Source organism: Cavia porcellus, unplaced genomic scaffold (assembly GCF_034190915.1).
Source record: "Cavia porcellus strain 051 isolate PalLab524CR breed Dunkin Hartley unplaced genomic scaffold, mCavPor4.1 scaffold_22, whole genome shotgun sequence".
NCBI lineage: Eukaryota > Metazoa > Chordata > Mammalia > Rodentia > Caviidae > Cavia > Cavia porcellus.
Genome location: NW_026947505.1, coordinates 17851362 through 18788437, shown reverse-complemented (window position 1 = coordinate 18788437; position 937076 = coordinate 17851362). Strand labels below are relative to the sequence as shown.

At 37.3% G+C, this 937076-nt stretch overlaps 1 protein-coding gene, 2 long non-coding RNA genes, 1 other non-coding gene and 1 pseudogene across 9 annotated transcripts; 4 read left to right on the top strand and 1 right to left on the bottom strand.

Moving 5' to 3' along the window:
* The first annotated feature begins 115051 nt into the window (after positions 1-115051).
* LOC111756375 (small Cajal body-specific RNA 2) lies at positions 115052-115433 on the top strand. The gene has a single exon (XR_002790863.2). It is a non-coding gene; the product is annotated as a small Cajal body-specific RNA 2 (non-coding RNA).
* A 115457-nt stretch (positions 115434-230890) lies between these two features.
* Positions 230891-232009, top strand: LOC134472195 (uncharacterized). The gene is made up of 3 exons (XR_010042066.1): positions 230891-230987; positions 231117-231197; positions 231358-232009. It is a non-coding gene; the product is annotated as an uncharacterized LOC134472195 (long non-coding RNA).
* Positions 232010-341435: 109426 nt separating this feature from the next.
* Lama2 (laminin subunit alpha 2) lies at positions 341436-895381 on the top strand. 6 transcript variants are annotated; one of them, XM_063232873.1, is made up of 65 exons: positions 341438-341635; positions 469445-469615; positions 476857-476969; positions 512295-512537; positions 553517-553696; positions 558215-558304; positions 559630-559747; positions 564507-564685; positions 574468-574567; positions 581419-581579; positions 593229-593369; positions 595713-595886; positions 655536-655637; positions 657448-657659; positions 667352-667463; positions 673042-673095; positions 673270-673383; positions 677487-677614; positions 684961-685047; positions 693799-694010; positions 697443-697549; positions 698253-698516; positions 703192-703372; positions 706215-706351; positions 716722-716958; positions 719431-719574; positions 720846-721025; positions 721129-721317; positions 721400-721533; positions 725492-725609; positions 732453-732587; positions 744325-744449; positions 750478-750564; positions 754476-754531; positions 766882-767024; positions 772050-772148; positions 784089-784200; positions 789683-789845; positions 790728-790938; positions 798003-798119; positions 799640-799803; positions 801103-801241; positions 817401-817503; positions 824267-824383; positions 829178-829360; positions 833124-833278; positions 837807-837950; positions 838851-838984; positions 840867-841026; positions 844239-844363; positions 849160-849322; positions 849963-850107; positions 857804-857942; positions 862608-862728; positions 865547-865723; positions 870100-870248; positions 874595-874771; positions 874949-875108; positions 883594-883706; positions 884035-884224; positions 886162-886317; positions 887772-887925; positions 890523-890653; positions 893419-893641; positions 895012-895381. In XM_063232873.1, the coding sequence occupies exons 1-65, from the start codon at positions 341524-341526 to the stop codon at positions 895167-895169; spliced, it is 9522 nt and encodes a 3173-aa protein (XP_063088943.1). In that variant the 5' UTR covers positions 341438-341523; the 3' UTR covers positions 895170-895381. The 6 variants fall into 6 exon arrangements, with proteins under 6 accessions (XP_063088946.1, XP_063088943.1, XP_063088941.1 ...); XM_063232871.1 differs by having other exon boundaries at positions 754476-754669; XM_063232872.1 differs by lacking the exon at positions 673042-673095 and having other exon boundaries at positions 754476-754669.
* On the bottom strand, positions 494717-496402 carry LOC134472064 (uncharacterized). Its single transcript, XR_010041887.1, has 2 exons — positions 496265-496402; positions 494717-495096 (listed from the first exon to the last, which is right to left on the bottom strand). It is a non-coding gene; the product is annotated as an uncharacterized LOC134472064 (long non-coding RNA).
* On the top strand, positions 512549-535433 carry LOC134472066 (translationally-controlled tumor protein-like; annotated as a pseudogene).
* Positions 895382-937076: the final 41695 nt, after the last annotated feature.

The following is a 937076-nucleotide window of genomic DNA, read 5'->3' as shown; positions in this document are numbered from 1 at the left end:
GGGCCGGTTGGCCTAGAAATGTCACTGTGCCTTTTTCCTGCCGTGAGGAATGAGACCTCCACCCCCACAGGAAACTTACACTCCTCATGCAAAACATAAATAAAACTTGCACCCCAGTAAATAAGAAACTTTGCAGCGTGAACGGCTGGCGCGGTCTCCTTTCTGGTTTAAGTGTCGTTTGTGTTGGAATTTACTTCCCGCGACACCCACTTTGCATGTTTCTGAGCCCTCCGGCCCTCTCCACTTCCCCTCCGCCACCGGAGAACCGCATCGGGGCTTCTCAGCCTCTCTGCCTTTGGCGCGGGATGGTGGTGCACACCGGGCTTTGGTTTTTAAAAGCTTGTAACTGCTTAGGAAAAAAATCGCATTTAACGAAGACACTTTACCCGAAGCTGAAAACAGCAGTCCATAAGGAACATAACGCTGCGTGACGGCAGCGAGGTACATGACAGCGCGGCTTCTTCGCCATCTGCCCCCTTGGCGGGCTTCTGTGGGGAGACTGGGTAGCACGTATTTTAGTCATCTTCGTAAAATACCATAGAAAGAAATGGGATCGCAACTGAACAAACGGAACGTGAGTGCAGAATGTGGGAGCCACGTTTCTCGCAGTTGTTGACTGACATCTGTCACTCAGATTTCATCTTTAGCCTACATAAATCAAGGCGATATGAGATTCAATTTAATGTAATATTTGCATGATTGAGCAACCCACATAGTCCTTAAATGACATGGAGAAGGCTTTGGGCAGAGCCTGAAGATATAAATGCAAGTGAAGATAAACATGAAATATCTAGTAATAGCCACAATATAGAGAGAGATATTAGATGCATGGCAGGAAAGGCTCTTTTTAAGGTCGATAAGACCACCTTGATTAAGCAGAATCTTGAGTGTCACGGCGTGCTCGTTAGTACACCTACCAACCTAACACTTGTCATTTCAGGACAGCGTAGTTCATCTTTCCTCGAGGTGCGAGGCAGATTTTTAAAACTCATTAGCGTATAACTTTGAGCACACTATCCCCATTCCTATTTTTCAAATTAAGAAACTTTCCTAGACCACAGCTAAACAAAAACTGAAAGATGTACAAGACCTTTCTAAGATTTGGTTGCAATTTGCCAAAGAAAGAACAAACCAAGCGCACTGTCAGTGTCATTTCACGTGTTCTTCTGTTCTGGAAAGAACGGTGATGCTTATGCTATGGTGATGCATTTGATTAAAAGCACAAAACTCCTCCTCAGACACAGCGTGTGGCAGGTCTTCCTTTGCCCATCCCCTGGGACAAGGAAGGCCAAGAGATCTCAGGGTACACAGTATCCCCTTGAGGCTTTAAGGTGTTCAGTGACTTTCTTGACAAACGTGAGAAAACGAGATCAGAGCTCAGTCCTTTGCTCTCCAGCACATAAATGACTAAGGAGAGGAGAAAAGAGAGTGAGTTTAAATTGATATTCTTAATAGGGAAACACACCTACGAAGATTCCTTCTTCCTACAAGTCTTAGACGTCAGTCAACCCTCTGCCCCTGAGGCCCATAACTGACCTTGACCCCCAGGGAATAAAATTATCCAACATTAGATGTTTCTTCCATATAGCTAAGCATCTGGTAAATACTAGAAACTTGTGAAGGTTTTGTTTCAAAGAGTGAATTAATATATCAAATCAATGAGTAGATGAGGTATTAACTTACTATAACTTATAGAAAAGATTTACCTATTTACATTAAAAATCACTAAAATGTTCATCTGTTTGATCTAGCAGGTATTCCAAAGAAACTCCAAAATATTGTGTGTTTTATACACATGGAGATATCATTTATGAAAGAGAAATGGAGTTAATACAATGTCCTATATCCTATACTAAGTAGATTCATGAGCATTATATGGTAAAATATCTCACAATCATGAGAAATGAAAATTATGAGAAAAATAAATTGCAAAATGGGAGAAGGTTTATCATAGACTGTTCAGTGAAAAATTCCTAGAGACAACAGAGAGTTTATTAGGGTGAAAAAGTTCCAGGGAGGAATTACCATGACAGTGGCCCCAAAATGTGAGCATACTTAATGTCATCAAACTGCACACCTAAAAGTGGACAGAGTTGTAAAGATTACAGATTATCATGCTAATAATAAAAAATAGCACTTTTTTGTGTGTGTATGCGCCAGCGATCAAACCCATGACCTCTTGCTTGCCATGGCAAGGTATCGTGCCACTGAGCTATATCCCAGGCCACATATATTTTGAAAACAAGCAAGGAGAAAGATTAAAAGAAAAACATGAACTGTAGTACCAATTACATGTAATACAAATATCTATATGTATATAGTGGATCCTTGGTTCACAAATGATTCTCTCCATGATTCTGGTCACAAATTCAATTGAATAAGAACCAAATCAAATTCAATGTTTAAGTTCGATGTTGACCTTATAAAAAGTTTGATCCAGTTCTCATCTGATTCAGTGTGCAACCAGAATCATGGAAAGAATTAAGTGTGAGAGCCAGGGTACTATTGCATAGGGTTTGGTGGGGCTGTTGTTACCTTTTTTTGGTAATACTGGCTGTTAGAACCAAAGGCTCCTGCATGTTAGCTAGTCGGTCCATCGCTGACCTACATGTCCAACCTTTTATTGGAAAAACATAAAGACCAAAGATTTGCATTCTTGAAGAATTCCTGCATTCTAACTCTTCAATCATGGACTGAGATCCAAATTTGGCAAAATGTTTTCTGTAGATTCTTGTCTATATAAGGTTGTAATATTTTTAATTGAAAAGTAAGGTCTCAGGATCAAATAAGTTTAGAGAACTGGGAATTGAGCAATAAGGTATTCCAGGATTACCAATATGGTATTGTACACTGTGAATCTTTCGGGGGGCTTTTGGGGAGCAAGGCAGTGTTTCTCAACATTTGGGATAGTACAACTTTTATGAGAGGGGTGTGTTAATAAGCTTCCTGCCACTGTGACAAAATAGCTGAGGTCATGAACTCACATGGATAAAAGGTTTAATCAGGTCCACGGATTCAGAAGATTCAGTTCATGCACACTGAGCCCCACAGACTTTGTTACTGTAGAGAAGCAGTATATAGCAGAGGAGGTCCCCAGGGGTCACACTTCCTAGGTCTCTCTGAAGGTTCCACTGCTTCTCCAGCTGTGGGACCAAACCTGCAACAGGCACACCTTTGGGTGACTTTCAAGATCCAAACTGTAGCAAGAGGAATCCCTCAGGGCTGAGGTGACAGGGCAATAATTTGGGAAACATTGCCTTGAACAACATTTAATATCTCTATATCTCAAGTTCCTTCATAAGAAAGTACTATCAATAAATCAGCTTTTGCAGAGGTTTCAAGAAAATATGTCTTTTTCCTTTTTTTTTAGAGATGTAGATGTCGTTCCAGGTATAGATATGAAAGTTCCTGAGTGATACGAGTTATCCAGTAAGTGTTCTTTTCCTTCTCTTGTTCACTCAAGGATTATGTGCACAAACTTGTACCCAGCAGAAGCAAGGTCTTGCTTATCCAGCGACAGACATTGAGTCTACACACAGCATGCATTTATAACCAATTAATTAGCTAATATTCTCAGCCTATTAGTAGTAACTAATTGCTTACATTATGCTTTTTAGTTGAGAAAGTATATTTAACCATGTGATCTAAATCTAGCCTCACACCAGCTCTGAGGAGTGGCCAAGGTAGATAGAATTATTAATTCCACTTAACTGATGAAGAGTGCTTAAGAAATGTACTTGCCCAAGGTTAAATAGCTGGTTAGTAGCAGGGCTTTAACTCTGGCTTGGATCTTCTGCTTCTATACCTCAATTCCCATTCCAACTCCAATGGACCTATTTCTCATCTTTAATGCCAATTTATCAGGCAGAATTTCTGGGGCTGGTAGGTGGAGATGTGCTTCTATTTTCTCTCTGAAAGGTGAAAGAGGGGGAAAAAAGAGTAAAAACATTTCTGTACAGTAAAATTCTTGCAAGTGTCTATGTGTTGTCAACAGAATCCCTGGGGATGGGAGCTTGGCTAGAACAGGAAGTTCCTGAGGGAAATGTAATTGTTACCCATCAAAGCTGTGTTCTGCATGGACATTGGAACTTCAGCTGCAAAGGAAAGCCCAGTTGCTCCCTGGAACAGCACTGTGACCAGCCAGCTGCTACTTAGATTTTGACTCCACAGTATCAAGGAACAGCATTGTCAGTATGCCTAAGTCTCCGAGGAAACCGTCCTCTGTTCTTGGGCAGTGTGGGGTCAGATGGAAAGCAATACCCAGTACTCAGAAGTAGAGTTCTTTTGTGAGTCCCTTGAACTCTTTAAAATATCGATAGCTTGAGATTAGTTCAGAAACAAGAGTCAAGAAATTGAATGCTCCAAAGGTTTTTTTATTGAGGGAAAGGAAAAAAAAATGCAAACAGCTTGAGAACTCAGTGTTGCCAATTTGGAAGAGCAATTTGCCTACAGCTGGATTTAATTAACAAGCCCGGGTCAAAAAGGAAGCCAATCATAAAAGTGTGAATTGGATGAACAGGAGGCCTGGGACAGTAAGTTCACTGTGGAGCTGGTACAGCCTCACTTGACAGTCATCCTCCGTTTGCAGAAAGCCTAGACCAGGGAAGTTGATAAAAGATGAAATTTTGAAGGAAAAAAAATCTTGGCCTTGTAATCCAGTATATGTTGGATAAATTACCTTTCCTAGAACCCTGTATCATGTCTTATTCTCTCTTTATATCACTATGTACATTCCATGGTCCAAATATATTTTGTTTTTGCAGATTCAGTATAAAAATTGTATAACGGGGGCAGTTATACAGCAGTCTACTGAACCCTGTCTGCCTTGTTTTGGTTTGAATGTTTGCATTATTCCGAGGAATTTTTTAACTTTTATTTTATATTATTTATGTATTTATTTGTGGTGCTGGGAATTGAACCCAGGGCCTTGTGCATGTGAAGCAAAACTCTGCCACTGAGCCACATCCCCAGCCCAATCTTTTATTTTAGAAAATCAAGGAAGGAGGATAATTTAAAATTAGGTTTGTGGAGTTAAGAACTCATAGGCCAAGTGCAAGAGTGTGAGAACTAACACACTGAGAGAACTGTAATAGGCGAGCTCCTGCTCGCTTCCCCCAGCTCACTCCTGGAGGAGGCGACTGGCTGTCTTCACACATGGAGCCCTGTAGATCTGCCATCTTTCTTCTCTGTTTATTCTGTTTAGAGACAGAAGGAAATAGAAGTCTGGACCTGAGACGAGAGACTACCAAAGCTCTGGAGAATTTTTTGATCCTCCAAATGAAATCCTCCCATCACACCATCAGTGGGGGCGCCCCATTCATGGGAGGGGCGGGGGTCTGAGGAGAAAATGAGCCGTTGAAAATTACACCGAAATGCAGGGGCTCATTTCGGAGCTGAGCTCCTCTTTACCCAAAGCAGAGAATTCATTTTGTCATTTTCAAGCATTTATTAAGTGCACAGCACAGCGCTAGTTACCCTACAGGGGATAGAGGAGAATTAGTAGTTTACATCTGAGTTTAACAGAAAGAAAAAATAAGACACAACAAATTGCTTTCGGGAAAAGGACAACAAATGAATATCTATATGCTTGTGTGTGTGTTTCTATGTCCTAAGTACAAAGGAATTGATAAAGGCCAACTACCAAGCCGTGGTGAAGTATCGGTGAGGGACAATTCTAGGGCTTAGCTGCCTTTGAGCTGAATCTTGAAGCAAGTGCTAATTGTGGCAGGCAGAAAAAAGAAGTCTGAGGATGAAGTCATGTTTTGGAACGTCGTCCGTGAGCAGGCTCCCTGCAAAGCAGCTGCTCTTGCTAGCTGACCAGTGCATGCCTCTCACTGATTACCAACTCGTCTATCCTGGAAGTCAGTACTCCGCTTATTGAGCAGTTTCTTAAATCACCTGAGAGCCTTTGTTGGCTGAACACTACAATATATAACAGATTTCTCAGAGCATCAGATTATATGTTTGTAAAGTGCAACAAGTGTCCAAAACGAAATAAACTCAGAGAAGACTTCATCAAGAAATAGACTCACTGACACAGCTAGAGAATTAAAAGCACAAGCAGTTTCTTTGGGGCCAGAGTGACATAGTCAATTAGCTTTCTTGTTGACAACTATGGATGATAGAAACTAATGGTCCAGTGACCTTATCAGAAAATGAGAGGATAAGATGTTAAAACAGCCTGGGAAAAGAATCAGAGACTGAGTTAGTAAAGGCTAGTTTATTTCAGTTTCTACATGATAACCGTTTTACTATAAATGTCAGAGAAGTTTGGTGGACAACTTGAGTGTACAGAGGAAGTAATAATACTGGCTTATTTAAAAGTTGCTGGGATGGTGGAGAATCCAGAAGATGTCTATGGGCCAATTCCATATGAATATGTTACCTCACTGGACTGTCTAGGTGGACTGCTACAGTCCATAAGGTTTTCAGAGACAGAGAGAGAGACAGAGAGACAGAGAGACAGAGAGAGAGAGAGAGAGAGAGAGGACTAGAGAAGGTATGAGGACAGAAACAGAAGTTAAGAAGAAAAGAAAATGCTACATTGCTGACTTTGGACGTGGAGTGGGCTACAAGCCCAGGGAACTCCAGAAGCTGTAGAAGAGAAGAGATTCTCTCCCAGAACCCACAAGCAGAACAGCCCTGTCTTCCCCTTGACTGGACTCCAGGAAACCTACTTTATATTTCTGATTTCCCAAAGTGAAAGGTAAATTTTTGTTTAACTGTAAGCCACAAAGTTTGTAGTAATTGGTTGCCACAGCAAAGGAAATGAGCACAGTGGTGCCTGGATCACAAGTGCGTCTGGTCAAGACCAGTTGGGTGCCTTTAAATATACCCATTTTATAGACAAGAAAACTGATGCTGAGATAGGTTTATATATTTACTTAAGGGGTAGAGCTAAATGCAAACCCATTCATTTTGATTCTACATTCCCTACCTGCAAAAACTTAGAATAGCAACAATATATAGAATTATAGAATTACCACATGAAGGTAAATCATAATAGCAAATGTATAAAATGTCACTGATTATACTTACAATTTTCTCTGTAATCACAGATAATACAATCTTAACATGCTGTTACAGCTGCTTTGCTGTAAATGCTACGATCATACACTAATCGGGAAGATTACATTATTCAGAGGAACATATAAAGTAGGAGAAAAATTTTGTCAACAGTTAACTTGAAGAGTACACAGATGTGAAGCTTGTATATTTTGTCATAACTATCATTATATTGTCTCCTATAGATATAAATAATTGGTAAACTAAGACTATATGCTCTGTGATCTGCAAGGCCTACAGCCCATGCCATCCTGTCTACTTGTTTACACCTAGAGGCCATCATGAAAGTCTGCTGGCCTCAGTGCTGATGGTCATCACCTCCAACACCTTTAATCCCAGTATTTCAGGAGCCAGAAGCAGGAAGATCACAAGTTCAGGTCCCAGCTGAGCAAATTAAACAGAACCTCTCTCAAAAAAATAAAATAAAAAATGCTGGGGTCATAGCTCAGTGGCAGAACACCTGTGGGTCTGATCCCCAGTACCACACACACACACACACACACACACACACACACACACACACACGAAACCGTTGTCGCAGCTAATAAAGAGGCCAAGACAAGAAGGTTACTTGAACCAAGGAGTTTGAGACTAATCCAGGCAACATAGTGAGATCTCATTTAAGAAAAAAGAAAAACAGAGAGACAGAGAGAGAGAGAGAGAGAGAGAGGATTTAAGAAAAATCCTGGGGCCATTGGAATACTTCACAAACATTCTCATGCAACATATTGAAGTCTATTTTTTCCTTTATTTTATTTCAAATATTTTTCTTGCTTCATAGCTCTAACATTGCTAAAAAAAATGAGTTTATTTTCTCTTATATCTGATGAAATGTTTCTCTCTGCGCACATACATAGCTGTTACCCTGAGACCATCACTGTCATCCTGAGTCATGGATGGCTTGTCTCCCATTCTGCAATACTCAGGATTCACTTCTTACTGGAGTCTTGGGAATACTGAGTCTAAATCCAAGACATCTTGGGGAAAGGGAGATCACATACAGAGACAATTTAGGACAATTCAAGTCACCTCAGATCTCAGTGTGTGAGGTTTTCCCTTCTCCAGGTACCACAGCTGTCAGGAGGGAAAGCTACCTTCCCACCTCTTCATGAAAGTGTTGCTTCCAATGGTAAAATGCTTGAGTATCTCAGTTATTTTTCTCTCATTGTTGAGACAAAATAACCAAGAGATAAAGTTTATTCAGCTCACAGTTTGTGGAGGTTTCACATAATCAGCACGGCAGGGTGGCGTGGCAGAGGGGCAATAATTCATGGCCTCAGAATACAGCAAAGACAGCAAGAACAAAAGGTTCATAAAGGGAGGAGCACGCCTCCTTCTCTCCCTTATATTTTATGCAGGCTCCCAACCCTGGGTGGGTGCAGCACTCACACTAACTGTCCCTGCACTAGACAACAAACCAATCACAGATTCTGCTGTCTCTGAAAAGCCCACTCCAACATGACTGCATGAGGCTTTGGGGGGAGATCCAGACACAAACCATAACAGTGATGTGAAAAATCCTGATTAGGTTGCTGACCCTAGGTTCCAATTAGTGCTTATCTGACCTTTTAAATTCATGGTGGTTTCATTAACATATCTCTCCTGCCAACCTGCCCCAACCTGACTTCTTCCCTTAGTTCCTTGATATGTAGCTTCTGTGCACCTAGCAGGTACTGGGTACTGTTCTGGATACAGCTTATACAGCCAGGTTCCAAGAACCAAACTCCTTCCCATGCCCTGTGTTTCCACTATTGTGATGGAAGATGGATGACAAACAAGAAAGTAAAATATATAGATGGCCCAGAAGCAATCACTCCTGTTATAATTAGTATTTTGCTATGAGAAAAATATAGAAAAGATACTTTAATTGCATTTTGTTTCCTACAAGACTAGACTTGGTACAATGATGTAACCAAAAGGAAATTTTTGATTCAGCAAGAGAAGAGAATGTATAATGAATAAATTCATTTTTCCCCTGAACCATATATATATATATATATATATATAATGAGTAACTGTGCAACATCTGGGTTTCCTTTTCTACTTTGGCTGCTAGGAAACTCAGAGCTAAATTTGCAGTAATAGTAGTTGTGTACATCTTACTGGTTTGTATGGTTATACAGTAAATTTTCAGCGGTCTTATTATTCCACCCTAAGTTGGCTTTCATTTTGGTTTTTAATTTGTATTTTAATGCCCTAGTGCCAAGAAGCAAGTCTACCAACCAAGCAGCAACACCTCCCCCCAGGAGGATGGGTCTTTTAGTTTTATAGATGCATACAATAAATCTGGAAGTCCGATTTCCTGTTTAAGTTTTTTTGTATTAAAGAAAAAGGCCAGCTGAGAAGAAGGAAGAGTGGTTATCAGAAATTAGTAGCTCCTCATCCTGGCTTTTCAGCTACCTGGGTGAGGGGGGCTAACTATGTCTGAGTAACACGGGAGGGTTAGTAGCTTCTACATTATGAAAACTCTTGGTTAAAATGTAATCTAAAGTAAGTCATCTTTAAATCAAAAAATTCAACTAGCTTGAAATGTTCTATCTGCTGCATGTGATTTTCTCCAAGCTATTTTTGAGTTTTTGTGAGACGAAGAAGTTAAGCTGACACACAGAGTCCTTAAAATTCTTAAGAAAATTCTGAAGAAAATTTCGGTACCGAATCTATAAATCATAGCTAATGGATATGTTTAAATAGACTTGGTAAGATATTTGTAATGCTTCCAAATTGCAACCTTCCTCTTTATTAAAAAGCAATTATTGCTTCAGATTGAAAGGTATGATTTCTCAAAGAAAAACAATACCCAAGTTGGTGACAAGACCCAGCACAGAGCTGTTTCATCCAGTAGCAGTGTGGCAGCTGATCAGTTTACTAAAGAGCCCTGGGGACAGATTAATTATTTAGCAGTGGAATAAATTGACAAGTTGGTCCTAACTACTTCAATAACAATTGAAGCACCAGATTCTGAAAAAATTTGTAGTGATTATTACAAAAAATATGGGTGAATTTGAAACCAGGGGTTGCAATTGGGTCGAACACAAAGTCTCCTTTTGCTGTCTTTAAACCTCAGCTTTCATTCTCCCCACTGTAGCTCATCCAATTATGGGCCTCCATGGCTACACTTCCTGCTCACCGATCTTCTCCTACTGTAACATAGCAGCTCCTGTCTCCTGTCTCCTGAGTGGAATGTTCTGGGGAGGCAGTAGGAGGTACAGCAATACAACAGAGAATCTCAGTTCCTGGAGCCTAAAACTACCTTGGAACAGTGAGTATAGAGGAGCCAAGAGAATGATACGTGAGAAAAAATAATTAGGAGCCATTGCAAAAAAGATAGGCATGATGTGGTACAAATAACCTGCTGTGAAAGCACAGATGAAGAGGCAATTAATTTCTGTCATTTTCTAGCAAGGGTAGGTGACAAATATCTTCACTCTGCTTGTTCTCCTCCCATCTGTTTCTCTCACTTCTAATGGAGACAATTTGGGATCTGTGTTGTCAGTTTCTGCATTCAAAATGTGAAGCTCAAGCATGAAATTTATTCTGATGTCAACCACAGAAGGTGCTGTATTTCATGAAGGAATGGGCAGCGTAGCAAGCAAAGCTTTGTAAAGAACAATCACGCTAGTTCCCTGTTGCCTGTTGCTGTGTGGACACCCAGAACTGGTTCATTTTCTCCTCTCTCCTCCAACATTGCCGTCCTTTTCAAGATTTCTCAACACTTGGCTCTTGTTGTCTCACTAGTGCTTTGTACCAGGTTGTTCTAACTGCCTTATGTTTCAGGTATAGACCAAGCTGTGTGCCAAGATGACCTGGTTGCCTCTGTGTTTCAAATTTAGAGGCACTCTCAAGAGACACTTTGTCTAAAATGCCACCATTCTACACATCTTATTTCATGTCCTTGTGAAGGCAGAGAGAAGGTCTGTCACACAGTCACCTCTCAGCTAAAATTATCTCATCATATCGTGGCTCTCTAAATATTTGGCTGAGAGGAGCAAGCCAGGGAGGGCTAATGTACTCATTTAGCCACTATTTACACAGCCTCCTACTTTATGTTGTTACAAAAAGAATAAGACTTGTCTGGCTCATTTTGCAGTTGGAGAGAAAAAAAATCATAATTTTAATAAGTGATAATTGTATGGAGAAACCAGCAGCAGTGCCGTGGGCGTTGCCTGCATAAAGGCTTTAGCAAAGGCCAGGAATCTGAGATAAATCTTAAAGTTCAAGTTTGAATTGGGCAAAAGCAGGGAAGGAGAGAAAAAATGGATTATGAACGCTCTGTAGTGGGAAGGGTTTCAGCAAAAGTTGAGATGAGAATACCAACTGGCCCAGAATGGCGGGAGAGACGGTGGGTAGAGGAGAGAAGGGAGAGGCAGTGTTAGGGAGAAAATGCCGAAAGGGCAAAAGAGAACAGGAAGATTTCAAGACAGCCTGCCACTATTTTACTTCAAACTTTTGCCTTTGAGAAGTTTGTGAAGAGGCAAAGGAACGAGTCAGTTGAAATCAGATCAGTAGAATACACAAAAAATTAGAATAATCGAACCCAGTATAGGCGATTCAACACTCAACATTTCTTTTAATTCACTCTTTTTTCTGATCACTCAAGTCTGTGTAGTCTGTTGTACATAGACATTAAGAAGCACGAGAGTTCTGGTTCTGGCTAAAATACTGCTTTCCATTACCTTACACACCCAGGGTCCAAATTCTTCATATTTCACAGTAAGAAAAAGATGATCTTTAAGACTTCCTTTAGTTCAAAGTCTATAGTTAGTCCTATATTTTAAAATAATTGTGCTGTTTATAGCACTAGGCTGACACAATCTCCTCCTCTAAGCACATAAGCCTTTCTAGGCCTGGACATTAAAATCTGATGATTTCATTGCTTTAATTTTAAAAATAACATTTTCTGTTATTATACAAATAATACATATATATTATAGCAAAATTTGAAAGGACAAAATTGTAAAATGTCATAATATCTACCCACTAAGACATTAATATGGTTAATAGTTGGTCTAAAGCTTTACTAAGAAGTCAATTGTTTTAGTAAGACTATACTAAATTAGTGACATTTTATTTCTAATTCTAAAAAGCTTGTTTGTTTGCTTCTTCTAGAGCCAAGAGATTTCCATACAAATAACTTCTGAATGCTTTACCAGGCTCAACAAATGTAGACAGATCTCATTGTTTCCAGAAAATCAACCAACAGATTCCCCAGAGACATTGGGGCCAGCAAGAGGAATGTGCGTCCAACCCAGGACAGCATGGCTGGTGAGAGGAGCGAGGAGTCAGCTCCTCCCTTCTTCCATCGATGGGGGCAGTGTGACTGCAAACAGGAGCAACAGGAGTGACAACACTGATTGTAAGAGGGCATAACCAACACCATAGTCCAGTGCCAAAGGAATGGGCCTTAAGTCAAAAGAACAATGCCTCAGTCTAAATACATTGGGAAGGTAGTTTCTAGGGATAGACATAGAGACCAAGAACCACCTACATCTAGAAGACATCCAGAGGAACAGATACCTCCTAGGAAAGCCTCAACACCAATGATAAGGCTAGATAACACAAGAAACCTACAAGCAGTGACACAGAAAACAAAATAAAGCAGAAAATAGAACATGACAAGACAAAGAAGTAAAATGCAATTCCAAATTCCCAGCTCACCCAGGACAAGTCCAGTGCACAAAGAGATAGAGAAAATTGGAAGCCAACAAATGGAACTCTCTGAAATGACACCAGCAGAAGTGAGAAAACAATTGGAAGAGGCAATAGAAAAAATAACCTCAAAGGTGCAAAAATAAATGACTACCAAAATAAAAGACATTAAAGCACAAACAGATGAACAAATAGTGGATCTGGGGAAAACAAAGGAAACCATTAATGCCATACATAGATTAGAAATGGAATCAATGAAAGAGATCCAAACAAAAATGCAGACTAGAAATTCCACTGAAAGTATACACAACAGATTGAATGAAAGTGAGGATCAAATGTCAGATTATAGAAGACAAAACTCAACTAGCAACCAGGAAAACAAAGATATTTTTTAAAATTTTTTTTATTTAAAAAAAAGATTAAAATAAAGGAGGATATAACAAAACATATCAGAACAGAACAATTTAAACAACATAGTGTTTCACCACAAGACAACCTGGCATAACAGTAGCTACCATAGTGTCTCTTTCCTTGAAATATTTGAATATAACTTTATATCATAGTATCAAAGATAGCAAGACAGTGTAAAACCATTCAAGAGAATGAAAGTATCACAGGATATTCAGAACCAACTAACAGAAAATGAACAATGGTTATTATACTATCTCCTTGTCCATGAAAAAATCTTGTTTATATTACCACATATAATAAAATCCAATAAGATGCAACATGATAAAACCAATGGAGACAGAAGAACAAAAGCTTGGTAGAACTTCAAAACAAGATGATATTATATCAGCACTAGCTATTATAATGTCTTGTTTTCTTCAGAATAGCTGTTCATACCATCACAGACAATAAAATCAAACAACCCAGAATAAAACCATTCCAACTAATGAATTAGAACTTTATAAGGCTTCAAAGGAATATAATGGGGAATCATGATTACCACATACTTTTATGTATTCTTACCATGTCTTAAACTAGGGAGATTATTCGGTATTTATACATGTGAGTTTGATTTATTTCACTTATGAGTATGGTCTCAAGCTGCATCCATTTATTTATAAATATCTCAATGTGATCATTCTTTGTAGCTGAGCAGTACTCCATTGTGTAAAAATACCACAACTTTTTTATCCATTCCTCAGTAGATAGACACTTAGGTTGTTTCCAGGATCTGGCTATTACAAATTGTGCTGCTATAAACATGGGTGCACAAATATCACTGTGGTATGATGTTTTCAGTTCTTCTGGGAATAGTCCCAGAAGTGGAATAGCTGGGTTGAATGGGACTTCCAATCCCATATTTTTGAGATATTTGCAGACTGATGTCCACAGTGGTTGCACCAGTTTGCACTCCCACGAATAGTGCAGGAGAGTTCCTTTTTCCCTACAGCCTCTCCAACATTTGTTGTTGGTAGTTTTCTTGATCCTGACCATTCTTTCTGGAGTGAGATAGAATCTCAGTGTGATTTTAATTTGCATTTCTCTAGTGACTAATGATGATGAACATTTTTTCATGTATTTGTTTGCCATTTGTATTTCTTCATCTGAGAAGTATTCATCTCAGATGTCCATTTTTGGATTGAATCTTTGAATTTTGCAGGTCTGATTTTTTAAAATTCTCTATATATGTTTTAGACAGAAGTCCTTCTTCTGAAGGACAGTTCACCAAGATTTTTTCCCAGTTTGTGGGTTTTCTTTTCACTATGCTGAAGATTTCTTTTGATGTGCAGAAACTTTTTAATAAGATGAGATCCCAATTATTGATTCTGGGAAATATTTCCCATGTGGTTTGATTCCTGTTCATGAATTCTCAAACAAAGATATCTTAAAAATTGCAAGAGACCACCAAAAATCAATTCAGTAGCTATAGGATGAAGAAAAGAACAGCATAAAATTGATTGCAATTAAAGAGGGGGAGCTGGAGACAGCACAAAAGTCCTTAAAATCCTCTTCACAGAAATAGTAGCAAAAAACTTCCCAAACATGGATAAAGAATCAGACATCCAAATAAGTGAAACATACAGAACTCCAAATATCTACAAGCAAAATAAGTCTACACCAACACATATAAAATCAGATATTCAGCACAAGAACATACTATTAAAAGAATTTATAAAAAAGAAATATAACTTATAAAGGAAATTCCATGAGAACCAACAGACTTCTCAAGATAAACGCTCAAATCAAGGTGAGCTTGGAGTGAGATATTTCAAGCCCTAGAGGAAAATAATCTTCAACCTAGATTGATAATCCTGCAAAAACTCTCTTTCAGAATTAGAGAAATAAGATACTTGCATTACAAAGAGCAACTGACAAATTTAATGATGGCCAAATCAGTCCTATACAAGGCTCTGAAGAGCATACTAGAAAGAGATAACAAAGACAACAAACACAAGAACACCAATAGAAAGAAGCAAATAAACAGAGAAGAAAAATAGGGAACAAACAAGAGGCAAACAACATGAAAAACAAAAGCCAATGCATATTGGTTATAATCAATATAGATGATCTCAACTCACCAATCAAAAGAAACAGACCGGTATAGTGCATCAAGAAGCAAGATCCAACAATATGCTGCATTCAGGAAACATATTTATTTTAAAAAGAAATTCCTAGACTAAAAAGTCAAAAGATGGAAAATAATTCTCCATGTCATAGGAACCCAGAAAAATGCAGAGGTTCTATTTGCAAACAAGGCAAACTTTAAGCCACTACTGATTAAAAGAGATAAAGAAAGTCACTACATACATGGTAAGAGAAAACCCAAGAGGAAGAGATAATAATCATAAATATAACCCAACTACACAAAACAAAGATTAGCAGACATGAAAAAATCTAATAAGCACTAATACGATAGTAATGGGGGCCCTTAATACTCAGATCTCATAAATAGATAGATCAACTAGACAAAAAAAAAAAAGCAACACACAAATATTAGAATTAAGCCAAGTCTGTGAACAAATGGACTTAGTAGATATCTATTGGGTGTCCCACCCCAAAACATTGGAATACACATTCTTTTCAGCTGCACATGAGACCCCTCCAAAACAGACCATCTATTAGCTGATAAAACAGGTGTAAGTAAATGTAGAGGAACTGAAATTAACATGAGCATATTATTTGACCAAAGTTCAATGAAACAAAATCAGCAACAAAGGAAATCACAAAACTACATAAACACATAGACATTACACAACACCCTGCTAAACAACCAATGCATCACAGAAGTAATTAAAAACAAAATTAAAAAGTATACACACTTAATTCATAATCTTGATATACTGAATCTTATGGGATGCATTGAAAACAGTGCTATTGTTACAGGCAGATGAGCTAGTTAGAAATATTATAGGCAGTCAGACAGGGCTAGGCCCTGGAAGAAGCTAGCACAGAGGATCAGATGTCTGGTGACCTTGGAGGAGACACACATCTCTTGTTGTAGGCCAGATTTTGGGACAGAAGGCAAAACAAATGCAACCACACCCTTAAGTATAATCCTAGGGATTAAATCTGGATCACCTTGAGAAGCCAGGAGAACCATCCTGATCCATATGTCGCTGATCCATAAAGAATGCTCACTTGCTACATGACTGGTTTCCTCATTTGTCCCCCATTTGGTCAATTTTACCTGAGCAATTAAGCTTATAGCTCTGTCCCACCTCATGCTCATCTGCCTTGTGAGTTCCCAGTTATCCCCAATTTTAGACCTGCCTCACCTCATGACTTTACTCTATAAAAATCCCAAGAAAATACAGAATCTTTGGCAACCCACTGAGGACCCCTTCTGTCTCTCTCAGACAAAGCTTTCTTTCTCTCAATAAATATTTCTGCTTTTAACATTGTTCCTATAATTCATTCTTTGATTTTAGAGATCATGAACACATTCCAGACATACCATATGTTGGGAGTTTCATTTCCCTATATCACTATGAGGGCAAATTATATTGATAACTCACACATTAGGAAAACAGAGCAAACTCAAATAACTAACCTAATGTTAAGCCTCAAACTTCTAGGAAAAGAAGAATAAATCAAACCCAAGTCTAATATGAAGGAGAAAAATATAAGATCAGAAATCAATGCAATAGAATTGAAGAAAATAATACAACGAATCAATCAATTGAAAACTTGATTGTTTGAAAGAATAGCTAAAATTGATTAAAATATTAGCCAACCTCATCAAAGAGAGGAAAGAAAAGCACAAAATCAAAGCAGCAAGGAATGAAAAGATGGAAATCACAACAGATCTCACAGAAATCCAGGAGATCATCAATACCTACAGTGAGAAACTATATTCTAATAAGACAGAAAACACAGAAGAAATAGATAGATTCCCAGGCACAATCAAATTGCCAAAACTAAATCAAGAAGGTATAAGAAATTCTCATTAACCCAAAATCAACCAGTGAAATTGAAAATGTAATAAAAATTTACCAACAAAGGAAAGACCAGGTCCAGATAGATTCACTGTTGAGTTCTACAAGAAATTTGAAGAACTAATGTGATTAATGCTGAGACTCTTTAAAAGAAATTGAAAAGGAAGGAGTATTCTCAAGATTATTCTTAAAAGCAAGTATTTCCCTGATTCCAAACCAGAGAAGAATATAACCAAAAAAGAAAACTATAGGCCAATCTCCCTAATGAACATAGATGCAAAAAATTGTTAATAAGATACTGTCAAATGGGATGCAGAAAATCATCAAGAAGATTATACATCATGAAAGCTAGGATTTATCCAAGGATGCAAAGATGACTCAACATAAGCAAATAAACAAATGTAGCACATCATATTAACAGAACCCAAGACAAAAATCACAGATCATCTAATAGATATGGAAAAAGCATTTGACCAAGTCCAGCACCCATTCATCATAAAAACCCTATAGAAAATTGGAATTTGTGGTCTTTATATTAATCTGATAAAAGTCAGCTAGGACAAACCAACAGCAAACATCATATTAGATGATAAGAAACTGAAGGCTTTTTCTGTAAAACCAGAAACAAATCAGGATGTTCATTATCACCACTTCTATTTGATATAGTTCTGGAAATTAGCCAGAGTGATTAAATAAGAAAAAAATAAATGGAATAAAGACAAGAAAGAAAAAAGTTAAATTGTCATTATTTGCAGATGACAGCTACTCTACAAAGAAGACCCCAAAATTCCAAGAAACCTATAGACTTAGTATCTGAATTCAGTAGTGTAGCAGGATACAAAGTCAACACTCAAAAGTCAGTAGTATTCCTGTACACAAGCAAAACACTCAGAAAGAAAATTAGGGAAAGCAAACCCTTCACAACACTATCTTAAAAAATGAAATGCCTAGGAATCTATCTAACAAAGGATGCAAAATATCTGTAGAGTGAAAATTACAGTACTCTAAAAAAGGAGATAAAAGAGGATATCAGAAAATGGAAAGATATCTCTTGTTCTTGGATAGGAAAAACCAATATAGTGAAAGTGGCCCTGGTTTCAAAACTACTATGCAGATTTAATGCAATGCCAATCAAAACACTATTAGCATACCTCACAGATCCAGAGAAAACACTCCTAAGATTCATTGGCCTAGAGCAGCAAAAGTAATTCTGGGCAACAAAGGCAAATTGAGGGCATCACAATCCCAGATCTGAAACTATACTACAAAGTTACTATTAAAAAATCAGCATCATAGTGGCAGAAAAATAAAACAAAACAAACAAAAAACAGGCCTGAGGATCAATGAAACAGAACACAAGAGGCAGACAGAACCTGAAACACACATCACTTTTTATCTTTGACAAAGGAGCTAAATGTGTTCACTAGCAGAAACATAGTTTGATTAATAAATAGTACTGGAAAAACTAGTTTTTTCATATGTCAAAGACCAAAACTAGACCTATGTCTGTCACCATGCACTAAACAAAAGTCAAAATAGGTCAGAGATCTAAATATTAAAATAGAAACCCTAAATTTACTAGAAGAGAAAAAAGTAGAATTCAGAAAGATTATGTAGATGTAGACAGAGACTTCATGAATGAAACACAGACTACAAGGAAAATATTACAAAGAATCAACAAATGAGATCTCACCTTATTAAAAATCTTTTAAACAACAAAAGCAATCACTACTAGAGTGAAAAGACAACCCAATAGGGATTAATGAAAAAGAAGAGGACAACATAAAGGATGTCAAGAGGATATTTAGAGAAGTAATAGCTGAAAATTTCCCAAACATGAGATCGGAAACCAACATCAGGATCACTGAAGCATATAGAACTCCAAATAGTCATAACCAAAATAAAACTACACCCAGACATATAATAATCACAATCCCAGAAATCCAACATAAGAATAGAATATTTAAAGCTGTCAGAGAGAAAAGACAGGTCACTTATAAAGGAAAACCTATCAGAATCACAGCAGACTTCTCAGTACAAAAAATAAAGTCAAGAAGAGCATGGAGTGAAGTATTCCAGATCCTAAAGCAAAATGATTTCCAACCTAGACTGATGTACCCTGCAAAACTGTCCCTCAAAATCGATAGTGAAATAAGATACTTCCATAACAAAGAACAGCTGAAGAACTTCATGATCACCAAGCCAACCCTGCAAAAAATATTGAAAGACAGTTTAGATACACTTAGCAAAAAAACACTAAGCAAAGCAGATAATTAAACAGAACAGGAAGATAAAGATGCAAAAGCAGAAAGATAACATGTCAACAATAAAACCAACATATAACATTTATATCCATCAATATAAATGGTCTCAATGCACCAATTAAAAGAAACAGACTGGCAAAATGGATCAAGAAACAAAATCCAACCATATGCTGTCTGTAAGAAACCCATTTAACCCAAAAGGATACTCACAGACTGAAAGTCAAAGGATGGAAAACAATACTTCATGCAACAGGAGCCCCCAAAAAAGCAGAAGTAGCCATTCTGTTTGCAGACAGTGTGAACTTTAAACCAATAATGATCAGAAGAGATAAAGAAGGTCACTACATACTCGTTAGGGGAAGACTTCAAGAGGAAGAGATACTATCTTAAATACATATGCACCAAATTCCAGAGCACCCAGCTATATAAAACAACTATTAACAGAAATGAAAAATCAAATTATCAGTAACACAATTGTAACAGGAGACCTTAACACACCATTAACACCGAGGGACAGATCAATCACACAGAAAATCAGCAAAGAAATAACAGAACTGAATCACACATGTGAACAAATGGACTTGATAGACATATACAGAATGTTCCACCAACAACATCAGAATACACATTCTTCTCAGCAGTACATGGGTCATTCTCTAAAATAGACCATATATTAGCTCACAGAATATATTTAAATAAATGCAAAAAAAGTTGAAATTACCCCTTGCATGTTATTGGATCATAGTGCTTTGAAATCAGCAATTAATGATAAAAGATACTGCAAAAATCCCACAAAAACATGGAAACTGAGTAACACATGCTTGAGTAATCAGTGGGTCACAGGGGAAATTAAAGAAGAAATTAAACAATATCTACAAGAAAACAAAAATAAAAATACAACTTACTGGAATCTGTGGGATGCAATGAAAGCCAACCTCAGAGGAAAATTTATTGCACTGAGTTCTCACATCAGGAAAATAGAATAAATACAAATAAATAACCTGATGCTACACCTCAAACATCTAGAAAAAGAAGAGCAAGTCAAGCTCAAAGCCAAAAGAAGAGAGGAAATTATAAAATCAGAGCAGAAATCAATGCAATAGAGACTAAGAAAACAATTCAAAGAATCAATGAATCAAAGAGTTGGTTCTTTGGAAGAATAAATAAAATTGATAAGCCCCTAGCCAACCTTATTAAAAAAAGGGAAGAAAAAGCTCAAATTCATGCAATAAGAAATGAAAAGGGTGAAATCACTTCAGACTCTATAGAAATACAAAAGATCATTAACACCTGTTTCGAAAACCTCTACTCTCAAAGGTTTGATAACACAGAAGAAATAGACAGATTCCTAGAAATGTATGAAGTACCAAAGCTAGGTCAAGAGGAGGTAAAACTGCTGAATAACCCAATTTCTATTAATGAAATTGATAATGTAATTAAGTCCTTACCTACAAAGAAGAGCCCAGGCCCAGATGGATTCACTGCAGAATTCTACAAGAAATACAAAGAAGACCTAATGCCGACACTCCTCAAACTATTGAATGAAATTGAAAGGGAAGCAATCCTTCCTAAGTCATTCTTGGAAGCAAATATTACTCTAGTACCAAAGCCTGAAAAAGACCCAACTAAAAAAGAGAACTGTAGACCAATCTCCCTAATAAATACAGATGCAAAAATCCTCAATAAAATATTGGCAAATAAGATGCAGCAAATCATCAAGAATATTATACACCATGACCAAGTGGGATTCATCCCAGGAATGCAAGGATGGTTCAACATATGTAAATCAATAAATGTAATCCACCACATCAATAAAGCCAAAAGTAAGAATCACATGATCATTTCTATAGATGCAGAAAAAGCTTTTGATAAGGTCCAACATTCATTCATGATAAGAACTTTACAGAAAATTGGCATAGATGGTCTTTACCTCAATATAATAAAGGCCATCTATGACAAACCAACATCCAATATCATACTAAATGGCCCAAAATTGAAGGCCTTTACTTTAAAATCAGGCACAAGACAAGGATGTCCTTTATCACCACTCCTATTTAATATATTACTGGAAATACGAGCCAGAGCAGTTAGACAGGAGAGAGAAATAAAAGGGGTAAAAATAGGAAAAGAAGAAGTTAAATTATCATTGTTTGCAGATGACATGATACTCTACATAGAAGACCCCAAAACTCCTTTGAAAGACTCTTAGATATAATAAACAAATTCAGTAATGTAGCTGGATACAAAATCAATACTCAAAAACCAATAGCATTCCTATACACTAACAAAAAAAATCACAGAGAGAGAAATAAGAGAAGCCACACTCTTCACACTAGCAACTAATAAAATGGAATATTTAGGAATTACTCTTATGAAAGAAGTGAAAGACCTATACAGGGAATATCATAATACACTGAAAAAAATTGAAGATGATCTCAGAAAATGGAAAGACATCCCTTGCTTATGGATAGGAAGAATAAATATTGTGAAAATGGCCATTCTCCCAAAACTTTTATACAGATTCAATGCAATCCCAAAGAAAATACCATCAACATACCTCATAGATGTAGGGAAATCACTCCTAAAATTCATCTGGAGTGAGAAGAGACATAGAATAGCAAAGACAGTTCTAAGCAACAAAGGTAAGGTAGGAGGCATCACAATCCCTGACTTGAAGTTATACTACAAAGCAACCGTAGTAAAATCAACATGATACTGAAATCAAAACAGAGCCAAAGATCAATTGAATAGATTAGAAGATACAACCACAACTACAAACACACTCAACCACCTTACCTTTAATAAAGGAGCCAAACAGATTCATTGGAAGAACAACAGTCTCTTTAATAAATAGTGTTGGAAAAACTGGCTCTCCATATGCCGAAACTAAATCTAGACCCATGCCTATCACCATGTACTAAATTAAAATCTAAATGGATCAAAGATCTGAATATTAAAACATAAAGAGTAAATCTTTGGAAGACAAATTAGGAAGAAACCTTGAAGACATAGGAGTAGGTAGAAAATTCCTGAACAGAACTCAAATACTCGAAGTATTTCCCAGAATCAATAAATGGGACTACCTCTTATTAAAAAAGTTTCTGCATGTAAAGAGCAATTTCTAGCACAGTGAAAAGAAAACCCACAAACTGGGAAAAAAAACTTAGTGAACTCTCCCTCAGACAAAGGACTTTTGTTTAAAATATATAAAGAATTAAAAAAAATCAGACCCCCAAAATTCAAACATCCAATCCAAAAATGGGCATCTGAGATGAATTCTCAGATGAAGAAATACAAATGGCAAATAAATAAATGAAAAAATGTTCATCATCATCAGTCATTAGAGAAATGCAAATTAAAACCACACTGAGATTCCATCTCACTCCTGAAAGAATGGCCAGGATCAAGAAAACCATCAACAACAAATGCTGGAGAGGCTGTGGGGAAAAAGGAACTCTCCTGCACTGTTGGTGGGAGTGTAGACTGGTGCAGCCATTGAGGAGGTCAGTCTGGAGATTTCTCAAAAAGCTGGGATTGGAAGTCCCATTTGTTCCAGCTATCCCACTTCTAGGCATATTCTCAGAAGAACTGAAAGCATTATACTACAGTGATATTTGTGTACCCATGTTTATAGCAGCACAATTTGCAATTGCCAGTTCTTGGAAACAACCTAAATGTACATCAACTGAGGAATGGATAAAAAAGTTGTGGTGCTTTTATACAATGGAGTACTACTCAGCTCTAAATAAGGATCACATTGAGATATTTATAAATAAATGTATGCAGCTTGAGACCATGCTCATAAGTGAAATAAATCAAACTCACATGTATGACTACCAAATAGTTTCCCTATTGTAATAAATGATTCAAATATTTAAAAATATGTGGTAATCATGATTCCTCATTATGTGGCTTTGAAGCCTTATAATGTTTTCAACTCATTAATTAGAATGGCTTTATTCTAGGCTGTTTGATATTATTGCCTGTGATGATATGAACAGCTATTTTGAAGAAAACAATACATCATAATAGCTAGTGCTGATTTAATATCATCTTGTTTTGAAGTCCCACCAAACTGTTGTTCTTCTGTCCCCACTGGTTTTACCATGTTGTTTCTTACTGGATTTTATTATACATGATAGTATAAACAAAAATTTTTATAGGCAAAGAGATAATATAGAAACCATTGTTCGTTTTTTGTTAGCTGGTTCTAAATACTCTGTAATACTTTCATCACCTTGAATGGTTTTACACTGCCTTGATGTATTTGAAGCCATGGTATACGAAGTTATACTCAAATATTTCAAGGAAAGAGACACTATGGTAACTAGTATTAAGTTGGGTTATCTTGTGGTGAAGCACTATGTTGCTGAAATTGTTATGCTTTGACCAGTATTGTTATATTGTTATGTCCCCTTTTATCTCAATCTCCCCCTTTTTTTAAAAAAAGTATTTATTTATTTAATTATTTTTTAACTAAGGTAAAAATAAAAAAATAGCAGGATATATTATAGTAACTTTTTTGATTTCCTATTAGCTTGATTTGAAGCCTTGTATTGCTCCTACCATTTTGTTTTGACTGATTAGACTCTGTTCTGTTCAGTTTGATAGTAACAAGTTTGAGGATATAGGCAACTACTTTGAAGGCAGTAAGATTCACTATGATGCCCATTCTGGTTTGACTGTTATCTTCTTTTGAAGTCCTGTAATGTTTCCAGTGTTTAGATTTTATTGGTCTTGTTCTGTACTGTTTTGTTCAATTTTATTATACCTAATGATATAGGCAATTCTTTTTAAGGTAGCAAGAGGCTTTATGATAACCATTGTTGATTACCTTGTATTCTTTTTTACATCATGTGCTATGTCTATCCTTTGTTTTGACTGACTGCTTTGTTTTGTCATATTTGGTTTTATTCTCTTCCAAAAAAAAGTAGTAAGAACTACGGGAGTAATAAAACCCAAAATGTGTAAATGTTGTTGTAAAAAAGAGAGGGAAAAAAAGTTCTCTAAAGGATACAACTGCAAGTGTGTTTAGGTGTGTTAAGATAGATGAGCATATTGCTGGGTTTTTGGTGGATCACTGAACACAACTGTTTGCAGTATCACTGTTTGTCCACTTTGTATGCTTAAATCCTGTAACTTGAATAACTATTTCTAAGATGACAATATGTAATCTATTAACTAGTGATTTCTTCCTGCTTTTCTGAAATTCTGTATTATTTGTACCCTTATACTGTTTTTTTTTCTTTTTCCTTTAAATAAAAAAAGACAGTCCAGAGTGGAAAAAATTATATTCAAGTATCCCTCAAACAAATAAATTACATACAAAGAACTGAAAAATATCAGAACCTCCAAATTTGAAGACCCAATCCAAAAATGGATATCTGAGATATACTCTTATCAGATGACCAAATACAAATGACAAATAAATACATGAAAAAAATGTTTGAGATCACTGGTCATTTGCAAAATATAAGTTAAAAGAACACTGAGATTCCATCTAATTCCAGGAAAAATGACCATCATCAATAAATTAACCAATAACAAATTGTAGCGGGGCTGTAGGTAAAAAGAAACCCTTTTCCAGTGTTGGTGGGAGTGGAGACTGGTGCAGAAATTAATGTGAAGATTCCTTAAACATCTAGACATCCCATGTGACCCAGTTATCCCCCTTCTGGGTATCTTCCCAGAAGAATTAAAAACATAGCACAGCAGTACATGTGTATCCATGTTTATAGGGGAACAATATATAATAATCATATCTTGGAGACAACTCAAATGCCCATCAGTGGAGGAATGATAAAAATATATGGTTTTTATTATAATGGAGTATTACTAAGCGATAAAGAAAGATAAACTGGAGACATTCAAATGTAAATATAAATGCATGCAATTATAGACTATACTCAAGTGAAGTAAAACAAACCCATCCATGTAAACATTATCTCATCTCACTAGTGTGACAAACTGAACAATAAATAAGATCTAAAATGTACAATAGGTATTGAGAACTGGGAAGAAATCATTCAAATGCAAAGATAAACTGTGATGGAGGAAAAGGAAAGAAAGAATGGGGCAAGTATATGCATACACAAGATAGTTAAGATAGCCATCCAGCTAGGTTCTCTTAGTTCATTGAAAAGAAAGTTTTGTGCTAATATTGTTTGGAAATGATGTGATGCGTATACCTTGCACTTCAAGTAACTCTTACGGAGATAACAATATGCAATTAATTATTGTAACTGTTTTACTAACATGTTTTGAAACTCTATTTCATTGTCATTTTATCTTTTTTCTCTTTAAAATAAAAAATAAATCGACATAAACAAAAGCTCATAGAATTATGTTGATATCAATTTCATCCTGTAACCTCAAATGAATGCTTGCTTCTTTCAAAGGAGCCAAATATTAGTAAAAGCATGAACTTGGCACTTTTCAAGGTAATCTTGTGTCAACTTTAAGCCTCCCAATAGTGATAATATTCTGTAGTAGGTAATTTGATCCCAGATCTAAAGATAAGATTTCCGAGGGTTGAAGAAGTTAAATGACTTATTTCATTCACTTTGCTAGTATCAGAGTCAAAATTTGAACATAAAATCTCCTGGCATTAAACCTTATATTCTCACAGCTACACTAGCATTCTATGAAGTGCTCCCTAACTAATGCTAGTATTCAGTAAAATATGTTCCATGAGGAAAAAAAATCATTGTCAATTACGTTTGAGGAACACCATCTTGCAGGAAAGAAACATGATTAACAGAATTTAATGATTACTTTCCTAATCTTATTTCAGAGAGACAATCTCCTCTATAAAACAAATTCTATTTTGAGCAACATGTATTAATTTGTGCATATATATATATATATATTTGTGCACATATATAATTTGTGTATATATATAATTTTTAAGTATGAAGCACATTAGGATTGATTTCAAAATCTTCTCTTATTCCGACCAAAAGTATAGAGATAATGCAATAATGGGAAATGATCACTTAAGTTTTTATGCTTTTTTCAGATTTATCTCCAAAATCTGCAGTTATTGTAGATTGAAGGGAATTTGTATTATCTGAAGACCAGTGTCTACATTTTAATTCAATGTTGATCATAGGTTTCTGAGCTGAAAATAAATCTGTAAAACTATTTCACAGGAGTTTATTTTTTTTTTATTGAGTGAGTCTCAGTTTCCTCATTTGTAAACCGGGGATGATGAATCCAATATACAATTCATGTTAATAAGAGGAGAAATATACCAGGTTGCGGGGGAGCTTAATTGTCTTAAAATATAAGGCTACAGCACAGGAAATATACTCTTGGCTTTTACACAACAGTCATCAAGCCCTTCTTTCTTTTCTTTTTAACTAGCAAGATAGTTTAAAGAAAACTTGTGCATTGGCAGTGTATATCAGGGTTGAAAGTGGATTCTATGTTCTTTGAATACCATGGAGGGTACCATCTAACACTTCACAGAAATGCCTTCCTTCACTCTAGGGCGGTCCACAGCTACTGACCAAAAGCCCATCACTTCTTACATCAGGACTCACAATTATATAGCTCCAAGAGGGAGTGCATTCACTCAGAGCGTACATCTTCCACTGTCTCTGGCTTGTAGCAGGGGACTTGGATTTCGACAAAGTACAATGTCACACTTTTGACTGCTTCATAAGGAGAAAGATGGAGTAGCCGAGACCAAGAAACTTGACATGAGTAACTTCGGTGCTACCTGGACTTAGCAGTGCTGAGGAGAAAGCATACCGGTTTTGCCCATCGACACTGCACAAATGGTGCCACTGAGAGCACTCTAATGACAAAGAGGACCATCCGCTGAGATATGCCCTTTCCTGTTCCCTCCAATTTAAATAGCCACTGCCCACTAGAAACATTACATCAAAGTTCAAAGCACCTTTCAATAGTAAAAGAAAAAATACCTAAGCTAATCTGAATCTTTTCTTTATAGCCTTGAGGACAATCACTGACTTATTGTGGAATCAGATTCATGGAACCCCTATGCCCTTGAACATCTCCTTTTAAATCTTTGGGTAGCCCTTACTAATATCCTTTTATGGACTTTCAGCTTTTTGTGAAGTTAGCAAATATATTGTACCGGTTAAGATGTATTATTTTCTTCCATCTACCCTATGTCGTATTTTGTTATGAGAGTAGTGGCTGACTTTACAGCAAGTAATTAATGAGCAGAGAATATGATGAGATTAATCTAGCACAATGCCTCTCAGCGGAGGGTGATGCTACCCGCCCCCATATTTTTGGGTAGAACCCTGAAACAGTTTGAGCTTCCTACTGGTAGCTAATGGGTAGAGGTGAAGGCTGCCAAGCATCTTAGAACTCACAAATTCCTCTCCCAGCCCCACCTGTCTATAAGCCCCAGATTGAGAAGGCCTGGCTCTGTGGAAGGCGTTTTTGTGGTTTACAGGTACTTTCTGGTAGAGTTACTCTACTCCTGGCTGCTGGGTGTGGACTCCCCGAGATGACTCATCAGTCAAGCTCTGAGTACACGGGGGTGGGGAGTGTTCCTTGTGAGAATCTGCTGGACAATAGCTGGCACTGGACACAGGCGGACAATGAAGGGAGAAGACCGGAAATGCAGGTGAAGCGTGTTTGACATTATTCTTCCAAACATAAATATGGTGTGCTGTTAAGGGACTGGGGACTGCTCCAAACGAGCCCTGTTATGTCAGAAACATAAGAATATAACAAGTGGATTGTAAACACCTCATAAATTTCCTTCTTTGGATGAGAATTGTGCAAAGTTGAATTTATAGAATTCACACGGTAAAAGGAAACAAACCTGCAGCTGTGCTATGAGACTCCTCTGCCTGCTTTTACAGTCGTGTGGTTTATATCCCCAGGGTAGAGGAAAATCTTGGCTTTATGTTGACAACCATTATGAATCTGAAAGAAATCTTCCTAAGTTCTAATTAATGTAAAGGATATTCTGATCTGCTATGGTAGAGAACAAACGATCACCTTCCCATTCCAGCTATAGAAAATACTGTGGAAATTGTCCTGTGACGAGGTGGTCAAAGGTATGCAACCAAAGCCACCCATGATGGTGCAGGCCTTGTAATTCCAGCACTCTACAAGGCTGAGGCAGGAGAGCTGTATGGTTGGCCCTGGTGTGGGCAATTTAGTGACTTAGCAAGACTTGTGCAAAAAACAATTAAATTAAATTAAATTAGAAAGTTAGGAATGCAGCTCAGTGAGAAAGCCCTGGCATGAATCCATAAAAATATTTGTATTGGTGCTCCATATAAATATGCCACAAAAAATGCTGAAGAAGAGCTACAGAGGTCTAGGAAGGAATTGACTGATTAAGTAAAATGCTACATTTCCCCTTAACTTTATGATGCTTATTTGTTAGCTTTCACAAATGTGTAATCTATTATGGTTTCTTTGACTATGTTAAGTATGGAATTTTGAACGTAATTTTCAATATGAAGTTTCATTTCTTTTTTCTCAAGAAGCACCACAAAGTGGTACGAACCCCACAAAACTTGGATGCTCCCCTTGACGCACATTGTATTTTGAAAAGCATGTTGAATTTTTATTTCTTCTATTCCCTGAAAGATAATGTTTGCTTCTTCCTCATGGCTCATTTCAGAAAACAGCCACATTGAGAAGTCTATTTTATTCTTCTCCTTCTGCACTGTCTTTCTGAAACTAAAATATTCCTTTCCATTTCCCTTACTTAATAGAAAATGAAGATGCAAGGAAAAAAATCCTATTACCTCTGTGAAACCTGCTGCCCTAAAGTCACAAATATAATTTATGGATTCTGGCCATGGCTACATCTCTTGCTATGCCAATAAAGTTTATTGAAATTGGAACTAGAATTAAAAAGCTCACACCAAAAGATTTAGTCCCAGGCTTGGAAAAGCATATATATATATATGTATGTATTCCAAATAATATTGTTCTACTTATAGCCAAACTTTCATCCAAGTTAGCAAAAAGTAATCTATTTGATTTTATTTTTTAGCTAAATTAATCATAGTAACATTTAAGAAAAATTTCCTTTCTATTTAATATTTTATGATCCAAGGCTATCATTCCATACTGAAATGAGAGTCCAAAAAAATAATTTTTTTTGCCTTATGCTTGAGACTTCTAGGATTTTAAGATTTAGAACATGACCAAAAAAAATCTATGTCAGGTTAAAATTACTAGGCAGGGTGAACATTATAAAAATGTAAGTAAAAATGAGTTTAAAAGTGATATGAGTACATCGAATTGGTTGAAACATAAAATCCCACAGAGAAGTATTTGCAGATTGCTGCAGGAAATCTACATTAAAGTACGTTATTTCATGTGGAGAGAATCTTACTGAAATTATAAAGTACTCCTACGGCAAAAAGGAAAGAACAACCCACAGCTTTATAGCAGCAGCCAGAGTAACAGCACACATCTCAAAAATAAATCCCTCGCACTTTCCGAGGGCTAACTCCTGCTAATCAAATGTCTCCAGACATCTGGGCATTGCTTGGAGTTGCCTCAACTTCCTGACCAAAGAGGCGGAAGTGTGGGCTGCATCGGGCTTGTGAATATTTTAGAGATGCTCCTTTTGGAGCATTTCTAATTTCATTCTGTCTCAGAATGCCCCACTCTAATAGGGAGACCCAAAGAATGATGGGTATCAGGGGCCCTCAACTGCAGATTAGGGAATATTGGAAGCTAGAAAACAATTAGCAGGCTGGGTGCATGGGGCCAATAGTGCAAATGAAGCCTTTCTGAGCTCCTGATTCAACTTCTAATAGGCTACGCTGCATAGCTCTCAAGTCATCAGATGCTGTCGGAGACTTTCAGGGAGTATCTGAATACATTGACCTTTTCCTTGCAGAATTGAGTTGAGAATCTTACCAATCACTGGCTGTTAAGGGAAACATCAAGATGGCTCTACAGACTTAATCTTGGCGGAATAAGGGGAAAAGGTGATTAAATATTGTATTGTTTCTCATCTTATATGAGAAATCCAGATTATAAGTAAACAGCCAAGTGAAAGATAATAAGGAAAAGGGAGATGGATCTTTTTCAAATGGGAACAAGGTGAAGAGAAGCAGGGACGGGCAGCGAGGGGCTGGACAGGGGCTGGAAAAGGCACTGACCTGTGTCACGCCCAGGAACCAATTCCACACGAGAAGTATAAATGTGACATACTGCAAGCGTGCACCAACACTAAGCAAAAAGGAAAAGGCTAGCATTGGAGGAAGGACAGAAAAAAAGTAGAAAACTGGGACCAGGTCAGTTTTCTTTTTTAAATTTTAATTTTTATCAGTATTTGTTCATAATACACAATGATTACCTTCATAATGGGAATTTGCATAACATGTCTTAATTCTTTTTACATCTCTTTCCCTCTCCTTCCACCTTCTCTTGGTCCTTTTCCCAATTCCTATTTCCTGTTGTCTACCATTTTTCTGCCTTTTATTTACACTTTGTGTTTCTCATGTAAGAGAAGCTGTGAAATTTTCAGTTTATGGGTCTGATTTATATCACTGAACATTTTGTTTCCAAGGTGCATCCATTTTCCTACCACTTGGTCAGGTTTCTTAATCTTTTCTGTAAAATACACAATGTTACACATGGGTAGAGTTGTGATGAAGATTAAATAATATCAATGCGGGGGCTGGGGATTTAGCTCAGCGGCATAAGCACCTGCCTTGCAAGCAGGCAGTCGTGAGTTTGATCCCTGGTACCGATAAAAACGAAAAAAGACAAAATAATAATAATAATATCAATGCAGTTGAAACAATGCTAAGTGGTCTTGAAACAGTGGATTTGTTGTTGCTGGTGCTGTTTCCGTATTGACATCAATCACTTTGTTTCTGCATGTGGCTTAACACTTTGAAAGCTGAGGGAAACAGTGTCAACTAAATGAAGATAAAGCCTCACTAGGTGATTCACAGAAAAACAATTAAGTTCATAATTGCTGAGAAGAGGGCAATATTAGGAGTATAGCATACTAAAAATATTTTACCTGCAGACATATGCAAATCACTTTGTGTACTCAGTTCTTTTCCTTTCTCAAAAAGCCAAATATACTCCGATCAAAAATCAAATTGTTAGAGAAGTAATGTTATATAGCAAAACCATGATGAAATTAAGTCAAACCAAAGCCATAGTGAGAAAGTAAAGTGCATATTTTAAGCAGTATGCTTGGGCTAATGATTTCAACCATCGTACACAGAAATGTCTAACCCTTACCAGAATGAAATACGCTTTGATTATTTTATTAACAAGTGTTTTATGAAATAAGAGTCAATTGGGACTTGATCATAAAGTATTGCTTTGGACTTAAAGGTTTCACCATAATATTCTTTTCTATATGATTGCCACACACAGAACCTCAGTGCAGCACTATGAATAACTTCCATTATAATAGCAATGTACTATCCTAACTAACTAGCCTATAGAAAGTATTTTTAGTGATATACTTTAAATATCTGAAATACTTTGTGATACAATTCGTACATTCCACCCACCTACCACTCTTCATTTTCTTTTAAAATACTAACATCAATAGACCCTAACCCATCTATAATCTTTTAGTCTAATTCTCCTTCAGATCACAACCCTGGTCAGTTATTAATTGATTAAAATTGTTAACCTAAAATGAAAAAAGTATAAAAATTGTTTGCATGAATCCCAGCCACACTTTTCGGAAATTACATGGCCATTTTACAAAAAGTCTGGAAAATCAAAAATCGAAATGTAATAGTTGAAGTCTTACCAGCCACGATTCTACATCATTAGCACTTATAAACTCACAGAAACCTGTCACAATGTGTGCGCACGTTTTTTATTTTTAAGCTTGTCCTGTTTTATGCCTCAACTTTCTTTTCTCTTGAAGGTACTGAAATCACACTTTCACAAAGCCTCATAATCTGCACATCTGAAAGCCAAAGCTATCTGAATCCAGAGAGATTTTCCACAATTCATTTGATGACCAACCTGCCAAGAACATGGTTATCCTTAACCTCTGTTTAGCATGCATTTGGACCTTTGTGGATTTCCCTGTGAATGAGTGTGTCTTTGATAACATTGGAATATGCAGTCTTTGGTGTGTGCTCCACATTACTAGTCTAAAACCTTAAAAGTTCTTTATTTTTCTTTGTATCTAGCTGCATCCCCCCCTCTCTCCCGACGTGGCCCTGGGCCTTCTCACTGAGCTGAATCCCCTTCTCTGCTTTGTTTTTTCCAAACAGGATCTCTCTAAGTCACTAAGTTGCTCAGGCTGGTCTACTTATGATCCTCCTGCCTCAGCCTCCCTAAATACTGGAATTAAAGGCATGTGCCACCACATCCAGCTTTATTTCAAACAATTTTCATTAGCATGTGCTTGAGATATATAGCAATGACATTTACCTTAGGGGATTGTTCCACATACATATGATATTTTGATTGTGTTTACTCCTCTTTCCTCTTGGCCTCCCCTTTCCCTCATTCTCCAAACTCCATCTCTTCAGAGTCTATCTCCCTCTTCCTTAACATGGGTCTTTTATTTCACTCTTTCACTTATTTATATTTTGGCTCTCTCATATTAGAGAAACCATGCAATATGTAACCCTTCACAACTTATTTTACTTAGTAGTATGGTTTCAGTGGTCCACCATTTTCCTATGAATCACCCAAATTTATGGCCAGTGGATACTCCATTATGTAAATATACCACATTTTAATCCATTCATCTGCTGATGAATAGGCCACTATTGTGATTTAGCTACAGTAAGCTGTGTTGCTATAAACATGGCTTTGCATGGATCACTGTACCATGATGTCTTTAATGCTTTGGGAAAGTACTTAGAAGGGGAACAGCTGGGTTAAATGAAATTTCTGTTTTGGGTTTTGTTTTTTCTTGAGCAATCTCTCTACTGGTTGACTTATTTGACTATTTTATTGTATTTGTTGTCTCTTGGGAACAAGAGTTGGACAGGAGGGGCTAGAATTTGAGGACCCTCTGTCTCAGCCTCTCAGAATGCTGGGCTTCCAGGGGTGTCCAATCATAGCCAGCTGCAGTGCTCTTAACCCTGAGATCCAGCTAGCCAAGCAAATGCAGAAAAAAGGACTGCGAGCTCCTCCATGTCTGTTTGGTCACTTCTCTCTCACTAAGACACAACCACCTGAAAGGAGGAGAGGTCTTCTGGGGTTCACGGTTTTAGAACTTTCAGTTCCTCATCCTCTGGCCCCAAGGCAAGGCTGCCTGGCACAGGGACATGGTGGAAAGAAGCTGCAGAGTCAACAGGGATGGGAAGGGTAATAGAAGCTTCTGGGCTCCAGCCCTGGTGACTCCCTCTTCTGAACAGACCGCTCTTCCTCAAAGCCATTCAGCTCTAGGGCCCCTATAATCCAGTCACCTCCCAAAGGTCCAGTTATGCGCACATGCCAAGGAGCACCAAGTTTGAAGCCATACCCACCTCCTTCACGATTGTACTTTATTCACTCTTTTATTTCTGTTTTTAAAACTTCCGAGAACTTGAATCACTGTCAGAAGTTGAGCTGTGTGTAGAAATTGAGCAGGGGTTAAACATTCAGGCTATGAACCACTAAAGGTGGAAATGAAGTGCCTTCAGCTAGAGAGACAGAGAAAACAGTAGACGCCAAAGAGAAGTGTCCCTTTGAAAACAAAGAATAGAATCTTGTTCCTTAGCAGGCAGGAAAATACACCACTAAAATTTAGGTAAATTTAATAAAATGTAGTTTTATTTTATCAGCGCATCCTAAGCATCAGCTCCAAGCACTGCAGACTGGCTGCTAAGCGTTCTGTGCTCTTCTACCCAATCCAGCTGTTCCAGGGGTTTGATGGATAGAGTTTCCTGCTCTGCCACTCTGCTCTGTGAGTCATGTAATTGTTTACTGCGCTGGTCCATTTAACGCCGACTTAGGACCATATCTCATACATATTCGCAATGTTTGTGTTTCCTTTCTTTGGCCATAAAAGAAACATTTTGTGTTTTCTGTATATGGTATTCTAGAAGTTAAAGTTATTGCAGTAGGGTAAAATTTTGGGGTTACCTTAAGATTACTCCCTTCCTGCTTTCTTCCCTTCCTTTCTTCCTTCCTTCTTTCCTCCTGTTCTCCCGTCTTTGTTTAGCCCTTCCTTTCCTCTCTTGTTGCTGCTGGCTTCCTTAAAACAATATACTCTCTAAATCATTTACTTACGTGCATATGTATTTTGCTATCGCAGAAGGATCACAAGTGTGAGGCTGGAAAACTTAGCAAGACTCTGTCTTAAAATAAAAAATGGGCTGCAAATGTAGTTTAATATGAAAGTCCGAGGCTTAATTTCCAATAATTAAAAAAAAAACATGCAGAAGAAAAATTAATTGTACTCTTTACCTTGAAGTTATGTTTAGGTAAACACAGCTCCATGTAAGTTTCAATGAACTTTTGTTTTTTAATTTTGAACATTGAGCAACACTTGACTAAATGGTGTCACTGTATCAAATGAGCAAACATGTATCATGTAAGTGACATTAGATATGAATTAAAAAATAGAACTTTGAAAGTGAGAAATCTTTAATCATAAAATTTTCAAGTCAAATCAAATTAAACATAGCACCCACTAAACTGCACAAATGTGAAGTGCACAATTTGGTCAATTTTGACATATGTGCAAACCTGTGAAAAGAGCACAAATGATAGTGTAAGCATTTCCATCACCCCCAAAAATGTCTTCCAGGCTCCATCCCCCTTTCCCACTAGCCCAGCCAGCCGCTCTCATTTTGGCTACAGAAAACCAACAATTTGCTTTCAGGCACTACAGAATAATTTGCACTTGCTAGAATTTGACACAAGTTGAATTTTTTAAACAGACTTCCTCCACTCAGCGTTCTTATTTTGAGATCCTACCATGCTGTTATTAATATTTATTCCTTATCAAAGCTGTGTAGTATTGCACTGCCTGGGTATGCCATAATTCTGTTATTCATATTCTTGTTCATGAATCAGTTTGGGCACATTCCAGTATTTCATATTACAAATAAGGCTGTCATAAATATTTTTGTATCAAGACATATGCTTTCATTTTTTTTGGGGGGGGACATTTAGGAATGGACTAGATGGACCATGATATGGTGTGTGTTTGAGTTCTCTGGAACCTCCTACATTGTTTATCAGAACAGTTTGCATTTTCATTCCCATATGAGTCTCCCCATTACCATCCCCCCTCATCAATATTTGGCTTGATCAGGCTTTGAATTTGAGCATTTTGAGTAAGTATATGGTGGTATCTCATTATGCCCTCCCTGCCACTACAGAGGATGGAACTCAAGGCCACTCTACTGCTGAGTTACATCTCCACCTCTTTTAATTTTTTGGTTTGAGACAGGGTCTTGCCATGTTGCCTAGGCTGGCCTTGAACTTGTGATCCTCCTACCTCAGCTTCTCACATACAGGTGTGCACCAACATACCCAGCTAATTATGATTTTAACTAGGTTCATGAATAATGCCTATGAGGTATTTTTCATCTGTATATATTCTTTTGATAGTCTATTCAAATTTTATACTTATTTCTTAAAAATAGACTTTTAGAACCATTTTAAATTTACAGAAAAAATGAACAAAATATTCTCTCCTATTCCACAACATCTTATATTTGAAGATTTTTTTGTACAAAAATGAAACAATACCAATATATTGTTTAACCAAATATAAATTCTATTCATATTTCTTAACTTTTTACCTAATAGTCGATAGTTTTCCTAGCACTCCCTACAGAATAGTATATTAAACTTTATTGTCTGTACTTTTCAAGCTCTTCCTGACCATAAGAGATTTTTAAACTGTCCTTGTATTTGATAATTCAGACAGGTGTGAACTGTACATATCCGGTGTTTTGTAGATTGCTCCTCTAACTGAATTTGTCTGGTGTTTTTCTAATGATTATGCTGGGACTATAATTTTAGGGGAGGAAGTCCACAATGGTAAACAAAGTTCCATTTCCATTTTATCTCAGCAAAAGTCGTTGCTACCAATTTTTATCATTGTTATGTTAACCTGCTCACCTGGCTAACACACTGTTGGTAGGATTTTTCCACTGTGAAGTTACCAGGTTACAATCTTTCCACACAGTCCTCTTTGCAAAGACATCTCTCCCATTTAACACAAAATATTTGCCTACATTACTGGTAATTCTATCAGAAGAGTTCTCTCCCCCCCTCCCCCCGCATGACTTATTTTATGTTAATCTGAGTTGATTGGTGAAAAATTATTTTTATTCTGAGTTATAGTTCTTTAAAAAATCTAATGATGATTTTATTATTGTTGTTAGTGCTCATTTCTTCCAAGTTTAGCTACTGGGAGGTCTTTTGGTTGGTTTTTTGATCCTTTTGACTACACCTTTCTAATGGAGGCCTTTAGTTTGTTAGGTTTTTGTTTGTTTTGTTTTTTTCAGCACCTCCTTACTTTCTGGTTTAAAAATTCTCTGTTTTACCTTCATTATATCCACATTGAATTAGATTGTTTTCTCATTCCTGTGATTTCTGGGTTCTTCATACATCCTTGATATAGGTCCATTATAAAATACAGCACATATATTTTGTAGAAGTCTGTGGCTCATCTTTTTATTTTCCTAAAAATGCCATTTGAAGCCCACAGGTGTTTAATTTATTGAACTCCCACTCAGGATTCAATACTTTTCAGTATTGAATGTAAGAAATCTTTGCCCAATCCTTTGTCATAGATATTACATCATGTACCTAGAAATGTTATTGATTTAACCCTTAGGTTTGTGATTCATTTCACCCTTTGGTCATAGGGATTGAATGTGGGGCCTCATGCTTTTTAAGCAGATACTCTACCAAGGCTACATCTCCCACCCATGTGACTCATTTGCTTCTTCTGTGTGCATGTGGAGTGAGGTCTGAGTCTGAGGCTCACCTAGCTATCTATTTTATTCATTGGCTGGAACTGAACCCAGGGTCCTGTATATGCTAGGCACACACTGCACCACTGTGACGCACTCCCAGCTCTTGTTTACTTAGCATATTTGCTTCTGATTGTTCCAGTACAACTCAGTGAAGAGATTGTGCTGTTAGAGTGCCTTCCCTTTGTACTTTTACTAAAACAGAGTGGGCAGTGTCTGTGTGTGCCTTTCTCTGATGCCTATGCTCTCTTCCCTTGGCCGCTTTTCAGTCTTTACAGTCTTACCACACTTTCTAGATTACTGTACTTCTATATTGTCTAGAAACTAAGAATACAACTCTCTCAACTTTGTTTTTCTTTCTCAAACGTGTCCTGTTAGTCCCCATTATATTTTGTTTGTATGTATAATAACTTTTTAAATACTTGTTAGTACTCACTATATTAAAAAGACTCCTGACATTTTGAGAAAACATTTGGAAAGATGGGCAACCCACTTTAAAAGAATGCACATTTGGTTTTAGTGTCTTCAAAAAAAGTAATAAGAACTGTGGGAGTAATAAAACCCAAAATGTGTAATTGTCATTGTACAAAAGAAAGGAAAAGAAAGTGCTCTAAAGAATATAACTGCATATGTATTTGTGTATAAGATAGATAACCATATTACTGAGTTTTGTTGGATCATTGAACAAAACTGTTTCCAGTCCCACTGTTTGAAAGTCCACTTTATTTGCTTTAATTTTGTAACTTGAACAACTATTTCTAAGATGACAATATGTAATCTATTAACTAGTGATTTCCTACTGTTTATGTTTTCTGAAATTCTGTATAACTTGTACCCTTTTTCTATTTTTTTCTTTTTCTCCTTAAATAAATTTAAAAAAAGGTGAAGATCAGTGAAGAGTATATTAAAGTGAAAGAAATAGAAATCATAAAAACAACAGAATTCATATCATGTATAATCAAAGCGGTGAGCATTTGTGAATTAGGATTTTAACATGAAAAGAGCATTTTAATTTTATTTTTGTTAGTAGATATTTGTAATACGCAGTGAATACACTCATTTTGAGTGGTTGGTGCAGGCACACATTGCCTTTTAAATCTTTTCTCTTCCTCCAGTTAAAAACTATTACAAATAGCCAAGACTTAGGAAGGCATGGAGAAAAAGCATTACAGTGAAAGCAAGAGGCACTTCGTCACATAATCAGCTTTCTTTTCTGTGTTAGAAATGGGACTTTTGTCCTCACAGGTGCCTGGCTTCTCAGCCTGGTGCTGGTATTTCAGAAGAATCCGCGGTTGGTGGGGCGGGAGCTGCCTGTTCAGCATTTAGCCCTTCACCCCGGAGATTGTGTGTTTCTGCCCAGTGCTTCCTTATCCGTGATCAACCCCCCTGTGCCTTTTCCCACAGTGAGGGAAGAAATCTGAGGATTGGTGGATCTCAAGCGGGCCCCTCTGAAAGCCCGCGGGACCCCAAGTTTTCCTGCACGCGGGAGAGTTAGCTCACCGTTCTTTAATATTCTTGCCTCCACGTCTTTAATTTCATCGTGTTCTGCCAATTCCATTACTGCGCCTCCATCTTTGCGTCTTCCAAAAATGCATCCACAACTCTCACCCGCTTTTGTTTTCTCCCCAGTTCTTTCTGTCCTTGCAGGTTAATTTTTTTATGAGCAATACTTTTCATTACTTTCATTTCTTGAGGGAGTGGAGTAAACGGTAGAGTCCAATCTACCGTGCTAAGCATCATCACGAGGATATGATTTAATTTAAAAATTGTAAAAGTTACATTAAAATGAATGCTCAAATTGACAGGTGAGACCAGCTCAATGTCTTTATTTCTGTGATCCATGAATCATAACATGCATGATTTAAGCATGAATCAAACAGTGTAAACTAACTGCTTTGTAATGCCCACATCTCATATTCGCAAGTGAGCTCTAGCAAGCACAGAACCTTTAGATGCCTTTTCTGGTTTACCTAGAGGTTAGACTCTTACTGTGCTGGGCTCTGACCCTGTTGTTTACATTTAATTGAAGACGCCACACACTGGAGAACTAACAGGGCCTGCTTCTGAAGACCTGTCACTACTTCTAGGAGGACTCTCCGCGTGACATTCTGGAAAGAGTTGCATAGATTTGAAGCCCAAATTGTGGAAATTTATGAAAGAAACAACTTATTAATGACACTAGACATGTAAAAGTGCCAGATAACGTCTAGCAGTTCTAGGAACAAGTTAATTAGAATACTAATACCTTTTTTTTTGAAGTTCCTTGACCTGGGTGGGACATTATAAATTTGTGAGTGTGGGTTCACTTTCACAGCTGTTTCTTACAATATTCAAAAACAGAAATTAAGCTTAATTAATGTCCCTTGTTGTGTAAACATCTCCCTTGTATGCGCGTTTCTCAGCTTATATCTGCTCATGGAGGGTGATATTGTACTCTCTGCGAGAGGCTCTGTAGCTTCAGCTCTGTAATGGTTTTCATTTCCATTAAAAGACAAAGACACAAATAATGGAATGAAAGCATGCAATCTATGTTATGTCACCCAATCCTTGATGTCTATTAAAACCCCACCTAAACTTGCAATTCCCTTGACAGGGCACGTAGGAAGGCCTTTCTCTCCAGCTGCTGTTTTTGCTGATGAGATGCCAAATGTCTTTACAGATACATCTCAAAAAAAAAAAAAAATAGAGTGAAGGGGGTTGGGAGATGGGAATGCAATTACAGGCGCTCTGCTCTTGAAGATGTGGCTCTGAAAAGAGGAATGATTTTATACTTACTAGCTCACCACACAAGGATGACTTCAAATGCTGCTCATTAACAGTAAGGAGAATTCTATGTGATTTCTAAATGGTCTGAGAAATGACCTCTGCTGTCACTCAAAGCTGTGAGGCTCTGTCCTATTATACGTTCTTTGAATTACATTTAAAAATCTTTAAATTGTATACTTTGTATATGCCTTTCATTTGCCTATAATCCAATTTATTTCTGCGCATCAATACTTGTAGGCTATAATCTGCAGCATGTCATATAACACAAATACACAGACACTGTATGAATTTTACTCGCATTAACGAGTATCATGTTAGAGTGCTTGTAACGTAACAAAGGAGTAGCATTTGTGTTGTAAATACAGACTACACTGTGAAGTAAAAAGTTGTGAGGTGTATTTTTAACAGTATCCACTTTCCACTACTTCTTTTTTTTCACATTATTTATCTTCCAAATAACTTGCTTCTTGTATAAATGTGCTGGTTTGGACCGATATTCATCCCTGTGAGTATACTACTGATGTTAATACTTTTTGATGAGTGGTCAGCACATCATTAGAAAATTTCAGCTTCAAACTTTGGACTTTAAAAATATTTGTTTGCTTTTTGCCATCTCCTGTAGGGGCTTATGGTCAGGATTATAACTTGGTATAGTTATAATAGAAATCGTCAGAGTTGACAGCATAGAAGTAAGTAACACAGCGATGCTATACTTATTTTTTTCTCTCTCGCTCCTCTCTCTTTTTTCCTCTCTCTCCTCTCTGCACTCCCCTACTTCTTTTCTCTTCTTTTTTTCATAATAGTAAACACAGCAAATTGAGTTCACAGCTATTTGAGTTTGGATGATATATCTTATTCATCACTTTCTAACATTATGCATCTGTTATTCAAAGTATCAAATTATTACAAAGTGTGGAAGAAAAGTAAAACTGCCTTTGAGGCTGGGTGATACATTTTTAGTGTTCTTGAAAATAGGTGTAAATTGAGATGGAATAAAACAAGCGAGAGCGAACAGAATAAGAATTAAACACACTTTGTTCTTTCATTCCTTCACTACAGAATATAATCAATACTTTACAACAGGGTTAATACACTGTCTTCAAACACGCTATTATTCTTTCACACGAGCACAGTAACTTTATTAGTGATGCTGTCTGTAGTCTTGTGAAGTGGCAAGGCTGCGTGAGTGTGTCAGTCACAAACAACTGCTGGTGCCCTCTGTCGGAATGTTTTCCTTGTACACCAACATGTGCAAGAAGATCCAGACAGCTGCCGGTGATTTTAATGGGGGAAGTTCTAATTTTAATTAGTATAATTTACTGAAACCAAAAATGAAGCAAAGGGTTACTCTTTCTGCTCACTTGTTATTGAATATTCAGATTTTACATCTGTTCTGCTTTCAAGTGAAAGCTGAGTTTATGGCTGTATTTCAAAGCAATCTTCGTTTTATTTCATATGAAGGCAATAACAACTTACTCTGGGTATTTTTGTGGAGTTCAACATTACCTCTTTAAAGTAACATTCTTGTAATGGGTTTTTTGTGTTTCTAAAAATATGTTTAAAAGGAAAGTAAAATTATATGAGCAAAATTGAAGACTTCGTTACTAAAACTTTTATTTCAATTTGTGTTTTGCAGATGAAAGAAGAAAATTCTATCTGATAGTTATCATAATGTCATTATCAAATAATTAATATGAAAAGGCATCCTAAACATAAAAATTAAAACCAAACAGTGAGAATTAAACAGCGTGTACAACATCACATTAAATAATTCACTACTGTGATTTCAACAGGAGAAAATGGGAAGTATCTTTTGTGAATTGAATTGTATTGCCAAAAGAGAATGTTGAGTATGTACACCAGGACACCTATGGATGTGACTTAATTTGAAAAATGTGATCAATTTAAAGTGAGACCATACTGGATGAGAGGAAGAACAGAGATACAGATACATTGAGGAAAACTATGAAGATGGAACTAGTTTGCCACAAACCAAGAGAACCTAAGAATTGTTAACCACCACCAGAATCCTGGGAGAGCCAAGGTACTGGTCACATCTGAAGAGATTCTTTGTTTCAAGTTTCAAATAATTTTAGTGCTAGAAGTCTTAGTTGCTATCAGGCAAGCATTTTACTCTTTGGCCTTTGGTTCTTGGCCCCTGTTCTTCTGTGTTTTGGCTCTGGTGTTATGCAATGCATAGTCAATTTGCAATACAAACACTTGCAAATACTAGGAATCCATTAAGAAAAAGAGATGTAGATAACTCAGAAAGGAAGAAGACAGAACCGATAGAAAGACTGGATACAAAATAATTGAGATGGCACAGTACATGAAGAAGAAATAAATGGTAAAAAGAATGCAGGAGAAAAGAATTAGTATCCTGAAAAAATAGGGAAGATTGAAATAATATTAGAGGCAGAACAGAAAAAAAATCTAAATTGAATTTAAGAGCAATAGTTCAGAACAATATATAGGATTATAACTTCACAAATAGTTTTACAAAGTGATGATTTATTTCAAAACAATTTGATGGCTCATCCAGGCAGCTCATGTTTAAGTCAAATATATTATTGAAAAGGCATATAGTAAGTTTCTCAGAACTGGAAAGAACAAAAGATATTTAGAGGTCAAAGTAATTAAATCAGCATTCTGCATGCTTGTGGAATAAACCCAGGGTTAAATTCTTTTCCTTTAGATATTGTTAATAGGAGCCTCTGTGATATTTAGTTCATTACTGTCTATAAAATATTGTAATCATTTTCATAAAATGTGATATAAAACACTGTAGATGACTTAAGAATATTTTATGTGCATGTGTGATAATGTCCATCATTTTCCAATACATTTTTCTTTGCAGAAAAGCATATATGCTCAAATAATATTCAGACTCACTCAAATGGTGGAATCAAGGCCCTCTGCCGCTGTGCTCAAATAAGTCTCAGACTGCTGAGGAAGAAAATTCACTGAAAGAAACATTCTGCAATTTATCAAAATCTATTGTCATTGAGGTATGAAAAAAATCACAAATATTATTACTATAAGCCTGTTTCTTTTTATTTTTCTGCTATCTATACTACTTTCTTCTTTGTTCCAATTATTTTCTATTTTGTGTATTTTGATTGTTAGTCCTTGAACTTACTTAATTTCAAACATGCTCTAACCTAGAATATGTATACTCTCACCACATCAGTCTGTACTACCTTATCTCTCACTTCCAGGCATGTTTCTCTCTCTCTATTGCCTGTGCTCCCAGGTATTGTTTTGAGACCATTCAAAAGCATATTGTTTTTGTTCTGAACTCAGATGTATTAAACAAATTTGGTAATTGCCTGGAGAATTGTTCATCATGTCACAATTCTAGCTACTATTAATAATTCCATTAAGGCAATATTAAGTCTTTTACTTTAATAGTGAGTGTGAGGAGTGAGGAGTTATGAGAAATGATAAATATTAAGTTTTAATAAAATCTCCCCAAAATTTCCCAAGAGTATAGGGGTATAAAATATTCCTTTGAGAGTCAGAATACTTACAGAAACTTAGAATTTTATAATGTATGAACCTAAGATCCTAGTGGAGACCTGCATCTTTGACATTTTTTATTCTTTCTAGCTGCTTCTTTGAATGCCTACTACTAGGTACTTTTATCTTTTCTCAAAAAGGATTTAAACAAATGTTTTCTGTTTAAATGCAAAACAGCCTATTCTCAACTAATGTCTTAGTGGGCATCATCCCTGAAGCTCACTGCTTTCCAAATGCTTGTGCTGAGAGGAGAAGATAGAGCCAGAAGACTCCAAGAGTCTGGAGAGTAGGTGTTACCTGAGTAACAGATGTGTCTTGGTCCAAATCTTTGTCTTTAATGTTCAACATCGAATTCTCATCTCCTTGTAGTTTGTGTCCATTCCATGTAAGAGCACTGGCATGTTCCCTGTTCTCCCAGATCACCATTGCAAGAATATTTATTTGTCCTGGACTCCATGTATGAAGTCAGCGCACTGATTAGAAATACTGAGTGGAAAACCTGTTCTAAAAATGGGTGTCCTTCTTTTGGTTTTCATTACAGCCTGACTTCTCCCAAAGGTTTGCTATCTTTTTCTGAGTTTGATTATCATCTCCATGGGAGAATCCTCCATTTTTTTGTTGCATAACTTTTACACAAGAACTTTAATTTTAATAAGATGTCTTTGGTCACCTGTTTCCTTTGAACAACCTTGTGTGCCTATTACTTTTTCTCAGTGAAGCCCTGTTTTGTACTTCTGTAGGATGTTAGGTGTCACCCAAGTGACAGGCCTATGCTTATTCTTGATTATCTGTCTCTTTTCAAGCTCCCTGTAACCCCTTCTGATTTTCTTCCTATACTGCATTCAGACTCAGTGCTTTGTTCTCTTTTGATTTTTAACAGTTTCTTTCCTTCTGCACTGTATAGGCCTCCTTATCTTCATTTTCTTATTTTTCCCTTTTTTTCTAATTGACTTAATTTCTACTCACCAAGGGACTTTGTTCCTTATAAGCTACTTCATTTGTTCAATTTGGTTCTAAGTAAATATCTAAATAAATATCCTTTATTGCTAAAATCACCCAAATTCCTTTGTCAAATCTGATAGTTTTCTTGAAATTAAAATGTTGGTTTTAATGAGGAATGATGTGTGGAAATACCTGTTTTTAATCTGGTTAGTCTGAAAAGAATTGGCAAAACTCACAGCCATAAAGTGTAACATTGGTAAAAGAATTCAGGATGGTGCAAAATTATGCTAAACACTGTTATTTAATAGCTGCTAATCCCAGAAAAAAGCTCATTGGTGAAGCTGCAACAGTGCTAAAGATTAGAGAGGCTGGATTAGAGAGTGGAATAAAGCATCACTGATTTACACAAACTGATCAGATCTTTATTCAAGTTTTGTTACATAATTAAATGTGAAAAGCAGAGATACATGTGAGGAGCTATGTGTGCTTTGTAAGAAAAACAATTTAGTAGCTTTGTCTTCAGATGTCTCATACTAGTAAGATTTCTTTGGTGTAAAGTGTCTAACTGCTTCAATAAGTGATTATCTGGGCTTTAGAATTAAAGTTCTAGCTTCAATGACTATTTCACAGAACCTACTGAGTCTTTTCTCCTAAACATCCCTCATCTGTCCTGTTCTCACTACTCCATTAATACTACTTTTGGTTGTGTCTTCCTTAATACTAAACTAAATAAATATGTTAGCTCTCCAAACTGGTCTTTTTCTGCTCCTATGCTCTCTCTCTTTCTCTTTCTTCTCACCGACCCATCTATCCATCTCTCTGTTATCTAATATCTATCATATTCTAAGCTCAGTAATTCTGTGCTGTTACCAGGACATTGTCTTCTTTAAGATACTGACAGCCTCATCCGTTTCATGACTGTTCGATCCTTGTGTCTGCCTACTCTGAAAACCTTTACCATCCTCCTGTCAGTTTGTGCATGAGGATCAAGTTTATTAGATCTTACATGATCCTTCACATTTCAGACTAGTACATTGCTATTTGGTGCAAGGGACAGCATCACAGATAACTGCTGGTTTGTAGTGTGAAGTGCAGTTAAAAAAACAGAGTTGTCCTACATTTGCATGAGTTCCAAATGCCCAGTCAAGTGTTCCAAGAGATGAAACTTGCATTTTAACTCAGAGTCTAATTGTATTTGTTATGTATATTTTTTCCATTTTATGAAAGTTCTAAGAATTTTTATAATATGCACTGACCTTGTTACTAATTTCAATTTCAACCAAGATATTTCAACCAAGCTCTGGGCACCCCTTCTCTATTTCCCCCTGAGAAATCTATTAGGATAGGTGTGTGTATGTGTGTATGTGTGTTTTGTGTTTGTGTGAAGGTGATATTTAGGTGGGCTAGGGTGCAGCCTAATACAGCAGTGATGCCATAAAATAGAAAGAGGACAGCTAGAGTCCTGAGTTCTATTCTTGCCCATATTTCTCCTAGTATCTTGAGACAAATAGTGCTAGCTCCAAATCCCTGCTGACATCTCTCCTCTTAGTATGCACCTTCAGGACTACAGTCTGGTTAGGAAAGCATCCCTCTTCTTCAGAGAAGCTCAGAGAAACAGAGATGACAGGGGTATGCAATTGTATCACATAATGGAATTATTCATGGGGCTTCAAGAAATACTGATGTCTAGGGCTCATCCTGATAACTTCTGATTTAATTGACAAAGGTATTGGTTGAAGGCCCTGAGCTGATTCTTTCTGTGCTCAAAATTAGGAATCATAACTTAAGAAATACCTCCTATTGTCTCCTATGAGTGCTGATTCTGCCTAGGATGATGAAAGCAGGAAGGCAAAGTTCTGAGGAGAGGTTTTTTTTTTTTTTTTTTTTTTTTTGAGGGATGTGAGTGATTTTCCTAGCGCTTTTTTGCCTTAGAAGTCATCAATTCCCCACCTTCCCTGTCTAATATACTGAAATATATCCATTGATAACATCGCCAATATTCCTACTGGTCCCACAGTGGAATCATTGGATAGTTTTTAAAAACCACTGGCACTTGAATCTCACTGTACACAGACACCCTTCCTTAAGGAAGCAGCAAGGCTTGGACCCAGCCTGAGTGAAAGCTCGTGAACAACACTGCAGTACAGTGGGAAGCACCACCCTTTCCCACAGTACCTGTGCTTGATGTCCACAAATGAGAAATGAGAGGACGGATTGTGAGTTTACAGCCAGGATATCTGAAAGATGAAAAAGACCAAATAGAGGCAGAAGATAGTCAAATTCACACATCTACACTTACAAACCTCCCAACCAGAACATCAGCAGATCATCTAGACTCACACTGACACCATAATTTTTCAACAATGAGCACTAAATGCAAGAAGATAATAAAGAGGTATTCTATAAAAGCCAAGAGAAATATTTGAAGACCAAGTAGGCATCAGGTTTGTCATGCAGAGACTAACATGGATGGTAATTTAGGCAGAGTAGGAAGATTGAAAACCACAAGAGCTGCTGCAAAAGATATTTATACTGTCATTGAATAACTTCCTAAATTTTGTTCTCATCTTGGCAATTAATTTAAAGCCAAACAAAACATATATATTCATAATTCAGAATTAAAGCTACAGAAAAATAGAAACGATGGGGTTTTTGAGGGTCAGTATAGAATTTTAAAATTTCCTTATTTGGGGATTAAAAATGGTGGAGTAGGGACCAGCAGCAAAGCATAGCCTCTCTGAGATCTGGGACTGAGATACATGGAAAGCAATACTTTGGTGAAGAGAAAAAAATGAAGTTGATTTCTAGGACTCAAGAGCAAGCTGAAGAGAAAACTAGAATCTACTGAAAAGCTAGAGAAGCAGAGCACAACACAGAGAAAAGAAAGGCACCATCTGGAAAATTCATCCAGGGTGCCAGGCAGGGGGATGGGTTTCCATTGACCTAAGGTAACCCGGAAGTGGAAGTCACAGGGAGAAATATGGAACTGGGCCAGCAATTGAACTCTGAAGAAAAGCCCAATATGGTTGTGACCTGCAAAAACAATATGAGGTTTTCCTCTGAGGGTGACTCCTTCCACATGATAGACTAGAGTTGGAGAAGCAATCCAGTGCAGAATCTGCCATAACTGAAGTTTAATCAGGAGCTATTTCGGAGAAAGCTCTATTGTTTAAAGTGAAACTATGGATCAACTATAAAGCAACTATACTTCAGGGTTTCTGGTGTCCCACTACCACAGTGACCCGGTGAGATGTAGCAGGAATGTCACAGGCTGGAAACAGCACCTCCTCCCCTGAGTTAAAGTTCAGGTAGGGAACTGCCCTGCCCACTGTGGTGAGAAGCCAGGGCTGGGCTCTGTGGCTTTCAAAGGGGCTGACTCTGCAAACACTGGCATTAAATCTAGCTATCTACTTGAACCCTGGCCATACTGCTTACTGACCTAATATTGGTACTTAGGTACTGTCATGTTAAATCTCCATTTTAAAGTGTGGACTGTCAGGCAAAGAAGAAGCATCAACCAGAAGAAAAGACTTTGCTTTCTATTTTAGAGAAAGGATTAGTGTTTCAGTTGTACACAGGATAGCTGTATCACCTTAGGGGAAATTATGAATTTGTTACTGGTTTTGTTCAGAGATTAAGAATTGGCTTAGGATCTAGTGGGTGTCAAGTTGCCAAGGGGTGGAATGTGATTGTTAACCTTAACTGTGTCAACCTGATTGGTTTGAGAAATGCGGGGTGGCGGGGGGCGGGGGGGAGGTTAGTAAAGCACGTTGTTGTGTGTGTCAGGGAGGCTCTTGGATGCTGTGACCCAGTGCCTTCTCTGGGTTTCCTCCTCCCTTTCTCTGGTGCTGTTCCCCAGCTTTGCTTTCTAGCCACCACAAACTAAGTAGCTTTGCCCTTGCTCACAATGCTTCTGCCTGTCAGTGGGTCATCCATAAAAGTGTTCCCCTGAAACTGGGAATCAAATTAAAGCTTTCCTTTTTAGGTTGTGGATGTGGAGTATCATGCCTTGCAATGAGAAAGTTAACAAACACACATGCCCAAGCAATAAAGCCAAGTTTAAAATGACTAGACTCACCAATTTGGAGTTCAATATTGAGAAATTGGGAGCTGGGGATGTAAGTCATGGCTAGAGCACCTATCCAGCCTGTGTGAGGCCCTGCGGACTCTTCTCCACTCATGGCGTATTTATATATTATTCCAAATATACAGTCTTCACTGGCATCCAAGATGGACAACAAGAACCACATGTACCTTTTTATGGAAAACAACAAGATAGAACAATTTTCAAGTCACAGATAGCTGAGATACAGTAACTGTTAGTGGATGAGAAATAAGTGATGAACTCCGTGGTTTCTTAGCCTTGTAGAATTCCAAGGGGACTTGGAGGGGAAGCCCAGGTGGATACCAGTGCACTACCCAAGGGGGAAAGACTAAGAAACCAGGAAGGAGGATGCAGCCAAGCTTCACGTGGCAGCAGGAGCACCAGGAAGGAAAACTCTAGGAAGTTAGCCTCTAGTATCCAAGAAAGAAGTGACAAGAACATGCATTTGAGGACACTACGTGACTAGCAGCAGAGAGCAAAGGAACCAAGCAAAATGATTGAAGACCACAGGACTCTTGCAGGAGAAACTGCCCAATTCACATGCTTTGGATGGAAGGATCCTGTGGTGGCAGTGGGAAATAATTAATCCCAGGTTACTTCTCCTGCTACCTGATATAGCAAATACATATTGAATTTAGGACATTGAGCCTTTCCAGTTAATTTTATTGCGTCTCAGAAAAAGTTAAAAATATTTTTTAGAATACAAGGTTGTCAGTAGACAAGAAAGTAGTATTTACAATGCTTGGAATGCAATAAAAATTATTAAGCATAAAAAATGGCAAAACAACTTATTATGAGGAGGAAAAAATCATTTGATCAAAACCAATCTATCAATCAGTCAATGAGTCAGAACTGAGAGATACCATTGTCAGAAGGCAAGGACATCAGAACCCTGACCATCCTATGCTGTGCATTAAAATAACCAATGAGAAGATTAAAAATCACATTCAGAGAATCACCAAGATGCAAAATGCTCCAAATGGAATGTATAGCAGACAAATAATAGGGAAAAATACCAGTGAATTTATAGATAAAGCAATAGGAATTACCCAACGTGAAGCAGGTACAGATAAGGCATAAAAAGTAAATGACCAGCCTCAGTCACCTCTAGAACAATATTTAATTATCCACTGTCCAGGCAATTGTAGTTTCCAAAGGAAACAGGATAGAAAGGGAATATTTTCAGAAATAATGACTACAATTTTTCTAAAGTCATTGAAAACTTTAATAAACCTTCATATTAAACATAAAATAAAACAAGAAATTGACTTTAATTATAAGAAGTAGTTAGAAACTTACGCCAAAGCTCACAGTAAGAAAAATTTTCAAAATACATCGTAAAGAGAAAATATGATATGAAGTTAGAGAAAAAGACATCACAAATGAAGAATAAAGCCAGCAATGAAAGCAGGTTTCTCACTGGGAACAACGCAAGCAAGAGGATAGATGGGAGCATCTTCAGAGAATGACAGGGAAAAAACCAAAACTCACACACAGGCACTTTACAGTCCCATGACTGGCAAAAACGTGTTTCAAAAGTAACAGTAAAATACAGATTTTTTTCAGTCTGTGAACCAGAATAAAGTGAAAAATACTAAAATGTAGATACATACATAAGTATTTTTCCTTTCATTTAAATCTCTTTAAAAGGGTAATTGATGGCTTAAAAATGATCCTGTGGATCTTATTACTTTTTCAGTTTATTTTGAGCACTTTTCATGCCTAAATCCTGTAACCTGAACTACTTCTAAGATAGCAATATGCAGCATATTAACTAGTGTTAATTTCCTACTTGTAAAAGAAATTCTGTATCGTTTCTATCCTTTATTGTTTCGCTTTTTAAAATTAAAAAATAATTATATTGCGCATTTTGAGGTTTCTGACACACGGAAGTAAATGTTGGCCAATGATTGAAAATGGTGTGGCAAGAATAGAGACCTACAAACAAGAGCCTTTTCAGACGTAAGACTCCATAGTATCACCAGGATGAAGGCTAGAAGAGGAGGAAGGAGGCGCAGGTAAGTGTAACAGCTCACAGTAGGAAACAAAATGGCAAAAATGAAGGCAAATGTGGGTGTGCACCAGATTAGATGACACTGACAGAGCTAGAGATGGGTAGCATCACTCAGAATGAGAAAGGTTTGAAAAACAAGCGCTCACCTGATACAATAGCTTCAGACCATGCGCAGCCCAAACTAGTGGGAGAAGAGCAGACAGAAAAGGATGCGTCCCGTCAGAATGAGGAGTTTAACACACTCTTAACTCCAGTTCTTTCAAATGAAAACAAATGCATAAAAGAGATAGAAGTGAATTGATTACACTTGACTTTAATTTGAATTCATGAATTTCATTTAATCTGTGAATTTAAACATGTAGAATTCTGCATGGCACAATGGCAGACTACACATGCTTCCCCTGAGGCTACAGGAGACACACAATAGAGCTTCAAACAGCTGGGATTTCCCACCACAAGATAATTGGGCAAAGTGATAGGAATAATGATAACAAATTACTATAAATGAAGAACATTTCAAGAATTTTCCTGGAATGGAACTCTGGGGCAAACAGAAGTCTGTTTGCTTTGGAATTTTATGAAGAGCTTGCCATGACTTTGCAGAATATCATTACATTAACTGTGCAATCATTTTTGATAATGCATTTAAATCAGGGTAAGGTGAGTGAGGTAGCCAGGGTACAAGACTCAAGCAGGGCTCACACTTGGAGTCATGCCATTGTCTTTTCAGTATTTTGCCCAAGAAGCCTCCTGTGTCTCACTCCAGCCCTGGCCCTGGTTTTTAAGCTGTCTGAATAATTCACCTGCATTGGTCTACATTTTTAACTGCTGTATGTAAATGTGTAAAGAGGATCTATGTTCTGCTTTTGTTCACTTCAGTATGGGGAGTTGAACCAGGATCAAATGCACTACCGAGCTATACCTTCAGTCCCCTGTGACCTTTTTTACCATTTTAGAGCATCACTAAATCAACAGTGAAACAGCAACCTCAAAGATACCATCATATCTCATTGGTTAAGATAATTTTAAAAACTTTCATATTTACCAACATATGTTTTAAATATATTCTCTAACCCACTGGTAAATAACCTAGTGTTGAAAAGCGCCTAAGGAAATCATTTCTATAATTTTGAGTTGGTAAATTTATTTTCAAAATTACTCAGATAATACGCCCAGAGGACTCCATTTCTCTATAGGATTTGTTTTATTCTGTAGTGAGTTTGCTCATACATTTCCTCTCAGCCCAACTTTTATTGCCCATCATCAGTAGAGATAGATCAAGTCCTATGTACCAAAACTCCAATGTGTGTCTTGACAGGATCTTTGGTTTTCCAGAAATAAGACATGACTTTCCTGATGCGGCATCACTAACTTGTTCCATGCTGCAATGTGACGTCTGTCTGTAGAAGCTCAACTCATTCCTGAGGGGATCACATTGCCTCTTTTTCCTCCTCTGGAAGTCCATAATTTGTCTTGACTTGTCATTTCATTTTTTCTTTAATTAGGTTTATGTCCTCTCCTTTTATCATATAATTAAGATGGGTCTGTTTACTTATTAACTTCTAACTGCTGTCACAAATCATCACAAACTCAGTGCATAAAATAGCAAAGATTTGTGCTCTTACAGTTCTGTGACAGTCTTGTACATTCTTACAGGGCCAGTGTCATGGCTTTTGCAGACCAGCATTCCTTTCTGGAGACACTTGGGGTGAGTCTCTCCCCTCCTTGGCTTCTGGAGACTTCGGACATTTCTCGGATTCTGGCTGTGTACCCCATCCCAAAGCCGGCAAAGGGGAGCTGTGTGACTCTCACAGCCATAACTCACTGTCTGGCTTCTGTCTTCGCTTTTTTTCTCTTCCACTTTAGCAGACCTCTATGGTCACCGACACAATCCAGAACAATATTCCTGATTTTTGGTTCATGAATTTTGCTGTCTTAATGTCTTCTGTGAAACCTTAATTTCTCAGTAAAGTTTTCCCACATTGCAGGGCTCTGGACCCAGCCACCCCCCAGATACCTACCCAGGGGATGATTATGCCTAATGTTTTGGTTTTCTCATCTTAGTTTTGTTCTCTCATTCATCCATGCTTTTGTGCATTCATTTCTCTAGACAAAATAAGTTCATATCACCCTACTTGTCACAAATCCTATCTCAATCATTTCCCGTAGGCGAATGCATCTGGCAATTTCATGTATCTTCCTGTGTGTTTGTGCTCAAGTCCTTACATGTTGTAATATAAATTCTTTAAAAAATATTTTTTCTTATTTCAGCTTTACAACTTTATAGTTAGAATACTCTTTCCTCCTTCTTCCCATTCTTTTCTTTCTTCTTTGTTCCCTTCCTCAAAGTTATCTGTGTTGATGAATTACATTATGGATAAGTTTTATTTTGGAGTTACACAGGGAATGTTAGATATATTAAGACTGTGAGCTACTCATTATATTAGTAGCAGAAAATTAACTCCTAGGACTATAAAAAGTGACCTCCTCAAGGTTAATAAAAGTGCTCTTTCAAAGACACACACACACACCACCACCACCACCACCACAACTACCATCACCAGAAAACAAAAAACAAACTAAACAAGCACTATGCACTCCCATCTCCAAATACTTTGGATATTCAGGAAGATTTGGAACTACAGTCAGAGAAAACAGTGACTTTAGTAGTTGTTTTACTTTATCAAAAATCTTTGATTATAGACTTTGATGAAAGAATAAATTAGCGATAGTCCATCCTGAGGTAAAAGTAAGTAAACTATTGAGAAAAAATAGACTAATTAAAAAAATTTTGTATTTTTTTTTTTTTTGTTTTGTTTTGGTATCAGTGATTGAACTCACAACCTCATGTTTGTCAAGCAGGCACTTAGGCCACTGAGCTAAACCCCCAGCCTTTAAAACAATTTTGTAAATAAAAATTTAAAATCTTCATTTTATCTCTACTACTAAATGATAGCATACACACATTGTCAAAATTACAATTCCATTCTTTATTGTGACTTTTGATTTCTGTTTATATGATTTATAATAGAATTTCTCCCCCAAAGATTCATTAAGTTTATGGTAGCTTGTGTATAAGTATATATTAAATTAGAAAAATACATGCTTTAAATAATTCTTTACATTTTTCAATGGAGCGAATCTGGTCCCTTAATGTTCCAAGTCAAATGCAAACTCCCATTAGATTTTAACAGCTCCCTTCCAGGAGACAACAGAGGAACTCAATATTCTGCTTTAGAAATTTTCTCTGGCCCCTTCCTTTCAGTTGCTAGGTACTGGTGGGTGGTGTGGTGGTAGGATCAGATTGCACTTCATGTCCTAAAGATCCTGCTTCCCTCAGAGCTAGGTCAGAGTTAGTTCCTTCCAGGGATGTGATACAGAAAGAAGTAATTTAGGATTGAGAAAAATAGAAACGTGGAAATCTTCTGACTTGAATGTCTCAGGTGATTTCCTGCCTCTGCTGGCATGTGTGCAACTTTAGCTCGCACTGTGGCCAATGGACCATGGTCCTCTGCCTCCCAGAGCTGCAAGCAGTAACTCAGCTTGCCTCCGCTTTGCATATCCCAGGGAGTAGTCCCTGGGTGGGTTCCCTGTTCTCCTTACCTCCCCATTCTCCTTACCTCCCCATTCTCCTTCCTGGTGTGGGCGATAGGAAGGACAACATGAAGCTGTGGTCAGTTTTTCTTTGTTGGATATGATGCACTTTACTTATTTCACTCAATGCTCACGACACCTCTGTAGCATTAGAGTTATCATTATTCTCCAAATGGAGAAACGCAAAAGACATTCAGGGAGGTAAGTGATGCTCTTAAACTCATACAATGTGGACAAGGATCATGATTGTATTATAATCTGGTGCCAATTTGTAACATTCTTTAATTCATTTGAAAATAACTCAGTATTTAGTATTTTAAATGTGTCCTGGGAGATTCAGTTTTACTGAAGGAAATCAAAGAAAGCCAGGAACTAGATTAAACAGTTGTGAAATGTGATAACTTTGATCACATAAAGAGGCCGAAGAGGAAAGAAAACTATTTCAAGGAGGTTTCAAGAAAGTTTCTCTGCATAGGGACCACAGAAGCTAAATCCCTAGAGAGGCAAGGAACGGGGCATCGGGAGGTACAGGAGGCAGCAAGAGGGTTCCGGGCCTTGACGCAGGCCAGTATGGAGGAGGATGGGTCACCTGCATGTAGATAACACTGGGGGAGATGCACAGGAATATGACTTTGGAGTGTCACTGGAGTGCCCATCCAAATCTTAAAGACATTGTGATTTCTTGTAGTTTTAAAAATGTCTTGTTAGCTAAGCTGCATGAGATCAGGAGTATCTTTCCTGTTCCTAAGGGCCAAGGGGATATGGGATCCTAGGTTGGAGTCTTTGTGTTTCCTATGATCTGGGCTATAAATTGTAATGCTCCATTCTGGGGACTTCCCCCATGCCCCAGAAGCAGTCACTGAGAGAGATCTGTCCTGGTATAGTAATAGGAAAATAATACACATGCAAGTTGACGCACCACATACTGGGCTGTGCTGAAGGTGAGACTGTAACTTCTAATAAAAAGATTACTTTGGTAAAATAATACCTTTCTACCGGCCTCACGGACACCAAGGAGAAATCCCCTCTCGGGACAAGATGGTGTTGAGGAGCCAGCTCTGTTCCCCCAGGGCCATGGCCTGGGTGGGGAGTCCCAAGGCACACAAATGGAGTGCGAACAAGACCGCAGCCACGCCAGTAAAACCTGCTCGGTAGGACTGCACAGGTGGAGATTTTATTTGTGCTTTTGTTTTCCTGTAACTCACTGCAGAGTTTCTGTTTCTCAAGTCTGGAAGCAGCAGGCGTGTAATTTTGGCAGAAAATTTCCCAGTGAGTTGTTGATTTAGAGTGCACAGGTGAAATAATAATGTAATAATGAAGAAGGTGGTCCTGTAGGGTAAACTGAGGCAAACTTCCACATGCAGCCTGCCAGATCTTCATGTTCTTTACCAAACAGAGGGCTTAGCCAATTTTCCAAATGGTTCAGACAAAAAGCAGAAACAAAGAGAATGAGAGAGTGTTTCTCCCACATTCCGTACATAGGCTGCCGTGGTGACAACTGCACGGTTTCTTCTTTGTCTGGCTATGGAAACCTGAACTCCTCCTGGCTGTGACTCATGAGGTTAGAGTAGACTCTGTCCAGGTCAGTAAGCTGTGACCGCTCTGTTTATGACATGGGAAGTTTAACTTGGGCACTGAGGTACACACATTCCACTTCCTGGTTGCAGATGTCCCCTGTGTCGCCTTGTTTTGTTTCTTTCTTTTGTTTAAGCCTTCAGGTTTACATCATACATTCACTTTGGTTAGATTGTGATGTCTGTCCCCATCGTTTTTAATCTGAAGACATCCCTCTCTTCCTCTTTTCCTCCTTTTCTTAGGGTCTCTCATATTCCAGGTTCTATGGTACACATTTCAAAAGTCTAACAAAGCACTGTCCCGTATTCTATAAATCCACAATATAAGTGTTGGGGCAAAATAAAGGTAAATAAATAATTACAGTGTTTTCGTTCGGAAGTTGTTATGGAATAACACATGAGAATATTGGAGTATTCTAACACCCCTAAGCAGAAAATATGCAAAAAAAAAAATTAAACCAGATGAACAAAAAACTAACAATAAGTGGCAAAATTACCAGCAAGGAAAATTCAGAGTATCAACATGGATCCATATTAACACAATTTAGTTGTTTTTAGTTTCACAGAAAATATACCTTATATATAATTATTGCTGGTCAAAGAATACAGATAGATTAAATGAAAGATTTTTTTAAAAAGAGAGGTTTAATTTTTCCTTCTCTTTGAATCATAAATTCCATTACCTTATGGGACATATTTATTTTTGATTTTGTTTTCCTGTCAATCCACTTTTCCTGATATAGAAAAGGCTTAATAAAGATACTTGGAAAAGAGAGGTAAACCCTAAAATTTTAAAAAGTAATGATTTTTCTTGTATAGGCAGTATTTACAAAACATACTATACACCTCTCTTGTTTAATTTTTAATTTTACGGGCACCTGTTTGCAGTGCACAGTGACTACTTCCTCGCGGGGAGTTGGCTCAGGAATGACAGTCTTCAAGGTGTTTGCATTCCCTGCCCCTCCCCTGCTCCCTCCTTTCTCCACCTCTTGTTCCCTTCCCTTTTGCAAACACTCTGCTTCCCTGTTTCCTCTCGTCTGTCTGTCTTTTATTTTGCTCTTTAAATTATTTCTATTTTAGGATCCTGATATAAGGGAAATATATGATCTAGGAGATATTTAAGTTTTGTTTCTGATTTATCTTACCTTTAAAAACATATTATATGCCTTTCTATGGTGGTATAGACAACATGGAATATAACTTACTATGTCTTTTGAAATTCCATCATTGATATGAGATATAACTGTTTAATGAAATTCACATACATATGCAGGTAAAAATGTAGATTATAGCACCAAATGTGTGTAAATATCTTCTTGAAAAGATTCCCCAGACTGCTGAACAGTTGTTTCTAGATTACTTTCATTGGTTGTTACACTTTTCTTTTTTTTCTTTCTGTCTTTCTTTCTTTCTTTTTTTTTTTTTTTTTTTTGGTCACATACATGATCAAAACCATTTATTGCTTGGCTCTGGAAGAAAATGTAATGTGGCTATTCTTCCTTAATGTCAACCATGGAATAATAATAGATGGATTTTTCTGAAATGATTTCCTTTCCTTCCAGAAAATTCCTCTAATTACCCAGTTGATTTTTCAGCAACATTCAGATCATGTTACTATTAATACAGCAACTAGAAAATATGTCCTATGTATTTAAGCTAACGTTTCCTGAACAGCTATTTAGCAAATCTTGCTATAAATAAGGCATTGCTGTAGGAATTCAATGCGGGTCACTGAACAAAACAGTGCGTATCCCTGCCTTCACAGAGATTTTAATATAGTGTGTATAAGTGGAATATCTGTGTTACAAATTCCTGTTGGGAGGACTTTTTCAAAGAATATTTTACAATGAAAAGCATACATTTTGTTAAAGTCTTATAATATTTCACAGTTGAGAATGTTCTTTAGAGAATACAATTTCATGGAATTTCACAGTAACTTGTGAGGTGTGTGGTGTAGGTATTTCTGTTTTGCATAGGAGACAAAGGTAGAATTTGGGCGTAGATTAAATGTCTCGTAAAGATCACATAGGTGCAAGTCATGGAGCTGATTCTTGAATCCAGACTATTTAAGTATTCTAAAACTGCCTCAGCACTATTTGACTGAGAAAAAATTTTCACATTCATTATTTAACTTATCCTTTACAGTGATCTACATGATACATGCTGTCCCCTTTTAGCTGGTGATCAGTGGTAGAATTGTGCCCAGGTTAGTAAGGATGTAACTGGAACTCCACTTATGCTCATTCTGGGAATCAACTCCATACCATGTACTCTACCAATATTTTCTTTTGTGTCTCTGCCTTCATATAAGCAGATAAAGTTTTTTTTAATTCATTGTGAATGTAATAAGAAATGTATCGCATTATAAATTAATTTCCCTTGAACTCAGTTTTTCTTGTAACACCCTGAGTTCTGAACAAACCCCAAGGTACAGTTTGAACAGTGCAGTAGGCAGCAAAACCACAGAACTATTTCACAACATATTCTCCTCTTTAGAGTTTATTTTACAGTTTTCTTAAGTGAGCCTATCATTCAAGCAAGCTTTTAGGAAGTTCCTTGCAGGTGGCAAAATAAGGTTAAAGCAACAGGAGAAAAAAAAAATAAAACCAAAAACAAAACAAAACAGAACTCCAGCCACCACTCTATTAATATGTACCTTGTAAATGCAGAGCTACAAATGTGCATTATTTTTTGATAGATGGAATTTCCAGTAGTGAGAGTTTTATTATATAAAAGACAGCAGGAATAGTATAGGTAAAAGCTGTTAAGATCTCCTTTTCTTTCTTAAACTCAGCAGTTTGAGATTAGTACTGTTTAGCAAGCAGGATTAAATTGGCCTGCAATTTCAATGTTTTTGTAGAAGTATTCCAGGAGCAGTGTTGATAAACCAGGCTTAAGATGCTGTATATTTCTCTCACAGAGTCATTGTTTGGTGGCTTTCGTTTTAACGATGCAGTCAGTGCTTAGGTCCCACGCCCTGCTGGCAAGCTTGAGCCTTGCTTGGCAGAAACCAGCAGGTTTAAGGAGTGCAGACAGAGCATTGACTGGGGGAGGGGGTGAAGCACTGCCAGTGTGCTGAGGCCTGGGGACCAAGGGTTAGCACAAAAAACAGACGAGACAAAAAGCACCGACATATACACAACAAACCAACACACACCAAACAACAACAACAACAACAAACAACAAAACAACAAAAAACCCAAAATAAAAATCTGCAAGAGCTACTGACTGCTTGCTAATAGGAAGCACAGTTCACAGAGTATGGAACCTGCTCGTATTTCTCATGCACCCCTGGACTGTCCAGGGGCATTTTGTGTCCTTTGGGCATTTTGTGATTTCCTTTGCCAACAGATCCCTCAGGGAAGTGTCCTTTGCCAGTGCTCTTGGGGTACCCTGGGGACCACCACTCCACTTCAGCAATGCTCTGGAAGCTCCTGTGATCTACATTTTCAAACTACCGTAGGACTGGACTCACTCGACTGGTTTCATTTACTTTTTGCCCCATGTCTATTGTAACGTGTGGGTTCCACCCAGTCTTGGTATCAGTATTTGGTAATAGGTTAGAAAGATTATTTTTTGTTGTACTTTTTTCTTTTCATTTGCATTGATCTAAATTTAAACCTAACCCTGTGAAAAGTAAAAGCTAATTGTAGTCTAAATACGTCTATTGTATTTTTGTTCTTATAAATTATTGCGGTATTTAGGAAAGAGAAAGAGAAAGATAGGAAATGATCATATACCGTGTACCTAGTAACTATCAGGCCCTGTGAGATGCTTTCCATGTACTATCTTATTTAACTGTCACACACACACACACACACACACACACACACACACACAGCCTTCCACAAGTGACAGTGAAGAAAGTTGAGAAAGTTACTCAGGAAAATTAAATAGCTTGTCTAAGGTCAAGTAACAGAACAGAGATTTCGAACTCAGATTTGTTTTTCTCCCAAGATTATGCTGTGTCTATTTGCCATTGGGTTTAATGAGTTTACTTAGCCCTTGCATCAAACAGCAATGAAAGAATTTCTTTCCTGATAGGCAAACTTGCCAGTCAAATTTATTTTTCTTAAAAAGTCTTTTATTTTCCGTGGCTCTGATTTCTGTTTGTTTTCTGTGGTGAAAAAGGAATGCATCTGTTTAAAAGTGAGTCTGGTTACAGCAGCATTCTCAAAGGGGAATGGGCTTACCTGACTGATTTCATCTACATTTTCCCCAAATCTGCATTGCAATAACTTCTGGAATCAGTATTCTATTGTAAATTAGAAGATTCTTTTTTGTTGTTGCTGTGTTTGATTTATTTATTTACTCACTTTTATATTAGACATTGAACCCTGGTCTTCACACTGTGTAACTGAGCATTTCTTGGCAGTGTGGACTTTGAGTCTGATCCATGAAGAATCTGACTCTTATTTCTCCGCTGTTCTCTTGACTTTGACTCTGGTCTTTGAATATGTAATTTTGCCATGAGTCTGATGCCCTAGGGTTATAAAGTGACTGATAACTTCTGGAGTGACTTGTTTCTCTAATTCTGGCTTATAAAGGAGAAAGAGGATGCAACTGCTTACATCACTGAGCTGAAGTTCTAAAACTTTTTCCCCACACACCGTTCATGAGTGGCCAGGGTAAAGGAGATCAGCGTGATTCATTCTAATCAAGGCACCTACCTGGAGGAGATCAACTGTGATTCACATGTGTGGATCCTACACAGTAGAGAGTGGCAAAAACCTTTGTGAGAGCCTCTATATCCTCACCACGATGCAGTGACTCTAAGCACTAAATCTTTAAATTCTTCTACCTAGCACTGGAGCAAGAAACTCACAGTAATGGTATTGGGGTCTTTTTCACGAGAGAATCACGTTTCGTGTTTGTGTGCATATAACTGTGAAAGATGTTCTACTTTGTACAGTACTGGAACACAGTGCTGGAAACTCTCGTTGCAATGGTTTGGATGACCTAACCAAGTGGTTCCCATCAGTGGCCCTGTCTCCCAGGCCACTAGCATCAGCATCTATCGAGAATGTTAAAAAGGTAAATAACCAAATAGAAACTTGGAGTGGAGCAATCTCAGTTTTAAAAAATACTGCAGGTGTTTCTAAACATACTAACATCAGGGAGTCACCATTCTGACAACTATGACCACTGTCAGGATCTGGGGACTTGACTGGTTCTTTCACTTGTATTTAATTAATATTTGAGATTGGGTGGCCAAAGACGTGAACCCTCTGGCAGGTAAATTTCTTTTCGGTTATATTCTCTTACATTTCAGTAAAATTTGAATTAACTGACATTACAAGGCCAATTTTGCTAAATGGTTATTTATTTTTAACATGTGATTTTTTTTCCCCAAAGCATTTGATTTATCAGGAAGCAAGTTTAGCATACAGAGAATTTCCACTCACTTGTGCATTATTTCATCTTTTGACAAACTAGATGAATGCAAAAACTTGTGTGTGAGCTGGGTCTTGTGGGAAGACACAAACCTTAAACTTATTCCTTGCTGGGTCACGTGGTCTGCGTGTGGTTTTCTAACTTCCTGTCGATTTCAGAAAATGTTCCTTCCACTTCACCATGAATAATAAATTAAATCTCTTCCCAAACTTCACTTCCTGTTCAAGATTAGGAACCAAATTGCTGTAGTATTTATGTACCTCTTAATCATTTAGTAAGTCTAAAACTGAAGCGATTTTATTAGCTGCTTCTTGTATTTTTATGTTCTGGTGACAAATTCTTTGAGTACTGCGTCCCAGAATCTACGCTTTTTATTATATCCTTCTGCCCAACATGGAGATTTTTAGAAATCCTATGTTACAGTTTAGCAGAATTAAAGGTGATTTGAACAAAACTTATCAACACGTGACTATTGCTACCCCTATTTAAAGACAGATTTAGTTCTGACAGACACTGCAATATGGAGGGATTTGGGGATCTCACAAAAATGTTTGTCTTTCACCCTTGTATAGGAACCATGCGTGTGAATCAGAGTTGTCTTCTCTAGGTAGAGGCCTTTATTAAAATGAATCATATTGATGTCAAAGTTTTTATTTTATACTCACAACTATTTTGTGTCATTAGTAGCATAAAAAAGGGAAATGGCCAGTCTTTAAAGTATTTATCAATGTTCATATGACATATGCTGGTTAAACCTAATATTCCAGGATTTAGCTACTAAAATGTATTAGTCTGTATCCAAAAGCATTCCATGACAATAATTGCATTTCTTTTTGATCTCCTCTCTCTTTGATAACCAGTTATCACAGTAGTATACAAAATTTTGAAAATTGCCCAAATCATCCTTCTCTGTTTAGGAGGAAGATTTATTGATATGAGCCAACAGATTGTCTTTAAAAAACATGAGAAATTTGACATCACCGTAGGAGGATTTAAAGGCAAGTGTTGTTTTATTATCATCATCGTTATTGCTCTTATTTTTATTCCTTCAGTGTAGATGTTTTGGCTTATGTTTCACAAAAGATTTTTGTCTTTGTATTTTAAGTAATCTCTTTAAAGATGCCCAGAAAAGCTTGTCAATGTGAGTCATCTACACAGTGTGGAAAGGAAAAGTCCTTTGATATTCAGTGGGGCATCTGTGCATCTCCAAGCATTGGCTTGGTAAGGGGTCAAGGGTGCTGCTGGCTGGAGTGTGGGGCTTGTTCCAACCACCAACATGAAGACTGTGTCAGGCCCCATTTGTGGTAGGTGAATGTCCCACCCTGAAGCTTAAAGGCATCTGGTGAACATTCTGTTGACTCTTACAATATATACCCTGGTGTTGGTGTCTGACCTTCTCAGCACCAAAGTGATATTTCTCAATGTCACTGCTGAACTTCCAAGTGTGGCCTCCAGGACCAATAAACATGGTCGTCTTCAGAGGCCAGATTTTCCAGCCTACGCAATAAATGGGAAAAACGTTACGGAAAGACCTGCATGCACCAGCTTCCTGTTTACAGTGTAAAGATTTGGTTTCATATTCTGAATCCTTCCCATGCACTAAATATTCTAAGACTCAATACAATTCTCTTTCTATTCATTGAATTATTTATCTCCTATTGAGTTTTCATGGCTTGAAAATGTGTAAGAAAGAAATTACCGGGATATCAGATGGTTGGGTACATTTAGGAAAGAAATCAATGAATATAAGATTTTTTCTTGTTAATGAAGTTTTAAAGTTTAAAGGCTATACCAGTCCTTTAATATGAAATGTTGAAAAGAACGAAAAGCAGTTATAAAAGAAGCACTAAGTAAGGTTTCAGGAAGTATATTAATGTTTGGACTAGAATTTCTTCTTGAGAGCAAACAGATGTTTATCACAGTATTTGTTTTTTCCTGCCTACCAATACTGACATACTAACAATGATAAATGGCATTTTCTTTTCAGGATTTAGAAAATATACTCCATTGCTATGACTCTAAGTTCAATACAATTATCATTTTTTGCAATTGCTTTAACACATGGAGAGAACATTCCAGATTTTGAGAAATTAATGTGAAATCAGAAAGCAAGATCCCATAGTCCGAGGACTCTAGTTGGCTTGCCCAGTTTGACCTCTGGTGCTTTCCTTTAAACTGTGTTTGTTACAGAAAGTTACTTCAGAATATACATGTGATGAAAGCCTGCTTCCTGAAGAGCAAGATGTGTGAAAAGAGCATAAATGAATAGTTTTGTAGTTAAAAACAGCATTTGGCTTTCAGTCTTGGTGAATCTATGGTGTACATGCTGCAGCTGGCTGGCTGTTGTCGCTGAAGATTCTAAAAGGCTTGCAGTCACTGGTTGGGTGACATTGTATAGCAATGACTCTTAGGATCTCTTTGTCATTACAGTCCTCCCTTCCCCCCAGCACTGTGTCTCATGGTGCAGTGCTAAGGGATCATGCTCTCTGGGGTAATGGAAGCTCAGTGAAGAAATAGTAGCACCTGATGGCTTTCCAAGGCATGAGCCATCAAAGGTGACTTGTCCCAAATGCATTTACCTTGGACTGATACACAGTGAATGTGTGACGTTTTACCTCTGCAATTATTCTTCGTTCATTATTTTCTTGTTTGCATACCTTACACGCCTCCACGGCAGTGTTATCTGTCTTAGATTATGATCTGTCTTGGCCTAGACTCCTGTTTTCCAGATTGCTTTGTGCAGTTAAATGCTTTGTGAGCATGATAAAAAGCAGCATTACAACTGTTAGAGGAGAGGTCTCCGACAAAGCTGTGTCCTGTGGAGGGCTGTGACTGGCACAGCAAGGGCTGGGCATGCTCTAGATAAAGGAGACACTTCATTTGGCTTAAAACAGTCAGCTGTGCATAGCTTTGGATATAGAACTCCAGGTTAGCTACACGCACATACCTGGGAGGGGGGGAGGGGTTGGATAAAATTTATTGCTTTATCTTAATTAAGAGAATATCAATTACATTCGGGGACACAGGAAGCTCAATTAATGTTTGTTAATTGAGGATCATTTGATGGCTTTGTTGACCTCCCATGGTTTGATATCTTAAAACTACAGCCTTTATTAGCCTCACCGGGAATGCTTCACAAATGGTAAGGCATTTACACGTATAAATGTATTTAAAATATTAAACTTTAACTGTGTAGCAATGAAAAAGTCCTGTACAGTAGCCTCAAATAACTTCCATTACTAATTGGTTAGTATCTTATTCATCAGTGGAAAAGTACTTTTTCAAGACCAAACTGACAGCTTTTGCTCAGCTGTGCACTTAAAATAAAGAAAAAAGAAAGAGAAAAACTAGAAACAAGTGCTGTATTTTCCACGCATGCCAACTTTGACATTGTATAATGATGTACCCTAAATCTTTAAACTTAATGAACATCTTGAATGCCAAATAGATTTTCAGGTTATATATAATCTGACAAAAATTTCTAAATTTCTAAAGTAAATGTCCAAAGTCAAAATTATTTTTTCATAATGAGCAAAACACTGAAATTTTCAAAAGGAGTTTTTTAAACTAAAAAAGAACCTGAATTTTAAAAATAAAAGCTTATATTTCAGAGTTGGTGAACAAATAATCCATTAAAGACCTCTTTTATAAACACAAACTGCTTGGAAAAATAAGAACTTTAAAGCACAATCAAAGTATTTTCACATGACATGGGATTTAGCACTGATTTATATACTTTGTAACAGAAGCTTTTGTTTTTCTGCTCTCTCCTTTATGACCTGAAGGCTTCACCTTGGACTGGTCATCTAATCTGAGGGACTTGTTTCTCTTACGTGGAGGAGAAAGATTTGTCTCTAAAATACTTATAGTCCTTCTTTTAGTAAGAATTGTTAGATTGTTGTCCAGATATCATGGTAAGTTTTTTTAAAAAATTATTTAAATACATAGAGAAAACTACTTTGAATATCCACTGTGTACTAATCCACAATGTTGAGAAATTCCAGAGGAATCATTGGAGTACCCTCTGTGACTACTAAGAAGGGTATAATTTCTCTCTTAAAACTCAAGTTTTGGCTTAGATACTGACAGAGGAAAATGTACATGATTGTCTATCGTAAAACACAGAAAATCAGACATAATTTATAGCAATAGTTCCATAGATGCCATGTGTCATTATCTCTGCATACTTGTTTAGTGACCTCTTGTTCAGAATTAATTGTGTTAAACTCCTAACTTGTGTGTGTTTACCTTGAGAAAACTTTATGTTACAATACAGTGCCCCTGAATTAGACAGGAAAGGTCACAACTCTTCCATCATGGCAATGCACATCAACTAAAAGCTTTGAATCTCATGGCGTTTCATGTTAGATGCTTGAATTGCAAGATAGAGAAGGAGCAGTATCATAAGCAGGTATTTTTATACAATAGCTCGATCTGGCAAATGTTGTACCAACCATTAACTGAATGTAACATTGCAAATATGTATTTTTGTGTGGGTTTGTTTTCAAGTTGTCTGCTACCCTGACAGTGATGGCAAAAATAACATACCTGTAGGGGTGGGCGGTCCTGTATGTCTGGTTCTGGGCCTGAAATAATTGGCAGCATGAATCTGAAATGCAGACAAAGTGATATCCTTATTTTGATGCCTTGAATTTTGTTGCTTTGTTTTTGTTTTTTGGTCTTTCCATGTTTTTATTTTATCTACCCCCAATATCCAATATAACCGTATAACAAATATGGAGAAATAAAGAAAGGAAATGCAAGGAGCAAAATGAGGAAGACCAGCTCATTACTGCTCTCCATGTAGGACGGACTCCTGTGATGCGTGCATTTGACTTTCCAGCGTTATTTTCTCCATAAACATCGGTACTAACAAATGAAAAGCCAAACCCTCAGGTGTGAAGATAAGCGCCAATTATTTATATATGTACATAATTTGCCTGGGTTTTCTAACTATCCATCTTTATATGAATATCTAGGCTGAATTAGATTTAAATGTATACATCCTTGTACTCTATTGTCATTATCTAGAAAAAGAAAAATTGTCCCGTTTGCTATTTTTCTCATTTGCTTCTCCAAAAGTAGGAAAAAGAAGGACTATTTTCTACCTACCTGAAACCGGCATTTAAACTATAGTCAATTCAAAAACCCTTAAGGGTTTTCCTGAAAGTTTCCTTTAGTGAAAATTTATATGAATCAAAAAATTGTATTTCAAAAAATGGTAGGGCCATTGCTCTTAGCAGTTGTCTGAATGATTTCCTAGGTCAAACAATCTCTGTACTATTTTCCCCTAGATTGTAGGATTAGTATATCAAGTCAGATTGTTATCCTGTGTAATACTGAAAAAAGTTATTTTTGGAACCTGTCAAAGTGCATTATTTGATACTCCAAGAAGAAACTCTATAAGACTGTACTTCCAAAACACTGAGTAAATACATAGAAAGATATAATTCCTACACAAAATACAACTGGAAAAACTAAAATGCAGTTTGAATACATTTAGAATAAATCTTTATGCTTTCTTCATTAAATAAGAAAATTGCAAATTAAAAGTGCTCAAAAATTATAGTTGACATTCAGAAACTCATTAGCTTCATTCTTCTTCAAAATTACCATAGCAATTAGCATAAACTTTAATTGGTCAAACTTGTTCATCATTAAAACATTCATTTTTTTAAAAGATTATTTTTTCCCTCTGCCTGAGACTTATCTTTTTTAGAATTTTAAATTCTTTTTATCTATCAGTTCCTGGCGCAGTCAAGCTTATTTGCATTTTATCTCTCCAGAGAAGATATTCTTTCCCTCCGATGTCCTCCTTCATATCTCTTCTGCTGGGTTAAGCATCTGTGGGACTTCTGTGCTGATTGGCTATCATACACCAATTTCTACCTAAGAAAAGCAAAACTACATACACAGTGTCCAGTTTATACTCAGAAATTTCGAAGGGGGAATTTCTGACAATTCTTATTCTATCTTCGTAATATGTTCTTTATATTTTGCCTCAAATTATTTCTCTGATTTAATTTTTATAGTGCTTCCTTATTAAATCAGTTACCCACTGTATCTAATATGCATAAACTTTTATGTGTCTTCCTTTCTTCAAGTGGTCATTTAATCAGTTATGTGTTAATTCAAATTCCTCCAGTATGGTCGCTGTACTAGAAACAATTATAAAGTGGAAAGACACACGTGTTCTGACCTAAGCATACTTGTAAAGGTCAGGTACACAGAGGACTCATTAGAACAAAGGCAGTAGCTTTTGCAGGGCATGGGGCGGTCTGAAGGGAGGGTGGAGTTTTACCATCTGGAGGGCAGGTGATGAAACAGAAGGCTGGTAGGTGCGGATGAGGTAGGAGCTGAGTGTTCAAATGAGTGTTTTGCCAGATGGCCAGTGGAGGTATCCCCCATCAAAAGACAACCGGGGGGGGGGGGAACACAGTGCAGGAAACTGGAGGTGAATTTTGGGAAAATAACAAGGAACGCATTCTGGCTAAATCAGAATGAGAGGCCAAAAGGTGACACAAGGGTCAGTGAGTGGATGTTACGAAGACAGAAACTAGGGACTTCATGCAAGAAACTGATTTCAGGAAGAATCAGCAATGTTGAGCAAGAAAACTAAACCAAACCAACCAACCCCCAAACCCCAACCCCCCGAAAAAACCATGTATATTCTTCTTTCAGACAGAATACTGGCCAGTTAAAGAAACAAAAATAAAGTGTTTGAGACTCTAGCTTTTACTTCTCTGTAATAAAGTGATGGGATAAAGATGAAGTATGGAACAGAAAGAGAATGGCTTTTCATCATGCAATGACGAGAACAGACCTGAAACCGTATGCATGGAAACCTAAGCACATCTTAAATTCTGTCTCTTTCACTAATGCTTGAATGAAATGGGCAAACATAAAATTATACTCAATTAATTTTCTTAGGATGAAAACCAAAACTATAAGCTAGATGATTGAGAAACTACTTGTAAAAATAATATATATGACAAATATATTTGGCAAAAACTTCCTGCATGTCATTTGGAGTTTAAGGTCGTAGCACTGAATGATACTTGTGATTCTTACAACATGTACGGAAAATAATATAAATATATATATTTAAAGAGGCAAATGAGGCATTGAAATGTAAGGACGATTAAGCAAAAAGCACATAAGAAAGGAAGAAGGAATAAAAAACAGGCGGAACAAATGGAAAATGAATAAAAAGTTACAGTTGGATCTTGTTTTTTTTTTATTTAAGGAGAAAAAGAAAAAAAAACAGAAAGGGTACAAGTAATACAAAATTTAAAAAATAAACAGTAAGAAATCACTAGTTAATAGATTACATATTCTCATCTTAGAAATAGTTGTTCATTACAAAATTAAAGCATATAAAGTGGACTTTCAAACAGTGAGAGTGCAAATAGTTTTTTCAATGATCCAAAAATCTCGGTAATATGGTTATCTATCTTATACACTCAAGCATATATGCAGTTATAACCTTTAGAGCACCTTCTTTTCTTTTCTTTTGTACAATGACAATTACACATTTTGGGTTTTATTACTTCCACAGTTCTTATAACTTTTTTGGAAGAGAGTAAAACCAAATGCGACATGTCAGAACAGAGTCAGTCAAATCAAAAGGATGAACATAATAGATAATGTAAAAACAAAATACAAGGTGATCAACAATGGTTACCATACTGCCTCTTGCTATCTTAAGAAGAATTGCCTATATCATCAGTTATAATAAAATTGAACAAAACAGTAGAGAACATAACCAAAACATTGGAGACTTTACAGGACTTTAAAAGAAGATAATAGTCAACCAGAATGGGCTTCATAATGAATCTTATTGTCTTCACAGTTGTTGCCTATACTTTAGAACTTGGTACTATCTAACAAAGCAAAATAGGGGACAATCAATCAAAGCAAGGTAGTGAGGGCAATACAGGGTTTCAAATCAAGTTAATACGGAATCAAAGTAGGTAACTATAGTGTATCCTGTTTTTAAATTTATTTTTCCCTTAATTAAAAAGATAAAAATAAAGAAGTGAATAACTAAAACAAAAAAAGAAAGAAAAAAGGGGATTGAGATAAAAGAGGGCATAACAACAGAACAGCGCAGATCAAAACGTAACCATTTAAGCAAAATAGTGTTTCACCTCAAGATATCCTGACATAGAAGTAGTTACCATAGTGACTCTTTCCTTGAAATCTTTGAATATAACTTCGTATACTGTAGCACCAAGCATATCAAGACACTGTAAAACCACTCAAGAGAATGACAGTATTACAGGGTATTTAGAACTAGCTAACAGAAAATGAACCATGGTTTCTGTATAATTTCCTTGTCTGTAAAAGTTTTGCTTATATTATCACATATAATAAAATCCAGTAAGATACAACCTGTTAAGACTGATGGAGACAGAAGAATACAAGCTTGATGGGACTTCAAAACAAGATGATACTAAATCAGCATTAGCTATTATGATGTCTTGTTTTCTCCAAAATAGCTGTTTCTACCATCTGATCTTCTCTGCCTCATTTCTGTTGAGATCTTTTTCTGTCGTTTGTTGTCAGTTTGTCTTCTTCATTTCGCTTTCTGCTCCATTCATTGTGGCCTCTCTGCCATTATTTCTGGAATCTTGGTATTTTCCTTTTTTAGAATATCCTGCAGTATTCTCTGTAGAGTTGAATTGGTGGTTGCAAATTCCCCTAGTTCCTCTTTATCCTGGAAGTACCTTGTTTTTCCATCAATTTCCAGGGACAGTTGTGTAGGATATATCAATCTTGACTGGAGGTTATTACCTTTCAAAGCTTGAATTATTTCCCCCCATGCTCTTCGTGATTTGATGGTTTGTGCCGAGAAGTCTGCTGTAATTCTGATGGGTGTTCCCTTGTAAGTGATCTGTTTCTTGTCTCTGATGGCTTTTAATATTCTGTTCTTATATTGGGTTTCTGGAATTTTGAGCTCTGTTTGGGTTGTAGGTTGCTGGGGTCCTGTATGCCTCATACATCTGAGTATCTTTACCTTTTGCTAAATTAGGGAAATTCTCTTGGATTATTTCTGTGAATAGCTTTTGTAGTCCATTTGTGTGTGTCCCTACTTCTTCTTTTATGTTCTTAATTTTTAAGTTATAGATCTTCTTATCATCTTCTAGCCTTTGTATTATTGCTGTTTGTTTTTTTGTTATTTTTAAGAAGTTTTTCATTTCATGCTCCCATATTATGAATCTGCCCTCCAGTTCAGATAATCTATCCTTAGTTTCTTTCAAGCTGTTATGCCAGCTTTCGACAGAGTTTTTAGTTTCCTGGTAATCTCTTTGAACCTGCTTCACTTATTCTACGTTTTCTCTATTTTCTCCATCAAACAATTCTCCCCTTTTTTTCTGTTCTTCCATTCTACCATCTGTTTTTTCTTGGGTGGTGCTTAGCATTTCTCTAACTTATATCTTGCTTTAGGTCATTAATAACTTCATTCCTAAACTCATCTATGAGACTCTGGAGATTTCGCTTTATGTCTATTGGTGCCGTGTCTGCTATTGCATATTTCTCAGGATTGGGGGCCAAGGACCCTTTCTTGTTGCTCCCTCTTCCCATATTTTTTGTTCCTGCTATACAAGCATATATAGGAGGCCCAGTTTCTTTCTTTGTCGGTTAGAGTTTGTTTGAATTGCACCGGCTAGGTGTTCCCACCCACTGCAGTGTACGAGGGAGACACAGACCTGGGCAGCCTCTGCTGGGCCTGCCCCTCCAGGTCAACCTACCGAAGGCTTCACTGCTAGGGTGCACCTCCAGGCACTGGTACCTGGTTTGGGCTAGCCTACTGGGTCTTAGTCTGCGGCGTCACCCAGGTCAGGCACTCCCTACCAATCCCGCTTGAGAGGGGAATATACGCCTAAGGACCCTGCAGCCTCCTGTTCCAGCTAATCTGCCCAGTCCCAGTATTTTCTTTGCTGAAGCCTCCTACTCTATGGAAGGGTCCCTGATCTGCTCACTCATTGCAGGGTCAATGCAGGGCTCCCAGCCAGTCCCGCTCTCAACTCCACTCACCACTTCCCACTCTCAGAGCTTTCACACCTCTCTCCTTGCTGTGCCAATTGGGACGCAGCAGCGGCTGCAAGAAATTCAAATCACGGCTGCCAGTGGTGCAGGCTCCAGCTTCCACGCTGACACCTTATCTGTTCCTGTTATATCATCAGGATTGTGTTTCCAATTGGCTTCTCTTAGTTTAGTCCATTCCTGGGTCAGCAGGGTGTATCTCCCCTTGCTTAGGACTTCTCACCTGGCACCATTCCTGGATTTTAAGTGTGGTTTCTCAGAGAGCCTCCAAAGCTGCTGCTATCTATCTGCCATGTTCTCCTTGCTTTTTTTTTTTTTTTTAAAGTCAAGCTAATAACTTCTGTCTTTTAATAAGTGGAAGTAATTCATTCATATCAAGTGTAACGATCAGTGAGTCCAGGCTTATCTTATTAAAAGACAAGTATTTTCAGTCTGATTCAAATCATAAGGCTCAATTAGATACAGCCTATAGAAGAAAGACTTTCCATTAAAAAGCATATTGATTAAATTAAAACAACAGAAAATGATATACTTTGCAGGCAGTAAGCATAGAAAATGGGAATGACTATTAATATCAGATAAAATAAGCTTTACACAAAAATATTATATAGAAAGAATATTATCTAATGACAAACTGCTAACTTATTAAGAAGTACTCTAATTATATATATATGTGTGTGTGTGTGTGTACCTGAAAATGACAAAGCTTTAAATTTAATTTCAAAACTTATAGAGCCCCGGCATGATAGTCACACCTAATGCTATCTCTCAGGAGTCAGAGGCAGGAAGATCTCTGTGAATTCAAAGGCTACAAGTGAATTCAAGACCAGCATGTGCTACATAATGAGACTATATCTCAAAAACTAAAGCAAAGCAAAGCAAGACAATACAAAACACAAGCTTAAGAAAGAAAATGGTCAATTCTAGTTATTATATCTCTTTTCTATTATTAAGGTAGAACAACTAGACAAAAAAAATCAGTAAGAATACAGACTATCAGAAGAACAGTATCAGCTATCTTAAGGTAAATATCACTGACAATATACAACTGTAGAATATACAACTGTAGGTTTTTATTAAGCGCACATACATTCCTCAATATGACTGATGTGCTAGGATCCACAGTGTATGTAGGATCCAGCCTGAAGATTTCCCCAACCAAGAGCCAAATGAGGAAAGAAGACAAGACACAGAGATGATACTGAAAGAGGGGCCGGGGACTCATGCATCTAGTAGACAAAGAGCACTGAGCATTTGACTCACCTGGCTTTTAATTTACTTAGACATTGGAACAGGAGCAAGCAGTAAGGTATCAGAAGTATCGTTTATCTATAGTATACGCCTGTTATCTATAGTATACGCCCAGGGAAACAACCAGACCTCAGCTGCATAGACTTCCCTGGAGCCCCCAATATGACAGAACCTGTGTGTTTCCAAAGGAGCGCAGTTCACTGTTTTTCTCCTTTGTGCTCACAGAGAAGGTCAATGAAGCCTCCTACAAACATGTCTAAAGAAATTCCAAAAGTTTGAATATTACTGAGTGTGTTCTTGGCCACAATGCATGCAAATTCGAAATAAATAAGATGTCTAAGAGAGTCTGAGATCTCTGGAATTAAATAACTGACTCTAAATAGTATATTGGGCAAATAAAATCAAAGTCACATGGGAATATTTTGCACTGAATCATAAAGAAAATAAAGCCCCATTGGAGAGTAGCAGATGGGAGAGTGAGTTCCATTTTTCTATGAGAGACTAAATGAGTACAAGAGCTGCTCTTTATTAGAAAGCTTAACCAAATATGTTGTATATATATAATTTTATATATTATATATTATTTTCAGATGTTGGCATATAAATAGCAAGAGAACTTATTTCATTAACAAGTAAGTTAAGTCTGATCAGTCAGAGAGAATACAAGGTACAGAAAAGATCTCAGATTCTTGAAAGACAAAGTTAGAAGTGCATTACAGAATATTTGTAACTTAGGAAAAAATTCCTGTTGAGCTTCAATATCTTTTTAAGGCAGGTAAACAAAAACTGTCTTTTAGATAAACAAACACTTGAAGGGTTTGCGTCCAGATTTTAACTCCAAGAAATATTACACTAAATTCTTCTGGTTGAAGAAAAACTGATATGATTCATGGCTTTTAATGTATGCAAAGGAATGAAGAAATTGTAAAGAGGCAGTAAACAGAAAATCTTTTTTTTTTGGTGGTAAAATACACATTAAAAATGACTGCATTTTTGTATCATTTTACATATACAGTTTAGGGGAAATCAGTACTTTTTCACTGATTTTATCACCATCCATCTCCTCTAAATCACTTTATTTCATTTTTATTTTCACATTATCATTTTTATTTTTATTCAAACATATTTCACTATTGAAAGCCAATAATGGTAACATTTTTTTATGATTTGTAGTTACTTAGATGTGAAATATATAACAAATATAGTGTAGAGGGAGATAAAAATGTATAGTGATAATTCCTTTTACCTAAAGAAGTAAAGTGTTATTGGATAATGCTATTATTTCTTGAAGAAATTAACTAATTTAATAACTTATAAAAACATATTGTTGAAGTTGAAGATGAATATTATAACATAGAGAATCCTCTAAAATAAAAAACAAAGAGATGCCTATAGTTAGTAAACCCAACAGTAGAAATGCAGTGGTATAGTATGGTAAAAATCTGTATAATTCAAAAGAAGAAAAAAGGAGCAGAGAACAAATGGGACAATTAGAAAAAAAAAACATTGTAGACTTAAACGCCACCCTATTGACAATTACATTAATTCAAATGAGACATCAGGCAAAAGGCAGAGATTGTTGGACTGAACTGGATGAAAAACAGCACTTCCAAATCCATCTTTTCACCATGAGATATATTTTTAAATCAATTACCTAGAAAGGTTGAAAAGTAAAAGAATAGAAAAAGATGTAGCATGTATTAGAAAGCTATTATGGTACATAGAAGAGGAACCTTCCTGTGCTAGTCCTGCCGAAAATGCCTATCTTGTATCATGAGGAACCATCAAAAGTCTCACCAAATGGCCTGGCTTTACAACTATCAAGATAATAAAAATCAAAGAAAACCTGAAGACTTTTCCATGGCTGAAAGGAGACAACAGACACCACCAAGGGTGGTTCTGAAGAGAATTCTTTAAAAAGAATATAATCTTCCTCAGGACAGTTGGACAACCCTGAGTAAAATCCAGAGGGATGACTTAAAAAGCAAAAAGAGGTAAAGGACAGTACTGCATCATTTCTAGCTTTCTGATTTTGATGGTTGCATTTTATTATGGAGGAGAAGGTTAAATGACATTGCCAGAAATACACACTAAAATCGTAAGGGTGTTGAGACTTCAGGTTGAGAACTTACTTTCAAACGATCTGGAAACCTTCCTGCAAATTCAAAACATTTTTAAATTCAGTTTTAAGGTTCAACACCACAATGCACTCTAATTGGAATCTGACTATACTATTTCAGAGCAACACCAGATGCTAGAAGTGGTGGAGAAGTGGCTTCAGGATTCTGTAGGAACTGTGATTCACGACACAGATTTTACCCAGGTCATCGATTAATAAGGCAGAAGGTGGAATACATTTCAGGTATGCACACCTAGAATAAGCTAGTGCTCTGCATTGGGAACTGGAGGACCTATTCTATCAAAACGAGAAAACAACAAACCCTTAGGTAGAGAGAAACATTGGCATGACAGTGTGCAGGTGACCTAAAAAGTCAAAAGAGGGCCCAAGGGTAACACAGTTGGGGGATGGAGGACAGCATGTGTGGAAACTATTAATCTTCTGTTTAGATCTTTTCAAATAAGTGTATACTTTCATCATTATTTAAAGAGCTATATTTGAAGCAATTAAAATAGGAGGAAATAGATAAAGAAATAAAAATGGTAAGTGGAAGACTATCCTAAAAATCAAAGGCCGAAAGCCCGAAAGGGAATTAGAAAGGGACATATTCTTGATATATATATATATATATTTGCTCCATTAAGGGAAATAAGTATGATATAATATAAAGTGAGGAAAGCCATAGAGTGGGTGGTTAAATAACAGGTACCAGGAGGCGTGTTTTGTGACCACGGCTGGTAGAAAGGCAGCGATTTGCCACATAGATAGGAGATGTGGAGTCCGCTGTGCTGCAGAAAGCCTAGCTTGTTTTCCTTCCCCGCACAGAGGCTTATGCTGGGGAAGGTAACAGGACGCAGAATAAAGAGGACCGCAAAGCTGGGTGGAGAGTTGAAATAGTATTTATTCTTCCCTCTTGTGGGCACATATTTGCACCATATATGATGCATAAAACCTGGTGCTAAGAATGCACTGAAACCTTCGTGGGAGTGAGATTAAAGGAGTAAAAGGTTGAGGTGATACCAAGTTGTAATTCAACAGAGAATGGAAGATGGAGACTGAGAAATGCAGAATTAAGGCTATTTGAAAGAATTACTGGTATAAAACCACAAATCAATAACTGGGAAGAAGGGGGAAAAAAGAGAGGTGCTGAGGACACAGACTCCTGTTGTTTTGGGGGGTTAGGTGGCTGAGAGCTTCTTGGGCTATCCTTGCATTCTTGGGGTGACATTTCTTCAATGAGTCAAATCTCCACCACATCAAACTACCTGTGTCTGGGGTGACAAGCCACCTACTATGAAGCTGGACTTTTCCAGGTTTTTATGTTGGCACCTATTTAACGCTGGGTCTTTTCTAGCAAGGATGATTTTTTAATTTATGTTTTTTATTTCCTCTGCATTTCAGTGATAGTTGTCTTGGCACAGGCTTCAGTTGCAGACAGCTTTTATTTTTATGTTTCCCTCTTCAGAAAAAGGAGTCCCTGCCTTGGGATTTCACTGTCATTCTAACTTTCCACTGATCTACGACCCTGTGGCTTTCTTCAAATTCAAGTCGCTGGGGAGGTCTTCTGAAATGTTGAAAAGACAAGACAACATTTTGTACAAACTGAAAAGGCAACCAAAAAGTTACTCTAGAACCCAAGTAGCTACCATGAAAAAAATAAAACTAAAACAGTGAACACTATGACAGGAGCCAGAAGGATAAAACATAGTACTTTAAACCCTTGGTCACTCAGCCATGAGCTCTAAGACCAAGGGCAAAAACTTGGAGTTAGAAGTTTGGAAGTAGATAAGGGAAATCATGCTTCATAAACTGTTGCAAATATCACTCAGGTAATTCCAGGTAATACCAACACCTCTTTTTATTAAAAGAAGGAAGTTCCTTTTTGGTCCACTTTATTAGTGATCTGATTAGTTTGGTGGAACTCACCTTGAAAATCATTCAGATGTGGATTTTCAAAAGGGTTGAGTGTGTGATATGAATGGCACAATCTTAGGGTAAGCCCACATCCTAGAAAAGGAAAAACCAAGTAGATACACGTCTGGAATTGAAAAGATATTTATTTAAGCATTGCCATATTTGCGAAGAACGTCAGCTTTCCTTTTGCCAGTATTTAACAATTGCAGCTGTGATGCAAGGTAAACTAACAGGCAAATCACAGTCACTGTAATCAGATAGGAAGGTGCAATTCAGGGCACGCACAGTGAGCCTTTCCACCTGGAAGTCTGGCCCAGTATGCACTTCATGTGATGCCCAAGTAATTCCACCTTTTGGTCTGTTCCAGCCGCAAGAAACTAGTAATAGTCAAGACAGGATCCAAGAAGCAAGACACTCAATAGCTTGCTAAAGTGGAAGAGGAAACGTCTAGACATCTTTGAAGTTTGTGGCTGCTGTTTGGTCTGAAGATGCTTGAGAATTAATTTTTCCGTCATTTACTCCCTGAAAACAAATGGTGTTTTCATCCAAAATACTTCATCCACTTGAGGTACAAGACATCCTCAGCCATGTTTGTAAACCATGAAGCATTTCGGGGAGCTCTCTGGTGATATCTCCTGTCCCCACCCAGGGATTCATCTGTGGTTGCTGCCTTTTGCACAGAGCCAGTTGGTATCCTGCCCAGACTCTGTCCGGTCTGCAGAGTGGGAGGAAATTCAGGCAGCGCTGGCAGCAGAGCAGAAGAGCTGTCTCAGCCCTGGTTGGACAAGCCTTGCCTTGTCTCTGCTTCCTGCAGGTTTTTGGCTTGCTGGACCTTTTGTGATGCCCTCCTGCCTCTTGGTTCATTTGGCTTTTCCTCTAGTCTGCTGGGCTCACCCGTAAGCTGTGTGCAGGGCCTCTAAACATGCACGGTTTATGTCCTTCATCTTGAGTCTTGTGTTTACCGGTTTTCCTTCGCTGTAAAAACCATGCTTCTTGGAACAAAATGAAAACCGAACAAACCACGTACTTCTCCTGACCACCCTTTAACCTTATCCTTAGATACCCTGCTAGTAATGAGCACTGACGAAAAGACACTCATCCATCAATTCACAAAAATTGAAATTCACAAAAATTTTGAAGTTGGCAAAGAAACCTTGCATTTTCCCCAGTGTTTGCTCTCAGATGTGGCTATCACACTTTTCCACAAATGCATTCTCAGTGACACAAAGCAACAGGTTTATTTTGAGTTGTTCCATGGTCCTGAGTCAAGCTCCCCATTGAGATGCAACGAGCCTGGGCTCCTACTCTGCAGTGGTATTACCTTTGTCTCAGTCGTGCTTCGAGAAATAAACCATAGTTACTGTAAGATCTGACTCCGGAATGACTTGTGCATGGTGGATGTTTACCTTCAGTCTATGCTATTAATCAACACTTCTGTCTAATTGTTTTTCTGCATGGCTCTCTATGCTTCACTAACCCCAGCTTAACATAGATAGTTAAAATTGGACCTATGGTCTCCAGCCTGAAGGCTCCTATCATATAAGACTGTCATTAAATGCATTTATTATATCTTTTCTCCTGTTAATCAATTGTCAGTTTATTTCAGCAGAATCCAATGTTGAAGCTTCAAAGGGAGAGTTTAAACTTCTCCATGTCATAATGATATTACTATGCCCTGCTCCTACTCTTATCATACAATTTGGTATACCACCAGTTCTTAGTATGCATTTACTATTAGTCTAGTAAATAAACACATTTAATGAATGGTTACAAGTTGACTTGTGGGGGGACCACTTTTAAAGAGCACTACTGGGGATTGAAAATAGGCCTTCCCCCTTTGCTACATCTCTAGCTCTTAATTTTCTTTCTTTTTTTTAATTTTGAGATCCTTAGAGACTAAGTTGTTTACAGTATGCTTAAACTTGTGATCTTCCTGCCTCAGCTTCCCAGGGTGCTGGGATTATAAGTTCGTGTTACCATACCTGTCTAGAGGGACATTTTTAGTGAGTGAGTCACTTCCCAAGGTTTCTAACATCCATGGCACTCTAACACGGCTCACCAGTATCCACTGGTAACTGTCCTGGTCTCTAGCATATCCATGTCCACAATTCTGGATTCATGGACATAGGCTGTCTCTCACAAACTCTATGGTGACAGTTTCTGCTCGGTGTGATGATCCCTGGCCAGTCAGTTGCTAACTTGTCACTTCGAGACCCTGCTTGCACATGTGTCACTCCGCATCCCCAGACTGACTTCAGAAGCCCTTCTGAGGCTTCCCTCATGAACATGACTCAATGTCTCTGTCCCAATCTTTCATACCTAATTAGTAAAGGCCACTAGGAAACAAGATCAGCTACAAAATGGGACTCACCCTGCTAGTGGTTTGGACCAGACTCTTGATCTTTAGGGAGAGTGGTGCAGGTGGACCTGTCTCTCTTTAGGGCTCTTTGTTGACAATTACAGTACTTACTTTTATGCTCGTGGTCTGTGGTTTTCAGCACATCACTCCCTGAAACTCTGAGCTTTATGAAAGCAAAGATGCTATGCCCACTTCTCAGCAGAGCGGTTGGCACAGTATATAGGAGCTTGTGAGCTGGAGCCTGATTGCTGGGTTCAGCTGACAATTCCACTCCTTACTGTCTTTGTGAACTTAGCCAGGTTATTAAATTACCTCTACTTCAGTTTACTTGTCTGAAAAATAGGTATTTTAATAATAGTGTTTACCTCTTACAGGAGATTAAATAAGTTAATATGCATAAGCACTCGGGCCATTGCTTGGCACAGAGCAAATAGCTATTAAGGTAGCTACTCAATAAATATTTGATGGATTAGGAGATGCCACACTCAGTCCAGTCATCAGCATTCTGCAGACAGCGTTTAATCAATCTGAGTAGTCCAGCTGCTCAGAGAGGCTCTAGATTTTTTTCACACATTTTTTTCATTTGCTGCCTCTCAGACTTTATTGTATTTGTGTCAAATCCACTTGTCTAAATGCTTTAAAAAAAAACAGCACAGTGTTGGCTAGCCTTAAAAACTATTGTAATTTGACTGTATGGATTTCTAAACATCATCTACAAGGGTTTAATTGCCTGGCTTGAGATTTTACATTGTTGATCAAATGTACTCATTCACTGGCTCTGCAGCAATGTAGTGTGTGGTGTGCAAAGGAGCACACTAGATCAGCATTTGTGCTCCTGACGGTAGATTTGTGTGTCTGTGCACATTTGTGTGTGTGTGTGTGTGCACGCATGTGTGTGTGTAGGGGGACAAAACTGGCAATGACAAAGACGATTAAGATGAAGTTTCTGCCCCGTGGGATCCTGAAATTTAATAAAGGAGATAACCATGCAAATAACTACCTGAATCATAAGCTCAGTTCTCTGTGCATCTGAGAGCGCCTGTGTCCTGCTCTGGGAAAGTGCGGTAGTCTCTCTTTGTGTGTCTAATTTTACCCAGGCTGGCATCTGAGTCAGATTGCAGGCTTCTAATGTTTCCCTTTATCACTATGCACAATGTCCCGCATCTCTATACACTAAAATAAAATGTTGCTATTAACACAATGTGAAAAGAATGTATTTTATTTTCCCTGAAGGGACAAAGCAGTGTCACAAAGCTATAGAAAGAGGTAAGTCTCCCTAAAGCACTGTCTGTAGGATTTCCTAGGGAACATTTTAAGATATTTAAATAAACAAATAAAATAGAACCACTGAGGACAGTTTAAGCCCATGTGGCTCTGTATCTCCTCGTGCTGGTTATTTAGATCTTCAGTGAATCACTTCTTGGGGCTATTATTTTTTTTTTTTTTCCTATCCTTACTCTGCCGTAATAAGAAGAGAATTCCCAAAGGGAAGATTTCAGAAGCCTGCGAGAGGTAGGAACGCTGCTCTATAAAGGAAAGAAGAAAAGGATTTCCTCTCTATGTCGTTCAGTATCTTCTTCCCCAACACATGGGCTGAATTCCTCAAGCCTATTTCCTCCCAAACATCAGGGCCGGGCTGCTGTACTTAAACAGCTCTCTTTGCTGTGATGATCCGCTTCAGTGCCATGTCATCGGTCCTCGCGGGCATGGGAGGCTGCACCCTGACTGAATGGGAGAGGTCACCATGGAAACATAGGCTTCCAGCACCAACTCACTGTGATCCCTGTAATTGCCCATCCACATCCTGCCCCCTAGTCACAGTGGACGAAGCCACACACTTGGCCTCTCCGACAGGACCAGAGCCTCTTAGAGAAGCTATGAAACATTTGTGCCAGGAAAGCACTCCTCGACCTCAGTGTAACAACACAGTTTATGTTAAGTGGGTGACGCTATGCAATTCGGGCTTGACAACTTGGAATGAAGGCAGAGTGTCAGCATTCCCTGGGAGTCCCCAGGTCCTGCTATCCATGGGGTAGTGTCACCTCTGGAGCTAGGCACTGGCACAGAAGACATGGCCATGGAGAAAGTTATCAAAAATGACTACAACTCATTTCATAATCGTTCCTCCTTAGAGGTAGTGTCTTCTCTACCTGTAGCACGAAGAAGTGGAATCCAATAAAAAATTTCGCCTGGATTTTTTTCCTCCTTCAGTGAAAAAAGCAAGGAAGATAATCCATATAGAACAATTGTGTGTGAGGATTGTGGACTTTTTGCTTAGCCTTATCAGGCGAAGGCAGGATCTCAGCATTTCCTAAATGGGAAACTAGGTCTACGTGGGGAGTTAGCAGGCTTAAGTAAAATCACATGGAATGACAGCATGCAGCTCTGTCACTTCGGTGGCGTTAAACAGAGCCACCTCTCTAAGGGCCTCTGTCTGGGGCTGGCTGTAACTACACACACAGAACCCAGCTGGAGCCGCCTAGACAATAACCTGCTGTTTCCCAAGGTGTGTAAGTGCTGGGAATGCAAATCCTTTCAGTTCTTGTTTACAACTCAGATGTCACATGCAAGGTGTTAACATGAGTGATGACGGCATAGACATTTGCATAGCGCTTGCCAAGCTGTGCATGTATGAGATGGTTTGGTTCTGAGAATGATCATGTGATGAAGTAGTATCTTTTACTTCAGATAGATCAGGCATGAGGCATGGAGAGATTAAGTGGTTTTTCCATGGTCCCATAGCTCTTAAGCGGAGGAGCTGGGATAACAGAAGCGTTCGGCCTCCAGAGTTTGCTGACTTCCACATTTAGCCATCTACTTGCCTCTTGCTCTGTCATATTACGTCCCCTCAGCTGTCCATCTTCTCTTCTGCCCCCCATTCTTCCCTCCCGGCTTACTTCTGTCTCACCTCCTGCCTGCCACTCTCGCTGTCTACCTCATCTCTCCCCACCTGCCTGTGCCTACTCCCCAACCTCCTCCTCCTCCTATCACTAAAAGCACCTGTGAAGAAGGAAAAGCTATCTTCACTTCCAGATCTTTCTTTCCCACAAGCCCTCCTTTGTACTCTCCTGGCTCCTTTCTTTTACAAAGCATTTCAGTTCTCATGCATTCTTTACTCTGTCAATTTGATTTTCCTTAAAAAGAAGAGTAGATCTTACAGACATCTTATAGTAAGTTTATTTTACTATGTTCCCAGTTTGTAGTCGTTTATCTCTGTTATTAAAGTATAACCATATTTATAGCACCACAATTTGTAATAGCTAAATAGCCTATATGTCCACCAACAGATGAATGGGCAAAAAAATGTGGTATTTGTGTGCCACAGAGTAGCACTTTGCCATAAAGAAGAAAAAACTTGAGTCATTGTTGGAAAACAGGCATACCTCAAGACCATAATATTATGTGAATAAATCAGATACACAAGCTTAAAGGTCATGTGGTTTCTCTTATATGAGAAACCCACCTTATAAATACAAACCAAAATAAAAGGTAATAATAGGAGATAGGGAGATAGATCTTTCTCAAATGGGAAGAGGATGAAGAGATGGTAGTAGTGAGAGGGAAGGACAGGAAAGGAGATGAAAAAGGAATCGGGACGCATTGTGTACATGGACCAACTCCATGCAAGGAGGGTAAACATTATGCACTGGAAACCTGGACTAATAAAAATAGTACAAGTAAGTGATACCACAGTAATGCTGCTACAGCTGTGCCCTCTTCCCTGATGTATGTGTTGGACCCCTACCCCCCAATACTACTGTATTTAGAGAAAGACCATCAAGCAGGTAAGCAGGGTTAAATGAGCCTGTAGGATGAGGCCCCTAACCCCTAATGACTAGTGTCCTTGTAAGAGTAGCGACAGACTCCAGGGCTGTAAATACATAGAGAGAGGGCTGTGGGGAGTGAGAGCAAAAGGCAGCCAGGGAACTGAGGAGAGGCCACCTCTGCTCACATCCTGACTTGGGCTCCCAGCCTCCAGAGCTGTGGGGAAGTACGTTTTAGTTCTATGAGCCGTAAGCCACCCAGCATGCTACGTGGGGTACTAATGCATGTGGTGAAGTACGCAAATCATAAATGTCCGGCTGGATGGAATTTAGCATATTTTAAAACTCATAAAATCACCACAGATCAAGAAATATGACATTTCAAGTTTCCCTGAAGCTCCCTCTCTGCGCTCTACTCATTTTAGCACTTGTCCCCAAATATTTAGATCTTCTGGACTGCAGAGAGGGTTTTCTGGGTGTTTCTGGATGTTTCTGGGTTCCGGGACCTGGGTGAGGAGGTTGATTCAGGAGTCAGAAACCTTCTCTAAGCCTTTTCAAGAGGACCTAAGTGACATAAGCTTCATTTGACCTCTGTGTTAGTTGCTCAATCCTTTCTAAACTGGAAAGAGGAAAAGGGCATTGTCGGAGTCCATGTTTTGAGATAAACAAGACTGGGTCATTAATAAAGGAGAAAAATGTATTTACTTCATGGTTCTGGGGTCTGGGGCCCCAAGAGCTTCATTTCAACCTTGCTGGGTTCTGATGAGGGACCTCCTACTGTTTCATCTTCTGGCAGATAGGAGAGTGCAGGGGAGACCCCAAGAGAGAGACAATGAGGGACAATCTCACTTCACACCCTCTCTGGAATACATACTCTGGAATAATGAATCCAGTCTTTTGAGAGCCAGAATTCACTACTGTGAAAATCAATACCGTTTTTTGGCAAGGGCATTAATCCACTCACGAGGGCTCCAATCCAACGACTTTTTGAGGATGCACTTGAAATATAGCAGATACTACAGAACCTTCCTAAAACTTACCATCTCGGTGCTTGGTTGAGTCCAAGTTTGGAATTTTAAGAAATAGCTTACTATTTTTATTATAAAACATTTCAGACATTCAAAAATAGAGATTAACATAATATACTTACTACCTCATTTCAAAAAAAAAATCAAGTCAATACGCTATATTTGCTATTTAAAAAGGTTTTATTGAAGCAACTAACATAAATGACAGAGTATCTTGTATTATTCTTGAAATATAAGCACTCTGGATTTTGCAAACAAATAAAGAGTGCCTTTATGAGAATCAAATGGAAAAAATAATGCACAGAATACACAAAGCTCCCATAATTGCTATCTACTTTTTATCTAATTTGCTTCTCGTCTTGTTGCCTACCATCTGTTAATCTAATGAAATGCACAAGGCTCACACTGGTAAGTTCTCAAATTGTTCACTTTCCCATGTGATGGAGGATTCCATCGGGAGTTGGATTAGACCGATGAGGAAAGAATGAGGAAGGAAATTTCTGCAGGTTTGGGGCTGGCCTTTGTCATTAGTGGCATTTGTATCAGTCCCCAGCACCCTGCCCAACACAGGTCTCAGAATCCATTCCCTCCAACCAATCACAGAAGACAAACAAACAGTGAGCACCCCTGGAAGGCTGGGCGGCTTCACAAAATAATCAGAAAAGTCTGAACAGATTCAAGAGAAAAGAGCAGCTTAAACTCTTTAGAGAACCACCGAATGGCAGTTAGAGGTGATGAAACTATTATTAGCAGAGAGTCAGCAGGGAAAGCGCCTGTGTCTTGAGGAAAGATGCTCAGAAAATGAGGAAGTTGGAACTTTAAAGAGAAGCGAAGCAGATTAAAGATGAACAGAACATTACATTCATTACATTAAAGGTGGGCAGAACATTACATTCAGTCTAGTTTTGTTATGGGATTTGGTGGATTATCTAATTTGAATGTGAACATCTATGGATGTGTTTGAACACACAACATCACTGGTTTCATGTGCTTAATGGGGAATTGAAAGAGCATATTGAGAATAAATGGCTAGACCTGGAGTGAGAGTAGGGTATAGATACAGAGGAGAGAGAGAGAGAGAGAGAGAGAGAGAGAGAGAGAGAGAGAGAGAAGTAAATTCATTACTAAAAGCTCACCATTGGTGAGAGCCACACGCAAGACAGAGAAGAGAGTAATTTGAGAAACAGGCTAAAATCTTTTAACTCTGAACTTATCAATGTGAATGAGCTGCCATATACATTCCAGTAATAAAAATGCCAGGTTGCTCAGGTTCCTGCTGGGGGTTGGGTGCAAGGCTTCTGCTGGCAGATACAGTGATTGTGTCATACTGGGGTCACCCTCAGTCTCCATCAGCTGGGGATGTCCACCTTCTCTTGGGGAAGGACTCACATGGTTGGTGTGCTGGCGACCAGTTAGATGTTCTTAGCACAGCCCCCTGTACTCTCTTGTTCTCGAACCTGTCTGCCAGGAGAAGGGTTATTTTGTTGCTTGCTTTTTCACCATTTAAGGACCTTGTCCCAATGTGAAGGTCTGCAGCTTCCTGGCTGTAACTACGACCAGAAGTGCAGGAGCACAAATTTGTTCATCTCAAGGATAGAGTGTTAACAAGTTCACCGTGCCCAGTATCTAAGTCAAAATTTCCCATCTCTCTCGTTAGTAATAAAGGTGACACTTTCATGCAATTTAGTCCCGGACTTGAAGAAGGAGGAAAAGAATTTTTTATACTATTCTGTTTTATGCTATAACATTCTCAGCAATATTCTGCTGCTTTATTCCATAAATTATTGAAAAGAATTAAAATGAATTGAGACTATATTAATATTAATAAAGCATCCATAATGAATATATGAATTAGGACAGGGCATGTAGACTGGGGCAAGGTCATACATAGTGATGATTATACTAATTGCTAACAAGGGATGTTTGTTCTGCTCGGTTTATTTTGGTAAAATCATCAGTCCCTGTTTTAGGCACAGGTACTGAAAATGGTAAGGCTAACTGATGACAACCAATAATTGGAGGAGACTGGATTTATAACCAAGGGTAATTTAGAGTGGTTTCCTTACGATACAGTGGAACTTGGATAAATAAAATTGTCTCAGGCATCTCTGGAAAATTTAAGACATTAATACTAACATTTCTTTTCTTTTTTCCTTTTTTATATTAGAATCTATTACCAGGAGGAAACTAAATAATTTAATGAACTAGTACGGCACACCACCAAAATATTCTGCAAAATGGTTTTCTTAGTTTATTTGGCTACTAACAGAATACATATATCCATTTACAATTATAATTTTCCATATTGGTATAAGTGCGATCAATTTTTATATTTTATTTCAATCAGGACCATTTATGCCATAGACACAAGAAACTCCCAATCTTTATTGATTAAAACCTCAGTTTGTAGCTTACTCAAACTCCATGACCTTTGAGCCAGGCTGGACACTGTTTGTAATATCCTCATCTGAACTCCTGCACAGGAGAGTGTGGAGAATTTTGCATCGGGTATTAAGTGTTCTGGCCCAGAAATGAAAAGTATGACTCATATTCCTGGAACCCCATGCTGAGTCCCTGTAGTCACAGGACTTTAACCAAGCACTGGCTGCTTAGGAAGTGTCTAGAAAGGAAGCACTGGAAAATGTTGTTGACCAGCATTAAGATGACTACACATTTTTAAAAAACAACTTCCATAGGTGGGAAATAACAACTTGACTTGTTTTGAATTTATGAAAGGTTGAGTAATTTCTTTTTTTGTGAATTGTTTATTCATGCTCTTTTTGTTTTGTACATTAAATAGGACATGTCAGTGGAACCTGGAAGAAAATTGCTTGAGCAATTTAAATTGTTCTGATGTTATCAGCAAGGATTACCTACCACTTTTTCCTGTCTCACCCCTTTTTTTTCCTACGCGAAAGTTCCATGGAGAGAAATATTCTGAGGGTGGGGGTCACCCAGGCTGCAAACCAAATTGCATGTCTTACAATGAAAATTGAAAAGTAGGGGACATTGACTGCTAACAATGTTTAGTGACTGATTATTGATTCATTTGTGCAGCAATGTAAAGGAAATCAGTCTACTTGATGTATTCTGCCAAATACCTACTTTTCACCAAGGTATAATTGTTAGGCTTCTCTCAGGTGAAACTGATGGAATTCCAATCGCACCTAGTTAAAAACAAAAACCAAAAATATACAAACACAAGAAAAATTATAGGGGTTTTCAAGGTGCAGCCATTGCTAGAAATGGGAGATCAAATAATATCAGCAGAAATATCTTTCTTTCTCTCCAACTTTCATGCCTCTTTTCTTCTGTATGAATTTTGATCTTTGATGAGTTTTTTCTCTTTGCATTGTATAGGTAAGCATCAAGGACATGTCATTAGTATATCTAGGAATCTCAAGGGTTTGAATATGACCTTTTTCACATTTACTTTTCTAGATGAAAATTATATATTAAATCAAATTATATATATACAATATTTATGAAGTACAGTGTGATACATGTATATATATATAATGGTATTATTGAAGCTAACTAATTAATAGATCTTACATATTATTATTGTTATGGCTCAGATATTTAAAATGTAGTCTTCTAGCAATTTTGAAACATACTTTACATTATTTACCACAGTCATCACACAGTATAATAGATGTCAAGAATTTGTCTTGCCTGCCTACAGGAAACACTTGGCCCTAGGCTCAACTCCTCTCCTCCCTGCACTCACGTCAACTCTGAAACTCACCATTCTACTTTCTGCAAAGCAGTGGACGAATACTCATCCCTTCTCCTGGAGCAATGGTTATTTACCTCTTCTGTCTTGGTATAGTTTAGTCCTGAGAATGCTCACCTCAGTGCACACTCTGAGATGGGAGGCATTTGGCCTCTGCAAGGAAAAGAGCAGTTCTATAACTTGAAGGAGGGGCTGACCTCACACACACACCATAACTGCAGATTTCTGTCAGGCATGCCCACAAGGTGGAAAGTAGTTGGTCTATCCTGCTCTGAAATATCATGGATTACAGGACCGTCTGAAGGGAGTTTATTATTTATGACAAATTACTTCTTAAAGTTTTTCAAAACCTTTTGAAGCTCAAAGTCTATAATTTGGTGGTTTGGAATAGCACTTAGGTATAGTTTGTTGGGTTCTTAAGTCAGTTCCACCTTAATTTGAATCCCAAACTTATCTATTTATTACCAAGATTACCTTTCTCTTTTGTAACTGTGGGGTGATAAAGATATTTCTATTGTGAGGGTTCTGGAAGTTAATTTATGTTAAATTCTTGCTACAAAGCCTAAAAAATGTAAATGAAATAGATGCTGCCTATTATGATTATTCCTCCTACATCCACTAATTTTATGACTGGTGTTAGGTATGGATTATTCAACACGCATGAAATGACCTGATTGCATAGAAGCCATTGAGAGAGCTGAATTTAGCTAAACAATTGTCTCTAGACTGTATCATTGACCTTAAAGTAGTGATGGCTATAAGAGATTGCTCACATGTCTATAATAAGCAGATTTCAGGAAGAGATGAGAGGCAGGAGTTGCCAGATTCCACTCATCCCAATGATGAGCACAATGCTCTTGAGGTGGCCTCATGAGCTACTCAGCTTAGAATTCTGACTGTGTACCCTAGGATGTGGGTCAGGAGAGGGAATATAATTGGAAAGTAATTGGTTAACGTTAGAGATTGCATACTAGCAAAGAAGAGAATTGACTGTATATTTTTCCTCTAAATAGTTTTTAACAAGTGGTGTTTAATATTATGACACAAGAAAATAAAAGAATTGATTTTTTTCCTTAATAAATGAGGTGATCCAGACAGAGCATGTGGTGTTTTTCACAGGACAAACGGCAAAGGACACAGAGGTGTGCTGTCCCCTTGGGCTGTGGTTTCAACTCTGCACTCAGTGTGTGTGTGTGTGTGTGTGTGTACACCAATTCCCCATTCACTCTAGCTGCCTTTTGCCCTTCTGGAGTGATTTGAGTGTTAAGTCCAGTCAAGGGCAAGGGAGTCCTTCATGAAACTCACAATTAAGTTTAGGGGCACAGGGGAGGAGGCCTTAGGACAGCAAGAAGACAGAGGGGGCAGTCACAAAATAGACCTTGTGGAAGAACGGAGTCCTGCAAAGAAGGAGAGAAAAAATAGTAGTCACAGGAGAGACCACTTTCGACAAAGTCGAAGTGAAATATAGTTAAAACAGTATTTTCAAATAGTGCTACATTTCCTCAGAAATTTAGGAGACAGAGTGAAAATAACTCTTTTTATTTGTCACTTACAAAATCACGGATGCCACAGTAATGAAATAGTTTCATTCTTGTGGTGGGACAGAGAGCTAGAGTGGACCAAGGGGAGGAGATAAGGAAATCCTTTTATTACTTAAACATCTGTCCAGTGGAGTGAGGGCTGGGTGGTTGTTTGGGAGGGTTGTTGTATGTTTTACTGCTGAGTATAAAAGTGTTTTTCTAATTACATGAAAAGTTTGGGTAGGAAATGATGCAAAAAGGGGGAAGAGAGATGGAAATAGTTGATGGAACCCAATTCCAGCTTGAGACTGATGGTGCAAAATTTTAATCACACCTGTAGATGTGAATTTTATGGCATTAGACTTGAGATGAATGCCCCATAATTCACATCTACCTGTCCTCAAACAGACTTCTACTCATGAATCTTCTCCCTACCTCGTCCGCTCTCTGAAATGAGAATCCCAGACTCATTTTATACTTTTCTTTCTTACTACTAGTCTGCTCCTTTAGTCTTTCCTGCCTCCTCTTATCCAGTCAAACACAAATTCCTATTGATTCTTCTGTTAAATATGCGTGACTGTTTAAATTCTTTCTTAACGGAGGTTCTCTTTTGCAGGATCTCTCCTGAACTCAAAGCTTTTGGTGCAAGGCACACTCTTATTAATGCTCCTTCTCATTTCATATTCTAAAAGTGTACAAAACACAGCATTTGACAAGTTTTGTGAAGATGAACTAAAGGACTGGCTCTTTCATATCTGCATCTTCACGTGCTATTATTTTTGTATTTTATGGTCCTGTTCTGATGAACAATTCACTCTTCCCCCAACATCCCAGACATTTGCGTGTACATTTCCTCCTTTTCATAAGCTGTCGCCTCTTCCTGGGATGTCCTGTGCTGGGCACCATCCCTTTGGAAAACGGATCATTTCTAGAGACAGTAAGGGAATTAGCAGCCTTGTGAGATTTCCCTTTACTCCTCTCCTTTTGTGCAGACTGGGCTGCAGAACCCTAAATAAATTCATTTTTCTTTCTAGCACACAACACAACATTTCTTTTTTTTTTCTTTTTTTTTAAGATTTTTTTTTAAATTTTATTTAAGGAGAAAAGAAAAAAAAGCAGGGAAAGGGTACAAGTTATACAGATTTATAGAAAAAAAATGAACAGTAGGAAATCACTAGTAATGGATTACATATTGTCATCTTAGAAATAATTGTTCAAGTCACAAAATTAAAGCTTGTAAAGTGGACATTCCATCAATGATACTGCAAACAGTTCTGTTCATTGATCCAATAAAACTCTGTGATATCATTTTCTATCTTCTACACTTAAATATACATGCAGTTATATAGTTTGGAGCACTTTCTTTTCCTCTCTTTTGTACCATGACTATTACACATTTTGGGTTTCATTGCTCCCACGGTTCTTATTACTTTTTTGGAAGAGAGTAAAACCAAATGTGACATAACAGAACAGAATTGGTCAAGTCAAAAGGGTGGACATAATAGATAATGTAAAAACATAATACAAGGTGATCAACAATGACAACACAACATTTCTCCATCCAGCTTGTGTGACGGCCTTGAAACATGCATGGAAACACTGCATGTACTGTGAGGTTGCATGGTGAGTTCCTCCCCATCAGGACTCTCTGTACTGTTTCACACTTACAGATGAGAAATTTAAAAACCTGCTCAAGCTCTCACAAGCCACCTGTTGAAGATGGTAGAGCTCCTGGGAAAACAGCTGGGATGGTCAGTCTTGAATATCAACTGCTTTCCAGAAGGGAAAAATAACAAAGGAGGGGACAGGTGTACCTGTTAAGTCCTTGAGAAGTTGCTTGCCCTGGAAATGGGGCAATTTGGCAGCAGTGAGGGGAAGGGCAATGACACCAGCCACCTCTTAGTCCCACTTAGTTCCACTGAGGGCAGAAGCAGTGGAGAGGAGGAGGACAGAACCTTGATTATTTGTACTAATTCCCCAGAGCTGCCTGCAAACTGCTCTGGGGACACAGGTGTGGCTATCTGCACTGAGCTGGGGTGGGGATGGGTAGCTGCTCCTCTACTCAAAGCAGAAATGAACCCAAACCAACAGCAATGGATTGTGCAGGCTTCCTGCCAGAATTTGAGGACTTTATTTTATTTTTTAGTCTACTGAGAATAAAACCAAACCAAACAAAACAGAATACATCAGATCAGAACAGAACAATGAAAATGATACAGGACTTCAAAACAAGATAACAGGAAATCAACAATGGTTACCATATCTCTCATTTTCTTCAAAATAGCTGTCCATACCATGAGACATTACAAAATCAAGCACAACAAAACAATAAAACCAATCAAAAGAATGAAAGTGTATTTTAAAGAAAATAAAACCAAACAAAATAAACAGAATAAAGCCAATCAAAACACAATGGTGAAAGTGATACAGGATTTCAAAACAGAGACTTTAGCACACTTTAGGATTCCAAAGACAGTACATTCATGGATATTGCCTCTGTGGTCATTGTTTAAGTAGGGAGATAAGATTCCTCCTTCATCCTACTCTGCCATTTTCCCAGAGTTCTCAAATTGTTTTTGAAGGGAGAAATATACAAAAAATAATTCCTGTGTTTTAGGTAGGTAGATTGTGTTTTTGTACATGAAGTCATCTTTTTAGAGAAAATATTTAAAATCAGAACTCATGTATTTATCCAGTATAAGCAGTTTCTTCTATTTAGAGTGTAGAGTAATGTTTAATGTACTTTCAGACTTAAACGAAGCACTCAGATTTACAATTTATTATTTGTATTTTCAACAGTGCCAAGTACAATGATAGTTTGTACAAATTAATACTCACAGTAGAAGTGTTTTAGTACTATTGAATAATATCAGCATGTAATTTGAAAGGTAATTCCATTATGGCAAGTTTCCTAGGAATATCAAGTGGTCTGACTGTTATAAAATTTGGACTCATTGTTAGAAATTATAAGTTTATTGAATGATAAATGCATTTGTCATTTGACTTTATAATGTGAAGTTTTAAATTGGTGATAAAAAGAAGTAGTTTCATAGAATTCCTTTCATTATTTGATTCTTTTGTTTAAATTATAGAATGCTGGGTTGGAAGTTACAGTAATTTGAGAAGGAAGTGAAAAAGTAATTGCTGTTGAGGCCCAAAATAATAACTTTTTCAGTTATTTCTAAGCATTTTTCTTTGTTGTAGGGCAAACAAGATATTTTTAAGCTATGCTAATAATAATGAATGATTGTTAATATCACAGAGAACAGAAAACGACTCTTGCAATTCAGGATTATACTAGAAAGCAATCAGCGGACTGTGGAAGTAGTTACTGATTGCCAAAATCCAAAGCAAGGTTGGTGAATGGTGTTGTCATATAGGCCCTTATTTTATATTTTATCTTTAGAGTGAAATCTCTAAGTTGAATTGAGAACTATTTAGAACTTATCAGTGAAACATTTTAGTATGAAGTTCTATTTATTTGTTTTAAAGTGTGATGCAGAAAATTAAATTTGTGATGTATCTGTTAAATTTACAGGTGTTAGAGAAATAAAAAAGACATAGGTCCCGGCCATGGAATTCACATAAATTATAATGAAGTTGTTCCAGGGTAAATGTGAGGGAATCTGGATTTGTCAAGGCTGCAGTTTGGCTGTGAATGTCCTCTGGGTGGTGCTTCTAGGGATGTATCAGGAGAGTAGGGTCCCTGGTAAAAGCTTCAGATAACTGGGTGGGTGCACCCTTAAAGAGTGTAGGGGGCCCAGACTCTTCCTGTCTCTTTTGTTTGTAACCTGGTCATGTGCTGAGCCCTGTTTTTTGCCTCTGACTCCCTGTTATAATGTGCAGGACTGGAAAGCAAGGGAACTCGAAAGCGAGGGGAAAACCGGCCACGGTCTGAAACCTGCAAAGCTGTGACACAAAACACACCTTTTCCATTCAAAAGCTGATTATGTCAAGTGATTGTCCCATTACCAGGAAGCTAACACAATGGAAGTTTGTATCAGTGGGTAGACTTGGAGGGCGGTGACATTTCCTTTAAAATATTACAGAATACTAGTTTTCTATGTTTTGTACACGGATTTTTTCTTTAAAAATCCAGTAATAAGACATAGCCAGGTAGAGTTTAAAAGACGAGCACTAACGATTTCTGTTGACGAACACTAATGATTTCTGTTGGGGAAAAATTGCCTTCTCAAGTCACTCTGCACAGACTCACTCTGAGAGATTATAGGGGAACAGTGCTCTGAGTACCATGTTCCTCCCTTCCTACTGTCTGCCTTGAGCACAGAACATCCGGGACTTTGGGAGGAAGGGCTGGTGTGTCAGTAAGTATTTACTAGAGAAACAGATATTAACGCAAGATACATAGATATACAAGAATCTACAGGGTTGGCTCATAGAGGCCTCCCATAGAGTAGGATGGGAAGCGTGCGGAGGGTGTCTGTACACTGGAGACAGAATGATCCAGCAAAAGTCTGGAGCTCACTGCAGTATGCCATGTGAGTCCATGTCAGGAAGCCAATGGGTCTGTGATGGAAGCTGAAGAGTCTGCACAGGTACACTGAAGAGTCCACACCAAAAGCCAGAATCTTTGCAGGGAGTCAGAGATGACATCCAAGGTGAATGCCAAGACCAGAGCTCTTGCAAGGAAACCAAAGCTGATCCGCCCTTCCTCCTTTAGCTTTTAAATCATCCAGCTGACAAACCACCTAGAATGGGTTGTGGGTCTTCCACACTATGTTGTGGAACTGCTGAGCCAGTTAGCTGTACTGCTGTCACTCAAGTTAACTCAGTCAACCATCACAGCTGAGTAGGAAGGAGAAGATGGTTTCTCCGCCTCTGGTAAGGCAAATGCTCAAAACCACTGCAGAAGTCCTGGCCTATGATGTGAATCCCTGAATGCTACAGAGGGCACGGCCTTTCAGTACAGACTAATGTGTTTGTGGGATTGGTTTTATCAGTTTTCAAAGAGAGAAAATCAATTTTTAATACAGGAGGATGTGACCATGACTTCCTCTATGTACTCATGCTCATGTGAGAATGGGAGGTACTTTAACAAGGACACACACAGTAAGATATTTGTGTTCCAGCATTTATGTTATTTTGATCACTTTGGTACTCCACAAGTAGCCCTGGTTTTCACTCAGCTGATGAGTGAAGGAAATCTAAGAATGTCTAAAAGTGTTTCCCAGTCAGGAGAGAAGGATCACTCAGAGCAAACAAAACAAACCAATCAAAATTGGTGAACCATTTGGAAGATACAGAAAATTATTTAAAATAAAGAAGGTGCTAAAGGAAACCTAAGTACTTCTCAGGAAGTCTTTCTGGAGTTCAAATCAACCAATCAAGCATCAAATAAAATCTTTCACCCTTACACCTTGCCAAAAAAAAGATTTAAATGAATATAAGAAAAATGAGATGTGGCCAAGCAATGTACTGGAATAATGAGGGAAAGGTGGTATTGAATGAATGACAGCTCTGTGCGTCATAAAGCCTTCTTCCATTTCCTGAGCATGTAAGTTGAGAACAGTCACCAGCCTTATTTGCATTCATGAATACCCATGCCAGTGAGTTCTTTTTTAAAATTTTTATTTTAAAGTGAATAAAACCAAGCAAAATAAAACAGAATAAAGCCAACCAAAACAAAGTAATGTGACATAGGACATCAAAACAATACAAAGTCAACAGTGGTTACCATAATGCCTCTTGTTGTCTTAAAAATAGCTCCAGATACCTTCAGATATAGTAAAATCAAACAAAACAGCAGAATAGAACCAATAAAAACAAAACAATGAATTCAATAAAGTACTTCAAAGCATAACCATAGTAAATCCAAAATGGCTACTATAATATATTTTGCTGTCTTTGAAATAGCTACCCATGCTTTGGATATGACAAAATCAAACAAAACAAAACAGAATAAAACTCCACCCAACAGAACAATGAAAATAACACAGGACTTCAAAACAAGATATTAGGGGATTAATAAAGGCTACTACCTTCAGAAGGAGATTGCCCATAGATGCTATGTTGTGTATTGTCATCCTCTAAATAGATGATCATATTAATGACTTTAAGCCTAAAAATTCAATGGAACATTAAACACTGCAAATATTAATTTGTATTTTACTTCAATAGCCATGATCGCAGCCTATGTTTCTCCAGATCAGCTGGTCGCTTGCTAGGGTGAGGGGAGTGGGGGTTGGCTCTTCTTGTTTCCCAGCCCCGTTGGTAGGGAGTAGGGACTGTAGTCTGGATGTCCCACTGGCGGCCTGTGCGTGGTGCTGACTTGCAGGGAGGGCTTGTTTGTTGGTGACTTCTTGTTCTCTTCCACCATAGTCTGTGAATGGCACTGACTCATGGGAAAAGGCTGGGATCTGACTGTCCCCTCCCAGCAGCTCACACATGGTGCTCACAGGGGCATCTTGCTTCTTGGTGATTTCTTGTTCTCTTCCTCTATGGTTCATGAATTGTTAGGGTTAAATTCTGTCTGCCACTGAGAAGTGTAAGGAGAAATAGTTCCCATGGTCCTAGAACTGACCAGTAAACTTCCGCAGTATCTTCTAGTGTCTGTCTTCTGCTGGTTGGATGTCCTTTTGTGAAGGCAACCTGGGAAGAGTTATGAGGAAAATGACAATAATTTCATCATTTGTGCATAAATATTTGAATCCATAGAATTCTACAAAGAGAAAAATATAAGAGGACAGAACACAAAATCATGCATTGAATAAATGTTAGTTTATGGGGAAAATGGTATTATGAGTACAGCATTCAAAGACTTTGTCATTAATGTATTTTAAAAGGAGAAACCAATAAAAGCAATAGAACCATTTCATGTGTTAAATGATTAAAAATATACATACAGTAAACATGTGCTATTTACCTTAAAAAATCTGAAGCTCTATTGTGAAGATGGCTTGGAAAGATTTTAGTTTATGAGCTTCATAAAGCAGTGGAATGAACATTATCAAAATTTGCAATTTTTAAAAAATTATGTGTTTATTTTTAATTAACACAATACTCGACATTTTACTACATGACAGAATTTGTGTTGATCAGATGAGAGTAATGTGAATGTTTAATACTGAAGACATTCATCATTTCTTTGTGTGTGGGACTTTCATACTCTGATCCACCAACTGTTTCAAAAGATTCACTTAATTGCAACCAACCTTGTTTTTCCTTCTCTGCTATGGTAAAGTGGTATTTTAAAAGCAGAAAACCAATAAAGGCAATAGAACCATTTCATAAGTGTGGAAAGGAGGAAATTATTCCTCATATTCAGCTGCACTCTTGTGCCTGTTAAATGTTTCTGTCTTCTTTGCTCCAGCACCCTTCCCAGACTGTCATAACCACTCTTCTTTTCTTTACCTCTTTGCGGTCAACTTTTTAGCTCTTTTGTATATGTGAGCTATGTGCCATTTATCTTTCTTTGCCCACTTTAACGTAAATTCACATTTCTGCAAACAACTAGATTTACCCCACTTTGTGCCTGAATAATCCCATTCCTCCAAATCTTCTTTATCCATTTATCCATCAGTGGGTACCCTTGGTAGACTGTCTGTTCACTATTGATGTCAGTACTGAATTAAGCACGGTAGGGCAAGTGTACCTTTGGGACACAGATTTCCATTTCCTTTGATATGTGGATATGCGTCCAGTGTGGGATTGTTGGGTCACATGGTGGTTCTATGTCTAGTTTATAGTGGCTCAGTAGAATGTACTATAATGACTGTCATAACTTACATTCTTCCCAACCATGTATGAGAGCACCTCCTCCTCTCTATTCTTGCTGGTATCTGATGTTTCTTCTCTCTTTAGTATCAGCCATCATAACTGAGGCCAGATAATATCTCACTGACGTTTTTGACTTACCTGATTATTAATGATGCTAAGCATGTCTTCACATATTTGTCAGCAATTTGTGTGTTTTCAGAGAAATGTCTGATCTGCTCATTTCCCCATTTGAGCAAGAGGATTTATCTTTCTCCTGTTAGGTTGTGTGAATGCCTCAGACAGTCTGGAACTTGCACACATTTCATCCTGCTCTGTAGGTTGTCTCTTTGCTGCATTCTTTCCTCTGGGCATCTTTCCTTTTTTCTCGATTAGTCTGCTAAATGTTTGTCAATTTTGTCTAGTTCTGAAAAACCTTATTCTATGTTTCATTCAATTTTTGTTCTTCATATGGGCTTTTTCTGTGTTTTCTTTTTTAAATTTCTTGTCTGTTATTTACTACTTCTTACTATAAAGTTGGGCTTAATCTTGCTTTTCTAATTCCTTTGGTTGCATCATTAGGCTATTTATTTGAAATACTTCTGTTTTTTGATACAAACACGTGCTAAACTATCCTCTTCTTACTGCTCTTATTGTATCTCCCAGGTTTTGTATGTTGTACTTTTACTTTCATTTGTTTCAATAAAATTTTAAATTTCTCTCCTGATTTCCTCCTTTATTCATTAGTCATTCAAGAAATTATTCTATGGTTTCCATTTACTATCATGATTTTTAAACTCTTTCTTTCTGATTTGTGGTTCGGTTCCAATGAAGTTAGAGAAGAGGCATGCTGCAGTATGGATTTTTAATGAAAATGTGTTGGATTTGCTTTTGTGGTCTAACATATGGTTTACTCTGTAGAATGTTCTAGGTGCTAATGAGAAAAATGGATGACATGTCCTATAAATGTCTGTTGGTGTACAGCATTTTTAACTCTGATGTTTATTATTTCATATTTTAGCCCATATGACCTATAAATTGATGAACTGGAAACAAGGAGTGGATTTCCAAGTGATTACTACGCTAGTATCTATTTCTCCTTTCAGTCCAATAACATTGAATTATTAGTTGAGTTTAACAGTATTGAGTATGCATATATTTACAACTATACTTTCCTCTTGTTGAATTAATATCTTTAGTGAGCTTCTTTGATTTTCTTGCAGTTTTTGACTTAAAGAATATTTTAGTAGACTAAGACAAGGACAAATATTCTCATTTGCTCTGGGTCCCTAGCTATGTAAATCTTTTTCAGTCTTTTCAATCTTGCTCTGCATGTCTTTAGTGTTGAACTGTGTTTGTTGTAGGTAGTATACTACTGGTGTTTTGTTGTTATTGTTGTTGTTGTTAAGCTCATTCTGTCACTCTATATAATTGAAGAATTTGATGTTTATATTCAAGATTATTATTAAGTAAAATTGATAAGTAGACATACTTTGGTCTTTTTCTTTATTGCAGTTCTATTTGGTCTTCAATTTATATGCTCAATAATATTTTAATTGCTTGTATTTCTTTTTTATAGCATGGACTCCAACACACTTGGAATCCATTAGATAGTGACCCTTAGTTCTGCAGATTTGTTCCTGGGAGTCCACTGTAGATCCCTCTGTTTGTTCCGATAGAAAAATCACTTATTCTACCATTTCTTTCAAAGCTCTGTAATGTTCTCTTCAATAGTTAAAACATTTTTCTTCATATATACTGCTTGCTGTTCTTGAATCTAGATATTCAGGTTTGTTTGGAATGTTAACCAAAATAACTTTTTCTTCAGGACAGTCCTTAAATTAAAAAAAAAAAAAATAGGAAAACAGAACAACACACACTAACATATACCATGTATTAGTTCTGAAGAGTGGAAACCCTGTCCCTTATCTCATTTTCCATGGTCTCAGTCATCTGTTGTTAACTGTGATCCAAATATTTTAAAGGCATATTCTGACAAAAGATAGTTCAAGAATTCGGCACTTTCAGCATGGTGAAATCATCCACTTTCTACTCTCCTGCTGATTGATGACATGAGTCCTCCCTTTGTCCAGAGTATCCCCATGGTATATGTTACCTGACCACTACTTGCTTGGTAATCATCTAGATTATCAGGTTGCCTTGATATTGACCCCCAGTGCAAAAGTACCAATGCTGGTAATTTTATTGTAGTGCAGGTATGTGCCACAGGATAACATTTTAGTCAAAAAATGATCATGTGTACAAAGGTGGCCCCATAAGATTATAATAAAACTGAAAATCTTTTACTGGTTCATTATGGTACTGTTATTATAGCATCATAATATGATTCATTGTATAACTTGTGGTGTTAACAAATCTCTTATGCTGCCATTCATATACAAATATAACACATACAATTATGCATATTACATTAAAAACATAGCACCCAAAATTATGTACAGTTCATAATACTCAGCAATAAGTGACTGTGTTGTTGGTGTATGTGCTATACTGAGCTTTTTACCAACCCTTTAGGTTGTCCTCCTACATATAAAATGTTCACTGTGAACAGAACGCACTTGTTCACGGGTAGCAGCCTCCACACCTCCTGATCCCTGTGTCTTTAGATTGCACCATTTTCTTATGCCTGATGTCATCTTGTGATGCTCCCAACATCATGGCCCTTGGAAGAGCAGGCTTTGCTGTGCATTCTGCAGAGGCGAGGTGTGCACTGCGTGATGCCATCCCGGCTTGTATAGGTGTACTCTGTGATGTTTGCATAAGGAGGAAATTGCTTAACCCATATATCTTTCAGAACATATCTGTCATTAAGCCACATATTACAGTGTAATTTTCTAATTGTCATTTAATTACTAGTTATTGTTGCTAATATCTTCATCTGTCTGCCATATAAACCACACTTTATTGTAGATATGCATGCACATGTAGATATGCAGAGTACACATGTGTATAGGAGGGTTGGTATGATTCAGGGTGTCAGATGTCAACTGGAGGCCCGAGACTCCCAGAGAAAAGGGGTTACTATGCTGACCTGACAATGCTCTATTTAGCTGGTTAAGTCTTTGTCTAGTGCTTCTTGGAATGAAAGGAGTCCAAAGTAAACAGAAATTGTCTTATGTTCCAATTATTTCCAAATATATCATTTGTGTTGCAGCAAATTTGTATTTTATAAACAGTTCTTCAGCAGAATTGAGTGTACGTGATTCAAAAGTAGCAAAAGAAATAAGAAGCTATGCCTGTATTTGCATTGTTAATTAACTTGAGATTTGCTTTCACAGGACACATAATAACCCAGGGATGGGCAGAAATACGTGGTAAATGCAAAACTAAGCAAGAGTGGCATCATAACTTAGGAACAGCAGCGCTTGCCAGGATGGGAGGAACATTAGATCATACAAAGCAACTGCTTATGAAAGAGATAGGCATGTCGATTATAAATTTATGTACCAAATACAGCAACTAAGTACATAAATGAAAAATTATCAGAAGCTAAAATCTAACAGAATTTAGACCTGTAGTAACTATTTTCAATTTGAAGGTCCAGAATGGAAAGTAAAAGTTTTTGCTTTGAATAAAACAATTATATATATATATATATATATATATATATATATAATTTGTATATATAACCCCATATTCATAAGTATACGACCATAAATACAACTTTTTATCCACTAAGTAGAGAAAATAAATCAGCGTTGCATTTAATAAATATTAGAATAAGAATCTTATAATTTAGAATTAATATAGTACACTATGATAAAGATTTCATTTTAGAAATGAACGATTTATCATTAGAAACCTGCCAGCATAATTTAATATAAGATTTAATATAAAAATGAATAAGAATAACCATATGATTATAACAATAGATGGTAAAAGTAGCACTTAAAATATTAGTTCCAATAAAATGACGGAAGAAGGGAAAAAGAACTTTAAAATAATAAATGTTGTTTATTGAAAACACGGCTGAATTTTTTTCTTTCCTAGATGCTAAAGTAAAAAATAAATCTTTTTCAGAACCGTACGGTTATGCATTTGCAAATGAAGTCACGGGCAAAGGAAGCACAGAGCAACCTCAGGCTCACAATCAAGGCAGTGTTTTGGGCGTGGCCACGGAGGGGACGGCCCACGCGGGACTGGCGGCCTCTGCTTTGTCTAGGCGGACTGTGAGCCTGACCTGGGTCTGTGCCTGAGTCCCTCCTCTTGTCCTCTCTGGTGCAGCACCTTGTTGTGCCTGCTGAATTCCATGAACTACGCATTTTTGCTGGGCCACATCCATTCAGTTCTGTCGCCAGCCACCTATGGGCCACAGGCTTTGAGACTTTCAGCGAATTAAACCTCTTTAAGCTGTAAGAATGGGAAAACTAGCAATTACACACAATTATAATCAAGTTCATGGGAGTCAAGAAAATGCAAGTTAAATTAAAAATTAGATTCACTCTACACACTGACTAAAATTAAAACAAAGAAGACCCATATCTTCCTGCTACTTGTGATAGGAGAGATATTTTGTCAAATACTGTTAATGGACAAATGAGTAACAGCAATTCTTTAGAGAGAAAATCTAATGATAGCTATTAAAAAATTTGTTTTTAAAAAAAATCTTAATACATCTTTTGACCCAGAAATCACATACTGAGTATTTAGGCCATAGAATTAAAAGCATTGTTATGCAAGTATATATTGCATGAGGATGCTTAATTAAGCACCGTTCATAACAGCAAAAAGAAAGAATGAGATAGGAAAATTGCATCTCAGCTATAATGATTGAATTACAGTATCGGCATAAAATGAATTTTTGCAGGTGTTAAAAATGAATTAAAGGCACTTCATGGAATTTTCCTGGGTATTGCTGGGTGGAAAAAAAAAGAAGCACACTAATGTATATGGTAAGATTTATTTTGTGCAATAGATAATGAAATTCTCTGTCTCTGTCTCTCTGTCTCTCTCTCTCTGTCTCTCTGTCTCTCCTCTCTCTCTCTCTCTCTCTCTCTCTCTCTATATATATATATATATATATATATATATGTATGTATAATATAATCTATTAGTCTATGGTAAAATGCTTCTACTTTTTTTTTTTTTTTTGAACCGGGAATCAAACTCAGGACCTCACGCTTCCTGGGCAGGTGCTTATGCCTCTGAGCTAAATCCCCAGCCCAACATTTTCTACTTTTTAAACATGATTTTCCTGGGAAGAAAAAAATAGGATGAATGCCGTGAAATAGGAAGGGGAAAGATGATATCAAAAATAAAGAAAAAGAAATTGTAACAGACTACAAAAGAATATAACATGATGTTTAATATTTTATCAACTTTTCTTTTTTTAAAGACAAGATCTGTCACCTAGGTTGGTCTTGAACTTGCCATCCTCCTGCTTCAGCCTCCTGAGTGTTTGGATTACAGGTGTGCACCACCACAATGGTATTCTTTTATGGAAAGTAGTATTTTGCTGGGCTTATGTTTTTGAGAAGAAAAAGACTGCTATCTAACAACTGATAGACTTAAGAGTAAGGTAATATAAATCTCAATCATTTTCAGCTTCACTCAATCGGAGTATCAGTCTGTGAAATTGTGCAGTTACATGGAAATTTTGATTTTAAAAAGAATGCATTATGTCCTGGCTTCCTTTGTGCATTGCAAACCAAAGACACAGGTGAGGTTTTGTTTTCATCTTACCTCAGGAATAGTAACCGTGGTCTTCATGTTGCATACTTCAAAAGGAAGCGGCAGGATTGTATTAAGTGTGGGTCTCCTTACTTGTGTGGCCTGATTGACTACCAGAGTCAGTTGTGCAGAAACTTCGGCAGCCACAGGTGTGTGGAAATGTGCAAGTCCTGCTTTTCAGAAGATTTTCCTAGATTTACAAGATTTCTGGTGCTGCAACCTCAACATCAGAGGTTCTGATTCAGTTGGTGGAAGTTTCTGAACTATGGAGACAAAAAATAAAAATACAAATATGTCCTTTCCTGGATTATTCTATGACTCAGTAAAAATTATATTTCATTTCAAATCTATGTAGCATTTTTGCCATTACTCATGGTTACCATGGGACCTAGTTACCTACCAGATGGAAGAAAATCTAAAGACAGCTGTGGTATTTAGTTCTAGTAAGTAAACTTAGATTAAAAGGAGTGATAAACTAATGATCAGAGCGAAGCTTTTGCACGAAGAGATGGTATAAAATGAGAGATGACATCTGAGATACTGTAAATGTATGTGTGGGACCTGGACTTGTTTAAAACAGGTGAGCCTAGAACTGTAGTCAACTCTGAGAGCCCACTGGAATCACCCAATACTCTGGCTTGGATGTATCCTCTGATGTCCATATGTAGAAACTTAATTTCCCACTCAAGAGTGTTGCTAGGTGAATGTTTAAAAGAGATGACTAGGTTGTGAGGTCTCTGTTCTCAGAAATGGGCAAATGAACTTCCCTAATTCCAGCCCCAAATTATTTCCCTGCAAAATGAATTCAAAATGAATTTTGAAAGTTCGCATATAATTCTCTTGTGTAGCCAGGGTTGAAAGCCACTGACAGTAGCATAACTAGCACCAAAAGTTGGTTTGCTTAGAGGTCTGAAGATCTTTCACAATAGGTGATGTTTATGCACATTTATATTCATCCTCTGAGTTTTCCCATTTAGTCATTGTTTTTATCATGTTCAATTAATTCACTATTTACTAAGAATTCATTTTGTATTTGTCACTAAACAAGAGGCAGAGATTCTGTATATGATCCCTACCCTCATCACTTGATAGCTGAAATACGGATTTGTTGTCACCGGAAGTCATCTCTTGTTTTTAACATTTGGACTCAGGCTTTGATAGAGAGAGTGATACTTTTTAAATTTTTTTCCTCTATTTTTAATTTTTGTGTTTATTTCCAGAAAGTAGGAAGAATGGGGTCCGGGGAGAGTCTGATAATTAGCTCCTTCTCTGTGAGGTAAGCACTGTAGTTTGAATGCACCCCCCCCACCATTTAGTTGTTAGAAACTTGACTTTTGTGGGATGTGCTGATGACATTTACAGACAGAGCCTTTGGAAAGTCATTAGGATGTGATGAAGACAGGAGGCTGGACCCCTTAGCTTGGTGTTAGTGACTTTATTAAAACAGGAAGAGCCCTGAGCCAGCCTTGCCCCATGAGGCCCCTGCTACAATGCAGCATGACTGCACTGCCCTGCAGTTAGTCTTCCAAGGATCCTGAACCCTGAGCTAAATAAGCTTCCACTCACTGGGACACGGTGGTGCACACCTGCCTTCCTAGGACCTGAAATGCTGAGACAGGAGGATCTTGAATTCAAAGCCAACCTGTACCACATAGCAAAAACCTGCCTCAAAAAAAAAAAAAAAAAAAAAAGAACAAACAAGAAAACAATCCTAAACCCCCATTTGCTCCCTAAAGATTACCTATTCTGAGAGATTCAATCATATGGACAGAAAATGGTTTTCACTGGTGGAATATGACGTATTTGTGAATGACGCATTATTAACTCTATTTTATAAATGGAAATAGATTCAAAAAGAGCAAGTTAATTCTTGAATGCTCAAGGGCCATTTTGTAGCAAAAGTGAGATATAACCTGCCAAGAGAATTTGGTTACAGTTTCTGGACTGTCAGAGCAGGTGCAAGCGATGTCCCCTGGAAACTGTTTATGTACCTGTGGATTTGGGTATGCAGCTTCTCCGAAATTTTTTCCTGTGTCTTAGAAATGATTTTTTAAATTTTTATTTTATTCCGCATGTAATTTGCACTTTTCCTATTGGAATAAGCTCGGGAAGGTAGGGATGTGGTTAGACTTTTCCATTCTTTAATCTCTCACATCTAACGTTCTGCCCAGTCTGTCTAGGCGGTTAGTATTTGTCAAATGATTACAGTGTGGAACTCTCCCAAATAATTTATTTCTAGAATACTCTTTTCACATTTCAAGCTTCACTGACCTTGAAGAAAGCCTGAAGTAATTTAAAATCTTACCGATTGGAAATAAGCCAGACTCAGACAGGAAATGAGGAGGTGGGTCCTTTCCGAGATGGAGACGGGTATCTTCAGGAGGGGAGAAGACAGGTGGAGGGGGTGTGAAGGAATAGGAAAAGATTAAAGTATGTTAAATGCATGCACCAACGTCCCAAAGCAAACCTCACCCTTCTCTGTTACTGATTAATAATAAAAGAAACATTTCACCCTTTATAGTTTTTACTTTATTGTTCTGTCACCTTCAGTATTAGAGGCTTCTAAGCCAGCATCCGTTGAAAAATATGGAAGGAACCCTTTGCTGGTTCCTTCTGTCATCATTTTGGGGCAGTCGCATGGACATCTCAGGTACACAACACACGACAGCAGGTTGCTGTGTCGTTCCCTTGTCTGGCATGCTTGTGCTGGCTTCAGGCCTATTTTTAAAGGGTTGATTTTTAAAAATCCCTCTCAGAATTTCCAGTTGAAAATATAACTTAATTATTTCCCTTCTTTGAAGTAAATGAAAATGGGAGGGGGAAGGGGAAGAAAAGGGATAAAAAAAGAGCTGAGATGTGTTACATGTATTACCACCTTCCCATGATCAATGAGATCATTATGTAATCATTAAACATTGCAAATATGTATTGATAAAAGAAAAATATGTATTTACTGGAAAATACAAACTAATGAAAATAGCAACACATTTCTTCACCTATCAGAATTATTAGACTGCTCATAATAGGGATGCTTACTGCATCAGGAACTATGGAAGTTTCCACCTGTCTGTGCATAGCTTACATTCTGATGCATGTTATTTCATTCATGAAGTTACCTCCTATCAATTATTTATCCATTACATTCAGTCATAATTTTATCACATGCACAGGTTTATGTAGGTGCAGATATTTTTAGCAACATGTGGCCGTCATATTTTATTTCACCACATCTTCACATCTCCAGAGATATTGGTTGTTCCTTAATAAAAGACAAAGCACAAGGGGATACTGAGACTCAGCCTTGGTCAAGGTCACACACACACACACACACACACACACGAGGCTTACACACACACACACACACACACACACACACACACACGAGGCTTTCGGGACCTTAGAGCCAGTCAGAGGGCTGCATTCTGTTCCAGGGGTGACCACTCCTGTCTCCCAGAAGTGGCTCCTGTTCCTTCTTAGAGGATTCTGGAAGAATGGGAGGAATAAAAGGAAACGGCTTGCTGCTCTCCAGTATGCACGTTATCTCGTGAGGGCTTGTGGCACTCGGGCTCCAGGCACTTCTTCCAGCAACCTCACTGTGGCACATCACCTGTTTTCTTACTCCCCACAGGGTACATCAGCTCTGCACTTAGCAGCCCGCACAGGGAAAGGATGCAGCAGATGGAGAGTGTGGTTTTTTCCAGCCCCTACATCGACTTAGTAAGCTCCACTTGCTAAATATGTGGTTTTATCATTGTCATCGCTAAACCTCAGTGAATGTTAACTGACAGGTAGTGATCAACAGTCTCCAAACATTTTTGGCAAAAAATATGATGATAGTGGATCCAAACTGTGTGAGACCGGATGTACATGCATGATTAAAAACTTGAAGATCTTTTAATTGCTCTTCTGTCAGAGTAAGGTTAAAAAAAAATCTTCACCAGGAATTGGCAAAAAATAATGAAAAATAAAATAAAAATGAATGCAGGATTGTAAGGTGGTGCTGATAAATAAGTCTGGCAGAAAGCAGACTAGGTAGAAGTATATTTTTGGATCTCTTTTCAAGAAAAGTTTGGGGTAACCCACCAGGGTGTAAAGTGCAGCTACGCGCTCCGGCTAGGATTCCACAGGCAGCATGGCCTCTGTGTGTTCATCCTGTTTCAAAGCTTGAGCACACTCCTTGAGCCCACGGCCTTTAAGGCCTCTAGGGACAGGGAAGCTGCAGGCTCCATGGAGCCAGAAGCAGCCAGGCCCCGCTGAGGCCAGCCGACCTGGCCTCCTGCCTGGGGCTGAGAAGCTGCAGGCAGCCTGATCAAGTCCAGGGTGGGAAAAGCAGGTGGTATGACCTGAAGATCAGAACTGGCAGGAAGTGAAGCAAGACAGAGCTAGGAGGAGAGGCAGGCAGGGGATGAGCTTCTCTTCTCCTGGCTCGAGAGCGGCTGTCCAGTTCAGACCTGCTGGCCAAGGGCTTCACTGCGCTTTGCCTTGTGAGGTTGGAATTTGCAGCTGTGAAAGGTTCCAAGCATTTCCTGTCACCTGGAAATAATATGGTCCCCTTGGTTCCCTAGGCAAAGGGACACGGGTTCTGAATTAAACCAGTTACGGATCTTTGTTCTTACAGGTAAGGCTACTCACTTTGGGCCCGGAGAAAGGCAAAGCTAAAAGCCAGCGACCCATCTGTCCCCAAGCATCCGTGCTGACCTGCGAGGGCCTGTGCAGCCTGCAGCTCTCCTTGCCCTGCCCATGGCTGGGGCAGCTGCTTTCCTGGTGAAACCTGCGTGGTAGCGATCAGATGGGCTCCCCGGAGGATATGCTCCCCTCTCCAGCCTGACAGTTTGTGCAACACGAACTCCGGATGCGTGGGGCTGACAGTTGTCAAATTAATATTTAAACAGAATTTGTTCCATATGCTAAATCACTCAGGCTTCCATTTTAAGTCATGGATACTGGCTCTGCAGTTTCTGACGTTTCACTACCATCATGGTAAAACCCACTCTCAACCTCAGCATGGGGACGCGGGAGGAGGAGGAGGAAAGTCTTGGCCTCGTTTCCAGCACAGTGAATTAAGAAAACATCTCTCACTCAACAACCTTGTTATTATCTTTCCGAAAAACCGTAAGACTTTTGAGAACAATTCTTCCTTACCTTTCTTTTTTAGATCCAGTGGAAAAATTCTGACAGTAGGGAGTCCTGACTAAAGTTTCATTTCCCCATAGCCTTAGCCTGATTCCCATAGAGCTGCAGTGTTTGGACCAGACCCAAAAACTCCATTTAAGGCCTTTTGATGACCAGATGTTTCTCTTTTCCACATCTACAAAACAAACAGTAGGTTTATGGTATTAGTATTGCTACAAGTAAATGCACATGCTGAAAGTATATGCATAATTTTAAAATATGTATATTTTAAAACATTTAGAGACATCATACCAGTGTATCTAAATAGCCGGGAGGTAATTATTCTCCTAAGGGGCTCGGGGTAGTTACATAGTCAGCACTTCCATATCTGCAGCCCGTGAAGATGGTGGAGGAAAGCTTTGCTAGATTGGGAACTACTGGACAAATTCTGTGCAGGAAAATAAAAAGAACCAGGTGCCAAGAAAGAGACGGTAAAAAAAAAAAAAAAAAAAAAAAAAAAAAAGGAAGAAATTTTCTCTCACTTCTCTATCAGACTTCGTTGTTCTATATATTTTCCTTTATAACATGTAAAGTTTGGAATTACGCATTAAATGAGTGGAATAGTCTGTTTCCCCCCCCAAAATCCCCTAAAAATTTCACAACAGAAAGAATATTTTCCAGAAAGTTCTATGGGTCCCCATATGCTGTGTGGGACCCATAGAACTTTCTGGAAAATATTCATTGTGGATTTTGAAAGAGCAAATATATGAAAGAAAAAAATAAATGTTAGCGATACTAGCAGATAACACTATAGGCTTATACAGTCAGGAAATTAAGCCCAAGAATGCTATACAGTCAGCAGTTGACTTTGAACAAAGGTTCTGTTCCATGAACTCTATTGAATACCAAGAGATCTTGAGTGGCCAGGTGTGAGTCAAAGACAGGAAACCTTCAGAGAATTCATGGTGACACTTTTTTTTTGATTGCATTGTTTGCTGCCAGCTGTTTTTTTACTGTGGATTCTAATTACACAATGCATATAGTATGATTGGGTAACAGACCAGGTGAGCATTAAACAAAGGTTGTTTTAAGAGATGATCAATAGTGTTGGCAGACCATCAAACATTTTAAACACATTTGCAGGGTCACGAAGATATCATTATTTTAATTCCTCAAAGTGCATGGTATCTTTTGATTGTATGCTCAGTAGGAACAAATCCAAGCTTACCTGTCCAACTAGTTGGTTGTGTAAAAATTAGTATGTGTAATAAAGACAATAAAAGAACCTCTTAGCTAATAATAACAAGTTTATCTTCCTTAAGTGGCTGTTTTTTTCCAAAACAATTTGCCATATGATTTATTCAAGATAGTTTACACTCACCAAATTTCTTAACATACTGTCTACAAAAGCAATTTTTCTTCTTTTCTTAATAGGCTTATAAATTGGAGTTTTAAAGCCAATTAAAGAATAAAGCCATCAAGTGAACTCAGCCTAGTTTATTTAACTGCTTTCATGGAATACAAATATATGTCATAAGAATTTTATGGCTTATTTTGTCTTCAAAGACTTTCACAGTAGTACCTTGGACTCCAAGTCCCTGTCACATAATCTTTAGAATTAGAACTGTGAGGGTTTGGTTATTCTGTGATGTGTGGATGTTTAGATTATCAGCGCTCCTGTGAGAATATCATATTGCAAACATTCAAAACAAACCTAAATCAAAGAATTTTAACTCCTACTTACTAAAATATCCAAAAATATAGTTTCCATATTCTTAGAAAACATTTATTCAAATACCAGGCTAGATATTGGGGTATAGAGATTTAAAAAGTGATTTTTTTATTCTTAGGAAGTTCACAGTATATTAGGAATATAGATGCTGAGGCCAGACACTTTAACACAGTGTGACACATAACAGAATAGAAGAACTCATACAATATATAAAGATATAAAGAACAGAGACATTATTTAACATCAAAATTTACTGTGTTCTCAAGAAAGACTTAAAGCAATTGCACTTGATGAGTTTTGTGGAGGATAAGAAGATATCATCCAGAAAGTAGTGTATTATGTGTGTGCATGTGTGTATGTGTGTGTCGGGGGGTGCTTGTAGCATGACCATGGAGGGATATGGTGTGGGTGTTTCCTATGTGTGCAAAGTATTTGAAAAACACCAGCATATAAGACAGCACTTTCTCACTTGTAGTTCTCTGTAGTGTTAATGTTTAGTAATCATTTCAGAACCATGGGGAAGGAAGAGGTTCCCTATAATGCAGAAGCATCTCAAATATACTAATAGATGACCCTTCTAAGGATAACGCAGACCCTCTGAAGAATTTTACATAAACAGTTTTGTTTATTTCTTGTTTTGTTTTGGCTCTCTTTTAAAATACATAAAAGGAATATAAAAGACATTAGCGTTTAAAATAAATATTATTTCCAAGGATAAAGCAATTATACTCTCCCATAAGATTTGCTTGGTTAAATGGGCATCTGAGATGAATATGCAATTCTCAGATGAAGAAATGCAAATGGCAAATAAATACATGAAAAAATGCTCATCATCATTGGTCATTAGAGAAATGCAAATTAAAACCACACTGAGATACCATCTCACTCCTGAAAGAATGGCCAGGATCAAGAAAACCGACAACAAATGCTGGAGAGGCTGTGGGGAAAAAGGAACTCTCCTGCACTGCTGGTGGGAGTGTAGACTGGTACAGCCTTTGTGGAGATCTGTCTGGAGATTTCTCAAAAAGTTGGGACTGGAAATCCCATTTATTCCAGCTATTTCACTTCTAGGCATATTCCCAGAAGAACTGAAAGCATCATACCACAGTGATATATGTGCACCTATGTTTATAGCAGCACAATTTGTAATCGCCAGATCTTGGAAACAACCCAAGTGCCCATCAACTGAGGAATGGATAAAAAAGTTGTGGTATTTCTATACAATGGAGTATTATTCAGCTATAAAGAAGGATCACATTGAGATATTTATCAATAAATGGGCGCAGCTTGAGACCATACTCATTAGTGAAATAAATCAATCTCGCATGTGTGAATACCGAATAGTTTCCCTAATGTAAATAATGATTCAAATATATAAAAATATGTGGTAATCATGATTCCCCATTAGGTGGCCTTGAAGCCTTATAAAGTTTTCACTCACTAATTAGAAAGGCTTTATTCTGGGCTTCTTGATATGGAAATATTTGAAGCTAGAGTATATGAAGTTTTATCCAAATATTTCAAGGAAAAAGACACTATGGTAACTACTATTAAGTCAGGTTATAAGGTGGTGAAGTACTAGGTTGTTGAAACAGTCATGCTGTGACCTCTATTGTTATATTGTTAAGTCCTGTTTTATCTCAATCTCCCCCTTATTGTTTCAAAAAAAAATTATTTAGTCATTTCTTATGTTTGTCTTAATTAAAGAAAAAATTCAAAAAAATTAGGATATATAAATAGTAACTCTTTTCGATTTCCTATTAACTTGTTTTGAAGTCCTGTAGTACTCCCACGATCTCGTTTTGACTGATTAGACTCTGTTCCATTCTATATGATAGTATCAAGTTTGAAGACATAGGCAACTACTTTGAAGACAATAAGATTCACTAAGATACCCATTCTGGTTTGACTATTGTCTTCTTTGGAAGTCCTGTAATGTTTACAATGCCTAAGTTTTATTGGTCTTGTTCTCTACTGTTTTGTCCAACTTTATAATATCTAATAAGATAGACAATTCTTTTTAAGGAAACAAGGGACAACGTTGATAACCATTGTTGATAAACTTGTACTCTGTTCTACACCATGTGCTATGTCTATCCTTGGTATTGACTGACAGCTTTGTTTTGCCATATTTGACTGTATTCCCCCCCCCCCAAAGAAAGTAATAAGCACTAAGGAGTAATAAAATCCAAGATGTGTAAATTTTGTTGTAAAAAAGAGAGGGAAAAAAAAAAAGAAAAAGAGCTCTAACGGATATAACAGCAAGTGTGTTTGGGGGTGTTAAATAGCTGACTTTATCAATGTTTTTGGAACATTGAACACAGCTGTTTGCAGTCTCCCTGTTTGAATGTCCACCTTGTGTTCTTTGATACCGTGATTTGAGGAACTATTTTCAAGAAGATAGTGTGTAATCTACTAGCAGGTGATTTCTTACTGTTATGTTTTTTTGTTTTGTTTTGTTTTGTTTTGTAGTTCTGTATTGCGTGTACCCTTACGCCGCTTTGGTTTGTTTTGTGTTTTTCTCTTTTTCCTCTTAAATAAAAAAAAAAAAAAAAAAAAAAAAAAAAGATTTGCTTGGTTACTGCAGGTGAGTATGGTTTGACTGGGGAAATGTTCATCCTTTAATAACCCTACTCTGCCCCCAGCACTGAGGTTACATTATTACATGATTTGCTTGTAGTCAGCTAATTGAAAATAAATAGATTTGGTAACTTTGAATATATATATATATATATATATATATATATATATATATATAATTTCAGAGTGAACCTGGGAGATCTCTTAGGAAGCTACTGAGTACTGAATGATAAATGCCTGTACTGAACTAACAGTGGGAAATGAATGGAATTAGTTTAAAGTATATTGAGAGGATTGAGCTAGTAGATTGGTGGTTGGAAAAAGAGAATGAGAAGTTTTAACCATTTTGTTTCTCGTCCATTCTTCTGGGAAGATGGTGTTTGGAAAGGCTGGATAAGGGGAAATGTTAACAATTTAAAAAGAAGGTGAATTCATTTGGGAACCTTTTGATTTGGAGATGAATGTTATTAAACTGGCATATAGACATATTGTTTGGAGCTCAGCTGAGAGCAAATGTAAATTTTACACTCACTGCTGAATCAACAGTAGTTGGAGTCACAGGTTTAGGTATGACGTCCTGGGATAGAGTGTTAACTGAAGTGAGAAGGACACACCTGAAGAAAACTTGAGAAAATTCCCATCACTGGAGGCGGAGGAGGAGGGGGAGGGGGAGGAGGGGGAGGGGGAGGGGGAGGAAGATGAAGCCAGGAAGACACTGAAGAAGAACTACAGACACAGGAATTAAGGCAAAATAGAAAAACCTTGGGAGATGATGGAGGAAATAACTTTAAGAGTAGAACAAACCCTGTCGAAAGGGGCAGAGAGGTGAAGCAAGCTGATGACCTGCAAGTGTCCATTTAATGTTGGCTTTTAGGAGTCATAGACAGCTGGAATCAGGTCACATTCTAAGCATTTGTGTTAGGAAAAATATTTCTCATGGAAAAATACAACCAAGCCAAGTCAAAAATACACTGATGCCATAAAAATATCTCCTTTACTTATTTTTCTAAATGCTATAAGAAATTTTGGTCAACTGCCCAAAAACGAAAAAACAGGACTGGGGAAGGTAGTGTTTGCTGAACTGCTGTCCTTGGTATTTTAATCCGTTTCGGATTTTCAAATTCCATATTCTCAAAGTGATGAAGTTGGTTCCTCAAGTCAATTTCTCTATGTTTTTCAGGGAAATACTTTTATTTCCTTTATTACAGTAAATAATAGCTCCCTATTATCTTTCAAAATAACATTAAGAATGTTAGATTTATAATGTAGGGATTATAGTGTGACACTCACTGCACATCAATTTTAGAAGAATTTAACTTCAAATTTTTTTCCATCGCATTTCTTATGAAGAGAGACTGGGTTTCTTCCAGTTAATGGAAAAATTAAAAGCATCCAGGAAAAATTTATCCCATAGCAAGGTGTTTTGTGCCTAATTCAGACTTCCTGGCTTAATTTTAAAATGTGGAACACACAGAAAATGAAGTTCTAATCTGGTGACAATGGAGACAGGAAACAGGAGGGAAACAGAGACTTTGCTATTTAATAGGATCATTACAGGAGGTAATTTCCATGTCAAAATAAAGTGATAAAACAAAGCTCAAAATAGCTCAGGGCAATACCAGGAGCAGAGAAAGCACTGAACAAATTCAAAGATAAAATCAAATTCGGTGTGGCAGTGCACCCCTGGAAGACCAGAGTATGGGATGTTAAGTCAGGAAGATCACTGTGACTTTGAAGCCATTCTTAGCTACACCATGAGTTACAGACCAGCCTGGATTTACCCAGAGTGATCCTTTCCCAGATACAGAAAATCCAAAGAGAAAGGAGAGGTGGAAATCATGGCATAGCAAGTACCATTCTGGTTTAGTAAAGAATGAGATGAGTCCTGGGAGTTACCACTTCCTGAAACAGGAGTGCATGAATTAGGTTTCTTAGATGTGTAACAGTAGTCATGACTAGGATTATTTACTTCATTCTGGGTCAGTGCAAATGTTAATTTGTCAATAGAATCTCTCTCTAATTAACAAAAGAAAATTCCAGAAAATGTAGCATTTCCTAACTCAGGGTACCCTAGGTGAATGAGTAGATGTGTTCGTATTTCACTGATCTGCTGCTCACCTAAAGTCAGAGACAAGACTGACAAAATGGGGTTTCTGCTCCCTCAACACTCTTATCCAATTGGTCACAACCCTAGTCTTCAGGACAGCAGCAGAGCAACGATGCTATAGGGGACAGAGGAGTTCCTCAGTCCAGTCCGAGATACTCTAAATGTCTTAGAAGGTAGAGACATGAGGCCTCCCAGAACATTTCCCCATCTCATGCTGCTCCTGTATTTGTTAACAGAATGTATTTTCTAACCAACCTCATATTTTCTCAATTGGGAAACCAATTACGTTTGTCACCAAAATATTTTGATAATCTAGTGCTGTGCATCTGACTTATCACATTTTTAAAATCACTATGTATATTCAATGTGTCCAATGACATGCATTTGACTCAGGATTTGACTCAGGATGTGATTTAGAACTACGAGATTAAACTCTACTGTCTCAAATTTTCAAGTCCTCACAGTTATGCCCATCCTGTGACCTCCATTTGCTTGGTGTGAGTACATTCTTTCATTGGACCTGTACAAAGAGGCCTTGGAAAACAGAGATACTTGTAAGGGACTGTTATCAACCAATGATAGCCAAAGGTTACCACGTAGAAGACACGAGGGCTCCAGTTCTGTGATCTTGAAACCATCCCTGGAACGGACACTAACCACATGAAGTACATTTCCAGCTTTCAGCCCCGAGGGTTGCTGATACGAATTAGACCGTGTATCACAGTCTTTCTTTTCAATGAATAAAGTTGACAACTGGAGATTACTGAACTCTTGCTCTGAAAGCTCGGGCCACAGTGACACCTTTCTGATTCCTGTTCCTACTACTATTTTTAACACTATCCATGCACTGCATATTTTCTAGCAATTAACCTTCCCCCTACTTCTGCATGACCCAAAAATCTTACTCTCAGCCCCCCCCCCCCCTTAAGGTCACCTCCTTCACGAAACCTTTTCTAAATCTTTTCAACAGAATGTAATGTCCTTTTTCTCCGACCTCTCACAGTGTCTTGCAATTTACCCTGTGAAGTTTATGTGTTTAATTTATTCTATGGGGCAAACTCTTTTGTAGCTTCCTTGAAGGCATAGTTTTCTTTTTCTAGTTTGTGTTTTGTTTCAGCGAATAGATTGATAAGCAAATAGATATTCGACACCCTAATATTTTATTTTTACCTGCATTAAATTGCAGAGACCACAAGCAGCCAGGAAGAAAAGGTTTTTAAGACAGAAAATATTTTGAGGGGAGAGCAGCCGAGCACAGGACGCCAGCGAGCAGAGCGCACGGTGGACCGATGCATGTGGGTCGATTATATGAATCAACTTGCGAGCAGCCCTTGAGGCTCCCAGGTCTGCGAGGCTCCTGGCTATACCTGCGTTCTATTTGATCAAGGCTAACCCTTGCCCTGCTTTGTTGCTCTGAAATGAAAAGCTCCCCTCCTGAGAGCCCCGATATCCTCAGGGCTTTGTGTGGCTAGACTGAGTGGGGGTAGGCTGAGCTCTGGGTTGCTGAGCAGGTCCTGTTGGCCCAGTGGTCAAAAGTACTGTGACTCCATCAGATAGACCAGGCCGGGCCTGCCTCCGGGTTGCTGATTATCTGGGCGATTCTGATCCTAAAAAAAAAAAAAAAAAAAAAAAAAAAAAAAAAAAATGTAGATTAAAATCGGAGGTTTGTTAACTGCCACTCTTGTCTCAATGGCTTGCTGCCGGGCTGGGCTAGGTCAGTAGCTCGGCTTGCAACGCTTAGCACTGTGCATGATCCTGGGCTTTCTCCTAACATTACAGAACAAAACAAAGACAATGTTGTATATATATTTTTAATTTTAAGGAGAATAAAACCAAGCAGAACAAAACAGAACAAAGCCAACCAAAACAAAGCAATGTAAGTGACACAGGACTCTAAAACAATAGGAAATCAGTAATGGTCACCATAATGACTTTTGATGTCATCAAAACAGCTGCAGATACTTTCAGACATAGTAAAAATCAAACAATATAGGACAGAATAGAACCAATAAAAACAAAACAATGAATGCAATAAAAGACTTCAAACAAGTCAATAGTAAATTCAAAATGGTTACCATGATATATCTTGTTATCTTTGAAATAACTGCCTTTGCCATCAGATATAACAAAATAAAAAACACAATAAAATTCAACCCAAAAAAATAATAAAAATGATACAGGACTTCAGAACAAGATAACAGGGAATTAACAATGGCTAACACCTTCAGAAGGAGGTCCCCCTAGATGCCACACTGCATAAAAGGAAACAAGAAGGAAGGAGAAACATGTGTTTCTCCAGGTTAGCGCTATATTTTTTATCTAACTCATTTGCTTACTCTTGTCTTCCAAGAGTAAGACATGTCCTGTATTCAACAATTTGATCTTTGATAAAGGGGCTAAAAGCTTATTATGGAGGAAAAACAGCCTGTTAAACAAGTGGTGCTGGGAAAATGGATTGTCTTTTTGTAGGAGATTGAAACCAGGCCCTTATCTCTCACTCAAATGGATCAAAACTCAAATGGATCAAAGACCTAATCATTAAAACAGAAATATTAAACCTCCGGGAAGACAAAATAGATAAAACACTTGAAGCCTTCAGTGTAGAGAAGGATTTCCTAAACAGAACAGAATCACACACGAATGGATGTATCAGACTAAGACTGTGATTGTATCAGACTAAAAAGCTTCTGCAGAGCATAGCAATCCATCAGTAGAGTGAAGAGACAACCTACAGAATGGGAAAATATTTTACCAGGTATCCCCAGAAGATTAATATCCAGAATACCCAGAACTTAAAAAACATTAATGACCCAGCCAGAAATGGGCAAGAGACATGAACAGACACTTCACAGAGGAAGATGGTCAATGGTCAATACAGATGGTCAATGATACATGAAAAATGTTCAACATCTCTGGCTACTAGAGAAATGCAAATGAAAACAATACCAAGATTCTACCTCGGTCCAGAAAGAGTGGCCATCATTAGGAAATCAAGCAGTAACAAATGCTAGCATGATTGTAGCAAATAAGGGATCTTCCTGCATTGCTGATGGGAATGCAGCCTAGTTGCAAACATTATGGAAATCAGTATGGAGATTTCTCAAAGAACAGATTAGAAATTCCTTCCAACCCAGCTATCCCCCTGCCAAATATCTTCTTCAAAGAACTTAGATCATCATAGTACAGCAATCCTTGGATACCAGTGTTTATAGCAGCACAATTTGGAACAACTAAATCCTGGGAGCAGCCTGAATACCCATCCACAGAGGCTGGGATAAACAAACTATGGTATCTATATACAATGGAATACTACTCAACTGTAAAGAAAGACAAACATGAGACATTTGTAGGAAACATCATCAACTGGAAAATATAATGATAAGTGAAATAAATCAGACACAAAAGTTTCAATACTATGTGGTATCTCTCATTTGAGTGAGGCAAAATAAAACAAAGCGAATGATATAGGACAGATAGAAAGGGACATGGGAACAGATCTCCTTCAGTAGGGAAAGGGCCCAGTGGAACTTGGAGAGGGTTGAGGAGGAGGGGAAGGAGAAATGAGAGGAGTAAAGGTGTACTATATACACGGTACTAACTCCAATCAACCTAAACATTATAGCCTTATGAAGTGCTAAGACAAATAATGAGAACAAAAATGGTGGTAGGGGAACCAGAGGGTGAGGGAGTAGGAGGAGGAAAGGGGAAGGGGTTAGACAACATCTGTAATATTTCCATGTATCCATTCCCCAAGATGATTGCCCTGAAATGCAAGCCACTGCCTGAAATGCAAGCATGTACTAATAAAATAAAATAAACATTTAAAAATAGGTCATGTCCCAATTGGCCAGAGAAGGACATGTTTACTTCAAAATATGCATACAGTGTCATACAACTTGGAAATTAGATTTGAAATATATAGTTGTATTTTTTATGCCACAATCAAAGAGACTAAATCTGAGAGAATACCAAAATATTTGAGGGCTCTGTGTGTGTGTGTGTGTGTGTGTGTGTGTGTGTGTGTGTGAGAGAGAGAGAGAGAGAGAGAGAGAGCGTTAGCCAACTCAAGCTTACCTTTAACTGCCCTTCATGTAGACCAATGTCATGGTAATTATTCTTTGCGCAGATAAAATATTTCTTTCCCAAATTGCACCTGAGAATATATTTTGGGTTCTATTGGCTGTACTGAAAAGTCATAAAGATATTTATGATTATCTTCAGAATAGTTAAAAGTTTAGAGCTCCAGGGAAATCTAGGTATAGATTCTTTTGGAATAGCTGAGGCAGTGGAAATTACTGTGAGGTTAATAGGGACAAGGGAATAGCTCGGAGTGGGGGGTTGACTCTTCCCATTTAATGACAAAGTTAACCAAGGTCTAGTTTAGAGCACTCTAATCTTCCTAAGTGGTGCACAGCAAAAAATCTGGAGGAAGGGAGGAATGGAGGAAGGAATGAAAGGAGGGAGAGAGGGTGGACGAATTCTGTCTGAATACAGACCAAGGGAAGCAATTGGCTCTGGTGGTACCAGGCCTGCCAAACATCCAGTAAGATTGTATCACAGAGCCAGAGTCAGCAATAAAAGAAAATAAAGCCAACTGACTAAATCAAGGTCAGATATGACATTGGTCCTGAATCAACATGAATATTCACAGGTTCAAAGTCCTATAGCCAAGCATGCATGCAGGTGCATTACTGCGGGGCCCTCTTTCCCTCTCTCTTTTTCATCTCCTTCCTTCTTGTTTCCTTTTTTTTTTGCTTCCTCTCCTCCTTTTTCTCTACCCTCCCTGCTTCTTTCCATTCCCTTAACTCCTTTTTCTTTTTATAAGAACAATCTCTATCGCATGCACCCTTTGAAGCATTTATTACATTGATGAGTAACATGTGTTCCCAAGCAGAGTTCTCAGACTGTGTGCCGAGGACCTAGGTTAGTGTTTGTTTTTATTTACTCTATCCTGCATACTCATCTGCAGGGCATTAGTTGTTTACAACCTAAAATGTGAATCAAATGCCGAGCACATGGCCTGTGCTGTTGAAAGTTATGAGCTTTCAGGCAGAACACTAGCCCTGCCCTCCAAGCTGGAATAGCTGTCCTGACCCATGTAATGTGTGCCACTCAGCAGAGGTTACTTGTAATCATGGTGCCAAGCAACTCGGATGATGGCCGCACATAGACTGACGGATAAAACAGAGACATCTGGAATGAAACTTCAAGTAAAAAGAATAATTTTTCTTGCAGGATAAATGAATCATTGTTATCATAAGTAACGTTAGGGTGAAATTTTTCAGATTATACAAAATATACTAAGCTACTGTTGTAATAATGTGAACAATGATATTAAAGCCATTTGGAAGGAATGCAAGACCAGGCTTAAAATACATTGTAGTTTAAGTTAAACTTCATGACAGCTGAATAAGGGATTTTTTATTACCTTTTAATGAGCTAATTTTCCCCCCAATTTTAATAGTGACCAGAGGTCAACCCTGGTGGGTGGCACAGAGTGGATCTGTAGGAAACCCTTATGAATCATCCTTATGTTAAAGTACAAGGCAAAGGCATTCAATAAAAAATGTCTTTCAAAATATGAGAGAATCAAATATTCACAGAATATCCTGGATGCTTTACAAAAGAGAAAACTAATGTGAGGTGTTTTTTTTTGTGGATAAAGCTTGGATAAAATAGGAAGTTATTTCTTAAAGAATACCAAACCATGTTGACTAATCCCCATGTTGATGTAGATACAAGCGTCCATTATTGGCTGTTGGTCTTTCTGTCGTATTCTCATATTTTGGAAAATGTGAATTATGTATGTGTTGAACCTGAAGGGTCAAGGGTAGAAAGGTGGGGCATTTCTGAAAGTTTAGTCTAGAGAGATTGAAACAAAGCAAGTATAATCCTAAATCCAGCACAGAATTTGAAATGTTGGTACCTGGTGTTGGTGGCCTCTCAGATCTTGGGTCCCATCTTTAAGTCTGAAGTAGAAGTTCGATGGGGATTTACAAGTGCTCCTGGTAAGATGGTAATGACAGTAAAATATTAATTGGTGCAATCCTTTGAATAGCAAATTTCTGTTCCAAATCAACCAGCCCTAACGTACTACTTTCTGTATACCAGGAACTACACTAAGTCATTTACATTATTTACTGTATAACAGAAATCTTAGGAGTATTAATTTTTCACTTAATATTTCTATATTGGGAAGTTATACTGACATCAACAACTACATAAATAATGGTAAAGGAACATGTTCGACCCAGCATTATTTATATATATAGTACAAATTTTAAAACCTATCTGGTAGTAAAGGATGTTTAGGTAAAGTTACATGACAGGGTGTCATACACACATTGAAACTGTGTTTGGGAAGAATGCCTAATAAGATGGGAAAATGATTTGCAAGATTTTGAGTAACTAAGTGTTTACAGTATTAAGCAGAACATGAAATAAGATGCAAAACAACATGAAGAAAGTAACTTCAATGTCACAACAGATGATACACTATTTTTTTAAAAAAGACTTAGGTGGTAATATCTCAGTGATGGAAAATCTGAATAATTTTAAGCTTTAAACATGTACTTCCTAAGTCTTCTACACTATGTGGGTACTAAGATTATATTTAGAAAAGTGAACTTGAAATATTTTTTCTTGGCTCAATGTAACCACAGTTTTTCTACAGGAAGAGATCTTTCACATGGCTCCCTGCCCAACTACCTTATCAATGGGATACTTTGCTCATGTGGACATTTTTCTGTGCTGATGCTTGGTATTCAGGTAGAGTGACTTTCTCCTAGCCTTTGAAGCATTTAGTTTACTTTCTTCTCAGGAAACCAGCCCTCTGCCACAGCCCTCCCTTTGGTGAAGATGTCCTTAGGGTGAGGTGATAAATTGTTCCCCTAGGCTTTTAGCTGATCAGACACTTTGACTGGTTCATGCTTTTCTAGTGGAACCTCCACTGATGTAGTGAATGTCCCAGAGGTGGTGATGTTTAGGGCTGGTAAGAGGGTATATCTGCCAGTATTCAGCTCTTAGAAGGTTGCTGCATCTTGTGACACCACTGTCTGCTTCCAGTGAGATCATCACAGGCCAGGAAGAATGTAGTAATGTTCTCCAAAAAGTCCATAGAATTCCTGGGTAAATGAAAGAAGTGATTTGGGAATTAAGGGTGCATTTCTGTCAGAGATCTTCAAGGTTCACAAAATATTTGATAAAGATAAGCACGCCGGGGGAGGATATGCAAAGATAGCTTTTGCTGTAATATTTTTATTAATCAGAAGGACAGATACAGTTTTTCAGGGAATAGGTAGAAGATGAGGAAAAGCACGTGAAGGGAGCCGAGAAATAATTCTGAGCTGGGAAAAATTGAAGCATAAGGGCTTGACTTCAAGTAGATATTCAAGATTAATAAATAAAAGGAAGATAAATCTAGTGCACTGTGGTATAAATGGATATGCCAGTACTTAATATCAATGTTTCAGCAAAAGAGACAATAAATTATTTCTACTGAGTCCAAAGAGGTCTGTATGTAAAGACCCAGCTCTTCTTTTTCTGACCATAGTAGTTGGACCTTATATGTGTCATTTTATCTGGAAAAACAAAAGGTCTTAAATGCGATTAATTTAAAATATTTTGTAATGAAACGATTACCTTACATAACTTGAGTGGCCTCTACCATCACAGGCATCCTCTAAAGTAGAAATAGAGAGGATGACCTGCAGACACCTGGAGCAGGCAAACATGGGGGAAGCATCACGACACAAGGGCAAGGACTTCAGGGATGTGGTCACAGCTTGGAGTCCCAGCAGGTGGAAGCTTCCAGGCAGAGCCCAGAGCCTTTGAGGGAGTGCAGCTCCATGTCACCTTGTCTGTGGACTTCTGGCTTTCAGAGCTGTGATGGAATGCATTACTATTATTTTATACTACTATATTTGTGGTACTTTGGTATCGCCATCCTAGGAAATGAGTACAGCTCATTAAAACAGCTCTGCCATTGGAGAACGCCTTTGTTCTGCTTGGTTGGGCGGAAGTTTTCCTGCACCACCACCTGCCTGTGTGGTGAGGAGAAGTCACCTCAGTTTGGAAGAGCAGGTTGGGAGGGTGGTGGGTGCTGAGGAGCAGCGTGGTTACAGGCACATTTGTTATTTTAAGGACATTGGGGGAAGAAGAGGGGTGCTTGGAGTGGGGGGATGTCCCCTTCCTGAGCACCCTAATCTTTTAGTTGAAATATCAGAGCTAGGCATCTAGCTGAAATGAAATTTTCTGGCTACAACACCTTGCGCGATCTGGAGAGTCAGATACTTTGTAGTGTTTCTACCCAAATTCTAAATTGTTCTTCAGAGTCACATGATGAATATATAGTATTTATTTTATACTTTGTTCCCACGGAAATCTTTAGAAAACAAATTTTCCGACTAAGTTTTTGAACCTGAAGAATAATTGCTTTTTAAAGAAGAGTTTTAAATCATTTCTGAAGAACAAATTACTACTTGAAAATTCAAAAGAAAGCACCCCGAAAGCACTATTTCCCTCAAAACTATCTTGTGGATCCCAGCCTCAGTAAATTTACATTAGACAGACAAAGGGGAGACTTTTTCACATCACACAAAGGCAACATTATGGGGCTGTCAGGCCTTAGCGCCACGATGTGCAGAGATGTGGGCCAGGAGATAATTCAGGGAACCAGCCACAGCTGCAGTCTCGGGGAGCCCTCCCTCCGCTCGCTGAAACCCCAAACGCTTATCACCAAAGTAAGAGAAATGTGATAACCACCTGGCAGTGCCAGCCAGACTTATTCTTACTAGAACAAGAAAGAGATCGACATATTCTTAGAACCATCAAAAGGGAAATGCAGGGGCCTGCTTTTCAGCCATGGTCAGATAGTGTGAGAGGTCCAGATAAGCTGCTTGTTGGTGTGCATAAAATCAAGCTGAGAAAGAAAAGAAAAGATGGAAAAGAATGAGGTATTTATTTACTGTGGACCAAGGAAACCGATCCTTTCTGTAAAACAAGGAAGGGAGGACTCTGCCAGGGGTTTAACTGTGCAGAGCAGGGATTTTTGTCTAGAAGACACCAAGTGAGTAGTTGCCATAAGAGGAACCAAAGGGGACAGTGCTCTGTGATGTCAGTTATCACCAGAGAACAGACTACACAAATAAATGTTGAAGTTTCCTATCACAAATGTTATACAGTTCATTATCAAAACAAAATAAACAGGAGCTGTAATAAAGGCCACATTTTCGTAGAGATCCACTTCCTGGAGTCAGCCAAAGTTAGTAGCTTGAGGTGCAAAATCCCCCAAGTAAAGGCTGGTAGGTTGGCAGGTGTTTCTTAATCCAATTCCTTACTGACAGTGGATGGAAATAAGGAGCAAACGAGGCTGCCGGGTTGCTGGCCAGACAAGGGGTTGGCACTCATCTCACCTATAAATACAAACACTTTTATTTACCTCTCTTTCTTTGCAGCTGCAAGGGATACCTATCTCAGGCATTTGGAGTCAGTGGTCCAGTTCATTAGATCACTTGCTGATTATAGCTTTTGTCGGGGTCGCTCCCGGCCGGCAGGAAAGACACACGACAAAGTCTGGCGGTGTGCAACCTTGTCTTTGTCTCCGCGTGGGCCCCGCGAGGCCTCCTCTCTGCCACCAGCCCTTTCTCGCCGGTGGACTTTCTCTATCTCTCTCTCTGCTTCCTCTGTGCTTCTCTCTCGTGGCGGGAGAGGCATTTACTTTTATAGGGTAACAGTGGCCAATCAGTTCAAAGCGCGCGATGCGGGCTGATTGGCTAACATCAGTTGTTGCTAGGCAGACTATCTTACAGAGCGGGTTGTTTAAGTCGCCAGCGCAATCAGGGGGCAGGAAGCAGGCGCCAACTTGACTCACTCGATGGGAGGGGCAATCTAGCTCAGGCTCCGCTCCCACCCACAGGCCCTACGTCCGCCAAGTAAGGCGACCGGTGTCGGCGGCTCCCAACATCTCCCCCTATTTTATTTACTTTGAATGAATGTATGCATCGCAGCCCGCCCTGGATCGAGTGCAGAGGCTTATGCCCTGTGTTGAGGCCCACCGTAGGCCCTTGGCTTGGACCCTGGTCGGCCGCCCCTGGGTCCGCCAAGGCCTTGAGACCCTCGTCCTTTTTCCAGGGCCAGGAGTGAACTGGACGGAACCTGGATGCACATAGGCATGCACTCATGCCCCTCCGTGTGATCCCCTCGGAGAGACATCTAGATCTGGGCAGATTCTAGTAATCCAGCGGCTTTCGTGCAGTATGGGGTAGGGCCTGGCTTAGGTCGAGTCGTGCTGGGGAGGCACGCTCTTACCCGTCATTGACTCACCTACCCTGCTGTGTAGTGTCAATAGGGAAGGAGTGCGGAAGACCCGCCACATCTAGACCCGGTCGTAGGCCAGTCGAGCGAGCCATGCGTAAGCCTGGGGGTCATTGTGCCCATCACGGGCTGCTGCCAGGGCTGCATGGGCAACCAGGCGTACTTGACGCCGGGCCGCCGCAAGGCGCCCATTAATAAATGATGTGACCCATCGGAGCAAGCATGGTCCTATAAGTAAGAGCAGAAGCAAGGAGCACAGGGGACCTAACAATGGTAAAACATAGGGGAGCAAGCCATTCCAGGCTCCCCAAAAAGGGATTGTCCTGCAGTTCTTTTAGGGCTCATCTTGTTGTTGGGTCTGCGGTTGGCCTCTGGTGGAACAGGCCTGATCTTCAGTCGAGGGACTTGTCGCAACCTCTCTGGGACCCACAGTGGTTCTCGTCCCGATTCCTGCAGAAAAACACAAACCGCGCCTCGGTTCCAGCTAACCACCGGATCCGGGCCCATCCATTGTCATGCCATAGATAACCGCGCCTTTGGAGGCAGGCCTTGGCTTACTCCCCCTTTTTGTTTTTTTTATTTTATTTTTTTTTTTATTTTTGGTCTTTTTCGTTTTTTTTTTTTTTTTTTTTTTTTTTTTTATCGGTGCCAGGGATCGAACTCGCGATTGCCTGCTTACAAGGCAGGCGCTTATGCCGCTAAGCTAAATCCCCAGCCCCCGTTTCCTCAACCGGCGTTTTTCTCAGCCTGCTCGGCAGAGTAGCCGCCCATGAAAATACCGTCCGCCCCGCAGCGCAACGTCATAGGACGGCGGTCGCGACAGAGTGGAACGGGGCGTCACTTCCTGTGCCGGCTGAGAGAAGGGAGGGTTCCCTGTAGCGGCCTCTCGGCGGGGAGCCGCTTTTGGAGAAGAGCTCCAGGGCGGAGCGGATGGCTCTCTATCTCCTCCCCGCGAGGCCTCCTCTCTGCCACCAGCCCTTTCTCGCCGGTGGACTTTCTCTATCTCTCTCTCTGCTTCCTCTGTGCTTCTCTCTCGTGGCGGGAGAGGCATTTACTTTTATAGGGTAACAGTGGCCAATCAGTTCAAAGCGCGCGATGCGGGCTGATTGGCTAACATCAGTTGTTGCTAGGCAGACTATCTTACAGAGCGGGTTGTTTAAGTCGCCAGCGCAATCAGGGGGCAGGAAGCAGGCGCCAACTTGACTCACTCGATGGGAGGGGCAATCTAGCTCAGGCTCCGCTCCCACCCACAGGCCCTACGTCCGCCAAGTAAGGCGACCGGTGTCGGCGGCTCCCAACAAGCTTTAGTCACGCTTTCTCAAATTTCCATTTTCTTCTGGGCTCCTTTGCTGACAGCTACTGTGGCTCTGCTGTTATCACTTTCTAGCTCCACTCCTTGTTCGTGCAGTTTCAAGAATGAATGTAACACATTGAAAGCACCTCTGGTGTTCTGTGCTCTCTTCTGTTGCCTTAGAATCAACTTCTCCCACAATTGCTTGTCACTGATTACATTTTCATCAGTTGGCCACAATGCTTGGTTGGGTATAGATTAGACTGTCATGCCTCTAGATTGCTTGTAGTTCAGAACTTTTTGCTGGACACTTTCTCTTGTCACTTGACACTAAGAAGAGCATGTCAACAGGGAAACTTATCTGGAAGCTGAATATGATGTAACTGATAGACTTAGGTGTCACGTCATGTAGTAGACAGTAGTGTTGCTCGATAGAGCACTGTTTGACTCAGTGCCAGGGGATCCACTGAGTTCACTTTAGCTGTCTGGCTCTTCACAGATCGGTGTGTCATTTGCTAGCATGCTAAAAATGTAGCAAGAGGCTAGGATTATTTTTAGTTTGAAAAGCTTCATTTATTTCTTATAGATTAAGTAGCTCTTTAATGAATAACTCCTTTAATTTGCTCTTGTTTTGAACACATGAAAAGGGGATAAATATTCAGTGATTTGAATGATGGGTTCTATGTAACAATGAAATATTTAAGTGCTCTTACCAGGAACATTAATCAACATAATATTTCTTCTTGACACTTGCAAGTATATTCTAATAAGTTGGAGCAGTCTCTTTAAAAAGAGATAAAATCACAAACATAAAGAGTTTTCATTCTGAACTTTGACACTTAGGTGTAAGCCTTTATTTAGATTGTGCATGGAAATATTTTCCTTACTCATTCCATGAATAGGAATTTTTACTAAATTAGCATTAATTTTGTGAAAAATTTTGAAATAGAAACTTAAATTATAGTCACTGGCAAGAAATGTTTTCCCTGGCAGAAAAGTAGAATTTGTTCACCATCATATAATGCTATCTGATAACAAGTGACATGTTTTTAATAATCCAATGTGATAATTTATAAGTATTTCAATTTTGTTAAGATATTAAATATGATAGGTGAACTACAGTAAAGAAAATTCACCAATCCAGACTTTTCAAAGATTAGCTGTGGGATCCAAGTCAGAGGGGTGGCTATGGAAGAGTATCCTGGTTTGAAAGAAAAAAATTCAGAAAGGTTCATTCATTTAACTGAAGTGTTGAGGTTAGGACTGTGTAATGTCTGTTTCTCCTCCATTTTCCATCAGGAAATGTGTAAACAGGAACAATAAGTGCCTTCAAATAAGGTCTTTCAGTAAATAAAGGTAATGACTCTTCTACTTTTCATAATCACAAGGTTTAAGGAAGATTACCACACAGTGTAAAGCACCAACTGAGGACTTGACCAGAGCTAACATTGACTTGGCTCATGCTCTTGGTGTTTCTTTTTAAGTTTTTCAAGGACTATTTATCCATCCCTTTTCAGGCCATTTTGAATTCACAACATTTTCACTTTATTGGTAGATTTCATTCAACAAATTGAAAGCCACTAGTGATACTACTCAGAGAGGTAGATCTTGATGCAGACATTTTGAGTGTGACCATGATAGAGTCCAGGAGTGAATGTCCAACAAGCCTCCCTGCTGATGTCAGTTGCCAGTAGACATAGAAAATCTTCTCTAGAATTCATCTGGAAGCTCCTGTGCCTCTCAAGACCCCTCAAGAAGTAACTGTGATTGTTTCGGCTGCCTGAAACACTCACTTGGACTGATTTGGAAGCACTCACACAGAATGTCATATCTACCTGTGCATTTCTTGAACTGCTGTCAGGAAATAATTTTTTGTTAGTTTGCTACTATCTTCTTGTTAATGCTTGCTTGTCATTGGAAAAGTAATCTGTAACCAGCTAGTTAAAGGGGTCAGGACCAAGGAATTTAGTGTTTCTCTACTGTGAAGCAGAAGATTAAAAAAAAAAAAGGAAATAAGGATAATAATGATTTTGTAACATTGAAGCTGAATTGTCACTTCGATTGGCTTCAGAGAACCCTAGGGGACTGGTAAACCACATTTAGGGTGAACTTGGGTGGGTCATGGAGATGTGACCCAAAGTATTATGCGTGGGTTGTGGCCCCTTTTTCTCCAGTGGTTTTTCTGAGCTATGTTTACAAAAAAAAGTGACATACGCAGCTGTCCTCTGCCATGTCTTTATGCCAATGGTCCAGCTGACTATGAACCAAGCTCTGTGAAACTCAGATTGACAAAATTTCCTTGGGTTTGCGTGTACTGAGCATTTGGTTCAAGTGGCAGGAAATCTAACACAGAAAAGTGGTACCAGAGATAGTGTTGTTTCTTTGACTCTATCTGTATATGATGGCAATGAGACAGCAGGAGTGAGAAGCCTGCAGCTGTAGTCTTTTTTTGGTTAATTAGGGTTGGAGCCAAGTGACCTCAGCTGTGTCCTTTTCTTGTCCTTTGAGGTGCCTTTAGACTTACAGGCCACTGCAGCCCTCAGCCAAGACCAGGATTCATAGAGGTTCACTTACTATGAATCAGCTTCAAGGGTACTAGACCTAGGACAGACTCACAGATAAACACAGAAAGTCAATTAGTTAACTTTAAGTCCTGCTCAGAGCTACTTCATAGAGGTCTCCATCAAGGTTACGCATTAACTGATCAGGTAGAGAAAATTTCAAGATAGTCTGCGTTCAGACTATGCCTTTGGTATTGCTGGCTGTTAATAGACACATATAAAGTAAAAAATCAGGAGTGAAAAAGAGAACAAGAAGGTTTCAAAACTTAACTTTTGACTCAAAAAAGAAGCACATAAAAATTTAGGTCCAAAAGAGATGTGTTTGCTGAAGGGATTAGCATCATTAAAAAGATACCAATTACTTTTGAACTACAACAAGAAGATGCCTTAAGGGTATTTTAGGAATCAGAAATACTCTACTCATTGAGTGCTCAATAGTGCAGAAGTGCAAACCTTTCATTTAACAGGAAATCTCTTGGGCTCAAGGAGGATTGCATAGCAAAATGGGTAACCTGGATTCATTTCACTTTGTATAGTCCTCCCAGTGCTCAGAGGTTACTGCAGCCATGGCTCAAAGGGGCCTGGCTTCTGCTTTAATGAACAGTAGACCTTGATACTGTTTACTTGATGCTAGTTCTAACTTCATACAGAATGCAAGAGTTGTGGGATCAGGGTGGCTTTCACCCGGATTTCAAAGAAAGACATGGAAGGCCAAGCAAGGAGCCCTTGAGAGGGAAATATGTGAAGCTATGATAATAAAAGCAAAAGTTTAGTGGGGAACCCCCTAAATCAGAGACCTCAGGACTTTGGAATATTTGTTGAAGAAACTTACAGGCCATGAAGTCAGCCCAGCAGAGAGATCACATGGTTTGTAACCAACCAGTGGATAGGGTGGGACCACCCAAGGCTTCCAGAAGTCAGGCCTCGATACTACCCACAGAGCTGCATGACTTAGTGTTGACCCTGCTAGGTTTTGGTCTTGCTTTGATCCTATTTGTTTCTATCATTTTATTCTTCCTTCTGGAATGAAAATATTTACCCCATGCCAAGGTATGTGGGAGTCATATAACTTGTTTTTCAATGCTCCAGGGGCTCACAGCTAACAGACTTTGGAGGAAGGGATTATTAAATCTTTGTTCACATGTAGAATAGTTATATCCCATTAGGTGGAATTTTGACCTTGTTTATTTGGAGATAGGGGATGTGGTTGGATGGAAACTGACCATGAGTCACATTCCACAATGTGACCGTTAATCTGAGTTTTGTCAATTTGATGGACTTTGGAGTTGTGTAGGGGATTCCTGTAGCATATCTGGGTGTATCTGGGTGGCGGGGAGTGTCACTTAGGGTGCTATGTCTAGTACCTGCTTCCTTCCTCTTGTGCTGTCCCTGATCTGAGCTCAGAGACAATGTGAATTGAGCAGCTCTCCTCTTCCACGTCCATGCCTTGCCATTTCTTCCCAGAGCCCACTGACCATGGAGTGAACCTGCTTAATCTATGAGCCAAATAACCTTTATTTTAAAGTTATATATTTCAGGTATTTGGTTACAGAGATGGGAAAGATGACAAACAAATATGTCAGTGCAATCCCGAATCTGGCATAGGCCAAACTTGGTCAACTCAGCATCAATACATACCCTTCTGTCTTCATTTTCACTTTGATACAGACTTCACACTTTCAAATGATATGATGTAACTACACCATAAACAGTCCACACTCTCCCCAGAGTGGTGGGTACCAAGTTCTGTGAATCACTGTGGCTATACCTAGGTGGTGTGATGTTTATTTTCTGGTTCTGATTCAATTTTTCTTAATAGCCTATACTTTATAGATTGAACTAGAAACTTAATCTCTACAAATACACTTTATATTACACAGAAGAGAAAAATTGGCAAAAATTGATTATTACTTGCAAATATATGTCATAAAGCAGGAAAAGAAATAGGCTTATATTTTGCATGCGTTTCTGCAAACTAATAAGAGACCACAAGTACAATTTTACATTTCCTCCTCTATCTATCGTTTTTTGTCTACAGGAGGCACCTTGTCTAATCATGATTCCTTACCTGATGAAATAATGTACATTTTTTTTAAAGGAGTGAAGTTACTAATATCCTTGCCTTGATTGGGTTTCTCTGCTCATTTATGAGTATCTTCCACTGGACACAGAAATATTAGAGGCAGCTCACAGTACTCCTTGAAACTCTCCTCCCTTTTTGTGCAGCAGCAAATCTTTTCCTCCTTAATAATCAGTATTATTCTCTCCAGTTAGTAAAATAAACCCTTTTATGCCTAGAAACTTAGTGGAATGACAAATTCGTGGTGACCAGGCACAAACTTCAAGTTCTGAGGAATCATGGTTAGTTCTACTAGTGGTATCATTTACTCTGCAGAACTTAAATCCCCAAAACGTGCAGACCCAAAAGGTAAAAAAACAGGAAGCAAACATTTTGTGACTGAGCTTTTAAGGATGAGAGAGAGAGAGAGAGAGAGAGAGAGAGAGAGAGAGAGAGAGAGAGACAGAGAGAGAGAGACAGAGAGAGAGAGACAGAGAGACAGAGAGAGAGACAGAGAGACAGAGAGACAGAGAGACAGAAACAGAGACATAAACAGGGGCAGGTCAAGGAGACTTCATGGTAGGAGTACTGGTAGCTCCAGGAGATTCCTGATGGAAAATCTATGTGGGCTTTCTTAAAATCTATAAGGGCTTTTCCCCTTATGCAACTTACCTGTGTTTTCACAACTAATTGAGCTCAGTTTCATATAAGCCAATTAAGTTTGCTAATAGAGAGCCACAAAGTACTCCTGCAATAAAAGCAAACCAATCGAATCCATATTTAATTTATACTGAGATATGCTTCCAAGTATGTAATTTATTGAGTTTTGAAAAATGCATGTACAACACAGTGATCCACAAATACCACTATGGACAACATCAGCTTCATTTAGAAAGTTTTCTGTGTCTCCGTGCATTTTATACCCCACTTTATCCCTGACTCCAGGGCACCCCTTAGCTGCCTGCCACCCCCATGGATAGGTTCTCCTTGTTTCAGATCTAATGTAAATGGAATCATGCAGCGTTTTGTATTTGGCTTAATTTAACTTTATAGTGTTTCTGCTATTCAGTCACGCCATTGCAAATATCAGTAGTTGGTTCTGTTTCTCTGCTGAGTAATATTCCAGTGCATGGACACATGGCAGTTTATTTAGTCAGCAAAATGTTGTATGTAATTGTAAAAGTCTTCCTGTTAACACATGTAATTAATTATTTCCAAATATTTGGGAATGGAATGCATGCTTCACTAATTACATGGTTTCACTTTATAAGTAGATCCCAAACATTATCCAACTGCTGGCAGACTATTCCATCCTTTAAACTATATATGAGTTCTCATTACTTCTAATTTTTGCCAACATTTTTTATTGTCAGATCTGTAACTTCAGGAGTTTCTACTGCTTATTTGTTGTCTTTAATTTGAATTTGCTGCTGATTAATTTTGTCTCCTGTGCTTATTGGTCATTTATTTTTGGTGAAGCAACAACTCCAATTTTTGCTTATTTAAATCTTTTAACTTTTAATTTTTATTTTTATTAGCTCACGTTGGTAGTACACAGTGGCTGCTCTCATTGTGGGGTGATGATACATGTGCACAACATATTCCCTTCTTTTCTCACCTCTTGCCCCCCATCTCCCTTCCCCTCCCTCCATCTCTTGGTTTTCTTGTTGTTATAAAATGCCTTTATATAGTCTAGATCTGGGTCAGATTTGGATATTGTGAATGCTTACTCCCAGAGTATGACTGGTATATTATTTTGTTTCTATAAATGTGTCTTTGACAGGTTGGTCATTTTTAATTTTAATAAATGATACACCAGTTTTTTTCTTTTATTATCATTCTTTCTATGTACTAAGTAAAATAATGCAGAAAAACAATATAAATAATACACTAAGTTCACAAAGACTTCTATATTTTATTCTATAAATGTTCCATTTTTAATTTTTATACTTAGGCTATTATTTATGAGAAATTAATTTATGGGTAATTTAAGGTAGATGCTGTGACTTATTTTTACAGTTTACTTTATCTCTAGAATGACTTAGTTTTTAAAAAAATATCCTCTGCACCCCTGTTTAAAGTGTTTTTTGTTTAACTCTTAAACACCTGGATATCACTGCATTGACTTTTATTATCTTTGTTTATACATTGTGTCATCTCCATGAGTGTTGGGTCAGTTTGACTGATTTGCTTTTCTATTCATTATGAGTCTTATGTTCCTGTTCTGTTTTTATCTTTGTGAACAGACTTTGTGAAATTCACCTTGTTGGGCGCTGGATATTTTCATACTGCTGGGAATGTTTTTGAGCTTTGCTTAGAGACATAGTTAAATTACCTGGAAACAGATTGGTTTTTTAGGTCTTATGTTTTGCATTTAACATTTTATTTTTTACCGGCAGCCAATTTTGTCACAGTACTAAGAAAAACCATTATCAATATTCTACCCAATGTCCTATTATCCACTCTGACCAGAGAGGACAGGAGATGAGCTTGGTGCTGGGGGAATTTTGTAAACCTTCTTCGCTGGTCCTTCTGTGTTCTCCTCTCATTCTCAAAGGATTCCTCACAGAAAAGCACGGAAACTGGAGGGAGGAGGAATCCATTGAGCACCCTCCGTCTGAAATGATGCTCGCGAATGAGGAAGTGACATGTGATGACAGCAGCCAAGCTGTGGGCATGATTTCCCCATTTTTAGAAGCGTCTCCCACATAAGTGAGCATCCTCTATCCTCCACAGTGCCAGAGGCTCCTATGCCTGTGGCCTTTGTGTCTCCTTTGTGCTGGGTGCTGCTTGCCTTTGTGTGATCCACCTTCTTTCTTCCATGGAACTTTGTGGATTTCTTAACCGCAGTCACGGTACTGATGAGGCTAATCAGTTTGGACTTTCCCAAACTACTCCTGTCATTCTCACTAATGAGTAACTCAGTAACTACATGTGGAATTTTCGCCACTTTCACTTTCAGAGATCGATTTCATTATGAGTTATGAGCCTTTACTCTTCATTAGGAACTTTCACTTTTTCCTGTTTAAAAATATTTTTACTGGTGTCTTGTATTATATTTGTAGTAACTCCTTTATTATCTCAATTTTAAAAGTATCATTTAATCAGTTCATATGTTCTAATTTGTTCTCGACTTTTCAATCGTTGTTATATTTCATTGTCTATAACATTTAAATTCTTCTATCACAAAACGATGATCTTTACACCTACTGTTCCTTCTCTCACTTCAGTGCATATGAACAAGTTAATCTTTATCAGAGACCCGAGAGACATTAAACAGGAAACTCTACTTTGTGTTGGATTTCTAGCCATTTATTTTGTATCTTCATTTCTCCTATTTTCTTTCATTCCCAGGAGAGGAAGTGGCCTTAAGCCCCTGGGTCTCATCTTGGCATAGATGTATCACACTGAACCGCTACTCAGGCATGGGTTTACTTTCACATGGGTGGAGGAAATCAGGTGAGTCCTTGAGATTTGTTTTTTTTAGTATAACAAATGAAAAGCTTACTGAAGAAGACAGGAAGGAAGGAGATGCCAGCATTGCTCCCCACCCAGCTTGAAGCAGCCCAGTACCAAGACCCACACATTCTGGTTGGGTGACAGAATGATAGCGACACTCAGGGTTGGAGCTGGAAACCCAGACCCACAATGGCAAAACTCAGCGCAGTGCAAAGCCCTGCTCCTGGCCGGTAGTCCTGGGCTGAGCCCAACAATTACATTAAGCCAAACAGCTCATGGCCAACTTCAAGTCATGTTGAAGCGTTACTGTGTACGTCCTCTTACTGTGTAAATGTGTAATTTGTAAATGACTTTATGTATCAGTTAAAATAAGCATTAAGATAAAAGAAAGAGAGACAAATTGGGAAGTACTGAGTAACCCTTAAGCCTAAAATTAAAAAGAACAAAAGAGAAGAAGCAATCACTTGGTTGATACCTAGTGTCATGGTTTGTGTTGGTGGCCGCCAGGCCTCATGCATTTGCATTGTGCATTTGTGATTGGTTCATTGTCTTGCACTCGGTGAATGCTACACTGGCCTAGGGGTGGAGCCAGGATGTGATGTAATGTCAAGAAGAAGGTGTGCCTCACTCTCTCTTGCCAGTTTCTGCCTGTTTGCAGCCACCATGAACTGCGGCCCAGCCATGCCACTCTGCCTTGGAGCCAACTAGTATTGCCTGAAACCTCCCAAAACAGTAAGAAATAAACCTTTCCTTTCCCAACTTTGGGCATCAGGTATTTTGTCTCAGTGACCAATAAAAGGTAACTAAGATACCTAGCACCATGTGCGATATTAAGTATTGTACAAGTTTGTTTATTTCATTGGTACTGTGATGTGTGCTACCAGAAATCATTATGGCTTATTGTAAACTGAAAGACACTGACCAGCTCTGGCTGATAAGGAATGAGTTTTTGCGAAAGAGCAATAAAGTACTTTTGTGGATATTTTAAAAGTTGGATGATTCAAATGGCAGACTTGTTCAGCATGCAAGCATTTTTTAAAGCTGCATTATAATTATCTGTAACAATAAGCTACAGACATACAAAAGTGTATGAATTTCCATTTCTGAATTCTTTTCCTTCAAATTAATTTTCTTCTTGAAATAACTGTTAGTCTTGTGACTAAAATTCAGAGAATAGTACGATTGTCTAGCTTTGTGGGAAGGACACAGTGAATGGAAAGAATTATCATGCCTAAGAAATCTACCATTCTAAGGGAAACAGTTTTAAATATCAAATAAATGACGCTGGTTATACACATTTCCTTAGAACATGTCAGTTCGGCTTCTCTTCTGTAGCTCAGACTTTTTACCCAAACTTTAGATACAAGGGCGAAAATGAAGGTGGAAGACTTGATGGGATTCCAAGCATGAGCTAAGCACCTTGTCCAACTGGAGATGCTCACCACCTTCAGCTGCATCCTTTTCCTTAGCACCGAGTCTGTGTCTCACACAGCATCAGTCTACTATGTGTTTATATCTTATTCTTCACCAGAAGAGGGTTTTTCTTTGAATCAAGGTCATGATTTTGAGATTATTGCACAGGTTTCAGGGAGTCAATGAGAACCCCAACACCATGCATAACTGTGTATCTGTGTTTTTCTTTGTGGGGGGTGGTTCGGGGGAAAGTGAATTCACAGCATTTAGTAGCTTTAAGAGAAAACAGTAAGTAAAAATTGTTAGGTAGTCTGTTCAAAATTGCTGCCTTGCCTGAAATATCCAGCCCATATTGATCTCAAGCTGGAAGCAGTTCTGAGGAGCTTAGGGCACTTAGATATAAACTGGTTCAAATTGCCACTTACTAGTCTGAAAGCCAAATGTCTTCCCTTACTGTGCAGGTGAAAAAGCTCCTGGAGGCTGGCTGGCTGCTGCCTTTGCTCCTGTTTTTAGTACTGGGGCTCTGCTGAAAAGATAATTAAGTAACTGTTTTAAATAAATAATGTAAACCTGATAACAAACCTAACACACACATTGCTCTGTAAGATCATTACAACTTGAATTTGGGGACTAAAATTCATGTGCCATCATAAATTTCTACATTTTATAATTTATAAGTAGAGGTAATAATTCTTCATGAAAGATTTTTTATGTATAAAAGCAAAGATGAAAACATTTAGTTTAATGAACAGTACATGTATTTCATTTTTTTAATTTTTTTGTATTTCATTTTTTGTTACCCATAATATCATTGTATTATTTTGGAGGCTTTGTAAATGTCACTATATTTTCCAATGATGCATAGTTAAAATATGGTCAGGTTAGTAAATGAAATAATATTATTTAAATACTTAGTATTTAATAGACCAAATATGAATAATACCCTCCCACAGATCACTATTTTCTAATTGCAAAATTTGTAAATAAGTTATGTTCATAACTTCATGGCAAGAGGGGGGAAGTTTGCAGTTAAAATTAAGGTTGCTAATCAATCGGCCTTAAAATTAGGAAATTACCCTAGCTTGTTGAAATGGCTGCAGTGTAATGCTGGTCTCTTGAACAGGAAGTGGACAGCAGAACGGTCAGTGTGATTCAAAGTGAGGGATTTGCTAGTCTATCACGGGGTGTAAAGATGTTAGTTGACCACAAGCAGGTGGCCTTGAGCAGCTGGGACAGGTAAGAAAACAGATTCTCCCCTGACTCCTCCAGGAAAATGTACACTGCTGTACTCACCGTGATTCTACGTGAGGAGACCCATTTGAAACTTGTGTTATTTTAACTCTCTGGATTTAGAATAATTTGCTACAGTAACAACAAGAAACACATATGCTGTCAAGTAAGAACATTTTTAATGTCCGTATACTGTGGGCCATGTACTTTGCCTGCCTGTGTTTCAGTTCTGTTTGATTTTAGAATTGGTGGTCTTAACTAGTGTGTATAGGACCTCATCTTTATCAGTCCTTGAATGAAAGATTGAAATATGTAACACCAACCCAGTACACATATAAAGCATATATGAAGTATGCAGCAAATGTTTGCAAACTATTCATTTTGCAGCATAAATTGAATTTGCTGTTAGAGTTCAACTCACAATCTCTAAAGACCAGTATTTTGGTCAAGAGCAATATTCACAAAGCCAGAGTTATTCTACTTTCCTGTTTGCAAGTATCAATGGCAGAAGCAACTTGGAGCTTAGCCATTTATATTTTATCTATTTCATTCGTCATTTTAGAGATGCTCAAGCCTTTGAGAATTCACTTTTATATATAATTTGAGGATAAGAAGATATATGAACCTCTGAGAACACTCTGGTGACTCACCTTAATCAAGGTGTTTCCCTGCAAGGTTTCCCAAATAGACATTTTTTTGTAGTATGAAACAGTGGAAGTATATTGAACCCAAAGGCAAGTTGTGGATTCCCTAAAGGTAAGCATCATATAAAACAACCAATCCATTTTTTCTCTGACTTCCCAAACTGCTTTTTTTTATTTCCTATTTTCTTGAAATGTTTTCTCTCTTGCTCTGTATGTTGGTTGTGTGCAGCATCTGATTCTCCCCGCAGTATTTGCTTTCTATTAACTTCTTATTGATTTTCAGTTATGTGCACACAGTACTGCAGGAGCATAAACTGTGAACACCATAGCTGTGAACTAGAATTGTTTTATCTCGGTGACAGAGTCCTGTGACGTGAATACTATCTGTGGCCTCTTTAAAAAAATGTATTTAAAGGCAGTTGTGACAAGTGGGGTCACGTCTCTGTGAGTGATGAGCTGTATAAATTATAGTGGAAAGGTGTTTGGCATTGGGAATGAAGGGTGTTCAAGTCCAGCGGACAGGTTGGAATGGATGGAGATGAGCTTTTGAAAATATGGCATTATGGAAGGTGAAACAAAGTATTAATCACTGTGAAGAGAGAGGTATCAAAAAAGGAAAGAAGTGGAGAACAGTGGTGAGGAAAGAGAGCAGTGCCAGTTGATACAGCACACACATACAGTTCTTTAAACAGTGAAATATAAAGTTATTTCAAATTAATATGATTACAACTGACTTTCACATTTCAAAACATTCACCTTCTTTTTTTTTGCTTAGCTTTTGAATCTTAAATGCAGTAGTAACAATTTGAAACCAGAGAAACTTGATATATCCTGAGCAAAAATATTTAATTTCACGAATCTCAGTCATGTCAGATAGAGGTAATAAATTTAACACAGAGAGCTATTAAAATGGCTTAAGTATATATACAAGGGTTTATAAGGTGGCTGAGGGCCTTTTAGATTTTTAGAAATAATAGAAAAATTATTTTTCATATTTGTATTTAAGCTGATTGAAATGGAAATGGTAAATTATAATAATCAAGTTAACAATAAATAAAATCATTTAGCATAATCAAACAAAACTTGTTTTAATTTCTTCCACTTTCTCTATAGCTTTTGACTGAAGCCCACCTTGCTAATAAAACATAGTTTACCACCGATAGACATTTATAGTTCAGATAAGCTAAGGGGACCGATGACAGAAGTAGGACCAAATTAAACTGATGTTTGTAAAAACAACTGTAACTTAAAATATTGCAGGGAGTGAGATTGTAAATCTCACCTGGGATGCATCCCAGGGGTGCTGGGAGAGCATTAAAGCCTCGGGTCTGAACTGCACCACACTGAATACCATCATCATCAACAACAAAAACAGGAGCAAAACGAGAGAGAGAGAGAGAGAGAGAGAGAGAGAGAGAGAGAGAGAGAGAGGAGGTGGAGTTGGAGGTGGAGGAAAAGGAATAGGAATAGGAAGAATAAGAGGAGGAGGAGAAGGGAAACTGCAATAAGATTCTTTATTTTATAGACTCATATTGCCAAAGGTTGTGAATAAATGATTGCATTGAGATGAAACTAATATTAAGAGTTGCTTTGTTTTTTATGTCAAATCAATAAAGTACTTTTTAAATTTTAGGAATACTCTTATCTAATATTTTCTAGAAATAAAGCTGTTATCAATACAATAACATGTTATCACATTATTAAAGATATTTATGTAAAAGCTCAGTGTTGCATGAAGCTTTAACCTGTGTTGATCTATATGATGAATATCACTAGTGAAGCATTGTTTTCCCTAGAGCAAGAGAATGAAGGAGAATATTTTTGGAGAAAAGAAAAGCTGCCTGTGATGTTTCTGCTTTCTGCCTTCTCTCTTACAGATTATTTGTTCAAACACAACCTTTCTATTTATCTTCTATGAATTAGCTACAATACCATTTTGATTTTTTCCTATATTTTGATCCTAAAGCAAGAAGAATCCTAAAGCTACAGCAAGAATCTATCTTATATTGATCTTGTTTCTTTTCTTTCCAACAAGAAGCTTTTACAAGTGCTCCAAATACAGGAAGTGGCATTTTGAACTTTTTCCTTTTAGCCTAGCTAATTTGGGGTGATTGAGTTGCTGGACTATGATTGACACAATGATTATTTTCTTCCACGTTAGCCTCTTGGACTGTGAACTAATTTGTAAAACACTTAATTTTTCTCTAACCCAACTGAAAAATGGAACAAAACTAGGTATTCTTTATACCCATTGTTTGAAAGATGATTGAGTGTTTATTTTTCTTTTTGACCCTTCTCAGGAATACTTCCTGTTGGGACAAGAATCACTGTGGTGGGGAACCTGATTCCACTACAGTGTGGAAAAACTCCTTCGGGACCGCGGTCCTGAAATGCAGGTTGCCGTTTGGTTTTTTTTGTTTTTTTTTTTTTCCAGTCTAGGGAAGAGAAAGGTTTTCAGATACCTTGGAAGAGAATATAAATGCCACTACTTGTAATAGTTCTGTTACGTGATCGGGTTTTAGATGTTTAAAAGAAGCTGTCTCCCAAGGCTGTTATCTCAGTGTGGTTTCTCTTGCAGATGTTTTATATTCTCAACTTTTACATCAAAGAGGGGTGTGTGTGTGTGTGTGTGTGTGTGTGTGTGTGTGTGAGTGTGTGTGTGTGTAAACAGTGCTAGGTGATTCTTAACTGGTTTATTTCTTCAAACTTTAGGTAAACGAATATATATGATTTAATTGTTTCATTATTCATCTAATTGACCTTATTTTAGGGAGGAACAAGATTAGGAAATCAGATATTTAACTCCAAAAACATCAAATCAGAACAATCTGTTGAGTTCCATTTACCAAAGTTATTTCTTAAATCATTCCAGTTCATCACCAAAATGTGGTTTACTCTCTGAACACAGCAATCTGCTGATTTTAGCTTATTTTTCAAGGTGAGAAAACCCATAAAGGAGAATTCCCAATTGCAGCCTGACTCATTTATCAACTGAAACTTCCAAGTTGGATCAGTTTAAGCAGAGTGGAAGAAATAGTCCCTACGCTGGCAGAAAATATCCCTCGTGCTACCCTTCCACTGTGGGGGTTATTCCCAACTCATTAGCTCCAGACTGGGAAAACAGATAGGTAACCAATGGGTTCCAATCAATTTCCAGCATATTCTTGCCTTCCTGGTGAACTAAAACTTGGCTCTTCTAGTGCGCTGATAATGTCAGCACTCTGAGTTAGAGGTTTGAGACAGGCGTGGGAACACGGCAGCACATGCAGTCTTTCTTTGGTGTCTCCTCTGTTGCAGTAACTCGGCAGAGTACGCAGCACAGAGCAGAAGTGAGCAGAGCGAGGCACTACTGTGAGAGAGCCTACACAGAGCCCTGCGATCCGCGGCCTTCAGTCCTCAGTGTGTGTTTACGCTGGCTAGAGACAACACATTTTCTATGTCAGGCAGACTACTGATCATTCTAGATAGAAGAAGAAAGAAAGAAGCAGAGTTGGTGACATACTGTTGAGAAAATGAATTACAACGTCACAGTCAGGAAATATCTGGAATGTGAATGGCAGGATTTTCAGGAGTAGCCCCCAGGTCAGATTCTGTGTTTTCATGGCAGAAAGATGACCGCGCAGAGGCTTGTGTTTGCAGAAAGCTGTCTTACAGGGTCCACCAGAAGGGAGCACTTCTCTGAGCGCTTGGATCACTGTTGGGATCTAACTTGCATCCTTTCAGGCACAGATGCCATCATGCAATAGAAGTGGGCCCCAGCGTTGATCTACACATGCGAGCCCTCATAGCTTCAGATAGGCGGAGTACTCATCATTAATTATCAGGAATTTGGAAAGCATGAAATGGCCATCCATTGATGCTCCTTCCTGCCCATCTGCGGGTGCAGCCCCATTTGAGAAGTGGCCACACTTGCCAGCTGGTGATACTATGCCTGCACATCTCCACCTGAATTCCTCACTGAGCTTGGCTCTTCCTGCCTGGTTCTACTCTGCCGGTCTAGGGCCTCTTCTTTAATTCCCACTGCCCTGCTTTAATGCCTATTATTTTGTGTAGTTAAATTTCATATCTGGTCGGGCATCCCTTTCCCCTCTACCCTTGGATATTGTCTTCCAAAGGATTCATTGTGTTTCAAAAGCTGCAGTTCAGTGACCATCCCAAACACAGCTCTGCAGCTCAGTCTGTTCCCATGATCTAGCACTGGATCTGAGATTCAGGAATTTACCAGACTAGGCAGGAGTAAAGGTTATATAAAGCAACATTTCCTGGCATCAGGCAAGGAGAAGTTGGCATCCTCATCTGTAGCACAGGGATAAACTTGTTACTACAGCTGGGCAGGGCACATCTTTTCCACTGCCTGCTGTCTAAGTGGGATCTAGATGAATATTCTGCATTATTGTCTCTGAGACACTTGCTTTTCTAGTGTCACATTTTTAGTCTTCTTAATCACTGGCAGACAAACTTTTGATATATTGATATTCTGATGATCAAAACTAGGCAACCAAAATTACTCCTTTTTTAGTAACTCTCATGGTTTTACTTGAATCAGTTTTATTTTGGCCTATCGTATTTTGTTAGTTGAGTTTTTTTTCTCTGATTTTTGAAATCTTGATGGAACATATTGCTATGATTCAAATATACTCCCTACAGCATTTATATCGTATACTGATAATTGAATATGTGTTCAATATACCATTGTACATTCATTGGATAAAGAAGTGATTTACAGGGAAGTTGGTGAATCAAATTGCAAATCATATCAATGCTAATAAGAGATAATGGAGAAGAAGTAATAGGGTTTTATGAGTGTGATACAAAGGTGTATTGGCTTTTATGTTGTAAAATTAGTGACAACACAATGTGAATAAAATAATATGTACCAAAGAGGTGAAGTTGGAAACTAGAATACTAGCTAATCAAAAAATAATCAGATAATACCTGCTGTCCTATGAATTTTGCTCTTTTCAAGTGAAAAGATAAGGAATAACATATAATATTTTTTCACCTTCCTCAAGGAAAGGCAAAATCCAATAACAATCTGAGTTTAAGAATCTGAATTTCAAGAATGAGGCTGAACATCACCTTGTAACTTTGAAAAGTAAAAGTAGGAAATGTGGAAGTTTACGGAAGTTTGGCAGAAAGAACAGGTATAAAAATTTTGACCCTCAAAAGAAAAAAGAATACCTAGAACTTCATAAAACAAAGCTTTAAAAAGAAAAGCTAATGTTATAAAGCTACCCAAAAGTCTAAAAGCTTAGAATTTTCAGATCCCTGAAGAGATAAAGTTACTATCATACAGATTTTACAGGTCATTTTATTTTCACAATAGTTGATACTGCAAGTTACTTTCTTTTCAAAGAGAATCTACCATATAACAACTAGTAAAATAGCAAGAACAACAGGCAAAATTGGATAAAAGACTCCATCTTCCAGCAGTACAGGAGTTTACCCTGTAATTTGTCTTTTATTTTTTTTACTTAGCCTATCCCTGACTGCCTCACATAACAATTGGGTTGTTGATTATTATCCCATCATCAAATAGCTTGGCTGTCTGCATCACAGGCCAGGAGATGTGTCCTTTTTGCAGAAGTGTCTCTTTCCTCAACTCCAGCCCAATGACATTCAAAGAACCTCAACACACCACTCTTTTGTTTTCTAACAATCTTTTGTGAGGGAGAGGTCACCATCTTCCATCTAGAGGCTCCATGGGAAACATCTAACTGGTTTACATTTAGATTCATCTACTTTTATATATTATCAAAAATCAGGCTTTTCCCAAGTGTCTTCACAGCAAGGTGCTAACTCAGAATGCCAACAGCCATATTATTACCGTGTCATTCTTGTATTTGAACTAATAGACCCTAGGAGGAGGAGAAGAGAGCAGATTTCTAAATTTTATCTATTGTAAACTTATACCCAGATTGTATTTTTAAATGTTTTTTTTCTACATAGCATCCTCTTTGCCTTTGTACCAGCTTCAAAAGAGGGATTGTTGAAAAGACAGCAGCATTAAAATTGAATTTGGCATTTGGGATGGTGTGATGGACTTGAGAGAGAAAATTCCCACTTTGTCTTCAGGGATGCTTTTCGGGGTGATGGAATGGTGCCTTTGTCAGACAAATGGACCAGGTAAACCTGGAATAAAAATCTCCACAGGTTCAGGATGTAGCTGTACTCCCTAGTTGCTAAATTGGTGGTCTTTTCTACTCTGCTTAGGAAGTTAGCAATGTTGTTAAAATATTCATTGGAATAAATGTCCTACTGGCTGTCTGTTACTTCTGCCATCTTGGGAGCTATTGTCTTTTCTGTGGTACAATCCTGTTCCCTTATCCCATTCTTTGGAACATTGTTCTGGCCCCACTTTTAAAACTTGTGCTTTGGAAGTCAGGCTACCACTGTAGGTCTACAGGTAGCCATGACTCAGGTTTAGCTTATGAGTGTATTAAATTCCTGTGCCTAAAAAGCATGGCAGAGGCGAGGGAATCACAATTTCCAGAGGCAATCCTAGCATTGAAGTTTTTCTTTTTCTCCAGTAGAAAAACTGAATCTAGGCCCTTAACACTGAGTTACTTCCTCAACCATTTAAAATATTTTTATTTTGAGACTGTGTGTCACTAAATAGCCAAATTGTTCAACCTAGTTTGAACTTTCAATCCTGCTGCATCCAACCTCCCAGAAACCCGAGTTCCAGGCACATCCCACTGTCCCACCATGTCACCAAGGCAGGGCTGCACTTTTGCAAAGAACGAGCTCTACCCACCATGCTTTCTGAAGACAGAGAAAGATAGCCAGGAGCTGTTTACATGTCCTGGATGAAGACTAAAATGCACAGGGAAAGAAGCAGACCCAAGAGAAGGACAGAGACAAGTTGTTACCGGTGTAATCTAAGCCACTTGTTTTCCTACCTCTGATGTTTATTTTCTTGAGTTTATAGATTAATATTTCCCAAAGACACGGTGAATTACATTTATTTTTCTTTTCAGCCCAAATGGCCCTATTTAATAAAATGTTTGTTTTGCTTCTTTCTTTTCAGCCCAAATGGCCCTATTTAATAAAATATGTTTGTTTTGCTTCTTTATGTGTAGAGGAACTTGGGAGCACCCACATTCCAAAATCTAAGAAGTAGCCCTGGATTACCTTCCTCTGCCTCACCTTACTATCTGCAGAGGGGACCCCGGGGGCAGGCGTGAGGGGAGGCAGCCAGGAGGTAGAAGAACTGGATGCTGGGGTCATTTCTTTTATGTCCTTGAAACAGTAACAGATACTTTTGTTGTTACAGACAAAGGGGACATATCATAAATGCGATTTTTGTTAGTGATTAATAGTGAGAAGCTGACGTATTTTAAAGGGTGATTAGCACCAGCACCTTGGGGTACAGTCCCACAGGCTGCAAGGAGAAAGGAACAAAATGAGACTTGGATCCTATAAACAGGCCTAATGGAATGTTAATGTAGAAACTGTTACGTTATAAACTTATTTCTATCCAGCAGGAATCAGAGACTCACACATACCAGTGCCTTGTTTTCGGGAACCTTTGGGGAGGAAGAAGCACCCTGAAAGAGCAAGATCTGCTGTGAAGCTGACCCTTTCTCTGGAGTACCGTGTTATTTCCTGAAGACCCTGAAGACATCATAATACCATTTTGGTGGTTTCATCAACATTAAGTAAAGTCACAGCACCAGACATTAATTGAGTTAGGTGATATAATCATTCATAGTAGTATGATAAGAAAAATATTTTATGGGAGTAATTTAAAAAAAAAAGATTTTATCCCAGTCATTTTTTATACTCTTCAGCCCTCAACACCAAAGCCTTTCATGGGCTGGTGGATGAATGTCAAGCGGAGAAAGCTATTTCATTTGACACTAGAAGTGTTAGGTTTTCTTTAGGCAGCAAAGTTTGTTTTTTTGTTATGTAAGGAACTTTAAAACTTTACAGGAAGAAATATATATAATTTAAAATTGAAATAGCATCAGTTACAAGTGGGCAGTTGGATAAATTCTTACAAAGTGAATATGCTGGTGTACGGGGATATCCAAGGTAAGAGACAGAACACAATCAGGTTCTCAACATCCTCCTCTCAGTTACAGTCTATTATTCCTCCACTAAGAGTAACGCCAGCCTGACTGATAGATCTGTAGTTTAGTTATTGCAAAGATTTCTGAAGGCAGAAGCTCCTACTCACACGTGAGGGAAATTTCATTAATGGCTTTAAGCCTAAGAGATAGAAATAAGATTCTCTTTTTCCTAGCCCATAAGAATGTACTCAGGACTATGCTGTGTGGTGTATGGAGGATATTTATATGGAGTTTTATGCCTTACAGCAGAATGACACAAGGTCTTGATATAAAGAGGTTATTCCATGACAAAGAATAAAGATGCCATGGTCTCACCCAGTCCAAGTGGGTGTCTGTAATGGTCATCAAAAGAAAAGACCAAGGAGAAAGCACCCCATCTTTTCCTCCCCTTTTCCTTCTGCTCCATAACTGCCACAGTTTACTCTTTAAAGAAAAAGAGAAAGAAGTAAAAGTGGCATTTAAAGGGCTTCATTTTAAGTCGCTTGCTTCATTTTTAAACCCTACTTAATCTTGCATGATTTCTATCTTAAGAAGTACAAATCCCTTTTGTCGTGCTCCACTTTTCTCCTGAAAAATCAAAATCGAACATGAGCTAACAGGTTAAAAGGCCATGCAGGTGCAGAGGCCAGTTTGGAGCGGAGAGACGGGGTGCTTGGGGGTGAGAAGGAGGCACTCAGGGGAAGAAAGTGGTCAGTCCAGGGTCCTCCTAGCTGTTGGGAGATCTGGAGTATGAAATATTCCTAAGACCATGCATCTCAGAAAATCATGAATGCTTACCAGGGCTAAGTAAAAATACAGATGGACTCTACCCAGGCTGATAGATATGACTCACTGTGCTGGGAAATGGGGAATTTGACTTCCACAAGCACAGTGAAATGCCTTGGTTTAAAACTAGAAACTCAGTATGGCACTGCCACTTATAGCATTAAGCCAACCCAATTTAAAAGAATATGCCTGGAATCTTTGTTCTTTCCTTTGAACGATAATCTCAATAACACCGACAGCGAGAGTCTACTGCTTTAGCAATTTCCAGAGTAGTCATTTTAATTGGATCTAAGAGGGCAGTGATATCTGATATAAGTGAAAATATTTTCCTATACCAGTATCATGATTTACTAGACAGAATACGTTTAAAAACACATACACAATCTTTTATAATAGGTTTTTATAATCCTTTATATTATAATATTATATATATATTATATATATATATATTTTACAATGAGTAATTATTGGGAAGCATGGCAAGGGCAATTTTAAAAGATTAACAGAAATGTGCTCTACTCTTAAAAGCTTGCTGTGTTCTTGTGTACAAGCCATTCTGAATTCGTGCTCAGTGTCTATTACATATGCTTTTAATAGCATACGTAGAGCCACAATGATGGGAATGAGCAGTGTTTCTGAGAGGGAACAGAGCAGGTTAGCCCACATCAGCACTGCATATATGTGCATCTGTTTGTGATGCTTGTGCTAAGACACCAGGTGTAAGATCTAAAAGTTGGACTTGATAGTCTTACATAATGACAAACACAGCTACACTCAGTAAATCTAGAAGGAATGAATAAAGCAACAAAACTCTTAAAAAGGTAATAGATGATTAGGGTTATCATCTTATAAGAAACAAGATGATATGGTATAAATTTTTTGACAGGAAGAGCAAAGTTTCAAGCTTTCAGATGGGTCTCAGAAAAGCTTTTCAGCTTTTCAGAGAAACTCCTACGTGATACATTACATGTGAAGGTTTGTGTGAAATCGCCCACAGGCAGTGGGACAAGTTAGTCAAACAAACTGCAGAACATCTTGTACTTGTGTACAAATTTGATGACGGAGGACCCTATGAACTATGACCAAGCTGTGTGTACCAATACATAACATCACTTTTAATTTCTGGGATATTAAGAGGCTTTAAATGATACCAGCTAGATTTGTGACAATATAAAATGCTAGTGATAACTGTGAAATGTTAGAGTGGTAAAACAAAAATGCTGTCTATCTATGGATGCACATATATGTGTACACATTCACTGCACAAACGCTGTACACATATATGTACACAAGACACTTCAAACTGGGCTTTAAATAATTACATGTGACAAGACTGTGAAATCCTTATATAATAATATTTCACTAGAACTGCTGGTGGCGATACAAATTTTGGAAATCTTTCCTTGAGGTAAGATGTCTTGATTACTTTTTCTCTCATTGTGGGGAGAAAATACCCAACACCCAGAGTTAAAGATAGAAAGGTTTATTTAGTTCACAGTTTGTGGATGTTTCAGTCCATACTCAGCTGGCTGCAAAGCAAGTTGCCATGGCACAAGAGCAATAGTTTAAAGGAGCAGAGGAAAGCAAAGGCAGGAAGAGCAAAAGGTATGAAACAAAGCCTGATTTCCTCCTTAATGTTGTAAGCAGGCTACCCGTTCCCAGGGTGGGTGCAGTGCTCAAACCATCTCCCTGCCCTCCTCTTGCACAGATTGAGGATGTTTACAAAATGAGGACACTGCTCGCTGTGGAATCACTTAAACTTCCAAATTCCTCAAGTTGACACAAAGTATCAACATTACAGGTGTCTAACTTTTAAAACACATGGTAATTATTTTACTTTGTTTGCTTTGACTTATTTTATTTTGATTTTATTTTTAGTCACTAGTTCTAAAAGTATTGACCATGTGATTATGCTCATGTGCATGGCTATGCCCAAATATTCCTAGTTGCATGTTGATACCAGATTTTCAGTCTCTGGTCCTGTCACTTCTGGGTCACCATCAATATTGCTACCAAACATGTGCAATGGAAGAGAATTATTTTCTGATTCTTACAGGCTGCATCATTTGGATATGGCTTGATACAAACTTCTATAAATAGTATTGGTTCTGAAGACTAGAATGGACAGATGGTATATGGGGAAATAGTCACAATTGTACCTGAGGACGTAACACATCTGAATGTAGTCAGGACACAAGCTGGATGTGTCTTGTGATGCATGTGAGATGTTGCCCACCAGTTTCCAACACAGAAGAGACGGAGAGAGGAAGATTAAGGAGTACTTTCAGCCTAATACACTGGCAGAGCCCATGAAAGAGTTTGGTGGCCGTTCCATTTGGCATTTTGGATTATTTCTATGGACTGGGTCCCAGACAGATATTACCATATTGGTAGGGCATGATCAGCTAAACGGCCAAATTTTAAAAAGCAACAGCTACTGGATTGGCTTGAACTATTTCCTTAAAATGGCAGATTAGTTTTACGAGTGGTATTTTTAACACAGCTCACAGCAAATCAGCTTTGTATAATTTGGCCACCTGCTAGAAACATCAATTTTAATCAATCACATATATCTTTGCCAATATAATTTATCAGTGGTAAATGTTTGAAGGTTTTTGAAATAAATTTAATGATAAAATTAAGCAGCCATCTGGAATATAATATGGTTTGTTTTCTAAATCATTTGCAAATCATAAATTTAAAACACTATATAGATGATACACAGCATAAATAGTTATCCATTTTGCCTCTACTTACAACACTGTGTGTGAGGATATTTTATTAATAATACAGAAAATTTGCCTTCTTAACCATGACTGTAATCAGCAGTGAGAAGTATTTGGTTTCCACTGGCTTCAACCCATGTGTCTCGGTAATGAATCCAGCTGCTCTACGCGGGGCCTCTTAGTGATCAGGATCCAATCTCATAGCCCTTTAGTTCATGTAAAATTGCAGCAAAAACAAAATCTGCTTTTTGGTGTTTATTTTGATTGGTATTGCTTTAATAATGTGCTGCTAATCCAAAGATTATTTTAACAAAAACTTAACATATTTACCCTGCATATACAAGCTATATTACCCCCCCTTATTTGAATAATGAAACCCAAATTATTTGAGAAAGACAAACTCAAAGAATTTGCACAAAATTTGTATTACAATCTGGAGTTGTGAAAGCAAATATCTTGAATATAGAAATTAGTAGTAATTTTTCCACGTAACCCACTCAACGTCCTTATTTCAGAGAGACATGGCTTATTTCAGGTTTTATTCTCTCCAGCTTATTTTAGATTTATTGATTTATTCATTACTACTTGCAGAGAATATGGGGCTAGTTTTTTATCTCCTCTGTTTTATCCTTCTTTTTATACTTCTTTTATAGCTCATTTTAACATGCCACCTGTGGGGGTTTCTCTTTGATATTACTAGTATTCCTCCAGCAAGGAACATATTTTATTAGTTTTATGGCTTATCCCTGTCTTTTATGCAATATCACAGATTTTGAAATATACTGAATACAAAATTAAAACTGGAAAAGCAAAAAAGTACAAAAATATGCTTAGGAAAAGAGTACTGAAAGACATCATACATAAACAATTTGAGGCCATTAAAAATGTTACATTTTGTACTTCTGTGACAATAGGACAAAATAGAACATGCGCTCTTTATGCTATGGAGATCAGTTTTGAGAGCATAAATAAATCAAACTACGTATTTTTCATCTTGTACATGCTTTATTTCATTTGGAATTTTAAGAATTTGTGTATTTGAAGAATATCCTTAGGTTACTGCCATACATAGAGCTGGAGAGGTCCTTAGGCATGCATGTAACAGATCACATACAGTGGTGTGAAAGCCCAAGACAGAACTGAGGCTGATCCTAGCTGGCCAGCTGTCACCAATGTACCATGGTCCTTCGAATAAGCAGTATTCATAAGATGAGTTTGTGCTTGGTATAATTATGCATAAATGTCTACCTGGAAAACAGAGGACGATATAACTCACTCCTCCTTGACGATGTAATGGTACAGAGCAGAATCTGTCAGGGTTCTGTGGAGTAACACAACATATAATACAATGTAGTGTAACATAAATGTAAAAGAGGATTGGTTGGATTGCTTTACATGATCTAGGGCTGCATGGTCCCCAGGGCCCTTTTGTAGACTGGAAACCTGGGAAAACCAGTAGCTAGCTGCTCAGTGCAAAAAGCTGGAAGTGTTAGAGGAAGGATCAACAAGGCCTGAGTCACAGGTACCTCTGAAAGCTACAGAGGTAAATTTGCATCCAAAGACTGGAGGATATGATAACCCCAGGTGACAGCAGCCTCAAAACACACACCCACTGAAGGAGAACTGACAACGCAAGTGTGGACATTAGTGTCCATCTACCACCCGCTGACTAGACGCTGTGGTGCTCCTTTCACCCTCAGCTCCCTAAGTCACATTTGTTTCCTCTGAGTGCAGCTTCCTGGATGCGCTCAGAAGCAAGCACGATCAATTTCTGAAAATTTTTTGATCCAGTAAAGTTGATAACTGAAATTAATCTTCACATAGGCCTTGAGGGATGTTTCCATCTAAAAAGCACAATGACAAAAACTATGACAATGAGAATGTTCAGCCATTTCGAGGAAGACCACCAGGAGGGTGAACTTCTAGACACCTAGAGTTTATGCTCCTCGAGTGCTATGTGAGTGTATGGGAGTTTTCGAGGAGGAAAGAGGAGGAGAAGCAGAAGAAGGAAAAGGAGAAGAAGGAGGAAGAGGTGGAGGAGAAGTGCAGAAGAAAGAAAAAGGAGGAGTAGGTAGAGAAACAAAAGGAGGAGGAAGTAGAGGAAGAAGAAGAGGAAAAAGAAGGAGGATGGAGGATGACAAGGAGGAGAAGAGAGAAGGTTATGCAAAACACAATATATTGCATTAGTTGATGAGAATATCACAGGACATCAATCAACTGTTGATCAGTAATTCATCTTATTTATTTCTGGTATGAAAATCCTGAACAAGGAAAGGACTTCCTGTGGTTATTTATTAATAGAGAATATATATATATATATATATATATATATATATATATATATATGGAGAGAGAGAGAGAGAGAGAGAGAGAGAGAGAGAGAGAGACAGAGAGAGACAGAGAGAGACAGAGAGAGACAGAGAGCCAGAGGTTTTAAATCTATTCAAGATACACAAGGATTTAGTAGACAGAGATTAGAGGTGAAGAGTATTCCAATAGGGCAAGTAGAATGAAAGAACACAGCCAAAGAAGAAAACGGCCCAAGGTGAACTGCATACGATTGAGATGATACAGGAAACAGACAACAGAGAAATGCAGCAAGGAGACTGGACCTCACTCTGAGGCCCATTTATGAGGTTCTTATTGACATGATAGCAGATTGTTCTGTAGGTGTGCAGAGCTGAGCAATGTTTGGAAGTGGGGGGCTGAGAGGAATTTATGGGCTTCCTTAACTACATCACAACGTGGCATTATGGGGTTCATGCCAGATAGGAGCCATTTACACAGAATCGTACTGCTCTAAATTTCCTTTTTATTTTTCTAGTGGAAAATAAAACCATGGGTTTTCCTAAGAATATTTAGAACTCTCTAATACTTTTCACTTGGTAGGTGTCCTTTTAGATGATAATACAATATTTTAAAATATTACACACATCTAAATTTTAAAATTTTTAATTTTTAGCAAAATGTTTGTCATCCTATGATTTTAGCAAATCTTTGTACTTTTACAAGTATTATGAATTTTTTATGGGCTCAACCATTCATGTTGTTGAGACAGTTATAAGTTAATTTCATTATAACCCAAAAAAACTGTTTCTAAAAGCATATGACACCTCCAGCAGTATTTCACAAATATCCAAAAGAGAAACAATACCTTTGTGCTTTGCTGCCTTTAGTGACTCTTCCTCAAGCAGACAAAATGTAAATTATTAGAGCAATATCCAAAATGCAGCTATGTGAAGAGTGGGGAAAAAGAAAATAAATACATAAAAATGCACCAGAATAATTTAGTTTTCATAAAATTGGAAGTTAAAAATAATATCATGAGCTTCAAAAAGTAGATCTTTTTATGAAGATTGTTATTGTGAGTCTGTTATTAATAGCAGTTTACCCTATTGTCTTGCTAATGCGGTGCAGAATTCCTACTGCAGTGAGTTATGAAAGAGGGTATTCTCATGCATGGGATTTTTGTCCATGTCAAATATTATTTGATGATTTTGACTTGATTTGACAGGTCAGGTCAATCAAAACAATCAAATAAGCCTGCCTCCCATATCTAGTCTAATTATACTGTCAAAACTTTGATGTTTTGTAAGGATAAAGCATATTAATTGTTTTCTGCAAGGAGTTTGGGGTCCTTAGCTGCCCTTCTAACATGTAAAATGCTCTTCAGTTTGGTGACTATGTAAAGGAATAGCTGGATTAAATTTTGCGCAAAGCCATTTATTTCCTTACTTAATGCAAGACTAGTACTAATGATTCTTGTAGCAATTGTCATAAAGATGATTCATATTTTTCTGTGTGGCTTTCTAAAAGCACAATCTAGCATCAGATAGAAGATACCAGTTTAATTGCTAACATTTATCTTTTTGGGTCTCATTTTCCCCCTGTAGTAACATTTCTAGAAATGATAAAAAATAAATCATTACTTAAAAGATTTGGCTTTAAAAATGGAGTTTAAAGTTATTACATAAACGTATTCAGGGGGTGGGGGGCAAAGCTTGCATTACTCTAGTTCATATATTATCTTGTTCATTTGGCCACAGACCTAATTAAGCTGCTTATATTGTCTTCTGGAAGTTCAAGTTTAGATTAACTAAGCAATTACAGTTTTGTGTGCTTCAAAATGTAAGCAGAGTAGAAATTCACTTTAAAGCTACCCTTTTATACAGTAACCCTGTTGTTCCATTTTCCTGCCCTCTGGAGTCTCCTACCTTCTTTAATACTCCTTGCTTCTATTTCCTCCAAATACATTTATTGGCAGATTACTGAGTGTCTGTCCATCGTGCTGACCCTGTGACAAGTACGTTTCCACATTTAAAGTATAATGACTTCTTAGATTAAAATACAGTAAGATTCTTCTTGAACAATGAAGACAGCAGAAACCACCCAATTAGAAGGAAGGCACATAAATGGGCAGTGACACACCAGGAAAAAATCAGCTATGTAGGATTGAGTCCAAAAGTCCAGTTAGGCAGAAGGAATCCTACAGACACAGATAAGACTGGCAGGCAGGAGATCATGTTCCAGCTAGCAGAAAAGGAGGTTCTCTCAGGCAGTGACTCAAGTAGGGAAATACTAAACACGCTGCAGTACTACATGATTTCTTGGCAGGTTCTTAAAAGGACAAAAGTGCTTTATGCAAAAGAGTCACGGACAATAAGGAACTGTAACACCAGTTATCAAAGAGAATGGATCCGTGATGAAAGTCAACAAATCATGTTGGCTTCAATGGTGGGCATTTTTGTACCTTGGTGGGACAAATAGAAAAGAGAAAGCCCATGTCAAAAATGTGGATTTAGAGAGGTAGATGAGTTGCTGATCTTTTTTGAAGACAAAAGTACAACCATCGTACAATCAAAATGCTGTCTAAGGTGGATCATTTCAGAGCATATAGCAGCTAGGAACATACACTGTATAGTCAGACTGCCTGGAATGGAATCCAAACTTTACTATTTACAAATGGTGTGACTTTGAATATATTTAGTCACTTTTTGCCTCAGTCTTCTTAGCTTTACAATGAGGAAAATAATAGCTACACATCCTTAGAGTGGCATAAAGAATAAATTGAAATAATATTTATACCATGCTTAGAATAAGAACTGATCATAAGGAAGTGGTTGAAGGTTGTTGTGTGAATCATTCATGATGGAGATGATAAGTGCTATCACCTTAGGGGAAAACTTAGGCAAATGTAAGGATTTTCAGGTTTGGACTGGAAGTATGGTTTGCGGTATGGACAGAGAGCAGATCTAGAGCTTGTTTCCTTACAGTTCTAGCCCAGCCATGTCAAATTACCCAGGATATGACATGCTATAATTAAATAAGCAATTAAAAGAATCCACGATTCTAACTTCCTATTTGAAAGTCTCTTGAGATCCCAAATAGCAAAACCAGACCAGACTTCCCTTCCCAGGGATCTTGAAAATATTCAGGTCTGAAAATCTTGGGGCTTCTGAAAAAAAAAATAGCTGATTGATCAGTCTACTAGGTGACTAGGATGACTTCTATCGTTAGTGCCTGGAACTTTGGAGATTTGAAATCACATTTGATCTTTGGGACTACAAGATCCATTTGGAGATGCCCAAAAATGTATTGATGTTTTATAGAAATTAGAAAATGTTGTATGTTAGGAAACAGTTAATTGTCCTGTTCAAAGGTTGATTTATATTCTCCGTTGTTCTAGAGGGAGAGTTCTATTGGTGAGAAAAATGTAAATTTCTCTCCTTGTCACTTTGCTCAGTCTGTGGAAGTAACAAGGGATTATTTTTTATAGTGCATTTTCTAATGATTTGTCCAAACTAATTTTGTATTCTAGTGTCACATGTTGCCCTTGGGTTTTTCTCCCTACATTTCCTCCCAGTGGATTATTCATACTTTTAATGAAATGATGAATGGTTCTTTGTATATTCTAAATGTGTTTATTTCCTCCGGAGAATTAGAGCGAAGCAAGTATATTCTTGCAGAAGAATCGTAATGTGGTTACCTGTTCTTTTGGAATCGGCTTTGTCTTTGATTCTAAGAATGCTCTACAAATTGAATGCTGTATATTAAAAAGCTACAATATTTCATGGTTTTAATAACAGAGATAAAATTATAGAAACAATTTGAAATAGAAAAGGGATTTTACTTTCTCCTGGAAAGAAGTATTTCCTAACATAAAATAAATCCATTTAGGGATTTAAAAAATGCTTCCTCAACATATTACTATGAAACTTTGAAAGACATGGAGTTATTTCTTCTCTCTCTCGCATTCTCTCTCTCCTGCTGCCTTTTCTATTCCCGATTAGTGACAAAAATTTTGACCTAAAAGATGCATCCATTTGTTTCTATACAGTAATATCCAGAACAAGAGCTAATCTAATCACATACATAAAGATGATTTTGGAGAAGAAAGACTCGTCTGATTTCGGAAGTTAAGCAGGGTGGGGCCTGGTTACTACTTGGATGGGAGAAGAAAGACGAAGGCAGAGTCGAGATACAGTGCAGCCTAAATCACAAGAGTGTCCACCAAAGTGTTTCCCTTGTATTCTTATATGTTCAAAATATTGTCAAAAGTTGTATTTATATTTCTAAAATTTCTCAAATTGGAATGGGGCCACCCTTGCTCTCCAAAGACTTCTGATTTAATTGAAGAGTGATTCAATCAACATCATGAAGGCACACTCTATTAACAAGTGCACGGTTTTTATTGTGGACATCAAACCCATTTTGCGGTTATTCTAACCTTACCACATAAATGTGCATAGTTCTATGCATAGTTCTCTGGAGAAACCAGGTGTAGTTTCCACTTTTGTCCTGGTTGTTTAGGGAGCTGTTGACATAAGTGATGATCTCTTGGAGGAAGGCAGATAACCCTGAAACCAAAAGTTGTGTAAGATGTGTGGAGACCCAAACAGAAAAAAAGGGAGAGGATTCTGAGAGAGGATAAAGGCATGCATGGGTGAGACAAGGCAGAGAGATATAAAGCAATTTATTTGGCAAACATCGTCTACAGAGCTGATTTCTTTGAGGTGAACTATGGCAGGCTTGGGGTACTAATGAGGACATTATCAGTACTATCAGGTTTTAAAATGCCATGGAAAGTCAAAATTATAGCACATAAAATGGATTGGGAGGGGGATAAAGGGAGATGAAATTGGAATTATTTGTTATTTTTATTTTAACTCAGCACATACAAAGTGCCTGTTTGGGTTTAAGATGGAGAAGTAAAAGGAAAAATGAGAATGGGAACAAATTATAAGAAAAATTGAAAAAATATTTTCAAATTTTTGTATAATTATGAAAGCTATAAAATTTTTTGTTCACTCAAACAAAACAATGAGCCAGCACCTATATCATGAGCAAGACCTTCTTTTACAGAAATCCTCAAGGAGCAAAGCAAACATACGTTTCCCAAGGTTGGCATCCTAGAGGATGGAGCAGGCATCCCCGAGAACGGGACAGTCACAGGCACGGTGCATTAGCCTGGAAGGGAGAAACGCTCCCAAAGCAGGGAGGCCGTTTCTAAATATTTGTAACCCAACAGTGGGCAGAAATTTGTTTGTTCAAGTTTGGAGGAGCCAGTATGATTTGTCATCAATATTCCACTTGAACTAAGGCATCAAGAAAGTACTGATACTTGTCTCAGACTAGTGCCACACTTTATCAGTCTGGAAGTCCTCCAGTGGCCTGATAGAAATGGCAAAGAAAAAAGACATAGAAAAAAAGATGGCAAGTGTTGGATAACAGAATTCAATTGATTAGGTCCCAAAAATTTATGTAATATATTGATTGCTCTAAATAAACAGAAATCTTCAATAAATGATAGTTTCCAATTAGATTTTTATGTCCAGTTTTAACTCTCAGAACACTTTATTATCTGGAGTGTTTCTGTCATTGAAATTGATGAGACCTTGAAAAAGAATTGAAGATGAGATACCACAACTGACATAAGGTACCAGTCTTACAATGTGTTAGTAATTTTCCTTGATGGGAGTCTATGTTTGTGCAATTCAAAATTTTAATTAACACATCTTTCTTCTTTTTTTTTTTTGTCTTTTTCATTTTTATTGGTACCAGGGATCGAACTCATGACTGCCTGCTTGCAAGGCAGGCGCTTATGCCGCTGAGCTAAATCCCCAGCCCCAACACATCTTTCTTAAACACTTTCTATGGTACATGGGTTAGAAAAGGCAATGGTCATAATTCTTTGGAAAAAAAGTAAGATTCACCACCCAAATGGGGAAACAGGGATATAAAAATTCCAAAAGAAACCAAAGCTATCATTAAAATAATTGAAAGAACTTGGAAAAAGGGTAGCTAAGACTGGTTGGGGGGTCTCTGCCAAGCTCCCTGGAATGGCAGATCTCGGAATAATTTCAGAAGGTAGAGTAGGTAGGGCAGAGGTAAAACACTGAAGAGGCCTACAGGAAAAAGAGCCAGTCCAGTTGCTAAATGAATGGAACAGTGGTGGAGGGGTTGTCAAAAGACAAGACCATGGGGGCCAAGGAGAGGAGCCCAACAGCCCCTGTTAGAAGATTTGTCAGTAGAGCCTTTGAACTCTGGAATGTTAGAAGAAATACTACTGTAATTGTATTCCCCAGATGAATACTGTAAGTGACAGTGCTCATCTGGGAAGCATGTGAAACAGGATGGTTCGTCTCAACATAGAGCAGTGGTTTTTACAAGAGCAATCTAGATTAGGGTAAAGGAGACTCAGACCACAGAGAGATTCCAAGATCTAATAAGTTTCCAAAAGCCAAACTTTACATAGCCAACATGCAGAGGAGGGAAGCAAAAAGAACACACACAGTGATTAATTTGTCCAATAAATATTTACTAACTGTTCACAATGTATCACTGTGAGAAACGTGAGTCTTGCTCTGGAGTTCAGAGGTACTATAAACACCACCATCTTTCAGGCTGCAAAACCAAAGCAATAGAATCAGCTGGACTTGTAACTATTTCCTGTCCCTCAGGTATCTTGAGTGAATTATACTGCTGCTTTTCAAAGAGTGAAAAGGTTAATAGACAATTGCACTTCTTAATGTGGTCCTAAGTGCTTCTTTTGTGAACTGAATGCTGGCCTATTTATAAGACATGCCACAAAGTGGTCTAGTGGGAACTCTAAGCCCGTTCTGCAAACTTAGAGTTGTGGAAAATAAAACAAATAAGTCAGTATTTTTAGTATACTATAATGAAAGTAGGAGAGATGGGGAGTAAAATGGGCCAGAAGGCCAAATAGACAGCTTCAGCAACCAAGAGAGACACGGCTGTGTGGCAGCGGATAAACAGTCACTGATTTTGTTCGAGCTTTGCTCAGGGACTTTGAACATCGGGAGAAATTGGCTTCCTCCCTAGCTCCAAGGGTGAAGCTTGATTTGTCCAAGCCAATTATGGTAATTCCATTCTCTTGCCAAGGGACTCATTTGGCATGGGACTGTGACAGAATTTTGGCAAGTGAGTATGAAGGAAAATCAGTTGGATAACTTCTGGGACAGTTTTAGCAGTGCTTGTTTAGAGATACAAGGAAGAGGATATGCCCTTCCTCCATTACGGCTTTTGCATATTACTTTATAAATGTGTAAATAGCTAAAGCTATCTTGCTGCCACAGAAGGGTGAACCTGTGGACACACATCCACATTCTGATGTTGGTAGTGAGGAAGAGATGGAAAGGACCCAAGTTACTCATCACAAAATGAACTTGGTGTTTATTTGGTTTCTTTGTAAAACTACTTTATTGAGATATGATTGACGTTTAAAAGAACTGTACCTATTCAATATATTACAACTTGTTGAGTGTGGAAAAAAATATACCCCTGATACACTGTTATTGTCTAACATAAACCTGCCCATAACCTATAAAAATTTCCTTCTGACTTCTTCATTATGGTGATTATTTTATGATAACACTGATCATAGGATCAACTCTGTTGGTACAGCATATATTTGAAACTCTTCTTGTTAACTATAGGACTGTGCAGTTGACCTACAGGACGTTTTATCTGTGATAGCTCAGACCCCAGAATAAAATCCAAGGAAGCAAGAAATTAAAATTTGAGGAGCAAAGGCTTTATTTTAGGCCAGGCTTTGGCGATGCAATCCCCGGAGCCAATTTGGAGACTGCACACCTTACAGCTAGAAAGGTTGGGTTTTAAAGCCGAAAACCACAGGAATGTTGTAATTGCTGACACAGTTAGGTAGCATCTGGGCTTTATAGAACTTCCTGTAATTTCCTTGATGTTAAGCATTTCTTAAAGAACAGCACATTTTATTACAGATAGCCGGATGAGGGGTAGGGGAGGCGGTTACAGGGAACTGACACCTGAGGCTTTTACAGCCTTCTCAGGAAGTTGAAACTTTACCTAGAAAGATAGGAAGGGAAGCGGGGGAGCTGAACGGCGCTTACAGAACAGAAATGAGGCGCAAGGGTTAAAACTAGGCTATAACATTATCTTGTATAACAAAAGCTTGCTCTTTGACAAATACTTTCCTATTTTCTCGTTTGGCAACCACCATTTCACTCTGATGCAAGTTTGGCTATTTTAGCTTTATCCTGTAAGGGGTATCATGCGATATTTACCTTTCTGTATCTGGCTTACTTTACCAGAATAATGGCCTCAGGTTTATCCATGCTGTGACAAGTGGTAGGAGCTCTTTCTCTTGTACAGTTGAATAATATCTCATTGTATGAATACAATATATTTTACTTATTTACCTACTCAGAACATTTATGTTACTTCTGTGCTTCGGCCACTCTGAATAGCACTGCAGTTATTGTGGAAGCTCAGGGGTCTCTTCAAGTTCTGATTTCAGTTCTTTTGCTGTGCATCCAAAAATCTGATTACTACATGGTCAATGTAGTTTTAATATTTTGAGGAACTACTATACTATTTTCTGTCATGGCATCACCAGTTGACATTCTTACCAACAATAAACCTTTTTTTCCACGTCCTACTGTGTGATTTTTTGAAATACAGGCTCCTTAAGAGGTAAGAGTTGATATCTTACAGTGGTTTTGATTTGCATTTTGCTAACGATTAATGGCACTGAGTACTTTTGCATATACTTGTTGATACCTGACATTTTCATGAAGAAATGTCTATTTGGGTCTTTTCAACCATATTTAAGAGTTACTTTTGTTGCCCTCCACTCTTTTATTGTTTTGTTTTGCATTTGTGTATCCACCGTGGTCCTGTTGGGCTGCAGGTTAATAAAACAACCAACATGTGATGGCAAATGATCTCAAAACATACTGCTCCACTTCAGCCCTGAGTGTCTGGCTATCCACATTCATCCAGCTGCTTCATGATTTTGACTTTCATTTCCTTCCAGCAGTGAAACAGTGATGCCAAAATCATAATCACACTTCCAAAGCTGTGAGATAATCGGGGAAGAACCCCGAGAGGGTCCCGGTATCTCTTTTTGAGTCTTTCTTTGTCTTACTCCCTTTGGTACTGACAAGAACATATACCATTTTCAACGTGTCCAGACATGCAGAAACAGGCTTTTTAAAAAATCATTTTTTCCCTCATTTCTTGGGGTTTTCCATTTCTCCCTTTCTCATTTTTTCATGTGTGTGTTCTGGATTGAATTGTAGGGTTCTTCACATATTTTAGATCAGTACTAACTCTTTAGAAATATATAGCTCGCAGATATTTTGTTGCTTTCTGTAGGTTGAATTTCATTCTGTTGTTTCCTTTGCTGTGCAGAAGCATATTACCTTGACATAGTATCTCTTTATTTTTGTTTTTGTTGTCTGTGCTTTTGGTGTCCTATCTAAGAAATCATTGCCAAGACTGCCAGTAAGGAATTTATTCCCTATCATTTTCTCTTAGGAGAGCTAGAGTTTCAAGTCATAGGTTTACATCTCTAATAAATTTTGAGGTGATGTTTTGCTTATTTTGTAAAATAATGGCCCAATTTCATTGTTTTCTATATGGGTATTGAATTTTCCTACCATTATTTGTTGAAGAAGCTATTCTTTCCCCTTTGCCAAAGATCAGTTTACTGTGTATGTGTGGATTTATATGCCCCCTTTCTGTTTCACTGGGCTTTTGTTCATTTTTATGACAATACCATAGTGTTTTTATTAGTTAAATTTCTAATATATTTTCAAATCAGGAGGTTGATGCCTCTGGCTTCATTCTTCCTGAAAATTTCTTTGGCTATTTGGGTACTTTTGTGGGTTTATATGAATTTTCACTACAGAATGACATTGGGGTTTTGATACAGATTGCACAAAGCCTATAGATCAGTTAGAGTTATAAGGATATTTCAGCAACATTAATAAAATCTGTGAACATGGAATTCTAAAAATTTTCAATGTATCAAATATTTTATCATCTATTTGTCTGATTTCATTCTTTATTGTTTTATAGTTTTTAGTATACACATTTTTTATTTCCTTGGTTATATTATTTTTATTTATTGATTTATTTATTATGCCCTGGGAATCAGCCCACTCAGGTTGGGCTCCTGGGACTGTATTTAGGCCCCTGCTAGCCAGTTAGAGGTTGCTAGGCATGGCCCAGTTAGGCCCTTGGGGACCTCCCATGCGTCCTCCAGTGATTTGGTGTGCTGGGCATGGTCTTACCACCTTGGAGTCATATTGCAAATCTTCCCTATGTGCTGGGATTCAACTTGGGCATGTCTGGCTCCTGGGACTGGATCAGGCCCCTCTATTTTGTTACTTTTAATATTATAGGTGGTGTTGTTTTAATTTTCTTTTCAGATAATCTGCTATAAACATAGAAGTGCAAATAATTTTTAACACTAACTTTGTATTTTACAACTGTGTTGAATTCACTTATTTCTATTACTTTTTATTTAAAAGTTACTTATCATTTCTGATTGTTTGTGTAGTCTTTAGTTTCCTCTTCATATAATATCATGTCATCTGAAGAAGATAATTTTGTCTGTGATTTTGCAGCTTAGGTGCATTTTATTTTGTTTTCTTGTCTCACTTCTCTGATGAGGACTTGTTGGAGACCATACCCAGGGGCTCTGAGCAGGATTTAAATTTTATTAATTGGCTGTGTTTATTTGTGAGTCTGTCCTATGCTTCAGTCCCTTAGCTGGAGACCGAAGCTGATTCATAGTCAGTGAAACTCTGTGAATCCCTGGTCCTGGCTGAGGCCTGTAGTGGCCTGTGAGGTCAGAGATACCTCAAAGGGCAAGATAAGACCACAGCTGCGGACACTTGGCTCAAACACCAATTAACAAGATAGAGACTGCAGCTGCAGAAATGACTCCTACAATCTCACTTCTACCGTGTCTTCATGATAAGACAGTGCTACTAAATTGACTTGATTCATTACTTGGAGACATCCTTGAAGTGACTACCAAGGTCCTGCTCATTGCCTATGCTTACCTCAGTTTCCCTGTCCCATGTTGTTGGACCTAATAAAGTGGGTGGTCCACAAAACTCTTTGTCTTAGCCCTCGAGGTCTCAAGCTCAGCTGAAGGTTTTGACCCTCCTGGAGCTCTAAAACCATACAATTTGTCTCTTTTTATTTAAATGTCTGCTGTACACTTGTTTGGGAGATCAGGGATCTAGGTCAGGACCCCATAAGGACTTGTAGAGCTCTGCTGAGCAAGAGATATGAAGAATAGGCACCACTGCCTCACTCCAGAGTGTGTGTTTAAGGGTGGAATTTTCACATCTAGACTTTGTTATGTTCAGGTAACTTTCTTCTAGACACAATATATTGAGACTTTTGGTCATGGAAGGGTGTTGAATTTTATTAAATTATTTCTCCACATCTATTTAGATGCTTCTGTAACCTTGTCCTTTATGGTAACGTGCCACCATCACAGTGGCTGATTTATATCTGGAGAAACATCCTCATATCCTGAGATAAATCCTACTTAATCCTATTGTGTGATCCGGTTAATAAGCGATAGAATTGAGTTTACTAATAATTTAGTAAGTGTTTTTGCAACTTTGTTATATATTAATCAGGGATATGAGTGGGCATATGTCTTTCTCTGTGATGTTTTTGTCTGGTTTGGGATCAGTGTGATGGCAGCTAAATTAGTTTATAAGTATTCCTGCTTCTATTTTTAGTTTAAGCAGAATTGATACTAATTCTTCTTTAATTGGTTGGTACATTAGCTATGAAACCAGTTTGTGGTGGACTCCGAAGACCCTTGTTAATGTTTAATATCCTTATTTATTCCTGATACACTTAGACTTTCTATTCCTTTCTGTTAGTCAGCTTTCTAAAAATTCACCTCTTTGTTCTAGGTGACCCCATTTGTTGGTGTGAAGTTATTCATAATTATCACTTAGAACTCTTTTTCTTTAAACAGTATTGACTACAATGTCAGGTAGACTGAAAGAAGTTCTGATTTTATTGGAAACCCCTATTCCTTAAAAAAAAATTTTTTTTACTTAAAGAGAAAAAAACAAAACGAAACAATAAAAGGGTACAAGTAATACAAAATTTCAAAAAAAAATAAACAGAAGTCACTATTTAACAGATTACATATTGTCATTTAAACCCTTAAAAAGAGTTGTCTATATTTTTAAGAGACAACCCTTAAAAAGAGTTGTCTATATCATCAGATATAATAAAATTGAACAAAACAGTACAGAACAACACCAATAAAACCTAAACATTGGAGACCTTGCAGGACTTCAAAAGAAGATAATAGTTAAACCAGGTGGGCATCATAGTGAATCTTATTGCCTTCAAAGTAGTTGCCTATACCCTTAAACTTGATACTATCAAACAAAATAGTTGTTCAAGTTACAAAATTAAAGCATACAAAGTGGACATTCAAACAGTGAGATTGCAAAGTTGTGTTCAGTAATCCAACAAAAACTTAGTAATATGGTTTTCTATCTTACACACTTAAATATACATGCAGTTATATCCTTTAGAGCACTTTCTTTTTCTATCTTTTTTACAATAACAATTACAGATTTGGGGTTTTATTACTCCCACAGTTCTTACTACTTTTTTTTGAAGAGAATAAAACCAAATGGATCAAAACAAAATGGAGTCAGTCAAAACAAAAGGATAGACAGAGTATATGATGTGAAAACACAATACCAGGTGATCAACAATGGTTACCATAATGCCTCTTGCTACCTTAAAAAGAGTTGTCTATATCATCAGATATAATAAAATTGAACAAAACAGTACAGAACAACACCAATAAAACCTAAACATTGGACACCTTGCAGGACTTCAAAAGAAGATAATAGTTAAACCAGGTGGGCATCATAGTGAATCTTATTGCCTTCAAAGTAGTTGCCTATACCCTTAAACTTGATACTATCAAACAAAATAGAATAGAATAAAATCAGTCAACACAAGATGGTGAGAGCAATACAGGAGTTCAAATCAGGTTAATAGGAAAACAAAAAGTAACTATATCTTGCTATTTTTAAATTTATTTTTCCCTTAATTAAAAATAATAAAAAAATAATCATGATTGCATCAGTCTACACTCCCACCAACAGTGCAGGAGAGTTCCTTTTTCCCCACAGCCTCTCCAGCATTTGATTTTGGTGGTTTTCTTGATCCTGGCCATTCTTTCAGAAATGAGATGAAATCTCAGTGTGGTTTTAATTTGCATTTCTCTAATGACTAACGATGATGAGCATTTTTTCATGTATCTATTTGCCATTTGTATTTCTGAGATGTGTGTATTCATCTCAGATGCCCATTTTTGGATTGGATCTTTGAATTTTAGGGGTTTGATTTTTAAAAATTCTTTGTATGTTTTAGACAGAAGTTCTTGGTCTGACTGAGAGTTCACTAAGGTTTTTCTCAGTTTTTGGGTTTTCTTTTCACTATGCTGGAAATTTCTTTTGATGTGCAGAAACTTTTTAATAAGAGTTGGTCCCAGTTATTGATTCTGGGAAGTATTTCTCAAGAATTTTCTACCTACCCCTATGTCTTCAAGGTTTTTACCCAATTTGTCTTCCAATAGATTTAGTGTTTCTGTTTCACTATTCAGATCTTTGATCCATTTAGATTTTAATTTAGTACATGGTGATAGACATGGGTCTAGTTTTAGTTTTCAGGATATGAAGAGCCAGTTTTTCCAGCACCATTTATTAAAGAGACTGTTGTTCTTCCAGTGAACCTATTTGGCCCCTTTATCAAAGATAAGGTGGTTGAGTTGTTTGTAGTTGTGGTTGTATCTTCTAATCTATTCCACTGATCTTCGGCTCTGTTTTGGTTCCAGTACCATGTTGATTTTACTACAGTTGCTTTGTAGTATAACTTCAAGTCAGGCATTGTGATGCCTCCTGCCTTGTCTTAGCTGCTTGCAACTGTCTTTGCTATTCTGGGTCTCTTTTTGCTCCAGATGAATTTGAGGAATGAATTCTCTATATTTATGAGGTATGTTGATGGTATTTTTATTGGGATTTCATTGAATCTGTATAACAGTTTTGGGAGAATGGCCATTTTCACAATATTTATTCTTTCTGTCCACGAGCAGGGATGTCTTTCCGTTTTCTGAGATCATCTTCAATTTCTTTTTTCAGTGTATTACAATTTTCCCTGTATAGGTCTTTTACTTCTTTTGTAAGATTAATTCCTAAATATTTCATTTTTTTGGTTGCTAATATGAAGGGTGTGTCTCCTCTTATTTCTCTCTCTGTGATTTTCTTGTTAGTATATAGGGATGCTATTGATTTTTGAGTATTGGTTTTGTATCCAGCTATATTGCTGAATTTATTTATCTAAGAGTCTTTCAATGGAGTTTTGGGGGTCTTCTATGTAGAGCATCTTGTCATCTGCAAATAATAATAATTTAACTTCTTCTTTTCCTATCTTTAACACTTTTATTTTTCGCTCTTGTCTAATAGCTCTGGCTAGTATTTCCAGTACTATATTAAATAGGAGAAATGATAAGGGACGTCCTTGTCTTGTGCCTGATTTTAAAGTAAAGGCCTTCAATTTTTGGCTATTTAGTATAATACTGGCTGTTGGTTTGTCATAGATGGCCTTTGTTATATTGAGATAAAGACCATCTATTCCAATTTTCTGCAAAGTTCTTATCATAAATGACTGTTGGACCTTATCAAAAGCTTTTTCTGCATCTATAGAGATGATCATGTGATTCTTACTTTTGGCTTTATTGATGTGGTGGATTACATTTATTGATTTGCATATGTTGAACCCTGCATGCCTGGGATGAATCCCACTTGGTCATAGTGTATAATATTTTTGATGATTTGCTGCATCCTATTTGCCAATATTTTATTGAGAATTTTTGCATCTGTGTTCATTAGGGAGATTGTTCTGTAGTTCTCTTTTTTAGTTGGGTCTTTCTCAGGTTTTGGTATTAGAGTAATATTTGCTTCCAGGAATGACTTAGGAAGGATTGATTCTCTTTCAATTTTATTGAAGTGTTTAAGGAGTGTTGGGATTAGATCTTGTATTATTTCTTGTAGAATTCTGCAGTGAATCCGTCTGGGCCTGGGCTCTTCTTTGTAGGTAAGGACTTAATTACATTTTCAATTTCATTAATAGAAATTGGGTTATTATACAGTTTTATATCTTATTGATCTAGCTTTGGTACTTCATATGCTTCTATGAATCTGTCTATTTCTTCTGTGTTATCAAACCTTTGAGAGTAGAGGTTTTCAAAATAGCTGTTGATGATCTTCTGTATTTTATTGAGTCTGTAGTGATTTTGCCTTTTTCATTCCTTATTGAATGAATTTGAGCTTTTTCTTTCCTTGTTAAAAAAGTTTTGCCAGGGGTTTATCGATTTTATTTATTCTTTCAAAGAGCCAACTCTTTGATTCATTGATTATTTGGATTGTTTTCTTAGTCTCTATTGCATTGATTTCTGCTTTGACCTTTATATTTCCTCTCTTCTTTTGGCTTTCGGCTTGACTTGCTCTTCTTTTTCTAGATATTTGAGGTGTAACATCAGGTTATTTATTTGTACTAGTTCTGTTTTCCTGATGTGGGAACTCAGTGCAATAAATTTTTCTCTGATGATGGCTTTCATTGCATCCCACAGATTCCGGTAAGTTGTATTTGTGTTTTCGTTTGCTTGTAGGTATTGTTTAATTTCTTCTTTAATTTCCCCTTTGACCCACTGATTACTCAAGATTATGTTATTCAGTTTCCATGTATTTGTGGGATTTTTACAGTATCTTTTATCATTAATTTCTAATTTTATAGTGCTATGATCCGACAACATGCAAGGGATAATTTCAACTCTTTTGCATTTATTTAAATATGTTCTGTGAGCTAATATATGGTCTGTTTTAGAGAATGACCCATGTACTGCTGAGAAGAATGTGTATTCTGTTGTTGTTGGATGGAACACTCTGTAAATATCTATCAAGTCCATTTGTTCACAGGTGTGATTCAGTTCTATTATTTCTTTGTTGATTTTCTGTCTGGTTGATCTGTCCCTTTATATCAATGGTGTGTTAAGATCTCCTGTTAGAATTGTGTTACTGATAATTTGGTTTTTCATTTCTGTTAATACTTGTTTTATATAGCTGGGTGCTCTAAAATTTGGTGCATATATATTTAAGATAGTTATCTCTTCTTCTTGAAGTTTTCCCCTAACCAGTATATAGTGACCTTCTTTATCTCTTCTGATCATTATTGGTTTGAAGTTCACATTGTCTGAAAACAGAATAGCTACCCCCACTTTTTTTTTGGGGGGGGTTTCTGTTGAATGAAGTATTATTTTCCATCCTTTGATTTTCAGTCTGTGAGTATCCTTTTGGGTTAGGTGGGTTTCTTGTAGACAGCAAATGGTTGGATTTTGTTTCTTGATCTATTTTGCCAATCTGTTTCTTTTAATTGGTGCATTGAGACCATTTATATTAATAGTGATAACTGTTATATGTTGGTTTATTGTTGACATGTTATCTTTGTGCTGTTGCATCTTTATCTTTCTGTTCTGTTTAGTTGACTGCTTTGTTTAGTGGTTTTTCCTAAGTGTATCTAACTTGTCTTTCAGTATTCTTTGCAGGGTTGGCTTGGTAATCATGAAGTTCTTCAGCTATTCTTTGTCATGGAAGCATCTCATTTCTCCATCAATTTTGAAGGACAGTTTTGCAGGGTACATCAGCCTAGGTTGGAAATCATTTTTCTTTAGGATCTGAAATACTTCACTCCATGCTCTTTTTGACTTGTTTGTGTTGAGAAGTCTGCTGTGATTCTGATAGGTTTTCCTTTATATGTAATCTGTCTTTTCTCTCAGACAGCTTTTAATTTTCTATTCTTTTGTTGGATTCCTGGGATGGTGATTATTATATGTCTGGGTGTAGTTTTATTTTGATTATGACTATCTGAAGTTCTATAAGCTTCACTGATTCTGATGTCGGTTTCCAATCTCACGTTTGGGAAATTTCCAGCTATTACTTCTCTAAATCCTTTATGTTGTCCCCATCTTTTCATTTATCACTGTCAATCTTACGTTGTTTTTCTTTGCATCATCTTGCAGTTGTTGCATTGTTAATTCCTGATTTCTTGTTATTTTTAAAGGTCTTTCCTTTCCACTTTACTGGCTGCAATCTTGTCTTCTAGGTCTGAAATTCTATCTTCACTTTTATTGAGGCAGTTTTTACAACTTTCAATGGAATTTTTGATTTCCTGTGTATCTCTTTGCATCTGTTGTATGCATTCTGTTTGTTTCTTATATTGTTCATCCAGGGATTCTATGTTTTTGTTTAGTTCCTCTAATTTTTTAACTGTGTCTTCTTTAGATATGTTCAGCATCTCCTTCATTTCTTTTATCATTTCTTCTTTTACCAGGGAGATAATTTCTTGTTTGAATTCCTTTAAAGTTTCATGGAGTTGCATCTTTATTTCAGTTACTAATATTTCAGGTATTTCAGGCATATGGCATGTATTTTCTTCTATGTACATGTCTCCTAGGTTTCTTTGGGATGGGCTGGATGTTTGAGATTGCATTTTGGTCTTTCGCTTTGTCATTTTCCTGTATTTCTGTGTTTCAAGTGTTGTTCCAAAGCTTCCCCTTGGGTGTGTTGGAAATTTGTCTCCTATGTCCTTGGGTCCTGGGACTCCTCTGGTAGCGTAGCTCCCTTCTTGGGTATCAATGTCCCCTAGATTAAGGAAGATAGCCAGGCTCCTCTCAGGTAGGTCTAAAGCCTCCTCAAGCTGCAAAGCCCCCCTTTCTGGCAGCAAAGCTACCCTGATGGAAAGAAGGCCACCCAGAGTTGTCCAGGCAGACCCAAATTCCACTAAGCCCAATGTAGTGTAGCCACAAGTCCAGCGGGCCCCCATCTTCCTATAGCAAGGATTTCATACTCTCCTCAGGATTGGATGTTGTGTAACCATCCACCTTCTTGGATGGTAACCCCTATGACTTAGGTAAGCCTCAAACCTCCTCAGCAGCCTCCTCCAGGAGGTGGCAGTAGTGCTGGTGCTCTCCAGGCTGAAAGAAGGTCGTAGGCAAGACCGGAGCATGTTCCTGAGGCTTGGCTCAGCTCCCTCCTCCAGGTGGGGCAGCTGTGGTGTGCCCTCCAGGTGAGAAAAGGCGGTCAGCAAGGCCCTCTATTTCTTAGTGTAGCAAAATAATTGTGTTTTCAAAGAACCAAAACTCAGCTTCATTATATTTTTATATCGCTAGTTTGTTTCTTGCTCCTCAAATTATCTTCCTTTTGCTTACTTTACACTTAATTTCTAAGTCTCTTTTCAGTTTCTTGAAAAGGATGTGTTGTTAGGTTGTTTATTTGAGATCTTTTGCTGTAATCCAGGCAATTATTGTAATGATTTATAATGATTAGCTTTTCTTTGTATTTCATAAATTGGCCTACATTGTGTTTCCATTTTCAACATTTCCAAAATATTTTTAATTGTCCTTTTGATTTGTTTTTTTAATTTCTCCTTTAACTCCATGGTTGTGCATTTATTGCTTAATTGTTATGTATTTGTAAAATTTTCCTTTTTTCATTACCTATGGATTGCTAGTTTCTTTCCATTGCCATCAGAAAAGATATTCAAATGATGTAAATACTCTTAAATGTGTTAAGACTTATTTTGTGACACAGCATGTAATCTATTTCAGAGAATATTCCCTGTGTAATTGCAAATACAATGCTCCACTGCTGTGGGTTGTACATTCTGAATTTGTCTTTAGATCCTCTTAGCTTATATTGTTGTTTTAGTGTGCCATTCCCTCATTGTTTCTTTCTGGAAGATCTGTGTAATATTCTATGTGTGTTATTGAAATCACATAAAATTATTATATTGCTACTATTTCTTTAATCTATTCATGTTTGTTTTGTGCATGTTGATGCTTTGATGTTGGTTGCATATATACTTATGAAACACATTTCTACTGAATTCACTCATTTATGTTACCTAATGACCTGTCTTATGGCAATTGTTGAGTTAAAAGTCTATTCATTATATTAAGTGATCCACATTCTTTTTGGTTACTATTTCCAGGTAATATCTTTTCTTGTTCCTTTAACTTTAGTAAATGCTTGCACTTAAAAATAAATTATTCTGTTTTGGAAACTATTCATTAAGTTGCATTCTGTTTTTTAAAAATCTAACCAGCATGCTTTTTAATTGGTAAATTTAGTGTAGTTGCATTTTAAATAAACTTTTATAAGGACTTACTATTACCAATTTGTTGTTTTCTGTATCATTTGCAGTTCTTTTTTCTTGTCTTCCTTTCTGTTTGTCCTTATTTGTTTTCTATGATTTTTGTAATATGCTTTGTCTTCTTTTCTGTTTTATAATTTAGTTTTTCTTTGTTCTTTTCATGAAGTTTTCATAAAACTTCTCATAGTTAAAATACCTATCTTTTTAGTTGATGAAAACTTTGATTTTATACAAAAACTACACTTTCCATCATGTACTATTTATTCATGTCAAAATTTACTTCAGAGCTGGGTATGCGTGGCTGCTTGTAATCTTAGACTCAGGAGGCTGAGACAGGATGATTGCTGCGAGATTCAGGCTAGCTTGGGCTACATAGTGAGTTCAAAACCAACCTGGACTGCATACTGAGACCATATTTCAAATAAAAAACAAGACAAACAAAACAAATTAATTTACTTCATTTTCTATTATCCATAAGCTAATTTTTGTGCCTGTGTTTATTGTTAATTTTTGTTTTCTACATTCCATGCAAGAGTAAAGAATGATTTGTGTAGCACAATTAGCATATTATATTTTTCTGTATTTGTGTATTTTTTACATTTTAGAATTTGCTTTTGTATGAGTTTATGTTCTCTTTTTGTGTTTTTCAATTCCAATTAAATAATACCTTTTATTATTTATTTATTATTTATTGTTTGATTTTCTGGTGATGAATTCCCTTAGTTTTTGTTGCCTGGAAGAGTCTTTATCTCACCTTCATTTTTAAGGGACAGATTTTTATGTATAGTATTTTGGGTTGGTAGGTTTTTTGTTTGTTTGTTTGTTTGTTTGTTTTGCCTTTCTGTGCTTTGACTATATCATCCCTTTTCAGAGTTTGCATTATTTCTTATGCAAACTCTGCTGATAGTTCTAATGGAGGTTCTTTCTATGTGGTCCAAATTGTCTGCTGGTTTAAAAGTTCTTTTTCTGAATTTTGAGAATTTTATTATAACACATCTCACTGTACAACTCTTTAGGTTTCACTTAATCTGAGTCTTTTGGGCTTCATGAAGCTGATGATCATTTCGATCTGTAGATTTGGGAAAATTTCAGCTATTACTTAAGAACGTCTCTACTCTTTTCACTTTTTCTTCTATTTCTTAGATTCTTGTAACTATTGATTTGTTTAATAGTATTCTTTTTGTTCCTCATTTCAAGCGACCTGCCTTTAACCCCATGGATTCTCCTTGATGAAGTCATGGTGTTTAGTTACTAAAATAGTCAGTTCACTTATTGGCTTGTTCAAAAATTTGAATTTAAATGGTTTGTATGTTTTATGAAACTTTTAATTATTCATGCATTATTTATCTGATCTGTTTAATTGTCATTTGGCTTCTTTGAAGCGATTATGTTGAATTTGTTGTCAAGCAATCCACATACCTCTATTTTTTTTTTTTTCCTAGGACAAGTTACTGGAACTTTATGTTGTCTCCTTTGGTGGTGTTACTCTTGCCTACTTCTATGTGATTCTGCATCCTCATATGCATGTGCATGCATTTGAAGAAGTCACTTCTACTCCTTACTCCCTGGCAGTGACAGGGAAAGCCCTTCCTCACCCAGTGCAGGCAGTGATGCTGGGAAGGTTTCCTGAAGGATGGAAACAGGAGGTTTCTTGAAGGTCTAGGCAGGTAGGGTTGAAACCTGGGTTTCTGGGAGCAGGTTCTAGGTGGTTTTCACCCAGTAACTGTGCCTCCTTAGTTCATGATAGAGTCAAACATTCACTTTGCTTTCTCTTTTTTCCAAAGGAAGATGTGGGCCCCAAGAATTCCTCCCACTGGTTCAGAAAATGAGCCTTGGGGAAACAGTGATGATACACGGTGAAATGTTCCTTTCTACTCCGCACGCTGTTTCTTCCTCCTCTCTGTGTGCCATTAGTGGTCACGTGGATCTTGGAGCTCTTACAGCGACATTTTCCCCGTGGCAGGAGATAGGCATTTAAAATCGGCATTTCTGCGTGGGGACTCCCCTATTACACCGTGCTGCTCATGGTCTATCCCTGTGTGTTGCTGAACTGATGTTGGTATCTTTATGTATATGAAGCCTCATCAAGAAAAAGCAGAAACCCCAAGAGACACTTAAGACCTGTGGGCATCAAGGAGAAATACATTGTGAAGAATTAAGTGATGAAAGAAGGCCTTTGGATTCCTAGAAAAAATAAATGACAGCAATGCAACTAAGAAATGTACAGCACACCAGCGCTGTTTAGTGTGGTTTGCTCTGCAGATAAGAGTTACTTTCTTCTCTCTGGTATGGAAGAGGAAGCACCGTGACAAATGGAGATATATGGCAGTTGTATAAAGAGAACTTTATGCCCTGATTTTAGCTGAAGGAGAGAGAGGAGAGATTTCCTCCTGTTGCTTTTAAGTTGCTATCAGCTCCAAATAACCCTTAGGCCCAAGTAGATGATTTCTACTTGGCCAACTCTGATTCTTTTTGCTTCCTGCTGGATACTGCAGGTCGCCCACCTTTATCTTCTAAGGGATTAGGCTTCAGGTTTTTGCCAGGATTGATGCTAAAGTTTGGATTCTATGGCAGACAGAGTCCTCTATGTTAGACATATTTATGAATTAAAATTTTTTTGTCTCTCGGAGAACCAAATTTTAAGTGTTACTATAGTAGCAAAGCTGAATTTAAGGGTTGGAGCCATAGCTCAGTGGTAGCAAGGACATTTAGCATGCACAAGACACTGGGTTCAATCACTGGCACTAACACTAAACTAACAATAATAAAACTGAAGTTGACATATGAGTTGAGAAATTTTTAAAACTAGAAATCCACATGTAGGACTTTAAAACTACATTTAAATAGATTTGCATTAAGATGCATTTCACACGTTGGTGACTTCTGTGAGTAAAAACACAAAGACCAAAAACAAGTGATCAAAAACTTACAATGGAATGGACAGACAGCTATGCTTTAGGTATTAAAGTAAATGTGGTTCCTTCTGGAATTTAAAGGGCCACGAAGACTCTCAGCTTTGCCTTAATCCACAGAGAAGGGAGCAAAGTATAATTAGTAAATGAAGACGAGGAGTCAGAAAATTCAGATGTTTGAACCACATGGCCAGTGAAATGTCTCTTTTTATATCACTATCAATATCATTTGTGCAATGGCTTGAATGACATTTAAGAACCACTTGGTTGTATAAAATTGAATTTCAGTGAAACTCACCTGTTATTTTGTGAAGTAATGGACTGTATTTTTCCTTAGGAAGATGTCTTTTTAATTAGTGTATTTGAAGGTTGAAGGCATAGCTTGATCTGTTTTTTAGTAGTGATTCTCTTCACCGACTTTGGTTCTATGTCATATATTACTGACCTTTACAATGTCTCTGAATTATTGCCGTGTTTCCTTCTTAAACTGGGAGAACTTTATTCTTGATTGAGAAGCAAGAATTGAAAATGTCACTTCTCCCTTTGAGGTGTGGAGGAAATCTTTGAAAAATGTTCAGTCTTCTAATTTCATGATGTGTAACTTATATAGAATGTTAGTTCAAAACTTTTACCAGGGGGCATTTCTCATATTCACTTATAAGGCCTTGATGTCTCTGTAAACACAAGAAGCTGAAGCCACACAAAATCTCTGTCGGCATCAGGAAATCCAGAAGTGGCCAGGTGAGTGCAATTATAGGAAATGTTAGCATATTAACAAGAAATGCCAAAGTCCTGAAGGGCATCTGAGTGTTCGCTTTTACCTTTACCTTTTGTCTTCCAGGCTTAATACGTTTCTAATTTTAGGGAAACTTTTGACCTCAGTTTGATTGAAATGCGATGAGATAATGATTCATATGGTTACTGATCAAGTGAAAATTATTTACTCACTAGAAAATATGGAAAATGTATGGGATTTGACAATCTGAAATTCATTAAGAGTTTACAGTGTTGATAGATTGTCTCTTCTTTCCTCTCTCTCATTCTCTTTCTCTCCCTCCTTTCTTATCTCCTTCCCCTTCTAGTAGTACCTGAGATTTAAACCCAGGTCCTTCACACTGCTCAATACCCCAGATTTTTTTCATTTTTGTTTTGAGACATTAATTTACTAGTTTCCCAGGCTGACAGCAAAGTTGGAATCCTCCTGCCTCAGCCTCTTGGAGTGCTGGGATGACAGGCCTGTCATGTCGTGTGGCTTGGAGTGCTTCTTTAGGTAACACTTGTAGAAATTTAAGAATTATTTAAACAATTTCTTACCCTGCAGGGGGAAAAATTTCACTTTCTCAAATATTTATTGGGTATCACCATAGGATGTGGGTCTATAGTAAGTTCTTGATCCCCATGAGTAGCTATGAATAAACACTCTGCTGTGGGCAACAAATATGTATATGCAAAGATACCTAAGTTAATGAGTGGCCAGTGATATGGGTAGGCACACTTAGCCATAGGTTATAGTTGAGGTACAATTATAGCTAAATTGTGAAAAACAAAGATTAGTTACTGTTTGATGAGAAGAAAATCGTCCATCACTCACACAATAGTCCATCAAACATCACCTATGTCAGGGCTTTATTATGATGGCAAATGAAATAGATTTTGGAGCTTATTCTTTAACCATCCTAAGCTAATTAAAAAATCTAATGTTTAATTATGAGTCACATTAAGTAGGATAATTGAAATGAATAGCTTGGGGCAGTGGCATATACCTAGGACAAAGAATTGAATCTTTCATTTTTTAAATGAATTTGGAATCAGGAGTATGATCCATACTTAGATTTAGCTATGTGATTTTTGAAAGTTTGGTTCTCTTCATCATCAAAACCAGGAAAAGCCATATTTATCTTGTCTTACAGAGCAAAGTAACAGAAATAAGAGAATCAAGGAAAATAAAACGCATTAGAAAAATGGAAGTTGAATGGTGTTACAAAATGACAACTGGATTAACTGGAACAAGAAATACCTTTGTAGAACAGGTGGTTTTCCAAGATAATTATGGTCATTCCCAATCTATGTGATTTTTGTTGCAAGTATTTCACCAAAACATTTTGTAACAGTTGTTGATGTTAGGGAACAGAGCCCGTAGAAAGTTAGAGGTGGAAAATGTATCACTGCACATGCAGAAGAAAATTATAGGGAGAGAAAAGGAACCGCCAGGACCACAAGTGGAAATCTGGATTCACTTTCTTAGTGTAGACATATGCTATTGGAAATTGGAAATTGGTCCTTTTAAAGTCCTCCTCTGTTCCCTGAAGTTGAACTTTTCCCCCTCAATCTTTCCCACCAGCCCCTCCCCCCCCATTTTTGGTCGAAAATGTCTTCTTTAACCATTGGTAATTGTGACTTCTCTATAAGCTAAATAGGTATAAATTCTGCTAATAAACGATGCCTGAGGTCCGTAGAGGTTAGTTCATATGTTAAGAGGCTGCTCCTTTTCCTCTTGAAAACAGTGCACTGTTACAACCTGTTTCTCTCATATTTTTCTGGATAATTTCCTAGCTTATATTGAGCATTTGATCTTCTAAAAGTAAGCTTTTAAGGATTAAATTCTTCTGCATTCTTCTGTTTAACACTACTGCACGCTAACACCAAATTTGATATTGTATAGTTTTAACTCATGGAAAGTCATCTAGGAAACCTAATAGCAAACTGACATCCAACTGACAGAAGGGCTAGTCCATGGTTTCTTGTCATTCTGAAACAGCTTGGGGAGGAGGAAAACAATACTAGAGCTCTCTACCTTCAAGAGGGGTAGGGTGCCCCTCACCCCTCTACCCTTTCTCCCATCTTAAGAACATGAGACACAGAGCTGATCAGTTCTTCTGGCAGAATTGCCCACTGTGATGTTTATTTCATGATTTCATACCACTCTCAGCAGGTCAAAAATCACTGTATTGTGAACATCAAAATTGGTTCTTTAATATATTTATGTGAGCAGCAGCACATCTCCTCAAAACCAACTGTAAAACAGACTCTGCGGACCTAGGGTAACCTGACATTGCTATCTGTCGGTCCATGAATCATTAAGAAAGATTTGGATGAGTTCATTCGCTCCCTGGTTGTCCCTTGTCTTCTCTACTGGTCCATTTGTTTCCTTTATCAAGTCTCTTGGACCAGTGAAAGATCCCTTCCAAGAGTTTCTACCCAAAATATGAAAACCAATCTGTTAAGATAACATCAGTAATGTTTGTTTCCAAATTCTAGAATATCACTGGCATACAAAAAGCTTTACAGAACCTTTTAATAGAAGAATACTTCAAATTTGTTAGCATATCTTCAGAAATTTCATGATACTTTGTACTTGGTTCTCTCCGTATGATGTGAACTTAGCCCATTAGGAAGTGTGGTTTTTTTGGGTGTGTGAATATGAACACTAATGCACACGTGCACACAGATGATCTTGATTTTTGTGTCATCCTAATAGAATCTCTATGCAAACATGGATACTCAAAAATTAAGACTTTTCTCTTGCTAAATAAAGGAGATTATTCTCTCCTATGTATGTGAAGTCAGTGTTTCTGTGCCTTATATTATTTTTGCACCCAAATATTTGTTTTCTCAGGATCATCCTTCAGTGAGAACCCTGATTTTCCTGTTTCTATGATCATTTTTCTTTTCATAAACTATTGAAAAATATTTGGAAAAAAGTAAAATACGATAAGCCTGTGTACTTTGTGTTTTTTGCCATATCTTATCAGTATTTCTCTGTCTCTTTTATCTACTTCTTTTAAAACAGAAAACCAAACCTATTTTCATTGTTTTCCTTTTCTTCTGTGCCTTTTCTACTTTTACTTTTTCTCTTTGGTCTTAGCCAACATTACAAATTTCCTTAGTTTTTCTAAAGCTATTTTTAAACGGATGTTTGTTGTGTGTGTGTAAAGTTTCTCTTTGTTCCTTCAATCCTCTCAGGTTTGGTGTCTTCGTATATTCTCTGCCTGAAGTACTAAGTGCCAGCACTATTTCTGTGCAGATCACATAGTACATATAAGTCTGTCTCTGAACTTTTCATTTAAAGACCTTTACATGCAATTCACGTTTAACTACCCAGACTGAATTGCAGCCGTATTCTAGCACTATCACTTGCATATTTGAACTTTTTGTTATTTGAATATATTAAATTTCTTGTAGCTTCTTGCAGGCTATGAACACCTGGGAAGACCAATGATTCCATCCTAGCTGTGAAAAGCGAGGAGATAGCCGTTGACATGTGTTTTATCAACGAATGGCAGCTCCTAGTAGGATTTTACACCTGTTGCTTCAGTTTCACAGAGTGAGAGGAAGCTCAAAAATGAGTATTTGTGAAAGTGATCAGCCAACAAAAATGGGTTGTTATGCAAGAAATGGGACAGGCAGAGATATTGAAAAAGGAAAAAGAGGTGGTGGAATTTAACATTACTATGAAAACTATGCAAGCAAATAGGATAATACATTGGAGACATAGTAGCTTCAGTCAACTCTAAATCTATTTGAAAGGGCTGCCTACCGCGTATCTGCTAATCTTGGAGAAATTACAGCAGCCATACATTAACCTCATCTCTTCCAACCCTGTCATCAGTCTTCATCAACAATCTCCTCACTTTCGTTCCACACTCCTTCTTTACGAAGCAGCATGCAGTGTGCTTTCTCTGTAAACAGTCTAGACAATAACTCTGATTGCAAGTGTGCTGTAACTACAGGTTGAGCGACCATAATTAGAAAATGAAAGATTTCAAGTGCTCCAGAATCTGAAACCTTTGGACCACTAGTGTGGTGTCACAAGTAGAAATTACATGCCACCAAACTGCACTGCTGGTATAAAATTATTAACAGTACTCTCTAAAATTACTTTCAGACTGTGTATAAAAGGTGTGCGTTAGTTTTCCATCATCATGTTAATTAACTGAGATAATCAGCTTGTAAAGAGAAGAACTTCATTTTTGGCTCAGGATTTCAGAAAGTTGAGTTCTCTTCCTTTCTGTGATAGGATGCCATGGCAGGAAATGTGACAGAACCAAACCCTCAACTAATACCTGGGAGCAGAAAAATGGGGAGAAGAGGCTAGGGTCCTAAGCTCCCTCTTGACTACACATCACCAGTGATCTGAAGCCCTCCACCTCATCCCCGTCTCTTCCAGAATGTCCAAGACTGGCTGCTTCAATTCGCTGCTTCTGCCCTCTTGGGGTTGATAGTTTTTGCCTCAGATGTAGAGGAACATAAGCGTGAGCTATGGAATGGGATCTTAAGAAATACGCCACTTTTGAAGAAAAGAAGACATTGTAATAGCCAGTGCTGATTTAATGTCATCTTGCTTTGAAGTGCTACCATGCTTTTGTTCTTCTGTTTCCATTGGTTCTATCATGTTGTGTCTTATCGGATTTTAATATGTGTGATAGTATAAACAAATTTTGTTATGGAAAATAAGATAATACAGTAGCCATTGTTCATTTTCTGTTATTTGGTTCTGAATGCCCTGTAATACTTTCATTCTCTTGAGTGGTTTTATACTATTGTGTTATGTTTGATACTATTGTATATAAAGGTGTGCTCAACTATTTCAAAGAGATATTGTTGTAGCTACTGTTGATTACGGGTTGTCTTATGGTGAAGTACTGTGTTGCTTATATTGTTCTGATCTGTTTTGTTATGTCCTCTTTTGTCTTAATCTCTTTAAAATAAAAAAAATTAAAAAACTATGCCACTTCTGTAGATGCTGTTTGGCCCCAGTTTAGTCATCTGGTTTAAAGATGCAAGACTGACTGAGAAAAAAAGTCTTCCTATATGTTTTAACCAAAACAAACAAGCCAATAAACAAACCCAAAAACCCAACCCAAACCAAACCAAACCAAAACAAACACACTAACATACTAAGATTGGTTGGTAAATATCACTGCCTTTATCACAGTGTAGAATGTCCACGTGGGATGAAAATGGGAGTTAGGGCTTATGAGAGGACTATAGGATAAGTGTCACCTTGGAAGACAATGACATGGGCTGATTATGTGGATACTGGATAATAAAAGCCATCACTGAAATAAAGAGCAAAGCAAGTCCTTAAAAAGAGAATTTAAGGAATGATTTTTTAACATGAGGGTCATCGCCAGAACAAAAGTTAGAAATTCCATGTGACCTATTTGCCCCTTTTCTAGATTATCATCTCCAGAACCTTAGGGTTTCATTCGCCCATGATTGGTGCATACCAAGGCGTATGGCAGTTATAGAAGCACGAGTCATAATATCCAAATCCTGGAAAAAGCCCTCGCACCCATCAACAGACAACTGCATAAAGAAAACATTATATATGTGAATACTATTCAGCTATAAAAAAGGACAGATTGGAGCATTTGTAGAAGAATGCATGCACCTGATAAATGCAGATAAACATTATATGGTGTCTCTGAGGCAAAGTACAAACAAAGGGCTTAATGCAAGATGTGTGGAAGGAGACAGGGAAGGGAACTCTCGCAAATGGGAAAGGGTGCAGGAGAACAAGGGTGAGGGGGAGGTGGAGGGGAAGGAGAAATAAGTACGATACAGGGACGCATACACAGGAACGTAAAAGTCCCGATGAACATGAGCTTTGCCCGTCATAAACGTGAGCTGAGATAATACCAGTAAGACTGAAAATGAGGAAAGGGGACTTGCAGGTGGAGAGAGGGAAGTTGAGGAGAAGCGGGGAAAATTATAGAAAAGAAGCCAGCTGCCATCTATGTCCCCCCTCCCCAGGGTGATTCTAACTCTGACACATGCTCATCAAAGCCCGGAGGACAAAGAGGAGCTCCTGTGGGATGCAGACTTTCCATCTCCACTGAGGTCCATTTTCCTTGCTCCCTTCCATCAACATTTGATCATTGCCTCACGAAAGGTTAATTTTTTGCCCTTCCTTTTAATTGAGAAAACCATGCAATTAACTGGGAATGGTTTGCATGAATTCTGAAAAATCTCCTTGAAAAGAGCGCCTGTGCGCTCAGCCTCTTTCCTTTTTTGGAACCGCGCGCTGACCCTGACCTTGGGGAGGGCACTCTGGAACATACCCCAGGGAGAGGGAATCTGAGTCTCTGAGAGCTAGGCCTCCCTTCCTGCAGCCTTCTTGCAAGAGAAAATGCCGCCATGGTTTTGCCCAGGCCGCTGCTGATTTTGCATTCCCGACTCAAGCAGCTGATCCAATTCCTAAGTGGCTCTCCAGGGAACACCAAAATTCAATTCAAATAACTCCATGTCACACTGAACCTAGACTTGTACTTCATAAATCTGATTCCTTCCTGATAGACATCAGAGAGTTTCATAATTGCGAAAGTACCAAAAATCAATAGACTGTATAACCTCTGACTTTTTGCTTTCCTGATCCACTCAAAATTATAAAGTATTTTGAGAAACAAACACCAGTAACAGCGAAACCCAGACTTCCCCATTATCTTCCTTTTTTATAAGAAGAGAAACATTCCGAGTTTCTCATTTCTAGGCTTTTAAAGAACTAATATCCTTGGGGGGAAAATCACTATTCATAAAAACATAAAGGAACTCCTTTTAGACCTTTTCTGTTAGATGAAATGTATCAATCACAAGTAAGGTGAGATGAGTACGTGGCTGCAAAAACCTAATTATTCTGATAAACCAGCTCTTCATACATACTATATTTATTATATACATAGTCTTAACAATTTTAAAAAGCAACAGAATCAATAAGTAACAGTCTCCTAAGTGGTGAATTGTGTTTAAACTGATGGTTTGTATAGAATTACAAACTTTGAGAATAATGAAATGTGGTGCATGCATTACGCAATTTGCAGAATTTAATAAACCATTAAAAGTAGATGAGGGAGTAGATGGAAAGTTAATTTGAATTGGCACTGTCACTTTGGCTGAGAGATAGATGGCACTGAGTGAACTGAAAACTGTCCGATGAGTGATAAATGCACGGTCAGATTAATGGAACTGCGCTGAATTTTGGCAGAGCTGTTCGGCAATGAGACAATACAATGAAGTTCTCTCTTCCTCTCTCTCTTCTCTCCCTTTCAGTCTTTTCTTGATTCTCCACCTCCCTCGTTTGTCTCTACTATCTCTCACGTCCCTCCTCCCTCCTTCCTTACCTTCCTGTTTTCTTTTCTTCCTTCCTTTCTTCCTCCCACTTTCTTTTTCAGCATGTTTTTGTTGGTCTTCTGAACAGATAGTATCGTATAGTAGTCTAACCAGTTAGTAACTATGATACATCTGTATTGGATTTTGGACTCTTAGGATGACTAATAAATTTGATTTTGATTATGGTTAATTGGTCTTGTTAGTTTTTTTTTATTTCAGTTGTATGTCTTTGCCTTTCAAAAAGCTGCGTTTCCTAGCTGTAGTTGTCAGGTGTTTGGAAAGAGCACAAATTTCTAATAAAACTTGACTTGGTTGTGCTTTTTTACTTGGGTGGACTCTTTCCTTTGCCCCAACTTTTTTCTTCAGTTCCAACAGTTTCACCAAGATATTGCGTTTCAAGTGTTTTGTACACATTAGTATACAATGGGTAATCAGCTATGAAGATTATAAACTAGAGAAAGTTTCATCTGCAGGGTTAGGTTTACTTCACAATTACTCATATTAATTGAGCAATCATGGGCAGTTTAACAGTATTGAGTATGATTGTTTTAATTTATATAATTGGTATGTAAACACAAGGCTTATCAAGCCTTATCAACATGCTGTGAAAAGTAAATGATAAATCTCATATAAAAATGGCTACAGGGTGCATCTTGATTAGAAAATAAGTGATCAGTGAAATTGATTTTTTGTTCTCCCTTGGTTTTTGTTTTATCTATCCATCCTTTTATCCTTCTGCTTCTCCCTATAGACTATCATATTTTTAGTTTAAAAAAACCAACACAAATCAGATGTATGGTTTAACTGTAAGACCTCTTTAGTAATATTTTGCAAAATTTTGATACTGTCACTGGAGACTTACACCAACTCAGAAAGAACTACCCACAAAAATGTGAACAAAATATTTTTGACCAAGCATTTTTAAATTGGCGTAGCCAATGTGAGCGTAGGGAAAATGCGTGTTGGCTGTTCTCTGCAACATCTCAAGGATATTTTCTTGTTGTCCACTGGAGTTCACTCACCTCCTTATTTTGATGGCGTCTTCATGGCAGCAGCAGTGAAGGAGTCTGAACAGGTGTGGAGGTAGTAAGACAGGCTGCTTCAGGCAGAGCGTGGGAGCAGCTGCTGTGTGAGCCCAGTCTCGGTCCTGCGCGAGCTCATGACCGTGGCACACACAGTTCCTAGTGAAGGGCAGCATCTCTGGTGAGAGAGTAACTGAGAAGCACTCTCCTCACCTGTGCTTCCCTCGTGCCATTTCCCCTTCTTCAGCACGGCTCCTTACACTGGGTGAGCCATGTTATTTATAATGAGTGATGGGTTTGCTTATTTTTTGTTTTGTGTGTGTACGTGCGTGTGTGCATGTGTGTGTGTGTAGTGGAGAAGGAAGGTACCTCCGCACGCTAGCCACTGAGCTACACCCCAACCCTGGCCTTTCTTACAAAGTGCTGTAGGTTGACCTAGGACACAGAAGTACTCAGTACTTGAAAGAAGGCAAATTGTGATTGAAGAAATCGGGTGTTTAGTGAAATATTGCTAAAGTGATCACTTTGAGAAGGAGGAATGAAAGTGGCTGACATTTGTAAGGTGCAGATGTGGGTGGTGTTTTTAATACCCATGTTACCAGTACATGGTACAAATCTAAAGATCAATCCAAATCCTATGAGTTAAGAGAACTGGAAATTTGTTTTCCTAAATCTGTGAACATACCCTATAATTCATCACAAGCAGAACACTTACAAACGCGAAGTTGATAGAATATGTAAAACTTTCCCAACAGTTTACTTCTGAATATATTACAGAACATGACAGAACAGTAAATTCCATCATCTTATTTCCCAAGGGAAGTGCAAGGTTTTAAATTCTAGGATATCAACTGCTTCGAACTTCACTTTTTTGAGCTAGAATTTGAAAAGCTTACATATTCTCTTGAAGAAATTGTTCACCCAGTTACTAAGAATGATGCTGAAGGAATGGAAATGTAATTCTAGAAATTGCTTACCAATTTTTAAAGTTTTATAGTTCACAAACTGGAGTAGTGAAGATTGAAGTTTGATTTAATATTTGGTGGAAATAGAAGAGTTTATTATTTATAGCTCTGATATTAGAAATTATTTGAGGTTTCCGCAACCAACTTCATAAAATGTATTTCATAAAAATGGATCTTAAATCAGGTTTCACAATGGGAAGAAAGATATGCTGAAAGACACTAGATCTTTGACATTGTAGCTGACCTAAGTAAGTTGCAGAAAGTTCTTGAACAATTTTGCTTCATTTTCCCATCAATAAACTGAGTGATAATAGTAATTATTCATTGCACGGGAGTCTTGCAGTAATTAATTAATACTTTAAAGCACTTTGACGATGACAACAAAATTTTATAAGCTTCATTTATTTTTATGGTAAATATTAACCAGGCAAGTCATGCATTTGCTCTCAACTTTATTTTTAAACGCACAATTTGGGTGCTTCATCAATTAGGAATTTTAAAAGTAGCATCTATGAAAAAGATGTGAAATCCTGCATTACACCTTGAAGCTTTTGACTGTGAAATCATGGGAAACTCTCTTTCCTGAACTTTGGTTTTATGATGTCATAAGCAGATCCCATAAGTGAGCCAATACTGCTCTCAGCTCAGCGGTAACAAAAAGGCATTTGTCACGTTAAAGCCTCTAAGAGCTGGTTTTCCACTAAAGCTGTAATGCAAAGAGAAAGTCACTCTGTGATGGCAGTTCTGAGTATGAAGACAAATTCATTTAAACAATTCTTACTGAGCATGTTCCAAAGGCTGTAAATGTATTTCCCGGGGTACATGGCAAACTTTTTGTTCTCATAGAGTTTCTATCTAATAGCAGAATTTAAGACATTAAATTCAAGGTGAAAGGTTGACGGTCAGTATTACAAAGGCTGAGCAAAGCGATACAGCACATACACTTTCTAGAAGCCACACAATTTTTGTGAAGGTAATATCCTGATACTAATGTACCTTTATAATAAACATAAAAAATAGAAAACTGGTATCCTGGAGCAGTGGTTTTCAACTGAGGGCAGTTATCCCATACTACCCTGAGACACATTGTATTCTCTGGAGAAATAGCTCATTGGCATGTCTGGGAAAGTGCTATTAACATCTAGAAATATAATACTAAGCATCCTGCAGTACACGAGATGACTTCTTACAATAAGCAATTATCTAGACCCAAATGACAAGAAGACCAATTCTGGTCCTGGAAAATTCTGGTCTTGCTGGGGCATATAGGACCATCAAAGTGCCAGATGAAGAACCTACAGGATACACATCAGGAATAGTTTTGGCAGGAGACGGGGAAAAGTGTAAATAGCATTGGACGGTCTTTAAGTGAGACTTGTACAACATACTACTGCTTTAATTTATTCTTTTTACTTTTTCATTCTATCATTCATCAACTTATTGGCTTATTAAATAAGCATTTATGTTTCCACAGATGGGGATAGAGATACAAGAGTCAGATAAACTAGGCACTATTTGTCAGTGTGTCTTTGATAAAAGTAATTCCTTTAAAACACTTGTTCTGTTGTTTCCTTGAGACTGTTGAATCTATCTTCCTTCCTCTATCTATCTATCTATCTATCTATCTATCTATCTATCTATCTATAATCTATCTAGAGCTTTATTTCACCCAGCATTTCTTTTGCCAATGTAGGTTTTCTTTTTATGTAACAATGACTAACAGCCAATGAGGGAATCTTTCAGATTTCCTCCCCACCACTCTCCATGCTGATCTGTGCCTTGGGAGGCTGATCTGTATGACTGTCATGCTTGAGTGTCTCTAAGTATCTGTCCCAATGGAATAGTTTCTGGAGATAAAAACGTGAAAAGAAAATGATGCTGGGGTGTTTATTTCCTCAGCTTCCTCTTCCAAGTGTCCAGTCACCACACATTTGCTTCATTCCTCTACCAAATACCGGGGCTCCTTTCAGATGGCCTCTGTCATGGGACTGCCCTGTCTGGATTGTTAAGCTGGCGCCCTTTTCTTACCCTTTCTGACCTAGAGCTGGCAGTGCCCTTTGCCTGGAGCATGCCTTATGCAGCAGCACTATCTCACTTCACATAACTGCCCGCACATTTGCAGTAATCTTGCATTCATTTCTCCTCAAGTTGCCCATCCAAGATTCTCACATGACTTGAGAATTGCTCATATGGTTGCTGCTTGTGAAAAGAGTTTTGCAAGGGAAAGAGTCCAGGAAATGAAATATCATATTATGAATCATGAGACTCCACTGCATAATTTATGTTAGTTTATTCATCATTGTCATTTTTAAGTGTAGCACTCTGCAAAGCTTTAGGTGTTTATTGAGCCATTCTGATGTTCTCTATGTAATCCTGCTTTTAACACTTTTGACTTCGAAGCAAATTTCAGGTTTTCACAAAAGTAAAATGGCTCAAAGAGCTGTGTTCTATTCTGGCAGATGGATTGCAGCCGAGGAAAGGAGGCAATGAGGCAAAAAGACCCACTGTGATGAGCATTCAATACTGAATAATTAATATTTTATTCCTCAGGCTTTCCAACTCTAAAGAAACTTAGGCAATACATTTAAAGTCAAGATAATGACTTGCAAAGAGTAGTATTGGCAGGGAAAACAAAAATGGAAAAAGGAGTTAGACTAGTATAATTAACAAAGCTGAGAGCTCATTGGGTAACGATCAGGGAGCACATTTTAGAATGACAGTGTGAGAAAAACAAGGGAGAAGATAAGGAAGGCTGGAAGTAACCTCTTTACTCCCAATTCAGAGCTACGGGCCACATTTGTGGCGTCTTGTGGATGAACTGCAAAGTTAGGGTTTACATGGGGATTAGGTTAGCAGCAAGAGTACAGCAGCTCTAGGTAAATGGAGATGCAGGTGATTTCCGCCCTCAGTTCCCTGGAGAAAAGGTACAGGAATTCATGTAGAGGACAGGGTTAGGGGAAGGACAAGGAAAGGGCATGTGCTCTGTTACACGACCGATGTTATGACCAATCTGGGTAGTAAATTGGAGTATGGGCAAGAGAGGGCCAGCACATCACTCTTTAGGGCAGTGTGCTTTCTTCCTGCATGGACTTTGACTCTGTTTCTCACCATGCATTCTGGGAGATTTTGGACATGTGACTGCAAAAGTCCCTTACCTCTTGCTATTTTTCTCACACATACTTCTGGCCAATGCCTTCACAATCTCCAAGTACTTGCTCTTTTTGTTTTATGAAAAAATAAGATTTCATCACAAAACAATATGAGATTAATAATACACCATGTATCATATTCTTAAAAGTGGTCAATATATGACATACACACAAATAAAGACCTTTACAAGAAAGAAACAAACAGATAATAGCACAAAGCCTTCTTTTCAATGAACTAAGACAGACAGGTTTAATAAATAAATAGAGAGAGTTCAAATAATTCCCCAAGTTACCTACTCAGGTTTTATTTTTTAAATTTGTGTTCCAGTCCTCTCTCTGAATTCACCAGACAGCATCATTTTCTACTAACTTATGTACTCCATCAAATTTTAATAACTTTATGAAGGTATAATTTGCACATTATTAAATTCACCTTTTTAAGTGTGCATGCAATGGGTTTCAGTAAATCTGTTTAATTGCACAGCTGTCATTGCACAATATAAGATCTCAATTATCAAGAAGTTTCTCTTTTGCCCCTTTGTATTTAACTCCTTCGCTGTTCCAGCCCAGACAATTGCCGATCTTTCCAACTCTATGATTTTACCTTTTGTAGGAATTTTGTGTAAATGGAATCCTGTAATTTGTAATCTTTTGTGTCTAATCCCTTCATAATGCATAATTTTTGAGCTGTTCAGCTGCTACATGGATAAGCACTTTGTTCTTTTTGTCAGAATAATTCTCCAAGTTTGGCTACATTATATTTTGTTTATCCACTTGTCAGATGATAGATGCTTAGACTGCTTCTAGTTTTTGCCTCTTCCAAATTATTCTAAATAAAAGATTAGGAATAAATGCTTATTTGCACACGTTGTTGTAGCGTATCTAACACTGTGAACATATATCAAAGTTGTAGTGTATATATGTGTCAAAAACATACAATGGTACCCCAAATACAGTACATTTTAATGTCTTTATGTATTAACAGTTTGATGACAATTGGGAAAATTTGGATTGGAAGACATAAATTTTTTATCATTTTTTACCAGTTGTATAGAGAAGTATCTCCTTTTGGTGACATGCCGAAATGGAGGTTTTCATTGCTGTAAAGGTCTTCTTCATATATTTTCCAAAAGTTGTACCTTATTATTTCTTAGTTTGTCAACTAGAGCTAAAAGTGTGAGTTCATATCCTCATGAAAATTTTTCTTTTTATTAACAAAATAATTACTATAAAATGTATACATAAAAGAGAGACATTTACAAAAAATGAATATCCTTACACTGTCGCATTAATTTTATGCCTCCATGGTATATATTCTTTTAATTGCAGGGTTTCTTCCTGTAGATATAGTTTGGTAGGGACATTGGTATTGTTATTTCCCTCTATTTAGATGCCTTAAGTTTACAGTGAATTAAATAAATATTTGTTTGGTAGTATACAAGAATAAACTATTTCTTGTAAGTTTTGTACATGCACGTGTGCATGGATGCATAGACATATATGTATCTCTTCATGTTCTTATTTTACAGAGACAACACAGAAGTGACATGTCATAGATATTACCTATCATTAATATATAGATTATTGCATTATTATAAAAGAAGATCTGTAAAACTAGTTTTTCTTGACTTTATTAAAATATTCCTTGTCAATTTGTATCACAAGAATTTTAAGGGCACACAATTCATGCAAATGTCTGAAGTGAGCCTTCCCCTCCCCTTCTTACTCGATCCCTTCCTTGGGAGAAAGCTTAACAGGTGGCAAGTGGTTTGTGCATAACACTACCCACCATGTTCCATATTTTTGCAGATTCAAACTCTCACCATATGTGACCTCTACCATTGCACATTGATTGGAGAAGGCCAGAAGTCTGCTTCCAGCTGAGTGAGGTGGTCAGTTCCAAATGACCTGAACTCTTCTCAGTGGGAGGTCTCAAGGTCTAGACTTACCAAAAGTACCGGCAAGTCCATATAGCAACAGTGCTGATTTCTTGAAATTTATCTCTTTGCTAACTACTCCTCATTTAAAATCTCTAGAACTCAAGGAGGAGATGGCTTAGTTCAGAGTCTATCCAAAGACTCCCTTGTTCAATGAACAGAAATATTATGTATTTTTTGTATGTGTGGTAATAATGGCCAAAGGGAGCAGAGAATGGTGCTGTGTATTTGCATTTTAATTTGGCTCCTGAATTGTTCTTTCAGGCCCTTTGGTCTCATACTAATTTAAATTACTTTTCAAGGAACTGTTTTCTTTTTTTCCTATCATGCTTTAAATTCTCAAATAATGAAATATGTCATCATTTACTTTAACAGTCATATACTCTGGCATTGTCTTGAAGCTTCATGAATGCTCCAGGGAAGCCTTTTGATAAGGAGGTAGCAGAGCTTTCATTGGGGCAAAGAGATTCATTTCATCTCTGCCTTGTATTAGCCAGGTGAACAGGTTAAAATAACTTGGTCTCTTTGTGCTTCAGTTTTCTTTCATGTAAAGCAGTGATAGCAATATATGCATCTCATAGATCAAATAAGCTAAGACATTTACAATGATTATTGTACTATGGTGGCCACTGTATAATGCTCAAGGGCTCAGCTCTTAATATGTTTTCTTGGTTGATAAGTAAGCTGAGCTAGGCTGAAAGGCTGGACATTCATCCTTATCCTGACCTCAAAGAATGAGGTTTCATTGGCAGAAACTGAAGAAAGGTGGTGACTGATGGCTCCTGAAATAAGTGAGAAGCAGTGACCAGGCTCTGTATCCTAGAGGACCGGTGAGGAGCCCACAGCATATGTGCCACTGTGGGCGTGCAGAGCCCTCTCTGGTGGCACGAAAGCCAAATTAATGCAGCATTGGGACATCAGAGAGCAGTTATTTCTGGACTAAAAGCTCAGTTTTAATTGCAGTGTTGGCACTTTGCAATAAATAAGTGGGTCTTGGGTTAGAGTCCGGGGACTTGGTCTCTAACAGGTTTGCCATCATTGTGCTAGAGAACTGAACACAAATGAGAACTGTACTCCAGTAAAGTAAGAAAACACAGACAACTAGAAAATTCTGAGAGATGGAAACAAAAAGCCATAGAAGAAATGATGCAGTATTATAGAGGGAAAAGAGACTTGAAAAGAGAAATTGCCAAAAATGGACTAATGAAATATAGAGGAGATTACTAAGAATTGATCCATTCATTAGCGGGCTAACCAAGCAGTATCTGTAAGGGTGTATGGTGGAAGTTTGTATTTTTCCTCACCATTTGCAAACTAGACGCCTTCTCTCCTTAATGACAACCATGATAGGCAGTTGGAACATGTCAGTTAGCCAGCGTGCTTAGCTTGATCTTCCTAAGGGGTCCTAGAGAAAGCTTATCTCTATAGAGATAAAGATTTTATCCTAGGTACCAGATTGACAGTAGGGATAAGACATGAATTATGTTTGGCAGTTTGTTGTTTCTTCTCTAAATTTATTTGCTTGGGACTTGGTGGATTTTCAGAGAAAAAGTTTGGTGAGGAAAATAATAGCATCACACAGATGAAGATTTAACTGCTATTTTCTATGTGCAGAAAGAATTCTACTTTTGTAATATATTCCCTTGTTGTTCTGTCCTATATTTGGTACTGTTCCTGTAGTTTAATTAGTAACACTTGAAGGTTTCTGAGCCTGGCAGATCACTTAGACAAATGCAGAGAACAAGCATTGATTTCTAAGAAGTTAATAAGAAGTTTATACAGCCAATAAGTTTAATTTTAGTTTACCATAATCTAAAATTTTGGAAAGATTTATGTACATAGAAAAATACATTATTTCACTGGATATTTCTTAGATTAATATCTATTTTCGGAAGTTCACAGTGAGGAAACAACCATCGCGCTCTCTAATGTGTGTAACAGGATAGTTTAACACTGAAAACTTTAAGCCCTTACGTTTAGACATAGATTTTGATATTCACTTTCTGGAGCAAGATAACTTTGATGTAAAGTCTGAGAAATATAAAGCAGGTGGTAAAGTAGAATCCTGTGATGTGAAGGAAAATATAATTGATTGGGAGATTTTTGTTGAACAAATGAAACCAACGATTTTTTTCCCCCAACATCACAAACTAATTACATTTCTTTCTGATTTCCTTGGAGACACATGGGTATAAAATGTAATAAATACTGTACTTGTGTGTTTACTTTCCAGAATGTTCTCTTCAGAAAAGAGTAATGATACCCTTTCATTGACATCATCCAACTGATAATATACTCTTGTTTCTGTCACTGGAGTAATAATAACCTTTCAACCACATCACTGAGCAGAGCTTCTTTTTTATTGTACATAATGCATAAAAATAAAAAGGCTATATTATTTCTTAAGGTATAAGGCTGCTATTTAAAATAAACTCACAGACATCAGAAAAGCACAGTGCCTTATTAATGTCTGCTAAAATTTCTATAGACACTTGTAGCTTTATATGAAAATTTAATTTTAACATTCCTTCTGTTGTCACATGGTGGTTAACTACAAATCTCTGCCACTTTATATCTCAAAAACATGACTTAACCCAGTTGCAACTGTGTATACCACAATTATAAAAAACTAGAATTTTTTTTGTCAAATAGTTCTCAGGCTAGGTTTCAAAGTCTACTTTATATAAAATAGTACTAGTAAATAAAATGTTTGTTAGTAAAGGATGAATGTCATGTTCAGGATTATGTTGGTGAGAGAACTTAATATAATTCAAAGAATGTTGTCATTAGTCATGGTGAGAATTTACCTATTTTGTCTCAGAATTCAAATATAATTAAACTCACAGTTTTGAAGTAAAACATTGATAAGTGCTTAATATTAAGTACTTCAGAAGTACCTTTTATCATAATAATTCAATCCACTGCAAAATAAGTAGTGATTTTGATCTTAGTATCTCCTAATGTTAACAAATACAAATCTTTTCAGCTTCAGTTTAATTTACTTCATCATAAATAATAATGACATGATTTGTGCTAAGTGATCAGTGTTACTCTACAAGGCAAGAAGAGTTAATCATATATTGAATGTTCGATATAAAGAACTGATCTTAATAAACTAATTTGGTAGTCTCATCATATGCCATGAGTTCCAGTAAATAGAGGAATTTTACTAGCACCTAATTACACATTTTGACATGCTTTAAGAAAATGTTTACCAAATGTGTCTATTTCTAGTTTTGTTTCATGCCCCCTAGAGATTGATCTGAGTGTAATAATGTTAGTTTGAAGGCATATTTGTAAACAGAGGGCAGAAACGTTTCTTCATTTCTGGAACCCACCTACTACAAATGATCTCTAGAAACCCAAGAGGTCTGTGAATTTTATTGGAAGAAGTGAATGCTATTTAAAAGATTTTTTTCAATATAATGTATTTATTCAGGGCGACCAAAAAACCCTCTAAGTCTTAGTGTTAGTTATTTTGAAAGTTATCTTTTTGTTTTATTATTAGAAAAAGAAGGATTATTCAAAAACTTGCTGATAAATGATGGGAAGACTTGGTTATTTAGTTGTGCATTAACATGTGAGGTCCTTTTTGGTCAGGATTAAATGTGATGTGCTATTCTCTGCTGAAATTGTTCTAATTATTTTTGATAACAGCTTCATTAATATATAATTCATGTCTCATAAAATTCTCCCTTTTAAAGAGTGAAATCCAAGATTTTTTTTAACATATTCTGAGATTTATGCGAGTTTTGCCACAATCTCATTTAGAACAATTTTGTCACCCCTAAAGAAAATCTTATACCCTTTAATAGTCATTCCTGTTATCTTTCTAAGGCAGCTGCGAAGGTACTTTCTGTCTGCATGTTCACCCTTCCCAGAAACTTTTTATAATTGGAATCATACAATTTATGGTCTTTTGTGATTGTTTTCTTTCCTTTAGCATAATATCCGTGGGGCCCATCCCTGTTATAGCATGGATATATCTTGCTATAACATGGATGCTATAGCATTAGTGTATCTTCACATTCTACTGGCAAATAATACTCCACTGTATGCATATTTAACATCTTATTTAAGCATCTTACAGGTGAGGGGAACTACAGTAAAACCTTGGTTTGTGTATAACTCTTTTTGGAAACATGCTTATAATCTGAAGCACTTGTATATTGAAGCAAATTTCCCCTTAAGAAATGTTGAAAACTCAGGTGATTCATTCCATGACACAAAAATATTCACATAAAATGATTATAATACTGTAACACAATCCACAATAATAAACAAAACTAAAGTTAACCTGTACTTACCTTTGAAAACCTTCATGGCGGATGTGAGGGAGATAAGAGCATGGAGGGTTATTGTGTAGGATGATTTTCACTATCAGTGATGAGCTCACTGCTATTTATTGGCTTGAATCCTTCCTTTCATGCAACCTTAACAAGGAATGTATCCGTGACACTTGATTTTGCCTCTTTTTGAGGATTTTGTGGAAACGAGACATTGTATCACCAATAAACAGAGTCATTGTTCAATCTCTACAGCTGTATTTGGGTGGTGATTTCCTACATTTTACACATCTCCCTCATCTTATTTGAAGTGAGGGACTCCTTGCCCCTTCGTCCCCTCCTCTGTAGATGAAATCTCCTCCATAACCTCTTGCTGTTGGGAAATGGTTACCCACAATCCCACAGAGAGAGAAAGAGAAAGAGGGGTGGACCACTGGCTTAGCTGGGATCATGTGACATCAGCATAATGAACTACTACAACTGCAAAATAGTACTCATTTTTCAAATTAAAGTTTATTAGAAATGTTTGCTCATCTTGAAGAACAAGTTATTCACAGTCCAATATTTTACAATGTTTCTATTATTTGCTGTTTATGAATGACGCTGCTGTAAACACTCATTTACAAAGTTGTTTATTTTTTTTTTTAAGTTTTGGATATATAGTTCCAATTCTTTTGGGCACATGCCTAGGAATAGAATTGATAGATCAGTGTTAATTATAATTAAGTAATTGTGGAGAGCTAACTATTTTCTGATGAGTTATATCATTTAAAATTTCCAACAGAGATATATAGAGTTCAATTTTCTATATATCCTCTCTCTCTCTCTCTCTCTGTCTCTGTCTCTCTCTCTCTCTCACACACACATACACACACACATACTATTTGGTTTCATGTTGGTGGTTTAAGACAGGATCTTGTTATGTTCTGCACAGGATTCAAACTTTCTGTGTAGGCCAGATTGGCCTCAAATTTGCAAACCATCTGTCTCAGTGCCCCCAGAATGCTAGGGTTCCAGATATGTGCCACAGTGACATAGATATATCCCTTTGTGAAGACAGTCATCCTAGTGGAGATGAAATAGTATTTTATGATAAATTTGATTTTCACTGCCCTGCTGATATTGATGTCTTTCAGTTGCTTACTTGAATGATCTGTAACTGAAATGCGTAACTAGAATAGCATTAATTTTTTCTATTACATTTTTCCTCTATCATTATTACTATGAGACATTTTTATGTAACAGTTTACTATTTTTGCTTTGTATGATTTACTAAGATGGAACACTTAAGTACATGTGATAATAAATTTAATTATTTGAAAAAATTGTTATTAGTCAGGCATAATTTGACATGTTTGTTTCAGTGGTTTTGGGAATCTGGGTGACTACCAAACCACTTTTCTGAGAAAGTTAGCCTTGGTCCAACTTACATTAGCAGGTGTCAACTTGAGATTACTAACAGGAAAATAAAATTTTGTCATGACTCATTTGAAAGAGTCCTTCTTTTGGGAAGATAAGACATAAATAAACTAATTTTTATGGACTTTCATATTTTAAATTTTATTTTTATTTGCATGTATTGTGTATATTGATGGATGTGGTGTGATATTTTGTCACATGCATACACAATGCACTGATGGCATCTACTTTAACTCCATATCTTAGTTGTAATAGACGTGGACATACAGATATCCCTTTGCTGTTCTGATCTAATTTCCTGCTAGAATACACGAAAGTGGAATAGCTGGAGTGTATGGCAGATCTGATTTGCACAGATGATGGCTGTAGTAATTTACATTTTCACCAAATTTATGAAAGCTCTTTTTTCCATCTCTTCATCAACAGTGTTCTTGTTTTTGTCTTTTCACTAATAGGCATTCTAACAGAGGTGAGGCAGTATTTGTAGTTTGGTTTGCATTTCCCTGTGACTAAAATGTTGAGAATCTTTTTCATACATTCAATGGCCATTTCATTTATTTTTGTAAAAATTGTGTGCTCAGATTATTTGCTTATTTTTGTTAACTTTTTTTAGTTCTTTATATATTCTGAATATTAATCATTTATACAGCGAATAGTTGTCAAATATTTTCTCCCATTCCCTAATCTGCCCTTTGACTCTCTTCTTTTATTGGCCGTGTAGAAGCTTTTTAATTTGATGTAATCCCACTTTCTAGTTTTCCTTTAGTTTTCTGTGCTTTCGGAGTTATACTCTCCAAAATCATTACATAGTTAGATTTGAAATTTTAAAAATGTACTTAAATTTTTATTTAACGTTAACATGATAATTGTACATATTTGTGGAGTATAGTGTGATAATTCAGTACATATACATAGTTTATATTGATTAAATAGGGAAATTAGCATTTTCCCTCATTGAACATTTGTCATTTCTTTGTGTTTGGAAACTTGCATTCAAGTTATTTTCTAAAGGAAAGATTTAGAAATTTTAGCACCAGCAGCTACCTTGCCTCCTTTCACATCTTTCTCCTTAGTCTTTATAGATTTTAATTTTTGAATGCAAATTAAACCTTACAGACACAAATGTTTTTGTTTTCACTTCAACCAAATGAATTGTCTGTACTTCCCACTCTTATTTTCAATTGAACAATTAAGAAAAATGTAAAAATAATGGTTGATTTTCTGGCCCATTATTCAAGAACACCAACAGAGATAAAAGCCAGGTTTGCATGAAAGATCACTTAAGCACAACCAAAGCTTAGAGGAAATCAGATGGCCCGCAGATGTCCAAGTGCTGAGCGTTTCTGCACGTGTGTCTGGAGGAGACGGGAAGGCAGCACACTGCTGGGAGCAGGCATTGGAAAGCAGGGTGACAGGAGCTGCCGGCCTCTTCATTGAGTTCCCTCCATTGCGTCAGGGAGGTGGCAGGAAAGTCACCTGAAATACCCTGGCAAGGAAGGAGGCCTGCAGCTCAGCACAAACATGACCTCCCTTTTATGAAAGGAAAAAATTCGTGGGAGGTAAATAACTGAAAATTATCACCTTAATCACAAACCTGCTAGACAATAGGAATTTGTCTTAGGAGATCAAATTTATTTTTAAAATCAAAATGAAAGCACAATGAAATTAAAAAATGAACGGCTGGGCTCAGTTATAAATGTAAAAGTTTTGCTATGCTTAGAAAAATAGCAATTAAAATAGTATTGGACTTAAAGAACTATCTGAAGTAATGTATGGTATCTATTACATAGCTTAAAACAAAAATTAAAAATAAAAATGCTCATATATAAAATATATTTATGAATATTCACATTTATGAATATAATCATATGAACAGAGAGAAAGAAGAAAGAAGAAAGAAGAAAGAAAGAAAGAAAGAAAGAAAGAAAGTAAAAAAAGAAAGAGAGAGAGAGAGAAAGAAAGGACCTTGATTAATGAACTTCATTTTATGATTCTGGGAAAGCTGGCTGCATTTATATTCATGCAGAGAAGATTGTTAGTCACCCAATGCAGAGTTCATGAACGGATGCAAAATCTTACCAAATGCTTCTGTTTGTGAACAGAATTGTTTGCAAACAGAAGTGTTCTTAAACCAAAAAATTCTATCTATCTGTCTGTCTGTCTATGTGTGTTTTGTAAGCAGATGTAACACTTGGTCACAAATCCAAGGAATTACTAAGTATCAGCAAATTTCTACTACAAAGAAGGTGCAAAATACATGTCAAGATCTGGAGTTTGGACACAGATAGAAGCTGGTGTCTGAGTATTAGCTTCTTTCATCTTCAGGAATGTCAGCCTTTGGCTTCTGCCTCTTTTGCCTGCCCTTCTTTTCTTTAACTCTCAGCCAAGTGACTGCAACTTCACTATTTAGGCCAGGTCTCATGGCAGGTTAGTAGGACTTCTAATGTATATAATCTAAATGTACATAAAAGAGTATGTTAAGAAAGGAAAGAAGAAAATCATCTATCTAAAGGCAAAAATAAAAAAAAAGAAAGGAAAAGAAAAAGAAGAAAGTAATGAAATACAACCCAAGAAGTAGGGCTTTTCTGTTTACAGACTTGCTTTCCCTTAGCATCAGTTCCTCCAAGTGGGAGATGGCATTTTGGGGTCTGGTAAATTCCAGCTGCTGTGCCGTGTGTTTAAAGCTATAAAGTTATTAACAGCCATTTCCCAAAACTTAGATGCATGAAAAGATGTAAAAACAACATAAAACAATAAAGAAAATTTCCTATTTAAAATTTAATGTTCATGTGATTAAAAACATATATCAACAGCTAAAAGGCAATCACTAGGTTGGTTCTAATAAAAAGAAGTTTTATTGCCATTTCTGGCGCAGATTTACTGTATTATTATTTTCTTAAAGCTGAAAATAGTAGGAGGTGATTCATTTATTTAGATTGAAAACTATATCAGATCCAGAGTTAATGGCCATCCAGAAGGAAAGTTTCATTTAAGAAGGCTTGAGAGAATGCCTACAGCCTTTTCCTTTTATACCATTTGCTAAAAGCTAGTTATTTGGAAGCCATTAAATTAGAATATTTGATTTTGCTGCGACTACGAAGAAACATTGAACTCATAGTTGATATTTTGTGCAGAAAATTTTCATTATATTCTATAAAGTTTTAAAAATCTAATGCAGTAGCTTTTTTGGTTTAGGAAATATTTCTGCACATGTCACATATAAAATAAAAGTGATATGGAGGTACAGTGAGCCTTTTTTTTAACAAGCCTTCAAACTTTAGAGCTATGCATGGTTGAAATAATTTCATGGTTAATATTTGTGCTGTATGATTTCACTAGTTTTCATAACTTCTGGAAAGCCTGTAACTGAAGGAGAATTAGTTATAAGAAAATAATTTTCCCTTTGATGGTAATGGGAAGATTTATGTAAGCGTATTGATAAACTGCACGGGAACAAAATGAAAATGAAAAATAAAGAAATTAAAAGTAAGAGAATATTATTTCCAACCCTGAACTTAAATGCATATTTGGCAAGTGTTAGCAAGCTATTAGACTGGAAATTTTTAAATATAGTTTTCCTTTCTTGTCTTTTTTATTCTTCCCCCTTTTCTTTCTCAGTCCTTTGGTTGTTCCTTTTCACGTTTTCTTTCTACTGAAATTGTCTTCAGGTGCAAATACGGTATGATTCCACTCAAAGACAAACTTAAAAGTTCCTGTTTTTCTATACAGTATAGCAAGATCAAGATACATGTGTGTGTGCGCACGCATGTATGTAGCATGTGTACCTAGTACGGGAATTTTACTTTAGCAAATATCTAAATATAAATTTGAATGTGTGATTTTCTTTGCCTAGTATTTTATGCAAATCTTATGGAGTTTTATAAACAAATTTCAAAAGAGTTCACTATCCCTGTAATTACATTCTTTGCTTAAAATTTTGTAGTAGAAATGCCTATATTAGCTCATTTCAACTGCAATATAGTCATAATAACTCTATAATATAGCTCTCAAATACTTTCCTCAAGGTCATAGTTCAAGAACTATACATATGGAAGTATCACAGTGAATTTCTTCACTACTTGCTAAACAAAGACTTTATTTCAGGTGGAGATCAATTCCTTGGATCAGGTAAATTTGACTTATGTGTGAAGTTTTAAAGCTTCATTGATAAAAAAATTTTAATTCAAGACAATTTTCCCATAACAACAATATTAAAAGAGTAGAACTTGATGCAGGGAAGACTTCCACACTGGCTTCTCTCATAGTAAAACTGAAGTGTGGAAATCTGAAATCTGATTTCAATGTGTTGTTTCTCCAGGTCAGGGAAGGGGTGGATTGAAGCACTTAATTTTTCTGCTGCTTGTGTAACCAGATTCTTATCTCACTCCACAGGGAGAGAATGAGGAATTCTTCAGATCAGCCTCGCCACGATTTCATGCTTATTTTAACTGAGTTCTTCCCAGAGCTCTTCCCTTTTAATTTATTGTTTCTGACAAAGTACCCTGCAGTGAAGCCGCAGTAGATACTGTTACTTCTCAGCTTCTTTACCCAGTTTCATGTTCCTTTTTTACTCAAGGTTTATCCACAGCCTTATAAAAATGATTATTCTCCCTATTTATTTGAAAAGATTTAGGACGGAGTCCCACTTCTTCAGCTCATTAGATTGCGATTTCTTTTCAACTTTACAGAAACAATTGTTTCTACTCTAAAAGCAACATCACTTTGCTTGATACATTCTTTTCTGGTCCTCACATACCTCATTGTTCTCCTAAGTCCCAAAGCTTGCTTACCCTTCTTTCCTAATAAACATCTTCAGGTCCCTTCCATTCCTATTAACCCAGCTTTGAGAGCAGTGCATCATTAGCTTTTGGAGAACAACTTCTCACGGACTCCAATGAAGCCATTTATTCAGTCCTCACTCCTAAAAATTACTCTTTCCTTGACCTTTGAGAATGTACATTATATTGCTCTAGAACACTCAGATTCTTCTGTTTATTTCCTGAACGCCCAATATTTTAAAAATATTTTTAGGTGCCTCTTTTGTTTTCTTTGCTAAATAATAAACCCCAGAAATGTCTTACCTCCCCCGAGAACTGCCATTCTCCTTCCAATAGGAAAAAAAATCACTAAACAATACTCATCTTCTGTTTTCAAAATAATTTTGACTGCACAAAATTATATGTAGTCTTCAGTATGATTTGTGAGGTACATAGTACACTCATTTTGTGGAATCCCAAATTCATGTATTCATTTTCCAATTATCTAAACACTTTCCAAAAGTCAGCTAGATATTTACTGCAGTGAAATCTTCAGTAAAGTGTAGTCACAAATCCCAGATTAACTCTGTAATCCCATTCTGGGCAATCTGGGGTCTCTTCTCAATTTTTCTACTGGAGCTAAGAATACACCTTCTAGCCAAGGGTGTTATTCAAAACTTTAGAGTTAAGTTTAATATCCAAGGGTATGAACCCGGATCATTAGTTCTCTGAGCCCTCTCTGTCACCTGCTGACTCAGTCTTTAAAGACAGTCAGATGAGTAGTAGGGACATTTGTGTATGTGTTGTTGAAGTGAGCACACAGTAGGAACATTTGAGCAACATTAACTCTTCCAAGCCACGAACAGGCACTCTCTTTCCATGGATTTGTGTCTTCTTCAATTTCTATATGAAAATTTGCAGCTGTATGCAAAGTCTTACTTGCTTGATTAAACTTATTCCTAAGCATTCTTTTGTGTAGCCATTGCAAATAGGATTCTTTTGTTTTCTTTCCACAAGCTGTATTGTTAGTGTATTAAAATGCATGTTGATTTTTGTGCGTCACTTTTAAATCCTCATATTTATGGTATTCATTTATTTGTTCTGACATGGTTTCTAGTGGAGTCTGTAAGCTCTGTGTATATAATATCATATTCTCCACAAACACTGCCTATTCTATTTCTTCTTTTGCTCTGCTAAGTAGAAGTCATAAGAATGCGTATCATTGTCATATTCCAGATCTTTAAATGTTAGCTCCTTCAGAAAGTTGTCACCTGGTCCAATATTCCTACCAAACCTCTTACTGTTAGTATTTTTGTGATATTCTTTTGTCCTCTTTCTGATTTTGTTAAATAGTACAGTTGCCACAGCTCAGGGCTTGGATCAGACTATTTTCCGGTATCTTTGCTGCCACCTGCAAGATGGATGATCCATTGCAAATTACCTTTTGAAGCGTTATATTTCCATAAACAGCATTTCTAATTATAATGCCTGCTTTGTTGAGGCCCCCAAAAGTGAAAGGAGCTGATAATGCATATAGTTGGAACATAAAAATGCACAAAAAATGTTAGGTATTTTACCTTCTAAAGCACTGATTTGTGAATATATGCAAAACCTGGAATTTCAAGATAAGGTTCCTGATTTGAGTCCCTTGTATTTATCATGCTGTGAAGAACTCATGATACCTAAATTTGTAGCACTTTTATCATCTTTACTATATAGTGGTATGAGTTACAGTTTAAATGAGTATTTGTGGGATAAAATGAGAAAAAATTCTATGAATGCATTTGTAAATTGTAAAACTCTATAAAATGCAAGCAATGATTAAGATCAAGCATTTCAACAGAGAAATCAGATTCTGCCCACCTTTACATTTTGTATATCATGTAAGCCACCACTTTTTATACAAGCATAGCTTGTATATAAAAATGGTTATTTGTTGACTGAGTTTACTTTGGGGTGAGCGTTCTGTCCCAGCGACAAAGTAGCTGAAGTTTACTGTCCAGGCAAACATTTCTTCTGCTCTGGGTTTTGGAGGCTCCAGCTGGAGCCTGTGTGGGTCCCTAGCCTGGACTTGTGCAGGGTGTGCTGGATGCTAGATGGGGTGCACACCTGAGTGAGTGGGCTGAGCCAGCTTCAGCCAGGAGCCAGCAAAAGCAGGAAACAGAGCATGGTCCCAGATCCTCTTCAAGGGCATACCTCCAGTGACCTGATGACATTGCACAATGTCTTACTTCCCAGCGTTGCTCAGCTTCCCAGTGGTCCCACCAGGAGAACACACCTGTAACATGGGAATCTTGGGGACATTTACCATTAAAACAGTAGCAGACATCCACCCTCCACCCTCACCTACAGACAGCTTATAAATCTTGTTGATCCAAACAAAAAAACAAGCAACAAGAAAATCTTATCTTCATGTCTCCACTCTGTCTTTCAAAATGAAAACTGTCCTTCTGTTCAGGCCCTACCATCCTGAGAATAGCGGGAAGGGCCTTGCGCATGTCCCCTGGGCCTCTGGGTGGTAAGTCTACAAATCCACTCATCGCAAGGACGCAGAACAGTCTTCCTTACACCTCATAGAATCATGTAGTTCCCTAGTCCAAGAACCATCAGTGACTCGCTTTTTCCTACAAACCGCAAAGATAAACTTCTCTCCAGAAATTAAAAACCTTCCATTTCTGCTTTTCCTAAGTAAGTTCTATTATTCCTTGACAAGCTTCCACGGCCCTACCGATTCAGGTAGATTATTTGCCTCTAGTAAACAAGGCCCCAAAGATAAAAATTTGCATAAAATATTCAGCAGCATGCTCTTTATTTCCCTTTCACCTTTTATGTTTTCCACACACTGCTTAAGTTTCCTGGGATGCCTGTGTCTTTCTCACTACCTTACATAAATTTACCTGAACTCCACAACCCGACAAATATTTTCCCTACCTATGAAATTTCTATTCTAGTTCTCATTAATCATCCTGGCCTGTTAATGTCATTGCATAATCTTTGTAAGTAATCTCAAATAGATCATTTAGTTCTACAGAATAAGATTTGGAAAGTAACAAAGAATATGACATTGGTTCCCAGAAGCTTCCTGTTTTTCTCCTTCCAGAGATATTCTCTATAAATCTAATATTATACATATTTTTCTCTCCCCACTTTTAAGTGACAGTGCTCACAAAGAGGTCACATCTGAGCGGGAACCAGAATGAAGTGACTGATGGTGGCAGAAGGAGGACCCCAAGCTCAGGACATGGTAACTACAGCATCTTTTCATGCCAACAAGCTCCAGGAAAGCTCCATGCTTTTGCTCCAGGAAAGCCAGCCTGCCAAGGGTGTCCGAAAGAGGGAACCATGGCAATGAGAAGGGGGGAGATCTAGCGGACAATGCAGAGCGATGTAAGCTGTGATAAAGGGTTTGGAATAATAGGAATTTATTCTAAAAGATGAAAATCTGCTATTCAGTATCAGCACAACATGCTGTGGACTATTCATAATTTAAACGGATCGCATGGGTGCTGTGTTGATATTTGACAATAGACAAGCAAGGGCTGGCAGGAAGTTGTTTAGGAATCTTGGCAAAAGATGAAAGTTTTCACAAGAAAGCTTTTAGAGACTGGGAGGGGTGATGCTTGCCTGTGACCACAGCAGTCTGGGAGGCTGAGGTAGGAGGGTTACAAATTCAAGTCCTGAATGAGATCCTTTCTGAAACAAACAAACAAACAGACAGACAGACAAACAGAAAAAGGGCTATAGATGTATGTCACTGTGAAAGTTTTGGGTTCAACCCCTAGTATGGGAGGGAGAGGGAGAGAGAGAGAGAGAGAGAGAGAGAGAGACAGACAGACAGACAGACAGACACAGACAGACACAGATAGACACAGACAGACACAGACAGACAGACAGATACAGACAGAGACAGACACAGACAGACACAGAGAGAGACAGACAGACACAGAGAGACAGAGAGAGAAAGAGGAAGAGACCAAAAAAAAAAAAATTCTCTAAAATGACCCTTCTATTGCAGGTTATTCAGAATTAACATTAAGATTATTAACATTAAGATTATTTTCCTCACTTCAGCAGCATATATACTAAAATTGGAATGGTGTAGGAAAAATTAACCTTCCTGTGTGGAAGAATGACATGCAAATTTGCAAAGCATTCCATATTTGTGAATGATTTCAAATATTTCATCATTTTTATTGAAAGATCGAGTTACCCGACATAGGTTAAGCATTTGTGCTCAGAAATTGAATTGCCTTCTTAGTTAGTTTGTTGAGAAATAGTAGTCTTATTAAGCTGGATTATCAGACTTCTCCTTTGCAAAGTAAGTAATCATTACAGATCTTTCCTTTCATTGCTTCTTTATAGTTTTGCATTGTAACAGAAGGTAGATGTGTATCTACTGTATAAATTGTGCTTCCAAACTATTAAAAAAGAGATTACTATATATTAAAGCCCATAGAATAGAAATTGAGTGGTTCTGAGTAAAATTCATTAACAGTGGAAGCATGCATTTAACATATTGAAAGTAAATAAACCCCAAGTAGGCTTCACAAAGGAAGATAAAATAGTACATATAGGACAGACAAAGTGGGCTATCGATGGAAACTAAATGTAAATAAACAAAACAATTAAAATTGGCAAGTTTGAAGAAGTAAAAGAGAGAGGTAATTGCAGATAATTCTATGAGGGATGGTCCAGTTCACCATCTTGTCTTTTCTGAAGATTGGTCTTCCACATACACAGATTGGTACTTGTTCGCCCCTGTCTGGGGTATCAGCCCTTCCTTCCAAGCAGCCTGGAATCACTGTACATGGACAAGTCAACTTGTTCAAGCCAGAGCAATTCTACTTTTTCCTGGAAATATGGCCTTTAAGATGCTAGGAAATACAGTGGTCAGAGAGTTCATAGAGAAGTTGCTTTCAGTCTGGGGTCATGCAACTCAGGACATGCATAGATCCACCAAGGGATCCTTGAATTCTCAGTGCAAGGGAATCAATTTCCATAGCTTTGCCCTCTACAAATATTCATTCTTAAAATTGGTCTGTCTAAAAGGAATAAAGCAAATAATTGTGCTTTGCTTTCATCTTTATTTTCACAGTAACCTTTACAAAGAAAGAGGTAAGCCTTGCTAGGTCTTCTTGAGTATTACACTGTGTTTCACCCCAGAGTGTGAAACCTGACACCACTAGCTTCTCAACTGGAAATACTGGTATTGGCATTGACAAAGTGAATGCCTGACAATTGGGTAAGAGAGCCTCTTGCAAATCAGGGGTTTTCTTTTTCATTAATTAAATATAAATTGTGAAGAAACTAAGAGAGTTCCCTTTGATGAATCTTTAAAAATAGTATTTGAAAGAATATAATAATTTTTGTCAGGTAATGATACGATGCATGTCATAGGATGTCAAAATAATGAACGCAGTAATGATTGCAAGGAACTGACTAGCATTGGTGCCTCAGAACTTCCTGTCGGATCTGTCATTAGCTTATGCAAATAAGCTTTCTGGACTCTTATGTAATTAAAAATGAAAACAGGGGTAATAGCTATTCCAGTTATTGAACATTATAGTCTTAAAAAATAATAGCATTTCATCAGTGAATGTGAATGAATGTAAAAATCTGAAAAATCAGGAAAGTTTTTTTCTGTTGTAACCTAGTTTTAACCATTGCGTCTCATTTTCCGTTCTGTATGTGTCTTACTGCCTGCCCCTCCCCTCTTCCCTTCCTATCTATCTAGGTTAATTTTCAGTTTCCTGAGAAAGCTGTAAAAGCCTCAGGTATCAGTTTCCTGTGACCCCCTCCCCTACCCCTCATCCGGCTATCTGTAATAAAATGTGCTGTTCTTTAAGTAATGCTTAACTTCAAGGAAATTACAGGAAGTTCTATAAAGCCCAGATGCTACCTAACTATGTCAGCGATTACAACATTCCTGTGGTTTTCGGCTTTAAAACCCAACCTTTCTAGCTGTAAGGCGTACAGTCTCCAAATTGGCTCCTGGAAATTGTGCCACCAGGCCTGGCCTAAAATAAAGCCTTTGCTCCCCAAATTTTAATTTCTTGCTTCCTTGGGTTTTATTCCAGGGTCCGAGCTATCACATTTTCCTACCCATTTCATGAAGACATTAATTTTCTTTTTTTTTTTTTTTTTTTTTTTTATTTAAGAGGAAAAAGAGAAAAACACAAAACAAACCAAAGCGGCGTAAGGGTACACGCAATACAGAACTACAAAACAAAACAAAACAAAAAAACATAACAGTAAGAAATTACCTGCTAGTAGATTACACACTATCTTCTTGAAAATAGTTCCTCAAATCACAGTATCAAAGAACACAAGGTGGACATTCAAACAGGGAGACTGCAAACAGCTGTGTTCAATGTTCCAAAAACATTGATAAAGTCAGCTATTTAACACCCCCAAACACACTTGCTGTTATATCCGTTAGAGCTCTTTTTCTTTTTTTTTTTCCCTCTCTTTTTTACAACAAAATTTACACATCTTGGATTTTATTACTCCTTAGTGCTTATTACTTTCTTTGGGGGGGGGGGAAGAATACAGGAAGACATTAATTTTCAATGAAGTTTGCATTTCGAGATTAAAAATTGTCAAAATGTGTTAATTTAAACAATTTTAAATCATATGAATTCAAATATCACAATGATAATTTTATTCAAGAAAGAATTAATTTAATACTTAGAAATTTATTTTCAAACAGACTCAAACATTAAATTTATATACACAGTTTTCTGGCAAAAATACCTTAAAGGATAACAAACAAAAATATTTACTACCAAAAAAGAGATTTTTGATGGAAAATGAAAGATAAATAAGAAAAAAGGAATGGCATATAATGTTTATTTACAAAGAAAACTTTAAAAAATAAAATGAGGTGCTAAATCATTGACAGATTGATACAGTTAGATACAGTTTAAAGTGACATATGAGTTTTATTTTACTTTTCCTTTATTTTATGGAAAAAAGGTAAAACAATTTCATAACAAATATGAGAATAACAACATTTAATACATCACGTATCATCATCTTCAGAGTTGTTACTCAGGGTACGAGAGATAGGCATAAAAATTCTCAAATCAATACTAACAAAACCTTCCTTTTCAGTGAACTAAGAGTCTCTAATAGGATAGTTAACTTGCACTTTTCTGCCATTTCCCTTTCCTCTTTTCCTTTTTCCCCCATCCTAATTCCTTTTTCCTTTTAAATAATTTCTTCCCATTTCACATTATCTATTGTATATTTTATGTCTTGTGTACTCTTTCAGTTTCTCACACCAGGGGGACAATATGATGTTTACACTTCCCTGACAGTATGGTCTCAAGTTGCATCCATTTACCAATAAAGTTTTCAAGTTTATCCTTCTCTATAACTGAGTAATATGCATATATATGTATAAAGATGATATATATGTGATATATATCATATGTGATATATACATGTGTGATATGTATCTATATAGAGATATATATCTCACATCTTTTTTTCATCCATTCCTTGGTTGATGGACATTTAGGTTGTTTCCAAGATTTAGCTATTAAAAATTAAGTTGCTGTATACATGGGTGAACATATTTCAGTATGGTGTGATGCTTTTAATTCTTTTGGGAAGATATCAAGAAGGGAATTGGTTGAATAAGTACTCTAATCTTACCTTTTTAAGAACTCTCCACATTAATTTCCACAGAGCTTATACCAATCTACACTCCCACCAACAGTGAAGGGTTCCTTTTCCACACATCGCTCTAGCATTTGTTATTGATTGATTTCTTGATGATAGCCATTCTTTCTGGGGTGAAATCAAATCTCAGTGTTGTTTTAATTTGCATCTCATATGATCAATGACTTTGAACATTTTTTCATATATTTGTTTGCCATTTTATTTCTTTATCTGAGAAGTACACATTCACCTCAGATGCCCATTTTCGATTGGGTCTTTGAATTTTGGAAGTCTGAGATTTTTCTTTTTATGTTCTAGATAGAAGTCCTTTGTCTAAGGGACAATTGGCTAAAATTTTTTCTCACTGTTTATGGACTGATGTTTCATTCTGCTGGTGATTTCTTTTGATGTACAAAGTTTTTTTTTTCTAATTTTAAAACCAAAAAAGAACAAAAAAGATGATACAGGATCTCAAAACAACATAATAAGAGATTAATAATGATTAATATATTGCATATTGTTATATTCAAAATAGTTGCTCAGATTACAAGATTTAGGCATAAAAAATGATCAGTCAATGAAAGCAAAGTTTTTTTTTTATAAGCTAACAGAGGTTTGTAGTAACAGTCATATTGTCTCCCAGTGTGAAAGCTTTTAATAAGATGAGATCCCAGTTGTTGATTTTTTGAACTATTTCCCATGCAGTTTGGGATTTGTTCATGAACTCCCTGCTTACATCTATGTCTTCAAGATTTCTATCTACTTTCTCTTCCAGTGGATGTAGTGTTTCTGTTTAATGTTTAGATCTCTGATCCATTTTGACTTTAAGGCATAGTGATAGACATGGGTCTAGTTTTAGTCTTTGATATGTAGTGAGCCTATTTTTCCAGCATCATTTATTAAAGAGACTATCTTACTTCCAGTGAACATATTTGGCCCCTTTGTCAAAGATAAGGTGACAAAGTGTGTTTTTAGTTGTGTCTGCTTCTCCTAGTCTGTTCCATTGATCCTCAGGTCTTTTTTTTTCCTAGTAGTACGCTGATTATGTCACCTCACCATGGTTTTGTAGTAGAATTTCAAGTCAGGGATTGTGATGCCTCCTGCCTTGTCTTTGTTGCCTAAGAGTGCCTTTGTTGTTCTACATTTCTTCCATTTCTCAATGAATTTAAGTAATATTTTCTCTAGTTCTGTGAGATACATTAATGGTATGTTGATTGGGATAGCATTAAATCTTTGAGATATAAAATTTTTGAGAATATGGCCCTTTTCACAATGTTGGTTCTTCCTATCCATGAGCAAGAGATAATTTTTTGTTTTCTGATATCGTTTTAAATCTCCTTTTTCAGAATACTGTAAATTTTAATGTATAGAACTTTTATTACCTTCATTAGATTGATTTCTATGTATTTTTTTTGGATGTTATAGCAAGAATGTGGTTCTCCTAAGTACTCTTTCAGTGAATTTGTTTTTAGTGTATAGGAATAGTATTGATTTCTGAGTGTTGACTTTGTATCTAGCAAAGCTACTGAATTTGCTTATTAACTCTAGTAGTCTTTCAGTGGAGTTTTTGGTGTCTTCAATGTTGAATATCATGCCATCTGTGAATAATGATAATTTAACTTCTTCCTTTCCCATCCTTATTCCCTGTATTTGTCTCTTTTGTCTAATTGCTCTGACTAATTTTTCCAGAACTCTATTGAATAGGAGTGATGACAGTGGACATCCTTGTCTTGCTACCAGTTTTAGAGAGAAAACACTCAGTTTTTGTCCATTTAGTATGATATTGACTGTTGGTTTGCATTAGATGTCCTTTTCAATTGAGGGAAAGACAATTTATTGCTATTTTCTGAAGGTTTCTTATCATAATTGTTAGACCTTATTAAAATCTTTTTCTGTATCTATTGAGAGGTTCACATGATTTTTGTCTTTGTTTCTGTTTATATGGTATATTACATTTATTGATTTGTGTATGTTGAGTCATCACTGCATTCCTGGGTTGAATCCCACTTGGTCATGGTGTATAATCTTCTTAATGATGTACTGCATTCTGTTTGCCAGTATTTTATTGAGGATTTTTGCATCTATGCTCATCAGGGAGACTCACCAGTAGTTCTCTTTTTTGGTTGGGTCTTTCTCTGGCTTGGTATCAGTGTAATAATTGTCTCCAGGAATGAGTTAAGGAGTAGTGATTTCCTTTAAATTTTATTAAAGTGTTTGAGGGTTTTGGCATTAAATCTTCTCTAAATTTCCCATGGAATTCATCAGTGAATCTGTCAGGATGTGGACTTTCCTTTGTTGGCAAGTTTTTAATTATATTTGCAAATTCATTAATTGATATTGTATTATTCTGAATATTTATATCTTTTTGATTCAGCTTTGATAATTCATACATATCTAGGAATATGTTCTTTTCTTCTGTATTTCCATCCTATGCCAATAAATATTTTCAAAATAGGTATTGATGACTTTCTGAATTTTCAGAGGATCTTTTCTTTCCTCATCACATGAATTTCAGGGTTTTTTTTGAATAAGATTTTCTAGAGGTTTATCAGTTTTATTTATTCTCTCAAATAACCAACTCTTTGATTCATTGAGTCTTTGTATTGTTATCGTAGACTCAATTATGTGAATTTCTGCTCTGATCTTTATAGTTTCCTCCCTTCTATGGCCTTTGAGTTTGATTTATTCTTTTTCCAGAAGCTTGAGTTGCAACACTGAGTTCTATGTACTCATTCTCTTTTCCTGATTTAAGAATTAGCCACTATAAATTTTCCTCTTAGGACTGTTTTCATTGTGTCCCACAGGTTCAGGTATATTGTATCTGTATTTTCATTTAATTGTTGATACGTTTTAATTTCTTTAATTTCTTATGTGACCCACTGGTTTCTCAGGAGGGTGTTACTTAATTACTGTATTTATGGAGGTTTTGCAGTTTACCTTACCACTATTTTCCAGTTTTATTTCACTATGGGCAGATGATATGCATGGTATAACTTTAACTAACTCCTCTGCATTTATGTATGCATGTTCTGTGGGCCAGTATATGGTCTATTTTAGAGAATTCCCCATGAAAAGCTGAGAAGAATGTGTATTATGATGATGTTGGATGGAACACTCTATAAACATCTACTGAGTCCATTTCTTCTCAAGTTTTGTTCAGTTCTAATATTTCTTTGTTGATTTTTTGTCTGCTTAATCTATCTATTTGTGACAATGGGATATTAAGTTCCCTCATTACAAGTGTTTTACTGCTTACTTGATTGTTCATGTCTACTAATATTTATTTTATATAACTAAGTGCTCTGATATTTGCTGCATACATATTTATGATTGTTATCTCTTCATCTTGAAATTTTCCCCTAACAAGTATATGGTGGCTTTCTTTACCTCTTTTGATCAGTCTTGGTTGGGGTTCACATTGTCTGCAACTTTCGGTCTATGAATGCTTCTTTTGAGTTAAATGTGTTTCTTGAATACAGCATTTTGTTGGATGTTGTTTCTTGATCCATTCTGCTAGTCTTTCTTTTGATTGGTGAATTGAAGCCATTTACACTGATGGCTATAACTGATATGTATTGGCTTATCCTTTTAATGTTATTTTCCTGCTATTGAGTCCCTACTTTTCCCTTCTGTTTAATTGCTTGCCCTGGCTGGTGGAGTCTTTCTGTTGCTGTTCTTGGGATTGTGGTCATTTTTACCTCTGTCCAGAATATCTTTCAATATCCTTTTTAGGGTTGGTTTGGTCATCGTGAATTTCTTAAGTCTTTCTTTGTCATGTAAGTATCTTATTTCTCCATTAAATTTGAAAGATCGTCTTGCAGAGTGCATGGATCTGGGTTGGAAGTTGCTTGCTTTCAGGACTTGAATTGCTTCACTTCAAGCTCTTCTTGCCTTAAAGATTTTTGTTGAGAATCCTGCCATGATTCTGATGAGCTTCACTTTATAGGTAATTTGTTTCTTTCCTCTAATAATTTTAATATTCTCTTCTTGTGAATTTCTGGGATCTTGAGTGTTATATGACTGTGTAGATTTATTGTGGTCCTATCTATTTGATTTTTATCTGACTCACTTATCTCTGTCAGACTTCATTCCTATGATTCAGAAATTTTCTACTATTACTTCTGCAAATAATGTTTTTTTGTCATTTATGTTGATGCCTGCTTTTTCATTGACACTTATCATACTTAAATTGTTTTATTTTGCATTGTCTTGCAGCTTTTAAATTGTTATTTTCTGGATCTTTGTTATTTTTAAGTGATCTTTCCTTCCATGATCACTAGCCATGATCCTGTCTTCAGTGTTTGAAAGTCTATCTTCAATTTCATTCAAGCAGTATTTCCAGCTTTCAATGGATTTTTAATTTCCTGAATAGCTATTTGAATCCATTTCATGAATTCTATTTCTTTCTGATCCTGTTCATTCAAGGTTTCCACCATTTTCTGTGCTCTTCTTTAGTTTTTTATCTGTCTACTCTAGATGACAATAATTCCGTAATTATTGTCATCATTTTTTATGTAAGACATTATTTCTGATTTGATTTCCTCTATAGCCTGGTGGATTTTTTACTTTAATAGCTATCATTTCAGGAAATTCAGGTGTGTATCTTCCATTTTCCTATATCTTTTTGTCTCCTGGACTTTTTCTGTGTGAGCTGTAGGTCTTGTAATTTTGTAACTTAAAATTTTTAATTTTGTTTTCTGTGTTGATTCTTGTAAATTTTTGTAGTAGGTAGGTTTATTACTAACATTAAGGCCTTTCTAGGAAATGTCTGTTCTTCAGGAATGTCTTTTGTGTGAAGGAGGTTCTTGGTTTATGTCTGTCCCAAGATCCTACCTTCCCAATTAGATATGAGTGAGATGTTAGTTTCTGGCTCAAAGTCCTACAGTGCTGGGCTGGGGTGAGGTTACTGCCCCAGATCTTCCTGGTAATGTTACAGAAGGAAGAAGAATGTATTACAACAGATATGACATGCTGCATAAAGTAGTACAATTAGCAATAACAGTAGCATCAAGTGTAGTTTAGTAACTGACAAATTATGGTAACCATTGATTTTGTATCTTAAACCATAGGAAGAAAATCTACAGTTACATAACAGAATGGATTCTAAATTAGAAGAGTGTATGAATAATGTTTCCTTGTAGTACAGTGGTTTTATTCCATGGTGAGAAAATTTACAAATGATACCAGATACAAGAAAGATAACTTAAAAGAAAGTGGAAGCAGGGCTGGTGGACAAAGGTTGATCACAAAGACTGAAAAACTAGAGAAGAGAGTAGAAAAGAAAGAATGAAGTTGTAAGCTAGGGGTTGTCTCACCTTGGTTTCTGGGTTTGGGGGATGGGATTAGTTTCCTGTGACTGGAGTTTTCCCCAGCTGTTTAGAAAAGAGAGAGAGAGAGAGAGAGAGAGAGAGAGAGAGAGAGAGAGAGAGAGGAGCTAAGAAACAAGAAAATATAAAATAAAAAAAGAAAGAGAAAAATAAAATTTTAGCCAGGGATTTAGGTCAGTGGCACAAGTGCCTGCCTGGCAAGCCCAAGGTTGTGAGTTCAATCCCTGATACCCACCCCAAAAATTAAATTCTTAAAAAAGAAAATAAAAGAATAGGTGCAGCTCTACATGTCTGCTTCTGTTCCTTGTGTCTTTGTCCCCAAGCACAATGCTGGCTCACCTACCTTACCACCAGTTAGCTTGTATTGTTTGCTGTTGCTTTAGACCCTTCCATCCCACTAGTCTCATCTATCCATCGTGTGCATCCTTGTTGGGGTCTTACTGTGTGGCTGGCATTCCCCAAGTCACCTGGCCCCACTGACATAGGGGGAAACCAACCTGTCACCTGGATTCTTCCTGTCAGGTTGGTTGCTAGTTACCTGTTCCACGATAGAGTGGGGAGCATGTTTTATTTTAAGATAACATATTTATGGAAGATGAGCAGAAAGTTATCTGTTAGCAACCACTTAAATTTATGATGTGAAATTCTAGATGTCCCCTTGGAAATTCTTATATACTTAGATAAAATAAAGCTTGAAGACTTCTAAAGAAGCTGTCTTGTGAAACTAGTTGGGCAGAGATCTCATCAGGAAGGTGGACTTCCTTTCAAAAACAGGTGCATTTTCAGCCAGAAGAGCTCTATAAATGGCATGTAGGCTAACAAAACAAGCTCTGTGTTTGAGCCCACATGTTCTCAGGGTAACACTGGACAAGTAAGGTACTGATTTATGCTTCAGTTTCCTAATTTGAAAACATGGGGGAAATGTGGCACCTACTTCAAAAAGTTAAAAAGAAAACCTAAATTCAACAACAATTGTAGATAATACCAGTACCTAGGAAAGTTACCAAGATTAGATGATTTTATGGTCAATTTGTTTGAAACCTTCAAACAAGGGAACGGGTTAAGGTTTTGGAATTGCTTCTGAAAAGATGACTCAGTAAGAACCTTATTTCTGTATCAACTCTAGCTTAACAGCAGTTTAAACTGTCACGGATGGGAATCATTTACACATATATGTTCATACAAGGTAAATGTTAAGTAAAGTAAAATTTAAAAATTGAAGTTCACCCCAGGCCTACAGCTATGTTTCAGTTAAATTCCTAGAGTTAAATATAAATTCCCACATTCATCTCATCTGAAATAACAAAGTTTTTTTCTAATTTTATGTCACCTTAAATATTTGTTATTGCTCAGAACTTTTTCATTGTATAGATCAATAGATAAAAGTCTGAGTTTAGTATCAAGTCTCCCATTTCACAGGTTAATGGTGAGCTGGGCATGGTGAGGTATTCCTGTAATCCCAGCTCTTGGAGATTGAGGCAGGAGAATTATTGCAAATTTAAAGACAGCCTGGACTATACAGTGAGTTCATGGCCAGCCTGAACTGTATAGTGAAACCCTGTCTAAAAATAGAAAAACAAAAAAAAAAAAAAACCCAACGTTAAAGCCTTTATGGTTTATATCTGAATGTCCCTTCATAGGCTCCTACACTGAGAAGCAGGGTCCCTGAAAGGTTATTGGATGATGGGGCTCTATACCTCTCTTGACATGAGAAGGTGGGATCTAGATGAAGAAGGAGGTCACTAGAGGTTGGACTGGAAGCATTTGTTTCCATTCCCTGACCACTATGATATAAGCAGCTTTTCCCCCAGACCCTTCTGCCCTGCAGCTTCTGTGTTTGAGTGTGCCAAACAAGGCAGGAAACATCTAAAATGTGAGCCAAAATAAACCTATCCTTTAAAGTGTGGGTATCGGGTATTTTGTGCCAGCAACTAAGAAGGTGACTAAGAAAAATATGAAAAGAAATGAGATTTCCACATGACCGTGATGTCAGCCATTTATCCACGGTGGTTTTCGGTTTCTAGTTTTGTAAAAACAAAATAAAATTGTCCCACCTACAGTCACTTCTGCCAGGCTTCCAATGTGACCCCATGCGGGAGCTTCTGCTGTGAGCTGTGATTCTTCCCCTGTTTCCTCATTTCCCTGCGTGACCCTTAAAGGGTTCCCCACCCTCCATCGAGTGCTCTCTCTGATTGTTTTCATCTCATCTACCTGTCTACTTACCTACCTTCTATCGATCTGTTATTTTTTCTGTCCAGAGAACTGCTCTTGACTTTCACATAGATGTAAACACACTGGTACTTTTATTTTAATATCTTTGTTATTTTTCAAAAGATTCCAAACTCAGAAATAGAATTTAACCTCAAATCTTTTTTTTAAAATTTTATTTTATTTAAAGAGAAAAAACAAAACATAAAAGGGTATAAGTAATACAGAATTTCAAAAAAGTAAACAGTAAGAAATCACTAGTTAATAGATTACATATTGTCATCTTAGAAGTAGTTGTTCAAGTTACAAAATTAAAGCATACAAAGTGGATATTCAAACAGTGAGACTGCAAACAGTTGTGTTCAATGATCCAACAAAAACTTAGTAATATGGTTATCTGTCTTACACACTTAAATATACATGCAGTTATATCCTTTAGAGCACTTTCTTTTCCTCTCTTTTTTACAATAACAATTACACATTTTGGGTTTTATTACTCCCACAGTTCTTACTACATTTTTGTTTAGAAGAGAATAAAACCAAATGTGACAAAACAAAACAGAGTCAGTCAAAACAAAGGATGGACATAGTACATGACGTAAAAACAGATTACAAGGTGATCAACAGTGGTTACCATAATGCCTCTTGTTACCTTAAAAAGAATTGCCTATACCATCAGGTATAATAAAATTGAACAAAACAATACAGAACAAAACTAATAAAACTGAAACATTGGAGACATTAAAGGACTTCAAAAGAAGATAATAGTCAAGCCAGAATCGGCATTATAGTGAATATTATTATCTTCAAAGTAGTTGCCTATACCTTCAAACTTGACACTATCAAACAAAACAGAATAGAGTAAAATCAGTCAGAACAAGATGGTGAGAGCAATACAGGGCTTCAAATCAAGTTAATAGGAAATCAAAATGGTTACTATAATACATCTTGCTATTTTTTATTTTTTCCCTTAATTAAAAAAATAAATAAAAAAAGGAGATCGAGATAAAAGAGGAACATAACAGCACAGGTTAGAACAGAACAATTTAAGCAACATAGTGTTTCATCCCAAGTTAACTGGACGTAACGGAAGTTACCAGAGTCTCTTTCCTTGAAATATTTGAATATAACCTCAACACTTTCCATAGACTTACTTAAAACAGAAGAACAAAACCTACATAAAGTCAAAGGACTTGGGAAAGTAGTTTGAAACACCTCAACAAACATGAAAGGTCTACCTAGGTTAAATCCTAATCATTTTTGAAGTCCTTGTTTTAATTATATAATGGATCCTTGAAGAATTCCACTCTGATGTGTTTAATATAAAATTATTGTTTCAAGTATGAAAAAGTGAATTGTTCACTCAACCAAATCTTTAACAAATTGATTCTTCCAGATGTGTTGTGTCAATAATATTACCTTTCAGGTTTCCTTGCAAACCTTCTCCCTAAAACACTATGCTGACTGGTTAACTCTCATGTGCATCTGCAAGAGTTACATGTGAGAAAAAAGCACAATGTGTTCAAAAGCTGTTTCTTGGGATTTCTGTGGCCTGTGAAAGCTGTATTTCAAAGAGGCCATTTCAGAGCCTCATGAAATTAGTCACTGGAAGGAATTGATGAAGCTTTTAAAAGAAACAGAAGTTCCGAGAGAGAGGTAATGCTCTGCTAGAATGAACATCAGTAGGCAGGTAAATCAGTCATATGAAATGAAATTATGTATGCACCTATTAAAAATTACCTTCCTGCTAAATAAATGAAAATTTTTATGATGGACATGTTGTTTATAATTGGAAATGCTTGATTGCAAGGGGTATAATGACAGCAGGAATTCAAGGAAACCAGTTTGAATAAATTATTTTTACAAATACATGGAAATGTAGGTTTTAAATTGATATTTTTTCTCCAAGTAGTTGAAATAAAAAACATCAACAAGGTAAAATAAATGCTTTGGTGCTAAATAACCTTAAAGAGCAAATTCTTGGTTCCTACTCATATAATTGCAATTTTTTTCAAAGTTTTATTTTGAATAATTTAGCATGTGTAAACTACATAATTTATAATTACAAGTTAGTTCACAGATGTTTACCCTCTTAAACCATTTATGTGAAACTAAGAAGGAATGCTTTGTTTAACAAAGGTGCGGAGGTGCCTACCAGGTAAAAATCTGAGACTGTAGGTGTAAAACAAAAAGAAACATCTATTTTGGTACAAATTTAGGGACTCCGGGAAGAGTTGAGGATTGAAATGAAATGTTGTTTGCTGTGCAGCTGGCATGAAAGCTCGTGCTGCCAACAGTGAGTGTCTCACCTAACAAAACAAAATTACTCCAGATCTATGAACTGAATGCATTGCTTGACAACAGTTGATACTAGTCATTAACCAGTGACAACCATTCCCTTCTTGAAGTTCTACTCTCCAGGCCAACACACAGATGTCCTCCCCATTCTCAATTTCCTCATGATTCAGACCTTTTCCTGGTGCTGTCCCTTTGGATGATAGGAAGTAACTTTTCCTAAGCAACTGTTAGGTCTCTGTGGCCCTGGAAGGTCTCCAAGAGAGCACTAAGTGTCACGGTTTTGCTGAGCTCTGTGCTAAGGCCACACCAGCTCTGGTCAAGGGCCTTAGGGAATAACGGGAATGAAACTAAACTGTGGGGAAAACTCCAGGGATTTCTTACACACTCTGTTTTTTTCTCCAGGAAGAATTTCGCTTCAAATACAAGATTTCTCTGTCTCAGCATGTCCTCTGTTTGCCGAAGTCTCCTCTTGTTGAGTGACAATCAGTTCAAATGATGCAGTAGGTCACTTCTGACCTCTCATTTCGTTTCATTTTGTCACAAGTGACAGGTGTTTAAGCTGAACTGTCTTTCTTTCTCTGCAGGATAGGTGACCTTCAGCTTGTGATGGTAAAGTTTTCAATGCAAAAACCTACTAAGTAAATGATTTTCTCAAGATTTACTTCATGGAAGGCCACTGCTGTGGCTTGAGTACAATTTTTTATTCAGTGTAATGTGAAGTTAATAGTTAGGCTTTATTTTTCTGCTTAGCTGACTTTCTTTTTGTTCATTCAAGCAAGTTGTTATGTTTTTTCCTTTTGTTTTATTCTTTCTGATTTACACACTTGTTCTGAGTGAAAGAGACTTTCCTGGGGAGGAACTGTTATTTGGAAGAGTCCTTTTAAGCATTTAAAATAATATATTAAATAATATTTATGTTTATAAAGACAACTAAGGCAAATAAATTTGGCATTTTGACTTGCTTTATAGCATGTGAAGAATTTTCCATTTTGGGAACTTTACATAAATTTGGTTTCTGAAGGCTAACGCTAGGGGTCACCCTTCTATATTTTTAAGCTTTAGTTAATGCCCAGCTCCTGATGACAGTCCATTAACCTCAGAGGAAACTTTATAAAATATAAAGAAAGACAAAAGTCTGTTGGCTTCAAGAGTGTGAGTAATTCTGTTTTCTGTTCTTGTATTTTTACGAAGCAAAAACTCATAACAGAATTTTGGGAATGTTGTTGAAGGTATTTTTGTTGTTGTTTTATTTTGTTTCGGTGTTGTTTTTGTTCTGATTTGTTGTTTTGAGCAAAATATATTTCAGGAATAAAAGTTAACTCAGTCTGAAGCAAGGCTTTTAATAAGTATATTAGAGTTTAGTATATAGCACGTTGCTGGAAATACAATGTAAAAGATAGTTTCTCGATGATGTACGTGTGGATATGATAATGAATTTTCTTAATAAAGTCATATGAATCTCATCATTAAATAAAGTGAGAGGAGTTAGGTAACTAATGATTACTCATATCTTAATTATGGCTTATAAAAATTATCTTTCTAATGAAATTATAGACAAAATATATGCTAAATCACATAATGTTTTTATGCTTTGTTCAGGGTGTGTGTCAATCAATATACTTAGATTTGCTCTGAGTTCAGTTTTGAAGATAAATTTTATAGTTTTATTAGAAAGTAAAACTCTGTCCCATTTCTCCTCGAATTTAAATACAGTGTGACTCCAAAGAAGGTCATAATTCAGCCCAAATGCCTTACTCTTTATTTTCTCTTAAAAATTCATATCATTGACCTCGTCTTTACACTTCTTCCTCATTTTGATTATGTTTCCACTGATCTTTCATTCATCCTTATGAAATGAGTACTAATCTCTCTTACTAAATGCTTTTTTTGTTTTGTTTTGTATCAGAATCAGAGACAAAGTATATTGAGAAAGTAAAAGTCAAGAGTGGTGATACAGGGGAATGAAACTCCCAACCTGCTAGATGTCCAAAATGTCCAGTTAGTGTTCTCTAAAACCAAGGGATGAATTCCAGGAACTATGAAATATAAGAGCAATAAGAATTTATTGAAAGAAAAAAAGCTTCTGCCTGAGAGGGCCTTAAGGGAGCCCAGAAAGTGGGCACCCTTAAATTCTTGTTATGTAAGAAACACTTATCTTCACAACACCTTCATTTTATAGATGAGGAAACCACATGATGTTTTAATGATCCTGGGTAAGGCAGGATCCTAGTGAAAGCCAGTGGACCTCAGCTTGAATACTTGTTTCTGAGTTCCAGCTAAGGCTGAGTTTGCTAGCTGACTGCAAAATTATGTATCAGTTGTGTAGCACACATGCATAGATATCCCACAAACACGTATTCAGACATAAGATACAAATACGCAGTTCCTGGAAGAGCTTCTGAAATGGGAAGATGATCTCAGAGAACTGACTCTAATCATGGCCTTTGGGACATATTAGTGGGATCAGTAAGGGGGCTGTCTGAAAACATGCTAATCACATAACCTTAGTGGGGAAAAAAACCTTAATGAAGTGGTTAACCAAAATTAAGGTAGTTAATTCAATAAGGTGGTTAACCAGCATGTTCCATCGTAAAACCTCGGGGGTGGAATCCTATGCCTTGGGAATGATGACTTTCTTGTGTTTTGAAAAAACAAGCCCTAGTCAAATGGGGATTTAATGACATTCAACTTTTCCTTAATCTTGAAGAACAATAAATTTCCTCTGTACTGTAGTGACTTATGTACACATATTATTAGTGTAATAGTCTCATGATTACACTGGACACTGAAGCTAGATCTACATTTTATTCCTTGAGTCATCTTGCAAACGTTCCACAGTGTCAGATAGATGAGAAATGGGAAAAGCAGTTATAGAAAAATGCTTTCTAGGCTTTGAGGAACTCTGCAATATTTTGTGATAAGACATTGAAATCTTAGTGCCCAGCACTAGTAGGGCAGGAATTGGAATTGGGTTGCATGGCACGCTATGTGAGGTGGCTACAGCAAACACCCGTGATTAGAGACAGAAGGGGAGTCAGAGATGGCCCCCGTGAATTCGGGTAAAGGAAGAGAAGTGATGAACCTTCCTTTCAGAACCGTAACTCTTTCTTCTGTGAATTTCTCCGCTCAGACACTCGGTCTGGCGGTGAGGAATTATTCTCTTGCAATCCAGATGCCTACAGAGGCATCTGCCACTCCAGGTCCGCACCTGCTGCTTCTGTTTACGCTGCATTCATGTACTTATGAAATTTGACAATTTCCCATGTTTGCCCACAAACAGCCAGAATTTTTGAAGTTCAGAAACTCTCTTGCACACTCTGAGGCCGCCACATGCCTGCATTTATGTTGGTTTCACTCTGTCCTTTTAACCCGGCCTTCTGGCTGCTCCTCACAGAGCCGAGCTCTCCACCCCAAGCAGCCCAGGCACACTCTTCGGGATTTGATGTGGTTTCCCGCTGCTCTTCCTTATGAGGAGCTTTTGTGGGGTCTTCTCTGATCCCCACTTCCATCTCAAGTGGATGGCCTCTCCCTGTCCTTTTCTTTGCCTGCTTTTGTATTTAGACTTACAAATGCAACAAATGATTTATTTACAGCATGTTGTCTTCCTGTGAAAGAAAAGGAACTAATTGCCTTTCTCTTTGCAGGGAAGAAGCACAGCACATGATCTACCCCCAGATTTTCTAGTAAATCCCTGCTCCACTTTCACACACTCAGTGTGCGTGAAGCTTTTATGCACTCAGTATTTAGGGAGGGGAAAAATAGTTCCTCTCACCATTTCCTGCAAATTTCATTGGTATTCTTGCACTCAACTTTGACAGTAGTCTTAAAGCTTTTAAAAGAAAGGGTAAAGTTTTGCTAATTAAGTTTTGATTTGTACCAATATGCTGAAAAGAGAACTAAACTTAACATACGTAAAATACTTGTCTAATATTCCACATCCGGTAAACAGCAGAATCTATTTTTCAAAAAACAGTCTCATAACATTTGGAACATAAATGTTCTGCATTAACCACTGCAAGGATCCAACTCATTGGTGTCCAGCACATTCATGTCACTGTACGGTGACTGGACTTAAATCAAAGCCTTTCTTTTTTCTAGGCTGTGTGCACATTGTGTTAGTCTAGCGATTTTTACGCTGTCTTTTGTGATGTTCTTGGTTTTAAGAGAGGCACATCAGGCTCTTCAAATTCCCTCTACTTTCTCCAATCCTTCTCTAAGTGTCTCTTCTGTGGTTAATAGGATTTCGTATAAAGTGTTCCACTTTTGATTTCTATTAAAAACTAATAATGCTTTATGGTCCTCAAATTCCAATTGTTCCTCTCTACCCAGTCTTCACCCATTCCTCCTAGGGCTTTTCTTCATGTTCCTTTCATTTTGTCAGATAAAAGCAAAAACAAAAGCCAAAATACTGTTTTGAACTATCTGTAATGGTGAACTTAATTAATATGGATTTATTAACTCCAGTCTCCAGACCCTTTCCTACTGAAAGTGTAACCATATCTTTGTTTTATAATTAATTACAATAGTGATTTTACAGGACTATTACTTGTTCTGAGTGATTGCACCTTCCCTAATTCATAAAAGGCTAAGGATTTGTTTTTTGATACTTGGTATTTTTGTTTGTTCACTTTTTGTTTATTTGTTCTCCTTGTGTGCCTCTGGGTGCTCTCAGTGTCTGAGTTTCTCTGGCACACAGATGAGGGTCTTCTGAGCAGGAACAAACTCTCATGTCCTCCTGGCTACTAGAGTGTGGTTACATAAACCAAGGTGAGGCAGTGTGGGAGGTTCTCTCTTCTCGCAGGACCCTGGCTGTGGCTGCCTGGGGTAGAGTCAAGGTGAGGAGCACAGACTTTCTCTCATCTCTGTGAGCTTGTTAAATTAGGATAATGCGATACACGCATCTTTCTGTCCATCTTGTCAGTCTACATGGGCTCTCAGAGGATGGAGTGTCACAGCTGGTACAATACCTGCTGACCATGTACAAGGCCTGGGTTCCATCACTAGACCTATAAAAACTATCAAAACAAAACACAAGAGTGATTCCAAAACAAAAAACTTGCTCGGGTTTGATCACATTGTGTTTGGGTGCTAGAATTCAGTCATCGAAATAAGTCTTTTCAATGACCTTAGAAGCATTTCTTTTTATGAAACTTTTAGTTATTTTTCTTTTATTTACAACATGAAGAGTCCTGACAAATAATGCTGTAACATACAGATATTCCTTTTGCCACATAAGAAAAATATATACAACCTAAAAGAAGTAGACAAAATAAAGAAGTAGAGGAAATTAAAATGTTCAAAACAATTTACGAAAAGCAATGGATTTCTATTTCATATTTGACACCAAAATCACAATACTGAGGTATAGTAATGATTTAAATGTGAGAATGGTGATCAGAAAGGAAATATAGAAGTATATCTTTCCCTAATTTTTGTATAGTAAAGTTCTTTCTTAATGAAAAATCATAGGAATCACAAGGAAAATAGCATTGGCCATGTACAAAAATGTTGCTATTGACTATGTGCAAATTTAAATATGATTATTGATAACCAAATGAGATAAATATTTTATAAACTATTTAAAAACATGATTATAAAATACGAAAAAATTAAACAATTTCTAGGATAATACTAATGGCAAAATATACACAGCCTAATTTTCATAATAAGCAGATATAAAAAATGAGGTGCCGTTTATGACCAGATAATCTTTTAAGACAAGTATGAAACCAAAACCAAGACTTTCCAATACATTGCAGGTAAGAACAAAAATGGATGCAAAATTTCTGAAAGACAGGTTCAAATATTTTCCTCAACCATTTATTAATATTCATTGCCACTCTAAGTAATGTTTTAGGCAATAGGATGAAAGTCAAGAATGTGACAAAATTTTCTGAACTGAAAGAATTTCATTGTACCGATGTTTATCATGCAAACATTTTTACACAATAGCTGCACTTCTAGAAATTTATCTTTCAGAGAAACTTGCAAAAAGTGCCCAAAATGCTACCTGTTGTACGGCTGTTAGTCAAGCAAACAAATGCAAACAAGTTAAAGTCATCAATATAGGACTGGCAAAATAAACTATGGTGTGGTGTTCATTGTGCAAAGCCTTTTGTAGCTATTAAGCACAGTGAGATAGATCACACATGGATATGTCCAGGCATTAAAGATTTGTCCATGTATAGGTTATATTTGTATAAGAAATTTTGGTAATACATTAAAAAAGTTTGCTTTATAGGTGAAATGAAAGGCTTTTCATAGCCTTGTGTATTTCTGAGTGGTTTAAAGAGGATTTCCCCTGTCAAGGAACATGTATTGTTTTTCTAAATATAATTTTTAAATGAGATATAAAAATGTATAATTATTTATAAAGAAATTTAAATTAAAATATGAGGTATGATTATTGTCTTTCAAATTGGTTTAACAATCAAGGAAGAAACCAACAGAACATGGGCAGATATGGAGGAGAAATACACAGTAACAGGAGTCCAGCGCACTACGGTTTGTGCAGGAAGGTAACTCCTCAGGGAGAGCTGAGACCATCAGGCAGCCCATGGCTCTGGGCAACACTGCTCTGCTCCCTGGAGTGTAGCATCATTCTCTCTTACCCAAACTGTCAGACTTAGAATTGACACCCAGCTGCCGGAGCCTGGGAGTCCATGCATGCAGGCATTGCTTGACCATCAGCAAACAAGCAAGCTGTCCACTCTGCAGGGGTATGAAAGGAAAAGACTATCGTGGGATTCCCAACGCTGGCAAAATAGCAAGGTCTTCAGGAGACAAAGCTTTTTCAGGTGACACAAATGAAAAAAGTCACCTGGATTCAAAATTCCAATAAGGGCGGGGACAAGTTCTGTGGGAAGGTAAAGAAGGCCTGTATCAAGGAGCAGGAAGCCTGGATTCAGGAGGCACCCTTGGAAATGCTGACTCCTGCCTGTACTGCAGAAGCCCAGTAAGAACAGGAGGAATAAATAAGAGAGTAAAACTTGAAGATTTCAAAGTGGCTCATGTAGTTATCACACCACACTTTCATTGTGTTTGCTGCAGATGGCCAGAGATAAAGATGCAGGGACCAGGGCCAAAACGCTTACTCAGAATTTACCTTTAAGAAAAATACATGGCACGATCACATATTTATGAACAAGAATGAATATTATGAAGTGTAGGAATAGTCTAAAGTCCCATAATAAGGAATTGCTGAGATGTACTTATGACATTATTTTGTTACTGGTTATGGGTGGGGTCTTAGGAGCATTCTTAGAGATACTTTCTGCCAGGGAAAACTGACAAAATATTTCAAGTGAAAAATGAGACTTTGAATTAACATACTCATTTTTTAAAAATACTAAAAGTATATATTAACATAGTTGAAAGGATATATACATACCAAATATTAACGGGTTATTCTGGATAGATGGGAATTTCTTATCAGTGATACTTCCTTTTGGTACTATGCTACAGTACTGGAATACTTTATAATAAACACATATGAATTTTATGACTAGAAAATTTTAATGTGATTTACTAATATCAATGCTTTGAATCATGGATATAATTCAAATTTTTCTTCTTATGTAGCTTTAACTTTTTAAACCTGAAGACAGTGGGATGTGTACATTGTTAGTATCCTCTGTAACAGAGCTAATAACATTATTGTATAAACTAATAAATTCATGTAAAAATTCTGATGGAGTCTTGCTCAGAAATAGTCTGCATTCATTGTTTATTATCACGATTGTCACCATCCTAACCAGTGTTAAATATATTGTTTCTTCTTTTGCTCTCCTTGTTTAGCACTGGTCATGCACGCTTGACAGAGACGTATCAGTCTACCCCCAGCTGGCCGGATAGGTACTGGGAAGCAGTACATCCACTGTTTCACAACTCTAATTTCCTGTCTTAGAAAAACTTTAAAAATTTTAACAACAAGAGCAATAAAATCTGTTACTGAAATCCATATGGGTAAAACACAGTTGTGTTCTGTTTGTCTCTTCTTTTCAATCAGTCTTTGAAGAAAAGTGTCTTTCCCTCGGTCAAGGGTTTTAAAGCCTGTTGATTTTTATTCTTTTATAGGCTTTCTTACCAAGATAATCAGACTTTGCTCAAATTCATCCATCAAGTAAACAAAGTAGAAAGCCATTCTGAACACCTCTGCTTTCTGTCAGATTTACACTGGGTAAACAAATAAATCAAGGAAAAGATGAGAAAATACAAAAGGCACAAAAACCACTACATAATTACAGTAAACACTGTACATTTATGATCAGAGAAAATATAATGTCATTGTTAACTATTTAAAAATAGAGACAATTTCACTTTTAATTTTTATAGTTCGTCTACATCAAGAAATGTATTGTTTAGCCAAGTCAGGTTTATTATTATTGTAAAAAGGTACAAAGTGAATGCATTTACTAAAATGCAAAACACATTCTTTTTATATTTATTAGCCTACTATACGATAGGTAAAAAATACATAATTTCAACAGAATAAATCGCTAATTTTGTAAAATTTCTCAAGAGACTGAGATTGAAAAACATTTCTCTGTGTGTTATTTATTAACAAGGTATAATTATCAATTGATCTTCAGTTATATTCAAGAGCTATAACATTATATATATATATTTATGAAACCATACTCAAAATGTAAAAAGTGGTACCAACTTAAATTTATATTAAAAATACAGAACTTTTACATCTCATGATTTTTGGTCTAAAACTTCTAAAACTCAGAGACAAAAATATTAATTACTGGATTGTGAACTTCAAGATTATTGGACTCTCCAAACATAGTTAGTCCCTCTTCAGAGCTCATCTATTGAAAGTTATTTCTGATTTGTTACGTACATGCAACTGAAACTAAAACAGTTATCTCTAGAAATTTCACTTGGTGTAAATTTTTTCAGATTTTATTTTGCAAAATGTAAAGCAACTTTTTAATAGAAGTTTAAGAAAAGGTTTGAAAGTTATACTATTGATATGTAATTTCTTAGCTATCATCAGTAATGTAAGATGCATTGCAAATAGTTTAAAATACTGAGCATCACTGTGGAGCCTGTTTTGTCACTTGGCTCTCTCAGGTTTCTTATTTCCCTGTTTCTGTGTCTGTGTGTCTGTCTCTCATACAGTAACACACACACACACACACACACACACACACACACACACCCATACACTCATGCGTACTCCATGCACCATGCACACATGCAAAATAACTTCCCTCAAAACAAGAGACCTTGCGTATATGCTGAGGGTTAGGGCCATCTGCTTCACCTGAGTCATCCAGCTCTGGGTTCCTCAGATTTCTCTGGTGCTTACGCCACAGGTTTCCTGTGCTCTCTCTCTTCCTTCCTTCCTTCCTTCCTTCCTTCCACTTCACCACTATCCCTATATCTCCCTCCTTTCCCTTTTTCCACTCTGTTAGTCCTCTATACCTAGCATTTTGTACTTGCTTCTAAGTGCCCTCCATATTCTCAATTCAAAACCAGAACAGTTAACTATAATCATGTCTGTGAGATATTCACAAATCCAAACATGGTTTGGTTCAACCACTTTTAAAAAAATTGTCTATCTTTTTGTGTATGTACCAGTCCTCAAACATCAATGTCAATGTTTTGCATATGTATTCCATTTCTGGTCAGTGGAGATGTTTGCTTTACATTTGAGTCTGACAATGTCATTTTGTTTCTCTACATTTTATTAATGATAGCCATGGAGCAAAGGATTTTTATCAACCAACTTATTCTTTGTAATATTTGGACCTAGAGATCTGTTTGTGCAACAGATTCACTTTTTCATCATCTTTTCCTGCCATCCTGCCAAGACCCAAATTTTCTCATCTTGGTACAGTGATAATTTGGTTGCTGGCTACAGATTTTTATTCTCTTTTTTAGTTATTTGAGTATCTGGCTCTTGGGTCTAACACTTGGCTGCTCTTCCAAAAGTGGTTCCGTGACTGGTACATATCCTATTGTTCTGTTTCCTGGTCTTTTGCTTTTTTTTTCTTTCTTTCTTTCTTTTTTGGTCCTTTGCTTTTTATTTTGTCACAGCATAGACTTCTTTTATAATCTTCTTTTTATGTGCTATATTTTGCAAATGCACTGAAAGAAAGAAAAAATGGTATCTTTTTCCTCATCTATTACTAGGTTTCCTGACTGAGGTACCTGCAAAATAGCCAGAAAACAGCAAAGCATTTTTGATGAGAAGTAGGCAGTTGTAGAGAAATTTGATTGGGTAAAGAGAGTAGATTTGATGGTAATAAAGTGGAAGAATTTAGCAAAGTTTATTCAAATCTTTCTCTGTGACACTGAATCTTCAGAAATAAGGCCTTGCACCTTCTGAGTACATGGAAGGTTTCTCTGGAGTGCCTCACTTGAGAGCAAGGTCAGAGGATCCTTTTATTTCTTCTTCAGAAGAAATGATTGGAGAAGGTCACGAGGTCTATTGGCTTCTGCTCTTTCCTTGAATGCCAGCGTGCCATTCTGGAGTGGCATGTTCTGCCTTCCATCAGAACTACCTTTCCTTTTCTCTTGACCCCCTAAACAGAGGTCTTATTTTAAGGACCCTCCATTCTGACCATCTATTAAAAGGAGTTTGATTTTATAGGATGTCTTCTGGTTAAGTAAGACCAGATCTCACCCTGATCATTTTGAATTTGCTTTTAGAAATTTTCTTTCCTCAAGTAAAATTTGTTAAATTTGACTAGACCTGGTTTTTTCTTTCAATATGCTTTTCTGCTTTTTATGTATGCTGAGCTATTTGTGTATTCCTTAAAAAGAAACCTGCTTATTTTTAGAATCTGTGCTAGGATTCCAGCGATACCACTTAAATTCTCCCATATCAACTGTGAAGATCTCCCCCTTTCAGTCTTTCTTGTACTTTTCTTTGCTGTTTTGTTTTTGAAACTCTCACTTGTAGTTCAGGCAGGCCTTGAAGTCAGTGATCTTCAGTGATCTTTCTGCGTCAGCTCCCACTAACTGTTAGGATTATAGCTGTATGCTACTATGCTCAGTTTATTGCATTTTATTTCACACCATTATACATAGCTAAAAATAAAATAATCAGATTTAACAGCAGAACTTTTAGTTTGGAGCAGGCATTAGCAAGTCTTTAAACGTTTCCTCTAAACAGAAGCTATGAGTCACTTCATTTTGTATTAACAAAGATATTGATACCAGGTTCTCACATTACATAGATTCTTTTCAGGTATTCTAACCAGGTTCTTCGTGTCCCGAACAAAGAGCTGGGCAAAATACATGAAAAAAGGAACAGGGTCTTTACATTTATTAAAGAAGTATATTCTGCAGAGTAAGTGAGGGCCCACTGAGAAAACTCTCAGTGATCACAAGATTAATTACTGAGGTCTTTTGGATCATCATTCCTCAGGCTGATGTCAGATCTAAGTTGGCCTATCAAAATCCTGCCAGAAAAATTGAAGATTAAAAATTGAAGAAAAATTGAAATTGAAGATTTCTGGCTGGCTCTAGATGCAACGATTGGAAACTTGTCTGTTCCTATGCTTTGGATATCCAGCCGGTGACCTTGCCCTAATCTTCCACCTCAACTTGATTGTGTAGTACACCTGGAGGATGAAGAATTAGACTACATTGCCCTGATTTAAGAATGTAAAAGTAGGGGCTGGGGATTTAGCTCAGTAGCATAAGCGCCTGCCTTGCAAGCAGGCAGCCATGAGTTCAATCCCTGGAACCGATAAAAACAAATAAGACAAAAAAAGTAGAATGGTAGAAAGTGTTGTTGAAAGCTTAGTTCTGGTGGTCAGATATGGAGGCATCTTATAGTATTAGGGACACTGTAGCCAGGAAAGCCTCAACGGGAACCTCCCCTGCCCTTAGAGATTTACCTGTGACTCTATCCCCCCCCAACTCTTAGGACTCGGCCCCTGGCGCCAAACGTGTGCCAACGAGATACCTGTGTATCTCTAATGGCCCTAGAGCATTACCCTAAGCTTAGGCTACTTATATACCCACCACGCCACGTGTCAGCCAGAGAGATCCTGGGACTCCAGCAGTCGGGGAGGGTGTGTGGGGGGGTATCGGTTCTCTCTCTGTTCTCAGAATAAAGGCCTCTTTTGTTTTATACTTCACGTCTTTTGGAAATAATGCTATCACTGTTCTTTTTTCCTTTTGTGAAGCGACAAAATAATTATTTGATGGTAAAATGGTAAATCATTGGGACTGTATTCTGGATAGGCTATCCTAACAAGAACTCTCTGGTTGTTTCTTTGTTTTCCTTGTTTCTGGTGGTTTTTTGTTTGTGTTGTTTTTATTTGTTTGTTTCAGTAAGAAAATCACATTGATTTCTGCTATGGAAGCAAGGCTAAAACTACACCAAACTGCTCTACAGAGTAATTTAATTGTAGTAATCAACTAGCTGAATAAATGTCACTTAGAGCCAAAGACACCAACATGCAAATTTAAGAACATTTAAGCTCAACTTATTTTTAATCTCTCCCGGGTTGACAATAGGCAAATATTGACAATGGGTACTAAAATCTGTAAAGCAAAAGCATTATTTTCATGGCTGGAGTCACTTTGCCAGTTGTTTCTTTTTATCTCTTTGAATTGGCTTATTGTTTCAGGCTTTGTCTCTCACTTAGCAGCAATTTGTACAGAGAAAGGGGTTTTCATTTGCATATTCTTTTGAATTCAAAGGATGTTTCCTTGGAAACTTTAGTTGCCTGAAACAGTTATTTACATAAATAATTTTCTCCTCAAAGCTAATGTTTTCTAAGGAAGAGAGATATATGTAGTTTGCCTAAAATAAAGCATGAATCAACACTAAAATATTTTATCCCAAGATTCATTGGGATAAGCAACATTTAGTTACCTTCATCAAGAATGTGGAATAATTTATAAAAAGTAACTTTCAGAATAATATTAGGGTACATGTTAAATACATTATATGATATTATCCCTTTTAACCCAGTCACTGGTAGGTGGAAAGTTAACTAAAATGGCTATTTATAGTCAGCTACAGAAAGACCAAAATGACAGTGTCAAAGAAAACTGTTCATAAAACTTGCTAAAGATGGTAAGGTGGACTTTACCTGCAGTGGTTCAGTGAGATAGGTAAGGGGTTAACTGCAGTGGGGTTTTGTACTGACTGAGAGAGATTAAGGTCAACTCTGATTTGAACATGAACAGATGAAGATTGGTAACTAAGGAGCATATTGGAGGTTGCAGACTATGGGTAGAAGATTGCTAGAAGGAAGCCACCTCCATAAGGTGTTTCTGGTTAAACTCACTGCATGAGAAAACAGCCAAAAGAAAAAGTGGTACAATATATGGAGGATGTTGAGTTACTAAAGATGGGGAGTTTTGCTAAAACCAATTGCTAAAACCATGATTCTTGCTCAACCTGAGATCTATGAGGACAGAAAGGGAAGCCTAAACCTGGCTGGGTTCAGTCCAGCAAAAGATGTGGGAGCCAGCCTACAATTCCACATCTTTATCGTTGCATCTACTTCACAATTTGATTTTAAATTCAAACAAGCTATTTTTTACACCTTGGCCAATATTGTGATGGAAAGCCAACACCAACACTTTGATGTCTGCTGAGAAACATTCTGTATTTTCTTTTTTATATAAACACATCCCTAACACCCTGTCATTTATAGTTTTAGTTTCTTTAAATTTTGTGTGAGACCTCAGGTACTTGAGAAAAAATTGAATGTATTTTCCTTCTAGAATTTCTAATCCCCTGCCAAATTTTGGGCTCTACCCTGCATACAACAGAGAATTTATGTTAGCGACTCACAATTATGGAATCTTTTACAACATTTACATAGCAAACCCATCATCAATCACATATTACCAATTTGCATAACATTTAATTTAATTACATAATTGTAGTAAGAACTACACTGGCATAAACAGTTTAGAAAATTCAGCTGAATCTTGGGAAACATTTAATTCTACTTGTGGGAGCAAATTATTCAAAGAAAGGAAAGAAAAAAATCTACCGAGTACTTATTTGTACTATACTAAACCAAAATTCTCAGCTCCAAGGAACTTCAGAAATAAAAGGATTACAGCATTGCTCCAACCTAAGTTTCTTTTCTGATTCTAAGAGGCTGAACTCGGTCCTTTTTACTGAGCTATATCTTCATCCTATTTTATTTATTTTTGATTTTGAGACAAGGTCTAAGCGGAGAAGTAGAAGAAAGATAAGTAGATAGGACAGTGGGCTTGAGTCATGAATTTGAGTAAAATGTGAAAGGCAGATTGGTCCCTAAGTCAGCTTAGGGACCTAAGTCAACTAGGAGCTTTGGAGGAGTAGAATGCAGACAAGACAGCTTGCTTTCTGGATAATAAAGGTCTGCCGGTGACTGAATTCTGCATGTACCACTGGTATTAGAGACTGTATATAGAAAGCTCTGGATTTAAACTCTATGGTTTTTCCATCTTTTGGACCCCTGCCCCTGCAGCAGGGGAATTTTATTTTTACTCTTTCTAATAAAACATACACCTGGCTATTCCCCATCACTTGCTGTGTTGCTGCTTAAATCTTCAAGGCGCAAAGCAGGAGGAAACTGTTTATAAGTTCTCACTAAATTGCTAAATTGCTAAGTCCCTAAGCTGTGTTCAAATTTACAGTCCTTCTTCCTAGGGATCCCCTGGTGTTGAGATTAGAGGTGAGTGCCACCACCTTTTAAGACTTATTTTTTTGTTAGCCATTAGGGATGCTAGTGAGGAAAAAGAAATCAGACTAAGGGACAAGTTCCTATAGCTACCAGCAGCAGACTGTGTAGGAGCTGGAAGATGAAATGCAAGTCCAAAATTAAGAGTATTTTTTATAAACTTTGAGGGAGGAAAACACTTGGCTGTCTGGGCTATAGATAAGAGGGGTGGGGCAAAGTAAAATAGACACAGTTTGAAATAGACACAGTCTGTAAGAAAGAACATTGAAAGCTTCTGATTTGTTGTTTGGGAGTCACTGTTTGGGAAGTTTATGTATCAACTGCTAGGGGTTCCTGGTGTCACCTGGGATGGGATGTAAGTCAAGATTTCAACAGTCTTTTCTTTGGTTTCAGCTGTTAATTGATTAATTTGTCTTTTCTCTTCCCTCATTCATCTTCTGTAATTGAATTTTGGACAACTCAGAATATTTCTTTTACTCACCAGGATTTGTGCTTTGTCTTGGAAATACGGAGTGAACAGATGAGAATTCTTGTTAGCCCGGAGAACTAACCGAATCAATCCGCGGTAAATAGTGGTTTGTAAATAAGGGTTAGTCGCTTTTCTGACAATAGGGGTGCCCTTTGCCTGAGTTCACAAGATACATGTGGTGCTTTGTGTGCTTGTGGTGCCTGATTTTTAAATTAAATCTATCACAAAATCTCTCAACATGTTCATTTATTCAAAGGGCTTCTCTGCAGTATTGACTCTCCTCGGTTGAACAAGTTATGTCCTCTGGATAAAGATGTGACCAGTAGTTTCTCCAGCCTGTCTATCCAGCATGACTGTTCCAGCTGTGAATGGGTATACATTCTAGCTCGGGATTTGCTCCAGTGTGTGCTCCCTGAGCGGATTGTAGTGGACAACAGTTACAATACACCAGACACCAGATTGCATTTTCGTAGTAGGGGTAGAGAGTCAGATGGACTGAATTTTCCTTATGGATTTATTATTGTGATTTGGGGCCTCGGAAGACAAGCATTCTCTATCATCTTTTTCAATAAAACACACATCATTTCAATCCACAAAATATGAATGCAAATGTGTTATGTCACTATATCAGGATTATTCTATCCTTTTATCTAAAAAGTGACAGTTTAAAAATAAAGTACTCCAGGCATCAGGGCATATGATTTTAACCACAGCTACCAGGCTGAAGCAGGGAGTTACAAATTCGAGGCCAGCCTAGGCAACAGAGTAAGACCCTGTCTCAAAATAAAAATAAAAGATAGAAGAACTGGGAATATAACTCAGTGGTGGAGTGATAGTGTGGGAATCCACCAGATCCTGGTCAATCGGGGCTCAACCAGTATGGTAAAGAAAAAAAATATACATGACAATACCACAACTAGTTTTCTAAAGCTTTAAATATTTTTTCAATGACTTATTTGCCAGTTATTTGATGCTTGTACAGCATATTATATGATAGTACTATGGAAATGGCTCAAATAAATTGAGAAAAAATGTGCTTTGGTTTATTTATTCAAATAAATGCAAATGCTAATTCTATACAATGCAGTAATGAATTCATTAGAAAACTTCTATTATTTCAGTGCACAAAACACTTTTATTTTTCAATTTTACCTCTTCCTATTTCTTGTTCAAGACAACTCAAGTTAATTGCAGTTTTCCTCTTGTTGCTGTTGTGACTTGTTATGGAGCAGTTTCAGGCAAGGTAGAAATACATATATATGGGAACTAAGTCGTAGCGAGAGGTTGGAATCCAAAAGAAACGGGTATAACATGCTGTGTGAGGTTTCCAGATGCTTTTAAAAATTACCTTTTTATTCAGAAAATATGCTGTTTTTTTTGTTTTGCCTTCTGTTTTTTAATATTTTTATGTTGAAGCAGAATCCCAATAATTTATTCAATCATTTAATGATTAACCAAATCACTTATTTAATCATTTATCAAATATTAACCAAACACAAAATAGCAGGCCCAGTTTTGAGCCTTCATCCGTAGGCAAAGCAATCAAGACCTCTGCTCTCTTTGAACTCCTCTCAGCCAAGACAAATTATAATACTAAATATAAGAAGTAAGTAAATTACATGGTTTGTTAGGTGACAAATGCTATGCAAAAGGAAGCATTGGAGAACAAGGATCCCTGGGGAGTGTTAGTGGTGACAAGATTAGTCTTACTTTGAAGGTGGTGTTTCATCAAAAACCTTAAAGAAGTAAAGGTAGGTATTATGGAGAGAGAAAAATAGATTTAAATTGTAAGGGAGAAAAGTAATTTGCCTTATACTTTTCTAGCTTTCCTGCTAAGACTCTTTAGCAAGAGAGAGAATAACAAAAGATGAAGAAATAAATATTCATCAACATTTAGAGAGTATACGAAAAAATATATACACACATCAGCAGTTCACTGTACTACTAAAATTCGGGAAGGTGATAGCCTCCAATTTGAGCACCTCTGGTAACTGCAGAGGACAAAGGTAACTTGAATGAATCTCATGATGTCTCAATAAACTTAGTGTTAAAATATTCATGGAAGTTATTCTTTTTCTGACGTATAGCTTTTTTGGCAGGATGCGTATTTCATATAAACATGGAAAAAAACTCAGAAACTGTAAGACTCTCTAAGTGGTTTAGAATTCTTGCTTACACAACATCTTTTTAAAAAATTAAGAATTGAACAGCCTTGCACCACAGGACTGTGCAGCCTGGGGCTGTCCATGCACTGGAGGAAGGGGCAGAAAGGCACCCCACAGCGCCTCCCCTCACCTTGCGCAGTGAAGTTACAGCCTACAGACTTCAGCGGAGGTGAGTGGCAGCATAAAATACATAAAATACAGGGAAGTTCACACTGCCCCTCGGGGGAGGAGTCAGATGGGACTGAACAGCCTTGGATGGAGCTGCAGGAGCAGAGTCAGACCACATCACAGCTTGCCACCCTGCCCTGCCACAGGGACCAGAGGGGACAGAGACTGCGGGGGGGGGGGGGAGGGGGTGGTGGAGAAGAACACAGCCAGCTGGGCAAGGACGGGGGAGCCAGCTACACATGGGACGGGGCAGCCCCTGGCTGACTGAAAGCAGCATAGCAACTGTGAGAGATGTGCAGAGAAACAGGGTAAGAGTGGGCAGACCCTGAGGGACATACAGAAAGTACTGGATAAAGACTCTGGCCCCAGTGCCCACATCTGGAGGCCAGGATCAGCCGCACACCCAGTACAAACTCTACTGCAGGTGTGCTGTGGTACCCAGTAGTTTCAGGCTCTTGATGGCCATGGGAAGAATTTTGTTTTTTTATTATGTTTTATTTTATTTGTCTTCTTTCTTTGGTGGTTTGTTTCCTTTTCCTTTTCTTTTTTGTTTTATTTTTACCTGTGTTTTGTTCTGATCTATTCATCTTAATTCCCTTTCCTCAATATGTCTCTTTAGATTTAATCATATTTTCATGAGTGAAGTCACTGTAATTTTTCTAGTTAACTTCAATAATCCCTCTTCCCTCTTCTTTAGTTTCTCAAATCTTGTGTGATCATTTTTTCCTCCATCCTTGCTTTCTCCTTACTTCTCTTCAGTTATCTCTGTTTTATCTACTATCCTTCTTAAATTTCCCTACCTCAGGGTAAAGCACTCTATGAAGGGGAAATATTTGACATTCGTGCTCACAATTTATGATAGGCTTTTTTTGCATAGCTAGATTTTTCTCCTACAATTTAAAGTACAAAATTAATAGTTACTATAGTTTGTCAGTTTCTAAGCTATGCTCAATGCTGTTAGTATTGCTGATTATATTACTTTAGCCAGGATGTCATATCTGTTGTAATCAGTTGCTTTCTCTTCTATAACATTACTGAGATGCTCTGGGGTAATAACTGCACCACAGCCCAGCACCAAAGGACTTTGTTTGGACTGAGCCAAACAGATACAAACATCTCACTCTTACTTAACAGGGGAAGTAGGATCTTGAAATATGCACAAGTCAAGAACCTCCTACATACAGGAGACCTCTTGAAAGTATAGATATTTCCTAGAGACGCCTTGACACTAGTGATAAAGCTACCTACTACAAAAATTTATAAGAATCAACACAGAAAACAAAACAAAACAAAACAAAATTAAAACGTAAAATGACAATATACAGAAGCAAAATGCAACCTCAGACTTCCAACTCACATAGAACAAGTCCAGAAGACAGTGAGATAGAGGAAAATGGAAGACACACACCTGAAATTTCTGAAATGATAGCAGCCAAAGTAAAGCAACAAATCCATGATGTTGCAGAGGAAATCAGATCAGAAGTAATCTTTCAGATCGGAAGTAATCTTTTAGGTTAAAAAAAAAAGAATTGATGACTATAAAGAAGGCTTTGTTCAGTAAATCTAGAGGACATGCAGATAATAAATACAGAGAAGCACATGTAAATGATGGAGTCACAAATGCCCAATATAGAAAAGAAACAGAATACATGAAATAGATTGTAAAGACATCCAGGCAATTAAAAATTTCATTGAAAGCTTCCAAAATCACTTGAATGAAACTGAAGATAGACTTTTAGACCTTGAAGACTGGATTGTGGCTAGCAATCAAGAAGAGAAAGAGCTCTCAAAGGTAACAAGGGATCAGATAATAACAATTATGCAGCTTCAGTATGATGCAGAGAAAAACAATACATGATTGATTGTGTCAATGAAAAAGGAGGAGTCAACGCAAATGACATAAAAAGTCTATTTAAGAAGTAACGAATAAAATTTCCCAAGCATGGGAAAGAATCTGACATATAGATAAGTGAGACATATGGAATACCAAATAGCCATGACCAAAATAAATCTACCCACAGGGTACATAATAACCAAGGTCCCAGAAATTAAGCAAAAGATCAGAATATTAAAAGCTACTGGAGAAAAGAAATAGATCACCTATAAAGCAAAACCCATCAGAATCGTGGCAGACTGCCCAACACAAATGCTCAAGTCAAGAAGAGCTTGGAGTGAAGTATTTCAAGTCCTAAAAGAAAACAACATCTAACCCAGATTGATGTACCATGCAATGCTGTGTTTCCAAATTAATGGGGAAATAAGATACTTCCTTGACAAAGAACAGCTGAAGAAATTCATGATCATCAAATCAACTCTATAAAGAGTACAGAAAGATATTCTAGACTGAGATAAAAATGACCGCAATTCCAAGAATAATAATAGGAAGAAACTACAAAGCAGGGCAAGCAATTAAATAGAGGAAAAACAAGGAACCAGCAGCAGGAAAATAACACGGAAAAGATAAGCCAATACGTATCAGTTTTAACCATTAATGTAGAAGGTCTCAATTCACCAATCAAAAGAAAGAGACTGGCAGAAAGCATCAAGAAACAAGATATAATGATATTCTGTATACAAGAAATACATTTAACTCATAAAGAAATTCATAATAAGAAAGTCAAAGGATGGAAAACAATACTCCATGCAACAAGAACTCAGAAAAAAACAAGGGTAGCTGTTCTGTTTGCAGACAATGTGAACTTCAAACTGAGAGTGACCAAAAGATGTAAAGAAAGCCACTACATGCTTGTTAGGGGAAAGTTTTAAGGGGAGGAGCTAATAATCCTAGATAGGTATGTACCAAATATGGGAGCACCTAACTATATAAAACAAATATACAAAATCAATAATTACACACTTGTAAGAGAGAAATTTAATACCCCATTGTCCAAAATAGATAGACCAATCAGCCAAAAAGTCAGAAAAGAAGTAATAGAACTGAACTAAACCTGCGAACAAATGGAGTTAGTAGATACTTACAGTGTTCCATCCAACATCATCAGAATTCACATGCTTCTCAGCCACACATGGGAGATTCTCTAAAACAGACCATAACTAGCCCATGTAACATGCTTAAGTAAATGCAAAAGAGTTGAAATTATCCCGTGTATATTATCTGTCCATAGTGCAAAACAATTGGAAGTCAATGGTAAAAGAAACCATAAAAACTACATAAACAATGGAAATTAAATAACATCTGTCTGGACAACCAATAGTAACATATGAAAATAAAGAAGAAATTAAATCATCTCTACAATTAAACAAAAATGCAGGTACAGCATCCTGGAACCTGTGGGACACAAGGAAGGCAGTTCCAGAGAGAAATTTATAGCAGTGAGTTCTCAAATCAGGAAAACAGAACAAGCTCAAATAAAAAACAAGTACTTTTCAGAGAAGTCACCTGACAAAGGAAAAGCACCTTAAATATCCAGCTATTAACGATAAGATAAATACTATAGGAAACTAATGATAAAACACAAGCTAATCAATAAAGTTTATATAGATTTCTCACTTGCAATGTCTGGGTATCTCAATCTGTTTGGGCTGCTAAGATTACAATTCTCGAGGCTAATATCTCCAACAATAAAGCCTCAGGACATTGATGGTAATGTTTCCTTTCTGAATCTCATGATGTCTTCACATGGAAAAGGAAGAATTTTGTTCTCTTAAAAAGTATGTCCATTCCATTCATGACTTAGGCATCTTCCAAACGCCCAATCCCAAGGTGTAATCATTTTGCATTATAAATTTTAGAGGACACAAATATTCATTTAGACCACAAAAAAGTGGCTAAAGTCCATCTTGTGTGATTATTTTGGTCCTTTCTTATAAATAGAGGAGAAGAGAAATTTGTAAATATATAGCCTGGTTTCAAGCAAGTAATGGGAGTGGAGAACTCTAGTTTGTACCTTCTTCTTCTCAACTGCTTATCTGTAAATAACCTTTAACCCAGACTGGAATATCTTGGAGTGGCATATTCTGCTCCTCTTCAGAGCCTCTGAGGTAGAAATGGCCTGGGATAGGCAGGGTAGAGAGCGATGAGGACCAGAAACTTGGGATGCGTAACTGAAGCTAATGATAAGAAGAAAAATAGGAGCAGCAGAGAGGTGTAATCTCAACCTTCAAGGACAATCCTGGTTGTCATCTGAGAATAAAATGCATGTGCTCAAAAGAATTTGTTGAAAGGACACTTGGGAGGCTGCCAAAATGAAAGAGATGAGGAACTTTGGTGGGCCAGATGCTGGGCTCAGTGTGTAAGGATTCTGGATATATGCTGAAGGTAGAGTCCTTAAAATGTGTATTAATTCATTAAAAATAGTATTCTGCCTCTATGCATAGGATGGAAGTCACAAACCGGATTTGTATTTGAGAGATTCCACTTTGGTTTGTAATAATTCTTCTTACTACTGCCTTTAACGTTAAAATGTAAAACATCTGCTTGGCTGCTATTATGCACAGAAGTCATTTTTAAGTAGAGGTGATAGCTGGTTGGAGATGTATTTTACAGACAGTGCATAGCTTAGTTTTAATATTAGCTTGGATCCAGCGGTGGTGGTGCATACTGATAGTCTGAGCACTTTGGGGAGCCGATCTAGGACTCCAAGTTCAAGTCCAGGCGGGGCAACTTAGAGACTAAGTGAGACCTCGTCTCGAAATGAAATTATAAATAAATAACAGCAACAGCAACAAAAATAGCTGAAGACCAAGCTCAGTGTCAAAGCCCTGGGCTCCATTCCCAGGACCACCAAATAAAATGAAGGAAAACAAAACTTGTCTTTTTTGTTTTTATCGGTACCAGGGATCAAACTCACAACCGAACACTTGCAAGGCAGGCGCTTATGCCGCTGAGCTAAATCCCCAGTCCAAGGAAAATGAAACTCAAACAAGCAAAAAACAACTGCTCACACCTCTCCTGTGGTATATTGCTTCTTATTCCTTGCACGTAAACATGTTTGCTCATCCTCTGAATGCTAGAATTCGTGCTAAAGTTCAAATTTAAAACTAACTGTCAGAATAAACAGTATACTTATGCTGTAATTCAATAGAAATGATACATACATGCGTATATGACATATATATTCTATTTTTAAAAATAAGGATAATTTTGCCCTCTCTTTAACTAGCAAATTGGTTAAAATGGAGAATCTGACATTCTAACATGTTTTTATATGTATCTTGCAATTTCTTTTCTATAAGGATCAGTTCTGTTCATTTAACATTACATATAGCTGTTCTTTATAATTTTGACTCCCAATTATGAGTAAATGTCTAGTTTTTAAAAATGTTTTACTCTTTTATCTTTGTGTCTATTTGATTAGTTTATCTTCTTTCTACAAAGTGAAAGTTATGACATTACTAGTCTATTGTCTTTCCACAGATATAAAGTTATGGTTTTAAAGTTTTTGGTTGTGAAAAGTGATGTGATAGTGAAAAAGATAAAACCTGAAAATAATTACAGTGACTAAAAGGATAAAAGGTACACACGCCATTGTGATGAAACCCAGACGTAATTCTGGAAATTCAGAAATCTTTTATTTCAAGCTGAGTTGGGCAACCTCGCTGAGAGTTGAATAATAAATATAACTTAAAATTTTCAAAATTTCTTGTTTGAGTTTTGATAAGCTCATTTTTTCTGGCAAAACCACTATTTTGTTTATTAGAAATCTGGCATGTATCTCAACGCCTAATTTCTGGACAATATTGGACAATACTGTCTCGGTGCAAATGTACATCATTGCCCTCAAATGGTAATATATGTGAGAAAACAATCTCTTAATAAATATTCTCAATTCTTGCTTCAGTCTAGTATATTCTTCCTGTTTTATTTAGATCACTATCAGTTGCAAATTGAATGCTACTCACTCTCCATCTAGATCTTTCTCTGAGTTTTAACCTTGTACATATGTCTCTCTATAAATTAGTGAATCCCAGATTTAATTTCCAATATACTCCTCATCAGCACTTCAACTTTCCCAAATCTTGTGAAAATTATCTATATCTTAATTAACAGCACTGCTAATTCTCTAGCTCAGGACTTGGATTCATCCTTTTCTCCTCTTTTTCTCTCATAGAGCACATCTCATCATTAGAAAATACTGTTTATTGTCATTTCAAAGGACATAGGCATTTAACCTTTTTGTCTGAGCCTCAGCCACAGACCAGATGATTACAATAGATTTCTAAATGGTCTTTTGACCTCCTGCATTGCTTCTCTATGATTTGTTCACATTCAAGCAACCAGGAAAGCAATTCAAAACATAATCCATGTTCATGTCCCTTCTCTCTTGAAAACATGCAAGGGTGTCAATTTGAAATGGAATAAAAGAAAATGTTTTTATAATTTCATTTGTAAGTTGGCCTGTTGTTATTTCTCTTGCATAGGAATAGAGTTCAAAATCACCAGGGGAAGAGGATGAACACATCAGCATGTTGGTTGAAAACTGAAGGTATCACCATAGAAATGAATGCAAGCCAGGGAAATCTTAACAGTCTTAATTGTACTCTACACTTGACTTAACTCAGTCTGTGACTAGGTCAAGATCATAATTCAAATATATTTGTCAAGAAGTGAAGGAAAAAAATCTTTCTGAAGGAACTTGGTATTGCCAAAGTCACCACAGTTTTTTGCATCTCTTTTTCATTAAATGTCACTGAGTACATAATTTCAAGACATCTGTTAGATGTAAAGAGAAAAAAATAGATAATACGAGCAGATCCAGAAACTGTCTAGTTGATAGAGATGCCAGATAAGAATATTAATATAATTCCACAATTAATATATTCAGGAAGGTAGACAAACATGGATAAAGATGGACTGTTAAAGAATTTTAGAGTAGAAACTGAGAAACAACTTATGCCTGAAGTGAATAACTTTAGAAAAATTAGAAGCGGGCTGGAGATTTAGCTCAGCAGCATAAGCACCTGCCTTGCAAGCAGGCAGTCGTGAGTTCGATCTCCGGTACTGATAAAAAAGAAAAAGATAAAAAAATATTAGAAGCAAAAGAAAACAGAATTCAATTGAAAATATACAGATTGATTCATGAAAAGAGATATGTTTATAAAAGACACATGAAATCTATGGTTATGATTGAGTCAAAGAAGGAGAGGTAAAAGGTAGCAGAGCAATGTTTAAATATGTAATAGCCAACCATTTTCTATACTGATGGAAGATCCAGTAGAAAGACTCAAATTCTGCTAGCAGAATGAAGATGAAGAAATAATATCCAGGAATGTAACAGCAAAACTTTGAGAACCAAACATGCAGAAAATCCTAAAAACATGAAACTAGATACTTTATCATCAAAGTCTGACAGCTAATTACTCAGGAGAAATGATGGAAGCCAGAAATCAATAAAAAACATCTTAAAAAATGGTCAGGGAAAGAAATGCCTATCTGAATTCTATATGAAGCAAAATAATCAGCAAAAAATATAGACAAAGTAATATCAATCTCCAACAAAAAATAAGAAGTTACCACTAGCAGATCTAACTGAAATATTTAGAGAGTTTCTCTGGCAGAAGGAAAATAATTTGAAATAGAAACATAGAAATTGAACAAGTAAAGATAAATATGTGGACAACTCCTGACCTAAAGTGTTTGTGCAAAGTAATTATAAGAATTTATAGTGCTTCCAATCTGTGAAGAATTAAAATGCACGACAATACAAAATATGTGAAGTGGAAGTAAACGATTAATGTTACTATTAATACTTGTATCTTCTGACATCTCTTCCTAGAGTTAAAAGTTAGTTGACTCTCAGTATTTTAACACTGATAGTTTCACCAAATATTTTGCCCTAATATAGTTATACTCATCATTTACATTTCTGACATTAATTTCCTAACTTTTTCTACCTGATCGCTAAGGTAATGCTGTTCATTTCTTATTGTTAAGTACTCCATATGACTGATCTCTACACTTTTTAAAACAAGTCAGATACAGTAATGTTAACTAACAAACACAAAAGAATCCCATGAAATTATGGTGGACTCATAGAACTGAAGATTTCTTTGCTCAAGTAAGAATCTTTTGCAGGTATCTTAGTTGATCTTTGTATCAAGTGAGTCAAGACATCAAACTTTTTCAACTGTGCATCTCCAGAATCCCTGTGGGGCCTGGAAGGCATCTGCATTTTGCTGCATAAAAATATCAAAAGAGAGCTGTTGCTTTTCAGCTTAATATTAAATACTTAATTTTGATTGTTGCTACTATGTATAGGACAGAATTTTTTACTTTGGATGGACAACTCCTGAATAGAAACTCCTATATTACTCAAAAATAATGGATCTTTTTTTATTGTCAAGGATTGAACTCATGACATTGTGCTTGCAGTAAGGTGCTTATGCCACTGAGCTAAAACTGTGGCCCAAAATAATGGATTTTTGTTAGACAAAAGTGGAACACACTAGGATTTTGACTGAAAAGAACAGCCTAACAGTTTTAGAAATTTAAATGAAACTGATCTCCTATCACAACAAACTCAAAATATTGACTTATGAACAATAAATAGACTTGGTGAGGTATCTAGAGAGTGGCGATAAAAATGTCACCTATACTGAGCCATTATAACAAAACCTTTTAGTTCACTTATCAGGGAGTACATGACACTAAAACAATAAGCATAAATAGCAAAACAATCACATAATCACCTAATTACACCTCTTGCAAGCAGAAGTAGTCAAGTGTACTTTACTTGAGAGAGCTTGCATTTAACCTGTTTACAGTGATCTAACTTAATTATTTAAAGGTATAAAAATTAGTAAGACTTTCACTGTACTTTTATAAATGAACCCTGAAAAGAGGTATTTGAAATCAGCACCATTCACTGCTCCCTGCCAGCTGTGAATTTAGACATTTGCTCTTTACTAGGGGATTTTAGGTAAGTCCTTTTTGCCTTCAAGAGCAAGTCTCTGACTTACACAAAAGCTCAACATTCAGTCCTTTGAATCTGCTTCTGCTTATAGATAGTGGAAATAAAACAAGAATGTTATTTGGCTTTAAGTGAGTATTTAAAGGCCTTGTGCTGTTATGTTTCATTTCCTAAAACCCCTTGTTATGGTCTACATCCAAAATGGCCCCGAAACCTCAAGTGTTGACAGGTGACTGGACTTCAGAGGTGGTATTACTGTTCTGAGTTCTGGTAGAAAGAGGCTCATCATAGGGCGTGACCGGGAAGGGTTTATCTGCTTTCCTGGATCCTCCCATCACCCTGTGCATCCCAGCTGCCATGAAGTGAGCAGGCTGCCTCCACCCAGATCCTGCCACCAAGTCCCTGACCATGCAAGAACTGAAACACACAGAATCCAAGTTAAGCTTTTCCTCCTTAAACTGCAAGTATTTAAGTCTCCTCCTTAAATTGCAAATTCATCCTCATTGAGGAGGAAAGTCATTAAGACACTCCTTGTGCATCTCCATGTACATTGAAGAAGCAAATGATAATTATGCCCTTCCCATCTGTGACCTAAGCCCACACCTCCAGGGGACAGAGGCGAACATTTTGACACTACAAATTCAAATTCTATTAGTTTGCTGAACTCACACAGATTCATTGAAATGCTCTCAACTATTATCTGATTTTTTTCTATTTTTATTAAGTTAATGCAGAAAATTCATATTCAGGGTTTATTCCCTTGAGTTGGGTTACTCAGCAAAGGCACCTTACTGTAGGATACAGTAAAAAAGCTATTAAAAGTTTTAAAGGTATTAAATGCTAATTAGGTCTGGTCAGTTATACATTAAATTTTTATTATTGTTCATTTGTCCTTGATATATTATTGCATACAGTAGTTGAATATTTTTCAAACTTGGCAGCAATGATTTATTTTCAACTTTATAATAATTGTTAACATCACAAAAAAACTCTTGTGTTTCTTTTCTTTTTTCGGCCTTATACATATATGTGTATATGCATACACACATGCAGATATATAGCATATTCATATGGACTTCATAACAGAGATTTTTGAAATAGAGTAAGACATAAATATGAGATATATATCTTGTCTTTGGGGCCAACCTTGGTTAATATTTACATATATATTTTTTCTATGACTCTGCCATAGATAAGTATGCCAGAATCATGGAAATCTTGATCACTGAAAGAATTGTAAATTGCTTGAATGAAACAATTGTCTCATACGTATGCATCTTTGTGCAGTACTGAGGACTGAGCGCAGGGTCTTGTATCTGCTAGGCAAGTGCTGTAGTATTAAGCTACATCCCAAGACTTCAGCTGAAGTTTTCAGCCTCTAACAAAAGGAGAGGACCAGAGAAGACAGAGAAAGTGTGGCTCAGAATAGAATGGCAAGCTCAGCAGTTTCAGAGAAGTGAATGAAACTACCTCCCCGCTGAACATGGGCTGTCTGTTTATTTTATCTCTCTTAGAAAATATTCATCATCTTCAGCTTTTAGGACGACATATCATACTTTAAATGTTTTTCTCCAATTTTGTGCTTTCTCATACTAATATAAATATATTTAAAAATTTCCCTTCATAATTGCTTTTTGCTAACATAGAGAAAGAAATTTGATTTTATTTTGGCTTTGCTTACTATTACCTTGTAATTTAATGAATTCATTCTACCAGCTTGTTTCACTGATTATTTAAATTTCTCTTTCAATATATTTATTAAATTTATTATTTACTCTCTCAATATATTTAATATATTAATTTATTAAATTTCTCTCAATATATTTATATAATATATATTATATATTATATATATATATATATATATATATATATATAAAATTCAACCTCTATATCGTTCCTTGTTCTACTTTATTTAGAAATGGCAATACATTTGATTGTATTATAGTCAGATTGTATGTTTCAGGTGGTAACCTGTGAATACAGCTATATTTCTCATTTTTTGAAGAATGACCAAAATCAAGTCTTTATTTTTATAACTGTATAAATGTGATCCAAATATGTCCACTCCTAGTTTTTCCAAAGGAAACATGCTATAAATAAGCACACTACATCTGCTCACTGATCTGTGTACGACTCCGGGATGTCTCATTAGCTTAATTACAGACCACTCACAGGACTCGTTTTTAGTATGAAGTATAGCGTGACGTAAGCTATTTCAGCTTTTGTGCATACATGTTGCACTTGTGGCTGTTGATGGAGAAAAATGCAGCCTGGCACAGTTAGCTAGATCATATCCAACCTTTAAAATGCCACCAATATCAACGTCACCCCCACCCATTGTCAGACTTCACAGTCGCCTTCTGTACCCCGGCAGTCTTCAAATGCCCCCCTCAGTGCCCTTCCTTCACCTTCTTCTCCACCAGAAGATTCTGCCTCTGTCTTCTTCAGCCATTTAATAAATGGCTCTCCTCTGACCCAACTCTTTGCTAAGCTCTTTTGCAATGTGTTAGAGGCATTTTCCAGCCCACTAAGGATGACCTCCCCTCTGAGAGGTGTAAATCAGCACCTCCCTCATGATCTGTGCAGTCTGGGAGAGCAGCGGAGGTGCAGGCGCTGCGTCCACACACTCCCAACCGTGGAAGGGGCTCCACTGAGCCTTCTGTTGTGACAGAATCATAGGAAATGGCACCTGTATTTCCTAATTTACTCTCTCATCTCATTCAAGAGAACTTGTCTGGACAAGGGGGCCCAATGGCTTTTGCATCTGGTCTTTCTGCTTCAGCCATGATTTCTTTGCCCTCTGCTTTCTTTGTCCTAACAAAATCAAGCTGGATATTCACGTACTTTTATCTAGTTCTTTCCAACCGTCACTGAATGTCAGCGCCTGCGTGGTCACTGGTCTCATCCATTTGGGACCTCTGAGCTTCCTTTCTTGTACCTTCCCCTCAATCCTCTTCCTCCTTTCCACAGCCTGTGGGGAGACGGATTGTGTTGGCTGTGGGCCTCTCACTGCTGGATATGGAGTCTTTTACTGGGTCTTCGCCCTTTCTATTTTTCTTTCTTTCCTGCACCACTGTCACTGTCCCCAGTGGGTTTTGGAGGGAGAATGTGCAGAGTTTGTGATGTGTGTCGAGCATGTCGCAGTAGCCACAGGTTTAATAAGAATTGCAGATCCGTTTTAGGCTTCTCACACTCAACACAGAGAACAAATATTTTCAGGAATCCATTCAACATGTCTTCCAGCTTAATCCTCCCATAAGATTAAATGACAACGTCACGGTCATTCTGTACATCAAGCTGGGTTACGCCACCAGCTCACAACCACAGGATTTGGTGAGATCCATTAAGCACCTTGGCGATGTCGGCCACATCGTCTGTTACTGTAACCCTAAAAGTGTCTCCATTCCACTTCCTTTGCCCTCAACCTGGGCAGTCAGTGGGGCTTCATGTGGCAGCAGAACTGGTCTGAAATGCTATGGTTGACAGCCATTTTGGCTTTGCAGTGATTTATCAATAAGATGAAGAGAACTTTGTTTTTTAACATCTTTCTGGATAAAGAAGGTGACACACAGGACTGCGTTCTGGCATGAAAAAGATTTTGCCACTGAGGCTGTCAGCTTCTTCGCTTGTATGCTGTATTTCCCTAGTGCAGATACCAGTGGGTAACCTGAACCTGGCTTTCAACAGGTGAAGAAATAAGCACGTCACAGCTCACTAAGGACAAGGAGGAAGAGGCACCAGAAATTGGGTCAGGTGGAGGCCGTTTCAGTGATGTCCGTGTACACACTGGTGCTGCTCAGGAGCCTGGTGAGCTACGCAATGCTCTCGTTCTCGTGTGCTTTGCACTTTTCCAGATTTGTTTGTTATAACCTTACATTTTCCATGCCTTGCTGCACATTTTAAAGTCTCCTGTATAATTTTGTGCAGAAGTATTGAGAATAGGCATTTTTTTCCTAGTTTGCTATTTTAAGTGGAAACATTCAATATTTTTCCTTTTTGTAGTTGTAGACCATTTTGGCTCTTTTCTTTTACATATTGAAGAAGTTCTTTTTTTAGTTGTTACATGTTTCTCTTATAAAAGATTACTAAGTATTTGTTAGTTTTTTCCTGTGTTTATTGAAATGATTTTATTTTATGGCTTATTTAATATGATGGCACTGGTAGATGTTTGAGTGCAGAACCAATGGTTGTTAAACTACACTGTCAACTAGAGTGAATTAAGAAGAGACTCCTAAGAGGTGCTAGGGTTATGGGGGTGCTGTATTCATCAGCAGAGTAGTCCCCTGATCTTTACACCTGAATGTGCTGATAGGCAGTGGGACAAATTGGAGGTGGGTCACTGGGTGTGGCTTTCAGAGGGTGTGTTTCTGCCTGGTGCAGTTTTTCTGTTCTGATTGGTTGGCCACCTGTAGTGACAGCTTTGGTCCATCATGACCCTCACTGTGATGCACCTGCTTTGGAGCAGCTGACTGTGGACTGTACCATCTGTAACTGTGAGCTAAATAAACCATTTCCTCCTGTGAGTTGCGTGTCAAGGACTTTGTGCCAGCAATGAGCAACCTGATAATCACATCCTTGCATTGCCGTGTCAAACCTCATTCAGATAAGATCAGTTACTTTTCTATATCACTGAATAATAATGGACAATATTTCCTGACAGATTTTTATGTCCATTTACATGAATGAATAACCTGTTATTTTCTTTCATCAGATACTTGTCTGAAAATTATTGTAATATAACAAAGTAAACCGAGAGATTCTCTCTTCTTTTATACAAATTTATCCATTAAAACAATTTAAGTTAATTCTGTGGTCTTGAATTCAACTTTTCAGACAAAATTCCCATTCTGACTGACATTAAGAAGTAGGACTATTTGCCCAATGACTGAGTCATGAGGTATTCTGCCCTCATGATGGCTTAGTGCTTTAGAAAAGACTGGAGAGAATCAGTGTTTTTGCTTCTACCTTCTAGGTAAGGGTGAAGCAGAGGGTGATTCTGAAGGCTGGCACCTTGATCTGGGACTCTCTGGCCTCCAGAACTGTGAAAAACAAAGTTCTATTGCTTATAAATTACTCAATTTGTGGAACTAAGGTAGCTAAGAATTATTTCTTTTGTGTTAGATGTTGAATAAATTCACCATTGAAGCAATCTGAGCATGGAGCTTTTCTTATGGTAAGAATACTATAAAAATTAGTATTTTAAAAAATGGTGATTAAGATTTTCAATTTCTTGTAGCAATTTTAGAAAAATGAGTTTTTCAAGTGAGTTTTCCACTTAATCTAAGTTATTAAACTTAATGGCATATTTTTTCATAATACCTTTGTAATATAGAATTTTAAGACAATGCCAACATTCATTGCTGATAATAGTAACTTCTGCTTTCTCCTGTTTTTCTAGGTTCTTCTTGCTAGAGATTTAATTTTTCTAAAATTGTAGCTTTATTTTTGTACTGTTATTTTTCTGAAGGATTTCTATTCTTTATTGTGCTCTTTATTCTATTTATGTATTTCAATTATTTTTGCAGTTTCTTAAAACAGAAGCACAGATTGACGTTTTAAAAACTTTTATTCTTTATAAGAATTCAAAATTACGCTTTCATAAATTAACACTTTAGCTGCATCGTGTAAATTTTTTGATATGTATTTTTTTGTTGGCACATGTGTCTAATATATAATGATTAAATTTCCTATGAGGAGTTGTTGCATGTATATGCTACTTCTTAATTTTTAAACCTTTTTTGCATTTTAATTATTCTTTAGCTTGAAAAAGTAGTCCAGTATTCTCTGTGATTTCTTAAATTATTTGTAAACACATTGCTTACCTTCAAACATTTACTTATTATCTATTTAGGAAACATTTTCTTTTTCTTTTCTTTTTTTTTTTTTTTTTTTGTCTTTTTCCTTTTTATCGGTACCAGGGATCAAACTCATGACTGCCTGATTGTAAGGCAGGTGCTTATGCCACTGAGCTAAATCCCCAGCCCCTAGGAAGCATTTTCTTTTTTACTAGTGGTTCTGATTTAATTCAGTTGAGGATCAGAGAGAATCATAGTATTATTATTCTTTTGATCCATTATGATGCTGTATATGGCTCAGATTGTGATATGTCTGGATCAGTGTTGCAAATACACTGTTTAACAATGAACACTTAGCCAGTTGTGGTGGTTCAGCCTGTAACCCCAGCACTTACGAGGCTGAGACGAGAGGATTATGGTGATTTTAAGTCATGTGAATTCAAGGGCAGCCTGCCTATGTAGCGAGTTAACGGTGGGAAGGTTGGCCTGAACTACATGGAGAGACCCTTTCTCAAAAACAAACAAACAGTACATTCTTTACTTGTTGACAGTATGTATTAGTTACTTTTATGTCCTTGGGACAAAATATCTAATACTACTGAAAGGAGAAGGGTTTTATGTGGTCCACATTTTTCAGTGGGTTCAGTCCATGGCTGGCTGTCTCTAAGGTGGAAATGTCATAGGGAAAAGGCTGGCCTCCTGCTCGTCCCATGCCAGACAAGAAGCCAAGGGAGAAGAGAGGATCTGGGGACCAGAATTCACCCTTACAGGTCACTCCCCCAACCACCTGACTCTTTGGCCAAGCCCCAGATTTGAACATGAGCCTTTTGAAGAATGGTTCAGATTATAAACCACAACAGTGTGGTATCTGTAAATATATGTGATAATCAAGTTAGCTGTTAATATTGTACAAACCTTTTTTACCTTTTTTTTTGGTCATTGTTTAATAACCTACTGAAAGGGGAATGTGAAATTTAAAACCACCCTTCTGGACCTGTCTGTTTCTTTAATTCTATTAACTATGCTTCCTATGTTTTTATATTCTGTTACTAGCTGGAAATACATTCAAGCTTTCCTTGTGAACTTATCTGGTTCTTATGAAATATTTTTTATTTTATCAATGTTGTTTCCTTGAAGTCCGCACTGTCTCATAGTGGATAAAGCACCTGCTTTCTTATGATTGTTATTTATATGGTATGTGATTTTGTACCTGTTCTCTGGCAATCTACTTGACTATTTGTATTCCTAAGTCTTTTTAAAAGAGTATTTGGATTCATTTTTAAAAATCCAGTCTTATGATGTTTCCTTTTAACCAAAGTGCTTAATCTATTTGGGTTTCACATGGCTGTAAACAGTTAGATTTTAGACTAACTTCTTGCTTTTTATTCCATTTGTCTTTGGTCCCTTTGTTCCTGCTTTCTTGCTAAATGTTTTGGATTAATTTCCTTTATTAGCTTTTTAATTATAGTTCGTGCTTTTATTTTTACTTTTAGTGGGTCTTCTTGAGACATTACTGTGCATCCCATAATTTAGCCTTTCTACGTTATACCCATATTTTAGTATTTCACCAGATGACAGATTAATTCTGTTTACTCTCCCATACATTGTCCTCTTGCTTTTTGTATAATTTACTTTTACACATGTCATAGAAAAATGCATAATTACTTTTGTTTTAAAGAAACTTTAGCATTTTATTTTCCCAGTGTCATCTGTAATTTCTGATGATCTTTATTCTTTCCTAAATATACTACTTTCTGTCTGATATAAGTTTTCTAAAGCTTGACAAAATATCACTTATAATTTCATGCAATTCTGGTACTGGTAATGAATTCTGTCAGTTTTTTAATGTAAAGTCGTGTTTCACTTCCATTTTTGGATATTTTCACTGGTTATAGAATCATGAGCTGACAGCCCCCCTCCCAGAACTTCAGATCAACCATCATACAATTTTCCCTTTTTAAAATTATTTTTATTTTAAAGAGAATAAAACAAAAAAAAAAGAACAGAACAAAACAGATCAGAACAGTACAACCCAAGCAACACAGCACTTCACAACAAGATAACTGACCATCAACAGTAGCTACCATAATGTCTCTTTTCTTTGACATTAGTTGAGCATACCTTCACACACAATAATATCAAACATATCAACATACTATAAAACCATTCAAAAGAATGAAAGCATTCAAAACCAAATAACAGGAAATGAACAATGGCTACTATAATATCTTATTTTCCTTAAAAATTTGTGCATAACATCTACATAATAGAATCAAATAAAACACAGCAGGATAGAACCTATCAAAACAGAAGAACAAAAGCATGGTAGGACCTCAAGGTAAGATGATAGTAAATCCATCCATAGTAATGCCATAATGTCTTGTTTCCTTCAAAATAGCTGTTCATACCATCACACATAGTAAAACTGAACAAAACAGAATAAAATCCATCAAACCAATTAATGAAAGCATTCTAAGATTTCAAAACAATATAATAGGAAATCATGATTATCATAAAATATCCCATTATATTAAAAATAGCTGCTCCTACCATCTGACAGCATACAAATCTAACAAAATAAGACATAACAAAGCCAACCCTTAACAAAATTATGTAAACAGTGCAAGAGTTCAAGATAAGATAATAATTGACAGTACTTTCCACCTTTCCCTCCCAGTTGTTTCCTCCCCTTTGCTCTTACATTAACTATTTTGCTTTTGGATCCCATTAACGCCTTTTGTTTCGTATGCTAGGGTTCACACGTATAAGTTCAAACTGTTTCAGCCATGAACACGATCTCCAGTTGCATCTACTTTCCTACAGCAAACTTGAAATTATTCTACTTTCTAGCTGGGTAGCTCTCCACTGCATGACAATACCATGTCTTTCTTGTCCATTCTGCAGTTGATGGGCAAATTACTTTTGCTTTTTTTTTGGTTTCCTGTTATATGGAACAATTATTTTCTCCCCTTTGATTTTCAGTCTGTGAATCTACTTTCCAATGAATGTGTTTCTTGTATATAGCATATTGGTGAATACTGTTTCTTGATCCACTCTCCCTGCATTTCTGTTTATTGCTGACCTGAGGCCATCTACATTAATGGCTACAACCAGCATTCATTGGATTGTCTCTGCCTCGCTGTCCTCCTTGTTGTTGACCCTCCACTTGTCTCCTTCATTCAATTGCCTGCCTTGTTTGGTGCTCCTCCTCTGCTGCTGTTCCTGGAACCCTGGGCAGCTTTATCTCTCTCTAGAATACCCTTTAGCACTCTCTGGAGGGTTGGTTTGATAGTCATGAATTCCTTCAGTTATTCTTTATCATGGAAGTATCTTATTTTTCCATCAATTTTGAGAGAGTTTTTCTCGGTAGATCAATCTGGGTTGGAAGTTGTTTTCTTTGAGGGTTTGAAACGCTTCACTCCAAATTCTTCTTGACTTGATGGTTTGTGTTGATAAATCTGCTGTGATTCGGAGTGGTTTTTCTTTATAGGTCTCTTTTCTCTAACTGCTTTTATTATTCTGTTCTTGTGATGAATTTCTGGTATCTTGATTATCATATATCTGGGTGTAGAATTACTTTGGTTATGGCTAGTTGGAGTCCTATAGGCCTCACTTATCTGCGTGCTAGATCCATTTCCCATGTTTGAGAAGTATTCTTCTATTACTTCTGTGAATATCCTTTTAATTTCATTTGTGTTGACCCCTGCTTCTTCATCTACATCTATCACTCTTAAGTTATCCTGCAGCCGTTGGGGTATTATTTCCTGATTCCATGTTATTTTGAAGAGATCTTTCCTTTCACGATCACTAGCTACAATCCTGTCTTCGAGGTTTGAAAGTGTATCTCTCAGGCGATTTTGCCAGCTTTCAGTTGAGTTTTTAATTTCCTGTATCTCTGTTTGAATCTTGTTTCATGCATTGTAATTCCTTTCTACATTCATTCATGGATTCCATCATTTTCCTGTGCTCCTCTTTACTGTCTATGTCTTCTTCAGACCTGCTGAACAGTTCTTTCATTATGTTTGTGATTTCTGCCCTGAGACATTATTTCTAACTGACTGCTTTTACAATCTCATGGAGTTGTTTCCCTTCTTCAGTTGTTATCTTCTCAGAGATTTTAGGTGTGTGACTTCATTTTCTTCCATGACTGGATCTCCCAGATTTATTGTGTGTGGGCTAGAGGTCTGAGTTTGTCTTTTGCTCCTTTGTCTTGACATTCTCCTCAATTCCTCCCCAGCAAGCTGGTGCTGGGGTCCCAGGCACTTCCCACATTGGCTGCCCCTAAACAGTGCAAAGAGATGGGACAAGCACTTGAGTTCCTCTAATTCTAGATTTACAGGGAGGTAATAGGGTGTGGAGGCGGCTTCTCCAGTGCTATGCAGCTACACTGGGGCTTCACTGACGACTCAGGGAATGTACATAGGTGGGGCTGCTTCTCTCAGTCTGTATTTCTGTACTGGGACTCCCACGATACTGACAGACACACAGGGATGTGTTTGTCTGATTCTGCTAGTGGATGTTGGCTGTCTGAAGGAATCAAGGCCTTCAATGGTGGCTTACAGATGTACAAAGCTTACCTGGCTGAGTATCTCTGCTCCTGCTGGCTGACTGCAGGAAGGAGCCTTCTGGTGACAGCTCCCTGAATGTGAAGGTGGATCTGCTGGCTCTCACTGTCCACATTGGCCACCTGTAGGATGTGGCCTTTTGGTTGCAGTGCACAGTGGGCAGAGGTGAATCTGTCTGTCTTCTTCAGCCTGTGTTGGGTGTGTGGAGTAATGGGCCTTCTTGTGGCAGCCCCCAGCAGGCAGAGGTGGGCTTTCTCCTCAGTTTTTAGCTTTTTATCATAAAAAGCCAGGCATTATTCTTACAGTGCCCTTTTATTCTCTAGAGGCTTCAAAGAATTTCCTCTTTATCTTACTATTCAGCTAGAGTATAAGTCCTTATATATAGTTTTCTTTATTTTTATACTTTTATTCATTAATATATATGTGATATATTTAACCAATTTGGCAAAAAATTATTCCATTAATGATTTTTTGCCCCTGTATTATTCGTTTCTCTTTTGGAAATCTAAATAGAGATACAGACAGCTATGTTATGCACAACTTGATATGGTTCCAGTGGTTACATTTTGTACAGTTTCTTAGTGCCTCATTTTATTTGCTTCATAATGAATAATTTCTGTTGATCTTTCCTGTTTCACGGATTCTTTTTTATTCTTTACCTAATCAAATATATAGATGTAGATATAAATATAGATAGAGATATGGATAAGGATACAGATATACAGATATAGATACAGATATAGATATAAATATAAATATTAGTTTTGTTAACAGAATACAGGGGTCGCTCTTCTCACTGAGCTATATCTCAGTTATTTAAAAATTTTTTTTTTAAATTTTTACACAGGGTCTTGCTGTGTCATGAAGTAGCACAGACTGGGCTCAGTTTCTCAGAGTCCTGGGATTACAGGTATGCATCACCACACCAGCTTTCATTTGTTCACTTTCTAAGGGTTTTTGTTTCTCTACTGAAATTCCATTCTTCTTTGGCATTATGTGCATGTTTTCTTCTATTTTTATGATACTAAATTCAATGCACTGTCTCCTAATTTAAAATTTTGTCCGTTTGTGGGTCCATTTCTATTGAATCTTTCTTGAGTTGTATTGCATTTTCCAGTTGCTTAATGTCTGCTCACTCTCTGGATGGCAGGCCTAATGGTGAGGGTGAGGCAGCCACCTTCCCCTTCCATGGGAGGTCACAGAGATCTACAGAGCCACCCGGCAGGGCTCTCCATGCACAAGGATCCATGCAAGGCATAAGACAGCATGAACTTTCATATTCTTCCTCCATTGCCATCTCTCAACAACAAAATCCAGGAAGTCATGGGAGAAATTATCAGGCACATTGTTATTTTAGCATTTGTGCCTTTTCCAGATTTCAGTCCTTCTGGACTAGTTTCTTGGCATGCCTATGCCCTTTTCTTCTTTTTTATGCCTAGAACACTTATCTTCAGTCTATTTCCAGACAACGTCCATGCCTCTGGGATGGGAGTTGTCCGCTTGCCACTCCTTTATGCAAGGTTCCTTTGTCCTGAGCGTCCATACAGCCAACTTCCCTTTTGTGATCTTATAAAACATTATATATAATATATTTTGATTTATCAGTTTTCATGGCATTGTTATGATATGTAATTTTTTGTATTTCTACATCTTACTCTGAAGCAGAATTTTTCCAGTTGTATTACACTATACTCTCTGTGGCTACGTGGAGTTTTCCGTTGCCTGGATTTACAGATCAATCATTTTTACTCTATAAACATTTAATTATATGGCTCTCCAGCTATGGGTGTATTTAAACTCCTGACTTTTGTTTTTCAGTATTACTTAAGGATCTAAGCCTTTAGATAATTAGTATTAATAAATTCCTCACACAGAGTCAAGGTTAGGTTTTATCATACCTTGCAGATTGTCAGCACTCAGACTTTTAAAATTTTCCATTTTTCACTCACGTTCTCTTTTAGTTTGCTTTGGGGGATTTTCTTATCCTCAAATGAACTTCTGCTATCCTCAAATGAAAATCTTGCTTTCTAGATTCTGTTCCACAATTCTAGCTGCTCTGTAGTTGAACTCTATTTACTGTGCTGTTAGGACAAGAAAAAAAGTCATGTTTTTGTTTTTCATATTGTTTCTAAACTTTACATTGCATACTCTGGAAATACTATTTTTCTTCTCTGTAACCTTCCAATTCTTCAGTTTCTGTTTAATGACACATTCCTTGCCCTGTGCTCTGCCATTGATATTTGCGTGTATGCCCCAGCTACAAGTGAACTGCTCCCTCGTGATCCTCCCACCTTTGCCTCCGGAGTAGCTCGGACTACAGCCATGCACTATGGTTCCTTCTTCATAGTGAAAACTTCCAAAATCTTTTCTTTTAGCTTTTGAGATGTACAGTCTATTATTGTTTCCTAAACTGTGTAACAATACATCAAAGTGTTTTCCTCCTGTCTTTGTATCCATTGGTCAAGCTTTCACCATCCCCGCCATTGCTCCTCCTCCTGGCCTCTGTAGCTACCATTCTCTTCTAAGCTTCCACAATATCAATTTTTTTATAGTACAAATTTGAGTGACATAATGTAGTGCTTGTCTGTGCTTGTTTTATTTCACTTAACATAATGATCTCTAGTTCTATCCATATTTCCACAAGTGGCAAAATTGGATTCTCTTCCAGATATGGTTTGAGAAGTATTCCATTGATTGTCCACTTTGTATGCTTTAATTTTGTAACTTGAACAACTATTTCTAAGATGAAAATATGTAATCTATTAACTAATGATTTCTTACTGTGTATTTTTTGAAATTCTATACTACTTGTACCTTTTTTCTGTTTTGTTTTTTTTTTCTCTTTAAATTAAATTTAAAATAGAAATACTCCATTGTGTACTTGTACCACGTTTTAACAATCCATGCATCAGTTGAAGGACATGTTTTTTCATCTCTCTGGTACTGTGAACAGTGCTGCACTAAACACTGGAGTGCAAATGTTTCTAGGACATACTGATTTTATTTTGTTTTTTACTTACTCAGTAATGAGATAGCCAGGTCACGTGGTGGTTATCTTGTTTACTTTTCTCTCCTTGCTGAGACAAAATACTTGACTCCCAAAATGAAGGAAGGAAAGACTTATTTAACTTAGAGTTCTTGGAGGTTTTAGTCCATACTCAGCTGGTTCCAAGGCAGGGTGGTGTGGCTAAGGGGCAGCCATTCCTGGTGGCTACAAGTGGCAAGATTGGAAAGGGCAAAAAGGAGAACACACCTCCTTCCCTGCCTTCCCACCCCTGGGTGGGTGCAGCACTCTCACTGCCAATCACAGTGCTAGACAGTGAATCAATCACAAGTGCTAGATTCAGCCTTCTTTGAAAGCCCCCTGCCCCCCATGACTGCATGAGGCTTTGGGGGGACATTTAAACACAAGCTATAACAGTAGTTATCTTTTTAATTTAGTTGAGGAAACTTTATCTTGTTTTTCATAATAGCTGTACTAATTTGCATTATCACAAACAGTATGCAAGGTTTCCCTTTTTTCTATCTCCTGACAATGGTTGTTATCCTCATCATTTTGACAGTAGCTTTTCTTAATGGAAAGAATGAGTTAAAACTTCATCTTAGTTTTGGTTTGTATTGCCCTGATAGTTAGAGATGCTGAACACTGTGTTTTTGTCTGTCTGTTGGCCATTTTTACATCTTTTTTGGAGACCTATTGCACATGTTTGAATTCAGGACTTTTGGTATTTCTTTTGTTGCTGAGGTTTTTTGGAGTTCTTTACTATTCTGGTTGTCAGTCTCTTGTCAGATGTGCAGTTTGTAAATATTTTCTCCCATTTTGTAGGTGGTGTCTGTACTCTGTAACTTGCTTCCTTTACTGTCAGAAGAACAATTTCTTGCTTATTCTTTGATTACTGAAGATGACAATTAGCAAACTTGTAAACTAAGGCATGTTCCATGTGAAAGATAGTGGAATTTGCAACTCTTATGTAAAATGTATACAAGGTAATACTTATCTTTGGAGTCAATGTCATAACCAAAATACATGATTCTAGTAATGGAAATCTCAACCAGAGACAAATACTTGCAAATCACCAAAACCCATGGACAATGATTTTTTTTTTTTTTTGTCTGTCAAAGCAACTCAAAAAGGTGATTGCTAATGATTCTTAGGTTTAGGGAAATATTTCCTCCTTGTTAGAATCTTTAGTGCATAGATATTTTGATTATTATCTATGTGATCTTAGTTTTAAATGAAAACAAGTTTTTATAATTTAAACATATTTTGAATAATTTCCCTAGAGCTCTTAGAAATTTAAAATGACTCTGCTGACTGGATTGCTAACATGTTAATGTAAACAGTCATAAACAGATCTTTTAAAGAATGTACACCACCAGTATTTCTCCTTAGATCAAGTACTATACTCTCTTTCCATGTTATTAAATTAAGTGGTAAACCAGGAAATAAAATTGAATATAATTGTAATTTTTAAAAATTGCCATCAAAAATATCATTTAACTTTTAAAAATAACATATTTATTTATTTATTAAATTTTGGAACTAATTAGAACCCATTTCTTTATGAACTTGGAATTAATGGTTGTTTATTAGAGAAAATTATGAGCAGAGAGAATAAAGAAATTATAAAATATTCTTTAGTAAAATAATTTTATAAGTATCATGTATATCTATTTTACTTCAGGGACAACAGTGATTTTAAATTATAACAGAAGCAATGATTACTTGAAACACAGGGAAATATTTGTCACTGGATTACATAATGCAAGAAGATAGTTGACTCCTGTGGATAATTTTGAGACATTATCATGTCATAGATGGGTATCTGTTTGTTAATTTTGTGTGAATAAAAGCCTTCGCTATAATTTATTTCTATTAAACAAATCATGTCGTAGAGCTGAAAGAGATTTTTTCTTATGCTCTGAACCATTCTTATCCACATTAAAGACACTTGAGGGAAAATTCCTACTCCTGTGTGTATTCACTGACGTTCTTCCCTTTAGAATGGGCGTTCAGAATCCTGGTGGGGAGGACTCTACAGAGAGCAATGGTAGCTCGATGAAGTCCTTCAAATAACTCTGGAATCCTTTTTCACTTCTGTAAGGATGTTGTATCTATATAAACATTTTTAATGAAGCAAATGAGAATCAGTTTGTCCAACACTGGCCAGAAAATTAGTAAAGAGATGGAATAGAAAATTACATCTCTCATTTTCAAGCATAATGCTCTTTCTAATTCATTGTGCTTTACCATAATGCTCATAAACTTATCTTAGCATCAGCAGTGATTTATCACTTTGGTTTACAAATGCATATGGATCCTTTGGTCTTTTGAAATTGATTGTCCTGCTTTAAACCAGAGGGTCTCTGGTAGAGAAATGTTCAAATATGAATTGACTGAGTTATTCTTGCTTTATGTGTTTTGACAAAGCTAGACGAATCAATTGTTTTACCAGTTGTTAGGCAAATTTTGTCTTCTTTTCTTACTTTAGATCTGAGTATATTGTTAGGATGGTTAATAAAGGGTGAGAAATCTCAGAATTCAGGCTTTAATTACTAGCTCTGGTTAACACATCAGACCAGTCTGCTTACATTTCCATCCTGTGATTTCACTAATTTTATAAGCTCAGGCAGTGTAAGAGGATAGCCTTAGGGGATAGCAAACAGGGATGCTACCTTTGCTGTACTAGAGACAAAAGGGGTAAAAAAAAGACGTAGTTAAGTGAGATCTGTCATGCTATGAAGATTCATTAATTTACTTAAAAAATATTCACTGAATACTGTTTACTAAATATGTCCCAGGTTGTGGGCAAATAAATAGCAGAAAAGATAATCTGTTCTCATGGAATTTAGCCAGGCTAGAATTTATGGCTTTATACTTTGGGGGTTAAGGGGTTTTGTTTCTTTGGGTTTTATTTATTTGTTTGTTTGTTTATTTATTTATTTCTTGAGGTAGGGTTTTACTGTGCAGTTCAGGTTGGCCTCAGATTCATTTTTGTAGCCCGGGCTGGCCCAGAACTCACAGCAATCCTCCTGCCTCAGCCCCCCAAATATTGGGATTATAGGTATGCACCACCACTCCCAGTATAAATGTGAATATACATGCATTCATATAAGTTCACATACATGTGTGTATGTATATTCAAGTGCATAAGTATTTGGTGTATGTTTGATGCTAACTTGGAATAAAAGGTTCAGAAAAACACAGTATTTTGTATATGAGCTATTTTGACTAGTCAGGAAAGATAGCCCTTGTGCAGTGACATTTAAGGAGACTGGACAAAATAAAAGAATGAGCCAGGGCACTATTGAGATGAGGAAAATTTCAAGCCCAGACCGGAGAAGCAATGTAGAGGGAGGAATACAACAGAAGAGTGAGAGAAGATGAGGTCTAAGAAGGTCAGGATCAAGTGAGGTTAGACTTTGCAGGTCTACTTTGGACTTTCAATTTTATCCTCTACAAAAATGGGAACATGGAGCCAGGGATTTAGCTCAGTGGCATAAGCGCCTGCCTGTCAAGCATGAGGTCATGAATTTGGTTTCCAGTACCAAAAATAAATAAGTTAGTAAAATTTTAAAAAATAGGAATACATTAGAAGAATTTTAGAAGAGGAAGGTTACAGTCTAGTTTCTGTTTCAAGAAATATTATGTATGCAATATAAGGAACTGACCATAATGGAACTGACTTAGAGACGACACTTGGGAGCCTAACGCAGTAGTACATGGAAGAAACCTGATGCTTTGTGTCTTTAGAGAGCCCAGATTTCAATAAATTTCAGAGGTAAGACGAGCAAAATTTTCTGATTATTTGGACACGGAGCGCAAATGGAAGAAGAGATAACACAACTCCATAGGTTTTATTTTGAACAGTTAGAAGAATAGAAGTTGTTATTACCTGGAGAGGGAGAGTATTACCAGGTAAGTAGTGACTGCCACTTCTCTCTAGCAGTGTAACAGTCCTCACAGGATAGAAGTAAAAGCTCTTCCAAAAAGTTGACCTGGTTCAGTGCCTCCTTACGCTGTTTCTTGAGAATTTTTCACCCTTGTTAATGAAATCTCAGGTTGGTAGCAGAGATAAAAATGATTGGTAGAGCTATTAGGGTAATACTCAGAGAGGCTAAGAGCTGTCTTGCTTGACAGGCAAATAATGACTATTACTCAAAGGGCTTTAGGGGCTGGGAGGGGCTTAAAGAAATGTCAGACTTAACCACAGCCTTAGAAAATTCCTGACCTCACTGCCCATTACCACCAGTGTCTTAGGAAATTTCCCTACTAGTTGAATTTTAAGTTGGTACTTAATGTTTAAATGCTGAAAAATGAATTGATCTTAATTTCTCTTTCCTAATCTGTAGGCTAGCTCCTGTTTATTTAGTATCTTGGAAAAGAAAGGAGAAATGTAGGACCTTGTAGATAAGCAACACTATTCATACTGATATAAAAGTGGTTATTAGACAAAAATTATAGCAAAAACTACTATATAATTAAGAAAATTTGTATGATGGGTTATTTTATAATGGTAAAAATTTTATTTTTATATATGGATTTCATATAATCTGAGGCATCTTGTTGCTATGGAAAACTATTTTTAAAAAAGAACACCTCAAGTAGTAATTTAAAAAATACAATAGTTATCAAAATGTGAAAACTCTCAGTAATGACAATATTTAGTGTTCTCTATTCATGCCTGCATGGTGGTTCCTATAACAATCTGTTGTTCTCATTTCAAATATTTCAAACCAAATTCACTTCTTACTCCACAAACTATGGCATACATGATAAACTTTCCAGGCTCAAAAGCAAAAATCTTTCCACTTTTAAAATTTTAAGCTCATTCTTGAAATGTGCATTTTTTAAAAAACTGAGCATTTCCTCCAGTTCTTTGTACCCTCCTGACACCACTTACCTATCTTACAACTTTATATTCAGATACCAGGATGGTCCTCTTTCACGCCTCAGAACATCCTGTAAAAAGCCTTGTCTTTTTGAACCTTCCCGAGGATTCCACACAATCTGTCTCATCTTTTTTTTTTTTTTTGTTTATTGGTACCAGGGATCAAACTCATGACCTCCTGCTTGCAAGGCAGGTGCTTACACCACTGAGCTAAATCCTTGGCCTCACAAACTTCATTCTTCATCAAAAGTAGCTGCTCACCATTCCTAAACATCTCCCCTACTGATTTCTAATTATTTCTGTTCTCCATAGAAATTACTGTTGCTGGTTTTCTCCACTTTTTTTCATTCTTTGAAATCATCCCTATTTTCATTTATCGCTAGTAGTTGCCTTTATAACTTTCTTTGGCAGAAAAAGAGAAGTTTAAAACAGCCCTTCAATTTATGCCACAACTCAAATAAAATAATCTGATAACATTCATATTTTTCCCAATTTGGCCTCAGCTATCTGTCCTCCCATCTGTGTTTCACGTTTACCTTCTTTACATTTTTTTTCACATTTTGGTTCTTGTTGATTACACATCTTGTTATGGATACAACAGCTTCTAATTTCTATAACATTCAGATTTTTTAGTTTTCTGCACTCTTGTCTCTGTTCATTTTTGTGTCTTCAGTCTCACTGTTGTAGCCTAGAAATTTCATCACCCAGTACTTACCTGGTACCTGTGGGTTATTTTGGTTCAAAAATGTAAGTTGTGCAAATCATTCTCATGTTTATTGCACTTACAAAGAATGATATTAGGAGGATAGTATGGGTGTAAGACTAATTAATATAGTAAAATCTTCAGTGCATAGAAAGGAAAACAGACAAGCCTGCTCATGAAAGAACTGAGGAAGGTGACACTGAGTAGGAGTAAAGGTTTAGAAACAGATGAAATGTTTTGTAAAGTGCTACAGGAGGAAAGGCTTGTAAATGACAGGAAACAGTCACGGTTCCTGATGATACTACTGAGGGGCAGTGCAAGCAGTATCATCAAAGGGAGTCAAAAACGAGGAAATCGTTAAAAACAATGCATATTTTATGACTGACTTTAAAACTTAATGCTGGAAAGGATTTTGTTTTTGGAACATGGAAACTTCCTAGTGAATGTTTTAATTTCTTGGATTAAGAGGTTTGAAATATTTGAAATGATAATATCAGCTTGCGACAGGAGCCAGCAGGACATGAAAACAGTACATTAAGTGCTGTATCTTTACTGAGCATCTTAGCTTTCTTTCAATGCTGAGACAAAATACCTGACACTCAGAGTTAAGAGGAAAAGTTTATTTAGCTTACAGTTTGTGGAAGTTTCCAAAAAAACTCCACTTATGACCTCATGAAGCTTTGGCGGGGCATCTAGACACAAACCATAACACTGAGAATGTTTGTGTTTTGCTGTATTATTGTATAAATTACTACTTGACTGTGTTCTTTTTAAAATACAGTTTTCCACATAAAAATACAAAAACTATGCCTATATTACTTACACTACCTATTACTCTGTTTGATAATGGTAGAAAGCTTTTTATAGAAGTCCTGAAATAATGCCTTATTTATGGTTCTAGCTACTTCTCAAAGAAGTTTCATGCAACCTGATGGAAAATTTAATTGAGCACTGTATTAGTAAGTTTGCTATGACAAGATAAAACATCTGAGATAATCACCTTGTAAACAACAAAGGTTTATTGTGTCTCATAGTTTTAGACATTTCACCCCTTCTGGCTGGTCCCATTGCTTTAGGCCTATGGCAGTGCAGTAAGTACATCATGGCAAGAGAAGGTGACTCATTCCCTTAGGACAGCCAGGTACAAAGGAGCCAGGCCTGAATCCCATGGTCACTGTTGAGAGCACACCCCCAAATCCTAAAACCTCCTGTAGGCCTCACCTCTTAAACGTTTACCACCATGTTCCAACAGTGCCAAGCATTTACCATGCTTCCCTTTAGGAGACAGTATTTGTCCAAACCACACCAAGACATTCTTCATCACAAGGTAAGCAAAACACTCAGACTTTTCAAAACTTATTACTGCTGCAGCAAACTGGGTATTAAAGCAGAGTGAAAAGTAGAACCATGTAATAGCAGTGATATAAATAACCATGGTAAGAAAGAATGGTAAATTAATATTTCTGAATAGCTTTAAAAGAATTTCAGTGTTCTATAGAGCATATGGTCTTTCCTATTGTCTACGGGACACAAATCCTGTGCACAGCACCAGATCAGAAGGAATCTGGATGGCTATAGAAGCAAAATCTTCTGCATAGTTGTGAGCTTTCACACTGTAATCCCTACCATAACAGTACTGTAAAATGCAATGGTCAAAATTACATTCTCCTTGAGATTAGACGATCTTTGTTAGACAAGCCTCTTAGACAGTCTCTAGGATAATACTGAGCCTCTTAGACAATGTCTAGGATAGCACTGAGAGGGCATGCAGCTCTCCACTTATCTTTTTGCAAATTTAGGACATTTTAAAAAATTGCTCCTAATATTCCTTCTTTATAAAAACAGGTAAGTCCTCTTTACCCTGAATGTAGGCCACTGATGATGTTTTACATCATTTTAAGTTAGATTTATCCTCCTAGTCTAGACACAGAATCATGTAGAGTGTATTTTTTGGTTTCTGAATTTTTTTACCTAGGGTAACACTGCTGAATATATTTTAGTCTCCATCAGTAGTTCGTTGTTTTATTTTTGAGTTATATTCTATTACATGGACATACTAAGCTTTGTTTCTTACTCACTTGGCTTTTTAGCTTTTTAGATTTTTACAGCTTTCAAATTTTGTAGTTGTTTTCAATAAAACTGGAAAGCATTTTTTATATATAAAACAAGTTTTGTGTGAACACATTTTCATTTCAATTGTGTTAAAACTGAAATTAATGAGTGGGATGGATATGTATTTTTAACTCAATAAGGAATTGCCTAGAAATTTTTTGAAGTGCTTGTGTCCTTGTAGATCTCTCTCTGCAAGTTATTAGAGTGCTAAAGATTGCATCGATATTGCTAGTCTTCTTTATTTTAATGACTATGCAAGCAATAGCTTAATGTAGTATCAATATTCATTTAGCTCGTTACTAGCAACATTGAAGCCTTGTTTGTGTATATCTTCATTTGTAAGGTGAATAAATTTATTGCCTATTTTGCAGGACAGTGGTTTTCTTCTGAACATTTAATGATAAATATTGTTTATATATTCTGTGTCTGAGTCATGTTCCAAATCTAAGTGTTGAAATCACTTTCTTTCAGTGTTTGTGTGGCCCTTCCATGTGCTAAGTTTCTTTCTAAGCACCTTGGTTTTAAATTGAAGGGGTTCAGAGTATGCCTGCCACTCCAATAGAAGCCGTGTCACCGTACATGACAGCAAGTGTACACAGAGGTGTGCTGTGAGCTCTTCCAACCTGTTCGAAGACACAGCTTCCAAAAGGAACTCATTTGCCTAAGATCCATGTTCTTCAAAGTTTCATCAGCCAGAGAAATGGAAGAGAAGAGACCTCAAGGGGGCACTTACACTGAACAGACTTTGTAACAAACAATAGTGTTTCTCACCCCTCTATACAATCCCCTTTGTAAAATCCTCATCTCTCCAGCAGCCCACTTTGCCCTCCCTTCCCTATAATGCCAGGATGTACCCCTTCAAATCTCGCTACCTTTTATAAGCATTCATGTATTTTTTCTGTGATGCTCAAGGCACATATTAAGAACTTAATAAACATCTTGCCTTTTCTCCTATCAATCTACCTTTGGTCTGTTTGTTTCATAGATCCAACTATTACATTGAAGAATATAAAGGCCAGAATTTTAATGATGTCAAGCACACCAGTATATCTTCAAATGGATGTTTTTTTTTCTCTACTATCTGTATCAATCAGTGCTCACTAGAAAAACAGATTGATTACAAGATATGCAAATATATAAGAAGTTACCAGATTGGCTCCACAGGGCCTTCCACAGAGGCAGGAGCGGGAACCTGCTGAAGGGCTGCCTGTGTGCTGTACTCAGAAGGATCCTGTTGAAGGTCTGGAGCTCAGTGCAGCGTCCATGCAAGTGCACACTGGGAAGCTGAAGGGGCTGATGGAAGCCAGGAGATGACCTCCAAGGTGAAGGCGAAGACTGGAGCTTGTGTGAGCAGGCAGGAATAGTCCTTCCTTCTTCATGTCCCTGTTATACCATGCTGGTGACAATCCTCTCTGGAGTGGGTCTTCCATCCCACAACTCTGTTGAGCCAGCTTAGTCAGGTGTTTCTTACTGGACTTGACACAATCGACCATCACTCTGTGCCTAATCCAGTATCACAATAATGACATTTGTTCTCAGGTTTTATAATTAGGTCTATAATTTACTTCAAACATTTTGTACAAGATAAAGGATATATTTTTTCATATTAATGCAATTTGTTCTAGAATTATTTGTTGAAAGACAATTTTCCTATTAAATTTCCTGTTTCTTAGTCAGATAAACTAAGCACAAATGTACAGTTCAGTTCAGTACTTGATATTTTGCTGTTTGATCCATAGCTCTTGTTCTTTATGTTAATGAATAATTTTCTTGATTTGTGCAGCTTTGTCCCTAATCTTGGAATGAAGTAATGCATGTTCTTAAATGTTGTTTTTCTTTTTTAATATTATAAAATGTTGTTTTTCTTTTTTATATTCATTATTCTAGATCATTTTTATTTCCTTACAATTTTAAACATAGTTTAATTTTCACAAAAACCGTACTTGTATTTTATTGATATTGTATTGAACATAGGTTAACTGTTGCGAACTGTTTTTATAACACAGAATCTATGAATTCATGGTCATGTATGTATCTCCATTTCTTTAAGTCATTTAAAATCTGGCCCAGAAGTATTCTGAAACCCATGATTACAAATTTGCCACAAATGATAATCTGTCCCTAAGTATTTATGTTTTTCAAGCTTTTTAAAACTGTGTGTTTTGAAATGCTACTATATAAAGATACAACTGAATTTGAAAATTGATTTTACATTTGTGCACATGTTGAATATATTTGTTACTTCATATATTCCTTATTATTTTCCATGCAAGTGATCACATCATCTGTGAACAAAGAGTTCTACACAACCTTCTGTTCTGTGTGTGCCTTGTGTTTCTGGCCTTGTTGGACTGGTTGTTTCGGGACAGTTTATGTAGAAAGGTTGACAGTGGATCCTCCTTCATTTTTTCTGGTATTTGTTGAAAGCATTCAGTCTCTCAGCACTAAGGATTACTTCAGCTATAGGTTTTTCATGGGTGTTCTGCGTCTAATGAGGAAGTTCTAATATATTTTCACTTTGAATACAAATGTGTAACACATTTTCTCAAATGCTTTCTGCATTTATTGAGATTCTCATATGACTTATTTACCACTTTTATCTTGTTATTTTTGTGTTGATTGGTTTTCAGGTATTAAACTGTCATTGAATTCCTGTGATAATCACTATTTTTTTCTAATTTTTCATTGTCTTATTATCTTTGTATAAATTGCTTTGCTTATTATTAACAGTGTCTAAATTTTTTAGCCACTTTATAAAGAGATAGTATTTTATAGTTTCTTTTCTTCTTTCCTTCTTTTCTGTCATGCTAAATATCTGTGCCCATTTTTCATATCATGATAATGACTTCATAAGTACTGTATTCCTTGACACTTTTTGTTACTGAGGTTTTTCTTATAATTGATATAAACAATTAATTGGATAATTAGTTCTCATTATTGCTATCAAGTATTTGATAGATTTCAACTACAAACATTCTGGAATTTACTTTGTGACAAAATAAACTGAATATAGATTATGTAATTCTCTTTAGCAAATTTGGATCTATTGTATTTATTCTGAATACTCTTTGTTCATATTCAAGAAAGAATGGTCCACTTTATCAAAGTGGCCAAATTTTCACCATAAAATAGATCACTGTTTCCAGCTTTTTTGTGATATTAGCTACTGCAGTGACTTCCTTTGCATTCCCAATACTCGCATATTGGCAGTGAAATTTTGTGTCACATTATCAATAGGTGGCCAAGATTTAATGGGGCAATAGGTTTGATGAGGGGGAGCTCGGAATGAGCAGTGGAGGAGGGAAGAGCTGAGAGACATTTGCAGTCCACATATCTGCCCGTAAAATGGCTCTTGCTATCTCTCACTTGCACTTCCCAAATTTCCCCAAAAGAAGAGAGCTTCATAGAAACCTGAAGATTTGAACCTCTGCTCTGTGTAGAGAAGCAGATGGCATGTGAAGCAGGGAGGTGTCACAGTTAGGAAATGGACTGCTCAGAGCCTCTCCTGAGGACTAATGGTCCCAGATGTTCTGTGAATGATCTACTTTTTCCATGGCGGCCCTCAGTCAAGCAATGGGACATCAGGGACCCAGTGAAGATGAATTTCTGGAAGATGTCGTTCTGCTCTGACAGTTGCCTCAGCTCTAAGATTGCATATGTAGCATTCATTCTTTCAAGGGGTTCAGAGCAATGTCTAGTTTGAAAAGGCCCTTGTATCCTGTGCAGTACTCCTCATTTTCTGTGCAGATGTTCCTCCTAATCAATCTGTTGCATGTGTAGCCCTAGTGTGACATCTGCCTCTTAAATGTTCCAAATAATTCAATCAGGCATATGTTCATTTCATAGCTTCTACATTCTTTGCCTTTGTATTCAACAAAATAATAGAGAGTATTAGTATGAATATTTCTGGACCCCTTCTGTGTAAACCCCTCATTTCGGGAACCCTGATCTGAAGTCATCACAGCGTCTCTAAATATGTATTTTAAACTTTATCATTCAGTTAAATGATTGCATTCTCTCTGAGATCTGCTCCATGAACTGATGTCTAGACTGTTCCCCAGAAAGAAATACAGCCCTTATGATTTTCTGATTTGCTTCTTGTCTTTCAAACATTTCATGCAATTTTTAGCAAAGTAGGTTTTTTTTTATAGTGAAAGAGTTAGTTGTGTACTGTTACTTAATTTTAGAGTCGGAATTCATAAAAATCATCTCGCATTATAGTAAGGGATAAGGACTTAACTTCTTTTATGTATAAGCAGTAAATGAAATTGTAAAAGCCCTCCTTAAAGTTTTTATCCAATGACTTAAAACATCAGCTTTATCATTAAAAAATTCTCCAGTACATTTATACCTATTCCTGGCATATGGTGTTCTTATTCACATTTGACAAAAATTATGATATTTTAATAGCAGGTTGAAAATATTTTAGAGTATTTTGGTGCAGTTCCTTGTACTTATCTTTCTTTTTTGGTAATTATGCATAATATGATGAGAAATGGGAATTTTAGACTTTGTAAGTTTCTATTGTTAATTGATAAAACTACAGGATTTTTATTCTTCATTTAAACACAATTTCACTCACCTTAATAAATTATGTATTATTCTGAATATAATTTTTAACTGTTTATCTAAGTTGATGAGAGAAAAAAGGTGAGTTTGAGCAAATTTTTCCAAATTAGAAGTTTTATTTTCTCTATATTGTAGCTGGATGGACGGACTTGTATAGCTGAGCAATGTTGAGATGATTGTTGTACATTCATACATTCAAGGAATATTTACAGTTTTTAACTCATAAATGATAAATACAATACTGTAAGTTGATAATGAGCAATTTACATAAATAGAGAGGACTTGACTTTATAGCTATGAAAGTCTGTCTTCAAAGCCTGAGTAACTTGTTGAAGATATTTAGCTGAACTAGGCAAATAAAATAAAAATTTAAATGTAAGTATGGAATTCTAAAACACTGTTAATTTTTATATTATTTTTGTATGTTATATGATGCAATATAATGTATATTTTATATAATTTTTAATATTTTAATTTCTCATCTCACATTGAGATATAAGAAATTCATATGTAGGTAGCTACAATTAATATTAATTTTGTAGAGAAGAAAATGTAAATATTAAAAGAATTGCATAAAAGAAGAAAAATATACAATGAAAACAGTACTCAGTTGATGTTAGAAATATTTGTGAACTTTATTAAATTGTTAAATTATTTGATCTATAAATATTTATTGAGCTTAACACACAGTACAGCACATTGCTGTGCACTGAAGATAGGAACTTGTCATGTTGATAAATTCTACTATACTAATTGCAATGTTCCAATATCAATATTCTGACTTGTCTGATATACTACATAAAAACTTACCTTTGGAGGAAATTAGATAATACATACATGGACCCACTATTAGTAATTCCATGATTTTTTTTCAAAATACAAATTTGACATATATAGTATTATATATAATATTTGTTAATAATTTGCTAATTATCAAATTTCTGTGAAAGAATTTCTAACACATGATTCTTAGTTTGTAACAGTTCTTTAATGAGGTCATATGCTCAAAAACTTTTAAATAGATGTAATACTGAAAGTGACAGTAAATATATATACTACATGTGCTCTGTGAATGGATACATTCATTGTTAATTCATAAATTTATAAATTTCATGAAGTTGATAGTAACTTATAAATTGTTTTCCTAATATCAATGTTTATGAGCTTTAAAAGCAGCAGTTGATTTTTTATTTGCATATTGAATTTACTTATAAACTAATTTAGTGCCTGCATTTGAACATAGCATTTCTTCAATCTTCTGGAGCTTTGCCGCTTGGGGCACTGGGGTTTTAATGACTAGAAACAGTCTTTTTTGAAGGTTCTAGAGTCAGAGGTTATAAATTTGTGCAAGCCCCAAAGGAAAGCTGAAAGAGTATTAATGCAGCATAATGAATTCAGCTGACAGACTCATTTCTATGCATAATTGAAGCATCCATGCATACTTCGGAAAAAAAGAAAAAAAAAACCAGCCCTGGAGTGTAAGTGCAGGGAGCTTATTTCTTACTTAGCCACACAGATCAGAGAGAGATTGATGGCTCGTACTTAAATATCCCTCCAAATTTTGTACCACAGGCTTTTAAAGCTTGGCAATAATGGATATAATTAAATTAAATCCCTATCAACTGAGATAATATCACACAAAAATGTTCCAACCTGAAGAGGCTTAACTTATAATACACTTATAAAAGTGAATATAGGCAGCAGCATTGAGAGCTTCTTTCCTTACTAAATTAATTTAGGGGTAGAAAAGACTGAGTTCATGTCACTTTTTAAAATAATTTCAAACTAAAACAGGCTGCTTTCAAAGCCAAAACAACAAACTAAGAATCATGTGTTAGAAATTCTTTCACAGAAATTTGATAATTAGCAAATTATTAACAAATATTATATATAATACTATATATGTCAAATTTGTATTTTGAAAAAAATCATGGAATTACTAATAGTGGGTCCATGTATGTATTATCTAATTTCCTCCACAGGTAACTTTTTATGTAGTATATCAGACAAGTCAGAATATTGATATTGGAACATTGCAGTTAGTATAGTCGAATTTATCAACACGACAAGCTGTTTGAACTTACTCAAGCTGAAGTGTATAATTTAAATATGTCTGCAACTTTTAGAGAAATCAAAACTGTAACCTAAAATTTCTGAAAGCTAGATTCATTAGAGAATTCTAGTAGGTACTTAAGCATTTGAAATCAGTCCTATCCAAACCTTTTTAAGAATATGAAGGAAAATGTCTTAACACATGTTTTGATAATATATTATCACAATATGAAAATCAGATGTACATATTACCAAAAAATTACTCTAGTATTTGTTATGAGCAAAGTTACAAAAGTTTTCAAAAAATATTAACAGATTGAATCCACCAATATGCACAAAATTTTATAGCATTACTAAGTAGATTTAATTTTTCAGAGACAAGGCTAGTTCAACACTAAAAAATTTGTCAGTGTATCCATCATCTTAAGACTAGAGAAGCAAAATAACATTGTTATATCAATTAATGCAGGAAAAGTATTAGACACGATGTAATTTAATTCCTAATTTAAAAACAAAGCAAAAATACCTTCAGCTAATTGGGTGAATCATGATGTAGAATATCTGTGAGAAACCTGTAACTAGCATTATCCTCAAACTGACTTCACTGGGAACCAAACGAAACTCCCCACTCATGCTATTCTTATTTAACACAGTACTGGAAATGCTTCCTTGTGCAGTGTTTCAAAAAAATTAAAGCATGCAGTTTGGAAAGAAAAAAGCACTGTCTCTGTTTTAAGACAGCATGATTTCATAAATAGGAAATGACAAGAAATGTATAAAAATCTTCTACAATTTCTACATGGTCAAAACACAAATTGTGTTTCTTCACTAACAAAAAACTGTTGGAAATAAAAATTTAAAAGAATATTATTTATCACTCCAAAAATATAGGAATCATTAAATATGAATCTAATAAAACATGAACAGAATTTTTACGGTAAAGGGTAAAAAGCCATAGGGAAGAAATTAAGAGGCTCTAAGAAGATGGAGATGTAAACCATGCTGCAGGATTGAAAAGCTCAAAATAATAAAGATGTCAGTTCTCTTCGAATTGATATAAAGGTTAAACTTTCTTTCTGTCAATTTGCTAACCCGATGTTTTATACATATAAACAAATGTGCTGTAATAATAAACATATAAAAGCAAAATAATTGTAATAGCTCAAAGCACTTTAGACCAAAGAATAAATCTAGAGGAATTACACTACATAATTTTACTATAGTGAGGAATTGGTAACAGGATGGATATATTGATCAATGTAACAAACTAGTCAAATAGAGCTATATAAACATGCTCAAAATTTTTTTCTAATGGCAGTAAACCAATTCAATAAAGGGAGGACAGCATTTTTGACAATTTGGGTATCAATTGAAAAGTAACAGCAAAATAATGAAGCTTGTCCAATTTTCTCAAAGTAGGTTATTGATTTAAAAGATGTATCTCAGGCTGGGGATAGAGCTCAGCAACACAAGCACCTGCTTGGCAAGTTCCAGGTCCTGAGCTCCATTCCCAAGACTAAGAAAGATAAATAAAACAAAAACTTGTAAAATATTCTTCAGAAAAAAAAAATGTAGCAGAAACTGTTGTGAGACAGGATAAGGAAAAAATTTCCTACATACAATAGTAAAACATGACCCATTACAGAAAAAGTTACTTAATAAGACTTCATAAAAATTTACAGCTTGACATCGTGCTGCATGCCTGTAATCCCAGCACTCTGGAGGCTGAGGCAGGAGGATTGGTATGAGTTCATGGCCAGCACTACATAGGGAGACCCTATCTCAAAAAACAAACAAATAAATAAAAATTTAAAATGTTTATTCTGCAGAGATGTTTGAAAAGACAAAAATTTGCAAATTATATGCAGATGAAATACTGAATCTAGGATATACACTTCCAGCTTAGTAGGGGAAAAATCTAGTTAGAAAATAGACAAAAATGTTCAGCAGACATTTTGTTATTGTTATCGAGCAGGCACTTTAACAATGAAGGTATACAAGTGGTGCACACATCAAAGACATGAAACATCAATTGCCATTAGAGAAGAGCAGATTCAAAACTACAATGGAATGCCATTGTATAAATATTAGGATAGATAAGATAGAAAGCATTAATAATATCAAATGTTGCCAAATGTGTTGAAAACTAGGATTGTAGAAATCAGCACCTCACACACCCTGACAATTACAGTCCTGTTTACTTACACTAGAAGTATGAAAGTTTATGTTTGTACTAAAATCTGTACTCAAATACTCTAGCAGCTCTATTTGTTATAGCCACAAACTGAGACATGTCTAAACACCTTTCAACAGATTTGGTGAAACATCAATGGCCCAGCTGTACAAAAAAACCTACTCTGCAATAACATTCAGGGAACTACTGACATACAAAGCAAGCTGAATGATCTTAAGGTCACGGCTATGAAGTAGGGAAGAAGTCAGTCTCTGAAGGTTACACGCTGAAGGATTCCTATTAAATGGAATTTGTCAATCTTTGTTTTTTAACCAGATCATGCACTACCGTGGTAAATGTTTGTATTCTTGAGAGGAGTTTATATTCTTTTTTGATTAAAAATGTTTAACATCATTTTAGAGTGTACTGTAAATGGCAATTATGAGAAATTTGTTGACAATGTCCCTTTCTTCTTTTTCTACATTCGAACTGGTTTTGTCCATTTAATCTATCAATTACTGAAATTATTAGTTTGCATAGTTGTTTATATGTCTATTTGCCTTGAAATTCCATTTTTGACTTCATATACTTTGGACCTCTATTAGTAAGGAAAACATTTGGTACTGTTACTTGATACTGTACTCTTTCGTGATTTACACACTGACTTGCTTTATCTGAGATCACGTCTTTTGCTTTGAAATCTTTTTTGTCTGACATTGATACAGGCATCCACATTGCTTTTGATTTTTCTATTTTTTGTATTAAATTATCCATTATTTACCTTTGAAAATGAATTTTGTGCTCATACTGCTAAACAGTAGACTGGACACTGTGAGATAGGATCCCTAGGAGAGGTCTGTAACCCTGTTAGGGGCTGTGCTGCACAGTAGGAGCAGCAGGCTAATGAGCAAACCTCCATATGTATTTTCCTTTGCACTTCCAGCCACTCCCCCTCACGTTTACACCTCCTCAACACCATCCCTTGTCAGAGCAGTGGCAGCTTAGATTCTCTGAGGAGCATGACTGCTACTGGGAACTGCCCATGTGAGAAATCTAGGTTATGAGAATCTAAGAAAGATGATGGGAGGCAGAAATGACAAGATGATGCTTGTTCAGATGTAAAGACAAGTTAATTTTAGTAGAGAGATTTCACTGCACAGAGACCTTAATAAATCAATTGCTTGTTTGGAGATCAAAACCCTCTCGCTGAGTGACAAGTGACAATTACGCTGTCTCTGGGGGTGGACTTTTAAGTCAGAATCCAACACTTACTGTAGTACACACGTGGGCAGCTCATTATTTTATTTACCACTTCCATCAGTGTCTCTTTTCCACACTGCACACTTGTCTAAATCTACAGCTTTGGGAAGCCCACAAGCTGAGCTTAGCCAAAATGAGTATGAAACAGACATCATGGGAGAGTTTCTTTGAAAAGGGGGAAAAACTGATGATCAGACAGCAAAAGACTAAGACTGACAATGAAAGAGTGCTGTTTTTTTTTATTCTTTAAAAAAACAGCTAGAGTCTTTCTTAAATTATGTATTTATTGCAGCAGTTGATGGGCACTCCCCATGCCCACACTGTATATATGGTGACCAGCTGTCCACTGAGGTGGAGAAACTTCCAAACCTGCTTCACCGTGTGGAGATGAAGCAAATTTTGGAGATTTTCAAAAGAAAACAATATGAACATGAAGAACAGAAGTGATTATTTAAGGCCAGAACTTCACCTGTGTCTGCACTGAGGGCATCGTTCTTAGTGGCTAATTGCATTACCAAAGCTAAGAAGCTTTTGACTACTGATGAAATGTGCTATGTACATCTGTCACGAACTTTTAGCAAGGATTGTGCTTCAAGGATGGTACAATTTTCTCTAACAACTGGACAAATTGATAAAGTAGCAGAGGATAATGAGCCATAATTGTCAGAGAGTATTAATGAATCACATAGTCAAGGCTAATAAGCATATTGTTTTTGAAAAGAAATCAATGCTTGTTTTGTTGTATTATATTTTTCAAGATGTACATAGGGATGTCTTAAGTTCACAATAGTACAACTGCAGAATTATGCTAGTTTTTGAATAATTACACATCAGGAAGATAGAATTGGTCATTTTGTGTTGGTTTATGCTTATATGAAGTGGATGTCATGACTGGATCATTTTCTGGTTTCACTACTTTGGTCAAAGAGATTTCTTCTAAATGTGAGCCTATGCACTCACTGTATTACCCATAAAGAAATTATGTCTCCCTGGTAAATATCACTTGAACTTATCAATGTTGTGCAGAATATGATTAAAATTATCAAACACATTGAAATTCGTGCCCTTAATTCATATTTGTTTACTCAGCTTGTTTAGGAGATGGACGCAGAGCACACACATCTTTTTTCTTATAAACAGAAGTGAGATGACAGCTCACTGGTCAGAGTTATTGAGTTACAAGACCAAAACCAGAGATTTAGTTTAGAAAAATCCTCACCAGTGACAGACAGTAATTTTTAGTGGCATAGAAAGTGCTTAGTTGTGTCATCTTGCTCAAAGAATTCACAATCCATCACTTTGACAGACAGAGGATGGCAACTGTGTTCAAATTGGCAGATAAAGTGGCTGTATTCAAAGCCAAAGTGGAATTTTGCAGATGATAATGGAGCATTGCTTGAAGTTTTTACATGCTTCAAACATTAGCAGTCAAAAGACTTTCAGAGCCACAGCTTTCTTTTTCCCAGTTGACATATGACCATCTATCTCAGTTTCCAAAATAAATGAGCCTCATTTCCCAATTAAAAAGCTACCAAAATGTGAAGAACCAGATCCATGATCCTTTTGCGAATAAGCTAGATAAATCAACTTTTCCCATACTAGAAAGGTATCAACTGCTTGAGATTGCAAGTGATGGTGCCATTAAAAGTATGTTTGAGGCAAATTTGAATTTCAGGCAAGTGCATTACTTTATTAAAGCTAAGGTGGTATAACCTGTGGTTGCCCCAAAAGCAATGAAAAGTCTGTTTCTATTTCCAATATTATATCTTGGTGAACAAGAGTTTTTGGTAGTGATATGAATCAAAGCAAGATTGCAGAGTCAACTACACATAGCAACACATCTTAGTTGTCACTGTCTTTCATAACCCCAAAATGGGAACAACTAGTTGTAGGAAAACAAGAACCTGAGTGTACCCATTAATGCTGCATCATGGTGAGCTGTATGACTATTTGATTATATATTATAATATACCATAAAAGTAGGAACAATGTATACAATAAATATAATATGCTTGAATTATTTCAAGTCATCCTCACTCAGTCTATGAAAATTTTCTTACATGAAACTAATCCTTGGCACCAAAAAATGTGGAATCTCTGACATAAGGGGATGGAAAAGCTAGAAAGACTAGAGAGATGTTGGATAAAGTATACAAAATTACATTTAAGTATGAAAATTAAGTTCAAGAGAGTTATTGCAAAATGTGTTGACTGTAGTTGGTAACAATTTTACACGTAAAAATCACTGAGAGAAGATTTTAAGTGTTCTTACCATAAAAAATGAGCTTGTGAGATAATGTACATGTTAATGAAACACAACATATATTTCAGAACATCGAATTGTATTCTATAAAATACACAACTTTTGTCAGTAGAAAAATGAACATGAAAAATTAATTCCTTATAAGAAGCATGTAGTCAAGCATATCTTTTTTATTTAATTTAACTATCTCTATATTCTATTTTAATTGTGGCATTTATGTAATTTTATGTATTGTGATTATTTATATAGTTAGGTTTAAATCTCTAAGCTTATTTTTTGTTTTCTGTTTCTTTTCTTATGTTGTTCCTTTTTTCTTTTTACTCTACCTTCTTTTTGAGTCATTGAGTATTTTATGTGATCATCTTTGATGTCTTGTTAAGTAGAAATCTTTGTTTTTTTTATTTTTGTTGTTTGATTTTAAATCTGGAGTTAGAAAAATTATTATATTCTTTTAAAAATTTGCAGAATAAGTTCTTATGCTTCAGGAGCTACATATGATATCTTTTTTTCATAACTCATTAATTTAGGAATATTATTCTTAATTCATGAAATATACAAAGCAAAGAAAACAAAACAAAATAAGGACTAAGAGCTAAGGACTAATTTATGGACCTTCAAATAAGAGTTAGATTGCTTGCCACTGATGGGACCTTCCTGCTGGTGAGGAGGCATAGGCCAGGAGAAGCAGTCAGTCAAGTCCTCATGCTCCTGCTGACCTCAATGCGGGGGTGGGTGTGGATTTTCTTCAGGTAACCAGTATGGACCAGGAGGAGCAGACAGCCATGTCACTGTCCACACACTGGCTGCCTTTGGAGGAGTTTCAGTGTGGCCATGTGTGTCTAGAGAAGCCTACCCCGTAGCCCACTGCCTCCCCAGGAGTCTAGGTTCAAAGAAATGTAAATGTCTGGCCCTTTCCCCCATGCCTCAACTGAGCAGCCAAAACAGGAAGCACCTAGGATCCCACCACTTGCTCATCCAGAGGAACCCAGGAAAACATCGAGATGAAAGAGCAAAATGCAATCTCAGACCTCACCCATACAAAGCAAGGTCAGCAGACACAGACATAGAAGAATCTGGAAGTAGTACACTTGAAAATTCTGAAATGATAGCAACTGAAGTAAAGAAACAACTTCATGAAGCTGCAAAAGAAATCAGATCAGAAATAATATCTCAGGTAGAAGAAGAAATTACAATCACAATAAAAGAATTCTTCAGCATATCTAAAGACAACACAGATTTTTTTTAAAAAAGGAGCATAGGAAAATGATGGAAACCTAAAATGAATAATATAGGAAAGAATTAAAATGCATGAAACACATTCAAGGAGATATCTTGGAAATTAAAAACTCCATTGAAAACTGTAAAAGCCCTTTGAATGAAGCTGAGAATAGACTTTCAGACCTCAAGACAAAATTGCAGCTAGTGACTGTGAAAAGAAAGATCTCTTAAAAATAACATGGAACCAGGAAATAACAGTTCAATGACTGCAAGAAAACACAAAGAAAAATTATTTCAGACTAATAGGTGTCAGCAAAAAAGCAGGAGTCAACACAAATGATATAGAAGTAATGACAGGAACATTCCCAAGCATAGGAAAAAATCCTGACATACAGATAAGTGAGGCATACAGAGATCCAACTAACCATCACCAAAATAAATCTACACCAAAATGTATCTTATCTAGCACAAAACCAGAATATTAGATGCTACTAAAGAAAAGAAATAGATCATCTATAGAGGAAAACACATCAGAATCATGGGAGACTTCTCAGCAGAAAACATCCCAAGTCGAGATAAACTTGAAGTGAAGCATTTTAAGTCCTGAAAGAAAACACCTCCCATCATTTCTCAGCCTTTTGGCTAAGATCAAGTGTAGAAAAACCTTCCAACCCAGATTAAGGTACCCTGAAAACTATGTGTCAAAACCAATGAGAGAATAAGACACTTCCATGTCAAAGAAAAACTGAAGAAATCCAAAACCACCAAACCAACCCCACAAAGAATATTACTGATATTCTAAAGAGATAAAAATGACCGCAATTCCAGGAACAAGAACAGAAAGAAATCACCAAACAGAAAAAGCAATTAAACAGAGGAGAAAAATCAGGGAACCAACAGCAGGAAAATAACATGACAAAGACAAGCCATAGCCATTAATGTAAATGATCTCAATTCACCAACAAAAAGAAACACACAAAAGAGTGGGTCAAGAAACAAAACCCATCCATATGCTGTATACAAGAAACACATTTAACTAAAAAAGAAATTAATAGACTAAAAATCAAAGGATGTTAAAAACAATATTCCATGTGACAGGAACCCAGAAAAAAGCAGAGGTATCTTGCCCACCAACTACAGAGCGGACTAGAAAGATATGGTATTTTTATATAATTCAGTGCTACTCAGTTGTACAGAAGGACAATCTTGAGGCTCTTCTAGGTAAATGGATGCAACTTGAGATCATGCTCAAGGAAGAAATAGTTTGAACTCACATGAGTGAACATCATATTGTCTTCCTACTATATAAAGCAGAAGGAGTTAGGGGATTCACAATATATAGTGTGATAGTAAAAAGAGAAATGGCTAGAAGAGGAAAGAAGAACTGGGATGGAGGAAAGGAGAAATAAGAAAGAAGGGAAAAGATTATATCTAACATATATATATATGATAGATAATTGTATATACTATTAATTGCTATTAGTGCAACACAAATAATATTCTGTGTATTCATTGATCATTTTTTCATGAATATATTTCATAATCTGCATGTCTTCTTTGAAGACAGCAATGTACAGTATATTAACCATTGTTAATTCTTTATTATTCTAGTTTGAAATTCTGTATCATTTTTTTCATTTTAAAATAAATTTTAGAATGCTAACCTATCAAAGTCTTTTCTTAAGTAGCTGTGTAGCAGTTCATATATTGCATGAAATATTCCAAATAAGTATTGTAACTGTTAATGTTCATCACTCTATTCAATTGTTACATATTTTATTTCTGAATGTATTATAAACCCCACTAGCAATTTTCTTTAGCAATACTTGATTAAATTTAAGAGAAAGTATATATTTGTCTACTTAGGTTATATTTTCAGTGGTGTTTATTCCTTTGTGTTTATTCATACACTTATTTAGCATAATATTTCTTGTGCCTGAATTTTCTTGGAATTTCCTATAGTATAATTTGGGCACCAAATTTTCTCTGCTATTATATGTCTGAGGACATACATATTTTGCATTTATTTTTTAAGTATATTTTCTCTGGGCTAGAACAAAAGTTGACAGTTGTTTATTTCAGTATTTAAAACTGTATTTTTTGAACTGCATTGTTTTCAATAAATGCAGCTCTCATTTTTGACTTTGTTACTTTTTGCATGATGTCTTTCTTCTCTAATTAATTTTAATATATTTTTTCTTTATTACTCATTTTGAACACATAGATTATGAGGTTTAGTGAGGCAGTATATTTCATAGTTTTTCTACTTGTGTTTTCATGAATTTGTAATTTTGATCAGTTTGGGAAAAACTGGACATTATTTGTTCAAATCTCTTTATTTCTATTCACCATTTTCTGTCATTTGATTCCTCCAATTGTTCATATGTTAGGCCATTTGTGGTTCCTTCACAGTTCACTGATCTTCTTTTTACTTTAATTTTTCTCACAATTCATTTTCTATAGTGTCTATTGACTTACCTTGCAATTCACGAGTCATTTGCTTTGTAATACTGAAGGTACAAATAATCCCATCCATGTATATGTAGAGAGATATATTTCCTTTTGCTTTTTAAAAATTATGATTACTTTTAATTTCTGGGCACTAATGCTTTTTTTGTTGTTGTTGTTGTTGGGTTTTTTTTTTTCCTTTGGTACCAAGGATCAAACTCACGACTGTGTGCTTGCAAGGCAGGCACTTATGCCACTGAGCTAAATCCCTACCCCCAGGGTACTAATTCTAATACCTGATTCTATATTAGGTTGGATACAATTGACTGAATTTTCTTCTAATAATGGGTCATGATTTCTTTCTTTCTTGAATATTTGTTTTTTCTCTTTATTTGATGGCAAATAATTTTAAGTTTGGTTGATTTGGTACATATCTTTTATTACTAGAAATAGTGACTTTTAAAATTTTCTATGCAGTGATGCAGAAACAATCAATCTTTTCTGAGTCTACTTTCATTTTGCTCTTCCAGGGGAGGTGAAGCACAAAACTTAGGACTTAATTTATATCATTAGTGATGCAACACTATTCTGAGTACTCTAGGAATGTGGCTAGAGTTTTTGAGTTTTTCTAGTTAGCTGATAAAAACCGGTTCAATATTTACTTCCCATTGAGTACAAGAACTGATTTCCCTAGTTGTTTCCCACAGACTTCAGCTTTGCCTTGGGTATTTGTCTTATACTCAGACCAGCTAGCACCTTTCTATCTACCAACTAGCCATGGAAGCTCATTGTTCTCTGTGCTTGTCTCTCTGAAAATTTCTTTTCATTGGTAATCTTTTCTATATCTCTAGCCATCTTGGTTTTTATGAAGTTTCAACTCTATTTTCTCAATTCAGTGTATCTACCATTCTCTTCCTCTGTATTCCTTTTCTGGACGGAAGACTGGAAGACTGGAAACTCTTTCAAAGCAACCTACAATGGTAGCACTCATCTCTTCTGAGTCCGTCTCTTAGGGATCAGGACGCTTCATCTGATGAAAAGCGTTTCATATATTATGTCGGATTTTTCAGTTGTTTAAAGTAGAAGGTTAAACTTGATCCCTGTAATTCCTTAACAGGTTGGAAAAAGCCCCCCAATATCCTGGTTTACTGAACATCTTTTACTATTTCCCCACTTCCTTCTTTCCTCCCTTTGCCTTACCTTCTAATAAATTTCCTGTATGTCAGTGAGAAGGATTTACATATTATTGTATATTGTTATTTTCTTTGTTAGTTACCTCTGATTCAATTGTCAAGATCCCTTATTGAAAGATCCCTTAAATGAAAGATATTTAAACTGTAATTCATCAACTATAGAATTCATCAACAATTCGGCCTCAGAGCAGGAAAAACATAAATACTTTCACATCCTGTTATTTGGGTTAGAAGGGGAAAGACGAATTTGAAATTAAAAGAATAATCTGGAAGCAATATTTGTGATATTTAAAGAACTCAATAAATATAAAATAAAATTATGTTATCTGTCTCTGCTTATCTTTTCAAATCTCTCTTTTTAAACACAAGTATGCTTGCTTTCAACAACTCACATATGTAGCAGAGTGTTTTCATCTGCTCCCTTTTCTTTTCATCTGAGCTTTCTCCAGGATTCTCCAATCAATGCCAGTCTTTACCAAATTCAAGATTGGCATAATCATTCAATTTTATTCCAGGAAAGATCTTTCTACTCTTTTCCTGGGCCACCTGGCATTTTATTAAAATCCTTTCCAGTCCTCCTGGGCTGTCTTGTGTTCCAGGTTGCTCTTTTCTTGGCTTTCTATCATAACACCAGATTTTCTAATGAGCAAAGACTATTTGTCTTGACTGATTGTGGGCAGAGTTCCTAGTCCCATTATAAACCACCAAGCAGAAATGATTTAATTGGTGAGACAAGATGGCACTTTAGAAATAAAAAAAAAAGTGGCAAAATCTTATTTGTACATTTCAGAGGATTCTCACATAATATTCTCACATAAAACTATTATGATGTAAAGCACTAAGATAAAACTATGCTATGAAATATGTGTCATAGAAAAGTTTTAAAAATTAAATGACCTGAAAGTATGCTTGCAATAATGTTTCCTGAAAAAAAAACTAATATTTTTCTCTAATTTTAAATTTGGAAGACTTCTTCATTATAGACTTTTTAAATATGTGAATTATGTGTCCTTTGCAATAAAAATGTTTCTTAAGCAGAAAATTTGATTTCTGGGCATACAAAACATCAACAGTTTATGTGATGTCTGGTTTCATGTACCTGTCACGACTCAATAAATTACTACTTCACAGTGAAACTATTAAATTTTACTGTCTACACTGCCTAATGAATCATATCCTTCAGACTTTCTTGCACCTTGCAGAAGTAGGTATTTTAGCTAAATTAGTTGTCTTATTTATTGTATTTTTCCTGAGTATTCAGTTGCACAGAAGTGGATTAATATTTATCTTTGTTTTGTCATATACTGCCATCCTCAGCTTGAGTGTACTTTATTTATTAATGTGTTTTTGTTTGTAAGTGGTAATATAACAAATGTCAGTAAACCTAACACCTATTTTAGAAACTAGAACATTTAATAAACCAATTTTTCCCATTTCTGTTTTCTATTTCTGTATCAACTTCCTGTTACAAATTTTCTGCATCATATAGGGCCATGCTTTTGTTTTTTAAAAATATGACTTAGCCTCAGCTAGTTATTCTTAAAAATATTTTATTTTATTGTTTTCATCTTTATGAAAATATATTATGCAATATTTTAACTTCCCACTTAAGAGTGTTGTTCGTTATATTTCCCCAAAGGTGAACAAGGTACTCATTTTCCTTAATTAAACAAAACACTCTGAATAATCACCATGTCATCATTTACTGAGTTTATCAGTTAATATGAGCAAAACATATGCTTCTTGCACAAAACAAGCATTTCTCAAATTTAGCTGAAATAATGGTAGGACAAGTGTTGTGAATAGATTTGGAAAACTAAGAGACATTAAAACACTATTTTCTCATATAATTGAGTGCAGAAATGTAAACAACCAATGCATATGAAATAGGCCCACGGATATGACCACTTTCAGTGGTCAAAAATTTGAGATTATTATGTTGTTCTAAGTCCTCTTCATTCACGTAAGTTGCATCCCCTTTCCCAGAGGAAAATTCTTCCTAAACAATTTTTCTGTGACAAGATAAGAGCCTGGTGAGTGCTTCTTGAAGTTATCAAACAGGTAACCATTGCTTGCTTCACTTTGAGCTGTCTCGCGCTCGGATTTTTCTTTCCTTGGGGCTCCATTTGTAATTTATTACTTTACCACAAGGGTGCGCTAAGAAGCTCTCGTGAACATGAGAATCAGTTGGTTAATTTGCAGTAACTCATTTATCCACAGCAGTAAAATTGTTTTTATTGGATTCACTTGAAGCTGTCCATGCCCAAACAACTTCCTAGATTGTTAGAGACTCAGTGCATAAGAACAATACTATTTTCCTGACAAAATACAAAAGATCTCCTTTTTATAATTGATTAAATTTTTAAAAAAAGTTGTACTTAATTGTTTTAGGCATGAAAATAAATTTAGTCAGTGTTTTCTTGGCACTTAAAAAACACTTGTTCTCTGGAAAGAAAGACTTTTAATTATTTGAAACAAGTAGTGATAGAAATTTTAGCAGGTATTTTAATTATAAATTGTAAAACTTTAAATGTTACTAGGATTATGTCAATTTTTCTTCATTACCTGAACCATTAAGCAAAATCATGTGTTAGGTTTTTATAAGCCCTTAATAAATCAAGAGACATTTCACATACTGCATACACCAGCTCTTGGAAATGAGGTTACTTTTCACAAAGTGTACAAGCACCCACCCCATTGACAATAACCCAAGCTTAATTACATCTATATTTTAGAAACACATCATCTCTGTCATGTTAATGACAAAAAGTGACAATCATTTTGCTTTTAGGTAGAGCTTTAAAGTTGTTGATATATAGATCTGCTATTCTCCAGTGAGTGTTTACTAATCATCTACTGTATGTCAGGCACTGTGACAGGTCCTGCACAATCAAGGAAGAACAGCAGTGACAAAGCCTCTTTTGAGGACTTTGCTCTCTCTGAGGATGGTAGTGGAGATGAAGATATAGAAAGGAGATCGCGGTGTCAGAGTTTTCCTCAGTGTTCATTAGACAGTTTGTATTTGGAGATTGGATTTGTCAGCAAGGAACAATGACCTTGTATTTTTTAGATTCATTAGTGGAAGAAAGACTGGATTGGAGAGGCCATGCTTTGGGATTTAGTCTCAGCTCAGCCGGTACCTTGAGAACATCAGAAGGACTTGTTTTCTCACTTATAAAACATGATAGGTAGGGCAAATGATCTTTCGGTTTTCTTTAAACTTGAACATCTTATGATTCTACTTATGTTACTGCACAATTATGAAGCTCAGTCCACTGAAATGTAAGATACATTGGACTGCCAACTGAACATTTTTTAAAATAAAAGGACAATAAACATATTGTGGGCTTTTAATTTGAACATAAAGGCGTGATTCATTTTTGCAGTTTAGTTCAGCAGTAGGCATCTCGCCCAAGCGATAGGCACAAAATGACCCCTTATAAACAAAATAATCCTTTGACTACAACAACATTCCAATTCCCTGATACTTATCGCTGTGAATTTCCTGGAAGGCTAGCTGACTTGAAGAGGAACAAATGCAGAAATCCAGTTCAAGAAATGATATTTAATGTCTAAAATTAAATGCTATGGGATTTTACTGGAGATTTCCTTTTTCCCGTGTTGTTCACATTTATACACCTTTTAGAAACTTATGGGAAATACCTGGTATATAGAAAGTGAAAGAGAGCAGTATAGTAATTCCCTACATGTTTATCATACAGCTTTAACCATTATTAATCGGTGATCAATCTTCATCGATTTATGCCATCCTCCCTGATCTGCTGGGCCTGTCACAAAGCAATGAATCCATTCGCAAACCGATCTCAATAGCTTTCTGTCCCTCCTGTTTTATGGAGTCCTCCCTGGACCATCAGTGTGTCCTGGAGGGGTCAGCCTGACGTACGCAGGAGATTCTGGGATGCCTGATTGCGCGTCTTACTTGTCTTGTGGGGGCTTAATCATAAAAAGCCCTCTTTCATGACGGATTGCTGCTGGGTGTGGCTGGCTTTTGAGACTTGGATTCAGCACAATGCTTCTGCTGCGAAGCTGTTCCTGATCCACGACGGGGGGATCCAAATGTTTTCTTTGTTCCGGGGCCCAGTATTTTCCTGGGGCTTGTTCCTAGGACGGCGAATGGTCCTTCCAAGGTGAAAACAGGTCTTGCTGTAGAAGCCCAGGGTCCTATACTGTGATTTACCTGCAGGGATTTAGCACACATTTTTCACTGTCCTTTCCAGTGCTGACGGTTCCACTCCATGACAGGACTATATGGCTTGCACAGCCAGAGCAGCAGCTTGATTGCAGCCCTACCTGGAGCTGCTTAATGACCCCCATCTTCTCCAACTCCTATCTAAAGCAGCAGCATTTCACCCATATATAGCTGAGGTCCATATCCCAGATGAGGAATGCGCTGCCTGTAGAAGCTTAAGAGAGTTAAGAGGCGACGTGTGTCTTATTTTGTGCCATGTTGTGTGGTCTGAGGAATGGATTTGCTGTTATTTTGATCTTTTGTCCTGTTATATCACTATGCCTTTAAAAACAAGTCTTGATTTCCTCTTGGTGAAATAAGAACCTGTGCCTTTACTGTAAACTCAGTTTCCAAAGCAGTTAAGTACACACACATTTTAATTCAGTGTCTCTAGTCTGAATTAATTTAGGCATTAACATTTAATTATACAGGCTTTATAGCATTTTAATATGTGGAAGTGCTAGTCCAACCAAAAATCAATCTTTCTTCAGTTTTCCTGTATATTCTTATTTATTTGCTTTCAAATGAGCTTTAGAATATAATTATATCTAGCTCAAGAAAAGATCCTTGATGACACTGCTAGACTAATATTAGATTTATAAATTAAAAGACTACTGATGCCCATGGCACTGAGTCTTCCTATACAAGTATACTTCTTTGTCTTTAGTGATTTCACTGTATATATTTTGCATGCTTCTTGGTAAATTTACTTCTGGATTATGTATATGATATGCAAATGCATATGTGGTAGATTTAATAGACATTTTGTTTTGTTCTTGACTTTAGCAGAAACAGTTCTGATATTTTCTCATTAAATAAGTTAGTGACTCTTAGACTGAGGTGGATGTGTTTTACTATCGAGGAGGAATCAGTGAGCTGGGAACAGTGGCACCAGCGCATGGAAATGGTTTTGTGCTGTGTCTCCTTAGGGTGTATAATATGGGAATATGCAGATTTTCCTGACAAAACTCCCATGACTAAATCTCACGTGTTCATGACACATTGCGCTGTCTTGTATCTATTTTCTAATCATTTAATTGTTTTATCCTTTAACTGTATTTTGTTTGTAATCTTTGTCAGGTCACGGAGTCAACAGTATACTTCTTTTGTCAGAAGACTTTGGATTTCTTTTTCTTTCTGGAATATTTGCATTGGAATAATCTGATGTTTAAAAAGTGGTTAAAATTCCCTGGTGTGCTATTTTTGTTTTGGCTTAAGAAAACTTTACACATTTTCTAATTTTTAAGTGCAAATCGTAAGTTTAAGTTTTCCATTTGTGTTGGGGTCAGTTTTGTAAAGAATAATTTTTAAAAGAGAACTCTTCTTTTCTTATAGACAAACTAAATTAGCATAAAATTACTCAACATTTCTGATTATGTTTTAACATCCTTAGTTTTCAAAGAATTGTTTTCTTTGATTATTGCAGTTAGGGCAGTTTCCAGTTTGTTAATAAAATTGAAGTCCACATTTTTGATTTCTATTACTTTTTAAAATTTATTAATGTTTTTCAGCCTACTTGCAAAGTTTTGTAATTCTTTACCTCTTAGTTGAATTTTTAATTCATTTATTTTCATTAATCATTTTTATTGATAGAAGTATAAAATGCAATTAGTAGGATGCTGATATTTATTTTTACTGCATTCTATGGTTTCTGTATATCATGTGTTATTACTGTTATTTAAAAATTTTTTTTCTAATTTATTTTGCATTTCTCTTTGTTGAAGATGTATATTTAATTTTAATTTCAAATACTTAAAAAAACAATTAATTGTAGAATTGCATTATAATTAGGAAAAAATCATGTTATTTTTATTTTACAGAATTCAGCGAAGTTTCCTGTGTCCTGTACATTTCTAGATCCTTACTTATTCTTTTCTCTCTTAAATTTATTTTCCATGTTAAAATTTCCACTAGTTTATTTCTAATTCTTCCAAATCTCCTGCCTTTTCTTTTATGATTTTTTAATATTATTGATTTTGTTAATAGTAGTGAATTACTTTATTACAAACTACACTATCAAATTCAATTTTCTGAACTGCCCTGCTGTCTCCTTTGAATTCAGCTCGGTCAAAAATAAAGATTCAGACTGCTGCCTTCTTATTGACCCTATGGCTCCCCGAGGGAGGATCCACACACTTGGTGGCTTTGAAGCACATACTGTTCCACAGTTCTAGAGCTAAAGTGTCAACGGGCCACACCTGCTGGAGAGGCTCGTGGGAGATGCACTCCACTCTGGGGCAGCTGGCATCTGACTTCCCAGCACCGATCCGCCTTCTGTGGTCACATTGCTTTCTCCTCTTCTGCTTCTTCATCTTATACAGCTATGATTACTGGATTTGGAGCCCTGTTCACATAATGCAGGATGACCTCATAAGGTCCTGAATCACATCTGCTATGAACCTTTTCCAAATACAGTAACGGTGACTGGTCAGAGGATGTGTTGGGAATTTCTTCTAGGTGTTCTCAGCCTTCTGTAATCTATGGATATTGCACTTCTCCTCCATATGGGATATTAATATATGCAATATATATCCAGAGAAACAATCATAGCAGATAATCTATTTTCCTTATATTACCATTTAATGTTTCAGTATGTATTGCTAAATATTTTATACATATTTGTAGAATATGATGTTTACATTTGTCTCTTTTGAGACCTCATACTACTTACTGGCTTCCTTTTTTTAAGGCTGTTGATTTTTTTCTAGCAGTTTCTGCAGTGATATTCTCTGTGTTCTTTTTGTTCCTAATGCTGGATTATCTTTGTGCTTCTGACTATCATATGTCTGTATGTATGGATGGCATTTAGAATGAATATAAAAAATATGGGCCTATTTTCTTTTATTGTGTTTTTAAAATGTGTTTCTGCGCTGTCTTCTGGCATAATATGCTACTGTCAAAGAATCTAATAAAAATCCCATTTGCCTTCCCTTGTAAGTGCTTTGGATTTTTGCGCAGATGTTCAAACTCATTTATCCCCTTTGTTCTCCTTTTGCAAATATCCAATGGTTTTCCTAAAATGGGTCCAGATGCTTTCTGTTCTGAATCATTTGTTCACGTAGATGATGTACCTTACAATAACGATATGTACTTTCAAGCTATCTTTTTATCTAGAAAAGTTACTTTAATAGTGTTTATATTATTTGTTCTATGTCCAAATCTTAATTTTCATATGCTGGATCTTGTGTATCTTCCAGTGTTATTTACCATTATTTTGAAATTATCTTTTGTCACTTTCTTAATTTTCATTTTTAAGTATTAAATATTTGCCATCTTTTTCTACTTAATTCTTATGTGTGTGTCATTTTAGCTTCATACCTAGTTATGAGATTTATTATTTTGCTTGTAGTTTTTCTAAACTTTGTCTGCCTCATTTTCTTTTTTATATTTTTATACATATTTGTAGTATATAATGCTTACATTTGTCTGAGAGAATAGGTACATGTATTTTATCTTTATTCTATTTCATTTCCCTTCAATCCCTACCTGGCTTTCTTACACCCTCTCTACATCACCCTCCTCAATTTTCACTGTTCTTATTATTTTAGTTCCTGTTTGCAACATGCACTGATTATATTTGCAGTTGGTAGCTGGTACATGTACAGGATAGAATTCAAACCTTTTCATCTTTTCCATACCCTCCTCCCTCCTTTCTATCAGTCTCTTATGTTGCACCTTGTATGTACTTAGGACTGCTCATATGAGAAAACTGTATGGTCTTTAAATTCTATATTTGATTTATTTCACTTAATGTTATATTTTGAAGGGGTATCTATTTTCCTACAAACAATTTGAATTTGTATTTATTTATAGCTGAGCAGTGCTCCTCTATATATTGTTAAGTGATTTGTTTTATGTGCTTTTGCAACTATCTTCTAAACTAGTTATAGTTGATAATATTTTGTTAATTTCTTTGAACACTTTCTGTTAGATTAGTGAAATGTTGAAAAAATATGCCATCATAAATCTTCAATATCTCATGGCTTGTTTTTTTCTTTCTCTTCCAGCATGACATGAGCTTTGCATTTCTCTGCCTTATTGCTCATTTCTTTCTTAGTGTGGTTTAACTCAAAAGTAGGTTTTTAGAACAAAATTTCCTGGACTTTGCATGCATGTGTGTGTGGTATTTTATTTAATGAATGAATTAATAAAAATTTTTATAAGTTCAGTCTTCAGACAGTTACCGGTTTTTTCAAGCATGTGTCCACAAATGGAAGCCTCTAAAGTCCTTCCAAATCAGTGCTGTTTCTTTCTTTCTTTATTTTATTTTGAAGAGAATAAAACCAAATATTACAAAACAAAACAGAGTCAGTCAAAACAAAAGGATGGACATAGTACATGAGTTAAAAGCAAAATACAAGGTGATCAACAATAGTTACCATAATGCCTCTTGTTATCTTCAAAAGAATTTCTTGTATCATCAGGTATAATAAAACTGAACAAAACAGTACAGAACAAAGCCAAAAAAACCCAAAACATTTGTGACAATGTAGGGCTTCAAAAGAAGATAATAGTTAAACCAGAATGGGTATCATACTGAATCTTAATGTCTTCAAGGTAGTTGCCTATATCCTTAGACTTGATACTATCAAACAAAACAGAATCAAATAAAATCAGTCAAAATAAGACAGTGAAAGCAATACAGGGCTTTAAGTCAAGTTAATAGGAAATCAAAAATGGTTACCATAATATATCCTGCTATCTTTGGAACAGCTGTCCATGCCATCAAATCTAATACAAGTAGACAAGCTGGAAAAGAATAAAACCAAACTAAACAGAGCAATGAAAACAATATGGATTTCAAATCATGATACAAGATTAACAATGGCCACCACCTTTCCTTTTTAGACAATTCCTAGCCTTTCACTTTCACAGGGTGCATTGTACATTTTGTATCCCACTAACTCCTTTAGTTTTTAAACTGGGGGAAGGCATCTCGTTATTCACCTAAGTGATTCTGAACCTTTTTACCCCTGAGTGTGACCTCAAGTTGTATCCATTTACTTACAAGAGCCTCAAAATTTTCTTTCTTTATAGCTGAGTAGTTTTCCATTGTATAAAAAGTGTTATGGATTTCTAATCAGTCTGCAGCCAATGGGCAAGCTACTGCTACATTTTCTGGTTCCCTGTCACATAGAGCATTGTTTTCTAGTCTTTGACTTTCAGCCTATAAATCCTCCTTTGGGTTAATTGCATTTCTTATATAGAGCATATTGATGGGCCCTATCTCCTGATCCGCTCTGCCTGTGTTTCTTTTTATTGGCGAATCGAGGCCATCCATGTTAGTAATTATGGCCAACATTTTCTGCCATGTTATTTTTCTGCCTTTGGTTGTCTACTTTTTCCCCTCATTCCACTGTCTGCCCTGTTCAGTGAGCCTCCTCTGCTGTTGTTCTTGAAACCATGGTCTTTTTTCTCTCTCTCTAGAATATCCTTAAACTATCTCTCAAAATTAATGGAGAAACAAGATGCTTCCATGCAAAGAGGAACTGGGGGAGTTTGTGACCACAAAACCAACCCTACAAAAAATACTAAAGCACTATTTCTTGATATGCTTTCCAGAAGTCCCTGCTTGGTGACTGGAAATTCCCGTGTTCTTACGGTTGACTCTCCATAGCCTTCTGCTTCCCAGTATGCAGTCAAACTAGATCATTTGGATCTTTTCTTGGAGTGTAATCCACATCTATTGACATTTTAAGGTTTGCAAGGATAGCTCATCATTGAAAGTTGATGTGGACTTTGTCGTTGGCTGTGGATTTTGCCACTTTGGCTGCTCCTTCTGTTTATTTGGGAACATTATGGAAGATTCAAACACTACTCATATTGGTTTGATAGTCATACTATAATGAAGCAGTAGAAATTGAGGGGCTTAAAAATCAGAAATTTATTGTCTTGCACTCCTGGAACCTCGAAGTCCAAAATTAAGGTGTCAACACAACTGATTCTCTCTAATAACAGTGAAGGAAGAATCTGTCTTAGGTTTCTGGTTTTGACTTGTATGATCATCTTTGCCTTTGGGGATGACTCTATTCAAACTATGAGTATCACATCACAACTGTTAACAGCCAACTCTTATTATCTTATTTAAATTTCCTTATTCACAAAAAGAATAATAAAAGCACTTTCTAAAATTTAGTTTACATATTTAGAAGATCCATGAAAAAATATTCCCAATTTTATGGAGTTAGCAAACAAATGCATGAACCAGTAAAAGACTGAATACAGGAAAAAGTGGATGTTACACAGACGCTTTAGGAGTTTAAATAAAGGCTCAATGGAGGTTCATACAATCATGAAAGATCTTCCTTGAATGGAGAGTTGACCTGTGTGTTGAAGAGTAATGGGAAGGATCTAGACAAATTGAAAAGAGTGTGTTTCAAATGTGATCCCAGGCCCAGATGTGAGAGAATGTGTATGCCTCTCTAAATTGTCTAGAGAAGACGGAGATTACAGTGGGCTTTGGGAAGTAATGGGGAAATGATTGCATAGCGATGACCTGAGAAGCTTGTGGTGACTTTGAACGTCTGATAGAGAACAGAATACCTGAGAAAACAGACTACAGGCTTATCAGTTTTAAAAACATAGTTTGTTAATTTAAGATTATTCTGTTACCAAAACTGCTTGATGTATTCAAAGTGAAACAAAATTAGCATGTTAGTTTATAAGCTATAAAATATGTTTACATCCATTTTTCAAGTGCTGGTGAATAGTAGGAAATAAAACCATTTTAGCTTTAATAATTTCCTATGAGATTTGCACATTTGTTGTCTAAACTTGACAAAAACACTTTTATGTATGTGTTAATGCTGCTGTTTTATAAGCAATGAAATTATTTGAAGAGAGTTGAATTAACTTCCTCAAGAATATGTATCTTGGGCTAGGGAAATAGCTCAGTGGCACAACCACCTGTCTGGCAAGTGCAAGGTCATGTGTTTAATCCTCAGCACAAACACACACAGACACACACACACACACACACACACACACACACACACGAATATGTATTTCATATATGCTTAAGTTTAAATTTGAATCTAAGTGTCTCCAGTTCCAAAGTTTATGCTTTATTTCTTATATTGCTTCATAAGAGGTTAATATATGTCAGAGATTTATAGCAGTGAGACCAGACAGGAAGCGATAAGCAAGAAACATTTTTAGAAAGTAGGATAAATTGGTGAGCGATCACATAGTTTTCAAGTCCGGGGGTTATATCTAGATCTTTATTCCTTTGCATTTGTGCACCCAGCATATTGCAGAAACCCATCAGTCAATATCTATATTATGTTATGAGATTGCAGTGCTGAGTTGATTTTCAGTATTATGTGAGTTAAAATGGCATTCAATAGTCTTTCAGCCACCACAGTAAAAACAAATATTCTAATAATTGCATATTAGTTATTGCAAGAATCATTTATAGATTGAATTGTTCATTTATATCAAAGGGAACTTTGTTTCCTTAGTCATTTTTCTGAAGTTAATGGTCAATTATTTCCTACTTATTGTGGATATAATGGTCGATTTTAAGTGTTAGCTTTTCTTGGATAAGGGATATTCAGATAACTTTACCAGCATAATTACATGAGTATGAGGAGGTTTCTAGAAGAGCCTGCCATTTGAATCAGTGGCATGTGTAAGGAAAATTAGTCCTTATCCAATGTGGGCAGGTGCTGTTTCACCCAATGAGAACCAGGTAGAACAGGAAGACAGAGCAAAGATGAACCTGCTCTCTCTCCTGGAGTTAGGGCAGCCTCCTTCTCCCGTCTTTAAATGTCAAAACTCACTGGCCTTTGAACTCTGACCATCACCCCAGAGGCCACTCAGAGCCTGAGATCATTGGTCGTAGACTGGTAGTCCTCAGGTCTTCGGGCTCCGGATTGCCTTTTGTCACCAAGTTGTCTTGTTCTCTCTCCCTCGTGTAGATGTAGAAGACGTTTCAGGAGAGGATCAGCCTCCACAGTCATGCTAGCCAACTCTCATAGCTCCTTTTCTCTGGAGAAATTTGACCAAGCTGATAGATGTGGGAGAAGTCAAATAGCTGAAAGTAACCCAAGAATTGAGAGAGGAGAAGAGCACTAGTAACTAGTAAAACCTTTCTTTGAGATAATATGCAGCCCGAGAGTGATTCCATTGCACCAGCTTGCCTCTTCTGTTTTTGGTCTGTTATGTGTAATATTCAGAACAAATGTTAGACCTGTCTTAATTACATTAATTATGCAGAGTGTGAAGATGTCTGCAGAAAACAGGATGAGAAAAAAGGGCTACTAATTAAAATGAAAACATGGACAGGATGAAGAGTTTTTTTGTATTTAGCCCTTTAATTTATGCTTTATATGATGTTAGAAATAAAGGATATTACATTGGCACATGATAGTAAAACACATAATTTTAAACCACATTAGATTACAATTATAAAATTATGCTAAAATGATGAATATATATTTGAGCTTCACTGGTAGATATCAAAAGTTGTTTTTAAAACACCTTGAATGTTTTAATGGTGTTTTGTTCAAATTAACAAAGTTATAAAGTTAAAATTTAATAAATAATGAATAACATGTATAAAATGTAATACTCTAATAAATTGATATATAAGAATCATGAGAGGGTTACATTATGCATTTTTAAAAGTGCAACAACATTGATTAGAATTCTGAATCAAGTTATAGGATGCAACATTTATTGGACTGACCCTCTATTGATGGTGATTACAAACATGAATTTTAAAGAATCCCTGGGAGATGCTAAAAGTAACCAAAAGCATCAGAAACTACACGAGACACGCTCATTTAGACAAAAGAGGTGAACAAGGAAATACTTTTATTTGTTTGATTTTTCCCTCTGAAAAGTTTGTCCCAGTTTCTTGAGGCGTACAGGAAACTGGAAATTTGGAGGCTTACTGGACAACAAAGAGACTGAAAGATACAAGGGCAGATGGAAATTGAGAAGACCTGTCACAGAGGAGAGAGTGACTAAGAAAGGGTCCCAAACTCCTCCTGCAGGTGCTATGCATGCATTTTATTCAAGACCTTCAAGGCCTCCCACCACAAGCTCAGGAAGAGAATCCACAGCAGAAGTCAAGGGGCCAATGAGAGGAAGGGGGATTGAACATCTGTCTTGTGCTCTGGGAAAAGAGCTTTCCTTGTGAATTCAGCTGGATCTCTGTAGCTGGGAAGCAGTGAGTTTCTGTGGTTGGTGCAACCTAGCTTGTATACTCGGACCTAGCAAATCAGTCATGAGGAAAATCAGACGCAGCCACATGTAACAAAGACAATAAATCAAGCGCACTCCATTCTGTGAGTATGAGATTAACCTTACATTTAAAATCAACGTAATTTCAACACTTAATCAAAATAACAGGCAGCATATGATTGCCTCAAAGAAGGCAGAAAGATCATGTGGCAAAACTCAACACTGACAGATGAGTTAAAGAACAAATTATTTCTCAGTAAACTAGACAGAGATACAGGGAACATCACCTACCTGATAGAGCACACTTGTGCCGTGCCCACAACTAGTGAAAGCATTCTGCCTAAAGAATGTCATCACTTCGTACTCAGGGCTAAAATAAAAAACCAGAACCAGAAATTAATTGAGAAGGAAAAAGGAGCAGGAAGTATGAGGAACATGAGAAGAAAAATTACAGACTTGCAGAAATATTTGTGAAATGATTCATCTGATAAAGAACTGTTGGCTCAGATATACAAAGACTTCTTAAAACCCAACAATAAGAAAGCAAACTGTATTATTATAAAACTGATAAAATGTTTTATAGATTCCTCACGAAAGATGACAGACATTTGAGAAATAAGCATATGAAAAGATACTCCACCCCACATTTAACCAAGGAAGATGAAGATTAAAGCAGGACACTGTTATACACAAATGAGGATGACCACAATCTGGAAAACTGACCAGGCCAAATACTGATGAAGACCAGCAGGAATTCTTATTCATTTCTAGTGGAAAATGGCTAGTCATTGTGGAGACAAACTGACAGTTTTTCTAAAAAGTAAATGCATTCTTATCATAGGATCCAGGAATCATACACCTTGGTCTCTACCCAAACGAGGTGATAATTCATGCCACACAAAGACCTGTAAACAGACGTTTGTAGCAATTGTATCCATAACTGTCAAAATGTGGGCACTACCAAGATGACCTTCGCTGAGCAGGTCACTAGATAGATAACCTTTGGTGTGTTTGAATAATGTTATGTTATTCAGCAGCAAAACTAGGTGAGCTATTGAGCTAGCAAAAAAAATCCATAAAAGCCTTATATGCATGTTAGTAAATAATAGGAGACAGTATAATAATCCTACATATTGTATAATTTCAACTACATAATACTCCGAGAAAAGCAAAAATATGAAGATAATAAGTTCAGTGGATCCCAGGAGCTCAAGGAGGATGGGGCAAGAAGGACAAAAAGCATTTTGAGGATTTATAAGGCAGTGAATTAGTCTACGTGATATTAGAAGATAGAAACAATTCATTGCAAACTTGTCCAAATTCATAGAATACACGCCACCAAGATGCAAACCTAGCATCATCTATGAACTTTGGGTAATAATGATGTGTAGGTTCATGAATTTTAACAAAGTAGCATTCCAAAAGGACATGCTGATGACATTGCAATCTATACTGTCCTCTTCATTTCACTGTGCTTATAAAACTCAGTGACATCAAATTAGCAAACATTTATTTAAAAAGCAAGAAGTTTAGAAACACAAAGTAAAACTTTTTTATTCAGGATTGCGCTTTGCACATAATAAAAAATTCTGAGCATCCTTCAAAGAAAGCAAAAAATTGACTAGGACTGATAAGTGAGCTTTAAAAGTGACATGAACTCTTCCAGAAAATCAAAGTGGGAGTGAAACTTTCCAAACTGTTTCCTGAGATTAATGTTATAAAAGGAAAACCAGAAAAAAAGCGAATTACAAGGAAGGCAAATTATGTTGCAATACCCCTTGTGAACACCAGTACAAACATTATTAACTAAATTTTAGCAAATCAATTAGAGTAAAATACACAAAAAATGGCAAAATATTGAGACCAAGCAGCGTTTATGCCAGTAATACAAGTTTGGTCTGACATTTGAAAACTAAAGAATGTGATTGACTATATTAATAATGTAAAATTAAAGGAAAGAAACTCTCATCTTACTACATGCAGAAAACTATGTGATAAAACTCAGTTTCTATTTCAGTTAAAAACACTTAGCACATCAGCAATCAAAAGTACTAGTAATAGAAACTATCAGAGGAAGTGAGCACTCTCCAGGGAAACAGAGCTGATATGGATAGATGGATAGATAAATGAAGCAGGAGACAGGAAGGGAGAGAGACATTTATTTTAGGAAAGTGGTTCACGTGATTATGAGAGTTACCTTCTCCAGGATTTGTAGGTCATGAGAAGTTTTAGAAGGTTGTTGTGGTTTTGAATCTGAAGGCAGCCTGGAAACAGATTTCTTTTGGGGGGAGATCTCATTTATTTCTATTAAGGACTTCAGTTGATCAGATGAGGCCAACCTAGCTTATGAAAGTAATCTGCTGCACTTAAATTAAATTAGTGCATTAAATTAAATATTCATCACAACTCAAAGAAACATTTGCTGTAACACCAAGATTTATGGTTGCCAAACCAACTGGAGGTGATAGCCTAGACATACAGACACATACAATGAACCATCGCAGGGAGAAATGTTCTCAACTGGATAAAAGACATCTATGAAAAACCTAGAACTGGCTTCATACTTGAATGAAAAACTGCTGGTATTCAAATAAAAGGAGAGAGGAAAAATGCAAGCATACTCTATCTCTCCCCTTCCACCAGCACGGCATTGCAGATTCTAGCAGTATGTAAAGACAAGCAAAAGAAACACAGATTGTAAATGATGGTGCGCTGTTTGCAGAGATAATCCTGAAACATCCTGTACAACCACTATAAAACTACTCCCGCTAGTGGTGCCTCAGCCTGTATGGCAGGATACACAATCGGTCTATAAAGTTCTGCTATGTTTCTTTGTAGTAGCATTACACAGTAAGAAAATTATATAAAATTAAATAATGCTACAAATATCATCAAAACTATGAAATGAAGATAAACATAAAAGAAGCAAAATTTGTATACTGGAAATATTTCTGAGAAATCATAAAGCAGAACTACACAGGTGGGGAGATTTATTAGGTTCATGGCCTGGAAAACTATGCTGAAAAGTCACTTCCCTACAACTCGATTTGCACCCTACTGTCTAAAGTTGTTTTGAAATTATGATAGAAGGTTCGAAAATAGTTATGACAGGGGAGTGTGCCATCTCCAATTTATTTAGTGCCTTCTTTACATAAAAATGTCTATTGACCCCTGCTCTATTTCCTTCTCCTCACAGGTTTTTGTCCTCTTTTTGGCCCTTTCTTACGCTGTCCCTCACTCTAACACTATTCATAAGGTACCTGTAGCAGACTCTTTAGTGGACCATGCTGTGTCTCACGAACCCTTCAATCCCAGTTTAAGATATTGTTTGCTTGCGGCTATGCTGAACCCTGCAATCTCAGAGCTGCCCCGGCTATGTGCAGGAAGATTTCTAGTGTAGGAGTTCACACACTCGTGTTTTCTCTGAAAGCCTGTAAACTGCACCAAGATAGGATCGCATCTAAATATTTTGAGGACTAACACATATCACCTGTTCAGTAAATACTGTTGAGTAAATCATTGTGTAAAAGACAATTTGGGATCTGAACAGCAAGGGAAAAAGAAATATTTTACTAATCATATAATGGCCCTGATGATTGTTTTGTCTGAAGGAATTCAATGGCTGTGTACATGTTTAGATTAAATTGCAATCAACAACACTGTGTTCTATTTCTCCAACATTTCAAAGGAACTGTGAGCCATGCCACAAAGAATATTCTATAAACATCAGGGGAATAATTTTTCCTCTAAATAGCATTGCTAGAATTCTTCCGGGAAGAGAACTGAAATTGCATTTTCTTAGTCCTAAATTAAATTAAAAATTAGTTAATTGCCTTAGACATTAACACAGAAGCCGATTTCCCTGAGCGGCACACCACACCAACCCCTGACTTACTTTGCATGAAAAGCGCACACTTTATTTGCAGCCAGTTTTTCTGTCTTTAAAGCAGCAGGACAAATGCTTTCTGCAAGAGGTCCGCAGCTCTGCACTGCCCTAAAATGAAAACTCAGGAAGGCCTCTGAGTTTGCCTTCAGGGCTCTTGGGGGAAGAAAGAACACAGCTGTACTTGACAGGTAGGAAGGCACCGGGCTGGCACTTATGTACAGAAAAGGGGGGTGACCCTTCGGTAGTGTAAAGAAATACTGCATTGATGTTCATAGTAAATAAATGAAGTTCTTTAAGATCAAAAACAAGGTTTGAAACCAGTGTGTGGTGAGAATGTCATGGGACATTGAGAAAGGAGACAGACTTTAAAAGATTTACCAGTGAGAGTTACAAGTGGAATCTTCAGTGCAAAGTACTGGTCACCTATCCAGTATAAGAATTAGAAAATTTGTTCCAGGGCTGTCACACTTTTAGTAGAAAAAAGGTAAGATGTCCATATTACTAACTATTGAGTATTTTGCAAAACTCAAGTATTTGGCATAAAACTAACTATTCCGTATTTTGCAATGAAGGCACTAGGGGAAATCCCAGGAAGCTAGAAGAAGCAATGAGAAGATGATATTTAAGGAGGAGATGATGATATTTAAGAAGGAGACGCAGGTACCTTGCTGAGAGCTGACAAGGTTTAAAAGAGTGTTAGACCTATTTTTAAAGGTAAGAATTCATCTCATGTCATATGTTTGAGAAGAAATAGCAAATATGTTAATAGGCACATTTTTAGTGGGGTTCAAAGAATGCAAGAGGATCTTAGCCATATCATCCCTGAAAAATAATGTCCTTAAATTTCTCCTTTTTTTGGTCATTTTGGCTCCCATTGGCCGCTGCCTGTGTGGTGGGAAAAAGGTGACAACAGGGGCTGTTGTCTTCTCCACAGAGCGTTCTCTATTCAGCAACCGACTGTGACAGATGCAGTCAGAAAACTGGGGGAGGCACCACTGGATAAATAAAAGTCACTTTTCTTTCTTTTAGAAGTTAAGCTCTAAAACTATGACATAGAAGTTTGCAAAACCTAAGGATTCAAACTGTTGACTTGGAGTGACAAATAAAGAAACACAGAAGAGGAACAAACATCTAATGGCTTACAGATGCTCTTTGTTCTCTCTGGGTCATCCCCTAGTTTTCTGAGTCAAAGGAAAGAGATGTGAGAAACGAAGCCAAATGACAGAAACAAGTGTAAAAAAATCACCGCCAAAAAATGTTCCCCAAATGTGAACCAACTGCACTGGATGAGTGTATGATGAATCTATTTATTATAGTCATTTCATAAGATGATAGTGAAATTGAAAATTCTTATCACCTAGTGCCATCATAGCTGTCAGAGCCTTGCAGTGTGGAGCTCTGCTCTTATGTTTGTGGTGACATTGATACAAACGTAGTGTGCTGCATTGTACAATGCATATGATATTTCATAGTGATAACAAATGATTATGTAACTGGCTTACATATTTAGCATATTATACTTTATAGTTACGTTAGAGTCTACTCCTCATTAAAAAATAGCGTAAGGAGGACAATGTGTTATCCTGGCTACAGCTTGATACAGCTAGTGCTTCACATCTCAGAAGGGGACCATTTTCTCTTCTGCTTGATTTGATATTATATGCAGGGAGCTATATCAGTTGTGGAAACTATGCAGCCTCTGTATGCAGGGGGGATACCTTGTCAGTTTTTGATCTTCTCACAGTGGTGACATCATCTGATGACTCCCTTTTTCTGAAGGTGTAACCTCACTGCAGCAAGATGTGAGTGTGTATATGGAAAGATACTTGAGTGGACAGAAAGCTTGGAATCTGTGGCCATTCATCCTGGTATTGGCCTCATTGAATTAAGAAACACTTGGTAGGTTAAGAGAATCCTGGGTGTCTGGGGGGTCATGCAGGTGTGATCTTGCATTCTGTGCATGGTTCCTCTCCTGCTCCTCTCTGGTCCTGGTCCCCTGCTCTTAGGAATTCATCAGCTCTCTCCACAGGTTTTTACCCTGGCCCTTCTGCCTTGGAACCAACAGCTGTGGACTGAATTCCCCAACCAGTAAGCCGAGTTGTACCTCTCCTCTTTTATACCATGACTGTTGGGTGTTTCATCTCAGCAAAAGAAAGACTGAATTATTACAATACCAATCAATAAATGTGAATTAAGAAATAATTTATCAAAATATTTATGACACTTTTTGGATTCATAAACTGCTTCAGAGGAAATAATACTGAGAAGAAAAATCCTGAATGCCTGAGAGTTGGATTAGAGGGTGGTTTTCCATTCAAATTTAAAAAGTACAAGAGCTGTTTTGTGAAGTATTGGTATTAAGATGAAATTAACACTCCTTTATCAGAAAATTAGTTTACTTAATATGATTCTTTCACCAGGAACCGGTAACATTGCCCGGGGATGTGGACTAGCAGAGCTTTGATGCAGGCACTTGCTTGGTCAGTTACTGGACGCTGTCAGATGACAGTCATGGTACCTGTGACTAAGTTGTAGTAAGGTACAGGTTAGCATACTTAATCTAAATACTCAAAATTAAGAATTTTTTGAGGATCAGCCTAACACCACAAGTAAAAACTTCCACAATTTGACCTTATACATAAGACAGTACACAATCCAAACATAGGTGCCCTAAATATATTGGATAAAATTACCTTCAGCCTATTTTTATTAAATTGTGTATGAACCTAACTGAGCTTTGATTTTGGACTTGGGGCTGGTCTCTAAGGTATCTCATCATGTACATGCAAATATTCCAAAATCTGAAAAAATAAAAAAAATGTTTTCCTAGTCCCAAGCATTTCAGATAAGCAATACTTTAATTCTAGTAAAGAGACACAAAAACACAAAGCTACTCATGTAAAATATGGTTCAGATTTTAGACTGGATGGTCAATTTTCAGGGTTAAGAGAGACGCTGCTGCTTTTGTTCAGTCCTCTCTTTCCACTTCCTAGAATAGTAACTGGTATAGATAAGGTCTTAACATTTTCTAAAAGGATTTAAAAAAATTTAAATCTACCTTGAGTCTTCAGTTAAATTGCACAGAATGGGTGACACATAAACTCAGGAATGATGGGGCAGCAACACATAGTAGGTCCACTGGCACTGAAGGTGCTTGACTGCTGGTCCACAGCCAGGATGTGTGAACGCTGGCAGCCTTGTGAGGGCCACGAGGTCTCTTGGTTTGGGGGGGTGAAGACCATCATTGTAGATGTTCTATAAACTTGTAAAACCCTGGAAATATGATAAGAAAGTTTGCTAAAGTAATGGAAGAAAATCACTTCCCTGAAATTCCTTTGGGAAGGACATTAAACATCTTTTTAAGTCTGCCTTTGACAGGGTTTGAATGGTGGTATCAATTGGGGTGAATTAAATTCCACCACGTGGAGTTGTCAGCTGTGTTTCTGGTGGCAGAGCTTAGATTGCCTCTGGACCTGGAGAGACCAGCCAGCAGAAATAGGTCCTACGGGTGGACCGGAACTGCTTTTTATGACACTGTATACCATTTTACAGTTGCACAGTTCTCTTGAGCTGCAGTGACGCTATTGCCTGGTGGGAGTCACATTCACACTCACCCAGCCCAGTCTTAATTGGCCGTGGGATATGAAGAGCATACCTTGGGTTCCTCTTTGGAATATTTCCCTGGGAAATATTGACCCTGGGAGCCTTGTGCAGTTATAGTTCGGCTATGATCTTCACAATACTTCAGCATCGGAGGCCCATCGAATGGTGTCTGCAGCCTTCATCTATTTTACCTGCATCATGAATCATCACAGTATTTATTTTTCTCTCACTAGGTTGCAACAGAAAGTATCTAATTTAGTGTCTGATCTTCTTGTTCTTTGTCTAAGATTTTTATTCATCTCCTTTCTGTACTTAACATGCCTCCCATATCCTCTCCAATAAACCATGCTAATCAATTCTGTTTCAGTCTGAGGATTATCTCGATCAGGACAACTAATATCAACCTAATCCTGTATATTTATCTCCTTGCTTGAAGCCACTTTTCTTTATTCTCAACAAATCTTAGCCAATCTCTGAGGCAGACACATTTCAGCTCCCACATAGCGCAGGGAAATACTTCCAGCTCAACTGAATTTGAGTGGATTCAGACTAATATTGCTTTTAGGTTAGTATAATTCATTAGGCCTTAATGATTTTGTGTGTTAGTGACAAAGTGACTGATAGATTGTAAACCCCTTGGCCATCAGCCTTTATGTGTGCTTGTTGTCTCTGATACTGCTAAATCCAAGCTCCAGCTTGTGACATATACTCACTAAATGCTTGCTGACTTAAAAGTTGGTGGATAGAAGGAGAATTCTTAAGTCCCTAGACCACCCTAAACACTAGTATAGCTAGTAACTGGAGATTTTTAGCTGATTAGTGAGAGTCGGCAGGTCTTCTGTAATTATCCTTCCTTTCCAGATATCTCCATGACCTTTCTGCTGTCATTATACTATTTTCTATCTGCCAGGAATAATTTGCCCAGATCTAGGTCTAAGTGTGGGATCTTTCTGAGTATAAACTGATATGAGGTAAGCATGGAAAGAACTCACTGCATTTCACTGAGTAAGAAATGTTGCTCATTGTGAGGTCTAATGATAGGACAAGCCCCTGGTCACTGGAATGTTCTAAGTATATTCTTGAACACAGCAAAAATGGAACAGTTACACCATGCCACTATGACTTGACAGATTATTCTCAGAATTGGTGAAGTAGAAACCGCGAATAGCTCCTTATATCTTCTTGTGTTGTATATAAATGCAACAATTAAGTATAGATGCTATCTCTATTGTCTAGTTCTGTTAACTAACAGATATCTAAGTGTCTTTGCTGTTATATCAATGCAAAACAAAAGACGGCTTGCTTGAATTTTGATGCTCCATAAAGGTAAAACAATAAGCAAGTATTCTGGAATATTTATGAACAAAATAAATGTTGTATAAAAATGCACAGGAAATTGAACTGTTGTTGTAAAATTGCTAGCCCCTAAATAATTTCATAACCTTATTTCAGAGCTTTCTGAATGTACAGTTTTCTAATTTATTCTAAAGAGCAAAGGGAAATGTGTACCCAATTAGTTAGCGAGCTAATTAACTGAACTACAGTAGGTTCTCTGTGATGGGTATCACAGCGTATCAAGAAAGGCAATCGGATACAGTGTCTGCTTTTCTTCCACAAACAGAGCTGTGTTTGGCATCCGCTGACCATAAGAAAAATTTTCTGCCTGTGTTGTGACATGGAAGGAAGAGAGGTATTTTTCTCTAGAAAATCTGTGGTTGTGATTCTCCAGAGAAATTGCATAAAGGACCCCTTCTTTAGTTATAAGCTTTTTCAAAGACAAAAACACAATCTCTCAAAAGCTGGGGAGAGCTGTGAGCAAACTAAGCTTTTCCCATTGGACTTTTCCCGTTGGCACTTCAGGTCCACGCTTCAGCTCTGCCCCTCCCCACCTTTCAACTGGTTCTTGTTTTGAAATTCCATGGGGCGAGAAATTGTTAGTGTCAGAATGGCTTGAGATGCTTGGTGAGATCAATTCACCAGCAACCCGTATGTGGCCCAGCTTCTCTAACTAGTAAACTTAATCAAATATAATAGAATAACAAAACAAAACATTGCAACTATATTTGTACAGCCCTATTCTTCATTGTTTGTTGGTATTGTTACAATGTTAAATGTCCTGTGTAGAATTTTTCTGTTTACTTGCATATGTTGTTACTACTAAGACAGCAGGTAACTTCAATTAGTTATAGGCTTATCTGTGTTTTGAAAGAGGGTCACATCACCCTTCTAGAGCTTAAATTCCCATTTGGCCATGTTTGATGGAGCCAGAAAAGAGCTTTTTGAAACAGAGCTGCAGTGTGGAGAAATATTCTTTTGCTACTGCTTCTTCCTTCTCAGCCTGTCTTTAGGAAGGAGTTGGACCATGCTGGCCTTGGACACAAGGTGAGCATAGGGTAAGGGGTACAGAGACTCAGCCTCGCCAAGCCCTGTCACAGGAGCCCATGGGTGCTTTACAGATCTGAGGCTCCGTGTCTTCTTTCTGAGACTCCAGGGAATCTTTTGCAGTAGGCACTGCGTCCACTTCCATGGCTAAGCTGCTGCAGGACCATTACTGGTGTACAACATGTCCACCTTCAGAACAGAAAAGCAAACTTGGTTTCCCCAGAAATATTACCATTGACTCGTAATTTGCAAACATGACCACAGAATGAAGTCGACAGAATTGGCAAACGCTTCTTCAAACATTATTCCAGTAGGAGTGCAATTGTATTTCCCAATGATTACTGCATGTTAAAAGCCGAGACCACAAAATAATGAATAATAAATATAATAAATAATAAAATACAAGAATTAAAAAAATTATTCTTGTGGCAGCATGGAAGGGGGTTTTTTGAATCTCCTTTTGGAAAGATCTCTGCAGTTCACTACAGCCAGCGTCGTGAACTGATGTCAGGCCCACAGCTGGGAGTGCTTTGCATTTCTGACCCGGCTTTGGATTCAAGCCCATGCGACTCCGACTCCTCGCCAGTGTTTAAGCATAGGGTGGGCACTGGTCCCCACACATCTGCCCAGTACAGGACCCTGCTGAGGGTCAGGCCTTCCACCAGAGGTCCCTGTGGGGTCAGCTCCAAATCTGTGTCACTGCTGGAAGAGCTTCCCACCCAACCTTCCTACAGGTCTTTTTTTCCTTTTGTAAGTGGCAGATTTTCAGAGCAATCCCAAGCCTTCCTCAGCTAGATTTCCTGCCTTCCCTTTTATCTTTCACAGACATTCCCACTTAATAAAGCACTTGAACTCCAACGTTTGTTTGGCTCAGACACTGCTTCCTGGAACCCAGCTGACATGGTATTTTAACTGATGTGTGGAATGTTTAGAGATTTCACAGCAGTTTGTAATCTAACTTCTTTTTTCCCTCTTCATTAAGTTTCTAAAGAAGCAGAACTTGAGATTCAAGCTAATATCTGCACATTTTCTTTTTTAAAAAAAATCTTACATTTCTGTTTTCCTCACTGTGTGTTTGTTACATTCATCTTGGGGAACCGCTGCCTACATAAGTCATTTTTGCTCCTCCTTTCTCTCCCAGTTCTCCCCTTTGGCTCCATCGCCCAGCCCCAGCCCAGCACAGTAAGGTCCATCTCCCTGCTTTCTGCCATCTGCTTTTGATTTTGCTCTTTAAATACTTCCATGAGAAAGAGGTATTAGGAGAACTAATATATAGGTTTTTTTAGTTATCATAGTTTTACGTTCACGTCATAGAAGTGTTATTGATATCCATTGTAATAGATACCTCAAAATGTAATTTTTTTCCATCCATACTAATCATTTTGTATCAAACTTTACTGTGGACATGAGCTTCTCCCCTAGATTCCAAGTTACCACAACCTTTCTGCCCATAAACACAGTTGACCACATGGTAGGCAAACCTGGATCTCATATTTATTCAGTAAAACCACTGGGGCTGTATTGGAGCTCATGATTTTCAACTCTTGGCTTGAGTGTCACCAAGGCAGTGATCCTTTGGCACACGACTAGCTGAGCAGTCTGCGAGCATGGACCAAGCAATTTCAAACATATCTTACAGTCAAGATAAGCACAGTGCTTGCTGTTCAGTGCACTTTTTATTACTGCAGGCTCATTATGTGCTGCCAGCCTTAAATTCTTGATGTGGCAGAGGCTCATGTCTTTTGTACTGTCTCTGGCTTTCTCACTGACTCCAGTCAATATCTTCTGTTGTTCTTCTTTGCTTCACCTTGTAACTGTTGGATTGATGTTTTATGATCTCTTGCTATTTTTAGGATATGTTTTTCCATGGTCACCAGCTGCAGGCCTAATCTTCTACATATGATATCATATCTTCGCCTTCATTCACACTGCTTCATGTACTTTTGATGGGAGTTTTTAATCCCCTGGACTTCTATTTTTACCTGTTTCATGGATTCTATTTCTTTCCTATGTTGGGCTTTCATGGTTGCCATTATGTTCCTGAGCTTCTCTATTTTTTATCTGTTCTTTTATCTATTAATGTTGTTCATTACAATGGTCATTTCTTTCTGCACCTTAGAGATGATTTTTTTCTAGTCTCTTCCTTTGGTTTTTCATTTCTGTTGCTATTTTTTTCAGAAAGTTCCAGTGGTTGACTTCAGATTTCTTCTCTTACTGGTCTGTGAACTAGTTCTGGAGGAGCTGGGGAATCTAAAGTTGTGTTTTGCTTTACGCCTTGTCATTTTGCTTTTTACTTTTGTATTATTTTGTTTTATATGTTGGTGCTTATGGATTTTTACAGTAGATAGCTTTATCTAGTATTGAGGCTTCCCTAGGAAGTGACAGTTCCACAGGGATATCTTCTAGATGTAGATGGCTCTTGGTCTTTGTGTCTATCTGAGAACCTAGATTCCCAATGTGTTGAGGATGAGAAGTTGCTACTTTTTGGGTTCAGTCCTTTGCTATTGGATTATGCTGATGGTAATGATCCTACAATGTGTCATGCAGGAGAAAAAAATTGATTGTAGAAGGTATGGTATCCTGTCTAAAGCAGTACAGTTAACAATAATAATCTCAAGCAAAGCCTAGCTACTGATAAACTGTGGTAACTATTAGCCTGCTCTTTTTTTTTTCATTTTTTAAAAAAATTTTAAGGAGAAAAAAAAACAGAGAAAGGGTACAAGTTATACAGATTTACAGAAAAAATAAACAGTAGGAAATCACTAGTTAATGGATTACATATTGTCATCTTAAAAATAATTGTTCAAGTCACAAAATTATAGCATGTAAAGTGGACATTCCAACAGTGAGACTGCAAACAGTTCTGTTCAATGATCCAATAAAACTCAGTGATATCATTTTCTATCTTATATACTTAAATATACATGCAGTTATATCGTTTAGAGCACTTTCTTTTCCTCTCTTTTGTACAATGACAATTACACATTTTGGGTTTTGTTGCTCCCACAGTTCTTATTACTTTTTTGGAAGGGAGTAGAACCAAATGTGACATAACAGAACAGAGTCAATCAAATCAAAATGGTGGACATAATAGATAATGTAAAAGCATAATACAAGGTGATCAATAATGGTTACCATAATGCCTCCCACTATCTCTAATAGAATTGCCTATATCATCAGTTATAATAAAATTGAACAAAACAGTAAAGAACAAAACCAACAAAACCAAAACATTGGAGACATTATGGGTCTTCAAAAGTAGATAAAAGTCATTGAGAATGGGCGTCATAATGAATCTCACTATCTTCACAGATATTGCCTAAACTTTCGAACCTGGTACTATCAAGCAAAACAGAATAGGGGGACATCAGTCACAAACAAGATGGTGAGAGTAATACAGGGCTTTAAATCAAGATAATGGAAAGTCAAAGTGGATTACTATAATATATCCTGCTATTTTTATTTATTTTTCCCTTAATTAAAAGGATGAAAATAAAAAAGTAAATAATGGAGTGGAGATTGAGATAAAAGAGGGCATAACAGCAAAACAGCGCAGATCAAAACATAACCATTTAAGCAGAATAGTGTTTCACCACAAGATAATCCTGACATAAAAGTAGTTACCATATTGTCTCTTTCCTTGAAATCCTTGAGTACAACTTCGTATACTGTATCATCAAATATATCAAAACAATGTAAAACCATTTAAGAGAATGACAGCATTACAGGGTATTTAGAATCAATTAACAGAAAATGAACAATGGTTTCTGTATAATCTCCTTGTCTTTAAAAGTTTTTGCTTATACTATCGTACGTAATAAAATCCAATAAGATACAACCTGTTTAGACCATTGGAGACAGAAGAACAAAAGTTTGATGAGACTTCAAAACATGATGATACTAAATCAGTATTATCTATTAAGATGTCATTTTCTCCAAAATAGCTGTTCCTATCATCCGATCTTCTCTGCCTCATTTCTGTTGAGCTCTTTTTCTGTCAGTAGCTGTCAGTTTGTCTTCTTCATTTTGTTCTCTGCTCCATTCATTGTGGCCTCCCCACCACTGTTTCTGGATTCTTTGTATTTTTCTTTTTTAGAATATCCTGCAATACTCTCTGTAGAGTTGAATTGGTGGTTGCAAATTCCCCCAGTTCCTCTTTATCCTGGAAGCACCTTGTTTTTCCATCAATTTCCAGGGACAGTTGTGCAGGATATATCAATCTTGGCTGGAGATTATTATCTTTCAAAGTTTGAATGATTCCCCCCCGCGCTCTTCGTGATTTGATGGTTTGTGCCTAGAAATCTGCTGTAATTCTGATGGGTGTTCCCTTGTAAGTGGTCTGTTTCTTGTCTCTGACAGCTTTTAATACTCTGTTCTTGTATTGAATTTCTGGAATTTTTATTATTATATGCCTGGGTGTTGCTCTGTTTGGGTTGTAGGTGGCTGCCTGCTACTCTTAACCACAGAAGCAAATTCTACAGCTGGATAGCAGAATCCAGGAAATACCAGAAACCTGTATGCAATGATTTTGCCTTTAATGGAGTGATTTTACTTGTTGTAAGGGGAAGCGGGTTAAGAGGGATAGGGATCAAGACAGAGAGATGAATGAGGCCCAATATGGTAGGAGCAAGGCTGGAGGGAACAGGAGACCACCAAGTTCCGGGAAACCGGAGGACAGAGGGAAGAAAGACTGGAGGGAGAAGCAGTGAAGTATGTAGCGAGGCAGGCAGAGAAGAGACAATGTTTATTCACAGGAATGTATCACAAAGTCAAGCAAGACAGCTGGAGAAAGAGAGAAGACGATAGATGAAAACAAAAAGGAAGGTAATAAATCTAAGTCATTAAAGCAAGGGAAAAGAAAAGAGAGAGACAGAAAAAAAGGAACTAAAAACAGAAAACAAAATAACCCTACAAAAGAAAACAAGGCCACATTAAACTAAATAAAACAAAAGGCCTCAACCAGACAGAAGAAGGAAAACCAATCAAACAAACACAGAAAAACAAATGGAGTAAGATTCTTCTGGTGTTTGCAGTTCCCTGGAAGATCCAAGCCCGACCAAGTGTGTTTTGCAGTGGGGTCTGCGCGGTACCGGCTGATTGTGGTCTCTGGATGTGGGGGCTGGGGCTGGTGTCCGCTGCTGGGTTCCCCCCAGCCTGTACATGAAGTGAATGACAGCCCCTCTATTCTGCCTGACTGTGTTCCAAAGCACAGAGCTGGTTCTCCTGACTTGCCGACTGCTGGTGAAGGTGTCCACGCCTGGCTCTCGGGTCCCCTCCCGCGGCGGTCCTTCTGCGTGTGTCCCGTGATGTCTACTGCTGCCGTGGGTGCTTTGCTGGGTCTCCAGGGGTGCAGAGACTCTGGCTTTTCTCTTCTTGGTTATTCTTTGAACACTATCTATCTTATGAAATAAAGGCTTTTATATAGATAGAAACATCAGTGGCGAGGCTGGACTTCAGAGAGAATATTTACATATGTTCAAAAGGCTAGGAAGACCTAAGTTGAGAAGGAGTTTCAACTTCTTCTGACACTTCAAAATCATTGCTCCAGATCTGTGTTATTTGGAAGACAAAAATTAAAAAGAGAGAAAAAACACTGTATCAGAAAAAATTCTTTATAATTTTATTTAAAGATTTATCCAAATGTATAAATTGTTGCGACTCGTCCAAGTTACAGGAAAGAAGGAGACATCTGAGATCGCTGTTGTGTTGAAATCTTTCCTTCCATGTGGTGCTAAGTGGGGGTCTCACTATATAACCCAGATTCATCTCCAACTCCTGGGCCCAGTGGAGCTCCATCCTTGGATCATTGGCTTCTCCAATAGCTGGGAGGAGAGGTGCAAATGAGCGTGTTTGAATGTAGATGAATCATTTTAAATGAACCAGGGCTGCTACTAATGTTTGACAAATTCTACTGTATCCTTGTGACGCACCAGCTTGTATACTTTTTGAAAACTACTTTGAATAAACATTAATTAAAATTAAATTTTTTCAAACTTGTAATTTATTAATACATTAATATTTATGTTTATTAATAGTCAATGATTTGTTATTTAAAATATTGTAATATTTAGAATCCAAATTATAGTTGAACAATCCCATTTTAATAGCACTGTTATAAAATAATACCTGGAGGAAGTAATTCACTTTTTTAGGAGATAAGGAACTTTTTCACCTCATGCACTTTTTCAAAGTCCATCATTTCGTGCTGGGATGGCCAACAGCTCAGTGGCGGTAAGGCCGTGGTTCTCTCACTTTAGCCTGCATCAAGGTCACCTGGAAACTGTTCTCCTCAGACTTCCCTGCCCCTGAATTTTTGAGTCAGCAAGGTAGGGTATAAGAAAGAACTCTTTAAGTCATTCTTAGTTGATATTGGTGTTAATGGCACATGAATCACACACTGAGGATCACTACTGTAAATCATAATAGGACTTTTTTTTCAGTCACAATTCAACCCTTCTGTAAAAATTTACAATGGGTCTGTATCCAGAGCTCAGACTTAGGGAATTAGAATAGGAATTATACATTTCCTTTACTGGAGTGAATATTCTGAATAAGCCTATGGGTTTGCATCACAAAATAATTGTCAGGGGTTAGCTTTCAGCTGTAATTCTATTTTTCTGCTCACTTCTGTATCATTCTGATTTTTCCATATGGGATGAACCAGTGTTTTATTTATCAGATCAAAACAATTAGGCTAAAGAGTTATGGCACCAATGTAAAATTACCTCATTAAATTGAAAAATGAGGTGGATCTGAAGGCTTTATATTTATAAGGCGTGACAGTGATACAGTATTAGTTTACTAGGGCTGGCGTTAGAGAATGCCACACATGTGGTGTATTGGCTCACACATATGTATTTTCAGGGGGGTCACAGGTCTGTGATGAAGGTGCTGCAGGGTTGTCTTCTGCTGAAGCCACTAGTTTTGGTTTGCGGATGGTTGTCTGGCAGCTGTGTCCTAACACATCCCTGTCTCTGTGCCCGTGCATGCTGGTGTCACTTTCTCATCTGATGAGAGCATCAGACACACTGGATTGAAGACCACCAAAATGGGCTCAGCTGAAACGTAATAAAGTCTATGGGTGTGGTTAGGAAACAGTTCACTCCCGGGTCATACAACATTGAATGATGTAGAGTACTGGGCAGAGAAGGAAGAAAAATTGATGGGGAGGATCCAGAGACAGTGGAAACTGGGGCTGAGACTGTGCTTGGACCAGCCTTTCACATACTTATTTATGACCAGGAACTTTTGTCAGCACAGTTGTTGTGAAATAAATTTATAAGCTGCTTCTGGAATCAAATCATCAAGAGAGAAAAAGAACTGTGAACTATCATAAGCTAAGTAATTTACCAAAAGTAGAGACTCAGGCAGAGAAAGTTACCATGTTATGAATTTATACTTTAATGAAAAATGTTGATCAGTTGGCCAAGATACTTAAGGATGGACTCATTAGTTTCCCATGAGCTTGTGCTCAGCGCATGATGAGTCCAGGGCTGATGTAAGATATTTCCCAATAATTGGGTAGGGTACGCAGTATTAGAGTGTATTTGTTTGAAAAGGCTGTGATAATAAAGTCTTGGAGATATTCCCAGGGAAAATTTTTTTTCTATATATTAAAAGAGTTGTAAAATTTGACAAACTGGTAGGATACTCAGGTGACACTGAGATTCTGTATAACTGGATAGAATTTTCGGGACATTTGTAAACAAGAGCTGTATCTAGTGAAGTATATCTATATTTTTATTATTATTTCCATGAAGGTAAAAGATCTCCAGTACAAGGAAAGAAAATCATCAGATATTTAAATACACTGAACAACAAAAGTTTGAATTAGCTCTATAACATTTTACTTCATTTTTCAAAATAGTTAGAATCATTATAAATAAGAAATCCACTATCTGATTAATTTATTCTTAGCACTATAAAGTTTCTTGGCTCTCTAAAATTCAACATATTGTAATTAGGAAGAAAATTCATCTTTCAAACAACTTCTAAAACATCATCTTTTCTAATAAGTATTTTCAAATTCAATTTATCTAAAGATGAACTTCACACAATAATCTTGATCACTTTAGTGTACATTTTTACAAAATATTCATTAGCCCCAGAAATAATTAGCTCACTTGATTGCTAGATTTAATTTTATGCAATTGTTTATCATCTGTCTCTCTAAATATTTTTGAGAATTAGTTTTATTTTGCTAAAATTTTAATTGGACAAGGACAGATATATTGAGAAGTCTAGAAGCAAATAGTCATGTGGGTTTGAATTAGAATCCATGAATTTGAGCCTCAATTCTCTCCTTGCAAGTTGTTTATCATGAACACATTATTGAACTATATAAACTTTGAAAAAATAAGGAAAGATGACAGTAATACATAATGCTAATTTTATCTGCAAGAGTTACTATGAAGAATGTATAAGAAGGTACCCTTGATTGGTCAGAGATTAAATTTTAAATTATTATTGCTATTGTTATTAGTGCATATAGCTAATATTATACACATGTAAAATAACTCAGCAAAGACAAAATTCAATTGTTTATAAGTAACAAATATTTCGAATTTATATTGTTAGGTACTATGTTGTAATTAAACAATATGCAGTATTCTCATATTTTAAAATATTACATAATTTACTGTATGACATTCCTAAGAATAATAATAGTTTCGAGACTTCATATTTCTCCTTTGCAATTACTAATATTTAAAATAATTATTTATGACTTTGGAGGAATAAAGTTTTAATATTAAATGGAAGCATATAAGAACATACTATTTTGTCTTAGCTGCTTTTCTCTTTACTGAGACAAAATCTCCAGCCCCTACAAGCTCAAGAAGAAAGGCTTATTTTGGCTCACATTTTTGGAGGCTTTAGTTCCCAGCCAGCTGGTCCCTAGGCAGCTCCCTCCAAAAAGTATCTCCTGTCAGTGCATGAGGCTTTGGGGGACTATCTAGATAGAAGCCATAATACATATGGAGAAAAAAAAAAAGTCTGAAGTGTTAGGATTCTTTTCTAGTCAAGTCTTAAAGAATTCAAAATTTTTTATATATTTTTATATTTCTATTCTTTCCATTACTAACCAGGTGGTACATGTAATTTACAAAGTAAACCAAAAATTAACTGAACTTTCTAAAAATCTACATGAATTTAGCAAAATTTATTACTATTTGCCATAAAGAAAAATATTTTTAAGAGGAGGATAAATGATAGTCCAGTGTTTAAATTTTAACCTCCTTCTCAGTGGCAGAAGATTAAAACCATTAGTGTCTAGTACTGTATTTAAAAAGTAGAACTTCTGGAGACATTTTTAGGCATCAGAAATTCTTATCTGACTAATAACAGAAACTTTTGCACCATATTACAGTAATATGTCAGCTCCCAAACTCTTCTTTTTTGCCCCCAAACTCTTCTTTTTGGCAAAATGTGGTTCATGAACCAAAACATACAGAGAAATTTTTGCTTCAGTTCCCAAACTCTACATCTGCTGATAAACATGACCATGGTCATTTTCCTCTCATGAACATGAATGTGGCCACTTCTTCCCAGAATCATGGAGCAAATTAAATTCAGGAATTGTGGTACCACTGTGTGTTATATTCTTTACATCACATAGAAAAATTCAAAGGAAAGTGGTTTCAGCATGAAAGGGAATTCCTGTGCTTTCAAGAGTGAATGTATCTGGAGCATGTTGAGTTTCTGAGTTGCTTTACGTTCAACAACGTGGTAATATACTTAAGAAACCAGGTTTTGTTTTATTTTCTATTTTGCTTTGCATTTTTATTTTTTGCTTTTCCTTCCATTATCAACTCTAGCTTAGAGGTTTCTTCATGATAATAAAATACCTGAAACGCTTCCACTCTTTGTAACCACACACCATCCAGAAATAAGAGTGTTTCTTTCCTAGCATTCTAAGCAAGATTCCTTTTCAGTGTCTAACTTCTGCCTGGATCAGCTAAGATTGCTTTCCTATCACTGTGCTGATTGACTTGGGTAAACCAGATGCCTCACTCTCAAATTTAATTTCTCTCCGCGTCATATGTGCCACATAGTAAAACATTAGGCTCCAAATTTGAAATGAATGATGCTCTTAGGACTCAGGAGTCAAGAGCTCAGGTAGCCCCAAATTTCCTGCAAATATCTGTTTCAAAATCAGCTGCAATAAAAATTACACACTCACCTTAGAGATTTTATAAATATAGCCTTATATTTTAAATTACACTTGGAAATAAAGACACATTGAAGGAAAATGTCAACAGGTGTTATGATAGTCACCTAAAGTTTCTTCTTTTTTCCTTTTTTTCCACAAAAAGAACTTGTATTTCCAGACACGTTCTATTTTTTTTCTTTGTAGATTTCCTTGAAGCTCATGGACCTGGAGATCCAAATGTCTTAATGATGATGGATAAGTATGGGTTGGGGAATTAATACAGCAAAGAGCATTGTTGAATATGTCAGCTGGGTACTTGTCAAACATACAACCAATAAATATTTGCACACATAAATACACTTTGTATTTCCTAATTTTCCATGATGGGGTCCAAATATTCATACTATAAAGGAAGAGAAGTTAGTCTTGCCTCATGATTTCAGAAATTTTAGTCCATGTTCAGTTGGCTCCAAGACAGATGGTGGAAGGGCCTGGTGGAAGAAAACTGCTTAACACAAGACATCTAGAAACCAGAGCAGGGGAGAAGGATCCGGAGAGAAAGCTGCCAAGCGTCAGATTCAGTCCCAAATCACCCGCATGACCAACTTTCTCTGATGAGGCTCCATCACCTAATAACCCATTCATCTAGGAGCTCCCAATGGGTGACAGGATAGAGTGTTAATTTGCTTGGTGTGGAAGCTGCCCAGGGCATTAGTAAGATCCACTGTGGGTATGCCTCTGTGGTCATGGAAGAATGACATACGGCCCTGTATCTGGCCCTCCTCCCCTTCCTCTGACACTCTTGTCTTGCCCTGCTCTGGACTGCTATGACTTAAGCATCATTGCTTCAACATATATTTCTACTAGGAAGTTTCTGCCTTGGAGGCAGGCCACCATGGACTGAATTCCCTAACATTAGGCACTAATTAAACCTCTTCTTCCTTGAGTTATGGGTGTTTTGTTTTGTTTCATTTTGTTTTGCCTGGTCTCTCTATATAGTCTGTGCTAGCCTTCAACTCACTATATAGCCCAGCTGACGTCAGACTTGCAGTGATCCTTTTGTATCAGCTTCTTGAATACTGGGATTGTAGATGTGCACCACCATGCTCAGCTTTCAGGAGTTATTTAATACAGTCAAATTGACAAGGAGTTAACTGACACATACCTCCCGAAAGACAGCTGGTAGAAGCATCTAGAAGACACTTGTCATAGAAATCTACCATACTCAGTTCACACACTTTTTCACCTGAAAGTATGGTAACATTGAACTGGATCTGGTTGAATACTGGAAGGTTTGTGGGTGCTAGAGTACAGGATTTGTCAAAGTTGTACATGGCCTCATTGGTTCTATTTCTCTGGTACTATCAGCAAATCCTTTCTTGGTTTCAAATAAATATTCAGAGCTGACCACTGTGTCTAAAGAGGCAAACAAAAGTTAAAATACCTCTTTTTCTTCTTTTCTGCTTAAACATGATCACTTTAAATGAACAGAGGCCAAACTAAGTTAAAATGAGCTGTAGAATATTAAACCAGCATGCACTAGGTATTAGGGTTCTCCAAAGAAACAGAAATAACACTGCGTACATGTATATTTTTAGCTTACATGGTCAGAGAGGAGGCTGATGTGGTCTCATATCTACATCTAACAGCTGGAGGCCCTGGAGCACTGATGGTTCAGTGTGCCTATAATTTGATGGCCCGGGAACCAGATGACCAGACAATTCGCTGTGAATGTGACTGGAGACTGGTAGACAATCTGAAACTGAGGAAGTGCCAATATTATAGTGTATGTCAAAAGGTAGAGAAAAAACCAGTTCTCTGGCCTGAAGGCAGTAAAATGAGAAGAAGCCTCTTTTACTGAGGGTTAGGGTTGTCTTCTTATTGTACTGTAGACCTCAACTGATCAGACAGGGCTCACCCACGTCAAAGATGCCAATCTTCTTTATTCCATCTACCTTCCCAGACATTGATCTTGTTTAAACACACTTTCAGAGACACATGGGGCATAATGTTTGACCAAATGTCTGGGAACCCTGTAGACCAAATCAAGTAAACACATAAAGCCAGCCTTCATAGGATCCAAACTCCAGCTGGTTTGTTAGAAGTTGATACTGACTGAGAAAAGGCAACTGTACTTACGCTTCATGTGAATAAGACACACAGATTTTCTCTCAACCTTTTATGGCTTTAAAGCCAAAATTCTTCAAATCTTCAAGCATTTTACCCATATGTTTTGCCCTACACAGAGCAAATAAACCTGGGTTTGTATACGGTTGTGTAAGAAGAGAAAAACTGAAAGAAGACGTGTAAAAAGTGTAAGTTAGAGGAAGGGGGCCTCGGTGATGTTAATATCTTCAGATCAAACTTAAAAATTCCCAAAAATATTTGGGTGCTGGAGTTAAAATTCTGTGAGCAGCAGGCTCAGATACCACTTTACTGTCTTGGAACTGTACATAAGATACTCCTCATTTACCAATGCAGTTAAGTAAGTGGGTTGGTCTCTAAGTGAGGAACTGAAAATAGTGTGCACATTGCCCTATTCACAGCAAAAATAGTCAAAGGAATCTCCAGCTTGATGATCCTGCTGTTCTTGGCACAGCTTTCCCATGCAGTACCATAACATATAACAGAGCACAAAATTATGGTCCTGTACTGTGCACTGCAACCAAAAAAAGTTATAGTATAATGTAAGTAAGGTTTACTGGACAAAACAAAAAGACACTGAGGCACCACAAACAAGATGGGCAGAACTGTACAAAAGAAAAATAAAGCACGAGTTGTAAATCTGAGAGGCAGATCGTAAGTTCAAACAGGTAGGTCATTAAACAAGGAATATCCTACTCCCAGAAGAACTGGAAACATCATACCACAGTGTTATGTGTACACCCATGTTTATAGCAGCACAATTTGTAATAGCCAGATCTTGGAAACAGCTAAATGACCTCAATAAGGAATGGATAAAAAAGATGTGGTATTTTTATACAATGGAGTACTATTCTGTTATAAAGAATGATCACATTGAGATATTTATAAGTAAATGGATGCAACTTGAGACCATACTCATAAGAAATAAATTAAACTCACATGTATAAATACTATAGTCTCCTTAGGGTGAGCAATGGTAAGAGTACATAAGTTAGAAAAAATCAATAAATACAGTGAAAGAATAAGAATCTGCTGAAAGGGGGAAATAATATCTCAGGAAAATGAGGAAAAAGAAAAAGGAAGGGAAAAGGAAAAACATCTAAAATTATATAAACACACAGGATAGCTAAGATGATTGCACTACCAACTCTGTAAGTTCTTAGAACAAAATAGTTAACATTCATAGGACTGGAACATTATGCCTATTATTGTATGGTTATCGGAGGAACTCTTGAAGATCATTATGTAAAATAACAACCCTAGTTATGCTCCTACCACCTTGTGTTTAAGGCCTATATTGTCAGTATTCTGGGCTCTTTGCTATTGTTGTTTATATGTCTTTTTCATTTCACGTTTTTCTAGGAATTTGTTTTGTTTTTTCCTCTAATACAGAAAGAATAGGTATACATGTAGAAACTCATGCATGCGTAGAACTTCTGAAAAGTTTATGAGAATCAATAATATAATGCATAATAAAACATTTACTTTGAATTTAAAAAGGCACTAGTGTACCCAGTGCTGATTCTGTAGCATCATGATGTGAAATCCAACAATACTGTTATTCATTGTTCAGATTATTTTAGTCTGTTTTGTATTGTTTAATTTCAACATACATGAAGGTATGACAGCTATTTTGAAGAGAATGAGAGACATTATGGCAGCCATTGTTGACTTCCTTATTGTCTGGTCTTGAAGACCTAAAATGCCTTCAGCATCTTGTTCTGATCTGTTTTATACTATTTTGTATATTATGAATTCACTTGTATGAATTCACTGTATGTGAGGATGTGGACAACTATTTGGAAGAAAACAAGAGACAACATGATAGACAGTGAAGATCTCCTTTGTCTTGCTTTGAAATCTGTGTCTCTTACATTGTTATCTTATGATCTGTTTTGTTCTGCTTAATTTTACCATCTTTAAAAATTAAAGCGAAACAAGTAAAAAGTTAGAATGAAATTTAATAGAAAAAAGGAATATCCGTATTAGACATCATCTCAAAATGATTCAATGAAAATGATTTGTTTTTCTTAAGAGTACCTGTTCTCCAGTAACCTTTAAAATAAAACCTAACACCTGCCACCAACTCATTACATCAGCTACATTTAGGCAATATCTATCCCACTCATGTTTAAAAGACAGCAATAAAAATCATTCAGAAAATCCAGGATAGCTTATGATATAACAATGACATAGAAAGTGCTCATGGATAATCATGATTTCAAAGCAGATACAATCCAGACATTATCTTTAGCATATCAACGAAGGATCTATATTCCACTGTTTTGCATATGCCCTTTCTGGGCATCTTAGTAGCTTCCTTGAATTCTTCAAGGTTACATTGATCATACCACTGATATTGCTGGAAGCTTTGATTTGAATATGTAATTCTGGCTCGTTAATGAAAGTGCTTCTGTAGGTCATTGCAAGGGATGAATGAAATTAAAATACTACTAATTAGATATCACAGAACCATAAACCCCCAGGACTCTGTAAAAATCACTGGAAATGCCAAAATTTCTGAGCAGTGAAACTGGCACCAGTGGAGCCACGGCGCTGTCTGACTCTCCAGTAAATTCATTGGAGGACAGAAAGACATATAAAATATGTAGGAAAGGAACTTACTAGCCAAGAGGGTAAGACAAAAATTACACACATAAAATAATCACAGAGTCAAGAATAATAGTGATAATTAATTGTTCAATCAGTGCTTGTGGTTCAGAAGTGGATATACAACCCTTCAGAAAATATGTGCATCAATGTGATATGAGACATTTCCACACATCAAAAGTGTCAAAGGTAACATCACTTCTAAAGAGTTTGTCTCTGAGGATTTATTTAACTCAAGTGAATTGGTTTTCTTATCACCCAAGGAAGTGTTGGAAGCAAATAGTCCTTAGAAGTGTGCCTAGTAAAAAGAGTGCACTGATAAATTTTTCTAGCTCCTTGTCACAGATATTCTTGTTGTGTCACGTGTGCTCAACAGGTCTCCTAAGATTATATATATATGTACTACCCTCTGCATATATATATATATATATATATATATACACACACACACATATGCATGTTACATATCTTATAGGCATATTACATACATAGATATCAAAAAATTTGGATTTGGATACAATATCCAAAAGTCAGCCTGTTTATTTTTCTCAGTATTAAACATTACAGAAAAACATTACAGATATTTTGAAGATATTTGTCTTTTGATGCACGTCATGTTGATTTGCATAATATGCTTAGTGAATGTTCCTGCAATACAATAAACCATGGAGATTCCCCATTTCATGGCTGAGTTCCTTTCCTGTGACTAGTTATTTAAATAAATTGGTCACTAAATGAGGAATTGTACAGGGTACATATGTTACAAGATTCAACACAGAAAATGGCAACTCCAAATTGATGATCTTGCTTTTCTTTGCATAACTCCTACTTGCAGTATGTGATATATAACAGAATACAAAACTGCAGTACTGTACTGTATATTCAGCAAAACTTATGGTGCAAACAAGGTATACTGCAAAAAATAAAAAAGACATTGAGGCTCTATCCACAAGAGGTACAGAACTGTACCAGTTAAAAAGATGGGTCATTATTCAGTCCAGGCAGCAGGTGGAAAACTCAGGGCAGGCATTAAACAGGTAGGTCCTTAGCAGAGGAAATGTGTGTTATATACAAAAAGGATTGCTGCCACGTGTTGACCTGAGTGAAAAGAAAGCGCTTGCAAGTGTTTGTCCTTGATGGAGCTGGGAGAATGGAGAAAGAGAAGACCTCAGGAAACTGTATTCCTGAACCCAAGCACAGACCACCAACCGCGCCCCACTGAAAGAGCCCAGCTCACCAAGAACCGAACCAGCAAGCCTTCCACAGTGTGGGCTCAGCGCTCTGGTCTGGAACACGACTGAGAGGCAAAGATGCAGGTTCGACTTGCTTATTTTTTTCTAAGCAACATGGCGTGAGTCTAAGCACAGTAAAGACTAAAGGAAACTTCGTGTCCTGTTGTTCCCTAGAGAGCTGACAGCTTTGTTAGCCACGAGAGAAAGCAGCTTCTGTGACAATAGCACTGGGAAGCAGTGTGGGGGGCCATTCCCAGATGCCCGAGGGGACAGCAAACTCCGGGCAGACACTGGCCTGTGAACCGAGAATTGTTTTAAGTTTTCATGAAGCAAAGCCACAGGGGTTGAGGTATTGAGAAATACATTTATCAACAGATGGAATCATAGTTCAGAGCTAATGGAATGTTTCCTGTAAATAAAGAGTATTTCCTATTAGTAAGCAATGTAGACAGTAGTCCATGTCTCATAAGCATGATCTTAAAATACCAGCAAAAAAAAAATGAACAACAGACATGGCTAAAAAATCTGTGGGTAAAGAATTGATGCCAAATGTTTCAAGAAAGAGTTGCTTCTCTTTTACATTGTTCTCAGGTCTGTTACTTCTAATTTCAGAGCTTTATTAGCCTTCTCTTTAGAGGTTGGTCTGGTTACATGAACTGGGGAAAATTCAGTGAATAAAGAAGACCAGGAATGCTCTGTCATGTTGTGGGAAGGTAGTATTAGATATGAAAATATTTAGGGTTATTCCTCAGATTGCTTAGTCATTAGATTTTAGAAATACAAGTTATGAAAGAAGTATGGTGTTTCCTTGATAAGCTGGCACAAACGACTTCTCCACATTGCCCCAAATCTGATATTTTTTTCTATAATTTCAAGTAAAGTTTTTAAAAAAATGAAATTAAATAGAAAACATAGTGTTTCAACATACAGTACTCTGTATTCTTTTTATATTAGAATTTTTGGCTTCAGGTATTAAACCAAGGATTCTGTAAATGGATCACATTTTCTAGAAAGTTGCTAAAAGATGTGCATATATTAACATTTTCATTTTATTTAGATCCCAAAGCATTGACTTGGGTTTCAGGTTCCAAGGGATTCTCTAGGCTCTACAATTTATCTTCTCCTATACATGTTGGATGTATACTCTGTCGTCTGCTTCTAGAACCAGTTCTGGTACAACAGAAGAACAAGTAAGGATTGTCTCTAGTATTTTGAGACAGAATATTGTCATCCTGACTAGGAATCCAACTTTACCTTCTACCTTATTTCTGAAAACTGGGAATCTGGCTTTCTCCAGTTAGTGAGACACACAGGCAAATTACTCATTTCTTTCCTGGATGCTGTCTCCTTGTTGTAAGAACACTTGATGTGGTTAATTTACTAAGAAAAGAGATTTGCTTTGACTTTTGCTTCAGGAGGCTGGAAAATCAAAGTTCTGACAGCTACATCTCTTGGTGGCCGCAAACTGCTCCAACTCGTGGCTAAAAGATGGGAACTACGAGGAAACAAAATGGGTAAATTTAACTTATAATTGCTCACACTCTTGGTAACTAATCCAATCTGGCAAGGGGGAGAACTTACATCAGAAAGTCATGAAATTCCAACCACACTACTCCAAATTGGCCCTCGGACCCAATGTGGTTACACCGAGGATCAAGCTTCAGCATAGTATGTTCAGCAAAACATACTCCTACATAGTGGATGCTAACAGGTGCTTTTCTTCAAAATCCCTATTGCAAGCACATTGCACCTGGAAAAGAAGATCTGAAACTCTCTACAGCTCTCCCTTTAGGATCACACCTTCTATTTCACATTTAGTTACTTCTAAGTTGTATTGTTTTCACTCAAAGTCCTGTCTCATCTGTTTCTTTCAACTCTTATTTTCCAAATTTAAGAATTTCATCATCTTTTGCCCTGGACACTTGATTTTGCCTTGTTTCCATTGTTACTGAGCTTTCATTTATAATTTGCCTTTCAAGCCTTTCCAAATACTGTGAGAGCCGACATACACAGATTTAGAATCTCAACTGTACCATTGGAGAACTTGTGTTCAAATCTAGCTCTCCTGTGGCAGCTTGTCCTTGGGTGAGTGGTTTATTTTGTGTTTTATTTTCTGATACTATACAATGGAAATGCTTATATCTATTTTGTGTATTTATTTATTTTAAATTGGTGCTTAATAAATTGTTTTAATAATTTCATCTTCAACACAGTGTAATGCAATTCCTATCATTTCAATGACAATAGAACTGAAACTGTAAAACTGGCCAGTAATGAAGAACATGTTAACTTTCAGAAGTTTTTTAGTATGACTATCAAAAATGTGCTATGTAACTCAGTGCTTTCTATCACAATATTAAAAGTAAACCTGCTAGCATTCCAAGTTTATGGGGTACTTAGTAAAAAGCATTCCAAAGATGATGACTAACATAAATGAGGGTGCCAGTCTGAACCCTAAGGTGGTTCTCCTCCATCACTGGGTGCATCTATCTGCATCATGCTACTCCAGGTCTATCCCAGAGCGTTCTAGGTTACTTTTCCAACCTCATCTCTGTACCCAATGAAAAATCTCATCTACTTCAAAATACACTCTGCTTTGAAGATGCACTCCAGAGGTTTCAACTTCATCTCCGTTTCTCTCCTTAAAATGAGCTCATGTCTCATTGCTTGAAAAATACCCAGCTGCATTTCAAAGCCATGGTTTCACTCTTTCTGATCCTTTCTGTGATATTACGCATGGTGAATTTCATGTTGCCTGTATAAATTGGTTCTACCTAGCCTTTCCATGTTTGACAGCCTGATTTGCCCTGGCTGTTTTGGTGTAATGACAGCCCTTAGGCCAATGGATCCACTGTGTCATCCTATTGAAATCACTTCACAATGTACGAGTTAAGATAAAGAGATGAAGAACAAATATGCTAGGAAATTAACACCCACCAATGAGCAGCCTTTAATTAATGAGGAGATCTGCTCAGTGTCTGCTCTTAAAGGTATTTAAAATAATAGAGGCTCTCTATGCTTTTCCATAGCACTGTACACCTGCTGTCTCGGGAAAGTGATCGCAAGTCTGTCATTACTTCCTAGCTGTTCCACGCCTCCTCTGGACAGTGACTGCTCCCAGAAGGTCCACAGCTTATCCACTGTTGTACTCCATCATCTGGGACTGCTCGGGGCCCTCGAGAAGCTTTCACTAAGCTGACTACTGAAATGAACCAGGGTTATCTGCGGGGTGGTCTAAATCTCCCAATCATCCTTTTTCCTTCTCGGACTCTTTGGGATTGTAGAGTATTTGACCTTGCTTTAACCGTAAGCCTCTCCTTCCCAGACTAGAATCCTGTGCATGAAATCCAAACTCATGGATTTTGCATTCTAGTTGCTGGCAGTTTATTTTATTTTATTTTTTCTTTTCTTTTCTTTCAATTTTGTTTTCCTTGATGGTCCTGGGGGAAAAAGAGAGAAAGAAAGAAAGAAGTAAAAAAGGAAAGAAGTAGAAGAGAAAAATTAGAAATGAAGAACACTGAGAGTTCATGTGAGATACTGTTCCTCTTTACAACCTGAGAGAAAATAGATTGTTGTCGTGAACAGATGGGTTTGACTAGTCTGTGAAGTCTTGGGGAAAAACTAAGAACAGCGTAGACAGATCACCAGTGCAGGCAAAGACAGTGTTACTATTTTTCTAATCAGAAATTATACATTATGTCTCATGTTGAACATCATGGAGGCCATATTATCTCTCCCAAATAATCCAAAGATAGTACTCTCTACCATTATTTTTATCCTAAATTTTTGACCAAGTTACTTCAAAACACTTATGAATAAAACCATTAACCTAAAATATGAAAATGCTTGTTAAAATAAAAACTGCTATAATTTTAAGCCATCAAAGTATGCATTTATCTATAACAAAACTAGAGAAATCAGAAACTGTCATTTTTCTATTTTATTGTCCAGTAAAGAGAGAGGTACCTCTGGCAATATCACATTCTTTATTGTTTTTGTGAATGTTGTGTTGAAAGCAGGATATTAAGCCCCCATCCCAGAGCAGAAAAGCAAAAATACCCACAGAGGTCTGCTCAAAGGGTTACAATATATTCTAAAGTAAAGTATAATTCTGTAAGTAGAGTCTTTATACAATTCTAAGAACTTTTAGGCCTGTGGCAAAAACCTTCATCTAATCTTTCAGATTTTCAATCACAATCTCACATTATTTTTCTTTCATAAGATATTTCCTTAGCACTTCTCAATTTTCCTCAAGGAACAAGGTAATATTACTTGTCAAGATTACTGTGTTCTTTGGACTTTGTGAGTGGTAAATTATGCAATTATAAGCAAGGTGCATAGTAGGTAAGAGCATAGATTTGTCATCTGACAGATATGAAATAAATGTATTTTCCTGTCACTTATTAACTGTCACCTCAAGAAGCTATTTAACCTCATTATATTTTCTTTTCTGCTGTAGAAATTGAAAAAATAGAGTAATATAACAAATAAAAGAATTAATTGATAGAAACAGTGCCTAGCAATGACCAGAACTTGAAAAATGTTTATAATTTATGTTGCATATTTGCCTTTCTGGTAGTTTATTTTAGGGTGTTCATTGTGTAGACCTCTTTCTTTTCTACAGAGAATTCCTGCCCTAAAAGCCTTTGCTAGGAGACAGAGTCCTCTTTCATATATATAAGTTTAATTGCACGTAATTTTGGATCTTGCTTGTCTACCTGCCTCTGAGTTAGACTTGGAAACCAAGTGCATATTTCCGACAGTCTGGCTCATGAGACACTACAGCAGAGACATACAATAATATGAATCTGCTCAGTAGAAAATAAAAGCAACTGGAATAAGGTCAGCCCGCGCCAGTGCCCCAACAGTCAGGAGTCTGGCAGTGACCTTCTGGCTTGCTCAGGGTGCTTCCTGTGGCTTTGAATCTGTATCAGCAGTGGCAACAGTGGAAAGAAGGTGGCAAAGTTCTAGAGAAGGATTCAGGCTGCTCCTCTGGCTGGGAGCTTTCTGAGACTGGTTCTCCAAACTCATTGAACATTTTTTCCACGGCATTCCTTTATCTTGAGTCAGCCAGTGTCAGTTTTCACTGCTTTCAGTGACTGTCTCTGATTAAAATAGGTCCAGCAATGTTTGCCAGCAACAAGCCTAAAGGGAAATTGGGGTGAGGGGCACAGTCTTGGGAAGTCTGGGATTTGTTAACTGGCAAGAAGGCATAAAAATTCCAGTGAATATTAAAGGATAGAACTTTGGTGGTAGATGGCATGCTGAACCCAAGCCACTAATTAAATTATTCCCCGTGGTCATCTACTATGAAATAACTGTTAAAAGAAAGGCCATGAGAGACCAGTGGTACAGAGCGGTATGAAAGACAATTCAATGAATGTGAGTTTTTAAAAAAAAAAAATGTGGCCATATTACAAAAAGAGGATGATGTGCTTATGTTTCAAAATTTTTGCTTAAGGCACAGACCGTAAACAAGAGAAAATCTATATCCATGCTAAAAGAAGAAGAAAGAGAAAGAGAGGAGAAGGGGGAGGAAGAATAGAAGGAAAAGAAGGAGGAAGAAGAAGAGGAGGAAAAGAAGAGGAAGAACAGAAAAGTGACATTGTTTTTGGTGAGAGAGCCAGATTACTGAAGAGGAAGTGCAAGTCTGAGTCTCTGTATTGATGAACTATGTTGGGTTCCTTCATCGCTGTCACTTTTTTCTTTAACAACTTCATTTCTTCATGTTTTCATTAATATGTGGATTACAACAAATGCAAAACACTATTGAGATATGAAGGTAGCCAGAAGGTAAAAACATCCACCCACTGACATTTAAATCAAGGAGCATGCTCTTTGCACCTGCGCCTGGACATCTAGAAGCTGTCAGTGAGATCCACAGCTCTGTGTCATCTGAGGCTATGGTTCTGTTAACTCTGTTCCTCCCTCATGTCACAGGAAGCCCACTGCAATGCTTCTCTCCACATTTATGTTTAAGAGGGGCCCAGTAATGAAAAAATGCTAAATTTGTAGCCAGAAAGCACTTTCCATGAAATGCCATCCATCTGACGCACTTTTGCTAAGGGGCCATTGAGAGGCTGAGCCATGAGAATGTTCATCGTGACACTAACACAGAGAGGATTCATCAAGTCACAGTCACTGTGGAAAGGCACTTGTGTCTGAATTAAAGTGAGCACATTGGTGAGGATGAGTGAGGAATGAATACAAAGTTGTCAACTAATAAAGTCTGCCATCACCCATTTACTTTGTCAGACCCTACAGGAAGATATGTATCAGCCATTATCAACAGCTGCATTTTAGGCATCTAAAGAGTGGAACAGAGCTTATCATGGCAGGGAGTGGCAAAAAGAATCCACCGAGATAATGAATGAAAACAAAATCCACTATCACAGGAGAAAAGCATCAACAGAGACATGAAAGAAACCGGAGAAGCCCAAGAAGCACTGTATTTCCTTGCTAGCACTGAGCACTGTACGATACAATAATTTGCCTTTGAAAGTTACATACTGCCATAACTCAAGCACTGTAAAATACAATAATTTGCCTTTGAAAGTTACGTACTGCCATAATTCAGACCACACACCTAGCTAGCTTTCTCCACATTCCATCGATAAGGTAAAGAGGTTCCTGAAGTTTTACAGAATATATTTTCTCAGTTATGGCTTTCCCAAGTCTTCCAGTGCAGTTGGGTTTGATTGCTGACTTGGCCTCCTTAGAATGATGACATTCACACACAAGGAAACATTATGCTGTTCTGTAGAATTTCTGTGTCTTGTGGGGCCCTTTAATCCAGCTAGTCAAAGTGAGTGTGAAACACTTCTCAGATGAAGAAATACAAACAGAAAAGAAATACATGAAAAAATGTTAAACATCATTGATCATTCAAGAGATGCAAATTAAAATGACATTAAGATTCCATCTCATCCCAAACAGAATGGCTATCATCAGAAACCAACTGATAACAAATGCTGGCAGGGACGTGGGGAAGGAGAAACCTTCTCCAGTGTTGGTAAGAGTGTAAGGTAGTACAATTACTGTGGAAATTCCTCAAAAAACTATGAGTCGAGGTCCCATTCAACTCAGCTCTCCCCTTCTGCATATCTTCTCAGAAGAATTAAGAACTCTATACCACAGCAACATATATGCACCCATGTTTATAGCAGCACAGGTTCTAATAGCCAGATTTTGGAAATAACCCAAATGCCTATCAACTGAGGAATGAATAAAACAGATGTGAGCTTTTTCTTTTATTTAACACAGTACTACTTAGCCATAAAGAAGTATAAACTTGAGACTTTTATAGGTAAATTGATTTAACTTGAGACCCTACGCATAATTGAAATAAATCAAGCCCCCATGTGTAAACATCAGTTTTTTGCAATAGTGTGAGAAATTGAATGAGTAAGTCAGAATCAAAATGTACAACAGATATTGTGAATTGGGAAGAAACTGTTCAAAAGTAAAGACAAATTATAATGGGGAAAAGGAAAAGGAAGGAAGGAGAAAGAAAAAATGTATTTATACACCAGACAGTTGAGACTGTTATCCAGATAGTTTCTCTTAGTTCACTGAAAAGAAAGGTTCATGCTAACATTATCTGGACAAGATATCACGCCTATATCTTTTACTCTGAATAACTTCTATGAAGATAACTATGCAATGTATTAATTATTGTTGCTATCCTACTAACATTTTTTTGAAACTCTGTTTTTTTTTTCACTTAAAAAAATAGTTTGTCTAAGAGGGTTAACAGAGATAAAGGAGAATATTTAAGCATATGTGCCACTACCAGATCTGGGCTCTTAACTGTTCTTTATGTCTGAGAGCATAATGAACCATGGTCGTGTGTGTGTGTGTGTGTGTGTTTCCAAGGACAGTTCCAACACAGAAAATAGGTTATTCTTTTCTTTCTTTTTTCTTTTTTTATCGGTACCAGGGATGAAACTCACAACTGCCTGCTTGCAAGGCAGGCGCTTATGCCGCTGAGCTAAATCCCCAGCCCCAATAAATTATTATTTACCACCTTTGTAGTTGATCACTTGTGCTCTAGATTAACAGTCCTAAAGTAAAATACATTGCATTCTTGATTAAGCTGACTGCTAAGCCCGCCAACACAGATGAGTTTAGTCCCAGAAGACTACAATTTTGGTATAAAATGATTGCATTTATGTGGATTTTAGGCTCGGTAGAAAGAAAACCAGGAAAGGCAGTTGAAAAAGATAGAAGACAATCATTCCTGTCTTGACTTAAGGAAAACATTTTTCATTCTACTTATTGATTTCCCTTTAAATCTACATCCTTGTGTAACAATAACTTGCTAACACACATTATTTGAAGCATAGTAATGACCTAACTTTATCGTAAGATGCAGTGGTGTCTGCATTCCAGAATTTCTGCATTTGCGCTAACTTTTTATGCACCACATTCACAGGCAAATGTGCAGATGCATTAAATTTGCATCGATGGTCTGCCATGTTGGTAGATCCGCTGTGTCTAGAGTCAATTTACCAAGACTCTTCTTTCCTCTACACCTTCTTTTCTTCTTTTCTAAACACATGATGCACTAATGGACTTTAACTTTTCATCAGCCTGGCTTCTGAGGATAGGTATTTTGGGATCATCTGTAAATTGAGTTTTAGTGAAAGTGGTCCTTTTGCATAAGCATGATCTTCTCATTTAGCAGGGACTATTATTAAAGAATATCAGGGACACACCAGAGATTCCCATAATGCTGAGGATCAATGCATGGGGCACAGGGGAAAGAGAGGGGTGCTGCTGAGAGGCTGGGCTGGGTGAAGCTCTCCGCTGGTCTCCAATTCATTCTCCTTCACATCCCCTTACTTACATGCACTCCAATCTCAGCAATTTCCTGACTACCTACATCAGGTTTCCATACAGGTTTATTTGAAGGCAGGGTTCCATTGCTTGAAAACATTTGAGAAGCACTGTATAAGACGGTATCCGATGTTCCTTCCAAATGTGAAATGCAATGGCTTTATGTGAACTCATCACTTGTAAATTTTAAGCAATTAAAAATGTATAATAAACATTTGTATTAAAATATTTTATATATTTCACTGAAGTTATAAAGATACATTTATGTTTCATTATAAATACAATTAACAGTTAACAGCAGAGACATGTTGGACATAAAATGTTAGAGCAAACACAAAAATTTCCCCTCTCCATGCTTGATATTTTAAAATAGCACTGGATTCCTGTACACCATTTCTTTGCAACACGAACTGAAAAATTGTCTTGAGCACTTTATTCTTCAATTTCTTCATCTGTAAAATGGATATAATAATAGCATCGATTTAGTGGTAATGTAAAAAATGTAAGACATTTAAAGGTTTTTGGAAAGTGAAATCTAGTGAACACTCAAATTATGTTTTATTAGTGCTCATTCTGAAAGAATCAAATCTATATTGTACGTGTGACCACTGAAAACTCGAGGAAATAATTTATGAAATGGCAAAAAAAAGCAGGACATATAGAATAGCTTGAATTAGAAATCAAAAAGGCAAACAGATGGTTAATATCCAGAAAGAAAATTCTGCTCCATATTGCCCATCTGCTTCTCTCTGCCTGCCTGCTTTGCAGTAATATAAATTTTCACACAGCCAAGTAATAGAATCCTCAACCTAGTTTAATTTGTGTCTGCACTTCATTGGTTATTGGCAGGGGAATGGTTAGATTCGGATTTGCTGATAACACCACACAGTCCTCATATTTATCCCGTGAGAGGCAAAAGATTAAAATTTGTAGGAGGCAATTATTCTCCTTATTAATCAATCCTGGACACATTTGGCAGCTTTCTCTTGCCACAAAAGTACTATTCAAATCAAGACGGTGGAGACGCTTTTCAAAAGTGTTATTTTTAATTGAATGCATCGTGTTCTTTCTAGTAGGCCACAACCTTTTTTGCCTGAGAATGTGTTAAGATTATTGTTTTTCATTTGAAAATTACACAGTTTTCTAAAAGCACAACATTATTCAGTCTCTTATTAATTTAAAGCTTGCCTGTTTCTAGTAGAAACAAATAGAAGCTTATGTGATGTAAGCCTTAAAGACTAATGCATTTTTCTCCTAATGGAAAAAAAAATCAAGCATTATTTTGAATTTTTTAATGAACAGCCAATCACGTAGCTCCAGGTCAGAATCTGATAATAGAGTTCTCAAGGCAACACCTCCGTAAAGCTTCTGTGTCTAGTAAATGCTGCTCGTTTTTATAGCAATAAAGATAGTGATTAAATCTATAAGTAATTAGACTGGATAGTTATTTTCCTGATTTAATCAGTCAACTTAAGTAGGTGTTTGAGAATGAAAAATAAAAAAGTGTAGTTTTTATTTCTTTTCTTTATTTACAGAGCAGGAAGATAGACTAGGTCCTTCTTCTCCCTTCTTCTGGGTGAGTTCCACTAACAGTGAGGGTAAGAATGCGCTACCGCTATCAGTAACCCCAGCTCCCAAGGTCCCACAATAGCAAACCCTTATCGCTCGTTTGTACTACATGTCCCTTGGCGGGCTTGGCACCAGGACCATGGTGCTGCTTTTTTTTTGGATCACAGCAGTGCCCATGACGGAGTGGGGAAGAAAAGCATGTGGAAGCAGACAGGAGTGACACAGGACACATTTCTTCTGCACTGGCCAAGACTGGTGACACGACTAGCCTGAGGTGGAGGTGACGCTGTCCCTGGCAATCATACAGCGCTCATCACAAATCCCCTGCTGAGCTGTGACTGAACCCTGTGAGGAGAGCAGCATTCGAGCTGTTAGGTTAGATAGGCTGGTCATTTCTGCAGTGTAGAAGGAGAAAAGATAAAAGAAACAAGAAAGTTAAAACTGAACTTGTATCCTGAATATCACTCCTAGATATCCTCAAATCTGGCTAAGAATGTTGTGAGATTTTAAGGCTTGACGGGAACGAGGAGCACAAATTTTCTGTAGGTGATTTGTTCACGGATAAAAATTAAGAGCATCTGTCAAATTAGGGTTTTTCATATACTTCATTGGATGTAAGTATTCTTTCAGTTAAAGACTTCTATACAGTGAAACAAGTTATAATGAGTCTACAAGTACTATGTAGTTCTGTCTGGGTTACTTTTCATAATGTCTCCTTTCATGCAGACCTTGGGTACGTTTTCATCTTAGCTAAATGATGACTTAGAGTCAGGTAAAATAGAACTGTGAAATGTGCAGATTAAACTGTATTTAACTATATAGTTTCAACTCTATGATTTTCTCTTCAAAAGAGTGCTCTTTTGGGGAATCATTCTATAGCGTTAAACCTCTAAACGAAGGTTAGGGATTCCTTTTATGTTTCATATCAAGGCTTTGGGTTTAACCTCTGTGGAAGTGGTGTAAAAAGAACCCAAAAGGAACAAAGTTCCTTTAAAAAGGTGGAAGCTTCTTTGCAATATGTTTTATGAGCTGTGTTAATAACCATGAGTTTTTGAATTTTGAATTTTTGAGTTTTTGAAATGTTTTCATCTTATGGTGGTAGGTTTATCCAGTCTCCACTTTCCTTCTGGCTCAATCCTGCTTTCCTCCATCTCATATCTTTCACTGAGGTAGGAGGAACAAATTATCTGATTGATAAGCCTGGGAACTGGAGCTGCCATGGCAAGTTGTAACTTTCTATTTCTGTTGTTTGATGGCTTGACCATGTCTTCCCCTCCATGAGTGTTTTATTTGGGTGAGGCTGTGTGGAAGGGCATGGATGGCATGTGGAGTGTCTTCGAATCCTCTGCAGGTGTGTGGGGAAGTGTCTAACTCTGCATTTGGTACCAACACTTTCCTCGGCTCGACAATGAAGCTACCTTTTCCAACAATAATATGGTATACCTGGGGTGCTAAAAAGTGTGATGAATGTTTAAAAATTTTAATGTAAAGGACATAATGTCATTATCTCCCTAAAAATATTCCTCCTCACTTCAACTGTACACATTCTTGTTCCTTTCTGAAGCGTTCTGGGAAGGCCTCTTTCCTGAGTGTCTTTCCAAGGTGTGGTAAAGCTGTGTAAGTGCTGCTTCTGCACGCATCTAACACAGTCTTGGGAAAACGTACTGTGTTCCTTCCAGCTTATTCAACAGATCTTTGGATCTTCCCCAAAGTCAAAATGATCATGAAAGGTAAATATTTTGAATTGATTCAGGACATGGAAGAAGCCGTAACAGCTCAACTAAAGACATGAAAGAGGCCTTTCAGAACTGCTTCAGAAAGTAGCAAGAATGATGGGATCCAGGTGTTTCAAATGAGGGGGAGTATTTTGAGGGAAATCAATGTCAGTGTGCTTTTTCCTGCATTAGTTTTTTTTTTTAAATTTAAACAATATTCTATTTTTAAGTTACATTTTTCTGCCTCACTTCAGAATGACTCCTCTCCCTTCTGACTCAGTCTGTTAATTTTGCTCTGAAGAGAGACAAGGAAATATTCTTCAAAGCTTAATATTCTCTCCCTGCTCTTACAAGTCCCACTCTCTCCCCTATAAATTAAATGCCAAATAAGACCTTGCTGGTCTGTCCAACTTCGCTGTTATTCTAGAGCAGACAGGTTGGAAATGTTGGGTATGGGGTTAGTCATCTCTGTTCTCAGAAAATTTCGCATATTTTTTGAAATGCTCCCTACTTAATAAAGATACTCATGTGTATCAGTTATATGTGCTACAGGCTTTTTTTCAAGTCTGTTTATCTTTTTATTTTATTGAAAATTTTTGAAGTAATGAAGATTTGAAACTTGAAAATAAAACCCGTTCATTATTATTTTTATCCATTCTTATCTTCCTTTATTCTAAGAGCTGCATATTTCCTGGTAGATTTTGAGCTTGAGTTTAAAACAGGTTATTTTAAAAATCACCACATGAATATATGGATACTGTTTTTAAAAGCCTTAAATTGCATAGAAGCATATTTATTGAAACACAAAAGTCTTCCAATACTAACACCTCTCTTTATAAACGACCATCAGAAACAATTTGGTACATGTAAATATCATTTTCATATAGTTCTAATCTTAGTGTAAAATATCCATTATTTAGCAAGTTTGAAAAACTTGTATCTTTCCAAAATTTCCATGTTTTTCTTACAATGGCATAGCATTTTGTAGAAAGGCCAAATCACAACCCTTTTAAGTATTCTTCAATTGATTAATGCCAGGTTTCCAACTATTTACTGTTAAAAACATTTCTGCAGTGGTCTTCTTTATACCCTTATCTCTTTGATCAGTTTTGTCACTGTAGGCTTTCTTCTTTGAGCCCCTAAAATAAACTTCATGTTCTTCAAAGTATTGCAGTTAAGAAAATAAAGCATCAATAGTGCTGTGGAAGACCATTCAATACACGGACACTTTTGAACCTCAAGCGCTGACAAATACGAAACTGGTGTCTGAGGAGTCGCTCTGCATGGCCTAAGCGACAGAGCTCAGTGTTTGGAGGCTGCTGCTGTGGACATTAAACATGAGTGGAGTCACTGAGGGGAAAAGTGGGTGGGAGTAAGGTTGGAGGCCAAAGGGAAGGAGTCAAAGTGGAGCCGTGAGCTCGGTGGATGCCAGTACGTTCTGTGTGGGCAGTGAGAGTGCTGACCTAAGAGAAACACTAATAAGGCTGAGGTGAACCATCACAGGAGAATTTGGGTACAGGCACAGTTTTTTTTTTTTTTTTGACTGCCACGTAATATTGGTGCACACTGATGAACTATGCCATGGTTCGTGGACATATTGAGTAGGCAATGATTCTTCATGGAGTTTCGATGCTACTGCCTGAGGGATTTTGCTTTCCTGCTGAAGTCTGTATTTTCTACTCCTGCTTTCTCTGTTTGTTTTTGCTTGGAAAACATTACGTATAAATCTACACAACTTTCCTCTGCTTGCGAATCAATCCTGAGAGATTAACATTAGGTAAATATGACCTAAGGTAAAGCAAACTGTTTTGATAAGAATTTTCTACAAGTAAAATAATTGGATCAAGGGTAACATATGTTACAAACTTGGCAAGAAGCAGTGAAGTTTGCATATTGTAGATCCTGTCAAATTGTTCCCTAAAGTGATAATGCTTTGTGACAGCAGGGTTTGAGAATATCTGGTTTTCCATATTTTCATCAGCACTGAGTAGCATTAAACTTTGAATTTTTTGATTGGTTTATTTCACTCATGTGAATGAAAATAGAGATCTCATTTTTATTTTCATTTACATTTCCAACATAAGTAAACACTTTTTATGTAGTTTATTGCAACTTAATCTTTGTTTATTGAGAATTACTTTTTTTCTTTCTTCTTAGTGGTTCCCAGAAACCCAAAGTACATATAAAGATGTGTTTAGAAATCCTTTTCCTTCTCTTTTTTTACAGAGAAAGAACAGTGTTGGATTATGTCTCTGCAGCTCTCTCTCACGTCTCATCTGCTTGCCATAAATCTGTAGCAAGCTCAGTAATGCTTTCCTTGTTTTAGTCTATCTCATTCCTTTCTTACGGCACTTTTCCGGCATCCTAGATTCCTTGACACTTTATACTCCAATAAAATGTTAGTGCAGATGTGTTTATGCCAAGGATTGTTATCTACAGGACCAGAACTAAACCAAAGCTTTCTTCCAATGCCGCACTTCCAGTGAAGCCTATTCTAGACACCCATTCTCAGACCTCCTTCATCTTTGCACTTATTACCTGCAGAACTACTAACTTTTATAATTACTCTTTTTATCTTCTCTATTTCTCTGAAATCAGAGCTTAAACTTAGAGTAAGAGATCTTTGTCAGCAGCTGAATTTAAATATCAGTTGAATAAACTGAAAGAATCAGTGCTTGCATTAAAGATCCTGTGTTCCGTCCTTGCCACTGCAAGGGATTTGGACTGGTCTCAGCTTCGTTATGCAAGTGATAGTCAGGGAGCCTGCTTGGTAGGATCATCTGGGTGGTGGGTGGCGCCACCCAACACTCTTGCTTTCACCAGTTTATGAGAAACCTGTTGGTTTAATGGACAGTGTGTTTCTTCCTTCACTGATAGCTGTGCTTCCTAAAGGAAGGCAAGTACAAAGAAGAGAGAAAGAAATACTCCTTTCAGTACTTCACTGGATTACATAAATTAATCTCAAGCAACTTTATCATGTAGAATACTCTTATCAAAGAATGTTTTGTTAGGTCACCATTTCATATTTCATGTTTTTGGAAACACTATCTTTTTTGTTAGTCTTATACAGTTGTTGCCACAGAGTTTAATTTATAGGTAGGATGCTTTAAAATTTCTATCAATAGGCTTTTATGTCTAGTTTATTATTTTTGGCAAATTCCACAAATATTATTTTTATTCTTGTAGTAACTGTATATCTTTCTGTCATGCTCATTTATCTATGTTCATCTTAGTTTCTCATCACTGAGACACCATGTGTGAAGCCCACAACACTGAAGATCAGAGATTTATTTTGGCTCACGGTTTGTGGTGGTTTCAGTCTATCGCTGGCTGGCTCCCAAACAGGGAGGCAGCACAGAGGGTGAGCACACAGAAAAAAAGTTATGTCATGGCAGAGAGCAAAGAGAGAGATCAAAGGCTGAGGGAGGGAGAGAGACCTTTTCAGTCCTGCCTCCAGTGACACACCTCTTTTGGCCAAGCTTCCCTCCCAAGAAACCAGTTACCTATAAACTATCACCTCCTCCACGGAGGAAACCAGTTACCTTCTCCATGGATGAACCCATCACTCGGGGAGTATTACTCCCCTAGGATCCCCAAATCCCCACTTGTGAGCACATGAAACTTTGGGGGACATGTTTTAAATAATTTATCATTTTTTACATTTAATCATTAATTTCATTTCAAATTTTACATTTAATGAAGCTCTAACTTGACTTCATCATTTTTAATTGCTAAGTCAAATTGTCTAACCCTTTACAATTGATAGTCCCTCTTTGTTCCCAATAATTGGTGGTGCAAAAGAGCATAAACTAAATTATTTCATTTTCAGGCTAATTATGTTCTGCAATTATTCTCTCCACACCTATCCCTCAATTTCATAGAGAAGGCCATTCCCTTGGCTGTGCACTCCATTCACGGAATGACTAGAGAATGTGTCCCGAAGATCTAAATATAACCACGAAGACATCTCCAGTGGCAGCCACCTCAGCACCACTAGCTCACACCTGGCGGCCTTTCTGGACTTCCTACCTCTGTTACTAACGCTGCCAGCCAGCCAGTTGCTGCACGCAGAAACTTTAGATGATCCTTAAATCCCCATATCCGGTTGTTCAGCGTGTCTGGTGAATTCCTTCCCTCACATTTCTCCAGAACGCTCTGTCTGCCCTCCTGGCATTGCATTCATTGGAACCCTGTGCTTCCTCAGATCTTAGCTTGAATGTCACCTCTTAGAGAGGGTTTCCTGACACCCTATTTTAAGCTGATGTCAACTTATCGTTGCTGTTAAATCACCTGGTATCCTGTATAAATGTTATGAAATTTTCCAATGAGCCATTTAGGGTGCTTCACTAATTTACTATTCATTTTTCTCTAGACTGTAAGTACTATGACAGCAGGTGTTGCTTGTCTTGTGTTTAGTAATGACCCAGTGTCTTGTTTCTGGGTTGAGGCTCTATATTATGTTTGAAGATTGGGTAAGTAAGTGTTATACTGTGCTCTTACTATGTGTATTTACTTCTATTTCCTTATTTTTTCCCCCAAAAGCATCGCATGATAGCATTGCCCATCAAGTAAAAAGCTTTAATCATGATACTTCCTAGCCTAAAAATCATTCTTAAATATGAAGGAAACATTATTTTCTTCAGTACTGAACAAATCTGGACCTATTTTATATGTGGTTTTCAGGGGAGTTCACTGTGCCACATCCGGTTAAAAATCTAAAATTATATTTGGTCCTAAATTCTGCATTAGAAAGAAAAACTGATAATACAGTTTTGAAGCAGAAAAACCTTAAGTATTATATTTAAATGGCTTCAACTTCTTTACCATATATCACATTGAATTAGTTTTGTTTTCCAAGTTTCATTTATGTTTTTTTTTTTTTCTGTTCATCCATGTTTTAAAAAAAATTTACCCTTCCAAAGGTAGAGCCTAATTCTCCTTGCCAGAGTATGGTTTGTACTTCTTATCCCACTATTAAGAAGTACAATTTTAGAGAAGACATCATGCTACCAGGTCCTCCATGGAATTATCTGTCTCTGTCTCTGTCTCTGTCTCTGTCTCTGTCTCTGTCTCTCTGTCTCTCTCCTCTCTTGTTATATCATCTGTTCTAGGTAAGCACGCTGTCAAGTTTTAAGACAAGGAGTCTTAAAGTGAAGCCCATGCATGGAAGGAATTAAGCCCTCTGGACCCACTGTTCCCAGGGGACCTCTAGTCCAACTGTGGCCTTCATAGGCTCCAGCCCCAGCTAATGTCTTCACTAACTCATGAGGGACCTACAGTCAAAACCACTTGAATACATCTTTTTCTGAATTTCTGACATGTCATAATTTTGAAATAGTAAAACTATTTAAAAAGAAATACTACTTAAGCCAAAGCCTAAATACCATTTATTATTTTAAATTGGTAAGTTTGATGATAATTTGTTGGGAAGCAATAGAAAACTAATAAAAGGATAGAGGGGCAGAATGGAAATATGAACAAGTATAATTGGAGATTTCAACATTTATCTCTTGGCATTTACAGAACAAAGGACAAATAAATAAATATAAAAAATATTATGAGCAACATGACTTAACGGAACTTTGCAGAACACGTCACCTAAGGAGGGCAAAATATCACTGTTTTCAAGTGAATATGGAGCATGCATACATGTAGATCATATGCTGGAAAAAAAAACATTCCAGAAGTTTTCACATACTGAAATCATGTGCAGTATATTCTCTGGTCATAAGTTAATTAGCAATGAAGAATAATACAATATCTAATGAAACTTTAAGAATAGATATTAGCATTGCAATTTACAATAACACATCTGTCAAAACAAAACAACAAAAGAAATTTTAAAGAAGATTTTGAATTGAATGAAAAATTTTAAAATCCAAACTTATTGAGGTACATAAGGCTCTACTTAGAAATTCATAACTTTACTATGTATATAACATAGAAGTTACAATTGTTTCAATTTCTACCATAAGAAACTGAAAGAAAATGTGAGGTAATGTCAAAATATGCAGGAGGAAGGAAAATTTTAGAATTCAAAAGAAATTGATGAAACAATAAAGGTAGACAAAATGGAAAATGGACAAACAATAAAAAATCCAAACTCTACGTTTATACATTAAAGAAATCAATAAAAGTTATAAGTCTTTATTTAGACTGGTATAAAATAGAGAATACAAGTTACGAAGGTCAGGAAAAAAAATCATTATTAAGCAATACATACATTAAAATCTAATAAACATACATTAAAATCTAATAAATATTATGAATAAATGTTTGCCAATAAATTTGAAAATGAACAAAATAAATGTATTTCTTAAGAGAAGTCATCAAAATTTCCTAGTAACAATAGAGAAATCTGAATTATTTGAAATCTAATGAAAACGCTTAATTTGAATCTGGTAATGGAAATCCTTTAAAAAAGAAACCTACAGATCCATATAATTTTATTAATTAGGTCTATCAAACATTTAGAGAAGAAGTAAAGACACTTTGAAATATTTAGGAGGACTGAGTTCCTACTAATTACGTTCGTGCAGTTATAGTTATAGTTTGACACCAAAACCAGATAAAAAAAATTATTATAGAATTGTATCTGTCATAATCTCAGGCATAAAATTTTTTCAAAAGAACAGTGTAATTTAAGTACACTGTTGTTAAGTAACTTTGTTATACAAATAATTGTATACATTGAATGCAAATAATCTGATAGGTTTATGAGTATTAAAATCATTGCTCCAATCAAGTAATAAATACACCCCCTCACCTCTGGGTGATGTGTGTTTGTATTGTGTAGGGATGTGTGTGTGTGTGCATGTGCATATTAGTGTGTAGTGTAGGTGTGCTTGTGGGTATGCATGTGTGTATACTTGTGTGTGCATGTGCATAGTAAGAACATTGAACCATGAGTTTACATTTTTAAAAAAATCAGTGCACAATACAGCATTGTTGACTGTTGGACACAAAAACACTTACCAAATATTAGCAAACTGAAACCAGCAACCCTAACATAAAAGGATAATAAATCCTCACTAATTGGAGTGTGCACCAGAGCTGTAAAACTGATTTAACATTTGAAAAATCAGTCGACATAATTCAACATGTTTATGAAAGAAAGCAAATTATGTTTATTTAAATAGATGCAGAAAATGCATTTGGCATAATTTAATACTCTTCAGTCACAAAAGCTTTTAGCAAAACTCTAAGCAGGAGAAAAAAATCTTTCTCTCCGCAGGCTGAGTCTGGACTGGAAGCCTCAGCCACAGTCAGATGGTGGAAGGTGAGTGCGTGGTGGCCTTTCCACTGTGATCAGAAATGGGGCAAAAAACACCCTTCACCCTTCTATTTGAGTTTTTAGTACAGTTCTTTGTCAGAGCTTAGTAGCAAGAAAATAGTAAAAGCATAAGACTAAAAAAGCAGGGCTGAGATATTTTTATGTAGCATGATCTGTACCTAGAAAAGCCTAAGGATCAACATCTGAGCTAGTTGCAATGATTTAATAGTTTTTTAAATGATGCAATGTATATGACCAAAATCAACCGTAGTATTAGTAATATAGGTGTTAAAGTATAAAATTCTACTTACAGTAGCATTCAAAAAATGAAACATTTGAAGTTAAATTTTAGAAAATGTGTTCAAGGCATGTACATGGAAAACTATAAGATGCTGCACAGATTATTAAAGATGGAATGTATGCAGATATTCTGTGTTTGTGGTATGGGAGTTTCAGTATCACTAAGATATCAAGTCTCCCAAAATTAAGCTATTAATTAAAAATAGACCCAAATGTGATCCACTGACTTTTGAAAAAGAAGCCAAGGCAATTAGTGAGGAAATATCTTTTCAAACAAATGATGCCAACATGGAGGGATATTTGTATGCAGAAAAAATAAATTCCTTACCTAACACTTCACAACCAAAACCAAAATTTACTCGAAATATATCATAAATGCTAAGACTATAAAATCTCTAGGATAGACAGTATGGAAGGTTGAATTTTGGCCCATGATTCTTTGTCAATCCTATTTAAGTTTACTATCCCTTTTATTTTACTGAAAAGAAATTCATACATACTGTTATAAGTTCAGCATATTTTTAAAAAACTCAAGGTATCTTATGTACAAAAATTAAATTGAGTGGGCAAAATGAAACAGAAGTCTGAATACAACCATAATTAATTAATGGGATTTGAATATTATCCTGTGGATTCAAACACCATGTGCAACTTTCCCCCCTGTAATATGTTTTCCTCAATGGTATATAAGCCTTGGTGATGCCCAAAAACTATCATTCAAACAAACAAAATACCCCAATTATTTCCTTTAATTATACAGTATATGAAACTTAGACAATTAAAAATAATTAACAAAAAGTATTTTCTATGCTAACACTTAAGTTACGTTTAAATTATCATGCAAGTTATTTTTTTTTTTAAATTTCCATGAAGTCCAGTGGCCCATTCAGAAGTGCAAGAGGGACAATTTACGGTGTAGGATTACCCTGTCCATGGGGCACATGGCACCTGACCCTGGTAGGTGTAACCCCATCAGTCCCCACCTCGTCCTTGAGGAATAAGCAGAAAGCCTGGTTTCATAACTTTATGAGACCCAGCTGTCTAGGCAATAGGAACAAATAAAAACACCAAACCAAAACAAAAAACACCCTGTTAAGGGTCTGTCATTTGAACGGAAGTGCAAAAAAAAATACCAAATTTATTTCTAACGAGCCAAAGGGAAGAAACCAAGACTGGACAAGGTGAAAAAGTTTCAGAAGCTTGTCTGTATCTTCAATAATATCTGCAGGTTAAATGGAAAGCCTTCCTCTTAGGCCTTTTGCTAAGGAGAAACAGACGTGGGGAGCATGGTGGGGACCTGAACCTGCGCGCCCCAGGTTGCCTCACTGAGCAGTGCTGGGGATGAAGTCCTCTGCTCCATGGACAGCGTCCCTAGGGTCACCTTCGCAGCGCTGGGGTCTCCCCATCACCTTGGCCTTGGAGACTTGGTTCACAGGGACTCGCTGTGGCTGCAGCAATACCCCAGGACTTGCTCAGGAGCCTGACTTTCTGCCTGCCTGCATTTTCCACAAGTAATGTTTTCCATGTGTAAGGAGTTTCCAGACCCCCGAGGGGCTTGCATATCAGTGATCCCATTAATTTGAGAGAAGTGCCGCTAGGTAAGGCTCAGCAATGATCCCGCCGGGTCTGCAGCAAGGGCTTTCTGCGGGGGACCCTTTAAAGGCCCTGGCCCTAGAAGGGGGCGTGGAGGAGTGTCCTCTTTCGCTCCCCACCCTGGGCTGTCTCCTCCCCTTCCCCGCAGCTGCTGATCTCCGGGCTCTTAAGCCAGGGGGCAGGGGACGCGCCGCAGCGACTCCTTAGGCTCTTGAGAGTGGACTGGCCCCGCCACCACGATGCCCGGAGCTGCAGGGGTCCTACTGCTCCTGCTGCTCTCCGGGGATCTCGGGGGCGCTCAGGGGCCGGGGTCCCTACAGCGGAGGCAGCCCCAGGCACACCAGCAAAGAGGTAAGTCGAGTCACAGGCTTTGGATGGCATCCTTGCCGGGCCGCGGTTCTTGGGTCCCTTGGGCAGAGTCTCTCTGGCTGCGCCCTCGGGCAGTGCGCGCCTGGAGAGGCTGAAGGATGCCAGTACAAGGTCAGATGCCAGCAAACCCCGACTTCCAGGCAAAGGGACCTAGCCCCGTGCCTTGCTTATTCCTTTTGGAGAGGTCTGTAATCCTGCAAGTTGATCTACAGAATCTTTCCAGGAGGCAAACTTTTCCAGTCGTGAAAAAAGAGAGGAAAAGAAAGTTTTCTCCAATCCAGTTCATTTCTGCAGTGAATGCTTGGCTTCTGCCAGCTGGTAGTTCCTCTTGAACTCTGTGGAGGACAGCGAATGTGGCTCATCCTTCACCTTAAACTGAAGCGATTTGATTCCTAGTTATGCAGGAAGGGTTTGTAAAGGGGTGAAGTGTGTGGACTTTTCACTTACGTGAAAGTGAGAGGTCTGTAGCCTCCTCTTTTCCAGACTTACATCCTCTGTCATCCCTGTAGACTTTTTTTTCTGTATTGAACTTTCTTCTCTTGGTTGAATACAGAAAAGACTTCTATGTCTTGCATATTTTAGAAGCGTGGTGACCAGAGAGAGGCTGGCTTTTGGTGGGGGAGGAGCCTTTGGAGAACAGTTATGTTTAATCTAATTGAAATTATTCTCATGAGAGGATCTTAATGTTTATGTGCATATCATTTCTGAATCTCTCGGGAGTCTTTGGAGGGACATTTATCATGGAGTTTAAAAGAAACATATCTGCAACTTTTGAAAACAAAATTTATAACATTATTTCAACAAACATTTCCTTAAGCTGAGAACCCGAACTAAAAAAAATCACTTAAGAAAAATGAAAGATTTGATTCAACCATCAAAATAGCTAACAGTACACACTCTGGAAATTAGAAACTTTGGAAAATTTTGATGAAACTCAATCTGCTGAAGTTTTGAAATATCCTCACCCTTTCCTAATTAACTGGAATAAAGCCAGGTCTAGTAATTCGATGGTTGTTCTTCTAAACTAGCATGGTTAGCAGTATTACTTTTTTAAAGGCGTAAAAAGATATCCTAAGTGTCTTGCTATAATAAGTCCTTGGTTATGATTCCTAGAATAAAAGTGACCTTTAGTTCACCGTCTAACTTTTTTTCTTCTATTTTAGTTTTATCTTCACTGAGAGATAAATGGGGCTTAAATAATAGAACTTTCCCCCAACAACTTTTATTAATGAATATTGATGGACAGGTTAATGGTTTTTATTTTGCTGATTTGTACACGCATGTGACATACTGTAATCATCCCCATTACCATCCTCTCCTCATCCCCTGTCCCCTTTCTCTTTGAGTTTCGGGGGGTTCAATGTGTATTATGTCTTTCGGCTGAATTTTTGAGGCAATGATTTTGAGTGTATCTTTGGCAGCTGATTTTTAAAATGCTACCTTTAGCTATTAATTTTTGCTCAGTTATGCGACCCACTTAATAATGCACAGTACTTTCACACTGCGAGGCAGCTGGGGGAGCAGAGGGGCTGGTACCCCACCCCTGCTGTCCATGTGGAATTGGCAGCAGCTTGAAGCAGGCAGAGCGAGAGCCAGAGCGGTGCTGGAGATTTCCTGCAGTCTCCCTCCCTTCTTTCCTCCCCTTTATTTTTCTCTTAATAGTTGAGTTAAAAATAACTGTGATTTCTGTGGGCCAGGCACACAGAAGGGAGAATGTACAGTGAACACAGCAGGCAGGGCTTATGATATCGTTCTGTTAAGAGATCACTTGGCCATTAATTATCTAGTGAGGTGTCTTAAGCAAAATAACCACGACACCAAGTGTACTACTATACACTGAGCTGTTATGTATTCTAGTATTGATTTCATGATAGACTGTTTTCTGTATATTTGAAGGCTGGCTCCAGGATATAATGGCTGAAATTTGTTAATAATAAAAGCATATACAAAATATATTTGTGATTCCCTAATTTGTAAAATGTTTTATAATGTAAAAGTGCTTTATATACAAAGTCTATTTTTTATTCTCAATTATTATGCTGATAAGACATTTAAAAACTGAGGCTCATGTAGCTGTGACTTAAATGCCTGTAACTGATACTAATAACTTAAGTTTCAGCAACTAAAACCACTTCTGGTACTGTTTATACTGGCAATTCCTTCTTTATGGCTCCAAGATTTCTTTCCATTAATTATTCGAGTTCATGTTTTCTTTTCAATGTTCTTAGGCTGAAGCAAGCTTTCAGAGAGGCTCACTGGTTGCAAATTTGAAAAGAAATGTTTTCTTTGCTATCACCAATGTTTCATTTTCTGTTGATCTTCCTGCACATTGGTCTTCCTAGCCAAGCACTAACTGTGCAGTTCAGCTCCCTGTAAAACTTTGTGCCAGTTGATGAAGGGCGGCGATGTGAAACCAATCGTTTACAAATATAATTGAGCTACAATCTTAGATTTTTGTTTCTTTGTTTGCTTTTAACTTTATTCTTCAAAATTTTCTGTGGCTTCTATAGCATACTGAACTGTAATACGAATGACATTGGCTTAAGTGTGATATTCCAAAGAAATCTTTTATCTAAATTTAGGATCAATGAAACAGGAGAACTATATAGCCAAAATGGTTGTAGACTTGAGCAAAGCAATGGATAACATCTTTACCAGCATTTTTGTAAGTAATATGTGGAAGCAGAAGTGTAACATTACATAAACTGCTACTGAGTAAAACAGATTCCAAAGAACATTGTGTAGTGGATCGAGCTAAATCTGGAGAGAATTCTTGACTAGTATGACCTATTATGGTAATTAGCTGATTGAAAGCATAAACTCTTAAATCCATCAAAACTTCCAGCAGTCCAGAGCACATTCTGAACTAATTGTGGCTAAGCTGGCAAATTAATTTTAGCAATCACAGAGATCTTCATAGCCCAGACCATGAATGGAACCTACCTGGGGTTGGTTTAATTATTCATATCCAGATGTTAAATAATTTCCTTTTTAGGAAATTTGTTATATTCCTTACATGTACAGAAATGAGTACAAAGATGTGATGAGAAAGGTCAATCTGAGATGGAAAAAAATCAGTATAAAAATATAGTGTAACCTGAGGATGGAGGGGTTGCTTTCATTCACAGCTCACAGGAGAATACAGACCTGGTCAGCACACTTGGATTCTTCACTGACAAAGAGGTTTAAATTTGAAGGAAAGAGAGCAGAATTGCTGCGTCTAAAAAGATTTTTTGGAGTTAGAATGTTCTGCATAACACTTTTTGAAATGAAAAAGGAAATTTTTAGGGGAAAAAACAGGAGATCTCTTCAGATTTTTAAAAGAATTATTACATGAAAGAGGGGTTAAAATGTCCTTTCTGAAGATTGGACCAGGATCTAGAGACGAATGTCACAAAGAGAAAGGTTTGAGTTTGATGGAGTTGAAAACCTGGCCCCTCCTCCCAGTTTGAGTGATTCAGCAGTAACTGGGCTGTTTGTGTTGGGCTCCACCACTGAAATGCTCATGCAGTGATCAGGTGTAGGACAGCCAGCAGTGACTGGAGCACAGGGTTTACTGAGAGAGAGATCTGAGGTGCAGTAAGCCTCCACTTTTCAAGCCAACAATCAAGGTGGTAATCTACTGGCTTTGCAGTGCATCCTTGCATGTAAACCTCTGAATTCTTAAGAATGTCAAGAAAACGTTAAAGGTATTTCACTGTGTTTTTAGATGGCTTCTGGAATTTAAAATAACAGAAAAAACATGTTTGGGATGATTCTCCCACATTTTTGGCAAGAACATTTAAATATTTAGTGAGGAATTCCCACATCACCATCCACTCCATGATCCTAAAACTTCCTGTATTATAACATAAGAAAACAATTTATAAATTAAGAAAATTTCAGAGGACTCATTGTGGGTATAAACCTGGAATTATTATTTTTTATTCTTTCTTTGCTGTATTTGTGACTCGTTAGCCCATAAGGTACATATTAGCCTAATAATTTAGTAAACTATCGTAATGTATGACTGAGAAGAATTGTTCCACACTGACTGTCATAGATGTGATAGAATTAATAAAATTGTTATAAATGTAACATTTCACATCTCAGTATTACAAATTTCTATTTTGTTTTTAAGAATTTTCTATCTTAGGATTTTATAAACAATAGTGAACCAAATCTGTCTCAAGATTGGTGGGCATTATAAAAAATTTGCTTATGATTTTCCATTCTTCAATTCTCTTCAGTTTCTTTAGCTTTTGAAATGTTGGACAAGTGTCATCTGAACTACAATAAATATTCATCTTATGCTGATATAGTCATTTAAAACTGAAATCGGTATCTTAACCGTTCTAGCCAAACAGCACTATTGTAAGGAAAAGTGATAATATATTTTATGGGAGATAATATATTTTATGATAATCTATTAAATGATACTATATTACATGATTAAATATTTTACAATAATATATTAAATAATAATACATTTATGCTAAAGATTTTTTGAATTAGTAATATTCGTTATTCTTACATCTTTTCACTTGTTAAAAAAGTTTGCTTTTTGGTACATTTCATGCTTAACTACTTCTTCGGTCCCTATTAAGCTAAAGCAGAACATTGTGCCTCACTCTTAGCCCATTTATACATTTTGAAAATACCGATTATTCATGGACAGTGACTAATGTGGTAGACATTTCAATTTGGACTTCTGAGATCAAAGCACTGTTTCTTTTGATCCAAATAGTTTCAGCAAGAACTATTAATACTTAAACTTAATATCAGGGCTCACATTATTCACAGTGTGTTTTAGGGCTGTGGGACCACAAATGTGGCTATGGTGCCAGTCGTCAACTGGTAGGACACTCTTGGGATGCTTACCTAGCAGGTGCAAAGTCCTGAGTTCAGTTTGAGTATTATAAGTGGGTGGATTGATAACTTGTATCCATAGCATGAAACTAATCTCAAATTTAGTCTACGTGAAACAGGATTAGTGGAGTGGCTGGGTGATTAAATCATAAGAGCCTAAAGATACATCAAATGTTCAATCACGCTTTGTAGTAGAAAGCTACTATATGCTTGTAGCATGGCTGGAAAGACTTGCAAGATAAGTTAAAAAATAAAATGGTGACTTCAGGTCCTCTGTTTAATACATCAGAAATTTAACTAATCTAACTTAGCAGTTTGAAGACTATAAAAAAAAAACAATCTGGAAGACAGACTTTTCAATAGTCTTTTAAAATATTTAGCTTCTAATCCCAGGAGACTGATGTTTAGACTTGGTGTGTGCACACAGCCTTTAACTGAGAAGCTCACCAGGAACATGCCGTCAGCAGCCCAAGGGCTGTCAATGAGCGGACTTTGGATAGAGGTTAGAGAAAGACACAAATAGATCTGTATATGGTTCTCAAGACTCTTTCCAGGTGCATATGTTTCAAGAACACTGAAACAAGGGTAATTTTCAGCTTTACTTGTTTGTGAGATGGAATTTAAGGATCAGAAACCATGACATTGGTGGGGCTATCTCTATGTGCACCGAAATGTGGTTAATGAGGGAGGATATCCTGTGCGTAAAATGCACACAAATTCCTTCTTCTTGTGGATCTTTTATTTAGATGGAATGAAGAAGAGAAGGCAGGCATATGGTAACTGTGTATTGTGGAATGGTGTATGTCCTGGACACCTAGATACAGCACAGTAATAGGAGTCAGGGACTCTAGGAGTAGAGGGAGGGAGCATTCATTGCTATCTTAAACAGGCTGATGAAGACTGACCTCATTGGGGAGGTCACAAATACTTGCAGCAGGTGAGAGGGTGATTTCTAAAGTCAGGTGGAGGAGCAATCTCCATTCAGGGAACAGACTGTAAGGGCCTAAGCTTAGGGCTCTGAGAGGGACTGGGGGAGAAGTGGGACCTGACTGATTTTGCTTTAGAGTCTTCGTGAAGTGGTGATGTGTTGGTAAGTATTGAGCAGAGTGCAAGAAATGAATGAAGTCACTGTTAGGACTTTTCTCAAACAGGCACAGCTCCCTGGGACCAGCAGTCTAAACAGAGTGTTATTTTAGACCCCTTCTTGTCCCAAATGACCCATTTCTGGAGGCTGGTAAAGTGATTCCATGATACAGAGCACTCCCCTTCAATAGTTGTCTTCTGACTCTGGTATTTTATCCCATTGTTGTCTCTCAAAACTATTTCATGATTCAGAGTGTGGTATACCAGAACCCCAGAAAGAGTGTACATGTGACAAATTCCTATAGCTCCTTCTATGTTTCCCCAGTGTACTTGGAAATAAGTCATAAGTTTCTTAGAGTAATTTTAACTAGTGTGCACTTTAAAACAACAGTAAGTAGCTGACATTCCCACATGGACAGGTGTGTACTTTGGAATTCCCTTTTTTATTATCTATTTCACTATCAAAGCCAAAGTCTAGACACCATTGTTAAAAGTGACACAATGATGTATTGATCTGATGACTGCTTTTATGACATGAACTTTGAAATGTTACCTATTTTTACAATCAGAAGTTTGTTCTAGGCTCTGTTTCGATTTTTATAACTACTTTAAGGATCTCTGTAAGTCTTAAAGTAACCTTTGGACTCAAGTAATGCAATTTTGACATGATTTAATTCTCTCGTTTAGGACAAAAGTTACACAAAGAAAACTGCATAGCTTTTCCCATCCTTCATTCCTTTTTTTCCTTTAGATTCTACTTGTACATAAAATATGGTATTTAAAAGGATGACTGTGATAATTATGACTTTGAAGAAAATAAGCATAGCAAAATTTCATAAGTTTTTCTTATTAGAAGCCACAGATAATTATTATCTAAAGATGGTTTTGAAGAAGTCTATACAAACATGATGAGTTAAAGCCAAAGACTTTGTCAAAGATATATAATATAGATTGTGTGTTTTTTCCTTAAGTCATCTTGAGTGTACATTTCAAAATTGCAGTTTTGGGGCTGGGGATTTAACCCAGCGGCATAAGCGCCTATCTTGCAAGTGTGTGGTTGTGAATTTGATCCCTGGTACCGATAAAAAAGAAAAAGACAAAAAAAATTGACTTCAAAATTGCAGTTTTATGTCGTTTTTATTGGGAGGCACAACATTTAGCTCTTTTTACTTAATCTTTTTATGATTGTTTATTCTTTCTTTCCATGTTCCATTATTTATTTTTGCAGGATTTTTTTTATTTTTGTGTGTTTCTTTTCATTTGTTTATGTGCTTTCCCAGTGAGCCTTATTCTTTTATGTGTTTTTGTGATTGTAATTCTATCTTTTTGTGTCCATATAATGTCTGCTCTTAAGCATTTCTTATAGGACTTGCAAGGTGATATGAATTTCATCAGTTCTTGCTTGACTTGAAAAGTATTTCTCCTTGATTTCTGAAGTATGGCTTTACTGTGTACAATATCTTTGGTAACAATGGCTGTTTCTGCTCTCCTTCAAAACTTTAACAAATATCTTGCAGTTATGTTCATGATAACTCCCAGAGTAGAAATTATCATTCACTGACCCTCCTTTATAGGACTGATAGGTTGCAATGGAAATCCTACTGATTAGTCTGTTAGTTAGCAAAAACTATAGTCCTAATGTTGTGACTTGTACCATCAGTCCAGCAGGTATGAGCATTAGATATACCCCTCTCCTTTTTTGTTTTTTGGACACGTGTTCCTATGGAGTTCAGACTGGCCTTGAACTTACAAATACCCTCCAACCTCAGTCTCCCAACTCCTGGGATTACAGATATGCACCACCATGCCCGGCTCAATATATCTATTTTTAAGTTACGTTTCTGAGCTATACATTCTATATTCAAATTTTGATAGCTGAATGATGTTAACTGAATTATTTAGTTTCTTCATACCTCCTGTTCTTGGCCACCAAATGATGATAATAATAACAGTGTCTTTCATAAAAAAACAAGTCTAAAGATTATACTCTGGTGATTTCCACATAACTGATAAGAGTTTTGGTTTAAAATATCTAAAAATTAGACTTGTGAGCCAGAATTTTAGTGTGGTTAGAGATAGTCTTAGGCTGGTTTAAGTTGCCACTAATTCAGTTTTGAGTGATAATGTTACTACCTATATGAGGTCTGTAACTTGTTTTCTATTAGGGCTCTCAAAGGTGACAGTTTCCAGAGTGGAGTGAATGCACTCTGATTCTCTTTAACTCTTCTCCCTCCAGTTTTCCACAACTTAGAAATGAAACCACTATCCACCTCCTAAATGAAATACGGCACCCGTAAGTTATCATTAACTTCTCTCTCTTTCACTTCCCACATCCAAGTCACCAGCAAATCTGTTGCCCCTACCACCAAAGTTCATTGCACTTATGGCCACATCTTTCGTTCCTCACTGCCATCTAAGCCTAGGTGCCGTCTTTTTTTTTTTTTCTTTCTTGTCTATAACCACAACAGCTTCTAGCTTTCGTGATTCCTATTTTACAATCTGTTTCCCAAGCAATAGTCACAGTGAGTTCTCAAAAGAATAAATCATATTTTACCTTTCTTTCTTTCTCTTTGCTTTTGTGTTTGTTTTTTGGCACCAGGGATCAGTCTCATGACCTCACACCTGCCAAGCATGTGCGTACGTCACTGAGCTAAATTCCCAGCCTATCTTTCTTTTCTTAAAAGGAAGGATTTAATTGCATTTCAGTTTTAAAATAGTTTCATGGCCTTTTGTGACTGAGTACCTACATTCTTCCCTGATTTCAAGTCCTCTTCTTTCTGTTGTATGCCAACGACAGCAAGGACTTCTGTCCATTCCCCAACCGTGCTGAGTTTATTTCCATTTCAGGTGCTCCACTCAGGACCTTGTTCCTTGAGATCTTTGCATGGTCATTGTATTAATCACTTTTCTCTCATTGCTGAGTCCAAAAAAAAAAAAAAAATCCAATTCCCTAATTAAGAGAAAGAAGGTTTATTTAGCTCACAGTTTATAGAGGTTTCAGTTCATAATCAGTTGGCTCCAAAGCAGGGTGGTGTAGCAGAGGGGCAACAGTTCATGGCAGCAGCATACAGCAAAAGCAACAAGAACAAAAAGGGGTGAGCAAGCCTCTTTTCCTCCTTTGTACTGTATGCAGGCTACCCACCCTAGGGTAGGTCCTCTACACCCTAGGAGGTAGAGCTGCTGAGTCACTTAGTACAGCTTCCAAACTTCTCAAACTGATAAGGTGAACCAACCATTACAACATCTTCGGGCATAAACAGCCACCCGAGGCATGTTCCCTAAACCCTAGAAAGTAGAACTGCCGAGACACTTACTTAAACTGTAGATTTCCCAAATTGACACAATGTACAACTATTATAATCATCTTAATAGTCCAGCCTTACTTCCTAGAGGGTATTTTTGTGAATAAATTTAAAGTAACGTTCATCTCCTTGTAGAACTATTTAAAACAACTTCCTACCTATTTAAAATAATACTGTTTTTCACTTAGTTGTCTGTTTGCTCCCAACACTGACATACAACTCTGTTGTAAAAGGACTTTCATGTCCAGAGCCGAGGGGATGCTGTGCATCAGTATTTCCTACTTTGAATTAATGCATGGTTATGGTCAGGATCTTCTCAATACAACTCCGTGGATTAAGCCAACATTGCATCCATGTGTATAAAGAATGTGCTGCCTATGATTTTCAAGTATGTAATGAATTTAAAAATCCAGTCACATTTTAGGAAAAATTTCAAGATCGATTGCTCATGCAGAAATCCAGAAGTGCATTTAATGAACTAAAGAACTAATTTCTTTTCTGAGAGCTTCCTTTCTTTTAGAGTTAGAGTACAGTGAAATAAATTTTGTGATAAGGGAAAGTGTTCCATTTTTTCCTAGAGTTTTATCTTCAGCTTATAGTCGGACATGGTAGGCACATTAGGAAAAAACGGAAAGCCAGCAAACAAGCAAACAATTTATAAAAGGAAGCCATTCTTTTTGCAGAGACTCCAAGTGTTTTCTTCTGAAATATTTGGTTTGCACTTATTCCTCGAATGCTTTAATGGTTTCTGTGTACTCTTCTCCCTAAAGTTTCATAATTTAGATATAATTTTCTCCCTAATGCTTTTACAGTCTAGATGAAATTTTTAAGAGATATAAATTCACAAATCCTAATACACAGTATGAACAAATTCAACATATGGTTATGAAGAATATCAGTTAGGTGGTAAATTAAATATATTAGAAAATGAGACTTCCTTGATATATATATATATATATATATATATTCTTCTTAGGACATTTTGTTAAGATTTCAGCAGCATTTACACTTGGATGAGGAATGCATATGTCTTACCATTTTTGGGACATTTTTATGTGTTAAGCCTTTTTTGGATGAGAATTATGCTACGTTAGATCAAAATGTCCATTTGAAATGTAAATTCTTGGGGTAGAATATAATTAACTCATATCAGGTGACTTGGTTGGCATCAATATCTGTGTTTCTTCCTAAGGCACTATCAAAGAGGTTCTACTTATTTTGGAAAAGAATTCTATTCCAATGCTTGTGCTGTACTCTTGGATGTGGTCTTTTCTTTCACTTCTAGGATTGTTAACAAAAAATTTTGACATGGTATAGTTTACAAAAGAGGTTTGTATTCTCCTTATTTTAAGTTTATGCTATAATAAAATGAAAGACAGCTGCTTGTTTAGCATGTGAGGGATTTTTTTCCTTTATAGCAACAAATTTGAGAGAAAGGAGAATGGGAGGAGAACTTTGAGAGGAGAGCGCGGGTCTGCTTGTTATAACTGAGCCCTCACTGCACAGCGCGGAGTCTGACACATAGCACGGTCACAGAAATGCTAAACAATGAAACAGGGGAACAGGGAGAACAAACCTTAGGAAGGGACACTTCATTCTTGCTCATAGACTTTGAAATATACACACATTTAAGGTTCAGGAATCGGCAGTTGTAATCCCTGCTCAGTATAGAGAAAGTGAATGGCACGTGGGCATGAACTACTGAAACGTGATGCAGCCACTAAAAACGTAAAGGTAAGCAGTGACATAAGAAGTTTAACAACTCTTTTAGTTATGTCATAGAAACTAATAGTCATGGCACCTAACTAGTCTTCTTTCTAAATCCCCTTCACTTCCAAAACTCGTCAATTGATGCAGTGCTTTCTCTTTCTAAATATCTGTTTTGCCTACGTTACCCAAAGTGACCATCCTCATTTTATGCCTTTACTAAACCATTTGAGAGATCACAAACACCTTTCTTTTTCCTTAGCACACCCTGCTTCTCAGGACCCATTCTCCTTTATTTCTACTTTTAAAAATGAGACTAAACATTCCTTTCCACTAGGCTGATGAACCCACCTTTAATTTCAGCTTTAATTTCTCTGCCCCATTCATCACACAGCATACTTTAAACTTCATCTTTTACATATTTTAAAGTTTTCTTATTTTTGGCACTTGATTAAAATGTTTATTTGTTGACATTTGGGAGAGATAGAAGAATGTCTCAAAATCTTCTCTCTCTCTCTCTCTCTCTCTCTCTGTCTCTATTTTTTTCATTAATACTGATTAAAACACTCAATGAGTAAATTCTGTATGAACTCACAAAGTCATGGCGACATTTTCAACTGGGAACATTCTAAGAGAAAAGAAAATGGCATTGTACTTTAATTTGGTATTTTATATGTATTCTTCATGGGTAAGAAGACAGTAAAGTGACTGAAATGATAATGTACTTCAAATAATGAAAAAATTTTGTAGTCAAGTTTAGAATTATTAGCATACTAGTAAGTTCATTTTAAGCTTAATATTCTCCTAGGCCTGAGAAGTAACACTGTGTAGTTTTAAAGTTTCTATTCAGTGATTAGTTGATACAGCCTGCAGGAAGAGACTGCTGTGGTTGGCCAGTGTCCTCCCAGGTCCCTGTGTAAGTACTGGTCCTCACCCTGGTGGTATTGAGAGTGCGGTGGAGCTGTAAGAGGCAAGGCCTGGTGGGAAGTCCTCAGGTCTGACGTGTTTCCTAGAAGGGGACTGTGGGCCCGTGTTCTCTGTGTTCTGACTCAAGATGTGTGCACACTCACTTCAATTTGTTTCCTGCTATGATGTATCACCCTGGCTAAAGGCCTGCCCCAATGGGGCTACCCCATCTGGAGAGTTGTTCTGCTAGAACCATAGTGACACAAAGCTGACTAATACATACCCTATACACTAATGTCTACATTTAAGTAATAGTTCTTGAAGATTTACTGCCTATCGTGAACTGCATGGACAGCTGGAACCACATCAAGTCTATGGTCTTAATTACAGTCTCCTCTTCAATCATGTTTACACTTGTGTAAGAACTGCCATGTGTGAGGTTTGATCTTTTTAATACCATTTCCCTTCACCAATCTTTTGAGTATCCTAGTGGATAAAGCAGTTGAAGGAAAGGGGAATCAGTACTAAAAACGAGTGACTGAGACTGGTAAAAATAAGAAGAAATAGGGGTATACCCTATATGCCTTAGTTATTTTTACTTGTCGCTGAGACAAAACACATGATGCCCAAAGTTGGGAAAGGACAGGTTTATTTCTTACAGTTTTTGGAGGTTTCAGTCCACACTCAGTTGGCTCCAAGGCAGCATGGCATGGCTGGGCCGCAGTTCATGGCGGCTGCAAACAGTAAGGCAGAAGTCAGCAAGAGAGGGTGACACACCTTCTTCTTGCCTTTACATTGTATGCTGGCTCCACCCCTTTGTGGGTGTAGCACTGACACCATCAATCCAAACTCTAGACAATGAACCAATCACAAATGCATAATGCAAACGCGTGGAGGTAAATCATGACACCATAATATCCTAAATCCTGCTCAGTCCAATGTAAAAAGTAGCAATTTTTTCAAGTTTTAATTAACAAATGTTTTCATTACATAATGTCTGCATTCCTTGAATGAGGTTGATGCTTGTGCTTAACACATTCCAATGCCTTTCTTTCATCTCCTCTCCTTCCTTTCTCTCCATTGCTCCATCCCTTCATCCCCTATTCCTTTGAAAACGTAGTAATTTTTTTTTTTTGCAAGGAGAAAATTAATATGAAAATTGTGGCAGTTTAGCTAGATATGGTTGGGATAGGATTTTGGAAAACTGATTCTACAAGTAATCTATTACATGAATTTTAGTAAAAAAATATCTAATTTTTCATGTTTTCCACAAAGAACTATCTAATCGTTTTGCTATATATCTGAGATAATTGTCCTTTCTTCATATGATCATTTATTCACTTATACATTCTCTTTGCAAATATTTAAAGAAAAAACATAGAATGTATATACTATATTACTTTATGTTAATATGCATATTTTGTCTTTTCATGACAGGCACGTGTATTATTTTATACATTGTGGTATTGGATTTATTGTCATCCTTTTTTAAAAATACTAATTTTAATATCTTGAATGTTTATTTGGGGACCATGGAGACTTACAGTGAAATCATCATTTCACCGAGATTTCTTTCTACTGTAGCATTCAGTATTACTGGAATTGTGTTTTGTGCATTGCATTCCATTGATGTAATTTCAAACTTCCATTCCAATTTACTATAAATGGAATTTCATTATATCTGACTCTACAATAAGTGAGTTCCAGAGTCGTTGACATTTAGTAGAATTACAGATCTTAGTGTCTTTGTGTATTCTGCATTAAAATGCATTCTGTGCACTTTCAAATCGGTTTTAAAGAACCACCATTGATTTACATAGTTGTTGTATTGAAAAGTTCTGTTGAAACTCCGTAGCTTGATTTCATCATGTTGTTTTTTCTTTTAAAATCATTTAAAATACCTCTTAGTATATTTGCAATTATTAGATAAAAATGAGATAAAATTTATGGAATTATAAATCTTTTTCTAAAAAGCTTTTGCAGCTCTGAAGCTGTAATTGCAGCTCTGTCCTGGAACTTTCCTTGATTCTGTATTTTTTTAAATAAAAGCTTTTATAGAAAATTAAGTATTTTACATAATTCTTATAATGTTTTTCTCTTAAAGAGTAAGATTAAAGTATTTCTTTTGTCTCAAGCTCAACGGTAAGAGCTTAGTGAGAGTAGGATGTTTGGTGGATTGCAGGTTTCGGGGATTTGGTGGCAGATCTCTTACTTCGGGTAGGGAAGGAGTATCTTGATCTGAAAGGGAAGAGAAAGACTTCTGTTTCAAGAGACGTGGTGATGAGATTTTGCATCCATCTGCTGGAGAGATCAAGGAGGCATGCAGTTGCAGGTGATTGTTCTTTAAGCTCAAAGAGTCCTACCAGGGCTAAATCTAAAGGCGCAACTGGCCGCTCATTACAGTAAAGCTTCAATTTTGGAATCACCATTTCCTCAAGGACCTGAGACCCAAGGGTCAATGCCTGAAATGAGTTCACATCCTCTTTGATGGAAGGGATGTTTCAGATTCATCCAGAATTGGATTGCCCACTAGCTGTGTGCGTAAATATGACTGCACCTCCTCCTCCTCCTTCCTGTTTTGAGAGAAAAGCATCACTGAGTTTACAATCACTTCAAAAGGCAGCTTTTTGTTTTAACAGTGTGCCAGGATGCCAGTCTCAGACATAGCCCTTCAGTGTGGTTGGAGGGCATCATGTTCAAAATGTACAGCAGCAGACTTGGCATGCCCTTGACAACAGTTTTAACAAACACTTTTCATTCCACAATAAAGTGAGTTAGAGTCATGTGTCCCTTGTCTGCATCTTTCTAGATAAGAGTATGTGAAAGTTGGATTCCCTGGTGACTTTCTTAGTATTATTGCCAGGTCAGAAACTAGGCATATTGGGACAACACATGTTGTTGTCTATCTGGAAGCCAGAATATAATCAGCATTGTTAATTTAGTTAGAGGTGAGTCAGCTGTTTAAGATTAATCTTTTTGTGTATGTGTGGGAGTTTTCTTGTATAGTTTTCTTTTATTTATGTGTAAATTTTAATCCTGAAGGAATCAATAACCTAAATTAAATAATAGACCTTTTTGTGTGTAGATGGAAATTGGTTGACCAGAACTCACATGAGTGATGGCATAAATAAAAGATTACTTACAAGTTTTTTAAATTATGCATTGTAGTCTAAGTTACAATTTCCTTTCATGTAATTGCTAGATCATATAAAGCTATTGTATTTTGAAAACCAAACTTCTTGACATTCTTTAGGGCCCTGGTCTAATTAATGATTGATAGTTAAGCCACTACTGTTTTCTGATACATATTTGATGCTTACTTAGATTACACATTTATGTATATATATATTTAATGAAACTACTTTGGAAAATAGAGTTTGTATATTGAGTCTAAACTTCTGACTTCCCTTCGGCTTTAACTATCTGTCCATCCTATTGAATGGATAAAACCAGTGACGTTGGGCATTTTATTCACTTTGTCTCAACTGTTCTTGAGACCCCTGGTGACACTATTCTTGCAGCCATGATTCTGTAACTCAGGAAGGGCACTTGTCCAGACTGTAAGCACTTACCATATGGCAGAAAAGCCCAATCACTCTTTGAATAACAATTTCTTAAGGTACAATTAATAGACAATGAAATTCACACCCAAAGGTACAGAGAGATGACTTCTGTCAAATATGCAAATCCCTGTACCCACCACCCCCTCACACTAAAGCTTCCCAGAAAATCCTTGCTGTCCTTTGCAATCTCATTCCCTGTACCCCCAAACTCTTATCCAGTTGGTTTCATCTATGCTAGAATTTTCTTCACCTGAATCACTGCCTATATATGTTAGGGCTGCTGTCTTTGGCCCAATCTAAGTCTGTAAAAATCATCCATATTTTAGGTTCAGTGATATTTGTATCTTTTATAGACCAAAAGTTTCCAGTGCATCTCATTTTTTAATTTACTAACCTCATACTGACATGTGGACTATTTCAGTTTTTTAACTATTATAAATAAACCTAACATAAGTCATGTATATGAAATATGCTTTAACGTCTCATATTTACCTAGAAACAAAATTTATGGGTTACATGGGAAATGTACATTTAATTTTAGAAGAAATAAGCAAGTTGGTTTCCAAAACAATGGAGTGATCTTAATGTTTTTTTTACTGATACCTAGCAAAATATATGTTTGGTAAGCTAACTTCCTGAGTAAAGAATGATACTATAATTGGGATTTTTCTATTCTTTTTTTTTTCTCTCATTTTTAGTGAAATTTTCAAATATAGATAAAATCATGCTATATGTAGAAGCTGACAGATTTAAGATGTTTATGAAATTCTTTAGAGGTATACCAATCAGAATAAATATATTTTATTTAACTTCTAAAACAGGTCTTTAGTCACTTTTTGCTATGTATTTTAGTTGTTTATGGGTTAAACAATGGGGCTTACTGGCATTGGTGGACTCTAGAAGCTGTGTGAAAGTGTTATCATCACATTGGCAATTACTGTTAGTTGGGGCTTTAAAACTTTTATTGCAAGTTTAAGTAACTTCAAATTAGATTAATTTAGACAAAGAAAGTTGCCTCATCACTGATTATTATGATTTATTCCCTAGCATAGTTTTCTCTAAATGACACATTTCTGTGATAAAAGATCCATTTGTCTAACTACCCAGCATTCTTTTTATGACTTTTTATTTGAGATAAACATCAATTTGAGTTTCTACTGTTTTTTCACTGTTTTGATAACACTAGCAATTTGGTTTTACTTATTATTAATTTGAGATTCTTTTAAAAATATAATGCTGATACCTTATTGCAACTTGATGACTGTATTGCTATTCTGGAATTGATTTGTCTGCAGTATGTATATTATATACACAACTGTAGTCATAATGCAATCAGTGTTGGGCTCTCAAAGCAAATTAGAGGATACTTATTAGCAATAAACTATAGTCAAAATGTATCGTGCATAAAGGGATTTTATGTAGAGGTATTACTTCAGCATAGAGTTAATCTGAATTAAATGAGTTTATAATTGAGGTGTTTTTGCAAGGGAAAATAAAATCCATCTGTTTTATATAATATATATGTAATTCATATCACAGCAAAAATCTTAGACATTTTTCTAGAGTATGCGTCTGGGTCATTAAACACAGCTGTTCACTGAGTACAAGAATGGACTAGATGAAAGTTAGAAAAATTAAACAAGGTTTATGGGAATACAGAAGCAAAGTCAAAAGATATTCCAACTTCCTCATTCCTTTTATTTTCTCTCAAAGTTGTTAATCAAAATAATGTCCAACATAAATAGTATTGGAAATATAGAAAAATATTTCCTCTTTATTTAGAAGTATCTTTGCATGGCTGAAGGTTCGCTCCTGTTGTTTTGGTCTCATTCCTTTTGAAAGCTGCATGCTTTTGGGATAGTTTACTAGTTTAATGCTTCAAACCACTGGATAAATGCTACTTAGTATTTAAGTGCATTTGAGATTGCACTTTAGACAATGTACGCATGTCTTCTAGAAAAATGAATGCCCACATCAGCAAGCAAAATGTAAAATGAGCAGCACAGAAATACTTCTTACACTAAGTGCTGACCTGTGTCATTTAAATGTGTAATCCTCTATCATATATGGAAGTAATACTTCCTTCAAGTTCAGCCTAGCTCCTGGGCCCAGCACAGGCCAGCCAAGACTCAAGTGTGTCTAATCTTAAAATAACTATGTTCATTTCCAAAGAAGAATTTGCTGTAGCTGTATTTTATCTTAGAGGCTTTAGTTTTAAAGTTGTACCACCCAGGTAGATAACAAAGCAAGGTTTCATGGATACTTATGTTTAGAAGAGACTTAGGAACCTTTGTAAGATAAGTGCATGTGTGAACCAGGTAAATTATTTACTTGAGCCTTAAGATAAAGATGAAAAATCCTCCAGTTCAGATTGATGATTGAAATTGAGTCAGTCATTCTGGACTTCACTGTTACTGAATTTACATGTGTTTTCATTTGTAATGTCTCAGTTGTGTCTTACATTCAGTAAGTTTCATTCATATTTATGAGGTGCTTTTCAATTCATTCCTTTTGCTAAAAAATTTTATTTGCCTCTAAATGTTTTAGATCTGGTGTGCATTACTGATTTTAAGAAGAAGTCAGAGCATATTAAACATCCTACTCACTTATGATTAGATTTAACTGGGCTTGTTGGTGGCAGGACCATAGGTGATGAGTTAAAGCCGAGAGAGGAGAATTAGAGAATTAGTCTGCTTTGCAGTACTTTGGCTCCCATGGATGTGGGCCTGAATCTCATTGCTGTGTGTTCAGTACATGTCCACGTGCTGAACATCAATATTCATTTGCCTCCATCAAAACATTTTACCGAAGAACAAATCCATCATTCAAAACACCATGTTGCATGCAGTAAATACATAAGTGAAATCTGTCCATTCAAAAAGAGAGACAAAGTCCGTAAACATTTCTCCCAGACACTGAAGTGAACACGTTTAAAAGACCAATGGAAAAAAAAGGACTTTTCTTGAAACACACTCACATCACTTCCATCTTCTATGTGTTTCCTCTTCAAGTTTCACTGTGGTGGCCATGGAAGAATTTTGGAAGGAAAGGGTGAGCTTGAAGGAAGGAATTCTACTAAGGGCATTTCTGATTCTTTTAGTGTGATATTTTGTCGCACAGCATGGAAGTTGTCTTCTAATTGTGTAGGGTAAGCACAGTCCACTGAACAGTGCTTACCAGCCGTTTACCACAAGCCAGTTATAATGTCAAAAACATGGGAGCCTTTTCTTTTCTTCGATAGTTGAATAATGATAAACGCTTTCACGCTGTGTGAGAACTGTTGAAGTGTGTTTCTCTGCAGGTAAACTTAGCAGTATCTAATAGAACTCTGCTCGCTGGGAGTATTACTTAAACAGTGTGAAACACATTGTCTGTCAAAAATTGTGTCACGATTTGGAATGATGTTTATGCAAGTGGATGGTCTACTAGTAATTGTATAGTTCAAAAATGGACCTCTGAGGCCAAATATAAAAAACAACAAGTGTTTATTTTGATACAGTAGTGAAAACTGTAATTGTTTCTTATAGGAGAACAACTAAGGAATGAGATTGTGACTAAATGCAATCATTTGGTCCTCTTTCCTCAAATGTGCACCATGAGAGATAATTTGCGTTTTACAATTCCAGAATAAGATGTGTAATGTAACTGAACTGTTGAAGTAGGCACTATGCTTTCAAAATCTTTGCAAAATTTCAGTAATTTTATTGAAATTTCAATGTTGATTGCCTCTGTACCTAAAGTCTAAGTACTCACATATTGCCCCATGGTATCTATTTTCTAACTGCTGTATCCCTCTTTGCTGCTAAATCGATTCCACCTGTCTTCCTTGGTGACAAACCTGCTTTCCATGGCAAGGTTCAGTGGCGGTTTCATGGTGGTAGGGGTGCATCATAACAGCTGGGTGATCATGAGCCCATTTGGCCTGGTGGTGTATGCGAACAGAGACCAGCAATTTCAGTCCTTGGTCAATTTTTTTGAAACTTTTCAATTTTGGTTCATTTTAGGTCTATTCATTGGGTTTGAGACACGCCAAAATAAGTGAAATAATCAGAAAACGCTATCAATAAGTACCAGTTTTAGCAAGAGAATCAATTGGCATTTCAGTTGCTGCCGTTCTAATATGCAGACATCTAACTAGTTATCGACTGTTTGTGCCCTGGTAATTGGAGATGTCTGTAGAATATTGCTCTGGGAAGATGACTGCCACTTCCGGTCTTCTTTCTCTTATAATTGCATTATCTTGATCAGAAGTTGTTTTTTCAAATAGCGTCTGGCTGCACAGAGCTCTCTGAGGTGATCTTTCTTGAGTAGCACAAATATGGAGAAGATAGGACACAGGTCAGCACTCACAAGGTGGTGGGCTTGAGGGCAGGGGACAGTGATCGGGATCTGATGGGGTTGAGATGTCCACAGTGGAAACTTTAAGCCTTAGGCAAGGTAGGTAAGGAGTGGCAGCTCTCTCCTCTTTAGCACTGTGGTTGTATTTATTGTTTTCCTAAACTTCCTCAACTCAACTGACTGATTTTTTCTTTCATTCTAATTGCATTGGGTCTTTCCTTTGCCTCTGTTACATGATATTTTATTGTTTCTTCTTGCCTTTTCCACTCTACAAAATAGAACATGATATTGAAGCCCTATCTCCTAAATTATTAACCATAGACATAATGTCTATAACTTGCTGCAGTTAAAAATTATATAGAAGCCAAAACAAGAGAGGAAAATTTTCCCATCAGTTCATACAAGAAATTGGTCAGTTCAATCGAAAAATGTGATAGTATTGACAATTTTCTTTATTTTTTTTTAGTTGTTTAAAAGTTTCTTCCATGTCCTCAATTTTATACCGATGCTTTATCTTATTTTACTTTCTTTATAAACTTTTTTTTTCCTCTTTTTCATTTTCCTTTTTATCGGTACCAGCGATTGAACTCAGGACTGCCTGCTTGCAAGGCAGGCGCTTATGCCGCTGAGCTAAATCCCCAGCCCCTTCTTTATAAACTTTTAAAACTCTTAATGGCACAAAAGCTGAATTAAGTTTTATTTATGGCCTTTGGACTCTTCAGAACCTCAGTGGAAAAAGAGAATCTCTTTGCTCTCTTGTGGGATCATACAGTATTGTGTTGTGATCTGTAGTTAGATAAGAGACTGAAATTAAGACTAGTTTTTCACCATGAAAATGTAATTTCTCCACCATTCCTCTAGTGTGTGCGTACAGTTTGTCTTGTTTCACTCTTTACATATATTTTTATATTCTTCCAGCCTCCACTAGCATCTTTCTTTTTACTTTCTTAAAATTTCTCGCTTTTCTTCTTTGTTCTCATTTCTTTTAATTTATTATGACAGGAGATAAATATCAACCAACTGTGATAGGACAGCTAGTTAGTGTATTAGTTAGTTTTATAAACGAAAGATTTGGAGGTTGTCAAAAAGTATCTGTCTCAGCATAATTACATTTACCAAAATGTTGGTATGATTACTATTTTCTAAATATATAATCCAGTTTAGAGAAGTAGGGTTTATCTACTATATCCAAGAAATATTTGGAAGTATTATAGAGTCTTTGTGGTAAACTTACTAAACTGAATGTGTACAAACTTGCGTGCCAGTCATGGTTGTGCTTATGTGAAAATTTTAATATATTTTTCATCATAAAAATCTGCATAATGCCAAATTATCTAAAGAGAGATTAATGAAAAGGAAAAATGAATTTGAATTTATTAGGTGTCATACACTGAATCTCCCACCACTAGCCGGCTCCTATCCAATAAAGGTTTTTGAGAAAATCACTGTCGCCCCAGCTCGTTGCTTACCCAGGCAGCTAATATCTTCCTCGTCCTGGCTGTCTTCACTTTCGCAATTGCACTAGACAGTGCTTTGGAACAGGTTTAACACCTGCAGGGCTGTGTTAAAGATACACCTTTTAAATCTGCAGCACAGAATTTGATTTCTGGCTCTTCTGCTCCAGTTTTCTTAGGGCAAGCAATTTAGTCTGGATACTTTCAGCCCAATCCAGTAATTTTTTTCTGTCCCTTTTCCACTTAAAATCAAATCAGTTTGAAACAACGTAACCTCCTGATGGCTCTCCAGGTGTGGGAATCTGAGTGTACGTGCTGCCCTGACGTCAGGAGCAGGAGGTGTGCATTTGGGGCCTGGAATAAACGAATGAACATTGGAGTCTATCGTGATTGCTTCAAGTAGCAGAGATAGAAATCCCTCCTGGCCAGATCCAGTTCCCCCAGATAACCTCAGAGCTAACTTGCACTGTGAGTCCCACCAGATCACACGTCATGCTGGCTCTGTTCTGAGTGTGTCTAGCAAATGACTTGACCCCCATTTTGCCTGCTTAGTGATGCACCCAGAAGAGAAGAGAGTTCTCCCCACCTTCCTCTCTGAGGACCATGGGCTAGATTTGTGAGGTTTGTATTTCTGGGGTTTCTCTCCTGCTTGTGTCTACTTATGTATAAGCCACATACAGCCAACTGTTTACCAGCTATCTACAGGTAGCGATCTGGGGTATTCTACATTTTGAAGTTACATGTCCACTCTTGTTTGCTGTTGATTATGATAAGACTCAAAGTAATCATTGTCATAAGCATCTTCACTATTCCATCATCTACTAATTATGTATAGATTAATATTTGCCACCAAGCAGTTCTCTGTCCCGAGACTATATCAAATGAGCCCTTTGAAGCTACCATTTCTGTGGGTTAATAATTGTGATTTGCAGCAGTTTCTTACGGTTCAGCCTAATACTGCTTTTCAGCTTCTGTTCAGATGCACAAGCATTGCAGGATTTAGGCCGCCATCATCTGATGACTGAAACAATCACAGTTGTCTCTTGGTAGATCTTCCTGCCTCCTATTTTGTTTTCTCCCATGTGTCTGTTGCATTTCAGCTAAGGCTAAATTTCAAACATGCAGTCCTACTGGACACTCCTCTGTGTGCAAATACTGTCATGTCTCTGACTGACCTTAATATAAAATTCAGCTCAGTTAATGTGATTTATAAGTCACATCAATATACAACCCACTTAGTCTCTGACAGCCCTGGTTTACACTTGCTGCCCCAACCGAATTCCTAATAGTGCCCTTTTCATCCTCAAAAGTAGCCTGGTTTAGGTGATGAATTATAGGATCACCTTATGTATAAGGTATTCCTTGATCTGGCCTCTGCATTTCTCACCAGTTTCATGTCTCACCACTTTTTCAATCATAATTGGAAATGTAGCCGTTGTGATTACCTTTGGATTTATGGGGTATGTCACAGCCTCATTTCTGAGCTTGAACGTGTGATGCTACCATTGCTTGAAACCCTTTTGGTAACCGAATGAGGGTCAGTTATCATCTTTGATTTTATACACAGCACTCTCTTCCAAATCCATTTTAATCTGTAGATTCCCTTGCATATTTGTCCTGTGCTACTCAATGAAACCCACTCCCAGTTCATCATATTTGTATAGTAATTTCTATATATAGTATAGAATAGTATAGTATAGTAATTTTCCTTCAAACTGAGAATCATGGGAAGACGAAATTCATCGTTTACTCTCTGGTGTATGCCTGGGGCTTTAGAAGTGTCAGTGACATAATGCTATCACCATACATGGGGTGTGCATGTGCGTATTTAGGAAGTTAATACAGACAATGGTAACTTCAGAATGCCTTTGCATTTCCATGTGTGCTATTTTGACTTTTCATATTAGCACTGTTACAAAAATATGAAGCCTTGTAACAATAGAGGAAAATGGAAAGAAAGACCAGTAAAAGACCAGGCCTTGCCTCTCCAGAAAGGAAAAGATAAAGAAAAGAGAAAACAAGATGCATTGAACTGACAATTTGGATGGACAACTACATTTCATTTCTGACCGTCTGATCCTGTCTTTGCACTGTGGCTGGTACTTATCTTAGCAGGGGTGCATAAAAAGCCTGAGACCCATTATGTTTTGCCTGCAGTGTGCAAAGTTATTAGAATGTCTTATATAGTAACACAATTTTCAGTAAGTGCAGAAAGCAATTACGTTTGAATGTGAGGATCTATTGGGCTAAGATTATCCCTCCTTTTTAAAAAGTTGGTAACAGTTATGTTAAACAAAACAAAATGGTTTCGAAAATGGTAACTAAAAGTAAGGGCTGTTTAAATACAACTTATAGCATTTATTTCCAGAAGATGAAAGCGGGAAGCTGAAGCAGCATACACTGTTAGCTATTTTTTTGTGGTTTGAGTTATGTCCTCCAAAAAGAAATTTTAAGTTTATGTTCCGTAGTACCTATGAATATAATCTTATTTGCAAACAAGGACATTATAAGTGTAATCATGTTAAGATAAGGTCATGTTGAGTGGCTTGACATATGTCACTCATGTTTTTATAAGACACAGGGAGAATGCAGGGTGAAGACAGAGACAGAAGTTGAAGTGATGTATTTGCAAACCACGCAACACTAATGAGTAGGAACCACCACCAGAAGCTGGAAAAGATTCTTCCTCACAGTGCGTACAGTGAATAGATCCACTGACACTTGGTTTTTGGACTTCTAATAGCCAGAATTGTGAAAGAATACATAAATATCTGTTTATGGTAATTTGTTACGGTGGCCCTAGGCATCTTGCATAGATATTTTAAAGGGAAAATTATATATTCAGTATATTTGTATGAAAAAGATGAAGCTAGATATGGTATAGTGATCAGAAGAATAAGTATTGGGATCCATATCATATGTTGTATGTAGTGTGGTTTTGGGTGAGTATTTTTATTTAATGAGGTCAATATATCCATCCGGTTCTTCTAATGATATAATCGCTAAGTTGCTGTAGTAGAATAATCAGTCCTAAGGGTAGTTGCAGGATGCACGAGCCCTGGAATCTTTCACAGAGATTTATTTCTCAGTTATGCAGTGTCCCACGCAGGTCCACCTGGTGATGCAGGGTTCCAGTTGTGACTTTCATGTGATGTCACCAAATTAGTCAAGGACATCCATGCTTGCTGTGGCAGAGAACAGATTAGGGTGAAACTGGCATCATATTATCTAGAAACATTTATGTGGCCCTACTAACTGCAGAAGGACACAGAAGTACAGAGGCTACAAAATATATTTGCTGAGAACTGCTATTTCCACTTATATGTGATTAATTTTTTTCTTCAAAATCTATTAAAACCATACCATCATCTCCAGATTCTAGATATTTCCATCATTTTATTTACTTCATCCCAGTCATGTTGTTGAAGCTTTTTAACGTGGTGTTCATGGTGTTACTGGCAACATAATATTTCTTCTCCATCCAACATTGTTCCTGTCTAATCATTTATTAGTATTTAACTCTAACATGATTGCTCTGCTTATGGAAGACGGGTTGGAAAAGGGTAGGGCATGTGACTCAGGGGTCTCCACCTTGGAGAGCTTGCCTGGCATACCCATGTCCTTAGGTTCAATTCTTATCACTGCCAAAAAATGAAATTTTTCAGTGCAAAGGAAACATCTTTATATTTTTATTACATCATTTTGTGTATTAAAGTATCTGGTATATATGCCTGGAAATAATGTTTCTGCACAGCAAGCTAAGGCTTTTTTGCACAGATAGTTAAGGTCCCCTTTTGCCTTCCACTTGATTTATGGATGTAAATCATGTGGATAGGTCACCGTCAGACATGTTCATGGTTTGACTCCATGATGGGCCAACAATCCCTTTAATCAATACAGCTGCAATTAGTGTTTATGCATTAATGTCTTCTTTTAGAGAAGAGAAAATTCTAACCAGAAATTACATCAACAAGCCATTGTCAGAAAACACACTTGAGCCCTACAACATAATTTTGAGATATTCATAAGTGTTTAAAAATTATTGTATTAATATAATTTGGTTACAAAAGAATTAAATGAAATTTACCAAATTTGAGTGAATGGCTGCCATTAAGGTTGAAAGAAAAAGAACACAAAACAGAAATAAACTGTTGGTGTGAACTAGAAGAAACCAAAATCCTTATCCACTGTTAATTGTCACATGAAAAAGGCCAGGGGGAAAATAGCTTAAAGTCTCTTCAAAATGAGTAAAATTAAAATAATCATATGATCCAGTATATGGTACATGTGGAAAAATTAAAAGGTCTTTAAGACATGTTTGGACATAAATGTTTTTAACAGTATTTAACAGTATGATATGGCCAAAATGTGGAACCAACCGCATGTCAATCGATGAATAGATAAACAAAATAGATAGAATGAAATATTATTCAGCTTTCTAAAATAAGGAGATTCTGGTAAATACTACAACCTAGGTTGGTTTTTTTGGTGGCCTTATTTTATTTTAGATGTACATAATGACCACATTCATCATAGAGGATTTATACCTGCACATAATATATCTTGCTGCTTTTTCCCCATTCCCCTTCCCTGCTCTTCTCCTCTTTATTTTATTTTATTTTATTTTATTTTATTTTTTTGGTCTTTTTCCTTTTCATCGGTACCAGGGATTGAACTCACGACTGCCTGCTTGCAAGGCAGGTGCTTATGCCGCTGAGCTAAACCTCCAGCCCCTCTCCTCTTTATTTACAAAAGCTGTCTTTCTATTTTTCCTTCTGTTCTGATTTTTTTCTTCCATTCCTCCTTTACCTCTCCCCCTCTCTTGTACCTTTTCCTATTTGAACATGGATGGTGATAGGTGAAGTAAATGAAGAAAAGCAGGTAGTGTATGATTCTACTTGCTTACTTACTTAGATTTATCAAGACAGAAAGTAGAATGTTGAGTTCAATAGGCTGGAGGAGGGACGAGTGAGAAATTATCGTTTCGTGGGTACAAAAGTTCAGTTTTGCGATCCAAAAAGAGGTCTAGAGTTAGATGGTGATCATTTTTGCACTACACTGTTCAGACATTTTACAGCATGGAACTGTGAGTTGAAAAATGGCTAGGATGGTAGATGTTATATTATGTATCATTACAATTGAAAACAATTTCCTACAATTTGAAATAATTCAAAAGTCGCATCCTCACTTCAAGTGCTCTAATCAGAAAAAAAGCCACCAGCTGTATTCTTTATGTTCACACATAGTAATGTAAGGTTTATTCTTGGATTAGTTTTGTTTTGGATTACATGAACATCAGTGTTAATGTACATTTTGTTCTCTGTCCAACAGTGTTTAAATCCTGTTACAAGAGCTGGAGAAGGAAAACCTGCTGGGCCAAACAGAATTGGTCATTTGTTTCCTTCTGTGTTTCATTACTTGTGGTCTATTCCCACTGGATTCACAGTATTGATTGGCCCTTCTCTCATGGCCCCTTCTGAAAGAGTTTTCCATGGCCCATCCACCAGATCTAGGATTTACACTGGATTCTTCCAGAGTTCTAACGTTTCCCCTGGAGTTCCCTGGTTCTACCTGAAGATCGCGTGTGCGTGTGTGTGTGCGTGCATGTGTGTGTGTGCGTGTGTGTGTGTGTGTGTGTGTAGTGTTGGACTGAAGTTTATATATGTAAACAGTTCTTCAAATTTCCTTAGTTTTGCATGTTTCTGGTTTTTAACTGTTTAGTAGTGTTTGATCTATATCACAGTCAAATTTTCAACCCCAGAGTTACTCAGATAATTGTTATGCTATAATAGAAATTTAATTCTCCATATGAAGGAGAACCCAAGATGATGAGTTGGGAAAAAAGATTCAAGGTTTTAATACGGACTCAAGAGCTACTGACAGCTTAAATCTTGTTCCTTTTTTCAACGTATATCCCAATAATATGTTTTTAGCAGCTATTATATAATGCCAGTATAGTAGTTTGGTTAATAAGTTGTATTAGGAACCATATTTTCAATATTGTGTTTCTTTTTAATGTTGGTAGTCCTTTTGCTGTGATAATTTCAGGAAATTTAACCTTTCTCCTGAGTCCATCTCCTCTTTGAAACAGATAAAGACCAGCTTGTTAATAGAAATATTTAGCGTAATGATAAACCTCAGAGTTGAAAAATTTTTAATATGTGTCAGATATAACCTTGTAGGATTACAGGTACGGCTATCAAACAAATCCCAGGACATGGAAGTTCAGCTAACAAAGGTTAAATAGAGATAATTTTAGTTAGATGATGAATCAGACTAAGTTTGATGTCCAGTTTGAATATATCCATCTTCTCAGGTGTAGTTTTAGGAAAGAACCATCAACCAAGCATAGTAGGACATACCTTAGTCAGCTTTACACTACTGTGAGAAAATACCTGAGACAGACTATTTATAAAGCAGAAAAGGTATACTGTGACTCATGATCCTGGGTTTGGAAGTCCAAACAGTGTGATGCAAGCTTGGGTAAGATCCTGTCAAGTGTATCATCATGGTGGGAATAGATGTGTATTTCTGTCAGTGTAGTGTCTTTCTGTTTCCTTGTTAATCCATAAGATTCAATCATATAGCTGCATCCTAATAATCTGATTTATTCATTTTCCAGTAGCCCTAGTTCAAAACAGTATAACTGCATTCAATTTCTACAACCTGAGTATCATTAATTCAAAATTTGGGGACTTAAATTATCATCTGAGTTGGAGGATATGCAAGTGATATTCAAGTCATGGCAGTAGTGAAGATCTGGAGAATATTTCTGGAGCTGAGAGGGGCATGTGGTGCTGAAGCACAGTGTGAATTGGGACCCACTGTTGGGTATTTGTCTTTAATGGAATACCTAAGACATCACCAGCCAAATATCAGTCTCTCTCCTCTCTCTCAGTTTTTCTCGAACAATGATATTCAAACTCTCTTCTTGGCCAAGTATACATTTAAATCTTGGGTATTTCTCTTTTCCAAATATACACACAAACATAATAAAATGTCATGGCTTAACATCAAGAAAGACTGGCATTTAGGGCATTCAAAATGTATTCTAATATTTCTTTTCTATATTATTTTGTTTAATGATAATTTTGACCTATTACATTGCTTTTGAGAGAGATCCATGAACAGATGGTAATAATGAATTGAAAATATATTGCCCAGATTATATTTTATATATTTGACTTTGTTATGACAATAGTTAAATATATGTAGATTAAGTAATGAATCACTTCAAATTTACCTGCACAGATTTAAAAAAATGTGTCTGTCACCTGAAGTATGTGCTCAGGATATCTGACCGAAAGTTTTCATGAAGGATTTCCTACATCAGTTCTTTATTAAACATCCATGTCTTTGTATATTAAAGCAAAAGGGTAACAATGCTCTTTTAAGAATACAAAATTATTATATTTGTCAGAGAATTATCATTAAATATGTAATTTTTAATTTTCCTATCAGATTCCAAAAGTCTTCTCCTGAATTTATAGGGTGGACATTTAGAAGTCTTCCCTGTCATACTATAGCAACAAAGTACTTGTTTTTTTTAGCAAAGGACTTCTGAAGGATTAAAAAAAATTATCCAACAGGAATGGCAATCCTTCAAATAGTATGGTCTCTTCTTCCTGAAAATTTTTGAAGGTTTTGTTGTTTTCTATCAATAAGTGTTTGATTTGTAGAAATATGAAACTGGAAAGTAAGATGAATTTTGTGTTGGCTCAGGAATGTGGTAAGCTCCATCTGATGACATTGGGTTTGCATAGTTTGCAAGAGTGCTTTGTTGTCAATGATGTCAGAACTCTCATTCCCTAATTTGATCTCTTTTAACACTAACGTCTTTCCATCTCTTAACACTCAGCTATCTTATGTGTAGTCTTGTTCATATATCCCTGCCCTAATATACCATAATCTAAAAATGAAAACTAAACATTATTTCCTTTAAGTATTTGATGACCCCTGCTCCCTTTTTCAACTCTTTATCCTCTTCCTTCCAAAGTTCTGCTAAAGGGCACCACCAGTTTTCCAGACCTGGGACCTATGCTAGAGTGTTTTCTTTCCTGCCACATTACATCCACTCACAAGGCTTCCATTCTGTTTCCAGTCCATTTCCTATACTTTTCTATTTCTTTCCATCCTTACTGCTCATCTCCTCATTATCTTTAGTCTAAACTCTTGCAGTCTCCTTTGATGTAATCACTGGTGTTATTTATGCATAGTTCAAGTTCTCCTGGGTGCACAGGAAGATTGCATTTTCCTACCCTTTAAATTAAACACAGCTGTCCATAGCCCATGGTGCAGGTGCACAAGAGACATGTTAGTCTATGACTGAGCCTTTAACAAGCCAGCAAATGATCTTCCAGATAGATGCTTAAGGATGGAAGATAGTTTCAGCCTCCTACTATCCCATGGGCTCCAATGTGCATGAAACAGGAGCATAGAATGAATCTTCATCACCTGTATTACTGTAATCTACCAAGTCTTTGGAATTTGTAGTTACAGAGAATCCTAGCCTGTCCTAACTAATATTTGTTAAGTGTTATTAACTAATTTTTGCATTCAGTCTGCTCCCCGTCCAATTATTCTGTATCACTACCATAGTAATCTTCCTAAAGTATATATCAAATGTTATAGATTGTTTTCTAAGATTTTAAAAAATATCTTCCTTTTATTCACATCTTCCAAGCTAATCACAATGTTCATGTCCACTCCCTTGTCTAATGCTCCATCTTGTCTCTCCACATGTATATGTGGTGAGCATTTATTTTTGTTTTTTTGGCCGCATGATTCTGGATGCCTTATTGTCCTGGTATTGCTATTCTTAACGGACCATTCGAATGCCAATCTCTAAGGATTTTTAAGAACTCTTGCTTAAGAGGGATGAGAAATATCTTTCACATCTAAACTCCCAAAGGACTTTGAACATCTATTTTAGTTCTCTTCTTAGTTTGCAGTGACCATTCTGAACAGATTTTTAAGAGTTTTTCAAGCCGGAAATGGTTTTCTTCACTTTCTGAGTATTCCAAATTCTCTTGTACAATGAAGAGTAAATATCTTAAAGCTTAATGAATTAATAAATGAATGAAATAAAGGTTACAAGTGATTTTAAAGCTGCCTTTTCTGTTAGATTATTGGCAAAAATAATGAGGCAGGTGCTGGCAATGAAATATTTAAGTTAAAAATGTAAATGTCATGATAGTCATTTTCTATAAAATAGTCTTCCTGAAATTGATTTTATCTAAGGTCCACTTTGACTTTTACTTTGGTTTCTATCTTTATTTAACTTTCAAATGTTCCTTTGAGACTTTGGTTTTTAAATAACTTAAATGAAATCTATGTTAGAAAACTATTAGTTTCAAACTTCAACTTTTCACTTAGACTATTATAGTAAGCATTATTCATTTCATTTTAGAGCTATTACTTGGAAAGAAGGGAAAAGAAAAAATCATTATATTTTTCTGTGATTCTTTTAATTGTACCAATTATATTTTTTTCTGAAAAAAATAAAGGTCTAAGTCAATAAATATTATTCTATATTGTCTAATCATGGTTACTAAAAGAAAAAAAAATATAGTTTTCAGTCAAAGGTGTCTCTATTTTATAAAATTTATTTTTAAACAGATATAAAACCATAAAAACTGTGGCTATGCATAGAGTGTCCTATGATCTATGTGTGTGTGTGTGTGTGTGTGTGTGTGTGTTTTACTGTAAACATACTTTTCATAGCAGTAGCCGAAAGCAAGACTTTTTCACACAGCACAAGGGCCTCATCTCTTCGTGGTCCCTGTAGCAATGTTCTCATGAGTGAAATACAGTGTCATGAGCAGCACTTTTGCTAATGAGAAATCTTCAGCGGAAGTAAATGGGCCAGGTGCAAATCTCTGCAGCTGTTATGTTTTCCAATAGTGATGTCCAAAAAGCATAGAATCCACCTCTGCACAAAGCTTGTCTGAGAGCTTCTGGGTAGTCAGGCGATGGCTGCTACCAGAGAGTGAAGCATATCTGGATTTAATCTCAGACCCAAGAGCTCATGCTGAGGGCAAAACTTATATATATAACCAAAGAATGGAAGAGAACAGTGTTTCCATGCTAAATACCACTGTATGCACTAGGAGTGGACAGAATAGAGAAAAAAAGCAGAAATCAATGTGGGACATAGCACAGGAACAACCATATGCAAGGCCAGACATTGAAGAGTGACCTCTGCATGAAAGTTTGTGAGATTAGGCAGGAGCAGATGGAGTCCTAGAGTTAAGATTTGTTAATTACCCAAATTTATTCAAATATTGATAAATTTTTTAACTCAGTACATAAAATGTGAAGATTTTTATACACAGATGTATGCACATTGTAAAATTATTACTGCAACCCAATTAATGTTTCTCATTTCACAGTTACACTTATATGGTTGTGAGAGAGGACATATAAGGTGTACTGTATCAGCAGATGTCAAGTAAGATTAACTATACTCACATGCTGTACATTAAATATCTAGAAACTACCTTATCACTACAAGTTTGTAGCATTTGTTCAAAATCCTCTTTCTCTTGTACTCCAAGGCTTGGGCAGCTACCACTCCATTCTCTGACAAGTTTAACTAGCTTAAATTCCCTTCATAAGTGAGATCATATAGAATTTGTCTCATTACTTTTTCTGTGCTTGATTTATTTCACTTAGCATAGTGTTCTTCAGATTCATTTGTGTTGTTTTAAATGGCAAAGTTTCCTTATTTATGGTCAAATTAATTATATATATATGTATATATATATATATATATATATATATATATATACACATCTATAATGCGACCATGAATCTGTACATGAATCCATGTATTTTTTCTTTTATCTGTTCACTGATGGATACCAAGATTGTTTCTGTATTTTAAACGTGGCAAATAATGTTGCAATAAATATGGTAATGCAGATATATTTTTAAAAATTTATTTATTTATTCGTACCAGAAATTGAACTCAAGACCTTGCCCTTGCCAGGCAGGCACTTGTGCACACATATTTCTATAAGAACACATAATTTTTAAATTTATAGGTATTTATTTTTTCCATCTACCTCTTACAGTTTTCAGTGTATAGATCTTTCATTGTCATGATGAAATATTCTTACTCACTATTCCATTCTTTTTGATGCTACTGTTGCTGAAACTACATTTATTTATTTATTTATTGAGGGTACTGAGGATCAAACTCAGGACCTTGCTCTTGCTAGGCAGGCACTGTGCCAGTGAGCTATATCCCCAGCCCTGAAACTACTCTCTTAATTCTTTTTTAAATAATCTACCGCCAGTGTATGAGAGTGTAACTGATTTTCATATGCTGTTTTTTTATCCTGCAGTATTACTAAAATCACTTGTTAGCTCTGTGTTTGTATAGATACAGCTTCTACTCTGTGTTTATGGTTTTATAGTCTTCTACATACACAATCAAGTCATCTGCAAACAAATAATTTACACTCCTTTTTCAAATGGATGTTTTGTTTATTATCCTAATCTTTGAAAGCTTTCAAATTTTCACGATAGCTTATGATGGAGCTGTCTCGTATGGCCTTTACTGTGTTAGGGCATACTCTTTTCATATCTAATTTATTAAGAGCATTTGCTCCTTTTCATGAAAGAAAGGACGTTAAATTTTGTAAAATGCTCTGTGTATCTATTGGGGTAATGATGTGATTTTTAAATCTTTCATTCTGTTAATGTACTGTACTAGATTTATTGATTTTTGTATGTTGAATAATTACCACAAGAAAGGGAGGACTCCCACTTGGTCATGGTGAATTATCCTTTAAATGTGCTGTTGAATTTGATTTTTTTGAGAAATTTTACATCTATGCTCATTAAGGACATTGATTTACAATTTTCTTTCTTGCAATTTTTTTAAAAATCTGGTTTTGGTATTAGGGTGACCATGACCCTATAAAATGAGTTAGGACATATTTTCCTTTAATTTTCAAAAAGAACTTGAGAAGGATTTGCATTACATTTTTTTGAATGCTTGTTAGAATTTACCCAAGCATCTAGTCATGGGCTTATCCTTGTCGAAAAATTTTTGATTACTCATTTGTCTTCTGTCTCACTAACTGGCTATGAGGGCCAAATGAAATAGTGGTAGGAATTGCTTAGAATGATTCATAATCTATAATTCATATTTGACATTATTACTGAATCAGTCCATACAGAGTGAGACACTGTTTGCATGGATTGTTTCATTTGACCTTCACTACAGTCTCATAATGAAAGTTTTTCTCACCCATGGTTTAAATGAAGCAACTTTTGAAGCAACTGAAATTGATTTCAGCCATCAGTTACCAGTTAGAAGGTGTGGTTTGCAAACGTAAGTTTTTCTCGTTTAGCTGAAGAACTTGCATGACTTACCAGGTCTGCTCCCTGCAGCATCTGTGCCTGGATTCCATGGAAATACGGAAGCATCAAGGTTCAGACATTAAGCTTTACAACCCAACTCATCAGAAAATAATCTTCTTGGGAATACTTTTCCTTTTCCTTGGGCTTTGTTCTTTTTGGTTTGGTTTCCTCCACTTGTAGACATTGATTTGTGATTTCCTGTGTACCACAAGGAAAAAAAGGAAAGACAAGAATTCCAACAATGAAGGGTAAGTGAAGGGACAGGAACCAACCAAAAGGAAAGATTTCCATCATTCTGAGTGCCAACTTCCTCCACATCAGGCTAGTGATCTCAGTTAACGTTCGCTGCTGTTTGACTCAAAGTTTTACAATGACATCATTCATTTTTCTCCATCAGCACTGCTTAATACTTTTTCAAAGTCTACATCCCACTATTTCCTACTTGTATCTTTACTACCTTGTTTTAATTTGTCTTCATGTAATCTACGTATTTGGAATAATCTTCCACCTTATGCTTCGTATCGTTTTCCCCACAAATCATAAGTTCTGCAACTTTTTGTTTTTCCTGTGTCCCCACGCAAATATTTCAAGTGCTCTTTAACCTAACCTAGAAAAGCTTTCCTATACAACTTTGCTTGGCAAATTCTCTCTCCTCCTTTAAGGCTCAACAAAAAACATGTTGCTTTCTTTCATGAAAATAGAGACTTTCAACCTCTTAATATGAACAGTTTTTTGTTTGTTTCTGTCTATAGAGTGGACCTCATCATACTGCATTTCCATTTTCTTTCTCCCATTTGAACACCACCAGCCCCCAAATTTCCTTTAGAAAGAAATCCCTATATCTCTGTTTCCTACATGGTGATTATTAAATGAGTGTACACAGAATGAAATACTGAATCTCTAAGATCTTCACCTTCATTTGACTTTGAGCCTTATAAAGATTACAAATCTTTCTCACTCATCTACTTCCTTTGGATTTAGTAGATATGGGAGACAACTCCAGTAACTCCCCTTGAATGCAAAATAATTACTGTGACTTTGATTATTTGGAAACTTATTTGCTTATAGTGATATATAGAGAGCTGGCTATGGTATTTCCTTCTCTTTTCAATTGGCCCTAAGCATTGCAAATAAGGCTACCCGAGATGCTGGAATGTAAACTCTAAAGCCAATAGACAGTCCTGTTTCCTAACATAGTATTCTCTATACTGGGTATGAGCACAGCCAGATGTTAGAGCCAATAGCTCTAGGAATGTCACCTGGGTAAGAGTCTCAAAGAGGCTATGACTCCCCAGGACACAGAGTTTGCATATCAGAAACTGAAGGTACAGCCTCCCAAAACGATTCAGTTGCTACCTTAATTAGATTATGTGAATTGATCCTTCTGCATGTCTCTTTTTCTCACCTGGCCAGCCTGCTCAAGTTACTCATGTAGTTCCTGACATCCTCACTGCCACTCATTCCTGAGCCACCCCCACTTTCTTCACAAGACAGTAAATTCTGAGAGAGGCCTAGGATCCTCCACGTATCCTCAAGGGGATTGGACTTAGGACCCCTTGGCTGCCCTTAACTTGGTGTTTTCACTCTTGCCGTGGCTTGCATTGGTGGTGGTAGATTGGAATTAACTTGCTGAGCTTCCAATGATGTCTTGATGGGATTACAAGTATAACTTTTTGTATTGTGAGGAAAACTAGAAAGAGGGTTATAGTACTTGGATGTCTGAACTCAATATTTGGGATTACAATAGTAGAGTCTCTGCAATTTAGTACAAATATGTTAGGGACCACAAATTCACAATGGCTAATTTTGCATACTTCCCTAAGGGATAAATGGAGGCTTGGGATTATGGTATCACCCTTTTGACACTTCCCGTTAAGTCTTTTGGGTTGAGCCACTCTCTTTCCACCCACTAAAATTAAATTAAAACTACTAAGATTAAAAAACGCTACAAGGCAAGATCTTTCGTAGCATAGAATCATCTCCTCCGGCTTGAATCATCCCAGAATTATCCGTTGCCCCCTAAATTATTGACCTCTGAATCTGATCTTGCATCTTTCATTAACCTTCTTACACTGTATACATGCAATAAATAGTGGCTGGTTTGGAGTATCTTGGTTTCCGCCCATCCTGAGGTGTTGACCTCCCAGCCCCACATCATGCATTACTACATGTGTCTGTTTCTTATCTCATTCTTTCACTGTACCCCTTGTGATATAGAGGAATGAAACTCCCAGCCTACTAGATATCCTGTACAAGTTCATGATCTCTAAAATTCAAGAATGAATTTTAGGAACAATGGAGGTTAAGAGCAGAATGTATTTATTGAGAGAAAGAAATCTTCTGTGTGAGAGAAACAGAAAGTGTCCTCAGTGGGTTGCCAGGGATTCTGTCTTTTCTAGAGGCTTTTGTAGAATAAAACCATGAGGCGAGCCTTGTCCAAGGTTGGAAAAAATGGAAACTTGCAAGGTGGACATGTGGTGGAACAGAACTGTGGTCAACCAATAAGATTATTTGCTAACATAAAATTGATTAAATCAGGAACAAGTGGGGAAGTGGATATGCTTAACAGCAGTGACTCTTGTAGTGGGTTGAATGGTGACTCTTGACTTCCTCAGGGTGACAGAGAGCTATTTGGATGTGATTGCATTTGCTTTGCCTTTTGTCTTGAGATCTGGCCCACAGCAGGAGGTGTTTGTCTCTTCCAAGGCCACAAGGTATCTGAACTTCTGCTGTGGCTCCTTTGAGAGCCCAGACCTGACTGACAGCCTATAATGTTTCTAACTAACTCAGCAGCCCATAGCACTCACAAAGGGAACTGGGTTTTTCACCAGGTCCTTGATACAAACAGTAATAAGATAAAAAATAAAACACATAGCTATTCTAGAGGGAAGTAAAACAGAAGATTTCAGGGTCCGGGAAGATCCTTGCAAAGGTGAGAGATGTATGAGTGGTTAAAAGTAGAGTCTAAAATATGTCATTATCAAACAAACAAACAGAAAGATTATGAAAAAAATTATCAAAGAGACTGAGTAAGGACTGGAGTGCCCTTCAGGATGGCATCACCCAACCCCTATGTCCATTAAGATAATTAACTGGAGCATCATCACCTTCTCTGAGAAGAAAGTGTCTGTCCTGAGCAGGTTGTGTTACTGTCCTGGCATCTCCATATGTGCTCTGAGCAACCCCAGCACCGCCCTTCAGGAAAATTTCCCTTCTAAATTCATCCCACTCCAAACTACTGTCTTCACTGCATCAGAGATGTTTGTCAATCTCTATCTTAAATTTAAAATCCTTACCTCTGAGCATCCCTGTTGCTTTCCAAGATCACCTCTAAGCAAAATTAAATTCCAATGCCACTTCCTTAGGGAGTGCTCCTCAGTTTGCTCCTGAAACCAAATTGATTATGTTTCCTTATAAAGGATAGCATTATTTCCTTGTTTTTTTTTCTTTTAACATTTATTGTTGTAGTTGTTGATCTAAGAAATGTATGGATTAAAGTCCCTTCTCCACTATCCACTTTAAGAGGACAAGAATTATTTCTTTTTCCCTAATCATCTTTCTCTTTTTAGTGCTTATGCAGCATCTGGCACATGGTAGAAACCTTGGAAACGTTTGTGGGAGGAAATGAATACTCAATAGGAAAATAAAGGACATATTATATTTATATGGACATATCATATTTTTATGATAAATATTTTTGTTATCTCCATGACTAATGTTTAAATAAAAGCCATAACCTGATATGTAACCTGAAAACCAGAGCTGAAAGTTTCACGGTGCAGAATAGTATTTTATTTTATTCTTCAGAATATTATTTTAAATATGACTCTCATATATGCAGCATTTCCAGAGGTATGTAGCCATGTATTTCTTAAAGGAAGAAACTGAATGTAAAGACAAGGAGTATGAATGGGGCTTTTAGGATTACCTGCATGAGTAGAGGATTTTCTTGGGCGATCGTGAAAAATATATCTTGCTACGAGGAAGCAAGTGAATGGAAAATCTTCAGAATCAAAACAAATGATTTAGATTAAATGAATGTATTTCAAACTTTCAAAAATATTGATCAAAAGTTACAGCTACATAGTTTTAGGTACTAGAGGTGATTAGAATGAGGGAAGGTGTTAGTCTTTGTGGCCTTTGGAAAAGAAAAATACCTATTCAAGTTTGTGCCTGGAAGATGAATCAGAAAATTTGAATGATGATGTGAGACAGGCAGCAAGTTGGCTGAATAAGTTAATCATTTAAATGAACCATACTTTTAGCCACAGTTCTCCACATTGTCACCTATTTAGCTCCCTTGACTGAGAAAGTTGACTTAATATTTCACTAATCCTCCGCTTCCTTTAGTTTCAGTTGTATTTTTAAAATGTAATTTTCAAGTTTCAGAAACAAAAAATAAGTGACACGTTGGCAAAAAGAAAGATGAGTTCAGACCTGAAGTAATGACAGAGACGGAAGCGTGTAAGTGAGAACCTGGTAATGAGCTTCATTAACGGCATGCACCATTCGGGGTGGGTGTATGCCTCGTTCGTTCATGTCTGTGCCTCCTGACAGCGATCTCCAAACGCTCCATATAACTGGGGTCACCCCCCAACTCACAGGCGCCTGCATTCCTCTTTGGGAGCTAGAAGATGAGGGGAATGGTGTTGGCTTCTCTCGGTTTTGCTTGAAAAAGGCATCTTTAAGGGGCAGTGTCTAGATTAAGCCCTGTTCCAAATGCTCCATCATAGAAGAATAGCAGAAAACAGTCTCATTAAAGCAAGTGCAAAAACAATTCCAAGACTTGTGATTAAAAGCAAACCAAACAAGCAAGGCACGAAGACCATGGCCTTCTCTGGACTTTCACTTTCATTGATCTACTTCTGCAGGTTCGGTTTTGGACATTAAGCTTGCTCAGGGCCATGGCTTTCATAGTTATGCACCCATCCCATCTATCTTCTAACCCTTCTCTTTTTTGAGTTCTCTTTCAAGAAGCTTGAGTGAAGAAATTTATAAATGAAGCTTTTCACGCAAGTGCTTTTAAGATGATATTGTATCTACAGAGCTGTTAAAATTATCTATTCTACTTTCACTTAATATACTGTTTAGTGACGTCTCACTGAGAACGAGAGAAGTTTTCTCTTTCAGTTCTGATTAAAAGGAAAAGAAAAAAGATGGGCAGTAGCCAGAATGATGCATAAATTAATGTTCCTTATTTAATATTTAAAATATGATTTGGCTCATTTAAATGAGTTTTACATTTTTCTTGTATGAAAACTGTTGTCATGGATACTAAAACATTTCTCTTTTGGTTGTTCATACTGAGGATGGCAGTTTCTATTGATGTTTCTGTGAAAGAAAAGGAGATGTTTAGCTAGAGAACATAGGACTAAAGGGAATTGTTAATATGTGGTCTTATTTCAATGATTTTTAAAAATTACTTCTATGTTTTTAGCCTGTGTATTGCAGAGCACCTTAGACAATTACTGGTTCTTTTGGTAACTGTTAGTTTAGAGTTACGCCCAAGACCTTTCCAAAAAGAATGTATTTGAGATGGCAGAGTTAGCCTCACAATGTAGAAGCTAGATTTTTGGAAGGATCTACACACAGTGTGTGTTCTTAAATTGTGCTGTTCATGAGAAGAAACACAATCAGAAATCTTTTGACCTTCTCTATAAGGTATTTATTGTCATTCAATTTAGCATACTCTTCCATCATTTTTTAATTGATAGTACAAGCTATGTACTGGAGCCACATTTTATGGTGTGTACCTATAACCCCAGTGTTCTGGAGGCCAATGTGGAAGGATTACAAAATTCGTACCCTACCTGATGAATTTAACATCTTAGTAAGACCGAGTCTCAAAACAAAAAATAACAAAAGAGCTGAGGATATAGTTTCGTGTATCATCTTAAACAATTTTAATAAATCCTGCTTTTTACAAAATGGCTTATAGTTCTCTTGGACATGAACCTGCTTGAGCAGAAATACCACGGATACTGAACACCCAAAGAGGAGGGACTGTACGTAGGTGAATCAATCACAATTTTGTATTTGGATCTAGTCATTTACAGTTTTGCTAAACTTCTTACATGTATGCCAGAGTTTGCAAAACATCCATCTAAAGTATAAAAGGTGAAAGTCCTTGTTCACCTTGGTTCAACTCGTGTGTTGTTTTCTAGAAGAAAAAAGTAAAGCACATTCCTTTGGGAGCAAATAGTTGATGTGAAGGTTATAGCATCTTGTCATTTGTTAGGGCAAATGTTCACTTTATGTAAGAGAAGGCTCAAAAAAAGTCTACCAGTTCTCCTGTCATACCTGAGAGACAATCAGTAAAAAGTATATTCATTGTGCTTTATGTTTGTTTAGAAGCTTTGATTAAAAATGCATTTTTCATAGGTTTAATTATGCTTTTTTCTTCTGGTGATCATTTGTTAGAATTTTGAAAGCCTAGACCTGTGAAAACATTTTTGCCAGTAAGATGGATTTTTGCACCAGGCTTCTCAGTTCAGGACTTTGCCATCAGTGCACTAGTTGCTGTCAGACCTTCCAACCAGCTTGCCTACTGGTCATTGGATCCATGTCACACTAACGCCAGGGGGAGCAGAGAAACTGTGCTGCTGTGGCCTCATTCTCCTCCTGCCTGTGACACCCAGGTGACAGTGTCCGAGGACAGGCATTTTACCAAGAGTAATTGCTACCATAGCGTGAATTTAACTCCCAGTTCATTTCCCACAAAATAAGAAATGTGTCCATAAACTTCAACAGAGGAGCATCTATCATATATTTGGCTTGATGACTTTTAAATGTTTTTGTTTTTATAGATGATGGATCTGGATGGTGGAAGACATTGTGTGCATACAGTCATGTTTGTAGACTATTTACTGAGGCAGAAAGAGTCTGACACGGCACCCAGGTGCCACAAGAGCCTCCTCCTCTGTGTCACTGGGCCTGTGTAATCACTTCTGGATGACAAGGTAGAGAATTTAATGCAGGTGAACTAAGGTCCCTGCTTGGCTTCCTCTGAGTTGATTCAGTGGGAGATAATCCTGAGCAGGCCTGGCCCCGTGAGGTGAGCTCTTAGCAGCATCTGGAGCTCAGAGAGCGCCTCCTATTGGCCTGGAAGAAGCCCGTCACAATAATTGTGAGAGGCCAGGGACAAACAGCTGTAGTGGCCATAGGAGCTGTGAAGTGCTCCGGAAATGACCAGCAAGAGTGGACAGTGAAGCCAGCTGCAGCCTTGTGGATGGCGAGTAGAGGAGCCTTCTCAGTCGTGTCCACCTCCTGTTACATGGAAAGTACCTGATCATAAATGCATGCTATATTTTAAGTCATAATGTTGACAGCAATGTGTTACATAGCCATAGAAAGGATTGGAATAAAAATAACACCACATAATAGCACCATCGTTCAAACTCTGAACTTTTTGTCTCTAATGTAGGTAATTTCTATTTATGTAGTTTGTGCTTACTGATATGGATAGAGGGTTGGATAATAGAATTGAAATATTTACACATAACTCCGATTTCTCCTATTTTTATTTTTTACTTGACCAGTGAGTCAATGTACTGTTTTATTTTTGCCTAATTTTAGTGCTCAGGTTGTAAAATGCTGAATGTTGAGGTTTTCTTATTGATAATTTCTCTTTGCATTTGTTAAGTATGCCTCATTGGATACTACAAACAAACTGTTTAAAAAGTTTGCAAGACACACTAACCAAGGGGAAGAAAGAAATGATTTTTATGTTTTTTAACTTAATATTAAATAATAGTTAATAGCTTATATCCGCGGCTGGTTAACATTGTTTGGCAGGTAGCTGGAAAATAAAATGTGGTTTCACAGATAACTGTTCCAGGAGCTAGGTCATCATCTTTGCTTATTAACTTGCTCACTAGTCTGTTTAGGTATGTGCTCTGTGCCTAACAGTATTTTGAATGTAAAGATACAAAGGTCAATCAAATTTTTTGACCTATAGAGCCTTTCAGTTTAGTACGGAAGGAGAGAAACAAAAATAGATGAATACAACACAGTACAGCATTTTAACTACTTGGTTAGCATTTATTTTTTTGCTTAATTAGAATTTTCTGAGCTCCAGAAATGTTTCCCCTTTAAAGACCAATGTATAGGGTCAACATTTTCATATTAATTGCTGAATTTTATGTCTCTCCATATAAAGAAGAATTTAAATAAACAGTGGAATCTAATGACAATGAAATGTGCTTTCCATACAATGTTGAGTGGGAAAAATCACATTTTAAACTTTTATACTTGTTTCATTCTTAGGGTCGGGGCTATAACTCAGCAGCAAGATACTTTCCTAGCCAATGTGAGGTCATGAGTTCAATTTCCAGTTCCAAATATATATATATATATAATTTGATGTATTCCTAACTTTATAATTCTACTCTCACCACATGTATCTGAATATAGTATGTAAAAAAGCAGTAGGAAGTAGATGATCAAAAATTTTCCACATTTTATCCTAGTGTAATGTGATTTTTGAAATTATATTTATTCTATCTAATAAGTATATGTTACCTTTATAATCAGACATTTAAGTAGAATTAATTAAAGTATCTAGTAAGACAGTGATTGTCAAAATTAATTTTTTCTTGTATAAGTTGGTCACAAAGGGAGGAAGTAAGTCTGAGGAAAATTATAGTATTATGGAGAAAGATGCTTAAATATCATTATTATTTAGACAGAATGAAGGACACACAGAGACTGATGAAATCTCTAAGACAATGGTTGTAATCTCAATTGTGTTTTCAATCTGGGATCACCCAAGTTAGCTTCCCCTTCCCAAGGGAAAGTTTCCTATTGTTCCCAAAGCTGCGGATACAGAATTTAACTCAGCACACTGCACTAAAGCTGTTTGTCCATTTGTCTTTGGCAGTTTAAAAATGCTTTATATGTTTTATTTATATTTTTCTGTACAATATAAACAGTACCAATGCTCAAAAGCCAAAAAGCACTCCAAATCCTAACCATTTCATTTTCTGAATTGAAAAAGGACTTTCTTTAAATACATAGAAAAGCATTTGTCTTTCTTGTTGTGAACTGTATTTTAAAAGATCTTGAAAATTTAGGTAAATGGTCTAGTACAGTAGTATGGATGTTAGCTATCAGGAATAAAAATTACTTCTGTACATTACCAACGTCAAGCAATTTTTGAGCAATTATTACAAATAAGGCACTGCCTTAGATATTAGAAATCTAAATATGGTAAGATGTAGCTTCAGCCCTTTGAAGAGTTCAGCTTTTTGAGAAAAACAGAAACCACAATAAGAAATAGTGTTGAACTGAGAAAAATTAAAACTTGACTCTTCAGAAGGCATTTTCACTTAGGAATGCAAAATATGGACCTACCTTTTGCACAAGGGGGAAAAAAAAACCAGTCTGGCTCCTTAGTGATATCATTACACTTCCTAACATTCTTGGACAGCTTCTGAGCATTGTCCTAGAGACTTTATTTATTCCTTGAATGACGCAAGATAGTTTTTCTTATACTATTCTTCAGTTGTGGGTGACAGACGTGCAAGTGTAACCTCTTTCACTAATGTGCCAAGGGCAGAGCAAAGGAGCCTGACACAACCATCCAGTGACCAGGCATTGGGCACATCTCGGGCACACTCTCCTGGCTCTCTTTTGTGTCTTCATTGTGATTCTGACTTTCTCCATGCGGTGCCGTCAGCAAAGAGCCATTGTTGCTAACAAGATGAGTGGGTCCCGAACACCTTACATCTCAAGAGGAAACAGATCTTACAGTCCAGGACTCCTCATTTACCCGGGAGGGCCTTGAATGAGTCATGCACACCCTGTGTTCACAAAAGGGCCGCTGCCATGGCCACCTTAGATCATGTTGCCAGGAGCTGTGAAAGCTGAAGCTGCTTGACATGTGCCGCATCTAGGAAATGGCAGCTGGAATGGCATCCGAGCCTCTTCTAAAGAATCTCCCTGCCTGGGCCGGATGTGCTCCTTCTCGGTGGAACTGTTTCCTGGCTCATTATTTTAATTTTGTGTGAAAAAACTGTCATCCTCAATTTGAAGTAAATGCAGTGAGAAAGGCTAATTTTTTTTTCAAAGAAACAAGCTTTTCATTATAGGAGATTTTGTTTAGCAGATTTAATCTTTCAGGAAGAAAAGCATCTTTTTCCTAAAATACTAAGATACCTTTAGTTCATTAATGCCTCATGGATTCTATCATAATCTCTAGCCTCTGGGATCCATCTGCAATCTTCCAGATGTGCTCCTTGCTAAAACAAAGCAAAAAAAATGCCTCAGACTCAGACTCAGACTCATGTCTGAGTTTGTGTGTTGGTGCATTTGAACTTTTGTGCATATGGATGTGTGCTCTGCGTGTCTGTGCATGTGTCGTGTTTGTATGGGAGTCAAGGAGAAGGGAGAAAAAGTCTAATTCTAGTTTGTTGATAGGTTTTGGTGATCTTGTTGAATAGTTTCTTTTCTAAATCAATAAAAGGACAGTTTTGCATGTGCTACATAGAGGAGGTGAATGTTTGTCTTTACACAGAGAATATTAAAAGCTCACTTCTCAGATCTTCTCAGTCAAATTGACAAACCTACAAAGTGCACTGAATTATTCCTGGTATATTTATTTTATTGGCAGCGTTCTTTAGATGGTGAATTCCAACTAATTTTTCTTAATCTTCAAAATATTCAGAGAACAAATTATACTCTTTTTGTATACTCAATTATATCTTTTTGTATACTCAATTATACTCAAATTTTTGTTGTCTTTGGGTTAAATTTCATTTCATCTCTTTTGCATCAGTTGTACGGGGCTGCTGGGTTGAGGTTGTTTGAGGGTAAACTTCAGTCCCATAGTTTGTCTCTTTGACCAGTGGAGTACTTACTAATTTTAAAAATTGTAGCATGCGTTTTGTAGAAAGTGTTTACTCTGAGTGTCTGCGGGTTGTCATTAGCAGTAGCAGAGCACATCTTTCAAAGAATGGAAATATGATCCTCATAATCATGCTTTATATTACTCTTGAGAAGGCTATCATTTTGGCTGTTATAAAACTAGAAGAAACTCCACAGGGCCTTAAAATATAATATCCATACTCACAGTAGCATACCATTAAATAGAGTGAAGGTATGAATATTTAAATTAGAATTTGTTTTTCATACTCCATTATGTCAGGAGGAAACTGCAAGCTCTGGAAATCCTTTGCACCTCACTGAAAGAAGATTTTTTATGGCTGTTTTAGAGAAATATCTGCATCAGCAGAAGATGGCTAACCATCATCATATTTGATTTTATTTAACATTTCTTAAAACATACACTTGTCTTCATGCAGGGATGGTATCTTGGTATTTTTACATTACTGTCTCCCAGATTTCAACTTTTATTCTTGGTGCTGATCTGTCATAAAGGATAAATCTTCACTACAGGAAAGCTGTGTTGTGCTTAAGTACAAAGTCAGTTAGGAAAATATTGCAAAATCAAAGAAGGAGACCTTTTTGAAAACATTTAAAACAGTCCTCTGGCTTGAGGCAGAGAAGTGCTCAATTGAACTGTAGATTGTGTGAGATGAGCCCTGTGCTGATTTAATTTAATTAATTTTATCGTTAAGTATTTTTCAAAATACTTTTGACAATGCTAGGGATTGAACCAAGGGCTTCCAGGCCAATGTTATACCACTGAGATATAAACTCAAGCCTGAATATGAGTTTATCTTTCTGTGAATCTCAGCCCAAATTTAAATTTGAGCAGTATTAAGCAATCTGTTTTAGTTTATGAGGAAAGTACTCTGATTTATGAGGTATGTAAAACTCTAGGACACAGGTATGCACAAGGAAAGTGCTGAGAAGCAGAATCATTTTTATAAGTAACTTAAATAATGAAACTTTTATTTCAAAACTTCATGCAAGTATTTTTTTCCATAGTAATAGTAACTGATATTTAGATCAAGTTTAATGTGAAAGGCATTGTAATTTTTCAATTGAATGTAGTTATCACCTCGCTTTGTATTATGTCAGAGCTATGAGATAATCAACCAAAAGGCATCAATAGTTGGTTATGTAACAGCAAATAATCAAGATCTTTATATGTAATTCATTAATCTCTCAAAAATGCTATGAAAAAAGAACTGCTCTTATCCTCATGTTATAGAAAATGGTACAAAGACAGTAGATATGTAACCTTTCTGGACCACTTAGCTATGAAATGGCAGAGCCATATTTGGGGCAAATATGGAAACACCCTCAAATCTGTGTCTTAAATCCCTGTCTATAAGCCACTTCTGAGCTATAGAATTCTTCATCAAAGTTTAAGAACAAAAGGTCAAACTATGCAGGCATATCCATAATTGTGACTATTTAAACAAATAAGAATGGATGGAAAAACCACAATAAGAGTCCCACTTACTACTTGTGTCAGAGACACTTGATACAGTTTGGGTTTCTGAAGCAGATCTTGGTTAAGTCGGTCTGCTTTGTATGTATCCTGCTGTCTTAGTGAGCTCCTCATCACGCATGACTCAGCACCCACCCTGTCAGCTTAAAGGGGAAGAGGTTGATTTTGGCTCAAGCTTTCAGTCCTCCAGGCAGAATGGCCTGTGGGAAGGGAGCAGTTCCCTCCTGGTACTGGGGAGCAGAGAGGGACAAAGGAGCCCCAGAGGCTGGTGCACTCTTCTGCTCAGGCACCAGGGTACCAGGCCCCATCCTCACAGCACAGTCAGCTGTAGCACCCCACATTCCAAAGACCTAACCTCTAAGCACCTGAGACTTGGGGACTCATGTAACCCATAGCACTGATTTATTTCCTTTTGCCAGTTTTGTTGAATTTGAAGGGCAAAAACAGAGCCGCTTATACAAAAGATAAAATATTTAAAAGTTTAGCATTAAATTGGCCCTGTAATTAACAATGAGAAAAGATTATAAAAGCCCTGCTTTCTTGGATGAGACTGAACATGAAGGAAGAGGGTAGGAAGGGTTTTTACTGGTGGGTTTTAGTGGACCACAGAATGTAGGAAATTCAGTAAAGCAAAGCAGAATAACTGGACTCAGGCTATGAAAACACAGGAACCAATCTGACTCCATAATTCTGCATTCTTACTGGCCAACTTCTCAGAATTCTCAGGGTGGGGAATGATTACCATCACCAACACTTATCAACACGAGGAAGGAGAAAAAGCCACGGCATGAACAAACAGATTTTCTCAGAGCATCAATTGTACTGAAGAGCAATTTTAAACACAATTTTAATATTCAAAATAAAACACGTTATACAGTAGAATAAAACACACTTGAATTTTTTAGAATATCTAGCCTGAGTCTTCAAAGAAATTTCAGAGCTATGGCTGTTAAGTTGGAACTCTGCCATCCGACCCCAGGGTATATCTATTTATTCTTCTCTGCCTTGAGGGAAATTAAAGCAAAAAAAAGTTTGAGACTTGCTGAAATAATGCAGCTTTGCACAGTTTTTTTATTTGTAGGCTAGGTGTAAGTTTTTGACACATGATCCCAAGAGTAAAGCTAAATCACAAGTGAATATTTTTATAAGGCTTGCAATATATTGGTCTATGCTAATCAAACAGAATAGCTAGATCAATAATAGTCTTGTTAGTGAAAGAAAATAAAGGGCATTAATGTGCAATAAACATAAACTAAAGTTAATGATACCTTGTGCAGCATGTGGTTGAAAAAATATGTTTCTAGTAATTTTTTCACCTTGGCAATTATTACTTTCTTTATAGGCTTTTATTGTTGCTCTCTGTCTGTAATTTCACACGGCAGCCTGAGCTAATCGTCACCATCTACTGCTGTCATTTTATTTGTTATGTCACACAAATGCATGTTCAGTTCTCAAGTAGCGCTATTGTAAGAGGTCAAAGAGAAGGCAAAAAATTTTATAAAGAATTCTGAAATTGAATGATAGCATGGCTGGATTTTAAGTGTGGTGAGCTCATGTGAGGAGAAAAGCAAAATAGAATGTTTTTGAAATGCACTGCATAGAAATCTTAAAGCAATACATTATTTTTTTCATAAATTAAATCTCATCCTCACAATCTATTTAAAATGATAGCATTTGGGGAATCACAATTCCTCCGGCAATTCTATCTTTTATGATGGTTCCAAAAAACGTACCAGGCAAATGATTTGCCTTTAGGGGTCTCTATTATAAGATTGAGAATGTTTTTTGATTTATTCCAAATTATTGTGTTTATTTTGAATGTTTTTGATGTGTAGGGCATCATGCTAATTTCTGGATAGATATAAAGCTATTTGGACTCCAGTACTGTTCTTTAAGTTATTTTTATTTCCAGTCTATGTCAATTTGTAAACCATTAAACCTCAGAGGTTTAATACTCAAAATTTCTGTTTTGTCATGACTTCACATAATTTACGAATTTAAGGACTTATTTAAAGGCATAAATGGAGGCTTGGAATATGAATGCCAGTCTAAAATTCAAAGGTATAGTAGCCTATGTTTTCCTTTAATTTTTTTCCAGGCTGAAATTTAGCTGCTCTGCATGGATTTATCGTCCATGTAGTCCACCAACCACAGATCAACAAGATTGGAAAGAAATTACACACATGCTGAACAACACAGTATAGCAACTATTTACATAGCATTTACATCGATCAGGCATTATAAGTAACCTAGAGATGCTATAAAGTGTGCAGGCTAGTGTCCACGGAGACTGTACACAGGTGCCACACCACTTTACATAAGGGACTGGAGTTTTTGCAGACTTTGATTTGCGATGGCTTGGGGGAAACATGGGGTCCTGGACCTGAGCCTGCTGGGGTGCTGAGGTGCCGCTGTACTCACCTTTTACAGCTGCACACAGCAGCTGGTGTTGGCATTCATTTGCACTCTTTCTGGACCTCCATCCTAACTTCTCAAAGGTGTGCGGACTACAGAGCGGTGAGGGGCACTTTTTTTTTTTCCTTTTTTGGCAACAAGTACGGGATAATGGTTCCCTTTTTTATAAAAGTCTTTATGGATGCCCCACACCCCTATGTTCTTGCTGGCTGCCAGTGGCTGAGATCTGCTGTATTTAAGAGCAATTAATGCACAGAAAGAGAACTCCTTGGTATCTCAGTGTCTATCACCGGGAAGCACCACGCTGAGCTCTCCCAGGCATAATACATACTTAATGCTCATTTTCGGTCTCTTCGTTGAGAGCAGGTCTTGGAATATTTCTCTGTGTGGATCACAATCAAGGAAGTTCTGGTATTTATCACTTTGGGGTTTTGCTTGAAAACTCCCGTGGCCATATAGGGGCTAAGGTGTTTCAGTGAGGTCTTTATATTCTACTTCTCTTTTCTGTTTCTAACCTACTTATTAACTTTTTAAAAATTAGCTTACATGTTTTTCGTGCTTGCTAAATACTGTAATATTCACAAAAATTCATATAGCCAGAGATAAGTAATCTCACTGTTTAAAATTTGAAGCTGCTAACATTTAATGTATATTATAAAATTTTTGTTAACAAAATTATAAATTTTTTATCATTTCTACCATGCATTTCTTTCATTTCTCTTCCTACGTCATTTTATCTGAATCTGAATTCCAAGATATCACGTGATCTTACATAATTACCAGATGAATTAAGTCTTTGCAATACTTAATTAATTCATCAATGCTTCTTCTTTCAAAATTTACTGCTTTTTTTCCTCCCTCGTTATTAAATAATTATTAGTAAGATTCAGAATTCAGAAATATACTGTTTTGGGGTTTTCATCTTGGTTAACTTTTTTATATTTCAAATAAGGAATTCAGTATGTTTCATGGCAAACTTTAAAAATTACTTAGTAATTTAGAAATTTTTAAAAAATCATAATTTATAACTTCAATATATTTTTCACATTATTTTAAAGGCATAAAGTATAGCTGACACTGAGTGCCTATAGTGTTTATTATATTACTTATAAATAAAATAGTGCACATACAATTGAATCTTGCCTTCAGAGGAAACCGTTTATGATTTATAATTGGTGATCAGAATTTAACTACTTATTATTCTACTCAGATGTATTTATCCCTCTCCTTTACTCTTATCCTCTTCCTTACAAAAGCTTTATAAATTTGCAATGACAAAGCATTCTAGATTTTCTAGATTTAATGATCACGTACTTCTTTCTCCTGTAAATTCTATGATGTAAAGAGCATACACATTTTCACTATACAGATACTGTGTTTAGCTTAATTGTCTACATGGAATCAGTAACAGACTCAAGTAGTACCGTAAAGCACATCTGAAAAAACTGCAATAATTCTGTCCTCTCCAAGAGATGTGATCAATCTACCTTAGCTGTATCTTCCAGCAATTACCACCAGATTTCTAAATCATACATTTAAATGGCTACATGTTGAATTTTAAATTGTAGACATTACCTAGTCCTTTCCTGTCAGGTAAAACCAAGATTGAGTGCTTTCTTCCAGGCTTCAGATACTTTTGTCCTATATCCTCCAACAAAATATTTAAAATAAACATTTAATTTTAACATCCAAACTACATAAATATTACAGTTTGGCTCTGTGGTACACTGTGTGTGCCTTTTCTTTTCTCTAGATTTTTGTCTAGGATTAAAAATTGCCTTGTTTAAAAACAAGTTCTTAGTTTGCCAAACACATATTAGAATTCTAAACCACAATTTTTGAGAGAATTGTTAAATTCCCTCATAGGTTCCATCACATTTGAAAATGTATTAGTTGGAGTTTCCAGTTCTATGTATGTTTCAAAGAAAACCATCCCAGACCACTTAACCATCACATGGTTGTAGCTTCCCTACAATGAGTGAATTAGAAGTGAATGATTTTATATATGACATATCTAAAAATACCTTCGTTCTCCCCCAAATACCAGCTGGCTAGGGAATCTTAGGCTGTGAAAGCAGTTTTTGTAGTAATGATGAAGGTCTTGCTCTGTGGCTTCCTCTTGGTTCACAGCACCTCTTGGTCACCTAGCGTCTTTGCTGGAGCACATGGAACGCACGGTGGGTTCAGGTGCTTCGTGCTGAGGGGTGCTTTGCGTGGAATTCTTCTCCACATGACATCTTCACTGCTCACTTCCTACTCATACAAATAGGCCATTTCAGTGACCCACCTTTTTATTTAGTTTTGCAAGCTGGACTGTCCACCCATTCTACTGCCTTCCTAAACAATTCCTAGTATTTCGTGCCTTTCCCTAATCGTCTTTAAATACTTGACATAACTTACTCATCATGGATTGGGTAAATTTTTGTTGCTTCTTTGTACCACCCACATTGCTCCTTATTGCCCCAGAATGGAAACTCTCTGAGGGTTTTGTTTTGCCTTTTTGAAAAAATAAGTGATATATGCAAAGAAAGTAGATCTATCCCCCAGCTTTTAAAAACTTTCTTCAAGCATGTTAGGAATTTAAAATATCTGTTAACAAATACTTTTCTGATTTCTCATGTTGACATTGAAGAATTTTGCCATTTTTCCCTAAGCTGGGTTTGATCAGATTTTTTGCCTTAGTAAACTTTGAGGACCTTCAGCCCCAATATTCTGCAGTTGTAGTATTTCTTTTCAGGCAAATATTTACAAAGACAAAAATCCTAAGCAATTTAGTTCAAGCCTTTTGTCGTCATGTAATGAAGCACCCTGTGTGCAGAGGAGATCCATAAATCCGAAGCGCAGATAGAATTACTTTTTGAAAAAGTTTCTATTTATGTATTTAGCCAATGTCAATCTTTTAAAAAAATCAATCAAAAGTAACTTTGAGCTTGATGACTTCATTTCCTTTTATTTGAAAAGAAAATCTTATGGAAAGGCAGGAAAAAATTCATCTACCCAATGAGAGGGCTCTAAACACAACGTTACTCTTTTTTTTTTTTTTTTTTTTTGTATTTTTCTTTTTTTTTATCGGTACCGGGGATTGAACTCACGACTGAACTAAATCCCCAGCCCCATCTTTTCTTCAGTGAAACAAAGCATTGTGTTTTCAGCTGTTGTCATAACCACTGGGCAAACAAGCTGGTCACCAGCTTGTTTGCAAAGCATACCTTGTCCCTTTGTTCCTCTGGCTTGAGACAGAAGCAGTTTCCAAGTAAATGGTGCTTAAGGAACCAAAACAGGAAACAAAAGCAAAGTACTGCGGCTAGGTTAAGCTGGTTACGTTAGTGTCTCTTTCGTCTGTAAGATCTTCCTTTCTGAAGAATGGCAATAAACCAAGTTGGGGTTGAGAGAATAACATTGATCTGAGAACTAGCTGGCCACACTCTAGTACATTCTTTTACTGACTGGAGGTTTTAACCTTTGAAGTGTGGTGACAGGCAAATGATCACAGGACAAGAAAATCTCTGAAGCTCCCTTCCTTACGATCTCTCTTCTTTTCCATGATTTGCCATTCTTTCTTTCTTGATATTAATACACGATTCTTGTTTTCAGCTGGTTCACTTAGTACATTGAAAATGAAGATGCAAATTGGACACAAATCATAAACACACAGATAAAGACCATATGGGCTTTTTATTACAATGAAAATGTATGTAGAAAATGTTGGGGAAATATGGGCCATTTTTAAAATAATATTATTTCTTACTTCGTAGACAGTTAATACTTCCAGTCATGGAAATGTATGCAGTGGGGTCTCACTGGACTGAAATCCTTTCCATGTGGTTATCATTAGGATATGTGTTATGAAAAATTCACTGGGTATTTTCCACTGTTTGCTTTGTTTACTGTTATAAAATCTGAAATCAAATTGTACATCCAAAGAAGTTTCATCAAAAGAGCCTCTGCAAAAGCTCAAAACAACCAAATCTACTCAGCTATTTCAGTCATTAGCAAAGGCAGCTCTGCTATCCCTGCTTCTGAGCCAGGAGGCTCACCACTTTAACCCTTTCATGTATGCTTTTTCCATGGCTGAAGTGTCTGCAAATTACCAATAATTAACAGGCAGGAAGTGAGCTGAGACACACAAGCCATTGCATTTCAGCTATCAGAGCATTCATTGAAATGCTATCTGTGTGAGGCAGTCATAGATTCATCATCTGAAGAATCTAAATTACAGTGCTTAAAGAATGCCCCCCTCTTGGGGAATATACCTTCAACAGTCTTCTAGGTTAATTTAAACCAATGTGCAGATGTTTTATGTGGTTTTGCTTTTGAGCTCTGAATATGTGATCACCTTTCATAAACAGTGGCATTCAACACACTTGGGAAAAAAGTAATCTTTTTCTACAGAAGTAAGTGGAAGGAAAGGAAAAATCATTAAAGACTGGAGTGTAGAATTGCTGTTTACTGAAAGAGTATCCAATGAGTTGACTGCCCTATATTTTAAAAATAGGAATGATTCTTTTATTATTTTTCAAAATCTACTTTTTATCTGGTACCTGACTTGAGAAAGGAATGCTTTTTGAGTAGCCAATGATGCTGGGCTTGCTGTTATTTTCCAACTGACTTGCTTCTCTCAGGAAGGCAGCATTTTAGGGAAATTGTGTTTGTTTTTCTTACTGATAGGTTCTAATTGAAGTCTGAAGGTTCATTACACAGGGCCAGGGAATATGTTGTCAAACACAATTCACCTTTCCCGTCATGAACATTGGCATAATTTTATAGGATAGGGGATTCCAGAATACTCAGCTGTCATAATATCTGGCTTCCATTTCATTTATCATGGACAGAATAATCTACAAGGTTTTGAATTTCTATTTTCAAATGTCAGTACACCGAAGCAAGTGATAAAGCATTTGAATGTAAGTAGGTGAACTTTGGTACTTGAACAACATGTTATAGACTAAATCATCTGATACTGAAATATTACAACTTTTATGTTTCACAGATGCAGCACCTAAAATCCAAAAATAATATACTACTTCATTAAGGTCATCTTCATTGAAATTTAATGAGGAGGATGAAAATTTCAAATGTTTTCTCTTATGACATGCACACTTTCATGTAATGGGACATTTCTGGTTTTATTTGACGAATTGAATATGCATCTGGTAGGGTCAGGTTGCTCAGTAAGTGAGGCTGCTTCCATGTGAGGACCGTTTTTATTAGCAGATTTCATAAGCTGGCTTGGTGGTAGCTTCCAGTTCTGTGGCAAGTGCAATCAATCATCATAAAGCTATGTCATAAATGTACAAGATGCGCTCTTGTTTCAAGAGTCTGTAAGAGGGGTCCCCTCATGAACAATTTATACAAAAGAATCATAAAATAAAATTCAGTGATACCACAAGCAACCACGGTGAAGTGTGTGCTATGAAAATACTTTAAATCACAAAAGAAATAATTTTCAAAACTCAATCTCCCTCCAAATGTATGTTTTTTGGTAAATCAGGAAGAATTTATATTCGTGCGAAGGACTGAGCTGACCAGTATTAGGAAGTTAAATAAAGCAGTTCAATGATCTCTGTTCTGTGCAGACTACTTTGCTGTGTCTGACTTATGGTTAAAAGGTAGCTGTGAGCGTCATTTTGATTTTTAAATGCACAAGTTTGACAAAGCTCTTAATATTAATACCTGTTTTAGAACACACAAATTGTTACAATATAGGAGGAAGAAAATCAACCTGAGGATGATACAAATCGGTTTTGTTAACACTCATCAACGCAGCTATTTCTATTTATTTAATTATTCTAATGAGGTACCACAGTGAAAGATAGTTGAAGTTTTTAAATTTTTATTTTACTCCCATCCTGTTTCTTGTTTCTTTGAATCATTCACTTAATTCTTCTTTCTGCTCAGAGGAACTAATATTTCAAGAGAAAACAAGAAATAATTTGAAGTGTTTAATTTTCCGAGTGTGGGTAGTTGTAAACAAACATTCATTAAAATTAATACTTCTATAAAACTACATTTAAGCAGTTTAAAATATTTCCTGGAGAATTATGTCCACTTTTTATTTTCATAAAGGAATCATAATAACAATATTTTAGTTTTTCTTATCTTTTATTGTAGTGTTTCCTTTCTTAGACTTAGAGGAAATGAATTAATATACAGACAACAGCTGGTACTCCTAGTTCTATAGATGCTCTTTTCTGTTGAATTACAATTTACTTTTTGGAAGATGAGCGTGAAAACCACAGCAATAAATAAATGTTGGTAACAACCTGCTTATCAAAAACACTTTTCAAGATATTACTTGTTGTCAGTATGAATATTGAGATCCAAAGATAAACTTATGAGGGGTGTGGAACCTGTTTAAATAAAATATTTAATATTTAGATAGTCCTAGATCAGCACTAGATTTAAAGACAAATAGACATTTTCAATCTGTAAGACTTAACTATGAGTTCCTCCTGGTATCTGACATGCCAGTGGTCTGATTAACTTATTTATTATGCAAAGGCCTAATGAATTTGCTACATATTTAAAAATGTATGTTCTGTATTCATGTAAATTTAGACTGGACTTTGGTACTATAGCTTGGACTGTTGCAGGTAAATAAGTTTTAGGAAACACAGGCTTGGCCTGCAATAGATGCTTCGATCTACAAAGAACTTCTTAGGTCTCTTCTGTTGCTCTTGGTTAATATGCAGGCCCTTTAACTCAAAGTAAAATAAAATAGGACAATACATCTGGGCAAAGAATACTGGATGAGGAAACAAAAGAACAATAATGTGAACTCCCGAGATGTCACTGGGCAAAGCCTCCAACAGTGCCAGCTCTTCTTAAGAAAGGCATTGTAGATTCAGCCAAATAGATTCAAAAATCCTTATTATTTTGATAAATGATTCCATTGTTTTCTCAGTGCTAAATATTCATAAAAGTATCTATTCATTCACATAATCCTTTTAAAACGAGCAACATTAAAGAAAAAGTAGGTCACCGTGCTGAGAAATGAGCTTTTTCTTTATCAAATGGTTAATTTTGTATTCTTTAAAAGAGCAAAGATCAGCTCAGCAAATAAGGTACTTGTAATAATGAAAGTCCTGCACACAGCAAAACTGTCCTTTTGTTTTTAATCTCGAATTGATTAATTAAATTTCATTGTACACATATCGCATAAAACACATTTCAAGGGCATAATTCTTTCTCATTATATACCTCGTGAAGGTCCAAACTTCAGTGAATAACTCCATGGCAGGAGGGAAAATTTAACACAGACTGCTTGGAAACTTTGTGGAAGGCCTTTGGAGCCCCAATCAAGAGCATGCCCAGGAACAAATAGAATAGGTATGACTTGTCCCTGCTGCTGCTGTGTGGCTGTTGGCCTGGCTCCTACACTGAGGTTGGCCTGGGCAGTAGGTCACAGAGTCTTCCCAACAGGACGGTCCAGTTGCTGAGGAAGAACAGGCAAATTCAAGCTACCTTTCCAGAGATACACAAAATCAAATAATTTTAAAAAGAGGCATGAGTAAAGTGAATTTTAAGGGAAAACATGTTTTATAAGTCAACAAAGAAAAACACAAAGAACAATCACTCTCAGTAATTTTTAAAAAATACTTGTGGCGTGAAGTACGCTTGTGCCAGGCACATACATGAGGTTAGGCTGGCCTCTTGGGCCTTGCCTCAGCATCCAGTTACCCAACAGCAAGCTCTGCTCTCCTCACTCTGGCCTCTCTTCAAGCTAGGTGTGTACCTGACATTGCTCCTAGGAGGTATGTATAGTTACCAAAATCTGGTGACATTGGGAAACACTCCCTGCTTACAAAGGTGAAGGAATCCCCACTGATCCAGAGTGTAAGGCTTGCATGGGGTCCGAGAGGAAAGGACTGAGGGAGCAGTCCTGTCTCCAGCACCCAGCAATTCCCTTGCTCCCCAGGGACTTGAAAATGTCCCTGTTCAGCGGATAGTGAAAACCTGAGTCTCAGTTTTATATCTTGAGTTGCTTCTAACTCAGGCACAAAACAGGATGAGATTCCCAGTCCAAGTTTCGTTACTACTCACCATTAAGATCCCAGACCTGTATTAGTTCCCTCCAGCCCAAACCAGAGGCAAATTTTGCTCCATAAAGGTTTGCAGGAAGCAGATCAGTCACACTAGCTTCTCACCATAGATGAAAGGAATTTGTTTAATCAACCCAAAGGAAATCTGCATGGGGCAACGGGTAAGGAAAGGCTTTCCCTCCTGTCTGTTGAGCTGAGCTACATTAGCTGTGCTCTGGAAGGTCTTTACAATGACAACATTGAAGCTATAGCAATGTTGACACCCTGCACATAAATTTCTATTCTGGGGAATACTGCTTAGTAAGCATGGTTGAGTGTAAAGTGTACTCATTCATTCATTTATTCATTTATTTACTTAGCAAGGTTTCTGAGCTCCCATGATGTGGCAGGGAATGTTCTGAATGATGGGAAAACCAAAGAGAACAACCCTCCGTTCTCACGATACTTCATTCTATTTTTGAGGTTCTAGTGCTCAACAAATAAACAAGGAGAAAAGAAGTCTATGATGTTACATAATCATAAGTAAAGATGGGAAGAAAATGAAATGGGCATTGTGATTGATCAAGACATGAGGATTCTTTTGATTGGTGATCAGGAAGTGATGCATTGCACGAAGGGCTGTTGAAGGACTTTACAGCTCAGACAGCAGCTTCACATGGACAGAAAAAGGAGGTCCTATACAGGCGTGCAAGTACATCGGGGAATCAACTCAAGTCAGAGGGATCATCACAAAGTGATTAGGATATGATATTGTGAGGCAGCAAAAGAGAAGTATGAGGTAAAATCAATAAACATACAAGAAGCAGATTATGGAGGACTTTGAAATCCGTGCTAGTTTATTTAAATGTCATTAGATAATTTCGGAAATAGTACTTTATACAGTGTCACTGTGCCAAAGACTTAGAAAGCAGATCACAAGTGGGCAGGGGTTGGAAACAGTCTATTCTTCTAGTCAAAAACTCTGCAGGACACTTTCTGTGGTGTCCAGTCTCTAAGGAGACCTCTAGGCCATCTTTCTCAGTTCTTATTTGTGTTGGACCCCAGCCTTGGACAGATAAAATTTGACACTGATAACACTGTCAATGCTGGCTAAATCCTGAGGCAGGGAGAAAGAGTTAAATAACCAGAGGGAAAACCAGTTCTTCACTTCTTTCTTGGTCACCAAAAGTTGACAATATTACTTTATCATAATTACATTTATGTCAATGTGCCAAAAGTTAGATTATCATTACCACTGCAGTTTCTAAAGGCAGGACTCATGGATTTCCCACAGCCCTCCGAGAATAGATTTTGATTATTATATTTGAACTTCCTGAGAAGTCTTAAGTACTTGGGCTAGTATTTCCTTCGACTTCAAAGCAAATTAATATTCTACATACAGGAGTCATAACAACATCATTGCTATTTGCATAAAGCAAGCAAAGTTAAAACTACTCCATACATGGAAGTACCAGAGAAGGGAGGCATGGATCTAATGTCAGATAAGAAGTCAACTATAAGTGGTGTGACGATTATTTGAGGTCTAAAATGGAAAAATGTATATACAGTTGTACCATTACACAAGATCTGGGTAGAAAATAACAAATTAAATGAAATGAGAATCTGGCTGTTAGGGAGAGCATCTTTTAAAAATTTTCTTAAACTTTAGTAGTTATAAACCATAAATCACTCGCACTTACTGTATTTACAAGTCAGTTTCATTTTTACAAAAATTAGAAATAATGTAACTCTGAAGTCACATTTTGCCACAGCTCTCTAATTATTAAACTGTTTTATGCTGAGCACTATTTTAAAAGTTTTGCTTGCAAAAAGAAATTTCAGTCAAAATTAAAAACACGAAGTCAAAAATTAAAGAGCAAGTATTCTTCTTATGTTCTATCAGTGCTAATAATTTTTCCCTATATTACATTACTTACCAATGTTAAGAGAATGTAAGTTTTTTACCTGTTTTTTATTTTTACCCACATCCTTTTGGTAATGTCTAAACGATTTATTTGAGGCTTTAGAAGTAGAGTTAGATCAGCTCAAAGGTTCAGTAGCTATAAACATACTTTAATTAAAACAAATAGTATATATTTTTAAAACACTGTCAAATACTCTTCTTTAGAATTTATTTCTGAACCAGAATAAGTTACTTCGCATTCCAAAGGTGAAGATTCAATTAGTGAGAATTAAATTCTCGCCTGTTCTGATACCTCCTGTCTGAAAGTGTTGTGTATGATTTTGGATAGCGCAACCATCTCTAAGTTGACGACTGGGTATTTGTTTGCCTATGTTAGCCGTCTCTAAGGAAGTGAGTTAAGTTATAAGTGAAAACGGGAATAACCTTCCACTGCGAATGACGACTATGACATGCATCATAGTGAGAGGTGGCAGCCTTCTTTTGCATGGTTCTTGAGACTGGGCCTATACAGTCTTCATGACGGCCATGCGAGAATGTAGGAAATGGAGCCCAAGCTATTGGTTTTTGCAACTGGCAGGTGAAGTCCTTTTGTCCTGCTCTGTGCCCTCCTCATTTGACTCAGGTTCACGTGCCCATAGCTGTGACAATCAGGAGATCGTTTCCTTCCTGTCTTGGGCCTGACCCTAACAAGGCACAGAGATCACTGGATGGAAAATATTTAGCATTTTTATAATCTTACACAGCACCTCCACTGATCATTTAAAATCCAACAGAATATTTTAGCAGGTGGTTGTCAACAGTGTTTATGTGCTTAGTGCTGTCCTGGGTAGGAATCACGCAGCGTAACTGCTTTCGAGAAAGCATATAGCACTAAAGGATAGAGACAAAAGGTGAGCATTTTCACTAAGAGGAAACAATGACACACAGGGGAGAGGCATGCGAGCAGAATGAGACTTCTTGCCAGCTGAGTAATGGAAGGAAAACATTTCAGGAAGGTGATGGGTTTGCTGGGTTTGTGTTGGGATTAAGAGAGATTATAGAGCAGAGGTCTTTCTTGTCCAGCGTCCAGATTCAGAGCCCTTGGTAGGGATGTTAGCCTGTGTAATTTATAAGAGAACAGTAGAGCTAGGGGGAAGAACCGCACAGATTGCAGTTTCAGGAAAAGCTGAGCGTGCTGCACGCCCATATAGTGTGGTCTGAGAGAACACTGCACGGCAGAGCGGCTTCCTCCTAAGGAGGGATTCACGCCACATGTCAGTCAGTCATGGGCTCCAGGCTGGGGGAACACGAGGCTGGTGTGAGCTGTAAATTCCAAGTGTCCCGTGTGAGGTGGCACTTACTCACAGAGATGCGTCTGGAATAATGCAGAGATGCATTGTTACCAGCTAGGCCCTGCCGCAGCTGAAGGCTGTATGCTCAGTCTGGTCAGGGGCTCCAGGTGAGGCCCCAGCAGAATTTCCCACCCGGGGAAATGCATGCCTCTTATGCTGAATGCAAGAAGTGAGAAGTAGGCCAGCCTGATACAAAATATTCATTGATTCAGATTTACTGAGGCTGGTAATTTCATTAAAAATTAGCTCCCCCCCCCTTGAATGTATTTGCAGTCATGATACTGTTTTTAAAATCATACTATGTCAGCAGTCCATTCCATTCCTGTCTTCACAGATAGGACAGTTTATTAATTAGGCACATTGGGTACAAGCCAGACAGAACTGGCCTTGTGCCCTAGTTTCAGGTAAGTTACTTTACCACGCCAAGCCTCATATTTCCATCTGCAGCACATGGATTATAAGCCTTGTCTCATGCTGCTTGTGGATTTTAAGTGTGCAAAATGGAGTGAAGAAGCATTTACCACAGTGCCTCCAGTACATTCATCAGGTGTGTAAGACCTTACTTTCAATGAGTAAAACTTGTACTACTGTTGATATTTGGAGGCATTTTAATTCTTTTCTGGGTATTACAGGCAGAAATGGAGAAAATGAGGAGACTGAGGTACTTAGGCATATCTGCCTTTGAATGAGCAGAGGACCTCCTGAAATTTTGTAACTGGAATCCCATCACCTTATTGTTGAATAGAACACCTTTTTGCTGAGTTAGAAATGAAACTATATTAGAAAGAGAGATTTATAGACATTGGAGTTCCCATAAAGTACATTGCAAAAGGAAATAGGTTATTCATAAAATGATTTTTAGTAATACCTGGAGAATAACTCTAATAATTCTAATTCAAATAATTCTAAGTCTTCTCTATACCTTTGATACTGGCTTTTCAATATTCTTTGAAAAATACAACTTTTCAGTTATAATACTAGCATTTTGTTTTACTTTAAATATCCTTTTATTTTTGAGCTTTATAATTTCAACCAAATGGCTAATATAATTGAATTAAACATGCACAAAAACAGACCAATTATAAAATGATCAAATTAGCAGTTTAAAAGCAACTACTAACAAGTTATTATACATTGCAATGAAAAAAGTTTCCAAAGGCTGGTAATTCAACAGTTTTTTCTAGTAACTGCAGTCATTTCTGTTTGTGTGTGCGGGGCAATCTTAAATCAAAGCCATCCTGAGGTGCCACAGACCTCTTAATTACTTGGCTCCTGATCTAATGATCTCAGACTAGTACAGCTCATGTGGAAAGGCGACCGGTGATTCCTTCACTAGGTAGCCTCACATCCTCCTTTGCCTCAGAGATATGACAGCCTGCAGAGAACAATAATAATGACAGAACTTCACATTCTTCATAAGTTTTCTTCTGCCTGCATTGCTTTGTAATCTTTGAATCAAAAGGAAGGAAAGAGTTACTTTAAAATACACTTGATTTAATATATATTATTTTTTCTGATTTGACATTGTTATTCACTTTTCAAGACTTTTCAAGACTTCAGTGGCAATTAAAATATAATGTATAATTATATAATATATATAATGTGACTTCTAATTACATTAAATACCTTTCTATGCATATGACTTAAGATTTGGCTCAGTGGTCTTTAGACAATACCACTTGTGAGTTTGCTAGTTTTTCAGTGGGGCCTTATGGCAGCGAAAAAGGAGATGGATGGTGGAAGGATAGAAACTGTGTTTTCCATCTTCCAAGGGGGCTTCAAATTGCCAGAAGAGCTGGAAGCTAGCACCACGGAGCAAGGCACCATTTAAACACAGTGCTGTCTCCATCAGTAAATAGCTTTTCCATTTCCACCAATCAATAGCTAAGGCTAACTCCCACAAAGAGCTGGCCACCAAAGGATCGAATGGTGATGATTCTGTGGGATCTGGGTGATCCTTCCACTGGGGATTGATGGAATTCCCTTCTAGCTCAAATGCAAACTTACATTTGAAAAAATGCATTCTCCTCAATTGCTTTTTAAACTGTGCACATCAGCAGCAACCTGCTGCCCCCACATATGTCATACAGTGGCCAGCTAATCACAGTAAGCAGTCAGATGCCAGCGTGCTGTGCACAGATGTCAGTGGGCCTTCTGTGCCACCCCGGGTGCTCCGTTTATGCCCACTTAACCAGGTGGCCTTCTAGTTGCTCTATCAAATACGGGCTTGACTGTTAAAGAGGCCACAATGGGAACAAAAGATACTCTCTCACCCTAGATAGAAAGAGCAGCTTGAACTCACAGAATACTTATAGCTACATGTTGAAGTTTAATTTTCACCATAAGTCATGCATCTAAGACTTAAGAAAAGTTAATCCTATAGGTGGATAAGATCTCCAGCTCAAATATTCACATCCGTGACAGTGTCTAGCACCAAGCCAGGAGATGCTAAAAGCCATAGGATAAATACAGTACAATCTCATAAAACATACCTTAAAGCTATTAATAGAATATAGATAACAACAACTGTGCTTTAAAATATAATGGGTCATATTCAGCTGGAATAGAGAGTTCATATGCAATATTTATATGCAACCCTCAAAATTAACGTCTCCTGTGGAATTCTAATTCGTATGCTTTTGCTATTAGTATTTGAAATTTTGGAAATGTTTGAGAAGTGCTGTCTTAGACTATCACAGGTTTTCAGGAAAGTATTTAGAGAATAAATGAATTAATATAACGAGTATAAGTGAGTTTGTATTAATTCATGCATGTGATCAATAATTAATAAGTCCTTTTTTATGATAAACTTTTTAATTAACTTTGAGGATACAAATCAATCAAATGGGCATTGTGTCTACTTGGTAGCATAATCTAATGAGAAATAATTTTAAAAATAAAAATAAAAATAAAAAATTTATGGTGGATTAAACATACGAGTAAGTTAAAAAAAATGGTATAAATACATGTAGCAGAAAACTTAGGATGTTCAGGAAAGGCTCCTTGGGAGAACAGAACTAATCTGAGAAGTTTCAGGATAAGCATGAGAAATTCAAGTGCATAGAATGTAGAGTGGTTTTAGGGATAAGTGGATGGAATGTAAATTTCCAGGCAAGTAATTTAGCACTTCAGTCTCTGAGGAATATTCTAGGTAAAAAACTATATGATCTACTCTGGGAACTGATAGCAATTTGAAATGCATGGAATATAAGTTTGAGGATCATAACAGAGGACCAAGAATAAGTAAAATTAGAGGGAAAGTAGGCAGAGGTGAGGCTGACTACTCAGCCAAGATGAGGTCGTGAACCACTGGTGAAACTTTAATATTAGAGTATCGGGAGCTCCTTTGACCTGCAGCGTAGGAAATCAATCATAGGGTCGGGGAAAAAAGCTCAGTAAGAGGTTATGGAAGTAATGGGAGAAATTTCTGAGGCCTGAATTGGGGTGTAGGAGGTGGGGAGGGACTGCATGAATGAACTGAAGGGACTTTTCAGGATTTTGACTCAATAGAATTTGTAATTGATGAAATGTAAGATACGAGGTAGATGAGGAGGATATGGCACTCAGATTTCTGACTTTGTTTAAAAACAACAAGGAAGATTTTGAAAGGGAACAAGAATTTTCATTTGAATTACTTTTTAGTTTCTGGTGCCTGATAGTCATACACATGGCGGTATCCGAGAGGTAGTCCAAAGTCCAGGGTCAGCTCAGGGATGAACTCTTAACTGGAGATCCTGACTCAGCGTGTAGATTGGCACTAGAGATAGGGGGGATTGTAATTGTTGATGAATTGTGTCAACTTGAGAAGTTTAGAAGTCTAAGTGACTCAGCAAGGGCAGGGTCTTCACTTTGTAAACATCCTCATCTTATACAAGAGGAGGGCACCAAGACGGATGAGTGCTACACCTGCCGTAGGGGAGAAGGTAGTCTGCTAACAATATAAGGGAGGAGGAGAGGCTTGTTCTCCCCTCTCCTCTTGCTCTTGTTGCTTTTGCTGTCTTCTGCTGCCTTGAACTCTTGCTCTTGGGCTGTGCCAACCTGCCTTGGAGCCAGCTGTTTATGAACTAAAACCTCCACAAACTGTGAACTAAATAAACCTTTCCATCATTGAGTATCACATATTTTGTCTCAGCAATGAGAGAAAAGTAGCCAACACAGACAGACTGCTGAGGACAGGCGTATGCCCTGCAGAAAAAGTGTAGCAAGAACCACAGAAAAGACCTCGGCCCAGGAAAAGAAGAGATGCTCTGATCTACCATGTATTCTGCATTCAAATTGTTTCTGTGATAACACAATTAAAGAAATTAGATGTTTTTCATCTTTGAGAATGTTTATAAAGTAATATCTTGTGAAGGAAGATTATATGATAGTATTCTATTGAGATTCATCTTTAAATCTGTAATTATCATTTCAGTTCAAATGAATTACAAAAATTTTTACAAGGCTTAGGTTCACATTCAGTGTTACAAAGTGGTTTTCCAGATACAGCAGGATCAGGGTCTGGAGGAACTGATCCATGGTAGTTTTGTGGCCCAATGTTGAGATACTGTAAAGATTACTCTCTCTAAAGTGAGGTTCCTTATATAATAGAGCAAGACTTTCATGCACTACCAAGCAGAAGGTCAAATCTATACTTGACAGTATTCTGCACCCTGGAAATGCTCATAGACACATTATATTCTGTGGGTGTCTATGATGAAACTTTGTCCATTTTTTTCTCTAGGAGAATATGATGTTTTTAATTCTTCTGAGAACATACCGGAAGGGAATAGCTGGGTCAAATGGCACCTCCAGTCTTAGTTTGCTGAGGAATCTCTACATTTATTTACACAGTGGCTGACCCACGCTTTACTCCTACCAGCAGTGTAGAAGTGTTCCTCTAGCATTTGCTATTAGTTATTTCTTGAGAATAGCTAATCTTTCCGGGGTGAGGTGGAATCTCAGTGTTTTTTAATTTGCATCTCTCAAATGACCAGTGATGTTGAACATTTTTTCATGTACTTATTTGCTGTTTGTATTTCTTCATGTGAGAAGTGTATATTCACCTCAGGTGCCCATTTTTGGATTGGGTTTTTAAATCTGGGAGGACTGATTTTTTTTCTGAGTTCTTTATATGTTCTCTACAGTAATCCTTTGTCTGAGAAACAGCTGGCAAACATTTTCTTCCACATTGTGGGTTGTCTCTTCACTCTGTTGGTGCTTTCTATCACTGTGCAAAAAAGATTTATAATAAGAGGAGATCCAAGTTTGTTGATTCTTTATGATAGTTCCTGTGTAATCAAGATTTTATTCATAAAGTATTTGCCTGAACAAAGGTCAAGAGTTTTACCTACTCTGTGTCCCAGCAGATTTATTTTTTCTGTTTTAATATTTAGATCTTTGATCCATTTTGAATTTAATTTAGTACATGGTGAAAGATATAGGTCTAATTTTAATCTTGAGCATGTGTAGATCCAGTTTTTCTACCACCATTTATTAAAGAGGCTATTTTGCTTTCAGTGAATGTGTTGAGCTCTTTTGTCAAAGATAAGGTGGCTTGGTATGTTTGTAGTTATTTCTGCATCTTCTAATCTGTTCCATTGATCTTTGGGTCTGTTTTTTTGCCATTACCTTGCTGCTTTAATCACAGTAGCTTTATATTATAATTACAAGTCAGGGATTGTGATACTCCCTGTCTTACCTTTGTTGCTTAGGATTATCTTTGCTTTTCTAGAATGTGAACCCAAGCCTTGTAAAATTTTTTGTAATTTTTGTAATATTTGCTTTGTTATCCTTTCCAACTCTTCCAGTTGCAGCTGAGTTTTAGGATCATTTCTTTAATCCTGTGAGATAAGTTATTGGAATTTTAATTGGGATTGCATTGAATCTGTATAACAATTTTGAAGATATGGCAATTTTCACTATATTGATTCTTCCTACTCAGTAGCACAGGATCCCTGTGCTGATTTTCTAATATCTTCTTTATTCTCCTTTTTCAGAGTACTTTAGTTTTCAATGTAGAGGTCTTTTACATCCTTTGTTAAATTGATTCCTATGTATTTCAATTGGGGGGAGGGGCTATTGTGAAAGGTGTCCTTTCCCTGATTTCCCCCTCAGAGAGTTTGTTATTTATGTACAGGAAAGCAATTGATTTTTGAGCATTGATTTTGTATCCAGTTATTCTACTGAATTTGCTTAATTACATCTATCTATTTTTAGTGGAATTTTTGGGGTCTACTATGTAGAGTATCATGTCTGCAAATAATGATAATTTAACTTCTTCCTTTCTTATTTTTATTCTTTTATTTCATTCACTTGTCTAATTGCTCCGGCTAAAGACTCCCAGATGATGTTGAATAAGAGTGGAAATGATGGACGTCCTTGTCTTGTTCTTGATTTTAGAGTGAAAGCTTTCAGTTTTTGTCCATTTAGTATGGTGTCGCCTATTGCTTCATCATAGATGGCTTTTATCAGATTGAGATAAAGACCATCTACTGCAATTTTCTGTAGGCTCTTTAACATGTGTGGATGCTGGACTTTGTCAAAACCTTTTTCTGCACCTATTGAGATGATTATATGATGTTTGCCCTTGGCTCTGTTCATATAGTGTATTACATTTATTGATTTGCATATGTTGAACCATCACTGCATCCTTGGGATGAATCACACTTGATTATTCTTTATAATCTTTTTGGTGATTTGTTGTATTCTATTTGAGAATTTTTGCTTCTATGTTTATTAGGAAAATTGGCCTGTAATTCTCTTTCTTACTTGGGTCCATTTCTGGTTTTAGTATAAGACAATGCTTGCTTCCAAGAGTGATTTTGGGAGTATTACTTCCTTTTCAATTTCATTAAAGAGTTCAAGAAGTAGTGTGTTAGGTTTGCTTTAAATTTCTTGAGAAATTCAACAGCAAATCCATCAGGGCCTGGGCTTTTCTTTTTTACTAGGTCTTTAATTCCATCTTCAATGGCATTAATTGATATTGATTTATTTAGGATTTTTATATCATCTTGATTCAGTTTTGGTAACTCATATGTATCTAAGAATCTATCATTTCTTTTATATTTTTTATCTTATTAGAATACAAGTTTTCAAAATAGGAATAGATGATCTTCTGGATTTCTGCTGGGTCTGTTTTGATTTCATGTTTTTCATTTGTAATTGCTTGGATTTGAGTCCTTTCTTTCCTTTTTTGATAAGGTTGGATAAGAGTTTCTCAATTTTATTTAATCGTCCAAAAAACCAACTCTTTGATTCGCTGATTTTGTATTGCCTTTTTAGTCTTCAATGCATTAATTTCTGCTTTGATTTTTATAATCTCCTCCCTTGTATGAGCTTTTGGCTTAGCTTGCTTGTCTCAGTCTAGAAGTTTGAGGTTCACCATTAAGTTGTTTATATGTTCTTGCTTTGTTTTCCTTATATGTGAATTTAGTGCTATAAAATTCCTTCTTCTGATAGCTTTCATTGTGCCCCATAAGTTATGGTATGTTGTATAATCATTCAACTGTAAAAACTGTCTAATTTCTTCTTTAATTTAATCTAAGACCCATTGGTAATTTGAGAGGGTGCTATATACTTTCCATGTGTTTATGAAGTTTTTGTGGTTTCTTTTGACAGGAAGTTTTAATTTCAATGCACGTGGGACAATTTCAATTCCTTTTCATTTACTTAAGCATGTTCTAGAGTCAGTGTGTGGTCTATTTTGGAGGATGCCCTGTGTATTCGAAAACTGTGTATTCCAACGTGGGGTGGAACACTGTAGTCATTTATTAAGTGCATTTGTTCAAAAGTTTGATTTAGTTCTAATATTTCATTATTTATTTTTTATCTAGACAATCTATCTTTTTGTGACCATGGAACATTGAGATCTCCCAAAACAATTGTATTAGGGCTTGTTTGATTTTTCATGTCTGTTAGTATTTGTTTTATATACTTGGTTAAACTGGTATATTTCAGATATATTTATGATTGTTATCCTTTCCTCTTGGATCGTTCCCTTTACAAGAATGTAATGACCTTCTTTACCTGACTTAACCAGTCTTGGCTTGAAATTCTCTTTGTCTGAAAATAGAATAGCTACCCCTTCTTTTTTCTGGATTCCTGTTGCAAGGAGTGTTGTTTTCCATCCGTGTCAGTCTATGAATTTCTTTTTGAATAAAATATATTTCTTGTATGTAGTATATTGTTGGATCTTGCTTCTTGATACATTCTGCCAGTATGTGTCTTTTGACTGGTGAATTGAGACCATTAACATTGATGGTTATAGACACTGATAAATATAGACTTATCTGCATCATTTGTTTTCCAGTTGTTGGCTCTTCCTGCCTTTTTTTTTTTTTTAATTCCCTCTAATCATTTTCCTTGCTTGGTAGATTTATTCTGTTTGGATTCATGGAGCTATAGTCCTTGTTATATCTTTCTAGAATGTCCTTCAGAACATTTTGGAGTGCTCGTTTGGTGGTTATACGCTTCCTTAGCTGTTCTTTGTCATGAAAGCATCTTATTTCTTCATCAGTTTTGAAAGATAGTTTTGTGGGGTACCTCAATCTGGGTTGAAAGTCATTTTCCTTTAGAACCTGGAATACTTCACTCCAAGCTTTACTTGTTTTGAGAGTTTGTGCTGAGACATGAGCTGTGATTCTGATGGGCTTTCCTTTATAGATGATTTTTTTCTCTAGAAGCTTTTAAGATTCCAGTCTTGTGTTAAATTTCTGGAATCTTAACTATGATATGCCTGGCTATAGATTTCTTTTTTGTCATGGCTAATTTTAGTTACTGTTAATGTTTTTCACTCTTTAAAGGAGAGACAAACTATGACAACTAAATTTTACCTATGATAAATTCTAATTCATGAGGTTCAATACAGTTTTCAGCCTCTTTTACTTCCTTTTTTTTTTTTTTTTTTTTTGTCTTGTTCCTTTTTATCGGTACTGGGAATCGAATTCACGACTGTCTGCTTGCAAGGCAGGCGCTTATGCCACTGAGCTAAATCCTCAGCCCCAGCCTCTTCTCCTTCTATGAAATTATTTTATATAGTTTATATTTTAACTGAATTGGGTTTTTGTTGAGATATTTTCTGAGTGTGTTTTCACTGCACAAAATTAATTTGTTTTGAAATTCTCTCTGGTTTTACCACTGTTTTGATAAATAGATTTTTTTGTTTTTGGTACCAGGAATCAAACTCATGACCTTGTGTTTACCAGACAAGTGCTTGAGTCACTGAGCTAAATCTTCAGCCCTTGATAAATAGTTTTATAATGGAGAGAAACTTATTAAAATGTTTTGTAACATTTTTCCATGCTTGCCTCAGAAAACATGGCTCACTAATCTCTTCCTTACATTGGAGCCAATTGCAAAAAACACATATACTTTTAAATGAATCCAAATTGTATAAATTCTAAGTACCTCCAGTCCAATCATTTGTTGTTTTTCCCCCCTTAGGAAAATTCTTCTAGAAAGTTAAGATTATCTTAAGAATCAATATAATGAAGGAAGTGAAAGACCTTTATACTAAAAATTACAGTACTCTGAAAAAGGAGATGGGAGAGGATATCAGAAAATGGAAAGATATTCCTTGTTATTGGACAGGGAAAACAAATATAGTGAAAATGTTCATATTTTTGAAACTGTTATACAGATTTAATGGAGTCTGTATCAAAATATAAATAGCGTACTTATAATACTAGAAAAAAATCTTAAAATTAATTTGGAACTTGAAGAGATATAGAATAGCATTCTGGACAACAAAGACAAGGTAGTGGGCATCATAATCCCTGACTTGAAATTATACAACAAATCTACAAATTATACTACCAGCAAAAAAATTAGCCTGGAGGGTCAGTGGAACAGAAATGCAGAAATGATTCCAAACACATTCAGCCACCTTATCTTTGACATCTTCCCTGAAGGAATGTAACCTCTTAATGAATGTGATAACTAGGTTTCTACATGCCAAGAGTTAAAACTAGATCCATATCTTTCACCATGCACTAAACTAAAATCAAAATGGATCCAAGGTCTGAATATTAAAATAGAAACACTAAATATTCAGGAGCATAGAATAAATAGAACTCTTGAAGACCTTGGTGTCTGCAAAGACTTTATGAATAAAATCCCAATCATACAGGGAACATCACAAAGAGTCAACAACTGGAATCTCACCTTCTTAAAAACTTTTGCACAGCAAAAGATACCACCAAGAGAATGAAGAACCCATCAGATGGCAAAAAAAATTTAACATCCTGTTCCTTAGACAAAACACTAATATACCTCGGGGATTTAGCTCAGGGGCATTATCATCTGCCTAGCAAGCAAAAGGTCATGAGCTCAATATTTGGTACAAAAAAAAAAAAAAAAGAAAGAAAGAAAGGAAAGAAAAAAAACCAAATGAAAAAGACTAACATCTAGAATATTTAAAGAACTTAAAAAACAAAAATTCCCCCCAAAACCCAGTCCAAAAATCTGAAATGAATAGATACTTCTCAGACAAGAAATACAAAAAGCAAATAAATACAGGACAAAACATTCTACAGTACTGTTCATTTGAGAAATGCAAATTAATACAACACTGAGATAAGGGACAAAATGGATGGTAGCTTTTGGGAGGCATGAAAAATGTTGAAATGGAAAGGGGAAAAATGGAGAGGGGAGAGGAGAGAAAGGCAAGGCAAACAAAATAGAAAGCAAGAAGTGGAAACAAAGCTTTTGTAAATAAGGGGGGAAGGAATGGTGGAGGGAGGAGAGGGGAATGCTGATAAAGATGAATTAAGATGTATTAAGTACAGGTACACATTACCTAGGATGGATGTGACCATTATGCATATCAAAAGTATATCAATATAATTAATGAAAAATCAGAACACGAGACCGAGACCATTAGAACAGTAATTTCATGACAACCTCTAAGACAAAAGAGTTATGGAATAGAAAACCTACAATAAAATACGCACCTAGGTAGTGTGGATCCACATCACTGACCATTTTCACTGTTTCTCTCCCATAACTTGACTACTTTTCGCAGTGAAAATGGGATCTAAGCAAAATTATGACTCTGTATTTGCAATGAATTATTAGCTCTGCTTGTGAGCAATTAAGTCATCAATCATTAGTACATCAAATGTATCTCAAGATTCCAATTACACTTGAAATAAAGTTTTTTTCTGGCCACCCTATACTGTGCATAAGCACAGACACTCAACTAAAGCTTTCTTCCTAAATGTCCTGCCGTCTGTCAGAGAGACAGATTTCAGTCACATATTCAAGCTATCTAAGTACAGCTGGATATGGAGACAGTAAGGATGGAGTTCTCGGTCATGTGTTGTTGAAAATATCGTCTATGAGATGGATGATAGGCAGGAGACATTTTTCTGCAGAAGTAACTCTTGAGAGAATTAGTAGAAGGTAGGCGGGCAAATTGGAATGGGGCAGAAGGTTGAGGAGGATGTTTAGGAAAGAAAAAAAAAAAACCTTCGTAAGACCAGAGACCCTCTCCCTGTTACCCTTGAGACAGCCCAGGGTTCTTAAAGTTCTCTGTGTGTCACTGTGAAGAGCATGGCTTGGTGTGAGGAAAAGAACAGGCCATGCAATAAAAAGTTATTTAAGGAATAAATAATTATACTAATTAAATGATGCTGAATAGCAAGGTCTGAAGTCTTATTCCATAAAGGGCCAAATACTAAGTATTTTAAATATTGCAAGTCTCATGGTCTCTTGTAACTGCTGAGTTCTGCTGTTGCAAAGAAGCAGTATCCTGCACACAGGAGTGAACGTAGCAAAGTTTCAATAAAACTTTATTTACAAAAACCGTGCCATCAGCAGTAACACCTGTCCCTCATTAAAGAAATCCTGAAGTTGTTGCTTCCTTTCCAAACACCTCTTCTAGAGATGCTTCAGGGATACGTAGGTGTTTACAACTGCACATAATCAGTAAGCATCAATAGACTTCCTGCACTGAAAATAGAAAAAAATTCGATGTTTTAAAATTTTCCTTTTAAGTATTGTCACAGGAGGAGCAGCAGCCTGGTTGCTCGTTAAGAGGAAGTGCATAAAAGACCCAATGAAATGCTAGAAACTGAGTGCTGGAGGCAATGACTGCTAAAGAAATGTTAAAATTGTTTCTTGAAAAGCAAGGATCACTTGGGTGTTGCAAGAAGGCATGCATTAGGAGACACTTGCAGCCTGTCTGATATGCAGCACCCATGGCCTCCATAGATAACAGTACCAGGTTGAAAAGTACCAGGTTTAACGCTCAAGCTCAAGAGAGTGTTCAAACAAAATCTGGAAAAGCTATAATCCCTTTCACACGGTTTTGCCCCTTGTTTTTTCAAAACTTTACCTTCTTTGGGTAATTTCATACAACATTTTTATGCTGAAACAATCAATTTTCAACATTCTTGTCTAAATCACAACGTGTTTAAAATCTTTAGAGGAGTCATAGACCTGAATACAAGTGAAAGAATATATTTATCACTGGGTGGGCTCGGCTGTGCTGGAAAAATGAACAACTGCAAAATCTTAGTGGCTGTGAACAATACTGTCTTGTCTCTTGCAATAAATATTCATCACAGTCTTCAGGAGACTCTGTTAACCATAGTTATAGATATAACTAAAGTAATGCAGCAGCCACCTTTTCAGTGTTGATAGCGTCAGTGACAGAAGTTTAAGAGAGAACTCAGCATGTTTAAATGCTTGATGCAGAAGTGTACATTGTAATTTTCTTATAGTACCTGTGTCAGAATTACTCAAATGCTCCACTCAGCCCTCCCTGTTGGACCAAAATGTTCAGCCTTAACATCTATGTACCCAAGAAGTCGAGAGCTGGGAATAAGGCAAGCAGCACTGTGTATTGTTTAGTTAATACTGCTACAGGATGAGAATACCTTATGATTTTCATTAATAGTATCTTCTAATACCACATATTAGAAAAGTAGAATTGCAAATGGTTATTTTACCTTTGTATCTCAGTATCATGCAGTCTCCTTCTAGAAGGTTCCAGCCCAGTAACTGTAACCTTTTGGAGCTTTCAATGATATGCACTGAGGACTCCTCACTGCTCCTCTTGACTCCCATCTTGATTGCTGTTCATAAAATAAGTCGGTCAGGTCTGTGTACAGTGTAGATGGTACTATTCACTCAAGGCAAGAGGGCAGACAAGAAGCTTTCTTTTGGGTTTGATTTTCTTTGTGCAAAAAGTACTGCTCTTTTGTTGAAGGACATTTCTCATGGAATAATGGGTCATATTAGGTTAAGTCAAGGACACTTATGTTTATTACACTGTCCACATATCTGCTGAAGGAATTTCACATCTATAAATAAATAAGCTTATTTTTCCACGGTACCAGACAGATAATAAGATTTTTATATAAAAGTATTTCTTCCAGCTGAAAAAATCATGATTGTTATTCTAATATTTCCTCTACTTAGGCAACTGTGTATCTGTTTTAGAGAGTTGCAAAGAAAATTTTGATTTTTTTGTGGCTTCATAAGAACCTCTTACAACAAAAATAGATTTTTATATTAATGTGCATATTTCATGGTGTCCTTTGATCAATACTAATAAAATGAAAATAAATCCAGAATACTAATCATTGGAGAAATATAACATTTTTTATTTAATTTATTTTTAAATCTATAAAAGATAATATTTCAGAAGGCTTAGTATTCATCTCCCCAGTTATAATTTCAACTGTAATTTGGGCCCAACCAAGTGAACTGACTGTCCCCTGAATTTCCTAACTTGTTGAAGGGTATCCTCTTTGTTGAGATGTCTTAGTCAGAAACCGTGAAGCATCTTCTCAGACTTCCTGTCCTGTGGAGTCCCAGGTGAGAAGTCCTGTACATGGATGTTGTTGAATACTTCCCGATTCCCTCTGCCCTAGTGCTTCTCCAATTTTTCAACTATTTCTAAACTAGCTATGCAATCTCTGCTGCAACCTATCAAGTATTTGCAGCCTATAAGGTGCCCTAATTAAAAGGCTTTGCTTGGATCCCATAAGGGTTGAACTCCTGAATGCTGGGTATGATTCCTTTCAGGCTTGATTTTTTTCCCCTCGACACTCACTAGTTCCCCCACATGCTTTTTGAACTTAAGGCTTTAAAAATGGCTTCTACTTCCTCCAAACACCATGTTCTCTTTTGCTGGCTTTCCTTTATGACTGTAATTCTATTCCCTTCCAAATAGATGCTCAAGCCCAGCTTTTACCTCATTAACATTACTCATCTCTGACTTGCTTCTTTGTGTATTACCTTTGTTATATCAAGAATAGGGAAAGATCTAGTAAAAAAGATAGAGTATATTCTCACATTCCTATTTCTTAGAATAACTCAACATTTTATCATATTCTCTTCATCTCATCAAGGAAATAAGATACAGCTTTTAGATCTACTCTAACATCTCTTCTGCCTATTCTAGAAGTAAATACTATCATAGGTCTACTAATTTCCTTTCAGTTAAAAATCTTTTGTATACATACTGTGCTTATGCAATCAATTCATTGTATGTTTATGTGGTTTTTGTATTTTTTCCAGTTTTAGAAATGGTTTCATTCCTGCCTAAATCTACTACTTTGGAAAATTGATTTCAAAATTATACCCATGTGCATTGAATTTAATGTAAAATTTAAATTTTGTCAATTTTATGAATAAAAATGGTAGATGATGATCTTTGGTCAGTGATGAGACTGAACTTTTCCTGTGGGCCATTTAGATATTCCTGATTTCGAATTTCCAGGAAATCTATGGTTTTCTGGTGAGTGAAAGAATGAATTGATGTAAAGAAATGGGACATTGTAGGTGTGGGGACAGTCCTTGTGGCGAGTAACCCAGTTATAGAGGAGGAATGGCAGGGCAGGGTGGAGAGGATGCTGAGAAAAACACGCTAATTGTCCTGCAGTTCACATTGAGTGGCAGAAATTTATAGATGCACTCTAACCAGGGTAGCAACTGTATCGGAACTTGGTGTGAAAGAATTGGATTGTGATTGATGATTTAGGGGGAAACACAAGAGGGAGGAGAAGATTTAGATCAACAAAACTGAAGTAGAGAAATTACAGTTGGCCAGTCAAGCAATGGGAATGATCTGAGTTAAGCAGGAATAGAGATGAAGAAAAATGGCGACCTTTGCAGTTTAGTTGAAGAATTGAATTTCATGGATTTTGATTGGAAGAAGGTAAATTCTGAAGATAATCTAAAGGTTAACAACAATAGTTATTTAATGAGTATCAGCTGAATTTTCCTAACTAAACATAAAGTTAGGGCAAAATATCCCTGTTTTTGCTATTTTATCCACAGGGCTAGTGCACTAAAAGTGTACAATGAATAAATAAAACAGGCACCTAAATTCTTCTCTTTAATGCGCTGTGGTCTTTTCTTGCTAATGAGCCTCTCATGTTTTAGGGGTGCTGCAGTCACTGTGTGTAACTATTTGACTAAGTCCTCATTCATTGCAGAAGCTTGGAAACTTCTCCTGAGGGATCCATTCACATGCCCTCAAACAGGAAAGTCCTCAGAGGTATATGTCCAGGTGTGAGCTCCCTAGGCTAAGCTTCCGTTCTCTTCTTTTCTTTTTTAAAGTCTCCCCGTCACTCAACTTGCGCTAAAGCAAAAAGCTGTATCTTAGAAATTCCACAGGACTGAGTAACAAGTTTCTCATACAAAAAGACATTTTTCTGTGGAAGAAATAAAGTTTCTTTGTAAAAGTGAGAATGTAAGTCATATTTATTTATTTTTTTTGCAGGTACAGCTTTCTTACCACTCTGATTGGTTTCCACCGAACATGGTAGTTTAATCTTTATAATTCCTTGAATAGCAAACATCATGGTTTAGTTATATTTTATCTCATTCCTTAGCTTTCCTGAGGTAGTACTTGCTACCGTGTTTGTATTACAAACAATATAAATCACATGTGTACACCTTGGTAGTCACTGGACTCTATTGAGTTGGGATACAAAAATAAAGATTCATGGATAATCCAGTTTACCAAAAACCATGCTTTTCTTTCGCTTTTGAATAGATCTTTTGTAAATTAATTAGTTGGTAGTTCTGAGATACACGATTGTGTTATGCACTCGGACTGTATTGCTTTTTATTCATTTCGTATAAATCATAATGTACTGTCTTGTAAGCCTAGCTCTTTAAAAAGTTCTTTCATGGGCTGCCCCATTCTTTTTAGATTTATGTCCGTGATGTGTGTGGTCCTGAATATAGAATGGGTCTCTGTGAAGAAAAGTGGGTCAGATGGTTGCCTGTGCAGATTGGAGAGAAAGTGAGTTTCTTGGGCTCTTTTGCAGGGTACGCTTTTAAAATATGGATCAGTCAAGGTTTACAATGCCGTTACCAGCCTAACACTTCAAACCACCATTCAATTTTAAACTGTTCAGTTGCTGATGGCAAAATTCTGGTCTTTTGATGTTGGGGCAGGAGTAGACATTCTAGTGGAAAAAGAGGTAAAAATAGAGGTGAGACCACTAGAAAAGTTTAGAAAAGGATAATTTAATAAGTACATTTTCCACTTTTAAGACAGAAAAGTGTTAACAAAATGAAAAATAAAAACACAAAGAAAATATAATTCAATTTAGAGCCAGTTAAAAATTTGATGTTAATTAAAAAAATTAATAAAAATGCAGGCAATGGAATAAGAAACCTTTCAACTTTCAGTAACTATACATTAGAAATATACTTATTACTTTTCACCAAATATTTTTATCTATTACTCTGCCAAACTACTTCTTTACTCACTAAATTCTTCTGAAACATATCCAAGATACCGTATGACATAATCTGTAATCTGAAAATATTAGACATGCATCTTTAAAAGATAAGTATTCCTTTGTTTAGAAACATGAACCCAATAGAATTTCACACTAAACAATGAAAAATAATGGTTTCATTATCATCAGTCACCATCAGTTGATGATTTATTGTTCCTTGTTTATATATTCACAGGAATATTTACATAAATAAAAACTTTATATGATTCATTCATTATTCTCAGTGGATGTCCAGAATGGAAAGCAGACTGAATGCCCAATACCTTTCCTTTATTTTCCAGTTTGGGGAAATATGGTTCCATTCACTGGTAGGCTTTAGTGCTGACCAATTTTCTTTTTGTATCTTTGTGAATTCATTGATTTTAAAGCATATTTGATGTCTTTCAAATCACTATACCATTTTTTTTAATGCTGAAATTGTGCCACCTCTGGCTGGGGAGGACTTTCTTCTACTTGATTCTTTGTCTTTTCTCCCTCTTTCCTTTGCTCGTTTCCATGACTTCTGTTATATTGCCTTCCCTTGTCTGGCTTGTAAGCACACAGTTCACTAGACAGACCGGCTCCTAACAGAAGGAGATGACGCTTAGAGACCACGCTCCAGGACTGTGGAATTTTTCACTATTACCAAACTCAGGGTTCGGAGTCTTCTCAGGAGACCATGTGGAAAATATGCATTTTTGATAGTGAAAATACACCATGAGTTCATTCTGACGTATCTGTATAGTGTTGCCCAATTTATATTTTACCTCTTTATTTTCATATTTGTATCTTTTCTCATTCATAATGAAAATTTTGATTCTTGGCAACTTATTCACTCTATCATGTTATCTCACCCTATGTAATTGTATTTTCAGGTTAATTTTATTATATTATTCTATATAGTACAGTTACTGGAATTACTTTCTTAACCATTGTTTTATATTTCCAAAATTTCCTACTAGGTGTGCCTTGTCAAATTACTCTTTTTAAATGCGTTCTCTGGGAAAAAACAAAACAAAACAAAACAAAAAAACACTCTTTTGTAGTTAAGCCATCAACTCTAATCATAGCTTCATTTGTTTTGTTAATTTTTGTTTTGCGATTTTTTTCCTTTTTGATATAAAATCTTTACATAGTTCAACAGTCAAATCTATGAAGTCAGGTTTTATGGAAGAGATGTCATCTCTATCTCTCTACCCTGTTTCGGTGCTCTTTAGTTTTAGGGTGCCCTTTGCTTTCTCTTTGAGTACTGGGAATTGAAGCCGGGGCCTTTGCACAGAGCTATACCCCCAAGTCCATTTTTAATCTTTTATTTTTATTTATTTATTCTTTGTTTTGTTTTTTGAGACAGGGTCTGGCCATGTTGCTTAAGCTGCCCAGGCTGGGGCCGTACTTGCAATCCTCTTGTCTCAGCCGCCAGGGTACTGGATTACAGGAGTTCTCTACCACACTAAGGTCGCCTTACATTTTTAGTAATCATGAAAATAGATTATTTAAATAACTGACTCGGGATTTGCTTTAAGTGCAATTTTCCACTACAAGGCACCTTATAATCACTCATTCTGTGCGTGTGTCCTTCTCTCTTTTTTTTTTTTTTTTGTATATTCTTCTGTTTTAAAACAAATTCTTACATGATATTCTCTCCTATGACAAAACCAAAATACAAATAAAGGCCAAAATGAAAAATAGATAGTGGGAAACAAGGAGAGAGATCTTTTGCAAAAGGAGCGGAGAAAAAGAGATTGAAGGAGGGTGAGGGAGGGAAAGGGTAAAGAATAACAAAAGAATGAAAGTGTGTTATGTACCTGTACCAACTCCCCAACATAAATGTAATCATTATGTACTACAAACATGCACTAATAAAAATAAAAATTGAAAAATATATGATTACTCAGTTGAAAAATAAAATTAATATAAATTTATTAGATAATTTGAAATTCATCTTTAGAGGGTGTAGTACCATCTTCCAGTTTTAAAATCACTATATGACAGCATGTTTCCCCACAGCTTCTCCAGCAAAATCATGTTGCTAAACTTTATGTTCTAAAATATTGCTGGTGGTGAGGCATGTGGTAGTTGCCTGTAGAAGAGAAGGACCAATTTCATCTAATGACAGAATGTTGGTCTTAAAATTAAAACCCAGGCTCACTTCTATAGCTATTAATAATTACTTATTGGACCTAGAAAAGTAAGTCAATATTTCAATCTGCTCCAGTAGTGTAGGTCAAATAGATGACACAATGTCTTATTAGGGTAGCTACTAAACACACTGCTTTTGCTAAGCAAAATAATAAAGCCTGGGAAACAAATTCCTATAGAAATTAAGAAACCTCTCCACAAGTCTTCTGTGGTGGTATATTTCTTACTGTCCATTGACTTAAGGATTTTGCAATCAACTTAGGTGCCATAAAGGCTTCCAGTGCTAACTGGAAAGCCTAAAACTTGAATTAAAATAAGAGTAAATATCTATAACTTTCAAAATGTTTTGCTAAGCACATGAACTGCATGTATATACATACATAGATATATAAAATTATGTATTGGAAGACTATGAAATGTTGAGGACATTAACCTTGTTTGACAAATTAGCTGGATCAAGAAAGGCTTTGCAATTGCTTAAGATTAAGGCAGATAACTGTAAAGCTATGGTGATGTCAATACTGAAATACATTAAAGCACTCATGTATAACCACAGATAGTTCTTAGGTCAATGAGTATGTGTGTGTGTGTGTGTGTGTGTGTGTGTGTGTGTGTGTGTGTTGGAAGGACAAATGTATGTCAGCCTCTGAAGACCAGTTTGATTTCCTTTGGGTAGTGTGACTATGCCCCCAGTTTACATTTTGCAGTGATCCTAGGCTTGCCACCAGGTCTCACTCTCAGAAATCATTGTGCTTCTGAGTAAAAAGAGGCCATAACCTTATAGGCAATTTACGAAATGTTTTAATGATGCAGTTTCTCAAAATGTTTTGGGAGAGTGCCTTCTTTCCTGAATTGAAGAAAAACAATGGAAAATGCCCTCCCTGGTGTGTGATCTGCTAACTTCTTTACAGGAGCTGAGAGGACTGGTTCACCTTACACCTGTGGCTAAATATCCCAGCAGGTCTTGCACCCCTGGCGGGGCTCAGGCTGAGTCATAGAGAGACAGAAAGCGTGCTGCCCTCCATGCTGGCCTTTTGTCCCCTGTGCTACAGCAGCCCATTAGATCTTCAAACAGCTGGGCATTTAGCAGTGTTTTAGTAAGCAGATGACCTTCACTGCTCTGTTGCCATTGGGATGGAACCAAGGAGAGCTGACTTACTCAGGACACAAAGTTGAGAGCTCACTGAATGTTTGCACTCCCATTATTTCACCTCCAGCATCACAGAAAAATGTTCTCAAATTGAACTGAAGATTCACTTTTTCAGATTATATCGGCATGTCTTTGTCTTCTTTCTTGTTTTCGATTTGGGAGAGTAGTGCTGAGCTCCCAGTATCATAATCAGCACTTAAAGTCTTAGTCCATTTGGAGAGTACCACACAGAAGCCCAAGTGAAGGATTTTAAAAGTGGAAGTGACCACTACAAATTGGATGGAAATAAGTAAAAATGTCCACTTAAACTAAACAGAGTAGCCATGCCAATGCCAAACCAACTCTAGAAAACAATGTAAGATTCTGGATGAATAGTATTTTATCTAACATGCCCTTAAGCATATATAAAACCACAAGATAGAAAGTATCTGTACAGGCAAATGTTTTACTAAGAGAGCTTTAGTTGTTAAGTACTGAACAAAACCCATTAGGCCAGTACAAGACGGGTACTGGTGCAGTGATAGCAGAGACATTATGGGGTCAGGAAAGACCTGGAGAAATGGAGCCCAGTGATTGGGTTTATGGTTTAACTGCAAAGTGTCCCCCAAATTCTTGTGCTCTAGGGATGGCGCTTTTGGAAGCTGGTTGGATCATAGTGGTGCTAGAGTCATGGGTAGATTCATCCACCCACCATGAACTCAGGGGCTAAGCACCCTGTGAGGAGGTGCGGAGAGCTGGCCACAAAGGAGTGAAATGGGTGGGTGTGGCTCCTCCCTGGCTCCTCCCCCTTCCTTGCTTCCTGTCCCCCATGAAGGGAGTCACTCCCTCCGCCCAACCTTTCTGCCATGCTGCTCAGCGTGCAAAGATGGAAACTTCTGAAACCTCGGCTCAAATCAGCCTCTTTAAGTTAAAGGGGTCAGGTGTTTTGTCATAATGATGACAGAAGCAACAAAGACCTTCGGCTTCTCCAAAGATGTTAGAATTTACACTGTTAGAGATCTTTTTAATTTTAAGTCTTAAATTGTATGACTGTGAGAAATTTATTATTTTCCATGCTTGATGGAGATTAAATTTCATCAGATTTGAGCCAAATAAGTCAAAACAGAAGCATTTAATTTGGAAAACACAGAAATTTCCTCAGGCTAAAATTGTTCATTTAAAGAAGTCTTATCAGAATCAATTCAAATGAATGGTATATAGAATAGAAATGAATTTTTTTTGAAAATTTAGTGAAAAATAAGACCAAAGTCACTATTTGATAAGCAATCGATTATTTCTACAACAGCAAAAGATTATTTGTCTTAACGAAACACTTTATAAAAAAAGTGATGATGTGCAACTATGGGGTTCTTAAAATATGCTTATTAAGAAATATAATAGATTTTATAATTATGTTTACTGCTTGCTTCTCTATATAATATTTAAATGCAGACATTTAACTTATTTTTAAAGATATTTTATTTTATTTATTTATTTAGTCTTTTTCTTTTTTATCGGTACCAGGGATCAAACTCACCACCACACAATTGCAAGGCAGGCCCTTAGGCCGCTGAGCTAAATCCCCAGCAGCAGATATTTTAAAAGTGACTGCTAGTGGGATTTCTTCACTCACCTTTCCAGGGGTAGAATTGGTAGTAAGAGGTACATCCAGTCAGACGTGGTGTTGCACGCCCGTCCTCCAGGTGCTCTGGGAGATTGACGCAGGAGGGTCACAAGTTCAATCCCACCCTGGGCAACCTAGCAATAACCTAGCTTCAATAAGAGGCTCTGTCTCAAAATAACAAAAACAAAAGCAAAAACTTAAACAAGCTAAGGATGTAACTCAGAAAGTTCTGGGTTTGTTCCTCAGTACCAAATTAAAAAATACACATGTAAACATTTTTCCTTAAAATTTATAAAATTTTATTTTCGTTATAAGCTTACTTATATGCCTGTATCTTTCTGCAAAACATAACATGCGTTCAGTATATGCGATAAAAGGCAGAGTGATGCAGTGAAGTGAAAGGAGCAGGTGAGTTAATTATTTTTAAGTGAAGCCACATGTGCTCTTCCTAGGCGCTCAATTTAGAGAACAGGAAATTGCAAGATACCATTTGCATCATGGGCAGAGAGACTGGAAGCACAGAGTGTGACTGTGCACCGAAGTCCGGGGAGTACATTCTCCAGCTGTGCCCAGAGAAGGCTGGACCCCAGCCCCAGGGCCTCGGGGTCTCTGTCTTTCATGTGGACCACACGACATCGGCCTGTACAGCGGTCCTGAAGATTAGAGATCACTCACACAAAGGGTCTGGCACGTCTTAGGTGCTCATAAATTGTACCATTATGTCTTACTTCATAGCAGGCCTTGTTGTGATATTTATCTTTAAAGTCCACTTTAGTAGATAATTAGGCGAATGGGAGACTTATGAATACTGTCTTAGTCCACCCAGGTTACGATCAGAGACTCCCATTACCTGCTGGGCTCTTAGACAGCAGACATTTGTTTGCTCACAGCTCGGAAGGCTGTGATGTCTAAGATCCAGGCAGCAGCAGCTTCAGTGTCTGCTTACTTTCTTCTAAAATCTGCTTATCTTTCATTAGTACACCTTTGCAAACCTTGCAGTTTACAGTCTTCTTGGGAGTGGTACATGTGCATATTTACATCTCCTTTTTTTATTAATCACCATCCCTTTCCCTCCTTTACCTCCTCCCCGCCGCTACCCCACTTCCGTTTTCATATGTGTTGATATTATTCGTCTTGGCTCAGGTTGGGGTGTTTTACGTTACTCAGGGTGCATAGCTGTGCTTTCTTGTTCATAAGTGGTGCGCAGTGCAGCATCCTGCACTGTGGTAGGAGAGGGAACCTCTCAGTCTGCTTTTATGAAGACCTGAAACCCTTCCCAAGGTCTCCACCATCAAAATCCTAATCACCTTCCAGAGGCCCACCTCCAAATACTGTTACCATAGGGATTAGGTTTCAATCTAAAAAATCTTTGTGGGGAACACACACACATTCAGAACACAGAAAACACATATGTCATTTTAAAATGCTTTCCCATTCCTTATCATGGCACTGTTAAAACAAAACCAAGCACAGAACCATATACCGGCCAGGATATCACACGCAGCTTTATTTCAGGGGCGCAGGCATTATCCTTTCGTAACGTACAACATGCTGTTCACGTTTTCTGCTTTTCAGGCCCTCAGCCTGTGGTATTTCAGAAAAAAAAAATATTATTCCCTTCTGTTTTCTTTTTCTATTGGTTCCCTGAAAGAAGCAATTATTTTAATTGTCGGTTATTTATGGTTTCACGGGGAACCACTTTATTCCGACTCATAGGAATAAAATAAGAATAAATGGGATGCATGTGCAATATCCCACAGCTGTGTACCTAGCAAAGGAGACACGCGTCTTACAGAGGAGAGGGTGTAGCCGGAGCCTGGCTTGCTGCGAAATTGCTCACAAGTTGTTCTGCGCTTCCGCTTCCTGTTACAACACAGCCTGCAAAGGGAAGCTCCTGGTCCACAGCTGAGGGGGCGGCACCCTGCAGAGGTCTGCCTCTGAGAAGGAGTGTGACCTCCTAGGCAATGAAATATTTATTAGTTGGCCTTAAGCCCAGGGCCTTGTAAAAGGCTAGTTTGTATTTTTGTTTTGTTTTCAAGTAGGCTCCTTTAATTCCTATTTATCTTGCCTTAATGGTGGGGGAGGGGGTTCATTGTTTATTGAAAAGTTTTAATCTGAAATACTTTCACCGGGTCCTATCCAAAACAAATAACAGTGATTTCATCTGAGCTGCATATGGTGCATTGCCCACTCATTAATTGTGTATTACATGTTTTTATATGCACAGAGATCTTTTAATCACCATAAGTCCTGTAAAAAAAAGTTAAAAGAATTCCTCCACAGAGCTAAGAAATCATCTGTCAAATGTTTTGTTAAGTCATACTAAGAGGACAATTCCATTACCAAGTGAATGTTTGTTATCCAATCAGTTTAAGCAACTATAAACAGAAATGGGATCATTGAAATTTTTGAGATTTGGGATTGTTGCACACAGAGGAGAAATTCCCTTCTTTGGGTCCTTTCCTCCTGAGAACAGTAACCTTTTGAGGACACTTACTTTATTCTCCTTGTTTTGCCCTTCCCGCCAACATGATGATGGTTTACAAGCAGACCTTTCTCTCACCTGACACAGCCCTTCTTCTTGCTGCTCTTGACCTCAGGGCTATTCTGCAGTCCTAACATTCGAAACACTTTTGCTGTCTTCTCTCCAGCCACTGCTTTCCAATATGGAAATGGACCGAAATGCTCCAGTGTGTCACACAAGCAGAAAAACATCTTCATGTTTGCGTTACAAATTTTCCAAGTCAAATGCAGTCAAGCTTATAACGTTACATACAAACTCATTTAGAATTCTTCACAATGAATTGACGAAGATAAAGTAATCTGCTTCTTATATTAAACTGTGAAGTAAAATGCATGATTTTTAAAAACTGTCTCTTTTGTTAGTGCACAAAAGTCTGAGATCGTTGATAGCTTCTTAAAGAAAATTTTTTAGGTGAAATTTATGGTTGGCTATGAAATTTAATCCAGGACAAGATAAAATAAGATAGGGAGTATTTGTCTAATTAAATCATGTTATATTCAGGCAAACTAACCATTTGAGGTTTAATTTCCATAAATAAGTTCTATGTATTCCTGACATCTAGATACGTGCTTAACTTTTAATCAACTTAAAATCCTTCCAATATTCAGTTGAATATTAACTTCAGTTCATAATCGAGAAGTTTGCAGTCTAAGCTAGCACTTTACTTTTGCTATTGAGATTTAGGTCCAGCATATATTTGTTTGTGATTTATTTAAACCTTTTATATTATATTACGTGGTATAATGCGATTAATATATTCAGAGGTTAAAAATCCTCATCCAGCGATATATTTGATGCAGATTTACCATTCACAGTTACAATAGCTCAGATATTTGTGAGGCATCTCAGAAGTGTGTAATATGATTTAAAATGTGTAAGGATTAGAACTTATGCTCCAGTTTCAATCGCTGGAAGCCAGCACGCAATCCAGCTGACTACCATTCCCAGGACTGTCTTCTGTCTTATCAGGTGGTGACATATATTATTCCCAGGCAGTTATAACAACCTTATTACATAGCAGAAGCTGGTACTGCAAGCAGTTCAATCATGAGTCCTTTATGGTTTTAATGTATTTGGAGACTTAGGATCTTAAGATCTGTCCCTCAACAATGTCATGGCTTTGCAGAAGTTAAAGACATTTGTCATTCTGTGGCCAGATTATTTCTGTAGTGGAGATGCAGTCTCACTTGGATGGAGAAAGGTTGTAAATCAATGGTGTGTCAACGTCAAAACCTTCAAAGAACTGTCAGTGATGCTGGAATTTTCTTTTAAAATTCAAGATAACTGAGATGCAGTACAGGAACTAGTTGCTAAAGAGAACTCATACACATGTGTGCTATGTGGTCACATTTAAATAAAATATTGGTATTTGTCATATCCACTGACCTCTGTGCAGTGGAGAAAACAGGGTCGAGTTTTTTGTTAGCTGAGTCAGGGTAGGGAGACACCATCTGTGTTATTATTTTGTGTTGTGATGCTTCTGTTTTCCCATATTGTTTGTCCTTTTTTTATCAACCTCTTATTGATATTTTTGTTGCATGTAACTCACATACATCATTTATTGTATCTGTTGGTGTGAAAACAAAGCTGTATTTAAATTTGGAAACATGTTAGAGGATGGCCCAAGTCTGTTCGTACAGATTATTCAAAAGAAAAATAGAAATTTCATTTAAGATAGCTGAATACTTAAAATACATGTATTTCGGATCATTTATTTTAGAGCACTTATGTCTCTCTCCCTAATACTGAGAACCACCTCAGGGATATGTTGCAAAATCCTTCTGCGGATGAAATCTCATAACCCCAGCAAAGTTTCCGATTATTTAATTTAAATTACCACAGTCACATTTCGGTGGGTAGACATCAATCATGCCCACAAAATTCTGCCTGAAAAACTCAAATGAAAACAATAAAGCACATTCTCTTCCGGAAGAAGATCTTACTAAGCACCAGAAACTGGGGAATTGTCCAGGAAGAATTTCTGGGAAAGGTAGCAGAGCCTGATCACATAGTTACTTCTTACAAATTTCAGGAACGTTGTCTTGACAGTAGTTCCTGGTCCCTCTGCATTGCTAGGCAACCCCAGAGGAGAAGGATAATTTAAACTCAGAGTCACTTACATGCATTAGGGTTTATACATGTTATATCGAGAGCACATTCCACATGCCGCTACAGACCAGCTGACCCTGTCTGATCTGTGCCCTGTGGTCACTCACAACAGGCATGAAAGGTACTCTACCTGTGTGTGTTTGAAAATTAGCATTGTCTTCAAATATAATTCCTATGGTTGGCTATTGTGGTTTCATGAGGAAAAATATGCAGCCTTTATTGCTTCAGAAAAAAATTTTAAATATAAAGTATGTTCCTCTGTGTGTATGTATGAGAGAGAGAGAGACAGAGAGAGACAGAAAGACAGAGAGAGGCAGTGTTTCTGAGATAAGATCTTTGTGAAAGAAAAAATAGTCTTTTAGTTCCACCTGCTTCTTCTTATTTAATTACTATAATTAGTAGACACAGAAGAAAATTAATAAGATTCTTAAATCCAAGGAGATATTAAATGTCAAAAATGTGGACATTTGAATTAAAGGCTAATCAACTTGAACAATATACTATGAGTTTGAAGATACTGGTAGCATATTAATTTCAAATGAAAGTTTTCTGTTGATGACGGGTAGTTTTGCAAGTTCACTTTTAAGAGTTAAATGTTATTTCAATGCTAAAGACCAGAGAATTGAATATGAATAACAAAAGAGGCTTATGGAATAAGACATAGTAGACTGTGGACGCTGAGAGTTCTGCAAATTAATGGTCTGAATCAAAAAGGATGAATCAAAATTCTTTGCATATTGATTATATTCCTGCAGTTTTGTGTGACAGACCAAAGAGCAAAGTGTTCAAGACGTATATCAACGACTCTGAGAATTTAATAAGATTTAGTACATCCAGTGTCCTGCCTTAGACATTTACAACTGATTGAGTTGTCCAAATTTTGGAGTAACCCTATTTTAAGTGTATCATGCTAAGAGCATGGTGCTATTTCTGAACAATGAGATGCAGTGTGAGTCTCTGTGTTGGAGTATACAATTCTGGGTGTGCGAATGTCAAACTGATCAATTAACCGATTTAGATTCGCATAAATTTTGAATTTTTATTGTAGCTTGAGTCAATATTTAATATTTAGTCGAGTGGGCTTTTCCTTTCTCTTGAGAGTGCTTATATTTATTTAAAAAATATTTTATCACTATATTTTGTAGTATATAACAATTACATTTATCATGGGGAGTTGGTACATATACATAACATATTTAATTCTTTTTTATTTCCTTCCTTTCCAATCTCTCCTTGTTCCCTCCCTTCTTATTCCCTTCCCATTTGCAAAAGCTCTATTTCAATTCTTCGTTTTTAAAAAGCTCCTTTCCATTTCTGCCCTCCCCATCGCCATCTCTTTTTCTCTTCCTCATTTGAAAAACCTTCTTACTCTTTATTTTTTATTCTGCTCTTTATTTACACTTCAAATTTCTCATATAAGAGAAATCATGAAATACTTAAACTTGTATTTCTGATTTATTTCACTTAACATTATGGTCCCAAGTGAGGTACATGCTTTGTGTTTTCATGATTCTTATTAGGTTGGTTTATATTTCCATATTTGAAACTGAAGAGTAAATTGAAAATAAACCTTATGGTATATTTAATTAAGATTATTTTTAAAATACCAATTATTAAATGAACAATGCTAATAGAATCCCTTGCCCAGTAAAACTGAGAGACAATGACAAATTAAATGTATGGATTTGGCTTCCTGGGGAAAGAATGTTATGTGTATCACAAAAAGTTTACAGTTGATACAAATCATTTGTGGATGAGGATTTTCATATCCTCTATATGTCAAGTGACATAGCTATGTGGTATTATCTCTTAATACTTGGCATGATACTAGATTTGCTTGGGAGGTTAAAGATTTCCATTGGTGAGGCTGAGGATTGTTGATAAGGAGCAGATATTTATCCTTTAGATTTAGGTCATTGCAGTTGTACACTTAATCACTTCATGCTCTGTGAATCACAGAATTCATTAAATATAATGTTTTTTATTATTTAATAATTATATATTAATTTAATCATGCTTCCTCTATAGATGGGTTACGAGATTGTATTTGTCAAGCTATCTTGAATTCATTTTTTAGAAATTGAATCCAAATACTTTGTTACTTATTTTGTACTATCAAGCAACGCTTTTGATCATGAACTTGTCTTCTTTTCATAAATTTTTATGTCATCAAACCAGATTTTACATATATGAGCAGTTGCATGCCCTTAACTGTTTATTAAGAAAAACAAAGCAATAACCTAATTAGTACACCAAAAATATACTGATATGTTTTGATAGACTGCTAAATAAAATTTAAGCTCTAGCATTTTTAGACTTTCAACAAATTTGTAGTTAAACAATCACCTATTAGTTTCCTTTTATTCACTCTAATAATATATATATAAATTTATTTTGTGTATTGATTTGGAAATAGCAGCAAAGAGGAAAACATGCAACCTACCTCTAGGCTTGAAAGGGCTTTTGGAACATTGTCTCCTAATCAAAGCTATGACAACCACAGTCATTGTATTAAAATGTATCATGTCCCTGTCCTCTCTGATTTGCACCCATATGTATTTCCAGACAATTTAATAAGAATGCATTTCCACAAAGACATGGGGATAGCTTTTGTTTTGCGCAATGTAGAATCATCAAAGGCTAACACATTGCCTTCTCAGTAAAAAGCATATTAGTTTAAATCAGTTGAATAGGTTGCATAGTCAGTTTTGTGCTTTATTTTGATTTTAATTCACAAATTAAGGACATGGCAATGTACTTGTTTTGTGACCTTATTTCAAACTGTTTTTCTTATATACTATGTATTATAAATACTGTTATTACCATATTGCCATATCAGAAAAGCCTATTTATAAAATAATCATAATAGCTTAATTATTTGTAACATTTTACTACAGTATTTTACCTAATTGATGAGTGTTACTAACTCTTTGAATTCTCATTACCTTCAAATATCTTCACTAATAATACTTTTACAGTTTTAATCAAATTCCAGGTCATATGCTAAATACATAGACTAATGAATTGGTATTGAGGGAATACTTCAGAATATATTTATTCTGCAGAAGTTTTCTAATTATTCTAAAGTTCTATAAATTAACTCAAAACTATCTCAACTTGAGGAAAATTTCTTAATCTTATGTACCTAAAATTTTGGCCTTTCTGCATGCTTATATGTTTATTTTCTTATGTGTGAATTTCATTATTTTATTTGCAAAAACACTTGGAACAGTTTCTATATTCTAATCTTTCTTATTTAGAACTGCCAGAATATGTTTTTTGAAAAACATGTGTTTGTGAGGTTTAAAAAATATCTTTTGATTATAACAAGTTATTCTGAAATGATAATTTAACAGAGAAACATGGATTGGAAATACAGGAAAAGGAGAGAGACAGAGTGAAAGAGAGAAAGAGAGAGAACTAATCACAAAGCTATCCTTGTGCTGCATTTCTCCCTATATTTTGAATTTTGTTGTCCCATTTTACAACCTTTTAGAATGCCCTTCTCCTACAATATTAACATAGTTATTATTATTTCTAATGTTTTGTCTTTTGGTTTTTGAATTAAAATTTTAATTGGTTTGTAAAATAGGTTTATCATATTAGGCCAGTGTGAATTTGCAAGTTTCATTTTGTCTTTGTTTCTTCTTACTTGTTAGTATCTCTTTCAGTTGGATGAGTGTCTTACAGTATTTTTTGTAATGAGAGTCTGGTATTGGTGAATTCTCTACTCTTGTTTTTCTGGGAATGTCTTTGCTTCTCTTTCACTTTCATTTCTAAAAGATAGTTTTATTGGGGAAAGTTTTCCTGGTTGGCAATTATTTTCTTTTTCTTCAGCAATGTGATATATGATTCTGCTTCCTCTTGGCCTACGAGGTTTATGCTAGTGGTCTGCTGTAAGACAAATTAGAATAAGGTGGTTTATACTTTTTGTTTTTTCTGCTTTGAGGACTCTTTGTCTTCAGTTTTTGAAACCTTGGTTACAGTATGTCTCTGGTAGAAATTGTTGAGTTAATTATTTCTGGTAACCTTTGATGTTCCTGTACTTGGATCTTTCTTTAAATTTAGCAGATTTCTTATCTCTTTGAATAAGATTTTTACCCTTTGACATCCTCAAGTTTCCCTTGTACACCAATGTTGTAGTCAATGTTCTTTGTATGCAAAGAACAATTAGAATTAGGACATGGAATTCATAACATTATTTTATGATGGTCACCCAGAGTTAACACAAGAAAGTGCAGGAAATCTATCCACAGCATCAAAGACACACAATAGTCACCCAAGGGCCTGAATCCCACAGCAATGTCCTACATGAGTCCAGATGAAAAGCTAGAACCCATTACAATGCCTCCCACGAGTCCAACTGGAAGTTTAGAGCCCACAAGAAGGACTCATGACCATCTCTTTTATGGATTGGTTCTGGGAAGGCCCAAAGGTCAGCAGTGTAAGCTAGAAAGTCTATGCCAGAGGGGTGAAGGAGCTGTGCTGAGCTTGGTTCTGGAGCCAAGAAGTCACACTCAAAACAAAGACCAGGGCTGCCCTGAAAAGCATCACAGCCATCCTTAGTGACACAGAGGCCATGAGCTCCTCCTCTGACAAGCATAGTGGAATACATGCCAGGAAGCTAGCATGACAAGTTCATTCTGGAGACCAAGCAGCACACGTCTTCCCCTCCGGAGCCAGGAAGCAATGCTCGATGTGAGGACCAGAGCTTCTCCAGGAGAACCTAATGGCTCAAACAGCAATACATAGGAGAACCCACAATGCCTCAATGCCTCCCTTCTCCTCCACATCTCTATTTTATGCTGGCAACTTTCCTCAGGAGGAACATCTATGCTCTGCACCATGGTGATTTAATTCCACTGGAGTTAAGTTGACCACCAGTTTTAATCTATAACAACCAATAACCCATATTTTTGTTTTTGTAATGCCTCCTCAAAAGTTTCATAAGCTTTCTTCATTGTCTTTTTCCTCTTTTTTACTGAAGTTTCGAACATCTTTCTTTTAAGCTTACTGATTCTTTCATCAATTTGCTATATTTTGTGACATAGTGCTAAGTTGTTTTGCTGTGTTTTCTTTTAATTCATTGAGTGTTCTTAAAATATTTATTTTGCATCTGTAAGAGTTTCTTATGTGCTGTCCCTTTTATGATCAATTTTGGCTGATGTATTTTGTTCATTAGTTGAGGTCATGATTCCCTGAGTTCCTGAAGCTTGTTGGTGTAGCTAGTATTTGTATCTTGAGAAATTAATTGTTGACTTCAGTCCTTCTATTCTGGCTTGGATTTAGCCTTTTCTGCTGCAAATCCTAAGTGGGTTGCTTATTTCTTCCCAACCCGTGATAATGACTGCTATTTCTGCACTAGATGGCTCTCAGTCCAGGTTTGCGCGACTCTGACATCAGCATGTCACCCATCCTATTTCAGCAGGAAAGCGTGCCCCAGGCCCAAGGTTGCCACCAATCTGTACCTGGTATGTTGATTAACATGGACTGAAGAGATGTCTGCACAGGGCAGTCTTTCCACGCAGGCCTCTGGCTGAAGCAAAGGTGGCCATTGGTCTTATCTATCATGCTGGATGTCACTGTTGTATTCTGCTCAGAATCGGAAGAAGGTCTGGCCCTAGGCTCCAGCAATAATTTGGCACCTTCTTCCTTCTTCTAATCCCAAGATGACAACGATTCTCTATGTCATGCTACTGGGGCTGGGTGGAGGATGGGGTGGTCAATCCTGTGGTCACCAAGGCCATATACTGAGTAGAAACTATAGCCCACAGCTGACCGAAACCAGCACAGTAAAGGGTAAGGCCAAGGTCATGGAGTGTTACGGTTGGTACACTGTGTCAGCTTGAACAGTTTAAAAGTTTAACTGAGAGATTCAGCTGGGAGCTAGGATCCTTACTTTGTAAACATCCTCATCCTGTGCAAGAGGGGGGCACAGAGATTTTGTGAGTGCTACACCCTCCCTGAAGTGAGGGAGGGGAGGGGAGCAGCCTGTGTACAGTATATGAACACAGGAGGAGGAGAAGAGGCTTGTTTTCTCTTTTTGCTCTGGCTGCTGCCTTGAAGTTTGCCCCAGTGCTATGCCACCCTGCCTTGGAGCTGATTATGAACTGAAACCTCCAATAACTGTAAGCTAAATAAACCTTCCCTAATTTTGGGCCTCAGGTATTTTGTCTCAGCAATGAGAGAAAAGTAAACAGGTCATGGAGTTATGGTAGATCTGATGCTGCTATGGTGTATGCACGGCCCATACCACTGCTGCCAGCTGCAGGTGCAATTGGCCTGAATGTAAGTCTGTCCCGTTGGAGTTGTGGGTTCCTACCTGAAATGAGATAGGCCCAGAGGCTTGGTGCATATGTCCTGGCCTGGAAAGAATGACTATGGAGATCTGCCCTGTATTGGGCTGGCACTGAGCTTTCGAGGAAATGTTTGTGTATATTCCTTACTCTGATCCCTGACAGATAGTAGCTTTCTCTGCAATGCATAGGGAGGTTGGGGAGGGATAGTGAGAGCAGGTCCTTGGCCACCAGACAAATGCAGGTCCAAAAGCTCTTCCATAGGCCCTAGTGTGAGCACAGGGCTTTGAGGCTTTTCCCAAGTGCATGAGGACTTTCTCTCCAGGCTTCATTGCTTGGAACTGGGAGGATGACCAACAAGGGCAATTCCTTCCTTCCTGTCTTCCTCAAAGTATTTCGTATCGTTATGCCAAAACAAAGCACTGTGATCGCTTTCCTTAGTTTGTGTGAAGGCAGTTTCATTCATGTGCAGTTATTCAAACTGATGTTTCTATGGGAAGAGGACCACAGCAGGGTCTCACTGTCCTGCTATCTTACAACATAATTGAGGAAAAGATGTGTAAAGTTTGCTATAGACTATCTTATTTTTATGGAAGATGTGATAATAAATACCCAAAAGGAAAAAGGCCCAATCAGTGTCACTATTAACTTATTCTGTTTATTCAGTAAATCTATAATTGAATAAATTGTTAGAGTGAATTTCATGTGCTACATCAGAACCAACTTGATCCATCTTTAAAACATGAACTGCCCCAACAGTGATCATGTGAAATTTCATTTGGTTGTCTGTTAGCATTTATAGGGAGTGGTTAGGGCCGGGGATATATCTCAGCAGCACAAGTGCCTGCCTGGCAGGCACAAGGTCCTCAATTCCCAGTACAAAAAAAAAAAAAAAAAAGAAGAAGTGATATTGTTCTTATCACAGCAATTGTGTTAGCCTATTTGTGGGAATATTTAAGTGCTTCTGAAAAAGTTTAATATCTCTTCACTTGTGCCAACAAATATCTCTAAGAATTGGATAATATTCTTCATTTTACTCAAGCATGTTTGCCTTAATCTTAGAGGTTGGGAACTAGGTAATGTGACTCCTCATCTTTTCCTTTATTTTGCTGACTTCAGGGAATGACACCATATTGATCAACACTTAAGACAAGGTAGACTTCGGGGTCTTGCTTTGTGGTCCTTGTCTGCTCAGTCACCAAATCCTGTAGGTGTTGCTTGCACATCTCTCTAAATTCTCCCAGCTTCATTCTGGCCCTACAGTGAGTGCCTGCATTCAGAACTTCCTTCCCTTGGTTTCCAACCCACCTCTTAAGTCCAGTCATCAGTGACCCTCTTTCTATTTCCCTGTTCTCATATAATCCCTGCTTAATGCTGTCTTAGGGATTTCCCAGGATCTCCAACATATAATTTCATTAAAACTTGTAATAAGGAATATATCTTCCTTACAAGCCAGTCATTGCTCATCCTTTCAAGCCAACCTTTGACACTTCTTTCACCAGTAGACTGTACACTCTGCTCAGGCTGCACGCTTGATGTCTGCTAGGAAGTGACAAGCCAGCTCTTCTGTCTCTCTTATCCTACTTCTTTTTTTGTGTGGGTAGCAGCTCACCTTTTAAGATTGCTCTGAGACAATTCCTGACATCTTGATCCTAGCACAAGCACCCCTTCACAATGGGTCTCTATACATATATCACTTGTCACTCAGTAATACCTCTGACGCTTAAATGTCTATTTCCTGTCAGGATCTGAGTAGCTACACAGAGAGCATAGCAGAAGCAATCAGGTGGAAAGAAGCCAAGGAAACTTTCAGCTACACTGGCAGAACAGAGCTTTAGTTAGATTACTTTTAATTGAAATGGATTTGGGTAGGCTTAGGGAGATGTTAGAGAAAGGGGAAATAGGAAGACCCTAAGGATCTCTTGGCATCTCTGCAGCTGGTTCCTCTACTATGGAGTGAACTCCTAGAAAGCAGGGACTGTCTCTCACCTGTGAACATGACATAGTGCTTGGCAAATTATGCCTGGCACTTAGAAGGCCCTTAGTAAAAATTAAGTGAGTTGAACATGCTAGCTGCTATGCAAGTACTCCTACTAAATGGTTTTCAAAAAGTAAATCCTCTGTAACATTTGAATCTATTTAAATTATACTCTTTTCTGTATTGATAAGGTTTCCTATTGATGGGACAAAATACCTGATACCTACAGTTTAAAGAATAAAAACTTTCTTTTAGCTCATGGTCTTCATTTCACAGGATCAGTCCTTGCTTGGCTGGCTCCAAGACAGAAACATCATGGCGGAAAGGCATGGTGGAATAAAGCTGGTAATTTCATTACAGATGGGAAGAAGAATAGGGAAACAGCAACAACATGGAGAAATAGGCTGTGTGAAAATACGACCTCCGGGACCCACTGTCCACTGGGCCTTACCTCATAACAACAGCGCATCCAGCTGTAAATCAGTGGGCCAATGCACTGGTCACTATAAATCACCATGCTTGAATCACAGGAATCTCTTAGTCCAGTCAGACTGACAGTTAAATTTAGTGCTCATCTTCCACCTCTTCTCAACTTGATATGCAAAGACATCCACTTAAACCAATACTTAATTTCCAAATACAGACTGTAACAAGGTCCTAAGTATGCAACCGTCTTGCGTACAAACAAAAATGTACTAATCTCTCTCCAGAGTCTCAATAGTTCCAGCATTGCTCAATAGTAAAAATGAAAGTCTCCTCTGAGACTCAAGACAAACTCCTAATTGTGAATCTCTGAAATTGTTTTATAACAAGTTACATATTCTCAAGATATAAGGTCTCAGGCTAAATAGTTCCATTTCAAAGGAACAAATATAGGGAGAAAATAATAGGACTAAGGAAAGACCAAAGTCCAATAGTGTAAACATTAAGACTCCATGTGTGGTATCCATGACATGGGTAGTAAGGTGTGTTACAGAGGGATTCGGCAGTCCCATATTTACAGACTTGCTCGATGTAATCCACATGGCCTCTTTCTTCAGCTTACTCCACTTGCTGCCTATGTTTTTTTGTTGTTGTTTTGTTTTGGTTTTTTTTAGCATCTTTGATTTCTTGGGTCCCTGCTGCACTCTGAATTAGTTCCTACCACTTTATAGACTCACCTATTCAGGGCACATTGCCTGGCCTTCTTTGGAAATCTAAGTGGAAGCCTATGTGACCCCGTAGCTCTTGCATTCTCCATTCCTGGCCAGTCAGTATCATGTGAACAACACCAACACTGCAGTCCAGACATCATGGCAAAAGGTCCTGGTGGAGCAGAACTGCTCGGTTCAGGTGGCTGGGAAGTAGAGACAGGGAAGCGCACCTGTGAGGGACAGATCCTCTAAAGGCACACCTTTGTGAGTCCTCGGTGACTCACATGCTGTGAGCCCTGCTTCCTAACAGCGCTGTATTAGCCATTTTCTCATTGCTGGAGTAAAATACGCAACACCCTCATCTTAAAAGACAAGAATTTTGTTTGGCTCAGAGTTTCTTGTACTTTCAATCCAAATGCTGGCTGGCTGTGAGGCAGAAACAGTACAGTAGAAGGGCCTGGTATAGCACAGCTGCTTTCCCAATGGCACCCAGAAAGCAGAAAGTAAAGAGATGGGCGGAAATCAAGAATATACCATTGTAGCTCACACCCCATGTGACCCACCTCCAAGCAGGTTCCACCTTGTAATAGCACATTGGGCTACTGACTTACCAAAAGTTGGATTTATTAATGAGTTTAGGGGTCCATAATTTAATCACCTTCCAAATACATGAGATTTTGGGGGAGGAATTTTAGATCCAAACCTTAACAAACACATTGAGCCATACAATTCAATGGGTTAGTCCACTCATTTATTGATGAGTATAGAGCCTCCATTCTTTCAGTACCCTTGTCCTATCTTTCTGAATCCAACCAAGTTTACCAATTAAGCTTATCTTTCATATTTCCCATATTAAATGTCTGGTCAGTGTGATTTGATTAAGCTGGGTGAGTTTAATGCAATTAAATCAAATCATTGCCACCTTTTGCAAATATTGTACGATAGCTAGTGAAATATGCTTTTCACTAACAGGGACTTAATCAAACCTCTTTGGCCAGAAATTTGTGACGGAGGAACCATTCAGAAATACCAAAAGCCTGTTTGCTTGATTGTAGGTTGCCATTTTTTTTCCTGAGAGCTGTTTCACCTGAAGCATACTAAGTTGCCCTTCTGAAATACAGGAATGCAGTGTATTATCAGTAAAATGTCTGTCTTGATTAGTTTGTCTTTGGGGTGTATTGATTCATCAACTGAGGGAGATCCTGCTGGTGTTTCCTGCATCCTGCTGTGGTATGTGGGCTTTCCTGGCTCCTTGGCAGTGACACCGACACAAATTCTCAGATTTTATGGGCAGTTTTAAAGCCAATGAAGTACATCCTTGCGAAAATTCCTTCAGCGGTTCAGCAGCTGTATGATTTGCAAGAACAGAAATCAGTGTACATTACACCAGGTAGTTCAGGGTTGAAATCTGGTGGAGGGGGACAGTGACAACACACTTACTTTGCTCTTACCTGCACTCTGGGGTACTAGTGCTGCCTCAGAGGCTGGTGTTAATCTTTGTGCCATGATTTACAGACACCCTGAGTGCATTCACTGACATAATTGTTGTTGTCCGTCTCTTTGATCCTAAGATTACTACTTTCAGGTGGAAGGTAATGTAAGGCTGCTAAATCTTAAAAAATGAAAAAAAAATCAGAAATCTGTTAGTGAAGGTAAGAGATGCTCATTTTTCTCCAGCATTGAAAAATAAGGGTACCAAACCATGTATTATTGCACAAAGGAAAGTAATCCTATCAGTTCTAGGTAGTCACGCATTATCTAATTTAATAATTCTGAGAGAGTAGAAATATTTTCTGTATTTTATCAATAAAAGACAAAGTGGTTTCCTGGCTTTAGAACTACATGAATCATATGGCATGACCTTAATTAGCACTCTATAGGGTTCTCCTTCAAGTTAGTTATTTTGCTAATTATTTGTTACTTATTATACTTAAATGTAAATTAATATCAATATTAATAATGATAATATTAATATTGTAATGTTGACAAAAATTTACTTCTAGTAGTATGTAATTCTTTTCCCCTACCATTTAAAATGGTATTTGTAAAACGCTGATATATTTAGAATCTGTGTATTGCCAGAATCTTTGGCAAGAAGAGAGATTACTTTGCAGACAGATCATTTGCAGGGCTTTTCTAAATGATTCATACGGAATTAATCTGGAAAACACTGTAGGGACCACAGATACATATCATATTCAGGAAGCAAGGTGCTAGGGTAGTATTTTCTATGATTTTTATTTTAGTGTGCACAATCCAAAGACCTACGTCAAAGTGGCTGAGTTTTACATTTCTAGCTATAAAAATTAGTTCCTTAGGGAAGAATGTCTTCATTTATATTAAACATACAAAATGTCTTTTACATGGAGTGAATTGAGGAAGACATCATGCTATTTGGTCTGGTCTGGGCCATGGTAAAATGTTCTTCTTCCTTAGAAGTTTTTGAAGGGCACATCACTGATGTTATCTTTTCAGCCAGCTTAAGGCTAACAATATAAAAAGAAATAGTAGAAATAAATTCACTGCCTTTCCAGCTGGATCACCATCTCCTGTGTAGGGATTATGGATTCCTGTTTCTTTTTCTAAGTACTTTAGAATTATAGCACAAATCCTTTAAAGACTGAATGTCATGATTACTTTGTATCTCAAAAATTTGTACATTCCCCATTTTCTTCTAATTTGGATAATTATTTTTAAAACTAACAACACACTTATCCAAAACTCTAGCCTGAAAAAATAATGGGTCTTTAGAAAACTGAATAAATCCTCTTTAAAGAAAATTTGGTGAGATCAATTAAATATTTGAGCTTTTGTGACTTTTCAAATGTCCATTTCCTAAAGGAGAGAAACAGAAGAGAAAGATAATGAGTGTGAATTTATAGCCAAAAGACAAAAATGATTGAATTTGCTTTCATAAAGATTCATAGATTGCAAATGAGCACTTTATAAAATTTAAACTCTTTCAATATCTGAGGCACAGAGTGAAAAAATATATATATTTGTTACTGCCTACCAGCTGTATGCTGATTTCAAAAGATGACCTTCACTATAAGTTTTATATCTAACTCATAAAATGCATGGCTCTGGAGAACAATTATCATGGCGGGGAGTGTAGTTCCTTGACAACACGGTGGGGTACTGTTTCCCACCTGTTTTTGAGGGATATTAAAGGTAAGATTAAAAATGCTGCAGTTGTTCTGCTCGCCTGACTTTAACAGTGAAGGATACAAAATTGATTCTAGCTTATGACCGAACCTTTCCATGTTGTTCGGCAGCACCTGTTGGCTGGCAGCTGTTGAGGATTATTACAAGTTTCTTTCACAAGAATAGTGTGGCAACAATAATAAATCAGCCTTCAACTGCCTACCGAAGGGGTTCCTTGAAAGGATTTAAAAGTGTCTTTCCAGAATAAGATGTAATTCTAAGTGGCAAACCAGGATGACCTCACGTGTGTCTTGAGACTTACATTTTCTTAAACTGGAACATGCTCAAGCCATACAATGAAGCCAGGACAGTGTTCACCCAAAAAAAATCTCAGCTTCAAAAGATTCCATATCAAACATGCATAAAAAGATAGCAAGTGACACTATTTCTTTAATGTATTTCTCTCTCTGTCTCTGTCTCTGTCTCTGTGTCTCTCTGTCTCTGTCTCTGTCTCTGTCTCTCTTCTCTCTGGTCTGCGTGAAATAGAGGCTATAGCTTTGATAATCACAATTTCATATGGGAAACTCACACACATAGTGGATTTGAGGAAATCAATTTCCACTAATCTAGAAAATTCTCTCCTCAACAGAAAAGGGATTTTAAAACTTTCATGATGCATTTAAATCCACCCTATCTTTCTTTTACTTTGAATAAGAAAAAAAGCAAGTCTGAGGTCGTGATGTGAAATTGACTTTTCCTTTCTCAGAATATAATTATGTTTCACACTGAGTCAAATTAGAAAGAAAGATTCAGGGCGAATAGCAAAGAGGATAATGTAGTTTATTACTTTATTACTTGTCATGAGAATGCATACTTCGTATGAACCATCACTTCTGGTTGTCCATTTGTTTTCCCTGACGTACAATTACAAAAATTCAGATGTTTTTGGGGTTATGTGGGAAACTTTGGATGATCCATAGTTAAAATGAATGCTATGACTTTTTACTTAACATAGTTATTCATATATTTTCCTATTCACCTATGCATAAATATATACCAATATCCATCTATATTCAAGTATTTGTTTTCTCATACTCAGTTCTTAGACTTGAAGAAAACAGCTGTCTCCTTAATCCCATTTAGCTCCATGGAGAACAGCTCACCCTGCTAATTTTCCTTTGCAAACCTCCTGGCTTTCCTCCTCTTTCCATCTCTTCTTTTTACCTGTCACTAACATGTCTCCCCTAGTGGGGCCCTCAGCTACAAAGGACTGTTTTGCCTTCTGAAAAGTACCTGAAATTAACCACATACATCATTTTGGTGCCCAACTAGACTTCCACCAATTATTTAGGGTACCAAATGCAAACTCTTTGGTTAACAGTGGGTAAGAAACTGCAGGAAAAGATCTTATTTTTCTCCTTTGTGGAAGCTTTTGCCCATCCCCAAGTTTTTGTACATTTATAAAATTACCACAGTTTATCCTGTGCACCTTTTCTAGCATTGACATAATCAGGCTGGGCTCTACCTCATGGCAGAAAATTGTTCTTCTTCTGTGCACACGTGGCTCATGCATTGCCAGGCCTTTTCAGCCTCAGTGGCAGCTCTAGTGTGCTCAGCATCAAAGCTGAGCAAAGACGTTCCGGAAATCCCTCTGAAAATCTTCCTTTCTGGGGCTGGGGATTTAGCTCAGCGGCTTAAGCACCTTCCTTGCAAGTGTGTGGTTGTGATTTCGATCCCTGGTACCGATAAAGAAAAAGAAAAAGACAAAGAAAAACTTTGTTAAAAAATCTTCCGTTCCAAGGACTCTGGGCTTCCCAGTGCTTGACCGCAGCTCTTTCAGAGTCAGCAGCAAAGCTTCCCACACAATGGGCTTCTTTTTAAAATTGTGTTCAAGAGTCTTGTTACACGTGGATGATAATTCATTTTAAGTGGTAAAGACATGGAAATAACAGGGAGATGAGATTCTAGATGCAATGAGTCATTTTGATCCTGTTTTATTTCCAGAAATTTTATCAAGTATCACAAAAACTGTAGAAAACAAGAATAAGTTTAACGTTGTTGAATAGAGAACATTCATTAAAAGGGGACCAGTGAGGCCTTCTGCCCTATTATTCTTCTATTTTGCATCCTTTTCTTCCCTCCTATTCAGGACTCGACAGTAAACACTCACGATTAATTTTTGTCATTTCATGCAATTCTGTGCCGTACTTTGTCTTTCTGTCAAGAAAAGATAATGCTGTAGTCCGTAATTTGGTCATCCACAATCCTTGAAAATATGTTATTATTTTACAGCAGAAGTATTTAAAATTTCTTTATCTGTATTTTGGATTTACCTGCATTCTCACAAATAGGTTGCAGATCACAAATTTACCTATTGTATACTCATCATTGTAAAAGCTTTGATTTGAATACAGTCATAAAATATGTCCTGTTAAATTCTTTAGATCCATGTGCTTCTTCTGAAAATAACCTGTAACTCAATATTGTTACTGCCCTTAGTATGGTTCTACAAAATTAGTGTGATTTGGAATCAAAATAATAAAAATGTTAATATGTCTGTATTTCAAAATATGGATTCTCCTATTGAAAAAGTATACATGTATTTTCATATTAAGAAGATGATTTTCAGTATACTTTCTTTTTCCTTAATTTTTATAGAAAATAACCACTTTCAGTTTTTACATAGGACTTGCAGAGTTGCTGCGAACTCTTTAGTAATAAGGGGTGAGTGTGTGTGTGTGTGTGTGTGTGTGTGTGTGTTTTTTCCTTAAAGGAGAGATGCTGCAACAACAATGTCCTTCACTGAAGAGCAGGAACATGCTTTAATGTTTTTGCTGTTGTTCATCTTAGTAATAGTTTACAGAGAGGAAACTTTATCCCTTGACAAAGTTATGCATTTTGGTTTATTAAATGAAATTCAAAAGGAAAATCATTTTCAAATCTGCTATGCTTAGCTCTCAGTAGCTATTTGTTATGGATGCTATATTTACTGGGGGGCTGTATTTAAAATCAGTATTTTTAAAAAATTATCTTTTTGTAATAATATAGGGAATGTTTATCTTCAGCAGGAAATAGTATAACAGCTCCTTACCCATGTCACACGCACCTTTTAAGGACTAGGTCTCTTCTGTTCTCTCCTCCCCTCCCCTCCCCTCCCCTCTCCTCTCCTCTCCTCCCCTCTCCTCCCCTCCCCTCCCCTCCCCTCCCCTCCCCTCCCCTCCCCTCCCCTCCCCTCTCCTCTCCTCTCCTCTCCTCTCCTCTCCTCTCCTCTCCTCTCCTCTTCTTAGTTCTCTATGGCCATCACAATGTGGAATGAAACTCACTTTTAAAGATAAAGCAAGTATGACCAAATATCACCAATTACTGAATACAGGTATTATTTGAACCAGTCTTTCAGCTTTTCAGTATGATTGACATTTTTATTAAAATTTTTTTGAGTAAATAATGTGATGGCCAATGAGCAAGTAGCTATTAAGGTAGTCAGGTAAAACCCAAAGTGAAAACCACCACAGCTTGCTATGAGAACCAAATGAATGCTGTGGGGCTGGAAAGTGTGAGTTAGAGCAATGGAAGCTCGCTATTCAAAAAAGTACAGCAATTCCTTGGTTTATGAACTCAGTCCATTCCCGGATTCTGGGGAAGATGGCTGCTTTTGTGTTCCTGCGGGAAAGATGACTGCTGTCATGTTGGTCACGTGATGCAGAAGTGGCCAATAGAAGCTGAATATTGCTGAACACTTCTGTTCACAAACAATTCAGTTCATGAACAGGAGTGTTTGTGAACTGAGGCAACACTGTAATATCAGAGAGGTGGGCAGGGACCAAAACATGCAGGGCTGTGAAAGTTAAGACAGGCGTTTTATTCTAAGAAGATTTTAAATAGAGATGTGGCTTGCACCTGACTTACATTTCAGAAAAATTTTTGTGTTACCCTAAAAACAGTTTACTCTTGAGGTGTAAATCTGAGGTGGGGAGATAAATTAGGAACATAGAAGAATGCAAGCTTAATTACCAATGGATCTGAAGGATTTGAAGAAAATAGGAAAAGCTGCTATATATAGAATAGTTTTGGAAGATAGAATCAGTGGTACTTACTGATGGTTTGGAAGTTGATAATGGAAAGAGGAAATACTTAAATTAAGGCAATTAGGACAGGAAAACCAGGACAGACTTTAGGATTTGAATTTAAAGTTACATTGATGATGATGTCATTGACTATGATGGAATAATTTGGAATTGAAGCAAGATTTGGAGGGGCAGGGCAGGAAGAGTTCTTCTCCATCCATATTGAATTTGAGACACCTTGTAGATATCTCGGCAGAGCTGTTGACTTAATATATGGTTATGATAAGTCTGGCTTTCCAGGGAGAGAATTATCCAGAAGATCCAAATTTGAGAATTTTTTTTTTTTTGCCATTTTTTTTTGGTGTCTAAAGTCATAGGGCTGAGACAAAGAGTTGGTTTTACCAGGGAAGACTGAGCAGACAGGGGAAAGGAGGGTGGCCTTACTGAGCTGCAGGGCATTTCCACATCTAGTTGTCAGCAAAGGAACGGAAAATTGTGAATGAGGATACAAAGGTATAGCTATTTAGGTGGACCAAAACCAGGAAAACTACATTGAATCAAGAAAAGCAAATGTATCAGGACATGGTCAGTGTTATCAAATGTTGTAGAGAATTCAAATACAATAGGAACTAAAACATGCAATTCACTTGGAAAAATAGAGACCATTAATGGTGGAAGGAACAGTTTATTTTGGGCAAATAGAATGAGCAAGGTGCAGAGTAGATGGCTTCTTCGGTAAAAGTATCTCTGCAGGGTACAAGAACAAGGGTGGTGACCAAGGAGAAGAGGAACTAAGGAATATGTGTATGTGTGTGTGTGTGTTTTGAAGCTAGGATTCTGTCTTACAAACTGAATGATCGGACAGAGAGAAGGATGAGCTGGGATAGAAAGAGGATAATTGTAGGAGCAAAGTCTTGAGGAGGTGAAGAGATATTAGTTACAGACTTACCAGGCCAGGCAATGATAGGATGGTAGGAGGAAGGCAGGGAGGATGGAGCAGAATCTAATAGGTGAGGGCACTGGGGCTCTCAATATGACAATTTCTAATTCAAGACCTTGAGCTCCTTAAGGGTCACAAGGCACGGGGGGCAGCTTAGCTTAGAGCTGGAGAGAAGGGCACCTGGTACCTTTGAAAACCAAGAGGAAAGTGTGACTCATGAACTTAGCCATCTTTTCCAGTTATCTTATATTTTTATTCAAACCTCGGCTCTCTCACCTGCTAGACATTTAGCTATGGTACAATTGCTTAACCTCCAATCTTTAAAATGAAGAATTTAAATTATAATGCTGCCAATAACAAGACCATGACAAAATAAGGATATACAGGTTTGAAATATTAATAGTTCAGCACCTTCATAAGAATCTAATCAAGTATGCATATATCTGGTATTATATTCCAGCCGAGAGAATTATCTAGCTTTATATTTTAAAATATAAGTCAGAAATGCATTCCAATAAGACATTAAGTAGAATTTATTGGAAAATAACCGATTAATGCTTTTCCAGATTAATAGAGAATGCTGGGTCTCAAGTTGAGCCTAATGTATATTACATAACAGGGCAAAAAAAATCAACTAAGCAATACAAATTTAGAGATTAAAAAATCAAGTATGCCTTATTTGAAGGCATAAACCAAGAATACAGCCAAAAGTGGTGGCACACCTTGTAATCTCAGCAATCTGGGAAGCTGAGGCAGACAGTTGGCAAGTTCCTGGCCATTCTGGGCAATTTAATAACTTAACAAGAACCTATTTTAAAAAGAAATTACAAAGAGCTTTGGATAAAGCTCAATGTGAAGGCCCTGGGTTCAGTAATGCAAAGCAAAAACAATATGACAACAACAAGAGACAAACAAAAACAAGAAATCAATGCAAAGAAATCACAATAAATCATACTGACTCTTCAGGATTCCTCCCAAACCCACTTTCCTCAAAGCACTTTGGGCTGATCTGGGCGAGCAGTGGTTTCCCCGACAATTATCAACTCGTGTTCAATCTAAGGAGTGCAGGGAATAAACAGGGCCAGAAATGCAGCCCCACTTTGAAACCCAGCCTTTCCATCCATCCACACTTCTCCCTACAGTGCTCTGCATTACAGGCTGCAATTTATCAGAAAATTTGTAGCCTAACATTTGAGAGTTCAGACCATGCCCCAATTTTCTGTTCTGGGTAAGAATGTTAAAAGATGTTGCTTTTAAGAATTACAATTTTCCTCGTTGTGCCTAATTAAAGAATGTCATTTTATGGAGCCTGTACTGGAATTTGGTAATGTGCATATGAAATACAGCTCTTCAACCTGCAAAAGGTTTGATGTGCTGTGGGTTTGCTTATGTTTGTAATTGTGTGCATTTAAAATCGCCATTTGCTTTTTGAGTTCTTCTAGCTTTTGACAGTGCTGGAAATTTGGATTGCAGACAATGGAAACCATGATTTACAATACACAGACTTGCATCCAACTGAGAAAAACCACTTTTGTCTGAGCTCGAGTCAGCAGGAGGTTCTCTTTCAGTTTGTTTAGAAGAGTTAAGGCCTGTTATCTGCGAGAGACATACCATGGTTGACAGAGAAATTTTCTATTGCCTTTGTGTCTTAATACTGAACCACAAAGAAATTTCTGTGCAGCTGAAAAACAATTTAAAGTATCATCTATGACAATGTTAAAAATAAGCCCACTTTACATTTTAGATTATTACATGTAAGAGACCATTATCTGAATGCTTAAAAGAATCAAATAATTCTTTATGATTCTGATTCCGAGTACACACAAAAACATCTTAAAAGCAAGTGGGTGGAATAAGCCACTTTGGAAAACTGTTTGGCACTTTCCACCAAATTTAATCTCTGCCTGCTCAACGATACTGAAATTCAACTGCTGTGTACACACCCCAGAGAAATGTGCGCACATGTGCACCAAAACGTGTAGTTGAGTGTGCTCACTGCAGAGCTGTCAGTGATACCCAAGGCTGGACTCAGCCAGGTGACATTGCACCTTGGATTAGCATGGACAAATGAGTGCATATTCACATAGTCAGTATTGTATTCCAGTTATTAAACCTAAAATCATAGGTAAGCCCCTAACTTAGGTGTTAGGAAATTGAGTGTTAAAAAATATGTGTTGTCTGATTCCATTTATATACTGTTCAAATGTAGAGATGATACAACTTTCATGTTAAAGTGGTACTTATAGAAGTTAAAATGGCGCTTACCTAGCAAATGCAGTTACTCTGCATTAGGTCTTAATGTGATATACATGCATGTTTGAAATCAGCAGTTGTGTTTCTGCTGATATGTCTTTCCATTATGTGATTTGATCATTTGGGGGTATATTTCTGTGTACTTTGCATGGAAAAAAATAGATTGGATATTTCTTGGTCAAATCTAATCACCTTGAAATAAAAATGAAAGAGCAAAGATGTCCTTGGTTTGTAAAATATTTTTGCTTTTTCAAATTAAAATTAATTATGAAATAATAGTTTTACATTTAATAAGCAATTCTTAAGGAACAAAAGGGAAGTATTTTAGAAAAAACTATTAAAATGGAGGACACGATGGCTGCATTTGGCTCATTAGTTAGTACATGTAACAAATGTAAGGGTGTTGAAAATGTCAAGAAATCAATCTGAGGCAAACCTGCATTAATCAGAACAATCAGAAAGGATGACTAAAGACTTCTGCCCAAAGAGGAAGGAAATGGAAAAAGTTTATAAAAGTTAAGGTAAAAGATTCATGAAGTTTATTATGAAACTTGTATATTTTAATCATAAGGACATTTAGTAGTATTAAAAAACCTTGGCATATAAAACAAAATAGCCACACCAGGAAACAAGCCCAGTCAGGAACCAGCGCCATGCATGGGCGACTGCTGGGCTGAAACAGCCAGACCCCAGCCCTTTCCTCATGAGGACTGGCAAACAAGAAGTACAACCCGCCTAGGCCTCGTAAGGACAGGCTTATCCGGAGAAACACAGGCTGTGATGATAGCTATGGAGGTGAAATGCAGTTGGAGGCCTGTGGTGCTTTGGTATCTCACTAATTCTGCAGGTCGAGGGCCAATGGTCTGATCATAGGTTCAGAGGACAGCGGTACACAGTGTGGCATCTGGGGGGATTTCCTTCTGAGGGCTGCAGCCATTGTTGATTCCCTTTGGTGTTGTTTTGGAAGTCCAAATCATTCCCATTGTATTTTTGGAGGTTGGAGTCTATTCTCTTTTGTTTTGTTTGTTTATATCAACTCCAATGGCAGGAGCAACTAACACATAGTATGGTAGCCATTTTGAATATACTATTGGCTTGTTTTGAAGTCCTTTATTGCATTCATTGTTTTGTTTTTAGTGTTTACATTCTATTTTCTTCTATTTTTTACTATGTTCAAAGGTATCTGCAGCTATTTTGAAGACTATTAAGAGGTATTATGGTAACTATTGTCAATTTTATAATGTTTTGAAGTCCCATATCTTTTACACTGGTGTGTTTTGATTGGTTTTAATCTATTTTATCCTCTTTAAAATAAAATTTTAAAAAATTAAAAAATGAAACAAAATAGCCAGCATACTCATACTCCCTCTCCCTCCCAACCACTATATTACTTTTAGTTGTCTAATATTAATATTTCTTGACCATTTGTTCTGATATTTCTAACTGATGGGCTGTTATTCATATTTCTTAATGTATTGATTCCAGATATTATCAGTTGACACATTCTTTTATAATTCGCAATTCAGCTTTCTTACACCACATATTCAATGCTGATTCTCCCAGTGTAATTATATTGTAATTTTGCTTAAATAGTATATACCTTTTATGTTATAAATAAAGCCCAGTTTTAAAATAGCTACCATACTGTAGTTACAGGTCCTATTTTAAGTGACTTTGGTCTTTTGTTTTTCCCTGTTTCTATTCCTTCTTAACCTTTGTACTATTTGCCATTATAGTTTTTCTCAGTTCCTCACAAATATTTTGATATATTTGTTATTCTTAAATTTCCCACTTGTTTCTAAATGTCTCATGCTTGAGCTTAGGTCGTTTGCTTTCTAGACCTGGAATATTGATTTTCTCTATTGAAAACATCTTGATTAGAACCTATACCTTCCTCTTTTTGTTCATTTTCTCAATTTCCTGGGGCATATTCTCAAATAATATCTTTGAAAATGTTTATAGATAGTAAATTCTTCAGAATTTACTTTAATTGTGTAGTACAAAATGGTAGGTCTTGTTCTTTGCAGTTGTGATGTTTCCATTATTATTGTTATTTAAATATAAATTACTTCTTCCTAATGTATCCAGTGTATCATCTTGAAGCTCCTGTGAGTCCAGTTTGACCTTTACATGCTGAGCAATGCCATTTTTCCCCTCATATTTTAAATGTTTTTCTTTCAGAGGCAAAGTCTTCAAGATTTTCTTCCAAAGGATTTATTAAAATTTTATTTTAGAAAAAATTGTGATTTCTGTTTTGTAAGTATCCTCTCATTTCTTTCCCTTTGAGTCTCTACAAGATATTAGGGATTTTTTTTTTTATGTTTTAAAATGTATTTTTATCAGTCTGTCTTAAACCTTGTTTTCCAATATTTTTTCTTCTTTAATCTCGGTTCCTGTTTTTATTTAATACTTTTTATTTAAAGCCAGATCTTCCCTTAATTTAACTAACTGTATGGCCCAAAAGCAGCCCATTGCACTGTTGCCTGACTCAGACCCTGGCGCCCTGGGGCACAGGAACAGCTCAGCAGGTGACAGGTGACCAGTGAGCCCTTTACTGGGGCCACCAGCAAATGCAGGATGTGCAGGTTCCTGTTTGCTCTGTAGTGATTTCTCCTCAGCAGCTTATCACCATTTTTGCTGTTAGAGTGACAGATAGCTGCAAGTGTTTGGAGCCCACACCTGTTCTCAGCTATAAGAGGAAGAAGTATTCTAGTTTACAGTGAGGACTTAAATTTTGTCAAGCCGTGTCTCTTTGTATAATCATATCTTAGAAATAAGTTTTATTTTCCATAGCTTATTCATCAGACAAAAACAAACAAAAACTTTAAAATTTAGGTTCTTGAGTTACTCTAAAAATTCTTCTTTGAGAATTTTCTTTTAAATATATAGTAAGTTTAAATCTCGTGGACCAAGACCGCGGTTTGGGAATCGTGGTCCTCTCTGTTGTAGTTCAGCCCTGATACATAAAGTTCAGTATATACACTGGGCAAAACTTTGACCTGTTTAGCATATTATATCTCTTTTATTCCAAAATATTTCATCTGTGAGCTAATATTTTTCCATATAGACATTTTATGTAAAATAATTTTGAAAAAGTAAATCATGCTGAGGCTGATATTAGATTTTCATTGATTTCAAGTAGATTGTTAGGAAAATTAAATACATGCTACATGCAATTTAACTTATTTATTGCAATTATACAGAAAATACACATAATTCTGGAAATAAAAATGTTCCAGAGCTAAAAAGCTCTCTGATGTTACTTGTCCTCCATTTGCTGTAAGCAGCTTCTAGTGTAGTTACTTCTCTAGCTGTAAGAATTAACAGCAGCATTGGAGAGAAAAGGGAGGAGAAGCAATGCCCTGAGCATCGCTTTGAAAGGTTCGGGCAAGAGCAGCTGTTATTATCCCAGGAGGAAACTGTAAGTGACTTTTGTGTAATTGGAAGTATGTCCTGCCCTGATAAGAACTTGCGGGTAAGGAAACAAGAGACCAGTAAATAGCCCAAGAGAAAAGCCAGAAAAGCGTGTTGTGTTCTTCTACTTAAATATATGTCATTTCTTGGGGGTCTGCAGGTTTTACAGTCAAGGACTAATTTGGAATGCTAGTTACCTCTGCTTCCAAAAGAAAGACTTCTGTAAAAGGTGATTGTAAGTAGGCCATGTCCCCAAAATAGGCCATAAGGCAAGAAGGAAACTCTATGAACTTCAGGGTTCTAGAAAATTTTACCCATTGGAGGGTCCCCAGTGCTTTAACCAAATTAGAAAAGATATAGCTGAAAAAAATCCACCATGCTAGTAAGCTCCTGTAAGACACAATTTAGTGGTAGAGCCCAAGTAAATGTTGTTATCTTGGAGGATTGCTTTGTTCTCGATATTTGCTTGCGTCTTTGTGTGTTGAATTTTGGAATATGAATAAAAGTCATAAGAAAAGACAGTAATCTTTCAGGAGGCTTTAGGATAATGTTATGTATTTTGAGGATTTTTTAGGATTAAGATTCTATTTCGTTTTACAAAAAATATTTGTTATAATGCTTCAAATTTTTTATTATTGTATTTTGCTTATTCATGAAACTCAGAAGGAATCCTATCATCTAGCTTTTATTGTCCATTCATTATGACACACACTCTTGCTTACTCAGAAATTAAGAGTTATATACATGTCATAAATTCATCCTCAGTTGCAAAATTTTTTTGGTGCATAAGAAATAGTATTTCAAATCACAATTAGCCAAAAAGTTTAGAAATACTAGTACTGTGACATGCAACCTCATCATTTCTCTAGATTTTCATAAGTCTGAACAAAATTAATAGATATATGAAATAAAATCATCATGTTTCAAAAGTGCTTTCTAACATAAGTCACAGATCTAAATTTTTCCTACCAGTAATAAAAGAGTTTCTGTGACTGGAAACTGTCTACCCAACATTCTATTCAAAAAGTCCTTGTCTTCAAAAGATGGTATATTAATTCAACAAAATATGCAGAATGGCTAATGAACATATTATTGTATATGAAAGTCATGGGGACTTTGAAGTCACTGTGAGCCCAGGTTAGACATTTGAGCATATGACAATGCTCATTAGCTTTCTTTGCCTCCACTCCATCGTTAGGAGTCTTCCTCTGTTGCCCTTTTCTCAATTATATTTGTCCATGGCACTGTACCAGTTCATTTGTTTCCTTTTACAGGGAAGACAAACAAAAATTTATCTGTACACCTGCTAGATCACATCCTCTTAGCCCTCAGCAGGCGGGAGTGCGATTTGAATTCTCGTCTCTATAAAACTTTCCAGTAAATTTCTCTGTCTGGTTCTTACAGATGAATGTTCTTCCAAATTCCACACAGCTCTTCTTTCTTTACTTTATAGAATCTCTGTGTATCTACAAATACTTCCATTGTGCTATTTCAAATATGTGTTGGAAACTTCTAGGTCCGAACATTCCCGATTGATCTGCTGCTTATATCTGAAAATCAGCACAGGAACGGTGGGCCTTCCTGGAATCATTTTCCCTCCTTTACCTTCAAATTTAGTCAATTACCAGTGTATGATTCACCTTCTTGCTGTACCCTAGGCCATTCCCCCTTTATCCTAGTGTCAGCACACTTGGCTGTGCCTCTCTCTCACCTGTGCTGGCAGCAGGGCACACATCCGCTGTCTTCTCTTTCCTTCCACCATCCTTCCCCCACTTAATGTTTCTCCATTTTACATTCACCGTGTCACTTCTAAATATATACCACATAGTGTCACTTATTCACTAGCGTTATGCTCTTATAGCTCACTAGGTACTGAGTCTGTATCAATATTGCCTGATTTTGTTATTGACCCCATAGTACTAGTTTTAAATTATATATACAAAATACATATACACAAATATATATGTATTTGTATATATACATAAACCTGTGAATATATATGTATATGTGTGTATGAAAAAATATATGAACAGGTAGATGAAAAGTACAGGTTGACTATTCCTAACTAGATACTAATGATCAAATGAAGACTTGGCCAAGGATGAAAGAAGGTCATTGAAAATGAAGGGTATTTTAATCGTTACCTTAGCAATACTCAGGGAAGTTCTGTCTCCTCCTTACATTTTTGCCAAGAGATCTTTATGACAAAGCAGGATAATTCGAGAATTTTACATAAAACAATAACTTCAGTATCAGATCTACTGAAATACTGTTTCATAGACACATGAAATAAAATGATAAAGAAAAATATAGAAAGCACAATCAAATTGTTTCTTAAATTGCAGAGGAATCAAGAAATCAGGTCCAATATTCAGCTCATTAACTATGTGGCTGTAGATGTGTCTAAATGGATCCATATGGTGTTGTGATGGTAATAGGGTAGCCAGATATCTTCCCATCTTTTGATTAGACAGAAGTGTGGTTAAATTGCTTCTCAGCCTTTTGGTCAACGTCATATGTAGAAGTGTGATTAAAAGCAGGATAAATTTAAAGTTTTAAAAAATTATTCTTTTTCTGCTCAGAAAGATTAAAAATCAATCTAAACCTCATGAATTTAGAGGTCATCACGTAGAGGAATGAATTTTCCAACAGCGAAAATTCCTGATTACACATAACACGTGTCTACCTCGGAATGAATTTGTTGAGTCTAATTTGGTTTGAATTGCTGTGGAAAGAGTCATCAACCCAGAGAAAAGTTACGTGCCTGTGTGCCTCAGAAATTCTTATACAAAGTAGATCTTTATGTCTAATTTTTAAAAAATTGTATTTTCTGCTTCACTTTGGGGTGACTTCTTATCTGTAATGAGTAATTTGCTTAAAAGGGGTAACTATTCATATACATTGATTTTACATTTAAAAAGGGAAGAATAAGTGTTTGGAGACATGCAACTACTTTTAAAAATCAAAAGCTCAAGGCATTAATTTTGTTTGTTTTGTGAAAAGATAGTGATCTAAAATTGGTTATTGTTCTTTCATAAGAGTGCAGATACCACGTTTTGGTTTAGTGCAGCCGCAAGCACCCTTTTACCTACAGCTTTATTAGAAGGTCAAGGAGAAACCGTACCTACGTAGAAGAGTCCACGGAGAAAAAGCAACCAGTCATGTCAGAATTAAAATGAAATTGAAAAAATTTAAATCAAGGAAACCATTTCTGGTTCTTTTCAGCACGATGTGCAAATCCATGCATTTTAAATGGGAAGTGGGAGATTTCCTAGCCACTGAGCAGCAGGACATGCGCCATGTGGTCCACACTACCTGTGGGCGCTTCGCTCACTTACAGAATTACATGTGAGACATTCCTAAAATATTGCAGTGCCACAAGAAAAGGCAGTGGTTTCTCTTCTAGAGGAACAGAGTAGTTGCTTTTCTTCAGCTCAGAATCATTTCCAAACCTTGAAATGAACAGGCAGCGAATACCTGCACACACGCACACACACAGAGTTTACCTAGCTGTTTGTGTATTTCTTCCTGTCAAACTCAGCCATCGATTAAAATTTGTGCTTTGCTTTGGATACTAATTTACCACATCAATAAAATGCCTTTCATTCTCTTTTCAAAGAGAAGTTTCTTGTAAGACCTGTTACTTATTTCATGTTTACTACGATATGACATAAAGTGAAAAATAGTGTGATATTAAAGCGGTGATCCCAATACCTCTGTCTTGTAAAATAAATAGATACTTTGATCAGATAGGACAGTATCTGTGAAAATTAAATTTATTCTTTCTAAACTAAATTTTCAGAATGTTAATTTCTCTATTAAATTCTGTAACATTTTATTTGACCAAATATATTGTAATGTATTGCTAGCAAACCACTTTAAAAACATTTGGCAGGCAAAAAGTTGCAGAAATGTGTACTAAAATTGAATCTAAAGTAAAGACAACTGCAACAGTTACACATTTAGAGAACAGCTCTAGGAATAAAGCTATTCACAAGCAATTTATATGTGTGTGCATGTGTGTATGTGTGTGTTTTGTTAGAATAAAGAGAATTTACTTTAAATGGGATGTATTAACTCTTTTAAACGTAGGAATTTTAATTCTCCAATAACTACATTGATGAAGCTATTCACTTACTCACCTGAGTCAGGTTTTAGGGTCCAGCTCTTTTCTAATATTGGAGAGTGGAATGTGGGCTTTGAAATGATGCTGGTGACACAGTCTCTCCTGTCAGAGATTCTAGCAGATGCTGATATAATTTCACATCCAAGGGAGACAGGGAAAATATAGACTAGCATCAAATTGCTTTTGCAGAGTTTGCAAGCCAGATGTCCCTTGGCATTTCCATGGAAAAAGTCTACTGTGTACCAAGTTGCATATTTTCGTGTGCAAGTTCTCAGCCATGGTATGTAGTCATGGGTGTTTTGACAGCCATCTGCTCAGACCTTACTTTCTCTATTCAGCCATGACTAAAATTAAACATTTTTCAGAATGGAAAATTTCAGGTGGCTTTTATTTTAAGATAACAGAAAAATACCCATCAGTTTTAAAACTGAAAGGCAGCATGTCCCTAATATTTGTTTAGCAGTGGCCTCTAAATTGAAGGGGATGTATTCTAAATGGCTGTGAAAAATAAGTAAAGTTTTTGAGAGTAGAGATAACACCTAATTACTGAACAACTTTGTTTTAATCTTGTGCCAGATTGTCAGCTAGATACCAGGGAAGTCATGGCAATGGGTAACTTCACATGGGCTGGGCCAGTGATGATCTTTTCTTGTACATAGCAAGCAGTCTAAAAATATTTGTTGAATAAATAAAAGAAAGAGTGAGTGACTATTAGAACCCACCGCCACACATAATAGTTGTGTATGTATTTTTACCCAACTGATAGGTTTTAATATTTGGAACTATGTTCCCCACCAAACGTGTGTGTGTGTGTGTGTGTGTGTGTGTGTGTGTGTGTGTGAGAAAGAGAGAGAGAGAGAGAGAGAGAGAGAGAGGAGAGAGTTTATATGTAAGAGAGTAAAAAGAGATTTGTGTATTATAAGTGAAGGAATCTGTGTCTGATAAGAAATTTTGAGCACTGTCTTGTATACCTACTGATGCACTAGATAAGTTGGAAATTCAAACAGTATCACATTGGTTGTGATGTTATGAGTACATCAACACAAAGAGAACCAAATAGATTTTTAAAACAATAAATTATATGATAGAAATTAATTGATGAAGAGCAAGAAAGAATGGCAGTTCTTTTAATCGAGGATGATTTTGAGCTGATTTTGAAGGAAATACTAAATGTCGACTTAAGAAGAATTAATTCAATAAGGGAAGGAACACAGCCCAGAGAAGACGGAGAATGTCCTGGTGCCTTAGAAGTAGGAGAGGGAAATATGACCAGAGAGAGAGATTCTAATTAAGCATGTAAGGAAATAAAATTAGGGAAGGAAAATGATTCACAGTGAGATTGTAGGACAATTGAACTACCCAGATGAATCTTTACTATTTAATCTAAGAATCCTATGAGAATTATTCAAGGTCCTGAACAGAGGGAAGCAAAAACCTAGAGTAAGTGGATTTTTGTTGGCCTTTATTGGCAATAATACACAGGAATCTAATAGGTTATGGTAATCTCTGCTTTTAATAAAAATAAGTATTTAAGATATACCAATAATGGAGGAGAATAATGTAAATTTAAGATATATTTGAAAAAAAAGGGTAAGACCTGATGACTAAAAAATTAGAGAACTCCAAAACAATGTGAATACACAAGTACACACACACACACATGCATTCCAGGATCATCTCAGGATATGATACACAAGCACAAAGTCAACACAGTCACACAGTCATATAGTAAATTATAAGCTACTTTTGTTGTTTGCTGAAGTGTAATTTTCCTGATGAAGTTGGAAGCCATTTTTACATGTTTTATTGATACATGAATTAATTTATGTATCAAATATTTTTGAGGACTTGAGATATTGCACTAATCAGGTATGTTTTTAAATACACTTAAAATTTGATTCAGACAGAGAGAAAGTAAATACTATGAGAATCTAAAAATTTTAAGGCTCAAAATCCTTTCATCAATTTGACAAATATAAGTTTTTCAGTCTGACAGGATAGGTAGAATTCATATCTCTAAAGAATAACACTTTACTGAACATGTTTCTGTTACTGAACAAATATTTTAAAATTATTCCTTAAATCTCTTGTTTCAACATGCTTGGGACAAGTTGGTGTTCACAGTTTTGTGAGTGAATAATTCTATATATATGAAGAGCATGTTACTCAATAAATTGCTCTTCTTGAGTTTCAAATAAATGTCAGAGCCTGAGAGAAAATGGTACTTAAATTTAATCTTGTGAAAGTATCTAAATTTAAGCTTTTAGAATAATTAACTCTTTATCATTTTAAAATATCTATCATATTAATTATCTTTTGGAATATTTTACTCTGATAAGTAACCTCCTTGCCTCAATCCATTCTGATGTTAGCCATGAGATTTCCATACTCACAAGGACAAGGTGTCCAAACTCTGCTTGTTTCGAAATGACCAAATCCACTAAATATATATATATATATATATATATATATGAATTCCAGAATAATCTCAGGATATGATATGAGATGATAAGGTGTGTCATCAAATTAGCCACCAGTACAAAGATAGGTAAAATGTTATTTAAAGATACAAGGAGAGACCCTTAAGCCAGAGCAATGGGCAGATATAAGTCAGAAATTTCATATAGAAAACTGAAACACAACATACTTTGGAAATCACATGAGCCTAAAAGAAAACTGATGAAGAAATTACCAGGTGCAAATGTGGAGAAAAAATAGCTTATGAAACCACAGTGATCTGAGAACTCATTATATGTTAGTAACGAAGAGCTCTAACGATCACGTAATTAAAATGCTAGGCAGTATAAATAAGAATGTGTCATGTGTGGATGCGTAGAAACCTCAGAAGGCGTTGGAACTGAGTAGCACAATACTCTTGAGAAAGCAAATGAAAGAGGAAAAATTGGTTAGGAATACTCCACCATTGCAGGACACCTTCTGTAGTATATTTTAAGAGGGAATGTCTCATTTTTTGTTATCTTACAGTAAGTTTGCTACTCCAGAGAGTCATCATTTCTGGACACGTCCATGAATGTTTTTCTTTACTCCCAATAGAATGTCTGAGAGAGGGAACCAAGTTGATTTCCCTCTGTCAACTGGAATGTCAAACAGGACAGGAAAGCAAACATGTTTCAGTGTGTCAGTTGGTAATCATAAAATATAATTTTCTTCATGTCTGAAAGAATAATTTCCTGGTCCTGTCTATTATATCCAGGCTCATTAATCCAGTGAAAATAAAGCACATTCGGAGATACTTGCAGTTTTTTTTTTTTTTTTTTTTTTTATTCTTGGAACTCTAAAGAAAAATAGGAAATTTAAAAGTGACTTCAGTTTGGAAGCAACACCAAGATGCTGACAACAATTTATTTTCTTAGTGCCACTAACCATTGAAAATAAAAGAGGTGTGTTGTCAAATATATGAATTAGGAGAAAACTGGAGGGAAAAACCCTCCAAAACTGAGGGAAAATACTCTAGTGAACTAATTTGTATTGCATTTTTGAAAGCAATTTTCACAAAATTTTTGAAAACGTTATGTTGATTTTTAGGAATGGTGAGGCCTCTCCTCTGGCTGTAGAGGTGTCTTCCAGTCCCCACGCTCATGGACTTCTGTGCCTCACATACTAAGGGCCTCCTTAAGGTCTAGCTGCAGTGAAAGATTTCTCCTTTCTGAAGTGGTAGAGTCAGAATTGGATCTTCCATTTAAAATCCTTATCTTTAATTTTCTCATCTCTAAGCTTGCCCACAAATTTTCCATAAATCTTAGCAGAAACTTCTTTCTCTGGACTCATGTCTGCCCTTAACTTAGCTCATCTTCTTGGGCTTGGCTTCTGGTCAAACTCACTTTTTAAATATGTTTGAGATTGTAACCTTTCTGCCTTCATGTCACCTACTACTGGTCTAATATGGAAATCAGCCCAAAAAAGTTTACCCCGGAGTTCTATCATATTATTCTCTGGCCCTGATGTGAGGCTTTGTGAAGACCAGGGCCTTTCCTGTCTTGTTCATGCTTGTGTTGTGACAACCTAACTGAGTGTGTGCATGGTGGGAGAAATTCAGTGAACATGTGTTGCATATAATTTTAGAAGACTCGGGTTTGGAAATAAGAACATAGGTTTTATGTCTGCTAAACCACTTGCCTTTATTGATCATCCATTATTTTACCTATAAATGTCTACTTCATCTACATTAGAGGGTTTTTTTTTAATGAGAATGAAAAGATAAGTGAAATTTCTTGGTTAACCCTGATTCTACACACCTATTAACATCAATGAACTACATGACACAAGCAGGCGTTAACCGTGTGTCATATTATATGACAAAGAAAGATTTGTGATTTGGGGGTTTTGTTTATTGTTTTAGATGATCAGATGTTTTAGATGATTGAGTCCATGCAGAATTTCTTTAAAGGTTAGGACTGACAAGATGAAATCAGTTCACAGATTTTGAGATTATTCATTAATTTTATGACTTTTTACTGAGTACCTCTTTGGTTCAGTGACTACAGTTATCTCTGAAAAGAAAAAAGATCAATAAATCTTGCTCTCTGCACTAAAGGAACAGAGTTTAATGGTCAGGGAATGTTGATTAAAAGGTAAAAATAAAACACTAGTCAAAACATTATTACATTTGTGGGTTTTTGTGTGCTTAGGTAAATGAAAGTCATTATTAGCGACAATACTAAATGACTATAAAATGCTGATTCTTTTATTTCAAGTATTTATAAAAGGAAACAGAATATTTGTGAGTTTTCTTGCACATTTATGTGTGTGTTCAAACAGGTGCTGGAGGACACAGTTGTTTGCTATAAACACTGTCAAATCTCACTTTGAAAAAATTTTTGTCTATAAGACAAGTATTTCCGTAGATATAGTGGAGCTGTATAGAATTTGCTTTCATAGCATAAAACAAAATTAGATGCTTGAGTCAGCTTTTCATGCAGCTTCACTCTAATTCTCCACCCTGTGCATTAGGCAGGCCTGGTACAATTTGAAAGTGATAACAGTTCAAAAACTCCAGGAGCAAGCTGCGGTTAGTGTAACTTAACATTGCATTTATTAGTACATTTAGTACATTTATGTCTTCCAGTGGGAAGTTCCTGGGGGAGGCAGAGTGAGACACTGGGAGATGTTCGGTAAATCAGTCAGACTCTTCAATTATCAATTAAACCAACCTAATCCCAGAGAGATGTCAAAATAGCTCACAGAAATGCCCCACAAAATAAGAAAGGTTTTATTTTCCAAGACAGAAAATGGAAATCTACGTAGAGGCTACAAGTGGGGGTTTAGGAAGACAACACAGTAATTTGTAAAGACCAATTTTACCCTTCAAAACTAACATTATTATTATTATTACTGTTAAGGCACTACAACAGGAAAAGAGGTGTCTTTTTGTGTTTTTGTTGCCTTTTTGTTTCTTGATTTTTATTTTTATTTTTTGATAAAGGGAATTTTTCAATATTCTCAGATCACGAACACAGTTTATCCACTGACTTCTGATATAAATTAACAATGGGAAATATTTTTGTGCACCTTTACTTGTCTAGAGCTACGCTAGATTTTGAGGATGGAGCCGAAAGCAAAGTGACCAAGATGCCTGATTTCCTCCACTGTGAAACTTAAATTCCAAGGAGAGGGGGACCTTGAACAGGTGCACACTAGATGCTGCATAGTGAAAATGAGGACCCCCTGGGCTTTACACTGGAGGGTCTCTTAGAAGAGACCACAGAGATGACCTAAGAGCGAAGGGACACTTGTGTCCCACAGGAAGATAGGAAGAGTGGAGGAAAGCTAGGAGCGTGGGTTTCTAGGTAGCAGGTAGAGCAGAAAGGCAGTGCTTTGTTCCAGAAACTGAACAGAATCTATGTTCTTGGAATGTGATGAGATTGTATCCTACACCAGAAAACTAGTTATAGATTCTAAACTAAGGGCAATTAGAATTTACTGGCAGGTTTTAAGAAGAGTGACCTGGTTAAACTTGTATTTTAGGAAGCTTCATTTTTATGAAGAAAGGGGAGAAGGAAGGTGAAAGCTAATCAGGAGTCCATTCCAGGGGCTGCCATGGAAGTCTGCATGGCACAGGTGCTCAGGATAGCACTCTGCAGGTTGGCGGTGGCACTGGAGAGAAGCACACGGATCTGACATTTGTTTTGAAATTACACTTTTCTGTAGTGGCGCAGTGGCATTAGCGGTGACACCCAGTTTTTTCTGAGATAATGAGTATGTAACATAAAGTATCTGAACTAATAAAAACTAGAGTAGCTAAGTGTGGGTGGGGTGGGCGGGGAGTTTGGGTGAGGGTTAGAGCCCTGGAAACTATAATTTCTGCTTTGCTTAAAGTAAGTTTGGGGTGCTTGGGAGACATCTAAGTAGAGGTTTCAACGAGCCAACCAGTAACAGGTCTCATGTTTTAGAAATAGAACTGCCTGGAGAAAAGTGGGGAGGTGCTGACTACAGATGGCGTGCAGTGGCTTAGAAGTCAATGAAATTATCAGTGTAGAAGAATAAAACGAAGAATCCAGGATTGGGCCCTGAGGAACTTTTAACACTCACTGAGAAAAGCAAAGGAAAATGAGTGAAGTAAATGAATGTGATTCCTCCATTCATCTGGGTCTTGTAAGATAGGGTAAACAGAATGTAAAACAGTGTTTTTATGTGTGTTTCCTCTCTAGAGATAAGAAATTGTGAGCAGTCATGACCGAGCTCACATAGCAGGATCTTTCCCAAGGCCGTTCCCTTCATCAAAGCTCACACGAGCCCCTTCTGACAGTGTGTTCCAAGGACATAACTGTACGCTCCGGTTCTGAGCATAGAAAGTACTCTAGAGACAGACCAAATTTCAAAGTCTGTAGGATTTTCAACAGCAGACATACCCTCATATTTTGTATTCGTTTTCTTTATTACAATCACCTTTCTTGTGGAGTAACTGCCAACATAAAGCTCTAAATTTCATTGTTAGTGACTTCAAAGTGTTTTGTGTTTCTTTTCCTTTCCATCTTATTTTAGAACTGCACACAGACCTGCCAAAGAGGCATCTAGTGAGTCAGCGTGGTTATGGAAGGCAGGGAGAAGACAGTGGATGCTGAGCATATGTTCTGCTGATATCGATGAAGTGAAGTGGGAAGAAGCTTGGGTGTCGTCTCTTCTCCCCAGCTGCTTCTCCTTCAATGTGTATTTTAGGCACCCTCATGTCAGAACACTCTGAAGGGTGTTCCAGCTATCACAACTCTCTTTTTATCATCCTAATTTTGAAAACCAGTGGAATGATTCAGGATTGCCCTCCAAAAAACACATCCTAAAATCAAAGCACAAGAATTCGTGGATACTAATGTAAATGTGTTTTAGGTATGATTTCCATGCAAACACCAAGGACTGGAAATGTGAAAAATGTGTTTGCCAGAAAGTAGGTGGGGACTTGTTTCTTACCGAGTTAGGTTTAAAGTTAGCCTCTGTTCTTTCTTGTTCCGGAGATGATACTTGGCTAACTTTGATGTTTTTATTTCAAGAGGTATATTGATCACCAGTAGTATGCTCAGTAGCAATTTGTGGATGGTAGAGTGGTTAGAGTTGGCTTCACTTATAGGATGATGGAGAAGTTTGAAGTATAAATGCCTATCTGAAGTCACCGCCTTAGAGCTATATTATTGTGACCTTTCTGGCATATCTGTTAGTGTTCCTACCAGAAATTTGGATTATAATGGCCATTATTTTCTTAAATATGTATAAATTTTAGGTCATGGAAAATTTATGAAGTAATCTTGGTTAGATGTATGATACAAGAATTTCAGCAGTTTAATAAAATCCTATATTTCTTGGCCAAGTGGGTGAAATAGCATTTGAATTCATAGTAGCCCCTATTTCAATTCAGAGATCTATTACACAAAGTAAGCACTGGAATTCTATAAGATATACTTAACTTTACATCTACCGGAATACATACAGTTGTCTCTGGCTTATTTTATTTTTTTTATGGGGCTGGGGATTTAGCTCAGCAGCATAAGGGCCTGCCTTGCAAGCAGACAGTCGTGAGTTCGATCCCCGGTACCGATAAAAAAGAAAAATACAAAAAATAAATAAAAATTAATTTTTTAACTTTATAAAACAGTAATTTAAAAATCAATTACAGGGAGAAACATGAACTACTTTCTCTGATTTGAAGTGAAAAAAGGGAAACAAAGCAGCTCAGAAGGCTTTAAGAATATTACTTCATTTGCAAACTGAAATGGGTCAAATTTTGTCTTAGTATAAGATAAATTTGAAAGTCCTGGGAACAGGGTAGGACATGTGCTCCTCTTGGTTTTGTTTGCTTCTGGCCAACTGGATTCAGCCTGATCTTTTTCTAGCTTTCAAGCATTGTTGTGTCTGGACAGCTATTAGTTCAAATTGGGCTGAATTTCCAGTACTATAAAACTCTCCATCAGCATTGGCATTGTGGATCAAGTGCAGTAAGTTACTTCCTGTGGTGCACAGCTGGAAATCATTCTCTCCAGCATTTTGTTTTGTCTCATTTTTGTTTTATAGCAGAGTGTTCCTACACACCCACATAGCTCAGGATTTCGACAGACAAGTATCTCTCTCACTTCCTTGACACCTTTTAGAACATTTTAAATTGGCATGTTCTTTTTTGCCTTTTAAATAGCACATTGCTTGCAAATGGCTCTGTTTATGTGCATGGATATTTTCTAGAATGTTCCACAGACTTAGGAATTAAAATGGAAAGTTAGAAACCTGCAAACATTTCCCTTTATTCTTTTGAGAAGTAATATCTGCTTGGCATGAACAAGTGGGAGAAATACTGTATTCCAGGATAGAGATGACAGGAAAAGAGTGAGAGACAGACACAGAATTTGTCATGCATTACTGTAAATAATATATGATTGACTTACACAGTTTTTAAAAGATGAGTACAATGAAAACAATTGTTTCATTGACTGAGTTTTCTATAGCAAGTTTCCAACTACCACTGGTTATCAGTTTATTAATGCTGGTCATTACAAACTGGACTGAAAATGTTAACATGCATTATTTCAGAAATTAAATATATACATATAATTTATATATATGCATTTATATAAATATATAAGTATAGCTCAGTATCTCTGTGTGCTACTTTAAAATATAATTAATATTCTAGACACAGGCAATGAAGAGAGCTATTCTACAATATTTAATTAGCTTAATGTTTCAGCTGATGTGACAGGAAAAACATGTTTGGAAATATTTATGCTAGGTTCCATTAGAAAGATTTTCTTTAAAGATATGTACTAGCTAGTAGTCATTTAAAGATGATGCCTTTTCAAATATTATACATAGATAATGAACATAAAGTGCATGATTTAAAAACAAGAGAAAGAAATTAGAGGGAAATTTTGACTGTGAATCTGACTTACTAAGGTGACATTGTAACTGCGGGTGATCCTGGTTGTTATATCCTTGTCGGCTTTCTGTACACACTTGTGATTAGATTCATTGCTATCATCCTTCCGCATCTTATTCTATAGAAATTGAAAGGAAGCAATATGTACATACATATATTGCATGTGCGTTTTGTTAAAGCTGTTCTCTCCTGATCTTCCTGCTGTCATGTGTATACGTGTGTGATTATCTGCACACATCACACCTGATCCTTATATCCATTTGGCTTCTTGATTGCAAGATCAGAAGCTACCGATACTATTAAGCAGAAGTGTATTTGAAATACATCACATAACTTCCAGCACTGAAGTTTCCTTCAGTGAAAGATGTGAAAACCATGCTCAGGAGATGACAGGGCTCAAAGCTGCATGAATAGTTTATTCATTGTTTTGCAGCCACTGTTGTCCCATCTCCTGCAGGAATCACTGTCTCTGCCATTGTCCAGATTGGGTGTCCTTTAGCTCTCTTCTTTTGTGCCTTATATACTCAAGAAGCTAGCCAAAGACACATGCACAAGCCCCAAGTGCTAAACAGCAGGCAGAGTAAACACCACCCCTACTTCCTTTTTTTGGCTGGAGGCGTAGCACTGCCTACCTTCCATATGGAACAGTGCCAATTATGGGATAAGCACTGTGGGAGGTAGATGCTAGACCATCAAAAGTGTCTACTATGTTTTTCAATTCACTTTATTTTTTCTTTGAATTACTTCATTAAGCTATAGCACCAAAACAATTATATATTTCTAACACATCAAGGGTCTGATTTGTTCAATAGCTTTTTTACAAGTTTTCTCTACCGAAAGATTATGTAGTTCATGTATTTATTTTCAACCAATAAATTTCAATTGGAGCAGAACTGCCCATGCACTGAATGTGTACTAGAGATCCACTGTAAAGGACTGAAATTATAGTATGATGAGGTTTACAATGAAACATCAAATAAGTGCCAAGAATGTACAAAGAAGGAAACAAGATTTCCACAGAAAAATCAGGACACATGTTTATAGAGTAGGAGACATTCGACTTGGGTCATGAGGAGATGAGATAAACATGTAATAAAAGAAGAACAATATATAGCAAGGGTCAGCTGATATTAGAAATAATTATCAAAGCAGCTGCTCCATTTGTGAGCAGAATAGGATGGCAGTACACTGGATTTACCAAAAGCTTTATGGAGAATTGCTGCAGATGACTTTGGAGAGGTAACAGGGGTCTTTATAAATGTTCAGATTACAAAGAATTTGGCTACTAAACTGTAGGCAAAAGGCAACTCACACAAGTCTTCACCTAAGAAAACATTGCTGGTCTTTAGAAAGATCATTTCAGTTCAGTGAGGACAGAAATGGCAGAAGAGTCCTGCAGAAAGACTGGTTAGTTGCTCTCTATCATTGCAGGGTCAGCATACAACATCTGCATTTAGAGTCAGTGTCACATGAGGTTAAACTTAATCTAGGGACAAATATTTAATTGATTGAATACAGAAACTATTTTTTTTTGTCTTTTTCGTTTTTATCGGTGCCAGGGATTGAACTCACGACTGCCTGCTTGCAAGGCAGGCGCTTATGCCGCTGAGCTAAATCCCCAGCCCCTGAATACAGAATCTTAAAATGAGAAGTTCAACATATTTGCTTACAAACTCCTTTCAAACATTTTCTGGTTTCTGTGGAAAACCTTTTACTGGTGCTCGCTGGTGTTTAGGAAGAATTCCAGAAATCTGATGATTGTGGAGGACAGTGAATTAGATACCAATATTTTCAGTCCATAATGGAGAGGGGAGTTTGTGGGAAGGGCTGATTATTTGGACAGCATGAAAGGAAGTCACTGAGCGAAATGAGAAGGATGGATGTATGAGTAGCATTCAGAAAGCAGAGGGAAGCTTCTGCCTCTCCATCTCCTGGTGGCCTTATGATTCTTTGGAGACATCTGCAGAAGTGGTGTATTGTCACAGTATGTTGCAGCTTCAGCTCCCATGAGGAGCGCTTTCTTCAAATGGAGATTTTTAGAAATGAATAACAGGACATGTAAAAGTGGGTCTGTGAGTGTCCACATAGAAGGAGAACTCGATGGCATACAGCTCAGAAAAGATGTATGAGGCAGTAAAGATTTTCATTTAGGGTAGGAAAGGAGGGAGGAGGGTCTCTAATTCTCATTGATTTTACATTCGCTGTATTTTGTGACCCCACCTCGTATACACATAGAAAGAATAAAGATTATTTGATTTTGTTCTTCATAACAACAACTTTAAGTACACTTACTTAGTGTAGAGTCTATTCAGAACTACTGTCAGTCACAGTTTTATGGATAATGATCCACTGGCTTTTATGTCACTGACGTTAGAGGACTTCCAATTGAATGGAGAGGCTCTCAGTTAGTACTCTATGGAGGTTCCTCAGCTACTTGTAGCTCATTTATTCTGCTAATGTTTACATAATCTTCACAAGTAACCCATACTGAAAGTAGAAATAATAGTTGCTATGATGCTTTTGAATGAGAACAAGTATACAGAGCCTGATAGATTTAGCAAATAATGTAAATGGATTGCAATCTATAATACAGCATGCTGACTTCAATAAAAGCTCAGATATTGACTGACTTTTCCAATTTGTCATTTGTCACTAATTGGGGACCTTCTCTGACCAGTATACTTTACTGATTTTTAAAAATAACAAAATAATGAGAATTTCATAAAGTATTTGTTCCCTAACCACAGAGCAAGGCAATCACAGTGTGAAAAATGTTAATTTTGAATAAATGATCAATACTTGTAATAGAAAAAAAATCAATAGAGAGAAGTGAAAGCCACTAAATGTAAATTTTATTAATTAATAAATCAAGTTTTATGTGTAGAAAGCTCTATAAAGCAACAACTGAGTGATGACAAGAGGAGTTATTTGTTTTCCTAAATATGTAAATTAATGAAGGATTATAGAGGACCGGGTTTTGATTTTTCATTATGATTTAATAAAAGTCTAAGCTTTAGAGCTGAATTCCAATCACATTATCAATTTTAACTTTGTAAATGTAAAAAGTACATCTTCTTGTACTTTCTTCATCTGTAAATTATAATTTACATAGTTTGATTGTTGGGGTGTTGAATTACATGTAGAAAAATGAAAGCTTCTGAATCAACATTACCCTGTATCTGTAATCCTTTATCCCATTTTGCCCTCATTCATTTACTCCTGTGATGAGACTTGATATAATCCTAGTCTGTATTTTCTAAGCATATAAAGTAGGATAAAGCGGTTTACTATTTTTCCTTTGGGCTCACTCTCATAATTACTTAGGCCTGAGACCATATAGTCTGGCCATCTCACCTCTGCTCCTGTGGGGCATGGGAAGCAGGATACGTGGAGTCTTCTCCATACCTGTAAATGGAACTCAAGGTCATGGCAAAGGTCAGGGCAAGTCAGTAAAGACCACAGGGAAGGGCTGACAGTGCCCCACCCCAGGAAATATCCTGCATGTTGGCCTCCGAAGGTTGGGCCACGTGAAGAGCATGCTTGCTTCACGGGCTGGATGGGGCTTGGCTACCTAACTGCATTCTACTGGGAGCTGCGAGATAGACTGAGTTTTGCCTTTCTAAAAACAGAATGCCCAGCATAAATCCTCCTGTTTACTCCCTACTGTTCTAACTACAGATTAAACTTTTAAGGAGCTGAAAATAAAGCTAAGCAAAAAAAAGTCCTAGCAATGAAAACTAAGCAGTGGTTTGTATATGCATGCATACCTCGGTGTAGTGTACATTCATACACTGTGCCACTGTGGGTGTTCTTTCTCTACTCTGGATGCTGCTGCAATTGAGTTTGCTTCTGGACAATTTTATGATCTTATACGATACAGCAATTAGATGCCAGTGCTCACAGCTTTGACATTGTTCTAAGCCTTCCATGTCAGGTCCACACTCCTGCCTCTTTCCACTCCTTCTGCCTGATATATAGTGGGGTGTGGGGGGGGGGTGTGGGTGGGTGTGTGCTCCTCATTTTCTATCAGATAAGCTTTTATTTTATCTCCAAAATTTAGCTCAAGAGAACTTCTTGTAAATAATCCCAAATCTTTTACTATTTGACATAGTATGTGCTCAAAATATATTGGGTGGAAGATCAATTGTGATGTCATTAAACAGAGGTCTGCAAAGTGCAAATACTAAACACACATGCAGCGGACCAGACTTGGAATAAAGATTTCCCTTAACAGGAAGTGCAACACCTGCAACTGAATTCCCAGGGGGTATACAAGGCCTCCCCATTCCCCTCACCCAGAAGAGAAGGACATCTGAGACTATCTATGGAGCCCAAACACTGTTATTGTATCCAAGAAAGAAGGTGCGACACAGGACCGTGACTGTATGGTGATTTGTTTCTGGCAAGACAGGGCTGTGTATTGTGGTTTTGTGGTGTAAAAGGCAATAGAGAAGGATTTTCCAAAATCTTGTATCGTTCTCTATTTTCTTAATTTGGAATAGGAAGGAATTGTGACAACTGTCTGTGTAAATGACAATCAGAGCACAGACTGACAATGAAGAACACAGGTGCACAGTTGTTCAAAAATTTTGCACGTTAGTTGAGTTTAACACTGAATATAAAATTGCTAAAACTGAGATTTACCTTTTATCAATAGAGATCAACAACTCAAACTAAGGTCTTTTATCAATAACATGAAAAATGTTTTAAAGTGTCTGAGGAGAAAAACCTTTTTTCTAATTTAATATCAGACTTTGAAAATTAAGATAAAGCCTTCAATTCCATTTTTTAAGACTTGGAGAGCAAAAAACAATTGTTTCTCTGGCTATGTGTGGTATTTATGTGGTGTACTGAATCAAGTCAGATATTTAATTACCACTTATTGCTTCGTTTTGGATTAATTTAATGCTCTGAAAAATAGCCTACCTTAATTACATTTTAAAATACAGCAGAATCAAAAAGGCAGACATGGGTGATCCTAGCAATTGAGAGGCTGAAGCAGGAGGACTGCTGGAAATCTGAGGGCATGGTGAGTAGAAGGCCAGCCTGGACTATATTGCAAGGCCCAGTCTTGAACCCCAAAAGCAAACAAAGAAAAATAGTAGTAATAAAGCATTAACAAATCAATTAAATAACACGGAGCAAAATCATAATTTTGTTTCTGGCTCACACCCTTCTTTGGTCTATGTTTTACAGGTTTATTCCCCGCTGTCCTGAATCTTGCTTCCAATGCACTCATCACAACCAACGCAACATGTGGAGAAAGAGGACCTGAAATGTACTGCAAGCTGGTGGAGCACGTCCCTGGGCAGCCTGTGAGGAACCCCCAGTGTCGGATCTGCAATCAAAACAGCAGCAATCCGTACCGTACGTATTTTATATGAATTTCTATGTCACCATGATACAACAGAGAGATTTTAGCACAAGGTGCATTAGCTTCAGAGAGCATGCATTGCTAAGAATTTCTAGACCTTTTCTTTCACTGAGTGTCTTCGTGATCCCAACATCACTTCGAGGTTCCTTATCTGTACCAGGCCCTGTGGTTGGTGAAGACTGCTTAGCTGAACATCCATGGCAATCACTGGATTTCTGTCTCCCAGGGTGAGATTTAAAGATGTGGTTATTCGCTCGGGCTTCAGTTGTTCCTTGGTTGCTTATGTGCCAGGTCCTGTGCTTGAGATTCAAGAGGCATAGCCTTGATTCTTGGCATCCGTGAGAGGACCAAGGAGCGAGAAGCTGCCTGTTGCTCTCTGGTGTGACAGGTTAACAGGAAAGAATGAGCACAGGACCTGCAGAAGAGGTGGGCGGAACAGATTCAGTCTTAGTGGATGCGAAGGCTCACAGGAAGTTAGAACCAAGCTGGTGAACATGCAGGGGGAGCAGTAGAGCAAGGAAAGGGGCGAGGCAGGGGGAGAAGAAGCAGTGTCAGGAGGAGTGATCAGAATAAACAGAACCCTTTCTCAGGGAGCTCGACTAAAATTGTCAGAGGGAGAGCCGAGCGAAGATTGGTCACAGTCTTCCCAGTCCTAGGAGTGCTTTAAAGAGAAATGCCATGCAGGGACCTTTGACTGCCTCTGTGAAGCACGTAGAAATTTAGACTCATTCGTGAATTTATTCAGCATTTAAGTGGAGTGATAGGGAGCATGCAAATTCTATATAAATGGCAAGGTCCTCCAAGGATTCCTGGGAAAAGGTGGGCCATATGCTCAAAAAGCACCAGCTAGTTGGACTAAATGAGGGAAGGCCATTGTAGAGGGAATGGCATTCATAAATCTTTAAAGTATGAAAAGGCGAGGTTTACTCCACGAATCCTAAGTAATTTATTATAATGTGTAATGAATTTGAATGGCAACAGGAAGAATGGTACTAGATAATTTTTAGAGGAAGATATTGATTTAGGGATGTGCAGTAGACAATTATTGTGTGTATCATCTATCTTTACCTATCTGTGTATGTATGTATATATATATATACGTATATATATATATATATATATATATATATATACACACACACACACAGAAAAAAGCTAATAAAGTGAATATATAATAACAATTACGGTAGGTCATGGGAAATAAAGACTCATCATTTATATTGTTTTAAAATTTACTTAGTTAGACCTTTCTTGTCTCTCCGTAAGAGAATAATTTTTAGAGCAACAAAATTAAGAAGATACAGAGATCTCCCAATGTCCCCTGTGCCAACAGATACATGATCTCTTCCATCACCAATACCCACCTTGAGAGTGATATCTTTTTAATGATTGATAAACTTTTGCTAACATATTCTTATCACCTTCAGTTTGCATTAGGGCTCATACTTGGTTGTATGCATTCTGTGAATTTGGACAGAGTTATAACAAAATATATCCATCATTCTAGTATTGTATAGCATAGTTTCTTAACTCTTTTTTTATTTAAAACATATGAAGAAAAGTTTCTCTCAAAATTTGCATGTTTTAGTTACCTAAGGAAAATTGGAAGCATTGTGGATTTTTCTTAGATCCAGATAAGGAGAGCAATACATATCTCTATTGTGGTTAATGTAGGGACACAGAAATTAAAATATTTGGAGACACTCTATAATAATATTAATAGGTTGGTACCTTCATGATTAACTTGATTATCATGGAATGTTAGCAAAAAGCTAAGAAATCTAAGGAGGCCACTGGAATGAATCAGTTTTAATCACCAATTAATGTCAAGTATGCTCATTGCTGTGCTAAGCGTAGAGGAGCCAGGCTTGGTGTACAAACTCCATGGTTTATTGTTTCTTGTATGTAATCATAAGTTCAAAGGGCCTGTGTCAGAGCCCTGGGAAAATATTACAAACTAAGGAAAATTGACAAGTGGAACCCAGGGAGAGGATGAAGAAAAACGGCATTCAAGGCAAGATATCAGAGCCAGGCATGGTTATGGTGAGGAAAGGAAGAATTCTCAGGAAGAAAGTAATGCACACCATTAACTTCTTTTAAGTTATGGAGCAAGACACCAATGCCATAGATTCCCCTTGAATTGGACAGCATGAGAAATTGTGGGTCATGGGTCCCCTTGTTAAAGAGTTGACTAATATTGAAGCAGAAGAAGGAAGAGATGTAGAAATGTTTACTGAACTGTCTGGGTACAAACAGAATAGAGGACATTGGCAAAGGAGAATGGGGGGGGGGTTTCCAAGGACAGGAGACTTGAACAGGTTTGGATGACAAGGGGAAAAGCCCAACACAGTGGAAGACCAAGTGCTCACAGAGGCGATGTTTGTTTTGAGGTAAAAACGGGTAGACCATTAAACATAGGTTTTTAAAAAAGCTTAAATTATGAGATTAATAACATTTAACTGAAAAGATTGGAAATAAGGAAGCGTAAGTAGTAGCCAGCAGAAGGGAGTGGTTAGTAAGAAATGATCTAGACTTCCTTATTAAGCTGCGTGGCTGGGTTATTTGCTCAGGGAAAGACGCAGCTAAATCTAGATTTGCTTTTTAGAGGAATGGGAAGAGATGTCTAGGCTGTGTGAGGGCCGGGTGAGGGTCCCATTGTGGAATAAAGTGCAAGAAGAAAATATCTGGACAGATCTTCATGGAGTATTTCAGGCAATGTGGAATAAGGTGACAAGAAAAACCAAAGCATGACCAGGAAAGAAGTGAATTGATAGACTTGAATTTTAGCTTCATTAGAGAAGAAGCTGTAATCTGATGGAGAGAAACTACCATGAATTCAGGGACTGGCAGAATTAATGATTTCCAGCATGGACATAGTAATAGGGGAATGGTGGGCGGGGAGATGGTGTGGATGTGTAGCTATGGATGGATAGGAGGAGAAGGAGAATGGAATCAATAAAGCATATTAAATTAATATGTGTGCATGCACATACTGTATGTACATATCATTTATAATGTAATAAATAGCTGTTAAATATGATCATGTATATTATAGAATGTTATGAGTGTATGTTTATAGAAATATACACATGTAAATAAATAGATTTATATTTGTACAAAGAGGGAGAAAAGGAAGGCAGTGTGTACTATCACAGAGTCAGGCAAAATAATGCAAGGTCATAATGGAAATAATAGAGTGGAGACTTTTAATTGGAAAAACAGGTAAGATGCGGTTGCCACACTGAGTCAAAGTCCTGTTCTGTTATTCCCTTCAAAGTTCTTTGTTTAATATCCTTTGTGGCTCAGTGGAGGAGATGTAGATACACAATCCCACCCTATGTTATACTGAGGCACTGTGCCCCTTAACGTTAACTTTGTTTGCTAATTTGATGTATTTAGAGATTCCTAGTGATTGACTGGGTGAGTTGAGGGCACTCAACTCGCTCATAGGGTAACCCATTAATAAGTTAATCACTCAATGGGCTATTCAGAGATGGATCTAGTTGGGGGAAGTCGGTCATAGGGGCATGACCTCAGGGATTATAGTTTGTTCTTGGCCCATCACCTTCTGGTTATGTCCAGCATGCTTCGCTTCTCAGCCACTGGTAAGCTGAGCAGCATCCCTCCCTCACACCCTTCTGTAGTGGTGTCTCTGCCTTACACTCAGCCCACCATGAACTGAAACCTCTGAAACCACAAGCCACAATAATCCCTCCTCCTTTACGTTCTAAGCACCAACTCTTCTGTCCCAGCAACAGGAAAGCTGACAGATATAGGCACAGAATTCATCGATTGTTTTACTAAAACATGACACATATAAAGATTGATGTGTGTCTCTCCTTTTTTGCTTACTTATAGTGTTTTTAAGCTTCTCAAGCCCCAATTTGCTTTATTTTTAAATGATCTGGTTCTTTAAATTTCAAAATTATGTTTTGTCACTGAAAACCTAGAAAGAATAGAACCTACAATAATTAAATTTGAGCAGTAAACCATATGAATGTATATTCTTAAAAGCTGAAACAATAGAGAATAAAGATTCCACAAATTTAATGAACTTCTAAAATAAATCTGGATGGACTACACTTAATTACTATAGAAAACAATAAAACTTGAACTTCTGACTGTTAATAGATTGTACTTCCCAATAAAATAACAGCAGTGTAAAAGTTTTACCTCAGTGATTCCCTAACCAGTTTTCAATTGTCGTTAGCCCTCGGATTGACTTGTAGCTCAGCCCTGTTGAGGCTATTATACATTTCTATCCTTTTTTAAATATGGGAACTCTGCCAACAATTAGTATTTGCAAATTAATTATGATTCAGTTTTTAGAATGGGGATTATGGTTAATTGTTGATTCATCTCCCTGTTCTCCTTTTTATGATTAATTCTCACATCAATTTGACCTGAGGTGGCAGGTATCAAAATTTCCAATTAGCTTTTCTCACAATTTCCTAAAAGCTGTGAATTCCATTTGGTAATGTGATTGTGTGTGTGTGTGTGTGTGTGTGTGTGTGTGTGTGTGTGTGTTTAATATTATATGTTAAACCTAAAAACTATGTAGAACACTTAAGAAACTGCTTGGGGAGTGTTTGCTGTGACATTTACTTTTTTTGGTAAGTGATGCCAGCAATATTTCACTTATTCTAACCCCTAACATGCCAATTTCAGTGCCCCTCACACCACTAGGGACTTTTAAAAATATTTAGTTATGCTTCTGGTGTCTGCTGTCCTTATAAAGACAACACCTTTTCTGACTTCCACAGAATTCATCTAGCACTAATTATTAAATATACTCAGCAATTTCACTTTTTAAAATGAGACAGGCTGCCTCATCTCAGTGAACTGTTAGTGACATAAGACTTGATGTAAAATAAGGTCTATCCAGCTGTTTTGCTAAATTAAAATTTTACCAATAAAAATGAAATGTTATCTTGTCTTATGCACTCATTTTGAGATTTAGATTTTAAATATCATACCATAGATAAGTCAAAAAGTTAGTTTTAGGCTATAAAAGATTATTTAAATAAAGTTAATATATAATAAAATTCTCACATATCTAAAAAGGCAAACCTTAGGAATATTCAATTTGTAATAAAACATTTTCAATTAAAGATGATTTTGTTTTACAATTAGATTCACTACGTGAGGAATTTAGCTTCCCTTGATTTTTATTATTTTCAGAATTTTTGTTCAGTGTAAAGTTTCTCTAGTTAAAATTCATATTGATATATATCTTGAACAGATGTATAATTTATTTTATGTATATGCACAATAATATTTTGATTATTAACAGCTGCAGTATTCTTTGGTAACCCTATGAGTAAAAGGTTCTCATTCAAAAATACTTTAGCTGGTCAGTGGCAAAATAAATAAGTAAGAATAGCATGCCACATTTTAAATGTAACTAAAAATAATTGTCCTTTATTTCAATATTATAATGAAAACACTTGGGTTCTAAATGTGTGTTAATTTTTGAGATACAACTTATGCTATATCAAATTGTAGTAAAAATAGATCTGTGGTTACTCTTACTAGGAAAAATAATTTCACAAATCTCTCACATGAATTTTATTGAAATCTTACATTTCTTAAAGTTAGACATCTAGACACCACTGATCTGAGTGGAGTGTACTTTTCCTGTTTCTAGGATGTCACAGAGTTTAAATGATTGATCCATGGTCAATTAAGTACTAAATGGCAGAAGCAGAAGTTGGTCTGTTTTCATATGCCAATCCTCGTATTTCAACTTTTGTGGAAGAGAACAAAAAGGAATTAATATGTCCTATGTACCTTTTACCATGAATATAATAATTGTGTACTATAAACATGTCTTAGTAAACAAGTTTTATGCCCTTATTTATTAGAATATATCATTGTCATTCAGATATATGGGTTATTGAATTATGTAGCAAATTGAGAGGCCATGATGGCTTCTCTCAGTGATGTGATTTGATCATTATTTGAGACATTTTTTTCAATTATAAAGTAGCATTGTGTCCTAATCCAAAAGGTTATTCATAAACCATTCCTTTGAAAACATTTTTTTCCAGGGAATAAATTTCCCTGTGCAAGTTCTCCTGACTGATACTGTAAAGCATACTTAAACCATAATGAACAGACGACACCAGGGAAGCTCAGTTCTTCATGGTTTGCCTGTCTAAGAGCAAATGTGCTAACTTTCAAATGAGCTGTACAAAATTCAGATACAAGTTCATGACAGCCCAGGGAACAGAAGCAGTGCCATCAACAGCAATCTTTACCACAGCCATCCTCACCCACCTGAAGGCTGGGCCTGCTGAGACCAAGAGAAGGAGAAAAGAAACAGAACTTATGCTGCTTAAAAATGAGAGATAAAGACTGGAGGCATAAATCTCAGAAAGCAATCAAAAGTAACGGCACTATTATTTGGAGGAGAGGGGACCCCTACCTTCTGAGGCTTGTGGAAAGGAAAGAACTCCGGGGTTCTCAGCATCTGTCCTTTCCTGCTTTTCTTTCTCCAGTCCTCCCTTTGATTCTCACAAGTTCTCCTCTCAACTCTCTGGAAGATGAGTGAGAGAGGACCCCTGTTTGTGTTGGTAGGATGGAATTTTTTTTGTTGTTGTTTTTCCTTGCTTGCTTGTCATTATTCTAAATACCTTCATATTATAGAGTTACTGATGATGGGGCCAGGCAAATTGTGGATGGGATTCACAGGGTATCTTTCACTGTATTTTAAAATGGTAGAAAATAGCAAGTTAAAGACATGTGGGGAGTCCCATAGGAGGCATGTGACAGCATTTTATATTAAAACCGGATGCCTATTGGATTGCTTAAGTCGTGGCAATAAAGAATGTGTCACAAGAACGAAACTTCACATGCATTTCACCTGCAATTCAGGATGCTACATTTCTGTTAACAAAGTTGATGACATACTAGAGCTGTCTCAGAAGAGTTTTTGCATTTAGGAATGATTGACACATCAATTGGATTTCAATGATTTCTTCACACTTAATTTCTGTATTTATATTTGAAGTTGCCCAGTTTAGTTGATGTTGCCTACTACAATGTACAATGCTATGAAAAATTCATTATTAAAAGAAATTCAATTGAATGTATGAATTGCTCTTATTAAAGTTTCATAGCCACGGAGGATTGTTTTAACTCAATTTTGCTTTTTCTTCTGTACAGAAACAACTATAAACTAATCATATGATCTTTTTTCTCCTCCTTTTTCACTCCGCTGCTGCCTCCATAGAGAGACACCCTATTACAAATGCCATTGATGGCAAGAACACTTGGTGGCAGAGCCCCAGTATAAAGAACGGGATCGAATACCATTATGTGACAATAACCCTGGACTTACAGCAGGTAGAGTGCCTCTTCTCATTTTCCACTTTTGAAACTGCATCTTGCATTTGTCATTTGCTTATCTGGTATCTTCTTGTTGAAAAGATATACCTGCTTATCGCCCTCCTTTATTTTTCTTGACCACGTAAACAAAGGGTCTTTTGTTGGGTGTATAATCACTGAGAAGTATTTTGCACTTATTTCCAAAATACAAGTAAAGTGCATCTGTGTGACTGGTTTAGAAATTAGCTTGGAGCTTAATCGACATGAAGTATTTGGAATTAATGATGAAAATATGGATCAACAAAATTTCATAGGGAGGAAAGAGTTCCATTTTTAACTTTTAAAACCTTGCAGTGTTCCACTCTGCTGATGGTGTGCACTTAAAGGTTCTTGGATAACAAGGCTCTTGAGTAAATTGCCTCTCATTACTGAGTTGAGCAAGCTGTGACAGTTGAGTCTTGAATTAAACTTGGGCCACTAAACAAGGTAACAAGCCTCGTAGTTACATAAAATTGATGTTGGAAGTCAGAGTTTGTGTTGCACAGCCCTGGATGTCTTGTATGCCTAATTTCCTTCTCTCTATTCCGAATGGTGGTCAGACCAGGCTGAAGTTATTAATCACCCTAAATCACCTACAAGTAGAGTTAGGATAGGACTGAAAAAAACGCTCCCATATTTTATAGTTACTAGGAATATGAAGTTTAACTGACCAAAGGCTGAGACTAGATGTTTTGAACTTAGATGATCTCTTTGATTCAGCCTGTTTCTCCTTCGTGCTTTGCTATCTGTGAAGGAAAGAAACTCAGCCATTCTTTCCTGGACCACTGTGGAGAGAGAGCAGCAAAAGTGTTTAGAGATGGGCCTAGGGGAATGGTCAAAATAATGACATACCTCATACTGCCGAACTCATGGTTTTTAAAGGTTGCCATGGTAGGGAAAAGCACCAGCCAGTGACACCAGGCAAGGGACACAACCTTGCTCCTCCAGGTCTCGGACTATTTTGTTGAGAACCACAGACGGTTGGAGAATGAGCAAGCTGGGGCTCCTCAGGACCTGAGAAACTGGGTGGCATGACTGCAGTTAATACCCAGTTGCATGGATTTATTTCCACCTATACCAATATACGGCAGCTGAATGTCAACCCAGAGTTAATGATATTCCCCAAGAAGTCTCAGCATATTGTTGAGGAGTGGCAAGGCAAACTACCGCACTGATCAATCATGCTTTAAGCCAATTAATCCTGTGCTCGGATTCCCAGGAGATCCCAGCCTCAAATTGGACCTTATCCCTCCCAGATAGAGACAGTTTGGTCCCTTATCGACTGCAACATTCTCTCCCTTCTGGTGATCATTGCTAGTCTGCCTTGCCAATCAAGCGTGAGTCTGCTGCCCATTGACCCAGATCATCTCCCAGGATAGGGAATCAATAAATAGTGATGGTTTATTGCTCTGGGTTACTCTCTATTTATTCTTTTAGATTACACATGGAGCCAGAAAGTCAATTATTAATATAATTTGCACAAATCACTTAAGCTACCGTTTGAGCTTGACCACAATATTATTTATTTGCTATCAAACATAGCGGGATATTTTCTTTCTAATTTACAGCTGGACCATGCAATCACAAGTCTTTGATAAATCATTTTTTTCTGACTTGCCTGTCATTAATTTAGTAAGTCAAAGGGCTCTCCTGAAGAGGTGTTTTTTTTTTGTTTGTTTGTTTTTTTTTTTATTTGCAGGAAAGGCTGTTTTAATTTCCTAAATTTGCTTTGCATCCCTGCTCATCCATTCCTGCCTAGTATTCTAACACTTATGATGTGGATTTGTTTCTCTGTTAAATCTTCCTCCCACACAGCACAACAGCCTTAAAATGGATATTCCAGGGCATCTTTTAGAGTTTAGTAATCATGGTATGTCATAGAGTTCTGTTCAGAATCAAAGTCTACAAGACTACCTTGGCTGGAATTTGCCAAAGGGAATTCTACATAATGTAAATGCTCTAAGCTCTCATATTCTAAATTGGTGCCCAGCCTTATCCTTATTTAATTTAGACTTCACATCTTTTTTACAAATCATCCTGTGTGTTTATAATAAGGGAAACACATTACACAATGAATAAATGCTTACTTCTACTTGTCTCAGGGTTATAATTCAGTGAGTTATTTAATGATGCATGAATTCAAGCGGGTTTTATAAGAAAAGACTTTTTTATGGAATTTTTTGGACCAAAAGAGGTTTCACACTTCTGATTTGGCCTTAGATATTTGAATAATAAACTGTGGACACACTAATTCAGCCATGGAACAAATCTAAAAGGGGGAATATTCTAATACTTTAGCAACAGAAAATGTGGATATCCTTTGTGATGTTCCTTATATCACACAATAATCCTTTAAGGCAGCTGGTATTGTAATTGTTATTTAACAGCTGATGAACACTGAGTCTAATTTAAGTGACCTGGGGATAGATGTCATCCTCAATATCATCTTCAAATGCAAACTATGCCAATATTTTTAATGGGAATCCTAGAGAGTTTATTAAAACTTTTTTTCACTATATTTTTGAAGGATCCATACATAGTTTGAGTTAAAGAAATACCCCACTGTATTCTCTTTCTTTCTGTGGGAGAAGGTAGCCAACATATACTTTGGCACAAAATGCAGTTAGGTCTCTCATTTTTCTAGTACACAGTTTTATGCCTCTGAAATGGTGTAACTTCTTTCTCCTTACAGCATGAAAAATTGAAAACTTATTCAGTATTATTAGGTATTATCCAGCTGGGAGTCAAGGGAAATATTGTTGTAAGGAAAAGGCAAATATCTCCAAATGTTTATTTGTCATTGATTCAGCAAGAGGTTTGACCATTTATTAGTTTTTTTAATTTTGAGATGTATGATACTTGACTTATGCAAGTGTTTTGTTGATGTGTACGTGATTCATCTCCTTTAATTACTACTTGAACTATAAACAACAATCATTAGATTGTCTTGATTAAATCATTAAAAAGATTATACTGGGAAATTTCTTTCCCATTTTAACATTCAAAATAAGCACTAGGAAAATAAGTCTCTTTTTCAGACGAAAGTATTTCCTTGTTTTATAAGCAGATTGTTCTTAGACATTTTCTGCTAAGAGATTATTAACTTTTCCAAAGTCTATTTACTCAAACATATCTTGAAAAGATGATTTAATCATGCTGTGCCTCAATATATAAATTAGCAGAATAAATATCACAGTATCATGGCAAGAAATTTGAAATAATGATAATAGCAGTATAATAACTAAATTCCATCTGGCAATTATAGCCATTATTAGGATCTAAAATTAACATAAACTTAAACAGAAGCCTAAATGTTCCAGTGATATACACACAAAAACCAATGAAAATGGCACATAAAAATAAGCAGTTTAAAGGATAATAACCAAGATTCAAGAATAGTAAAATGCCCAAAACGTCCTAATTTAGTCTTTTTTCCAACAAGATATCATGAGAATAATATGATGTTTTATCTTATTCTATGAAATTTTTAATATGGACATTTTCTCAATCCTGTCCTTTGATTTGTTTAAGAGAAAAGCTGATTGGTTTAAAATAGAATGCACAGAGGAGCAGTTTTCTAGTAGACTTTGTAAATATCTGTTGATACAATGGTGATTCCTCGGTAGCCCTGGAATGCTGTGGAATTAGTTACACTTGGGTGCAGGAGTCTTTTCCAGTTTTAAGCAGTCTACTTCTATTCCTGATTCCTGAACACACTTTTATCAAATAAGATTTTCTTACAGAGTCAGAGGTTGTATATACCATGTGCTTGACCTAATTGTTTCATCCATTGGAAGACACATATTTAGGGCAATGTGTTAACAATTTTAAAATAATTATACTAAGAAGGATGATGAATTAGTATTTCTATATACATATATTATGCTTTCATAATCTAGGTGGTTATCAAAGACAATATTTTTCTTAAGGCCTGACTCATTAATGTAGTGGTTGAATCTATACCTATTAAAACAGCGTGAAATACATTGAAGCACTTCATTGAGTCATTTTAATATACTAAGATTGATTAGTTTTTATGCTGAAAGATCATTTTCATCTCATATGAAATTTTTAGTTTTTCCACACTCTTCTTATGTGTTTTGTTGTTTAAGTTCAAATTGCAGACTATTTTCAAATACATGTAATTGAACAAATAACTGAATTAATAGTCAAGAAAACAATAGACTGAATTAATAGTCAAGAACTGAAAATAGTCAAGAAACAATAGACTGAATTAATAGTCAAGAAAACAAATTAAGAAGAATTTTTAAAACTATATCTTGAAATAAACAAAAATGAACAACAGTTACAGAGTTTAGGAAGTACAGCAAAAACAATTTTAAGAAGAAAGTTTAGTAGCAATAAGCATCTACATCAAAACAAATAAAAATGTTAAATAAACCACCAACTATTACATGATGTGATATTTTATGTACAGAAAACCCTAGGAAAAATATGTGAGAACTAATAAATTCAGCAAAGATGCAAGTTACAAAATGTCACAAAATATCAGTAGTATTTCTATGTATTATCAATGAATCTAAAAATGATATGGAGAAAATCATTTACAATAAAATAAAACAAAATCTTATATCTTATAATAAGTTAACCACACCTACATACTAGGTATATAAAAGATAAATAAAAAAGTAAAAAACATGTAAATAAGTGGAAAAATATCCTGTATTCACAGGTTGGAAAATTATATTGTGGAAGTTCCCATGCTTTAGCCCAAGATCTCTGTTAAAATTCCAGTGATAGTTTTATAGGAAAAAATTCTGAGTCTTGTATGAGACTACAAAAGACACTGAACAGTTGAAGCAACGTTACACACAGAGAACAGAGAACTAACCATTATTTAATTTGATGTCAATATATACTATGAACGTATAGCATAAAATAGTGTAATACTGGCATAAAAGATGCATAGAATAATAGAAGAGAAGATAGAGAGCCTAGAAATAAATCCACATATTAACAATCAACTGATTTCTGCTAAAGGTGCCAGGAAAACATACTAGGATAGAGCAATTTCTTCAATAAAAGGTGTTGGAAGACTGGTTATTCATGTGCAGAGTAATGAATAGAGACACTTACCTCACAATATATACAAAATTCACTCAAAGTGAGCTAAATTCTGGAACTTTATAAGAAAAAGTCATAGGGGGCAAATTTCTGTGACATTCATCTTGGCAATAATGATATTTTTGGAAATAAGTCCCCAAACACAGGCAACAAAATGGAAAATACACAAATGAAATGACATCAAATTAAAAAGCTTCTATACTGCCAAAGAAGCAATTAACATGGCTGTTCTTCAAATCACTGGATTGCTTCCTGGTACTTAAAACACTGCTGAAATGGTGACCAAAATCCTAACTACAGAGGCAGTAATAATCTGCTTGTTCAAATGCTCTGCAGAGGTGCACCTTGTTCAGTGTCCCAGAGGGATCTTCCATTAACAGAAAATCTGTCAGCCCTCTCAGTGAATGGGTCCTGACTCTAATCCTAAGGACAATGACCACTGTCAACTTCTACGGTGTGCGGAATGTCTGTCCCGAATGGCTCCCGCTCGACTCTCAACACAGCCATTGCAGCAACCGTCTGACTCAAAAAGCAGGTTCACTGACACCATCTAGTGACTTTCCCTCACATTCATTTCATTGAAGGCCATGAACGAGGCCTTGAGGGACCCTGTGCTCAGCTCCTTTTATTTCTAGCCACATGCACTGACCTGCACTCCTCACTTAACTGACTGCTTGGCTTCCTGTACCTTGACCACTGACCTGCAGCACCCCCTTGCCTCAGAGCCTCGTACTTACTCTTTCTGAGGGCTGTGGCTATCCTTTTTCCTCCTACCTGGCTTTTCCCCTCATCTGCTTGGGGTTCTTATCGAAGTATTGTGTTCCAGTGAGGGTCACTTACTGGCCTGCTTCCCTGCTTAGATTTTCTCCACAACATATACCACCATCTCACTTGCTGCAGGTATTTTATTATTCAGAGTCTTTATCTTTGCTTTCTGAAGGACATTTCATGAGGTTAAAAGTATTTGCTATTTCAATTTTTAAAATTTAATTCAATGTATTTTTAACTGATACATTAAGTACATGTTGTGCATAAGTTGTGCATATTAATGAGGCACCATTTTTCACTTTCTGTTGTTTTATTTTTTAATAGCCAAATTCTAAGCATTTAGAATATGGCTTGGAATACAGAGCAGTAGTCTCAAGACAGTCGATAAACGAATGAGTGAACAAGGTGAATCATCAATGTGTAATGTTATCTTATTCGATCTGAGAATTAAAGACAAGTACAAATAATCTCATTGTATTTCTTATGATAAATACACTGTTTGGATTTACTTGCTTTTAATTGAGGAAACACTCTTCAAGCCTCTGGTTAAGTGATGCTGGCATAGCCCATCTGAGCTGCTGTAGAACAGTCCCATAGATGAAGTGGCCATCAACAGCGGGCCTTTACTTCTTATGCTTCTGAAGGCTGACAAACTCCTGAGCAAAACACTGCTGGGCTGGGTATCTGATGAGACCCTGCTTGCTGGTGCGTAGATGGCAATCTTGCTGTAACATCACATGACAGATGGAACGAGTGAGCTGTCTGGGGCCTCTTTCATAGGGTGTTCATTCCAGCCAGAGGCTTCCTGCCTCTGGGGCTAATCACCTTTCAACGCCTCCCACCCTAATGCCATCAAGTCATGAATTTTCAGACCAATGTCCACTGTATAAAAAGCATGAAGTGAATCTTCCTGCATACTCTCTTTCTCAGCTTGGAATGAGCTTTAGTCTCCCTTGTCACCCTCCCTGCGACTTTGGCACCTGTTTTTACTTTTCTGGTAAAGGAGGTGTTATGGTTGATACATTGTGTCAACTTGAGAAGTTTTGAAGTTTAACTAGGAGATTCAGCAGGGAGCCAGGATTCTTTGTAAATATCCTCATCCTACTCAAAGGAGGGCAAAGATTTTCTGAGTGTGACACCTGCCCTCGAAGGAGATGTGGCCTGTGTACAGTACAAGGGAGGAAAAGAGGCTTACTCTTTCCCCTCTTTTACTCTGGTTGCTTTTGCTGTCTTCTGTTGCCTTGAAGTGTAACTCCAGCGCCATGCCATCATGCCTTGGAGCCAGCTGATTATGGATTGAAACCTCCACAAACAGTGATCTAAACAAACCTTTCCTTCCCTCAATTTGGTGTCGGATATTTTGTCCCAGCAATGAGAAGAAAGTAATGAAGACAAGATGTTTTAATTATTCTAACTCTTCTTTTGTCACAGAAAAACGTATGACCATCTTTTCTTCCAATTTATTGTTTCCAAGGGGGGAGAAAAAGTAGGTGTAAATAGTAAAGAAAGCATGTCACAGCCATGCTACAGTTTCAGTGAGACTTGGATATATATTTTGATTTAAATGCTGATACATTAAAATACAGCAACATCACAAAAATTTAAATATTAAAAGATGCACTTGTAAAGTCAAGATGACCACCCTGAAAAATTGTCCTTGAAGCTACACAATAACTTAGAGGAGTGTTACTTTAAAAGCAGGACAACAGTACATAAGGAAGAGATCTGCTAGAAGACTGTGGAAAGAAGACTGTGGAAAATATCCGTTAACATTTTAAATCATACTAATTCTGCTGTGGAAAGCCTGGGTAGGAATTCTCAAAATAGACTGAATGTGGGCAATTTTCACAGCTGTCTGATGGCTTCCACACACAAAACAACAGCTTTTCATCACTGGGGTGGGCTTTTGTGTATTTTATCATTTTATTTTTAGACTTTTAGTTCATACTTACTATATGTTAGTGTGCTTGTATATGCATCTACATCTTGAAACATACATATGAATATACCGATATTTCCTCTAATTGTAATATGTATGTATATATTTACATGTGGTTATTTTCTGGAAATTTGTCTACATATTATAGATGTAGTACATGTGTTTTGATTCTTAAATAAAATCTATTTTAAACATTATCCTGAGTTTCTAAAATACTAAAAGGCAAGAAGGTCCAGAATGAGGCTGAAGGGAAAGGAGGAGGTATGATCATATCCCAAGTTCCATCTTCTGACCCGCTGGACCATGGATCAATAAATTTACCTTAGTCAATTTGATCATCCACAAAACGAAGCTAATAGTACCACTGTGAAGTTAAGGATAAAGTCATGCAAGCAAAAAGCCTAACACATTGCTGTACATTTAGTTGATGCTCAATAAATAATATTTATTGGCCTTCTATACTTAATATCATGTTAAGTAGGGAACATAGAGGCCAATTGTGATGAAAATAAAGTAAAACATCAAACAAATGTTAGTATAAACTCAAAAATAGTTTAATTGGTCAGATAATTAGATGATACAGTGGACCCTTGACTTATGAATTAAATTTGTTTGTGAGGGCTGGTTGTAACTCAAGTTGGCAGTGAGTCAAGACTGTCTTTCCCATAAGAAATGATGAAACTATCCATGATGCATTTCCAACATCTCAAAGTGACCCTTAATTTACCTTTTCATAATAAAAGGTGGTTGTATACTGTGTGTAATTTACCAGAAACACAAATAATCTTCCTAGTGTATTCACCACAAAGTTATAGAATGTGCCTGGTTTGCCAGAAACAACAATTTCATCCTGTACTCACCATTCAAGTGGCCATCTTTGGCTTACAGGAAGGGAGGATGACATGGAAGGTGGTTACTGTTTGGAGGGAGAGTCCCTTTCCATGAGGACATCAGGAATCTAACTTTCTGGTGTCCTTTCTGTCTGGGAGAGTGTATAGCCCACCAGGACCTGCTTATGGCCCACTAGGTATCCACTTTTTCAGAACTAATAGCTGGTCTAACGTTGTCTGTTTCTTTTCTTTAACACCATTCTGTATTATGAGACGCTTTGTCACTAAGCAAGTAATCGCAATGACTGGCTTTTTCTCTCTGGGTGGAGAGTCTTCTGTACAAATGTTTATAGTTCTGTCCATTTTTTTTCAGAATTTCCTTTATTTCAGAAGAAAAACTGCTACACTGATCGTTGATGTCCCCCTCCCCTTCACAAAGCTCCTCAGCTGCCATTGTCTATTGTTCCATCAGAAATTGCTGAAGCTCCTCTGTAGACGATTCCTCTGAGTGTTCCTCCACCAATTCACTGTCCACCTGAAAGCCTAAGGACTTACTGTAGTGACAGTGTCATCAACCACAGGGTGCACTGAAGGCTCCAGTTCCTCTACACAGCCTTCAAAATCTCTCTGCTGTAGGAAAAATCAAGCCACTCTTTCTTCTAGGCAGATCTCAGTGTCTTTAGAAAGACACTAGCCCAGGATTTCTCAATTAACCCCACACAGAAAAGGATGGTGCAATGGTTCTTTTAGAATTCTTTAAGGGTTAAATTTGGAAGCATTTCAGGCACAGCTCCTTGGTGTATAGCTTCTTAATGTTTAGCTATAACTTGCTCATCTATAAAAGGCAGTAGAGGAGTTGTGTTAAGTGAGAGTAACTTGACTGAGATCCATGGGAATTTGTCAGCATTTCCTCTTATAAACCTTGTGGGTGAGCAGGAGCATTGTCCGTGATGAGAGATCCTTAAGTGGTAAACCTTTGTCCTCTAGGTACAGTATTTATTAACAGTAGCTTACAAAGCCTCCTTGATACACTCAAGAAAAAGTGCTCTTGTTACCCAGTTTTTGTTGGATCTCCACATAACCCCTATCCTGTCCTTCATGACTTTATGTTTTCTGCACACTCAGCCTGATAAACCAAAAATCTCAGCCTGATAAACCAAGAAAGGCTTTGAAGTTACCACTCACATTGGCTCATAGCAGTAAGGTTAGCCTGTTCTTCATAGGCTTGTAGCCTGGCATTTTCTTCTGTTCCTGAGTAATGTGTATTCTCCGGTACATTTTCCACCAGTTTCATCACAGGTGAGACTTGATGATAACAAAAGTGCTTCTCTGTGTCATTGTTTCAAAGTGGCTTATTTAACTTTCAGCAGCTTGTTTTTCAGCACTGGATGCTTTACCGTGCTTGGTTATGCTCTGAACCCCAGTTCTTGATTTACAATTGTGAAGCCACCCCTTACTGCCATAAAATCTTTCACCATTATCACTGGCTGATAGATTATCCTTTATGAGATCTGCATTTATAGCCCTAGGTTTTTCATAAATTGTAAACTCAGGCTCTAAACTGCTTTCTTCTTTCATTTATTCACACCAATAATAACCTTTCTACGTTGCTTAACACTGTTAATCATGACTTACTAACTTGAATAACACCTTTAGCAACACTAGCTTCCTTATTCAAGTCTTTTCTTCATAGATTGCTTATTTGGTGGATTCCTGTACATTAGCAAGATAGGTCACACAAATGTGACCCTCATAGTTCTCAATTTCTTCTTTTCAATTGTAGTTACTTTCTTTAACTTCCCTTCCTTCCTTCACTTCTTTACAACTTTTTGGGACCATTTTGATAGCAGTAGTCATAGTGATTATAGAAAGCACTAAAGTAAGTCATATCCACAAACATGAGCTTCTGGGCTCAGATGGATGCTTATGGATGCTTACATATGGTTTTCTGACATTGCAAGTCTTTGTTTAAAACCGCACAAGCTACTGGCATTTGGCTCCTAACTCAAGGCTTTAATCGTAAGTTAAACCTCAAATTCCAGTCCTAACTCAGGTTGTTAATATGTGAGGCTGGACGTAACTCAGGGGTCCACTGTAGTCTCAGTTCACAGTATACAGAACTTATGAAAATTATTTACCTCAATATATTTTCAGTTTTTAATGAAAATTAGTATGCAGATAGATAAATCCTAAAGAGTATCAATTGAGCATTTAAACTCTTTTATTACACCTTTGGCAATTTTATTGTTATTTCCTTAATAACAATTATTTAATTTAATTTAATTATTTAATTAACTTAATTTTCTGAAATAATAGAAAGAAATCTCAGTCATTTTCTACTCTTTTGATTTAGAACCTTTCCGCCATTTTCCACTGTAGCTATGTGTCATTAATAATACATAGTTATGTTTTGATGTTTTATATAATCTGATGCTTGCCTTTTTATGTCATGAGTTTTTTCTGTAACCACGTACCTAACGTTTTTATTACAATAAAACCCCTTCAGAGAGATGTTGAAAAATCATTGAAAAAGTGATGAATGTTTAGTGTACCCAGGGAAATAATCAAAGACAAGATCAAGATCACTGGTTGCCTAGGTACTTCAGGGCCTCTGTAACTTGTAATCTTCTGTACTACAGTTTATAACGAGGTTCTCACTTCTGTTCACCAGTGAGGCCATTTGATCCTAGACATTTTTCTCTGGAGAGATTTTTTTTTAAAATTTTTATGGATTCAGTATCTACAATAAATATGAGACTTCTGAGTTTTCATTTCTTATCTTGTCTGTATTGTTGAGGTAGACTTTTGCACTTTCGATTATATGGGCATGAATTTTTAATGACACACTATTATTATCTTTTTCAGTTATAACTATGGTCATGTCCCCTTTTCATTGCAAATTTTGTACAATTCTATTTTTTTGTCTATACAGCTTTGATGACTTTTTACAATTGCATTAGTTTTCTTTTTCAAATGAGTAATGTTTAATTTGGTAGATTTTCTCTAGTGGGAGATTGTTATATTGCATGGAATTTTGCTCTTATGTGTCATGTTTTAATTTTCTTTTAATTATTTTATTTTTAATTTTTTCCTAATTTCTTGAAATGGATGCCCACATTATTATTTTAGTCTTTTTTATTTGTTGCTATATTTATTTGCATATCTACCTTTATACGTGGATTTAGGTGCATCTTAGATGTTTTCATTATTTTATTTTTATTGTTTTTTATTGAAAATTATTTTTCAACGTCCATTGTAATTTTTTTTCTGTGACCTACAGGTTGGAGAGCAGTGATATGCTTAATTTCTAAACTGTTGAGTATGGATTTTTTTCTCACTTTTTAATTTTATTTGTTACTTCCACTGTGGTCATTATATATTTTTTTAATCCTTTAAAATCTCAATTTTTGAGACTTGCTGTAACATTTGTGTACTTGGGAAAAATGCAGATTCTGTAGTTCTTGGCGTTAATGTTGCACATATCGCAGTGAATCTTGCACTTTTTCCTATCTGTGTCAAGGCTATGCTATTCATGGCACTAACACATAGTCTTGGAGCTGTAGAATGTACTTTACTGTTATAAGTGTTTCTCCCCTTGAAGCTTATTTTGGTACTATCGCTGTCTTTAGTTTCATTACTATTTTCATGGTGTAGCATTCCACATTTTGTTTAGTTTCCTTAAATTTGAAGCACATTTTCTGAAAAACATATTTTTTAGTTGTTTAGTCTTAGGATTGGATATTTAATGAATTTTTTAGTTGTTTAGTCTTAGGATTGGATATTTAATGAATCTACACTAAAATTTACACTGAAATTTGAGTTCAAATGACTGTATTCTTATCTGCTTTCTCTCTTATCTTTTACTAACTTTTTTCTCATGACTTTCTCTATACAAATTAAAAAACCCTATTTAATATTCATATATTCTCTCATTATATACTATTCTAGAAAGTTTGTTACCAATTACTATAAATATTATATCATACATCTTTCATTTGTTAGAACCTTAAAGAATTTCAACTCAACCCATTCTCTTATCACTTTTGTCCTATAACACTTGTGTTTAGTTCCATGTTTGTATTAACTTTTAAAGAAAGTGATTGTTACTACCATAAATAGGAATTATTTATACACCCATCTAACTTTTTCTGATTCTCTTCACTCATTCTTTTGTTAGCATAATTTCACCTGAGGTCATTTTCCTCTTCCTTTTGTTTCATATGAAGACTTATTGGTGAGAAATTCTCTGAACTTTTTCTGAAATTTCTTTTTTTAATATTTTATGTTGATGATAGAACTCTTGGTTGGAAGCTATTTGCCACATTCAAAATGTCATGTGATTATCACCTGCTTCTCACCAATTCTGTTGTGATGTCACAAGAAAGTCTCATTGCTGCACCTTTAAAAGATTTTTTTCTATTGAATTCAAACTTCTATTCAACACATTTACCAAATGCTTAATTTCAGTGGTTCCATTTGTTAGTTTTAGAATTTCTCTTTGATTGTTTATAAAACATTTTCCAGATAACTTCACCATTTGGTCCTCTAGATAATACTTGCTAACTTTTCATTTCTTATGAGTTAATTTTTGCAGTGTTTATTTTCAACACAGAGAATATGGCAGATCTCTTAAAGGTAAGATCTGAAAAGCGTTTATCCCATTTCCCTGTGGACCATGATCCTACAAGACCTAGCTGATTTGGCCTCCATGATTTCAACATTTATGTTCTCATCAGTGCTAGGATATAGCTGTCTCAGACTTCTGCTCACCTCTAGACAAGTCAGTAAATACCTTGAGACAAAAACAGCCAATTCTCTTTCTCTGTTTTCCTTTACACAAGTCATACAGCCTTGATTGCTCTCTAATAGCAGCTCAGATAGTTTTCAATATCCTTTTTTCAGTTTTTATATTTGCTGTATCTGGGAAACACAAATTCAATTTTATTTTATCTATAGTTTAAAGAAACTAGATCCTATCTGATAGGTTTTATTCTGAATTTAAGGGTATCCTGAATTATTACCTTAATATTAAATCATATTTTGGTAGATTATTTAAAAGGGAAGAAATAATATTTAAAATTAGAACTATCTCAGAAAATCTGGGTTGCTTGAAACTGCCTGTAGATAGAAGGAATCAAAAAAATCCACCTTTCTGGGATTTCACACACTAACAGAAACAAAACCTGGGGGGAGAAAAAGGACACAGAAAATTGAGTAAATGTTTAGAACCATGAAAGTGTCATGATAAAATAGGGCAATACTGTAGCTTTCGAAAAAAAAAAATTGCTATATCTGTGTATTCTCTCTGTGTGTTTTTGAAGTGCTCCTTGAACTGGTAGCTTAGTATCAGAAAGGGTTAATCAGAGAAAAAGCCATATAGATTCATCACCAGCAGGAACAAACAGGTCTGTGGAAGACTGGAACAAAGGCCAGCTTGGCTGGACACAGTGACCAAGGGCCCAGGTGATCCAAGACAATGCCAGGAGACAAGAGAACTTGTTTAGCTTTTGTAGAGAGCCTGCAGTCATGATCAGGCATTTAGAGTTCATTGGAAATATAATGAGACACAGACTGGAGTTTAAGCAAGAAGTAGTATGGCTTCCTGTATTTTGCTGGAAATATTACTCTGATTACTAGAGGTGAGACAAGAGTAGGTGTCAGTTAGGAAACCACTGCATTTTCCTGACAAAGATAAAGTGGTGCCTTGCAGAATGGTGGGAGGTACAGAGACAGAGTGGGAAGCTGGGATTTCCAGTGGGGTGCATATGATCAGATTTGATGAATGTGGAACAAATATGGAGAGCGAGGCACAAAGGCTGACTCCTAAGATGCTGGCCAGAAGAAATGTATTGTACTGTTACAGTGCAGACTGACAGAGATGGCAATAGATGGCGGGTGGTAATTAAGGGCCCTGTTTAAACTTGTTATGCTTGAGATGCACCCTCAGCTTCGTGTGGAAATGTTAAAGAACCAACCAGATCCATGAATCTAAGGTTTCAGGGAAAGATTAGAAATAATGATATGTCTTAACTATCACTGGCAAAGGAATTATGCTTTGCATAAGGGAACCTGGAAAGAGTGTACAGACTTAGAAGGAGGATCAAGAATTAAACGCCAGTCAGTTCAGATTTAGAAGTGATAGCTGAATGATACCAACAAACAGGGAGTTGGCGTCACAGCATGAAACCACAGAAAGACAGAACTCAAACCACTCAGGCACAAGCACACCAACATATTTTTAAAGCCTCAAAAGCTAAATTCCAATAAATATCATCACTTTTGTAAAATTAAGAATCCTTATTAAAGTAGAATGGATTCAAACAATGAGAGTTAATTTGGAAGCTTTTATCATAGCAATATCTGCTAGTGTTCAGTTTATTTACTTAAAGAAATGTTTGGTCTGTAATTTTTCAATTAAGGTATTAAAAAATAGAACTGTGCAAAAAAATAAAAGTAGGTGATTTGCTTATCCACTGGGTTGTGTCTAAATAGTAAAAGAAATATGCCGTATTCCTTTGTTTAAAATATCACTTTTGCCTATACAAATATTTTAGTGCAGACCTTATACCAAGCTGGCTGTCGGAGTCTCATTTTACATTAACCTCAAATCAGTCAAAACAGTGAACACTGCAGAAATATAACACAACCAAAGAAATCAGTCCAAAACACTAATGAACCCTTGCCTTTCAGTATTGAATATTACAGTCACACTCATGCAATGGGTCAGCTTCAGGGTGGGAGGCAAAAAATGAACAGCCGTCAAAATGCAATGCACGTGGTGAATTAAGCTGTCTACTTCCATAGTATTTACTATTTCCATATAAAAGTTGTGCAGTAATGATTTGGAAAACATAATTTTATCTAAAATATTTAAAATAGAATTTCAAACTGTGTCCTATCGTCATGCTCATCATCACTGTTCATAATTCGATCCATTTCAAATGATAAACAATTAGATCCATTCACATAAAAACAATTCACTTAATGATCTTATTGGAAACATGGGAAAGTTTAGGAAAGATTAATATAGAAATTAAAAATAAAGTTAGGAAGCGAAAAGCTGCTTCTCCACTGAGTTTAGAATATACCAAGAAGATTAAACAAGTGACACAATATTTATTTACTGTATAGAATAACTTAGAAGTTAATTATCTACTTCTATAGTTCATGTAACAGATTTTACAGAAGCTTTTATAAATAGTTCATATCCTCATATTAGTATTTGCCTCCACCAATCGTACTAGACTCCAAGTGGCTCTATTACTGCTTTACACGTGTGTCTGAGTAAATCTGAATGTGTAGTGACAGAGAGGGATGGAGTGGATCACGGAGGCTCCATTTGGATCTGTGGTATAGAATATCGTATATAAGAACCTCACAAAGCTCCCAAAGTCATCGTTAAAACAAGTCCTACTATTTACGTGGCCTCTTGATAGCTCAGAATTTTCCTAAAAGTTATGGTTATTGGTATTATTTTTAGTGCTAAGGATGGAACTCAGGGCCTTCGCACTGAGCCACGCATCCATGTCTGCCCCTTTGTGAATCAGGTCTTGTTAAGACATTAAGTTGCTCAGACTCTACTTGAACTGTGTTCAGCCTGCTTCAGCCTCCCAGAGTCCTGGGATCCCAGGCATATAACACTGCACTTGCCTGAAAGCTGTTATTTCCATCAATGTCATTCCACAATCATATCATCAGTAAGAGATGTTTTCACTTTGCCTCAAGAGAAGTCATGAGTTAGGGGTTGACTGATGACGGGGCATGTACATGGATTTAGAGAGCATGAAGATGGTCTGGGAGATCTTATACTGAAGGAGATAAACCACTGTGTATTTACCCCAACTTATGCAACTTACATCAAGAGTGAGCCCTAAAATAGTCTGTGGATTTTGAGTGATGGTGATGTGTCACTGTAGCTGCAATTGTGGCAAATGTACCGCTCTGGGGGGAAATGTTGGTAGGAAAGGCTGTGTATTATTTTAGCTGTGGGTTTATGAAAACCCTTATCTGCCTGTTCTTGTGGTGAACTCATCATCATCCCACACAAAATAAATGAAAAATCCTAAATAAACTTCTTATTCCCTTACGGTTAAGGATTATCTTTTTGAATCATGAAATGTTTAACATTTGGACTCTATTTTCTCTCATGATCAGCCTCTCAGCATATGCTGCAGTTCTTTTAGAAACTGGTTGATAAAATACACATAACATAAAACGCCTCATGTTACTGGAAGCACACACTTGGCTACAGGTACATCTGCTTCATAGTGCAACCATTATTAATGTCCAGATCTGGAGCCTGACCTGAGCCCTGATGCCCTCTGAATAATGGCTCCATGTCACCCTCCTGGCAGTGGCTGGCAGCCACTGCTCTACCTTCCATCTCCAGGAAGCTGACCACTTTGATTACCCACACATGGAATCATGCTGTTTTCACTGTTCTCCCATGTCACAAGAAGTGTCTGAATTTTCTTTTTTGAAATGATGAATAATGCCCATTTTCCATGTATGACACATTTTGCATTCCCATTCATTCTTGGATGGATACTTGGATTATTTTCCACTTTGAGGCTGTTGTCCTCATGCTGCTATGAAAATGTGCATGTGAATATCTGAAGCCTTTTATTTTCTGTTATATACCTAGGAATGGAATTGCTGGAGGCACGACAGCTTCATTTTTAATTGCTTAAGTGTCTGTATTGTTTTCTGTAATGGTTGGACTGTTGCACATGACCACCACCGGGATGCTAGAGTTCTAGTTTCTCCACTCTCTCATCCACACTCGTTAATTTCCAATTTTGAGTATTTGTTTTGTCTTTGTGAAGTTATCGTCCCAATGGGTGTGAGTTGGTAAAGGCTTATGTTTTTAGTCAGAGCTCCCTAATATTTTTTGAGCTCAATTTGGTGCATTCTGAGACATACATAATGATTTTTGAACCACATACTGTTGGAAAGAACAGGAGTGATGAGTAACCATGTGAAATTGCAAAATCTTGAGACATGACAGACACAACATTGTGCTAAAGGAAATTAAACCCTGTGTAGTTTTATCCAGGTTGCTGAAATATATGATCAGTGAAAATTGCATGGAACATTAACAATAATCAGGTAGTGAATGAGTTATTTTATTATCTGCATAAATCATGGTTTTTATATACATAGACTAAATCTATAATCTGGACTTAAATCATATCTGGACTTAAAATAGAGGAGTTTTTTGTCACTAGGGAGTTATTGAATGTACTTTTTTGAAAACCTGTCTTATCCTAGACACTGGACAAAATGTAAAAAACTTGTTATTGCAAATGGGAACATTTTTGCACCAGAGATTAAGCATCTTGCTTATTTCACAGTGGGATTGCAACAGAGACAGCGTTCAGCGTAGATTTCTCATTCAGAGCTTGACCTCCACATTGCAAATAGACATTTATGGACTTTAGTTTCCAGTGAAAGTCTTTGGGGAAAAGAGCATCAAGGTTTTATCCTGTATTAAAAAGAAATCCGTAGTTAGCATTCATTGGGATAGTCTTACCAAAGGTAACACTAAGTTAATACAAAGTATATTAAAATGTAAAATTCTCCTCTTAGGTGAAATGGGATTTATCAAAAATGATACTAACCTCTAACTTAAATATTCATAGGTACAACCTGGCATCATATGTAGAAACTTCAAATGTTTGTGTGGATTCCTGATTCCCTCAAAATGTTTTGGAGATATTGTTTTATTAAGTACTATTTATGGGTCATCTTAAGTATTTTTAAGAAATTTTTAAGACTATGTGGGTCTTTAATAAGAAAGCTTAAGGCAACTTTAATTACAATAGATTAGACACTGCAAAAAGAATTGAGAATGTCATTGATCCAATTTGATCAAAATAATTCACAGAAGTTTAAGTCCTTGTTGTTTGATACTTAGTGGGATTGATTGATTTTTTCCTAGAGAAGAACATTTAATTTCTCTTCAGTAATCACAAGGAAAATTGACCTGAATTATTACTTTTCAGCAAATCATTTAAAAGTCTTTCTTATTTAGAGATATTACATACAATTTTAGCCTCCAAATTTCTTTTAAAAAATAGAACTTGTAAAGATATAGGAAATAATATAATTTTAGACACAGTAAATAACATGACTTTTATATCATAATTAGTGTGGGAATAAAACTATGGTTGCTAAAACTGCTTCCTCAAAAATCCCTGGCTTATCATAAATTCATTTAATCTATATGGAACTTTAAGTCATACATCAAATTCAGAATATTTCTAACATGTGTGGAAAACTTTACCAAAAGAATACTTTTTACTTTAAAGAAATTAGTCCTGAGTGACTGGCTTAAACAATAATATACATTATATAGTATGCTTCTTTTGGTACCGGGGATGAGACTCATGGCCGTGCGCTTGCAAGGCAGAGGCTTATGCTGCTGAGCTAAATCCCCAGCCCCATGTAGTATGCTCCTTAAAGGTAAAAAATGTAAGAGTTCTTGACAATCCTGTTTTACATTTTTCTACCTTTTACATGGATATTGATAGCTGGCATATAGTGGGTAAAAAATAATTTGAAAAATAGACTGTGTCTTAGTCACTTTTTACTGATCGCTGAGACAAGATACCTGAAGCCCAAAGTTGGGAAAGGAAAGGTTTATTTCTTACAGATTTTGGAGGTTTCAGTCCACACTCAGTTGGCTCCAAGGCAGGCAGGCATCGCTGGACAGCAGTTCACTGCAGCAGCAAACAACAAACAGGAACCAGCAAAGAGCAAGACACACCTTCTTCCTGCCATTACATCACATCCTGGCTCCACTCCTATGTGGGTGGAGCACTGACACCATCCATCCAAGCATTAGACAATGAACAATCACAAATGCACAATGCAAACTCATGAGGCCTGGGGCCACAGACATAAACAATGACAGACTGCTTTGCTAAATGTTTCTACCTTTTAGCTTTTCTCTGTGTTGCTGATGTAATTGTCTCAATTATATTGTCTCCTTTAAAGGTGTATAAATTGTTTTATACCCCCAAAATAGCATACCCTGCTAATCGAGTCCATCATATGTGTCCACTTAATGATCTCAATATTTTATTTTCTCATGTATTTTTGCTTGTTTGTTTTATAGTGCTGGGATTGAATCCAGGACTTTATGGTTGCTAGGCAAGTACTCTAACATTAACCTATACTCTCAGCCTCACCCAAATATTTTAAACCTCCAGTAAAAAAAGGGCACAGTGTAATATTCTTCTAGTAGAAGCTTACTTTCAAATTTCCAAAAGAATCCAATTTCAGCAATAACAACAACAACAAAATAAATACACATGTGTTTTGCTGTTGGTTCTATAAGATGGAAATTCTGTTTGGGGCATGCACTTAAGTGAATAATATTCTAATGGTATCTAAGCAGCAGAGCAATAAGACTCTATTTACAGCCTTTTCAAAATTGGACAGTATTGTCCATTTTCTGAGAAAAAAAATCCTGTCTTAATTGCCTTGTTTCCCATTAAAACTTTTAATTTCCAACTTATTAGTGAGCTATACGACTACATAAATGTACTTTTTGTCTAATATCTCCTTTTTTATATCCAATTACATTTTACTATTTTCAGAATAGGTTAAGTGAATATTTTTCAATTTTATACCTGAAACTTTTGGTTATTCTTTGGTATTTTATTTTTGATTATTTGTATCATATGTATCTTCAGCTTTCTGCTTTGAAACAATCAGGTGTATTGTAGATTATTTTTCTCACGAATTTTTGAATATAAATTGTTTTTCTGTATTACAAAATATAATTAACAGTATTAATATTTCTGAATATTTCCTCCTGTTCTCACACATTACAGATGCACACGTGCACACACATAGACACACACACGCACACGCTTTGTATGTTGATATCAGAATGTAGGTAGTTTGTATCCTGTTTTGCTAACTCTCTATTTCATGACTACCTTCCGTGGTGTATCCATTCAGTCTTGTAAATTTAGCCATTTGAAGACTGAATTGCAAACATAATCTCAAAGGCCATAGTTATTTTTCCAGGCCTCCAAGGGTATAGGCTCCCTGAAATGCATGATAAAATGCCTTGAACAGCATTCAAAACTGAGCCAAACCCACCAACTTCAGTGATGTTCAGTGCCAACAGTATGAGCTTAAAAGCCAGCAATATGAGCTCTGTTACTAAGTGGTCCATTCCAATGAATAACATAAAATTTAAATATATTCTACCATTTCATTTAAAGTCTTCTTTCTTCATTTTCTGTTCATTACAATAGATTCCTTTTCCAACTTAACAGTTAATGACCTATCCCTGCAGAATTATATAAAAATATAGCTGAGATGCTATGTATCAGGTAGGAAGTAGGTGAAACTATCAATAGTGATTTAAGAATCATTATTTAATGAGGCTTACAGAAAGCCAGGTACTGTAGTGGGCCCCCACACAGGTAATGTTTAGTGAACTTCAACCCATAAAGGAAGTATATTGCTATTGCTTCTGTCCAGATGGGGGGGGGGGGAAGAAAGAGGTAAGAAAGGTTAAGAAACTTGTCCAAGTGCCCAAGGCCACTCACTGCCACAGTGCTTCTGTCTTTCAGCCAGCAGTTATGCTAGAATGTCTAATGGAAGACACAGATTTTATAATTTAAAACAGAAGTGTTGATTTCCTTCCTCAAAGTATGCAATCTTTCAGTAAAGGTCACCACTCTTACTCCAGTTGTTCAGGCACGTAAATAAAATCCTTGACTGTTATTATCCCCTGCCCCGTGCCTCTTAGTCAAGCCCGGAAAACTCTACCTACCGCACAGATATTTCTCCTCCACAGTAACTTCCCCATATTAAGCACCTTAATTGAAGTCACCTTCATTTCTCTCTCCACAACAATAGGAAGCATCTCATATCTGGTCTCTGTTTCCACATTCTATCTCCCCAATCCCCTTACCAAAGAGCAATCAAGGTAAAGATTTAAAATTCCAGAGTAGATCTCACCAGCAGGCTGCTCAAAACTCCCCAGTGGCAGGCTGATCTGTTCTACCCAAAACGCATAGCCTGATAGCCTTGGGGTGGGTATGTTTCTTCAGCATCACTGCTGACCACGCTCATTCTTGTCATTCTGGCCACAATGGCTTTCTTGGGAGGAACCAGTGTTATTTCTTCACATTTGCCATTTCTTAGGACCTTGACATGACGTTATCCCTCAAATCACCAGTGTCTCTGCTAAAATATCACCTTCTCAGAAGAGCCTTCTCTGCTCAGCATCTAAATTTGCACGTCTTAACAGTTTATTTTGTCATTGCAGTGGTGTCCTGGGAAGTGTGTAGGCACTGAATCTCTAGTAACAACCAAAAGCCCTGATTCACAGGGTTAACCAGATTCTATGAAGTAAATACACCCCCGGCAACTGATTTCAGGTTAACAACCTGATATCACTGGACAAAGAATTGCAGAGATGTAAACAGCTGGCTTATGAAAGCCAATGTTGACCCTCATATACCACTGGAATATTACTTATTATTCTAGAGGATAATTCACAAGTGAGGAAGAAAAGGATGGTTTTAACTCTATCATATTTCATGACCAAGGCTGCCACAGTAAATAATGTGTTGTTCAATATTTGTAAAATAAATGGGTGATGGAATTAATACTCTGTGATCTTTCAAGTATATGCAGAAGTAGAAAGTAGTAGAATCTGCAGTAAGAATCATAGAGAAAGGTGAGAATGTCACCTCATCCCTATTTGAATGTTCTCCTTTAATCCTTCCTAAAAAGATTACTGTGCATGTAGACAATTATATTCTGTTCATATTTAAATAATTTCATTTATGTTTAGGCTGCAGAATTTGATCAGAATTTAGTCCAATAGCTTGTATACTTTAAGCATTACATTCATTTCTAAAAAGTATGCTCATGTCAAGAATATCTACAATTCAAATCATGACCTTCTTTTGATTTGTTCTATAATTTAAATATTTCTGACCCAGACACTAAAAAGATTAACTCAAGAATTTTAATAGCCATGTTGCTCATCTTCACTTCTGTCAGAGATGATATTTGAAGGTATGAAATGCTGAACAGACAAAGGAGGAGTTCCTTCTGCACGAGATGTATGTCAGATCTGCTTTCAATAAACGACTGTATTTACTTCTTCTTGTTTATGGTCACTATTTGCAATGCCATTCAGTCACTTTCTGAATCACAAGGCCTGGGCTCAGGAAAAGTTAATTATCCAACCTTATGTGTTCTAAGGCAGTTATTTCACGACTACTCACTGTACGTTTTTGTTTATGAGAGTCTTGGCTTCATAGTTTTAAACATGTCATTATACTTCCCAGGGTGTCTCTCTGGACAGCTATATATTTGCATATGTTTATGGAACCACAGTGTGGGTGATCTACCATCATCTTTTCTCTGCTATATGGGTGGATTCAGCTTTTGGTGTTAGGTTTCTTTCCTGATGATCCTGTGGCTTTGTTCTTTGTTGTGAAGGAACTATAGTCAGACTGCTAAGCAAGCACCATGGATTATATTTTTGCATGAGTCATCATGAATGTGTTTGGTTCCAAATTGAGGAAATACTATTCCTCTTTCCAAAATATATACTTGTATAATTTCTTGATATTTTCTCCTATGCTTTGTAGCAAAATGTTTTGTTGAATAGTGATTTTAGGAACAGAATTCAATGAAAACATTTTGTCTTACTTTAGATGAAAATTAGTTTATGGTTTTTCCAAGCATGGCTTTTCCATAAATTCATCATATTCAGAGATAAATGAATGCTCATAGCAGAACACTTGGAATCAAAAGAGTCTAAACAATATTTGTCCATTTTGGGAACAACTCTAATTGTGTCTTGTGACACTCATAATCAGTTGAATTGGAAAGACTTCTATTGTAGTCAGGGGTTTGCAAAGAGAACAAGACAATACAGGACACATAATTTATAGTATCATTTATAATGCCCACCCAAGGAGTCAAATACAAGAAGTGCAGGAAACATGTCCACACACTATAGGTTTTCTGCAGAAAATCTAACTGAGGCCCTGAATACCATGGCAATAAGCTGCATGAGTTCAGCTGAAAACCTAGAGCTTATAACAATGCCTCCCAAAAGTCCAACTGGAGGCCTAGCGCCCACGACAATGACTCATGTAAGTCTGTTTCATGAATCTGTGCTGAAAGCTTTCAGCCGTGGAAGCTAGAGAGTCTATGCCAGTAGGCTGAAGAATCTGTGCCATTAGGTTAAGGGTTCTGCACTGGAGTCAAGAAGCAACATTCAGAATAAGGAAAAAGCCTCCCCAGAAAAGTACCACAGCCATCCTCAGGGACAGTAAGGTCCTGAGCTCCTCCAGCAGTGAGATCATCCAAGTTCATATCAGGAAGTCAGTGTGACAGGCTTCCTCCGGAGACTGAGCAGCACACATCTTCTCCTCTGTAGCCAGGAAGTGATGCTCAAAGTAAGGACCAGGGCTCCCCCAAAGTGAACCACAGCCACTTTTAGCATAAAGGTTCTGAGTTCCTTCCATGGTAATAGCTGATTTCATATCAGGGCAGCCAGCGTAACAAGCCCCTCCAGGAGAACCAATGCTCCAAACAATGACAACACTTAGGAGAACCCACAACGATACTCTTTCTTGCATGTCTCCTTTTTATGCTGGCAGCAGTCCTCAGGTGGGCCATCTGTGCTCCGCACCACACTGATTCAATTCAGCTGGTGTTACAAGGTGACCACCAGTTACCAATCCACAACAACTTCCATGTCAAAAAATTGTTCTTAAGTCACTTTTAAAGCTTATTTGTCCCCTTCCTACAGTAGGAGGTCTGGTTACATTAAAGGAGACACATTCTATTGTGACATTTAAAGAAAGAAGAACATAAACTTTCCTCTTTTGCAACCAGTTAGACCTCCACGAAGCACTTTGAAAAACCAGGAATAGGCCACTTTGCCCACAGCAAGATGCTTGTTTATAAATCCAGTTCCGAGAGCGTGGAGAAGCACTCTAAGTGTTGTGTGGTTTCTTTGGAGCTTCTAAAATCCAGCCCTGAGCACTTCATAAATCATCTTTGACGTCACATCCCAGTTATATTATGATTTGAAGAGTTTTTTTGACTCAGAACTGTGAGAAATCTAGGCAGAATATAGACTTCATGTTTGCAGGATAATTTTTATAGAACTTTTTTTTAACATGCTCTCTTAAAATGGTGGTCTTTAAAAAAACATTTGGTATTTTGTCACTTGGTCTTGAGAAAATGTCTATTATTATGTGTCATTTCTTATCTTTGTTTTTAAAGTTGTAGAACAGCATCTGATTGCAGCTTTCTAATTTTTCTGTTCATTTATAATCTTCACACTTCAGTGGGAAGTGAAGGCATCTCTTTAAAATTTGGGGTAGAAATCACTCTGAGAGTTACTTTTCATTAGAAAAGTATATTGTTTTTCCAATACTGGGATGGAATCCAGGGAGTACAAAGCTGTGTACCCACTCACTAACCCCTGTTTTGTTGGCTGAGCTTAAACATGGGGACTTCCTGCCTTACCTTCTCTAGTAGCTGGGATTACTGTAAAAATGCTACCATATCTAGCTGAGTGCTCTCTTTTGCAAGTTTTTATTTTAAAGGGAGGATGTATAATTTGGAAATATCTAAGCTTGTTATCTCAGTAGAATTTTCCTAAATGAATTTTGAGGGCCTATTAACTGTACTTCTTAATATTGTGTGATGTTTTGGTACTTACAGCAGTCACCAGAGGTCCCTTATATCATCTTAGAGGTGCATTCTGTTTTATTTCACCTACGCATTAAATTTAAAAAGCAAGTGAGCATTTGTTATGGATAAGCAATTACTTGACATTGATAGATTATTGAAGTTGTTGCTGCTAGAAGCGTGATTTGTTTTTGATGCTAAAGGCAAAACTGTTCTACTACAAAGCAAAATTAAATGTCATTAGGGATGTTCCTTTGGTGGTTCTAAATATAAAATGAGACATGAAAATATGGTTAGGTTGTAAATTACAATGTGGAAAATATTTATGTACTGGAATTAGTTAAAATATTCATAGAAATGAAAGGTACATATTTGTATCTTTGAGGCAAAATAGATAAAACTATAAAACTTTGCTTCATGACTTGCTAGTCATGTGAAATACAACAAGCTGGTTACTACATTGGTGTGTGATCCCTGGTATCACAGAATATGCAAACTTGGTAGCTTAAAAGAATAAAAATTTGTTGTCTTATAGGTCAGAAGTCTGAAATGAGTTTCACTGAGCTAAACTCCAGGCCACATTCTTGACTGGGCTTCTCTGTGCACCTTGAATTCCTTGGCTTGTGATCTATTTCATCTCTGTCCTTAAAGTCAGCAACACGTGAGGTCCTCCCCCGTTCTACCATCTCTTGCTTTTGCCTTTTTCTTTTAAGGATCTTGTGACCACTGGGCTCACCCAGATAACCCAGGATCATGTTCACATTACGGGATTTGTAGCTAAGTTATATTTCCAAAATCTGTTTGCCCTTTAGAGAGACACAGTCATAAGCCCCAAAAATGAACATCCTGGGACTTGGAGAGGGTGTGAATCTTTCTGCCACAGCCCACCTCTCTCATTTGCCATCTACCACCCATATCATAAAGTTCTTGTTCACTGAAAACATAGGCTGTATGCCAAGCTATCTGGCAAAAAGGAGAAACTAACTAGTATTTTCTTAAAGAAAATGTTATTTACAAATAGAACACTGGATGGTGTTTTGTTTACGAAACTCAAAGTGTATTAGAACAGAGGTACTTATAGAGGGCTTGGGGAAAACCTCAGGTGAGTTCTGTTGCTGAACACCCCTTCTGATTCCTCCCACTTCTGTTGTTTATTTTTTATTTGAAACAAAGGGCTATATTAGATTTTTTTTTCATTTGAGAATACCTAAATTTACAGTATATATTACTTTTCCAAAGAAAACTGGGGTTTCAGACAGGGGCAGAGCAGGATAATCAAAAGCTATGGATACTTCAAAGAAGGTGCAGATGGTGGGGGGAAAAAAAAGAGTTTTCCAAATGGATTACTAGTAACTTTCTGAGGTGAATATTTTAAGGTGGTAGGGTGATACATAGGCGGCAGGAAATTAAATAGAGAAAGGGTGGCTAAATAATAAACAACAGGAAGTACCAATTATTCTTAAGAAAATCCCTAGAGAAGCAAAAGACTGTGAGGCAGTGTACAGGCATGGAAAAACCTGGTGCCATTTCGTTTGTAACAGCTAAAATCTGGTGCATGTTAAATGGCTCTGATCTGCTAAAAGCATTCAGGAACCAAGATCAGAAAGTTCCACTCTGCCTTTGATTTGCTGTTCTACACTGTTAATATTATATTTCTAACTCTTCTCATCACTACAAATCTTTGCTATTATTCCCCAAATGCTTTGAACTCGTGATTTATCCACATCTGTAGTGTCACAAATTGAAGAATGTGAAGGTTCTTCTTACCAGGGTAACTACAGTGGCGCAAAACAAAGGCGGACGCAGGTATTTCTCCAGGGTGAATAATTTTTAGAAGGCAGGCTCTAAACTGTCACGTTTTTTATTTTCTGTGATTCACACCAATGTGGAGCACTGTGATGGTCTCATTGACAGGGCTGTGGTGTTCCGCGGAGGCCAGACTACCTGCTCTTTTTCCAGTAGCTGGTGTGAAACGCATGCTGAGTCAATGGCTCGCTCACAGGAGGCAGGTCAATCTTCCGAGACTGCAGATCGCTGCAAATGAGACAGAAGTGTTTGAGGAGAGAACAGATGTCAAGGGCAGTGCTAACGACAAGGAAAATGCTGGCTTGGGTTTTGCTGCACCTCACCCTCACGTGGTAAAAACTGAGAGCAACATAATGAAACCTGACCCACGAAACCCATTAATAAGAGGAGGGAGGACCGTGTTCACTCTGGTTTGGATTCTGTGTGTGGACTCCTACTTTTCTTATGACTGGACTAGAAGCTTTAGAAGCTCAGTGGCATAGTGCCTGCCTTACAAGTGTGTGGTCGTGAGTTCGATCCCTGGTACCGATTAAAAAAAGAAAAAGACAAAAAAAAAAAAAAAAGGAACCAATGATGTCCTTTAGAGTTGATAATAAATTATTAATATGTGCTTCTTGATCTCAGCACACAGTGGAGTCACAGCAAGAAGCAGAGTTAAGTATTTATTAAGACAATTAGGGAAATACATATTTCCACTTTAAGAGTAAGCACTAACTTACTGCTAGAGGTTATACTGTTATGTGGAAGGAAATTATTTGCTTATTAAAATGTGGTATGTTAGTAAACTTTTCTTATCCTCACTGAATTTTGCCAAACACGTACACAGAAACTAAGAGAAACACCATAGGCCCAGATTCACCCTGTACCTGTCCTCCTCCAAGAATTAATATTCAGCTCCCTCTATATCAGATCTAAGGATATCCACATACTGTTTTGCCTTTAGATTATTTGGAAGCAAACTTGATACATACCACTTTCTCTATGAATATTTCCTTATGTATCTGCGAAGGCCATAACTTCTTGGTAAACAGTGATTTTCATAACATTACAACTATGACTACTTCTTTAATATTAACACATATTCAGTCAGCATTCAGATCATCACACTATCTTCCAATGTCTTTCTGTATAATTGTTTGACTGAATCAGGATACTTAATGAAGACACATACTACAATTTTTTAATATCATTTAAATTGTAATCCATGACTTCATTATTTTTTTAACCTTTTTCCAATTTATTTTTGGAAGAAAGTGTGTTGCTTGTTCAATAGAAGTTTTCACATTCTTGTTTTGCTTATTGTTCCCTGGTAGTGCTACTTACACGCTCTTCTGCCACTGTATTTTATGCAAACTCTTAGTTCACTTTAGATTTTTTTATTTTTATTTAGCTTCCTTTTAGTGGCCTGATCACTTTATAGATGATGTCAAGTGTTTTCCTGTACACTGCAGAACTTATCTGAATGGTCCTCCTTCATGTATGTTACTGGTCGTTGCTGGGTTTTAGAGACGGTAGATCCAGTGAGATCCCGCCCTACAAGCAGAACCGTGCTGTGTGCCCTGGCAAGGTACCACTCACAGCTTGTGTACCAGTGTGTGACTCTACCCTCCTTCCATCTCAAGGTTTCCTTGGTTGTTTTTCCTTGCTAAAGTTTTTTTCCAAATCCTTTAGAACCAATTTGTCTAGCTCTGTGGGAATAAAACCTAACAGTTTTTGAGAAATGGCATTTCATTATCTTTGTCTATTAACTTAGGGAGAGCCGTAGAAGAGCTCTTACTTTTTGTGAGCTGGAAGTTGAGCTTTGCTTTCTGGTAGAGTGAGGTAGAAAAACCTTCAAATACTGTCTCTTGAAGAGTCAGGCATTCATCGAAACACTTCAAGAAACCATTTCAACAAATAATTGCAAGTTTTTCTCTTCAAAGAATTATCATTATCTGGTTAGGTTATTATTTCTTAAGAATTCTGAGGGGGTAGTGTAATTCATTTTCCAATCTATTAAGTTCACATGAGTTATTCTGAGTATTAGAGCTGTTTTAATTGGGAGCAGAGTGTTTCTGTCTCTCTAGCGACCCAGGAGCCACTTCCCCTGAGGTGAAGCAGTACATTCACTTACCTACACCTCAGTAAGCTCATGCACAGCGAGTAAAATGCACATTTGGTGGAGTAGAGTTAGATAAGTGGACTGCGCATTCTAATTGACTGACAATTACAAATCATTTTAGTATGCAAACTGGTTTTTCTTTTTTCTTTTTTTTGGTACTGGGGATCAAACTCATGACCTTGTACTTGCCAGGCAGGCACTTCGGCCGCTGAGCTAAATCTCTGGCCCTTTTGCAAAATGTGTTTAAATGAATTTTCCTGCAGATCAGAAGTATGGGCATGTAAATTCCTCCAGAGCTCCCCACCATGTCACTTTAGTTTTATTAATGTAAGTAAGAAACTTTCAATAGAAAATAATAATTAGACATCTTTTTTTCAAGTGGTTTCTTAAAGGTTAAAGCATTATTTTAAAACTTTTGTTATTGGAGGTTATGTCTACCTCAGGTCCAGTGATAGTGTTATCACAATTTAGGTAATTTTCTTAGCAGACAATTTGTAAGGTACTAGTAACTAAATATTGAGTTTTGGGAGGAATCTTTGCTGAGACTCAGGCTTCGGTTACATGCAGCGTAGCGGCAGTCAGGCTTTGTGTGAGTTCTCTGCTGCACACAGACTTCTGATGCTTCCTGTGCATTTCTCAGCCCTGCCTCTGTCATGCCTGCCTCTGTGCCGTTCTGGACTTCACCCAGGCTGCAGCCTCCCTGAGTTCTTGGAGTCTCGACCCCTGCTCCCCTTCGTCAGTAACTCTCACAGACCTTCCCGACAATGCTGACCTTCCCTCGTGCTTTTCTCCTCATTGTTCTTGGTTTTTCCTCTGTGTCTCTTTTCTCTCGAAAGGTCACCAGTGGAACAGCTGACAACCACATAAACCAGTTCAGTTAGCAGACATCAAGTGCATCTATAAAGCTTCCCAGATGACTCCAGCTTGAAAACTCTTGCTTTCCATGGTCTGCTCTGATCTTGATATTGGGTAGCCCTTATGAATTTGTGTCGGTATAGAAAAATCAGAATATTTGATATACTATTAAAGGCAAAAATACAGATGTGTCCCAAAATATACTGGAGATGGCATCACCATGTATGAAAATGTTAACATCTATAGCATGGGCAGGGGCAAAATGTATAACACGGCAGAACTCGCTTCAAAAAAGTAGCTTTGGTCTAGGGGCAACCATTTGCTATGACAAGTTCACAAATATTAGTACAAGTCAGCAGGCAGAGCTGAACATGGAGCAGACATTAGACAACCGCAGGCTGTTCTCTCAGTAGATGAGGCAGGAATAAAAGGAGATTATGAATCAGGCCTAGTGCTGTGAGGAGGAGGAAGAGTTGCTGTCTCCCATATGCAGGCTCTTCATTAATGTTTTTATGACTTTTATGGAGATAAGCACACAGGAAATAGAGGTCCTATGACCTTGTGACATCACAAGGGAGTTGTGCTCTGTACTGGCTCTTTTAGTTATCCATCAGTGACACTTGAAGTTCTCAATGAGATATGGGAAGCGTAATAATCTTCCATAGCATCTTTCCATGTCTATGCTTCTTTTGAAGATGAAGGCACGAGTGTGAAGGGGATATCTGAGTCTCGTAGCAGGGGATTTTAAAAATCCACTTTCAGCAATGCATGTGTGAGAAATTGGTGCTTCTGATAAGACTTATCCACATGGGCTACTTGTGGCTGCCCCTGGGCAGCATCCAGAATGCTCAAGGCGCCTTGATTAATTTGAGCAGAAAAGATTTCTTGTTCTCAGTGTTGTAGTAACATCATTTTACCTTAGACATGATGTGAAAAAAGATGGCAGACCCTTGTTCTATGTGCCAAAGACCATTGTATGTTACTCTAGGTCTCAAAGATTCTTCTGAAACACTATTCTCTAACTAGACAATAGAGGAGATCAGGGTGTTAAGACTTGTAATTCAGTGCTGCAGAGACAAAATACTTAATGACAGCTTTTCAGATGGCACACAGACGGATAACAAATGGAAGCAGAAATAAGAAGTCCACCTTTGTTGCTGAGAAATTTCAGGTATTTGGTGTTATTTGAAGAGTGATTTTGGATGTTTTTCAGGGACAAACTATGAAAAGTGCCCTCCCACAGGAAAACATTTGCACATCACAAAACATTTGACATATTAGGTTCATTAAACCCTAGCAATCTTAGTGCTTCTTATAATGATGTGGTTGCTTTCCTTGTTGTATGCCATAAAAAAACAAAGCTTTAGTCATCTGGAAATAAGGTATTAAAACTCCTGATTTTGAAGAGCCTTTATACTGAAAACATAAGAGACAGTTAATAAAAGTGGCAGAGATAGCATTAAAGAGCTATTTTATTAGGGCCATTGAAAATTTGTAGTACTTAGAAAATCACTGTTAAAATGTCATTCTCGGAAGCCTTCAAAGAAAACGTTTGTTCATTGTGTTTTTTCAATAATGCTATTTACAACACTAAAAAGTTTATTCATACTACTACATGCCAACAAATGTAATTAATTTTGCCTGAGATGTGAAAGAATCCATAGAAAATAAATGACAGTGAGATATTGTCTCAAAATGGAACTCCTTTAATGTTTTCTATGGCAGTGCCTGGATTTCCATGTCCCTTAATGCAGGCTGTTATATTAAATTATGGAAGAAGTCTGTGGGTTTCTTGCAGAATTTTTTTGTGCATTATTTTTCATCTATTATTCTAGAGCCAACCCAGAAGCTCCTAAATCATAAATCCAAATTGTAGCTCTAAGCGAATTTGGTCTCTTTGTATATTTGCTTGCTGAGTTGCTTTCTACACAAAGTTCATTACCCACAACCTTTGAGTATCTTTATTTTTCTTTCTTAGTGCCTGTGATCTCCAATAGGCTTTACTGTCCTTCTTATTTTTTTTTTTATCTTTTAAAAACTATCTCTGTGTATTTCTTTCTCTGGAAGGAAAGCTAACACAATACAGATACAGATCCTCTCTTCCAAGCAACACACAGTATTTTAATTCATTATCTCTTCCATAGTTTGGTGTTTGGAAAAGAAACATTAGGAAGTACTGAATGCAAGAGTTTAAGTAATTTTCTCAGCTCATGTGCACATAGTAAAATGAACACTGAGGAAAAATATGGCTTAGTTCCTGCAAATCACAAAATATGCTGGTATCGACAGGGATCTGAGTTCTAATAAAAAGAGAAGTGGTCAGTGTTTAAAAAATAGCAGTAACATGAAGGTATGTTACAGTGGCTTTGATTATTCACCTAAGTTTAATGGACATCAGTTACCCATCATTTCAAAAATTATAAGAAGGACTGTAATACATTTAATGATATAAAAATTGGAGTCCATGCCATGCAGGTGCTCAGAAATTCATCTGCTTTGTTGTTTTAGGATTTCTCCAGGAATACAGTGGGATTATCCACAATTGGGACCTGGTAGTTTCATATTTTATAGTACAGACTATTCTCTCTGTGCATTCATTATCCATTTGGTGTTATTCAATCTCCCCGTAAGAAAATTTCATATGCTGAGTTGTAGAATACAAGCTATGAAAAAGAAATAATTCATATGAATGATACTTAAAACATTGTAGTTGATGGAGAATGTTTTGTGTTACTCCAACTTTTATTGTCTCATATTATTTTTATTTGAAAATGATTTTATTTATAGAGCAAGACCTCCAAATTAATGCAAGTAATATAGCAGAATATTAGAATGAAGGAAAAACTCTCTTTGTTCTCTGATGCCTCATTTTAAAACACCTGAGTTGACAGATTTACTATGTCCATATATATCTGCTCCCAAAGTCTAAAGTCCCAAATAGTCTTTCAACTATTTGCATCGCACATTAACAAGCATGTCTGTGTGTGATCAATCTGTATGCTTTATAAGTATGAACTTATCCATATTCCCCATTCACAATGGTGGTCATTAAAACAGACTGACGAAAGCCTATATGAGTTGAACTTACGGTACTCGTCCTTCAGCTGGCTGTTTGTTATCACTGAAAACTCTACAAGGTTCGCTATCCCTTCTTGTGTTGGTTTCTTTTTTCTCCTTGCTAAGACAAAATACCCAACACCAAAAATGAAGGAAGGTAAAGTTCGTTTAGCTGACTCTTTGTGAAGGTTTCAGTCCATAATCGGCTGGCTCCAAGGCAGACTGGCTTGGCTCAGAGACAACACTCGAAGGCAGCAGCCAGCAAAAGCAGCCAGAGCAAACAGTGGGGAACAACAAGCCTCTTCTCCTCTCCTACATTGTAAGCAGGTTAACTCCTCAGCAGATGTAGCACTCACAAAATTCTCTTGCTCCCCTCTCGCACTGGATGAGGATGTTTATGAAGAACCCTGGCTCCCTGCTGTGTCTTTTAGTTGAACCTCTCAATTTCTCAAGTTGACTTAATGCATCAACCCTAACCCTACCCTACACAAATCAAAGCAGGTACCTTTGCGCTTCCTCTCTGCTAGGATTAATCATATGTTCTCAAGGAGAAAGAAGCTTTTGGAATATTAGTCAACAGTGATTTATTAACAATCCCACAAGCTATTTCACTGTTTTAACCACCAACTTTTTGGAGTCTGTTCCTGAAAGATAAACATTGACCCTAATTTCAGTCATTCAAAAGTGCGCACATGCCGTGCCCTCGTTCTCATCAACTTGTCTGATGATTAAGATCACAGCCACTTGTGTCATCCCTTCCAGGTGGGCATCCCTTACGTAGTTTTAGATCCAGCCCTGTAGAGAATACCATGGGTACTGTCCATGAAGATCTCATTTTTGGAACGAGGAGGCAGCCAGAGCTGACTTCGGGAACTTTCCTCTGAGAACTCCCTTTGTGTCCCAATACCCTTTTAATCTCTCAGTAGTGGAGGGTCCTATCCCCCTGTTGTCCTTCTGGTTATGCTCTCAGTGACCTCAACCCCAGAGTTTAGAGCTGTCAGATTCCCTAAGTCTTACAGCATCTGCCAATGGAGAACAAATCCCATTGCTTCACTCCTATTGGACTTTCCACGCTCCACTGTTACCATATATTATCAATGCATTTTTGGTGGGAAGGTAATTGAAAGTAGTTTGTGTACCTTTCTCCACGGGACATGGCACATAAATGCCATTCAGAATGTTGGTTCATTATTCTCTTGGACCTTTCAACAGCATGGGCACTGTCATAAAACATCCAAGAATATCTCTGTTTTCCTCCATTTCTGTGAAGTTTTGAAAGTAGAAGATTGCTATATTCTCTCCAGTTGTCACTATAGATTTACAGTAATGATACTTCTTTTTTTTTTACATACTCAGCTCTTGTAAAGAAAAAATGCAAAAGCCTTTTACTTAGTATGTTCGAGGTGCAATCAATTCTCTACGTTTCACTGGAATTTCTTCTCCATTATTTCTAGTTGAGGATGTAAACAAATTAACACTTATTATTTACTGCTGAGCTCTTTGCCGGGTACTTTACATGTTACCTCATTGAATCCCAACTGCCTCTAAGTGGTGTGCTCATTTCCGACCTTAATTTACAGGAAAGAAATTGAAGAAGTCAAAGAAGTCATCTTCCCAGGTTCCCATGAGCGGTGGCCTCACAATTTCAGGACAGATTGTGCCTCCACAGGCCTTGGTTGTTTTTGTTGTAGTAAATGAAGTCATCAAATCTGTACTTTTAAAGGCTCAAGTAATATAAATAATGTTTTCAAAATTATGCAGCGCTGTCCACACATGTAATTTCTATTGCATATTTTCATTGGCCCTGATGTCTAAGATGAATAAATTGGTATGCAGTGAAGGCTTTCACTGGCAGTGATTACAGGGGACCTTTAAAGATTAGGTGAAATGATGCCAATACTTTGCTGGGGAATTCAAATCTATCCTTAACCCTTCACTTTTAAAGTCACTGGTATCTAAATGAAACATTTTCCTGGCAAAAAGCTATGAAATATGAACATGCAATAGTGAAATCATTTCACAGAACCTAATAAGGTTATCGTACAAAATCAGAAATGAAATCTCCTGCAGTATTTAGTCTTCAGCAGTATCTAGTCTTCGTGTCAGTATCTGACACGAAATCTTGAAGACTCTGGAACTCAAACAGTGCTGTGGCTGCTTCTCCCCAGGTGTTCCAGATCGCCTATGTTATCGTGAAAGCAGCCAACTCCCCTCGGCCCGGAAACTGGATTTTGGAGCGCTCGCTGGACAATGTGGAGTACAAACCCTGGCAGTACCATGCCGTGACTGACACCGAGTGCCTGAACCGCTACGGCATTTATCCCCGCACCGGTCCCCCGTTCTATGCCAAAGATGATGAGGTCATCTGTACTTCCTTCTATTCCAAGATCCACCCGTTAGAAAACGGAGAGGTAAGATGAGAAACCTCATCCCTGAGGTGCATTTAACACGGCCAAATAGGCCTGCCAGAAAGATTGAATATATCAGTAATTAATGTCAGAGAGATTTAAAAATGGGATTAAGCAGAAGTACATTTAAATGAGTTATTAAATGGAAAGAAAACCCCGTATGAGTAGAATGTTAACTACCTTCATATGTCTCCTATCAACAAGAAAGATCAGAGAAGGGGAAATGGGTTTAAATTGGAACGTTGGATTAATTTTACATAGAAAGATATTTTCCCTGACAATGAGGATTAAAGAGGGCGGGAGACCTTAAAGAAACCTGTACATTGGTGTCTACTTTGCTCTCAAGATGGAGACGAAGGAGGGATTTGTAAAGACATAGACGCTACATGAAGAGACCAAATAAAAGCAGCTTTGTCAGGAATGAGTGTGTTTCTGTGTCACTGGGGAGGACAGTGTAGGATTTTGTGTCTCTGTTAGGACCTTCCAGAATAGTATGCCTGGGCTTCTTGGCTTCTCAATTATGTAGAAGCTGAGGCATAGGTGTAACCCAAAGTGTTCTATTACCCTGTTGTGTTTTTTATCCTGTAGTTACAATTTTAGGCATATTTGTTAGTTTTAAACCACAGATTCAAACCATGGCTTCCTTGTTCTTATCTATATGTTCTTGATCAAATTACTTAAATTCTCTATGGCTTGGCTTCATCCTCCAAAACTGAGTTAAAACTGCTTACTATCTTGTGTGAGTGTCAAGATGAATACATAAATTACATTTAAAGGATTAAACAGCACAAGGTCATGAGTTGGATCCCCAGTACCAAAAAAAGAAAAAAAGAAAAGAAAATAGCTTTAAACAATGCTAATATCTAAGCCAAACATTCTAACCATTAACTATTTTCATTATTATATCTCTATAATAACAATAACTACTGTATTTATTTGTCTCTGCTCAAATATCCAAATCCTTGTGTTAGCGTCTCTTAAGTTCTCTAATACCCCTTTATTATGTCTTCCTACTTTGCCTCACCTTCCTTCATCCTCTCTACTTAAACACAAACTCCTCAGCTGACCATGGGGCTACATCCTAACCAACCTGTCGTAGTGGGAAGAGTATTTAACAGACCGAGGCTTCTGCACATCCGGCTTAGCTCCGCCTACCGCAGACAGGCTCATCACACATTGGCCCACAGTTAATGTAGAGCACGTGTGGAATGAAGTGGTGTCTAACTCAGAGAGTTTATCGAGATTCAGTGGTGTAATGAAAGTGGAAAACAGAATTGCAACGAGGACGAGAGCCACAGATAACCGCTGTGGACCTAATGAGAGGAGGCCACACAGAGCGCAGGACTCAGACATGCACGCTGGCAGTTCCGCGCACTGTGGGTGGTCCACTCTCTCGTAGTGACCTTGTAGCCAACTGCTGCTCACTGCTCTGTGCAGTACCAGACCCGAGGGTCACACCACATGGAGTGGCCCAGACAGAGGTCCACATTCATAATTTAAAGTATGCTTTTTACTGAATTTGTTTTGCTTTCTCACCATTTTAAAGTTAAAAAAAAGAAAAAAAAAAAAAAAGAAAAGAAAAGTTGAACCCTCTTAAATTGGGGCTGTCTGTGTTCATTGACCCAGCATCTGAAGTGAGTACTATCCCTTTCTTTTTGAGGTACTTTACCCTGAACCTAAGGCTTTTGCACCACCGAGCCTCGTCCTTGGCCCCACTTCTTTGATTTTTGAGACAAGGGATCACCAAGTTGCCAAGTTGTCCATCGTGGGCTTGAGCTTGCCATTCTCCTGCCTCAGCCTCCCAGAGTGCTGAGATCACAGTGGGCGCCCACAGGACTGTCTTAGGACCATCTTTCTTGTGCACATTTTCAGAGACCTCACATTCACAGTCTGTCATGCCCTCTTCACCCTCGTCAGTGTGGAGAGACGCCCTAAACATTTCTAGCAGAAAATTCGGTTTTTGCCATAAGCCTATCAAGTTTCCTTTTGGCAGTATTTGTGTGTGAATGTTTAGCAGTGCCTCCTTTTATTTCTAAATTCCATGTTCCAAGTGGAACATGGAGAGAAACATTCCAAATGGCGCTCTCAGCGAGAGGTCTCAATCTGTCAAATGATAAGGAGTCAAATGCAGACATCCAGCAGCTGTTCATCCTGCTCTGTGACCAGAGGCAGCCTGTGCCTGGTGGTTTGGCTGGAGGATGAAGAAGTAGGGAGCACAGAGAATACATGTGTATGAATAATTTTATTTATTTTTCTCCTGGGTCCTGTGTTTACCCAGAACTAACAATTGTATCTTAAAGCTACTGATGACCATTTAAAAAAATGCCTCAATTCAGAAAGTGGTTGAGCTATGTAAGACATTCTGAGGTAGAGACATGATGTTCAGGTGATGGCAAATCTCTAGCTGTGCATGATGTTCCCTGTGTTACCAGCGGGTCTCCCCATGTTAGGCCACATCCAGCTGCCAGCACGGCACATTCTCAGTTGTTGTTTATTTAACTGACTGTATTCCTTCCATTCCTACACAACACTCACCATGAACTACTCAGCGACAGCGAGTAAAGAAAACTCAGTTTTTACCTGATGGACGCCCTAATTCTCCTTTTTATAGTGAATAGGCTGAAGTAAGGAACCGAGAGTAATTCAAAATATTTTAAATGGAATGACGGAAGTTAAAAATAATAATCAAATTGAAAAGCTCTTCCTTAACTATCTGCTCATTTTATGTCATTTACTTTTTAGAATAAACAGGCTCAGCGAGGGCAGGAGATATTATCCAAATCTTTCAGTTCACCTGGAAGCAGCTGGAATCAGAATCCAGGCTTCCTCATTGGCTGTAAAATTTTTATTTCATACTCGAGTAAAGACTAGAAATAGACTTTAAAGACCATAAAAACTGATAATCAAAGGAAAAGGGTATACTGTTGCTGGATCTGGTATATACAGAGACCTTTTCTGAGACATCATCCTATAGAAAAACATGAGTGAGGGAAGACCTGGGTTCTTATCCTAGTTCCTATCCTCTATGGGACTTCAAATGGGCCAATTAATCACCCAGAGGTTGAATATCTTTAATAGATTTGTTTAGTGTGTAAATTATTATAAGGCGTCTTTGTGTTCTGATGTGATACAGTTTTAGATATAACCTTGGGGATATTCTGAAAGTTTTGGATGCTTGTCCCCTATAAATGTTTGTTTCATTCATTAGTTTTTGGGATTTTCGTTTGTTTGTTTGTTGGGTGGTGGGTTTTCAGTACTAGAGATTGAACCCAGATCTTTTATTTTAGTTTTAGTTTTAGTTGTAGTTGTAGATGTAGTTGTAGTTTTAGTTTTGAGACAAGGTCTTGAGAAGTTGCTAAGTTTCCCAAGCTGGGCTTGACTTAAAATCTTGCTACCTCAGCCTCACAGGGTGCTGGGATTACGGGTGTGTGTCACCAGAGCGGATGTCACTAGTGTTTACCTCCAAAATGATTTGCTCCTGGGTGAACCCTGAAGTACAATTACTATATGTTAATATTCAAAACTTTCAAGGAGAGTGACAATAAAATAAAACAAAGAGATATATAATACAGTAAATAAAACATGATGGAAGAAGTAAGTACCAGGAACAGGAAATCATCCTCTCCCCAAAATGAATGGAAGGGACCTAGAGAGAAGATGACTTCTCATATGTGGAAATCAACAACTCAGTATCTCAAAAGACTGAAGGCCAGCCATGTCCGATAATCACTATTCATTCATCTCCCATAATGTTTGCAGGTTAAAGCAAGATACAAAACAGAATCTGCCTCCATCTTAAAGTATATATTAGCAATGAATTTTAAGTTTACAGTTATTTTGTTTTGGCATATTTTATTGTCTTCTGATTTCCTTTGTGTAGAGAATGTAGGTTTCAATTTATTGTCTTTGGAGTGTGTTTTTCTCTAATTTTCTTAAAGATTTTTATCTTTGAGTTTTCATGGTGTTACTATGAAATTCCAAATACACATTGCACAGTATGATAGCCACTGGCCAGATATGTTTTCTATTTACGTTTTAGTTAATTGAAATTATATTAAGATTCAGTTCCGTAGTTGCAGTGGACAATGCTTGTTGACCCCCTGTGATCAGGACTACCAAGTTGTATTATGCAAAACAGAATTAGTTCATCAGGACATGGTTCTGTCATGGAATTATGCTTTAAATCACACCATTTATTTTTCTGGCTTGGGTTTTGAGTGGTTTGATTGTCAGTTCATGAAATAACTCAACCAGCAGCTCCTCAAACACTGCTTCCTCTCTGTTCTCTGTTCTCTGTTCCCCTCCATGAATACTTAAACGTAACTTGGAGCTTCTTTCTGTAAACCCCAGGTGTCTTATACCTTTTCTGTTGATTTCATCTTTTTGTCATTCTCTGTATTAATTCTAGATTTTCTTTTCTGGTGTACTTCTAGTGCATTGATTCTCTCATCTAGTATATAAAAATCTATTCAAACACTTCAAAATATTCTGATTTTATGTATTATATGATTCAGTTTCTAATATTGTTTATTTTCATACAGATATTTAGTTTATTATATTTAAACTATGTGCAATTAAATTTTAATTTAACATAATTTATATTAAAAGGTTCAAAATTTTATTTTTATCTTCTTGGGCATAATATAATGATTATTTAAGAGTTTTTGTTTCATATTTCATATTTCTACTACATGGTCTTTATAGATATACTTTTATTGCCTGTTTCACTTGCTGATCCCTTCTTATGCTGGCTTATATCTTCATAGTCCTGATTACTTTGTATAGTACAATATTTCAAAAGTGCATGTGGAAATAATCGAAAGGCAAGGATATTATCTTTATCCTGTGAAGATTTTCTGATGCTTCTTCTACCCCCCAGCCATATGCATCTTCTTAAAACAACTTAGAGATTTAAATCTCTGGACAGTCAAGCGATTCCAAGTATTCTAGTGGCAGCTTCTTTAATGCTGCTTCTCTCATTCCCAGACTGCGTGTCTCTGGAATCCAAGCCAACATGTGTGGGATTTACCAAAGTAATGTCGCAAGTCCCAGAACCCAACTTCCATCCTCTAAACTCAGCAAAGCTGTCAGACACATGGCCCAGGCTCATACCCATAGTAATTTCTATAGGAAAAAGCTTGTGGGATCAAAAAATTGTCACGATGTACCAGTCACCTCTCTAGACATCTCCATTTCTTGAGAAAGGTATTCTCAACCTCCTCATAGCTCTCAGATGGTTTTAAACAGATACTTTTGTGTGTTGAATTTATTCTGTCATTGAGAGTATTGACCCTAATCATATCATCTCCATAATGAGAAGCAGAGTCATGTGTGCATTTAAAAAAGATTAAATTTGGAATCAATTAAAGTAACATAAACATGAATAAAGCAGCTTTGTGTCTCTTCACCCAGCTATCCCTAAGGAAAACACTTTAAAAAGTGCATCTGTCAAAACTAAGAAGTTAATGTTGGTACATTCCCATTAACTGAGCTACAGATTTTACTCACATTCCATTAGTTTCACCATTAATGTCTTTTTTCTTTTCCGAGAACCAATACAGAGTTCTACATTGTATCTAGTCCTTATTCACCGATGGCTCTGATCTGTGACAATTTTAAAAGCTATTTTAAGAGCTATTTCAAAAATATTTTGTGGACTATTACTCAGTTTGGACTTGCCTTGTGTTTGCTTATAATTAGATTGAGCTTCTGTGTTTGAGAGCAGAATCCCGTTGAGCTCACAGTTTTTCCGCGATATCACCTCCTTATTTTTGTATGTATATTTTACATTTCTTTCATAAGCTGGATTTCCTTTTATTGGTTGAAAAGTTTTATTACACTTCCAGATAAGTTTTTAGTTTTGATGAAAGTACTTACATGTTCACCATAACTTTTAGTGTACACTTTTCGCTAAGCATGGAATAATTATTTTCTTCTGGGCCTTTACAATATCTTTCAAAAATAAATTTAAGCCATAAATAAGGGTATTTTATGGCCTACTCATAAAACAAGACATCATAAGATAAACACATCTTGGGGGCTGGGGATTTAGCTCAGCGGCATAAGCGCCTGCCTTGCAAGCAGGCAGTCGTGAGTTCGATCCCTGGTACCGAAAAAGACAAAAAAAAAAAAAAAAATATATATATATATATATATATATATATATATAAACACGTCTTAATTATGAAGCACTAAAATTAAACTACATTTCTATTTTTGTCTTGTTTTAAGCAAAGAACTGGAATAGAAAGTAGTCTTCTTGCGACTAACACCAAATCCACTTTGTCAGTTTTAGTACTTTGTCACTTTCCTGGAGAATTTTGGAGTTATATACCAACATGTCTAGATGATTCTAAAGTATTGTATTTTAGGTTTTTAAAAAATGCACCGTTTTAGACCCAAAAGACTCTTTGGCTTGACAGGGGCTGAAAATCAGTGACCTCCGGCCTCTGCATTGGCTTCCTTCCCCTCCAGGGTTGGGGGCGACCTATCTCCCAAGTCCTTGCCTTTCCTTCTGGCCCTTTTCATTTTCCCTGCACCACCTTATTTATTTCCTTATTCTCTGCTGCTCCAGCCTCCCTGACTCAACACCCTTCTAGGTTTGGCTCACTCCTTCCTAATTCTCACACGTGATGTTCAAGAGATCAGCAAATGTTAATCCTGTGGATTACAGAAGGTGGCCTTAGGCATATACCCACCTCCAAGATTAAACAAACAAACAAACAGAAGTTCAGCTCTGACCAAGACAGGATTTAACCCTGCAATCTTCTATTCTAGACGTGCACCCAAAAGGAGAAGAGCAGCTCTCCAGAATATGATATAATCACAGAGCATCCGTCTCAGGGCCTGGCAGAGAGGAACACTGGAGCATAGTGAAAGGTCAACCCTGCATGTTGTCTGTCATCCAGGCTGGTAACGGTAGGAGGCTTTGAGCAAAAGCCTTTAAAAAGTTTCCTTTTAGAAGAGCAATTTTATCTCATCATGGCCAAGAAGGGCTCAGCAGGGACCTGCTTTCCCTTGCTTTGAGGGACATTGAGCTCCCTGCTAGAGCTGCAGGGTGTGCAGGAATAGACCGCAGGGGCTCCCCTTATTCCGAGGCCAGCCACGGGGAAACTCTGGGGCTCTACCACACAGATGTAGCTCTGCAGTAGCCTCACGGGGAGTCCACACCAGCTACAGCCACTGTCACAACCCAAGAGTTGCCTGAGCCCCAAGCATGGGCCTGAACACTCCTGGAAACTTGTCAAAGGCTGCCATTTACAGGCACCCTTGAGAAGCTGGCATTTTGGATTCAGGAGAGGTCCAGGAATCACGAGATATTGGAAACAGAACCCACGATGAGTCTGACTGCTCCATTTCTGGCCAACTCTTCAGACGTCTGCAGTTTTCTTAGAGTCAGGGGTAGAAGAGCAGGTTACCAGTTAGTTAGGGATGAGTACTGGTCATTCTGATTACTTGAAGAAAGAGACAATCATTTATACCTCAGGAAGTATGCTTGGCTTTTGTAGACTGAATCTCTGAGTGGTCTTGAGTTGAATACCTGAACTTTCAGCTCTGATGCAGACTGTTGGTGGCTGGAGAGGTAACAGAGAGGAAACTCATTAGTAACATTAGCAGGATGCATATTTGGCATGGCTTATGAATCACAGAATTCAAATTGTAACCCATGTTTACCCTGTGTAAGGCTTTCCCTGTCCTGTGCCTAAGATTATTATTTATAATTTATTTAGATGTCCTTAGACCAATATAAATGTGTTTGGTTGCTATGGTGATTTTGCTTCAATTTGCTTGTGGAGAGAACTTGAAGGAATTTGCATGTGATTTCTTTTCCTTCTTGATGCAACTCTTGCGAATCTCCTGCAGTGTGACTCAGTGGAACTCATACTGGCTTTGACTTTTCCTTTGAAAATGCAAGCCTTGTCTAAAAATCCCTGGAGAAGCCACCATTAATTCTTGAAGGCACTTTCTTTCTTTTGAGTAAACCATATGTAGAACTTTGCTATTATTTTGATTTCCTGTATGAAGGAATTTTATATGGAGATACAGAATTATTTTTGTATACCTTGACATTTTGGTAATAGCATGCAAATAATGGAAAAAGGAGAAAAAACCCAATAATGTATTTTTAGGAATTTAGAAACTCTCTTTTGACATAATATTGTGAAAGTTACAGTGTGATTTCACAGGGAGCTTGTGTGGATAAGGGATAGAAAGGAGGAGCCAACTAGCTTTCCTCAGGTCTTCCTGGAACCACTCCTCTAGGGAGAAGTGGCAGAGCATTATTAATTTGTGTCTGTTCTGCATAAAGAGTTAGGTAAGTAATTATTTGGGGTCTCAGACTTCTTTTCTCTAAAATCACTCATTGCCTTAAAAAACACTGGGCCCCAGAACCCAAGAGCAAGGAAGTGTCTCCTCTCAGTGGGGGTCCATGGTGTGGGCCTCTGAGCAGTTAGCATTGCAACTCCAGCTAGAATACACAACAGCCTTGACATTCTGGGTTTGCAAGTGTGATGTACACATGAAATGCACACATCTCTTAAGGGATTTCATTATTACATTTAAAATGCATCTTTACAATCAGGTAAAGGCCAATTATGAATAGCACATTCCTTCTTTCTTTGTTGAATGATTTGCATAACCCTTTCTCCATGTTAAAAATATTGTGCCTGAAATCTACCAGAAAATCCTTTTAAAATTAATATACTACTATTAAAAAGCAAAAATAAGGGGCTGGGGATTTAGCTCAGCGGCATAAGTACCTGTCTTGCAAGCAGGCGGTCGTAAGTTCGATCCCCGATATCAGAAAAAAGCAAAAGTACTTTGAAAACCTGAATGAGAATTGGATCTGGAGGAAATAATACCAATATCTAAGAGATCTAATTATAGTCAATGTCTGAAACATATGTCACCACTAATCTTCCTGGAAATGTTTCATCCCCTTTGTACTACTTGCAGAAGTCGTTTTAGAAGTCCTCTTTCCTATCTTTGAGTGGCTGCCTCAATGTCCTAAACAGATTCAAAACATTTTGGGCTCTGTCAGAAAAAAGTCATTATGCTGTGTCTCATCCACCCACCTTTCTCATGGGACCTGGCACTGTGGGATTGCTGAGTCTTTCTCAAAACCACAGCGCCTATGAAAGATTTCCTGTGTCCTAAGACATTTCTGAAAGTCTGCTGGTCTGTAAGCCTCAATCGCTATCTCCTGGCAGTTCTTATGTTCTCCATGTGCAGGTGGCAGATGCCTGGGTTTGAACTGCTGCCTGCTTTGCCTTCAGAGATTTTACTAATCCTGTAGCAGTTAAAATCAAGTTTAAATTCCAGGCCAACCATGCCATGCAACAGTTAATGAGTCTTATTAGTTTTATGTCACATTTCCAAAGGAAAGTAGAAGGCTGTCAATTGACTTGCAAATCCGAAACAAGGAAGAAAAATAGAGGAGTTTAACCATAGTTTTTGTTATCAGTTAATATAGATGGTGACCATTTCATCTATGGCGATTTGGCAGTTGCTCAGAACTTGGCCTTACATGGTAGCCCTTGAACCTCACCAAAGCTAACCGACACTAGAAGACAGACTTTTCATTATTCTTACTTTACAGCTAGAGAGTAAGTAACTTGCTGGAGGTCATAGTGTGGTAAACAATATTCAGCATTAATATCCGGTCCAGATCTTGTGATATCTCATAATCAGTCCACTTCCTAAACTGAGCCCTTAGGTCCAATCAGCCCCTTCTATATTTGCATTTTCCATTGGCCACAGAGGCTCTTATGATACTGTTGATAATTAAGTGTTGTCCTCTTTTTCTACTAGGAAAAACCTGAGGGTATGTCAGTGTCCATTAATCACTCTCTCTCAGGAAAGATAAGATACTATTATCTTTATTGCAGAAGTATATACTTGAAAATACAACAAAGGATCTTACAGCTATTAAAATAAGCTTCTGATCCCTAGAGAACCTATATCAACACTTAAGCTATCATCAAAAGTCCTTGAGAAGGGTAACCAGGAATGGAATAGTTAAGATTACACTTAGAAACAAATTTAAAATCCTATCAGGAGCTACTCAACCAGGTCCCCTGCTAAAAATGAAAATGGGGAAAATATCTACTCTAATGTATTCTAGCCTGAGGATGTGTACTATTTTGCACCGTAGCAGGCTGACCACAACCAAATATTTTCCTTGGAAATACATAAATGAATAAGTTGGCTGAACTGTGCTACCTGGGAAGTGCATAAGACTTATACAATTTAAATTCTAATCATAGGTAACAAAAATCTTATGATACTTATTTTGTAGAGAAGAATGGCAACCTGAGCAAGATTACAAGGTATGAAATCATATTTTCCTTGTGTAAATTTGTTCTTCAGCTTCATTCAGTAATAAGAATTATTTGTTTGCCTATTCAATTGATAAGTGCCTCTATAATACAACGTCCTGTTAGGGTGAGCCATTGTAAATGGCCGGTATTTAACTACTTTTTGTCAATAAAAATACAATTCTGTATGGTTTAAACGAATATGTACTGCAACATGAATAGGAACACTTATTGACATTTAAAGGCTTGCAAATGGACCTTAACTGTATATAATCTTGCAAAAAGATCAAAGAGAAATCACATGCTTTCACTAAAATAATGATGTATAAATATAACAATTTATAGTACTTATTTTATGAAGCTCTTTTTAGGACTGAATAATCAGATGTTTTAGCGGTACCCTGGGGAACTATGTGGCATTGTAAGATATATTGGTTACCAGAGTATGTCTGATTGCTAGTTTTAAATCAGTGTGGTTTGAGCTCATAGAAAATACAGCATATCTGTGTAGACCTGTGTCTCCACAGATGCGTTCCATTTCCCGTGCACGTGCAACATGGTCACATGTAGAGATGTTGGTTTTGTTGGGAGTGACAGCTGTCACCATTTGGAAGCCATTTCACACATTTAAACTCTGAGATCCACTTATAATAGTTACCCATTATTCTCCTCAAGACGAATTACCTTTTAGCAAGATTACTGGTGCAAACCATCACAGAATATGTCAAGGAAATAAAAGGACCCTCCATTGCTTTTTTAAAGAAAAGAATTCTAGAGATCATTTCCTTTTGCCTTCCTCCTTGTCTCCACATTGTTTCAGTGGGTGAAAAACATCTTGTTCCTCCTCCTTATAATTTGTTACATTGCATCCATTTGTCTTCTAACAAGATACACTTTTTGTGTTGAATTAGTTGCAAAAGAACCTCTCACACTTTTATCACTATTAAGCAAATGCCTTGCTCAAAAAGATAGGGCACCAAACATATGGCTGCAATAGTTTCACATCAATCCACAAGTGACTTGGCATCATTGAGTAAACATCACCGGTTTCTATAGCCAAGGAGCACACCTCAACATCTAGCTATTTTGTTTCCATTAGCAGCTACTCAGAGACATCTGTGTGGTAAAGGCTACCTTAAGTGCCTGCAATAAAGGCTATTATATTTTGGGATGCATTGGACAAGACATAAAATAAATCAATAGGACATCCAAGAGTATGGGAGACATTTCTGGTGCAGAAAAGGTTTGGTTTTGCAGGTAACAGAGAAAGACAATGAGAAAAAGGGCAGGGACTGGGCTCCGGAGCTTCAAGGTGGCCATACAGAAAAAGTGGGTGGGTGTGAGGGCTGGGTTCATAGCCACAGCACTGACTCACCCTGATTATTTCAGCTACTGAATAACTCACTGAACTGAGCATGGAGGCTGCCTGTATTGAGCTGAAACAGTTTTGGAATGTGAAAATTCTGTTTTAAATCTACACTTAGAGAGAGAAAAGGAAGCTCCTTACAGAAACATGTCACAGACATAGATTTCATGGGAGTGGAATTCTTGTCCTGTGCATTAATTATGTTAAAATAAGAAGGATATTTTCCAGCATAAAGTAAGAGAATGTTTGGGGTTTTGGTTTATTTTATACAATGTGTCTAGCTTTGCCATTCTTTCACCACAGTGCTCAGAGAATGTGGGGTTTGCTCTTGAGCATGAGGGGCTCTGTCTGCACAGGGGCTGTGTTTGGGGTGCCCATTTGTCCACGGTGTTTTGATAAGCTTGTGCATTGAGAGATAACATCTTAATCAAGCCTGGAGTAATGTCACCACAAGCTAAAGGATGAGTGTACTCTTTGGCAGTGTTCTATACTAAGAGAATATTGATAACAGGACACAGGGAGATGATTAGATCTTTAACAAACAGGAAAGAAACCAAGATATATATGGAGTACAGAAAGAAAAGGGGGGAAGGGGAAGTAGAAAGAATTAAGATATGTTACATGCATGTACTAACCCCCATGGTGTATGTAAACATTACATATTCCAAACATGGACTGTATTTTATAAAGTTAAAAAAGGATTAGCATTTGTCTTGAGATGATGAAATTCATAGACTCCAATTGTAGAGAGAAAAGCCAAATAAACAAAGCAAGTGACTTTGTCTACAACGCTTGCATTGTGCTTCCTGGTGCTATGCCAGCGTCTCTACTTGTTAATTCCATTAAGCATATGTTCCTAATAAGGCCACTGTACTCCCTGAGCCATTTACACACATCCCTGCACCGCAAAACGGTATTTCAGCTATGTCAGAAGCTGTCCTGATGTCCTCAATCAATTCCAAATATTTACCTTTCAGGGTCATTTTGTCTTTGGGAAAGAGCCAGAAGTCGCATAGTGGCAGATCTAGTGACCAAGGCGGATGGGGACACACTGTAAGATTTTATAAACCTGCCTTTCTGTCAGCTGGCACTGGGCCACAGAATTCACTGTATTTTTTATCATAATTTACGAAGACACAAAAGCAAAATGACACCACCAGTCCCACCAACAAAAATCCTTCCTTCTTTGTGACTAGAGAAATTGCATGTAAGCAGTGACCTGCAAATGGGTCTTCGGGAAGATAAACCATTAGAACAATACCAAAATGAGGGGAAATGTTGTTCAGGGCCACAGGAAGAGCTTCTGCTGTTCTTCTCCACAGAGCACTGTGCTGAAATTAGCCAGGACCCCTAGGGTCTTTGAGGCCTTCTGTGGAGCGGAGCCCAGAAATATAACTCAGCCCCTGCCCCGGGTAAGACTTTGCATTAGGACTGAGAGGACACTTCGTTAGAGACATTTTATGCCTGTCTCTGGAAAAATAGCACAGTTTGTTGCTAACTTTCTTTTCTGAAAATAATACAAGTAATTTTTCAGCCAACTGAAAATTTTATCGTAAAAGAAACAAAGAGCATGAAGAGGAATGGATATCCCTGTTTCCAATAATACTAAACTTTATTTTAATATAAGAGGAAGCAGCATCTCCAGCCTGTGTGTGTAAGGCTCCAAAACTGGAAGCACATCGGATAGGGACAAGTAGGATATGCAACTTTTTAAAAAAAATTTAAGAGAACTTGTGTAAAAATAAGGTAAATGCAAATCACAGTTGAAAACATATAAAATAATTAGGTCAAGACAAACCACTAAATATATGCCAAACCATTCAGATCTGGAAAGAATATTCGAAGTTATTTTGAAAAATAACATCTCAACAACTCTGTCCAGAACTCACAGCTGCAGAAGGAGAAGTAAACAAGTCATCCTGTTATAAGACTGCAAGATTAAGGGACAGCTAAGGATTCAAAACTCAATGGCTTTCTTGTGAGTTCCCACTGATAACAATGATTAACTCATGCAATTCCCCTAAGGGAAAACTACAATCCAGTGTTTGTAGAGATAGGAATACAAATTCTTTTTTGCCTGTTTGTTTGGTTTTAAATCAGATGACATGAATGAATGCTTTCTTTATTTGCTTCAAAAGAGGATCTCTAATATTTCATATTTAATCACTGCACATAAACCTTCCCTGATGTCCTTTTGTAGACAGTGAGGTGTGGAAAGTTGCTAGTGTTTACTAGACATTGCTGAGGACTATTGAATTCCATAAAGGAGGGGACCAGATTTCTTTTGGCATTTCTTAGCTCCTCAGTTTACATCACATAAACTCATGTGTAAGATCTTCTGTGCAGACAAGCAGCAGACAAGATGAAACATGCCTGTAGGCAGAAGTGAAATCTGTCTTATCAAGTTTGACTATCATGATCAATGACCCAGAGAGCCTTTGAATATCTAATAAAGTCTTGATGGGACTGTAACCCCTTAGAAATCTGTAGTCTTTGTTCATGCCATTCATTTAGGTGCAAAAACTATAGCAAAATCCCGGGAGTCAATGACTGAAATGTTAAACTGATAAAATGATGACTGAAAATGATAGACTGTTATTGTGTGTTCGGATTTAGCCATGCACATAAGAATATGGAAGACACAAATTATTTATATGACAATAATTTTTATTTTGTGCATTTCATCTTTGAGAACCTAAGAGATATCTACCTAATATCATACAGCAAGTACATAAAATGTCACAGGGTCCCCAGAGTGTTGTCCTAAAAGCTGCCAAAAATTACTCCAGCCAGGAAGAAATGTTACAACCTTATTACATCACTTAAGAGAGAATTTTCAACATGTATTTACTTTAAAAAAAGCAGAGAAATCATCTGCTGTAACTTAGTAAACATATCGAATTGGTATCTCCACTTTGATTACTTTTTTGAAATCATTTTTCAGTTTGATTTTCTTTGCCTCTGGTATTCTGGATGATTATTTCATAGCATCTGGATAATTTTACATTAACATCTGGAAGTTGTTTTATGTTGTTGGGTATTTTTTTTTTTTTTTTGGCCTGGCGCGTATAGACTACTTCTTTAAGAAATTTATTTTCCCAGCTGCTGTTGATTCATTTCAGAAAGACAAAGCTAAATGAGTGTAACAGCCTCTCACATTCCTCAGCAAACACCAACCACGTTCAGTCTGAGGTCCTGCCGGTCTGTTTTCGCCTCTATCATCTTTTCACAGGAAAGAGGCTGTTGAGCTGTGTACAGCAGGAAGAGTTTAGAATGCTAACAGGTGGTATTGCTGAGTGTCGAGCTCTGTGAAAGAAGGCCTGGTTTGCAATCTTGGTTTGCTAGTCCATAACGTTAGGTAGCTCTTTGAAGTGTGGTTCCCTTTTCTCAAGATGGGAAAACACAAAGACATATCTTCCAACATCGATTACAGTAAATGAGATGATTTATACAAATACCTGTCTCAAGGTGAAAATTCAAATGGCATCTGTGATTGTCATTTACTGCAGTAGGTTACAGAATGCTACTCTAAAATTTCTTTTGATGACAGTCTGAGGGATTTTATGCATATAGTTAGCAGTCTCAGGTTTACACAAGGTTTTTCCAAAATACAAAATTTTAGGGCGTTGCAACTGAATCTTGTCTTCTAAAATTTGCTCTTTGATTGAAAGAGAAGGAAGGAATTATACTGGCTAAAACCTTGTAGGGGAAGCTCAGTGAGTGCTTCTTCTTCAAGCTTCTGCAGCTGTGAAGTGTGCTAGCAAAGTGACTTCAACTATTAGGCAAAGCTTTAGAATTTATAATAACGTAATGTGTCTAAATTGAAGTTATCTGGGTAGTAAGGATAAAAGGACCCTATACTCAGTAATGAGTGCACTGTTTTTAACCATATTTGGAGAATGTTCCTTAGAATTGCTTATTTTTATCTTGATGTTTTGTTTTACTGTATTGACCCTATTTACTGTATTGCACCTAAATGAATGGCATGTATTGCTGATTTTCTTCCCCATGTTATTTGCCTTGAATCTTTTTCTGCAACATAGAAATAGTCAAGGTAATGCCCTGTAGGTTCTGAGCATAGCTCTGAATAGCTCCAAAATTTCCGAGTTGTTGAATACATATATAACCAAGATAATAACTGTAAAAGGATTTTCACCTATTTAATTATATGATTTTTGACTATTTAAAAAATTAGTATCTTCATTTTACATTCAAAGACAGTTTTCAGAGGATCTTGAGTTAACACAGTTTCAGAGTAATTATTTTAGTATCATGGCTTTCATATATTTATTCAGAAAATTCAGTGACTTTCTTCTAAGGGCTCTTTACCACTCATAGAAAGGGAGGTTTTGGAGACTGCATAGCTATTTAGTCCTTTCCTGATACTTAGCAAAGCTGAAGTGCCATAATCCTATATAAGCCAGTGAATGAAAAGATCATTATATGTAAAACAGGCATGGCTTGTTGTGATTCTACTGATTCCCAAGAGAAGTGTCAAGGTGGCATACATAATAAAACAAAAGAACATAAAGACATCCAAAAATTTTATTAAACAAATCAAAGAAAAAGCCACATTGCCTGTCATCTGGAATGTATTAGTTATTGTAGTCTATTTCTTAATTTAGTTCAGAATTTTTAGACAATGCAGAAAAAAATTAACGTTTATAGTTTCCTTGTCTGGCAAAGAAGAAATGTTCTAAAATTTCAAGACAAACATTTTCCTGGCAATGAATTCTCAGAGCAAATGTTAATTCAGACCTTTTGTAAAGACTTCAGATAACAAAGATACAAGATTTGGAAGTACGTCTACTAAAAAGAATTATGTTTTTATGTCCACAACGTAAGACAGGTAAGGGTATTGACTTAAAATTTCCATTTAGTAATGATGTGGAACTTGAAGACAGGTTCAATTGCATTATCTTCTGTCAGTCTAATTAACCAACAAATGTACCCTGGGGATGAGTGGTTTGTGAATCCATTTTGTTGACACTGTCAAATGTCAGGTGTGCGAGCAGATTTGCAGGGTTGTATGACTAGAGAGGGACTTGAGCATCAATATTCTTCCTTGCTGTGTGGATTTCTTTGTGACTAATGGCACTGCCTTGTGCTTCAGTGGAAAACTGCTCACTGTCACACAGAAGTGCTTTTGGTTGGGAACCACTGATTTTCCCATTCACACTTTGAGCAGTAATGTCTAGTCATCCTAAGGCTTTCAATTTTTAATGCTTCACACTTTCCTAATACCATGGACACTTAGCATTCCCATCTGTGAGGAAACAGACAGTGTCGCTCTGCCTGAGGTCAAAAATGAGGAAGGAGCAGAGCCAGGACCTGATCTCCGGCTGGTGCTAAAGCTTGTGTGCTTCCTCGCAGTCATGAATACACTCTCAGGTGCCTACAGATTTGCATAAGCACACAGATCTGCCAGGACAGACCCTTGAGGACTGTTCGTATGATCTAGAATGAGGAATAATGAAGGGAGTAGTAACAGAAGTGTCCTCAAATGTGAGAGAATGTCAGTGTGACTCTTACATATTTCACAATACAAAGAACTGCGTCATGACCAGCGAGCTAAAGTGAAGAAAGTAAAAAGTAAAGTAACTGAATAAATTAATCAACTTTAACATCGAGTTGGGAAAGAATGCTCACCTTAAGAAAGTGGTTGTTGTGGACTAATAGAAAGTGACTTGGATTAGTTATTTTAAAAAATGAATTTAATTTCTAGTCCTGCCACTCAGTCTCTGGCATCTCCGTTTCTTTAGAGTCTCTGGAAACTTAAAGGTGTGGCTTATTTTGTTTGATCTGCAAGTTGGTATAAGCCTCCTTTCCCCTCTACCTTCTTCTAACTTTGCTGTAGTATCAAATAAGACACCAACTGTGAATACTCTTGTAGATTCAAAAGCAATCTGGAAATGCACAGGATTCAGACATCCTTGGTGCAAGTGAAAGATGGCCATTCAGTTAATACCAAAGCACTCTTATGCTGCATCCTGAACAACTCTTAAAACTTCCAGGAGAGGACAGTGGAGGATGAAGAAAAGAAGACAAGACTCAGAAATGCAGAAAGCTGAGGTCAGGGGTGGCCCCTGTCTCCCAAAGGAGAAAGGCACTGCCCAAGGACAGCGATGTGTTTATTTATACACTCAGCCAGAGGCTGATAACAGGTGAAACACCTCTCCTAATGGGAGAAGGGTCCTGCCTCACAAGTTGTTTGTCTGGCTTGCCTCAAGCCCCCGTGTTCTGGGACTGGCATTGCGTTAGTCCCACATGTGTGACGATGCCCAGTTCTGCCATGCCCCACACTCCCAGGTTATTCCAGTGCAGCTGAAAGACCAGCAGCCTCCAAACCCAGTTCATGTCATCGGAAGTTGGATCTTCATTTGTTACAAATCTGTTCCTAATTACTCTGGGACTTATTTAGGAAATTCTACTAGAATGAAACATAGGTCAAAGGTCATCATCTCTCTAAGGATCAAAAGTGGATGAGAGACATCTCAGAGCTGAGAGAGCCCATTCTTTTGTTTCACTGCTTCTCAAAAGAAGGGAAGAAGTGAAGCTGGATCTGATGAGCTGTTGCTCATCCGTGATCCCATCTGAAAATTCCATATGGGGACATCGCGTGAGATTGCATACCTCTAGTTTTATTTTAATATTTTAAACTCTGAGCTAAAAACAATAGAGTGTTATAGAAAGCAATTCTATGTAGGGATCGCTGCTGCAATCAGCAGATAAACATGGAGAGATGAGATTCTTCTGGTCTCTGTTGTTTTCCTTACAAACAGCACTTTGCAGTTTGGCATATAGAAGGAGTGACCAGAATGCACAGCGAAGGCTGAAATTTAAAAAACTATTAGAGTAAAAAGCATATTTCCATGAATCCCCTCTAACCGCTTCCCACCCCACCTTATTTGGAGCACACTGACTCCATCCCTCTTTCCACTGCCAGACAGGGTCCTGGAAGTCCTCTTTCCTGAGTGTCATCAGGACTTGTAATCAAAGCCACTGTGAATGTCACTGTTAAGTACTATCTCACAGAAAGGCAGGCTCCTAGAGACGCTCCAGTGAGTCCTTACCCACCTCATTCCCCAGATCTGGCACTGGTGACTTCTAGCACTTTTACAAAGTTAAAATGACCATAAAAGGTAAATCTTTTGAGTCAATTCAGGAAGTGGAGGCAGCCTGTTACAGTGTAACTAAAGGGACAAAAGGGGACTTCCAGACTGCTTTAGGGAATGGCAAGCGTGATGAAATAAATGCATTCAAAGCTGGTGGAAATATTTTGAGGAAGATTCGTGACAATGTATCTTTTGTATTTGATTTTAAAAAATTTAAACAGCACTGCATTTTGCAATTTAGATTTTACTTTCCATGTATAGAAAACAGGTACCTGTAAAAGCATATTTTCTGTTCCTTTTATCCACAAATGCAATTCTCTTCTACCGGGTATCATGAATTGCTTTTGCAGTTGTGAAGTTTCCCATGTGTTGCTCCCATTTCATTTTTGGCTGATTTGCCTTGTTTTTGTTTCATTGTAATTCCACCGAAATGTGGATATTCCAGAACTAATTCAGTCAGATCCTTTCAGATGTTTCTCTAAGTTTTTCACTTTTTGTGATTATAAGCAATGCTGCAACGGGCATCTTTCACATGTAAATCTATGTACTTTTATGAATATTTCTGTAAATAATTCTGGCAAGAGAAATTTTTAGGTCAGAGGATGCGTATACATTCATTATTTCTGGTACACACTGTTACAGAGTTGAGTAACGAATGATAAATACATATATCTGGGAAATATAGAAGCTTTCATTATCTTAATTAGTAGAAATGATCATTTATACAGGTTGTAGTTCTATTGGGGATAGTACCAATGTAAGAAATTTTAAAATCTAACTCGTAATATCTCTATACCAGTATGAGAAGCAAAAGTTTTATTTATGAGCAGATCTTACCAAGTTTATGAGACGGATGTATCAGGAACATGTTTGAAGTTACCAAAGTAAAATTCAAGATATTCTTGACTAAGATCTTTATAAATATACTTTTGTGCAGCCAAAAAAATTATTTAGCTATACCAAATCCCATTTATTGTATATGGAAATCATCAATAGTGTAAGATTAGGTTGTAAATTGAGTCTTAAAATTTTTGGATTTCTGGAAATGCTAAAAATTCACCATGCAAGCATTTTTAGTTCTTTTAAAAAGTTGAAATGAGATAAGTTGTGTTCTTGACAACCTCATTATTCTTAAAAATTAACAGTTGAACTCTAATACAAAACTGTGGACTTCTAGAGAATCACACCGAGCAAAAATATATGATTATTTTGTGAATAAAAGTGTATGGGGATTTTTAGATTTAAGAATCAAGAAATATTCTTGATTTCATAAGCAATAATACCTAGGATACCGTAAAACATCTGGATTTTTAGGTGTGATTTATTTGACCTTAAACCCTGGCCTTTTCCTTCTGATGACTTCACTTTTATCCCCAGGGTTATTTGGTTTAAAGGTTATTTATCCTTAGCCAAGTCATCTTTCTATGACTTTTCAACATATTTCTTCACACTGAGTTGAGAAATCAAGCAAATTAGTAACCTCAGGTCTCCGCAGTCTTTCACTGCTGCAGTTACTATGACTTGAAACAAAGGAAAAATACACACACGTCTTCCGCACGCTCTCCCCTCCTGCAGCATTGCTCCAGCTGTAGCCCTAAGCTTCTGGATCTTGCTAAGCTAGCTCGGCCACCCTCTCCCTTCGGCCACCACCCTAATTATGGATCTGAACCTTATCAGGCAAAATAAGACGGTCTCCAACAGTTACAAGTTCTGGAAGATCGCAGACAGGCTGTGTCTGAAGGTGTAGGGCAAGATGGTCAGTAGAACACAGTGTGACACTGATAACTGGCTCATTGGTGGAAATGTCCCTGCTAAAGGCCCACAGGGCGAAGGCACCAAGAGGACAGCAGTCACTGGTGCTGAAATTGTCATGCACCATTGCTTGCAGGAAACCAGCTTCACCAAAGAGACCTGGAAGTACATGACAGATGATATGAAACCAATCAAAGGCAAACTTGAAGAACAAAGACCCAAAAGAGTAAGACATGACAGGGGCTGCAGAACAAATCCAGCATATGCTTGCTAATTTCCAAAGCTATTGGATCTTTCTTGGTGCAAACATGAATCCGAATGGCTTGGCTGCTCTCCTGGACTACTGTGACCCCATTTATGGTTTCCTTTAAGGATGGTTTAGAAATGGAGAAGCATTCATTGATTCAGTGGTAACCTTGGCTCTATCATTTGTCATACTGGCTGCTGCTTGTCATCCACACAATGCCAGGTTTTTAAACAAATAGTACTGATGTCATCTTGAGCACTTCGTTTATTTTGAACATGATTTATTTGGAGTGGAGGCATTACTTTTTAGGGAGAAAACACATGTCATGTAAGTTGTCTAAAAATAAAGTGCATTTAAACTCAAATGTATATATAGATAAAAATGTTGAAGGGAGCACCAAAGATATAGACAAAAATATCTTATTTCTTCTCTTGGTATTTCCTTATTGCCTTTTATTAAAAAATAGCTTGTACATTATAAAGAGCTCTTCCTGGTCCTCATTATGATCTGGGAAGTTTATATTTGTAATCCCATGGAAGAGTTATTGGAATTCTAGTGGTTAATTCCAATCAAACACTTCCAGTGCAACCTAAGGCAAGAATAAAGACGGTTATGGGAGCCATGGTGGTCCTAAGGCTACCTAGCATGATGGGTACCAGAACAAAGACCTTGACCCAGCGTCAAAGGCAGGTTTTATTAATTTGTGAGGAGGGGAGTGGCTTGGGGATCCATGACTGTAGCTGGGGCGGGAAGTGGACTAGGTTCGAGGCCTAAAATCACCTCTCAAATATGCAAAGAGAAGGATATGCAGAAAGATTACTCTGCACAGGACTGGAGGCAGTATCTACTATTGTGTGCTTCAGCTCTGATGTGTAATTTACTATGCCCTGGGGAATCATGGCCTCTTATCTCGAGGCGCCATCCCAGCCAACAGCATGGAGCCTGGCTCTGCCTCCACCCAGCTCACACATGCTTTTTGGGAGCCACAGTGTGGGGTAACCCTGACCTCCTGCCTTGCTTCAAAGACTACACATTCTCATCTTAGTGCCCCAGATAGACCAATATGCGATGTGTTAAGCCAAGTGAGGGGATCAGGCAAAGCCCTAGCCAGCCCTGCACATATCCATACATGGAACAGGTTTAACTCAAGATGGAGATAATTGCTCTGCTTCCAAAGAGCATCATCCAGGTGGTCTCTGCAGTACTTTGCAAGGATGCCTTCCACCCACAGGAGTCAGGAGGGCCCTGCAGCTAGACTTTTCCAGAAGACACTCTGAAGGGTGAAATGAACCACGGATATCAAAAGCTCGGTTGCACAGGACACACTGCTGTGGCAGTAGTGGGCTGGAAGACACTGTGGTCTGAGTGCAAGACAAAGGCCACCCTTCCTTTGTTCCTCCTTGGTGGTGGCCTTTGGATGTGTTGTCAGAAAAATTTACAGAGGATTTATAAAAACAAATGAATCACCCTCATCTTGGTGCTTTTCCATTTTGAGTTTTTTTCTATTATACTTTCTAAATAGGAAAATTACAGTATTTTATTTATTGTATTGATTTTGGCTTTGAGAACTTCAGTTTCCTGGCAATACTTTTTTGGTTTTTATTACAAACTCTTTTGATGCCATTGTTCACTCCATTTTTATTTAATTTGTATATTTTAATTTAGCATCAGTCTTTTCTATGTACTAACAGCTTCCTATTCTAGCATATGTAACCATATTATCTGTGTTTTCAAAGTCTGTGTTTGCTAAGTCTAAAATCTGTGTTTGCTAAGTCTAAAATCTGCATAGATTTCACCATAGGCAGAGCATTGTACCACCAGGGATAAAGCTAGAATCACTGAAAGGAGGTGTTACCAAAATCTTAAAATTGTATGTTTTAGAAAAATGGAATTATCTAGTTAGTAAAGTTCTAGATGAAACCTTCTAATATCTTAACAAGTGAATTTTATGAAATTGATGATATTGATGAGCACTACAAATTCAATGAAATTATAAGACAGTAGCAAATTATAAATGATACATATTGAAATTAAAGTACAATTAAAATTAATTGGGGTCATTTTTTTTAGTCACTGATCAATTGAAGTTTTAGAAATTGCCTAAAATCCCAAATCTCTCCTAAAGTAATTGCTTCAGTTGAAATAAAAGAAAAGTATATTATTTTCAGCTTTACTCATCTGAACTAGAATGAAAAATAAAATTTGATTATGACATTTTATTATGATGTCTGTTGCAAAATTATAGAAAACCTTTAAATTTAAGTGAAAAAAGGTCATTAAATGTTGTTTTATTGCTTTAAATTTTATAAGCTAAATTTGAATGTCTTTAAATTGATTAATTTCTACTTACATATGTACCTAAATGTCCTAGGAAAAGTTTAGGCTTAATTCTGTATAAATCTTCTGTTATACGAACTGTTGATTTACAACCTATCAATAGAATAGAGAACGAAATTATTTTTCCTAAGCGAATTTATATAATTTACATTTATTATGCATTTTTAAGAATGTCTTCAATTAGAATTTATTCTCTGGGTACCAAATGCTCCTTCACTGGATGGCACCCATGTTTTATGTTTCCGCTGTGCACCAGATGTCATTCAGGGCACTTGCAGGTATCAATGTGCTCCCTATCAAACACAGCTTTACTAGTATTTGTGCCCCAAAGTAAAATTCAGAAATATGGCCCAAAATCCATGCCTCAGAACTTTGGAAATCTGTGGGAGACCCTGTATCATTAGACAGACCACCAGGAAGCAAGATTACATAAGCAGCTGCTTATCGTGCAATTTGTCCCAAATGATGTTTATGCAAATGTTAGTGATTTGTAAGCTTTTGTGGGGATTGAGCAATCCCCAGATTCACTGGAAAGGAGAAGGAGAGCAGTTGGCCGTGACTGACCGCATCCTTGCTGCGCTGGCCCACACCTGCTCACCCATGTGGCTCTGCCACACACAGTCACTGCTGGATTTGAGTCCAGATATCAGCCTTCCTTCTTCTGTTCTTGTGCAAGTTCTTTGACTCTCTGAGCTTGTTTGCTGTTTCACAAAAATAAGAAACATAACAACACTTTCCTGACACTGAGAATTGCATAAGACGAACTATATAACCATGGTAGAGGAAGTAGAAATTGGTGCAGCTCCTAATGAAAAGAGGATAGAGGTTCTATAAAGAAATGAAGCATAGAACAAGCCTGTCTTCAGTCACTGCATTTTGTCTCTCTGGGTAGAGAAATTGAAGCCAGGATCCCATAGAGGGATCTGTGTTCACGCTCTTTGGGGTATTATTCATCATAAACACAGCGTAAAAGCAGCTTAAATTGTCCATCTGCAGATGCAGAGAGAAAATCTGGTATCTCCCCACAAGGAAATATTATTTACTCTTCGAAAAGAAGGACATCCCACTGCTGGGGGCAGCGTGGAGGACAGTCTGTCAGTGAAATGAGACGTCACATGCAGAAGGACATATTTCCTGATCCTATGTGTCTGAGGAACCTAAAATGGGCTCAATTTGTACAGAGAAAAGAATGATGGTTACGGGGCTGGGAAAAGTGCAAGCTGCAAGGGAGTGGTCAGCGTACAGTTTCAGTTATTGACGATGAGTAAACCCGGACTCCTGGGTTCCGCACAGTGTGGAGACTTGACTGCATTCTTGTGTAACCAGTGCTTAAAAGTTTGCTATCACAGTAGGTCTTAACCCTTTCCCACAAAGTAATAGTCACCATAATGTAATGAAGGCGAGATGAAAAACATTTGATGGTTATGGATGTATTTATTATGCCACTGCTTGTTTGTTCCTTTCCTTGTTAAGTACTCAAATCCAGATCCATCGGGTTGTACATATTCTATATACTATGGTTCTTTGTATGTTAATTCTCCCCCCATAGTCCTGTTTAAAAGTAACATATCGATGTCTGTTTTTAGAATTACTACCATTACATTACTACTGTCTAATTGGTGTTGTGTTTCCTTGACTTAATCTTCACTAACAGTTGCAATTGGAAAGCTTAGGCCTTAACTCACGTGGAAAACTTAGCCAGTGGGGATAAATTTTGAAATCATGAGAGATCATCTTTACTCCTGACTCTTTTTGCCAGGCTGGTTTTAAGGATCGCTAGAGTCCGAAAATGGGATGGGGTGAAGGGCAGGCTTGCTTATGGCAGAGGAAGACATATCAAGTGTCTCTGTGCTCGTGGGCCGGAAGGAAAGGTCTGTGCTCCTTGAATCATGGCTCCTGTGCTATAACACATTCACTGCCAGGGTCTGCATCAGCTGGGCTACTTCAGTAGTAAAGCCCTCTTTCCCTGATTTAAGAATCAGGTATTTTCTGCTAGGATCCATGAAACTCTCAGGCTGACTTATTATCTTGCAAATAGAATCATATCTCAGAGCATTCAAAGTATTTGTTAAAAATCTTTGTAAAGATAGATTTTACAAATCACATAATCTACCCATTGAAAATGCATAGTCCGATAGTATGTAATACAGTCAGAGTTGTGAAACTAGATTTACAATCCAATCTTGGATCACTTTAGAAACTCCACAAAGAAACTTCCATCACATAAAGTCATTCCCTGCCTCAGCTCCCTGACTGCCTCTCCTAAACTGCTCTGGGTTGACATTTGAGCCCAAGAGGAAAGGCAGGAATAGGAGAGTAGTTATCAACTTCTGCAGCAATTCCAGGGAGGGACAAGACTGCTTAGAGCTTGGTAGCAGCAGTAGAGATGTGAGAAGTAATCCGGTAAAAGATGTGTCATAAAGTAGGGCCACTTGGATTTCCTACCCAAGTGGATTCACTAAGGGGAAGGGCTGATGGGTTTTCCATGAGGTGTGAGAAAACAAGATGATTGAAGGGTGAGTCCATGGTTTTGGACTGAACAACTGGAAGGACTCAGTTGTCATTGAATTGGGAAAGACTGGACAGAGCAGGTTTTGAACAGGGAAGCACAGGAATTGGAGTTTGGCTATTTTGAAACCACTGATCTGCTAGGCAATGAGGTAAGTCTGAATAGACAATACAGAGTAGTGTGGAGTTCAGATGAAAAATACTGCTTAAAGGTAAGAATTTGAGAACTTACAGCAATGAGATCATATGAGTTCCCTAAGGCAGCTGATATAGGCTGTACCCCACCACTGACCCTTGATGGACACCAACCTTTAGAAGACACAAAGATGAAGGAGACAGATTAAAATCAAGGAGCAGACAACACGATTTGGAAAAGAGAACTTTCTCACAAGAATATTGCCATGTTATGTAGCCTTATACTTGCATGACGTGAAAATAACCTTCTGGAAAATGTGCTTGAATTTCATTGTGATCAATACAATAAACAATGGACTCTTCGCTAATTTTATTTGCTTTTCAAGGAAATGAAAATATTAAATAAAGAGTTTCAAAGGACCGGGGTTCCAGATCTCTAAAGAAAAACTTGGCCAGAATTTTTATATTTGGTACACATTAAATAAAAGCAAGCAAATGAGCATGAGCTGTTTGGTGCCCTTGGGATTCAGTTTCTAAATCATTCCAGCTAATCTTCTTGTGTATTCAAGAGCACATTACAGTGATCCATCCTTGAAGTGATATCAGAAGGGTAAGCTCAGAATCCCGACACTTTCTCTTAAAACAATCCTATAATAGATATGTAATATATTCAGCCTCTGATATTTATACTTTACTCTGGATATTAAAAATTACATTATGATTTTGGCTTCTGATTATACAGTGAAATAGATTTACTTTTATGTACAGTTTTATGTGTAATATTTAAAAAACCTTACCAATAGAGTTACACGTATTGACAAAAATTAGGCCATGATCATTTTGCTCATATTAATTTCACATTTAATACAATGCCCTGGAAGTTTTAAATGTAAAGCTAAGGTGGTGTCTTGTGTGATGCTAAACATCTGGTGAAACTGTACAACAGTTACTCATCAATGTTTATTACTAGCTTGATACTTGGCGTCATAGAAATGATAAATCATAATTAGCATTTCAATTTGTCAAACAGATGTTCACTGGAAAACAAACACGACCTATTCTGCAAGCTGGAAGGACATGTTCAGATGACCCACCTAAGCATAATCGTTCTTCTGTTCTCAAAGTTAAAAAGAAACAAAATTGGTGAATGTACTCCCTTCCATAATGCATGAAGATGGGTTTTTATTTTATAAATATGAAAGCTTACACTAAGATGATAATGTGTTAAAATTTTACTTGACCTCTTGTGTTTTGACAATACTAATGACTAAAAATGCAGGTAGAATTATATGTTATAACATTATGCTTGTAGCATAACATAATGCTTATAGCATTATAAGCATAACTCATGACAATGCCTGATTGAAATATAACTTTAATGTCAGTTGATATGCAGGATTAAGTCTATTATATACTTAGCTGTTTTGTTAGTCTTGATTTTTTTAAACAAGTGACACTGGATAGTAATCTTCCAATCATGAATGGTTATTCATCTTAAGTAGACTACAGAGATTTGATTTTTACAATAGTATGATCCCCCTTATCCTCCAGAAATACATGCTAAGACTCCCAGTGTGTCTGGAAACCAAGGAGAGTATCAAGGTCTATACATATGTTGTACTTTTTTCTTTACATACATACTTAAGACAAAGTTTAATAAGTTAAGTAAAGGATTAGTACCGAAAATGAATAAAAATACAATCAGACTATGTGAGTGTGGTCTCTCTCAGAAGAGCAAGTCAAATATTGGTATTGTTGAACTGCGTGACTGCTCCATTTTCATCTGGAATCTATTTCTTCCATTCTGAAGTCAGTATTTTGTGATCTATTTTCTTTTTGCTCAAGAACCTTTGTTCCTGAAATCATCTTTCTTCTATCGCCTCAAGAAAAACACAATAGTACCAAAATAAGGCAGTATTTTTATGAACAGAACACTCTGAAATAATTACCATGAAAGACAATACTCATGTGGGTGTCTAAGTTTGGATTGGAGGTTCCAAAGTTGTTTATGAATTTGTTGGCCTGTAAATGTATTCATGCTCTTACCTCAGGAGGAAACTGTTGGTGTGCAGGTGCATTTATTTTCAAAGTATGTTGACATTTGTGCAGGAAGAGAATGCTTTATTTTCAGGGCCATCATATGATTTTCCAAATAAACCCCTGCAAGGAGATAGGGGTACGTAAGTATGATGGAAGACATGAAGTGAAAACAGAATAGTGCATGCCCTTAGAACTGGGAGGAAAGTATCTTTTCATTTCTGAAGTGAATGCTTCATTGATTCGGCAAAGGCAGTTTAAAGAGGTAGGCATACACATCAGCAGGCAGGATGAAGATTCTTTTTAGCTAAAGTGGGCAGGAAGATCATGAGATATGTGGAGTGAATTAAGCGAAAGATCTTAGTTATGATAGAGAAGAGAGGATTAGGAACAGAAAGGAAGGTGAGTTATCAGGAATGAACTCAAACAAGGGACTGAATATTGATCACATTTTGAGAAAAACCTCCATATAATCCCCAGGCAATTCCACCACCAGTCACAGGTCTGCAGTGTTTCAAAACCAGCTCCCTGCTTGCTGGTGCACTTAGGTTCACTACGAATGAAAGGTGGCTGCAGAGCATGACCATTGTGACCCCCGGCCCTGTGCTACACAGTGAGATGACTGCAGTACGACCAGTCCAGACATCATCAATCTGCAGAAGTAACAGAGCCCACTGGGCTCCTGGTGTCCCGACTGCAAACTCTTTCCTCTGTGTCTTCAAGCATCGCGTGCATGGCTATGCAACACGGAGCAGCTCCTCCCAGTAATGAGTCTGTGTCCTTGTCACACTGAGAGATCAGGCAGAAACCAGTGATGAGGACAGTGGCAGGACACGTGGACTCCAGAGAAAACCTCAGAAGCTCCTGAAATAGTAGAGGAAAGGTCATTTTTACAAATCGAGAGGTTAGAAGCATTGCATTTAGGGCAGTCGACATTCAGCTTGTCCACAGTGGGTCGTTTTCTTTGTAAGGAACCATACTGACAGTTGCTGGTTCTACAAGAACCACATAAAATAATTATGACACATACTTGTTATTGATTTTTGTAAGCATCATTGTTTCAAATGATCTCAAGAAAAAGACTAATCTTTGGTCCTTTCTTGGAAATAAGATCGTGAGAGTGAAAAGGAATGAAAGAGTCCTGTTTGCCATTTCTCACTGGATCCAGTTTAGATTGAAAACAGAAAAACTCTCAAGCCCAACAGCAACATTCATAACAATTTTCCTAATTTAACTCCTTTTCTTTTTGCTAAGGAGGAACAGTGGTATTGTTGTCATTAATAGAAAAGCGAACAGTGCTTAAACAACCTATTATAAATTCTTCTGGGAAAGCATATTAGAAATAATTGAAAACAAACCTTATTCTGAGAAGCTGGCAGCAAATGTATAACAGAAAGCAATTTAGCCCTGGCCACGGGATGATTGATTAACTGTTTGATTCCTTTTACCTTTCGTTCATGCTGTGTTTGTCAAGAGCAAAGAGAAAAGAAGTGTTCAAAAAAGAGCCCACATTCGACAAATAACATACAATAATGATCAATGGCTTCTAATCAGATATTTATTCATTTTCTTCCCAAGTTGGAACATTTGTAAATATCAGTTATTCCGCATGGGCTCCTGTGCAAAATGAAGCCCTGGCTGCAGCCCGGCCGCACCCCTGTGCCTCACCAGCAACATGAGCTGATTCTGGGCTTCGTGTGGGCCTGGCCCCACAGCTTCCTGTGGTCAGTTGTTAGTTGGAGTCCAGCAAAAGAACAAGAACACTGTGTACTTGGTAAATCTGCTGAAAATTTCATCTTCTGGGTGTGTGGGAGGACAGGTCCCTTTGTGAGCTCTGTTTCTTTGAAGGGATGTGCTGCAGCCACACAGATGTCGAGGTGCACAAAGCCAACATTCCCCAAGCCTAGTAAATAAATGATTACGCTCCAGATCTGGGCAGAATAATAGGAAAGACCCAAACGCACGGTAGCGTTGACATGAATCCTAATTGTTGTTATTCTATAACGCATGTCAAAAGGAGACACAACCATTCAGCAAAATGCTTTCTTAAAATCTTTGCTTTTTAAGGATGTCCGACTGCGTAGGCAATTTGCAGCAAGTGGATGTAAATCTGATGCCTCCCCATCAGTTCTGGCTGTGAAGTCAGATGTGTGCAGGGTCCCCCTTTCCTTCTGCCTCTTTTCCTTTTCATCTCTCTTCTCATGTTCTGCTGCCCAGATGTTAGTAATCCTGCGGCTTCTTCTTCCTGCAACCTCATGTTGGTGCTGGCTCAATCTCTTCTCATTTCAGTCCCAAAGCCATCACATCAGGGGGCACGGATGTAACCGTTCCCCAGGGTCACAGGCTCAGCGCAGACCTGGAGGAGGTTCGAGCTGAAAACTCCTCTGATCTCTCTTTCTCCTGACTGCTTGTGTGAAAAACAGACATGGAAAAGAAAATAGGACGGAAGGGTCCGTCCTGCTTCCTTGATGCCTGCGTCCTGTTGATGTTCAGGCAGCCACCATAGCATTTCTGTATCACTTCCCGTGGGGGTGGGGGCTTTGCTCCTCTCCTCATGTCACCTGCAGTGTCCAGGAGGTCATAGATAACTACCATACAGCTGTTCCGGTCAGTGAAGCTGTGGACGGCAGTGCGACTTCTCTACTGTCTCAGCAGCAGCTACTGCAATAGTTTTTCCTGAGTGCTAGTCATCATTCTAAGAATGTCACATGAATTATTTCTTTTAATCTGTCAAACAGTAGTATAAAGTGGATTAATTATCATCTGCCTTTTACAGAGGAAAGCAAGGCACAGAAAGATTAAGTAAATTGCTTGATATGTAGGTCAACCTTTGAGGACATAATTTGACGCTGTAACTCTGGACCGAGACACAATTATACCGAGACACAATTATACCGAGACACAATTATACAAAGTATGGTACATACTGGGATAGACAATGTTCCCAAAGCATAGAAACACCTCTACAATCTTATGCATAGATGTGTAAATCTACTTAAATGAAAGGATCTTCAGCTATGGAAACACAGAATTTTGTTTTGTAAAAGAAGAATTACTAAAAAAGTTCTCATGAAAAATTGTAAAATTAAGCAAAGAAAGAATGAAAAAATAAGAGATGAATGAAGAAAAAAGATGTGAAAACTATCAAAAAATTAATGTGAAAATAAAAATAAGAGATGAAGAAAAGGTGGCAAAAGAAAGTATCCTTTAGAGAACACTCTGTCCCTATATTGGTGACCCAGGGAACTGGCGGTCAGTGTCAGAGGGTGGGCAGGTGTGTGCAGTCCTGGGGACTGGAGTTTGCAGGCACAGGATGTGGGGAACATGCAGGAGACAGCTTCTGACTGTGCAGTTCTCGGGCCTTTGGTCTATGTTCAGACAGCTCTCAAAGTGTTAGTGTTGAATCCTCTTATGTCTTGTTGACACTGAAAATGTTGACACATTGAACCTGTTGATCTTATCAATGGCTGTCTCAGCATCCTGCCTCTATCTAAATGACCAAAACCTCAAATTAATGTATTTCTATAGCTGTTCACCTACATATTTATAAAACACATGCTTCTCTCCAAGGAGCTTTAGAGTCAGAAGAAGAAAAGAGGCTGCATTTCTCGAAAGAGCATGCGCATCTAGGTTTCGTTCCAATTGAATGACACAAGATCTGGCACTGTCTTTAGACCTCCTGCTCCAGAATTTTAGTTTTAAACAAGTGTTCCCACACGGGGACCAAAACCAAATAGGAAAATGTTGCTTAAGTTTTCCTTTGCACTGTGATTATTTGTCTTTCCAGTGTACTGATCGTCCTGTTCTACCAATTTAGGGACTCCACCTTAAGGAAAGTCATGTTTTTCACACACATTTGTATTTGGTGTTAAATTATTCTTTTCTTTACCCTATCTTTTGATTTCTGACTTTGTAGAATTTATCATACATAAGGCCAAATATTCTTTAAAGGCCAGTGATGGTTTTCACTTAATAAGCTACTTAAGAACTTAGTGTATTAGTACAAATTTTAGTTATTATGACAATAACAGCATTTTGAAAGCTTTTAGTTGTTTTCTGGATAACAGTTCTTCAGCCTTCGACTCTGAGACATATTCTTTCCAGTCATGGCCAGTGGAGAACCTTGTTTCTGTGTACAGGAGTGTCGCTACAGGCAAAGATCAACGCTGGGATGCATCATGGTGTTGGCAGTATAATGATCTTTTGTGCCCTGATCTGCTCTTCCTGTGTATCTCTTCAGGAACTCTGGGCACTTTTTAATTCGATGGTGGGGATCTTGAGTGGTGGCCTTAGGTATGGTAAGCAATCTTTATCAGAAGGTCTAAAATGGATAGGACCACGAAGACAAATCCTACAGAAACCCATGAAGAAAAGCCAACAGCTACCACAGTCAAACCGTTAAAGATAATTTGGAGGAGCAAGAGTAGGATAATAAGGAGAAAATCAATTAAAACACCAAGTCTCTCACAGACACAATTGGAATGGAAGCAACTCAGATGACAGAGGGAGGAGAGAGTGCGTGGAATAAATTTTCTCAACAGTGGTAAACTTCTGAGTCTTCAAACAGTGTTTATGGACCCACAGTTACTCACTGACACATACTTAGTGAAGCCCTGGTCTGCAAGGTTGTTACTAATGCACTGAGGTCAAACTAGTTTTATTGCATATCCTTACATTGACTTGATCATATTTGCTAAAATTTCAAAGACTTCTCTTTTTTAAAAAAATACAAATGATAACATCTCTCATCTAGCATGAAGTTTCTGGAAGCATTCTGTGAGTTAATATTGTGTGTACTAGTACATATAGATCACATGTAAGAATTTCTGGTATCACCTAAGTAAACAATACTTTCTATAATTATTAGTCTAGGCAGGAAGTTGTTCTCTAAGCAAGGTTTTTTTTTATATATTGTAAAGGAATTTTTGAAATACCAGTGACATTGAAATAGATGAGTAATTATTCCATTTTCTTGAGCTATGTCTGGTCGGGGCACATCCAAAACAAAGTTGGGAGCAATTAAATGTTTTTCAGAGAGTAAGATAACTTCCTTTTTGTACCTTCCTTCACGAGTTACTCCTAAACTACTCCTGGCTGTGGATTTTAGATTATTACTATTTCGGTACTGAGTATTGCCAGCTTGACAGCACAGTGATTTAGCAATGACTTTTGCATTTGAAAAAATGCAAGTAAGAAGCTCCCAGAAGAGACTGGGAAAACTTACTTTGACAACTCTTATTTTATCAAGTAAATATTATATCACTGAGGAGGAGAAACAAAATTGTAAATAAAATATTTTAACATGAAGTACTTTATATTACTTTTGAAAAACACTTAAAAAGATGTGCTAGGTGAACTATGATATGTCAGGGTTCTGTCAGAGCAAGGGAAAAACTAAAGGGGGTTAAATTTTCATTTATTGATTATTTCCTATTTTTGAAAATTTCAGGTATTTGTGGGTCTGGGTTCTTTTTATGCGTCATTAGCAGAAGATATGATATGAAGATCTTAAAATTAATTATGATAGGTTGTAGATCGTTCATTGGAGAATGTTTTAGATGAACCAAATCTTCACACACCTTGAAGTAAAAGCTTTGCTGGATTCCATTGAGTTACAGGAAGTGAATCCTCCAGGTTTGTGTAAAGGATCATACTAATTTTGAGACTTTGAGAAAGTTGGAACTCTTAGGCAGCTGAGACTTTATTTCTATTTTGATCTCTCCTAGAAATTTAGACCTTTTGTGGGTTCAGCAGTCTCATAGGGTTATAAATCACTTTCACATGAAATCTGCTTATGGTAAAGGGGAAAAAGAAGATAAAAGGGTTTCAACTAATTCTCATACAAAGTGGTAGAGTTACTTTATTTTTCGACCAGCAGAGAAGTCACACGAACCTTTGGAGCATAATATTTTAAATGGTTTCACTAAGAGAGAAGAAAAATAAACACATAAGATGCCAAATATTCTTCAAAGAGAACTGATTTTCTTATTATGTTGCAATTTATTAATGACTAGTGCTCTGACAGTGAAGAATCTGTTTAAATATTGCATGGAAGGCAAAGCTTTCATCCAGGAATGACAAATGCAAGAACTATAATCTTGAAGAAGAGCAGCAAAGCAATTTATGTTCCAGGGAAGCTGGAACCAAGTAGGCGTCTAAAGCAGAATACCTTTTATGGGAGATTGAAGGACCTGTTAAGGTTAAACTCAAGGGTAGAATCTTCAGTGATGCAGTCATATTTGTTAAATTTCTTACTCAGCTGACATTTCTCTGTTCTTGGAACAGGTTAGTTAAGATGTTAAGGTCATGCATAACCACTGACATTATATTATTAAAGCATTACTTTCAAATAGTTGCATAGTCACTGACCATGTGCAAGTACTTTATTTGGTTGGATTTGTGAGCTTCTAATGATAATAGACTCACAATTAAAGACATTCTGATCTAATTCAGTTTACTGTAGTCTGCATGAAAAGAAACTATCCATTTTGATTTAGTGAAATTTTTGAGACATCTGAAGGGATTTATCCATTTACTCCCATATATCCCATTGTTTTTGTCTTCAGAAATAGTATACTGTGTCTTTAATAATTTCTTATTGTTTATCAAAATGTTGGAGCTACCCAATGTCCTAAGTTCCCCCTATTCTCATTAATCAAATTAGGCTGAATAATGCTTAAATTCTAATATGTCTTACTTTTCAAAACCACTCATTTACAGAGTTACCTCAGATTAAAATTTAATTGTACATTATTGGGAAAGATGTATGTGCCCTTGTTTGTCACCCAATTTGGAGTTGCACACAGAAGCAGAATTTTGCTGAACGCCTTTGTTCATAAACAGAAGCAGTCACGAGCCAAGGCTTTGGCATACATGTTATTCTCATCTCAAAAAATAGGCTGTCAAAGTGGTGCTTTGTTGTAGTGGACAATAAAGTTAACCAATATTTAACTCCTAATAGCAAACACTATATTATGAAGTAAGGACATTGTGAATAAAATGTTTTAATTTCCTAATTCTCTTTAGATGAACTTCAAATACTTAAGTAAAAAAACTACAAGGATTACTGGCCTTAATTTTATGAAAATAGCACTTTCAAAGGTTTACTTATATTAAAGACAGAAAAAAAGCTGATTAAATACTCAACAACCTTACTTCTTATTAGATGGATGGTTGAATTTTACAAATCTTTAGAAATTATTAAATAGTAATTTATACTTATTTAAAAGTTTTTTATTTGACTCATTTTTTATCAGATAATCTTCTATGTGCTAGGGAATATATCAGTTAACAAAATGGAATTTTCTAAGCTCTTAGGCTCGTGTTCCAGTGAATAGAAACCATTAACAGTGGTCCCCAGGTGAAACATGATAAAAGCTTAAACCAAGACAATTTTAGTGGTGGTAGAGAGAAGTGATTGGATGCTGGATATATTTAGCAAATAAAGGTAACTAAATTTGTAAATCATTTGAGACAGGAGAGAAGAAAACAAAGGAAGCAAGATTCTAAATTGTTAGTGCAAAGTAGCCAAAAGAATGGATTTAGTAAGATTAGGAAGACAGGATGAAAAGCAAGAACTGAGTCTGAGATGCCTGTTGTGTTTAGACCTGGAATGTTCCCCAAAGGCTCATATGGCAGGTGACTGGATCACACAGGTGCCCCACTCATCAGTGCGTTCATCATAGCTGAGTGGGATATTAGCTGGTAGGGCCTGGGAGAAAGAAGCTGATGACTGGAGGCATGAGCCGGAAGTGGATTTCTCTCGCCCTGGCTTCCCCCTTTTCTCTCTGCTTCCTGGCCACTATGACATGAGCCACCTTTCCTGCAATATACCCCTCTCGTTGCCATTTTGCTTTTACCTTGGAACCAGCCAACCATGGGCTGAAACTGTGCACCAAAGCAGACCTCTCCTCCATTAAATTGTGAGTGTAGGGCATTGCATTGAATGAGAGTAAAGTGACTAAGAAAACGCCTATTAGATACCCAAGTGAACTCAGCATTGGCAGTTCGTTTTGCATTGTGCCCTAGAGATCAGCCATGAGATTCAAATGTGGGAGATATCACCATAGATGGTATTGAAAGCCAAGGGCTTTGTTGGGATAATTAAGTTGATTAAGTGTGACCGAAGCAAAAGGTAAGGCCAGGGACTAAGTATTGTGGTACTCTAAAGTTAAAAAACTAGGGAAAAACTAATGTGCTGGTTGAGCATCTCCAAGCCACAAATCCAAAGCCTGAAAGGCTCCAAAATGGAAGTCAATACAGCTAACCCATATGATATACCATGTGGAAATCTTCCCACCACTGACCTCATGTGAGGGATTTCTGTCTAAACACAAATATTCCAATTATAAAAAGATAGCTTTTTATATGTATCATGTGCTATGAGGTATCACATGGAGTTTGGGTCTTGTCCTGAAGATAACTCTTCATACACATTTAAATATTCTAAAACATGGCAATTTCAGTTCTAAGATACTTCTGACCCAATGCACTTTAGATAAGGGACACTTAATTGTAGTATTGAAAGATGAAGGAAAACCAGAGAAGCAAAAGTGAAGCCAGGACACTGTGTTTTGGAAGTCAGAGGAATAATCAGCAGTTTTGTTTGCTGCTGCTAGATCAATTATGGCAAGGAGTGAAAATGATTCATTTTAGGTAACAGCGTGAAGGATACTGGTAAAGGAGAGTAGAAGAAGCTCTGAATAGCAGGACAGCAGAGAAGTACCAAACAGTACCCCAGAGGTACCTGTTTACCATTCACACTCACAGTTAAATGCCAAGTTTTTTCCCCAGGCTAGACACAGTAGGGCGAGTTACTGCACTGACCTAGGCTTCCTCCAGCTTAATTCTGTTCTCCCGATACACCGTACTTCGTTTCTTACATAGTCGAAAATAAAACTATGTAGGCCTGTTTCCAAAGTTACCTTCTTCAGCTTCTTTCCCCTCTCTGAAGTAAGACCACGGGAGTGTGGTTATATTTAGGAGGTTTGTGGATATCTTATCCACTCATTTATATATGCATTATTTGACCACACGAATAGACAGCTAATCTTCCCCTGCAAATATGGATTTGTTGTTGTAAATCCTCTGGTCAGTTTCACTTTCAAATGCTTGTACTAATTTAATTAGCACCTCTTAGAAATTAATCATACAAATGGGATTTTGAAAATGTGTTAAGAGAGCACGCTACATTTTAATTTTGTCTTTTCAAGCTCTCTTTTCAAAGTTTCTAGCACTTAATGATCTTTCAACAGTCTTCGATCACCTTCCACGCATTCCTGCAATAAACTTGTATTGTCAGGAAGGAGTTGGGACTTTGTCACTTCCAGTCACTGATAATAGATATAATCATATAATAAGGATTTATAATCATATTATATAACCATATAATATTAATATTTAAAATAATATTTGTTTATTAAACAAATCAGATTATTTGTTCAATAAAATATATTTACATTTATTTTAAAGTGAAAATGCAACAGAGAAATACAAGTGATATCCTTCTGCAAGGAAAATATGATACATACTGTGCTAGTAAGAATAGTATGAACTAGTAACAATATAATTTAGGTAACTTGAGTATAATATTGGTGTAGACATTTGGTAACCAAAAGAAAGAAATGGCATTCTACTGAGTTTTTCCTTTTATTTATCAGTAAAAACTCTTTTTTAGAGAAAATTTTAAAAGCTCAGAAGCCAGTTGATAATTGTATTCAGACATTTTCTGTTGGAGCGAATTCCCGTGACAGCGTGAACAGACACCTGCCAACACGTCTGTAATAGAAACTATTTCAGAAGCACTGGGCTGCCCTAGAGTTCCCAGGGCCATTCAACAAGGCCATGGTGGTCTCGGGGATGGTGCTTGTCATCTTCCTTGAAGACAGACACTACCCCCAGTTGTCACCCCATAGGAATCAGGATGTATGTTAAGTTACCCAGTAAACTTAAAATTATATAGCAACATGCTAGTGAAAATATCATTATGACTTGTTTTTAAGGACAGTGGATTAAAGGAAGAAAGAGGAAAAATAATGTTAGGAAGCTAAGCTGTATACAACAGGGCCAAACAGCTGGCTGGCTTTCTATCCAAGCCGCAGCTTGGGACTGACACTGCTCACCCTAGTTGGCAGAAGAACTTGATGAAAATACCAACGCTGTGAAAGGAAGTGTTTTTTGCTGAATATTTTAGGGTACTATCAGATGGCTGATTAATCTAAATGAGAGACGTGTACATCCCTTCTTTAAAAATTTGTGTGTTTAAGTGAAGAATTCACAGATTACTTAAGGAGCACAAATGAAGTTCACCACTGTGTTAAACACCAAGGAAATGATAGTCATGCTCAGCAATTAATCCTATAAGTGCAAATTTTCCTTTTCTTTTAAATAGTATTTTGGGATTAGTCAAGGACAAATTTCACAGTAACTGATCATGAATTCAAGGTCACTGGTGGCTTTTTTTTGGTGTCAAAATGAGTTTCTAAGAGAAACTAGTTCTTATAGCTTAATAGCTCCATGCATCTATTTATTTGTTATTTTAACATTTAATTGATTCCTCTTTAAGCAGTAGAGAGCTTAATTTTGAACATATTTTTGGCTCACCCGCTAAATGCCAGAATTGCAGAGTATGCAATATCTACCTTAGTCTCAGCATTTACTACAGTAGAGGGTGTTTCGTATTTCAAAATCAGTATTTTAGGAAAACTTGCGTTCTGCCACCTTCCAAAGTGGTAGGTGAATTTATTCTTACTCAGTATCCAACTTACATTCCATGCATTGGAAAATTTCATAGTTTAATTACGAGGCATTCTGAGTCTATCCTTGGTGACAGAATTAGTGTCTCATTGTAGAGTTCGCTGTGTTCCTCGAGTGACACACATAACTTATTGGCAGTCAGTTTGTAAAAGGCTCACTAGGATCATCTAAAGGCAAGATGTTGGGAATGGAAGTACACAGCATCATCTTTCATCAGAACAATGTAGTAAACACACCTGATATATCATCTTGTGTGTTAGGAGTAGGTGAAAATTCCAAAAGATGACCTCAAGTCATAGCAGCCCAGTGCAAGTACAATCTATCCTGCATCCTGACATCTGCTCTGTCACTCAACTCCTCATAAATACCCCCGTCATTTCAGCCCTCTGCACACATGTGCATAGCCGGGTTTCTCTGTGCACTTTCAGCTCACAACCTACCACTGAATTTCCATTTACTTAACAGTTTTGATTTGGTTAAACATTCCATAGTTAATAATCTGTTTGATGGTTGCACAAAATTCAGTACATAGATGCATAATTTATTTAATTGACCACCCATTGATGAATATTAGGTTACTTCTAATCTTTGGCAGTGAACTACAAATGCTGCAAGAATACAGTGCCTGTGTCCATTCCACCTGCTATTTTCAGCTCCATGGGCTGCATGGCTTGTGAACAATACAAATTTATTTCATCTGGGGTCAGGGAGCCAGGACAGCACGGTCGTGTTACTGTGGGGACTGTTTTCCTTGACTGTAGACTGCTGACTTCTTATGAGAGTTCTACCCCCATAACTTAATACCTCCCAGACACCCACTTCTGAACTCTATCACATGGGGATTAAGGGTTTGATACGTGAATTTGGGGTGGGAGAAAGGAAATATTCAATGCCTTACATACATCTAGTCCATATGTAATACCGTGCAGTATTATTTTATATCTATAGGATAATTTCCAGAAATAGAATTACTTAGTGAAAAATTTTGTGGTTTTCTAATTAACCTACTTGCTGCCAAATTAATTTCTGTTGGTGTTCTGTGCTTTTTTATTGCTACCAATATGTGTAAGAGTTACTCTGTAACACATTAATTGTTGCCATCAGAGAAGGTTATCAAAGTTCATGAGTATTTCCAAATTAAAAAAAGGGAATAAGCCTATCAGCATGCTTTTAATCTATATTTATGGGTGAGTTTCAGTATTTTGTCAATTGTTTAAAATGCATTTCTGTTTCTTTCAGTAGAGACCCTGTATTGTTTTGCCAATTTTTGTGTTATGTTGTGGGTCTTTTTCTTTGTTGATTTATGATAATTTTTTATGTATAAAAATATGCTTCCTTTATTTATTATGTTTATTTTGATTTTATCCAGCAGTTAGTCCTTTATTAGAGTTCTCTATTCTTCAGATATCCCTGTGACTACATTACCTTCCTGTACTTTGGAGGGAAGTTCCATGGAACTGTCTCCATTTTTACATGAAAAGAGGTCTGATTAGATTGAGTATTTTCCTGGAGCTAAATTACTTTCATAAACAATTCACTGTTTCATCCAGGCTTAATCTATTTCCTTAGAAAATATTTTTTCATAGAGCCTGTCATGGCCTCAGTAAATTTTTGTCTTCTTGATCTATCAATTACTAAAAAATAAATGAATCACGAAAAGAAAAAAACTATATTGAAGTTGCCTACTGTAAGCATATATTTGTCTAATAGTCACTTGTATTTATCCATTTTGCTCCTTATATTTTAATAGAAATGCATTTAGATGTAGATATAGTATAAAAGTTGAAATAAGTAGGTAGATATAATGAGATGATTTCAATCAGAATAACTAAGTTTCTATCAAAATTTTGTAGCTTATTTCTCACTACACATCAGATTATTAGATAATGGACTTAAGAATTTATGGGAGGGCCAAGGGTTTAGCTTAGCGGCGTAAGTGCCTGCCTTGCAAGCACAAGGTTGTGAGTTCAATCCCTGGCACTCCCCTCCCAAAAAAAGAATTTATGGGAGCCCTGGAAAGGGCAAGATGACACAGTACTTTGCAAAGAGGAATGTAGGCAGTTGTAGGACCCAGCGGACTGAGGATATAGTTCAGAAGTAGAATTCTTGCTTAGAGCTCCAGCATGGCATTGGTTCATTAATTAAAATAAAAAGCTCTTTGCTTTCTTAGTTTTATTTTTAAAGAATAGAGCTTATAGAACATCTAAGACACATGCAAGTGAATTGCATAGCTACTTGCTAAATAGATCATGAAATCCCTCAATCGCTCCACTGTTTTCTGGGGAATAAACATGGGTAAGTGTCATAGTTGTGAGAACAGGAACTTACCATTAGTTTTCTAAGAAAGAGCAAACAAAAGCAGGTGTTTAATTTTGGTAAACTTAACTGTCAGAACCATTTTCTGTGCTGTGTAGATTCACATTTCTTTGATCAACGGGAGACCAAGTGCTGACGATCCTTCTCCTGAACTGCTGGAATTCACCTCTGCCCGCTACATTCGGCTGCGATTTCAGAGGATCCGCACCTTGAATGCCGACTTGATGATGTTTGCTCACAAAGATCCAAGAGAAATTGACCCCATTGTCACCAGGAGAGTGAGTTATGATTTTATGGATTATATGACACCCATGTTTTCAATTATCCTTTAGGGAACTTACAAAGAAATCTCTCAGTGATTTGTGGGGATGGTGATTGTGGAAGATTTTAAAATTCAGTAGGCCTTCCTTTGTTCCAACCTGAGCTCTGCCGCTTAGTGAGTGTGTACTCTTTATGAAAATTTTTATTATTCTTTTTATTTTAGTTTCCTCTCTTGTAAAACAAAAATCATATCTAGCCCATAATTTTTTTAGGACTAAATTACTTTTTGTCATGTTAGGTGATCTGTACTATTATTATAATTGGTTATAAGGAGCCATTATTGAAAGTCAAGTCTTTAAACATTTTGGGTCACAGTCTACATTAAAGAATTCATTTTATATCATGACCCAATACGCACACACACACATACACACACACACACCACAGAATGATGAATTTTAAAGTAGACTGTGCATGGAATCAGCTGATATTCTTGGAAAAATACAGATTTTAATTTAGTAGATCTAAGAAAGGGCTGAGAATGTACAATTCTAGAAAGTTCTAGAAAGTATTCAGATATCACTGTTATTGACTTATTGGCCATTTGGTGTCATCAAATAGTTTCATTCTATGTTTCATTAAAGAACCATAAGTCATAGTTTATAAAAGTACTGCTATAGAGAAAAAAACGTATCAACATACTGTTTGTTTTTTCTTTAAAAATAAGACAATATATACAATCTACAAAGCTACCACAATTTATGGAATTAAGGACTGTTACTTATTATGGTAAATGTTTAAGCTGCACTTCTGTTACTTACTTTACAGACTGCAAAGCCACATATTTTTCCAGAAAGATTTACTCTTTTTTTTATTCACAGTTCTTTTATGTTTTTTGAAAAATCTTAAATAATTTAACATTCTTTAATATCCTTTTGACCTATTAAATCTGGGGTAGAAGAAATTTTCTCCCCCAAAGGGTACTATTTTTGCTCTCTTTTAATCACTCTTACAAATCCAGTTATAAATTCTAACAGTTTATTGGCTCATGTGTCAGCGCTGGAATAGTTGATTGCAAATAGTAAAATCTACTACTCTGTTCCCTTGGTAACCTGTAATTGCTGTGCCTTTGATATGAAGATTTGGTCAAAAAAATGGGAAAGACAGCTTAAACCACAGCCCGTGATAAAGAGTGTTCTCCCCAGTGGGTTTACCTTCACTCCAGCACTATATGAATATCACGATACTTAGTAAATCATTGTCTATAACATTTCTACCAGATGTTTCAATAGCATATTGATCTTGGTGTTTCTTAGCAAGAGTTTGATATTTCTTCTGATACTTGTTTTTGGGTTTTTAAAAAAACAACTAAATAGGCCCGTAAACATAGATATGTATCTGAACCAAGAGATTCTTTTTTCTGATTCCTAAATTTCCATTTCAGACTTGTTTTTCTTTGCTGAGTAGCAAAGGACTCTTATTTTCCACCTTCCTATACTTAAAAAGTACGAAAACTGTATTTCATTCGGCTATATTATGGACTTTTCGGTGAAAACCTCTTCTATATGCACAATATCCTTATTCGGTTTTGTTGTAAACTGATTTATCATACAAGGTACTGTTGATGTGCTTTTCAATATGTGTTTAGTAAGAGTGATAGAATAAAACTTAAAAATATTTTTTTATTTGTAAGGCTAAGGAAAAAGATTATACTCTTGAGCCCAGCCTAAGCAACTTAGCAAGACAGTGTCTCATTTTGAAAAATTTTAAAAAGGGTTAGGGGAAGGTGTATAATTCAGTGAAAAGACCTTCTGTTCAACCCTTAGATTGAAAAAAAAAAACATAATAAAACCACAAAAGGTTAAACCATCTTTCCTACTAATCTTTGATCAATGAAGCTAACAGAAATGCTGTCTTCCAATGTTAAACTAGAATTTATTTTATTTTGCTTTATTTTATTTATTGTTGTCTTGAGACAGGGACTCACTATGTAGTTCAGGCTGAGCTCACTTTGTAGTCCAGGCTGGTCTCGAACCCCCAACGATCCTCTTGCCTCTGCCTCCCACATGCTGGGATTACAAATGTGCACCCACCATGCCTGGTTTAAACTAAAATTTATAGAATCATGGTATTGATAAACAGCCTAGATTTCTGTCTTAATTATTTTTCTCTCGTTAAAGCAAAAATACCTGATGCCCAAAATTAAGGAAGGGAAGGTTTGTTTCTTACAAATTAGAGGTTTCAATCAATATTCATTTTGCTCCAAGGCAAAATGACATAACTGAGGGGCAGTGGTTCATGGCTGCTCCTGTAGCAAAATGGGAACAAGACATAAAAAAGAGAGAAGTCATACCTTATTACCTGCCATTACACTGTATGCTGACCCCATCCTTTGGGTGGGTGCAGCACTCACACCACAATCCAAGAGCTAGACAGCAAACCAATCACAAATACCAAATTTGGCTGCATCCATGATTCCATGAGGCTGGGGGTAAGGTGCACATCTGACCATAAACCATAACAATTTCCCTGAATGATAATTGTGCACCTTTCCATCTATGGTGCACTGCATTAATTAATGTGACAGTCTCTAATATGCCACTAGGGTTAGCTACATGAATAAGATATTATGTGTTACTAAGGGAGTCAATTCAACCATAAGTCCATAAGACAAGTCCACGCAACAAAGTATCTGCTGTATTACTGGAAGCACAAGATATGGAAGAGGATGATAGGGAGAGAACCCCTGAATAAAGCACATAGAATCTCTGCCACTAGCTGCTAAATCTCTGAGGATCACAGATCCTGAACAGTGAACATTCCTCCCGTGCTTTTTCTCTCTGTACATAACTCACCCACAGCTCACCTCTCCGTAATCACATTGGAAACACTAAACATTTTAATGATCCACATACAACATGTCAGATGTTTTGCTACCCTGTTTTTCCAAACCTGAAACACTTTACTTTTTTTTATATTTCAGCATATTGTCAATTGCCTTTTGCAGAGGTAATCATTATTTTTTAGCAATATTTAGATTCTTCATGTTTTTAAAATGACCTTTAATTATAATTGTGAATGATTTAAAATATACAGTAAAGGAGACCGAGTAATTTTGAAGTGAAATTTAGTCATTCGTGGCAGTATATCTATCAGGGTAACAAAAATCAATGAAAATAAATTAGTATTCCTTTTATCATTTTTTCCAGAAGGCAGAGTGAGGGTTAGGGTGCACATCTATTATTTATAACTGCATTGTGCATTAGCCTTTAAAATAGTACAGTACAAGTTAACATATAAATATGACTTTTGAAAGTACTCAAGTTCAATAAACACTACATACAAATTTAAATATATAAAAATAGGGTACTGAATTTCCAGTTTTCTTCATGATTTGAAAGCAAAGCATTTTACATTTATATGTAAAATCAATTTCCCAATTTTAAAGGCATCCTAGACTCTATGCCAGCATTTTCAGCACATAGATCCATTTATATTTATGTTATTAAATGATGAAGTTAAGTGAAAAGGAGATTTTTATATTATCCACATAGCAGGTATCATTAGTTCAAAGTCGAGGAATGTCAAGATAATGTAAGAAAAATATTTGTAAAGATAGTATGTATAAATTACAAAAGGAGGGAGAGAAGTAGAAGAAGAGGGAGGAGAGAAAGAAAGAAGTAGGAGAAAGGGGAGAATCAGGGAACTGAGATAGTTTTCAGCATACATATTGTTGCTAAATCACGTATTTTTTCACATGTGTAATTAGGAAAATAGAAACATACTCTATTAAGAGTTTCTTTAGATATCACATGATAATGCAAAGGGCTCTGAGGATGATTAAATTTTACACACATATTAGTTAAAATTTTAATATTAGTCCAGCTCTCTAATAACAATAATCTTTAAAAATAGCTGGTAGATTAAAATATTAGAGGCATATCCCTGTGTTAGCTTCAGATAGGAAAGTAATGGAGCATTTCAATATAATAATAATAAAACAGGTGTTCTGCACTTCAAACTTAGTGTTTTTATCCAAACTTTCAAAGCTTGGATTAAAAACTTGTTAACAGCACAATTTCCTGTAAGTTTATTGGCTTTTTAAATCCAATCTATCCTGTAAAAAAGCCTGCATGAGATAGGTGAGTATTGAGGTCACCTGATGACAGAGATTTTCTTTCAAGAAATCATGTCTAATGACTTTTAGGAAGATTTATCATCCTTACCCTCAGATTTAAAAAACAAAAAACCACTCCTGGCAATGGGTGCGCAAGCATGGCCTTTATATTGCCCGTCAGGAAGAAATGTCTTCTGTGCCAACCTGATATAAATTAGAATCAATCTTCTCCTAGACCAGGGCTGGAAAGCTAGGGGTTACTTCATCTATTTTTTGAGTCCTCGCTGTCCTGAAGAGCCACAAACATGCTTCCCATGAAGCATAAAAGCAAAAATTAAAATAGTAACTGAATATCGCTTTTGTTGCTTTCACCCCGCAGCCGCCCTAACAGGATTTCTCTCTGGATTGCTTTTTGCAGTATTACTACTCTGTCAAGGATATTTCGGTTGGAGGGATGTGCATCTGCTATGGTCATGCCAGGGCTTGTCCGCTTGATCCAGCCACAAATGTATGTATATTTATAGTACGCTTTGGGAAAATGAAGTGCTGAACTGTAAAATGTTTCACAGGAAAGCTTTGCTGACAGGGAACCCTTGAACGGGTGTTGGGTCCCCACTTAGACGGTGTAACACAAAGCCGTGCCAGGGTGAAATGGAGCTGGCAGTTAAGATGATAGACTTTGAAGTCAACCATCACGATATCAGAAAACAGATTAGGTTTTTTTCCCCCTCCTAAAAGGTTCCAAACTGGTATCTATTTTGAAGCCTCTCTTGCTCTGACAGCCTGCCACATGCTTTAGCTTTAGAGAATACCTACCATCCATCAAACTGTCCATTTCTTTTAAAAACACTTTAATCAAAAAATTAATGCAAACAAATGAAAAATGGGTAGAAGGGCAAATCTATAAATGACCATGGAACAGGAGGCTGAGGTCGGGCAGAAGCAAAATAAGAGAGGAGAAGAGAGAGTTCCAGAGAGTGGCCTGCCAGGGCAGAAAACACTGGAATGCTTTTGAGAGGGTTTTGCATTCATAGCAATGCATTAGGTGAGCAAAATTCTAAAGAACAAGATGAATGAGCTGCTGTTTTGCTTGTCACAAATAAACTGATGAAATTCAAAACTATCTGCCACGCAGTGTAAGGGAGAAATATATTAAGTAGGAAGAATAGTGAATGCTGGCAAGACCGTGGTTAGTGTTTCTGCTTTTGTTTTGCCTCAGTTACAACTCTACCATCAATAGTGTTACCCCAAAAGCGGCCTTCTAGTTAGCGGATTATAGGAAACTATCTCCTAGGATGATCAAAACCCTGGTGTGTTATTCTGGTGAGGTTGTAAGGCTGCTTGCTGCAAGGCGGGTGTTCACCATGGTGGTGCTAATGCCCAGTGCTTCCCGAGCTATGAGAGTCACTAGATTTCGGTTCTTCCTATGCGCTCGGGCTGCACAGTTGGGTGAATGAACTTTCTCCTCTTTTGCCACATCCAAAAGTGTTAACAGTGCTTGAAAGATGCCTTGGAATAGACACATCTGTCCCAGAAAATCTGCAGGCCTCAGGCATCAAAGCAGGAGAATTTAGTGTTCAAGACCACATCCTATTAGGCCTTCTCTTCTCTTCTCTTCCAAACATAAACCCAGGGATTCCAGGACAAGCCTGGACCATCCGAAGCTGGTGTTGGTCCAAGGGACCCACTCCAAGGCAGGCAGCGAGGCTGCCTGGCCTGAGCGCAGTTGTACATTTTGGTGCACTTTGTAGAAGTTTTCCCCTTGCAAAACGACACTTGCTTCCTCTGCAACCCTCATGCATGCTCACGGTGTGCTCCCCGCTCTGTGGCTAGAAATCACGCTGTGAGTGCGAGCACAACACCTGCGGTGACAGCTGTGACCAGTGCTGCCCAGGGTTCCACCAGAAGCCGTGGCGAGCCGGCACCTTCCTGACGAAGACGGAATGTGAACGTGAGTTCTTGAGAAGCAACCGAGTGGGTGTTGTTCTCATGCTGGGACACGTGTGCTGAGTGCCAGGAAGAAAGCCTGTTTCCAGCTTGTCTGTCTCATCCAGTGCAAGAGCTGGCTGATTCTTTACCCTGTTACCTTAGCCATTTAATTTTCCGGGGTTTTGTTTTCATATTTGGGGATATTTGTCACACCTATGATTCTTCCATTGTGTGAGGATTGGGGGAAAACAGTTAAAAACGTGCTGCACATACATTGTTGGTAGGTGAACCCTCTGCTTATGGAGTTGTAAATAAACATTAAATAAAACCTCGACTGTCCAAACCAGCTTTCTAAATGCACATACTTGGGAAATGGTTCCAAATCATGCTCTGGCTTGTTGTAGACCCTTCCTTTTCTGCTCTGTTCTCTAACTTTCTATCCTGAATGTTCATCGCCTAAAAGGGAAGAAAAAATCAAAGTGAAATTCGTTCTGCAGGATTCAGTAGTTCTCTTGCCTAGAGGTGGTGTTTGGGGACAGTGTTTGCGAATGGTACAAGAGGAAAAGGTGACAAGGACAAGAGATAAAATTCCTGGAAATATGCATACTTACCTGTATAGATCTGACATAAACATTTATGGGTGCCATATGATATTTTGATACATGTACATAATTTGAAATGTTTTGATTAGGGTAAGCAATCTATCTTCTCATTTATTTTTTCTTTGTGGTGAAAATACCCAAAATCTGTTCGCGTAGCTTCTTCAAAATATTATTTTCTGCATTTTCTTCTCAAAGAGCCAGAGCTTACTTCCTCTGTCTAACTCTGACTCAGCGCTCTGGTCAGCCCTTCATCTCCACTTCCGGGGTTCTCTCCCTGCTGCTAGTGCCTCTGCTCCACACTCATCTCCTACCAGGCCAGCATTTGTGGATTTTACATATAGTGGAGTCGTGTGCTATTTGTCTTTCTGGGCCTGGATTATTTGGCTTAATGTAGTGCTATCCACTTCTACCCAACTTATCACAGAACATTTCACCATTTTAATGATTTAATAATATGCCAGCATGGATACAGTCTACTTTTTTTATGTGTTCATCACTTGGTTCCATATATTGGCTGTTGTGAACAGTGCTGAAATAATCTTGCAGGGGCCCGTGTCTGCTGGGCAGACACGTGGACAATTGCTGGGCAATGACAGGTGGACATATCTTTAAAATACAGAGCGTGAGTAGCAGGCATTTAGAGCTACTCTTATTAAAGAATATTACCAATAACTTATCAGTAATAATAATTATTGTTATATATAACTTTATGCTATACAGTTATTGGGCAGTGACCCCCAAGAAATACACCACTAATTAAAAAGGAATAAAATGACTGACTATGCAAAGATGTCATTAAGTATTTACTTATAAATTAAATTATCACTTTGTACTTAAGTGACTATAGTTTTTCCTAAAGAAAAATACCTACAAAGTGCTGTAGCTAAAACAGTAGCCTAATACTGCCAGCGGGACCCACATGGTGACAAGGATGCTTGAGAAACTTGTGCTTCTAGAGATTTTCCCAAGCTACAAAACCTTAAAACAGTCTTTGACAGGACTATAACCCTAAACTGTCATGAGGCCCAATTCAACTACATTTTAATAATGATTATTTTGAAAAATCAACCCTAACCATACAGTTTCAGTTTAATAGGACTATTAGATTTCAAAACAAATTGTAGAAGTCTTACCCTAATTTCAACACTACATATTCATCCAATAAACATTAATCCAGATCATAATTACCAACCATCACTTGTTGGACCTCATAGGTTTTCAATACTGTTGCATCTTAGCACATCTGAACTGTAAAATTTTCTCCAGCCATGAAGAATGTTTTGTTCTCAGTTTAAGATGCTGCATGAGCTGTCGTCTTCTGCAGTTACATTCATTTGCTTTTTAATTTGTGTCTCCTTTTTTCTAAAGATATTTTTGGATTTTTTTTGTAAAGCTACCTTCATGATCAGTGGGTCATGCTTAGAGACACGGGCTGCTGTGGTCACCACCATCACAGATTTTCTTCAACTGCTCCCACCTCAAACCAGCAAATACAGGTTTCCCAAAGCTTCTTCCACCCATTCCTCAGGATAACTTCGTGTGCAAATCCACACAAGAACATTTCCTCCAAATGCCTTTAAATATTGGCTGAATTATCTTTTTTGTATGTGTAAAATATCAACATCCCGAGTGAGAGCAGTTTTAGGGGATGGAGATTCTTTTTGTCTCTGCCACCAGGTCACAGAGTTACATGTTAAATGCATTTGCAAAATCCTTTACCACTCAGCCCTCATATATCTAGGGGGCCTAAACAAACACCCAAAAGAAGGACTGAATGTGTTAGCAACAGGGGAAGAGAAAAACAAGACAAAAGATTTCCATTTGCTGTTGTATGCATCTTTTGAATATTGGAGTGACAGAATAATTTTTTCAATTTTTTCTAGAGTAGAAGAAATATTTTCAAAACCCACAAATTTAAGGTGGACATCTGAGCCATAAACTCTTACACCAACATTGAGGTTTTATTGTTTTGTTTTGTTTGTACCAAGAATTGAACCCAGGACCTGTGCTTGCCAGGCAGGTGCTGTGCCCCTGAGCTACACCCCAGCCCTACACTGAGCTTTGGCAATCCATGTATTCCTGAAAGTAAAAAGTTTTCTGTTCAAGCTTGAATTGCATTCACTCATCTTATACCTAGGCAAATTCTGCTGTGACATGACAAATCCCTCTATAAAATGGATGATCACCTTCTAATTCATTTGAGTTTAATGTGGATTTTCACCTAACTAGCTTATTTAAGCCAAGAGACAAGTGTGTCTCTAAAGATTGAGTATTCCTTCCACCGCTAAGCCTTTACTTAGAGAATGGTTTCATAGCACGTCTCAGACGGTCTGTGAAATAGCAGGCTGCAGATGCCAGCACAGAAAATAGCTCTGTGTCAGGAAGGGTTGTCCTTATCCTCTGCTGCTGTAGATTCCGAGCTGGGCAGGGGAGTTGAATGACAGCAACCGGGGATGCAATGTACAGGAATAGAAAGGACCTGGTGAGGAATAGACAAAAGCCTGTTCTGCAGACATCGATGTTTTGTCTGTGTAACACAAGGCAACACCAATTCTACATAGTGTGAGAATAAGTTTGTATCACACTTTATTTTCCTCTATACTGCGAGCAAAGATCTTTATTTATTTTTTTTGCAATACATTTCTAAAACAAGATGCTTAAAGTATTCTTGGGTATAATTCTACAGCTATGAAGCTATTTATAATGCCTACAGATTTGTACATCTTACTATGTGTTTCCTAGAATAAAGTTTGAAGCTCCATTAAAGTAGCAAAAATAACACATTCTAAATAAAGTCAACAAAATGGGGAAAATATTTGCAACAAATACGCCAAGGAGATAATATAGTTGCTGTATTAAAAGATCCCACATATCAATAAGAGAAATCCTATAAACTTGTTAAAATGAGCAAAGGTCAAATATATTTTTCTCAGAAAAATGTGACTTTTACAACCTAACAAAGATGTGATCACATTCATAATTGAAAAAGTATTAATTAAAATTTATGAAAGTATGTGTTTACCCACCAAACAAGTACTTGAATGTTTATTAATGGTATGCGAGATATTGATGAAACACAACGTTGGTGAAGCTAGAAGGAAATGTGGTCACATCGCCTGTGGAGTTATCTTATACAGCATTTCTAGATGGAAAAGTTTCAAGCTATTAAAATTTAATTTTACATGCCAGTTTGCTAGAAGTTCTACTTCCATAAGCTTCACCTCTCCCTGTGCTCACGTAGCTATACAAGCCATAATTACCATCTTTATCATCGTTGTTCAGTCGATACTACTACTGATATTTATTGAGATATTTTCTTTGTTTCCAACATTATTTTAAGTATTTTGCCTTTGTGAGACAATTATAAGGGTGATTAATAAAATATCTTTTTTATACTTGAATTTTCAGTGTCACACATCTGACACTCAGGAAGCAGTTTAATATCACAGATTGCTAATTAGAGGAGAGGTCAGAAACATGCAGTACAGATGCCCTCATGCTGTCCTTTATGCTGGACAGCTACCCTGCATCTCACTCACAGGTGGAACGTGCCGGTCAGGGATGCAGATTCTGGAACTAACTTCACCATTTTAACTTCCAGCATTGAAGGAGCTTATCTTTGATGTGTTACAACGCTTCTCTTTGGCTCAGATTCCTAAAATAAGAAAGTGATCTATTTTAATTATAGTCCATCATAAGCAATACAAAACAAGTCAAACAGAGCCTGGCATATTAAACAAGTAAATTTTGGTTGTTCTAGTTTAGTTGTTCAGTGAGAAGAATGATATTCCACCTGTCCGTTTTTACCCATGAATCCAGCGCAGAGATTCACCATGGTAATTATTCATTATACACTACCTGGCTGTCAATCTTTCAGTGCTATTGTTCAATAATTTATCACGTGCCATAATAGAGCATCATGTGCTGAGCCATATGAAGTTGCACTTTTATAAGAAATCAGTAAGAAATCAGTAAAACATTGACAATTTCAATTTTAAATTATGTTTAATTATCTCCAATTTTGTTGAAACTGTGAATTAATTAACATGTCCCATGAACCCAAATACTTTCTAAATATATCTGTTTATATGGATGCTAAATGTGTAACAAGATAATTTTTGGACATACCTGAAATCTCAAATTAATGTTTACCTATTTATGCTTTTCCCAATATTCCAGCATGCAATTGCCATGGAAAAGCTGAAGGATGCTATTACGATGAAAACGTAGCCAGAAGGAATCTGAGTTTGAATATCCACGGGAAGTACATCGGAGGGGGCGTGTGCATTAACTGCTCGCAGAACACGGCCGGTATCAACTGCGAGACGTGTACTGATGGCTACTTCCGGCCCAAAGGGGTAAAGTGTGCTTTTCTGCAGTAAAGTGTTATTTTTGCTTTCTCATATGCAAAAGATGTGCATAAAAATAATTTGCATAGCTTCTCTAAAATGTCGCATTTCAAAATCTAATGGGAGACTCGGAACTCTTCATAACTAAAATGTTACAAATGTTTAAGAATGTGATAGGAAACATTTCCAGTACTCCAGAAAATGCCATTGTGAGTCCTTCCGGTCTGCTCTGATATTTAGAACATGAATTAGTGCTTTAATTAACTTCATAGAAGTTAATTTATGTGGTTCATAGTATTTTGTGTCTTCACTCTTTTGTTTACAATGTTTTAAGATTTACTCATGATGTCACATCAATCGGTAATTTATATAAAAATTCTGAGTAAAATTCTGCACGACTACATAAAGTTCACTCCTTTCTCCTGTTGGTTTCAGTTATTTGCTGCTGCAAATAGCCTTATATAAGTCTTTATATAATTATTTCTAAAGTTATCTTATACGAATGACTAGGAATAAAGTGATTTTCTCAAATGATACGTATGCATTTAACTTTGCAATATACAACTGAAATTTTGAAAGTGAGTAAGAATATTTTACATGGTCACCAAAAATACCAGGTTTTTAGATGTGTTCTAGTTCTTTCTATCATCACTAATATACGAGGTTGATGACCTTTTCCACTTACACATTCTAATGGTAATGGCTTCACATTATGACATGAATTCTCATCTTAAGTGTTTGTTGGCCATTGCTGTTATCCTTGCTCATGAAGTATCTATTAAAGTCAAGATATTAGTATTTATTTTAGGAATTTTTTAACTTTTAGAAAGAAATTAAATCATTGTGTAGGTTCCCCACTATTCCTAGGTTACTGAGGAGTTTTTATTTTAAAGAGTTTTTACATTTTGACAAAAGTATTTCTGCTTTGCTAAAATATATATAAGTATCTTCTCATCTCAGTGAAATCAATTACATTTATTCATTTATAAAATATTAAATTAGCTTTCCATTTGTGGCTTCAACTCCAAATAATTATGGATATTATAAATTTTTTTGTGTTGGTGGTTTTATTTAGGGAAGCATTGCTGTGTCTTCACACAGGGATATTGGTCTATAATCTTGTTTTCTTATAATGTCTTCATTTCTGTGTAGGACATGAATCTCAAAAACTAAGTCTGGGAAATGCATTCTCTTCCTCTGATATATAAAATTATTGTGTAAAATTGAAATTATTTTTAAAATCTTTCATACTATTTTAAGATAAAATTCTCTAGTGAAATTATCCGAGCCGCTTTCTTTCTTTACATAAATAAATTTTACATGCATTAAGTTATTATTATATATTATAAGGCTAGGCAGGTTTTACATGAGTCAGGTTTGATATGGTGCATTTTTAAAAGCACTTATTTCATCCAAGTAGTCAAAATTTTGCTATAATTTTTTAAAAATTTATTCATCTTTCAGAAAGTGTAAAGAATCTATACTGATAACATCTCCTGAATTCCTAAAATTTTTACATTGTTTTTTCTCTTTTTTTTTTTTTTCCTGAGGATTTACATTTATGGTCTATCAATCTTTTTAATCTTTTAAAAAACATTTTGTCTTTTTCTTTATTTATTGATTTCTGCTCTTAAACTTATATCTACAGTCATTTGATGTTTAAATTTCATGTTATTTTACTATGTAGCAACTTGGAAACTTATTGCCTTAAATCTCTTATATAATATAAGGATTTAAATATAAATCCCCTTCCTATTTTTTAGTCACTTCCCACAAATTCAGAAATGCTTTATGTTCAGTACCACTTATTTAAAAATAATTTTGAATTCCTTTTGTCAATTTTTCTTTGTTAAATTTCAAATATTTAGTCCCTTTTTTGGGGGTGCCGAGGATTGAACTCATGATCTTGCCAGGCAGGCACTTATGCTGCAGAGCTGAATCCCTGGCCCCAAATAGTTAGTCTTAAGTGTCATATTTCTATTGAACTCTGTATGATTAATTAATGTTCTGATAACATATTGTGTAAATTAGCAAACTTTTCAAGTTAATTGGGATGTAGTTTAACATTCAGTCATGGTGTCTTGGTGAGCAGACACATGCATTTGAAGTTGGGCCTGAACTAGATAATGGCCATAAATATAGATTTTTTTTCAGTTTACAATTGTGGATTCCTCCCTTTCATTTTGTTATATTTCTTTATGATTGAGTAATACTCTACTATTTTGAGTGCTAAACAATCACATCTTTATCCATTCATCGGTTGATGGGCATTTGGGCTGTTTCCAAGATCTGGCTATCACAAACTGTGCTACTATAAACATGAGTGTGCATATATCACTGTGCTGTGATGCTTTTAATTCCCTGGGAAGATACCAACAAGAGAAGTAGCTAGATCAAGTGGAAACTCTAGTTTCAGTTTTTTGAAGACTCTCCACACTGATTTCCACAGTGGTTGCACCAGTCTGAATTTCCACCACAGCAAAGAAGGATCCTTTTTCCCATAGCACACACATTTAGAATCTTATCTATGTATTTTTATATCATATAACATTATGGGGTACCCCTGCAGTGAATCCCCAGTTTCCTGTGGGGTATTATGACACACAGCAAAAAGAAAGCACAACAGACAAAAAGCAATGCAACAGGGATCAGGGATGGCCAGTGTTTATGGGAGACAAAAGACCATAAAACAGCCAGAGCCTCAATATTTATTGATCACATTCACATTGGGGAAAATGGTGAGGGTGTTGCAGCGGATGTGCTAAACAGGTGATTTGGCAGGCAAGGCTTGTAAAAGAGAGAGCAAAGCATTCTTGCCAAGGGAACAAAACAGCCAGAATCTGGTTGTGATTGAAGAGTAACCTATTTTATAGTCAGTTCAAGGAAGGAATTTTCACTGGAGTCACATAGGCCTCAACGGAGACCTTATCTCACAGCCCACCTCTCTGGGCTCACCTGTGGCCTTTGGTGGGGTGGGGCAATGGTAGCCCATGCACTGTCTGCTTGCTTCTTTGACTAAAACTGAAAGTCAGTTTAGGAAAATCATCTCTATACCGGCTTGCACTGCTCACAGCTAAACAAAATCACTGCTAGTTTTCAGGGAAATAGATGTGGTGATTCTCCACATAACTAGACATTTTAATAGTTATAAAGATCTCTACTTAATCTTGGATGAATGTTTGCTCCTAAAATCTGCTTCCTTTCTTAGTAATAGAGCGATAACTGCTTTCCTATGCTAACTCTGTGTACCTTTCTCAATTTCTTACTTTGAACCTACCATTAGTTTTATTGAAAAGCAGATGTCTTATAAATATAAAATAAATGCAGGGCTTTTTATCCTATCTGTCTTTTTAAATTGTATGTTTATTTTTTACCAGTGGTGAAAAGCTTTTAGAGCTTTAAGTGATACAAACAGCTCACTGCAACATAGGTGCCTAGGTTCTTTACCACTGGTCTATATCTATATAATGTAATTATTGTTATGTTTGGGTTTTGCTATGTTTTTCTCCATAAAATTCTTGATGTTTTATTGTATTCTTTGTAAAAAATATTTTTCAGTACTTTATTTCTGCTGCCATATTGTCAGCCATACCCCTTGATTTATGTCTTTAATTTATGAATCAGTGATTACAGTGTGCATTTTTTACAATTTTTATTTTAAAGAGAATAAAACCAAGCAAGATAAAACTGGATAAAGCAAATCAAAATAAAACAGTGTAAGAGATACAAGATATCTCTTCAAAACAAGATAAAAGGAAGTCATCAATAGTTACCATAAAGCCTCTTGTTGTCTTTGGAATAGCTGCCCATACCTTCAGACATAGTAAAAATCAAACAAAATGGAACAGAATATAACCAATAAAAAACAATGTATGCAATAAAGTACTTCAAAACAATATAATAGTAAATCCAAAATGGCTACCAATAACATATCTTATCTTTGCCAATGCTATTGGATATAATAAAATGAAACAAGACAAAACAGAATAAAACCAAACCAAAAAAAAAAAAAAAAAAAAGAAAAGAAAATGACACAAGAATTCAAAACAAGACGTTAGGGAATTAATAATGGCTACCACTTATAGAAGGAGATTTCTCACAGATGCTATACTGCATGTTGCTATCCTCTGAATAGATGATCAGACTATTGGCTTTAGGCCTGCAAAGTCAATGAAACGCTAAAGGCTATAAGCATTATTTGTATTTTAATGCAGTAGCTATTACCTCAGCCTGTGTTTCTCTGGATCAGCTGATTGCTTCTGGTCGGGGAGGGGGCCTCTTGTCTCCCAGCCCATATGCCAGAAGGGACTGGCATCTTGTCCTCCTAGTGGCGCATGACTGGCACCAATTTGCATGCAGCCCTTGGTTTCTTTTTGGCTACTTGTTCTCCCTCACAGTCCATGAATGACACGGACTAATGGGGAAAGGCTGGCATCTTGTTCTCCCTCCCAGCAGCCCATGCATGGTGCCAACTCACATAAAGGGCTTGGCTCCTTGTTGGTGTCTTGTTCTGCTCCCTTGAAGTCCACAGCTGGCACCAACTCATGGGAAAAGACTGGTAAATATGATATGCATTCTTAATAACCATTTCTTGTTCAGGGTCCCTAAAATTCTGCAATAGTGTAGTTTCATCTATACCTACCTTTTGGGATCTGTTTTCATACATTGCATCTAAGCTCCCAGTACAACTGACCTAAAAAATACAGAGAAAAATGATAGCTTTGCACTATATATATATATATATATATATATATATATATTCCACAACCATTTATAGTAACATTTAGTTTATATCTATTTAATTTTGCTTGAAGACTTCCTTTTAGCATTTTTTATAGCACAGGATATTGGTGACAAGTTCTCTCAGATTTTTCAAATCTGAAAATGGTTTTCCTCTCATTGTTGAAGGTTATTTTCATTGTATGTACATTTAGGTATTTTTAGCACTGAAAAGTGTGCCACTACTATTTCCTTGATTCTTCAGAAAACACAGCCATCATTTGCATCTTTGTTCTTTTATGTGTAGAACATAATACATAATGTATTTTTGTTTTAGTTACCTTCTCCTAGCTGAGAATACCCAGCCTCCACAACTCTTAGGAGATAAGCTTTGCTTCAGCTCACATTTGTAGAGGCTCCAGTCCATGGTGAGCTGGCTCCAAGGCAGGAAGGCATGGCAGAGGGGGTGGTAGAAGGATGTCTTAGTTACTTTTTACTTGTTGCTGAGACAAAATACCTGAAGCCCAAAGTTGGGAAAGGAAAGGTTTATTTCTTACAGTTTTTGGAGGTTTCAGTCCATACTTAGTTGGCTCAAAGACAGGGTGGCATGGCTGGGCCACAGTTTATGGTGGCTGCAAATGGCAAGGCAGAAACCAGCAGAGGAGAGAGAAACACACTTTCTTCCTGCCATTATATCACATCCTGGCTCCACCCCTTTGTGGGTGGAGCACTGACACCATCAATCCAAGCACTAGACAACGAACCAATCACAAATGCACAATGCAAATGCATGAGGCCTGGGGGCCACAGACATAAACCATGACAAAGGACAAGAGAGGGTGAAACAGAGAGGGAGAGATCAAGGCAGGAGGAGGGAGAAAGACTCCTCCAGGCCACTGCCCCAGTGACCACTTCCTTCCACCAGGCTTTCTGTCCCAACACTACATTTAGCTATCAGCTTATCAGTGAACAAATTCACTCATAAGTGTTAAAGCTCCATGTTCCAGTGGCTTCCCTAAAGTCTCCTTTATGAGCTAAAAAAGCTTTATGGGAGCATCTAGATACAAATCATAACAATCTTTAATTTACTAGCTAATTTCAGCATACTCTCTTTGTATGTACTTTTGGGAATTGTACAATTAACAGAAAATTGACAATTCAACCATTCTTGTCTATGGTCTATTTATATGTGATCTGTAAGCTAAACTTTTTTTTTTTGGTAAAGATTTGTTAGAAGAGAAATAGGAAGAGAGAAAAATAAATGAGGGATAAAGAAGGGAGGAAGAGAAAGAGAGACTCTATATGACTTACAAAACCATGTTTTGGTCTTTATCTCTGCAAAATATATTCTAATCTGTTAGACTCCGATGGGTTTATGTTTGATCTCTTTGTGATTATCTTGTTCAATTCACTGAGCTTTGTGAAACAATAAACAGAGAGTTAATTCTACACTTAGGTAATTTTAGGTCCTAATTCCTGAAAAGTATTTTGTGACCCGTGTTTTCTCTTTTCCTCCTGACAGTCCAACTACATACATGTCGTGCTTCTGGGTTGTTCCTGATAGGTTAATGAGGCAGTGCTGTTATTTTTAAAAGCTTTCTCTTTCTCTGTTCTTTATATTTGATTATTCATCTGCCATGTGTCATTACTTTGAAGTGTTTTCTTCTTGTCATTTGTAATCTGACATTAAGCACAGCCAGAGAATTTTAAAATTGAGATACAAGGCTTGATCAAAAATATAATGCATGCTTAGGTATCAAAAATATTCTTATAGTAAAAGCTCCATGGCTATTAATCACCCGTGGCCCCTCAAACCACCTCACATTTCAAGCACGATTATCCCATTGTTCCCATCACTTATGAGGAAGTTTGGACATTTTCTTCCCTTAGTGTCTTTGTAGTGTGTGAGAAAAAAGGGTGAATTAGGTCTCCTGTGCCAGCCAATGAAAAGGCAGGCTTCAGAAACTGTGCTGTGTTCTCATGAAAGAGGGCTTCCAGAACCACTCCAGAAAGTGGCAAAAATGTGGGGATAAATGTGTTTGAAGTGAGGGAGGATTGATAGCAATGTGTCTTTTAAGTTTTTAAGTTTTAAACACTCACTGTTTTTCCATCACACATCATATGTACTTTTGACTCTCAGGAATTGTTTCTTATAGTTTCTGTTTCTCTGCTGAAATATCTCATTTGTTCACTGAGTAAAAGTATTTGTTTCCTTTATGTTTTGGGTATATTCACAGTATCTGCAATGACACTTCGAAATGTGGTGTTTCAGTACTCGGTTCATCCCATGGTCTACTTTTATTAGCTTGTCTGTATTAAATAAGTATCACATTTGTATTTATTAATTATTTATTTTATTTATCTTACAGTGAGGATTACATTTGAAGGTACTCCACCACTGAGCTAGATTCCCAGCCCTTTTGTTTCTTTTTTTTTTTTTTAATTTTAAGACAGGTCCTAACTAAGTCCCCACCTCAGCACTTGAATTCAGAATCTTCCTGTTTAGCCTGCCCTGGGGGCTGGGTTCAAGGTGTGTCCACTGCCTCTGATGCAATGATTGCTTCTAAGTGACATTCTGGATAATACAACATAGAGACCTGACATTCTGTATCTTCCTGAGGAGGTTTTGAGTCATTCTCTGATTAATAGTAAGCTGACTGATTGACATTGGAAACTTGAGGAGGTTTTATTTGTTAGAACACAGAGAAGACTTGGAATATTTATTTGACATTTCTAGCTTAGTTGATTTAAACTCTGTTTTCTGTTCATTTTATGGTGGAGCACCTGAAAGCTTTGCTTTCAGCTTTCCAGCATTGCTGTCTCCTTCATTCTTTGGCCTCTCTAGTGTGTATCTAACCAATAATGGTTTGTTAAGCATTTGAAATGTGAAGATAGGAAGAATTTGGATTTGGCCTTCTCTGAGGATGGATATTCTTCTGTGTGTATTTTTTTCTTTCAAACATCACATTCTTCTGGTTTCTTCAAATAATTTAATTTTTTTTTGTTTTGGCCAAGATTTGTAATTCATCATTGTCATCTGATGATATATTATTCTACAAGACACACTATTAAATCAGGCCTGGAAGCTTGATCAAATTTTTATTACAAGTCAAGTAATTAAGTGAATCTGTATTAGATTTTGATGTTTAGGTACTTATAAAAATCCTTTTGCTAAATGGAATTTTTTATATGCAAGTGTTGCAAGCACTTAATAGTTGGGAAAAGTTCTACAAAGTTATGAAAATAAACTTTTGTACCCTAGAACATAATTTATTTCTGTGATGTTCTTTAAATTCTTTTCTCAAAATTTGATTTTACATTTGTGTAAATTTGATTGATATGTGTATATATTTTAGGTATGAAATATATGTAACAGTATTTAGAAGACTGTCTTATAATCTTAATTATTTTAATAAAATTAAAAATCAGAATAGGCATATCTACATAACCTTGTTGATTACCTTTTGGTGAGCAGTCTAATTCAAGCAAGTTTTTTCAACTACTGCAGACATTATAGTGGGCAGAAGGCCTTCAACCACTGACATTCATCACTGAGATCATAAATCATGTTCCTGAGTCAATTTTTTAATGCACAACAACATATTGTACTATGCCACAGTTTTTTTTTTTTTAATGGCCTGGTGTTTTCTCTGGGTAGAAGCCTTTCTTCTTCCAGTTCCACTTTTAAATTGCTATTCATGTTTGAAGCTCTTGTAAAAATGTTAGTTTTTCTCCAAAACACCACTTGACTTCCTTGCATTTTAATATTCTTCCTTTTTTTTTTTTGCCTCATGGGCTTTGTTTGTGTTTCTCTTTTACTACGTAGCATATGTTTTTTAGTTATTGCCTTTCAAAATATAATCCTGTAAAATTAGGACAGGAACCAAGACTGCAGTCTGTGCGATGCATAATTCTTATTGCATAATCAGAGAAATGAATGAGCTTGAACAAGTGATGATTTTGAAACTTCTCCATTAACTTATTTAATCCACATTTGATCAACTGTAAGCACTCACATGTAAACAGCTCTAGTTTTAATGCCTTTAAGTGTATCAGCTAACAAGTTTCTGCTTATGAATGAAAAACACAAGTATATACATAAATTGTACTCAGCACCATTTCAGGGGTTTCTGAACATCTAATTTAGTTTTGGTTCTTTTCCTGTTTTGTCTAGAAAACATATACGTACATTATGTTAGCATAGTTTAACTTCATTTAATTAAAATAAAGCAGTAAAATCTACTAGTTATGTATTTAATATAGTCTAGAAGCCTTATGAGATGCTTTATATGTTATTTATTTTAATTTTGATTTACAGAGTAATTTTGTAGGTGCTTTCATCATCATCGTCATATTACAGGGAAGTGAATAAGTTGCACAGCGCCCCCAGCCTGTGCGTGGCCATACTGGGACATGAGCTCCTTTTCTAAATTAGTTTCTATTTTTTTTCTTTCCAGTTATGCAACCTCTTACAAAACCAAGTTTTTAATTCAAAGATTCAATAATATTTTAGTGCACCAAACATAAATTTGTATTTGAACAATCCTATCATGATCAACGTGAAAGAGGTTCTTAAAAATAAATTGGGCAGAAACTTCACATTGCTAATTTCAAGCAATGTTGAAATAAAATGCAAAATATCCAGGAAGCCTTTTCGTGGATGTGATTAGACAATAAAACAGATATTACCATTTTTTTGTATTATGATAATTATCTGGTGACAAAAAATAGATGCTTCTTTAAATGCGTAGGGATTCAAAGCTTTTTATCGTCAATTTCTTCTAAAAATACAGTAAAGGATAGAAAGACATGAAATGTGTATGACAAAATCTTGATAGCTGTGGGATTTAGGTAGCAAATATGAAGAGTTTACTGTCCCATCTTCTTTACTCTGTGTGTATATTTAGAGTATTAGATTTTAGAAATTACAAACATCTATTAAAGGAAGTTTCATAATTTTCTCAAAATAATTTGTGTATTATAAAACTAACGCATCCTTAAAAGTTTGCTCAATTGAAAAATAGTGTTGTTTTTATTACATTTGACTGAAAGCATTTTAATATTTCTGTTAGGTGTCACCAAATTATCCGAGCCCGTGCCAGCCTTGTTACTGCGATCCAGTGGGCTCCTTAAGTAAAGTCTGCGTCAAGGACGAGAAACACGCCCGCCGAGGTGAGGACCTGTGGAAGCCAGTGTGGCCTGTGCCCGAGACGAGCTCTCATTAGTCTGTCTTACAGCAGCCTTCACCCGGGGAGCCAGTGTTTTACTTGCTTAGTAATTAAGTTTACATTTAATTATAAGTTTATAAAGCAAACAGTAATCATTTGTGTATGCCTGGGTGTGTCTTTGTGTATATGTGTGTGTGTGTGTGTGTGTGTGTGTGTGTGTGTAAACAGTCGGGTCACTTTATGATAAGGATAAGTTCTGGAAAATGTGTCATTAGGTGAATTTGTTGTTGTCCAGTGCCACAATGTGAATGCACAAAGTAAAACTTCACTGGGTGACACAATCTTACACGACCATTATGGTACACCATGTCAGTCATTGACCAAGCCATCCTGAAGTCATATGGAGGGTGTGGACAGTAACAAGTCTGTGGGTCTACAAATTTTTTATATCTTATTTATTTATTCAATAGTTTTATAGCTTCTGTGAGTTCTCATGTACAATGGTTATATTCACTGAAGGACCTGTGTTTCATTGGGAAGCAAATAGAGACCCGATTTGAGATGTAAGCATTAAGTTAGAGAGTAAAAAGTGTTGCCCCAGGGATTAAAAAAAAGCAACAGTCATGAGCTACAGAGGGGAAGGAGGCTGACACTGATTTAAGCAAATACTTTGTGTAATGGAATTCACAATGAACTCTAAACATTAAGGAATCCAGTACTAACATCACTCCCTGCTATAAAATGTTTGAGAGCCACTTCCAAGACAGTTAGGTGCCAAATTCCAGTAGGAAATTCATAAAGTGTATGTAGAATGGTTTCTTTATGTCTCAAAGAGTGAATTCTTGTCTTCTTTGAAAAGACAAGTAAATCATGACTACAGTGCTCCTTTGGCATAGTTTAGCCTGCCTGCTTTCTTTATAAGACTATAGGATTATTAATTTATGCTCTGGCATGTTTTAATACATAAATGATGAATTGCTGTCTTTGTCGCTTTGTCACAGGGACACAATATCTGACACTGACCAACTGAAGGAGGAATGGTTTGTTCTTGGCATTTTTGACCCATACTCTGCTGGCTCCCAGGCAGGACAGTGTGGCAGAGAGGTCTAGGAGAAGAAAATCTGTGCCTATCAAGTCACCTGGGAAGTGGGTGGAGAAGGGAGATGTACCCCTCTGGGAGCATCCCAGAGCAGCGGTGCTGCTTCTTCACCAGATCCCACCTCTTAACACCAGATCAGCTCCAGCCCCCTCTAATCAGGTCGCCTTCCGCCAACCCATACCCCTAAGTATGTCAGGCCTTGGGAGGAGGGCCTCGACCTAAACCGTAACTATTACTAGGTGGTTTCTTCATTTTAAGTCCTCTCTTTAGTGGTAACACTAAATCACAGTAAATCACAGTGTTGTCAGTAATGTCATTTTGACTTCCTCTTTTAAAATAAGTACATTATCATTGCAAAGTTATAAAAGTAGAAATGTAAAAAATAAATCTATGTAATTCAGTGGCAGTTTGTCAGATGCTAGTGTTCACATTTTTATACATATTTGTCGCAAGGCGTAGAGAAGTTTTGATATTGTTCCTTTTACTTTGCATGCTATGTTTTCTTCCAGTCTCTTAAAAATCTTCCCTGAAATCTAGTTCAAACACCTAAAAAAATACATTAGAAAATGTTTGTACCTATCTACCAGTTCAACTTAATATTGTTAAACATTTTTTCCCAACTTTTGTTTGTTTTAACCAGTGCTTTAATGAAGATAATTTGTATATAAGTATTTTATGGCCATAAAATAATATAGTTTACAATAAGATTTTTCATGAGGAAAAGACTACAATGTTCAGCAGTGGTGTTCTCTTCAATTTCTTTCCCCCCATCTCTTTTGCAATTGAAGTGTAGTGAGCCACTTTTTCTATTTATTTTCTGAAAATCATCTACAAAGTTTAAGTGGTGTTTGAGAAAGGAAGAAAATGGGAAGGAAAAAACACAAACAAATCAAGATATATCATGTACAGGTAGGTATAAATGTCCTATGATGACTGTGATCATTTTATATACCTACCTTGTACCAAGGATCTTAATTAAATTCAAATTAGATAAACTGGAGGGGCCAGGGATATAGTTCAGCAGCACAGCGCCTGCCTGGCAAGCATGAGTTCGATTCCCAGTACCAAAATCAATCAATCAATTAATTAATTAAATGAATAAATTTGGAAAACAAAACAAATGTTTTCATATTAATTCCACTTTGAGAGAAAGAAAAATATTTCTTTCAAATTGCATCTGTCCTCCCTACCATGCCTACATTTCTAATATGTATCTCCTCTGTGGTATCTTCAGCATGTTAAATAGAAAGCTTACATTCCTGTCTTGTAAATTAGTAAGGTTAGGCCTTGTCTCTTGAGGTCTAATACGTATGATGACCAGAATACTGCCTTTACTCTTCCTAGCCTTTTACACTTGTTTATCTCACAATATTTATCTTTTCAGGCAAATAAATAATCACATTTAGACCAAAGATAAATTCTTACTATTTTACAATTGAAACCTAATCAGCATTTATAATTAGATTCATATTATACAATAGAAATCTGAGTTGCAAACTTGGATACATACTTGCAATGCATTTCTCCTGTATGCTTAATCTAAGCTGTTGATCTCTTTAGAAAAACCATCTAATGCGTGGTTTAATGGTCTGAACTACGTAACCAAATTGTATCAGCAGCAGAAATTACATACATCCTACTAGCTCATTGGCATTGATTTGAAGTAATATAAAGACATTTGTTTTGTGAATTTTGTTTCCTATATTTTCTTTCAGTATGAGATAGGTAGACTTTTTTCCTCTTTATCTGTATGAGTGCTCTAAAGATTGAAAATAGTAACAGGGCCTGGGGCCAGGGCTCAGTGGTAGAGTGCTTACCTAGTATTGCAAAGCCCTAGGTTCTGCCCCCAGAAGTAGAGAATATACAACAACACGAAACAAACACCCAACACACTCACTCGTTATAAACAATTTCTAGATCTCATTTGTGTCTCATTATTGTGGATAAGAATTTCTAACATATAGAATTGAAATATTTTCATAAAATTAGCCTTAAAATTCAGATAATCTTCAGTTACTATGATGACACTAAATACGATCATTATGTACTTTAACATTTCTCTATTGGATTTCTTACATCCTCTTAAAATCCCAAAACACTTATCTATCCTGAGATTAGACTTTTTTTTTTGCTTCACTTGCAGGATTTCACTTAAAAACAATTCAATCTGTCATTTATTTTGACATATTTATAAGGAAAATTTCTACTTATATTTTGTTTTCAAATCATAGCTTTACAGAGATACGATGTCTGTAAACATAGTTCTACACTACATATAAGTCTGTTGTACAGGTATTCCTGAACCAAGAAATATTTTTTAGTGTTTATATTGGTTAGTAAATGCCTGCAGTGCATAATGGTAACTGTACATTCACTGCGGGGAACTGGCACATACTCTTTTCAAAGCTTAATTCTTTTCATGCCCACTTCCCATCTCCTGCTTCCTGTTTCTTTGCATTTCCTGGTCCCCTTTCCATTTGCAAAAGACCTATCTCCATGTTTCCTATAATCTGTATTTTCTTTATGCTCTGCATCTGTTAGTAGCACACTGTTCTCTGTCTGAGTCTTACTCTGTGGCTTGATTTTCCTACTTGTTGCTGCAGTCCTGTTTTCTTTTGTGTTTCGTTATTATGTGGGTGTTTTGTGCACATGTGTATGTGCATCTCCTAGTTTAGTTATACAGCGGCTGTGAATTTACATGAGATTCTCTCTTCTGACTTAATTAATTTTGATAGAACCTAGGACTTTTTAATTATTAATGTTTCATAAACCATGCGCCACAAACCATAATTTCCCAGAATTTGATTGTCCACTCCACGAAAGACACTGGCTTGTAAGCTGAGTGACCATCTAGAAGTCAGTTTTGTGGTTTCTCACCTTCAAAGTTATTTTTCTGTATTTTACTACAACACAATCATTCAATCATCCATCAATATACCTATATATTTTTATTTCATTATGAACAGGAGTGGGCCTTTAGTTCATAAAATTTCCAGATACAAGTTGGATAGGCATTTAGCATTTCATGCTGACTTCATTTATGAAAAGTCTTAAAATTTTAAATTAAAAATGTAAAATCTTAAAATATTTAAAAAGTTAAAATTTGTGCATAATTGTTGGGTATTATGGAGTAATTCAATATATGTATATTTTATTTAATGTTCAAGGTCTCACATATTTGTCTCCTCAAACATACTTCATGCTAAAAACACTGATGCTCTTCAGGCTTTTTTGGATATATAACACATTATGGTTATCTGTAGTCCTTTTACTCTCAGAATCTCAGAACTGCTTACTATAACTTAAAAATGATAACATTGGATGTGTTGATTTTTAATGATTTGAGAGTCTTTTTTGCAATACATTACAGTAGCAGATTTCTTTTCAATTTGATCTGTGAAAGTGATAAATAAAATTTAATTTTATTGTCCACCACAGTAGATCCTATGTGTAATCCCAGCATTCTGGGAAGCCGAGGCAGGAAACTTGCAAGTTCATGGCCAGCCTGGGCAGTTTAACAAGTTTATAAAACCCTGTCTCAAAATAAAAATTAAAAAAAAAACAGTTGGGGCTGTAGCTCAATATGAGTATCTTGGATTCAATTTCCAGTAATGAAGGAAAAAAAAGCTTGTTACTATTAAACCGTATTTATATTTGCAGGAGAAACCTTGCTTGCCCATCTTGAAAAGACATTGGAATGCACTTTAACATTCAGTTTGGTGGCTATCCTGCTTATGATTTTGCCATTTACATTTATAAGTTCAGCTATGTATGGGCCTAACGGCTGCCAGTCATACTATCTGGGAACATCAGTTTCTTTGTGTTTTAGTCTGCATAAAAACAGAAAACACTAATGGTGTTTACCTCACTTGGATGTATTACTGCTTATCTATCTTTTCTGTATTTGGATATAATATACTATTAGCTGCATGAATTCTGTTACCTATTTTATGTGCCAGTGAGAGTTTGAAATGTTGAAAGCAATTTGTAAATATCACCTGATATTAACATTTTTGAGGCAGTGCTTTAATAATGTCCCCCCGTTTTCACATCCTGATCAGCTTGAAGATTTCCTTTTATCTCACTTTTATTACTTTTGAAATGTCCCTTTTGTCTTGTGTTCATTGTGTGTTTTCCCTCATTTTATAATTACATGATTCAAATTGTACTTTTTAGAATGCTGGAATGACCTCAGTCGTCTGTAAGTTAACTTCTGATTACTATTTTTTCATATCCAATAAACTCTGCTGAATGTCTTCCTCATTAACATATCCTACACAGAAGACTCTTTTCCTGTTCATTAAATTTGCAACTGAAGATTTGTTTTTTCTCTTTAACCCAAATGCTTTAGAGATATTAAAATTTTAATGGTTGACACTTTTGTAACATTTAATCATATTTGAAAATCTTAATTGATTTTAATTCATTGTAGGATTTGATATAAATCTAAAAATACAGTAGTAATTTAAGAAAATAAATGTTATATATATATATATTATGCTTTGTAGATTAGTAAATAATAAGCTATCTTACATATTTATACACTATTTAATATATAATTCAACATTATTAGACATTCAAATTTTCTGTTTCCCCAATTTTGTGCAGATATTTAAATAATTTTTAGTCATTAATTTTGAACAAGTATTCAGATTTTCAGTATCTTTTGTATATTTTGAGTTCATAATTACTGCTTATCTGAACCATAAAAATAATAATATAAATCATTGATTTCATCTTTACTAATGGAAATGTAAACATTTGATATATAATCTATACATGGCCCTGATTGAGGTTACCATAACTGTTTCATTCTGTCATAATACTTTCTTCGCACACAATTATGTCCTTTTGTTTTAATATTCCCAGTCATTTAACACATCTCTGTTACACATTACAGTACCTGCTTATGCGAGGAATGGAAATACTGCTTACTGCAGAAAGCAGCCGTGACTTACTGTTCAGTGTAATGCCTTCCACACGTTGGCATCCTTCCTTTTGTCCTCCCTTCCTTTTTGTCTGCTGGACTATATTTTATGGATTTGTCTTACTCTTTCTCGAATTTTTAAAATCTTTAAGAAGCAGTACCAGCAGGCAGCATCTTTCACAGTACTGTCGATGAAGAGACTAAATGTGTTCATGGGGATAATGATTCTCTTTTACATTTCTCTTTGTATAATTGTTTAACAAAGGAAATTAAAACTGCATTTATATTCCTCTTCTATTTCTAATACCTATCATATCCATCCCCACGAACGCATTTGCTTTTTCCTCTAGTTAATACTAAAGAGGAATTTCCCTGAGCTTATGATGGTTAAATTGCCAGGTAACAACTACACCTGTGTCTCCAAGGGTCTTTCCCGCCTCGAGATATTATGTTAGAGGAGACTCATTTGATGAGCCGGCAGGTGTGCCCAAGTTCCTGTTTATTCTTCTCTGTGTAGGTTTTAAGGCAGTTACTCTCTCAGTATTGTCCTGCTCTTCCAAAGCCTTGCCATACAGTAGCTGTAGTGTTGTAGATGATTTAAGATTGCATCTTCCTTTTCGTTCTTAATATTCTTCGGGTGACTTACAATATTCTATGTCAGTAAACATGGTAAACGTCTATTTAAATTCCTTGCACTTTAATTTTAACTTTTTTGATGTATATCAAGATTTTTGGGTCAAAGTATGTTTTTAAAAGATATTAGAGGTTGAAACCTTAGGAAGTAAAACTTTATTTTCAGACTGTTGATGCCTGATGTCTCTTCCCGTAGGTTTGGCACCTGGATCCTGTCATTGCAAAGCTGGCTTTGGAGGGGTGAGCTGTGACCGCTGTGCTAGGGGTTACACCGGCTATCCAGACTGCCAACCCTGCAACTGCAGTGGCTCAGGGAGCACAAATGTGGACCCTTGTTTTGGGCCGTGTACCTGCAAGGTACATTATTTATTTCAGTAGTATTCAGTGTCAAGACAGTGCGTCATTTCCCTAGGCTTCTCTGTGGTGCTGGCTGGAATTGTCCTGTAAGTGTCCTTAAGCATTTATCAGGATCACTTTATCAAGTCACTTATAAATAACCTACCATTTATCTGAAAGCAATAGATATCTAGAAGATAAATCACCTCGAGAGACTATATCATTTTATAACAAAAAACATTTCTCCCCATTGCCCATCTAGTCTATTATGTTAAAATGATATAAAATATATTAAACATATTATATAATATATACTAATATATGATATACCTGTCACTATAATTATTATAGTATTCTAATTATGTGTATAACATATTGTATATTATCATATAATATATATATCTCCAAAGAAATGGCAACTCTTTAGCATAACACTCAGATCTACAACCTCTTTGCATCTAATTCTTAAAAGAATTTTTTCAAGGATGTTCATCTCAACTTTTAAATAATCCTCTAAAGTTAGAATTCAGATAGGTCTCACAATTTTCACAATTTTCAACTCTTCTGCTTAATCACCAAAGGCTAAGAAGGCCTAGCGGAATTGATTAAAGACTACATTTCCTCCCCAGAGTAATTTTTGAATTGCAATTTCATTTGTTGCACATGCTTGGCTAATAGCTCATCATGTTAACAGCAAGGGATGCATTACACCTGCAGCTTAGGCACATCCAGGAGACAGAGAGGCATGAACAAGTGTACAATGATCACCCTAAGTTTATGGTAATCAGTTTGAAAATGTTCTGCTTAGCACATAACTACATTACCCAAGAGAGTGAACAGTTCTTTGAAAAAGTGAGCATGTGGTATTTCTACGGAAATATCAATGACAAGAATAGTTGAGGTCTTTGCTTACAATCATAGACGGGTCTTACTAAAAGAAATCTTACTTTTATTAGTCCATCAGGCTTATGTAGGCAGCTGCAATATTGTATGGTCATAGTTAATACTTGTATATGCATATGTATATGAATTTAAACATTGTCATATGTCATTTCAGTGTAAATGACGTGTATCATATGTATTGGGGAAAGATGTCTGAAATATCAAGCTAAATATTGTAATAGTTAGAAAGTAGACATGTATTTTGTACCAATTTATGGTACAGTGCCAATTTATGTACCTATGTTGATATACTGTGACTGAATATTGGACTCCTTACTGTTCACCCAAGTAAGCAGAAATTCCAGGAGCTCATAGTGAAGATTTGTCAGGTACTGGAATATAGTAAAGTTTCTAGATTTGGTACTTTTCATTCCAATATTATCCGAAATGAAAAATTGCTCTCACAGAACCAGGCTGGACCGCAGTTTGAGTGATTGTTTCCTTGAGGACACTTGCCCCGTCTACCCTACATGTCTTTAGGCACTCCTGCAGGCCTTCACATCTCTAAGATGGACCAAAACAGTGCATGTGTTATTCTTCCCCCCAAATTCCACAGGTGTTTTTAATCTTCATTTGCTCAAATAAAGGAGTAGCTAGCTTTGCTCATGACAGAAAAGAAATTACCTAATTCTATGGAATATAGGAAATTATATTAAAAAATGAAGCATTTATATATTTCTACCATGCAGAGAAAAGTGATGTATAGTATGTTGAAAGTAACAACACGGAGGAGGTAAGCCCCATCTTGCTCATTGTCTTGGGAAATACAGCCAGAAAGCTATATACAGAGCAAGAGAGCTATCTCTAGCAGAATTTGGAGGGGAAGCTCTTTGAGCTGCCAATGCCAGCTCTCTGTCTGACTCAGTATTACACAGAGAGTAATTATGATCCTAGTAAGAAAAAGGCATCCCACAAAGACACTTAAAGCTCTACACAGACAATTAAAATGCCACAATAAACAGCAAATAAGAAATCATAAAACAGATTGAAAAATTAAGTGAATGCCATCATTAAGAGGATCTCTCAAAACTGTGACATTTTAAATTTGTTCTAGGATAAAAACTTGTGGAAAGCAAATGTTTAAAAGATCTATATAATTGTAGAAATAACCAATTACATTGCACGTAGCAGATGAGTTAACACGATTGTACAACAACATATTATAATGAGTTCTATGACAATGTCCATGCAATCTACAGTCAAGAGTCTATTACTTCTTGCTTACAAGAAAAATAAGTATGAGTATGTCAACATAGTATGTATATGATCTAAATAGTAAAACAACATTTATCAGTGTAAGGAAGAAAGCAGTATTTCTGTTCTTGAAAGCATGATTTGACATAAATCATTAAAAACAATGTAAGTTAAAATGCTACTTAAGCAAAATTTTTAATGGTGACTGAAACTCAGAGAAATTATAGTAATTTAGTTGAATAGAAATATGTCTTCATGTATATATAGTACTGATATCAAAATTGGTAATGTTGAATAACAATAAATAGGAGTTATATGTAAAATAATATATCTGTGAAAATATTCATTTCCAATGAATATATTAACCAAGGCACATTTGAACATTTATTCCATTAAGCCAGTGCAGTAATCAGTTTTCAGTGTTCGTAGAAAGAAATGTCTCACTTATTAAAGGCTTTGTTATTAAATTTTTCTCTTGCAAGCATTAAATGACTGACATTCTAAATGTTATAGTGAATGGATGAAGACAACACACATTTCTTGTGTTCGCTATGTCAGACCCACAGCTATGCTGGATAAGCAAGCAGATAAATTTAAACATATTTAGATTCAAGAAAGAAAGGACCATTTCAAGGCATCCAACCCGAGAAGGAAAATGAAGTAAAACATAAGCTCCAGGCAAACCGAGGAATCAGTGCTATGGAGAAGTGGGTACAAGGCTGGGCTTAGTTTTAAGAATGAGACTAAAATTGGGGTGTTTAAAGCTTTCCCTTGGACTTGGTGGAGAGAAATTATAACTGACTTACTTAAGCAGGGACTCTGGAAATTCTTTCTAATCGTGAAAAGGGAACTAGAAAATTTTTCCTACAGATCCACAGAGGCAGCTAGGAAATTCTTTTCTTTAGGGATCAAGGTCACGAAAATTTAGTGCCTTGTAAGAGATTCAGACCCCAAAAGGCTGTGCCCCATGGGAACGGGGACACTCTTCCTCTCTTTATTTGCTAGAATTCTGCCATAAATCAAGCAAATGGATTTCCCAGGGGGGATGGAGGGATCCTGGCTCCCACTAAAAACGAGCTCATCATAAAGCAGCACAATGTACAAGAGGAAAATAACTGCAACAGAAAACCAATGGCACAGATATCAGAATATCCGTACACTAAGAGCTAAATAATAGTCTGCAAATAATATAACCTAGAACTATATCATTCTATTTTACAATATAAATTATAAAAAATAGAAATACATTAAAATGTATCATCATAAAAACATACAAAGAAAAGCAAATATAATATATGAGAAATAAAAATACTACAAAATAGAATGATACATTACAATAAAAGAAGAAACTAATTTAGCAAAGAAACAAGTATAGTATATATGTAATATAAACTAATCAATTAGATACAACTATATAGAGAATCAGAAATATGGTCTTAAGGAAATTGCCTATCATATAGCATGTGAAGGTAAAAATGTAAAAATCAGATACTTAAGTGCCTGACATATAAAAAATTTAACCTATGTTTGGCAGAGTTTACCAAATTTACTTTAGTAAGAATATTGTACCCAGAAAGAAGTTTCACTAGACTGCAGGATCCAAACATGAGTATATAAAAAGCACTAGCATTTCTATACATCAGTGACAACCAAATACAAAATGTAACAAAAACATTTAGAATGACAGCATATGTTTTATGAAATCTAGAAATAAAGGTTTTATAAATAGATAATTTCTTTTAAAATGATTGAAAAATGTAAAGTAAATATTAAATGCAGAGATAACTGATGATACCAAAACCCAGTGAAAACCTAGGGAAATGGACATGTTTACAATCTAGATGAATCAGTGTCACTACTATGGAGCCATTTGTCATTATTCCTCTGAAATGACACAGCCCTGTCACCCATTAATTTAATGTCTAAATAGCCATGATGAAGGAAATACAGAAAAAGATGCCCAACCTGAGTCACTTTCTGTAATGAAAATATTTCATTGTATCAAAAATATTTTAACTGATTAAAAATATTATCTGAACTGTAGCTGTTATGAGAGACAAATTCCTGCATGCACTTTTTATGGTAAAAACTTTTCACCTATAATTTAAATTCAGGACCAAATGTGTGCTCCATGGAAAGCTCCTTTTAAAAACACTTCAGGTTTAAATGTGACAAGTCAATGAGGTGGTCATCCGGGTATAAAAATGAGAAAGGTGGTAATGCAGAGCCAATAAAAAGTTAGTGTATCTTAAAACCTTTGTGGGTGAAAACAGTGGCAACCTCAGTCCGCCAGGCCTTAATTGCTCAATAAAGATTTTCTCCTTGAACATCAGAGGGTTCCTCTGAGTCCTCTCCGATTTCATCTCACTTTGGGCCTTGTCCTCAAAGGTACCTCGGCTGGGGCGAGAATCCTGCCACATCCGGTTAGCTGGGGCCCTGCATTCTTAGGATGTCGTGTACAACTCTGCTTTCAACAGGAATCCACTTAGGTTGCTTTAACAAGAACCACTCCTACCCTTGATATTTCCTTTTAGCAATGTCCAGGTAGTCCTTAGCTGTAGATCTGCAGTTACCTTTGCTGAATTTAGTGTGAAACCCAATTTTATACTGAGCTCTCTTTTCCCTTATTATCATAGTTTCTGAGTAAGATATCTCTCTCTTTTTTTAAAAACACTTTAGCCACTATCTGCTTATGGGTTTTTGACAATATTAAAAGCTCAGCTTACAAAAGTAAATGCTATTTTCATTTACTTTTTTCTCCCTAACTCACAACTATTTATTATCCACCCTTAGAACAGGATGTTTAGAGTAAGTACTCAACAAATACTGCTAATTTACTAATTATCCTTCCATTTGTTAGGTTTTTTTTAATACTAGGATGCACTAGAGTGAAAGCTGTAATTGACTACACACAGCCAAAAAGCCCAGCATGACTACAAAATTTCTGAAGCAATTATCACAAAATCTAACTTAAATGTCACTGTAAATATTCTTGGTAACACTGTCAGTAGAATTCCCAGTTGAGTTACAATCGCAGTTTAAACATGTTCTGCTGAGGTTGTACCTAATTTATCAGGAGGCAGCTTCATGAGAAAGAAGGCAGAAAAACTATTGTGACTCTATTTCTCCAGAGAGAAACTGTACCGAGGAAACTATAGCAAGAGGAAGATTGATAGCAGCCCTACAGGATCTGACTTCAAGAAATAAAAAATAAGAGAAACCAGTAAGGTTCTTGCAATTCAACTTTGCTTTCAGAGAAAAATTATAACACAGGGGAAAATCGGCAACTTCTGTCATTTGTTGTAGGATTGGCCACAACATACTTAATTAGACATTCTAATAAATATGATCAATGGAAATATGTGTTTCAAAGACACAGTTTTCCCTAAGGGAATAAAAATTGGTTCTTGAAGAACAAAAGGATTCCTTTTATAAGAAGGGAAACATACACAATACATTTGTACAGAGTATATGTATAAGATTAAAATACTACACTGGGGATTATTATGAAAACAGTTACTCGTGGGTCATGATGATGAAAAATACATTGAATAGGCTGAGAATGTTATCTGAAGTGACATTTTTTAATATCACAATATGTTGTAAATATGAATATTTACTATATACATTTAAAATAGAAAAGAATTGACTATGATTTATATTTAATACAATCAATCTCAATCTCTTGAAAGGAAGTCTGGGATGTTCCAGAAATTATCCTACTTCATTGATAGGTGTCAGTGTGAAAATCATTAAAAATGCAAATCTGAAAGAATAACAAATGAACTCTAAGTAAATGAAATATTTTTAAAAATCGACAGGTGTTTTAATAGAGTAGGCCTCTTAGGTAAATATTTAAAATGCCTTTTAAAATATATTAAGTTTAGAATTCTTTTTAAAGTTATTCCATACAAAGCAGGGATGGAATAGTGGTTAAAGAAAGACAGATCTCATAATGATTAAAATGGCTTTCAGACTGAAAGTTGTAAACACTTCCTGTCCTTGTTTGGACATTTGGAATTGATTATTCTGCGCGGGCTATTGAATGAACTACGAGGTAACAAGGAGTAGGATGTAGGCCCTGCCATCCTTCTAATACGAAGACTAAGAGAAGAATAGTAGCTATGGTTTACTGTTTGTACTTACCTTCAGTAGATGCTCAGCCTAGTAACCTTACAATTGACAGGGCAGTGCCACCAGAGCCCATTTTGATTTTATCATGAAAACTTCAGGACATGCCGCACATCACTCACCCCTCTGACTTTGCTGACTTGATTGTCATGAGTGTCAGACTGCAATGACGGGTATCTCTGTACCCTCATTAGAACCCTGATTTCCTTCTACCATGTGGTCTTTATGCTTCTCTGACTTCATGTGGTATAATCCTCTTAGGGCATTTTACATTCCCTTTCGTATCCCCTAACATAACTTGTACAAAGGACCCCAACTATGATTTGATACGTGAACAAATCCTTTAAAGAATAGCAAAAATGTGAAAAAATATGCATGGTTTTTATTAATAATTTGATATTGAAATGAAAGGAAGTTAAATTGCTCGAAGAGCTCAACACAGAGCAGATGGTTCATATGTAGACTGAGAATGAAAACATTTAAGTCTTGGACGATTAATATCAAGAGTATCTTCCAAGAATCAATCAGGTATGCTGTCAGGGGCTAAATCATGGATCAGTGTAAGAGTCATAGAGGTTAAAATAGCAATCCAAGGCTCAAAAGGCCCTTGGAAACTTTTAAAAAGAATTGCAACCCAAACCACCAAGATCAATACATCAGCAAGTAAGAGTTAATTAAAATAAGATTCATTTAGCATAGTATGTAAAAAATGGGAAATCTTTGCACTGAGAAAAGCCCTGGAACAGTTCACTTTTGGATTTGAATTGCACTTTATTGTCTAAAACAGCAAATATCAAAATGTGATGTTCTCTGTTAATTACCACCTTAAAACTATTATTTTTAAGAATGAAAAACTTTAAAATTTGTATTTCTTACAAATAAGAAATAACTTGCATTTCTACATATACACTCTCATGAGAAAGTTGAATAAAGGAAAAATACCATAGAATCTGGTATGAGTTGTTAGCTGTCGGTGTGTTGCGATGTGTCTGCAAAGAGTTCTGCTCAGCTAGAAAGCTCTTCTCCATTTGTCCTCTTCTAACCAACCACAAAAGGCTCTTCAAGTGTAAAATAAATGATTCATGAGTGTACCTGATATCCACCTTCTTCATTAGTTGTGTCTTAACTTTGTTTTCAGTAAAGCCGCAGGAAAATCATAGCCTCACCATTTGGAGAGGAATGAATGGATCTCACTCTGATAATGAACATTAAAAGAAAAACTCTTGATGAGTTCAATTTAACTTGGTTTCTTTGAATGAAGAAAATCTGTTGCCTCAGACAGCACTCAAAACTAGATTAAATTGAGAGATCTCTGCTCTCACGTAGTCAGTATGAAGAGTCAAAAACAAAAGTAAAATAAAATTGGCTTGATTAGTTAATTCTAGACATTTGCCTTATTTAGGGGTGACCTGATGGGCTGGCAGCCTGGCACTGCCTAAGGTGCAGCTGCTGGCGGATGGCTGGGACCTGACTTTCTGTTAACACAAGCAGACGCTTGAGTTTTTAGCCAGTCGACACACTGTTAAGTCGCAGTTTACTACGTGGGAACTCTAGGTATGGAAACAACTTGAAGCCAGAGGTAGTTCATCAGGAGCTACTTCAGTGTAGACTGAAGAATAAAAAAGTGGAAATTCCTACACTTAAAGTTGCGGCACCAGTGTGACTGGATGTAAGGTCCGTGCAAATGTTCTAAGGGATCCATAGTAGTTTAAGACAAGAGTTGAAGTGAAATGGGAATGGGAAGACGAAACAGCATAGCCTGAAGCCTTGTAGTGGGGTCTAAAGTATAGTAGTTCAAAGATTTATCGCAATGAACAACACTGAGCTCCAGGTATGGACATGTCATCACACCACGTGAGTCGGACTTCCACACGCCACCTTCAGTTTAAGTGCTTTGCTGTAAGGATGCACAGAGCTCACAAAAGCTGTTTCATTTATATTACAGTTTATTGCATGAAAGGTTACGAATAAATACCATCAAAGGCAGGAGCTACTGCAGGGAAAGCCAAGCACAAACTCCCCAGAACCTGTAACCCTTCCCACAGCGTGTGACCCCATAGATGAAGTATTGCTAACCTGGGAGGCTCACTCTAGTTGTGGCATCCAGCATGGTTAGTTGGTGGAGGCTGTTATGTAGATATTTAAAGCCATGGGACAAACCTCAGCTTCTCCTTCTCTGGGCCTCCTAGATTTCAGATGGCTATAATGTGGCCACACACCTTCAATTAGCAGACACTTCCTACAGTGTTAGCATAAAATACCAGATGTGACCCACTGTTCCTGGTATACAGACAGTCTTACTGGGCAAGATATTCCAGGGTTGACTTGTCATCTCTCTATAACATATTGATAGTACTATTTAGGATTTAAGCCCCCCAAATCTGTTGAGTGAACCCAATACTGTGTCATGTAGAACTGAGTGTTTAGCTACACTGTCTTACGTTTCACATTCATACCTATTCCAGTCAATTTAAGCCTCAAAGATAGGTCTTGTGGACTTGTTTCCTGCTGAATATGTACTAACACCTTACCATTTCCTAAGATTCCTGTCTCAGAACAGCCTTGAATATCTACTATAACAGGGTAGGAATTCTAGGTTGCTAGTATCAAGTAATCTTCCTAGCAAGTAAGAAGTAGCCAGTGTACTTATTTGAAAGAATAAATAATTCATGAATCTTCCTCTTTTTTCCTATTGATTCTCGTCCCAAATATGTTTGGTAGCTTGGTCTCTCCTTCCATCTGTGCCAACAAATTAAATTTTTAAACCATGCTTCAAGGTGTAGGTGAAATTTTACTCTTGGTATACAGCGTCAATTTTCTTCTGGGATGCACTTACGCTGTTGCACCTTAAATTCTAGTTGGTTGTGAGTGCATTTCTCTTTTAATCCAAGTAGCTGTTGGCTTTTAAAGACAGAGACCTCGACCCGCTCATCGTTGGAGTATCTAGAATTCCCATCCTAATGTGTTCTTCAGGTCATTAAGTTAAATTGAATATGCAATTATTTAATCACAATTTTCAGGTACATATTACTAGGTTAAAATAATGCTAAATAAAAAGGCAACTAATGTCTAAAGTTTTCTAATTGTTGAATTCAGTCTGAATCTCAGAAAAGTGGTACTATTTTCTTTCAAATTAGAGTAAATGAAATATAGAAGACCAAGCACAGGGCATACCGTCCAGAATGGTGGTTCAGTGTTCTCCGTGGGATAAGCCTAATCATAATAAACAAGCATCTTTCATCTTCCCTGCCTGTGGATCCTTTTGAAAATTTTCTCATTTTCATTGCTTTAGGGAGATCTGTCTCTGTATCAGTTTAAAATTTGTTTGCTTAGTTTTGCTGACATTTATCATTTCAAAATACCTGAAATTAGCCTTAAAAATTAAAACTGGCAGGAATGTTAGTGGCAGACTTTTAATTTGTGTACACATCAGGATTCTAATGTTTAACACATAAAGTGGGGCAAGAGAACCTCTTGTCATGTCCCTCAGCTGTGAAAATGGGTCACAAAAATTAAGAGCAAAAAAGTTAATTATAAACAAGTTCCCTTGCATCTAAGAACCTCTTTATTTATTATCCTTTTTTTCTTATTTTCTGCCACTTTTCCCTTTTCTACATTGGTTTAAAAGTTCTCAGCTTTTATCAAACCTGTGTTCTTCCCAACCCTTGCTTAATAAAACCATTTTTGCTAAGCATCTACTGTGTGCAATGCCCTTTGGTGATTTGATAAAAATCACTACTGCCAAGAGACTCATTTAAAATAATAAACTTTTATGAAGGTAATGCTCAATGTTGTAAAAGGAACCTTGGTATTTTCTGTAACTACAATAAGTAAGATAAGTAAGTAGGGTTTCTAGCTCTGGTTAGAGTATGCCATAAAACTGAAGAGAATAATCATTAAAACCTAATGATATGTTTTTAGTGGTGATAATCAAGCAGTACATACTAAGCCCACTACTTGGGTGGCTGAGGCAGGAAGATCGCAAGCTGGAGTCTCACCTGAGCAACTCTGTGAATTGTAGTCTCAAAATAAAAATTACAAAGTGCCAGGATGTAGCTCAGTGAGATGTCCCTGCATTCACTCTCCAGCATTGCTGAAGGGACATGGGTGAGACGAAAATTAGTTCTCCAAGGAAAGCGAAACTTTAAACTTGAGGTAGGAAAGGGAATTCAAGCCACACAGGAAGTGTGGAATAAATGCGTATTTAGATGACATTGAAAATCTGTTTTCTGAGAAGCAGGAAGCCTCCATTTAGAGTATCAGTGCAGATTACCCTCTCCTTAAATTGTGAGGCCACATCCTTCCTCGTTCTGCATTCTGTCCTGGGTTCTTAATGGACCGAGGCCACATCGCAGACTCTCCTGTAGACAGCACTCAGTGTACTGAGCCTGGGGTTATGGAGTCAGCAGGGAAGCGGTCAGTGAACAGGGAAGAACATTTCTCAGAATATCAGCATCTGAATGGCTAGCCCAGCGTGCTAAAGGAAGTCCTGTGAGCAGTTAATCAGGGACAACTGTCCTCTTCTACATAGTCTGATCGGAGAAATACTGTATTTGTTGTTTCTCTGCAAGTCAAATTAGAATGTTTACCTCAAGTGTGTGTATTTTTAATCTGTATTATGAAAATTATACCTGGCAGGGGTATAATTCCCAGGAAGTTTTACCACATGTCATGTGTTTCAAGATGAAGTTGCTCAGTAATACAGAACAGTGAACATAACTGGCCCCGTGATAGTCAGACTGCAATAGTCTCTTACTTTACTTTATCATGACAGTTACTCTACATGCTTAACATACATGAAGCTCTAGATCATAACCTTCGGTATGGTAGATTAGAATCCAGCTATAGAAGTAGCTATGAGCAAATGTTCAAAGGTAGTACCAAGCTTTAACCTGAGAACAGAAAAGAACATGCAGTTAACATTTTCTTTACACAGACATACAAAAGCTCTTAATTGTGAAGGATTTTAGCCACTTCCTCATTGCTGAGACTTAACACCTGACACTTCCTGTTGAAAGGAGGAAAGCTTTGCTTGGGCTCACACTTCAGGTTCAGGCTCACAGTTTAGTTTCACAGTTTAGTTTGGGCTCACAGTTTAGTTTCATACTCTGCTGGTTGCAAGGTAGGAAGGCATGACAGAGGAGCTCTACGGAGAGAAAGCTGCTCACCTCATGGAGGAGGGGGAGCCCCGAAGGGGAGGGCCCCTGCCAGGCCACTTCCCCATGGGTCCCCTACTGCAGGCTGGATCTAATCTTTTCACAGCACGCTAGCTAGGAGCCCCGCAATCAATCACCTTCCAAACCAGTGAGGGCTTGGAGGGCACTTTCGATCTAAACCATAACTGAGGGTTGCTCTTTTCTCCTTGCTCGTAGCCCTCTCTACAAGGCCCTTCTCTCTTTACAGGAGAATGTTGAAGGAGGAGACTGCAGTCGATGCAAATCTGGATTCTTCAATTTGCAAGAGGATAATCCAAAAGGCTGTGATGAGTGTTTCTGTTCAGGGGTTTCCAACAGATGTCAGAGTGCCTACTGGACATACGGCAAGGTAAGAACGGTCCTTTAATCCTCTGTGCTGTTGGTCTTCCTTGTGGCTTTTGTTCTTTGACTTTCGCAAGTATGTTACAGTGAGCTTCTGCTTGCATTTCTAGAGAAAAAGTGATAGATTTGTCTGCAGATCTTATTGCATCTTCCCTCCAAGCCATAATGGGTTTCAATCCCCATAATTAGTGCATGAAATAATAGTGGCATTTATTTTAATCCCTAGAAGACACCATAATAGAGAAAACATGCTATGATAATATAGAAATTATGTATTCTATTCATTTATATGTCTTGTATATAATTTGGAAAAATTTCTTTGTCATAGCTATATTTAATACATCTTATACATCAGCTTTTTTATTTAATGCTTTCTGGGCTCTTCCACCATTAAAAAAGGATAATAAGTTTGGTAATACCTTCACTTTTAGCTGATTTACCATTTTAAAAATTGTTACTAAACCAGTGTTGTCCAACTTGCTCTTTCTTTCTGTCTGTCTGTCTGTCTGTCTTAATTTCTCTTTTTTTCTTCCTGTCCTTCTTTCTCATCTTATTAAACATTATAATAAAAACACAAATATGGAGGTAGCTTTGTTACACTTGTGTGTGTGTTAACTACAATATGTATTTTATATGCAGCCCAAGATGATTCCCCTTTACTCAAAGAGTATAAAACCAGGACGGAAAGGCAGTGCACAGGTCGGAAGAGGCCGAAACTACTTAGCGGTAGCTGTGCTCATCTTCTTCTAACATAAATATGCTTGCCTTTGTGCCTGCATTTCCTGTCATGCACTCCATGGCCTCTCCCTGCAGACAGCAGTTTGTCTTTCTCCAAAAGAGAATTTAGAGGAAAACAAGACCTGCACAAGTGGCTTTTTAAGCTGTAGAGTGAGATGGTCAGACTTGCGTTGTGTTGTTTTATCAGACTGTGTTCCTGCCACCTCCTTCATCATTCATTAGCTAACCGATTAATTAAAATGCAGATGTTAAATATTTTTCCACTTATACTGTATTCAGTCATCTGGAATATTATGAACAGTTTCTGATATACTCTCACGTCTAAATGTGAGTCTACATGCACATTATCAAGTGTATTGTGGTCAAAGCAGACTTCAAAGAATCAACAGGAAATGATCATTGAGTTCCAAACTCCTTCATTTTGTACATAGAAACCCACCCAGCCTAGGGGCAGAGCTGGTGACCCTCCAGCATGGTGTCTGCTGCTCTCCGTGGTCTTAGAACAGCTGAAATGGAAATGGAGAAGAGGAAGGAATTTGTTGCTTGTTGTCTCCCAAATTGTTGAGCTTATAACTGGTCTCTCTTTTTTTTCTTTTTGACCAAAGCAGTTCTAGGGATTCTACAGCTTTGGAACAAGCAAAATCAAATGATCCCTGCATGAAGAGATTTTCAAAAAGTATTTCATCCTCACATTGTAGCCAGTCTCCCCTCCTCTCCCAGTGCCAGGCAGTTGACGTGTGTCTAACAAGACCATGGTAGCCAACAGCCTGAATCCTCAGTAAGCAGTGTTTCAACTCAAAGTGTAGTTTCTTCCTGTCCCTGGCTGGATGGAAAAGCAATCGTCACACATGCCTTCATTTTTCCTCTGAGGCTTCTTTTTTTTTTTTTTTTTTTTTTTTTTGTCTTTTTCATTTTTATCGGTACCAGGGATTGAACTCATGACTGCCTGCTTGCAAGGCAGGCGCTTATGCCGCTGAGCTAAATCCCCAGCTCCCTCCTCTGAGGCTTCTTGCTGCTCTGGGCCAGAAACCTAGGCTATGAGTTCCCAGAGTACTTCAGAGCCTAAGGAAAGATGCATGCAGTATTTTAAGGTGTTGTCATAGGAACAGATTGATGGAATCAAGTGTCCCTAACCCTCAAAGTACAAACTTTAGAAGTATGGTGGGAAGATATGCTAAATAAAAAGCCAACTTTCAAATACTTGTATATTTTTTCTTTTTTTATGTTTTAAAAATACCTATGTTACCATTTTGAAATATTTTATTTTCTTAAGCCACAAGAAATTTCAGCTGGCTTATAAACTGCAAGACTGAGGTCCAATTATTTGGTACACTGGGTGATGTTATAACTATTGTGAACTCTAAGTGAATTTCTAGTTTTAAAAAAAGTGTCAGAAATCACAGCTTTTGAAAAGTGCAGGTTCACAAAATATCATCTGAATAAGTGAAGAGGTCAGAAAGGATGAAGGGAAGAGTAGGAGCCTCTCTTAGTACATAAAATAAGTTTAATGAGATTCCTATTACAGTGTTCATAGTGTTGTCTATAAAAGACAAGTGCCCCAAAAGGTAAAACAGTGGGTGGATTTTATTGATTGTTGTGTGTTTTCTGTAAGACACAAGACATGAATGGCTGGTACCTGACTGACATCTCCGGCCGAATCCGACTGGCACCCCACCTGGACAACTCTGGGTCACCTGAGCAGATCAGCATCAGTAACGCGGAGGCCCGGCAAGCTCTGCCTGACAACTACTACTGGAGCGCGCCGGCCGCGTATCTGGGAAACAAAGTAAGTCCATGTGTTATTGGTTGATACGAGAGTGCATTTCACTCAGCGTTTCTGTAAGGAAAACGACCATTAAGCCATACAGTATTGGATTGTGAGCACCAGCTAAATCACTTCAAGCTGGAGATTTCTCCCATGGCACATGAGTGAATTGTGTACAGCAGACACCACAGTGCCACACCCTCCCTAGTGTTTAATGTAATTGTAGTTAGCTTTGTGAAGGGATGGAAGGATGCCTGGGTGGGAGGATGGTGGAATGATGAATGGATACATGGGTGAATGAAACCTTTAAGGTATTTTGTGAATACATTATAGATACCGGTAAAAGGGGTATTTGTTGGAAAATAGCTATTTCATGGAGCAGACCATAATGAAATACTGACATCTTTCTCATCTGTTTCCATTTCATTTTGAGAGTGATATGAGAGAGAGCTACTCTTCTACCTGGTATGAATGTTAATTAGAAAAAGAAACATATATCATGACTAGTTTAAGGCTGGCTTTGAGGCTTCTGTAAACAACATACTTCCTAGAGTTTAGACAGACACCTCTTCCGGATGTGTCAGATTGCAAGCCCAGGTTTGTTTTAAAGCCTACTCACATGTGTACACAAACATACACAGATAAACAGATGCATTACCTTCAGAAATGCAGGCTATTTTTGTTTTTTCCTGGTGGGGATTATCTCTCTCTAGATAGGTGCTTGGAGTTCAGAATTTTATTTTCCCTGATAACTTGTTGGAAAGTATATTCAGTATCTTAATTCTGTAAGTATTGGTTAGTGGGTGAAAATTAGTACCATGTCAGTTTATAGTTAAAATACTGTATTATACTAGATATTTTCCATGGAAAAACATCTCTTAGTGAGTTGATGCTATTTAAATTTAGAATGCTATGTTATTTTTGGAGAAATCCTCATTGATTAAACAAATATAATATACTCAACGTTATTGGATCTTGTGTGTAAGTATTGAGAGAAAAAAAATTAGTTTGTATCTCTTATGCTTCTCAGTAAATAGGAGCTAGTAGCTTTAATTGGTTGAAAAATTTTAACTCAGGGGAGGTTCTTATTTTTAATAGCCTTCTAAATGCTAGTACAAAAACGTGTAAATGAACAAAACAGGTTTTCAATAAACATTTATTTTAAAAGAGACAGCATATGTTGCATAAAATTCAATAGCTGCAATAAAAACCTAATTAAACTTTTATTTGCAAGGCCTTTTACAACAAGAAGTCATTTTATCCTATTCTATTTAGGAGCCTCCTATAGTCCCAACAAGAATAAAATAGCACATATGGCTTGAATTTCTACTGCTTAAAATTGCCCCTCAAAAAATCCTAAAAATAAGTCAATTTTTTTTTCTTTTGCTGTTCAGAGAAGTTCCAAGAAGAGATTTGGGTCAGAAATTAGATGAATTTCAGAAATTTTATTTTATATAATAGTAAAATGTATTTGGGGATAGATGATAATAAAACTTCTCACATTTTCCATCATTTCTTCCTTGGTCATATGTTTTCTCCTTCTGTTGGCTTAAAATCAAGCTGACAGAAGGAAGGTAAGCAGACAGGATATTAAATGACATCAGAGCTGAGGATGGGGACGTACTGTTTGTCGTTGTGGGTTCCCAAAGATAACTTCCCTTGTCGTGGCTGAACTGTGTCCTATAACCAGCCACCAGGAAGCACTTCATATTCTACTTCAGAGCATTTTCACATCAAAAACCTGTGCTTTTCTGTGCTCCATTTTCCATTTAGTGAACAAAATAATCATAACAGGGTGTGCAAATTGTTGCAATATAGAAGACTTTTTTTAATGCAATGTGGAAACCCTTGGTGTTTTACTGTCAGATGCCTCAGTATGAAAGAAACAATTTCCCTTAATAACTGAACCACATACATTTTTGATACTACAGTCATACTGCAACCTCTCAGAAATTACTACAGTACATCTTAACTGTCATGTCACATCATGTAAATTATAGTCATGATGACATGCTTAGCTTGGTCGATTGAATGTCTTGCTAAGGAAATGGAAAATTGCAGGGCCTTGTTTGTAAATTCAATAAAGCCACTTTTCTAAATAGTTGAGGTTAAATTCTTTACAAGTAATTTCATTCAAGTCAGAGCCACTGCCAGAATCTGACAGAAATATTATATCAGGATACTAGTGCATCTGCTTAAGTACTGAATTTCATTGACACCAACGAACAGCAGGTTGTGGGTACATAAGCCATCCACTGCTTTTTTTGGTGCTAATTCCTAAGTTAAAAATATTTATGAGATGCTATTAGCTTTCCCAAAATGTTTACATAGTAATTTGCAAATGTTTTCCCAATCACTTGGTTAGAAGTCTGCTTGCAGCAGAGAGGGGAAATGCTGCACCGTGGAGAAGCTACCTGCCCTGCTTAATGCAAATGCTAACTCGGAGCCTGCCTGACTGTAATCCATCTCAAAAATGCAAGGCAGTTCAGTATACAGTACCTGGCATCCTGTGAAACATAATTTAATGTTTTTGCCCTGTGGGACAATGAGGTGGAAGTACATGATATTAAGAATGTATGTGAACAGTGGATGATGCCCAGACAACATAGCATAGCAGGAAAAAAAAATTATATATATATATATATATGAATTTTGGCACAATTGGCAGTTTATCTTTATAAAATTTTCCCAACTTATTTTAGAGCGCCTAAGAATTTGGGTCAGGTATTCACTGGGCTAAAGTAAGCAGCATTTCCTGGTCATATGCCTCATGAGTATGAATCCTTGTTTTTAGCGTATTTGGGTGGGCAAGAAGCCAGGCAGAAAAGGACAAATGTAGAGGATAGACTCGTGCTGGCTTGCTACAAGCTGCAGTTAGCCTGAAACCGTTTAGGGACTTCAGACTTGGGGTAATTTACTGCGTTAGTGAACAAAAGGCTCTTGGAACACTGAAGTAGTCATGTACTTAAGGTTACCCCAGTGGCCTAGAATAGTCCTTGCAGTTTCCAAACGCGATTCTACACATCTGTAAATTTCTCAGAAAATCTGCTTTGGCCTGTCTGCTTCCATCTCCACATTACCATTAAGATTTAAAATCCTCTCTCTGTACATTATTGAATTAATCTTCTGTGATTTGTTCTTTACAAAATAATTCTAATTTCCTACAACATTATGCTGACTTTCTAGTTTATTAAAACTTGCTAGTTGAGTAAAACTTTTAAATTGTTGCATGTATCTGCCAGCAGTACTGAGAATCTAGCTTAAAATGTGCCCCTGAGACCCGGCTGACATGATAGCATCTGGCTTCTAGATGGAATCCTGGAAAACTCTGTTGTTGTTCTTGTTTGACTTTCAGTTCTGCTTCACAGAGCTCACACTGTGGCTGTGGATTTGAAGGAGGACATTGGGATTTGAGATCTATAGGACAGGGTAACTCTTAACACATAAAAGGAGCTCAAGAAATACTTTGTGATTGATTCAACCTCTTAACACAGACACCCAAAATTTAACAGTGGTTTGAATAGGTTGCTCAGAAATAATCTTCAGCTTATTATGGTTTATGTGTAAGTTGGAAGGCAATTTTAATCTTTTTTTTTAAATGTAAGTATGACTTACTTTTTTAGAGGCACAAAATTGTATTTGTGACTTCATTTCTCCAACTTTCTCAAAACTGTGTAGAAGTAAAATTCATATTAAGAAGCCATAACTTCCTGTAATTTAAATATTGCATTAAATAGATTAATCAGAAAGATCATTATGCAAATAGAGAAAAGAATGGCCATAAAAGTAGACATGATAAATAAACTGATTTTTCTATCCTTACATAAAACCATAAAGAATAATTTGGTGATGGAGTAGGATCAAGGATTCTCTTATAATAAAGTAAATGAATTGGTTTGCAGTGAAACACAACACATGGAGACAGTTTTTACAACTGACCAACTGAACGGTTACTAGGTAGGGGAACATTCAGTTCAGTAACAATTTAGAGGGAAAAAGAAAGAGTTTTACTCAGGAGTAAACTTAGTATGAACAGTTGGCGATAGTATTGATAAAACTTTAACACAATCTATGGGTACACTGATAGGAATTTCCTGGTTAAGGCAAAGCAGACAAGGGGTAGAGAGATTCTGCACAAAACATGTGTCATCTAAGATACTCAGCTGACTTATGAATTCCTGCTGTATGATAAAGTACGTGACTAGTTTAGATGTAACACATCCCCCAAAGGTCTCACCTATTCAGATGGGGCCTTTCTGAAGATGGCTGGATCATGAAGGTGCCATACTTATTACTGGATTATTCCACTGGTAAGACTTCAGACTATTTCATGTCTTAGTAGGAGGTGGACCAGTTGGATGGAGACGGGTTCCGAGGGCATGGCTTTGGAGTGTGTGTCTCTGGCTCTTCTTAGCATGTGTCTCATTGCTTCCCAGCTGCCATGGTTGAGTAGCTCTCTTCCACATATCCTTCCATCATGAGATTTCTGTCCTGGAACCAGCCACTCAGGGACTGGAACCTCTGATACTGTGAACCAAAATAACATTCTCTTTTAAATTGTGAATATCACGCATTTCATCCCAGTGGCAAAAAGGTGACTAATCCATTAGCAAAACTCATCAACTAGTAAACCAAGCTATTCTAACTAGGGAAAAATAGAGCTATGATTGAAATTCAGATGTTCATCAAATGAAGCATTTTTTCAAACTATTACATTTTATTAGCTGTTGTGTTTTAACTCTGGAATAAATATATGATGCAATTGTGCAAAAGAAAGTACAAGAAAATGAGTAATAAATATGTGAATTTATTTAACTATAAATGAAGAAAGACACAAGCCTGAAGCCTAGTTTTGAAAGGATTACAAGACACTGACAAAATTTATCAAGGAGAAAAATGTAAACACTCACATAAACAATTCTAGAAATGTAGGGACAGCTATAAGTACAATGAATTCCAAAGCAATCAGGTAAGGAAATATCAAAAAATATGAACAAGTAAAGGAGTATCATGAAAATTTACACAATAAATAAATACAATTTGAAAATATAGAAAATAGATTTCTATAATAAAACTTAATAAAAATAAACTTCAGTTGAAACAAAACCTAAAATTTTAAAAATTATCCAGAAAAACTTTCTACAGACAATACATTAGGATTTCTGCCTCTGATTGTGATTGACAGGATTGAGATTTACAATTTTTTCCTAAAAGGTAAAAGAAAAAACAAGAAAAGAAATGAAGGAAAATATGAGAAACTACCGTTTTACTCAAGACTGTCATCCCAGAGAAAAGAGGAACAAGTGGGGTGAAGTGAACTGACCCAGATTATTCGCTAGCGGTGGTGTCCAGGGTGACATGCTTCAGGAAGAAACCTAAACAGAGTATGCTCTTCCCAAATTGAAAGACAGACGTTAGTGTTCATGGAGCCCAAGGCAACTAGAATTTGTGAGGCAGAATATCAGAGAAAAAGGAGCTGCATAAATTGGGGGTGGGGAGGTGGCAGCTGCACTCCTCTGAAAGATAAATCAGAATACTGAGAGTGCCTGAGAGAAAGCGACCTCAGGCAGGCAGAAGAACCACCGAAGAGCAGCTATTGAAACAATACCTGGAGCTGGTAGTAGTTCATTTTCCCTGACCCAGATGGAAGGCATTCACCACAGGGAGGGCATCAGGTAATGCATTCGGAGGGCATTGTCTTAGCTGAGAACCACAGGCTACTTCTGATTCATTCTAGGGAATCTTATGTATAAGCCTGAAAAGAATCTGATTCTTCCCAGGTAAATTAGCCGCATGCTGGGGTGAAGTCCAATACCAGTTAAGTACAATAAAATTCAGGAACCAAGAAGGTAAAATTCACCACGTGTTGTACAACGTAGGGACCATAACTAGGAGGAAAATCAATCAATAGGAAGAGACCCCAAAGTGATAAAAAAAGAAACATCATTCTGGAATATGTCAGAATCAAATTATCGATAGGAAAAAAGTATGAAAGGAACCAGAGTGGGAAAAATGACACAACACAAACAAGGGGACAAAGATAAGAAAATCAGAAGCTTCTTGTCAGATACTGTGTGCCAAATCTGAATATTGATGTCCCTTCCTCCAAATTCGTACATTAGAACCTAATACCTAAAGCTAGAGTAAATCAGGGGTGGGGTTGGGAGGCTTCTTGGAAGGGATTCAAGTCATCTTCTCCTGAACGGGATTGATGTCCTTACACAAAAAGTTGAAAGGACCTGCTTTATCCTTTCAGCCCGGAAAGGACCTGGCAAAATGGCACCATTTTAGAAGCAGACAGAAATTACTCAGGCATTGAATTGGTTGGCAAATCAGCTTGGCTTCAGATCTACTAGGTTGCAGGATTCTGAGCAATGACTTTCTGTACTTCATAAGTTACCCAGTTTGTGGCATTTTATTTTAGCAGCCTGAATGCACTAAATCTCTGCACAGTACCCAGCTATCTTAGAGTTTTGAGAAGAAAAAGAAACAACAATAAAAATAAACAAATACCAACAGTCTAGAATTTTTTTAACCAGGCCAAAGTATCTATGAAAAATGAAGATGAAACCGATGTATTTTCAGAGAAATATAAGCAAGGAAAATTACTCACAGCTAGATCTATATTAGAAGAAATGAAGATAGTTCTTCAGGCAAAAAAGAAAATCAAATCAGTTGGAAATTTGTCCCTATACAAACAGTTGAGAATGTCAAAAAGAGTAATGCTAAATGTTTTTCACTATTAGGAGCTGGTGTGAGACCCCTGGCCAGTAGTCCCTGTAGTCATGGGGTCAAACATAGTGATTATAGAGTAAATAAGTAAACACAAATTTAAACCAGAACTTCAGGTGTTCCTTGGATAAAATTTTCTCTCTAGAGTCAGAAACAAAGACTGCACCATAACATGAACATTAGAAAAAAGAATTCCATTACCTCTACCACTGCTTATTTCAAAATTAATAGACAGCAAAACCAACATCCATATGGAAGGGTTTCAGCAAACTCTTAATGCAAACTCATGTATTTTGAGCTTCATTTTTAATACATTTTACACATCTCTGCAGCTCAATGGAGAACTACAGTGAGTCAATGACACACTTAACCAATACAGTATGGGACAAGATTTGTTGCACACAGCCCTTTATGGCACCAACCCTGCTGAGAGCTTGTATCAGACTAGCAATTCTTTTTCATCATCGGTATAAGAAGTCACTGAGAGTTCTTATTCATGTAGGATGACCCAGTTCTGCTACATTTAGGGTTGAATTTCATCAGTGTTTCGTTCTTTATGCCTTTCATAGGCTTGATTCAAATGCTGGATCTCTACGTCATTAGCTTTGGGATCGCACACACAGCTGTTAATTCAGTGGAGCTAGACTTTCATTATCTGCAAAACAAGAGGTGTAGAACCCCGCTAGGGTCAGATAAAGCCCTCACAAATGTCCTTAGCACACAGAGGCTTTTCCAGAAATGTGAACTGCTTTGAAATTTCTGTAGTTGTATGCAATGGGATGTAATTTATATTGGAAATAATCTCCATATCATAAAAGAATTTTATCAAAGAGTGCTTTGTCCCCTATTTATTGCCATCTGACATAGCATTTGATGATCTTATAAGAATAAGATAGTTACAAGTAAAATGAACAGTTAATTTTAGCAATTCAGAAGATTATATCACTTAAAGGGCAACTTTATGGCAAAGTGAAATATATACATAATACATAAGTTAGCCAGCATTTGAAAGTATTCTCAGAGCATTTCCCACTTTGATTTTGATGGCATCAAACATATATAAAACAAAAGAGCTAACATGTTTTGCTTTGTGTCTTTCTAAGCAAATGACATAACTACCCCATATCCCCCACCCCTAATTCACAAAGACATGCAGCAAATGGGATTGGAGTTTGCTGCCCACCAGCAACTGATTAGAGGAATTCTGTCCTGTTATCAAAGTTCTATGACAACAATTTGGTAAGAGAAAATGAGCTCCTAATGTTAGGAGCAGTTAGGAACATCAGTATGACTATGTTCTTACAGAAAGAGGAAATTTGGAGACACACACACACACACATACACACACACTCCTCAGCTGAAAGTAACCCTTGATTTTTTTCTACACCTCAACTTTGCCCTAAAACTTCCAGAACTGTTGCTGCAAAAAACTTCCACTTAAAAAGTGTTCAGCCTACAGTAATTTGTTATGGCAGCCTATACCAAAATGTTTAATCCATTTAAAGTCTCATGATTTTCGTTACTATTTATTTATAATAGAGTGTGTTTTATATTACAAATCTTTCTCTTTCCTAAAGAAGTCAGAGAAATTGATAAGCACAAGTCTAGTATGTCAACAGAAAAATGGTCAAATGATATGAATGAACAGTTTATAGAAAAGGGAATTAAAAGGCTCTTATATATGAAAGACATTCACCCTCTTTGAATGACATGAAAGCTGCACTGAGAAGTTGCCCAGCGTATTTCATACAGGAGGACAACAAAATGGGCAGCGTGCTCTATTACTGAAGCATTAAAGAGACAAAGAATCCCACATATTGATAGTTGGGGTATACACCGATATAATCCAAGGAAAACAATTTAGAAATTATCACCAAAGTTACAACTGCACGTGTTCCCGTGGACTTCCCTTCTGGGAACTTAGCCTCCAAGTCTATATAAATGTGTGAAATGGCACATACGCAAAATTATTCATTCCAGAAACGTAAGCGTCGGCTGTGGAAATCGCCATCAGTGAGAAGCATACTAAATGAATCTTGGTATATCCATGCAAACTCCTAAAACTATAAATAAATTAGAAAAGAATTTCTTGGTATAATAATATGCAAAGATTCATGGTAGATTTTTAAATGACAGAAACTTGAAAAAGAAGAGTATATGGTGGACAAAGATTATCACTTACCTTTGACTTTATGAATAGCTACTTACAAAATATGGGTTTCATTATGATATTTTCTTAGTTGTGTATGATATGTTTTGATCACATCCATCTGCCTCCTTTCCTTCCCTATACCTCTTCTTTCCTCAATTCCTTTCTTCTATTTTTAATTTAATTTAATTTAATTAGTACATGTTTGTATTTCAGGCGGTTTACAATCCTCTGGGGGAGTGGTTACGTGGATATATTACACCTTTTATTTCCCTACCCCCTTTGTTTGCCCTCCCTGTCCCCTTCCCAGTTCCCCATCACCATTTTCATACTTGCTGATACTGTTAGTCTTAGATCTTGTTATAGCATGTCGTGCTTGCATTGACTGGAGTTACTAGGATCCTGAACATCGCGTATCTTTATCCTTCTCGTTCCCCTTCCCCTCTTCGTCACCTTCCCCCTTTCCCACTTGGACCCCTACTGAGTGAGATCTGTCCTCCTGGCCCATCCTGTGTCATTTTCTTTGTTTGTACTTTGCCTCACTCAAATGAGAGAAACCAAACTGTATTTATGCTTGTGTGTCTGATTTATTTCATTCGACGTTGTACTTTCCAGGTGCATTGATTTTCCTCCAGATACCTGGAGTTTATCATTCTTTATAACTGAATGGTATCCCGTTATACATGGGTGACACTTTTTGTTTAGTTTATCCAGTTGTCTGTTGTTGGATGGACAGGCTGTTCCAGCATTAGTTATTATGAATTGTGCTGCTATAAATATTGATATGCAAGTATCACTGTAGTATGATGCCTTAAACTCTCCGGGGAAGATGTCCAGTAGGAGGACAGCTGGAACTTCTAATTTCAACTATCTGAGAAACTGTCATACTGATTTCCATAATAATTGTACTAGTTTGCATCCCCACCAACATTGCAGGAGGGTTCTTTTCTCTCCACAGCCATGCCAGCACTTGTTATTGATTGATTTCCGAATGATTACCATTCTCTCTGGAGTCAGGTGGAATCTTAATGTTCTAATTTGCACTTCTCGAATGGCCAGAGATGTTGAACATTTTTTCACCTGTTTGGTGGTAATTTGTGTTTCTTCCTACATGAAGTGTTGTTTATTTCCTCAGCTTATGTTTTGTCTGGGTCTTTAATTTTGAATGGTTTAATGTTTTGAGTTCTTTATTAGTTCCAGATGTTGTTCCTTTCTCTGTGGAGTCGCTGGCAAATATTTTTCTCAGTCTGTAGGTTGTTTCTTCACTATGCTGATCATTCTCTAGCTGTGAGAAAGCTTTTTATCTAATGTAATTCCACTTGTTGATTTTTGCTATTTCTTGTGTGATTTAGGTCCTGTTTAGAAAATCCTCTCTGACTCCCATGTCTTCGGGTATTTTACCTACTTAACTTCCAGAAGATTTTAGGTTCCAGTTTTAATGTTTAGATCTTTAACACATTTTGATTTTAATTTAGTATATGGTGAAAGAGAAGGGTCCAGTTTCATTTTTCTACAAAAAATCAGTTTTCCCAACATCACTTGATGAATAGACTATCTGTTCTCCAACATTTGGTTTTGGATCCTTTGTCAAAGATCAAATAGCTGAAAATGTCTGGGCAAGGATTCTGTAGTTTATTCCATTAATCCACGTGTCTGTTTTTGTCCTAGTACAATGCCATTTCTATCACTGTTGCTATGGAGCATAGTTTGAAGTCTGGTATTGCTATGCTACCTGCTTTGATCTTACTGCTCAAAATTTCTTTTGCTATTCAAGTTCTCCTCTGGTTCCATATGAGTTTAAGGATTTTTTTTCCTTCCTGCTAGATCTGTAAAGAATGCAACTGCATTGAATCTGTATAACAGTTTTGGAAGTATTTTGACAAGATAGATTCTGCCTTCTCAGGAGCAAGGGACACTTCATTTCAGATGTCCTCTTCAATCTCCTTCTTTAGATTTCTGTAGTTTTCTTTATAGAGGTCTCTTACTTTCTTGGTTAGGTTAGCTCATAGATGTTCTTAGTTTGTTTGGTTTTGTTTGAAGCACCTGTGAATGGTATTGTTTTCATAGTTTCTTTTTTAATTTTTTTTAATTTTTCAAATACATTTTATTCAAATATAAAAAGAAAAAAAGGAAGAAGAAAAGAAAAACTACAAAATTTCAAAATACATTAATCAGGGGCAACAATGGTACATACATTGTGCATTGTGGTTCCCAGTTTTTTCATATTCCATTCGTTGTTGGTAAACACAAGTGCTAATGATTTTTGTGTACTGATCTAGTACCCTACTCTTTTGATGAAGTTGGCTTTTCATTCTAAGAGTTTTGGGGTGGAGTTCTTTGGTCTTTTATGTAGAGTAACATGGCATCTACAAATAATGATGATTCATGTTCTTCCTTTCCTATCTATATCACTTTTATTTCTTTCTCTTGCTTAATTTTTCTGGATAATAATTCAAGTCCTATGTCAAATAGCAGAGAGGATAGAGGACACTCTTGTCTTTTTCCTGAATTTTTAGTTTTTAACCATTTAATATGTTGATTATTGATTTGTCATAAATAGCCTTTGTTATACGCAGATAGTTTTTCTGTACCTGGTTCCTCAGAGTTTTCATCATGAGGGATGTTGGATTTTGTTGAAAGCCTTTTCTGCCTCTATTGATATGACCATGTATATTTTTACCTTGCTCCTGTTTATGTTATATTAGACTTATTGACTTATGTATGTAAATCATCCTTACTTGCTCATGATGTATATCATCTTTTTGAAAATGTGTTGCATTCTATTTGCTAATACATTTTTGAGGATTTTTCATGCATTGCATTAAAGAGATTGACATAGTTCTCTTTTTTGGATGTTTTTCTGGTTTTGGGATCAGTGTGATATTGGTTTCTATAAATTTCTTTGAAGAGATTGAGAAATATTGGTGATATAACTCCCTTAAAGGTTTTCTAGAATTCATCCATGGATCCATCAGGTTCTGGGTTCTTTGTAAACTGTAAATTATTTATTACTGAGTGAATTTCATTTCTTATGGCAGTATTTGTGATTTATGTCTTGTAGAGTTGGTTTTGTTGGTTTTGAGGTATCTATAAATCCATTCAGTTTTTCAAAATTTGCTAATTTGTTGGAATATGATTTTGCAGTATAGTTATTGTCTTCTGGATTTCAACAGCATCTGCTGTGATTTTACCTTTATCACTTTCAACTGCATTGATGTGAATCTTTTCTTTTTCTTGGTGAGTCTTGGGAAGGGCTTGTCTGTTTCTTTCAAAGAATGAGCTTTTCAAGTCACTGGTTTATTTTTTACAGTTATTTTAGCCTTAATTTCATTAATTTCCCTTTCACCTTCATAATTTTCCTCAATTTCAGTTTGGGTTGGGTTTATTGTTCCTTAAGTATCTTAAGATCTTTCATAAGGTTATTTATTTAGGCTTGTTCTGTTTTCCTAATGTGAGAATTAATTGCAAAGAGTTTTCCTGTTAGAACTGCTTTCAAAGTGTTTCCAAAGTTTTGTTGAGGTGTACATCATTGTCACCAACTTTCAGAAATTTTTAATTCTTCTATGATTTATATATATTACATAGTGACTAGTTATTTAGGAGTATGTTGGTAATTTTCCAGGAACTTTTATCTTTTTCAAAACTTTTTTCTGTCATTGATGTCTATTTTCATTACACAGTGGTCAGATAGTATGCATAGGGTGATTTCTATTCTTTTACATTTACTTACACAGGCTCTGTGGTCCAGTGTGTGATCTGTTTTGGAAAAAATACCACATGCTACCGAAAGAAAGTATATTCTGATGAAGAGGGATGGTATAGTCTGTATCTATCTATTATGTCCATGTGTTTGAGAGTGTGGTTCAGCTCTAAAATTTCATTATTGGTTTTTATTGAGTTGACCTGTCTCTTTGTGACAGTAGGGTGTTAAAATTCTGTTTTATAATTGTGTTAATGTTTAGTTGATTTTTTAATTTCCACAGTATTTATTTTATGAAGATAGGTGCTCCAATATTTGGTGTTTTTGTATTTATCAATATTCTCTTTTCTTGTTGGATTGTTCCCTTAACTAGTAAATAGTGGCCTTCTTTGTTGCTTCTCATCAGTTTTAACTTGAAGTTTACCATGTCTAATATGAGAGTTTCTCCTCCTGCTTGTTTTCGGGGTCCTGGTGCATGAAATGTTGTTTTCCATCTTTTTTTAGCCTATGAATGCATTTTTGGATTAGTGGAGTTTCTTGAATGCAACAGATTGTTGGGTTCTGTTTTTGATCCAGACTGGTAGTCTGTGTCTTTGGATGGAAGAGTTGAGTCTGCTTCTGTTGACAGATTCCTGGAATGTATTCGTTATTTACTCTCACTGCCTTCTTTATCTGGTGCATCACTTGTTTTTCTTTCCCTGATGTTTTTTGTTGCTATTTATCCATTGTGTTTTAGGCATGTCTACTTCATTGTTTCTATTGAGAATATTCTTGGGTATTTTTTGAAGAGCTCCTTTAACACTTGAGTACATTCTGAGCTGGTCTTTTTCATGGAAATGCCTTATTGCTCCATCAGTTTTGAAGCCTAGCTTTGATAGGTAAGATAAACTGAGTTGCAAGTTACTTGTTGTTAGTGTTTGAAATACGTTGCGCCAAGATCTTTTGATCTTTATGGTTTGTGTTGGCCCTATTGTATGTCATTACTATAAATTCTGGGTTCATTTGTTCTTTGAATTCATCTGCTTTTGTCATCCCTTATAAAAATTTTTCATAAATTTTTGCTATCTGATATTTGTCTTCTCTCTTTGTGATTCCTTGCTCTGCCTCAGGAGAATTAGGAGGTGAATAGCTTCTATTTCCTTCTTACACCTGCATGTATTTGATTATATCTATGTTTATATCTATCTCTATACCTATATACGTCCCTTCTTTCTTTCCTCTGTTTTATTTTTAGGAGAATACTGCAGATTGGGTTAGGTACCCTCACCCCATGTTTAATGGTGGATCTGGCAGACAAGTATTGTGGCATTAAATTATCCACGGAGTCAGAATTATTCCCATGCAATGAATTCAGGTACAGCAGTAACAGGCTAATCAGTTCCAGTGGTATCTCTCAGGGCTGGTTGAGAGATAACACATCGTCAGCCCCTGTCATGGGTCTCTCTTTAGCAGTGGGGTGACACAATGACAATGTGGGTCTCCAGTCCTGTGGTAACTCAGGACCTAAGTCTGCATTCACCAGGCCCTGCCTCTCAGTGAGCCTCCCCATCTGCCCTGTAAGTGCTGGCATTCTCCGTGACTTTCCCTCATCAACTCTGGAGCCTTGGCACTTTGAAGCTGCCAGGGGGCTGCCCTGAGGTTGAGGCATAAATATTCAACTGATCCTCAGAATGCAGAGTATGCCTGGGGTGGTTAAAACACAGTCATGCAGTAGACACTCACCCGTTACCCCTGAAAGATCACTCTGGAACCCGAGACTAGCACTCTTCCTGCTGTCTCTGACTGCATACAAGGCTCCTGGTCCCATGCAGGTCTCCTTGAGTGCGAAAGCTACAAGTTTCGGTGCCTTCCTGTCCAGGGCACGGTGGATTTTTCCCGTGTTGCATGGGACATGTCTTCTGAATCACTTCTGTGTCCTGTTTTCCCTTCTGTCAGTTCTCTGGTTCCTGTGTATGCATGCCCCACCCCCCAAGCTATTGTCCGCCAGACTTCTGACACCTTGTGGAAGAGGAGCTGAGCTGCAGGACTCACTGCTCTGCCATCTTAGAGTTTCTCCTTTTTTTCTTATCTAATAATCTCTCTTCTGTGTTCATTCTCTAGATTTCACATATTAAAGAGAATACATGATATTTATCTTTGTGAGTCTGACTTATTTTGCTCAGCATGGTAATCTCCAGATCCGTTCATTTTCCTGCAAAGAGCAAAACTGTGATATATATATATATATATATATATATATATATATATATATTCTTTCTCCATTCACTGAAGAGTATGTAGGCATGCTTTATGTCTTAGCTATTGCAAATTGCTTCACAGTAAACATGCCTATGTAGTTATCACTGTAGTATGCTGACTTTAATTCCTTTGGGTATATAGCAAGGTATGGTACATCAGAGTCATATGGTGGCTCTATTTTTAGTTTTTTAGGGGACCTCCACACTGATTTCCATAGTGGATGTGCTAATTTGTATCGTTCCTCCCAGCAGAGTAGAAAGCTTTCTTTCTCTCTTGCCTGAATTTATTGTTTTCTGTCTTCTTGATGATAGCCATTCTGTTTGGAGTGAAATGGAATCTCAGAGTATTTTTGTTTTGCAGTTCCCTATTGGATAAAGGTGTTGAACATTTTTTGCACATACTTGTTGGCTATTTACACTTCTTTTGAGAAGTGTCTGTTCAATTCATTTGCCATTTATTGATTGAGCTAATTGTGACAATATAAAATGTTTTAGTTCCTTATATACTCTAGATATTAATCCTCTGTCAGGATAGTAGCTGGAAAAGACTTCTCATTCTGTAAGGCGTCTCTCTACCCTGTTATTTGTTTCCCTTTCTAGAAAGGAATATATAATTTGATGTAGTCCCATTTGTTGCTTCTTGCTATTAGTGTTTGCAGTGCTATTGGAGTGCTATTCAGAAAGTCTTTGCCTATACCTACGGCTTCAAGTTTTTCTCCTATATTTACTTCTAGTAGATCCACAATTCAGATCTTACACTTAAGACTTTCAGTCATTTTGAGTTTTTTTTTTTTATTGTGGAAAGTTTAAAGTGGAAATTTATTTTTTTTTATTTAAAGAGAAAAAAGAAAGGACATAAAAAAGCAAGCAGTAAAATGGTACAGGTAATACCAAATATCAAGAAAAAATATATACAATAAGAAATCACTAGTTAATAGGTTACATATTGTCTTCTTAGAAACAGTTGTCCAAATTATAAAATTAAAGCATATGAAGTGGACATTTATACAGTGATGTTGGAGACAGTTTCCATTCAATGATCCAACAAAAGCTCAGTAATATGGTTTTCCATCCTACACACTCAAACATACCTGCAGTTATATCCCTTAGTTCACCTTTCTTTCTTCTCTTTTTTACAATAATAATTACACTTTTTGGGTTTTATTACTCCCACAGTTCTTATTACTTTTTTTTGAAGAGAATAAAACCAAATGTGACTAAGCAAAACAGAGTCAGTTAGAACAGAAGGATGGGCATACTACTTGATGCAAAAATAGAATACCAGGTGATCAAAAGTAGTTACCATTGTGCCTCTTGCTATTTTTAAATTGAGTTGCCTATAATATCAGGTATAATAGAATTGATCAAAACAGTACAGAACAAGACCAATAAAACCTACACTGGAGACCTTTCAGAACTTCAAAAAAAGATAATAGTCAAACCATAATGGGCATCATATTATACCTTATTACCTTCAAAGTGGTTGCCTATACCCTCAAGCTTGATACTATCAAACAAAACAGAATATAGTAAAGTCAGACAGAACAAGATGGGGAGAGCAACACTGGGGTTCAAGTCAGGTTAATAGGAAAACAAAAAAGTTACTATAATATATCCCATAATTTTTAAATTTAGTCTTCCCTTAATTAAAAAAATGAGAAAAATTAGATTAATTAAAAAAGGGGGGAAGATTGAGATAAAAGAGGACATTGTAACAGAACAACGCAGGTCAGACCCGAACAATTTAAGCATCTTTGTGTTTCACTACCAGTTAATCTAACATAATAGTAGTCACCATAGTGCCTCTTTCCTTGAACTATTTGAGTATAACTTTTTACGCTACAGCATCAAGCATATCAAGACAGTGTGAAGCCATTCAAGAGAATGAAAGAATTACAGGGTATTTAGAACCAGCTAATAGAAAATGAACAACGGTTTCTATATTATCTCTTTGCCTATAAAAAATTTTGTTTATACTGTCGCATATAGTAAAATATAGTAAGATACCACATGTTAAAACTAGTGGAAACAAATGTACAACAGCTTGATGGGACTTCAAAACAAGATGATATTAAATCAGCACTAGCTTTTATGTTGTGCTGTTTTCTTCAAAATAGCTATTCGTACTATCACAGATACTAAAATCCAACAACCCAGGATAAAACCATTGCAATTAATGAGTGAAAACATTATATGGCTTCAAACCAGTATGACTGGGAATCACAATTAACACATATTTTTAGTTTCACACTTCTATATATGGACATCCATTTTTTTCTAATACCATTTATTAAAGAGGTTGTGTTTCCTCCAACATATGTTCTTGACTCCTTGATCAAACACCAGATATCTACACTCACCTGTATTTGTTTCTGTATTCTCTGTTCTTTTCCATTGACCCTGTGTGTCTATTTTGGTGACAATGCCATGCTGTTTTTGTTACTATGGTTTTGTAGTATAATTTGAAACTGCATATTGTGCTCCCTCCAGTCTTGCTCTTGTTTGAGATTGCTTTAGCTATTCTGGATCTTTGAGTTTCCATGTAAATTATAAGATTATTTTTAGTTATACGTAGGCTATCATTGAAATTCTGATGGAGATTGCATTGAATCTGTAGATTACTTTTGGGAAACTGGCATTTTTCAAGCAAACAAATTATAGCAATCCATGTACATAAGAGGTCTTTCTGTCTTCTAGTGTCTTTAATTTATTTCTTCAGTGTTCCGAAATTTTCATTCGGAGGGTTGCACTTCCTTGTTGTTTGATAGCTATGCTTGTTGCTTGATCACTATTGCAAATGGATTATTTTTCTCTTTTCTTTCTCAGCAAGTTCATTATTGGTGCATAGAAAAGCTATTAATTTTTAAATATTGATTTTACATCCTTCCATTTATCTTTTAAAGTGGAAAAAAAGAATATACATTTGTGATTACAAAGTAGCTTAGCTATTTACAGTAACATCCATCAGTGGAATTAAGGTGAGTTTTTCCCAGACTCTGTTCAGCCCCACCCATATCAGAATACTGCCAAATTTATAAAATAAGACTATTTTAACTAAAACAGCTTAATTTTAATTTCTAATTTTATCTGTTACAAATGATTACATTTTAAACTTATATTTTATTGTAAAAATTGATGCTTTCATGTGCTCTCTTAATAAGTGTTAACTACCTGCTCCTGGAGGGTAGAACATAGTTGTCATGCTTAATGAATCAGAACAATTGGAAAAGCACTCTTATCTTTCCGAACTTCTTCAAAAAATTCTGTTATCATCAGCAGGACCTTTTAGGGGAAGCTGAAGCTGACATTTGTTTTCCTGTCATCTTCTTGTCATTTCCTACAGTAGTAGCTGAGTCTTTCACCATATTTTCTCTGAAGCTCTCCTTCCATTAACTGGGTCTGAGATTCCAAGCGGTTACAATCCCACATTTGCCACACTGAAAAAGGAGCTATGCGATAGGGTCCCTGATCTGAGATGCAATGAATTATTAAACAGGTAGTTTTTTGGGTGATTGAAAATTACCTGCAAAAAGAGTGCTTATCTCCTGGAGGCACATCGAAAGCTAGCAGAATTGAGCCAATTAGACTGACTGTCTCTTCAATGAGTTGTGACCTATCAATTGTAATAGCTTATTATGATGATAAATGAACCTATCTCTCAAGCTGAAGCCTGAATCCACACTTCAGCAGTTTCCATGAATCATCAGGCCATTTACCTCTGAGCTCAAGATGGACAGCACTGACAGCACAGGGCAGAGAACACGCATGACTGGACACAGATGATTGTTTTCCCCAGATGAATATATTTACAGTCATTTCCCAAGAAATAGCCCTCCTTGCGTGCCTGTGTTGATCCCCGCAATATTTACCATGCAACGCTTCGTTCCTTAGGAAGCGCTTGTCTCCCAGCTGCAGCCTCCTAGATAACTGCGTTTGAGGAGTTTTCACAAGTTTTCCTTTTGTGTTTGTTGTTTATAATGTACAAATATCACATTCTTGTTGGTCTCCTCATTCCACAAAATTATAGAAGAAAAGATCTTCCATGCACCAGTGATTCATGTTCATATAAATCAACGTTCTTTCCAAAAAGATTCATTTCACTCATTAAATTTCAGTCTATTTTTCACTAATATTGGGAGAACCACTCAGAGACTCTTTATAGAAAAACTTATGAAGACCAGCAGTTTAAAAATCAGAGAAGTATATTTATTTGTTTTTATTTTTATGGACATGTGAACATTTTTGAAGTAATTACTGAAACTTGATAATTTCCATGGACTACTACAGTGATAGCTTCCATTTTAGGGGGAGGACTGGCTATTTTAGTAACAAAATATAGTCTTTGATTATAAATAAATACTGGACAGATATCTGGATTTCCTAAACAAATCCTTGAAAACTCTGTTGGTCAAACAAAATTAAATCTATGAAATTACTACAGTGATGGAGCACAGTACCATGGCAGTTGTAGAATCAGCTCAGATGGTGAAGGCGAAGGGTAATATTTATGGATTTTAGGGGAAATGTTGGTAGTTTCAAGGAGTTCTTGCTTGACAAGTAGAGTTCGGGGTTAGACACAATTTGGAGTACAGTAATTTTGCATTTGTCACCAAAATGAAGCCAGGATCTCCAGTGAAGTACTGAGGAGCCTGCTCTTAGGCTGTAAATAAGCTAGTTTGAGAGGACCTTCATCTAGGAACCAAGCTGTAAACACAGCATTGTTAACTCAATTACCAGGCTTCACCTTCCTGCAAGTTACTGTAGACAACAACTGTGAGAGTACAGGACAGTTACTTAGTTTCTCTGTACCGTTGCTTCCTCATGGGTAAAATAGAAATCATATTAATGCCTACTTCATAGTTATTGTGAGGATTAAGTGAATTAACAAATTGTCAGCACTCCTTATGGTACCTGAAAAACAATAAGCTTTGGTGTGTTAGCGATTATTGTTAACACCAACTGTGGAGTTAGATTACTCCAATGAGACTTTACAAAAGCTCACCCCACCCCATGTACATATAGAACAAAAGAAATGGGAAGAAAGGGATGGAAAGAGACAGGCAGAGAGATAGACAAACGACAGACAGACCAATACAGAAAGAAAGGAAGAGGAGGAGAAAGAAAAGGAAAGAGGGAGGGAGAGATGAAGAGAGAGAGGAAAAGAAAGCAGGAATAAAAAAGGAAAGGAAGAAGGAAAGCACAGAGGGGGGACCCCAAATAAAGAAATAGAGCAGAAAAGGGACTAGGAAAGGAAGAATCTGATGATGGATATCATATTCTAGGACTTTGTATTTACAAAGAAACCATCAGGACCTCTCAGTCCAAATCCGTTAACAGCACGGTCTGAGGATCAATGATTTCTCTCTGCAGGTTTCTTTAGGGGATGCATTGGAAGTGATGACCAGTGTCAGTGTTCTGGAGAGAAGTCCTCTAGAAAGAAATAGGACTGGAAATAACCACAAGCAAAAACTTTACAGGCCACTGAAGGTCCCCTGGCCACTCACTGCCATAAGCTTATTTTGACTTCTATCACAGGAGCAGAAAATGTATACAGCATGAATTTAGCAGATATTTGGAGATATTTGGAGGATGATCAGTAAGTAGAATGAGTGCTTTAAACAGAAAATCACCCCTGTGTGCGAAGTCCTTGAACTTTATAGTTAGTGAAGATATTTAGGCTAAGGGAAATGTTAACTATGCCAAGAATAAAACCCGCAACAGCTTGACTCCCGAGGCTCCGCCAAAATGAGGTTTGACTCCAGGTCCCGGACTCCTGCTGTAAGAGATTTTTACTTAAAGATGAGCCAGGTTAAGTGATACAGCAAAACCTTGCATTAATGCTGGCTTTTGAAATCTAACTGCAGCCTCAGTAACCTTTTGAGGCTGACATCTAGTTTACCTTCCCCCAGTCATCTGGAGTCTTTGTCAAACATAAAATCTGTTTACCCTTCTAGACAAGGGCAAATACGTGGAAACCTACATTTCTAAGACCTGTCCAACTGATTCTTTACCCATATAACACCGAAAGCTCTCCTTTTATGATTGCTTTTTTTATAGGCATATGATTGCTTTTAAAAATCACTGGTGATTGAAATCTGTAAATGGTTGGAGAGGTTTAGAATATTCAAAGCTTTAAAAAAAATACCATCTGCTCCAGGCTGAATTCAGAGGCTGACTTTCATATCCAGCAGTTTACCTGAAACAAAGGAGCTCTGAAGTGAACTCTTCTTGCTACTAAAGGCTGTGTAAATCCGAGTCTCTTATCAGTCTCATTGCAAACACAAGTGTGTGTGCATACGTACACATTCGCGGAGGTAGGAAGTTCATCTTACGAGTTCATCTGAAAGGCGTTGTTTAAATATCTGGACTGATGAAGACAGAAAATTGGCAGGACCATAATATGATGTGCAGTTTGGGAAGAGGTTCAGATCCTGGTGGAGTTTCTGACTGTCCTTAAAGTGGTAATAGTTGTCTGTCAGAGGTCTCCTCCTAACACAGACAAGACCCTTAACTCAAAGGGCGTCAATTCCTCATCAACTGGGAGATCATGCTTTTAAACAAAATCATAATAAGAACATCCTAAATAAGAATGATTCAAGTAGGCAGCAGGGCCTGTCCTGGTTATAAAGGGAAGTAGGTAGGCATAGGGCTGGCACAAAGGATCATGGGGATGGAGCTGGTTACAGGAGATGCAGGACAGGTGCCTGCCAGTTACAGTGCTGGAGGAGTTGGCCTTGGTTTAAGTGGAAGTAGTGTTGGTGGCTCTTACGCTGGCCAGAGAGGCTATTTCTGTTCAGGAGGTTTACAGACTCAGGAACACAACCTGCATGATAACCCCATGGCCCATCTGTTCTCCCCATAAGAAACCTCAATTTTTTTGTAAAATATAGTATAAAAGCAATCAGATGAGGTGAACTGGAGGATCCTCTGCAGAATGAAAATGTGGTGACTGTAACACCAAATAAAAACATACACTCAGTTGACTATTAACAAGAAAATAATACTCTTCAAAGTGTGGGGAAATGCGTACAGTGATAATTGACAAGAAAAAAAAGTGCTTCCTGGCTGAGCTATTGTCCATATCCAGATGCACTGATGAAACATAATCCCAGCCATAAAAAATATGGGAAATGTCAGAGCAAGCCATTAAAATGATTCAAGGCCTGAACAGTCGGTAATCAGGCTGCATCATGTCTTACTTAGCTTACAGAAAAAGTCATCGAACTTGTGTTCCTACTCCAGTCTCCCAGCTCGAAGGATTAGTCACATACCTGATAGAGAGGATCTTTCAGCACCTGAGCTGTGTTGCCTTTGTTCCTTCTCAGACTCTCACTCTCAGGAGGAGACAGTGAAAGCTCAGAGCCATAGCAGACCTGGAGGTTCTTCAAGTTCAGGAAGAAAGCTGGTCCAGTTATTAAAATGTCCATAAATATTTCAAGCTCTCCCAGGATTTCTGTCTAGGATTCCTATCTACATTTTCCTGGTTAACTTCTCTTCAGGCTGCAAAATGCTGTTCAAGTTTTGCCTTCCACGGGAATATCTTTGACCCTATCTCTGAGCTTTGCTTGAGTTAGGTCTTCTGGTTTTTACTATCTCAGTGTGCTGTTAGTTTCTGGAGAGTAACAACTGGATTCTCTTTACCTCTGTACTTCTAAAATCCAAAACAATGATTTTGGCAGCTTCAGAGTACTATAATTCTTCATTGGGTAAATGAATTAATGTCAATTGAGCAGTTGTTATTTCTATTTTCCTAGCTCAACAAAGGAAAATATAAGTAGAATTATTTTAAAGAAAACAAAGAATCAAAACCCTACAAAAATCACTTAGTTGGAATTTCTTCCTAAGTGTCTGTCTAGATTTTCAAAATGTTTACAGAAAAATTTCTGGGATCTTTTAAGGCCATGACATTACAGAAACAGGGGAGAGGCCCACCAAATTCTTTTCCAGCCCTCAAATTTTATGAGCCTGTGCAGCATTATTTGTGTGAAAGTCATGTTCTTTGTGGAACAGGAGAAGGTTTAGTTGGTTTACATACTGAGATAGGAACAAAGAATTTCAAGCCTGAAAAGAATCTGAAGTACTCCTGTAAGTGGTTTTAGTACGGTGTTTTATGAGGAGTGGTTTTCACAGTGTGTTCTGTGTGGTCCTCCCATTCTAGGGCAGGAAGTAGGATGGAGTGGATTCCTCTTCAGTGTTAAGTCTGGGTGTTTTAGATATGTTTTGCATGTTGACAATACATGGAATGGAATGTGGAAACTGAAACCTTGGGAGATTAAGTCACTCGGACAAAGATATGCAGCCTCTCCAGGGATCAGGCAGACGTCAGATTTATGATTTCCTGACTTTCACTTCATGTCTCTTTCCATTTTTCTATGCAAAGCATAAAAAGGATAAGCTATTTTTGCTTTATGGCCAAGGTAGGTTAAAATTAAGGCACTAAATGAAACCAGCTGCCTTTTAAGATGATAAAATAAACAGATGCCATAATATTTGGTCAGCTGTGGCTTTTAATTTAAATGTTTCATTTAGTACTGTTTAGTCTGCTGGATTCCAAAATACTCTCTGCAAGAGAAGCACACACGTTTTGGGGCATTTCTGGTGTTACTATGATGTCCTTGATCTGGTCGTCTTCCTATTGCTCTGCCTTTCTTGAGCAGACTGAAGATGCTTCAGCACCTGTTTTCTAGCACCTACATGATTTTAATGATTTAAACTTTTTAGAAGAAATGACAAAATTGGATACTTTTACCTAGGAAAGTTTTATCTATCCTAGGATGCCATGTCACTGGAATTATTAAGATGTAATCTTTCTAACCTGACTTCTTTCACTTAGTGGCATGTATTTAATTTCCTTCCATGTCTTTTTTATGATCTGATAGTCCTCTCTCTTTTTTTAATTATTTGAGCAACACTCCACTGTCTAGATGTGACAGTTTAAGTATCCAGTCATCTGCAGAAGGACCTCTCCCTTGATTCCAAATTTTGGCAATATTAATAAAGCTGCTATAAATATTGGTGTGCTGGTTTTTGTGTACATGTAATTTTTCAATTTAGTTGAGTAAAAACTGAGCTGGATTCTTTTGTAAGAATGTGCTTAGTTTTGCAAGAAGTTGCCAAATTGTCTTGCATTTTGCTGTACCATTTTCCGTTCTCACCATCAGAGAGAGCTGTGGCTGCATGCTATCACCAACATTAGGCATTGGCAGTAATTTAAACTTCAGCCATCCTTCTACAGGCATCCGTAGTATCTTCTTCCTGTTTTGCGATTCTCCAGTGATTGACAGTGTTGTGTACTTCTTCATATGCTTAGTATTTGTTTGTCGTTTTTTTTGAATTGTCTTCATAATATGTGTACTCATTTAAATTATGCTGGTCACTTCATTGTTATTTAGATTTAAGAATTTGTTGCATATTTGAAACAAGTCATCAGATATGTGTTTCACAAATATTTTCTCCCAACTTGTGGCTTGGTTTCTCAGTCTTAACATATTTTTTTTCTGTCTGACAATATGATGGCTATTATTGATAAAATCCAACCTATCAAGTTTTCTTTTGACTGTCTTGTATTTGGTGTTGTGTAGAAAAAGTCACCTGAAACTTATGTTCACTTAGATGTTATCCTATGCTTTGTTCAAGAAGTTTGTAGATTTGAATTTTCCATGAATCATTGTCAGGTATATGATGCATTCTTTTAACTTTATGAAGAGTTCAATGTCTGTGTTTGGATCTGTGTTTACTTTTGCCTGTAGTTGTCCAGTTGTTCTAGTACCATTTGTTGAAAATACTTTCTTTTCTCCATTGTGTTGTCTTTATTCCTTTGTCTAAGATCAAATAAGGTGATTGATCGTGTTGGTTTATTTCTGCTTGTCTATTCTGCTCCACTGATGGATTTGTCTTTTCTTTTTTTCTCTCATCACTTCTACACTGTCTTGATTCCCACAGCCTTGTAGCAAGACTTAACATTGAGTAGTGTCAGCCACTGAACTTTGTTCAAATTTCTTTAATGATGTGTTGGCTGTTCTTGTTTTATGCCTCCCCATATAAACTTAGAATTCAGATATAATATGCACAGAATAACTTGCTTGAATTTTGACTGGGACTACATTGAATCTATTCTTCAACTTGAGAAGGATTGACAATAATATCGAAGTTTCTATCAATGAACATGGAACATCTCTCTATTAACTTGGTTTTTCTTGGGTTGGTTTCATCAGAGTTTAGTAGTTGTCTTCATAAGTGTAGTATTATTTAGTTATATGCATGTGAACACTTTGCATGAAGGGTTTTGATATAATGCTACTTATTTCATGTTAGATTTTATTGCCAATATAAAAGAAAGCACTTGATTTTGTATCATTTGTTTCTTTAGAAACATAAAACCGATAGAAACTTCTTCATGCTAGCTAATATGAATATCTTGAAAATTTTAGGTTCTTGCTGAGAACTATAACCTATAAATTTCAAAATTATGGATAAAATGCTACCTACAAAAGCTATAGAGGGCTCATTGTTTTAAAAAAATGAATAAGGCCTTAAGAGATTATTCAAAATCAGAAATTTTTAAATTGTCAATGAATACGTGAAGTAAATTAACTATAACTTGAACCCAACTTCAGAGTTTCTGACTTACCCCATTTCTTTATATCCATGATACAGTTTCTCTTGTAATAATGACAGAGTCAAACCTCATTTATATTTTATAATTTAACATTGATATTTAAGAGCTATAAGCTCTTAAAGAAATGTCTTCAACTTATGACCTTTGTCATTTTATCTATAAATTGGAGATTGTGGTTACTACTTCATACAGTTATCGTGATGGGTTAATATAGTAACACATAAAACATTCAGTATATAGCCGGAACTGAATAATTATTATTAACCATTTTGCTCTTTTTTGATATTTGCAGAAAATAATGCAATGATTCAGTGTCAAAATTGTATGATAGATTTGAGTGAACTCCCTAAATCTAGGGAAAGAGATATTTACCATTAATTTCACTCTGGGTTTTGCGAAGGTAGTGTATGAAGGATGTGTGAACTGTACCCAACTTGTATAGAAGATCGTTGCTAGAGGATATTAGTTATCTGCCACCTTAATCTGTCTTCTATGTCTTTTGTTTCTAAAAACTATGTGCAGATATAAAATTAGTGACTATAAATATGATGCTGACTCCTTGTTCAGTACTAACAGGAGCAATAATGATTTACTGCGCCTTACTATTCAAGGCAAAATGAACTCCCTATGTGATAAAAATCATGAGCCAGAGGGAAATATTTTTGTGTTACAAGTGATAACCACAAGACAACTAGGAAACACAAACTGGGGTGATATGAGTCCAGTGTTATTCTGCTGCTTTGTTCTATAGAACAAACACCATTGTAGAGGTAGAAGTTTCATCATTTATATTTTATGGAAACTTTTCTCCTTTGTTTTCTTGCCAGTTTGAGGATAAAAGAACATCCTTAAGGGCAAAACGTGCCTTTCATACATTAGGGCTGCGTAGAGCATATCCAGGCACATTACATAAATATTAAGTAATCTCTATAATTAAAATGAGGTTCTTTAGAATGAAAATGGAGACACATGGTTATCTGAATAGCCTTGAGCTAGTTTTACAATAAGTTGATTTTTACATTTCTAGAATATGTAATGAATCATGCTATGTTACAAGTAAGAATTAATTAATGGTTAAAATACACAGGACATTTTCTTGGGGGATATGTAGTAATCTACTTTACAATAAAAAGTATCATGATAATGCTAGTCAATGTTAAATCATGAAGGACTGTAAGAGATTTATTTTCTTTCTTACAGAAAATGTTTTACTTTTATTAATATGGTGAATATTAAAAAATAAAAGAACAGTATAAAGTGAACTGTCCTATTTATCATAAATTATTTCATTGTACCATTAAAAATATTTTAAAATTAAAACTACTTGAAAGGAGTTATAATTGTCAAAAATATGTATGATACCTAAATATGGATTATTTTCTTTGTTCTGAAAATTAGATTTTAGAAAGGAAATAAACTGCGTAATTACGTTTTTAAAAATACAGGTAAATACAAGGAGAATGTTTTGAATATAAAGTATATAATTTTAAAATCTCAATTTTCCGTGTTACTTTTTTACCTGTACAAGTTCCAGTATCTGGTTTCTATAATCAGTCCATGTCTATACAGTCTGTAAAGTGTGAATTTTGTAAATGAACATACATGCAGATGCTTTGGTTAGTTTTCCAATTCCTTTTAGCGATTATCTGCGTTCAACTCACCTTCTCTTTAGATAGAGAAATGAATGTCAGCAGGACCCACTGGAAGGGCTGCGGAAGTGCTCCACAGGGCTCTACCCAAAGCACTTTTGTCCTGCAAGCATTGCCATCGTCCCTCCCATGCAGAGAGCATATTTAGCTTTCTCTCCTTTGAAACATTTTGTTCATTGTAAAGCAAGAAATGCAGAAATGCTTCCTCTGGGAGGAGATCATGAGAAGATCTAGCTGAGACATGTTTGAATGTTTTTCATATGAAGAAGAAGAGGAGGAGGAAGGAGGAAGACAAGGAGGAGGAGAAGAAAAAAAAGAGGAAGAGGAGGAGGAAGAGGAAGAAGAAGAGGAGGAGGAGGAGAGAAGAAGAAGATCCTGCAAGAAGAAGGAGGAGGAGGAGGGAAAGGGAGAACAAAGAGGAGGATGAAGTTAATCACAATTAGATTTCCTAGGAAGTCCTAACAGGTAATCTGTTCTCCGTTATAGCTCATGGACACTAATGGCTTGGTATTTATAGACCTGAGATAGTTCGGCCCCTGCGACCTGGCAAGATAACGTTGAAGCTCGCACACAGATGGATCTGTTGAAGTTTCACAATGCCTCTTTCAGAATTCCTTGGAAACCCGTTAGCTTGCGTCCATGGCTAGTCTTCCATACAGCAGCACACACCTGTGAGCCTCGTAGACTGGGGAGCATCTTCCAGGCTCTGCTCCTAGAGGTGTACAAAGGAGAGGATAAGGGCCACTTGCTTCCCACCTGCACCACCCCAAAGCCAGCAGCTCTGGGCACCTTATAATGACTTTTCCCTACACGTTGCTTCCAACCTAATAGCTATTCATGAATGTTTATTCAATAACATTTATAAATCTTGGCTTAAAATGTTTGATATTATTCAAGATAGTCATGCAAATTATAAAGCCTTCACTGAAAACTGCCTAAGTATATTTAGTTGTTACAATCCTGGAGGAAATTTATAAATTAGCTGTGGAGCTCCCCTGCAATATAAAATAGCAATAAGATCTAAGTTAAAATAATGACTTTTCTCATTCTTCAATAACATTCATTAAATGCCTAATATAATTCTTTGCTTTCTGAAAATTGATTATAATGAAGAAATCTTGGCTATTATAAAATTGTCATCTGGTCCTAGATAAAATAAATGAGAGAATTATGGTGAGCCATATACAGAAAACATTTGCATTGAAGAAAAAATGAAATTGTGCTTTTAAAACATGTCAGTATTGTTCATTTCCCACATTTTCTTATTGAATAAAATAATAAGGAAAGATTCTGCAGATGCTTGTATAGCTATATGTTTAATAACTTTATGAAAGGCAGATATCACTTTATTATGCTATTAAATGACTAATACTGTTAAATATTTATACATAAAACATCAAACTTACCTAAGGGTAGTATAGTGTTAACAGTACCTGAAGTTACTCATGGTTTCCCAAATTTTTACTACTTTAAGAATTTTATAATAATTTCCTTGTTTTCATGAATTTTGATTAAGATGTAATAAGAATGCCATAGCATATATGTCAAAATATATGAGTGAAAAAACACTTTAATTAAGGACACAATCTCTAAAAACCTAGGATGTAGGAGGAGACCAAGAGATGAAGAGAAGGGGCAGGGGGTGGAAGGGAAGGAGACAGAAAAAGAATTTGAGTGTTATGCACGTATATCAAATCCCCATACTGGATGTATTCATTACGTACTGAAAACATGCACTAATGATAGCAAAGAAGAAAGAGTGCATGTAAAGGAATGTTGAGACATCCATATACTTACTTTAAAAATGAGAATAAAGGCTTTTTAATGTCAAATGTATGGGTTGAAACTCACCTACTCACTCCCCGGGTTTACATAGTGCTCAAGATGGTCTGATGGAAAAAATAGCATTGGTAAATTAAGGAGCATTGAGAGTGGAGATCTCACTTATTAATTAATTTTGACGTATGAAATATGGTACCTTTTAACTAGATTGGCTTATGGGTTACATCATCACACTTTTTAAAAAAGGGAGTTCTCACTCAAAACATCACTGAAAATATCCTTTCAAAAATTATGCTAAAGATTATATTCATGATTCAAGTCCAAGTAAAGATCACAAAAATACCCGTGACTACCAGCACACTTAGAGCTTTTTTCATCACAAAATGATGTAAAAATAAGGAAAATGCAAGCTGATAGAAAGTTGGACAATGACTGAGACCTGAACTTCTTGCAAAAGCAGTTTTTACTGTACAGGAACCATTTGAAATGATTATTCTAAGAATTTCTATTATTATATAATATTGTGGCTCAAATTAATGCAGATTTATCAATCACAGATTCCCTTTCTACACATTAGACCTAGAAGATAACATTATATCACTTATTTTTGAGGACTTCTAAACATAAAATCTCAGTGAACATTGATCATTTTTAAAAATTTGTTAAAATGTCACACTTTGAAAATAAATTTTGAATACTACTAAAAGATTTATTAGCCAAATTTCAACCAGAGCCTTAGATAATGAAAAGAATTGAAAAATAAGTGTCATAATTTAGTATCTCAGCCATGAGATATAAAAAAGAATATTAAAAAAGACAGGACTTCAAAATAAGATGATAGGAAATTAACAATGGTCATTCTATTGATTATTGTTATTTTCAAAATACTTGCTGAGATTACCAGATAATATATAAAACTTCTCAAACAATATAAGCACTAACTGTTCCTTTCCTTGAACTATTAGAATTAGTAGTACAATTATCTTAGCTATCTTGTGTAATTCTTGAAATAGGATCTATGGGTTTCTTTGTTGTCTGTGCAGTATCCTTTTTCATCTGTGAAAATCATTAATTCTGACTACAAAGCAAACTGAACCTAGAAATAGACCCTCAAATGTCAATGGTTAATAACATCTCTAAATATTAAGCTAAGATTTAAAAAAGCAGAAAAGCTTGTTTGGTTACATTGCTTGTCATAAAAATGTTAAAGTCTAAAAATGCAGTAATATATTGTTGAGAGTAAATGAAATTTTATATCTATAATTAGTAATTTAAAATGATGTTTGTTGTTTCCTGAATTTTAAAATATTTTATTTCTGTTTAATAAATATATTTTAATATCTGAGGACAGATAATATAATGAACTTACATGTAATATAAATTATACATGTAGACAGAGAGAGCAAATAAGTGTACATGTATTTATAGATAAACTTTGAAGAATTTGTACTGATGTCATTGTGAAACCAAACTATAAGACCACTTTTGTGGGAAATCAAGTGATGCAATAGCTCCAGCCATGAGGAGGATCTGTGCGTGGGTGTCCTCTAACTGCCGGGCACGGGGGCATCTTTCTTCAGCTGTGGTCTCACTCTCAGAGTAATTACCTAGGGTCCACTGCTGCTCTCAGTTCAGTATACAATTGTGAGCGCTCAGCGCAGACACTGAAGGGAGTGACCACAGCCAAAGTAAACAAAAGAGGAACATTTGGTTGACTGATTTAGAAACTCATTCATCCCACAGACAGTCAGGTTGTGATGAGAAAGATCCGCCCTGTCTTTTCTGATTGTGGATGTGTTATTTCATCAGAAACTTTCTTGTTTTGGAGCTACAAATGATAGACCAAAAATCCAACTTCGTGGACCTTATATTCTTATTAGAACAGATAAAATTAATTAAAAAACTACATGAAATACATAGTTTTAGGTGTCATAAATGCTGAGGAAAACCAGAACATGGAGAAGCCGGGAAGAATGATAGTGGTACTATCATTTTTAGATAGAATATTTGATCAAAGAACTGAAGGTGACATAGGAGCAAGCTGTGTGTACACATGAGACAACAGGAAAGCAAGTGGCCAAGCCATAGCTCGTGTGTTTGAGGAGCATCAAGAGAGGGTGCAAGAGAGAAGAGAAGCAGAGGAGGAAGGCTCAAAATTTGTAAGGCTTCAGATGAGTGTAATTAATGCAGTGTTTGCAGTGTTACAGAGTCACTAGAATGCTTTGAGCAAAAGTATCATGATTTGACTTATGATTTGACATTCAAATAACGATGGTTAAAAATAGGCTGATAGGGAAGAAGGCAGATAAGACAAGAAGTTAAAAGACCTTGCAGTCATCCAGTCATTGGGAATCAGGCCTTGGGTGAGGATAGGGCAGTAGAATTGGTGAAGCATGGTTTGATCCTGGATGTACTTCAGAAGAAAAGTAAAAAGAATTTGTAGACACTCAGCCCATAGACGATGGAAAAAAGAGGTCAGAGTCAAAGATGGCTTCAGGTTCGTGTGTCTGAAAAACTGAAAGAAGACAGTAGTGATGGACTCGGGGTAAACCACGGGAAGAGCATGTTTTGGAGAGCAGATGAGGAAGTAGAGATCCTGCTTAGTTATCTAAGTGGAGATACTGAAATAATAGTAGTGTATGAGCCTGAATTTCAGTAATGGGGAGATCTGAAGTGAGGATAAGAAAAATGTTGAGGGTGTCACAGAGGTGTCACTTAAGTCAAGAGAGTAACTAAGACAACCACAACAATGAGTCAAGAAAATGAAGAACAGAAACTGAGGACTGAGCCAGATGCACAGCGGGGAGGCATTGAGGAGGTGGGGAGAAGTCAGACAGGAGATGGAGCAGAGGCAGAAACACAGAAGGGGTGCATCAAGATCAATGGAGTTAATCAATAGTAATCAACAAGGTAATAAGAGTTTCTTCAGATCCAGTACGGACAGCCCAGTGGTGGGAGCACGGAGAAAGCGGTCTGTTATGTTTAAGCAGGGCTGCGAGCTGGCCAAGGTGGAGGGAGTTGAGATGGTGCACTGTGGAGAGATTAAAGTGACTGACCATGGAGGGTAAGATACTAGTGGAAAAGCCACAGGACATAAGAAGTTCCCACTTACCTCTTCTTCCAAAACCCTGATGACTTTTTAGGTAAGATAAATTTCATCTTATGTTATTATGCAAGGCGTTATAAGGTATTGGCTATCTTGGATCACTCAACTACAAACTGGTGACAGTTCTCTCAGAATTAAGGAACAGAACATAATCTCAGTGTTTCAAGCCCACTGCACTTTCTCCTTCATTGAAATGAATGTTCTCTACATGACACCTAAAGCAAGACTAGTTAGTATGACACTGAAATGCTTTGCAAACACAAAAATCAATTTAGTCATCTACTTAGCCAATCCAGTACAAATCATGCCAACAAGGAATGGTGAAATGAAAATTTGGAAATCAAACTTCACTGGGCAAGCAAGAATATGAATCATTTAAATAATTGTTATTTCTTTGATATGCTAATAGGAATAACTTAAATACATTGTTTATTTGAGAATCTGGAATGTGTTGAGTGTTCCTGTGTACAACAGCTAATTGTCTTACTGTGTTATCTGATTAGATATTCACACCATGCTCTGAAGTATGAGTTACCATCTGCATTGTACAGCAAACAATACAAAAATGTGCTTATTACTTGGAGGATTATGAGACATTTGGAATATGTCAGTGTCTTTACGCGCTTTTCATCTATATGTGTTGACATTGAACAGTTTCAGTGTACTACGACAATTTTATCAGAACTACCTTTTTCTTAGATATAAAAACACTTTATTATTTTTTCCTTTATTCCCTTAAACTGATCATACATTTTATTCTTTATTTTTATTTTTACATTGATGACTAACATTCAGAGCTTAGGTTTTCTTTTTCAGTGAAAACATGCCAATGGAATATATGTCCTCCAAAATATTGTTCATGCATGTTAAGCATCATTTGATTTAACAGCTTGAAAAACATTTTCAGCTTCTGAGATTGCGTGTCATTAGATATTAGTGACATTTATTTATAAATAAAGAGGTGTCTTCTTCCTCTATGCATTAGCATCAATATATCCACAGAATATATATGGAATTTTACACATTGCAAAAAAATGGCATGAATATAACAGTGGTCACTTAAGTCCTCTTGATTGAAACTGGTATGCAGAGTTCTTCTCTTTTAGTTCAGTAACCTAAAACACATAGCTGTCTATTTAAAGAAGACATTTTCTTGTTTGGCAGAATATTATCATCATACAGCATGGGAACAATATGGTCCTAATTTGTGCCTATATGTGCTAGGCTTAGAAATGTCACTTTAAATTTTACTGAATTTATTTTGGAGTTTAACTCTTACTTTTGACATGATTTATATTCCACGGAGATCTCGGTGTCTCCCTGCTCGAAACTCAGCAGAATGACATTAGGTAGAGAAAGGTATATGCTCTTATTATAGCAGCATCTACAAGGGCTGCTGTCTTGTTGCTAGAAGCTGTCAGAATACTCAGTGTGAGCCTTTTTCTTCTCCGTGTTATGATTTAATCTGCTGACTCCTGTTCCTCTCTGAGACCAGCCATCCCATGGCTTGGTACAGAATCTACGTCTGCACAGTCCCATTTTTCTTCACCACCCTACCTTCCCTCAAGATTATAATTTCATTATGTTAAATCTAATCACAGTAACTTATTCCAAATTGGAATACTGAGTCTATTTGAAAACTGAAAACTAATAAATCCCTTATGTGACTTTCATCTGACTGATTAATGATTATACTTATATGGATATATGTAGCAGTGTAAATGCTGCCTCCTGAAAAGAACACATCCATGTCCTAATCGGCAAAACCTGTAAATATATTTCCTTGCATGACAAAAAGACCGTGATTAAATTTAAGGACTTTGAGTTGGGAAGTGTCCCAGATTATCCAGTTGGGCACAATCTAACATTAATGTGGAAATTGAAAACAACAAGGAGGGTCAGAGAGATATGACAATAGAGAAAGAATGAAAATTAAAACATTCAGGAGACCTGGTCTGTCTTTCCTGACTTGGAAGTGGGGAGCCCATGTGCTATGAAATGTGTCTGCCTTAGAAGCTGGCCATGACCTTGTCTGGCTGCTGAGGTGGGCTGAGACCTCAGTTCTACAACAAAAATTTAATTCTTGTTGGAACTAAATAGAGAATTCTTGCCCAAATGAGCAAAGAAATAAAGTCACATGATCCAGAAAGGAATGTATTCTTTCTGATGTCAGGATTTTAGTCATTTCATATGGAACTATGAAGTAACTTTATTATTTGTGCATGTTTGTAGCTGCCAAGATGGCTAGATAGCAACAGGAAACCAATACTATCTGAATCTTTACTTGCATAGATAGTGGACAGGAGAAAGGTAGCATTTTGTGCTCAAGATTGTGAGGAAATCAAGATGGAAAATGTCATGACTAAGATAGCATGGTGTTTGTCCCCTTTCCCTTTTGCTGGGGATCTTTAAAAAGGTATGTGACACCCCAGGAGTGAAAGAGATATTCTTCTGAAAAATAATGGGAAAGATACTGTAATACAGGGAGGAAGAAGCCCATTTCCCACTACATCTGAGGGAGAGGAAATTTGATACCCTGAAGATTTTGCAGATTTGCATAAAACTGGATTCTCTTGTGGACATGGCAGCTGAGTAGCACAGACTTCTCAATGGGTGCCCAGAACAGATCATTTGGAAATGTAAAAGGGCCTTAGACCTATCTTTACAGGACACCAATGTTACTGAGCATTCATTACTATCATCAAGATTTTGAGGCCAGGATGTATATTTACATTGTGCTAAATGACTGCTTTTTTATTAGAAAAGCCACAGGTAATTAACGTCCAAATATTCAACAAGTACAAATGTTGTCTTGCACATACAGATGAAAACGCATTCTATGAATTTTTGAATGTAGGTGTGCATAGTTTTGTAGAAATTTTCTCAGTGGGTTTCTTGTTTTCCTGACTTTTGTGAGTTTCCCAGTTGTATTACAGAACCTAGATGGTCAAACTATAACAAAAAGTTGAAAAAAGAAGGTAATAATGGTATTCCTTCTCCTATATGTACAAATATTATATCAGGGCTATCTATGGATTAGTTTACATTAAGTATATTTTATAAAAGCAAGAAAGTTTATTTAGAGACATACATTTTATGAGAAATTACAAAATCCAAGTTGAACTCTTAAGTCCTATTGACATGAATGTGTCAAAATTAGTGTGTTCATTGTTGAGTATGATGTACTTTTGAGCTATTTATAAAATTGAATACATGGAAAGTGATTTAAATAATCAATAGGTTAGCAACCTAGGTAATACACTAAGAGGCATAAAACTGATCATTGATTCCATGTCATTTTTGAAAAGAAATAAAGAAAATCTGTCAGTTACTCCGCTGTACCATCTCAGCAGCCAATTGTAAGTTGCAGATGTTGAATCTGGGTGAATAAAACACAGTTGCTTAGGTTAATTTGTTTTGATTCTACTTTATTTTAGAAATAGATGTGTCATTTAAAGGAGTTGGATGTAAAATCTCAAATGAATATCAGAAGTGTTAAAAAGATAATTTCTTATTTCCAAAGGTTAACAGCATCAGGTTACCTGTGTTCATGTGAATACTAACCTAGAAACTTCCAGAGACCAAGCACAACAAAATCAACACTTGGGTGCTTCAGAAAATAGGGTTTGGGAGCCTGAGAATAGGTCCTTCCCCATTATGATGCTAGCAGGGCATCCTCAGCCTTCTTTAGCTTTACCAAACCTTAGTGAAAAGCAAGTCCTTCCTACCAAGACGATCCAAAGTCTCTCAATGACCACGTCCCTTCTTCTTGTTGGTTACACATGGGCAGCTCCATCCAAAAGAGAAGATTTGCTTCACTGCTCTTTTTCACTCATTGCTGGAGCCATCCAGCTTTTCTGTCTTTCCACTGTGATATAAGAGATATTTGTATTTTTATGAATTATACCACAAGAGAAACCCATCAATCCTCTTTTATTCTCCCTACATTTTTTACTTACTTTGCATAGGGCCAGGGTTAACACCAAAGCCATATAACAAATATGCTTGTGGAATTACCTATTGATAACTAAAATTATAACCACATTTTATTTGGTCTAGAAAAAATGAGTTTCTTTGAATGTCAGCTATATCAAATAAAGTCTTAGAAAAGTTACTGCTGTGACGTATGTTCCTGCCTAATGATCATGATGCTCATTAACATTTCTTCAGCTCTCATTAGCTAAATATAATGAAACACTTCAAATGTCTATTATCGCATTAACTTGCTGAAAATTTATTATGCAACTTACCTTGCATAAAGAGTACTCTGCATGAGGATGTTCTTTTCTCTTATTTTTGAACTCATGCTAATGAATTGACCAATGTGTGCACTGATTTCAGAAACTGAAGAATATCATGCTCACAATATTTCACTGGCCAATATGGTCAGAAAATCAGCTAAACTCAAAACAGAGGGCAAAACCCTCAATGAGATTCACTGTTGTGAGCATCAAAGAAATTTCGACCACACTTTAAAACAATTATAGCAAGGTAAAATAGAAGAATGTTGTCCTAAGCAAATATTATTCATGAACACATATTGAGACACATGACTAAAACCCAAAATCCACATTCTCTATCACTATTTGCAAGGTGGCTTTGGGAAATCTTGTGATTTCCCTGGGACCATTTTTTCTTAGTGGTAAAATAAATTATTTGGGATTTAAAAATCTCTGAAATGCTTTAGCTGAGGAAATATATGTATTCAATAAAATTTGAAGTACGTGTCTTGATATATGACTACTTTCAGAAATACAGCCCTAAATTCTGAAGGCATGAAAGATGCTTCATGTTTTCAAGATGCCGCCCACTTCTTGAATACCTGGCCCCCAAGATCACCTGTTGGTGTGTGTAGGTTCATTTTATTCACTTCACTTTCAGTGAGCTTCCGATAAATTCCTGATGTTCCCAAGTTGAAGCTACACTCCAAAAAATTCCTTGTGGACTAAATTGGTTTGATTTAGGAAAAAAGATTCAGGTCTATGTTTTTATACCTTAGCCATTTAATAGAACAGAAAACATATGGAGTTTTGAACTAGGAAAATCTTTGCTGTTGCCAAGTATGGGAGGTGCAGCCTGCTTAATTAGAAGTGTTTTAGAGCAGTCATTAGGGGCCCAAGATAACCTCCTGTGTTAACTGATAGCACAAGTCCAATGCATTTGCATTTATGGGTTGACGAGGAGGGGCCTGAAAATAAATAAGACACAGACGCTCTTGACTATGACCTTGAGATGTGATTTGGTATTTATCCTGGTAGATTACTTGTCTTGTTTTAGATGGAGGCACATCTGGTCTGTGTGGGAGGAAAGTTCAGTAATGATTGAGAGGAGTGAGAAACGAGGGAAATTCTTTTAAAAAATCATCTGAAACAGTGTATTAAGTCAAGCCCATGTTACAAAATCGAATGTAGTATATTAAAGTTCACAGAATTCCTGCAGGGTGCCCCCCACCAAAAAGCGCACCACTGCTGCACCTCACTGAGAGCGAATGAAGAGAATAAGTGAACCAAGCTGCATAAATATTTGCACGGCTTCCCCGCCCTCCAGAGTATGAGAAAGTGTGTTTCATGTGTGATTGATAGGATGCCTTTCATGGACCACTTTGAACTCTTGGCAGGAACTTTGGGGTGTCCTGAGGGTCCGCCTGCCTTTGTGTACCCAGGAACTCTGTTTTCTTACACAACAGGGAAGAACACTGTTTGTAGTCCTTTTGTTCTAAAAGGTTACCTGTGGTTTTGGAGAATTGAGGGACTCAGTAGAAAACCCACAAACTTGCTTATGCATCTTATAGAAAATGCTCAGCTTTGTTTTGAAGCTTTGAATATCATTTCTCCTGCCTTTGTGTCCTTGCTCTTCATTTGCCTCCTTCTGTGTCTCCTCCCCCACTTGAACCTCCTCTCCTCCTTCCCTCCTCCTCCTCTTCCTCTTCTTTTTCTCTTTCTCATCTTCTCTTCTCTGTCTTCTTCCACAAGAAAGGGAAGCTGTATCCTGATTTATTTTTAAAGTATTTGTGATGAAATGTACAAGTCCTGGCAAGGCTACTTTATTTTAATGATATTTTTATTGAAAACTAAAAAAAATATGCAGCAAAAACAGGCTAAAAGCCTGTGTAATGTATGCATTGAAAGTAGAAAGTTCTGCACATTGGAAAATTGCCCTATTAAACAAGACATCTTGAAGACTTCATTCAAGTTGTACGATCTCAGAAGCACTAGATTTTTGTTCAAATTTTTAAAAATTCTTTGTCACTTAGATGAGGTAACTTAGACCTAAAGGTGTCAGACAATAAAAATGTACATATGGGTAGTCTCCAGAAACTATTTTATACAAATCTCAAAATAAGACAATAAAATAAGCAAGGACACTGTTGAAACTGGCACGGGAGTGATGATTTTAAAGTCCACTGAGGTAAATAATTTGTTCGAATCCATGAATCTGTGAAATACTCAAACAGAGGCAGAATTTCAGCTCATTTCACTTTCCTATACTGTGGTTTTGATCTTTGTCCATAAGATATAAGTCATGTTTGACTGACGCATCCAATTAAGCAGCACGACAACCGTTTCTTTCATTGTGTTTTCTCGATTCTAATCCTCCAGAAATTCCTCTGTATATCTAACTATATGTTACAACCACTCTTCCTAAAATACAACTGCTAACTGAACACCGGGGATGCTTTTCAGGGGCTGGAAATCCTAATATTCCTCTGAATTCAGCTATCCTAGGTAGCAGTGTTGATTTCTTTTCCTTAAAAAGAAATAAAGTTAATGGAAGAATAGATGGTACTGAAGTAGTAACTGCTGTGCATTTTAATGCTAATTTGTTTTCTTTATTTATACACTTCCATGCTTTAGTGGCAGCATGTTCTCATGGTATAGCCATGTAGTATGCACGCAAAGTATATAGCTAAGCATGTACACATTTTCCTTCACTTACACAAGTGATAGTCTGCCTTACATTTGACTTAGCTGTCATTTAACATAATCTGAAGCTAATTCTATGTTAACAGATATTTTACTTCACATCGTATGTGTAATTTGTGAAGAGTAAGTTTTATTCATTGAATGCATGTATCAAAATTTGTTCACTCTCTCTGTAAAGGTTAAACACGGACTCTGGTGCTAGACTATGGGGGATCCAATCCTAATTTCACAACCTACTATTTTTATAACCTTGAACAAGGTGCATAAGCAACATTTCAGCTTCCAATCTTTAAAATCAATGTAACTGTAATAATATTCCTATCTCACAGGGCTGTGTGTATTGTTTAGAGAACTAAATGTCCTCTTTTGTCTTAATCTCTTTAAAATAAAAAAAATAAATGAGTCAATATATGAAAAGCCATATCTGAGAGAGAGTAATACTTAGTAGGAACAATAAGAATTAGCATTCAGACCCATCAGCATGACTGTTAGCAAGTTTATTCACAATCCCTACTGATGCACCTAAGGGTGTGGTCAGTGTTTTGTAGTGCACACTGTTTTAGTGAATAAGCGTGAGCCCAGCTATAGCCTGTATGTGCCAGTGTATCTGTAAGTGAATTTGTAGAAGTAAAATTCGTGTATCAAAGTTCAGATTGGTTTATAATTTTAACAGATATTGCCAAATTGACCCCAGATATTTTATACTTGCTGCACCAATGCATGAAAATACTTGTTTTCTCAAACCCCTCACTAATGCAGTATGTTATCAAACTTTTGGGACTTTATCAATCCAATGTGTCAAAATGGCATTTTAGTAACATTTTACTTTCTCTCTTGTTATTAATAAAAAAAGGTACCTTTTAATGTCAAAAGCAGTGTTTTGCTTTCTACGAAGCACTTAAAATGAGGTTCCCCAAACATGCTTTCAACTTACTGATTTCCCAGAATATTTAGAAGAAAAGAGGTAGCAGTTAAATAAATTCTATGTGCCTGCTATAGAACATGAGAAATACCTTTCACATACGTTCTTTTCATGGATTCCTTATTTTTAAAAACCCTATAGGAAAGGTATTTTCATTCCCTTGAGACATAAAATAACTTGTGCTTAAGAATGAATTTGCCAAAGTCACACTGTAAATATATGGTAAGATTAGAGAGAGTGGCTCGTAAGTACTTATCCTGGCATTATTGGCACATCAGATGCATTGAGAGAAGGGATACAGGCTGACTCACTTGCAGGAAGTATCTAAAAGGTGTGTGTAAGCCAGGTGTGGTATGGTGGCACACTTTGTGATCTCAGCACTGAAGAAGTTGAGGCAGGAGAATCATTGCAAGTTCAAGACCAGCCTGAGCTACAAAGGGAGCCGAAAGCCAGCCTGAACCACATAACGAGACCCTGACTCAAAAATACAAACTAAATAAATAAGTAAATAAGTGGATGTCTAGATCACAGACATGTCTATCGCTAAACTAGTTCTGTTATCCTAAACAGTTTAAACTCTTACAGCTGCAGTTCCCAAATCTATACACTATATCGTAGTATATAAAAATATACACTATGGGACACTAGAAATATAAAATGACTGGAAAGCATGCTTTTGAAATTCTAGGATTCCCTGAAAATGTTATCTTTGATTATATATGGCTCAGTAACTGGATTTCTTTATGTTTGGAGACCTATCTGTATTTTCCTTTATTTGTTTCCAACTAAAATAAAATAGTAACTTTTTTCCCAAAATTTCTTTCAAATTAAAAAATCCAGTTCATAATGATTTGTTGAAATGAATCTTGCTTTGAATAACAGATGAAATTCTGGAGACTGTGTCCCCAGTGCCAACAATGACAAGGACAGTGGGTATGAGAAGGGAACAGACCAGCTAAGTGATGGGATCACACACAGCTGAGCCATGGCAGAGCTGGCTCTCCTGCCCAGCACTGTGCCCCTTCTACTGTGCTCCGTGTCTCTGCAACTGTCTCTGCAAATCTCTTTTCCTTAATGAAATATGTCACTCTGGCCTCTGTACAGTGTGGCTCCAAAATCACAGGGCAGGGAGCAGCTGCAGTCAAAACTAATGACCATTCTGGTTCTCTACAATAGAAATCACAAAGGATTAACTCTAACCACACTGTTAATCAATGAATTGTAAAAGTTTCACGGGGTGGAATTGCAGGTTTTTAGTGAGACCAGATAGAGTCCAGTCTCTTAGCTAATGCAGAAATTCCTTTTGCCTTATCCTAGACTCATGGACTGCCTGTCATATCTCTTCAGATCTAGGTGCCTTGCAAAAAAACTATTTCAAATTTCAACAGTTCAAAGGAAGAGAAGGAAATTATTATACAGGGTTAAAAAAGATCTCCCCTGATTCTCTTGTATTTTTACAGTGTCAGTGGCTAATTTCCTAGCTATTCTGCATGGTAGACCTTCAAACATCCCAAGGAAACAGTTGTGTTTTCTTTAGGCTTTCTAGCTTTGAGGTTAAACACTCACATTATCTTTCAAAACCTCTCTAGCTATGGAGGCCATCCACATCCTGATCACATCTCTCCAGTGGATTCTAATCATCAGCCACTCTCTTAAACGGTGATGCCCTGAGCTGGTTACAGCCCTCTGGTTGTGCTCTGACTGCCAATAACCGGGGTGGGATCACTGGCTTCCTTAAAGCTGTGCATTGGGTGTCTTCAGACAGAGAGTGTTGTTTTCCCCTTATCACAACAAATTGAAAATGTATTTATGACATAAAACATGTATTGGGTGCTGGAATTTACATCATTAGCCTAGCATAAAAAGCTGGTAGAAAGTGGTGCCATGTACCTGATTTATGTGCACAAATGTCTAAGTGACTTAAGTATTGATTTTTCTTCTTCAGCTGCAGATCAAACTTTCCAAATGTGAAAGGTTCCTTGTTTTAAAACAGGTGCATTCATAGTGTGCCAGCCAGTGGTACAGCAAACTCCTGTAAGGAAACTCAAATCACCAAAAGGTTTGAGTAGATGTATTTGCCTAGGTCTGTTTTTAGGACAGATAAAGATAAGAACAGTGAAAGCAATAAAGACATGTTTTAATGACAACTGAAGGTATCTCACGAAAAATACAAATTCATCCTGGCTCCTCCTGCTCTTCCCATCTATACTACATAGGAATGATATATGGTGATGAATTTGATTAAATTCTGCGGGTGTTTATGTAGACTGCTCTCCCTGAAATGCTTATGCAAAGTACCAAGGGAAAACATAAAGAAATGAAAAAGATCTGAATGCTACCATCACTGTCTTTCCTCCCAGAAATGCTAAGATTCTTAAAAATCATTTAGAATCATAACATAAATGTGGTACTTTTGGGATTTTAGTGGGAAGTGTTTGTGATATTTTAATTTGGAAAACTATACTTACTAAGACAATATGACCAAGGTGGGTCTGGGGCGCTTGCATCAGGCTCCCCATTCTGGCTGTGCTTGGAAAACCATGGAATTCTAAGCAAGCAGGCGGGTGCCCACTTTCCCCAGAGCCCAGCTTGTTTGGGACCCTCGCATCTTCTGGGTGCACTGGAGCAGCTATGTGGGTCTGGGGCACCTGCATCTGCCACCCCACGGGCTTGGAGGGATGTGGAGTTCTAAGCAAGCGAGCGAGTACCACCAGTTCCAGGGGTCAGGGGCCTGGGGGAACTGTGTGCCAGAGTCCCAGGAGCTGAGGGCATAGAAGTAGATTTCCAACAGACCCTGAAGAAGCTTTTGAATAACACTTGAAACACAGAAATATAGGAAAATGACAAAATGAAAGACCAAATTACAATCTCAAACCTCCAGCCCATCCCAAGAAACCTTAGGAGTGAGGCATATAGAAGAAAATATATGCCATATATCTCAAATATCAGACATAATACAAACTGAAATAATCAAGCAACTCTGGGAAGCTTTAAAGGAGTTCAAGCTAGAAATAATCTCCCAGATAAAAGAAGAAATGATAAAAGAAATGAAAGAGAGGCTGAATATATCTAAAGAAAACACAGTTAAAAAATTGGAGGAACTAAACAAAAAGATAGAATCCCTAGATGAGCAATGTAAGAAACAAACAGAATACATAAAGCAGATGCACAGAGATACACAGGAAATCAAAAATTCCACTGAAAGCTGTAAAAACCGCCTCAACGAAAGTGAAGATAGAATTTCAGACCTTGAAGACAAGAGTGCAACTAGTGAACAGGAAAGGAAAGATCTTTTAAAAATAGCAAAGAATCAGGAAATAAGAATTCAACAACTGCAAGATAACACAAAGGAAAACAACATAAGGTTGATAGGGAGTAATGAAAAAGAAGGGGATGACATATAGGACATCAAGAGGATATTTAGAGAAGTAATAGCTGAAAATTTCCCAAGCATGAGATGGGAAACCAACATCAGGTTCAGTGAAGCCTATAGAACTCCAAATAGCCGTAACCAAAATAAAACTACACCCAGACATATAATAATCACCGTCCCAGAAATCCAACACAAGAATAGATTATTAAAAGTTGTCAGAGAGAAAAGACAGATCACTTATAAAGGAAAACCTATCAGAATCACAGCAGACTTCTCAGCACAAACAATAAAGTCAAGAAGAGCATGGAGTGAAGTATTCCAGATCCTAAAGGAAAATGATTTCCCATCTAGACTGGTGTACCCTGAAAAACTATCCTTCAAAATTGATGGTGAAATGAGTTACTTCCATGACAAAGAACAGCTGAAAAACTACATGATCACCAAGCCAACCCTGCAAAGAATACTGAAAGACAGCCTAGATGCATCTAGGAAAAAACCACTAAACAAAGCGGACAATTAAACAGAATCAAAGGAAAAAGATGCAACAGCAGAAAGAGAACATGTCAACAATAAACCAACATATAACAGTTGTAACCACTACTGTAAATGGTCTCAATGCATCAATTAAAAGAAACAGACTGGCAGAATGGATCAAGAAACAAAATCCAACCATATGCTATCTACAAGAAACCCATCTAACCCAGAAGGATACTCACAGACTGAAAGTCAAAGGATGGAAAACAATACTTCATGCAACAGGAACCTTAAAAAAAAGCAGAAATAGTCATTCTGTTTGCAGACAATGTGAACTTTAAGCCAATAATGATCAGAAGAGACAAAGAAGGTCACTACATACTCGTTAGGGGAAAACTTCAAGAGGAAGAGATAACTAGCTTAAATATATATGCAGCAAATTGCAGAGCACACAGTTATATAAAACAAGTATTAACAGAAGTGAAAAATCAAATTATCAGTAACACAATTGTAACAGGAGACCTTAACACACCATTGACACCAAGGGACAGATCAAACAAACAGAAAATCAGCATAACAGAACTGAATCACACATGTGAACAAATGGGCTTGATAGATATATACAGAGTGTTCCATTCAACATCAGAATACACATTCTTCTCAGCAGTACATGGGTCATTCCCTAAAATAGACCATATATTAGCTCACAGAACATATTTAAACAAATGCAAAAGAGTTGAAATTATCCCTTGCATGTTATCAGATCATAGCGCTTTGAAATTAGAAAAATAATGATAAGATAACTGCAAAAATCCCACAAACACACAGAAACTGAGTAACACACTCTTGAGTAATCAGTGGGTCACAGGGGAAATTAAAGAAGAAATTAAACAATACCTACAAGAAAATGAAAATACAAATACAACTTACGGAAATCTGTGGGATGCAATGAAAGCTATCCTCAGAGGAAAATTCATTGCACTGAATTCCCACATCAGGAAAACAGAAGGAATACAAATAAATAACCTGATGCTACACCTCAAACAGCTAGAAAAAGAAGAGCAGGTCAAGCCCAAAGCCAAAAGAAGAGAGGAAATTATAAAAATCAGAGCAGAAATCAATGCAATACAGACTAAGAAAACAATCCAAAGAATCAATGAATCAAAGAGTTGGTTCTTTGAAAGAATAAATAAAATTGATAAGCCCCTAACCAACCTTAAACCTTATTTTAAAAAGGGAGTAAATAGCTCAAATTCATGCAATAAGAAATGAAAAAGGTGAAATCACTACAGACTCTATAGAAATACAGAAGATCATCAACACCTGTTTCGAAAACCTCTACTCTCAAAGGTTTGATAACACAGAAGAAACAGACAGATTCCTAGAAACATATGAAGTACTGACCGGAGCCGCGGGAGACAGGAGACCAAACTCGAGCAGGATCAGCTCTCAAAGTTTATTGCGTACAGCGAACCGGACCTAACAAGGTCCGCCACCCTCAACGTTGGTTCCTCTTCTGCCCGTTAGGGGCAGGAACAACCTCTTATAAGGGGAAGCAGTATCCAATCACAGAGAAGTGCGTCTAACAAGCTGATAGGCTAGCGTCACGGGTAACTGGGCAGACATGACAATTTGGCGGGCTTGTTCAGGCCGGGAAGAACCCGGAAGCAGGAAATGGGTGCCATCATAGGCGGCTTCCCACAAAGTACAAAAGCTAGGTCAAGAGGATGTAAAACTGCTGAATAACCCAATTTCTATTAATGAAATTGAAAATGTAATTAAGTCCTTACCTACAAAGAAGAGCCCAGGCCCAGATAGATTCACTGCAGAATTCTACAAAAAAATACAAAGAACACGTAATGCTGACACTCCTCAAACTCTGCAATGAAATTGAAAGAAAAGCAATCCTTCCTAAGTCATTCCTGGAAGCAAATATTACTCTAGTACCAAAACCTGAAAAAGACCCAACTAAAACAAAGAACTACAGACCAATCTCCCTAATGAACACAGATGCAAAAATCCTCAAAAAATATTGGCAAATAGTATGCAGCAAATCATCAAGAAGATTATACACCATGACCAAGTGGGATTCATCCCAAGCATGCAGGGATGGTTCAACATACGTAAATCAATAAATGTAATCCACCATATCAATAAAGCCAAAACTAAGAATCACATGATCATTTCTATAGATGCAGAAAATCTTTTGATAAGATCCAACATTCATTCATGATAAGAACTTTACATAAAATTGGAATAGATGGTCTTTACCTCAATATAATAAAGGCCATCTACAGCAAACCAACAGCCAGTATCATACTAAGTGGCCAAAAATTGAAGGTCTTTACTTTAAAATCAGACACAAGGCAAGGATGTCCTTTATCACCACTCCTATTTAATATAGTACTGGAAATACTAGTCAGAGCAATTAGACAAGAGAGAAAAATAAAAGGGGTAAAGATAGAAAAAGACGAAGTTAAATTATCACTGTTTGCAGATGACAGGATACTCTACATAGAAGACCCCCTAAACTCCATGAAAGACTTAGATATAATAAATAAATTCAGTAATGTAGCTGGATATAAAATCAATATTCAAAAATCAATAGCATTCCTATACACTAACAACAAAATCACAGAGAGAGAAATAAGAGAAGCCACACCCTTCACACTAGCAACCAAAAAAATGAAATATTTAGGAATTACACTTACAAAAGAAGTGAAAGACCTATACAGGGAAAATTATAATACACTGAAACAATAAATTGGAGATGATCTCAGAAAATGGAAAGACATCCTTTGCTCGTGGATAGGAAGAATAAATATTGTGAAAATGGCCATTCTCCCAAAACTCTTATATAGATTCAAAGCAATCCCAATAAAAATACCATCAACATACCTCATAGATCTAGAGAAATCACTCCTAAAATTCATCTGGAGCAAGAAGAGGCCTAGAATAGCAAAGACAGTTCTAAGCAACAAAGGCAAGGTAGGAGGCATCACAATCCTTGACTCGAAGTTATACTACAAAGCAACCATAGTAAAATCAACATGGTACTGGAATCAAAACAGAGCTGAAGATCAATGGAATAGATTAGAAGATACAACCACAACTACAAACAAACTCAACCACCTTATCTTTGTTAAAGGAGCCAAACAGGTTCACTGGAAGAACGACAGTCTCTTTAATAAATGGTTTTGGATAAATAAATAAATAAAATCTAAATGGATCAAAGATCTTAATACTAAAACAGAAACACTGAATCTGTTGGAAGACAAATTGGGTAGAAACCTTGAAGACATAGGGATAGGTAGAAAATTCATGAACAGGACTCAAACCACACGGGAAATACTTCCCAGAATCAATAACTGGGACCACCTCTTATTAAAAAGTTTCTGCATGTCAAAAGAAATCTCCAGCATAGTGAAAAGAAAACCCACAAACTGGGAAAAAATCTTAATGAACTCCCCCTCAGACAAAGGACTTCTGTCTAAAACATATAAAGAATTAAAAAAAATCAGACCCCCAAAATTCAAAGATCCAATCCAAAAATGGGCATCTGAAATGAATACACACCTCTCAGATGAAATACAAATGACAAATAAATACATGAAAATATGTTCATCATCATTAGTCATTAGAGAAATGCAAATTAAAACCATACTGAGATTCCATCTCACTCCTAAAAGAATGGCCAGGATCAAGAAAACCATCAACAACAGATGCTGGAGAGGCTGTGGGGAAAAAGGAACTCTCCTGCACTGTTGGTGGGAGTGTAGACTGGTGCAACCATTATGGAGGTCAGTCTGGAGATTTCTCAAAAAACTGGGATTGGAAGTCCCATTTGTTCCAGTTATTCCACTTCTAGGCATATTCCCAGAAGAACTGAAAGCATCATACCACAGTGATATATGTGCACGCATGTTTATAGCAGCACAATTTGTAATCGCCATATCTTGGAAACAACCTAAATGTCCATCAACTGAGGAATGGATAAAAAAGTTGTAGTATTTTTATAGAATGGAGTACTACTCAGCTATAAAAAGATCACATTGAGATATTTATAAATAAAGGGGGCAGCTTGAGACTATACTCATAAGTGAAATAAATCAGACTCACATGTATGAACACCGAATAGTTTCCCTATTGTAAGAAATGATTCAAATATATAAAAGTATGTGATAATCATGATTCCCCATTATGTGGCTTTTAAGCCTTATAAAAATTTCACTCATTAATTGGAGTGGCTTATTCTGGGCTGTTTGATATTATTGCCTGTGATGATATGAACAGCTATTTTGAAGAAAACAAGACATCATAATAGCTAGTGCTGATTTAATATCATCTTGTATTGAAGTCTTACCAAACTGTTGCTCTCCTGTCTCCATTGGTTTTATCATGTGGTATCTTAGTGGATTTTATTATATGTGATAGTATAAACAAAAATTTTTATAGGCAAATGATAATATAGAAACCATTGTTCGTTTTCCGTTAGCTGGTTCTAAATACCCTGTAATACTTTGATCCTCTTGAATGGTTTCACACTGTCTTGATACATTTTATGCTATAGTATATGAACTTATATTCAAATATTTCAAGGAACGAGACACTATGGTAACTACTAAGTCGTTTTATCTTGTGGTGAAGCACTAGGTTGCTGAAATTGTCATGCTTTGACCTGTATTATTATGTTGTTATGTCCTCTTTTATCTCAATCTCCCCCTTTTTCATAAAAATTTATTTATTATTATTTTTTAATTAAGGGAAAAAATCAAAAAATTAGCAAGATATATTATAGTAACTTTTTTGATTTCCTGTTAACTTGATTTGAAGCCCTGTATTACTCCCACTGTCTTGTTTTGACTGATTATACTCTGTTATGTTCTGTTTGATAGTATCAAGTTTGAGAAGATAGGCAACCACTTTGAAGGCAGTAAGATTCACTATGATACCCATTGGTTTGACTGTTATCTTCTTTTGAAGTCCTGTAATGTTTCCAGTGTTTAGATTTTATTGGTCTTGTTCTGTACTGTTTTGTTCAATTTTATTATACCTAATGATATAGGCAATTCTTTTTAAGGTAGCAAGAGGCCTTGTGGTAACCACTGTTGATTACCTTGTATTCTGTTTTTACATCATGTGCTATGTCTATCCTTGGTTTTGACTGACAGCTTTGTTTTGTCATATTTGGTTTTATTCTCTTCCAAAAAAAGTAATAAAAACTATGGGAGTAAAAAACTAAAAGTGTGTAAATGTTGTTTTACAAAAGGAAAAAAAGTACTCTAAAGGATACAACTGCAAGTGTGTTTAGGTGTGTTAAGATAAATGACCATATTACTAAGTTTTTGTTGGATCACTGAACACAACTGTTTGCAGTCTCACTGTTTGAATGTCCACTTTGTATGCTTTAATCCTGTAACTTGAACAACTATTTCTAAGATGACAATATGTAATCTATTAACTAGTGATTTCTTACCGGTTTTTTTTTTTGTAATTCTGTATTACTTGTACCATTATACTGTTTTTTTTTTCCTTTAAATAAAAAAAAGAGACAGTATGACCAACAACATTTATCAAATACTTAGTGTTCAGAAGGTGGTCGGTAAAGAGTTTTTGTGTAATTTCTTCATTTTATCCTCAAAGCAAATGTCTAAGCAGTGTAATTCAGCTCATTTCAGTGAAAATCAACTGAGGCTCTGAAAGCACAAATCACTCTTCCAAAAGTCACAGAATGCTTAAAGACAGAATCAAGATCCAAAAGTAGCCCGGGGATTTATCTCAGTGGCTCAAGCGCTTGCTTGGTGAGCATGAGGTCATGAGTTTGATCCCTAGTACCCAAAACAAACAAACAAACAAACAAACAAAAAGATCCAAAAATAGGGTTTTAGAAGTTCCAGGAATGAATGACTTCATCTTGGATACCTCTATCTATACCTATACCTATACCTATACCTATACCTATACCTATACCTATATCCATATCCATATCCATATCTATATCTATATCTATATCTATATCTATAGCTGTACCTATATGTCACTTCTATATTGATATATATGTTTTGGAAACTAACACAGCTCCACTTGTTATTGTGGGAAAAGACACTTGCATGTATTTTATTAGCCCGCTGATTCATCTCTGGAGCATAACTTACTATCCAGTGGGCCTTTGGGATTCTTGTCCTATAAAATTCAGAGCCAGTTTCTACTTCTATAATAAAGAATCATCTACAGAGTTTACAAATAAGAGGGAATGGAAAAGCACATACTGGAATAATATCAAGCACCAAAACAAATAGTATGCCAACACGAGTATCCTGGCTTCTACTTTTATGGGAAATAAATTAACTGCTATTTCTAAATATCTTCTGTCTGAATAATTCACACAGAAATTAATTGAACTCATGTGAGGATATCACAGTCCAGGCCACGCTCAGTGTCTTAATGCATAGACATCAAAACTGCCTACAGGAAAGACAAGAACTCTGTTTTCTGTACTCTTATTCCTCACTTTGCAAGAAAAAAAGGAAAACCTATACAATGATGATATACAACCTATGTAAATCAATATCCCTAAAAGACAAATCTTAAGCAGTGAAAGTCTTAATTTACAGTGTCTCCACATTTTTTTCCACAGAACATACATTTTGCTTTTTTAAATCATATGTTATTTATAAACAAATAACTAATAATCAGTCCAGTTTCCCTTAACTAAACATGGATTAAAATATATTTTCATCAGCATCAGTATTACATAACATGAGTATACAGTTTTTCATTTTCTTGGCAAAGACCTTGAAATCACTTTTTAAGTTCTAGACAACATGAAACCTATGTGTGTGCAAAACCATAATTTATGGTTTATTAGCTTAAATCCATGTTTAATTATGTGTCCTATGTATTTTATGAATATGGCATAATTATGCAATAATTAATGTAGCCTATAGCAAGAATGCCTGTGGAATGTTCCATACAAACACAGAAAAACAGAAAACTAGCAGCTGCTGCAAAGACCTGGTGATTGAGCCTGAACACAAAGTACTTTGAAGAACTTGGCTGCTCTTTTCACTAGCATCTGCTGAGATCTCCTGGTTTAAACTCAGGGTTTTATTGCTGCATATCACAAGGCAGCAAGTTGGTTTTCAAGTCAGAAAACTTAAAAGAACCATGAAGGATTAATTTAGTGTAGGGGATGTTAACTTTTTAATGTGCATACTATATGGTCGCCCGGGTAATGAATGTTTGACAAGAGTGTTCACGGGGTGTTTATAGTCTTAGGAATCCACTGATGGATCTAAATGGTCATAAAAGGTAGGTGGGGAAAGGTCCATTTTCTGTACTTCAAATTTGGTCTGCCTAACAAATTTTGTTCAATCTCTTATGTCTCTGGTTTTCAATAGCAAACAAAGTTTTACTGACGTGGTTGAACCCTGAAAATTCTATATGTTTGGAATCATTGACTATATAGCAATGAAATTAGGCCTTACCTTGTTACACTGAGGTCAAAGGACTTATGCTGAAGATATGATTTATTCAAGTGAATTGAAAATTCAACAGATATTCACATGACAAACTCAAACTGGCCTTTCTGTGCCTCTCTCTGTTTTTCACAATTACTTCCCTTTTTCTGCCAATCAAAACATCACAGTAAATATGTTTTGTTGTCATCAACAAGAAACACTGGGGATGGTTGCAGTGGGTTTAGGCAAAGGAGATAGATAAGAGGAAGGAAAAAAGGGAAGAATGAAAAAAGGGACAAAACGGGGAGTAATGGAGGCAGAAATGACATTTCCTCAAGGTTTTCTGTTTTTATTGTTTCTAATTCCCTGAAGTTCATAATCTGGTTTTTGGCCTTCTGAATGAACAGATAACATATGTTCCAAAAATTCTTATGTAACTTCTAGTTCTTGTATAATCCTCCCTCCTCTTACCTCTGTGCTACTCTAATTTCCATCAAGCTTTGAGAGAAACAAAGACTATAATTTGAATGTTATGTATGTACAGAAGAGCACAGCAAAATCTTGCAGTGAAATGCTGTTTCCGAGTGCAGAGTTCCATGAAGAGATACATGAATAAACCCTTGTGTGGGAGGGATACCTTTTCAGAGTTTAAATTTCTGAGGCTTCTCACTTTAGAAAGATGAATCGCTTGCCTGTTTGTGGTACTACATGGATATTGACAGATGTGTTAAGTTTATCTTGCTCAACAGTACAAAGACTTTTCCTCACTTAATTTTATAATAGCTCTCCTGGAATATTTGGTCTAGTAAGCAAAAGCGAATATTAGGTTTTACACTCCATTTAGTGGGATAACAGTGATTATCATCTGACATCAGAGAACCAAATGTTGCAGGCTTATTTTTTGGAAAGGATTTCCTCTCTTGATCTATTGCCCTCACTAGGTCACCCTCTCTTCATTCTTCAATATTTTTTTTGAGATTGGAAGAAAAGAGGATAGAATATGAGTAGCTTAGTGTTGAATATTTTAGGACAGCATAGTTTTGTGATTTACCTTAACCTTCTCCTCTCACAGAGGAAAACTTTCCAGCCTCATTAATCCTTTTATGCAATATGTACCATGCCCACTGTATCATTATGTGTGACATTAGGTGGTATGTTGCATAGTAACTATACTGTTACTTGCAAACAAGCTGTTTCTTTCCCATGAAGATAGAATTAAAACAGGTACTCATGGGAAGCCGCTGTTGTACTGTTTGTTCTTAATGAGTTGAACATGAAGATCAGGAGAATGAAGGGCTTAGACGTAAAACGTCTCCAGGAAGGGATGGGTACTGCTTCTCTCCTTAAAGAGAAAAAGTCCTTCTCAATTAGATGTCAGATTTTCCCTGAAGAGAATTTTGCTTAATAACATGGAGAAAGAGATGAAAGGCTAAGTCTTTGAGAACCTGAATGGGGTGAACTAAATTCACTATCTCTTCATATTGAAAAGGGAAACAATTTTCTCTGATGAATTTACTCTAATCCATTCAGTCAACATAATAATTGTGCTGGAGTAAACTGAAATTTCACTTCTACCCGTGGAAATCTATATTTTCTAGCAAACAGCATGATAACATGGTAGTTCCTAAATATGGGGAGAAAATGAACTGTGTTATTGGGTGCATATACAATCTCTATAAAATTATGGGAATTGATATTGTTCTAAAAATGGACTAATTTTAAAGTCTCAGAGGTAAAACATAAACTGAGTCTTCAGAGATGGAAATTGTAGAAAATTAAAGTTATAAATCTAAATAATTTAAACTATCATATTATGCTTTACTAGAATTTTCAGTGTATGCTAGTTTGACAAGTTTATTCATTTTCTTATGAGATTTTGGTTTCTTATGAGGCTTTGGAAACATCACCTAACAAGTTTTTTTTTTTCTTATGCTTCTAACTGGTAAGGAACCAGCTAGACAAACAGCAGTCATGGTCAGAGACTAACAGGGAGAAAATTCCAATAAGAAAATAATTGAAGAAAATCTAAATACCAGAACAGTAAATATGAAAAAATTTAGTAAGAATTTCCAAAAGATTTCTGAGTTTGCTGTATTATTTGTGTCTGTATGCTTTTTTATTTAAGTATCTGGGTGCATACATCTTACTTAATGTAGTATTTTTCTACTTGTGGTGGCACTGGCTTGCAATCCAAGCAACTTGGGTGACTGAGATGAAGAATCCTAAGTTCAAAGCCAACTGGAGAAATTCGGCAAGATCTTGTTTTAAAATTAAAAGAATAAACATGACTGGGACATAGCTCAGTAGTTAAGGACCCTTAGGTTTAGTCCTCAGTAGAAAAGAAAAGTTTTAGTGATTTAGAAATCATTAAAAAATACCACTCACATAAATTCAAAGACAATATTATAATTTATTTCCTTGGCAAATAAGCAGAGTTAATTTACTGATAGATGATAGTGAGTGTGGATAGCACAGCCATCCTTCTGGGTTCAATGGGAAATTGATTGCAGAACCCCCGAGAACATCAAAATCCATAGATACCCAAGTCTCTTAAATAACTTGGCAGCATATTTGCATATCACCTACTTTGAATAATATCTAGATGTGTATATTGCTTAATGCAATGTAAATATTATGCAGATAGTTACTATACTGTATTGTTTAGGGAATAATGACAAGAACAAAGTCTGGGCATGCTCAGTATAGATGTAACATTTAAGAAAATATTTTTAATAGGAGATTGGTTGAATCTGCTGAAGTGGGCCCCACAAATGCAGGAGACCAACAGTGGACTATGTTTCAAATGTGAATATCAGATCATCTACTACTCCCCATACTTCCTGTTCCACATTGGCTTTGTGCTGTGCTTGTCTTTTAGCTGTAGCATCTACTGTAACCTATGCTTAGCAAAGACAGTGGCTTAAAATACAATTTTAAAAAAAGCATAACTCAATATTTAAAGAACATCTCTTCAAAAGGAATATGATTATCTAGCATCAAGTTGTGAATTACTTTGACCTTGTGCACTGTCCAATAATAATTCAATATTGTGTTTTCCTCAGATGATCAGTGTCTGATGACTCCTTTTGAGTTCATGTGGTGCCACAGGACACTTGTGTGCCCAATTTCTGACCAGTGCTAAAGAGAGCCCAGAGGGTCAGAAACTGCATAGAAACTTGGGAGATATTGTAGATCTCAGACAGCAGAGATTCCTTAGAGAAATACAACCAGGGAAGCAAGAATTGGTGGAGCTTCTCTTAACAAGAGGACTGGAGTCATAAAAATGAATTCAGATGCCAGATGGACAGATTCTGTGATATGACAGTGGGAATGGCAAACGAGACTAGAAGCATTTCAAGGGAACAGGCTCGGGGACTACCTGATACAAATAATGAAGTGAAAACATTATTGTGATTCTCATAAGGGTTCCAATAAAATAAAGAAATAAAAACATTTGGCTTGAACCAATCATGATAGTTGAGAAAACCATTATGTTCAGCTCTTGAAATGATTTAGGTGATTGGACTTCGGGTAGGCTGACTATTTGAGATGTTAGTGGACACTCATTTTATTATACAACTCTTGAAGATTCCATTGTGTCCTCCCAAAATTCATGTGCTGAAGTCCTAAACTCTACTACCTTAGAATATAACTATTTAGAAATCAGATTTTTAAAGAAGTAACTAATTTAAATGGAACGCTTTAAAAAGTATTGACACTTCCAGCTTAAAGAAAGAGCAGTTTACTTTGGTTCCTGGTTTCAGAGGTTCAATCTGCGGTCAGCTGGCTCCAAGAAGAAACCTCATAGCTGATGTGTGTGGCAGAAAGCCTATGTGTGTGGCAGAGCAAATAATTTAAGTGAATTCACTCCAAAGTTGGCTGGACCCAAGGTAGAAATGCCAAAATGGAAAAACATGACAGAGGGAAGCCGCTGGCCTCATGATAACCAGGCAGTAGGGAGGGAAAGGAGACGCCATCGACAAGAATGTATCATCCCAGGTCACCCCTAAGTGAACTAACCTTTCCAACCAGGCCCACTTCCGTACAGCACTGTCTGTTATGAATTCATCAATGGACTAATCCTATGATAGTAATGGACTCTCATGATCCAGTTATCTTCCAAAGTCTCACTTCTGAAGAAGAGAATTTTCAGGAACAGTCTCTGTGTAGCAGCTGTTGATAGGAAATCTAGATATCTGCATGCAAAAGAATGAAGCTGTGTCACTCACATTGTGGAAAAATTGACACAAAATAAAGATTTAAGTGAAACTTGAAAGATATCATAGGTATATATCGAAAAGTATTGAAGATGATAATGCTACTAAAAGAAAAATTAGGAACATAATGATGGTAATCAGGACAATGTTTTGTTTTGTTGTTTCATTTTAATAACATCTAAAAAGCACAAGCAACAAAGGCAAAAATGGATGGAACTAAGAAGCTTCTGTGCAGCAGAAAAAACTAATCAATACACAGTCTATTGAGAAAAAGTTGGAAGCTATGCATATGACATGGAGTTAATATCCAAAATGTATAAAGAACTCAAATCAATGAAAAGCCAGCAACAACAAATAATCCAGTTAAAATGAGAAAGCTCAATCAAAGCTCCTAAAAGAGGACATGTGAAGAGCCAGTAAGTACCCAAAATAAGGCCAACATGACTAATCATTAAGGAAACATAAACGAAAATTAACATTGAACTATATCACTCACCCCAATTAGAATAGCTACTATCAAAAAGACAACAGATGTTGACATGGAGATGAAATAAAGGAAACTGTCATACACGGCCGTTTAGAATGCAAATTAGAACAATTGTTTGGAAAAGCAGCAAGGAGTTTTCTTTAAAATTTAAAAGAGAGCCACATCATGATCCAGCAATCATAGAGTTGGGTATATATCTCTAAGGAGTGAAGCCAAGGTGTTGAAGAGCTGTCTACATTCTCGTGTTTATTACAATACTACTCACAGTAGCCAAGCTATGGGATCAATGGACATGTCCATAAAAGATGAACAGGGAAAATGTGGTGCCTAAACACAATGGAGTCAGTCACAGGAGAATTAAATCCCACCATCTGTTCCACCGTGGATGAAACTGGAGGATATTTATGTTAAGCAAAGCAATCCAGGCACAGAGAGACAAGTACCATATCCTCTCATCTTTGTGGAACCAAAATAAACTGATCTCATAGAAGAAAAGGTACCAGTGGCTACCAGAGGGTGCAGAGCTTGAGGGAGGTATACAGACCGATGAATCAATGGGGACAAAGTCAGAGCTAGAGAGACACAATAAACTCTGTCTTCTGTTGCACAGTAGACTGATTATGGTGGATACTGTGAATATTTCAAAATTAGGAGAGAGAATTTGCATAGTCGCACCATGAAGTAATGTCAGCCGTATGAGGTAATGGATATGCTACACAGCATGTGATAATACAACACATACGTGTACCTAAATGTGATATTGTACTCCATATATACATACAAATTATTATTTAAAAATAAAAAGGATCATTAGTGGTTGCTATATAGAGCTTGAAAATGTCACTTCAAGACACACTTTTATTTGAATATTTAAGATAGACAACTCAATGCAGGAGACAGAACAGGAAATGATAAACAGATGTTAGCATAGATAGATAGATAGATAGATAGACAGACAGACAGACAGACAGACAGACAGATAGATAGATAGATAGAAAATGAATGCATTACCTTATATTTCAAAGTCTGACTTCCATAATCATCGATAATCACTAGGGGAGGCAGTGAAGTCCATTGATGACTGATTTTATATACCGTGTGCACATTTGATTGGACAGAGTGAGGCAGGATTGGAACATCAGTGTTCCAACATCAGGGCCTGTGTGTAAGACACTGCAGAAGCAGGCACGGGGACGAGCCCAGCCAGGGTGACATCTGGAATACAAGGAGATGAGGTGATAGAAAATGGTAGAGAATTCCTCATTTGCAGTCAGGGAAGGATGACTTATACGCTGACTATTCTCAGAGCTTTTCTCCCAGCACTGTCTCTCAGAAAAGAGGCTGTCATCCTACAGTGACTCACTACAGTGTCCCCGTACGGTGGCATGGACTTTTGAGGAGGACACATTTTCCGGAAACAACAATAGGAAATGATTGACATCGTGGATTAGGAATAGATTCCTTTATAGAGGTAAAAGAAAAACAGAAGCAAAGGAATTCAGCAGAGAAGAAGTCATTACTCGTGTGAGAGCCACCTCTAAATTGTAGGAAGACCTCTTATGCAATCTTTTTGAAAAATTACTGAAATAAACATTTGGCTTAGTAGTCATAGAGATGTGATCATAAATATACACCATTAGTATAAATGATGAAAACAGTGATTCTAATATTGTGTAAATGAGTACTGGTGACTCAGGAGAAACACCTGACCACTGTACCAGACATGTTTAAAGTGTTCTGTTTTTCACACAACTTAGAAAGAAGAAAATGGATTTACTAATGAAAAATTTAGATGATTCAACAATTCCTAGTAATGTCTAAGTATAGTTACCAGAGGTTAATTACTTTAGAATGAGTCAATAAATTCTGAATGAAAACATAATTTTGCGTTATTATTACTAGCATTATTAGCTCCCCACAAACAAAAATAAATTAGTTCTATTCCTTAATTCATGTTTTACATTATGACTGACCTGAATGTAGTCCCTCTCATTTATATATACTTGATTTTTTCTCCACTCCTACCTCAATCTTCTCCCATATTATTTATTATATGATTTTGTATTATTTATTATAAATAGATATAGAAATTTTATTCATCAGTGAAATAGCATATGTGACCACTACTCTATGTCATTTATGGTAGTAAATCCTTGAATGCTCAACTTATACAGAGAATTGGTACTTTATTGGCAAAATGGAACACTATCTTTAATTCAAAATTCTTATATTTGCCACATATGGTCATTTTTTAAAACAGTTAATTTTTCTCTTTTTTAGATGAGGCTATTGAAGAAATAATAACATAATTCAAATGTTAAATAATAAAAATGAATTTGAAAACTAAAAAAAAAAAAAAAAGCTTTGGAATGTTACAGACCTATGTTCAAAAGTTCTTCCCAAACTATCTACCTCCCAATGAATATTCTTGTGAGTCTGGAAAATTCTGAATAGCTCAGTGCTCTAGGAAATGTATAAAGCCTTTTTCCCTGCTGCTCTTCAGACTCTCATTATTGAGAAAATGTCTGGCTGCTTTGAACAAGCATGCCATGTGAAATTTTGGATGCTTATCTTAATAGAACTCAAAACCTTTCCTATAGATTCACCCCTCATTGCTCCCAATAATGCCAAATGCTATAGTCCAGGCAGATGTTTATTATTTTTTATATGAGAAGGCATTACAGTAGGGCCATTTCTCAATGGAGCAGGGGAATAAAAGTTTCCTGAATTGTAGTACCTTCTAGAGCACCATGTAATGAGCTCTTAGAAGACATCTCAGAGCTGCAATTCCAAATCCTGTTTAATCATCCATGCACAGTCCCCAGGGAAACTGCAAGCAGAATCAGGGCTCCTCCTCCTCCACCCAGTGCATCACCAGGAGCGGCTTTCTGGTTAGGATCCTCCAGGAGAGGCCACAGAGCACGCATAGCTGCAAAGCTGGGTCTCTGCATGTCAGCGCAGAGCAAACGACAGAATACAAATCATCAGCTTTGCTTCGTGAATGTCTTTATTTACGATGCTGGGGAGGATTAAAGCGAAAAAAAGGACTGCAGCATTTGCATTGTATCTGTCACTCACGGCTCCAGTTTTGATTCCTGCCCTGTAAATGATCTTGCATTCTCGATTTTTTTTTTTTTTCTATTTCTACAAGGTTACCATCAATGTCAGCAAAACGTTAACTTCAAGGAAGCATCCTACGAGGCTTGGCAGGCTTGGTGGGAGGAAAGAACGTCTCTTAAAGAAAAAGGGTGACAGCCTTCATCCAAACTAAGCCTATCTGATTGCTCAGAGGAGGCTAGACTTTCCTAGGCAATTTCAAATGAATTAAACATAAAATTTGCTTCTGACCTGGTATTTTTCTTTAACCAACAACATCCCCAGCTCAGTTTACAGTGCATGTAGACCTTTGCGAGAAGGACATACATCTTTGTTGGTTCCTTTCAGAACCCCTGAGAGTAAGTGAACCCCCTCCCCCAGATGGACAGAAATCTCCCGATTTTGACAGTGATCCTTCTCTGGGAACCGTAAAGCTCCAGCTTCAGCTCCAACACGAGGGGCTTTGTTAGGTTATGTGGAATGCAACTGACTGCAGTCAGCCTGCCAAACTGGGGGAGATAATCCATGAATTTATATTTATGTCAGGCTTGTAGCTGATGCATAAGGTTCGTACAAAGGTTACTCCTGAAGAAATGTCAATCAGCTTCACTCCGTACTCCAGTGATTTCTGCTTCTTCCAAATACTGCCCTCTAGAACAATAACACGATTCTAAAATAATGAGTAAAATATGATTTAATAGCCCATCCCCTGTAGCATAATGATTATGCATCTCTTCTCTCGTAGCTCCCCTCAGTAGGAGGACAATTGACCTTCACCATCTCTTACGACCTCGAAGAGGAAGAGGGAGATACAGAAAATGTTCTCCAGCTGATGATCATCTTAGAGGTAGAGTACTGAGCACATCACTTGCAACTTTGAGAGCTTTATATTATTTGAGGTTACGCTTGGCATATGTTAAGTGAGTGGTCTGACTACGTACTAAAAAAAGAAAAATATTCCTCATAATCTTTTAAGCCACTGCTGCGTTTCATTCTTAGTTATATTTAGGAAATGGTGTATATTAATTAGCTTCTAATAATAAAGGAGATCCTTAAAGCAGGCCTGAAATTTAAAGTTAGTGCATGATGATCAGATCTCCAGTAAGTATGATGAGAATGGGTCAGTGGATGTGGTTTGTAGAATTGTACTTTTTCCTGTCTCCTTTTGTTTTCACATAGCTTTTATATTTTCTACTTCTTTGAAGTAGACGAGAAATTCATTTAGTTAAATCCTGACTTCAAAATTCTAGTTTTTAGTTAGGTAAGGAAGATATTCAGGAGAAACGACATCCTGAATTTCCCAAATCCTGGAAGCCCAAAGCTGTCTGAGAGGCTCTCTCCCATCTCTTCTCACGCCTTTTCTTTCCAGTGACTATGTCCACCCCCCCCCAGTCGTGCACACATGCATATTCACGGTTCTAAATGTGGAAATGTGGATTTGGCACCCAGTTTTCTGTTGTCCTTCCTCTGGGACATTTCATGCACGTGAATCAATCACAAAATCCTTTTCTCATAATGAATATTTTCCAGGATTGGATGAAGTGGTATGGAATAGACAATATAGATACCAATATAGTTATAGATGTGTGTACATATTCACACACATATACACATACAACTAATATATAGACCTGTATGTCTACATTTACGTCTGGAGAAATTATAAATCATTAATATGAATTGGCTAAGAATGTCAAGCGTCGTAGTTCAGTCTCTGTATCCCTCATGATACCACTATCCCATTGTAAGCGTTAGATGTCAGACCTGTTGTGGTTTTTTCTCCATGTATAGTCTTTTAAAATCATAGCTTAGCTAAAATTTCCTTCCTTAATCTTTTAAAACCCATACTCTTCATAAAATGTTTGAAATCTATAACTTTGCATATATATGCAGAAATAATCACATATTATATATGCATTGCCAAGTAAATTAATGGGAGAAATAAGATCATTCAAAACCAAGAAGCTTATACTTTGTAGGACATCTAGAGAGGCTAATATGGGGCTGGGGGTTTAGCTCAGAGGCATAAGTGCCTGCTTGGCAAACACAAAGTTGTGAGTTCAATCCCTGGTAGGGGGGGGGTGGGGGGGGAAGAAAAACAAAGGCTAATATTTAGATTACATTGTCTCTTGTTCTCTTCAAAATAGCTGTTCATGCCCTCTAGCCACTGTTGATCTCCTACAGTCTTGTTGTGAAGTCCCATAACACTTTCATTCTTTTGTTTTGATTGGTTTTATACTATGTTGTTTTGTTTGATTGTATTGAGGGTGAAGGTATGGACAGCTGTTTGGAAGAAAACAAGAGACACTACAATAGCCATTGTTGATTTCCTGATGTCTTCTTGTGAAGTACTGTATTGCCTGCATTGTTCCGATTTGCTTTGTTCTTTTTTGTTTTGTTTTCTTCTCTTTAACATAAAATAAAAAATTAAAAAATAGATTGCATGGCCTTCTCTTCACTTGTGCAAGCCATATGCTGAATGACTAAGAAAGTCAACTAAAATGAAAAACCTCCCAAGGGCAATCCATAGGGTGAAGATCCAAACACAGATATGTTATGTTATGTTGTATTATTTATGTTATGTCGTTATGTTATTATTTTATTTTCAACCTTTCGAGACTCTGCCATTTCACCCTTACACATTTTCTTCTCTTTAGGGAAATGGTTTGAGAATCAACACAGCCCAGGAAGAGGTGTATCTGCAACCATCTGAAGAATATATCAATATCTTGTCGCTTAGAGAAGACTCATTTACTGTACATGGCACAAATTTCCCAGTCAGTAGAAAAGATTTCATGACCCTGCTCACGGATCTGAAGCGAGTACTCATACAAATCACTTACAGCTTTGGGATGGATGCCATCTTCAGGTAACGTCGGGAACTGCATCTGCCAGTGTGTTCAGTTATCTTGGGGCAAATGAGCGTGCTGAAGAGGAAGTTTTATTTAGAGGTGTATTGTTTCAAAAGGAAGATTACATGGCAGTGGTTTTCTGAAAGTTGTTTCAATTAAGCCTTTCAAAATGTTAAATACTCAAAGTAAATATGCCTCGGGTCTTATTATTCTTAATAATTCCTTTGCAGTTCTATGAAAGCAAGGGATTCACACATTGTCAAATGCTATCCTGGAAAATAAATTCTTTTTTACAATGACTCAGATGGTGGAAGATTAAAGAGGTATAATTTCAGGGTAGTTGTATTCAGAAAGTGGTAGGTAAAATATTTTCTCTCATTAATTAGTTCCTGGCTTAAAGTATCATACTTGGATTGTGATAAGAATTTTAAGCCTCATCCTTTAAACAACCACACATCACTTTACAAAATGCTGTGAGATTACAAAGGCTGCACGATGGAAAGAAAGACTGAGGGCTTTGGAGTCAAAATGAATACGAAGCTGTATTGCTTACTTTTTGCATGACCTTTGGCAGGTGATTGGTGGGTGTGGAACTTCAATTTTAAGTATAATGTACAATTATGCCTACTTTTCAGGATGGCTGTGAGAATTACATGTGATAAGTATGCAATGTGTTCATTACCTACAATACTTTAAGAAATTAGTTTCTTCTATATCATGTTCCCTTGAAAAAGAGAATTCTCTGATTTAAACCAAACTTGCCCATATCTGACTGTAGGCCATTAAATTTTCCAGTTTTAAATCAATGGCATTTTGTCTGACAAAATACTATTTGTACATCTAAGTGAATTATCTTCCTTCTCTTTTACCCGTTATTTGCTTGCTCTGGCGAGTCTGTCTTTCACTTGCAATATGTCAACAAATTACAATCATTATTGCCATTTCCCAAAGGAAGGGACTGCAGGTGCATAAACAAAATCGCTGCAAATGATGCCCCTCTTTTGCGTAGGCACTTCTGCTGGAAGCTGGGGTAGTAAAGTGCTGTAAAGATGCGGAGCAGCACTTAGGAACTAATTATGCCTTTTCCATTTTGTGAATAGAGATTGTCATGATGTTGCTACCGTGCAGAGAGGTGAGTCCTCTAGCTTTCAAAATGAATGACAAGCAGATTGACAAAACGTGGCCAGGGGGCTTATTTACTTTTGTCAGCATCTCCTCTTGGGCTGGTTAATCCAGAAGACACTTCCCCTTGATTTATGTCAAACAGTTTCAGTGTCTGCTCCTCTTAAAATCATCAGCTTTACTGGAAGCCCTCTGAAATCTTCCCATACATGAGGGATGCGTGCATGGATCATAGCTCTGTGAGTGGAGCTGGCTCAGGAAGGTGGCTGGTTTCCTCCAGCTACATCACTACAGCCCTGTATTTCAAGAAATAAAAGCTGGTGTCAGATTGGAAGCTCTGCCTCATTTTCAGGTGAGCTGAAAGTCAGCATGAACCCTGAGCCTGGAGCTTGTTATATTTTATTTACCTCTCATCTGCTAGTAGATAGAGTCACATTTGTAAAACATCACTTCAATTGATTTCAGCTTGTCTTGCACAGTAGGCTCTTGACTTGGTATATTGCTTGTGTGCAAACACTAGTAAATTGAAGCTATCACAACAAAACTCATGTTTATCTTTATTTAGGGGCGATTTACTTCCATGGTATTTCTCTCAGCGAACAGAGCAAGGAGCTTGCCCAGTTCTGTGCTTAGGTGGAACTGTGACAGGGAGGGAAAACTGGGCTGTAGGTCAAGGCTTTTGATTTTTTTTCCAACTCAGCAGTTTAGTGGTTGTAAATATAAGTATGACCTCGACCTCTTTGTAGTTCAGTATTTCTCCTCTAAAATAAAGATGACATTTGCACTGCCAGTTTGGACTGGTCATGGTGAGATCTCAATTAGCTGTTAAAGCACTTTTCAAATGGAAAATTAGCAAGGAAGTCTGAAGTATTTCTGGCTGCCCTATCTCCCACCAGGGGTTAATGTTTCTTCCAAGTACCATAGACTTGCAGAGGTCTAGAAAAAAGCAGCCATTGCTATTTGACAGTTCTGACAGTCCTGTCACTCTTTCCAGGGTGCTGAAGACCATGGAATAAAATTAGTTGATTTCCTTTTTCATATCTTCTCTAGTAAAAAGAGGAAGGAAAAATTTTTTTATTCTTTTTTTTTAAAGAATATAAAAGAAATCGACCTACCCCTAACTCTGCAAACATTTTTCCATTCTACAGAAGATCCTTTTACGGGTCACAAATTTCCAGTCTCCGTCTTGGAGATTATTGCGTCTCTCGACTCTCAAGGATAAATGTGACCCTGCCTCTTGGTTGCCCAATGAAATGTGTACAAATGTGATGTCTATTTTGCTTTTCCTTGGGAGGAACATTAAAATCTGCCAGGGTGAGACACTCTGGAGCTTATTCGCCAACTAGAAGATCAAACGACCTGAAATACTGACAGCTCCTGGAGGTCAGCTGCCCCGGTTGTTTTGATCTTCTGGTTGCTGAACAAATGTTTATTTTGTAAAGTCCTCTGCAGGCCTGAATTACCTCTGGGAATCTGGAGTTGTTATCACAGGATCGCTGAACCCATCATGACTTTATCATGACACTCTTCATGTCTTTATTGCTTGAAAATGCAGAATCTTTTAAAGACAAAAAATCTTTCCACATAACTTTTACAATAACTTCAGGGTTTTATATTGAAACTGAGAGAGAAAATTCATGTCAAAAATAATCTAGGAAAATTCTTGTGAACAAAAGCAACTTGGACGATCGAAATCTTTGTGGGTGCATAGGGTGTTTCTACCTTTAACATTAATGATCCAAGCATTCACATTTTAAAGACTTTCTGCTGATAAGGACCCAAGGATTTAAAAAGATCTACACAATTCGCTTAGCACTGAGGTGCTGGTGAAAGAAACAGTCAATCTCAAGTGTTTTCTCCCCATTATCTCTGACTACTTCCCAAAACTTTCCAGTAAATATTGGATTCATTCAGTCTACAAATATTTACTGAGCATCTCCCACATATGTCTGTGTAAATCTCAGTTCTCTCTCTCCTGTAAAATGACAGAAAAATGACATCTAACTTTCAAGATTGAACATGAAGTGAGAAAATAATGTCTACAAATAATGTCTACACCTGATACCCTGTCTACTGTGTACTGAGAGGCAATGCAGGGTAACAAGATGATCGCTGGTTTCAGAGTCACAGTTTGGTGTGAATGTGGGCTGCACCATTACTGACTAAACTTTCTTGTACAAGACACTGTACTGCACTGGGTTTAAGGTTCTTCATTTGTAAGTATTGGTAAAAATTTGTTTTTTATGTAGAGTTTGTAGACACTGAAAGGGATGATCTTTCAAGCACCCATACATTGCACAAAAGACAGGAGTAGAAAATATTAATACGTGGTGCTTATGGGCTAAGTAGTGAGGATTCAAAGAGAGTTAAAATTATCATTGAATTCAAAGAGAGTACAGTCCAGAAAAGGAGGCAGGTGTGTACATCAAATAACTTGTGCAACAGAACTGTATTTAGTACTTGCTAGTAGGGAAAGGAGAAAGAGATGGGCTCTTATGTTAGCGTCTAAATTATTTTTGAGAAGTGACTACAATAGGATGAGGTTTTACACTAACTTCCCTCCTTGAAGTGGGACTCGACATGTGTGAAGGGATCGCATGTGCTTCCCTAGAGGGCCCCTCAGACACTGGCTGCCCCCGGAACAATCCTGTTGCCTCTTTAGAATGGAGGAAAATCATCAGGCTCCTTTAATTGAGTGATATTTTGCAGAATTTTTAAAATAAAGATGCTGTAAGAAGTTCTGAATCACCTTCTTGAGTTTTGACAAAAACAAAGCACTTTAACAACAATAAAATCTTTATAGTGGTTTACCTAAAGAAACAGTCTTTTAAGTGGAACACAATGGAAGTCTTCAAACTAAAAAAGAAGATGGCTCAAATAAATTTTAAAACACAATTATTTAAAACAGAGAACCAACGTTCTTTTTTAGTTTCAAAGAAGAGTTCTATGGCGGGATGTGATGTTGTTTTAGTGGAATATAGCATGTCTAACTCTGGTGGGAAATACAGTAAAACAAAAATATATTAATACCGCACCCAGACAATGTTTCCAATATGAATTCAGAGTTTTCCATAGAAGCTTATGTAATTACATCTTTTCCATCATCTTATCTGTAGTTTCAAGACAATAATGCAAGAAATTCAGCTAAAGAATTTGACTTAGTTGAAAAGTCTTCGAAAGTTCATGCTTCTCCAAAATTTAGTACTATGTTACCATCAACATTTGTATTTAAATGAATGCAGCCTCGTATTGAGGAAAGAAAATGACCATATTAAAGAAAAAAAAAAAATAAACCACAGCCTTCTTCATGACTAACACTTAAAACTGTTAGACACATTAAAATCCCATTTAACAAATAGCAGAACCTAATGAACATTCAGTTTGTTCAGTGAATACTAAATGGAATATCACTGGGAGGAATGTTTGAGTGGTGAAATTTCTCACAACTCAGAATGGTTACACAGATTAAGAAGGTGACTGTCTGTTCACAAGACAAATGAAATCTGACAGTTAACTGAAAATATTTTTGCTTTGTGTCTTTATTTTTAAAATTGTTCCTGAAATTAGTCACTTACTTATTGTCTATCTTGAAACTTTCAGCATATTTCCTTTAAGTTTTGTGTATCAATTTTATATTGGAAATCCTGGAACTATATTTGCATTTACCAACTTGTTATTTAGTAAACTGTGAAAATCTCTTGTGTGATAATCAACTAATATATCAAGAGTTAAATAATCCATTTATACAATTAATGATCAGAGTAAGATAGTATGCATTTGACAGTCCAGTAATTCCAGTCATTTAGATGTCATGATAAATGTAGGTGAATCCGAGCCTCTGGGTTTCAGTTCTAATGATGACCTTTTTTTTCCCCATTTGCTTTCTGTGTCAACTCAAACAAGTAATTTAGCTCTTGTCAGATTTTATTTATCCAACAAATGGATTATAGCTTTCATTTTATCATTTACCATAGTTATTTAATATCATATTCCATTCACCCATTCATTTATGTAATTATTTAATGTCAGTTACTCATTTATATGTGTATCCATCCATCAGTCCTTCCATCTCTCTATCCATCCATCCATTTGTTCAACCAACAAAAATGTACTGAGCATGAATCATGACAGTTATGCTCATATATAGATGTCACAGCAAGGTTTCTGTTCTCAGGAATAGCTCATAATGTGTGTCAAAAGGAGTGAACCCTGTATTTAGTTTAGTGTCTCTTCTAACCTCTATTGAACTCAGAAGACTTTCCAGGCCTAGAAATTCTACTTCCAGGTATATGATCCAAAGATAGTTCTGTCTCTCACTTTCTCTCTCTCTCTCTCTCTCTCTCTCTCTCTCTCTCTCTTTGTCTCCATATATATATACACACACACATATATAGTATATTTACAGCAGCCAAAAAGTGGAAACAAAGAAATAATCCAAATACTCATCCACAGATAACTGATGAAAAATGCCATGTGCATATATATATATATGGTAACTCTAGGTCATGTAGAAAATGAAGTACTGATATGTGATACAATAAGGATGAATCTCAAAAGCATTGAGTGACATAAAAGAAACAAGATACAAAAGCCATATATTGGATAATCCATTAAATATGAAATATCCAAAATAGGTAAATCTGTGGTGACTGCTACAGACTAGTAGTTGATGTGACAGAAGGAAAAAGAGATTAAATTTTTACTGCTTTGTTGGTATGAGATTTTCATTCATGCTGATGCAGATGTCTTGCATCTAGGTAGAGGCAATGGCTGTACACCTTTGTGAATATAGCAGAAGACACAGAATGAACGCTTTAAATGGGTGCTTTTGTCAGTAGGTTTCATGTACAGCAGTAAAAAGAAAAAGCAGTGCTTGGGGCACTACATCTTATCATGAACAAGGTTGGCTGGCTGGGAAAGGGGACCATTCCAGATTTTCAAGTTACCCATATAACATAAGCACTGTAAAACAATGATTTTTAATGTTTCTAGTGTATCACCTCCTAGGATGTACATGCCATGCCCCTAGAACAGACAGCATTCAAGAAATAGGGTTGGGAAAATTCATCTGCCCTTAAAAATTATGCCCTGTTATCTTCAAACTAACCATCCATGCCATCAAATATAATAAAATTGAACCAACCAAACAGAATAAAATCAATCAAAACAAAAAAATGAAAACAATGCAGGACTTTAAAACAAGATAATGTGGAATTAACAATGGCTACCACCTTCCATTTTTAGATGCCTCCTCCCCATTCACTTTCACAACATCTACTGTGCGTCTTGGATCCCACTAGCTCCTTCAATTTTTTGGGAGTCAACACTATGTTCACCTACATGAGTCCAAACCATTTTACCCACGAGCATGATCACAAGTTGCATCCATACACCACTGGTGATTTTCTATTATCTTGTTCTGAAGTCCTGTATTGTTTTCATTGTTTTTTATTGGTTTTATTCTATTCTGTTCTGTTTGATTTTATTATGTCTAAAGGTGTGAGCAGCTATTTTGAAGATAACAAAAAGCATTATGTAGCCATTGTTGATTCTTTATTACCTTGTTTTGCTGTCCTGTATCACTCTCACTGTTTTGTTTTAATTGACCTTATTCTATTTTATTTTGTTTATTTTATTCTCTTAAAAATAAAAATTAAAAACACTTTTTAAAAATTAAAAATTTTTAAAATTTCAAAAGTCCTGATCTTTTGAATGTTCTATTTATACCTCAGCACTGTCTTTTAAGATTTCTATTTAGATCCTTTTTCTGCTTTTTACTATGTGAATTCACAGGTGTTCCACAGGAGTTTCTAAAGCCTGGGATCAGTAAAGTGGAAGAGAAGGCAATAAAGATTGTAGAATGTTCTGGCTGAAGTGTACACAATGTTGACACTTCTGAAAGCAAATTTTAACCTTGTAGTAAGCCCTTTAGCTTTGCTTCGGCTTGATTACAGCACAGAGCTCCAAATCTGCCAAATTCTTTTGTAAGTGGGAGTTCTCTCATCAGTAAATATCCACTATAAATCATTAGAAAGAAACTCAAGATGAATACCCTGGCGAAGAGTGGGTTGATAACTTTCTCAGGTGAAGCAATGCCCTATTATGTGTTGTGAAGTTTTAGCAATCATTTTTAAAGCCTATGATTAGTATTGTCGAAGCAATCGTGTTCTGTTTGGTCTATTTTATCTTTTTTTGCCAATTAACAATAAAAATTTATTTCTCACTATTCTGGAGGCTGGAAGTCCAATATCTGGGATTGTTTTCATTATTTATTTCTCTGTAATCTTAATCTCTGTAATCTGGTTCATAAAAATATTATTTATTTTCATATGCTAATTTTGTGTTCTACAACTATACTTGATTCATTTATCTTATCTCATCAGTCTTTGGTAGACTCCTCAGGCTTTTCTGTATCTAGAATTGTATAATATCCAGACATGAATAAGTTGATACATTTTGTTTCTTTTGCCTAATTGCTTTAAGTATTCACTTAATTTTGTGCTTTAAGAATTTAAAGCACAAAATTCTGGTTTTACAAAAATTCAATTAATTTTTCCTGTACTAGTCATTTTTATTGTTTCAACAATCAATGAAAATATATTAGTAAAATATCTAATATTTGGTTATCGCCTATGTGTGTTATCTATTGTACTACAATCCATATTTATGTTATTTAACCGAGCTCCTGGTGTATGGCCTGGTTTGTCATCCCTATTGTGGGGATGTGTACATTGAGCCCTCGACAGAAACATTTTTTTCCTAGGTCACAAAAGTAGTAAATTTCACAGCCAGGATGTGAATCATGTTCTGATTGACTCTAAGGTTTCAGTTTAGATTCCTTTCTGTATCTTAATGTATTAACTCATACATATTCCAGGGGTACCCAGTGTTTAGACTGTGTTCTTAACAATAAAGTTTTTTTTTACATACTGTGTTATAAAAATAGCAAAAGTCAGTAAGAAACTAATAATGGTTTTTAAATTTTTGAAAGTATATTAATGCAGGAAATATGCATTTGTATGCATCTATTATGTAGACAGAATTTTTTTTTAAATTTGCAATTTGGTCAAACCAACTTTTCTCAAAAATAATAAGTAATAATAAATCACTCTGCTAAAATCACCAGATGGTACAGAAGTACCAATAAATGTAGCCCATACATATAGGAAATAATCATTCAATTTAGGCTAAAAACAATTTGAGGAAATAGTTCTAATTCAAATGAGCACTTGAGAAAGTTTTATTTGTACTTCCTTCAAACATGTAGGCTTATCTCTGGGGATAGAAGCCAAAATTACTTCCATGTTTTACTTCAGTTTAAAACCTGCGATTTAACATTGTTATAAGGACTGTTCAAAACTCATGGTGTGCATTTAAATAAAAATATTGCATTGAAAGACACATTGCTCTTAATGTCTCTCCGCATACTGCCCCTCACTTTGAACATACTTATCCCAGCATTTTTGTCACTTTTGGAAGCAGATCTAGAAGTTCCCCTTTCATGAGTGCTTTTAGGAAGTGTGATGAAAAATACTGCAACTGTTGCTGCCAGGTGTCCTCCAAAAGAAAGGGGCGTTCCTGAGAGCATTCCAGGGTGCCCCCACCAACCTTATTCACTGCCTCTGCCCCTGTGAAACCATGCACTATTCCCCAAAGCCAAAATCATCATGACAGGCAAATTTTTTAATTGACTCGGGTCCTCAAGGCAGCCATAATAGCACAACTATAGACACGCGCAAAAGAGTATTTCCAGAGCTGTTTCAGAAAACAACAGCAATGCTGGGATAAGCACAACTGAAAAGAGGGGGAGTACTTTCAGGGGGACTGATGTGTCTTTTACTGTAATAATTTATTTTTAAAACATTTAAATATTCATTACATTGTTTGATCACACCGTATATTGTTACCTTTTGCTTTTTTGAGTTTATATTGTAAAGTAAGAAGTCAGAAGAATATGCTTTTTAAAAATTCTTTCAGCTCTATGGTTTCGAACTCTACCTCTGTCCTTCCCAACTAAAAATTAAAGCACATTGCCAGGCACCAGGAAATGAGGAGGAGCGTTCTTCTATCTTTCCAGGATTTGTGTGGTGGTGAAATCAGTGCTTCTAAATGAGCTGAATTACCGTAACACAGTCTAACTCAGCACCCTCAGGGAATGAGTGCAGGACCCTTGTGGAACCCAAGCCTCAAATGCTCAATCCTGAAATGGTGTAGTGTTTGCCTGTGAACTCTACAACTGTTTCATAGACTTTCAAACCTCTCTTGATTGCTTGTGACATTCAGTACAATGCAAATGCTTTGGAAATTGATGCCACTCTATATTGATGTTATTCAGGTCTATATGTGTTCGGTACAGATACGAATTTTCCCCAAATAGTTTTGATCTACAGTTCATTGAATCCAAAGATGTGGAACCCACAAGTAGCAAGCGCTGGCTGGATACCGAGTGCCAGTGAAGTCGTGGGTGTCCGAGAGACTTACTTCTCGGCGTGGACAATTGCCTCAGAGGAACACGGGCGGCTGTGCCTTCCTGCAGCTCTGTAGTACCTGGATCACTTGCTGATCATTCCTGTTCCTCCTTCCCCAGGTTGAGTGATGTCAGCCTGGAGTCTGCTGTCCCCTCTCCGACGGATGGAAGCTTGGCTACCGCTGTGGAAGTCTGCCAGTGTCCGCCAGGGTACAGTGGCTCCTCCTGCGAAGTAAGTTTGCCTGGGTGCAGCCTTGCCTGGGTCGTTCTAAGTTTCTCCCAACAGTGCTGTCCAGAAAATGTTCCAAAAAAGGTGGGTGTTTTCCCATCAGGAACTGTGTTAACAGATGGTACTGGTGAAAGTCTATCAAAAACGCATGTCTTTCAAATATCATTCTGAAATTATGTTTCCTTTTGAGGTACTTTGCATTATTGTAACTGAAAATTTGATGTTCCATACTTGTTGCCTTTCGATTTAATCAGTTGCGTGCTGGATGATAGCAGAATACATTTCCAAAATATCACTTTATTTCCATTTCAGTGGGTATGCAGAACTTACATTTCTTTTTCCTTCTCTGTCATTTTTAATTCTGTGTATAACAATTTTCCTTTGCCTAGTTCCTAAGAATATAACCAACTCTCATCATGTGAAACATACAGTGTTTAAAATATCAAGAATATAGGACATGTAAGAAATGCCCTGTTCTAAGTACATTCCTTTCTGGTTCACAGATTTGTGGCAACCAAAATTCAACATATTTATTGTTGTCTGTGTAGTATCTATTTCTCAATAGCACAGTCTGTCATTTTCAGGTGATAATTTTTACTGACTTAAATATATAAATATATTTTCTTTTAGGTAGTTTAAAAATTGATTTTATTTGAAGCCTGGTCAAAAAATGTAAATGCCATTTCCCTCTTGGGAGAAAAGCTTACAAATAAATAAAAGCTTACCTTAGTTAAAATAGTGCCTTTAAGGAGTGATTTGAGTGAACAGAGATGTTTTACTTCAGAATTGCACCCAATTATGACATTTACAGACATACTCTGGGTATGTCTTTTACATTTTAAAATACTGCATGCTTCCGTGGAGTATGCAGACCTTAGAGTTCATATTCTTGACAAATGTGTTTTCTTTAACTGGGCTAAGATTTGCCTATCTAGAAGTAATATGAAATGTAATTCTTTGAAGTATTCACTTTTCAAAAATTTTTAGGAGAGAAAAGTAGTCAAGAATATGCATTACCTGTGTCAACCTGAATTTGATTTTATATATGAAATACATATTTTATTTAAGGAAGTATTCTATTGTTACAGTCTTCCAGTTTTGATTTCCAAAGAGACAGATCCCTTTGAAGCTTTAAATTCCCATTTCAACTGGAATAATAAATACTTTGATACTATTCTTGCTTAAATATATTCCATAACATCCTGTCTTCTTCATTATCTTTCATTTGACAACCACGTGCTCATTGGGTGAAAGATTATCTGAATATTAAAATTGTTTATTTGGCTATGTTTTTCATCCCTCTTTTCCTTCTTAAAAATATTTTTGAAAAATTCTATATATATTTCATAAATCATATAAATTTATATAATTTTAAATTCATGAGATAATCTCAAAGAACTAGTGATCTATTCAGGGACAAAAATAAATACCTATGAAAATTTGGGTCACAGCACTTTAAAATTAAAGGACCAAAAAATGGCACATGTCATAAAAGCAATTATCATTCCAAGTATTGTGCTATTCTGGTAAAAGGGAGACGTCTGATCAAGTGTCCTAAAGATGCCAGCTAGTGATAACAGAGACAGAGAGGCAAGTATGGAAAAACAAAGAAGCAGAGGAGGGGATTACAAGCTTCTTATAACCCTCACAAAAGAATTGTCTGAGAAAAGTTACTTTAAAGTATATAAAAAGTTTAGTTAAATCAGGGGACAATGAACTCTGGAATGTGGGGATACTGACTACTTTATTCCTGTTATTCTCTAATAATTCCTTTGATTTTTTTTTATCAAAACTCCCTGTCTTGCTGGGCATGGTGGTACACACCTGTAATCTCAGCACTCAGGAGGCTGAGGCAGGAGGATCACTGTGAGTTCCAGGGGTACTGGGGATACATACGTGGGTTCAAAGCCAGCTTGAACTGCATAATGAGACTCTGTCACAAAGAAATAAAAAATCCTTGTGTATACTCAGTATTACCCAGTCCATTCATGTACTAATTTTTTAAATTAAGTATAGTTCATAAGGTTAGTCATTCCAGTATTTACATCACTAAAATCCTGTGATCCCATCAATGCTAGTAAACTACAAAGACAACTTTCTTTTTACTATCTTCCTCTAGCCAAAAACAATTAAATTATTCCATTAAAATTTTAACCATTCCCTTTTACTTCATTTACTGTCACAATATTGATTCATAATCTTTCTTTTTTGTCTCATTTTTATTTGATATTTGCAATAACCAACTTTTTCTCTCTGGACCAAATACTCAACATACACTTACAGAAGGAAGCATTTATTAGACTCACAGTTTCAGAGGGTTCAGTCCATGGCCTCAGCTGCAAGGCAGAAACATCATGGTAGCGGAATGTAGTGAAACACGGTACTTGCTTCATGGTACTTGGAAAGCCAAATAAAGGAACACAGGGTGGAAGAGGACAAAGATCAGATGTAGCACCCAAAGTCTCACTTCCGTGAGCCTCCTAGACACACGCTGAAGTGTTCTTTACTAGTGCCCTGGGAAGCTCCCCAGCCAATCAAATTAAAATTGTGCTCAACCATCACAATCTCTTGCAAATTCCTGTACCATTAATCTTTTAAATATATTCTTATCTTCCCAGTGCTGTCATAATTCATTGTGAGGAAGTAAAAATGAAATGAAGTATTAAAGTTCTAGGCCAAATCTGTTTCCTCTTCTATATGGTGGAGTTAATGTTAACTACCTTGTTAGAAGTATTTGTACATTCACTTAGCTAACATTCAATGAATGTCAATTTTGAGACAATAGGACCCTAGATATAGAGGATAATGTGATGAGCAATTGGCATATAGTCCTTAAAATACCAGCTAAAAGAAATAGTATCATGCAGAAGCACCAGGGGTGAATATGCAAAAATTGGATGAGAAGAGAGGATGCACAAATGTGGAAGGCCTGCTTTGCAAAATTTTGTCAGAAAAGACTTTCTGAGGTGGAGCTGTTAAATCTGAGTGCTGAATTTCAAGAGCTGTGTAAAAAGCCAAAAGCACGGTGCCTAGATCCGCAAGAACTGAAAAAAGACACAGGTGGCCAAAACTTAGTAAGCAGCAGGGAGAGTGCATTACAGAAAGCAGCCCACTCTGATGTTGTACAGATTCGAAATTTTGTTCTAAGTACTCTAGACGTTCATCCTAGGTATCTAGGGAGGATAGTGCCATGATTTGACTTATATTTTGGGGAAAAATGTCATTATGTCTATAGTATGAAAAACATTGTGGCAAAAAGACATAAATGGTAATAAAGAAAGAAAGTAATGTGCTATCTCAGCAGAGCACAGCAAAGCAATAGACTGTGTTGGGTTAATGGGAGTGCATGTAGATATTCATGGGCGTATCATTTATGTTGGTAGTAGAACCGATCGGACTTATTGATAGCCTATATGCCAGAAAAGAGCAGTTCTCTGGACGTGGTGCCACCTATTGAACCGGGGAATACTGGCTATTAAAAGAGAGAATCAACAGTCCATTGCAGAAATATTAAACTCAGAAAGACTGTGATGTACAAATTCCAGATAGAACAGAGATTAAATACACAAGGTTTGAGCTCAGCCTGTGTACCTGCTCTGCTAAGAATTTGGAAGACATCAAATGGCCGAACTAAGTACCCAGGAGAAAGTGTGAGAAGAAGAGAGAGCCACTCAAGCCCTGAGTGGCTCCCGACTGTGAATAGTGTCAGAGAAGACACCGGAGGAAATGTAAAAGCTCAGAGAGTGTGATTGTCATAGATGTTGAAACAATGAAGTTCTTTGAGAAAAAGTCAACCATCTCTGAGGATGGTTAGAGGCCAGATAAAATAGAGATGAGTTAAAGGATTGCCCATTGGATTTGGCCCCTGTAATTTGATGACAAAGGTGAGAAAAGTCTTTACGAAAGTGGACAACAGACAGATTACAATCAAATTAGATGTGGAAGGAAATTGGGGAAGAAAAGATGTTTTAGCATAGCTTTGCTGAAAAGAAAGGAAGCTGACAAGAAGCACAGTGCAATCAATGCTCAGGAAATAATTTTGTCATTTTTGTTATTCCTGTTAGTTTCTGTTGGAGACAATAGATTATTTTTTGAGATGATGATCATTATTTGACAGAAAAGAAAGCTTTTATGATGCAGCAGTGAGACGGAATGGTGACGGATCCCAAATACAAGTGGAGTGATTTCCTTTTCAAACAGAAATGATACTGCATTCCCCCTCCTCTTGTTCTTAGGGGGAAATTTGCAAAAATGTGTGGAGAGCGTTGCTTATTTGGTGGCTTAGTAGCAGGATGATGCTTCTGATGGCTTTAATTTTTTTGTAACAATTGAGGCAAAATCATGAGAGCAATGTGAGGAGTTGTGAAACTTTAAGAAAGGAGATATGATATGAATGGAATGATTCAAAATATTGGAAGTATATATTAAGGAAAACTCCATGAATGTCTGCCTCAAAAACAAAGAAGCAGTTCTCTTTCCCTTCTGAGTATCTTTAAGATCTTTCTCCTTTCTGCATATATAGCTTTACCAGTTGTTAAAATATATATTGCAAAAGGAAATCACTTCTAGACAGAATCAATAGAGGCAAAAAATTTAATAAGGAGGAATTATCAAAAATGTGTAGAAAAGGGATACTTTTGCTCATGTTAAGAGAAAAGTTGATCTCATTTTCAGATATGAAGGATCTGCATGTCTTTTTCCTCATGTGTTTGTTACTGACATTGGAATGGAAGAGTCCACATATCCTGGAGCAGAAGGCACATTTCCAACAACACACAGCACATTTCTATATACTTTATTACCTTAGTAGTTCTATCTTATTTCCATTTTCAACTAGAAAAGGCCTTTTTATGATATATGGTGTTGTATTTCACCACCCAGAAATAGTAAATAATCCATAAAATTACAACTTGCGAGAATCATATACTCCTAGAGGGCAGTTCATATTCACCTTGCTGACTTTACATCTCATCCAGTTTATACTGGATGGGAAATCCCCTGGAAGGGAAAATTAATTAGGGGTATTCCTGGACCCAGGACAGGCACCAAAAAACAGGTAACCTAACATCCATATATCCTGCTGTAATCAGAATTCTTGTTTTATATAATAAAGTGTTTCCCATTTTAGCGAGCAGTGATGACTATAGGCAAAGTTATCCTAGAACAGCACCATAAAATACACTCTCAAGGGAACGAGAATATAGGGCAAGTAATTCTCAAAGTATTCTGTTTATGTTTTTAAAAGCATAGTAGGAAGAATACTTTAGAGTAAAATACATGACTTACAGATTTAGAAACGAGCTGTATATGATATCAGAAGTAAGGCGGGGCTGCTCTGTGTCCCATAAATGATTGCAAAGGTTTTCTGAACGTCAGAGAGCTAAGAGCTTTCAGCATGTGCGATGCGCAGGTTCCTGAGACTCCCAATTGCCTGGGACGACGTTAGCTGCTCTCTGACTCGAGAACCCTTTTATGTCTACTGCTTTTCTCAGAACTCTTTTTTCTATTCTCCTGTCTGCTTTTTACTTTGAGACTGTCACATTTCAGGCCTTTATATCTGTGCTTTATCTTACCGTTTCAGAAGCATCTCCCTGCTAATGCTTCCTCTAATCTCGCACCTGCCCATAATACCCAGGTCAGTACAAAGCTTATGTCAGGAGTAAGATTGTGCTAGCAATGTTTCAATAATGGCCAAGCTTTGGCAAAGAACATTTACTGGGTGTGCTAACTGTTATTTTGTATTATTGGGGGGAAAATGGAACCTCTGTTCTAACATCGAAGCCTGACTGCAGCCTCAACTTTCTTTCAGTCCTGTTGGCCTAGACACAGGAGGGTTAACGGCACGATTTTTGGCGGCATCTGTGAACCGTGTCAATGCTTTGGCCACGCGGAATCCTGTGATGACATCACTGGAGAATGTCTGGTGAGCACTTTCTCCTTGGGGTGCTGATCCCATGGGCAGGGCTGAAGTCGCTCAACAAACCCTGCAATCTGGTTGCGACTTTCAAGAAGTGATTTGAGTCAAGAAGTTATTTGACAAGTGTCACTGTATTGAAAGAAGTTTGAAGCTTATAGGGCTCTTTCCTGGGAAAAGTGTCTGTGATAGTAGTCTAAAAATTGAATTAAAATCAGTTGCATCATTATAAAGCATGGCTAATGCTGGACTACGTATCTTCATACATACATGTGGTCAAATCTCCTCCATAAACCTACCAAAGTACCTTCTTCTAACCTAGGAAATGATTCATATCCCCATGATAGGAGAAGTGCAAAATATAACCTTTGTAACAAACATAATTTACTTCTTTAGCAATTCACTTTTTTTAAAGTGAGGACATAGTACCTATTTTTGTTTAAAGACTTTTAACATTTAACTATACGTGAAGTGTCATGAATAGATTAAAATAATAAAATTATATAATGTGTAATCGCAAGAGTTGTTTTTCCTTCTGCAATGAAGGCTATCTTTTTCACTGGAAAATAATGCCTACAAACTGCAAAACCCTTTGCATAAAGCTCAGACTTTGGACTGAGAATGACTCTGAACAGACACCTGTGACTAACTCCAGGCATGTAGTTGTGGGGTGCTCTGCCCTGGCAGGAGTCTGCAAACAGCACTCCTCAGCTCATTAGTCTTGTGGACATACAATCTGCCATGGTGGCAGTTCAGGAAGATGTGGTCCTCTGATTTCCCTGCAGAATCTAAGGCAGACTCTGCTGTGTGTGATTTTTAATGCTCTGTTTCTCTTCCCCATCACCCCCTCCTCTTTCTTTTCTGCTTAAAAGCTTCTGGGAAAAATCCAAAATGAAAAAAAAAAATCAGAGCCTTTGTTTTAGTGGAATTTGGCATTTAGGTTTATTGATACACTTTCAGTTTTCTCTGTATAAGATTTTGCTTAATTGCATTGCAGTTTAAAGCATGATAGCCTTAATTTTGGACCAGTAGTTTTTCAAATGGTGTTTTTATAAACAGAAAAACTAAACAATTTTCATTTTAATTATAGCGTACTCTTTTCAAGTGTACCTTGGGAAAATATTGAATTACCTTCAAACACTTTATTAATGTGCAATAGGAACTTTTCAGCTCAATACTAATGTGGGTTTTCTTTACTTAACTCTAAAAATACAAAAATATTTATTCCACAATTCCATCTTCATAGTATTTATAATGTTCCCTATGGTCATATCTCAAGTAGAATTCATTAGGGTGAAAGCAAATCAGCCTGAGGACCATTTTGTGATATTTCAAAAAATAGAAGCAATTTGTTTTCAAATAAGATAGTTTATTTTGGCATAATTTTGAGAGAAAGTAGGGAGGGAACAGTGCTGCCCTTTCTCCGAATGACACCTAGTGTATGGACTGTTTAGTAAAGTCGGATGAGGATCCATCTTCAAATTATGAAAGGATCTTGGACATTTTCATGATGTCGATGGAATGACCTGAGTTTTCCTAGCTCGTTGATAAATAGGTGATCATGTACGATATTTCCTGGGGATTTATTAATGCCTTTATCTCCTATAATATTCATAATTATTTTTATACCCTCTTTTGACCATATCAATTCTGGTATGATTCATGAGGAGAACATCTTTTAATATTGCATATAAAGGCATCTGTAATGTCTTATTGTTTTATTAATCCTGTACCTGAGTTGCTTCTTTTTTATTATTCAGGAAAATATTTTTTTACTCTTAAGTAGACAATTTATGGAATTGAGAGACAAGTTGGTTTTTGTTCTAGCTTGGGTTTTAAAATATTCCATTTAAAATTTACCAAAATATATTTTTTGTATTCAGAACAAAATTTGTACACCTGCTGAAATGGGGACATGTTTTAAAAGTCATTTCTACTAAAAATAAATTTGAACTGAGCCAGCAAAGATTTAAATCCACAACAGAAAGTTGCATGATGCACGTTGTTGTGATAATGACAGGAGCAACCCTTTGGGAGGCCCCGTGCCTCCTGGACACCTGTGTCTTCCCCACCTTGTCAGCCTCAAACTTTCAGCTTTTTTGGTTTTGATTTCAATTATGTCGATTGTGTAATATTGTTTTGTAGTTCTGCTTGCAAAAAAATGCTTGGGCTTTAAAATTGTGTTTTTGTTTCCATTGAATGAGGATGAAATGAGGTATTGTGAAAACTTCCCATACCTACTTCACTTTTAAATCAGGAGTAAAAGAACAGTTAAAGAAAACTCTCTCTGAGCTCAATGACTTTTTTCAGATGAGTTAAAAAGCTTATTTTTGACTTGGTCAGGCATAATCCATTTTCTGATCTTAATTTTTAAATCCCCTAAATTTTGACAATATAAGTTCATTTATGTCAACATGATAAAATGCAAAGAATTTTTCAAAAAACAAACAGTTTTAGGGTAAAGCATGAATTTAGCCAAACTTGGAAAGTGAAAGGAGGTGACAAAAAGATCCAAAGGGTGAAAATTTTTCCTAATAGATCCATGTTTTATACGTTAGTTCCTAGTATTCTCTGTTATGTAAACAACTGCTAATAATGAAATTGGCTTCATATTTTGCTAAATGTATTTTAAAATAATATAAAATGTTTGAAAAACATCAGATATTACCAATTACCAATAAAAACATCTTTCAACTTGTCACTGGTAAAGCTGGCATGGGATATCAGAGCTTGAAAACATCCTAAATTATCAACGTTAGCTTCTGTATTCAAAATTAGAACATAAATGGTAGGTTCAGCATTAAGGACTGGATTACAATTTAGATTTCTTTCACTCTGTAAATAAATCTGACTTCTCTAAAGACAATTAAAATTATGTGTTAAAAAGTGTCTTTTTTTCTATTTATTACTTGTAATTTAAAATGATGATTTTAAAAGTATATTAAAATAAATAGATGAGGATTTTCATTATTTTAGTCTAAAGGTTTCAATGGCCATCCAGTTGTATAAACTTTTAACCTGCATTTAACATTAATTTATATTTTAGCTATTTACATTGAAAATTTTGTCACTGGTCATAAATAAAAACTATATACTCTTGATTTCTGACAAATTCTTTTTAATGTGAGGAAAAGTTATCACTCCTTATCCTCATTCATTTTGAAGTATAATTTGATAATAATGATCTCTAGTGTATGGTTTTTGATAGAAATTTTATGTATTCTTTCTTGGATCATTTGGAGACTGAAATTATGTATACCTGATACATAACAAAACAAAATACAATTTTATCACATTGTGTTACTGGAAGTTTATAGATAATTCTATTATTTTGCTGACTGAATCATTCACCTATATACCAGTCTTCAGTTTTACGGAAGCTGTTTATCCTTAGGAATTGTCTGTACTCAGTATGAAGGAATCAAGTAAAAAATTATTTTATTTTGATTTTTGGAAGACATGAGTCTAATAATATCATTTCATTCTTCTTTTGAAAATGTCTAAGGGAAACTGTTAGGGGCCTTGTGCTTTTATTATCCATGATACATGTTTAAATTGTTTCAAACTTCTCCACCTTTAATTAGAATCAAGCAAAGTCTTCACAGATGTAATATAGGGAAGCACGTTCTGAGCCATCAGCATCCACTAAATACAGAATTAATGTCTGAACCTAGGGGGCGTGGTCTTGGGAGATTTGTGTGATTAGTTGCAGCTCTCATTAAAGCAGCATTTTTAAATTGAATAGTTGATTTTTAGACTTGGCTCCACTTTCCATTAAACATATGTCAGTTGAGATCTGTGACCCCCCATATACACGCTAATGGGTATTCCCGTGAGAAAATAAAGGGAAAAATTTGCATAACGAAAAAAATTACAATGAATTTCAGTCATCCTTCAGTAGGTATGCATATGCAAGAAACTAGCATATAGTTTATAAGCTAGATATTAAATTAACTTTCAGTGCTCTTTCCCTGTTGTAAAATTGACCATTTAATGTGGAGAAATTGCTCTTCCTGGCAGGGAACAGAGTAATGAGTTTGTAGACCTATTTTTGGCCTCATGTTGCTGCTTGAGCCTGAAATAATGAACACTGGTGTGCATTTCTTCCTCAGCACTGTAAGGATCACACAGGTGGCCCCTACTGCAACACGTGTCTTCCTGGTTTCTATGGTGATCCTATGCAAGGGACCGCTGAAGATTGCCAGCCCTGTGCCTGTCCACTCAGTGTCCTGTCCAATAAGTAAGTAACAAGCTGGCCATACAATGGGGTTTGGCAGCCAGTTCTACAAGTGTGCTTTTGATATCAGTGCACCCTTTTGCTTGTCCAACATAAGTAGGCAGTAAATAGATACATGAAATTTTCATAAAGACAATAGGAAGAGGGTTTTTGAGCATAAAATGTTTAATGTTATGACTTAATATTTATTTAAAATTTATTTATTGTCTTTTTCCTTTTTATTGGTACCAGGGATCGAACTCACAACTGCCTGCTTGTAAGGCAGGCGCTTATGCCGCTAAGCTAAATCCCCAGCCCCTATGACTTTATTTTTAAGGATTTTTAATATTTGGGCTCTAGATTTGATGACTTACTAACAAAAAGATGGAAATCAATTTTAATTTCTTTACCATTTCCAAATATCACACATATATGTGTGGTATGTGTGGATACACACACAGACACATGATCACTGATAGCCCGATCATTTGGGTTTTACTTCATGCTATATATTTGTAAATCATGGGAAAGTCTTAAACCTCTGAAAAGGCAAGATGAAAACTTCATCCAACTTACCTTCAAGCACCCTTTCTCTCCTTGGATTCTGAGATAATTTATCTCATATATGCATATATGTTTACATTATATATGCATCTTTTTAAATTATTTAATGAGACATTTTAGCATTGATTTAAAAGTATTGATCTATCAATGATATTTTCTTGCAACTTTTATTAGCCTTATAGGTTTTGAAAATTTTTAATGCAAATTTTACATAGTTTCTTTTTAGTTTTTTTATACTTGTTTATGTAGTCCTAGAGATCTAATCTTTGGAATAGACTTTAAAAAATAAAGATAAAACACACTTCAACTGCCTCTTCTCTTTCCTTTTACTCTCTTTCTCTTATATTTTCAGGAGTCTTGTATTTTTTAAAGTGAAATTTACAAAAGGGTAGACATCTATTGCAAATAGACTGAAGCCAAATTGTTTTAAATGAAGCTCTACTTAACAAAACAACTATTTTACTAGTGAATAATTCTATACATCTATTATTTATTTAATTATAATTCTTGGTGCTGAAAATTGTAACCTCTGACATGCTAAGCACATGCCCTACTATTCAGCCCTAACTACAATTTTAAATGAAACAAATTTGTTTTGGGGAAAGCCCTCTTAAAGTACATATCTGTGCTTAGTAAAATATTTATGCTATGTATTTTATGGCTATTTTTCTAAATGAATAATTATGGTCACAGAGCAGAACTTTTAAATAGTTTTTAAATTATAATCTCTGCTATGGTCTTCTCATGGGAAAACTCGACTACATAGGTCGTATGCTGCACCCTATGCAAGATTCTCTAATTAAAATGGTCTTTTGTTGGTAGATTCAATGAGCACTACAGCTAACAACTTTACAAATAATTATATCATTAAGTTTAAAAACCCTTCTTGGAATGGTGCTTCCTATTACACAGAACCCTTGTGGTCCTCTTCAGCTACCCAACTCTTCAGAATTATTCTCCTTACGCATAGTTTGGAAAGGAAGACAAAGAACTAATATTTAATGAAATCAACCTAGAATGTTCTAGGCATTGGGCTGAGCACAATATATTTTGTTAATGCATCTTAAAAATAATTTAGTTAGGTAGATATTGTTGTTCCCATTGTATAAATTGTGAGATGAATCCTTTGAGTGAAATTGAGTGGAATGATGGTCCCAATTCTCGTTCAACTGTAGAGTTATACTTCTTAGCTGCCTGTCTGTTGGTAAGTTAGTCACTTACCATCAGTCATGATATTTGGACTTCTCATGAAGCTCCTGTGAAAATCTCAAAATTAAAATATGTGAAGCACCTAAACCAGTGATGGAGTATGGTGGACTGTGGGCTGACTGTTCAGTAACTTGCTCAGGATTCATAGAGCATTCATACCAAGTTGGAATTTTAACTTTATTGCTCATGTGCTTCCCAGTCCTCTATAGTATACACCAAGGGCTTTAAAAATCTACAACCTCAACTTCAAGAGATAACCCTAAAAGTGATTAGCATGTCTACCAGATAAGTGACATTGTTTAGCAAGACCCTGAGAGAGTGAGAAATTGGCTTAATGTGCATCAGTCATCAGAACAGTTCCAGAGCTTGCAGCACCAACTCAGACAGACACTAAACAAAGTATCTTTTGATCACCAATGATGTCAGAGAAGGAGAAGGAGGAAGAGGAGATGGAAGAGGATGAGGAGGAGAAGGAGGAGAAGGACAAGAAGGAGGGAAGAGGGAAAGCTACTAGAAAACAATGAATATATAAGAACAAATGTAATCAATGCCTTCAAAATTAAAGGTTACTCTGTTGGTTTAATAAGACAACATAACTCCCCACGTGTTGTACACATGCAGGATTAGGTCACACATGCAGGACCTCCTCATCCACCATGGATAAACGGCATTCTCCAACCATCCATGTATACAAAAAAATCCACTGTTCAGTACCACCCTCCACCGCAAAGGGGCTATATCTGAGGATTCCTTCTCCACCAAAATGTCAACAGGATTAGCATAGCCATCAGTCCAGCGGAGCTGGCCATTCACTGAGTTGTGTGAATCTTAACCTAATACATTTGAAAAACATAGAGTCGACTGAATATATAGACCTTATAGATTTCCCATGAAGCTTGATCAACATTACCGTAATTGACAGGAAGCCATTAGGGAAAGAATGTTGCTTCAGTAATTATAGGTATGTCTGAACCACTCCTTTCTCTATGTTTGCTGTATTTCTACTTTTATAATGGGTTCTAATTGTGTTGTTTCTGAACAAAAAGTAAATTCAGCAAGCATTAAAACATCATTGATCTTTGCCAAATGGATTCAGGTCTCATTATCAACAAGTGATATTTTCTAAATTATGTGTATTGCAATTTTTATGTATTACATTAACGTTGACTTTTAAAAAATAAAACACACAATAATAGTATCAGTAACATCAACTACTTAGAGATTATTCAATTATGAGAGGCTCCCAAATTACAGTAATTATTAAATAACTAAATAATAACTTTACTATTAGTAGTACAACTGGGCATGAATAGTGAACTTTTTAGATTCCAGATTTAATTATGATGTTTTATAAGCAGTAAAAGAATAAATGACAATCCAGTTGGTTTATAAATCCTTTAAGTATTGTGATTAGATTTATACAGTCTTTCACGGTGAAAATAATCTGGAAAATTATCACAGTTTATGTACATAATCATGATGGGAAAAATTCATTTTAACGTAGACACCTAAGTGTTTTCATGGAGAAAAAAACCACTAAACAACAATATAGGAAAACTACCTTTTACAGTGTTTGTACTTACTATTGTAATCTGAGTTAGGAATGCTGAGGCATAAACTGAGTATTCACATGTAATCTGGAAGGAAGAATTTGAATTTCCATGGCCTATTCAAGGAAGAAAAGAAATAACAAGAACTAAAGGTTGCTGCAACCTTCATCTGAAGTCTGAGGCTTAGTGATAGTTTTACCTTGGTGATTTATCTATTTAATCCCTCGTCATAAATCTTACAGCTCACAAGCATTTTGGCTCCAAATTTCTTAGATAATATTACTAAATAAATCAAGTGTGTTGGGAGATAGAGATAGATTGTTATAATTATTATGATGTATGAATACAGACAGGCATATAATATTTAAATTATGCATATATATCAACTTCATCAACTACTTACAGTGTCCACTGTTTGCTTGGCCTTTCATCTTAGTGATGTATATATTTGAGCTATAGATTTTAATATAGTAAAATTTACCTCTACAGTAGCAAAAAAATTTGTAAACATTACAAATGCTTTATAATCATTAATTTTCAGTATCACACAGATTACTGTTTAAATAACATCTGAAAGAGATACATGAGTGTGCGCTCTCAAATATCTAGGCTGTATTTGAACTGATAGATTATAGCTTTTTATCAGTGATGCATTAAAGCTAGAGAGATTCTTGAAACAAGCCTGGACGAACAGAGTGCCCTCAGTAAATTCTGTCTAATGCTAGCATTTCCAATACCATGGCTTTACATGCATCACAAAGAAATAAGCCTTCTAGGCCTGATTTGAACTCACTCAAAAGATTATATTTAATTATCGCCGTTAAAATCCATATTTATAGTTGGGACCAAGAGAAGAGGTAAAGCCAGGTGTGGTGGCTGTAATCCTAGCACTTGGGAGGCTGAGGCAGGCAGATCACTGCAAGTTTGAGACCAGCCTGGGCTACAAAGTCAGCCCAAGGCCAGCCTGTTCTGCACAGCAAGACCCTGTCTCAAAATGACAAAAATAAAAAGGTTAACTTAAAGTTGTTTGAAACAAAGCTATGTTTTCTGTGTATCACTTATATGAGCAGATATAGGTGAGTTAATTTACATAGTCATATTTAAACATAATCACATATATTTGTATATAAATGACTATATATATAAAGACAGAGAAAGAGAGACAGAGAGAGGGAGAGAGAGCAAGAAATATAAAAATCTGTGTTATGTAAACATGTACCTTTGGACGTGAGGAGGAACTATATCCATATACAGATCCTTTCCATTTATTGCCATAGCAGCTTCCTTCCTTCCCTTATTAATGGTAAGTGCCTGTTATTCTTGGCTCCCCTGGGCCTTCAGCACCATGAGCAGAATCATCCAGCAAATAAAACTTTCTCTTGGCTGGTGGGGTGCTAGTCAACTAGATAGAGTTCAGTGAGACAACCTTGGAATTGGGTGAAGTTGGCAATGACCTTGAATTTCCCTCTTTGGGTCACAGAACAATTAGCTTCTTGTTTCAACCAAAAGCAATGTTAAATTGCTACATTTGCCAATACAAATCCTGCAAGGATATTTTGTAGTGAGTGTTCATTTCACACCGTGATTTTATCTTTGTTGTTGAATGTTGTCTTCTGCCTTAGCCATAACAGTGGTAAGGGAGGGAATCCTCTGTTTACATTGTTTAAAAGACTATCAAAGCATGAATTCAGATATATTTCAAGAGGTGGTTTAATTTGGATGCATGGTATCATGCATTTGTATGACGAGGAGCTTAAACTTCCATGGTTCTCACCGGTGGGTTTGAGGGATACTGGTTACAGGGTGCAGACAGTATCAATCTGAAACTTTTAAGTCCTGGATCCCATGCTAAGTGCTCCTGGGAATCAGTGTGCCTCTGCCACTGACTAGAGAACTGTGTGTACTGTGGAGTTAGTCAAATCTAATATATTGTTAGTGCTTAATTTTTTCCTGAAAAAAAAAAGAGAGAGTATTGATTTTTGTCAGGGAGCACATTTTATTTTACTTCTGTTGGTTGTAAATGACAGGTATTTTATAAAAATTTGAAATCTATTTTATAAATAGTCTAAAAGTACTGGAAGCCTTGTCAGCCACCTTTGACACATCTGGTGGTAGACTGATTTAGAAGTCTAAAGAATAGTTGGTGGGTGTCCTTTCAAACTGGGAGTCCCCCAGAGCGGCAAGCTCCAGGTGGCAGACCTTTCTCCTTAGGTGCTGAGGTAGTTAGAGAATGCCGACCTCCGAAGAACATTCACACGGACTGTAGAGATCTGTCAAAAGCCAGAGACCTCCCTTTGTGTTCACAAACAACAGCAAAGTACTTTTCAGGTGGGGTAAACCCTGTTTCTTTCTCTCTGATGCACTCCTGTTTCACAGCACCATCCTTCTACTGTGAGAATCACCATGGCGGAGCCTTCTGCAGTCAGGTGCAGCCAGGGACAGAGCTGTGTCTGTTTTCACAGATCCAACCTGGGAGCCCAGGGAAGCCCCCCACCCCCCGCACACTGTAATGTGGAATCTTTTATCTGGGTCATAGTTGTAAATTCAAGTTAACCCGGATGGGCTTTTTTTCCCCTTGACCCAATAGATTCCTTTATATTTCCACTGAACCAAATGCTTAAAATAATACTCTACTTGATTCTTGTAGTTTTGTATTATGAAGAAAATATAAATTAGCAAATCTTTACTGCTATAAGTTAGGCTAGTGATCTGACCTGCACCGAAGTTAAAAAAAAAAAAAAAAAAAAAAAAAAAGCATTCCAAGTCACATAAGTCATATCAGTGTCAAGAGCAGAACAAGATGGAGACTTGTAGTGTTTAATTTGTTGTTCTGTCTTTAATTCGTTTAGCCATTAAACAAGCCCCTACTGAATTGTGCTGTCATATGTAGTAGAAAATAAATCTATTTGGGAAAACATAATAAGAAAAAGATTAATAGAGGGCATTTGCTTTTTAAATGGCGGAGCAATGTGGAGTGTAAAGAAAGCTGATAAGGAGTTGGTTACCACAGCCTGGAGACAGTCCTGGTGGGTGGGGGTGGGGAGTGGTCCATCTGTACCAAGTCACATACAGTAAGGATCTCTGGTGTGCTATGGTGGGTTGCTGTTAATAACAGCACCATGCTGTACATTCAAAAATCTAGAAGAAAACTTTTCCCCATGAGGAAATCATGAATATTTTAGGAAATGGATATGCTTAACATGATTTAAATGTCATACAGTGTATAGTATAAGAGATTATCTCTTAATTCATGCCTGTGTACAATTTTTACATAGGTCAGAAAAGATATTTTTAAAATTTGGAAATCAGCAGCACTGGCAGAATTCAAAATGATTGAGGGCTCCCATGAGAGCCAGCCAACAGCCCGGTGCCACGGGCCATCTGGGGTGAGCTCAGTGCTGGAGGGGCTTTTCACCAGGCTGGGAAGTGAACCTAGTGCAGGACTCTGACTCTGGGACCTCAGATCCGGATCAGAAATGCATTCCAGGAAAGTGGTAAATTTCTGAAATTCCAAGGTTGTTTAGTCATATTGTACGCTTCTGTGGAACATGCACCCTGATCTTTTCCGAATATGTCCCTATCAGTGTCGCAGGGTGACTGTGACCACACACGCACACTCCACGACAGGGGATTGGATACTGGCACCCCTGCCCCCCTACTATATCCTGAGTCTCTCAAAATCCCTACATTTTTTTCCAGGCTGCTTCTGATTCTGCAGGACTTAGCCAGAGAGCAGGTTTCTGAGGTGTGCTGGGTGAAGCCTAGGGAATCCCCTATTAGGTGGCAGTATCTTCCCTCTTGTCACTGATGATCCCAAACCCAGAACAGCCACAGGCATCCTGCTCTCTGCTGGGCTGTGCTCATGTCTGCGGAAATATCAGTGTCATTTCATCCTCAAGTGGCCAGCCCCTCATCTCATTGTGTGAGATGAGAATGGCCCCTCTGTACCCTTTGTCACAGCAGTAGGGAAGAAAGAGAAATGAACACACACTGCTAATGACTTGTGTATGTGCTTCCTCCTTGTTCCTGTGTTTCCGACATCGACAGCTTTAGCCCCACCTGTCATTTAGACCCGAGCCTCGGACTGATCTGTGATGAATGCTCTGTCGGGTACACAGGACCACGCTGTGAGAGGTAAGTGTATACTACCCTGTCTTGCAAAATCACTTCCTCCTTGGAGTTATAAAACCACAGGCATTATCATCCGCTGCTCTACCCCAGAAACAGCCAAGCTCAATGAAATGAAATAAAGAATTTTATCACACTAGTCAAACCAATCCATTATATTTTTATAGTTTATTTATTCTCTAGCAATGGCTCCATAAATCTTCATTCACTCAGAGAATACCTGATTAATGTTTTAATCATAAAGGTTAAACATTAGCCTACATCTTTCTAAAAAGTATTGCACAAGTGCGAAGTCATACACTTTAAGATTTATCTTACTGTCTACCATTGGCGTCATTTATTTTTCATAATTAGCTTTTTGTCCTTAGAATGTGACTTATGTTCTTAATTCACAGTTCAGAAAGTGGTCCCATTGCTTGCTTTAAATATATTTAAAATACAAACAAAATATAATGTATTATTATGATTTATACTCTCTTGTAGTAGTTCTTGCACCAGTGTTTAAATTCCATTTGTTCTTTTGTTTGTTTGTTTGCTTTGAAATGGAACAGAATTTGTGTATTTTTATTTCCTTTTGAATATGTCTTGAAGGAATGGCCTTACTGTATGTCTTGGTTACTTTTTTCTTGTTGCTGGGACAAAATACTCAACACTCAAAATGAAGGAAAGAAAGGTTTGTTTAGCTTACAGTTTGCGGAGGTTTCAGTCCATAATTAGCTGGCTCCAAGGCAAGGTGGCATGGCACTGGGGCAACACTGCCAACACAAGGCAGCAGTCAGCAAAAGCAGCCAGGGCAAAATGGGGGAAGAACAAGCCTCTTTTCCTCCCTTATATTGTATGCAGGCCACCCTGCACTCCCCAGGGCAGATGTAGCACTCACAAAATCTCTGTGCCCTCCTCTTGCACAGGATGAGGATATTTACAAAGTAAGGATCCTGGCTCTCTGCTGAGTGTCTCAGCTAAACTTCTGAACTTCTTAAGTTGACACAGTGTATCAACCATTGCACAGTATATTCCATCTCCATATAAAAATGGTACCAACTTCCCCTTTGATACCATATTATAGTTGAAGAGTGCTACCTTCCTCTAGTTTCAACTCTGAGGACAGTCCCCTTTGGTACCACCACTGGGAATAAAAGGGAACAATGGGAGAGGCAGTGGAAGTGACCTGCTTTCATTCCTTGTTACCAGGGCCACCACAAACAGGGCGACTTCAGCCTGTCATTCCTGCCTTCTTGGCAGCCATTGTGCCTGTTTCAACCAGGATGCGTGAAGTTAATGAAGCAGACGTCAATCTCTCAGAGAGGCTTTAGCTGGCTGCTACCCTCCGCGTGGACAAAATGCCTGTGGCAGTTTCTAGCAGCCTGAGTAATATTTGTCAATATGGTAGTGTCCATAAATTAGCCACGGAGAGAAAGAAGTGAAAATTAGAAGGATTTATTTGTAACTGAGAAACTGGAGACCTTTACCTTCTGTTTTTGTAAGCAGAAGCCTGTGTATATTGCTTATTATCATAGCAGAGCAGATCTTTTTCAAGACAGGTTTACATCAAGTGTCTAACCCACTCCTCCTCCAGCTTACCACAGGCAACATTTTCTTAGCAGCTCAAAACTGACAGCTCTTCTCTCATACAAGACCATTAAATCCACTTATCCAGCAGAGTGTAAGCTCTGATGTGTTCCCATTGCTTCCCTTCATGTACTGTTCTTTCCACACATATTATGTAATAGTTTGTGGACCATCTACGATTCAAATGACTACACTTTATTTCATAAACACCTCCTTAGCAATCACCATGTGCAGAGTTAGACACAGGAGATAGACAGATGCGCTCTACAATCCTTGACTCAGCAGCTCACATCTTTCCTTATGATGGGTGAGACTGGTCACATGTTCTGGAGAGAATTCTAATTGAGCAGTAAAAATATCACCAGGGAGTGAAATAGCTGACAGAAAGCATGATTTCCTGTCTAAAATCTGTATTAATGCAATCCAAAAGAAGATGGAAAGATGGATATGCAGGGTACCAAATGGCATATCTTATTTCCAACTCAAGTTTTTCACCCAAAGGAAAAAGATCAGCAATTATTATATACATGATGAATATTATCCTTTTCTAGCTGAAATTAGGGTTTCCTAGGAATATTTAGGATTTTACTATGAGCTACGTAGTCCATTAGATAGATCAAAAATATTGGCAAAATATTTTTGAGTCATACACGTTGAAATGGAAAGGTGAGCAAGGTCTGCTGGTTGCATTGAAAATTTTGCAGTCAAACCCCTGTGATTTGCTGATCCCTGTACGCAAATCATCTCCATAAAATCAGCAGTTTAAACCTAGATTTCTGCAATTGCATAAGTTGGAGAAGTATTTACTGGCATGTTAAAGTTTTAGCTTGTCCTGTTCAGTGAAAAAATCTGATGAATTTGCCTAACATAAGATTTCCTCTACAACATGGTCTTAAATCTCCCTTTATTTTCTAGCTTGAATGTGGCTCGGACCATGCTTCAGGTGCACAATAATTACGGTTTTGTAGAGTTTACCTCAAATTAGTTTCTATTGTGAGCCTCATTCTCTATCTGTAGAAAATGGGTGAGCTTGGAAACATGGCCACAGCCCACTTGCTTCTCTCCTTTCTCCACTTCTGAGGTTGGGTCAAGGTTCTAAGAAGCTTACCTTATACAAGGACACCGATGTGCATGGCTGTGTGCGTAGCGGACGGGTGTGCAGGGGAGTGTGAGGCGAAGGAAACACAGCAGAGTGAGTCTTTCTGCTGACCTATTCCTTGTCCATATTGTCTTTCTCTTCATCTATCAACTGTTTCCACTGCTTCCCTCCCACCCACCACCACCTCGACCGTAAGCACTTTTCTGTGCCTATTTCCACAGCTGTCCCACTTTCTGTTCAGGGGAAGGCTGCGGAGTAGCATCCACATTCTTGGATGACAACCTCTAGAGCCCCAAATCTAGGTATTCCATAGGAACACTTTCTCTGTGAACCCCTTCACTCGGGAATGTGTCACATGATGGTTTCACTTCATGAGCTGATGAGCCTTCCAAATGCCAGACACAGAACCTAACACCCACAATTTAAACCAGGAGGGCTTTAATATGGCTCACATGTTAAGGGATTCAGTCAATGGTCAGCTCCCTTCAGAGCATAAATAACAAGGCAGGAAGGTTCTAAGGGGGCAAAGTGGCTTAGTTCATGGTGGCCAGGAACAGAGCAGGGGCACAGTGACAGAGAAGAGGCAGGGGACCATATATTACTCAAAGTCACACCTCCGTGACACACCCAGGACACCTAGTAATGTGCTTCACTCATCCCTTGGGCATTTTTTTTAACCAATTCAATTGACACAATTAAGGTGAACTGTCACAGGGACTAAAGAAAAATGATTTATGGGAGGATGGCAAAAGTCAACACAACAATGACTGATCCTCGCTCCAGCACAGAATGCTAGTTACAGCTTGGAAATACTAATCAGAGGTCAAAGCATCTTCACCTTGGAGGTAGCACTGCTTCTCTGGGGAATATTTTAGCAAAAGAAAGAGAGTCAGAGTGAAGGCAGCAGGTATTTTTCATGCCACATCCCTAAGACTGTTGACTTTTGTTACATGGACAACCAGAGAACAAAATGGAAAAAACAGAGAGACGGCATCCTGAAGGTCAAAAAAGTTAGCACTGGAGATTTAAGGAAAGTAGTTAAGTTGTTTCTAGCATAAGCACCCTTAGCAACCTGTCACATGCCACATAGAAAGACATTTCCCGAGACTGATAAGTTTGCTTGGTGAATTCCACAGGACAACCTGATATTGAAGGAGATAGGTGAATTCCTTACCCTGTCTCCTCCCCAGTTAGCAGATTTCACTCCTCTCTCCACTGCCCTCCCCTCCTCTGCTCCTCTCTCCTCTCTTCTTGTGTGTGTGTGTGTGTGTGTGTGTGTGTGTGTGTGTGTGTTTGTTTGTTACTGGGTATTGACCCCAGGACCTTTGCACTGAGCTATACCATATCCCATTTTCTATTTTCTTTCCAGCCAGCGTCTCACTTGGTATATGTTGACCAGACTGGGCTTGAATTTGTAATCTCCTGCCTCCACCTCTCAGAGTGGAGGAATTGCAGGTGTGCACAGGCACACCCAGCACCAGCTGGTAAATTTCTAACTCCTCCCTAAGTGAGGAGACAGAGGCCACCCATCATGACCAGGCTCACAGTTTCCACTGAGCACAGGCTTGGAATTTGACTTTAGTCACCTAAAGTTTTGAAAATGTGCACGTGACTTTATTCACATGATGCCTGTTTGACCTTGAGGAAGTTCCTTTGGCTTTTTCATTTCAACTGAAAAATTCTGTTTAGCCATTTCTGCATCAGCAGCATCTGAGTGTGGGTCAGATCTGGTGACCCTCGGAGGATGAAGTGGGTGACAGGTGCTACTCATGCTGGTGGCTGCTCATCTCTAGGGCCCTGGCAGCAGAGCAGAGGGTGGCAGAAATCACTGCTTCTGCCCTGGCTGCACCACCAGCAAAGTTGTGGCTCCATCTCTGGTCCTAGGAGGCTGCTGGTGTGGATGGCAGATCTGTGTGCTATGCAAGGTTCCTGGGGGAGGCAGCAATTGGGGGCTCCAATCCCAGAAGGGCTTTGTGCCCACATCACATCATCATGCTGTGTGTGGGTGCACAGTCTCTGGCTGTCTCTGGTCTGCTTTTAGACACCATAGACAGAAGCAGACACTCTCGGTCCTTACTGATAATGGCAAAGGAGGCCAGGGGGCAGCAATGCCAGCAGGCGACAGCACAGCGGCACGACCTTAGGTTCCAGCCACAATCTCTGCCGTCTGTGCCGCTGCGGTTCCCTCTGCCTGGAAGCCCACAGTCCTTCCGCCCCTGACTTAAGCTCCCCCTGCCAGCTCTTCATTCTCAGCTGCACCCTAAGAAGGCCTCTGTGGCTCAGCCTAACATGCCCAGGTTGCCTCTCCTGTGCCCATGATTTTGTTTGAGTATCTCCAGCTGTTCTGTGGTTCCATTTTTGGTCCGTGATTGCAGTGCATAGGCTTTACTTGCCTCCTGTGGAGTTGGTATTGCACATAATGAGTCTTAATTCCTTTCTTCCTCCCCTGCCCTCTTCCTCTTCCCTATCCTACCGTCTCTCGATAGCCTTCTCATTGCACAGTTATTGCCCTAATATCTATTGCTTGGCTTCTGCCCTGCTCTTTATTTATACTTCAGTTTTCTCAATTAGAGAAAACCATGCAGTGTTTAAGTTTGTGTCACTTAACATTATGGTATCTAGATGCACCCATTTCCCTACAAATAACTCGAGTTTATCATTTTTTATGCCAGGGTAGTACTCCATTCTGTGGAAGTGCCACCCTTTCTTTATCCACTTATCTCTTAATAGGCAGATAGGCTTCCAAGGTTTAGCTGATGCGAATCATGCTGCTACAAGCATGGGTATGCGTACATCACTTTACTACGGCGTCTGGCTTTCTTAGGAAGATCCCTAAAATGGAAATTCCTGCATCAATGGAATTTTTAATTTTAGCTTTTTGAGGAATCTTCATACTGATTTTCAGCCTGGGTGTACTGGTTTACATTGCCACCAACAATGTACAGAGCTTCCTTTTCACCGTAATCTCACCGTCACTTGCTATTATCTGATTTCTTGATGGCCAATCTTCCCGGAGTAAAGTGAAATTTCAGGTTTGTTTCAATTTGCACTTCTTTAATGGCCGGTGACGTTGAACATTTCTTCATGTATTTATTGGCTACTCGTACTTCTTCTGTGAAGCATCTATTCCTTTCACTCTTTTTGACCGGGCCTTTTATTTTGAAGGGGCCTCATTTTTCTGAGTTGTGTGTACATTTTGGATATTCACCCTCTAAGGAATAGCTGTCACATTTTAACGTGGGTTTCTTGTCCGCAGACAATGGGCTACAGACTGTGTCTTATTTCTGAGTGTTATATAGAAATACTCACTGGATTTTCTGTTTTGAAAGGGGGAAAGAAAGGTGAAAAAAAAAGAAAATGGGGAGGTAGGCCACAGATTTTACTAAAAGCTGCTGAAAACATTATTTGAACAGAAGGAGATAAAAATCTCCATTAGTCTTATTGCTTTGTTTTTCTCGTTGTTTCGATCCATGTCAGCCTTCATTCTCTCTTCCTCTTTTCTCTCCCTTCTTTTTCTCTCTCTCCTCCTCCCTCCCTCTCTCTGTCTTTCTCTCATATTATTCCTAAATTACCAAGAGCAAAAGCTGTATTACATAGCTAACATGTCATGTAGAATTGCTTACATTTTAAAGGGTCTCTTTAAATCATTGCAAATTGATTCAAAAATGTTAATAATTGTGAAAAGGGGACAGTGGCTTTTTACATTAAGATCTTCATCTTTTTTTAACCAGGAATTCAATAAACGATTTTTATATAAATTCAATGAAGTATGTTTTAAAATTGCCCATCAGTGAGAGGGCTTGAGATTTCATATTGCAATTAGTTTTGATGGAGAGAAAAATCTAAGAATCTGGAAAGGTCCAAAGGAGACTATTTTAACTAATTTTAATTAGAGGAATCTAAATTTGACAGGCTATGTAATGCTTTATTATTAATAAAATTATCTGATTAGCTGCATTACATTTCCTGACCCTGAAATTACTTTTAATTCCCAATGAGACATTTTATAAGTTTCTGAAAGTGCTAGTCTATATATAAAACCATCCATCCATCATCACTCACACATGCATCATCAGAGGGACACAGTGACCTGCAGAAAGCAGCCGGTGTACCTTAAGGGCCACGTGACTCTTTTGTCACATAGAGCGACATTTTCCTTATGTGTCCTGTAATACAAATACAAGATGCTTCTTCGTTATTTTACTTAACAGTATTTAAATTTAACATTTTCTCCATGGACTGAGTATTTTTTTTATTATTACAGGAGAATTTGGGCTTATTAATTGGTATCTGTGTTAGGAAAAATTCCCAGATCTTGTTATATAATGCCATCTCCCCTGAGGGCACTAAGTCATTTTTTAAAAAAGGAACTGAAAATAATAGGTTTTCATTGACTGTGATAATGATCCCTGTACATCCTTGTTCTACAAGAAGTGAAGTCACTGTTTTAGAGATAAACAAAATGAGACATGAATATCTGAGGGTGTAATTGTAAGCTCTGAATATCAAATGAGGCAGGAAGGATCAGGTGAAGACTCAGAAGGAACTTATTATTTTATTACTTTATACTCCTGAAGGGGTTGTGGGAAATTATATGCTCTAAAATGTTATTCTGTATTTCATAAGAGAACCAACCCATAATTATATTTTTGGGAAGCAATATGCTGTTAAACTATGTTTATACAATGTTCATAATTTTATAAGCCATTTTGTGAATATAATTAAAACTATTAATCTCACTTTTTAGAATTAAGATAAAACATTGACTCTTTCAGATTATTAGGACCTATAAATTTTCTAGAAAACCTATACTAAAACATGTGTCTGATCAATCAGTGACTTTGTACCATAATTACAATATCATTAATGTATCCTCAATATGACATATTGAATTTAAACCACTTCTATTTCAAGTCGTAGAGGGCCTTTTTCTAAAATATGTCTTCCCTGTCTGGGAGTGGATTATTCTAAATGCAGAGAACTGTAGAGGAAATTATCTTTTTGTGCACTATTTTTGTTTTCTTTCAATCGTGAACTTTGCTGCAAGTTTGTTTTGATAAGATGGCATAGGTAACACAGCCAGGATGACCCTGGACTCTGGAGCCCTGTTTTCTTTCTCCTTTTGCATGTGAAACTTAATAGGAAGCTCATGGAAATGGAGCTGAGAGAGACCACAGAGCAGAATGTAACCAAGTGCTACCTGTCAGACTGTATCTGTGCATCTGTAACATCAAGTAACATCTTAAAACATGTAGATCAAAGCAAATTTGGTACTGTAACTTTTCAAAATTGGTGTCATGCCTTATAAATAATGCAGCATATAAAATAGTGTTTTTTGTTTTTGTTTTGTGTTTTTTTTTTGTTAAAGAAGAGATCTGGTTTTTGCCAACTTAAATAGGGAGCCCAGTTCAGCATCACCTTATGGTATGATATCATAGTAAGCAGCCGCACCTATATAGACTTCCTGTTAATAAAGACTTTGCATTGAATCTCCGCCACTGGATCCACATGTAATAGATGCAGACCTATCAGTAATGCACAGATGCCCCCAGCCCCTACACAAATAACAATCTTCTGAGTCACAATTTCCATTTCAAACATTCTGAACTCTTACTAATGAATTTCCTTGTCATCTTGTTTCTTCATAACAATCTCTTGCTGCAAAAACAACAAAAAATGTGAACCTTGTGTATCTCTACAGAAAATAACCAATTGAAATAGAGACATACGATGTGTTTTACTACAAAGGCTTTGCAGTGTGGACTTGGATTCTTCAGAGAGTCAGCAGCAGCTTTCTTATTATGCTTTGGTTCATCTTCAATGCCAGTGACAAGATTTTTATTTTCTCTTTTGGTCTGGCTGCCATGTAATTACTAGTGGGGCTGGCAGGATTTCATCTTGTATCTATGCTGCAGTATAGAAAAACAGTTTTAATCACCTCACACTTGAGACAAGAAACACTTTAAAGAAAAAGCCATCATCCTAGGAGTGAAGTAGTATGAAAAATTTGTAAACATTGCCTAGCACGGATTTCATGAATCCGCCTTCCCCCACCACCAAATGCTCACTGATGGAATTTCTCACCCTAGGTGTGAAGAAGGCTATTTTGGACACCCTTCTGTGCCTGGAGGATCATGTCAGCCCTGTCAATGCAATGACAACCTTGACTTCTCCGTCCCTGGCAGCTGTAACAGCTTGTCTGGCTCCTGTCTGATATGTAAGCCAGGAACAACAGGCCGGCACTGCGAGCTCTGTGCGGATGGCTATTTCGGAGACGCTGTGGATGCGAAGAACTGTCAGCGTAAGTCCTGAGCTCAGGGTGCCCCTGACAGAATTGATATATTATACTTCAGAGAAGCTGATAAGCTCGTGAGTGGGGCTCGGAGACGAGAAGATTGTTTGTAACACAATGTCGGTTGCTTCTGAGGGAGATTTGTGCACAGCACAGGCACGAAGTGCACATTCCAAAATGTGTCTCTGTCCTCTCCTATAGGGCGCAGCCGCCGCAAGTTACTGCCTTGCCAAAGTAGTATTTTTCAAGGATGTACATATTCCCATTCATGTGAAGAAAAAAATTTACGATAGGTTTATATCCATAGCAATAAAAAAGAATTCATAAATTAGGTAGGCTTTTGATCCCTTTTATTTCGATTCAAATCATTTGTTTGAAATAAATGTAGCCACCCATATTATTTCATTAGTACATTTCAGTAGGTGCTAATAGCTTATGATTTTACATGTGAACTTTAGTTTTATATATCCCAATAGAGGTCCCACTCCACCAATATTATCCCATGCTGGCGTAGTTATTGTTGAGCGATTGATTAATTTTCAGTTTGGTAGTATGCATCTAATGCTATTTCTCAGTCTTCTTTCCATGAAATTAGTTTCTCTAAATGTTCACCCACTTCAAGATAGTGTGTTCCTCCATTCATCTTTGCCTCCTTAGCTGAGATGTGCAGAATTAATAAATGCTTTAAAACAGTAATAGTATAATATGCAAAGGAGACCTGGTTTGGAAAGTCAAACAGAATATGAATCTGGATTAGTAACTGAGATTTGTATGTGACCATTGTTGACCTCAGCTGCTATCATAACCTCTAGGAGGTGCAGGATGTGTGACCAGCCTGACAGTTCATTTCTGCTAAATTTATGATGTGAGAAGAAACTTCAGTCACTCAGGTCATCCCGCAGACCTGCAGATCTATAATACCATGGGGGCAAATGTCTGGTATCTCTGCTTTAAACACCAAAGACCTACTAGGTGCCCCATTTCAGCAGGGCATATGCTCCTTCCCCCCTGGATTGATAATGTGTTAAATCAGAAGCCATTCACTCTCAGAAACAACTGACAGGTGTTGGTATCATCTGTGAACCCATTTTTTTTAAAAGCACAATTTCCCTCAGTTTCCAAGTGACTGTAGCCATCCTAGAATTTTGGCATTCATATAATAGGGTAGGGAGCTTAGGAAACTGTGTTCGAGTCTATCATCTAGAATCTGTACTCTGTCACTGAGTCACCCAAGAGAAGAATTCAACCCCGATGAGACTCAGTTTCCCCATCTATAAGATGGGCCATAAACTTGCTGTGGGAGATTAAAGGATGCAGCACACACAAGGTGTCAGTGAGTTTGTGGGGTTGGCTGGGCGCAGCAAATTCACAGGTTTGGTAAAAAAAAAAAAAAAAAAAGCTATGCTTGTGGCAGTTGTACATCAGTGTGGTGCTTGGATCAGCGGTTCACAGACTCCAGGTCAACACTGACCATTGAATGATGTGTTTTTCTGTCTTCTAAAAATTCTTTTTGTAAAATTGAACACATTGTTCCATTCACTGTATTGTGAACTAGTGGTCTGTGGCTCAAAGCCTTAGAACACAGAAAAGAAAAAAAGATGACCCATTATCAAATTCCATGCCACTTGCCATGTGGTGTAGACTTGGTTATAATTTTAATGTTCCATGATGTGTGATTATAACTCAAATATAATCTATAATCTATTTTTATAATTTTCACATATATAGTAGCTCTCTTACACAGTGGTAAACCTCAAGAAAGTTTTGTGAAAAAAAGTGCAGATTTGTTCATGAAACGTTCATCCTTACATAGAAATACATTTTTAAATTTATATGTAGTGCCATATCATACTTAGCTAGTAAAATGCCACTTTCATAAAGTTCTATATTGCTTTTGTTACTTATAACATTAATTAATCACCACTACATTTATGGAACTTAAAGCTAACGAAAAGAATGTCTGGATTCTAAGTAATTTGAGATTTTGAAAATGTCTGTGTAATATACAAAAGAAATTTGCATAAAGAAATTAGTAGTATGCACAGCAATTCTAGTGTCCAAATGAAGATGGATACTTAAAGAAAATAATGTTTTCCAGGCTTCAATTCCATTTCCACTATAAACTGTCCCCATGCTGTTGTCTGATGAAAGCAGCTGGTTTCTGATTGGCCACTTTTTTGGTGCCCACCAGATGAGATTAACTTATCAGCTCCTGAAGCCAAACTTTGCTAGCAGAAACTCAAGTAATTTTTAGATAAGCATTAAAGAGAAAGAGAACTTGAAGCCAGGTGAACAAACTAATGGCACATTCTGATGGAGTAGCTATTTATAAAGTATTATTAGGTTGTGCTCAAAGTAGTCAGAGATAATGTACAAAATTTACCAAATCTGTCTATGAATAGTCTAACTACACCCTTATGATTTTATCCTGGTATCAATGCAATTATATGTACCATTAAAACTGCACTTGTAGAACAGAGAGAAAGCCATTAATTACCATTCTATTTATGAAAAGATCACTTGGATTTTAGACTGATTTGTTACGTGTTTGACAATAACACCAGACAACTCTGAAACGCAAAAATGACAGAAGAGTACATCAACCAAATATATTTTCTATCTTTAAGATGGTATATAAATTGTGAGATAAAAGCAATTTTTCAAAATTATAATGGCTTAAAGCAATGTTCTTGTTAGCATACATACTTTCCTAATCTTAAAGGGATTTACATTTATTTCATCTCAAACTTATTTGTGAAACTTAATACAGAAGCAGAGTAAGTGATCCTTATATTGAAAAAAGAACTAATAAAATGTTGCTTGATTGATGATATTAATACCATAGTATTAAGCATACCTGAGTGCTATTAGTTTTAATAACTTCTCAAAATAAATTTTGCCCCTGGACTATGGATGTATTAGGTGCAGTGGGATTACAATATTTTACCCCAGGCATCAGGTACCTGGAGTCTGCAGGTACCTGACACATGGGGTAACAGTCTGGTTCCTGCACCCCAGATCTATCACCTATTAGGAAGCACATGGCCTTGTGCATGTCATGGCTTCTTTGAATTTCAGCATCTTCATTTTTGAGATTAGGGTAATACTGATGGCATCAATGTTTTATTAGCAGCTTATGTGCCAAGGCATGTGCCCAGTGCAGTATCTTCAAGACTTGTAGAACAATTGTAAGGCCAGTGATAGAGTGCCTCAAAGAGAGCCAGACAAGGAGGAAAGCATTCCATTGCCAAATTCAGCTGTCAGTGTGACCATCAGGGCAATATTTTTATTTAACAAACCCATGAACACTAGGAGCATTTCTGATTTTGGATTTTTAAATTAAAAATGCTCAACCGGTCGAGTCCATGAAATAGTCCCAAATCCACGTTTCAGATGAGGAATACTAAACCTGCAGTAGAACTGTCTTTGCCCTCTCCACAGCTTGTCGCTGTAATGCCAATGGCTCCTCCTCTGAGATTTGCCACAGTCAGACGGGACAGTGTGAATGCAGACCCAACGTGCAGGGCCGGCAGTGCGATCAGTGCAAGGTAAGGTGGTTAGCTTCATCCTGCATCCCTGGCTTTGACGGCGTGAGTGTCACACCTGAGCCTGCTGGGAAGGGGTTTTGGAGTTATCTAATTCTACAGAGGCTGTAATGAGTGTGGTATGTTCTCAATTTTCTATTCCATTGCAGTTGACCTGAAACCTACATTTCTTTCTTTGGCAGAGAATTTATATAATAGTTCCTATAATTTAGATGTGTCTGAGAAAAATACCTTACAAATTTAATCCAATATTTTTTAATTTTACATTTTGGGCAGAATAAAATTATTAGTCCCTTTGCTCTTTGGCAAACACCATTTTTTATTTCCTCCATTAAAACTTCCTTCCAGTGAGAACTCTATTAGCAAAAGTTTACCACAGAGAAAGTCATCAATATATTTTTAGGGATAGCATTTGCTAAAATGAAATATTCAGTTAAACTGTGCTATTATCAATCCCTGGATGTACTGACTGCCCTACCTTTAGGAAGACCAGCATCTGGGGATCCCCTCCTGAGAATGAGTGGATTTGGGGAGACCTTTCATGTACATGCATTTTATTAGTGATAAAGACAAGTAAGCAGGAATGAGCAATTCTCAGATGTCAAACTGACCTTTCTGCAGTAAACTTGAAAACATCACCTGCTTGTGTCTCTTGAATAACACTGTGTGCTTTTCTTTCCATTCTGTTCTTCTCGTGGGTTTAAAGCCCAACATGTGGTGGGACCCGGCGAAGCGGCTCTGTGTGCCGTGTGACTGCAGCCCCCTGGGCTCTGTGTCACAGCAATGTGACAGGACAGGAAGGTGCCTCTGTGCACAAGGCTTCGTAGGGAAGCGATGCCACCTCACCAGACAGGTGCACCGACAGGAGGAGCAGCCGCGGAGAGCACAGCGGGTGTTGGGATCTCCCCTGAGATGGGGTTCCAGCAGCTCCAGTGGGTGCCCTCGGGGAGCCTACCGGGCCCCAGCTCTGGTAATCCCAGAGGTGTTGTATGGCTGGAGCTCTGGCATGCTGTGTTCCGCCTGCAGCAGTTGAAGTTCCCTGGTGGCATGTTACCGAATAACAGCTGCTAAGTTTGCAAAGCACAGACGCAAACGTTAAGCAGCTCCTGATTGAAGCCTTCCTTGCCTTTTCAAAACTAACTCTCCTCGTGCCTTTAAAAGCGTGTTTAAATTCATGGTTTCCACTAACCATGGCTATGTAGAAATCAAACACACATTTATTTGAGAGCACATCAAGGATCACTGGAAAAAAAACTCAGGTTATGTGTGAACAAATAAAAAGAAGTGTAATAGGGACAGTGACAGCTCCGAGAATGCTCGCACCATGGACACAGCTTTGTCCAGCATCGCACTGTAATTAAGGGTTTCGTTTCCACATCGTGATTTTGCTTATGTACACATCCAGCACAACAAACCCAGTTTCACACTCTGTAACCACACAACATGTGCAAAATAAACTTGATTTCAATTATGAAAATTTAGAACCTCATTAAGCAAACCAAACAATGCAGAGATAGAAGAAAAAGGAGAATGAGACACTTCTCCTAGCTATGCTGGAAATTTAGAGATCAGATTTACCACCCTGGATTCAGCCTGGAGGGCTGTGGAGAGTTCAGGGTTAGTATTAGAAGAGCAGAGCAAAATGAAAAGGAAAGAAGGGTAAAGAAAATTACAATTTTATTTCTTGGTACATTATTGTACCTTAAAAGCAACACAGTTCTGATAATGTCCTCTCCAGGTGCAGCTCCAGCTTCATCACTTGCTAGATGGGAAGTTTTTGATGCTTCCTCTAACTTCTTGAATCTTCTAATTCAGTAAAGTGTTTGCTTTGCTTATATCCTCCAACAAGCCAATGCCAAGAGATTTGGGGAAGACATCTGTGGATGCTGGGGGAGACAGTGTAGCACCCCAGGAGCTTCCTGCTACCAGGCAGGTCTCAGTCCAGGGGAAAAAATTAGGAAAAGACTCACTGGGTACATTCAATCAATATGCCCACGTTTCTGACCAGGTCAATGGGAAGTGCCCAAACAAAACCTGTCCTTTAGAGGCATCCTAAATTTGGCAGGAAGTTCTGGGACCTTGCTGTCATTGTCCATTAACTGGAAGAAGTCTAGGAGGTATGTGGAGTGACTTTGTCCTAGCCATCCAAGATGCTCAGTCAGAATAGCCCTCCACGGAGTGGCTTTACACAACGCAAAGACTCTGGCAGCTTCCCTGTCTGGGTATGGCCACCTTCTCTGGACAGTTGTCTTCCCATCTCATGTAGTACAGAAATCTTTGTGGCTGCTTTGATAAGAGCACCAGTTGCATTCATGAGGGTTCTGCCCTGTGACTTCCTCATGTCCAAAAGGCCAGGACCTCCTGACACTAGCACAGTAGAGGCTAGAATTGCAGTCAGTGAAACTGTGATGGGAAAAACATAACCACACAGTCCATTGAAGAGTTCTCTGGGGTTTGTAAGTAGCATACATACTACACTGGAGAGTGTCTTGCAGGGAGATGGTTTGAGTCACCTCCAAGCCCTGTTTCGGGGTAATAGTGAGATCAGTGCATAAGATCCTAACAGGGATTAGACAAAGTAAAAATTAGGTGTCCTTACTATTATCATTGATATCATTGCTAAATGAGAAAATATCTGAAATGAGTTCTTTGTTCCAAAACAGTGCATTGATATAAATCAAAAGGTAGGGATCGTAATGGATGCAAATATCTCCATAATGAAAATTTAGCAGAAAAATCAACTCTCCTCCTGCCCTATGTATCTTGCAGCAGATATGTATGTGTGTTTTATTCTGAGACTGTTCTGCCGATTCAGTGAGCTCCAGGGTGACGGCCACAGACTGTGAATCCAGTTGCCTACTCTGTGATCCTAACCCCCACACTCAGCTAACTGATCACTGCCCGCACTCTAGTTACCTTTCTGTGCTTCAGTTTCATCACTATCAAAAAGTAGTGACAGTAACGGCTGTGGGCCAGAACCGTCCTGAGAAGGAAACGAAGCCATTATTGTGGATGGTTTTGGAAGTGTACACATAGGAAGTAACATGGAAGTCCTAGGTCTTACGATGATCTAAATAAGGAAGAAGTAATGGAATCCCATGCACTTCGACTTTGCCCTGGGCTCTTTTCCCTGTTCGTGTGTTATGACTAATCTTAATTATTAGTTATGAGTGCTTGCTCCCTAAATTTCTTCATGAGGGAGGTTTTCTTTAGCCTTTGAAAGGGATTTTTGAATCCTAAATACATTAATGTTTTATTATTGAAGTGTGATAGTTTTGCTTTGGGGTGACTTGCCTTTGAAATGATACACATGTGTAAGAGTTTGAAAATTATGGCAGGTGCATTTCTTCGTATTAATTTACTTACATAACCTTTGGCACTTTTTCAATGATAAGTGAAATTTAGAAATTCACTTATCATTTGATTGATTTACCCATTAAATGCATGTGTGTGATTAGGTACATATATGTGTGTGTGTGTGTGTGTGTGTGTGTGTGTGTGTGTGTGTGTGTATAGACATACAAGTATTTAGATATGTTTATGTGTTTGCTAAATCGGGAAATTTAGAAATTAATGATGAATATAAAGTACATCTTTACAATTCAGCTTACTAGGTAAAAATTGGGAAATAAAGAAAAATGTCAAATATTACTTCTATAGTTCAAATATTAAAAAAAAAAAAACCACTAACCTGTTTGTAGCTGGGCTTCAAAGCCTGATCCTGTAACACTAGCACTCTGAAAAACTGAGGTAGGAAATTTCCAAGTTCAAACTCAACCTGAACAGTTTAGTGGCTAAGCAAGTTTCTGTCTCAAAAAAAATAGTTTTTTTTTAAAGAGTATTGAGAATGTAGTTCTTAGATTCAATCTCGAGATCTTGAGTACCACAAAAAAATAAGTAAAAAATAAAACCTATTTTAATTATGTTGTGTCCTAGCCATTTACTATGCATGCATGGTCTTATGGAGTGTTTTCATGTGCTATTGTGTAAATATAGATATATAATTGGAATAATAGTATCTCTATAATTTCATATGCTGCTTTTTAGAAGTTTTACTTAATGTTATATTAATCAGATTCCTACCATTAAAATTGCTTCAGAGAAGATTTTAATTATTGCCTATCATCTTACAGCATGAATGTATCATAATTTAGTTAGCTGTTTCACTAACATTGAACTTTTAATTATGTCTACAGTTATACATTATGATAAATAGTCCTGTAATGGGCATGCTTTTGCTTTAATCATGGTTCTAATATCTGATAATTTCTTCTGATCATTGACCTAAATTTTACATTAATTTATTTTTATGAACAATAAAATTATAAATTTTGGTTTTCCATCATAGAGGTGAATTTACTCTCAAGCTCCTGTCACTTATTTGGAGCTACTACAAAGTTTTCTTCTGTAATAAATTAGATCTGAATTATAACTGGAAAGAAAAATAAAGCCAGCAGTATATGTAAAAATTAAAATGATTATCAAAAAAATCAATCCATGCTACATTTAAATTGTCAAACTGTTCTTTGCTAGTTATTTTAAAAGCCTAACTTTCAGTGTGATTTTTATTTCTCAAATTTAATTTTAATACTGCTAACAGTAGCAGCAAAAACCACATAAGAAGCCTTATTCATTTCTCTTTGGGTGATTCACATTTAGTGGCAAGATTTATTTTTACCAAGAAGTGATTATTAGGTCTAATTTTTCAAAATAGGAATTATTTTAACAAAGAAGTAATTACTGAGACTAATTTTCCCAGATTAACATATCATAATGTGACATACTTTCTATTTAAACAGACAGCTATGAGGTACTTAAATGATACATGCTTTTCATTTTTCTAGTAGGAGAGAATTCTGAATCTGTCATCTTTTCTAATGTAGGCCCTGTAGGCTGATAACCTGCATAAGCAAGGTACTCAGGCAAACCTAGTGATAGAAACCTGACCACAGAAGATGAAGTGGATAAGAGATATGCCGATGAGTAACTCATCAGAGGCTGAAAATTCCCCTTAACCTTCTTCATTTAGTACTTTAATATGTGTTCTCACAAATCAATTTCACTTATTAGAATGAAATCCAAGAAAGTAGATGTTTGTCAAGCCAATTACTTGGTCAGCGTAGGCATCGCCTGTGAATTATATTTATAATGTGCATACCCTGGTGAGGACTAATGGATCAATGAGAAAATTAGATCAAATAGCAGGGGGAAAATACTACTTCAGCTTTAGACTGCCAGTCAATGGTGTTGAAAGCATCTCTACCAGGATGAAGGTGTTTATAAGATCTGAAAGTAATCAATTCTGATTACTAGGGATAAAGTGTGTAAAATTTCAAATTGAAGCTAGAAATATAACACATGGCTTATTTCACCTTGCTGTTAGAACCTTGGGGCATTCAGAGAAAGACAGGTGAAAACAGGTAAAAAGATATTCCTAGTTCTTCCACTAATCTTGATGGCATCGTGAAGTAGTAAAACTTTGCACTTTCGATAGCACACAAAACAACCTGTTGATTAAATGACAGCTCAGCGTACTAACACGAGTGCAGTTTTGTCTTTAAACGCCTGATTGTGTCATGTGCAGTTTGTTTGTTTGTGAGTTCATTTACCACCGTTTAACTTTTCTGTCTGCTGTTTTGTGCCAGCCTCAGACCTTTGGCTTACAATCAGGAAGGGGCTGTGTTCCCTGCAACTGCAATTCTTTTGGGTCCAAATCATTTGACTGTGACGAGAGTGGACAGTGCTGGTGCCAGCCTGGAGTCACAGGAAAGAAGTGTGACCACTGTGCTCACGGCTACTTCAACTTCCAAGAAGGGGGTTGCACAGGTGTGTAAAGATCAGGGTCTTAGGTATTCATTCTTTGGTTTCGGTGACGTGGATTCTGTAAAACTCCTTCTATTAAAGGAAACGTACATTGGTCATAGAGAGATGCTATAGAATGTTGCAATTTGAAATACTGCCTAATAAAACACTGCTTGCAACCATGCCACACAAATTCCACCTGTAGGTCCCAATCCTGCGTGACCCTCTCTGTCTGTGATCTCTATTTGGCCAGTTACTCAATGACTATGCAGCCTGAAAGACCGGTGTTCAAGGGTTTTGTTTGTTTCTGTTTGGGGTTTTTTGGTGTTATCTTAGTTTGTACTCTACTCCCACACCATTTCAACTTTTTCTGTTTCTAATTAAAAACTGATACAAAGATCAAGGAAATTATTTTTAAGGTATAAAATGTTTTTATTACTTTTTCACTGCCTTGAAAACTCTGATGTTGTGAGAGAGGCACAATTTGGGTCTGGATGTTTAGTTCATGGGAAAATGCAGCTTGGTGTTTCTGACTTGAGTCCCTGAAGTTATATCCTAGGTCTAGCGAGAGACGTCACACAAATCATGACAAGGAAAACACAATAAGCATACCACAGATGAAAGTAAAGGTGAACCTTAGTTTTGATGCATGTGTCAGTAATTTAGAATTGACTCTATTCCAACGGTCATGAAGTTGAGTCTCACATTTGCTTACTAAACTCATTGACTGAATTTTAATGATACTTCTGTACTGTACCCTCAGCAACATGGTAAGATTTTAAAACACTGTCATTAATGATGCCAAGTCTATGTGACAATTAATAGGAGTAATGTTTAAAGTTATTTAAATAACCGGTTTCTTTCAGACATTTTCCAATGCTTTCAGTGTATACTTACCATAAACTAACCCTTGTAAGTTATTCTGAATTCAACAATTGCAGATCTTCTAAGAATTTGTATGTAATCTCTAGACAAATATCTGCGTATATTAAAAAATTCCAAAGCAGCATTTTAAAATATTCCTTAAGTCTATTTTTCACTAACATTCTTCTGTGATATGAATTAATGTGATACTACATATTTAAATATATCTACTAACCAGCTTTATAAATGAAACCAAGAATATGTTCTAAAATTAGGAAATGATGATAACATTTTATGAATGCAGACCTAGCATCCTTCTAAGCTAGAAAAACAGAATAGAAAAAGCACAACTCAGGCAGGATAACGTTGTGATGGAGAGCATGACTTGCAGTAAAGAGCTGGGATCTATGTAGTGGCCCCTACAATACCTAGTTTTATAATCTCAACTATGTGAGTTGGTCTCCCTTTCTCTCCTAAAAATTCATCTACTATGTTAGCATAATAGCAGCATCTACATCGTAGACTTGTAAGAGTTAGTTGACTGAATGACTAACAAGTACTTAGAGTAATTCCTAAAATATCAGTGTTGCACGTTTATCATTATTAGCTTTATTAAAATTATCAACTGCAGTCAACATTATGTTTCTTCTTTCTATTCAGTATTATGATTGCACTAAAGATCTATGTAGGGGATTTCTATTTGCTAGTAACAACGCAGACTGTCCCGGGACATTTTTAGCACATAAATTTAAACACTTTCTTCTTAATAGTACGTATAAAATAAATTTATTTAACATTACCAGCAACAAAAGCAATGACAACTGACATTTAGTACTTATTCTGCGTTAAGTATCGTGCTAAACATTTTTCACAGCTGGTATGAAACGTTTTGAGCAATTATCATTGTGATCTCTTTAAAAGTGAACTTAATCAAGTACCCTACGTGTATTTGGTTAAAATGATTTATTCACCATAATATAACTAATTAAAAGGGCTCTCATAATATTAGTTGTACATTTGAATTCAAGCTCTGAATTTGGTAGGTTTCTCTCACTTTCATTTCATTGAAATTAGAAGTTGCACTAGAGCACACTCTTAGTGGCTGTGTCAACTATAGATGAAAAATGGCAGGTGTTCCTAGTTAGCATGGCTTTCGTGTTCTTCTTAAAAAGTGTTTTTCATTTTTGACAAAGTGAAATAGGTAGGGAATTATGACTCTGTGTGCATCATTCATTCAATGAAAAAAATGAACTATGTTGAAAAATAAATCAGGTGATAAAGAAGTATCTTTTTGTTTGTTTGCTTGCTTGCTTGTTTTGGGGTCTTACTGGGTAGTTTAGGCTGGCCTTGAACTCACTGTGTAGCCCAGGCTGGCCTTGAACTCTTGATGATCCTCCTGCCTCAGTCTCCTGAGTGCTGGAATTATAGGCATGTGTTGTCATGCCCAGCAAAAAGTATATTTATATCTAGACAGTGTCTGTAACTCAACTTTTTAAAATATTTGTCAGGAACATTTCAATGGGTGTCATTTATAACCATATACATGACATACTGAATTTAAGATGCCGATTAATCTAATTGGTTTTATTAAAAGTCAGTGTCATTCTCAGGAAAGAAAAGTTAATCTTTATAGCATAGAAAATACAAATGAATTCAAATATACACATAAAATTTTAAAACTTTATGGTATCTGGGTAATGATACTAAAATTAATAAAGAATGTGATAACATCAGTTCTATCACAAGCTAAATAGGAAAGTGAAAAATAATTTAACTTTTGAAACTATTGAATGAATTACAGTGTTCATTGGACCCTCTCTGTGAAATGCAGCACCACGATATAAAGATGAATGAGTTAAGGTATTTTCACCCCAGTGACATTAAATGTAGAGTATGGAAAATGGAAAAAACGACACAAATCACCACACTAAAAATGCTCGATGTTTATGTTAGGTTTACAGACACTTAACCTTTCACTGTTTTCTCTTCTTCCTCCGTGAAGCGTGTGACTGTTCCCATCTGGGTAATAACTGTGACCCCCAAACTGGGCAATGCATCTGCCCCCCCAATACCGTTGGAGAGAAGTGTTCTACATGTGCACCCAACTCCTGGGGCCACAGCATTGTCACTGGCTGTAAGGTGAGTAAATCACATTTGTCATCAATTAATTCTGTGCAGAGTTTTGCTTTAGTGCCGTTCTACAACTGGGCATTTCAACTACCTCACAACAATGCAGAAATCTCAGAATGTGTTACAGCTATTGGTCAATTCTTCCATATTATTTGTGAGAAAAATGAAATACACCTTTGTGCCACTGTAGCCACGAGATCTAAAAATTAGAGGGGGGAAAAGAATCAAAAATTATGGAATAAAACCAAGAATCACATATTACATCTAGATATGCATAATGAAATACAACTTCAGAGCATAAGAGAAGGAAAAATTAAAGAAATTTGCCAAAAATCTAGAGGAATTCTCTTCAGATCAACACGTTTTAGTTTTTAGGATATAGACAAAACTCCAGAAGAGTCTTGTTACTAGCAAATGTTACTTTAGAAAAAGTCTCCTTGTTTTCCTGTGGATATAGCATAGAAACCGGCATAATCAGCTTTGCTCTCAGATAAATATATGCAGCATTAGCAGGAAAGATAGTATCTGTGGTGTTAGGGAAATGCCAAAGAGAGATGCCAGGAGGCTGGGACCAGTCCAGGCGTGGCTACACAGCAGAGCCCTTAAGGGCTAGGAACTCATTGGTTTGTCAGAAAAGGAAGAGCAGCTTAAGGATGACCCTAATGCCCTGCTTTGATATAGAGGGGCTGTGACATGTACCAATTAGTACTAAAGAGATCAGAGGAGGAGGAGCAAGTGTGGGAAGGTGCAGAGTTCAGGTTATTACCAGCTCTGGGTGCAACATTACTTAAATAAAATAAAATCCACTCATTTAAAGTTAATGAGTCTGGGCAGTAATTATGATCATGTAGCCATTCATCAGGCCCCTTTGTAACCAGCTCCCCTCACCCGTTACACGTCTGTGCTATGCCGCCTACACTGTGGTTTCGTTATTTTACAAATCCATAGAAACAGATTCATGCTATGTTGTTGTTTTGTTGAACTTTTTGTTTTGGGGGAAGAGGGCATTGTTTGGCTTTTTCACTTAGTGTAATATGCTTGAAGTTCATCTGTCTTGTTGCTTGAACAGTTGATAGGATTCTACAGTATGTTACACTATGATTTTTTTGTTTGTTTACTATTTGATGCACATTTGAGTCCTTTCTAGGATGGATCTATTAGGAATAATTTTGTTGTGAACATTCATTCACAGGTTAAAAGCATTTGTGGGTGCATATTTTTATTCCACTTCACAAGAACTCACCACCTCTTTGCTTAACCTTGAAATCTTGACCATTTTTAGTTTTAAGCATTTGGTTAGCTGTACCTTTTAAGTGCCCTGTGATGTTAGAAATTATTTTATGTATTTATTTGCTATTCTTATTTCTTTTTGTGGAGCGTTTACAAATCTTTACCTATTTTTATTTCTGATTTTTTAATAAAGACTTGTAAGATTCATGCAAATACTCTATATACAAGTCCTTTAACTGGGCATGTTCTATATTTGTCCCATGATAAAACTTGTGTTTCACTTAGTAGCCACATCTATTTTTCATAAACTTTTAAATAAATTTTAAAAACTTTTTCCTACCTTTTTAAATCTAGGAAATATCTATTTAGTCAAGGATACTAGCCACATTCTCATCACTGGGACAGAATACTAACAACTACAACTAAAGAAGGAGGCTTTTATTTGGATTTGGCTCAGTTTTCACTGGGTCAGTCCGAAGTCACTGGTTCTAAGGCAGAAACACATAGTGGAGGAAAGAGAAGGGAGGGGAGGGGAGGGGAGGGGAGGGGAGGGGAGGGAAGGGAAGGGGAGGGGAGGGAAGGCAAAAGACACCTGCTCAGCCCAGGGCTGCAAGGGAGCACAGACAGAAGAGGGGAGCTGGGGCCAAGCGTGCACCCTTCCAGGCCCGGCCCCAGGGACCTCCTCTTAATGGGATGGATCCGCCAATGCGAATAGCACCCTCATGACCCACTCAACTTCAAAATGTGAGAATTTTGGAGGACCTTTAGATCTCATCTGTAACACTAAGTCCAATTCAAAGGTTTCTGTTCTGTCTGCTTTAAGAAGGTTTACATTGCTAGCTCGCAAACGAGGTCCATGTCTCACCTTGGTATTTCCTCTTTTTTAATTGTTTAGTAGTGTGTGTTTGAGATATACAGTAAATATATTCACCGTGGAGTGTTGGTACATATGCAAACTACATCTCGATCAATTTTACTTCTCCTTTTGTTCTCCTCAGTCCCTTGTACCCCAATCCTCAGATCTTCTGTCCCCATGAATGCAGTCTTTCTGTTTCCTATCATCATGCCTTTATTTTGTTCTTTGAAGTATTTTACATACTAACTTTATATACTGTGAGGAAACATCAAAATTGCCTTTATTATGGATATCCAACTTTCCACAATCATGCATTGAAAAGATATCCTTTCCCCCTATTAAGTTACTTTGGTCTCTTTCTCAATCAATTGACCACACATACATTCATGCATTTCTGGACTGCTCTGTTTCATTGATCTGGGGGACTATCCTTGTATAAATATCACGGTATCTTGATTATCATAGCTTTCTCATAAGGAATATAACTGAGTAGTGTAAGCTCTCCAACTTTATTTTTCATTTCCAATATACCTTGTGCATTTTACACTCTTTATATTTCCATACAAACTTTCATTTCAGCTTCCTAATTTCTTCGCCAGAAAGCCAAATGGGATTACACTGAGACTACTGGCGTCATAAGAATTCCAGTGCATGAAGCTGGCATAAATTTTCCTTTATTGGGGTCTTTATAATGTTTCTCAACAGTGTTCCATAGTCTTTGGTATGCAAACTCTGCACACATATTACTACATCTATCATTGTTTTAGATTTAGGATTCAAAAGTAAATGCTACTCTGTTTCATTTCAATTTTCAATGGTTGCTAGAATAGAAAAAATACATTTCTATATTTTTACCATGCTGTAGAGGAACTTTGCTGACCAGTTAATTTAATTTTTAGTAGTTTCATTAAGATTTTCTATAGCATCATATCATCTGCAAAAGTGATGTGTTTTTCCTTTTCCAATCTGTGTAACTTTATTTCATTTTCTTGTCTTGCTTCTGTAAAACATTGGCTAGGAGGTATACAAACAAACACCCTGGCCATATTTCTTATATAATTTGTAAACAGTCAGTCTCTTTCAGATGAGAATGTCATGTCGTTACTTGTATTTTTTCCATAGGCATTCTTCATTAGTTTGTGGATTTTCCCTCAAATCCCTAGTGTGCAAAGAGCTTTTATCAATAATTTATATTTATTTTTGTTGCATACATTGTCTGTTTCTTTTGCAATGATTATGTTATTTTTAAAATTGTGGTGAATAATATTGATTTTCAAGTGTTCAGCTATTGTTTTTCTCCAAGGTGATTTCTTTTTGGTCTCGGGCATTATTGTTTTTTTAACTGTCTTGAATTTTGCATGCTCTCACTGTTTGTGCCTACATTCATAGAGAACATTGATCCATGTTTTGTGGCAGTGTATTGGGATGTTGGTAGTGGTGTGTTGCTACCCTCTGCCTTCTCACAAATCAGAAAAGATTTTGCATAATCAATGAAATAGAAAACAGAAAGAATTCAGAGGAACCTAAAACTAGTTTTCACCAAAAAAATCAATAAAGTTGACTTTTCTAGCAACATTGATCAACAAATAATTAATCAAAATCAAAAATAGAAGAGATCACTGTAGTACTTTATGGACATTAAAAGAATATGATAATAGCAATCAAATTTTCAATAAGAACTTGTATGAAACAAACATTTTCCCCCCTTTGGCTTATTTGAATTTGATTTTTTCTTTTTTCTAAGTTTTTCTAATTATTATAACTTACACAATTGAAAGTAGTATGGGTTCTGGAATCAGTGAATTGAATATTTAATGAAAGTTAGTGATTCTTATTTTCCCGTGTTTTCAGTGTTGAACTATAATTTTGATTTATGTCTTTTTCAGTTCTCTTATGTCTTAATTCATATATTTTGGAGTAGTGATAGCAGGTGTATACATTTTATGATGCTATGTCCCTTTGAGAAGTCTAATGATAAAATATTCTTTCTTCCCTGGTCATACTCCTTGTGCCAAAGTCTACATTTAAATGTGTTCATATATCCCTCCCAATTTTCTTTTGCTTGTTAGTTGTGTGGCAGATATTTTTTAAACTATTCTTTTATTTCATCTTTCTTTTTGACATTTTTGTATGTTTCCCTCAGGTAATATAGTTATAAAAGTTTTTTATTCAGTCGTAATACTTTGACCTTTTCATTGGAGTATTTAAATCATTAACAGTTAATATAATTACTTGTACTGTGTGATTGAATTCACCTGTGTTGGGATGACTGGATTCACTCTACATTTATCTGTTTGCTTTTTGCTACACCTATCTGCCATTTATTTTTTTTTCTTTTCTTACATTCCTTTGAGTTGAATAATTTATATAACTGATTCTCTTCACTTTTACATTATTTTGTACACCTATCTGTTTTGCATATTTAGTGTTTCTCTAGGTATACACATTTTTAAATTTCCAGAATGTACTTCAAAATAATAATAGACTATTTTACATTTTTCATAAGACTCTTAAAATGGTAAACTTCCAATTCCTATTCCTAGTCTTTGTCATGCTATTATCATATATTTTATTACTTAATGTTGTGTACATCACAATATAATCTTAAGATTTTTATTTAATTATCTTTTTAAAGTAGAAAACTTCTCTTTTCATATGTATTCCAGTACTGTTAATTACTTTGCATCCAAATGTCACTTCATATCATTTCTTTCTATTAACTACCATTCTAATTTATGCTATTATTGTTTCTAGTATTTCAGGTCTGCAGACAGTAATTCTTTATTTTATTGTTTGTTCAATTAAAGTTTTTATTTTTCCTTCATTTTTCAAAGATATTTTTTCTGAGTATATAATATAAATATCAGTTTTCATCTGTTTGAAAATACTGTTTCTTGGAGTTTTCCTGTTTCTTTTTAATGAGATTAGTTGGACTGGCTCTTTGGATTGCAGTTTTTAAAAAATTTGGAAAATTTGTAATCTTTATATCTGTGAATTTATTTCTGTACTTCATTCCCAGAGACTGCTTCTGCTATTTGGTGTGCATTTTCCCACATTATACTGTCACTATTTATTTTTGCTTTATTTTTCCTTATTTTTTCATTTTTGATAGTTTTTATTGTTATATGCAATAGTTCACTGATTTTACCTGTAATGTCTTATCTGCTGTTAATACCATTGAGTAATTTTTAAATTTCAAATATCATTTATTTTATTTTTACATTTCAAATGTATTTTTTTAAATTTTAGTGTGAACCTGTTTATATCTTTTATTTATTCATTCATTATATACTATTTTTCCGCACATCACTTAAAAACTTTTAATAGTATTTATAAATAGCAACATTTTTAAATGAATGCTAATTCGATCCTTTCTCTGAGAACTATTTATACTATTATGTATTTAGTTGAAATTATTTTTCTCCTGTTGTAGCTGTATTTGCTTGATTACTTATGTGCCTGTTATTCATTGGATGCTAGACTTTGTACATTTTTTATTGTAAGTAGGATTTGTTGTGTTCCTTCTTTTCAAACAGTTTTTGCAGGGTTGGTTATACTGAAGCCAGGGCCTCGTGTGTGCTGGGCACGTACTCCACACAGAGCAGCACCCGCAGCCCGGCTGCACTCCCTAAAGGAGTGTTCACTTCCTCTGTGTTACTCAGAGGCCACCTGCGCCCCTTTAAATCTTGCTTTTAAGCTTTATTAGAGAAGGTGCAAGAAAAACCTTACTTCTGGGCACCGGTGAGCCACACCACCAACGTGTGACTCTTCCAAGAACGTTAACCAGCTAATTGTTCTGCCCCTTCACTCTGACTGTTGGCACCAGACACTGCTCCAACATTTCTGTGAAGTGGAGGGCTGTCTGATTTTTATGTTCGCCAACCACATAGAATGTAATCTCTTATATAAATATGCATGTCACTATTTAGCCAAAGACTTCATGGACCCCTCCTACATGATTTTGCTATCAAACTTCTTTTTTTAACACTTATTCTTTTTGCTCTTGTAACCTGCAGTACCTTTATTGTTTCTAAACTGCCTGCTTTGTCTGTCACCTCAGTCCTGGTACTTGGCTTCATTTGGTTTCCCCAATCTGTGTGCAGTAGCCTAGAAATTGTCTCTCACAGTTCTGTGCTTTCAGGGTCTAAAAAAAACTATTTTTATTTGATTTTTTTTATTCTATTCCATACTTTTAAAACTTCAAAATAATGGAAATAAATCCTATATATGCTGCAAAACCTAAAAGAAGACCCACAGTTTTCAATGTTAAATGTAATGTTAAGAGTCATGTAAGAATTAACCTTGGGATATCTCCATTACACTTAAGAACAATACATAAAGACTTCATTATGTTGGTTGAAGTCATGCTAATACATCACACTGAGTTTAAAAAATATTAAAATGTGATGACCGTGCTTGGCCTCTTTGGTACCCTGTAAAGATATGGATGGTTTTTTCTACCTAACACAGGTGCTGCTGTAGACTCCAGGCACCTTTACCCATGCAGCTGAACCCTTGGTTAGGATATGCTGACTTGAAAGAGAATAAGAGTATCCGTGATTTGCTTAAGAGAGTGAAAAAATCTAATTAGATATAATAATTAAACAGAAACCTGACAGGACACTCATTTTGGTTTTCCCAAAGCATTGTTTGAAGTTAGATAGAGATACATTTTGGGAAACAAAAAAAGTTTATTAAGAATTTCAAATGCCTTTAATAAAAATAAATAATATAAGCAATAACATAACTGTCCATGACTGACCTTTTGCATTTCAGCTTCAGATTCAAGTATCTACATTATCATGTGGACTCACAGAATAAGACATAAGGAAACCAAGAGTCTTATTCTATCCATAAATACTATGATATAGCCAAACTCTAACAAAACTCTTGAAATTTAAAGCTGGTACCTAATGTTCAGGAAATCCAAGGTACAGCATGCAGGTTAAGTCTCTACAAAATGTAGTTATTTCATGCTTGTTGAAGTTGATTAAAAATGTTTGATTACTTTGAACATTATTAAAATCTAAATTTCTGAATAGCCACACATTTCACTATCATGTATAATTCCTTAAATTTATGTGACTTTAATAACTTATTTGAAATCATACATTCTAAAGTTTTTTTTAAAAAACTTGGGTGAATATCATTTAAAACAGTGATTTTAAGATTTATAGCTTCCCTCTATTCGTGTCATGAATAATTTCTCTGTACAAGAGTACAAGCACACACATCATTGGGGCTGTTACTGAAGTGGAATACAAAGCCTGCTGCCACTTTTCACTAGCAAGGGAGTAGTGAATAAATCCTCTATTGCTAAACAAACATTACATCTAATTATGATTTAAGTGTGATGTTGCCCACACTGCTGTCTAAACATATGGCTAATCATCTCATTTATTCTCCATTGTAAGTTCCTGAATAATTCTGATTTGAACAGGTGCCAAAGTGTATCTGTACCATCAATGATTCCTCAAGAGTGAGGGCTTCGGTTTTGTCTGATCAATTGTAATGTATTTGAGTGATCAATTGTAATGTAAGTTGAAATGTAGCAGACATTTTCATAGTTTTGCTACTTAAACATTAAGGATTTCTCACTGGAAATTTTAAAATTTATTATAGGATTAAATTTTTCTATACCCTATCACAATTTTTTCGGACTATGAGCTGTCTTTTTTGAGTCAATACATACTTAATGTAACTGGCAAAGAAAACTTACTTGAGTCAATAAGCAAATGGTCTTAATTTGGAAATTTCATTTTATAGGTGATGTTTTATAAGGATGGGTTATTCCATACCTGGAGGCTTTGGATAAGTTCACAGTGCATCCAGATTTTGGGTCTTTGGATTTAAAATAGCTTTTAGTGGAAGTCAATAGCAGCATCCCTTTTACTATGTATCAGGGAACAGAGAGAAAAAAGTGTTTCATTATCAAGACAGTAAAAAATAAAGCCTGGATATTTGATTCAGTCTAGGAAGGTTTTCCACCAACATTTGGACAATAAGAACAATGGAAGTGGGGGTTTATCATCATGTCTAGGAAGACTGGTCTGATAAGTAAGCTACTGGTAGTAGGGGCAGGGGCGAGGATACCTCTACAACCAGTGAACTTAAGAAAATGTGATGGAAGAAGTGAAAACCAGACTCAGCTCTGCGTACATATCTGCCCCAGAGCTGTATCCCCAAGGAGAGCAGCAGGACAGTCCCCAAAAGATTGAGGCTGCAGAGAAAGCGTAAAGGCTGTGTACTGGTGACATGATCCCTCTTTGAGAGAGATGACATGGGTACCAAGTCAGGTTCCGCTCAGGAGACAAGAGCCATGCAGTTTATTTAAGCTGGGAAAGTAGGATGTAAAGAATTGTGAATGGCCTCAAGTTATCTATGAGTTCCTAAACAAGGATTAAAGAGCTACAGGGCCTTTATATAGCAGTGCAAAAGAGCAGCTACCACCTGCAGACTGAGAGAGGTTGGCCCTGAAGAAGCCCAGAGCTAGGAGAGGGCAAGATCCACTTCCCACCACCTAAGGATAGCATTAGCGTGTCTCAGAGGAGGATGTAGTCAACACCGGAACACACAACCTGCTGGTTACAAAGCAAGCACAGTCATGCCAGAGTCTGTGGGTGAGGGCTGTGCACAGAGGCGGTCCTCCACTTTGGAGGCTACCCCAGAGCAGCAGTCCTTAGAAGCAGCATCATGTTCAGAGCTGCACAGGGCAGCTCACAGCTATGGAAAAAGGGGACTCTAGGGAGTGAGGGGTCCACAGGCACCAGTGGGGTTCCTTCTGGGCCTCTGGACATCTGTGCTAAAATCAAAGATAATAATGAAAATGATACTACTGATACTAGTTCTGCCACCCAGAATGAAGAAGTTTGGGGTTCTCCACGGCAGCCTTTTTAATCCCTCTGAGGTCCCCTATTGACTAAGCACAGTACCATGCTCCCTGGCCACAGAGAGCTGTCGGTGGGTCTCCCTGCAGTGTCACAAAGCAGGGTGGTTTTACCCCAAACCAGTGGTCCACCACGGAGTCTGTCCATTAGTAACGGCACAGCTTCGCTGTGACAGTGATAGATTCCAAGGTCCCGGCGGACGTTTTTGAAATCCACTTGGCATTTCGGGATGCTGTACATTTCAGGATGACCTGAACTCCGGAAATCAAGAGAATATAAAACACACAAAACCCAACTAGGTGAACAGAATTGAAAATGACATGAAATTAAGAAATAATTCAAAAGCAGCTAAATGCAGCAGTATGATTAAAATACGCATTGGTGGCACAGAGACAGAGATACACCATCAATTTTTCACTGTGTAAAGCAGGAGATATAAAATAGAGAAACAAATTGAGACACAACCATCACAAGACAGCTAACGCAAAGAAGAGGATTAAAGAAGACTTCAGGATTTTATATAATTGGCAAGTGAACATGAAAAATACCTACTTCAAGAATAAAGGCAAAAAAGAATTATAATGGATGCTAAAGAATAAACTTGATAAAAGTAGAAAAGACATAAAACCAGCAACAGATCTGAACAGTTTTAGATATGAATCAAAAAATAATTATGTTTTCTAACTGAAAGAACACACTCTATTCCAGTTATTTCATGAGTAAAAAAAGATTCCAATTTTTATAAATTTTAGCAAAAATTTGTATTGCATAAAGAGAAAATTGTTTGTCAGTGTAAGATAAAGGTCAAAGGGAAGGCCACCAATAAAGCTTTGTAAATCAAGATTCTCTACTCAACTGCACTCCTAGGGCCAGTGTGCTGGGTGTCAGTTCTCTGCACTGTCCCTGGAGTCTGCTCTGTGTGGTTTCTTCTTCTGTGTGTCCTCTCAGTGTTCTACATGTCTCCCCTTATGTAATGCTTAGGTTTCAGCATGCTATTTATGTATTTACTGGTCTCTGTCCACCAGACATAGGTTATATCTCCATCGAGTTTTAAATATTACATTAAGTAAGGAAGTCAAATGAGCTTGTCAACAAGTTAGTCTTCGAAATAAAAAGTACTTGAAGGAAAGCCTCCCTTTCATGACAAGACAAAAAACTTACAGTCTTTCCTTTCTCCTTCACATAGCATTATGTTCTGGATAATCATCTATTTTCTTAAATGCAGGAAATAATTTTAATGTTTACGTTCCCTGATATTCCCCAAGAGGCTAAACTAAAATAGTACAAAGCATATAATAGCCACGTGATTAATATGGGTTAATATAAGCCAGAATCATTAGGATTAAAATTTTAAGATCTCATCCATGAAGCCGTGGTAATGGTGGTTGTTTTTCTTTGCTCCATAGCCTTGTAACTGCAGCATAGTGGGATCCTTGAACTTCCAGTGCAACATAAACACGGGCCAGTGTGACTGCCATCCGAAATTCTCCGGTGCAAAATGTACAACGTGCAAGCAAGGTCACTGGAACTTTCCTCACTGCCTTCTCTGTGACTGCTTCTTGCCGGGTACAGAGGCTGCGACCTGTGACTCCGAGACTCAAATATGCTCATGTAGTGATCAAACCGGACAGTGCACTTGCAAGGTAGATACTGCCCCAATGCTACAAGGCAAAGCCTTGCTCAACTCTGATTCTGTTTCTCAGTTTTAGCTTTGTTCAGGGTTCATTATTCCTGCTTCATTAGGCTGCACAAACAAAAGCTCATTGCCCGACACAGTTTTCACTGATATATGTTCACAGGCATGCAAATAGAATCAGCTCTGCTTGTTAAGAATTTATTTTCAACCCAAGCCTGTTTCTCTAGTACATAGCAGGAGATATATTTTCAATAGTGCCGTCAAATTGTTTTTCTTTGTATGTTTCCTTTGTCAAATAAGAAAAATCTGAGGACTGGAGCAGGGAAAACTATTGTTTTAAATGCTCTCTGCGAAAATCACAGCTATACAATAAGGCTCCTAAGAAACCATTTCTTCTAAAATTAACTTGCAATCACTATACACTGAAAAATATATTTACTGCCGTGGAAGGTCACTAAAACTTCATCACATATAAATACTGGCATTATAAACAGTGACTGTCTGCACATTTTAGCCCTCATTAATATTGCTAAATGATGTGAAAAACAGCCAATTAAAAAGGATGAGAGAGATTCTCCCCCTTATATATTTCTGAACCAGCAGTGCCAGAACAAATGCAGATGAAACTGTGTTACAGATATGTTTTTAAGACAAAATCTATGCAGAGAGGATCAGAGAGAAAAGAAAACCAAGATCTAGACCAGTGGTTGTTAATGTAGTATTTGAGATTTAGGAAAATCATGACTTGCGGCATGAAGACCCCCCAGTCAAAACAGAGGACAATGCCACATTATTGCACATGATAATTAGGGGTTTCTGTTTCATACTTGTTCCATATATGCATGCGTATATCACTGTAATAATCACATAAATACATGTTATTAAGCTCCTGCCCGTTTTTTACAACCTGGCATGGTACCATTATCTAGCAATATTATTAATTTGGCTTTTTAAATCCTCATGAGGTCTTCATATTGCTTAGAGCAAAATCATAGGAAATGTGCCATTTAAGTTTAAAAACAATATAAAATATCCTTAGTAAAAGGATATTTTATGAACAAAAACATTTACTTGTAAACCCATGAAATCTTTTTTTATTAAAGATAAAAATGACACAGAAAAGAAAAACAAAAAAGCAATATAGACAAACAAACAACAAAAAACCAAATACAGTAACCGTATAAGTTTACAAAACAAGATGATAGGAACTTGACAATGGTTGTAATGTTATATATTGTTGCCTTCAAGAGGGTTGCTTAGATTAACAGATACAGACATGCAAAATGGATCTAAACATATAAGTATTAACTGTTCTTTTCCAATAACTAATACAATTAGTAGTATAGTCAGTTGAGCTATGAGTATATATATATCTGTATATATATATATATTTATGTCTTTTTTCTTTTCTTTTCCTTCTTTCCTCCTCCCCCTTATTCCAATTACTTTTCCCCTTTGAATAATTTCTTGCCCTTACACAGTACTTTGGAACATATATAATTTTTCATTTTCTTACACAAGGGAGACATTATGTTATTTACATGTGTGAGTTTGATTTATTTTGTTTATGAGTATGGTCTCAAATTGTGTCCATTTACTTATAAAAGTCTCAATGCAAACTTTCTTTATAGTTGAGTAGTACTCCATTGTATAAAAATAACATGTATTTTTATCCATCCCTTGATTGTTGAGGAGCACTTGGGCTGTTTCCAAGATTTGGCTATCACAAACTGTGCTGCTATAATATGTGCGCACATATATAACGGTGGTATGATGTTTTCAGTTTTTCTGGGAAAGTGTCCAGAAGCGGGATAGCTGGATCAAATGGAATCTCTAATCCTAGCTTTTTGAGGATATGCCACACTAATTTCCACAGTGGTTGCACCAGTCTACATTCCCATCAACAGTGGTGAAGGTTTCCTTTATCCCCACATTCCCTCCAGCATTTGTTGTTCGTTGATTTCTTGATCTTGGCCATTCTTTCTGGGGTGAGATGGAAGCTCAGTGTTGTTTTAATTTGCATTTCCTGAATGATCACTGAACATTGTTTCATAGATTTATTTGCCATTTGTATTTCTTCATCTGAGAAGTGTATGTTAATCTCAAATATCCATTTTTGGACTGGGTCTTTGAATGTTGGGGGCCTGATTTGATTTAATTCTTCATAAGTTCTGGATAGAAGTCCTTTGTCTGAGGGACAGTTGGCTAAGACATTTTCCCAATTTGTGGGTTTTCTTTTCACTCTGTTGGAGATTTCCTTTGACATGCAAAAACTTTTTAATAAGATGAGATAACCCATGAAGTCCTAACAGCAAGGTTAGCTGTGAATGTTTTTGCGACAAGAGCCCAAAATTTGGTGGTCTTTTGTTTTACTTTAACTAACACAGAAATGTGTTCTGCTTATCCAATCATAAGTTGAGTTCCCCCATAACTTTTGTGAGAACTCTGAGATCTCTCTGGCGCTCTCTCCTCTCGTCAGGCGAATGTGGAAGGCATCCACTGTGACAGGTGCCAATCGGGCAAATTCGGACTTGAGGCCAAGAACCCACATGGCTGCAGCAGCTGCTACTGCTTCAGTGTCACCAGCCAGTGCTCTGCAGCTGAAGGACTCATCCATAAACAGGTGAGTGGGGAGCTGCCACATGATGGAATGTTATTCCATGCTGGCATATTTTAGATGGACCCCAAAGGGGTATGAGGAAGTTATCGGGTCCTGACTTAGATCCCTGATCTCCCAAATGAGTGAACGATGGAGGTTAAATAAAAAGAGACAAGTTGTATGATTTTTTTTAGGGCTCCAGGAGAGTCAAAACCCTTTAATTAAGCTTGCAACTCTGTAGGTTAAGACAAAGCTTCCCTGGACCACCCACTTTATTTATGAGGTCCAACAAGGGGCGGGAAAACTGAAGAAAGTACAGGCAAAGAGCAGGACCTTGGGAATCACTTCAAGTATGTCTACAAGTAATGAACCAAGTCAATTCCCTAGCACTGTCTTATCCTGAAGACATGGTAGAAACAGACTGTAGGAGGAGTTTTTGTAGCTGCGGTCTCTATCTTGTTAATTGGGGTTGGAACCAAGTGTCTGCGGGTTGGAACCAAGATAAGGTCTGTGACCTTATCTTGCCCTTTGAGGTATCTCTGGCCTCACAGGCCACTACAGGCCTCAGCCAGGAACAGTGATTCATAGAGGTTCACTTACTATGAATCAGCTCCCATCGCCAGGCAAGGGGCTGAGACCTAGGACAGACTCACAGATAAACATAGACAATCAGTAAAATTTAAATCCTGCTCAAAGCCGCTTCGTAGTGGTCTCCAATAGGAAGTGACAACATATCTCAGAAACCTTTCCCCCTGTGCATACTCATAAATGGTAAAGAGGCTGTGTGCCATTGGGCAGTTGGAGTAAATGACTTTTTTCATTTTTCCTTAAATTGTTGTTGTTGTTGTTGGTAAGGGAAGAGATGCTGAGGGAAACGAGGAAGCATTGTCAAGGTGACATTATGCTCTGATTCAGGAAGAAGCTGTGTCCTGCGGAATGGGGGCCCCTGAGCATGAGTGTTAACATGTCCTAATCCAGCAAGGACGACTAAAACGTGTTGCACTTACTCCCATGGCCCTGGGAGTTTATCCAATTTTAGGCGAATACAGTCTCCATTTTACTTTAACTGTCCTTTAAGCTCTTCGTTTTAAATTTGATCTGTATTAGTGGAAAAGGTTCCTGATATTGTGGTATTCATTGAAAGAATGTACCCCAAATGTCAGTCCCCTTTCCTGTGAACTCACCTCACCAGGATGGGTGGGCACCCTCCAGAGAGATACATGGTCCATAACCTCACCTTAAGAAGATGCCCATGAACTGAAGCTCACTCTCTGCTGTACTCAAATTCCGTGCAGGTGACTCTGGAGGCAGAGCAGATCATCCTGCCCCTGGTGGATGAGGCACTGCAGCACACAACGACCAAAGGCATTGCTTCTCAGCCCCCAGAGATTGTTGCAGACATGCACCTGGTGAGACAGGATCTCCGCTTGGAGCCTTTTTATTGGAAACTTCCAGAACAATTTGAAGGAAAGAAGGTAAGAAGTCTGAAGTCACTTGGGAATGAAGGGAAATGTGACTTTCGGAGTCACAATGTTTAGAGATTTGCCTACATCAATGCCTTTCCTTTTTGTTTGTCAGCTGATGGCCTATGGTGGCAAACTCAAGTATACGATCTATTTTGAAGCACGGGAAGAGACGGGCTTGTCCACGTATAAACCCCAAGTTATCATTCGAGGTGGGACTCCTTCTCACGCTAGGCTGATCGTCAGGCATGTGGCTGCGCCTCTCATTGGCCAGCTGACGAGACATGAAATTGAAATGACCGAGGTAAAGCTTTCAGTGTCTTGGTGCAAAGATGCCAACGGATTGTGTTCAGTTTCGTCCAAGTGGCTTGTTTTCTTGTTAACAGAAAGAATGGAAATATTATGGCGACGATCCTCGAATCAGCAGAACTGTGAGCCGCGAAGACTTCATGGACGTACTGTACGATATCCACTACATTCTCATCAAGGCCACCTATGGAAATATCATGCGACAAAGCAGGTAAGCCATGAGAGAAAATATCCGGGTTGAGTGTTAGACTGTGCTCTGCAGGCAAGGTTAGTAAGGCGTTAGATAAAAATGATTTGGGAGGAGTTGGTTTCAGAGTCAGATGACACAGATGAGCCCATGGTGGCTTCCACGTCACTGCATAGAAGCTATCGTTTCTATCTTTCTTTCCAAGAAGGGAAAACAATACAGCTAAAGATGGAAAAGGCTGAAGTCACTTTAGGCATGGTGAGTTTAAGGTGTCAGTTAAAAACTCAGGGAAATGTGTGCTGTGGGTTTGATGTACCACATCTTATAGCTGCTATAAACAAGCTATAAGATGAGTGAGGAAGTGGCCTCCTTTAGTGTTCAAGGGGACCCAGCAGGGGAAAGGTGGCCCAGTCTTCCAACCATGAGTGTTCTCATCTGTTCACTCCTGTATGCTAAATAATATGGCCTTTCACACAAGAAACTATGACATGAAATGACTGAGAATCACATAGGGAGAAAAAAGCACAGGAGAACCTCAGGAATAACATGTTTTGGAAGCTGAATCATAGAAATAGCATTTTCATGTGACTTAAAAGACACCCATTAAAATGAGGTATATTGAGACTGACACTTGAAACCGCCCTAGTGACATTAGTAACACCAGTTTCAGGGAAGTCCTGAGGCAGAGAGATTGGGACATGGTAAGCTTAGTATTGTTGAGTACATACTTGTTTTCCATGAAGTAACTTACAGAAGGAATGTTGTAGTGTCAAACTTTAAAGACTGATTGTTTGAGAGAGAAGTAATTATACTTGTAAATTATGGGAAAGTGATTAGTAATAAAGAAACTGTTAAAATTACAGAATACAGAGAATAATTCACAGGGTAGCCAGAAGACTCAACAAATGGTACGCATGGTCTGTTTCTTTTGTAGAAAGAAAACATACCCAGTGAGACGAAATGAAACCACACAGACATAGCTAAGTCTCATATAACCATGGTAGAAATTTGAGTTGACTTCACACAGCAGTATCTATTTCTCTTTCATGTGTTTTTCTGTTATGTTCTAAAGAATATGCAATCAATATATGTTGGTGAAAGAGTATTATATGATATATTAGTAGACTTGGACAGGAAAATTAAACAAAGCATTTATGGAAGCTTTTATGGTGGAATTAATAAATCTAAAAATTCTGTATTTCAAATATTTATACTGTACTAAGCACATAGTATAGCCAAGAACTTTATTTCATGGGGAATATCCATATTGATTTTTTTTACTGAAGTAGAGTTTTGGAGAAAGAGAATCAAATCAAAGACCAAACTTCACTTTCTAATCTATATTCCTTTTCATGTTCTTTTCTGTAACAGTTAATTTTCACATGAAATAAAAACACGTACTGAAAACATGCTTTCTGCTATAATGTTAATTATTGTAGAACATCAAATATACATTCTATGGAAAAAGCCAAAACAGATTTCTGTGTCATAGATTATGAGAGACCAGCAAAGGAGAACTGGGGTCCAGGTGACCTCCTCTGTGAGCATAAAGGAGAAAGGCAGGAAGCTGTGCTCTTGTAGCAGCATGCAGGGATGACAATCCTTCCAGGTGCTGGGGAAGGGTCCACACAGCTGAGATCCAGCTGTGTATCTGGACATACACCAGTAAGACAGTAGGATGCACATGCATCTTGTTCTACTGCAATTGCTTGCACCCGTGTCTACGTGAATCAAAGAGGGGCAAGCCACAGGCTCCAGGCACTCTGCCCACTAGAGGCAAGAGCCACTGGCTGCCCGCATGCTGAACTAACTCTGTGTCTCTTTATCTTTCACCCTACTTGTCCCCAAGGTGAGGGAACAAACTCGCAGAACTGAGTCCCTACCAGCAGTGCAGGGAGAGGAAAGATGAGTGGGCTCCAGCTTCCTCCGGGTGCCCACCAACTACCACAGGGACCTGCCTGGTACAAGCTGGTTAAAAAAAATTTTTGTTTCTGCAGATTGTTTCAATCTTCAATAAACTTAGTAGCTAACAGAATGAATATTTTGTTCGTAGAACTGATACAAACAATGTTTTGTTCATTTTTCATCATATTTTCTTTGGCCCTCTCAGTTTCACCTTCCTACGCTGTGACATTCGGTTTCCCAAACCTCTTTCTCTTACCACATTCTTTCAGATATCTTACCTAATGAAATCCTTCCACTTAAGTGCTGGTATTTTGAAATGTCAGAGGAAAATAAATATTTCTATTAAAAGTTCCATAAAAACTTGAGTTATACGCTAGCCGAAATAAGAACTGATAAACAGTTGGTATCGCATGACAGTGGATTCATGACAGATTCTAAAGAAATTTAAATATTCCCTCTGAAATAATTTAAACATAAACTCTCATTTCTTTTATTGTATAACTTTAAACTAAGTCAAAGAGTTGAGTTATACACACAGTCCAAAATGGTTCCCATTTTTTTTAATCAATTGCAGCTTTTTCCTTCTCTCTTTAGTTCTTTATCAGTTCCTTTTGTGATTCAGTAAAAATTTAAATAGAAGTCACACCGCAGAGGCAATCAAACCACTGCTTTCCGACTGTGCCAACTTCCCCCTTCCTGCCCCCCGAAACACCCTCGAATCTGCTGAGGAAAGCCATGAATGCAGAGAAGCACGCTGTCCCCACGATCCAGCTTCCTCTGATTTTACACACTTGCTGGTCTGCTGTGTGTGAGCGTTGTACAAGAGAAAGATGATGCTTCCCCCCTTATGCAGCTGTCACATGTCATGCAGGTGGCAGGAGGAAAAGGTCTTGTCAACAAACACCAGGCGAACTTCTTGTACCCCAGACTTGGGGAAACAGAAAGATGAAGTCTTCCTTACCAGAGGGGGTGGTCCATGGGTCACTCACGCTCTAGATGTGTACCCTAAGGAGCAGTGATGGGCAGGGAGGCAGGACTGAAGCTGCGTGTGTACCTCATAAAGGCTGGCTGATCCTCAGATGCAAATTACAGTATGAGTGTGCATTCCTAATTCAACAAAACTCACCTACGCTTGCTATGATTCAAAGCCCTTAGCTATTAGAGGTGTCTTTTATTGAAGCAAAACTATTCATTGTCTCGCTTAAAAGTTTATTTGCAGAACATTTTCATGTTACCAGTTACTCAATCATGAAATAGTCTGAGTTTATGGACTGCATATTTTTTAGTGTGTAACTTCAAATTAATAAAAAAGATATCAGTAATTCCATTGTGAATAGTTTTTCAGTTATAAGGACTTTTCTACCAATAGCAAGGGTGAATTCAGTCACTTGAAGGATTTACTTAATAAGATTAATAAAATATTAATTTGAATGGTTCTTTATCATCAGAAAGAGATTGATATTATTAGATCACTTACACTCTTTGTTTTCTAGGTGGTTTTCTAAAGTTCTTTAAAGGACATTCAAAGACTTGCAAGGGAAAAATTGAGCACAGTAGTAAATTAAAAACAATTTCACTAGTGTCTACAGGGGCTAGTCTAATGGAGAATGACCTTGGGTTGTCTGTTTGAAAGAATACAAATGCCTATTTAATTGTCCATGTCTATCTGAAGCTACTCGTATTTTTACAAGTGAGAAAAAAATCTTTATAATAACGTCTCACCAGGATGGCAGACATCCAGTTTACCAAACTCCTCATGATTCGTGCAGCTGTTTTTACTAATGTGTAAGCTCAATCTTTAAAGAAGCAAAAGATGCAGTAATAAGATGAAGCATAAAAACCCTTGGAAGTTAGCCAGGTTCAAACAACATATACACTCACTGATCTACACTTCCCATAGTGAGTATGTGAACCAAGGCATTACATTGTTATCTTCCTAAATATATACACTTATCTTGTGTCAGTTAAAAACAAAATAGTGGAACCTGCTTGAAGCTGACCAAAATCTGAGAAGATGCTTCTCATGGCGCTGTCCGTATGCTCAGTGATCGGCTAAGATCGTGCTTGCTGTTTGCAGGATTTCTGAAATCTCAATGGAGGTGGCTGAGCCAGGACCCGCAACAGCAGCAACTCCTCCTGCTCTGCTGATAGAAAAGTGTGACTGTCCCCCCGGCTACTCCGGCTTGTCCTGTGAGGTATGTGAGCCGCTGCTCATCTGCTTAGCCTCCGCATGTCGGGAGCCAAATGGAAAGGCTGCTGTCAGTTCTTCCTTTATATGAACTCTTAACCTATTTTATCTGATCGTGCACTCACACTGTGAAGCTCAGTAAAGAGAAGATGATGGGACGGCTGCTTGGGAGTACAAATCACAGCTGCAAAGAAATACCTGATAAAAATTAGAAGATCTATGAAAATATAGAGCAGTCAGGACACAACCAGGCTTTCAAAAGGCCTGTCTGTCGTACCTGATCTATTTTCTTGTCACTATTTGTGAACGGTTAGAGGCATTTAAACTGCAGTGATTATGCGATATGTTTATGCTGGATTTTGAAAGTGTTTTTATACAGAACGTGACAAAACTTATTTACTAAATAGCAGGCTGTTTCCCTCCACCGAGGCTCCTCAGAGAAGCAGAAATTTGTTCCCACAGTGTTACTGTCATTCAGTCATTACAGTTTCAAAACTGATTTGCGTGTTGTGTGTGTTTTCCTGCTAGCTTATTCCTCTGACACCCTTAAGAATTAGCAGATTTTCTAGATCTTTGTTTTCAAGGAGTCAGTTTTCTACTAACAGCAGCTATTCCTAGGGCACTGAACACAGGGAAAGAGAAACGGGGTAATTGCCTCTACTAGGACTGAGACCTTGCACAAGTCACGGAACCTCATTGAGACAGAGATGATAAATACTAAGTCCTTAACTGTCACCACATTCATCCCTTTGCTATCAACCCCTTGGTGACACCTGGCAGGGAAGGGGCCTCTAGGATCCACTTTAGGTCTAAACTCGGGCTCTTTGCCTTTAGTCACACTGGTCAGTGCCCACAGCATAGCAGGCAGATATTACTAACATCCACCCCACACCTTTACAAGCCAAGTATCTTGTGAAGACCAAGCTATGAGCATTAAGCACTTACCGGGGACCCTATCATGTCATCAGTGTTAATACTGTTGAGTTAATACTACTGAGATATCATTATAATAATAACTCATTATATAGCTCCATGAGGATTTATTTAGAAATAACTTTTATTAAGAAAGTCATCAAGCTTTGTTAAGCATGGCACACGAGACAGACACCACCACCAGGTCAAAACATGATACAAAATTTGAAAATGTTGACTGTAAGTTTCCTGAGAGGCACCTTAGTGAGAAGGATAATGAGAAGAAAAAGGGATTTGGATTCTGCCCAGATCTGTGGCCTGGGCGGAGTCCTTTATGCTTTCTGCTGAACTTCATCTGTTTACCTACAGAATTGTCCTAATAAGGTAAAAATGTATGTGGGGGAGCCCATTGCAAATTGAGGGTTCCATCATAAGGATTCCACATTGTTCAGAGAATAGTTTCATAGACTAACTCAGATCTTTTGAAGCATCCCTGAAATCACTTTATACCCTCTTATCACTGTTCTGAGCACAATATTCCTTTGGATGTCTCCACTTTGATCTAACAAATACCAAGTAATCCAACTCATAATTTAATAACTGTCACATCTGCTTATACACTGAGCTCTTAGCTATACAGTGTGTGAATATATGTATACACACATGTATAGTATTTGTATATACAACCCATCCAAATACATACACACACGCCCAGCATAGAGGTAAAAAATAAGGTAACGTTCAGGTATATAACATGCTTACTTTCCCTGAGCATGAGAGATCAAAAGATAGAGGGCAGAAAAAGCTTGAGATTTTTCTAAACAAGAGACCAACTTTTATTGCAAGGATTGTTTGGCTGTGCGGCAGACTAACCCGTAACCTTGATCGATTCCCTTAATTGCTATTGGCCTTCATTACTAAATAGTTGTCCAAACCTTAAAATGAAGTTCTGAAATTCTCTGACTCTACAATATTGTTTTGCTAGGGAAGATTTTCAGCAAGTAGTCAAGGTTGACCTTGAGATATGTCAAAGAGTAAGTTATTACAGCTCTGCTATTCTTATATATACTTAAAATAATACTGCCCACTTAGCAATACACTGTTGGAAAGGCATGAAATTATTTTAATGCAATCTATTCTCCCTTGCAAATTCCAAATGTTAAAATCTCTGCTTATTGTAATCAATAGGCTTTGCAAATAGTGTATTCTAAAGCATGCTTTACCATTAATTTTAGTAATTTTCTATCAAATGAAAATACAAATTAATGCAAAGGAAGCAATGATAAATGAAGGAAATCAAGAAAAACTAGAAATGTGTACAATCACCTGCATTGGTGACTTTGGCTGCATCCCAAGAATTTCACTTAAGCTCCTATTTACAGATAATTACAATAAAGTATTAGTGAAGTAATTATGAAGACAAGGGTTTATCTCTCATAATAAGGTACCTGAGGTGTTCTCCACAAGCCAGTGCCTCTAATCCATCATACATCTTATTTGTAATTCATCTTGATTCTAAAGTACAATTACCCATGCATAAAATGTAATCATCAAACCAAAAGCTAAGGACAATTTTGAAATAATATATCCCATTCCAGTAACATATGCTTTGGGTTATAAAAATGCAAAGAAATGCCTTTACGATCTTCTCACCAAATATATGATATTAGCAAGGCATTTGTTTTACCGACTCTTCATATTTTTACCTAAAATGTAGTTGCAGGTATAAAGATTAAGTATCAGTTACCACTAAAAATGTGGCCTGTTATAAAGACACTTAGCCTTTGCCCGTTACCTACAGTGTTGTGACACTTTAGTTTCATTCCTTAAAAATGTTGGTTCTAGAAATGCCTAATTACTGCAATTTATGATTCGAAGTAGAGTCAAAATGACTTTGGAAGTCAAAGGACACTATTTCCTCACTAGATTTGTTGTTGTTGGAGCTATGGCATTGACTCAGTTAACTTGCCCTTCTGATTGGGTTCTTTTGAGGTTTAAATTCTGTTTGGGATTACACAGAGACCCCATTCGTATGTATGACTTTCATCCTTAAAAATGGAAAATACAGACTTGTGGTTCTCTGCAAAAATACTGTGGGTATCAGAAATTCACCATGCCACGTTCACATAGTTTTAGCCCCCCTCCTAATTTTACTAGGACTGTATGCTCACAGCTGAATGGCTAGTATCTCTTCAGTCACCTCTCAAGACCTAACATATTCCAATTTCTAAAAAAATCAAAAAACTACTTTTTTAAGTTCTGAATTTATACCTGTTATGAAGTCATAAAATCCAAAAGGAAAAATGTGGAAATAGATTTCTTCTCTTACACAAACCATCTCTCAGGCTTCCTTTCTCATTTGGCTGCACCTAGCAGGCTGGAAAACTGTCTGTGTGCTGTTTAACTGTGTCATTAGGCAGCTACGTCATCATGCAGACATCATACCTTGTATTTGTACAAACGAATCCTGTTACAACATCATGAAGCAACATAGCCTTATGGAGTCTCTCTCACATATACAGTGTGTGAGTCACTGACATGTTGGTATGCAACACATTGACTACACATGCAAATATTTAGGACCAGGGTGTGGGTAAGAGGCATGCATTACAATTTTCCTTCTCAGTACAATTTGGAACAATTACAGTTGCTTTTATTTTAGTTTATCCTCGCCAACTATATCTAAAAATTTGCCTGGGATAGAGAAATCTATGTTTTTTTTAATATGTTGAAATGAAGTGCATCACTCAATCCTTATGAGAAATGGATACAAAAATAACTTCTTTACTGAGTGTTTGCTGTATCCAAAACCATCTCGAGCATATTTCCTAATGTATTCACATGACCACCAAGTATGATCTATGATCTCCATTTTATAGAATAGAAAATTGAGACCTAAGAAGTTGCTTGTGACCATACAGCCAGACACAGCCAAAGTACCATGTGAGTGCAGACAAGTCTGTTTCCAAAACACAGATGAGCCTAGGATCCCTGTGATCCAAGTGAGGACCGTAAGGCTGCCATATTCAAAATCTGCACAAAAGCACTGTTCCACCACTTCCAAAACTAAAGTCACTTTGCCCGAGTACAAGAAGCCATAAGAAGATACAAACCAGCATTTTTCTTGGTTGCAGCAGGAAAATCTGTCCTTATGTTGAATTCTGAGGAAAGGAGGGGCTGCCACACTACTCTACTCCTGGGTTGGCCACTTTCCAGTCTCCCTTTCTTCCCACACTTTGGTATAAATTCATCCTCATCTTTTGAAGAGACATCGTATGGTGAAAGTAAATTGAAGTCTGAAAGAAAGCAGAAGGACATTGAGCTATGCATCATCATGGTGCATGGAAAGAAACTTGGGAAAAGTCTGCGATGGAGAAAACAAGGATCAAATGAACTCAGAAAAAGACTTCTTTATTTTTCTTTCATCCTTCATTGTGTTCCAGAAAGAATTTTAGTTGAGAATTTCTAAAGTAGCTTTTTAAAGCCCAACTCAAACATAACTGTTCTTAGGGATTTTGCTCTAGTTCACTGAAAAGAGGGAATTTGTGATATTAAAAAAACACTTGCCAAAAACTTAAAAAGGAAAGAATAATTACAAAAAGATCCAAAAAAGCAAGGCATTAAAAAGAAATAAGTAGCTCATAGTTGTGTGTGAGTGTGTTTCAAGTATCTGATTCTCCTGTTATGAAAGTCTCTTTTTCTTTACTAACCTTGAGAAATGCAATATAGCAGGACAAATGTCAGAAACTTCAGAAATCATCAGAGCTACTATGCTTTCTCATTTGGGGGATGAGGAAACTGTACCCCAAAGGCAATAACTTGCCCTATCCTTCAAACAAAGCTGACTTTTAAAACCCTTGGCTTTTTGCTTATTCCGTCCTGCCCTGTTCCCCAGGAGTCTGCCTGCCCTAACATACACACATTCACCGCAGTGACAGAGAACCCAGCAAATCTCAACCCCCCGACTGCTCCTTGGGTCCTCTCAGGAGTCTTCAAACAAATCCTGACCCCACTCTTTATCAGTGAGGTTGGCTTTCTTGGGGGTAGAGCCAAGCATCAGTACCTTTAAAAGCCCCCAGGTAACTGTAAGAACCACAAGGAAAGGCCAGGGGGTTCTGCACAGGGCTCTACTGGAACTCAGGCCACAGACTCCTATCCCAGTACTGTGCTACTGCCCCATGCAGCTGTCCAGGAAGGAGCAATGCACCAGGAAGCAGAGGTTGTACACTGCAGGAGCGGACCACAGTGCTCACCCGCATGTCTCAGCACTTAGCACTCAATTTCATGTCGCTCTTCTAGGGAGAGAATCATTTCCTAAACTGTATTCTTCAGAGGCTTGTTTCATTAAATTTTTGTTTCAGATGTCAAGTGGATCTGTGAATCGCCTCTTAAATTGTATATTTTGACACATTTGTGTATGACACAAAAACGTACACACAGACCTCAAAAAATGCACCAATATAATAATAATATCTAGAAAGATATTCAGGGATAAAATCTTGGTCAATATAATTTGGTTTTATCCAGTAGTCAGTTAATACAAATTGGAACCACACATTGCAAGCCACTTTTAAGTATACACTTGGGTTGTTATTGTTGTTTTTCAGTGATGCTTAAATGAATTGAGCTGTAATTTCTTGACCTTATTTTATGAAGTGGTAAACCTGAAGCTTGATTTTAAATACTATGAGTAAACTTCATTCAAGTATGTGAATATGTCCACCACAAGACAAATGAAACACAAGATGTGAATATTTCTCTGCTTTCTTTGATCAGTTTGCTCAAAGCTGGGACATTATCCAGTCTCATTAGAATTTCTTATAGGCTGATAAGACCAGAGAGACTCTTAATTAAATGCTTACTTGAGGCACCCATTTTCCAAATCAAAATAAACAAGGGGAGAGTGTTGAGTATTGATCTGTTTCTTTTGAAAGTATTCTCTACTCTCCTATTAAGCCAGAACCACAAGCCCATAGAGGGCTTAGGAAGAATTTGTCCAATGTTGCTTCGCCTGTCTGTTCAGCCACCATTTTCCTTTCATCAGTGGCAGCATAGTTTGTAAGTGAGAAAATGTCTGTCATAGATGGAATTATGAAAGCAGCACCTTGGTAATTTTCAGTGGGCTCTGAAGAACCTACTCCTCCCTCCTGGTGAGAAACGGAGCAGTGTCTGATGGATTCCAGAGGCTGAGGGGGGACCACCCCGCTGTTCCCCGGAGAGCTGAGCATTCCGGGAAGCCAGGCACTTCCCGATACATTTCCATAATAGGCCTGAAGGAAGAGTAAAGTCTTGGTTTTGCAATATGTCAGCTGCACCAAAAATTTTCTGTCGGCTTTCAGAATTTTGGGCAAAACAGAAAAAATTTTTTAAAAAATCAGGAAAGATAAATTTTATTGATGACCTCATAGTCCTAAGATGGTAGGGCTTTCATTATTTTGAATGCCTTCTTTTTATAGTCTTTAAATTATATTGATATAAATAATGCATCTATGGCACTTTTTTACTTCTTTAATTTTTTGCTACATTTCATCAGATATTTGCTAGTTCTCCATCAGGCACAGAAAAGAGTCAGTTTTAGGTTGCCAGGGACATTGGGACTGTCTTTTCAGTCCATATGAAAATGTTAGTTAAAAATAAACTTCTTTTTTCAAGTTTAAAAAAGAAAAAGACTTTTCCAAGCGTTTTCGGCCTAAGAGTTGTGGATGCAAATGACAGCCTTCCTCGGCTAAAATTTGATCATAGGGATGCTGCCTGCATCTGTAGCCAAGATGAGGATCCGCAGAAACGTGTACTAGGTAGCAAAATTGACACTTGCGTCTGTCAGCAGGTTGCCCCTACCACACACGGAGGGAAGGAGGTCTGTCTCCATAGCTGGTGAGGACTGAGTGCTGCACGAGATTTCTAACTTGGCCATTCCACGTGGCTTCTTTTGTTTCAGATGTGCTCTCCAGGATTCTATCGACTGCGCCCTGAGCCAGGTGGCCACAGCCCAAGACTCACCCTGGGCACATGTGTCCCATGTCAGTGTCATGGGCACAGCAACCTGTGTGACCCTGAAACATCCGTTTGCCAGGTAGGCGCCCGAGTTGTTCATGAAAAGGTCCCTGTGCTGACTTCTCTTTATGCAAACACAGGCCTTGTATGGAGTCCAGCTCATCCTCAGGGGTGCACCTTGAGGTGAAATACAGTACCCAAGGGAGGGAGATCCTCACTGTGCCCCACATTTAAAAATAATAATAAAGTACGACACCTGCTAATACCACTGTTCCATCAAGAAGTAGAATAATAGCGTCTTAGAACAGGACCAGAGGCAATGCAGGGTTTTCTTTTCTAATTATCAACAAAAATTGCTTTCTATAAAGAGTTTGAAATTTATGGAAAACTTAAGAGAAAATAAAAGTCATACCTGAAATTCAATCTAATAAAAATGTAATAGTTTAGGTCTTTCTATGAATTTTATATATGTGTATGCAAATCAGATTTACAACATATCTATCATAGGTTTGGCTTTATATTCTGCCCTTTAAGTTTGTCTGTCTGAGCATATTTGTTGTTTGGTACTCTTTCATAAATTTATTTTTATTAGTGCATACAATGTTTGTGATACATAATGATCACATTCATCATAGGGAATTTATATTTGTACATGATGTGTTATTTCATCCTTTTTTGTAATCTTCCCCCTCTTTAATCTTGTTTCCCCTCCCCATTTACAAAAGCTGTGTTTCCATTTTTCCTTTCAATTATCTTTTTTTAAAAATCCATGCATCTTCCTTCCCTTTGTCCTTCCCATGCCCTGGTCTCCTTCCGCTTCTCCTACTTCCCAGTATCTGTTCTCCATTTTGTTATTTATTTATCATTTGGATTTGTCACAGGAGAGAAACAATGTGATATCTAAACTTGTGTATCTCATTTATTTTATGTAACATTATGTAGCTCAGATACTTCAATTTTCCTAAAAAATAACTCTAGCTTATCCTACTTTATGGCCGAGCAGTGCTCCATTGTATATCAATACCACATCTGGTTTATCCATTCATCTGTTGATGGGCATATGGGCTGTTTCCAAGATTTAGCTATTATAAATTGTGCTGCTGTAAAAATGGCGCACACCTGTTTCACTGTGGAATGATCCTTTTACCTGTTTGGGGTACAACTGGGTCAAATGGGACCTCTAGTTTTAGTTTTTGAGGAATCTCCACACTGATTTCCACAGTGATTGCCTCACTCGACACTCCCACCACAGTGGAGAAGAGTCCCTTTTCCCCACAGCCCCTGTAGCATTTGTTATTGCTTGATCTCTTGATGGAAGCCCTCTATTCTGGAGTGAGATGAAATCTCAGTGTTGTTTTAATTTGTGTTTCTCGAATTACCAGTGTTGTTAGATGTTCTTTAAAATCTTTTGTTAGAAATCCCTTTATGTATCCATTGCCCTATATTTGAGGCTGCTCTCAACATGCCATCTCCCTTCTAGGACCCTGCACTGTCCTCTGCCACTGCATGCTTTGGAAAGATCAGAATTCTCATTTTTTTTTTCCCCTTTGCATTTCTATTACCATAAAAATTCCAGTCTTCCGAGTTACCCTGCATTCCCTGGACTCTATCCCCCACATCTCTACTCTTTGCTCTCCCCACTTCCCACCTCTCATTATCTCTGAAACCCTTTTACCACCCATGTGGAGCTTGTGGCCAGTCAGCAGTGAAATCCCCCCCAAAGCTTCTAGCACCCTGAACATTCCCTTGATCTTTCCTAATTGAAACCTGGCCTCCTGCAGTAACCCTTCGTTCTATGACTCATTTCCCTAGTCGTGAAGGTGGAGCCCATGTCCCTTAGCCCCGTGCCAGTCTCAGGTCCCTTTCCTTTTCTCCACAGCACCAGCTTTGAATCTCACACCCTCATCTATTCTCCCACTGTGTCTGCCCATAGCAGTCACAGCTCTCAGATCGCCCCTCATTCCCTGGAGACTTTCCCAGCGCTCAGTCCTTTCTGTCTGGCATCATTCCTGTCATCATTTCCGGTGATCTAAGTACCCTTTAACTCACCCATACCCTTCACTCTCAGCTTCCTGTGCCTTCGTAATCCCCATTTTGAGGGTCTGATTTGTTGCCTATCCTTTATGGTCTCCCCACTTGAGATTAGTCACTTTAGCTCTTGTAATCTCGCAGTGATGCTCACACCTTGCCTCTCCTACCGTCCCTTTCTAAGCTGGCTCAGCACTCCTGATCCCTTGTTAGCATCCCTGCTGGACAGTGCTCACGCGCCTTGCTCTCCCCTCACACTCCTCCCGGGTTCCCACACACTGCTTTTCCATGTGTTCCACTCTGACACCTCTAGGCCAAAGGTGGCTCTGGAAAGAGGACCGACCTGCCTTCCAATCCAGCTGGACCTCACGCTCGCTCCCTTCAAGCGTGTCCTCTGTGCTCTTCTGCAATCCCTGTGTTTTCTCTTTTCCATTTCTTCCCAGACATTTCTCGATGCTGTTTTATAAGTTCCCCTCCCTCCTCAGCCCCAAACCTCTCCTCCTACTTCTGCCCATCCTCGAAGTCCTTGACATTTCTTTGTATTTTGTTGACTGACTGAAAGCCATAAGAATGGAGGGATCCCCCTGCCTCAGACCCCTGCTTTCCTGTGCCTGAGCCCTGTAATTCTAGTTTGCATTACTTTGGATTAATTGTTCTTTCTAGAAAAAACCGAGTCTCCCAGAGACATTGTAGACCTTACCTTCCCTGCCTTTCAAGCTCCTCACTCTGGATAATCCCCCCTCACTCCAACATGTCACTCTAAACTGAAAGCCAACCTATTTTAACCTTTGTTAATTGCCTATTATTTTGTTTGAAATATAAATCTTTTATGTCATACAATAAACTACCTCAATGCTATCAGATCATATGCTTTGTACATCAAAGTCATTCCTCTGTATCATACATTTTAATCTCAATGGTAAACATTACATTTTTATTTTGACATTGTACATTTATTGACGGGTCATCATTGGTGAAAAAAGTTTCACATGTGTTTACTGTCCATCCACTTTTATTTCACTCCCATAAGTTTCCAATTGATATTTCAGTTACTTTATAGTTATGATGTTATTTTTAAATAATTATAATTCTATTTTCCTTACCAGAACTCATATCTGTTATAATCTTTTTCATTAAGTCAGTCTTCTAAAAAATATTAAATAGGAGCATAATCAGCTCCCTATTTTATTCCTGATTTTAATATGAATGTGTCAAATATTGCACCCAATTAAGATCCAGGTACTTCATTCAAGAAAAATATTACTTTTTTATTGAGAAAATATATTCCTGTTTCTTAAAGATAGTTTCTTTCAATCATGTTAAGGTTTTAAATTATTAATACGCTTCCTTGTGTAGGTTAGGTTGGAGTGTGAGACCCTTATTCAAAATTATAAAACTGCCTGCAAGGGGAGGACAAGCAGCTCGTGTACCTGAGTAGCATGTATGAGCCCTGAACTCAGTTTTCAGTAATGCACAAAAAAGAGATGACCGTGCCTGTATGTTTTCACTTAAAGCAGATGATGAATGATATTATTGATTAAATAACTAAATAATATCAACTCTCCTTGAAATTCTGAAATAGGTGCTTTAGGGGTAATACACTTTCACTATCTGCTTATCTATAAAATTCAATACTTTAGGTGGAAGGGTTAACTTATACTTTGATAAATAATTAGATTCATCATTCTTGTGTAATTTTGTTGATTTTTTAGCAGGACTTTGTTCGCTTCATAGGATTAATTTAGAAACTTCCACAAAGGATAGAATCTAATTTTATGTTTATTAGGATGTAAGTTATTGTCTTTACACGATCTTCTTTTAATCAAATGATTTCTACAGCAACTTTTGTTCCTTAGGAATGCTCTATTCTAGTCTTCTATTTTCTGAGAAATTCTAGATGAAGTAAAAACCAAATAAATACTTCCATCAAACACACACAGCTAGTGTAAATTGCTATGCTCTGAATTTTTATATTTTCCCCCAGGGAACTTAAACTTTTGAATTGAGGCAACTCTGTTTATCTTTGAAACAAGCCCATGAGGCCTGTGGAAAGTAGCTCTTATCATTCCCGTGCTGTAGCTGGAGAAATTGAAGCAAAATGATTTTTCTCCTAGGTGGAGTAATGATTCAAGTGTAATATCATGTCCACTCCACAATGTAGTGCCACCACCTTCAGATGGTGGCAGGCAGGGACTCTGAGGTCAGACTTCGTTTATTAAATTGTTATTTGTGCATATTGGCAGTACATAATTATTACATTCGCCATGGGGAGTTGGTACATGTGCATGACACGTCTTCAGTCTTTCCACCCCTCCCTGCTCCATCCCCTGGTTTCCTTCCATTTTGCAAAAAGATCTATCTCTCTGCTTCCTATGATCTATCTTCATTTTGCTGTTTATACTCTGAATGTCTCATATAAAAGAACCATGTGATATTTAAGCTTGTATGTCTAAATTACTTCTCTTAACATTATGGTCTCATTGAGACTTTCAGACTCAAACACTGTCTTCATACTTACTACCTCCTGAGCCTCATCAGTTTCTTTAACCTCAATATGGCTTGAGTTGCCTCATTTATAAATTTATATATATATATATATATACCTACTCAGAATTTTTATAAGGACCCTTTTATTTAGTACATGGTACTGTCCATAAAAGCAGTCATGATGACAATGATCATAATGATGATCATGACCCTACATCATTAACCATTTACAGTTTCAGAATCAATCAGCTGATCATTAATCCAATAGATGAAAAACATTTATATTTCTACCATTGTGCTAGATTTTCTTCCTTAATCTTTTTGGGCTGTTGTAACCAAATGCCATAGATGGGTGACTTATAAACAACCAAAACGTATTTCTCACAGTTCTGGAAGGCAGCAGGTGCAAACTCAAGGCCCAGCACATTTGGTGCTTGGCAAGGGCCTGTTTCCTAGATGAGGATGCTGTAAGGTGTGAGCTGACTGTGGGCCACTTTTGAAAGGATTTTAATCCTAAACATGAAGGCTTTATCCTAATAACCCAATCACCTCTCAAAAGCCCAAAATCCTGAAAGTATCACCGTCCAGCATAGAACTGCACTGTAGGAGTTTAGAAAAGACTCAGATATTCAGAATATACCACAGTGTAGCCCTCAAGGCAATGATGTGTAGAAATGGGACACCTGTTTTTTAATTTTTTTTTACATCGACTCTAGTCAAAATCAGAATATGTTAAAAATATTTATTTTAATAATTATCCAAAACTGATATCTCCACATAATTAAGCATTTCTTTTCTCAAAAAACAAACAAAACAAAAAAGAATAAAAATGATACAGAATTCTAAAAAATAGGAAATTAACACTAGTTAATATACTGCATATTGTTATCATGAAGGTATTTGCTCAGATTACAAGATTTAAGTGTAATAAATGATCAGACATACAATGTAAAAACAAACCACTCTTTTTAATGTATAGAGATTAATAGTATAGTTATCTGCCTTGTATATATTTACACACACACACACATATATGTATACATATTTTATATATAAAATCTTTTCCCTTCTTGCTTTTCTCCTTTCTCCCATCCCAGTTGTTCTTTCCTAATGACATTTGTAAAGGAGAGATTTCTTTTTCCTAGGTTTTAATAAATTCTATACCTTCTACACTATCAATTATTACCAAAACTTCTGCAACTGTTACCCTTTAAGGAAAATTTTTTTTTCAGAATGGAAGAATAAAACATACTGAATCTCAAACAGAAGAAGGGAAAATTAACTGAACTGACACTAACATATACGCATACACAAGGAGTCGTGTGGGTGAATGGGTAGATGAATGAATGGATGGATGTTTTCATATTCTCATTTAATCATTACTAAACTCCATGGTCAGGATTATTTCTGTTGTTTTTCACATGAAGCCTCAGGCAGCTCAAGTATATTTTAAACATCAAATTATGAAAGTGTTACTTTTTATGCTATCATAATTCTTTTTTTCTGATTTCCTGTTGTTTTATTTTTTAAAACTTTTTTATTTTAAAGAGGCTTAAACAAACCATAATAAAACAGAACAAAGCAGATCAGGAGAAAACAATGTAATTGACACAGATTTCAAAGCAAGACAACAGGAGATCTACCGTGGCTACCATAATGTCTGTTTTCTCCTAAATAGTTGTCTATATCTTCACACACAATGAATTGATACAAAACAAACTAATATAAAATTGATCGAAACAGTAATGTAGGCAATGTAGGCCTTCAAAATCAGACAATAGAAAAATCAACGATGGCTACCGTAATGTCTCTTGTTCTTTTCAAAATAGCTGTCCATACTTTCATATATGTTGAAATTAAATAATACAAAACAGACTAAAACCACTCTAAACAAAGAATTAAAAACATCACTAGATTTCACAGCATGAGGATAGGAAATCAGCAATGGATTCCATAATGTCTTTTTCTTTAGCGTAGCCGTTCATTTCATCACACATAATACAATTGATCTCGTAAACTGTTTAGAAGTTCTAGGCATGCATAAGCCTCCACATGTATACCTATCCTTTCTGTATTGGGGAAAAAAACAAAACAAAACAGATTACTAGAAAAATAAGAAACAAAAGAGACAAAGAACAATAGCAAAGAACCCAAAGCAATGACGATATAGGCCTTCAAAACAAGGTGGTAAGAGTAACTAGGGTTGTTCATAGTGATCCTCAGAAGAGTTCCTCAGATCACCAGACACGAAGCATTCAAAATTGTTCCAATCCTATGAATGTTAACTGTTTTGTTTCAAGAACTTACAAAATGTGAGCACAATCATCTTAGCTATCCTAAGTGTGTTTATACAAGTTTAGATATTTTTATTTTCCCTTCCTTTTTTCCCTCCTTTTCCCTGAGATATTATTTTTCCCCCTTTGGCAGATTCTTATCCTTTCGCTGTATTTATTGAGCATGTTGTGTCTTATGTGCTCTTATAATTCTTGTTTGAAAAGAAGATAGTTTGCATTTCTGACCTGCTTCATTGCCTGAATTGCTGTCAATATCTGCAGTTTAACTATCCTCTCCTCAGTAAGTAGATCTCTAACTGGAGCCTACTGCGTTTAAAGGTGTTTGGTAAACCGTTAACCTGTCTGCAACCTCATGAGCAGTTAAATACACTTCTAAAAATTAATGGTAAGACAATTTAAGCAATCTACTAGAGTCTTCTCCAAAAAGTATTATAGAATCAGATTTTTAAACCACTGATAATTTCTTTCTCCTAACTGAGAAGGAATAAGTACGTATTTATTTGATTAATGAGTTTAATTTTTAAATCCCAGCTGAATTATATCCTACAATGTGGGTAGAATCTGCAAAGTTATTAGAGGTCATATATGACAAATATTTGAGAAATCATAAGATAGAAATTAATAAAATATCTTTTCATGTTTTATAAGAGAAAGAAAGATATTATAAACTGATGTTGATCTCCAATGAAATTTAAGTGTGGCTTATTTAACCACTTCCTGTCAACCATAGAAAAAAAAAGTGTTCACTGTGAATCAGAATAGAGTCATTCAAAATAAGATACTTAACACTGTGTTTTGCTATATATAGCCAAGGTTATATATAGAATATCTGAGCTGCTAGTTTCCTGAATCTCGGTATAATGTCAATTTCCTCAGATGGTCTGATATATCATACGTCAAATTCAGCAAAGCTAATAACAGCTAGAACAGCTTGCAGAGGAGGAAGCTGTAGAGATGTCTCCAGTGATAAGAAATGAGCTTTGAGTTTGACTTTGCCACGTTCATAATGTGATCCATGACGTGAATAGGATCTGTCTGTACTCAAGTGCCATAAAAATGCAAGTGTAACTTAATTCATTGAGTAGGAAAAGACTCCCTCACAAGTAGCATTATGCCCACGATTACCAACGTGAAGTGTATGGAGAAGATTTTGAACTTAGCTCACCTCCCCTTCATTTGGCGGCACCTGTTAACGATTATTTCCACCTGCCCATCTATGGTAGGTGTTGGATATAAAGATGTGAAATGCATGGGCCTTGCCCACTAGGACCTCACTTTCGATTGTTTAAGAAAAAAATGAAGGAAAGTGCCCCTAACATTAACCCATGGGATATGAAGTTCCTATTTGTTTGCACATTGAATAAGGACCAACATAGGGCACTATTATTTATTCAAGATCCTGATTAAGGACAGAAGTACACTCAATATTTTTGTAAATCACAGCTACAGACTTATGTAAGCCACTGTGTTTTTTAAAGAAACTCTTAGTAACTAGAAATTTTAAGTGTTTGACTTGAAAAGAGGTTTAGAGAGTAATAATGTTCTTTAAAAATGAGTACCTTTGGGGCTGGGGATTTAGCTCAGTGGCATAAGCACCTGCCTTGCAAGCAGGCAGTCATGAGTTCAATCCCCGGTACCGATAAAAAGGAAAAAGAAAAAACAAACAAAAAAATGAATTTCCCCTTCCCTGAAAATGGGAATTAGACTTAATCTATGTAGCTTTGGTCACTGGCTGAAAATTAAAATGAAAGTTTTCAGACGCAGAAGTAAAAGCATCAGTTTATAGTTACCAAGGTGAGAGAAATTGTCTTGTAAGAATTCTTGCATTTATGGTATCTCAAAGAAAGTATAAGAAAGACTAGTCTAAGTAATTCCTTGCCTTAGGTCTAAAATATGATAATATCAGTTATACATTTATTATTAAGCTTCTCATTACATATATAAAATATAGAGATTTTTCCAAAGGCTAATTTCTGCACAAGAGCAAATATGTACACTGTTGGATAGCATACCAAAAAGTCATTTAAAAGAGCAATGTCAAAAAGTTTCAAAAATAGGATCAAGATTTATGTGTTGTGTTAAAGACCTAAGCAGGACATCTGATTCACTTAACTAAGTACGGTATGTCAACAGCACTGGAGAAGATCGGCTGCCCTGAGAAGTTACGCTGAAGAAATTTATATAAAAGTTTTCAAGTATAAAAAAATGAAACCTCATTTTCAAATGTCTATACTTTAGTTATGATCATTATTTTTATGTAGTTTGATTTCGTTGTTAATGTTACATTTAGGTTACACAAAAATAATTCATTATACAGTGATTTCATTATAAAAGCAAAAGGCTAAAAGTGAAAAACTATTGTTGAAGAATCCATGTGCTGCTGGCACATGCTCATTCCTAAACTATGAAATACATTCTTAAAACACTCCCCGGTTAACACTTACTCATTATGTGACATCTTGCTGAAAGATTTTAGACTGGAATTCATAGATAATTGCTTTATCTGGGAGTCATTATCTCTAACAACACTACTCTTAAATGCACAAGGGGTATTTTATTACTAAACTGTGATGGCTCCTTTGGATAGCTGAATGAGAAGGGATTATGGTGCTTAAATCAACATCAAAATATAACAAATCATCCTGTCCTGAGAGCCACTTTTATTACACTGGAACCTGACCTTTTTTCATCTTAAAATATTATGGTATCCCAAGGGTGCAAAAGAAACAGCACCTAGAGAAGGCTGGTGGGAAAGTAGTAGCCAGATTAGAAAAATCTCCCCTGCTGTGCCAAGGGGCTGTCATTCATCCCGAAGGTGATGAAGACCCATTGCAGAGTCTCACGCAAGAGAAAAGCTAGGTTTGACATGAGTAGAGTGTGGAGAAGTCCCTAGATGAAAACATCTGGAAACAGAATCTTTAGCTAGAAGGTTATTCTAATAATCCAGGTTAAAGATGACAGTGGCTAGATAAACCTAGCAGCCACAAGGAAACAAGCAGAGAAAAACAGAATTGGCGAGCAGAATTGGCGACATGTGGGCTAAGAGAAAGCTCTAGGTTGCTGACCTGAGCCACTCAGCAGATGGCAGTGACTCTCAACTGAAAATGGGACACAGGACAATTGGCAGGAGAGATGAGCTTCCTAGGTGACAGTTCAGAGACTGGGTGCTTTTGTGTTATACAGTGAACTCTACCTAAGCAGCAGTTAGAAATAAAAGTTTAGGGCTCACTGGAGATTTCCATGATGAATATATAAAATTCAGAGCTCATGGAACACAGGAAACTAGTGTCATAGTCATGAGTTAAATCACCAAAGTGGCATGTGTAGGAAAAACAGAAGATAAGAGCCAAGAGTAAAATCAACAAAACTAATCTACTAGACAGACAGGGAAGAGAGAGACCGTGAAGGAGGATAGGAGTAGAAACTGAGGTAGGGGATGAGTCAACAGATTTAAGGAAAACTTGGAAATAAAAAATTTCAGAGACAGCCAGGGTTTTATTTCAGTGGCATAAACACTTGGGTGGCAAGCGGCAGGTCATGAGTTTGATCCCCAGAACAACAACAACACCAAATTCAGAGAAAGAATGACCAGAAATAGGCAATTCACGTGTCATGATCACTGTGCAGAAATTTCAGTTCAGGTGGAAGATTTTAGGGGTGAGCCAGGGACAAGACAAAGCTTCCCACAGACAGAAAACTATGTCAAAGAGATGGAAAAGATGCAAGCAAAACCATGGACTATTTGGAAGGAAACTGAGGCAGGCCCAAATAGGAGCTTTCCTTTCTCTGAGAATAGGAAGTTATCCTCTGTAGGGGGAGGTGGAAATTCAGAACAGAGATTGTACTGTTGTGATGTAAAGAAGGATCAGATCAGGGGCTTAGTTGTCAGCATCCACATCTGTGCTGCTCCTGACCACTGCTGCTCACCTTCCCTTGGGGTGCAGGTTACAGGAAGTAAGCCATTGCCCTGAGTGCCTTAAATCCTGTCCTGGAAAATCGAGCTGAAATCCAGCCCCAAAGTTCCATTTATTTATTCATGTATTCACTCCCCAAATCAAGGATCACGTTTTCACTAAACTACATTCAATACTGCGTTTTTGTGGCTTATTAAGTGTGCCAGGTTTCTCCCCCCTGAAGTCGAATACATTTCTGGAAGGTGGAAAGTTATATTTTACTTTCCTTCCCTCATTGGGTTTATTCTCAAGGCGGCTTTTCCCGTATCCTGTCTCACACAGCGAGCACTGTGTGTTAAACGTGATTCTGCCTCGTGACACTTTGATTTCAAAGCTGTGTGTATACTGCTCTGCTACTGGTCTCATTTTCCGTGGAAGTACCTTAAAGCTTAGCATGCCGATTCCCCTTACCATGCACGTGCAAGGAAGAGGTGTGGGTGTAAGTTTGCTCAGTTCAAGTTGAGTTCTCTGTATTTATATAGACTCACCGATATTTGGCAAAAAATAGACCCCATTCTTCAGATGGTAGAAAGGCTGACTTCTGTTTGCCCACGTTGTCTCTGAGAACCACTGTGCTTTTCACTTCCCTATAACTCTATGCAGGGCCCTGATGGGCAGACAGAGACCTCCCAGGAATCTCCACACTTTCACCGGCACCTCCTAGTTCTAAAATAAGGCCAGGGGAAAAGCATAAACTTTAGAGACACACTTGAAATTATATTTCCCAAGTTAGAAAAAGAGGAAAATGTACACAGAAGTTGATATAGGGAAATCAGAAATTCTTCTCACTATAGCTATAGTAACATAACAAACAGGACCAGTTTCTCAAATGAAGACTCTCTCTCTCTCTCTCTCTCTCTCTCTCTCTCTATATATATATATATATATATATATATATATAACAAATATTATGTTTCCTCTTAATTATAAAAAGTATGTGTGTCTGCTGTGCATTTCCACAAACAGACACAGTCATAAGTTGAGAGCTGTATGATGAATTACATTCTATGTCTCACTAAATTAAAAACAAAGCTCATCTGCTTTGTCTTTACAGGACTGTCAGCATCACACTGCTGGTGATTTTTGCGAGCGGTGTGCTGTGGGATACTATGGAACTGTCAAGGGATTGCCAAACGACTGTCAGCAATGTGCTTGCCCTCTGATTTCTCCCAGCAACAAGTAAGACTGAGAAATATAACCATATTTCCCAATCAGTGATGCCATCTGTCTAGCACATGGCTGTCTAAGACTTGGCTATTTCCATGTAGACAAGACTTTAAAAAAATATATATAAAAACATGACAAAAGTAGGTTTATATATGCTATGGTTCATTTGTCCTTTAAAACCCCGTCCAAAGTAAATAATATTCATGAATACAAGTGAAAGTACCAATAATAACAGAAGATCTGCTCATAAAATAAATGGCATATGTACAAATGTACATGGTTTTATAAATATGCAGGTCTAGTGTTTGCATATAGGTCTTCCAAAAATTCAGCTACAAAGAATTGTTTGGGTGGGTACTACATTATTTTTGTGGCTGATTCCATTCATGGTGTGTGTTCAGTTCGAGATTGGGAAATAATTACCAAGGATACAATTGAAAAATAGCACAGTGAAAGCGGCGTGACTTACGATTATGCTCTAGAAAGGTCAGTGTCTGCCGGAATTACTGCCCCCTTTCTCCTAAGATGGTCTGAGCCTGGTGCCATGGAAACCGCCATCCGGGGGAGCAAATGCTGGGATATCTTATTTCAGGGCTGCCTGAACATTTCAGCCTTGGTTTTTATTTTTATGAAAATCTCTAGGTGTCTTCATTTACCTTTTTGCTAAGCTCGTACTTTCTGTTGAGTGATTCCTGGACTTCAATCTCTAGGTGATAAAGTAGCTTTTCTGTAGGAATCTACTTTTGAAGAAGAAGAAGAAGAAGAAGATGCAGAAGTTTGTTCAGATTTGGAATTGCAGACAACTTATCTGGAGTACAAAAGAGGCACAAAGTCAGGCAGACAGAAGTTATCTTCCTGTCTGCGCCTGTTCATCTGGCTATTCTGTCTTCAACTCTGAATACATTCTGAAAACAATTTTTTTAATAAATTTGCTTCTTTCCCTCCTGGAAGTCCCTGTTTTTTTCTCAGCCATAATCACAAACTTTTTCTGAGGTTTCAAATGTAAATGTTCAAGTAAAATGGAGATTAATTATGCTAATAATATACATGATCTTATTTTCACTAAAGCACCAAAAGGCAGGTGTGTGAAACAGATCATTTTCATCTCCTTTTCCCCAATGCCCCTCTGATGCCAATATTTAAACAAAAGAATGTTCTCTGTTTACTGTCTATTAAGATGTGAAGAATTTGGATTAGAAAAAAATCAATGGTTCATTAACAATTTCGTGTTGATTTTGCTATAATGACAGCTGCAGAGACTATGAGAGGACAAGAATCTGGAGAGGAACCAAATTCAATGTTAAGACAATTCAAGGACATAAAACACTACTTAATTTCAGAAGCTTTAAGAGCACACTAAAAGAAGTGTTTATAGGTATGATAGATTGTCAGCAGTGGACTGAAATGGTTTTACTGGTATGGATAGTAGGCAGTGATAGTAGCTTAGAAAATACAATGCAGAGAAATGTTTGAGAGTTCGTAAGTAATGGAGTTCGGAGCATGGCCTTTAAATGGACAGAATTTCATAATTACAGATGAAAATGAATGAGAGATTGGAGGCCACATTGCAGAAGTCCTTGAATACCATTCTAAGAAATTAGTGTTTAATTTTTCAATATACCAAAAAGCTTCAAATTCTATTTTTTTAAGAAAAGGTTAACATGATCAGAGCCACATTTTAAGAAGTCTATTATGATAGAATTGAATATAATGAATTGAAACAGGCAAGGAAGAAAAGCAATGAGACCAATTAAAAGGCTACTGCAGCAGCCTGGGAAAAACATAATTAGGACTTAAAGGGACGCAGTAGAAACAAGAGTGGAGACATGGGGATGACAGTGAGACACTTGTTAAACATAGCCCTGCAGAACTGGTACCTCATTAGATGCGAGGGCTGAGGGTCCAGGGAGGAGTAGCTTACGGAGAGTTTGAGCCACACTGTCCAAAAAGCAAATAGTGGTGGACCCATGAGCTGAAATAGGAAAATCAATGAATTCCAGCTTCAGAAGAAAGGCAATTTATGGTTTAAGTAGCTCCAGATTGATGCGGAGGGTCTACCTGAGTAGAAATCTGCAAAGAGCTGCAGAAAATGGAAATCTGAAAAACTACCCAAGCAGAGGAAGGAAGAAATGTGTTAGTAAATGGGTTGAAGTCAGATAAGATTTCCCAGGCTGACGTTACTCAAGGGGGAGCACATGCAAAGGAGGAAAGACAGGACTCTTCTCTAAGGACACCATTAGAGAACAAAGGGCCACAGCAGTTCAGGGAGACCAGAAGTCGGACAGTGATATCACTGACGCCCAAAGAGAGACAGCAACAGTCAACAGGGCCAGGCGCTGCTCTATCAGGGAAACCCCAAGTATAGCAGCCAATGACGGGGGAGGGGGGCGCATTGATGAGTTCTAACAACCAATAATAGAAGCAGGCAGTCAGGTTACAGTTTTACGAAATTATAAAAAATGAAATACCACTTTGAATCCAAAGAGTAGTGCATTTTCTGTCTGTTTCATTTTTGGCTCAGGATTTATATAATTTTTATGAAAAAGGCCCTGAAAGAACTAAAATATCAAATTATAGTGACTATTCAGTTGTTTTCAATCTTTATTGACCACAACCATTGTAAGAAATAGTTCTTTGAATCATAAATCATTTCTCAAAAACTTAATCTGTATAGATCACTAATAAACTGTGGATAGAGATAGAGGAGACTGAGAAACCTCATTTCGTTTGTGTAGCCCATTGAAACAGGGTGTAGAAGGCATTGGGAGTGACGCTGGCTCTGTTCCATAGCATTTGTACAAGTCTTCATCTCTTCTGCTAAAAAAAAAAAATAGTAAACTTTTCACACCTTGACAGACCAGCAGCACTGACACACCCTGGAAGGTGTTTGCACACACACCCAAGGAAAGGTGAGACCTCAGCACGACATGAGAAGCCATCTGCCACCTGACCACCTTTCTAGACTTGAGGCCCTCTGCTTACTTCTATGTGAGGCCAAGTTTGGAATTTCTTGCTCTTTCCTGAATGTGCGTGGCCATCTTTGTTTCAGCTGTTCCGAGACAATCCCTGTGAAATGCAACCATTTTAAAGAAAGTGCCCCCTCTGCCACCAAAATCTCTTCATGTCTTTTGTTCACTTAGTATCCTCCTGATACATGTTGTCCATCTTTATTTCAACCAAATGTTCTTGCAGAATTTGAACATCTACTCAGCTATAAGTTCTCCACCTCAACATTTTGAGTAAGAGATGAAGTGCATGGGTTCCATCAAATATGTGTATCTGTCTGTATCACAGAAGTATAAGTTCTACAAAGTTAGGGATAGCATTCTATTTTATTCCTTTAATCAAAAGATATTTAGTGGGGGCCCAACTTGAAGTCAAGTGTGATTCCTCATGCTGGGAATTTATAAACAAGAATAGGCCATGTTTCCTGCTCTGCTAGAGTGCATGTCTTATTTTATAAGAATGTAACACAACAAGCAAATGGATACAGAGGTAATACCAGGTTATGACAGTGGTGCCAAGAAATACAAAGCAGCCTCAATGAGTCAGTAGTGCCTGTGGTGCCATTTTGGAGAGTGATCAGTGATCTCCACGCATCGAAAAGTGATGGAGATTTGAAGGCAGTAACAAAGCAAGCCATCCCAATATAGGCAGTGCAGCTAAGGACAGAAGGTGGCCTGTCCCAGACACAGGCGCATGTGTGGCCCACAGTTGGCAGAGAGCAGTCTTAGGGTGGCTGATGTAGACTGGATGAGGAAAAGGGGCGCACAGCTGAAGCCAGCAAAGCTCAGATGGATGAAACCAAATATACTGAAGGCTAAAAATCTTCCAGTGATAAGAGGTGGCTTGGAATAGCAAGGTCTTTCAGTGATGCCACTGATGGTAGCACCAGGGAGGGGGGGCCACTGGTAGGTAAAGAGTCAATGTGGACTGTGAGAGAAAGGAGACAAAGTTATTTCCATGGCTCTGGACGGGACAAGCAGAAGCATGGGCTGACCTCATTGCAAAGGGAAAAATCCCAAGAAGTCAACTGTATTTTCAGAGGCATGGAATCCAAGTTTTAGCTTGTTAGGTCTAGTAGGTCTTTTGGAGAAAGGAAAAGTTGGCTTGAGATCACTTTTCCTTCATTCTTAAAGCCCTTAAAAATGAATGGAAATATTAATAGAAATCAGTAGAGGGAAGGAGAAACCTGAAAGCTGAACCGAGAAGCACACGAAGCCATCAGGGATATCGGTGAAGCTAAGAAAGAAGAACCAGTGAACCAGGATAGAAGCCGGAAGGAGACGGTTTTCCCAGAAGTGAATTCATTAGGGTCAAATCCCAGATGGAAGACACGGAGCACAAGCCTGGAAGGTTTGAAAGGTCTGATGAGAGGCGTTTAGAATTTGTAACCACAAGGAAATGTAGATGGTGATCATCAAGAGAAAAGCCCAAGGATTTCCAGGTGACAGATGAAGTGGAAACTGAGGCAGGTGAAGGAGTGATGAGAAGAAAGAATCCCTCTACTTTTGGGCAAGGCATATGTCTAATTTCCCTGTCAGAAACTCTTTTATGTGCTATAAGGCTAATGTGCAGTCTTCCGCAATAGCACAATGCAACTAAGTCTGTATCCGCTCTTCAAGGAGAATGACCACTTTCCTGTACAGCACTTTCCCATACTTTAGTTATTCACTGAGTACTTTATTTTTCTCATTTTATTATTTTGCTGTAAAGGAATGCACTTCAATCACGTTGGCTATGTAGAATTGCACTGGAAATGTCTAAAAATCTGTTTCCGGGTGCCTATCTATGTCTATGAGTTTTTGTGTTTCGGAACACACAGATGTACTTGGCATCAAGTTTTAAATTAAAAAGCTAAAAATTTGACAGACTGTCAATTATGATTTTATGGGTCTGTTTTTTTCTATGTGTAGCAAAAAATGTGGGATAATGAGTTAGTGAGTACTAGATTCATTTGTTCACATATTTTGCCAAGATTAGAGTTTATCATTCTTTTATGCACTATTGATTTAATGCACTGGAAGATACTTAAAATAGTTTTTTATAACACCTAATCCAAAGAAGTTGTGGTCCTGCCTGTATATTTTATTGCTATTTATTCAAATAAGCAATTTAGCAGATCAATAGAAACAAATAAACAAAAACATGGTATTTTGCAACTAGTAAGTTTTCTCTTTCTAAGTTTCCAGTGCATCGTGTAGTTGTGTCCAATGGAAACTTATCACTTACATTTTGAAGACCTGTGTAAAAAACTAAAGCTATACAATAATAGTTTGGCTTTCAAGTTGCATCAAGATTTTTCTTTATGGAATAAGAGAATCGGAAATCCTGGAGCAAGATACTGTGGTCTGCAGTGCTGTAGTGGAAACACAGATTAAGTTATCAGAGACTTAATTATTTAAAAAATCCTAAAATAGTGATCAAATCCTACTTATTTTGAGGTAGAAATCTTTCTCTTCTTTCTTCGTACCAAATCACATTTTATCTTTAAAGTAAAATGATTTTGAAATCTGGATATAAATTAGAAAAGAGACTCTTATTCTAAGCGAAACATTTATTCACACTTTGTATCTTGAACTACCAGTGACAATTTGGACTCAGTTTTCAGGAAATAATTACCTAGCTTTATGTCCTAGTTTTTTTCCTTTTTTAGGCTGAAATATACTGCAGTACCTAGTCTACTATCGGACAAATATCTAGGAGTTTTAGTCCATGAATTCCATGAGTTAGTGAACAATGCAACACTTGGGGTAGATATTTAATATTTTCATGGCTATTGTATAATTATCAGAATACGAAGCCTTTGATATTTTAATGTTATGTCTTATTAATTCATCAAAAACCAACTAATAATAGTTTATTAGTAGTAGTACTTAATTGTAATCACTGATCCTGAGATAAGAATTTCACTTACAAATACATTTATCACCACCTGAAAGTAGGCTCTAACTATCTTAATAATGGGTAGCAAGACTTAATTTCATAAGATACATTAATTAAAAGATTTCTCACCATCTTTTTGTTCTTTGCTGTCCAGCTTTAGTCCCTCTTGTGTCGCAGAAGGCCAGGATGACCATCGCTGCACTGCGTGCCCACGGGGATACGAAGGCCAGTACTGTGAAAGGTACCAGCAGTCCTCGTGCATTGCGCCCCTGGAGGAAGAGTTAAAATAGAAAATTGTGATTTTAATAATGTCATTTCTCTCCTGTTCTCCAGTTGTTTAAATTAGACACATCCAAAATTGTTTTACCTTTTAGACTTTCTCCCAAAAACCTTTCTTTCATCTTCTACTTAGCTTTTTAAACATACCAAATTATTTCTCAGTTCATTCTTGCTTTGGAATATATAGAAGGAGGCAGATGCAAAGATAGGTATAATTTTATTAGGACGAATAAATTCATTTTCAGAGGCTTATCAGTAGTTACTAGTAATGCAAAGCTAGCCGAGTATTTCTGATTTAAGTTCAGTGGAAAACACTGCCAGGTCATGTCCCATTTTCCACAGTCTCACACCAGCAAGTGTATATATAATCCAGAATATATATGGAAAGCAGCATTTTTAATTAACACTACCCAAAGAATACAGTAAAGCATCTATTACTCAGTTCACTTCTTAATGGCAAACAGTGTCATCTAAATGCTTCATTTTCTCATAAGAAATCACAAAACGTTTAAAGCATGTATTTAACTATTATTGAAGTCTAAATGCAATTCAAATAGTAAACTAAGGAATACAATTTTAAACTATCTACTAAGATCATAATCGATGTCTTCCAAATACCTATTTTCTGCAAGATCAGTGTCCCAGGTATTCATATTTGCCACCATCACTTTTAGTACCTCTGGCATGACAGGAAGTTACCACCATTAACCATGCATGTGACACCCACATAATAACCGTAGCATAACTGGTTCAGCAGAACAGAAGATTTGTAAAGATCCATGATCTTGATCCTGCCATGTGGTCTGGGGTTCATTTGTCTCGTGTATAATTCGAAGATCCAATGCTCCACCTACTAAACCACACACTGTGAATGACTGTGTTTGTGAGAGGCAGTGTCCACACTGCCCAGAACCCACGTGGAAATCTGTTCTCCAAAAGGAGCATGAGAAGCCGTAGACTCTACCCTGCCATCCTCTGTGGGTTCATTGCCAGTGATGATGGAGTGGCAGAGTACTCAAAAGTCATTTGTTCTCCCTAAAAGCAGTGTTACTTATGCTTCACACCACTCTACTGAGTCAGGATAAGACTGCAAGGGTGACCTGAAATCCTGTCCTTATCTGATGCTTCCTTTTCTCGTCCTACTTCACCCACTCCTTGCCTGGATCCTCTTATGAGCTCCTGAAATTATGACTCTTTTTTGCAAAGATCAGCTAATAGTAATATTCTTCACCACCCTTTTCAGAATCTTTTGTTAACCATAAATTGCTGTATTAGTAATGGTAATAGGAAAGTGATTATTGAGAATTAAATTTTATAAATTTAAATGCGTTTTCCACAAGTTTGTAAGGTATACTTGCAAATAGAAACCTCTGTCTAGTAATTCTAAACACAATATCTGCTATTTGCAAATGTATAGCAATGCATTTGTAATTTCCATGCCAGCAGGCATGGTACTATGTATCTGTAATCCCAGCACTTGAAAGGCTGAGGCAGGAGGATCACCATGAGATTGAGGTCAGCCTCTATGTAAGCAAGCCAAGGTCAACACTGAACTGCACAGCCTGTCTCAAAAATAATCAATCCATAAATAATAAAAAACTCTGAAATGTCCATGCCAACAGGAATTAGCAACAATTAAACAACTCACAATACAAAATCCAAAACCTTTTTATTTGCTTTGAAGATGTATATATCACTTGGATGGAGCTCATAAGTGATAGAGGTCTATCTAATTTAATGACCACCATGCTCTTTGGTATTTGTACTTAGGCACCCATTACATCTACCAGTGGTAAGTGAAACATCCCTGGACACCAAGGAAATTATCTGTAGTAAATTATATAAGTAAGTAAATACATAAATGATACTGTAGCTAGAACTGGAATTACCACATATCGTCAAAAGCATATGTACAGAAAACACTGGAGGGTTATACCCAGATGGCAAGTACTGTCTTAAAGCAGAGTGAATACAGAAATCCACTCTTTAGATATCCATTAGTGTTTAATCAATAAGAGTTGACAGTTCATACAGCAGATAGATGAGCAGGATCATTCACTATCAAATGTGAGTGATTTGAATTGTTTCTGCAATTCTTAAATGTTGCTATAGCTTTGCATTCATCTTCTCTAACATAAAAGTGATCAGGTTATATTTCCTTGAAAAATTGCTTCTATTCAGCTAAATTAAACCAAAGGTCTGGGTTAAATTTTTATTGTAACCTTCCAGATAAATTTGTTCCACTCTGAGAGCTTCTTAAATCATTTAAATCACCTTATGACCTTCCTACACCCGGCTCCCATCTAAAACTGCTTAAATTTCTTGATTATCCCCACGACATAGAAACCCCTCCTCATACTTTATCTTCATTACTCTTGTAACAAACTCTTTGAAGATGTAATCAGTTTGAACCTGGTTAGAATACTGTCATTTTACCAACAAATGTTAAAAAGTAATGTGAGGACTTACTTAGGTCACAGATTTATTGAGAAGTTGTAATGATTTTATATTAGAAAAATAACAATCAAAAACATGAATGTAAAAAAGACAAATATTGCAAGTCATCTTCTTGTTGCTTTGGCTTTCTATCCAGCACAAGATGAACTCACTTTCCTAATCAGCTAATTAGCTATGCAAATTTCCACCATCCCAGATTGCTATGTCTAGGATTATCTAACCAGTTATTAATGACTTTTGGCTCCAACTGTCAGACTGTCTCTTGACTCAAACCTGTTTGATGAACAAAAATTCTGAATATTAGTTATACTTATGTGGAATATACACATACACATGGACAGAGCGAGAGACCCTCTGATGAGGGACAGGAATTACTTTGAGAATTATGCAAGACAGCTGATAATCTGGAATTCTTCTGGACAAAGCAGAAACACAAGACCCTGCTAGCATCTTGTATTTCCCCAGTGGCCAGTATTGTGGTCCATGGTGGCATGTTCTTGGGTGAACAGATACGTGGGTAGGTAGAAGAGTCAATGAATGAACTGCATTTAGACTTCAACCAGTTGAATTTTGCTTTCTAATTTCTCAAGTTGATGGTACAGATTTTATCTGCATAATATTAACCCACTTTCCCAGACACATAATGAAAAATCCATCCTGAGGAAGATGTGGTAAGAAAGATGAATAGAATTAAATAGAGAATCAGAGTTGCTTATTACCATCGATTGTGCTGCTTTCTCCTCATTTTAGTAAAATTAATGGGCTGTATTGTTTGGTTATTTTGATCTCTAAAATGTGTGAATATAGAAAAGCCCAGGACATATAATTTTATTCATCTCTAATTTTAAACAGGCTTTTTAAAAAGTTCATGGACTGGAACTACAGTGGGAAAACTACAGGCAGGGCATTTCCAGTAATTTTTTTTCCAATTTTGGCCTTTGGTTGGTTTTCTGTGGTACTTATATCAAGAACCATTGCTATAGGCAAACAGTTACAATCCATTCCATGAAGCAAAACACTAAATCGGAAAATTTAAATAAAATTTGATACCTCAAAAAGAGTTCCTTTAGAATTCTCCTACTGTAGTAAACTGCTACAAAGTAATTTCTATTTGTTTCTATCAACAATAGTAATACTAAAATCTTAGAAATTTCCTTTTTCACAATATAAATTGGATTTTGCCTTTTGGCCAGTAAAGCATAAAGTAGACTGCCTGGTGTTTTAGAGAAAAATTTCCCATGCCCCCCAATCTAAAGGATCTCCAGATGATGACAGTTTGGTTTCATTTAAAACAAAACACACACACACACACACACACACACGCACACACGCACACACGCACACACACATGCACACAGCCCACTGAGAGATCTGACTTGCACTGACCTCCTTGGCCTGGTCACTGTCTCCATGCAGGTGTGCTCCTGGCTACACCGGCAGTCCAAGCAGCCCTGGAGGCTCCTGCCAAGAATGTGAGTGTGACCCCTACGGCTCGCTACCCGTGCCCTGTGACAGGGTCACGGGCCTCTGCATGTGCCGCCCAGGAGCCACGGGCCACAAGTGTGACAGCTGCCAGCCCGGCCATGCACGCGAAGGCGCAGAGTGTGTCTGTACGTACCCTCACTAACAGCTTCGGTTTGGGGCCACGGTCCTGTTTCATTCCCATTCCCACTGGCTCACGGGTCTCCTGCCTTTGATCGCTAGCCCTGCTCTTCATCCTCCTAACACTGTCTTCCTGCCTTCTGCTGCTCACCTGCTGCTTTGTCTCCATCCCGCCGAGCCACAAGCAGCTGAGAAAACCCTCAGCATGTTTTAGTCCGTCCAGCAAAGACTCACCACAGTGCTCCTGAAGGAGAACTTTACCATTTATTTTATTTATTTATTGTTTTGTCCATATTGGGCTTTGCTGTTTTGCCTTTATGACAGATTAAAGATCCAACTACATTAAATTTTTTAGAATCCTCTTGAATTTGCAATCAGCTGGGCAGGCATGTTAAGCCTTGAGTTATAACGTTCGTTTCCGTTCCCAGCTTTTACAGAAACCCATGAGGGTGTTGTTTTGTAATTTGCTCTTGAACTGCAAAACCTGGAACAGCAACAGTGAACTAAATTTTTAAGTAATTTTTACTCACATACACAATGAAGGGAGTCTCTGCACTCTTTCCTTTCTTTCTTTGTCTCTCTCTCCATCTGTCTTTTTACCCAGTCTAGATTCAGTGATGCTATTATGAAAGTATCATGATATTAAATAAAATTCTTAAATCTTACATAAACTCTAATCTAAAATAGTTTATCAATTTAAGGGGATGAATGTTGTGATAATCTTTCCTGTAAGGAAGCTTTTATTTATTTTATTTTATTTTAAAATATCTATGCATGTCAGTATTCGCTTTGTATGTGTGTCTCAATATTAATAGCACTGTAATTAGAAGAAAGCTTGCCTGTGCTCTGGTTTTCTGCCAGTTACTTCAGAAGCTAAACATGGACTTAAAACTGTGCTAACAAGTTCAGACTGGTTATGTTTTGGAAGATAAGTTTTTACATTTTTTTCTTTGTATTTTAATTCTCTTTAATGAAAATGTAGTATACTTAAAGTAAAAATAAATGTAAAGTACAGGGAAGAGATTAAATATAAACATTACTCTTATCATGTTCAGTTATTGATGTATACGTACTTGTTAATGGCACTTTACTGATAATGGAAGTAGACTACCAAGCACATTTCACAATATTTCTTCATGTTAAATTACAAATCTAGAAATAAATAACTAGATAATATAGAGGTACTCTTAATATAAACATTAGTCTAAATAATTCTTGAATTAGAAATCATGGATTTTGTTAAGTATCCAGAAGTAAACATTAAAAGCAGTGTCTTAGTTACTTTTCTCTTGTTGCTGAGACAAAATATCTGACACCCCAAATTAAGGAAGGAAAGTTTATTCGCTCGCGGTTTGTGGAGGTTTTAGTCCGTAAGCAGCTGGCTCCACGGTGGGTGGCAGGGTGAGAGGCAATGGTTCATGGCAGCAGAAAACAGCAAAGCAACAAGAGGGAAATGAGGAGAGCAAGGCTGTCTCCCTCCCTTCTGTCAGAGGCAGGCCATCCCCACCAGAGGGTGGGTGTAGCACTCACACTGTTGCCCTGCCCTCCTCTTACCAGGCTGAGGATGTTTACAAAGTGAGGACCCTGATCCCCTGCTGAATCACTGAGTTAAACCTCTAAACTTCTCAAGTTGATTGCATGTATCAGCCATTACAAAGGGTATGTTTAAGTTTACACACAAAATTAAACAGGAGCACACTACAATCTTGGAATGTTAAATCATGGGAGTATCTTCTGGCCTATTTCTAAAAAGTAGAATTGGCATTCTTCTCCTCAATAGTGGCTTCAAACTCTTTGTTTCTATTGATGATCAATACTTTATTTATATATTTTAAATAAGTTTATCATACTGAGAAAATTTAACTCACTTTCTCCCTGTCACAGAGATTTCCAAACTCCAAGCAACCCATGTGATATTTTAAAAAGTGCTGACCCCCCAATTACAAAGCTACCAGAGCCCTGAATTGTTCACTTGTGCTATTGATGTCCAGGGAGAAATACGCTTGCGCTTGCTGTATGTGGCATTCTCTTCCCTTACTGTGTCTTAGAAATTCGAATATTCTTCTGGAAGACTGTTTTTGTAAACAGTTTGTAATTTTATTGTGTAGATGTTCCTTATGCTAATCATCTTGGCTTCAGTGATTTCCACTTCTAGGAGTTTTGTTGTTTTATTTTTCCTTCATTATTTCAACTCTAAGAATTATCACATGGAATATTCTAGACTTTTCTCTCCTTCTAATCTTTTTTAATTTCTACAGGCCTGCAAAAATATGCTGCCATTCTATTATGTTGCTCTTTGCCAGAATTCGGTTTCTACACCTGGTTTTGAAATGTTGGATAAAGACAAAACACAAGGAATGACAAAATTCTGGCTTATTCTCAATTCTCTTTGTAAGATAGTTCTATATCCTGGAGCAAAATTACATCAAGGAATGAAAGAATAGGTTTACATGGTGGATCTCGAGGGCTTGTTTCGTCACCTATGATCACAGTGCCCGGGAGTGTGAGCTGGGGACCCAGGACCGAGGAGAGCAGAGAATAGATTTATAGTAAGAGAGAGAGCTGGGACTGCTTGCTAATATGGTTCTGACTGTACAGAGTGAGATGTTTGCCTGGTAGTAGATACAAGTTAACACTCAGATAGCTGAGTTACATGTATGGTAGTTAAATTTGCTCTTTTTAGTTAATTCTCTAAGAAACACAATTCAAATCAGCCTATCTTGTGGGTTGTATTTTGTTCAGACCCAATAAATGGCTTAGGATTATTCATTGCACCATCTCAGGTGAGCTTCTTATTTGTGGGAAGAAACTGTATATTCACTATACAGTTAGAATAATTCTCCCACTTAATAAAAGATGGAAAATTCTGATGAGGAGACTGGACTACACAGAACAAATACAGAAATCATGAAAGAGCTTCCTTTGGCCAACTAACTCCCGAAAAGAGGGTAACACCCAGTTGCAAGTGAGCAGACTAGGACTTTAATGGACCCCCCAATGGAAATTCCTACAGGACACAGACTTTGTAGGTATGACATTTCCGTTGCTGTGATGGTGAATTTGTAGAAATAACCTGCTGTAAAAATAAATCTGCAGTAAAAAATATTTAGACCCAGAGGCACTCAGTGTCAGTCAACAAAGTGTAGCCCTATCAAGGTTACCAGTTCCATCAAACAGAGCCAGCACCTGGGCATAACTAATCACTCTCAGCCTACACTTTCCAGGCCTTCCCTGAGGCAGTCCTTGTCACACACAGGTTCATAGCAAGTTATTTAAAGGCTCACCTTGAAGGAATGCTCACCATTTGCCAGTTACTGTGTTGATTACTTAGTATGCAGCTCTTTCACTTCTTGGTACAACCCTGTACATTGTTATCACCATTGTGTGATAAGAAAACTGAATTCAGGGACTGTCCATCACCTTTCTGATCCACCCAGCGGTCCATATGCTGGAGGCTTGGCCCCAAAGGTGGTGGAAGTGAGGCTTTGAGAGATGTGCTGAAATCCCTTGGCACCAAGCAAACAGGCACACAGAGGAGATGATGCAACCCTGCCCCACTTTCACTCCCATGATGGGTGTACAGTTTTGCTTCCTCACCCGCTTCCTGCCTTTCCCCTGGCACATGTCTAAGGGGCCAGAAGACAAGAGTTTGCCTGCCCTTGGACTGGAACCCACAAAACTATGAGCTAAAATAAACCTTCTCTCTAAACCAATTGTCTCAGACATTGCCTCTAGTGACAGAAAGCTAATACTAATCACATTGTGAAGGTTCACAGTGACTTTCCCACAGAGCCATGATTTGAACTTTAAAATCTTGGCAAATTTGTCTTGCAAATCTTATTTCCTTAATCTGTTTCCTGGCCTCCAATGCAAAATGCAGAAAGTCAACATGGTGCCCTCTGTATATCCAACATTAATGAAGTCAATCTTTTATTCATTTATTTCTTCTGGGCTTTGAATCCATTTTACCTTAGTGAAGAATAAAGATCAAATGGGTTAAAGGTCAAATGAAACAATGCATATATTTGAAACATTGCACATATATAAACACAAATACTGAATCAAATTCAGTGTTTAGGTTCAATGTTAACCTAAGGTGAAAATTTGATTTGGACCTTGTTTAATTCAGTTTGTGACCAGAATCACAGAAAGAATTAAGTTTGTGAACTGAGGGACCACAATATTTCCTGCTAATTATGAAACTCTTCTAAAATTTAAAAGTTTATGGTATTTATGATGGGTGCTGACCTCAGAGAAAGGCAAGAAAGATTTCCCCCTTCGCAGAAACAAGAACACACTGCCCTAGAGCTTAGATTAACTTCACAGCCTTTTTTTAAAAAATAAAAATTGTTTGAGACAAGTATATACTGCATTCTTCCTTTACATATGTTGGTGAGTTCTGATAGATATCTCACTAGATTTCTCAAAGCAGAATTTCTACTTAGTAAGTAAAGTTACATAAATCCCTTTCCCTCTTTCAACAATCACCTGCACTTGTGGAACTTGAGAATGAACAAGAAAGTCATTGTTCATTCAAGAGTAAAGTTTTGTGTTATGAAACACAATCCTTGAATCTGTTTATGTTCTGTTTGTTTGTGACTCATAGTTAATGGAAAACAACTCAACTGATATTTAAGATAGGTTGAGTGACATTATAAAATACATAACTCTCCTAGAGAATGAGATTTAAAATTAGAGACTGATGACAAGATGCTACTCCACAAAAAGTGCCTGAAATAACATTTCATAAAGGTGAAGTTGATGTTCACTATGTTTAGTCACTTCATATGAAGTATTTGAGTTGTGTGGTTTACAGTCACGCTTTATTTGTAATATAGTATATAAGATGATGTTGGCTTGCCAGTGTTACAAAAGCAATCATGAAATGTCCTTGATTCTTATCTGAAGTGATACTATCAAGTTTATTGTTCTCAATAGCCAGCTGCCTCCAAGGACCTTATCACAAGAATACGAGGGTCCTTAGCATCACTGGAACATTGTTGATCCATTATAATCAATGATGATTAATAACAGCAGTTATTGTTTCCCATGCATGGGGCAGGAACAAGATAACAGACTGTTGCTACACTGCAAAAAACGGGATTTTCTGTTTGAAAGATGATGCAAACACGAGGTGATTGGTCCATCTATGATTGCATGTGGTCCCCTCGTCTCGGTGCCCTAAATGTCACCCTGTCTGTACTTCCACTACTTGCCCAAGTAAATTTCTATTCAATGGGCAGTGTGTCAACCATAGGTGCCCAGAACTCTGAGCCATGTAATTCTGTTCAGATGTAGGTGTTCATTGGTCTATTAAAGCAACATCCATTTACCTGGTTTGCAACTTCTCCTCGCCTGATCCTTAGTTTCTCATCCCCATAATGGTCCAGGCTACCATTGTGGAGAAGCAGCAACTGTCCCTGCCTCTGGGTCATTTTCTAGTTATTAAGGATCCACTTCAATGCTTTGCATCCTACATAGGAAGAGCTGTTTGATTAGCAAAATAAGTAGGTGCACAGTTGAATTATCATTCGGAGAAGGCTGATCATGAGGGCCTGTAAGTCAAGCTTTATTCTTAGGGTAAACTAAACTCTACTTTGATTTTCACTGTGTCGGCACCCACAGTGTTTGTATACCTCAGAGACCAATAGAATCACATGACTGTAAAGCTAAGAGTCATAAGATAGTGTCAGCCAGGGGCTGGGTATTTAGCTCAGCGGCATAAGCACCTGCCTTGTAACCAGGCAGTCATGAGTTCGATCCCTGGTACCGGTAAAAAGGAAAAACAACAACGACAAAAAAAAAAAAAAAAAAAAAAAAAAAAAAAAAAAAAAGTTCAGCTTTGTTTTGCCATATTTGACTGTATTCTTCCCCCCCTCAAAGAAAGTAATAAGCACTAAGGAGTAATAAAATCCAAGATGTGTAAATTTTGTTGTAAAAAAGAGAGGGGAAAAAAAAAAAAAGAAAAAGAGCTCTAACGGATATAACAGCAAGTGTGTTTGGGGGTGTTAAATAGCTGACTTTATCAATGTTTTTGGAACATTGAACACAGCTGTTTGCAGTCTCCCTGTTTGAATGTCCACCTTGTGTTCTTTGATACTGTGATTTGAGGAACTATTTTCAAGAAGATAGTGTGTAATCTACTAGCAGGTGATTTCTTACTGTTATGTTTTTTTGTTTTGTTTTGTTTTGTTTTGTTTTGTTTTGTTTTGTTTTGTAGTTCTGTATTGCGTGTACCCTTACGCCGCTTTGGTTTGTTTTGTGTTTTTCTCTTTTTCCTCTTAAATAAAAAAAAAAAAAGATAGTGTCAGCCTCTATGTTTTATTCTGTGGCATCCTCAAAAGAGACAGATCCTAATACAAGGAACCTTGCTGCTAGGAAGGAGCTATGGGTTTGAATCCTGGCCTGTCATGTACAAGACACGACACTAGGTTAGACTGGTTTTGTAAACTTTTCATCAGCTGCAGCATGAAAGCAAAATTCTACACACATATATGTGAAGCAGCTGAGATACCAACTGCTAAGTATACTTATCATCACTGCTATTTTGTGGTCATTTTTCAAAGCCATTGTGTTTTTTGCTATTTACCAGTTTCTGATGACATGTTTTCTCTGTCTTAAGCTAAATTCCAGTTTTGTGTAATTTTCTCTAATTCTAGATTATTTTAACTGACTGAAAACTACTTTTATGAGCATCTTATATATCCTTTTAAGTTTTCTTCATGCATTATTTATAGATTCATAAACATTTTAATTGTGACTTAAACTTCTCATCTATAAAATGAGGAAATTAATGATATTAGCCTCATAGAGTTGCTGTGACTGTTGGATAATGTAACAAGGGCAAAACACAATACTTTGTCTGCCACGTCCTGCATATTTGTGTGAGTAAAAGCTTTTATTTCATTATTTTTATACTACTTTCAAATTTCAAAATTCCATTTGGCTTTGAAAAGCAACACCATCTTTGAACTTTATTGAACTTATCTTTCATATTTTTATGTATGGAATCCATTTAGTCCAAGTATTTAATCTATATGTTATATACATTACATATATTATGCAAATATATATTCCACAACTAGTACATATTTCCCAGCCACAGGTAAAGCCTACAGAATACCTTTCCCTCTAGGCTAAGAAATAATAGGTATAAAAGCCTTGTTAATGAGTCTTATATTTTTATGCATTGCCTTTATTTATAAATAATATAGAATAACTAAATTTATTTTAATGAACCCTAAATATCTGCTGATCTAAAAGCATCTTCATGAATAGGTCAAGGGAAAGAGGCAATAGAAAGTTCAGAATCAGAGAAATATTATTAGTATTTATCTAAAAGGGTTAATTTAAAATAGACATTTTATCTTTTGCTAAAAATTGATGTTTACTGCTTTTCTCTCTAGTTGATTAGAGTAGGTAATTTATATATCTTTACCAAAAATTGGAAAAGAGGTTTGACCTTTTCAAAGTGTTCAGTGTATTCATTTAAGCCTCAGCTTTTTTGGCTTGAATGCAGTGTGTGAATTTGTGTGACAGAGAGCCAGTAATTATTATGCATGGGCGACGCTAGGAGAAATGCAATATTTTGTACTAATTGCTAACAGAAAGATCTGTAATATTGGCTGCAGGATTTGCCCCTTACATGGACTCCGCTGTAACGATCTGAATTTAGTACTGCATTTGTTAATATTAGACACAAATTTATCCTGACACTTTTATAGGCAAAGCCTCGGAAACATTTAGTCATGTAAAATATAATCATTGTCTTGAAATATTTGCTTTTGCTCTCAAGCACTGTAGGCAAGATCTCACTTTATAACCTTATCTGTACTGCTGAATTAGGAAAATGGTTTGGAGAAGTTATTTGGGGTCCTGATTATGAGAAAGGTGTTAATTTCCAGTGTATCCTTATCAAAGAGCAGTTGTTTACATAATGTAAATATTCCACATCTCGTACACTCTTCAAATCTTCCTATCATTGTGAATTAAATTTGTTTTTCATTTGCATGCCATTTCCAATGTCTGTTGCCAGATACTTCAGACTTGAGGGCAAATAAAAGTAGCTTGTTGTATAAGTCAGATATTTTGTGTCAGAATAAAATAGCGCTCTATTATGTAAAGGGCACAATTCCCCATATGTTTATCTTATAACTGCATGAGCCAGAGTTGTATAGAAGCTTTGAAAAATATCCCACGGCTGACCAATTCAGACAGATGTTAGTACATTACTTGGAGCATATTATAAAAACTTACCTTTCACTTATGGAAATTTGCTTCAGCTTTGTTTCTCAAAAAGCAAATACAGAGACTTTCAGACATGAAATAATAATAGACCTTTGGACACAGAAACATAAAATGAAATGTACGAGCCCTTGAAAAAGCAATTAAATACATTTTCATTTCAACAACTGAGAATGAGGAACCAAAACAGATGGGCAGGGGGTAGAATAGATGAGAGAAAAATCAGTATTCATCATGGCTGTTGGCATTCTGGCTCAGCGATTTACTCTGCATGTACCACAGTAAATCAGATCTAGTTCTGCCATCCCATCACTAGGTTATTGTTGCATGAAGTAGAAACTGAGAAAGCTGTGGATATTTCTGGAGCCATCCAGTAAGGAGGCCCTAGCCATATTGTTATCAATAGGCTGACTCAAAATCTTCTTTTAAATCAGTTATTCATCTTACATCAATTAGAGAAGGGCTATGAAAGGGTCCCTGAAGAATACACCACCCTGGGAAGCATGATGAGATATGTCATATGGTCGATTGTCTTTCAAGATTTTGAAACTGAAAACTAAAAGAACAATTTACTCACACTCTGAGAACATTTTCTAAATATACAGATTCATTAAAATCAAGTAGAACTTGCTTAGGCTCAGTGATGAAGGAACACATATTTTCCGAAAGTCTTAATAACAGTAGGAATTGGTTCTTGTATTTGTTTTTAATTTATGAATTGCAAGTTGAAAGTCACAGACTTAAAACCACACTCAAAATCATTCCTGCAGACTTTGGGAAGTGCATTGGTTATCTTCTGTCATTCCAGAATTAAAAATAGAACCATATACAGGATAGCTTCATAACCCTGGAGGCTGAAAAACTGGGTGGGGTCAGTCACACAAGTCTTTGGTGGCCATGAGTTCCCCGATGGCCGCATTCACATGGTAGAGACTCAGCTGGTGGCCAGTTGGGCCAGTCCTTCTTTCTGCCATACTGCCTCTCTCTCAGAGATAATCTGGGGTTGTACTCAAGAAGCAAAGTTCAAAGGTATGAAAACAAAAACTGTGAAACCCTTGAGGCTGATGCATAGATGTCAAAAATGTCCCTCCATCACTTTGTGTTGATCAGAGAATGTGACAAAGCCAACCCATATTTGAGAATCAGGAAGGTAAAGTCATCTCTTACAGGGAGCAGTAACAAAGATATTGCCACTCTTTTTAATCCATCCCAGCAGTGAGCATTGCTTTAATCTGGTCAACAGCCTCAAGGTGTTGTGTCATCCCTGGTAGTGTTTTTCACTATTTTCTTCTCCCCATCCCTCCTCCCCAGTGTTTCTTTCTGAAAAATGATACCCTGTAGCAGGCATCACCACAGGCATCCTTATTCAGTTCAGTCCCTGGCTTGCCAGTTGTAAGACTGCTCTTCTTTCTTTCTCTAATTCATTGTTTTCAACTTCTTATTCCCCGCCTCGCACATCTGTGTTCCCCACTTCCTATCAAACATGTTGCTCTTCTGTCTCCTGTTTGACCAGTACCTTGTCCAACCTTCCTGCCATATCATGAACTTGAGTTCATGTTATCCTGAGCTATTGATCTTTGCCACTCTTAGTCCAAAATATTTTCTTACTCTTCTTTCACAAAAATTTTAATATATAAATATTTATTGGGTGTTGCTTGCATTTGAGACAGTTTCCTAGGAACTGGGACCAAGGTGTTTTAGATCTTTTTTGAACAAAGAGAAAACAATCTATAAAGATGTAGGCGATAAAATAAGGGAGCCAGTACAAGCAGGAGCATCAATATAGTATGACAAAGGAGAGGCAGGACTGATAGATGAAAGGCTCGGGCCATGGTGTCATCAGGGCCTTCTCTGAGGGAGTCACATGGAACTCTTGTCCTGAACACCTGGGCAGATGAAGAGGAAGAGCCCGTGAGCAGAGGAGACAGCAAGCAAAATGACCTCCTCCAAATGCTTCCTCTTTTTAGCCCTGAGCATCTGCATCTCTTCTTAACTGGTCCAGTGGTCCTAAACCCGGGCTGCAAGACAGAGTCAACTATGTGAACTCTTTTTAAATGCATGCTGATGCTGGACCTAACCTCAGACCCTTCAACGAGCATCTCAGAAGTAGGTAGGCGAAAGGACCTGGGGCCTATATTTCAGGAATCCTCACGTAATTCAGTGTGCAGCCAAAGTTGGGGATCGCTGAGCTCCACCCGATCTCTCCACACTTTCATGCAAACTGTCTTAGTTGTGATTTACAAGGTCTTGGATACAGCCCAGGACAGCACACGTCTAGTGACCTCCCAGGCTGTACCAACTGCCACCCTAGCAGGTGCTCAGAGCACGTGGCACAGAGTGGGTGTATCCTCTCATCAGGAAGACTGTGCAAAGCATATTGTCAGGCCAAGAATCAGAAGCTAGAGAGCTCAGTCACCTCATGAGGCAGAAACCTGAGCTGCGGCCCAGGCCTGTGTAATTTCTGAAAAGGCCAGGTATTCTGAGGCCCAGGGAGGTAAGAAACCAAACTGTGGATCTGAATGTTAGACACGGTTCATTTGGCACTTAATTGTATCCTGTGTGTGTTTTCTGTAGTCATTTCATGTAGATAGGGCTGCTGGAGCTTGCATTGCACAAAGGTGCTCAGTGGAGCCTCAGCGCTGTTTTACGTAGTTTCTATGAAGTACAGATTTTCTTCAGCTCTGGTGGGAAGAGTCAGAGTCACAGCTCTAGTTCCAGACCCGTGGTCCCACCTGCAGAGCCTCTGGTTCACGCAGCTTGTAAAGCATCAGCAGCCTGCAAAGCCCTGCAGGTAATTCTCCATGGCTGCAGGTGTCACCTGTGACGAGCTGATTTATTAAAAGCCCTGCTGGGGCAGTTTAATCCCTAGGAAAGGACATTGTAACTCACCTCTAACTGCTGTCCTATCAGAAAAAAAAATCTCCCTCTGTACTACTTGGCTTTGTTTACAAGCTTCTGTTAATGGTTTTCTCCCCATTAAACCACACAGGGGAGTGCTATTCAGGGAACTAATTGAATTCTTGCCAGTTTGGGTATGATGCAGCTCTGATCCAGATCTCAGGATTCGCCAGGTTATGTATTTTCTTCTCTTCCTAATGCCTGGGTAGTTTTGATGCCTCTATCTGCAGAATACAAGATAGAAATGATAACCATGTGCATGGATGTATGCATGTGATAAATATGGCAGTACGTGCTCTTTTGGCGTGAAGGTATAGCTCGTTACTCCACGACACACAACCAAAAGTTGCCAAGTGAAATACGTCTATTTTCCCATCATTCCAAGGAATCAATGTTAATCTTATAAACTGCACTATTCATGAGATTCATTTGACAATAAAAAGACTATGCTTTTCTCTCTCCTGGTTCCATTATCAGTTCCTCTCCACCACTGTCAATAGGAATAGTTCATCTTTCTGATTATTGAAAAGATCATATGTACCATATTTGTTTTAAATAGCATCTCAGCTATGTACGATCAAAATAAAACTTTTCTGAGCCTTAGCAATTATTTATCTATGATACTTGGATAAAGTTAATGTTTATCTATGATACCGTGGATACAAGGTAAGGGTTTGTAATTACACTGAATTATAACTACACTTTCAGATAAAAGCTAAAGAAAAAGAGTTGCCTAACAAGAAATGTTTTTACCTTGCTATTTGTGCTTCTCCTCTGTTTTGCTACTTTTATACTGGAGATTTTTCTCCCCAAAACCAGTTGAATCCTCCTCTTTGGTCCTTCTATTGGATCGTCCTCTATACTTCAGGTTCTGGGTGACAGGCGCGTATCTCTTCTTTGGTTGTTTTCATCTTTTCCCACCTGTCATCCATTCAGTGGCATTAATTATCTGAGATGAGCAGTGCCATCTTTCAGGGCATTATGCTTAGACCATAAACTATTTCATAACTGAAGTCTGTGAACATCTGGCTGCGCCGGTTGGCAGAAGTAAATATTCTTCGTCGTTTTGCTTTCGCAGTTTGTGGAGATGAATGCACAGGCCTTCTTCTCGGTGACCTGGCACGCCTGCAGCAGATGGCCATGGGCATCAACCTCACTGGCCCCCTGCCCGCTCCGTATAAAGTCCTGTATGGCCTGGAAAACACCACGCAGGAGCTGAAGGTGGGTCCATGCAGCAGCAGCACAAGCAGAGGCCTGAGCAATAGCAGCTTCCCGAGCTGTGCTGACCGTAATTGGCAACTGCTGTCTCCAGGGCCCCAAACGGAGGGAAACACTGTTGGAGACGCCCAGAGACTTTCTAAAGCAGTGTTTTTCAAACTCGAGTACTGGGATATACAGACTGCTGTTAAAGGAAAAGAGTCTCATGTATCCCCCACCACCGTGAGGCAGTTTTATTACATGACTTCAAAATGTACAAACATAAAATCAGGTGTGTACGCCTTATACTTACAGCTCCATAAAATCAAAACAAATTAATCCTTGCAAAAGCCTACAAAACTGTTAAATTCAAATTAAAAACATTAATCTAAAGTAATATGATTTCGCCAAAAGTAAATTGCTCCTTGCAACAGGAATATGATATTGATTCCTTCCACACAGTTTCTGCCCTCCTGCACAGATGTCACGGGGTGTGTCAGTTCTCTCTTCTATATCACACCAGACAACCCCTTGCAAGGGGTCCTCAAATGACCCTTGGCATCTCTTGACAAGGTGTGTGGCTCTGCGCTCTTGCCACATAACCAAGCCATACGCCTCTGAGGGCCCTGAGATCAGACGGCGACATCTGTCTTTCAGGTGTCTCCCCTGGGACCCACAAAAGCTTACGCTGACCTGTAAGGTTAGTGTCAAAGTAAAGGTCCAAGATTAGAATTTGTTCTAGAAAACTTGAAAGCATTTCTACACACAACCTTTTGAGAAGCACTCTTCTAAAGAATGAGTAAAGCTTTCAGTGGTCAATGGGGTAGGAAGAAATGTTAAGGAATTTGGAGTTGTTTTAAATGGATGAAAGGAGCGTAATTACACACTGTTGTTCAATTACCGAGTATCTGTGGGAAATTATACAGTGCTTTAGGGTTGCAGTTGGCTTTCTGGAGGTTCCCTATAATATTGTCACTACCCTCAGGAAGCTTAGGTTCTATGTGGTTAAAAAAATGATTAAACCACGGGTCATTTGAGAAATGCAAATTAAACACTGAGATTCCATTTCACTCCAGAAAGAATGGCTATTATCAAGAAAACAAATGTTGGAGGGGTTGTAGGGAAAAAGGAATTTTCTAACACTTTTGGGGGGAATGTAGACTGGTAAAGCCACTGTGGAAATCAGTGTGGATATTCCTTAATAAACTAGAATTAGAGGTCCCAATTGACCCCGTTATCCACATTCTAGGTATATTCTCAGCAGAACTAAAAATCATATCACAGAGATATATGTGCATCCATATTTATGGCAGTACAATTTGTAATAGCTAAATCTTCGAAACAGCCCAAATGCCCATCAACTACAGAAAAGATAAAAAAAGATGTGCTATTTTATATGGAATACAACTCAGCTATAAAGAAAGTTAAACTTGAGACTTTTATAGGTAAATGGATGCAAGAAGAGACATACTTCTAAGTCACATAAATCAGACTCACATGTGTAAACATTGTTTTGTCTCCCTAGTGTAAAAATCTAAAAGAGTAAATAAGATCCAGGAAATACTGCAAAAGGGAAAGGGAAAGAAAGTGCTCAAAAAGAAAGAACAAATGGGATAGGGGAAAGAAGAAAAGCAAAAAGAAAAAGGGGGAAAGGTTTTATATATATATATATATATATATATATATATATATATATATATGTATATATGGTAAATATACTACTAATCTCTGTTAGTTCATCAAAAATGATTTGTGCTTTCATTGTTTGCTTAATTATTTTTATGCCTATATCTTGTAATCTGAACAACTACTTTTAAGATAATATGCAATATGTTAACAATTGTTGATCTCCTATTATTTTATTTTGAAATTATGTATCATCATTTTTATGCTTTGTTTCATTTCAAAGTAAAAAAAACAGAATGGAAACTTAAGATAGAGATTGTTAGACCATAGAAAATACATAAAGTTATTCCTTGAGAAAAAAATCATTAAACAATAATTAAGCAATTAGTGAAAACACTTAATTACTATTTGCTTCATAAAGATTTGAAGTAAAGTCCAAAGCTTTAAGAAATTAGTAAGATTCAGAGTAACTACTGAGTTACTGAGTTACTGGTGAACCTGAAGGGAAGGTACCATTTAATAGGCAGAAAAGTACAGTATTGGGGAAGGTGGCCAAAGCTGTCTAAAGTCTATTCCCCTGGAATTATCTAAGAAACATACTCTTTGATCCTGACTATAGGCTTATTATTGTTACCCCTAATTTCCAGAAGAAGAAACTAATGAGTATAGCAAGAACGACTAATGATATTAATTGCAAAACTAAGCAATTAGCTAAAATCCTGCATGGATTCCATGCATAGCACATTCAGAAACTTCAAGAGGTAGGAAAGAAGTTGTCCATGGACCGAATATCTGCATCTCTTTCACGTTCAAATGCTAGAGCGTTTAATGTCTTCAGGCTGCTAGAAGAAAATACCATGGACTGGCTGCCTTAGCAGAAACAAATATATTTTTGCAGTTCTGAAGTCTGGGAGCTTCAAGGCAGAGGCTCCAGCTGGTCATTCCCCACAGGTGGTGTCTTCTTGCTGTGTCCCTGGGGAAGCAAACAGCTAGCTCTCTGGGGTGTCTTTATTTTTTTTTTTTATTTTAAAGAGATTAAGACAAAAGAGGACATAAAAAAGCAGATCAGAACAGAACAATGTAAGCAACACAGTATTTCACCACGACAACCCACAATTAACAGTAACTACCGTAAATGTCTCTTTCTCTGAAATAGTTGAGCATAATTTCATATACAATAGTATCAAACATAACAAAATAGTATAAAACCATTCAAGAGAATGAAAGTATTACAGGGCATTCAGAACCACATAACAGAGAACAAACAAGGGCTACTATATCATCTCATTTTCCATAGAAAATTTGTTTATACTACCACACATAATAAAATCCAATAAGACACAATATGAACAGGAATCAAATCCTATGGAAAATACTTCCCAGAATCAATAACTGGGATCATGTCTTATTAAAACGTTTCTGCATGTCAAAAGAAATCTCCAGCACAGTGAAAAGAAAACCCACAAACTGGGAAAAAATCTTAGTGAACTGTCCCTCAGACAAAGGACTTCTGTCTAAAACATATAAAGAATTTAAAAAAAAATCAAACCCCCAAAATTCAAAGACCCAATCCAAAAATGGGCATCTGAGATGAATACACAATTCTCAATGAAGAAATGTTCTTCGTTATTGATCATTAGGCGTGTCTTTCAGAAGGGAACAAAGTCCCACCAGACTCCAGGACCTGATGACTTGCTCACACCATCCCTACCCACAATGTGATGCCTTGCGGGAGAATCAGTGTCAGGTTAGGGCATGAAGCTGAGGCCCTCAGGATAGCAGCAGTGGCCTTATAAGAAAGGAAAGAGACTCCTCTCTTTCTCTCTGTCTGCCAGTGAAGGACAGGAAGAAGAAGGCCTTCTGCAGAGCTTCACCAGAATTCAAATTAATGAGCACCTGGATCTTAGCTTCCAGCTCCTGAATTATGCACCATGCCAAGCACCCAGTCTTGAGCATTTTTGTTGGAGCAGGCGGAGCTAAGGCAGAAGTACTACATTACCTATTTTTCAGGTAGCAACACTAAGACACAGAAGTTTTATATGAGGCTCAAGGTTACAAGGCCGCTGAGTGCAGAGACAGCATTTGAATAATGCAACTATCTTTGTGACTACCTTAGCTGGGAGGGCCCAGCCAGCCCCATGGAGAGCATTTCCTGATCCACAACTCATGCATGCTCTTGTCACTGAATCCTGCCTAGGTTGTGATTCCAAATCAAGGACATCCAAACCAAGGACTTCACCACCCGCTCTGTCTTGATATTGATCAAAATGACCTTAGCTATCCTTAAATTCCAATCTCTCTTAATTGTATGTTTACTTCCTTCTTCCATAATTCATCCATCATGTGAGCACTGAAGATCCCATTTTGGTAATTTCCAAAACTTAAGCAAATGACTTTGCTTCCTCTTTCAGTGCCTGTTACTGTGTCCATGGTCCCCTGATTCCAGCCGGAGATCACCAAGACCATACATAGTGTGGGCAAAGCTGGATTTATTAACTCGCTCTAGCCACGGACATGAAATGCCATGGGGAACTGTGGGGTGTCTCAGGAAGAGGTTCTGAGGAGAAAAGTACTGTGTGGGTTTATGCTAGTCAACGTGGGGACAGGTTCCCAAACTTGGGAGTTTGGTGCTCCACAGGGTACTACTATTAGGGAGTAGGAGTGATTTCTCAAGTGAGTATTCTAGTGAATCTTATAAAAAATGATGAACAGAGAGAGGCCAAGCTATGCTTAGCAAAGAGGCTGGGGTCACTCCTATTAGCCGGGTAGTTTTGTGATCTCTGTGAGATACGACAATGTCGATGCTCAGACCAGATTCCAGAGTGGTCTCGCAGTCACCACTGTCACCGAACCATCCTGTCTGACATCAGTAGTCCCATGGTGTGGCTTCTGTCCAGCAGAGTGTGGCTCAGCTGTGAGCCCTGACCAGCTCCTGCCAGCACTGGGGCCACCTCACAGTGCTTGGCTGGATCCCCAGACAGCTCTGCTTCCTCACTTCCTTTCCTCCTAAACTGCATCGCTGTTGGCTAGAATAAGAGTCTTAACCTCTGCCCATTGACGGTGGGGGATCAAAGTGTAAAAGTTTTAAATCTTGTAGCCACATTTTGCTCAACCACCACACGGAATAACATTTATCTCAGAGGGTTCGTGTAGCATTAAGTGGAAAAGCAAAGCAAAAGAAAAGAAAAAAATCAAGCCTAGCACATAGTAATTGTTCAATAAATTACCTCAATTGTGTACTATTTGCCCCAGTATTTGCAATAGCACTCAAAGTAGACGTGCTTCCTTGAAGTCATCTCTCCCTCTTTCCTGAAGGTGAAAATTCTAAGATTTTTGTGTAGATGGGCAAAATATGTTCCCATCAGCCCTACGGTTATTGCGACACCACGAAGCAAAATACTGATGGGACAAACTCTTTTTCAGCACCTGCTCTCACCTCAGCGGGCACCAGAGAGGCTCCTGCAGCTGGCGGAGGACAACCTGAGCACGCTAGTGACAGAAATGGATGAGCTTCTGACCAGGGTAAGTGGGCACAACCGTGGGCCTCCTCCCAGCAGGCAGAGCTGGAGAAGTTGGTTTCTGTGGAACCCAAGAGACGTGACTTCAAAGTTCTCAAACACTTTCTAACTTCCAATTCGGGCCACAGAGTGGATGCATTATGATTTCCTGCTTCTTTGCCTCTTAGGATCTGGTTGCACCCGCAGTCCCCCAGCCCACATACAAAGTTGGTGTACTTGGGAACGACCAAGGACAAAGATTAAAGTACCAGAATGATAATGCATCTTTGTAACTTTATACAGTAGTTGCTGAGCTGAAGTTTGTTATTTTATTTTTCTGTCAATTCTAAGTTTCAAAAGCACTGCCCTTGATTATGTAAAGGCAAAAAACAACAAATGAAAATACTTGTAGTCTCTTTGATTTCAGAGAACTGTAACAGTTGTACAGAACAGTCTAAAGCAGTATTCCTACACAAAAGAGGAAACCTTCTTTATTGTGAAAATACAAAGTATTTAAGATACCTTTTAGGAGTCAGAATGTAAAATGCATGATGCATTTATCAGACTTTTTAAAAAAAAATTGGTCGCTTTTAGGTTTCTTTTAAAGGGAAAGAAGAAAGAAAACAATATAAAGCCCGCCACCTTGTGGCCAGAAGATGAATAAATAAGGAAGCTGACTTGGAAAATGGCAACCAGTTATGATCTAAAGTTAATCTATGAAAGACAAACGATGCTAGAGCGAGAAGGCCCTTAAAGTGAATCATGTGCAGTTTGTATTATAAGGAAGCAATGCCTCAGGTTACCCGGTGAAGTAAAGTAACGGGGCCAGCCAGGTCTCTAAACCCAGGGTTCTAAGCGGGACCCAGCTAGGATGCCTACTGGCCCAGTACTCTTTTTACCTAGATTGCTGCTGCTGGAAGAAGAAAATTTCCACAGGAAAATCAAAAGCCTTCTAATAACATAATGCTTGAACAATGGCCCTGACAGGACAACAGCATACTAAACGTGGCCTTGGAATCCCAGGCCAGCAATATGCAGGAAGAATCGAAATCCCACTTTCTTGCCAAGTGCATGTGTATTTGGACATGCAATTAAATTGTTGAGTGTATGACTCTTGTACCAATTTGATATTTAATAATTTTGCATTTGTTACTTTTTCTAAATAAGTGATTTTAGATGAGTGGTGCAAAGTAAACATAATTCAGTTTAATCCAATTCAATTTGTACTCTTACCCTGTGCAAAGCCCAAATTAATCATTGCCATGTGAAAAATATTAATGAGACTCAATCTGTCTTCAAGGATCTTTCAGTCACAGGGATGTGCATGCATCTGTGTGTAAGCATTTAGGTAACAATAAGCAAATGCATGCAAATGTACGATAAAACATGGAATGAAAGAACAAACATATACATGAAAAATACATAAAATTGGAACAACTTAGTCTGGTTAAGCACAGGTAATTAGGAAAAAAATTCCTTGAGAGAGGTGGTCTTTCATTCAGTCTTTAGTAATGACTGGGGTCTCCCATGTTCCTGGTTTTAAGATAAATGTACAGAGCAATGGGTATAATCTCTTGTCTCCCTGAGCTTATTAAGACCAATGATCTGGGTTAAGAGCCTCTAGAACTGTCAGATCTCTGCTGTGTCCTTACCCACATGCTTTCTTCAATCCAGTAAACGCTGTCATTCTAAATTCATAAAAGGAATTATCTTCACAGAGCTTAATGTTCAAAGCATAGCTGGAGTCACCGCCATGCCAGAGTGGAGTACTGTTACTGCCAGTGGATCTGTAATAAACACTGTTATCATCCCAAGTCCCTGGTGTTTTGAAGGACCAACTGTTGATGTTGTCTCCATAAACATACAGCAATCTGAGTTCCCCTTCCTAATGTGCTACAAATCAGTTTCACTGACACAGAATAGTGATAGCTTACCTGCTTTTCACTTCTTCATCCATCCTTCATCTCTAATCCTGGCAACTTCTCATCTTTCCACTATCTGCCTACTTTGATCTTTCCAGAATCTCATGTAATTGAAATCTGTAGTCTGTAGCTTTTACAAATTGGCTTCTTTTCCTTGGTAATATGCACTTACAGTTCTCTGTATTTGTTCACTACTTAATAGCTCATTTCTTGTTGCTGCTGAATAATATTTCATTATCTGGTTGTATTATAATTCATCTGCTCACTACTGAAGGACATGTTTGTCTGTGAGTTTGGGCCATATTCATGAAGTAGCTGTGCTATGCTCAGATGTCTGTCTGGATATGTTTTTAACTTATCGGGGTAACTGCGGCATGATCACTGGGATTTTTTTTTATGAAAGTGTGTTTATTTTTGTAAGAAATTGCCAAAATGGTTTACATTGTGGACGCACCGTGTTGCATTCTCACCAGCAAAGAATGAGGAAGGACCAGTGTTTCATGGCGTTAGTATTATGGATTTGGGGGGGATTCTAATAGGCATTTGTGGTATCTCATTTTTGTTTTATTTTGCAATCCTCTTATGACATATAATATTGAGCATTATTTGATCTGCTGATTCACAATCTGAATGCCATCTTTTATAAATAATCTTTTCCCATGCTTCAGCTGGGCTGTTTTCTTATTGTTGGGTGTTAAGTTATTGCTATATTTTGCATGAGTTCTTTATCAAGTTTGTCTTCTGCAAATGTTTTCTCCTATTGTGTGGCTTGTCTTCTCATTCCCTTCAGATTATACTACTCAGAGCTGATACTTCTAATTTAAATTAAGTCCAGATTAATTTATTATCAATTATTCATTTTATGACTATGCTTTTGATGTTGTAATTCAAAATTCATCACTATTTAGAGTCTTTCCTACATTATCTTCTAGGAGCTTCAATACTTTACATTTTGCAGTTATGTTTATGATCTATTTGTAGTTAATGCCAATGTGATTTTTGGAAAAAAAACTTTCATTTTATAGTAATGTTAAATTTGGCAGTAAAGTTGCCAAAATAGTGCAGAGGGTCCCTACAAACCCACTTCTCAATTTCTTAAAGTTTTTTTTAACATCTTACACTACAGTGATGCATCTAATACATTATTATTGACTAAAGACTACTTTATTCCAAGGTCCTTGGTGTTTACCTGGTGTGATTGGACTGTTTCAGGGTCCATCCCGGTACCATGAGTCATTTAGTCATCCTGTCTTGCAGATTCTTAGTTATCTTGTCTCTATACTGTGACAGTGTCTCAGACTAATTTTTGATGACTTTGAGAGTTTTAACAAGTTTATGTGTTTTGTAGGCTGCCCACCATTGTAGTTTGTCTCACGTTTTTCACATGATTAGAATAGATACGTATTTTTATAAGCCTTGAATATACAGATTGATAATCATTGGTTTTTAAATGGCAGGTGAACAAGTGAACCCCCCAAAGAGAGATGATAGCGTGGTAAGAAATGTGGACAGAGGACACCACAGAACACCAAATGTAAAGAAGGGGCAGAGGAAGGGCTTAAGAATAAAAAGCCAGAGCAGTAAGAGAAAAATGGAGGGGAGGTTGGAAAGAGGGAACAAAGGGTCAAAAGTTCAAGTAAAATTAGTACCATTGTCCATTGTATTTCAGGGCTTAATGACCACCTTGTCGTTGGTTATCATAAAAAGTTTCAGAAGTGGGCTTGAATGAAAATGCATAAAACAGTGCACAGAATGAAAAGAGGACACAGACCTGTCTCTAAGAGACAGAGAGAGAGACAGAGAGAGGGAGAGAGAGAGAGAGAGAGAGAGAGAGAGAGAGAAAAAGAGAGAGAGAGAGAGAGAAACAAGAGAAAGAGAATTGGAAAAGGGAAAAGCTAACAATAGTAGGTATAGAGGTATTAAGTTGTCATTAAAAGCTCTAAATATTGCGTGCATATTGTAGGCCATGCTGAATGTGTTAAATATTCTTCACATATTGCAGGAATTTAAATTCTAGTCAAAGTGCACTGAAAGAGATATTTGATTGCATACTATCTTCTTAATATTTATGCATGAACTAAAACATATGTCAAACAGTTCTTTGGAGGAACATTCTTCTTATTATCTAGGGATGGTAGGGAAACAGATTTCTCCAGTTTTAAAAATGAACAAAAAATATTAAAGCACTTAAAAGATGGAAGACAGCTCCTTCACCATGCTGCAGGATGGAATTTGCTATGTATTTTAACAAAACGAAGAATGTCAGAAAGTAGCGGATGGCTAAAACCAGGATGAAAAGCATACCCCCAGACTGGCAGGGTCAGTCAGAGCGCTCCTCAGAGGAAGGAAGCCCTAACCACTGGGCTGGCCTAGGACTCACTGGCTCCTGATGACTGTGATGCCCTCAGGTCGTGATCTGCACTCTCCAATGTCACCTCTCTCCACCCTCATGCTGCAGGCCTGTGGGCCCATAGCTATTGAATTCAGAAGCCTGGGTTCCCTCCTTGGTTCCTCTTTCTTTCTCGTTGCCCTCCCACCTATCCAAACGTTTCAGTGAGGGTTCACAAGGGAATAAATTTAATACAGAACACATAATTTATAGGATTATTTTGTAATATTCACCCAAGGGGTCAAGTGCACAAGAGTGCAGGAAATCTTTCCACACACTAGAGACCCAAAAACTTCAGCTGAGGGCCTGGATCCCCCGGCAGTGTCCTGCATGAGTCCTGCTGAAGATGTAGAGCCCATGGCAATGTCCTCCACCAGTTCAGCTGGAGGCCTGGAGCCCACAACAATGTCTCATACAAGTCTGTTTTATGCATCTGCACTGGGAAGGCCCAAAGATCAGTGGTGGGAGCTAAAAGTGTATACCACAGGGGTGAAGGATTTGTGCCAGCAGGCTGAGTGGTCTGCACTGGAGCTAGGAAGTGACCCTCAAGGACCAGAGCTTCCCCTAAAAGGGACCACAGCTATCTTCAGGGACAGCAAGGTCTCAAGCTCCTCCGAGGGTGAAAACAGCTGTGTTCATATCAGGAAACCCATCATGACAAGCTTCTTCAGGAAAATCAACAGCGCCTCATCTTCCTCCTGGTTCTCTTCTTACGCTGTTGACAGCAATCCCTGAGTCAGTTCAGCTGGGTGCTACGCTGGCCATTAGTTAGCCCATCACACCAAAGCACTAGCAAAGCCTTCTTTCTGTGTGTAGCGTGGGCACCCATCCAGCCTTACAGTCCTGAGCTGGGATGAGCACATTAGCTTTCAGCATAGTCTCTGGTGGTGCTTTGTTCTCTATTATCTGAGTATAGCTAAGGAGAACATTTACTATTCCAGTGTTCCAAGTGTCCGAGATCCTCCCCCTGCCAGTCATTGGGACCTTACTAGCCCCACTGTGCCTCTGTCACTTTATCTCACCTTGGACCTTGCCAAAGTTATTTTGTTTTATTTTTCTGTTGTCTTTAACACAACCCACTTCTTCCTACAGTTTGTTAACTTCAGTTAATTCCAGTTCTCCTCACAAACCTCTGCTCAGGAAAGCTCTTTGGCTATTCCAACGATGCTAAGATGCCTCCTATAATTGTTCTACAATCTGATTTTTCTCTAGTTTATAATCATAAATTTATCTTCTTGACCATTGGACATATAACTGTCTACTCTTCCATGCATAAATTCTAAAGCAAGAGAAAAAATGGCTTTGTTTTTATTGTTTTGTGTTTTTTTCCCACCATATCACCAATATCGTGCAGGTAGGATGTGTTTAGTCATTATGTGTTTAATGAATTAATTTTTCATAATTTAATCACCACCTGAAACGACCACAATTGAATCACCACACAAGAGTCTCAAATCCAAAATATGCACTCATTTTAAATTTATCTACAGGCCATTAAAATCTGGCATATGCTGCTTTCTTTGATACATTAACTGTTAAATTTATGTATCCTATGAAAAGAGAATACCGTCTAATAGTTTGAACTACATAAAACATTGAAATTTAGTTTTACTGTATTTACCTTATCTTTTTACTGCCTTCTGGAAATCAAATTTAAAGAAGGCAAACACATTATCAAATGATGAAATTTCAATATTTTTAGCGCCAACAGTGTTATATGTTTACAGTGTTTCATTTATAGTTCTTTAAAACAGTTATAGTCACCAATAATGTCCTTTCTTTCTTTTGTGTTTTAAAAGAGAGGGAGAGAAACATGGAGAGAGAATGAAAATATTTCTTTTGGAACTTTCAGATTAACACAAGAAATAGGGAGATACTCTGTTCCACTTGGAACCTGCTGCTTAGCATTCCACAGGTCCAGGCGCTACGCCTGATTCTTTCCCTATGTGTCGTTGGACAGCGTTCCTGAGAAGTGCTTCCCTGTCACTTAGGTGTACAGAACTGAAGGTGTCTCAAGATGACCCCTGAGAATATCTTACAAATGATTGGATCTGGCATTTAATTTTGGCAGGAAACCATATGAGCCTGCAGATGCAAAGGTGGATGCGTTAAGCCATGTTTCCTGTCAGCAGTTAGATCCGCTCCATTAGATTCTAGTTTTAAACATGAAGAAAGCAGAAAATGAAAGACACTCGTAATATCCCACCAAGAAAATTATGTGCAGATTTCAAGAGGCACAGTGAGAGCTGCCTGAGCTACAGCAAAAAGTAATAGCTACATTGTTCAGAAGCAAATTAATGTGTACTCAATGGCCACGCCTGCTGCCTACCTATAAATACTCTAAAAGTCAAAAACAAAACCAGAGAAAAGGAAAAGAAGAAACATAATTGAGCAAACTGTACATGAGGAAATAAAAGGATTCAGAGGCAGGGGAAATACATGCAGGATACTGTGTAAAGCATCATTTGCAAAGCGACCCTGCAAAGACTAGCTAGAAGCAAGAGGATGTTAAAAATGAGAAACTCAAGGAGAATGAGAGGAAGACTGTGCCACATACTAGGATAAACAAGAATGTATTTGTCAACTACTCACAGGCCAAGATAATAGTGAATGAAAGGGAAGGTGACTAAAAAAGATGGGACAGTAGTTTAGTAAAACAGAAAGAGCCCAGCTGAATCCAAAAGGTAGCTCTGATTGGCTTGTGTTTAGCATTCATCTGTAATATTATCCATACCCTGTCCAAGGTGGACTTGGTTTTCCTAAATGTTCTTTTTATCATGATGCCACAGTGGCATCACCCTCACCCACCGCTCCCGGAGTCAGTGGTGGTGAACCTGGGACATGTGTGTCACACCAGGCTGTTCATTCTCATGGAAAGATCTGTGTGATACAGTGTTGCTCATGATTCCTAATTGATGGAGTCTGGTGTGAGTGGTTTTAGCAAAGGTGACTCAGCAGCTCACCTATTATAAAAGGAGACCTGATTTCCAAAAGTATATCTAGGTAATGTTCTGTTATGAGCTCTGAAATGTGTTTGTTAAAAGCCAAAGCTTACGCATACACTTACGAACTCTATGGAAGAATATGCTCTTTTTTTTTTTAAATGTACTTTCTTAGCCCTCTTGAACATTAGCCAAACAAAACAGTTTGATATAAACAAGATACAAATCTATGAGGCAATGAATTTCTGCTTCTTTCCTCAGTTCCTTATATATGAAATAGCTAAGTGTTTAACCTTTCATACCTTCCCTTTCATGCCCTCCATCTATCTCTAAAGGCAGGAAGGGCAAATGAGATTCAAAACAGTGTGTCAAAGCCTTCCTGACATGCATGGCAATCCAGAGAACAGCTATGCCTCACCGTAACCCGTCTTCCGGAGTACTAAACCACATAAGCCAGTGTTATTGGTACCAGGAACCTCGCGGCTCTTCCTGTCCTGGGGTGTAGCCAAGAGAGGAAATTCATGTGTGTGCAGAGGAAGGGGATCTTCCTTCACAAGTCCTGCGCTGGCTCTGAGGAACTCTGGCCACCCTCCATGTCTGCTGTCCTCACCATCCTGGAACTCGGTGTGCAATCGCAGGCCCCGTTTTGAATTACTGCTAAGCCAGTGGCTAGAACACAGCCCTACTGGGGCGGGAGGGCGTCACGCCTGGCCGTCCTCCCAAGCACTCAGCAGCAGCTCTTGAGCAGTAGTCCTGGGAAAAGCTCAGAAAACTGCTTAACAAGCCATATTTGCTGGCAAGCATGGCACTAGGCATATGGTCAGTTTGAATGGCATTGGGAATCCTCCAGCACGGGTTAGGACTTCAAAGCAAGAGTTGGTTTAACTGTCACTATATCAGCCAATTACCTAGCATCTTTGATCCCCTACAATTTGCCAAGTACTGTGCCTGGCATTCTGAGGAATAAACAGAAATACATACAGTCACAGGCTGCAAGGGGAGAGAGTAGGTAATTATGGCAAACGCTATCAGGGACACAGCCCATTGTGGTCCTGAATGGTGGTAATGATGGCATGAATCTAAGGAGGGCCTGGGCTAGGACAGCCAGGGAGGGCTTCATGGAGAGAGCAGAGCTGCTTGAATTCCCACGGCAGGCTGTATATTGGATAAATGAATTTAAGAATAAATAATATAAGCAGAATTTTTTCTAAGAAAAAACAGGAGGTGCAGACAGTAATGACGTAGGCAAGATTTGTTAGGAAAGCTGTCATCTAGTCATCTATTCAGCCGCCTTTAAAGACACTGGCTATAAGTTAGGGAACACACTGGGAGAAGGACATAAGGTAACTGTCACACCAGACCAACTGCCTCCCCTCTTAGAACTCACCGTTGGTTGGGAAGGCAGTCAATAAATATGTAAGCCAAGGAGTCCCTAGTTTTCATTATTTATATGTGATAGTGACGCTTACAAGTTGAGAAATTAGGTGACCCATTTATTTAGTTTGAATAAATAAGTTATTGACTTTGGTAATTTTCAAATGTTTGATGTTACCTTTGAAGGAAATGATTTGGTGCAACAGATGTGGAGACATAGGTAGGAAGCCGGGCATGGCCACACTGACAAGAGACAATGAAATTTAAAGCAGAGGGTAAGAAAGGTCAGATATCTGAAACTAGTGAGGGGAAAGTCACCCCAGAAAAAGGCAACACGTTACCAGAAAAGCCCTAAGAAGGGAAAAGATTGCCATATTTAATATACTACTTAAAAAAAACATTCATTGAATAGAACCTTTTTGTTTCTTATATGTTGCAGGATTCTTGACATCTTAATACAGGAATCCTCATATAATTGACCCTAAGAGTAAAGTGTTTGCTAATGTTGACCTTTGCTAAGTACTAGATGAATACCTGAGAAGACAGGGCAATGGCAGAGATCTTAATAATGTAGAATGTAAGAGGCAATCTATTACTACACAGCTAGTTTTTAAAAATAGATGCTTTGAGTTAGTAAAAATTGGTAAGCTTAATAGTGCCAATGTTTACATAAATCATGATCATTTTGGAATATAAGAAAGATTAATAAATCAAAAACTAAAATTTAAGTTCAAATTATAATGGTCATTTCTGTGGAAAGAAGAGATACTGGTGCTGGTGGCCTATTAATTCTTAAAATATTAAAGAATGACTATATTATAGGAGTTGCTTACTATGAGGTTCAATGATTGGTGAAAATAGGAATAATATCAGAAAATATGCTGAGGTTGAGACTGAAGATATGCTTAAGGCAGTTCAGACTGACAGCACTTTAAGGAAGTCAAACTCAGTTATTCAAAAGTCAGATTTATTATTTTTTTTATTTTAAAGAGGATAAAATCAATCAAAACAAACCAGTGTAAGAGATACAGGACTTCCAAACATAAAATCAACAATAGTTACCATAATGCTTCTTGGTGTCTTCAAACTATCTGCAGATAACTTCAGACATAGTAAAAATCAAACAGAACAGAATAGAAACAATAAAAACAAAACAATGAATGCAATAAAGGACTTCAGAACAAGCCAACAGAAAATCCAAAATTACTACCATAATATTTCTTCTATCCTTGAAATAGCTTCTCTTGCTATTAGATTTAATACCAAATAAAACAAAAGAGAATAAAACCCAACCCCAAAAAACAATGGAAATAGTGTAGGACCTCAAATCAAGACCATAGTGAGTCAACCATGGCTGCAGCCCTCAGAAGGAGATCCCCCCAGATGCCGCACTGTGTATCACTATCCTCTGAACCTGTGATCAGGCCACTGGCCCTAGACTGCAGTGTTAGTGAAACACCACAGCACCACAGGCATCCAATTGCATTTCACCTCCATAGCTACCATCACAGCTTGTGTTTCTCTCGATAAGTCTGTCCTTATGGAGGTGGAGTGATTGGTACTTCCTGTTTGCCAGCCTGTACTCTGGAAGGGGCTGGGGTCCAAGTGTTCCCAGTCCAGCAGCGACCCATGCATGGCGCAGGTTCCCCGACTGGGCTTATTTGCTAATGCGACCATTGTTCTCTCTCAAAAGTAAGATTTAAAAAGTGACTGTATTTTAAGAGTGTGTGTGTGTCTGTAAAGCTATTTGACCACCTGAGCCATGACTGCTAATATCTACGTGGAGCGAAGCTTACAGAAATGCCTATGGCACACTTGTCACCCTACCCCAGAAGCAAGGGCTTAAGTGACTTAGGAACTCCACACATAGTTTCCTTCCAGAAAGCATTTTTAAAAGTCTAAAAAAATTCTATTCATAATATTTTAGAGGAGTGTTTCTAGGGTATGGAAATACACTGATTTCTATTCTCTATGTCACTGTGTGTGTAGTGTAAATTACAGAGGAATTTTTAGATGTTTTCCAATGGCTCCTTCTCTCTGGAACCTTTTATTTGCCATGCTAACTAACATTTGGATGGTGAGAGCTGAGTTGATAGCAGTCAAACTTTATGTTGTGTCCTTTCTTAAAAACCTGGAAAACTTTCAGGAATCAAACCTCTTGCTTCCCCCTGGGAAATCACAAAAAGCAGAGTGATTCCTGTAGCATCTCTGGCTGTGTTTTGTGCTGGCCTGGTTCTATGCTGGTTCTGTGCATGTTAAGTCATATATATATATATATATATATATATATATATATATCCACTTAGGTCTATATACAAAAATTAACTCTCCAGCCACACCTAGAATGCAACTTTTCTGCTGCAAGATTGTAGAGTATTAATGTACTGCCAACTTGGACCTCATTAAAAATTACGTTGAGGCCATTTGATTCTCTGATTCGTTATGCATTGTTAGATTATCCACATTCTTCAGGTAAAAAGAGAAGTCCTACTGTTCACATATGTAAGCACACCTATGTTTCAATACTCTGAATTTGGCAGAATCTTTAAAAAAGCATGACATTCCACACAGCATTTGTGTTTGACTGTGCTCTCTTTTAACTATGAATACATTAACTACCTCATGTTATGTCAAATGGTGTTTTCCCAAGAATAAAAATGCCTAGGAAGATGTTCTCTGGAAGGCGAAGCTGTTTGGGGATTCTGTTCTGTTTTGTTCACAATGGTACATGTTCGATGACTAACGGACAGATTCTGCTGATACTATATGGGAAAGTTAGCATTTATTCTCCTTTGCTGTTTTACCGGTGTCTTTGAAATGCTGTAAAATGAGCGTTGACTGCTGAGTAACTAAGCACCTCCCCTTTGTTTCTTTAATGATGGTATTGATCGAAACAGAATTCGATAGGCCCAAGCTTATGGAGACAGCCTGCCTGTCCCCTCCAGAGACCACTGCTGCCTCCACATGTTTTCAGTAAATAAAATATGGACAGAATTACAACATGTGGAGGACGAAGTTTTCATTAAAGACTTTGGCAATGGGACCTCAAAGATATTTCAGAGATAATTGTGTTTTATCACCTCTTCTATGTGATTGCATGTAACGAGGAGTTTAAGAGGAGCAAATGCCGCTCTCTGATTTCCATTTAATGGAAGAAGTAATAAAGTTTAATTGTATACTTGAGCACGGGGTGTCATTTCCAGTACATCTAATCAATAATTCATTGATTGCTTTTGGCGCAAAGGAAAATTTGAAAGAAAATGTAACCAGAGGGAGCTTGGGTAGCCCTAGCTTCACCATCTCTATTAATTATGTTTTTCCCAAATGTGGATCTTTAGGCCACCAAAGTGACAGCAGATGGCGAGCAAACGGGACAGGATGCCGACAGGACGAACAGGAGAGCAAAGTCCTTAGGAGAACTCATTAAGGAGCTCGCCCGGGATGCAGAAGGTATTAGAAAAATCACATTTTAATCATCATTTCTCCCAACAGAAAAATAGAGAAAGACATTACAGAGAACTGGGATCTCTCTTCAAAGAGGTGACACTTCTGAATTCAAGGGTTGAGTATTCAAAGCGTAGTTTGGTTGAAGTATTCAAGGCCCTTTTCTCCTGGGCATCTATGACCACCAGTGTTCACATGAGTGCTAGCAGTTGGTGAATCAGAGACTGGGAAGGCAGAGCGGCAGTGAATTGTTGAAGGGAGACCGTGATGCTTAGATAGCTCTTGGGAAACCTGCGCCTTGATACTTTGTGAGTTCAAAATTATTTAAAATCTTTTAAATTTTTTTAAAAGTTAATTTTATGATTCCGTTCAGAAGGAGAAAGCAGCACTTTAATTTCCCCAAATGGCCTTTTGGGTACTTGGTATTTGAACGAACACCTGGCACTTGGGATGTGGAAGTACTATTTCATCAGAAGCTCCCTGTCCTCAGCCACGATTCCTGAGGAGTTTGTTCTTGGCATCCACCAGTATGGTTGAGGATTAAAGTGGAATCTATTTTTGGGCAAAAGCCCAGACAGAAACTCTTACTGGAAACAGATGCAGAAAAAGCAGCTCCTAAGTATCTGCTAATGTGTAATAAATATACGTGCATGTTGAGAAATTTAAAAGTAGGGTTTTTTTCTCCTTTAAGTATAAGACATGTATCATTTTACAATGTTATGCATTTTAGATATTTTACTTTGTAATGTAGTTAAATAAATAAGAACCTGAGCTGATCTTCAAAGAAAATCCTGACTGGTAATTTTTAAACATCACCCGCCAAGATTCCCAAAGATTCTCTAGTGTGAAAACAACAGAGCCGGGCTGGGGAGTTAGCTCAGCAGCACAGTGCTGCCTGGCAAGCACAAGGTCCTAAGTTTGATGTCCAATGCCAAAAAAAGAAAGAAAAACAGTTTAAATCTGAGGCATATTCTCAGGCAAAACATGTCAAGATCTGAAAAAGAAGTTACTTCTCGAAAACTCTCAGCTAACTCACAGTGGTTCCCTCCTATCATTTTCTATGACTGCTGTGGGAGAAGCTTCCCTCGACACCTGAAACACCACAAACACCATGTCTCAGGGTAGGCAGAAGATTCGCTCTCTATGGGGACACCTAAAGCACCAGCCTGCACTCCAGGAACTTTCCATTCCTTCCATCTGAGCTCCCCAACACTCCACACCCTACAGCCCATCCCAGTGACTCCTTTTAAAATGATTCCAGTGAAGCAGTGGTGCTAACATGGGTTTTGATAGATTCCGGTATCATCACTGATTACTTTTTCCTCAGCGTTGAGCCTTCACCTCCCAACGGTGGAGACATAGATTCATGGTGACTCTTTATGTTGATGGAAATTTTGTTTGTTGAGTGTTTAAGGTCTCTGGGTACCACTGGGCCATTTGAGCACCACCCAAAGACACCTATACAGGCAGAGTGGAAATGGATTTATCTCAGTCTTTGCTTAGCTCCATGTTCTCAGGTCCATACACCAGACAAAGAGTTCCCTTTTCACCAAAGTTCTATTTTCTAAGGTGTCAATTGCTCAGGTGACCTGATCGCATCTGTTTAAATGGGGAATTCTTGTTTTAATCCATGGGAAGTACCATGCGTGATAGCTATGCCTGAGAGAAGGAGAAACATTAGTCACCTTGATGGCAGCACTATTTGCAGAATGTATGCAATTGTTAACACTGAAAGTTCAAATATAAATATACCCGAGCTACACTAGATTCTCATTTTGGTAGATTATAAGGGTTGGAAGATTAGGCTACAGGAGAGGAGGAAGGAAAAGAAGAGAGGAAAAGAGGAAACAATAGAGCGAGAAGAGAAAATGGAGGGGAGGAGAGGTGTCACCAGAAGCTTTTTAAAAATCTCCCTCTTGGGTTGGGGATTTAGCTTTGTGGAGTAAGTGCCTGTCTGGCAAGTGTGAGGTCACGAGTTCAGTTCCCAGTACCAAAAAATAGTATCTCTGTCTCTCTGTCTCTGTCTCTCACTCTGTCTCTCTATTTGACAATAGTGATGTATACTTTCACACATTGTTAGTAGTAATAAATTGCTGTGGAAAAATGAACACTTCAATCTGATATTTGTCTATTGCAGTTTTTATATTCAGACAGAACACTAATCCTACCTTCCACTGTAAGTCATGACCCCTTTACAGAAAATCAGGTTCTACTTATATATTCTTAATTCACTATAACTTTATAATATCTTCTCTGCTATGACTGTTGTTTAGATGATGAATCTGCTATATTTTACTTCATGCATTATTGGTATTAATGAAAAGACAGAGACAAACCCTTTACTGTCTATGTCCTGACATATGAAAGACTTAATTAATGATAGACTTCTTTCTTTGCTATCAGGCCAGACTAACATTTTTCATTCTTGAGAACATTACTTACCAGAGATTCTTCTCCTCTTCTCCTCAGGCTTAATATACTATATTTCAGCTGTTGGGGGGACCAGCTCGTTTGTGTTTTGTGGCCATTGCACACCTCGCAGGCATCCCCTGGCCTGCAGAATTGTCCACGCTGGCTGCAGGAGCTTCACGCCATGCCTTCCGGGTGGTCCTACTTTCTCTGACCCACATGAATTATTTTCTTAGTCTCTATTTTGTTTTATCTTAAGCATTTTAAAGATATTGGCTTGGATCCTTCTATGGAAGAAGATAGAAATAAATAAATTCAAAAATATATTTATTTTCTAGTTATTTTTAAGACTCTAGAAAACATACTGAAATGACAGTGTATACATTTGAAGACATTTCAATCCCATATATTATATATTCAGCCAAGCAATAAAGCTTCTATTAAGATGGTGCTTTGTTTCTTAGTACATGGTCATTTTGCTGAGGTCTTATTTGTGTGCTCCATTAATGTCTTCATTTCTTCACTGTTGTTGTAACTTAAAGGAAAGGGCACATGCGCTCCAAGAGATGTGGCCGTGTTGGCTTTCTCTCTTGTCTTACTCCTTTTCCACCAGATTCTTCTTTGCCTGAGTTTAGCTTTGAGATTTGACCACAAAAGAAGCAGTGAAATTATATCTCATGTTCCTCTTGCTTGGCTGTGGACCTAAATGAGTTTCAATTTCAAAAGAAAATCCCATCTCAAAATATATTTTATTATTTACACATTCATTTAATAAAGGAAGATGTGACTTTTGCAAGCTGAGAAGTAGGATTTATCACTGTTGTTTTGTAAAAAGTTAACACAAATGGTATCTGTGGCTCCACGGTACAATTGACTTAAATCAACAGTATCACCTGTCATACACTCAGACAAAAGCATTTACTGTCAAAAAATACAGTCAAACCTGCTACAGATACTATTTTCTTAACATCTTGAAAGCAGAAACCTCCTTAAATATAATCAGCACTCTGGCATGTTTCCTGGGTAGTTCCTGAGTCAGGGAACTTACAGCCCCATCCACGGTCACTGTGGTCCAGCACAGATGACACAGCCAGGATCACCTTGCTGCCAGCTATGTTGAAAGATCCTTGGGCACATGTTAAACTCTGACTGTTAAGGAGTGTACTGAGAAATCATCACCCTCATTAACTTCTAAGAGTAGAGCTGCTGAGTGACACTCCTAGCCCAGAGCTAGGGAATAGCCCAATTTGTGTTTTCAAAGATGTGATTCAGATTTTTCTGAAATTGATCTATGTCTCCCTAAGTATGTTTGGCATTATAACCAAATATTATAGACCTATGGGCTTTTAAACAACAGAAATCTATTTTGGGAAGACAGGCATTCCATGATTAGAGCACACACTTAGCTGGGTTCTGAGGAGGAGCTACTTCCTGGTTCCCAATTAACTGTCTTCTCACTGTGAGCTCACCAGATGGGCAGGCCAGGGGTGGTCTCCATGCCTCCTATCTAAGAGCACTGTCTCCTACCCATTCTCCTGACATAGCCACCTGTCTGAGCCCCTGCCTCTTAATACCATCACATTAGAAGTTAGGTTTCAACATAAGAATCAGGGTGCCTTATCAACACTTAGGCCATAGCCATAGCTATCTAAAATGAGTTTCCTCTTACAAAAAGCAAATTTCTCCCCAAAAAACATTTAAAAGGAAAAGAGGATTATCAGATGCATTTTGGAAAGTGTAGATTTGGAAATTCGATTCCTTCTGCCCGCCTAGGATTCCTCACATTTGGACATGTGTCCAGAGTTCCTGGGGAGCTCATCTAACATGCCAGCTTACTGCTCCTCTACATCTAGAAAGTTTTACTCAGTCTGGGACAAGGCCTGGGAATTTGCATTTTAACAAGTTTCAGGATGATTGTGCTGCTGCCCGATGAGGGACCACATTCAGAATCTGTGTCAGAACTAACCCCATCATAATCTGACCTGGTGCTCAGGTTGGCCATGAAACCGTTCCTATCAATTACAGGGGTGTAGGAAACTTCTCTAAGACTAAATCAATCTTGAACATTCACTTTTAGAGAGAGATTTCTGATTTGCACTGAATGTTCAAGGTTGATGATGTCCCAAAGAAGTCTTCAGATACTCCCTTAAAGAGTAAGAAATCTCTCCTGGTCAACCCAGAGTGCTCACTCTGGAGCTTTTTGTAGGTAATATTACAGAAATGAGTATTCAGCAGACAAAAGAGTTTGAGGAAATATTTCCTTTCAACTCACCAAATTAATGTTCCATAGAATACATTTCTGGAAACTTTGGTCTCAAACTAATGGGAACAGCTGTGTAAATGTTCCAGCTCACAGATTTTTTAAACTTTTATTTGACATAGCATTCTTTTTCCAAATGAAATCTTGCCCAGAACACCAACCTATAAAACAGATTCTTGGCAGGGTAGGCATCATCTGTAGAACACCTGAAGTACCTGGAGAATCCTAATATTCCAAAGAGCACAGCTTGAAACCCCATTTAATGCATAATAAACATAGACTCCCAGGATGGATGTTACTGCTGGAGGGAATCTTTGAGGCCTCACCTATAACTCTTGTCACTGGACCAATGCTCCTGTTAAAAAAAAAAAAGTGCAGAAGAGCTCTGTGGAAATGCAAGGGCAGGTTCATGTTCAGAGACCACATTGCTAGAGGCCTTTCCAGACTCACTCGTTTAAAATGCACTGAGTAGGACCGTCTCATCAGGGGTGCCATTCTTGATTTTTCAGCTTCAAGCATCATACTACCCATGTTGTTTTTGCTTCTCACCTTAAGGGGGTTTGACCTTCTTTATTTTTATTCCACTTGAGGTCAAAAACACTACACTTCAATTAGCCCCACAAAAACTTAACGTGGAGAACGATGTCCCATTGCCTTCACGGTTAGTGACTGTCCCTGTGACTGCCTTTTTCCCAGGGGAACACCCCTGGAAAATGACAATTCTTTGGGGGATGGTGGTAAAGAGCAGATGTTCAGCGCCACTGTTGCTAGTGACATTTTTGTTGCCTCGCTTGCAAAACCTTGTTTTATTCCTTGCAGATGTAAATGAAAAAGCTGTGAAACTAAATGAAACTCTAGGAATTCAAGACAAGGACTTTGACAGAAATTTGCAAGAGCTTCAGAAAGAGATTGATCAGATGATGAATGAATTGAGAAGAAAAAATCTAGATACACAAAAGGAAGTTGCAGAGGATGAGTTAGTGTGAGTAGATCCACTAGAATTTTTCATTTGATAAACTGAGCTTTGGAAATTCCTTATAGTTTTCTAAATTCCTGTCTCACGTGTATGCAGAAGGTGCTTTGTTTTCTGAATTGAAGATACTTGCTATTTATTTTGCATTTACTTATTTAATTATACCTTTCCTTGCTCTAAAATAGATGAAAAGTATAGTTTTACCTATATAAAAATCATCAACTAAATGATTTTTTGGTGGCTTCTCTTATATAATCAGCTCAGTGGAATTGCTCTATTAATTACTTGTCTCTGGGACTTTGAAGCTACCAGTGGATTTCTGTTTTAATAAGGCCATCTTTGGATGAATAAAGTTATTACTTCACCAGTCCATCCTACACATTATTATTTTTGAAAATGTAAGAAAGTGAAACCCATGGAACATGCAAACAATTTTGGGGGGAGGAACAAGTGAGAGAAATAAATCAAAAAAAGTTATTACACTAGCAATGAAAAGATGTCTCCATGACCAATTTGTAAGCAAATATGTCAGTATTCACCCCTTATATTCAAAGCCATGGAGAAAGTGTCTGGTTTTGGTGAAACAGGTGGCTTTTTTGTTCAGCAGTGTGAAGTGAATCATACAACTCACTTTATCTATCACATTAGGAAAGCGACATGAATGCCTTCTGATTAACAGTGTGACAACAATTTTAAAAGATGGTAAATTCTGCATTAAATTAAAAAGTTTGCCAACTTTAGAAGCAGTTTTCCAACTCAATTTACTGCGCTGTGTTAGCTGCTTTGCCTGTTCCCTGTTCCTCTCTTTTCTATTTGCATCTCTCTGCTGCACAGCTGACTATCAGTAACCCCAAAGAAGTAACATGTCTGTGCTTGGGCCGGGGGTTGCAGAGCTTCGGAGGGCCTGCTAATGAAAGTCAACAAGCTCTTTGGAGAGCCCAGGCGCAAAAATGAAAAAATGGAGAAGGAACTCCAGGACAAACTAGCTGACTACAACAACAGACTTGATGATGCTTGGGACCTGTTGAGAAACGCCACAGATAAAATCAGAGAAGCAAATCGTTTATCGGCCGCCAACCAGAACAACATGACTGCTCTGGAGGTGAGTCTCGGGTGGACCTTCATCTGTTTCAGGAATGGAAGTAGCATTGAGCGTGGCCTGACAGTCAAGATAATGCATTCAGGACAGCTCTGAAAGGAGACTTCTCAGACGCAGGACAGAGAGTGTGCCTACCCTGAAGGATCATTTTTCACTGAATCATATGAAATTTAGATAATTTAGATTATTGAAGATTTTTAAAGTCAGTATTGCATAGTAACTGAAATGATTTCCTAGAAGTCAAGGAACTTTAGTCACAGTGACAGCTGTGCCATTAACTTCATGTCTGGTAGGACCAGCCAATGACCCTTTCTAAGCATCCTTCCCTTAACCCTGAAATGAATGCATTAGACTACGGTGTATGTAGAGTATTTTCAGTGCTTAAATCACATGGCTTTGTAATTCACCCAACCGAATCTACAAACCTGGTTCACAGATCTGGTTGTGAAAAATCATAAATGTTCCCTTCATCTCAGTGACTCTGCCCAAGAGTGAAACAGTTCACTCAGAGAGCAGAGCTTGGGAACATGATGGGTCTCTTTGTTTTCACAATGTGCTTCATGCAAATGGCGTCTTGAAAGGAGCTCACAAAAACACATCCAAGTCTGGGTTATTTCTGCCTCTTTTCTTGAATAAGTCAAGTGATGAGGGGCACCCTTGTTACAGAGGTTCTTAGGTGCTACTAGATCTAAAACAGATGCTTCCATCATTCTCTTCTTTCAGTTTTTTTTATTTTCAGATACTTCCTTATTGTTAACATGGTAAATAATCACTTTCAACACAGTTAATAGCCAAAGCCTTATCTCATATTCAGACCAAGGCGCTTTCTCTCCAGAAACAACAACTTTTCCATCAGATCTGAAAGTGGCAGCAGGTCTTTCTTCCTTCTGGAATATAATTTTACCCTCAACCACAACTCAACACTCCAGTCTGGTGTACGATCTCAAAAGTGTTGAGTGATCATGATGGTTGAGTAAAATGACACTGGATTTTTAAAATCTGTTTTCCTTGGGATTAGGTAAGAGAATGAATTAAGTTTTTCAAAAAAATTGTTTTGGTCCCCCTGAGTCTTTCCACTGGGATTTTAGCCTTACCATTTTGGTTGAAGCTGGAAATGGCTCAGTTTTCCTGTAACTGATAAATCTAGTCTTAGCCAATTTGAAGTCCATGGACACACTAGCAGTAGGTTCGACAAAGAGCCATCTGGAGAGTTGGGAGACAGGCGCCTGCCCTGTCACAGACGCCAGCATGATTCATCCTCCAGGAGACACCCTGGTGGTGTACCTTCCCCTCAGGGGTACCTCTCTATTTTATTGCAACAGTTTAGGAAATTAAAATTACCTGTGTGGGAAACATAATGAGCATTTGCAAAGTATTTCAAGAAGAATTATAGTGACACAGTAAATGGTGCTTTCAGCCATTCCTTCCTTCCAGTGATGTTTAAAACCAAGAACCATCATTCCTGGGCCCCCTAGAGATGCCTGGCACTTTTGTAGTTGACACTGAAGTTCTTTTTTTGTCTTTTCATTTTATACGCCTTGCTTAACTCAAAGATTGATTGAAACTTACTGGATGGAATAGGTAACTAACTCCATCAATGTGAGGAAAGCACGGGTTATTTAAGTTTCCCTTGGTCCACTAAGGTCGGTATAAGAACAACTTTAATAAAAATATTGCTTGGATTTTTTTAAACCTTGATTTCCACACAGACTGCGAGCTGGTCTGGGTGTGGCCCAGTGTCCACATCTTCAGACTCCCTCATTCATTTGATGACCTTACTGCTTTAAGGAGAAGAGCTTTTTGGCCCACTGGGATCCCTAATAAACTTTTTAAAATACACCTTCATTGTTGTCCCCGTGCTGCTAATAACCATGACTGAACTCATTCTTTTCTGTTTATTTAAGCCACTAAGCAAGTACCTTGTGTGACTAAACACTTGTGTGAAGTCCCTGTTGCATTCCCAAAGTGTGCTGAAAACAAACTTGATTATTTCAGACACTGATTGTCGTATGTTGTCCCTACAATAGCAGTGTCAGCATCACCTAGAAACCTACTTAAAATGCAGTTCCCCAAGCCCCACTCCAAAGCTCTTGACTCAGAAACCCTGAAAGGTTGGACCATCTGAGTTTTACATGCCCTCCTATGATTACCAGAAGCCTTACTTTAGAGAATGATTCATTCTTTATGAATCAAACACCATCTCTGGTGATTCTGAGTAATTTGTGTCTAGGATTCGGTACACACCAGCAAACCACTGAGATGATCATGGAGGTAGAAAAGCCCTTAAGCAAAGCTAGTCACCTCTGGTCCCAGAAGGGCTTCACAGAGGCCCTGACACTTGTACTAGGCCCTAAAGAGTAAGCACAAGTTAGTAAGAATATAAAAGAACATTCCAGGAAAAAGGAGGAGCATAAGTGAGACAGGAAGAAAACAAATACATTTGAGAGAAAATTCTGTGGTTGTCTGAACTGGCATACAGATTACAAATGAATGAGTAGATGAGACAGTGGCAGATATAGGTAGGGTCCAGACCTTGAGGGAGAAGAGAATGACACTGAGGCTAAACTAGGGAATTTGACTTTCATCTTGAAAATTATAATAAGTAACATAAAGAATCAGAGATTAAAATTACATTTGGAGGAATTTGCCTGTGGTTTATGTAAAGTAGGAAATTGATGCTATATTGGAAAAAGGTATGACATTAGGCTAGGAAAGTGGGCTGGGGTAATATTCAAGTGTATTCCAGGAAACCATCATATCAAGGTGCTATTAATAATCAGAGTAGGAAGCTGAATAGGAGTGATCCCTGGCCTCGTAGAACTTGTAGCCTCCTGAAAACTTCAAACATTTCATCCTCTCATTGAACGCAATAGTTTGATTAGCATTGACTGAAAAAACCAACACAATATTTATAAAAACTGTGGCATCATACCAGAATTGAGGGAAGTTGAAAGAAAGAGAGAATAGAGTGAGGATGAGCATAAACCTCTTAACATGTAAGATAACCTCAAGGCACGTTAAATAGAGCCAGCCAGTTGATTCACAAGCTGTGTAAATGTCTGCTGTAGGAGATGGCTCTGCGAGTGGTGTCTGCAGACAGGGTATGAAAGACAGCACAGCCCTCTGCAGATGTCCTTACAAGGGTATCCCCAGTGATGAAGAGAAAACAAGGGTCCTGCCAGGCAGAAAGAGACGGAATAAGGCCCCAGCAAAGCATGTGCTTTGAACCATCTGTTGCAAAGTCTCCCTTTATAACCTTGCTACAAAAGAGTTTGCAAAGAAAGAGAAGGGTAAATTGCTAAAGGATAGATAAGAAGAACCTTTTCGGAGGTTCTTGAAGAAGTCACTGTCCCCCAACTACAGCAAAAGAAAGGAGTTCAAAGTATAGCACTCTGGAATGAGTTAAGATCTAATTAATTAAGTTAAATATAGAAATATAATCAACCTTGTTATCCAAAGAAAATGGTCTAGCAATTTAGGCTTGTGATATATTTTGAAGAATAATTTTCTCGCTAGAAACTTTCTCATTTGTTCTTCAAATGGTCTAAGCTTTCTATCTTAAGTATTTTAAATCCTACATCATTCTCCATCATTCCATATTTTTAATCATTTTTATAACACTTGTTCTAACATTTTCTCAAATACGCATTAGTTCACTTATTCATTTTCTCCTTACTTCTCTTCCTCTTCCTCTAGAGACATCACAGAGAACATGCCTTCTTTTCAAGTATCCCCAAAGCCTAAAATAGTGTTTGGCAAAAAAGCAAAACAGATGCTTTTGATGCAAAAGTAAAAAACCATAAAACAAATGCAAATAAATATTATCTCTACACTTTCATCAATATTTGGAAATTGCAAATCTGCATCTTCCTTCATTTCAAAGCTAGAGTCTATTAACATCTAATCTGAAATTAGACACCTCTAAAATCTCTTTAATCTTAGATCATCATCTCTGCTTTAATATGATAAAGAACACATTTTGATCTTTGCATGAAAATCAACTCCCTAAAGTGACTCAATTAGAGCTGTCTAAGAGATAACTGACTAGCTATGGAAACCGATGTAAATTTAGCTCTTCACTTAACACACATGTGAAAATATTCTCCTCCTTCCAATTGTTGAATATTTTATTTTATTTTATTTTATTTTATTTTATTTTACTTTATTTTACTTTATGCAATGCTAGGGATCCAACCGAGGGCCTTGAACATGCTAGGCAAGTGCTGTACCACTGAACTACATCCTCAGCTCTGGTAGAATATTTTAAATTACTTTGATGCATCGTGTCAATTACCTTGATACATTCTTGTACCTTTTACAAACAAGCCATGTTGCAGAAAACAACAAAAAAAGACTCTACAATTTCTGCACATAGTGTAACTTGAAATCAATTCACACAAAAGTCAAAGACTATAATCAACAGTTATATAAAAGAATATCAGACCCTTAGAAGAGAAGTTTATGACTTGAAATTGGGAATAATGAGACCTCCCACTACCTTTGCTAGGAAGAGGACTTAGCCAATCAAAACTTCCCCTGAATTAGCCAGATAGGGTGGGTCAAGGAACCAAGGGTCATGAGTCCAAATCTGAGGCATGGACATCATTTTCATTTATTGACTCAAAACTATTTATTGAGGAAACTGTTCTAGCTAATAGAGTTACAGAGACATATAAGGCTGCTTTGTGGAATATTCACTAAAACAAGAAACAGGCGTGTGATATGGCTAGAAGGTCTGGATAAGTGTGCTGACTTCTGTAAGATGTGATCATATATGATCCATCTGTGACACTACATGTTACATTCAGTGGAGCAGATTTCAGGTGGCCGCAGGTTTCCACCAGTCCCTGTAGGGCAATGTCTGTGATACTAATTATCTTTATGTTCACTAAATCATCTGTACTTTTAGAAACCCTAGAAGACATAATCAAGATAGTATGTATTGATAAGCAAGATACTATATTGTTTAAACTCAGTTTTGTACATTTCTATAATTTATGGACACCCTACAGCAGTGATGGCGAACATTTTAAAGCTTTCAGTGATACAAACAGCTCACTGTGGTACACATGCCACAGGTTAGCCACCACTGCCCTGTAGGATATAATTCAGATAAGTCAGTATTAGAAGAAATAACAAGGTAATTAGCACAATAGTTAACAATTATGTAGTGTCAGTGTGTGACAGGCAGGGCTCTAAGCCACATTCTCTCTGCGTTCACCGGGCATATCATCACCAGAGATTCTTACTGAAATGCTGCTTCGGAGTCAGTAGTTCCCCCTGAAAGGACCAAGACTGTGGATTTCTAACAAGCTCCAGGTTGATGCCTGTGCTGTGAGGAATGGGCCACGACTTGTGCAGGGAAAAACGAAGCAATATCCATGATGCTGAGTTGCTCGCTCAAGACGTCCCAGATTTCAGAGCCAGGATTCCACCTCACAGAATGATTGGGATGCTGATGGGTCCTACAGATAGGTTGTCAAGGAAGGGATCATAAAACAGGAAAGGGAGGGAGGAAGCCTGCTGAGAACAGCAGAAGAGCACAGGGAAGAGAAGACTGCAGATGAAGCTCAGAGGCCATGAGGGAGACATACTTGGTAGCTTCTCAAAGTGCTTGATGCAGAGATTAGGAAAGGAAGTTAGACAATTAGCACTGTCCCAGTGCTAATAAAAAGTGTGACTTCCATGACAGGAAAGACTTTCCTTTTGCAGTCTAAGAGTCAAGATCTATCTTTAAATAGACTGGGCTCACTTCTTAACCTACACTGTATGAAATGTGACATCAGGTGTATCAATGGTTCCTTAGGGCTGCTATAACAAAACACCAAAAATCTGATGGTTTATAAACAAAGCCAGTTTACTTCTAACAGTTCTGGAAGTTCAGAAATCCAACACAGGGGAAGTGGAAAGTTGCTGTCCGGTGAGGGACTGCCTCCTGGCTCACAATCGCCAGCATTTTGCTGTCCCCTGAGATGGAAAAAGGGTGAACAAGCACACTCACGTGTCCCTTCCAATAGCACTGATTCCATCTATAAGTTTTCTGTCCCATGATCTCATCAAAGGCCCCATTTTTGAGTACTAACACATTAGAGCCAGAATCTCTATGTACAAATTCTGGGGACCCAAGATTTCACACTGTGTATCATTTGTTCAGTGTTCTGTTTACTTAAAGGACAAAGATAGGACAGCGAGTATTAGAATTAAATGAAACAAGCTTGTAAACTGTCTGCAAATAAACTGAGATCTAAGTAAATATAAATTACTATGAGTACTTGGGCAAAAAAAGCCATAAATGGCCAAGCTTAAATTTTAATTGCTGCACTTAAATCTATAGGTAAAACAAAGCCTGAAAGAATATGAAGGTGTTGAAAGCTCAAAGAAAATAACACACAAAGAATTCTCCAGATAGAGAAACGGCAGAATTTCTCCCTCATCGATTTCCTTCTTCTAAGCCAGGAATGAGTTTCATGTAGTTTTGAGACAACCTATAAGTTCCAAAGAAAAGTTAGAGGCTGCTCTTACAAAACAGTCCATTAGGTTTGTCCTTCGAGGTGATGGTTTCTCTTTCCTTTGAAAAGTATTTCCCCTGAGTTTTCTTTTTTAAAAATCCTACTTCTTTGAATTTTACAGAATCTCTGTAGAATAAATCTGCTTATGTTTAGGCTTTTGAGGTAGTCGGTATACAGCTGCTGGAACTCCTATGTAGTTCCAATCTAATCTGGTCACCATCAAGTGTTCAGGAACATATTCCACACTTACGTTGTAGTTAAAAATGGATGTTCTAGCTTGCTTTAAAAATAATTTTAATCCCGTAACTACTCTCACATGACTTTTTTTCACTTGGATGATTTGCTTAAATGGGAAGGAGAAATTACCTGTGTGTGGGCTCAGAATAGAACTCTTGGGGGACTAGCTGCATAGTTTATAACATTCTTATCTAGTGACGGTGCCAGCACTAAGTGTCTTGTGTGTGGAGCGTTCAGACAGGTCAGTAGGGCCAGTGAAACAAAGCTGTACAGAGTTTTACCCACGTGGCATTCTGATGTCTTGTTCTTCCTGTTCTGTAGAAAAAGAAGGAGGCTGTTGAAAGTGGAAGACGACAAATTGAGAATACTTTGAAAGAGGGTAATGACATACTTGGTGAAGCCAACCGACTTGCATATGAAATCAGCTCCATCATAGAAGTGAGTATTTGACAAATCTAAGGCAAGAGAGAGATGACGATGCCATAGGCTCTCATAAATTGGAAAGAAGGAGAAATCTCCGTAATACATGTGAATACTAATATGTGTTCTCTCTGGTAGCAGAAGTTATTTAATTTTTTTTTCTTTGAAAGAGAATAAAAACAATCAAAACAAACCAGTGTAAGAGATACAGGACTTCAAAATATTACAAAATCAACAATAGTTACCATAATGCCTCTTGATGTCTTCAAAATAACTGCAGATAACTGCAGATAACTTCAGACATAGTAAAAATGAAACAGAACAGAACAGAAACAATAAAAACAAAACAATGAATGCAATAAAGAATTTCAGAACAAGACAATAGTAAATCCAAAATTGCTACCATAATATGTCTTGCTATCTTTGAAGTAGCTTTTCCTGCCATCGGATTTGACAATCAAACAAAACAGAATAAAACCCAGCAAAACAATGGAAATGATATAAGACCTCAAAACAAGACCATAGGGATTTAACCATGGCTGCAGCCCTCAGAAGGAGATTCCCCCTCTAAATGCCACACTGCATACCGCTATCTTCTGAACTTGTGATCAGACCACTGACCCTAGACCTGCAGTGTTAGTGAAACACCAAAGCACCACAGACCTCCAATTGCATTTCACCTCCATATTCACCATCACAGCCTGTGTTTCTCCAGATAAGCAGATCATTTACAGTGGGGTTGGGGAGTTGCTACTTCTTGTTTGCCAGCCCGTGCTCTGGAAGGGGCTGGGGACTGTCTATTCCAGTCCACCAGTGGCCTGTGCGTGGTGCTGGCTCCCAGACTGGGCTTGCTTGCTGGTGTTGCCTTGTTCTCTCTACCCCCAGTCTGACAATGGCACTGACTCACAGGGAGAGGCTGAGGTCTGTCTGTTACAGTCCGCTGGTAGCACATGCATGGTGCTGGCTCCCAGGACTGGTGGTAAAATTTTGGGGGCTATTCTATTATGACTGTATCCACCTATTGATAGCAGTTAGAATGTCACGTTTTTTCCAATAGACTTGTGTGTTTGTGTAAGGCTCCTCACACACTCACAAACCTGGGCTTTACTTTTTCACAGTGATGAGGAGCCTTCCTTGTTCTCAGAGCAATACTTGCAATCTGTTGAAACATTATATAACATTAGTTAAAACCGAAATGTAAACCATCAAGCCGCCTTTTAATATATGGTCTAATGCATTAAACTGCGGTAGATAATAACAGAAGTGCAAATGATCTAAAAGATCCTAATGACTGTCATTTATACATTTATAGCTATAAAGTGACACTTTTTAAAAAAGATTCTCCTTGGTATACAGTGGCTTCCTAATTTTATTAAATTTTTATTAAATAACAACTTTTATTCTCTGTACTCTTTTCTTGCAATGCTACTAAAGTTTAAGTTGCATGAAAATACTAAGTATATGTGGTTATGTCTCAGTGAAATTGGTAAATTCAAAGAGACTTGCTAAACATGTGATCTCTTCTGTATACACATCAGTATGTTGAAGACCTTCGGAGTAAACTGCCACCAATGTCAAAGGAGCTTACAGATAAAATAGCTGAACTCTCCCAAGAAATCAAAGACCGGAAGCTTGCTGAGAACGTGTCCCAAGCTGAGAGCCACGCAGCTCAGCTGAATGAGTCATCTGCTGTCCTTGACGGGTATGTCATTTGTTGTTGGAGATGTCTGTGTATCTTGACACTTATCTGAAAGTTGTGACAGCCATAAAGGGTAGAGAATCACTTTCAAGTCTTGATTTCTATAATTACGAACAAAAGAATGACACAGCCTTTCTGTGAAGGATCCTAATTAAGAGGGTGTTGGCAAAGTTCTGCTGGAGAAGTATCAAAAGTCTGAGTTAAAAGTGGACTCAAATATGGCTTGTTAGGAAGTGAACACAGCCTTAGGCTACACTTAGAAAATGATGTTTTTGTTCTTTATTAGAAAGCACCCCAGTTGCCTTATTAGCATTTTAAATAATAATATATAAGCGCACGTTTTGCTTCAAATTTGTTTTATATTTCCAGTGGAATCAAAGCAGCTCATTGTTAAAAGGTGCCTTTTGAAAATGTGCCCCTCTACATAGCCTTTCAATCTGTTTTTTTTTTTTTTTCTTTCTCTTTATAACTCCGGGAGAGTACTGTATATTCTCCTGTGAACTAACTGCTAACTACAGCTGCTCAGTATAGGATGTGGGTCGCAAGAGAAGAAGGCAGGAGGGAGAGCCATGTGACTTATAAAGAGCCCTCCAGCTATAACTGATATGTTGCCCTGCAGTTTTGTGATTGACATAATCAATACAGTAGGTCTTGGCCCTAAGAAAAATTTTCTCAAGTGATTCTACATTTAAGATACATCATATACAGAGCTTTGTTTCCACACTTGATACTCAACAATACAAAGCAAAATGTTATTGTTTAAAATCCCTAGATAATATACATACAACTGATTTTGCCAGTCAAAAGCGAAGGAATGGTAGGTGGAACAGTAAGCCAGGAATCAACAGAGCAGGGACCTAAATCCTCCATTAGTCAGTTAGGGACGTGTTAGTCCTGCAACCTGAAGCAAGTCAGTCAACATACGGAGATTTTGTTATCTTCCTCGGGGGGAGGTTCGCTTACCCCACAGAGATTTTGCAAAATTTATTCATTGTGGTGCCAGAGCTCTAAAACTTACTGCATCGTTCAAAACACAGGTGAAAGGTCTTCATGCTTGGGTGCTGTAATCCCCTGGAGGACGATGAATGTTTAGGATGTGTTAGTAGAATTTCATAGTTGAATTGTTTGGAAATACATTTAAATGCAAACCTATAACACAGTACCATCGAGTAGGCACTCACTATGATGTGGAATTCTCACACTGGCCATGGTCATTTGGAAGCCACGTTGATTGTCACTAGGTTGGCCCTCCTTGGAGTGATAACTTCTCTGCTTTTCCTTTTTGGGGGCTCATTCCAACAGAATTCTGGAGGAGGCTAAGAACATTTCCTTCAATGCCACTGCAGCCTTCAATGCTTACAGCAATATTAAGGACTACATTGATGAAGCTGAGAAAGTTGCCACAGAAGCCAGAGGTCTTGCACATGAAGCTACGAAACTGGTAAGAAACAAATAACCTTGTGGACTACAATGGAAGTCCACATTTTCCACTATATTATGAAAGTAAGTTTTGCAACCTTAAGTAAACTCTTTTTTAAAAAGCCTAGTACATTAGGATCCTTCTCGTGAAATATTTTTGAAGGCTACTTTTAAATTTTGTACAAAATAAATTCTCAGTGTGCTCCCAACACAACAGCACTGTCTTCTCAGTCACCCACTTCTTAGAGTTGTCAGCATTTTGAAATTATCGCAAATGCCAAGTGCATTTCTGCCACCAACTCACAAAACAAAAACAGGCAGACAGAACCCTCCAGACAGAGAAATTCATCACTATTATTCTACATGTCATCAGTTAAAAAAAAAAACACCTTGAAAATGAATACCGTTGCTTAGCATCACACACCACTGAATATGAAGTTTGGCCACAAGTACACTTTTTACCAAATACATCAAATCACATACTTCAAAACTCTTTTCACTATGTTTTTAAATTGAAAAACTCTTAACCAATGGATGCTGTCAGTGTTCCAAATATATTTGGAACTAACATTTTAGAGTTTGGAGATTTCAATTTATCTTACCCTACTTGAGTATCATCAATGACAAACTTTTATCTTTCATATGCAAAAAAAAATTTGTAAATAATTTGTCAGATAAATCTTGGTAATACTATTGTAGATGAACAAACACTTTGCAGGAATCATAATTTTAATTAAAAAGATCATAATGATCATTTATTTACCCCTTTGCATCACACACAATTTCCAAATACATCAGAAATTTGAAGGGAAAAGAAACCCTGACTAAATATTTGACTGTCAAAGAAATATACATAAATAATGCTGCTGTGGAAAAAAACAATATTTTCTTTGTTTGGAAATTGAACAAAAATATTATCTTGGATCTCAGGAACATTAGAGATAATTACCACAGTCCTAGGAGGGTTATTCTGTGATCTTAATGAAGATAGCATAGTCTTCCAACAAGAACCACTCTGTGTTTTCTCTCTAATGAGCTCAGGCAACGCCATATGTTCTATTTATTTCTTGTTCAAAATTGTGATTATCATTGCACAAAGTTTCCTAAGCTCAGTTAATTTTTCAAATGGAATTGGTTTTTAAATGTAGCCTGAATTGTATTCATTTTTATTGATAGCATTCTATTTTTCAACTTCACCATTTTCATCCAATCTATTTTATGGGATGACCATTGCCAGCATGTAGGCTAAGGCCTGGCAACCAGTAAGCATTCATGAATGAATGAATTTCATTACATTTAACACATTTTATGCTCACTTGCAATATTTTGTGTAAATGAAAATTTTGCTCTTGTCATTGCTTTGTGCTTATAAATGTCTTCTAACATTTAGTGTTAAAAATCTATTTAATTTCACCTACACTAGTATTATCACTTCATATAGAGCAAACCCTCAGTTTCTACTGAAATGAACTGAATATTTACTTCTCCTTACCACTGCTGCTCATGCCCGATAAGCTAACCAATCTGTGATGAGGTGTCATGTGTTCTCACATGTCCCCATGTTTCATTATTCCCTTTCTTTTTCCACAAGCCATGTAAAATTAATTAAATGTCTGAAAAAGTACAAGATAGTTGCTAAGGAGAATTCCTGATGTATTAAATGGCTATCAGCAAATTTAAAAAGACTCATCTGTTCAAGAAAGCTTCTCAGACTATATTTCATGAGCAGAATGAACTACACTTTAATCTTAAGAGGTTATTCTGTACATACCATTATCATGGAGCTAGATTTTTCTGGAAAGAAATAATAGTCAAACATGAGGCTGAGAATGAGATTTGGTATTGTTAGTAGCATGATAGACAAACACACAAGGATACAATCAGAATTATTATTTATGAAAGAAGTCAAAGGATATTAATACAAATGATTCCTCTACTCATTTGAGTCTGCTCTTACAAAGAAAAATAATGTTTACAATGAATCGGAAGGAAACAAAAAAATAAATAAATACAGAGTAAAAAGACCTGTTGGAAAATCAATAACGTAACACGCCAATGTGAAGAAAACAGAGATAAGGTAATTTGAGAAGACATAATATGAAGTATTTAAAATACTATAGGAAAAGAAAGAAATGTCAGATACAACCTGTAAACATAATTAAGGCTTCATTTTAAAAATAGCTTCAAGTTTTAAGATTTACTGGCCTAGGTATTAACACACAGATAATTAAGAATGGAATTGAAAGGAAAATATGAGAAGTTGAACTTTTATAAGCAGGAGAAGGCTATATACAATTTAATTTTTTATTTTAAAATACAAAAATCAGAAAAGAAAAACAAAAAGCAAGACATAAACAACGACAGCAAACTCAAAATAATGACAATATAGGTTTTCAGATCAGAATGAAAGACATTTAACAATGGTTGTTATATTGCATAATGTTCTTTTTTTTCAAAGACAGAAAAGAAAATTTTAAAAATAGAAAAACAGAAAAGAAGGGTAGATCAATACTGAATTCAAAAAAATTATCATCATAGAATCACTAGTTGTCGTCTTAAAAAATAGTTGCCAAAGTCTCAAAAACCAAAGGATAAATAGTGGCTAGACACTCAAATATTGACAATGCAAATCCTTCTGTTCAATATTCCAACAAAAATTCAGTAATATGGCATCTGTCTTGCACACTGTACATACCGTTATGTCCTTTAGAGCACTTTCCTTCCCTTTCACTTTCACAATATCTATTATACTTTTTGGATCCTATTATTCTGTCAGTTTTTATTAATTTTTACATATAAAGGCCTCAAGACCATCCTTTTTGATAGCTGAGTAGTATTCCATTGTATAAAATACCACATTTTTTTCATCCATTCTGCAGTTGAAGGGCATTTTGGTTGTTTCCAAAATTTATCTATCACAGATTGTACTGCTATGAACGTGGGTTTACATATATCTCTGTGACATAACCTTTCAATTTTTCTGGGAAAATACCCAGGAGAGGAATAGCTGGATTGAATGGAACTCCCAATTCTAGCTTTTTGAGGAATCTCCATACTGATTTCCACAGTGGTTGCACCAGTCTGCACCCCCACCAACAGTGGAGAAGTATTCCTTTTTCCCCACATCCTCACCAACATTTATTATCAATTGTTTTCTTTCCGGTGTGAGATGAAATCTCAGTGCTGTTTTAATTTGCATTTCTCAAATGACAGTGATGGTGAACATTTCTTCGTGTATTTACTTGCCATTTGTATATCTTCATCTGAGAACTGTGTGTTCATCTCCAATGCCCATTTTTGGAATACAATTTAAATTTGTAAAAGTATTCCTACTGCTTATTTTACATAAGAAGTATTATTTTAAGAAATGAGGCATTATGAAAAGAAAAGCTGATGCTACTTTCCATTAGTGTTGGATGAGGAAAGCATTATAAACATTTGTTCCCATAAGTATAAATTATATGATAGCCTCTCTTTGGTAAGTATGAGGAAATGAAGAAAGGAAACATGTCACTCTTTAGATAGCAGAGTTCAGAGAAGCACTAACTTTTAATTAACTTCTCAACAGTAATTGCTTTGATTCTTTAAAAAGACTATGAAAAAACATTGAGACAGCAGAAAAACCTTTTTTAAACGTCCAGATCATAAGCAAACTTGAAGTTTGCATGACCACAGTGTATCATATTTTACAAGTTGATGAGCAAATAGATTCCACATGCTTTTGGATCCTATAAACAACATACATTTATCTGGCCAATATAACCTTATGGGACCACCAGCACATATGTGATTCATCTGTGCCCAGAACATCCTTATGTGGCATCTGACTGGATATGTATTCAGAGAGGCATAAATTATAAAGAACTGGCTCATGCAATTGTGGAGTCTGGTGAGTCTAAACTTCTCAGGGCACGCTAGCCAGCTAAAGAGTTAGCGACAAATTAATGTTACAGTCTGGAGTCCAAAGGCAAGCTGGTGGCAGAACTTCTTCAAAGACTCTCAGATTCTTAAGACTTCCTTCACTTGTTGAATGGGACCCACCCATATTATGGACTGTAATTTGCTTTATTCAAAGACCACTGTTTTAATTATCAATTGCATCTAAAAAAATATCTTCACTTCAATGCCTGGACTAGGGCTTGACTAAACCTGTGTACCATAGTCCTATAATTTTGTTACTTAATATTAACTATCACAAATAGCTATATATTTCATATAGAGAGAGTAAAAATGTATAAAGTGGGGAATTTTCAATTAATTCTATAAAAGGCAAAACTTAGAAAGAAACAAACAGTAACACAGTAGATATAAAGCTTTAAATATGATATAATTAAATCTACATACAGAAGTCAAGATAACATTTACTAGTTACCCCAGGAAATGTCTCCTGAAATTTCAGAGCTAAGCATAATTTTATTGTATGTCTCACATCACAATTCAATGTACAACATACAAGCCTTTTCTGTGTTATAGTTATACCATATCATATAGCTGCCCTGATTGTCCTAATAAAGATAAAACAAAGTAAAAAGAACCTTTCCAGCTCTTACCTGTTGACTTGTGTGACCTGAGCCATGTCTGGTCTGATTTTATTTGATCAAAATTAGTCATGTGTCTAATGTAATTATAAGTGAAGTTGGAAAAACAGAAGGCACACAAAATGTGTGGTGAGTAGCAACTATCTTGGCTTCAAATTCTCTTCATAATAAAATGAAAAATCAAAAATTTAAATTGCGACTTAAGTAAAGATTTTCATGATGGATTAATAATGCTTCGTAAAGATAGTGGTCTGTGTGTGACTTACACAAAATATTGGTAAACCATGAAGGTGCAGAAGAAATGATCAGGAGTGATAAGAACCAAGAAAGAATGAAATTCTGATGGAAAGAAAGCTGTTGTAGCAAATAGGGCTAATAAGTTTATAATGGAGATACTTGGCACAGAGTCATCACAATAGAATAAAAGAACAAGTTAGCAGAAGATTTAAAAATAGTGAATCTGAAAGGTCCTAATAATAAAGCCCAAGTATAAATAATTTAATTCTACATGCACCATTGGATAAAATACTCACAAAACTTAAAAAAAAAAAAGAGGCCACAAACTAAAGCACAAGCAAAGTATCACCAAGTTCTAATAATCCAGTGGCACCTGTGCTGCTTCTTTCTCTGAACACAAGGCAATGAAATTACAAGGAGATGAAAAAATATTGGCAAAAATTAGTTTTAAAATTAAAAACACACTTCAAAGTAACTGGAGTCAAAGGAAAACATAATATGAAAATAAACCAGACACACAAGTTTAAATATCACATGATTTTTCTTATGTGAGAATCCCAAAGTACAAATAATACATTAAAGAGTAAAAGTAAAAAAAAAAAAAACAGATAACAGGAAACATGAGATAGATCTTAAACAAAAAAGAAAGAGGTGTGGGGTATAAAAAGAAATAAGATGTGCTACATACATGTACCAACTCCTCACAACAAATGTAATAATTATTTATTGCAAACATGTACAAATAAAATTATAATTTAATTTGAAAAAAGGAGGATAAACATACTTAGCAGAATCAAAATGAAGCTTCACAAAATGTATGGGAGTAAATTAAGGAGCCCCTAAAGGAAATGTATAGCTGTATGTACAATTCTTAGTAAAGGTAAGACCTGAAACTAATTTTCTAAGGTTTATGTTCAAGAAGTCTCAAAATGTACAATGGAAGAAATAAAAATAAAAGCAGAAATTAATGATTTGGGAAAAAAACATTAGCCAAGGTTGACAAAGCAGAAAGCTAGCTCTCAGTATAAACAGGCAAATAAATAAAGAAGATGGAAATAATTAAGTAAACAAAGAAATGACACAGACAAACCAGATTGCAAATGAAATGAGGACCATAACTATAGATACTATATAATTCTAATCTGAAATAAATATACCAGATTATATAGGCAACTTCTTCAAATAAATGTAAGTATCCAAATAAAGTGGGCAAGTACCTATATCAAGATTTAGTCAAAACAAATATGTAAACTTGAGTTAATTAAACCATTAAATGAATCAAATCAGTGTAATTTACCTACACAAAAATAACAAAATTTGCTAAAATTTCATGCAAAACATTCCAAAGAACACAAAAAGGAGAAGAATTTCTATAGCCTATTGTAGCAGGCTGATCCAATCTTAATGGAAAAATTCCATACCATGCTAAAAAGCAAAACTATAGGATAATTATTTAAATACAGATACCAAATTTTTAAAATAATACAAATCCAAATTTACATATTTTAAATACCTGGTCAAATATAGAAAAAATTTTCAGATATGGATGATGAGAGTACAGGTGTCTGAATTACTTTCTCTTCTTATCTTTTTTAATTTTTTTTTATTTTGAAAGTAGTAAAATACAACAGAACAAGACAGAATAAAGGCAACTGAGACAGTGTAGTGAAATTGGTACAGAACTTCACAGCAGGTTATCAGGATAACAGTTATAGGTATCACAGTATATCTCGTTACCTTCACAATAGTTGTTCTTTCAATCACGTATATCAAAATAAAATGAAATACAGAACATTATAGAACTTATCAAAACAGAATATTGAATAGAGAATTACCACTAATCAGAATAAAGCAAAACAGTAGTAAAAATATTTGCCTTCAAAGAGATGGTAGAAGGAAATCTCCCTTATTTGTTATGGTCAGTCTCCCAAGAGATGCTCAGATCTCTGGTTCCCATTTGCTAATGAGGGGACATGGAAAGAGGGATAGGGGAAATGGGATGTTTGACTCTAGGCCGTGCACCAGTAGGTTCATGATTGCTTAGCAGCGAGGCAGGCTGGTTGCTTGGTTTCCCAGTGCCCTGAGTTCCAGCATGGTGTGGATCTCAGGAGACACTGGTGGTTCTCTCCCTGGAGGGGCCATAGTCTGCCACATCGCAGCCACTTACCAGGGAGGCAGGCTCCTCTCTTCTTATCTTATGCTTAAGTTATTTCCTTGTTAAACGTATTTTGGAAGAAGAGATAGATCAATCCTAAAATGATAAAAATTAAAAGCATAAGGACAGTAGGATTAAAATGCCTTAGGGAGTAAAACAAAATCCTTTGCCCTTTATACAACAAATCTGTTTCTTTTTTCAACTCATAAGGCATGCAAGTTTTAATGTCTCTTAAAATGAACAGTGAGGGAGGTAACTTAAGCATAACTCCCTGATCTGACTTTTGCCTTACCGTTAAACTCACACCCCAAGAGAAACCCCTTCTCAATCTTCTCCACATTTTTCCTCCTCCTCTCTCTTACAGATGCCATTACTATGTCATCACAGCTTTTTTTTTTTTTAACGTGGAACACCGTCTTTTTAATTACTGCTATACTAAATGAGATGTGCTTCACTTAGGGAATCGCAACCCATTTTCGTTTCATCCGTTTCCCAATATAGGAGCACCCTGGAGCTTAGGTGCTTTATTGTTTGTGACTGATAGAAATACACTTAGAGCTGTGTTTCCTGCTCCATTCACGGTGGATTCCACATACAAAAAATGCAGTTATTTGTGCCCTCATCCTCCCCTTTAGCTCCCTTTTTTTCCTTCCTTCTCAGCTTCTACCCCTTTCATTTTCATATTGTCAGAGTCAGTTATATTTATATTTTATCAAAGGCCATAATTGTTCACGGCAGGAGGCAGAAGTCTCTTCTTCCTCTGGAGGTAGTTTCCTCAAGAGATTCCCTCTGATTTTCTTTCTTCACTTGGGGCAATTGGTGCCTGGTCATTCTGTGCGGGAGGAGAAGGGTATTATGTTGCATCAAATACCTGACTTGCAGTGGATTCTGTTTTTATTCTCATGTCTCACTCCATCCTTGATCTTACATACTGTTTCTGAGCCTGGCCTGCTTCAGATTCTTAGTGCCACCTTTCGACCTGGTGCCCTACTGTGCAAGGTGTGGGTTGTAGGTAGTAAATACCTGAAGAGGCCTGTTGGCGTGGTTAGGCAGAGCCTCCTCCTGCTGGAGGGAAGATGCCTCAGCTGAGGCCAGGCACTTCTTGATCTGCTTCCATTCACTCCCTCATAGCTTCATTCCCCGCTGACCTCCCCTGAACAGCCATGGCCCTTTGGTCCCTTGGTGCTACCCTCCAAACACATTCGATATTTTGCTCAACATTTTACTGAAATATTCCCTATTTCTGAGTAGTGTCTTGTCTTCTTATATTTCATGACTTTCATGGCAGAAGTACACTTGGGGACTCCTCTGGCCGGTGCAATCTTGTGGTGCATTAGAAGAGGCTTCTCCCCTGGGCCAGACACCCCGGGGCACACACAGAGGGGCAACCTCTGGCCAGACCATTGCCACTGCCTGGCCCTGGTACTCTATATTTTCACAGCCTGGTGATGGTAGTGTTTTCATTTTTCCATTTTTCTTTTTCCCAGAAATAACTATCTCCAGAATTAAAATTAAGACTGACAATATATTCTCCAGTGGGTAGAAAAATGCCTAACCAAGAATGACTCTGAGTATTTTACCCTTTTAATATTTCACAACAGTATTCTGGTAGCCCTTGGTAAACAGTAAGTGAGCACTGAATGTAGGCTGCTCTCTCCTCCCTTCAAACTGCAACCACGCAAGTCTCCTAAACTCACCCTGATCCAGAGCCTCGGAATTCACATGACATTCGTGTTACCAGAAGAGCGAGGGAAGTTGGATCAATAAGAAAAATTCAAATAAAGAGTAAAGTTATGTTCTTTTCTTATTTAGTTTGAGACTGTATCTGAATATTTGCTTGAATGCAGATATCATGTAGGATTGTTTTAACGGATTAGAATTAAGTATAAGTAGTATGCTGAAATATAATCAAAAGAAAACTCTAGCTGTCAGAATTTGGAGATTATAAATCAAGTGCACATCATGTAAGTAGTGAACTGTCTGCTAACATAAAAACCTTTCCAAGAAACATTGTATAATCTGTGTTGTTAACTCCATTGGTGGTATTACTATGGTAAATATATGTTCCAGATATTTTTGCACAAATTGGTGACATTTGTGTAACTGTTTTACAACTAAATATATCAATATCACATGCCTGATTAAAAATATTTTGAAAAGTTATCTTTAAAAATGCATTTAGGGAATGCATTTTTTCAATATTTCTTTGGGAAATATACTTTTTTATAATAAGAATATTACCCCCCTGATTTTAACTTTAATTTGACACACCAAAATATAAGTTTTTATGATACATACTTTACATTAGCACCCTGCAGCCAATCACTAAACTTATAAGTACCCTGCACATGTCTTAAATGCATGTCTTTATTGAAAATTTTTCCAATTTAAAATCCTTTAATTTAGCTTGTCATTTTTGCACATTAAACTTTCTGGAAATATAAAGATCTTGTCTTCTTTAATGAACAGCACAAGCAACTCTTAAACTTACATATTTAGAAAATAAATTATTGGGTGCCAATTTATGAGCCTGAAAATTTACCTGGAGGTCTCCTTACATCTTCTTCCCGGGATAGCCAAACACTTGTGTGTTGTTTCCTTCCATCATGGGAATGATCATTTTCCTGCATGGTGATTTTCTATTTTGTCTATCTATCCCACTCCAACGCCATCGCGGGAAGCATAGTCATTTCAGACTTAATGGAGTTCACTGTGCTGCATGAAACATCTAAAAGCTTCTGTTGGGTAACTTAATAAATTCATTCATCAGTTAATCAATGACATTATACTTTAACACGAGTCACTATGAATATTTAACAAATAGTAGGGAAAAGAAAACTAACAACATATTAAAAGGCAATTAAGTGGCAAATCCTGCATAAAATCTTTATAGGTTTTCCCTTTTCATATTTCCTGTATGTTTCCTGCTCTGTCTTAAAAATATTTCACATTTTCCTGAGCGAGTATGAACTGATAATACCTGAGCTTGCCTATAACTATAAATTCTATTTTGTACAATAATATATTTTATATAATTTATTCATCTATATAGGGATATATATACAAAGTGTTAAAATTATATATAAAAAATGCAGGCTCTAAAAAGCAAGAAACAAAATACCTTGCAACTCTAAGAAGCTCATTTATATTGCACACATACTGTAGACACAGCTCAGAAATTCCGATGTGATGCTTATTAATATGTATGAAGTATAATTAGCTTGGAAAATGCTGTTTCATCACCTGTCCTGATTCTGTTGATGTGCTTCAGTAACTTACTTAGCAATGTTGGAAAAGGGTCTTTCCAAATTCCAATGAGTTGAAACAGTTCTGCTCATCCATAAGATGTTAGTGTTTTCTATCTCCTCATCATATGAGAAGCCAGTCTTTTAGACCTGGGTTGTCAGCAGATTGCTTATAACTGACAGTTGTGTGCCATAAGCTCTTTACTTTAGCATTTTGGAGCAAGTCTGGAAACACTGAGGCATGTCTTATTCCTCCACAGCTCTTAAATCCAAACCTTTCAATTCTACAGCCTTTGTCTAAGGTTTCTGCTCGCCTTTCTGCCTTACACTGATGGCTCTTTATTTCACACAGTTTGTCAGTGTATCTCTAGCACTGATTATGCTTGGCTAATTTGAAACTTTAAATGATTCCAATTTGCTCATGCTCAATTTCCTTAATCTGACATTCCAGGAATGGGCTGTGGTCCTCCAAACTGAAATATTTATTCTCCCACTCACACATCAAAGCGTCCGGCCTGTCTGCTCTTCCTCACACAGCTCTTCCTACACATATACCTTTCCCCTTCCTGCCTAAGCCATCGACTTCCTTTTATTTGAGCAAGAACGGTTGATGGAGGATCCAGGGAAACATCATCAGCTTCTTAAAAAGCAGGAAGGACAAGATGCCTGAAAGCAAAATGGGGACCATATTTGGAAATGCACAAATATAGAAAATATCAGTGAGGGCATCAGTAAATAACCTTCAGTGACGTCTCAGTCTGGCTGCTGCTGAAGACACAAGGGTGCCATGGAAGAGCAACGGTTCATCATCTTCCAGCCAGGCTAATAACAGGAAAAAATGCCAAACTTTGTCAACTGCCTATATCATCACAACTATGGTGGAGGCAAAGGAAACTAAGAAAATATTTTGAATAATTTCATGCACATATTTCAGTAATTTCAGCAAAATAAACAACAACTTTTAAAAACCACTATCTTGGGCTGGGGATTTAGCTGAGGAGCATTAAGCGCCTGCCTGGCAAACACGAGGTCGTGAGTTCAATCCCCAGTACTGAAAAAAAAAAAAAAAAAAAAAAAAACAAAAAACCACTACCTTACCCAAACTCACACACAGGTAAGTTACCTATAGATCTACCTTCATTAGAGAATCGAATTTGTAGTTAAAAACCACACAAACACACGTGCTTCAGTTCATCAGTTCCAGATGAGTCACTTGAGAATTCCATCAAATACTTAACATGGAAATAACAAATTCATCCAGAAAATTAAAGATGAGAAAATATGTTACACTCCTTCTGCAAGGCCAGCATTATTCTGGTAGCAACACAAAGCAGACATGAGGAGAAAAATAAATTACAGGTACATGCCAAAATTCTTAACAAATTATTAAAAGAAAATACTAACCATTCATTAAAAGGATTATACACTGTCTCTACATGATATTAACTGGAGAAAGATAAGATTTATTTAAGTTTTGAAAAGCAATCAATATAATTTGCCATATTAATGGACTGAAAAAGGAAATCTTGTAATATTTCAGGTAACAGAAAAAAGTAACAAAAATCTAACATATTTTGCTGAAAAAAACTCTCAGCATACTAAGATTAAAAGGGAATGTCTCTACCTGATATCTGTGGAAATAAATTATTTTAGAAGACCTACAGTAGCTTTACACTTAATAATAAAAGATTGGGTTCCTGTCAAGGACAGAGGAAAGGCAAGGATGTCTGCTCTCATAACCTCCATTTGACATTGCATAGGAGGATCTAGCCCTTGTAGTAGATGAGAAAGAGGAAATAAAAGACATCCGGATTGAAAGCAAGGTATAGCAGTCTTTATTCATAAGTACCATGGCACACAATAACAAGTAGGGGCTATTTAAAAAGTAGAATTCATAAGCAAGTTTACCGAAATGATATGATATGATATTAGTATGGTAGGATCAATAAGTATATATAGTCAAATACAAATTGAAATTTGAAAATAAAATGATATAATTTAAATAACACAGTGTGACATGGGACTGTATTTGATTTAAAAATCAAGACTATTGCACAGAATGCTATTGAAAGAAAAATTTTAAAAACCTAAATAAAGAAGAGATATACCATGTTCATGAATCAGAGGAACCAATATTTTTAGAATTCTAATTTTACAAAAATTGTTATTCACATTCAATGAAATACAAATAAAAGCCTAACAAGATTTTTAAAGAAATTAACAGGAGTAATTTAGAATTTACATGAAATGGAAAAGAAAAAATATGTAGAAGAGTTATACAGTCAGGGGCTGGGGATTTAGCTCAGTGGCATAAGCACCTGCCTTGCAAGCAGGTGGTCATGAGTTCGATCCTCAATACTGGAAAAAAAAAGGTAAAAAAAAAGAGTTATGCAGTCATATGTAAAGCTATAGTAATTAGCTAGGATGGTGTTGGTATTAATAATAAGAAACCACTAGAATAAAAAATTTAGAAATAGATCCAGACAAATATTAAAATAATTCTTGATGAAGATACAAAAGCAATTCAATGTGTAATTCAATGTATAATCAAGGAACACTACCTGAACAATTAAATAAAAACATGCAAAAACTTTAATTTTGATTTGTTACCTATTTCAAATTAACTAAAATGTAGATCCTTGAGCTAAATGTAAAACATCAAAATATATAGTATCTAAAAGAAAATATTGGCAATTTTGGATACAGATCATAGATATAAAAAAGTTTAATTTTCAAATTAAAAAATTGATAACTTAGATTTCACAAACATTCACAACTTCTACCCTTCAAAACTCATGTTTAAGAAAAGGAAAATATAAGCCCCAAAGTAAAAGATTCTTCATATTCTCAAATTATAAAGAACGTGGGTCCAAAATGAACATAAATATTCTTCAAAACTTAGTAAGAACAAATAACCCAATACAAAACTGAACAGAAGATTAAAACAGATATTCACCAAAGAAGATGGCAAGTAAACTCAGAAAAACACTGTCAGTTACTAGAAAATTGAAATTGAAATCAAAATAAAGACTTATCAGAGTCAAAAACTTTAAGAAACAATATCCACTATTTGCAAAGATACAAAAAAAAAAAAAAAAACCTTGCATATACTGCTAGTAGGAATTTAAAACAGTACAAACACTTTGGAAGCCAGGTGGCAATTCTAAAAATTATAAAGTTGGAACTATAAAAATATTGGCCCACTATTAGAAAAAAAAGATCAAATATTAATACACAAACATTGACAAATACCAAAATTATATCGAGTGAAGAAAGCCAGAATCCCTAAAGCGTATCATCTAAATTCCTCAGTTTATATATATGAAAAATTATGATGATGGAAATATAGATCAGTGCTTGTCTAGAGATAGAAAAAAACCAGACAGGAGAAATTACAAAGCAATCATTGGTATACATATATGGAAATGGATATACATTTATGGAAAAATCATGGTGTAAATTCTGAGTATGTGCAGTTTATTTATGCCAGTTATACCATAAAAATCTGCTGAAGCAAAAGTAAAAGAAAAATTGAGTATTGGTTATCACTGATTATGTTCCCACAACAATTCTGCTCGGCTATGACCATCTTTCAGGGTTCACTGTCCCTCCCTTTTCTCTCATCTCTTCCTTTAAATTTTCTTCTGCATAACAAATCAGTTAACCTTATTCTTCGTGCTGTACCTTACTTTCCGCAAACAAGATTTCCATTTTAAATGATGGTTTTTAAATGCTCTTCAACCAACTTTCTTATTAAAACTATCCACACCCTCAGACTGTAAGGGGAACATCTTGTCTTTTCTATTTTTTTTAGATGTTCACCTAACGTTTTGTGAGTGACCCATATTCTTTGGATAACTTGGGATCATCTGTATCAACACTAATTATTTTACTATAGTAATTTTGACATCTACTGAATACTTTATCTCTATTTTTTGTTTTGTTTGGTTTGGTACTTGGAATTGAACTCAGGACTTTGTGTTTGCCAAATGGCTTTACTGCTGAGTTAAATCCCCGGCCCTTTAGCTCTGTATATTTTATCCCTTTCCAAATTGACTTAGACTTCTAAGCTTTGAAAATTGTCCCTTTTTTTAGACATTTTTCTCTCGCCTTGTTGTCAAACAGATTGTCTACTGTCATTTCTGCTGCTTTATGCATCTGTTTAAGGAATATTCACAACTTCTTCCTTTGTAATTTCCTACCTTTAATCGGTTTTAATTCATAACAGTTATAATCAAGGCAGGAAGACTGGTAAATTAGAACAAATATAAAACCTGAATAGGTAACCTGAAGCTTATTTTTTTTTGAGTAGCATACATATCATTTTTGCTACCAGTCCTTACATTTACTTTTTTTTCCAAGATAAATCACACTTATCTGATATTACTGTGCCTAATTCCTAAAATAAAATCTAGGACTAAACAGAGCATGGCAGCACACACGTGTAATCCCTTGTTTACAAGCATTTGTTGAACTGAGGCAGGATGATCTAGCAAGTTCAAGGCCAAACTGGGCAGCAAATGAATACAATTCCAACCCACCCTCCATAGCAAGACCTCATCTCAAAAAAGCAAAATAATAAGAATAATGATAATAAAAATAATCTATAAGTAAAATGTAGGACTGAAATTTCTTGTGTCCCCAAGGGAAGACACTGTCAATTTTCCACTGAATAATTTGTCGTTTGTCTTTTGCAAGAACTATATGCAGTGTTCTTTTCTATATAAGCAGCTGTTTCTAATATATTGTTTTATACATAGTATACAGTCTCTCTTATGAATGATAGCATATTTAAATGAAAGCTGTTGAAAGAACATGTTAAAATAAGTTTTACCTCAGCAGGAGTAATTTCTCTAATCTTTCCTTGTTTACTGCTTAAATAACATGACTGATAAAGATAACATTGCAAAGGTGCTGCCGACATCTTTGGAGAGTGATATATATGGGGGAACCTGAGATTTATAACTTCTGCGGGAAGCAATTAGAACTTTCTAGCCCTTCCGGTACCCTGAAATACTTTTTCCATTTAAAATTTACTTATAAGATCCTTGTTGATGTATGGCTGGGTGTACACGAATTATGTAATGATTGCTGAGGAGAAACACTATTAAAGGGCATAACTGGGCAGTCAAGTTAAATGATGCTTTCCCCGCTCTGTTATCTTTGTGTCGCCTCTATTAATCTCAGCCTCCACAAATCCTTCCTTGATTAGGAGCTGACTGCGGCTCTGAGATTGTCATTTAGAATTTGGTGTTTCCCCTGGTACTTCGAGATGCATTTGAAAGGCGAGCAGTCCTCCTCTAGTCAACCCCAGGGGACACAGGAAATGCTCCCCCTCACCCCATACTGGGGTGAAATGGGCTTGCAGATAAACCTTGCATGTTTTCAGTCCTTGGTTTGCTGGATTGCAGAGCTCCATTTGTGACTTTGCCACTAGGCCAGTTCTCTACATCGATGCTCCCCTACCTCTCTCTCTGTCTCTCTCTGTCTCTGTCTCTCTGTCTGTCTCTCTCTCTGTCTCTGTCTCTCTGTGTCTCTGTCTCTCTGTCTGTATCTCTCTGTCTCTCTGTCTCTCTCTGTCTCTCTCTGTCTCTGTCTCTCTGTTTCTGTCTCTGTCTCTCTGTCTGTCTCTGTCTCCGTCTATCTCTCTCTCTCTCTCTGTTCTCTCTCTCTCTCTCTCTCTCTCTCTCTCTCTCTCAGTGCTGTCTTGCTTTCCTGGTTTCTCCTTTTCCCCTGGGGAATCCCAGTCACCAAGTCGGTCCCTCCCACTTTTTCTCCCGGTATCTACACCCTAAGGTGTATCTACATTCCTAAGGACTCTCTCCTCTAGACCTCCTTTGCATCTCCCAAATCTCCCAGGAATCAGTCACCAAATGTGTGTGGCTACCTTTGTAATTCAAAACCTGTAGCCCAAGCAGTAATCTCTGTGTTCCTTGTGCCTGCCAGATGTCTCTACTGCCCGATTCTGTGGTTTTGGACCGCTGATGTTTCTTCTTCTCTCCACAGGCAACAAGTCCTCGGGGTCTGTTAAGGGAAGATGCCAAAGGCTCTCTTCAAAAGAGCTTCCGGATTCTTAATGAGGCCAAGAAGTTAGCAAATGATGTAAAGCGTGAGTGTGGCCAGTATCTTTATTATATTCAGATTAGTTGCATGGTAATTGAATAAAATTGTTTCAGCCTGACTTTTATGATTATTTTATAATGTAGATATAAAACAAGTAATCTTTCTAACAAGCTTCGGAATATTTCATCTCACTGTCTTACTTTGCACTGAGTAATAATTCAAATTTTAAACCTAATTTCTATAGCATTACTTTACTTATGTCTAATGCAAAGTAACTGTTGATATGATAAATTCTAAAGGACCAAGTTCCACATTATTTTGGCTTAAGAAATGAAACCAAATGGAATAATTTAGTGAATGAGGCATAAATGTCTCTTCTGAAACTTTCAGTTTTGTTAGTGGATTGTGAAATTTTTCCATATCTTTTAAATGTATTTTTCATGTGTTTTATTCCTACCTAAAAACTAAACTGCATAAAATATCTATTATTGGTTTCAATTATGTTAAGAGTTTATTATTGAACATTCTGCTCTTTATATTTCACATATTGCTCGTTTCTCATGGAATTGCCTCTGTTTATTGCCTTAGTCTCAACCATTTTCTACCTAAATATTAATGGTCCTTGGGAAGCATGCTACCTTCTACAAGTCCAAGTTTTTCCGTGTTATTTCTTCTCCTTGGAGCACTTCATCCTTGGCCCTCCTCTCCTACTTACCTTTCCCCTGGCCTTCACAGGATTTCACCCTCGTATCCTCTTCTCTGGGAAGCCTAACACACTGCCCTTCTTTCCTGCCTCCTCTCTCTGCACGGCCTTCCCCTGCAACTTGTCCAGCCACTACAGTTATGAACTTTATTCCATCTTCTTTAGGAAAGACATAGAATCTTTTGTTATCTTCAGATTTCTAGTGTATATCACACAGACTAGCTCAAATTGGAAAAAAGCTAATACATATTTAATGAAGCACTGGTTTGGGATTTTACCTATCTCAGAAAAAGAAAGTGTTAAAAACTACTTTATATTTGCAATGTTTTAAACTAATAAAGCGTGGTTTTCTTCAGGGCCCCATATGGAATGATAAGGCCTGTCTCCATCAAGGTAGCACTCTGAAAAGAGAAGGCTTCGACTATGTATTATAGGTGAAACCAACCTCCTACTTCTGTAATTCCCTACTGTAGCTGATATTCCTTCTTGCATTCAGAAACGTTACTGTAAAGAGCTAAGTTTTGTTCTCATCTTGAACAATTGGAATCAACTCCATTACTTTGTGGTTACTGCTTCTTATCTAATACCCTTACCCAGGGTCAGGTGAGTTAGTCTGATTTATGCAAATGCAGGGACAGATCATGCCTTTCTTCAATACTTTTCTGTTTCATTCCTCATAGATCTTTCTTTGCATTAATTTTGACTTACTAGAATATTACATTAATTACTTCCAGTACCCTGGAAGGCTAAGGAAGGCAGGTTACAAGTTCAAGGCCAGCCCCGACACCTTAGTAACTTAGTGAAAGGCTATCTTTAAAATCTTAAAAAGCAAACTAGGATTAGGGGTGTAGGTTAGTGTGAAAGCTCTGGGTTTTTTCCCTAGTACCACAAAACAAAAAAAGTAAAGAAAAAGAAACAAGCAATAAAATATTTCTATATTTCTTTGTTGGTAATTGAGTTTTTGACAGTGCTTTTAAATTTCACCTGAGTTGTATGCTGTGTGCACCACACTCTTCCCCAGTCCTACCCCTACCTCCGTTTCCCCACAAATACTGGTGCCATTAAAATGAAGGAAAAATATCCATTTTTAGCATTTGAAAAAGAAATCTGAGGCCAAATGTGGTAGAAAGGGTTAGGAGACAGAAATGTTCATTACTTTCAATGTCTTTTCTTATACTTCAGGTAGTACATTATTTAAAATAATGAAAACCCAGAAACTGTTCAAGTAATAATTCCTCCAGAAAAGCAAGCCAAGACTATGACGGAGATGAGAATGTTTTCTTGCTACATTATGACACTCTCCTGATTTGTGGCCAATTACACAGGTTATAAAATGGCTGTTAATCAGGGAAATGCCATCTATTACCACCAGGAACTGCTGAAATAGGCCCTACAGAGCAAAACTCTTGACAGCAGCTATTAAAATAGAGATTTAGTCATTTCTCTCTCTCTGGTGCCCACAGTTAGATGGAATAAAAATGGCGGGGCCAGCATACCCTCCATATTTCTAATTTGTTGCCTGGTTCAGTTCAGTACAATTCAGTTAACTCCTGAGCCTCAGTCACAAATGACTTACTGCTGCTCCCTGCCATTTTTATACTGTCCTTGCCTTGAGGGAATCTGAACTTGCCAGCAGCAATTTGTTTAGCTTTTTAATTTTTGAATATACATCTGTTAAAAGCAAATTTGCCCTTGTGTGTGTTTGAGCTGTGAAGCCGGTCTGCACTGCACTGATTGAACGCCTGTGGAGACCAAAATCGTTTTGTTGATGGATACGAAGCTTGGTACAGGCTGAAGGTTGAAAGAGTTAGCAGATGAATGAATGCCACCAGCGAATTAATATTACTCTACAGATGAACATTTTTGTCAATAGAATTGTTGAGGTGCTCCAAAATATGTGCAGGGTGAGGAATGAAGCACTGTGCTACGAGGTACATTAGGAATCGGAGACTGCTGAGACCTTACCTTACCTACAGTGGCTTTTCAGTTTTGGGTAGCTCCTACTCCACCCCTAATCTCCATCTTAGGAAAAAATACATAAATAATAGATCCATAAAATAAACAACTGCAGACAAAATTTAGATGAAATCAAACACCTGTTTCCAGGCCAAAGAATTTTGACTCAGTGGATTGCGTCTGATATATGATGCTATCTTACGCAGAGAGCAAAATCAAACATTGCTCATGCATGTTTATCCAACTGGTCAAGGATTGTCCTTCTATACTCTGGTTCTCCACATACTAGTTTACTCGAAATGAGTGTATCACAAAGATTCTGAGATCATGGTTATACTTCACTTGCATTACTAACCAGTTGAGATTTTGTTATTATTTTATACTAGAAAAAAAGAATAAATAACAACACTGCAATGCTGTTATAGCAAAGTATGTTTCAGGAGTTACATTTTGACAATAGCATTCTTATATTGGTAAGGATATATTCCTTCGGAATCTGTGTGCTGTAATTACCTGAATCAGTCTTTCTATGGGTGAGCATGTGCAAAACAAATACATAGGGGCTGGGGATTTAGCTCAGTGGCATAAGCACCTGCCTTGCAAGCAGGCGGTCGTGAGTTCGATCCCTGGTACCAATAAAAAAGAAAGAAAAACAAACACATTTCCCACTGACGAAAGAGGTGCAGTTTTAGACTAGATGGATGAAGTTAAGTCCTGGACCCTTTGCCTACCACACTCTCTTATCTTTGGTCTTTGAAGTTGTTCATACAACATTCTGGTTGTTCCACTGGTGTGAGAGCAAATTAAAATTGAGAAAACGAAATTAGGGTACACTAGAGTTAGGCAGAAAAACAAAAATGCCAAATCAGTGGCAAACATAGAGGGCAAGGGTCCCTAACAAATATTGGATGAAAAAATGGGCAAATACTCAAGAGTATCAAGAATTGTTACCAAGAAGGTCAAAACCCAGGCTTCCACATGACTTCCTGCAGATCCCCCAAAGACCACAAACTCTTCCTTCAGAACACAAGGTCGACACAGCAGAGACTCCCCTGCTCCGGAGGGAGCCTGCAGAGCAGAGGTGGAAACAGAAGCCATGTGCACTGACCAATTTTCCCTACAAGGGAATCTTGCAAAGAGGATATTGTATATTTTGGAAAAGGAGAAAAACAGAAGCAATGTTGAGTATATGCAACTAGGCTTCTATTTAAGAGAAAACATTCATTATCTATTGACCAGTTTAGCATAGACTCCATTTAACTAGATTCCTTCAAAATCAATAGCAGTTCTATGAATTTTATCCTCATGACTGGGAGATTCTCTCGAAACATTTACACCCCTCTAATGTGAATAAAATATAAAAATTGCATTCGAGGAACTTAACTAGATGATGTTTGAACATTTCCATTGAAATCCATACAAAGCAATTTGCTAATTTAGTTGAAAATTTGAATATACATATATGTGTTTTTATATATATGTATACCTACATTTATATACATTTGTAGGTATACACAAATATCTTAGGAAGTATCAAAGAGACATAGACATAGGTTGTGGATCAAATAGTTTAAGAAGGAAAAAGTCATAACCAACATTAAAAAGAGGTAAAACACCCCAGGGCAATAATTAAACCAACGTGAATGGGTAGCTGTTTACCATCTACCTGGCTGTGGTAAATGCAGTACTTTCTCATACACACTCTGGTTTGTTTCTTACATCAGTCATACAAAGGAAGAAAGGTGTTATTTTCATTTTACACAGATAAAAAGGGCTAGAGATGACATTTGAAACCCCATCATCCAGTTCCAACTCTGTAGTCATTCACTGCAACACACTACTTTTTAATGACTAGCACGTTTAGAGAAGAAATGATTAATGATCAAATAAATATTGTGTCACATTCTTTTGAACTCCTGCAGAGTACAGTTCACTGTCACAGTTTTCATTTATCTAAACTGCTATTCATGTTTAGCAGCAGGCCAGGATCACAGTAAACAAGAGTAAACGTTCATGATTACTAGAAGTGACTTTCAGCTCTGTTCCGCGGTTTTCACTCTGGATGTGATTCTCCTGGGGTTCAGTAGGCACCCAAGAGAGGGAAGTTAGATCGTCAGACGTGCTCGGGGTGCGTCCTTGCTTGTTCACTTCATTCTCTTCCTCACTCTAAGCCCTGTCGGTGTCAAACACATTCTTGGACTTTAGACTTTTACTATGTGAGGAGAGAATCAGAAAAAAGCCAGCTCCAAGGAAGCTACCCAGAACTAGCCTTGGAGGCTTGGTGAATGTGACCTTTAGAGAGGACTGGGGGGATGGTGACAGAGCTCAGAGGCACTGTGACTGCCTGGCAAGTGCAAGGTTCTGAGTTCAACTCCTAGTACCAAAAATAAATAAATAAATCAACAGAAGATTGGATGACACAGGAGTATGTCTTTTACAGAAAAAAAATAAATCCTATAAAGCATAGCTAGGTATTGTGAATTGGATCATCTTCTCATTCTCCCAAATTGATGAGTAAAGAATTAGTTTAGACTTTTTTACGTACCAAAATTCTGTTTTTTCAGTCATGGTATAACTCAGATTGCACAACATGTTAATGCCTTAATTTTTTTTCCATTTCAACTCTAGATACTTATTTTTCTAAGATTTTTCTTTACATAGCTTTTTCTTATGCATGTTTGTAGTACATCATGATTATTTTCATTGTGAGGAAATGGTTACATGCACCTAATGTACCTCAATTGGTTTAACACCCCTCCCCCCACACACCTCCCTCCCCAGCATGTTTTGGGCCCCTTCCCATTTATACAGGTCTCCTTATTATCTATCATCTTTTACTCTGCTCATTCTTTCCATTTTAAAAATCTGCAATTCCTCTCTGTTCACAACTTTTAGTCACCTAATTCTATTACCAAAGACACAAAATGTTTAGACTTGCCTCATGAATTTCCAAAATTTCTTAAGAAATAAATGATCGGTGTAATAAAGGTTAAATTAGAAAAAAATCAGAGTCAAATGACTGAATCATAAAAATCAGAAGAGGATCAGAATATGCACATTATAATTTTATAGTACAGAGAGCAGAAGGTCAAAATTATTACCTTAGAATTTGAAAGACAGCAGTGAAAATGGTCCTCGGGTCATTCCTTTTTTGGAATACCTGGCCTGGTGGTTGTGTCAGTATTAGCTGTCAGAATGCAAAACATAGTACAAGCCCAAGGAAGCCCTTTAAATGAACGATTTTTTTCATTGTGCATGAATATTTTCCTTGCCAGAGCAGTTGAAATTCCATTATTTAAAAAATAAATTCCAATTGAGAAGCTGAAAATGAAATTTCCACAGTTCCGTTTCCTAAATTAATGAAGATTTCCAAATTAATATCAAAAGTGCATCCCTTTATTTTCAAGGAACTCATATGGACATCACGGTAGTCATCACACGGGCTATGTTTCTGAAACTATATCTTTGATGACCTATCTGAAGATCTTATTTCACTACCAGGAGTAACAATAACAGAAATATTTTTTTTAAAAAGATGAATTGCAATTGACGGAGTAGAAAATTTATTTACCTAGAAAATATATTTGAGAGGCTAAAGTTGAAAATAATGATATAGTAGTGACTGAAATGGATATATTGACGTTTCAGAGTCATGCTTTGCTGGAGTGTTGTATGCTTTTGTTTTTCCTTAACATTAGGTCTCTGGCTTGAAACATAAAAGCACACATCTTAAGCAATAGTATCCGCTTGTATTAATGTAATGCATAGTGTAATCGTGGTTCTTTGTGTGGTGTAACAGTGGCTCTTAGGACTGCCTACAAAACCAGATATGAAATGGATGAGTGGTATTCTCAGAATGCTCTCAGACCTAGAACCCTAATAGTTCAGAATCCTCTCTCTGCCTTCCTTTCTCTTTCCTGCTCTTCTCAGATGATGGCCAAGAAGCATATATGATCACCAACACAGTGAAGCGTCAAGCGGTCATGAACACATGAGTTTTATATCATGGTCAGACACATTTATAGGTGACAATAAATGAATCATATCAATTTTCTTGTTTTTTATTGACCTTATGTTAAAATAATCCAAATTCCCCCATCAAAATATAAACTTGTTCTATCCTTTTTGTTTGTCGGCTTTCTGTTCACAGAAAATGACGAGCAACTCAATGGCTTGACAACCAGGTTAGAAGATGCTGAGGCTAGAAATGATGCTCTCCTGCGAGCCTTGAATGACACTTTAGGAAAGTTATCAACCATTCCAAATGGTAAGCATTCAGGACCTGCACCTTCTGTTAGTTCCACTGAGCTTTCTAAGAACATTTTTAACTTTTACTGATTTTCTAACATTATACTTGTAGTCTCATCAGAAAATTAGATACCGATTTTCTTATGTATAAATTTTCTTTGTGAGAATGAGAAAGAAAACCACATTTCACAATGTAATGTGACTTATCCTTTGTGGCCTTGAGCTGTCATCCAAAGGAATATTTCACAAACAGGAGAAAGAAACATCTTGATCAGTTCCGGGAGAACATGGCGGACAGATAACAGCTACTACGGAGGCTCTTTGAAAGGCTCAGTTCAGAAGTCAGGAAGGGTGCGGAGTAAGGAGACATAAGCAGGTGGAGCTATGCTCTGCTGACTCAGGAACGAACTGGGCTGAGAGAAACCAACTTGGAATGCAGTCCTGGTGCTAAAACAGGAACAGAAAAGCCTCAGTGTGGAGGCTGGAGCCCACACCATTGGAAGCCGCGATTTGGGTTCCCCGCTGCGCAGTGACTGCCTCTACATCAGCTTGGCAAGGAGAGAGACGCGCAGAAGCTCTGAGAACGGGAATCTGCGAACCGAGTCAAAAACAGGATGGGCAGGGAGGCGTGTACTGACTTGTGGTGAGGTGAGTGAGAGAAACTGACACTCTACCACAGTTTGACTCCAGCGGAGGACATTCTGGGCCCGAGCAGTCCTGTGGGAGCAGGGCTCGGTGGCGACTCCAGCCACACACCCCCCTCTCAGGCGGGATTGGTGAGAAGTGCCTAGCCTATGTGACGCTGCTGGCGGACACAGTGGGCTGGCCCAACCCAGATCCCAGAGCCTGATGGTGGCCAGAAGGGGCAGGCCCCGCGTAGGCTGCCTGGTCCGTAACTCCCTGGTGCGCTGCAGTGGGCGGAAACACCTAGCCGGCGCAATTCGATCAGGCTGTGGCTGACAGGGAGAGAAGCTGGGTCTCCTATATAAGCTTGCATATATAGGGAGCAGAGAATATGGGAAGAGGCAGCAACAAGAAAGGCTCCTCGGCCCCCAATTCTGAGAAACAGGCAATAGCGGACACCACACCAATAGACATAAAGCGCCATATAGAGAGCCTCATAGATCAGTTCAGGAATGAAGTTATCAATGACCTGAAGCTAGAAGTATGCAGAATAGTTAGAGAAATGCTAAGCACCACCCAAGAAAAAACAGATGGTGGAATGGAAGAACAGGAAAAGAGGGAGAATTGTTTGATGGAGAAAACAGAGAAAGCATAGAATACGTGAAGCAGGTTCAAAGGGACTACCAAGAAACTAAGAAGTCTATCGAAGACTGGCATAACAGCTCGAAAGAAACTAAGGACAGACTATCTGAACTGGAGGGCAGACTTGTAATATGGGAGAATGAAATGAAAAACTTCTTAAAAATAAAGAAACAAACAGCAATAATACAAAGACAAGAAGATGATAAGAGGATCCATAATTTAAGGATTAAGAACATAAAAGAAGAAGTAGGGACACAAACAAATGAACTACAAAAGCTACTCACAGAAATAATCCAGGAGAATTTTCCTAATTTAGCAAAAGGTAAAGATACTCAGATGTATGAGGCATACAGGACCCCAGCTACCTACAACCCAAACACAGCAACACCCAGGCATATAATAATAAAAATTCCAGAAATTCAATACAAGAACAGAATATTGAAGGCTGTCAGAGACAAGAAACAGACCACTTACAAGGGAACACCCATCAGAATTACAGCAGATTTCTCTGCACAAACCATCAAATCATGAAGAGTGTGGGGGGCAATAATTCAAGCTTTGAAAGATAATAATCTCCAGCCAAGATTGAGATATCCTGCACAACTGTCCCTGGAAATAGATGGAAAAACAAGGTGCTTCCAGGATAAAGAGGAACTGGGGGAATTTGCAACCACCAATTCAACTCTACAGAGAGTATTGCAGGATATTCTAAAAAAAGAAAAATACAAAGAATCCAGAAATAGTGGCGGGGAGGCCACAACGAATGGAGCAGAGAACAAAATGAAGAAGACAAACTGACAGCTACTGACAGAAAAAGAGCTCAACAGAAATGAGACAGAGAAGATTGGATGATAGGAACAGCTTTTTTTGGAGAAAATGACATCTTAATAGGTAATGCTGATTTAGTACCATCTTGTTTTGAAGTCTCATCTAGCTTTTGTTCTTCTGTCTCCAATGGTCTAAACAGGTTGTATCTTATTGGATTTTGCTATGTACGATAGTATAAGAAAAAACCTTTTAAAGACAAGGAGATTATACAGAGACCATTGTTCATTTTCTGTTAGTCGATTCTAAATACTCTATAATGCTGTCATTCTCTTAAATGGATTTACATTGTTTTGATATATTTAATGCTACAGTATACGAAGTTGTACTCAAGGATTTCAAGGAAAGAGACAATATGGTAACTACTTTTGGGTCAGGATTATCTGGTGGTGAAACACTATTCTGCTTAAATGGTTATGTTTTGATCTGCGCTGTTTCGCTGTTATGCCCTCTTTTATCTCAATCTCCACTCCATTATTTACTTTTTTATATTTATCCTTTTAATTAAAGGAAAAATAAATAAAAATAGCAGGATATATTATAGTAACCCACTTTGACTTTCCATTATCTCGATTTAAAGCCCTGTATTACTCTCACCATCTTGTTTTTGACTGATGTTCCCCTATTCTGTTTTGCTGGATAGTATCAGGTTCGAAAGTTTAGGCATCAGCTGTGAAGATAATGAGATTCATTATAACGCCCATTCTCGTTGACTTTTATCTACTTTTGAAGACCTACAATGTCTCCAATGTTTTGTTCTTTACTGTTTTGTTCAATTTTATTATAGCTAATGATATAGGCAATTCTATTAGAGATAGTGGGAGGCATTATGGTAACCATTGTTGATCACCTTGTATTATGTTTTTGCATTATCTATTATGTCCACCCTTTTGACTTGACCGATTCTGTTCTGTTATGTCACATTTGGTTTTACTCTCTTCCAAAAAAGTAATAAGAACCGTGGGAGCAATGAAACCCAAAATGTGTAATAGTCATTGTACAAAAGAGAGGAAAAGAAAGTGCTCTAAACTATATAACTGCATGTATATTTAAGTGTATAAGATAGAAAATGATATCACAGAGTTTTATTGGATCATTGAACAGAACTGTTTGCAGTATCATTGTTGGAATGTCCACTTTACAAGCGTTAATTTTGTGACTTGAACAATTATTTCTAAGATGACAATATGTAATCCATTAACGGGTGATTTCCTACTGTTTATTTTTTTTCTGTAAATCTGTATAACTCGTACCCTTTCTCTGCTTTTTTTTTTCTTTTCTCCTTAAATAAAACTAAAAAAAAAAAGAAAGAAACATCTTACACTCTATTGTCCCCCAAGTTTCAACCCAAGAACTCTTTTATTAACGTAAAGGATGCAGTCATACATACACTGTCCTCAAACACCACGATGTACCACCACCAAGTCCCAGTGTGTTACAGTCCCTCCGGTGACAGAAGACAACCTACTGCCATTCCACACAGCTCCTAGGAAAATCTAGTTCCATCTGCAGCTTTTAAAACTGTTAGTGGTCAAAACATGTTCACACTATCTTTCTATTTGAACTACTTGAAGTATTCGCTTGATTTTGGTTTCTAAAAGTCTGTCTTCTTTTAAGGTTGTTATTTTTATATTTTCATACTGTAATACAATAACAAGGGTTATAAGCATTTGTTGAATGCTTACTTAGGGCGCTGTGTAAATGTATGTGATTGTTATACCAATCCTGTGAGGTGAATAGCGTCATTGCCCCCACTTTCCAGGTACAAAAAAGAGACAGAGGACACAGAAAGCCATTGTTTAAAGTAGATTTGTGTAACTTAACTGGCAAAATGAAGATGTGTTATGTAGAGGTCCAGATTTCCCTCACTCAGTGAAATCATTATATACTGAAAACTTGTTTTAAAAAAACACTAATTGTTCAGATTTTCTTGTCGCCTCTTGGATAGTGACTATAGTAAGGCCCCTACTTAGGAACAGCCCATTAGATTGGTTCAAAGTACATCTCATTTATAAGTCAGACAAAGTCTCATACACCTTAGAAACAAATATATAATGTAAAGCATTTTTTAAAAACCCAGCACACTCACAAATACTGTAAATAAACTATTTTTGCTCTTGCAGTAACCTTAAAATCATAAGGTAGACACATGAGCTACTTCCACGATCATTCACATCTACGAATGTTCATAATGCAAGGTTTCTTTGTATCTGTGATAGTTCACTCCTCAAGTGTTTGTAAGTCTGGGACTTACTATACCTAGAAAATCTATACCGAGAGCAAATACAAGTATACTAACACATAGTCTAACACTCCTGAAAAGGTCTCTCTATCCTGAAGTTGAAACACATCCTCCTACTCAGGAAATGCAGATTAAGTCTTAAGCTTAGCTGTGCTGAAGCTATACGGCTCATGGCAAATCAATTTCACTCTTTAATATGTTCAGCAACAAATCACAATATGCCCTTACACAATGAACATTTAGAACACTCACTGTGCTATTTTAAGAGCTAATCAGGTATTCATAGCAAAGGTCCCAGAGAAAATTTAATTTAGCTAAAAATTTGCTTCATTTGTTACAACTGAATGAGACGAAGTTCAGCCTTTCCTGCCCTAAGTGTGTCCCTGAGGTCAGCCAGGCGCAGCTTCACTGTGACCAGCATGGATTAAACCACCACTCTAAACCCTTTGTTTTGTTTCTGGTACCTTCTTCTGCTGACAGACACAGCTGCTAAACTGCAAGCTGTTAAGGACAAAGCCAGACAAGCCAACGACACAGCCAAAGCTGTACTGGCCCAGATTAAAGACCTCCACCAGAATCTTGATGGCCTGAAGAAAAATTACAATAAACTAGCAGAGAGTGTGGCCGAAACGAATGCGGTAGTGAAAGATCCTTCCAAGAACAGTAAGCTCTCGTGTTTCACGGGATGATGTCACTTATTTCTTCATGCTGTAACCACGGGTGCTAGACTCATAAATGGCAGAGCTGGGGAGCACGTGGGTGGGGTGGTCCTGTCTCTCCTTTATTCCTCACGCACCACCCAGGTAGAATCTCAGTCTCCTAACTCTGGCTTCTGCCTTTTTCAGCTACATTTGTTCATCTGAAAGGAGATTTAGAATTCTCATTGTCTGCATTATATGTGGTATCAGGCTGCCAAATACTTTTGAATCCATTAGTGTAACTGAAAACACATTTGTACTCGGGAAACTATATACTCACAATTGGCCACATTTCCTGGGACATGGAATTCAAGAACACACCCATTAGCAGGCCATTTAGAACAGGGAATAAAATATCAATTTGAGAAACATTAACATTGGAAAATTTTTGTAATTTATTGTTTATGTTCCAAGTTTTAGCATTTCCAGGGAATAAAAATAAAGCATGTGTGTAGTTTATAAAGATTATATATTCACATCTCTTACATACTATATCAAATTATATTGATTCAATAATAATTTACTGAGAAAATCTGGAAGAATTTAAAATGATAATTTATATTGTTAGTTTTATGTAGTGGATAAACATTTTCATTTTAATGTCTTATTTTCTGGTCCATCAAATGATAAGACATTATTTTGGAGTATGGCTTTACCCCGAGAGCTGCTTGGATTTTTGTTTTTTCACTTCCTAGATTCTAGCCCTCTTCACATATCATTTGCACATGTTAGCAAAATATCTGTGCAGCCCAGTAACACAAACACTGGTTCTGACATCGTGTGATATGCAATCCAGAGGCAGTGGGATTCAGAAAAGGGCACCTGATTTTAGCACCGTCTCCTCCATTTGCGTGCCAAGGATGTGCTGACAGACAGACAGGAACCCATTCTGTATAACTGCAGAGATCAGGACTCCTGTGACACGGGTTATGGGGACTCCTGTGGCCCCTTTGTGAGCGAGAAAGAGCCCAGACCTCTGATACGTATTCAAAGCTGGGAACAGCACCATTCCTTCCAGGAAGGAAAAAAGGGAGATATCAATTTTTTTTAGTTTATTTAAATATAAACACAGATAGAGCTTCTTCTATAGTCCAAAGATTCCATTTGCATAACCGGATACATGCCACATCGTGATATTTCCAATCAAAATGAGGGAAAGATGCATTTTTATGGAAATATTGCTACCTATTTTATCTTTTGAAACATCCTTTTATTCTATTTTAGGTTGACTCACAACCAGTAATGGCTTTTTGATGATAACTTTTTTCTACTTTATCTACTTTATCCTCCATTAACAGAAATAATTATCTATCAATATTAATTAAATTTTCTTCATTTTCTACTTTATTAGAACACTTCATTCAATATGACCAACTGCCTGCTACTGAAATGTTTTGAATACTTTTATTTGATAATGTTTGTGTAAAATGGGGTCCGTTGCTCATTTGTATCTCTTGTAAAAAAAAATATAGCATTTTGGTGATAGTTGCTTTTTTCGGTAATATTTACAGTTCCTCATGAACTAATTTCTAATTTCTCTGTTTTACTTCCTCATGACATTATCTGCAGAAATCAGTATGTATATGTTGACTCCTACACCATTAAGTAACCGTTATTCTATGTTCTCTGCCTATTGCAAAGTGCTAAGCTTCGCATGGCCTCCTGTTTTGGTACTGCGGTCGATGTCACTATGGGATTCTTTCCACTGTTGTTGTATGAAAGCTGGATATAAAAAAGGGTCTTCCTGTATATAAGTTTAGTACTTGGATATATTTGTTATAAAATGTTTTAATAGTATTATTAAAAACTAGTGAAATGTCTGAAAAATACAATTGACTTAACCAAATAAAGCTTTTAAAAGTCAATTAATTAGAAAAGTAACAGAATTGATAAATCCAAAAGGTAAACTTTGGTGGTGTAATTAACAAGTCAAGTGATTGGCAAGTTTAAGCAAGAAAAATAAAGCACAAAATAGGCCAAGTTCTAAAGGACGTGTAACAACCGAGGGGAAGAAATTTAGCATATAAAAAAAGTACTTGGTGAGGTTTTATGCTAACAAATTTTAGTTCCTAAAATATATAGATAATCTAGAAATTTACTAACTTATCAAAACTCATTTTTAGAAGTGATTTTAAAATATACCCCTTAAGTAATTAGGAAGGAAAATGAGAAAGTTTTCAAAAACTACTATAAAAAGAAGCATCTGACTTAATACCACAGATGACTTACTTTTCAAACTCCAAGAAAAGTCCCGTGCAGCTTAGATTGCCCCCAAATGTAGAGGAAGGGCAAGACCCCTCCACAGGCCCTTTTGAAGCATTTACTATAAAAGCTTTTGAGAACACTGCTAGGGCCTGCAACTTCTTACCTAAGCCTAAGCAATCTTTGCTTAACTACTCTTTCTCTTTCTTATGAATCTAAATCTAAATCAGTATTCCTTGATTCTAGAGTAATTTGTAGACTATCAGAATAATGGTGGAGAATTAAAGGAAAGAAACAAGTGAATGTTTTATTTAAAGTGTACAAAACAGCAGGATAACTGTAGTTATGTCATTTATATGTAACACTAGATACCCTGCACTTGAGGAAGAATATACTCAGTTATTGATTTAGTAAGGTTAATAAACTTATGTCCTTTTGAGACACCACTAACAATACAGGTCCCATTTATGAGCATGAGTTGAAAATTCCTACTTGAGAGCCTTGTTGAAAAATAACTTCCCTTCCTTTGGGCCTGCTTAATTCTATCCTGAGCCATAGAAGAGAATAGTTGTAGGTGTGATGGTCCATAGGCTTGCAGGGCAGGTAGCCTTGGACATTGAAGAGTTCTACTTTTTCATCAGGGTCACAGGGACAGAAAGCTGAACAATAAACATTTAACCTGATGATAAATGATGTAGTTGGATATTACCACCAACATCCCAAGGAAGGATACGTAGCTTTGCGTTTGTTATGTGCCCACTTGTAAAAAGCACACACTGAAACTCTATGGATCTGTGATAACTTTCAGCTATCTTAGGGTTGAAACTTTTGAAATTGCCAGGATTCAACTTTTTTTAACCTACAAAAACAGTGATTTAATATCATTCAAACTCATATATAGCCCAGGACAATCAACTGTTCTTCAAAATGAAATTGAACTGCGGCTTGGAAGATTTAATTAAAGTCTAACATAGGCCTTCAGTCTGAGGGTTGTTCAACATCGAAATGTTCTTCAAGCCACATTTTGATAGCTTTTCTCTCTAGGATGTATAAAGAAAGACAGTGAGGAAAGGAAAAAAAAAAAACAATTTGTGCAAGAACCTTGATTACAATGAGGTTCAGACTGGGATAGACCAGGTGACATTTTCAAGATGCTGTCATTTTCCGGCTTCTATGGCTGAAGTTCTGTTCTATAAAGGTCAGCTCTTTGGCTGCAGCTCAGAATTAAGCATTGAATTAAGTTCATCTTTTTTTTTTTATTGAATTAAGTTCATCTTATCTTCTGCCTTCAATGCTAATTTTCACCTAAATCACAAAGCCCAAAACTTTTTCTAATGGAACTGCTTGCATCTCAAGTGCAGTATTCGCATTGTGCATTTGCCAACACTCTCTGCTTGGATCATCAAGGCCTTGCTTTATGCCGTGAGCAAGATAATATTGCTTAACTAAACACACTGCTGTGTTCGTTTCTGTGTGTGTGCATGTGTGTGTGTGTGTGTGTGTGTGTGCAAACATGCTCTGTGCAGTTACAGATGCAGATGCCACTGTGAAGAATCTAGAACAAGAAGCTAATCGACTCCTAGATCAACTCAAACCCATCAAGGAGCTTGAAGATAACCTAAAGAAAAACATCTCTGAGATAAAAGAACTCATAAATCAAGCCCGGAAGCAAGCCAATTCTGTAAGCGATTTTTGTTTTCACAATCAATAACTGATTATATCTGTTAATATTATCTCTAGAAGGATTGTCACACATACACACACACCGATATATCCTGTGTAATGACCTTTAGTTCGCTTTTTTGAGCCTTTACTTTAAAGCTATGTGCAGATGGAAGAAGGAAATTTTTCTTTATAAATTACAAATGATCATTCAAGGGAATGATAATCACCTTAGTGGTTTAAAAATTGAGAATCCTAGTATATTTTGTTACTGTTCGAATATAATTTTCATATCATAGAGGAAAAAAGACATATATGCAAGCAATTCTTAAGATAATGCAGAAATACCATACCAATTACATGGGCCAGAAGTACTCTAAAAGGAAAGGTCCCTTCTAGTAGGTCAGAAGACAGCCCAAGGGAAAGAGTTTGGGCCAGGACTGGAAGTGCCCTAATCTAGGTAGAGGGGACAGGGAGAGGGAATGTGGGAGGGCATTCTGAGATGAGGAATGGCTTGACCCAAGGCAAAAGGTGAGGTCATAGTGTCTGCTTGTGAAAGGCCATTCTGTTTTGTCATGAGATACTGAGTAAAGTGAACATTAAATTGGAAATGTCAATGGAAGCCAGGTCTTATCTGTGCTGCAGTGATAAATTAATCACAATCTATTGTTGGGTAATAATTGTATGTAGGAGGAATCCCATTGGTGAAAGTGTTTGAGTATGAACACTTTAATCAGAGTGCATCAGATTTATGCTTCCTGAGTATCAGTCTAGAAGAACTCTGTAGCATGTGAGAAAACCTAGAAAGGACACCCTAACTGTAGCTAAAAAAAAGTACATGGCATACCATTTCACTATGTGTTTTAACAGTGATGTCTTTAAAAAAAAGTAATTATAAATATTCTCTTAGGAATCAGACATTCAGCCACAGTCTTTGATTAATCACCAAATAACATAGGGAAATCTGGACATTTGTATTATTTCTTCACTGTAAAAAAGCTAAACATCTGCCAAAATATTCATCGCTTGTGGATTCTTTCCTCCTCCCTCATAGAAAGAAAAATTTGTGACACATAAGTATATTATGTACCTGTCTCATAGTAAAAAATACATGTAAAAAAGATGTTGGATAATTCTAGGAAAATTTTAAATATTTTGCAAGAAGTTGCAACAAAATGCTTTATTTTTGTTAGATTTTAGGAGCAGCTGTTTTTAAACGAGTTTTGTACAAACCAAGGATGATACTTTTTGAGTTGTCATAGAATTTCAACTTGGCTTAAGTGTCTGGCTATGATTCTAACATATATTTGATATGAAAATTAAGAAAGATATTTCTTAATTAAAAAATTAAAGACATTTATTTTAAAGTAGCTTTCTTTGGGATTGTTGATTCTCAAATTGAGTAGCTGATACTCTTTAAATGAATGTCCTAGTTGCTGCTCTAAAAATGCAGTGAAAATCCAATAGATATAATGAAATACTGAGTAAAAATTAATTGAATTCATGATGATTTTATAAGGAATAATTGTTATGTAAGAAATGCCTTAGAAGTACCAAATGCTTAGTGATTTCTTTTAGAAACCTCATTAAGGAGTTGCATTAGAAATACAATGACTGATAGAGCCAAAGCATATTTGTATTTAGAAATTTCTCCCCTTTTATCAGAGGGATATATCCTAGAAATTTTTTCTAAATAAATGTATAGATTTGATTCCCATTTTAAGTTGCTCAAAAGACATATCTATAATTGTGATTCAAAACACAATGTATTTGTAAGGAGAAATGAACTACAAATTGATCACCAACAGTAGGCATTGCCTGTATTTTTATGCACTGAGATTATATTTAATTAGGTACTGAGATTATGTTTATATTATATTTGAAACCAGAAAATAGCAACTACAAATTGTTTTTTACATGTGTAAGTAAGAATTGAGAAGTAGGTTATTTTTATAAGATTAACTGCTGGCATATTAATGGCAATGTCATTTTGTTCAAAAACTAAAATTTCAAATATGCAAAATATTCCATAAAGTAGATTACTCGTAAATCCTAGTGGCATTCAATATGCTTGACTTTAAAATAACCACTTTGTTAGACTGAATTCTCGAGATGGGCTTCATAGTTCAACAGGCTTCAGCACTGGCGCGCTGCTGGACGCTCTGATGACCCCTTTCCAGCCCGCAGTCATGGCATCTCTGGGAGCTCTGCTAGGCATCTAAAACCAAAGTCTGAAACTCATCCTGAGACTAAACAGTCACACGCTCCCTAAATACCCAGCCATTCCTTCTCTAAACAGTAACTGAGTCTTGTTTAATCGTGTTCTTTAAATAAACATGACTTGTTTGTGATTAAACCTGCCACAAGATGGTCCCAACACCAGGCTGTCAAGCATTCATGAAGTGAAGACTAAGAGCTACTTTGACTACTAATGGATCCCCAGTGATTTTATGTCCATTTCGTGGTTCAAACTGCTCATGAATTACAGTCAGATCTTGATGCCTTGTTCTCTTACTGTACCAGTGGCACCTGTGCCTCAGACATTAAAATTGCTCAACACCTAGGTCTTCAGTGACAATGGTTTGGGAACCCTTGCTGTAAATTCTTAAAAGCTCACCAGATCTGACACCATTTTCTGAAGAGTAACAATAGGTGAAGACTATGTTTTCCCTCCCTGCCCTCCACTATGTGGTCTTTCTCTTGCGTGACTTTATCCTTTTAATCGTGTGAGCATACATTGTCAGCTTCCATTGCACAAGGCTATGCTATTAACATCTGGAGTCAAAATTGTACATTTCCTGCTTAAGGTTTTCTAAAATTCTTTTTGATTCACCTCCTCTCAGCTTCATATGTAGAAGAAAATGTCCATCATTTGGAAAGCAAAAAGCCAACTTCCTCACTGAAAACCATACTATCAGGAAAGGAACCTCTCTAAACAGTAGAGCAAATACTCTGGGCATCAGGGGTCACCTCCCCTCCCCACACATCCTGAATCCCTCAGATAGGAGGCTGGGAAAACACTGAGGGAGAAGACAAGGACCAGCAAGCAGCCTCCAAAGTGGATTCCTTTTGTTAGTCCACCTCCAGGCCACTACACACAGAGCCTCAGGAATGACCCTCTTCTCAGATAATAGCCCCTACTTATTTCTTTCCCAAACAGTTTCCTCTGAATAGAGATGCATTTAGCTTAGCAGCTCACGTGAGGAAACACCACCACCTAACTATGTGCACTGTGCTATGGAGTCCATAGGAGCTGCCACCAATCTGCTGGATTCTCAGACATTCCCAAATATATGTGCATTTACCTGGATATCAGTGCCCCAAAGCATTCCTCACCTCTGCCTTTTGAGTCCAAGCAGTTTACAGCTACAGCCTCCTCAGTGTAGTCTTTGCCCTTGCTGAGAGCCCACTGTGCTCCCTACATCCACAGCCCAGTGAAATTCTTGGAGACACCCTCTTGTGGCATCATAATATGGAGACTAGGCCATGTGGCTTGGACTTTGCAAAAGCATTTTATGGGAGTAACAGGAATGCTAGTTACTAGGGATGTTCCAAATGTGCAAACTAAACAAGTAAGGAAAAGTATCAGAAAAAATGGGAAAATATAAATTTACTGCATGTGAGGACCAGTATTCTTCTGGAATCTAGGGATTGGAATGAGTAGCAAAAGAGGTTTTGTATCTTCTCTCTCTGCCTCCCACTTCGAGTAGCCATCAATCAGCAAAGTAACCACTTCTGTGTGAGTTCAAAGAACTACACCGCTGTCCTGAAAGCACCCTTTTCTGTAATTCTGTACCTCACCAAAGGAAATTAAATCCAATAATGTAATTTGTGATTGAAGGAAGACTCCCTCAGTGTAAGCTAAAACTGGAAGGAACAGTATCATTTGCTTCATATAGGAATTTCTTTCTTAGCAATTTATAGTAATTTTTAAAGTACTATTCAAAAGAAAAAGGAGCTGTTACATATATTAGTAGTGATAACCACTGGAAATTATTTTCATCTTATTTCCTGGAAACTTAATAAAAAAAGGTATAATTTATTCTGCAATGTATGTTCTGAGAGGAATGATTAATATTCTTATTGTTAGGCCATCTAGAACAAAATGTCTTTGTCCTGTTTCATCTGTAAGAGAAAGAGAGGGCCAGTAATTTCCTCAAGAAAACTGGCTTCCCTAGATTTATTCTCTCCTTTAAATGATACCAAAATTGCTGAAATTTGAATTACAAAATTTCATTAAGCAACCATCATAAAGATCATTACCATTAGCTTCTTATAAAATCTCGTTTGGAAAAGTGTGCCTGTATTCTTCAAGGAGAAACACAGAACATTGAACAGCTCATTGTCAGAGTTCTCATGGAGGGCCCTTCTTCGGTGCCTTCATTAATGAGTATAATGAGATCTGCATATGGGCAGCTAATGATACTTTGGGGTGATTGCAAAGGAACTGAAAGAAAAAGTGATGATGGCACTATAATTGTTTGGGAGCTACCTCAGACTGTCTGAGAGATTCAGTCTTTGGTCTTTGTATCTTGTTTTTCTTAAAGATCAAAGTATCTGTCTCTTCGGGTGGTGACTGCATTCGAACATACAAGCCCGAAATCAAGAAAGGAAGCTACAATAATATTATCATCAATGTCAAGACAGCGGTCGCTGACAACCTCCTTTTTTATCTTGGGAGTGCCAAATTTGTAAGTTTAATGTGTGGCTTTTCTTTAGACTTTTGTATATATGTGGAGTCAGATGATATCCTGGCCCTGAGAAATGCATGGAATCCAGTACCACGTTCCCCAAACTGCTTTGCAGACTTGTAGAGTCTTACAAAGTTCTGAAGTGTCAAATAAGCAGGAGGAAAATCCTCTGTGGGTACTCAAGCACTTTACTTTCATTTGTCAGTATACTAACATTTACTTTGGATCATATTTTTAGATCTATCTGTTTAAATAGAAAGGCTAATAAGAGTAAAGCTTTTTTCTGTAATCCCAGCACTCAGGAGGCTGAGGTAGGAGGATCGTTGCAAGTTCAATATCAGCCTGGGCTACAAAGTGAGCCCAAGGCCAGCCTAAAATGCATGGTGAGACCCTGTCTCAAAAAGACAAAAAAAAAAAAAAAAGAATAAAGCCTTTTAAACATTTTTCAAACAAAAAACTAAACTACAAGAGCTTGCATAATAATGAAATGAAAATAGTAAATTGCATACTAATTTACTATTGATGAATCATCTTCTAAATCATGTTGAATTTTTACTCAAATTGGACTCTTACCTATAAAAATTCACCCATGAACTTCCACCTGTTTCTGTTTGAACCACTGGGCCTTGCCCGAGTGTGGATCTTCCATACAGATGACTTTGCAGGAGATCAGTCAGGGCATAAGTGAATACGTGCCATTTCCCTCAGAAGCTCGGGGTCACTTTGGGTTAAACTATCACAGATACACCTTACAGCTAAGTCTTTGCTGAAAATAAGAATGAATGCCATTATTTTACATTTCTGTCAATGGCACCTGTTGCAGTGGACTCTTCTGTCCTTGCACCTCTTTCCGAGCACTTTTGTACATTTTAACAATTGTTTTTTATGTCTCTGCACCAGACGGACTTTCTGGCTATAGAAATGCGGAAAGGCAAAGTAAGTTTCCTGTGGGATGTTGGATCTGGAGTTGGCCGAATCGAGTATCCTGACTTGACTATTGATGACACCTATTGGTACCGTATTGAAGCATCGAGGTGATTACTCAAAATACATGAAGATAATTGAGTAACAATTTTGAAATAGTTTTTCAGGTTATGAGCGAGCTGCTATTCCATTTCAATAAGACAACTGTGGATGAATGAATATACACGTATTTCAATTTTGTACATTAAATGTAAATGTATAAATGTGTGGGGGTGAGTACATCTGTCATACCTCTTAGGTGTTTACAAAGCTTCAAAGTACTCATCAGAGGAAGCAGTCAATTTATGAGTCCTTCAACTGCCATTTGGTAGGAATTTGCTGCTTTAGTTGGTTTTAATCATCTTATATCCCTTGAAAACAATAAAAAGCACTGACACTCCTCTTACTAGACAGGGTTCAGGCTGTAACAACTGTCATTATTGCTTAGTATACAGTTCCTCTCCTAATCTACATAACAACCATGCCTACAAGCATATGCAGTGTGAAAACTTTAAGATCTAAGTATGGTATGTTAGGGTCACACTCCATAATAATAATTAAAATGCAAAGTAATAAGGGATTGGAACAGTAATTCTGTCTCAGAAGCTTTGAACCAATCATGACTTTCAGACTGGATGTAGCTCGCTTACACAACCATTCCTGGCCTCAGTGCTTTCCACCTTTTCTCTTCTTTTTCCAGTTCTCATCTCCCTAATAAATCCTAGCTAGCAGTTGAGTATACGGCTAAGGGTCTAGGGCTAGAGATGAGGCTGATCAGAAATGAGAGAACAATCAAAGAACAAATAGTTATTGAATTGGGATAAGGGTCCATAGAGTTTGATTCTCTTTGTATATATTTAAATTTCTTACAAGAAAAAAATGGAAAGCAATAGCAAAAAGCAATAGTTTTATTAAAATATTCAGCAAAAATTGTGTGTGTGTGTGTGTGTGTGTGTAAGAAAAAGGGAAACAGTATGCTCACATATGTAGAAGTGTTGGGAGTTTTAAGTGTTTTAGTGCATTTGAAGACATTTATTCTCACAAGGTACACTTATTCTATCAGAAAAGATTCATTTTGTTTAAGAAAGACGTTAGTTGACAAAATCGTTCTTTTGTTTCCGTGTATTTCACTTAACACTGCCTCCTCCTCAAAGATAGATTGCCAAAGTGAGACAGCAGGGAAAGAAATGTGACACTGACGCTTTGTTGTGACTGCTTGTCTCAAAAGACACACCAGGCTTTCATATTTAACAATTCATGGAAATCAGTCACTTAAAAAAGAAAATGAAATGAAATGATAATAGCTTTCAAAGTTCTCTTAATTGAATTTAAAGCTGAACTTCTACACAATTTGTATACACAGTTCCGAAGACTAGATAATACTCTGTATGCAGTGTCCAAACAATAAAAGACGTATCATTCCAACAAGGCTGCTTCAGCAGATTTGTATCCAAGATATTTATAAGGAATTTTAGGAGAAATTATGCAGCTTGTACTGCAAAACAGTGGCGCATTTGGGGCTCACTTGCTGAGTTAAATTAGACAAAATACAAACTAAAGTCCTATAAATGTGTTTCAGTCGTGTGTGTTGGAAAGTACTAAATTATTATGTAAAGCAATTTGGTTTCCACTTGACCCAGAATAGAGCAATTCCATCAGCTAATGGCTGCTGTGTCATCTCACATCCTATCAGTGGACACACACAGAATCAGAACATGCTGCTCATTTGTCCTGGCAGAATCTGATCAAAACTATCTAGCAATGATCAGACTGAGTATTGATGGGAGAGTCAATGCCTCTGGAATGTTGAAATCTACATACCCAGTTTTCTCTAAAGTTTTCTCGAGCAGCTCTGTATAGTGTGTATCTTCTCAACCTCAAGTGCACAGAGATAGGACACACAATTCATTTTCTGTATTGTCTTCCTCTCCATTTCTGCTTGTACCCTTGAAGAACGGGGAGAAATGGATCCATTTCCGTGAGAGCCCTGGATGGACCCAAAGCCAGTATTATGCCCGGTACCTACCACTCAGTGTCTCCCCCGGGCTACACCATCCTAGATGTGGATGCAGATGCAATGCTGTTTGTCGGCGGCTTGACTGGAAAATTAAAGGTAATGTGCTTTTCCCCAGCTCTTTGATTTCATCCTAACAGACAACACCTGGCCTGATTACTCAGGGAGAAGGCGTGAGACAGCTCTGCAGTAACTTAACCGAGTTTCACTTAACTCATTTTTATGAAAACATGAATTTATTTTAAGTAACAGTTTTTCTCTTTCAATTTTGGAAATTCAATCTCAAAACACCTCTTCATATGCTTATGAATATTTATTTAACTAGTTATTGTCCTGTCCTTTTCTGTGGCATCCGTTTCTTTTTTAAAATCTTGTTTCAGTTGCCTCAAGAGTAGTATTTTTTAAGTACACCTCACTTTCAGAATCCATGCATGATTTATAGATATGAAGTGTTATAAAGTCCATACTCACATCTAATTAAAAGATTTATGAATACCATGGGAAATATCACAGGAGGCATAAGCTTTTGAATCATGATCTGGTTTTAAAAGTTTTCGAGTTGCTCTTTGCTCATTCTTACAAAGCAATGCACTTAATATTCATAATTGCTTCGTGACAGGCTCCTGTGCATTTCAAATTCCAGAGTGTCTGCATGCTAAAGAAGCTTATGTTGATTAAATAGAATTAGCTGTTGCAAAATGACCTGTGGGTGAGATGCGAGAACACAATCAAATATAATAGATAATCCTGAACTTGTCGGAATCACCCTGGGACATGATAGTCAGAAAATGTGAAAAGCCTGGGTGATCCCAATTTAGGAGAACTCTACTTTCATGCAGAGTGAGGCTCCTTTATTTGCTTTGTGTGTGAGATGTGACACTAAGTATGGAAATTAATTCTGTAACACACTAAAATCATTCTCACCATGGAGCTACATGTAAACACACATGGTGCATAATAATATAGTCAAATTGCCAACTTTTCCTGTTTCCTACAAAGATAAATAGAGGAACACCACAGTGTGGTACAAAACCCATTCATTTTGAAATCAAATCCAGTTGTATCTTAATCAATGTAGGCTGCTATAACAAAAATATGATAGAGCTAGGAAGCTTATAATATAGCAACAAATACATTTCGCACAATTTGGGAGGCTAAGAAGCCCAAGATCAAGGTCCTTGCAGCTGTGCTCTCTAATGGATCCTCTTCCACATGGAATGTGCTTTACTGCTGCACCCTCACATGGTAGACAGGGAATTGTGTTCTTTTGGGCCTTTTGGTTGTTGTTGTTACTGTATAAGTCACTAATCTCAGTCATGGAGGCCCCAACCTCATGACCTTACCACCTCCCAGTTCTCAACAGTCGGGTTGGAAGTTAAGATTTCAACATAAAATTCTGAGCAGAATACACTCAAGCCAAAATAGAATAGATAGTAATATCCTCCCCATTCAATGATTAAGGAGTGTGAAGAAAACAGAATTTAAATATCTTGATCAAGGTCAGACAATACTTAGGGACAGAGCTTGGATTTGAACACAGGTTAACAAGCATAGGAGACTCTGGTCCTAAATCACCGTGCTTCCTAACCATGAAGAGGAATGAGGTAAGTGTATAAAAATACACGACAATCCCTAAGCCATGGTGGTCATACCTTGAATTATACTTCCAGGAGTTACTATGCAAATATCTGGCTGAAAACAACTTTATATTAGTCTCAGAAATAAAAAGACAGAAAAATAAGTTCTATAGAAAGATTTTTTTTTTATCACTTAAGCTCAAAGTTTCAAGGCTCCTAGAAAAGGCTGCAAAGAAATAAGTAAAACAATTTTCTGATGAAAATTTAAATGAGCAGGGAAGTTTCTCAAGGATAGCATTTCAGGACTGAAGGACACACAGAAAACCCAGGAGAATCCACAGGTAAGAGAATCAACCTCTGGAAAATTAAGAGGCTCCAGCCAATGATGGAGCTTTCCAAGGACCACTGTGACACTGGCACCAGCGTTCTCTCTGCATGGCCACCACAGTAGGAAAATACTCATGTGATAAGTTTGATCTGAAGTTACAGCTTTTTTCCAATTCAGGGACCATCTTCTTATGTTCATTCCAAAACCCAAACACCCCAGACTGTCATTTTTTTCAGACAATTCAACTAAATGTAGATTAGCTTTGACATAAGAGTTTTAAAGTTATAAGCAGCAGAATGTACTATTTATGTGTAACCTGCCAAGACTAGAATAAGCAGTTATCTGAACTAAATTACCAGGACCTCTAGAATGGGCTGGGTAGTTTCCTCTTTTGTGATGATTCTATGGATCACGCTTCTCTGAACTGGCATTCAATGCATACTTATTGAGTCCCAGAAAACAGCACCTACCTGGTGCTTTAGTTTTCTAGTTTTCCTGGCTGCTTTCGTTTTCTTCATTCTCCTGCATGGAAGTTGGGAATGAAAAGGGTTAGGGCGGCGCTATTGGAGGATAGTTGGTGTGCATGTTTCTTGTGCTCCTTTGGACCCGCAGCCTGGACCCTTTCCCACGACCTCAGACACATGTCCTGTTAGTGTGTGTGCGCCCCAGATCTGCCCAAAGACAATCCTGCAGCCTCACTAACACTAAAACTTCTATGTGACAGGTACTGTGCAGATCATAAACACACTATCTAATTTAATTCCCACAGCAGCCGCATGTTGTAGACCAATGGATGAATCACACAGAAGTTTAGCAGCTGGCCTAAAGTTAGAAACTGGAAGGTGTTCACAGTCTGACCTGGGCAATTATGGGTTTTCTATATTTAGATTCAGCCAAAGCTTGAAACTATTCAAAACATAAAATTGCATCTGTACTGAGCATGTGCAGATACTTTTCTTGTCATTATTCCCTAAATAATGCAGCATAACAACTATTTTCATAGCACTGACAATAAGTAAGTGATCTAAGAAGATTTAAAGTACTTGTGGGAATTGTGCATAGGTTTTGTGCCTACACTATCCCATTTATAGAAGGAAGTTCAGGCTTCAAAGAGATCCCGTGACCAATCCCTGGAAGATATCAAGGGATGATTGCTTTTACTAATGGGGATAAAGTAGTATAACAGAAAGTAACCAGGATCTATTGATGAAATATTTGAGCTTTTCTCCTTCATTGACCTATTTGGTGATGATCTAACATAGTAAAAAGGTGAATACGTATAAAGCCAGGACTATCAGGAGGCACAGATAATCACTTGTCTGGCTCCTGCTGCTGGTAACTCTCACAGATATGTCCAGATTACTTGTTAAATTCTATATTATAACAAATCCACTGTCTCTCTGCAGAAGGCCGATGCTGTACGGGTGACTACATTCACAGGCTGTATGGGAGAAACGTACTTTGACAACAAACCTATAGGTTTATGGAATTTCCGGGAAATAGAAGGTGACTGCAAAGGCTGCACTGTCAGGTTAGTTGAGGTGAAAAATCCCCTGAGGTCTGTCCTGTGTTTCACAGATGTTTGTATTTTATTGTGCCACTGTTCTCTTATCTTGTGGATGATAAGGAGCTATTTTGAAATGATGATATCCAGAGGTGGGTTTACCAAGAAACTAATGAAGTGTCGATTCCCTGGCTCCATTGGTGCAGGCATCTTCCCAGGCCCTGGGAGTCCTGCAGCAGTGCTGTTATACGGTCATATGTGTTCATACATCTTGCAGAGCTAAGATATTTCCACCGCAGTCAGTTAAGACCACTATCTCTTACTACCTTTGTGCCCCTTCACATCTAGGGGTTTCTGTATGTGTGGATAGTGTGGAGTGGTATTATTTTTTCATAAAGAGAGTACTCCCCAAACTGATTAAGTATGCACTTAGAACTCAAGTTCAGGTTTTATTTCCTATAGGACTTTTCTTACTGGCACATAAGGTCCTACAAGTGCTTCCCTGTTGCCATGGGACTCTGAAAGCCTGCTGAAGAGGACAAAAACCAGAGCCCAGGAAAGATGGCAATAGACATCATCAATTATAAGAGATGGGAGCTAGAAACTGTTTACAAGCATACAAAGCATGCATAGAGAATGTATCTTGTGTATACTAACTGAATTGAGAATGTAAAATAACCAGCTCGATTTCTCAGCGTAAAAATTGAGCTCCCTAATCACTTGAGCCTAAAGTAGTTTAAGTATATTGAATTAAAGCTATAAAATACAAATTAAATACCTAGAAGCTTAATTGTGACATGCATAGCAATTCAAACAATAATTTTGTACTTTTTCATTTCCCATTGAAGATGCAAATACACCTTCAAAACCCAAATCCTCCATTAATGTAGCAGAATACACTTCTGACTTCTTTCTCAACATTTCTTTAGTTTCATAAAACAATGTAGCTCTGATATAACCAGAATATCTGTTTTAGAAATTTGCATTTATTCAATGGTCAATGGAGGCTGTAGTTAACTTCCAGTGCTCTTTTTGGCTTATGAACTTATTGACATGGTATTAAGGACAGTTTGAAAATCTGACCCACTTAAGATGATTTTGTCATAATCTTTAAAATCTACAGTGGAAGGTTGTCTGTAAAATCCATTCAATCCAACAACAAAAAAAAATGAGATCTGCATTAATATTTAGTTCTCATAAATAAACACTAAACACTAATTTTCCCTAAAGATTTCCTTGGTACATTTCAAGTAAGGTTTTCAAATGCCTGTTACCGGTAATATATCCAAGACATAAATGTTCTGTCAGCAGTCATATCATGCAAGGCTACAACATCAATTCTGCAAAGATGCTCTGCTCCTGAAATATAGCATTTTATTCTAGTTAATATAATTGCAACAGCATTCCTGTACATTCATAGTGTTTTGTAGATGACTGGGATTTGTGCTTATAGCTTCTTGATACTATAAATCCAGTCCAATCCCAGGCATCAAGAAATATACTATGAGGATATGAGAAAAAAACAAATACTAAAATACCTGAAATGCAAGGCATACTTTAAAATCCTTTTTAAAAGGTATGGAGGTATGATTATTCACACTGAGTTCAAGGCATCGAAATCTGCTTTGTAGAGCTGACATTTGAAGTGAGACTTTACAGTGAGTTGGAGTTCAATAAAAAGTCATAGCAGGTGGAATACGGACAGGCTTGAGTCCTAGAGACCAAAGAGCCGATGTAGAGAAGCTGGAGAGCCAGAAATGTGTGCAGGAAAAAACTAGCGCAAATGTTCTCATACCAGGTTGGCAAATGCTAGAAGGTCTCCTGCAAGTTCTTCCCAGAGTACTAATGTGTTCCACCACCAAGTCAGGTTGCTGAACACAAAGCACACCAGTAAGCTGGAGACCCCTACTTCAGCACAGTCTGCTCAAAATGCAGCCCACGCATGGTGCCACTCACCCGTGGACTTGCCCTCCACTCACTTCAGCCAAGTGCTCTATCTTGGAAGTGCTCATTCCCAGGCCTCCCCTGTCCTTCGGCTTTTTTGTCACATCTCAGTCACTCAGCAAGGTCTACCTTTTGGATACCCCTTATCATTAAATTAGCTTCATCTTCTCCTTTTAAGATGAAGTTGTGTTTACTAAAATAATTCCATACCTTTAATTTTTAATGGATCTTTCTGAGCTGTGCAGATATTTTGAATAGAATTGTTACTGTCTTTATAACTGTCTGCTTATGTAATTGTATGCATTTTAAGTGATCTATCCCAATACTATTTTCCTATAAGCCTTGGTTCCCATAAGATTAATTTCTATGGAATTCCTGGTATTGTTTGGCTTTTGTTTTCAGGAAAACATTCATTATAGTTTAACATAAAGATCAACTATTCAAGTTAACAAAAATTATTTTATGGAAAAAGTGTAAAAGGAGACTAAAAAAAGGTAGACTGGTGAAATGCTGGAGAAGATGCTAGAACGTCTCTTTTAGAAATTTGCTTGTAACAATGATCAATAAGGGTTATAATTGTTTTTATGTTTTAGAGGGATTAGCCTCTCAGGAATATACAAAAAGATGTCCATTTCATTTTTCTTGAGCTTCTGAAAATCACATTAAGTTTAAAATACCAAAGAAATTACTACCATTAAAATGTATTTTACTGAACATTAAAATGATGATGAAATTTTAGATTCTAAAACCATATATACATACATAGTTCTATAGTAAACAAATTACATGGAGAAGAACATGGCTATTCCAAAGGCATAACTAACACTTTCCAACTTGACCAGACATTCAGTTCAACAAAGAAACAAAAAGAAACCAAGGTTCTCTGTATTTATTAATCATAAAAGAGTATTTGCTTTTGCTGGTAAATGTACTCAAAATGAACAGGAAAACTCTAATATAATGGTGAAATATTATGGAATACACCCAAAAGAGCTATTTTTCCCAAATCCAAACTCACCAGTTTTGAGGCTAGACTTTCCTCGATTGGCTATGATGAGCTAATGAATTAGGAATGTTTGGTCACTCCAAGCATAAAACTCTTTCTCACAGATGTGTCTTTTGCTGGAATAGGAGAATATCCCAAGTGTCCTCATTGGGAGGGGTTTCAGGAATCATAGGTGATTTAACCTTTCATTACATGCTTGAGGAGCTCAGGCATGAAGTATTAAGTGATGTAACAAGGCCCTCCTGAGAGTCCCTAAGAGGTGTCTCCCATACCATCGGCTTTTTTCTCTGTTAAGGAGCTCACAGTTTAGAGACATAACGACAGAAACATAAATGTCCTACATTTTTTATAAGAAACAGAAATGTGTTTTGGTTTGATTCCCCCAAATTATCCTCATGGTGCGTTATGAGATTGTGTGTTTTTCTGGCTAGAATTTTTAAATTCTAAGACTGTGTTGAGTCATAACATCCAGAAAAAAGTCAGTGGGGGTTGCTCACAATCCCTTCCTGGGCTTCAGTTGGTAGTATGATCATGTTAATGGAAAATCCTAGTTTACTGAGAACTTCGAGGAATGTCTCTTAGGTAGGTTCTCTGCAATATTCTTTTCTCTCTCATTCAGTGCTCCAGAAATCAGTCTATTCATTATCATGATAAAGGAAGTATAAATAATAAGCAATTTAATCATTATTAATTATACTGTTGATAGACTGGTTTAGTTCCTCAGCCTTCCAGTTAGCATTTTTCATGAATATTGAAAAAGTGTCTTTTATTTCTCTCTAGTCCAGAGAGAAAGCCAACTTGTTGAGAATGTGTAATTGTTCTTTCTACACAGGAACCATTAATTTTTGTATTCTGTAAACTTCCTTATTAGCCATAGTTTCATAAAAAGTATTACAGGCACCTATTATTATATGAGAAAATCATAATATGTCTAAATAGCTTCCTCTACTCTCAAGCTAGCACAACTCTTCAATTTCAGAGATTATATAGATGCTAATATGTAAATACTGAAAATTTGAAAAAATATCCCCACAATTGAGACTTACCTTGCAACAACACCAAACAGACATAAAGATACATATACTGTAGAGCATCATGTTTAAATATTTTTCAAGTGTTTTATACATAAGACTCATCTTACATATTGAGTTATTCAACCAATATCAATTGACAAATATTTTCTGTGAAGCACTTTTCAAAAGATTCCTTCATTCCACAAATATTTAGTGATTCTGTAAACCAAATGTCAAGCTACCTACTGAGTTTGTGCTTGGCATAGGGACTGAACCCTAACTTTCCTGTAGTTTAGAACATCACTAGAAGTGAAGGAGGCAGATTTAAAACACAGGTGCGTGCACACGTACACACACACACACACACACACACACACACATCTCAGACATCCTTCACTGTCTATTCCAGATTATTAAGGGCCTATATTACTTATACATATATATGTATGTGTGTGTGTGTGTGTGTGTGTGTGTATTTATGTGTATGTGTGTATGACCATATATTGTGTAATAATGGAATCTTGGCCAACACAAAACTTCATGTGTTGGCACAAATATCATTAAAACATAACTAACCATGACTACAACTATTCACCAACCATTTATCTAAAACTTAAAGCATTTGAAACACCAATGATATGGTTGTTAAACACACAAGGATATCCAGGTGACAGATAGTGGGTTTGGATCTAGGTGGTGGCAGTGGAGATAGAGAGAAGCAAAGGGTGGAAGATATATTTGGAGTGGCTTCTGACACACAACAGCTTGCAGTGTATTCCCGGAGGATAGTTTGATACATTGAGTAGTAAAACACCACATAGACCAAGTAGGCGGCATTCATCTGAGATGCTTCTTTCCAGCCCTCAGGTGGAAGACAGCGAAGGGACTATTCAATTTGATGGAGAAGGTTATGCACTGGTCAGCCGCCCCATTCGCTGGTACCCCAATATCTCCACTGTCATGTTCAAGTTCCGGACGTTTTCATCAAGCGCTCTCCTGATGTACCTCGCCACACGAGACCTGGTAAAGATCTCACACAGCACATCTTCTAGGATGAGCTGTTCTTCCAACACAATTTTCAGTTACTAGTAAAAGTATCTATTATTAAAAGAAATCTAGATTGGATTCATGGTAGCCAAAACTCCATGATGAGATAACACTTCTGTATTTCCATTGTTAACTTTAATCACAAGTACAGTTTAATCACTATTTATGATTGGTGTAACTCCCCATATAATCCTTTAAGAGAAGCAGCCAGTAAAGATATTTCCACTATAGAATATACAACAGCAAAACTGTTGGTTTTTTTCCTAGTTGAGAAGGAATTTATCTCTTCGGTCTTGTGCTGTTCTAGTCAATATTTCTTATAAGTTCTTGCAGGGAACAAATCTTTGGTTTCCTTAATATGTATGTGTACAAGGTACTACCATAATGAAAAAAATATATTCAACTAATTTGGTCATGACCATTTATACCATAGCATCATACCTGCAAAGCTTCACAAAATAGTAATATCAATTCATTTTCCAAAATGCTTTTCTGTTACAGTGTAACATAGTCAGCAGGTTAGCCACAAGGCCATATTATAAACCTCATCAAGGAGCAAACAGCCATGTATTTCTCTGTCTGTCTAATCATGGGTATATTTTTACTCCATTAATAGAAAGATTTCATGAGTGTAGAGCTCGCTGATGGGCACATAAAAGTCAGCTACGATCTCGGTTCAGGAATGGCTTCCGTTGTCAGCAATCAAAACCATAATGATGGGAAATGGAAATCATTCACCCTGTCAAGAATTCAAAAGCAAGGTGAGTTTTTAAAGTAATAAGCAGTGCGGACCTTAATCATGCCATCTGAAGCACCCGTGAACTTAATCAGGGGAAAGACCTTGTCTGTAATTTTAGCTATTCTCAAGTTCTGTGAAAAATGGATACAGTCATTTCTTCAGCTTAGATTATAGGTGGATTGCATTAGACAAGACTGATTGAAGAGCCAAATGACGGGACTCTCTGTCATTTTCTTTGGAAATCGAGAGCTTAATCTGAAAGCATAAAGCTGTCTTACAACTTGTAACATTATATCCTCTGTGCTTTTCTTTTTTCCTATTGAAAAATGCTGTATGCTTCTCTTTCTTCTATTTGGCCAAGATGTTTTCTTTGAAGCCACCCACAATTCAGTCCAAGGCACTGTTACCAGTTCTTTGCTTTTTAAAAGCATCAATATTTTGTGTACTTTCAAGAAAATAGTTGATCAGTTATACTATGACATTTTTATGGCTCTCATGATTTTAAAAACAAGACCATAGGTACTATTTCATTTATAATATAAATAAATGTTTTGTCCTGTTGTTATAGAAAAGAAAACATATACTCCAAGTTATATCTGGTTACTGACATGGATGAGATCTCACAACCAAGACAGAGAGCCAGGTCCATTAGTTCTGAGCACGACATTATTGCTATCTGGATATGATTCCTCCATTTCTGTGTACTATGGTATTAGTGACACCGACAAATGAAACTGATACCACTGCTAATATAATTAGACCTTATCAATATTGAAGACACTAAAGTGACATTCCAGGAAAATTTAGAGTTGCCTCAGCACCATTTTTCATTCCTGCATTTAAAAAGTATGTCATGCAGCGACTAAGTACTACACAAGAACTCAGTGAGGTGCAACACAAGTTACTGCCTTCAAGGAACTTGAAGTCTAACAGAGCTGGAGGATGGAGAGCTGACTGCCGGAAGAGATGTGCCTCCAAGGCTCAGAAGAGAGACATGCGAGTCAAAGGCAGAGCGAGCTCCAACTCCTGATGCACAGAAGATGGAGAAGGGTCGGCTGGGTGGGAAGCTTGCAGAGATTCCATAGTGATGCCAGCCCGGCGCCATCAGACAATGGAGTGAATCATTTCCAGTTGCATCTTCTTAGAACATGAAACCCTGGAGAAAATGCTCAGCAGAGACCAAAGCTAACTCTGGGCACCTATACATTGTAGTGTTGCTGCGGCGTCCTTTGGTCCCGTGTAAGAGACACAGTGTGCAGGTGCATGTTACCAACTCTGGTTTGTTGTCCAGTAACGTCAATGTCTCACTTACTTAACCAAACATTTCCCAAACCGCTGTCACCACAGAAATCTCTCCATCCCTGCAGTACTAGCATCCTCCGGAACACTCTGAGAAACCCTGCAATGGACCCATAGGCTAACCTAATGGTTGTTGACCAAAAATCACCAGCTGAGGCTGAGAGAACAGAACCAGTCCCTGAAAGCCCTGTGAGCTAAGCAAAGGAGGTCAGAGACTGGGACCTGTGAGGCTTCGAGGGATGACATCATCAGACACATGCTTTGGAGAAATATTTCACGCCAGCTTGGAGCGTAGGTTGCTGATAGTTGAGAATCTGCACCAGCGGTAAACTAGGCAAGCGGCAAGGGAAATTAAAAATAAATTAATAATAATAATCATAAGGAAATAGGAAATAACGGAGTGGAAAAACACTAAGCATCTTAGTGTTGAGAAGCTTTGTGCTTAGTTGCTAGGGAGGCTAAGTATGAAAAAGAGATCTAGACTCATTCCTTTGCTTAGATAATATGATTATGTTGCTGATATCCAAGAACCTATTCAATAAAGGAAAAATCACCGGTTTTTCTGTAAAAGCTGTTGAGTGCTGTTTTGTGCATGTTGTATTCAAGGACCATGTAGTACCGGTAGCAGCCCAGGGAAGCTGTGTAATTAGTCGTATTCCTCAGACGATCACAGAGTTCTAGGAGAAAGATGAATAACTGGGATCGTAATCATCTTCTCCACAGAAGCGTCTAAGCAGGGGTGAGGAGACCGAGCAATCGCATCCAGGATAAAATGATCCACAGCTGTGGAACACTCAAACATTAAAACAGTAGGTTAAAGGAGGTTGTAACAACAGCAGAGAAAGCAGAAATGAATCTTTGAGAAAGCCAGAAACAAAAGCATTTGTAAAATCAACAAATTTAACTTTCACACGGTAGAGAAGGTTCACAGAAAACTGGAACACAGGTGCACATTGGCTTTGGAAATGCAGAGACCCCCAGAGGCTTTGCAAGAGTTGTCACAGTGAGAGCCCCTCGCAGGGCCTCATGGAACAAAGCACTGAGCATGCACCAATTCCAAAGGAAATTTACCTCTAAAATTGAGAATAAAAGAAAGGGCAGTGGCTGAGTAAGGGGAGGGTCAGGACCTGGAGGTGAGAGCCTCCAGTTCCTAGTCCTCAGTTCCTAGGACATAATAAATGCTCGATAAGTGTTTGTTGAGTAAGTGAGTGATGTTGATCATGTCTTTAGGCTGTGGAGAACATGCTAGTAAAGAGGAAATAATAAGAAATATAAAAGGAAAGACTCGTGCATGCTATAATACGGGCCCTTAGGAAGCATGCTGCAAGACGAGAGCAGGATCAGTAATCCTTTTTCCCCGCCAGAGGGTGAGAAGAGGCAGACGTGGAAAGCGGAGATAAATTTGTAGACATAAAGATTTAGAGGTAACTTTCTCTAGAGGCCCTACATTTTTGCTGAATATAAAAGCATAAATAGTAGCAGGGAAGAGACAGTCAAGCAACAAGTTTGAAGAAAGAAGAAAAACTAGTTATGCTTGTGCAGAAGGTAAAACAGAGAATGATACAGGAACCCTGGGCCATGGGTTATAGCTCTCACTCCACGATGCAGTATTGGGTTAAGTAAATCCATGTTGTAAGAGAATAGTTTCCGTAAGTTGACACCCTGTTAATAGAGGTCCTATAATCACGTGTTATCTGGGCTTTTCGATTCTGTCCATTGAAACAAGTAATCAAAAGGTCTATGGTCCTGACCCGTGTGAGTGCAAGATCAAGTTACTCTACTGTCTAAACCTGAAAAGAGGCAGCTCAGCATCCACCAGTGCGGAAGGTTCTGCCCCGTATCAGTGTGCTTTTCCAGTGTCACTAGACCTGCACTGTTGTTACCATGGAGTCTGCAAATTGGAAGGGACTTTTCCTTGTCCTACACAGTGTCTTTCTTCGTTCTTCATCTAGTTTCATCCTTCCGCTTGGTTGTCTGATAGCTTCTCTTTCACAAGTGTCTTTATGGGCTTCAGACGGATCATGACCTGGAACACTTCTACCAAATGTACAAAGCAGACATCTTCCCTTTTATTTGAGATATTAATTATATGAAATATCTTACAATTGCTTTTCATGAACTACCACAGTATCACTACTTTTTAAAGTCATATTGATCGTGTGCTCTTCGGTTGTTCAGAATGTGACTTTCAGATCACACTGGGATGTCTACCTTCTCCTGCCTGTAGCTGGTGCCCTCTCTCTGTGATCTCTGATGTTTCACCACCAGCTTTGAAAATCAAATAAGTGAGACTTTTTATTATAATAACTATAGCTAATCTGGTTTTCCATAGATATTTTCACACATGTATTATCTCTTCCCTGAAACTTTTGAAGCATTTTACTATTTCAGCAGGTCAATTAACATGAATTGGATCTTCAGTTAGAAATAAAAGCTTTGGAGCCATAAGAGAAATGAAGCAAAGGTTATGTAACCAAATAGTTCACAAAAGAAATACAAGAATATAATCACTCACTTGTCATAGCAATATTAAATGATCACTGTTAAAACACTGAAATAAGAGTTGCAGTTAGAGTCCACATTAAGGAAACAGAAAATAAACAAAAAATGTGTTACTACAGTGCAGGTATTTGAATAGCTAAAATTAAAAGACTTATCATACCCATGTTGGCAAAATGGCAGAGAAACTGAAAGGCTTATGTACTGCTGCTGTAAGTGTAAAATGACAAAAAAGTCACCAGGTTTACAAGTCATATGAATCAGTCATTGCATTCTTAGATAGTCACTGAAGATTCAGGAAAGCTTACAATATGTACTCAGATAGATGAGTATCAGAATAAGTTCTGAATGAGCTTAGTAGAGACAGAAAAATGCATTCATACAAAATTATGTGGACACTGCAGACTAATGTACAGTTATAGAAAACAAACAGAGGACCTATGTAGAAAGGTAGGAGAGAAGGGTTACAAAGAAGCCTAAGGCATTTTGGGGTCATAGGAATGAATCTTCATTTCTTTTACCATGGTGATGAGCTCCCGAGGTGTAGCTGAACTCCAGATCTTGTTAGGTATAACAGGCAAAATATACTATGTCACTAAAACTTAAAAAACAGCATGAGTGTTTGAGTGATTTAGAAATCCGTAAGGGGCTGACTAATTAAATCTGAACGGTGAGGATGGCTTTCTAGATTCGGAGTGTGCGCGAGGGTCACAGTGCCACCAAGTAGAACAAGTGGAGCAAGCCAGTGAGGTAGCACGTGCCTGCAGTCCTCGCTTCTGGGAGGCTGAGACGGGACAGCTGCAAGTTCTATCCCAGTCTGGCCAATTGAGTAACTTAGAGAGGTCTTGTCTCAGAAAGAAAAAGAGAGAAAAAGGACTGGGTGTGCGGCTCGGTGGGAAAGCCTTGGAGTCAAGGCCTGTTACTGCCAAAGAATAATGCATAAATGAGAGCAACATGATCATCATTTCATTTGGAATATGTAGTACTGAAGGAAAATACAAATAATAGTAGTGTATCATCATTTATTATGGATTTTTAGGTAAAAAAATATCAAGTCCAAGCACATAAATTATTTAGTCAACAATCTATTGTTAGAAGATAAAAACATGAGTGTTAGCGGATATCAGAATTGCAGAAGTGTGCAAAGAAATACGGAAGGAGATAAAGAATTGAGGTAAGAAAATGTAGACAATTTGGCACATTGGGAGCCAAAAGAAAAAATTTCCTTGGGGCTGGGGATTTAGCTCAGTGGCATAAGTGCCTGCCTTGCAAGTGTGTGGTCGTGAGTTTGATCCCTGGTACCTGTAAAAATACACACACAAAAAAAAAAAAAAAAAAATCCTAAAAAGAAGGATATACTAGCAACATCAAATACTGCACAAGAATCATGCAATGGACCGGAAGTCCTCTGCTAGGTCCGGAAAGGGGCTCTGGGAAGTGAGGCGGGTGGGTGCGATCACTGGCAAGGACTTGAGCAGGACGGAGGAGCACTGGCTGAGCAGTGGGATATGAATGGAAGTGCGGCCCCTGCAGTGTCCCTGCAGTGTGCATTATCGCTGCTTTTAGTATATGGATTAGTTGTTTTAAATTAATTATCCTCCACTAGTTTGAAAACCCACTGCCTCTTGAAAGTCAAACACATTCCTTCAGATAAGCCTGCCCCCTCCTTCTTGAAAGCCTGTTAGTGGAACCTTGCTCACTGATAAGTGTGTGATACCCCCAAGGGCACTATGTACTAGTAACTTATAAGTGTGTCCTATCCCCCAAGGGCAATCATGTGGACAGAAAGAATTAACCACATTAAAAGCAAGTCATTTATAACAACTCAGCCCTGATTGTAAAATTACATGCTGGCCCTACTCTGTGTCCATTATTCAATAAAGCCCTTATTTCCCTGCTTACCCATAAAAATGATGGCTGAACTCAACTTTGAAATTTTGTGTTACTAGCTCCCTTTCCTATTTGGTAAGGAAAAGGCATAGAGCAAAAACATAAAAGCAAATATTAGCATTTCCTAGCATTTCCCCCAGAACCCTCTATTGCTATCACTCAGGAGTTGGAAAAATAAAGCTTTCCCTTTAAGTTGGTGATAATATGCCACCCTACATCTCTCTGTCAGGGTTAACTTCCCAGCCAGTGAGTTTCAATTGAATTGTGTTGCTGCTCTTTAATCAATTTTCTTAGAATGATTTCTAAAAATGCATATATTCACTCAGGGATAAGGCGGAAAGCTAGCTCCAGTCACTGGCTTGCCAGTGATAGAGGCAGAATCTCATTTCATGGACAGCATTAAAATATCCACCAAGTCTGCAGAAAGAGACTATTTTCATGTTCCAGTCAATAGCAGCGTCTGAAACCTTCTTTGTTATCTGGATAAAAAGCAATATGCATGAGGAAGTCTTGGAAACAGTTTTGTGTGTCTAACCGCCAGGCCACTCAAAGGGATGTTAGTAAACAAAACTAATTATAGGTATAAAAGTAATTACACATGTGTAGAAATTAAAGTTTATGAAGGTAATTAAATTTTGAAATCTTAACTTGTTATCTGTTAATAAGATAATTATTCATTTTACATGTGTTTGTTGTTTGCTTTTACAAAAATCTGTTTTGAGATGCTAATAGTTCTTATATTGGATTTTGGACATGATTTCCATGGCAATTGTGTTTGAAGTTATCACACATTCTTTGGGAATAATACGAGTACAGAGTACGGTGGAATTTTGGAACTTAATATTTCTCTGTGTTTCCCAAAGAAAAGTAATTCTGAAAGCTAATGAGTTGAAAGAAAATAATGTTCCATGGTCACACCAATTTGGAAATACTTCTTGCTCCATTTACCTCTCAGAATTGCACAGAAGGAAGTCAAAAGAGTTGGGAAACCATGAAGTTAAGATATGCATTTAACTTTACTTCACCCAGTATTTACCATATTCACTAAAACCAGAAACATCCATACAACTAGGATTCCCAAAAATGAACACCTCAAAGTCTCCTTATAAGGTGTGGACTCAAATGCCTATCTTCAAACCCAAGATAATTCACATCTTGTGGCAATCAAAGATAAGAGACCGACTCTACTATGTTAATGAAATATGTGTATATGAATAAAAGATCCAAAATAGGTGAAATAGTTGAAGTTTGATGCTGTGTAGATGGTAAAAAGCACACACGTCAGAAAGCTTATTTTGGCCCTTAAAAATGAAAAAGGACCATCCCTGACATAATCCATTCTCATCTGCCCTCTCCAGAATGCAGAGAGGTGACCTTTCTCTTTCCTCTCTCTTTTTTATTTCTAAATTCTTATCTTCGTCATGTTAGGAACATGTTGAAAGACCCAGGAGAAAAGCAATAAAGCATGAGGACCACTCCTTCCTCACGGCCCTTGACTCCTGGGGATCCCACAGTCCTGCAGAGCCAAGCACCTCAAACCCTCCACACCCAAATTCAGCCACACTACACAAGGGAGGAGGCTTCACACACGAGCCTGAACGCTGGAGTCCTGTGGATACTGAAACTTACAGAAAGAACAGCGGAGTCCACATACTTCTAATAAACTCCTGGCTAGCTACTCATTTTAATATTTAAATGATGATTTTTTTAAGCCTGTTGGCCTACATTGAGGAAAACTGCGTGACGTGGTTCTTTGATGTCCATCTAGGGTCTTCCCTCTCATTTTCACTAGTTTGTCTTTATTGTGTTCTCATCACCATTTGTCTCCTCTCTTTTGTGGATGTTTCAACAATGTATCTTATCGGTGTTATTGTTCCTGCAATTGTTAAACAGTTAAATATAGTATAAGTGCTTCTCAAAGTTGGTGTTTGCTTATTAAGGAAGTTAGATTTATCTTGAAGTGTCAGCAACAATATTAGAATTGTTGATGCTTCTCAAATTAAATGTCAAATTCCTTATCTCCTTTACAGCCAACATATCAATTGTGGATATTGATACTAACGAGGAGGAGAACATAGCAACTTCATCTTCTGGAAACAACTTTGGTCTTGATTTGAAAGCTGATGACAAAATATATTTCGGTGGCCTGCCAACCCTGAGAAACTTGAGGTAATTTAGCATATATTTAAAGTGAAGAATCAGGTTTTAATTAAATGGTCGTTGTACTCACTAGAGTTCTAAAGCTTGATTACTACAGGAATGTCAGCTGACCTTTAGCTGCAGAAAAGACTAGTAAGAAAAAAGAATGTCGCATGTCAGAAAAACACCAGTATTTAAGGAGTCAAAGGATTTACTTGACATCTGTGAAGAGATGGGTGGGAATCGTTATTTCCCTCATAGGCACCTGCTGTAAAGAATTATGAAAGTGATTAGAGGTGGAAGGCAGTGTGGGATGTGGGTCTTGTAACTGCTGGTCCTCTTACACATTCACTGGAGATGATGGCCCTGTGACATTGGCTAGTGTTCTGAAAATTAGCCAGTGTGCCAGGGTGTTGTGAGTGTAGCTATTGTATTGCTAAGCATTAGCATCATAATGGCATATCACAGCTTTCCCATATGCCAGATACTAGAACTACATTAGCTATTCTGCTCGTGCTAACATTTTTTTAAATTTCACCTCTGCTCTGTATTTAACAGAATGAGCAGACATCACTAGCTCAGTACAGTTAGTACAAAAAATAAATAAATAGGTCAGAAAATATCTCATGTGGTGTTTAATTATTTACTGCTTATAAAATATCAGAAATAAAATTATAGAGTATATGGTACTCAATAAATGTTAATTGAACTTGATCAGAATGGGATAAGTTGATTTGGTAAAGCCATATGAGTTTTACTAGAAACACAGCATCATGTTTTAAATTTTGGTTTTGCTTAGTGTGGTGATTTTTCATGTGCATTAATTCCTATTTCGATGTTGTACACTAAGAAGACAAGTGACATTTGGCAAAGTCTCAGAACAGTGTAGCTGGCAGGTCTGCTGGTCAGATTGGCTGTCCATCTTTCAAAGGTGCAAGTTGATAAGCTTCATGGGTGTGCATCCATCTCCATCCAAATGTGTTCCTCAGTGTTAGGGTTAGAAATACAGGGTGTCAAGACAGAAAAATCCTTGCAAATCAAAGCATTTGAGTAGTGAAATACAGTAGTTACCTGGAAGCCACTTACTAAACGGGCACTCAATAAATGTTTATTGGCCATCTTCTATGTCCCAGGGACTGTAATAAATACTAAGGAATCTAGTAATTCTTTGATTTTAAGATTTTCTTTGCAAAATCAATAACTATATTCTATCAAAAATTAAATACAGAAAAAAATAAGGCTATCTGAAACTGGCTTCACTTTAGTGATGATTTTTAACTATCACAATGATTTTTAGCTATCATTTATAGAGAAGTACATGCTAACTGATTTGAGAAAGGTGTACGTCTTAGTTATTTTGGAGATATATCTAATGAGCCTTTATCATTAACTTGTTTTCACCTTCTCCATACAGCATTTTATAATTATAATATTGCTATAATATGGCATATTATTTCAAAGTAAAAGATGTACACCTATGACTGATAAAGGAAACAAATTATTTTGTACACAGAACTTCAATATGATAAAGTACAAAAGATGTAAATAAATTATTCTTACTTATATCATTAAGCTCAAGAAGCGATGTTCATAAGCACAAATACTACATTTGTGCATTTTCCCATACAGCTAGTAAAAGGAAGTGCTTTAAATTCACATTGCAAAATAAAAAGTTGTTAAGACAAAAATACGGAAATCTGTCATCTTTGAATTCTAATTTCACTTCAGTCAAAGGTATATGTCTATTTTTCTTTCTGATAGCATTTTGTATACCTTTCCGGTGAGATATTTTAAAAGATTCTTGATTACAGCTTGTTGTTATACTAAATGAAAATGCAATTACAAGTAAATTATCTTTTTTTTCTTCTTTTTTTCCCTCTCTTTGACTTAGTATGAAAGCAAGGTAAAATTTGAATTTATGCATGCCGTCTCCCAGTGCATGGGTTGGGTACGTGTGGCTTCTTAGATAAAGCAGCAGTGCAGAGGCAGAGCAACACCCGCGCTGCTTTGCTCACGGGCACCTCATGAGCCCATAAAGCGCTCTGGGAGACCTCGCCCTCTGCCCTTCACGTCCAAAGCTGCTCTGCTTGCCCACCAGCGGTGTAGATTTGTGCTGCTCAGCTATTCAACCACTTGCACACAGCGCCCCCTGGTGACCAGCAGCGCATACTCGAAGGGCAGCTGGCCAATTTCACCGTCAAGGTCTAGTCCCAGCGAAGAGAACAAAGGTCTCTGGTTGAACTCCAGCCTCTGACCTCCCTAGTGCCATTCTGTCTGCTAAACGCTCCACGTGTGCTCTCAGATGCTTGTCACTGCCTTTTTTGCTTTTGTGGGCCTGCAAATATACAACATTTATGTGGCCTGGGCACCTCCTGTCAAAGCTGCTTATTTATTGCCACATTTATTTAGAAATAGCTATGGAGCCAGATGAAAAGATCTTCTGGAAATAAGAATTTAAAAGTGTGTGAATGAATGGGAAAGAAATTTGTGGAAAGTCTTCCCAGCATCTCTGGAGCTTTGAATTCTTACATGCAAGAATTAGCTGCCTCTCTTAGGTGGCTGAGCCAACCCCAGAGATGTGCAGAGTTGGCACACAGTGGAGGCTGGTGCTTCACATTTTAGAGCCTATCTGGGCCAAATTTCTGAAAAGGAGGTAATGAGATTGAACTGATTCAAGAAATGTTTAAACCAAAGGCCAGAGTTTTAATGCCCGAAACTAGAAAATAGAACAAAATAGGGAAAATAGAACTAGTTGTTGTAGGATAACATAGTTACAAGCCACTCGTGCTATATTTGCTGAGTTGGTTCAAAAACCCAGGCTGGCTTCCAGTGGAAACGTCGCAGAAGACCTCTAGGATGGCACCGTGGCAGTCTGTACTTTTGTCTGTGAGTGGTGAGAGCAGAGGCCATGGTTCTTAGAGGAAGAATTCTGTCGCTCTATCATTACTTACTTCTTGTGATTTTCATGATGCGGAAGCCAGCTACATCGTTGTGTTTTGAAATAAGCTTTTGTGTTTCCATGAAGCCAGGAATTTACTGGGGTGACTTACTCTGTCTAAAAGACCTCTAAAAGAAAAATATGATACATCTGGAAGCAACTGAGTATTACAGATGAAATTCACACATTCCCTTTGCTTTGCACAAAAAGATTAATAAGATCCTCATCCTCTGGTTGGACATGTTCTCCATAATTAATAGTTGAAAGAACAGAAGAAGAACCTGGGAGAAAAGGGAGCGATCAAAGAAAATACAAAGTTCCACAGAGAGTGGAGTGGAGGTGGGGATCAAAACAAATACCTGACCTGAAATAAATCACGCGATCCATGCTGCCAGGGTCTAATTTACTTTTCCACCTGTTTTTCCTCATGCCATGTGCTTTTTATTAAGATGAAAACAGAAACTTGGCATCAGGGAACAATGAGAAGAGAATTCATCCTTACTCTATCGAATACAATATTGGTGTTAAATGTAGAGTTTCTACAGATGCTTATTAATACCACATGAGAAAAGATTACATGCTTACCCCTAAATACCATCACTGTTCAAGGTAGTAGCCATCACCCTCAAAGGTTACATCATTTTTAATGAAAAACCAATAACAGTTTATGTTCATCTCCTCACTGGAACAAGCTATATGGCCAGTCATCGTGGCCACCAATGGCTAGTGACCACTGACGTGGGCAGTGCAGGACAGGACTCAGTCATCACAGAGAGCTCAGCTGGACAACTCAGCAATAGATCCTAGAGGTGTCATCACCACGGCACCCTACCAGCTTGTGTTGTCACTTACAGGCGCCATGTCCTGCACTAATGCTCACAGACTTCACAGTCTAGGTGCCTCATTATCACCATGCCTGTTGCACAGATAAGGACTCTGAGTCTTAGAGAAGTCACATCGCTGGTGTGGTCTCACAAAAGAAGTCAGAGCAGCATGCTTGGAAGAAAGGGCAAAGGAGCCATCTTTAATCCGTTAGCAGGTCTGCTCTCTTTTAAGAAGTACTTAGCAGAAAAAAACCACTCAGGTATAATGTGGGTGTGGAGGAGGGTCAAGGTTAGCAAATGTATGGGTCCCGCTTTTGGTGGTTTTGTTTTGCTATTGTTCCAATACAGAATGCAAACCTTGGGTTCAATCTATAAATGCAATTTTAAAATTTATACTTTTAGGCTATATCATCCAGAAGGAGGTTTCTTGGATTTTGTTTCACTTCAAAGTTTTAAAAAATTATATTTTAGTCCAACCACTATGTCCAAATACTCAATGAAAGAAATATTTTTCCAAAGAAACATGCATTTTTTGAAATTTGGAGCAAGATTTTTAAAAAGCTTTCGTAACCTAGTTTGATTATGCTGCCTACACAATTATCTGGCTTTTGGTGGAAGAAAGAAAAAGAAAAGAAAAAGCATTATTTCATTATATAAAGCATTGACAAATCAGTCACTCCCTGAGCCTTGTAGTGAAGTGCTATAAATGGAGTGATTTTTAAAGAGAAGAAAAATCCCATCCAGACCCTTCACCAGGATGCTGTTAGCACGCACCTCATCCGAGAAGCAGGGCACTGGGCACGTGGCTTGGTGGGTGTGGGTATGTGTGCTCCAGGACTTCATAGGCATCACGTGACTTTTTCCAGGGCTCAGAGACCACACTGCCACCACCCTAACAATGTTGCTTTTGTTTTCCACTTGACTATTCAATAGGCCAGAAGTCAACGTGAGGAAATATTCTGGCTGCCTCAAAGACATTGAAATTTCGAGGACTCCATACAATATCCTGAGCAGCCCCGATTACGTTGGTGTTACCAAGGGGTGCTCCCTGGAGGTGGGTCTGCTTCTCCAGATTCCTGGGACACATTCTGACCGTGTTTCATTGGTTTAGTTTGAATGCTCTTATAAGGATTGGTTTTTTCCATATATTTTAGACTCCTGTACAAATGATTAAGCAAAATCAAAGCCTTCTGTAAGTCACAGATTGAATAAAGATTCAAAATCCTGCTTCACGTTGCCAAATGTCTAGTACTTCATAGCATATATCTTTATTGTTAGTACCTCTTCCAGTTCTCTTTTCTTTTGTAACACCATCTTTCCTGGATTTCTGCAGCAATTTTAAATTGATCTTACTTTTCTGTACTATGCACAGCTTTATTAGCCACATTAGATTTTCTAGAATGTATTGGGATTTAAACAGGGAAGCAATAATTTATAGCATAACTACTAGCCTATAACATTTTTTAAAATTTTTTTATTTTTTACTTTTAAAAGATTAAGATAAAAGAGGACATAACAAAACAGATCAGAACAAAACAATTTAAGCAACATAGTGTTTCACCACAAGAAAACTCGATATAACAGTAGCTACCATAGTGTCTCTTTCCTTGAAATATTTGAGTATAACTTCGTACACTATAGTGTCAAACATAACAAGATAGTATAAAACCATTCAAGAGAATGAAAGTATTACAGGGTATTTAGAACCAACTAACAGAAAATGAACAATGGTTTCTATATTATCTCCTTGTCCATAAATAAGTTTGTTTATACTATCACTTATAATAAAATCCAATAAGATACAACATGATAAAACTGATGGAGACAGAAGAGCAAAAGCTTTGTAGGACTTCAAAAAAAGGTGGTATTAAATCAGCACTAACTATTATAATGTCTTGTTTTCTGATCCTATAACATCTTGTCCACAGTTTTGAAGTCTAGTGTTTGAAATAGCATAGATAGGGACCTGAGATGTCCAAGACCCCCAAAGATTTGTGTGATGTGAATGCCACATCCCTCCTTAGCTGGTTTTCTTAGGGTGTCTGTGTTGCTAAAGCAGCCCAGAGGCATCCTGACTGCACCCGACCATTCGACACTGACACTTCAGCTAAGGCTGATCCAGATGTGAAAGAGACCCAGGGCATAGCTTTGCTCTGCTAAAATACCTGTGAGCAGGACCCAGTGGTCAACAGCAAACAGTACTAGGAATTTTATAAACACTCCACAGTGGTGAGCTTTTTGAACTAAGAAAATATTAATGGTGTCACACAAGTTTTCAGTTATCCTGCTAGGATATAATTATTCATTGTGGCTGTTTCCTCAGATTAAAATTATTTTAAAATACTCCAGGAGAGTTCAAGGGAGTGAAGGAAGGACAGAGAGAAAGAAAAAGTGAGTCTGCCTTCCAAGCATTAAGGTTAAAGACTGGAACAGGACTTTCAGCATTTTCTTTGTTCATAGCTGCAGGCTCCAATTTAGAAGTGGCCACAGATTCCCACCCTGGGCTTGGGAGTCAGCCAAAGAGAATACAGAAAGAATTAAAACTTGAAGGGTCAAGCCTGGCTTCTGAGGGAAATTTCCACTGAGAATTTGAATCTTCCAAGCCCACCGCTCACCCACGTTCAGAAAATACATACATGAGGACCTGTCCAGGACGTCAGTGTCCTGTATGTGTGGAAATGATAGATCTGTAATGGCACTTTCCGGCACCGGGAATCATTTGACAACTAAAATGTGTGCCAGAAATGTGGCATGGATAAATACTGAAAAGTCTGCACAGGGGTTTTATATGAACTCTATAAAACTCCATGATTTGAAAATCTGAAGAGAAAGTAAATGATACATTTGTACCAGCTTTTGTGTTGTTTAACTGGGCTTGAAAAGGGCTCACATGAGAAGATTCTTTGCTTTTATTCAATAAAAATCCAGGGCTTTCTAAATGAATATTTTAAGCACTGTAAATGCCCAATGATGTGGGAGCGTTTAAACAAATGCTAGAACATTTATACTGTGGGATGAACTGCAGCTATTGAAATTGCATTTACTGGTAGAGAGCTATCCACGATGTGTGTAAGTGCAAAAAGACGATACAGATGAGTGTGTCTGTCATGGTTCCATTTGCAGAATCATGCAGAAGAAGCCAAAGAAAGGGGGCAAAGATGGAAAGATAGGGTGACTGAAAGGAAAAATTCTAGAAAGCTCTATGCAAGCACAGCTTTGAGGAGAACTTTCTCCCTTTCATGCCTTGTCACTTTCTGAGGCATAACTGTATTAATTTTATAACTAGCAAGAATGTTATTATTTTTATTGTGAGAAAAACAAAAAGAACAAAGAATGTTTGGTTTATGTATTTTAGAGATGTAATTTGCATTTGATTCTAAAATTATTCTAGGGATTCTATTTTGGATAGTGATAAGCATCTTCTTCATCAACTCAATGCAAAAAAGAATGCAGACATAGACCTTGTGGCCACACTCATCTTGAAAAATACAAAAATTAAACTTGCAGAGTGATTCATAGGATAAACTATAGTATTTTCAAGGAAGATGGTAATGTAGATTGTTTTGAGTGATATACATTTAAACTGATAGAAAATGTCTCAGTGATATTTCAGTATATGAAATCAAAAGTTCTAGATGAAAAGCCAAGGCCAGAATTTTATTTTGAACCAATCTGCTCAGAAGATTTAAAGTAGTAACTATAAATAATGGTTCTCAGCTGCCTTTCAGTTTTCTGGGTAACTATGGGTTTTCATGCTTCAAATGCTATGACGTATTCCGTAGTCCCACCGAGTGCATGAGAGAGGAGAGTGAAATGGGGAAAATAACTTGGCTTTTCATTCCTAACAATGTCTCCCTTTCTCTTCCCCACAGAACGTGTACACAGTGAGCTTCCCCAAGCCTGGTTTTGTGGAGCTGGCCCCTGTGCCCTTTGATGTAGGAACTGAAATCAATCTGTCCTTCAGCACTCAGAGCGAATCAGGGCTCATCCTCCTGGGGAGTGGAGGGTCCCCAGTTCCACCCAGGAGAAAACGAAGGCAGACCGGACAGGTACCCCACACAGTTAAATGCTTTTATAGTTTTAGATTTGTATCTTTTAGCTCCCGTTTTAGCTAACCGAGACCAACATTCCACTCTGTTGCCAGCCCGCTAATCCTCTCAGACCATTTTCTTAGGATGATTGGCTTCTCTAGATTTTCATGTTGGTCAGGTTCAGGTTTGAGTCATCCCTGTATTTGCTCTGTTTCACATAGGTCAATGTATGCATGTATAAAGACAAAAGCCTGGGATATATTCAAGTTATATTAATCTTTTCTGGTCTCTAAGTCCAGCTTCATACCAGGTCTATGGCTATTCAGCTAGGATTCCTGACATTTATGTTAAAGAATTTCTTCCAGAATGAGTTTCCAGGTATGCTAGTGGAGGTGGTGCCACCGGCTGGAACCTGACCATTTCCCCTCTCTGCACACACAGGGAAGGACAGGTGGGGCCTGGGTAAGAGAGGATCACAGAGCAGAGCCCAAATGGACATGGACTGTTACCATTCCAGGGTGGCCAGATAACACCTGAAGTGCACCCTTTGTGACACTGTGGCTTGAGTGCTTATTCTCTTTCCTATGGTGCTATGAATCGAACCCAGCCCCTTGCCCTGAGCTACATGGCCAAACTTGGTCTCACTGAGGCAGGGTCTCACAGGCTGCAGAGCTGGAGCTTGTGATTCTCCTGCTTCACCCTCCCAGAGTGCTGAGAATACTGGTGTGTGCCACCTACCAGGCTACACCTGAGCCTTCCTGTCCCCTGATCATTTGATTCTATGAAAAACAGTTCTCAGTTACCACATTAGGGTATCAAAGCACTTTACTCTTTTGGTGTTCCCTCCTCTCCTTCAACCGTATTTTTAATTTAATTTTTTCTATTTAATCTGGTTTCTGTCAGGGATCAGAAAACTGGCGTGCTTCACAAATACATCCTTAATTATGCACGCACCCTGTGAATCAGGTCATGCAATTTTTTATTTTATACATCTTTTAAATTAATCAGTATAATGCAAGTATAGTGCAAGAACAAGTACATAATCTAAGAATAAGTATAACAACTTACCTTTGGATTTATATGGAGAAAATGATAAGATTTGCCTGAAAAACATAAAAGCAGTCCTCGTGAATTGAGCATCTTCAACAGTGTAATGAACAGCAAAAACTTCATATTAAAAATTTGTCAATTATCCCTGAAATCATAGGTAGATTCAATTTTAAGAAAACATCACTTGTCTTTATGCAAATTGGGATACACTAGTTCTTAAATTTATATCAAAAAATAAAAACTCCTGAAATAGAAGAACCAGGTGGTAAGGCTGCCTTATGGAGCATAAGTACATTAAAAGCTGGAGTTTTGGATCTTGGAAAATTCTATCCTGGTGGATCACAGTAGAGAACCAGTTTAAGTGGAAATAACATCTGACCACAATTCTCATGCAGAGTATCAAGGAAACATGAACAGTTCAGTGAATGATACCAGGGCAGTCATCATGTGTATGGGGAAAAGAAAACTGAGTTTCTACTTCATACCAAACCAAATAAATACATAAAATAAAATCCCAGTGAATTAGTCTTAAATTTGGAGGGAAAACTTTATAATTTGTCAAAAAAAAATACATTGAAGGACCACTCTTGGTCTTGAGGATCAGAATGATTTATGGAACAAAAAGACACTGCAATCAGAACTGCATCAATATTGAAATTCTCTGATCGTCAGAATACAAGAAGCAGAAGCCTGGCTATATCAGCTAGAAAAGCAGGCAACCACTATGGAAAGTAACGTACAAACTAACCAGTAAAAGAGAGAAGCATACAACAATGGACAAAAGATATGAAGAGACATTTCATAGAAGATATTGGTTCAAAATGTATTTTTAAATGTTCGACCTCAACATAATGAGGGAAATCCAACTCCAACACACATTAGATTTTATTCTCACAGAATGGCAGTACATTGAGAGAGGTGATAATACCCACTGGTGGAAATACCTTGGTCAAAGGCGATTTTCACTGCCAACAGAGAAAGTGAATTTCTGCAGTCACTTTGGAAGACCATTTGATACTAGATGTGGTGGCACATGCCTGTAATCCCAGCACTTGGAAGGCTGAGGCAGGAAGATCCTTTACAAGTTTGACACCAGCCTGGGCTACAAAGCAAGCCAAGGCCAGCCTGAACTGCACAGCAAGACTCTGCCTCTGCCTCAAAAAGACCAAAAAAAAAAAAAAAAAAGGAAGCTGATTTGACATTTCCTTTGAAGATGGACATGTGAGACTACGCATGCCAGGAATCCTGCTCTCATGTTCAGCCCATGCTCTGCACAGATGCACTAGAACCTTCACAGAAACATTTCTTATGATGACAGGAAAACCAGAAACAATATAAATGTTCATCAGCTGGAGAATAGATAGGCAAACTGGCACATCTGCATATGAGAGATTAAGCAATAGTAATAAGGATAAATTATAACTCAACAAGCCAACGTGGGAGAGTAGAAACAAAATAAAAGTGAAACTCACCACATACTGCAGGATACCATTCTTACAGACTTCTAGTATAAGAAGCCGACAGCAGCGTATTCTTTGCAGATACATGTGTGAATTTGCAAAAATCATTTTTCAAAAACGTGAATCACAGACATAAAAGTCAACATTAATGGTTACCTGTAAGATAGGGGAGCAGGGCAATGGGTCCAGAAGAAGCTCATGGTAGATAAAACTGTATTTTCCTAAGCTGAGCAGCAGATTCACAGGCAGAGTCATTGCAACGAGAATCTGTCATCACAGGTGCCACTTACATTGCAAGAACTGTATCAAGTAGACGTAATCAAAAATTGTGAAGAGTAAAAGTTTTATTTTATTTCTCACTGTACATCATAATCAATAACTACATATAGAATATAAAAGGTCTCTTAGATTCTTTATCCTTTCATCTTGAATATTAAAATTATTTTTTCACTATTGCAAATGATAAGGTAGGTATAGCAAAAGATTAGGCCAAATATTTTAAATTAGATTTTTGTGAAAGAATATGTGTTCTCTTGGTCATTGGCAAATAATTAAACACCACCTACTGGCTTTAAATTTAGCCCTCAACACTAAGCAAATAGAATTGAATCACCATTTTCCAGGATAGTTCTTACAATGGAACATATTCTTATTCAAACTATTAAATTTTGGATATATTAAGCACTGTAGTACAAGGTAAATCAGAAATCAAATGTTTTGCTTTATTTTTTTGTTTTGTTTTGTTTGTACCAGGGATCAAACTCATGACCTTGCACTTACCAGGCAGGTGCTTAAGCTGCTGAGCTAAACCTCTGGCCCCTAGAAATTAAATTTTAAAGATAATAGGTATCTAATTTTTTCGATCAAACAGTAATTGCTATCTAAAAGAGGAACCAATGTTAAGTACTGCGAAACTGTTACGGAATCAATGCTGACTAAATTCAACATAGTTTAAGGGTCAAAGCTAATGGTTTTGACATCCCGCAGGGTCCTTTGTGATTGTCTTCTGCTAAATGGGCTTAAGACAGCCACTGTTCCCATCAGCTAAGGAATTCTTCAGTGAATAGTCTGCAGTCACCCTTTGTAGGATGGTGAATGCTAATCAAACCAGATACTTAGAGCATTTCATGCAAGGTACATCTGAGTGTGGGAGTTAGTAAGTTACTGAAAACATGGCACTGTTGATGAAAACCATCTCCACCACCACCATTGCTCACAGAGGACTGAGTTGTGCAGCTGGTGCCTCCAGTAGACCACAATAAAGGGAGTGCTTGTGGCATCAGCTTCAGGATGAGGACTGAATTCCAGCTCCCCGAGGTTCATCATCGAATATCAAAACCCTACTGGTTGCTATGGAAACAGTAGCACGGAGAAAGCAGGCATGTTTGTGGATGAAAAATGTCTCCCTTCTTTCTAAATGTGGCAGACAAGTTACACGTTTATGATAGTGATCTCTTCCACCCAGATCGGAGAGCAAATTGAAGTCTGAACTCTCAGAGTGCCATGAGGTGGAGAGTCAGATCTGAGGGTCAGAATCAGAATCGGGTACCCGCTTGGGGATGGAAGGGGCGGGGCTCTGTGGACACCCTTTGTTTCTTGACGGTTGTGTGAGTTAGAGGACCAACACAAGCGTGTCTGGCTGCTAGGTTGAACATCACGAGCCTGCTTGGCAGACACCAGCTATGTTACTACCTCCGCTTTCCACTTCCTCTAACGAGCAAACATGGCAAATGATTAAAAGAGTATTCCAGCTACTTTCCCAGCTCTGCTTGAGGAAAGATTGAGCCATAATTTCTTAGGAAAGATCTCATGGCAGATGATTCTCTGTAACTACATCATAGACGGGACTCCTGTTTAATCTTCAATGCCCATCTGTTGTTTCAGGCTTACTACGCCATCCTCCTCAACAAAGGCCGGCTGGAGGTGCATCTCTCCACAGGGATACGGACAATGAGGAAAATTGTCATCAAGCCCGAGCAAAGTCTGTTTCATGATGGGAGAGAACATTCCGTTCATGTGGAGAGAGCGCGGGGGTATCTACCGCACTTCAGTGCTTACTGTTGTAATGAACACAGATGCCTTTGCTAGCTCGGTCCCTCTCTGAACCTCTGTGCCTGTGTGTGTGGATGTACTGCGCATTCCAAAATGAGGAGGCAGTTTAATTTGCTCTTCTTTGTATTTCATGCTTGGGGAACTTCATTTACTCGTGCCCTTAGGAATTCTGCTCCTAACATTTTTATTCTGTGCAGTTCTCCTGTCCACCTTTAGAACAACCAAATGCAACCCCTGAAGCTGTAGACTTGAAAAATCCCCCTCTCTGCACCTCTCAGATACTCTCTTCTCCACTCAGCACGCACACAGTGAATACTCAGGGTAACTCGGCTGCAGCCATAAGCCTTTGGCAGCTGCTGTTTCATTCAGGTTCCAAAGCATTTGTGGCAGCTGCTTAGAAACTGGTTGTGGCCAGGGAGGGTGGCAGCAGCTGCTCTACCCCCTGCACCTCTTATGTGCTTCCCTCATCCTCCCCACAATGAAAGGAGAGGGGGAGAACGGAGGCCCCCCGAAATCCATCTGTAGAGTCCATCTCCCCACAGCCCCACGTGAACCCTGCCTCCCACTGAATCAGTGAAACAGACTTTTAACAATGCAAAGGCTCATTTCTCATTTCTTCAGAACGGTGCCATGCTTTGTACTGACGTCCTGCGCAAAGTTATCTGTATTTGTTCATCAGGCTTTTATACAACAAGTCAGAGAGGGAATTAGCTTAAAAGGACAATTGGAGCAAATGCAAACAGAAGCCCAGAGACTGCAGGGTCCAAAACATCCAAACCAGCTATCCATTTATTAGACTGAAGGCATAGAAGACAATGCAAATCAAATTTAAAGGAATCTCACAACAAACAGAGTGCTTTTAAATGCAACAAGTGTATGAACATATAGCGTAGCTCAAACAGACAGTTGCTATTCTGTAGTTAAAGAACTGCATTTTCTAATCATCCTCTCATAACTGACATTCTCTGGATAACGGTTTAGACAAGTAATCAGGATTTCTTGTCTTCTGTGTAAATGATAAACTTTGTTTGGCTCATTTTGTTATTATATAGAGCATTAGGTTGTGGACTAAAGTGATACTAAGCATTCATGCTGAGTGACTGCTAATCAAGATGTAGAAACCATGATTAAGATAGATGATGAATCACTATTTAGACAAACTCAGAACTTTTGCTAATCTAGTACTCAGGTATTGTAGTCATGGTTTCTAGGGAGAAAGGCAGACTGGATTTTCTCGTTTGAATCTTAAAGAATGCTTCAGAATACCAATTTTACATGCTTTATAAATTAGATTTTAGTCACTTGGCCAAACTTTAATTCTTCATATTATGAGAAAGATTTTTAAAAGTTTTTGAAGTTAAGAATTTAAAATAGGCAAATGCATATTTAAGAAATGCAGTTAAGCAAAAACTTTTTGAAATTCCCACATGTATTATGATGTTGATCTAAGGTGTCCTTTTAACAGGTGTTTCTGCAAGAAGGGCATTTTATTATGCCAACTTCACAGCTGCTGACCATAAATCCAGCCTTTATTGGATTAAGCTTGGGGTATAGAACATCCCTGAAAACTGGTCATTCGGTTAATTAGCCATACAAACAGTTTTGCCACTCACTGTTAATTACAGGATAATGTGCTGGACATTAGTGTGCAGCCACTGAACTCTGTCCAAACAAGAACACATTCGCTATTCTAATGCCTGATTTAGAGCTCTAACGTTAAACTGCAATCATCTTCTACTGCGTAAGGAAGCACTAGTTACCCAGAGATTGCAAATGACCCTGTAAACTTCACTAGGAAACAGGTCAGGGCTTCATAGCCACTTCTTTGATATGGTCAGGGTCAAATATAGACAGTCTTTTAACTATGCTAAACATATGCTAGAAATATATTAGTATTCTTCCCACAATGATGAGAATTTTTTTTGTACTAGGGATCGAACTCATGACCTTGCACTTGCCAGGCAGGCACTTAAGATACTGAGCTAAATCCCCAGCCCCAATGATGAGAAAATATTAACTTGCCCCAAAATCACATATTGTACACAACACAACAGGTTATAAACCCAGCTAAATATAAACACCTCTATTTATATTTGCTTGGCCAATTTTTTATTTGTACCTTGAAAGATGAATATTATTTCATGTTGATTGCGATGAACTCTTCCTAATTTGGAAACATCTAATTCCCACCTGCATTCCTTCCCCCACAGTGAATGTAGTGGCCAATAGCTCTAGAGACAAAACATTAAACCTCCAAGGCCTGAAAATAGTTGTGCAAGCAACTTTTTAGGTTGTATCAGAGTTGAGTTTCATGTCAGTGAAAGCATTCTTCACACGGATCTAAACTGGACTAAGAATTTCAAAGTTTCACAGAATGTTTCAGGAGTAGTTCAGGATTTCCTGAATGAGACAGTGATCTAGACACTGCAATCCAAACATTTACTTGCTTAACAACAAAACTGTGTTCAATCAAGATTTTGAAAGTGTTGAAGGCACTTATTTTAGTATGTTCTTCCACATATGCAAGCCAGTTTGTGGTGGCTTGAAAGCATCTTAAACCAATATTTCAAACAAATAAGGGGTAGAATGTATGTAATAAAACGTTTAATTATGAAATTCTAGAGATCAACCACTGAAATTATAAAAGAAAGAAACACTGGGGCTGATCTCTCACAATATGGATAGATAATGTTTTGTTTAAAACAGTATTTTTCACAAAGCAGTTTCTCAGAAAACAATTGTTAAATAAAATTAAAAAATTAAATATCAGTGTTATTAGGGACATGTTGGTATAAATATCCTTCTTTAGCAACAAACCAAATAAATTATTAGGATGTGAGATTTCTAGAATATAAAATGCAAGCGGGCCTCAGCTCTAGTATTCTGGCAATGCTCTTACTAAGTAAGACAACCGTGGGGCAAACCCTGAATTATGTAGGAAGTCAATCTTTAATAGTGACATGAGCCCCTCCTGGGAACCCTTAGGAGCACTGTTCCATGACTTTCAGAAGAGGTTCCTTTAAGTCCAAAGAGAGAAGGTATGGGAGGAGCCATTCCTCAGTGAGTCACAAACCCCCAGGAGTGAGTGGTTTTCTAAAAGTCCCAAACCATCAGCCCTCTTGGTAATGAAGATGAACCTCTTGATCTTTGCCAACACTGCTTCCAGAGTCTCATTTTAAAAGACTCTCTTGGTTTTCCCTTTGAAACTAACTCAGACTGCCCCCTCTACATCCTTTGCAGGGTAACATTTTAAGCCATTATGAAATCCATCTTGCTTCTACTTTCTTTCTTTTGCATAGTACCAAAGTGGATCCACAGTTCAGTGGTAATCCAGGGCATTGCTTCCTTGGTTCAGAGTTTGCATTTCTACATGTGTTTTCTCCTTCTTAGAAAATCAAGTAGGGTGGCATGTTAGGACTGAGCTTTCTACCTCGAGTCCTTTGATTTGCTCTTTATATAGGAAGTAAGTTTTCAATAATCCATCTATGATCCTGGGGCTAGTGAGTAATACTTATGACTAATAGCATCACAATGGCTGTTGGAATTAAACCCAAAACCTGCTTGGACCAAACAGAAAACGTTTTCAGCCATTTTCATCTTCTGAGCGCTTGTTTTTTTGTTTTTTTGTTTTGTTTTGTTTTGTTTTGTTTTGTTTTTTGCCCCAGGAACCAAGGATTGTTGTAAATAAGTAGCATGAGGTTTTCAATTACTAGTGTGTGAATTGTCTCTCATAAGCAAATTAAGGAAATTAATGAAACAGTTACTGAGAAAAATCATTGCAAGGAACAATTAGCATGATGTTCTTTGATGCCTCTTCTATTCAAAAGCTGGCATCTACGTTCTGGGTAAAACATCCTCTAAGTGTTTGCTGTTCACTCCTGCAGTTTAAGCTCTCAGGAGTACAGTTTGTCCCCTAGCAAGATAATAACAAGCACAAACCGAGAAAGAAAGAGCCAAACAGAATGTGACCCTTTGCCAAGCTAAGCCCAGTGATCCTTCCACAGTTCTGCATCAGCACGGCATAGAAGCCTGGCTCTAAGGGGCACGTGTGTGTGGCTCACCAGACCTTTGCTGTCACCCCCGCAGGAGGCTCATGCTGTGTCACTTTACCTCGTTTTGGCAGACTTTTAAGCAGAGTTCGTGAGAGTGACATGGGGCAAAATTCAGGGAAAACAGTAATGTTGGCTCCATGTGCAAGAGTCCGCGGTCACCCCCCTGGGCTCACTTCAAAGCTATGGGAATAAACGGGGCTGGGTGGCAGGAAAGCGCTTCCAATGGTACTGAACACTGTGTCTTTTATTCTTATTTCTTTTAAATGTTTCATCAGCATCTTTACTGTTCAAGTCGATGAAGACCGAAGACACATGCAAAATCTGACGGTGGAACACCCCATTGAAGTGAAAAAGCTTTTCGTGGGAGGTGCACCGCCTGAATTCCAACCTTCCTCGCTCCAGAATATCTCTCCTTTTGAAGGATGTGTGTGGAATCTTGTTATTAACTCTGTGTAAGTGACTTCCTTCCCACTTTAAAAAAATAGCGAGGTTCACTGTTTCATCTGCATTATGCAAAGCCATAAGGGGATGGAGTCAATGAAGATTTTCAATGTAGCCTTGGAACACTGCAGTAATGACCTTTAGACAGAAAAAATAAGAAAAAATTCACTTTGGTGGTATTCTTTTAGCCCCATGGACTTTGCACGGCCTGTATCCTTCAAAAATGCAGACATTGGTCGCTGTAGCCATCAGAAACCTGAGGAAGAAGCCATCCCAGCTGAAATCATCGTCCAGCCCGAGCCCATGGCCACCCCAGCTCTCCCCACACCCACACCCACTCCAGCGCAGGTAAGTGTGCAGATTCGAGTTGCTTAGGGACCTTTACCTGGCACTGTGGGTCATTTTCCAAAAATGTGGCCAGGGGTCTAATGCCTAGCATACGCTACTCTGGGAATTGGAGGAAAGATAACCTGCCTACAGAGAGCTATTCTCCTTGAAGCTTGCTGAATACCTCTGTTCTCCTTCAACTTTTGTGTTTATAAGATTGCACATTTTCAGTTGAAAAGTTAGAAAGCACAGAACTATTCAGAACCAAGAATAAAAGACACTGAAATGCCTGCCCAGAGGGTCACTCACACCAATTTCAGGCCTTTTTATTTGAATTTTATAGAGGATCTCATGCCACGTGTAACATTTAGTATCCTCATTTTAAAAACTACTAACACAATTAAATTGTTTTTTTTTCTAAACATCATATATATGCACATGCCTAGTATGGTTTTATGATGTGGTTACACAGTTCACTCATACCTAACACACAATAATAGAATCTGTGTTCTGGGCAGACAGCCTGGGTTCAAATCCCTGCTCTCCAACCCACCATGTAAATTTGCTTAGCCACTCTGGTCCTCTATTTTCTCATCTGTAAAGTGAGAATATTCACTGCACAAATTGCTGTTACCAACATTTTTAAAGATGATGTTTGGCAAAATCCTGGCATAGACCAAGCATTTAATGTAGAGCAAAATTAGTACACACCAATGAGGAGTGCGGCTGTTGATTTCAGGTAATTACTATGAGTCAGGCACCAGCTAAGCAAGTGCCACTCAGTGTAACGTACAACTCTCACAACGGCCCTGTGACTACAAATCATGATTCTGTCTTTAGTTGGTTTGCCAGGAATGTCCCAAGTCACTAACTGACTCACACAGCTCGCAAATGTCAGGACAGGAATTTTAATCCCGTGAGCCTGACTCATCTCAGAGTTCGCCTCATTATCATGCCAACACTCTCCTTTTATGATTTATTTTACTGTGGATGGCCCTCTGTGGGCTAGAGTTTCTCTAATTTGTCACTATGGGAAAGTATACTTTGATGAACATTTCTAAGATTCAAACTTTTTCAGCATTTCTGAATGTTTTCTTAGGATAGATTCTTAAAATGAGGAATTATAGGGCCAAAAGGTGAGGACGTCTAAGGTTATATATAGAAAAAGCCTTTTCCAGAGAGAGGCAGTTTCACTACACTGACTACATATGCATGTGGCAGCACGCGTCCCACCTGTCACTCATGGCTTCAGCATGTTGTCCAAGGGTGCAGATTTTGAAAATTCTTAAGCATTTCATTCTATTCCTCCCTTTACAGGATAGAATTGGTTGTGTGTAATAATGTACTCCTTCCCTAGAAATATGTATGAAATAGCAGGCCAGATAGTCTTCACGCGGGATGCCTGGTTGTGTATCCTAAGCATCATTTCAGCCTCTGAAATGTGGTGCTTGTTCCAACTTTGCCTACCACGTGGAGTTACTGTAATAATCCAATGAAAAGTGTTTCATTTATATCAGTGTCATCTCACAGAAGGCTTCCCAACAAGGATCACCTTCTCTTTCCCTTAAACATCATAACATCCTGAATACATGTTTTTTACCTTGGGTTCTCCCATCTCCTTAATAAAACCAGTTCTAGAACTACAGGCTAATTGTAAGCAACTAACTTAATTATAAATTATGAATTATAAACAACTGACTGAATTATAAATTGTAATTGGCAAAAGCCATGGAGATCATCTGGCCCAGTCAGCTACTTTTATCTGGATGTGAATTCTTGGTGCAGACAGGCATGCTTTGTTTGAAGACTTCACTCCCAAGCATTTCCGGGGCTGAGAGGAGGCAGGCTTTGGTGATTAGACAGCCTTAGGTTACAATGATGTCAAGCTGCATTCCCGTAACCTTCATGCAATGAATGTGTAGGGATGGTATCTATAGCCATATTCATGAGTGTCCACTCTTAATATTTTCAAGGATAGGAGAATCATGAGTTCTTCTCCTTCCCGTGCTAAATATGCCATTAGCTTATGTATTTTTGATTGACCTAATTTTTAATTCTAATATCTCCAATGATCCACATCTTTAGTCTGAAATACCTCTTTGAACATCTGGCACCTAGAATAGACCATACTACTGAAAATGAAGTGTCCAGTTTGGGGTGGGGGCACTAGGACTCTCCCTGCTCTTGGTCTCTTATTATTTATCTGTGAATGCACCTGAGACCTCTCAGTGTTTATAACAGATGTGCTGTGCTGTTTACTCCTAATCTGGCTCCACGTTCAATCAAAACACCATGAGCTGTATCATCACTAGCATTTCCTTCGTCAGGTCTTTCGTCCAGTACACACTGGTTCGGTTTATATTTTTGCACAACATTCTTGCTGGCCTCCACTTCACTTTCCCACATGGCCACGCACACTGTGCTAGGGCATCTTGACCACATTCCTCTGTGGATTCTAAATATCACGTTTTTCTGAGTCTGCAGATTTTTTTTTTAACTGTCTTTGAGTTTGCTTGGAACCTTCTGCTCCAACTCCAGTGCCCATTTTCTCTCAGCAGTATCTGGTTTAACTTTTCCAAAAACATACCATTCCACTTAGCAGACAAGATGAAAGCCCAGGAGCTGAGTCATAGCCCAACGGGTTGGTCTAGGAGGAATTATAAAGAGCCATAGCTAGAAAAAGAGCCGACAGAGCCTGAGCCTTAAGATACAGAGCCCTAGCCTGAAGAGAATGGTCCACCACTCCACACAATGGAAGCTGGCACAACCCAGGCATCTGCCCTCTACCCGCCTCCCCGTGCCCTACACATTGTGATTATCTGTAACTTCTGTGGTCAGAACTAGTGTCAGAGCTGTATAGGTATATATCCATATGTATCTTCTCTTTCAATGTTATTAGTTATTCCTGTCTCTTTTGAAGGAATATGGGTCATCTTTTTAAAGATTACTAAAAGTTAAAGGTTTCATGTTTTATTTTATAACAAATATTTATTTTAAAGAACCTAGTAAATGCAAAGATGAATAAGATATTGTCATTGCTAGCTAAAAAAGATACAGAGATAGAGGTAGAGGCAGACACACAGAAAACTGATTTTTCTAGTCTAGCCCACCTGAATTCACCAGGCCAGGTGACACAGCCCATTGAAAGATAAGATAATGTCTCCTTAGAGGATAAGTTACACCTTGTAAGCAAATTGCCTAGCACAGTACCCCATCGCTCCCCTTTCTGTATGAACTGGTTAATCTGGACACTTTTTGGTTCAGAGCAAGAGCTAACTAAAAAGGGGTGCAGGGGAGTACCCGATCTTTAAGCCATTTCCGACTCCAACTTGACATGAATATCAGCTCTTGTTATGGTTCAGATCTAATGTGCCATGCTCAGAGGTGGCACTTTTGGAAGGTGACTGGCTCAGGAGGACACTGGCTCCAAGGCACAGCAGTGGCAGGGGAAAGCCGGTCACCACAGTGGCTGGGAATCACAGAGAGGAGAATTCGGGGGCGAGAATGCACCCAATGACCCGCCACTTCTGACCAGGCCCCATCTTGAACTTGAGACTTTTGGGGGCATTTTAGATCTCCCCATTTTAAATCTTATCAGGTCTTACCCTTGTCGCACCGGACACTAGATTTTTAAGAACCATTTGGGAACTGAGAGTTACGAGGTAATTCTTGAGGTGGGAACGGTGTGTCTGTGAGCCCTAGGACTGTGCTAGCACCGCAGGCAGCCAGGGCCTCTCTAGTGCCTTTGTTTCCCTTCTTTGTGCCCAGTGTCCCTGGGCTGCCAGCACTTTACAGAGCCTGGCCAGTATTCACTGTGCCCAAGGGAGCCCCATCCAGCGCCGTGGACAGGCTGGTCCTTGGGTCACCTGAGTCCGAGCTGCACCACTTAGAGCCCCTGTTTGACTACAAATGCACTTTTCTTTCCTCTCATTCTTAGCCCACTTAGATCTGGGTAAAAATAAAAATCTTATGTATTGTATTTGTAGATATTTCTCCTCTAAGATGATAGGAGATGTAGAGCAATTATAATCTGGGTTTCTGTATCACAGAAATCTGTCCATGTGTCAAAATATGGCAAAGTCCTCTGCAAATACACACGCTGTTTACCCCAGGTCCTGTACCAAGTGCAGCCTGGGTAGGATTTGGATGCAGTGAGCTGGCCACAATCTCAGACCTCAATCTGGTTGAAAAGTTGAGCTGTGGACCGCAAAGTTTAAACTGTGGAACTGAGAAGAGTGATATGAGTAACTCTGTGCTGATAACGGCTCTCTGGAAATGGAAGGGGTAAAAGCAAACAAAGAAAGAAAAAAAGGAGCAAAAAAAAGTGATTTCCCTAGCAGCTTTAATATTGCAATTCTAAAAGCCAAGTACAGTCAAGGCCAAAGGAGCAATCGATTGGATACGGGTATGTATTTTAAGGAAAAACACACATTCTCTTTACTTCAAGGAACCTCTCTTCAGGCATTAGTGAGTAAATATTATGGAAAATGACCAGTACCTGCCAAAAGAGAGTGAACATAATCCAGTTCCTCAATAAAAGCTTGAGTCAGAATTCTGCATTTCAAGACATTAAAGTCACTGCTGTAAAATGTATTTCTCGACCTGGGCATGGTGACACACTCCAATCCCAGCTGTCAGGAGGCTGAGGCAGGAGCATCATTGCAGGTTCAAGGCCAGCCTGGGCTACAAAATAAGCCCAAAGCCAGCCTGAGCTGTATCATGAGACCCTGTCTCAAAAAGACAGAAAAGAAAAAAATTTCTCACTTAGTATACATCCAAAACAAGACCATTATGGATGAGCATCAAATGTGATTTTGAGTCTGTATCTTAGAGAGATTATTCACTCATTAAAAAAAAAAATGTGACGCAGTTTATAGTGATTCGTCATTTGCACTTTAAAGAGCAAAAATGGCAGCTCTGATAAATGTGGTTCAAAACCTGCCCCAACCCAATGGAAGCTTTCCAGCGAATTCTCTGCTACCCTGAATCAAATAACTTGGTCAGTCACCAACCAGCAGTTAGAAATGACCACTAAGGGGCCAGAAATGACCACTAAGGGATTTGGCTCAGCAGCATAAGCACCTGCTTGGCAAATGTGAAGTCGTGAGTTCAATCCTGGCACTGAAAAAAGAGAGAGAGAGAGAGAGAGAAAGACAGAAAGAAAGAAAGAGGGAGAACTGACCACTGCATCAATCTGACCTAAAATTAAACAGGATGAAAAGTGTTGAGGGCCTAGTTTGTAATCTTCTGTGCCACCCAGTTCCCTAACATGGCTTTGGGAGCCTGGATTCTTCCAGAAATTTCCCAGATTTTCACTGCTGCCCTGGACAGCTGCACTCATGCTCCCCACAGGTCCAGTCTGCCTGCCATTTGCAGCCTGCCAAGCCCAATCAAGCATGCCTACTGCCTACTGTCTCAGCTCTTATGTACTCATAGTGATTTAAAGCGTCTCCACAAGGTGGCAGAATTGTAACGTGTTGAGATTGATGAGCCACTACCAAGACTTTTTTTTTTTTTTTTTTTTTTTTTTTTTTTAAATTGTTGTTTAAACACATTTCAGAGATGAGTGCTTCCAAAACAGCACAGGACAGGCATTGGGTCCACGAGGACAACCCTCAGCCTAGGCTGAGAAGAGGGCAATGGTCTTGCAAGGAGCGTTCTAGATCCGTTCTTTAAAAGCGCACCCCTCCTTTTTTCTCAGTTCACGTTTGCACTGTCGTGAGCGCTGCTGACAAGATCATGTCAGTCTGTGCAGAGCAGAAGTGTGTTCTCATCCAGCTCACAGGTTCCCCTCTGGAATGTGAGACCGGAAAAGAAGCTGGAGCTGCAGGGGGAGAGTTAGCTCCGCCTCGGACTGCAGCGCTGGTGTGAGGCAGGAGGAAGGAAGAGCAGCACAGCCAGGCAGAGCCTGCGCCCTCCTCATCTCAGGCTCCTTTGTGCAATTCCCCTGGGGCAGGTGATGGTGCAAAGCAGACATGGAGACATGGTCCAGCCCAGTCTCCTTCTAACCCACTGGGACATCACTGGACTAGAGGTTAGACCCCCACCTTCCCCTTGAAACCCTAAATTAGCTACATACGGAAGCCTCTCGCCTCAGCGCTTCTGTTCTTTTCTGTCAGTTGTATAAAGGAAGATGGTAGACTTTTGATTAAAGCAACATCCGTTAGATTCATCTTCTTTGCACATCTATGATAGCAAGCTCCCATTTGGATGTCCTTAAAAAAAAATGAATCCAACCCAGTGACATTTTACGTGGAGGTTATTAGAGGGATCTGTTCATTTCCACTTTCTGCAATAGCACGTGCCAATCTGAGCACTGTACTCCTTTTCAGTAGCCAGTGCCCATGATGTTTCCCAAATGGGCCTTTGCAATACAAAGCAAGTTCCCTGAGGGGCATTCTTCTTCCTGTTTGAAGTGGTGTTCTACAAGATGATTCATAAAAAGACCTGGATACAGTCTTGTCTATTTCTGGTCAGAGGTTTTTCTTAAAAATAACATAAGCAGGATCTTTTCCAGGTGCCAGAGAACAGCCACTCAGCTCAGAAGTAGCTTTGGAAGCACCTACCCAGGATATCAACAGGCAAAGGTGCCCTGGATTTGGGCCACCATGCAACATGCGAAGACAGAAATTCTCCAAAACACACGAGTGCCACCAGTAAAATACCTAATCTTCACAACTGTCACCCTGGTCATTTAAAAGATCACATTAGCATCTGATTTCATGCTGTTCATGTTGGAACGTTATTTTGGTGAACATTTGTGTGTAGTAACCGAACAGGTGGTTCCAATAGTAACAACCCTAAGGACATAACCTGCTGAGGGTTTCCATATAGCCTAGGCATCCTTATTCTCTAATTCTTCACCATCCACTGACCTTTCCAGTTTCCCAGTTTTCAGAGCTGAGATGTTTAAAGATGTTTTAGTGAAATTCTGCCCCTGGGGACTCACAGCAGAAGGGAGGCACTTAAAGGTTTCTGCAGAGGACTGTAAGCCACACGTGTCCTTGGTACAGAAAATATCAAAGAGGTTAACAAAGGATTCCGATTCTATGAGCAGCATAATTGTTGAATAAGACATTAGGCTCCCAAATCCTCTCCCATTGGGCTTTTTGAGGTAGGGTAATAAGAAAGGTTCTGTGTGTCATGAAAAGCACTTTTCTGGCCTCCTTACCATAGCTGTGTGAATTTCCACCATAAGTCTGCTGTTTATAGCTGACCATCTCCTGGGAAACAGAAGGGAAATACTCCCGTGAAGACCAATTTCATAGCATTTCAAAACACTTTAAGCCCTTTACCTGCTGTGGCAGAGTATTATAATTGACTAAGCTCCAGAGAAAAAGAGAGCCAGGCCTTCCCTCAAGTGCAGATTTCCTGCTGATGAGTCATTGCGGAGGAGCACTATTTAGCAAAAGCACAGGGCATCAAAAGCAGCTGTGGGCTGTGTGGAACCTCTGCTGAGTCAGTGCTCGCTGGGACAGTGGCCCATCCAGGGCTTTTGTGCACAGATCTTAAAAACAGATGTGTTGGTTCGAGTGTGCAGATATTATTGATTTTCTCATGCATATTCTAAATAACTTCTTAAGCCTCCTGTATACCCAGCTGTCTTGTAAAAAAGAAATAGAAACCAGAAAAAGAAGTTGTGGCTTTGGTCACTGAAAGAGCTTGGATTAGTGAGTTGTGCATTACAGTTGGCAAATGTAGTCAGGGAACCAGGATCAGTGATGTTATTTAAAAGGCACCATGGAAAATGAAAAGGCAGGGGTCCCTGATAAAAATTACTAAGAATTGCAAAATGGTGGCAGCAGAGCATTAAAGCAAGTGACTGCAAGACTGTGGACCTAGCTGTCCCTCTTAAGCACCCTAGGAAGCTAATCTTTAAATGGTAGCAATTCAAATGGTGTATGGTAGGTTGCATTAAAAAATGTGCTGGGTTGCCTAGCAACTGGCTAAGGACCCGAAGGGGCTGACTTGCAGGTTGAGATATACCATCTTGAAAGACTAAATTCATGGCAGCCTTCTAGTGGACTGATAATTTTCAAAGAAAAATGATTGGGGGAGATGGAAATAGGGGCAGTGGGTAAAAAGAAACACATATTTCTGCTTTTAGAATCTGGGTGGCTAACTTGTCATTTTCCTTGTTCAGTTTTCTAAGACTAAAACTATCAGTGAAATAAATGGGAAGACAAAATGGCAGTTTTCTCAGAAATATAAATAATGCTTTTCCTTAGAGGAGAGCAAAAATATGAATTATCAATAAATTGTTGAGCATACTCCTTTAGCAATACGAGGGTATAATATAAGAAAATGGCCTCGTATTCACTAAGCATTTGATAATAACACTTCTGTGTTGTAGATTACAGAGACGGATAAGAGAGCTTTTATTCTTAAAGAATTTAAAATTATACAAGGGCATTAAGGTAATACATAAGGAACAATTAAAGAGCAGCGTTACCTATTTAAAGAACAGACTCTAATCGCCTGTCTTCCTCGCCTTTACATGTTGCAGGGTCCTTGTGCTGCAGAATCAAAACCAGCTCTTTTGATGGGGAGCAAGCAGTTTGGGCTTTCAAGAAACAGTCACATCGCTATGGCATTTGATGATACCAAAGTTAAAAATCGGTGTGTATTACTCCAGGGTACTGCCCAAGAAGGGGTAAGGGAAGCAGTGAGTATTCACACTGGGTCAAGTGTGAAGGGCCCCATTTGCTGATTAGTGAACTGAGGGTTTATTGTGTGTTTATTTTAATTCAGGAAGAGCAGTAGAGAATAGCATTATGTTTGCCTTGCCCTCAAGAGTCCAGTATAGGAAATCAGTAGCCCTGGAAAGTTCTATCACAGCAAATTTTTACCTCCCTCATGAAAATGCACCCGGGACTTGACATCAGTCTATCCTAATGCAAGAATCCTCTCATTTTTCCCTTTTCCTTTGTGTGCTTCTGTGTTATAGCCTCACCATTGAGTTGGAAGTGCGAACAGAAGCAGAATCAGGCTTGCTTTTTTACATGGCCAGGATCAATCACGCTGACTTTGCTACCGTTCAGCTGAGGGACGGACTGCCTTACTTCCGCTATGACCTGGGGAGTGGGGACACCAGTACTATGATCCCCACCAAGATCAACGACGGCCAGTGGCACAAGGTAAGGGTCCCCTTAGGGTCAGCATCCTGAAGAGGGATTCATGCAGCAACCTCGGGGTCCTAGTGTCTGTGCTGTTATGCCACTGTAGACACTAACGCTGCTGCTGCTGCAATACAGGAGAGGCTGAAAACATTGCAAGCACTGTGCACAATGGCTTCAACCTCGGACAATGAGAGCAGATCTGGGTTGGTTTGTATTTGGCTGCTTGCATGGTGCTACAGGGTTGTGTCACTGTCACACAGCTGAGATTCCCAAACATCTGCTCACAAACTCGGGCCAGGCAGTGAAAGACATTTCCCGTGCTGCTAAGTGAGCATGGTGGGACTGTGGAGGAGCTAATGGTAAAGCTCTGGGTTTTCAATGTATAGGGGCATTTATTCTTACATTGCATGTCCGCTGTATGCAGGCTGCTATTGATCTCTCTTTAAGGAAATAATATTTGGCAAAGGTAAAAGTTGGCAGGACTAAGATAAGCCCTCACACCTACCTCTCACCGCCCTGCATACTGATTTGAACACCAAGGGTGTGGGAATCTCTGCAATATCATGTTTAAAGGGCTCCAAGGTACCATTTCCGCCAACAGTCATTTGGAGCTACTTTAAAACATTGGCCTTACACCCAGAAACTGGTGATGTTATGGGCACAGAAGGCTCATTTGCCAGCCTCCTATCCTACTTGGCATGACTGCAAATAGATAATATACTACCTGATTAAAACAAAAGCTGAAAATTTGTCTCTGCACCTGTGATAGCCTATTAAGTAAAGTTTCCCTAGGTAGACCAATAAAATGTTTAATTTTCAGAGGAGGATATTATTAGATGCTGGATTTGATGTACTAACCTACTCTGACTTTTTCTACCCTATAGAAACCAAAAAAGCTGAAAAAAATACAATATGAACTCCAAGTCAACCCATTTATTATCTGGGAAATAAGAAACAAAATCTTTATATTTATTTAGGAGCTCCTGACTACCAAGAACTGATCTTGCTTGAGGAGCTGTCCTCTTGCTAAGATTTATCCTCATCTCTGGCTAATGGGATAACAAATATGACATTTGAGCAAAAGACAGATTGTCAGGCCACAAGGAGGCTGCTATTAAGAAAGGGAATTTGAATACAATAATTATCCAAATTAAGGATAACTTTTATTTTTAATGTTTTTTTTAAAATCATTTCCCAAACCAGAACAGACAAAAGTAAAATGAGGTATTAAAATACTCTAATCCTAAGGCAGACTCCATTTTAAACCATCCTTGGGCTCCAGCTTTTCGCAGGCTTTCACGCTTCTTCTGCTAAATTGAGCCACGAGGATTTTATGCTCAACCTCGTCTTCACACTCCTCCCCCTCCCCCACCACATCCCAGACAACAATGCACTCTGCTGCCATCATTTGGGGATCAGTCAGGTTTCCATCCCCCCCCCCCCCCCCCCCTCCAACTTTGAGCTAATCAGCTGCTACGGAAATGCCAGCACTCCATTCTAAGAGGTTCTTCCTCCAGTTCTGCACTACAAGGGCCAGTTAGGCAGGAGGGAGGCAGCATGGCTGAAATTGTTTGGAGCCCAGGCTGTGCTCAGCCAGACTAAAGCTCTTGTTCAAAGTAGACATGCGTGTTACAGTCTGCTTAGTTCCAGGCAGGACCATCAGTCCCCAAATGTCCTTGCAGTGTGTCTCCCTCCTGAGGCATATGGCAACCTCCCAAAGCAACTTCAACCAGAAACCTACCCTGCACAAAATGTTGTGTTCTTGTGGAGGTGGTCATAGAAAACACAAACTTTGAAATATCACATCTAGGTTTCCTTTCACTTGTGTTGTGGCCTTCACCCATTAGTTATTACACTGTTCTTTGGGGTGGATCATTAAAGTTCTCATATCTTCTACTCTGCACACTTGAAATTCATTCAGGGTTGGAATGAATGATTTCTCTTTGTTTTTGCAGATTAAGATTATGCGAAGTAAACAAGAAGGAATTCTTTATGTAGATGATGCCTCCAACCGAACCACCAGCCCTAAGAAAGCAGACATCCTGGATGTTGTGGGCATGCTGTATGTCGGCGGGTTACCTGTCAACTATACCACACGAAGAATAGGTCCAGTAAGTGTCTCTCTGTACTCGGGCTAAATGTTTAGCTGTCATTTATTGGTGTATATATTTGTTAATTGTTAGATCAAATGGGCTCACGATCACTAACCTTAAGTGGGAAATTTTCTTTTTGGAGAAGTAGCAGAAAATTTTCTAGGAAGATTTGACTAGGAGAGATGATGCTAATTCTAAGGGTAGACATTGCAGTCTTGCAACCTTAGATTCATTACCTGCATAGCTATTCACTGGCTGTGTTAACTTTGAGAAAATGACTGTCTTTCTTTGGCAAAGTTCCCTCTTTTGCAAAATAAGTCATCATAGTGTCGGAGTTGCTGTAAAGATTGAAGAAGGCAATATATTTTCAAAAACTTAGAAAGTCACTGGAAATATAGAAAGCACTGGCCAAGGAGGATGAAGATGATATTGCTATTCCTGGTGTCATTTCAGGACTGGCGATTTAGCCACCATTAAGAGATGTAGTATTTAAAGAATACTTACACAATTTCAGGTTCAGAATTTAAAGTCCTCACAACTTTTAAAATCAATATTCACAAAATAATTATTTGTCAGACTCCATGTGCTGGTTTGCTTTGAAAAAGGTTCTTTTGAAAAGCACAGGTAATTCGTGTTTTTAGGGCACTAAATACAAATATGATGTCTTACATTTCTGTTCTCTAATGAAAGCCCAAGATAATGTAGACTTGTTCATTCATCAAAAACAATTTCCCATTATAGTTGTCAATCTTAGCTTTTGGCTTTTCTTTGGAATGATTCACATTGCTTTCTTTTCATGGCTAGAGTATATGATACCTAGATCAATCAAAACTAAGTCTCTGAATTGACGTCAGCAAAAGTGACTAACTAGAATACCTAAAACCAGATGAAATATAATGAAGCAGTATGTGACTGAATTATTTCTAAATTCCTTGAGCCCACATGTTTCATGCAGACTTTGAAGTTTTATGTGTGTGTGCATTTTCTTAGGGAACAGCCTACCGCTTTCATTAGATTTTCAAAACGAAGAATCACTGAACCAACCCTAATTACCCTTTCAAATAGACATTGAACATAATTTAGAACAAAATGTATATATAGTGGGATTAATATATTATTAATAGAAACATGAAATGAGGAACTTAAGTGACACATCAAAAATTGTGGTGCCCATCTGGAGCCCAGAACTCTGCTAAACAAATCTGCACACAATAGATGACATGCAGTCCTTGGAATATCAGAGGATCAGGTTCCTATCTCCGTGCTTCCAACTTGAGAAGCACAATGCAGGGTTTTTGCTACCCATGCTGTGAAGCCTAGAGGTTAATAGAAAAGACTCAGGCAGTTTTGAGGGATTTTGTAAGACAACTGGCTCATGGGTTCACGCATAGAACATCTTCGAGATGTTTAAATTGCAGAAAGACAAAGTTCAGCTGAAATGTGACGTTTGTTCCAACTAACCAAATGTTTAGGTGACCTACAGCATTGACGGCTGCATAAGGAACCTACACATGGAAGAGGCCCCTGTGGATATGGAGAGGCCAACCTCCAGTTTCCGTGTGGGGACCTGCTTTGTGAGTGCTCAGAGAGGGACCTACTTTGATGGAACAGGTTTTGCCAAAGCAGGTGAGGCTCTTGCATTTCCTCTTGTTGAATATCACCTGTAGATAAATTCTCACCTCTTACTGACACCAAATAAACAAATGTCTCAAAGTGCTAGGCTAGTATTCTTTATTTAAATCCTGAGCCCTGAGAAATAATAAAATTGCTTTTTACAATTCGAGTATTTTGTTTCTGATGATAAACAATAAAGTAAAAAAAAAACTGGAGAGTTTATTCCATGTCCTCACTAGAGCTCAGTAACATCAAAATAAATGTAATTCTGCAAGAGGGTTTATATGTTTATACTCTGTTTTTTACCTTCCAGTTTTCCCTGCCTACCTTCCTGGGTATGAGATACCATTATACTTTGTCCTTTTTCAGTTCCTTGAAAGGATCTAATTCATATTACACACACACACACGCATGCACACACACACGCACACATGCACACTGACAGACTGCATGCCTTCTGGTGCCAATTTCATATTGATAATGATAATGGATGATAACTTTCCCTCCCTTAAGTATCCTCCCTACCTTATCTATAGTGTGGGTCTGCAACATACAGTTGGGAAAGAAAAATTGGAACTCACCTCGCTTAACAACAAAGTCTGGCATTAACAAAATTTAACATAAAATATCCAGTGGTGTAATTTTCATAGGCATTTATATTTGTTCACTATAAAAATTTTAATAAGCATATAATATGTGAAAGTTATTATGGAAAACAGAAGTAAATAAGATGGCATGTTTATCCTTAAAAATATATAATCAAGACAGGTGGAGTAGTGCATATCTGTACTCCCAGGTATTCAGGAGGCTGAGTCAGGAGGATAGCAAGTTGAAAGTCAACTTGGACAACTAACAAGATTCTGTCTCAAAATAAAATGAAGAGAGTTGGGGATCTAGTTCAGTGCTTCCTGAACTCAAGTCTCCAGTACGGTAGATAGATAGCTAGCTAGATAGCTAGATAGATCAAACACAGATAAGAGATTCAGTCTACTCAGAAGTCTCAGGATGGCAGGTAAAAATGATTAAAATCTATAAAAATACAGTGAATTAATATTCTGTCGATATTTAGAATAAAGATTAATTTTGGAGGGAAAAATCAGGAAAAGTTTCATGAAGAAACTGACATTTAAGCAAAGATTTGGAAGATGACTTAGACATTCATGTGAAACATTAGGACAGCTCAACAGAATCTCACCCATGCAAAGGGAGACATAAAAAAGCGCAGGGTATGTTCAGTATTTAAATCTGGAAATTATATTGAACCCCAGATTCCAGGCATTGTGAAAGTCCAAAGTCTTCCCGGAAACCTGTACAAATACATAGATGGCTGGCTTTCTATTATTCCAATTTATGATGCCCTTCTGCTTCAGCTTCTGTAGCTATGAATTAACTTGCTGTACCCCCAGTTTCTTTGGATTTTAGATCAACTTTTTTCCAGTTTCCAACAATTCCTGTTATCTACTGGACACACCTAGGAGCACAACTGACCTATGGCTTGGTGTTCAGAGATTGCTTCACTGGAAAATACACCGCTGCAAGTTGACTGTTGGCATCTTCATTGTTCAAAGCTTTCCAGACACCCAGTCGTGGGGTCTTTCACTGGTCTCTCCATTCCAGGCCCTCAGCTGAACTGTCTCCCATCATTCCTCTCTTCTCCTTCTCTCTCTCTTTTATTTTGCATGACAATTCAGCTTCTTCTACCCTTTACTTTAAAAATCTGCTCTAAATCCACCTTTGCTCATCCAAACCCATCACGATTCTCAATAGAACAAAAAGGCTTTTCACATAACAGGTCCCATGCTTCATTGGAGGCATAGTAGTTACATGTGACATTTACTTTTCCCCTAAGAAATAGGAAACAAGAAGAATTCTTCCATGAGTTCCTTCCTAATACTCCATATAGTTCATGTGGTCTGGACTGATCTCAATAAGTCACTTCATAAAAGAAATATCTGAAATCCTTGCTAAAAAGTTAAATAAATCAGCGAATCAAACATGGAAAATTACAGAGAAAAGACTTAACTGGATGACCTAGAGAAGTCCATTTATGTCCCATGAACCTTCCCATCAAAATTTTATTTGCCATTTCTCTTTATTAATAAAATATTTCAAAACCTTTGAACCATTTCAGATCAATGAGATGCCATTTGGTGTGCCTTAATACAATTTTATGAATAATCATTGAACTGTTACACTTCATTTAACAAAGAATTTTAAAATCATCATACTGGCTTCGAGGTCCACTGAGTCAACCTCGGTGTGCATTCCTTCACTCATTCATTCCACAAACATCTGTACAACCTTCACCATGTGCTAGATCCTCTGATGAGTATAGGAATAAAATGCTGAGCAACACAAAGCCCCTACTCTTGCAGAATTTATAGTCTTGAAGAGAAACAGCAAAGAAAATCAGCAACTGCCGCCGTCATGTACATTACTGACACCAAGGTGGAAATGTGGGCCTTTCGGTATCTAGAAAGCACAGTTTTCACCAGAACTGGGCCCCATGAATTGAAATTTAAAACATTCGTTGTATCGTCCAGCATTAAGTCAATCACTGCCACACTCTAATCTATACTCAAAAAAAAAAATTTTTTTTCATGTAACAGTTGGTGGATTCAAAGTGGGATTGGACCTTCTCATTGAACTTGAGTTCCGGACCACCAGAACCACGGGGGTTCTCCTGGGGATCAGCAGTCAGAAAATGGACGGGCTGGGCATCGAGCTGGTGGATGAAAAGGTGAGTGTGGGCACACATGGTACTCTAACTTCTTCACGATAGTGTTTGCATAAGGAGAGAAACATATTTTGAAGTCTTGTTTTTGTTTTTTGGGGTTTTTTTTTTTTTTTGGTTCAGAACAAAAACCTAGATTGTTTGTTTCCATTCTTTTGGATTTTCTTAACTTGTGTGTATTTTCACTGAAATTATTCTGTGGACCAGCATAAACTTGAAATGTAGTAACTCCTACAGCGAGACACTTGTGTTAGTCCATAGTGAACTAAATTGTTTTAGAGTTGCAGCTGTTACTGCCTTGCTATAAGTACATAGCCCCCTATGAACACACAGTCTAGCAAGCTGCTCCTTCTGAGAAAAAAAAGGCAAAGATTCAGATCTGGTAAAATCAATCTGTTGATGCTAAGGGTGAGGCATCTCAGAAGTCAAGGTGGCGGCTCACACTTCCGCCCTCAATTGTTATTTAAAAGCATTGAAGCATTTTTTTTTTTTTTTTGGAAAGCAAATTTATAAAAGTTATTTGTTTAGAATGGATAATCTGGACCCAAATAATTCTTGGTGCCAGCCTTCTCAGGAACAGCGACCTGCAGTGGAATGACCTGTTTACGTGAACTTTGTACTATAGAGAGCAGAGCAGTTTCGGCAGCAGGTAGAGGCAGAGCAAAGGACTTCACACGTCTCCTCCCTGGCTACTAAACAGGATTTACCCTCCATTCCTGTTTCTATCCTTAGGGTGCTGTTGTCTCCCGAGAAGAAAAACTACTCAGTGACCTAAAATAGGCTTCGCTGGGTTCCTCTTTCTTTCAGTCTTCAAAATTCCACTTCTAGGCATATTCCCAGAACTGAAAATATCATACCACAGTGATATATGTGCACTCATGTTTATAGCAGCACAATTTGTAATAGCCAGATCTTGGAAACAACCAAGTGTCCATCAACTGAGGAATGGTTAAAAATGTTGTGGTATTTTTATACAATGGAGTATTACTCAGCTATAAAGAATGATCACATTGAGATATTTATAAATGGACACAACTTGAGATCATACTCATAAACGAAATAAATCAATCTCACATGTATAAATACCATAGAGTCTCCCTAGTGTAAGAAATGGTAAGAATACATAATAGTTTATGGTAATCATCCCCCATTACATTGCTTTGAAGCCTTATAATGTTTTCATTCATTAGTTGGAATGGTTTTATACTGGTTTGTTTGATTTTATTATCTGTGATAGTATGAACAGCTATTTTGAAGAAAACAAGACATTAGAATAGCTAGTGCTGATTTCATATCATCTTACTCTGAAGTCTTGCTATGCTTTTGTTCTTCTGTTTGCTTTGGTTCTATCATATTACATCTTATTGGATATTATTATGTGTGATAGTATAAACAAATTTTCTATGGAAAATGAGATAATATAGTAGCCATTGTTCACTCTCTGTTATTTGGTTCTGAAAGCCCTGTAATGCTTTCATTCTCTTGAACAGTTTTATACTATTTTATTATGTTCGATACTATCGTATATGAAGTCATGCTCAACTATTTCAAAGAAAGAGACACTATGGTAGTTACTGTTAATTATGGGTTGTCTTGTGGTAAAATGCTGTGTTGCTTGCATTGCTTCCATCTGATCTGCTTTGTTATGTCCTCTTTTGTCTTTAAAATTAAAAAAAATGTCCTCACAGGCAACATAGAACAATCATTCCAGGACCTATGGGGGCGGGGGGGGGTGAACAAATAAGCAGCATTTACCAGTTTCCACAAATTTTCAATGCACCTTTTCAAGTAAGCTTCACTTCTTCACCTGTTTATCACCATCCTTGTTACGAACACATCCCTCTACCCTGATTCCTCATCAAGCCTCTTGTGCATGCAAAATCCTGTTACGAACTCCACTCAGCATACTAAACTTGTCCCTAGTGTTTACATCACTTTGTGCAGAGATGACTAGAAGTGCAAATAAATGAGTGAAATGTTTATAAAATATACCTATTTACTTGCACTTGTAATCTTCATTAAAAACTATTTTTTAACGTTGTGAAATGCGTTGCCAAATTGACTAATGTTTTTAATATTTTGGCGTTTCTTTTCTTCATCAGCTTCAAAAGAACTCTGGTATCTCAAATTTCAGGAGCCTTTTCATATTACTAAAAACAGATTTTTCTCATTTACGGGAGAACTTCTAATCTGAGTTTTTCATTGTTAGGGATTTAACTGGTCTCTGGGTTGGGTCTTTGGCACTTTTGACATGAAACATGCCCAAAAAAGTAATTTATGTAACTCTCAATCTTGGTGTAAAATGGAATTGAGTAAGAAAAGAAATACAATTAAAACATCAAGATTTTAAATTTTAAAAGTTCCTTGGAGTTTATAACCCAAACTAATGAATCACTTTAAATAACATCTTTTCCAAAAGTTTTATAAGGTTCACTGAGAACGCTCACACACTACAAAAAAAAGTGGTTGGATTTTGCTGTGTATATTAGGTTCTTTTCTTTTTTTGCCTAACTTGAGATTTTTTTTGGAAAGAAGAATCAGCTTTATGTGTCTTGCATATTAATACAAACAGTGGCTAAAAATAAAGGACATAATTTGTGACTCTCAGTGATTAGATTTAAATTTTAATTTGTGTCAAGTTTTCCTTTAAAAAAATTTAATATGCTTTAGTTATAGTCACTTCAAATGATTGCAGCTGATTTTTAATATGTGAACCATCATGAAACTCTACTAATGCCACCTCTGTAATTGTGCCCTTTCCTGCCATCTAGCTTATGTTTCACGTGGACAATGGCGCCGGTCGTTTCACTGCTGTCTACGACGCTGGAGTCCCGGGGTACTTGTGTGATGGACAATGGCATAAAGTCACTGCCAACAAGATCAAACACCGCCTGGAGCTCACGGTCGATGGGAACCAGGTGGAGGCCCAGAGCCCCAATCCCGCATCTACATCAGCGGATACCAATGACCCTGTGTTTGTTGGGGGCTTCCCAGGTAAGCGTTGGCCTCTCCAGCATGAAGCTCATGGCTGATTATGTTTGTGATTTCAAAGCATTTATCTTTATAGAAGCATGTTTGAGGATGTGTGCTTACACGGACTTGCTTCCTAATTTCAGAATCTCCTCTCGTAAATAACATTTTGCCTAACGTTTCCCAGTCTGTGAAATCAGTAAACTACTTATACAAACCACATGGGGCTCAGCTTTTCGTGCTAGCCTGCAAGGCCTTATCCTCGGGAAGGAGAAGGCTAGAGGAAATGAATGTGGCTTATATAAGACACGAGGCATTAAACAGCAATCGAGGCCAGAGCTGGTGTTCATTCTGATTTTTTAAAATGAATATACCAAAGGGATCATAAAGCATTGTGGAACTTTATTTCCTCCAGTTCTAATTTCCTCCTTAGGTTAGTAAAGACTTTATATTGCCAAAGAACTCAAGCAATAAATCTATATTCACAATCCTCTCACACATATGTGTAGCACACAATCCAGTGAGTTACCCCTCTGAAGTGCACATAAACAAGAATGACCAATCGTAGACATAACAAGCCTGGTGCTTCTTACCAAGTGTTGTAGTACACAGATGATGGAACTGGTCTCTCCACATTTTGGCAGGAGGAACTTGCGTCTCTGTTTATGTAGAATTGTGCTGCTTAACAGAACAAATACAATATAGAGTGCCCAGCAGTGGTAGACAGAGCAATAGATACAGAAGTAATGAGGGCAGAGGAGAGAGCCTGTTTCCAAAGTTGCTTCTGAGTTTTAAAGTCTTCCTACTTCAACCAAAATAAATCTCTTGATAATGCGAAAGAGACAGCATACTTAGCCATTCAAGATGAGTGGAATGGGAGTCTGATTAGCACCTCCTGGCTTTCTGACAGAGGGCTCTCCTTCATCAAAGCTAGGAAGTTGTGTGTGTGCGAGCGTCCAACCGATTTAACATTTTGGGATTTATTTGTTCACTGTGAAAAAGTGATAAAGCCACTTTCAAAAACCCAAATCCTAATTCAACAGCCAAAGCATGTGATCAGTAGCTTTGTTGCACTGCATAACTTAACCATTTTAAATCCGTTCACTCCAAATTACTTGTATGATCTTAAAGTTCATCATTCATGAAGTTTCCACTATTAATAGTTACTATTAAAAATTTGATGTTTTACTACAACTCTATTAGCAAAGCTGAAAAAAAAGTCACTAATTTTATATACTACAGTGTTCCAGTTCACTCTCGAGCTAACAGCTGGCTGTGAAACACACTCTTAACATTTCAAATCCAGGAGCTCCGGAGGGCTGAGGTGTAGCTCAGTGGTAGAGCACTTCCTTGGCATGCAGGAGGCCCTGAGTCCTTTCGCTTTGTCTTTTCAGATGACCTCAAGCAGTTTGGCCTGACCACCAACGTTAGATTCCGAGGCTGCATCCGAGCCCTGAGACTCACCAAAGGCACCGGCAAACCCCTGGAGATTAACTTTGCCAAGGCCCTGGAACTGATGGGTGTTCAACCTGTATCATGCCCAGCCAACTAATCGAACTAAATTTAATCCCAGAAGGGTTCATGAAAACAAGTGTATCAGGTAGAACAAATATCCTTTGCTTATGTATATTAAGAAAACTAATTGTGCACATAAGTAGAATGCTTTCTGTACTCAGGTAGTGCTGATTCAGATCCCAGATGACTTCTAATTCAGCTTCTCTCTCCAGTTTATGAATATTAAAGCAATTATTTCATTCTAAACAATTGCTTGCTTTGTGTGATTTCAAGAATTAACAAATTATAAGTTATCAAATTTACAGTGTACCATGGAGTCATCTCAAGGAAAAGAGCTCAGCTATAAAGTGAAGGTAACTGTTTTTAAACTTACCTCTACTAACACGTTTATCATTCTCTTCCATGAATGTTGGCCTTGGCTTTCTGTCCAAGCCACTGAAAACAAGAGGATTTGGCATATGTGACTGAGAGGAAATCACCCTCTGTTTGTAAAAGCATTAGCAAATCATTTCTTTGATCCAAGTTCATTATTTGAGAGTTTAACTGTCCGTATGAGTGAATACCATTTTATGCTGAAGGTAGATAATGTAGCTCAGATGCAGAACAGAGAGCTGAATTGCTTGATTTTCTTGTTTGATAACGATTTATAGGCTTTGGGAAGATACTAGAACCAAGCTGCAGAATAACAATTAAGCACACATTTACACTACAGTATCAGGCTTTAGGCTCTTGAATAATGAATTACACAATCTGTGCACACATGGAGAGGAATCTTGCTGAAATGTCTTTTTTTATTTAATCGGTACCGGGAATCGAACTCACAACCTCGCGCTTGCAAGGCAGGTGCTTATGCCACTGAGCTAAATCCCCAGCCCTAAAATGTCTTCTTATTTACCAGGACCCAGTCTACCAGAAACTTCAAAGGCGTACTTCACCATGCCTTCCTGAGCTCTAAGTTGGCCTGCCAAATTTATATCCTAAAATTTCATCTGTTTTTTGTTATTTCAGTCATCTCCAAAGTAGTTTATGGCCTAGATCTTATTCATCAGTTTAAGAATGAAACGTGTCATTTGCCATCTTTAGAAGAAATGATCATAGTCTGGTACTTCAGAACATTTCAAAGAGCAGTCGGCTTCCCTCACTGTGGAGATTTTCTCGAGAGGGGAATCCTCTTCCCCTCAGTGACCTCCACTGGGGCAGGAAGGTGGGCATCCCCACCTGGGGTTCAGCGACTGTGCTCTTAGTGTTTCAGCCTTGGTCAACGGCTCAGCAGAGTTCATCCGCACAGTTCCATCCTAGAGCCCGCAATTCTTATCACTGGCTCAGATTTTCAGACGATTGTTGAGAATTGTTTTTTAAAGAACAAAATCTTGTTCCTGGTGCAGCAATTCTAATTTGGAATGGCTATAGCCTGGATATGAGGCTTGTTGAACCTTCCCAAGAAATTCTAATATCCTTTCAAGGAGGAGAATTGCTATCTTATTTATTTTCATTTTATTTATTTATTTTTAATTTTTATTATTTTTAATTTTATTTATTTTTAATATTTTTAATTTTTTATTTTACTTTTTATTCTTTTTAGAGAATTGCTATTTTAAAGAGAAAGATCATCCACTAGGTAAAAAGTTTTTATAGTCATCTGTGAATCCTACCGTTAGCTTTTTCTTGGCCATTTCCACTCATAAAAAAGATACTGAATCTAGTGAGTCTTTTAATCAACTGTTTGACCAACTGTTTGAAAACCAATATGTTTTCCAAGTGAAATCATTACTTCTTCAATGAACACTGACATGAGTTTAAGTATTTACTGTAGGTAGGTATAGAGTGGGGTAAGGAAGATTGCAGTGCTAGGTGTCTTAAATTAAAATGCTATTGCCTTTTTTTCTTGAATCCTGCACAGAAAAGTATATAAATGGGAAAGCAAAGGTACCTAATGGGTGTGTGTATCATAGACAATGCCTGCTGACATCAGTTTGTGGATAAACACCTTGGAATGGATGGTTGGAAGCAGCCTTTGAGACCAATAAATTCAGTGATTCTCAACTCCAGCCATATTTGTATGCTTAAAAACAACCTCTAAACCTGAGTGTCACCCTAGACCCACTAACGTATAATCTCTTAAAATTACTGACACTGGTGTTTTCTAAAGATCTCAATGTGTGACTAAGTCTGAAAACTCTGGGTTCCCTTCACCTCTGTAAATTAGAAAATAAAACGGGAAGGAACTGGGAGAGATTTGATAAAGCAAGCAAGTTCCGCCTAAGTTTTCTAGTGTGGTTCCAAGAAAGGATCCAGGGAGACCTGGCTGAGTCAGGTTGGGGTTAAATCCAGCATGGACAACAGCATCCTCCACAATACCTGAAGGGCAGCAGGAAGAAAGCTTGTCTAAACTTTAAAATCAGAAATAAGGACATTTGACAAAAAGCAAGTTTCTTTGGCGTGTTTTAAATTAATTTCCTACTTCTAACATCAAATTAATTTTATCCCAAAACAAGGTAAAATGTTTCCTTCCCGTAAGCTTTATCTACTCAATGATTTCCTCACCTCCCATCCCCCACAGCAATCATAAAGGATGTAGAAGTCTTTTCCTTTATTTTCCAAACACCCACTCCTACCAGGTTATCAGCCTTCTTCTTTAAAAAGTGCTCGGCACTTGGGAAGGAAAACATTTGGGAGGGAACTTTTATTAAAGTTACCATGGTGAACACCACTGACAAAGAAAAATAAAAGAGTACAGATTTCAGCACCAAAATCACCACAACACTGACAGGCACTGAAAGCTTCAATTAGCAGTTTTTAAAATATCATAACTATTTCCTCCTACTTAGAGCTTGGCTATTATCACCAACTGCAAAGCCCTTCGAGATCTTCTGCTTAACAAAGTAAAGACTACTTTGACAAATCAAAGCTCTCTTGATTTTATGTGCTTTACTGACTGAATTATCCTATATATAAAATTGAAAAATATGATTAACGTAAAAATAAAACACCATAGTCACTTTTTCAAAGTACAGAATAGAATCTTCCTTACTATTATAGGCAGCTAAGTTACATAGAATTAACAATACAGTCCAAAAGGGACTGGACTCCTAAACAAGTTAGGGGAAGAATAAAGACAACAGAATAGTGGCTGGAGCCGACCTACGTGCTCCCTAAGAGATCAACAGTACTTTGAGATTATATTGTATTGGTATCACTTAGATCAGTGTATTAGTCAGGGTTTTAGTAGAGAAAATAGATATAACATGAGATACACAGATATGAAAGAAGCGACAAGATTGGCTTACGATGGTCAGCCACAGAGTCCGATGAGGAAGCTTGCAGAGGGTGTCTGCATGCTAGAGGCCAAAACATTCAATCCAAGGTCTGGAGTTCACCTTAGTGTCTCCTTCAAGTCCACACCAGCAGGCTGATGGGTCTGAGACAGAAGGCTGAAGGCTCTACAATGGAAGGCTAAGAGTCTGCACCAGAAAGCCGAAGAGTCTACACTGGAAGCCAGGAGAAGACGTCTAAACCAAAGATGAAGACTGGAGCTTCTCCCAAGAATGGAATGCATTCATCTTCGCTTCTTCCTTTTTATACCTCCAGGTGATGAGCCACCCTAGAGTGGGTCTTCTACACTCTAGGGTGTAGAGTTGCTAAAACCATTTAGTTAAGCTTCTGAATGTCTCAAGTTGACACAGTCAGTCAACAACTACAATCCACCCCTTGTCAACTTGGCAGCCAGACACATTTCTTTAAACTAATTCCAGATACACAGACATGCATAGAATTGCACCTAACATGTTATAACTATCCTTCATACAAATGGAAATGCACTAATTCCCTGCCAGAATATACAATGCAACTTTTTTTGGTTGATGCTTACTCTTATCAGTTTATAACTTTAATATTATAACACAAATTTAACAATTCCCGAAAACCAGCATTTAGTCTAATTATGTTACATTAAAACCATATTTGGGGAGAAATAGTAATCATAATCCTCTTTTGTGTAACTGATCATGGGGTCATAGCTGGTATTTAGAACTTCCTTCTTCTACTACCCATTCTGTATTCCCTTGGCCTTCAGCAAGCACCTCAGCACATCTCAGTTCTTTCACTGGTGGAGTGACATATAACTTCATTCCTGAAGATTCTGGACCACTTGTCACTCTGTCTGGATTAGGTTGCTGTAATTTTCCATTAACCTTAATGACAAGGCATGGTAGTACTAAAAGGTGACCTAAGGGATCTCCTGCACTTCACATATATTCTTCCTTTCCGCCATTGTGGAGTAGTAGTCCAACTTCCCCTTGGTAGTCTGGGTCAATCACCCCTGACAACACTGTGACTCCCTTTTTAGCTTGTTTCTTCAGAGGCTTGAGGAGACCAAAATGACCAGGGGTTTGTCTTAGCTTCCAGTTCATGGTACCATTGTTGTGCTTCCTGGTATAAGCCTTCCCCCTCTGGAACCAAAACTTCTAGGCCAGCAGAACATAAAGTCATGGGGACAGGAAGGAAAAATTTTGCTAGTGGGTCACTAGGGGTAATGGTGAGTAGTACCATTCCTACTTCCACCCCTTGATTCCTGGACCCATGAATCCTGGCTATGGGAGACACAGGGCCATATAATGGATGTTGGTTCAAATCATATACAGTGTTCTGAAGTACCTTACCCTGGCCTTGCAAACTGTTGCCACCTAGCTGGCATTGTAGCTGTGTCTTCAAAAGGCCATTCTACCTTTCTATCAATCCAGCTGCTTCTGGATGGTGAGAAACATGGTAGGACCAGTGAATTCATGAGCATGAGTCCCCTGTCTCACTTCTTTAGCTGTAAAATGTGTCCCTTGGTCAGAGGCAATGCTATGTGGAATTCCATGATGGTGGATAAGGCATTCTGTGAGTGCACGGATGGTAGTCTTAGAAGCATTACGTTCAGCAAAGGCAAAGCCATATCCAGAATATGTATCTATGCCAGTGAGGACAAAGCACAGCCCCTTCCATAATGGAAGTGGTACAATATAATCAACCTGCCACCAAGTTGCAGGTTGATCACCCCTGGGAATGCTGCCATCTCGGGGACTCAGTGTTGGCCTTTGCTGCTGGCACACTGGGCATTTAGCAGTGGCTGTAGCCAGATAAGCCTTGGTAAGTGGGAGCCCATGTTGCTGAGCCCATGGATAGCCTCCATCCCTGCCATTATGACCCCTTTGTTCATGGGCCAATTGGGCAATGACTGGGGTGGCTGAAAAAGGCAGTGGACCACTGTCCAGAGAACGAGTCATCTTATCCACTTGCTTAGTAAAGTTCTCTTCTGCTGATGTTACCTTCTGGTGAGCATTTACATAGGAAACAAATATTTTTACATTCTTTGCCCATATAGAGAGGTCTATCCAACACATCTCTTCCCCAGATATCTTTGTCATCATTTTCCAATTATGTTCCTTCCAAGTTCCTGACCATCCAGCTAGACCAAATGGTCTCATGAATCACTATACAGTCTCACATCTGGCCATCTTCCAGGCAAAATGTACTACCAAGTGCACTGCTCGAAGTTCTGCCCACTGTGATGATTTCCCTTCACCACTGTTTTTTAAGGGTATCCCAGAAAGGGGCTATAATGCTGCACCTGTCCACTTGTGGGTGATGCCTACGTAACATGCAGAGCCATTGGGAAACCAGGCCCCAGTCTTCTCGTCCTCTGACAGCTGATCATATGGTGCCCACAAGGCTATAGGTGCATGCTGGGAAACTGAAGGCAACATAGCAGGTATAGGAGCCATAGGTATCTGGCCAACTTCCTCATATAATTTACTTGTACCTCTGGACCTACTCTAGCTCAATCATGAATTTGCCACTTCTATTTGATGATAGACTGTTACTGTGATTGTCCAACTTTATGACTTGGTGGGTCAGATAATACCCAGGCCATGATAGGCAACTCAGGTCGCATGGTGACCTGGTGTCCCATAGTTAAACATTCAGTTTTCAGTAGCACCCAGTAGCAAGCCAACAGCTGTTCGCAAAGATAGAGTAGTTGTCTGCAGATGATGGCAGAGCCTTACGCCAAAATCCTAAAGGCCTCCACTGTAATTCACCAATGGGGGCCTGCCAGAGTCTCCAAACAGCATCTGTGTTTGTTACTTACACTATTTTACCAGGCAAAGGCAACTCTAGTGGCTTCCATCTGGCCTTCCCAACAATAACAGCCCTCACACTACAGGTGAGGAACCAATGTGAGGATTCTGCCAGGTACTGAGAACATCAATCCCAATCATACATTCTGGAATAGGGGAAATGACTACAGGGTGAATCCGAGGACCTACTGGACCCACTGTGAGTTGGACATTTGCTAAAACTCCATTGATCACCTGGCCTCCACAGGCCCCTACTCTTACTGATGTCTTGGATCCCCTGGAATCAGTGTTAGTTCAGAACCAGTGTCCAGTAGTCCCCGAAATGTCTGATCATTCCCCTTCCCCCAGTGGACAGTTACTTGGGCAAAAGGCCTCAGATCCCTCTGGGGAAGGATGGGAGAAAGATTCACAGTGTAAATTTTTGGCGTATCAGAATCCTTCTCCACGGGGACCTGGCCTCCCCATCATTTGAGAGGTTCTGGGTCTGTAAACTGGCTCAAATCTGGGAACTGGTTGAGGGTCCATAATTTCCTGTTACCACAATTTGATGTAAGGTTCTGTTCATTTGCCCATAAATTTTTTCGATTATATGAATCTAGTAAAAATTTTGTAGGCTTCCTGTCTATTTCACTTCTAGGAGAACCATGGCTAATCAGCCAACACCAGAGGTCTGCACGTGTCAGATTATTCTGATCATTGTTCCGCCTCTGCTGCCCATTATGGTAAGTACGTGGACCTGCTTTTGGCGGTTAAGTACTGCCACTTGACCTCTACCACTGTGGGACCAAATCAAGCCCATTTTCCTTAAATGTCCTAATTGAGTAATCACAGTCCCCCCTGTAAGGTCTGGCATGCAAAGAAGAACAATAACAGCGCCTTTCAGGGGTGCTGGTGCTTCCTTCACAAATCTGTTTCTCAAGGTGCTGGTGTGCTTTCTGGATCATCCCAATGTGGAGGATTAGCTTTAACTTGACAGATCCACTCCAGCATTCCCATTTCCCTGAGCCTCTGAATCCCCTCATTAATAGTAAACGATGGAATGTCAGGCATCTCTAACTCATTCCCAGTGGGCCATCTTTTGACCCATACTTCAGCCAACCATCCAAATAAACTATTAACACCTCTCTTTACTCCACGAGTTATGACATTAAATTCAGAATCCCTACTTTAGGGGCCCATGTCAACAAATTCAGCCTGATCCAGGTGTATGTTTTTACCTCCATTATCCCACACTCATAAAATCCAGTCCCATGCTTGCTCATTAGGCCTCTGCCTATAAGAGTTGGAAAACTCAAGAAGCTCTTTGGGAGTATAGTGGACCTCTTCATGGGTCACACTATGTATCTGACCTTTAGCAGCTGTTTGTGATTTGAGCCTGGTTATGGGCCCTGGAGGGTGTTGAGGGTGGGTCCTGAGGAACATCAGCATAATCCTGTTTAGTCAACACGGGATTAGCTTCCTGAAGTGTACTAGGAGACTCCAATACAGCCCAGGGTAGAGGTGGTGATGCCTCTGCCACTTTGGGTGGGGAAATCTCTCCCTCTAGCAAAATAACTTCATTAGCATCCAGAAATTCAGTATCTTCAATTTCCTCAGGATCCTCCCCTACACCTCCATCCCAATTCATGGGATCCCATTCTTTTCTGATCTTTGCTTCAGATGAGGCTGAGCATTAAATTTATGTTGTAGTTCAGCCAATTCGAATTATGAGGGACCATGTTTGGGTTTCTGCAATCTCAGCCTTGTGGCTAAAAGAGAGGAGATTTTCACTCATGATATGCTGAGAAACTTTTAACTTTCTTGGTTGTTTCTGGAGATGGGATTTTTCCTTCATTAGTTTGTCAAAAGAGGCTAAGACCAACCATCCAGCATCATTATATTGTCTACTCTGCCAAAGATATTCAAGATTGTTTTGTACAGAGTCACTAAATTTCTGACATCTCACATCATAATCAGATGGATCTATGAGGCATTTTAGTTTAAACAGTTCATGCCAAGAATTATCAGTATACTCCACAGAAGTAGAAGGGGAGAGCGTGGTATCTTCAGGCCTCACCAAAATGCAGAGCCAACTCCAGGAACTTCTAATGCCATTAAAGAAGGCCATTATTACAATTCTGTTTCTCTAGGACCACTCTCGGTACCAAATTTGTATTAGTCAGGGTTTTAGTAGAGAAAATAGATATAATACAAGATATACAAATGTATAAGAAATGACAAGATTGGCTTACGACGGTCAGACACAGAGTCCGATGAGGAAGTGTGTGGAGGGTGCCTGCACTCTGGAGGCTGAGGGATTCAGTCCAAGGTGTGGAGTTCACCCTAGTGTCTACTGTAAGTTTGCACCAGCAGGCTGAAGGGTCTGCGACAGAAGGCCGAAGGCTCTATGATATAAGACTGAAGAGTCTGTGCAGGAAAGCTGAAGAGTCTACACTGGAAGCCAGGAGAGGACACCCAAACCAAAGGGGAAGACTGGAGCTCCTCCAAAGAATGGAATTCACTGATCCTTTCTCCTTCCTCTTTATATGGTCTAGGTGATGAGTCACCCTAGGGTGGGTCTTCCACACCCCAGGGTGTAGAGTTGATAAACACATTTAGTTAAGCTTCTGAATGTCTCAAGTTGACACAATCAATCAACTACTATATCCAGTAAGACCAAATAGGCATCGGTAGCCCAAGTGTGTGATCAGAACATCAGGACCCATTCTTTCCCAAGAATGTTTCTGTTTTAGAAGTCACAGACAGATGTAACACTATACCCTTGTTACATGACTGGCTTCCCTATTGGATCACTATCAGCTAAGTGGCTATACTTGTGATGCTATAAGTTGATTGCAGTTCAACTCACATTGTATCCTCACTGTGACTTGAATGTATAAATTACCCCTGACAAATAGCCCCTCTGTGGCCACCCACTTTGAGAACTCTTTCCTGTCTCTCAGGAGCTATCTCTCAATAAACCTTTCCTACTCTGAACCTCCATTGTCCTTTGAAGCTCATCCTAAGATTTGGGGGGAACATGAACTCAGCACATTTGACATCTAGCAAGTCCAGAGTTACAGTTCTCCTACATTGTGACTGGGCTTCCAGAGAATATGACTGATCACCATTGCCAACTTCTTATCTCATTTTTGAATTTCTTTTTAGTCTTTTGTAGAGAGAGGTGCAGACATAAGCACTTCATTCTCTGTTTGACAGAAGGAAAGAGCACTTGGGGGAGAGGACTGCCCAGTCTGGGTGCTAAAGCCCAGCCTTACTCTGGACTGTGGCTGTGCCAGCTGGTGGCATAGATTCATTCCTTAGCATTTGTGTGAGTTTCCTGAGTGAACATGGCACTTGTGATGGGGGATATTATGAGATGAGCACATCCCCAGAAACTCGTATGTTGAAGTCTTAATCTCCAGGACCTCAGAAATGGCTGTATTTGGAGCTAGGACTTTCAGAGGAAATGACAACAAAATGAGGTCACATGGCTGGGTCCTTCTCCAATAGGAACTATGTCCTTACAAGAAAAGGCCGCAGAAGAAACCTTGACCTTGGACTTCCAGCATCCAGGATAAAAAGAAAACAAATTTCTAATGTTGACATCACTTGGTTTATGGTGTTTTGTTATAGCAGTCCTATAAAAATTAAATTGTTTCTAAACAAAAATAGATACACAAATATTTTTTAAATGTTTTAAGCTTAAAGCATCAATGCATTTCAGGTTCTCTGGACAGGGTCATGTAGATCAGAGAAATCAACTCATTTGAAAGTGACTGTTTTCACACAGGAAATAATCAGAAAAAGGCTGAGAATTTAAAAATGGTAAAAGAATGCTCACAATATATTTTAATCAAGGCTGTTCCTGTCAACGTTATTGAGATATTAGAAATAATTAGGTGGAATTATTAGTCAAAGAAATCGTGTTCCACACAGGAACACCACTTCCTGAACTCCGGCAGAGAATGAATTGACTTGAGAGTTGGCTTGTACACAAATTTAAGTCCTGCTCTGTCTCCCTGTAACTCCACCCATCCATAGGAAGACTCCTGGGAGCTGGGAGAGTGCGGAACAGGATAAGTTAAACACGGAGCTATTTGAAGGCAGCTTGGAGCTTCTGATGGATTACCTATGGAGACCAAGACAATGAGGTCCCCCTAACTCCTGCTCATTTTTGAGGATACAAAAGCCATCACAGGAGCCTGGGGACTAAAGAGTGCAAACTTTTATGAAACAGAAAGCTCAGGATTTAGCTCTAGACGTGTTGAATATAAACTGTCCATTAGGTGTTTAAGTGTGTTGCATTGCAGGCAGTGGGAATTTGGGAGGGAGATCTGAGCTAAGCATGCAAGTATAAAAGTCATCATAATCTTGTTCCCATAACTACTGCCACCCTCAGTAAGATTGCTGATGGCTCTAACAGACTCCTGGGTATTAAAGGCAGAGTTGTCAAAAACTTACTCAGAACCTGAAGATAGGCACCAGAAATTTCTGGGTGTTCTTTCAGGGTAGCACAAAGCTTGATTCAGTATTGACCAGGCTATTTTACAACTCTAGGAGCAAAGGTTAATGTGTAGATTTTAGTGTAGGAGAGAGGTAAATAAGTCCTGTCTGGTGGAACAGAAAACCCCCAAAGGTAACACATTTTGTTAAAACTGATAGGATTATTTCCAAAAGATGAAAAATATTTCCAAAAGATGAGAAGTATAAAACAAAAAGCGGCCTTTATTCTGAGAACACGGAGAGAGATGCCCAGCACCCCCCACTGCTAGCGTCTGGTGATCTCTCCGGTGGACACATGGCGTGGCGGGTATGTAAGTAGCCTCGGTTTGAGGTGGAACCTAAGGGGGCATCAGGGATGCACGGGTAGCCCATTGGTCCTAGATTTGGCACCATAGGTAAATTCCCAGGGGCGGGGAAGATGGCGTCACAGGTAAATTCCTAGGGGTGGGGGAGATAGGGGTTTCCTGCTTCTGGTTGAGGCTTTCCTAGCTACAGTGTCCTGTCTGGGCCAAAACCCTTTCATATCCTGTCTTATGATTATTATTATGAAAAGGGGCAAAGATTTCTCTCTTTAACTACTTCCTGCTGGCAGAGGGCGCTGTACTGGAGCCTAGGGGAGTTGACAGGATGAAGGTTGCTGCCCAGGTAGACACTGGTGTCAGGTGTTTTAGCCAGGACAACTTCACTGGTAAATGCACATATGTTAGGCTGGAAAAACAAAGAGACAAGATGTTATGAGATATGGCACTGTCATATTTAAGGACCCAGGTGAGACAGAAGGAAAGGTGCCTTTGATTTAGACATGTCATTATATCAGGACCATGTTGAGGTAGAAACATTTGCACGGTAAGGCAGAATTCTGAAAAATAAATGTGGGGCTAGGAAGAGTGAAATTATAAGAGGTGCTTATTCCCCCATCTGAAAGCATAAAGTTAAAAGGGTAGGTGGGTAAGGCTTGTCTCTGGTATGCATGACATTGGAGTCTGTAAGAAATACTGTTAAGAGTCCTGCTGTAAAAATGATGATTAATAGAACATAAGAAATTAGGAACCAAAGTGGATAACAAAACATGACTTAGCCTGTTAACTGTGGCTGCGAGGCCTTTGTGAGACAGAAACTGGTGGGCAACAGAAGATGAGATGACCACTCAGAATGATCAGATTTAGGGCTGGAAAGGGCACCTCTTAGCCTGAGTGATGTGAAACCAGAATGGCAGTCTAGCAACTTTGATTTAGGCATGGGTTGCTGTAACCTGGTTGTATCAGCAGTTTACCTGGTTGTGGGAAAGGCTTTTATGTATCCTGAAAAAGTATAAACAAAGTGAGAAGACAAAAATGTATCTGTCAGTCTTGACTAGGGTTACCTGAGAAATTGGTGAATAAGAAAGGAAGGGGGTGGTCTTATATCACTGAGGAGAGGTTTACTAGCGATAACAAGTGGAAGCTGTTGAGGCCTCAGTGTGTCTAAGTTAGCCTGTATATTTAGGACTGGGACCTGTATGAAATAGGCCCTGTTTGTAAATGGCATAGATTGACCATCAATACCCCGTCATAGAGATTGAGCACTTAATATAGCAGCCTGAAAACTCAGGAAGAACTCTGTATATATGGCCTCTATGTCCACAAATATAGAGAATTGTCTTACCTGAGAGTTTTAGTGGAACTTGGACTCTGAGACGGACACCCACAAAGGGGGCTGCTGGCCCTGAGCCTCCTCAGTCTTCAGCAGCAATTTTTGTCAGCGATGAATCTGGCAGTGTCAACATTTCCTGTGAGAGCTAGAAGTTAGGCTGACTTACTTACTCTCTGGTGGCTAGGACAGTCCAGCAGCTTTACCTGTCTCAGAACTCTGAGCGTCACAAGTGTTATCATTATCTCTGTTGTTGAAAACATAAAAAACATATTAAGATCTCTATAAGGTTTGAAGGTCAAGTTTTGCCTTTTTGTTTGGGATTTGGACTTCAGTAGAATTAAGTAAGAATGCAGAGGTTTAATATTGGCATTTTAGATTAGAGAGCAGGCTTTAGCTGGATGGCATATCGCTTTTTTATAGGGTGCCACGTGGAATTAACAAAAAAAGGCTTTAGTCTGTCTAAAAAGGCTTTAATGGAAACATTTTGCAGTAAAGGTTTACCAATCTAATGAATAAATCTATGAAAAGTGATCTAATACTGTCAAATTTTGAACACATTTACTTTTCTTAAACCTGTTATTTGCAATAGTATGAACCAAGACAAATAAAATTTTGTTTTTAGACAATATTAAAACTTTTAACAAAATCCTTGTCTTTGAACAGAGCTAGTGGTTTCCAGCAAAAAGGAATTTATAACCTTAGTTGTTAAATGGGAGATTGGTGAAGGCTTTGATTGATAAACAAAGCTGGTAAAATTATCAGGTGGCCAATAACCTTGATTAAATGGTTTGAGAATTGTAATAAAAAAAATAGCATCTCTTGAGCGGAGCTGAATTGTAAAAAAAGCACGTCTGAGCAGAGCCGCTGAGCTGCTGCTTTCCAGCGCACCAGCAGAGCATGCCCAACATGGGGGTGGGACGAGTGTCCAGACATAGCGGGGGCGGCCTGGGACTGCCCCCAGAAACGTGGTCGATGGTGAGTGCAGGCAGCTGGCGACAAGGACGTCTTGGAAGAGGAAAAAGCATGGAATTAATCCAGGATGTTATCTGGTTTGTGAATCAGCTGGGGACTCAACTGGGTGTGTCCCAGGAGTCAATCACCTGCTGATCAAATGACGGCACCAAATGACAGGATTATTTCCAAAAGATGAAAAATATTTCCAAAAGATGAGAAGTATAAAACAAAAAGCAGCCTTTATTCTGAGAACATGGAGAGAGATGATCGTCACCCCCCACTGCTGGCCTCTGGTGATCTCTCCGGCAATCTCTCTGGCAGACACGTGGCTGGGGGATATGTAAGTAGCCTCAGTTTGGGGTGGAACCTAAGGGAGCATCAGGGATACATGGGTAGCCCATTGGTCCTAGGTTTGGCGCCATAGGTAAATTCCCAGGGGCAGAGAAGATGGCGTCACAGGTAAATTTCTAGGGACTTCTGATTGAGGCTTTCCTGGCTACAGTGTCCTATCTGTGCCAAAACCCTTTCAAAAACTAAAGCCTTGATGTTACATTTTTTCGTGAAATTGAACATGTCCATATGTAAAGCTTCTCAAATGTTTAGGCCAATTTCAATGTAATATTGTTCCCCTTATTAGTCAATGAGTTGATATACGAATGGATTACATTCACCTGAGAGCTATACATGTGTAAACTTTGAAAACTAGACTTTCACAGGGCACCAAGTAAAAAGGGACAATCTGCTAAATTTATCTGGCTAATTAATTCAAAACTAATCACGAGTTCATACAATTTTTTAAATTTATGGTTGAATATTCTCAACTCCCTAAACCTATGTTTCTACACCTGTATTTCTTCTGAAGTAAACATTCTTTAGAAAATTACTTCAATGCAAAAAGGAAAGAAAACTATTCTAATGTTAGGGGAAATCTTAAGAAAAGAATTACGGCTTTTTATTTCATTTGGTGGCAATTTCTCTTCCGTGCTGGATCAGTTACAGCTTTTACACGCGCACACACACAGAGAGACAGAGACAGAGACAGAGACAGAGACAGAGACAGAGACAGAGAGAACTGGACTGTTTAGCCAGAAATAGATTATTTGTAGTCAAATGCACTTTACATAAATGTGGTCCTTATGCACAGTGACAAGCACATGAAGACAATTTTTAATTGTTTTGTTACCTCTGAATTACATAAGACAAAACAATGATTTGCAGTTAAAAAATTAAAGAAGCATACTACTTAAGATCATTTAATAGAATTCACAGTCTAATATTTTATTGTTTGCAATATCTTACACATAACAGAATTAAAGTTGCCGAGTGTTAAAAGTCACAAATGAAATATCTGAGCAGCTTTCCCCATGTATGGAGAGCAGATCTTGAACTGACTGGTTTCAAACACAACACTGTGTGCTGCACTCGTGGAATCCCCCCTTGGAGTTGAATGGGCACTTTGGGGAGTGGGATGCTCAGCCCTGAAACAGAAACCTTAGCGAGCAAGAGGAGCCAGACATGTGAAGACACAGTTTACAGAGAAAAGCACAGTTCTGAGGGTGAGCTCTGAGTGAAATCATCAAACAGAGGCTTCAAAGTGTCGGTGCAATGTGTACCATGTTCTATTTCGCATTGGCAATTCAATACAGTATTTTCCAGGGTTAGAACCATCGAGGATGTATTTACATAAACAGAGATGGTTGATAAGTCTTCCAAAGTGTGTAGCACAGGCTGGCCCACGTCTCCCTATACAAACAAATGCACAGAGCAGGGAAGGAAGAGGAGAGAGCAGAGAGAAAAATTTCAGACTTATGCACTTTAAAAGTGATATATTAATTTTAAAATGTAAGTAAAATATTTATGGACAAATTTATATTGTTCGCTCTTAATATACCAAATGTATATTAGTATTACCATTGAAATTTTAGCAGTGGACTATGGAATCAAAAATGAACCAACATGATCTGATGTTTTCAAGTCTGATTTATGATGCACTTCTCAAAGATAACATACTGTTGTTATAATTAATTTAATCCCAGTGCATGAAAAGTAAACTGGACATAATTTTCTGTTTGCTCATAAATTGTTTAATGTATTAGAGGTAATCAGAGTGCATCCCATGAAATATTTTCTCAGGTGAATATAAATCTTGAATCTGATGAGGCAAATGTGGGGAAGGTATTCATAATGGTCAAAACCATAAAGATGTCTAGCCTTTCAGGTGGGTAGCAGGGTGCTTGAATGATAACCCTGTTTACCTGGTTTTCATTAGTTGGCAAATGTTCTTCTTTGACGTGCTTCAGCGGTCTGAACTGTGCAGTACTAAAGGGAAATACTGAATAATTATTTTATTCTGTACTATGCCTTTTTAAATGGAGATATAAGTATTAGTCATTTTGCCTTAAAACAAGAACTCGACCACAAGAAAATGTGAAAACATATGAGTGTGTGATCATGAGTGAAAAAGTATAGCTTCAGTAACAATTTTCAAATTGTACTGTTAAAACATATCAGTCAGTTGAAAATTGAATTATAGGATTTAATAGAACAATTATAAAATAAACTAGCATGGGAAGGAATAGAATAGAATAATAACACTAAAGTGCAATGTCCAGAGTGAGGATTGCTTCACAAAATTTATTTTATGTGTGTGTGCATTTAGATATAAAGTATATGTAAAATGTACTCATTTCTGCAAAGTATGAATCAGAGGTAACAATATGGGAAAATAAAAATGAGGCAAAAGAAAGGGACCAATAAGGGAATTCATTCATTTTTCCTTATTATTAGAATAGAGATAACATAGAGTAATAATTTATCACTGGAAAACAAATTGTTTACACTTACATACTAACCCAAGTAAGATGGTGTGTCTGTATAGTTTATACCACGGAGCTCAATTCCTTTGCATTAAAAAGTGGGACTGAGTAATGGCTCCCCAGTTGTGATTGCCCTGACCAAGCACACACTAAGGGCATCAATTGTGTCCAGAAGGTCATCTCCAAAAACTACAGAAAAAATCTGATGATGAGAAAAAAGAGGACAGTGCTCTTGGAGTAATCATGGAGCAGGAATACAAAAGAAACCGAAGGCATCTGGACACGGCACAATAGTATTCCGAGTTCTCTTTTGTGAATTAAAACATGGCCAAAACCTCATTTTCTGGGGCTGGGGATTTAGCTCAGCAGCATGAGCACCTGCCTGGAAGCAGGCGGTCGTGAGTTCGATCCCTGGTACCGATAAAAATGAAAAAGACAAAAAAAAAAAAAAAAAACACCTCATTTTCTAGCAGTCTGAAGGATGGGACCCCATAAAAGAAAAAGAGGGGGCACAGATAAAAGACAAGGTATGATTTGTGCAACATTAAATATAAAAGATTGCTCAGGGTGATTTCTAAAAATCACAATGAGATTTTACCAAATGTTTAAGCAACATTTGTAATAACTTATCCATAATCACATTTTGGAGAACACAAAGCATGTGGGATTTTTACAGTCTTTTCTAAGATAAAAGACACATTAGTTGGCATTTATTGAACTGTAGGTGACACCTCTCCCAAATCTCTTGCCCTCATTCTTGGATGCAGTCTCTATATTTCCTGCAGAGACACATCCCTCCACCTACCCTAACTGCAGAAATAGGTACTGATAATCAACAAGTGTATCCCATCCCATCTTCCTGCCTCCGATGCCCGGACGCCTGATGATAAGGAGTCCAATCAGGACCGACGAGTCATCGGTCAGCACTCTCCTTTCCAGAGCGAATGCTTAGCGCACAGAACAGCAGGGTTGTTGCTTCTGAAAGGGAAGAGCCCTGGTTTGCCAAGGACCTCAGGATGAGATCTGAGGGTGGAGATAACTCTGCAAAGGCCCAGGGAAGAAGCATCTTTCTCAATCAACCTCCTCAGGAGCCTCTCCTAACTCTGGCCTTCTCCCTCATGGGCTCTGGCAGGGTTCTTTTGTCCTTAAGGCCGGTGTTACCAGTTTCTTCTCACTTGCCCCAAGTCCTAACTGAGCAACATTGAACTATGTTCCAGCCTCCTAGTTAGTCCTCATGGCATCTCTCAGGGCAGCAGCCCCATTTCAGATAGAGAAACAATTACAAATGTCTTGCTCAATGTCACCATACCAGGAGCCACCGGATCCCTGAATTTTTGGGGGGCTGGGGATTTAGCTCAGCGGTATAAGCGCCTGCCTTGCAAGCAGGCAGTCGTGGGTTCGATCCCTAGTAGCAATAAAAACGAAAAAGACAAAAAAAAAAAAAAAAAAAAAAGTTCTCATGAGATTCAATACTCTTTGAAAGTACAGCCCTAAATGCTTTCGACTTTAAATTCTCTTTATCAACAGACCCTGAAGGGTGAAGGCAGTGACTGAGCCCAGCAGTTCTCACTGAGAAGGGAGGTAAATGGATCATAGTGACCTGTCTGTCCACAATTTAGGATTTATCTAAAACTAAAATGTACCAGCACTGTTGGGAGAAATGCCTAATCTTATCCTCCATTCTTTAGTTTCTAAGTGGAATTTTCAAACCAGCCAAAGCCATACAGGAGTTTTCTGTTTTCAGAATATCAGAACTTTTCATGGAACCCAAAAGATAGAAGAGAACCCCAAGCTCGTAACAACTGCAATAAACAACTGAAAAACCGCCAGGTTCTTCCCCCAACTCTGCTCCCCACTGCCTTGCTGCTTCCCCCTCCCCTCCCCTCCCCTCCCCTCCCCTCCCCTCCCCACCCCTCTCCCTCGCCCTCCCCCCCATGAAATCCCCTGCTTTGGCTGATGTAAACAATGTCTTATGGTGCTGATTGTTTTTCAAAGGGGCAGGGAGGTTTCATGGAGAAGGAGCAGCTGCTCTCCATCCAAATTTCAAATCCCTAGGAGGAAAGCATGATTGGCTGGGCAGGAATCAAGTGTGGAGCCCTTGTGATGCAATCAGCATCGCCACTGGAAGGACCAGGTAAAACAAATGGAACCGCATGGCTCACTCCGCACAGCTGAAAGATGGAGGCGACCCCAGAGAGCAGAGGATTGGCTCTGCAGAAACCTGAGGTGTTCAACTGCAGCGGGGCAGCAAGATGAAACAAGGACCAAGTGACAGATTCATGAGCCTCCAAGAGGAGGGAAGGTGATCTGGGGAACCCTCAAGAGAGGCTTCGAGTTCCTGGTGGACTTGAACTTCCTTGCGAGCAGTTTGAAGACGTGGGCAGGTTAGTCACACAGGAGAACCGGAAGCCTGGACTCCCATACAAAGCGATCTGATGAGAACATCACTTTGATATAAAATATGCAACAACAGACGCAGATTTTTAAAATAATGAATGGCATGTTGAGGTAGGACTGTTTTGATAGCACCAAAAAGAGGTGATAAGAATTATGTGGGGTCTCTTTTGCCAAAAAGGCAGAAGATAAATGAATTTCTCAACCAAGTGCTAGTCCTGAAATGAAAGCTTTACCCCACCACAACTAAAAAATATTTAGATATTGATTAAATGATAATGAGTTTTTAAAAAATAATCTTCTCTCCCTGTTTCCAAACAAACTCATCTGCCTGATAAATCAATCTAAATTGCTCCACAGTGCAAAAGCTTAATGTCTGCTCAGAGTGTTTTATCTGTGTGCTTACTGCAGTCCACACAAAATATGAGCCAAAACATCTCATCTTCTTAATGGAAGGTGTATACTGATTAAATTTAATGTGTTTCTGAATGACTAAGAAGGTTAACTTTTCTTCATGGCAGTGAGATATGAAAATTTTTAAAAATCTCTCAAGTGAATCATAAGCCCAGTGACCTTTCTCATTGTCTTCAAGTGCTTTTTAAGGATGTTCAAGTGGAATGGGGTGGTTGAATCCATGAGCAACCCTACCCACCTAGACTACGTTTCTACTGGATTGGAATGAAATTCTAAAACTAAAAAAGGTGTAAGACTTGTATAAAAGCTTTCAGGCTCTCAAGATCAGCTAATGATTCTCAGAAGTGATTTCAATTAACTGATAATTGAGAAAATGTCTCCCCTATGCTTTTGTCTTACCACCTTCTCCCTTTTTCTCTGCCTTTCTACTATGCACATCTCATTTTTTAAAAAATGAAAGCAATAATCTTGATAAGTTCTATATGGTGGTACATTTGGTGATTAGAAGCAAGACAAAGACATCTCATCCTCCAGCGAGCAAATGTGTTTGATCCCAGTTATGTGTGGGCCGCATTCACTAGGTGCAGGACACAAAATGTGGAACGATCTGGAAAAATCTTCTCCCTGACAGGTGAGTAGAGGAAAGCAGTAAATAAACCAAAGCCTTGTAGTAAGTACTAGAAAGGAAGCCAGGGATTCAACTGGGAGCAGGAAAAGCCAGTATTCGAGTGAGTGCTCAGTGGATGCTGTTCTGGGCAGGTGATCCTTGTGCTGATCCCTAAAGGAGAAGGACCCAGTTATGTAGACATGACAAGCATGTGTGGGAAAGGCTGGTGATTTCTGTGAGAAGGGGCCCAAGCAGGCCTGGAGTGTGCAGACGAGACAGGACAGGGCAGGCGTCTTCTCAGAATGGGAATCAGATCGCTGTGGTGAAGGTGGTAACCCAGTGAAAGGGTGCTATGAGGTTAGTTAGTTAAAGCCCCATCGTGCAACACTCAATGCGAGGGGCTTGCTAATCAGTTTCAGGAGCCCTTAGAGGTTGACAAAGGGCTTCCTACCACAGGCTGACTCCATGTCTCTTGCTCCTTACTCTCCGGAAACAGTTTTGGCGAGATGTAGGAATAGAAGCAAGGGGACTTTGCAGCAATTCTGGTAAAAGGATAATAGTGGTCTGAATTAGAGCATTTATAAAAGTATGAAAAAGGGAATACCTTAAACAGTACTTGGCAGGCGGTGGGTTTAAGATAGATTTGGCTATGGGGGTAGTGCCCAAGGTAACTGAGAAGTAGATTTCAAAGATGATGTGCAGATTTCTGGCTTGAGTGACCAGATAGACGATGATCTCATTAGTAGTCTAGGAGAAAGTGAAAAGATACATGAAATTAACAACTAGGATGTTTGGACAAACAGGAAATTCAAGCTTGATTTATTGTTGTCTCACATGACCAAGGAGTGTGTGAGGCATTACAGGCATGGTGCTGGATCTGGGGATTGTGAGTCACTTTGTGGCCTTTTCAGCTCCATCTTGTTCCAAATGATCTGTCCTCAACTACACTGACTGGGACAGTTCAGTGCTCAGCTCTCAATGCATCTCCTTCCCAGGACCAAAGGAGGACTTTTAGAAGGAAGCCCCTATTCAAGTCTGATGAGTAGACGTAACCACACAACCAACTATGTGCAAGAAGAAAAAGACCTCCGTATTTTCTTGTGTCAACTGGGATATTTTCCCTGAAGCCAGAGGAAGAATCCTAGCCAAACTAGGTCGGGAAGAGGCAAATTCATAAAAGCAGAACTTACCTGAAGGTATTGAAAATGTGTACTTGTTTAAATGGGGACATGTACAGCAGCTTTGTTTATAATTGTCAAGAAATTGGAAGCAACCAAGTTATCCTTCAGTAGGAAAACAGATTAAAGTATATTGCATCCACACAGCAGAATTTTTGGTGACAAGCAGTGCTGTTGAAAGGCAAGGTGGGACTCTTAGGAGCTCACTGCTAAGGAAAAGCAGCAGTAGGCCCGAAAGTGAGACATTTTAGAAAAAGCAAATTTAAGGAGATAACTGAAGGGATCAGTGGTTTCCTGTAGGTCAAGATAGAAGAGGGGAAGAGAAGGAGAAGTGCAGATGTTCGTTATAAAATGGTGACAGTGGGTATATGACACTGCAGACTGCTCACTGTCCACTCTACAGTACAGACAGGACTGTCATGGAAACCACACACCACATTTAACAGCGATTAGCATTTGTTCATCCAGTTTTTAAAACCTTTAAAATCATTTATTACCACACTAATGAAAGTGAGTAGAGGAAATTGGGTGTAGGTGAAAGCAGTATTTAAGAACTTTCTGTACTTTCTGCTCAATTTATCTGAAAACATACAATTGTTATAAAGAGAAAAGTCTATTAAAAATCGGGATTCTGTCAGCAAGGACCACAGGACAAACAGAATTGAATAGTTGGCTGATATTGGCCTGTGACAGTTTCTTTTCAAATGCGATGAATCTGTTCTATGAAGCATCACAGGAGTGTGCCAGGCAGCTTCCTGGATGTGCAAATCTGTGCAAATTCAGAAAACCGGGCAAGTGATGCAGTTTAGAAGCAAGGTCCCAGGGATCCATGGACATTACTAAGATGTCCTAATGAAAGTGAGGAGAAAAAGATTGCACCAGGGAGCCCTCTACCCACCACACTTAGGGGTTAGATTCCAAAACGGGGACACTACAGTAAAGGACAATGAAAGGGAGATGATGGTGCGATTTTACAAAAATGTGACTTTGACAAGGGAAATTTTAATACCTTCACCTTCCCCCCAAAACTGGGAACGGGTGAGATGACCTGTTAATTCATTTGAACCTTTCTGGAATGTATGCATCAATCAAATCTTCCCACTGTACTCCATAAAATCACTGAACTATTTTTTGTCAGTTAAATAAAGTTCATAAGGAACCATTTTTGTTTTTGTTTTAAAAGAGACCAGTGAGGGGCATGTTTTGAGAATTACAAAGTGGTTTTTAAAGATAAAAGCAGAAGACTGCCTCTGGAAGACAACGTGAAGACCCAAATGAGGGCTGGCTTGTAGCAAAGCCAGTGATGTAGTGATTTGAGCGGGAGTGGAGGACAGTTAGAGAGACCCCGGGTAGACGACAAAGCATCCCCTACAGCCCAATCGAGGGTGTCAGTGCAGTGCTTTGCAAACGAGTTTGTCTCTCTCTCTCCAAATGAATAAAATGGAGGAAGAACATTCAATCACTTGTGCGCACCCATGCCCGAGGGTTCTGGTACAGCGTGTGGCCATGAAGAAGCTCGCAGTGCTCTGTAGAAGACGGTGCTTCGCAGGGTTATGCAGCTCTAGCATCAGAGAGAGCACAAACTCAGGAACTGACATCTACATTCTTGCCTAGGCATTAGTGGATTCTCAGCATTGAAGAAAGAATATTTTCATATTCCCAGGGCGAGTGTAATTCAGTTCATATACAGCACGCTTGATTTACCAATGAGGAATAACGCTTCATCTATTTAATGGAGCAGAATAAAACAAGATGCATGAGGTAGGGGCTGCAGATATAGCTCAGTGGCATAAGTGCCTGCCTTGCAAGTGCAGGGTCCTGAGTTCAATTCCCAGTACAAAAAGAAAAAAGAGTGAGGGGTGGGAACACGTGTCTGTAACCCCAGCACTCTGGGAGGCAGAGGCAGAAAGATTACAAGTTCATCCCACGCTAGGTAACCAAGTGACTTAATGAGACCCTGTCTCACAGTAAACTATAAATAAAAACAAGATGAAACATCAAAATAAAAACTAGACAATCTCATAGACAATTGCAGACAAAAGACAAAGTTGAACAAAAGCATTGGTTGGATGAGCCACATCCCTCTCTGCCCCTCTCCTCTGTTACATCATACACAAAGGTTAGAAGGGTCCTGCATTGTGAGGTGGCTGCAGCTGGTGAAGTCCTCTAATCTTTACAAGGTGTGATTAGAAATTTGACTCGGTGGGAAGGGAGGCTTGTAAAAATGTGGTGTGCTCTCATTTGCTGGCTCATCAGATCTAGCACTGTGTGACTCAGGGCTATTCCCAAGTCATGATGACCATGGAAGTTAATGTTCTGAATCAACTCAAGACACTGAGGCAGCCACCACAGTGCAGCTGTGGCAATGGATGTGATGGTTGCTGATCTATGGGCAGAAGCTTCTTTGGTTTAAATTTTTTTCTTTCTATTACATTTTAGATTCCATTTCTTTCTGAATTCTGTTTCTTTTTCTTGCTCAGGAACATTAGTTAAGTAGATAATTTTGTGGGGGTAAACCTCTTGGGTTTAAACATCTGGAAATGTGTCGTTAGCTTCAGTAGACATTTTGAGTACAGACTGCTAAACGAACATTTCCTCTCAGCACATTGTAGATAGGAATCCAGGGTCTTCCTGTATTAATTATCAGTAACGAGAGTCTATTCTCACTGGTGTCTTTGTAGTTTTTGTACCTTTTCTTTTTTGGTAGCTTTAAAGATTTTTCTGTTCATGATCATGTGTATTTTTACTATGAAGTATTTAAAGATTTGATTTTGTATAATTAGAACTTATTGTGTATTTTTCAGTTTGAGACTCAGGTCTTCTTGTAACTCAGAGGATTTTTAAACATGGCTTTGAATAGTATTTCTTCTAACTTCTAATGTTTTCTTCATTTGAATTTTATTTAATTTGTAGCTTCTTATTTTTGTCTTCTATGAACCAACCTGTCTCTCATATTTCCAGAGATAGATCCAGGTTTTGGGGAAAATGCAATTTACACAATCTGGTTATCTCTAAAAGAAATATGAAAGTACAAATAGAAAAATAGATTTTTTAAGTATCTCTTTACAATGAGAAAAATGGATCATACAAGTTATAAACTAAAACAAAATACTTGAAACATAACAAATTCCAGGCTGGGGATTTAGCTCAGCGGCATAAACACCTGCCTTGAAAGCAGGAAGTCGTGAGTTCGATCCCCGGTACCGATAAAAAGGAAAAAGACAAAAAAAAAAAAATACAAATTCCAAAAAACTCATAGCTATATTAATTGCTATTATACCTCCAAGTATTCTTTCTCCTTCACATTTGAGTATATTTTCTTCTCCAACAATAATGTACTACCTTTTACTACTGAAAGATAAGATGTTTCAATTTCTTTCTTTGCTTGGTTCTTATTAATAATTATTGTTTTAAAAGTTGCCTCTAGTGCCATAACTCCTTCTCGGCTTTATCTGTGAGTTGTAAGGAGGATTTTATTTTGAAGTATCAGGAAAGCCTCAGGCAGTTCCTTCTGCATATAAAGTGTAAGACCGCCTTCTACTCCACCCATATCCAGCCTTGCTCCTACTTCATCCCCCTCACTGTCTCAGTGCCAGGTGCTGAGGGACTTGTTGCTGTCATGAAATGACCTCAGGTCTTGCCTTTTGAAATGCCAGGTATTTTGGCACAGTCGGGGGTGTGTTCCCAGAAATCACTCCTCCCTGAGGACATAAGGATGCCTACAGTGACTGAACTATACAGGCAAGTCACAAACTAAATGTGTCCTCTTCATACTCACATGGCAATATCCCCAAGGGAACTTTAAAAAATTAAAAATAAAAACAAGGCTACTATAGTGTTACCCAATGTGAAGAAAGTGTGATGGCGGCCTAGTGAAATGGAGGGATTTAATAATTAACAATATCACTTTGCAAATTTTGTGAGGTCAAACAATATGAAGTTATTGCTAAGGAGGAGCCAGTTGTTGATCAAGATCCATGTAAGCAAGGGACCTAGTGCTTAAGCATCATTATTTCATTACATAACCTGTCTTTTTGTATTTCTCATTTGTTTCTGCTATGCCATGATTTCTCTGCTTCTATTTTGCATTTTCCTAATCCTTTTTCCTGTGGTTAGTGTACCAGTTAGCCCATCTATCGATGTTTTTATTTTAATCACTAATTTTTATTTCTGAAATTTCTCTTTCATACCTTCCTGTAATTTTAAAAAATATTTTATATATTCCATTATTTACCACTACACATTTTTTTAAACAATTTTCTTTTTTTTTTTTTTTTTGTCTTTTTCATTTTTATTGGTACCAGGGATTGAACTCACGACTTCCTGCTTGCAAGGCAGGCACTTATGCCGCTGAGCTAAATCCCCAGCCCCACCACTACACATTTAAAAATATTTATAATTTATTTTAGATTTCTCTTTTATCTGTGTTGTAGTCAGGGGCTGTACACAGAGAACAACTAGGATTAGGACATGGAATTTATAATATTTTTATAATGGTCACTGGAAGTTAACACAGGAAAATGCAGGAAATCTATCCACAACACCAAAGACATAGATTATTTAGTCAAGAGCCTGAACCCCACAATACATGTCCCACATGAGTCCAGATAAAAATCCAGAGCTCAGGACAATGCCTCCATGAGTCCAACAGGAGGTCCAGAGCCCACAAGGACTCACACCGGTCTCTTTTATGGATCCGTGCCGGGAAGACCCAAGGGTCAGCGGTGGAAGTCAGAAAGTCTATGCCAACAGGATGAAGGAGCTGTGCTAGTGGGATGAGGGTTCTATGCTGGAGCGGAGAAGTCACACTCACAGCAAAGACCAGGGCTATCCTGAAAGGCACCACAGCTGTCCTCAGCGACACGGAGGCCCCGAGCTCCTCCTCCGACAACCACAGTCGGGTACATGCCAGGAAGCAGCATGACAAGTTCATCCTGGAGACCAAGCAGCACATGTCTTCCCCTCCGGAGCCAGGAAGCAATGCTTGATGTGAGGACCAAAGCCTCTTCAGGAGAACCAACAACTCAGACAGCAGCTCACAGGAGAACCCACAGTACTTCCTTAACACCTCAACCCTTCACACCTCCCTTCTTCTCCACCTATTTATCCTGGCAACCCTCCTCAGGTGGAGCATCTTCACTCAATGCATGCTGATGTAATCCAGCTGGCGTTAAGTTGACCACCAGTTCTCACTCCATAACAATCTGTAATTTCTTGAGTGGGAACACTCTCAATTGTGCTGTCTAATAACAATCTCTGGGTAGTAGAGTGACCTGAGTGTTTTGTAATTTTTGACTATTTGCTTTGTAATTTTTTACTTTGTGTTTATCATATTAAAAAGTTTACATTGCCCTGGTTTATGGACATACCCAATGTGACATTTTCCTTAATTATCTGCATATTAGAAATCAGATTTAGCATCTTAACACATAATGGGACCTATACTCTCAGTTCTACTGATCTCAAGACTCCAACCTGCTGTTTCAAGTACATATAAGGTAGTTTGGTCATTCAGCAAACAGCAGATTGGGGAGTAAATATTGTTATACTACCCTTCACAAACACAAATGCAGATATACAATGCATATATAACTGCAATAGCAGATGGTAAATCACAAAGAAAGCAAGTGAAATACTGCTAACCCGTACCCATCTGAAATGACTTATTTCACCAACAAAAAGAAATGTTTCTAACATCCTTTAAACTAATTAGCAAAACCCTCTGGTGGTTATTTTTATGTTTCAAACTCAGCACTTGTCCATAATGCTACAGATTCCTGATGTAGATTTTGCAAGCATAGAATAATGATACCTGTCCCTGCAATTGCCATCCTTAGTGTTTAAATTTTCACAGAGTCATCTCCTCAGCACTGCAAAGTGTCAGCAACAGCCCTCAGCCTTACCCACCAACTGCTTCAGGGCTGAGTGAGAGCGGGAATCCAGTCTGCAGTGTTCTGCGTCAATGTGGTTTTTAGAACAAAATGGCCTGACGTGAGCCAACCACCATCTAGGAAACCATGACTCTTACATTGTTTAGAGGGACATTCTACTTCTTTTCACATGATGACAGAGTGTACTTTGCAGCTACTGGCTGATTTTGAGTTTTTACTCACCTGTTATATTTCACATGTGCACAGAAGTACTCAGTATGGGGATCCTCCATTCTATAACTGTATGATTAATTTTTTACACCAAAATTAGGGATGTGTGTATCTCTTGTACATTTAATTTTACAACTTTCCCTATATAATGTCCAAGTAGTGTTTTTCCCTTTTTTTAGAATATTCATTCTGCCATCTGGGTGAGCAGATGGACGGACTGGATGAAACATGTAATATTACTCCACTCATTAGACCATGTTTCCCAGTCAGCAACGCTGTCCTAAAACTATTTCAAGCTTTAGAGCCTGCTTCTATTCTTTCTCTACCACTGCCCCACTTTCTGATTTTTTTTTTTTCAAGATTGCAAGCAGTCACTACTACTGGCCAAGGAAATTGCCACTTTAGAGAAAAGCTTATTGTGAAGAAGTAGTAATTTATGGAGTGGTGCTCTGTGGCCTGGATATTAAAGACTCCCAGTGACATTGTCTCTTTGGGGCAGCAAGTTATGCAGTGGAAGAAGCTGATTTGCTGCATTTCTGATCCTGGTACTGGATGTGCTAAGCAATCAAGTTTCATGGCACAAATAATAAGAGCACAGCGGGACTTCAGCACCAACAAAAATTAGAAGCAGCTAGGGAACGCAGGTAATTATGGAAGAGGAAAGGATTGGGGAGAGGTAGCTTCTAAGGCAGAAAATTCGTCCTCTTCCAATGGCTAGTCCAGGGAAACATAAATAAAATGACATTTCAGACAACTTTCCAAGCATAAGTGGCTTTGGCCCCTGCCAGCATTTATGTAATCATACCAGACAATTTTCATAGTAATTTGGCTGGTTATTAGTCCCTGAAGTCATCTTGTCATTCTATGCTAAAGAATAAGTATATTATTATTATTATTTTGAAATTATTAATTTCAAAAGTCTCACAATGAAATTTAAAAATCTCAGCCACAATAATTCCTAACAAATTAGGGTTTGAGGAGGAAGATTTTAGCAGATTATCTTCCATGTGAAGTTCTAGAGGGACAGTGCTATCTCACTGGATATCTATGACTCTAGGGTTTGCTACATGAATTATCTCCCTAGAGATGAGTTTAACAGGCATGAAAGACTTATTCTTTTTAATGATTTTTGGGTCAAAACTTTAATATCCCCTGTGTATATATTTAAACTCTAGAACTGGTTGTATTTCCCCTTCTGTAAGTGCCCTAAAGAAAAAAATTGCCTTTAACTCTGCTCTGCCCTGTGTCTTACTATAGTTGAGGTCCCTCTTGTATCCCTAAAGCCTCCCTCTCCTATTTGGAATTTTCTATCACATCTTTAGATGTACTTATTCATACAATGAAAAAGTTGTTTTCTGTCATGTACTTAGCCCATATTTTCTAACAAATGGATATTTAAAATGAAAATCAAATTCCACAAAATCCAGAAAAAGATCATCACTAACTATTTTCCAATGATTTTTTTTTGGTAAAATATGTATAACATGAAATTTCTGCAGTTCTGTGTGAAAGACTCACACAAGTGGTTTGCTACATGCTAGTCATTTGAAATGGTTTCTCTTCCGATCCTGGTTCATGATTGAAAGATGCAGTATACCGTGAGACAGTGATGTTCATTGAAGTAAATCCAGTACACAAACTGAAATATCTCATGGTTTCTCTTCTATGAGAAATCCAAAGTGTAAAGAGCAAAATTAAAAGTAGGAAGCCAGGAGTGGCTTAGATACTTATCTTGCTGCTGAGACAAAACACCTGACACCCAAAGTTAAAGCACAAAAGTTTGTTTCATTCACAGTTTGTAGAAGTTTCCATTCATCGTTAGCTGGCTGCTAGGTGGGCTGTGTGGCAGAGGAGCCTCAGAGAGGAGAAACAGCTCATGGCAGGTAGAAAGCAAGACAGCAAAGCAACAAAGTATCGAGAAAGCAAGCAGCAAGTGACAAGTGAGAAGCAGTGACCCTCTTTCTGTTCCCTTAGATCTTATCTAGGCTATGCATCCTGATGGTGGGTAGCACTCACATCCAGTTTGGGGCAGCCTTAATCCAAGCGTTATACCATCAGTCAATCCCAGCAACATAGCCTTGATCCCAGCATCACATACCAAGATCCAACCACCTTTAAAAAGCCTGACCTATGAGTGCATGAGGCTTGGGGGAGGGGGGACATCTAGACACCAGCTGTGACAGAGAGCTAGAGGTTTGCAAATCATAAAAGGACCAAGAAATGGAGGGAGTAGAAGGGAGGGGAGAGGGATACAAAAAGAAAGTAAGATGTGTTAACTATGTGTGCCAATTCCCCATAATGTACATAATCAATATGCAATGTAGTATACACTAATAACAATCAAATTCAAAGATACTATCCAAAATCCCTATATAAAGAGGAAGAAGTTTCTGTCTCGGTCTGGCTGATCTGTCCGCTTTGAGAATAAAAGAAGGGGAAAGGACAAATCAATGATCAAATGTAGACCAGAGAATCCCATTTCTTGGACACCAGTCAGTGCCAGCTCTGACACGGTCTCCTTCATCTCCTTCTTGGGGGCTTGGTTAGGCAGTGCTAAGCTCTGGGGTTCCCTCTGCAGCAGATACCTGCATGTGTGGATTTCCTTTCTGAGTAAAGATTCCCACAGTACAGGAGATTCTGAAGTGAGGTGCAGGCAGGCAGGACCTTTAGTTCAGAAAATAACTAACAAATCTACCAAAGTCTCTTGTCCATATTAGTGAAGAAGTGTAAGTTCTGGTTTGATTTCAAGTGACTAGAATCCTATTAAAAAGGAAAGATTTCCATTTTGCCGTAGTAAAACTCCATGCCTTTTCTTTTGTTGTTGAGAAATACACACAGAAAATAAATACATACAGAAACTATGTTGACCTAAATAACTACTTGACTTATCTTCTACAAATGTAATTTGAAAGAGCTCATGAAGAAACTAGGGTTCCTTGGGGGCCGCTGTGTAATTACAAAAAGAAACTCTCCAGAAAACTAAAACGGCAGATATACTTAAGGTAATTCCCTGTGAATAGACTCAGGTTGCCACCACCCATTTTATTATTGCTTTTCTAAATTGCTTTCTTGCTGTTCTCTTCCAGAGCATCAGATTGGTCTCTGGGTATTATGAGGGTTTGTCCAGCATAAAAACACCTGGCCCAAAGCAGGAATTGTTTTATGTGCAGGGCAGATTCTATGCACTCAATTTTTTCCTTCATTAAGAAACTTCAACTTTCATAGTAGGCTTGAAACACAAAAAAAGGGCACTTTGCAGAAAGACGCTTTGGCTAAAGTAAAATTTTGCAGAAAGCAGGGGGACTAGCTGATCTGTGTCTGAGGACTGAGGGATATTGGGGAAACATCTGGAGTCCAGTGTGAGTTTTTGGCTTATTGCCTCTCAGTTCCCAGTACCCCTTTCCTCCCACGGTCTGGAGCACTGGAGCCCAGTTCTGTCCATAAGGATTAGGTTCTGTGGGTCGAGGGTTCTGGTAGAGTTTCCTCACATTCTCCTCTATGCACTTCACTGGGCCTCAGCACTGTGTGTATTTCTTGTCCCTTTGTCTGGGGGCCAGCAGCAACTGAGTGCCATCTGTGGCTCCTTCCTGTGACAGCTTCTCCAGGCTGCCCTGTCAGGGGACCTCACAGTACAACACTGGTGACAGGATGCTTTACTGTGACTAGCTTTCCAGCCACTGTCCCTGTAAAGTTCCTGTAGTCACGCACTCCCTGCACCCTACCCCAGAGCCATTCAGACAGCACCACACAGCAGAAAGGACTTCTATCTTTCATTGGCTTCCCCCGTGTTCTACAGCCTGTAAGGTTGAAAGGCATGAACCTCCTGTGGACAGCCTTCCCCTTGACCTCCACAGGAAAGAGTCCCAGAAAATCCCACAACAAGGGTACCTTAGGGAACTTGAGCATCACCACAAAAGCCATGGGTGGGACTCTCCAAAGTCTGCAGGAGCCTTTTCTTTCATGCATTGTCTCAGCTCCAAGGATGATGTCACTTTATATCTACCATTTTGGTATGAGAGTGTTCTTGTATTAGCCAATCCCTTGTTATTGAAGCCCTCTATTAACTCTTTACTCAACTGTTCAGTTTTTGATGGTGGTTATTGTTTTCTGTCTCTGGTTGGACCCTAACAACAATATCCCTTAATGGGAAGAACAGACAGAGAGGTTCTTGGAAGTTCATAAAAATAAGTTTACCTTGATCCTGGCAATCCTTTCCTGGCCACATATCTTCCACATATCATCCATTCCTGCTCTCTGAACATAGCCATCCTTAAGATATTCTCACTGGACACCTATAAAGGCTCCTATCTCTCAGTCCCAGAATGTTCCTAAATTTCTGGCCCTGTTAGACAAGAGTACAGCTGAATGAGAAGGACCATTCTAATTTCTTTGTGAAATCTACTGAGGTGAAACCTGTGCCTTGACCAACTTGATATTTCACTGGAAACTTGGATACAATTTTGATTTAATCAATATTGCAAATTGCAAAGTTAGTTAAAGTCCATGAAAATCATGTTGAGGAACAGAAAAAAAAATGGTTCACAATGTGAAAGTTAGTGAGGAAATTTTGAATTGTATTGGATGGTTTCAGAAAGCCTGGTTTTGACACTTGAATCCATCTGGATTGTGGTACACAGAAGAATCAGTGTTCATTATATAGTTTGGTGACACATTGATGTCCTATGGTGATTATAAATAAAGGAAATGCACCAGAAGACTTATTTACTGTGTCCCAACATAGAATCCACAGTTAGAGATTCTTTTTAATGTACACTACAGTCATTTCTTTAATCTGATTCCTCTACTGCCTTTATCCTCTTGTGTTTAATAGAAATATGCTCCATATCTTCCTCCACCTATAGGAATTTCAACTTCCTTAAAAAGTCTTCATCCAAAGAATTAAAATCTGAGCATAAAATGCAACACAATTGTCTACTTTTGTCAACTAACAGGAATACATGGCCAGATTCTTTTTAAGAAGCCAGCTGTTAAAAGGTATAGAGCGGTTTGTTTTACATTTGAAATTCATTCACTTAAGAGGGTAACATAAAATCGGCTCCTAAAGTCTGCAAAAATGCTGTTCCAAGTATCAACGAGGCAATACTCAGAAATATGTTGTATTCTTGTTGATTCCTTTCATTAACCTTGGAGGCTAAAAGCAATGGTGTTTTTCCTCTTGAAATACTGTCAATCTTGATGAATACAGGCAAGAGTTTGGGGTGTCGGAAAGTATGGGAGAGAGATGAGACCAAAATAGTAGATATAAAGAGAATCAGGTGGGTTAGAGGGCTGGAAGTGAAGATGGTCCAAGAAAAGTCTTGGACTTTTTTATCATGATGGGCAGAGGTAAAGGAGATCATGAGTTTAATCTTGGAAGATACTAGATAGATAGCAGATACAAAGCTTTGAGGACAGTGCAGAAGTGGAAATATGGAAAATATTACAGAACTATGATAGATTCAGAGGGATTTGTCAGAGGACTGCAATTTTTTAAAAAATAAATCATTCATAGGATACACATAGGAAAATAAGAGGTCAAACTACAAACTATCCTTATTCACAGGTTATATGATCCTTTCCATAGTTCCATCAAAAACTCCTAGAACTAATAAGGAAATTCAGCAAAGTAGCAAGATACAAAATAAATACCCAAAATATCAGTAGTATTCATGTATATCAATAATGAACCTATTGAGAAAAGAAATCAGGAAAACAGTCTCGTGCAAAATATACTTTAAAAATTACCGAGGAACTAACCTAGTCAAAGATCTGAAAAACATCTATAGCAAAAACTACAGTACTCTGAAAAAGGAAATTAAAGAGGACATCAGAAAATGGAAAGTTATTCTCTGTGGCCAGACAGGTAGAATCAATACAATCAAAACAGCTATATTACCAAAATGACAGATAGATTTAAGGCAATCTGAATCAAAATATCAAGACCATTCTTTACATAAAATTAACCCTAAAATATATATGGAACCAGAAGAGGCCCAGAATAGCAAAAGCATTTTGGGGCAACAAAAGCAAAACAGGAGGTATCACAATCCCAGATTTCAAGTCATATTAAAATCTACAGTGATAAAAAGAGCATGATACTGGCACAAAAACAGACAGTTTGATCATTTTGAACAGGAAAGAGGATGCAGAAGTAAACCCAGGTGCCTTAAGGAACATGATCTTTAACAAAAGATCCAAAACATATCATGGAGAAAATATAGACTCTTCAACAAAAGAGCTGGGGAAACTAGGTAGACACATGCAGAATGAATCCAGCTTTATTTATATTTATCACCCTGCACTAAAATCAAAATGGATCAATTATATATACAACCTCCTGGGGGAAAAATAATAAAACTATTAAAGACATAGGCATAGGCAAGGACTTTATGAACAGGACCCTCACTGCCTAAGACATAACACCAATAACCAACAAGATCAAGTCAAGTTAAAGAGCTGTGTAGCAAAAGACCAGCAGAGAGAGGAGACAACCTATAGAATGGGGACATTTTCCAGCTACTCCTTAGAGAACTAACACCTAACATATATAAAGCACACAAAATAGACCCAATCCCTTTAAAACTTGGCAAGTGAAATCAACAGACACATCACAAAAGAATTACAAACAGCCAAATAGATATGTGGAAAAGTGCTTCGCATTTTTGGTCATTAGAGAAATCCAAATGGAGATTACTCAGAAAACTGAAAATAGAGATTCCATCTGCCCTGTTATACCTCAGGGTTCTTCCTTAAAGAGTTAATGATATCAATCACATTATGGTGATACACATATACACACTTGCAGCAGCACAACTCGTAATAGCTAAAGATTAGAAACAGTCTATATGTCCTTCAGCAGATGAAGGGAGAAAAAACTGAGGCCTATGTACACAGTAGAGTACAACTCAGTCACAAAGAGGGGAAGTTTGAGTCATCCGTAGGAACACTGACGCACCTTGACTCCATAATCCTAAGTGCAATAAATTAGGTTAAATATTATGTGACTTATAGAAACCCAGAGTATAATAATTTAGAATCAAAATAAAAAATGGCATGGGACGGGGAGAGAGATTTTGTGGAGAAGGGAAGTGGAGCTGGGAGGAAGGGGAGGCGTAAAGTACTAAAATACAATACTCCTATCTAAAAATGCCCACACCGTATGCATGGCAAACATAATCTAGTGGAAGAAAATAAGCCATTCATATTTTCAGAAGTAATGTGCCTTGAAAGGTATATTAATACTATTGAAAACTGATTATAGATGATCCTATAAAAATACAGTGAGTGTTCTCAGTCTCTTTCCAATGTGGTCTCAGATCTCCCCAGTCCAGATATGTCCCCAAAACCCAGCCTCCCTCCCAGTGCCCCGACCCATAGCTCCAAATGCCTTTCCACATGATCTATTTGTATGTCTATTGACACTGACATGTTGATTGTCAAACATCTCATGTGCAAAATAAGAATTCTGATGGTTTCCTCCCAATCACCAATAAAACAAGGCAAAACCACCTGCCACGTGACCAAATTAACCAGCACTTTGTATGAGCCCCTCCATCCTCCCAGCTCCACCTGGCTTTGTCTGTTGTGTTATCTGTTTCATCCATTTAAAAATTGTGATAAAATACCTGTAACATGAAATCTACTTCTATGACCCCTGGCAGATGCACAGTTCCAGCACAGCGAGTACAACCGCACTGTTGTGCAACCATCTTCACACTCCTTGTCCTGAATCTCCTCGTCTTAGAAAACGGAGATTCTGTGTTCATTGAATAACCATTTTCCACTCTCTGCCCTCCTCCTGCCATTCTGTTTTATGTCTATGAATTTGGCTGATTTTTGAACCTTACATAAGTGGACTCATACTGCATTTGTGCTATTCTTGCCTTTTCATATCAAGCTTACTTCACTTGTATAACAACCTCAAGTTTGTGTCAGAATTCCCTTCCATTTGAAGACTGTTATTTCATTGTATGCATAGGCCACTTTGGTATTTTTCCATTCATTCATCAGGGAAAACTTGCGTTGTTTCCCTTTGGTGACCGTGAACAATACTATGAACACTGGTTACAGGTCATTTCTTTGAATCCCTGCTTTTATTCCTTGGGAGTATATTCACAGAAGTGCAGCTCCTGGCTAATCCTGTTTGTGGTGTTCTTTGGCAAGAGAGAATCTCAGTGTTTTCTTTCCCTCTCCCTATACCACCTTTGCTGTCTAACTTATCCCTGCATTCCCGCCACTGTTAATGGCTACAGAAAAACACTCACGTCAGCTTCCTTCAATTCATGGACTAAGACCAACAGGGGCCAAGAATGGAGATTTGCCCAGGATTATCCCAGTTTTAGCAATGTGAGTCCATGTCTTTGATAGTATCTTTCTTCCCCTCACACAGTGCTTCCCTAATCCCTTGTCTCCTACTGAACAACAATTACAGATCTTCTACCCACTCAAACCTCCAATACTTCTACCCCATCCTCAAAATTGATTGACTGTACTCCCTGAGAAAATAGAAGTATCCGTGAAAGCCTTCACAGATTCCTAGTAGTATCATCTACAACGCCCCAGGACCGGCACTCAGACCCAGGGGAACTCCCTACCTATGCACTCTCTAGATCCGGCTCCTCATTCTGTGAGCCATATCCCATTTCTGCTCATCTACTCTGCAGCAAGGTCCCTCTCACATGAAACATGAATCTCTTCTTTACAAGGCATTTCCAGATTTATTGCTCTCTCTCCTGTATTTAAAAAGAGAAATAAAGAACAATAAACAACTTCTACCCTACTTGTCCTTACAGCCAATAGCCCATACCTCTGATCTTTATAAGCAAGATCTCGAAATTTCTTGTATTTTCTCCAGTTCTTCTCCCCAGACTCTCTTGAACTTAGCATTTTGTTCCCTACCGTTCTGTCACATCTGTTCTTGTCAAGCTTAAGCAATGTCAATATTGATAAATGCAGGGATCAATCCTCTGTCCTTCTTTTGCTGATGTTCAACATGTTATACCTGGTAAGCTGTGGTCGCCGATCAGACCCTTCCCCGATACATTTATCAGTTTATCCTCAGGACAGTTATCTGGATTTTTTCCTCTGTCCTTTGATTTCCTTTTTTTTCTTAAAAGCTGGCATGTTCTGAGTCTGCTGCTGGCCTTAGGCCTTGTGTCTTTAAGATTCTTAATCATCCTTTCTTAAAAAATATATTTCTCTTTATTTTCTCTATTGACACTTAAAAATTGTATATATGTATGTAGCATGTGCCGTGGTGTTTTGAAATATATATACATTGTAGAATGAATGGATCAAGATAACCCACATGTGTATTATTTTACATTCTTATTTACTTATGGAGACAAAATTTAAGGTCTTTAAGAAATATTTAACTACACATAATTATTAACTCTAGTTCCCATGTTTTCTTTTTTTTAAATTTTTATTTAAAGAAAGACTAAACAAAACAGAAAATAGGTAGAAATAATACATATGTTCAGAGAAAAAAATAAACAGTAAGAAATTACTAGTTGATGTTTACATATTGTCATTTTACAAATAGTTGTTCAAGGTACAAAAATGGAACATGTAAAGTGGGAATTCAAACAGCAAGACCACAAACAGTTCTGTTCAACTGTCCAACAAAAACTTAGTAATTTGTTTGTCAATCCTATACACTTAAGCATACATGCAGTTATCCATATCTTCATTTATGTTTAGATTAAACAAACTAAAGCAGGTTAAAATCACTCTGAACAAAGAAAATAGTATTGCTGGATTTCACATCATGACACTCCATGATCAACACTGAGAAATGTAGTGTTTTTTTAAAAAAATTTAATTTAAAGAAAGACTAAACAAACAGAAAATGGGTAGAAATAATACATAATTTCAAAGAAAAAATACAGTAATAAATCACTAGTTGATGATTACACATTGTCTTCTTACAAATAGTTATTCAAGATAGTAAGTGGAGCATATAAAGTAGGGATTCAAACAGTGAGATTGCAACCAGTTCTGTTCAACTATCCAACAAAAACTTAGAAATATGATTATCAATCCTATACACTTAAACATACATGCAGTTATCCATATCTTCAATTTATGTTGAGATTGAATAAACCCAAGCAGGCTAATATCACTCTGAACAAAGAATAATACTATTGCTGGGTTTCACATTAGGATACTCCAGGATTAGCACTGGATATTTTAGTGTCTCTTTTTCTTCAAAGTATCTGTTCATTTCATCATGTGTCATAAAATCAGTTACCATAAACTCTTTATAGATTCTACACATGCATGAGTCTTAACATATATTTCTATCCTTTCTATATTAGAGGGAGAAACAAAACAAAGCAAGGCAAAACAAAACATATTCCTATAAACATATGAAATGAAAAAGACACATAAGACCATTGTACAAAGAATTCTATCATGGTTCCTGTGTTGCCTCTTATTATCTCCAATAGAATTGGCTATATTATCAGACAGTATAATTGAATGTATCAGTGCATAACAGTATTAATAAAAACACAACTTTATATATAGTATAGAACTTCAAAAACCAGCAGTTATCAAATCAGAATGTGTATCGTAGAGTCTTATCATCTTCAGTGTAGTTGCCTATATTCTCAGACTTGATACTATCAATCATACCAGTTTTGAATAAAATCTTCTATGCCTCGTTTCTGTTATGCACTTTTTTTGCCATCAGTTATCTGCTTATCATCTTCATTCTGTTGTCTGCTCCATGCATTGAGGCCTCTCTGCCACTGTTCCTGGAATCTTAGTACTTTTCTCTCTCTCTAGAATGCCCTGCAGTATTCTCTGTAGTGTTGGATTGGTAGTTGCTAATTTCCCAAGTTCCTCTTTGTCTTGAAAGCATCTTGTTTCTCCATTAATTTCTAGGGATAGTTTAGCAGGGTATATCAATCTGGGATGGAGATTATTTTCTTTTAGGGCTTGGAATATTTTGCTCCAGGCTCTTCTTGACTTGATGGTTTGTGTCAAGAAGTCTGCTGTTATTCTGATGGGCCTTCCTCTATAGGTTATCTGTTTCTTGTCTCTAACAGCTTTTAATATTCTGTTCTTATATTGAATTTCTGGGATCTTCATTATTATATGCCTGGGTGTAGCTCTGTTTTGGTTGTAGGTGGCTGGAGTTCTGTATGCCTTATATCTCAGAATATCACTTCCTTTTCCTATGTTTGAGAAGTTTCCCTTAATTATTTCTGTGAATAACCTTTGTAGTTCCTTTGTTTGTACCCCAGCTTCTTCATTCACATTCTTTATTCTCAAGTTATAGATCCTTTTGTCATCTTCTAGCCTTTGTATTATTACTACTTGTTTCCTTGTTATTTTTAAAAAGTTTTCCCTTTCATACTCCCACATTGCAAAATCGTCCTCCAGTTTGGATAATCTATCCTTAGTTTCCTTCAAGCTGATTCGTCATCTTTCCACAGAGTTTTTAATTTCCTGGTGATCTCTATGAATCTGCTTCATGTATTCAATTTTTTTTATATTCTTCATCAAATGGTTTTCTCCTTTGTTTGAGTTCCTCCCTTCTTCTGTCTGTGTCTGCTTGAGGGGTGCTTAGTATCTCTTTTATTAATCTTCTTATATCTTGCTTTATTTGGCTAAATATTTCACTTCTGAACTCATCTATGAGGTCCCAAATATATCTCTTTATGTCTACTGGCATTGTGTCTGATATTGCATGTTTGCTGTTCTCATTCTCCTTTGTATTTACCTGTCCTGGGTCCATGTTCTCAGGGTTGGGACCTGGGGACTTTTTGCTTCCTCTTCCCATCTTTTTTGCTTCTTTCAGGAGGCCTCAATTTCTTTCTTTATTGATTACAATTCTTCTGAAGCATGCTGGCTAGATGACCCTCCCCAATGCCATGTGCTTGTGAGTTTTAGACAGGGACAGCCCTCCAGATCAGTCAAGCTGCTGTGGCCTGCACTTTATTACTTTGTGCTGCCTCCCCTGCGGGTGGCGGCAATATCTACAGCAGCAGTGGACTTTCCTAGTGGGCCACTCCACTGTGGTTACACCCAGGTGCTGTGCAGGGAGAAGTGGTGGCAGCAGCACGAGGGTGCGGTCAGACAGGAACCATGTGGTAAGCGTGGTACGGGGCACTGCAGTGGTCTCTGCAGCTGTGGGGCTAGCGCAGGTTTTTGTGTAGAAGAACAGCTGAAGCCATGGCTTTTTCTCCCATGCAGAAGCAGGGCAGCAGCTGAGATCAGGGAGCTTTTCTCAGTCCGGTTTTCCATCGTTCCAGGGTTTGTGGGAATAACTCTCCCTCATCATTTGGGTAAGAGCCATTCTAACAAATGTGTACTTCTCTCTTAGTGTGATTCAATTTGCTTTTCCCAGGTGACTGTCAGTGTAGAACATTTTTATTTCTAAAACCTGTGGCCTGTTTGCTTGTCATCTTTTGTTGATGGGCTCAGAAGCCACTATTCCTAAATAGGATGACTGCGTATTTGAGAAGACAGCAGAACCAGGAATTTCTCTCTCACTTTCTCCACCCGTGTGCCCTGAAGGAGACGCTAAAAGAATTCCCTGAATTTCCTCTGATGCAGGTCAGAAGATTCTCATTCCAGGGATGCCCTCCTTATACACAGCGGAAGGACAGCCCACATTTTTGAAGACAGAGTTCTCTCTGCATTCCTTGACATGACTGGAAGAGTTTTGTTATTTATATGTTGATCCAATGTGTTACATTTACCAATTTGAGAATGTTACACTATCCTCTCTGGGATGAAGCCTATTGGATCACAGTATATGATGTTGATATTCTGTTGCCTTTGGTGCACCCAGTTGGCTGGGTCCTTGGAGTAGGTTGCCAAGATACCAAAGAAAATATGCAGAGACTGCTTGTGAAAAACAAAGCTTACTAAAGTATCAACAGGAAAGGGTAGCACTGATTGGGACTCACTAACAAAAAAGAACAGAGACCCATCGTGGTGTACTGGATGGGAAAGACACTAGCATGACCTCAAGTATCCAATCAGGGCAGGCTAGACAAATCAATCACAGGGAAGTTTAGGGTTAGTGGGCCAGAGAAGAAAATCATGACCATAGACTGAGCAGGGAAACTTCCAGAGAAAATTCAGTAGTACCCACGGGTACTGGACTAGCATGAACCACAATGCCACTACCCCCTGCCATCTTCAACAGTGGCTACCTGGACTCTAGCACCCCATGGTGCTGTCCAGTGCTCAGTTAGTAAACAAAGAGAGTTTTATAAAGTAAACTACACAGCAGGAATATTACTCGCTGTTCTTTATTTTATCATCTGATAAACATTCAAGGGAACAGCTGACCTAGCAAATGGGCAGGAAGGCAGTTTCTATACATGACACTAGCTCACCCCGTTTCAAAGTTGTTGCAGAGGTCATATTTATCTAGATGTTCCTGTCCCTGTCAGCTCACAGTGCCTCTTGGTTTGGCAAGTGTCTTGGGAAAACCAAAGAAATATCTCAGGGACATGATTGTAAATGTCTGCATTTTTCTCAAAGATGATACAGTTTGCTGCAAAATTTTGCATCTATTTTCAGCAGAGATACTGCGTTGGGGACCACATATTATACAGTGAGACCAAGGGACATTTGAGCTTGTCCTCGTCCTGCTCTTTGGGGCCAGATTGGAATGCAGAAACTCCTGCTCTTTCCTGCTCACAGCCAGAAGCCCTAGAGCTAGGGACTGCTGCAGGGCCCAGGAACAAGGCAAGACCTGCTGGAGGGGAGAGGCACCAGGGGAAACAGCAGTTTCTGTATTTCCCTGTCTAGTCCTGGTCCTTGACCTTGCAAGAATGTTTCCGTCTTCCTAGCCACTGTAGTCCCCCTTACTGCTCCCAGAAACACCCTCTATCCTTCACCCATTCTGCTTGACTCAGATGTAATGAAAAATACCAAGAGCCTGGGTGGCTCATGGCCTTTTTCATGCTGGAGAGTAACTGGGCACCCCAGATCCCTGCTGTGCACCCTCTATTTTTATCTCTTGCTCTTTGCTTTCCAGTTGTGTGCAGGAGATTGGAACACACCACAGTGGTCTCCAATAATACTTGCCTATAGTTCTGTTGTTATTGTTGTTGTCATGTGTTTAATTTTACCATCAGCAAAATTCTGGCTTCCTGAAAGGTGTTTCACAAAGCTCCTTCCTTTTTACATTTTTGGAGTAGTTTCACAAAAATCAGTTCTTTAAACCTTTTGTAGACTTTAACTCTAAAGCCATCATGTCCGGATTTACCTTTAGTGTGAGACTTTTTAATTACTGCCTCAACCACATAACTCATTATTGATCTATTTAGATTTTTTGTTTCTTTTTAATCCAATCTTTGTTGTTTTATGTGTCCAAGAATTCATCTACTTCTTCTGTTTTTTTTTTTTAATTTTTAGTGTACCTTTGTTTAAGTGGTTTATTATGACCTTTTGTAATTTGTGGTATCAATTTTAATGTTTTTTTTCAGCTTTGATATTATGTGTCTTCTCTTTTTCTTCCTTGATTAGTCTAGCTAAAAGTTTATCTTAAAAATGCAACTGTTGGGGTTGGGGGTTTAGCTCAGCGGCATAAGCGCCTGCCTTGCAAGCAGGCAGTCGTGGGTTTGATCCCTGGTACCGATAAAAAGGAAAAAGACAAAAAAAAAAAAAATGCAACTCTTTCATTGATTGATTTTATATATTTTACTTTGTGTTTCATTTATTAATGTACTCAGCTTCTTTATTCCTTTCTTTCTACTTAATTTTGGGTTTGGTTGACTCTAGTTTTTCTAAGCCTATGAACCTATTCACCATTAGGCTGTTTACTTGAAATCTTCCCATTTTCAATGTGTGCATTCTTTGCTATCATCTTACTGTTATTTCAGTGGTGCAAACCCCTGGCACACATGCTGCAGCAGGCTGTTTGCTATTGAAAATTTTAAAAAGATTCACCATCCATGCTTTGGTTAGTACTTTGCTGTATTTCACAGATTTTATTCTGTTTTTATTTTCACTTATTTCAAGCAATTTTTGAATTTCTTCTTCAATTTCTTCAATGACTCACTGATCGTTTACAAATGGATTGTTCGATTTCTATGTACTTGTACTTTTGACATTGTTCTTGTTATTGACTGATGGTTTCATTTCATTGTGATCTCAAGATACACGATCTGATTTCAATTTTAAAATAGTTTATCAAAACTTCATTTTTGGCCTAAGATGTTATCTCACTTAAGTGCCAAGTGTTACTGAGAGTCATGTGTATTTTTCTGTCTTG

Coding starts and splice junctions, on each gene's coding strand:
- Lama2 (XM_063232871.1), top strand. CDS start 341,524: ATGCCCGGAGCTGCAGGGGTCCTACTGCTCCTGCTGCTCTCCGGGGAT. Junction 655,638..657,447: donor AGCTGATGATCATCTTAGAG/GTAGAGTACTGA, acceptor TCTTCTCTTTAG/GGAAATGGTTTGAGAATCAA. Junction 725,610..732,452: donor ACTCCGGCTTGTCCTGTGAG/GTATGTGAGCCG, acceptor CTTTTGTTTCAG/ATGTGCTCTCCAGGATTCTA.